The following is a 1,053,285-nucleotide window of genomic DNA, read 5'->3' as shown; positions in this document are numbered from 1 at the left end:
ACAACAGGCAGCACGGTAGCATTGTGGATAGCACAATTGCTTCACAGCTCCAGGGTCCAGGTTCGATTCCCGGCTTGGGTCACTGTCTGTGCGGAGTCTGCACATCCTCCCCGTGTGTGTGTGGGTTTCCTCCGGGTGCTCCGGTTTCCTCCCACAGTCCAAAGATGTGCAGGTTAGGTGGATTGGCCGTGATAAATTGCCCTTAGTGTCCAAAATTGCCCTTAGTGTTGGGTGGGGTTACTGGGTTATGGGGATAGGGTGGAGGTGTTGATGTTGGGGAGGGTGCTCTTTCCAAGAGCCGGTGCAGACTCGATGGGCCGAATGGCCTCCTTCTGCACTGTAAATTCTATGATAATCTATGACTTGCCTTACATCAATCAGCAAGGCGAAGTACTCGGACCTCCCCCTCCCTCGCCGGCATCATGATAACATTCAAAAGCCTCCGCACAATCGCGTTCAACTGTCTCCTCTTCACAAACCCGTCTGGTCTTCATGAATGATCTGCGGCACACAATCCTCAATCCTCGTGGCTAAGACCTTCGCCAGCACCTTGACATCTACATTTAGCAAGGAAATCGGTCTGTAAGACCCACATTGCAGGGGATCCTTGTCCCGCTTCAGGATCAAGGAGATCAGTGCCCGGGACATTGTCGGGGGCAAGGCCCCCCCCTCCCTTGCCTCATTAAAAGTCCTGACTAACAGCGGGCCCAACAGGTCCATATATTTTTTATAGAATTTGACTGGGAAACCGTCCGGCCCCGGTGCCTTCCCCGCCTGCATGCTTCCTATCACTTTGATCAGCCCCTCCAGCCCAATCGGGGCCCCCAGTCCCGCCACCAGTCCCTCTTCCACCTTTGGAAACCTCAATTGGTCCAGGAAGCAGCCCATCCCTCCCTCCTCCCGTGGGGGCTCGGATCGGTATAGTTCCTCGTAAAAGTCCCTGAAGACCCCATTGATGCCAACCCCACTCCGCACCACACTCCTCCCCTGTCCTTAACTCCCCCTATCTCCTTAGCTGCGTCCCGCTTCCGAAGCTGATGCGCCAGCATCCGGCTTGCCTTTTCCCCATACTCGTAAATCACCCCTTGGGCCTTCCTCCACTGCACCTCCGCCTTCCTTGTAGTCACCAGGTCGAATTCGGCCTGGAGGCTGCGCCTCTTCCTCAACAATCGTCCTTCGGGCTCCTCCGCATATCTCCTGTCTACCCTCACCATCTCCCATACCAGCCTCTCCCTCTCCCTCCGCTCCTTGTGGGCCCTAATGAAGATCAGCTCTCCCCCTCACCACCGCATTCAGTGCCTCCCATACCATCCCTACTCGGACCTCCACGTTGTCGTTGGTCTCCAAGTACCTCTCTGTACTTCCTCGGACCCACTCGCTCACCTCCTCGTCCGCCAACAGCCCCACCTGCCAGCGCCACAGTGGGCGCTGGTCCCTCTCCTCCCCATCTCCAAGTCCACCCAATGCGGGGCGTGGTCCGAAATGGCTATTGCCGAATACTCAGTATCCTCTACTCTCGCTATCAGCGCCCTACTCAAAATGAAAAAGTCGATTCGGGAATGAGCCTTAGAAGAATGAAAATTCCCTAGCCCCCGGCCTTGCAAATCTCCGAGGGTCCGCCCCTCCCATCTGGTCCATAAACACCCTCAGCACTCTAGCCGCCGCCGGCTTCCTACCCGTCCTAGACCTGGAGCGATCCAGTGCCGGATCCAGCACCGTGTTAAAGTCTCCCCCCATTATCATGCCCCCCACTTCCAAGTCTGGGATCCGACCCAACATACGCCGCATAAAACCCGCATCGTCCCAGTTCGGGGCATACACATTGACCAGTACCACCCTCTCTCCCTGCAACTTACCACTTACCATTATGTACCTACCACCATTATCTGCCACAATGCTCGACGTCTCGAATGACACCTTCTTTCCCACCAAGATCGCCACCCCTCGGTTTTTGGCATCCAGCCCCGAGTGAAACACCTGACCTACCCACCCTTTCCTCAATCTTACCTGGTCTGCCACCTTCAGGTGTGTCTCCTGAAGCATAACCACATCCGCCTTGAGCCCCTTCAGGTGCGCGAACTCGCGGGCCCGCTTACCGGCCCATTCAGTCCCCTTACATTCCAGGTTATCAGCCGGATCAGGGGGCTACCCGTCCCCCTCCCCCGCTGACTCTTGACCCCTCCTCGGCCAGCCACGCGCCCACACCCCACACCCAGCCCGTTCCCCACAGCGGCATACCCCCGTCTCGACCCTCCCACTCGCTCCAGCACATCCTTGACCATAGCAGCAGCAACTCGACCCCCCCCACCCCCCCCCGGCTAGGACCCATCCTAGCTGATTTACTCCCCCCACTGCACTTCCGCAAGTCAGCTGACTCCTGTTGACCTCGGCCACTCCAGCCTCTCCTTCGACTCCTCCCATTGTGTGGCACACCCTCCTCTCCCGTTCCCCATCCATAGGCTCTCCCCCTCCCCCCTTCCATTCTAAGCGCGGGAAACAACCCCTCGTTTCCCGCCCGGCCCCGCCCCCTCCAGTCTTCAGCGCGGGAAAAAGCCCGCGCTTTCCACCCACCAGGCCCCGCCACCTCTGACGCAGCTCCTTTTACAGGCCCGGTCCCCTCACCCCCGACTCGGCCTCCCCCCTCCCCTGCGGGGCCCCATCTCACTGCCGTCCACTCCCCTGTTCTGCTTACCTACCCCCCTCCAAGAGCCCTCCCGACCAACCCAACCAAAACAGTGCCCAACCCGCCCAACCACCCTCACCGACCCGAAAGAGAAAAACACAGAGATAAAGAAACCCGGAGGAATACAGAGGCCCCCCCCCCTCGAAAAATAAAATAAACATAACATATCAACCGCAGTCCCCAATTGCCCATCCCAACCCTCAATCTGTGTCCAACTTCTCGGCCTGAACAAAGGCCCACGCCTCCTCCGGAGACTCAAAATAATGGTGCCGGTCTTTGTAGGTGACCCACAGTCGTGCCGGCTGCAACATGCCAAACTTCACCCCCTTCCTGTGCAGCACCGCCTTCGCTCGATTGTACCTGGCCCTCCTCTTCGCCACCTCCGCACTCCAGTCCTGGTATATTCGAACTTCCGTGTTCTCCCACCTGCTGCTCCTCTCCTTCTTGGCCCACCTGAGCACACACTCCCGATCGACGAACCGATGGAACCTCACCAGCACCGCCCGCGGAGGCTCGTTAGTCTTGGGCCTCCTCGCCAGCACTCTATGGGCCCCTTCCAGCTCCAGGGGCCCCTGGAAGGACCAAGGACCCCGCTCCCATCAATGAGTTCAACATGGTGACCACATAGGCCCCCACATCCGGCCCCTTCAGCCCTCCGGGAGGCCCAGAATCCGCAGATTCTTCCGCCTCGACCGATTCTCCATCTCCTCGAACCGCTCCTGCCATTTCTTGCGGAGCGCCTCGTGCGCCTCCACCTTTACCGCCAGGCCTAAGATCTCGTCCTCATTGTCAGAGATCTTTTGTCGAGCCTCGCGGATCGCCACCCCCTGGGCCGTCTGCGTCTCCAGCAGCTTATCGATAGAAGCCTTCATCGGCTCTAGCAGGTCCGTTTTAATCTCTCTGAAGCAGCGCTGGATACCCTCCTGCTGCTCCTCCGCCCACTGCATCCACGCTGCCTGGTCTCCGCCCGCCGCCATTTTGTCCTTCTTCCCTCGCACCTTCTTCGGGTCCACCACCACCTTTTTTGTCGCCCCGCTCCTAGTTGAAGCCATATACTGATGGGGAGCTGTTATAGACTCCTTCCCACACCGGGAAACTTTGGGAGCCCTGAAAAGAGCCCAAAAAGCCCGTTTTTGCAGGAGCCGCCGAATGTGTGACTTACCTCCGCATAGCTGCAACCGGAAGTCGCACTCTTCCAATCTAACCTGTAACACTTTCACCAACATCTTTGCATCCCCATCCAATAGTGATACAGGCCTGTACAATCCACACTCTGTCGGATCCTTATCCTTCTTTAGCAGCAAAGAGATGGAATCCTGCCCCAAGGTCTATCGCAGCACCCCCTCCCTTATCGCCTCCTCAACCATCCTCACCATCAGCGGCGCCAACTTACCCCAAAATTCTTATAGTACTTACCGGGAACCCATCTAGCCCTGCTACCTTCCCCGACTGCATCCTGCAATTCCTTCTTTTATCTCCTGCTCCCCTATCACCCTCTCCAATGTGGTCCTATCCTCCTCCCCAACCTTGGATATTCCAAACTATCCAGGAATTCCTGCAATTCCCGATCCTCTCCCGGTGGCTCTGGCCTATACAACATCTCATAACACTCCTCGAACACCCCATTAATCTGGTCTGGGGCCACCACTTCCATCCTAGCCCGCACCTGAACAATTTCCCTCACCATCGCCTGCCTCCGAAGTTGGTCTGTCAACATGCGTCCTGCTTGCTCCCCATACTCATAGACTGCTCCCCTCGCTAGCCTCATTTGTGCACCGTCTTCCTTGTGGACAACCGATCAAAACTCGCCTGCAACTCCTTCTTCCTCTCCAAAAGCACTGGATCCACATCCTCTGCATATCTCCTATCTACCCCCAGCGTTTTGTCTATCATTTCGCCTCCCCCGACTGGGCAAGAGAGCGCAGCTATGACCTGTCCAACATTGGCTCCTGCACCAAGTTCCAGTCCCCACCCACTATCAGCTCATGTGAATCCAAGTCAGGGAGGGCCCCACATACCTTCCTCATGAACCCTACATCGTCCCAGTTAGGGCCATACACGCTTGCCAACGCCACCATCCTCCTCTCCAATGCCCCTGTCACTATCACATACCTACCTCCTGATCCTCCACCACTTTCTCCATTTGGAACCTAACTCTTTTACTAACCAAGACCGCTATCCCCGCGCCCTGCCATCAAACCCTGAATGAAATACTTGGCTAACCCAGCCCTTCCTAAGCCTCACCTGATTCTCCACCGTCAAATGAATCTCCAGCAGCATCGCAACATCGGGCGTCAAACTCTTCAGGTGCACAAGCACCCTCAACCTCTTCAGTGGTCCTCCCAACCCTCTGACGTTCCACGTAACGAACCTAACAGGGATCCCTCACCCCCCACCCCCCTTCCTCTCCACCATTATCATAACTCCGTGCCCTGCCCTCTGGGCCTGACCGGCCCCCAACCATTGTTACCATAGAACACCTCCTCCCCCCACTCCCAGAATCCCCCCCTCCATTCCCACTCGGAAACCACCTCACCCAGTATCGGTCCCCTCCCCCACTCTTTTCACACTTCCTCGGCCCATCAAAACCTGCTCACCAGGCTCCAATGTCCACAGGCCCCCCCCCCCCCCCCCCCCCCCCCGCCCCAACCACACCTCCGTTCACTAGCAAACTAAAGCTTGCGAGTGCAGGGGCAGCTGCCCAGGCCCGCTCCCCTCCCCCCTATTCAGTCCCAGGAAAACATCCGAAAAAAACATTCCCCCCCTCAACCCAACATATTCCATGCAAACATAGACATCTCAGAAAAATCATTGTTACAAAAAACAACAAAACCTAACCTCTAGAACAGCGTAAGTAAAAATATAAACCAGAACTATATATATGCACCCTTCCAACTCCCCTCCCCACAGTCCATGACCAATCTTCGTCCCATTCCACACTTTTGCCCCAAGCCTTCCGCCTTCACAAATGCCTCCGCCGCCTCCACCGTCTCAAAGTAACGTCTCTGGAGTTGTAGGTCACCCTCAATTTTGCTGGATACACCATTCCAAACCACATCTCACTGTTGTACCGTCTTCACTCGGCTGAAAGCCGCTCGCCTCCTTGCCAGTTCCACTGTCAAGTCCTGGTAAATGCGAACAGCAGCACTAGCCCACTGCACCTCCCGCTTCTGCTTCTACCAGTTCAGCACCTTCTCCTTCATGTGGTACCCGTGGAAGCAAACAATCATTGCTCTTGGTGGCTCATTCACCTTTGGTTTAGGTCTCAACGACCGATGAGCCGGATCCAGTTCATACCGAGCGGGATCATCTAACCCCCACCCCATCAACTCCGCCAACATCTTGGCAAAGTACTCCGTCGGCCTCAGGCCCTCCACCCCCTCATGCAGGTCCACAATCCTCAAATTGTGCCGCCTCGAACGGCTATCCAAGTCCTCCAACTTTGCTCACAGCCCCTTGTTGGCCTCGATCACCCTCTGCAGCTCCTCCCCCATCGAGGTGAGCTGACCGCTGTGCTGCTTCATGACTTCCTCCACTCCCTTGATTTTCTCACCCTGCTCCAGCACCTCGGCCAATGCCTTTGACACAGCCACCCTCACTGGGGCAAAAGAAGGGGTCGAGATCTTCAAGTTCTTAGGTGTCCCAATCACCAACAACCTGTCCTGGTCCCCCCATGCCGACACTATAGTTAAGAAAGCCCCATCAACGACTCTACTTTCTCAGAAGACTAAGGAGATTTGGCAACTCTCACCAACTTTTAGAGATGCACCATAGAAAGCATTCTTTCTGGATGTATCACAGCTTGGTATGGTTCCTACCCTGCCCAAGACCGCAGGAAACTACAAAGGTTGTGAATGTAGCCCAATCCATCACGCAAACCAACTTCCCATCCATTGACTCGTCTACAATTCCCGCTACCTCGAAAAGGCAGCCAGCATAATTAAGGACCCACGCACCCAACATATTCCATGCAAACACAGAAATCTCCACCTTCTTCCGTCAAGAAAAAGATACAAAAGTTTGAGGTTGGGTACCAACTGACTCAAGAACAGCTTCTTCCCTACTGCCACCAGACTTTTGAATGGACCTACCTCGTATTAAGTTGATCTTTTCTCTACACCTTGCTATAACTGTAACATTATATTCTGCAGTCTCTCCTTCCTTCCCTATGTACAGTATGCATTGTCTGCATAGCATGCAAGAAACAATACTTTTCACAGTATACTAATACATGTGACAATAATAAATCAAATCAAAACCATATGCTTCGCAAACTGCTTCTCCAACTCCAAGGCCATCACCGCGGTCATCTTTCCTGCCATTAGCAGTGCGGCCCCACCCTGCGACCCAGCCTCCGCCATCTTGGCAGCTCTCGGGCTGGCACTCTGCCTCAACGGTGAACCCTCGCTCCCTCCCTTCTTCACGGCGGGTTTCTTCTGGTTTTTCAACATTATCTACCTTCCTTATGCCTTCCTACACTCATTCATCAAACATTTTCCCCTGAGACCGGGCATTAAAACTCCGTAAAACAAGCCTCGAGCAGGAGCCACCCAATGTGCGACTTCCCCTCTACGTGCCACCACCGGAAGTCCCTGCTTCCATTTTTATTGTTTCTACATGTGTACGTATATGTTTGAGCTGAAGAAGTTAAAGCAGTCAATAATCAGTGAACAGGCCTTCGTCCTGAGGTGGCGAACCAGTATGGCTGCTTGAGAGGAGTGACCAGAAGAGGTGACATTTTCTGACACGTGTGTCAGACTGCTCAACTGAATGGAAAGCAATTTTTTCCTTTGAACCTCTGCTTAATTCACTCACGATAGATTCTCTAAGCCTTAATTTTCATTAAACGTATCTTTGTTTAGTTCGAGGAAGCCTCTCAGTTGCTCCTCTAGTTTTATTCTTTAATAGTCTTTACCTACTATATGTAGGACAGCGTTAAACGTCTCAAGAACAGAGAATAAAAGGTTATGGAAGACAAATTTTATAACAATACCTGTCAATGACAGGCAGAGAAACATGTCACTTTTTTGTGCATGTTTACCTGAGATCAGGGATAGTAAGATTAAAGGGATCCCTTCAGAGATGGTTTCAAACCATACAATCCCATTGATCCCACTCAGCAATGATGCCAGCCAGATATCTCCTGAGATGAAAGTTAAACTGCGTAGAATGTTGAAGACGCCCGATGACGGAATGTAGGTGCCCATTAGGTGGCTCTTGCTCAAGGCCCTGGCTTTTGGACTTTAATGCCAGGTTTCAGGAGCAGTTTCTGGTGCAGGAAGGTATTTTTTAAAAAAATATTTAAAAAAAATATCTTTATTCTCTTTTTCCACATTTTCATCATATTTACAACAACAAATAATTAACAATAACAACAAATACAATGGCAATCCCCGAGCCAACAATCCCCTCATCCCACCCATCCTCAAACAGCTCCCAACATTTCAAATACAAAACACCAATGAAAAAGAATCATCATTTATTTATACATTCCAACCCCCCTAATGTTCGATGTCATCTAATTCGTAAAAATGCATTATGAACAAGGCCCATGACTTGTAGAATCATAGAATTATCATAGAATTTACAGTGCAGAAGGAAGCCATTCGGCCATCGAGTCTGCACCGGCTCTTGGAAAGAGCACCCTACCCAAGGTCAACACCTCCACCCTATCCCCATAACCCAGCAACCCCACCCAACACTAAGGGCAATTTATCATGGCCAATCCACTTAACCTGCACATCTTTGGATTGTGGGAGGAAACCGGAGCACCCGGAGGAAACCCACACACACACGGGCAGGATGTGCAGACTCCGCACAGACAGTGACCCAAGCCGGAATCGAACCTGGGACCCTGGAGCTGTGAAGCAATTGCGCTATCCACAATGCTACCGTGCTGCCCCCAATGGATGGAATACTTCCATCCTCCCCCTCAACTCGAACTTTACTTTGTCGAGCGTTAAGAACTCCAGCAGGTTCCCCCGCCACGCCGATGCACAGGGCGGAGAAGCTGACCTCCACCCCAACAGAATCCGCCTTCGGGCGATTAACGAGGTGAAGGCTAAGACCCTGCACCCGCTTCCAACCCTGGCCGATCCGACACCCTGAATATGTCTTCTAGGGGACCTGATTCGAGTCTCACTTGCGCCACCTTTGAGAGTGCAGGAAGGTACGAGGAAGGTGGGAGATGTTGAACACCCAGAAGAAATGCACTGGATAGAAGGGGAGGAGCAGAAGTCCGCTGTCGAGTGAGTTGGAGAATCTGGCGGAAGGTAAGGTGGCAGAGGTTGGATCACTGGGTGGGGCCGTTCCCCTCACAGTGGAGACTCTGACTGAGGTGAAAGCTGGAGAATTTGAGAGGCAGTTCACCAAGTACATGGAGGTGCCAGAGAGAGATGATGGCACAGTGGAGGGAGTGGCGGCACGGTGGCACAGTGGTTAGCACTGCTGCCTCACAGCTCCAGGGTCGCGGGTTCAAGTCCGGCCTCGGGTGACTGGCTGTGTGGAGTTTGTACTTTCTCCCCATGTCTGCATGGATTTCCTCCGGGTGCTCCGGTTTTCTCCCACACTCCAAATAAATGAAATGAAATGAAAATGAAAATCACTTATTGTCACAAGTAGGCTTCAAATGAAGTTACTGTGAAAAGCCCCTAGTCGCCACATTCCGGCATCTGTTCAGGGAGGCTGGTATAGGAATTGAACCGTGCTGCTGGCCTGCCTTGGTCTGCTTTCAAAGCCAGCGATTTAGCCCAGTGTGCTAAACCAGCCCCAGCTAGTGCTGTCAGCAGGTTAGGTGGATTGGCCGTGCTAAATTGCCCCTTAGCGTTCAAGAGGTTAAGTGGGGTTACTGGGTTACAGGGACAGGGGGGAGGTGTGGGCTCAAGTAGGGTGCTCTTTCCACGGCCGGTGCAGACTCGATGGGCTGAATGGCTTCCTCCTGCACTGTACATTCTATGATTCTATGGCTGCGATGAAACACTGGTTGGCGTAGGCGATTGCGCCGGTGAAGGTGGCAGTGTTGAAGGCATCGGCCGAGGTATGGGAGCAAGCAGAGAAGCTGAAGTGGGTGGAGGAAGCTCTGTCTCAGCACAGTTACGAGTTCATCTCGATGGGTGAGGAGTTCGGAGGGTGGTGGAGGCCAACAATGGGCTCAGAGCCAAGGTGGAGTACCAGAATAGGTCAAGGTGGAAAAATCTATGGATCGGGGGCCTGCCTGAGGGGGGTGGAGGGCCCGAGGCCGGCCAAGTATTGTGCGAGGGTGCTGGCAGAGCTGTTGGGGGAGGGGCAAGAACCCTCCCAATACGAGCTGGACAGGGCACATTGGTCACTCAGGCCAAAGCCAAAAGCAAACGAGTCACCGAGGGGTGGTTACAATTTGCATGTTTCATGTTAAGGAGAAGGTACTGAGTTGGTCAAAGCAAAGGCAAGAGGTGAAGTGGGGAGGAGTTGGTATTGGAATTTACCAAGATTTGACAGTGGAGGCGAGAAGGCAGGTGGCCTACGGACGGTGAAGGCGGCACTGTGCAGCAACGGCATGAGGTTTGGAGCGGTCTACCCAGCAAAGTTGAGGGTGATGCACAACTCGAGGGATTTCTACTTTGAGACGGGGAAGGTGGCGGAGGCGTTTGTGAAAGCCGAAGGATTGGGACTGAAATGAGAAATGGGACTGGGATTGGGATTTAGGATTGAGGGGATGGGGATTGTGCTTGGTCTCTATCCCTTTTTTGTTGTTTTTCATTTTGTATTTGACGGTGGGAATGCGCAGATTGAACGGAGGAGGGTAGTTTACCTTTGCTTAGAGTTGGTGAATGGGCTTTGAGCTATGTCGGGTTTCTGGGGGCGCGCTGGTTTTGTTTGTTTTTCTGGGACTAGGTTATGGAGGAGTGGATTGGGAGGGGGGGGGGGGACTTGGGCAGGGGGCCACCACTCTAGCAAGCGGGGGTTGGCTAGTGAACGGGAGTGTGGTGGGGGGAGGGTCTGCGGTTGTTGGAGCTTGGTTAAAGGTTTTGACGGGCCTGGGAGTTGTGAAAGGTGGGGGGATGGGATCGAGGTTGTAAGAGGAAGTGGATGGGGGGATTCTGGGAGGGGGGGGGGGGAGAGGTCCGATGATAACAAAAGGATGGGGTGGGCCAGGCCTGAGGGCTATGGTGATGGCGGGATGTGAGAGACCCCCGGTCAGAATAGTGTCGTGGAATGTGAGAGGGTCGACGGATGGTGAAGTGATTGAGGGTTTTCACACATTTGAAGAGCTTAAAGGCTGATGTGGTGAAGACGCAGGAGACCCATTTGAGGGTGAAGGATCAGGTGAGGCTCAGGAAGGGTTGGTGAGTCAGGTGTTTCACTCGGGGTTTGATAGTAGGACTCGGGGGGGCAGAGGTATTGGAGGGCAAGGGGGTGAGGTTTCAGTTGGAGAAAGTGGTGGCGGATCGGGGGGGGCAGGTTGGTGATAGTGATGGGTGTATTGGAGGGGAGGTTGGTGACAATTGGGATGATGCAGGGTTTGTGGAGAGGGCGCTGGTGCCATCCTGGATTTGGACACCCATGAGATGATAGTAGGGGGGGATTGGAGCATGGTGTTGGAAGCGAAGGTGGACAGGTCCCAGCTGCACTCGCTGACTTCAGAGTTTAATATTACTAGTTTGATGGGGGGGGGGGGGGGGGGTAGATGAAGACCGAATTGACGAGGTAGGACAATCTCCCTCTGTCGTTGGCAGACCGGGTGCAGGCCGTTAAAATGGGTGCGTTGCCACGAGTCCTGTTTTTATTCCAATGTCTGCTTGCCTTTTTATCTAAGTCCGTCTTCAGGGGGTGGATACGCTGATGTCCTCGTTCATTTGCGGGGGGGGGGGGGGGGGGGGGGGGGGGGGGAGGTGGCCAGGATGAGAAGGGTGGTATTGCAAAGAGGACAGCAGGTTGGGGGGTAGGCCTCCCAAACTTGCTGTATTATTATTGGGTGGCGAACGCAGAAGAAGTGCGGGACTGGTGCAAGGAGGGGGCTCTCTCTGGGTAAAGATGGAGGCGGGCTCTTGTAGGGGGTCGGGGTTGCGGGCGCTGGCAACGGCGCCGCTCCGATTGCTCCGGGGAAGTACTCCAGTGCCAGTGTTGGCAGCCAGAATGAAGATTTGGAGGCAGTTTAGGCAGCACTTTAAGCTGGGGTCCGGGTCGGGTGATGCCGATTAGGGGGAATCATGGGTTCGAGCCGGGGAGGATGGATGCAAGGTTTCGGGGATGGGACGAGAGGGGGATTAGGGAAATGAAGCATTTGTTGCTTGGGGGGCGATTTACAAGCCTAGTGGAGCTGGGAGAGAAATATGGGTTGGCGCAGGGAGAATGGTTTCGGTACATGCAGGTGCGGGACTTTGCAAGGAAGGTTTTCCCGACCTTCCCGATAGTGCCGGCTTCCTCATTGCTGGAGGCAGTGCTGTCAGCAGGGGGGCTGTAGAGGGGGGTCGTCTTGGTGATCGCAGGGGTCTTGCATGTGGATGTGGAGCTCGGTCCCCTAGAAACCATAACCAGGATGTCGGACCTGCCCGAGCTGCAGGCGGGTGCTGGGGCAGATGCCTTAGCCTTCGCCTCGCTGATCGCTCGTAGGCGGGTCTTGTTGGGGTGGAGGTCAGCTTCTCCACCCTGTACCTTGGAGTGGCGGGGGCATCTGCTGGGTTTTTGACCCTGGAGAAGATGAAGTTCGAGCTGATGGGGGTGAAGGAGGGGGTTCTACAATTGTTGGGGTTTATTTATCATGCACTTTCTTTTTTTTAAATTTAGAATACCTAATCATTTTTTTTCCAATTAAGGGGAAAGTTAGCATGGCCAATCCACCTAACCTGCGCATCTTTGGGTTGTGGGGCGTGAAACTCACGGAAACACGGGAGAAGAGCAAACTCCACACGGACAGTGACCCAGGGTCGTGATTCGAACCCGGGTCCTTAGCGTCGTAGGCAGCAGTGCTAACCACTGTGCCACATGCCGCCCCTTTTCATGCACTTTCGGGATTTGGTTACCGTTGACAGTTAAGGGGGGGGGGTCGGGGGGGGGGGGGGGGGTGTTGTTTGTTTGGGGTTGTTTTTGGTATTATGAAAATGCTGAAAATCTGTCGAATAAAAATACTTTTTAAAAAATCTGTGCAGAATGTCAAGTCTCTCTCTAATTCTTGATACCACACGTCCAGTGTGTAATGTGGATTTATCCTGACAGGATCCAGGAGGAATGGATAATAACTCAAAAGAAAAAAGGTATCGCCTATTGTTCCAGGAGTCAACATCGCTTTTGTAAAGAAAGGTGAGTGAGCGGCTTAGCTGAAAAGCTCATTAGGATAAGATTGAAGATGCTGCAGAGACATTGCTTCCCATTCACACACACACAGCCTCTAATCTATACAACAGTCAGGCTGGCTAATGCTATTAACTTAACAGCTATCTGAGGATTCACTCCTACAGTAACCTCACTAATTTACAGTAATCTCAGTCACTGATCTCACTAACAACTTAATAACCAGCAAGCAGTGATAGACTGATCTGCCTTTATGGCCTCTAGCAGTTTGGTTTCTTCAATGATTCTACCTTTTTAAATTCATTATGCTTCGGGTGACTGGGCGACTTTAACCGGAACTGATCACTCATACATATTTCTTGTATACCCTTTTAGATTTTCTGCTGATTTCACCAGCGCAGTCCGCTCAAAATTGGCCGAGCGGAATTTCAAGTGCAAGTTGCGACAAGCGTAAATCGAGTTTCCGTGAACTTTGACACTGGTTTGAGAAGTGATCTGCCAGAAACCAGTCCCATTCACCAAAGCATGGCCACAGCCCCAATAAATAATAAATATGGTCAGTTTCTGCCAACTGCAGGCATTTGAGGAGGGCGTTGAAATGAAGCTTTTTTTTGAAGTGCAAAAGCTCCAGCAAGCACAGTTTAACACTTTTAAAATATTAAATGGAATATTTAATTCCCTCAGAAACAGACTTGTGCATATTACTAGAACTACTGATTCAGTGTAATGAAAATCAAGTTACTTCTGTAACGGTAACGGAGCAGACCCGAATTTATATCAGGAAACCGGACGAGACCCCAACGATTTTTCCAATTTGTAAAACTGTGAGGAAAGGATACTTTGCTCCAGCAGTGACTCCACTGACAAATAGGAATCTTCTATATCAAAACAAGCATAATTATTAATACAGGAGTAACCACATTAACATCACAGAAATAGCTTTTTAATTAACAGTTAAACAATTATTGAAATAAAAGGAAACCCTTTAACCACTAACTTGTGCCTTCTCTGGCTCCAATTAAGCAAAGCCCATTACAGGTCAAAATCTACTGGCAAATAAAGTTAGCAAACCCGGAGATATTTGCTGTACCATTGTGTACGGCTTTCTTGGAAAGACTACTTGGAGAGGGAGAGAGACCATTTCAGGGACAGCCTGCAGATTATTCTGGCTCTGTCAGACACCTGCTCAACCTGACAGCATTTGGCAAAGCTCCTGCTCAACTTAAAAACTCTTAGCCGACTGCCAGACCCATATCAAACTGCACAAATTACAGACAAAACTGGCTCCTCCCATTAATTACATAATCTCTATCCCACTTAGACCCCATGACTTGCTTACCTAAGTCTAAACACAATGTCTCAAATTATCGACTCCCAGGGAATCTCCAACAATCATAACAAAGTTCCATTAGACAGGTTTGTTAACAAATACATGGCTGGAGTGAATGATTATCTCACTTTTAATTGCATCATTTGCAGACATACCAACTGCCTGTATGCTAAACCAGGATTTTAAATAATATTACCTTTACGACCTCTTAGTTGCAGCTTTAGCAGACACAGAGTCTTGACACCTTGACCTAGGTTCTTTAATAATATAGACCTTAACCCAGTCTTTTAATATCATTACTGCAGCAGACATATATATGTAATGCAATTTGCATAAAAATTCCTACATTCATGACACTTCTACTTAGTGGACTGGATACAAAGTTTTTTTTTAGGTATCTTAAATCCTGCATCAGGTTACATAGACATAGACATAGAATTTACAGTGCAGAAGGAGGACATTTGGCCCATCAAGTCCACATCATAGAACATAGAACATTACAGCGCAGTACAGGCCCTTCGGCCCTCGATGTTGCGCCGACCTGTGAAACCACTCTAAAGCCCATCTACACTATTCCCATATCGTCCATATGTCTATCCAATGACCATTTGAATGCCCTTAGTGTTTGCGAGTCCAGTACTGTTGCAAGCAGGGCATTCCATGCCCTTACTACTCTCTGAGTAAAGAACCTACCTCTGACATCTGTCTTATATCTATCTCCCCTCAATTTAAAGGTATGTCCTCTCGTGCTAGACATCACCATCCGAGGAAAAAAGCTCTCACTGTCCACCCTATCCAATCCTCTGATCATCTTGTATGCCTCAATTAAGTCACCTCTTAACCTTCTTCTCTCTAACGAAAACAGCCTCAAGTCCCTCAGCCTTTCCTCATAAGATCTTCCCTCCATACCAAGCAACATTCTGGTAAATCTCCTCTGCACCCTGCACAGCGACCAGAATTGCACGCAATACTCCAAATGCGCCGCACCAGAGTTTTGTACAGCTGCAACATGACCTCATGGCTCCGAAACTCAATCCCTCTACCAATAAAAGCTAACACAACGTACTTAACAACCCTCTCAACCTGGGTGGCAACTTTCAGAGATCTATGTACATGGACACCGAGATCTCTCTGCTCATCCACACTGCCAAGAATCTTACCATTAGCCCAGTACTCTGTCTTCCTGTTATTCTTTCCAAAATGAATCACCTCACTCTTTTCTGCATTAAACTCCATTTGCCACCTCTCAGCCCAGCTCTGCAGCTTATCTATGTCCCTCTGTAACTTGTAACATCCTTCTGCACTGTCCACAACTCCACCGACTTTAGTGTCATCTACAAATTTACTCACCCATCCTTCTACGCCCTCCTCCAGGTCATTTATAAAAATGACAAACAGCAGTGGCCCCAAAACAGATCCTTGTGGTACACCACTAGTAACTGGACTCTAGTCTTAACATTTCCCATCAACCACCACCCTTTGTCTTCTTCCAGCTAGCCAATTTCTGATCCAAACTGCTAAATGACCCTGAATCCCATGCCTCCATATTTTCTGCAGTAGCCTACCATGGGGAACCTTATCAAACACTTTACTGAAATCGATATACACCACATCAACTGCTTTACCCTCATCCACCTGTTTGGTCACCTTCTCAAAGAACTCAATAAGGTTTGTGAGGCACGGCCTACCCTTCACAAAACCGTGTTGACTATCTCTAATCAAATTATTCCTTTCCAGATGATTATACATCCTATCACTTATAAACCTTTCCAAGATTTTGCCCACAACAGAAGTAAGGCTCACTGGTCTATAGTTACCGGGGTTGTCTCTACTCCCCTTCTTGAACAAAGGGACAACATTTGCTATCCTCCAGTCTTCTGGCACTATTCCAGAAAGACAAACCCACATAAGCCCACACTTCCACCCTATCCCCTCAACCCAGTAACCCCACCTAACCGTTTTGAACACTATGGGCAATTTAGCATGGCCAATCCACCTATTCTGCACATCTTCAGACTGTGGGGGGAAACCGGAGCAACCGGAGGGAACCCACCCAGACATGGCGAGAACGTGCAGATTCCGCACAGAGACCCAGGCCGGGAATCGAACCTGGGACCCTGGAGCTGTGAAGCAACTGTGCTAAGCACTGTGTTGCCCGGTACTGTTCTTAAAGGCATCAAGGAGTACTTTTTAATTGAAAATAATTCATATTTATTATGCCACCTGTTTGTGTTTGCTCATGGAAGATTTTATCCTTGCGTTTATGCAAACAGCGTTGAGGGAAAACATGAAATATAACTTCATTCTGAAAAAGAGATCATATGCAGTGCAATGTGTGCCCAGATTGGTGACTGTATCCAATGGGGAAACTTCAATCCTTGGCATTAAAGTCCCTGTAATGATAATCTTCATTTTAAAGCTAATGAATAGTTTTGTTTTTTTTAAATAATTTTTATTCAGGTTTTTACAGAATATCAATAACAAAATGAAACAGGAACTCAACAGGGTTAAATACAAAACACAGTCAAAAACCAACCCTCCATATCCCCCCTCCCCCCTGTACAAAAATAATAAATTAACACCCCAACTTAACACAGAGCCAACATAGCAAATATATACACCCCCTCAGGTCCCCGAGTGTAAATAAACATAAATAGAATAACCCCCCACCCCCTCCGAGTTGCTGCTGCCATTGACCAATGTCTACCGTTCTGCCAGGAAGTCTAAGAACGGTTGCCATCGCCTGAAGAACCCTTGTATCGACCCTCTCAAAGCGAATTTCACCCACTCCAACTTAATAAACCCCACCATATCGTTGATCCAGGATTCCACGCTTGGGGGCCTCGTGTCCTTCCACTGAAGAAGAATCCTCCGCCGGGCTAACAGGGACACAAAGGCCAGAATACCGGCCTCTTTCGCTTCCTGCGCTCCCAGCTCCTCTGCCATCCCAAATATTGCGAGCCCCCAGCCCAGTTTGACCCTGGATCCTACCACCCTCGACACTGTCCTCGCTACACCCTTCCAAAATTCCTCCAGCGCTGGGCATGCCCAGAACATATGGGTGTGGTTTGCTGGACTCCCTGAGCACCTAACACACCTGTCCTCACCCCCAAAAAACCGGCTCATCCTTGTCCCGGTCATGTGTGCCCTGTGCAGCACCTTAAACTCTATGAGGCTGAGCCTCGCGCATGAAGATGAAGAGTTCACCCTCCCTAGGCCATCTGCCCACGTCCCTTCCTCGATCTCCTCTCCCAACTCCTCCTCCCACTTACACTTCACCACCACCACCGAGGCCTCCTCCTCCTCCTGCATCACCTGGTAAGTTTCCGAGATCTTCCCCACTCCCGCCCACCCCCCCCGAGAGCACCCTGTCCTGTACTGTGCGCAGCAGCAGCCGCGGGAATTCCACCACCTGCCGCCTGGCAAACGCCCTTACCTGTAAGTACCTGAAGGTATTCCCCGGGGGGAGCCCATATTTCTCCTCCAACTCACCCAGGCTCGCGAACTTCCCGTCCACAAACTGGTCTCCCAACCTTCGTATCCCTGCCCTGTGCCACCCTGAAAACCCTCCATCTATCCTCCCTGGGATGAACCGGTGGTTCCCCCGTATTGGGGTCCACACCAAGGTCCCAACTTCCCCCCTGTGCCGCCTCCACTGCCCCCAGATTTTGAGGGCAGCCGCCACTACCGGGCTCGTGGTATACCTCCTTGGAGGGAGCGGCAGCGGCGCCGTTGCCAGCACCCCCAGACTCGTACCCACACAGGACGCCGTCTCCAGCCTCTTCCATGCAGCCCCCTCTCCCTCCATCACCCACAAGTACAAGTAGTAAAGTACAACCAAAAGTATTTAGACCTCCCCCTGTTTGTGGCCACACTCGCCATCGGGACCTCATACAACAGCCTGACCCACCTGACATACCCCTCCCCAAACCCAAACCTCTTCAGCACCTCCCACAGGTACCCCCACCCTACCCTATCGAAGGCTTTCTCAGCGTCCATTGCCACCACTATCTCCGCCTCCCCCTCCCTCGCCGGCATCATAATAACGTTCAGAAGCCTCCGCACATTCGCGTTCAACTGCCTCCCCTTCACAAACCCCGTCTGGTCTTCGTGGATGACCTGCAGCACACAATCCTCAATCCTCGTGGCTAAGACCTTCGCCAGCACCTTGGCATCTACATTTAGCAAGGAAATCGGTCTGTAAGACCCACACTGCAGGGGATCCTTGTCCCGCTTCAGGATCAAGGAGATCAGTGCCCGGGACATCGTCGGGGGCAAAGTACCCCCCCGCCTTGCCTCATTAAAGGTCCTAACTAGCAACGGGCCCAACAGGTCCATATATTTTTCATAGAACTCGACTGGGAAACCGTCCGGCCCCGGTGCCTTCCCTGCCTGCATGCTCCCTATCCCTTTGGTCAGCTCCTCCAGCCCAATTGGGGCCCCCAATCCCGCCACCAGTCCCTCCTCCACCTTCGGAAACCTCAATTGGTCCAGAAAGCGGCCCATCCCTCCCTCCTCCAGTGGGGGCTCGGACCGATACAATTCCTCATAAAAGTCCCTGAAGACCCCATTGATGCCAACCCCACTCCGCACCACACTCCCTCCCCTGTCCTTAACTCCCCCGGTCTCTCTAGCTGCGTCCCGCTTCCGGAGCTGATGCACCAGCATCCGGCTTGCCTTTTCCCCATACTCATAAATCGCCCCCTGGGCCTTCCTCCACTGCACCTCCGCCTTCCTGGTGGTCACAGGTCGAATTTGACCTGGAGGCTGTGCCTCCTCCTCAACAGTCCTTCCTCAGGCACCTCCGCATACCTCCTGTCTACCCTCACCATCTCCCCCACCAGCCTCTCCCTCTCCCTCTGCTCCCTCCTCTCCTTGTGGGCCCTAATGGAGATCAGCTCTCCCCTAACCACCGCCTTCAGCGCTTCCCATACCATCCCCATTCGGACCTCCCCGTTATCGTTGGCCTCCAGGTACCTCTCTATGCTTCCTCGGACCCGCTCACTCACCTCCTCGTCCGCCAGCAGCCCCACCACCAAACGCCACAACGGGCGCTGGTCCCTCTCCTCCCCGAGCTCTAAATCCACCCAGTGCGGGGCGTGATCCGAAATGGCTATCGTCGAGTACTCCGTATCCTCTACTCTCGCAATCAGCTCCCTGCTCAAAATAAAAAAGTCGATCCGGGAATAAGCCTTCTGGACATGTGAGAAGAATGAAAATTCCCTAGCCCCCGGCCTTGCAAATCTCCAAGGGTCCACACCTCCCATCTGGTCCATAAACCCCCTCAGCACCTTAGCCGCCGCCGGCTTCCTACCCGTCCTAGACCTGCAGCGGTCCAGTGCCGGATCCAACACTGTGTTAAAGTCTCCCCCCATTATCAGGCCCCCCACTTCCATATCTGGGATCCGACCCAACATGTGCCGCATAAAACCCGCATCGTCCCAGTTCGGGGCATACACATTGACCAGTACTACCCTCTCTCCCTGCAGCTTACCATTAACCATTACCTACCGCCATTGTCTGACACAATGCTCGACGCCTCGAACGACATCTTCTTTCCCACCAAGATCGCCACCCCTCGATGTTTGGCATCCAGCCCCAAATGAACCACCTGACCTACCCACCCTTTCCTCAATCTTACCTGGTCTGCCGCCTTCAGGTGTGTCTCCTGGAGCATGACCACATCTGCCTTCAGCACCTTCAGGTGTGCGAACACACGGGGCCGCTTGACTGGCCCGTTCAGTCCCCTTACATTCCAGGTTATCAGCCGGATCAGGGGGCTACCCTCCCCCCTCTCCCACCGACTAGCCATAACCCCTCCTCGGCCAGCCATGTGCCCACACTTCACGCCCGGCCCGTTCCCCACGGCGGCAGACCCCCGTCTCGACCCCTGCACTCGCTCCAGCTCCCCCTTGACCATAGCAGCAGCAATTCGATTCTCCCATTGTGTGACACACCTTCCTCTTCCATTCCCCATCCGCAGGCTCTCCACCTCCCCCTTCCATCCCAAGCGCAGGAAACAACCCTCTCTTCCCCGCCCCAGCCCCACCCCCTCCAGTCTTCGGCGCGGGAAAAAGCCCCACCTACCAGGCCCCGCCACCTCTGACGGAGCTCCTTTTACAGGCCCAGTCCCCTCACCCCCGACTCGGGCCTCTCCCTCCCCCGCGGGGCCCCATCACACTGCCGGCCATCCACCCCTGTTCCATTTGCTTACCCCCCTCCAAGAGCCCCCCTAACCAACCCAACCAAAACAGTGCCCAACCCGCCCTAACCACCCTCCCCCAACCAGAAAAAAAAACAAGAGCAAAGGACCCCCCCCCTCAAAAATAACATATCAACCGCAATCCCCAAACGCCCATCCCGACCCTCAATCTATGTCCAACTTCTCGGCCTGAACAAAGGTCCACGCCTCCTCTGGAGACTCAAAATAATGGTGCCGGTCCTTGTAGGTGACCCTCAGTCGCGCCGGCTGCAACATGACAAACTTCACCCCCTTCCTGTGCAGCATTGCCTTCGCTCGATTGTACCTGGCTCTCCTCTTCGCCACCTCCGCACTCCAGTCCTGGTATATTCGAACCTCCGCGTTCTCCCACCTGCTGCTCCTCTCCTTCTTGGCCCACCTGAGCACACACTCCTGATCAGCGAACCGATGAAACCGCACCAGCACCGCCCGCGGAGGCTCGTTAGCCTTGGGCCTCCTCGCCAGCACTCTATGGGCCCCTTCCAGCTCCAGGGGCCCCTGGGAGGATCCATCAGCGAGTTCAACATGGTGACCACATAGGCCCCCATGTCCGGCCCCTCCAGCCCCTCCGGGAGGCCCAGAATCCGCAAGTTCTTCCGCCTTGACCAATTCTCCATCTCCTCGAACCGCTGCTGCTATTTCTTGTGGAGCGCCTCGTGCGCCTCCACTTTTACCACCAGGCCTAAGATCTCGTCCTCATTGTCGGAGATCTTTTGTCGGACCTCGCGGATCGCAACCCCCTGGGCCGTCTGTGTCTTCAGCAGTTTATCGATAGAAGCCTTCATCGGCTCAAGCAGGTCCACTTTAATCTCCCTAAAACAGCGCTGGATAACCTCCTGTTGCTCCTGCGCCCACTGCATCCACGCTGCCTGGTCCCGCCCACCGCCATTTTGTTCTTCTTCCCTCGCACCGTCTTCGGGTCCACCACCACTTTTTTAGTCGCCCCGCTCCTGGTAAAAGCCATATACTGTCGGGGAACTATTGTATTCTCCTTCCCACAGCGGGAAACGTCGGACAAATGCCGTTCGGGGCCCTGAAAAGAGCCCAAAAGTCTGTTTTTTGCGGGAGCTGCCGAACGTGCGACTTAGCTCCGCATAGCCGCAACCAGAAGTGAGCTAATGAATAGTTGTTAGCACATGACACGTCGTCTGTCATCTCCTTTAGTGATTTGGCAAGAAGGGGTTAATTCATTCAACATGCTGATGGAGGCTGAATGTGGAACATCAAGTTCAATTTATCACTCCTGGACTGGGGCAACAGTTTCATAGTGAGGAGATAAAGGTCAAGGTGGTGAGAATAACATTATTGTTCCTTAAGATTTTATTTTATTTGGTCATGGGCATCACTGGCTGCTGGGCCATCATTTATTGCCCTTGACCTGAGTGGCTGGCTCGGCTCATTCAGAGGGCATTTTAAAAGTCAACCACATAATAATAATAGTCTTTGTTAATATCGCAAGGAGGCTTACTTTAACACTTCAATGAAGTTACTGTGAAAATCCCCTAGTCGCCACATTTCGGCGCCTGGTCGGGTACACCGAGGGAGAATTCAGAATGTCCAATTCACCTAACCAGCACGTCTTTCGGGAATTGTGGGAGGAAACTGGAGCACCCAGAGGGAACCCACGCAGACACAGGGAGAACGTGCAGACTCCGCACAGACAGAGACCCAAGCGGGAATCGAACCTGGGATCCTGGCGCTGTGAAGCAACAGTGCAAACCACTGTGCTACCATTGACTGCTGCGAGTCTGGAGTCACATGTAGGCCAGATCAGGTGAGGGCGGCACCTTAAAGGACATTAGCGAACCAGATGGGTTTTTATGACAAACGGCAATGGTTTCCTGATCATCATTCGACTTTAATTCCAGACTTTTACTGAATTCAAATTTCGTCATCTGCTGTGGTGAGATTCGAGCCAGGGTCTCTGGATTACTAGCCCAGCGACAATACCACTACGCCACTTTAGCTTAATGATGAGCCGTGAGTTCATACAAACTGTAACACGCTGAATAGACTGAAAGCTCCACGATCACTACTAGCTCGAGATTTAAGCTATTATCCTGGATGCCAGAACAATGAGCTGCAGTTTACATTAGTTTCCTGGGAATGTGGATCACAAGTGTGCCAGTGCATTCTGTGGCTGGCATTCACCATTTCCCTTTGAAGTGGCGTTGTGTGAGTGAACAGTGTGTGAGAGGTGAGGGTTCTGTGAGCCACTGTGATCAGCGGTCCATCTGTATGGATTTTTAACAGGCTTTGTGATGAAAACCCTGTGGGCAGAAAAAAAAAGCAGCGTTGCTTCTAAATTAAACCTCAAACTGAAAGCATTGTAGGATTGTGGAAATGTGTGTTATCTAAATCGAGCGCTGTGCAAAGGTTGCAAGCTATAAACTGGAGTTTAATATGCTGTGCACATGTCAAACGAGTAAGACATATCAGATTTGGAAGCGTTCAGTCTTACTCCACTTCTCCCACCTTGACAGTGCTATCAGTGATGAGCAGTCGTATCGAGCTTTTCTTTGCCGGAGTTAAGACCCATCAGTCCTGTGAATTGCCTCTAGATGGTCTTTTTTTCTTCACTAAAGCTGTTGAAACGTCCGCGATTATTGGAACTCTTTTTAAACGTGGAAGTCAGCGTGTACCAAATTCACGACTTGTTCCCAAATGGATTTTTGACTTGCTGGATTGGCATTCTTCCCCAATGCGGAACAGCCTGACTTCACCAACAATTACCTGAAGCATTGTTGAGTTGACTTTGTGGAGCCTTCAGCTTTGCAAATGTCAACACCAGTGCTAATACCACTTGACTTATTCAAGAAGGCGAAGTGAGTTCTGCTCCGATGCAGTATGCACTGATTGGTTTTGTTGCCATCTCTATTTGATTAAATTGCTAATGCACTGTCAATGCTGTACTCTAACATTACATTGGAATCAAAGCCGGTGTCATCATACAGTCAACCCAACTTAGCCAAGTCCACAAAGTGGCCAGCTATAATTAACCCAGACTGTTGAGTGATTTGTATTAATTCTGTGCCCTTTTAATATTAAACTCGATAACTTTAGTGAGCTAGTTTATCTTGTGTCAGAGGGGCTCATGGTAAAATATCTCACATTAAATAAGACACAAACATGAATTGATTGCAAGTTAACATTCTTTACACTCATCCGTCAAATGTCGCTGCAAATGTTTTCTGTCTTGTTCCAATTTGGCAAGGATATAAATGAATTGTGAATATTGGCATATCCATCTGTGTTGATCATCTTGCCATCATGTGGAATGACACTTGATCCTATCAATGTTAAGTTTTGGTTACACCTGCGAGAGTGTGGTTGGGTATCCAGCTGCAATCTATTAAAGTTAAGGCATTGAAATAAACAAGAGCAAATATTTTCTTTTCTGAATCAGCTGTTTCTTTTCGTCTCACAGTATAAGTGCATGAGTGAGTTTGCCACAAGCTATTCCTGAGTTACCAGAATTACATACATCATGGGTGGGATTCTCCGCTGGCTGACACAGAAATCACGAAATGCGATTGGGCGGAGAATAGGTTTCTACGCTTAAATCGCGGTGGGCACCGAAGAGCTGTTGCCAGGACTGGGGCAGTATCCTATGTTTATAGATCTACAGGACCGTGAAGCTGGAAAACACATTGATGATTTGAGAAGGAGCAAAACCGTCATCCCAGAAAAAGGGCAAGGGTACCCAATCCCAGCTACCAGAGTACCACTTGTCGACTCGATGGTGTTAGAACCATGATCTTCTCAAGGGGATTCATCAGGGCCACAGGAGGAATTGAAGAGGTGGTCAATACAACCCCTGTTTTGGACTCTATCTATTTGCCTACCTTTGCTGTAGACTCGGATGCTCCTAACCTGGAAGTGCCAGTGGCCAAGTTGAGATGTTTGGCAAGAGTTAGGAAGTCACCTGATAGACTTACCTTATGAACTTTGTTTTGAGATCCCTTGCTGTAACTCTCTTTGTCTGTACATAACTGTAAATAAGAGTTTTCCTGTTTTTGTATTTCAGGGATCAGTGAGGGAAATTAAGAGGGGAGAAATGTGGTAGTGTGGCCCCTTTAAGGGGTGATACTTTCCGGGCTACATGAGGGACCTTGAGCCTATGGGGACAGAACAGGTGAACATTAGCCTATCAGGTGTTTAGGCACAGATCTGGCTGTTGGGACTTGGTCAGAGTTAGCCTGGAGTCATGGGAACAAGACCTGTGTCGTAGTTGGGCTGTCCTGTGTGTTATATTTTAAATAATGACTTATCTATTATATATATTACTCTAGAATCCAGCAGGATGATAAAATCACCAATAGTCTTCATGTTGAAAGATGAACTATTTAATGTGTCAGGTGGATGTACCTTTAAGAAATGGGTGTTTATCAATTGGCTGCAGTGATGTCAGTGTGTGGGTGGAGCTGGACTGTCTGTCTTTCATTTTCATTTTGAACTGGCAGCTGCAGTGTGTTTTTGGTTTCGTTTTCAGAGGTGGATAGCTGCATTCAAAGCAAGCAGCTGTATAATGAACTCTCTCTCCAGAAGCTAAGGAATGTCTCCAGATCATTGATGATTTTGAAGTAATACATGTTTCTGTAGAGCATTTAAACCTGCTGTCTTTATTTTTTTAAAGGATTTAACTTATGGATGTTGTTTGGGAGGTTATTAAGGGTTACCTATAGAATATTGTATTTGGGAAAGTATCAGAGTTTATAGTTGATAAGATGTTTACTGTGTGTTTATAAAATGTTAACTGGATTCATAGAATAAACATTGTTTTGTTTTAAACATACTTTAGTTCTCTATTGCATCACACCTGTAAAGTGGGCACTTGTGCTCCCATAACCAAAATCTATTTAAAGTTGTGGGTCAGGTGAACTCCATGATATACTTTGGTGTTCTCTAAACCCTGGCCCATAATAAATGAGTAATAAAATAATAAAGTGTGAGTCCTTTTACTCAATACTAAACTAACAATAAAGAATTAAAGTACAATACAGATAACTATATAACTATACACTATTATAACAAACTAGTTCTAACTTCTCTCACTCTAGCTATTCTATCTTGTTTGTTCATTGTTCTGAATCACATCATCATGTCATCATCTGACTTAGAAAAGGCGGGAAACCAGTTCTTATAGTATCTGACAGTGAGCCATCTAGTGTTGAAATGATTGTACTGCATTTACATACATTGATCATGTATATTGATATCTGAATATCACTACACTGTGCATATGGTTCTTCTTAGTTCACTAAACCTCTGTTGTGTTTTAATATTGCCTCGCCGATCACCTCTCTTATATAACAAAGTGAAACCCAATCCACTTCCCTAATTGTCTGTAATTAGTGTGGTTGTTTTGGAAAGGTAGATATGTGCATTTTCAATTCCATTTTAGCATATGGTCAATTTGAAAAACCTGCAGGAGAATTTTGTGGGTTTAAAAATAAGGAAACATCACACATTCATTCTTAATCAGATGCTATGCCAATCACTCAGCACTCTCTCTCACACACAATCTCAAGATAAAAACACCGTAAAAGTCCACAGTTCACGTGTGCAGCTTATTGCAGGGAATAAAAAGTCTTTGCGGGTTCGGCAAAAAAGGAAATCTTTTCATCACAAGTTTAGATGAGTTCAGATAGTTAGAGTTGGATTCTCTCCAAGAGATTGATGTTCAACAGGTCATGAAGTTAGGTACTTGTGTCATTTAAAACAGGGGTCAAAATTGTTTAGAGGTGAACTTGGATTTAGGAATTGGGCTGGGAGGCTTCCAAAGACTTTACAGCATCCATGTTCTTAGACGGTAAAAGTGGCACAGCCTTTTGTTCCAGCTGCGGTCTCTTTTGGTTCTACTGCAGACTGTCCAGATCTTTTTCTGGCTCTTGGGATAATGACATATTTCAGTATACAAGGCCAGTTTCAGTCACATGGTAAACAGTCACTGTCCACCCGGAATGATGTAAAGCTAAAAGGCCATTAACATACAATAGGAGGTTGGTTGTAGTCTTTCACCCTTGCCTAGTGCACAACTGGTCTCTTCATATCTCTTTCATGAAGCATTGATCTTGGAGATGAGAAGTCTAAGTAGCGATTAATTTTAAGTTTGGATAAATGATGGATATTAGCATATGTAAACCCCACAGATGACATGCGTCTTGGTATGTCTATTCCAGGGGAGGCTCTCACTCCGGGTGTTTGAATGAGCACTTTCCAGAAGCTTGAGATAATCTGTGTTGAATAAGAAAAGATCACCTGACTCTTGGCAGCCATCTTAGATACCTTCTGAGTGTCCATTTTAAGATATAAAAAGTCGGTGAAGATTCCACAGGAACATGGTCCACATTTGGTGTTATGAATAGGACAAGCCTTCACTGGGCATAACAAAGGCTTTTTCTCCCTTCCATTGTCAGTGTACTCACAGAAATACACACGTTTTCTCCAAGCTCATTTACCAAATCAGGAGACATTACAGCAAAGCTGAATGTGGAGGTGGCTATGTTTGATGGGTGGTTGTTTTCTCTGTTTATCTGATGGTTCCCAGTTTACTTAGGTCATTTTCCAATCCAGGCCCTATTCGGCCGGAGAATCCATTTTTATGCCGGAATCGGGGCGGTGCCGTTTTTCCGATGCTCCGCCCCCTCAAAAATGGCGTTCTCGAGGAGTATGGCGCACGCCGTCAGGATGGCCTCAGGACATCACCTGAGGCCCTCCCCCGATGCTCTGCCACCGATGGGCCTAGTCCCTGACAGAGTGGGGCACGCGTCCTCTCACTTTTCGGGGTCCTCACGTGGTAGCTGCGAACTATGCCCAGTGCCGCCACAGTTAGGGGGAAGCCGTTCTGCTGGCGGGGGGGGGGGGGGGCTTGGGGGATTGGTGGGAGGTTGTCCGGGAGTTGCGAAGGGGGTTACAGGGGGGCAGGATTTGGTAGGCCGGGCCCGCACGTGGCTGCCGCCATATTGTACGGCGGGGCCGCCGCAGGCCGCCGTGGTGCGCATGCGCGGCCACGGACTCAGCCATTCTGCGTCCGTATCGGCAGGTCAAGCCGGGGGGTTCACGTGGCATGGCTGCTAGTCCCCCACCAGGTGGAGCATCGGTGCGGTGGCGGCGGCGACCTTTTGGCCGTAAGACCAGACGGATCCTGCGGACATAGCCGCAGAATCGGAGAATCCAGCCCTAAATCCTACGCTGATGACACTGAATCAGCGCCGGCAGCAAGCTTGTGACCCGGTCCTCAAATGCATTCTGCAGTTCTGATTGGGCTTACTGCTGCCTTGTGGAATGGAGGAGTCATGTGGTCAGAGGGTCAACAACCTCATGGCTGAGAGAAGTGACCAAACAGCCAACACAAATGTATTACGCCCTCTCTGGCACAATTACCCCCATGCAAATAAATGTTCTTCACAATTAACTTAACTTGATGGCTACCCACATTGCAGCTAACATGTATGAGATAGGTCCGGCTCACTGATATTGGACTTCAAAATTGCCCTTTGCACCCCTCCCCACCCCAGCCCATTAACAAGCTCCTCAAGTGGCTTCACTAGCTATTCGATGGAGGCGAACAGGTTACCCGTCCCCCCACACTTGCTTTGAAAATAGCAGCGTGTCCCAATCGGAAGACTGATCCCGTATGCAGGGGCACTGTTTTCAAAGAACACTCGCCATGGGTGTTTGATAACCAAGCCCAGGGTCGGTTGCAGAAATACCCTTCACCCATCTGGGCCTTCTTCACATGTGAGCCGTCACACATTATTTGACTCCGGGAACCATCCCCAAGTAAGCACAGTTTCAGAATATGTAGGAACCTCTATCAGTTTTACCTTCACCGATTTGGGGCCACAGAAACAAATGTTTGGGTCTCAAGGTCAGATAGCAGAGAACGGTGTGTCGATCTTTAGGGTACAAAATGTTAAAAGGTATGGAGAAAGTAGACGTGGAGCTGATGCTTCCTCTTGTGGGGCATTCTAAAACGAAGGGAAATAATCTTAGAATAAGAGGGAGCAAATTTAAAACAGATTTGAGGAACAACTACTTCTCCTAAAGGGTTGTGAATCTGTGGGATTCACTACTCCAGAGTGTGGTGGATGCTGGGACAGTGAGTAAATTAAAGGATGAGTTAGACAGATTTTTAATTGGGAATGGGTTGAAGGGTTATGGAGAACGGGCAGGACGGTGGAGTTGAGGCCAGGATGGGATCAGCCATGATCACATTGAGGATGTTAGGCTCAGGAGGCTAAATTGCTACTCCCTGCTCCTAGGTCATGTGTTCTAGGGAATAGATGCTCTGGCTGATTTTGCAATCCAGCTCTTGGTCTATAACATTGTAGGTAGCAGATGAGGAACATATCAGCCATGATCGAATGGTGGAGCAGACTTGATGGGCTGAATGGCCTAATTCTGCTCCTATATCCTATGAACTTATGAACATGCAGGACCTTTCTATAGTCCGCGTGACTCAGCTACTCAATAAATAAACTTACTGGGACTTCATGCAGCATTCCGGTACAGGATTGGAGGGCCGAATGGCCTGTTCCTGTGCTGTATTGTTCTTTGTTCATTCCCTTACATATCCCCATCTGGCAATCTCTGTGCACAACCTGGACTTGTTCGCCCTCAAAAGTGACAAAGTAACGGCACTCATCTTTCTCCCTTATCTATTATCACAAAAGATCGGTCTGGAGCATGAAATGACAGAGCTGTTTGGTGATCACATTATCTTGTTCATGCACAGTGCCTCCACCAGCCAACTGAGACCACAGGAGCACAGCTGTACAGAATGCAACATCCAATTGAAGACCTGCCGGCATTCACAAGGCCGCATTGTCCCCGCGTGAAGTTGTAAGATTAGAATCTCATTCTTTATATCAGGAGGGTGCTGTCTATTATTACCCTGTACAACATGAGATCCTGCAAAATGAGGAATCTGAATGCAAAGAACATTTCCGGCTGTCTGCGCTTCTGAGCACAATTAGTTTCACTGATGGCCTTTGACAATTATAATTATAATATCTTTTTAAAAATGTATCCAATTAAGGGGCAATTTAGCGTGGCCAATCCACCTACACTGCACATCTTTGGGTTGTGGGGGTGAAACCCACACAGACACAGGGAGAATGTGCAAACTCCACACAAACAGTGACCCATTGCTGGGATCGAACCCAGGTTCTCGGTGCCGTGAGGCAGCAGTGCTAACCACTGCACCACCGTGCCGTCCCGAAGTCGTTGACAATAAATTTAAACATGTAGCAGTGAAACTTCAACGTGTAATCTTTTGCACGGGGACATTCACTGCACTTTAAACTTTTATCTCATGAGGAGTTTTATTATGTAAGGCCATAAGACATCAAAGTAGTAGTAGGCCATTTGGCCCATCGAGTCTGCTCCTCCATTCAATGAGATCATGACTGATCTGTTATGAAGATCCTCAACTCCACTTTCCAGCCTTATCCCCCGTAACCCTTGATTCTCTTACTGATTAAAAATGTGTTTACCTCAGCCTTGAACATATCTAATGACCCAGCCTCTACAACTCTCTGCGGTAAGAAATTCCTCCTCATCTCTTTCTTAAATGAAGTGGAGATGCCGGCTGGGGTGGGCACAGTAAGAAGTCTGACAACACCAGGTTAAAGTCCAACAGGTTTGTTTCGAATCACTAGCTTTCGGAGCACTGCTCCTTCCTCAGGTGAATGAAGAGGTATGTTCCAGAAACATACATATAGACAGAGTCAAAGGTGCAAGACAATGCTTTGAATGCGAGCATTTGTGGGTAATTAAGTCTTTCTCCCGGAGCGGAGAAACTACGACATCTTCTTCGCAGCCTTCAACACATCATCGATAAAGATGAACATCTTGCCAAGGTCATCCCCACACCCCCACTACTTGCCTTCAAACAACCGCGCAACCTCAAACAAACTATTGTTTGCAGCAAACTACTCAGCCTTCAGAACAGCGACCATGACACCACACAACCCTGCCATGGCAATCTCTGCAAGACGTGCCAGATCATCGACATGGGTACCACCATTACACGTGAGAACACCACCCACCAGTTACGCGGTACATACTCGTGCGACTCGGCCATCGTTGTCTACCTCATATGCTGCAGGAAAGGATGGCCCGAAGCGTGGTACATTGGTGAGACCATGCAGACACTACGACAACGGATGACGGACATCGCGCGACAATCACCAGGCAGGAATGTTCCCTTCCAGTCGGGGAACACTTCAGCAGTAAAGGGCTTTCAGCCTCTGATCTCCGGGTAAGCGTTCTCCAAGGCGGCCTTCAGGACGCGCGACAACGCAAAATCGCCGAGCAGAAACTTACAGCCAAGTTCCGCACACATGAGTACGGCCTCAACCGGGACCTTGGATTACAGTCATCCCCCACCATCTGGCCTGGGCTTGCGAAATCTTACCAACTGTCCTGGCTTGAGACAATTCACACCTCTTTAACCTGGGGTTACCCCATCTCTGGATCTGTAAAGACTTAATTACCCGCAAATGCTCACATTCAAAGCATTGTCTTGGATCTTTGACTTTGTCTACATATATGTTTCTGGAACATACCTCTTCATTCACCTGAGGAAGGAGCAGTGCTCCGAAAGCTAGTGATTCGAAACAAACCTGTTGGACTTTAACCAGGTGTTGTACGACTCCTTGCTGTGTTCTGATTTTGTACAGGGATTCCAGGTATATATATTTTAAGTTCGTTCACAGTTACAGATAAGCATTGACGTCATTGATCAATTTCATACAATACAACCTGATCAGGAGGTATCCGTAGAGATGTTTCCTGAGCCCCTTAATGGGAAACGAAGTGACTCATACAATAGGTTTTTGCAAGTTACCATATCATGTTCAGAATGTTCCCCTTAACCTGAAATAATGCCGTTAGTCCTTGATGAGGCGTTAATGGGTTTGTATTCCTGCTCTAGGTAGATCAATGAATCTCCTGCAGACAAGTCTTGTGACGTGGGTTCCCCATTAGTCCTGTAAGACGATTAAATTATCCTGAATGCAGGTTTTCTGAAGGCTTCTGGCTGATCCAACAATTTAACGCTTTGCCTACCGGTTTTCCACTCCCCATGTGCAGCTTTTAACCTGGAACATATTTTTATTAATATACATATTATTTTCTCACTAACAATGATGGTCAGATTTAATCAGCTATAATGTACCATGAGAACACTCCCATATGGTAACGGATCAATTAAGTGCTGGAAACCTCTGCGATTCCCTGGTATCTGGATCATCTGTACCTCAACTCTCCAAGTGATGCTTTGATTGGTTTAAAAACTCCACCAGGGCCCGGCCTGCTGCTGGGCCGCAAGCATTTGGGAGCCTGTGGACCCCCCACCCCCCACACCACCATCCCCCGCGCCCTGAAAGCTTCATCGTCGTGACAAATGAAAACACTGTGGGAACTCTGTCTCCATTTCCCATGCGAACCATATAAGCAGCGGAAAAGATCTCCCTGAACTGCTGAGTAAATCATGACAAATTTGCTGGCTCTGGAACTTTCTCACGTGGTTCAAAGTAAGAGTGAGGCACAAATCAATGCATTCTAACCTCTCTGGTTCAGTGGCAGTGGAGCAAAATGCACCGGAATGTTTTACACTGTCCATTAAGCAGCAAAGTAACCCGTGTGATTTTAGAAGCCCACCAGCCGTGTCTCATGTACCTGAGGAATGCTTTGAGGAGGCAAGTCTGTTAGTAGATAAGAGCCACTCTTGCAAATCTAAGTCCTTTGCGTGTTAAATGGGAAAATCAACAACAAATTATATAAATCACTTGCTGCATTAAAAGCCCGCATTCAGTATTTATGAGAGGTTTCTGCTGAACATAAATGAGTGTTAAAGCCTGTTTTCCGAGAAGGGTTACTTCACCATTAAAGAGCTTTTAGACTCCCAAGTTGCAACGGAGGCAATTCCTAGGGGAGAAGTCAAATGTCTGAAGTAGCGCATCACTCAAGTCAGTTCGGGGTGGTTAATGGCCCGTGGCTGCTGCCGTCAATGGAAGAGAGAAGTGAGAAAATGGACGGAGGAAGGCACTGGCCTCAGGAGATGTGAATGAAAGGACAATCGATCGACAGGGGAGCAGATGCCGTAGCTTGCTGTCGTTTGACTATCGATTTTATCTCGGCAGCTGGCAAGCACTGGAGCACCACATGCCTCAGCCTCACCAAATTACATCAACGGGTTCGACCTGATTCGGTCCTCAGAATATAACATAAGAAGTAGGTGCGGGAAGAGGTCATATGTCACAGCCCCTTGAGCTTGACCCACCCGCTATTGAATAAGATCAAGGTTCATCTTGTACCTCAACCCGCCTCATGGGTCATGTATCTTTAGAGTGCGCAAAGAAATACATGAAAAAGACAACAGGGAACAGTGAGCAGCTACATGAGGGTAGTTCACCTTCTAAGCCCTTCATGACTCCTGGTGCTCTCTGTCTTTGTCATTGACTACAACAATCAGCTTCCCGTTTGATTCCACTGCCATCCATCAGAGAAGGTCCTGGCTCACTTATCAGCAAATGATTGATGCGCCAGTCCAGCCGGCTGGCAGCCTCATCCGTTTAGTCTGGACCCCACCGGGTCAACCAGCCGGCCAGCCAATCAACGTAAGATTTTCCCCAGGGTTCCTGACTGTGGTAAAATGTTCTGAAGGTATTGTTATCATTGATGATGAACAAAAGTCTCTCCCCCCCCCCCCCCCCCCCCACCAAATGGCAGAGTCCTGAGTTCAACATACTGCCTGTTTATCCGAAGCTGTCTGTGGGAGCTTGCTGTGCACAAATAGGCTGTTGCGTTTCCTACATTGCAAAATTCCAAGAGGACTTTATTGGCTGTAGAGTCCTTTGGGGTGTCTCATCACTAAAGTGGAATAGAAATGCAATCTAAATGTTTCATTACTATTCCCCCAAATCGACAGTATGTGTCACACCACTGATGTCTCTGCTCAAATACTGGCCACGAAACCCACAGGGATAACCTGATTGAACTCCCCGTGGAACATGAGCTCGCCCAAAAATGGGCGGGGTGGCCTTGAGTTGAGACAGCCGGCCTGGATTGGGACCAGCATGACGGTAATCCGGATTGGAACCGGCATGAAGGTAATCCAGATTGGGACCGGCATGAATGTAATCCGGATTGGGACCGGCATGACAGGTAATCTGGATTGGGCCCGGCATGGTGGTAATCCAGATTGGGACCGGCATGACAGGTAATCCGGATTGGGACCGGCATGGCAGGTAATCCAGATTGGGACCGGCATGACAGGTAATCCGGATTGGGCATGATGGTAATCCGGATTGGAACCGGCATGGTGGTAATCCAGATTGGGACCGGCATGAATGTAATCCGGATTGGGACCGGCATGACCGGTAATCTGGATTGGGACCGGCATGACCGGTAATCCAGATTGGGACCGGCATGACAGGTAATCCGGATTGGGACCGGCATGGCAGGTAATCCAGATTGGGACCGGCATGACTGGTAATCCGGATTGGGCATGATGGTAATCCGGATTGGGACTGGCATGACCGGTAATCTGGATTGGGACCGGCATGACCGGTAATCCAGATTGGGACCGGCATGACAGGTAATCCGGATTGGGACCGGCATGGCAGGTAATCCAGATTGGGACCGGCATGACTGGTAATCCGGATTGGGCATGATGGTAATCCGGATTGGGACCGGCATGACCGGTAATCCGGATTGGGACCGGCATGACCGGTAATCCAGATTGGGACCGGCATGACCGGTAATCCAGATTGGGACCGGCATGGCAGGTAATCCAGATTGGGACCGGCATGACTGGTAATCCGGATTGGGCATGATGGTAATCCGGATTGGGACCGGCATGACCGGTAATCCGGATTGGGACCGGCATGACCGGTAATCCCGGTTGGGACCTTTATGCTGTATGCCGTGTTGCAGCTTTTTCTTTTGACAGAAAATGAATTGGTGTTTGAATTTACCTTCTCGGGTCTCCTGAGCTTTAATACCATGCCATGCCATGCACTAATACCATCACAACCAAGAGCACGTCCAATTGTGTTGGCTGCAACACCAGTTCTTCATAAAGCTTTCGGAACTTTTCCTCGCAAGTTGCTGTTTGCAATGTGATGGGATGAACCATGGATGGAAGTCCATAGGGCGAGGCTAACAGCGTTCAAGTGGAAGTTTCCTTCAGTTTCCTGTTTGCTTAGGGACTCCAGTCTGGAGGAAGCCCAACAACACCACCTCTGGTGTAGCTTTGAATCATTCATAGCAACTTGTGGATTTCTGAGCTTCACTCTGCATGTGCTTGCTGCCAGTTTCAATGGAATAATGATGGTGAATGCGCACGGCTTCACTATAAAATCCAGGCCTATATTGACATTGAATAAAATGATAGTGTTCTGGTTGGTAGGTTTATAATTTCCTCTCGCTTCTGTTAAGCACTCTTCTGACTTTATTGAACCTGTGAACTTGTAACATTCAGGCTGGCGTTATGCTCCGAGGAGTTATAATTTACTGAGTTTAAAAAAAAAATCTAATAATACAAAATATTTGCTGAATGAAGAAACAGACTTACAAAGAACTTGGCTCCATTCACCAAACTAAACAGGTCTTTTTGAGGGGCTTCCCTTAGAAAGTAACAATCTGACTTTATTGTATTGGTCTCCTTGTCTAAGGAAAGATGTAAATACTTTAGAAGCAGTTCAGGGAATGTGTACTGGACTAATACCAGTAATGGGTGAATTGTCCTACAAGGAAGGGTTGGAGAGGTAAGGTTTATACACTAGAGTTTAAAAGAGTAAGAGGTGACTTGATTGAAACCGTCAAGTTCCTGAGGGGTATTGAATTTCGGCGGGAGCGGCGTGCAGGGGCTGCCGGTAGGTGAGTATTTGAGTTTAAAACACTTACCTGGTCCCGTTTCTGTTCTTCTTTTCTGTTTTATTTTTTATTTTTTAAGGCGGGAACCGGAAGTTCGACCCGCGGACTTGTGGGACGGCCCCCCCCCGCAATAAATTCTGGTGGAGAGGAAACCCGAGACACTACACGTGTAGTGTCTCCCACCCGCCCTCCTCCTCTAACCTAATAATGAGACCCATTGGTGTGAGGTAAGTGCCATATTATATTATTATTATTTTATTTTGAATTTAGATCTTGGTTGGAAGTTAGAGGGATGGCAGGGAAGGGAGTGCAATGTTCTCCTGCAGGATGTTGGAGGTGAGGGATGCCGTTAGTGTCCCTGCTGATTTTACCTGCAGGAAGTGCAGCCATCTCCAGCTCCTCCAAGACCGAGTTAGGGAACTGGAGCTGGAGTTGGATGAACTTCGGATCATTCGGGAGGCAGAGGGGGTCATAGATAGCAGCTTCAGGGAATTAGTTACACCAAAGATTGGAGATAGATGGGTAACTGTAAGAGGGACTGGGAAGAAGCAGTCAGTGCAGGGATCCCCTGCGGTCGTTCCCCTGAGTAACAAGTATACCGCTTTGGATACTTGTGGGGGGGAAACTTACCAGGGGTAAGCCATGGGGTACGGGCCTCTGGCACGGAGTCTGTCCCTGTTGCCCAGAAGGGAAGGGGGAGAGGAGCAGAGCATTAGTAATTGGGGACTCGATAGTCAGGGGCACAGATAGGAGATTTTGTGGGAGCGAGAGAGACTCACGTTTGGTATGTTGCCTCCCTGGTGCAAGGGTACGTGATGTCTCGGATCGTGTTTTCCGGGTCCTTAGGGGGGAGGGGGAGCAGCCCCAAGTCGTGGTCCACATTGGCACTAACGACATAGGTAGGAAAGGGGACAAGGATGTCAGGCAGGCTTTCAGGGAGCTAGGATGGAAGCTCAGAATGAAAACAAACAGAGTTGTTATCTCTGGGTTGTTGCCCGTGCCACGTGATAATGAGATGAGGAATAGGGAGAGAGAGCAATTAAACACGTGGCTACAGGGATGGTGCAGGCAGGAGGGATTCAGATTTCTGGATAACTGGGGCTCTTTCTGGGGAAGGTGGGACCTCTACAGACAGGATGGTCTACATCTGAACCTGAGGGGCACAAATATCCTGGGGGGGAGATTTGTTAGTGCTCTTTGGGGGGGATTTAAACTAATGCAGCAGGGGCATGGGAACCTGGATTGTAGTTTTAGGGTACGGGAGAATGAGAGTATAGAGGTCAGGAGCACAGATTTGACTTCGCAGGAGGGGGTTCAGGTAGGTGGTTTGAAGTGTGTCTACTTCAATGCCAGGAGTATACAAAATAAGGTAGGGGAACTGGCAGCATGGGCTGGTACCTGGGACTTCGATGTTGTGGCCATTTCGGAGACATGGATAGAGCAGGGACAGGAATGGATGTTGCAGGTTCCGGGGTTTAGGTGTTTTAAGCTCAGAGAAGGAGGCAAAAGAGGGGGAGGTGTGGCGCTGCTAGTCAAGAACAGTATTACGGTGGCGGAGAGGATGCTAGATGGGGACTCTTTTTCCGAGGTAGTATGGGCTGAGGTTAGAAACAGGAAAGGAGAGGTCACCCTGTTGGGAGTTTTCTATAGGCCTCCAAATAGTTCTAGGGATGTAGAGGAAAGGATGGCAAAGATGATTCTGGATAAGAGCGAAAGTAACAGGGTAGTTATTATGGGAGACTTTAACTTTCCAAATATTGACTGGAAAAGATATAGTTCGAGTACATTAGATGGGTCGTTTTTTGTACAATGTGCAGGAGGGTTTCCTGACACAATATGTTGACAGGCCAACACTTTGGATTTGGTTTTGGGTAATGAACCAGGCCAGGTGTTAGATTTGGAGGTAGGAGAGCACTTTGGGGACAGTGACCACAATTCGGTGATGTTTACGTTAATGATGGAAAGGGATAAGTATACCCCGCAGGGCAAGAGTTATAGCTGGGGGAAGGGCAATTATGATGCCATTAGACATGACTTGGGGGGGGTAGGTTGGAGAAGTAGGCTGCAAGTGTTGGGCACACTGGATATGTGGAGTTTGTTCAAGGAACAGCTACTGCGTGTTCTTGATAAGTACGTACCGGTCAGTCAGGGAGGAAGGCGTCGAGCGAGGGAACCGTGGTTTACCAAAGAAGTGGAATCTCTTGTTAAGAGGAAGAGGGAGGCCTATGTGAAGATGAGGTGTGAAGTTTCAGTTGGGGCGCTTGATAGTTACAAGGTAGCGAGGAAGGATCTAAAGAGAGGTAAGACGAGCAAGGAGGGGACATGAGAAGTATTTGGCAGGTAGGATCAAGGAAAACCCAAAAGCTTTCTATAGGTATGTCAGGAATAAAAGAATGACTAGGGTAAGAGTAGGGCCAGTCAAGGACAGGGATGGGAAGTTGTGTGTGGAGTCTAAAGAGATAGGCGAGATACTAAATGAATATTTTTCATCAGTATTCACTCAGGAAAAAGATAATGTTGTGGAGGAGAATGCTGAGACCCAGGCTATTAGAATAGATGGCATTGAGGTACGTAGGGAAGAGGTGTTGGCAATTCTGGACAGGCTGAAAATAGATAAGTCCCCGGGGCCTGATGGGATTTATCCTAGGATTCTCTGGGAAGCCAGGGAAGAGATTGCTGAGCCTTCGGCTTTGATTTTTATGTCATTATTGGCTACAGGAATACTGCCAGAGGACTGGAGGATAGCAAATGTGGTCCCTTTGTTCAAGAAGGGGAGCAGAGACAGCCCCGGCAACTATAGACCGGTGAGCCTCATGTCTGTTGTGGGTAAAGTCTTGGAGGGGATTATAAGAGACAAGATTTATAATCATCTAGATGGGAATAATATGATCAGGGATAGTCAGCATGGCTTTGTGAAGGGTAGATCATGCCTCACAAACCTTATCGAGTTCTTTGAGAAGGTGACTGAACAGGTAGACGAGGGTAGAGCAGTTGATGTGGTGTATATGGATTTCAGTAAAGCGTTTGATAAGGTTCCCCACGGTAGGCTATTGCAGAAAATACGGAGGCTGGGGATTGAGGGTGATTTAGAGATGTGGATCAGAAATTGGCTAGCTGAAAGAAGACAGAGGGTGATGGTTGATGGGAAATGTTCAGACTGGAGTTCAGTTACAAGTGGCGTACCACAAGGATCTGTTCTGGGGCCGTTGCTGTTTGTCATTTTTATAAATGACCTAGAGGAGTGCACAGAAGGGTGGATGAGTAAATTTGCAGACGACACTAAAGTCGGTGGTGTTGTCGACAGTGCGGAAGGATGTTGCAGGTTACAGAGGGATATAGATAAGCTGCAGAGCTGGGCTGAGAGGTGGCAAATGGAGTTTAATGTAGAGAATTGTGAGGTGATTCACTTTGGACGGAATAACAGGAATGCGGAATATTTGGCTAATGGTAAAATTCTTTGAAGTGTGGATGAGCAGAGGGATCTCGGTGTCCATGTACATAGATCCCTGAAAGTTGCCACCCAGGTTGATAGGGTTGTGAAGAAGGCCTATGGAGTTTTGGCCTTTATTGGTAGAGGGATTGAGTTCCGGAGTCATGAGGTCATGTTGCAGCTGTACAAAACTCGGGTACGGCCGCATTTGGAGTATTGCGTACAGTTCTGGTCACCTCATTATAGGAAGGACGTGGAAGCTTTGGAAAGGGTGCAGAGGAGATTTACCAGGATGGTGCCTGGTATGGAGGGAAAATCTTATGAGGAAAGGCTGATGGACTTGAGGTTGTTTTCGTTAGAGAGAAGAAGGTTAAGAGAAGACTTAATAGAGGCATACAAAATGATCAGGGGGTTGGATAGGGTGGACAGTGAGAGTCTTCTCCCGCGGATGGAAATGGCTAGCACGAGGGGACATAGCCTTAAACTGAGGGGTAATAGATATAGGACAGAGGTCAGAGGTAGGTTCTTTACGCAAAGAGTGGTGAGGCCGTGGAATGCCCTACCTGCAACAGTAGTGAACTCGCAAACATTGAGGGCATTTAAAAGTTTATTGGATAAGCATATGGATGATAATGGCGTAGTGTAGGTTAGATGGCTTTTGTTTTTTGACTTCCCATGTCGGTGCAACATCGTGGGCCGAAGGGCCTGTACTGTGCTGTATCGTTCTATGTTCTAAGTTCTATGAAAGGATGGATGTGGAGAGGATGGGCGGGATTCTCTGATCCTGGGGCTAAGTGTTGACGCAGTCGTAAACCCCAGAGCGTTTTACGACGGCATCATCTGGCCCCTAGGATCAGCAATCCTGCGCCGCACAGGGGGCCAGCACGGCACTCGAGAGCCTCGCGCTGCTCCAGCTGCCGATACAGGTGTTAGCACGGGTGGCATGGGTCCGCGCATGCGCCCCACGGCCGGCGCGAGTCCGCGCATGCACGTGGGTTGCCTTCTCCGCGTGGCCCCGACGCATAATGCCGGAGACCTACAGGGGTCCGGCGCGAAGGAACATAGGCCTCCACCGGGATAAGCCCGCCCGGCAATCGGTAGGCCCCGATTGCGGGCCAGGCCACCATGGTGGCCCCCCCCGGAGTCGGTTCCCCCCTCCCCCCCACCAGGCAGCCCCACCGCAGCATGAACGGCGAGGTCCCACTGGGTAGGACCACACGGGAACAACGCCAGTGGGACTTGGCCGAACTCGGCCAATCGCGCGGGGAGAATCGCCGGGTGGGCCGCGTTGAGTGGCCCCCGACAGCACCGCGCCAACCGCGCTGGCACCATTGGCGCCGATCCTCTAGTCGCCAGAGAATCCCGCCCGATGTTTCCTCTTGTCATAGAATCTAGAACTAGGGGCCACTGTTTAAAAATAAGGGGTCCCCCATTTAAGTCAGAGATGAGGATCATTTTTTTTCTCAGACAGTTTAGAGTCTCAGGAACCCTGGGCGGGATTCTCCGACCTCGCGCTGGGTCGGAGAATCGCTGTGGGGGCGCGAATCACGCGATGCCGCTCCGACACCGGTCCGCCGATTCTCGGGCGACCGGAGAATCGGCGCCAATGGCGCCGGCACGGTCAACGCGGCGGAGCGGCCCCTCCCCGGCGATTCTCTCCGCACGATGGGCCAAGTGTCCGCCGAGTTCGGCCTAGTCCCGCCGGCGTCGTTCCCATGTGGTCCTACCCGATGGGACTTCGCCGTTCATGCTGTGGGGGGTGGCCTGGTGGGGGGGAGGGGGGATCCGACTCCGGGGGGGAGCCTCCATGGTGGCCTGGCCCGCAATCGGGGCCTACCGATCGGCGGCGGGCTTATCCCGGTGGAGGCCTATGTTCCTCCGCGCTGGACCCCTGTAGGTCTCTGCCATGTTGTGTTGGGGCCGGCGCGGAGAAGGCAACCCACCTGTCTGCGCGAACACGCGCCGGCCGTGGCGCTCATGCGCGGACCCACGCCGCCCGTGCTAACACCCGTATCGGCAGCTTGAGCAGCGTGAGGCTCTCCAGTGCCGTGCTGGCCCCTCTGCGGCGTAGGATCGCTCATCCTAGGTGCCAGATGACACCGTCATAAAACGCTCTGGCATTTATGATGGCGTCGACGCTTAGCCCCTAGGATCGGAGAATCTTGCCACCCCTTCCTCAAAAGACAGTGGAAGCAGAATCTCTGAATATTTTTAAGGCTGAGCTGGATAGATTCTTGATTAACAAAGGGGCGAAGGATTATCGGGGAATAGGCAGGAATGTGCGGTTGAGGGTACAAACAGATCAGCCGTGATATTATTGAATGGTGGAGCAGGTTTGAATGGCCGAGTTGCCTACTGAGGGCAGCATGGTGGCACAGTGGTTAGCACTGCTTCCGCACAGCACCAGGTACCAGGGTTTGATTCCAACCTTGGGTGACTGGGAGGCGTTTTCACGTTCTGCCCTTGGCTGCGTGGGTTTCCTCCAGGTGCTCTGGTTTCCTCCTGCAGTCCAAATATCTGCAGATAAGGGGAATTAGCCATGATTAATTGCCCCTTAGTATCAGGGATGTGCAGCTTAGGTGGATTGGCCATGTAATAATAATAGCAATAATCTTTATTATTGTCACAAGTAGGCTTACATTAACATGGCAATGAAGTTACTGTGAAAACCCCTAGTCGCCACATTCCGGCGCCTGTTCGGGTACACAGAAGAACAATTCAGAATGTCCAAATTACCTAACAGCACGTCTTTTGGGACTTGTGGGAGGAAACCGGTCCACCCGGAGAAAACCCACGCAGATACAGGAGAACATTCAGACTCTGCACAGACAGTGACCCAAGCCGGGAATTGAACCTGAGACCCTGGCACTGTGAAACAATAGTGCTAACCACTGTGCTACCGTGCCGCCCATTAAATTGCTCCTTAGTGTCCAAAGGTCAGGTGGGGTTATGGAGTATTGGGGATAGGGTGGGGAGTGGGCCTGGTTTGGGTGTTCTTTCGGAGGGTCGGTGTAGACTCGATGGGCCGAATGGCCTTCTTCTGCACTGTAGGGATTTTATGATTCTACGATAAGGAAACAAAGCAATGGGAACAGGTCATTTTTATACAGGTTAACAATCTGTGAACCAGAACATGTTGTCAGAAATCCCCTAGGGGCAGCACGGTAGCATGGTGATTAGCACAATTGCTTCACAGCTCCAGGGTCTCAGGTTCGATTCCCGGCTTGGGTCACTGTCTGTGTGGAGTCTGCACGTTCTTCCCGTGTCTGCGTGGGTTTCCTCCGGGTGCTCCGGTTTCCTCCCACAGTCCAAAGATGGGCAGGTTAGGTGGATTGGCCCTGATAAATTGCCCTTAGTGTTGGATGGGGTTACTGGGTTACGGGGATAGGGTGGAGGTGTTGACCTTGGGTAGGGTGCTCTTTCCAAGAGCCGGTGCAGACCCGATGGGCTGAATGGCCTCCTTCTGCACTGTAAATTCTATGATCAAATGTTTGAATTCTGTACATTCCCACAATTTTGTTGGGGGTTATTAGTCAAAGCAAACCAAGAGTTCTCAACTTTTTATTACATGTATAACTTTTATTAAAAGCACATTTTCTTGTTAAAAGTACAATCTACCCCTTACCATATTGCTAGCGGATTAACCAATTGCTTTCAAGTGAAGAATTATTTGTTGTCATAAATGACTTCAAATAATGTTGGGAATCTTAATTATTTGGTGATTTTAACCAAAGCTTTGTGATACTTTCCAGTTCAAGAAAGCAACTCACCACCACCTCCTGAAGGGCAACTAGGGATGGGCAATAAATGCTGGCCTAACCAGCGACGCCCACATCCCGTAAATGAATTTAAAAAAACTAAATGGTGTTTAAATTATCGGAAAATGTATAAAATACAATTTTGGCATCATGCCACTTTGGATTGTAAACACCATGGCAAACAATGCAAATAAAGCCTTGATCCTGGTGTTGTGGGAAAGTGATGTGCAATTTATTTAACTGGGAAATGATTCAAGCTTTGCATTTAGAACACAACATGTGGCTTGTGTTTATTGTTTGTGTTCTTCTCCAGAAAGCTAATCGCGACAAATACTTGCGAAAAATGTTATTTTTTAAGCTTCTTGCGGGCATCGCTGGCTCGGCCAGTCTTTTTATTACCCATCTCTAATTGATCTTGAGAAGGAGATCGCCAGCTGTCTTCTTGAAGCATTTCACAGCGAAGAGGGTGAAAAATAAAAGAGAGGGAATGTGAAGAGAACCAGAATTATTTTCAATCAAAATATGGTATTCTAGTGCTCCCTGCTGGGATGATAAAATATTGCAGTATTTGCACATAATGAGAATACATCGACAGAGGCCAATTGACATAACTCAAATCATTAGACTGGGCCAACAAATGTGCCATTGGTCAGGTTGATTCTAAAGTAACCAGCTTAGGGAGGATTAAACCACTTGGATGTCTTGATCATGGAAGGTAACCAAAATACACCCCCCCCCCCCCCCCCCGCCTGATACTCGGCATAACCACTGGCTGCCTTCAGTCAGGCGATTTCTCCCCCCCCCCCCCAATCGGTTCAGGAAACTGGATTTTACCTGAAAAGAATCAGTGTTGGTTTCCTAAATGTATTTTCCACACTCTCTTAATGCACCTGATTGCCTGCCTGGTGTGGGGCAGGCGGCCTGATCCCAGGCCCTGAACCCGCCTGCTCGTAAATGGTTCGTGCCTGGAATGAAATCCCAGTGTTTCTGGCCCCTGTGCCTCTGTCCTCGATTGGGGGTGGGGGGTGGGATGGGATAAAATTCAACCCCATAACTTAATATTTTACACATTTCAGGCTTTGTGACATACCTCGATGTTGACGAACAAACCATTGACTCAAAGTTATCTGACTTGCTGTTTGTGAAGATACTGGAATACTTTCTCTGTAATGACTTCTAGATTCAGACTGGTCATCAAAGTTATCATCAGGTTCAGCAGCTGTGAATGGAACTGAGACTGTCATACCCCACTGAAGAAAATGAGGAGGGAAAATTGTGCAACACTTGTACAACTGGGCAGCACGGTAGCACAATGGCTAGCACTGTTTGCTTCACAGCTCCAGGGTCCCAGGTTCGATTCCCGGCTTGGGTCCCTGTCTGTGTGGTGTCTGCACGTTCTCCCCGTGTCTGCGTGGGTTTCCTCCGGGTGCTCCGGTTTCCTGCCACAAGTCCCGAAAGATGCGCTGTTAGGTGAATTGGACATTGTGAATTCTCCCTCTGTGTACCCGAACAGGCGCTGGAATATGGCGACTAGGGACTTTTCACAGTAACATCATTGCCTACTTGGGACAATAAAGATCATTAAAAAAATTATAATTAAACTTGTTCTGGTGCTTTTGTTAAAAAAAGGGGGCATGGTTTTAAAACAACGCTGGGTTTGATTTTAAGTTTGGCCAATGGCGTTAGTGTTTGCCCGCTGTCTACAACGAGAGGCGACCTGCCCTATCAGAGCATTGTTCAAGTGGGTGAGGATAAGAATGACCGCCCACTACACCGATTTTCGCACCAAATGTAGCCAAATTTGGGGAAAATTCCATCCCATGTGCGTGAGAGAGAAAAAAATGTGGCAGACATGAAATGAAATTAAATGAAAATCGCTTATTGTCACAATTAGGCTTCAATGAAGTTACTGTGAAAAGCCCCTAGTCGCCACATTCCGGCGCCTGTTCGGGGAGGCTGGTAAACAGCAAGTCAGACATGAAGGAAATAACTAAAACAAGAAGAGGGAGAGCGTGAGAGAACTTCTTACATTTGACTGTAGGTCAGTGTTTGAGGAAGTAAATTGGGGACAGATGGGAAGACAGGTCGGAATCTGGAGGGGTGATTTTTCAGGAACCTTATGAGGAGCACCTGATTGAAAGTTTGCAGTATGAGTGTCAATAAAACTACAAATACTTTACAAAATTCAGTTATTCATAGTGAAGATGGTCTTTGTGCACTTGGTAAGGGAGACGCAACGAGAGAAGGGTGGGACCGTTCAGTATATGTCATCCTCAAATTAGGAAGCTTTCTTAGATTGAGAAACCCACCTTTGAAAAGAGCAGGCGAGAAAATCAAATGGTGGACACTTGCCGCAAAGCTTGGGTCTTAAAAGCCTCCAAACCATCGGACAAGGAATGGTTGAGGAAAGAAAGATGTTCCGCCGCTTGAGGAGCAAGGAAAAAAGGAATGAGTTTTGGAGACTGTACAAACCTTGATTTTAACACAGCACAATGTGGTTCAAACAGAGAAAGTTAATGAATACAGATTTTCGTGGGCTTGATTCTAGAAACACGAGCATTGTGAAAGTATGAAGAAAACACTTTTAGTGGCGGTTTAAATAGGAAAAGTGATTCATGATGTTGTGAAAGAGATACTGTCACCTTCAGTACGCCGTTTAATTAGAAACCTCGACTTCAACATGACAAGCATCAATTGATCATTGACTTACTGAAGTTCACAAGAATTTTTCACATTTATTCCACAACTTCTCTCGCAATCAAAGTTCACACCAATAAAGCTCAAATTACAGATGTGCGACTTTGAACAGTACAAGGTTAGTTTCAATGATTCTCGTCTCACCCAGCGATAAATCATTGTTAGGAACAGAAAGGTGTCCAATAGTATTATTTAGATGCCGCCTCTTGCAAGCTTTTGTGTTAAAAGTAATATAAAAGCTGGAGTTTTAATTAATGGTCATTTTTTTTTACACTTGCATGTGATTTTCTTAAAACTGGTAAGAATGTTTTTTTTTAACAAATCTGGTAGTTTCAATGAGTTCCTATGCCAACTAATAATAATAATCTTTATTTTAATAATAATCTTTATTGTCACAAGTAGGCTTACATTAACACTGCAATGAAGTTACTGTGAAAAGCCCCTAGTCGCCACATTCCAGCACCTGTTCGGGTACACAGAGGGAGAATTCAGAATGTCCAATTCACCTAAAAGCACGACCTTCGGGACTTGTGGGAAGAAACCAGAGCACCCGGAGGAAACCCACGTAGACACAGGGAGAACGTGCAGACTCCACACAGACAGTAACCCAAGCAGGAATGGAACCTGGCGCTGTGAAGCAATAGTGCTAACCACTGTGCTACCATATTTCCCACAAATGACAGATAATTCTGTCACTTATTTATGACTATATCCGCTTTGCGTTCTGAGCTACTTGTTTGACCAGGGCATTGCTAACCGACAGATGGCAGAAAAGAGAGGCACACGTTATGTGTGGATTGCCAGAGTCTTAATCTGTTTAATGAAACTTTTATCGAACATTAGACAAGTGATAATAAAAAGCCCAAACTTTAGTCAAGGTATCAGATCAGGGAAGTAACATGATTTTAAAAGAATTATGTGCACAATGTTGGCAAGGCTGCACCTATTGTCTATCGCTGTTGCTCTGAGAAGATGCTGGCGGGTGACATGCCCAACACGGGTATTTCATATTATGAACTTTCAGTCAATAGTTTAAAAAGTTTGAAACAAGCTGTTAAAATGGCTACTACAAATCATGTGACTTTTAACATTTGGACTGAAAACAGGAAATCTGGCAAATAACTAATTAGATATGGACCTAGGTGAAGGTACCTCACAACCATTTGTAGAATTTACACATCTCATGGTTTAAGGATTGGCAAAAATCTAAAGACTATGGGCGGCATGATGGCACAGTTGTTAGCACCGCTGCCTTATGGCGCCGAGGACCCAGGTTCGATCCCAGCCCTGGTGTGTGCAGCCCTGTCTGTGTTTAGTTTTCACATTCTCCCCGTGGCTGCGTGGGTCTCACCCCTCACCCCCACAACCCAAAGATATGCTGGGTAGGTGGATTGGCCACGGGAAATTGCCCCTTAATTGGAAAAAAGGAATTGGGTGCTCTAAATTTAAGAAAATAAATTAAAAAACCTAAAGACTATGGAATTTCCAGACTGCCTGTTCACACTGGACAAAAGATAAGATTGAAACTCAATGGCCACTATAAACTTCCTATTGTATCACTATGGCCTACCCCATTCAAACTAGACTGTGTGGTCTGCAGCCAGTGGCCACGTGATCGAGGCTGGTTTCAGGGGCTACACCTTTATTACCCCAGGACTGAGCAGATCCATCAGAACCATCATTCGTCAGCCAGTCTTATAACCAGTCTCTGAAACCAGTTATGATGTGGTGGGTGTTCTGGATCACATACAGGTCACCAACACTTGAAGTAGTACAACACTATTTTATTAAAAGGTTAACTATTTAAACATACTTGAACTGTGGGTAAATACGATACTAGCTTTAACTAAAGACCTTTGCCTTGTCCTAACCAGTTGATGCACTCAGCACATGGTGAATGTCTGTGTTGCAGGCTGTGAGCTCTGTGCTCCTAGCTAGCTGCAACTCGAATGAGCAGGAACTCTGATGCCCCCTGTCTTTATAGTGCGTGTGCTCTCACTGGTGATTGGCTGCGGTGTTGTGTATGTTGATTGGTCCCACTGTGTGTCCATCAGTGTGTGTCTGCACCATGATATACTGGTGTATATTATGACACATTACAAGTCATTCAGCAGCCTGAATCACCTGAGAACCAACTTCCTGGATATTTGACTACAATAAACTTTGTGTACTTCACTGCAAACCCTTCACTTTACAAGGTCCTCACTTCAGCTTTTAATCCATTGAAACTATTCAAGAAACCACAGGCCAGCCTTGTAGGAGATTGTAAATCATAAATCAAGTGACTGAATTATCTGCAATTTCTAAAAATGCACTATTTTTATCTGTGTGAGACAGAGAGAATAAATAACATTTTAACCTCACAAATGCTTTTTTAAAATAAATATTTTTATTCTCCATTTTCTCCAGAAAGAGTAACGTAAATGACACCCATGACTTGTAGACACCCCCCCCCCCAGACTCCTCCCCTCCACTTCCTCTTGTAAACGCCTCCCCCCAACTTTGGTTCCTTCCCCCAACATTTCACCCCGGCTAGGCTCACCGAAACCTGTTCTGCCAGGCTCCAATGGCCGCAGCCCCTCTCCCCAGCTCACTCCCGTTCACTGGCCGGCTTAAAGCGGCCAGCATGGAGGCCCCTGCCCGGGTCTCCTTCCCCCTTGCCCGGTCCCAGGAAAACCAAGAAATCTCCTTTAACACACAACCCCCGCAGACACACCCAAGCCCCAAAGAACCATCATTGCAAATGAAAGTCCCATCTCTTCCCTTCTCCAAATGTATACAGCGTCGACTCTTTTAGTACATACACCAACACGCAGTGGAAAAATAAAGTTACATGAGGCTACATTGGTACACGACCATTTCTCAATTCTGCCACAGTCCTTCTGCCTTCGCAAACTCCTCCTCTGCTTCCGCCGTTCCAAAATAAAAGTCCTTGGATTTGTAGGTCACCCTCAACTTAGCTGGATATACTATGCCGCACTGCACCTTGTTGATGTACAGTGCCTTCTTCACCCGGCTGAAGGCAGCCCGCCTCCTCGCCAGCTCCACCATAAAGTCCTGGTACATTTGTATACCAGCTCCAGCCCACTGCACCACCCGCTTCTGCTTTGCCCAGCACAGGACCTTCTCCTTCACGCTGTACCTACGGAAACACACAGTTACTACTCTTGGCGGCTCACTCGTCTTTGGTATAGGCCTCCATGACCGATGAGCCCAATCTAGTTCATATCGGGAGGGATCGTTCCCCCTTCCCCAAATGCTTCGCCAACATCGTGGCAAAATACTCCGTCGGCCTTGGGCCTTCCACCCCTTCGGGCAGACCCACAATCCTCAGATTCTGTCGCCTGTATCTGTTTTCCAGGTTTTCCATTTTGGCTCGCAGACCCTTATTGGTCTCTATCACCCTCCGCAACTCCTTCCCCATCGAGGTGAGTTGATCACTGTGCTGTGATAATGTCTCTTCCACTTCCTTCAGTGTCTCACCCTGCTCCCACACCTCTGCCGCTGCGCTTGATACCGCCGCCCTCACCTGGGCAATCTCCTCCTCCACCAGCACTTTCAATACCGCCCCCATCTCCTTCTTCAACGCTTCCATGTGTTTTGTGAACTGTATTTCAAGTTCCACAGCCATCAGCTTGGCCATTTCTTCTGCTGTGAGCGATGCGGCCTCCCCAGGTGCTCCAGCCTCCGCTTTCCTTACAGTTCCTGCGCTGACTTTTTCACTCCCTGGCAGACTTCCATTAACTCCCTTTTTCACGGCTGTTTTTCTCCCAAACTTGGACATTTCTCCTCCGTGTGCCTTCTTACAGCTTTTTCAGCCTCCGTTGCACCCGGGACCGGGTGTTAAAACTCCGAAATTCCTATTCCCGAGCGGGAGCCCTCCAGTGTGCGGCTGCCTCCCGTCCGCCATCACCGGTAGTCTCAACCTCACAAATGCTTGCTGCTGAATTATGTAATCAGAAAACACAGTCCAAGGGTAAGAAATTGCTCATCTTTTCCCATAAAAATACATGCTGGTTATCGGAAGTAAGAGAGCAAACTAATTCTGCCCCTGACATTGGCTTTCTTCTTGAATCACTGGCAATGATCTTGCTTCACAGCTCCAGGGTCCTCGGTTCGATTCCTGGTTTGGTCACTGTCTGTGCGGAGTCTGCACGTTCTCCCGTTGTCTGCGTGTGTTTCCTCCGGGTGCTCCGGTTTCCTCCCACAAGTCCCTAAAGATGTGCTATTAGGCTATTTGGACATTCTGAATTCTCCCTCTGTGTACCTGAACAGGCACCGGAATGTGGCGACTAGGGGCTTTACACGGTAACTTCATTGCTGTGTTAATGTAAGCCTACTTGTGACAAAAAAGGTTCTCATTATTATTATGATGTCATTAAGAAGGGAGCCCCAGGATTTTGACACAGCCATGATGAAGAAATAACAGCAGTATTGGTGAGCTGGAAAGCCACTTGCGGCTCTTGCCTTCACTGATAGAGGGCCTGAGAGGCGCAAGGTACTGTTGAAGTAGGCATGAAAAGTTACTGCAGTGCACCCTATAGATAGAGAAGACATACTGCAACCATTGTGCCGTTGGGAGGATTCTGTGGCTGCCTAGTCTCCCCATTCCGGCGCCTGTTCGGGTACACTGAGGGAGAATTCAGAATACCCAATTCAACGAACAAGCATGTAGTTTGGGGACTTGTGGGAGGAAACCGGAGCACCCAGAGGAAACCCACTCTCCTTCACACCCGTGTGACTCCCTAAGAGGGGTGGAGCATGAAGTGTTCAAGTCATTAATAATATTACAACCTGATGCACGATCAATTACAATTAAAGACAAAGTAGTAACACAACTGAAGGCTTTAATGGACTAGAACTGTTCCCCAGCAGCTTCGGTACAGCTGCTGGGACGGCACCGGTTCTTATACCCCACCTGTCAGGGTGGAGCTACATACCAAACAGCTAATGGTAAACTCCTAGGTTTAACCAATGGTCTTCAGCCTCTCGGGTACTGCAATACCTGATAATACCACACAACCCATGCAAATTACGGTTTTGCATGGAACTGCTGGCGCGGGGCGCAAACCTCGATATCGCTGCCAGTGAGGGACCAGCGCATGACGTCGGAATCAGCACTGTGCACAAACCAGGGGCTGGGTTCTCTGATTTTGACACTATGTCCAGAGGAAGTGTCTGGTTTTACGCCGAAAAAATTGGCGAGGCCCCAGCACCGATCCTCCGACCGGTGGGGGGCTAGCAGCCACGCCATGTAAAACACACGGCCTTCCCGGTATAAACGCCTGGAGAATTGCCGGGTCCATGGCCGCGCACGCGCACGGCGACGACCTGCAGCGGTCACACCGTACAACATGACGCCGGTCGCATTTGGAGCCAAACTGCCAGATAGTGTCCCCCCAGACACCCCCTCACCTCCCCCATGCCATCCCTCAGCAGTCCCCCCGGGCCAACCCCCACCAGTCTCCCCAGCCCTCGCCGAAGTCCCCCCGGCCAACAGCACGGGGTTCCCCACCCCCTGACTGTGGCGGCGCAGACACAGTCAGCCGCCGTCATGCCGGGTGCACGAAAACTGAAAACACACGCCCCCCACGCTGTTGGGAACTCGGCCCATCGGAAGCGGCGCATCAGGGGAGGGCTTTCGGGTAACATCCTGAGGCAGTCCCAACGGCGTGCGGCGTACTCCTCGATGACGCCAGTTTGGAGGGGGTGAGCATCTGAAAAAAGGCACCGCCCCTGATTCGCTCGTAAACAGAGATTCTCCGCCCGTTCGCCGATTACGATATCGGCGTCAGGCCATGGAGAACCCGCCCATGATTTTTTTCAATTTTGTGAGATTCTCCGCCCGATCGCGACACACATCTTGCAAAGTGGAGAATCCAGCCCCTGATTCACTGATTACTTTCGGGAAGGAAATCTGCCACCCTTACCTGGTCTGGCCTACATGTGACTCCAGACCCACAGCAATGTGGTGAACTCTTTCTTTTTAATAAATTTAGAGTACCCAATTCATTTTTGCCAATTTAGGGGCAATTTAGCGTGGCCAGTCCACCTACCCTGCACATTTTTGGGTTGTGGATGTGAAACCCACGCAGACACGGGGAGAATGTGCAAACTCCACACGGACAGTGACCCAGGGCCGGGATCGAACCTGGGACCCCAACGCCATGAGGCAGCAGTGCTGACCGCTGTGCCACTTTGCTGTCCATGGCTAACTCTTAACTGCCCCTAAAATGGCTGAGCAAGTCAACTCAGATCAAGAGTAATTAGGGATGGGCAATAAATGCTGGTCCTCCCAGTGACGCCCACATCCCATGAATGAATAAAAAAAGATTTAAAAAGATTATTGCTCATCTCTAATTGATCTACAGAAGGTGATAGTGAGCCACTTTGTAATTGAAACATAGAAAATAGAAGTAGGAAGAGACGATTCGGCCCTTCGAGCCTGTTCCGCCATTCATTATGATCAAGTTCAATACCCTGATCCCGCCTTGCCCCCATATCCCTCGATCCCTTTAGCCCCAAGATCTATATCTAATTCCTTCTTGAAATTACACAACGGTTTGGCATCAACTACTTTCTGTGGTAGTGAATTCCACAGATTCACCACTCTGTTGGTGAAGAAATTTCTCCTCACCTCAGTCCTAAAAGGTCACCCCTTATCCTCAAACTATGACCCCTAGTTCTGGACTCCCCCACCATCGGGAACGGTCTTTCTTAATCTGCCCTGTTTAATCCTGTTAGAATTTTGTACGTTTCTGTGAGATCCCCTCTCATTATTCAAAACTTCAATTAATATAATTCACAAACAGGAAGGGGTTGCACACCCTCAATGTACAGCTGGTGTGTGACCGCCAGATGTTATTCATGCACCTGTATGTACATTTTACAGGGAGTGTGCATGCCAGTTACATCCTCAGGCAATCGCAGATCCCTGGTATTTTTGAGAGTCACCCCAGTTTGCAGGGAATGCTTGCTGGGGACAAGTTTTAGATGCCCTTCCGCTGCCTCGACAGGTCTGGTGGGGCCCTCCAGTACAACTCCCAGAGGCTCCCCTGCATTGTGGTTGTCTGCTGTGCCCTACATAACCTGGTTCTGCAGCAGGTCGCCAACCTTTATGAGGAAGAGCTAGAGGATCGGCACAGGTGCTCGGATGAGAAGGACGTTCAGGGAGGAGTTGAGGAAGAGGCCAATTAGGATCCAGAGGTGGAAGCCAGGCAGAGGTGAGGGTGCGCTTGGACAGGAGGGTTAAGGATGCCCTTATCATTTTTTGGACTCCTCTGCGACCAGGGAATGAAGGTTTCTGAGATCTTAGGTCTTAGATCTTCTTGGGCTGGGATGCCGTTCACTTCCTGCGCCCCAATTGATCCAGGAGGAGGATGACAACTCGCATCATCAACTTTAAAAAAAAATATATATATTTTTATTCTCCTTTTTCACATTTTCTCCCAAATTTACACCCACCAACAATAAACAATAATCAGTAACAAATATGTAAATCCCCATATCAATAACAACGATCCCATCCTCCCACCAAACCCCAAACATTATCCCGCATGTTCACACAAACAAATGACAAAAAGGAATCAGGAATCACCCATAGTCGCCATCAACACACACCGCCCCCCTCCCCCCAACCCTCCCACCACCCCCCCAACGAATGTTCGATGTTATCCGGTTCTTGAAAGTGCATTATGAATAATGCCCATGACTTGTAGAACCCCTCCATCCTTCCACTAAGTTCAAACTTAAACTTCTCAAGAGTCAAGAATTCCAAAAGGCCCCCCCGCCACGCCAGCGCACAGGGTGGAGAGGTTGCTCTCCATCCCATCAGGATCCGCCTTCGGGCGATCAACGAGGCGAAGGCTACAGCATCTGCCTCCGCACCCGTTTCCAACCCTGGCTGGTCCGACACCCCGAATATGGCCTCCCGGGCGCCCGGGTCCAGTTTCACGTGCACCACTTTAGAAATTACCCTAAAAACCTCCTTCCAGTAATCCTCTAGCTTCGGACAGGACCAAACATATGAACGTGATTAACAGGGCCCCCATCCGCAACTTTCACACACATTTTCTACTCCTTCAAAGAATCAGCTCATCGTCGCCCACGTGAGGTGTGCTCTGTATACCACCTTCAGCTGTATCAGCCCCAACCTCGCGGACGAGGTGGAGGCATTCACTCTTCGGAGCATCTCACACCAGAACCCCTCCTCCATATCCTCTCCCAACTCTTCCTCCCACTTTGCTTTGATCCCTTCCAGTGGTGCCGTCTCCTCTTCCAAAATAGCTCCATAAACCGTCGACACTACCCCCTTCTCCAGTCCCCCTGTCGTCAGCACCTCCTCCAGCAATGTGGAGGCCGGCTCCACCGGAAAGCTCTGTATCTCCTTTCTGGCAAAATCTCGAACCTGCATGTATCTAAACATTTCTCCCTGCTCCAGCCCATACTTCGCTTCCAGCTCCTTCAATCCTGCAAACCGACCCCTAAGAAACAAATCTTTTAGTGTCTTAATCCCCTTCTCGTACCATCTCCGAAAATTTCCATCCCACTTCCCTGGCTCAAATCTGTGGTTCCCCCGAATCGGCATTTCCCTTGACCCTGCCCCCAACCCGAAGTGTTGGCGAAACTGCCTCGAAATTCTCACTGAACTCGCATCATCAACTTACAGGAGAATGGTCTGTGATGCTCCTCAGCTATTGCTTATGTCTGACTCCTGGCCTGTCTGCTGCCAGCACGCTGTCTCCCCGGCTCATGTCTGAGTGCGACATTCCTCTGTCCTTTTGCTCTAGGGGGCGTTAGGGGTGAGGTTCTAGGGTTCACTGAATGCCTTAGTCCTACCAATGCAAATGAAACATTCACAATGAGTGGGCCTGACTGTCTGGCTGACATTGAGGGCCAGTGAGAACAATTGTGCCCAGATAGGGAGAAGTGCTCTGCCACTGGGAGGAGGTTAAATAATGTGAGGCTTTAAGGTGGGGAAGAACAATAATATTTAATTTAGTGACATGTGCAGATGTTACAAGTGATAATGACCCCTCAACTACCACTGCCTAACTTCGCCTAGGTCCCTCAAATTCCTCACACTTGCTTACTCTCCTACCCTCCGTATGGGTGTGTTCCTAGGATGGGCATCAGAGGTGGAGGTGGCCTGCTGCCTTCCATACCTGTTGCCTGAGGTGCCCTTGACGAGCGTCCAATGGAGGGCCGGGTCCTGGAGGCTCTGGCCTACTTTTAAAAAAATATATATTTTATTTAAGTTTTTTTTCCACCTTACAAATCAACATAAAAGATAACACAATAACTAATAAGTAACATTATTTAAATAAAATAGTGAACTGGCAAAGTAACAAAATATAGTGCTCCCCTCCCCCCTCTGGGCTGCTGCTGCTGACGATCTATTTTCCCTTAATGTTCCGCGAGATAGTCAAGGAACGGTTGCCACTGCCTGGAGAACCCCTGAACTGATCCTCTCAACGCAAACTTCATCCGTTCCAGTTTTATGAACCCTGCCATGTCGTTTATCCAGGCCTCCACGCCGGGGTGTTTCGCTTCCTTCCACATGATTAAGATCCTTCGCCGGGCTACCAGGGACGCAAAGGCCAGAATATCGGCCTCTTTCGCCTCCTGCACTCCCGGCTCTTCCGCTACCCCAAATATAGCTAACCCCCAGCCTGGCTTGACCCGGACCTTCACCACCTTTGAAATCACTCTTGCCACTCCCCCCCAGTACTCATCCAGTGCCGGACACGACCAAAACATATGTGTGTGGTTCGCCGGGCTTCCCAAGCACCTCCCGCACCTGTCCTCCACTCCGAAGAACCTGCTCAGCCTTGCTCCCGTCATGTGCGCTCTGTGTAGAACCTTGAATTGTATCAGGCTAAGCCTGGCACACGAGGAAGAGGAATTTACCCTACTTAGGGCATCCGCCCACAGACCCTCCTCAATCTCCTCCCCCAGCTCTTCTTCCCATTTTCCCTTCAGCTCCTCTACCAGCGCCTCCCCCTCGTCTCTCATCTCCTGATATATTTCGGACACTTTGCCCTCCCCGACCCATACCCCGGAAATCACTCTATCCTGGATCCCCTGTGTCGGGAGCAGCGGAAATTCCCTCACCTGTTGCCTCGTAAACGCCCTCACTTGCATGTATCTAAAGGTATTCCCCGGGGGCAACTCATACATTTCCTCCCAGGCTCGCAAACTCCCCGTCAATAAGCAAGTCTCTCAATCTCCTAATTCCTGCCCGATTCCAGCTCTGAACCCCTCGTCCATCCTTCCTGAGACAAACCTATGATTATTCCTGATCGGGGCCCACACCGAGGCACCCGTCACCCCCCTATGTCGCCTCCATTGCCCCCAGATCCTTAAGGTTGCCACCACCACTGGGTTCGTGATATACCTTTTCGGGGAGAGCGATAGCGGCGCCGTCACCAGCGCCTTTAGGCTCGTTCCTTTACAGGACGCCATCTCCAGCCTCTTCCACCCCGCCCCCTCTCCCTCCCTCATCCACTTGCAAACCATCGCCACATTGGCGGCCCAGTAATAATCGTCCCGATTTGGCAACGCCAGTCCCCCTCTATCCCTTCTGCGCTGCAGGAACCCCCTCCTTACCCTCGGGGTCTTCCCTGCCCACACGGAACTCCTATCTTTTTCTTAAAAAAGACTTTAGTGATCAAAATGGGGAGACATTGAAACACAAAAAGAAACCTTGGGAGGACCGTCATCTTGACCGCCTGCACTCTGCCCGCCAGTGAGAGCGGCAGCATATCCCACCTCTTGAAATCCTCCTCCATCTGCTCCACCAGCCACGTCAGATTGAGTTTGTATAGAGTTCCCCAGCTCTTGGCTACCTGAATCCCCAAATATCGGAAGCTCCTTTCCACTCTCCTTAACGGCAGGCCATCTATCCCTCTTCCCTGATCCCCGGGGTGTACTACGAAAAGCTCACTCTTCCCCATATTAAGCCTGCATCCCGAAAAATCTCCAAACTCCCTCAATATCTGCATAACCTCTGTCATCCCCTCCACAGGATCCGCCACATACAGCAGTAGGTCATCTGCGTAGAGTGACACTCGGTGTTCCTCTACCCCTCTAACCACCCCCCTCCATTTCCTAGAGTCTCTCAACGCTATGGCCAGTGGTTCAATTGCCAGCGAAAACAGTAATGGGGACAGGGGGCACCCCTGCCTTGTTCCCCTATATAACCGAAAATACTCCGATCTCTGCCGATTTGTGACTACACTTGCCACTGGGACCCCATAGAGGAGTTTGAACCAACTGACAAACCCCTCCCCGAACCCAAACCTCCTCAACACCTCCCATAAATACTCCCACTCTACCCTATCAAATGCCTTCTCTGCATCCATCGCTGCCACTATCTCTGCCTCCCCCTCCACTGGGGGCATCATTATCACCCCCAACAGACGTCGCACGTTGACATTCAATTGTCTCCCCTTTACAAACTCTGTCTGGTCTTCATGCACCACCCCCGGGACACAACCCTCGATCCTCGTCGTCAGCACTTTTGCCAGCAACTTGGCGTCTACATTCAGGAACGAGATAGGCCTATAAGACCCGCATTGCAGCGGATCTTTATCTCGCTTCAGGATTAGTGATATCGTCGCCTCCGACATTCTCTGGCCTCGTTGAAGGTTCTCGCCAGCAGCGGGGCCAACAGGTCCACATATTTTCTGTAAAATTCCACCGGGAACCCGTCTGGTCCCGGGGCCTTCCCTGCCTGCATGTTCCCCAGCCCTTTAGTCACCTCATCCACCCCGATTGGCGCCCCCAGACCTGCCACCTCCTGCTCCTCCACCCTCGGGAACCTTAGTTGGTCCAAAAACTGTTGCATCCCCTCTTTTCCCTCCGGGGGTTGGGACCTATATAGCCTCTCATAAAAGGTCTTAAACACCTCATTTACCTTCCCTGCACTCCGCTCCGTAGTTCCCGTTTCATCCCTAACTCCCCCTATTTCCCTCGTCGCTATCCTCTTACGAAGCTGGTGGGCCAGCAGCCGGCTCGCCTTTTCCCCATATTCGTATCTCATCCCCTGTGCCTTCCTCCACTGTGCCTCTGCCTTCCCTGTGGTCAGCAGGTCAAACTCCATCTGGAGTCTTTGCCTCTCCCTATATAGTCCTTCGTCCGGGGCCTCCACATATCTTTTATCCACTTAAAATCTCCCCCACTAATCTCTCCCTTTCTTTGCCCTCTTTTTTCTCCTTGTAAGCCCTAATAGAGATCAACTCTCCCCTAACCACCGCCTTCAGCGCTTCCCATACTACCCCCACCTGGACCTCACCATCATCATTGGCCTCCAGATACCTCTCAATACATCCCCGCACCCTTCCACAGACCCCCTCATCCGCCAATAGTCCCATATCCAGTCGCCAGAGTGGGCGCTATTCCCTCTCCTCTCCTAGTTCCAGATCCACCCAGTGCGGGGCATGGTCTGAAACGGCTATGGCCGAATACTCCGTTCCTGCCACCCTCGAAACCGCCCTACTCAAAACAAAGAAATCTATCCGGGAGTATACCTTATGAACATGGGAGAAAAAGGAAAACTCTTTGGCCAACGGCCTGGCAAATCTCCACGGATCCACTCCCCCCATTTGCTCCATAAACCCCCTGAGCACCTTGGCCGCTGCCGGCCTTCTTCCGGTCCTGGATCTAGACCGATCTAACCCTGGATCCAGCACAGTATTGAAATCCCCCCCCATTACCAGGCTTCCTACCTCCAGGTCTGGGATACGTCCCAGCATCCGCTTCGTAAATCCCGCGTCGTCCCAGTTCGGGGCATATACATTGACCAGCACGGCCTCCTTTCCCTGCAATCTACCACTCACCATCACATATCTACCACCATTGTCCACCACTATGTTCCTAGCCTCGAACAACACCCGTTTCCCCACCAATATCGCCACCCCTCTATTTTTCGCGTCCAACCCTAAGTGGAACACCTGTCCCACCCATCCTTTCCTTAACCTAACCTGATCCGCCACCTTCAGATGCGTCTTCTGAAGCATGACCACGTCTGCCTTCAGTCCTTTTAAGTGCGCAAATACTCGGGCCCTCTTAATCGGCCCATTAAGACCTCTCACATTCCACGTGATCAGCTGGTTTGGCCCCCCCCCCCGCGCCGACTAGCCATCCCCTATTCTAGGCCAGTCCCACGTCCAGGTCCCGCGCACCCACCCGTCCCCCAGGCGGCGCACTCCCGTCCCGACCACCTCTTCCCTTGCCAGCTCCCTCTCGCTCCCAGCAGCAGCAACCCAGTTGACCCCCCCCTCCCCCCCCCCACCCCGCTAGATCCCCATCTAGCATGGTTACCCCTCCCATGATGCTTCCGAAAGTCAGCTGACTCCAACTGACCCAGGCTTCCCCCGCTCTCTCCTTGACCCCCCCGTGTGTGGAACTCTCATCCTCATTGCGCCTATCTTCCCGCCATCATCTCCCTAGCACGGGAAAAACCCCGCGCTTTCCTGGATCGGCCCCGCCCCCTATGGCGCAGCTCCCCCATTCCCCATCCCCCACCTCAGTCCCTTTTTCCACTGGCGCCCACATTTCTCAGTGTCTCCCCGTCAAGAAGAGAAAAAAACCCCGTCTATTGTCCCGATACTGTGAACCTCCCATTCCCCAATTTACATTTCTGTACATCAACATCGTCATGTCCCCCAGAGCATCAGTCCCTCAGTTCTGGTCCAATTTCTCTTCTTGGATGAAGGTCCATACCTCGTCCGACGTTTCAAAGTAGTAGTGTCTATCTTGGTGCTTGACCCACAATCGCGCCGGCTGCAGCATCCCAAACTTTATTTTCTTCTTGTGAAGCACCGCCTTGGCCCGATTAAAACTCGCTCTCCTTCTTGCCACCTCCGCGCTCCAGTTCTGATACACTCGTATCACTGCATTCTCCCACCTGCTACTCCGTACCTTCTTGGCCCAGCTCAAAACAGCCTCTCTGTCGGTGAAGCGGTGAAATCTCACCACTATCGCCTTTGGTGGTTCTCCAGCCTTTGGTCTCCTCGCAAGGACCCGGTGAGCCCCTTCCACCACCAGGGGGCCCGAGGGGGCCTCAGCTCCCATTAGCGAATGGAGCATCGTGCTCACATAAGCCCCAACGTCAGCTCCCTCCACTCCCTCGGGGAGACCCAGAATCCGGAAGTTCTTTCTCCTCGAGCTGTTCTCCAGGACTTCGAGCCTTTCGATACACCTCTTGTGTAGCGCCTCGTGCATCTCCATCCTTCGCCTTCACCCCACGGAGCTCTATCGCCTGGGCCTTTTGCGTTTCTTTTAGCCCTTCGATTGCCAATAACATCGGCGCCAGCACCTCCTTCTTTAATTCCTCCACACACCGTCGGAGGAATTCCTGCTGGTCCGGGCCCCATGTCGTCTGGGCTCCATCCGTCGCCATCTTGCTTCTTCCTTCTCTTCTCTGCCGCTGCTCCAAAGGATCCTTCGCAATCTGGCCACTACCACTGATCCTTCCCATACACACCAGGGGGGACTCCTTACTTCGTCACCCCACACTGGGTTTGGTCTGAAATAATTTCCGTTGGGGCTCCCAAAAAGAGCCCAAAAGTCCGTTAGAACGGGAGTTGCCGAAATGTGCGGCGTAGCAGTGCATCGCCGCAACCGGAAGTCCCGCTCTGGCCTACTTTTGAGTGGCACTGGTGTTGGCATGTCATCCTTTTCTGCCCGCTGTGCCTGAGCTGTGGTAGTCTGAGGAAGGGGGGAGATTCAGATTGACTGGTCACCCCCAGGATCTCCTGGGTGGAAGGCCCCGGGGTGGGGGAGGGGGGGTGGTGCAGCTGGAGTGAGCTCCAGAAATGTCAATGTCATCTGGTGCTGCCAGTCCTGAAGGCCCACCACCGCCTGCGCCATGCAGTTGAAGCTTCAGCCTTGGTCCTCAGAGACTGAGCCATGCTTCGGAGTTCCCTTGTCATGGATCTGACCTCTTGCTCCAGCCTTTCCACTGTGGATGCTACCCTTGCAGTGTTGGTCTGGGTGCCACGCAATGCTGGCAACATCTCCTGCGACAGACGGATTTGGGACTCCTCCAGCGGTAACGGGCGGACTCGCAACAGGGAATCCAGCCCCAGATGTCTTATTTCAACAGTGGATGATAGTTGTCATGGTCACCATTAGCTTCATGCTCCAGAACTATTAACTGAATGTAAAATGCACCCACTGCCGTGATGTGATTTAATCCCATGTCCTCAGAGTATTAGCCTGGGCCTTCGGAACTCCGGAATTCCAATATTGCCTCCCCCCTGAGTGATCACAGGTCTGCATTGGAGAGGAACAACATCTCCACAAGGAAGAATGTTTAAATCCAGATTCTTCCCTCTATCATCATTTAAAAGTCCTCCATGACAGGTAGCTATCTTCACATGCCATAATTGCTCTTTGGTGAGATTGCATTTTTAATGATCAAAGTAAAATGTCGACATTCATGCTTCACGCTTGCTCATCACTGGAACGTGCATGTGATTGATGGGCCGAATGGCCCCCTGCTGCACTGTAAATTCTATGATTCTATGATCACATCCTTCGCTGAAGGGCAAAATCTCCTCACAGATCCAGTGTTTACAATACATAATGTGTTGCAGTTAATCTAGTTAAAACTTACTCACTGTTTTCACAGCTTTGCCTTTCTGTGTTTTGTTTACAACAAATATTTTACAGAAATGTCTGTACCTCGGTGAAGAGGAGATGCAGGAGGCTGTGTGGTATTTTCCAACTTCCTTATGTTAATTCAAATTATTGGGCAATTAGTAGATGATTACCCTGCACTTGAGCTGTTGGGGAATCTGCTACTTCTAAATGTGAGTCCTGACAGTGGAAGTTTTTCACTGATGATGAGTACATTGCGAGTGGAAGCTGCAGTAACCGTGAGGTTGGGAACTGGCTCCCTCTCTGTCCATCCTGTCAATTGTACAGCTCTCCAGATCTGGCCTCTTTCTGGGCTTTGTGGCTTCCACCATCTTTGCGCAGGCACCTCCAACATTGCAGTTTTCAGGTGAGTACCCATGATCTCTGGGCTCCATCACTCAAAGCCATTGGCATCACCCTGGGCCTCAGCACACGCCCAGAGAAGCTCTGGAAGATGCATAACAGTAGCCACTCCTGCCAATTTCCCCACCTGTTTTAAGATAACGCCATGATCATAATGAATGGTGGAGGAGGCTATTAGGGCCGAATGGCCTACTCCTGGTCCTATTTTCTATGTTTCTAAAGCATCTTCCGAATTGCCATGAGGACAGGGGTGGCCTTCTGGTTGAGCTGAAGGCTGCCCTATTTGTACACCCTGGCCCTAAATGTGGTCTCAATGACCCAGGAATCTGAAAGCTCCTTGCCAGCGATGTTAAGTTCTGGCCTTTCATACATGGCGAAGCAATGAACGGCATCACATAGTTACAGTTGGTTGGGACGGGCAATCTAGAGAATCCTGCAGATTCCTGCTTCCCCACTTCCTGCCCTGTTGAGACAGCAAGAATGTGCTTGTAAGACCTTGATTGTCCTCTTGATGATTTTTCTTATACAGCTATGCACCAATGGCGGCACGGTGGTGCAGTGGTTAGCACTGCTGCCTCACGGCGCCAAGGACCTGGGTTCAATCCAGGCCACGGGTCACTGTCCGTGTGGAGTTTGCACATTCTCCCCTTGTTTGCGTTGGTCTCATCCCCACAACCCAAAGATGTGCATGTTAGGTGGATCTGCCACGCTAAATTGCCCCTCAATTGGAAAAAAAAAGAATTGGGTTTAAATTTAAAAGAAAATACAGCTACGCACCTGATTAAGAGTGTCCACCTGCTGCTCTTTGGGTCAATCTTGTTGAAGACATTATCCTTGAAAGATTCAGTCATGTGGAAGTTTTCTGTCCACGTGTTTGCTTCACTGGGAAGGTGAGGGCGGGTTAAGCGTTGAATACATCGTGGCATCTATCTGGTGTTGGTATGTCGGATCCTCCGTATGTTGTCACATATAATCTGCGAGAGAGTGAACGCCTTTCCTGTTGAGACAGTTTAAGACGTGTACCTGCGGCAACTCTTCAAATCACGAAGAAATGGTAATCCTTTGTTTGGATGCAGGTAAATTACAGGCATGGAGGTCTTAGGCCACGTGTAATTGATTGGGCACTGGATCTTCAGAAAGGCAGCAATTCCATACAACTGGATTGTCTTATCTTCCTCTTGCCTTGTTGTGATGCGAGAGATGAAGAATTTCTCAGTTCTCCTCTAAAGTGTGTGCCAGTTGTCAGAGGAATGCATTTCTCATATTGCATGCTGACAAAGAACTTTAAACTCCAATGTCAAACTCCAGTCCTTCATGACTGGTGAAGTTGTTACCGGCAACTTTGTGGATTGCCTGTGGCTGAAAACCTGCAAGGGGCGAAATCATGTAAGGTGGAGCACAGAAGGAAGTCTTACAACACCAGGTTAAAGTCCAACAGGTTGTTTCAAACACGAGCTTTCGGAGACATGCTCCTTCCTCAGGTGACTTTCACCTGAGGAAGGAGCAGTGTTCCGAAAGCTAGTGTTTGAAACAAACCTGTTGGACTTTAACCTGGTGTTGGAAGACTTCTTACTGTGTTCACCCCAGTCCAAAGCTGGCATCTCCACAGTGTGGATAAGGGACAGAGCAAATCACCAGAGACACGGGGACACTGGAGCACAGAGGTCACCTTCAGAGCCACAGAAAGCACAGACTGGATGGACGAGCATAGCTGTAGATCATCGCACATTATGACAAATGTCCCAGTGTCTCTTTGGTGATGTGCTCTGTCCCTTATCCACACTGTGGAGATGCCGGCGTTGGACTGGGGTGAGCACAGTAAGAAGTCTTCCAACACCAGGTTAAAGTCCAACAGGTTGGTTTCAACTCACTAGCTTTCGGAGGGCAGCTCCGTGGACAGAAAACTTCCACATGACTGAATCTATCCCCTTTCAAGGATAATGACTTCAACAAGATTGACCGAAAGAGCAGCAGGTGGGCACTTTTAATCAGGTGCATAGCTGTATTTAATTTTTTTTTTTAGAGTACCCAATTCTTTTTTTCCCAATTAAGGGGCAATTCATGCTTGACCCGAGGAAGGAGCAGCGCTCCAAAAGCTAGTGATTTGAAACAAACCTGTTGGACTTTAACCTGGTGTTGTAAGATTTCTTACTGTGCCTTATCCACACCATCTCAGTCAGGCCAATAGCCGGCCGGTGCTGCACAATGTGGAGAGGGCTGCATCCTCTGTAAATTTACAGCTCCTCCCCCATGATAATAGTTGACTAGATTATGTGTCCCACAGGGAGTTGAATATCTGCTCACGAGGAGCTTTGACTGTGGCTAATTTGAGTGGGGACGGGGAGTGGGGGGTGGGGGGGGGGGGGGGGGGGGGGCGGTTAGGGACAGGGTGTAAATCTGACTGTGCCTGAAGCAGATTGGACAATGGCTAATTACTGAAAAAAATGTCTCTCCGCTGTGAATGGACCTCCCAGATCTTTCAGGGTCACTCCCACCTGCCTCAGCCGTTCCCGGTAACTGAGGACACTTCATAATCCCAACCGAAGGTACCCTGAATGCATTGTAAATGCAGAGGGTCGGATTATCCCGTCCTGAAACAGAATTGTACAGAGGCAGGTTGTCAAAAACAAAATGACGTGGGGGTCTGGATGGTGGTCTACAGCCTCACTTCCCGACCCTGCTGACTTTCCGGTGGACAGGGAGAGTGTAAGGGAGTGGGCGAGAAAGTGGAGTCATTTGGGGGGATTCTGAGGAGGAATCTAACGACACTAACATGAGTCCAGATTGGATTGTGTGTATTTGACCACAGTCACCTTGTGTGCTTAAAAGGGACTTTTTGTGTTAATGAGACCATTGTAGCTTAAGGTGTACGTTGTAACAGAAAAATAGAAACATAGAAAACAGAAGCAGGGGAAGGCCATTTGGCCCTGCAAGCCTGCTCTTCCATTCATTCTGGGTCATGTCTCATCATCCAACTCAGTAGCCTGGCCCCTGCCTTCCTCCATTTCCTTTGATCCCCATCACCCCAAGTGTTATATCTATCCATGTTAATCTTTAAATCTGTGTGCATTTAAGCTAAGGGGGGGGAAGTAAAGGAGCATTGTATCATAATCCAATTTTTCCATATCTAATAAATGTTTTTTTTCTTGTTGTTGAAACTAATTAGCAGCCCTGTGACTCTATTCCTCCACGTTTTATTAAAGAAAGAAGTTATGGTCTCTTGAGTCAGGCTTCTATTCTGGGATCTTCCTGTAACAACCGGGATGGTAACACTTCCCCCCTTCAAAGGATAAATCCAGCCCTAAGCTGCAGTGACACTGGTTTCATTATAAAAGTCTCGGGGAGGGCGCAGAAGAAATTTACTCGAATGGTACCAGGGATGAAGGACTACTAAAACTAGGGAAGACTAGGGAAGTTGGGATCGCTTTCCATAGGGCAGAGAAGGTAAATGAGAGATTTAATGGAGGTGTTTGATATTCTGGAGGGTTTTGACGGAGTAAATAACAAGTTACTATTTCACTGGCAGGAAGATCGGTAACCAAAGGACACGGATTTAAGGTCATGTGGTAATAGAATTAGAGGAGCGATGAGAAATGTTATTTTAATTAGAGCGAGTTGCTGTGATCTTGAATTCTCTGTCTGAAAGGGCGGTGGGAGCAGATTCAACGGTAACTTTCAAAAGGAAATTTAAATACTTGTAAAAGAAAATGTTGCAGGGATAATGGGGAAAATGCAGAGGAATGGGACTAATTGGATGGCTCTGGCAAAGAGCTAGCATAGGGATAATAGGCCGAATGTCCACCTGTCTGGTATGATTCCCTTTGCATTCGGATTTGAAGAAGAGGCCAAAATGCGCAACGAGACTTGGAGGAAGCAACTTAATGTTTGGAAGCTGAGCGCCTGCCTGATTGTCCTGTCTGAAAAAAAGGTACTTGCCCAGCTAGATGATGCAGCTGAAATATGCCAAAAATGAGCAAGGAAGTGCCTTCATTATAGCCCACTAGGTAATATTTGAAACAAGTTCAAGTATTTTGTTGAAAGGCTGGTTTAGTGCCTGTCACTGCCTGCGTGCCATGATGGAACTCAAACGTGGCTTTCTTTCTCAAATCTCAGTTCTTATTTTGTTGTTTTTTTCATTCAAACGTGCCAATGTTGACAAATTAAAACCAGTTTCTGTTAATTTTAGTTTTGTGTGAATGGGGATATATGTTGAACAACCCATGCCTGAAAGTGTGATGTATTAAGTGTGACTGATTTTTAACCATGTAGCTGCTTTCTGGGAGTGGGTGACCTCTGAGTGTCAAAGTTGGAGAACAGAAGGTCGAGAGGAGATTTGATAGAGGTGTTCAAAATCATGAGGGGTTCTGAACATCGACAGAGAGAAACTCTTCCTGCGGGCAGAAGGATCTAGAACCAGGTAACATTGCAATTGGCTAAAGAACCAAGGAAGAGCCGTATAATGATCTGGGCCCTGAAATGCTCTGCCTGAGAGTGTGGTGGAGGCAGATTCAATCATGGCGTTTGTAAGGGAATTGGATAAACATCGGGTGAGAAAGATTTGCCAGATTACGGGGAAAGGGCAGGAGAGTGGGACCAGCTAAATCCCTCTTTTAGCAAACTAGCACAGCCGCAAAGGGCCAAATGGCCTCCTTCTCTGCTGCAGCCGTTGTATGATCACAGAACACCCGTTCTCCGGATGGTCGTACCCTAGACGTGCCCTCCCGTCACCAAATTGTGTTACAGGACCCCTTGGAGACCCCCATGCATCGATCGTGTGGGGGTTGCCTGGGAAGTTTGGACTTCCGATGGAATCCTCCAAAAAATGACGTATATCCGAGTCACTCTGTTGAGAAGGACTCTGTGTCTTGGGTCTGTGTTTGTTTCATCTGAATGCACTTGATTTATTCTGAAATGTTGGAAAGCAATTGAATGCACCAGAGAAAATTAAGTGTTGATTTTTTTTTTCTGTCTCAGCGTATCAGTCTGGACACTAGGATGATGCACTAGCTCGGGAACTGGGGGCGGGGGCCACCTACAGTCCTTTATGTCTCATCCATTTAAGTCAATGGTTTGGTGCAACTGAGTTACTTGTGAGGCCACTTGAGAGAACGATTATGGACCAACGATGTTGGAGGTGGACTGGAGTCAAGTATAGTCCAGACTGGGTACAGACGGCAGACTTTCTTCCCCAAAGGACCTTAACCACTTCCTTACCTTGCAGGTCAGCTGTTCGGGAGAGAGAGGGAGCCAGGACCTTGGAAACAGCGCGGGAGTTTCAAAAAGCGTGGGAGCTGCGAGGCAGAGGGGACAGTTTAAAAGGGCGCGCTGTGGGTGAGGTAAGTACTGCTTAACCACTTCCTTACCTTGCAGGTCAGCTGTTCGGGAGAGAGAGGGAGCCAGGACCTTGGAAACAGCGCGGGAGTTTCAAAAAGCGCGGGAGCTGCGAGGCAGAGGGGACAGTTTAAAAGGGCGCGCTGTGGGTGAGGTAAGTACTGCTTAACCACTTCCTTACCTTGCAGGTCAGCTGTTCGGGAGAGAGAGGGAGCCAGGACCTTGGAAACAGCGCGGGAGTTTCAAAAAGCGCGGGAGCTGCGAGGCAGAGGGGACAGTTTAAAAGGGCGCGCTGTGGGTGAGGTAAGTACTGCTTAACCACTTCCTTACCTTGCAGGTCAGCTGTTCGGGAGAGAGAGGGAGCCAGGACCTTGGAAACAGCGCGGGAGTTTCAAAAAGCGCGGGAGCTGCGAGGCAGAGGGGACAGTTTAAAAGGGCGCGCTGTGGGTGAGGTAAGTACTGCTTAACCACTTCCTTACCTTGCAGGCCAGCTGTTCGGGAGAGAGATCAGTTTTGGGAGCAGGCCTATTGGCTGACTGTAAATCAGGAAGGATACAAAGGGTGTGGCTGAAGTGCCTTTAGAAACAGAGTGCTGAAGGCAAACAGAGTGTATCTGAGTTTGGGTAAGGCTGAGTTTGGTTAAGAGGTGAGTGACAAAAAAAAAAAAAAAAAAATCAAGTTAATTAAGTAAAGTAATTAACTAGTTAAGGGAATTTGGTGCTCACCTGAAGGAGGTGCAGAGAAGCAGACCTGTGAGGGAGTCTCTGGAGCAATTACATCACAGCCAGCAGGTAAGGGTTTGGCTTGTAACTGGTAAGTGATTTCTCTCTCTTTGACTTTCTCCTAGCTGTGTAGTGTAGTTCAAATTTAACTTCAGGTTTAAGTCATGGCAGGAGAGCTCAGACCCGTGTCATGCTCCTCTTGTGAGATGTGGCAAGTCAGGGACCCTTCTGGTGTCCCTGACTCCTTCATCTGCAAGAAGTGTGTCCAACTGCAGCTCCTGTTAGACCGCTTGACGGCTCTGGAGCTGCGGATGGACTCACTTTGGAGCATCCGCGATGCTGAGGAAGTTGTGGAAAGCACATTCAGTGAGTTGGTCACACCGCAGATTAAAATTACTGAGGCAGATAGGGAAAGGGTGACCAACAGACAGAGGAAGAGTAGGAAGGCAGTGCAGGGATCCCCTGCGGTCATCTCCCTCCAAAACAGATTTACCGTTTTGGAAACTGTTGGGGGAGATGGCTCACCAGGGGAAGGTGGCAGCAGCCAGGTTCATGGCACCGTGGCTGGCTCTGCTGCACAGAAGGGCGGGAAAAAGAGTGGCAGAGCTATAGTGATAGGGGATTCAATCGTAAGGGGAATAGACAGGCGTTTCTGCGGACGCAAACGAGAATCCAGGTTGGTATGTTGCCTCCCTGGTGCAAGGGTCAAGGATGTCTCGGAGCGGCTGCAGGGCATTCTGGAGGGGGAGGGTGAACAGCCAGCTGTCGTGGTGCATATAGGCACCAACGATATAGGTAAAAAACGGGATGAGGTCCTACAAGCTGAATTTAGGGAGTTAGGAGTTAAACTAAAAAGTAGGACCTCAAAGGTAGTAATCTCAGGATTGCTACCAGTGCCACGTGATAGTCAGAGTAGGAATGACAGGATAGCTAGGATGAATACGTGGCTTGAGAGATGGTGCAAGAGGGAGGGTTTCAAATTCCTGGGACATTGGGACCGATTCTGGGGGAGGTGGGACCTGTACAAATCGGACGGTCTGCATCTGGGTGGGACCGGAACCAATGTTCTCGGGGGGGGTGTTTGCTAGTGCAGTTGGGGAGGGTTTAAACTAATGTGCCAGGGGGATGGGAACCGATGTAGGAAGTCAGTGGGGACAGAAACAAAAGGCAGGAAGGGAGAGTGTGTAAAGCATGACCAGAGAAAGCAGGGCAGAGAGCAAGGAAGGTCTACATTAAACTGCATTTATTTCAATGCAAGGGGCCTGACGGGCAAAGCGGATGAACTCAGGGCATGGACGGGCACATGGGACTGGGATATTATAGCTATGACTGAAACATGGCTAAGGGAGGGGCAGGACTGGCAGCTCAATGTTCCGGGCTACAGATGCTATAGAAAGGATAGAACAGGAGGTAAGAGAGGAGGGGGAGTGGCGTTTTTGATTAGGGAGAACATCACGGCAGTACTTAGAGGGGATATATCCGAGGGTTCGCCCACTGAGTCTATATGGGTGGAACTGAAAAATAAGAAGGGAGAGATCACCTTGGTAGGACTGTACTACAGGCCCCCAAATAGTCAGCGGGAAATTGAGGAGCAAATATGTAAGGAGATTACAGATAGCTGCAAGAATAATAGGGTGGTAGTAGTAGGGGACTTTAACTTTCCCAACATTGACTGGGACAGCCATAGCATTAGGGGCTTGGATGGAGGGAAATTTGTTGAGTGTATTCAGGAGGAATTTCTCATTCAGTATGTGGATGGACCGACTAGAGAGGGGGCAAAACTTGACCTCGTCTTGGGAAATAAGGAAGGGCAAGTGATAGAAGTGCTAGTGAGGGATCACTTTGGGACAAGTGACCATAATTCCATTAGTTTTAAGATAGCTATGGAGAATGATAGGTCTGGCCCAAGAGTTAAAATTCTTAATTGGGGCAAGGCCAATTTTGATGGTATCAGACAGGAACTTGCAGAGGTAGATTGGGGGAGACTATTGGCAGACAAAGGGACGGCTGGTAAATGGGAGGCTTTTAAAAATGTGTTAACCAGGGTGCAGGGTAAGCACATTCCCTTTAGAGTGAAGGGCAAGGCTGGTAGAAGTAGGGAACCCTGGATGACTCGAGATATTGAGGCTCTGGTCAAAACGAAGAAGGAGGCATATGACGTACATAAGCAACTGGGATCAAGTAGATCCCTTGAAGAGTATAGAGATTGTCGAAATAGAGTTAAGAGGGAAATCAGGAGGGCAAAAAGGGGACATGAAATTGCTTTGGCAAATAATGCAAGGGAGAATCCAAAGAGATTCTACAGATACATAAAGGGGAAAAGAGTAACTAGGGACAGAGTAGGGCCTCTTAAGGATCAACAAGGGCATCTATGTGCAGAGCCACAAGAGTTGGGTGAGATCCTGAATGAATATTTCTCATCGGTATTCACGGTGGAGAAAGGCATGGATGTTAGGAAACTAAGGGAAATAAATAGTGATGTCTTGAGAAGTGTGCATATTACAGAGGAGGAGGTGCTGGAAGTCTTAAAGCGCATCAAGGTAGATAAATCCCCGGGACCTGATGAAATGTATCCCAGGATGTTGTGGGAGGCTAGGGAGGAAATTGCGGGTCCCCTAACCGAGATATTTGAATCATCGGCAGCCACAGGTGAGGTGCCTGAAGATTGGAGAGTGGCGAATGTTGTGCCCTTGTTTAAGAAGGGCAGCAGGGAAAAGCCTGGGAACTACAGACCGGTGAGCCTAACGTCTGTAGTAGGTAAGTTGCTAGAAGGTATTCTGAGAGACAGGATCTACAAGCATTTAGAGAGGCAAGGACTGATTCGGGGCAGTCAGCATGGCTTTGTGCGTGGAAAATCATGTCTCTCAAATTTGATTGAGTTTTTTGAGGGAGTGACCAAGAAGGTAGATGAGGGTAGTGCAGTAGACGTTGTCTACATGGACTTTAGCAAAGCCTTTGACAAGGTACCGCATGGTAGGTTGTTGCAGAAGGTTAAAGCTCACGGGATCCAGGGTGAGGTTGCCAATTGGATTCAAAATTGGCTGGACGACAGAAGGCAGAGGGTGGTTGTTGAGGGTTGTTTTTCAAACTGGAGGCCTGTGACCAGTGGTGTGCCTCAGGGATCGGTGCTGGGTCCACTGTTATTTGTGATTTATATTAATGATTTGGATGAGAATTTAGGAGGCATGGTTAGTAAGTTTGCAGATGACACCAAGATTGGTGGCATAGTGGATAGTGAAGAAGGTTATCTAGGATTGCAACGGGATCTTGATCAATTAGGCCAGTGGGCCGACGAATGGCAGATGGAGTTTAATTTAGATAAATGTGAGGTGATGCATTTTGGCAGATCGAATCAGGCCAGGACCTACTCAGTTAATGGTATGGCGTTGGGGAGAGTTATAGAACAAAGAGATCTAGGAGTACAGGTTCATAGCTCCTTGAAGGTGGAGTCGCAGGTGGACAGGGTGGTGAAGAAGGCATTCGGCATGCTTGGTTTCATTGGTCAGAACATTGAATATAGAAGTTGGGACGTCTTGTTGAAGTTGTACAAGACATTGGTACGGCCACACTTGGAATACTGTGTGCAGTTCTGGTCACCCTATTATAGAAAGGATATTATTAAACTAGAAAGAGTGCAGAAAAGATTTACTAGGATGTTGCCGGGACTTGATGGTTTGAGTTATAAGGAGAGGCTGGATAGACTGGGACTTTTTTCCCTGGAGCGTAGGAGGCTTAGGGGTGATCTTATAGAGGTCTATAAAATAATGAGGGGCATAGATAAGGTAGATAGTCAACATCTTTTCCCAAAGGTAGGGGAGTCTAAAACTAGAGGGCATAGGTTTAAGGTGAGAGGGGAGAGATTCAGAAGGGCCCAGAGGGGCAATTTCTTCACTCAGAGGGTAGTGAGTGTCTGGAATGGGCTGCCAGAGGTAGTAGTAGAAGCGGGTACAATTGTGTCTTTCAAAAAGCATTTAGATGGTTACATGGGTAAGATGGGTATAGAGGGTTATGGGCCAAGTGCGGGCAACTGGGACTAGCTTAATGGTAAAAAACTGGGCGGCATGGACTGGTTGGGCCGAAGGGCCTGTTTCCATGCTGTAAACTTCTATGATTCTATGAACAAAGCAGTCAGGTTTTTCCAACAATCTGACAACATCATGGTCACTTTCACTTATGCCTGTTCTTTATTCCAGATTTTGTTATTGGGCCTGCAATTTCCTGACCAGTACTCCAGATAAATGCTGTGTTTCGAGTTCAAATATTTCAGTGCTTTCTCAGTGCATGTCTTTACTGAACCCATGTAAAATGGCAGCTTACAGAGAGCGTCCCTCATGGCAGAGGTCACAGGGCTCCAGGAAGACAGATCGGGCATGTAGTACTGTTGCATTTCAAAAAACAAACATCCTTTATTCCTAACGAACAAAGGAAAATTGCACAATCCACGCTGCTCCTCATTTGGAGCACCTGCCTGGGGAAATCATAGAATCATAGAGAATTTACAGTGCAGAAGGAGGCCATTCAACCCATCAAGGATGCACCGGCCTTTGGAAAGAGCACCCTACTTAAGTCCCCACCTCCACCCTATCCCCGTAAACCAGTAACCCCAACTAATCTTTTCGGACACGAAGAGCAATTTAGCAAGGCCAATCCACCTAACCTGCACATCTTCGGGCTGTGGGAGGAAGCCATAGACAGGGAGAATGCATCGAACACCAGGTAGATCGCCCTCCTCCTCTCCACGGCGGGGCAACACGCCATCCACATCTACAACTCCCTGGCATTGTAATTAAATAAAACATCTGGAATCATGAAATCATTGTCGATTGTCGTTAAAAGCCAGAGCATCTTCAGCTTAGAGATGTCGGGGTGTTCGTTATGGTGGTCTGCCAAGATGGGGCCTTGTCCCTTGTGCAGAACCACCATGCACGTCCCCCAAAGGAGTTTACCGTCCACCGTACTGAACTCAGTGATCTCGTTGGTAAAAGCTTTCAGTTTGCTGGGAAGGACACAATGAAATGAAAATCGCTTATTGTCACAAGTAGGCTTCAAATGAAGTTACTGTGAAAAGCCTCTAGTCGCCACATTCCGACGCCTGTTCAGGGAGGCTGTTACGGGAATCAAACCGTGCTGCTGGCCTGCTTTCAAAGCCAGCGATTTAGCCCTGTGCTAAACAGCCCCATGCTGGGCCCATACAACACGATAGGACGGACTTTGGATAACAGGGGGTCAGTCTGTGCCCATAAACATATCCGGGCCGATGTGACTGGCAATGTATTCATAAAATGCATAGTGGCAGTGACCTTGTTGGCTTGGGGGGTGGGAGGGAGGTCGGCATCAGGAGCTTGCTCAACGTTTGCAATCTGCGTCCCAGGGCAGTGTTCCAGTGCACATTAATCCGCTGCCAACAAGACGTCCCATTGTTGAATTCTGGCCGACGCTATAGGGAGATGTCCCTGTCCCCTTTGAATAATCCCAACAGCGGTTTGTGATGAGTCAATACCGTGAAATGACGCCCATAGATATACTGGCAGAACTGCTTTATAGCGAAGATCACGGCCAGACTGTCCTTCCCCATAGTTGCTGTCAGCCGTGGCCAGCGTCCTCGAGGCAAAAGCGATCAGACACTTCTTACCGTCACTCATCCAGTGAGACAACATGGCGCCAATGTCGTATGGTGAGGCGGCACAGGTGACAATGAGTGGTTTACCAGGATCAAAGTGGGTCAGCAAATAAGAGGAAATGAGCTGCCTTTTCACCTCAGTAAACTCTACTTCCTGCCGTGCCCTCCACACCCACTCCCAGTTCCTTTTGAGTAAATCGTGCAGGGGGCAAACATAGCTGCAAGGCCCGGGCTAAAATTCCCATAGTAATTTACGAATCCCAGGTACGAACGGAACTCCGTTGCATCTCCCGGCGTGGGAGCCTATTGGATGGACCCCACTCTGTCTTCAACCGGGTGAAGGCTCTCCCGATCCACGCAATAACCCAGATAGGTCGCTTCTCGGGGGTGAAAAACACATTTTTCTCCGCGGAGGCAAACGCCTGACTCCGGAAATCAATGGAGCACCTCGTCTAGGTTATTCAGGTGGTCACGCTCAAGCGTTCCCATAACTAGGACATCGTCCAGATAGACCGCTACCCGTGGCAACCCCCTCCATCTTGTGCTGCAAAATGGTGTAGGCCAACGACTCACCAAAAGGCAATCTTGTATACTTGTGCAGCTCCCTATGCATGTTCACCGTCACGTACCAATGAGACTCTGGGTCCAGCTGCAGCTGGAGATATGCATTGCTCAGATCGAGCTTGGTGGGCGAGTGACCTCTGGCCAATTTGGCATATAAGTCCTCAATCCCTAGCATCGGATACCGGTCCAGCTTGGAGACCCTATACGCCATCCATTTCTAATCGCCGCAGAGGCGAACCGTGTCAGCGGGCTTCATGACGGGGACAACCGGCGCTGCCCAGTCTGCAAACTTCACCGGCCGGATGATCCCCAGGACTTCGAGCTGACTGAGCTCCACCTGTACCTTAGGCAGTAGCCCGTAGGGCACTGGGCGAGCTCGAAAATACCATGGCTGCGTCTTAGAATCCATGTAGGTTTTTGCCATGGCACCGTGGATCGGCCCTAGCCCAGTCTGGAAAACCTCGGGATGCTTCGCCAACACCGTGCTGAGGTCTCTGAGCCCATCTGGAAAACCCTCTGCCAATCAATGCGGAGGCGTTGTAGCCAATAGCTGCCTAGCAAATTGGGGCCGTTACATTTTACCACGATCAGGGCAGACAAGTGGACTGCTGTTCGTAGACCACCGGGGCCTCTATGGCCAGCGGTTCTCAGGTGTATGTGGCCAAATGAGCCTCAGTGTCCCGCAATGACAGGAATTATACTCCCATCCTGAGCGTTTCAAAAGTATACTTCTGACAATTGAGACGGCGGTACCTGTGTTTGCTCCATTAGTAATGGGTGGCCATTGACCTGAACCTTGACGCTAATGGGGGCAACATTGGACAACACAACAAAGTTCAACTGCAGATAATCATCCGTGGGTTCTTCAAGAAAAAAGGTCCAGGACCAAGATTGGTAGCATCTCCGACCACATATCCCACAATATCCAGGATCTTCCTCTTCCAGATGGGGGGAGGGGTCCCACCTGGTCATCAGCATCCTAGTTCACTGGCCTGACCCCCGATGGGCTGCCACCCAAGATGGGGAACTGGGATTACTGGCCGAGGGGGCGCCATGCTCTGGGGAGGGGCAAGCCCTAAACTGAGGACTTCCATCGCTTGCAATTCTTGTATGCCCTTCCCCGCACTTTCTCATGACAAGACAATTTCCAACCCCATCTGAGGTCCAGCTGGGGCTTGGCGAGCATCTTTCGTAGGGTCGCTGTGTTATGCATGCCGCATACCAATCAATCCCGTAACATTTTGGAGAGGGCGGTGCCATAGTCTCAGAATTCTGTAAGCTTCCTGAGACAGATCAGGATCTCCATTATGGACTCTCCAGGGGTCCTTTGACTGCATTGAAGCTGGACGATGACTGCCTGCTTGGGGTTGCAATGATCCGCCACTAGCACTACCAGATCCGTAAATTACTTCAAATCCAGGGCGACGGGGTCAGGCTTTTAATCACGCCAAAAGTAGACACACTACAGGCCGTCAAGAGAATCGCGGTCTGGCACTCATCCCCGACAACAGAATTGGCATGAACAAAATAGCGAATCTGCTCGACCAGCCTTCTATAGCTGCATTGAATGCGTCCAGCTTCCCGAAGTGCGGCATCGTAACGGTGGGTGAACTGACCACCAGAGGTCCATGGCGAGGCAGCCGGGTACAGCGAAAACAGTGCCCTCTAGCTCCACTTAATCCTTGTCGCCAGTATTGAGTTCACAGAATCAACCACACAGGAAGCGCTGGGAACGTACGGTTTATTTACAAGGGTACGAAAAGACTATATACACAGGTCCCAAGTGGGACTACTGCCCGGCTCACACTCAGCCAGGTTTATATACTCTGATTTCCTCTTCCGCTGATAAGGGGCTCTGCCTCTCAGCGAGAAAGGTCGTACTCCACAAGACTCAAGGAGAGGCTAATCGGTGCACCTGAACAGAATATTTGCAGCATTCTGGGGACAGAGCAGAGGAATGGGACTAGCCAAATTGTTGTTGGCACGATAGGCTGAATGACCTTCTTCTGTGCTGGAGTGTACCAATGCTGAATATTGCATCATTTTCATTGCTACTTCATAATATGGGCCTGTAAAATTGGGCCTATAATCTGTAAAATTTTAATGTGTTGTGGTGGTTGTCCAGACTTTAATTCAGCAATATATGTTGTTTCCTGTCGTCTTCAGGGTGGACTCAAATTGATGCCCTCAGTGACAGATAGCTCAGTGAGATTCATCACAGATTTAAGGGACATAGAACTCTCACTCTTTCCATCTCTCAGCAAGTTAGAATGGATGAGTGAATGGCAACTGCCTGTAACAGAATTGGAGCCAGTTAACTTTGAAAGAGCAAGCTTGTTAGAACACATACAGCCAAGGCATAAGATTAAAAAATGGGTTAAATGGATAAGGGGAACAGACAGGGAGGTAGATTTCAAACCAGGAAGAGATCAACCATGAATGGTGGAGCAGGCTCGAAGGGCTGAATGGCCTACTTCTGCTCCAATTCCTAAGATGGCATCTTGGTTGTTATTTTTACAAAACAAGGAATGCCAGAAATTCTGTATATACATGGATTTTATGCAACTTAACCAGTTTGCTGCTTTGATGTCAAACTTCATTTAGATAATGTACTGTAAAGGGAGAGGAATATATCTGGTCCCCATGCAATATGCCAGTAGTTGATATTTGGAACAAAGTCCTTATGTTGTGATTCACTGGGCCACAATACTGTGAACCGAGATGCTGGGCAATCAAAAGTGCCTTCCAGAACAGAAGTAATGTGAAGTCCACTTGCGGGAGAAACTGGAAACACAAAACCTGAGAGAGTATTGAGTTCAAAACCTGAAAATATTGACAGAGGCAAACAGAAAACCTATGAGACTGAAATCCGCCTCAGTAAAAATTGATGTTCCCCCTATTAGTAGTTTTCATTCTTTGTTCTTCTTTCTGGTACATGTACCTTTATTGATTCAGAATTATTATCAGGACTCCTGCTGCTCAGAGAGCCATAGGAACAAGATTGTGAATCTATAGTTGGAAGTCTGCAAATGAAAAGAAACCTGCAATATTGATCAAAAAGAAACACAACTGATCTTGGAATGTGGTTTATCTGTTATATTCTTTCCTTCTTTGTCCAATGACTTTAACTCCTTCTCATTATACTTAAAAGTGGAGACACAAAGTGTTATTATTTTTGGTCGTGTACCTTTAGATCAGTTTTCTGTGCAGTTAATTTGCTGTCAGCAAATGTTTGTGCTTTACGACAGAAATAAACAGACTGAAAGAATAGAAGAAAATATATTTGCATAGCTGTGACGTAGGAAAATGTTTCAAAAATATTTGCTCAATGAGATCCTTGTGCGTTGCAATTGGGATAGCCTATTCTACGCTCGTAAACACGGGTGGCGCAGTAGCACAATGGTTAGCACTGTGGCTTCACAGCTCCAGGGTCCCAGGTTCGATTCCCGGCCAGGGTCCCTGTCTGTGCGGAGTCTGCACGTTCTCCCCGTGTCTGCGTGGATTTCCTCCGGGTTCTCCGGTTTCCTCCCACAAGTCCCGAAAGACGTGCTGCTAGGTAATTTGGACATTCTGAATTCTCCCTCTGTGTACCCGAACATGCGCCGGAATGTGGCGACTAGGGACATTTCACAGTAACATCATTGCAGTGGTAATGCACTACTTGTGACAATAAAGATTATTATTATTAAACATTTAATAAGGAGCAATGAGATGAATAACCAATTAATCTGTTGTTCGTCAAATAGTGGCCTGAATCTCTGCAAAAGTAAGCCGAGATTTCAGTGTAAAGCCTCATCTGTTGAACAGCTCCAATGACAACACAGCACTTACTAAATACTGCACTGGCGCGTCAGAATTAACAATGTGCTCAAACATTAGGATGGGCCATTGGGCCTCAAATTCACAGGTTAGCAAAGAGACTGTTAGCAACTGTCGCATGGAGATGCCAATCTTATTACTTCGCAGCAGAAACTTCATGGAATCATAAATGGTTACAGCACAAATGAAGTCCATTCAACGTCGTGTTTGTCCCAGCTCTCGGCAAGAGAAAACATAAACTAATCGCATTGTGAGGTTTTAACTTTAACTGAATTAATCCCAAGTTTTCTTGATAAGGTTTAATTCTCAAAACATCTTTTCCAATCTAGTTTCCTTCACTTAACCTTTTAATTGCTGAGGGTGCCTGTTGCCAAGCTGCATTGATCCTACAGGTGAACATACGTAGAAAATAGAAGCAGGAGGAGGCCATTCGGCCCTTCGAGCTCGCTCCGCCATTCATTATTATGATCATGGCTGATCATCAAGTTCAATACCCTGATCCTGCCTTCCCCCCAGATCCCTTTAGCCCAAGAGCTAGATCTACTTCCTTCTTGAAATTACACAACGGTTTGGCCTCAACTATTTTCTGATGTCGTGAATTCCACAGATTCACTGCTCTCTGATTGAAGAAATTTCTCCTCACCTCAGTCCTAAAAGGTTTACCCCTTATCCGTGAACTATGACCCCTAGTTCTAGACAGGACAACAACCGGGACCATTCTTTCTGAATCTACCCTGTCTAATCCTGTTGGAATTTTGTAAGTTTCTTTGAGATCCCCTCTCACTCTTCTAAACTCCAATGAATATAATCCTAACCGACTTATTCTCTCCTCGTATGACAGTCCCACCATCCCAGAAATCAGCCTGGTAAACCTTTGCTGCACTCCCTTCATAGCAGGAACATCCTTCCTCAGGTGAGGACACCAAAACTGCCCACAATATTCCAGGTGTGGCCTCACCAGTTGCAGTAAAACATCTCTATTCCTATACTCAAATCCTCTCACTCTGGAAGGCCAACATACCATTTGCCTTCTTTACTGCCTGCTGTACCTGCGCGCTTAATTTCAGTGACTGATGTAGGAGGACACCAAGGTCTTGCTGAGTATATACCTCTCTCAATTTACACTCATTCAAATAATAATCTTCCTTCCTATTTTTGCTACCAAAATGGATAGCCTCACATTTATCTGCCGTGCATATGCCCACTCACTCAGCCTGCCCAAATCCTGCTGAAGTATCTCTGCATCCTCCTCACAGCTCACCCTCCCGGCCCAACTTTGCATCATCTCAAATTTGGAGATAATACATTTAGTTCTCTCATCCATATCATTAATATATAATGTGAACAGTTGGGGTCCTAGCACAGATCCCTGCGGTACCCCACTAGTCACTGCCTGCCAATCGAAAATAGAGCCATGTATTCCAAATTTCTGCATCCTGTCTGCTAACCAGCTTTTTATCCATCTCAAGACACTACCTGTAATCCCATGCGCTTTGACGTTACATGGTAATCTGCTACGTGAGACCTTGTCGAAAGCCTTCTGAAAGTCTAAATAAACCACAACCACCGGTTCTCCCTGGTCAACTCTACTCGTTACATCTTCAAAGAATTCTACTAGATTTGTCAAGCGTGATTTCCCTTTCGTAAATCCATGCTGACTTTGTCTGATTACACCACTGCTTTCCAAATGCGGTGCTATGAAATCCTTGATAATGGACTCTAGGGTGGACTTCCGGTTGTGGCTATGCAGAGCTAAGTCGCATGTTCGGCAGCTCCCGCTTGGAACGGACTTTTGGGCTCTTTTTAGGGTCCTAGCTGGGAATGGGGGCGGGGGGGGGGGGTGCAGGGGGCCGGGTTGCTGCTGGTATTGTCAAGGGGGAGCAGGAGCGAGTAGAGGGGGTTGGGACGGGGGTCTGCCACCGTGGGGAACGGGCCGGGCGTGGGGTGCGGGTGCGTGGCTGGCCGAGGAGGGGTTATGGCTAATCAGAGGGGGGAGGGGGGCGGGTAGCCCCCTGATCCGGCTGATAACCTCGAATGTAAGGGGACTGAACGGGCCGGTCAAACGGGCCCGGGTGGTCGCGCACCTGGAGGGGCCGAAGGCAGATGTGGTCATGCTCCAGGAGACACACCTGAAGGTGGCAGACCAGTTAAGATTGAGGAAGGTGTGGGTAGGTCGGGTGTTTCATTCGGGGCTGGATGCCAAAAATCGGGGGGGTGGCGATCTTGGTGGGAAAGAGGGTGTCGTTTGAGGCATCGAGCATTGTGACAGACAATGGCGGCAGGTACGTAATGGTAAGTGGTAAGCTGCAAGGGGAGAGGGTGGTGCTGGTCAACGTGTACGCCCCGAACTGGGACGATGCGGGTTTTATGCGGCGCATGTTGGGTTGGATGCCGGACTTGGATGTGGGGGGCCTGATAATGGGGGGGGGGGACTTTAACTCGGTGTTGGATCCGGCACTGGATCGCTCCAGGTCTAGGACACGTAGGAAGCCGGCGGCGGCTAAAGTGCTGAGGGGGTTTATGGACCAGATGGGAGGGGTAGACCCTTGGAGATTTGCAAGGCCAGGGGCTGGAGAATTTTCATTCTTCTCGCATGTTCAGAAGGCTTATTCCCGGATCGACTTTTTTATTATGAGTAGGGCGCTGATAGAGAGAATAGAGGATACCGAGTACTCGGTGATAGCCATTTCGGATCACACCCCGCATTGGGTAGACCTAGAGCTGGGGGAGGAGAGGGACCAGCGCCCGTTGTGGTGCTTGGAGGTGGGGCTGTTGGCGGACGAGGAGGTGAGTGAGCGGGTCCGAGGAAGCATAGAGAGATACCTGGAGGCCAACGATAACGGGGAGGTCCGAGTGGGGATGGTATGGGAGGCGCTGAAGGCGGTGGTTAGGGGAGAGCTGATCTCCATTAGGGCCCACAAGGAGAGGAGAGAGCAGAGGGAGAGGGAGAGGCTGGTGGGGGAGATGGTGAGGGTAGACAGGAGGTATGGGAGGTGCCTGAGGAGGGACTGTTAAGGAAGATGCGTAGCCTTCAGGCCGAATTTGACCTGTTGATCACCAGGAAGGCGGAGGTGCAGTGGAGGAAGGCCCAGGGGGCGATTTATGTGTATGGGGAAAAGGCAAGTCGGATGCTGGCGCATCAGCTTCGGAAGCGGGACGCAGCTAGGGAGACCGGGTGAGTTAAGGATAGGGGAGGGAGCGTGGTGTGGAGTGGGGTTGGCATCAATGGGGTCTTCAGGGAATTTTATGAGGAACTGTATCGGTCCGAGCCCCCACTGGAGAAAGGTGGGATGGGCCGCTTTCTGGCCCAATTGAGGTTTCCGAAGGTGGAGGAGGGACTGGTGGCGGGATTGGGGGCCCCGATTGTGCTGGAGGAGCTGGCGAAATGATAGGGAGCATGCAGGCGGGGAAGGCACCGGGGCTGGATGGTTTCCCGGTCGAATTCTACAAAAAATATGTGGACCTGTTGGGCCTGTTGCTAGTTAGGACCTTCAATGAGGTAAGGGAGGGGGGGGCTTTGCCACCGAAGATGACCCGGGCACTGATCTCCTTGATCCTGAAGCGGGTCAAGGATCCCCTGCAGTGTGGGTCTTACAGGCCGATTTTGTTGTTAAACGTAGATGTCAAGGTGCTGGCGAAGGTCTTAGCCACGGGAATTGAGGATTGTGTGCCACAGATCATCCACGAAGACCAGCCGGGGTTCGTGAATGTGTGGAGGCTCCTGAATGTTATTATGATGCCGGCGAGGGAGGGGGAGGCGGAGATAGTGGTGGCGATGGACGCTGAGAAGGCCTTCGATAGGGTAGAGTGGGGGTACTTGTGGGAGGTGCTAAAGAGGTTCAGGTTTGGGGAGGGGTTTGTCAGGTGGGTTAGGCTGTTGTACGAGGCCCCGATGGCGAGTGTGGCCACGAACAAGAGGAGGTCTGAGTACTTTCGGTTGCATTGAGTGACGAGGCAGGGGTGTCCCCTGTCCTCCCTGCTCTTCGCACTGGCGATTGAAGCCCTGGCTATGGCACTGAGGGAGTCGAGGAACTGGAGGGGGTTGGTGCGGGGTGGGGAGGAGCATAGGGTGTCGCTCTATGTGGACGACTTGCTGCTATATGTGGCGGACCCGGTGGGGGGAATGCCGGAGGTAATGAGGATCCTCAGGGAGTTCGGGGATTTCTCAGGGTACAAACTCAATATGGGGAAGAGCGAGTTGTTCGTGGTTCACCCAGGGGACCAGGAGAGTGGGATTGGCGAGCTCCCACTAAAAAGGGTGGATAGGAGCTTCAGGTATTTGGGGGTCCAGGTGGCCAGGAGCTGGGGGGCCCTGCATAGACTTAATTTCACAAGGCTGGTGGAGCAAATGGAGGAGGAGTTCAAGAGGTGGGACGTGTTGCCACTGTCCCTGGCGGGTAGGGTGCAGTCAGTTAAGATGACGGTGCTCCCAAGGTTTTTGTTCCTGTTCCAGTGCCTCCCCATGTTTATCCCAAAGGCCTTCTTTAGGCGGGTCAACAGGAGCATAACAGGGTTTGTGTGGGCGCGAGGGACTCCGAGGGTGAGAAGGGTGTTCCTGGAGTGGAGTAGGGATGGGGGGGTGCTGGCACTGTCCAACCTCTGTGGGTACTACTGGACCGCCAATGCGGCGATGGTGCGCAAGTGGGTGATGGAGGGGGAGAGGCTGCATGGAAGAGGCTGGAGACGGCGTCTTGTGAGGGTACAAGTCTGGAAGCGCTGGCAACGGCACCGCTGCCGCTCCCTCCAATGAGGTATAGCTCGAGCCTGGTGTGGTGAATGTATAATTACTGATAATTCACCAGTGCACTGTGTTATGTTATTAACCCTGTGGGCTCTACCTATGGGCCATTGTGTGACTTCACCCACAGGGGATATGTTGGGGCATGTATGGGCTCCGCCCATGGCTCCACCCCCTTTACAGGAAGTATAAGAGCTGCTGCCCTGCCGGTCACAGACAGGCTCAGTTCTAAGCTGATTAAAACCACGGTTTACTTCTCCACGTGTCTTCGAGTGAATTGATGGTCGCATCACCCGGTAGTGGCGGCTACCCTCAAAATCTGGGGGCAGTGGAGGCGGCACAGGGGGGAAGTTGGGGCCTCGGTGTGAACCCCAATACGGGGGAACCACCGGTTCGCCCCAGGAAGAACAGGTGGAGGGTTTTTGGGGTGGCACAGGGCAGGGATAAGAAGGTTGGGGGACCTGTTTGTGGACGGGTAATTCACGAGCCTGGGTGAGCTGGAGGAGAAGTATGGGCTCCCCCCAGGGAACACCTTTAGATATTTACAGGTAAGGGCGTTTGGCAGGCGGTAAGTGGTGGCATTCCCGCGGCTGCTGCCACGCACAGTACAGGACAGGGTGCTCTCGGGGGAGGGGGGGGGTGGTTGGAGTGGGGAAGATCTCGGAAACTTACCAGGTGATGCAGGAGGAGGAGGAGGCCTCGGTGGTGGAGTTGAAAGGTAAGTGGGAGGAGGAGTTGGGAGAGGAGATCGAAGAGGGGACGTGGGCAGATGCCCTAGGAAGGGTGAACTCTTCTTCTTCGTGCGCGAGGCTCAGCCTCAAACAGTTTAAGGTGCTGCACAGGGCACATATGACCGGTACTAGGATGAGCCGGTTCTTTGGGGGTGATGACAGGTGTGTTAACTACTCAGGGAGCCCAGCGAATCACACCCATATGTTCTGGGCATGCCCAGCGCTGGAGGAATTTTGGAAGGGCGTAGCGAGGACGGTGTCAGGGGTGGTAGGATCCAGGGTCAAGCCGGCTGGGGGCTTGCAATATTTGGGGTTGCAGGGGAGCCGGGAGTGCAGGAGGAGAAAGAGGCCGGTATTCTGGCCTTTGCGTCCCTGGTAGCCCGGCGAAGGATTCTTCTTCAGTGGAAAGATGTGAGGCCCCCAAGCGTGGAATCCTGGATCAATGATGTGGTGGGGTTTATTAAATTGGAGAGGGTGAAATTCGCCTTAAGGGGATCGGTACAAGGGTTCTTCAGGCGGTGGCAACCGTTCCTGGACTTCCTGGCAGAACGGTAGACAATGGTCAGCAGCAGCAGCAACCCGGGGGGGGGGGGGGGGGGTGGGGGGGGGGGGGGGGGGGCGGGGGGGGGGGGGGTTCTATTTTATTTTTGTTTGTTTACACTGGGGGATCTGAGGGGGTGTATGTATTTGCTATGTTTGCTTTGTGTTAATTTGGGGTGTTAATTTATTATCTATGTATAGGGGGGAGGGGGGCACGGGGCTGTTTTACTTTGTTCTGTATTTAATTCTTTTGGGTTCCTTTCTCATTCTGTTGTTGATATTTTGTGAAAACCTCAACAAAAATTATTTAAAAAAAAAAAGATAATGGACTCTAGCAACTTCCCTACTACTGACGTTGGGCTCACTGGTCTATAATTCCCTGTTTTATCTCTTGAATAGTGTAGTTATATCAGCTATTTGTAGGAACCATTCCAGAATTTTGGAAAATTACCATCAATGGATCGACTATTTCTAGGGCCACTTCCTCAAGTAATCTGGGATGATGATTATCAGGCCCTGGAGATTTATCTGGCTTCCATCCCATTAATTTCTCCAAAACCATTTCTTTACTTAGACTAATTTCCTTCAGCTCCTCATTAGAACAAACAAAGAACAAAGAAATGTACAGCACAGGAACAGGCCCTTCGGCCCTCCAAGCCCGTGCCGACCATGCTGCCCGACTAAACTACAATCTTCTACACTTCCTGGGTCCGTAACCCTCTATTCTCATCCTATTCATGTCTTTGTCAAGATGCCCCATTAAATGTCACTATCGTCCCTGCTTCCACCACCTCCTCCGGTAGCGGGTTCCAGGCACCCACTACCCTCTGTGTAAAAAACTTGCCTCGTACATCTCCTCTAAACCTTGCCCCTCGCACCTTAAACCTATGCCCCCTAGTAATTGACCCCTCTACCCTGGGGAAAAGCCTCTGACTATCCACTCTGTCTATGCCCCATATAATTTTGTAGACCTCTATCAGGTCGCCCCTCAACCTCCGTTGTTCCAGTGAGAACAAACCGAGTTTATTCAACCGCTCCTCATAGCTAATGCCCTCCATACCAGGCAACATTCTGGTAAATCTCTTCTGCACCCTCTCTAAAGCCTCCACATCCTTCTGGTAGTGTGGCGACCAGAATTGAACACTATACTCCAAGTGTGGCTTAACTAGGTTCTATACAGCTGCAACATGACTTGCCAATTCTTATACTCAATGCCCCGGCCAATGAAGGCAAGTATGCCGTATGTCTTCTTGACTATCTTCTCCACCTGTGTTGCCCCTTTCAGTGACCTGTGGACCTGTACACCTAGATCTCTCTGACTTTCAATACTCTTGAGGGTTCTACCAAATGGTGTTTCTCAGAACATGTCCATGGTTTGGGATGTTTCAAGTTGCAAGTTCCGATTGTCCAACTCTGTACCGAAAACTGATCAACTGTGGGACCTATCAACATTTCTGAGCGTGGTCCTGTCCTTGCTCTTAATATTCAACAAGTGCACCTCCAGCAGGAATCGGAAAAATCTTCAGAAACATAGGCCGATTTTAACTGGTCCCGATACCAGTTCCACCTTGCGCCCCCCCCCCCCCCCCCCCCCCCCCCCCCCCACCCACTGCCACCTCACTTTCCTACCCTCATCTCTTTCCCCAGAAATGCATCCTTGGTCACTTATTTTTGCCCTGCGTGGCAAAAGATGTTGAAGCCTATTTGAAACCTTTCACTGGGATTAATTCACTCAGTGTAAACCAGAGACTAAATCTATTGTGTGTCTCTGTCAGTCAATGTGATATTGAATCAGAGAACGATACAGCACAGAAGGATATGTTGACCATCAGAATTGTTTTGATAAGGTTTCATTTTAAAACTTGAGTAAACAAGTTTCTGGTAGATTTTTATTTCCTGTGTTGCGTGTATAATAAATAGTGAAATGTTCATGGTCCAGTTATTCAACCTGCACTAATAACTAATGCAATAGGTTCTACACATGCTTAATACCATAGAATTTACAGTGCAGAAGGAGGCCATTCGGCCCATCCAGTATGCACCTGCCCTTGGGAAAGTGTACCCTACTTAAGCCCTCGCCTCCACCCTATCCCAGTAACCCCTTTGAATCTTTTTGGACACTAAGGACAATTTATCATGGCCAATCCGCCTAACCCGCACATTTTGGGCTGTGGGAGGAAACCGGAGCACCTGGAGGAAACCTACGCAGACGTGGGGAGATGTGCAGACTCTACACAGACAGTGACCCAAGCTAGGAATCGAGCCTGGGACCCTGGAGCTGTGAAGCAACTGTGCTAACCACTGTGCTACCGTGCTGCCCGAATGTTGTCTATTCTATTCTATGTGTGGTCTGCCTGAAGATAGGCCCTGGGCTCATTGTGTGCAGATGTCGAATCCTGAGCTATTTCCTTGTCAGCTTCTGTTAGTGGTGGTTTTCCATTTACCCTCCACTCTCAGGGGCAGGTCCTATATCTACCTCAGATGAAACAGGAATCAAACCTGTTGTGGTGAATGAAAAGTGCTAATAATTCACCAATGCATTTATATCATGTTCTGCTGTTGTGTTATGTTGTTAACCCTGTGGGCTCCACCTGTGGGCCATTGTGTGGCTTCATCCACAGGGGGATATATTGGGGCATGTATGGGCTCCGCTTATGGCTCCTCCCCTTAAGAGGAAGTATAAAGAGCAGCTGATCTGCAGGCAGTTCCCAGTATTGTACCAGTCGCAGGCAGACACTGTTCTAAGCTGATTAAAACCACTGTTTACTTCTCCTCATGTCTTTGAGTGAATTGATGGTCACATTAATTTAATCAGCTTAAATACAACTATGGAATCAGCCCTCAAACCTGACAGACTGGAACTCGATTCGCAGGCCGCGGAGGCGAAACAAATTTTTTTGCACTGGCTTTGATGCTTCAAGGCCTACCTCGCCGCGTCGTCTACGCTATCCGTCACTGATGAACAGAAGCTGAGCCTCCTCCACGCACGCCTGAGTCATCACATTTCTGTCCAGCTCGACGAGGCCGCCTCCTATACAAATGCCCTCGCGCTGCTCGAACGGCTCTACATACAGCCTGTGAACGGAGTCTACGCGCGACACGTCTTCACCACTCGCTGCCAGCACCCCGGGGAGTCGCTAGATGACTACCTACGCGACCTCAAAGCCCCCCGCGCGACTGTAATTACCAGGCCGTTACGGCCACTCAGCACATGGAGCTAGCCGTCAGAGACGTCTACGTGGCGGGAGTCCGATTGAATTATGTGAGACAGCGTCTGCTCGAAAAAGGGGCCCAGGACCTGGACGACATGGTAACGTTAGCCACCTCTCTGGAGGTTGCTTTTCAGAGCCTTACTGCGTTCCCGGCCGATCACGCGACCCCTTCGTGGACCCCCGACCAGAGACTACCCCAGGCCTGTGCCGCATGGTTGCCCGCCCATCATGTGGGGCTACCCTGCTATTTTTGCGGCCAGTCCCAACACCCCCGACTGCACTGCCCGGCCCGCAACGCGAACTGCAGCAGCTGCGGGCGAAAAGGACACTTCGCCAAGGTCTGCCTGGCCAGATCTAAGAACTTTAACTCACGGCCCCGATCCTCAGAACTTGCAGGCCCGCAGAACCCCCAATGTGGCAGCGTGTCTGCCGACTCTGCCCCCTCACAACACGTGCGACTCACGGGGGCCGCCACCTTGGCCATCCTCCCCCACGCGCCCGGCCACATGCGATCCATGGGGGCTGCCATCTTGGACGCCATCTTCCTCACCGCCCGCCATGCTCGACCAATGGGAGATGCCATCTTGGCCACCATCTGCTACGCCGCTCGACGCGTACGATCTGCACGGACAGTCATCGCGGGGCTGCCCCAGCACCTCCGATCACGCCTCCGGCTACCCACAACTCAGCGCGGTCACCCTGGACCAGTCGCGACCCAAGCACCTCCGTAGCTCCATGATGGCCGTCCGGGTTAATGGGCACGAGACGCCCTGCCTTTTCTACTCCGGGAGCACAGAGAGCTTCATTCACCCGGGCATGGTAAGACGCTGCTCGCTCCCAATTTTCCTGACGCAACAAACCATCTCCCTCGCCTCTGGGTCGCACTTGGTGCAAATCCAAGGGTGCACTACTGCAACCCTAGCGATACAGGGCGCTGAGTACACTAATTTTAAGGTATATGTGCTCCCAGACCTCTGGGCTCCTCTCCTATTGGGACTCGACTTCCAATGTAACCTCAGGAGCCTTACTCCTAAGGTCGGGGGGGGCCCCTACCCCCACTCACTTTATGCAGCCTCGTGACCCTAAAAGACGACCCTCCCCCTCTCTTCGCAAACTTCACCGCCGGCTGCAAGCCAGATCGCCACCAGAAGCAGGCGGTATAGCATGCAGGACAGGACGTTCATTAGGTCCGAGGTCCAGCGCCTCTTGCGGGGAGGGGGTCATCGAGGCCAGCAATAGCCCCTGGAGAGCTCAGGTGGTGGGTCGTCAAGACCGGGGAAAAGTCCCGGATGGTAATTGATTACAGCCAAACCATTAACTGGTACACGCAACTCGATGCGGTACCCCCTTCCCCGGATTGCAGACATGGTAAATCAGATCGCGCACTTCCGCGTGTTCTCCACGGTGGATCTGAAGTCTGCATACCACCAGCTCCTAATCCGCCCGGAAGACCGCCACTACATGGCTTTTGAGGCAGACGGCCGCCTTTTCCATTTCCTCCGGGTCCCCTTTGGCGTCACGAATGGGGTTTTGGTGTTCCAAAGAGCAATGGACCGAATGGTGGACCAGTACGGGCTGCGAGCCACATTTCTGTACTTGGACAATGTCACCATCTGTGGCCATGATCAGCAGGACCACGACGCCAACCTCCACCGATTTCCCCAAACCGCCCAAAAACTCAACCTCACCTACAACAAGGAGAAATGCGTTTTCCACACAACCAGACTAGCCATCCTCAGCTACATCGTGGAAAACAGGGTCCTAGGGCCCGACCTTGACCATATGCGCCCCCTCCTGCAACTCCCTCTCCCTCACTGTCCCAAGGCCCTGAAGAGGTGCCTTGGATTCTTCTCCTATTACGCCCAGTGGGTCCCCCAGTATGCGGACAAAGCCCGCCCACTACTTAAGGCCACCATTTTTCCACTGGCAACTGAGGCCCGCCAGGCCTTCAGCTGCATCAAGGCGAACATTGCCAAAGCCGCTATGCACGCGGTGGACGAGTCCGTCCCCTTCCAGGTGGAGAGCAACGCATCGGAGTTCGCTCATCGCCGCCACCCTCAACCAAGCAGGCGGACCGATAGCGTTCTTTCACGCACCCGCACCACCTCTGAAATTCGACACTCACTCGGTCGAAAAAGAAGCCTAAGCTATGTGGCACTGGAGGCACTACCTCGCTGGTAGGAGGTTTACCCTCGTCACTGACCAATGATCGGTAGCCTTCATGTTCGACAATACGCAGGGGGGCAAAATCAAGAACGATAAGATCTTGAGGTGGAGGATAGAACTCTCCACCTATAACTACGATATAGTATATCGCCCTGGGAAGCTCAACGAGCCCCCAGATGCCCTGTCCCGCGGCCAGCGCGCAAGATGACCGACTACGGGCTATCCACGATGACCTCTGCCACCCAGGGGTCACCCGGCTCGCCCATTATATCAAGGCCCGCAACCTGCCCTACTCCACTGAGGAGGTCAGAGCTATGACCAGGGACTGCCAAATCTGTGCGGAGTGTAAACCGCACTTCTATCGACCGGATAAGGCCCACCTGGTAAAGGCAGCCCGGCCCTTGAACGCCTTAATATTGATTTCAAAGGGCCCCTCCCCTCCAATAATCACAATACATACTTTCTCAACATCATAGATGAGTTCTCCCGCTTCCCATTTCCCATCCTCTGCCCCGATATGACCACTCACATTGTCATTAAAGCCTTGTATAGTGTCTTCACCCTGTTTGGTTTCCCTAGTTATGTCCAGAGTGACCGGGCTCGTCGTTCATGAGCAACGAACTGCATAAGTACCTGCTCAATAAAGAGCACCGCCTCGAGCAGGACGACCAGTTATATCCCCAGGGGAAACGGGCAGGTGGAGAGGAAGAACGCGACGGTCTGGAAGACCGTCCTACTGGCAGGAGGTTCTCCCCAATGTGCTCCACTCTATCAGGTCCCTCCTTTGCACGGCCACAAACCAGACCCCTCATAACCGCTTGTTTGTTTTCCCTAGGGGAGCTACCTCAGGGGCCTCGCTTCCGTCCTGGCTGAAGACACCGGGACCAGTTTCTCCTCCGAAAATACGTTTGGAGCCATAAGACCGACCCCCTGGTCGAGAGGGTCCGGCTCCTACACTCCAATAATACACAATATGCTTATGCCGAACACCCCGATGGCCGACAAGATATCGTCTCTCTCTGGGACCTGGCGCCCGCAGGCTCCACCACCACCACCGCAGCCCCCACACGATATCCCAGCCAACCTACCATGTCCAGCATCCCCACCCCTATATGGCTCCCGCACTCCCTCCCGCCCGCCCCACCGGTCCACAGGAATGAAGCTCCAGTAGAGCCGCTCCCGGAGTCCACGCCTGTGCCCGCACCGGACCCACTTCCACAGCCACCCGGACCGGCTGTAACACCAGTGCGTCGGCGATCGCAGCGCACGATCCGTGCGCCGGACCGGCTGAACCTATGAGCCCGTCACCCCCGCCGGACCTCATGTTTTAACAGGGGGTGAATGTGGTGAATGTATAGTGCTAATAATTCACCAATGCATTTGTATCATGTTCTGCTGTTGTGTTATGTTGTTAACCCTGTGGGCTCTACCTGTGGGCCATTGTGTGGCTTCACCCACAGGGGGATATGTTGGGGCATGTATGGGCTCCGCCTATGGCTCCTCCCCTTAAGAGGAAGTATAAAGAGCAGCTGACCTGCAGGCAGTTCCCAGTATTGTACCAGTCGCAGGCAGGCACTGTTCTAAGCTGATTAAAACCACCGTTTACTTCTCGCGTCTTTGAGTGAATTAATGGTTGCATCACCTGTACTGTTGCTGTTTATTCTGAACTAGACGTTAGCCATCTTAGCTAATCAGCCTCTATGTGTAATGTGTACACCAGGAAATTATTTGGGGTAAACATAGGACAAGCAACACTCAGGAACAAGTTCCTTGTGAGAACGCGTCAAGGCCAGAAACTAGCAGCTGGATGAATTCAGTTCAAACCTTTTGTTAAAAGTTGACCTCATCCCTCATGTAAGGATACGAGTTTCTGGGCGCTGTTAACTGTGCCTTTGCTGTTTTTGCCAGCCAGGTACTCCACAGTCCCGGTGGTGGTGGCAGCCCTGAGGGTGTGGGGACAGTGGCGGCAGCACATGGGACTGGAGGGGGTGTTGATATGGGCACCAATATGTGGCAATCACCGGTTTGTTCCGGGGAGGGGGGGGGAGCTGTATGGGGGTGGCAGCGGGCGGGGATCGAGCGGTTTGGGAATGTGTTCATCGATGGCGGCGTTCCACGCTTTGAGGAGTTCGAGGGGGAGTTTGAACTGCCTGGTGGGAATGGGTTCCGCTACCTTCAGGTGAGGGACTTTGTGCGGAGGCAGGTACCGACTTTCCCCCACCTATCGCCCCAGGGGCTACAGGATAAGGTTGTGTTGAAAGCGGGATCATAATTGCCAGTTTGGCAAAATTGTCCTGGGTACGTCCACAATGATCATGACCACTGCAGACTTGGGACCCGCGGTGGGTGCATCCTAATTCTACACCTCTGATATTCTGAAGTCAGTTGTTAAACGCATTGGTGCAACTTTTCTTTTGCAGCCACGAGATTGCAAAGTGAATCGTTGCCCCTGGTATTACAGGCGTGAAATCAAGTGTGTAATAATGGCCTTCAAAGCATGCTTACACATTCTTGGCTCATGCACTCGGTTATTTATATTCACAAGGGTTGTCAATCTTTGTCTAAAATATCCACTTTCAGGCAATGATCAGCCTCGGCAAACTTAATGACTCTTTCCGGCTTTACCTCTCCACAGTCAGACTTCTCAAAGATGAAGCCACCCACTGTTTAATAAGGGGCAGGAAAATAAACACAGTGGGCTGGATTCTCCGGTCGCCGAATCGCGTTCGGCCGAAGGGGAGGACTATTTCGCAGGCTGGGTCCGCTACCGGCCTGCGCCATGAAGCAAGGCGGGGCCGCTGCAGGCCGCCGGCGTGCGCAGCCACAGACCCGGCAATTCTCCGGGGCATATCGGCAGCTAGAGTCGGGTGCTCTACGCTGCCGTCCTGCTAGCCCACAGCAAAACAGGGAATCGGTCGCCGTTTTGCGCCAGCCTTCCTGGCTTAAAACGCCACCGTTCCCACGCCGGAGCGTGGGGACGTAGCCCCGGAATCGGAGAATCCAGCCCAATGTGTGGTGGACGGAGGATTTTTGTTGAGTGGTCTCCCTGGCATTGGTAACTGGTGTCATCCCAAATCTGTGAGACTCCCCCCCCCCCCCCCCCCCAAAAAAAAAGAAGAGGGAATGTCTGCTGTTTGAGGAGGCTGGGGTGATGTAAAATTGACAAGGAAACAACCTCCTGTCCTGGGGTGAGTCGATGCTGAGAGCTACTCGCTCACACACACTGCTTAGGGATAAACAGACAAGAGCTGCCTTCTCAACACAGCCTCACCGCCCCCCCACCCCCCCCCCCCCACAACGCGGTTCAAGCAGATTAGAGCGGCTCCCGCTCACCCTCTCGGAGTTCAGGGTCTGACTGAAAGCGACCTTGGCCCAGCAGCCCCGGCCCCGCCTTTGAGCTGAGGGCAGGCTGCAAATCCACTCACTGTGGTGCCAACTCCGAGCGGCATGTCGCTTCTCCAGTCGCAACACAACTGTGAGTTCATTTGATTTTGTAAATAGCCATTCAGGAAAACCGAGTGCCTTTCTTTAATTCGCAAACTGGTGTGCTGGAAAATAAAAGTTTATTCTGGGAGTCGGCTCCAAGCCTGTAGTGAAATTTATATTTTCTTTTAAAATGTGCTTGATTGATTCTGTGGCACAGTGTTAGGTGCCTATTGTTTACAGGTTTGAAGTTCTGCCCACCGGAAAAAAGTATATACCAACGTTTCTTGATGAAGTCTGAAGGGATATCGGTGGAATTGCTATTCCCGAAGTTGCTTTGTGATTTTGCATCTAACCCTCTGGCGAGTCAGCGCAGGAGAAGGAGGCATAAATTAATATATTTTTAAAATAATGTATGTGCTCCCCTGAGGGCTTGTTGAAGGAGATCCTGCGCAGTTCCAATCTGGATCGACAAGTTTGGATTGTGAGCTGGACCTGGATCGGCATTATAGGGACGGTGCTGTGGACCCCCTCCTCATCCTTGCTTGGAGAGGAGGCGAGAGATCAACCCCTCTTTTCAATGAGTCATTAAACAATCCGCCCTCTCAGGTGGACATTGAATATCCCAGGGCACTGTTATAGAATCATGAAATCCTTAGAGTGCAGAAGGAGGCCGTTCGGCCCATCGGGGCAGCACTGACTCTGTAAAAAGCGCCCCATCCAAGCCCACTCCCCTGCCCTATCCCAATAACCCGGTAACCCCACCAAACCTGCACATCTTGGAACTGTGGGAGGAAAGCGGAGGAAGCCCACGCAGACACGGGGAGAATGTGCAAACTCCACACAGACAGTCACCCGAGGCCGGAATTGAACCCACATCCCTGGCGCTGTGAGGCAGCAGTGCTAACCACCGTGACGTCCATTATGAAAAAGAGCAGGGTTGGGGGTTGTTCTCCAGAGTACTCTGGCCTCAATGGGCCTCACAAAAAACACTTTGCTGTCTGTGAGAGCTTGTTGTGTGCAAATATTTACCCCCCCCCCGTGTAGTTTTTTGTTGGTTGTTTTTCAGCTCCCTGGCCTGCCCCAACACAACCCCTACTTCATCCCCCCATGGCCATCTATCCCTGGTTGTTCAGTTGCTCCCATTTACACATTCTGCTATCTCACCTTTTACTATCATGAGCACTCTTCATCCTTTAGTCACACCTCTGTCTTATGTGCATGACAAATTTGTCCATGCGTCTGTTGCCCTGATATATCTGGTCTTCTCATCTGCCCCACCCCCTCCGCCCACTTTCCAACTCTATAATTTTGTACATTTCTACCTCGCTTCAGTTCTGTAGAAGGATCATTTAGATCCAAAACGTTAATTCTGTTTCTTTCACAGATGCTGCCAGACCTGCTGAGTTTATCCAGCATTTTCTATTTTTATATCAAAAATGCATATTTGGCTGTAAAGTGCCACCGCCTGAGGTTATGAAAGGCGCTATATAAATGCAAGTCTTTCTTTATTTCTAATCTATCCTACTACCCTTCCTGATTATGTTTATGATGACAGAGGTGTGCACAGATATATAATGATCCTAACAAGCACCTCGCTATCGAAAACTCATCACGCTTAAGATTCTAACGATCCTTCGGATCATACCCTCAAGCTGTTGGATCATACCCTTTAGATCAGCCTCAAGAAACCGGGGAGGAAATCGGTTAAATAAGTAGTGACTGGCTTTTCAATATAAACAGTGGCGAGGATTTAATGTTCATATTGGAGGGGCTTGTCTGACAGCTAGAAAACTGGTGGGAATCCCACGCATTGATCATATTCAGGAGGTCGGATTGAATTTATAACAAGGAGACCCTTAACTGGGCAACATGTGCCTCCCATTGAATTAAACCCAGTGCAGTGCAGAAGTCCTTCCTGAGAGCGCGGCCAGCCTCCAGCATCGTCAGTAACACTGGGTGTGGCGGCCACTGCCAGTACTGCAGTCAGGCCTTTACCAATGTGACCCTTCATTGAATCCGAAGAAGAGCTTAGATTTGCAACATTAACTCTATTTTTCTCCCTCCACAGATGCTGCCAGATCCACTGAGTTTTTCCAGCCCTTTCTGTTTTTAATGTGTTTTAATCAGGTGTGATTTCGACACAAAACAGGTTATTTGTTTTTATTTGCCTTCTTCACCTCGTAACAATTCTACCGTTGTCAGTTTTATATTGGCAGGGCAGTGCAGGCCCCTTCATCCAAGTTCACATGGTGACCTTGATGATCTAACTGCTGACAACGTTAGACTGCCAAATGCTGAGTGGGCAGTTTGATTTTTGCAAGCCAGCACAGAGAGGTTCCTGCCCCACTTTTTAATCCTCACTACACAGTAGCCGTGTCCGTTTTGCAGGCATTCTGTTATGAATCTCTCTGGGCGAAGTGTTGGTGACAGTAAAGCTGAATGGCTGTTTCCCATCAGAGTTGTATAGAAGTGTGGGTTGGCTGACCTCTCATTGTCCTGTATGAAATGGTCCCCCCCCCCGCCCCAACAGGAGAGAAGGTGATGGCCAGAGTGCTAAAACCACAAATACAAAGTTGTGATAATTGCACATGCATGATTGTTACCATATTGTTATCTGTACAAGCTGAGCTATTAGAGAGCAGTGAGAAAGGATGAAATTACCTCCATTGGAAGCAGCTCCCTAATATGAAAGGGCTTAGGTTGGGGCTGCCAATGGTTCAGTGAGAAAAGCACCACGTAGGCTAGAAAATCTTAGGTTCTTGACAATTGGCCTGACTTCATTTGTCTCTAGGTTAGGCAGGGGAGAAAAAAGTATTTGCCTGTGACCTCTTCTCCGTTGATCTCAGCACGTGTGATTTCCAGATGAGTACAGTGTCTGGTTAGGCTGATTTGCAGCTGGAAAACACATTTGCTGGGGGGAAACCTATAGTCATCAGTGCAGGTTCAGACAAGGGATTTGTCTGAACACCACATAAGATTTGCTTGAGTTTCTGATCTTTTCATGGCTGCACATACTTCATTATATTTACTCATGTCTGTCACTCAACATCAGTGTGAGGAGATGCTCGTAATATACCCGTTGATATGATATCCCACTATCAGTAGTGTTAAATCAGATGTCACCACTCAACTGAAAGGAGCTGGACATCTCCGCTTTGGATTGGATTGGATTGGATTTTATTTATTGTCACGTGTACCGAGGTACAGTCAAAAGTATTTTTCTGTGAGCAGCTCAACAGATCATTAAGTCCATGAAAATAAAATAAAATAAAATACATAACAGGGCAACATAAGGTATATAATGTAACTACATAACACCGGCATTGGCGTTAATCAGGTCAGTCCATAAGAGCAGTGTTCTTCAAACTTTTTTTCCGGGGACCCATTTTTACCAAAAAGCCAACCTTCGGGACCCAACCTGGCCGACCTTCGCGACCCACGCCGGCCGACCTGAGCGACCCATTTTCTCTTACCTTGTTTGCAGCTGATAAAAATGGAGGAAATGGTTTTGGGGCCCTTTGGCCCTCGTACACGCTCCTCCAATGGAACCTGTTGGTTGAAGGTGAAGCTTTCCGGTGTCGGAAAGTATGGAGTCTCCATCTATCCAAAGTTCGGCATTTTCTTTCCTGTAAAATGTTATCAAATAAAACCCCCCCCGAACATGTAAAAAAATAAATTAAAATGATTAAAATAAATGAAAAAAAATGAATAAAACCCCCCGAACTTGTAAAAAAAAAGAATAAAATAAATGAAAAAAAAAAAAATTAAATGAATAAAATAAATGAATAAAATGAATGAAACGCCCCCGAACTTGTAGAACAAAAAGCTGCAACCGTTTAAGAAAATAGCGGCCGCACTGCACATGTGTGCCCGATCATCGGCGCGCATGCTCAATGCGGCCAAATTTTTTTTACATGTTCGCGGCCATTTTAAAGGGTCGCGGGTCGCGCCTCCGAGTTTGAAGAACACTGCATAAGAGGGTCGTTTAGGAGTCTGGTAACAGCAGGGAGGAAGCTGTTTTTGAGTCTGTCCGTACGTGTTCTCAGACTTTTGTATCTCCTGCCCGATGGAAGAAGTTGGAAGAGTGAGTAAGCCGGGTGGGAGGGGTCTTTGATTATGCTGCCTGCTTTCCCCAGGCAGTGGGAGGTGTAGATGACGTCAATGGACTGGAGGCAGGTTCGTGTGATGGACTGGGCGGTGTTCATGACTCTCTGAAATTCCTTGCGGTCTTGGGCCGAGCAGTTGCCATACCAGGCTGTGATGCAGCCAGGTAGGATGCTTTCTATGGTGCATCTGTAAAAGTTGGTAAGAGTTAATGTGGACATGCCAAATTTCCTTAGTTTCCTGAGGAAGTATAGGCGCTGTTGTGCTTTCTTGGTGGTAGCGTCGACGTGGATGGACAAGGACAGATGTTTGGAGATGTGTACCCCTAGGAATTTGAAGCTGCTAACCATCTCCACCTTGGCCCCGTTGATGCTTACAGAGGTGTGTACAGTACTTTGCTTCCTGAAGTCAATGACCAGCTCTTTAGTTTTGCCGGCATTGAGGGATAGATTGTTGTCGCTGCACCACTCCACTAGGTTCTCAATCTCCCTCCTGTATTCCAACTCGTCGTTATTCGAGGTCTGGCCCACTATGGTCGTATTGTCAGCAAACTTGTAGATGGAGTTGGAACCAAATTTTGCCACGCAGTCGTGTGTGTACAGGGAGTATAGTCGGGGGCTAAGTACGCAGCCTTGCGGGGCCCCGGTATTGAGGACTGTTGTGGACACAGATTGTGTAGTTGTTAACAGTGGCCTTCGAATTTGGCGGAGAGCAGGGATTGAGAGGATGGGGGACTTGTTCTTGGAAGGTAGCTTCCCGAGTGTGAGGGCACCGGAGGAGAAGTTTGCGTTGGCTGGAGGAAATTAACTCCGATATTTACAGGTACGGGACTTTTTGCGGAAGCAGGTGCCAACCTTCCCACTCCCGCCGTTAAGGGGGATTCAGGATAGGGTGGTCTCTAGAGGATGGATAGGGGAGGGGAGTGTCTCGGACATATATAGAGAGCTTATGGGTTCGGAGGAGACACAAACCGAGGAGCTGAAGCGAAAGGGGGAGGAGGAGCTGGGGGGTGGACCTCTGGGCGGACGCGTTAGGAAGGGTCAATGATACCGCATGTTTGGGGCATGTCCGAAACTGAGGGGGTTTTGGCAGGGGTTTGCCGACACCATGTCCATGGTATTAAATATGAGGGTGGCAATGAGTCTGGAGGTGGCAATTTTTGGGGTATCGTAGGACCCGGGAATCCAGGAGGAGAGAGAAGTGGACGTTCTGGCCTTTGCTTCTCTGGTAGCATGGAGGCATATATTACTAGCATGGAGGGACTCAAAGCCCCCGAAATCGGAGACCTAGCTTTCAGACAAGACAGGCTTCCTCTCCCTGGAGAAAATTAAGTTCGCCATGAGAGGGTCTCTGCTGGGGCTCGCCCGGAGGTGGCAACCATTCGTCGACTTCCTCGCAGAGAACTAATCGTCAGCAGAAAAGAGGGGTGGGGGGGGGGTTAGGTTAGCGTAGGTTAGGGGGATAAGTAATGGCAAGACCTGCGGGAGAGTGTGGTGGAATTTGCACTATGTATATATTTCTCTTGTTATTTATATTGTTGATTTTGTTGCTGTTAAAATGCCAAAGAAATACCTCAATAAAATGTTTATTAAAGACAAAACAGTGGCCTTGCTACCTACAAAACAAATTGCAGCTTGTTAGGAATACATATACAAACAGAGGATCTGATAGATCACATGGAAGGATTGGCATTACCATTCTATGACAACTTGGTCAAGCCCTATACTTCAATCAAGGTGACTACGCTATTGTGAGAGAACTGGGCAAACCATTAAATGAGGGGCCAGGGAGGCAAGAGATTTCTTCAGCTTGTTATGGTTGTGAGTTGGTGTTGTGGGATATCAGCTCGCTTGTGCTTAATGTTTACCCCTGAATTCCATCTTCTGTTGTTTTAGTGTGTCATGGAAAGAGTGAAAGGTCCAGAGGAAGCTCATTATTTCAAAGCACAGTGCTTTGGTGTCCCCCCATAGTCCAAAGGTGTGCAGCTTAGGTGGATTGGCCGTGCTGAATTGCCGCTTAGTATTAGTATCCAAGGATGTGCAGTTTCGATGGGGTTACGGGGATAGTGCAAGAGTTTGGGCCTTGGTCGGCTGCTCTTTTAAAGGGTCGGTGCATACCCGATGGGCCAAATAGCCTCCATATGCACTGCAGGGATTCCATAGAAATATGAAGTATAAATATTACTGTGAATAGCAGCACGTGGTATGTAGGAAAGTGAAGAGAAATAGTAGTTGTTTGAAGTTTTATTTTTTTAAAATCTCAAATGGCACATGTTACAATCTCAGACTCAGCATCTTTAGTGAAACTATAACTCTTCTACTAGTGTTTTCCTTCCATGCGTAAATAAATGTTTCTGTCACTTTAGCCATTTGCAAGCCTGGGCTGCCCTTTACAGCTTGGCTGTAATATTCCAAGCAGTGGTTGCTGCACCCATGCTCTTGGGCAAAATAATCACTAACTAATAGCAATTTTTCACACTGGATGCTTTGCTGCTCAGATCAGGTGGTGTCTCAAAGGAACTATGCTACTTAAATTGCCAAACGCCACACCCTTCCTATTGGTCTGTCTTTATGGGCCACTGGAATGTGTATTATGGTGAGAGGGAGACCCTTTACGGTACAATCAGGTTACATACAAATGTAATAGTGTAAAATGCCACATGGAATAATGGAGCGTAGAATTTATAGCATCGGAAATTCTTGATCTGGACAAGGTCACTGATGGAGACATCAAGTGGGAGGTTGTCCACAAGAGGGAGAAGGAATGGGAAATTGCAAAGTGAAATGGCTTTTTGATATTTCATTCCTTGTTTCACAAGGCAATGGCTGGGAAATCGGAGCAGGCCATGTATTCTTCATTGAAGTTATGGTTTCCGAATGCAGGCCTCCAATGATGTACATGGTATTCGAGGTAATAGACTGTGTGTATTAAAGAGCATTATAGTGGCTGATAGGTGCATTTTAAATCTGACATGGGATGTTGGGGTTGAGTCGATAACTTGTAATTGTGTGGACTGTAGAGAGTAGCCCACAGACTAGTTGGGTTGAATGCCCTGTTGGTGCGCTGTATATTCAATGTAATTCCTTAGTTTATTGCAGCAGTTTTCAGCTTAAATGTTTGCTTGTTATTGTGAGATATCAGTAATGAGGATAAAGTCCCTTTGTTTGTAAATTTTTATTTCCAATTAAGGAGCAATTTAGCGTAGCCAATCCACCTACCCCGCACATCTTTAGGTTGTGGGGGGGGGGGGGGGGGGGGGGAGACCCACACAGACATGGGGAGATTGTGCAAACTCCACACGGACAGTGGCCCGGGATCAAACTGGGGTCCTCGTCGCCGTGATGCAACAGTGCTAACCACTGTGCCGCCCACAAAATCCCTTTGTGTGTTATGTTAAGAGAGCATCAACCCAGGTTAACATCCTAAATGACTTTCAGGGTGAACTTGCAGAATGTGAGGCATCCATTAGTTCCTAATATTGCACAGTGCAAATCCTGAACTTGTGATCTCCTCTAGTAATTTAGCGCTGAGTACTGAACGATAGCTTGGATTATGTATTTGACTGCGCATTCGTTCTACAGGGTCAGTCCTACAAAGAACAATGCAATCAAAAGTATAAACCTGTTTGTCAGTAGTTTTTCAGTCAAGGTCAAGTTACTTTTGGAATGGTGTGCTGTTATTGTCTCATATTCAGCTTAGATGATAAATGAGGCATTTCATTATGAAGTAGTCAGATGCAAAGTTATTCAGATGGATGTGTTCAACTGAAAACAAACAAATACTCTAGTCATAGTGTTTTACAGCATCGAACGAGGCCCTTCAGCCCCTTGTGTCTGCCGGCCATCAAGTACCTATCTATTCTAATCCAATCTTCCAGTACTTAGTCCATACCTTGTAAGCTGTGGCATTTCAAGTGCTCATCTAAATGCTTCTTAAATGTTATGAGCATTTCCGACTCTACCATCCCTCCAGGCATTGAGTTCCAAATTCCCATCACCCTCCGCATGAAAAGGAACACCTCAGCAGTGGGGGTGGGGGAGTGGGGGCGGGGGGGGGGGGGGGGGGGGCACCTAAAGGTGGACCTTCGAGATTTGGTGTCCTCGAGGAGGTCCATCTTCCAACCTCAGAATATTCCTGGAGATCCATCTTCTTTCTCAGGAGCCCAACTTCCGGTCCCTGCTCCCGGCGCTCCATCTTCATTTTCAATGGTCCACCTTTGTCAGTAAGTCAGTGATGTTGGGCGCCTTTTCAACATGGCACCTAGACACGATGGCGGATTGCACACCATCAAGCCTGCCCCGCCACGGAATGTGGCACAAAACACCTGATTGCATAATTAATGCGGTTGGGGTTGGAAGATTCAACGTGTTTTCCCGCCGACTCCTGCAGTGGGAAACAGTCCATGTTCCCGTCCCCGCCATGGGACTTAGTTTTCAGCTTCCGAGATGGGGGAATTCTGCCCTCCATCTTTAGTGCTTGGGGGGGGATTTGTCTTGGCATCTAAATTGTTTTTTCTTCCTCGTGACTATTTAATAATAGTTGCAACAAAAAGAAATCTTGAAAGACTTGCCACCTCAGCTACAAGAGTTTGTAATTTCATTGCACTTTGGTGCTAGATGCCTGCCTTTAACTGAGAGGGTAGTTCTGCTTCTATGTGGATACTGTTCGTGGTACTGAGTAAGTATGGATTTCAGAGAATGAAATGAAATGAAAATGAAATAAAAATCGCTTATTGTCACAAGTAGGCTTCAAAATGAAGTTACTGTGAAAAGCCCCTAGTCGCCACATTCCGGCGCCTGTTCGGGGAGGCTGGTACGGGAATTGAACCGTGCTGCTGGCCTATTGGGTATTCCTGGTTTGCAGTATTCCTGATTTACTGGCCGCTAAAATTAAAGTTGAACTCCGTGCCTACTCTCCGATCTATACTATGGTTGAGCAAGATTTTGTATTATGAGCAGGATCTACAAAATGTTACCGTATCCTTAAAGTTAAAGGAAATTTCTTTCACTGAATGACCAGAATAAATGGGCAGCTTGGGAAATTAATTTTTCCTTGATTTTGCACACATAAAGGGAAATAGATCCTTAAATGTTTTAACCTTCTTCTCTCCTCTCTTGAAGGAGGTGACTTGGCGTGAGATTCCGCAAATTCCACCAGCCCTCCGACACCGGATCAAGTGTGTAAGGTGAGAGAGTCGGATTCTGCAGATGATTCAGTCACAGCCATCACTGCCAACCCACTCCATTCACTTAAATATGCTTTGCTATAAGTGCCATTGAGTAGTAGTTGGGAATAGAAGTCTTGTCTGATTGTATATGTTTTTCATATTCTAGCCCAAGACACTGAGGACAATAATAAACAGTATAACTGTGAGACTGAGATAATCCTATATAGAATGAATCGGGAAACAAGTCCTTTGCTTAGTCACTGGATGGGCTTTGCAGTTGTATTTCCACTAAATAAAAACTATGCATTTATACAGTGCTTTCATGAACGCCGTACATCCCAACGTGCTTTGCACCCAATGAAGTATTTTGGACACACAACCGGCTCATCCGCTCCTCCAGAAGCAGTGGAAGATGAAGAAACCACTCAGAAAAAAAAGATCAACATTGAACAGCTCAAGAGCCCAGCATGCTGGTGAACTTCCAACACTGTATTCTCCAAAATCTCCAAAGTGTCCATTCGAAAGGAATGGCAGACAACTGGAAAGAGCTGAAGACAACTGTCATCTCAAGCTGTGAAGAAATCATCAGCTACAAGACTAGGAAACACCAAGACTGGTTCAATGAGAACAGTCACACCATCCAAGACCTCATTGACAAGACCAACAAAGCTCACTGTGCCTGGCAAAACGACATAACCAGCAAGGCAAAGAGGAGAGCTTATCGATTAACCAAGGCGGAGGCACAAAGAAGAGCTGGGGTAATCAAGAACCAATGGTGGGATGAGAAAGCTAAGAAACTGCAACTCCTCACCGACAAGCATGACACCCATGGCTTCTTCAGTGCCACCAGGGCAACACATGGACCCAATACCCTAGGCCTCAAACCGGTGCGAGGTAATGAAAATTACTTATTGTCACAAATAGGCTTCAATGAAGTTATTGTGAAAAGCCCCTAGTCGCCACATTCCGGCGCCTGTTCGGGGAGGTTGGTACGGGAATTGAACCGTGCTACTGGCCTGCCTTGGTCTGCTTTAAAAGCCAGCTATTTAGCCCAGTGTGCTAAACCAGCCCAAGAGGTTTCCATAATGACGGAACCCTCTTGGGAGACAGTGAAAACACTGGCTTTCGATGGAGCGAACACTTCAAAGAAATGCTAAACTGTGATACAACCGCATATGAGGGCGTGTTTGAGGAAATCGCCCAACTCCTCTCAAAGATGATCTTGGATTCCCACCAAGCGTAGATGAAGTCGAAGCCGCCATTAAACACGGGAAGATTGGAAAACCCGCAGGAGCGGGCGGGTTTCCAGCAGAGGTTTTCAAACTTGTAGGAGAAGCAATCACTCGTCAGCTCCATTAGCTGTTGCTGTAAATCTGGGACAGAGAGGAAATTCCTGCTGGTTTTAGGGATGCCATCTTTGCCACCATCTTTCAGAAAGGAGACAAAACGGACGGTGGTAACTACTGAGAAATCTCTCTAATCTCCATCACCGGGAAGATCATTGCCCGAATCCTCAACAGCCGCCTTCTCTCAGTCTCTGGGAGAAGTCAGTGTGGCTTTCAACCAATTTGTGGAACAGTGGACATAATTTTCACTGCTCGGCAACTTCAAGAGAAATGCCAGGAGCAACATCAACCACTCTACATGGCCTTCTTCAATGGGCAGCACAGTGATTAGCACTGCTGCTTCACAGAGCCAGGACCCCGGGTTCAATTCCTACCTTGGGTGACTGTCTGTGTGGAGATTGTACCTTCTCCCCATCTCTGCATGGACTTCCTCCCACAGTCCAAAGGTGTGCAGTTTGGGTGCAATGGCCATGCTAAATTGTCCCTTAGTGTCCAGGCATGTGCAGGTTAGGTTACAGGATTATGGGGAGAGATGGGTGTCAAGTGGACCTAGGTAAATTGCTCTTTCGGAGGGTGGGTGCAGATTTAATGTGCCGAATGGCCTCCTGTAGGGATTCTATGATTCCTCGATCTGACCAAGGCTTTTGACTCTGTCAATTGTGAACTGCTATGGAAGACCCTGCCAAAGGCTGGCCGTCCAGAAAAATTCATCAACGTCATTCGACTCCTCCATGATAAGATGTCTGCGACAGTCCTCACTGAGGGAAATGAAAAAGAAACTGTAGAGGTCAAGACTGAGTCAAGCTCTTGGGCAGCACAGTGGCACAATAGTTAGCACTGCTGCCTCACCGCGTCAGGGACCCAGGTTCAACTCCAGCCACGGGTTACTATCTGTGTGGAGTTTGCATGTTCAAGTACGCATGGGTTTTCTCCCACAGTCCAAAGATGTGCAGGTGAGGTGGATTGGTCATGCTAAATTACCCGTAGTGTCCAAAAGGGTTAGGTTGGGGCTATGGGGTTGCGGGGATAGGGTGGGGGAGTGGACCTTGCTGGGGTGCTCGTTCGGGGAGTCGGTGTGGACTCGAAGAGCCAAAAGGCCTCCTTCTGTAGTGTTGGGATTCTAAGCAGGGATGTGCCATTGCCCCCACCCTTTTCTTCATCTTCAGTGCCACCATCCTTCATATTGTTAAGAGCAAACTGCCCAGTGGAGTGCACATCGTCTTCGGGATGGATGGAAAACATTTCAACCTCAACCAGTTGACATCCAAGAAGAAAACAACACTGACATCGCTCGTGGAACTTGCAGTTTGCGAATGACGTCGCCATCTCCACTCTTTCAGAAGAGAATCCTGAAGCCATGCTTGACACCTTTGCAGAGGCATACCAAAGAATCAGTCTCAACCCCAACTGCAAGAAGACCCAAGTCCTTTACCAATCCCCCGCCCCCTTCCAGGGCAAGATCTGGTCTCTGTCTCCATCAAGATCAATGGAGAAACACTCCCAAACGTGGAACATTTCCCCTACTTGGGGAGCCACCTCTCATCTAAGGTTGACATCGACGTGGAGATCCAACACTGGTATTCAATCCATGAGCACGTCCTTCGGACGCGAGCCTTTGACGAACTCGACATCTGTGCTGACACCAAGATCCTCCCAACTCTTGGACTTGGACTATGTGCAGATGCCACCACAAGGCCTTGGAGAGGTAGCGTCAATGCTGTCTGAGACAGATTCTCCGCATCAGCTGGGAGAATAGGCGTATGAACATCAACGTCCTCGAAGAGGCCAAGAGCACCAGCATCTGAAACCAACTCCGCTGGGCCAAATGCTTAGGATGTCAGAGACCCCGCTTCCAAAGCAAGAGGAGGACAAAGGAAACACTTCCAAGGCACCCTGAAGGCTTACCTCAAGAAATGCAACATCAACGTCAATGCCTGGGAGATTCTTGCTCAGAAGAGACCGACTTGGGAGGAACCTCCTGATTTGAAGGGATACATTTCTTCGAGGACACCCAATAGCAAGAGGACGCACGGAGAGTGTGGAGAGTTGTTAAGATTTTTACAGCAATGTTTGCTGTAAAAAAAATGAAAATGAACAGTAATAATACCAACAGCTGTCGATCATACAATGTGACCTTGTATATCTTGGTTAGTCATGGTACGTTCTTGGCTGATGCTCCCTTGTCCACACTCCCTCAACAAAATAAGTCACTGGTTAGCTACCAAAGGTCAAGCTGTTTCAGACTTCCCTTTGCTTAATCACATTCACAAAGAAACTGTACCGCTAGCAACATGTGACATTGTGACCAAAAACCATTACTCGAAATAATCTTATGTGAAAGAACATAATGTTGAACCTTTTGTAGGGTGTAAATGCGAAACGAATGTGGGTCCACCCATGTCGACGCTACGACTAAGAAAGCACAACATTGCCTATACTTTCTCAGGAAACTTGAGGAAATTTGGCGTGTCCACATTGACTCTTACCAGATTTTACAGATGCACCATAGAAAGCATCCTACCTGGCTGCAACACAGCCTGGTATGGCAACTGCTCGGCCCAAGACCGTAAGAAATTATCGAAAGTCATGAACACAGCCCAGTACATCACGCGAAACCGCCTCCCATCCATTGACTCTGTCTAAACCTCCCGCTGCCTAGGGAAAATGGGTAGCGCCTGCTACAAGGGTAACAGATGCATGGCAACACCAGCACCTGCAATTAGCTTGCGAAGCCACACACCCTGACTTGGCACTATATCACCATTCACTTCACTGTCACTGGGGCAAAATCCTGGAACTTTCTTCCATGTAGCTACACCACATGGACTGCAGGGGGTCTAGAAGGCATCTCAGCAGCACCTCCCCAAGGGCAATAATACCAGTGACGCACACATCCCATGAACAAATAAAGTAGCAAGGCAGACAAACTTTCTAATCAAAAACCCCTCCCACCCGGATTATCCTCTCTTCCAACCTCTTCCATCGGACAGGAGATACAAAAGTCTGAGAATATGCACTAACAGGTTCAAAAGCAGCTTCTTCCCTGCTGTTACCAGACTCCTGAATGACCCTCTTATAGACTGAACTGATCTCTTCACACATCTTCTCCACTGAGTAGTACTGCACTCCTGTATGCTTCACCCAATGCCTGTGTCTATGTATTTCCATTGTGTATTTATGTATGTCCTATGTTTTTTCATGTATAGAACGATCTGTCTGGACTGTACGCAGAACAATACTTTTCACTGTACCTTGGTTGGCCAGCACTAGATGGTAGAGATTGTGGGTATGGAAAGTGCTGTCTAAGGAGCCTTGGTGAGTTTCTGCATTGCATCTTGTAGGTGGCACACATTGCTGCCACTTTGCATCACTGGTGGAGAGAGTGAATGTTGAAGGTGGTGGATGGGGGTGCCAATCACACAGGCTGCTTTGACCGGGATTCTCTCTTCTTGGAGATGGTCATTGTGTGGCGTGAATGTTACTTGTCACTTGTCAACCCAAGCGTAACTATTGTCCAGGTCTTATTTGTCATATGGACACGGCCGACCTCAGTATCTGTGGAGTCATGAATGGTGCTGAACATAGTGCAAGCATCAGCGAACATCCCCACTTCTGACCATATGATGGAGGAACTTCATTAATGAAGCTGAAGATGGTTGGGCCAGGTGAAGAGGACTACCCTGAAGAATTCCTGCAGTGGTGTCCCAATACTGAGATGATTGACCTCCAACAACCACCAACCAGTGGAGAGTTTTTCCCCTGTGATTCTCATTAACTTCACGTTTGCTCGGGCTCCTTGATTCCATACTCGATTAAATGCTGCCTTGATGTCAAGGGCAGTGACTGCCACCTCACTTCTTGAATTCAGCTCTTTTGTCCATGTTTGAACCCAGGCTATAATTAAGGCAGGAACTGAGTGGCCCTGGTGGTACCCAAACAGTGAGTACGTTATTGTGTAAATGTCGCTTGATAACACGTCGACGATACCTTCAATCAATTTGCTGATGATCAAGAATAGACTAATTGGCTGGCAGTTTGGATCTTCCTGTTTTTTATGTACAGGCCACACCTGGGCAATTTTCCACATTGCTGGGTAAATGCCAGTATTGTAGTTGTACGGGAACAGCTAGGGGCACGGCAAGTCCTGGAGCACAATGCCGGAATGTTGTCAGGGCTAATAGCCTTTGCATGATCCAGTGCCTTCAGCCGTTTCTGATCATCGCATGGAATGAATTGAATTGGCCAAAGACTGGCATCAGTAATGCTGGAGACCTAATAAGGAGGCCGCAATAGATGATCCATACTTGGAGACCAGCACTGGACAAAGCATTGAAGGCCTGACTGGAACATGTGAAAATCTGTTCATTATCTCCTCTGATGTACGTTCCACCGTTTGGCTGTGTCGCTCGACATTCTGTTGGCTTTGGTTGGCCCTGTTTGAAATTGAGTTAACTAAGACTCTCCGGTTTATCAGCTTCATCCTTATGCTATTTCAATAACACCCATAAAGTATACCTGTCATTATTTCTGTGTACTAGGAGTATACATTTGTTTAAATTAATTTCCCCCCAGCAGTTGTTTTCCCATGTCTATGTATTGTCCACCTCATTTTGTAGTTTCTGAGTTGTCTGTTCTGATTTTACTCACTTGCCATCATCTGCAAATTTGATCACTATACGTTTAAGATCTTGAGCCCAAGACATTTACATCAATGGGAAATATCAATGTTCCAAGAGTGAGGTGTGAGGTACCTCACTCAGTGCCCCGCACCATGTTTAATCATTCCTCTGATGAACGCACATTGTTTCATTCTCTTTAAACAGTTTCTAATTCATTCCCAGGGTTCATCCTGAATCTAGGTTTAACTTAATGAATAGTCTTTCACGTGGCACTTTGAGTTTTGATAGTGAAAGTAGATCAGGTCATTCAGTTCACTGCAGTCCATCTCTGTGCACTTTCTCTCCGTGTCTGCGTGGGTTTCCTCCGGGTGCTCCGATTTCATCCCACAGTCCAAAGATGTGCAGGTTAGGTGGATTGGCCATACTAAATTACCCCTGCTGGGGTTATGGGGATAGAATGGGGGATTGGGCTTGGGTGGGGTGCTTTTTCAGAGGGTCGGTGCAGACTTGATGGGCCAAATGGTCTCCTTCTGCAGTTAGTCAGGTAGGATCTCTCCATTCTGAATCAATACTTTTATCAAAATAATTTCAGAGTACCCAATTCATTTATTCCAATTAAGGGGCAATTTAGCGTATCCACTCCACCTATCCTGCACATCTTTGTGTTATGGGGGAGAAACCCACGCAAACACAGGGAGAATGTGCAAACTCCACACGGACAGTGACCCAGAGCCGGGATCGAACCTGGGACCTCGGCGCCGTGAGGCTGCAGTGCTAACCACTGTGCCACCGTGCTGCCCTATTCTGAATCAATACTGACCCCTGTTACTCAGTTATTGTTACACAATTAATTGTCAAGTTTACCACTATTTAACTCCATTACTTTACAAAGAATGGAAATATGATTAACGGTCTCTTGTTGCTGATGTGTGTTTTGCCATTTTCTTTAATGCAGGCACCATATTCACGGATTTGTGGTCTTCTAGTATATGCCTGGAGCATGTCTTCATGTCCAAATACCAACTCTTAATGTTGTTAGTACCTCTCCACCTTCTTCCATAGTCTCTTGCAACACTCTGTGGCAGCACGGTGGCACAGCGGTAGCACTGCTACCTCACAGCGCCACGGACCCAGGTTCAATTCCGGCTTTGGGTGACTGCCCGCGTGGAATTTGCACGTTCTCCCCGTGTCTGTGTGGGTTTCCCCCGGGTACTCCCATTTACTCCCACAGTCCAAAGATGTGCGGGTTAGGTGAGGTTACAGGGATAGGGCGGGGGAGTGGGCCTAAGTAGAGTGCTCTTTCACAGGGCCGGCGGAGACTCAGTGGGCTGCATGGCCGCCTTCTACACTGTAGGAATTCTGTGGTATTCAACAGAATACCATCTATCCTGAGGATTTATTTGTTTTGAATTAGGTTAGCCTGCGGAGGACTTCCATCGCATTTGTCACAAAATTATTGATTTCTTTGCATCCTTGTCCACCCCCTTGTTTTGCTCATTGATTTTGGAAAACTTTCACCATTCTATGACAAATGAGTATTGCCGGCAGCTATAATGTAGGTGGTGCCCCATCTTGGCTTTTTGAATGGGTTTGCATGCTTGGCTTCCCCACACATTGCTGCCACTTTTCAAATTGGACAATATCCCGAAGTATGACCTCGGAGGCCGTGGGCGAGATTCTCCGACCCCCCGCCGGGTCGGAGAATCGCCGGGGGCTGGCGTGAATCCCGCCCCCGCCGGTTGCCGAATTCTCCGGCATATTCGGCGGGGGCGGGAATTGCGCCGCGCCGGTTGGCGGGCCCCCCCCCGCCCCGGCAATTCTCCGGCCCGGATGGGCCGAAGTCCCGCTTCTAAAATGCCTGTCCCGCCGGCGTAGATTAAGCCACCTACCTTACCGGTGGGACAAGGCGGCGCGGGCGGGCTCCAGGGTCCTGGGGGGGGGGCGCGGGGCGATCTGGCCCTGGGGGGTGCCCCCACGGTGGCCTGGCCCGCGATCGGGGCCCACCGATCCGCAGGTGGGCCTGTGCCGTGGGGGCACTCTTTTCCTTCCGCCTTCACCATGGTCACCACCATAGCAGAGGCGGAAGAGACTCCCTCCACTGTGCATGCGCGGAATGCCGTCAGCGGCCGCTAACGCTCCCGCGCATGCGCCACCCGGAGATGTCATTTTCGTGCCAGCTGGTGGGGCACCAAAGGCCTTTGCCGCCAGCTGGCGGGGCGGAAATTCGTCCGGCGCGGGCCTAGCCCCTTATGGTTGGGGCTCAGCCCCCCCAAGATGCGGAGCATTCCGCACCTTTGGGGCGGCGCGATGCCCGACTGATTTGCTCCGTTTTGGGCGCCAGTCGGCGGACATCGCGCCGATACCGGAGAATTTTGCCCCGTATCTGGACAACTCAGCCTTGACATCCTGTACATGGTTGTCAGCGTGAAGTCCATATTTGATTTGCTTTGTACTTGGTTGAACCTCAATGAAGCTTTTATCGGCTGCACCTTCCCCATTTCAGCAATCTGTTTGAAGGCATTACTAGGTAAGAAAGAGAGTCGCTGAACAAGGTCAACAGTGGCACCTTGCCTGCCCTGACGCCACAATTAAAACCATGGTCAGTAAACTTTGTTTGCAGGTCCAATTTTACTGTGAATCTCAGTGGAGTTGATGCGATTATTTGTTATTTTCTTACAGAAGGGGAAAGGGAAAGGAATAGTAGGTTATGCTGATGAGGTTCACTGAAGGGAGGAGGCTTCTGTGAAGTTTAGACACTGGCACAGATCCGATGAGAGGAATGGCCAGTTTCTGTGCTATACATTCAATTGGCAGTATTCTCCATTCCTGAGACTAAGTGTTGACACCGGGGCAGGATCATGGTCTTCTGTGAAGCAAAACTAGTGCCTCACCTGGACCGATTCAATGACCGTGAAGGGATTAACTGGCGCTACTGAGGGAGCGGCGGAGGTGACAGGAGGAGTTTGGGCTGTTGACCACAGGGAAATCGGTAGAACAGTTGAGGAAGTCAAGGGGTATGGGGAAAAGGCAAGCAGAATGTTAGCGCACCAGCTCAGGAAAAGCCAGGCGGCCAGGGAGATAGGGAGAATAAAGAGTAGAGGCGGGAATACTGTCCTGGACCCAGTGGGGGTGAATGAGGTGTTTAAGGACTTTTATAGTAAACTATAGAGTCGGAACCCCCGGCTGGGGTGGAGGGGATGAGGCAGTTTTTAGATCAGTTGAGGTTTCAGAGGGTAGATGAGGATCTGGTAGAAGGGCTGGGAGCCCCAATTAAGATTGAGGAAATAATCGAGGTGCTGGAGGGCATGCAGTCGGGCAAGGCCCCGGGGCCTGATGGCTATCCGGTGGAATTCTACAAGACGTTTTCAGAGCTATTGAGCCCACTGCTGGTGAGGACATTTAATGAAGCAAGGGAGAAGGGAGTCCTCCCCCCAACAATGTCGCTGGCCTCGATTTGACTGATCCTGAAACGGGAGAAGGTTCCGGAACAATGCGGGTCATACAGGCCAATTTCTCTGCTGAATGTGGACGCCAAACTGCTGGCTAAGATACTGGCCACAAGGATAGAGGATTGTGTCCCAGGATGGTAGGGGACGACCAGACGGGATTTGTTAAGGGCAGGCAACTCAAGGCCAATGTTCGAAGGCTTTTGAATGTTATTATGATGCCCTCAGAAGGAGAGCAGGTGGAGGTGGTGGTAGCGATGGATGCGGAGAAGGCTTTTGATCGGGTGGAGTGGGATTACCTGTGAGAGGCACTGGGAAGGTTTGGGTTTGGTGAAGGCTTTGTTGACTGGGTGCAGTTGCTCTATCAGGCACCGGTAGCGAGTGTGCGTACGAACCGGCTGAGGTCGGGGTATTTTAAACTACACCGAGGGACGAGGCAAGGGTGCCCCCTCTCCCCGTTACTGTTTGCTCTGGTCATAGAGCCATTGGCCATGGCGTTAAGAGCCTCTAGGAACTGGAAAGGGCTGGTTCGGGGAGGGGTGGAACACCAGGTCTCGCTTTACACAGATGACCTGCTCTTGTATATTTCAGACCCATTGGAGGGGTTGGGGGAAGTAATGCGAATCCTGGGGGATTTTGGCAATTTTTCGGGGTATAAATTGAACATGGGGAAAAGCGAGATGTTCGCGATCCAGGCAAGAGGACAGGAGAAGACATTGGGAGAGCTGCCGCTTAGAATGGTAGGAAAGAGCTTTTGGTCTCTGGGAATCCAGGTGGCCCGGGAATGGGAGACACTGAACAAGTTAAACTTATCCCGGCTGGTAGAGCAAATGGAAGGGGACTTCAAGAGATGGGACATGCTCCCGCTATCACTGGCATGGAGGGTACAGACCGTGAAAATGACGGTCCACCCCAGATTTCTGTTTGTCTTTTAGTGCCTCCCCATCTTCATCCCGAAGGCCTTTTTCAAGCGGGTGAATAAGGTTATTTTGGGCTTTGTGTGGGCGAGTGAAGAAAGTGTTGCTGGAGCGTAGTTGGGGGGGAAGGTGGGTTGGCGCTGCCAAACTTCTGCAATTACTACTGGGCGGCTAATATCGCCATGATTAGGAAGTGGGTAGCGGGGGAGGGGTCGGTGTGGGAGCGGATGGAGGCGGCGTCATGCAAAGACACAAGTTTGGGAGCACTGATAGCGGCACCTCTTCCGTTCTCGCCGGCCCGATACTCCACAAGTCCAGTGGTGGTGGCGGCTCTGAGAATCTGGGGGCAATGGAGGAGATATAAGAGAGTGGAGGGAGCATCGGTTTGGACCCTGATTTATAATAATCATCGGTTTGTACTGGGTAGGCTGGATGGTGGGTTCCGGAGATGGCAAAGGGCAGGAGTTAGAGGGATGGGGGATCTATTTATAGATGGGAGCTTCCCCAGCTTGAAAGCTTTGGAGGATAAATTTGAATTGCCAGCAGGGAACCGCTTTGGGTATTTGCAGGTGCGAGACTTCCTGAGACAGCAGGTTCTGGCCTTTCCCCGTGCTGCCGCCACTGGGGCTACAGGATAGAGTAGTCTCCAGTACCTGGGTGGGAGAGGGGAAGGTATCAGATATTTACCAGGAGCTTTCGGAGACGGAGGAAACTCCGGTGGAGGGGCTTAAGGGCAAGTGGGAGGACGAGCTAGGAGGAGAGATAGAGGCGGGTCTATGGGCGGACGCCCTAAGCAGGGTTAATACCTCCTCATCATGTGCCAGGCTTAACCTGATACAATTTAAGATAGTCCACCGGGCACACATGACAGTGGCTAGGATGAGTAAGTTTTTCGGGGTAGAGGATAGGTGCGAGGTGCGCGGGAAGCCCAGCAAATCATGTCCACATGTTTTGGGCATGCCCGAAGCTTGGAGGGTTTTGCTAAGGCAATGTCCACGGTACTAAAAACACAGGTGATAGCGATCTTTGAAGTGTCAGAAGAGCCGGGAGTTCAGGGGGCGAAAGAGGCCGATGTCTTGGCCTTTGCCTCCCTGGTAGCCCGGAGACGGATCTTGTTAATGTGGAGGGACTCGAAGCTCCCGAGTTTAGAAACCTGGGTTAGTGACCTGGTTGGGTTTCTCAGTCCCGAGAAGATAAACTTCGCCTTAAGAGGGTCAATGGTCGGGTTCACCCGGAGGTGGCAGCCGTTCGTCGACTTTCTCGGGGAAAATTAAAATGTCAACAGAAGCAGTATTCCAAGGGGAGGGGGCCGGATTGTTGTTTTATGGTTGGGGTGTGTGAAGATTGGGTTGGGGGTGGTAATGTTTATTATACCATGTTTATGTTATTGTTATTATAAAAAATTTCAAATACCTTAATAAAAATATTTTTAAAAAAGGGATTAACTGGCGCCACATGGAACACAGTCGGTTCCAATGAGAAATGGTACGGGGTTCACCACGTTTGCGATTGACACTCAGGAGGCTGGCAAGGTGCAGTTGCATATACATACTTCACTCCCCACTCACCATCCCAGCCAACAAGATGGCAGCGAGGAGAGCAGCTCCCTGTTTTACAGACACCGAGTTCGAAGACTCTGCCGGATGGCGTGGAGGAGAGGATGGCCGCCCTGTAACCCGGGCCGGGAAGGAGGCTGCCAGCCGCCACCGTTCGCCGTGCCTGGGCACAGATGGCAGAGTCCGTCAGCGCCGTGAGCAAGATAATCTGGATTGGCCAGCAGTGCCGGACAAAACTGCACAACCTCCTCAGGACAGCCAGGGTGAGTAGGCAGCACTGTGCCCCTGTCACCAACCCTCGCCCTCACACCCGTAACCCCAACCCACCCCCACCCGGAGGACAGCCAAACCCCCACCCTGCACCACATGCCGGCACCCATGCAGGCTGCCAGGCTGCCCTGGCCACTGCAACCACCAACTACCCACCCCCTAGGCTGCCTGGGTCAGACTGTCCAACACTGTGCATTTTCTGACGTGTGTCACCTGTCCCCCAACACCACCCCCACACCACCCTCAACCCTACACGGCCCTCACACCACCCCCACATTAGCGCCACACCACCCTCACAATACCTTCACACCCGCCATCACCCCCGCTCCATCACCACCCTTACTCTTCCCCCCCCCCCAACAAGCCCCCACTCCCCCAGCCCGCAGTCTTATCATGCACCTTGACTTGTGTCTTGCAGGAGCTGCTGGTATGGAGCGGGCCCTTCTGCTATCCCAACCCCAGCCACAGCTGCAGCCAGAACCCCAGCGTGCCGACCAGCGACAGTGAACTGACATGGCCGCGACCCATCAACCCGAGAACAGGACCCCCTGGAGCTCGAATCCGAGCGTAACACAGATTTCCCATCACAGCTTTCTCCAACACCCTCCAGCATCCCAGCGACACTCGCCTCGGCTGGGCGCTTCAGTGAAAAGGCTCCTGGGCACTCTCTGGTGCGCACCACGCACATGCTCCGGTACAGCAGGTGGAGGTACGAACTCCTGAGGGGGCGGACGGTCGGAGGGCGGGCCGACCCCAGGGATTAGCTGCCGTCCAGATGGGTTTCGGGCTTCTGGAACGGACAGTCCCGTCGATTGTGGAGATGCAGTTGCAGACTACATGAGGGGTTGTCGGTGAACATTCGGCAACTGCAGGTGCAGGTGGAGGAGTCCAACCGCGTGCAGGAGCAGGAGGTGGGCCAACCATGCATGCCATCCAGGCCAACACTGCACAGGTGGCGTCCATAGTGCAGACTTTGGGGGTGAAGGTTTCGGCCATGGATCAAGATGTCGAAGGCCTGGGGCAATCTGTGCAGGCGGTGGCTGAGGCCCAGGACAGGGCTGCTCTTTCACAGGCAGCCATGTACCAGAGCCACCTGGATATTGCATGGCATCTCTTTTAGCGGGTCTCTGCGCCAGCCTGTGGCCTCCAGTTAGGCATTCATCGACCACGACCGCAGTGAATAACCCCTGTTGCCCAGGAGCCAACCCCCCAGCCGGGAGTACGCCTCAAAGAGGCCAGGAACCATTAAGTGTGCCAGGTCGAAGGTGCCGTGCACACTCTCCCAGTATCGGGCACAGACACACATGATGCGCATCTGATGCTCACACACACGCTGCACGTTAATTGAGTGGAACCCCTTTCAGTTTGTTTCATCTGCAGGCGCTCGTAAGGCGAGATGCATCCTATCAATCATCCCCCGGTGTTAAGGAATGGGTTAAGAGACAGTGCAATTAGTTGTCTCATTTATGTTAAGTATCCATTAATTGACACTGATATGTAAAGGGGCTTCAGGTGGCCTCTGTCAGGTGATGTATAGTTAGAGTTTTGTGCAAAGGCTGTTGGAATGAAATAAATGTGTGTTGGTGAAAAAGGAACAGAACTTTAGACTCTTCATATCACAGCAACTAAAACGTCTAACAATTGGTAGCAGAGGATGGTTGCTGTGTAAATGTGAAGGGTTGAACGATACAACTTTTCCAGATCAAACCAAGGAGTGAGTGAGAAAAGAAAAAAAGGGATATATGGCTGAACCGAGGATAAAGATGGCTGGATATGACTATCCTCCCTTATTTTCTGTAAGGGAATTGTACGACCAATGGAGAAGTGCAGTAGTTATGTGGACTAAGATAACTGCTTTGAGAAAGAGAAAACAAGGTATGGCATTGGCTCTTTCTCTACCATATGGCAGTAAAATCTGAAACAAAGAGCTCTCTGAGCTGGAATTGGAAGAGTTAGCCTCAGAAGAAGGTCTGGAGACTTTATTACATTATATGGATAAGATTTATAAGAAAGATGACTTGTTAAGTGCGTATGAAGCATGGTCGGATTTTGATAAGTTCCGAAAAATGGAGGATATCTCCATGGAAGACTATATAATGGAATTTGGCAGACTATATAAAAGGCTGCCGAAACACAACCTGGTATTTCCACAGTCTGTGTTGGTCTTTAACTTACTTGACTGTGCTAGAGTGAGCAACATGGATAGGCTCCTGGTTTTGACAGGAGTTCAGTTTACTGATAAGGATACCTTATTCGAACAGATGACAAAAGCTTGACAAAAGTTTCTGGGGAAACATTCGATTCCAATGGCTCTGATGACCCAAATAGGTCAGCCTGCAATAAGGCAGAATATGGAAGATACACTACTAACAGGATGGCGAAATCGTATTGCTACGAACAGGGCTCAAGACTATAGAAGGAGACCGAGACAAGAAAATTATGAAGACAGAAACCCAGTTAGAACCTACAATAGGAAGATGAACCCCAGAAATGCACTGGGCATGATAAATCAATGTTTTCGATGTGACTCTCAATACCATTGTGCTTTCAACTGTCCAACTCGTTATGATAAGAGTGTTTGAAGCGACACATGACATGGAAGAGTCAGAAGAGGAAAAAGATAGTGAACAGAAAGAAGGCATTGTCCTATTGACAAGCAGTTTTACGCCGGTAATGAGGGTGTTGGTTGCAGAATCCTTCAACTGTGCTGTTTTGGACAGTGGCTGCACATCTACTGTGTGTGGAATTGACTGGTTAAAATGTTATCTGGACTCCTTGAATGCTGAAAATCGCAACAAGGTTAAGGAATTTGAAAGTTCCACAAGTTTCAGGTATGGGGATGATAATACTCTGAAGTCGCTGAAAAGAGTGGTGATCCCTTGCAATATTGTCGGAGTGAATCATTTCATTAGCACGGATGTTGTATCAAGTGAGATACCTTTGCTTCTGAGCAGACCATCGATGAAGAAAGCACACATGAAACTGGATATGGAACAGGATAAGGCAACAGTTTTTGGAAAGACGGTGGACTTACAATTTACACAGTCGGGACACTATTGTATTCCATTACTGACAAATAATATTTCAAGTAGAGTGGTTAAGGATGTGTTAATGGCAGTTGAAAATGGGATTTTGGCAGAAAAAAAAGCTTGTGGTATTAAAACTGCATAGGCAATTTGCACATCCGTCTCCTCGGCGGCTGAAAATTTATTAAAGGATGCAGGGGTAAGGGATGATGACTATACTAAACTGATAGAACAGGTTAGTGACCGCTGTGAAGTTTGTAGGAAGTACAGAAGGACACCAGCACAACCGATAGAAACCCTACCTTTGGCCAGGGATTTTAATGACATTGTGGCCATGGACCTTAAGATCTGGGATAAAGCAAATAATATATTTATTTTGCATTTTGTAGATTTAGCAACCGGATTTAGTCAATCAACGATTGTATAAAGTAAAGAAAAGAGAGTAATTCTGGATCAAATCGTGGAAAAATGGATAGGGACAGGAATGGGTCCACCGGCAAAATTCCTTACAGACAATGGGGGATAATTTGCTAATGATGAGTTTGGGGATATGTGTGAAAACGTGAATATCAGAGTTATGAATGCAGCTGGTGAAAACCCATTTAGTAATGGTGTCTGTGAAAGAAATCATGCTGTCATCGATGACATGCTTCGGAAAATTTTGGCAGATCGACCAAATTGCAGGCTAAATTCAGCGTTAGCATGGGCGGTACATGCAAAGAATTCATTGCAGATGGTTGGGGGCTATAGTCCTTATCAATTAGTGTTTGGTAGAAATCCTAAAATTCTGTCCATTTTGGATGACCAGCCTCCAGCTTGGGAGGGGACTACAATTAGCTTTGATTTTGCTGAACATTTAAATGCATTATATAGCAGTAGAAAAGCTTTTTGGAAGCAGACGTCTCTGAAAGAATTTGCAGAGCTTTAAGACATAACGTACGGCCATCAGATGCCGTTTTTTAGCAAGGAGACATGGTATACTATAAGAGAGACAATTCTAATGAATGGAAAGGCCCAGGGAAGATATTACGCATAGATGGCAAAACAATTATTTTGCAACATGGTAATCAAACTGTTAGGGTACATTCATCAAGGATAATGGGTACAGATTACAAATTTTCAAATTTAGACAGAGCAGACAGACATGACGAGGAACCAGAGTCATCTGGTACGCATGTGTTACAGAACTATGAGGACCAGTTAACTGATATAGACAGGGTTTCTGTAGAGGAACACAACACTTCTGATGAATTAGAACAGGCCATTTTTCCGAAAGGGCAACTGCCAAAAGTTGGTACAAAAGTGACATACTTGCCTGAAGGGTCTAGTCAATGGAAGGATGCAACTGTTATTAGTAGAGCAGGGAAGGCCACTGGAAAGTATAAACATTGGTTGAATGTACAGCATTCAGGGGAAGGAGTCAAGACAATGGATTGGGAAAACGAAGTTCAAAAATGGAGGGCACAGAAATGCAGTGCCAGTTCAGATAGTACATCGGATAGTGAACAGGTCCGCAGGAAAAGGTCGAGAACTATTGAAAGGACATCCCACAGCAGAAGGGAAAGATCAAGCAGTAGCAGTACAGAACGAGATACCAGGCGGGAGAGGGGACATAGTTTATCAAGATCTCGGAACATGAGTAAGACTACGAATACTATTATTAGTATAGGAGTAGAATCCCACATGCACGTGAGATTTTGGTGGCTTCAAATAAATTAGATGAAAAAGTTATCAAAGAAGCTAAACAGCAAGAATTGCATAGTTGGAGTGAATTTGGGATATACACGGAAGTACTGGATAGGGGACAAAGAGCTCTATCCCACAGATGGATTTGCACGGAAAAGGTTCTTCCTGATGGAACTTATAAGGCAAAGGCCAGGCTTGTGGCAAAGGGATTTGAAGAAAACTTAGAAGATCAGGATTTAAGGGTAGATTCACCTACAGCAGGAAAGGTTATTTTAAAGATCTTCTTGGCTCCATTAACTACAAAGGCATGGGAATGCAAATCTATAGATATAAAAGCTGCCGTTTTGCAGGGGCATCAGCTCCAGAGAGACATTTTTCTCCGTCCTCCTAAATAAGCAGCTAACACAGGAGGGGTACTCTGGAAGTTGAACAAATGTGTATATGGATTAAATGAAGCATCTGGAGAGTCTGGTATTTTTCGGTAAGGTCAGTTTTGTTAAAGTTAGGCTGTTGCCAGTTGAAAGCAGATCCTGCAATGTTTGATTGGCACTATAAAGGAAATCTTTCTGGCATTTTTATGATGCATGCCGATGATTTTTTGTGGGGTGGGACTAGTGATTTTGAAGCTATTGTAATCTCTGGTTTGAGGAAAGAATTCAGGGTTGGAAGTCAAGCTTCAGGTGCATTTAAATATATTGGACTAGAAATTGGACAGACTAAGTTAGGGGCAACTTTACATCAGCAATCTTATTTGGAAAGCATCAGCCCAATAGCAATTAGTCGTGGCCGAGTTTCACAAAAAGAGGCAATGGTTTCAAAGATAGAAAAAGAGCAACTGCAAAGTTTAATTGGGCAACTGAACTGGTTAGGTAGACAGACTAGATCGGACGTGAGTTTTGATGTCTAAAGAGTTGAGTACAAAAATGAATGATCCCAAAGTGGAAGACATAATAAGAGCAAATAAAGCGTTGGCCAAATTAAAAATGCTGGAGTGTGTTTTGAAGTTCCCAGTTTTAGGTGACCTTAGGCACTTGAAACTCAGAGTTTATAGTGATGCGTCCTACGCAAATTTGTGATGGCGTTTCAAGCGCAGGAGGTTTTATAATTTTCCTTTTGGGGAACAATGGTAAATGTTGCCCGCTTGTGTGGGAAACAAAGAAAATAAGGAGAGTGGTAAAAAGCACTTTGGCTGCTGAGAAGTTAAGCCTTGTAGAGGCGGTGGATATGGCCTTTTATATAAGTCAGATATTGACAGAAATTTTGGGATTAAGGGATTTGGGTAATATACCTATTGACTGTCACATTGACAATGAATCCCTGTGGGAAAATGTGCACTCTACAAAATGTGTCAATGAAAAGAGGTTACGGATAGACATTGCAAGTTTGAAGCAGATGTTGGACAGAGGGGAAATAACAAAAATTAAATGGGTCGACAGTAGCTATCAACTGTCAGACTGTTTTACGAAAAGAGGGGCGAGTTCACAGAAACTTTTGGATATTGTTAATGAAGGCCGCTTGTTTCTGTGACTGTTTTTTTTCTTTCTTGTCCAAAAAACAAAAGGGGGTGGGGGAACTCATGTGTGTGTTTTTGAGTTTCTTGAAATTTTGTTTTCACCTAAAGTGTTATTTTTTTCTCCAAGGAAGGGGAGATTGTTAAGTAATGGGTTAAGAGACATTGCAATTAGTTGTCTCATTTATGTTAAGTATCCATTAATTGACACTGATTATGTAAAGGGGCTTCAGGTGGCCTCTGTCAGGTGATGTGTAGTTGGAGTTTTGTGCAAAGTCTGTTGGAATGAAATAAATGTGTGTTGGTGAAAAAGGAACAGAACTTTAGACTCTTCATATCACAGCAACTAAAATGTCTAACACCCGGACCTGAGGCATCTCGGCGATGGCAGCAAACACTGCTGTCTGGGCATCCTAGTGGGCTCGGTCCACATTGAAATGGGTGTATTGATGGCGTGGATGCACCTGTGCACCGAGCTCTGTGAGAACCCAGACAGGTCCCCTGTCGGCGCCTGGAAGGACCCTGTTGTGGAGAGGTACCGGGCAACCGCCACCATGACGGCACTGCCAGGTGTGCCATGATCAGGCAGATATGTCGCACTGTCCCCCTGCTCAGCTGGAATCTTCAACGGGCATGCCCGGTCTGGCAAGTCCTCGAATGACAGGCGCTGCTACTATACGGAAGGCCTCATGCGGCACCTCCTTTGCAGCTTCTCCTGCTCTTCAGCCTGTTGGGCGGCCGACTCTCCATTCTTAGCAGTTGCCCCCTTTTTCCCTGGGACATGCTCCCCTGTGTCAGCTTCCTCCTCCTCGAGCAGCTCCAGCTCGCACAGCCGCATTGCGTCCCCAGGGCTGCGGCCACTAGGAGGAGGGTCACCATTGCTGGTTGTATTCCAATATCCATTGTCTGCAGGGAGTGAAAGGCCGACATATTATGATGGTGCATACCCCCATGCCCAACCAGATCCAACGGCCTTCATGGTGGCCCCGGTTGGCACTCCTGACTCTGCTCCCACATGGCCCTCTCCCCCATTTCCGCACCCCTGACCCCGTTGGTGCCCGGCATGGTGGAGCCTCTGCCCCTGGCATCTGTCCCTGCTGCCAGGGGTACCGTCGGCTGGCACTGCCCATGTCTGTGGTACACTCTGTCCGGCGGCCCCCTGTAGGGGCCACTGTGGCCGCTGACCTTAGGCGGGCCGCGTGATGCCATGCTAGCGGGTGGCAGCCAGTTGAGGGGATGGGTGGTATGGCGGATGGTGGAGTGCAGGGGTGGTGGGGCGGGGGCATCCATACGGCTTGTGTAACTGCAGAACCAGGGGCCAAGGTGGGTGGTCAGTGGGGTGCACAGCAAAATGGCTGCGTTGCAGACTGCGGCAATGGAGGTTCGTGCCTGGACACCGCCCCAGTCCCGACCTGGCCCCAGGGCCCATCTTCCCTTCCGCCCCCACCCCAGCCAGCCCAAGCAATGTCAGGACTGGCAGTCCACGGTTGTACCTCTCCGAGTTCTACCTACTCTCTCTCTCTCATCAGCCACGGCGCCTGTTTCGCGACTTTGAAAAGCACAAGTGAACCTCACCGTCGGGAATTCCCTCCAGTGGAGGCGAAGAATCGTGGAGGTCCCGGAGAATAGCGGGTCAGGCCCGCTAATGATATGCAAACGGCGTTCACCATACGTGTGGAGAAGGATGCAGTGACGGCGCTGACGAGACACCCGAGAATTGCGATTTGGCGTGAAACTGACGCCAGACACGATTTAATCGTCAAAATCGATTCTCCGCCCAATCGCGTTATGCGATTCCGGCGTCTGCTGGATGGGGAGAATCCCACCCCATATATTTCAGATGAAGAAATCCTCTTTGGTCATCACTCACTGACGATTAGGATTGTCCACCTTAGAAACCCTGTGTCCCTTGTCATGGGTTCTGCACCTTTGGCAGGTGTTTCCAGGTGGTGGGATTGTTCCTTGTCTCAAGATCGCTGGTATTTCTTTCTCAGGCTCCTTTTCCATACCTCGTTTCGCAATAGAGTTTTCCTGAAGAATTGTGCCCCTTCAATCAGGAAATTCATCCAAGTAAGTCTCTTCTGAGTAAGGGTATCCCAGGCCCTGATGTCTATGTTGCATTTCTTGAGTTCAGGGCGTCTTTGAAGAGCCTCCTTTGACCTCTCCTTGTTCGGGAGTTTTCCTTGAGCGAAGAAGACTTCCTTTGGCAGTTAGGACCGTGACATCCTAAGCATGTGGCCAGCCCAGCAAAATTTGTTTTGGGTGATCATGGCGTCGATTCTGATGCTCTTGGCTCCTTCAAGGATGGTGATGTTAGTCCGTCTGTCCTCCCAATTGATGCGGAGAATCTGTCTCAGACATCATTGACGGTACCTCTCCAGGGCCTTGAGGTGGTGTTTGTACGTAGTCCACGTTTCTGAGCCGCATGGAAGAGTTGGGAGGTTGACTGCCTTGTTCACAATGATCTTGATATCAGCACAGATGTCACGCATGTCATCGAACACTCTCCTCCTTAGGTCTCCAAAGGTGTCGCTCGCCGTCGTTGGTTCTCCGCATCGATGTCAACCTTGGACGAGATGTGGTTCCCCAGGTAGAGGAAATGTTCTATGTGTGGGAGGGTATCTCCATTGATCTTGATGGAGGGAGAGCCCGGTTCTTGCCCTGAGGCGGGTTGGTAAAGGACTTGAGTCTTCTTAAGGTTGAGGCTGAGACTACTTATTTGGTATTTTGCTGCGAAGGCATCAAACATGGCTTGGATATTCTCTTCAGCGGGTGCAGAGATGGTGTCATCCATGTAGTGAAGTTCCATGAGCAATGTCAGTGCCATCTTCATCTTGGATTTCAACCGGTTGAGGTGGAAAAGTTTTCTGTTCATCCTGTAGATGACATCCACTCTACTGGGAGGCTTGTTCTTGACGAGGTGAAGGATGGTGGCGATGAAGATGAAAAGGATGAGGGTGATGACATATCCCTGCTCGTCTCCAGTCCTGACCTTGAAGGTTTCTGTCTTATTTCTGTTGGTGAGGTCTGCCGGCGCCATCTTGTCATGGAGGAGTCTGAGAGGGTTAATGAATTTCTCTGGAAGCCGGCCTTTGACAGGGTCTTCTATAGCACTTCCTGATTGGTAGAGTCAAAAGCCTTGGTCAGATGGATGAAGGCCATGTAGAGTGGTTGATTTTGCTCCTGGGATCTCTCTTGAAGTTGTCGAGCAGTGAAAATCATATCCATTGTTCCACAGTTTGATCAGAAGCCACACTGACGTCTCCCAGAAGGTGTCAGCTGTTTTTTCAAAATGTCACAATGTTCCCAGTTGATCCAGCGTCCATTCTGCTACTTACAGATTATGAAATAGATTCAGAAACGCTCAGCTTCTAGTATTTTAATCGGACTGCTCCATTTTCCTCATATGGCCATGCAGCTGTAAGAGAGACAGATTATGAACCCTGAAGCAGAATTAAGATTGACCCCCATGACTCTTTATTCATTTGAAAGAAAGAAAGACTTGCATTTAGATAGCGCCTTTCATGACCTCAGGATATCCCAAAGATCTTTACAGTCAATGAAGTTCTTTCCTGAGCAGGGTCGTATTTTTCAGATCATGAGCATCTTGGTTTGCAACCCAATTAATATTTGAACAGATGTGCATGAGTGTATGGCGAGGGCACAGTTGAATCATAGTAAGCGATCAAGTTGCATGACATTACATTTTATGGTGTATGACTGCAAGTTACTGGGCGCATTTCTCCCATTGGGAGACTAAGTCCCGATGCCGGAGTGTTTCACTCCGGCGTCGGAGGCCGTTCCCAGCCTCCTATTCTCCCGCCCCGGGGGGCTAGGAGCAGCGCCGGGCCTTGGCGGCACGTAAAAGCGGTGGCGCGTAAATGACGCGACCGGTGCCGCGTAAATTACGTCACCGCAAGAAGATGTCGGATGGATCTTGCGGGGCAGCGGAGGAAAGGAGGTCCTCCTTCAGAGAGGCCGACCCGCCGATCGATGGGCACCGATCACGGGCCAGACCCCTTTTGAGGCTCCCCCCCGGTGTAGGAAACCCCCTCCGCCCCCACAGGCCGCCCCCCCAGCGTTCCTGCGCTGTTCCCGCCGGCAGCGACCAGGTGTGGATGGCGCCGGCGGGAACCTGTCGTGTTGGGCAGGCCGCTCGGCCCATCCGGGCCGGAGAATCGCCACTCGCCCGTTACAAACGGCGAGCGGCAATTCTCCCAGCGGCCAGTCGTGATTCTCGCCGCGCCGATTTGGGGGGTGTGGGAGAATCGCGTGCGGGCGTCGGGGCGGCATGGCGGGACTCGCGCGGCGCCCGGGCGATTCTCCCACCTGGCGTGGGGGGGGGGGGGGGGGGGGGGAGAATTCCGCCCACTGTCTTTGTACAATACAAGACTGTACAGTTTTTTGAACTTTTTTGCTCGGGACACATTTTTACCAATGGGCCATCCTTCGGGAACCACGCCACCCGACCGTCGCAAACCACGCCATGACCTCTTGACCTTCGGGACCCACGCCACCCGACCTTCGCAAACCACGCTGTGACCTCCTGACCTTCGGGACCCACGCCACACGACCTTCGCAAACCACGCCGTGACCTCCTGACCTTCGTGACCCACGCTGCCCGAATTTTGCGACCCGCCATTTTCACTCACCTTTAATTTGCAGGAGTACCTGGTTGGTCCTAACTTGCTTTGTTATTGCAATGTTACATTTCTGATAATGGCTTTAGGTGATGATTTAAGATCTCACTGCATCCGTTGAACAAAATAAAGAGGCTTGTCCTCGAACTCGCCATGCTTAGTCTTCAAATATCTTTGAAGTTTTGAGGGTTTTAAACTTTCATTTGCCAGTGCTTCCCTGCATATAACACACATGGATTTTGAGTTCTGATTTGCAGTGACACAATTAATAACCCACACCTCAAGTAATCATCTTTATGCTGCTTTGTTCCTGTTTTCAGCTTCTTCTTCATGGGTTGTTCACCAGAGGCCCTGGAGTTCACACCAGCACTGCTGGCAGCTGTGAAATGGAGGGACCCCTCTCGGCCTATAACACGTCAGTGTTTGGGGTCCGTGACCTACTCTCTGCCACCCATCTAGACAGGAAGACTCCAGTGATTTAAAAAAAATTGCTCCTGGGACACCGTGTTGACGTCAAGAGGAGGTGTTCTGCCCTGCGGGACCCCGGGCCTGCGTACTGCTGAGGGAGCGTGCATGCGCGAAACGGCCGGCATTCTGAAAGTCGGCCGCGGCCAGCACTTTAAAAATCATGGTGCAGCACGGTAGCATAGTGGATAGCACAATTGCTTCACAGCTCCAGGGTCCCAGGTTCGATTCCCGGCTTGGGTCACTGTCTGTGCGGAGTCTGCACGTCCTCCCCGTGTGTGCGTGGGTTTCCTCCGGGTGCTCCGGTTTCCTCCCACAGTCCAAAGATGTGCAGGTTAGGTGGATTGGCCATGTTAAATTGTCCTTAGTGTCCAAAATTGCCCTTAGTGTTGGGTGGGGTTACTGGGTTATGGGGATAGGGTGGAGGTGTGGGCTTGGGTAGGGTGCTCTTTTCAAGAGCCGGTGCAGACTCGATGGGCCGAATGGCCTCCTTCTGCACTGTAAATTCTATGTAAATTCTATGTAAATCCAGTCGGGTCATCGGGCACTTCTCCCGGCAATCAGGAATGCTGACGAATAGCCCTGCGATTGGGAACCCCGCAACACATGGCCCCGCGACCCTCCTGGCACATGCCCGCGACACACACGCGAGTCATGACCCTGGGTTTGAAAATAACTTGTGGAAGTTGAGGATCGTTTCCACGACCAAGAGAATGATTTACAGTATTTGTGCACCCTAGTGCGTTGTCACAGGTATGCTTCTCATGCTGTGAATGTAGGTTTATCCTGCCGTATAATTCACCAAGATTTAATGTAAAGATGCAACTCCCCATTGGCAGGTGGGGCTTGCGTATTGGAAGCATTTGTAACAACACTAGCCAGGCAGTGTGAACTTTTGAGTTTTAGAGATGGGTTTTTCTCAGTGTGTAGTGTACAAAGGGAACATGTTCACCTACTCTCATTAGTTTGAAGTGATCATTTAAACAGTATGGGAAACATTGCGTACCTTTGCGTACGGAGGAAAGCTGGATAGTCCTTCAGTTTGGGCAGCATGGTAGCACAAGTGATTAGCACTGTGGCTCCACAGCGCCAGGGTCCCAGGTTCGATTCCCTGCTGGGTCACTGTCTGTGCGGAGTCTGCACGTTCTCCCCGTGTCTGCGTGGGTTTCCTCCGGGTCCTCCGGTTTCCTCCCACAATCCAAAGACGTGCAGGTTAGGTTATTGGCCATGCTAAATTGCCCTTAGTGTCCAAAAGGTTAGGAGGGGTTATTGGCTTACAGGGATAGGGTGGAAGTGAGGGCTTAAGTGGGTCGGTGCAGACTCGATGGGCCGAATGGCCTCCTTGTGCAGTGTATGTTCTATGTTTGAAAGATGTCAAATTAGAATTGAAAGTACCAACAATTAAAGTTTCACAGTCATTGGCATTCATGAGATTGATAATCCATAAACAAGGTTTTCCCGTCTCTCTCCTTACATATCAACACTGCACAAAGGGATGGAATTACATTTTGATGACAATATAATTCCTAAAAGCTAAGATTTATTAACCAGGAAAAATTATGACGTCCTTCCCAGTTTGTCCATTGTGACATTCTCATAGTTAGCCGTGTGAGAAAGGTATAAGGCACGAATGGGACATGTCAATGCTTCTTCAAATAATTAACGATTAATTATGCCTCGTGTGAAATTGGATCACCGGCATTTAAATCCTGAGCGCGTATTGATACATGAATATCATTTTCAGGGGTTTTGATCGTCATGAAGAGTATTGTCCAGCCAATAGCAGTGTGGGAGAGGAAAGCACCATCGCATTCAATCTGTGCCCTAATGTTAACTGATGACCAGCGAACAATAGTTACAGGCAGTCGGGAGGGACAGATCTGCCTCTGGAATCTATCACCTGATTTCAAGGTTAGTGTTTAACATGATCAATTGCAATACAAAATATCTTTACTCATTTCTCATAGAATGATTGAGTTTTACAGCACAGAAAGCGGCCCTTCGGCCCATCGCGTCTGCACCGACCATCAAGCACCTACCATTTCTAATCCCATTTGCAGCACTTGATCCATAGCCTTGTATGCTGTGGCATTTGAAGTGCTCGCCTAAATGCTTCTTAAATGTTGTGAGGGTTCCCGCCTCCACCACCCTTTCAGGCAGCGATTTCCAGATTCCCATCATCCTCTGGGTGAACAAGATTTTCCTCAAATCCGCTCCACATTTCCTGCCCAATACCTTAAATCTATGCCTCCTTCTACTTTGGAGAAATGTTCTTTGCTATCTACTATCACATGTCCCTCATAATTTTGTACACCTCAATCAAGTCTCCCCCCCACCCCCCCCACCCTCAGCCTCTCTTCATAGCTGAGAAGTGCCAGCCCAGGCAACATCCTGCTGAATCTCCTCCGCACCCTTTCTAGTGCAATCACATCCTTCCTACAGGGTGGTGACTGGAACACACAGTGCTCCAGCTGGGGCCTAACCGGCAGTTGATACAACTCCATCATAACCTCCCTGCTATGCCTCAGCTACTAAAGCCACATATCCCATATGCCTCCTGTTGACCAAAATACAAACCCCTTGAGTTTATCCAGCAATAAGTATGCGAGAGAGAGGGAAATGTATGGCTTTGCCTGTTACACTCTGACTTCAGAAAAATTAGGTCTGTTAAGCATGAAAAGATCTTTGTTCAACCTATGTTTATCAGGGCTCTCTCTCTCTACACTGAAGTGTTTTATAAAGCTATACATCTTCCTCTGTACGTACTCTACACACTGGAATCAGTTTTAATGACCTGGAGAGGGAACTGTCTCTGGGCATGACTGAACTGTCATTCGAATCTTGTGGCTGGCCAGGAATCAATGTGGGAAATTGATTCATGAAGTGTGGTAACATGCTCTTTGTTGCAAAAAGAAACCTTCATTTTGAGGTCACTTCGACTTATTATCTGACAAGACCATAAAGCAAGGGGAAACTGCACGGTGATATTAATAACAAATGTTAAATAAATAGTTTAATGAATATGTTAAAATAAAAATTGTATAAATCTCTTTTTTTTTTAAATATGTTTATTCAAAGTTTTTCAATAATTTTTACAAACCACTCCAAAAAGGAAAGAGAATATACAAAATAAAAATAAAAAGGGCAATACGCCAACAAACAAAGCAACTTAATCCTCTTAAACGATTTAACAAATTAGGAACAAACTGGGGCAAACGCCCCTTACCTAAACCGAAACAAGAACCCCCTCCCCCTGCTGCTGCTATTGACCTCCATCTAACGTTCCGCGAGAATGTCAAGGAACGGTTGCCACCGCCTGGAGAACCCCTGCACAGACCCTCGCAAGGCAAACTTTATCTTCTTCAACCTGAGAAACCCCACCATGTCATTGATCCAAGCCTCCACGCTTGGGGGCTTCGCGTCCCTCCACATTAGTAAGATCCTTCTCCGGGCTACCAAAGAGGCAAAGGCCAGAACTCCGGCCTCTTTCGGCTCCCGCACTCCCGGCTCGTCTGACACCCCAAATATCGCTATCCCCCCAGCTCGGTTTTACCCGAGTATCCAAGACCTTGGACATAGCCTTTGCGAAGCCCCTCCAAAACCCCGCAAGCGCCGGATACGCCCAAAACATATGGGCGTGGTTTGCTGGGCTCCCCGAACACCTCACACACCTGTCCTCTACCCCAAAAAACTTACACATCCTCGCCCCTGTCATCTGCACCCTGTGCACCACTTTAAACTGGATCAGGCTGAGCCTGCCGCAAGACGAGGAGGAATTAACCCTGCCCAGGGCGTCAGCTCACAGGCCCTCATCCAGCTCCTCCTCCCACTTGCCTTTCAGCTCCTCCACCGAGGCTTCCTCCGCCTCCTGCAGCTCCTGATATATCGTCGAGACCTTACCCTCTCCGACCCACACGCCCGAAACCCTCGGAGTCTTACTTGCCCATACAAACCCCATAATGCTCTTGCTCACTCGCTTGAAAAAGGCCTTAGGGATGAGAATAGGCTGGCACTGGAACACGAACAAGGACCTAGGGAGGACCGTCATCTTAACGGACTGCACCCTGCCCGCCAGGGAGAATGGCAACGCGTCCCATCTCTTAAAGTCCTCCTCCATCTGGTCCACCAACCGCGCCAAGTTGAGCTTATGCAAGACCCCCCAACTCTTGGCCACCTGGATACCCAAATACCGGAAACTCCTCTCCATCCTCTTGAGCGCAGCTCCTCCAGCCTCTCCGCCTGACCCCTCGCATGCACCACAAAGAGCTCGCTCTTCCCAACATTGAGCTTGTATCCCGAGAAGTCTCCAAACTCCCTAAGGGTCTGCATGACCTCTGCCGTCCCCTCCACTGGATCCGCGATATACAAAAGCATGTCATCCGCATATAATGAGACCCGATGCTCCTCCCCTCCCCAGACCAACCCCCTCCAGTTTCTAGACGCCCTTAGTGCCATGGCCAATGGCTCAATTGCCAGGGCAAACAGCAGGGGGGACAGGGAGCACCCCTGTCTCGTCCCACGGTCCAGTCTGAAGTACTTTGACCTCAGCTGATTTGTCGATACGCTCGCCACCGGGGCCTGGTACAACAATTTGACCCACCCTATGAATCCCTCCCCGAACCCAAACCTTCCCAGCACTTCCCACAGGTACTCCCACTCCACCCGATCAAAGGCCTTCTCCGCGTCCATTGCCGCCACCACTTCCGCCTCCCCCCCCCCTCCGAGGGCATCATGATCACATTCAGGAGCCTCCGCACATTTGCATTCAGCTGCCTGCCGTTCACAAACCCCGTCTGGTCCTCATGTATCACTCCCGGGACACAATCCTCAATCTTAGTGGCCAGGACCTTCGCCAGCAACTTAGCGTCCACATTGAGGAGCGAAATCGGCCTATACGAGCCACACTGTAGCGGGTCCTTGTCCCGCTTGAGGATAAGTGAGATCAGTGCCCGAGACATCGTCGGGGGAAGAATCCCTTCTTCCTTCGCCTCGTTCAAGGTTCTCACCAGCAACGGACCCAACAGTTCCACGAACTTCCTATAGAACTCGACCGGGAACCCATCTGGTCCCGGGGCCTTGCCCGCTTGCATGCTCCCCAACCCCTTAACCAGCTCCTCCATCCTGATGGGGGCCCCCAAACCTTCGACCTGTCCCTCCTCCACCCTCGGGAACCTCAATTGGTCCACGAACCGCCGCATCACCTCTTCCCCCTCCGGGGGTTCTGACTTGTACAGGTTCCCGTAGGAATCCCTAAAGATCTCATTTATTTTGGCTGGACTCCGCACCGTGTTTCCCTCTCTGTCCCTGATTCCTCCAATTTCCCTAGCCGCCTCCTTCCTACGTAGCTGATGCGCCAGCATCCGACTCGCCTTCTCCCCATACTCGTACGCTGCCCCCTGCACCTTCCTCCACTGGGCCTCAGCTTTCCCCATAGTCAGCAAATCAAACTCTGTTTGGAGGCTCTGGCGCTCCTTCAGCAGCCCCTCTTCAGGGGATTCCGCGTATCTCCAATCCACCCTCAGTATCTCCCCCACCAATTTCTCCCTCTCCATCCTCCCCCTCTTCTCCCTGTGAGCCCTGATTGAGATTAGCTCTCCCCTGACCACCGCCTTCAGCGCCTCCCAGACCACATTAACCGGTCCCTCCCCATTATCAATGGCCTCTATGTACCTTTGAATGCACCCTCGGACCCGCCCACAAACCTCCTCATCCGCCAGCAGTCCACATCCATGCGCCACAGCGGGCGCTGGCCCCTCTCCTCCCCCAACTCCAGCTCCACCCAGTGCGGGGTGTGGTCCGAAATCACTATGGCCGAATACTCCGTCCCCTCCACTCTTGGGATCAATACCCTACTCACCATGAAGAAGTCTATCCGTGAATAGGCCTTGTGCACATGGGAAAAGAAGGAGAACTCTCTCGCCGCTGGCCTGGCAAACCTCCAGAGGTCCACTCCCCCCATCTGATCCATAAACCCCCTCAGAACCTTAACCGCAGCTGGCCTCCTGCCCGACCTCGACCTAGATTGATCCAGTGCCGGTTCCAGTACCGTATTGAAGCCCCCCCCGCCCCCCCATTATCAGGTTCCCTGCCTCCAGATCCGGGATCCGGCTCAGCATGCGCTTCATGAACCCTGCATCGTCCCAATTCGGGGCATATACATTCACCAGCAACCCCCGGGCCCCCTGAAGACGACCACTCGCCATCACATATCGACCGCCTTTATCCGCCACAATACTCACCGCCTCGAAAGTCACCCACTTGCCCACCAGGATTGCGACCTCCCTGTTCTTCGCATCCAGCCCAGAGTAAAAGACCTGCCCCACCCATCCCTTCCTCAGCCTGCTCTGATCCGCCACCTTCAGGTGCGTCTCCTGTAACATAGCGACGTCTGCCTTCAGTCCCTGTAGCGCACAAAGACTCCGTGAGACGAATAGAGTGAAGTCGATGAAGCTTTATTAAGCGTGTCTGTTCCCCCGCAGCTCGATAGTAGAATGGCCTGCGGGGGAGGACTCCGGCTTCTTATACTCCGCCTTCAGGGCGGAGCTAGAGGTCAACGGCCAACCAGGACCCGGGATCTGTCAGCCAATGACATTAGGGCTTCCAGTCCCACATGACCCCTAATACATACAACCACATTCACCCCTTGTCAAAAATGAACCCGGCGGGGTGATGCTTCGCATGGTGGTAAGGGTTTACAGGGCTGGTCCTGGGAGGAAAACATTCATATGGCAATACAGTATGTACAATTTTGTCCTGTTTCAACTATTTACAGAAGGTATCGGGAGAAAAGCAAAATGTTCTTGTGAAAAGTCCATATATTGATTTAGATCGACGCCACGAGTCGGTCGGGCGGTCTGGTCGTCCGTGTCGATCGCCTTGGCCCCGGTGGTGGTGGTGGTGCTTGTACCGGTGTTGTCGTTTCCGGGAGCCTTACGGTTTCAGCTTGGGCTTTATTGTTGGTCGGGCCTGAGGGGAGGGGAACCGATCCTCCTGGGAAGGGGGCGGTCGCGGGGTGCGGCGGTGGCAGGAAGGGGGGGGGGTTGGGTGAATGGTGTCGGGGGTGTGTGTGGGTTGCCGGCGGGCGCCAGATCCCGCAGGGAGACCATGTCCTGTCGGCCGTCGGGGTACTCCACGTAAGCGTACTGCGGGTTCGCGTGGAGGAGGTGAACCCTTTCGACCAACGGGTCCGCCTTGTGTGCCCGCACATGCTTTCGGAGCAAGATGGGTCCTGGGGCCGCCAGCCAGGTCGGCAGCGACGTTCCAGAGGAGGACCTCCTAGGGAAGACAAGGAGACGCTCATGAGGCGTTTGATTAGTGCTCGTACATAATGGCGACCGGATGGAGTGGAGAGCGTCCGGGAGGGCCTCCTGCCACCGCGAAATTGGGAGGTCCCTGGACCGTAGGGCCAGTAGGACGGTCTTCCAGACCATGCCGTTCTCCCTCTCTACTTGCCCGTTCCCCCGGGGGTTGTAGCTGGTCGTCCTGCTTGAGGCTATGCTCTTGCTGAGCAGGAACTGGCGCAGCTCGTCACTCATGAAAGAGGACCCCCTGTCGCTGTGGACGCATGCGGGGCAACCGAACAGTGTGAAGATGGTGTTCAGGGCTTTAATGACTGTGGCCGCGGTCATGTCAGAGCAGGGAATGGCGAATGGGAAGCGGGAGTATTCGTCCACCACATTAAGAAAGTATGTGTTGCGGTCGGTGGAGGGGAGGGGCCCTTTGAAATCCAGACTAAGGCGTTCAAAGGGGCGGGAAGCCTTAATCAGGTGCGCACCATCCGGCCTGAAAAAATGCGGTTTGCATTCCGTGCAAATGTGGCAGTCCCTTGTGACTGTATGGACCTCCTCTAAAGAGTATGGGAGATTGCGGGACTTGATAAAGTGGAAAAACCGAGTGACCCCCGGGTGGCAGAGGTCCTCGTGGAGGGTTTGGAGGCGGTTAATTTGTGCGTTGGCACATGTGCCGCGGGATAGGGCATCGGACGGCTCGTTCAGCTTTCCGGGACGATACAAGATCTCGTAGTTGAAGGTGGAGAGCTCGATCCTCCACCTTAAGATCTTGTCGTTTTTGATTTTGCCCCGCAGTGCATTATCGAACATGAAGGCTACCGACCGTTGGTCGGTGAGGAGAGTGAATCTCCTGCCGGCCAGGTAATACCTCCAATGTTGCACAGCTTCCACTATGGCTTGGGCTTCCTTTTCCACTGAGGAGTGGCGGATTTCTGAAGTGTGGAGGGTTCGAGAGAAAAAGGCCACGGGTCTGCCTGCTTGGTTAAGGGTGGCCGCTAGAGCTACGTCGGAGGCGTCGCTCTCGACCTGGAAGGGGAGGGACTCGTCGATGGCGCGCATCGTGGCCTTTGCGATATCCGCTTTGATGCAGCTGAAGGCCTGGCAAGCCTCTGTCGACAGAGGGAAGGTCGTGGTCTGTATTAGGGGGCGGGCCTTGTCTGCGTACTTGGGGACCCACTGGGCGTAGTATGAAAAAAACCCCAGGCAGCGTTTCAGGGCTTTTGAGCAGTGCGGGAGGGGAAATTCCATGAGGGCGCGCATACGTTCGGGGTCGGGGCCTATTATCCCATTGCGCACTACATAGCCCAGAATGGCTAGCCGGTTGGTGCTAAAAATGCACTTGTCCTCGTTGTACGTGAGGTTCAAGGCTTTGGCGGTCTGGAGGAATTTTTGGAGGTTGGCGTCGTGGTCCTGCTGGTCGTGGCCGCAGATGGTTACATTGTCGAGATACGGGAACGTGGACCGCAACCCATGTTGATCAACCATTCGGTCCATCTCCCGTTGGAAGACCGAGACCCCGTTTGTGACGCCAGATGGGACCCTTAGGAAATGGTATAATCGCCCGTCTGCCTTGAAGGCTGTGTACTTGCGGTCACTTGGGCGGATGGGGAGCTGATGGTAGGCGGACTTGAGGTCCACGGTGGAGAAGACTTTATATTGGGCAATCCGATTGACCATGTCGGATATGCGGGGGAGAGGGTACGCGTCTAGTTGTGTGTACCTGGTCTGGCTATAGTCTATGACCATCCTTTGTTTCTCCCCTGCCTTCACTACTACCACCTGTGCTCTCCAGGGACTATTGCTGGCCTGGATTATGCCTTCCTTTAGTAGCCGCTGGACTTCGGACCGAATGAAGGTCCGGTCCTGGGCGCTGTACCATCTGCTCCTAGTGGCGACGGGTTTGCAATCCGGGGTGAGGTTCGCAAACAAGGACGGGGGTTGCACCTTGAGGGTTGCGAGGCCGCAGATAGTGAGTGGGGGTATTGGGCCACCGAATTTGAACGTAAGGCTCTGTAGATTGCACTGGAAATCTAATCCCAGTAAAGTGGGGGCGCAGAGTTGGGGAAGGACGTGTAGTTTGTAGTTTTTGAACTCCCTCCCCTGCACCGTTAGGGTAACTATGCAGAAACCTTGGATCTGTACGGAGTGGGATCCTGCAGCTAGGGAAATCTTTTGTGCGCTGGGATAGGTGGTCAAGGAACAGCGTCTTACCGTGTCGGGGTGGATAAAGCTCTCCGTGCTCCCGGAGTCGACTAGGCATGGTGTCTTGTGGCCGTTTATTAGCACCGTTGTCGTCGTCGTCTGGAGTGTCCGGGGCCGAGCTTGATCGAGCGTAATTGAAGCGAGACGTGGTTGTAGTAGTGGAGTAGGGTCCGTTGTTGCCGTCCAGGATGGCGTCGGGGATGAACAAAATGGCTGCCCCCAAACATCGCACATGGCTGGGGGGTCACAAGATGGCGGCGGGGGTGGACAAAATGGCCGCCCCCAGGTGTCGTACAGGTCTGGGGTGGTCCAAGATGGCGGCGCCCTTCCTCCCCTCGTGGTGGCCGGGACCCAAAATGGCGGCGTCTGCGGGTCGCACATGGGGCGCTGGGGGGGTTGGGGAGCGTTAGGACCGCGCGGGGCTCCCTCATCTCTGGGGACAGCGGTGGTCGGGACCCAAATTAGTAGCGCCGGCGGGTCAGACGTGGGGCGCGCGGGGGGGGGGGGTGGTTTGGGGGGCGTTAGAGACGCGCAGAACTCCCTCTTCTCCGGGGAGAGCGGTGGTCGGGACCCAAAGTGGTAGCGCCGGCGGGTCATACATGGGGCGCGGGGGGGGGGGTGGTTGGGGAGCATAAGCTGCGTGCAGGGCTCCCTGTTCTCCCGGGACCGCGGTGGTCGGGACCCAGAGCGGCTGCGCCTGCGGGTCGTACATGGGGCGCTGGGGGGGTTGGGGAGCGTAAACGGCTTGCAGGGCTCCCTATTCTCCCGGGACAGCGGCGACCTCGCGGGACCGGCACACAACCGCGAAATGACCCTTTTTCCCGCAGCTCTTGCAGATTGCTGCGCGAGCCAGGCAGCGCTGCAGGGAGTGTTTCGCCTGGCCGCAGAAATAGCAGCGGGCGCCCCCGGTGCGACTTGGCGTTTGGACCGCGCAAGCCTGTGGGGTGTCCGGGGGGGGGGGGTGGATTTGTCGTGACGGGTGCGTACGGAGCCCAATGGGCTGCCGCGCGGTCGGGGCCGTAGGCGCGGGTATTACGCGCGGCCACGTCTAGGGAGGCTGCTAGGGCCCGTGCCTCTGAGAGTCCTAGCGACTCTCTTTCTAGAAGTCTTTGGCGGATTTGGGAGGAATTCATACCTGCCACAAAAGCATCGCGCATTAACATGTCCGTGTGTTCATTTGCGTTCACCGAAGGGCAGCTGCAGGCTCGTCCCAAAATCAGCAGCGCGGCGTAGAATTCGTCCATCGATTCTCCGGGACCTTGCCGTCTCGTCGCGAGCTGGTAGCGAGCGTAGATTTGGTTAACTGGGCGGACATAGAGACTTTTCAGTGCTGCGAACGCTGTCTGGAAATCCTCCGCGTCTTCGATGAGGGAGAAAATCTCCGTGCTTAACCTCGAGTGCAGGACCTGTAGTTTTTGGTCTTCTGTGACCCGGCCGGTGGCCGTTCTGAGGTAGGCCTCGAAACAAGTCTGCCAGCGCTTGAAGGCTGCTGCCGCGTTCACTGCGTGGGGGCTGATCCTCAGGCATTCCGGGATGATCCTGAGCTCCATAGTCCTTTTTAGGCACGCTTAATAAATTGTAGCGCACAAAGACTCCGTGAGACGAATAGAGTGAAGTCGATGAGGCTTTATTAAGCGTGTCTGTTCCTCCGCAGCTCGATAGTAGAATGGCCTGCGGGGGAGGACTCCGGCTTCTTATACTCCGCCTTCAGGGCGGAGCTAGAGGTCAACGGCCAACCAGGACCCGGGATCAGTCAGCCAATGACATTAGGGCTTCCAGTCCCACATGACCCCTAATACATACTACCACAGTCCCTTTAAGTGCGCAAACACCCGGGCCCTCTTGACCGGCCCATTCAGGCCTCTCACGTTCCATGTGATCAGCCGGATCGGGGGACTACCCGATCAGCCGGATCGGGGGACTACTTCCCCCCCACTCCCGCCGACTAGCCATCACCTTTCTTAGGCCAGCCACGTGCCCACGCCTCCCGCACTCCCCAGCCCCCCAGACGGGGGCTCCCCGCCCCGACTCTCCCTCTTACCTCCAGCTTCCCCTCAGTCAGTACAGCAGCAACCCAGATCCCCCCCCCCCCCAACCCCTCCTCCCCCAGCCAGGCAATTGCCTAGCCCCCGTGCTCCCCCCATTGCATTCCCGTACGTCAGCTGACTCCTGCTGACCGCGGCCGCTCCTGCCTCTGCCGATGATCCCCCGATTGAATTCCCCCTCGAAGTCTCCCCCCCCCCCCCCCCCCACCAGTGCGAGCTCCCGTTCGGTACCGCCCCCCATGTCGGGCCACGCCCCTCCCCCCTTTCGCGTGGGAAAAAGCCCGCGTTCCCTGCCTGGGCTGGCCCCGCCCCCTGTGGCGCTGCATCTTTCTCCTGCAGCCTCTCCCCGACCCCCAAAGGCCCAGGATCTCCGGCCCCCACTCCCCCCTTCAAACGCGGGGAACAGCCCCTCCCAAATCAATACACATACCCAGAAAACATACACATCAAATCAAATCGCCCCTTCCCACTCCCCAGCATCCTCATACCCTGCCGCAAACCACTAATTCGAGTCCAGCTTTTCATTTTGGATGAGGGTCCACGCCTCGTCCGGCGTATCAAAATAGTGGTGTCGGTCCTGATGCGTGACCCACAGCCGCACTGGCTGCAACGGCCCAAACTTCACCCCCTTTCGATGGAGAACCGCCTTGGCCCGGTTGAATCCTGCCCTCTTCTTGGCCAGCTCTGCACTCCAGTCCTGGTAGATGCGGATTGCAGCATTCTCCCACCTGCTACTCCGCTTCTTCTTCGCCCACCTCAGGACACACTCCCTGTCGGTGAAACGGTGAAACCGTACCACCACAGCCCTCGGCGGCTCATTCGCTCTCGGCCTCCTTGCCAGGACTCTGTGTGCCCCATCCAGCTCCAGGGGCCTCGGGAAGGCTCCCGCGCCCATCAACGTGCCCAGCATCGTAGCCACGTACGCCCCAACATCCGACCCCTCCACGCCTTCAGGGAGACCCAGAATCCGCAGATTCTTCCTCCTCGACCTGTTTTCCAGGTCCTCGAACTTCTCCTGCCATTTTTTGTGCAGCGCCCCGTGCGCCTTCACTTTCACCGCCAGGCCCAGGATCTCATCCTCGTTATCAGAGGCTTTCTGCTGCACCTCCTTAATCGCCGTCCCTTGCGCCCTCTGGGTCTCCACCAGCCTCTCGATCGACGCCTTCATAGGGGCCAACATCTCTACCTTCAACTCCGCAAAGCAGCTTTTCAAAAATTCCTGCTGCTCCCGAGACCACTGCCTGGTCTCCACCCGCCGCCATCTTGCTTTTCCGCACCCGCTCTCCTCTCTGTTCCAGTGCTGCATTTTTGACCGCTCCGCTCCTGGTCCACTCCATACAGTGCTGGGGGAACCTCACTGCTGCCTTCCCACACCGGGAATCGCCGTCCAAGTGCCGCTGGGGCTCCTTAAAAGGGCCCAAAGGTCCGTTCACGTCGGGAGCTGCCGAACGTGCGACCTACCCAAGCATAGCCGCAACCGGAAGCCAAAATTGTAGAAATCTCTTCATTGTAAAGATCATTCAGAGCAATGTCATCTCATGGTTCTTTATTTCAAAAAGGAAGTGATGTGTGCCAAGCCATTTAGGAGTTCGCTTTAGAATATCCCCTGGCCGTCCTGTGAATATTTTTTGTTTAAGTCAAGATGCACAATAGGCTTGTTGATTAAAATGGTCGATGGCAACATCCACAATTATCCACTGTGAGGATAACTTTAAGGGCAACACAACAAATTAAAGGTCACCTGGCCTGGGGGACCAATTGGGACTCAGAGTGGTAATCATCCCAGGGGGTGGAGTCCTCTTAGGCAAGGGACATGCCGGGAACTAGCTGTGGCCATGTGGCTGCTGAACAATTCTTATGAATAAACTCCTTTCAGTAACGGAGTCTCTGAAAGTGGGTCATTACAATAACCCAGCCTAGCACAAGTCATTAAAAGCCACAATACGCCGCTAGTAATGAGTCTGATATTACAGCCATCCTGCTCTTCCAGGGGTGACCAAGTCATTTTGGACTGGACAGAATGTGATCTCAATGTTACTGTCTGCAAATACCTGTGTTCATGAAAGAAACCACATAAAGGGTGCCCAATTGATCCTGCAGGTAATTAATTTCCCAGAGGTCCTGTGATTGGTGCCAATGAAAGGGAGACATGTTCATGAGATTAAAAACGTTGCCACAATTTGGCTGTTAAGACTGACACCTTACAAATCTCTCCCAGTATAAGTTTTGCTTTGGAATCTAAATCTTTGTCTCCATACTTGATGGGTTGACACGTATAGTTGTAGAAACGATGGGTAGAATTTAATACCCTCCCCTGGGCGAGTTTGGTGGAGGGGGGGGCATTTAATTGGGCAGAGGTTGGCAGGTGGAGACCCCGCCATCTTCCTGTCTCTGTCCCGATCAAGTCCGATACAGGAAGGCCTGTGGATGCCTTTCTTCCCACGCTGCTCAATTAATGTCTGCCTAAGAGCTACATCACACTGCCACTGATCTTCATCCAGCAGCAGACTTGTGACTCAACGTGTGGGATGCCCAAAATGCAAACCCTGCCAGCGTTGCTTGCAGGCTTTAGGTTGTGTATGGGGTGATGGGGGGTGGTGGCATTGATGGTAGAAACTTGCTTCAATGTCACTCAGTGCCTAGTTGAAGGACCCCTCCCCTCCCTCCCAAACCTGTGACTCCCATACTGCCGAGGTCTCTCGGCAACTCTGGGCCTTGATGGTGCTGCCAAACAAAGCACAGCTGCTGCCCACTGATTGGCCGGCATTTTCAGGGGGCTGGACTTCTACCCCTGGGGTCCTTGACCCTGGGGAAGACCAGCTGCTGCCCACTTCAATGGACCTTCCTCAAAGGAAGTGGCATGGGATTCTTGCTCACTCTCTCGCTGGCAGGTGAGACCCTCACTGCCTCCATTAAATACCATCCAATGGTTTTTTTTAGATTCATTTCACGTGTATTAGCACTGTTTTGTATTCTCCTAGACTCTACCAAGAATCTTCCTGTTTGGCCACACTTCTTCCGTTACGTCCCTTGGCAAAGCCAGTGAGAAGCAACCGTATATCGTCAGTGCAGCTGAAAATGGGTAAGTCTTCCTGACTAAATGGATGCCTCCATGCATCTGTGCTGAATTGCACCAAATGTGACCAAGAGAATAGGTGAGTCATTGCCAAGCTTCAACCAAAACCCTTCTTAACTGGCACAGATATGGCCTTCCTTCTGTCTAACCCTGCTTCCCATTCTGTAAGTAAGAATCTGGCCTCTGCCTGAGAACTCAGCACAGTTTGTGTATTGGAAACATTAACCAGATCTTATCACTCCAAGGTGCTCTGAGTTTGAAAGCTTTCGCCCCCCCCCCCCTTAAATGTGTAAAAGCCCTCAACCTCTTCCAAGTCCCCATAACCCCCTCACGTGTCACGTTACTATTCTGACCGGGGGCCTGTCACTGCCCCCCCCCCCCGCGCCCCCACACGCACATCCCTCCCTCACCCCTCCCCACTCCTGCCTCCTGTCCGCCATCACTGTACATCCGGGCTTGCACCTTGGGCCTGACCCGCCCCGTCCCTTTGTTGCTGTTGAACCCGTCCCTCGTGCTGGAATCCCCTCTTGTACTTCCTCTTGAAAACATTCCTCCCAGTATCGATCCCAAGCCCATCAAAACCTGTTTGACCAGGTTCCAATGACTGTGGCCCCTCCCCCCACCACACTCCCCTTCACCAGCAAATCTTTGCTTGCTAGTGTGGAGGCCCCTGCCCAGGCCACCCTCCTCTCAATCCCCTGAAAACAAAGGCACTCAAACATAACCAGTGCAAAAAACTGCACCCCAGAAAACCATCATAATCCCAAAGCCCAATGTTCTCCCCCAACAACTCCGCCAACATCTTCGCGAAGTACTCATAGGGGCTGGTTTAGCACACTGGGCTAAATTGCTGGCTTTTACAGCAGACCAAGCAGCACGGTTCAATTCCCGTACCAGCCTCCCCAAACAGCCGCCGGAATGTGGCGACTAGAGGCTTTTCACAGTAACTTCATTGAAGCCTACTTGTGGCAATAAGCGATTTTCATTTCATTTTTATTCATTCGGCCTTGGGCTCTCCACCCGCTTCAGCAAGCCCACTATTCTTAAATTAGCTCCTCACCCATCGAGGTAAACCAGTAACTGTGCTGAGACAGAGCTCCCTCCATCCCCTTCAACTTCTCCCCTTGCTCCCGCACCTCGGCCAACATCTTCAACACTGCCGCCTTCACCGGCACCATTGCCTCCTCCACCAATTCTATCATCTCATTTCGCATAACCTCCAGGTGCTTGGCAATCTGCCGCTCAAATTCTCCAGCCATCATCTCGGTCAGAGTCTCCACTGTGAAGGGCGCGGCCCCACCCAGCGATCCAGCCTCCGCCATCTTCCCTGTTGCCAGGCCAACCCGTTCACTCGACTGCGAACTTTCACCCGCCCCCTCCTCTTCCCGCGGCTTTCTTCTGGGTCTTCGACATCACTCTCCTTCCTTATGTCTTCCTGCACAAGCTTGTTCAAAAACTGCTCCTGGAACCGGGCACTAAACTCCAAACAACAGAGCCTCGAGCAGGAGCCTCCCAATGTGCGACTTTCACCTAGATGCCGCCACCGGAAATCTAACAAGCCCAACTTCAATCTTGCGGCCCGCTGAGATGAAGGAGGGCCACTCGTGCGGCCCATACACTAGCCTAGGTTGCCCATCACTGACTTCCGCCATTGCATACAGCTCGCCCGGGAAATACTTACCTGACAGGGGTGAAACCATAGTCAAGTAGGTGGTTCGCCCAGGACTAGGCTATCCCACTGCACTTTGGGTGTGCTGACGGCTGCGATGTCCCCAAATACGGGATACTCGACTGCAAAATGTATTGTAGCGGGGGATGCATTCGCACTCGCCCCTGATTCGTATATGAAAAATAGAATGAGCTTTTCCACAACAGCTGAATGCTGCGTTTTATATGGGCAGCATGGTAGCACAGTGCTTAGCACTGTTGCTTCACAGCGCCAGGGTCCCTGGTTCGATTCCCGGCTTCGGTGACTGTGTAGAGTCTGCACGTTCGCCCCCTGTCTGCGTGGGTTTCCTCCGGGTGCTCCGGTTTCCTCCCACAAGTCCTGAAAGACGTGCTTGTTAGGTGAATTGGACGTCCTGATTTCTCCCTCAATGTACCCGAACAGGCGCCTGAATGTGGCAACTAGGGGATTTTCACAGTAACTTCATTGCTGCGTTAATGTAGGCCTGCTTGTGACGATATTAAAAATCATTTCTTATTTTTATTTATTAAATCAGGCAGCATTCTCAATTTTGATGAAACATGCACAGCGTTGAAAACGAGCTTCGTTCACGAGTAGGAATGTGAATAACTACAATACCTGGCCAGGTTTCACCGGCGCTGCTCTCCCTGTTGATCACTCGAGAAGTTTCTTGTTACAGTTTAAGCCTCATTAAACAAGTGGATTTTATGGCTTAAGAAAGTCACGCCATCGCAGCAAAAGATTGCCCAAAGGATATAGCCTTTCTTAACACTTAAAAGAAATTATAGAGTAAAAGTCCTCCATGTGCCACGTAAAATATTTACAGCTTAGTATGACAGCAATTCCTGCATTGGAACTATGGTTTCCCATGCGTGCGGCAGTGGTGTATTCCACTCAGTTCTCCAGAACAGTGTGGTGTAAGTTTGTCACTGGAGAATCCAGGAGCGTACCAGTCTGTCACCAATATCATTGTGGAGGAAAACAACTGCTCCTTGTCTTTTGAGGTGCACTTCTTTACATTAAACTGTATCTGACAACTATCTACACAACCTGCTAGCTTATCTGAGCCCTCTTGCAGTTGTACACAGCTTTGTCACAATTTTTTTAATGTACCCCCTGGATTTGATGTCATCAGCCAATCTCCACGCTGGAACATATGGCCTCCATCTTGACGTGAAGCCCTGTGCTAAGTTGGGAGCCGGAGCCCTCTGACAGCACTTGCCAATGCACCAAGCATCTTGGTGTGCCTTCCCCTCAGCATGCACCATCCCGTCAAAGTCCTCTGCAGCATAATTTGTCCACGATTTCACCCGTCATGAATCCCATTTGCTGCTGAGTGAGCGGCACTGGTGTGCTGCCCGTCAGAGTAGGAATGGCAGGATGGCTAAGATGAATACGTGGCTTGAGGGATGGTGCAAGAGGAGAGATTCAAATTCTTGGGGCATTGGAATCGGTTCTGGGGGAGGTGGGATGATTTGCACCTGGGCAGGATTGGAACGAATGTCCTGAGGGGGTGTTTGCTAGTGCTGTTGGGGAGGGTTTAATCTCATGTGGCAGGGGGGATGGGAACCAATGTAGGAAGTTGGGAGGGAAGTAAGGTGGGGACAGAAACAAAAGGCAGTAAAGGGAAAAGTGGAAGGCAGAGAAACCAAAGACAAAAAAAAATCAAAAAACGGCCACATTACACCATAACTCTAAAAGGGTAATAAATGTCAAAAAACAAACCTGAAGGCTCTGTGGCTCAATGCGAGGAGCATTTGTAATAAATTGATGGATTAACTGCGCTGACTATCATTAACGGATATGATGTAATTGGGATCACGGAGACCTGGCTCCAGGATGACCAAGGATAGGAACTCATCATCCAGGGATATGCAATATTCAGGAAAGAAAGAAGGAAAGGAATGGGAGGTGGGGTAGCGTTGTTGATTAAAGAGGAGATTAACTCAATAGTAAGGAAGGACATTAACCTGGAAGATGTGAAATCTGTATGGGTGGAGCTGCGGAACACCAAAGGGCTAAAAATGTGAGTGGGAGTTGTGTACAGACCACCAAACAGTAGTTGTGAGGTAGGGGATGAAATCAAACAATAAATTAGAGATGCGTGCAGTAAGTGTACAGCAGCTATCATGGGTGACTTCAATCTGCATATTGATTGAGCTAATCAAACTGGTAGCAATGCGAGGAATGAGGATTTCTGGAATGTATAAAGGATGGTTTTCTCGGCCAATATGTCGAGGAACCAACTAGAGAGCAGGCCACCCTAGACTGTTTATTGTGCCATGAGAGAAGATTAATTAGCAACATTGTAGTGTGAGATCCTTTAGGGAAGAGTGACCATAGTATGGTAGAATTCTTCATTATGATGGAAAATGACACAGTTCAGTCTGAGAGTAGATTTCTGAACTTAAAGAAATCTAACTTTGATGGTATGAGACGTGCATTGGCTAGGATAAGCTGGCAAAGTGTACTTAAGGGGTTGACAGCAGATAGGCAATGGCAGACATTTAAAGAACACACGGATGAACTTCAACAATTGGTTTTTTTTTTGTTGAAATTTTTTTATTTAAAACAAATTTGTAACATTTACAGAAAAAAAAGGCCCTATGCAAAGAGCCTTAACATAGTGAAAACGAACAGTGGGAAAGAATAAACATGTTAATAAGGTACTTCCCCTATCAGCTGTGTTTGCCCATGCCACACGTGTTCAACTGAACTAACGTTGCTCTAACCCCCCCTTCGGGTGCTGCTGTCGGTTTCCTGCGCTGTGCCCTGAGAGTCTGCCCCAGGGGATCCCTGGTCACCCTCCCTTGCCCACTTAAGTCTCCTCTGCTCTACTTCTCAGCTGCCACCCCCCCCCCCCCCCCCCCTGATCATCCCTGCCCCCCGAGGCCTGACATTGTCAGGTCAGCCCTGCACTTGGCCCTAGCCTGCCCTTCCTCCTACTATCCCTGGTGCCCTCTGACCTATGCTAGCTACGCTGACCGCTGCCCTTGACGCCTAACTGTCTTCTGCCCGAGCGCTCGGGCCCTCCCCCGACCAAGGACCCATTAACCTGATTGTATCTCCCCGTGCCCTTTCAAGTCCCTTAACCAGCCCTTAGCCCATCCCCCTTTCAGAGGCCCCGATCTCCTGCCAAAAGGTACCAAGTGCAGGGCCCTCTTTGCAGGCCCCCCCCCTCCCTTGTTGCAATCTCCCAAAAACACCCTAAACAGTGCGCTCTCCAGCCCCTGCTCTCTGTCCCGGCTGAAAATAATCTTGGATAAAACATTACAGTATAGGATAATTTAACAAACCGCCGCCACACAAAAGCTCTGAGAGCCCAGAGTCCTTAGTTCAAGTCTAGCTTATCTTTAATGAAAGCCCAAACCTGTTCTGGTGTCTCAAAGTAGTAGTGGAGTTCCTCAAACGTAACCCAAAGCTTCGCAGGATACAGCATTTCAAACCACACCTCCTTTTTGTAGAGGGCTGCCTTTACCTTGATGAATCCTGCACGCCTCTTGGCCAGCTCCGTTCCCAAGTCCTGGTAAATGCGCACCTCGCAGTTCTCCCATCTGCTGCTCCTCTCCGCCTTGGCCCATCGCAGCACACGTTGCCTGTCAGCAAGCCGGTGAAAGCGGACCACCAAGGCCCTCTGTCGGTCGCCCGTCCTGGGCTTCCTTGCTCTATGTGCCCCATCCAACTCCAGGGGTCGAGGGAAGGCCTCCGGTCCCATCAGCGCCTCGAGCATACCCGTCACGTATGCACCTACATCCGATCCCTCGCAGCCCTCGGGGAGGCCAACGATCCTCAAATTCTGCCTCCTGGCTCTGTTCCCCAGCTCTTCAAGCTTCTCCTGCATCCTCCTCTGGCGGGCGTTCAGCTCCTCCACCTTGTGCTCCAGCTCCGTTACCGTGTCCGCCTTGCTGGAGAGCTTCACCTCGACCTCCCTGAGCACCTTCTCTTGGACCGCCTGCGCCTCGACCATTCGGTCCATTACCGCTCTCATCAGGTCCAACGTGTCCCTCTTCAGTTCGGCGAAGCAATTCCTGAAGAACTCCACCTGTTGCTCCCTTGACCAGTGGGTCTCCGCTCCCTGGTCCCTGCCGTCCGCCATGCTTCACCACCCAGTCTGGGGTCCCCGCTGCTCCCGCTTCGATCCTTGCCGCTCCACTCGACCACTTCTGGTCCAGCTGTCCATACCCGGGGGGAAAGCCTCTTCCCTATCGCCCCTCCACCGATTCAGGCCGCCAGGTCCCGAAAAAGTCCGTTTGCCCATCGCGGGCGGGAGCAATCCGACTTGCTTCCTCGAGGGCGGCCCGAACTTCAACAATTGTACATCCTTGTCTGGTGCAAGAGTAAGATGGGGAAGGTGGCTCCACCATGCTTAGCAAAGGAAATCAGGGATAGTTTTAAAGCCAAAGGGGAGGCATACAAACTGGGCACAAAAAGCAATGAGCCTGCGGACTGGGAGAAATTTAAAATTCAGCAGAGGAAGACAAAGGGTTTAATTCGGAAGGGGAAAATAGAATATCAAAGGAAGCTTGCAGAAAACATAAAAGCTGATTGCAAAAGCTTCTCTAGATATGTGTAGAGAAAAAGACTGAAGACAAATGATAGAATCAGGTGAATTCATAATGGGCAACAAAGAGATGGCAGACCAGTTGAACAATTACTTTGGATCTGTAAGGAGGGCACAAATACCCTCCCAGAAATGCAAGGGGACAGAGGATCCAGCATGAAGGAGGAACTGAAGGAAATCCTGATTAGTCAGGAAATTGATGGGATGAAAACCCGATACGTCACCAGAGCCTGATGCTCTGCATTTTTGTACAGTGCAGGTTTAGTCGATGTTTTCTCGACGCCATCAATACTCTGCAGCATTTTAAAGACCAGAAAAATTCCCCTTCACTGGGTACCATTCGACACTCAGATTTAAAACGCAGGCTTTTGATGGTTCTGATTGTCTTGACAGGGATAGTTACCCAGGAGAAGTTAGAAGAATTCAAACCACTTCTAATTCCTAGGTAACTATAGTACTGACCACCGCCCCCACCCCCAACACTGGACCTTAAAATTAACCCTCCCTCACCCCCACCGACTAGGTAGTGTCCTAATAGGACGGTCGTTTTTTTCCTTTCTCCCGACTCTCCCACACTCGACACAAGCCCTCGGGAACCTGCTCCACTGCTCTATTCTCGCCTGGCTAGAGTCGGAAGGTCAGGTGAGAAAGGTGCGACTGCATTTCAATGGAAGTAACTAGGAGTAAAGTGGCAATCCGATTGCAATTGCCACTCCACGGTGGTTATGGCGCACTGTTAATGGGCGGGATTCTCCGGTCCGTCAGCCGCGTTTTCCAGCGCAGCGTCCTCCCGCCGGCAGCGGGATTCTCCCTTCCAGCAGCTGGTCAATGGGGTTCCCCATTGTGGCCATCCCATGCCTGCGGGAAATCCGTGGGTGTGGGTGCGCTGCTGGCGGACCGGAGCATCTCGCCGATGAAGAATTCCACAGAATATATCTGTAATGTTCCAAACTCCCTTTGTTAACAGTTATCGATCCAGCTCCCTTAATGGTGTTAGCTGACTCCAGCAACCACCCTCTTTGGGAATCAGTTTCATGGGGGTGGAATATCAGTTTTTAAAAAGACTAATCTCTAACCTTGCTCCGGGCTTGTGAATTTTGTGCATGTGCCCCTGATTTCTGTGTCATTTAAGCAGCTTGTGTGAACCTTATCTGTAACCTTCCATCGTTTTACAGATCAGTATCATGTCTCGCACCAGGCTATTCCCCAGCAACAGTTAGATGTTAGTTAAAAGTTCTTCAGAGTATAATCTGCCAAAGCCTGCAATCATCCTGGTGAATCATCTGAACCCTACCTTGTACATCTTCACTCTTCTTGAAATAAAAATAACTAATATTCAGCAGGTCTGGCAGCATCCGTGGAGTTCACATTTCACCTCGAGTATGACCCTTCATCAGAACTGAAGTAGCAAAAGAGCCTTTTAGCATTATTTTGACAGATTGCCCAACTTTTGAGGAATCGACTGTACCAAGCCCTGGAACACAAAGCTGCAAGATCTAAGATTTACTGGATATTTTCATGATCAGTAGTAACTGCAAGCAACATAATATTTGTTTAAGTTTGAAAGGGTTCATTTCCTTACACTTTGGAGCCTTGGCTTTCAGCACGCCCCTGTCAAAATATGTCAACACAAATGACAAAAAGGAGCTGGCCAATAAGTTTTAATTTACCTGTATTATACGTGTTGACATTGGCCTCAATTATTCTCCTAGTGAAATCCATGTATACCAAGGCAGGACAACAGATGTTTGAATCTTGTAAGTTCATCTTTTCAAGAAGCAATAGTATCAATTTGTTGGCTCGTTGATACCAGGAGTTGATCCCAGTAGAGAACCAGTTCCGCCAACTCCAGCATGATGCCACCGCCAAACACATTAACCCCTCAGTCCCCCTGTCAGAATTATGCAGAGACCTTTCCCTCCAGCATCCCCTGGTCCACTCCTCCATCACCCCAACACCTCTCCCTCTTCCCACACAATCGCAGAAGGTGTAACACCTGCCCCTTTACCTCCACCCTGCACACCATCCCAGGGCCTAAACACTCGTTTGAAGTGAGGCAGCGCTTCACGTGCACCTCCTGCAATCTGGTCTATTGCATTCGCAGCTCCCAGTGTGGTGTACTCTACATTGGAGAGACTAAATGCAGACTGGGTTACCACTTTGCAGAACACCTCCGGTTTGTCCACAAGCAGGACCCAGACCTTCCTTTCCCTTGGCATTCCAACTCGCCATCCTGCGCTCTTGTCCACATGTCCATCCTTGGCCTGCTGCAATGTTCCAGTAAAGCCCAGCGCAAACTGGAGGAACAGCACCTCGCCTTCCGATGAGGTATGTTACAGCCTTCCAGACTTAACATTGAGTTCAACAACTTCAGACTGTGAACTCTCTCCTCCACCTTCACCCCATTTTTATTTCTATCAATTTATTTTCATTTCTTCCATCGATCTGTTTTTCCCTCACCATTGTACACCCACCCCCGCCCACTGAGACCATCTGTTCCGTGTCCCTAGTTGTCCTTTGACACACTGCTCACCTTTTTCAGCCATTAACACATTCTAATTTCTTCATCAGCCTCCCCTTACCAGCCTCCCCGAACAGGTGCCGGAATGTGGCGACTAGGGGCTTTTCACAGTAACTTCATTTGAAGCCTACTTGTGACAATAAGCGATTTTCATTTCATTTCATATCAGCACTCTTCTTTGCCTTAATCACCCCCATTTACATTCTCTTTGTCTTTCTGTCCACGACATCTTTGTCAATCTCTATCGCTGGCCCTTTATCCAGCCCCACTGCTCCACACCCGGCCCCCACCCCCCACCAAACCACAGTACAAATCCAACCCTATTTCCAGTTCCCTCCAGCTTTGACAAAGAGTCATCCAGACTCGAAATGTGAGCTCTCTTCTCTCTCCACAAATGTTGGGAAGACCTGCTGAGATTGTCCTGTATTTTCTCTTTTTATATCAACCTATTCCTGTTTTCCATTTTTCCTCCAGCTTTATCCCGGCTGTGATTCCATTGGACATGTATCTGATATCGTTCCTGTTTCACTCCATCTGGATGTGCCCCCGCCCCTCCCCCTCATGTAATGGACCTTTATATTTACTATACCCAGTTTCAGAGTTTGAGGGTGGCTGGAATCGTCTATTTATTAGTAGCAATCCTTTAGACACACTGGCCAGAATTCTCTGGCTGTTGGGATTGGATTCCCTTTCTCCGCTGGCACCGCACCCTCGTCCGTGGGTTTCCCGATGGCATGGGGTGGCTTCAATGGGAAATCCCATTGGCAAGCAGCGGGAAGAGAGATTCCCATCGCCAGTGAATGGCACCCCGCCGAGAAACACGCAACTGGGGTACCGGAGAATCCTGCCCACCCTCTCACAGCTGTGATAATTAATTGGATGGTTCCAGCAGGAAGGATATATATTAACTGGAGGCCTGAGGGAGAGGGCCAGTAGTTGGGCAAGTGCTACTCCAGATGCCCCCAACTGTGCTCATTTGCCTATGGCGTGCAAATCATTGCTCACTTTGAATTTTGCAATAGGACTTCATTTGATCGAACAAATCATGTCGGTAAATGAAACTCCAAACACCAGTGCGGCTTGTCCCACTCAAATATTACAACCTCCGCTATCTGATTAACAGGTAGAAACTAAACTGAGAACCTTAGTTAGGCCACACTTGGAGTATAGTGTTCAATTCTGGTCGCCACACTACCAGAAGGATGTGGAGGCTTTAGAGAGGGTGCAGAAGAGATTTACCAGGATGTTGCCTGGTATGGAGGGCATTAGCTATGAGGAGCGGTTGAATAAACTCAGTTTGTTCTCACTGGAACGATGGAGGTTGAGGGGCGACCTGATAGAGGTCTACAAAATTATGAGGGGCATAGACAGAGTGGATAGTCAGAGGCTTTTCCCCAGGGTAGAGGGGTCAATTACTAGGGGGCATAGGTTTAAGGGCGAGGGGCAAGGTTTAGAGTAGATGTACGAGGCAAGTCTTTTACACAGAGGGTAGTGGGTGCCTGGAACTCGCTACCGGAGGAGGTGGTGGAAGCAGGGACGATAGTGACATTTAAGGGGCATCTTGACAAATACATGAATAGGATGGGAATAGAGGGATACGGACCCAGGAAGTGTAGAAGATTGTAGTTTAGTCGGGCAGCATGGTCGGCACGGGCTTGGAGGGCCGAAGGGCCTGTTCCTGTGCTGTACTTTTCTTTGTTCTTTGTTCTTTGTGAAGCATGGTACCACACGATAGGATGCAGATCACATCTCATTTTGTGATTATGTAGTTTTACCGTTGCAACATTTAAAAAGCATCGCAGCTTGTGAGTTAACCTTGGAAATACCTGTTGTGCAAAAAGTTGCCACAGGGTGGCACTGTGTTTCTAACATAAAGGGAACTCACAATCCTGGTAATCGGACTGTGGAAAGATAAAAAAAATCTGTGAAAGTCTTCAGAATGCATGGTCGTTGCAAAGAAGTCCAAGTTGGACGGAAGGTACCATTTGTTAATTGGATGTGACACATGTTCATGATGGGCAATCTACCACATTGAAGCCATAACGCCTGTTTACTTCCGACTCGTTGCAGATCGTATGGACTTTGGTTATTAGTTCCACATTGAGTTTTCAAGCTGTGCTGTGGGGCGTAACTAATTTCGCTGACAAAGAGGAATAGATATGTCATCTTTCTCAAGTCGGCACAGTGACACAGGTGGCACAGAGGTTAGCACTGCTGCCTCACAGCATCAAGGACCCCGGTTCGATTCCGATCTCGGGTGACTGGAGTCTGCACGTTCTCCCCGTGTCTGCGTGGGTTTCCTCCGGGTGCTCTGGTTTCCTCCCACAGTCCAGAGATGTGCATCTTAAGGTGGATTGGCCTTGCTAGAATTGCCCCTCAGTGTCCAACGGTTAGGTTGCAGGGTTCTGGGAATATGGGGGGGGGGGCAGAGGGTCGGTGCAGACTTGATGGGCCGAATAATAATAATAATCGTTATCGTCACAAGTAGGCTTACATTAACACTGCAATGAAGTTACTGTGAAAAGCCTCCATCTGCACTGTAAGGATTCTATGATAAGTAATGGGAACAACAGTGTCCTGCTCAGTATTCTCCAACAAAATAAAAGCATCTTCAGATGGTGTGATCATGTTTAACTGGGGCACCAAAGAAGATCTTGATGCCATAAAGTGATTTCAGTCAATTGACTAGAAATGCTGAAGAGTAACATTTGAGGTCCCCTTTTGCAGGGAGATGTGTCTTTGGAATGTCACCAATGGCCAGTGCATAGAACATGCAAAACTGCCCTTCACCCACACTGCAATCTATGTAAGTACTCCGACTTTTGATGTGTTGCTTCTCCATTTGATGCATTGAGTTGTGTGCGCTGTCATTCATTGAAATTTGAAAGCATTGTGGGACTGTGATCTGAAAGAGTTTTTGATAAATTGCTGTTCCTGATTGCTGTTACATTGATTTCAAAGGCATTTCCTCCAATGTTGTATGAAAGCAAACCGTGATTTTGAATGCGTGAAGAACACTCTGTTCCCTCTGAAAGCTCTGACGCTGACATTAATGCCCAGTTCAGCTTGAGAATCTTTCATGCAAAGCCACCTGACTCTGCATGCCGAAGGGAAAAAACAAGCAATTATTAATTTATTACACATGGCCTCAGGTCAGGGTTTAAAATAATTCCCGGTGCCATCGGTTCGATAAAACCAACATTCGGCAAAAAGATAAAAGCAAAATACTGCAGATGCTGGAAATCCTAAATAAAAAGATAAAATGCCAGAAAATCGCAGCAGGTGTGACAGCATCTGTGGAGAGAGAAACCGAGTTCACGTTTCGCGTCCATATCTACAGAACTGAAGAGCGTTAGATATATGATGAATTGTGTACTTGGAGAGGAGGTTGGGGCAGAATATATAATTCATCATATTTCTACAAAACGTTAACTCCACTTCTCGCTCCACAGATGCTGTCAGAGCTGCTGTGTTTATCCAGAATTTTCTCTTTTTATTTCAGCATAAGTTATTGTAATAATGTCATTGTCAAACGCAGAAGCCATTGGCATTTGAAGCTGTGTCACCAGTACAGCACCAGCCAGGCAAAGAGACTGCCTCCAAGCTGCAGCTGGATTTCACAAGAATGTGAGACATTAAAGACTGGAAAAACGAAACTAAATCCTCCACCTGACATTAAGGTCGGGATTCTCCGCGAACCGGCGGGGCGGGCAACTCCGGCGGGAAGGAGTGGAGTGAACCACCACGGCGTTGGGCCGCCCCGAAGGTGCGGAATCCTCTGCACTTTCAGGGGCTAGGCCGGTGCTGGAGTGGTTTGCGCGTGCCGGCCGGTGCGGAAGGGCCTCTGCCGGACGGCGCGAGTTGGCCCATGCGCGGGAGCGCCAGCATGTGCTGGCGTCATTCAGCGCATGCGCAGGGTGGGGGGTCAGCTTCGTGTCGGCCATCACGGACTGTTATACCGGCCGACGCGGAGGAATAGAGTGCCCCCACGGCACAGGCCCCCCCGTGGATCGGTGGGCTCCGATCGCAGGCCAGGTCACCATGGGGGCACTCCCCAGGGCCAGACCCCCCCCCCCCCCCACCCCGAGGACCTCGGAGGCCGCCCGTGCAGCCAGGTCCCGCCGGTAAGTACCTGTCGCAACATACGCCGGCGGGACCGGCCGCAAACGGGCGGCCACTCGGCCCATCCCGGCCGTAGAATCGCCAGGAGGGGGGGGCGCTGCCAGCGGCCGCCGACCAGCGCGGTGCGATTCCCGGCCCGGCCAAATCTCCGGTGCCGGAGAATTCGGCAGCTGGCGGGGGCAGGATTAACGCCGCCCCCCAGAGATTCTCCGACCCTGCGGGGGATCGGAGAATCCCGCCCTAATACCCGCTTAATCATAGAATCCACAGATCTAGAATCCCTACAGTGCAGAAGGAGGCCATTCAGTCCATTGAATCTGCACCCAACCCTCCAATGGAGCAGCCTAACCAAGGCCCACTCCACGCTCTATCACCGGAACCCCACTTAACCTTTGGATGCTAAGAGGTCATTTTAGCGTGGCCAATCCACCTGATCTGCACATCTTTGGGCTGTGGGAGGAAACCGGAGCACCCGGAGGAAACCCACGCAGACACGCAGAGAATGTGCAAAATCCCATCAGACAGTCACCCAAGGTTGGAATTGAACCTTGTGTCCCGTGCTAACTACTGTGTCACTGTGCCGCCCAAAAGTTTTTATTTAATTCAGTGGATGTGGACGTCGCTGATTTGTTGCCCATCCCTGATTGCGAGGCCATTTCAGAGTCAACCACATCACTGTGGGTCTTTAGTAATAATAATAATAAACTTTATTGTCACAAGTAGGCTTACATTAACACTGCAATGAAGTTACTGTCAAAAGCCCCTAGTCGCCACATTCTGGCACTTGTTCAGGTAAACGGTTACCTAACAGCACGTCGTTCGGGACTTGTGGGAGGAAACCGGAGCACCCGGAGGAAACCCACGCAGACACAGGGAGAACGTTCAGACTTCGCACAGACAGTGACCTAAGCCGGGAATTGAACCTGGGACCCTGGCGCTGTGAATCAACAGACATGCAAACATGCAGCCCAAGTCAGCGAGCTAGTTAAAAGATAGAACATCGCACTTCCAAAAGCTCACGAGGCTGTCAGAAGACCATTGCACTGAAGGGGGGAATTCCAGCCTGATCACCTTTAAATCCTCAGGGAAAGCTGAATTTCCCCAGTGAGCTTCTGAACTCACACTGCGATGCAGGTCAGAAGTTAGCAGTGTGGGAAACAGTCACATAGTGTGATTTTTTTTTCCGAGAGCGGTCAACTAATGGACAGAGGGCAGCCTCGCTATCCAATCAATGCAGGAAAGCGGCAGCTGGGTGGAATGGAGGGCAAGAGAGAGAGAGGGTGCTTCAAAATGGTGGTGCCCTCGCTTGAGCTTTTCTAAAGTTTACATAATAATGGCATTTGCTGCAGGGCCACCACTGAGGGGGCAGGGAAAGGCCACCGCTGAGGGGGCTGCTCGCGGCGGTCACTGCACCCAGGAGACGAGGCAGGCCTCGAGGCCTGTCTGTGTTCTGGTCCCCTCAGACCTGCTGCTGGGGGGCTGGGAGCAGCCAACTAAGCTGCACCCCCCTCCCCATTCCTCATAGAATTTACAGTACAGAAGGAGGCCATTTGGCCCATTGAGTCTGCACCGGCCCTTGGAAAGAGCAGCTTACTTAAGCCCACACCTCCACCCTATCCCGTAGCCCAGTAACCCACCTGACCTGTTGGACACTAAGGGGAAATTTAGTATGGCCAATCCACCTAAACTGCACACCTTTGGACTGTGGGAGGAAACCGGAGCACCCGGAAGAATCCCGCACTTGCTGCAGGACACTGGTGGCTGACTGGAACATCCCTATTGGCTGCTTTTAATTGGCCTTATGGCCCTTAACAAGCATGGATTGGCTACCCATCACAAATAGGCAGGTAGCCCCGCCTCCCCATAGCCCCCTCACCTCTGCAAAAATGGCCTGGGGGTGGAATGGAGCGGGAGAACCAGCACGCCAACTGGTTTCAACACCCTCCCACCTCCACTCCCAGCTGCTGCGGAGGCCAAATGACAAGTCCCAGGTTATAACCCATAGAATCCCTACAGTGCGGAAAGTGGCCATTCGGCCCATTGATTCTGCACTGACACTCCAAAAGAGCACTCTACCTAGACCTGCTTCCCTGCCCTATTCCCGTGACCCTGCACATTTAGCATGGCCAATCCACATAACCTGCACATCTTTGGACTATGGGAGGAAACCGGAGCACCCGGAGGATACCCACGCAGATACGGGGAGAATGTGCGAACTCCACACAGCCAGTCACCCGAGGCCGGAATTGAACCCGCGTCCCTGGCGCTGTGAGGCAGCAGTGCTAACTACTGCTTGTCATTTAAGGTAATTATGTAAAATAGTTGTGTAGGAACAATATTGTTGTGAGTCAATATGTGTGAAGGCTTGTTTAAAACCACCCAGTCACGAATCAAGCGCAAATGATAGTTGAAAGACGACCAATTTTACATTGCGGCGATAACTATGGGAGGGAAGCAGCCAACAGTATAAAAGTGATGGACATGATATGCTTCTTAGCAAAAGTGAAGCTCATGCAACAAAAGGGGCTGTAGCAGCATAGGTACAGAATTGAGCTGATCTATAGTAAACAGAGAGTTATGGTGAATAACTATTTTACCGACTGGATATACAGTGGCTTCTCCAACATTCATTATGAGGACAACTGCTTTTGTTATACATTAATGGCTTGGAGGTAACCAGTATAGTTCTGAAGTTTGCAGATGACATAAAATGTGAAAGTGAAGTGGACGGTGAGGATGATAGTGATGGACATCTATCCATAGACAGGCTAGTGGAATGGGCATACACAGGACTGACGAAACCCAGCACGAGGAAGTGGGAAGTGGTATATTTTAGAAGGAAGATTGGGGAGTGGCAACACGCCCTCCCCGTTTCATAGTGGGTACAAGAAGAGAGGAGACCTGGGGATGTTTGCCCACAGGTCTCTGACGATAGATGGCAAACCAGGTTAACAAAGCTTTTGGGATCGTGGGCTTTTTAAGCAGTTAGCATTGAGTAGAAATCCAGGACGTTATGCGAAAAACCTGTAAATAACACCAGTTTGGTCCTAACTGGAGTGTTGTGCCCAATTCCGGACACTGAGCTTAGGGTTTTGAGAGCTTACACAAAAGATTCACTTGAACGTTGAAAGATTGCATTGATATGGTTAGATTGATGAAACCAGGGCTGTTTTCCTCAAAGCACAGAAGGCCAAGTGGAGATTTGACAGCGGTGATTAAAATCATGAAGGGTTTAGATAGAGAAAATAAAGAGGAATTGGGCGCCATCCTCCGTCCCGCCAGCCGGCCAATGGGCAGCCCCACGCTGTCGGGAAATCCCCGGGCATGGGTGCACTGCTGGCTGAACGGAGAATCCCGACAGTGGAGAATCCAGCCCACTGTTTCTCCTAGCTGAAGGTTGGTAACTGGAGTCCACAGATTTAAAGCGATTGGTAAAAGAACCAGAGGTGACATGTCAAAAAATACATTTTGCACAATCGGTAGTTCAAATTTGCAATGCTCTGCCCAATTGGGTAGTGGCAACAAATTCAATGGGAGCTTCAAAAGGGAATTGAACCAATTATTTGGAGAAAATGTGTCAGGGATGTAGGGAAAGTGCCATGGTGTAAGACTCAGTAGATTACTCTTCAAAAGAGTTGCAAAGACTCAGGCCTGGGTTCTCCGTTGCGATTCTGCCCCACTACTGCTGCTGGCAATGATAGAGAATTTTGGCGCGACGTTCGTTGGCGCCGGGTTCTCTACTTCTGCCACTTGTTCAATGGGATTTTCCAATGGAGCCACAACACATCGCTGGGTAACCCGCGGGAGCAGAGAATCCCGCCGCCAGTGAATGGCCGGAGAATCCCGTCCTCAGTGGGCTGAATGGGCTCTTTCTAGACTATTTTATGATTCTCTTGAATCTTGATCTAACATTGGAGTATATTGAAGTGATGCCGTGTGAGACCATTGCCAGGGGATCTCTCACCAGCTTCAGATATTTTGGCCATTTTGATAGTGCCCACATGTGGTTGTAAAATATGTGAATGGAATGTCATTAATCCTCTGAGAATCTCAAGTAATGTAGTTAACTAAAAAGTATACAAATAAGTGTGTCCGTAAAGAGCTTTAATATTTGTGATTGATATGGTTTATTCATAAAATAATTTTGAGATTATCCTCGTACAGTACTACTACCGTCATTTTCGGATGTCAGGCGATGGCTGGTTGCTTTGCTGTGGAGAGTATCAGGATGTCCTGGTCATTGATGCACGCAGCCTGCAGCTTCTTCATGCTCTTGTTTCATCTACCACACCAGACTGGATCAGCTCGATGTGCATTGTCCATTCCCAAAGGATTCAAGGTAACAAGGAATTCAAAATCAGGAGATGTTTTGAAAGAGGTAATAAAGAGGCCCCATCCATGATCTGAATTTTCCGTTCCTGCACCCCCTCAGTTCCTTGCACAGCGGGAAGGTCAATGACCAGGGAACGCAGGTTTAAACTAGAAGAACCACAGAGGAGATGAGGGGCATTTCTCTTGGAAAGTGACCTGGTGTAATCTGGGATGCACTGCCTGAAAGATGGCGGGAGCGGATTCAATTGTTCCTTTCAAAAGGCAATTGGAGTTGCACTTACAAATAAAAGATTGGCAGTCTAATGGAGAAGGAGGAGGGGTGTGAAACTAATTGGATAGCTCTCTCAAAGAGCTGGCGCATATGCAATGGACCGAATGGCCTCCTTCCGTTATGTATGATTTTATTATTCTACCTATTGCATTTTGATCATGTGCAGTGGATTGATGACACAAAGAAATAGCAGCCGTTTGTGATTATCTAAACTTTATATTCTTTGCTTTAAAAAAATGACCATTGAGTATTCAACAACAAAATGAAATTGGAATGCTTTGAACAGAAAATAATCATTTTAACTGGAAGCAATTTTCTGAACATGCATTTTAAAAGGATGGATAATTGTACGTCTGGTTTGATCCGTTTTCATTTGAAGACCCGATACATTGTGATACTTTTCATTGAAGGCCACTTTCAGACCGACATCTTTTTAAGTGCTAACCGTCTGTGTAATGCTTAAATATTTCTCTATGTCAATGTATTTTGCAGAGGATTCACTGGTGGGCATATCAGTGACAGGAGACCTCAAAGTGTGGGATCTATCTTCATCAGTTAATGGTGTACAGGTCAGTTCATTGTATGAAAGGCCCCTAAAATTGTAGAAATTCAGCTTTCTATTGCAATACAGATTCTTCATTGTCTGTTCTAATATTACTTTGATATTTTGCAGGCAAGGGAGAACGTTTTTGAAGCAGAATCCAAGTCTCTCCAGTGCTTTAATTGCCAAGCAGTCTGCTTTTGCACTTATACCGAACGCTTACTATTAGTAGTTTGCTCGGACTGTTGGAAGGTATGGGGACATTGAACTAAAAGGGCCAAAAAAGTGTAATGAACAATGATATTGGCTTGGCTTAGCTGGTAATACTTTGGCCTTTCCGTTGGAAGGATATGGGCTCAAGCTCCACACCAGAATTTGAGCACATTATCTAGGTTGACATGGGCAGCATGGTGGCGCAGTGATTAGCACCGCTGCCTCAGGGTGCCGAAGACCCAGGTTCGATCCCTGCCCTGGGTCACTGTCTGTGTGGAGTTTTCACATTCTCCCCGTGTCTGTGTGGGTCTGACCCTCACAACCCAAAGATGTGCAGGCTAGGTGGATTGGCCAAGCTAAATTGACACTTAATTGGAAAAATTAAAAAAGAAATCTAGGCTGACACGCGGGGCGAAATTCTCTGGTATCGGCGCGATGTCCGCCGACTGCCGCCCAAAACGGCACAAATCAGTCAGACATCGCGCCGCCCCAAAGGTGCGGAATGCTCCGCATCTTGGGGGGGGCCGAGCCCCAACCTTAAGGGGCTAGGCCCGCGCCGGACGAATTTCCGCCCCACCAGCTGCCGGAAAAGGCCTTTGGTGCCCATCCAGCTGGCACGGAAATGACATCTCCGGGCGGCGCATGTGCGGGAGCGTCACCGGCCGCTGCCGGCATTCCCGCGCATGCGCAGTGGAGGGAGTCTCTTCCGCCTCTGCCATGGTGGAGACCGTGGCGAAGGCGGAAGGAAAAGAGTGCCCCCACGGCACAGACCCGCCCGCGGATCGGTGGGCCCCGATTGCGGGCCAGGCCACCGTGGGGGCACCCCCCGGGGCCAGATCGCCCCGCGCCCCCCCCCAGGACCCCGGAGCCCGCCCGCGCCACCTTGTCCCGCCGGTAAGGTAGGTGGTTTAATCTACGCCGGCAGGACAGGCATTTTAGCAGCGGGACTTCAGCCCATGCGGGCCGGAGAAACGCGGGGGGGGGGCGCCGCCAACCGGCGCGATTCCCGCACCCGCCGAATATCTGGTGCCGGAGAATTCAGCAACCGGCGGGGGCGGGATTTACGCCAGCCCCCGGCGATTCTCCGACCCGGCGGGGGGTCGGAGAATCTCGCCCCTCATTGCAGAACTCCGAGTGTACTGTATTTTCCAAGTAGCTGTACTTTGAATGACTTATTCAACGTGAGGCCTCGTCTACCTGTAAAGATATCTAAGATCTCAGGGCTCTAATCAACAAACAGCAGAGAACCCTAGTGTCCCGACGGACATCCTTCTCAATCCACAGTGCCAAAATCAGTTTAACTGTCATTTATCTTCTTGCTGTTTGTACTTTAACCGTACACGAATTGGCTGCCACATCTGCATACGTAACCAGAGTAATTGTACTTTAGCTTGCTTTTTCTGAATGATGTGCGATGTTCTGAGGTACGATGCGGATGGAAGTTCTTTCTCTTTCAATTTTGAGCAGTACTGAAAAATTGATATTGGGATAAATAATTAATTTGCCGGCAATTCAATTAGTTCCTACATTTGGTTCATTTAAAATGGGATTTATACCTTTAATTGTGGACTTTATCTGTCAAGTTGCTATTTAAACAAATTGGTAAATCTGGTGGATATGGAAAGCAATTGCATCCATCCGAATTAAATGGTGTATATTGATGCCTTGGTTTTAGATTTATATTCACGTTCAAATCCCTCTAAGCCCTTGCTTATCCACATCTTTGTAACCTCCTCCTGACCGGTAACCACCCGAGAAAATAAGAAAAAGTAGGAGGATTCGGCCCTTCCAGCCGGTTCGCCATTCAATAAAATTATGGCTGATTTGCCTCAACTCCATTTTCCTGCCTGCCCACCTGTCCCATAACCCTTTACCACCCTGTGGATCAAAAATCTTTTTCTGTTGGGGTGGAGTTGATTGCAGAGCGCACCGAGGAAGATAGGGCATAGAAACGTAGGAACAGGAGTAGGCCATTCAACCCCTCGAGCCTGTCCTACCATTCAATGAGATCATGGCTGCTCTGTGGCCTAGCTCCCTGTACCTGCCTTTGGCCCATATCGCTTAATATCTTTGCTTAACAAAAAATTATCTATCTCAGATTTAAAACTAACAACTGATCTAGCTTCAACTACTGTGTGTGGGAGAGAGTTCCAAACCTCTACCACCCTTCCTAACATCTCTCCTGAATGGTCTGCCCCTAATGTTTTGACTATGCCCCCTAGTTCGAGAATCTCCAACCAGTGGAAACAGTTCAACTTAATCTACTCTGTCTTTTTCTGTTAATACCTTGAAGACTTCGATCAGGTCACCCCTTAACCTTCTAAATTCTAGAGAAGACGGGCCTAATTTGTATCATCTCTCCTCATAACTTAACCCCTGAAGTCCAGGGATCATCCTTGAAAACCAACGTTGCAGTCCCTCCAAGGCCAAAATACCCTTCCTTAAGGTGAGGTGCCCAGATCTGCTCACCGTGACCCAAGTGAGGTCTAACCTGTTAAAGATGTCTTCATAGTTATCTGTATGTTAACAGAATGTCTTTATGAACTACTATGAACTGTTTATGCATATAAGGGTAAAGGCAAGGAGCTACTTCCATACTGGATCTTAACATGTCTCTGGCCAACACCACACTGACCAACGGTCTAGGTCATGTACCTTCTTGCATCACCATTTGGATGGTACTCTAGCCTAAGCCAGTCAGTCAGTCCCACATTAACCCGCTATGTACCGGACCCTGCTACTGCACTTCCTAACTCAACCTTGAATGTATTCAATGACCCACTGTTCTTTGGGCGAGCGAATTACAAAAATGAATGACCTACAGAGAGAATAAAGTTCTCCTTGTCTCGTCTTAGATGGGAGGCCCCTTATTTTGGAACAGTGCCCCCCTAGTTCACCCATGAGCACTGGGACACATCCTCGCTTAGCATCTACCCTGTCTTCCCCATCAGAATCTTTTAGGTTTCAAGATCATCTCTCATTCTTCGAAACACAATGGCTCAACCTTTCCTTATAAGTCAACCCCTTTGTCCCAGGAATCAACCGTATCAACTGCACCCAATTGCAGTACAGTTGGAGGAGCATCCTTTATCCAAAACCCTCAGGGTCAAACGCATTTTAGATTTCAGATCATTTTGGTTTTTGGATACCGTATATAATTACATTATAGTAGCCTAAGCCTCAGCTAGTTATTGTCTGAAGCAAATAAAATGACTGGAGAGTAAGATGTGTCACTCAGTAATAAATAAATCAAACAAATTCCCATTAAGGGGCAATTGAGCGTGGCCAATCCAACTAATCTTCATATTTTTGGGTTGTGAGGGCAGGCCCCCAACACCCCCCGCCCCCTACTCCCCATTCCCCCATACTCCCTGGGCTAGATTCTCTGCAGCCCGATGCCGAAATCGTGTCTGGCGCCAGGGCGGAGAATCCATTTTCACGCATGGAATTGGGACCGCCACCAGTTCCTCAATTCTCCGGCCCCCAAAAGCCGGGAAGTACGTCGTGCCGCATATCCCCCACCTGCGGCCATTGCTTGAGGCCCGCCCGGCTATTCTCCGCCCCATGACCGGCTGAGGTCCCAACGGCGTATTTCTAACATGGTCCCAGCCATCCGGAAAACTCGCGAGGCAGCTGCGGACTCAGTCCGCCACCGCCATGGTTGGGGGGGGGCGGGCCGATCGCAGGACAGTGGGGTCCTAATACGGGACTTTCCCTTTATTGTGCGGACGGTCCGAGTCGAACGCGCATTCAATCAGGGGCACTACTTCCGTGGTCCAGCTCCACGGTCTGAGTCTGCCATGCAGCACGGCGCGACCGCTGGAGGCCGCCGGTGTGTGCATGTGCGGCCTCTGACCCGGAGGTGCGGGGGGCTGTACAGCGGCCCCCTGCTAGCCCCCTGCAGGGCTGTGAATCTGTGGCTTTTTGACGCCAGTTTTTCTGGGACCCATTCTGGGGAGCACTACACAGTTTCTGATGCACATCAGGTGGCAGCAGGAACGCCCAGGCGAGACAGCAGTCGGAGGTCTGCTGGATCCCAAGACCCAGCTGGGTCCCAGTCAGATGCTGAGCCTCTGGACCAGGTTTACCCGGAGCTGATACAGTAGATAGGGTGCGGCCGTGTGATTCAGAGAGGGTTGTCAGTGACCCTCCAGCAGTTCCATATCATATTGGATGAATCCCAGAGCCTACGGGCGCAGGAGGTGACGCCGGCAATACGTGGCACCGAGGTCAACACTGCAGTAACCGTAGTGGAGAGCCTGGTGCACGACGTCGGCAGCATGAGTGGAGGTGTCCATGGCGTGGCTCAGTCGGTGATGGCCATGGCTGAGCGCCTCGACAGCGTGTCCCAGTCGCAGGGGCACTTATCCAAGTAGCAGGCGGATCTTTATTAGGCGCTGCGGAGCATGTACCAGTCTAAGGTGGGCATTGCTGACGCCCTCCAGAGCACGTCCCAGTCATTACGGGAGGTCTTCCAGTCCCATTGGGCATAGCCGAGATGCTGTAGAGCCTGGCTCGGTCGCTGGGGACATGTTCCAGTTGCAGTTGGGCATTTCCGGGACGCTCGAAAGCATGTCCCAGTCACTGAGGAGCATCGCCGAGGGCGTTGACACTGTGCTGCAGACATTGGGGAGCGGCCAGGGCTGGCAGAGTCAGATGATGCAAGGGCAGCTGGGCTTGATCCAGCTGCCCCTCTGTCACGAGTTGAATCCCAGGGCCCTATGGGCACCTACCGGGAGGAGGGGGCGCTGGGTGCTAACCTGGAACCGCCCTACTGAGTGGAGTCGGCGTCCACCCGCTCCCATGTGACCAACCCCGCTGACAGTGGTGCGTCTCAGAATCAGCACCCTGAACAGAGTGGCACAGTGGGGCATGTGCCGTTAGCAGTTGCGTCGGGGCCCTCCGATCCCAGAGGACGCCCACCAAGGGCATCGAGGGCCACGGGACGCGGTAGGCGGATGGCTACTCACCTCCTCGGATCCCAACAGCAGCCCTTCCGCCACCTTCACGTTTTTAAAAAGGAGTATTAATCGGTATCCATGTGACCATTTGCTGGAGGTGCCATTAAATAATGGGAGGCCGTTAAAGATTGTCCTTAAGTGGTGATTGTTAGTTTCTCGCCAAGTTACGACGGGATCCTGATTTCGCTAATGGGGCAGGCTGGGCCAGTTAGGTCGCAGTCAGATTGGCGCCCAACGCGGTTTTCAATTTTGGCCTCTCCTGTGATCAAAGACGCTCTTGCTTAAGCACAACACGTCCCTTAAATCGCGCACCTAAACCTCCTATGCTAAAGGCCATGAGATCAATAAGAAGTGCGGGTTTTTGGCATGTGTTCAGTTTTTGGATTTATGGATAAATGATGCTCAACCTGTGTATAGTTCCTTAAATAAGGAGAGCAAAATTGCCCCCAGTATTCTCATAACAAGACCTCCCTGCATTTATACTTCATCCCCCTCGCAATGAAGGCCAACATTCCATTTGCCTTCTTAATTACGTGCTGTAACTGCATACTAATCTATTGTGATTCACATATAAGGGCACCCAAATCTCTGGGTACTGCAGTATTCTGAAGTCCCTCTCCATTTGAATAATATTCCGTTTTTGTATTCTTCCTGCCAAAATGGATGACCTCACATTTTCCCACATTATACTCCATGTGTTAGATTTTTGCTCACTCACTTAATTGGCGGACTCCTTAAAATGCTCTTGCTCAGGAACTGCAATCCCTCGAAGTGGGAGGAGGGTCTTTTCAGGTGGGTGGAGTTCTAACTGAGCACAATTGGCCAACTAAACGGACAGCCAAATGATCGAGGTAATTGGATGAGAACCATACTCATTTGTGTTCTCCTCTCCATGGTGAAGCCCACGTGGCAGCAGGTCTGCTCCATGACCAAAGGGCCTCATAACATCAAGACATGACTTTGGACGTCCTCTGGTAGCCAGAGGCCTAGAAGGCCCGGTCCTGCTAAGGGTCTTCTGTTCAGATGTGGTGCACCTTCCTCGGCCTGATCCACTGGAGGCGATGGATGGGGTCAGTGAGAGAGGGACGTCAAGTGGCAAGGCACCCTTTGGGTGACCTGGGTAGATGCCCCAGGTACCTGGCTGGTCTTCCTGTTCCCTGTGGGTATGTGATGGCACCTCCCTGACTCCTTGAGGAGAAGGAGCACCTGGAGGGAGATCACGGTGCCCTGTCCCCCTCTCACATCGCCACTGCTGCACTGCACCAATGGCTGGAGCAAAGGATTGCAGGCCCATGCGTATATCTGCAGTCACTGTGCATTTTGCTGGACCAAGGTCTCCAAGACCCCTGCCTTTCAATAATAATAATAATCTTTATTAGTGTCACAAGTAGACTTACATAAACACTGAAATGAAGTTACTGTGAAAAGCCCGTTCCATGGAGGCAGCCAATCACTCGCATGCTGGAGCCACAACAAACTACAACACATGGACAGACTTCTCCAGCCTTTGGTCCAGTCTACTCATGGCCGCTGATATCTCTGCTTGATGTTCCCCTGACTGTTTCTCCATCTCTATCAGGTCCCTTATGGTCGTGTCCAGAGGTTCAGCATCTGCATGGGGCTGAGCATGGGCCAGGTCTCCAGTGGTACTCCGAGTGTCAGAGAGCTTAACTGTCACTTGCCTCAGCTATCTGTGGACCCATGTCAGTGGTGTGCTCACCAGATTGTCACCCCCGAGCCTACTCTATAACGTGCAACCCCCCCCCGAGGTGCATGTCTCCGGCAGGCGAACACCAAGTAGGTGCATCCTCTGAGGATCTGAGGCATCATCCTCAGACGTGGAACTGGGGCTAGATCTGTGCCTGGTGTCCCTTTTGGGCCTCTCGCCTTTCTTGCTGGTACCTGGAATGGAGAAAAGAAAGAGTTAGTGAATGCCTAAGCAGGCTCCTTAATTAGAGCAATGAGTTACTCTGTGGACATAGCTAACAACTGCAGACTGGAGGCATCCTCACTGGCATCCTGGAGGAGTTCTAATCATCTTCAGCATAGGCACGGTCCTGCTCCTCCCGGGCGAGCTCAGCAACTCCTCCTTGGAAGGGGTGAGGACTCGAATGTTCGGAATGCCACCTGCGGTTCTGGCCCGCTCCCTCCTGTTGTGCAGAAAGGCAGACGGTTTGATTATCATCCCAATAAGCAGTTTAGAAACATGCACACCTACTGAGCCCTCCCCAGTAAGTAGGTAATGAGCAGGTAGTACTGCAACTGATTGAACATTGAGAGCAGGAAGTGGTTGCCATCCATTCAGTGCACATGTCCCATCTACTGCTGATTCCTGCAACCCCATGTCTGATATCCCTGTTGTCACAACAATGGATTACAGCCCTGAATTACTTATGGGCTTTTTGAGTTTTTTTAAGGAAAGTGTATGTTTTTAAAAGAAATACAAAGCAAAGGCATTGAGCAAACTAATGTGCAGTGACCACTGTATTATTCCTTGTATCTGAATAAAGCTCATAGTCTTACAGTTGAAGAAGATGCTTTATTTCTTTGAGTTTGTTCTCTCTCCAGCGCTTAGACTATGTTACATCTGAGCTGCCTGTGTGTGTCCTGCTCACCAGTTGCCATTCCTGTGAAGAGAGAGAGACTACTTACTGTTTGTCTATATATATAGATACATCTCTAGTGCTCCCTCTAGCGTTTACTTAGTTGTAATGGATTTACCTTAACACCTTGTGTATTTACAGTGATGCATATCACTACATCTCCCCTTTTTTCGTTTTACATATTTTCTGTACTTTATTAAAGAAAATTGTACAACACAGGTAGATAAATGATGATATGTACAAGTTGTGATGATATTGATGATTATACAAAGCCAATTAATATTTATGAGTCCAATCTTAATTTAAAAATTTATGAGTCCAAACGTAATGAATTTGTACGGTTGAGTTGCTTTCTTATTCTGTTGTTGAAATGGTGATGTTGATGTTGTCATTTATTTGTGAACGACGTCAGTGTTCTTGTGTTTATGTAACCAAGAAGTCATCATGAGGTGTTTGAATGGTCAAATCACTTTGTTGTCTGATTTAGACTTTTTTTTCTATGCATGTGGTAGCGATTTTGTATGTCATCTTTGTTGTCTGACCTGGACTTTTTCCTGTGCTTGCGGTATTGATTCTGTATGTCATCTGCCTTGGAAGCTGGTTTGCTTGTTTGTTGTGGAGCAAATGTGAATTTGTGAGATTCGTTGTCATGCCATGGTATGTTTGTACTCTTGCCATCGGTTTGAGCTCTGCTGTTACATTGTCCTTCATGTGCAGAGTTGTACCATGTCGTACAAGTTGTTGTCTCATTGTCGTTGTTTTTGTCGTTTCTGTCTTTGTTGTTTCCGTTGTTGTTCTTGTTGCTTTTGTCATGCTTGTTGTTGCTGTTGTTGCCTTTGTTATGCTCCTTGTTGTTTTTGTTGTTGTTCTTGTAGTTTTTGTTGTCGTGCTTGTAGTTTTTGTTGTTATTCTTGTTGTGCTTCTTGTTTTTGTTCTTGTTGCATGTGGATAATTCGAGTCATTCTCAAAGTTATTTGTGTCTGTGTCCTTTGTGGTATCTGATGTTTCATTGAGCGTTTCTTCTTGAGGATTGTGGTAATGATCTGATGCATTGATCTTGGTGACATCAGTCATTTGTGGTTGATGTGATTCCTATTTTATTCCTTGGTGCTCCTCTTCTGGAGTCATTTCTGGTTCACTTGAATCATCATTGATTTCTTGGTGCTCCTCTTTTGGAGTCATTTCAGGTTCATTTGAATCATCTTTGATTTCTTGGTGCTCTTTTGGAGTAATTTCAGGTTCACTTGAATCATCTTTGGGTTTCTTGATGCTCCTCTTCTGGAGTCAAAATCTTCAAGATTTCATTTTCTTGTGGATAGGTTAGAGTAGATGAGGTTTTAATTGGCGTGGTCTCACTGGACTCAAGAGTAGTTTCACTTTGATTGTTGAGTGCCTCTGTACATACGAGCTGAGATCTGTCAGTCTCGCTGTGATCTTGCATATCTTGTATGGGAATTGTGATTTTTTTCGTCACTTGTCTCCCATACAGTGGGTAGACATTCAGTGTCTTCTTGTTGGTTATATGAGCTGGGTAGACTTTCATAGTCTTTTTGTTGTTCACATGAGCTTGGTAGACTTTCATAATCTGCTGCTGGTTGCTCAGATAAGGTTAATAGACCTTCATGGTCTTGTTCATGCATGGACTTCGCTATGGAGTCTTGATTTGCTTCCATTTTGGAGTCTGTCAACGAGCTCTCTGTGGAGGCTTGCATCGCTCTCTGTGTGGAGTCGTGCAGTGGTCTCTCTGTGGACTCGATCTGTACTCGCTGTGTGGCATCGTTTTCTTCTTGGGTATTTGACAGGTTGCTGCCATCCAATGTATCAATGATCTGCCATTGCATCATGGTATTGGATTCATCTACCATGAGTAGAGTTGTGTTGAACTTTTCAACCGTGGCGCTCATGCTTTAATGATCATCATATCCGAATAACTCAGCCATGTCTGAGTAGTATTCTTCGATAAACAAATCATCTTCTTTTGTTTCGGATTTGTTATTGCCCTCTTCATGTTCAATGAACAAATCATCTTCTTTGGTTTCGGATTTGTTATTGTGCTCTTCACTTTGGGTGGCGCAAGCTGCTTGTTCCAGGGTGCTGCGGAGGTTATTTTCAACTGCTGGTAGAAGTTCAGGCATTGTTCTGTCTTTCGAGGTGAAAAAATTGTGTTTTGTAGTTTTAAAACTTTTTTTCAATTTTCGGACATTTCCCCTTTAAGTGGGCGTGGTCTGGGGCCACTGACACCATGACACTCATGAAGTAAAGCATAGAAATCGATTGCACATGTGCAATCGATATTCCTTTACTATGCGCTTTTTTGTAGACCCCTCTTCGAGCTGTGCGTTCTTTTTGTTCAACTGCGCATGCGCAGATTGATTTGCTCCCAAAAAGTCTTTTTTCAATTGTGCGTGCGCGGCTGCCGTTTCCTGCGCATGCGCAGACCCAGATTTGCGTCTTTTCTTCCCCGGGCAGTTTAAAATGTTCTCAGACGCCATTTTGACTTCTGACCCGTGGAAAAGAACGTTTTTGCCATATTTTCTTGTTAAAAACTTAAAGTTATTTTTTTCTTGCAATCTGCACTTGTCAGTCGCGATTTCTAGCATTAAACCTTTCTGTTCTGATGATTGTTTGCGTTTCGCAACACTCATTCCCTGTGCAATTTGGTCTCTGAGCATTGAATATCTTAAAGCAGCATTGTTACTGGTGTTACAGTAATCTTCAATTTTTTAAAGTATTACTTCTAATTTGGTGTTGTCTTCACCTTTCAAGTAATTAAAGCAGTTATAGATTTCTCTAGCTTCATGTCCTGCTGGGAGAAGTGCTATTTTCATTTCTTCTGAGGCCGCGCTCAACTCATTAGCTACAATATACAGTTCGAACGTTTGTTTAAAGTTTTCCATCTATGACTTAAATTAGCAGTTGTTTTCAGCTGCGGTGGAGTTCCAACGAGTTGCATCGACTCAGTGAAGTCTCCCCATGTCCGAGTTTTCTTCTGTTTTCGATCGTGCTTTGTCTGCATCTTGTGTAACTTTTCTAGTAAGCGTTCTGAAGTCACCTGGTCCTGGTACCATGTATTATTCCTTGTGTCTGAATAAAACTCGTAGTCTTACAGTTGAAGAAGATGCTTTATTTCTATGAGTTTGTTCTCTCTCCAGCGCTTATACTATGTTACATCTGAGCTGCCTGTCTGTGCCCTGCTCACCAGCTGCCGTTCCTGTTTGTCTATGTATATATAAATCTCTGGTGCTCCCTCTAGTGGTTACTTAGTTGTAGTGTATTCACCTTAATCCCTTGTGTATATATAGTGATGCATATCGCTACAACCACTACGCGGATTCTGCTTGACTGACTAGTCCGGAGAGAACACGGAGTGCCGCATCAAAAGGCCGTCAAGGTATTCTTCAGGGAGAGACACTTGAAAGGAAAGGATGAAATGCAAAAGACTGAACGTTAATCCCTTGTTTTTGGGGAGATAATGAAGACTGATTGGCACATCTCAGCAGGTATCCAAAACCCACCTCCTGTCAAGTTATAACTCAGAATGTGGAATGGGCTGAGTTGAAAGAAAGAAAATGAATTCTGGACAAAATACGTGTTTGATTTCTTTTCCCTTCCAAGGTTTTTTAAAATAAATAAAACCCAATTATTTTTTTTCTCAATTAAGGGGCAATTTAGTGTGGCCAGTCCACCTAACCTGCACATCTTTGGGTTGTGGGGGTGAAACCCACGCAGACACGGGGAGAATGTGCAAACTCCACGCAGACAGTGATCCGGGGATGGGATCGAACCTGGATCCTCAGTGCCGTAGGCAGCAATGCTAACCACTGCACCACCGTGCACCCCCAGCTAGCTCAGACCTGATCTGTGTGTGATGGTGTGCTGGTGTCTGAGTGACAAAGAAACAAGAAGTAATTAGTCACCCTTGTAAAGACGAGCAGGCAAAGTCTGTCTCTGCGTGTCTGTCTGTGTGTGTGTGTGTGTCGGTGTGTCTGTCTGTATCTCTCTCTTCCTCTGTTGATGCAGGCAAGGCTCAGCAAAAGCCACATGCTAAAGGAAATAGGACAGTCTTTCAACCATCCTGGAGAACCCAATGTTTCCAAACTAATTGCTAAACTCCCAAAGTCAACTCTATTAGAATCACCCAACTTAACGGCTGCAACATACCACCATCACTGCTCACAGAAAAGCCAAGAATTGATTTGTATATTCTTTTAAACTTTTATTTGGACACTTAACTTATCATTTCTGATCTGTATGGGTGTGTTGCTTTTTTTATTATTATTCTCTGGTTTTAGTAACTAATAAACTTACTCATTCTCTGACTCAAGAAAGTCTAATTAAATTGGCTCCTTCTAATTGGCTCCTTCTGCCAGGCAAGAGGCCCTCCTGCTCCATCCGGTGAAACGGCTCCTCCTGCCTCTCCAGGATGGCCTGGAGGAGGACCTGTCGGGAGGTTTCGCTTAACTGCGGGGCCACATGAAGTCTGCTCTGCCATAATCTGGTTGACGCACAGTCCAGATCCCTGGCTTGCAGCGAGTGAATGTCTGTCTGGGTGTCTTTTAAATATGGCAATTCTGCATTCGACCAGATGAGACAGCGGCGAGGATAATGACGGGGACAGCAGCTTCCTGCCGGCCCCACCTTGAAAATCAATGAGCTCCTCGCCAATGCACATTTGAAATCCTGCCCCCAGCATGAATCGCTCTCACTTCCACGTTCGACACAGAATGGAAGAGTTTGACCAATATATCTGTATTCCTGATGCACGATCAATGATCACTAAGACGAGGTTGTAGTCCAACTGAAGGCTTTAATAAGCTAGATGTTTCCCCCAGCAACTCAGGTACAGAATGAAGGCTGCTGGGCAGCATGGGTTCTTATACCCCGCCTAGCAGGGCGGAGCTATCATACATTCTAACCAATAGAAAGCATGCAGTTTCCACCAATGGTGCTTTAGCCTATCAGGTACCGTAATACCTATAATACCACATTCACTCCCTGTTAAAAAAGAGTCTGGCGGGGGTGGTGACCTGAAACTACAAAACATGGCAACGTGATATAATTAATTATGGAGGTACCGTAATGCCTCCGTACAGTGTTTAGTAATTATTTACAATTCTGATGGCTATGTACATTTGATGGTTTATATTTACAGTTTACAATTAAAATGAAACAATCAGTCGACCGGGGACCCTGGTCGTCCTCTGTGATCATCGGAGCTTCGCTGGTGACTCCGGTGGAGGCTCGGGCGCCTGTGACTCCGGGAGCGTAGCTTTGATCTCCATGGCAGCTTCGGCACCCCTAGATGGCGCTGGTGGGGAAAACGGTTGACCTGGGAAGGGAGCGCCTGCGGGGGGCGTTGGTGGGTGGGGGGGCCTAGACGGGGCCGGCGGAAGGACCGATCCTCCTGTAAGGTGCTGCGGTGGAGGGGAGGGTGGGACTGGTGGCTGGAATGTGCGTGGATTTCCGGCGGGCGCCAGGTCCCGTAGGGAGACCGTATCTTGTCGGCCGTCGGGGTACGCCATGTAGGCGTACTGGGGGTTATCATGGAGCAGATGGACCCTCTCGACCAACAGGTCCGACTTGTGCGCCCGCACGTGTTTTCGGAGCAGGATGGGTCCGGGTGCTGCCAGCCAGGTCTTCCTAGGGAAGACAAGTAGACGGTCGTGGGGTGTCTGGTTGGTGGTCGTACAAAGCAGTGACCGGATGGAGTGGAGGGCATCCGGGAGGACTTCTTGCCAGCGGGAGACTGGGAGGTTCCTGGACCGTAGGGCCAGTAGGACGGTCTCCCTCTCTACCTGTCCGTTACCCCGGGGGTTGTAACTGGTCGTCCCGCTCGAGATGTTGCCCTTGCTGAGCAGGAATTGGCGCAGTTCGTCGCTCATAAAGGAGGACCCCCTATCACTGTGTATGTAAGCGGGGAACCCGAACAGTGCAAAGATGCAATGGAGGGCCTTGAAGACGGTGGTTGCAGTCATGTCGGGGATGGCGAATGGAAACCCAGAGTACGCATCGATCACGTTCAGGAAGTACGTGTTGCGGTCGGTGGAGGGGAGGGGGCCTTTGAACTCCATGCTGAGGCGTTCAAAGGGACGGGGAGCTTTTATCAGGTGCGCTTTCTCTGGTTGGTAGAAGTGCGGTTTGCACTCCGCGCAGATTTGGCTGTCCCTGGTGGCTGTCCTGACCTCCTCGATGGAGTAGGGCAGGTTGCGGGTCTTGACAAAATGGAAAAAGCGAGTGACCCCCTGGGTGGCAGAGGTCCTCGTGGAGGGCTCGGAGGCGGTCAACTTGTGCGGCGGGACAGGGCGTCAGGAGGCTCGTTTAGCTTCCCGGGACGATACAAGATCTCGTAGTTGTAGGTGGAGAGTTCGATCCTCCACCGCAAGATCTTGTCGTTTTTTATCTTGCCCACTGTGCATTATCAAACATTAAAGCAACCGACCGTTGGTCCGTGAGGAGAGTGAATCTCAGGTACAGAATGAAGGCTGCTGGGGCAGCATGGGTTCTTATACCCAGCCTAGCAGGGCGGAGCTATCATACATTCTAACCAATAGAAAGCATACAGTTTCTACCAATGGTGCTTTAGCCTATCAGGTACCGTAATACTTATAATACTACAATTCCTTTGTCGTCTCTTTGTATCCATCTCACACTTACTTTCCGGCCTATCTTTGTATCATCAGCCGTTTGGATAAAATACAGTCTGTACTTACCCAAACCATTAATATAGATTGCAAATAAATGACATCCCAGCACTGATCCCTCTGGCACCCTACTAGTTACAGTTTCCTTATTGAATGCCTTTGGAAATTCAAGTTAACTACGTCTACTGGTTCCCCTTTATCCATCCTACTTGTTGCATTCTCAAAGAACTTTGCATAGCCACTAGGCAGGATTCTCCGTCGGCCGATGCTGAAATCAGGACATGTGATTGGGCGGAGAATCTGTTTTGACGGTGAAGCCGTGGCAGGTGCCGGTTTCATGCCAAATCGCAATTCTCCGTCGCTGTGACATCACCGACAGTGCATTCCAGAACGCACGTACAGTAAACGCCATTGGCATATCATTAGCAGGCCTGACTCGGTATTCCTCTGGGCCTCCGGGATACTCCGCCTCCACTGGGGCGAATTACCGATGGCAAAGTTCACTTGGGCCTTTGAAAATCGTGAAACAGGTGCCGTGGCTGGTGAGGGAGAGAGAGGGGACATTGCCATAGTTTGCTGACAGCTATGCTGCTGGCTAGGGGGCTTCTGCCAGGGCTGTAGCGAGGTGTGGCCAGGAGGTGGGCTGTGGGTCGGGGTGAACGGAAACGGAACGCCATTGCCGCAGCCTGCATGGCAGCCATGCAGCTGCGCATGCCGCTGACTGCCCACTGTGACCTTAGGGCCACAGGTCGTAAGGGTGTCCCCCCCAAGTGGGATGGGCTCACTCCAGTTCAACCAGTGCCAATTTCTTGGCTGGGATGAGTGTGTGTAGGGGACTGCAATATGGATATGCGGCTGCAGCTTGTCAGCCTCCTGTGTGTCAATCACGGACCCGGCAAATCCCGCACCATTTCTCATTGGAATGGATTGTGTTCCACGCGATGTCGGTGCTCGCCCCTCCACTGTTGCTCAATCTGTCCAGGTGCGGCCCCAGTTTTGCTGTTGTGGAAGTCAACGAATCCTGCCCCGGGGTCAGCACCTTGTCTCAGGAATGGAGAATTGCGCCGACAATTCCTGGCCTGTGGTGCTTTCCCACATCCTTCATTCTGCCATAGTCAACTGTGCCTTCAGCTGCCTTGACCCCAAACTGTGGACATTTCCTCCTAAAGCTCCCTCTCCTTCAAATCTATCTCTTTGGCTGATCTTTCAGTCACCTGTCCTAATTTACGTTTTATTGTTTCGTGGAACGTGGACATCACTGGCAAGTTCAGCATTTATTTCCCATCACCTAATTTCCCTTGTATTGAGTGGCGCACTCGGCCAACGCAGGGGGCAATTGAGAGTCAAAAGCTGAGGATCTGGGGCAAAATTCTCCGGAAACGGCACGATGTCCGCCGACTGGCGCCCAAAACGCCGCAAATCAGATGGGCATCGCGCCGCCCCAAAGGTGCGGAATGCTCCGCACCTTTGGGGGCCGAGCCCCAACATTGAGGGGCTAGGTCGGCGCCGGACGGATTTCTGCCCCGCCAGCTGGCGGAAAAGGCCTTTGGTGCCCCGCCAGCTGGCGCGGAAATGACATCTCTGGGCGGCGCATGCGCGGGTGCGTCAGCGGCCGCTGACAGCATTCCCGCGCATGCGCAGTGGAGGGAGTCTCTTCCGCCTCTGCCATGGTGGAGACCGTGGCGGAGGCGGAAGGGAAAGAGTGCCCCCACGGCACAGGCCCGCCCGCGGATCGGTGGGCCCCGATCGTGGGCCAGGCAACCGTGGGGGCACCCCCTGGGGCCAGATCACCCCGCGCCCCCCCCAGGACCCCGGAGCCTGCCTGCGCCGCCTTGTCCCGCCGGTAAGGTAGGTGATTTAATTTACGCCGGCGGGACAGGCATTTTAGCGGCGGGACTTCGGCCCATCCGGGCCGGAGAATCGAGCGGGGTGGGGGGGGGGGGGGGGGGGCCGCCAACCGGCGCGGCGCGATTCCCGCCCCCGCCGAATCTCCGGTGCCGGAGACTTCGGCAACCGGCGGGGGCGGGATTCACGCCAGCCCCCGGCGATTCTCCGACCCGGCGGGGGGTCGGAGAATTTCGCCCCTGGAGTCACATGTAGACCAGACCGGGTAACGATGGGAGTTTCCCTTCCCGAAAGGACATGGGTTTTTACAAAAATTGATGATAGTTTCATGGTCACCACCTCTGAGATTAGCTTTCAATTCTAGATTTTATTAATTGAATTTAAATTCCACTAGCTGCCATATTGGTTATCTGCAGAGCATTATCCTGTTCCAGTGGGTTCCTATCCATTGATATTACCAATACACCACCGGCTCGCTGCCCATGTTTGTCTGCTTATGCTGCTGTGAAGTGTCATGGGATGTTTTACAATATTTTAGGTGCTCTATAGAGGCTGTTTTGATATGTTTTTCCTTGTGAACGTCTTATTTTCTTTTTGCCCTCCTGCAGGTTTTCGATTATTGTGACTTTTCACTGCTGTGCTTTGTGAACAGCAGTCATGGTCACCAGTGGACTGGTGGGGAGGTGTTGGCTGCAAACAAAATAATCATCTGGACTGAGAATGGGCACGGCTACATTTACCAGCTGCCCGACAGGTGGGGCCAGCTGGGCAAACCACGTGAAAAGTTCAGGTAAGGCGCAAGCGTTGGGTTTTCCATTCGCTTCGCAGCAAGAAAATCCCAGCATGTCACCAATGCTTAAAAAAAAGAGACCAGTGCAAACAAAGGCTTCCCAGAGTGGGACGTTGGCCAGGAAGCAGGCAGCTGTGCATGTTGTCTCGCACAGTGGGAGCCTAAAGAACGAGAGTAATCGGGCAGAATGTGCGGCCGCAGTGGTGAGGAGGAACTTTAATAAGTCAAGGCAATTCATTTTATTAACATGAGAAAGAATCCTCCTGACGCTGCACGAAAAGTAATAGTCGTTCAGGGGGGCAAACTGGGTAATTTAAAAAGTGTGTTTTGAGTCACTGAAAATTTGTTTTGAGGTCTAGGTAGATATAGGGGTTGGAACCAATGTACAATGTTGGCGACATTTGCGTTGACATATATTCCTGAACCTTCATTGTTTGCAATTTCAGTGACAGCCCACTCCACTCTAGGTTATGGAGAAATGCTTTTGAAACAGGTTTGTTAATATCACAGATGCCGTGTGTGATTTCAACTTGTTCGCCTTTCCCGGGTAAAAAGTCACAAATCCTTTTGGCTTTATTTGTGTTCAGCAGCAAATCCCCTTCTCAGTTCCCGAACAGTAAATTCTTCAATGTCTTCACAGCAGCCTGTTCAAAGCCGGCATTTTCACTTCCCATGGATATTCATCAAGTGAAACTGTTTCACCTCGCCTGCTCTGCTATACGTCGAACGAAGCTAGCAGTAAGGTAATGCGCATTTTTGAAGATCCAATGTTCAATGTTAAATTCTAATGAGTTTAAGGACTGAAGCCAATTAAAATGGTTGCCAAGTTACATTTAGTTTTACACCTACATAGATAGGCCTTTTAGTCTTGAGCTACCTGGACAGAGAATTCCTCAAGCCACTTTTTGAAAAGACAATGGGGTGGAGTTGCATAAGATGGGCACGATTCTCCAGAAAACCTCTATGCGCTGTAGCGAGCTGGAAGTGCCGCGAGTTTCCTGGTGCTCGGCCCAGCGAGGCCGGCAACGCTATTCAACTTTGATTGGTCCACTTAACGAGGCCTCATGGGCTTCCTGCCCCGAATGCCAGCTCACCAGCTGATTCACCGGCACCGCGTTCGCCAGCCCACCCCCCCCCCCCCCCACTAACAACGTTGAGCAGTACTTAAGCTGCACTTACTCAGCCAACCCCAGCCAGCTCGCAAAAATGGCGCCGAGGAGACCGGCCCCAAGATTCGGGGCTGCTGACCTGGGGGAGCTCCTGGACACGGTGGAGGCCAGGAGGGATGTCCTGTTCCTCCGATGTCCCGCAGGGTGAGCCACAAGACAGCCAGTGCTGCCTGGGACAAGGTGGCGGCAGCAGTGGAGAGCCTGCTGCATGGTGTCGGCACCATGAGTGGAGGTGTCCAAGGCGTCGTGCACTCAGTAACAGTCATGGCTGAGGGTCTCGACAGTATGTCTGCCTTACTGGGGGACGTCACCCAGCACCAGGCCGACCTTGATGAGGTTCTATCTTAAAAAATAATCTTTATTGTCACAAATAGGCTGACATTAACACTGCAATGAAATTACTGTGAAAAGCCCCTAGATACCACACTGAGGCGCCTGTTTGGAGACACAGAGGGCGTCGGCACGATGGTGCAGACCACGGGGAACCGCCAGGGCTGGCAGAGCCAGGTGGTGCCGGGGCAGCCGGGGCCTGAACCAGCTGCCCCTCCGTCCTAAGATGGACCCCAGGGCCCTAAGGGCACCAATGAGGAGGAGGAGGTGCCGGCTGCCAACCGGACCTGCCCCATAGAGTGGAGGCGGTGGGCACCAGCTCCCCTGAGTTCCACCCGTCCGATGAAGCCACGTCTCGAGGTCAGCACACGGGACAGGGCAGCATAGCTGTGCATGTGCTGCAGACAAGTGAGCTGGCAGTGGGGTATTGTAAGCACATTAAACTCCTTTTTGTACAACCATTATGATGCCTCTGTCACATTATTCCGCAATGCGGACCGACCTCCGAACCCTTGGCCCATCTCTCCAGGCATCCATCCCTCCCAATGGCAACCACCCACCCTCCGGCCGTGGACATGTCCCCAGAGCTGTGCCCCATCCGCTGGGTGTTCGGATGTTGGCAGCTGCGTGTGTGGTGTTGCCTCCCACAGTGTTCAAGCACAGTGTCCCGGCATCAAGATGTGATTGGGATGCTAGGCAATGACTCCCACATGCTACATGGCCCACCCATCCATGGGAATCCACTTGGCATGTGTGAAGTGCTCACTTAACCACGATTACCAATTCCCTATCAGCAATAGCCAGAGGCCGCGCAGCCAGAGGCCGCGGCAGTCAGGGGGGGTGCGGGTATGGGTGATCGGTGGGGCAGACGGACGGAGACAAGGGCTGGCATGGTTACACACGATCCAAGGGTTGACATGGTGGTGCCGCGAACAGTAGTCCCCGGTCACCCCAGCAGCTCCTCCCCACCCCACCCTCGTTGTGGACCACCCCTGCGGAGGGTCCCCACCCCCAGCCAAGCTCCCCACCCCCTCCCCCGCCAAGCACTGGGGTGGTAACCCCAGTGCTGCCGCACTCTTTGCCTGTGAGCAAAGATGACTACTCACCTTGCTCCCCACAGAAGCCCTTCGACCAGGTTCACATTTTTAAAAAGGAGTACTAATTGGTGCCAGCGTGAGCACTTGACAGGAGGCCGTTGGATATGGGGTCGCTCTCATTGATTGTAAGAAAATCGGGCTTAAATGGTGATAATTGGTTTTGCTCCACGCTAGGACAAGATCCCGATTTTGCTATGGGAGCGGGCCATCGCAACGTGTTTGGCGCATGGCGCGGATGTCATTTTTGGCCTCTACCTCAATTCACCGGCCTCGTTACGCTTGAGCGAGAGCGCAATGAAGCCGGTGAATCATAGTGCCAGAATACATTTGTACAACATTTCTTTTTTAAAAAAAAATATTTTATTCAAATTTTTCGGCCAAACAAAACAGTACAAAGGTTTTTCCCTTTTTTACAACAATAAAACAATATGAATAACAGTGACCGTTTTTAACAAATAAATAAATAATATACAAACTAAATGGCAACCGCCGTAACAAAAATAATAGCTCTCCCAAATAATAAACTCAAGCAATCCAATATACATAACCAAGTACAAATATCTATACAAAAACACCCCTGAGGACCCCCCCTCCCCCCCCTCCCCCCCCTCCCCCCCCCCCCCCCCCCCCTTCCCCCTGGGTTGCTGCTGCTACTTTCCCATTTCCTTTATCGTTCTGCGAGGTAGTTAATGAACGGTCGCCACCGCCTGGTGAACCCTTGAGCCGAACCCCTTAGTGCAAACTTTATCCGTTCTAGTTTTATAAACCCTGCCATGTTGTTTATCCAGGTCTCCACGCCCGGGGGTTTGGCTTCCTTCCACATAAGCAATATCCTTCGCCGGGCTACTAGAGACGCAAAGGCCAAAACATCAGCCTCTCTCGCCTCCTGCACTCCCGGCTCTTCTGCAACCCCAAATATAGCCAACCCCCAGCTTGGCTCGACCCGGACCCCCACCACCTTCGAAAGCACATTCGCCACCCCCACCCAGAACCCCTGCAATGCCGGGCATCACCAAAACATGTGGGTGTGGTTTGTTGGGCTCCTCGAGCATCTCCCACACCTATCCTTGACCCCAAAAAATTTACTGAGCCTTGCTCCGGTCATATGCGCCCTGTGCAAAACCTTGAATTGTATCAGGCTAAGACTGGCGCACGAGGACGACGAGTTTACCCTACGTAGGGCATCTGCCCACAGCCCCTCTTCGATCTCTTCCCCCAGCTCTTCTTCCCATTTTCCCTTCAGCTCATCCACCATGATCTCCCCCTCGTCCCTCATTTCCCTATATATATCCGACACCCTACCATCCCCCACCCATGTCCCTGAGATCACTCTATCCTGAATCTCCTGCGTCGGGAGCTGCAGGAATTCCCTCCCCTGTTGCCTCGCAAAAGCCCTCAGTTGCATGTACCAAAATGCATTCCCTTGGGGCAACCCATATTTTTCCGTCAGCGCTCCCAGACTCGCAAACGTCCCGTCTAAGAACAGATCCCTCAGTTGCACAATCCCAGCTCTCTGCCATGCTCTAAATCCCCCATCTATTCTCCCCGGGACAAACCTATGATTATTCCTTATCGGGGACCGCACCGAGGCTCCCGTCATTCCCCTATGCCGCCTCCACTGCCCCCAAATTTTCAGTGTTGCCACCACCACTGGACTTGTGGTGTATTTCTTCGGGGAGAACGGCAACGGCACCGTCGCCAGTGCTTGAGGACGCCATGTCCAATCTCTTCCACGCCGCTCCCTCCCCTTCTCCCATCCACTTACACACCATTGAGATATTGGCGGCCCAATAGTACTCACTTAAGCTCGGTAGTGCCAGTCCCCCCCTATCCCTGCTACGCTGCAAAAACCCCCTCCTCACTCTCGGGGTCTTCCCAGCCCACACAAAACGCGTGACACTTTTCTCGATTTTCTTGAAAAAAGCCTTCGTAACCATCACCGGGAGGCACTGAAACACAAAAAGGAATCTCGGGAGGACTACCATTTTGACCGCCTGCACCCTACCCACCAGTGACGGGCACCATGTCCCATCTCTTAAAATCCTCCTCCATCTGTTCCACCAATCGTGTTAGATTTAGCCTATGTAAGGTTCCCCAACTCCTGGCTATCTGAATCCCTAAGTACCGGAAATCTCTTGTTACCTTCCTCAGCGATAAATCATCTATTCCCCTACTCTGCTCCCCCGGATGCACCACAAACAACTCACTCTTCCCCATATTCAATTTGTACCCCGAGAATTCCCCAAACTCCCTGAGTGTCTGCATTATCTCAGGCATCCCCTCCACTGGGTCCGCAACATACAGCAATAAATCATCTGCATACAATGATACCCGGTGTTCTTCTCCTCCCCTGAGTACACCCCTCCACTTCCTAGAGCCGCTCAATGCTATGGCCAGGGGCTCATTTGCCAATGCAAACAGTAACGGAGACAGGGGGCACACCTGCCTCGTCCCTCTATAAAGACGGAAGTAGTCAGACCCCTGCCTGTTCGTGATCACACTTGCCACCGGGACCCTATATAGCAGCTGTACCCATCCAATAAACCCTTCTCCAAACCCAAATCTCCTCAGCACTTCCCACAGGTAGTCCCACTCCACTCTGTCGAATGCTTTCTCGGCGTCTATCGCCACCACTATCTCCGCCTCCCCCTCTGGTGGGGGCATCATCATCACCCCTAGCAGCCTCCGTATGTTCGTGTTCAGCTGTCTCCCCTTAACGAACCCAGTTTGATCCTCGTGGACCACCCCTGGGACACAATCCTCTATCCTCGTCGCCATCACCTTGGCCAGGAGCTTAGCATCTACGTTCCAAAGGGAAATGGGCCTGTAGGACCCACACTGCAGCGGGTCTTTTCCCTTCTTCAAAAGTAACGATATCGTCGCCTCCGACATAGTCGGGGGCAGCTTCCCCCTTTCCCTGGCCTCATTAAAGGTTCTCGTCAAAAGCGGGGCCAGTAGGTCCATATATTTCCTATAAAATTCCACCGGGAACCCATCCGGTCCCGGGGCCTTCCCCGCCTGCATGCTCCCAATCCCCTTTATCACCTCCTCCACCTCAATCTGTGCTCCCAGTCCCGCCCTCTCCTGCTCCTCCACCTTCGGGAATTTCAGCTGATCCAGGAAATGCAGTCCCTCCTCCGGTGCCTCTGCATATTGCCTGTCCACCCTCAGAAGTTCTCTCAACAATCGCTCCCTTTCTTTACTCTCTTGCTTCCCTTTATGTGCCCTTATTGATATCAGTTCCCCTCTGACCACCGCCTTCAACGCCTCCCAGACCACTCCCACCTGAACCTCTCCGTTGTCATTAAGCTCCAAGTACCTTTCGATACACCCCCTCACCCTTAGACATACCCCCTCATCTGCCAATAAGCCCATATCCATTCTCCAGAGTGGGTGCTGTTCTTTTTCCTCTCCTACCTCCAGATCTACCCAATGTGGAGCATGGTCCGAGATGGCTATGGCCGTATACTCCGTCCCTGTCACCTTCGGGATCAGTGCCCTTCCCAGGACAAAAACGCCTATCCGTGAATATACCTTGTGAACATGGGAGAAAAATGAGAACTCCTTACTCCTAGGCCTAATAAATCTCCAGGGGTCTACTCCTCCCATCTGCTCCATGAAGTCCTTAAGCACCTTGGCCGCTGCCGGCCTCCTCCCGGTCCTGGACCTCGACCGGTCCAGCCCTGGATCAAGCACTGCATTGAAGTCTCCCCCCATTACCAACTTTCCCGCCTCCAGGTCTGGGATACGCCCCAACATACGCCTCATGAAGTTTGCATCATCCCAGTTCAGGGCGAATACGTTCACCAGAACCACTGCCTCCCCTTGCAACCTGCCACTCACCATCACGTATCTACCCCCACTGTCCGCCGCTATGGTCTTTGCCTCAAACAGTACCCGTTTCCCCACTAAAATAGCCACCCCCCTATGCTTCGCATCTAAACCTGAATGAAACACCTGTCCCACCCATCCTTTACGTAGTCTAACCTGGTCTGTCCGTTTCAGGTGCGTCTCCTGCAACATAACCACATCTGCCTTTAATTTCTTTAGGTGTGCGAGTACCCGTGCCCTTTTAATCGGCCCATTCAGCCCTCTCACGTTCCACGTGATCAGCCGGGTTGGGGGGCTCTTTACCCCCCCCCTTGTCGACTCGCCATCCCCCTTTTTAACCCAGCTCCTTACCCGGTTCCCACGTACCCGTATATCCCACCGCCGGTGCCCTCCCGTCTCGACCACCCCGCCCCATAACAGCTCCCCCTTTTCCTTAGCAGCAGCAACCCAGTTAACTCCCCCCCCCCCCCCCCCCCCCGCTCGATCCCCCTCTAGCGTAATTACACCCCCCATGTTGCTCCCAGAAGTCAGCAAACTCTGGCTGACCTCGGCTTCCCCGTTTGCCCTCGGCCCCTCACTGTGCGAGGCCCCCTCCTTCCTGCGTCCCTGTTCCCGCTATAATTACCATAGTGCGGGAGCAACTCCCCACTCGGCCCCGCCCCTAATGACGCAGTTCCCTTCTCGTTCCCCTTTCCTTCCCACCAGCGCCCACAGTTCCTCATACTCCCCCCCCCCCCCCCCCCCCCCCCAACGAGGGGAAGACAGAAAAGTTACAGGATTGAAGAATTAACAAATTGAAAGGCTTCCCCTTCCTCGCCCCACATAATCACCCCACCACTTTATTCCAGAAGCTCTTTCTCTCGCCAGACTATTCCATCTTCTCGTCCACAATGAATGTCCACGCCTCTTCTGCCGTCTCAAAGTAGTGGTGCTTCCCTTGGTGTGTGACCCACAATCTCGCCGGTTGCAACATTCCAAATTTAACCTTCTTTTTGTGAAGCACCGCCTTAGCCCGATTGAAACTTGCCCTCCTTCTCGCCACCTCCGCACTCCAATCCTGGTATACGCGGATCATCGCGTTCTCCCACCTACAGCTCCGAGTTTTCTTCGCCCATCTTAGGACCATCTCTCTGTCGTTGTAGCGGTGGAACCTCACCACTATGGCTCGAGGTATTTCTCCAGCCTTTGGTCTTCGCGCCAGAACTCGATAAGCTCCCTCCACCTCCAAAGGGCCCGTCGGGGCCTCCGATCCCATTAGCGAGTGAAGCATCGTGCTCACATATGCCCCGACGTCCGTCCCTCTGCGCCTTCGGGAAGACCCAGGACTCTTAAATTCTTCCTCCTTGAATTATTCTCCAGGGGTTCCAACCTCTCCACACACCTTTTGTGCTGTGCCTCGTGCGTCTCTGTCTTCACCACCAGGCCCTGTATTTCATCTTCATTTTCAGCAGCCTTTGCCTTCACGACCCGAAGCTCCAGCTCCTGGGTCCTCTGCGCCTCCTTTCGCCCTTCAATCGCCTGTAGCATCGGGGCCAACACCTCCTTCTTCAGCTCTTCCACACAGCGCCGCAGGAACTCTTGTTGCTCCGGGCCCCACACCAAACGGCCACCTTCCGACGCCATCTTGCTTCGAGCTTCCCTTCCTTGCCGCTGCTCCAAAGGATCCACTGCAATCCGGCCGTTATCCTCTCCTTTTTCCATATGTATCCGGGGGGGATTCCCTTCTATTTCACCGCACAGTGATTTTGGCCGTTAAAAATTGCCTAATAAGAGCCCAAAAGTCCGTTCCAATGGGAGGTGCCGAAACGTGCGACTCAGCTGGTCATCGCCGCACCCGGAAGTCTGTACAACATTTCTGAGTACTATTCAAAGATATTCAGTCAGTTTAAAATAAGTGCTAACTGTTAATTACTAATATCACACAGCATAATTTACATAGAATGACATTGGGCGGAATTCTCTGTTAGTTGACGTCAAAATCGGGAAAGGCAATTTGGTGGAGAATCGGATCCGACACCAAAATCGGCAGGCACCAACTTGGTGCCAAATCACAATGCTCCGTCACCTTGACAACTGCGTCAATGCGTTCCGGAATACACGTACAGTAGATACCATTTGCATATCATTAGCAGGCCCGACCCGGTGTTCTCCGGGGTCTTCACGATTCTCCGCCTCCAATGGTCCAAGTTCCCGACGACGTGGTGCACATATGCTTTCAAAAATCGTGAAACCGGCGTGGGGGCTGCTGAGGGAGAGAGGGGGTACGGAAAGTGTCCAACATTGCCATAGTGTGCTGACAGTTGTGCCGCGGGCCGGGGGAGTAGCGGGGGATGGTCAGGAGGTGGACTATGGGATCGGTTTGGACGAGCAGTGAACACCATTGCCACAGCAGAAAAGGCACCCATGCAGCTTCACACACTGTTAACTGCCCACTTTGAACTTAGTGCCAAGGGTCGTAAATGTGTGTCCCCAGGGCACCCACCTGGGTGTCCTCTGGCCCCAGCCGACCCATCAGCTGTGGGCGCGCTCAAGCACAACAAATGCCACCTTGTTGGCTGGGATGAGTGTGAGTGAGGAGTGTAATGTGTATGTGCGGCTGCAGCTTGTCAGCCTCCTGACTATCAATCACAGACCTGGCAAATCCCGCACCGTTTTTCATTGGAATCGATTGTGTTCCACGCGTCACCGGTGCTAGCCCCTTAATAGTAGCGGAGTCGGTCCAGGTGTGGCACCGGTTTTTCTGTGAAAGTCCACGAATTCTGCGTTGCCATCAACACTATAGTCTGAGAAATGGAGAATCCCGCCCATTGTATTTACAGCAGAGGCAGGCCATTCAGCCCAACAGTCTTGTGCTAGTGTGAGGCCCCATGAGGCTCCGTTCTGCCTACTTCACTTAACCATATTAGCATTTCCTTCTGTTCCTTTCTCCTTCATATGCTCATCTAGTCACCCCTTAAATGCCTCTGTGATTTGCTGCAACTCTTCCGTGTGGTGGCTAGTTCCATATTCTAACCACTCCTAGGCCCAACCACCTTCAGCTGCTTCACCAATGACCTCTCTTCCATCATAAGGTCAGAAGTGGGGATTTTGGTTGATGACGGCAGAATGTTCAGCACCATTCACAACTCCTCAGATACTGAAGCAGTCCGTGTCCAAATGCAGCGAGACCTGGATAATATTCAGGCTTGGGCTGACAAGTGGCAAGTTACATTTGCGTCACACAAGTGACAGGCAATGGCGATCTCCTACAAGAGGGAATCTAACCATCGGCTGTTGACATTCAATGGCATTACCATCGCTGGAGCACCACACTATTAACATCCTTGGAGTTACCATTGACCAGAAACTGAACTGGACTAGCCATATAAATACTGTGGCTTCAAGAGCAGGTCAGATGCTCAGAATCCTGCAGCGAGTAACTTGCACCCTGACTTCCCGAAGCTTGTCCACAATCTACAAGGCACAATTGTGATGGTATACTCTTCACTTGCCTGGATGAGTACAACTCTGACAAAATTCAAGAAAGGTAACATCATCCAGGTCAAGCAACGCGCTTGACTGGCATCCCCACGCACCGACGCACAGTAGCAACTGTGTGTATTCTCTACAAGATGCACGGCAGGAACTCACCAATGCTCTCTAGACAGCACCTACCAAACCCACAACCACTCCCATCAAGAAGGACAAGAGCAGCAGATACATGAGAACATCGCCACTTGGAAGTTCCCCTCCAAGCCACACACCATCCTGACATTGGAAATATATTGCTGTTCCTTCACTATCGCTGGGTCAAAACCCTGGACTCCCTCCCAGCACCCCTTTGGGTGTACCTACACCACATGTACTGCAGCGGTTCAAGAAAATATCTCACTATGACCTTTTTCAAGAGCAATTAGTGATGGATCATGAATTCTGGCCTAGCCAGCAAAGCCCACATCCAGTGAATGAATCTTTTATAGAACCCCTTTCAGAGCTATGTTCGACTGCTGCTGCACCAAGCGAAGACCCCTAAGCATACCAGGAGCTCTCCACCCCTGATCTGCTACCAGGAGGTCATCGATATTTGGCACATATAAGGCTAACATGGCACTGAGTACAATGCTGTCCACACAGTGATGTGAGATAATATGACCGGCATCTTCGGGGTCAGTGTAATGTTGGACAGAGCCATGTGCAGAATCAAGGGTGATTGAAATCACGAGGAAGCAGGACTGATAAAACTGATGGAACTGCGGGCTGACAAGTCTCTGAGTCATAGAATCATAGAATCCCTACAGTGCAGAAGGAGGTCATTTGGCCCATCAAGTCTGCACCGACCCTCTGAAAGAGTACTTCACCCAAGCCCACTTCCCTGCCCTATTCCTATAACCCTTTAACCTAACCCAGCACACTAAGGGACAATTTAGCACGGCCAATCCACCTAACCTGCACATCTTTGGACTGTTGGAGGAAACTGGAGCACCCGGAGGAAACCCACGCACACACGGGGAGAAAGTGCAAACTCCACACAGTCACCCGGGTCCCTGGCGCTGTGAGGCAGCAACGCTAACCACTATGCCACCATGCCGCCTGATGAACCTCACCCTTGGATCTTAAAAGAGGCTAATGAGGTAGTAAATGCGTTGGTGTAAATTTTCCAAAATCCTCCAGATTCGGGTAAGGTTCCATCTGAACTGCTTGCACAGACTTGTTTCTACACAACATTTAAGAAGTATTGGGATGAGTACTTGGAACGTCATAGCATACAAGGTGATGGACCATGTGCTGGAAAATGGGATTAGATTAGATAGGTGCTTGATGGCCTGTGCGTACGCGATGGGCCGAATGGCATCTTTCTGTGCTGTATGATTCTGCATTCACTTGGAGAGAAGTGTAGACATGATGCGTCCAAAAGCCTCCTTCTATACCATAAAATTACCGTGATTCTACCATGACTGGAAAGTAACAAATGTGACTCCTCTATTTAAGAAGGGAGGGAGGCAAAAAGCTGGAAAATATAGGCCAGGTAGTTTGATGCCTGTCATGGGAAGGTGCCAGAATTGATCATTAAGGAGGTTATAGCTGGGCAGTGAGAAAAACTCAAGGTAATCAGGAAGAAACAGGTTCTTTCATGTTAGTGAATTTCTTGGAGTTCTTTGATGGGGTAACATGCACTGTACATGCACTACATTTAGATTTCCGGAGGCATTTGATATGGTGTCACATCAAAGATCATTACAGAAAATGATGGAGTGGGTAACATATTGGCATGGATAGAAGATTGGCTGGCTGGAAAAAAACAAGAGAGCATGCATAATCGGGTCTTTGTCTGATTGGCAGAATATGACGAGTGGAGTCCCACGGGGGTCTCTGCTGGGGGCTAAACGTTTTACAATTTATATCAATGACTTAGATGGGGGGGAGCGAAGGCAAGGCAGCTAAATTTGCAGATGAATTCAGAGATAGGTAGGAAAGTATATTGTGAAGAAGACATAAAGAGGTTGCAAATGGATATAGATAGGTTGACTGATTGGGCAAAAAATCTGGTAGGTGGAGTATAATGTGGGAAAATGTGATGTTGTTCACTTTGGTAGGAAGAATAAGCGTTGCGTAAATGGCGAATGATTGCAGAATTCCGATGTGGGGAATGATCTCGATGTTCTAGTACATGAGTCACAAAAAGTTGGAATGCAAGGAGCGCAATAATTAGGAATGCTTATGGAATGCCATAATTTATTACGAGAGGAATTGAACATATAAGTAAGGATGTTATGCTTCAGTTACGCAGAGCATGGGTGAGACCATGGGTTGGATTCTCCGATCCCCCAGCTGTGTGTTGTATATTTTATAGAATCACCACAGTACAGAAGGAGGCCATTCAGCCCATTGAGTTTATCCAAACCCTCTGAAAGAGAATCCTGCCTAGGCCCACACCCCCGCCCTAAACCCGCAGACCCACTCAACCTGCACATCCCTGGAAACTAAGGGGCAATTTAGTACGGCCAATCTACTTAACCTGCACATCTTTGGACTGTGTGAGGAAACCGGAGCAACCGGAGGAAACCCACGCAGACAGAGGGAGAACGTGCAAACTCCACACAGACAGTCACCCGAGGGCAGAATTGAACCCAGGCCCCCGGCACTGTGAGGCAGAAGTGCTAACCACTGTGCGGACCTCCAGCAGTTAAACATAGAACATAGAACATTACAGTGCAGTACAGCCCTTCGGCCCTCGATGTTACGCCGACCTGTGAAACCACTCTTAAAGCCCATCTACACTATTCCCTTATCATCCATATGTCTATCCAATGACCATTTAAATGCCCTTAGTGTTGGCGAGTCCACTACTGTTGCAGGCAGGGCATTCGACACCCTTACTACTCTCTGAATAAAGAACCTACCTCTGACATCTGTCCTATATCTATCTCCCCTCAATTTAAAGTTATGTCCCCTCATGCTAGACATCACCATCTGAGGAAAAAGGCTCTCACTGTCCATCCTATCCAATCCTCTGATCATCTTGTATGCCTCAATTAAGTCACCTCTTAACCTTCTTCTCTCTAACGAAAACAGCCTCAAGTCCCTCAGCCTTTCCTCATAAGATCTTCCTTCCATACCAGGCAACATTCTGGTAAATCTCCTCTGCACCCTTTCCAATGCTTCCACGTCCTTCCTATAATGCGGCGACCAGAATTGCACGCAATACTCCAAATACGGCCGCACCAGAGTTTTGCACAGTTGCAACATGACCTCATGGCTCCGAAACTCAATCCTTCTACCAATAAAAGTTAACACACCGTACGTCTTCTTAACAACCCTCTCAACCTGGGTGGCAACTTTCAGGGATCTATGTACATGGACACCGAGATCTCCCTGCTCATCCACACTGCCAAGAATCTTACCATTAGCCCAGTACTCAGTCTTCCTGTTATTCCTTCCAAAATGAATCACCTCACACTTTTCTGCATTAAACTCCATTTGCCACCTCTCAGCCCAGCGCTGCAGCTTATCTATGTCCCTCTGTAACTTGTAACATCCTTCCACACTGTCCACAACTGTCCACCGACTTTAGTGCCATCTGCAAATTTACTCACCCATCCTTCTACGCCCTCCTCCAGGTCATTTATAAATATGACAAACAGCAGTGGCCCCAAAACCGATCCTTGTGGTACACCACTAGTAACTGGACTCCAGTCTGAACATTTCCCTTCAACCACCACCCTTTGTCTTCTTCCAGCTAGCCAATTTCTGATCCAAACTGCTAAATCACCCTGAATCCAATGCCTCCATATTTTCTGCAGTAGCCTACCGTGGAAAACCTTAACAAACGCTTTACTGAAATCTATGTACACCACATCAACTGCTTTACCCTCATCCACCTATTTGGTCACCTTCTCAAAGAACTCAATAAGGTTTGTGAGGCACGACCTACCCTTCACAAAACCGTGTTGACTATCTCTAATCAAATTATTCCTTTCCAGATGATTATACACCCTATCTCTTATAAACCTTTCCAAGATTTTGCCCACAACAGAAGTAAGGCTCACTGGTCTATAGTTATCGGGGTTGTCTCTACTTCCCTTCTTGAACAAGGGGACAACATTTGCTATCCTCAAGTCTTCTGGCACTATTCCTGTAGACAAAGATGACTTAAAGATCAAAGCCAAAGGCTCAGCAATCTCCTCCCTAGCTTCCCAGAGAATCCTAGGATAAATCCTATCCGGCCCAGGGGACTTGTCTATTTGCATACTTTCCAGAATTGCTAACACCTCCTCCTTATGAACCTCAAGCCCTTCTAGTCTAGTAGCCTGAATCTCAGTATTCTCCTCGACAACACTATCTTTTTCCTGTGTGAATACTGACGAAAAATATTAATTTAGCACCTCTCCTATCTCCTCGGACTCCACGCACAACTTCCCACTACTGTCCTTGACTGGCCCTACTCTTACCCTAGTCATTTGTTTATTCCTGACATATCAAGAGAAAGTTTGAGGGTTATCCTTGATCCGACCTGCCAAAGACTTCTCATGTCCCCTCCTGGCTCTTCTTAGCTCTCTCTTTATGTCCTTCCTAGCTAACTTGTAACTCTCGAGCGCCCTAACTGAACCTTCACGTCTCACCTTTACATAAGCCTCCTTCTTCCTCTTGACAAGTGTTTCGACTGCTTTAGTAAACCACAGTTCCCTTGCTTGACCACTTCCTCCCTGCCTGACAGGTACATACTTATCAAGGACACGTAGTAGCTGTTCCTTCAACAAGCTCCACATTTCCATTGTGCCCATCCCCTGCAGTTTTCCTCTCCATCCGATGCATCCTAAGTCTTGCCTCATCACATCATAATTGCCTTTCCCCACTTCCGAGTGCGGCGATGACCAGCTGAGTCGCACGTTTCGGCAGCTCCCTGTGAAACGGACTTTTGGGCTCTTGATCGGAGCCCCAACGGCAATTTTGACGGCTAAAAACACTGTGCGGTAAACCAGAAGGGAATCCCCCCTGGATACGGATGGAAAAAGGAGGAGAGAGTGGCCAGATTGCAGTGGATCCTTTAGAACAGCGGCAAGGAAGGCAAGCAAAAACCAAGATGGCGTCGGAAGGTGGCAGTTTAACATGGGGCCCTGAACAACAAGAGTTCTTGAAATGCTGTGTGGAAGAGATCAAAAAGGAAATGAAGAAAGAGCTGTTGGCCCCGATACTACAGGCGATCGAAGGGCTAAAGGAGGAACAAAAGACCCAGGAGCGGGAGCTTCGGGTCGTGAAGGCAAAGGCAGCCGAGAATGAGGACGATATACAGGGCCTGGTGGTGAAGACGGAGACGCAGGAGGCACATCAGAAACGATGTGTGGAAAGGTTGGAGGCACTGGAAAACAACGCAAGGAGGAACAACCTGAGGATTCTTGGTCTTCCTGAAGGTGTGGAGGGAGCGGACGTCGGGGCATATGTGAGCACGATGCTGCACTCGTTAATGGGAGCGGAGGCCCCGGCGGGTCCGTTGGAGGTGGAGGGAGCATACCGAGTGATGGCGCGAGGACCGAGAGCAGGAGAAATTCCCAGAGCCATAGTGGTGTGATTCCTCCGTTTTAAGGATAGAGAAATGGTCCTTAGATGGGCGAAGAAAACTCGGAGCAGTAAATGGGAGAACGCGGTGATCCGCGTTTATCAAGACTGGAGTGCGGAGGTGGCGAGAAGGAGGGCGAGCTTTAATCGGGCCAAGGCGGTGCTTCATAAAAAGAAGATAAAATTTGGAATGCTGCAACCGGCAAGACTGTGGGTCACATATCGAGGGAGGCACCACTACTTTGAGACGGCGGATGAAGCGTGGACTTTTATTGTGGAAGAAAAACTGGAATGAGCAGGTTATTAAAAAGAACGTTCGAACAAAGTGGTGGGGCGAATGTGGGGGGCAAAGAGGGGTTTTATGTACTAATCCTGCGATGTGGTAACTTTTCTCTCTCCCACAGGTGGTGATGGGGGGAGGAGGGAAGGTGGAGGAGATGGGGCGTTGGCCATTAGGGGCGGGGCCAAGGGAGAAGCGCGGGCTTGGTTCCCGCGCTATGATAATCATGGCGGGAATAGAGAAGCAGGAAGGAGGGGGCGTCGCACGGTGCGAGCCGAGGTCACGGGGGGAAGCCGAGGTCAGCCAGAGTTTGCTGATTTCTGGGAGCAACATGGGGGGAGTAATTATGCTAGCGGGGGATCTAGCGGGGGGGGTGGGAGGGGGGAATTACTGGGTTGCTGCTGCTGGGGAGAGGAGGGAGCTGGTATGGGAGAGGATGGGCGGGGGGGCACCGCCTGGGGGAGATACAGCTGCGTGGGAACTGGGTGAGGAGCTGGAAAAAGGTGATGGCTAATCGACAAAGTAGGAAGCCCCCCAACTCGGCTGATCACGTGGAACGTGAGAGGGCTGAACGGGCCGATAAAGAGGGCACGGGTACTCGCACACCTTAAGAAACTTAAGGCAGATGTGGTTATGTTACAGGAAACGCACCTGAAACTGATAGACCAGGTTAGGCTACGCAAAGGATGGGTGGGGCAGGTGTTCCATTCGGGGCTAGATGCGAAAAACAGGGGGGTGGCTATATTAGTGGGGAAGCGGGTAATGTTCGAGGCAAAGACTATAGTGGCGGATAACGGGGGCAGATACGTGATGGTGAGTGGCAAACTACAGGGGGAGACGGTGGTTTTGGTAAACGTATATGCCCCGAACTGGGATGATGCCAATTTTATGAGGCGGATGCTAGGACGCATTCCGGACCTAGAGATGGGAAAGCTGATAATGGGGGGAGATTTTAATACGGTGTTGGAACCAGGGCTGGATAGGTCGAAGTCCAGGACTGGAAGGAGGCCGGCAGCAGCCAAGGTACTTAAAGATTTTATGGAGCAGATGGGAGGTGTAGACCCGTGGAGATTTAGCAGACCTAGGAGTAAGGAGTTCTCGTTTTTCTCCTATGTCCATAAAGTCTACTCGCGAATAGACTTTTTTGTGCTGGGTAGGGCATTGATCCCGAAGGTGAGGGGAACGGAGTATACGGCTATAGCCATTTCGGATCACGCTCCACACTGGGTGGACTTGGAGATAGGGGAGGAAACAGGAGGGCGCCCACCCTGGAGAATGGACATGGGACTAATGGCAGATGAGGGGTGTGTCTAAGGGTGAGGGGGTGCATTGAAAAGTACTTGGAACTCAATGATAATGGGGAGGTCCAGGTGGGAGTGGTCTGGGAGGCGTTGAAGGCGGTGGTTAGAGGGGAGCTGATATCAATAAGGGCACATAAAGGGAAGCAGGAGAGTAAGGAACGGGAGCGGTTGCTGCAAGAACTTTTGAGGGTGGACAGACAATATGCGGAAGCACCGGAGGAGGGACTGTACAGGGAAAGGCAAAGGCTACATGTAGAATTTGACTTGCTGACTACAGGCACTGCAGAGGCACAATGGAGGAAGGCACAGGGTGTACAGTACGAATATGGGGAGAAGGCGAGCAGGTTGCTGGCACACCAATTGAGGAAAAGGGGAGCAGCGAGGGAAATAGGGGGAGTGAGGGATGAGGAAGGAGAGATGGAGCGGGGAGCGGAGAGAGTGAATGGAGTGTTCAAGACATTTTATAAAAAATTATATGAAGCTCAACCCCCGGATGGGAGGGAGAGAATGATGGGCTTCTTGGATCGGCTGGAATTTCCCAAGGTGGAAGAGCAGGAAAGGGTGGGACTGGGAGCACAGATCGAGGTAGAAGAAGTGGTGAAAGGAATTAGGAGCATGCAGGCGGGAAAGGCCCCGGGACCGGATGGATTCCCAGTCGAATTCTATAGAAAATATGTGGACTTGCTCGCCCCGGTACTGACGAGGACCTTTAATGAGGCAAAGGAAAGGGGACAACTGCCCCCGACTCTGTCTGAAGCAACGATATCGCTTCTCTTAAAGAAGGAAAAGGACCCGCTACAATGCGGGTCCTATAGACCTATTTCCCTCCTAAATGTAGATGCCAAGGTCCTGGCCAAGGTAATGGCAATGAGAATAGAGGAATGTGTCCCGGGGGTGGTCCACGAGGACCAAACTGGGTTTGTGAAGGGGAGACAGCTGAACACGAATATACGGAGGTTGTTAGGGGTAATGATGATGGCCCCACCAGAGGGAGAAACGGAGATAGTAGTGGCGATGGATGCCGAGAAAGCATTTGATAGAGTGGAGTGGGATTATTTGTGGGAGGTGTTGAGGAGATTTGGTTTTGGAGAGGGGTATGTTAGATGGGTGCAGCTGTTGTATAGGGCCCCAGTGGCGAGCGTGGTCACGAATGGACGGGGATCTGCATATTTTCGGCTCCATAGAGGGACAAGGCAGGGATGCCCTCTGTCCCCATTATTGTTTGCACTGGCGATTGAGCCCCTGGCGATAGCGTTGAGGGGTTCCAAGAAGTGGAGGGGAGTACTTAGGGGAGGAGAAGAGCACCGGGTATCTTTGTATGCGGACGATTTGCTACTATACGTGGCGGACCCGGCGGAGGGGATGCCAGAAATAATGCGGATACTTGGGGAGTTTGGGGATTTTTCAGGGTTTAAATTGAACATGGGGAAAAGTGAGTTGTTTGTGGTGCATCCAGGGGAGCAGAGTGGAGAAATAGAGGACCTACCGTTGAGGAAGGTAACAAGGGACTTTCGTTACCTGGGGATCCAGATAGCTAAGAATTGGGGCACATTGCATAGGTTAAATTTAACGCGGTTGGTGGAACAGATGGAGGAGGATTTCAAGAGATGGGATATGGTATCCCTGTCAATGGCAGGGAGGGTGCAGGCGGTTAAGATGGTGGTCCTCCCGAGATTCCTCTTTGTGTTTCAGTGCCTCCCGGTGGTGATCACGAAGGCTTTTTTTAAAAGGATTGAAAAGAGCATCATGGGTTTTGTGTGGGCCGGGACGACCCCGAGAGTGAGGAAGGGATTCTTACAGCGTAGCAGGGATAGGGGGGGGCTGGCACTACCGAGCCTAAGTGTGTATTATTGGGCCGCTCATATTTCAATGGTGAGTAAGTGGATGGGAGAGGAGGAGGGAGCGGCGTGGAAGAGATTAGAGAGGGCGTCCTGTAGGGGGACTAGCCTACAGGCTATGGTGACAGCCCCATTGCCGTTCTCACCGAGGAACTACACCACAAGCCCGGTGGTGGTGGCTACACTGAAGATTTGGGGACAGTGGAGACGGCATAGGGGAAAGACTGGAGCCTTGGGGGGGTCCCCGATAAGAAACAACCATAGGTTTGCCCCGGGGGGAATGGATGGGGGATATGGAATGTGGCAAAGAGCAGGAATAACGCAACTGAAAGATCTGTTTGTGGATGGGAAGTTCGCGAGTCTGGGAGCGCTGACCGAGAAATATGGGTTGCCCCAAGGGAATGCATTCAGGTATATGCAACTGAGGGCTTTTGCGAGACAACAGGTGAGGGAATTCCCGCAGCTCCCGACACAAGAGGTGCAGGACACAGTGATCTCAAAGACATGGGTGGGGGATGGTAAGGTGTCAGATATATATATAGGGAAATGAGGGACGAAGGGGAGACTATGGTAGATGAACTAAAAGGGAAATGGGAAGAAGAGCTGGGGGAGGAGATCGAGGAGGGGCTGTGGGCAGATGCCCTAAGCAGGGTAAACTCGTCGTCCTCGTGTGCCAGGCTAAGCCTGATTCAGTTTAAGGTATTACACAGGGCAGATATGACTGGAGCACGGCTCAGTAAATTTTTGGGGGTGGAGGATAGGTGTGCGAGGTGCTCGAGAAGCCCAGCGAATCATACCCATATGTTTTGGTCATGCCCGGCACTACAGGGGTTTTGGATGGGGGTGACAAAGGTGCTTTCAAAAGTAGTAGGAGTCCGGGTCGAACCAAGCTGGGGGTTGGCTATATTTGGGGTTGCACAAGAGCCGGGAGTGCAGGAGGCGAGAGAGGCCGATGTTTTGGCCTTTGCGTCCCTAGTAGCCCGGCGCAGGATATTGCTAATGTGGAAAGAAGCCAAGCCCCCGGGGGTGGAGACCTGGATAAATGACATGGCGGGGTTTATAAAGCTAGAGCGGATTAAGTTCGTCCTAAGGGGGTCGGCTCAAGGGTTCACCAGGCGGTGGCAACCATTCGTCGAATACCTCGCAGAAAGATAGACGGAATGGGAAAAAGAAGGCAGCAGCAGCAGCCCAGGATCGGGGGGGGGGGGGGGGGGTGGGGTGGGGGGGTGGGGGTGGGGGGGGGGGAGGAGGAGGAACCAGAAGGACTCTCAGGGTTGTTAATATATACTGTATAGTATGTATAGGTCGTTGCTACAGATAATTATATATTGGACTGTTAAATTATATTTTTGGAGGGTGTTACTTGTGATAAGGCAGTTGCCAATTAGGGCTAGTTTTCATTTTTGTTATTTATTATTTATTCATTTTTTTAAATTTTTTTTTGTTTATAAAATAGGTCATTGTTATTTGTGTTGTACTGTGTTGGTTGACCAAAAATTTTCAATAAAATATTTAAAAAAAACCAATAATAATTGCCTTTCCCCCAGATATAGCTCTTGCCCTGCGGTATATACCTCTCCCTTTCCATCACTAAAGTAAACTTAATCGAATTGTGGTCACTATCACCAAAGTGCTCACCTACCTCCAAATCTAACACTTGTCCTGGTTCATTACCCAGTACCAAATCCAATATGGCCTCGCCTCTCGTTGGCCTATCTACATACTGTGTCAGGAAACCCTCCTGCACACATTGGACAAAAACGGACCCATCTAAAGTACTCGAACTATAGCATTTCCAGTCAATATTTGGAAAGTTAAAGTCCCCCATAACAACTACCCTATTGCTTTCGCTCCTATCCAGAATCATCTTTGCAATCCTTTCCTATACATCTCTGGAACTTTTCGGAGGCCTATAGAAAACCCCTAACAAGGTGACCTCTCCTTTCCTGTTTCTAACCTCAGCCCATACTACCTCAGTAGACGAGTCCTCATCAAACGTCCTTCCTGCCACCGTAATACTGTCCTTGACGAACAATGCCACCCCTCCCCCTCTTTTACCACCTTCCCTGAGCTTACTGAAATATCTAAACCCCGGCACCTGCAACAACCATTCCTGTCCCTGCTCTATCCATGTCTCCGAAATGGCCACAACATCGAAGTTCCATGTACCAACCCATGCCGCAAGTTCACCCACCTTATTCCGGATGCTCCTGGAATTGAAGAAGACACACTTTAAACCACCTTCCTGCCTGCCGGTACACTCCTGCAACTTTGAAACCTTACTCATGACCTCACTACTCTCAACCTCCTGTGTACTGGAGCTACAATTCACGTTCCCAAGCCCCTGCTGAACTAGTTTAAACCCTCCCGAAGAGCATTAGCAAATTTCCCCCCCAGGATATTGGTACCCCTCTGGTCCAGGTGTAGACCATCCGGTTTGTAGAGGTCCCACCGACCCCAGAATGAGCCCCAATTATCTAGACATCTGAAACCCTCCCTCCTGCACCATCCCTATAGCCACGTGTTCAACTCCTCTCTCTCCTTATTCCTCGTCTCGCTAGCACGTGGCATGGGTAAGTTTCTAAGTTTCCACCCTAGCTCCCTGAATTCCTGCCTTACATCACTATCCCTTTTCCTACCTATGTCGTTGGCACCTATGTGGACCACGACTTGGGGCTGCTCCCCCTCCCCCTTAAGGATCCCGAAAACACGATCTGAGACATCACGGACTTGAAGTTAATTACTTCAAGTAGTTAATTAATACTGTTGCACCACCTAGGATGATGAATATCTTCTTAAAACCCACTGAACTGCTCCCAACACATTTATTGCCCATCCCTGAGGGCATTTAAGAGTCAACCTCATGGCTATGGATCTGGAAGCACACATAGGTCAGACCAGATAAGGGTGACCGATTTCTTTCCCTAAAGGATACCAGATGAGTTTTCAAAACAATCGACAATGGTTTCATGGACACTTTATCTGGGGAAGATTCCAGTCGGCTTTTCAATTGGCCATCAGTGACTATTGATTATTAAATTGGCTACCTGCTGCATATGGGGGGTGGGGGGGGGGGGGTGCGGGGGTATCCCTGCAAATCTTCCCTCAACTTGCCTCCGAGAGAATGGCCCGGGGCAGAATGGAGCGAGGGGACTGGTACACTGGCTAACGGCTCTAGCTTCTGTTTAAATCAAGCCTGTGGATAGCCAACGAGTAACTACAGGGCAGCATTTCCATTAAAGAGTTAACAGATTACATTAAATACTCATCTTTTTTTATTACAGAATTGAAATAAGAATAGCTAACATATATATTTGTGGAATACTGACTTTCAAGTCAGAAACAGTTTGAATGATAATAAGCTGCTACTTTACTCTTTTTTTTTATTTGCAAAATGCTTCATGGGTTTAATTGGGTGAGCAAGTATTTTATAAAGACATTTTATGATATGATGGGAATGGACCGTAGCCAAATGTAATAACAATTGTAATGTATACAGTGCTGGAGAGCAAGCCTAACAAAGGCACCACACTAATTGGAGGTTCAAATGACGTAACCCTTAAGAGCACAGCTCAGTCAATTAAAACATCATCTGAACATTGATATTTGTGCTTTTCCATGTTGCATTACAAGAGTTTAAACACATTTCACTATGGCATTAATCAGAACCATCAAATGCTGACATGTTTTCATAAAGAGGACGGGGGATTTTGCTTTCAATGTTGTGTGTGCCTCATCCCATGGACCTTGTTGCAATATTACAATATAGTTGTAACAAGGTCTCCTTTTGTCTTGTGTTTAATGCCTTGGTTAAAATACCAGCCAGAGACTCTTTCGTAGAAAAGTGCTCCCAAGCTTGTACAATAATATGTGGTCCATGATTTCACCCTGTCAATTTTTTAAAAAATGGCATTAATTCCAACTTTTCAAATGGGAATGTGTATGGTGTCAGGCCTCCAGGCTGGAAAAGATCCATTCAGGCATATGTGACAGTCTTTTGCCCTTCCTTTCATTATATTGAGTGGAATCCGGCAGTTTTCTAGAATACTGATTTTTGGCATTCCGATGCAATTAAAAATACTGGTACTCGGTGAGCTTTGAATTTCGAGCCATTGGGAATGCTGCTCCCAAACTAGTCATTAGGAGTAAGACGAGAGTAGCTTGACTGGACTTCAATTTGACTTTATCTCCCTCCCTCTGGGCACTGTAGCCCTGAGGCACCTGGTAAAAATTTGAAACTCACCAGATGGGAGAATATCAGACGTAAAAACGTTTTCCTTCGCACCTCAGGTTGCATTAGCACCCTGTTTAAACTGGGCTTCCTTCCAGCTGTAAAACTGCTTGTGTAAGTGACTTTTAATGACTGCTATGTTGGGTTGTAATACAGTATGGATGCTTATCAGTATATGACGTTCAGTATTATTGGCTCAACTATCTCATAAATTTAAGTAATAGAAGCTTGAAGGAAGCAGTAACGTTTTACTTTTGTGCGCATTCAATCGATACAACTGCACGTTCTTTACATGCTTTTCCCTGTCACGGTGCTCTAATGATGCAAACATTTTACTGAATTGGCTTCTCCTCATATTGTGGGGGCGGAGGGGGGCATTTTCTTGTGGAGGCGGTGCCACTGCCCCTGACTCAGAAAAGTCATGGGCAAGTTCGTCATGGCTTGGCTGGGCCACCCCGAGCCAGTTTTACAGTTGTCAGGCATTTAATTGGCTCTGAATAGGATTTCCGCCCCCATCAAATGGGCGGCAATTCTCTTGCCCCATTAGCGTAACTGGGAGCAGTGACCACTGCTCAGACTGCAGTGCAGAGGAGCTATGGGGTTGACCTCCAGATAAATTGCGTGCACTTCTGGGGCGAAATTCTCCCCCAACGGCGGGATGTCCGCTGACTGGCGCCAAAGCCGGCGCCAATCAGACGGGCATCGCGCCGGCCCAAAGGTGCGGAATGCTCCGCATCTTTGGCGGCCTAGCCCCAACATTGAGGGGCTAGGCCGACGCCGGAGGGATTTCCGCCCCGCCAGCTGGCGGAAATGGCGTTTGTTTCCCCACCAGCTGGCGCGGAAATGCGGCGCATGCGCGGGAGCGTCAGCGGGCGCTGTCAGTTTCCCGGCGCATGCGCGGGAGCGTCAGCGGGCGCTGTCAGTTTCCCGCGCATGCGCAGTGGGGAGAGTCTCTTCCGCCTCCGCCATGGTGGAGGCCGTAGCGGAGGCGGAAGGGAAAGAGTGCCCCCACAGCACAGGCCCGCCCGCGGATCGGTGGGCCCCGATCGCGGGCCAGGCCACCGTGGGGGCACCCCCCGGGGTCAGATCGCCCCGCGCCCCCCCCCCCCCAGGACCCCGGAGCCCGCCCACGCCGCCTGGTCCCGCCGGTAAATACCAGGTTTGATTTACGTCGGCGGGACAGGCAATTTCTGGGCGGGACTTCGGCCCATTCGGGCCGGAGAATCCAGCGGGGGGTCCCGCCAACCTGCGCGGCCGGATTCCCGGGAGCGGAGACTTCGGCGGGGGCGGGATTCACGGCGGCCAACGGCCATTCTCCGACCCGGCGGGGGGTCGGAGAATGACGCCCCTGGTCTCCACATTATAGGAAGGATGTGATTGCACTGGAGGGGGTGCAGAGGGGCTGGTTTAGCTCACTGGGCTAAATCGCTGGCTTTTAAAGCAGACAAAGGCAGGCCAGCAGCACGGTTCAATTCCCGTACCAGCCTCCCCGAACAGGCGCTGGAAAATGGTGACTATGGGCTTTTCACAGTAACTTCTTTTGAAGCCTACTTGTGACAATAAGTGATTTTCATTTTCATTTTCAGAGGCGTTTCACCAGGATGTTGTCTGGGATGGAACATTTAAGTTATGAAGAGAGGTTGGATAGGCTTGGGTTGTATTTGCTGGAGCAGAGAAGACTGAGGGGCGACCTGATCAAGGTATACAAGAGTATGAGGGGCATGGACAGGGTGGATAGTGAGCAGCTGTTTCCCTTGGTTGAAGGGCCAGTTACGAGGGGTCACAAGTTCAAGGTGAGGAGCGGGAGATTCAGGGGGGAATTTGAGAAAAGCTTTTTAACCCAGAGGGTAGTGATGGTCTGGAATGCACTGCCTGGGAGAGTGGTGGAGGTGGATTGACTCGCATCCTTTAAAACGTACCTGGATGCATACTTGGTGCGTTTTAATATTCAAGGCCATGGGCCAAGTGCTGGGAAATGGGGTTAGGATTGACAGCTCAGGTGCCTTTCGATGGGCCGAAGGAGGTCTTTTCTACCCTGGGGGGGGGGGGGGGGGGGTGGGGAGGGAAGCACCTTCATTTATTTTTTGTGGGGGAGCCTCCATTGAGCCCAGACCTTCTTGCAGCGCACATCCCGCCTCTCCCCAACCTGATAACAGTGGCCTGACCTCGTGGTCCAGGCACTCTCCACTGCTGAAATACCAGCAATAGTGAGAAGAGGCCTGTAAGTGCCCATTAATGAGTCAGGTAGGGGCTTCAATTAGCCCCCAGTGAGCGAGCTGCAACTGAGGCTTCCCTCACTGCAGGTAAAATAATAATAATAGTAATCTTTATCAGCACAATGGTTAGCACCATTGCTTCACAGCGCCAGGGTCCCAGGTTCGATTCCCGGCTTGGGTCACTGTCTATGCGGAGTCTGCACGTTCTCCCTGGGTGGGATTCTCCGACCCCACGCCGGGTCAGAGAATCACCGGCGGGCCGTGCGAATCGTGCCACGCCGCCCCGATGCCGGCACGTGATTCTCTGCAGAGGGTAAGAAAAGAGCTGAGTCCTGCCGGCACCGTTCTAACCTGCTCTGGGCCGGCGGGACCTCGACGTGCAAGGGTCGGGTGGTGGCCTTTGGGGGGGAGAGGGGGGGTCCGACCCTGGGGGGGGGCCTCCGATGTGGCCTGGCCCGCGAATCGGGGCCCACCAATCGGTGGGCCGGCCTCTGTGGCTGGGGGCCTCCTTTCCTACGCGCCGGCCCCTGTCATCCTGCGCCATGTTGCGTAGGGGCTGGCGCGTTGAAGGAGGCCACTGCGCATGCGTGGGTTGGCGCCGGTGCCACTGCGCATGTGCAGATCCCGCGGCGCCCAGTTCGTGCCGGGCTCTGCAGCTGGAGCGGCGCAAACCTCTCCAGCGCCATGCTGGCCCCCCGGAGAGGCCAGAATTAGTTGTGTGAATGGCCCGTTCATGCCATCATAAAACACAATGGCGTTTACAATGGCGTGGACACTCTGCCGCGGGATTGGAGAATCCCGCCCCCTGTGTCTCTGTGCGTTTCCTCCGGGTGCTCCGGTTTCTTCCCAGAAGTCCCGAAAGACATGCTGTTAGGTAATTTGGACATTCTGAATTCTCCCTCCGTGTACCCTGGATGTGGTGCCTGAATGTGGCGACTTGGGACTTTTCACAGTAACTTCATTGCAGTGTTAATGTAAGCCTACTTGTGACAATAAAGATTGTTATTATTAGTTTCACAAGTAGTGCTCACATGAACACTGCAATGAAGTTGCTGCAAAAAGCCCCTACTCGCCACATTCCGACAGAATGTTTAAATCACCTAACAGCACATCTTTCGGGACTACCAGGGCAGTGTGTAGGTGATGTAGCACTGGTGCCCAATTTTACAACTCCCTCCCGCCTGTCATCCACTCTATGGGGGAAGAGCCTAAAAGTTCTACCCACCCATGATATTAGTAGTCTGGAGGCCAATCTCTAATACGGTAATAATAGAATGCTGGGACTAAAAAAAAAACTCTTGTGGTATTACTGACATGTTACAGGGTCAAGACATGAAGATCAGTCTTTCGACCATTGAGCTTAAATTGCTGACAAAACAACCTTATCGTGCTAGCTTTCAATGAATCAAAGAATGTGTTTTTTCTTTAGTACATATGGCTACCAACTCCAAAATGAGCCGAGATGAAGAACAAACAAGGCGAAGCAAAATATTTAAAACTCTTCTTTGCTCATAAAAAGGTCTAGAATTAACAGGGTAGTTGAGTTAAAATAGTAAAATATGAGACATGGAGGAGCAAGGTGAATTGAAAATGTTTTCAAGTGGAATTTCTGTTCATTGCCTTATTTTTGAAACATATGAAATGAGGTTTGCTCCAGTATTGATCCAGTAAGTACCTGAGGTGCCAGGCAGCCAGAACAATGAGATTTACTAGGTTCCCTTTATTGCAAAACTCCACTCTCGATATGAAATCGCAGACGAGGTTGAAATGGTTGATGCTTTTCCAAATTACAGAGAAAAGATCGTTTTTTAGGTTAAGATTCGCAGAAGGCAAATTTAGTGTTGCGCAATGGAATTTAAAAGAATATTTTTATAACTTGCTATCTTCATTTTCATTTCTTCATCTCCTTCAGGCGATTCTGATTTTCATCAATGAGCGCAAGGAACCATTTCATAAGATTCTCTTCTGTGGAGAGGTATCGGGAACAATTTCCATGTGGCACATTCCTGATGTTCCGGTGGCCAAGCGCGATGGTTCTCCTCAAGGTAAAAGTGAATTTTACCAGAACCTGATTTTTCTAATTGATTTCCTTTGATTTCCTTTCACCTACTTGGTGAGCGGGGGAGGGGGAATTAATTACAGTCACGCAATTGTAATACCACCTGGTGAACAGGAACCGTAAAATATATTTTCACTTTGTCTGGTAAGTAAGTACTTTATTTCTGTGGTTTGGAGGTCTTCTGGCACAGGGGTAACGTCCCCAGCTCTGGGTCCAGGTCCCACTTCAGGATTTGATGGCCGTGGGAGGGGAGTTCATAACGTGGCCAATCGCATTGATTATCAGCCTGGGAATCATGATGGCGGGCGGTAAGGGCCAGCAGAAGGCAATAGCAAACCACTGCAGTACTATGCCAAGAATTATCATGGAGCGATTCAATGGAAGCCCATGGTTGCCAGTGCCCTGTTGGGGCTTGGTACCTGAAGGGGGAAGACCTCTGTGGCTAAGCATGCTGATCGATGATTCAGTATAACGTAGAAATTCATCCTCACCGAAGGGTGCTAACTCTCTTCATTCTTTTAAGTTGTGACTTGTGTTTGTTAGATTTATTTAAGAAGTAGCTGAAGACAGGGAGTTGATATTCTGAAGAGCAAGTGGGCTGAAGACTCTGCTTCACCTACATTTAACTTGTAACCTGCTTTCAGAGATCCAGATAGCTGCCACACTGAGTCTTCAAGGCACCTTTGAACAGAATAAGACCATGACAGCAGAAATAACTGACCAGCTGGGCGTTCTCCCAAACGGAATCCAGGCTGGATTGATTACCGCCAGTGTCTATATTCCCAATATCGATAATCTGGTTTGTGGATGTGAAAATGGGAGGATAATAATCACCCTAGGTTTGCACGCAGCTCGAACTCAACTCCTCATGGAACATTCTTTGCTAAAAGGTACTGCATTTGTTACAAACATTACAGCTTATTGAAAACATTTTCTGGGCTGCCTAATCAGAATTTCCCATCTGACTTATTCATTTATCTTACCCATTATTTTTGGCTGAAAGTCTACTGAATTTAATTAGCACCTTGGTTTTAAGATTGTTTTATAGCTTGACGTTTAGTACCTCAGAATCTCGATTATTTTCGGTTACCTTCACCCCTTGCCACCCCCTCCCCCCACTACCACCACTACCAGAAATATTATAAAATGTCGACCTAATTTTATAATGGGCAATTGTCACAAGGGAGTGTCATGAATTTCTGCTTAGATTGACTTAAAATTAGCATTTTATCTCGCTTGGGATTTTCCAGGCAAAATGATGGTTCCTGTGCATCAACCTACTGAGAGAATTTTGCAGAGTGGTTGCAGGATTTTTTGGCCCTGAACTTTACAACAACAGACTGTATTTATATAGTACCCATAACAAAATAAACCAACTCGGGGTACCTCACAGGCGAGTTATAAAGGATACGTGGCCAAAAGCATGGTTGAAGAGGTAGATTTTAAGGACCCTCTTAAAGTGAGGTAAAGAGATAGGGCGTCACAGTAGCACAGTGGTTAGCAATGTTGCTTCACAGCGCCAGGGTCCCAGGTTTGATTCCCGGCATGGGTCACTGTCTGTGCGGAGTCTACACATTCTCCCTGAGTCTGCGTGGGTTTCCTCCGAGTGCTCTGGTTTCCTCCCACAAATCCTGAAAGACGTGCTGTTAGGTAATTTGGACATTCTGAATTCTCCCTCCGTGTACCCGGACAGGCGCCGGAATGTGGCGACCAGGGGATTTTCACAATAACTTCATTGCAGTGTTAATGTAAGCCTACTTGTGACAAAATTTTTTATTATTATTAAAAAACACTGTTCTTTTAAAAAAAAAAAAAAATTTTTTTAAGAGTACCCAATTATCTTTTTCCAGTTAAGGGGCAATTTAGCATGGCCACTCCACCTATCTTGCAGATCTTTGGGTTGTGGAGGTGAGACCCACGCAGACACGGGGAAAATGTGCAAACGCCACACGGACAGTGACCCGCAGCCGGGATCGAACCCAGGTCCTTAGTGCCATGAGGCAGCAGTGCTAACCACTGTGCTGCCTTGAAACATCACCGTTAAAGGGCTACTTGGACATTGAGAACAAAATCTTAGAGAAATGTAACTTTATATACTCAGCAGGTGAAAATCCTCCTTATGCTATTTTCATTAAGATGTTTAATGTGTGCAAGTCAAATTTCCTCCTGTATTTATTGTTAGCTAAGATCACCACAGATCTAAATGCACAAACCAGCTTTTAGAATACGGCTGTAAGAAATAGCTTTCTGCAGATTATAATTGCTGCCTGATTATAATTGTGTCAGTTTTATTCCTGCTAAGATAGCTGAACTGATTTTCGTTTGGTTATGTACCTTGCTGAGGGGATAGTTTTTGTTCTTAATCAGGTGCGAAATAAAAACGTGGCATGCAGTTGTTGATTCTTATTCATTCTCGGGTAATAGTTTTTGTGAGGGCCACGAAGAACCCAGCACGAGTTTAAAGAGCCAAAGAAAAAGTAACCTTATTTACAGCAATATGTACACTGCACCTGCAGTTCACTACAGGTTCCCTCTCTAGCTGGTACCACACTAGCCAGCTGTATTTATACAGCTGCAAAGCAAATGATTGTCCCCCGCATCCCCTCAATAGGGGAGCTCATATTCCCCAAAAGATATCTTGGGGTGACCAACTGTCCCCAGCCAATAGGGCCGTTTGCAAGTTATAACAGTAGTGAAACAATTTAAAGTGTGCTTTCCAAATTTGATCTTTGTTCATTTGTAACACACTCTCAAGATTTATCTCACACTTTAATAAGCTAAAGATTTTATAGATCAAGCAGACAAACTCTCTCTGAGTTTCTGAGAGAACATAAAGTTTTATTTTGCGATGCTGTTAATTGCATCAATTGCCTTGGAACGTGTAACCAATTCTAAAATATGCTTTACTCCCAATATTGTTCTTAAGGTGGGTGATGTGCTGCAGATCACTCAGGGAGTCCACGTTGCTATGGCAACATGCACTTTTGCAAAGAAGAGACATATTGGACTTGAAACGGCAACTCTGTTTCTCTCGTCACAGCTGCTGCCAGACCTGCTGAGTTTTCCCGGCAGTTTCTGAGTTTGTGTGCACCTCGACATGCATGTTGCAGTGTGGAGCTATGGAAAGTGATGGTAGAGGCACCAACTTGCTTTCTATCACATGGCTGTGATAATCAATATGCTATGAACACACCTGCTGTGCCCATCAAGCCCTGGAGTGGAACTTGAACCCAGAGCTTTTGGTTCAGGCAGGGCCAGGGTACTACAAAACCTTACTTAACATTGAATCATATAACAAGGTAAATTTAATTTGATAAAATAAATAATTGCTAATTATTAATTGTATAAATTAAGGGTAAGGATAAACACGTATTACATATCATAACCGGAGAGGAAGTGCTAGAGGTGTTGGAATTCCTGAAAGTGGATAAGTCACTCGGGCCGGATGGATTGTTTCCTGAGATGTTGAAAGAGGTCGGGGAGGAAATAGCAGATGCTCTGAGGATTATTTTCCAATCTTCACTAGACACAGGGGAGGTGATGGAGGACTGGAGGAAGGCAAATGTAGTTCAGTTTTGTTATGAAGGGTATGAGGGAAAGGCCAAACAATTATAGGCCGTTTAGTCTTTCTTCCGTGGTGGGCAAATTGTTATAATCAATCCTGCGACATTGGATAAACTGTCACTTAGAAAGGCATGGACTAGTCAGGGATATTAAGGGAAGGTCATGCTTTACAAATTTGATTGAATTCTTTGAGGAAATGACATGAAGGATCAATGAGGATAGTGCAGTGGATGTTGTCTACATGGATTTTAGTAAGACATTTTACAAGGCTCCACATGGCAGACTAGTCAAAAAAGTAATAGCCCACAGGATGCAGGGTAATGTGGCGAATTGGATCTAAAGCTGAGTAAAAGGAAACAAAGGATGATGGTCAATAGCTGTTCTTGCAAATGGAAAGCTGTTTCATGTGGTGGTCCGAAGGGCTCAGCATTGTGACTCCTGCTGCTTGTTTTATATATTAATGATTTGGACTTGAATGTGGAAGGCACAATTGGGAAATTTGAAGAAGACACAAAAAATGGCCGTGTAGTGAATAGTGTAGAGGATAGCTGTAAGCTCCAAAATGATATAGATGGGTTGGTGGAGTGGGCAGAGAAGTGACAGATGGAGTTCAACTGTGATAAATGACGGCAGGAATCACAAGCACACAGGTCCCTAAAGGTAGCAGTGCAGGTAGATAAGGTTATAAAGAAGGCCTATGGAATGCTTTCCTTCATTGGCAGAGGTATAGAATACAAAAGTAGGGATATAATGATGGAATTGTACAAGACACTGATGAGGCTACAATTGGAGTGTTGTGTGCAGTTCTAGTCAGTATATTACACGAAGGATACAATTGCTCTAGAGAGAGTGCAGAGAAGATTTACTAGAATGTTACCAGGGCTGGAAAATAGCAACTGCGAGGAGAGATTGGAGAGGTTGGGGTTGTTTTCCTTGGAACAGAGAAGGTTGAGGGGTGACATGATTGAGATATACAAAATTGTGAGGGTAGAGTTCAAAAGCCAGGGGGTCATAGATTCAAGCTGCGTGGCCGAAGGATTAGAGGGGACATGAGGAAAAACCTTTTTACGCAGAGGGTGGTGATGGTCTGGGATTCTGTGCCTGAGTTGGTGGTGGAGGCGGAGACCATAAACTCTTTTTAAAGTATCTGGATCTGCACCTTAGGTTCCGTAAGCTGCAGGGTTATGGGCCGTGTGCAGGAAGATCGTATTAGAAAGGGCACCAGGATGTCTTTGGTTCGGCATAGACAAGATGAGCTGAATGGCCCCCTTCTGTGTTGTATCGTTTCTATGGTTCTATAGGTGTAGAGAATTCAGTGTTTGAGCACATATAAAGAGAGACTTAGAATCATAGAATTTACAGTGCAGAAGAAGCCATTCGGCCCACCGAGTCGGCACCGGCCCTCAGAAAGAGCACCCTACTTAAGCCCACACTTCCACCCTGTCCCTGTAAACCCAGTAACCCAACCTAACCTTTTGGACACTAAGGGGCAATTTAGCATGGCCAATCCACCTAACCTGCACATCTTTGGACTGTGGGAGGAAACCGGAGCACCCGGAGGAAACCCACGCACACACGGGGAGAAAGTGCAAACTTCAGACAGTCACCTGAGGTTGGAATTGAACCTGGGACCCTGGAGCTGTGAGGCAGCAGTGCTAGCCACCATGCATCCCCTATTGACACTCGGGTGATGAGTAGGGAGAGGAGCTATATACCCGTAATGTTCCAGTTTGTGAATAAATCATTATTTGAGTAAAGATTGATTTCCGGTCTCCTTCACTAAATGGCTTTAGAAGTTTATAATAATAAGTAAGGATTTGTAGAACAACTATTCTGAGTGAAGACATGGACAATTTTTAAAAAGTCAGCGATGGAATGTGGGCATCGCTGAATGTGGCCCAACATTTATTGCCCATCCCTAAATGGCCTTGAATCACCCGGCCATTTCAGAATCAACCACTTTGCTGTTGATCTTGGGTCGCATGTAGACCAGACCGGGTAAGAATGACAGATTTCCTTCCCTAAAGGACATTAGATTGGTTTTGATGACAATTGCCAATAGTTTCATGGTCATTGTTGGGCCTCCCCTTAATGGCCTGATTAACTTCAGCCTGATGTAAATCTTTCAATGTGTCAAGCAACTCAATTTATCTGCACCAGCTCACCCGACTGTAGCTTACTACCTGTGAACCAGCTCCTCGTTGCAAATCCATATACTGGCCTGGACTGGTCCTTACAAGTCGAATCAACTTTTTTTCTCTGATATTTTTGTTTCTCGCATCTGATTGACGCATTTGTGACAAATTCCTGTGTGTGCTATTTAGTGCAAATAGACGCTATGTTATATTATCAGTGGATATCCTGTGGTATTGTACATGGATTGTCTGAGGTTTCCAGCAGAGTTGTGATATTTTATGCTCACTTGGTCTGTTCCTTCGAGGCTGATGCTCACTTGTCCCCCAATGAGAATCCAAGATATTGTCGTTCAGTCTCCTCAACAACAATATAACAACAACTTGTATTGATATAGTGCCTAGTGAGACATTTCATGGTACTTTACAAGAGTAATATACAAAAAAGTGTGACACAAAGCAACATATCCTTCGTTACGAGAGGGATTGCACATAAAAATAAGGATGTTATGCTTCAGTTCTAAAGGGCATTGGTGACACAACACCTCAAATAATGTGCGCAGTTTTGCTCTCCTAATTTAAGGAAGGATGTAAATGCTTACTTAGCAAAGGAGGTTTGCTGTATTAATTCCTGGAATGAGCAGGTTGCCTTATGAGGAAAGGTTGGACAGACTGGGACTGCTTTCACTGAGTTGAGAAAAATGTGGGATGACTTGATTGACTTATATAAAGATCCTGAACGGTCTTGACATGGAAAGTATTAGAACCAGCCCAAAGGAAGGAGACCACATCGGGTTGCAGGTGAAACGGGAAGTTTATTGAAGTCTCTTACGGAGACTTTTGTACAAGCTACTCCTCCAAGTGAGTGCCGGCCGATTCTGAGCTGGCTGGCTTTATACTGAAAGTCCTTGGGAGCTCCGCCCCCTTTCAGCGTGGGAGCGCTTATTGTCCGAGGGCTTCTGGGAAAACCAGATCCATCACTCCCTAGGTTTCCGTTGGGCCCAGGATATGACAGAAAGGATGTTTCCTCTTGTGAGCAAGTCCAGAACTCGGAGGCACTGTTTTGAAATTCGGGGTTGCCCTTTTAGGACAGAGATGAGGAGAACGTTTTTTCTCTCAGAGGGTTGTGCGACTTTGGAACTCTGTCTTGGATGCGGTGGAGGCGGGGGGCGGGGGGGGGGGGGGGGGGGGGGTGTCACTGAATATTTTTAAGAAGGAGGAAGAGAAGTTCCTGTTAGACAAGGGGATCAAATGGGATAAATGGGAATGTGGAATTTGAAACAGAAGCAGATCAGCCATGACCTTATTGAATAGGAGAGCGGGCTCTAGGGGCCAAATGGCCTACTTCGGCTCCCATTTTGTATGTTTGTATGTTCCTATTAGTCGTCATTAGGAGATGAACAATATTTTGGCTAACGAGATAGGTTTTAAGATGCATCTTAAAGAAGGAAAGAGAAGTAGAGAGAAGTTCAAGAAGTGTGCTCTAGAACATACGTTCTTGGCAGTTTTGAGGCTTCTCAGATGCTGAAGCAGTTAGTATTCATATGCAGTAAGACCTGGACAATATTCAGGCTTGGGCTAATAAGTGATAATCATGCAACACAAGTATCAGTCCATGACTGTCTCTAACAAGAGAGGATTTAGCCATCTCCCCATGACATTCAGTGCCACTATTACCACTAAATCTCCCACTATCATTATCCCTGGAGTTACCATTGACCAGAAACTGAGCTGGACCAGCAATATAAATACTGTGGCTGCAAGAGCAGGTCAGAGGTTGGGAATTGTGTGGCGAGTAACTCACCTTCGGACTCTCCAAAACCTGTCCATCATCGACAAGTCACAAATCAGGAGTGTGATGGAATACTCTCCACTTGTCTGGATGAATATAGCTCCAACAACACTCCAGAAGCTCGACACCAGCCAGGACAAAGCAGCTTGCTTGACTGAAACCCCGTCTATCCACCTTAAACATTCGCTCCCTCCCCCACTGATACACAGTGGCAGCATTGTGTACCATCTACATGATGCACTCCATTACCTAACCCAGGCTTCTTTGACGGCACCTTCCGAACCCACGACCTTTACCACTTTGAGGAAAGGGGCAACAAAACAGCGGGAACACAACCACCTGCAAGCTCTCCTCCAAGCCACACACCATCCTGACTTGGAACTCCATCGCCATTCTTTCACTGCTGCTGGGTCAAATCCCTGGCATTCTCTTCCTGACAGCCCTAGACGACATGGCCTGCAATGGTTCAAGAAGGCGGCTCATCACCACCTTCCAAGGGCAATCGGGGATGGGCAACGAATGCTGCCCTCGCCCACATATTATGAAAGAATACGTTTAGAAATCTGAAGGCCCACACAATGGTGGAGCCAGATTAAAACTGGGCTGACCGAGAGGTTAAGAGGAGCACAGATGTCTTGGATGTTTGTAGGGCTGGAGGAGATTATAGTGATGAGGGGCAATTTTCTTGCAAACTCAGGCTCCAGGATGAAGTTCCCAATTTTATCTTAAGATTGTTTCCCAGGGTCAAGGATAAGTGACTGCCCTTGAAATCAACAAGATACTCAACGGGGTCTGGGTCTGCCTAATATGCACCCTGAGCACTAGCTTAATTAGCTATTGTTGCACCGCTGGTGTACTGTGGTTGCATTGTATACTAACCACAGCAGCACTGCAGCAAGGCACTGAGTCTTTGACAGTGTCTCCCCCACCCCCGTCCCCACCCCCAACGCACAGTTTACACCATCTAAAAAGACAAAGACAGGAGAGGTACATGGGAACATCATTATCTCCTAGTTCCCCTGCAAGCCACACATCAACCCATCTTAACATGTATCATAGTTACAGACCCTGCATCGTTGCTGGATCAGAATCCTACAACTGCCTACCTCACAACATTGTTGCAGCACCTTCGCCATATTGATTCAAATGGTTCAAGAATGCCCGGTACCACCTTCTCAAGGACAACTAGGGATAGGTATGGGGAAAAAAAGGACCAGCAATGTCTATATCTTGAGAATGAATAAAAAGCAACAGTTGGGGGCACAAGGTGTTAACCTAATTTAACGATGCTAACAATGCTTTCTTCACACTTGCGTGTGCCATGGGATCTGTTAAATGAATTTTTTTCATGTTGTCAAGAATGAAAGGATTTATGTTTGCAGGCTGCACATGTTTGTTGCTAGAGGGAGCTATAAAGTGGATACTTTATGTTGTTTGTAGCTTGCAATGTATAGCGACATTACTGAAAAAATCCCTCAGAAATTGTGAACATAATAACGTTGCTTAGATTCCACCTCGTTCTCAGAGAACAAGGTGATTTCTCTTTTTTTTCTTCCCCCTCCCCTACATTTTAAGGCGTTGACCTGTGGCTGTCAGATGAAGTGTGTCTTGTCTGCTTTGGCACGCAGAGCTTAGTTTCAAACGTTGAGGATTCAATTAAAAGATTAAAAGGAATTTGTTCTTTCAGCCTGGCTACCCCACAGGATTCTGGTGGGCCACAGTGCCAAAGTCACCTGTCTCCTCCACCCTTTCAACAAATCTGCGACCTTTGACACCAGCTGGTTGGTCTCTGGAGACGAGAGTTCAAATGTGATCTGGTGGAATATGTTCAAAGGAGAGGTGCTGCACAAATTTGTATTGCATGCAGGCCCGGTTCTCAACCTCTCAGTGTGCCCAGAAGACTGCAGTGTAAGTACTGATAAAAACTGAAGTAAATAAATGTTCCCACACTGAGGACTTTGCTGCATTATGACATATTGGAACAATAATAAAGCATTGATTTAGTGATGATAAAATCATGATATTGATGTTGATATAAAAATGTTTTGTGTTAAACATTTTTATTACTGTATTTAACATTTTAATAGGTTTTAAATGGATGTAATATGTGCAGTAATGGTGTGTACACAATCATTTCTTAGCTAGATATACTCGTTAGAAAGCACATCAATATATTTGCTGGCACGGTGCCTAACATAACTGGAGCTCTGTGTCCCAGAGCAGAATTCTGCACAAGGCTCACCTTCATGGTTACGATAGCCCATAACCATTTCCCTATCTCTTTCCTCTATTCAGTACCAAGCTGTGCCGATTACAAATTCATTCTATTAGGGCAGAAAGGAGGCAGCTATTTCCTTTTTTTGTCCAGGATTTCAGTCACGGCACAGTATGGGACCTATAATTGGCAGCGGCACATCTGGGTCAGGGAAGCAAAAGCAGTAAGGTCCAGGTTTCTAATTGTTAACCAGCTGCCCTTGCGAGGTGTGCCTGTCGTTGTGCGAGGCCACACCTGGTGTCCGTTGAGATGGCGGAAAGCCAACGGTTTGCACTGTCCGGGCTCGTGCGATGATTCAGTCACTTGGGAGTGAGGGATTGGAGAATGACTGCCGTCCTTGGAACTATGCCTAACCAAGGGGGCAGCGCGTTGGGAAAGGGAGGGAGGAGGTGCTTACTAAGGGTTTCTCTGGATTTTAATTATTGTTGACGATATTTGAACTGAAGCCAGAATCTCTGTTCAGAGTTGGACTCGCCAAACGGCGACAGTTCGAACGTTCTGCTTTCAAGTGACGTACAACAGAATGCTCCTTTTGCACTCCCCAGAATCAAGATAGGAATAGTTCTTTTTGACTTTCACTCAGCGAAGAACTAAACATGTCATTATTCATTTTCTTCCATTAGCCAGGTATACAGCAGAGTATTTGCTGTTTAGCGAATGACAATTCTGTAGCATTGCTGAGTCTCCAATACCGAACCTGCTTGATGCATGCAAGAAAACATCTCTCCCCTGTGAAGATAATAAAATGGCGGCCAGCAGAAGACCTCCTTGTAGTTGGATGCGATGATGGAGCAGCGTACGTCTGGGACGTTGAGACTGGTATGCAAAGATTTCTCAAATCATATTGAGGTTCATTGCAAACTTTCCAATGAACATCATTCAGCATAGATGATTGGTTTCTAATCACTGAAATGCATGGGGACAGCTGAAGTTACTCTTTAGAGCTGGTGATGATTGTACAACAGAAAATAATTAGAAAACCAATATCTTTAGGCACGTTAGTGTTTCAATCCTGAGGCAGAGACCGATGGCCTTCATTCAACAACAGATTAGAAGAATCATAGAATCCCTACCGTGCAGAAGGAGGCCATTTGGCCCATTGAGTCTGCACCGACCCTTCAAAACAGCACTACCCATGCCAACTTCCCAGTCCACCCCACCCTTTCCCATAACCTAACCTGCACATCCCTGGACACTAAGGGGCAATTTAGCATGGCCAATCCACCTAACCCACACATTTTGGACTGTGGGAGGAAACTGGAGCACCCGGAGGAAACCCACGCAGACACAAGGAGAATGTGCAGACTCCACACAGATAATGACCCAAGGCCGGAATTGAACCCAGGTCCCTGGCGCTGTGAGACAGAAGGACTGACCACTGTACCACCGTGTCGGTAACATCCAAAGCACTTTACAGGAACATTATTAAACAAAATTGGGCACCAGACCACACAAGGAGGCAGACGCAGAGGTGAACAAAAGTTTGGTTAAACAGATGGTTTTCAGAAACATTTTAGTATTGTGGAGAGAGGTAGAGAGCTGGAGAGGCTCCAGAACGTGGGGCCCAATGGGGCAGCAATGAAAATCAGGAATGGTGACTTCCGGTGGTGGCTATGAAGGCGTATGTCGCACATTTGGTGGCTCCTGCTCAGGTTGGACTTTTGGACCTTTTCCCCGATTTTTTACCGGACTTGGAGCAAAATTCTCCCCAAACGGCGCGATGTCCGCCGACTGGTGCCCAAAACGGCGCCAATCAGACGGGCATCGCGCCGCCCCAAAGGTGCGGAATGCTCCGCATCTTTGGGGGCCGAGCCCCAACATTGAGGGGCTAGGCCGGCGCCGGAGGGATTTCCGCCCCGCTGGCGGAAATGGTGTTTGTTGCCCCGCCAGCTGGCGCGGAAATGACATGTCAGGGCGGCGCATGCGCGGGAGCGTCAGCGGCCGCTGACAGTTTCCCGCGCATGCGCAATGGGGAGAGTCTCTTCCGCCTCCGCCATGGTGGAAACCGTTGCGGAGGCGGAAGGGAAAGAGTGCCCCCATGGCACAGGCCCGCCCGCAGATCGGTGGGCCCCGATTGCGGGCGTGGGGGCACCCCCCGGGGTCAGATCGCCCCGCGCCCCCCCCCCAGGACCCCGGAGCCCGCCCGAGCCGCCTTGTCCCGCCGGTAAATAGGTACTCTAATTTACGCCGGCGGGACAGGCAATTTCTCGGCGGAACTTCAGCCCATCCGGGCCGGAGAATCGAGTGGGGAGGCCCGCCAACCGGCGCGGCCCGATTGCCGCCCCCGCACAATCTCCGGTACCGGAGACTTCGGCAACCGGCGGGGGCGGGATTCACGGCGGCCAACGGCCATTCTCCGACCCGCTGGGGGGTCGGAGAATGACGCCCTTGATTTGAAAAATTGATGACAGAGGCAATTGTGAACTGAATTCCCACATCGGTGCATGGAGACGAGGACTAGGAGTGCTCGTAAAGGCAGAAACAGAACGATGGAGAAGGCTTGGGCTGAAGCTGCACCGGGAGAAAGCATGGCGGAGGACCGGACCTCTGGCTTGTCGACCCAGCGGTCAACGGAGCAGCTGATGCAAGTTACCCAGGAGGGCTTCGCCAAGCAGACGCAGGACTGCTTGGACCCGATTAAAGAGGCAATTTTCCGGCTGGAACTTAGATTGGATGACCTTGATCGGGCGATCCAGAAAGTAGAGAAGGCGCTGGATGACCAGGAGGAACATCAAACAGCGGTGGCGTTGGAGGTGTGGATGTTAAGAGAACAGCAGAAAAGGCTCCTGGAAAAGGTGGAGGACCTAGAGAACAGGTCCCGCCAGCAGAGCCTGAGGATCGCTGGTCTCCCGAAGGGGCATATATAGCGGCCATGTTTGAGAAGCTGCTGGGGGATGGGGCATTCCCCCGACCCTTGGAGGTGGACAGGGCTCACAGAGCACTTGCGAGGAAGCCGCGAATGGGAGACCCCCCCTGAGGACAATGGTGGTGAGATTCCACAGATATCTGGATAAGGAGCGTGTTTTACAGTGGGCCAAGCAGACACGGAGCTGCAAGTGGGGCAATAGTGTCCTACGGATCTATCAAGACCCGAGTGCGGAGGTGGCCAGGAGAAGAGCGGGATTCAATCAGATCAGGTCCACCCGTTTCAAGAAAAGGGTGAGGTTCGGGCTGTTGGACCCGGCCTGCCTCTGGGTCACATATGAGGAACAACATTTCTATTTCGAGTCGCCAGAGGAAGTGCTGGTCTTCGCGAAAAGGAAAGGACTGGTGTCGGACTGAGAACTTTGAACTTGGAATTTGGCTGTAGCGTTTATATTTTGCAAAGAAAAAGTATTTTGTTTCTTGTTTTTTTTTCCGGACATTATTTGTAGTGCCTGCTGTATGGATCTGGGACCAGCTGCAAAGCTGAGTGAGGTAAAAGTTTGTATTTGCACTGTTGGGGGATGGAGTTGTGTTTGTTCAGATGCTGCATCTTTTGCGTGACCTTTTCCTTTGTTTGAGTTCAACTAGGGTTTTTTTTTTCATCTCTGTCGGACAATTGTGTTGGGATTGTTTTTCATTTAAATATGTATGTGTGAGCGGGGGGGAGGGGGGGGGACGGGACAATAGGTGGGAGATTGTTTGGCGCCAGGCGTGAGGGCTACCAAGCTAGCTGGGCGGGCTAGCTTACGGAAGCGTAGTGGGGGGTGAGCAGATGTTCGGCTTATCAAAGGGGTTGATTTATTTAGTGCTGTTACTAGGGGGGGGGGGGGGGGGGAATGTTCTGCTGACGAGGGAGGGACTTGGGCTGAGGGACAGAGAGGAGGTCGCGAGTGGAGACTGCCTGGGGGCGGGCCGGTGGAGGCGTGGGGTGCGGGCTGGTGACTGGCCCAAGAGAGGGGGTGGCTGATCGGCGAAGTGGGTGGGCGATGAGCTCCCCAACTAGACTGATCACCTGGACTGTAAGAGGGCTCAATGGGCCGGTCAAGAGGGCACGCGTGTTTGCGCATCTGAGGGGACTGAAGGCGGATGTGGTAATGCTGCAGGAGACGCACCTTAGAGTAGCTGATCAGATTAGGTTAAGGAAAGGTTGGGTCGGACAGGTTTTCCACTCGGGACTGGACTCAAAGACCAGAGGGTGTCGCGATCCTGATCAACAAGCGAGTGGTGTTTGAGGCGGGTAGAATAGTTTCAGATGGGGGAGGTCGGTACATTATGGTCAGTGGGAAATTGGAGGGGGTGCAGGTGGTATTAGTAAATGTATACGTGCCAAACTGGGACGATGTGGAGTTTATAAAGAGGATGCTGGGGAAGATACTGGACCTGGATTCGCATAAACTGGTCATGGGAGGGGACTTCAATCCAGTTATTGACTCTGGTTTAGACCGGTCAAGCTCAAAAATGGGCAGGTTGCCAGCAATGATAAAGGCGTTAAAAGGGTTCATGGAGCAAATGAGGGGGGGCGGGGGGGGGATCCATGGAGATTTGGGCAGCCGAGGGTGAAGGTGTTCTCTTTCTTCTCACACGTGTATAAAATGTACTCCCGGATCGATTTCTTCATTCTGAGCAGGACTTTACTGGCAGGGGTGGTGGACACGGGTATTCGGCGATCACAATCTCAGACCATGCCCCGCACTGGGTTGACCTGCAGGTTAGTAAAGGCAGTAACCAGCGCCCGCACTGGAGATTAGACGTGGGGCTTTTAGCGGACGAAGGGGTGTGCGGGCGGTTGAGGAAATGTATTCAGAATTACCTGGAGGTCAATGACAATGGGGAGATTTTAACAGCGGTGGTCTGGGAGGCATTGAAGCAGTGGTTAGAGGGGAGCTGATCTCGATACGGTCGAGAAGGTAGACAGGACGGAGACGGACTGACTGGTAAAGGTGATATTACAGATCGACAGGAGGTATATGGAGACCCCAGAGGCAGGGCTTCTAAGGGAACGGCGGAGGCTACACGCGGAGTTCGGCTTGTTAACTACACGGAGGGCGGTGGAGCAGCTGAGAAAAGCGAGGGGGGTGATCTATGAGCACGGAGTGAAGACCAGCAGAATGCTTGCACAGCAGCTTAGAAAGAGGGAGGCAGCCAGGGAGATAGGGAAAGTAAGGGATGGAGACGGGAACCTGGTGGGAGACTTATTAGGGGTGAATAAGGCATTTAAGGATTTTTATAGTAGGCTGTATGGGTCGGAACCCCCACCGGGGCCAGAGGGGATGAGGCACTTCCTAGGGGGGCTGAATTTCCCAAAGGTGGACGGGGAGCTGGTAGAAGGGCTAGGGGCCCCGATCGGGATCGAATAGACTGTGGAGGGGCTGAAGGCCATGCAGTTGGGTCAAGCCCCAGGGCCGGACGGGTACCCAGTGGAGTTCTACAAAAAGGTCTCTGCGATATTGGGGCCGCTGTTGATGAGGACATTCAATGAGGCAAGGCAGAGAGGGGTACTTCCCCCGACGATGTCACAGGCCACAATCTCGCTGATTCTGAAGCGGGATAAGGATCCGGAGCTGTGTGGTTCCTACAGGCCGATATCCCTATTGAATGTGGACGCCAAACTGCTGGCCAAAATATTGTCCTCTAGGATTGAAGATTGTGTTCCGGACGTGATTGAGGAGGACCAGACAGGGTTCGTTAAGGGAAGGCAGTTGGTGTCCAATGTAAGAAGGTTGCTAAATGCGATCATGATGCCCCCAGAAGGTAGGGAGGTGGAGATAGTGGTCGCAATGGACGCAGAGAAGGCTTTTGACCGAGTAGAATGGGAATATTTGTGGGAGGTGCTGGGATGGTTCGGATTTATTGACTGGGTCAGGTTACTGTAACAGGCTCCTGATGCAAGCGTACGGACAAATAGGACGACATCGGACTATTTTAGGCTACACCGGAGGACGAGGCAGGGGTGCCCCCTCTCCCGACTGTTGTTCGTGCTGGCTATAGAGACGCTGGCAATTGCGCTGAGACCCTCAAGGGGCTGGAGGGGATTGGTCCGGGGGGGAGTGGAACAGAGAGTCTCACTTTACGCAGACGACCTGCTCCTCTGTGTCGGACCCAGTGGGGGTGGTGGAAGAAATCATGAGGATTCTGGGGGAATTTGGCCGGTTCTTGGGGTACAAACTGAATATGGGGAAAAGCGAGATGTTTGCGATAAAAGCAAGGGGACAGGAGAGACGATTGGGGGAACTGCCGTTTAGAGTAGTAGGGGGAAGTTTTAGGTATCTAGGCATCCAAGTGGCGCGGGAATGGGAACGGTTGCACAAACTTAATCTGGCCCGTCTGGTGGACCCAATGAAGGACAATTTTCAGCGGTGGGACGCGCTCCCGCTGTCATTAGCTGGGAATGTCCAGACGGTGAAGATGACGGTTCTTCCGCGATTCCTGTTTGTGTTCCAGTGTCTCCCCATCTTTACTCCGCGCTCCTTCTTTAAACGGGTTAACAAAGTTATCACGGGCTTTGTATGGGTGGGCAAGACCCCGCGAATAAAAAAGGGGATGATTGAGCGGAGCCGGGGAAAGAGCGGGCTGAAGCTGCCAAACTTCAGTAACTATTATTGGGCGGCGAATATAGCCATGATCAGGAAGTGGGTGGTGGGGGGAGAGTCGGCATGGGAGCGTATGGAGGTGGCCTCATGCAAGGACACCAGTTTGGGGACGCTGATAACGGCGCCTCTGCCGTTCCCGCCGGCGCGGTACTCCACCAGCCCCATGGTGGTGGCAGCCCTGAGAGTCTGGGGGCAATGGAGGAAGCATGAGGGAGCGGAGGGAGCATTGGTCTGGTCCCCAATCTGTAATAACCACCAGTTTGCCCCGGGAAGGATGGATGGGGGATTTCGGAGATGGCAGAGGGCAGGAATTGAGAGGATGGGGATATGTTTATAGAAGGGAGCTTTCCTAGCTTGAGGGAGCTGGAGGAGAAATTTGGATTGGCGAGGGAAACAAATTTAGGTACCTGCAGGTGCGGGACTTCTGACGTAGACGGGTCTCAACCTTCCCGCTCCTACCACCAAAGGGGATTCAGGATAGGGTAGTTTCCAGAGTGAGGGTGGGAGAAGGGAAGGTCTCCGACATCTATAATGAGCTCATGGGGTTAGAGGACACGCAGACTGAGGAGCTGAAGCGCAAATGGGAAGAGGAGTTAGGAGGAGAGATAGAGGATGGTCTCTGGGCGGATGCGTTGAGTAGAATCAACGCGTCCACAACATGCGCCAGGCTCAGCCTGATACAATTCAAGGTCGTTCACCGGGCTCACATGACAGTGGCCCGGATGAGCAGGTTCTTTGGTGTAGAAGACAGGTGTGCAAGGTGTGCGGGGGGGCCCGCGAACCATGTCCATATGTTCTGGACATGCCCAAAGCTCAGGGGATTTTGGCAGGGGTTTGCAGACATCATGTCCACGGTGTTAAAAACAAGGTTGGCACCGAGTCCAAAGGTGGCGATTTTCGGGCTGTCGGAAGATCCGGGAATCCAGGAGGAGAAAGCGTCGGACGTTCTGGCCTTTGCCTCTCTGGTAGCCCGGAGACGGATACTATTAACTTGGAGGGACTCAAAGCCCCCGAAGTCAGAGACCTGGCTTACTGACATGGCTCGCTTTCTCTGTTTGGAGAAAATCAAGTTCGCCTTGAAAGGATCACTGTTAGGGTTTGCCCGGAGGTGGCAACCGTTCGTCGACTTCTTCGCAGAAAACTAATCATCAGCAGAAGTGGGGTGGGTTAGTTTAGTTTAGAGTAGGGGGTTAATAAAGGTGGGACCTGCAAGGGAGGTAGCAGGCTTTTTTTTGCACTATGTTTATAGACTTATGTATATTGTTTATTTTGTCGTTGTTGTAAAACCAAAAAATACCTCAATAAAATGTTGATTAATAAAAAACACAGGAATGTTGGAGAGAACAGAGAATTGGAACAGCGTCGAGATGTGGGAGGGGTTGGAGGAGGTTACAGAGATGGGAGGTGTCATGGCCAAGGAGGGATTTAATAAGACAAGGATGAGAATTTTATAGCTCGGGTGTTGGGAATTCACTGCTATTTGTGATCTATGGTGCGATCACCAGTATTCTTGTGTCGGCCTGCTGCAGCCTGCTTCACATCTGGAGGCTCATTTTTCACATGATCGTTGCACAAGATGCAAGTGCAAGTCAGGGCACATCGTGGCAGGCATGTGAATTGACACGGAACTGAGCGGTGCCTAAATGCTGGAGTTCCGATCTGAAAACTGTTCTCCCAAATGTCTTGACAATTTGGATAAATTCAGCCGTCAAGCTTTAAATTCAAGGAGGAGTTCCAAAACAGAGTCATATTGGACTTGAAACGTTAACTCTGATTCTCCCTCCACAGATGCTGCCAGACCTGCTGAGTTTCCCTCGCATTTTCCATTTTTATTTCAGATTTCCAGCATCCACAGGATTTTGCTTTTATCCAGGCTTGTGTCATCTCTCCGTGTAATTTAACCCTTTCGATCCAGCTATAATTCTGGTAAATCTATACTGCCCTCCTGCCAAGACCACGGAGTGCTCGTCAACAAGGGACCACACCCCTACCCTCAGTCGAGTGCTGGCAATCCCGACAGTGCTCTGAGGCGCAGGAGACCCTTGTTAATCCCATTAAATCCCTGAGCAGTATGAAAACTCAGTGGATATTGGCATCAAATGGCTGATCAATGAGCCTAAGTGACATGCCCACTGTCAATGGGTGGGATTCCAACAACGGGATCTTTCAACCCCCTTCCACTAAATTCGGGGCAGTTTTCCCACACAGAATCAGATGTGGTTATTCATACTTGATCCTCCCCCTTGCCCCCTCCCACCACCGCCCACCGCCTGCACCATCATGCCTGTTCCAATGGCCTCTATTAGATTTCGCCCCAATGTACCATTCAGTAATTGTTGAATGAACATTGTAGAGTGTGCCAGGACCTTTTGTTTAAAAGCCTCATTTCTCACCTTCCCCATCCCTTTTCTAAGTAATGGAAAATTTCTGACAGATTAATGAGAAGAGGGGATTCTTAGCACCTAGGGGAGCGGCAGCAGTCCGTGGCACTGGAGTTTGAATAAGTGGGGAAATAAATTAAACTGTGACACCACAAGAAGACTGAGGTGATTGGCTTATTGGCTTATGGTAATTTGAGCTGTTCCTTCTTTCTCCAAAAAGTTCATCCAAACAGTTGGGAAACTTAAAAAAGATTTTCGTTAAAAAGCAGGTTCAAGTGAAACATTAAATTTTCTTACGTTTAAGTGTCGCTAATAGTAGGGAAGTGGGCAGCTGGTGAGTTTTTCTCTAATTTTTAAGTAGTAAGGTTTATTCATGGTAGCAAAGTTCACTTGCTATTATCTAATCGATAGAGGAATGGCAAGGCAGTTTGGCTCTCTCAAATGGACATCCTGTACTCAGTGAGAATTCCAGGATGCATCCCGTGTCCTGGATAATCGTATATCCAGTACGAATTGTCACTTGCAGCAGCTCAAGCTCCAGATTTCAACCGTCCATGAGGTTGGGAACTTCCTGGATAGTACGATTTTGAATGTGGTTATCCTACAGTTGAAGAGTATGTAGGCAGATAAGTAGTTCAAGAATCCCCCAAGTGCATCTGACTGTCCAAGCAGTATTCAATTCTGAATACAAAAGTGACAGTTCATTAGACCATAAGACACAGGAGCAGAATTAGGCCATTCGGCCCATCGAGTCTGTTCCGCCATTCAATCATGGCTGATATTGTCTCATCCACAAAAGATCAGCCATGATCTCATTGAATGGCGGAGCAGGCTCGAGGGGCCAGATGGCCTACTCCTGCTCCTAGTTCTTATGTTCTTATGTTCTTATCCCCATTCTCCTGCCTTCTGATTAATAAGGGGATATGGGGTTATGGGGAGAAGAAGAAGAAATTGCTTATTGTCACAAGTAGGCTTCAAATGAAGTTACTGTGAAAAGCCCCTAGTCGCCACATTCCCATACCAGCCTCCCCGAACAGGCGCCGGAATGTGGCGACTCGGGGCTTTTCACAGTAACTTCATTTGAAGCCTACTTGTGACAATAAGCAATTTTGTCTTCTTCTTCTTCTCCCCATAACCCTGATCCCCTTATTAATCAAAAGCGTATCCATCTCTGTCTTAAAGGCACTCAGTGATTTGCCCTCTACAGCCTTCTGCGGCAAAGAGTTCCACAGATTCACCACCCTCTGGCAGAAGGAATTCCTCCTCATTTCTGTTTTAAAAGATTGTCCCTTTAGGCTGAGATGGTGTCCTCTGCTTCTAGTTTTTCCTACAAGTGGAAACATCCTCTCCACGTCCACTCTTTCCAGCCTCGCAGTATCCTGTAAGTTTCGATAAAATCCCCCCTCATCCTTCTAAACTCCAACAAGTACAGACCCAGAGTCCTCAACCATTCCTCATATGACAAGTTCTTCATTCCAGGGATCATTCTTGTGAACCTCCTCTGGACCCTTTCCAAGGCTAGCACATCCTTAGGGATGTGCAGCTAGAGTCAAGTCCATAGTACCATGGTTGGCTCAGCTGTACAGCAAGGTGCTTGAAGAAGACTGCAAGAGAAAGTGTTATAGGAGATTCAATAGTAGAGGAACAGGTGGACCTTTCTGCAGCTGCCGGCATGAATTCAGCTGTTATATTTCTCCCCGGTGCCAGGGTCAAGGATGTCACTGAATGTCTGCAGAGCACCTTGAGGGGGCAGGTGAGCAACCAGTGGACATGGTCCACATAGTTATCCAATGACATAAGAAGATGTTGGGAAGCGGTCCTGCACTCTGAATTGAGAGAACTAGGTAGGAAATTGGCAAGCAGTTCCTCAAAAGTAGTAATCTCTGGATTAACCCCAGTACCATTTGCAAATGAGTATAGAAATAGGAGGGTAAAGCAGACTAATACATGGCTCGAATGATGGTGCAGGAGGGAAAGCTTAGATTCCTTTAACATTGGAACCAGCACTCGGGAATTGGGACCTGTACAGGCTGGGTGGGTTGCACCTAAACAGACCCGGGACCAATTCCCTTGAAGGACAATTTTCTAGTGCCATCGTGAGGATTTAAACTAACTTGCTATGGATGTGGGAACCAAGAAGTAATATTAGAGAGGAAGGTGCAGCGAACACGAGGAGAGACAGGTAGCACTAGAGTAGGAAATAGTAAGTTATTAGGTAGGTTCAGAGAAGAGGGGAAAGTGTTAAAGTGGCAGGAAACTGTTGTGAACAGAGGAGGAACAGAAAAGAGAAACTCCTTAATTTTCTCAGTAAGCAGAGGTGGTTTAATTGTTTTACTCGGCAATAATGTGTTTCTCCAAACCCTCTGTGAGATCAATTTTTAAAGAGATTTGCAGGAAACTTTCTTTAGGGTTAAATCAGAAGTAAAGTTTATTCACACATTCAAACCCTGGGAATGGTTGCAACTTGACACACACAAACACACAATAATAAAATAGGAAAGAGGAGTATTTACAACTCTGAATAACTTAAAAGAAAAAGCATCACAGATGTGATATCAGTTCATATGATTGCCAGAGTCCTGAGGCGCTACAATCCAACGAGCTGAAGCAGGATTTCACAGAATGTCTTTAGAAATTGATGGTGATGCAACAAACTGAGGTTGATATCTAGAAACTTGGTATGCTCGTCAGGCATTGGCAGGATTCTTCCAGAGAAACGGGGTTCAAGGAGGCTTAAACTTGGTGGTCAGCTAGAAGTCCTATTTGGTGATTGCAGATTTGAGTTTAAACAGCAGACTAAATCTTGAGGCTGAAAATATAGTATTAAAACTTTCCAAAGGCCAGAAACTTAGGTCATGTGATGTTTTCCAATAATGAGTCAGTTGCAGGCTAATGAGCAGTTGCTATGCCTCTGGCCAAAGTCCATTATTCACCTTAGGCACCTTAGGAGATAAATGGTGGCTCTGAGCACCCCTGAAGGTTTAGAATGTTCCCATGGCTCCTCCTTTGTTATAAGGCCAGGCTGGGGACTCGGATTATCTGCTGATTCCTGGTTTTGTTGATTGTAATGTATCCTCACATTGAAAAGTTGTAAGACTCCACAAGGATGAGGGTTGAGCTTTGGCCTGTAGCTGCTGTTGGCAATTTCCAGAAACCGTAGCCAATTTGTGAATCACGTGATCTGTAGCAGCCATCTTTTGGTTCAGCAAAGTACACTTTTAAAATAAGCAAAAAGGTAAATTTAACAGTTTACGAAGCCTTTCATATCTTAGGGACATGAGAAACGGGAGAGTGGTTAATGGATGTTTTGCTGACTGGATGAAGATTTTGTACAGTGGTGCCAGTGTTAGGTGCCCACTCTTCCTGATATACACAAATGACCTAGTCCTTGGTGTACAAGTTGCAGTTTCAAAATTTGTGAACAATGCAAAACTTGGAAGTATTGTGAACCCTGAGGAAAGTCGTGCAGACCTCAAAAGAACTGATGTTTGTGGAATGGGGAGACAAATAGCAAATGAGGTTTAAGTGCAGAGAAGTGTGAAGCGATCCATTTTGTAGAAGGAATGGGAGATAGAATCTAAAAGAAAGGGCACAATTCTAAAGGGGGTGGAGGAGGAGAGGGACCCGGCATGTGTGCACAAATCAGTGAAGGTGGCAGGACAGGTTGAGAAAGCAGTCAATAAAGCACACAGCACCTATGCTTTAATAATAGGGACATTAAGTACGAAAGCTAGGGGGCGGAATTCTCTGATAATGGAGCTATGTTCCCACGTCCGCGAGAAAATGGGCGCAAAACGGCCATCGGGATGCTCTATTTTGCCGGCAGCCTGTGGGTTTCCCGACGGCGTGGGGCTGCCCCACAATCATAGAATTTACAGTGCAGAAGGAGGCCATTACAGCGCAGAAGGAGGCTCGGACCATCCCGGCCAGGGAGATTTGACCTGTATAAATCACCTGGTTCAGCCTGAACTGGAGTATTGGGTTCAGTTCTGGGCGCCACATTTTAGGAAGGATGTGAAGGCATTAGAGAGAGCGAAGAAAAGATTAATGAGAATGGTTCCAGGGATGAGGGACTTCAGTTACAAAGATAGATTGGTGAAGTTGGGACTGTTGTCCTTCGAGAAGAGAAGATTAAGAGGGACCTTCGGAGAGGTATGCAAAGTCATGAGTTGCAATATGGCATTAAAGGATAGGAGCATGACATCACTAGAAAGGAAGTGTGTAATGCGATCCAGTCTTAGTTTCACTTTTGCCTGTGAGGAAAGGACTGCACAGTTCTGGGGCAAAATTCTCCCCCAACGGCGGGATGTCCGCCGACTGGCGCCAAAGCCAGCGCCAATCAGACGGGCATCGCGCCGGCCCAAAGGTGCGGAAGGTTCCGCATCTTTGGCAGCCGAGCCCCAACATTGAGGGGCTAGGCCGACGCCGGAGGGATTTCCGCCCCGCCAGCTGGTGGAAATGGCGTTTGTTTCCCCGCCAGCTGGCGCGGAAATGCGGCGCATGCGCGGGAGCGTCAGCGGCCGCTGTCAGTTTCCCAGCGCATGCGCGGGAGCGTCAGCGGCCGCTGTCAGTTTCCCGCGCATGCGCAGTGGGGAGAGTCTCTTCCGCCTCCGCCATGGTGGAGGCCGTGGCGGAGGCGGAAGGGAAAGAATGCCCCCACGGCACAGGCCCGCCCGCGGATCGGTGGGCCCCGATCGCGGGCCAGGCCACCGTGGGGGCACCCCCCGGGGTCAGATCGCCCCGCGCCCCCTCCCAGGACCCCGGAGCCCGCCCACGCCGCCTGGTCCCGCCGGTAAATACCAGGTTTGATTTACGTCGGCGGGACAGGCAATTCCTGGGCGGGACTTCGGCCCATTCGGGCCAGAGAATCCAGCGGGGGGTCCCGCCAACCGGCGCGGCCCGATTCCCGCCCCCGCCCAATCTCCGGGAGCGGAGACTTCGGCGGGGGCAGGATTCACGGCGGCCAACGGCCATTCTCCGACCCGGCGGGGGGTCGGAGAATGACGCCCCAGATGTCTACCTTGTATGAATGGTCTCATGTGTCTAGTCTAAATAAATTACCGCACAATGAGCTGGATTCTCTGCCAGCGGGTGCTCCGTTTTGCCGACAGTGGTCTCCCGACGGCATGGGGCTGCCCCATAATGGCCAGCCGACGAAACGGAGAATCCCACCGGCGTGCTGAACCAGAAATCTGGCGCGGCGGGACGGAGAATCCAGCCCAATCTGTTTAAACAATCCCTTATGAGTGATTGGTGCCTTTATAGCATTTAAAAACGCAAAATGGGAAAGATGGGGGAAGATACATACATGGAGCAGGGGTGCGTGTAGCTGTGGATGATGCATGAATGTGGGGGTGTTTGGTAAAGATGTTGGGTGGATTTGAAGGAAAGATGGGGTATATGTATGATGGAATGTGTGTGTGAGAATAACAGTGGAAACAGAAGATGGGGTGGGAGAAAGGCATAAAAAGAGAAAAAGAGAGGGTTAGAAATGTAAGAAAAGATAGGCTCAAGAGAGGATTAGGTAGGGAAGTGTGGTGATACACCACTGTACCTCCCTACCATTGTACATAGTATATAATAGTTGTGCGTAACGTGGCCCTGTAATACTGTGTATTGTACTGTAACTCTGCAGAGGTTCGGTCACTGGTAGGTAACCCGACCTGGCCACGGAGAGCTCCGCCTTAGCCACTCCCCCGGGAGTCAGTATAAGAACCTCTTCTGGGACAGCCCCCATTCTTTCTGGGGTCGTCTGTGTCGGGTCAGCCTCCCTTGTAGTATATTAAAGCCTGAGTTAAAGTCTCACATGTCTTTGTGGTTCTTGACGCTTAGCGCATCAATTTAATATACTACAAGGGATGCTTACCCGACACAGACGACCCCAGACACAGACATCAGGAAGTACAAAAGAGAATGAGAGTGAGTCAGGGACATTTAAAAAAAAATGAAATTTACGCTTTACATGCATAGGTACTAACTCCCTCAGCCTGACCAATTGCTTTCCAGCTGGTTTCCATAGCAACTGACCAGAAAGTTACTATCTCCACAACTGATTGTGTGGTAAGGGAGGATTTGCTAAAAGGTACGATGGTTGTTAGAGTAACCAGCTGGAAATTTCCTTCATTCTCTTAATTTGAGAGCGACAGATTATCGTCCCTTTTATACAAAAATGGAATTCCACAGATTAAAATTAAACCAAGACGATCGCCCAGATCTACTGTTTCCCGGAGGATCAAACCCAAGAGGTACCCCAGAAGATGGGCTGGGGACCTCCTCGGAGGTCCCCAGGCAAAGACTGCATGGGAATTGCCTGCAAGGTTTTAACTTCTGTTGGGCAATTACCCTGCGTTTGGAACCCTCCAAAACTCTCATTTTAAAGTTGGAGATTTCAGATGGTTCCAACTCTCTTAGCAGAATAGCTACCCAGGAAAGGATTAAACCCCACTCCTCACCCCCGGACTATGCCTCCCAAGACCATCTGACTATTCCCACTCCCAACTATCTCCCACATCTTTGACCCCATCACCCTTCAACCTGACCAAAATACGCCCGGACCAACCCTACCCCCGACCCACTTGCCATACACACTTACCTCCTTCCCCAGCTTGTCAAAGTGGCCAGGACTTTTAAACCTACTGGCGTATGGCAGCTAATGTTGCACATTTTCCACCAGATTCAGGTTGGAAATCCAGGCGAGAAATGTGCAGCTCCGAAATAAGGAGCGGAGTTGCAAACCGACTGTGATTGCCACTTCACAGACAATTCGACTCGATATATCAGCCTATTTTCCCACATTATAATTCCTATATAACTCATATAATTCCAACATGGACTGTTTGGACCGCATTACTTGTTTCTGTGTTCTTTGTCATTCGACATAGAAAGGCTGGCATTGGTGAAGCACCATTCATGACCACAGGATATTTCGAAATGGCTTTTCAGCAAATGAAATACGATTGAAATGTAGTCAGTATTGGGATGTTCGAAATTGCACACAGAAAACTCCCACAAACATCAATGTGACGATGGACAGATAATACATTTTGGTGATATTGATAAATATGGCCATATACTGGGCGAGATTCTACACTCCCGCGTCGGTTGGGAGAATCGCCTGGGCCGCCAAAATTTCCCAGGACGCCGGTCCGACGCCCTCCCGCGATTCTCCCAAGCGGCGGGAACGGCCCGGTCGAGTTCCGCGGGCCGCAGGCCGGAGAATCGCTGGAGACACCCAAAATGGCGATTCTAGGGCACCCCCGCTATTCTCCTGTCCCGATGGCCGAGCGGCCAGGCCAAAACGGCGGGTTCCCCCCGGCGCCGTCCACACCTGGTCGCTGCCGTCGTGAACGGTGCGTGAACACTGGGGGGGCGGCCTGCAGGGGGGGGCGAGGGGGGATCTTGAACCGGGGGGTACCTCAAATGTGGGGTGGCCTGCGATTGGTGCCCACCGATCGTCGGGCCATCCTCTCTGAAGGAGGACCTCCTTCCTTCCGCGGCCCCGCAAGATCCGTGCCCCATCTTCTTGCGGGTCGGACTTAGAGAGGACGGCAACCACGCATGCGCGGATGTCGCCCGTTATGCGGCGCTGGCCGGGTCATCTATGCGGCGCCGTCTTTACACGGGCGACAAGGCCTGGTGCGGGTAGATGACGCGGCCCCGATCCTGGCCCATTGTCAGGGCCTGAATCGATCGGGATCGGGGCCGTTTCGCACCGTCGTGAACCTCAACGGCGTTCACGACGGCGCGACCACTTCGGCGCGGGAGTGGAGAATCCCGCCCCCTGTGTTTTTAGAGTCCTTGTCATAGAGTCATACCATACAGAGGAGGCCCTTCAGCCCATTGAGTCTGCCCGACAAAGCTACACAAAATCTACACTAATCCCACTTTCCAGCACTCATCCACGTACATTTTAAAGGTTGTGTCATTTCCCGCCTCAACTACCCACCCAGGCAGTGCATTCCAGACTCCCATCACCATCTGGGTGAAAAAATATTTCCTCAAATCCCCTCTAAACATCCTGCCCCTCACCTGTGCACCCTCATTATTGACCCTTCAACTAAGGGGGACAGCTGCCCTCTATCCACCCTGTCCACACCCCTCATAATCATGTACACTTCAATCAGGTCCCCCCTCAGCCTTCTTTGCTCCAAAGAAAACTACCCAAGCCTATCCAGCCTCTCTTCATAACTTTCTTTGAGATAGCGTCATGGGATCTTTTACATCCATCTGAGGGAACAGACGGAGGCTTCGCTTTAATATCTCATCTGGATATATGCTCTCAAGCAGCACCATGGGATATCTTGCGGTTTAAATAAAATATAAGGCCATTTGTATGTGATTAGCTTTCCTGTTTAGGTGCTGTTTTGAGTTAAGGGCTTAATGATTCAAATGTTTGATGCCAAATCTGTTTGCAGGGGTAACAAAGTGAATTCCCATTTTTCTTCCCTAATATAATTTGCTCCACTTCTCAATTCTCCCAAGGATTTCTCTCTTCCTTCCAAAAAAAATCAATCTCATTTTTACGTTGAAAGAATGCCGCAGTCTGAATTTGGCCGGTTCTCGCAGGTCCCTGACAGGTTCAAGTGTGGGGTTAGAAAATCGCATTGCTCTTGTGACACCAAATGTCATGGAAACTAACTCGGGCTTGCAGTTCAATGCAAGTGTGCAGCTGCCGCGCTCCCTTGTGTGAGCGCATGTCCAGAATATGTCACGTCTCATGCTTCACTTCTGTTCAGTCTTCCGAGTGCGGGGTTTTTTTTTTGTATGGGTTAAAATTGATAAGCTGTTACTACTCCCACTTTTTTTTTGTTATATGGGTTGATTACTTGCTAAGTGTTTATCACTGCTGCTACTTCACTGGGGCCATTGTTAGCCTTTCTGTGCTGCTTATCTAGAGAAGACCAGCAGACTCTAATCTATCTGGCCTGCCTTATCTGACCACACATCTCTCTGTTCCGTCTCTCTCTATCCCCCTCCACTTACTTAAATGCTCCCTCTCTTCTTGTCAATCACGCACAGTTGATCAATCGTTCTCTCTGTCTCTGCCTCCCACGTTCATTTTGTTTGTTGCTTGGACAGTAGGGAGTCGAGATTACAAATGCTGGCCAAATATCTAAACCTCTCTGTGTTAGAAGTGAAGTAAATGAGCACAATGGGCTAATAAAAAAATAACTCGCAAAATTGCTGTTCACTTTTGTGCCTCTGGCTTCTGCTAATAGCAGTCCACCATGATGCACAGGGTGCGTTAACACTGTCAAGTTCTTGTTAATGAACATTTAGTGGATTTTTACTTAGCTATAACCTCATCCACAGAGTATTAGGTCTCCCAAATTATAGGCAGTTAACGATGCAGAATTTGCTGTTAGGATTTACAACACTGCTCAAGTCAGCTTGTATTGCAGCCTAGAAGGTGCCTGCTTCATTTTCTCATGCCGGTTCAATGAGCCATGACAGCACGAGTCATTGTCCACCTCCATCAGGCAGGTGAAACTCTTCGGGTCAATGTTTAGCTGACAATGCTAGGTGGGCTTAGGGGGAGAGGGTGGACACGTGGGCCTAGATAGTGTGCTCTTTCAATGGGTCAGTGTAGTCTCGATGGGCCGAATGGCCTCCGCCTGCACTTAGCGATTCTATGATGCTGCTGACTGCATCTTTTTGCCACCTCAAACAGTGCAAGTGGATTGACAGGCATCCTTGTTGCCCAATGTTACACATTTCAAATTAAGCCTCTTACGCACATCCTTCCAGGTGCAGCCAAGCTGAGGAAACATTTCCCTCACCACCCCTACCCTGCACCGCCCCCTCCATATGATTGGCTGCTGTCTATTACTGATTGCTGTCTATTACTGACTTGCCCTTCTGTCTGAAGGGAAAATCGCAACATTCTGTGACATCTCCAATCATTCACAGGGCCATGTCAGTGAGGTTTATTTTTTGCACAATCTTCCTTTTCACTTCCTGTATGCTTAAGTTTGCACGGTTTAACTTACAATGTATTATGTACGCCTATTGTCCAGGAGTAGGAATTGATCTCCGTTTGGATGCAGGTCGAGGTACATGCAATCCGGCAGGCTGCAGGTTTCTGCACATGTGTGAATCGGAAACTGGCTGTGTGTACATAGTTGAGCTTTGTAAGATCATTGGGCCGGGGCCAAGTGGGGAAAGAAGTGGCATAAAAATCTGCAACAGGACTCAGACGTTGGCCGCCATAACAAAAGGGGTCCCGGAAGAAGAGGGGATGAGCAGAGATTCCAAAGAAGTGGAGGGAACCCAGAGAAATATCCCAGGGAGAGGGGACCGGGAGGGATCCTGGAGAGTGAGAGATCCAAGAGAGAGAACCAAGGAAGGAATCACCAGGGAGGAAGAGACGGCCAGGGAGCGAAACCACTGGGGAGAAGGAGCAAAAAAGCATCAGTAAAAGAGCTGTCGTTGACAGGCTCCAAGTGGTGAGGGCTTCTCGAGAGAGCTGAAAAAACAGTCGAAGGTCATTGACTCTGTAATGTGAGCGGTTGGGGCAAACTCAGTCTTCTTGAGCAGTGGGGCTGTGCTTGGCGTGGCTGAAGAACTGAAGTTGTGCCTGTGATTTGGTATTGGAGTGCAGACTTGGGAATCCAGGGAAAAGTAGTCTTGTCAGACGAGATTATAACACCATTTTGTATCTGTTTTGATGGTAAAGTTTTCTAGGATATTGGATCCATAGTACTACTTTAAAAGGTGCAAGGGATTCTCCATTGTCCAGAAGGCATCTCCTTCATTCATTAGGACTGATAACAGGTCAATTGGTTATGGAATATTGTGGTGAAGGATGGTTCCTCTGGCTGTGCACATAACGATTGTCACTGCACTCCAAAAGGTAATTCACTTTATGATGACTTAATAGAGGGCTACAAAAGTCAAACACTCTGTTTCTTGATGTTGTCTAGGAGGTGCCAATAGCAAATAAGAATCGAATGTGGTATTTATTGGTATCAGCAGTCCAATGTAGAAGCTTGTCTTTTGCTTCAGATCCTGTTCCAGGACATAACGTGGATCATTGCCTCCTGAAACATTGTTGTATTGAGTTCATGGTCCTCTTCTTTGGCAGTTCCTCAAGGTCGAGGATGATTTTCTTCCTCTCGGTGAGACGCGGGTATGGGGCGGGGTGGGTGTGGGTTCTGTGGTGGCTGAATGACCAATGCTGGAGCAGCAGGCTCTGCCACAGGTGGTGATTGATGAAGTGGGTAGGTTGGACGCTCTGGATTTGCGCTCTATTTCCGCTGCTTGCGCTTGGCCTCCACTCGGTGACGCTCGAGGTGATTGGTGCCTTCTCGGATGCATCTTCTCCAGTTTGTGCGTTGTGGGGCAAGTGATTACCACGTGTCGGTGGGGTGTTGCATTTATTTAAGGACGCTTTTATAATGTCCTTGTAGCCTTTCCTCGGCCACTGCAGAGCATGGAGTAGAGCACTTGTTTAGGGAGTCTTGTGCCAGGCCTGCAGACAATGTAGATTTGATGTTGGATTTCATCGTCTATGTCTGCTCACACCGAGGCAGGGCTCCTGAAGTATGTGGAATGGTTCAGGATGTCCAGCGGCTTGCTGTGGATCTTGATCATCGGGGGGGGGGGGGGGGGGGGGGGGCAGCAATGTTGCGTGGCAGGAGCGGGTTGGTAGAGAACCTTTGTTTTCCAAATGTTTAGTTTGAGGTCCATTCTCTCATTTGCCTTGGTGAATGAACGATGCTGGTTTGTAGCTCAGCCTCTGAATGTGCCCATACACAGGCGTCATCTATGTACTGCAGCGCAATGATGGAGGTTGGGGTGGTCTTGGTTCTGGCCTGGAGGTGTCAGAGGTTGAACAGTTTTCCGTTTGCCTGTAGATTAGCTCCATTCAATGAGGAACCTCATGGTGATGGGGTGGAGTGTTGCAGCAAGGAAGGTGGAGAAGACTGCTGGGGCGATGACGCAGCCCTGCATGATCCAGTTTTTTTACTCGTATTGGGTCTGTGGTGTGTCCATTGGTGAGGATCACGGCTTGCATGTCATCGTGGAGAAGACGGAGAATGGTGGCGAATTTCTACAGCCAGCGGAATTCGAGGAGGATGTTCCACAATATTTCACTGTTGCTAGAATCAAAGGCCATTGCGACATTGAAAAAGACCATGTATAGAACATAGAACATTACAGCGCAGTACAGGCCCTTCGGCCCTCGATGTTGCGCCGACCTGTGAAAACCACTCTAAAGCCCATCTACACTATTCCCTTATTGTCCATATGTCTATCCAATGACCATTTGAATGCCCTTAGTGTTGGCGAGTCCACTACTGTTGCAGGCAGGGCATTCCACGCCCTTACTACTCTCTGAGTAAAGAACCTACCTCTGACATCTGTCCTATATCTATCTCCCCTCAATTTAAAGGTATGTCCCCTCGTGCTAGACATCACCATCCGAGGAAAAAGGCTCTCACTGTCCACCCTATCCAATCCTCTGATCATCTTGTATGCCTCAATTAAGTCACCTCTTAACCTTCTTCTCTCTAACGAAAACAGCCTCAAGTCCCTCAGCCTTTCCTCATAAGATCTTCCCTCCATACCAGGCAACATTCTGGTAAATCTCCTCTGCACCCTTTCCAATGCTTCCACATCCTTCCTATAATGCGGTGACCAGAATTGCACGCAATACTCCAAATGCGGCCGCACCAGAGTGTTGTATAGCTGCAACATGACCTCATGGCTCCTAAACTCAATCCCTCTACCAATAAAAGCTAACACACCGTACGCCTTCTTAACAACCCTCTCAACCTGGGTGGCAACTTTCAGGGATCTATGTACATGGGCACCGCAATCTCTCTGCTCATCCACACTGCCAAGAATCTTACCATTAGCCCATTACTCAGTCTTCCTGTTATTCCTTCCAAAATGAATCACCTCACACTTTTCTGCATTAAACTCCATTTGCCACCTCTCAGCCCAGCGCTGCAGCTTATCTATGTCCCTCTGTAACTTGTAACATCCTTCCGCACTGTCCACAACTCCACCGACTTTAATGTCATCTGCAAATTTACTCACCCATCCTTCTACGCCCTCCTCCAGGTCATTTATAAAAATGACAAACAGCAGTGGCCCCAAAACAGATCCTTGTGGTACACCACTAGTAACTGGACTCTAGTCTTAACATTTCCCATCAACCACCACCCTTTGTCTTCTTCCAGCTAGCCAATTTCTGATCCAAACTGCTAAATAAACCTGAATCCCAAACCTCTGTATTTTCTGCAGTAGCCTACCGTGGGGAACCTTGTCAAACGCTTTACTGAAATCCATACACACCACATCAACTGCTTTATAGGGGTTGGCACTGCTCCCTGCTGTTTTCCGGGATTTGTCACATGCTGAAATCTCCATTGTGCCTCTTGTCAGGCGGAAACTGCCTTGATACTCAGGTGGCCCTTCAGGGGTGGAGCATGTTTTTAAAAAATATATTTTTTATTCTCCTTTTTCACATTTTCTCCCAAATTTACACTCACCAACAATAAACAATAATCAGTAACAAATATGTAAATCCCCATATCAATAACAACGATCCCATCCTCCCACCAAACCCCAAACATTATCCCGCATGTTCACACAAATAAATGACAAAAAGGAATCAGGAATCACCCATAGTCGCCTAAAACACACACCGCCCCCCTCCCCCAACCCTCCCACCACCCCCCGCCCAACTAATGTTCGATGTTATCCAGTTCTTGAAATGCATAATGAATAATACCCATGAATTGTAGAACCCCTCCATCCTTCCACTCAGTTCAAACTTAACCTTCTCAAGAGTCAAGAATTCCAACAGGTCCCCCCGCAGGCCAGGGCACAGGGTGGAGAGGTTGCTCTCCAACCTATCAGGATCCGCCTTCGGGCGATCAACGAGGCGAAGGCTACAACATCTGCCTCTGCACCTGTTTCCAACCCTGGCTGGTCTGACGCCCCGAATAGGGCCCCGAAAATTTACACCCCACCCACAAACAGTAAATGGTAACAAATACAAAATCAATCCCATTAACAATACCAACGATCCCATCCTCCCACCACCCCAAACAATGGCCCACCTGTCAATATATACATCCAATAAAACAAACCCTCCCACGGTGGAAACAGAAAACAAAGGAGAAAAAGAAAAAGGAGTCCGGGACCGCCCATGGTTACCATTGACCTATAGAGTCCACTCCCCCTCCCCCTACACTCAACGCCATCCAGCCTCTGAAAGAGTACCGTACATGATACCCAAGTGTTGTACAGCTCCTCCCGTCCACTGCCTCTTGTAAAACTCCTCCTCCCAACTTCGGTTCCTTTCCCCCAACTTTCCACCCTGGCTAGACCACTCGGACCTTGTTCTGCCAGGCTCCGATGGCCGCAGCCCCTCCCCCCACCTCACTCCCGTTCACTGGCCGGTTTAAACCGGCCAGCGTGGAGGCCCCCGCCCGGGTCTCTTTCCCCCCTGCCCGGCCCTAGGAAAACCCAGAGATCCCCTTTTAGCACACACACCCCGCATATCCACCTACACCCCAAAGAGCCCTCATTTCGAGTGAAAGTCCTATCCCTTCCCTTGTCCAAATATATACAATATTGGCTCCTTTAGCCCCTACACCCGCATGCAGTGAAACAAAAAAGAAGAAAATACAGTCATGAGGTTACATCGGCACATGGCCATTTCTCAATTAGTCAGTTCTGCCACAGTCCTTCTGCCTTCGCAAACTCCTCCGCTGCTTCCGCCGTTCCAAAATAAAAGTCCCTGTGCTTGTAAGTCACCCTCAGCTTTGCTGGATATACAATGCCACACCGCACCTTGCTAATGTACAGTGCCCTCTTCACCTGGTTGAAGGCAGCCCGCCTCCTCGCCAGCTCCACCGTAAAGTCCTGGTATACACATATACCAGCTCCAGCCCACTGCACCACCCGCTTCTGCTTGGCCCAGCTCAGGACCTTCTCCTTCACCCTGTACCTACGGAAGCACAGAGTCACTGCCCTTGGCAGCTCACTCACCTTTGGTACAGGCCTCCACGACCGATGAGCCCGATCCAGTTCATATCGGGAGGGATCCTCCCCCTCCCCCAATAGTTTTGCCAGCATCGCGGCAAAATGCTCAGTCGGCTTCGGTCCTTCAACTCCTTCGGGCAGCCCCAAAATCCTCAAATTCTGTCGCCTGGATCTGTTTTCCAGGTCTTCCATTTTTCCTCGCAGATCCTTGCTAGTATCCATCACCTTCCGCATCTCTTTCCCCATCGAGGCAAGTTGATCACCGTGCTGCAATAACGTCTCCTCCACTTCCTTCAGCGCCTCCCCTTGCTCTCGCACCTCCGCCACTGCACTCGCCACCGCCGTTTCCACCGGGGAAATCACCTCCTCCACCAGCACACTCAAAACCTCCCTCATCTCCTTCCTCACCGTCTCCATGCATTTCGCAAACTGCCTTTCGAATTCCGCAGCCATCACCTTAGTTAGTTCTTCAGCCGTAAGCACTGCGGCCTCCCCTGGTGCTCCAGCCTCCATTTTCTTTACTGACCCCGCGGTGACCTTTCCACTCCCCGACGGACTTTCAGCAGTTTTTTTCACGGCCGTTTTTTTGCTGGTCTTCGACATTCCCCTCCTCTGTGCTGTCTCCCGACTTTTACTGCCTTCGCTGGCCCTAGGACCGGGCGTTAACCCCCGACAATGCCGTTCCCGAACGGGAGCCCTCCAACGCGTGGCTGCCTCCCGCCCTCCGTCACCGGAAGTCCATGTTGTAGTGTCTTAACCCCCTTCTCCTCCCATTTCCGAAAATTTCCATCCCACTTCCCTGGCTCAAATCTGTGGTTCCCCCGAATCGGCATTTCCCTTGACCCTGCCCCCAACCCGAAGTGTTGGCAAAACCACCTCCAAATTCTCAATGAAGCTATTATTACCGGACTCCCTGAGTATTTCCCCGGGGCTATCGGGAGCGGCGCTGTTGCTAGTGCTTTCAATCCCGACCCCCTGCACAAACTCTCCTCTATTCTGACCCACTGGGAATCAACCCCTCTGACCCAGCTCCGCACCTTCTCCACATTCGTCGCCCAGTAGTAATACATCAGGTTTGGAAGACCCAAACACCCTGCCTGCCTTCCCCTCTGTCGTAGCACCTTTCTAACTCTGGCCACCTTCCCTCCTCATATGAACAAAGTAATCCTTCCCTCAATCTCTCTGAAACAGGCCTTTGGCAGGAAAATCGACTGGCATTGAAAAATAAACAGAAATCGCGGCAACACGTTCATTTTAACCACCTGTATCCGACCTGCCAGTGACAGAGGGAGACCATCCCACCTTGCCAGATCAGCTTTCACTCTCCCCACCAGACTAGAAATGTTGTACCTGGCAGCCCCCCCCCCCCCCCAACCCTGGCCGAGACACCACAAAATATTCTTGTCGAGATTTAGTTTGTATCCCGAGAAAGGCCCAAACACTTGAAGCAGCTCCAATATTCCCCCTATCGACACACTCGGTTCCAACACGTATAACAGCAAGTCATTGGCATATAAGGACACCGTATGCTCTATCCCTCCCCCGCCCCCCCGCACTATTCCTTTCCATACCCCCGAACTTCTCAATGCGATGGCCAATGGCTCAATCGCAAGTGCAAACAGCAGGGGGGACATAGGACATCCGTGTCTCATCCCACGGTGGAGAGAAAAGCATCTCAAGCTGATGTTGTTTGTGCGGACGCTCACCCTTGGCTCCTTATATAGTAGCTTTACCCAGTTCACAAATCTTGGTCCAATCCCAAACCGCTCCAGAACTGCCATCAAGTACCCCCATTCTACCCGGTCAAATGCCTTCTCAGGGTCCAATGCCACAACCACCTCTGTTTCCTTCCCCTCCGCTGGTGCCATAACGATATTCAATACCTTTCTAACGTTTAAAAAGAGCTGCCTCCCTCTCACGAACCCCGTCTGATCTTAACCCATCACCTTCGGGAGGCACTCCCCCAGCCTACCCGCCAGTACCTTCGCCAATACTATTGCGTCCACATTCAGAAGTGATATGGGCCTATACGACCCACACTCCATCGGGTCCTTATCTTTTTTTAGCAACAGGGAAATGGATGCCTGCCTCAAAGTTTGTGGCAACACTCTCTTCCTTATCGCCTCTTCAAACATCCCCACCCAGGGGTACCAGCTTATCCTTGAATCTCTTATAATATTCCACCGGAAACCCATCCGTCCCTGCCACCTTCCCCTATTGCATACTCCCAATCGCATCCTTTATCTCCTGCTCCACTATCGCTCCTTCTAATGTAGCCCTGTCCGCCTCCCCTAAGCTTGGGTACTCCAACCCATCTAGAAATTCCTGCGTTTCCCAGTCTCCACCAGGTGGCTCTGACCTGTACAACCTCTCAGAAAATTCCTCAAAGAACTTGTTTTTAAAAAAAATAAACATTTTATTGAGGCATTTTTGGTTTAGTGACAACAACAAAATAAATAACATACATGAAACCATAAACATAGTGCAAAAGCCATTTACCTCCCGTACAGGTCCCACCCTTATTGACCCCCTACTCTAATCTAAACTACCCCAACCCCCCCCCCCTCTCAACAGTGACCCTGATTTTCTCCAAACAGAGAAAGCTAGCCATGTCCGATAGCCAGGTCTCTGACTTCGGGGGCTTTGAGTCCCTCCAAGCTAATAGTATCCGTCTTTTGGCTACCAGGGAAGCAAAGGCCAGAACATCTGCCTCTTTCTCCTCCTGGGTTCCCGGATCTTCCAACACCCCGGAAATCGCCAGCTCTGGACTCAATGCCTCCCTTGTTTTTAACACCTTGGACATGACGTCCGCAAACCCCTGCCAAAATCCCCTAAGGTTTGGACATGTCCAAAACATGTGGACACGGTTCGCCGGTCCTCCCGCACATTTTGCGCACCTGTCCTCCACCCGAAAGAATCTGCTCATCCGGGCCACTGTCATGTGAGCCCGGTGAACAACCTTAAATTGTATCAGGCTGAGCCTGGCACATATTGCAGGCGCGTTGATTCTACTCAATGCGTCTACCCATAGACCATCCTCTATCTCTCCTCCCAGCTCCTCCTCCCACTTGCGCTTCAGCTCCTCGGTCTGCATCTCCTCCGACCCCATAAGCTCCTTATACATGTCCGAGACACTCCCTTCTCCTACCCACCCTCTGGAAACTACCCTGTCCTGAATCCCCCTTCGCGGTAGGAGCGGGAAGGTTGACACCTGTTTATGAAGGAAGTCCCGTACCTGCAGATACCTGAATTTGTTTCCCCTTACCAAACCAAACTTTTCCTCCAACGCCCTCATACTCGGAAAGCTCCCCTCTATGAACATATCCCCCATCCTCTCAATCCCCGCCATAACCGGAGCCCCCTGTCCATACTCCCCGGGACAAACCGGTGATTATCACAGATCGGGGCCCAGACCGATGCTCCCACATGCCGCCTCCATTGTCCCCACACTCTCAGGGCCGCCACCACCACTGGACTGGTGGAGTACCGTGCCGGCGGGAACGGCAGAGGCGCAGTTACCAACGCCCCCAAACTGGTGCCCTTACATGAAGCCGCCTCATCCGCTCCCATGCAGAACCCCCCCCCCCCACCGCCCACTTCCTGATCATGGCTATATTAACCGCCCAGTAATAGTTGCTCAAATTTGGCAGCGCCAGCCCACCCTCTCCCCGACTCCGCTCAAGCATTACCTTCCTTACTCGTGGTCTTGCCCACCCAGACGAAGCCCGTGATCACTCTGTTGACCCGCTTAAAGAAGGGGCGCGGAATAAAGACGGGAGACACTGAAATACAAATAGGAATCTCGGGAGGACCGTAATTTTCACCGTTTGCACCCTCCCAGCCAGAGACAACAGAAGCGTGTCCCATCTCCGAAAACCGTCCTTCATTTGGTCCACCAGCCGGGCCAGATTCAATTTATGCAGCCGGTCCCATTCCCGCGCCACTTGGATGCCTAGGTACCTAAAGCTTCCCTTTACTAACCTAAACGGCAGCTCTCCCAGTCGCCTCTCCTATCCCCTCGCCTGGACCACAAACATCTCACTCTTTCCCATATTTAACTTATACCCCGAAAACCAGCCAAATTCCCCTAGAGTCCTCATGATTTCTTCCATCCCCTCTATTGGGTCCGAAACGTACAGCAGCAGGTAATCTGCATAGAGCGAAAGCCCTGCCTCTGGGGTCTTCGCATACCTCCTATCAATTTGTAGTAATTCCTTTACCAGTCGGTCCGTCTCCGCCCTCTCCACCTTAGCACAGGGCTAAATCGCTGGCTTTGAAAGCAGACCAAGGCAGGCCAGCAGCACGGTTCGATTCCTGTAACAGCCTCCCCAAACAGGCGCTGGAATGTGGCGACTAGGGGCTTTTCACAGTAACTCCATTTGAAGCCTACTTGTGACAATAAGCGATTTTCATTTCATTTTTCATTTCCCTATGGGCCCGGATCAAGATCAGCTCCCCCCTGACCACCTCCTTCAGTGCTTCCCACACCACCGCTGCTGAAATTTCCCCCGTGTCATTGACCTGCAGGTAGCTCTGAATACATTTCCTCAGCCGCTCGCACACCCCTTCATCCGCCAAAAGTCCCACATCCAACCTCCAGTGCGGGCGCTGGTTACTGTCTTGACTAACCTGCAGTTCATTCCAGTGCGGAGCATGGTCTGAGGTTGTGATCGCCAAGTACCCCGTGTCCACTACCCCAGCAAGGCCCTGCTCAAAATAAAGAAATCAATTCGGGAATACACTTTATGCATGTGTGAGTAGAAGGAGAACTCCTTTACCCTCGGCTGCCCAAATCTCCATGGATCCGCCGCCCCCCCCCCCCCCCATCGGCCCCATGAACCCTCTTAGTTCCTTTGCCATTGCTGGCACCTGCCCGTTTTCGAGCTTGACCGGTCCAAGCCAGGGCCAATAGCTGTGTTGAAGTCCCCTCCCATGACCAATCTGTGCAAGTCCACGTCCGGTATCTTCCCCAGCATCCTCTTTATAAACTCCCCATCATCCCAATTTGGTGCATACACATTTACTAATACCACCTGCACCCCCTCCAGTTTCCCACTGACCATAATGTACCGACCTCCCACATCCGAGACTATTGTACCCGCCTCATACACCACCCGCTTATTGATCAGGATCGCGACCCCTCTAGTCTTTGAATCTAGTCCCAAGTGAAAGACCTGACTGACCCAGCCTTTCCTCAGTCTAACCTGGTCTGTAACTCTAAGGTGCATTTCCTGCAACATTACCACATCCGCCTTCAATCCCCGAAGATGCGCGAACACACGTGCCCTTTTGACCGGCCCATTTAACCCTCGAACACTCCAGGTGATCAGCCTAGTTGGGGGGCTCATTGCCCCCCCCGCCCCCCCTCCGCCGATCAGCCATCCCGTGCTCCGCACCTCCACCGGTTCATCCCCAGGCAGCCCCCGCACCCAACCTCCTCTCTGTCCCTCAGCCCAAGTCCCTTCTTAGTCAGCAGAACATTCACCCCTCCCCCCACCCCTAGTAACAACACCCTGTAGCCCAACCCCATTACTAAACCAAACATATGCACACCCACCACTGCGCTTCCGAGAGCTAGGCTGGCTTGGTGGGCCCCATCCCCGGCGCCAGATAGTCTCCCACCTATTGTTCCCCCCCATCCCACCGCCGTTCATACAAACAAATAATCCCCACACAATTGCCCAACAGAAAAGCACCAAAATCAAAACAAGCCCCCCCCCCCATCCCCCAACAGTGCAAATGAAAACCGTCACTCACTCAGCTCTACAGCTGATTCCAAAACAATGCAAACGGCATCGCAAAGACCTTGTGAATCAGATCTGGAGCATCCACCAACTTCCCTGCCCTATCCCTCACCTAAACAATTTCCCTTACCGCTGCCTCCCTCCGGAGCTGACCTGCCTTATCTCCATGTTCGTAAACTGCACCCCTTGCTCGTCTCAGTTGTCACACCGCCTTCCTGGTAGATAGTCGGTCAAAGCTCGCCTGTAGTTCCTTCCTCTTTTCCAACTTCGCTGGGTCCCCATCTTCTGAATAACTCCTATCTTCCTCCAACGTCTCATCTATTCCCCTCTGCCGCTCCATCCTCTCCTCTTTGTCCACCTTGTACACTTCACCCCTCACCACTGCCTTTAGAGCCCCCAGACAACTGCCTTCGACACCTCACCCATATAGTTGAAGCCTACATATTCCTCAATTACCTTTTCAATTTTGTCACAGAACCCTTGGTTCCCCAAAAGTCCCACATCTAATTTCCACCCCGGTCTCTGCGCTGCCCTCTTCTCCAGTACCATATCCACCCAATGCAGAGCATGATCTGACACTGCAATTTCTGAGTATTCCGACCCCTTAACCCCAGTCAACAAAGCCTTCCCCACCACAAAAAAGTCGATCCGCGAGTATACCTTATGGAATGCTGAGAAAAACGAGTACTCCCGTTCCCTCAGGTGCAGAAACCTTCAAGGGTCCACCCCTCCCATTTCCACCATTAGCCCAGCCGACGCCTTTTCCCCCCCTGATGGGACTAGCGAGCGCGGCCGTGACGTGTCCAACCTTGGCTCCTGCACCAAGTTCCAGTCCCCCACCCCCACTATCAGTTTGTGCGTGTCCAAGTCGGGGATGGCCCCAAACACCTTCTTTACGAATCCCACATCGTCCCAATTGGGACCGTATACACTTAACAGCGCCACTAACCTCCCCTCCAGCGCCCCTGTCACAATCACATATCTACCGCCCTGATCTGCCACCAACTTCTCCATCTGGAACCGTACTCTTTTGCTGACCATTACCGCTACCCCTCGAGCCCTTCCGTCAAATCCGGAGTGAAACACTTGGCTAACCCAGCCCTTTTTAAGTCTCACCTGGTCCTTCACCCTCAAGTGAGTCTCCTGCAGCATTGCTACATCGGCTTTCAAACTTTTAAAGTGCGCAAGCACCCTTAATCTCTTGACCAGACCTCCTAACCCCCTCACGTTCCACGTGACTATCCTAACTGGCTCCCCCCGCCAAGGTATACTGTCCCCTCCCACCCAGTCCCAGAGAAAGAAAAAACAAAAACAACAATCCAACCCATACCATTCACTAAACTAAGATATAACCATCGCAACACAGAATGCCAATCAACCCAACCAATAACTTGAACTCTGTAAAAATGTGAAGTGAAGTAAATTACAATACACGTCAGTAAAAAGAAAGTTATAGCATTTATACATTGTCCAGCTCCCAATCACAGTCCACAATCTCTCTTCCAGCTCCGCTCCTCACGTCTGTCCCAAGCCTTCTGCCCTCACGAACGCCTCAGCCGCCTCCGCTGTCTCGAAATATAAGTCTTTGGCATCGTACGTCACCCTCAACGTCGCCGGGTATACCATACCAAATCGCACCCCCTTTTTGTACAGTGCCGCCTTCACTCACACGAACGCCGCTCGTCTTTTTGCCAACTCCACCGTCAAGTCCTGGTAGATCCGAACTCCAGCACCATCCCACTGCACCTCGTGCTTTTGCTTCGCCAAGCTTAACACTTTCTCCTTCATGCAGTACTTATGGAAGCAGATAATTACTGCTCTTGGCGGGTCATTCACTTTGGGCTTCGGCCTTAATGACCGATGAGGTCGGTCCAGCTCGTACCGGGAGGGGTTCTCACCCTCCCCCATCAGCTCCGCCAACTTCTTAGCGAAGTACTCTGTTGGCCTTGGGACCTCTGTCCCTTTGGGCAAGCCCACAATTCTCCGATTGTGCCGCCTCGAGCGGTTCTCCAAGTCCTCGAGTTTTGCTCGGAGTCCTCTGTTGACCTGCACCAACCTCCACAGCTCGTCCCCCATCGAGGTGAACTGGTCGCTGTGCTGCGACACGGCCTCCTCGACTTCCTTCATCTTCTCGCCCTGCTCTCTCACCTCGGCCGATGTCTTTGCCACAGCTACCCTCACCGGGGCGATTGCCTCCTCCACCAGTGACTTCAGTGCGACCGCCGTCTCCTTCCTCAAAGCCTCCACGTGCCTCACCAACTGCTTTTCTAGCTCCACATCCATCACCTCGGTCATCTTCTCCACCGTAAGTAGTGTGGCCCCACCATGCAGTCCGGCATCCGCAATCTTGTCAGCGCTTTTGCTGGTCCTCTCATTCAACGGCGAGCCCGCGTTTCCTCCCTTCTTTGACGCTGCTTTTCGCATCCTTTAACAACTTATTATTTTTCCTTTTTTTTCCCCTTCCTTCCTTCTTCAATCTTTTTTATAATCGAAAAACAAAAAATTCTTCCTTAAAAAAAACGTTTTCAAAGTTTCTTTAAAACTTCTTTCTCTTCTTTTTTGTATTCCTCAAGACTTCCCCTGGGACCGGACTTTAGTCTTCTTACAACATTCTAGGCAGGAGCCACCCAATGTGGGACATCAGTTACAGGGTCCCAGGTTCAATTCCTGGCTTGGTTCACGGTCTGTGCGGAGTCTGCACGTTCTACCCGTGTCTGCGTGGCTTTCCTCCGGGTACTCCGGTTTCCTCCCAGAAGTCCCGAAAGACGTGCTTGTTAGATGAATTGGACATTCTGAATTCTTCCTCCTTGTACCCGAACAGGCGCCGGAATGTAGCGACTTGGGGCTTTTCACAGTAACTTCATTGCAGTGTTAATGTAAGCCTACTTGTGACAATAAAGACTATTATTATTATTCCTGTCAAGAGTGTCTCTCTGCCGTACTTTAGTGCCTCAGGTCACTAAGGGCAATTTAGAATGGCCAATCCACCTAACAAGCACATCTTTGGACTGTGGGAGGAAACCGGAGCACCCGGAGGAAACCCATGCAGACACAGGGAGAACGTGCAGACTCCGCACAGACCAGGACAGGTCCCCAGTGTTCTTGCTGCTCCCTCAGCGCTCCTGCCCCTCTCGCTGAGGTCATGGTATCTCTCTTGTTAATCATAAGCTATCTTTTAGATTTGATTTGATTTGATTTGATTTATCGTCACATGTACCAAAGTACAGTGAAAAGTATTTTTCTGTGGCCGAGGGAACGTTCACAGTACGTACATAGTAGACAAAAGAATAATCGACAGAGTACATTGACAAATGGTACATCGACAAACAGTGATTGGTTACAATGCGGAACAAGGGGCCAAACAAAGCAAATACATGAGCAAGAGCGGCATAGGGCGTCGTGAATAGTGTTCTTGCAGGGAACAGATCAGTCCGAGGGGGAGTCGTTGAGGAGTCTTATAGCTGTGGGGAAGAAGCTGTTCCTTTGCCTGGATGTGCGTGTCTTCAGACTTCTGTACCTTCTGCCTTTGGTAACGGATCATGGGGGTGGCCCTCCTGTAGTTTCAGAGCTCTCTGATACTTGTCCACTTGCCTTCCTCTTCCTGCTCCTCCAATATGATGGCAAAGGAAGTTGTCAATCATTCTGATTTACTAGAACCGATCTTAATTGGAACGATTTGGCACTTCTCGGATATTGGAACTATTTTCATGGTCAAGCATTACCCATTTTGCAAACATTAACCCTTTCAACATATCCAGCTCTGAGTAGCATCCAATCTTGTTCTGATTTTATTGTGGACAAATGTTCCTTTCTTCTCCACCAGATTTCAGAATTAATTCTTTCTCAGACTCTGCCTCTCTCTCTTTCCCTTGATCTCTATATATTTGACATCTGAACATTCAATCACTGTTTTTAGTCTCACTAGAGAGAGACTGAGGTAAATGGATTTCTGCAATGTGAAGAAGATCAATAAAGTTCTGTCACAGAGCTAACATGTTCCATCAATTAATACTCCTGTGATATCGATGCCCTCCCTACATATTTTTTGTGATTAGGAAACGGTGACTCACTCAGTTATTTCAAGCTTGCAGGGTGTCATAATGTCATCTTTGTGTGTAAGACATGAACAATTGCAATCTAGGAGGGGTGGCCATGTAGGGTCTGCCCGCTGCCTGCTTCGGGGGTGGGTCTGTCCAACCGATCCCCACAATCCCGCCAGGGTCACTCCCCCCTGAAAGTCCTAACTGGATCAGAGGAATTTCAGGGCATTCGCGCGTAGACAATTCCCCACTGGACTACTGGGAGCTGCCATTAATTTCAGTGTAGTTGAGCTAAGAACGAGAAATAGTAGCCATGGGGTTTCACTGGTGACCACTCACGGTTGCAATGCCGTTCTGAAGGCGACAAAAAATGTCACGTTTCCCTTCTATGTTGTATTGTTGCTGTTAACGCTTTTCTGTGACTTGGGTTTAAGAGTCACTCAGTGAACATTGATTTAGTGCAGAAAACCCCAATGTTAAGATGTTACGTTCGCAACAGATATCACAGCTTAATTCAAATATGAGCATTTTGTGGTTTCATTTTATGTCTTGTCGAGCTCGAAGCACATTTAATTTGACTCAAAATTTGAAAAGTATTCCTCAGCTTGTGTCTTGCGTCAATTTGAAGCTATTGGAGAAAAAAATGATAGGCTAAGGATATCCGTGGCGAACCACAATTAATAATAATAATCTTTATTGTCACAAGTAGGCTGACATTAACACTGCAATGAAGTTACCGTGAAAAGCCCCTAGTCGCCACATTCCGGTACCTGTTCGGGTACACGGAGGGAGAATTCAGAATGTCTAAATTACCGAACAGCACGTCATTCGGGACTTGTGGGAGGAAACCGGAACACCCGGGGGAAACCCACGCAGACACAGGGAGGTTGTGCAGATTCCGCACAGAGAACAAGCCGGGAATCGAACCTGGGACCCTGGCGCTGTGAAACAACAGTGCTAACCACTGTGCTACCGTGCCCCCTGTCCACCAGATAAAAATATTCATCTAAATGGACCCCTTTAAAGTGCAAATTAGGTTACATTGCATTTTATTATGGCAGAATGATGGCTATTCATTATTTTCCAAGAGGAAGTAGTTAAGTCTGTAAATATTGAGAGTGTGTTTGGCAGTTTATCGCCCAAACTATAACAAATGGTGAAGTATATTTAACTGTCACCTTTCAGTTGTAACGGCATGTCCTAGCAGATTGAGAATGAGAGCTGGTGTCAAGGTCATCTGAAATGTTGAATTTTAAGGCAAAGTAAAGCTGAAAAATGTAACCGATTCAGATAGGCCAGGAATCTGCCTGCAACGCCTTCTGCAGTCGAATAGCATTCTCACATCCCAAGAGTCGTTAATTGGAGGACACCGATTTAAAGCAAATGGCATAAGAACCAAAGACGGCAGGAAGGAAAGTTTTCTTTTCTTCATGCAGCGAATGGCTAGGACCTGGAATCTGCTGCCTGAGAGCGTGGTGGAGGCAGACTCCATCATGCATGTCGGTAGGCTGTTGGATAATTGTTTGAGGGGGAAACATTTGCTGGGTGTGACTAGCTGAGCTGTTGCTTCTGCAGAAAGCCGGCATGGACACGCCAAGGCTGAATGTCCTCTCTCTGTGCTGTAACCGCTCTTATGATTTAATGATTTCATCAGACCGACATTGCCTTTCCAGAATCCTAATCCACCAATCAATGTTTCTGTCAATTGAGCAAGTTCAAATATGTTTTGGTATAGCCTGCACGATGTTACTCGATTGGCGATTGCATCATTGCTCAGTAGATATCTACGTAATCATTGCACGTTTATTAAAAAAGTAAATTAAATGAAAAGAAATTAATTGACTGTAAATTGATGAAGGACATGCTAAGTGTAAGATGCTATATCAAAGAAGTCTTTTCTCCATTGTGTGTGTGTGGTGTGTTGGTGTGAGAAGGTGGTAAAGCCTATTGTGAATGTGTGTGTGGAAGGGGTAAGGTGTATTGTAAATGTGTGTATGTGTTTGTGTGTGTGGAAGGGGTAAGGTGTATTGTAAATGTATGTGAGAAGGGGTAAGGTGTATTGTGAATGTGAGTTTATGTTTGTGTGTGTGAGAAGGGGTCAGGTGTATTGTGAATGTATGTGTGAGAAGGGGTAAGGTGTATTGTAAATGTATGTTTGTGTGTGTGTGAAAGGGGGTAAGGTGTATTGTGAATGTGAGTTTATGTTTGTGTGTGAGAAGGGGTAAGGTGTATTGTGAATGTATGTTTGTGTGTGTGTGTAAGGGGGAAGGTGTATTGTGAATATGTTTGCGTGAGAAGGGTAAGGTGTATTGTGTTTGTGTGAAAGGGGGTAAGGTGTATTGTAAATGTGCTTGTGTGTGTGAAAGGGGGTAAGGTGTATTGTGAATGTGTTTGTGTGTGTGAGAAGCGGTAAGGTGTATTGTGAATGTGAGTTTATGTTTGTGTGTGAGAAGGGGTAAGGTGTATTGTGAATGTATGTTTGTGTGTGTGTGTAAGGGGGAAGGTGTATTGTCAATGTGTTTGTGTGTGAGAAGGGTAAGGTGTATTGTGTGTGTGTGAAAGGGGGTAAGGTGTATTGTGTGTGTGTGAAAGGGGGTAAGGTGTATTGTGAATGCGTTTGTGTGTATAAAAGGGGGTAGGGGGTATTGTAAATGTGTGTGTGTGTGTTTATATGTGAGAAGGGGTAAGGTGTATTGTGAATGTATGTTTGTGTGTGTGTGAAAGGGGGTAAGGTGTATTGTGAATGTATGTTTGTGCGTGTGTAAGGGGGAAGGTGTATCGTGAATGTGCTTGTGTGAGTGAGAAGGGTAAGGTGTATTGTGTGTGCGTGTGAAAGGGGTTAAGGTGTATTGTGAATGTGTGTTTGTGTGTATAAAAGGGGGTAGGGTGTTTTGTAAATGTGTGTTTGTGTGTGAGAAGGAGTAAGGTGTATTATGAATGTGTGTGAAAGGGGTCAGGTGTATTGTGAATGTGTGTGTGTGAAAGGGGTCAGGTGTATTATGAATGTGTGTGTGTGAAAGGGGTCAGGTGTATTGTGAATGTGTGTGTGTGAAGGGGGTCAGGTGTATTGTGAATGTGTGTGTGTGAAGGGGGTCAGGTGTATTATGAATGTGTGTGTGTGTGAAAGGGGTCAGGTGTATTGTGAATGTGTGTGTGTGAAAGGGGTCAGGTGTATTGTGAATGTGTGTGTGTGAAGGGGGTCAGGTGTATTGTGAATGTATGTTTGTGTGAAAGGGAGTAAGGTATATTGTGAATGTGTGAGTGTGTGTGTGAGAAAGGGATACAGTATATTGTGTATGAGAGAGAGTCTGAGAAGGGATAAGGTGTATTTTGTGTGTGTAAGTAGGGGATGAGGTATATTATGTGAGAAAAGTCGATGTGTGTATGTGAAAGAAGGTATATTTTTGTGTGCGAGAGAGAGAGAGAAAAAAGGGGCTAAGGTATATTGTGTGAGAGAAAACAGGATAAGGTTTATTATTGTACGTGTGAGTGAGAGAAGGGGGTAAGGAGTAGTGCATGTGTGTGTGTGAAATAACGGGGTAAGGTTTATTGTGTTTGTGTGTGTGTTTGAGCTAGAGAAGGGGATAAGGTGTATTGTATGTGTGTAAGAAGGGGATAAGGTGTATTGTATGTGTGTAAGAAGGGGCTAAGGTATGTGTGAAGGAATTAGGAGAGTGGAAATGATCCTATCCTGGTAAACGATTATATATTCTTTGTTAGCCACACAAGCTATATTTGGTAGGTGCATTTCTTTTGTTCTCAGTGGCTGTTTAGCACAGGGCTAAATTGCTGGCTTTGAAAACAGACCAAGGCAGGCCAGCAGCACGGTTCAATTCCCGTAACAGCCTCCCCGAACAGGCGCTGGAATGTGGCGACTCGGGGCTTTTCACAGTAACTTCATTTGAAGCCTACTTGTGACAATAAGCGATTTTAATTTTTCAGTTGCTGCTTTAGAAAGCTGTTTAAATTAAGGTGCCGGGAAAAAAATGCCTTGGGAGGGGATCAGGTACAGCAACAGCACACAGTACATTAGCTTCTAGATCTAGTCAATAAAAATGTCAAGCCTAAATGTTACACAAGGTCACACTAAGCCTAAGTGAGGTCTATGAAAGAATGAATTTGCCCTCTCTTCTGATCATTAGTTTAGCCATATGACAAGCATTCGAGGTCAGCACACTGCAAAACGCTGTTATAATTTAGTGCATATGTCAATGCATTTTGGACTTCTCCAACTTTCATTTCTTTGGGATTTAAAACAGGGTATGGACATCATACACCACAAAGTGCTGTTTTAGGGCAAAGAGGACCAACCAGTCTAGCATAAGCAGTAAAACATTTAAATTCCATATTACACCTCCACTTGATGGCTCTTTTATTACCTTTTGTGTCCATGTGATTTTTGTGCAATGACCAAAGTGGTGGATATTAGTGCTGAGGAATAGTACCCAGTCAGTCAGCATTAAACATTCCAAGGTCAGGCTTTGCACAGTTACCGGTGCATTATAGGGGAACATAGATACCTTCTACACTCCCGCACCAATGTGCCACAGCCTCAACCTCAGCACGGGAGCAAAAACTGCTCCAATGTACATCCCACACCAGTACTCCTGTGCAATAGCAAGGAGGCCATTGGGCCCATTGCGCATGCTCTCACTCTTTGAGGAACTGTGCACAAGGTTAGCCGATTCGCTGTGACAGATTTCTGAAACTAAAACTGTGTATGTCTGGGGGAAAAGGGACGAACAATGGCACAAATCTGATGAGAATCTAAGCGCAGAGCCACTAATTGATTTTCAGTGACCTTTTCCCTGAATGCTCTATTTCACTTCTCGAGCATGACCGCATATTCGCAGCATTGTCAAAGTCAGAGACCTAAACATATTGTTTAGGCACTGACCCTTCTGAGAACCCTACCGTATTTAGTTGGTAGGTTTACTCTTCCAAGATATTTTTGTTTTTTTTAAAATGTATTTCATTCCAAACATATCCAAAGGTACAAAATCATAAGTAAATCAAAGACCATTCTCCCCACCTCACAATTCACAGTTGGTGCAAGTTTTTCCCCCTTTTCAGGCCCCTCCCCCCCCACCATCACCATGACAAACAATTCCTCAAACATGGTCATGAACAGTCCCCATCCTGTCTCAAAGTCCGCCTCTGATCGCCTCAATTCAAACTTGATCTTTTCCAGCCGGAGAAGGTTGTACAAGTCGCCCAGCCAGGCCGCCATCCCTAGCGCTGCTCTCGACTGTCATTCCAACAGAATCCTTCGCCAGGCAACGAGAGAGGCAGAGGCCACAGCATCGGCCTTCCTCCCCTCCGACATTCCGATACCCCAAAAATCGCCACCATAGGGAGCAGCCTGGCCTCTAACCCCACAATGTTTGATAATGTCTGAAACACGCCCTCCCAGTATCCCTCCAACTTCTCATGGCCCCAGAACATGTGCGCATGATTTGTTGATCCTCGCCCCCACTTCTCATGCTTGTCTGCCACACCCTGGAAGGACCCACTCATCCTCACCCGAGTCATATGGACCCTATGCACCACCTTAAACTGAATGAAACTCATCCTCACGCACAAGGAGGTCGAATTCACCCTACACGTTGCCTCACTCCACACTCCCCATCCTATCTCACCCCCCAGCTCCTCCTCCCATTTCGCCTTAATCCTCACCACCTGCCCTCCCCCTGCTCCTCCAGCCACCCGTATATCCTCAATCTTACCCTCCCTTTCCACATCCGGGAGCAGCAACCACTCCAATAAGGTATACTCTGGCAGCTTGGGAAACCCTCTCCATTCCTGCCACGCAAAGTCCCTCACTTGCATATACCTGAACTCACTTCCCTTCGGCAACTCCACCCATGCCCACAGCTCTTCCAGGGTTGCAAAACTCTCCTCCAGATATAAATCCCTCGCCCTCACCAGGCTCACCTCTCTCCACCTTCTATAAATGCCATCCATCTCCCTTGGCTTAAACCCATGGTTCCCACATGGAGGTGTTGGCACCGACATCCCCTCTAACCTAAAGTGTCTCCTCCAATGGTTCCACACTCTAATCCTGGACTCTACCACCGGGCTCTCCGTGTATCTCCTTGGAACCAGCAGAAGCGCCGCTGTCACCATGGCCCTCAGGCTGGATCCCCAACAGGACTCCTCTTCCATCCTAACCCACTCTAATCCCTCTCCTTCCCACCACTGCCACACCTTCTCTGCATTCACCGCCCAATAGTGGTGCCACAGATTTTGCCTCTGCCTCTGTAACAGGGCCCTCTTCACCCGAGGTCCCTTCCCCACCCATATAAACTCTGAAATCGCTGCATCAGTTTCTGGAAACAGGCCTTTGGAATGAAGATTGTGAGGGTCTGGAATACAAACAGAAACCTTGGCACAATGTTCAATTTTACCACCTGGACCCCCCTGCCAGTATCAGGGGTAACGTACCTCATCTCCTACGGTCCTTTCTAAACTTCTCCATCAACTTTGTCAGGTTCCATTTATGCATCGTCGCCCACTCCCCCGTCACCTGAACCCCCAAATTCCTAAACCTGCCCCTAAATTGGTGACACCCCAAGATCAGGTCCCCAACCCTCCGCATTCACTGGAAGCACCTCACTCCTTCCAACATCCAGTTTATAGCCTGAGAAAGCCCCGACCCTCTCGAGTATGTCTATAATTCTCCCCATACTCTCCAGTGGGTCCAATACGAACAGCAGCAGGTCGTCTGCGTACAGCGACATCCAGTGTTCCCTACTCCCCCTCACAATCCCCTGCCTATCTGCCGAGCCACTGAAGGCCATCGCCAAGGGCTCAATCGCCAGCATGAACAGCAGTGGCGTTAGCGGACACCCCTGCCTCGTTCCCCTGTGCAACCTGTGAAGCTCCGTGAACTCATCTCGTTTGCCCACACACTCACCACCAGGGCCACATACAGCAGACCCACCCACACCACATACCTCGGCTCAAACCCAAATCCTCCACCCGGTTGAAAGCCTTCTCAGCATCCATGGAGACCACTACCTCTGGTGCCCGTCCCTTCGATGGGGTCCTGCGCGCAATTAATAACTGCCTAATGTTACTGGAAAGTTGCCTGCCCTTTACAAAACGTATTTGGTGTCTGCGACCACCCCTGGAATGCATGCTTCCTTCCTCCCCACCTCTAACCTGGACAACACTTTCACCTCTGTGTTTAACAATGATATGGGCCTGTATGACCCACACTCCAACGGGTCCTTCCCCTTCTTCACATTAGCGTGATCGTGCCTGGGTCAGTGTCTTTAGCAGTTCCTCCTTCTCCAGTGCCTCACTAAATATCCCCAACAAACGTAGTGCCATGCCTGTCACAAACCCCTGGTAGAACTCCGCCGGGTAACCGTCCAGCCCCGGGGCCTTCCCCGACTTCATCCCTTTTATGCTATCCATCACCTCTCTCAGCCCTAGCGGCTCCTCCAGTATCTGCCTCCTCTCCTCATCTAGCCTTGGGAATTCCAGCTCATCCAAAAAACGCTCCATATCCCCTCCTCACCACCCAGAACGGCCCTATAGAACTTTGCATAGTATTCCCTGAACGCCTTGTTAACCTGCCCCAGCTCCGACATTACCTCCCACTCCCCTGTCCGTAGCCTCAGAATTTCCCTGTACGCAGCCTGCCTTTGTAGCTGATGGGCTAGCATGCCGCTCGCCTTCTCTCCATATTCATATTGCACCCTCCTCGCCCTCCATAGCTGCTCAACTGCCTTTCCCGTTGTCAACCTATCGAACGGCCTCTGTAACCTCTTTCTCCCCGCCAACTCCTCCTCGGTGGGGGCACTTGAATATTTCCTGTCCACCTCTACTATCTATCCAACAACCGTCCATGCTCCTCCCTCTTCCTTCTATCTCTGTCCGCCTTCAATGAGATAACCTTCCCCTGAACCACGGCCTTCAACCCCTCTCAAAATGTGGCCGCCGATACCCCACCATTCTGATACAACTCCACATAGTCTCTGATCACGAACCGCACCTTCTCACAGAACCCCTCGTCTGCCAAAAGCCACTGCTCCTGTCTCGAAGTAAGCCTGACCTACAGGCAGTGTGGCACATGGTCTGAGATCAATTTCCCGCATATTCCGGCCCCCACCACCCCCAGCAACACCGCTCGGCTCACCACAAAAAAGTCAATTCTGGAGTATACCTTGTACACGTATGAGAAGGAGTCCTCCCTCTACCCCGTGTTCATAAACCTCCACGGATCCACCATTCCCATATGTTCCATAAACCCTCCCAACTCCTGCACCATCCTCAACCTTCCCATTGACCTGGAATGTGACCTGTACACCCTCGGTTCCAGCACACAATTAAAGTCACCCCCCTCCCCCATAATCGACTGACATGTGTCCAGGTCCGGAATCGTTCCCAGCAACCCCCTCACAAACCCCACATCATCCCAATTCAGCGCGGAAATGTTCACCAACACCATCAGTGTCCCCTCCAACACTCCGCTCACTAAAATGTAACTCCCCCCGTGTCCCACACTTCCTTGGCACCTACAAACCTCATCCTTTTGCTCGGCAGGATGGCCACTATCCGTGACTCTTTGAATCAAACCCAGAGTGAAATACCTGACCCACCCAACCCTTTCTTAACCTAACCTGATCCTTCACTGGGAGGTGCGTCCCCCGTAGGAAGACCACCCCCTCCTTCAAGCTCCAAGACCTGAGACGTCTTCACCGGCCCGTTCAGTCCCCGTGTACATTCCATGTCTGTGTTACGAACCTTACTGGAGGCTTAGGTCTCCATTTCCCTCTACTGTCCGCCATTCTCCCTGTGGTAGTCACCACTGATTGTATAATAGTTGTTATTAGAGGTAATACAGTAAGGCTCCTGTACTACAGGTACGGGTGTAGATCCCTGCCTGCTGGCTCCACCCAGTAGGCGGAGTATAAATGTGTGTGCACACCTAGCTGCCCCCACTCTGGTAGCAGCTGCAGGAGGCCACACATCTCTGCTTGATAAAGCCTCGATTACCCTCTACTCTCGTCTTGTCGTAATTGATAGTGCATCACTCCCTTTCCAATTCTGCCCCTTTTAATTTTGCCCAAATTGGGCCCATTCAAGATGACCCCTTCTCCAACACTGCCACGTCGCATCCCTCCTCCACTCCCCACTCCCACTTGGCCAGTCCCCGCGGCCACCTACCCCACCTTACTTACGTTCACCAGCATTACGTGCTAACGTGCAACTCCTGCCCGAAGGCTCCTGCTATCTACCCCTCCACCCACCTTTCCCTCCTTGGTCTGTGCAAATGGCTCCCTGCGGACCCTACCCTCCCACACAAACAAAGACAGATCCAAAACCACAGGCCCCTCCCTCCAAAATGAAAAACACCACTTACAGCGGCAGGGGGTGTTACAGTTGCCCCCTTACAAACAATCACAACGGCCAAATCACCCGACCCAAGAAAATGCCACCCACCCTCTGACACCCCCAGTACCCACATCTTCCGATCTCTGTGGTTCCAGCTCCTCCGTCTCCCATCAGCGTTCTCCCCCAGTTTATGGTCTCTGATGAAGTCATTGGCCTCCTCTGGGGTTTCAAAATAGTACCTCCGGCCTTCAGAAGACACCCACAGTTTCGCCGGGTACAGAGCCCCAAACCGGATCTGCCTTCGGTATAGAACCACTTTGGCCTTGTTAAACCCGGCACGCCTTTTCACCAGCTCACTCCAATGGGCTGATAGATTTGGATCCTGCTCCCCTCCCATTCTCAGTTCTACTTCTTCCTGGCCCACCGCAGGATCTTCTCCTTCTCCACAAACTTATGGACCCTCACAATCACCACCCATGGCGGCTCCCCTGCTCTCGGCTTCTGCCTTAGGGACCTCTGTGCACCCTATCTACCTCCGGGGCCTTATCCAGAACCCCCTCGGCCACCAGCCCCGCCAACATCCTCAAAATGTATTTCGTGGCACTCGTGTCTTCTACACCTTCTATGTGTCAAGACCATGATATGCAGGCTCTGCCTTCTAGGTCTTTTCTCCTGCTCCTCTACCTTTGTCCTTCGTGACTTGCAACTTTTCTCCAGGAGCCCCACCTCCGCCTCCAATGCCACCACCTGACCACTATGGTCAGACATCACCCCCTCCATCTCCCGTATCTGTAACCTCTGTGCCTCCACACACTTCTCAACCCTCTCCGTTGATCCTTTCGGAGACGCTACCGCTCCCACGATGGCCTTCGACCGATCTTCCTGCAACTCCTTTCGTTGCTGGCGCAGCTCCTCTCAAATAAACGCCATCAACTGCTCGATCTGGGGGTTCCAACTTGTGACTACCCTTCCCCCTCCACCATCTTTCCAATTGCTATTGCGCCACAGATCTCCTCCAGCACCTTGGCCAGGTCTTTAACCTTCTTCTGCCGGGTCTGATAACCAGCATACATGCCTCTCACAGGGGAATGTCTCCTCCACACTTGCAGCTGCATTTCCTGTCGAAATCCCCCCCCTCTCGGGTAAAAAGAGCTCAAACCAACGCCTTTGAGCCAGAGCTGCCCTGTGTGCGACCACTCACTCAATGGCCGCCCGTGATATAATTCCCAACATTCAACATCAGGAACATCACTTCCACACAGTTACATCTCATTTTCAGGCCTCTACATCTGAATAAACCCCCCCCCCCCATCCCACCTCACCGCATTTGAAAGTCCTTTCATGTCAGTGTGAGGGCAGAAGAGCGTGAATTAAGATGGGTTTCCCACGGCGTGCAGATCTCCCAGAGGAGCCCGGGGGGAGAGGGTCATGCCCGGGCACTACCCAGGCAGTTCCGGGAGCACCTGTTGTATGTGGGGGGGAAGGGGAGTTCCATTTTAACTTTTCTGCACTGGGGCGGTGTTTAAAAATGGTGCCCCGATCTTTAAAAATCAAAGTTGATGGCGGGTCAGGCTCAGTCAGAGCCCAACCTGCCAGTGTGATGTCATAGGACCTGCTCCTTGATGTTTTCTTTTCAGTATTACCAATGATTGGCTGTTGGTGCTGACGGTTTTAACTGTGCTTTTCCCAACCGCTATCGGCCTTTGTAAACATTCGGGGGAAATCGGGCGATTGAATTTATTTATATTGAAGTTTTGTTCTGCTGCTTTGGAACTCCTCTCCAGGTAAACTAATGACTCAGCCATGATAACCTAAATGTCAAATCTGTCGCAGTCACATGGGCAACATTTCATGTATAAGTACTTCTTCCGTGTCTTGTCTCAGTAATGGCTTTACTGAATTGGTCTTAAAATGTCTGCCAGCAGAGGCAGCCTCGTGGCATAGTCACATGACTACAGAAATCCAAATGTGTCAATCAGACTGTTTGCATTTAAAAACCCCAATAGGTAATAGGGCTGGGCTGCTGGTGAATGGAAATGTGCAAGTGCAGGGATTCATTTTGTTAACCACTTGCAAAGAGGTTATAATGCTCGTGTGCAATTCTGGTATAGCTACAAACCCAACTGTAATTATGAGAATTCAGGAGTTTGGGGCAGGATTCTACGTCCTGCGGTGGCGGAATCGTGAAATGCGATTGGGCAGATAATCGCACGTGAGCCAAATATCCTTTCCGACGTCGGGCGCTCGAGCGGCGTCAAAACATTCTCCTCCGCATATACAGTAAACACTGTTCGCATATCATCAACAGCCCGATCTAGTATTCTCCGGGGCTCCCACGATTCTCCGCATCCGCCTCCGCCAGGAGATACAAAAGTCTGAGAACACGCACTAACAGATTAGAGAATAGCTTCTTCCCCACTGTTACCAGACTCCTAAACGACCCTCTTATGGACTGATCTGATCTCTTCACACATCTTCTCTACTGAATAGTACTACACTCTGTATGCTCACCTGATGCCTGTGTCTATGTATTTACATTGTGTATTTATGTATGTGATGCACGATCAATAACTCCAGAAGCGAGGTTGGAGACAATTGAAGGCTTTAATACGCTAGATGTTTCCCCCAGCAGCACAGGTACAGAAGAAAGCTGCTGGGGTGGCACGGGCTCTTATAACCCGCCTTGCAGGGTGGAGCTAACATACAGGCTTAACCAATGGGAACAAGTACATTCTCCACCAATGGTATTCCGGCATTACCAGGTACCGTAATCCTTCTAACACAGACTACCACATTCACCCCCTGTTAAAAAAGAGTCCGGCGGGGGTGGTGGCCTCGTATTATAACGTAGTAAAGTGGTAGAAGTTACAGTTATGAAGGTACCGTAATACCGCCGCACAGCCTTTTGCCTTATTACATCTTAACTATTTCAACCGTAATGTACATTTCAAAATGAAGCAATTAGTCGATCGGGGGCCCTGGTCGTCCTCTGCGATCGTCGTAGCTTTGGTGGTGATGCCGGTGGAGGTTCGGGCGTCTATGACTCCAGGAGTGTGGTTTCGGCTTCTGTGGCCGCTTCATCACCCCTAGACGGGGCCAGTGGAAGGACCGACTGACCTGGGAAGGGGGCGGCTGTGGGGTGTGCCGGTGGGAGGGAGGTGGGACTAGTGGCGGGGGGGTGTGTGGGGATCCAGCGGGCGCCAGGTCCTGTAGGGACACTGTATCCTGTCAGCCGTCGGGGTACGTCACGTAGGCGTACTGAGGGTTAGCGTGGAGGAGATGGACCCTCTCAACCAGTGGGTCCGATTTGTGCGCCCGCACGTGTTTTCGGAGCAGGATGAGTCCGGGAGCTGCCAGCCAGGTCGGGAGCAAGGTCCCAGAGGAGGACTTCCTGGGGAAGACAAGGAGACGTTCGTGAGGTGTTTGGTTGGTCGTGGTACAGAGCAGTGACCGGATGGAGTGGAGGGCATCCGGGAGGACTTCCTGCCAGCGGGAGACTGGGAGATTTCTGGACCGCAGGGCCAGTAGGACGGTCTTCCAGACCATTCCGTTCTCCCTCTCTCCCTGTCCGTTTCCCCGGGGGTTGTAACTGGCCGTCCTGCTCGAGGCAATGCTCTTGCTGAGCAGGAATTGACGCAGTTCGTCGCTCATAAAGGAGGACCCCCTTTCACTGTGTATGTAGGCGGGGAAACCAAACAGCATAAAGATACTATGGAGGGCTTTTATGACGGTGGCTGCGGTCATGTCGGGGCAGGGGATGGCGAATGGGAACCGGGAGTACTCGTCAATCTCGTTCAGGAAGTACGTGTTGCGTTCGGTGGAGGGGAGGGGGCCTTTGAAATCCATACTAAGGCGTTCAAAGGGACGGGAAGCCTTTAACAGGTCGCTGTCTCTGGCCTGTAGAAGTTCGGCTTGCACTCCGCGCAGATTTGGCATTTCCTGGTGGCTGTCCTGACCTCCTCGATGGAGTAGGGCAGGTTGCGGGTCTTGATGAAATGGAAAAATAGAGCGACCCCCGGATGGCAGAGGTCCTTGTGGAGTGCTCGGAGGCGGCCCACTTGCGCATTGGCACATGTGCTGCGGGATAGGGCATCAGGAGGCTTGTTTAGCTTCCCGGGACGATACAAGATCTCATAGTTGTAGGTGGAGAGTTCGATCCTCCACCGTAAGATCTTGTTGTTTTTTTATCTTGCCCCGCTGTGCATTATCGAACATGAAAGCCACCGACCGTTGGTCCGTGAGGAGAGTGAATCTCCTGCCGGCCAGGTAATGCCTCCAATGTCGCACAGCTTCTACCATGGCCTGGGCCTCCTTTCCGACTGAGGAGTGGCGGATGACAGAAGCGTGGAGGGTGCGTGAGAAAAAGGCCACTGGTCTGCCCGCTTGGTTGAGGGCGCCGCCAGAGCTACGTCGGACGTGTCGCTCTCGACCTGGAAGGGGAGGGACACGTCGATGGCGTGCATTGTGGCCTTTGCAATGTCTGCCTTGATGCGGCTGAAGGCCTGGTGGGCCTCTATCGACAGGGGAAAAACTGTGGATTGGATCAGTGGACGGGCCTTGTTCGCATAGTTGGGGACCCACTGGGCAGAGTAGGAAAGAAAATCTAGGCAGCGCTTCAGGGCCTTGGAGCAGTGCAGGAGGGGGAACTCCATAAGGGGGCGCATGCGTTCAGGGTCGGGGCCTATAACTCCATTTCACACTACGTAGCCAAGGATGGCTAGGCGGTCAGTGCTGAACATGCATTTATCCTTGTTATAAGTGAGGTTAAGGATTTTTGCGGTCTGGAGGAATTTTCGGAGGTTGGTGCCGTGGTCCTGCTAGTCGTGGCCGCAGGTGGTGACATTATCGAGGTACGGGAATGTGGCCCATAAACCGTACCGGTCAACCATTCGGTCCATCTCTCGTTGGAAGGCCGAGACCCCATTAGTGACACCGAAGGGAACCCTTAAGAACTGGTAGAACCGCCCATCTGCTTCGAAAACAGTGTATTTGCGGTCACTAGTGCGGATGGGGCGCTGGTGGTAGGCGGACTTAAGATCCACCGTGGAAAAGACCTTGTATTGCGCCATCCTGTTGACCAGGTCAGATATGCTGTTTAGCGGCTGTTTAGCACAGGGCTAAATCGCTGGCTTTGAAAGCAGACCAAGGCAGGCCAGCAGCACGGTTCAATTCCCGTACCAGCCTCCCCGAACAGGCGCCGGAATGTGGCGACTCGGGGCTTTTCACAGTAACTTCATTTGAAGCCTACTTGTGACAATAAGTGATTTTCATTTAATTTTCATGCGGGGGAGAGGGTACGCGTCAAGCTGCGTAAACCTGTTGATGGTCTGACTGTAGTCGATGACCATCCTATGCTTCTCCCCGGTCTTTACAATCACTACTTGAGCTCTCCAGGGGCTGTTGCTTGCCTTAATGACACCTTCCCTCAGTAACCTTTGGACCTCTGACCTAATAAAGATTCGGTCCTGGGTACTGTACCGTCTGCTCCTGGTGGTGACTGGTTTGCAATCCGGGGTGAGGTTCGCAAACAGGGAAGGTGGATCGACCTTGAGGGTCGCGAGGCTGCAGACAGTGAACATAAGAACATAAGAACTAGGAGCAGGAGTAGGCCATCTGGCCCCTTGAGCCTGCTCCACCATTCAATGAGACCATGGCTGATCTTTTGTGGACTCAGCTCCACTTTCTGGCGCGAACACCATAACCCTTAATCCCTTTATTCTTCAAAACACTATCTATCTTTATCTTAAAAACATTTAATGAAGGAGCCTCTACTGCTTCACTGGGCAAGGAATTCCATAGATTCACAACCCTTTGGGTGAAGAAGTTCCTCCTAAACTCAGTCCTAAATCTACTTCCCCTTATTTTGAGGCTATGCCCCCTAGTTCTGCTTTCACCCGCCAGTGGAAACAACCTGCCCGCATCTATCCTATCTATTCCCTTCATAATCTTATATGTTTCTATAAGATCCCCCCTCATCCTTCTAAATTCCAACGAGTACAGTCCCAGTCTACTCAACCTCTCCTCGTAATCCAACCCCTTCAGCTCTGGGATTAACCTAGTGAATCTCCTCTGCACACGCTCCAGTGCCAGTACGTCCTTTCTCAAGTAAGGAGACCAAAACTGAACACAATACTCCAGGTGTGGCCTCACTAACACCTTATACAATTGCAGCAGAACCTCCCTAGTCTTAAACTCCATCCCTCTAGCAATGAAGGACAAAATTCCATTTGCCTTCTTAATCACCTGTTGCACCTGAAAACCAACTTTTTGCGACTCATGTACTAGCACACCCAGGTTTCTCTGCACAGCAGCATGTTTTAATATTTTATCATTTAAATAATAATCCCTTTTGCTGTTATTCCTACCAAAATGGATAACTTCACATTTGTCAACATTGCATTCCATCTGCCAGACCCTAGCCCATTCACTTAGCCTATCCAAATCCCTCTGCAGACTTCCAGTATCCTCTGCACTTTTTGCTTTACCACTTATCTTAGTGTCGTCTGCAAACTTGGACACATTACCCTTGGTCCCCAACTCCAAATCATCTATGTAAATTGTGAACAGTTGTGGGCCCAACACTGATCCCTGAGGGACACCACTAGCTACTGATTTCCAACCAGAGAAACACCCATTAATCCCCACTCTTTGCTTTCTATTATTTAACCAATCCTCTATCCATGCTACTACTTTCCCCTTAATGCCATGCATCTTTATCTTATGCAACAACCTTCTGTGTGGCACCTTGTCAAAGGCTTTCTGGAAATCCAGATATACCACATCCATTGGCTCCCCATTATCTACCGCACTGTTAATGTCCTCAAAAAATTCCACTAAATTAGTTAGGCACGACCTGCCCTTTATGAACCCATGCTGCGTCTGTCCAATGGGACAATTTCCATCCAGGTGCCTCGCTATTTCTTCCTTGATGATAGATTCCAGCATCTTCCCTACTACCGAAGTTAAGCTCACTGGCCTTTAATTACCCGCTTTCTGCCTACCTCCTTTTTTAAACAGTGGTGTCACGTTTGCTAATTTCCAATCCGCCGGGACCACCCCAGAGTCTAGTGAATTTTGGTAAATTATCACTCGTGCATTTGCAATTTCCCTAGCCATCTCTTTTAGCACTCTGGGATGCATTCCATCAGGTCCAGGAGACTTGTCTACCTTTAGCCCCATTAGCTTGCCCATCACTACCTCCTTGGTGATAACAATCCTCTCAAGGTCCTCACCTGTCATAGCCTCATTTCCATCAGTCACTGGCATGTTATTTGTGTCTTCCACTGTGAAGACCGACCCAAAAAACCTGTTCAGTTCCTCAGCCATTTCCTCATCTCTCATTATTAAATCTCCCTTCTCATCCTCTAAAGGACCAATATTTACCTTAGCCACTCTTTTTTGTTTTATGTATTTGTAGAAACTTTTACTATCTGTTTTTATATTCTGAGCAAGTTTACTCTCATAATCTATCTTACTCTTCTTTATAGCTTTTTTAGTAGCTTTCTGTTGCCCCCTAAAGATTTCCCAGTCCTCTAGTCTCCCACTGATCTTTGCTACTTTGTATGTTTTTTCCTTCAATTTGATATTATCCCTTATTTCCTTAGATATCCACGGTTGATTTTCCCTCTTTTTACTGTCCTTCCTTTTTGTTGGTATAAACCTTTGCTGAGCACTGTGAAAAATCACTTGGAAAGTTCTCCACTGTTCCTCAACTGTTTCACTATAAAGTCTTTGCTCCCAGTCTACCTAGGTCTTCTCTCATCCCATTGTAATCTCCTTTGTTTAAGCACAAAACACTAGTGCTTGATTTTACCTTCTCACCCTCCATCTGTATTTTAAATTCCACCATATTGTGATCGCTCCTTCCGAGAGGATCCCTAACTATGAGATCCTGAATCAATCCTGTCTCATTACACAGGACCAGATCTAGGACCGCTTGTTCCCTCGTAGGTTCCATTACATACTGTTCTAGGAAAATATCGCGGATACATTCTATAAACTCCTCCTCAAGGCTGCCTTGACCGACCTGGTTAAACCAATCAACATGTAGATTAAAATCCCCCATGATAACTGCTGTACCATTTCTACATGCATCTGTTATTTCTTTGTTTATTGCCTGCCCCACCATAATGTTACTATTTGGTGGCCTATAGATTACTCCTATCAGTGACTTTTTCGCCTTACTATTCCTGATTTCCACCCAAATGGATTCAACCTTATCCTCCATAGCACCGATGTCATCCCTTACTGTTGCCCGGATGTCATCCTTAAATAACAGAGCTACACCACCTCCCTTACCATCCACTCTGTCCTTCCGAAAAGTTTGATACCCTCGGATATTTAACTCCCAGTCGTGACCATCCTTTAACCATGTTTCAGTAATGGCCACTAAATCATAGTCATTCACGATGATTTGCGTCATCAACTCATTTACCTTATTCCGAATACTACGAGCATTCAGGTAAAGTACACTTATGTTGGCTTTTTTACCTCTGTTCTGAATCTTAACACCTCGATCAGTAACCTCTCCTAAGTTATATTTCCTCTTAACCTTTCTCCTAATTTTCCTTGTCGTCGAACCCATATCTTCCTGTAACAACCTGCCGCGTCAACAAAGAACAAAGAACAAAGAAATGTACAGCACAGGAACAGGCCCTTCGGCCCTCCAAGCCCGTGCCGACCATACTGCCCGACTAAACTACAATCTTCTACACTTCCTGGGTCCGTATCCTTCTATTCCCATCCTATTCATATATTTGTCAAGATGCCCCTTAAATGTCCCTATCGTCCCTGCTTCCACTACCTCCTCCGGTAGTGAGTTCCAGGCACCCACTACCCTCTGCGTAAAAAACTTGCCTCGTACATCTACTCTAAACCTTGCCCCTCTCACCTTAAACCTATGCCCCCTAGTAATTGACCCCTCTACCCTGGGGAAAAGCCTCTGACTATCCACTCTGTCTATGCCCCTCATAATTTTGTATACCTCTATCAGGTCGCCCCTCAACCTCCTTCGTTCCAGTGAGAACAAACCGAGTTTATTCAATCGCTCCTCATAGCTTATGCCCTCCATACCAGGCAACATTCTGGTAAATCTCTTCTGCACCCTCTCTAAAGCCTCCACATCCTTCTGGTAGTGTGGCGACCAGAATTGAACACTATACTCCAAGTGTGGCCTAACTAAGGTTCTATACAGCTGCAACATGACTTGCCAATTCTTATACTCAATGCCCCGGCCAATGAAGGCAAGCATGCCGTATGCCTTCTTGACTACCTTCTCCACCTGTGTTGCCCCTTTCAATGACCTGTGGACCTGTACTCCTAGATCTCTTTGACTTTCAATACTCTTGAGGGTTCTACCATTCACTGTATATTCCCTACCTGCATTAGCCCTTCCAAAATGCATTACCTCACATTTGTCCGGATTAAACTCCATATGCCATCTCTCCGCCCAAGTCTCCAGACAATCTAAATCCTGCTGTATCCTCTGACAGTCCTCATCGCTATCCGCAATTCCACCAACCTTTGTGTCATCTGCAAACTTACTAATCAGACCAGTTACATTTTCCTCCAAATCATTTATATATACTACAAACAGCAAAGGTCCCAACACTGATCCCTGTGGAACACCACTGGTCACAGCCCTCCAATTAGAAAAGCATCCCTCCATTGCTACCCTCTGCCTTCTATGGCCTAGCCAGTTCTGTATTCACCTTGCCAGTTCACCCCTGATCCCGTGTGACTTCACCTTTTGTACTAGTCTACCATGAGGGACCTTGTCAAAGGCCTTACTGAAGTCCATATAGACAACATCTACTGCCCTACCTGCATCAATCATCTTAGTGACCTCCTCGAAAAACTCTATCAAGTTAGTGAGACACGACCTGCCCTTCACAAAACCGTGCTGCCTCTCACTAATACGTCCATTTGCTTCCAAATGGGAGTCGATCCTGTCTCGAAGAATTCTCTCCAGTAATTTCCCTACCACTGAAGTAAGGCTCACCGGCCTGTAGTTCCCGGGATTATCCTTGCTACCCTTCTTAAACAGAGGAACAACATTGGCTATTCTCCAGCCCTCCGGGACATCCCCTGAAGACAGCGAGGATCCAAAGATTTCTGTCAAGGCCTCAGCAATTTCCTCTCCAGCCTCCTTCAGTATTCTGGGGTAGATCCCATCAGGCCCTGGGGACTTATCTACCTTAATATTTTTTAAGACACCCAACACCTCGTCTTTTTGGATCACAATGTGACCCAGGCTATCTACACCCCATTCTCCAGACTCAACATCTACCAATTCCTTCTCTTTGGTGAATACTGATGCAAAGTATTCATTTAGTACCTCGCTCATTTCCTCTGGCTCCACACATAGATTCCCTTGCCTATCCTTCAGTGGGCCAACCCTTTCCCTGGCTACCCTCTTGCTTTTTATGTACGTGTAAAAAGCCTTGGGATTTTCCTTAACCCTATTTGCCAATGACTTTTCATGACCCCTTCTAGCCCTCCTGACTCCTTGCTTAAGTTCCTTCCTACTTTCCTTATATGCCACACAGGCTTCGTCTGTTCCCAGCCTTTTAGCCCTGACAAATGCCTCCTTTTTCTTTTTGACGAGGCCTACAATATCACTCGTCATCCAAGGTTCCCGAAAATTGCCGTATTTATCTTTCTTCCTCACAGGAACATGCCGGTCCTGTATTCCTTTCAACTGACACTTGAAAGCCTCCCACATGTCAGATGTTGATTTGCCCTCAAACATCCGCCCCCAATCTATGTTCTTCAGTTCCCGCCTAATATTGTTATAATTAGCCTTCCCCCAATTTAGCACATTCATCCTCGGACCACTCTTATCCTTGTCCACCAGTACTTTAAAACTTACTGAATTGTGGTCACTGTTACCGAAATGCTCCCCTACTGAAACATCTACCACCTGGCCGGGCTCATTCCCCAATACCAGGTCCAGTACCGCCCCTTCCCTAGTTGGACTGTTTACATATTGTTTTAAGAAGCCCTCCTGGATGCTCCTTACAAACTCCGCCCCGTCTAAGCCCCTGGCACTAAGTGAGTCCCAGTCAATATTGGGGAAGTTGAAGTCTCCCATCACCACAACCCTGTTGTTTTTACTCTTTTCCAAAATCTGTCTACCTATCTGCTCCTCTATCTCCCGCTGGCTGTTGGGAGGCCTGTAGTATACCCCCAACATTGTGACTGCACCCTTCTTATTCCTGATCTCTACCCATATAGCCTCACTGCCCTCTGAGGTGTCCTCTCGCAGTATAGCTGTGATATTCTCCCGAACAAGTAGCGCAACTCCGCCTCCCTTTTACATCCCCCTCTATCCCGCCTGAAACATCTAAATCCTGGAACGTTTAGCTGCCAATCCTGCCCTTCCCTCAACCAGGTCTCTGTAATGGCAACAACATCATAGTTCCAAGTAGTAATCCAAGCTCTAAGTTCATCTGCCTTACCCGTAATGCTCCTTGCATTAAAACATATGCACTTCAGGCCACCAGACCCGCTGTGTCAGGCAACTTCTCCCCGTCTGCTCTGCCTCAGAGCCACACTGTCCCTATTCCCTAGTTCTCCCTCAATGCTCTCACCTTCTGACCTATTGCTCCCGTGCCCACCCCCCCTGCCATACTAGTTTAAACTATTAAACTCGCTTACCATTAATGTTTTCACTTCCCGTTTTATTTCTTTTAGTATTCCTGGTCCTATTCACTGAGCTCCCCTCAGTCACTGTACCTTGTACTGTCACCCTTTTTGATTTTTGACTATGGCTTCTCTGCCTTACACTTTCCCCCTTACTGCCTTTTATTTCTGTCCCTGTTTTACTACCTTCCAACTTCCTGCATCGGTTCCCATCCCCCTGCCACATTAGTTTAAACTCTCCCCAACAGCTCTAGCAAACACCCCCCCTAGGACATCGGTTCCAGTCCTGCCCGGGTGCAGACCGTCCGGTTTGTACTGGTCCCATCTCCCCCAGAACCGGTTCCAATGTCCCAGGAATTTGAATCCCTCCCTCTTGCACCATCTCTCGAGCCACGTATTCATCCTCTCTTTCCTGACATTCTTACTCTGACTAGCTCGTGGCACTGGTAGCAATCCTGAGATTACTACCTTTGAGGTCCTACTTTTTAGTTTAACTCCTAGCTCCCTAAATTCAGCTTGTCGGACCCCGTACCGTTTTTTTACCTATATCGTTGGTGCCTATGTGCACCACGACAGCTGGCTGTTCACCCCCCCCCCCCCCCAGAATGTCCTGCAGCCGCTCCGAGACATCCTTGACCCTTGCACCAGGGAGGCAACATACCATCCTGGAGTCTCGATTGCGTCCGCAGAACCGCCTGTCTATTCCCCTTACAATTGAGTCCCCTATCACTATAGCCCTGCCATTCTTCTTCCTGCCCAGCTGCGCAGCAGAGCCAGCCACGGTGCCATGAACCTGGCTGCTGCTGCCTTCCCCTGGTGAGCCATCTCCCTCAACAGTATCCAAAGCGGTATATCTGTTTTGCAGGGAGATGACTGCAGAGGACACCTGCACTGCCCTCCTACTCTTGCTCTGTCTTTTGGTCACCCATTTTCTATCTCCCTCAGTACCTTTCACCTGCGGTTTGACCAACTCGCTAAACGTGCTATCCATGACGTCGTCAGCATCGCGGATGCTCCAAAGTGAGTCCATCCGCAGCTCCAGAGCCGTCAAGCGGTCTAACAGGAGCTGCAACTGGACACACTTCTTGCACGTGAAGGAGCCAGGGACAGTGGACGTGTCCCTGAGCTCCCACATCGCAGACGAGGAGCATGACACGGGTCTGAGATCTCCTGCCATGTCTTAAACCTTCGGTTAACTTCAACAATTTCAATTCCCCCCCAAAAAAATTTAAATAAATAAATAAACAACGAAGAAAAAAATAAATAAATATACCAATGAAAAGAAACAGAAAAACATAAACACTACTTACCAGTCACAAAAAGCACCTCCTCCCAACCCAGCTTTGAATTCCCACCTCGATTCAAATTCCCAAACTCACTCTTTGCTGTCTTACTCCTGGCTGTCTTCTCTCTGGCTCACTGGGAGAACTCACACCTTGTAGAGGCGTATAGGGCCGCCGAATTTGAAAGTTAGACTTTGGAGGTTGCACTGAAAGTCCAACCTTAGGAGTGTGGCCGTGCAGAGGTGGGGAAGGACGTAGAGTCGGTAGTTTTTGAACTCCCTTCCCTGGACCATGAGGTTAGCTACACAAAACCCCTTGATTTCTGCTGAGTGAGTTCCGGAGGCCAGAGAAATGTTTTGATTAATGGGTTGGATGGGGAGAGAACAGCGCCTTACCGTGTCGGGGTGTATGAAGCTCTCCGTGCTCCCAGAGGCGATTAGGCAGGACGTTTCATGCCCATTGATAAGCACCGTCGTCGTAGCAGTCGAGAGTGTTCAGGGCCGAGACTGGTCCAGGGTCACCAGTTGGATGTCCTCTTCGGGCGGTGTGTGGTCAGCCGAACTGGGGTCCTGGGAGTCCATCCAAGATGGCGGCGGCCACTGGTCGCACATGGCTGGGGGTGCACAAAATGGCGGCACCCATCCATCGCACGTGGTGTCCACAGGACAAGATGGCAGCGCCCGGAGGCCACACGTTGCCCTGGAGGAGGAAGATGGCAGCGCCCGCTGGCCGCACAGGGTCCGTGGAGAGGGTTGTGGTGGCGGTCCGTATTCGCCTCCAGATACCACAGCAACTGCCCGGGCCTGGCATACCGCAACGAAGTGGTCCTTTTTGCCGCATCCCTTGCAGATGGATGAATGGGCCGGACAGCGCTGTCGGGGGTGCTTGGCTTGCCCGCAAAAATAGCAGCAGGGTTGCCAGGCAATCTCGCAGCACAAGCTTGTGGGGGAATGGGAGATGCCTCGGGATCGGCTGCGGGGTGGTTCCACGTTGCCCAGGGGGCTGCCGCGCGGTCGGGGACGTAAGCGCGGGCGTTTCGGGAGGCCACATCCAGGGAGCTGGCAAGGGCTAGTGCCTCCTTGAGGCCTAGTGTCTCTTTCACCAGCAATCGCTGGCGGATTTGGGAGGACAGCATACCTGCAACGAAAGTGTCCCGAATCAAATGTTCTGTGTGATCGTTTGCTGAAACTTGCGGGCAGCTGCAGTTTCTCCCCAACACCAGGAGCACACGGTAGAATTCTTCCAGTGATTCCCCGGGGATTTGTCGCCTCGTTGCTAGTAAATGTCGGGCGTAGACCTGGTTTACAGAGCGAATATAATGTCCTTTCAGCAGCTCCATTGCGGCATCGAAATTGTCCGCGTCCTCAATGAGGGTGTAGATTTCTGGGCTCAGCCTCGAGTGCAGAATTTGTAGTTTCTGTTCTCCCGTGGGTGTGTTTTCGGCCGTTCCGATATATCCGTTGAAACACGCCAGCCAGTGCTTGAAGGTTACCGCTGAGTTTGCCACGTGGGGGCTGAGTTGCAGACACTCCGGCTTGATTCGGAGCTCCATTCTTTAAAAACTAGCGTATTAAATTGATGCACGATCAATAACTCCAGACGACGAGATTGGAGACAATTGAAGGCTTTAATACGCTAGATGTTTCCCCCAGCAGCGCAGGTACAGAAGAAAGCTGCTGGGGCGGCACGTGCTCTTATACCCCGCCTTGCAGGGCGGAGCTAACATACAGGCTTAACCAATGGGAACAAGTACATTCTCCACCAATGGTATTCCGCCATTACAAGGTACCGTAATCCTTCTAACACAGACTACCACAAGATGTCCTATAATTTTTTTCATATGTGGAATGGTCAGCCTGGATAGTACGCAGAACAATACCTTTCACTATTACCTCGGTACATGTGACAATAAACAAATCCAATCCAATCCAGTTACTGATGGCAAGTTTTACTTGTGGTTTTAAAAATCGGGAAACAGGCGCCATGGCTGCTGAAAGAGAGAGAGGAGGTAGGACATGTTCCCAGAGGTGTGACCGTGGCCTGCCGGTCCTGCCACTGGCATGGTTTCCTTGGGGGGGGGGGGGGGCATCTGCCAGGGCTGGGGGTGTGGTGGAGGGCGACAAGGGTGACCAGGGGATGGGCTGTGTCGTCGGGGTGATCCCCAGGACCGGAGTGGTGTCCAGCATGGAACGCCATTGACGCGGCCTGCAAAGCCGCCATCTTGCTGCACACTCCACTGTGGCCCGTCGTTGCACGGAGTGACACCGACTTATGGATGCACCCACCCCACCCCTACCCCCAACCTCTCCCTCTACCCCATCACCACCCACTAATCCCCCCCTCCACCCACAACCAGACATCACCCGCCGGGCGGGGCATCCCACAGCCCACCCAAGCAGAATGTCCACGGTAGCCCCTACAGAAGTGCGCTGGATGGGGTACGCATTGTGACCCATTTGCACTTATCCCCATGATCCCGCTGGCGAACTTGTTCCCCTCGCCGACGAGGGGTCGGAGCTTGGCATTCGGGCGCCGACCGATTTCTCAGTCGTTGAAGTGCGCACCTTCTGGCCAAAAATTCATTGGCATTCACCCTCATTCCCTCTCTAAATCTCACCGCGACTTCAGGAATTAGCCCAAGAGCTGGTTATCACACAGGTCCTCTGGTTGCAGACACTGCTCTGCCACAGGCCGCGCTGTGAGCAGCACATAACCCCCACACATCTCATCCCCAAACAGCAGTCAGCAAAATCCATTGATCTGGCGAGAACAGTTCCATTTCCACCCTCACAAATCCCATAAAAGTCAAGGCCTGTTCAAGGAGTTGTAACTGAGTTTTTAACAATACGCTGAATAATAACTACTGCTGAACAATCAATCTGGCACTGATACAAAAGTGGCCTATTGTTAAATGTCTCCATTATAATTGATTAATGGATTATTTGAATTAGATTTTAAAAATAGTTGTTTATGCAAGTTATTTTGTGACATTGCATCTTCTTGCCATGTGTATGCATTATTCCGTTCAGTGTTAAAATAGGTGCTTTGTATTTCCTGGTTGGCTGTCTGTGAGAATCTTTTAATGTGACTGGCTGTTTAGACAGCTGAATGACGTCACTGCAATGCCCTGCTGGGAATCCCCATTAAACAATGCCACCACCAGCTGTACGGCGAGGAAGGTAAAGGTCTCGCCAGAGTGAGCACTCGATCTCGGAGCGCCGCTTTCGGAGTGGTCAGCAGTGGTCAGCGTTGCTTCGCCGTATCAACTTGGCTCAGTTGGGAGTGTTTTTGCCTCTGAGTCAGGGGTTTGGTGGGTTGGAGTGTACTCTAGCCCTTGGTCACATAAGTTGATGGGATGCTGAACTGTCAGCGGTGCAAATGTTCAGCTGTTAGACCTTCCTCCGATTGCTTTGGTAAGTATTCTACTCCTCCTTCAACACCACCAGAAACAGATGAATGGTTCATTCCTCTCATTACTGTTTGTGAGGCCTTACTGTCTATGAAATAGTGCTGTGTTTGTCAACTGAGCAATAATTGCACTTTGAAGTAATTCATTGTATATGAATAGCTTAATGATATTTCTGAGTGACGCGACGAGTCGCTACAAAACTTAAAGCTTTTCTTTCAGTGTTTTCTGATTTGGGTGGGCTGCAGTACTGTAAATGTACCTGTGGTAATAATTTGAGCGCCAGTATAATCTCATTAGTTTACATAAAGCGCAGGCGCGCAGTGCAGTTCCAGCCAACACAGTGCAGGAAACAACCTGCCTTTACTCCAGGCACCACGCACATCCGCAAAATGGATGACGATTCAACCCAAGGTCCTTGGTACAGAGAGATTTACATTTCCACCTCGTGTGTTCAGCTTCAGTGCTGAAAGCATCCTGAAGTGTTTATCAAGATTGAGTACGGAAAGTCATTTGTGCAAATTCTGCTTGATGATTTTCTATCCCCATCCAATTAGGAAGTGTGACATCTTGTAATGTAACTAGTTACATTAGTCAATACTGGCGCTTGATTTATTAGCTGCTCCCGTATGCACTGAGCTGAGGAAACTACTTCCAGTGGTTTTAACATAGACGTTATCTGTTGTGCATTCATGTTCCTAAAACTGGTGCATGTCATATTAGTTGTTTAACGTTTAATTACTTTTACAGCAGCATTGTATTTTATGTGCCTTTCAAGATATTTTTTTAATTAAAAATCTACGGATATGTCAGGACCGGTCATCATACAAATGATAGATGTTCCACCAGCGATGGCAACCCAGATAACTCATGAGTGACAAAGTCACCAGTGACTAATGCTCTCCTCAAGAGTGGAGACATTTATCAGACATCGCGGCGACTGTGACACCTTGAGTTTGGAACATTCAGCTTTCATGCTTTATCTTCAAGAGAATTAGCTGGAGCTGCCTGCGGAATTTTCTCATCCCGCCCTTTTTCAACCGCTGGCGAGTGGTACCACACGGAGTGACTGAGTTGAATAGCGTGGATGCATTTAAAGGGGGTTCAGAGAAATATATAAGACAGGAAGGAATAGAAGGATATTTGGAGAGGTGAGATGAAGTAAATAGTGTGGGGAGGTCCTTCTTGTGGAGCATAAACAATGGCATGGACTGCTTGCGTTGAATGACCTGTTTAGCTGCTGCAAATTCTATTTAACCTTTTTTAAAAACAATTGTAACGAGTGTATTGTCCTCTGTATATAAAGGTAACGTTAGGTTAAATCAAAAGTTTTAAATAAAGCGAGGGGAGTCCGACGAGTTTAACGAAAGACATTTATTCAGCAACAACATGACCTACACGAGGACCGGTTACACCTCACCAAGTCCTCTCTTCTTTCAGCTCTACAGTGGTCGAGCATTTGTAGTCGTGCTGGGTGAGCTCCCCTGCCCACAGCAGGGGAGCTCACAGTCCCAATGAGCACGGGGAAACAATCGTCTCCAGTTGGATGAGTCCCATGTAGGTTATTACAAAAAGCTTGAAATAACACTCTGCAATTTTAGTAGAATCCTCAAATTGCTCAGAAACGAAATGGAGAATACATACTGCAAAGGGGCTTTTCACAGTAACTTCATACTTGTTACAATAACAGGTTATTATTATTAATGAAAAGTAAAATTGCATTAAAATAGCTTTTTTCCACAAAGTTAAAGAACATATGCAACTTGTTGTCCCCTACGTTGTGTGGTAAATTCCATTTTCATTAGCTGAGCTTTTATTGCCTTTTGTATAAACACTATTGGTTTGGGCCAAAAGACCTGGGGCTGGATTCTCCGCCCCGCCCCGCCACGCCACATTTCTGTTTCACCCCACTGACGGGATGCTCCATTACACCGGCCGGTCAATAGGGTTTCCCATTGTGGGGCTGCCCCACGTCGTCGGGAAACCCCCGGGCTGCCGGCGAAATGGAGCATCCCGCCGGCGGAGAATTCAGCCCCTGAATTGTGTAAATTGCATTGCTTTCTGCCAATGATCATACTCCTCACACAAAGGTCCCGATCTAACCAAATGGCTTTCTGGGACTCCTCCATGCAGGAGAAGATAGGGCTGCCCCCCCCCACCCCGGACCTGTGCAGGGCACCCCCGGGCCCAATCCCCAGCATGGGAAAAATGCCAACATGGCACCACCCCACTAATTGGCAGTGCCACCTGGGCATCTTGGCAGTGCCCTGCTGGCACTCAGGTGGTAGTCCCAGGGTGCCTATGTGGAGACAAATGCTGTTCCACCTGGTCCCTGTGGAGACCAGCAGTGAACAGCGCTCACCAGAGATCTCCGTGACAACGGGGGTTGGAACCCACGTCACGGGTAGATCATGGGAGAGCATATTAAAGTGAGACTAGCTGTCTCACTCCAATATGCAGATTTGCTAAATAGTGACCCCGCCCATAATGGGTGGGATTCAGACCCCGACGTCTTGCAAGATCGCGTTGGATCCAGTGAGGCATGGCGAGCCAGGTAGATCCCAGGAAGAGGGAGCTCCTCGGCCGCACTGTCGTCCTGTCGCAGCGCTGCCGGTAGCTGGCGCACAGAGTATCCGAACGCTCGTCACATTTTTGATTTTAGGAGACTTGTTGAATTTGCTGACACTAAAAATATTTTAAATTGTTTTTAAAAACAATTAAAGCCTGGTCTTAATTGCTCCAGATCTCAATGAACCTACAGTGGATGTAAGGGCCTGTGGAGTGGGACCTCTTCATCACAATTCCCAGTCAGGTTGCTGTCTTGATTTGCCGACTGACAGTATTTATGCAGTGTTGATGTGAACCAGTTTTACCATGTTCACTGAGGTTTCTTTACCCTCAATACGACTTAAAGCCTCAAGTCTCTGGAGGCGACTTGCGCCCACAACTACGCAGCCTATTTTCCTGCAGCGGAGGCACCCCCCCATTGACTGGCAGTGGCACCTTCAGATCCCGCTGATGTCTACGGGATTTTGTCACCCCGCACTCTCCGCCTCCAGAGGATGCACCGCAAGGTCCTCCCACTGGCGGGAAGGGCCGGAAAATTTCGGCCAAAGTGTTCTGATAATCCAAAGCGTAAGCCCTAAATTACCCAATCAAATGTGTTTGCAACTTGACATGTGGATACGAATCTACCCTTGTAATATTCTTGCCATGTTTGCTGCTTTGAGCTCAGTTGACTGGAGATGTGCTTGTAGACGGTAAAATGTATGTTTTCCCCCTCTCACCCCTGCCTGCCTTGGAGGGATGTGCCCCACCATGATTAAGCGCCTCAGTTTCATACTCTGATCAGACTGAGCTTGGTGCCCAGAGTCCAATTTTAGGTGCTTAAGAGACAAAGGAGACCAGCTAATTTTGACGATAGGCTGACAAGAATCACAAAGATGATTCTGAGGTCTGGATTTAACTTGTCGTGAACCTCTGGCAGAAAACTATTCTCGCGTGTTGATTTCCCTGCAAACCGCTGGTGGCAGGAGGCCATGACAATGATAACCACCAGACCTCGTACAAATACTGCCCGTCTAAGGGAATATTCAATGGAAGAGATGAAGAGGGGATTTAGGGACAGTCTCACTGCATGAAAGGAGGTATCTGCATGGGGCATAGGATGCTTCATGGAGTTCAGAGGAGCACTCCTGTGCCCCTTGGCCACATACAGCTCTTTCTGTCAATTAGATGAACATCATTTTGCCCTTCCCACAGGCTTCGGGAGAGGGCAGCCAGCTCAAGCCCTGGTTTCAAAACACTACCGGGGTCCTCTTGACCTCGGACAAGGCCAACTGATATCACTTCATTTTTTTTTTCTTTTTTTATAAATTTAGTGTACCCAATTAATTTTTTCCAATTAAGGGGCAATTTAACGTGGCCAATCCACCTATTTTGCACATCTTTGGGTTGTGGGGGCGAAACCCACGCAAACACGGGGAGAATGTGCAAACTCCACACGGACAGTGACCCAGAGTCGGGATCGAACCTGGGACCTCGGCGCCGGGAGGCAGCAGGGCTAACCCTCTGCGCCACCGTGCTGCCCTTGACATCACTTCATGAGGTCCGGGTTGCGGTGTTCACCGCACCCAACTGCGAGTTAGGACTGGAGAAGGAGAGAAAGAGTCAAGATCTGAATGAATAAGTAGCTGCCTGTTTTTAACTGTCCCAGTGTCCAGATTTTGTCAGGTGGGCAGGTTTAAAATCAGTTTCAGACAGACGACTGAGTTACGAAGAAAGATTGGAGAAACCTGGGCTGTCCAGCCCCGGAATGAGGCAGAACATGAAGCCCGCAGTATAAAAGCAAATTACTGTGTATGCTGGAATCTGAAACCAAAGAGAAAATGCTGGAAAATCTCAGCAGGTCTGGCAGCATCTGTAGGGAGAGAAAAGAGCTAATGTTTCGAGTCCAGATGACCCTTTGTCAAAGCAGTATACTATCTCTGATGGTAGACAATCGAGAAATATTCTGGATATCAAATTAAACTATGACAGTGAGATAAGGAGCACAAAGCTCCAACTGATGAAGTGCAGGGCCAGACGTCGGGAAGCTCTTTTTCATCCAGAAAGATCGGCATTTCGTTTGAGGAATTGAAAATAAAAGTCCTGGAATTTATTGAAGGATCAGTTGGATACAGAATGGTTGTGGGGTGGGGGAGGGGTGGGCACAGAACTATAGGTTTTTTTCAATTTGCAGAAGCTAAAGTGAGCGGAATCACCTTACCCGTCTATGGCGAGTTTGCAATAAAGTAGGCCAGGTGAGCAAAATATCTCGGGGACGGGATTCTCCGACTCCCCGCCAGGCCGGAGAATCGCTGGGGGGCGGCGTGAATCCCGCCGCGACGCCGGATTCTCTGGCGCCGGTTTTTCGACGGGGGGGGTGGGAATCGCGCCGGTCGGGGGCCGTTGGCAGTGCGCCCCCCCCCCACCGGCGATCCTCCGCTCCGCGAGTGGTCGCCCTTTTTCGGCCAGTCCCGGCGGCATAAATCAAACAAGGTCCTTACCGACGGGACCTGGCTTTGCGGGCGGCCTGCGGAGTCCTCAGGGGGGCGCGGGGGGATCTGGCCCCGGGGGGTGCCCCCGCGGTGGCCTGGCCCGCGATCGGGGCCCACCGATCCTGCGGCCAGGCCTGTGCCGTGGGGGCACTCTTTCCCTCTGAGCCGGCTGCTGTAATGGTCCGCCATGGCCGGTGCCGGCCTTGCCCCTGACGGTGCGGATGATTCCGCACCTTCCGGGCGGCCCAACGCCGGAGTGGTCTATGCCACGTCTCGACGTCAGTACGGCCCGCCCACTGGTTAGGGGAGAATCCTGGCCCTTGTACTTCCTTCTCCGACCTGGGACTGGCCGAAGATGCAGCAGATGACTTAAGAACATGAGTGAGAGAAATAGGGCCACTCCTGCTCCTGATGGCCCCTTATGCCTGCTCTGCCAGTCAATGAGACCATGGCTGACCCTCCAGATTAACGCCAATATTTCCTGTCCAATCCTTACATCCCATGCTCTCTTCCTGAAAATGAAAATCTGTCGCTCTCCGTCTTGTATTTCCTCAATGAAGGGGGATCCACGGCCCTCCAGGGGCCAGAATGTGAGTTACACCTTCTGTTAATATTGATAATCTTCTGCTAGTGAGCTGCTTAACAGCGGAGGATAAGAGTGAACTGCATGGTGCGATGGGTGCTGGTTGTAAGAGTCCCACTTGAAATGAGACGGATGTGTCCCTAGTGAACACACGGCAAAACTGTCCTTGATTTGGCACGAGTTAGCAATCGAATACGACAGCTTGCGCAGAGGACTCTACTCTGAGGGAAGACTGACGTGGGGACATGGGAAAAGTAACTTCACACTGGTAAGGGGTGATTATTTGCGGTATCTTTGCAGGTGGGGGGGACCAGAGCAGAGGAAGTTTTATTTGAATCCAGCTGCGCTGTATCTGGTCAGGAATACTGGATGCCGGCTCTGGCTTGCCTGAAATACTCCATTCCCCAATGCTAACAAGTGAAGTAAACTTTGAAAATGGTATCCACATGCATTTAAGGCTGCTTTGTTTATCAGATTCTCCAATTTAGTTCGTAGACACTCAATCACGCTGCAAACCAGTTTAAATAGAAGAATTAACAGAGACAGCAGTTGGATCACAACTCCAACATGTGAACTGGTAGCTGTGGAGTGCAACCTGTTGGGAGTTATACCTGCCAACTGAAGATTGCATGGAGTTCTGCGCAGAGGTACTTGCAAGCATACATAATACCCCCAGATGTTGTTTCTGTGGTCTTGCCGTTGTAATGATGCACACAGAACATTTGGTGACTTAACTAGAATGATGATTTATTGATGGTCAGATAACCATCAGAATGCTTTACAGATGAAGTTATTATTTGAGTTTGGTAAACTCTCCTGGAACTACCCTATGTGCGACTGTCGTGCTGTACGCCTTACTACTAACTGACGAGTGTCCCATGTCACGTGACCGATGTCTGACACCACCAGCTGGTTGGAGGTCGCATTGCTAACTACGTGCAAGACTATTCACAGGCATATCACCACACCAGTGGCTGCTTTTAATGTTAGGGTCCTGTGTGCTGAAGTGTCTGCTTTCAACTCAAATCAAGAACATCAAAAGAGCTGCCTGATGATTTGTAAAAGGTGACATTGCAACAGGTTTGAGTTGTAACGTACCTGGCACTAGTGAGCTGGTGATCTGGAGAGGGCTGGAGTGGGTGGTTTCCCACAGTATCTGATTTTAGTTGAATGAGAGGAAGGATCAGAGTTACAATGCCTCTTCTAAGTTGACACGCCTGCAAAAACATTTTTCATCAACAAACAATTGACTCGATAACTATATCCCACATTTGAATTGGGAATGACAGAGTAGCAGATCCTGCCGCGACGAAAGCAGATTAAAAATCTCAAACCTCGCTGTCTTCAAAAGTTCAAATGCCGAATGTTTCAGAGTTCAAGCAAGCTAAGGATTTAAAGGTTTCCTTCTTTTTAAAAAAAGAACCCAGTGTCGACCATGACTTATTTGTTATACACCATCATAATTCCTTCATTTTGACCCTTTTGTCCTTGCAAATATTAGTGATTTACAGTTGCTATCATTGTCTCTCCCTCGATTTTTCTCCAGGTCATTGGTCAGAATTAGATTTGAGTGGGCAAATGTGGCCCTGCTGATAAATCCTGCGTTTGCCTTTCATATGCTGGAGGCTATGGTGTAGCTCAGGTCAAGGTCGTGGTGGTCACTGATCTGTCTAAATGCATTCGATGTAGCCTCGGGTTTTCTGAACGTGAAGGTTGGGTACATATTTAATAACGCACCTACCTCCTGAAACTATATTTAATGCAGTACCTGGAGCAGAAATGCAAGGAGTCTTCTCAAAATGTTGAGACTCTGGGTGAAAGACATTATAATTATAAAAAAGAAATGTATAATTTTCTTGTAAAACTTCCTTTTGTTTCTATGAGCTTAATTGTTTCCATGTTTTGTGTTGAGAAGTCCGAGTTAAGTAACTCTATTACCTTAGGGGCCTGGTGGCCTGGTCAGATTTTCAGCCTTCCTATATATTTGCAGGAGTGAGGTGCAGTAACTGTGAAATGGTTTTATTACGAAGGGGCACAGTAGGTCGATGTATGCTGAGCTTTTGCTGCCCAGACAATGAACTTCATCTGTAACTGATGATAAATGATATCTGTTCAATTGCACTGAGTGACCAGGCAACATGATTGACTACTGGCTATTGCAAACTGTCGTCTATTTCTTGCATTTTTTAATTTTTCTGAAAGATTCTTAGGCGATAGGATTGATTGCGAGACCTTGGATCATTTTGTAGCTTATTGCCTTTGTTGAAGGCAGCACATGAAGAATTGTGTCCAGCATTTTAAGTAAGTGTTAGAAACATACATTTTCCCTGAGAAGGTTTGATGATTATGATACAAGGGTGTGCTACTATTGACTGCAACAGAACAACGTGAATTTATCAGGCTGGATGCAGGAAGTATTATTATTATATAAACGTTATTGTTGTCTCTTATTTTTTCTACTCATCATCCAACACAAGTTTACTGAGTTCTCACCAGGAGAACAAAATATACGGGTGTACAAAACACGAGAGACTCAAGATTTTGAACATTCTGTGGTTGTGACAAGGAATTGTCAGAATTATCATAATAATGTAACAATAATCACTTATTGTCACAAGTAGGCTTCAATGAAGTTACTGTGAAAAGTCCTGAGTCGCCACATTCCGGCGCCTGTACGGGAAGGCTGGTACGGGAAGTGAACCCGCGCTGCTGGCATTGTTCTGCATTACAAGCCAGCCCCTTTAAAATGACAGTGACTCATCTATTCAGGATGAGGGTAAAATTGTTTTTTTGAAAAGAAAGGTTGGATTTCTCACTTTCCGTTTTGTAGCATTCCAGCTTTTAAAATTTAGAAGAAATAATTTTCCAAATGTCCAAGACGGCGTGTGTTGCAAAGATGCAAAGCTTTTTGTGCAAAGGGGAAAAGATACAGAGGGCGATTTTGAGACCGCACAAGCTGTCCTCGGGATCGGCCTCAGAGATGGAAAATCCTGCAGGAATCAGGAAACGGCATTCTTGCCGGAGAGATTTCCTGATATTCCCTGCCCCTCGTCAGCGATGTCACGAGGTTCGCACCCACAGAGGACGTGAACCTCATTTAAATATATTTCCACCAATTTAAATAGTATTAACCCCCCCCCCCCAACACATGATTCACCCCCACTAAGTATTCATACCTCACCGAGGTGACGTCACAGCTTTGAGGTTTTCCAGGTTTGGCCAGATAGAAGGCAGTTGAGGGGTGGCTCAGGGGTTGCAGAAGTAAGGAAAGCCCCCGGGGGTAAAGGAACATGCCAGGGCAGTGCCAGGGGTGGGCCCGAGTGGGAACGTTGCATTGACGTGTTATGGGGCGGAGAGAGGGCACTGAGGGTGTGGGGGTGATTGGAGGCTATACTTCCGCTGTTTTGGTGCGGGGTGCAATGCCGGCGATGAATGTTGAGAGGGGGAGGGAGGGGAGTGCCGGTGAGGATTCTGGTGAGGGTGGAGAGGACATGGTGCAATGCCGGCGAGCAGTTTTGTGGGGGGGGTGGGGGGGGGGGGGGGCGGAGATCCCCCCATATCTCTGTGATGGCAGTTGGGCGCCATTAGACTGCAGTCCTGATCAGGGCGTCCTTTAAAGATGACGCCTCGATCTCTTTGGTGCTGGTTGCTGGCTCATAGAAAATAGGAGCGGCAGGAAGCTGTAGCACAATCAATTACTCACGAGTCGAGAAGTGATGAAGTCAATCGAGACTTTATTGAGCAAGATTTGTGTAGTGCACAAAGACTCCGTGAGACGAATAGAGTGAAGTCGATGAGGCTTTATTAAGCGTGTCTGTTCCCCCGCAGCTCGATAGTAAACTGGCCTGTGGGGGAAGACTCCGGCTTCTTATACTCCGCCTTCAGGGCGGAGCTTGAGGTCAACGGCCAACCAGGACCCGGGATCTGTCAGCCAATGACATTAGGGCTTCCAGTCCCACATGACCCCCAATACATACTACCACAACTTGTTCCCCAGCAGCTCAGTTACAGAATACGGCTGCTGGGGGAACCCGGGCTCTTATACTCCGCCTTACTGGGTGGAGCCAGCAGGCGGCAGATCCAACCAGGAACCAGTGTCTGTCTACCAATAGCCTCTCGGCATCACAGGTACCATACTACCCCTAATACATACCACCACATTCACCCCTTGTTAAAAAGGAACCCGGCGGGGTGGTGGGTCGCATGGTGGTAGGGGTTTGCAAAGCTGATCCTGGAATTATTTTCCATACAGTGGTTATGCATTGATCTCAACAGTTAACTATTTACAGGTTTTGTCAGAATTATTTACAGATTTTCGTTTTGTCACACGGAGATTCCACGAGTCGGGCGGGTGCCCTGGTCGTCCTCGACGATAGTCTCAGCCCACCGCTGTGATGGTGCAGGTGCTGGCTCAGGCACTGTCGCCTCTGGGAGCGTTGCGCTGTTTGTCCCTGTTTCCTTACTCCTGGGCAGGCACGGGAGGAGGACCGATCCACCCGGGAAGGGAGCGGCCGTGGGGTGCGTCAGTGGGAGGGAGGGGGTGATTGGTGTTGGGGGGGGTGTGTGTGGTTCCGGCGGGCACCAGGTCCCGCAGGGAGACCGTGTCCTGTCGGCCGTCGGGGTAAGCCACGTAGGCGTACTGAGGGTTTGCGTGGAGAAGGTGAACCCTCTCGACCAACGACTTGCTTTCGGAGCAAGATGGGTCCTGGGGCTGCCAGCTAGGTCGGCAGCGACGTTCCGGAGGACGACTTCCTAGGGAAGACCAGGAGGCGCTCGTGAGGCGTTTGATTAGTGGTGGTACACAGCAACGACCGGATGGAGTGGAGGGCATCCAGGAGGACTTCCTGCCAACGGGAAACTGGGAGGTTTCTGGACCGTAGGGCCAGTAGGACGGTCTTCCAGACCGTACCTTTCTCCCTCTCTACCTGACCGTTCCCCTGGGGGTTGTAACTGGTCGTCCTGCTCGAGGCAATGCCATTGCTGAGCAGGAACTGACGCAGTTCGTCGCTCATGAAGGAGGACCCCCTGTCGCTATGGATGTACGCGGGGAAACCGAACAGTGTATAGATGGTGCCGAGAGCTTTAATAACTGTGGCCGCGGTCATGTCGGGGCAGGGGATGGCGAAAGGGAAACGGGAGTATTCGACCACCACGTTTAAGAAGTACGCGTTGCTGTCGGTGGAGGGGAGGGGGCCTTTGAAATCCAAACTGAGGCGCTCAAAGGGGCGGGAAGCCTTTATCAGGTGCGCTCTATCTGGCCTGAAAAAATGCGGTTTGCACTCTGCGCCGATTTGGCAGTTCCTGGTGGCTGTTCGGACCTCCTCAACAGAGTAGAGGAGGTTGCGGGACTTCACAAAGTGGTAGAATCGAGTGACCCCCGGGTGGCAGCGGTCCTCGTGGAGGGCTTGGAGGCAGTCTACCTGTGCGTTGGCACATGTGCCGCGGGATAGGGCATCGGACGGCTCGTTCAGCTTTCCGGGACGATACAAGATCTCCTAGTTATAGGTGGAGAGCTCAATCCTCCACCTCACGATCTTGTCATTCTTGATTTTGCCCCGCTGTGCATTATCGAACATAAAGGCTACCGACCGTTGGTCAGTGAGGAGAGTGAATCTTCTGCCGGCCAGGTAATGCCTCCAATGTCACACAGCTTCCACTATGGCTTGGGCTTCCTTTTCCACTGAGGAGTGGCGGATTTCTGAGGCGTGGAGGGTCCGGGAGAAAAAGGCCACGGGTCTGCCCGCTTGGTTGAGAGTGGCCACCAGAGCTACATCAGATGCGTCGCTCTCGACTTGGAAGGGGAGGGACTCGTCAATTGCGTGCATCATGGCCTTTGCGATATCGGCTTTGATGCGGCTGAAGGCCTGGCGGGCCTCTGTCGACAGGGGGAAGATAGTGGACTGGATTAACGGGCGGGCCTTGTCAGCGTATTGGGGAACCCACTGGGCATAGTATGAGAAGAAGCCCAGGCAGCGTTTCAGGGCTTTGGAGCAGTGGGGGAGGGGAAATTCCATAAGGGGGCGCATGCGTTCAGGGTCGGGGCCTATCACTCCATTACGCACTACGTATCTCAGGTTGGCCAGACGGTTGGTGCTAAACACGCATTTGTCCTCGTTATAGGTGAGGTTCAGGGCGTTAGCGATCTGGATGAATTTGCGGAGGTTGGCGTCGTGGTCCTGCTGGTCATGGCCGCAGGTGGTTACATTGTCTAGGTATGGGAACGTGGCTCGCAGACCGTGCTGGTCAACCATTCGGTCCATCTCCCGCTGGAAGACCGAGACTCTGTTCGTGACGCCAAATGGGACCCTTAAAAAATGGGAGAGCCGCCAGTCTGCCTCGAAGGCCGTGTACTTGCGGTCACTCGGGCGGTTGGGGAGCTGGTGGTATGCGGACTTGAGGTCCACGGTGGAAAAGACTTTGTACTGTGCAATCCGATTGACCATGTCTGATATGCAGGGGGAGAGGGTACGCATCTAGCTGCGTGTACCTATTGATGGTCTGACTATAGTCGACGACCATCCTCTGCTTCTCCCCGGTCTTCACAACTACCACCTGGGCTATCCAGGGACTATTGCTGGCCTGGATTATGCCTTCCTTCAGCAGCCGCTGGACTTCAGACCGGATAAACGTTCGATCCTGGGCGCTGTATCGTCTGCTCCTAGTGGCGACGGGTTTGCAATCCGGGGTGAGGTTCGCAAACAAGGAAGGCGGTTCAACCTTGAGGGTCGCGAGGCTGCAGATAGTGAGTGGGGGTATTGGGCCGACGAATTGGAACGTTAGGCTCTGGAGGTTACATTGGAAATCTAACCCTAGGAGAGTGGGAGCGCAGAGTTGGGGAAGGACATAAAGCCTATAATTCTTAAACCCCCTCCCTTGCACTGTTAGGTTCGCGATGCAGAACCCTTTGATCTCTACGGAATGGGATCCCGCTGCCAGGAAAATCTTTTGGGTGCTCGGACGAATGGAAAGAAAACAGCGTCTTATGGTATCCGGGTGGATAAAACTTTCCGTGCTCCCAGAGTCTCGTACCCGTTGACCAGCACCGGTGTTGCTGCCATTTGGAGCGTCCGGGGCCGCGATTGGTCCAGGGTCATCGAAGCCAGTCGTGGTTGTTGCATCGGGGCGTTTTCTTCAGACCCCGTGGAGCCGTCTATGCTGGGGTCCTTGGCTATCAGCCAAGATGGCAGCGTCCATGGATCGCATGCAGTCGGGAGCGGACAAAATGACTGCCCCCATGGATCGCACGTGGCTGGGGGGTCACAAGATGGTGGCGCCCATCCTCCCCGTGTGGTGTCCGGGACCCAAAATGGCGGCGCCCGCTGGCCGCACATGGATCGTTGGGGGGGTTGAGTCTGCTGTCCCCGTTCTCCCCTGGAGATAGCGGCGACCCCCCGGGACTGGCACACCGCTGAGTAGTGCCCCTTTTTGCCGCAGCTTTTACAGATGGCTGAGCAGGCCGGGCAGTGCTGCCGGGGGTGTTTCGCCTGCCCGCAAAAATAGCAGCGGGGCCCACTCGGATGGTCTGGTGCTCTGGCCGCGCAGGCTTGAGGGGGGAGGGGGGGTGCCGGGGGGTCTGTCGCAACGGGGGTCCACGGAGCCCAAGGGGCTGCCGCGCGGTCGGGGCCATAGGCGCGGGCATTTTGTGAGGCCACGTCGAGGGAGGCCGCAAGGGCCCGTGCCTCTGTGAGTCCTAACGAGTCTCTCTCTAGCAGTCTCCGGCGAATTTGAGAAGAAGTCATACCTGCCACAAAAGCATCCCTGATTAGGAGCTCCGTATGTTCGTTTGCGCTCACCAATGGGCAGTTGCAGTTCCTTCCCAATATCAACAGCGCGCTGTAGAACACGTCCAGCGATTCTCCGGGGATTTGCCGTCTCATCGCGAGTTGGTGGTGTGCGTAGACTTGGTTTATGGGCCGAATGTAGACCCCTTTCAGCATGGTGAGCGCCGTCGGTAAATCCTCCACGTCTTCGATGAGCGTGTAGATCTCCGGGCTCACCCTGGAATGCAGGACCTGCATTTTCTGGTCTTCCGTGGTCCGGCCGGGGGCCGTTCGAAGGTAACCTTCGAAGCATGCTCGCCAGTGTTTAAACATGGCCGCCGAGTTTGCTGCATGGGGGCTGATTCGCAGACACTCCGGGGCGATCCGGAGCTCCATAGTCTTTTTAAGTCTGCTTAATGCATTATAGCACAATCAATTACTCACGAGTCGAGAAGTGATGAAGTCAATCGAGGCTTTATTGAGCAAGACTTGTTCCCCAGCAGCTCAGTTACAGAATGCGGCTGCTGGGAGAACCCGGTTTCTTATACTCCGCCTTACTGGGTGGAGCCAGCAGGCGGCAGATCCAACCAGGACCCAGTGTCTGTCTACCAATAGCCTCTTGGCATCACAGGTACCGTACGACCCCTAATACATACCACCACAGAGGCCATTCGGCCCTTCGAGCCTGCTCCACTGTTCATTATGATCATGGCTGATCATCCAACTCAATAGTTGTTTTTCTTGGCCAATTTGGATGCTTCTTCCCTGGATTGAATACTATCTCTAATTTCCCTTGCAAATCATGATTTGGCTACCATTTCCACTTTACTTTTGTGCCAGACAGGAACAAACAATTATTGTGCTCCCCCATGCTTTCCTTGAATGTTTGCCATTGCCTATCTACAGTCATCCCTTTAAGTAACGTTTCTCAATCAATCATCGTAGTTTCCTTTATTTAGATTAAGGACCCTAGTCTCAGAATCAACTACGCCATTCTCCACCTCGATGAAAAATGTGATCATATTATGGTCGCTGACAACTAGATTGCCAATGATTCTGTTGTCATTGCACAATGGGTGGCCTGTTCTCTGGCTAGTTCCTCAACACATTGGTCCAGAAGACCATCCCGTACACATTGCAGAAATTCCTTCTCTACGGTATTGTGACTAATTTGATTTGTCTAATCTATATGTAGATTAAAATCACCCATAATTACAAATGTTCTTTTAAATAAAAATAAATAAATAAGCAATCTTTATTGTCACAAGTAGGCTTACATTAACACTGCAATGAAGTTACTGTGAAAAGCCCTTAGTCGCCACATTCCGGCACCTGTTCGGGTACACAATAGGAAAATTCAGAATTCTCAGCTGGTACGGGAATTGAACTCGTGCTGCTGGCCTTGTTCTGCATCACAAGCCAGCTGTTTAGCCCACTGAGCTAAACCAGCCAGTCACATGCATCTCTAATGTCCCGTTTAATGCCATTACCTCCGTCACTATTATAGTTAGGGGGTCTATATACAATGCCTACTATTGTTTGCCCCTTGGTGTATCTTAGCTCGACCCATACAGATTCCACATTGTCGGAGCTAATATCCTTTCTCACTATTGTGTTAATTTCCTCTTGAGTAATGAAACTCCATCGCCATTTCCTTTTTGTCTCTCCTTCCTAAATACAGAATACCACTGGATGTTCAATTCCCATCTCTGGTCACCCTGCAGCCATGTCTCAGTAATCCCGATTATATCATTCCCATCTACATCGATTTGTGCGATTAGTTAATTTGCTTCATTGCGAATGCTCTGCACATTAAGGCACAAAGCCTTTAAGCTTGTCTTTCTAACATTACTTGACCCACTCCCAATATTTATCACTGTGGCCCTGTTTGAATCTGGCCTTTGGTTTCTCTGCTATCACTTTTCTTATTCCCCCTTCTGCCTTTTGTTTTTGTCCTTGATTCCCTCTCCTCTGACTCCTTGCATTGGTTCTCATTCCCCTGCCTTTTTAGTTTAAACCCTCCCCAGCCACCCCAGAAAACATTCCCCCAAGGAAATCAGTCCCAGTCCTACCTAGGTGTAACCCACCCAGTTTGCAGTGGTCCCACCTCCCCCAGAACTAGTCGCAATGTCCCAGGAATCTGAAACCCTCCCTCTCACACCATATATTCATCCATATTTCTACTCTGACTAGCATGTGGCACTGGTAGTAATCCTGAGATTACTACCTTTAAGGTAACTTACTTCCTATCTCCCTACATTCTGCTTTTAGGACCTCATCCCTTTGTTACCTATGTTGTTTGTACCGATGTGTACCATGACCACTGGTTGTTCACCTTCCCCCTCCAGATTGTCCTGTAACCACTCTAAGACATCCTTGACCCTAGAACCAGGGAGGCAACAGACCATCCTGGAGTCTCATTTGAGGCCACACCAATACCTATCTATTATTGTTGCAATCAAATCTCCTCTATCTATTGCATTCCTAAACTGTTTACTCCTCCCCTCTGCAGCAGAACAAACCATGGTGCAATGAATTTGGCTGTTGCTGCTTCCCCTGAAACATCATTCCTCTCAACAGTATCCAAAGCTGTATATCTGTTTTGCAGGCTGCACTGCCTACCTAGCTCTCTTGCTCTGCCTGGTGGTCACCCATTCCCTGCCTGCCTGTGGAGTATGTGCCTGCGATGTGATCACCTCTCTGTAGGTGCTATCCACGACACACTCCACCTCGCCTATACCGCAGTGTCCCCATCCGCTGGTCCAGCTCCGAAACCCGGGCTTTCAGGAGCTGTAGTTGGTGACATTTCATGCACACATGCTATCCCTGGGCATTGGAAATGTTCCTGGCTTCCCACATGGAGCTAGAGGACCAAACCATGGCTTTGAGCTCCCCTGCCATGAATTTCCCCTCTGAGGCCCCGCCCCACCAGAGTGACGGCGTAATTCACGTGGATGGAAAACTGGGGCGGGATTCTGCGAAATCGTCGGGGGCGGGAAAAAACGGCGCAAACTCTGGCGGGAACCACTCCGGCGTCGAGCCGCCCCAAAGGTGCGGAATCTTCCGCACCTTCGAGGGCTAGGATGGCGCCGGAGTGGTTTGTGCCGCGCCAGCCGGTGGGAAGGGGCTTGGCACCACGCCAACCGGCGCCGAAGGGCCTCCGCCGGCTGGCGCGAGTTGGCCCATGCGCGGGAGCGCCTGCTGGCGTCATCCCCGCGCATGCGCGGGGGGGGTTCATCTCCGCGTCGGCCATCGCAGATTGGTACAAGGCTGACGCGGAGGAATAGAGTGCCCCCACGGCACAGGCCCGCCCGCGGATCGGTGGGCCCCGATCGCAGGCCAGGCCACCGTGGGGCACCCCCCCGCCAGATCGCTCCGCGCCCCCCACACCCCCCCGAGGACCCCGGAGGCCGCCCACTGAGCTGGGTCCCGCCAATAGGGACCAACCTTGATTTACACCAGCGGGACCCTCGTTAAACGGGCGGGACTTCGGCCCATCGCGGCCCGGAGAATTCAGGCGGCCTCGGGGCCCATTGAGTCGCGCCGGTCCCCACCATTCTCCAAGGCGGGCGGCGCAATTCACGCCGGGGCGATTTTTGGGGGGCCAGAGAATTCGGAGGACGGCGGGGGCGGGATTTACGGCGACCCCCGGCGATTCTCTACACGGTGGGGGTTCGGTCTTTGCAACAGTTACATGCCAGTTTCCAGTCTGAGCCTGACACTTTCCCCAATTCTGGTTAAATTCAGCCCATTGTAACTACTGTGTTCATTTGTTTTCGTACATTTACACTTAATGGGAGGGAGACACAATGAGGCTAGATCTTCCATTGCTCGATGAAGGGGTAATTTATAATTTTTTACATCATCACAGGATATGGGTGTCACTGGTTGGTCCAGAATTTATGACCCATCCTTAATTGCCCTTGAGATGATGGTGGTAAACTGCTGTCTTGAACCACTGCAGTCCACGCGCTCCAGTCACTCAAATGCTGTTATGAGGCAGTTCCTTGATTTTGTCCCAGCGGCAGTGAAGGAACGGTGATATCTGTCCAAGTCGGGGTGGTGTGTGGCTTGGATGGGAACTGACAGATGATGGTGCTCCCAGGTATCTTCTGCCTTTGTTCTTTGAGGTGGGTTTGGAAGGTGCTGCCTAAGTAGCCTTGGTGAGTTGCTGCAGTGCATCATGTAGATGGTACAACTGTTGCTACTGTTCGGCAGTGGTGGAGGGAGTGAATGTTTATGGATGGGATGCCAATCAAGCGGGGCTGCTTTGTCCTGGATAGTGTCGAGCTTCTTGAGTGTTGTTGGAGCTGCACCCACCCAGGCAAGCAGAGAATATTCAATCACACTCCCGACTTGTGCCTTGTAGGTGGTGGACAGGCTTTGAGGAATTAGGGGTTGAGTTACATTCCTCAGAATTATCAACCTCTGGACCTACTCTTAGGAACATACGAATTGGGAGCAGGGGTAGGCCACTCAACAGCTCGAGCTTGCTCGTGTAGCCACTGTGTTTATTTGGCTGGTCCCGTTCAGTTTCTGGTCAATAGTAACCCCCAGAATGTTGATAGTTGGGGATTAAGTGACGGATATGTCTATGAAAGTCAAGGGGGAAGTGGGGGGGGGGGTGGGGGTGGGGGGCAGTGGCTAGATTCTTTGTGTTGGAGATGGTCATTGCTTGACACTTGTGTGATGGGAATATTAGCAGCACTGTGGATATACCTGCACCACATGGACTGCAGCGATTCAAGGAGGCAGCTCTTGACCAGCTTCTCAAGGGCACTTAGGGATGGGCAATAAATGCTGGCCTAGCCACATCCCATGAAATCATTAAAAAAATATTACATGCCACTAATCGGCCCAAGCCTTAATATTGCTCCGGTCTTGCTGCATATGGTCACGGACTGCTTCAGTTTCTGAGGAGTTGTGAATGATGCTGAGCATTGTGCAATCATTGGAGTGTGTTGAGATGAATGAGCTTGAATCCATTCAGAACAACATAGAACTGGCCAAAGACAATGCGCATGTAACAATGCTCCTTTTACACTTGTCCTTTCATAAGAGGATCAGGGGTTATGGGGAGAAGGCAGGAGAATGGGGATGAGAAACATATCAGCCATGATTGAATGGCGGAGCAGACCCGATGGGCTGAGTGGCCTAATTCTGCTCCTATACCTTACGATCTTGTGGTCTTTCATGCGATTGTCCATTTGCGAAAATGACATTGAACTAGTTTTAAAAGCAGTTTGTTTCTGCACTAAGTAGAAGATTGGGCCCAACCTAAAAACACTTGAACATCCTTTCTCCAGTAATTGGGCTGTCTGGTGCAAACAAAGATCTGGGAAGTGTCAATATATAAATGCAAACAAGTTACAACTATCCAATATGTCAGTCAGCCATTTAGATCAAGAAAACCAACCCATAGGACATTAGCGAAGGTACACCATTGTCTTCATTGCTGCCGGGATAGAAGTCAGCTGATTGCTTGGGTGAGGATAGAATTGGTTCAGCTTTTATACAAAGGTGTGCAAATCACCTCACGTCCACTCACTACATCCCCAATGGTTCGGCTGCATTGTAGAGTTTCTCTTCAGGAGAGTTTGGGGCATATCTCTCCCTGACACAGCGCACAAATACATTAATATTAGTTACAGATGAAGATTAATCACCGACGAAATGTTGCCGTTTTGTCACACATCCTGTTTAAGGCTTGCTGTGTTGGCTTGGCTGGGACTGATCATGTAAATAATGAACATAAGGAATGAAAAATGGGAAAGTTAGATAATATGTGCATTTAAAATTAAGGAAAAGAAAAGATTTAAAGGCTTTGGGGTGGATTCTCCATCCAACAACACCGGAATCGCGAATCGAGATTGGGTGGAGAATTGGGCGTCAGCCGAAAATCGATGTCGGCGCTGGACGCCCAATGGAGCGCCATGCGCCGGTGCCTGGATGGCCGCGTGAATGTGTTCCACAGCCCGCGCTGGCGTGGGCATGCATAATGTACAGTAGCATTCGTTAACACATCATTAACCGGCCCAACCTGGCAGTCGCTGGCCTCCCATGATGCTCCGCCTCTGCCCGGCGGCGGTGACACCGCCGCGGTTCACTAGCGATATTTAAAAACAGGGACCGGGCGGCGTGGCTGCTGAGGGAGAGAGAGGTAAGAACATTTTCCAAAGGCGCAACGGTGGGCTGACAGTTCTGATGCTGGCTGGAGGGCGTTTGCCAGGGCGTGCGCGGGGGGGGGGGAGAGTAGTCGGGGCGACCAGGATACAGGCCGTGGGTCTGGGGTGACCCACACCCCAGGATCGCCATTGCCGCCGCCTACAATGCAACCCTCTGGCTGGCGCTCCACTGACTGCCTACTGTGACCCGTAAATGTGCAGAGCGCCACCGGCCATCTAGGTGCCTGGACCGCTCTGGTGGGGCCCTCCAGTATAGCCCCAGGAGGGGCTCCCACGTCGTGGTGGCCTGCTGCATCCTCCACAACATCGCACAGAAGAGGGGCAACATGCTGGAAGAGGACGAGAAACGGCAGACCTCATCCGACAAGGAGGATGCGCAGGAGGGCCTCGGGGGCAGGACATGTGGCCTGGACAGGCACAGGAGGCTACATCACGTGTGCACCAAGGACATGCACACAGGACAAGCTGTTCTCCTGCAGGTTCGGCAACTAGGGGGCCTGGCCACCGGCAGTTCAACCGTCCCATCACCCACCCACATACCACCGCCCCATGGCCCCCCTCCCTGCACGCCACCCTACTCACCCCAGCATCTCCAGGCCTCTCTGAGTTTCCTACCAGCTGCACATGGGGTGTTGGTCCTGGGTGTTGTGAGTTTCTTTTGCTCTGTCTTTTCCTATGGCTCTGTTCCAATTATGGCAATCAGTGGGCTTGCCCTTCTTTCTTTCGATATCTATGTTCTAATGCTCCGAGTCGCCAGGTATCAAATGATACCACCACAAGGTTCAACCGGCTATCGATCAAAGAGCCAAACACCAGTTAGTTAGTTCAAGGTCAAGGGTACTTTATTTATACAGAATTAGTCATGCAACATAAACACCACTAGTTAACTACACCTATCGACTAAGACAACCTGTACTTAACTTAGGGCAACCGGCTTAGGCCAGAGAAACAGTGGCCGCTGTTCGATTCTGGATCTATCGAGTCTGGAGAAGTAACTGCTGCTCAGCTAGGCTCATCCGTCTGGTAGCGAGCGTTGAATTGGACTTGCTTCTGGTGTTGCTGCAATTGGAGATGGTCGTGACCGGGCACCAGGTCCAAGAGAGGACGAACATATGACGAACTCTTCTTCTTATACTTGGAGGTTTTTGAACTTTTTTGGGCGGTCCTTCAGTTTGGACCCCACTAATTGGGTGATCCCTGATCACTCCGTTCGGTTCCTAACCAATAAGTGGGCGGGGATCTGGATGGCTGGGCGTGTCCCAAGCAGTCACTGACCCCGTTGTTTACGCGTCCCCTGAACAGGGAGTGGTGCCGAAATGTCTGGGATTGTACCGGTCTCTCGAGTACCAGTCCTTTGTTCTGGTGGAGATAGGCCATCCAATGATAATCGGCCCATCAAAATGCTAATTGTTCGGAATTTCGATACCGTCTGGACTCCTTGGTTGTAAATATACATTTTCAGGCTCGGAACCTGCCTGAGTCTTGGCTTGTCCATTTTACCCACTAGGCTTTGCGAGTTTCTCTGTCCCTAGTTGTAAGTGGCCATCCCAGAGGGCTACATGGGTCAGCAGTCTCAGTGGGTCAGATCCATGGGGTGAAGGATGATGTTGAACTGCAATGCGATGAGCTCTGGTGCTCCTCATCGATTGACAGAGCCTGACCCCCACCCTGGTGCCACATTCCACTGTCCGCCCGGGTGATCCCAGCATGGATGTTGGACGTTCCATCACACGGGCCCACAGACTTTCTGGGGAGGCGGGGGTGGGGATAGAGACTGGGGGATGGGAGAAGGGTGTGGTTACAGTGTTGGTGAGTGGCGATGGGTCATTCATTGGGTATGCCCTACCGCATGGCGACCCCCCATCACCAGCCTCCCAAATGCCACCCACCTGGCACAACCTCTGCACCCAGCAGATCCCTCACACCCTTTGGATAGAGGACTGAGACAGTTCGGAACGTTGGTGAGCAGGTGTTTATTTGCGACAGTGCTCTATGCAATTACTCTGCCCTAGCCCCTAAAGCTATCCTTGTGGTGCATCCCTGCCAACTTAACCGGTATCTACCGTTCTAGTCTTACATGTCCTAATGCTCCATCTAGATGGGTCTCCGGGTAGTGGCGAGGTTCCGGGTGCGGCGATGACCAGCTAAGTCGCACGTTTCGGCAGCTCCCGGTGGAAAGGACTTTTGGGCTCTTAATAGGAGCCCCAACGGCAATTTTAACGGCTAAAAACACTGTGCGATAAACCAGAAGGGAATCCCCCCTGGACACGGATGGAAAAAGGAGGGGAAAGTGGCCGGATTGCGGTGGATCCTCTAGAGCAGCGGCAAGGAAGGCAGGCACAAAGCAAGATGGCGTCGGAAGGAGGCAGTTTAATATGGGGCCCTGACCAACAAGAGTTCCTGCGGCGTTGCGTGGAAGAACTTAAAAAGGAGATGAAGAAGGAGCTGTTGGCCCCGATATTACAGGCGATTGAAGGGCTAAAGGAGGAGCAAAAGACCCAGGAGCAGGAGCTTCGGGTCGTGAAGGCAAAGGCTGCTGAGAATGAGGACGACATACAGGGCCTGGTGGTGAAGACAGAGATGAACGAGGCACAACACAATAGGTGTGTGGAAAGGCTGGAGGTGCTGGAGAATAATGCGAGGAGGAAGAATTTAAGGATTCTTGGTCTTCCCGAAGGTGCAGAAGGGGCGGACGTCGGGGCATATGTGAGCACGATGCTGCACTCGTTAATGGGATCGGAGGCCCCGACGGGCCCGTTGGAGGTGGAGGGAGCCTATCGAGTTATGGCGCGAAGACCGAGGGCTGGAGAAATTCCTCGAGCCATAGTGGTGAGATTTCACCGATTATAAGGACAGAGAGGTGGTCCTCAGATGGGCAAAGAAAACTCGGAGCAGTAGGTGGGAGAACGCGGTGATCCGCGTATATCAAGATTGGAGTGCGGAGGTGGCGAGAAGGAGGGCAAGCTTTAATCGGGCCAAGGCGGTGCTGCACAAAAGGAAGGTTAAATTTGGAATGCTGCAGCCGGCAAGACTGTGGGTCACACATCAAGGGAAACACCACTACTTTGAAACGGCAGAAGAGGCGTGGACATTTATTGTCGAGGAGAAACTGGAATAAGCGGGCTAGAAAAAGAACGTTTGGGACAAAGTGGTGGGGCGAATATGTGGGGTGAAGAGGGGGAAAAGGGGGAAGAGATGATTTCCCAAGTAGACAATCCTGCGACCCTGTAACTTTTCTCTCTTCCCCATGTCGTGGGGGAGGGGGGGAGGGAGGATGAGGAGCTGGGGGCGCCGGCCATTGGGGGCGGGGCCAAATGGGAAGCACGGGCTTTGTTCCCGCGCTATGGTAATCATGGCGGGAACAGGGAAGCAGGAAGGAGGGGGCCTCGCACAGTGGGAGCCGAGGTCACGGGGGGAAGCCGAGGTCGGCCAGAGTTTGCTGAGTTCTGGGAGCAACATGGGGGGTGCAATTACGCTAGTGAGGGATCTAGCGGGGCGGGGGTGGGGGGGTGGGAGGTTAACTGGGTTGCTGCTGCTGGGGAGAAGGGGGAGCTGGTATGGGGCGGGGTGGTCGGGGCGGGAGGGCGCCGTTGGGGGGAGATACGGCTACGTGGGAACCGGATGAGGAGCTGGATTGAAAAAGGAGATGGCTAGTCGACAAGGGGGGGGGGGGTAAAGAGCCCCCCAACCCGGCTGATCACGTGGAATGTGAGAGGGCTGAACGGGCCGATAAAGAGGGCACGGGTACTCGCACACCTAAAGAAACTTAAGGCAGATGTGGTTATGCTGCAGGAGACGCATCTGAAACTGATAGACCAGGTCAGACTACGCAAAGGATGGGTGGGGCAGGTGTTTCATTCGGGGCTAGACGCAAAAAACAGGGGGGTGGCTATACTAGTGGGGAAGCGGGTAATGTTTGAGGCAAAGACCATAGTGGCGGATAGTGGGGGCAGATATGTGATGGTGAGTGGCAAATTGCAAGGGGAGGCGGTGGTCTTAATGAACGTATATGCCCCGAACTGGGATGATGCCAACTTTATGAGGCGTATGTTAGGACGTATCCCGGACCTAGAGGTGGGGAGGTTGGTAATGGGTGGAGATTTTAATACGGTGCTGGACCCAGGGCTGGACAGATCGAGGTCCAGGACCGGAAGGAGGCCGGCTGCAGCTAGGGTGCTTAAGGTCTTTATGGAGCAGATGGAAGGAGTAGACCCCTGGAGATTTAGTAGACCTAGGAGTAAGGAGTTTTCGTTTTTCTCCTATGTCCACAAAGTTTATACACGGATAGACTTTTTTGTTTTGGGAAGGGCACTGATCCCGAAGGTGACGGGGGCGGAGTACACGACTATAGCTATTTCGGATCACGCTCCACATTGGGTGGACCTGGAGATAGGGGAGGAAAAAGAACAGCGTCCACCCTGGAGAATGGACATGGGATTATTGGCAGATGAGGGGGTGTGTTTAAGGGTGAGGGGGTGTATTGAAAGGTACTTGGAACTCAATGATAATGGGGAGGTTCAGGTGGGAGTGGTCTGGGAGGCACTGAAGGCAGTGGTTAGAGGGGAGATGATATCTATTAGGGCACACAAAGGAAAGCAGGAGGGTAGGGAAAGGGAGCGGTTGTTGAAAGAACTTCTGAGGGTGGACAGACAATATGCGGAGGCACCGGAGGAGGGACTGTACAGGGAAAGGCAAAGGCTACATGTAGAATTTGACTTGTTGACTACGGGTAATGCAGAGGCACAATGGAGGAAGGCACAGGGTGTACAGTACGAATATGGGGAGAAGGCGAGCAGGTTGCTGGCCCACCAACTGAGGAAGAGGGGAGCAGCGAGTGAGATAGGGGGGGTGAGAGATGAGGAGGGAGAGATGGAGCGGGGAGCGGAGAGAGTGAATGGAGTGTTCAAGGCATTTTATGAAAGATTATATGAAGCTCAGCCCCCGGATGGGAAGGAGAGAATGATGTGCTTTCTGGATCAGTTGGAATTTCCTAAGGTGGAGGAGCAGGGGAGGGCGGGACTGGGAGCACAGATTGAGACGGAGGAAGTAGTGAAAGGGATTGGGAGCATGCAGGCGGGGAAGGCCCCGGGACCAGACGGATTCCCAGTTGAATTCTATAGGAAATATATGGACTTGCTGGCCCCGCTACTGATGAGAACCTTTAATGAGGCGAGGGAAAGGGGGCAGCTGCCCCCGACTATGTCAGAGGCAACGATATCGCTCCTCCTAAAGAAGGAAAAAGACCCGCTGCAATGCGGGTCCTATAGGCCTATTTCCCTCCTGAATGTGGATGCTAAGATTCTGGCCAAGGTAATGGCAACGAGGATAGAGGATTGTGTCCCGGGGGTGGTTCATGAGGACCAGACTGGGTTTGTGAAGGGGAGACAGCTGAACACGAACATACGGAGGTTGCTAGGGGTAATGATGATGCCCCTGCCAGAGGGGGAAGCGGAGATAGTGGTGCCGATGGGTGCCGAGAAAGCATTTGATAGAGTGGAGTGGGATTATTTGTGGGAGGTGTTGAGGAGATTTGGCTTCGGGGACGGGTATATCAGGTGGGTACAGTTGCTGTATAGGGCCCCGATGGAGAGTGTGGTCACGAATGGATGGGGGTCTGACTATTTTCGGCCCCATAGAGGGACGAGGCAGGGATTGAGCCCCTGGCCATGGCACTGAGGGGTTCCAGGAAGTGGAGGGGAGTACTTAGGGGGGGGGGGGGAGAACACCGGGTATCTCTGTATGCGGATGATTTGTTGTTATATGTGGCGGACACGGCGGAGGGGATGCCAGAGATAATGCGGATACTTGGGGAGTTTGGGGATTTTTCAGCGTATAAACTGAACATGGGGAAAAGTGAGCTATTTGTGGTGCATCCGGGGGAGCAGAGCAGAGAGATAGAGGATTTACCGTTGAGGAAGGTAACAAGGGACTTCCGGTACCTGGGGATCCAGATAGCCAAGAATTGGGGTACATTACATCGGCTTAATTTAACACGGTTGGTGGAACAGATGGAGGAGGATTTCAAGAGATGGGACATGGTGTCCCTGTCATTGGCAGGTAGGGTGCAGGCGGTTAAAATGGTGGTTCTCCCGAGATTCCTTTTTGTGTTCCAGTGCCTCCCGGTGGTGATCACGAAGGCTTTTTTCAAAAGAACTGAGAAGAGCATTATGAGTTTTGTGTGGGCTGGGAAGAGCCCGAGAGTGAGGCGGGGATTCTTGCAGCGTAGTAGGGACTACCGAGCCTCAGCGAGTACTACTGGGCCGCCAATGTTTCAATGGTGTGTAAGTGGATGGGAGAAGGGGAGGGAGCGGCGTGGAAGAGATTGGAGAGGGCGTCCTGCAGGGGGACTAGCCTGCAAGCAATGGTGACGGCGCCGTTGCCGTTCTCACCAAAGAAATACACCACAAGCCCGGTGGTGGTGGCTACATTGAAAATTTGGGGGCAGTGGAGACGGCATAGGGGAGGGATGGGAGCTTCGGTGCGGTCCCCGATAAGAAACAATCATAGGTTTGTTCCGGGGAGAATGGATGGGGGATTTGGAGCATGGCAAAGAGCTGGGCTAGTACAATTAAGAGATCTATTTGTAGATTCGACGTTTGCGAGTCTGGGAGCGCTGACGGAGAAATATGGGCTGCCCCAAGGGAATGCATTTCGGTATATGCAATTGAGGGCTTTTGCAAGGCAACAGGTGAGGGAATTCCCGCAGCTCCCGATGCAGGAAGTGCAGGATAGAGTGATCTCAAAGACATGGGTGGGGGACGGTAAGGTGGCGGACATATACAGGGAGATGAGGGGCGAGGGGGAGATCATGGTAGATGAGCTGAAAGGGAAATGGGAAGAAGAACTGGGGGAGGAGATTGAGGAGGGGCTGTGGGCTGATGCCCTACGTCGGGTAAACTCATCGTCCTCGTGTGCCAGGCTAAGCCTGATACAATTTAAGGTGCTACACAGGGCGCATATGACTGGAGCACGGCTTAGTAAATTGTTTGGGGTAGAGGATAGGTGTGCGAGATGCTCGAGAGGCCCAGCGAATCACACCCACATGTTCTGGTCATGTCCGGCACTACAGGGGTTCTGGGTGGGGGTGACAAAGGTGCTTTCGAAGGTGGTGGGGGTCCGGGTCGAACCAAGCTGGGGGTTGGCTATATTTGGGGTTGCAGAAGAGCCGGGAGTGCAGGAGGCGAGAGAGGCTGACGTGTTGGCCTTTGCGTCCCTCGTAGCCCGGCGCAGGATATTGTTAATGTGGAAGGAAGCCAAACCCCCGGGGGTGGAGACCTGGATAAACGATATGGCAGGGTTCATAAGGTTGGAACGGATTAAGTTCGTGTTAAGGGGTTCGGCTCAGGGGTTCACCAGGCGGTGGCAACCGTTCGTTGACTACCTCACAGAAAGATAGAGGGAATGGAAAAGAAATAGACAACAGCAGCAACCCAGGGGGGGGGGGGGGGGGGGGAGGAATCGGACGGACTCTCAGGGATGTTATTGTATATGTATAGGTATTTGGTATATGTAATTGTATATTGGATTGCTGGACTGTATTTTTGGAGAGTATTTATTTTGGACAAGGCAGTTGCCATGTAGTTTTGTTTTTGTTTTTGTTTATATATTATTTATTTATTTGTTTAAAACTGGCCACGGTTGTTTATATTGCTTTATTGTTGTGTAAAAGAAACACGACGTATTGTTAAGTTTGGCCAAAAAGCTTGAATAAAATATATTTTTTTAAAAAAAGAAGTGGAGGCGCCCTCCTGTGTTTCCCACTCTATGACTGGGTCCGCTTTGGTGACCGTCCTGTGGAACCACCGGGCCCGGATAAGGCCGGCAGTCGCCCGGGTGTCACAGGTGGCGTGATGCCACCCTGTTCTACCCGCTGCCCATCGGATGCTTCAGGGACAGGTTGGGGGGATTCCGAGGCGCTGCGGTGTTCCAGCACCTCCTCTGTGGGAGCCGCTGGCACCAGACCCATCACCTCCTCCTACCTCAGGGCGCCTGATCACTCCCGGGATACTCCTTGGTGCAGGGATGCGGACGGAGCAAGCTGCAGGGGCTCCGTCGTCACCTGCTGCTGCCAGTCCTGGAGGCCTGTTCTCGTCTTGACCAGGGTCTCAATGCTCACAGCCACGTCCCTCTGGGCTTGTGCCATGTCACTCAGGGACTCAGGGACCGTGCCAGGTCTCCATGTCTGGCTCAGGTCAGCCAGCGCCCGGCCAATACTCTCGATGCCCGGCGCCATGGTCTGTTGTAATTGGGCCATGCTCTGGAGCGCTGCAGCAATGTCCATGTGGCCTGTTCCATGGCTGACTGGTCCTGGGCGTCAGCCATTGACTGCACACTGTGCCCCAGGCCTTGGACATCCTGAGCCATGGCCATGACTCTCGCACCCAAGGCCTCCACCGCAGATGCCACCCATGCGGTGTGTTGCCCTGGGCGGCATGCATTGTCAACAGCGCCACTTGCTCCTTCAGGTAGTTGGACAGCCCCTCGTGTAGTCCCTGGTGCTGCGCCTGCATCTCCAACATTGATGATACTGCCCTTTCCAGAAGTGCTAGACCCGTCTGGACAGCAGCTAGTCCGTGGGGTCGGGCCGCCCTCCAACCGTCCAGCCCCTGCTGCATGTGTATCATTCGCACCAGATAGTGCCCCAGGAGCATCAATTGAGGTGGGTGTCTCTGGGATGGTGGAGACAGCAATGATGAGAAGTCGCCATCATCCCCGGACATGCGCTCCGGGGGTTGCGGGGTTGTGGCGGGGCGGGGGGGGGGACGACACCAGCCGGTTCCATCTCATCGGGAGATGACCCTGCAAGACACAAGACAAGACGCGGGTAGGCGTGTGGAGGACAGAGGGGTGACTCGCGTGTTGTAGGGACATTGCAACGCATTGCAGGCTCACTTGGTTGTGCCATGCCAACCTCCGCCTCTACGACTGCCCGCTCTCCTACCCCCCAACCAGGTCCGCCGCCCTGTGCTCCGCGACGAGAGAGGCTGCAGGCCCAACAGGCCCCCTCCGGTGTTCATCTGCTCCTGGCGGTTGTGGGGTGCCTTCTCCTTGGGGATTAGATAATGCACAGTGTGAGAAAATCAGACGGGGGTGGCACCTTGTGGCCTATATGTGCCGGGCACCTGGCCATGACGTGCGGTATGGATGTTGGCATGTGGTACAGGGCGGGGTGTGTGCGGACTGCCGGCGGGTGGGGTTCGGTTGCCATCTGTGGGTGGGAGATGGTTGTAGGGGAGTGTGGGACAGGGGTGGTTCCAGGGGTATGGAGCTGGTGACTCACCCTGCTGGCCTGGGGGGGGGGGGGGGGGGTTTGCCCAACCTCAGCCAGCACTGCCTACCTGTCTGAATTTAATGTCTGATCCAGCACTCGCTGAACGAGCTAGTCTGGCCCATTGCTAAATAAGAACTGATTGCATTAAACTCTTCTTGTGATATCATCCTGTTTGTTTTGATCGGTTAACATAGAAAATGTCAGCAATGTATGCCTTTCAATGGGTCCTTTCAAGCGGTGACTTGTAAGCAGTAAATTCTTCAAAGGTGGCCAACTGCTGCTCGCTGATTTGGTGCCTAAGGCTGAATATGAACAGAGAGCCTCAAAACCAGCTTCAGCCAGAGCTTGCCAATTTGTAAGGCTTTCTAAGGTGTGTATTTTACACACAAATCTTCCGCAGGCCCAGTCCCTTGCTTTCAGTGAATAATGTGGCTGTTTAAATTTGATTCTGGCATTATTCAACAACTACTTAGTGTTGTAGAGCAATGAACTGCTGTGGAGTTTATGCAAATCTCTGAGTGGCAGAGGAGTTAAAGGGCTGGATTCTCCGTTTCAGCAGCTAAGTGCCAGCGCCAGCAGATCATGTGTGGTCTTTTACAACCGGAAAATCGGCGTGCACCCCTCACCGATTCCGGGACCGGCGAGGGGCTAGGACCAGCGGTGACTGAAATTCCCCTCCCCGTGCCGAAAACGGTAGGAAAATGGCTGAGTCCCAGTCCGTGCCTACGCACGGCTGATCGGCTGATGACCTGCAGCGGTCGTGCAACCCCCCTCCCCGGCCTGGATCCCGGCCGAGTGTGGCGGTGCTGGACACAGACCGCAGGCACGTCCCATCGGGGGCAGAGCATTGTGGGTGGGTTGGCCGATGAGGCGCCAACAGCATTGCAACTGCGTGTAGCGCGCGTCACAATGATGCCATTTTGGAGAGGGCAAAGCATGATGGACCGGCGCCGGCCCTGTTTTTGGTGTCAGAGACCATTCTCCGCCCGATCCCCGCCCATGATTTTGCCGTCGGGCTACGGAGACTCCCGCCCAAAGTCTTTCATTCGGGCTGAAAACTTGAAAGCACTATTTCCTGCAGATGGTTTACTGTAATATCTCTCTCACATGCACGCACGCACCATGCCCCAATATATACCCACACCACACAAACTCCCCCACACAGGTATATGCACCCCTCCCACACTCACAGACCCCAAACACATGCACACACACTACATACATCCGGACTACCCCACTCACCGCTCCATACACACGTCCCATGCCCCAATATATAGCCACACCACACAAACGCCGCCACACTTACATGTGCGCCCCCTCACGATTTCGGCTGCCAAACAAACGCACAGTCACTGTGCTCCAATTGTGTAATCAAAGCTTCAAAGCTTTCTTGGATATTGCAATTGGTTTGATATTTTTACAAGACTGATACTCAAAATGATATATTGTCAGCAGAGACGATTGAGAGGAATCAGCCCAGATTTTGCTAGGATTAACAGGGAGGCTATCTATGCTCAGTGTTGTTGAGGAATAAATCAGACAGTAATTTCCAGTATCCGAGCATAGTGCAATTAAACACAGAAATCAGGAGGTTGCTGTCCAGGTTGTTCTGCCCCTCCACCAGCTTTTCATGGGCAGAGAGACTCTGCGATCACAAGCAATGGCGTGAAATTATGGCCCTTACCCACTCGGTACTTTATAATTACACAGGGGAAATTTAGAGTTTGTTCATTCGAGTGCAAGGGAATTTTTAACCATATGATAAGTTTAAATTCCTCACATTCATTTATCTTTTAATTATCGGCAATTTAGAGGATTGGAAAATCGCTGTTGTAACCCCCCCTGTTCAAGAAGGGAACAAGGAAAAAGATGGAAAATTATAGGCCAATTAGCCTAACCTCGGTTGTTGGCAAGATTCTAGAATCCATTGTTAAGGATGACATTTCTAAATTCTTGGAAGTACAGGGTCGGATTAGGAGAAGCCAGCATGGATTTAGTAAGGGGAGGTCGTGCCTGACAAACCTGTTAGAGTTCTTTGAAGAGATAACAAATAGGTTAGACCAAGGAGAGCCAATGGATGTTATCTATCTTGACTTCCAAAAGGCCTTTGATAAGGTGCCTCACGGGAGACTGCTGAGTAAAATAAGGGCCCATAGTATTCGAGGCAAGGTACTAACATGGATTAATGATTGGCTGTCAGGCAGAAGGCAGAGAGTTGGGATAAAAGGTTCTTTTTCGGAATGGCAACCGGTGACGAGTGGTGTCCCGCAGGGTTCAGTGTTGGGGCCACAGCTGTTCTCTTTATATATTAACAATCTAGATGACGGGACTGGGGGCATTCCGGCTCAGTTTGCCGATGATACAAAGATAGGTGGAGGGGCAGGTAGTATGGAGGAGGTGGGGAGGCTGCAGAAAGATTTAGACAGTTTAGGAGAGTGGTCCAAGAAATGGCTGATGAAATTCAACGTGGGCAAGTGCAAGGTCTTGCACTTTGGAAAAAAGAATAGAGGCATGGACTATTTTCTAAACGGTGACAAAATTCATAATGCTGAAGTGCAAAGGGACTTGGGAGTCCTAGCCCAGGATTCTCTAAAGGTAAACTTGCAGGTTGAGTCCGTAATTAAGAAAGCAAATGCAATGTTGTCATTTATCTCAAGAGGCTTGGAATATAAAAGCAGGGATGTACTTCTGAAGCTTTATAAAGCATTAATTTGGCCCCATTTAGAATACTGTGAGCAATTTTGGGCCCCACACCTCAGGAAGGACATACTGGCACTGGAGCGGGTCCAGCGGAGATTCACACGGATGATCCCAGGAATGGTAGGCCTAACATACGATGAACGTCTGAGGATCCTGGGATTATATTCATTGGAGTTTAGGAGGTTGAGGGGAGATCTAATAAAAACTTACAAGATAATGAATGGCTTAGATAGGGTGGATGTAGGGAAGTTGTTTCCATTAGCAGGGGAGACTAGGACCCGGGGGCACAGCCTTAGAATAAAAGGAAGTCACTTTAGAACAGAGATGAGGAGAAATTTCTTCAGCCAGAGTGGTGGGTCTGTGGAATTCATTGCCACAGAGGGCGGCGGAGGCCGGGACGTTGAGTGTCTTTAAGACAGAAGTTGATAAATTCTTGATTTCTCGAGGAATTAAGGGCTATGGAGAGAGAGCAGGTAAATGGATTTGAAATCAGCCATGATTGAATGGTGGAGTGGACTCGATGGGCTGAATGGCCTTACTTCCGCTCCTATGTCTTATGTTCTTATACATGAGGTTAATTGCTTTTCCAGCAATGCTTGTGTGCCAAGAAGAGCAGGAATGCTTCCCTCCAGCTGATTGCATCCCAGCAAAGATATCACTGACCTCTTCCTCCCCTGTTTTTAAGAAACCCCGAGAAGAACTCTAACCCTGGTTGGAACTCCAACCCCAATAAGGAATGGAGCCTGCCTGGCTCTGTAATGATTCTTCCATCTGATCGGCTGATGAGAGGCACCATTATATGCCTTGTTCAAATAGGTACGGGATCCCTGTAGAGGGTGCTGCGTTGCTATGACTGCTAACCACAAATCACAGTGGAGAGGCCCCCACAGATTTCAGAAGCTGGGAAACCTGCAATGACAGACAGCGCTGCTCATTTACTGGCAATCGTAAATTCCAAGCCCTTGTTTGTCAAGTACTGATCTGAGACAGTTGGTAACTCAATCACTGTTTCCCCTTTGTGGTATAGACCCTCGTTAAGCCAACTTGACCATGTTTACCACTTATCAACCATTCTGTTTAACAGCATTGACAGCTTACGTGAATCTGCCGGGAGACCTTTTAGAAATTGGCAAAGTTACATTTCCTTATTATAACAAGGAAACAATAAGGACTGTTTTGCGCTTTGTGATTGAGATCAATTGTTTTGTACACCTGTTTTTGTTGCTCGGAAATGTATGTTTATAAGCTTGAACATCTTGAAAATGCATATCTTACAAAGCACTGCAACTGAATCCCGGGAATTATGATCTTCAGTTGTTGACACTTGCTCAGTTTTTCCGACGAATTCATCGGTGTACCCAAGGCATTTTTTGTTTTGGCAATAGAATCTGATAAATGAACAGATAGGGCTAGATTCTTCCGCCCCACCACCGCAAGATCATCACGGGACACGAACCATGCGGTCCATTGACCTTGGGCGGGAATTTCCAGTCGCTGGGCAGGCGCGGCCGGAGAACCCTGCCCATATTTTGGAATATTTGCCAGAATTTGGTCATCCTCATTGTTTTCCATGATTAGACGTTTTAAGGTGTTGTTGGTGAAAAAGGAACTGAAATGCCGCTGACTAGATTTTGTCATCGTATTTTGCCAACTTCCTGATGTCATCCTAACCCTGACTACGAATGACAATTAAGGGCTTGTTAATGGGTGTTGACTGGACATCAGTGTGCTTCGGTAAATTCTATTCCACTGCCTGTTGCTTCAGACTTGCATTGGAGTTATTTTATCTTAACTGAAGAATGTAAGAAATTGGAAGTGTAGTCGGCCTTCAGCCCTTGCTGTGCCATTTGGTCCGATCATTGCTGATCTAGTACCTCAACTCCACTTCACCACGCTTTCCCATATCCCTTAATCCTATTAAGGCGACCCCTGCCTTGAATATACCCGACGACTATCCCCTGGAATAGATAACTGCAAAGATCCATAAGCCTTTGAGCAAAGAAATTTCTCCTCATCTTAATCCTAAATGGCGCAGTGGTTAGCACTGCTGCCTCACGGCGCCGAGGTCCCAGGTTCGATCCCGGCTCTGGGTCACTGCCCGTGTGAAGTTTGCACGTTCTCCCCGTGTTTGCGTGGGTTACTCCCCCACAACCCAAAGATGTGCAGGGTAAGTGGATTGGGCGTGCTAAATTGCCCCTTATTTGAAAAAAATGAATTGGGTACTCTACATTTATTAAAAACTAATCTTAGTCCTAAATATCCTAAATGCCTAATCCTGAAACTGTGACTTCTTGTTCTAAATTCTGCAGCCATGGGAAACATCCTCCCAGTATCTCCTGATCAAGCCCTTGAAGAATTGTGTATGTTTCATTGGGATCACCTCTCATTTTTATAAATTCTAGGGAAGATGGTTTGAATTTACTCCATCTCCCCTTGAAGGACAATCCCCTCATCAGGCTAGTGAACTTCACGATCAAGACATTGATGGCTGTTGAGGCTGCAATATTTGCTCATAACTCAGTCCTCTTAATCTCAGGATTCTTCTCCACTTGCCATCTTTTAAATCTTAAAATGTCTCCCATGCGGCGTAGTGACCAGAGATGGACACAGTGCTTGAGCTGTGGCCTGACCAGAGGACTGTACAGTATTAGCATGGCATTCACTATTTAGAATCCACCTGTGGGATGTTGCATGTTTCTTCTTTATGCTGTTCTGCGGTCAGATTACCTTTTACCACTGCCAAATGACCATAGAACATAGAACAGTACAGCACAGCCCTTCGGCCCACGATGTTGTGCCGGCCATTTATCCGAATCTAAGATCAACCTAACCTACACCCCTTCAATTTACTGCTGTTCATGTACCTGTCCAAGAGTTGCTTCTGTCCAAGAGTCGCTTAAATGTCCCTAATGACTCTGACTCCACCACCTCTGCTGGCAGTACATTCCACGCACCCACCACTCTCTGTGTAAAGAACCTACCTCTGACATCTCCCCTACACCTTCCTCCAATCACCTTAAAATTATGTCCCCTCGTGACAGCCATTTCCGTCCTGGGGAAAAGTCTCTGGCTATCCACTCCATCCATGCCTCTCATCACCTTGTACACGTCTATCAAGTCACCTCTCTTCCTTCTTCGCTCCAGTGAGAAAAGCCCTAGCTCCCTCAAACTTTCTTCATAAGACATGTCCTCCAGTCCAGGCAGCATCCTGGTAAATCTCGCCTGCACCCCCTCCAAAGCATCCACATCCTTCCTGTAATGAGGCGACCAGAACTGGATACAATATTCCAAATGTGGTCTAACCACGGTTTTCTAAAGCTGCAGCAAAACCTTGCGGCTCTTAAACTCAATCCCCCTGTTAATGGTGTAAATGTAAAGCGAGCTGCATACATACTTCTAAATTGTGAGGCATGCAAAGGTAAAATTAGCCAATTGAAGAAATATGTAAATTGCAAAGTGGGCGGAGCTGTTAAGTGCATTAAGGACATACATTTGGAAGCAATGTTAAAATGTCATCTCGTGTCATTTTCACTTGAGATCGGAGGCAGCGTTTGTGACATTACAGCCCAATCGTTTGAGGCTGGAGAGTGCACTCTTTACGGGACCAACTGAACTATAAATAACACAAGTTTTTTTCTGGTGGGGTGACAGAAGAATATAATGCTGCAGTGGCGAATCACTATAAATTGGAGCATTAAAATTTTACGAGATTTAAGAGTGTATCTTAGGAGATGTTTATTGAGCAATAACACTGCTAGCACTTTTTTTCCAACTCTACCTTTTGTGTAAGTTATCTCCTTAAATCCACCAATGATGCACATCCAACAAAGGTACACATTGCATCCAACAATGATGTCTATTATTGTCTAATGCACCGGACTTGTTCCCAGGGCTCTAGTATGAGCATTCTTGAGCTGACCATTAAGAAGTCTGTGATAAAATATACTTGGTGCTCCGATAATTCCCTTTTTATGTTTGTACTCATCACAGTGAAGGATGTTGATGTTGGAAAAGGGTGATTTTGCCCCAGTAATAGCACTCAACATCCCTGCTGTGATAACTTTTAGTAAGAAAGTAGTGGTCCTCTCTTTTTTTTTTAGGTTTCTGCAACCCTTGCTAAGGACTTTTAATGAGGAAATCATGTACCATTGCAATCAAATGGATGCATGCCATTTAGGTACAGAACAAATCAATGGTTACTGAACTTAACAAAAGAGAAGATTATGGCCTAGATTTAATGAGAGTGAAACTGTCTGTTAAATGTCATTACCTCTGTAGCTTTGGGAGCCCACACGTGCACGGAATAACATGAAATCCGTAAGTTGCTGTCCAGAAGGTGTGCTGTATCCTGAAGGATAGGAACGTTTTATAAATCTATTTTGTTAGTCAGAAATGGGACCTGCTGGGTGTTCTGTTGCAAGATGAGAAAGGAAAAGGAATTTGGATTTTATTTTGCAAGAATACAATGTAACAACTATTAGATTCTACCTGAAATCAAGTTTTGATTTAGTGTGAAATTTCCCTGGGCAGATGTTCACAGGGAGCGCACACTGTAGCAGAGATAGAGCTATGACATGATAATCCCTATTCCTGAACTGTACTGCCTGAATTGCAAATGGAGCCTCTCAAAATCTCCCACTTACCATACACCATGACATAAGCTCCTGAAATGAGAGGAGGCTTGTGAGCTCATTGTGGTCTACCACAACACTATAGGCATTTTTGTTGTGGAGTTTGCATAGCCGATAGACCTAATTGCGGAGCAGACTCGATGGACCAAGTGGCCTAATTCTGCTCCTATGTCTTATGGTCTAATCAGTCTGTTAGCCTAAAACAGTGATCTTCTCCCCCCCACCGCCCAGTGATGGCAATGTACAATGGGAAGAAAGTAAGCAAGAGCTGTCTGTGAAAATGCCTCGTTTTTATATTTCCAATGTTCTTAACCCTGGTAGGTACTCTTGATCGACATGAGACTGGTGATGTAGCAAAGGCGATCATTGGTTCATGTGACGACGCATCATCTACATTCATGAATGTTATGGATTCTGTATCTCTGGGAGTTAGACCTTTTGATCCAGTCAAGAAGAAGAACACCAACTACAAACAATCTGGCTCTTTCAAATTCAGCACCTCTCCACCTGCATTCCAAACCACAGAAAACTCCAAGGCTTCAGAGAAGGTAACTGAAATCATTTAAATAGAGGTAACTCATTCTCTTATGTTTCTATAATGAAGGTGTTATTGAGTTTGCATTTGAAGGGTAATGCCTAGCGCTAATGCCAGGATGTTGAATGTGTCTTTGGCGATTTTAGGGTGAATGAATAGAATGAATGGATTTAGTAAACACCCCTACATGGGGCTGGTTTAGCACAGTGGGCTAAACAGCTGGCTTGTAATGTAGAACAAGGCCAGCAGCGCGGGTTCAATTCCCATACCGGCCTCCCCGAACAGTCGCCGGAATGTGGCGACTAGGGTCTTTTCACAGTAACTTCATTTGAAGCCTACTTGTGACAATAAGCGATTATTATTATAACAGAGCTCGCCAGCAAGGTTGTTTACTTATAAGAAGAAAGTCTGTAGTTAGAAAGAGATAACAGCCCTGGGTTTGGGTGAAAGTTTAATAATAGATTTATGGAGACAAAATCGGAATTTTCCACAGTTTTCTGTGTACTGACTGACGATACAAACTGTGGGGATCTGTGACTTAGAGCGGAGAGCTGTATGAGAGCGGAGAGCTGTATGAGAGCGGAGAGCTGTATTAGAGCTGTGTTAGAGGCGAGTACTACTTCACTGGTTTATCTGGGATAGTTCCCTACATGCTTGAATCATGAATAACAAATTTTAAAAAGTATTTTATTCCAGAATAATACAAAAGGTAACAAAATTTAAACATTTTGGGGATGTCATGTGAGAGTACCTTTAAGAAATGGGTGTTTATTACTGCAGTGATGCCAGAGAGTGGGTGGAGCTGAGCGGTCTGTCAGCTTTTTACTTTCGTTTTAGGCTGTTTGCTGCAGGCTGTGTTTTAGTTTCGTTTTCAGCGCTGGATAGCTGTAGTCACAGCCAGAAGGTGTATTAGAGTCTCTCTGTCTGTAATCTAAAGACTGTAAATCGATCCTGGTGATTTAAAACTAAGAACAGTAGTGACTTTAACCTGATGTGCTTCTGGTAAAAGGTGTTTTAAGTCTTATGGATGTTAAAAGGAAAGCTTAAAGGATTACTTAGTGTTGTATTCTTTGGGGGTTGTATTTGAATTAATGGTTGCCAAGATGTTCACTGTATGTTTTAAAAAGGTTAACTTGAGTTCATAGAATAAACATTGTTTTGCTTTAAAAAATACTTTTACATTTCTGCTGTACCACACCTGTAGAGTGGGCCGTGTGCTCCCCATACCACAGTCTATTAAAAGTTGTGGGTCAGGTGAACTCCATGATACACTTTGGGGTTCTCTAAACCCTGGCCCATAACAGGGAACAAACTCCCCAACACACAACAATCCAGTTTGCACAAGTTTTTCCCTTTTTCACCACTCTCCCCTTCCCCGTGACAAACAGCTCCTCAAGCAAGGTCACTAACATTCCCCACCTTGCCTCAAAGACCACCGCTGAACCCCTTCATTCGTACTTGATCTTTTCCAGCCAAAGAAAGTCAGAAAAGTCCCCCAACCAAGCCGCCATCCCCGGTGGCGTTGCTGGCCGCCACTCCAACAGAATTCTTTGCCCAGCAGTCAGAGAAACAAAGGCCACAATATCGGTGTGTTCCCCCCCCCCCCCCACAATCAGCTTCTCCGATATCCCCCAAATATCGCCACCAAAGGGTCCGTCTCAACACCCCCCCCCCCGCTATCCTTCTCCAGCCCAAAACCTCTCCAACTTTCGCACCTCCAGAACATATGAGCGTGATTCACTGGTCTCCGCCCACACTTCTCACCCTCGTCTGTGTCTCCCTGGAAGAACCCACTCATTCCTGCCCGTGTCATATGTACCCTGTGTACCACCTTGAACTGTATCAGGCTCATCCTTGCGCAAGAGGAGGCCGCCACACTCCATACTCCCCAGTTTATCTCCTCTCCCAGCTCTCCCTCCCACTCCTCCTTCATCTTCACCACCTGCTCACCTCCCTGCTCTCCCAGCCACCCGTATATGTCTCCGATCCTGCCCTCCCCTTCCACATCCAGAAGCAGCAGTCGCTGCAACAGGGTGAACCTTGGGAACCTCGGGAACTCCTTCCAAACCTGCCGCACAAAGTGCCATATCTGCAGGTACCTAAACTCACTTCCTCTCAGGAGCTCTACCCTCTCCTTCAGTTTCTCTATACTGGCAAACCCTTCTTCCAGGTACAGATCCCTCACCTTAACCAGCCCCACTTCTATACATGCTATCTATCCCATAAGTCCATAAGACATAGGAGCAGAATTAGGCCACTTGGCCCATCGAGTCTGCTCCGCCATTCAATTATGGCTGATATTTTCTAATCCCCATTCTGCTGCCTTCTCCCCATAACTCCTAATCCCCTTATTAATCAGGAACCTATCTATCTCTGTCTTAAAGACACTCAATGAATTGGCCTCCACAGCCTTCTGCGGCAAAGAGTTCCACAAATTCACCACCCTCTGGCTGAAGAAATTCCTCCTCATCTCTGTTTTAAAGGATCATCCCTTTCGTCTGAGATGGTGTCCTCTGGTTCTAGTTTTTCCTACAAGTGGAAACATCCTCTCCACGTCCACTCTTTCCAGGCAGCATCTTGTAAGTTTCAATAAAATCCCCTCTCTTCCTTCTAAACTCCAACGAGTACAGGCCCAGAGTCCTCAAACGTTCCTCATATCACAAGTTCTTCATTCCAGGGGTCATTCTTGTGAACCTCCTCTGGACCCTTTCCAAGGCCAGCACATCCTTCCTTAGATATGGGGCCCAAAACTGCTCAAGATACTCCAAATGGGGTCTGACCAGAGCCTTATACAGCCCAAGAAGTACACCCCTGGTCTTGTATTCTAGCCCTCTTGACATGAATACTAACATTGCATTTGCCTTCTTAACTGCCGACTGAACCTGCACATTAACCTTAAGAGAATCGTGAACAAGGACCCCCAAGTCCCTTTGTGCTTCTGCTTTCCAGAAGCATTTCCCCATTTAGAAAATAGTCTATGCCTAAATTCCTCCTTCCAAAATGCATAACCTCACACTTTTCCACATTGTATTTCATTTGCCACTTCATTGCCCACTCTCCTAGCTTGTCCAAGTCCTTCTGCAGCCCCCTTGCTTCCTCAGTACTACCTGTCCCTCTACAGATCTTTGTATTATCTGCAAACTTCAGTACCTTCTTCCAGATCATTAATGGATCTTGTAAAAAGTTGTGGTCCCAGCACAGCTGAGGCACAACCTCACAACTGAGGCACACCACTAGTTATTGGCTGCCATCCTGAAAAAGACCCCTTTATCCCCACTCTCTGCCTTCTGCCAGTCAGCCAATCCTCTATCCCTGCCAGGATCATACTCTGAACACCATGAGCTCTTAACTTATTTAACTTATTTATCCCCCCCCCCGGCTCAAAGCCGTGGTTTTCGCACAATGGCGTTAACACCGACGTCCCCCTAACCTAAAGTGCCTTTTCAGCTGGTCCCAGACCTTTACCGTGGACTGCACCATCGGGCTCTCCGAGTATTTCCTTGGCGCCATTGGCAATGCAGGGGGTCACCATAACCCTCAAGCTGGACCCCCTACAGGATCCTTCCTCCTTCCTAACCCATTCTGCCCCTTCTCCTTCCCAGCACCGCTTCACCTTCTCCACGTTCGCCACCCAGTAATAATGTAGCAAGTTCGGCAACGCCAACCCTCCCTTCTGCCTCTGTCACAGGGTCTTCTTAACCCTTGGCACCTTCCCTGCTCATACAAAGTCTGAAATAATCATATCCAGTTTGCGAAAGAAGGCCTTCAGTACAAAGATCGGGAGTGTCTGGAATATGAACAGGAACCTCGGCAGAATATTCATCTTCACCACTTAGACCCTCCCTGCCAGAGTCAAGTGCAGCCTGTCCCACCTCTTCAGATCCTCCCTAACCTCCTCCACCAGTTTTGTTAAATTTCATTTGTGTAGCCTCGCCCATTCCCTCACTAGCTGAGTCCCCAGGTATCTAAACCTATCTCTGGCCACCTTAAATGGCTTCCCCAGTTGCAGAGTGGGGAGCCAAGTCCTAGGTTTTGGAGCTTTGATATGAGCTTGGCTGGGATTATGGTGTTGAAGGCGGAGCTGTAGTCAATAAATAGGAGTCTGATGTAGGAGTCCTTGTTTTCGAGATGCTCTCGGGATGAGTTTAGGGCCAGGGAGATGGCGTCTGATGTGGACCGGTTGCAGCGGTATGCGAATTGCACTGGATCAAGGTGGGATGGGGACAGCAGTTCCCTTACAAACTTTTCATTCCTACAACTCTTTGTCGACCCAACAGAAAAAAGAAGAAAAACCCCTCCAAATTGGAGGAAATGAAAGACCCCTCCCTCCAATCCCTACTCTAACCCTATTACTTCAAAGTGCAAGTACCTCCGTCGCCCAGAATTGTTCAGTTCAGTTCTTCCCCAGTTTATGCTCCTTGACAAAGCCATTGGCCACTTCTGGGGTCTCAAAATAGTATTCCCGGCCATCACTTATAGTTTCGCCGGGTAGAGCAACCCTTGGCCCTGTTGAGAACCGCATGTCATTTTGCCAGCTCTGCTCCAATGTCCTGGTATATTTGGACTTTGTTCTCCTCCCATTCGCAGTTGCGCTTCTACCTGGCCCATTGCAGAATCTTCTCTTTCTCCAAGAACATGTGGAGTCTCACGATCACCACCCGCGGCGGCTCCCCTGCTCTAGGCTTCTGCCTCAGAGACCTTTGCGTTCTGTCCACCACTTGTCCAGCACCCCCTCCACCACCAGCCCCGCCAGCATCCTCAGAACGTACCTCACGGCACTCTCACCTTGCCCTCCTTCAGGCAGGTCAACTATTCGTTGATTCTGCCATCTCGACCTATTTTCCTGCTCCTCCACCGTTGGTCTCAATGTCTTGCAAAGATCTCCTAAGAGCCCCACCTCTGCCTCCAATGCCACCACCTGATCGCTGTGGTCTGACATCACCCTCTCAATCTCTCGGATCTGCGACCACTGTGCCTCCACGCATTTCTCCACCCTCTTCATCGAGCCTTTCATGGGTGCCACAGCCCCTTCGATGGCCTTCAAACGATCCTCCTGCATTTCCTTCCTCTGCTGACGGAACTCTTCCTTGATGAAGGCCATCAACTGTCCCATCTGGGGCTTGACGACTTGCCCAAACCCTTCCCCCTCTGCCATCTTTCCACTAGCTGCTGCACCACAGGTCCCTTCCAATTCCTTGGCCAAGTCCTTTACCACCTTTAAAAAAAATAAATTTAGAGTACCCAATTCATTTTTTCCAATTAAGGGGCAATTTAGTGTGGCCAATCCACCTACCCTGCACATCTTTGGATTGTGGGGGCGAAACCCACGCAAGCATGGGGAGAATGTGCAAACTCCACACGGACAGTGATCCAGAGCCGGGATCGAACCTGGGACCTCGGTGCCGTGAGCCATCAGGACTAACCCACTGCGCCACCGTGCTGCCCCTTCCTTTACCACCTTCTGCCGGGTTTGATAACCAGCAGACATACTCCTGGGGGAACCTCTCCTCTGACCTTCAGTTCCACTTTTCTGACAAAGTTACACCCATTTTCAGGTAAAAAGAGCTATTTTCTATGCCTTCAAGCAGGAGCCAACCTGTGTGCGACCATTCACACCATGGCCACCACCGGAAGTCCCTTGAATCATGAATCAATGATTGTAACCTGTCCCCGGGTCTTTGGTTAGTTCAAAGAAGTCCACCACAGCCCCAAAAAGACTTGACATCAGGTTTGCATCACCTTCAATTAAAGCAAAATATTAATGTTTTACAGCCCCTCCCCACCAATAATATGTGTTTCATTTGACTTGCTTTCAGGAAGTTCCCTTACGTGTTATCTACAGAGGTAAAGACTTGCTAAGATAATTGAATATGACTAGTTTTCTATGGCTCCAAAAGGTAGGTGGGGTTAAGCAATGTAGGGTGCTCCCCTGCTAACCTGGCATGTTCCCTCATGCTACCACCTCCAATGCGCAATTGTAGCTGTATATATAGTGTGGAGATTTATCAGAGGCCAGTTATAACCACTTGTAAATTTCAGGTTGTGCACAGAAACGGGACTCTTTTTACAGGTGTAAAACAATTAAAGATAAAATGTATCACTTGGTGTGTGATAGATATGCCTGAGGTGCAGCATTAACAAGTTTACATGTCCCAAGGCACTGCTCATATTGAATTAGAGAATATGCTAGTTTATAAGTACGACCCCTTTTAAGATTAGAAGGTGCAATGCATCTGTGTTATTGAATTCCTATGATTGCCGTTGGTAGATGTTCAGATCTATTAGAGGTCCTGCTTTGTTTTTAATAAGGGGTATAAGCTCAGTTTGAGACTACAAACGGTCTGAATTCTGTTGCTGGGAACGTTTCATTGACCCGGATCTTTCAGTAAGAATAATGATGAGGCTAACAGCACTAGCTGTTTTGAGGAGTAAATCATGCAGCAACTTCCGGCACCTGCACATGTGTTGGTAAACACAGAATTCAGAAAGTTGCTGTCTGTGTTGCATTATTCCCCCACAAGCTTCATTCTAACCGATCTCTTCAGGAGACTCTGCATTTGTATATATGAAGGGCCTGAAATTGCAGAGCTTGGCCACTAGGTAGCCATTGAACATGCCTAAAAACATTTGGACTTGCCCATTCAAATGTAAATTATATTTTTAAACTCACAATTAGTGTTAATTATGGACTCTAGCACTGAAAATTTACTTTTACAAGTGTGGATCCTCATCCCTTAATATTTTAGTTATTGTTGGACAATTTAAAAAATGAAACAAATAGAATTATTATTTCAAACTTTCTTTCCGTCTCTTTCACTTCTCTTTCTCTTAATCCCATCTTTTTTTTACTCTCTTTATTTTTCTTTCTATATCTGACTTGGCATTGGATCAAATATTTTGACTCACGCTTTCTGTTTAGATTCTGCATTACTCAGTAAGGGTTCTTCAATCGGATTGGCTTTGGTGGATCACTGTTGCTTGCCTTTTCAGACAGGCCTTTGTTTCACTGTAGCGTGTGAAGCACTATTCCATTCTCCAAAAACCACAAGTCACAGTGGAAGAGCCCACAAAGTCTGGGGGCAAATGTAAATGGAATATATGCTGAACCCCAAAGGTTTGCCACTTACTGTGGGCTGCAAGGTAACACAGTGGTTCGCACTGTAGCTTCACAGCGCCAGGATCCCGGGTTCGATTCATGGCTTGGGTCACTGTCTGTGCGGAGGCTGCACATTATCCCCGGGTCTGCGTAGGTTTCTTCCGGGTGCTCCGGTTTCCTCCCACAAGTCCCGAAAGAAGGCTTGTTAGGTGAATTGGACATTCTGAATTCTCCCTCTGTGTACCGGCACCGGATTGTGGCGACTAGGGGCTTTTACAGTAACTTCATTGCAGTGTTAATGTAAGCCTACTTGTGACACTAATGAAAATTATTATTATTATGACTGCCGAATTGTGACCAATTTATTTTCCTTCCCTTTTTAAATACTTTCAAGTAAGTGTGACTCAAAATTTATATAGTAAAATGTGACTCATGACAGTTTCATTTTTATATCTTATACAAACTTATATTCCATGGCACTGCTTATTGTAGATTAGTGGACATGTGGGCTGGAGCATGATCCCATTACATACTGCAGAAATATGTTTGTGTGAATTTTTAGAGCTGAAGAGTTTAATTGTAAAGAATTGTCGAAATAATTATTGGAGCAGTTACTGATTAGGTCATCTTTATCATCTTTAAGCAAGAATTTTGGGGTCAATCAGAGTTTAATTGCCACGTAGTTAGGAAATTTTGTGGATTGAAATTCTCAGTGATAGAAAGCATTTAGAATCATAGAATCTATGGCATGGAGACAGGCCCTTTGTCCCAAACTGGTCCACGCTAACCAAAAAGCCCATCTAAGCTAACCCCATTTGCCTGCATTTGGCTCATACCCCGCTAAACCTTTCCTGTCCATGTATCTGCCCAAATGCCTTTTAAATGTTGCCAATGTCCCTGCCTCGACCACTTACTCCGGCAGCTCATTCCACATACGTACCACCCTCTGTGTAAAAAAGTTGCTCCTCAGGTTCCCATTAATTCCTTCCCCTCTTAACTTAAATCTATGCCGTCTAGTTCTCGATTCCCCAACCCTGTGAAAAAGACTGAGTGCATTCACCCTATCCATGCCCCTCATGATCTTATACACCTCTATAAGATCACCCCTCAGTCTGCTAGGCGCCAAAGAAAAAAGTATTAGCCTGTCCAATCACTCCCTATACCTCAGTTCCTTGAGTCCTGGAAACATCATTGTAAATCTCTTCTACACTCGCTCCAGTTTAATAATATCTTTCCTACAGCAAGGCGACCAAAACTGAACACAATACTCCAGACGCAGCCTCACCAACGTCCTGTACAATTACATAGAACATAGAACGATGCAGCGCAGTACAGGCCCTTCGGCCCACGATGTTGCACCGAAACAAAAGCCATCTAACCTACACTACGCCATTATCATCCATATGTTTATCCAATAAACTTTTAAATGCCCTCAATGTTGGCGAGTTCACTACTGTTGCAGGTAGGGCATTCCACGGCCTCACCACTCTTTGCGTAAAGAACCTACCTCTGACCTCTGTCCTATATCTATTACCCCTCAGTTTAAAGCTATGTCCCCTCGTGCTAGCCATTTCCATCCGCGGGAGAAGGCTCTCACTGTCCACCCTATCTAACCCCCTGGTCATTTTGTATGCCTCTATTAAGTCTCCTCTTAACCTTCTTCTCTCTAACGAAAACATCCTCAAGTCCATCAGCCTTTCCTCATAAGATTTTCCCTCCATACCCGGCAACATCCTGGTAAATCTCCTCTGCACCCGCTCCAAAGCTTCCACGTCCTTCCTATAATGCGGTGACCAGAACTGTACGCAATACTCCAAATGCGGCCGTACCAGAGTTTTGTACAGCTGCAACATGACCTCATGACTCCGGAACTCAATCCCTCTACCAATAAAGGCCAACACTCCATAGGCCTTCTTCACAACCCTATCAACCTGGGTGGCAACTTTCAGGGATCTATGTACATGGACACCTAGATCCCTCTGCTCATCCACACTTCCAAGAACTTTACCATTAGCCAAATATTCCACATTCCTGTTATTCCTTCCAAAGTGAATCACCTCACACTTCTCTACATTAAACTCCATTTGCCACCTCTCAGCCCAGCTCTGCAACATTTGCCACCTCTCAGCCCAATTGCAACGTAACTTCCCAACTTCTATACTCAATGCCCTGACAGATGAAGGGGAGCATGCCAAAAGCCTTTTTCACTGCCCTATCTTCCAGTGACTCCACCTTTAGAGAACTGTGGACCTGAACTCCAAGGTCCCTCTGTTCCACGATACTCCCTAAGGTCCTATCATTCACCGTGAAAATCCTACCTTGATTTGACTTTCCAAAATGCAACACCTCACACTTATCTGTATTGAACTGCATTTGCCATTTCTTGACGCACTTCCCAGCTGATCAAGATCCTGCTGGAATGTTTGATAACCTTCCTCACTGTCTACAATACCACCTATTTTAGTGTCACCTGCAAACTTACTGATCATGCCTTGTAACATTCCCACCCAAATTGTTGATATAGATAACAAATAGTAATAGACCCAGCACTGACCCCTGAGGCACATCACTAGACACAGGCCTCCAGTCCGACAAGCATCCTTCCACCATTTCCCACTGTTTCCATCTGCCAATTGTATATCCAATTTGCCAGTTCTCTCTGGATTCCATGCCATCTAACCTTCCAGAGCAGCCTACCATGTGGAACTTTATCAAAGGCCTTACTGAAGTCCACATAGACTACGTCTGCTGTCCTGCCCTCATCAACCATCCTGGTCACTTCATCAAAGAACTCTTAACAAATTTGTAAGGCATGATCTCCCATGCACAAAACCGTGCTGACTACTCCTAATCAAACCCTGTCTTTCCAAATGCCTTATCCCTCAGAATTCTCTCTAGTAACTTACCCACCACAGATGTTAGGCTTACCGGTCTATAATTCTCAGGTATTTCTTTGCTGCCTTCTTAAATAAGGGCACAACATTTGCTACCCTCCAGTCTTCTGGTACCTCACCCGTGGCTAACGATGATGCAAATATCTCAGCCAGGGCTCCGGTAATTTCTTCTCTAGCTTCACGCAGTGTTTTTGGATGTACCTGGTCAGGGACAGGAAATTTGTCCACCTTCATACATTTTAATACATCCATCACCTCCTCTACTGTAATGTGAACAGTCCCCAATACATAAATACTAAGCTTCCCTGGTTCCCAAGACTTCATGTCTTGCTCCACGGTAAACACAGAGGAAAAATATTCATTGAGAACCTCGCCTATCTTCTGCGGTTCCACACATATGTGTCCACTTTGGTCCTTGAGGGGTCCTATTCTCTCTCTAGTTATTCTTTTTCCTTTAATATACTTAAAGAATCCCTTTGGATTCACCTTAATACTCTCGGCCAAAACTCCCTCATGCCCCCTTTTTGCCCTCCTAATTTCCTTCTTGAGTATACCTCTGTATCCCCTGTACACATCCAGGGAATCCCTTGATTCCAGCTGCTTGTACCTGAGCCATGCCTCCTTTTCCATGGCCAAAACCTCAATGTGTTTTGTCATCCAGAGTTCCCTACTCCTGCCAGTTTAGCACTTCAGGCTAACAGAAAGATACAGGGGGCGATTCTCCAAAATGGAGACCAAGTGTTCGCGCCGTCGTGAACGCCGTCGTGTTTCACAATGGTGCGAAACGGGCACGGGGACGACCGATTCTGGCCCCCATAGGGGTTCACGCCACTCCAGCCTCCCTTCCCGGCGCCAAATGGGTGCCGCGCCATCCCGCGCATGCGCAGTTGGGCCGCGCCAACCTGCGCAGGCATGGGGGACTTCTTCAGCGTGCTGGCCCCGACTCAACATGGCGTCGGGGTTCAGGGGCCGGCCGCGCAACAAAGTAGGCCCGGGGGGGAGAGGCCGGCCCGCCGATTGGTGGGCCCCGATCGCAGGCCAGACCCCATCGGAGGCCCCACCCCGGTGAAGGAGCGCTTTTCCCCACCCCACAGGCCGCCCTCCGACCCTTCGCGCAGAGTTCTTAACGGCAATGGCCAGGGGTGAATGGCGCCGGCGGGGCTCTTGCCGTATCCGCTCGGCCCATTCGGGCCGGAGAATCGGCGGCCACGCCGATTCCAGCGGCTGGCGCCGCATCAAACGCGCCAGCGCAAATTGTGCCGATTCTCCGCACCTCGGAGAATCGCACGCCGGCGTCGGGGCTTCGCGGCCCGGTGCGGGGCTCGGAAAATCGCGGCCATAGACCCTGAACTCAATATATATTTATAGAACGGAAATAGACCATTTGGCTCAACAGATCTATGCCTGTCTTTATGTTATACCTGAACATCCTCCCACACTTAGGACTGGATTTTATGTAGGCCATTAAAGCCCATCATGGTAGAGGTCCCACGTCAGTCTCCCAGCAATTGGAAAATCTCTTCTGGTTAAGTCATTGGGCAGGACAAACTGATATTGGATTCTCAGCCACTGCCGACATGATCACACTTACGCTCATTTATGAATCAATTGCCAGCCATCATCCCGGAGGATGTTGGCGGTGGGAGGAACTGCCAGCATCTGAGGGACCTCAATCTTGGGGACAAACCAACAGTGGCCAATTAACGGCGCTTGATTCTGTTGGACCTCCGCAACTGAACTGACAAGGGTTTCCTCGCCGATTCTCTGACCTGTGGGCGAGACCTCTTTCACTCCAACAACGCCCTGGTCTGCATCACCTACCCCCATGAGCAAACTCTTCCATTCTTCTTTTCTCCTTTGTGCATCTATTATTGTTTGTCTGATCTACTCCTTGTGGTAGTAAGTTGCACTTTCTAACTGCTCTCTAGGTAAAGAAACTTCTCCAGAATTCCCTGTTGGAGTTATCAATTTAGCAATTTACACTCGAAGCCCGGAAGTAGCAGAGATTTTAGGATGGTGCTACATCCATTATAAGCAGTTTGTATTAGATTACTAACTGATCTCCCGGAGGATATTGCTCATGGTATGTCAGATGATGTGCCGTTTGATAAAATAGGAGTTTTATACAATGAAAAACACATTATTTTGTTAGCTTTGCCAGTTCAAAGCTACAACGAGTAATAGTTAAGTAAATGCGAGTGTCAGATCAGAAAGTTTCATTGCCACCCGACACGGTGGCACAGTGGTGAGAATTGCTGCATCACAGCGCCAGTGACCCGGGTTCATTTCCAGCCCTAGGTGACTGTGTAGAGTTTGCACTTTCTCCCCGTGTCTGCATTAGTTTCCTCTGGGTGCTCCAGTTTCCTCCCACAGTCCAAAGATGTGCAGGTTAGGTGGATTAACCATGCTAAACTTTCCCCTTAGTGTCCAAAGATTTGCAGGTTGGATGGGGCTGAGGGGATAGGGCGGGCGAGTGGGTGTAGGTACAGTGCTCTTTCAGAGGGTCATCGCAGACGTTTAAAAATATATATTTTTATTAGGGTATTTGCAATGTTTATAATAATAACAATAACAGCGACATAAACACGACACAATAAACATTTCCACCCCTATCACAATCTTCACACACCACAACCATAAAACAACAGTCTGCCCCCCCTCCCTTTTTGAATTCTGCTTCTGCTGACATTTTAATTTTCCCCGAGGAAGTCGGCAAACGGCTGCCACGTCCGGGTGAACCCTAGCATTGACCCTCTTTTTTAAAAAAAATATTTTTTTTGTTCTACATTTTCACATTTTCCTTCGAACATTTACACCCCACCCACAAACAGTAAGTGGTAACAAATACAAAATCAATCCCCTTAACAATACCAATGATCCCATCCTCCCACCACCCCAAACAACGGCCCACCTGTCAATATATGCATCCAATAAACCAAACCCTCCCACGGTGGAAACAAAAAACAAAGGAGAAAAAGAAAAAGGAGTCCGGGACTGCCCATGGTCACCATTGACCTATAGAGTCCACTCCCCCTCCCCCCTACACTCAACGCCATCCAACCTCTGAAAGAGTACCGTACATGATACTCAAGTGTTGTACAGCCCCCCCCCCCCCCCCCCACCCCCCCACCCCCCCACCCCCCGCTCAAGTATCCAGCTCCTCCCGTCCACTGCCTCTTGTAAAACTCCTCCTCCCAACCTCGGTTTCTTCCCCCCAACTTTCCACCCCGACCACTCGGTCCCTGTTCTGCCAGGCTCCGATGGCCGCAGCCCCTCCCCCCCACCTCACTCCCGTTCACTGGCCGGCTTAAACCGGCCAGCGTGGAGGCCCCCGCCCGGGTCCCTTTCCCCCTTGCCCGGCCCTAGGAAAGCCCAGAGATCCCCTTTTAGCACACACACCCCGCAGTATCCACCTACACCCCAAAGAGCCCTCATTTCGAGTGAAAGTCCCATCCCTTCCCTTGTCCAAATATATACAACATTGGCTCCTTTAGCCCATACACCCGCATGCAGTGAAACAAAAAAGAAGAAAATACAGTCATGAGGTTACATCGGCACATGGCCATTCCTCAATTTGTCAGTTCTGCCACAGTCCTTCTGCCCCTCTGCCACCTCTGCCACCGTAAAACAGGCTACGGGAGAGGTGGAAAATCCCACCCATTCGACTCAAAACATTGGCTCGTGTTTTTGTTCCTCAGGTACTGCTAGACCTGCTGAGGCTTTTCTGTTATTTTATACGATATTAAGAGTTGAAGGCTATGCTATTTTATGCTTCCCAATGTATTTTATGTTAATACGGTCACAGATTTACGGTGATTGAAAAATATTATAAAGTATTCTGGGATCACTGCTGGTCCTTTCAGATTAACTTTTTACATGTTTAATAAGTTTTATACTAGAATGTTTTGCAACATTTTACAAATACGAAATGTCGCAGCTTCACTAAAAAGTGGATTAATTAAATTCCTGTTAACTTCAATGTTAAAGCATAGATGAGGCTTTATTTGAAGACAGGATATGAAAGATAATATACACAATTGTTACAATTTTCAGGTACTCACTAGATAATGCTTTTGCTCCACAATAAGAACCATGCCTGCAATCAGACCTTGGCTTAAAGCCATGACTCGACACATGTGGGCCCAGACTTTGCTGCCAAGATACAGGGGGCTGGATTCTCCGTATCAGCGGCTAAGTGCCAGCTCAAACGGAGAATTCACGGGCGTTGTACGATTCCAGGGCCGGTGAGGGGCCAGCAGCAGCGCCGGGTGAAACTCCCGGCTTCCGCACCGAAAACGGCCGGAGAATGGCCGGGTCCCTGGCCACGCATGCACAGGGCGACAACCTGCAGTGGCCATGCCATACAACCTGGCGCTGGCAGTGCGTGGACCCAATCTGAAATCCGTGACCCCACAGGCCACCCCCTTGCCACACCCAACCAGTACCCCCAGCCCTTGTGCAAGCCGCCCCCCCAACCAAGTGTGGCGGCGCTGGACACAGTCCGCAGCCGCCAGGCCGGGTTCCCGACCGTTGAGTCCACTCGTCAACCGCGCAGTCGTGAACACGGCCCATCGGGGGAGGACCTTCCGATGACGCGCCAACATCATTGCAATGGCGTGCGGCACGCAACGCGATCACACCACTTCAATGGAGGCTAAGCATGGCTGACCGGCGTCAAACCGGTGCCGGCCCCGATTTGGCTGTCGGAGCCCATTCTCTGTCCGATCGCCGATTACGATAGCTGAGTCGGGCAATGGAGAAGCCCGCCCAGGACGTTTAATGGTGCCAGTCTTTACTAATGTGTAAATCAGCCAGCAACCTATGGCCAGATGGAAATATCCTGAGAATTATGAATCACCACAGGTTGCTGAATGGCCTGCACTGCTCCGCCGTTAGCCTTGAGGAAATGGCAGTCCGCCCTCCACCTTCCTGTAAGCTTTGAGAAATTGCTGCATTAGCACATTAATTGCCCATCAAACATGCCATAGAAATGGAACTGAGACTTAACAGAGTATATCACTTTTCAGTGGGGAGATTTATGATCATGTCACGCTATTCAACCCCTCTGGCCCAAAAAGGGAACAATTTAAATTGTGGAGTCTCATTCCAACAGGTTGGAAATTATTGCTACAGATATTTAACATTTATTTTCCTTTCTGTATTTCTATCTTTACGTTATCCAATTTTTCTTTGTCTCTCTTTATTTCTCATTCTGCACTATTTTTTGTACTCTAATACAGGGTAATTCCTTCTCGCTGATTCATTTATTTGTTTTTCAATCCTTAACTCTCATTCTGTGGAAATGAATAACTCTCATTCTGTGGAAATGAACTGTTGATTCCATTGGTCACTGAGGTCCCAGATACCCTCTTCCTCCCGTCGCATTGTTATCAGATCATACTTCCAGAAACTTGCAGGCCAAAAATCTTTCAAACTGAAGAGTTCTATTAGATTGAAAAAAAATGCACATATATCTTCACGATTTAGGAAAGGTGAGAGAGACAAACCAAGGAATATGGACCATTTAACCTCACATTTGTTGTTGGGGAATTACTAGAGCCCGTAATTAAGGATGAGTGACTGAACACCTTGAAGATTTCCACCTCATCACAGACGTCCGGCAAGGATTTGTGAAGGGTAGGTCATGCCTGATGAATTTGATTGACTTTTTAATAATAATCTTTATTAGTGTCACAGGTAGGCTTACATTAAAAATGCAATGAAGTTACTGTGAAAATCCCCTAGTCGCCACACTCCGGCACCTGTTCGGGTACACGGAGGGAGAATTCAGAATGTCCAATTTACCTAACAAGCATGTCTTTCGGGACTTTTGGGAGGAAATCGGAGCACCCGGAGGAAACCCACGCAGACACGGGGAGAACGTGCAGATTCGGCACAGACAGTGACCCAAGACGGGAATCGAACCCGGGTTCCTGGCGCTGTGAAGCAGCAGTGCTAACCACGGTGCTACCGCTTTTGAAGAGGTGACTAAAGTAGTGGACGTGGGATTGTATTTTGGATGTTATTTACATGACAGCATTCATTGAAGTCCCAAATTAAAACGAATGGCCATAATTGAAGCTCATGAAATAAAAGCAAGTTATTACCCTGGTTGAGATTGGCAGTACAGCAAAAGACAACAGTCTTTAATTGGCAGGAAGTGACTCGCGGCATCCCACAGGAACTGTGGTGGGCCCTCAACTATTCATTGAATCAATTAACAACTTAGATGATGGGATAAGAGTCATGAATCCAAGTTTGCTGAAGAGAGCAAGATTAAGCGGCATTGTCATCCTTATAGATGGAATCAGCAAATTACAAAGATATATTAATAGATTAAGTGAATGGACAAAAGTGTGGATTTCAAAAAAGACAGCTGTGAGGTATCCATTTTGTACCTGAAAAGGTTAGGGCAGAGTAAATTCTAAATGGTGAAAAGTTCACAGCAGTGGAGATTCAAAGACACATAAGGGCCCAGATACATGAATCATGAAAATGTCCAGGTGCAAAAAACATTTCAAAGGCTAATGGAATGCTGGAACTTTTATCGAAGGGGTTAGAATGCAAAGGGTTGGAAGTCATTCAATGCCCTGGTTAGATCACACCTGGAGCATCATGTTCGGTTGAGGCCTCCATACCTTGGGAAGATTTATCGGCCTTGGACGGAATGCAGCACAGATTGACGAGACTGACACTTGGACCTGGATTTTGCAAAAATGCGGGAAGAGGCCGAAAGTTGTTAATCTCTCCCCTGAACATGGCACCTACCATTTTTGTGGGGTCGGAAATAGGGACAAGTTGAATTTCTAGCAGGCATGTTTTGCGGAGGCAGCTACATGTATACATTAGCAGCTGTCTCCAGTCACGTCTAATTCCGGTGACCCAGGTGTGTGAAAAGGACTTGTGCAGGTTGGTCCTGGTAGGAGCAGGTCTAAACTTTGTGGAGTCTTTTGAAAAAGTGGAGTGCCCATTTTGAAGGGGCCATTGGCTATGGTCCCAGAACACTTTGGAGGAGGTCAGGTGCCCCTTTGTATTTTTAACAGCTCGCCCAGTAGGAGAGGCATGACGGGAGTCTAAAACCTGCAGTCCAGACCTGGAGTGGCATCTGAGGGTCCTGGGATGGGACGCATGTATGCCATGGCAGCCAGCCTTTTGATGTCTTAATAAAGGGAGTTATTGTCAGGCGACCAGCCTTGGCAAAGTTATTACATTGGCGACGAGAAGTAAAATCAAGTTTCCTGAGCGGCCTTCAGAGTTGAGAATAAGCAGCTTCTCCCATAAAACAAGGTGTCTTTACAGCCTGCACAGCCCAGTAAATTTTAAAACCTTGTTGTGGCGTAACTGGTAGTCCAACTCATTGCTCTTATTCACCTCAACTATTGAGACTGGTAGACTGTCCAGAAAGTTGGACAAGACCGATTACTCTGCAGGGGGCTCCGATCTCTAAAGATCGGTAAGAGCGGTAAAAGGATTTAAAAGTTGCATTGACCTGGGGAGGGGCGGAAACGAGATTGCCGCCCGAATTGAGTATCTGAGTGATCTCACGGGAGGCCGCTTAATGTTTAAGAGGTGAGCCAGAAGCTGACCTGTCTTCTCTCCGTACTCATAAAAAGTGCCTCCGGAGCATTGTAACTGATGTGCCGCCCTGCTAGTAGACAATAGCTCGAACTGGGACTGTTATTGTTTCCTTCTTGTCAATAGCTCCGGAGTAGGATCAAATGAGTACTGGTGATCCACCTCGAAAATGGAATCCACCAGCCTCTGCTGCTCCAACTCTGTTGTCTTTATATGCTCTGTAAGAGATCCCCCTACCCCTTAAGTCCCTTAAGGACTACAGCATGGAAGGTGAGATTGAATCGGACCTGTTAGATTTTATATAGTCGTCTATGAAGGTGGACACACCCACAAAACATTTTATCAACTGTGGTATTATAAGGTATTGCAGTACCCGAGAGGCTGAAGTTCCATTGGTTAAACCTGGGGGTTTACCATTGGCTGTATAGTATGTAGCTCCGCCCTGATAGGCGGGGTATAAGAAGCAGTGCCGTCCCAGCAGCCCTCATTCTGTACCTGAGCTGCTGGGGAGCAGTTCTAGTCTATTAAAGCCTTCAGTTGTGCTACAATCTTGTTTTAGTAGTTATTGATCGTGCATCAATTTAATAGACTACACTTAAGTAGAAAGGATGGATCTCCGAATCAAGCCGGAGTGTCTGCAACTCAGTCCCCACGCAACAAACTCAGCGACGATTTTCAAGCACTGGCTGGCGTGTTTCAAAGGCTACCTTGAGACGGCTGGAGGCACACCCTCGGGGGAGCAGAAACTGCATTTCTTGCACTCAAGGGTAAGCCCTGGGACTTACACCCTCATCGAGGAGGCGGAAGACTTTGATGCAGCAATCGAACTGTTAAAAGGACATTATATCTGTCCAGTAAATCAGGTCTACGCACGTCACCTGCTTGCAACGAGACGACAAAGCCCCAGGGAATCGTTGGAAGAGTTCTACCGCGCGCTACTTGTGATGGGCAGAAGCTGTGGCTGCCCGCAAGTTTCGGCGAGCGACCAACGGAACTCCTAGTCCGGGATGCCTTCGTAGCAGGTGTGAGCTCCTCAGAGATCCGCCAGCGTCTTTTAGAGAAAGACACCCTGGGACTTAGGGAGGCACGGGCCCTGGTGTTGCCTCCAGGAACGCACAATCCTTCGTGCCCGACCGCACGGCGGCCCCCTGCGCAGCGTGGAATCCCGTAGCGGCAGCCCCACAGATCTTCCCCGTGTCCCCGCAGGCCTGCGCTGTAAGGCGGCCCGCCAACTCCGATGGGCCCCGCTGTTTCTTCTGCGGGCAGGAAAAGCACCCCTGCCAGTGCTGCCCGGCCCGCACATCCACCTGCAAAGGGTGCGACAAGAAGGGCCATTTTGTGGGGGTCTGGCATGGCACAAGCGGTGGCCGCGGTCTCCAGCAGCGACTCCGGACTGCCACAGCGAACTTCTCCTCGGGCCCCAGGCGGCCAGCAGTCACCGCCACCCCCATATCCTAGGGCCACGTGCAGCCCACAGGCGCCACCATCTTGTTCCCTGGACACCGCGCTGGACGGATGGGTGCCGCCATTTTGTCCATCTCCGACCACCATATGCGACCCATGGGAGATGCCATCTTGGATGGGGCCCCAGGACCCCAGCCCGGCCGACTACACACTGCCCGATCAAAATTCACAACTACTGCGTCTGGCCTCGGTGACTCTGGACCAAACTCGACATCGAACACTCAACAGCAACGGCGACGGTCTTCATCGACGGCCACGAGGCGTCCTGCTTGATCGACTCTCGGAGCACGGAGAGCTTTATACACCCCGACACGGTAAGGCGCTGTTCACTTTTTACCCACCATGTAAATCAAAGAATCTCCCTGGCCTCCGGTTCCCACTCATTGGAGATAAAGGGGTGCTGTCTAGCAAACCTCACAGTCCAAGGAAGGAAATTCAACAATTTCTGCCTTTATGTCCTTCCGCACCTCTGCGCGGCTACCCGCCAGGGGCTGGACTTCCAATGTAACCTGCAAAGTCTGACCTTCCAATTCGGCGGCCCTATACCCCCCCCTTACTGTCTGCGGCCTCGCGATCCTTAAGGTCGACCCGCCTTCCCTGTTTGCGAACCTCACCCCGGATTGCAAACCAGTCGCCACCAGGAGCAGACGGTACAGTGCCCAGGACCGGACCTTTATTAGGTCGGAGGTCCAAAGGCTACTGAGGGAAGGGGTCATTGAAGCTAGCAACAGACCCTGGAGAGCCCAAGTAGTGGTGGTAAAGACCGGGGAGAACCATAGGATGGTCATTGACTACAGTCAGACCATCAACAGGTTTACGCAGCTGGACGCGTACCCTCTCCCCCGCATATCCGACCTGGTAAACAGGATCGCGCATTATAAGGTCTTCTCCACGGTGGATCGCAAGTCCGCCTACCACCAGCTACCCCTCCGCACTACTGACCGCAAATACACTGCCTTCGAAACAGATGGGCGGCTCTATCAATTTTTAAGGGTTCCCTTCGGTGTCACTAACGGTGTCTCGGTCTTCCAACGCGAGATGGACCGAATGGTTGACCGGTATGGCTTACGCGCAACGTTTCCGTATCTCTATAACGTCACCATCTGCGGCCATGACCAGCAGGACCACGACACCAATCTCCGAAAATTTCTCCAGATCGCTAAAATCCTTAACTTAACGTACAATGAGGATAAATGCGTGTTTAGCACCAACTGTCTAGCCATTCTCGGCTACGTAGTGCGAAATGGAGTTATAGGCCCCGACCCTGAACGCATGCGCCCCCTCATGGAGTTCCCCCTCCCTCACTGCCCCAAGGCCCTGAAGCGCTGCATCGGGTTTTTTAGCTACTACGCCCAGTGGGTCCCTAACTATGCAGACAAAGCCTGTCCCCTGATCCAATCCACAACCTTCCCCCTGTCGATGGAGGCCCGCCAGGCCTTCAGCCGCATCAAAGCAGACATTGTAAAGGCCACGATGTTAGTGCTCTTTGGGGGGGGTTTAAACTAACGCAGCAGGGGCATGGGAACCTGGATTGTAGTTTTAGGGTAAGGGAGAATGAGAGTATAGAGGTCAGGAGCACAGATTTGACGTCGCAGGAGGGGGCCAGTGTTCAGGTAGGTGGTTTGAAGTGTGTCTACTTCAATGCCAGGAGTATACGAAACAAGGTAGGGGAACTGGCAGCATGGGTTGGTACCTGGGACTTCGATGTTGTGGCCATTTCGGAGACATGGATAGAGCAGGGACAGGAATGGATGTTGCAGGTTCCGGGGTTTAGGTGTTTTAGTAAGCTCAGAGAAGGAGGCAAAAGAGGGGGAGGTGTGGCGCTGCTAGTCAAGAGCAGTATAACGGTGGCGGAGAGGATGCTAGATGGGGACTCTTCTTCCGAGGTAGTATGGGCTGAAGTTAGAAACAGGAAAAGAGAGGTCACCCTGTTGGGAGTTTTTTATAGGCCTCCTAATAGTCCTAGGGATGTAGAGGAAAGGATGGCGAAGATGATTCTGGATATGAGCGAAAGTAACAGGGTAGTTATTATGGGAGACTTTAACTTTCCAAATATTGACTGGAAAAGATATAGTTCGAGTACAATAGATGGGTCGTTTTTTGTACAGTGTGTGCAGGAGGGTTTCCTGAAACAATATGTTGACAGGCCAACAAGAGGCGAGGCCATGTTGGATTTGGTTTTGGGTAATGAACCAGGCCAGGTGTTGGATTTGGAGGTAGGAGAGCACTTTGGGGACAGTGACCACAATTCGGTGACGTTTACGTTAATGATGGAAAGGGATAAGTATACACCGCAGGGCAATTATGATGCCATTAGACGTGACTTGGGGGGGATAAGGTGGAGAAGTAGGCTGCAAGTGTTGGGCACACTGGATAAGTGGGGCTTGTTCAAGGATCAGCTACTGCGTGTCCTTGATAAGTATGTACCGGTCAGACAGGGAGGAAGGCGTCGAGCGAGGGAACCGTGGTTTACCAAGGAAGTGGAATCTCTTGTTAAGAGGAAGAAGGAGGCCTATGTGAAGATGAGGTGTGAAGTTTCGGTTGGGGCGATGGATAGTTACAAGGTAGCGAGGAAGGATCTAAAGAGAGAGCTAAGACGAGCAAGGAGGGGACATGAGAAGTATTTGGCAGGCAGGATCAAGGAAAACCCAAAAGCTTTCTATAGGTATGTCAGGAATAAGCGAATGACTAGGGAAAGAGTAGGACCAGTCAAGGACAGGGATGGGAAATTGTGTGTGGAGTCTGAAGAGATAGGCGAGATACTAAATGAATATTTTTCGTCAGTATTCACTCAGGAAAAAGATAATGTTGTGGAGGAGAATGCTGAGCCCCAGGCTAATAGAATAGATGGCATTGAGGTACGTAGGGAAGAGGTGTTGGCAATTCTGGACAGGCTGAAAATAGATAAATCCCCGGGACCTGATGGGATTTATCCTAGGATTCTCTGGGAGGCCATGGAAGAGATTGCTGGACCTTTGGCTTTGATTTTTATGTCATCATTGGCTACAGGAATAGTGCCAGAGGACTGGAGGACAGCAAATGTGGTCCCTTTGTTCAAAAAGGGGAGCAGAGACAACCCCGGCAACTATAGACCGGTGAGCCTCACGTCTGTAGTGGGTAAAGTCTTGGAGGGGATTATAAGAGACAAGATTTATAATCATCTAGATAGGAATAATATGATCAGGGATAGTCAGCATGGCTTTGTGAAGGGTAGGTCATGCCTCACAAACCTTATTGAGTTCTTTGAGAAGGTGACTGAACAGGTAGACGAGGGTAGAGCAGTTGATGTGGTGTATATGGATTTCAGCAAAGCGTTTGATAAGGTTCCCCACGGTAGGCTATTGCAAAAAATACGGAGGCTGGGGATTGAGGGTGATTTAGAGATGTGGATCAGAAATTGGCTAGCTGAAAGAAGACAGAGGATGGTGGTTGATGGGAAATGTTCAGAATGGAGTACAGTCACAAGTGGAGTACCACAAGGATCTGTTCTGGGGCCGTTGCTGTTTGTCATTTTTATCAATGACCTAGAGGAAGGCGCAGAAGGGTGGGTGAGTAAATTTGCAGACGATACTAAAGTCGGTGGTGTTGTCGATAGTGTGGAAGGATGTAGCAGGTTACAGAGGGATATAGATAAGCTGCAGAGCTGGGCTGAGAGGTGGCAAATGGAGTTTAATGTAGAGAAGTGTGAGGTGATTCACTTTGGAAGGAATAACAGGAATGCGGAATATTTGGCTAATGGTAAAGTTCTTGAAAGTGTGGATGAGCAGAGGGATCTCGGTGTCCATGTACATAGATCCCTGAAAGTTGCCACCCAGGTTGATAGGGTTGTGAAGAAGGCCTATGGAGTGTTGGCCTTTATTGGTAGAGGGATTGAGTTCCGGAGTCGGGAGGTCATGTTGCAGCTGTACAGAACTCTGGTATGGCCGCATTTGGAGTATTGCGTACAGTTCTGGTCACCGCATTATAGGAAGGACGTGGAGGCTTTGGAGCGGGTGCAGAGGAGATTTACCAGGATGTTGCCTGGTATGGAGGGAAAATCTTATGAGGAAAGGCTGATGGACTTGAGGTTGTTTTCGTTGGAGAGAAGAAGGTTAAGAGGAGACTTAATAGAGGCATACAAAATGATCAGGGGGTTGGATAGGGTGGACAGTGAGAGCCTTCTCCCGCGGATGGATTTGGCTGGCACGAGGGGACATAACTTTAAACTGAGGGGTAATAGATATAGGACAGAGGTCAGAGGTAGGTTCTTTACGCAACGAGTAGCGAGGCCGTGGAATGCCCTACCTGCTACAGTTGTGAACTCGCCAACATTGAGGTCATTTAAAAGTTTATTGGATAAACATATGGATGATAATGGCATAGTGTAGGTTAGATGGCTTTTGTTTCGGTGCAACATCGTGGGCCGAAGGGCCTGTACTGCGCTGTATTGTTCTATGTTCTATCAACGAGTCCCTCCCCTTCCAGGCCGAGAGCGATGCGTCCGACGTAGCTCTGGCGGCCAACCTCAACCAAGCGGGCAGGCCCGTGGCCTTCTTCTCCCGTACCCTCCATGTTTCCGAGATCCACCACTCCTCAGTCGAAAAGCAGGCCCAAGCCATAGTAGAAGCTGTGCTACACTGGAGGCATTACCTGGCCAGCAGGAGATTCACTCTCCTCACTAACCAATGGTCGGTGGCGTTCATGTTCGATAATGCACAGCGGGGCAAGATAAAAAAACGACAAGATCTTGCGGTGGAGGACAGAACTCTCCACCTACAACTACGAGATCTTGTATCGTCCCGGGAAGCTAAACGAGCCTCCTGACGCCCTGTCCCGCGGCACATGTGCCACCGCACAAGTGGACCGCCTCCGAGCCCTCCACGAGGACCTCTGCCACCCGGGGGTCACACGCTTCTTCCACTTTGTTAAGACCCGTGACCTGCCCTACTCCATCGAGGAGGTCAGGACAGCCACCAGTGACTGCCAAATCTGCGCGGAGTGCAAACCGCACTTCTACCGGCCAGAGAGGGCGCACCTGATAAAGGCTTCCCGTCCCTTTGAATGCCTCAGCATGGACTTCAAAGGCCCCCTCCCCTCCACTGAACGCAACACGTATTTCCTGAACGTGATTGACGAGTACTCCCGGTTCCCATTCGCCATCCCCTGCCCAGACATGACCGCAACCACCGTCATCAAGGCCCTCCATGGTATCTTTACACTGTTCGGTTTCCCCGCTTACATACACAGTGATAGGGGGTCCTCCTTTATGAGCAACGAACTACATCAATTCCTGCTCAGCAAGGGCATCGCCTCAAGCAGGACGACCAGTTACAACCCCCGGGGAAACGGGCAGGTAGAGAGGGCGAACGGAACGGTCTGGAAGACCGTTCTACTGGCCCTACGGTCCAGGAACCTCCCAGTCTCCCGCTGGCAAGAAGTCCTCCAGGAGGCCCTCCACTCCATCTGGTCACTGCTCTGTACGACCACCAATCAGACACCCCACGAACGTCTCCTTGTCTTCCCCAGGAAGTCCTCCTCCAGGACCTCGCTCCCACCTGGTTAGCAACACCTGGACCCATCCTGCTCCAAAAACAGGTGCGGGCGCACAAGTCGGACCAGTTGGTCGAGAGGGTCCACCTGCTGCACGCTAACCCCCAGTACGCCTACGTGGCGTTCCCTGACGGACGACAAGAAAGATATGGTCTCCCTACGGGACCAGCGCCCGCCGGAACCCCACGTGCACCCCAACCACCAACCCCACCCCCCCTCCACAGCACCTCACAGGAGGGTCAGTCCTCCCGCCGCCCCTGCCTGGGCCCTCCCACCCACCGACAGGCGCCCCCCTAATAGGTCAATCGCTTTCCCCACCAGCGCCGTCTAGGGTTGACGAAGCTGCCATGGATGCCGAAGCCACGCTCCCGGAGTCGCAGACGCCTGGACCCCCACCGAAATCACCACCAAGGCTCAGACGATCCCAGAGGACGACCAGGGCACCCGACCGACTGATTGCTTCATTTTAACTGGTCTGTAACTGTAAATAATAAACACTGACGGTATATATCTGCCATGACTGTAAATATCCTCCAAACACTGTAAGGAGGTATCACGGTACCTCCATATCTGATCATACCATGTTGAATACAGTTGTAGCTGCTGGCCACCACCCCCGCCGGACTCCTTTTTTAACAGGGGGTGAATGTGGTATTATCAGGTATTATCAGGTACAACCTCATTTTAGTAGTTATTGATCGTGCATCTTCAGCTAACAATGCAGTATCTAATCTCCAGGGTGGACGTTGGGTGGGGCCAGACTCTGGCAACAAATCAATAAAGTGCAGGGCATGGCCCAAAATAACAATTGCTGAGTCCTCATTGCCACCACCACTGAAGGGACGAAAACCTTATTCAAAATGAAAAAATCAACACGGGAATATGTATGGTGGACATGTGAAAAAAACGAGGAGTTTCTATCATCCGGGTGCAAAATACGCCAAGGATCCACCCCCCCCCCCCCCCCCCCCTCCCATCTGAGTCATAAAAAAAGACAAGCATGGGCCATCCCAGATGGAATAAGCGACTTAGGTTTGGAACTATCCAACCTAGGGTTCAAAACGCACTTCAGATCCCCACTAAAATAAGATGGTCGGAGTTGAGGTTGGGAAGAGAGGCCAGCAGGGAGTTAATAAAATTCATATTGTCCCAGTTGGGGGCAGAGACGTTGACCATGACAACCGGAGTATTTGACAGGGTGCCACAAACAATAACATATTGACCATTGGGGTCGGCTATAATCAGTGAAGAGGAAAACTGAACTCTTTTATTACTTAGAATCACCGTACCCCTGACCCTGCCATCAAAAGCGGAGTGAAAAACCTGTCCAACCCACCCCCTGCACAGCCTTGTCTGATCCCTGAAACCAAAGTGGGTCACCCTCACCCACAAGGAATTAACATTGGAGTTTGAGCACTTGAGATGAACAAATGCCCTTGACCTCTTCACTGGAATATTCAAATCTCTAACGTTCCAGGTGACCAAACGGATTGGAGTTTCTCATCACCTCTTAATCCAGAGTCAGCCATTCCCACCAAGAGAGATCAACCATTGGACATTGAAAAGGTAAAGCAAAAAGCTCCACCCAAGATGGTCACCAAGCCAAATCAAAAGAACCAACAGGTATAAAGCTTCATGAGTGTTATTGGAGCTGCAGGATTGCTAGCCTCTGACCAGCTCTTGTAGCCACTGGCTAGTCCAGTCCAGTTTCAATGTTAACCGCAAGAATGTCGAGAGTTGGGGATTCAGTGGTGGTAATGACATTGAATGTCAAGAAGCATCTGTTTTATTCTCTCTTGTTGGAGGTGGTCATTGCCTGACACTTGTGTGGCACGAATGTTACTTGCCACTTGTCAGCCCAAGCCTGAATATTGTTTATTTGCATTTGGACACCGACTGCTTCAGTATCTGAAAGTCGCAAATAGTCTGAACATTGTGCAATCATCTGCGAACATCCCCACTTTAAAAAAAATATGTTTATTAAAAATTCTCACATTGAACAAAACCATCAAAATAATTAACTAAAATTCTGTACTGCGCTGTATCGTTCTATGTTCTATGTACACAACAGAAGAGTCAAACAAACAAACACGCATATTAACTTTAACACAAAAAACTCAACTAAACCCCCTGACAGCTGACGGTGACCAGTTCCTTAAAAAAGGAAATTAATGGCTGCCATCTTGGGTAGAACCCTTCTACATTCTACATTGAAGCCTACTTGTGACAATAAGCTATTATTATTATTATTACCGAGCCTCTAATGGTCATTCATCAAATGTAGAAAAGACATGAGGTCACCCAACGAAGAGGAGGCACTAGGCAGAGTAGGAGACCTCCACCCAAGCAGAACTCGTCTCCGGCTGACAACAGGGTGAAGGCGAGGACATCCACCTTCACCCCAACTGAAGCACCGGCGAGTCTGACACCCCAAATATGGTCATCAGTGGACATGGCTCCAAATCTACATTGTGTATCCACGACATGGTGTTAAAGAGACAGGCCCAGAAGAGTACCAACTTGGGTCAAGACCAGAACGTGCGTGAGGTTACCTGGCCCGCGAGAGCAGCACTTATCCTGAACCCCAGAGCAGAATCCGCTCATCCTCGCTTTAGTCAGATACATCCTTGAGTTGATTCAAACTTAGCCGAGCACGTGAAGATGGGGTGTTGACCCTGTGATTGGCATCACTCCCCATCTCACCATTTAGAATGGGACCCAATTCACCCTCCCATTTAGCTTTCATCGAAGCTGATACTGCTGAGAAGATATAGTCATATATGGCGGAATTAGTCCCCCCATCAAACACAAAATCATCTTCAACAGGGGAGAGGGTGATGCGAAGGGAAAGGAGGGGAAAGGTGTGGATAAATCATAGAATTTACAGTGCAGAAGGAGGCCATTCGACCCATCGAGTCTACACCGGCTCCTGAAAGAGCACCCTACCGCAACCCTACCTAACCTTTGGACACTACGGGGCAATTTAGTGTGACCAATCCACCTAACCTGCACATCGCCTGCACTGGATGGACTACACCCCAAGGTTCTAAAGGAGATAGCTGAGGAGATTGTGGGAGCATTGGTGATTATCTTTCAGGAATCACTTGAGGCAGAGAGGTTCCCAGAGGACTGGAAAGTGGCTAATGTAACACCACTGTTTAAGAAGGGAGGGAGGCAGAAGATGGGAAATTATGGGCCGGTTAGCCTGACTTTGGTCATTGGTAAGACTTTAGAGACCATTATTAAAGATGAGATAGCGGAGTACTTGGAAGTGCATGATAAAATAGGACTGGGTCAGCAAGGCTTCGTCAAGGGGAGCTCATATATGACAAATCTGTTAGAGTTCTTTGAGGAGGTAACAAGGAAGTTAGACAAAGGAGAACCAGTGGATGTGATCTATTTATGTTTCCAGAAGGCCTTTGACGAGGTGCCATATAGGAGACTGTTAAATAAGTTAAGAGCCCATGGTGTTAAGGGTAGAATCCTGGCATGGATAGAGGATTGGTTGACTTGCAGAAGGTAGAGAGTGGGGATAAAGGGATCTTTTTCAGGATAGCAGCAGGTGACGAATGGTGCGCCTCAAGGGTCGGTGCTGGGACCACAAATTTTCGCAATATATATTAATGATCTGGAAGAAGGAACTGAAGGCACTGTTGCTAAGTTTGCAGATGATATAAAGATCTGTAGAGGGACAGGTAGTATTGAGGAAGCAGAGGGGGTAGGGTGCAGAAGGACTTGGACAGGCTAGGAGAGTGGGCAGTGAAGTAGCAGATGGAACACAATGTGGAAACGTCTTAGGTAATATACTTTGGAAGGAGAAATGGAGGCATAGACTATTTTCTAAATGGGGAATGCTGAGGAAATAAGAAGCACAAAGGGACTTAGGAGTCCTTGTTGAAGATTCTCTTAAGGTTAACATGTAGGTTCAACCGGCAGTTAGGAAGGAAGGCAAATGCAATGTTAGCATTCATGTCGAGTTGGAATACAAGAGCAGGGATGTACTTCTGAGGCTATAAAAGGCTCTGGTCAGACCCCATTTGGAGTATTGGGAGCAGTTTTGGGCCCCGTATCTAATGAAGGATGTGCTGGCCTTGGAAAGATTTCTATGGCAGATTTTAGGGATAATGGACCTTCAGTCAACAATTTCCTTTGGATGACTTTATTCCTGAGGCCACAAACTAATCGGTCGCGAAGTGTATCCTCCAAACTCTGGCCAAATTGTAGTACTTTCCTAGCTTTCGCAGTGATGCAACAAATTGTGAAATTTTAACCCCTTCCTCCTGTGCCTGACGGTGAAAGTGGAATCTTTCACTTATTAATAGTGAATGGGGAGAGAAATGTTCTTGCAACACAGTCATTAACTCATCATGTCACTTGTCTCCAGGTTTATCTGGGTGTACTCAATTCTGTAGCAACATGAATGCTGTTCTCCCAACTGAACTGAGAAATGTCGCAGTTTGCAGGTCTGCTGGTGTCTGATTGGCTTTAAGCAAAGACAAACCTTTCCCCATAAGGGTTCCATGTCTCCTCCTCATCAAACGCGTCCATGATGCCTTTTCTTCTCACCATTTTTGGATTGCAGCACCCTGCTCTGCGCTCCTCAGCCAGCAACCTGCCTTCCCTACTGTTTATTTTCTTTGTTTAAAGCAGACAACTCGCAGACTAGCTGTTTCTGTGCCTTGCTATTGATTCCTAGTCGTAGGCTGCAGAGTCAGGAGCCCCGTAGGTTCACGTTCTCACGGCCTGTTTCTGTGCCTCGGGCGCAGTCTCCGCAGCTCTACCCACAACCAGTAAGTGTGCTGAAAACTTCAATCTTCTGTTTGCAGTAATCCCCACCACCTCACACTTGTCTGATAGCCTTTTTCTACAAAACCCTTTTACTTGCACTAGCAGCTGTCATGATCAACCGATGATTCACTGAAGCCCCACTACAAACTGTACAGTGCCCAAGTATTTACTTGACAGTTGTTTTTACTTGTCACAATGATGACTTTGCCTTGGAAGTCGATATTTCTCCCAGCCTCGCCGATGGTATATGGGCCTGGACTTCCATTCCTTTTTCTGGATCATAAGAACGGTAGCACAGTGGTTAGCACTGCTGCTTCACAGCCTCAGGGCCCCTGGTTCGATTCCCAGCTTGGGTCACTGTCTGTGTGGAATCTGCACCTTCTCCCCGTGACTGGGTGAGTTTCCTCCGGGTGCTCTGGTTTCCTCCCATAAGTCCTGAAAGACGTGCTTGTTCGGTGAATTGGACATTCTGAAATCTCCCTCCGTGTACCCGAACAGGCGCCGGAGTGTGGCGACGAGGGGATTTTCACAGTAACTTCATTGCAGTGTTAATGTAAGCCTACTTGTGACACTAATAAAGATTATTATTATTAAAATCGTCATCAAAGTTTGTTTTTCTCCCTTTTTCTATGGCCCACACCTCGTCGGCAGTTTCTCTGTTATGTTCTTTGCAAAGAGAAAGATTCAGAGGTGGTGCACGTCGAGTTCCTATAACATAGTGCAAGGGGTTTATTTACAATATGCTGCTCAAACAGGTACAATAATATACCCCACAAAATGCTCTGATGTCATTACGTAACACATGACATTACATCAGCCAATGGTGTTACTCTGATACACAGCACAACACAGCTTAAATACTGCCCCTTTTGCCCCCACATCTTCTGCATCAGATCCTCAAGGACATTGCAAGTTAGGTGGGGGAATTCCTGCAGAAAGCATTGAGGATATCCTGGTGGGTATGGCCCATGCTGCCTGCTGGTCACCCTGACAGTACCAACACACAAATGTTTAGCGAATAATTCTGTGAAAAACGTGACTATGCATTATACGTGAAACTGCAAGAAACACTGAACGCTAAATTTCCTCACACCAATGCAAAATTTCAAGTGTATAATTCTAAACATGAAAACATAAATTGGTTTTAAAATCAAGAATATCTCTATAGCCCGTGCAATTTGAAACTAGTATTAAAATAATGATCCAAAGAGACTTTGTTATATTAAATGTTCCATTATATCCTGGATCACTGAGACCTCAAAATGGCTGTTTGTGCCCAATGTGACATTAACTTAGATGTTTATTAGAGATGTTTATTATCCGAGATGTGTGTTTAGTGATTGAAGGAAATAAGAAAAAGATTTGGGTTGTTTCCTTCAGCCTAAGATTGAGGCATAAAAAGTTCATATTGCTGAATTCTTGCTTGAATTAAGTAAGTGCCTTAGTAAGTATAAAAGTTTTGAGTTTCGCAGCTAATACACCGACAGTTAACTATTGTTGTCTTTGCACAATACGCCTCAGTGTACATTTGTGCTGCAGCTGTCTTGTTCATACGCATTCCAAAGGATTTTTTCATTCAGATTATTTTAACGCCTCTAAATTTAAACATTTCAATGAATTTTAAACATTGCATGAGCCACGAACTGGGGGGCACCATAAAAGTGTCACAAAACGTGATAATCAGTGGAAGGATTAACCTCGGAAGGCACAATACCCCCCGCCCGCCCCCGATATACCACGAACGTTGCCGATACAAACAAATGCCTGATTATTTATGCACACCATAGAAACGGAATATCAAAGAGCTGCTTTCGCCCGACAAAAGCTGAACAGCCAGCACTATAAATCCTCATTCAGCCCCTTGTTTCCGCCTTTGTCCGAAACCGTTTTCCTGACAATTGGCTGGAAGCACAATGGAAGAAAACTTTGATTTCATGCTACTTCGACTTTTTCAACTCTGCCTTTGTTGGCGCACGTGCCACAGACCTCTCCGGTGACAGCGGGGGAGGGTGACAGAGGCTTTTATTTTTAACGCTGTGTAACAAATTCAGTTAAATGAAGGCATGCGGTACTTCTGTTGCACTTTTGCGACTCGGTTTGAATGATTTCCTTTTGCCAGATGTAAGAGGGGAAACAAACCATTTGGGACAGTTATTCTGTTCATACTACTTTGGTGGGCTATGAAAGGTGTCTTTCATAGGCTTGTGCTTCAATGTGGGTGAAGTCAGTGTTTTTTTTTTGCGGTGAAGCACCATTTGAATAGCATGTTGAGAGAACACTTATGGTCCACTTGACAGGAGCTCTTGTTGTAAATAGTGCAATTTGACTCCAGCTGTTAAACAGTGTCTTTGACAGCAACCAACTAGCAAGAAGATGCTTTACTGCCCCACAAAAAAAAATCAATATTTGGTTCTTGTACTTGGCAACCTGCTTTTTGTTGTGATGATTTATATAAGAAAATCTTTAGGTTTCCCTTGGAAGAGCTGTAATTGTATGGTTTTGTACTCGTGCTCTAATTTTATCATCAAATTAAACCCATTGCCGGGTCCTTGCTCTCACAGATGTTCAGCGCCTGAGTACGAGTGGAACATATGTTTGCTGCCTCAGCCATTCCTCCTGTAGACGTGCAGTTGATGCAGTGCCTTGCAAATATGTTCCAGGGTAAAAATTTACTGTATGTTGTGGAGACGAAGCTGAAGGGATATTTCCTGGTAAATCTGCAGCATTAATCCTTTAAAGTTGCCCATATACTTAGCAGAAACGAGACGTCGTGAAATACGGTGGCACGGTTGTCATGTGAGAGTATCTTTAAGAAATGGGTGTTTAAGAAATATACCTTTAAGAAATGGGTGTTTATCAGTGATGTCAGAGTGTGGGTGGAGCTGAGCTGTCTGTCAGCTTTTTACTTTTGTTTTAGGCTGTTTGCTGCAGGGTGTGTTTTAGTTTCGTTTTCAGTGTTGGAGCTGAAGCCAGACCAAGCAGGTGCACTGCTGTTCTCTCTGCCATCAAAAGACTATCTCTTGATCATTTGGTGAATTCAGAATGATAAATGTTTTCAGTAGTGACTTTAACCTGACGTGCTTCTGTTAAAGGTTTTGTTTTTAAGTCGTATGGCTGGTAAAAGGAAAGCTTAAAGGATTACTTAGTGTTGTAGTCTTTGGGGGTTGTATTTGAATTACTGGTTGCTAAGATGTTCATTGTATGTTTTAAAAAAGGTTAACTTGAGTTCATAGAATAAACAGCGTTTTGCTTTAAAAAATACTTTTCCATTTCTGCTGTACCACACCTGTAGAGTGGGCCGTGTGCTCCCCATACCACAATCTATTAAAAGTTGTGGGTCAGGTGAACTCCATGATACACTTTGGGGTTCTCTAGACCCTGGCCCTTAACAAATTGGGAGCGCGTGCTTTCCGTCCTCTGGAAGGCCTTTGGAAAGGAACAGCCTGTAAATTGTAATTTCTGCACAGATCTACACAGTATGATTTTTAAAATTTCTGTCTTAAATATTAACCTATTGTGAGATGGTTTAATCACCTGTGTGCTGTCCAGATAGATTCACGGCAGGAAGTAAATGATAGTTGCTTGTAAGATTTCACTTCCAATTGGTTAGATTAGTTTAAAAAGGAAAAATTGAATTTGCTCAGTGTTCAATTTTCTTAGTCTTTTGGTACCCAAACAGACGGCGTGCTCATTTTAATTTATTAAAAATATGTAGCATCATAGAATAGTTACAGCACAGAAGCAGGCCATTTGACCCATTGTGTCTGTGCTGGCTCTCTGAAGTGTAAATCAGCGAGTTCCACTCACCTGCCTTCTCTCCACAGCCCTGCAGATACTTGATATTCAGATAATTAGCCAACATCCTTTTCAAAGCCACATTTGACTCTGTCTCCACCACACTCTCAGACAGTGCATTCCAGATCCTAACCACTCGCTCTCTGACTCTGTCTCCACCAAACTCTCAGACACTGCATTCCAGATCCTAACCACTCGCTCTGTGACCCTGTCTGCACCACACTCTCAGACACTGCATTCCAGATCCTAACCACTCGCTTTGTGACCCTGTCTGCACCACACTCTCAGACAGTGCATTCCAGATCCCAACCACTCGCTTTGTGACACAGCCTCCACCACACTCTCAGACAGTGCATTCCAGGTCCTAACCACTCGCTCTGTAAACCTCTCTCCACCACATACTCAGACAGTGCATTCCAGATCCTAACCACTCGCTCTGTGACCCTGTCTTCACCACACTCTCAGACAGTGCATTCCAGATCCTAACCACTCGCTCTGTGACACTGTCTCTACCACACTCTGAGACACTGCATTCCAGATCCTAACCACTCGCTCTGTGACCCTGTCTCCACCACACTCTCAGACAGTGCATTCCAGATCCTAACCACTCGCTCTGTGACCCTGCCTCCACCACACTCTCAGACAGTGCATTCCAGATCCTAACCACTCGCTCTGTAAACCTCTCACCACCACACTCTCAGACAGTGATTTCCAGATCCTAACCACTCGCTCTGTGACCCTGCCTCCACCACACTTTCAGACAGTGCATTCCAGATCCTAACCACTCGCTCTGTGACCCTGTCTCCACCACACTCTCAGACAGCGCATTCCAGATCCTAACCACTCGCTCTGTGACCCTGTCTCCACCACACTCTCAGACAGTGCATTCCAGATCCTAACCACTCACTCTGTAGACTAGTCTCCACCACACTCTCAGACAGTGCATTCCAGATCCTAAACACTCGCTCTGTGACTCTGTCTCCACCACACTCTCAGACAGTGCATTCCAGATCCTAAACACTCGCTCTGTGACACTGTCTCCACCACATTCTCAGACAGTGCATTCCAGATCCTAACCACTCGCTCTGTGACACTGTCTCCACCACATTCTCAGACAGTGCATTCCAGATCCTAACCACTCGCTCTGTGACATTGTCTCCACCATACTATCAGACAGTGCATTCCAGATCCTAACCACTCGCTCTGTGACCCTGTCTCCACCACAATCTGAGACAGTGCATTCCAGATCCTAACCACTCGCTCTGTGACCCTGCCTCCACCACACTTTCAGACAGTGCATTCCAGATCCTAACCACTCGCTCTGTGACCCTGTCTCCACCACACTCTCAGACAGCGCATTCCAGATCCTAACCACTCGCTCTGTGACCCTGTCTCCACCACACTCTCAGACAGTGCATTCCAGATCCTAACCACTCACTCTATAGACTAGTCTCCACCACACTCTCAGACAGTGCATTCCAGATCCTAAACACTCGCTCTGTGACACTGTCTCCACCACATTCTCAGACAGTGCATTCCAGATCCTAACCACTCGCTCTGTGACACTGTCTCCACCACATTCTCAGACAGTGCATTCCAGATCCTAACCACTCGCTCTGTGACATTGTCTCCACCATACTATCAGACAGTGCATTCCAGATCCTAACCACTCGCTCTGTCACACTGTCTCCACCACACTCTCAGACAATGCATTCCAGATCCTAAACACTCGCTCTGTGACACTGTCTCCCCCACACTCTGAGACAGTGCATTCCAGATCCTAACCACTCGCTCTATGACACTGCCTCCACCACACTCTCAGACAGTGCATTCCAGATGCTAACCACTCGCTCTATGACACTGTCTCCACCACACTCTCAGACAGTGCATTCCAGATCCTAACCACTCGCTCTATGACACTGCCTCCACCACACTCTCAGACAGTGCATTCCAGATCCTAACCACTCGCTCTGTGACCCTGCCTCCACCACACTCTCAGACAGTGCATTCCAGATCCTAACCACTCACTCTGTAGACTAGACTCCACCACACTCTCAGACAGTGCATTCCAGATCCTAACCACTCACTCTGTAGACTAGTCTCCACCACACTCTCAGACAGTGCATTCCAGATCCTAACCACTCGCTCTGTGACCCTGCCTCCACCACACTCTGAGACAGTGCATTCCAGATCCTAAACACTCGCTCTATGACACTGCCTCCACCACACTCTCAGACAGTGCATTCCAGATCCTAAACACTCGCTCTATGACACTGCCTCCACCACACTCTCAGACAGTGCATTCCAGATGCTAACCACTCGCTCTATGACACTGTCACCACCACACTCTCAGACAGTGCATTCCAGATCCTAAACACTCGCTCTGTGACACTGTCTCCCCCACACTCTGAGACAGTGCATTCCAGATCCTAACCACTCGCTCTGTGACCCTGCCTCCACCACACTCTCAGACAGTGCATTCCAGATCCTAACCACTCGCTCTGTGACCCTGCCTCCACCACACTCTGAGACAGTGCATTCCAGATCCTAACCACTCACTCTGTAGACTAGTCTCCACCACATTCTCAGACAGTGCATTCCAGATCCTAACCACTCGCTCTGTGACCCTGTCTCCACCACACTCTCAAACAGTGCATTCCAGATCCTAACTACTCACTCTGTAGACTAGTCTCCACCACACTCTCAGACAGTGCATTCCAGATCCTAACCACTCGCTCTGTGACCCTGCCTCCACCACACTCTCAGACAGTGCATTCCAGATCCTAACCACTCGCTCTGTGACCCTGCCTCCACCACACTCTCAGACAGTGCATTCCAGATCCTAACCACTCACTCTGTAGACTAGTCTCCACCACACTCTCAGACAGTGCATTCCAGATCCTAACCACTCGCTCTGTGACCCTGTCTCCACCACACTCTCAGACAGTGCATTCCAGATCCTAACCACTCGTTCTATGACACTGCCTCCACCACACTCTGAGACAGTGCATTCCAGATCCTAACCACTCGCTCTGTGACCCTGTCTCCACCACACTCTGAGACAGTGCATTCCAGATCCTAACCACTCACTCTGTAGACTAGTCTCCACCACACTCTCAGACAGTGCATTCCATATCCTAACCACTCGCTCTGTGATCCTGCCTCCACCACACTCTCAGACAGTGCATTCCAGATCCTAACCACTCGCTCTGTGACCCTGCCTCCACCACACTCTCAGACAGTGCATTCCAGATCCTAACCACTCGCTCTGTGACCCTGTCTCCACCACACTCTCAGACAGTGCATTCCAGATCCTAACCACTCGCTCTGTGACCCTGTCTCCACCACACTCTCAGACAGTGCATTCCAGATCCTAAGCACTCGCTCTGTGACACTGTCTCCACCACACTTTCAGACAGTGCATTCCAGATCCTAACCACTCACTCTGTAGACTAGTCTCCACCACATTCTCAGACAGTGCATTCCAGATCCTAACCACTCGCTCTGTGACCCTGCCTCCACCACACTCTCAGACAGTGCATTCCAGATCCTAACCACTCGCTCTGTGACCCTGCCTCCACCACATTCTCAGACAGTGCATTCCAGATCCTAACCACTCGCTCTGTAAACCAGTCTCCACCACACTCTCAGACAGTGCATTCAGATCCCAACCACTCGCTCTGTGACACTGTCTCCACCACACTCTCAGACAGTGCATTCCAGATCCTAACCACTCGCTCTGTGACCCTGTCTCCACCACACTCTGAGACAGTGCATTCCAGATCCTAACCACTCACTCTGTAGACTAGTCTCCACCACACTCTCAGACAGTGCATTCCAGATCCTAACCACTCGCTCTGTGACCCTGTCTCCACCACACTCTCAGACAATGCATTCCAGATCCTAACCACTCGCTCTATAAACCTCACTCCACCACATTCTCAGACAGTGCATTCCAGATCCTAACCACTCACTCTGTAAACCAGTCTCCACCACACTCTCAGACAGTGCATTCAGATCCCAACCACTCGCTCTGTGACACTGTCTCCACCACACTTTCAGACAGTGCATTCCAGATCCTAACCACTCGCTCTGTGACCCTGTCTCCACCACATTCTGAGAGAGTGCATTCCAGATCCTAACCACTCGCTCTGTGACTTGTCTCCACCGCACTCTCAGACAGTACATTCCAGGTCCTAACCACTCACTCAGTAAACCAGGCTCCACCACACTCTCAGGCAGTGCATTCCAAATGCTAACCACTCGCTGCATGAAAAAGTTTCCCCTCCTGTTACCTTTGGTTCTTTCGCCAATAACCTTGAATCGGTGTCCGCCTGGCTCTCGATCCTTCTGCTGAAGCAATTTCTCTTTCTTTTCTGTATCGAGATTCCCTCAATCAAATCTCCTGTCAATCTGCTCTCTAAGCAGATCAGCCTCAGTTTATCCCATGTAACTGGAGTCCTTATCCTTGGTACCATTATTGTAAATATTTTCTTCGTCCTCTCTATTGCCTTAACATCTTCCCATAAAGCGTTGTGCCCAGAACTGGGAACAATGCTCCACATGATCCCTAATTTAAGAACAAAGAACAGTACAGCACAGGAACAGGCCCTTCGGCCCTCCAAGCCTGTATCGGTCATGATACCAACCTTGGCCAAAACCCTCAGCATTTCCTTGTGCCGTATCCCTCTATACCCATCCTATTCCATGTATTTGTCCAGATGCCTTTTGAACGCAGTTAATATATCTGCTTCCACAACCTCCCCTGGCAATGCATTCCAGGCACTCACCACCCTCTCTGCAAAAATCCTGCCTTGCACACCTCCTCTAAACCTTGCCACATAGACCTTAAACCTATGCTCCCTGGTGACTGACCCCTCCACCATGGGATAGAGTGCCCTCCTATTCACTCTATCCATGCCCCTCATAATCTTTTTGATTTGATTTGATTAATTACTGTCACATGTATTAGTATACAGTGAAAAGTATTGTTTCTTGCATGCTGTCCAAACAATGCATACTGTACATGAGGAAGGAAGGAGAGACTGCAGAATATAATGTTACAGTTATAGCAAGGTGTAGAGAAAAGATCAACTTAACACGAGGTAGGTCCATTCAAATGTCTGTTGGCAGTAGAGAAGAAGCTGTTCCTGAGTCGGTTGGTACGTGACCTCAAACTTTGGTATCTTTTTCCTGACGGAAGAAGGTGGAAGAGAGTATGTCTGGGGTGCGTGGGGTCCTTAATTCTGCTGGTTGCCTTTCCGAGGCAGCGGGAATTGTAAACAGAATCAATGGATGGGAGGTTGGTTTGCATGATTGATTGGGCTACATTCACGACCTTTTGCAGTTTCCTGCGGTCTTGGGCAGAGCAGGATCCATACCAAGCTGTGATACAACCAGAAAGAATGCTTTTTATGGTGCATCTGTAGAAGTTGGTGAGAGTCGTACGTGACATGCCAAATTTCCTTAGTCTTCGGAGAAAGTAGAGTCGTTATTGGGCTTTCTTAGCAATCGTGTTGGCATGGGGGGACCATAAAAGGTTGTTGGTGATCTGGACACCTAAAAACTTGAAGCTCTCGACCCTTTCTATTTCGTTCCCATTGATGTAGACAGGGGCATATTCTCCACTACGCTTCCTGAAGTCGATGACAATCTTCTTCGTTTTGTTGACATTGAGGGAGAGGTTATTATCGTCGCACCACTTCACCAGATTCTCTATCTCATTCCTATACTCTGTCTCATCATTGTTTGAAATCCGACCCACTACTGTGGTGTCATCAGCAAATTTGAATATCGAGTTGGAGGGGAATTTGGCCACACAGTTATCGGTGTATAAGGAGTATAGTAGGAGGCTGAGGACACAGCCTTGTGGGGCACCGGTATTGATGATGATCGTGGAGGAGGTGTTGTTGCCTATCCTTACTGATTGTGGCCTGTGGGTTAGAAAGTTCAGGATCCAGTCGCAGAGGGAGGGGCCAAGGCCAAGGCCACGGAGTTTGGAGATGAGTTTCGTAGGAATGATGGTGTTGAAGGCTGAGCTGTAGTCGATAAATAGGAGTCTGACATAGGTGTTTTTGTTATCTCGGTGTTCCAGGGTAGAGTGCAGGGCCATGGAGATGGTGTCTGCTGTGGACCTGTTGCAGCGGTAGGTGAACTGTGGTGGATCAAGGCAATCCGGGAGGCTGGAGTTGATTCGTGCCATGACTAACCTTTCGAAGCACTTCATGGTGATGGATGTCAGAGCCACTGGACAATATCATTAAGGCACGCTGCTTGCCTTTTTTTTGGTACAGGGTTGATGGTCGTCTTCTTGTAGCAGAAAGGGACCTCAGATTGTTGAAAAGAGAGGTTGAAGATGTCTGCGAATACGCCCACCCCACACCCCGGTAAATAAAACCAGACTAAATTGCATTTAAATAGCACTTTTCAAAGAGCTTCAAAATTTTATTACATCTGTTATTCAGGCGAGCACCCTTTTAGTAGAACATAAAAGACCCACTTGTAAACCAAACACATGAACTTGGCAGTCTGTATCCCATGTTCTCCAGCGTTCTTTCAAGCACAATCCTCAGGATCCCTTCAGCAAGTGAGCATCAAATAATTAATTCATGATATAATTTAAAGCCTAAGTGCATGAGTTTGAAGTACTTTAGCATTTGATGAAGTTGATCTGCTCGTGCAGTGAAGTTATAAGACATGTAACGTGTGCTCATTTGTTTTAGTGATTCTAAGTCAAAATTGCACTATATGGGCTAAATTTTACTTGCATGAGAAACATCAAGAGGTGTTAAGGGGGTGACACTAACATCAGTAGGGTCAGAATTCTGGAGCTCCTATCTAACAAGCCTTGTGGGTGTACCTACACTGTATGAATACAATAGTTAAGAAAGGCAGCTCACCACTGACAGTGTCAGAAATGCAGGTCCCTTTAAGAGTAAACCAGGGGCGGGATTCGGGATTCTCCGTTGCGCCGGCAGCGCACCCACGCCCAGGGATGTCCCGACGGCGTGGAGCTGCCCACAATGGGAAATCCCATTGACCGGCTGGAGAGGCGGAAAATCCTGCTGACGCCGGGGCGGGCCGCACCAGCTGACGGAGAATCCCGCCCCAGGTCTTGCGTCAGAGTGGGTTGAGAGCAGGCGATGCTCATTGAAGCTTGTACTTAAGAGCTAGGCTTTTGGACAGGGAGAAGATCTGGAAGGGAAGAGTGGAAACAGGTGTTTGTACTGAACTATTACAGTAAAACAGTTGTGAATCACCAAGTGTCCTCTGAGACCTCGGTAAATGGGTGTAGAGCATAGAACAGTACAGCACAGAACAGGCCCTTCGGCCCTCGATGTTGTGCCGAGCATTGTCCAAAACCAAGATCAAGCTATCCCACTCCCTGTCATTCTGGTGTGCTCCATGTGCCTATCCAATAACCGCTTGAAAGTTCCTAAAGTGTCCGACTCCACTATCACAGCAGGCAGTCCATTCCACACCCTAACCACTCTCTGAGTAAAGAACCTACCTCGGGGGGGGGGGGGGCTCTGCCCCCCCGCCACCTTCCCGAGGGTTCTGAAGAATCTGATCGAGAACCTGCCGCAGAAGCTACTGGAGACGCGGCAGAGGCAGGGTGAGGCTCAATACCCCCAACCTCCACCCCCCAAACCCAACACCCCCCCCCCCACCCCCAAATCCAACACCTCGCCCCAAAACCCAACTTGGGCAGGGTGAGGCTCAATACCCCCCCCCCCCCAAATCCAACCACCCCCCCCAAACCCAACACCCCACCCCGAAACCCAACCGGGGCAGGGTGAGGCTCAATACCCCCAACCCCCCCAAACCCAATTCCTACCCCCCAAAACCCAACGCCCCCCCCAACCCAACCGGGACAGGGTGAGGCTCAAAACCCCCAACCTCCCTGCCCCCCCAACACCCACCCTCCAATGCCCCCCCCGCCCCCCCAAAAAAAAGAACCTACCTCGGACATCCCTCTTATATCTCCCACCTTGAACATTATAGTTCTGCCCCCTTGTAACAGCTACATCCACCCGAGGAAATAATCTCTGAACGTCCACTCTATCTATCCCCCTCATCATCTTATAAACCTCTATTTTTTTTAACAAACAATTTTAGTGAGGTATTTTTTTGGCATTGTAAACAGTTACAGCTAACAGAAATGTGCAAACATCAATATAGAACCATCAATATAAAACCACTACTTCAATCAAACCATACTGCCCATGCCCGCTCCTCTCTCCTAGACACTACCCGTCTATTTATCCATCCTACTCTACCCTAATCTCCCCCCTCTCCCTCTCCCCCCTCCCCCCCCCCTGCTGACGTTCACTCTCCCGCGAAGAAGTCGATGAATGGTTGCCACCTTCGGGTGAACTCCAGTACAGATCCCCTCAAGGACGATTTTCCTCCCCGCCAGCTGGCGGAAAAGGCCTTTGGTGCCCCGCCAGCTGGCGCGGAAATGACATCACCGGGCGGCGCATGCGCGGGAGCGTCAGCGGCCGCTGACGGCATCCCCGTGCATGCGCAGTGGAGGGAGTCTCTTCCGCCTCCGCCATGGTGGAGACCGTGGCGGAGGCGGAAGGGAAAGAGTGCCCCCACGGCTCAGGCCCGCCCGCGGATCGGTGGGCCCCGATCGTGGGCCAGGCCACCGTGGGGGCACCCCCGGGGCCAGATCGCCTCGCGCCCCCCCCAGGACACCGGAGCCCGCCCGCGCTGCCTTGTCCCGCCGGTAAGGTAGGTGGTTTAATCTACGCCAGCGGGACAGGCATTTTAGTGGCGGGACTTCGGCCCATCCGGGCCGGAGAATCGCGCGGGGGGGCCTGCCAACCGGCGCGGCGCGATTCCCGCCCCCGCCAAATCTACGGTGCCAGAGACTTCGGCAACCGGCGGGGGCGGGATTCACGCCAGCCCCCGGCGATTCTCCGACCCAGCGGGGGGTCGGAGAATCTCGCCCCATATTGCCCGCCCTCCCCGCCCGCCGCCATGTTCAAAACTCTCCATCCATGTTCCTGGGGGCGAATCGATGGTTGTCACATATTGGAGCCCAAACAGACGCACCCACCACCCCCCCCCCCCCCACGTGCCTCCTCCACTGGTCCCATATCCGCAGGGCCGCCCCCACTACCGGGCTGGTGGAGTACCTGGCCGGCGACAGCAGCAGGGGAGCTGTGACCAGGGCTGCCAAACTGGTGCCCCTGCACGAAGCCGCCTCCACTCGCTCCCAGATAGACCCCGTACCCACCATCCACTTCCTTATTATGGCTACGTTAGCCGCCCAGTAGTAGTTGATCAGACTCGGCAATGCCAGTCCCCCCTCGCTGCGGCTCCTTTCAATCATTGCCTTCTTCACCCGCGGGGATTTACCCGCCCAGACAAAGCTCATGATGATTTTGCCAGTCCTTTTGAAGGACCGTGGGATGAAGATCGGGAGGCACTGGAAGATGAACAGAAATCTAGGGAGGATTGTCATCTTTACAGTCTGCACCCTCCCCGCCAGTGACAGCGGGAGTGCATCCCATCTCCGAAACTCCCTCTTCATTTGTTCCACCACCCTAGTCAAATTTAACTTATGCGAACTGCCCCAGTCTCGTGCCACCTGTATCCCGAAGTACCGGAAACTTTCCTCCACCAGCCGAAATGGCAGCTCCTTCAGTCTATTCTCCTGGTCCCTTGCCTGCACCACAAACATCTCACTCTTGGCCATATTTAATTTGTACCCTGAAAACCGGCCGAACTTCCTCAATGTTTCCAGCATATTTTCCATCCCGGCCAGTGGGTCCGACACATACAGGAGCTGGTCGTCCGCATAGGGAGAGACCCTATGCTCCCCCCCCCCCTAGTCATTCCCTTCCACCCCTTCGCAGCTCTCAACGCCATCGCCAACGGCTCTATGGCCAGCGCGAACAGCAATGGGGAGAGTGGGCACCCCTGTCTGGTCCCGCGGTGTAGTCTGAAATAATCTGACATTATCCTGTTCATCCTAACGCTAGCTTTTGGGGCCTGGTACAATAGTCTGACCTAATTAACCAGTCCCTCCCCGAACCCAAACCGTCCAAGCACCTCCCACAAATAGCCCCACTCCACCCGGTCGAAGGCCTTCTCCGCGTCCATTGCCACCACTACCTCCACCTCCTTGCCCGTCGGGGGCATCATGATCAAATTGAGCAATCTTCTCAAATTAGCTGTCAGCAGCCTGCCTTTCACAAACCCTGTCTGATCGTCCCCAATCACCTCCGGTACGCAGTCCTCAATTCTAATCGCCAGGACCTTGGCCAGGAGCTTGGCATCCACATTGATCAGGGAGATTGGCCTGTATGACCCGCAGGATTCCGGGTCCTTGTCCCGCTTCAGTATCAGCGAGATGGTGGCTTGCGACATCGTCGGTGGCAGGGTCCCTCTGTCCCTTGCCTCATTAAAAACACTTGTCAGGATCGGTCCCACTATGTCCGAGAACTTCTTGTAAAACTCTACAGGGTATCCATCCGGTCCCGGGGCTTTCCCTGACTGCATGGCCTTTAGGCCCCCAATACCTCCTCCGCTCTAATCGGGGCCCCCAGCCCATCCACTAGTCCCCTGCCTACTTTTGTGAAGGTTAGTCCATCCAGGAACCTTCCCATCTCCTCCGGCTCTTCCGGGGGTTCTGAAGTGTACAGCTTACTATAGAAGTCCCGAAATACCTTATTCAGTCCTGCCGGGTCCTCCACTCTGCTCCCCTCCCCATCAGCCGCTCTACTTATTTCCTGGCCGCCTCCCTCTTCCTGAATTGTTGCGCTAGCAATCTGCTGGCCTTCTCCCCATGCTCATACACCACTCCCCTCGCCTTCCTAAGTTGTTCCACGGCCCTACTCGTGGATAGCACCCCCAGTTCCGCCTGCAATCTCCGTCTCTCCCTGAGTAGGTCCTCCCCCGGGGACCCCGCATGCTCCTCGTCTATCCGGTGAATTTCCCTGACCAATCTGTCCATTTCTGCTCTGTCCGCCCCGACCCTGTGAGCCCGAATTGAGATCAGCTCCCCCCCTCACTACTGCCTTCAGCCCCTCCCACAGGGTCGCTGCTGAAACCTCCCCCGTATCGTTCACCTGCAAGTAATTTTGCATACACTTCCGAAGTCTCTCACATATCGCCTCCTCCGACAACAGTCCTACGTCTAACCACCATTGCGGGCGTTGGTAATTCGCCCCCCCGACCTGCAGGTCCACCCAGTGCGGGGCATGGTCCGAGATAGTGATTGCCGAGTATTCCGTATTCTTTATCTCCCCTACAGTCCCTGCTCAAGATAAAAAAAAGTCCTAGAATATACTTTATGAACATGCGAATAAAACAAGTAGCCCCTTCCCGTCGGCTGTTTGGCTCTCCATGGGTCCACAGCCCCCATTTGCTCCATGAACCCTTTCAGCCCCCTTGCCATTGCTGGGAGTCTGCCCGTTCTGGGACATGACCGGTCCAGCCCCGGGTCAAGGACCGTATTAAAGTCCCCCCCCCCATTATCAACTTACGTGAGTCTAGGTCCGGGATCTTCCCCAGTACTCTTTTGATAAAGTCAACGTCACCAGTTCGGCGCATATATGTCCACCAGCACCACTCTTCTCCCCTCCAGCTTGCCCCTTACCATAAGGAATCTGCCCCCGCCGTCTGCGACTGTGCCCTCCGCCTCAAATTGAACCCGCTTATTGATCATAATTGCTACCCCCCTGGACTTCGAATCCAAGTCCGAGTGGGAGACCTGGCTGATCCAGCCCTTGCTTAGCCTAGTCTGGTCAGACACTTTCATATGTGTCTCCTGCAACATAATTACGTCCGCCTTTAGAGCCCGCAAATGCACGAACACACGTGTCCTTTTAACTGGCCCATTTAGTCCCCTGACATTCCAGGTGATCAGCCTGGTTGGGGGGCACAACCCCCCATCCCGCCGGTCAGCCATAACCTTTCTTGGGCCCGCTCCCGGCCCATGCGCCGTGCCATTCCTGGCTCGCCTATTGGCTGCCTCCACCCCCGACCTCCTTTCCATTACCTACTTCAGATCCCCCCCACGTCAGCAAAATAACTCTTTCCCCCCCCCCCAGCAACATTCCCCGATAACCCCACCCCTGCCATTCACTGGCTGTATTCTCTCCCCCCCCCCCACCTTGACTAGCCAATCTGCTAGCCCGGTGACTCATCGCTCCGGCGCCCCCTTGTCTCACTCCCATTGTTTCCCCGACCTCATCTCCCCACTCCCCAGCACACCATCCCCCACTCCGACCCACTGGAGCAGGCTCACTAAGATGGGAAAGATCAAACAAGATGTAAACATCAAACAGCAACGCGAGGCTGCTCCAGGTACAGTACAGTTCCAGCTGTGTACACAGAAAAGTGTTAACCCACGTCCCTTTCTGAGCACCAAAAAGAAAAAAAAAGAAATATATAACACCGCAATACAAGGAAAAAGACCATTCGAGGGGGGGGGGGATACCATCCCCCACAGGCAAAAACTGCCCACAAAAAAATACACAAGGCACCTTTAAAGCAGTAAACAGTCGACCTGCAGTCCAGGTACAGTAAGCATCCCTTCAACCAGTAATTCTCGGACCCTAGCTTGCATCCGTGGGACCTTTTTTCGACACCAGCCCCTGATCCCTCACAAAGTCCATCACTTCTTCGGGCTCGGAGAAGTAGTGGTGTTGGCCCTGATGCGTAACCCAAAGACGGGCCGGGAAGAGCAGACCAAACTTCACGTGCTTTTTGAACAACACCTCCTTAACTTGTTTAAAGGCTGCTCGCCGCCTGGCCACCTACTGGCTTAGGTCCTGGTAAATGCGAAGGACACTGTTATTCCACGTGCTGCTCTTAGCGCTCTTTGCCCACTGCAGCACCCGCTCCTTCTCCACAAACCTGGGGAACCTAATCACCATCGGACGGGGGGGCCCCCCCGGATGCACCTGTCTCAACTGTACTCTGTGCGCCCCCTCCAGCTCCGGCGGTCGCGGACAGGCTTCAGCCCCCATCAGCTGCATCAACAGGTCCGCCACGAACGCTGTGGCATCAGCTCCCTCCGCCCCCTCCGGGAGGCCGATGCTCCTCAGATTTTGTCTACGGGCTCTATTTTCCAGCTCCTCTACTCTGTCCAGCAGTCTTCTCTGTCTCTCCTTCAACCCATCGACTTCTAGCGCAGCAATCGTCTGCGCGTCCGCCTGCTCCTCCACCGCCTCCCCCAGCTCCTTAACTTTTTCGTCCTGGGCATCCAGTCTCTGGTTCAATTGATCCACTGCCTTCTGAAGTGGGTCCAAGTTATCCCGCTACAACGATTCAAAACTGCTTTTTATCACCTGCAGCATGTTTTCCAGCGCCTGCTGGATCGCCGGGTCCGCAGGTCCGCCATCTTTGCTCCCAGGTCAGCTTCCCCTGCACATTGTCTTTGTCCCTTCCTCTCCCGTTTGCGCTGCTTTCTGCTCTCCCGCAGTTCCATGCAGCTCTGCCCGTTCCTCAGCACCTCCGTGGCCATCTTTCCAGCGCTCCGCAGTCCCGCAAAACCGGGGAACCAGGTCCTCAAATCCCGCCGGAGTGAGAGCCCCCGAATGTGCGGCTCACTCACTCATTGCCGCCACCGGAAGTCATAAACCTCTATTAAGTCGCCTCTCAACCTCCTCCACTCCGAAGAGAAAAGCCTGAGCTCCCTCAACCTTTCCTCATAAGACCTACCCTCCAAACCAGGCAGCATCCTGGTAAATCTCCTATGCACCCTTTCCAATGCTTCCACATACTTCCTATAGTGAGGTGATCAGAACTGCACACAATACTCCAAATGTGGTCTCACCAGGGTCATGTATAGTTACAGCATAACCCCGCGGCTCTTGAACTCAAGCCCCCCTGTTAATAAACACTAACACACTATAGGCCTTCTTCACGGCTCTATCCACTTGAGTGTCCACCTGCTAAACAACCACCACCATCTTAAGGACAACGATGAAAGCAAATTACTGCGGATGCTGGAATCTGAAACAAAAACAGAAAATGCTGGACAATCTCAGCATGTCTGACAGCATCTGTGGAGCGAGAAGGGAGCTAACGTTTCGAGTCTGGATGACTCTTTGTCCTTCTTAAGGACGATTGGAATGTCCAAAAAATGGCTGGCGGCATCCAGATCCCAAGAGCAAATGTTTCAGAAAAAAAGTTTAGTTGGGGATTTAGATGAAATGAGAAGGCACAGGTTTAAGATGAGTTGCAACAGAAGCAAGGGAGACATGAGGAAATACATTTTCACACAGCGAGTGGTGAAGATCTGAAATGCACTGCCCGAGAAAAGGCAGGTTCAATCGAAGCATTCAAGAAGGAATTAGGTTATTATCTAAAAAGGGAGAACATGCAGGGCTATGGGGAGAACAAAGAACAGTACAGCACAGGAACAGGCCCTTCGGCCCTCCAAGCCCGTGCCGACCATGCTGCCCGACTAAACTACAATCTTCCACACTTCCTGGGTCTGTATCCCTCTATTCCCATCCTATTCATGTATTTGTCAAGATGCCCATTAAATGTCACTATCGTCCCTGCTTCCATCACCTCCTCCGGCAGCGAGTTCCAGGCACCCACTACCCTTTGTGTAAAAAACTTGCCTCGTACATCTACTCTAAATCTTGCCCCTCGCACCTTAAACCTATGCCCCCTAGTAATTGACCCCTCTATCCTGGGGAAAAGCTTCTGACTATCCACTCTGTCTATGCCCCTCATAATTTTGTCGACCTCTATCAGGTCGCCCCTCAACCTCCGTCGTTCCAGTGAGAATAAACCGAGTTTATTCAACCGCTCCTCATAGCTAATGCCCTCCATACCAGGCAACATCCAGGTAAATCTCTTCTGCACCCTCTCTAAAGCCTCCACATCTTTCTGGTAGTGTGGCGACCAGAATTGAACACTATACTCCAAGTGTGGCCTAACTAAGGTTCTATAAAGCTGCAACATGACTTGCCAATTCTTATACTCAATGCCCCGGCCAATGAAGGCAAGCATGCTGTATGCCTTCTTGACTACCTTCTCCACCTGTGTTGCCCCTTTCAGTGACCTGTGGACCTGTACACCTAGAGCTCTCTGACTGTCAATACTCTTGAGAGTTCCACCATTCACTGCAGAAGGCAGGAGAATGGCACTAGGTGAAATGCTCATATGGAGACACAATGGGCTGAATGACTTCCTCCTGTGCTGTAACTATTCTGTGATCTCCAGAACAGCACCTTCACTCCTGCTTTAGTTACAAAATGCAATATCCTTTTTGAATTGTTTCAGTAAGATGGAATTTGCCTTTTAAGCTGCACACAGCCGCAACACATTGTGCAGGCTTCGCCCAGGCTGAATGTAATGAAAAACGCAAGGTCTTATCAAAAGAGAAACCGTTGTGCAGTCCATGCTAGCAATGAAATACAATGATTTGTGGAGATTCGCAAGTTGAAGGATATCAGTCCTGAAATTTGATTTTTCTTAGATCCTTTATTAGGTTACTTGAGTTGAGACATAGAAATGTGTTTTAGCAGCAGCTATAGGGATGTGCACTCGGCTGCAGCCTTGTGTGTAGTCATTGGCGCTTTACTCAAAGGTTAGACCTTCTTTAGATAATGTCATCAAGAATAATATGAGAGCCGCCGGCACTCACCATTAAAATCCAGTCTCCAATTTTACTTGTTTAATATTCAGTGCGTATCACATAATAATGTGGGTCCATTAATACAGTTTAATGAGAAATATTAGGCAGACGACTTCTTATCTTCAGAAAATGATTGGATTGTAATATTAATGTTGCCAAATGCCTGCTAAAAGGCCCTTTTAGAATTGCACCAGACAATGCTCAAGAAACAGAAATAACATTGGTTTCAGATGTTCAGTTTATTTCCCCAAAATATACTTTATTTATGACATTTACAAAGGTGCATTTCGTGACCAAAGTTGATACTACATAAGGCGAAAAACAAATTCATTTCTTCCAATCCTGTACGTAATTCACTACATTTACAGTTAATATTTACATGATTCATTACAAACCTGAGGGTTTTTACCCGTGTCCAGCCCCTCAGTGTACTGTGGCTGTAAGGCCACAGACGATGGCCTTTCCCCATTGCGGCAGCTGTCCCAAGCTTTAGTGCATCCCTTAGCACGTAGGTCTGGACCTTGGAATGTGCCAGCCTGCAGCACTTGGTCATGGATAACCCGGATATTCCATTTTTCAAGGATGGTCTTTTATTATTGTCATCAGGCTGAGTTGGTTTACACATCTTACAGTCCTCAAACTCTTTCTCAGCTGCATGCCCACAAGTTCCACCCTTCTCCCTTTCTCTCAGGTAAGTACTGTTGGTCAAGCAAGAATGATACCAGGCCTCAGGCTCAGTAGTTAGTATCCTGCTCTGAAACTGCTGAGCATTGCAGCTCCGAAAGGGAGGAATAGGCAAATTGATGAAGTATTTAAATGACTCTTTCAGTATTCAAAGCATGCAGTTGGAACGCTGTAGCAAAGCAGACAAAGATTAACTATACTGTTGCATGTTAAAGGGTGCTTTGCTATCACTTCATTCTCATTCATAATCTACATTTAATTATGTGCAATCACAGAAGGCAGTTATACTTTATGATGATATGATAAATTAATCTTGACATTGGAAAAGGTACATTACAGAGAGCTATTTAACAGGCATGGAGTCACAAAATTCTAGTCAATGTTTTATATCATTTTTTTAAACATATGTCCTTTATCAAGTTCCCTGCTGACTGGAGTGCTGATCTGCTCATATAATATAACAGCTCATATCAATACTCTAATCAGCAGGGTGATCTATAGAAATGATAGAAGATCTCTACTTGCTATTTGTACCGAAATAGTAAACAGCGAGCAAACCTCCCTAGAGGTACACATCTTACCCCTAGGGGTACCCAAATTCCTTGGGGTACACATTTCCAAAAATCTGTCCTGGTCCACCCACGTCGATGTGGCCACCAAGAAAGCACAACAGCGCCTATACTTCCTCAGGAAACTAAGGAAATTCGGCATGTCCACATTAACCCTAACCAACTTTTACAGGTGCACCATAGAAAGCATCCTATCAGGCTGCATCACAGCCTGGTGTGGCAATTGCTCGGCCCAAGACCGCAAGAAACTCCAGAGAGTCGCGAACACAGCTCAGTCCATCACACGAACCTGCCTCCCATCCATTGACTCCATCTACAACACCCGCTGCTTGGGGAAAGCGGGCAGCATAATCAAAGACCCCCTCCCACCCGGCTTACTCACTCTTCCAACTTCTTCCATCGGGCAGGAGATACAAAAGTCTGAGAACACGCACGAACAGACTCAAAAACAGCTTCTTCCCCGCTGTTACCAGACTCCTAAACGACCCTCTTATGGACTGACCTCATTAACACTACACCCCTGTATGCTTCACCCGATGCTGGTGTTTATGTAGTTACCTTGTGTTGCCCTATTGTGTATTTTCTTTTATTTCCTTTTCTTTTCATGTACTTAATGATCTCTTGAGCTGCTCGCAGAAAAATACTTTTCACTGTACCTTGGTACACGTGACAATAAACAAAATCCAATCCCACCTCCCCGCTTACAGAAAGAATTTACCTTCAGCTGTGTGCCCGCTCACAGCCACTGGAAGTCGTATTAAATTGTGGTAAAAAGAAATGCGATTGCCCCGGTGCAAAGGTTAGTGCAGCAAAGGAGATAGGCTTATTTCCCCCCCATGCACCTCACGTTTGAAGTGCTTTCACGGGGCAACAGTGGAGTTCCAACTGAGGTTCAAAGGGAAACAGCCCCAGGCACTGGCAAGGTTGAAAGGGTATTTGTCCATTCACAGCAGGACAATGGGAAAGCAAATTGTGCTCATATAAAATTGGCAGCAGGGTGCATCTGAAGGGAATGGTGATGATTTTAGTGAGAGGTTAGCTGAAAACGTTGGCATATTTCATCAATAGTGTTTCCTCTATGTGTTTATGCAAGTTTTCATTCCCACCTGATTCCATATGGGATGCAGTGTAGAAATCCCACATCATTGCTCCTGATATTGACGCTGTAGCTTGCTGCAAAATTGCTTCAGAGTTCCCACTTGTCACATTGATGCTCTTCAGCAGTGGTACCCAGCAATAGAATAGAACATACAGTGCAGAAGGAAGCCATTCGGCCCATTGAGTCTGCACCGACCCACTTAAGCCCTCAGTACCACCCTATCCCCGTAACCCAATAACCCCTCCTAACCTTTTTGGTCACTAAGTGCAATTTATCATAGCCAATCCACCTAACCTGCACGTCTTTGGGCTGTGGGAGGTAACCGGAGCACCTGGAGGAAACCCACGCAACACGGGGAGAACGTGCAGACTCCGCACAGACAGTGACCCAGCGGGGAATCGAACCTGGGACCCTGGCGCTGTGAAGCAACTGTGCTATCCACTTGTGCTACCCAAGATGTTATCAGTGTCTCTTTTCCACACCCTTCCTTTGTCTGTCTTTGATTGTTCCGTTTTCTCCCACACCAACCACCCACCCACCAATCCACGCCTGACCTCATTCCTCGATCATTTCCCAATCCTGTTGCTGCTCCAATGTCCACATTGTCATCAGGCAGAGGTTGAAGGACGGTTCTCCTGCTGATTTTCCTCCCCTTCTAAATCCTCTCCATCTCCTCCGATTCCCCCTCCTCCTCCTCCGATTCCTACTTCTCTGTTCCCCTATCCTCCCCCTCTGATCCCAACTCCTCCTTCTCTGATCCCTCTCCTCCTCTGATCCCAACTCCTCCTCTGATCCCAACTCCTCCTTCTCTGATCCCTCTCCTCCTCTGATCCCAACTCCTCCTTCTCTAATCCCTCTCCTCCTCTGATCCCAACTCCTCCTTCTCTAATCCCTCTCCTCCTCTGATCCCAACTCCTCCTTCTCTAATCCCTCTCCTCCTCTGATCCCAACTCCTCCTTCTCTAATCCCTCTCCTCCTCTGATCCCAACTCCTCCTTCTCTAATCCCTCTCCTCCTCTGATCCCAACTCCTCCTTCTCTAATCCCTCTCCTCCTCTGATCCCAACTCCTCCTTCTCTAATCCCTCTCCTCCTCTGATCCCAACTCCTCCTTCTCTAATCCCTCTCCTCCTCTGATCCCAACTCCTCCTTCTCTAATCCCTCTCCTCCTCTGATCCCAACTCCTCCTTCTCTAATCCCTCTCCTCCTCTGATCCCAACTCCTCCTTCTCTGATCCCAACTCCTCCTCTGATCCCAACTCCTCCTTCTCTGATCCCTCTCCTCCTCTGAACACCTTCTCCTCTGATCCCCACTCTGACCCCCTGCTCCTCCTCTGATTCCCTATTCTCCCTCCTCCTCTTACTCTGAACCTCCTCTCCTCCTCTGATTACCTCACCCCTCCTCCTCCTCGGATTCCCCCTCCCTCCTCCTCCTCCGATCGGGCAGCACAGGCTTCCACTCGGCTTCTTGACTCTGGCTGAGTTGAATATTTTTAAAGAACCCTGGGAGTGGGATGGGGGGCAAACAAAAAAAAAGAGTGCTGCATTTTGTGTCATGGAAAATGACATTGCCAAGGAGCTGCAACTCCACCTGGGTTTATTTATCTCCCCACGTTTCACTTGGAATTAATTTTAATTTTTAAGAGTCCCCATTACCAACAAGTTCCTGTAAGTTTGAGAACCTGCTGAAATTGTGAACTCTGTATGACAATGCCTTGCTTCGCAAAATACATCACCATTTAATTCAATCGCCACAATTTTTAAAAAAAAATGTTGACTTAATTACAAACCTAGCAAAATACTGACGATGCTGGAAATCCAAAGTAAAAAGAGAAAATGCAGGAAGCACTCAGCAGGCCTGGCCTCATCTGTGGAGAGAGGGCCATGGGAGTGAATGCTTCAAAACAATGCTTTCTGCTGAGCTCCCCTTGCCAATCTCCAAACATTCCTCGCCACAGTTCATTGACCTTCATATTTGCAGCAATTAAACTTTCTGGCCTTGAAGAATTGAAGTCAAGGTAATGAAGATACAGACATAGAGATATATCTGCGGGTATATAATCTAATATTCAGAACTTTGCTGCTGTGAACACTCCCCTCCTGTGCATGTTGCCAGGGCCACGGTTTTGTCTAACCCGTGTATGTTATGTGGCTGTGTTACCACAAGATGGCATTTGGTATTACAGTAATATGTGCCTTACAATCTTTACGTTAATGGTTGATTCTTGCTCAGAAACAGTGATTGGATTGGCTAATTGCCGTGTTCTAATTACTTGTTTACTGATGAGAAGCATTTGCAGGTCTGTACAGTGTAGGGCACGGTGTTGCCGCAGATGCTTCTTTATCGAACATGTGCTGAGCCCTGCTGCATTGGTTGTGATCAGGTATGTGGCAATATGATTAAAACACAGGCCATTTAAACAGCCTTACCAGCGGCACAGCACACAAACTGCAGGGGCTGGTTTAATTTCCCCAAATGTGCAATTAGCCGTTGAATGAAGCTGCTGCTGCTCAGCATTCACACTGTGAAACGTTCTTCAATGTTCACATTCCAGGTTCTGGTTTTGTGTGCAGCCCTCTTGTATTGATCTGCCCACGAAGGTAGCCCACAGCCCTTATAAGATAGCCATGTAATGTAAATGAAGATGGAGGATTGCATTTTAGTTCCAAGCACTAAAGAGTTTAATTTGTTGCATGGAAATCTCCGGTGTGCAGTAACCACCACCCGGCGTCCTGGCATTGCCTCACAAAATGCTGAAGCTACAAATTAAACCTGTTGTGAAGGCAACTGGAAGGCAGGTGGCGGCGGCTCCTTAACGAGCTTGGCAGACGCTGCTTCAACCAAGGATGCTCGGAGATTGGGACTGTTTGCCCTGCAGACAGCATAGGGGTACAATTCCAATACATTAAGGTTTGGACTTTTGGGGATTCGTTTTTCTTGCTCCAAGGACAGAAGATTTTCTTTTGGAAGTAACTAATAAAATAAAATAATTAAAGAATGTAAGCCCAGTTCCTTTTATATCGTACAGGTTACGTATTGACTTTTTATCTTGATTTAATGATTTCGAAACGGCCTACAGCCTAGGTTTTCTGGGAGACCTTTCCCCAACATCACAGCAGCAGATTCCCCCATAATGTTAGGCCGACAACTGGCGTTGATTCCAGCCTTGACCGCGACTTTCAAAATTTCACTTAGTCAAGCAGCGGCTTTAATACACATCGGTCTCAATCCAAAATAGACCCTGTTGCAATTATCATTAGCAGCTCCGTGGCTTGACGAAAGAAGAGGATGCAAAATACCTCAAATTGTAGCCTGACAGCTGTATCAAAGCCTAACAATAACTGGAACTGACTTCCAAATTGCAGCAATAGTTTATGTTGAATTAGAGTGACGACCTGCGTTGTGACTGTTTCAAGCTCTGCTCTGAGCCACTGCTTATTTCCACTTGGAGTAATTATGAAATGATTAAAATCAGAATACTTCCTGGACAAACAAACATTTTACTAGTGTGGAAGGTGTACATGGCCCACTGCAGGACTTGAATGTTTAGTGCAGGCTGGACACTCCAGTTTAGTACCGAGGGACTGTTATTATAACAAAAACATTGGCTTTTCGGTAAGATGTGACACTGAGGCCTTGTCTATCCATTCCAGCCCTTCAGGCAATTGCTGAAGACTCCATATCACTACTTGGATAAGAGCAGGGAACCTCAGCCATTAGTCCTCCTTCGATCAATGCCACAAAAAGCAGATTAACCCAGTCTTTCTCTTTGTTTGTGTGATCTTCCTGTGTGCAAAATGGCGGCTATGTTTGTCTACAGTGTAGACAGTCATTGATGTTGAAGGAATTAATTATATGTGAAGTGACATTTCCGAAAGCTGATGAACTGCAATATAAATCCAAGTCGTCATTTCATAATTTGTGGTGTAAATTTTGTAACGATATTTAATATAGTATTGAGTGAGAGTCAAAGGATATTGTGCTTTATAAAAAAACAGACATATTGCGGTGCTGGTAAGTGATAGGATATGGTGTTTGGAAAGGAAATGTGTTTGGGAAGTGGTTGTGTTTTGGGAACAATTTAGTGATTATGTAAGTGACATGCTGGGGTGAGTTAATAGTTTGGGGCAAGTATCAAATAGCTGGTGGATGGAAATATTTGAGGATTAGAGCTGTAGCAGTAACGTATTTAGTTATGAATCATTAAAAGCTCCTTCAGAAAGAGTTAAGAAAGAGTGGTAAATGGGAATGTGGTTTATTGGAGCATGAGGGGTGAAGAGCAACAAGGCCCTTGCTTGAATCCACGCCCTTTCCTCCAGTCCTGCCCCTATGCACACGTCTCCTTACTGACCCTCTCTTCTTTTGCTTCCTTGTCTCCTCTACACCCCGGGGCTGTGTTTTACGGGTTGATGCTTGTCCTGCCCCACCCCACCCCAAAGGACGGTTGTCCAGCAGCTGGAACACCAGAAAGTAGTCCGCCCCGCAGCGGCCATAACACTGTGGGATGTTGGGGGGATGTTGATGGTGGTGGAGGAGGGAAAGTGGTGGAGGTTGTCAAACTAGCTGAGAGTTTCAGATTGGTCAGCAGCTTGAGCCGTCTCAGAGCCTATGTAGTGGCCACTGCTGGGACTGCAGGAAGGAACGCGAAGGAGAGAGATGGTGCCGCGGAATGGTGAGTCCCAGGTTTTTAGGGTGGGAAGGGATCCAAGAGCCGTGCTGGTGGCGGAGCAGGTTTTAGAGCCAGGGTGGGGTGATGCCCCTGATGCACACAGGGGTGGTGGTGGCGAGGTGCCCCTGATACACATGGGGGGGGGGGCACACCTGCTGAACACAGGGGTGCTGGAGGGGCTGATGCCCCTGATGCACACACGGGTGGTGTGAAGGGGGTGTGGGGTGGTGCCCCTGATGCACACAGGGGTGGAGCGGTGGGTACCAACAGGATTTTGGGCCAGTCGAACAAGCCCTAATTGACCTTTAATTATTCATGCTGATATCAGCACCCACCCACTTAGCTTATCATGGAGATCAGCTCAGGGCTGGGGGGGGGGGGGGGGGGGGGGGGGAGCAGGGAAATAGTGGGCTAAGCAGCTGGCATATTTTATGTACCCCCCTTGCTGGAAACACAGCTGGTGGGTTGCTGTAAATTCCAGCCCTTGGCCCATCACCTCCCCATCCTTTCTCCATGTGACACAAACTATGACGAAAGAAAAGTGTTACACAGAAATTCTTGCAGATGCAAGACTTTTAACAGAGAAATAAATGATCATTTTAAGCTGTGAAAAGTACTATCATTAACTCAGTACTAATGGTGTATCAAAACTGACCTACTGAAGCAGATAGAATTAAAATAAAAACTGTGGGGCTGAAAGTAGACTCCTGTCACCCATTTTATCCGACTTTCTGTCATTTGGACAGTGGTGGTCAAAATGCATTAAATATTTCCATTTAGTTAGCCACCACTCCCAGATTGCAACCTTTAATGTAAAGGTGAGCCTGAAGTGCAGGAACAGCTGAACTATATCTTAAGCTGATCATTTTCCAAATGTTGGTGCAAATTCAGCTTTTCATTTTGTACAGTGGTAAATGATGCAGTCTTTAATACAGTGGACATGATTGAAGTGCCATTGAAATGTTAGCATTTGGATTAGCAACACAAAACTTTTTTTTTGCACCGGACATGTATTAAGCCCAGCTTCTGTTCAATTTACAGTGTAAACAGTTGTCACAATTGTTTAACGTCATTGGTTGCAATGGGAATGATAAAACTGGTTCTCTGGAACGCTGAATGTCGGACATAAACTCCAAAGTGTCAGGTTTCAAATTATTCTTCCACAAAATATTTAAATTTGGGACATTGGCAGAAAGAAACCTATCAAAACTGGGATTAGTTTTCTTCCAGTTTACTAATGGTCCCGTTCCTGCTCACATCATGCCATGCTCGCCAATCAAGATGGCCTGACCAGTGACACTCCTTAATGAGGCAATAGAACGGGAACTTTGCAGAATGCGAGATTCCTGCATGGTGCCAGAGTAATTTTTCCTGCTCCCCTCCCCCACCTCCAATCATTTTATCTCGCACCCTTCCTTAGAATACTAAAACTCACACAGTGGAGGCAGCTGACTTGTAACAATCAGAGTGTAAATTCAGGCCTTGACTTTGATTCAGACATCTTCAGATAAACTCACCATGCCCGTCTTAATATAGAATTGACCATTTACAGCAACAGTGCATGAACACTTAATGAATGAGATTAGCGGCCCCATTAAAATTACAAACTCAGCAATATCATTTGAAGATGTTGAGTGTTTTTGTATGTTGATATTGCAGTCAATCCGAGACTTTGATGTGAACTGGATGACTCTTAATAGCGCATTATTTAATAGGACATATTTTGATGTGAATTCTTGCCATGAAGAATCAGTTTTCTTTTCAAGGAGAAGGACTCTACTCCTTTTGTACTCTTTGGTACCTGCTGAGGACACACTGGAAAATTATACACTTGCAGTCTATTATTTTCTGTCTATCTCTAATGGGTAGGAAACCAGTTTTATAATACGGATTCCTGGAAGGAATGGCATGGTGGAATTTCCACCCCTTAAACTCCCGCACTTCGGTTTGAACCTCACTAACATCACTCATCCTTGCAATAAGTTTTCAAACTTTCAAGCAACATATCATCATTTGTCGTTGTTTTAAGACTTAGCAAAGTTAATATAAAGTGATGTGAAGTCTTAGCTGCACTGGCTGATGACTAACAGATCATTAATATTGTTAATTTAGCAAGTGAATACTGCCAGAAGAAAATGTTGCATCTATATTTAAGCAAACCCGCTCTGAAACTGAGCCCGTTCTACCAAAAATGTGATGGTGGTGCTAATTGGGAACAAATGTGCTCTCTCAAATGGTTGTTTTTCATTCTAAGGACCAGACTGGGCGAATATAAAACCGTACCTAAAATGTGAAAAGCTGCTGGACTGTGAACAAATACATTTTGCCTACAGGCACTGCTATTGCTGTGTTCTGTTGACTCAATTTAGTTCAGTTTTTCGTGTATCTGAGAAGGTCCTGAAGTTGCAAGTTTGTTCCCCGTGGGCATCGTACTGCCCACATCGAAGAGTTGGATTGGAATGTGTTGCAAGATTGTAACAGCCAAGAGGCTACGCCAGCTCCATAAACCAGGGGAATGAAGACTGGACAGTTTTTGTAGTCCGTGGAACCCTCAGCTTATATTGCAATCCATGACTCACAGCCATTTATGTGCCATTTAATGTAATATGGATCAGCTCTTTACTTTTTTTTACTGGAGACTGTGATGAAGTACATATGGGTCAGCCATTGGCTACAGAAGGAAACTGTTGAAGAGAATATTATGCAACATTTAAAATGGGCAAATTATTATTATTTGACCTCAGTGTAATTTTTCACCTCCACCGCATTTGTTTTCATCTAGTCTGTTCCTCAGGTTAAATCTCCTCGGAGTCTGCTTCATTCCCTTGTCAGTCAAGAGAAGAGGCAAGTGTTGGATTTCCTGGTTTGTGCCCCTGCTCATCGCTGGAAGTATTTGAGATCCACAAATTCGTTCGCACAGTGACTGGGAGTTGTGTGTGGCAGTTCACAGAATCATAAAATCCCTACAGTCCAGAAGAAGGCAATTCAGCCCATTGAGTCTGCATCGACCCTTCGAAAGAGTACCCACCTAGGCTCCACCCCCCACCCTATTCTCGTAACTCCACCCTAAAGGGTAATTTAGCATGGCAAATGCACCTAACCTGCACATCTTTGGACTATGGGAGGAATCATAGAATTTACAGTGCAGAAGGAGGTCATTCAGCCAATCGAGTCTGCACCGGCCCTTGGAAAGAGCACCTTACAGTGCTAACCACTGTGCCACCGTGGCGTCCATCTCAGACTGGCCACTCTGGGATACACTTGGGTGCACTGTTGCGCCATATACTCTGAATCCAAACTCTGCCTTTAACATTGAAGCTCATTATTAGTGATGGTTGGTGAAAGCGCGGTGAACAAATTTTACAACAAACTTTATCGTGTAATATGTCTGAAAAGGAGAATAATGGAAGATTCATTTTTCTAATGTTTGGTGTCACGATCAATGGCCAGACCCCCAAGTTATTGGTGCGATTCGGTTGGGGACCAATGACGTTTGTTTAAAGGAGACAATGTTTAAGATTTAAGACACTTGCTCAGGTGAATAAAGCCACAAGGTTCCACGGGTTTTGAACAAACATAAACGTTACAATATAAGGTCAGAAAGATAAAAACCATTTACAATATTTTTCTTATATTCAGGGGGAATACGAGGTAAATGTGAATTTGAACAGGCAAACCATGGTCGAACACATCACATTGCACAATAAATGCCGAATGAAATCAAAACAAATTCTACAGATTTCTCAACAACCCACCCAGACATTTGTAACAATGAGTAAAATCATCTCACTGAAAATCCGTCTCTCTCCCGAGGGATTTATCTCTGAAGATCTCACCTTGGAATTCTTTCTGAACGTCACTCCATCTCGGACAGCCTCAACAATCATCCACCTTGTGGGGCTTCAACCTCCTCTCCTGGGATTCTCTTCTCCTGAATTCCTGAGTCTCCACAAGTACAGTTTCGGGTCCTCAGCTGCACCAAGCAGAATACTATTGCTCCAAAGGGGTAACTTTGCTCCAACAGCCCGCAGTATGGAGTCATCAAGCTTTGACTGCCTTCTTGGCAAGAAACCCTCTTCGATTTTCTGAGGTTCGCTTCACTTAAAGACTGCTCGCCACAGTCCTTTTCTTATTTGGAGCCTTTTTTCCCTGCTCCCCTGTTTCTGACTGCTGTCTCTGTCCTCTGTCCGCCACTCTTGAAACTTTTCCTTGACTGCTCTCCCTTTGGGACCTCATCCCGTCCCCTGCCTGGGATACTTGCTGGATAGGTCGCTCTGCACCTGGTCAGGACCCGGGTTTTCATGCTCTTCCTCTTCCTGCACAGGTAGACTGGACCCACAAAACGTAAAACTGCCAATCTGCACATGTGCAGCCTGCTCCCCATCTGCGTGTGCCAAAGGCCCTGAGCCCTATTGGGAGTTGGAAGTTCCCAACCCCTGCACACTCCAACAAGGTAAGTTTAGGTTTCATTACATCTGGGAAAATGATCTTTCAGCACTTCCTTCAGTTTTAAAATCATTCAATTTGGTTCATGTGGGTTTGCTTAACCCGTGTAACAAATTTGAAGGAAATATTCAAGGTCCTGTGTAGAATTGAAAAAATGGACTTGCTTTTAACTCTGTATACTGAGTGGGATAAAATTCTGTCCAACAAATCGTTCTCATTCCCTCATCCAATGACAAATATATGCTTATTTATTACTTAGTTCAAGGAAACCCCCCATCCCAGCATTGATGTTCAGTCGGGAGTCCAGTTACTAGTGGTGTACCACAAGGATCTGTTTTGGGGCCACTGCTGTTTGTCATATTTATAAATGACCCGGAGGAGGGCGTAGAAGGATGGGTGAGTAAAGTTGAAGACAGTAGAATTGTGGATAGTCCGGAAGGATGTTGCAGGTTACAGAGGCACATAGATAAGCTGCAGTGCTGGGCTGAGAGGTGGCAAATGGAGTTTAATGCAGAAAAGTGTGAGGTGATTCATTTTGCAAGGAGTAACAGGAATACAGAGTACTGGGCTAATGGTAAGATTCTTGGTAGTGTGGATGAGCAGAGAGATCTCGGTGTCCATGTACATAGATCCCTGAAAGTTGCCACCCAGGTTGATAGGGTTGTTAAGAAGGCGTACGGTGTGTTAGCTTTTATTGGTAGAGGGATTGAGTTTCGGAGCTATGAGGTCATGTTGCAGCTGTACAAAACTCTGGTGCGGCCGCATTTGGAGTATTGCGTGCAGTTCTGGTCGCCGCATTATAGGAAGGATATGGAGGCATTGGAAAGGGTGCAGAGGAGATTTACCAGGATGTTGCCTGGTATGGTGGGACGATCTTATGAGGAAAGGCTGAGGGACTTAAGTCTGTTTTCGTTAGAGAGAAGAAGGTTAAGAGGTGACTTAATTGAGGCATACAAGATGATCAGAGGATTAAATAGGGTGGACAGTGAGAGCCTTTTTCCTCGGATGGTGATGGCTAGCACGAGGAGACATAGCTTTAAATTGAGGGGAGATAGATACAGGACAGATGTCAGAGGTAGGTTCTTTACTCAGAGAGTAATAGGGGCGTGGAATGCTCTGCCTGCAACAGTAGTGGACTCGCCAACATTAAGTGCATTTAAATGGTCATTGGATAAACATACGGATGATAAGGGAATAGTGTAGATGGGCTTTAGATTGGTTTCACAGGTCGGCGCAACATCGAGGGCTGAAGGGCCTGTACTGCACTGTAATGTTCTATGTTCTATGTTCTAACCTTCCAATGCCAGTCTTTCATCTCCTCCCAAGTCTCAAACAGACCTATGAATCACCTTGCCTGTCTCTACCTTCTTTTCTGGATTGGTGACGCCCATCCCGAAGGGTTCCTCCTGCCACTGGTTTTAACGTCCAGGCCGTCAACATGTCCCCCTGCCAGCCGGAACCAACAGAAAAAGGCCTTGCCAGGATATTTGGCCATTCCCAGCCTCTTTGCGCCCTCCCTCGCTGCCTGTAAATAGACCTGAATGCCTGTACTCTCCCCTTTTGAGGTGCTTTCCGAAGATTCAAGTAAGAGTGATGCTCTTGAGGCAGTCGTATAATCCCAATAGGAAGAAACAGTTTGGACCAATAATAATCTTTATTGTCACAAGTAGGCTTACATTAACACGGCAGTGAGGTTACTGTGAAAAATCTCTAGTCGACACATTCCAGCGCCTGTTCGGGTATACAGAGGGAGAATTCAGAATGTCCAATTCACCTAGCAGCACATCTTTCGGGACTTGTGGGAGGAAACCGGAGCACCCGGAGGAGACCCACGCAGACACGGGGAGAACGTGCAGACTCCGCACAGACAGTGACCCAAGCCGGGAGTCGAACCCGGGACCCTGGCGCTGTGAAGCGACAGTGCTAACCACTGTGCTACCGTGCCGCCCAAATTCTTATTTGACAGTTTCTACTGTTTTTCTTTTCATTCCGGGATGTCGGAGAAGGTACCTTTTAAACAGCAAAGGGCAGAAACTTGCTCAAATGAATTGCAGAAGGTGATGACTCAATCCATTCATATATATTAAAAAAAAGTCAGGTTCTGGCTGAGCAAATGTACCTGCCGATTTCAGCTGATCCGCGCTGTGAATGATATTTCCCTGAAACAAGAGCTTGAAACAATACAACAGGGAGGGCTGAGACACTAACTAGCAGAAATCAAATTGTAAGACACGAACCTCGCCATTTAGATCAAGAAAGATGAGAGAAAATACTTTTTGGGTTTTGTGTTCACTAAATGCACAGGCAGCACAAGCCATCGCTGTTCGCTTGACGCCGGCTCCCAAGGTCTTTACCATGTGGCCACTGGCTTCAGCAACCGTTCTTGAGGCAGGAAGGCTACATTTAAATCCACATCTGGGTCATCCGCTGGTGAGGGGCACAAGAGCCTGTTCAGCAGTTCATGCTGCCGCAGAAGCAACTGGAATTTGTCATCAGTCAAGAGGAACAAGAACAGCAGTGAAAAGAGAGCCAGGAGTCCATTTCTGAAAAGGAGATTATCCACTTTTTGCTGTGCAATTGGGGTAGGATCTGAGATTACCTGAGTCTGTGGGGCTAGCTGGAAGGGTCATTTTTTTGCACGCTGCTGAGTCCACTGGTCTGTGATGGCCCTTCGGGAGGAGCATAGAATCATAGAATCTTACAGTGCAGAAGGAGACCATTCTGCCCATCGAGTCTGCACCGACCCTCCAAAAAAAGCACCCTGCCTAGGACCACTGCTCCGCCCTATCCCCACAACCCCACCTAAACTGCACACCGTTGGACACTAAGGGGCAATTTATCATGGCCAATCCACTTAACCTGCACACCTTTGGACTGTGTGAGGAAACCGGAGCACCTGAAGGAAACCCACGGAGACAACAGGACAATGTGCAAATTCCACACAGATGGTCACCCAAGTCCGGAATTGAACCCGGGTCTTGGTGCTGTGAGGCAGCAGTGCTAACCACTATGTCCCTGTGATGCCTCATTTCTGATCCCTTTTCCCAATATCTTTCTGTAAAATGGATCACGGCAAAGATTTCGATTGTGAATTATGGACAGTTCTGTGACCTTCAGTGGCTGAGGAGGATCTTGTTCACTGTCCCTTTCACATTTAGTAACCTAGATTTTAGATTCAGAGTTATTGTCACATGTACTGACCTACAGTGAAAATTTTGTTCTGTGTACAGTCCAGGCAGATCGTTCCATACATGAAAAACATAGGACATACATAAATACACAATGTGAATACATAGACATAGACATTGGGTGAGCATATGGAAGGTGGTGCTACATGTTATGGGCCAGGGTTTAGAGAACCCCAAAGTGTATCATGGAGTTCACCTGACCCACAACTTTTAATAGATTGTGGTATAGGGAGCACACAGCCCACTCTACAGGTGTGGTACAGCAGAAATGGAAAACTATTTTTTAAAGCAAAACGATGTTTATTCTATGAACTCAACTTAACCTTTTTCAAAACATACAGCGAACATCTTAGCAACCATTAATTCAAATACAACCCCCAAAGAATACAACACTAAGTAATCCTTTAAGCTTTCCTCTTAACATCCAGAAGACTTATAACACCTTTTACCAGAAGCACATCAGGTTAAAGTCACTACTGTTATTAGTTTTAAATCACCAGGATCGATTTAGTCTTTAGGGTACAGAGAGAGACTCTAATACACCTTCTGGCTGTGACTGCAGCTATCCAGCTCTGAAAACGAAACTAAAACACACCCTGCAGCAAACAGCCTAAAATGAAAGTAAAAAAGTTGACAGACAGCTCAGCTCCACCCACTCTCTGACATCACTGCAGTAGTAAACACCCATTTCTTAAAGGTACTCTCACTACAGATATTTATATACACAGCCATTTATAAACACCCATTTCTTAAAACACTCTCACATGACATACAACAGTAGAGAAGATGCATGGAGAGTTCAGTTCAGTCCACAAGAGGGTCATTCTGGAATCTGGTAACAGCAGGGAAGAAGCTGTTTTTGAATCTGTTAAGAGCGTGTTCTCAGATCTTTGTATCTCCTGCCCGATGGAAGAGGCTGGAAGAGAAAATAACCAGGGTGGGAGGGAGGGGTCTTTGATTATGCTGCCCACTATCCCAAGGCAGCGGGAGGTGTAGACAGAGTCAATGGATGGGAGGCGGATTTGTGTGATGGACTGGGCTGTGTTCACAACTTTATTGAGATGCAGAAAGAGAACATTTAACAACCCTCTGAGCACCTCCTCCATTTGTTAAGATCATGGCTGATCTTCTACATCAATCTTATATCCACCTACACACATGTCCCCTTATCCAGTCAGCCTCTTAGTGTTCAAAATCTATTGCTCTCATTGCAAGTACATTCAGTGATGGAGCATCCACAGTCTTATGGGGTAGGTAATTCCAAAGATTCACAGCTGTCTGAGTGGATGACTTAGCTCTTCATCTCAACCCTAAGTAGCTGGGTACTTCTCCTGAGACACCGACCCATAATTTCAGACTCTCTAACCAGGGAAAAACAGCCACTCAGCTATACTGTCCAGACCGCTAATGAATTGTATTCCCTTCAATGAGATCACCTCCTATTCTTCGAAACTCCAAAGAATAAAGGCCCATTCTGCTAAGTCTTTGTTCAGCAGTCAGCTGTCTCATCCCAGGAACGAAGCTAGCGAACCCCTGTCACACTCCCTCTAAGGGAAGTATATCTTTCCTTAGGTAAGGAAACTAACATTACTTGAGATGATTTGGAATGGTCAGAACAGGCACAATGCTCTCTCAGCACTTCCAACCACTCATGAGAGGCTGTCAGAGGAACTAGAGTTTTTAACAGTGAGCCATGTCAACTTAGCTGATTTGTGAGAGCTTTGAGCTTGAGGGCTTACAACGCTTATCAAATGCTGTTTGATCAGGGATCTCTCCGAGCTGCTTTCCGATTCCATGTTGCTGCTAAGGGAGTATTACAATTTGTTTCTTCACACACACTCCTGTGTGAAGGGTGCCTCCCTCCACCTTATTCAGGACTATGGATGCATTCTCAACACCCTATGCTACTAATAAGGCCTTGAATGCTACAATTCCATCGATCAAAATTAGTCTTACAGCCAGAATCCTGTACTGTTAGCTGCTAGCAAGCTTGGAGATGGGAAGGGCATTTACTTAGGCCAGATGGCAGCGTACCAACCACGTTCCCGCCTTCGGCCGAATTAAATTCTTTGCACGAGAGCCCGTGGATGACCTTCCTGCCCCACTGCCATTTCAGGCCTTTAGGTGGCCGATTAACGACCACTTAGGGCCTCATCCTGCTGTCGCTCTGCTATCCAGGAATTCAGTCGGTGGTTTTCCTATGGCAGCCGCAGCCTTCTCAGTGATGCTGCGGAGCGCAAGAAACCTCTCAGTAGGTGGAATATCTACCCCCTTTGATATTAATTCCTGGGGAAGGCCATGCTATTGCCTGATTGGTGTGTGGTTCAATGAGAAAAGGCAGCATGAGTCTTTCGTTAGCTTTCCAGCCGGTAGGTGAGACCTCCGATACCTCAACAAGATTCCGCCCATAGAGTCATTACGGCACAGAAGGAAGGTATTGGAATTATTGAATCCATGCTGGAATTGACTGAAAATTGGGGACAGCAGCCATTGTTTGCCAATACCCAGTGACTTTATAGCGTACTGTTGGCTGGGCAAATCTTTGCAAAATGTGCCCTTAAAATTGCAGCATTGGTAAAAAGCAGAGCCGCTGCAGTTGTAGTGGAAACATGCACTTAGATCGTTTACTGTGGACATGTCGTTCCTTGAATGAAGTCACCTCCACATAGGAAAAACCCTCTCAACCTGCACCTTGGGCTGGATCTACTTCTGGGGTCAGGAACTGGACATCGGGAGAACTTCCGAATCCTGACTCCACACTGCGTCGCAAGTGAACTCCCAATTCGATTATTGACCAGAGGTCACGCTTGACATCTGATTCAAGTCAGTGAGCTGAATTCTGAGGCTGGAGGACCAAAAGGAAGATCTCCAGCAATGACACATTGGCAGCCCCAATGTCTAAGGAGGGAGTAGGGGAAGGAAAGAGAGGAGGCACCTCCATCTTCAGGCACCTGCTGAACACTTGTTGGAAGTGTGAAAATAGAGAGAGCTCACACATGCTGGGCTGCCCTGATGCAGGGGAATCCCCTCCACACAGGGGAACCTGTAGCCGCAGCTGTGAACAGTGCGGTGTAGTGGCTACGAGGGGAGGGGGCAAATTTATAAAACTCTCTGGAGATCTGGTGCCCTCCCTGTCCCAGTGTGTTGCTGGATACCTGCCTGCCTGCTGGAAAATGGAATTTAACCTTCTTTCAAAGGAACAAGAGAGATGCAGCAGATTGTTGTCATCAGCAATACTGCCTCAAAGGGTGCTGGAAGTCGGAACATTCAAAGGGGAATTCGATATATATATGAAGGGGAAATTATTCCGGGATTATAAGGGAGATGGTGGCATTATGATGAAATCACTGGATTAGTAATCTGGAGACCCAGGTTAATGCTCTGGGGACAAGGGTTTAAATGGGCGGCACGGTAGCACAGTGGCAGGCACTGTTGCTTCACAACTCCAGGGTCCCAGGTTCAATTCCCGGCTTGTGTCACTGTCTGTGCGGAGTCTGCACATCCTCCCCGTGTGTGCGTGTGTTTCCTCCGGGTTCTCCAGTTTCCTCCCAAAGTCCAAAGATGTGCAGGTTAGGTGGATTGGCCATGATAAATTGCCCTTAATGTCCAAAAACGTTCAGTGGGGTTACTGGGTTAGGGTAGAGGTGCGGGCTGAAGTGGGATGCTCTTTCCAAGGGCCGGTGCAGACTTGATGGGCCGAATGACCTCCTTCTGCACTGTCAATTCTATGATTCGATGAAATCCCACCCAGCTGGTGCAATTTGAAGTTCTGTTAATACACTCTGGAATTGAAAGCTAGTCTCAGTAATCATGGCCATGAAATCATTGTCGATTGTTGTAAAAGTCCATATTCACTCGGAAGGAAATCTGCGATCGTTACCTGGTCTGGTCTACATGTGACTCCAGATCCACAACAATGTGGTTCAAAGTATCATAGAATTTACCAGTGCAGAAGGAGGCCATTCGGCCCATTGACTCTGCACCAGCCCTTGGAAAGAGCGCCCCACTTAAGCCCACACCTCCACCCCATCCCAGTAACTCCACCTAACCTTTTGGACACTAACGGCAATTTAGCATGGCCAATCCACCAAACCTGCACATCTTTGGACTGTGGGAAGAAACTGGAACATCAGGAGGAAACCCACGCAGACACAAAACATGCAGACTCTGCACAGACAGTGACCCAAGCTGGGAATCGAATCTGGGACCCTGGAGCTGTGAAGCAACAGTGCTAACCACTGTGCTACTGTGCTGGCCCACTGCAAGGGCAGTTAGTGATGGGCAACAGATGCTGGCCTTGCCAGCGATGCCCACATGAAAGAAGGAAACAAAAAGCTGTTAAACAGTTGGCGCAGACACAATACGTTCTTCACTGCCGCATGATTCTGTATCTGTTCAGTGGTACAGTCACCATGGGGTGGGGAATTTTTTGTCCCTATTTTCGGCAGGCAATGGTGCGGGTGGGGAGTCACAAAACACCTTTCACAAGGACCACCCATTTACCCACAGACATGGGGAAATGCCAAGGGGCGATACCAAAGGGGGGGGGCGGGGTCCTTAGAGGTAGGGATATATTGGTGAGGGTGTCCTGTGTCAGTGGGGGAGATTCATTGGTGGGGCAGGGGTCCCATGTCCATGGAAGGGATTCTCTTGGGGGGTGGGGGGGGGGGGGGGTTCTGTGGGGTGTTAGTATTTTTATTTCTTAATTAGGCCGCTCTCTTTCAAAAATCGGAGTTGCTGATGGGATGGGAGATCGTGAGAACCGCCCTTCCATTTTTGTTCTCAGTGTTTAAAAATGCTGCGGGATAGCTGGCAAGACGGGGGTGGGGGGTGGGGTGCACCTTCTGCTCATGGACGGCTCGGTAGCACAGTGGTAGCACTGTTGCTTCACAGCGCCAGGGTCCCACGTCCGATTCCCGGCTTGGGTCACTGTCTGTGCGGAGTCTGCACGTTCTCCCCGTGTCTGCGTGGCTTTCCTCCGGGTGCTGCTCTGGTTTCCTCCCACAAGTCCCGAAAGACATGCTTGTTAGGTAAATTGGACATTCTGAATTATTCCTCTGTGCCCCCGAACAGGCACCTCAATGTGGTGACTGGGGGATTTTCACAGTAACGTCATTGCAATGTTAGTGTAAGCCTACTTGTGACAATAACGATTATTATTATTATTTTTCTGCTTGAGGCCAGACTTTGGGGAAAAAAACCCCGGAAAATTGCGCCCCATGGGCTTGGTTCTCCGCACGCGCCACATTTCTGTTTCACCCTGCCGGCGGGATGCTCCGTTACGCCGGCTGGTCAATGGGGTTTCCCATTGTGGGGCAGCCCCATGCCGTCGGGAAACCCCCGGGCTGCCGGCAAAATGGTGCATCCCGCCGGCGGAGAACCCAGCTCCATGTCTTTGGCAAGCAATCTGACATTATCTCATTGTTGTCCTATCGTTTACAAATTATTTCTACCCAATTGTGTTTTTGTCCCTATTGTCTTGCACTGCTCTGTGCCTTCCACCGCTGCTTTGGTCTCCTCTCCCCGTTCTTGCAATAATTCTTCTTATCTGTTTCTGCTTTAATAAATACTTTGGGACTGATACTCCGTTGAAGGCAGCATAGAAATGTAAATTATTGTTGTTGAGCAGCTAGGCTTGAAATTGCATGTGGGATAACTTAATTTTTTTCTCTCAGAATTTTCCCTCTGTACTTTCGGGCAAAAAACAAAAAATTGGCTCGATGCTGATGCATCGGAAAGAGGAATGTCAGATTAATATTTTAAGCATTCATATTATACCACCTCCATGTCATCATTTCAGTCCTTTGGCACATTTGTTTCTACCTGCACAAGTTCTTCAGTAATTTAATTCCGAACAATTTGTACCCTCCTCCTTCTCTCCAAAAGCTTCCAATGTTGGTTTTCAGCCCCCGTTAAATATATTGTGGTCAGAATTTTGCAGGCCCTTTACAGTCAGGCTGGGAGGCAGAAGGTTGGCAAAATGATGTAGGAAGGCATCAAGGGGGGAAGGGGAGTGGGCGGGAAGGGAGGGCAGGTGCCCAGGTCTTCCTGCTGCCATGCTCATTTTGCCAACCGGGAAAGATTAGCAGTTCAGACACTGTCGAAAGGGCAATCGAACCATTTAAGTGGCCAATTAAGGGCCATTTCCTGCCCCTGTGGGCATTTTTCCTATGTTAAGAGTACCACGTTGGGAAACTACCACTGAAACCCAGTAGCATCCTAGTGGTGGTGGGGTGCTTCTTTATAGACGCTCCATGACCCCATCGGGGTCCCCTGGTGGCGAAGGCCATCTTTGGGCCAGTAGCATTACTGGTGCTGCGTGACTCTCTCCCAGCTGCCTGGTCCTTTTCTCCCCTGACACCACTTAACCTGTCTTGAAGAGCCCCCAGCCTAGCCGTGCCTTTTCCCTGGAACTGCAGCTTCAGCAATGACCACCACCTGGGGTGGCGCTGCTGAGTTGTCAGTCCTCTGCTTCAGCTGGCTGCTCTTGGGGGCAGGACACCATCCTTAACTGAACGGCGGCCCCAACGGCAGCTTCCTAATTGGACAAAATGTAGGCCCAAACAGTTCAGAGCTGAAATATGTTCCGCCATTTTCTTTGTGCACCTGACCATCTGTTACTCATAGTAACCCATGCATGGCTGTCAAAATATAAACTTGTGCTTTTTGTCACGAGAGAAAATTTATAGCTGAAATATTTCAATGCAATTTATGTTTCAGCTATTAGAGCACAATTGCCTTCTGTCTGGGTCCGTTGGTATTTGAGTAAAATAAAAGGTACCATTTAAACCGATAAAACCAGTGCTGAGTGCTACTTTTCTTACGATCTGCTTTCTATTAGGTAAACCCCATATTAACCCAGGCAACCTGTTTTGCTTTCAGTACATAAATGGACAAGCAGAAGTGGCCTTTGTCCCCTAAGGGTCTTACGCTACAAAGACCCTTTTGAAGAATACTCAACTTCCACTTATTTTCTGCAAATGGGTGGAGACTGCCGAATTAACTCGCTGATGTTGTTAGAGGCTGTTCTTTTCCAACGCTTGACAGGAAAGAACAGCTTTGGTGCCTGAGTGCTGTGGAAGCTGAATTGAAATTTAATTTTCCAGGGTGAATTATGCTTCTCTCTCACTCTCTCTCTCTCTCTCTCGTGCAGCACACAGCAATATGAAATGATGCCGATTTGGCCAAGTGGATAGCAGTATGGAACAAATGTGAATAATGCCGTTTACACTCAATTGCACAGTATCTCAGCTTAACTATTTAAATTTGTTCCTCCTGTTATGAAAATATCCAATGGGCAAAAATCGCCGATACACATATAACGACAAAATCCTTCAACACCCTAACTGAGAGCAATTTTGACCGATCACACATTATGAGCGGAGTGGGATTTTATTAAGTAGCTGCCACCCAATTCTACCCTTCTAAACCAGTTTGAAACCCAAGTGCAATATCATTTATCTTTATTCTCTGTGCTCTACAGTGACTGGCAGTAAGGTGTCCATCTGTTCATTTGAGATTGCGCTAAATAGCAAGTGGTCAATGGATATTAACTGACAGGGGTCAAAAGGGCCTCTTGACCCTTTGGGCCCAGCAGAAGCAGTTGGGACATGAAGGCGTGATCTACAGCAGGATAAAAATTGCCAAAGCTGACACGGTTTTAATTAGTCACGATGGTTGGAATACGAAGTGAAATCATCGGTGAGAGACAACAAAAGGTATCGAATATAGTAATTTATTACCAGTCAGTGGGGTTTTTTTCTTTGCGCAGTGGGGTTGTTTTACCCCTGCCGTGGTCAAAGGAAGCAAAAATGTACTCTAACACTTAACTGAAAGTGGAAGCCCTGCTGCTATCAGAGATGCTTGGTGCTCAGATGATTGCCTGTGCCATTAGCTTGGTAATGTTTTTTTTCCTCTATTGTAAACGCACCTCCCCGTGTTCTTCCTGTGCATCCGCTGCAAATTGAGGGGCATTTCATGTTTCTCCTCCATTTGTGCTGTCAATCACTGAGCTGCAGCCACCGGGGTAGATTCAATCCTGACTGCTCAGAAACATTTATCTCTCAGTCAGCACTGTCCACACCCGGGAAGAAAGGGGCTTTTTCTTTCTCCAAAAGGAAACAAGCCAGTATTTTCATTCCCTAGTACTTGTCATTAAGGAGGAGGTGGGGACAGCGCCTTTGTAACCCAAGTTGCGCCTCTAATTAACGGAAGAGCGTACGAGCGATGAATCAGGGTAGGGAGAGGAGGAGAGGGTAACAAAAAGGGTCTCGAGGCTCCTTTTTCTTTGCGAGTCCAGTTCCTGGCTTAGAGCAGACAGGAGGCTTTTCAATTCCCCTTCATTCTTGCAGCTGCTTTCACCTTGACCCCCAGGAAGAATGTGTTTACCAGCTCAGGGTCGGAACACAGCACTGGCAGAGGGGTCAAACAGGCTGTCACAAACAGATTTTGTTAATTTGATTGAAAAAAACACCATTGTTATTATGTAACGTGAAAAGCTTCCAAATCTGCTCATCAATGGCACAATGCCCTGTAATAAACGACAACACCAACTGGCCACTTCATTGCAAGGAGATGAGTTGCAAACTGTGCTTGCTTCTGTTTGAGAAGGAAAGGTTAATTTTTAACAATTTAGGACACCAGGGATTACATCATAGAAACCTACTTACAAATGTCACTCGTAGGAGCAGGTTCGGCATAAATTCTGCCTAAATCTTTACCAAAGTGCATTTAATACAGACTAGAATGATTCTGAATAGACTAGTTTATATTGCAGCCAGGTTTGCTGTGGCAGCTTTTAGGGCTACCAGCCGGTCTTATTTGCAGCAAAAGTCCTCAGCAACACAAATTGCTTCATATGAACTTCTAAATACCGCAGACCTTCTAATTGACAAAAGTTTGCATTGGAAAATGTGCAGCTTGACAAGCAAGCTGAAACATGATATTATGGGGAGTGCAATAATGTAGATGCTCGATCTGCTGGGATTTCTACAATGGTGCAATTGCTTTTCTGAACTTCTGAGTATTATTGTTTCTCAGTGAGTTTGACAAAGGAACTCTCAACCTTTACAATGTGGATGAGGGTTTTTTTTTTCTGCACCCATATTTTAGTTTCTTTATACGTGGCAGCCTGAGGCACAGGCCACAAGAGAACCATCTGCTAAGAAAGGAGTGGAAGGACAGGCCAAGCGTGACATCTGGCAGTGCTGGACTCCAGATCCCCTTGAGCTCAATAGAGGTCCATCCTTACGTATTGATTAAACCAATACTTTGGGTCTCCATATGGCTTGGGGAAAGAAAAACCCAAGGGAAGATTGCCCTTTCCTGAGATTGAGGATGACCTATTTAATGCTTGAATTCTTGTTGTGGACATCAAGGGGAGGGGCAGGGGGGCGGGGGAGGGCCTAAAAAGTCAGGTTGTGAGGAATCTAGTCATTTTGTGAGACTTTAAGATTTGACAACCCATCTGAGGGTTCACACTTAAATATCAACCCCACCCCCACCTCGACATTTATCAGTAGGTAGAGAATAATTGGCAGCTCGGGAAGCTTCAAGTGGGATAATATTTTGATGTGGGATATTTATCTTTTTATTTTGAGAAATATAAATTTTTGTTAGGCTTTTGTCATTTTATAGAAAAATACAAAAAATGCAAACAACAGAAGTAAAAAAAGGAAAACAGTAATCTAATCTATGCAGCCCCTCACCTCAAAACAAGCACCCCCTGCCCCCTCTACCCTGCTCTAACAGCTAACAGTGACCAATTCCTTGAAATACAATATAAACGGTGGCCATCTCTGGAGATTGACTCCCACCCCCCCACACGGTGTATTTGACCTTCTCGAGGTGCAAAAGCTCCATTAAGGCTCCTACCCACGCCGATGCATTAGGTGGCGTCGCCAACCTCCACCTCATCAGGACTCGCCTCCGAACAACCAAGGAGACGAAGGCAAAGACATCTGCCCCCACACCCCCGTCCGCAGCTCTGGCAAGTCCGAAACCCCAAACACATCCGCCAAAGGGCAGGGCTCCAGCTTAACGTTCAAGGTCGTCGACACGGTGCCGAAAAAAAGAGGGAACATCCATTTTTAATGAATTAACCTACATAAATGACAAAACATTGTAGGCAATTCAGAGTGCTTACTGAACGCAACTTTATAAATTTACCATTTACTTATTCAAAATGTTTTTAATTAATGAAAATCTAGACTCACTTTCTAATTACAGGCCAGCTCACTGTTCTGTGTGATGTCAGTTGTGCGGCCTCTCGTGTACAGGAGCAGTATGCCATTTGGATACTTGCATTATTTATACTAAAGGTGCAATCAATTCCTAGCCACTGTATCTATCTGCGATACTAGACTGTCTGATACTAGAACGCTGGCTCCATCACACCACCTTAGACTCTTATGAAATGCTGGCTACATTTTCAAGATGTACATTTATAACTTGCACACTTAACACAGCGTGCGTTCGCTGGGATGAACAAAAGTCATATACAATGCCAGTAGCGAATAAAATAGCCTGGATTTTTAAAAAATCGGTGGTGTGTATTTGGGAATCACTAAACTGTAGCAGAAGCTCCTGTAAAGATTTCCCCTTCCGAGGTGCCTGTTATAACATTTTCAGAATTGAGTGATCAGTGCGATTGCCGGTGATGTTTGGCACCCATGCTTAATCGCTGGATGTTGGAGTGCAGCAGTTTACTCAATTTGCATGTCCATTTGAACCAGTCATTTTGCTGCTCAGCAAAGCCTGTTGGCCCAGGTACAGAGTTGATATTCTGCATCTTTACAGCACAGGGTTTGGTGTCAGATTAAAAGTGCCATTCAGCAAAGTAGTTCTGCAGATGCCTTTTGTGTTTGCAAAGATAAATAACTACAGCTTCAATGGGAAAGAAAGTGCGACTCCCTGATTACTGCAATGGAATCAACTGCTTGTTCTGAGAGTTTCCGTGAATAACTCCGAGCCCTACGTGCAAAGTTATCCTTGCCGATTTTTCTTTTTGCATTCTGTGCAGTGCACTGGCTGAAATCGCGCATTATATTTCATGCTAATTGCATATTTAGGGTTAAAATATCCCATTTGAACTCATCATCAAATGCTCTTGAGAAGCGGCTGAGTGCATAATTAGCCTTTTGACAATAGCTTTGCATTGACTGGATACTTTTAAAGGCTGTACCTGAAACTGCATTACCATAAGTGAGAAGGGGTGCAGAATGTAAAGCATATCTCACAAGAGCCTTGTTACATTGCCTGGCTTAGAAACATGCCGTGCTCTGGAGGAGAGAGCTCTCTGCTTCTGGCTAGTAAATTATAAATCTGAGTGTGCAGTCAAGAATGTCCATAATCTTAAATCATTAAAAACGGCTTTGCAGTCAGTTTATTAAGTGCCTAGAATGTCCAACTAATCATCCTGAGCAGTTTTTATATCTGGCTTGAAACTAGACTGTAGTTTTATTCTGTACTGTATCACATCTCGGGGCTCTGGAGTTATGTTGAGAGCCAGATGTGGTATTGTACTGTCATATTTGTATTGGCCTGCTTCTTGTCAATTGCAATGTGACTAATAACTGGAAACCAAGTGGACTGGGTCAGTAAACACACTCATCAACACTCCGACGTGTATTACTTTTATTTTTACCCACATTAAAATCATCACTCCACTCTCCAAAATTATGTAGAGCTTAACAAGTACCAATTCTCTGCGTGTCAGCAGAAATGTTACTTTATTACCGAAAGTATTTCCCTGAATTGCTCCAATGTGGTAATAATCAAAGTAGCTATTTTCCTTTATTATCACCTGAGACTTTATATTTCCAAGCTAAACCAACTGGGCTAACTGCATTAACTCCATGAGCCTCATTTGTGGAACTTGTTAAGACCTGGTGAGGAGGGGTGAACGGATTCCCCTCTATTCAACCACCTCGGTTGGTCACAACAAAGGTTTACGTATCTTTTTTCACAAGGATATTCCCTTTTCCAAATCGGAATGTATTTAACTATTTAAGCTGTAAGCAACAAGGTGCCAATCAAACAGGTTTGAGTCAAAGAAAAGACAAATTTATTAATGACTAAACCTGAGAAAAATAATAAAAATGCAACGTCAAGCATTGCTCACACAGGCAGACACACAGTCACACGGTGCAGACTCTATGGGAATAATAGGGGAAATAGAGAACAAAAATATGAGAACAACATCACCCTGTCTGCTCAAACGCAGTGGTCTGAAGTGTATTTGTTTCAACGCCAGAAGTATAGCAGGTAAGGCAGATGAACTTAGAGCACTGATTAGTACTTGGAACTTGGATGTTGTGGCTATCACAGAAACATGGTTAAAGGAAGGGCAGGATTGGTAGCTGAACGTTGGAGGATATAGATGCTTCAGGACAGATAGAGGGGGATGTAAAAGGGTGGGGGAGTAGCATTACTAGTTAAGGAAGATACAGCCATACTGCAGGAGGACACCTCGGAGGGCTCAAACAATGAGGCAATCTGGGTAAAGCTCGGGAACAGGAAGTGGGCAATCATAATGTTGGGTGTTTATTACAGGCCCCCCAACTGCCAGTGAGAGATAGAGGAGCAGATAGGTAGAGAGATTTTGGATAGGTTCAAAAATAACAGGGTTGTTGTGGTAGGGGATTTAAATTTCCCCTATATTGAATAGGACTCACTTAGTGCTAGGTACTTGGATGGGGCAGAGTTTGTAAGGTGTATCCAGGAAGCCTTCTTGATGCAATATGTAGATAGTCCAAGTAGGAAAGGGGCAGTACTGGACCTGGTATGGGGGAATGAGCCTGGATGGTTGAGGTTTTAGTAGGGGAACATTTTGGGAGTAGTGACCACAATTCCGTAAGTTTTAGGGTACTTTTGGATAGGAACGAGGGTACGGTGCTAAACTGGGGAAAGGCAAATTACGATAACATTAGACAGGAATTGAAGAATTTGGATTGGATGTGGCTTTTGGAGGGTAAATCAACATCGGACATGTGGAAGACTTTCAAGCGACCGTTGATTAGGATTCAGGTAAGTCATTTTCCTAACTGAAGACTAAGTATGGAAGTTTAGGGAGCCTTGGATAACGAGGGATATTGTGAACCTCGTCCAAAAGAAATAGGAGGCTCTTGTACGGTCTAGAAGGGTGTATGGACAGTCAAAACCCTTGAGGAGTATAAAAAAACTAGGAAGGTACTTAAGCGGGAAGATAGAATTTTTAGGAAGGGTCATGAAAAGTCCTTGTCAAATAGGATTAAAGGTGAATCCCAAAGCTTTTTATTCATCTGTAAGGGAAAACGATTGGACCACTTAAGGACAGTGGGGGGAATCTAGAGGAAATGGTTGAGGTAATAAATGAGTGCTTTGCATCAGTGTTCACCAAAGAAAAGGACTTTGTGGAAGATGATTCTTGGGTAGGGTGTGTGGATAGTCTGGGTCATGTTGACAGCAAAAAGGAGGAGGTATTGGGTGTTTCAAAAGACTTTAAGGTAGACAAGTTTCCTGGGCCTGATGGGATTTACCCCAGAATACTGAGGGAAGCAAGTGAGGAAATTGTTGGGGCCTCGACTGGCACCTTTGTATCCTCATTGGCTACAGGTGAGGTCCCAGAGGACTGGAGAATAGCTAATGTGGTACCACTGTTTAAGAAAGGTAGCAGGGATAATCCTGGAAACTAAAGGCCGGTGAGCCTCACGTTGATAGAAGGTAAATTATTGGAGAGAATTCTCAGGGACAGGATGTTTTCTCATTTGGAAACAGATGGACTCATTAGCGATAGACAGCATGGTTTTGTGAAGGGGAGGTCGTGCCTCACTAACTTGATCGAGTTTTTTGAGGAGGTGATAGAGATGATTAATGAGGGGAGGACGGTGGATGTTGTTTCCATGGACTTCAGTAAATCCTTTGACAAGGTGCCCCATGGCAGACTGGTACAAAAGGTGAAGTCACATGGGATCAGAGATGAGGTGGTAAGATGGATACAGAACTGGCTCAGTCATAGAAGGCAGAGGGTAGCAGTAGAAGGGTGTTTTTATAAGTATAAAAACTGGCAAGTCATGCTACAGTTGTATAGAACCTTGGTAAGGCCGCACTTGGAATACTGCGCACAATTCTGGTCGCCACACTACCAGAAAGATGTGGAGGCTTAGGAGAGGGTGCAGAGGAGGTTTACCAGGATGTTGCCTGGTCTGGAGGGTGTTAGCTATGCAGAGAGGCTGAATATACTCAGACTGTTTTCATTGGAACGACGGAGGTTGAGGGGCGACCTGATCGAGGTCTACACGATGATGAGGGGCATGGATAGAGTGGATGGGCAGGCACTCTTTCCCAGGGTGGAGGGGTAAGTCACTCGGGGGCATAGGTTTAAGGTCCGTGGGGCAAAGTTTAGAGGAGATGTGCGAGGCAGATTTTTTACACAGAGGGTGGTGAGTGCCTGGAATGCGTTGCCAGGGGAGGTTGTGGAAACAGATACTTTCACGGCATTCAAAAGGCATCTCGACAAATACATGGATAGGATGGGTATAGCGGGATACAGCGCTAGGAAGTGCTGAGGGGTTTGGCCAAAGGTGGTATCATGACCGGTACAGGCTTGGAGTGCCGATAGGGCCTGTTCCTGTGCTCTTTGTTCTATGGGCTGAAAGGCCTCTCTGTAATGTACGGCACAATGACAAACACACACTCACATGTCCTTAAACTCTGCAGCTGATTTGGATGAGCTGGTTTCTTGGCTATGTTTAGACATAGAAGATGTTGCAATTATTATCATACCTCAGTTCACTGGTAGATTTCTGATAGGGTTAGTTTCTTAAACTGGGTGACACACTTATTCAGAAGATAGAGAGGGTAAGTGAGCAACCCTCAGCCTGTTTCCTCTGCTGAAGACTTTCTTGACACCACCTGTCACTTGCAATCTTTCTCAAGGGACTGGGCAGCCTTTCCTTGAAATACTCCACCCATTGTGTATTTTCAAGAGGATTTCTGTGTGTCTGTGGCAGCCATTGTTTCCATATGAGTACTTTGCATTTTAATGTCACTTCCAAAGACAAGTTCCGATGGGTGTCTGGATGATACAAAATGTCTCTCTCTTCACACTCTCCCCTGAGGGTGATTTGTTTTGTTTTTCACCTTCACTTTGGAATATGTCCGTGCATTTTAAGAAATTTTCTCTCAGTTTAGATTGCAAAATTCCCAGTCAATTGAAAGTCAAAAAATGAAGGAGCATAGCCTCATGAAAAACTTTATAAATGCCACTTAAATATTGAAGTGAATTCTGTCTCTTGAGTAGCCCTTTTAACTGAAGTATCTCCTCAAATATTTCCAGATTTATGGAAGATAAACAACTGTTGAGTTCTTCAAGTGAGATGAAGCGCTTCAGTGCACATCACTGGTATTGGAATAACTGGTCATTTTTTTTTTGGTTTATGCCTCATTCCTTAATGACTATCAAGTTAGTGTTCATTATCCTCCAGACCTGAGGGATAGCTCTCCATTTTCACATATTAACCAAGCCCTTTTCATTTATTTCCATGAGAAGCTGAGGTTTAGATCAACCCTAAAACGTCATTCCTAATGCTGATAAAATGGTGTAAAATATTTTAAATTTTACTTTTTTGACGTATCCTTATTTGATCTCAGAATTGAGACGGTCGAATCCATTCATGAGAAACCTACAGTTTCCCCATCACTACATCCAATGATTGATGTTTTTTGCCTTCACTACCAGGATTTCATTCCATATATTGATCACTGTTCACCATGAAGACCTTTGTGACATGGGTGCAATGGTTGCCTTTGACTAGTTTGAAGCTGTGTCCTTGTCCTACTATCATGGTTTAGTTCATGATGCTCTGTAGCTACCTTTCCTAGATCATTGTGTATGTATGATGGGGGGAGGATTTTCACCCCCATTTTCGGGGGACGGAAATGACAGCAGGGACAGAGAATCGAGAGGGAGTTCCAAAACAGCTTTTGCGCCAGCAGGATTTTCCCCTTTTGCTTGCCACCCCCCACCCCAAGTGATGCGGCGGTATTCCAGCCACGCAATGACAGAAATTAATTTAATACAGTAAGCTGGCCTCCCCGCTGTAAAATGCCCCCTTGTGTGGAAGTAATCTTTTGAAAGTCACACCGCTGGGGTTGCTGACAGGTTTTTATGACCAGGGAACTGGTGACGAGAACCTACTAGGGGCGCCGGCGGGACACTGTCGGATCCGTGCGGCTGCTCGGCCCATCCGGGCCGGAGAATCGGCCTCCAGCGGCCCGCGGTCGGCGCGCGCCAAACAAATGGCGCTGATTCTACGCACCTCGGAGAATTGCGCGCTGGCATCGGGGTATCGTGGCGTGGTTGCGGCGATTCTCCGGCCCGGCACGGGGCTCGGAGAATCGCCCCCACTGTCAACAAAAAGAGGAAATTCCACCCATTGTATTTTTCAGATCACTTCCAGTCGCCGTCTTTAAGGCTGGGGTTTCTCCACAGTTTCCAGCAAGTTCTTTGATTCTATAAATTATTCTTGTCGTTCTTCTCAGAAAGAATCCCCAGCTTGAAGATCCACCTTGTAACACTTGTGTCCCACAGATCCCAGCAACATCCCATCCAAGTTTTCCGCAGTTGGGCCTTGCTTCCTATGTTTCCGTGACCAACTTATCGACGCTCAGAGATTATAGGGAACCATTGCCACGATGATTAAATTGCATCTGTTCATGCCGAATTTTCGCAATTGTTTTTTTGGAAGTCAATCTATACAGCCTTCCACAGTTACACCATGAGCAAAATACTCCTGATAGAGTCAGGATTCTATTCCCGCACCCCCAGAAAGCTGAAGGTGGGTTGAAGTTCCGAGTGCTCTGCCCTGATGAAGTGCGAGAGAAGGAATTCAGGACCAGTATTCTTAGGTAGACGTCTTTTGGGTTTGGCATGTGATGCACAATCAATGACCGCTAAAGCGAGGCTGTAGTCCAACTGAAGGCTTTAATAAGCTAGATGTTTCCCCCAGCAGCTCAGGTACAGAAAGAAGGCTGCTGGGACGGCACGCGCTCTTATACCCCGCCTTGCAGGGCGGAGCTACCATACAGCTTGACCAATAGGAAACATACAATATCTACCAATGGTGTTCCAGCATTACCAGGTACCGTAATACCTCTACACAGACTACCACATTCACCCCCTGTTAAAAAAAGAGTCCGGCAGGGGTGGTGGCTTGATATTGCAACATGGTAACGTGGTAGAAATTATAGTTATGGAGGTACCGTAAAACCTCCGTACAGCGTTTTGTAACTATTTACAGATTCATAATTAACCATACATTTTAAAATGAAGCAATCAGTCGATCGGAGGCCCTGGTCGTCCTCTGTGATCGTTGAAGCTTCGGTGGTGACTCCGGTGGAGGCTCGGGAGTCTGTGACTCCGGGAGTGTGGCCTCGATCTCTGTGGCAGCTTCGACACCCCTAGACGGCGCTGGTGGGGAAAACGGTTGACCTGGGAAGGGAGCGTCTGCGGGGAGCGTCGGTGGGTGGGGGGGCCTAGACGGGGCCGGCGGGAGGACCGATCCTCCTGGAAGGTGCACTGGTGGAAAGGAGGGTGGGACTGGTGGCTGGGGTGTGCGTGAGGCTCTGGCGGGCACCAGGTCTCGTAGGGAGACCGTATCTTGTCGGCCGTCGCAGTACGCCACATAGGCGTACTGGCGGTTAGCATGGAGAAGATGAACCCTCTTGACCAATGGGTCTGACTTGTGCGCCCGCACATGTTTTCGGAGCAGAATGGGTCCAGGAGCTGCCAGCCAGGTCGGGAGCGAGGTCCCAGAGGAGGACTTCCTGGGGAAAACAAGGAGACGTTCGTGAGGTGTTTGGTTGGTTGTGGTACACAGCAGTGGCGGGATGGAGTGGCGGGCATCCGGGAGGACTTCCTGCCAGCGGGAGACTGGGAGATTTCTGGACCGTAGGGCCAGTAGGACGGTCTTCCAGACTGTTCCGTTCTGCCTCTCTACCTGTCCGTTACCCCGGGGGTTGTAACTGGTCGTCCTGCTCGAGGCAATGCCCTTGCTGAGCAGGAATTGACGCAGTTCGTCGCTCATAAAGGAGGACCCCCTATCACTATGTATGTAAGCGGGGAACCCGAACAGTGTAAAGATACCCTGGAGGGCCTTGATGACGGTGGTTGCGGTCATGCCGGGGCAGGGGATGGCGAATGGGAACCGGGAGTACTCGGCAATCACGCTCAGGAAGTACGTGTTGCGGTCGGTGGAGGGGAGGGGGCCTTTGATATCCATGCTGAGGCGTTCGAAGGGACGGGAAGCCTTTATCAGGTGCACTTTCTCTGGCCGGCAGAAGTGCGCTTTGCAATCCGTGCAGATTTGGCAGTCCCTGGTGGCTGTCCTGATCCCTTTATGGAGTAGGGCAGGTTGCGGGTCTTGACAAAGTGGAAAAAGCGAGTGACCCCCGGGTGGCAGAGGTCCTCGTGAAGGGCTCGGAGGCGGTCCACTTGTGCGTTGGCACATGTGCCGCGGGACAGGGCATCAGGAGGCTCGTTTAGCTTCCCTGGACGATACAAGATCTCGTAGTTGTAGGTGGAGAGTTCAATCCTCCACCGCAACATCTTATCGTTTTTTATCTTGCCCCGCTGTGCATTATCGAACATGAAAGCAACCGACCGTTGGTCAGTGAGGAGAGTGAATCTCCTGCCGGCCAGGTAATGCCTCCAATGTCGCACAGCTTCTACTATGGCCTGGGCCTCCTTTTCGACTGAGGAGTGGCGGATTTTGGAAGCATGGAGGGTACGCGAGAAGAATGCCACGGGCCTGCCCGCTTGGTTGAGAGTGGCCGCCAGAGCTACGGCGGACGCATCGCTCTCGACCTGGAAGGGGAGCGACTCGTCGATGGCGTGCATCGTGACCTTTGCAATGTCTGCTTTGATGCGGCTGAAGGCCTGGCGGGCCTCTATCGACATTGGATCAGGGGACGGGCCTTGCCGCATAGTTGGGGACCCACTGGGCATAGGAAGAGAAAAACCCTAGGCAGCGCTTCAGGGCCTTGGAGCAGTGAGAGAGGGGGAACTCCACAAGGGGGCGCATGCGTTCAGGGTCGGGGCCTATAATTCCATTGTTATACGTAAGGTTAAGGATCTTTGCGGTCTGGAGGAATTTTCGGAGGTTGGTGTCGTGGTCCTGCTGGTCGTGGCCGCAGATGGTGACATTATCGAGATACGGGAATGTTGCCCGTAAACCGTACCGGTCAATCATTCGGTCCATCTCGCGCTGGAAGACCGAGACCCCGTTGGTGACACTGAAGGGAACCCTTAAGAAGTGATAGAGCCGCCCATCTGCCTCGAAGGCAGTGTATTTTCGGTCACTGGTGCAGATGGGGAGCTGGTGGTAGGCGGACTTAAGATCCACCGGGGAGAAGACCTTGTAATGCGTGATACTGTTTACCAGGTCGGATATGCGGGGGAGAGGGTACGCGTCAAGCTGTGTCCAACCTGTTGATGGTCTGACTGTAGTCGATGACCATCCTATGCTTCTCCCCAGTCTTTACCACCACTACTTGAGCTCTCCAGGGACTGTTGCTAGCTTCAATGACTCTTTCCCTCAGTAGCCTTTGGACCTCTGACTTAATAAAGATCCGATCCTGGGCACTGTACCGTCTGCTCCTGGTGGCGACGGGTTTGCAATCCGGGGTGAGGTTCGCAAACAGGGAAGGTGGATCGACCTTGAGGGTCGCGAGGCCGCAGACAGTGAGGGGGGATATAGGACCGCCAAATTTGAAAGTTAGACTTTGGAGATTACACTGGAAGTCTAAACCCAGGAGTGTGGCCACGCAGAGGTGGCGAAGGACGTAGAGCCGGAAATTTTTGATTAGTACTGTTGTTGTAGCAGTTGAGAGTGTTCGAGGCCGGGACTGGTCCAGGGTCACCGAGGCTAATCGCAGCAGTTGAGTGTACTCTTCGGGCGGTGTGCGGTCAGCCGAGCTGGGGTCCTGGGAGTCCATGCAAGATGGCGGCTCCCATTGGTCGCACATGGCTGGGGGTGCACAAAATGGCGGCGCCCATCCATCGAACATGGCGTCCGCGGGACAAGATGGCGGCACCCGGGGGCCGCACGTGGCCCTGGAGGAGGAAGATGGCAGCGCCCGCTGGCTGCACGAGGACCGTGGAGAGGTTTGTCGTGGCGGTCCGCATTCACCGCCGGAGACCGCGGCAACTGCACGGGCCTGGCATACAACCACAAAGTGGCCTTTTTTACCGCATCCCTTGCAGGTGGATGTCGGGGTGCTTGGCCTGCCCACAAAAGTAGCAGCGGGGCCCCCCGGGGTTGCCATGCCACCTTGCAGCGCAAGCTAGTGGGGGGATGTCTCGGGGTCGACTGCGGAGGGGTTCCACGTGCCCAGGGAGCTGCCGCGCAGTCGGGAACGTAAGCGCGGGCGTTTCTGGAGGCAACATCCAGGGAGCCTGCAAGGGCACGTGCCTCCTTGAGGCCTAGGGTGTCTTTTTCCAGCAGTCGCTGGCTGATTTGGGAGGACAGCATACCTGCCACGAAAGTGTCCCGGATCAAGAGTTTAGTGTGGTCGCTCGCCGAAACTTGCGGGCAGCTGCAGTTTCTCCCCAATGCCAAGAGCGCATGGTAGAATTCTTCCAGCGATTCCCCAGGGATTTGTCGCCTCGTTGCTAACAGATGTCGGGCGTAGACCTGGTTTACCAGGCAAATATAATGTCCTTTTAGAAGCTCCCTGCTGCATCGAAGTCGTCCGCGTCCTCAATGAGGGTGCAAATTTCCGGGCTCACCCTCGAGTGCAGGACTTGTAATTTCTGTTCTCTTGTGGGTGTGTTTTCGGCCGTTCCGAGATATCCTTTAAAACACGCCAGCCAGTGCTTGAACGTTGCCGCTGAGTTTGCCGCGTGGGGGCTGAGTTGCAGACACTCCGACTTGATTCGGAGCTCCATCCTTTTAAATCTAGCTTATTAAATTGATGCATGATCAATTACCACTAAAGCGAGGTTGTAGTCCAACTGAAGGCTTCAATAAGCTAGATATTTCCCCCAGCAGCTCAGGTACAGAAAGAAGGCTGCTGGGGCGGCACGGGCTCTTATACCCCGCCTTGCTGGGCGGAGCTACCATGCAGCTTGACCAATAGGAAACATACAATATCTACCAATGGTGTTCCAGCATTACCAGGTCCCGTAATACCTCTACACAGACTACCACAGCATGGATAGGTGTTATGAACAGACATGTTACATCGGTAACCTTCCAGTTCATATTGGCAAGTATTTGACCAACCTGAAAGAAAAACTTGCATTTATATAGCAACTTTCATAACCATCGGCCCTCCAAAAGTGATGAAGAACTTTTGAACTGTAGTCACTCTTGCAACGTAGGAAACCGAGCCAATTTTTAGCTTTTGGATAATGATCAGATAATCCTTGTCTGTGATGTTGACTGAGGGAAAGATACTAGTCAGGACACCACGGTTAACTCACTTGCTCATCTTTGAAATAGTACCGTTTTTTTAACGGCCAGCTGAGAGGTTATGCAGAGACACAGGTTAATGTTTCATTGGAAAGATGGCACCTCAGACAATGCAACATCCCCTCAGTATTGCTCTGGTGTGTTCGATTCGATTTGTATGCTCAATGTGGTGGGACAGGCGGAGAGAGCAGTTATATTTCAACAGAATCCCTACAGTACAGAAGGAGGCCATTTGGATTATCGAGTCTGCACCAACCCTCTGAAAGAGCACCCAATCTAGGTCCACTGCCCCAGCTCATCCTCGTGACCCCATAACCCCACCTAACCTACACAGCTTTGGACATCTAAGGAACAATTTAGCATGGTCAACCTAGCAAACCAGCTCACCTTCGGACTGTGGGAGGAAACTGGACACCCGGAGGAAACCCAGGCAGACACGGGGAGAACGTGCAAACTCCACACAGACAGTCACCCGAGGCCGGAATTGAACCCGGGTCCCAGCACGATGATGCAGCAGTGCTAATAAAGGATATAGTATTCTGGGCTTTGTTAATAGCGACGTAGAGTACAAGAGAAAGGAGGCTATACTGAACTTATCCAAGACACTACGTAGACCTCCGTTGGAATATTGTATATGGTTCTGGACGCCATACCATAGGAAGGATGTGAACACATTGGGGAGAGTGCAAGAGAGGTTTACAAGAATGGTTCCGGGATAAGAAACTTCAGTTATGAGGATAGATTGGAGAGGTTAGAAGTTCTAAATCATGAGGGGAAGGAAGGAACTGTTCCCATTCATAAAAGGTTCAAGAATGAGAGGGCAAAGATTTAAAGTGGATTTGCAAAAGAAGCAAATGTGATGTGAGAAAAAACTTTTTCCACGCAGCGAGTAGTTCAGGTTTGGAAGTCACTGGGCAAATGCTGACAATATGAAGCATGTCAATTTTGGATTACTTCAATCTGTGTATTTCAGTGCCCCAAAATGATATCAGAATTGCTCTCAGCCTATTTGGCAATTTGGGGAGGACTGCACCAAACTTACTTAGGGCCAAACTTAAGGTGCTGAAGGCTCGATGAATGCTTCGGTGCAAGTAATCTAATTAATATTGGCATCACTGTGGTAGAGCAAAATCTATTCCCAGCTTTGTGCATTGCTCACATGATGCTTCCTTTACACTCACATGAAATGAGTCTGAAAGATCAGGAACCATTGGCAATATCCAGGAGCCTTTGCTATCACTGAGAGACCAAGAAACAAATAAATGTCACCTATTGGTCAGATACTCAATGGCCCTAACACCTGACTTGGCGGGCAATCTGGAATTAAAGCAAGGGCGGAGAAGTATGATGGCATCAGCAGCATGTTGTCCGGATCTACCACAATCCAGTGTGCCCAGCTACGGGGAACTGAATCATCAGCAGTGTCTTAGGGAGGAAGGACAGTCCACATTCGGGTCACTTACAGCATACATGGGGCTTCCTTATTATTTTGACGTACTCCAGGCTACAGATGGAATTAGCGTTATTCGCTGCCAACAGAGGTATTAGCGAGGGAAACTGTTCTATTCAGAGGAGCTAATGTCATTGGCCAAAGCGAGAGTGTGTGTGAACAATATAATTCCATTCCATTGCTGCTTTGCGTAAATGCACTGGATGATTGTACCCATGCAGTGTCTGTACTTCTGTCCATAAGAATGGATCCCTCCATGAACATCGAGGGATTCTATTTTTAATCCCTGCTAATGACATCTGTTCAGCAGCAAGAGACTGAGGTAGAGCACAGATCAAATAAGGCCCATTGCACCCGGCAGGAACATTATTGTGCATGCTACTGGCATCTTGAAGTAGCCCTGCAGGTGCTCGAATAAATTGGAGACACCTTACATACCCAATGTTCTGATTATTGGGGGCCGCATCTTCTACAGAGTTACCATACAAAGGGGCCGAAGAGTTGACCAGGAGGAATGTAAGGACAGAATCAAGGCCAGAGGAGGATGCTGAAATTGACAGTGTTCCGGCTGGAGCACCAATGTAGCAGACTCTCATGCAAGATACATTTAGCGAAGCACCTGAGCTGCTCCAATCATTTTGGCACCTTGTGCCATTCATGCATCATTCATATGTTTCTCTATCATTCTCAAAGCCCAAAATGGACAAATGAAGTGTACACAGTTTACTGAATACATTGATTTAAATATTAATAATGCTGCTGTCTATTGTCCCATGGTGGTTTGGTTTCTGGATAATTTGAGTGCAAGGCATCCAATGGGGCACTCCAGATTTTTTTTCCCGTAAAGCTCAGGAAACTGAGAATCATTGGTTATGGACGAATGAAGTGGGATGTTTCAAACAAAAACAGAAAGTACGGGACAATCTCAGCAGGTCTGACAGCATCTGTGGAGAGAGAAGGGAGCTGACGTTTCGAGTCTGGATGACTCTTTGTCAAATGTTTCAATGCTGCCTTACTCACATAGCACCAGTGGACTTTACATTTTGCTGTTATAAGTGCAATACAACACAAACTAATATGTAGGCTCATACGGTGGCGTAGTGATAATACCACTGAGCTAATAATCCCGAGGCCCAGGCTTATATTCTGGGGGCACGGGTTTAATTCCCACCACAACAGTTGGTGGAATTTGAATTCAAGCAATAATAATGAGAATGGAAAAATTAGTCTCAGTAACGGTGACTGTGAAACCATTGTTGTAAAAACCCATCTGGTCCATTATTACCCTTTAGGGATGGAAACCTTCCATCCTTACCTGGTCTGACCTACACGTGACTCCAGACCCACAGCAATGCGGTTGAGTCTTGACTGCCCTCTGGATAGGTGTGGCAAACCACTCCGTTCAAGGGCAATTAGGGATGGGCAACAAGTGACACCCACAATCTTGTGAAAGAATAAATGAGAGAGATTTTCAAAAAGTTGCTTAATTCAATAATCTGAAGTATTTTTACATTATTTACCATTGTGGTGACAGAATGGGCATTTAGGTGGATGTGAGGAGAGAAACAGTTAAGGTTCACACTGCACTAGTAATTTAACCCTTTTCCACGTCAACCACACTTGACATTCATCTCAGGAAACTGAGGGGCTCAGTTGAAAGAGAAATGTGGTTTAGTTCTCTTGTGTCCAGCTCTCAGAAACATAAATAATTTTGGATCCGGAAAGAAATGGAAGTATCCTGAAAATATTATCGAGAATAGAATGAAGAAATGATTGGTATTTACATTTTGGATGCCTTTTTTCTAACTATATTAAGTGTTCAATCATCCGCGCAAGAACATTCCACAGTTACGCCACAAACCTCCGACCATTTTGGTTTTGCTCATCCCAGCCACCTCCCCCCTAGTTTGGAAATATTGGAGCGGGAAGTGGCAGCTTCCAGCCGCTCCTCCACAGTTATTCCCACATCACTCTGCAATGGTGGGCAGGATCGATAAATCAAATGGCGCTCAACTGATTCCCTTTCCCCTTCCCCCTCCCTTCTCAAATGGAAGGTTTGGTTACTATACGAGACTTCTATACCAGTGTTGGCTGGCTGTGATCTGACAGACACCGTCCACATGAGGTGGGCGACTTTGAGTGACAAATAGCCTTGGGATATGACCTCATGACCTTTGAATTGGAAATTGAGCTGATGAACCATCCGAGGTCGAGGTCAAGGCATATATATTTTTATTCCCGGACATGCATTATAATAGTCTCCCCTCAAATATTCTTCCAATCATTTCAAACTCCAAGCATGTAGTTTCAACATTGTGCTTCACAAAGGTTTAAAAGTCCTATATGATTAATGAAAAGGCAGCATTCTCTTTAATGGACTTGACCACTGCACCAGTGAACGACACAAGATTTATTTACATAATAGACCCCGGAAGAGAAACAAATTAAAATCAGTTGTAAATATTGACCACTTGAGCCACAAGATTTGTTGCAAAATGTTTTGAGAATTTCTGAAATTGATGTAGCTGAAATTAAAGAATTTGTCACTTGCCACAGGCAAGCCACGGGCATCAATATTTAGCGGTGATCGTGAACTGCCAAATTGCATCATCAAGGTAAACTTTTCTTTCTAATGAGCACCGTGTGAATGAAGCTTTAAACTGTAAAATATATAGGTAGTTATTATTTACGCCCTGTTGACTTGGGCTTTCCAACAGGTTTTTCGCTGGTCAGGTTCATTAGTGACTTTGCTGGTCAAAATAAGGCTGCGGTTAATTATGATCCGAGCTCAATGGTAATGTTTTTACAAGTGTTGGCTCACACAAGCTCAGTAGCGGAGGAAGCTGCTAGCCATTGTCTCAGCATAGCTGGAGGGAAGGCGGGGGCATACGTTGAAAAGCTGATGTAGAGCTTACTGCAGGAACAGCATCTGTGCTGATTGTTAGCTTCCAGTGTGCGATCACAACGAGGATAAGCCTGGCTTAAAAAGTTCAAGTCAATTTATGAAAAATAATTAGAACACATGTCTTGAGTGCAAATGGCTCGGGCATTAAAAATGCATAATTATTAATGTGTTTATATGACATTCCTGTGTCTTGTGTTAACTTGAGCACCAGCCCATTATTTTAATACGTTAAACCTCAGTTAAAATATCACACCGATAAGAGCTGATGATTTTGCTAAGTGTTCCTTTGTAATGTTTTGCTAAGTCTTTTCTACTCAGCTTCCTTTACGAGTTTTATCTCTCTTCCCTTTCACCCCCCACCCCCAGGAAAGTACAATTCTACAGGGTATCTCGCCCAAGTGGCTACTATTAACCCTTGACATTGAGTGTTTGCATATCACACAACTGCGAGGAACACTAGAGCTTAAAACCGATCCTGTCCTCACGCCCCATCCACAAACAGTCATTTTCAGCAGTGGTTGCTGGGTAGCAATTGGAAGCAGGAGCACAGTCTGATCATTCACCGTTTTTTAACCCTCACTAATGCTGGGGCAGTTCAGCCAGTTGCAATGCCTCTGGCTGAAATGAGTTAATTCAGTGCAGATCGTAGACCAGTTCTGGTCATCAAGGGAGCCCACTTGATTTGTTTTTAAAATTTCTTTCACAAACCTAAGGTAACATTGCATGCTTTGTGACTGTATATCAAGCCATTATTTTCCTCCATTTTCCCCCTCTCTCCGCCTTCGGTATTTTCTCACGATTCATCTCAACAGCCACTATTTTTGCTTTTAAATTGCAGTCTGCGTTTCCAGAACCGACACTGCAGCCATTCACCGTGCTGCCCGTGAAGACAAAATGGAGCGATAGCACGATCCACGTTCTACTGTTTGACATCAGCGCCATTTGTGAACAGCTGCTCGTGTATCAAGGGAAAGAACCCAAATTGCAGAATGCCGTCCAAAACCATGAGACATTGAAGAGACTAACTAATATTGATGGGAAAAAACCACCAATGTCCTTAAAAAGAAACAAGACAATCGCACCCCCATGTCAGACAAATGGTTCGGTGAAAGATTCAGTCCGTGAGCATTTATTTTACAGTGAGAATAATACAAATGGACTTGCGAGGGAAGGTGCTGGAATTAGCAAACAAAAAACTAAACCCAAGGGTGCCAAACGGGTTGCAACATCAGCAGTGAAAAAAATGGATGTTAACATGGCCCGAGACACAGCAAAGTTACTAATTTCCTGCCTCTTCCCCTGGGGTGTGGATAGAGATCTGGATGAACTCTGCATGAAGCATCTGGGCATGTTTGAGCCTCGCTGTCCAGTCTCCTTTGGCCTTTTGTCACAGGATGATTACTTGTCTCTCCTTTTGCCGGGATGGTATCAAGTCAATCGGGAGGTGATAAAGGACTGTGTATTCTGCAGCAAGATTTCAAATAAAGTTGTGGAACTCGCAAAGCAGGTCTCAAACATTACCCAAGCCCACGCTGTCTCAATGGCGGAGACCCTGAATGATGGAGCAGAAGGAAACTTTCAGTCAGAAATGACGTCCTATTTGCTGTCTGTCATATTATTAGTCAACATACAGATGAAAATGCCTTTTCTGTCCAAGGGAAATGAAACGCATTGCACAATGAGGTAAGATCAGTAGAGTTCACTCCTCTAATACAACAGAGGTGTGATTAAATCTTAGCCCCTGTCTATAGTGAAGCATTTTTGATGTAGAATATTTACAACTGTAGCCCTGCTAACAGAAGAGACCGTGATTAGAAAATCCTTGAATTACCCCTTGCTCATTCATTTTGGTGTTTGATCATTATTGCTATGAATATCGATCGTGCTTTAATTAACGGAGATCTCCCTGGATGGTAGCCTCCTTAGTGAATAGAATGTACTAACTGTTAATAAGTTTTTTTTTCTACTCCCTTAAGGTAAAGGAATGCATATTAGTTTCAATAAATGTAATTTTCTACTCAACCCTTATAGCGTAGGGTTAGTCAGTAAAATTCCTGCAAATCTTCCTCATATTCAAAAAGCACAAAAGATCAGAGAGCCTTCATCCAGCCTCTTAGATTTTAATTTTTCTTTCAAATGTTCATGAGACATAAATGGCATTTCTGACAATGGATTGCGTGGCTTATTGCATGAAATCTGCTCTTAGTAAATGTAATAGCCATTCAATAACAGCATAGTTAAAATTGAAATGTTCTTTCGGGCTCTCTAAAATTGAAACTACTTTGAAAACTCAATTGGCTTTCCTGAAACATAATTTTATAAGTACTTTATAAATGCCATAAAATATACTGGGTGGTTCCCCTATCCCTGTATTTTCAGCAGGGAATCACATTTGAAGAGAGCATAGATTGTTGAAGGTGCATAGCAGTGTTATTGTCCTAACTCTATCCTATACTCACTTCAATTATATGTCCCCAATGGGGGTCATGAGATGGTGGAACTAGTCCTCTAGATTAAGTATGACTATGTGGTTTTATAGGGTTCAGAGGATACCATTCAAACTGAGGTGATAATGGCTAGAAATTGCTGTTGCGTGTGTTGCATTTTTGCAGTACTACTCAGTCTCCCATGGTGATACTTATGGGGTGCCAAGAGCAAGTGTAACCCAAAGGGGAAAGGCAAGGCATCAGAGCATGCCGATGTACAATGTTTATGTTTCCATTATAAATTCCAGTGCCCATACCCAGAACAAGAATGGCCCATGTAAAGGTGCCACACAACAATGAAGCACCATCTTTGTCGGAGTCTGTGTGGCAGGTTTATTTAGGCCGCTTCCATGGTAATTGTGGGGACAGGAATTTCCGGCGGATAAACACATGTGTACATCAGCTATTTCTAATATTCCATTTAGATATCGAGTCGGTCACAAGATCTAGCTAATGGGCTCAGAACAACTTTCATCTGTCAGACATTTGGGGCGAGATTCCCCGGCCTCCCAGCTGCATGTTTCTCGCTGGCGGGAGGCGACGCGCTGCTCGCTGGCGGTGGAATTCTCTGCTCCCGCCACCAGCGAATGGTCAGAAATTCCGGCCTTGGGGGTCACAAGCAATTCCTTTTATGTTTACTGTGCTAAGTATCTTAATTGACTTCACAGGTTATCCCACACAGTCAGTTTGAACCGTTCCACTGAACAATTTAGGATTAACATCTCATATCTGCACATTTAAGGAGGGCACATCATTTAAGGAGTTTTTCAGCGTGACATTAAGTTTGAATACGCAGCGGGCGGAATTCTCCATTGACAGCGGCGGGAGCAAGAAAACAGGGCGGCCTCTAGCGAATGGCGCTCCACCTCTCACAGCTGAGAACCACGTGGCCGGAAGGCTGGAGAATTCCACCCATCATTATGTTATCAAACACTAGCCAGTGAAGTTTTTATAGCGACCTAGTTATTCAGATTGCACAGAACTTCTAAAAGCGTGGGGTGTTAGGTATTTAGTTGATTTGGTTATTTGCAGCCCTATTGGCTTGTTTTGTTTTGTGATTGAGTTTGATGTGCAAATATATAAATGCCTCAATAAAATATTTTTCAAAAAGAAAAGAACTTATAAAAGCGACAGCAACAGCTAAAGGAGTTTCAGGTTTGGCAATCTGCAGATGTGCTCTCTCCCCTAATCGTGCAAAATCTGTAGTGTGCTGGGGGCAACACTGGAAAGAGCTTTTGACCCAAATACACCCTGTCTATTTCTATTTTATTGATATTTAGTACTTAGCATAAAAGGACAATTTGTTTTCTTAAATGGGAAGCGGACATCGCTCGCAGCATTTGTTGTCCATCCCTAATTGCCCTTGAACTGAGTGGCCCATTTCAGAGGGCAGGTGAGGGTCAACCATCTTGCTAAGGGTCTGGATGGCAGATTTCCTTCACGAGAGCATGTTCGTGAACCAGATGGGGTTTTTACAACAATCAATGATAGTTTCACGGTCACCATTACTGATACTAACATTTTTATGTTCCAGATTTATTATTTGAATTTAAGCTCCACCAGCTGCCATGGTGGGATTTAAACCCATGTCCCCAGAACATTAGACTAGATTACTAGACCAGTGTCGTAACCACTCGGCCACCAACTCCCTTTTAAAAGGACAACCTCTTGAGAAATACTTGGAAAATATCTTCGAAAAGCATTTATCATCAAGATGATAAGCTGGCTACCTAACAGTAAATACAAATCTTGTTGATGGTTTAAGAGTTATGAAATTAGCCTTCTGCTTTGACAGATATGATAATATTATACTTCAAGAGACAGATATTTGGAAAGATAATTGGGGAAGGTACATTTACAACACGCTGGGAAGCAACTGGATGATTTTGTTTTACTGGAACACAGTGTGGGTAGGGATTGCCTGTTCAGTGGTGCCAAAAAAGAGTGCCTTGATTGAAACATTTAAATAAGCTTCCTGCTTCTTACAGGTGAGAGTACTAGCTGGGCATTCTGAATGCTGCCACATTGCATTGGCCAATCAGAAGGTGTTTCTCCACTTTAACTGCTATAGGTAGTGCTGCATGTGTTAATCTGTTGTGGAGTGGACAACGTCAGAGGGAATTGAAGGAAAATGCAGAAGACGGAATCTGTGATTTGCCAAAGAAGACCTGCAGATCATAGTCATGAGTTGAACACGTGGCTAAAGAGTTGGTGTAGGAGGGCGGGCTTTAGATGTATGGATCACTGGAATGTCTTCTGGGGAGGTGGGACCTGTACAGGAAGGACAGGCTGCACCGGAACTGGATGACGAACCTCTGGACTCGGTCAATCCTCAGTTGCTGGAGCTCCGAAGGCAAACTTGGGAAAATCAGGAAGGGATGCCTGGTACACTCCTCGGATTGAAAGGCTGCCTGGAGCACTCCGTTCACCTTATGTCTGAGGTGATAGTGCTGATACTGCAAAGCAACGAGGTCAACACAGCTGGCACCATGGAGACCTTGATGCAAGACTTTATCCTGCACCGCTGCAGGATATGCACTCCATGGTGCAGGTACTTGTTGGGATCGATCAGTGTCAACGCCAGAGGATGGCAGCGCTTCTTGAGCTCATTCCAGCTGCTCCACTATCCCAAGGAGGGAAGCTAGGGGCCTCGGGTACCCACAGGTAGGAGGATCAGCTGATGTACGACCTGGGGCCATCCACCCAGATGACTCGGGACTTCCCTCTTCCTGTGACTGCCGCAGCTCCAGCTTCAAGAGGCTGAGGAGTGTGGCACTGCCACCCAGCAGAACCTGGAAAGCAGGCTGGGTACCTCCAGAGGACATCCACCAAGGTCATCACAGTTAACAGGGCATGGCAGACAGCAGGTTGTCTCCATCTTCACTGCGGATCCTGGGGATACACTAAGGCATAATGGTAGTGTCAGAAAATTTAAGAAGCTCTCGGTGTATAGACAAGATACACCTCTGTAAATCAACTCTCACCAATTGCACCTTGTCTATGGCTCTTTGTTCTGATGATGCAGCCCCGACCTGAAAACTGGATTTCGGCAACAGAAAAAGGACACGATGCTCAGTCCCGGGCGTCTTCCATGTGCTTTGTGCAAGATTCCCTTCACAGTTACTGAACATACAGTTACCCCCCCCCCCCATATTTGCCTCAGCCTCCAGTGACACTGAACCTCAACGGTGCAGGTCATGAAGGATGCTGTAAGATCAGGAGAGGTGGAACTTTCTCAGCTGTGCCGCCATGATACGACGTTGGTCATTGAGAGCAAGCAAGCTGCCATCAGCCAGACCGGAGTCAGATATTCGCAGAGCTCTGCGAGGATAACTGGACTGTCCCCACTGCAAGTTGTCATCATTCCCCTGGAATGTAGGAGTTATTGACCACCGCTGCATTCCCATGGCAGGAGCCTTATCACAGAGCGTGTGCATTGCATCAGTAAGATAGGAGAGCAATGTTTACAGTAGTCATGTGAAAATAATGGGATGTGCCTCACTGGACGTCCTCATCACCCTCCATGAATCCAGCGGCAATGAGCGCATCCCGAGTTTGTCTGCCTTTTGTGGACATCGCCATTGCCTAATGGCCGACATCCTCTCGCTTGAGGACCTCCTCAGCTTTGTCCCCTTTGACGTCCTCGTCGGAGGAAGTGTGCCACTCCTCCATCTCCTCCTCAGTTGTTCCTTCCGTGACAGCGCCAGGTTGCGAAGGGTACAGCAAGCGACCACAATGCTTGACAGCCTCTGTGGATTGCATTGCAGGGCTCCACCAGACCAGTCCAGGCACCAGAATCACATCTTCAGTAACCCTGTGGTCTGCTCCGCCACAGTGCGACTTGCAGCATCAACCTCTTTTTATCTGGCCTCAGTAGCACTCCGTGGCCTCCACACAGGTGTCATCAGCCGCCATCTCAGTGAGTAGTCCTTGCCCCCAATTAGCCAACCTCATTTCCTCTGTGGACCCTGGAACACGTCTGGAGTCTGAGAGCGGCTCAGAATGTAGGAGTCATACACACACCCTGAGGATCAAACCCCTGGCCTCCCGGGACTATGCCCATGTACCTCGCAATCAAACCCCAATACCCTAGGGTAAAACCTCTGCTGTGCCCCGACTAGGCCTTAGCTACACTGCATACAACTCCCGATACACTTCCAGTGTTATCCCCTTTGGAGTATTACCCCGGTAACCTTTGAATGTTACTCTGGTCTCCCTCGAGTGTTACCCCAGGACCCTTTGAGTGTCATTTTGCTCTCCCTTGAGTGTTACCTCAGTCTCCTTTGGAGTCAGACCCCGGTACTCCCGAGTCAACCCCCTGATTACACGGAGCCGCTTCGTGAGCGCTGCATTGACCTCCAATCTCCACCTGGTGCTTGTCATGAGCACGCTGTTTGAAGCCAGTTGTGAATTGCAACGTTCTGACATCAGCCCGCGGGGGTTATGATTATGGCATATGGACCCAATAATGAGATGTGAATGTACGCTAATGGTGATCTCGATGTCAAATGTGAGGAACGCAGCCCGACCTGGGGGTGCCCGGGGGGTGGTGGGGGGGGGGGGGTGGGGGTGGGGGGTGGGGGGTGGGTGGGTGGCGGGGTGGGTGGGTGGCGGGGTGGGTGGGGGGGTGGGGGTGGTGGGGGCGGGGGGGGGTGGCGGGGGGGAGCAAGGTTGCGGCAAGCTTTCACGCCAATGTACAATGCAAATTTGGACTTCTCGGGTACTTTCCTCTCTCATCGCCGAGCCTGCCTGCCGTGAACGGGAGGGGCAAATCCAGCGATTGTACAAATCTGCAAAGGTATGGGGTAGGTCAGAGGATTAGTCAAATTTTAAGAACCAAAGAATAATGGCTAAAAAATAAAGAGGGTGACAGATGTTTATGAGAGACGGCTTAGCTAGTAATATAAAAATAGATGGTAACAGTTTCTTCAAGTATTCAAATAGACAAACAGTAACTAAAGCTAGTGTTGGTCTTCCAGAGAGAGAGTCTGGGGAATTAATCATGGAAGACAAGAGAATGGCAGAGGCGTTGAATATATATGCTCTGTCTTTACTGTTGAAGACTTAGAAAACCAAGATACTTGAAAATCAAGAGGTGAACAGGAGCGAGGGATTTAAAGCAATCACCATCACTAAGGAAAAGAAAAACGACTAAGTCTAACATCTGACAAGTCCCCAGGGCCAGATGACCTACATACTATGAGTTAAAAAAAAGTGGCTGCAGAGACAGTAGACGCATTGGTTATAATCTTCCCAAATTCCTGAGAGGTTGGAAGGGTCCCAGATGATTGGAAGAAAAGCAAATGTAGCATCTTTATTCAAGCAAGGAGGGAGACAGAAAGCAGGAAACAAAAGGCCAGTTAGCCTAACATTGGTCGTAGGTAAATTGTTAGAGTCTTATTATTGAGGAAGTTATAGCAGGATACTTAGAAATTCAGAATTTCATAGAATTTACAGTGCAGAAGGAGGCCATTCAGCCCATCGAGTCTGCACCGGCTCTTGGAAAGAGCACCCTACCCAAGGTCCACACCTCCACCCTATCCCCATAACATAGTAACCCCACCCAACACTAAGGGCAATTTTGGACACTAAGGGCAATTTATCATGGCAAATCCACCTAACCTGCACATCTTTGGACTGTGGGAGGAAACCGGAGCACCCGGAGGAAACCCACGCACACACGGGGAGGATGTGCAGACTCCGCACAGACAGTGACCCAAGCCGGAATCGAACCTGGGACCCTGGAGCTGTGAAGCAATTGTGCTATCCACAATGCTACCGTGCTGCCCACAAATTTGAACAGCGTTAGTGAAAGACAAATCATATTTAACTAATTAATTAGAATCTTTTGAGGAAGTAAACCGATAAAGGGTCACCTGTAAATGTCATGGACTTGGATTTCCAGAAGGAGTTGGCATGGTAGCACAGTGGTTAGCACTGCTGCCTCACAATGCCAATGTTCAATTACAGCCATAGGTGACTGATTGTGTGGTGTTTGGGCTTTCTGCCCGTATCTTCGTGGGTTTCCTTTGGGAGTAATGGGGTCCTCGTTCCCGCGCAACCAAATGTTCATCATAAAAATTTTGATCACGATGAAAGTAGGCCTCATGGCTGTCCTCTTTCTTTTTCTTTCTTTGTGTTCTGTTTTCCTCCGGTCCTGGAGCTTCTGGAGTTCTGTAAAACAAGCATAGTATCTTTAACTACTTTGGTATAATATCCGGTATGTTAGTGTGTCTGTCCTTCTTGGGGCCAATTAAACCCTTATAATTGGTCACTATATGTGACTCCCCCATTTTTTTTGTTCAAAACAAATGTTAGGACGCGGCACACTTCCCAATGGTGGACCAGTGCTAAGTTTATCATTCAAATGTTCCTGGATGTAAATATCATGAGGCAGCAACCCAAGGGTCGCCGAAATAAATAAAACTGTTTTGAAAGGAAAAGGTCGAATGAGGTGCGTATGGGCCGCGACTGGTAAGATTTGGATGGAGTCCCCGGGTAGGACGGCTACCAATACCGTATATCCCCTATCCGAGCGTTTTTTTTTTTGACAACCGGGGGGTTCCCAGGCAGGGCGGGTCTCACGCCGTTTCTCCACTGCCTGAGCAACCGACAAGAACGGGCAAAAATGTAGTCATCATGGTGGGGTTGCTGCTTTGCTTCTACCGTCAAATCAGATCGGGCATCTGGCACTTGAACCAGTACCAGCTGAAGTGTCTGCAGACAAGCTAGTTCCACTGAACAAGCATCTGGTCTGTTGACCAGGTATCTGCAGATAAGCTAGTTCCGCTGAACAAGCGTCTGGCCGCGGTGGGTGTGTTGGAAAGAGCTAAAAGGTTTCAGGTGAATGGGTGTGTGACGGTGAGAATAATTCTCCTGTCGGATGAACAACACTTAAACAAACATACAAACAACATAAAACATCCTGCAGGTTCCATCAGGAAGGACAACACTTTTCCCCAAGTGTTTCCTTTAAATCATCATGTGGACACCTCAGTTCTCTGTTGCGAACAGGGTCGCAAAGGGGTTGGCGGATTGGGGGTCTGACTCGAGGTCGTCCTCTTCTCACGGGTGCCAAACTCTGGAGTGAATTAATGTTGAGAGGGCTGCTTGGTATGAGTTGGGGTTGCTTTCGTTGTTGCGGACGAGTCTGTAGGAGTTGTCGCGGTGCCAATGGGTTTCGTCAAGTTGTGTGGGGACAAAGTCGGGGTCGTCCGTATGGTTCGGTGGTCGGTGGTGTGGTTTGTTTAAGAAAGTGATCAGGAAGGGATCACTGGAGTCGAACTCGGAGTCGCTGGGTGTGGGTCCAGGATAGTAGGGAGGCGTGCTGTGGCTGTCGTCAGAGTCACAGTCGCTGTCTCTGCTGCTGCAGTCTGTGGGCGTTCCGGGGCGGAGTGTAAACTTTGAGGGTGGAGTCGGGGGCGAGTCCGTGTCTGGGCTGGACGTGGCGGGGGTTGGTGTGGTCACGCAGGCTGTGGGCGGGGTGTGGTCTGCTGCGTCAGGCATGACGTGGTGGGCGTGGTTTGACTGTGCTCCATAAACCTTCAACTGGTTGATATGAAACCACGCAGTCTTACCATTTGGGTATTTTATTTTATATACCGATGGGCTTACTTTATCCGTAATGGAGTACGGACCCGAGTATTTCGGAGATAGAAATGTGCTGGGGTTATACACAGACAACATCACTTGTTGTCCTATATTATACTCCTTTGCATGTACTGCCTTATCAAAACAGGCCTTGCTCTGTTTTCTTTTAGTGCCCAGTTTAACAGCGGCTGCTAACTGAGCCGTTTTTACATTTGCAAGTAATTGTTCAACGGCTTTCTCGTGGGTGAGGGCCGTAACTTCAGGGCTGGTCAGGTCTAAACCCAACAAGTACTCTGTCCCTTTCATGGGGCGTCCAGTCATGAGGGTGTGTGGGGTGAAACCTGTGGAGGTGGAAACAGTGTTACACAAAAACATCAGCGCAAAGGGGAGGACAGAATCCCAAGTGGTGTTGTTCTGCTGGACCATTTTTCGGAGGGTGGTTTTTAGGGTCCGATTCATGCGCTCCACTATACCACTTGACTGTGGGTGGTACGTGTAGCGCACAAAGACTCCGAGAGACTAATAGAGTGAAGTCGATGAGGCTTTATTAAGCGTGACTGTTTCCCCCGCAGTTCAGTAGTAGACTACCTGCGGGGGAGGGCTCCAGGTACTTATACTCCGCCTTCAGGGCGGAGCTAGAGGTCAACGTCCAACCAGGACCCGGGATCTGTCAGCCAATGACATCATGGCTTCACAGTCCCACATGACCCCTAATGCATACTACCACATTCACCCCTTGTTAAAAATGAACCCGGCGGGGTGATGCTTCGCATAGTGGTAAGGGTTTACAAGGCTGGTCCTGGGAGGAAAACTTTCACATGTTATAACAGTATGTACAAGGTTTTTTTTTTTTTTGTTTCAAACTATTTACAGTAATCGTCAGGAAAAGACAAAATGTTCTCGTTAAAAGTCCACATTGTACTGTTAGATCGACGCCACGAGTCGGTCGGGCGGCCTGGTCGTCCGTGTCGATCGCCTCGGCCCCGGTGGTGGTGGTGCTTGTTCCGGTGTTGTCTTCTCCGGGAGCCTTACGGTTTCAGCTTGGGCTTTATTCCTGGTCGGGCCTGGGAGGAGGACTGATCCTCCTGGGAAGGGGGCGGTCACGGGGTGCAGCGGTGGCAGGAAGGGGGGGGGTTGGGTGATTGGTGTTGGGGTGGTGTGTGTGTTGCCGGCGGGCGCCAGATCTCGCAGAGAGACCGTGTCCTGTCGGCCGTCGGGGTACTCCACGTAGGCGTACTGCGGGTTCGCGTGAAGGAGGTGAACCCTTTCGACCAACGGGTCCGACTTGTGCGCCCGCACGTGCTTTCGGAGCAAGATGGGTCCTGGGGCCGCCAGCCAGGTCGGCAGCGACGCTCCAGAGGAGGACTTCCTGGGGAAGACAAGGAGGCGCTCATGAGGCGTTTGATTAGTGCTAGTACACAGTAGTGACTGGATGGAGTGGAGGGCGTCCGGAAGGACCTCCCGCCACCGGGAAACTGGGAGGTCCCTGGACCGTAGGGCTAGTAGGACGGTCTTCCAGACCGTGCCGTTCTCCCTCTCTACTTGCCCGTTCCCCCGGGGGTTGTAGCTGGTCGTCCTGCTCGAGGCTATCCCGTTGCTGAGCAGGAACTGGCGCAGCTCATCACTCATGAAAGAGGACTCCCTGTCGCTGTGGACGTATGCGGGGCAACCGAACAGTGTGAATATGGTGTTCAGGGCTTTAATGACTGTGGCCGCGGTCATGTCAGAACAGGGGATGGCGAATGGGAAGCGGGAGTACTCGTCCACCACATTAAGGAAGTATATGTTGCGGTCGGTGGAGGGGAGGGGTCCTTTGAAATCCAGACTAAGGCGTTCAAAGGGGCGGGAAGCCTTAATGAGGTGCGCACCATCCGGCCTGAAAAAATGCGGTTTGCACTCTGCGCAGATGTGGCAGTTCCTTGTGACTGTACGGACCTCCTCTAAGGAGTATGGGAGGTTGCGGGACTTGATAAAGTGGAAAAAACGAGTGACCCCCGGGTGGCAGAGGTCCTCGTGGAGGGTTTGGAGGCGGTTAATTTATGCGTTGGCACATGTGCCGCGGGGTAGGGCATCGGACGGCTCGTTCAGCTTTCCGGGGCGATACAAGATCTCGTAGTTGAAGGTGGAGAGCTCGATCCTCCACCTTAAGATCTTGTCGTTTTTGATTTTGCCCCGCTGTGCATTATCGAACATGAAGGCTACCGACCGTTGGTCCGTGAGGAGAGTGAATCTCCTGCCGGCCAGATAATGCCTCCAATGTCGCACAGCTTCCGCTATGGCTTTGGCTTCCTTTTCCACTGAGGAGTGGTGGATTTCTGAAGCGTGGAGGGTTCGGGAGAAAAAGGCCACGGGTCTGCCCGCTTGGTTAAGGGTGGCCGCTAGAGCTACGTCGGAGGCGTCGCTCTCGACCTGGAAGGGGAGGGACTCGTCGATGGCGCGCATCGTGGCCTTCGCGATATCCGCTTTGATGCGGCTGAAGGCCTGGCAAGCCTCTGTCGACAGCGGGAAGGTCGTGGTCTGTATTAAGGGGCGGACCTTGTCTGCGTACTGGGGGACCCACTGGGCGTAGTATGAAAAATACCCCAGGCAGCGTTTCAGGGCTTTTGAGCAGTGCGGGAGGGGAAATTCCTTGAGGGCGCGCATACGTTCGGGGTCGGGGCCTATTATCCCATTGCGCACTACGTAGCCCAGGATGGCTAGCCGGTTGGTGCTAAAAACGCACTTGTCCTCGTTGTACGTGAGGTTCAAGGCTTTAGCGGTCTGGAGGAACTTTTGGAGGTTGGCGTCGTGGTCCTGCTGATAGTGGCCGCAGATGGTTACATTGTCGAGATACGGGAACGTGGCCTGCAACCCGTGTTGATCAACCATTCGGTCCATCTCTCGTTGGAAGACCGAGACCCCGTTTGTGACGCCAAATGGGACCCTTAGGAAATGGTATAATCGCCCGTCTGCCTCGAAGGCTGTGTACTTGCGGTCACTTGGGCGGATGGGGAGCTGATGGTAGGCAGACTTGAGGTCCACGGTGGAGAAGAATTTATATTGGGCAATCCGATTGACCATGTCGGATATGCGGGGGAGAGGGTACACGTCTAGTTGTGTGCACCTGTTGATGGTCTGGCTATAGTCTATGACCATCCTTTGCTTCTCCCCTGTCTTTACTACTACCACCTGTGCTCTCCAGGGACTATTGCTGGCCTGGATTATGCCTTCCTTTAGTAGCCGCTAGACTTCGGACCGAATGAAGGTCCGGTCCTGGGCGCTGTACCGTCTGCTCCTAGTGGCGACGGGTTTGCAATCCGGGGTGAGGTTTGCAAACAAGGACGGGGGTTGCACCTTGAGGGTTGCGAGGCCGCAGATAGTGAGTGGGGGTATTGGGCCGCCGAATTTGAAGGTAAGGCTCTGTAGATTGCACTGGAAGTCTAATCCCAGTAATGTGGGGGCGCAGAGTTGGTGAAGGACGTAGAGCCTGTAGTTTTTGATCTCCCTCCCCTGCACCGTTAGGGTAACTATGCAGAAGCCTTTGCTCTGTACGGAGTGGGATCCTGCAGCTAGGGAAATCTTTTGTGCGCTGGGGTGGGTGGTCAAAGAACAGCGTCTTACCGTGTCGGGGTGGATAAAGCTCTCCGTGCTCCCGGAGTCGACTAGGCATGGTGTCTCGTGCCCGTTTATCAGCACCGTTGTCGTCGTCGTCTGGTGTGTCCGGGGCCGAGCTTGGTCCAGTGTTATTGAAGCGAGATGTGGTTGTAGTAGTTGGGCGTCTTCTTCGAAACCCGTGGAGCCGTCGACACTGGGGTCCGTTGTTGCCGTCCAAGATGGCGTCGGGGTTGAAAAAAATGGCTGCCCCCATGCATCGCACATGGCTGGGGGGTCACAAGATGGCGACGGGGGTGGACAAAATGGCCGCCCCATGCGTCGTACAGGTCTGGGGTGGTCCAAGATGGTGGCTCCCTTCCTCCCCTCGTGGTGGCCGGGACCCAAAATGGCTGCGCCTGCGGGTCGCACATGGGGCGCTGGGGGGGTTGGGAAGCGTAAGCGGCGTGCAGGGCTCCCTGTTCTCCCGGGACCGCGGTGGTCGGGACCCAGAGTGGCTGCGCCTGCGGGTCGTACATGGGGCGCAGGGGGGGTTGGGGAGCGTAAGCGGCGTGCAGGGCTCTCTGTTCTCCCGGGACTGCGGCGACCTCGCGGGACCGGCACACAACTGCGAAATGGCTCTTTTTCCCGCAGCTCTTGCAGATCGCTGCGCGGGCCGGGCAGCGCTGCCGGGGGTGTTTCGCCTGGCCGCAGAAATAGCAGCGGGTGCCCCCGGTGCGACTTGGCGTTTGGACCGCGCAAGCCTGTGGAGTGTCCGGGGGCGGGGTGGGTTTGTCGCGACGGGTACGTACGGAGCCCAATGGGCTGCCGCGCGGTCGGGGCTGTAGGCGCGGGTATTTCGCGCGGCCAATTCTAGGGAGGCTGCTAGGGCCCGTGCCTCTGAGAGTCCTAGCGACTCTTTTTCTAGAAGTCTTTGGCGGATTTGGGAGGAGTTCATACCTGCCACAAAAGCATCGCGCATTAACATGTCCGTGTGTTCAATTGCGTTCACCGACGGGCAGCTGCAGGCTCGTCCCAAAATTAGTAGCGCGGCGTAGAATTCATCTATCGATTCTCCGGGACTTTGCCGTCTCGTTGCGAGTTGATAGCGAGCGTAGATCTGGTTTACTGGGCGGACATAGAGACTTTTCAGTGCTGCGAACGCCGTCTAGAAATCCTCTGCGTCTTCGATGAAAGAGAAAATCTCCGTGCTTAACCTCGAGTGCAGGACCTGTAGTTTTTGGTCTTCTGTGACCCGGCCGGTGGCCGTTCTGAGGTAGGCCTCGAAACAAGTCTGCCAGTGCTTGAAAGCTGCTGCCGCGTTCACTGCGTGGGGGCTGATCCTCAGGCATTCCGGGATGATCCTGAGCTCCATAGTCCTTTTTAGTCACGCTTAATAAATTGTAGCGCACAAAGACTCCGAGAGATGAATAGAGTGAAGTCGATGAGGCTTTATTAAGCGTGACTGTTTCCCCCGCAGTTCAGGAGTAGACTACCTGTGAGGGAGGGCTCCAGGTACTTATACTCCGCTTTCAGGGCGGAGCTAGAGGTCAACGTCCAACCAGGACCCGGGATCTGTCAGCCAATGACATCATGGCTTCACAGTCCCACATGACCCCTAATGCATACTACCACAGTACGCAATGTGAAATTTTTGGGTTATGCCAAATATCGTGAGGACGTTCTGCATGACCCGTCCCGTAAAGTGAGAACCTTGGTCCGATTCAATACTGCGGGGGAGTCCCCATCTTGTAAAAATGTGGTGGGTTAGGATTTTGGCTGTGGTTTTCGCGGTGTTGGCGCGGGCTGGAAATGCTTCCACCCACTTTGTAAAAGTGTCTATGACCACCAGAACATATTTATAGCCATTCCTGCAAGGGGGCAATGGACCTATAAAATCGAACTGGAGGTTAGTCCAGGGGCGGTTAACGGGTCAGGTGTGGCTGAAGTGTGTCTTTTTGGCATATCTATCTGGGTTGTTCTGTGCGCAGATGAGGCAATTCTCAATGTAATGGGATACTTCCTCTTTGAGATTTGGCCACCAACAAAGCTGTTTGAGGTGGGCTGCGGTGGGATCGATTCCCTGGTGTCCATGACCATCATGGAATAAACAGATTAATTGGTTCCTATCCTGCTTCGGAACTACGTAAAGGGTGTCTTTCAACACCACACCGCCTTGTGTGGTTATCGTATTTCTGAACCTCTCGTATGGGGCTGGAAACTTCCCTTTCACGATCTCAGTGAGAGCGCTATCCTGCTTCTGGGCCTCTACTAGATCTTCGATCCTAGTCTGCGTGACCTGAACTGCACTCACTGGCGCACTCACTGGGGCGCTTTCGGGGGGCTTCCAAAAGTACCCATGCCTGGATCCTGTCTTAGCCAGTGCGTCGGCTTTTACATTTCCAGGGGGGGAGAAACGATGGTGGCTGCGGACTTTTATAATGGCAAAAGTCCTGTCCTTGCCTTTTTCCAGAATATAGCGGAGCAATGGGGCTGAGGGGAGGGGTTTCCCATCCGCGGAAACAAAACCTCTTGTTTCCCAGAGGGGTAGAAATTCGGTGAGGCTGTTGCAAACGTATAGGCTGTCTGAATATATGTCTGCTGGGCTGGGGAAGGAATCGGGGTGCTCCACAATGTAAGTGATGGCCGCAAGCTCTGCTGCCTGCGCGCCTAAGTGTCTGGGTAATTTTAATGCGATTTCCTCAAGGGCGCGTCCCTGCGCGTCCTCCACATAAATCCCGCAACCTGTTGTGCGTTGCCCATCCAGGATTGTGGAAGATCCATCCACATAAATCCTAATGGGATCACACGTGTCCGGGTGAGGGGGGCTTTGAGGTGGAGTGGCTAGTTTTCTGGGGGCTGTTTTCGCAATAAAGGGGCCTGTATTATGGTGGGGCGAGATGATTTCACACTCATGGGGGGTTCCGGGGTACTGTAGATTGCCCGCTAAGTATGTGTGTGTTTTGGTCCGTTTGACTGTGATGCCCCGACCTTGTAAGAGAAGGGTCCACCTAGCAGCTCGGATTTGGCTAACGGAACCTTCTTTAAGTCGTCCGTCTAGTAAAAGTTGGGTGGGGGTGTGCTCGGTCAAAATGGTGATCGGGTTCAGTCCGGTAATGTATGAAAAGTACTGGACTGCCCAGAAAACTGTGAGCAGGTGCCTCTCACAGGCTGAAAATCCCTGCTCCACAGCATCTAGAATTCGGGAGGCATAAGCCACGGGTCTTAGCTGGTCATGCCGTTCCTGCAGGAGCACGGCCGAAAGGGTGCGGTCTGTGGTCGCTACCTCTATGGCGTAAGGGGAAAGCGGGTCTGGAACTTGTAGTGCGGGGGCGGCTGTGAGCGCCTGTTTTAATGATTCCACAGCATCCGTATGCTGCGGAAGCCACTCCCAGGGGGCTCCTTGCTTTAAGAGCTCTGAGAGGGGCGCTGCCTTGCTGGTGAAACCGTCAATGTGGTTTCGGCAGTAGCCAACCAGTCCTAAAAACGACCGGAGGGCTGAAACGTTTTGGGGAAGGGACAATTTAGCGATCGAGTCAATTCTTTTGTGCTCGATCTCGCGTTTGCCGTGTGTGATGATAGTACCCAAATATACCACCTTTTCTTCCAATATCTGGGCCTTTTTGGGGTTGACTTTACAGCCAATGGAATGTAGTAATTCCAGGAGTTCGGACAGAAGCTCAATGTGCTCTTCCTTAGTGTCTGTCTGCAGTAGTAGATCGTCTACATACTGTACCAGACATTCGGGCGAGAAAATTTCGCTAGTCCATTTGCCAGCTGTCGGTGGAAAATGGAGGGGGAGTTGTGGAAGCCTTGTGGCAGGCATGTCCACGTGTATTGCTGCGCTCGGAAAGTGAAGGCAAATTTGTACTATCACGCCTTTGCCAATGGAATGGACCAGAATCCATTACTGACGTCCAAAACCGTGAAATATCGGGCATGGAGTCCCTGTTTGAGCATGGTCTCGCGGCTTGTTGCAACGGTGGGGGCTGCTACGGGGGTGACTTTATTGAGTTCCCGATAATCTATGGTCAAGCGTCATGATCCGTCGGGCTTCCTTACTGGCCAAATCGGGGCATTAGTAGTTGAGGCTACCGATCTTAGGATGCCCTGCTCTAATAAACTTTCTATAACCTTTAGGATTTCTCCCTCTGCTTCTAGGGGGAATCCGTACTGCTTTTGGGGTCTAGGGTCCGGTCCTGTTATTTGTACGGAACCAGTCATCCGTCCACAGTCGTGTTTGTGGGTCGCGAATGCTGCCCTGTTTTTTTGCAGGACTGCCCTAACCTGTCGGTCCGTGCTGAGTGTGGTGGGGTTGAACCAAAATTCGCCGACTGCGCTAATTCTGTTCATATAATCCCCTATATTGAGCATTGCGGGGGCTCTAGCGGATTTCACCATCTTCCAGACACACTGTTTGACTGGATCGAAAAGAGGTGGTGAGAATTCATGAAGTCGATCCCCAAAATGTGCTCTGCTGTTGTGGGCAGGTCGACTAACACTACGGGGTGTTTTGTGTTAATGGTTCCGATTTGGATGGGTACAGGGGTCGTGATGTGTCCCTGCTATGAGTGGCCTGTGAAGCCGCTGAGGGTGATAGTGGCTGTAGTGGGCCACGTGTCCTTACCAAGGGTGGAGGACTTTAAGGTGGTGCGGGACCCTCCTGTGTCCCAGAGAAGCTCGATCGGCTGTCCCCTAACCTTTGCTGCGACTACGGGTCATCCTGACCTATCCCAAAGGGTATCGCAGACCCAACTGGGGGAGCCTGTACACCGTCAGTCCGTTCCGGTCAAGTCTGTCTGATCCGACTGGGCGCTAACGCTGTGCTGTGTATGGGCTCTGCCTTTTTCTTATTGAGGGTGCCTGTCTGTTGGGCTCTCTGTGGCTTTTTAGGGGCCTTGCATTCTTTGGCAAAATGTCCCAACTGTCCGCAATTGTAGCATTCTTGCGGTTTTGCTGGGGGGCTGCTCTTTCCCTCGTTTACCCAGGCGGGGTTGTGAAGAGTGGTTCTTACTGCCTGCACGTCTGCGGCGGCTTGTTTTTCCTCGGGGGTTCTAGCGGCCGGTTTATTGTGAGCCGACTGTTCCCAAACGCGGGACAATCTTTTGACCACCCACTTCTCATTATGAGCCTCCTCCGAGGGGTCATAATTACTACAGGCATTCTGTCCTGCTTCCGTGGCATGGGAGATAAGGGTGCGGGTCCATTTGGCCATATTGTCAGCGGACAAATGGGCATGGTCTACGTTTCCGAAAACGGCTTCAAAGTGAATCCACAAGCGTTCTGCGAACGCTGTGGGGTGTTCCGACTTTTTCTGTCTGCACTTATTTAGGCCATCTACGGGGTCGCCCCGGTTATACCCGATCGCATCCAGGATTGCGGTATGCATTTCTGCAAGGGTGCCTCCTCCTACGTTCTGTGGGTCGGGAAGGGCTGCTACGACCGATGGGTCTAAGCTGAGGACCGTGAGCTTTACCTGCTCTTTCTCATCCAGGCCGTACAAGGTCGCCTGGTGTTTGACGGTGGCAAAGAAATGGTGTGGGTCTGAAGCAGGAGGAACGGTGTGATTTTAGCACATGCGTCCCGTAATTGGGTCACTGTGAGGGGGTGGAATATAAGACTTCCGCCTCGTCTGCTGTGGCTGTGCGGTGGGTTGTTACAAGGTTCATGGGAGCCTGAATTACCTGCTGTGTGGGGGGTGGGGGTGCTCTCCTCCTTTGGGGTTTTCCCTGCGCACATGTTCCCTGAACATATCTCTGCGCTGTCTCTTGCAATTCTTCCCAATCAGGGCCATCTTCTTGTTCTAAACTTTCCCCACAGGTTTCTTGGAATCCCTTTTGGACAGAAAGCATTGCTTGCAGGTCTGCAATTTGCTTTCGGCACTTCACGTGGTCTAAGGTACTCTGCCTTTGTTCCGTGGTTGCAGCGTGGAGCGCTCTCAAGGCTGCCTTGAGATCACTACATTGCTTCTGTAGCGTCTCCACCTGCTTCTCTGTCTCTTTCTTAACCAGGACTGCACGCTGCATGTCCTGATAAGCCTTCTCATACTGGGATTGAAAACTGCTTGAATGCGCCAGACAAGACTGGTGACCCCGTTTGGCGTCAACCACCTCTTCGTCCTTGGCTTCTAACTGCCTTTTCAATTCCAGGTTCTCTTTTTCCATCTCGCATACATCGATTTTACTCATACGATGTATGCCTTCTATTTCTTTTCGGAGCGTCCTGACGACCTCCTCTGTGCCTCACAATTGTGCCATGCAGGACACGATTGCCATCGGCTTGCGCGCTTTCGCTAAGCTTTTCTTATGAATTTTACTCATGTTCTCCCACCAAGTATGCCCTATACTTCCGGGACCTGATTCATCATTATTACAGAAACCGCTCCACACGGGCCATCCTTTGCCCTGTAGAAATTTCCGAATTTCCACTTCCCAAATGGGACACTGTCCCACTTTAATGCTGCTGATCGGTGCGACCGCAAATTCTTCGGGGTTCATGAGGCGTTGCATTGCCTGCATAGCCATCGCTCTTATCTGCTTGCTACGTTCAAATTTGGAACATGGGGCTAAGGTGGTGTCGTAGATGCGGGTACGGCTTGCGCTAATTTCCGAAAATACCGACTTCTGACAGTTTTGACGCAACAAAATCTATCAGTTTTACCTTATAACCCTGTTAGTTACGCATGCATACACACACTTCCGAATTGTGAATTTTTCACCAGAACCGCTTGAACACTTGTGGGTTTTTTTTGTTTTTGTTTCCAATTGGATTCTATTCAAATTTCTGGGGTTCTCCCGGAGTGGTTTTCCACTTCTATGTTGGGTCCCGGCGGAGTCGCCAATTATGTTGCTGTTTTTAGCCTTAGTTTTATTAGCTGTGATTATGTCACCTTTGCTCACGAGTCGCCAGGTATCTTTCTGATACCGCCACGTGGTTCAAGCTCGAGTTATGATTAATAAGTCAGCACACCGCTTAGTAAGATTGAAATCAACGGTCATTTATTGTGTACAGCAATAGATACTTACACAATAATCCTACTATCTATATCAAAACCTACCACTACTGGCCAATACTTAACTTTAGGAATGGCCCACCAGGTCAGGGAAACAAATGGTTTATCGAATTGGATCTGGCCTGCGGGATTCAAAAGGCTGATACGGGTCTATGGCTAGGAGTCTCTATCGGGTAGCGATCGCTGGAGTCAAACTTACAGTTTCTGGTCGATGTTCTTGCGAAGGTTGCGAGCAGGAGAAGAAGGGAGAGAGAGAGAGATCTGAACTTGGCCCCTCAATTTATAGGGCCCAGGGGCTTCCCGCCTCTCGGGGCGGCCCTTGACCCCGAGTCCCAAGTGATTGGACTTGTTCCCAACCACTGGGTTCGGTATGCTCCAATAATGGGGCGATTCCTCGATCGGGGGGTGGTCGTTCACCTGTCTTTGTTTCGGCCACTGCAGGCGCCGAGAGGTCTGGCCCGGCATTCAATTGCTAATATGTTGCAATTGTTCCCGGGGATAGCCGATTAAACTGCAGATGTCTGTGTTAATGTGCTGCTAATAGTCGCAGGCATTGATCTGGGCCGACTTCCCCATAGCCGAATACGCTATTCTGTCTGCAGCTGTCCGTTTGTGTCCTGTTGGCTGCTTTTCCCATCAGCCTTTTCGGTTAGCCATTTTATATCGGGTTTTGGCCAAATTAATAGGGAATCAGCCATTTTAGGTGGCTACAAAACCATCATTGATCTCCCTATGGGACTTGTGGAGTACGAGCTGGTTATTGTAGTGATCTCTGTATATGTTAATACATGATTAGTTAATGTGCAGTCAGTACAGTCAGATGATCACGAGATGGCAACACTAATGGGAACTATATAAGGAGTTTTGCCGCTCTTTCTTAGTGTTAGTGTGTGTGTATTGCAGCTAGAGGATAGACGTGTATCCAACTCAGAGTGTAGTATATTATACTAATTGTTAATTTAATCTAATCTTAGTTAATTCTATTACTAGTCAAAGTATTAAAGTAAAAGAACTCAAGTATATTTTGTTACTCAATAAATATTTTGTCATCAACTGAATGACTTCAACTGTTTATCAACAAGTTAAATACAACTCGGCAAGACAAATTAGTAATATATATATTACATCTCTGTAAAATAACATAGTACCAGGCACAAAGAAAGAGCAACTAGTAGTAAGATTAGGAAAGAAACAAAAAAGTTCTGATACAGACTGTTCGACTGTGGAAGTCCTCGCAGCATACGGATCCTCACCAACAAATCGATTCGATGGACCACGTTCAAGCTCCATGGCAGCAAAAAACAGCCGGTAACTTAAATTTAAATTGGAAATGATTTAGACAGCAGTTCCAACTCTATTTGGAAGCTCATGACTTAAATACAGACTCTGAAGCTAGAAGAATAGCACTGCTACTGTCAATGGCAAGTCAGCAAGTTTTGAAATATATAATTCATTTATATACGCCGGAGACAAAAGCAAATTTGGAGTGATTGTTGCAAAGTTTGATGACCACTGCAAGATGCAGACAAATGAAATACTGGACCGCTTCAGGTTTCATAAGAGGTTACCAAAAAACGGTGACCCGATCACAAGTTTTGTTACACAACTCTTTAATAAAAGGTCTAATTGTTTATGGACGTAATGATGAAAGCCTTAAGAGAAATATTACTAAGACAGAATGATTTAACTCTCAAAATAGCAGTAGAAAAATGCATTTCACATGGGCAGAGTAGTAATCAATACTTGGAATTTTATCATTGAGAAAAGGGTGCGGAAGTCCACCGCGAGGTTGAGAATGTTAAAATGGTGTCGCAGGCACCAAAGAAGCACATTCGAGACGGCAGCTATCTTGCGCACGCACATTCCAACTCGGGCCATGCGCAGTTCGTTCAGAAATGCGAGACTCAACAGAAGAAGTCTGCGCATCTATGAACATCACTCATGAGTCAGCGAGACAATGTCATGACGTGCTACAGATGTGGTAACCCCCACTTAAAGGGGAATTGTCCTGCTCAGGGAAAACGGTGTTTACAGTGCTCAAAACTTAAATATTTCGCTTCTCAGTATAAATCAACAGCAATTTGTCCCAATACAATGCAGGAAAAGCGTTTTATTTTGTTAGATTCATCAACAAAACAGAAAACAAAAATTCACAAAATAATTTCTCAGAAGATGATTAAAATCTTTCTCTGGAAAATACGTTTTTGTTGGCATCATTGATACATCAATGGATCCTCAATCAACATCGAATTAACTTAATTGACAACAACAATGAACAGACAACGGCAGTGCATGTTATTCAAGCTTGACACATAATTTCCAAAGTTACACAACTAACTGTCTGGGTCAGCTCATTGGTTGGTGTCAAAAAAATCTTCAGGAGATCTTAAAATTTGTATGGATCCCAAAGATCTAAATAAAAACCTACATAGGGAACATTTCCCTATTCCCAAACGAGAAGGAATTACTTCTGAGATGTCAAATGCACTCATGTTTGCAAAGTTAGACGCAGCAGATGCAGCTCGACGACTCCATCAAGCTACTCTGTACGTTCAACATGCCTTTTGGAAGGTACTGCTTTAATAGAATGCCATTCGGGATCATCTCCGCATCAGAGATTTTTCACCGAATTATGGAGCAGATGACGGAAAACATAGATGGTATTAGAGTCTACGTGGACGACATCATTATATGGTCAACTACTGAGGAAGAGCATATTGAAAGGCTAAGAAAAGTATTTCACCGAATACATATGGTTTAAAATTGAACCAATCTAAATGCACATTTGCTACCTCATCGTTGAATTATTTTGGTAATACCATCTCAGCTAAAGGTGTCAGAGCGGATGAAGTAAAGATACCAGCCAGACAGAAAATGCAGCAACCAAAAGACAGGAAAGCTGTACTTAGATTTCTTGGCTTCGTAAATTTCCTCGGGAAATTCATCTCCAAGTTATCTTCAAGAACTGTTGCCCTACGAAACTTGATCAGAAAGGAAACTGAGTTTGAGTGGACTCCACGCCACCATGCAGAATAGCTGGACCTCAAACAGCAATTAATAAAAGCTCCAAGTTTAAATTTCTTTCATCCAACCAAACCCACAAAAATCTCGACATACACAAGTCAAGATGGAATTGGTGCAATCTTACTTCAGAAAGACAACCAGACAAATTGGATTCCTGTAGCATACGCTTCTAGAGTGATGACCGCCACAGAGTGCAGGTATGCACAAATAGAAAAAGAGTGTCTAGGACCAATAACAGGCATCACTAAGTTTCATGACTATGTGTATGGTCTACCTAAGTTCATGGTTGAGACTGATCATCGACCTCTAGTAAATATCATAGAGAAAAGCCTCAATGATATGACACCAAGATTGCAGAGAATGATAATGAAGTTGAGGAGGTATGATTTTACATTAATCTATATTCCTGGCAAAGATCTCGTAATTGCAGATACAATTTCAAGATCTATAAATACTGAGAATCTACCGTTTGAATCCATCAATGACGTAGAAGCTCAACTGCAGTTATATATAGAAACACTTCCTGCATCAGATGAAAGTTGAAGCAGATATGTGATGAAACACAAAAAAATGTAACCTTGCTTAAAGTTATAAATCTTCTACAGCATGGATGGCCAAAAGGACACTGTCCTCAGTATCAAAGTATTCAAGCAGAACTTATTGTGGTAGATGACATACTATTAAGAAATGACAAGATTGTTATTCCAGCAAATCTCAGGTCAGAAATGCTCAGCAAAATTCATGAGGGACATCTCGGCATCGAGAAATGCAAAAGAAGAGCTAGACAAGCTGTGTATTGGCCGGGAATGAACAAAGACATCACAGAGATGATAATGTTGTGTTCGACATGTCAACGGCATCACCCGGCACAATGTAAAGAAACACTCAATAGCATGACATAGCTACGTCACCATGGGTGAAAGTAGGCATTGATTTGTTCCATGCATTCTTATCATTGATTATTCAACTTTCCGGAAATGATGAAACTGCCTGATCAAAGTGTGTAAGGAACGTTTTGCGAGGCATGGCATTCATCAAACTGTTATGTCAGATATTGGTCCATGCTTTGCAAGCTGGAAGTGGACGGAATTTTCAAGGACAGATAACTTAATTACCTCAAGTCCCCATTTTCCTCAATCAAACGGAAAAGTGGAGCAAGGTGTGCACATTGTGAAGCAATTGTTAAGCAAAGCAAGAGATTCGCAATCAGATTTTTACTTGGCTTTACTATCACACAGAGCCTCTCCGTTAAATTCAGGTTTATCTCCAGCTCAAATGTTGTACAATCGCAAAATAAGAACAACTCTACCGAAAATTCATGTTGATGATCCAGATCAACTGCGTGTGCTGAAAATAATTCACCAGCAACGTGAAAAACAACAAAGTTATTATGACATGCATGCAAAACCACTGAAACCTCTAACAGCAGATGACATTGTTAGAATCAGACATCCTGACGGAGGATAGTCTGATACTGCTATGGTTATTAGGCAAATATCACCATGCTCCTACATAATCAAAACTGCAGAAGGTGGATTGATTAGAAGGAATAGGCGTGACCTTTTGAAAGTGCAAATTTGCCAGCCTGTATTTCCAACTTTGAATTTAAATCAATCTTCAAGTCAGCATATGAATATCAAACAACCTGTTGAAAGTGAACAGAAGAACATTAAAGTGTCGACTTCTCCAAACAAATTAAGAAGTTCAACTAGACGAAGAAGAAAACCGAATCATTTGAACTTATGAACATTTGGCTGTTTGATTCATAACTGATCTATTATGCATGACAGAATACTTCATTTCTTATGTACAATTTTCTTTATCGTGTATATAGAAAAATGTAACACAAAAAAGGGGGATGCAGTGATCTCTGTATATGTTCATACATGATTAGTTAATGTGCAGTCAGATGATCACTAGATGGCAACCTTAACAGGAACTATATAAGGAGTTTCGCCGCTCTTTCTTAGTGTTAGTATGTGTGTATTGCAGCTGGAGGATAGACGTGACCAGCTCAGAGTATAGTGTATTATATGAATTGTTAATGAAATCTAATCTTAGTTAATTCTATTACGAGTCAAAGTATTAAAGTAAAAGAACTCAAGTATATTATTTTGTTACTCAATAAATAATTTGTCATCAACTGGAAGACTTTGACTGTTTATCATCAAGTTAAATACAACTCGGCAAGACAAATGAGTAATATATATATTAGGTCTCTGTAATATAACAATTATGGGGCTGGTTATGAACTAAGATAAAAGCAGGCCCAAAATAGGGCCTAGTGTTGTCGAGTACTCCCAACAAGGACTGTACTAGGAGTAACATGCTATCTTGAGCCGGACTTTGTAAATAGTGAATGTTCATTTACCACCAGCCTCCTCTTAGTCATTAAAAGTGCTATAATGCTCAAGATTCAGAATTAGTTCATCACGTTTATGCACAAATATATCTGCTTCACAAATCAAATGCAGAGCAAACATTACATTCAGTTATTATTTGTCAATTAATTTTCTCTTCCAGGTGATTGACATGCAGTGATGACACTTATGTTCGTAACAGGTTTTAGTTACGATCTTGTAAATGTCCACTCCCTGCTCCCAGCTCTTTCTGCAGTTTGTTTACTTTCCTCTTGAGTCTACACCCAGATTTAACCAGTCAAGCACAGTGAGCATTAATAGTGAGCAGACTTATATAATCCAACGCAGGCCAATTGAACACCTCCTCTTCGTTCTGAATCTGATGACTCCTGAGTCTCTAGTCATAGGATCTCATTCAGGTGGGCATTATTTTTAGATACGATGCTTGTTAGGAAAATGTCAGCAGATGATCAGATCATGGGGGTGGGAAGCCACAGCCAGTGTCAATCTTATTTGAGGTCTTTTCAACCAGGGTCAGTGGGTAATTAATGACCTAGAGAGACAACCTGGACTGATTTTAATCTCCCTCAACTGGACTGCTGAGGCTATTGTAGCTTCTCTACTGCAAACTGCGTTTGAGAACAGCTAACTCAACACGCTCAGAGATTTAATCATGTAATTGGTTAATCTGGAAACAAAAGTGTGATTTCAAGGCTCATTATTTATAATGCTTTGTAAACTGGTGCATGCGACAGATATGGGGGACTCTCAAATTAGGCAAAACATTAACTTCTGCATAAAATCAGATCCCAGGACAGTAAATAATCACCTTTACCCAAATTGTGGCAGTAAATCTATATGTGTAACTGCAAGCCAGAAGCTTTTAAGAATGACTGATAATTTAATAAACATTTCTAACTTTGAGGTAAATGGTTTTCTTTCCCACAAAATTACCTTAAATCATAATATTAGGGGGGGAATTTAATATTTAGTGGATAGTTGCTTTCAAAAGGGCTGAGCCTAAACTAACAAACCAGGCTGCTGACTTATCGAAGACCACCTTAAGGATTCTGCAGTGTTTACTATCTGATGGACTTAAAGCTCGAAGGCTATGTCGGATAATCTGAAAATAAACAGTGCCTCTGTATTTGATAGCAATGTATAAAGCTGTTGGTGGGCAAATCGATTTTAGAGTGGCATTGAAAAATTCAGTGATTCTTGTCGGCAAATATTCCATTAACATCAGTTGCTGTGTTTCACTTCCTTGCTTACCATTTTTGTATTTGGCATCTAACGCTGTAAGGAATCTACAGGATTATTGGGAATATCCATTTCAGTACTGGCCAGGTATTTTAAAAAAATTTAATATCTGTTTGCATCAGATATTGGGTGCAATCTACGCAAACGGGAACAGAATCCCATAACGAACTTGTTTAGCCGGGTGTTTCCTTGCACTCGGAGCGCCGACAAAATCCACGCGATGGAACGGGACACTTTTCCTATTCGGGTAGATTTGAGGCCTCAGCGGGGAACTCTTTGATGAGGTTGCACTTTGTCCTGTTTTCTGCATTCAGGAGTTCCGCTCACCGGAGCTCCTCAGTGCAGAAGGAGATCGGGATGCACTCCGAATCCCTGCAAAAGCCCCAACTCATCTATAAGGGGATCCACAGGGCCAGCGCACACCCGCAGAGGGCACCTCTGGGCCCGATCCTCGTCGTGGGGAAAATGCCAGCTTGGCACCTTGGCAGTGCCATCCTACAACCCTGTCAGTGCCACCCGGGTATCAGCCTGGCACTGCCCAGGTGCCCAGCTGGCACTGCCAAGGTGCCTCAAGTGCTTGTCCTCTGGGCAGGGTGGCACCTTGGCACTGCTAGTGCCACCTGGTCACCTTGGCATTGCCACATTGGCAGTGCCAGTGCTAAGGTGCCTAGGTGGCACTAGCAGTACCAGGGTGCCACCCTGCCCAGAGGCAAGGACTTGGGAGCCTCCAATCCCCTGGAAGAGTAGCTGCCTTGTTCTAATATGCAGATTTCCTCATAGGTGATCCACCCACAATGGGCAGGATTCATATTGCGACGTCTCGCAAGATTGCATTAGATCTCAGGAGGCTTGGCGAGCCGGGTAGCTCCCAGTAGAGGGTCTCTTGGCATCTACCGGTGTTATAACCTGCCTGCTTACCATTGGCTGGGGACTAATGACAATCCCACAATCCTGTGGGAGTATGAGCTTCCCTAATGAGGGGGGCGGAGAAACCATTAGTAAACTCCAAGTATAAATAAAGCTGGCCAGTTTAGGAACCAGCAGGAAGGAGTGTGCAGCAAGGGAAGTTGCTGCTGCTGTTATATATATATATATATGTTATTGTAAATAAATGTTATTACTTTGTATCCTTAAAACTCGTGCTGGATTCTTCGTGTCCCTCACAAAACTGGCGACGAGGGTTAAAGTGAATAGCTGTCTACACTGCTGAAGCCACCTCCCTGGATTTTTGTTGGGTACAGGTTGGAAGTTGTTTTCTATTATACCATGCCTCTGTACGGACGTTTGGATGTTTTTGATGCTGCGCTGGAAAGCTGGAACCAGTACACACAATGGATGCGTTACTATTTCCGGGCGCGCCCGATGCCTTACGCCTTGCTCGAGAAGGTAGAAGGGGAGCTCACTTGTTTGGAGAGTTTGGGTATTATCAGGCCCGTCCGTTTTGCTGACTGGGCAGCACCAATTGTACCTGTAATGAAGCCAGATGCCACAGTTCGCTTGTGTGGCGACTATATACACGGTTGCCCTTTGGAGTATCCTCTACCTGCGCAATTTTTCAGCGTGTTATGGAGGGCATTTTGAGAGGTTTACCACGTGTTGCTGTCTACTTAGATGACATTTTGATTACAGGGACGTTGGAGCAGGAACATTTGGAAAATCTGGAGGCTGTCCTTAGACGCCTTTCGGAGGCTGGAGTCCGTTTACGTCGCACAAAGTGCGTATTTCAGGCAAAGGAAGTAGTCTACCTAGGTTATCGGGTGGACCGCGAAGGTTTGCACCCCATCGCAGAGAAGGTGCGTGCAATTCAACAGGCCCCCGCCCCGACTGACACTTCGCATCTTCGTTCTTTTCTCGGTCTCGTAAACTATTACGGGAAGTACGTTCCCAATCTGGCAACTACGCTGGCCCCTTTGCACCTTCTGCTAAAGAAAAATCACACCTGGGTTTGGGGTCAGCCGCAAGAAACCGCTTTCCGGCGGGTAAAGCAACAATTGTCGTTGTCTGGGTTACTAACCCACTATGATCCTGGGAAGCCTTTGCTCGTCACATGTGATGCATCCCCGTATGGTATTGGGGCCGTCCTGTCCCACAAGATGGAGAACGGGGCCGAGCGACCGATAGCTTTCGCCTCCCGCACATTGATGCAGCGGAGAAAAAGTACGCGCAGATCGAAAAGGAGGGCCTGGCAGTGGTTTTTGCGGTGAAACGCTTCCACCAGTACGTGTATGGCCGCCATTTCACTATCGTGACTGATCATAAGCCTCTGCTGGGACTTTTCAGAGAGGATAAGCCAATACCGCCCATTGCTTCCGCACGGATCCAGCGCTGGGCTTTGTTGCTTGCTGCATACGAGTATTCTCTGGAGCACAAACCAGGAACGCAGATAGCAAATACCGACGCACTGAGCCAATTGCCTTTATCGACCGGCCCCATGTCGACCCGCACGACCGGTGAGGTGGTTGCAACCCTAAATTTTATGGACACCTTGCTTGTCACGGCATCACAGATCCGTGAGTGGACCCAAATGGAGCCAGTCCTGTCAAAGGTTCGGCACATAGTCCTGTATGGTGGGCAGCATAGACAGCTCCCAGATGAGTTGCGGGCATTTTCCTCCAAGCTGTCCGAATTCAGCGTGGAAGACGGCATCCTCTTGTGGGGGACGTGTGTGATTGTCCCGGAAAAAGGCCAGGAGCTGATACTAACAGACTTGCACAATGGGCACCCAGGTGTGACCAAAATGAAAATGTTGGCCTGGAGTTATGTCTGGTGGCCAGGCCTCGACACTGACATTGAGAAGGTGGCCCAAAACTGCTCCATTTGCCAGGAGCATCAGAAGCTTCCGCCGGCCACGCCCCTACATCACTGGGAATGGCCAGGGCGGCCTTGGGCACGCTTGCATGCAGATTTCGCAGGCCCTTTTCAAGGATCCATGTTCCTTCTATTAATTGACGCCCAGTCTAAATGGCTAGAGGTGCATAAGATGCAGGGGACAACGTCCTGCGCAACAATTGAAAAGATGCGTTTGACTTTTAGTACGCATGGCCTCCCCGAGGTGCTGGTCACGGATAACGGCACTCCATTCACGAGTGAGGAGTTTGCGAGGTTCACGAAGATGAACGGCATACGCCATATCCGCACTGCCCCATACCACCCGGCTTCAAATGGGTTGGCAGAGCGCGCAGTGCAGACATTCAAAAGAGGCCTAAAGAAGCAGTCTTCCTGATCAATGGACACGAGGCTGGCTCGCCTTTTGTTTACGTATAGGACCACCCCCCATGCGGTGACTGGGGTAGCTCCCGCAGAACTCCGAATGCGCCGGAGACTTCGCACCCGCCTTAGTATGGTTTTCCAGGACATTGGTGCAAAAGTACGCCGCACACAAGAACGGCAGGGACAGGGATTTTCTCGGCATCGGCCGATTCGGCAGTTTGCGCCCGGTGACCCAGTGTTCGTTCGGAATTTTGCTGGTGGTGCCCAGTGGGTTCCTGGCATAATCTTTCGCCAAACGGGCCCTATATCTTACCAGGTGCAAGCCCAGGGTTGTCTCCAGCGCAAACATGTAGACCACGTTCGGTCCAGAAGAGTATTCCCTCAAAAGATTCCCCGCCCCCGGAGCTCATTTCTACAGCCCCAGAGACCAGGGAAGGTAGTCCTCACAATCTTCCACTGGTGCCTCACTCGAAGCCTGCGCAGGTCGTTACAGAACCGAATGGAGATAGAGACGCTGACATGACGGAGGCAGCAGACTCTGACTCTGGGATGGAGACACAGGATGCATCAGAGGGGGAATCCTCGGGTCCACGGGCCGTGGATGTACAACCGTTGCGCCGTTCATCACGGAAGCGCCGGTCTCCGTCTCGTTACACGCCGCCTGATCCAGCGCCTCGTGCAACTGGTGTCCGGCCTGCGGCGAAACTAGTCCGACGCCCTCCTTCGCCAGGGTCTTCGGTGGATTCCTTGGACTTTGGGGGGAGGGATGTTATAACCTGCCTGCTTACCATTGGCTGGGGACTAATGACAATCCCACAATCCTGTGGGAGTATGAGCTTCCCCAATGAGGGGGGCGGAGAAACCATTAGTAAACTCCAAGTATAAATAAAGCTGGCCAGTTTAGGAACCAGCAGGAAGCAGTGTGCAGCAAGGGAAGTTGCTGCTGCTGTTATATATATATGTTATTGTAAATAAATGTTATTACTTTGTATCCTTAAAACTCGTGCTGGATTCTTCGTGGCCCTCACAAAACCCGGCCACGCCGTGCTGCCTTTTGGGCGTAATGCGCCCGGTAGATTGCGGCCATTATTTTTTCAATCTTGAAAGTTCAAATCTTAAGTATTTCACATCAAAAAATCAACAATGTTTTCCAGGAGTGTGATAAATATTTCAGACTTCCCAGAGAATAAATGGTGTGCACTTCCCACGCTGATAATGATGAACCTGCTGCAAACATCCAACAATTGGATTGCCACTTTTCGCAATTGGAAACAAATACAATTAGTTATGTTTATTTTGCATGCAGTAACAATCTAAAATTCTGGAAATGGATAGCTGAGCATTCAAGTTAATTTTTTTGGATGTGGTCCTTTATCAAAACTCATTCATTATTTTCAGGACGCTTAACTGCATACAATTTTGTTGAGTTTCAAAATATCTAAGTGCATGAAATTAGTTGTTGATGAATATTGTAATTGTATGTTCTAACATAACTGTTCTGAATTCTGTTGTGCTCTGTTTTATACTTGTTGTAATGATGTACACAGAACATATAGTTGTTTAACTATAAAGGCGATTTATTAATAAGCATGTGGAAAAGATAACTAAGGAACTATAATACAGATAATGGCTATTAATTGAATTCAGTGAATTCTCCTGGAGCTACTCTAAGTGCAACTGTCTTCTTGTACGTTTTACTACCAACTGCCGGGTGTGTTGAGTCATGTGATAGATCTCTATCGCCACCAGCTGGTTGGAGGTCACATTGCTAACGATATGCAGAACTGTGCACAGGCAAGTGAGCCGCCAAGGGTAGTGGCCAAGGGTGGCCGCACAATCTATAGTAGGTCTGACGCTGTACGGTCATTTTGTTTTTCATAAATTCGAGTGATTTGAGACTTTTTAATGATCCAAGTTAAATAATGACACAAAACTGAAACAGCTTCACGTGCATCAGTTCTAGACTGGCTTATAAAAGTTCCATTTTGTTGCCCATTTTACCTGACCATTCTAGACAAGTTGCCCAATTAATCTGCCCATTTAATTGATTGATTGCAACAATGATTCATTGATTTTTTAAAAAATGTTTTCATTCTCCATTTTCACATTACCCTTCAAAATTTACACCCCACCCACAAACAGTAAACGGTAACAAATACAAAATCATTCCCCTTAACAATACCAACGATCCCATCCTCCTGACGAATGTGATATAAAATAGTTACTTTAGAGATACTAGTTAATGTAATGTAGAAATAAGCCACTTTGATTTTTGCAGTTAGGGACAAAGGAATTTGGGACCGCATGGAAAAAGCAGGAAGAGGTGTGTCTATAAGAGTGAGGATGCATTGATAGGGGCCAGAGAAAGGGATTGGAAGTGAGCCAATCAGAATGGATTAAACAGGTCAGGAGGGACCTAGGCTGACCTATGTCCGTCGAGTATGTGAAACTTGATACCATTTGAACTGATTTTGCAGAGATTCCTTTGTCTGTTAGTTCAGTCGTTTTCTGGAGTGTAAGAGGCAGGACGTCCTGTTACATTCTGTAAGATGATAAAGCTTGCAAGCTAAATAAATAACTTCTGTTTCCGTGCGAATCCGTCTCAACTTTTATTGAGGCCAGACTGACAGAGAAAGAAAATAGGAGATCAACACTCCCACCACCCCAAACAACGGCCCACCTGTCAATATATACATCCAATAAAACAAACCCTCCCACGGTGGAAACAAAAAACAAAGGAGAAAAAGAAAAAGGAGTCTGGGACCACCCATGGTCACCATTAACCTATAGAGTCCACTGTCCACTCTCCCCCCCCCCCCCCCACTCAACGCCATCCAACCTCTGAAAGAGTACCGTACATGATACCCAAGAGTTGTAAATACCCCCCCCCCCCCCCCACCCCCACCCCCCCCCCCCACCCCCCCAACAACTCCTCCCATCCACTGCCTCTTGTAAAACCCCTTCCCCTAACCTCGGTTCCTTACCCCCAACTTTCCACCCCGGCTAGACGACTCGGACCCTGTTCTGCCAGGCTCCGATGGCCACAGCCCCTTCCCCAACCTCACTCCCGTTCACTGGCCGGCTTAAACCGGCCAGCGTGGAGGCCCCCGCCCGGGTCCCTTTCCCCCTTGCCCGGCCCTAGGAAAGCCCAGAAATCCCCTTTTAGCACACAAACCCTGCATATCCCCCTACTCCCCAAAGAGCCTTCATTTCGAGTGAAAGTCCCATCACTTCCCTTGTCCAAATATATACAACATTGGCTCCTTTAGCCCATACACCCGCATGCAGTGAAACAAAAAAGAAGAAAATACAGTCATGAGGTTACATCGGCACATGGCCATTTCTCAATTAGTCAGTTCTGCCACAGTCCTTCTGCCTTCGCAAACTCCTCCGCTGCTTCCGCCATTCCAAAATAAAAGTCCCTGAGTTTGTAAGTCACCCTCAGCTTCGCTGGATAGACAATGCCGCACTGCACCTTGCTAATGTACAGTACCCTCTTCACCCGGCTGAAGGCAGCCCGCCTCCTCGCCAGCTCCACCGTAAAGTCCTGGTATACACGTATACCAGCACCAGCCCACTGCACCACCCGCTTCTGCTTGGCCCAGCACGGGACCTTCTCCTTCACACTGTACTTACCTACGGAAGCACTGAGTCACTGCCCTTGGCGGCTCACTTGCCTTTGGTACAGGCCTCCACGACCGATGAGCCCGATCCAGTTCATATCGGGAGGGATCCTCCCCCTCCCCCAATAGTTTCGCCAGCATCGCGGCAAAATACTCAGTCGGCCTCGGTCCTTCAACTCTTTCGGGCAGCCCTACAATCCTCAAATTCTGTTGCCTGGATCTGTTTTCCAGGTCTTCCATTTTTCCTCGCAGATCCTTGTTAGTCTCCATCACCTTCTGCATCTCCTTCCCCATCGAGGCAAGTTGATCACCGTGCTGCAATAATGTCTCCTCCACTTCCTTCAGTGCCTCCCCTTGCTCTCGCACCTCCGCCACTGCGCTCACCACCACCGTCATCACCGGGGAAATCGCCTCCTCCACCAGCACACTGAAAACCTCTTTCATCCCCTTCCTCATTGTCTCTATGTATTTTGTAAACTGCCTTTCGAATTCCGCAGCCATCACCTGAGTTATTTCTTCAGCCGTAAGCAATGCGGCCTCCCCTGTCCGGCTCCAGTCTCCATTTTCCTTGCTGACCCCGCGGTGATCTTTCCACTCCCCAACGTACCTTCAGCTGTTTTCTTTTGGGCCGTTTTTTTGCTCACCCTCGACATTTTCCTTTACTGTGCCTCCTCTGTGCCTTCTCCCTGCTTTTGCCGCCTTCGTGGACCCTGGGACCGGGCTTAAAGCCCCGAAAATGTCGTTCCTGAATGGGAGCCCTCCATTGTGCGGCTGCCTCCCGCCCGCCGTCACCGGAAGGTACAATGATTCATTGATGACTCATTTAAAAATCTTCTCACTCTCAAGCTGATCGTGAAGTGTGTTTAAAAACTGATTCCAGACTTCCGGGTGCGGCGATGACCAGCTAAGTCGCACGTTTCGGCAGCTCCCGTTGGAACGGACTTTTGGGCTCTTAATAGGAGCCCCAACGGCAATTTAAACGGCCAAAAACACTGTGCGGTAAACCAGAAGGGAATCCCCCCGGACACGCATGGAAAAGGGAGAGAATAGCGGCCGGATTGCGGAGGATCCTCTGGAGCAGCGGCAAGGAAGGGAAGCTCAAAGCAAGATGGCGTCGGAAGGTGGCCGTTTGTTATGGGGCCCAGACCAACAAGAGTTCCTGCGGCGCTGTGTGGAAGAGCTGAAGGAGTTGAAGAAGGAGCTGTTGGCCCCGATATTACAGGCGATTGAAGGGCTAAAGGAGGAGCAGAGGAACCAAGAGCTGGAGCTTCGGGTCGTGAAGGCAAAGGCTGCTGAAAACGAAGATGAAATACAGGGCCTGGTGGTGAAGACAGACGCACGCGGCGCAGCACAAAAGGTGTGTGGAGAGGTTGGAAGCACTGGAGAATAACTCGAGGAGGAAGAATTTAAGAGTCCTGGGTCTTCCCGAAGGCGCAGAAAGGACGGACGTCGGGACATATGTGAGCACGATGCTTCACTCGCTAATGGGATCGGAGGCCCCGACGGGCCCTTTGGAGGTGGATGGAGCTTATCGAGTTCTGCCGCGAAGACCAAAGGCTGGAGAAATACCTCGAGCTATAGTGGTGAGGTGTCTCCGCTACAATGACAGAGAGACGGTCCTCAGATGGGCGAAGAAAACTCGGAGCTGTAGGTGGGAGAACGCGGTGATCCGCGTATACCAGGATTGGAGTGCGGAGGTGGCGAGAAGGAGGGCAAGTTTCAATCGGGCTAAGGCGGTGCTGCACAAAAAGAAGGTCCAGTTTGGAATGTTGCAACCGGCGAGATTGTGGGTCACACACCAAGGGAAGCACCACTACTTTGAGACGGCAGAAGAGGCGTGGACATTCATTGTGGACGAGAAGCTGGAATAGTCTGGCGAGAGAAAGAACTTTTGGGACAAAGTGGTGGGGTGATTATGTGGGGCGAGGAAGGGGAGGGGGGGGGGGGGGGATGATTTTTCAATTTGTTAATTTTGTGGTCCTGTAACTTTTCTCGCTTCCCCATGTTGGGGAAGGGGGGGGGAGTATGAGGAACTGTGGGCGCCGGCCATTAGGGGCGGGGCCGAGTGGGAAACGCGGGCTTTGTTCCCGCGCTATGGTAATTATGGCGGGAACAGGGACGCAGGAAGGAGGGGGCCTCGCACAGTGGGGGCCGAGGACAAGGGGGGAAGCCGAGGTCAGCCAGAGTTCGCTGACTTCTGGGAGCAACATGGGGGGGTGCAACTACGCTAGAGGGGGATCTAGCGGAGGGGGGGTGGGGTTAACTGGGTTGCTGCTGCTAAGGAGAAGGGGGAGCTGTTATGGGATGGGGTGGTCGAGGCGGGACGGCACCGTCGGGGGGATATACGGGTACGTGGGAACCGGGTGAGGAGCTGGGTTAGAAAAGGGGATGGCTAGTCGACAAGGGGGGGGGGGTAAAGAGCCCCCCAACCCGGCTGATCACGTGGAACGTGAGAGGGCTGATCGGGCCGATTAAAAGGGCACGGGTACTCGCACACCTAAAGAAATTAAAGGCAGATGTGGTTATGTTGCAGGAGATGCATCTGAAACTGATAGACCAGGTCAGACTACGTAAAGGATGGGTGGGACAGGTCTTTCATTCGGGTTTAGATGCGAAGAACAGAGGGGTGGCTATCTTAGTGGGGAAACGGGTACTGTTTGAGGCAAAGACCATAGTGGCGGATAGTGGGGGTAGATATGTGATGGTGAGTGGCAGATTGCAAGGGGAGGCGGTGGTTCTGGTGAACGTATACGCCCCGAACTGGGATGATGCAAATTTTATGAGGCGTATGTTGGGACGTATCCCGGACCTGGAGGCGGGAAAGTTGGTAATGGGGGGGGGGGGAGACTTCAATACGGTGCTTGATCCAGGGCTGGACCGGTCGAGGTCCAGGACCGGGAGGAGGCTGGCAGCGGCCAGGGTGCTCAAGGACTTCATGGAGCAGATGGGAGGGGTAGACCCCTGGAGATTTAGTAGGCCTAGGAGTAAGGAGTTCTCATTTTTCTCCCATGTTCACAAAGTGTACTCACGGATAGACTTTTTTGTCTTGGGAAGGGCACTGATTCCAAAGGTGACAGGGACGGAGTATACGGCCATAGCCATTTTGGACCACGCTCCACATTGGGTAGACCTGGAGGTAGGAGAGGAAAAAGAACAGCACCCACTCTGGAGAATGGATATGGGCTTATTGGCGGATGAGGGGGTATGTTTAAGGGTGAGGGGGTGTATTGAAGGGTACTTGGAGCTTAATGACAATGGAGAGGTTCAGGTGGGAGTGGTCTGGGAGGCGTTGAAGGCGGTGGTCAGAGGGGAACTGATATCCATAAGGGCACATAAAGGGAAGCAAGAGGGTAAAGAAAGGGAGCGATTGTTGAAAGAACTTTTGAGGGTGGACAGGCAATATGCGGAGGCACTCGGAGGAGGGACTGTACAGGGAAAGACAAAGGTTACATGTGGAATTTGACCTGCTGACCACGGGTAAGGCAGAGGCACAGTGGAGGAGGGCACAGGGAGTACAGTATGAGTATGGAGAGAAGGCGAGTCGGCTACTGGTCCGCCAATTGAGGAAGAGGGGAGCAGCGAGGGAGATAGGTGGGGTGAGAGATGAGGAGGGAGAGATGGAACGGGGAGCGGAGAGAGTGAACGGGGTGTTCAAGGCATTCTATGAGAGGTTATATAAGGCTCAGCCCCCGGAAGGGAAGGAGGGAATGATGTGTTTCCTGGATCAGCTGGAATTCCCGAAGGTGGAGGAGCAGGAGAGGGTGGGACTGGGAGCACAGATTGAGATGGAGGACGTGGTAAAAGGGATTGGGAGCATGGAGGCGGGGAAGGCCCCGGGACCGGATGGATTCCCGGTGGAATTCTATAGGAAATATATGGACCTACTGGCCCCGCTTTTGACGAGAACCTTTAATGAGGCCAGGGAAAGGGGGCAGTTGCCCCCGACTATGTCGGAGGCGACGATATCGCTCCTTTTGAAGAAGGAAAAAGACCCGCTGCAGTGTGGGTCCTACAGGCCCATTTCCCTTTTAAATGTAGATGCTAAGCTCCTGGCCAAGGTGATGGCGACGAGGATAGAGGACTGTGTCCCGGGGGTGGTCCACGAGGATCAAACTGGGTTCGTTAAGGGGAGACAGCTGAACACGAACATACGGAGGTTGCTAGGGGTAATGATGATGCCCCCACCAGAGGGGGAGGCGGAGATAGTGGTGGCGATGGACGCCGAGAAAGCATTCGACAGAGTGGAGTGGGATTATCTGTGGGAGGTGCTGAGGAGATTTGGTTTTGGAGAAGGGTTTATTGGATGGGTACAGCTGCTGTATAGGGCCCCGGTGGCGAGTGTGGTCACGAACAGGCAGAGGTCTGACTACTTCCGTCTTCATAGAGGGACGAGGCAGGGGTGTCCCCTGTCTCCGTTACTGTTTGCATTGGTAATTGAGCCCCTGGCTATAGCACTGAGGGGCTCCAGGAAGTGGAGGGGAGTACTCAGGGGAGGAGAAGAACACCGGGTATCTTTGTATGCAGATGATTTATTGCTGTATGTTGCGGACCCAGTGGAGGGGATGCTTGAGATAATGCAGACACTCAGGGAGTTTGGGGAATTTTCAGGGTACAAATTGAATATGGGGAAGAGTGAGTTGTTTGTGGTGCATCCGGGGGAGCAGAGCAGGGGAATAGATGATTTACCGCTGAGGAAGGTAACAAGAGATTTCCGGTACTTAGGGATTCAGATAGCCAGGAGTTGGGGAACCTTACATAGGCTTAATTTAACAAGATTGGTGGAACAGATGGAGGAGGATTTTAAGAGATGGGACATGGTGCCCCTGTCACTGGTGGGTAGGGTGCAGGCGGTCAAAATGGTAGTCCTCCCGAGATTCCTTTTTGTGTTTCAGTGCCTTCCGGTGATGGTCACAAAGGCTTTTTTCAAGAAAATCGAGAAAAGTGTCATGAGTTTTGTGTGGGCCGGGAAGACCCCGAGAGTGAGGAGGGGGTTCTTGCAGCGTAGCAGGGATAGGTGGGGGGGGGCTGGCACTACCGAGCCTAAGTGAATACTACTGGGCCGCCAATATCTCAATGGTGTGTAAGTGGATGGGAGAAGGGGAGGGAGCGGCGTGGAAGAGATTGGAGATGGTGTCCTGCAAAGGAACCAGCCTACAAGCACTGGTGACGGCGCCGTTGCCGTCCTCCCCGAAGAAATACACCACAAGTCCAGTGGTGGTGGCAACGCTAAAAATTTGGGGGCAGTGGAGACGACATAGGGGAAGGACGGGAGCCTCGGTGCGGTCCCCGATAAGAAATAATCATAGGTTTGTCCCGGGGAGAATCGATGGGGGATTTGGAGCATGGCAGAGAGCTGGGGTTGTGCAACTGAGAGATCTGTTCGTAGATGGGACGTTTGCGAGTTTGGGAGCGCTGACGGAAAAATATGGGTTGCCCCAAGGGAATGCATTTCGGTACATGCAACTGAGGGCTTTTGCGAGGCAACAGGTGAGGGAATTCCCGCAGCTCCCGACGCAGGAGATTCAAGATAGAGTGATCTCAGGGACATGGGTGGGGGATGGTAGGGTGTCGGATATATACAGGGAAATGAGGGACGAGGGGGAGATCATGGTGGATGAGCTGAAGGGGAAATGGGAAGAAGACCTGGGGGAAGAGATTGAGGAGGGGCTGTGGGCTGATGCCCTACATAGGGTAAACTCGTCGTCCTCGTGCGCCAGGCTAAGCCTGATACAATTCAAGGTTTTGCACAGGGCGCATATGACCGGAGCAAGGCTCAGTACATTTTTCGGGGTAGAGGATAGGTGTGGGAGATGCTCGAGAAGCCCAGCAAACCACACCCACATGTTTTGGTCATGCCCGGCACTGCAGGGGTTCTGGGTGGGGGTGGCAAAGGTGCTTTCGAAGGTGGAGGGGGTCCAGGTCGAGCCAGGCTGGGGGTTGGCTATATTCGGGGTTGCAGAAGAGCCGGGAGTGCAGGAGGCGAAAGAGGCTGATGTCTTGGCCTTTGCGTCCCTAGTAGCCCGGCGAAAGATATTGCTTATGTGGAAGGAAGCCAAACCCCCGGGCGTGGAGACCTGGATAAATGACATGGCAGGGTTTATAAAACTAGAACGGATAAAGTTCGCACTAAGGGGTTCGGCTCAAGGGTTCACCAGGCGGTGGCAACCGTTCATTGACTACCTCGCAGAACGATAAACGAAATGGGAAGGTAACAGCAGCAACCCAGGGGGGAGTGGTGGGGGGGGCGGGGGGGGGGGGGGGGGCGGGCGGGAGGGCTCGGGTGGGTCCTTGGGTGTTTTTGTTTAGATATTTGTACTAGGTTATGTATAATGGATTGTTTGATTTTATTTTTGGAGAGTTATTATTTTGCTATGGCAGTTGCCATTTAGTTTATATATTATTTATTTATTTGTTAAAACGGTCACTGTTATTTATATTGTTTTATTGTTGTAAAAAGGGAAAACCTTTGTATTGTTTTGTTTGGCCGAAAAATTTGAATAAAATATATTTTTTAAAAACTGATTCCATAATCTGTGCCATTGCAAATTAACATGCAACACTGCCAAAAATAAACTAGCTCCTTGTAAAGTTTTGCTTTGTGGTATTTGCATGTAACATATCTGCAGACAGCAGGCAGCGAGATGTGGCGCTGCACACTGCCAGTTGATAGCACAGTGTGCGTTGGGGCAAGGGTTTCAATTCTAACCTGACATATTCAGAAAATAGACTGTGCTGCCTCCTAATACCAATACATTTCCACAACCACATTCCCTCTGCCTACTCCAAATGTGTTGGGCCTTTGAATAAAAGTAGCCATATAAACTGCACTTCCTCAGGTCAGACCCTGACACTTGCGTTAAAGAAAAAGCTACTTGGTCAATTTCACGGCGAAATGTGGAATACATATCATTTTTATTTAGTGGCTGTGGTGATATGCATCACCATATCTACACAAGGGGTTAATGTAAATACACTAAGTATACACTAGAGGGAGCACCGGAGATGTCATGATATGCAAACATGCAGCTAATGAACACTTAGAATAGGACACAACCAATGAGCAGTCAAGACACCCAGAGGTGGCATTACCACAAGGGGGCATTACACAACACCTATAAAAGGACAGGGCACACATGCTCTGTCTCTTTCCACAGACAGACATCTAGAGAGTACATCAGGGTTGATCAGAAGCATCACACCCAGCACGTGGCTAAGAACAGACTGGTTTAGTTAGACTGAGTTCCTACAGTTAGATGAGGAGAGTCAAACTCATTTAAGAACTGTGTTAATAGTTCAATAAACATATTGAACTCATTACAAAATCTGGACCTTCCTTTGTCAAAACATACATCAAGGAAGCAGCTTAAGCTACACGAAGAAGCATAACACAACAGTGGCGAAGGAGACCGTTAGAATATAAAACATATGCGGAAGATTGAAAATATTCTATTCAGCCAGTATAATCGGAGAATTTCTATTTGAGTGAACTGAGTTCTGTGAAGTTTGTTATTTTGCAACATGGGCTCTGCAATTTTCAGCACAAGACTCATCATGGATGTGCACGTATTGCAGCCATCAAGTGCCGAGTTTTCTTTGCATTTGTGCTTCTGTGAATAGAATGTTAGCAAAGCACAAAAGTGAATGTCTTATTTTGAGTCAGATCGAAAATTGCCTTTTCCATGTTAACGTGAAATGGTTTAAATCGACCTCGGCCTTCCTTTGGCAACTAGCATTTTGTTACTGTTTTCCAGACAGCAGAAAGGGGATTTCCAGCGAGGGAAAGGGGACACTTCCCAGCCATCGATCCCTGCACTTCCTGGAGAAATGATGCAAAGTAAGTGTTGATTGACAGAAAAGAAACAGGAACCAACTTTCCAGGAAAATGGCCCTGAAGCTAATGCTTCGAGAGCAAAATGTTACTTTTGTTTCTCCTGAAGGTGTTAATCCCTGATCGGGAGGGGAGGCTCCACTGAGGATGGTCCACAGGGAACCAAATGGTCATTCTTTGGAGGGGTGAACCCGACATTATGTATGTTGGTAAAGTAGTTAATTGAGCCAAGCTGATACTTTGCGCACCTGCTATCAAGTGAGAGAGGCACTGGATTCATCTGGATAATAGTTAGAAATGGCTGATTTTACCAGCACAGTAGTTAGCACTGTTGCTTCACAGCGCCAGGGTCCCAGGTTCGATTCCCGGCTTGGGTCACTGTCTATCCGGAGTCTGCACAGTGTTACTGTGTTCTCCCCGTGTCCGCGTGGGTTTCCTCCGGGTGCTTAGGTTTCCTCCCACAGTCCAAAGATGTGCAGGTTAGGTGGATTGGCCATGCTAAATTGCCCCTTAGTGTCCAAATGTTTAGGTTGGGTTATGGGGGCAGGACCTAAGTAGGGAACTCTTTCAGAGGGTTGATGCAGACTTGATGGGCTGAATGGCCTCCTTCTGCACCATAAGGATTCTCTGATTTATATGAAAGACGTGCTTGTTAGGTGAATTGGACATTCTGAATTCACCCTCTGTGTACCCGAACAGGCGCTGGAGTGTGGCGACGAGAGGATTTCACAGTCACTTCATCGCAGTGTTCATGTAAGCCTATCTGTGATACTAATAAAGATTATTATTATTATTATTTTGAGGGGTTACACTGGAGCCAACCTTTACTCAGTGTTACATTTAGTTGCAGAGTGACATATTAGAAGCATATACCTCCTAATTCAACCACACCGCAATCTCAATAAATATCTCTTCATATATCCTCAAGTGAAACACCAATTAATGCCCTCCGCCTGCATATCATTGGACATAATTGATATACAATTAAAAAAATGTTCCTTACAAGATAGTTGAAAGTGTGGATATATATGCATATATATATATATATATATATATATTCGTTATATAATAATTCAAATTAATTCCAAATATTGAAACTTTATTTTCTCTCCCTATAGACCGAACCTTTTATCCATCCTCGAGCTTAAGCAAGGAAAAGAACTTTGATATTCTTTCAAACTTGATTGCTAGCTGGCAAGTCCAATCAGTGGAGGTAAGCTACTGAAGTCAATGACGGGTGCAAATTCGCCGATCGTTTTTAGATTCGTATTAACGCACATTTCTGGTCAAATGCTTTTGACAGCTGTTAGAAGCAATACAGGCCATGTTACTCGCAGAAGTTCAGAGGGTTTTCAGAACTTTGAGGAAGAAACCGATCAGTCGCCAACCAGTGATCAGAGCGCAGAATGGCAGCAGCGAGGCTCAGACAATTCTACAGACTGAACATGTCGAGTTGCGAGACACACAGCAAAATGCAAGCACCGTCATGCCTAGTAAGTGGAAACAGACAAAGTTTGAGTTTCCTCGGTAATATTTGTGATTCTGCGTTGTAAATCCAATATTTTCACATTTTAATTTTTGGGTAACATTTATAGATGTCTTCATTTCAAATATTTAAATATTGAATTCATTCCAATTCACATTGATGTTTGCACAGTTTATTCTTGGGGTGCTTTGCAAGCTTTCTATCGGGAGGGGGTTGGCGTGATTCTCTAGCTGTGATTATGTGGGTCATCTGTTTTAAATACGCCCATTAAGACTACCATGGTTCACGAAGGGAAAAAGGTTGGAATGATCAAAACTTGATTTGCATGTATCAGACAAATACTGGGTAATTTGTGGCGTTTTCAACAACTTTTAGTTCCCTTTTCAAGACCTGTATGATGGTACAACACAAAATCGCAACTAAAGTTTTCCAAAAAGGAAAAGGAAAAAAATAATTGTATGTATTTAGTACCTGACAGCACCCTTGAAGTATATCAAAACTCAAATTCCAAACAGGCAGCCTGTCTCTATATTGCTTTGGGAAGTTAGCATCAGTTTAGTCAAACTGTTGGATAGTAGAAACTCAGTAGAATTACAATTTGGACAACAGACTGAAAAAATCTAAAGAAAAAGAGAGAATTCTTAAGAAAACACATTCCTGATGTCAACCTGAGTTTTCGATGTCCATAGGGATAAATTTCCGATGTTTACTCTTGAGTGTTGGCTCTGCTGACAAAACAAGTGTGAAATTCCCTGTCGGCACAGCCCGCTTATTCAGAGTGCAAAAATGCTGCAGGCGTCTCAGACACTGTAATGCTGGTGGGATGGGGCTTCTGAGAGTTGGCAATGCCAGCTCCATATCGATCTGCACAAAATAAATTACTTCCCCTGCCCCACCCCCACAGATCTGGGGAATCCGCCCACCCCATTCAGTGACCGGTGTAGCAAGCATGTCCCATTCCCCATGCAAGGACCAGAATAGCCTCCCACCCCCACCCACCCACCCACGTGAGCACCTAGACAAACCCCTGCCCCACACAGGCATTGGGGCAATCCCACACACCAGGGTAACCCTACCTGCCGCACACAAGTATTGGGGTAACCCCACTACACCCACACAAGCATCAGGGTAATCCCAGCCACACAAGCACCAGGGTAACTCTACCCACCCCACACAAGCACCGGGGTAACTCTACCCATCCCACACAAGCACCAGGGTAACACTACCTGCCTCACACAAGCATTGGGGTAACCCCGCCCCACCCACACATGCATCGGGGTAACCTCACCCCACCTACACAAGCATCAGACCCCACCCACACAAGCATTGGAGTAACCCTCCCCTGCCCCCCCCCCCCATTGTACAAGTCTCAGGGTAATCCTACCCGCCCCACACAAGCATTAGGCTAACCCTACGCCACCCACCAAGCAGCGGGGCAACCCCCCCCCCTAAATACAAGCATTGGAGTAACTCCATCCCACCCACATAAGCAACCCCCCCCCCCCAAGGAACTCCCCAAAGGGATCACTTGGCAGCCATGCCAGGAGGCGGTGCCAGGCGGCAGTGCTATGGTGGCAGTCCAAGGGCACTGATTGGACAGGTTTCACTCTCCCGGAGGCTATACTTACATGCGCAGCCTCAGCAGGTTCCCTTAAACTGCTTCACAATTTTCAGTACCCGTTATAAACCTTGTCGACGTCACGTTGACAAGCGAGGAATTCAAAATGGGGGGGGAACATATGGCGGGGACGTCTGCTAATTATATTAATGTATTGAAGTGAGGGAGCGGGGACCTTCTTCTGTCACCAGCAAGAGATAGGGAAACGAGATCTTGCTGGTGCAAATCTCGTTTTCCAATTCTCATGAGTTTTGCGCCCACACTGCTGTGCCGTCCCAATTCGCCGATTATATGTTGAGCTGCACCAACGGCATCCCCCCCAGCACCTCACTCGCTATCACGTATATCTTCACCTCGGGTCCTGCACTTCCCTCGGCCTTGGGCGGGGTTCTCCGACCTACCGCGTCAGAATCGGCCTGGCGAGGTGGCGGTGAATAGCCATCCAGGCTGGAAATCCGGCGCGACAGCCCTTCCGTGGACCCGCCAGTCCTGCGCGCGCGGTCGATGCGGCGCTGGTCGGGGGCTGTTGGAACAGGCCCCCACGGTGATTCTGCGCGGTCGACTGGCCGAACACCCGCTAGCGTGGTTTACATGTGGTACCACCCGGCGGGAGATGGGACCCGTGGCCATGGTGGCAGTCCTGGTGGGAGCCGGGCGGGTATACGACTCCGGGGTGGGCCTCAGCGGTGGCTAGGCCCGCGATCAGGGGCCACTGATCGGCGAGCCATTGTGATGTGGGAGGGGCCTACCTCCCAGAGGTAGGCCCGCTGTGTGGCTCCGCCATGTTGGCGGCACCTGCGCCGTGGTGGGCTGCCGCGGCATGCGTGGACCCACTTGCGCCCGCCAAGCACATGCCAGAGCTGCAGGACGCACGCTGGTGCTCTGCCAGCCCCCTGGAAAACGGAGAATCACCCCGGACCTTTGAGGAAAAAGTCTGTAGTAGTCACCACTGTTGCATTATATTGTCTATATGGGTATTACGGTAAGGCCCCTGTACTACAGGTACAGCAGTAGATCCCTGCCTGCTGGTTCTGCCCAGTAGGCGGAGTATAAATGTGTGTGCTCTCCAAACAGCAGCCATTTTGTAAGCTGCTGTAGGAGGCCACACATCTCTGTGTAATAAAGCCTCGATTACTCTCTACTCTCGTCTCATCGTAATTGATAGTGCATCAATTTATTACACAGAGATTTTTCAGAGATGGACCTCCGCATCAAGCCGGATCGCCTGCAGCTGCATCCGCAAGCAGACAACGCCAAAAAGGACTTTGAACATTGGCTAGCTTGCTTTGAAGCATACATCGGGTCTGCGCCAGACCCAATCTCAGAAGCACAGAAGCTCCAGATTCTGTACACGCGGCTGAGCTCCAACCTTTTTCCCCTCGTCCAGGACGCGCCTACCTACACAGAGGCCATGGCGCTACTGAAGGAGAATTATGCTCAGCAGACCGACAAGATCAACGGCAGGCACCTCCTATCCACGCGGCACCAACTTCCCGATGAGTCTGTGGAAGATTTCTGGAGTGCCTTGCTCGCCCTGGTGAGAGACTGGACTGCCAGGCCGTTTCGGCCACTGAACATTCGAACCTACTCATGAGAAACGTGTTCGTTACGGGCATAGGGTTTGACTACATCTGCCAGCGCCTCTTAGAAGGGGCCACGCTTGACCTTGTGGCGACCACGAAACTAGCGCTCTCGCTCACGGTCGCCTCACGCAACGTACAGCCTTATGCCCCCGACTGCACACCCCCCCCCCCCCCCATGCATTGTGGACCCCGCCAGCGGCCACCCCATCGTGGACCCCATCAGCTACCGCCCTCAGCCAACCCCACCCCTGCGCCGTGCGGCAGCCAACCAACCCTGGGGGACCCAAGTGCTACTTCTGCGGACAGACAAAACACCCCCGGCAGCGCTGCCCGGCGTGGAGCACGCTCTGCAAGGCCTATGGCAAGAAGGGACGTTTCGCTGCAGTGTGCCAGGCCCGCTCAATCGGCGCTATTGTCCTGGCACCCCCCACGTGCGGCCAGTGGGCGCCGCCATTTTCCTCTCCTCAGATTACGTGCGGCCCGTGGGCGCCACCATCTTGCTCCACTCACAACACGTGCGGCCCGTGGGCGCAGCCATCCTGCTTGCCTCAGAACCAATGGGCACTGCCATCTTGCCTGCCCCAGGACAGGTGCGGCCCGTGGGCGCTGCCATCTTATCCGCCTTAGGACCCCTGCCCGTCGGGCACCTCATCGGACTGCTCATCGCCTGCAACCGCCAACAACCAGCCACGTCTCGCCTCGGTCACGATAGACCAGTTTCGACCGCACAACCTCGCGACTGCTTCGACAAAGGTGAAGGTCGACAGGCACGAGATATCCTGCCTTCTGGACTCCGGGAGCACTGAGAGCTTCATCCACCCAGTACGGTAAGGCGCTGCTCCCTCGCGGTACACCCCACTAACCAAAGAATCTCCCTGGCCTCCGGATCCCATTCCGTGGTGATCCGGGGGTACTGCATCGCCACCCTCACTGTCCAGGGTGTAGAGTTCAGCGGCTTCCGGCTCTACGTCCTCCCCAACCTCTGCGCTGCCCTGCTACTCGGCCTGGACTTCCAGTGCAACCTCCAGAGCCTAACCCTGAAATTTGGCTGGCCCCTACCACCCCTTATTGTTTGCGGCCTCGCGACCCTTAAGGTCGACCTGCCTTCCCTGTTTGCAAACCTCACCCCTGATTGCAAGCCGATCGCCACCAGGAGCAGACGGTACAGCGCCCAGGACAGGACCTTCATCAGGCCTGATGTCCAGCGGCTGCTGCGGGAAGGTATTATCGAGGCCAGCAACACCCCCTGGAGAGCCCAAGTGGTAGTGGTGAAAACCGGGGAGAAAAATCGGTACACGCAGCTCGACACGTACCTCCTCCCACCCATATCTGATATGGTCAATCAGATTGCACAGTACCGGGTCTTCTCGACAGTGGACCTGAAATCTGCCTACCACCAGCTTCCCATCCGTAAGGCGGACCGCCCATACACTGCGTTTGAAGCAGACGGCTGCCTTTACCATTTCCTTAGGGTTCCCTTCGGCGTCACCAAAGGGGTCTCGGTCTTCCAATGGGAGATGGACCGAATGTTTGACCGGTACAGGCTGCGGGCCACTTTCCCGTACCTGGACAACGTCACCATCTGCGGCCACGACCAGCAAGACCACGCCGCTAACCTTTCCACACCGCCACTTTCCTCAACCTAACTTACAACACGGAGAAGTGTGTGTTCAGCACGAACCGATTAGCCATCCTCGGTTATGTGGTTCAGAACGGAGTTCTAGGGCCCGACCCCGATCGCATGCGCCACCTCATGGACTCCCCCTCCCCCACTGCCCCAAAGCCCTCAAACAATGCCTAGGGTTCTTTTCGTATTACACCCAGTGGGTCCGAAAGTATGCGGCCAAGGCCCGCCCACTCATTCAATCCACCGTTTTCCCACTGACGGCCGAGGCTCACCAGGCGTTCAACCGTATCAAGGCCGACATTGCCAAGGCCGCGATGTACGCGGTCGACGAGACGCTCCCCTTCCAAGTCCAGAGTGATGCATCAGGTGTCGCTCTGGCCGCCACCCTCAACCAGGCAGGCAGGCCCGTGGCATTCTTTTCCCGCACCCTCCATGCCTCCGAAATTCGTCACTCCTCCGTCGAAAAGGAGGCCCAAGCGATCGTTGAAGCTATGCGACATTGGAGGCATTACCTGGCCAGCAGGAGATTCACTCTCCTCACTGACCAACGGTCGGTTGCCTTCATGTTTAACAACACATAGCGGGGTAAGATCAAAAATGATAAAATCTTGAGGTGGAGGATCGAGCTCTCCAGCTACAATTACAAGATTTTGTATCGCCCCAGTAAGCTCAACGAGCCCCCCGATGCCCTGTCCCGAGGTACATGTGCCAGCGCAAAAGTGGACCGACTCCGGACCCTGCACGACGATCTCTGTCACCCAGGAGTCACCCGCTTTTACCACTTCATTAAGGCCCGCAATCTGCCCTACTCCATCGAGGAAGTCTGGGCTATCACCAGAGACTGACAGGTTTGCGCTGAGTGTAAACCGCACTTCTACCGGCCAGATCGTGCGCGCCTGGTGAAGGCCTCCCGCCCCTTTGAACGCCTCAGCGGGGAGTTCAAAGGGCCCCTCCCCTCCACCGACCGCGACACGTACTTTCTTAATGTGGTCGACGAGTATTCCCGATTCCCCTTCGCCATCCCATGCCCCGATATGACGTCTGCCACAGTCATCAAAGACCTCAACACCATCTTCGCTCTGTTCGGTTTCCCCGCCTCCGTCCACAGCGACCGGGGATCCTCATTTATGAGTGGTGAGCTGCGCCAGTAGCTGCTCAACAGGGTCATTGCCTCGAGCAGGACGACCAGCTACAACCCCAGGGGAAATGGGCAGGTGGAGCGGGAGAATGGGACAGTCTGGAGGGCAGTCCAGTTGGCCCTACGGTCCAGAATTCTCCTGGACTCCCGCTGGCAGGAGGTCCTCCCCGACGCACTACACTCCATTCGGTTGCTCCTGTGCACCGCGACCAACGAAGCCCCCCATGAATGTCTCCTTGCCTTCCCCAGGAAGTCCATCTCCGGGGTTTTGCACCCAACGTGGCTGGCAGCTCCAGGACCCGTTATCCTCCGCAAGCACGTGCGGCTCCACAAGGCGGACCCGTTGGTTGAGAGGGTACAGCTACTCCATGCGAACCCGCAGTATGCCCACATAGTGTACCCCGACAGCCGCCAAGACGCAGTCTCCCTCAGGGATCTGCCACCAGCTGGGTCCCCACACCACCCCACCACCCTGCCCCGGCGCCACCCTCCCCTCCCCTGGCGCACCCCACCGCAGCCCCCGCTCCAGGACAATCCGTCCTCCCCTTGCTCCCACCCGGGGGTGAAGAGGATTTTGACACGCTCCTGGAGTCACCAAAGACCAAGTCGATGCCTGAGTCGCCACCAGCACTGCGGCGCTCTCAACAACAGATCAAGGCGCCCGATTGTCTAAATTTGTAACCTTAATTTAAAACCACTCTGTATGTATATAGTTTTTCACCCCCCCCCCCCCCCGCCCCCCCCGCTGGACTCATTTTTAACAGGGGTTGAATGTGGTAGTCACCACTGTTGTATTATATTGTATATATGGGTATTACGGTAAGGCCCCTATACTACAGGTACGGTGGTAGATCCCTGCCTGCTGGCTCCGCCCAGTAGGCGGAGTATAAATGTGTGTGCTCTCCGAACAACAGCCATTTCGTCAGCTGCTGTAGGAGGCCACATATCTCTGTGTAAAGCCTCGATTACATTCTACTCTCGTCTCATCGTAATTGATAGTGCATCAAAGTCCAGAGTGACTCTTGCCCGTTTTCCGGCGGGTATGGGGACATAGTCCCCAGAAGGAAGCATTCCTCCCCATGTTCTTCTGTTCAACAAAATGGCCACCCCCCCCGCAACTTTGAATCAAACCCCCGAGTGAAAAAGTTGCCCCACCCATTCCTTCCTCAACCTGACCGATCCTTCACTCAGAGGTGTGTGTCCCGCAGAAAAATCACCTCCGCTTTCAAACTCCTCAGGTGCTCAAAAATCGACCCTTTAACCCCCAGACGTTCCACGTCGCAACTCTTACTGGAGGCTTATGTCTCCACTCCCCTTTACCGTCCGCCATCATCCCCCACTGGTTCTACCTCATTTAATAGCGCCCAAAACCGGGCCCATCCAAGAAGTCCCACCTCTCCACCCATGATCACACTCAGCCTCCAACTCTACCATGTCGTAATCTCCCCACCTGGCCACCTCTCGCGATCTCCTCCCCCACCTCGTCTCCGTTCATCAGCATTACTTGCTAGCGTGGCAACTCCTGCTTGAAGGCCCGCCGTGCATACCCCACTCTCCTTAGCCTGTGCAATCAGCCCCTTGCCCACCTGAATATCCACCCAGCCCCACCCAACGGGCCCCATCACACACCTCCCATTCGCAGTCTTGCTTCTCCCTGGTTCACCTTAGAATCTTCTTCTTCTCCACAAATTTGTGCAACCGCACGATCACTGCCAACGGCAGCTCCCCCACTCTTAGCTTCTGCCTCATTGACCTGTGGCCCGGTCCACCTCTGAGGCCTTGTCCACCATCTTCCCCTCCACCAGCCCAGCCAGCAGCTTCAGCATTGACTTTGTGGCGCTCATTCCTTCCACACCCTCTGGCAGACCCACAATTCACAGGTTCTGTCGCCTGGTTCTCCTGCTCCTCGACCTTCACTTGCAGCGACTTGCATCGATGCCCCAGGATCCCCACATCCGCCTCCAAAGACACGATCTGATCGCTCTGGTCGGACACCTCGGCCGGGATTCTCCCTTCTGGGGACTAAGTCCCCACGCCGGCAGGAGAACCGGCTCCGACCACTCCGGAATTCTCCGCATTTCGGGGGCTAGGTGGACGCCGGAGGGGTTGGCGTCGCTCCAGCCGGCGGCGAAGGGATGGCGTGAGTTCGCACATGCGGCGAAGGGCTGGCGTGATCTCGTGTATGCGCGGATCCGCTTGCGTCAATCTGCGCTGGCGCAGACCAGCCGGCGTATTTTGGCGCATGCGCAGGGTGTTCTCTTTTCCGCGCCAGCCATGGCGGAGGGGCTGGCGGGGAAGAAATGAGTGCACCCACGGAACAAGCCCGCCCGCAAATTGGTGGGCCCCGATCGCGCGCCAGGTCACCGCGGGGAGCCCCCTGGGGTCGGATCCCCCCGCGCCCCCCCCCCCCCAACCCCGAGGATCGCCCCCGTCGATTTACCTGCCAGGTCCAGCTGGTATGTGAGTTGAGTGATTTGCGCCGGCGGGTCTGGCCAAAAATGGACGGCCGCTCGGCCCATCGGGGCCCGGAGAATGGCCGGGGGTGGGGGGGGGGGGGGCGGGATTTGAGCCTCCTGCGCAAAGAACGGCGCCGAGAATACACCAGCCAGCGTCGGGGCGGGATTTGAGCCCCCCCCCCCCCCCCCCGGAGATTCTCCGACCCGGTGGGGCATCGGGAATCCCGCCCCACCCTCTCCACTTCGCTTACGTCGCCCCTTGTGCCTCGAGGTCCAATGATCCTCGCAGCGGTGCTCTGCTCCCTCAATGGCCTTCGACCAGTTGCCATGCATCTCCTTCCTATGCTGCCGAAATTCCACTCCGATGAAGGCCGTCAGCTGCTCCATCTGGAGCTTCCCCACTAAGGCGACCCTTCCCCTTCCTCCATTTCCGCAATTGTTGCTGCGTCACGGGTCCCCTCCAATTCCTTAGTTAGGTTTTTAACTGTTTTTTGGTACTTTCTGATACCCAATAGATATTCTTGGGGAGAAACTCTCCTTCTACACCTTGCAGACCACCTTTTTGCCGGAACTACCCGGTTAACGGGTGTAAAGTGCCCGAACCAGCGCCTTTGAACCGGAGCTGCCGTGTGTGACCACTCACTCCATGGCTGCCACCCGAAAACCTGTTGCCCATCCTTAATTAATTGCCCTTGAACCGAGTGTCATGCTAGACCATTTCAGAGGGCATTTAAGAATCATGTGTAGGCCAGACTAGATAAAGATAGAAGATTTAATTCCCTACAGGACATTACTGAACCAGATGGGTTTTAAACGATAACCAACAATAGTTTCATGGACGCTATTAGACTTTTTAAGCCCAGATTTTATTGGCTTCAGATTTCACCATTCGCCATGGTGGGATTTGAACCTGGCTCAGCGAAGCATTATCCCCCTGGGTCTCTGGGTTAGTAGTCCAGTGGCAATAGCACAATGCCATACCTCTGGTAATCTGAAACGTCCATAGATAGAGGTAAAAGGTGACTTTTCACAGATCAGCTCAGTTGCTCACTGGTTGGTGTTATCTAGCTGACTGCAATTAGAGTTCTGCACCATAAAGATGTCACCTTAAAATGAATACAATGATTTATGGCTTGTGTGGATTGGTGTTCGAGGTTCGATTAAGCTTTTACAGTATTAGGATATTAAAGAAACTCAATTGGATAAGCAGTTTGGACAAGTTCCGTTGACAATGAATATAAATATTTTTCATTCTGGATCGAGAGCATTTATATTGTGAAGCTTACAAGAGAAGCCATAGTTGTAGCTAATAAACGTAGTAATTGAGTTAACAAAATGCACGCAAAGAGAACCTGTAATTACACAGTGTTATATGTGAATCAATAGCATCAATATCAAAAGAATAGCAATGGGAGTAATTTGAACTCTTTGTTCATAATCCTCTGCGTGTCTGAGAATCTAAAGATTAATCCTACTAAAAGAAATAAAATATTTAGAGGCTTCCATTTCAGGTTCATAACACTTCAGCACAGATTGGGCGTTTGGGGATTGCGTTAATGCCGCTGTAACCCCTTCCAAACAGACCCTGCTCATCAAATCCACAACATTTAAAATCAACCAAGCAAGGTATTTTCTGATGGACCTGTTCAAAACGATCAGTCTAAGAACGGGGCTCTCTGGTCGGCTGGGTTTCAGTGTGTGAAGCTGACGAGAGTGACAGTTTCGCCTGGGATGATGTAGCGTTCATTTTCAGAGATCAAATTCATTTTGCTACAAAGCGACGCAAGTTTTTTTCCTTCACCAATTAGCAAAATGTGCAGCCAAAGGATGTGCACACTGTCTCTTAGCAATATATCTCCCTGCCTATATAGATGTGCATGCCTACAGATTTATATGCATTTGTATGTGTGTGTGTCTGTATAAAAATGATCACATTCTCAACTTAAACTTTATCAGAAGCAGTTACCTTCAGTACAGCACCAACCTCAAAAGGATTTGTCTGTCAGCGTGTGTTAACCATCGTTCTGATTTCTTGGAAAATGACAAATAAATCAACCCTCAGACAAACCTAGACCTGAAGTGGGAGAAATAATGAAACCAAGCATGTTTTCGGGTTTTTTTTAAAATTGAGATTATTGGTGATTTTTCTTTGCACTTCACAGAGACGGCTGTCATTTCTGGGGAATGGAATACTTTACTTATTTTGGCATCCAATGTCAGCATTCAGCAGTCACAGAGCAGGTACAGCAGAACCAGCTGTAGTGGAGAGCTCCCTCCGCTCTGCCCCAACAATATACCTTAACCTCAACCTCATTAAAACACCCCCTACTGCACTACTTGTGACATTTTCACTTCATACACCAGCCATCCTTCCGACTTTTCTGAGTGAGATTGCCAATTAGAGATGGATTATGGGCAGTTTTGTGCTGTGGGCTTACATCCGCGAGCAACTGGGCCGAAACTGTCCAAACTCCCTTCTCCTGAGACCCTTACAGACTGCAAAGAAATGAGACTTTCATCCCATTAGTCTGGGTTGAACTTGAGCCCAATTCCCAGAGGTAAAGCAACAGTGTGCTAAACCACTGTGCCAACTAATCCCCCCCCCACCCCCCTCCTTTCAGTCCCATTGACTGGCAGAATATATTCAGGCCTGGCTTTGAATCGAGCAACATGGGGCTTCATGAGTAGGCCGGATTACAAACTCTAATTGCACAGGTTCACTGGCTCCGTTTAGCCATCCTTCCGACCACGTTAGTGGCCAGGTCAACATTTCTAAAGCAAAATAAAATGTGGTTTCATTTAACTTCCTTCAAAGATTGAAGTAAATGGGGTATGAGATCATATTATGTGCTAACCTATTTAATTTTCTGGGCTCATAAATGCACGTCCCAGAGTAGAACTAAACCATACTGAGTGGTGGGGTTTGATCCCCATCTTTGAGTGGCATTTAGTAATAATAATCTTTATTGTCATAAGTAGACTTACATTAACACTGCAATGAAGTTACTGTGAAAAGCCCCTGGTCGCCACATTCCGGCGCCTGTTCGGGCACACAGAGGGAGAATTCAGAATGTCCAATTCACCTAACAATTTGCACGTCTTTCGGGACTTGTGGGAGGAAACCGGAGCACCCGGAGGAAACCCACGCAGACACGGGTAGAACGTGCAGACTCCGCACAGACAGTGACCCAAGCTGGGAATCGAACCCAGGTCCCTGGCGCTGTGAAGCAACAGTGCTAACTACTGTGCTACCGTGGCACCCATTTGAGATATTTGGAAATGAAAATCGGTTAGGTTCCATAATAAGCAAGTGATCCATGCCATTAGTTTGCCAAAAAGAGGGTGGCACGGTGGCGCAGTCGTTAACAATGCTGCCTCACAGCGGTGAGGACCCGTGTTCGATCCCTGCCCCGGGTCACTGTCCATGTGGAGTTTGCACATTGACCCCGGACTTGCGTGGATCTCATCCCCACAATAGAAAAAGATGTGCAGGTTAGGTGGATTGGCCATCCTAAATTGCCCCTTAATTGGGAAAAAAAAATTGGGTACTCTAAAAATTATTTTTAAAAATAGTTTGCCGAACCGTGAAGGTGACACCAATAACAGCTGGCTCGTAACTGGGGTCATGAGAAGCAGGAACAAATCTAGCGCTCTTCCCCCTATTGGCTGTACCTTTGGCAGCATTGCGTTTACTGGCGAAAATGAGAGGAAAAATGATCAGCAACAAAATACCGTAATATTGTAAAAAAAAAATTCATGTCAGAACTCAATGTCGTAAGCAGAATCGTGCTTCAAATTGGATTAGCATTCAAAATAAAGAGACACGGCTAAATTAAAATGATTTCTAGACTTCAGGCAACACGCTGAACATGTTTCCTGGAACTCTTCGCATTGTGGACATCAGCAGCTTAATTTGTCGGCCCCCCCGGCAGCGATTTTACAGTGGTGGGGGGGGGGGGGGGGCTGCTTGTAAAATACCATGGGTGACATGTGACTGTTGACCCCTCCCTCCCCATCACAGATTTAATAATGGCGCAGGTGGCATTGAGGAACCTGCTCACCCATGTGGAAATTGATGGTGCCTAGTTAATGGCCATGTAAGGGCAGTGTCCGTCCCCAACATTAACATCACCAATGGTGGCAGAGGCCTGTGGCCAAGCATCCAGCCTTGCGGCTTTTGTGGTGTAATTATACCTTCCCCATCACTTTCCAGCCATGCTGGTGTTTTGATGACACATCTAGAAGTTACTGTTCAGGGTTTGTCGTTGCATCTTTACAAAACGTTGGTTCAAGGGGCAGCAGGTAACCCGCAAGTGATAATTATATCATATTTCAGCAAGTGCTGATGAGAGATTGTCTGCACTGCTCCAGGTTCTGCTGAAGTTTATAGATCAAGCAGCCTCGATGGGCCATTTTGTGTTTGCCCTGCTCTCATTCTCCTGTTTCACACAGTATTAATGTGTTACTTGAAAGTAGAGGATGAGAAGGAAATGTAATGATGCCAAAGAGGCAGGTCCGCAAGTCCGCAGGATGACTCTCCCTCGTGACCGTCTCGATCAGATACACTGTCGTTGTCTGGTCTTGACCAAAGCACCTGAAAACTGAGGCACTTAATGATGGAGTTGCCTCGGTCCATTTCCAGCTTCAGTCCAGGCCGGCTGTGGCATTGTCAATGATTGTGAATCTCTTGGTATTGTGGAGACTGGGAAAAAGTGGGTAGTGGGTTGCGGAGAAGGAGCCAACAAGATCAGCAGCATTAGCTAAATTTCAGCTCAGTGTTGATTTGTTTATACCAAGCCATTACATTGCATGCACCTGCTGTTAAATAGTGGTTGTGTGATTAAATAGAATGAAGTGTGCTTGTCACACTGATCCTGAGCCTCTTATATTCCCCTTTATTCCCTCTTTAAAGTCCCTTATATGGAAACCCTGCTCTTCCAAAGTCGAGACTGTTTTTTTCTCTATTCCTTCATGGGATGTGGGCATCGCTGGCTGGGCGAGCATTTATTGCCCATCTTGAATTACCCTCAGAAGCAAGTGGCTTGCTAAACCTGGTTTAGCACAGTGGGCTAAACAGCTGGCTTGTAATGCAGAACAAGGCAGCAGCGCGGGTTCAATTCCCGTACCGGCCTCCCCGAACAGGCGCCGGAATGTGGCGACGAGGGGCTTTTCACAGTAACTTCATTGAAGCCTACTTGTGACAAGCTATTATTCTTATAACTGCACAGCCCCTGGATTAAATAATTAAGCTATAAATGATCGTTGATCGCGATTATTATTATTATTATTATAAACCTCATTACAGGGGCAGTTAAGTGTCAACACATTACTGTGGATCTGGAGTCACATGTAGGCCAGGCCACGCCTGGCTGATTTCCTTTTATAAAGGGCGTCAGTGAACCCGATGGGTTTTTGCGACAGAGCTTTCATGGTCACCAGTGGACTTTTAATTCCGAGGGCGCGATTCAACCGGAAGAAAACAGAGTCCGGTCCCGGGCAGGTTGAGCATCGGCGAGAAAATCTCCGCTATTCAAGGCACATTGCTTTTTTTCTTGGCCTCGGCAAGGAATGGCTGCACTTACATCATTTCCTACACTGATGAACTCAGCTCCCCAGTGCAGGAAGACGACTCGTGGATTGGGGCGCCATTTTTAAAGACAGCCCCAACCTTTCGACCCCTCTCCGCGACCCCACCTCGGCCTCTAGACTCCCCCGACTGTGCCCAATGTACCTCCTCCAGGGTCCTTGAGCACCCCTCAGCCCACCTCTTACAGGCAAGGCACCCTGGGCCCGACCCCTGGCACAGGCAACTTGACACATGGGCATCTTGGCACTGCCACAATGGCACCCTGGCAGTGCCACCTGGGCACTTTTACAGTGCCTGGGCAGTACCGAGGTACCAGTCCTACGCTGCCAATGGGAGTGCCAAGGTGCCACCTTGCTCAATACCCGACCACCCAAGGGTCTTCAATGGCCTGGGAGACCCCTGGGTGTCATTACACCTGGTCCACATTTGCGGAAACCAGTGCTAAACGGCGTCCTGGCGAGATCTCCCGGCCCTTAGGTCCTGGTGGTGGGAGAAACCGGCACAGACATATTTAAATGATACTAATGGCTCATTTAAGTCTTTGAGCGAGATCCAGATTACGACACGGTTGAATCTCGCGAGACGTCTCAAGCGTTGCGAATCTCGCAAGAGGTCTTTCGAGAGACTCAACGGCCTCAATGCGTCATGAAGTCGGGCATGATGAGGCTGCATATTTTTTGAATGAGTTACAATTTCACCATTTGCTTGGTGGGATTCCAATCCCGTTCTCTGGGTGACTAGACCATTTAAATACCACAACGCTATCATGTCCTCCTTCAAGACTGACCTGGTCTTCTTTTCTTCTGTGTTGTCTTCTCCGACAGGAGCATAGGCAGAAATTGAATGGTTGGACGAGTGAAACTGAGCTATCAGAATTCTGGCCATTGATATTGGGAAGATTGTAGTATTCCAAATAGCATACGATATGGAGGCTAAGCTGTAGCTTCTACCAGTATTTTCTTTGTGGTATTACGTAAGATCGTAAGAAATAGGAGCACAAATAGACCATTTGGTACCTCGAGCCTGCCCTGGCATTCTGTCAGATCATGGCTGATCTGATTATGGCCATAACTCCACCTTATTGCCTGCCCCCATAACCCTTTTCTGTAGAAACATTAACTCTGTTTCTCCCTCCACAGATGCTGCCAGACCTGCTGAGTTTATCCAACATTTTCATAAGCCTTGACTCCCTTGTAGATCAAACATCGGTCTCACTCAGCCTTGAATATTTCCAATGGCCCAGCCTCCACTCGGGAGCAGTGAATTCCAAAGATTAACGGCCCTCTGAGAAAAGAAATTCCTCCTCATCCCAGACTTAAATTGGAAGACCCCTTATTTGAAAACTGTGTCCCCTGCTCAAAGTTTTCCCACATGGGAAAACGTCCTCTCAGTGCCCTGTCACGCACCTTTTATGTTTCAAGAAGATCACCTGTCATCCGTCTAAACTCCAGTGAGCACAGGCCCAATCTGGCTCAAACCTTCCTTGTAAGACAACCCTTCATCCCAGGAATCAACCGAGTGAACTTTCTTTGAACTGCCTCTAGTGCAAGAATATCCCTCCTTAAATAAGGAGATAAAACTGTACACAGTAGTCTAGCTGTGGTATCACTAATGCCACGTACAGTTACAACAAGACTCCCCTACTTTATACTCTGTCCCCCTCGCAATAAACATTCCATTTGCCTTCTTAATTACTTGCTGTACCTGCAGGTTAACTTTATTGATTGTATGAGGAGAGATGGCTCGTGCATTTCAGTCTCTACTCCCCTCCAAACAGAGTTATGAGATCGTCAGTGCCTATCTGTGTCAGTGTGAGAGGTCTACCTTTCATGCCTCAAAGTCCAGCATCCCAACAATGAAAGATTTTCTCAGTACAACATTGCAGTGTCGGCCTAGATTATAACTTCAACCTCACAAACTCCTGTTCCTGCCAACTGAACAAGTCTAATATATTTTATTTAGCGGGCAAGCTTAATGATTTATTGCACTGAATTGTTTTCACCCTCTAGTCTCTCTACGGTAGCATTGTTGAATCATAGTCATAGAGTTTTGAATTCAGCTTTATTGTATATTTTTGATCAGAATAGGGTCTTTCCCCAGGATAATTGTTTATTAAGAAATGTTTCTTTCCCAATCTCTCAGGGTTTTTGTTTAATTTCGGACCACAATATTTTCTTACCACCAAGTAAATATAAGTTTAAAAATCAATTTGCTTGCTGCTGAAACACGCTGTGGAAAACTGTGTAGTTAGTGAAGTAAGCATTTGATGGCCAAATCACAAAAAAACACTGTCCAATTTGTGTAGCTATCCTTGGGAAATGCGAGAAGTTTTTGTTCAATGACCAGTAAGCGTGGTACAAATCCCATATCCAGTTGCAGACATGGGGCAGGCTTCTCCGCCGGCCGATGCTGGAATCGGGAAACGCGATTGGGCGGAGAATCGGATTTGATACCGAAATCGTGGCGTCCGCCGGTTTGACTACACGTCGCAATTCTCCGTTGCCCAGACTGCGGTGTCAATGCGTTCCACTCTGCACGTACAGTAAACATGTTTGCATATCATTAGCGGGCCTGGCCAGCTATTCTCCGGGGCCTCCACGATTCTCCACCTCCACTGGGGCGAATTCCTGGTGGCGAGGTTCGCTTGTGCTTTTAAAAATCATGAAACAGGTGCCGTGGCTGCTGAGGGAGACAGGGGGGGGGGGGGGGGAGTACAGAAAGTGGCAAATATGGCCATAGTTTGCTGACAGTTGTGCCATTGGTCGTGGGGCTTCTGCCAGGGCCAGGGGGTGTAGCGGGGCTTGGCCAGGAGGTGGGCTGTGGGGTTAGGGTGAACGGGCACGAAGCACCATTGCCGCAGCTTGCAAGGCAGCCATGCAGCTGCGCACGCCGCTGACTGCCCACTGTGAACTTAGGGCCACAGGTTGTATGGGTGACCCCCCCCCCCCCCAAGGCCACCACCTAGATCAGGCATTGTCAAACTCGGGGGTATGACCCGCAGGTGGGTCGCGGGCGGGTGTCAGGAGGGTCGCGGAGAAATCCGTTGCGGCGTTCCCGATCGCGCAAATCTGCGCGCAACAGCCACAGCAGCCGGCTGTTAACACCGGCTGCAAGTCGCCTTCAGAATGGCCGCGAACATGTAAAGAAAATGTGGCCGCACTGATCGGGCACGTATGCGCAGTGCGGCAGCTTTGTTTTTTAAACGGTCGCAGCTTTTTGTTTTACAAGTTCGGGGGGGGGGGGTTATTCTTTTTATTCATTTATTTTATTCATTTAATTTTTATTTTTTTCATTTATTTAATTCATTTTTTTTTTTTACAATTTCGGGGGGATTTTATTTGATAAAGTTTTACAGGAAAAAAATGCAGAACTTTGGACAGATGGAGACTCCATACTTTCAGACACCGGAAGGCTTCACCTTCATCCAACAGGCTCCATTGGAGGAGCGTGTCCGAGGGCCAAAGGGACCCAAAACCATTTCCTCCATTTTTGTCAGCAGCAAACAAGGTAAAGAAAAATGGTGGGTCGCGCAGGTCGGCCGGCGTGGGTCGCGAAGGTCGGCCGGCGTGGGTCGCGAAGGTTGGCCAGGTTGGGTCCCGAAGGTTGGCCAGTTGGTAAAAATGGGTCTCCGGAAAAAAAGTTTGAAGAACACTGCCCTAGATGCCCTCTGGCCCCAGCCGACCCATTAGCAGGATGGGCGCGCTCCAGCGCAACCAGTGCCATCTTGTTGGCCGGGGTGAGTGTGTGTGGGAAGTGTAATCTGTATATGCGGCTGCAGCTTGTCAGCCTCCCGAGTGGCAATCACGAACCAGGCTAATCCTACACCATTTCTCATTGGAATCAGTTGTGTTCCACGTGGCGCCAGTGCTAGCCCCTCAACGGTCACTGTATCGGTCCAGGTGCGGCGCCAGCTTTGCTGTCGTGGAAGTCAACAAATCCTGCCCTGACTTCAACACTTATCCTGCCCATGGAGTTTTGGTTATTTTTAAGAGTGATGGATCAAATGACGTTCAAATTTTTACAAAAATGCTGCATGATTTAATTACTGTCAATTCTGCCAGGAATTGCGAGAAGAGACTTTAGATCAGTGACTTTGTTGGAGTAATTGCACACACTGAGAGAATAGTTCTACTTAATTTATCAGAGTGATATGTTAGCTGTTACTGTGAGGAAGCAGCTGCTATCAAGAACCCATCCTAAATTGGCTAGGGATATAGCAACAGTAGGAGGCCATTCAGCCCTTCGCAGCCTGCTCCACCATTCATTGCGATCACGGCTAATCGGACACTTCAATGCCTTTTACACCCACTACCCCCTAACCCTTTACGATATTAATCAGAAATCTATCAATCTCTGCGTTAGATGTCCTCAATGGCTGAGCCTTCTGGGGTAGGGAATTCCAAATATTCACAACCCTCTGTGTAAAGACATTTCTGCTCATCTCTGTCCTAAGTGGCTTCTCCCTTATTTTGAAATTGTGCCCCCCTTCTGGACTCCGCAACAAAGGGAAACATCTTTCCTGCATCTACCCTGTCCATTCCTTCAAGTAATTTGCAGGTTTCAATGCGATCACCTCTCAATCTTCAAAACTCTCGAGAATTCAGGCCCAGTTTGTCCAATCTCTCTTCATGGGACAGTCCCGCCATTGAGATGGATTTGCTTTTTTCGAAATTAGATGAATAGTAATTACTCCTAACAGGTGACACTTGCAGGTTTTAAATTATTTTAACAGCAGTACGGGGAGATGTGAGAAAGAACTATTTTATGCCGTGAGTTATAAATACTTGGAATGAGCTGCTGATGAGGTTGGAGCAGGGGAATGATTTAACTGCTTTACAGTGAGCTGGCATGGACCCCCTGGCTGAATGGCCTCCTCCGATGCTTTAATGACTCTATGATGTGGGAATGCCGGCGTTGGACTGGGGTGAGCACAGGAAGAAGTCTTACAGCACCAGGTTAAAGACCAACAAGTTTATTTGGAAGCACTGGCTTTCAGAGCGTAGCTCCTTCATCAGGTGGCTCACGATGCACAGATACAGCTGTGTGTTTGATATAAAGATGCACTGTAGCATCACACCAAACCTCCTTCAACGGTACCTTCCAAGCGTGCGATCTTAAGCACCTAGAAGGACAAGGGCTGCGGGTGCACGAAAGCCCACTGCCAGGATGTCACCTTCCAAGCCACACATTATCCTGACTTAGATCAACATTGCCATTCCGTCACTGTCGCGGGATCAAAATTCTGGAACTTCCTTTCCAGCAGCACTGGAGGATGGACTGCAGCGGTTCAAGGTCCCCAACAATTTCTCAAGGGCAATTGGGGATGGGCATCCAATTCTGACCCTGTCAGCACCACCCACATCCCAAGGAAAGAAACCAGTTGGTTGAACGCTCTGCGGACCCAGTGCTTTTAGGAGCTGGTTTAGCACAGTGGGCTAAACAGCTGGCTTGCAATGCAGAGCAAGGCAGCAGCACGGGTTCAATTCCCCTTCCCGGCCTCCCCGAACAGGCGCCAGAATGTGGCGACTAGGGGCTTATCACAGTAACTTCACTGAAGCCTACTTGTGACAATAAGCGATTATTATTATTAACATTTACTTTGAAAAGATTATATTGCGACCAGCAGAGGTTGTATGTACATGCTTGACATAGAGAAAGTGAAATGGTACGATGATGCATGCAGCCTTTAGATTTAATATTTCAATTAAAGATGTTGCTTTAATAGCAACTGTTCTGAAGCAAGGAAAGAGCATTCTAATGCACTTTTCAAAAGTCTTTGTTGTTTCAAATCTTTGGTGTACACGTTTGGTGGCGAAACCCTAATGCAACAGAAATCAGATTTTGTCTGTATTTTTAAAACAAAATCAAATTTTCCTGGCGCCAGTTCAGCCTTCTTCATTGTTTTGCAAAGGATAAAATTCCGACAGGCTGCACCCAGAGAGTGCAGGAAGGCTGTTCAGTATTAAGTCCAGGAAGCTTGTGATTTCAGTTATATTTCTTCTCGATATTTGCATCATGTCTAGGATAAATGCCAGGCAACGCCCATCTCCAACAAGAGAGGATCGAACCAACTCCCCTTGACATTCAATGGCATTAGGGCGGCACAGTGGTACAGTGGTTAGCATGGTTGCTTACGGCGCTGAGGACCCGGGTTTGATCCTGGCCCCGGATCACTGTCCGTGTGGAGTTTGCACATTCTCCCCGTGCCTGCGTGGGTTTCACCTCTACAACCCAAAGATGTGCAGGTTAGGTGAATTGGCCATGCTAAATTGCCCCTTAATCGGAAAAAAATAATTGATGCTCCAAATTTATTTTTTAAACAAGACATTCAGTGGCATTACCATCGCTGAATCCCACACAATCAACATCCTGGGAGTTACCTTTGATCAGAAACTGAATTGGACTAGCCACATTAATACTATGCCTACAAGTGGAGTTCAGAGGCTTGGAATCCTGTGGTGAGTAACTCACTTCCTGACTTGCTAATGCCTGCCAATCATCTACAAGGCACAAGTCAGGAGTGTGATGGAATACTCTCCACTCACCTGGATGAGTACAGCTCCAACAACACTCAAGAAACTTGACACCATCCAGGACAAAGCCTGCTTGATTGGCACCCCTTCCACACACATTCAACCCCCCACCACCGACGAACAGTGGCAGCCATGTGTACCATCTACAAGATGCATTGCAGGAACTCACCAAGATTCCTTAGACAGCACCTTCCAAACACACGATCACTACCTTATAGAAGGACAAGAGCTGCAGATATATGGGAACCCCATCACATAGAGCTTTCCTTCCAAGTCACTCACCATCCGGACTTGGAAATATATCTCCGTTCCTTCACTGTCGCTGGATCAAAACTTGGAATTCCTTCCCTAACAGCATTGTGGGCGTACCTACACCTAGGGACTGCAGGAGTTCACAAAAGCAGCTCAGTGTCACCTTCTCAAAGGCAACTAGGGATGGTGAATAAATGCTGGCCTAACCAGTGACGCCCACATGCCATAAGTTAATTTTTTTTAAATGTTGATAGTAACTTTTGACTAGAAGTTTTCAGCCAATCGTTGTGCTTGAAACGGTCCTTAAATTGCATGGGCTATGTCTAAAACCAGAATTGGGTAGGTTCAAGCTGGGATTACATTGCAGGCTCATGGCAGATCTGAGTTATAACGCTGACTGCATTGGACTGAACAATCTCTGTGCATATTTGCTGATAGATCAACACAATGCTGATCGCCTCAGAAATTATTTATCAAGTTGGTAGCGATGCAGGTATATATAATGGAAAATGTTAATCAGGGCATTAGCCCTCTCGCTGGCTTGATTGATGTGGAAATCTGCTAATTTGGCATTGCAATGTTTTGTTTTATCTTTAATTGTAAAATGTTACTTTTATTTGTCAAGTCTGATCATCAGATCCTTAAACCTCTACTATCTAAACTGAAGTGGATACAAGCTTTGTTTCTGGAATATGTTCCCACAATTTAACTCTTTAAACCCTGGTACAGTACGGCACAGTAGCACAGTGGTTAGCACTGTTGCTTCACAGTGCCAGGCACCCGGGTTCGATTCCCAGCTTGGGTCACTGCCTGTGCGGTATCTACACATTCTCCCTTTGTCTGCGTGGGTTTCCTCCGGGTGCTCTGGTTTCCTCCCACAAGTCCCAATAGATGTGCTTGTTAGGTGGACATTCTGAATTCTCCGTCAGTGCACCCGAACAGGTGCCTGAATGTGGCGACTAGGGGATTTTCACAGCAACTTCATTGCAGTGTTAATGTAAGCCTACTTGTGACACTAAGAAAGATTATTATAATTTTGGTGAAACAGTGCTGTACACCTTTCAAGGTGAGATTGGGGCCCAGAGCTGAACTGTGCTCTACATGGTGCCTGACCAAGGCCTTGAATAACTTTCTTCACTCTGTATTCCATCTGTTTTGAGATAAATGTCAACATTCCACGAGTTTTCTTGATTATGTTGTGTACCTGTGCGTCAGCTTTCTGTGATTTGTATACATGGCCAAACATATCTCTTCGCTCCTCCACAGTTCTTTGTCTCTTGCTATTGAGGTTATATTCTGATTGGCCATTTGAGGCAGTGGCTGATTTGACATTGCCTGGCAGCAATTTAAAAGAGAGCATCCTTCTATTGGTCATTGAAACTGTGTCAGTCGAAGCATGTGAGAAGAAAACCGATCATCTTTGATACCTTACTTTGGATTTTTTTAAAAATATATTATTTTTGAAGGCATTACTAGGCCATCATTTTTATTGCACATCCCTAATTGCCCTTGAGAAGGTGGTGGTGAGCCCCCTTCATGAAGCGCTGCAGTCCGTGCGGTGTAGGTACACCCACAGTGCTTTTTGGGAGGGAGTTTGGGGACTTTGACCCAGCTCAATGAAGGAATGGCGATACACTTCCGAGTCAGGGTGGTGTGTAGCTTGGAGGGGAACTTGCAGGAGGTGGTCTTCCCATATGTCTGCTGACCTTGCCCTTCTAGATGGTAGAGTTAATGGGTTTGGAAGGCGCTGATCTTGGTGAGTTACTGTGGTGCATCTTGTAAGGGGTGCACACTGCTGCTACTGTAAATCGGCGGTGGAGAGAGTGGATGTTGAATTTGGGATTCAGCGATGGTAATGTCATTGAGATGCTCTCCTGTTGGAGATGGCCATCGCCTGACAATTGGATGGCACAGCATCTGTCGAAATAAGACTCACAATAGACGGACTGTATGCTGTATTGCTGGCATTATAAATGCCTCATTCTTAATACTCTTGATTTGTTACAAATATTCAGGTGACATCAGTCTGAATTAGAAAGTGGCACAAACTCAATAACCCACACAACTGCAAATGGTGACTCACCTTTCATGCAACATCAGCACTACAGCTGAAATGTAGTAAGACAAGTAGATAAATAGAACCACTTCACACACTGCCATAACATGTGCTCTGCCATAGCCTCTCAAAGTAGAAACCGAGTAACTCAATTGAAGTTGATGAAAGATATGAAAAGGTCTCAAGCTCCTATTGGACCATGCAATATCAACGGTATGAAAGCCAGTCGATGACACTATATTCGGGGGAAGAGTAAATAATGCAGATGGGTACATGAAGTTGCAATGGATCTGTTACGACCAGGTGAGACAGGGCTGACAAATACAGAAAGTACGGGACAATCTCAGCAGGTCTTTTAAAAAATATATATTTATTAAAGTTTTTTAACACAATTTTTCTCCCTTACAAACAATAACCCCCCCCTCCCTCGTAACAAAAATAAAAAAAACGAGAAATCGCGCAGAGCAAGATATATACATGGCAAAATGATATACTTACACAGCTTTGTACACTGGCCCTCACCCATACGTGCCAGTTTCCCCAACCCTTCATGTTATCTCTTGCTCATCCACCCTCCCGGGCAGTCCCCTCTCCCCCCACCCTCCCAGGACGTGTCGTCGCCCCCCCCCCCCCCCCCCCCCCCCACCACCACCCCCAAAAGTTGCCGCTGCTGCTGACCGACCTTCCTCTTATGCTCCGCGAGATAGTCTAGGAACGGTTGCCACCGCCTGTAGAACCCCTGCGCAGACCCTCTCAAGGCGAACTTAATCCTCTCCAACTTTATGAACCCAGCCATATCATTTATCCAGGCCTCCAGGCTGGGGGGCTTCGCCTCCTTCCACATTAACAAGATCCTTCGCCTGGCTACTAGGGACGCAAAGGCCAGAATGCCGGCCTCTTTCGCCTCCTGCACTCCTGGTTCGTCCACTACTCCAAATATTGCTAGCCCTCAGCTTGGCTTGACCCGGACTTTCACCACCTGAGATATTGCTCCCGCCACTCCTCTCCAGAACCCCTCCAGTGCCGGGAATGACCAAAACATGTGGACATGGTTCGCCGGGCTTCCTGAGCACCTTCCACATCTGTCCTCTACCCCAAAGAACCTACTCAACCTCGCCCCCGTCAAGTGCGCTCTGTGGACCACCTTAAATTGTATCAGGCTGAGCCTGGCACACGAGGAGGAGGAATTAACCCTACCTAGGGCATCAGCCCACAGACCTTCCTCGGTCTCCACCCCCAGCTCCTCCTCCCATTTACCCTTCAACTCTTCTACCAGCGCTTCCCCCTCTTCTTTCAACTCCTGGTGTATTTCCGACACCTTGCCCTCCCTGACCCATACACCCGAGATCACCCTATCTTGACCTTCTTGTGCCGGGAGCAACGGGAATTCCCTCACCTGTCGCCTCACAAAAGCCCTCACCTGCATATATCTAAAGGCATTTCCCGGGGGTAACTCGAACTTCTCCTCCAGTGCCCCTAGGCTCGCAAACGTCCCGTCGATGAACAGGTCCCCCATTCTTCCAATCCCCGCCCGATGCCAGCTCTGGAACCCCCGTCCATCTTCCCCGGGACAAACCGGTGGTTACCCCTGATCGGGGACCACACCGATGCTCCCATTGCACCCCGGTGCCGTCTCCACTGGCCCCAGATCCTTAGCGTTGCCGCCACCACCGGGCTCGTGGTATACTTTGTCGGCGAGAGCGGCAGCGGTGCCGTCACCAACGCCCCCAGGCTCGTTCCTTTACAGGACCCCATCTCCATCCTCTTCCATGCCGCCCCCTCTCCCTCCATAACCCACTTGCGGATCATCGCCACATTTGCTGCCCAGTAGTAGCTCCCCAGGTTTGGCAGCGCCAACCCTCCTCGGTCCCTACTGCGTTCCAGGAACCCTCTCCTTACTCTCGGGGTCTTATTCGCCCACACAAACCCCATAATACTCCTGCCTAGCCGCACCCAGAAGTCCAATCTCAGCAGGTCTGACAGCGCCTGTGGAGAGAGAAGGGAGCTAACGTTTCGAGTCTGGATGACTCTTTGTCAATGCTTTGATGAAGAGTCATCCAGACTCGAAATGTTAGCTCCGTTCTCTCTCCATAGATGCTGAAATTGTCCAGTATTTTCTGTTTTTGTTTCAGATTCCAGCGTCCACAGTAGTTTGCTTTCACCTGAGAAAATACTGAGAAATTGCTTTTACCAGACTCCCCTCTCTTTAGCCTCCTCATTAGTCACAGCAAAGGTTTAACTTTTTTTTTCAGGAGGATATTCCCCTTAGCAAATTAGAATGTATTTAAGCAGTGAGCAACAAGGAGCCAATCAAGCAAAATCTTCTTGAGTCAAAGGAAGAACAAATTTGTTAACCAGTAAACCGGAGAAAAATAATAAAAACACAATTAAAAGAAAAAGTAAAAGCATATACGGTTAAGTGTCCTTTGATTGTTCCTCGACATACATGGGGCTGGTTTAGCTCAGTGGGCTAGACAGCTGGCTTGTGATGCAGAACAAGGCCAGCAGCGCGGGTTCAATTCCCGTACCAGCTGAGAATTCTGAATTTCTCTCTCTGTGTACCCGAACAGGCGCCGGATTGTGGCGATTAGGGGATTTTCACAGTAACTTCATTGCAGGGTTAATGTAAGCTTACTTGTGACAATAAAGGTTGTTTTTGTCTATACATTTTAAAACGCTACAGGTGATTCAGGTTGTCTGGTTTCTTGTATGCGCTCAGTTGTAGAAGATGTCTCAGGTATTATGAGATCTCAGTTCGCTGGTAGAGTAGGCTTCTCGAACCGGCGTCACTCTTATTTCAAAAGAGAAAGAATGAGAGAGAGAGCAGCCCTCAACCTGTTTCCTCTGCTGAAGATTTTCATGGCATTGCCTATGTCACTTGCAATCTTGGCCAAATTGTACAACATAATAAATAACCAGCTTCACCCCCGTATCCCGTCCTTCTCCTCCTCCTGTCCTGCCTTCCACATTTTAAGCCCCTTATCGCCCCCCCCCCCCTTCTCCTCTACTGACACCTCAATCCTCCTTCAAGAAGTCAATGAATTACTTCCACCTCCGGACGAACCCATCAACCGACCCTTTCAAGACGAACTTAATCTTTTCCAACCTGAGAAATTCCACCAGGTCAGTCACCCACACCCCCGCTTTCGGTGACTCCGGGTCACACCACCCAAGCAAAATCCGTCTCCGGGCTATTAGGGAGGCTAAGGCCAAGACATCGGCCTCTCTCGCCCTCTGGACTCCCGGGTCTTCCGACACCCCAAATATCGCTACCTCTGGGCTCGGGATCACCATTACCCCCAGCACCTCAGACATTACGTCCGCAAACCCCTGCCAGAACCCCCTCAGTTTCAGACATGCCCAAAGCATGTGGACATCATTCGCAGGCCCCCTGCGCACCGTCCACACCTGTCCTCCACTCCCTCAAAGAACCTACTCATTCTTGCCACCATCATATGCGCCCAGTGAACTACTTTAAACTGAATAAGGCTGAGTCTTGCACATGATGAGACCTAATTTACCCTCCTCAGGGCCTCCACCTCCCACTTCCATTTAACATCTCCCATCAGCGCTCCCTCCCAGTCCATCCATTCCTTATAAACGTCGGGCACCTTCCCCTCCCCTACCCCATCCCCGATAGCACCTTATCCTGCAACCCCGAGGGCGGCAATCACCTGGTTGTCACAAATCAGTGCCCACACCCAGGCACCCTCCAGTCTCAGATGCTGCCTCCACTGCCCCAAAACCCTCAAGGCCAACACATTTCATTCAAGAAGTCCACCAGATGCTCCGTTGACCACTGGGTGGGCAGGACAGGCCCTTTACCCTCCGCTATCTTGACCTGTGGCGCACAAAGATTCTTCACCTCTACCAGCTCCCTTCTTCTTGACCCACCTCTGGTCCGTGGATCCATCCACCAGCCACACCAAAGGAGTCACACTTTCTCCTGGTACTCCTACACCTTTGTCCATCCAAGCTTCCACCCTACGAACGGCGAAAGGTCCGAAACAAATCCACCTTGAGCGGGACCGCTCAAACCATGGCTGCCATCGGTAGTCCAGTACTTTCTATTTTTGATATCTCCTTGGTAGACATTTCCAAGTTTCAATGGGTGTCTGGATTATAGGAAATGCCTCTCTCTTCACACTCCCCCGAGGGGGATTTGTTGGTTTCTCACCCTCACCTTGGAACACAGGGCCTTGCATTTTTAAGCAGTTTGCTCTGTTTTAGTTCAAATTGCAAAATTTCCAGTCAGTTGAAAGTTGAAAAATCAAGTTTTTATAAGTAAAGGGGCCTGGCATCATAGCAGGGCCAGAGACAGATTAAATGAGGAGGAAACACTGTGACAGATGGAGCTTAATGCAGAGCAGTGTGAACACTTCTACTTTGGACCCACGAAAAATAAATTTGAGTAGTTTCTAAATGCTGAGAAACCAGGAAGTATGCAGGACCAAAGCGGTTTGTGGAAAACTTGCAAATGATAATGAAAACAATCAAATAGTTTAATGAACAGTTGGCATTTTTCCAAAGGGACTGGATTACAAAGGGGAGGATGTTGTGCTACAATTGTATAAGAGCATTGATCAGGCCCCATCTACAGTTTGGCTTGGCTCCAGAATGATGCTGAGGCTTAAAATGGGGTAAAACTCTGAGGACAGGCTGGGTAATTTGGCTTGCGTTTCCTTCAATTTACAAATTTGAGGGCTGATTTAATTGAGATGTTAACAAGATTCAATGGGGTAGATGTAGAAAAGCGATTCCACTGGTTGGGGCGATGAAAACATGGGAATATTTTATTAGAAATTAGAGGTAATCTGTTCATTCATGAAATTAGGAAGCACTGTTTTCCCCCTGCCCCCACACAAAGGGCGGTAGAAATGTGGAACTCTGTCCTAAAAGGCTGTAGACGCTGGGACAATTGGATCGTTGAAGAATGAGATGATAGATTTTTGCAGAGCAAAGGTATCAAGGGATAAGCAAAGGTGCCCCGTTACAGATGAGCCACGATTGAACTGAATGGCAGGGTCAGCCCTAAGGGGGTGAGTGGTCATTGCTGTTCCGTGTGTTTCTAGAACGTGGGAGGGGTTATGTAAAACAAACAGCTGCGGCTTCAGCGTTTGTTAAAAGACAGTTACAATACTTGGAAAATGCAGGCTGCACTTCGCTATTTCTTTTAGTATGTGCTGATTTTGGAAATGTCTTCAGTGCTACAAAGGAGCAGCACTTAGGCCAGTAGCCCCTCCAGCCTGTTTCAATATTCACTGAGACCATGGCTGATTTACAACCTACCTCTGTATACCCACCTTTGTCCCATCCCTTAATACCTTTGATTGCCAAATATTAAGCAATCTCAGATTCGAAGTTAACTATCGGTCGAGCATCAGCTGCCATTTCAACCATTAATGCTTTTATTTTGCTTTGTACAAAATGGCATTTTTCTCTATAATCACATAGGCATTTAGCATGCAATTTCTGAAACCATAGGATTGATAAGCAGAATAGTATTTTGTACAAATGTTGTTGGAAGTGGTTTGTTGTATTCATAATAGACATGGCAACATTCCAGTGGTGTTATTAAGTTGCTTTCAATTGATTTCAAACCCCATGCTTATTAACTATTTGATTAAAAAGCATTTAGTTTTTAGCACCCATTAGATTGGAGTGGCAACAGACAAATGTATGGATGTTTTAAGCAAATCCTTTTTAACAGTGCTCATTGGGATCTGACATATTTGTTGTTGCTTCGATTTTGCTTGCCCCAGTGGGCAGGTCCAGTTGAAGCTTTTTCACTTTGACATGTTGCTGTTGCATATTGAAGAATCTACCTTTATTAATTATAGATATCAGTCAAAATGTGGTGAAGTGAGCAAGTCTCTTTGATCATCGGCATTTCAAAGACAAATGTTCAAACAGTGAGGTGTGAACAAAGAACTTACCACAGTGCATACATATGGGCTTTTCAGATTGCATGTGCTCCTGCACACTGAGTTCAAGAATGTACTGTTTTATAAAGACAGGGCAATTATACAATATCTAATGTGTGAATCTGATGCCAACGTTTCTCTGCGCCTTCAAGCTTGCATGGTGTAATTGTTTTGTATTTCTAAAGCAAATGTTTACATTGATTATACCAACTATTTTTTTTACATGTTCAATAGTCTTAACCGTAATTAAATGAACACAAAGTTCAACGATCATTTATAGCTTAATTATTTAATCCAGGAGCTGTGCAGTTATAAGAATAATAGCTTATTGTCACAAGTAGACTTCAATGAAGTTATTGTGAAAAGCCCCTAGTCGCCACATTCCGGCGCCTGTTCGGGGAGGCCGGTACGGGAATTGAACTGCCGCTGCTGGCATTATTCTGCATTACAAGCCCACAGTGCTAAACCAGCTCCTGCTGGGAATATGTTTATCATTTTCAGGTTATAGATGAGAAGCCTCTGGTATTTTAAATCTCTTTTTAATTTGACCAGGGATTGGGCGACATTGGCAAGGTTGGCATTTGTTATCCATCCCTAGTTGTCCTGTTACAACAAAGGAAATGCAACACCTACTTTGAACATAGTAAAATACAATGTTGACTATATTATTTGCAGATCTCCCACAGCATTACTGATAGTAATATATATATCGTATATATATTTATATATAGGCACAGATGTGTTGTATCATGTAAGGCAACATGTACTGTTCCACTGGTAAGCTAAATCTATGCCCAGTTAAGAACACAAAGCTGCTCAAGAAGTATTGGATGACATTGTACAGAACTTAATCAGAAGCTGTTAACATTTTGGGGCCTGGTATTAACTCTGTGCAAATGGGTGAGTTATGAATGAGTTAAAATCCCACCCTTATCTGCCCTGCTGCAATTTTATCAGTGCTGGGGGAAGTGTGGGCAGCACGGTAGCACAGTGGTTAGCACTGTAGCTTCACAGCTCCAGGGTCCCAAGTTTGATTCCTGGCTTGGGTCACTGTTCTCCCCGTGACTGCGTGAGTTTCATCCTGGTGCTCCGGTTTCCTCCAAAGACATGCAGGTTAGGTGGATAGGCCATGCTAAATTGCCCCTAGTGTCCAAAGGGGTTGGATGGGGTTGCTGGGTTATGGGTATGGGGCAGAGCTGTGGGCTTAAGTGGGGCGCTCTTTCAGTGGGGCGTTCTTTCCAAGGGCTGGTGCAGACTCGATGGGCCAAATGGCCTCCTTCTGCACTGTAAATTCTGTGTCTAAGTATTGGCCGGCCTGTTTGCCCATGGGACAGTTAAGGTCCTTTTGGCGGCAATCAATGGATCCCCCCACCCCTGATGACCCCAGCCTTCAATTCCCCTGAATGGAGTCTGTTAACCTGGTCCGGGTGAGAAAATAAAAATAAAATTGGTAAAATACATAATATATACAAAATGGGCATGAAAATATTTTTTCACATAACTCTGAATAACATCAATGTAAGATATATGGTTGTGACCCCCCATTCTTTTAATATTACAATACTGGCAGCTCTTTGATTTCTGGCAACAGTCGGCTACGCAATGCATTACCATATGGTCCACTTGCTCAAAGTATGTGAAGTTTGAAATCCCAGTTACTGACTAGGAGGATAAAGCCTAAAAAGTCCAAGACTTTAAACAAACAATATAAACATTACCGTACAAAACCATTAAAAAAACAACCAACAATATCTTTCTTAATGCTAACATTCAGAATTAACATGAGGTAAATATGAGTTAACAGGCAAATTGTGGTTGGACGCAGATTAAATGGCAGAAGTGACCAAGACAGATCCCACAGATTTCTCAGCAACCCACGCAGACATCAGTGACCGCTGTGAGTCACACAATCTCGTTAAAACTTTGTTTGCCGTGCAATGGATTTCAGCTCTTCATTTTCGAAGATTGAGCCTCTGATTACCCTCAGAAGCCACTCTGACCTTGACTGCTACAATGATTGCTCACCTCCCGATGGCTCAATCACTTCTGGGACTGTGATTCACAGGATTCACAAAGCTGCACTACTGGCTCTAATTACCAGCATGCTTCCAACTCGTTCACCGGCTGCTAGCTTCACTAAGCTGGCACTGTACACGGGTTTCTCCAACCTCCAGGCCTCTAGCTACACTGAGCTAAAGATGACTCACCAGGACCTCTCTGAGTCCTAGCTGCCTGGAGCCTGCTAACAGTTCCCAGGCCTTCTCTATGAGATGCAAACCACAAAAGGTTCAAACTGCAGCCAACCCCCTCTCCCACAAAACACACAGATAAATTGAAACCTCAAAATCTCCTCTTACTCCACCCATCTCCATGACAACATAAGTTCTCAGGGATCACTGAATACTTTAAAACAAAACTAATTAAGCCCTAACTTCCAAAAACAAAACATCTCTCTGGACTACATGCCTTTGCAAGCAGTGTAGACATCATGGGCTGTATTCTCCGATTTTGAGGCTATGTTCCCACGCTGGCGTGGGAATGGTGGTGTTTTACGACAGAGAAAATGGCGTAAAATGGCTACCGATCCTCTGTTTGGCTCGGGGCTAGCATGCCGGCAGCGTAGAGCACCTGGGTCTAGCTGCCGATACTGCCCGGAGAATTACCAGGTCAGCGGCCGCGCATGGGCACGGCGGCGGCCTGCAGTGCCCACGCCATGCTACATATCAGCGACCGCTCACGGACCCAGCCTGCGAAATAGTCTCCCCCTTTGAACTGCTCGTGTGCCCTGGACCACCCCCCCTCAGTGCCCCCAGCCCTTGATAATGTCTCCGCTGCCCGCAGAATCGGCCCTCCCCCGACTGTGGCGGTGCTGGACTGAGTTCCCAAAGTATTAGACCACACGCGACTGACGCTGTCGGAAACGAGGCCGGTCGGGGACGGAGCTTCGGGGGGCGGGCCTCAGGCAATGTCCTGAGGCCATCAATATGTCGCGCGGTGTACTCTCTCTGTAGGCCGCTTTGGAGGGGATGGAGCATGGCGAAAGCGGTGCCGTTCCCGATTTGTTCGGCGACTGTAATTCTCTGGCCGAACGCGATTTCAGCGGCAGCGACCGGAGAATCCAGCCCCACATCTCCGGTTCTACAGCTAAGTAAGCCCAACTGCCGTTTTATAGCTCCCTTTCTTCTAGTCTGACTCTATTGAACAAACATGGATAACTTTCTGACCTGCCCTTTTATTAGTATGAATCATGAATTAAATATTTGTCACAATTGGTTCTGGTACCTTGTTTCATGGCGAACAAAATATTTTGTCCCTTCTCTCATGTGTAGCATGTATGCGATAAAAATGCATGGCTGGAAATTTCTGTTGATGAGTGTAAAAGATAAGCACTTATGTCATTTATACGATATTCTTCTGGCATTTTATTTTGTTTATCTCATATAGATTATAACAGATGAATGTCAAACAACCAAGAGTTGAACTGTTAATTTGATCTGTAAAATGTCTTTGTTTGTACTGTTGCTATGTTTGTTTTAATTTAGACCATAAGATATAGGAGCAGAATTAGGCCACTTGGCCCATCGAGTCTGCTCCGCCATTCAATCATGGCTGATATTTTGCTCATCCCCATTCTCCTGCATTCTCCCCCTGATACCCTTATTAAACAAGAACCCATCTCTCTCTGTCTTAAAGACACTCAGTGATTTGGCCTCCACAGCCTTCTGCGGCAAAGAGTTCCACAGATTCACCACCCTCTCTCTGAAGAAATTCCTCCTCATCTCTGTTTTAAAGGATTGTCCCTTCAGTCTGAGGCTGTGCCCTTGGGTTCTAGTTTTTCCTACAAGTGGAAACATCCTCTCCACGTCCACTCTATCTAGGCCTCGCAGTATCCTGTAATTTTCAATAAGATCCCCCATGATCCTTTCAAACTCCAACGAGTACAGACCCACAGTCCTCAACCGTTCCTCATACGACAAGCTTTCATTCCAGAGAGCATTCTTGTGAACCTCCTCTGGTCCCTTTCCAAGGCCAGCACATCCTTCCTTAGATACAGGGTCCAAAACTGCTCACAGTACTCCAAATGGGGTCTGACCAGAGCCTTCTACAGCCTCAGAAGTACATCCCTGGTCTTGTATTCTAGGCCTCTTGACATGATTGCTAACATTGCATTTGCCTTTGTTAGTGCCGGCTGATCCTGCATGTTAACCATGGACATTTCTCCTTCAAGTGGTATTGAATCTTTTTGGCTTTTCAAGCGATGGGTTGTGGACATTTTCTTCTTAATTGATATTGGAGGGTCGATGGTGACCTTCTGCAGTTAAATGTGGGACAAATGCATCGCTAGTGATTGGAGTCGACTTCTAACAGTTCAACATAAGTTGAGTCGCCTTCAATTATAAAATGATCAACGCTTTAATATTAATGTAAGGATTAATAACTGCCTAGCCCATTAGAATTGGTCAAGTGAATTAGATTGCATGTAGAAACATTAGGTTGCATCAGAGGAATCCTTCACTTAAATTTCAATGTTGAAACCTCCCCACTCTGCTTACAGTAAATTAAGCAGGTCTAAACGTCCAAACGTTTAGGCCTAATTAATTGATACGGTCATGATTTAAATTTGCACCCCAAATATGAATGGACTTGACCATCACTTATGCATGATCAATTCTGGGATAAGAGTTTAAATTCAGTGTAGCTGCTAAAAATAAAAGAGGTGGAAGAAAGAAGTGCTTGTTGTCTGCAAGAGTTCTGGATCCTGTGTAATGGAGTGTAAAATCTGTTGAAGGGTTTTGGCGACGAATTTCACTTTATCTTTGGATGGTGAATAGTTTGACAAGGGGAGAAGAAACTGGACTTAAGTGCTGAAGTTATTGTTGAATCTGACAACTTGTTCGGTTGTGCAAAGTATTTTGACCATGCCTGTAGATTGTTGTTTGAAGCTTGGGCACGTGTGCACTTTGGGTGTTTAAATGCAATGCTTACAATTTAAAAAACACATTTATTGGCAGAATTAAGACAGGTAAGATACAGAGGTGGTGAACTACAGCACAGATGATCTGTTCATAATGGTGAGTTAACAATAAATAGCCCTGTTTAGCAAGTGGGGTTTCCAACCACAAAACCCGGCACCCCATAATGATTCTTAGCCCCCTGCTTGCCTAGTTATTGCTGCTTTCTACATCAATCCTCATCCACATCAATGCCAGGGGCTGATTAGGTAAATTTCCTCGTAAAAAGATATTAAATTCTAATGTGGGCTGGATTTCCAGGAATTATTTTCTAATTTCAGCATTGTTACTCTAACCAACACTGTTCACAGGATTACTTGAAAATTCCTGCTTCAGCAAATGCAAGAACAACAAAGCATTCTGAATTCAGTGGCCTGAGGGCTTAGTCTGCCTAATCATTTGCTCCAGGCACTAAGGCAACCAGATGCTACTGGGATATACCTGGACCCCTGATCTGAAGAAGTCATCCAGAGGTTGTGCTGCCTGGTATCTCCCTTGCTGTTATCTCTTTATATATGCTTTTATCTTTAATCCCAGTCTTGAGAGAGCAACATGAAAATCAACCTCCAAGCACTTCTCTTCCATGTTTTATATTGTCCTTTGCCTCTCGCTCTCTATTTCTTTGTTTCCCTCTTTCTCTCTCTCTCTCTCTCTCTCTCTTTTTCTGTCTGTCTCTCTGCCTTGAGACAAAATTCAACAGCCCTTGAAAACAGGCGCGGGATTGCGATGCAGGATTAACTCAGACCCATTGCTTCCGAAGCAGGCAACATGTTAACATTGTGTCGCCTGGTAATTAACATGCTTGCAGCATGCAGCTAACACTCAACATGCTATTGACAGGTGGCACATCTCACCAGGACAGCTAAAATTGTGCGAGGCCAGCAGCACTTTAAGCTAGCCTGCATCGCTTCATTTCAGCCTATACATTTGTGGCTGAAACAGTTGGTAGAAGTCATCATTTTGACGTGGAAAAAGGCTTAATAATGGTAAAATGTGGGAGAGGCCTGTAACCAACACTTTCTGGAAACCTTGGTCAAGGAGGTGAAGAGCAGGGGAGGTGTACACGCGCCTGAGGACCTCTAAAGTTGCAGAGGAAGTGGAGATCAGTGCCAGGAATCAATCCCTGAGGACCGAGATACAGTGCTGTAATATGTTCAAAGATCTCAAATGAGTGGTCAAGATCAGTGAAAGCATCTTCAAATGTCTTATCCCACCAACTGCAGCACTAGCATCAGATGCTGACCAATGCACCATATCCTCATCACTCACCTCCACAATCTCTATCAATCAGAACTCATGCCGAACATTTGTAGCTTCACTTCACCTTCACACACTTAGCATCGCTGTTCACCCCACACCCACATCCCACATCTTGCAAATGCTATTAGCTGATTAACTATAACATTCACACGGGCAGCACGGCGGCACAGTGGTTAGCACTGCTGCCTACGGCGCTGAGGACCTGGGTTCGAATCCCGGCCCTCGATCACTGTCCGTGTGGAGTTTGCACATTCTCACCCTGCCTGAGTGGGTTTCGCCCCCACAACCCAAAAATGATGTGCAGGTTAGGTGGATAGGCCATGCTAAATGCCCCTTAATTGGAAAAAAAATAATTGGGTACTCTAAATTTTTTTTTTTAAAAGCAACTATGACATTCATACCAACAAAACTGCACTCATTGACACACTTCCACTCACTTGCTGGGTGACACACAACTCAACGCAATAGGGGGCGGCGCAGTGGCACTGTGGTTAGTACTGTTTCCGCACACCAGCCAGGGACCCGGGTTCAATTCCGGGCTGTGTGGCGTTTGCAACTCTGCCTTGTGTCTGCCTGGGTTTCTTCCGGGTGCTCCGGGAGTACCCTCCCACAGTCCAAAGCTGTGCAGGTTAGGTGGATTGGCCACACTAAATTGTCCTTCAGTGTCCAAATGATTCGGTGGGGTTATGGGGATAGGGTGGGTGTGGACATAGTTAGGGAGCTCTTTCAGAGGGCCAGTGCAGACCTGATGGGCCGAATGGCCTCCTTCTGTAAGGATTCTATGATTTCTATGAGGTGCTAGCCAAAAGGACACTGTTCTTACTCCTGTGGAGGAGAGCGAACATTGCGGAAGCCATAGCCAGCAGTGGGGATGAAATGACAGGAGATGACTGTGCCGCCATATTTGATCCCATATCCCATCATTCCCTTATCCCATATTCCCTTCTGATTTACAAGCTACAGAAAGTGTAAACATGTAACTCTGACTTTCCCCTCACCACAGTCCTGCCCTCAGGCTTTTTTCCATTCTGATACTGACTCGAGAAGGTGAATCAAAACGGCAGTTTATTTTCAGACCAAAAAAAAGGCTGCAACGGGATACAGCACAAAAGTCCCAACCAGGACGACCGACCATGCCGGTCCCAATCTGAACCGACTTCTAAGAGTTGATTCTATGAGCCCCAGCTGATGGGCCTCCGTCCATTGGCGAGAGAGCCCCTATTCCACAAGCCCACACGGCGAGATCAATCGAGTCAACCCCGTGGGCCCCCTGAGGGTTATTTCCGATACCCAGAAATTGCCATCTGGCCAGGCTGTGGTGGAAGAGCAACAAGTGGAAGGGCAGTAAGGCACTGATGATGAAGAAATATCATTACAATGATGGGAGGAGTGCACAGCTGATCCAACCCCACTACTCCACAGGTCACACCATTAGTTTAAAAGTTGAATTCGCTTTCCAAGTTGGCCAATTATTTTCCTTCGGTGCTGCTAGACGCAAAATAAAATAATATTTAACCAAGTTTCTTTCAATAAACTCAGAATTATTGATTTATTACTCTGAAAGGATAACTATCCCATTTGAAAAAAATACCCTGGCACACACGCACAAACACAAGCAAACAGAAGGGTTGGGCTTTGGGTGATTGGCTTCATAATATAGTGGATAAAGCTCACAGGGTTTTGATACTGTCGATCTGGAGCTCCCTCATGCGCCGCTAGACATGGTGGATGTCAAGAGGTCCTCACCAATGGAGCTTCAGTGTGGAGGAGAATATAGAGCCGGATCAATTCTTCTTACTGTAGTTTTGCAGGTTTCCAAAAGCAAATGATGTCAATGTCTGGCTTTGGGCGTATTTGGCAGGGCGTTTCATGACGGCTGCATTAACGAGATCATGGCCAGTTTTCAATGGCACTTAGTGTCAAAAATGAGCCCCCAAAAGATTCTCGACATTAGTGGCTGCCTCACTGTCTGATTGGCCCAACTGGTCCTCAACAGCTTGCCACTAACAAGAGGGATCTGCTTTTAAATGGTCCGTCACCACTCACACCCAATCCACACACACATGGCAGAATGCAGACCTACTCCGTGCTTTGGGGATGCCAATCTGGCCAGGCTCCCGATGCTGTGGATGAGAGGGGGCCACCCTTGTTCCCCCGAGGGGGTCGGGGAACCAGCAGTGTCGCCTGGGAGGCACTGACATTAGGCAACATGACCAGGAGGACTTTCATCTCCCAGTGTAGTTCCCGCACAGGCCAGCTACTATAGATCCCCCTGACCCATCAAGCTTGCGGCTCACAATGCCTTCTGTTTGTCCCTGTAGGAAGAGATAGCCCAAGGAAAGGACCAAGACGGAGGGAGCAGAGTACCAGAGATCTGAATTCTCACCCCCTATGAGGAACGGGCCCTGGAAATCGTGGGGTTGCCTGAGGAGAGAGCAGTCACAGTCAGCGAGCTTGGCCTGTGGCACATAGGTGAGAATCCACTGCCCCTTCACCCAGGTGACCTGTCTCAAATGAGTAGTTAGTGTCAGATATAATGATCCTTCCTGCTCACTGACCACATGACTATTGTCTCGCAGGATCTCCATCTGATGAGGCTGGGCCATCCAGAGTCGTGTCCCCCCCCCCCCCCCCACCCCGTCATCCAAGAGACGACCTGGGAGGAGATTCCCAAGGAGACCACCATCGAGGCATCATAGCTGTTACCCCCAGCGCAGAGACACATACCTTGGAGGGCAATATTAGAGGACAGGCTTCTGGCGTACAATGTGGTGAGCACCACACAGATGTTGATGCACATCAGGTAGAGGCAGGAACACCCAAAGGAGGCAATAGTCGGAGGTCCGCTAGATCCCAGATCACAGCTGGGTCCCAGAACACAGCTGGGTCCCAGAACACAGCTGGGTCCCAGCCAAATGCTGAGCCTCAGGACAAGGTGGTCCCAGAGCTGATGCAGATGATAGGACACAGCTGTAAGATTCAGGAGGGGGTGTCAGTGACATTCCAGTGGCTGCAAGGCCGATTGAAGGAGTCCCAAAGGCTGTAGGCTCAGGAGATGGTGCGAACAATGCGTGGCACTGAGGCCAACATTGTTAGGGTTGCGACCGCAGTGGAGAACTTGAATCACGATGTCCGCGTCTTGAGTGGTGGTGTCCAAGGCTTGGCTAGGTCTGTGACAAACATGGCTGAGGGCCTCTACATCATGACCCAGTCATGGAGGGACTTGTCCCAGACGCAGGTATACATTGCCATAGACATTGCATGGCCAGTCACCGAGAACCATCGCTGAAGGCTTTGACACCTTGGTGCAAACAATCGGGATCCTCCAGTACTGGCAGCGCCAGAAGACTCAGAGTCCTCTGGTGCTCACTCCAGCTGTCCGTCCATCTCATGAGGGTGTTGAGGTAATGAGGGTGTTGGTTGCAGAATCCTTCAACTGTGCTGTATTGGACAGTGGCTGCACATCTACTGTGTGTGGAATTGACTGGTTAAAATGTTACCTGGACTCCTTGAATGGTGAAAATCGTAACAAGGTTAAGGAATTTGAAAGTTCCACAAGTTTCAGGTTTGGGGATGATAATACTCTGAAGTTGCTGAAAAGAGTGGTGATCCCTTGCAATATTGCCGGAGTGAATTATTTAATTAGCACGGATGTTGTATCACGTGAGATACCTTTGCTTCTGAGCAGACCGTCGATGAAGAAAGCACACTTGAAACTGGATATGGAATAGGATAAGGCAACAGTTTTTGGAAAGACGGTGGACTTACAATTTACACAGTCGAGACACTATTGCATTCCATTACTGACAAATAATATTTCAAGTAGAGTGGTTAAGGATGTGTTAATGGCAGTTGAAAATGGGACTTTAGCTGATAAAAAGCTTGTGGTATTAAAACTGCATAGGCAATTTGCACATCCGTCTCCTCGGAGGCTGAAACATGTATTAAAGGATGCAGGGGTAAGGGATGATGACTATACTAAACTGATAGAACAGGTTAGTGACTGCTGTGAAGTTTGTAGGAAGTACAGAAGGACACCAGCACGACCGATAGTAACCCTACCTTTGGCCAGGGATTTTAACAACATTGTGGCCATGGACCTTAAGATCTGGGATAAAGCAAATAATATATTTATTTTGCATTTTGTAGATTTAGCAACCAGATTTAGTCAATCAATGATTGTACAAAGTAAAGAAAAGAGAGTAATTCTGGATCAAATCGTGGAAAAATGGATAGGGACAGGAATGGGTCCACCGGCAAAATTCCTTACGGACAATGGGGGAGAATTTGCTAATCATGAGTTTAGGGATATGTATGAAAACATGAATATATGAGTTATGAATATGGCTGCAGAAAGTCCATTTAGTAATGGTGTCTGTGAAAGGAATCATGCTGTCATCGATGACATGCTTAGGAAAATTTTGGCAGATCGACCAAATTGCAGGCTAAATTCAGCGTTAGCATGGGCGGTACATGCAAAGAATTCATTGCAGATGGTTGGGGGCTATAGTCCTTATCAATTAGTGTTTGGTAGAAATCCTAAAATTCCGTCCATTTTGGATGACCAGCCTCCAGCTTGGGAGGGGACTACAATTAGCTTTGGTTTTGCTGAACATTTAAATGCATTACATAGCAGTAGAAAAGTTTTTTTGGAAGCAGAAGTCTCTGAAAGAATTCGCAGAGCTTTCAGACATAACGTACGGCCATCAGATGCCGTTTTTCAGCAAGGAGGCATGGTATACTATAAGAGAGACAATTCTAATGAATGGAAAGGCCCAGGGAAGATCATAGGTACAGATGGCAAAACAATTATTTTGCAACATGGTATTCAAACTGTTAGGGTGCATTCATAAAGGATAATGGGTACAGATTGCAAATTTTCAAATTTAGACAGAGCAGACAGACATGACGAGGAACCAGAGTCATCTGGTACGCATGTGTTACAGAACTATGAGGACCAATTAACTGAGGGTTTCTGTGGAGGAACACAACACTTCTGATGAATTAGAACAGGCCATTTTTCCGAAAGGGCAACTGCCAAAAGTTGGTACAAAAGTGACATACTCGCCTGAAGGGTCTAGTCAATGGAAGGCTGCAACTGTTATTAGAAGAGCAGGGAAGGCCACTGGAAAGTATAAACATTGGTTGAATGTACAGCATTCAGGGGAAGGAGTCAAGACAATGGATTGGGAAAACGAAGTTCAAAAATAGAGGGCACAGAAACGCAGTGCCAGTTCAGATAGTACATCGGATAGTGAACAAGTCTGCAGGAAAAGGTCGAGAACTATTGAAAGGACATCCCACAGCAGAAGGGAAAGATCAAGCAGTAGCAGTACAGAACGAGATACCAGGCGGGAGAGGGGACGTAGTTTATCAAGATCTCGGAACATGAGTAAGACTACGAATACTAATAGGAGTAGAAGCCCACATGCATGTGAGATTTTGGTGGCTTCAAATAAATTAGATGAAAAAGTTAACAAAGAAGCTAAACAGCAAGAACTGCATAGTTGGAGTGAATTTGGGGTATACACGGAAGTACCGGATAGAGGACAAAGAGCTCTATCCCACAGATGGATTTGTACGGAAAAGGTTCTTCCGGATGGAACTTATAAGGCAAAGGCCAGGCTTGTGGCAAGGGGATTTGAAGAAAACTTAGCAGATCTGGATTTAAGGCTAGATTCACCCATGGCAGGAAAGGTTATTTTAAAGATCTTCTTGGCTCTAATAGCCACAAAGGCATGGGAATGCAAATCTATAGATATAAAAGCTGCCTTTTTGCAGGGGCATCAGCTCCAGAGAGACATTTTTCTCCGTCCTCCTAAAGAAGCAGCTAACACAGAAGGGGTACTCTGGAAGTTGAACAAATGTGTATATGGATTAAATGAAGCATCTAGAGAGTCTGGTATTTTTCGGTAAGGTCAGTTTTGTTAAAGTTAGGCTGTTGCCAGTTGAAAGCAGATCCTGCAATGTTTTACTGGCACTATAAAGGAAATCTTTCTGGCATTTTTATGATGCATGTCGATGATTTTTTGTGGGGTGGGACTAGTGATTTTGAAGCTATTGTAATCTCTGGTTTGAGGAAAGAATTCAGGGTTGGAAGTGAGGCTTCCGGTGCTTAAATATATTGGACTGGAAATTGGACAGACTAAGTTAGGGGCAACTTTCCGTCAGCAATCTTGTTTGGAAAGCATCAGTCCAATAGCAATTAGTCGTGGCCGAGTTTCACAAGAAGTTGCAATGGTTTCAAAGATAGAGAAAGAGCAACTGCGAAGTTTAATTGGGCAACTGAACTGGTCAGGTAGACAGACTAGACCGGACGTGAGTTTTGATGTCTTAAGAGCTGAGTACAAAAATGAATGATCCCAAAGTGGGAGACATAATAAGAGCAAATAAAGCGTTAGCCAAACTAAAAATGCAGGAGTGTGTTTTGAAGTTTCCAGTTTTAGGTGACCTTAGGCACTTGAAACTCATAATTTATAGTGATGCACCCTACACAAATTTATGTGATGGGGTTTCAAGCGCAGGAGGTTTTATAGGTTTCCTTTTGAGGAACAATGCTGAACAAATGTTGCCCGCTTGTGTGGGAAACAAAGAAAATAAGGAGAGTGGTAAAAAACACTTTGGCTGCTGGGACGTTAGGCCTTGTAGAGGCGGTGGATATGGCCTTTTATATAAATATGATATTGACAGAAATTTTGGGATTAGGGGATTTGGGTAATATACCTATTGACTGTCACATTGACACAAATCCCTGTGGGAAAATGTGCACTCTACAAAAAGTTTCAATGAAAAGAGGTTACGGATAGACATCGCAAGTTTGAAACAGATGTTGGGACAGAGGGGAAATAACAAAAATTAAATGGGTTGACAGGAGCTATCAACTGTCAGACTGTTTTACGAAAAGAGGGGCGAGTTCACAGAAACTTTTGGATGTTGTTAATGAAGGGCGCTTGTTTCTGTGACTGTTTTTTTTTTCTTTCTTGGCCAAACAAAAAAAAAAGGGGGCAGGAAACATGTGTGTGTTTTTGAGTTTCTTGAAATTTTGTTTTCACCTAATTATTTTTTTTTCTCCAAGGAAGGGGAGACTTAAGTAATGGGTTACGAGACATTGCAATTAGTTGTCTCATTTATGTTAAGTATCCATTAATTGACACTGATATGTAAAGGGGCTTCAAGTGGCCTCTGTCAGGTGATGTATAGTTAGAGTTTTGTGCAAAGGCTGTTGGAATGAAATAAATGTGTGTTTGTGAAAAAGGAACAGAACTTTAGACTCTTCCTATCACAGCAACTAAAACGTCTCACAACCGGTGCCCCTCTATCACAGACCTCCGCCGGGAACATTATCGAGACTGTGCACAGATGCACTCCGCTGATCCACATACTTACCCTTTGATTGCAAGAAGATCCGCAGTGCTGAAGCCCTCATCTTAAGTGTTTGATTGTTGGCAGCTGCCTCCATGGTGCTGTCAGGCAAACTGTTCAGCCATCAAAGTTTGCTGGACATGCAGCGCACTAATCGTCCTCTGTGACGTGGCACGTCTGCCCTCGAGGAGGGAATGGAAATATTTTTCAGTTGAGGAGGAACTTGAGAGTTGAGGAGTGTGCACTGCTATCACAACTAACAAGGCTAATGCTATTGACAAGCAGCAAGAAGATAGAATCCTGCTGCCAGCGAATGGCACGCCACCGAGAAACACGTGGCTGGGTAACCGGAGAATCCTGCCCACTGATTCCAAACCGTAAAGCTTGTCTCTATCATGTGATTACCAGTAAACCACTGAGCTTTGCCAGTTTTCTTCTCCCCATCAATTAAAGTGATTGCACACAGCACATGCTGTGGTGATATACATCACTGTAAGTACACAAGGGGTTAATGTACATACACTACACCTAGCTATGATGTGGAGAGCCGGCGTTGGATTGGGGTGAGCACAGTAAGAAGTCTTACAACACCAGGTTAAAGTCCAACAGGTTTGTTTCGATGTCACTAGCTTTCGGAGCGCTGCTCCTTCCTCAGGTGAATCAACCTGAGGAAGGAGCAGCGCTCCGAAAGCTAGTGGCATCGAAACAAACCTGTTGGACTTTAACCTGGTGTTGTAAGACTTCTTACTGTACACCTAGCTAGACACTAGAGGGAGCACCAGAGACATGACACACAGTCAACCAATAGGTCAGTAAGATAGGACACGACCAATGGGCATTCACGATACACAAGGAGGTGACACTACCACAGGGGGGCATTACACCAACCCATATATAAGGACACAGCACACATGCTTAGTCTCTTTCCAGTGGAGACTCTCAGTGAGTACAGACACAGGATTGATTGAACATCACACCCACCACGTGGATTGTAGCAGACTGGTTAGTCAGTCTGAGTAACTATAGAAGGATTAACAGTAGCGTCGAATCCACGTAGGAGAATTGTTAATAGTTTAATAAACGTGTTAAAGCTATCTCCAAGTCTGAACCTTCCTTTGTCAGAGTGCACATCAAGGAAGCAGCTTATGCAACGTCAATAACATAACAAAACACATGGCTCCTCAGGTACCATGCTGGGCTGGCGATATCTCAGAAAAGGCTTGTTGATAGTCCAGGGTGAACTTACCACCTTCTGTGAAAAAAATTAAAATGTACAATTTCTGCTGTGACCTTCCATGTTTTAGAAGAAAAATCTAACTTTTTTTTGAAGGTATGGTTTGCCCAACAATATTGTTGATTGATTCCACTCTTTCAGACACCAGCTCCAATACTGACACCGCATAGTTTAAAGGGTAGCTTAGCGGCAGAATCAGCATGAGCTGAGACATTGAACATCACGTTTGAGGCGGCACGGTGGCACAGTGGTCAGCACTGCAGCCTCACAGCACCAGGGACGAGAGTTCAATTCCGGCTTCAGGTGACTGCCTGTGTGGAGTTTACGCTTTCTCCCTGAGTCTGTGTGGTTTCCTCCGGGTGCTCCGGTTTCCTCCCACAGTCTAAAGATGTGCACCTTAGATGGATTGTCCATGCTAAATTGCTCTTTAGTGTCCAAAAGGTTAGGTGGGGTTAGGGGGTTGCAAGGGAGTGGGCCTAGGTAGGGTGCTCTTTCAGAGGTTCAATGCAGACTCAATGGGCTGAATGGCCTCCTGTACTATCGGGATTCTATGACTTGTATGTGTGGCCTACAGGGGGAAAATATAGCACAGGTACCAGCTTCCTGTGGAGGTCATCTGTGAGTTCAGCTCCAGAGCATACCATTAATTTTCTCGAAGATGAGCATACTGTCTCCTTTTGATCTTTATCGAGAGAAAAATAAGTTCAGTCTTTCCTTATAAATTTGAGCACCTTGGACCTATAATAAGTCTGATTACTTTGATCTAATTCCCTGGCAGAAAGTGGGATATAGAGGTTGATGGCACTGTATTTGGATGTATCGTACCCTTTTTCCGTGAGTGACATTAGAATTCCAAAATAGTACCCAACTTCAAAACCTGAGTGGACTGCTTTGTCCTGGGGGATTTCTTGATTAATAAGGGAATCAGGGCTTATGGAGCGAAGGCAGAAGAATGGGGATGAGGAACATTTCAGCCATGATCGAATAGCGGAGCAAACTCGATGGGCTGAATGGCCTAACCTGCTCCAATATCTTATGGTCTGTTGGATGGTGTTGAGCTGCTTGAGTGATGTTGGAACTGCACACATCCAGGCAAGTGGAGAGTATTCCATGTCACCTTGTGCCTTCTGGAAAGGCTTTGCCTAGTCAGGAGGTGAGTTACCGACCAGCCTCTCACTAGTTCTCATAGCCTCAGTCTTTATATGCTGGTGCAGTTCAGTTCATGGTCACTCGTAACCCCCAGGATGTCGAAAGCAAAGGGATTCCGTGATGGTAATGCCATTGAACGTCAAGAGGAAAATGATTAGATTCTATTTTGTTGCTAACTGTCATTGTCTGACACTTGGGTGGCGCAAATGTTACTTGCCATCTATCAGTCAGTTTCTGTTTGCTCTTTCACCTCTTTATAATTTGAAAAACCTCCATCAAATTGCCCCCATAATATTTCATGTTCAAGCAAAAACCGTTCATTAAAAGTAGCAAATATAACATATATTCAAAAGCTCACCACATTTTATCATGTCCCTAACAAAAGTATCATTCATTTCTTCTGTATTCTATGTATCATAGAATTTACAGAGCAGAAGGAGGCCATTCGGCCCATCGGGTCTGCACCAGACCTTACAAAGAGCACCCTACTGAAGCCCACGTATCTACCCTATTCCCGTGAACCAGTAACCCCCACTCAACATTTTTTGGACACTAAGGGGCAATTTAACTTGGCCAATCCACCTAACCTGCACATGTTTGGACTGTGGGAGGAAAGTGGAGCACCCGGAGGAAACCCACACAGACACGGGGAGACTGTGCAGACTCCGCACAGTCAGTGACCCAGCCGGGAATCGAACCTGGGACCCTGGAGCTGTGAAGCAACAGTGCTAACCACTATGCTACCGTGCTGCCCATATCAAAGGCTTCACCCTGAATGCTGTTTTGATGTAGTAACATAACATAGCGATAACATAGAACATACAGTGCAGAAGGAGACCATTCGGCCCTTCGAATCTGCACCGACCCACTTAAGCCCTTACTTCCACCCTATCCCCGTAACCCAATAACTCCTAACCTTTTTGGACACTAAGGGCAATTTAGCACAGCCAATCCACCTCACCCGCACGTCTTTGGACTGTGGGAGGAAACCGGAACACCCAGAGGAAACCCACGCAGACACGGGGAGAACGTGCAGAGTCCAGACAGACAGTGACCCAAGCCAGGAATCGAACCTTGGACCCTGGCGCTGTGAAGCCACAGTGCTAACCACTGTGCTACCGTGCTGTCCACTAGTCTTGATGAGTGAATACAATAATGCGCAGATTTGTTTTTGGTAATGGGTAACGTTCTGGTTTCAAATGTGTCTGTCGTGCACAGCCAGTTATTCCAGTGCGCAGTCGCTGTAATCGTTGGGTTTTGCCTGGCCTTTTACCACCGTGTCACCCAGGCGGATGTGGGCTTTGAAAAATGTAGTTCTGAGCTAGAATGCTTTGGCTGTGTTTTAATAAATGTTATGCTGCACTCGGGGATAGATAGCTTACTAAACTTACAGAGACTGCTAGGTGTCCCTGATTCAGCTATAAAAGCAAAGCCAAGCTGTTCAATTATACATTGTAGATGCATTTTATACACCATCATAAATAGATTGCAGTGAAGGCAATTCGAAGAATATCCCAGCTTTGGTTTAAAATTCCAGAATTTTATCAGCCAATCAAATTGATTCTTTCTGGCTGGCCTGTCTGATGGGTAATGCATTTTGGAATCCTTTCAAGGATAACTTGGTGCATCCTATCTAATCCCATCTATGTTTTAATTCACCATGCTCACTCCCAACAATAAATCTGTATTTCAACATATGTAGTTCTTGCAGCACAAGGTGGATCAGCTTTTAGTACCATTTAGTCCAAGCATAAGATTGCTGATGCATCATTTGTTTGAGGCACGCGGGATGATTGATGACATCCACAGATACCCAGCCCTAAGTGATTGGAAAAATGGAAAGGACGCAATTCACTTAAGGTAGCTTTACTATTTCATCAAACAATCCGTGCGATCGGCCAGCCCTTATGCCGATTGTCACACCATCTGATGTGGGTGTAAAGTAAAACAAGTAGCAATGCAGCAGCTGCATGCAGGCGGGTGACTAGTTATAAATGAAAACAATTGCATCAGTGAAAGTCTTAATTGGACAAAATTCCTTTGGAATATTCAGCCTGCCTATTTATCCCCTCTTATTTTCTGTATTCTGGGAGCTGCCTTGTTGGAGTTTGGTTTCATAGGTACTGGAAGTCCTCTTGTATCTCATTCTGGTGGCCTGCTTCCTGTGTCAGCTGGGGAGATAATTTTGTACGATAATTTGACTATTGGTCTGAGTTCACTGTTGTCTTCATCAAGTTCCATAGTCTCCAACATAAGAAGTGGATCTCGTACTGATTCAAACTCTTTCTAGCCCAGATGCACTGTAACCACTTTGCCTCTGCCTCTGTGTCTTTCTCTGTCTTTTTGTGTCCCTCTGTCTCTCTCTCTCTGTCTCTGCGTCTCCCTGTCTCTCTTAATCTCTGCGTCTCTCTGCCTCTCCCTGGCTCTAACGGACTTTTGGGCTCTTCAGAGGGGCCCCAACGCAATTGTTTGACAGCTTCCAGTGTGGGAAGGTGACAGCAAGGTCCCCCTGACAGTATATGGATTGGGCCAGGAGTGGAGCGGCTAAAAAAGCGATCCTGGTGCAGCGAAAAGTGAGAGGGAGGAAAAGCAAGATGGCGGCGGGTGGAGACCAAGCAGTGTGGGCACAGTGGTCGCTGGAGCAGCAGGAGTTTCTTAAATGCTTCTTTGAGGAGCTGAAGACAGAAATGCGGGCGCCAATGAAGGTGGCGATTGAGAAGCTTGTGGAGACCCAGAGGGCCCAGGGGGCGGCGATCCAGGAGGTGCGGCAAAAAGCTTCGGAGAACGAGGTAGAGATCTTGGGCCTGGCGGTGAAGGTGGAGGCTCACGAGGCGCTGCACAAGTGGTGGGCGGAAAAATTCGAGGAGTTGGAGAATAGGTCGAGGAGGAACAATCTTCGGATTCTGGGTCTCTCTGAAGGAATGGAGGGGCCTGCTGCCGAGGCATTAATCAGCACGATGCTCAATTCGCTGATGGGCGCAGGAGCTTTCCCGAGGCCCCTAGAGCTGGATGGGGCTCATCGGGTCCTGGCAAGGAGACCCAAAGCCAACGAACCGCCAAGGGCTGTAGTGGTGAGGTTCCACCACCTTATGGACAGAGAGTGTGTCCTGAGATGGGCCAAAAAAGAGCGGAGCAGCAGGTGGGAGAACACGGAGATCCGAATTTATCAGGACAGGAGTGCAGAGGTGGCTAAGAGGAGGGCTGGTTTCAACCGGGCTAAGGCGGTGCTCCATCGGAAGGGGGTGAAGTTTGGGATGCTGCAGCCAGCACGATTGTGGGTCACGTTCCAAGTTCGGCACCACTATTTTGAAACGCCTGATGAGGCATGGAACTTTATACAGACTGAAAAGTTGGACTCAAATTGAGGGTTTGTCGTGGGGGGATGTTTACTGTGTTTACCGCGTTTGGGGAATGTTCTTTTTGTTTTGGTGCTGGGTGGGGATGGGTGAATGGATTTGATGTGGGGGCTGTGGGAGAGAGTGGGCGTCGGTGTTGGAGGGGCAGGGCCCCACGGAGGAAGAGGGGGGGTGGAGGCCCGGGGATGGGGAGTTGGGGTAAGGCCGCAAAAAGGAGCTGCGCTAGAGGGGGCGGGGCCGGCTCAGGAAAGCGCGGGCTTTATCCCGTGTGAGGGAAAGATGGGGGCGGGGCTAGGGGGGGAAGGGCGATGCTGGAGAGGAGTGCACACTGACTGCCAAGGGGTGCGGGGATTCTCACACTGGGGGGTCGATGGAATGGCGAGAGAGGCCGGGGTCAGCAGGAGTCAGCTGACTTACGGGAATGTCATGGGGGGAGCAAAATGGCTAGATGAGGATCTGGCGGGGGGAAGTGGGGGGGGGGGGGCGGGGAACTGGGTTGCTGCTGCATTGGTCAAAAGGGAGCTGGAAGTAGGAGAGGTAGTCGGGGCGGGGGTCCGCTGCCTGGGGGACTGGAGGGTGCGTGGCTGGCCTAGAAAAGGAGATGGCTAGTCGGAGGGGGGGGGGGGGCGGCGGCGAGTAGCCCCCCCATCCGGCTGATAACTTGGAATGTGAGGGGCCTGAACGGGCTGGTCAAGAGGGCCCGGGTGTCCGCGCACTTAAAGGGACTGAAGACAGACGTGGTTATGCTCCAGGAGACACATCTGAAGGTGGCAGATCAGGCTAGGCTGAGAATGGGATGGGTAGGGCAGGTCTTTCATTCAGGGCTGGATGCGAAGAACAGAGGGGTTGCAATACTGGTGGGGAAACGAGTGTCGTTCGAGGCACTGAATATTGTAGTGGATAATGGAGGTCGATATGTGATAGTGAGGGGTAGGTTGCAGGGGGTGCGGGTGGTACTGGTGAACGTATATGCCCCGAATTGGGATGATGCCGGATTTATGAAACGCATGCTGGGTCGGATTCCAGACCTGGAGGTAGGAAGCTTGATAATGGGGGGGGGGGGGACTTCAACACGGTGCTGGATCCAGCACTGGACCGCTCTAGGTCCAGGACGGGTAAGAGGCCGACTGCGGCCAAGGTGCTCAGGGGGTTTATGGACCAGATGGGGGGAGTGGATCCATGGAGGTTTGCCAGGCCGCTGGCCAGGGAATTTTCCTTCTTTTCCCACATCCATAGAGCCTACAACCGGATAGATTTTTTCATTTTGAGTAGGGCACTAATCCCGAAAGTGAAGGGAACAGAATATTCGGCCATAGCCATCTCGGACCACGCCCCGCATTGGGTGGAGCTGGAGGTGGGGGACGAGAGGGACCAGCGTCCGCTGTGGCACCTCGATGTGGGACTGTTGGCGGATGAGGGGGTGTGCGGGCGGATGCGGGGGTGTATTGAAAGATACTTGCAGGCCAATGACAACGGGGAGGTGCCGGTGGGGGTAGTCTGGGAGGCGTTGAAGGCGGTGGTCAGGGGAGAGCTAATCTCCATTAGGGGCCACAGAGAGAAGAGAGAGGGGAAGGAGAGGGAGAGGTTGGTGGGGGAGATTCTAAGGATAGACAGGAGGTATGCAGAGGCCCCCGAGGAGGAGCTACTTAGGGAGCGACGGAACCTCCAGACGGAGTTCGACCTGTTGACCACGGGGAAAGCAGAGGCACAGTGGGGATAAGCGCAGGGGGCGACGTATGAGTATGGGGAGAAGGCGAGTCGGATGCTGGCACATCAGCTTCGTAAGAGTGAGGCAGCGAGGGAGATTGGTGAAGTTAAGGATAGAGGGGGGAATACGGTGCGGAGTGCGGCGAGAATAAATGAGGTATTGAGGGACTTCTATGGGGATCTGTACAGGTCTGAGCCCCCAGCGGGGGAGGAGGGGATGCGACGATCCCTAGATCAGCTGAGGTTCCCGAGGGTGGAGGAGGAGGAGGTGGCTGGTTTGGGGGCGCGATTGGGCTGGAGGAGCTGGTTAAAGGATTGGGGAGCATGCAGGTGGGGAAGGTCCCAGGGCCAGATGGGTTCCCGGTTGAATTCTACAGGAAATACGTGGACCTGCTGGCCCCGTTGCTAGTGAGGACTTTTAATAAGGCGAGGGAGGGGGGGGACCTTGCCCCCGACAATGTCTAGGGCACTGATTTCTTTGATCTTGAAGCGGGACAAGGATCCATTGCAATGTGTGTCGTATAGACCGATCTCGCTCCTCAATGTTGACGCTAAGTTGCTGGCGAAGATGCTGGCTACGAGAATTGAGGACTGTGTTCCGGGGGTGATTCATGAGGACCACACGGGATTTGTGAAGGGTAGGCAGCTAAACACAAATGTGCGGAGTCTCCTCAATGTGATTATGATGCCCTCGTTTGAGAGGGAAGCGGAGGGAGGAGCAGCTATGGAAGCGGAGAAGGCCTTTGATCGGGTGGAGTGGGAGTATCTTTGGGAAGTGTTGTTCATCAGTTGGGTCAGGCTGCTATATAGAGCCCCAGTGGCGAGTGTGGCTATGAACCTGCGGAGGTCGGAGTACTTTCGGCTGTACCGGGGGACGAGTGCCCCTTATCCCCCTTGTTGTTTGCACTGGCAATTGAGCCACTGGCCATGGCACTGAGGGAGTCCAGGAAATGGAGGGGATTAGTTCTGGGCGGAGAGCAACACCGGGTGTCGTTGTATGTCGACGACCTGTTGTTGTATGTGGCGGATCCAGTGGAAGGGATGGCGGAGGTCATGCGGATCCTTAGGGAGTTTGGGGACTTTTCGGGGTATAAACTCAACGTAGGGAAGAGTGAGCTCTTTGTGGTGAATTCAGGGCACCAGGGAAGGGGGATAGACGAGCTACCGCTGAAGAGGGCGGAAAGGAGCTTTCGGTACCTAGGGATCCAAGTAGCTAGGAGTTGGGGGCTCTGCACAAGCTCAATTTGACACGGTTGGTGGAGCAGATGGAGGAGGATTTTAAAAGATGGGATATGCTGCCACTCTCACTAGCGGGTAGGGTGCAGTCGGTCAAAATGACGGTCCTCCCGAGGTTTCTCTTTGTGTTCCCATTACGATCCCCAAGGCCTTTTTCAAGCGGGTAAGCAGGAGCATCATGGGATTTGTGTGGGCGAATAAGACCCCGAGGGTGAAGAGAGTGTTTCTGGAGCGTAGCAGGGACAGGGGGGGGGCTGGCGCTACCGACTTTGTGTGGCTATTATTGGGCAGCCAATGTGGCGATGATCCGTAAGTGGGTAATGGAGGGAGAGGGGGCGGTGTGGAAGAGGCTAGAGATGGCATCCTGTGTGGGCACGAGCCTGAGGTCGCTGGTGACGGCACCGCTGCCGCTCTCGCCGACGAGGTACACCACGGGTCCGGTGGTGGCGGCGACGCTGAAGACCTGGGGGCAGTGGAGGCGACACAGGGGCGAGGTGGGAGCCTCGGTTTGGTCCCCGATTTGGGAGAATCATCGGTTCGTCCCGGGAAGGATGGATGGGGGGTTTCGGGGCTGGCATCGGGCAGGGATTAGAAGAATGGGGACCTGTTCATCGATGGGACATTTGCGAGCCTAGGGGCGCAGGAGGAGAAGTTTGGGCTACCCCCGGGAAACGCTTTCAGGTACATGCAAGTGAGGGCGTTTGTGAGTTGGCAGGTGAGGGAATTCCCGCTGCTTCCGGCACGTGGGATTCAGGACAGGGTGATTTTGGGTGTATGGGTTGGAGAAGGCAAGGTTTCGGCGATTTACCAGGAGCTGAAAGAAGAGGAGGAGGCCTTGGTAGAGGAGTTAAAGGGCAAGTGGGAGGAGGAGCTTGGGGAGGAGATAGATGAGGGTCTGTGGGCTGATGCCCTGAGTAGGGTTAATTCTTCCTCCTCTTGCGCCAGGCTCAGCCTAATACAGTTCAAAGTTACTCACAGAGCGCATATGACAGGGGCAAGGTTGAGTAGGTTCTTTGGGGTGGAGGACAGATGTGAGAGGTGCTCGGGGAGCCCGGCAAATCACGCCCATATGTTCTGGCCGTGCCCGGCGCTGGAGGGGTTTTGCGAGGACTATGTCCAAGGTGGTGAACGCCCGGGTCAAGCCGAGCTGGGGATTGGCATTATTTGGGGTATCGGACGAGCTGGGAGTGCAGGAGGCGAAAGAGGCCGGTATTCTGGCCTTTGCGTCCCTGGTAGCCCGGCGGAGGATTTTGCTACTATGGAAAAATGCGAAGCCCCCTAGTGAGGAAGCTTGGATCAATAACATGGCAGGGTTCATCAAGCTGGAGAGGATGAAGTTTGCCTTGCGACGGTCTGTGCAAGGGTTCCTCAGGAGGTGGCAACCGTTCCTAGACTATCTCGCGGAGCGTTAGGAGGAGGTCAGCAGCAGCAGCAGCCCAAGGGCGGGGTGGAGGGGGGCAGGGGGGGAAGAGGGGGAGGGAGGGGGGTTTCTTTTGGGGTGGGTTTTCCCTATTTGTGTTTTTAAATGTTATATGGGGGGTTATTGTATATGGGGGAGATCCAATGTATAATTTCTGATTGTTGTATTCTTGGGCGTCATTCTCCGACCCCCCGCCGGGTCGGAGAATGGCCGTTGGCTGCCGTGAATCCCGCCCCCGCCCCCGCCGAAGTCTCCAGTACCGGAGATTGGGCGGGGGCGGGAATCGGGCCGCGCCGGTTGGCGGGACCCCCCGCTCAATTCTCCGGCCCGGATGGTCCGAAGTCCCGCCCAGAAATTGCCTGTCCCGCCGGCGTAAATTAAACCTGGTATTTACCGGCGGGACCAGGCGGCGTGGGGGGGCTCCGGGGTCCTGGGGGGGGGGCGCGGGGCGATCTGACCCCGGGGGTGCCCCCACGGTGGCCTGGCCCGCGATCGGGGCCCACCGATCCGCGGGCGGGCCTGTGCCGTGGGGGTACTCTTTCCCTTTCGCCACGGCCTCCACCATGGCGGAGGCGGAAGTGACTCTCCCCACTGCGCATGCGCGGGAAACTGTCAGCGGCCGCTGATGCTCCCGCGCATGCGCCGCATTTCCGCGCCAGCTGGCAGGGCAACAAACGCCATTTCCGCCGGCTGGCGGGGCGGAAATCCCTCCGGCGTCGGCCTAGCCCCTCAATGTTGGGGCTCGGCCCCCAAAGATGCGGAGCATTCCGCACCTTTGGGGCGGCGCGATGCCCGTCTGATTGGCGCCGATTTGGGCGCCAGTCGGCGGATATCACGCCGTTGGGGGGAGAATTTCGCCCCTTGTTTCTTTCTTTTTGTTGGGGGGGGTTTTGTTGAAAATTTGTTGAAAAATTTGAATAAATATATATTTAAAATAAAATACAAGAATGGCAGAACTAAAGGCTCTGTATCTGAATGAACGCCGCATTGGCAACAAAACAGATGAATTGACAGCACAAATAGAAATAAATCAGGGCCAATATGTTCCAATCAAGAAAAAGGGTGGGACCAACAAATCCAATGAACCCTGGATATCGAAGGATATTCAGCATTGGATAAAGAGAAAAAGGGAGGCTTATGGCAGATATCGAGGGCTCAAAACAGCAGAAGCTCTAGAGGCGTATAGAATGTGCAAGAGGGAATTTAAAAAGGAAATTAGGAGAGCAAAAAGGGGACAGTAGAAAACCCCTAAGCTGTTTTACAAGTACATTAAAGGTAAAAGCATAACTAGGGAAAGAGTAGGGCCCATTAAGGACCACAGTGGTAATTTGGGTGTGGAGCCGGAGGCTGTAGGTAGGGTTCTAAATGAATACTTTGTATCAGTGTTCACTCATGAGAGGGACAGTATTGGTATAGAAATCAGGGAAAAGTACTGTGACAAAATTAAACTGATTAACATAGACAGACAGGTGGTTCTGAGTGGTCTGGCAGGCTTAAAAGTAGACAAATCTCCAGGACCAGATGAAATGTATCACAGGCTGCTGAGTGAGGCAAGGGATGAAATGGCAGACAGGCTGGCAATAATTTTCAATTTCTCTCTAGCCACAGGAGAGGTGCCGGAGGGCTGGAGGATAGCCAATGTGGGACCATTATTCAAGAAGAGAGGAAAGGATAAACCAGGAAACTACAGGCCAGTCAGTCTAACCTCAGTGGTGGGGACACTATTGGAAACAATTCTGAGAGTCAGAATTAATCTGCATTTGGAGAGGCAGCGATTAATCAAAAACAGTCAGCATGGTTTTGTTAATGGGAGATGATGTCTGACCAACTTGATTGAATTTTTTGAAGAGGTGTGGAGATGAGGGAAATGCATTTTGACATTTACTTTGACTTCAGAAAGGCTTTTGATAAGGTCCCATGTGGGACACTGATACCGAAGGTAAGAACCCACGGAAATTTGGCAAATTGGATCCAAAATTAGCCGAGTGGCAGGAATGAGAGGGTGATGGTCAAGGAGTGTGTTTCGGACTGGAAGCCTCTGTCCAGTGGGGTCCCCCAGGGATCAATGTTGGAGCCCTTGCTGTTTGTGGTTTATGTATGATTTAGATATGAATGTACAAGTGTTGATCAGTAAGCTTGTGGATGGTATGGAAATTGCTGGAGTGGTAAATAGTGAGGAGGTAGCCTTTGATTACAGGAGGATACAGATGGGCTGGTCAGATGGGCTGATCAATGACAAATGGAATTCAATCCGGATAAGTATGAGGCGATGCGCTTGGGCAGGACAAGCAAGGCAAGGGAATCCGTAATTAAAGAGACCCCCACCTGAGACCCCTTAATTTAAGAGACCTCCCACGAGAGGAATAGAGTTTGAGAGCAGGGAGGTTATGTTGGAACTGTATAAAATGTTGGTTCGGACACAGCTAGAGTGTTGTGTGCAGTTCATTATAGGAAAGATTTCACTGGAGAGATTTACCAGGATGTTGCTTGGGATGGAATGTGTTAGTTATGAAATGAGATTGGATAGACTTGGATTGTTTTCCTTGCAGCAGGGGAGACTGAGGGAGGACATGACTGAGATGTATAAAATTATGAGGGGCATAGGTAGAGTAGACAGGAACAAACTTTTTCCCTTGGTGCAGGGGTCAATGACCAGGGGGGAGACATTTACGGTAAGGAGCAAGAGTTAAGGACCAAGGGGGTAACTCTTTAAGGGAGTTGCCCCAAAAGTCTATCGGAGGGCTATCCTCCCTTCATAAAGCAAGACCTTTCCACGCCATCCCCACCAGATTCCCTCCACCTCCCTCCCCCCCCCCCATTAGCGACCCCCTAATTAAAGAAACTCCTATGAGAGACCCGTAATTACCGAAACCCCCACCAGAGACTCCTTAATTAAAGGTACCTCCCACTAGAGAACCCCCCATATGAGGGACACCTGTCTGGAAGCCCCCCATAATAGAGACCCATGGTTGGAAGCCCCATAAGGGCTGAATTGCATTGCAGGGAAGAGTGAGATCCAGCCGCTGGACTTTGCCATTGGGCTGCCCGCACAAAATGGCGGCCTTTTAGTGGGGAATCCCAACATGAGTACAAATCAGGTGCAATTCAGCTCCGGTGGGAGGACTTAGGGCTGGAATCTCCGATTTTGAGGCTCCATCCGGAGTTTCTAGTCGTACGACCAAAAAGACGGATGCTCTGCCCGATGGGGGGCTAGGAACTGTGCCACCTAAAGCCTCTGAATTTACCTGCAGATACGGCCGGAAATTGCCGGGTCCGTGGCCGACGCCGGCGACCTGCGGCAGTCGCGCCGTACAACATGGCGCTGGTCCCGCGTGGACCCAGCCTGCTAGATAGTGCCCCCTTGTACCCACCCTCGGCACACCTGGACCCCCCACCAGTACCCCCCCCCCCCGAAGCTCACCCCGCGGCCAGCAAAACAGCTCCCCGCCCCCCCCCACCCCCAAGACTGCGGCAGCGCTGGACACATTATGAAAACTTAGCGCACGTGTCCCATGCCATCAGCAAGTCGGCGGATCGGTGGTGGACTTTGGGGGAGGGGCTCAAGTGACGTCCTGAGGTCGTCCCAACAGTGTGCGGCGTACTCAGCAATGGTGCCGTTTTTGAGGGGGCGGAGCATCTTAAAAATGGCGCCGCCCCCGATTTCGGTGTCAAAACGATTTCTCCGGCTAACCGCCGAATGCGATTTCGGCAATCAGAGAATCCAACCCATAGTCTCCCAAACGGAAAATCCCAGCCAATGTCTCTAATTATAAGCTCCTCAGAAATCATAACAAAAACCCATTAGGCCTCTCCTTGTAAACATAAGCATGGCTAGAAAGAATGATGATCTCATTTTCACAACATCTTAATTCAACCTGTTGCCGCAACAAAGTCTGTCTGTCATTTAAATCAGGATTTAAAAAAATATATGATTGCAGCAGATCCATACACACCAATATATACCAATTTCTTACATTAGTTACACTAATTTCCTAGTTCACTGTAACCAGCTCTGACTTCATGCCCTCATTCAAGTTTAAAACACCAGTCTAAGAGCCACTCTTCTCTCTCTCTCAAATTGAATGTGAAATTCATTCATATTTGGATCACCTGATACCAAGGGGCACCTTCACTATGTAGTAATTAATCCTGTCTCATTGCATAATACCAGATCGAGTATATCTTGCTTCCTCGTTGGTTATAAAATGTGCTGCTCTAAGCAACCTTCCTGAAAACACTCTGAACTTATCATCCAGACTACCTTTGCCAATCTGATTGATCCAATTGAAATGTAGACTAAAATCACCCATAATTATTGCCATACCATGCCATCCAGAGTACTGTGTACAGTTTTGGTCTCCTTACTTAAGAAATGATATACATCAATAGATGCAGTTCAGAGAATGTTCACTCAACTGATACCTGGGAGGGGAGGGTTACCTTAGGAGGAATGATTAGACATGTTGGGCCTGTATCCATTGCAGTTTAAAAGATTGATGGATGATCTTTTGAAATATTTAAGATCCTGAGGGTGAATGCTGAAAGGATGTTTCCCCTTGTGGGAGAGACTGGAACTAGGGGGACACAGTTTAAAAATAAGGGGTCTTCCATTTAAGATAGAGGTGAGGAGAAATGTCTTCTCTCTGAGGGTCCTGAAGCTTGGTACTGTGGAGGCAGGGTCAATGAATATTTTTAAGGCAGAGGTAGATAGATTCTTGATTAACAAGTGAGTTAAAGGTGATCAAAGGTAGGTAGATGGTGGAGTTGGGGCCACAATCAAATATTACTGTGGTCTGATTAAATGGCGGAGCAATGACTTCCGGTGGCAGCTATGAAGGAGTAAGTCGCACATTTGGTGGCTCCCGCTCTGGTGGGACTTTTGGACCTTTCCCCCCGATTTTCTACCGGACTTGAATTGTAAAACTGGTGACAGAGGCAATTGTGTCCTGAATTCCCACATCGGTGCTTGGAGGGAACGACTAGAAGTGCTCGTAAAGGCAGAAACAGAAAGACAGAGAAGGCTTGGGCTGAAGCTGCAGCAGGAGACAGCATGGCGGAGGACGGGACCTCTGGTTTGTCTATCCAGCGGTCAACGGAGCAGCTGATGCAAGTTATTCAGGAAGGCTTTGCTAAGCAGAAATGGGACTGCTTGGACCTGAGAAAAGAGTCAATTGAGTGGCTGGAGCTTAGATTGGATGCCCAAGATCGGGCGATCCAGAAGGTGGAGAAGGTGCTGGCTGAGCAGGAGGAACATCAAACTGCGGTGGAGTTGGAGGTGGGGATGCTGAGAGACCAGCAGAAGAAGCTCCTGGAGAAGGTGGAGGACCTGGAGAATAGGTCCTGCCGGCAGAACTTGAGAATCGTTGGGCTGCCGGAGGGGTCCGAAGGAGAGGACGCTGGGGCATACATCGCAGACATGTTTGAGAAGCTGCTGGATAATGGGGCATTCACCCGGCCCTTGGAGGTGGACAGGGCACACACAGCCATCGCGAGGAAGCCGTGAATGGGAGACCCCCCCGAGGGCAATGGTGATGAGATTCCACAGGTACTTGGATAAGGAGCGCATTCTACACTGGGCCAAGTAGACGCTGTAAGTGGGACAACAGTATTCTGCGGGTTTACCAAGATCTGAGTGTGGAGGTGGCCAGGAGAAGAGCAGGCTTCAGCCAGATTAGGTCAATCCTCTTTAAGAAAAAGGTGAAGTTCGGACTGTTGTATCCAGCCCGTCTCTGGGTCACGCATGAGGAACAGCACTTTTATTTTGAGTTGCCTGAGGGCGCGCTGGACTTCACGAAAAGGAAAGGACAGGTGGTGGACTCAGAACTTTTGAACTTTGCTGCAATGTTCTTGTTTTTTTGTTTGTTTTTCAGTTCTTTTTTTAAAAAAATGTTTCTTGTTTTTCGTTTTGTGGAAGCTGTTTGTAATGCCTTTGTCATTGATTTGGGACCAGCGGTAGCGCTGAGTGGCTTAAGATTTTCATTTGCACTGTTGGGGGATGGAGGTGTGCTTGTTTAGATCTTGCCGTTTTTCTGTCGGGCAATTGTGTGGGGATTGTTTCATGTTGGAGTATGTTTGAATGAGCGGGAGGGAACAATAGGTGGGAGACTATCCGGCGCCAGGGATGGGGGCCACCAAGCTAGCTGGGCGGGCTAGCTCACGGAAGCGCAGTGGGGTGTGTGCATATTTTCGGTTTATTAAAGGGATTGGGTTACAGAGTGTTGTTACTAGGGGGGGGGGGTAAATGTTCTGCTGATGAGGGAGGGACTTGGGTTAAGGGACAGAGAGGCGGTTGAGGGCGGAGGCTGCCTGGCGGCGAACCGGTGCAGGCACGAAGCATGGGCTGGAGGCGGGCCCAAAAAAGGGGATGGCTGATCGGCGAAGGAGGGGGGCAATGAGCCCCCCAGTTAGGCTGATCCCCTGGAATGTTCGAGGGTTAAATGGGCCGGTCAAGAGGGCACGTGTGCTCGTGCATCTTAGGGGACTGAAGGCGGACGTGGTAATGTTGCAGGAGACGCACCTTAGAGTAACTGACCAGATTAGATTGAGGGTCAGTCAGATCTTTCACTCGGGACTACACTCAAAGACTAGAGGGGTCGCGATCCTGATCATTAAGCGGGTGGTGTTTGAGGCGGGTAGAATAGTTTTGGATGTGGGAGGCCGGTACATTATGGTCAGTGGGAAACTGGAGGGGGTGCAGGTGGTATTAGTAAATGTGTATGCGCCAAATTGGGATGATGTGGAGTTTATAAAGAGGATGTTGGGGACGATACCGGACCTGGACTCGCACAGGTTGGTCACAGGAGGGGACTTCAACACAGCTATTGGCCCTGGCTTGGACCGGTCAAGCTCGAAAAAGGGCAGGGTGCCAGCAATGGCAAAGGAACTAAAAGGGTTCATGGTGGCGGGTGGGGGGGGGGGGGGGGGGGGGCGGGGGGTGGATCCATGGAGATTTGGGCAGCCGAGGGTGAAGGAGTTCTCCTTATACTCACACGTGCATAAAGTATATTCCCGGATTGATTTCTTCATTTTGAGCAGGGCCTTACTGGCAGGGGTGGTGGACACGGGGTACTCGGCGATCACAATCTCAGACCATGCTCCGCACTGGGTTGATCTGCAGGTTAGTAAAGACAGTAACCAGCGCCCGCACTGGAGGTTAGATGTGGGACTTTTGGCTGACGAAGGGGTGTGCGAGCGGCTGAGGTCAACGACACGGGGGAAATTTCAGCAGCGATGATCTGGGAAGCACTGAAGGCGCTGGTCAGAGGGGAGCTGATCTTGATACGGGCCCATGGGGAGAAGGTGGACAGGGCAGAGACGGACCAACTGGTAAAGGAGATACTACAGATCGATAGGAGGTATGCAGAGACCCCAGAGGCAGAGCTTTTAAGGGAACGGCGGAGGCTACAGGCGGAGTTCGGCTTGTTAACCACAGGGAGGGGGGTGGAGCAGCTGAGAAAGGCGAGAGGGGCCATCTATGAGCATGGAGAGAAGGCCAGCAGAATGCTTGCACAGCAGCTTAGGAAGAGGGAGGCATCTAGGGAGATAGGGAAAGTAAATGACGGAGATGGGAACCTGGTTGGAGATTCAGTAGGGGTGAATAAGGCATTTAGGGATTTCTACAGCAGGCTGTACAGGTCGGAACACCATACGGGGCCGGAGGGATGAGGCACTTCTTGGAGGGGCTGAATTTCCCAAAGGTGGACGGGGAGCTGGTGGAAGGGCTGGGGGCCCCAATCGGGTTGGAAGAGGTAGTGGTGGGTCTGAAGGCCATGCAGTCGGGTAAAGCCCCGGGGCCGGACAGGTACCCAGTGGAGTTTTATAACTCTGGGATATTGGGGCCGGTGTTGATGAGGATGTTCAATGAGACAAGGGAAAGAGAGGTGCTGTCCCTGACGATGTCACAGGTATGATTTCGCTGATTCTGAAGCGGGACAAGAACCCAGAGCTGTGTGGGTCCTACAGGCCGATATGCCTGGTGAATGTGGATGCTAAATTGCTGGCCAAAATTTTGTCCTCCTGGATTGAGGATTGTGTTCCAGACATTTTTGGGGAGGACCAGATGGGGTTTGTTAAGGGTAGGCAGTTGGTGGCCAATATAAGAAGGTTGTTAAATGTGATCATGATACCCCCGGAAGGTAGGGAGGTGGAGCTAGTGATTGCAATGGATGCAGAAAAGGTCTTTGATCGGGTAGAATGAGATTATCTGTGGGAGGTACTGGGACGGTTCGGATTTGGGCGGGGCTTTATTGACTGGGTCAGGTTACTGTATCAGGCTCCTGTGGCAAGCGATTGGACGAATAGGACAACATTGGACTATTTTAGACTGCCCCGTGGGGCGAGACAGGGATGCCCCCTCTCCCCACTGTTGTTCGCTCTAGCTATAGAGCCGTTGGCAATTGCTCTGAGAGCCTCAAGGGGCTGGCCCGGGGGGAGTGGTGGAGCACAGAGTCTCGCTCTATTCAGACGACCTGCTTCTGTATGTATCGGACCCAATGGAGGGGATGGAAGAAATCATGAGGAATTTGGCCAGTTTTCGGGGTATAAGCTAAATATGGGGAAAAGTGAGATGTTTGCGGTCCAGGTGAGGAGACAGGAGAGGCGATTGGGGGAGCTGCCGTTTAGATTAGTAGGGGAAAGCTTTAGGTACCTCGGCATTCAAGTGGCGCGGGAATGGGACCGGCTGCATAAATTAAATCTGGCCCGACTAGTAGACCAAATGAAGGACGATTTTCGAAGATGGGATACGCTTCAGTTGTCACTGGCAGGGAGGGAGCAGACGGTGAAGATGATGGTCCTCCCGAGATTCCTGTTTGTATTTCAGTGTCTCCCCATCTTTATTCCGCGGTCCTTTTTTAAACGGGTCAACAAAGTGATCTCTGGCTTTGTTTGGGCGGCAAGACCCCGCGGGTAAGGAAGGCAATGCTTGAACGGAGTTGGGGAGAGGGCGGGCTGGCGCTGCCAAATTTTAGTAACTATCACTGGGCGGTGAATATAGCCATAATCAGGAAGTGGGTGGTGGGCGAGGGGTCGCCTTGGGAGCAGATGAGGCGGCTTCATGCAAGTGCACCAGTCTGGGGTCATTGGTAACTGCGCCTCTGCTGTTCCCGCCGGCACGGTATTCCACCAGCCTCGTGGTGGTGGCGGCCCTGAGAGTCTGGGGGCAATGGAGGAGACATGTGGGAGCATCGGTCTGGTCCCCAATCTGTAATAATCACTGGTTTGCCCCGGGAAGTATGGATGGGGGGTTCCAGATATGGCGGAGAGCAGGGATTGAGAGGATGGGGGATATGTTTATAGAGGGAACTTTCCGAGAATGAGGGCGCTGGAGGAGAAGTTTGGGTTGGCGAGGGGAAACAAATTAAGGTATCTGCAGGTGCGGGACTTCCTACGAAAACAGGTGTCAACCTTCCTGCTCCTACCGCTGAGGGGGATTCAGGACAGGGTAGTTTCCAGAGGGTGGGTAGGAGAAGAGAGCGTCTCTGACATTTCCAAGGAACTTATGGGGTCAGAGGAGATGCAGACCGAGGAGCTGAAGCGCAAGTGGGAGGAGGAGCTGGGAGGAGAGATAGAGGATGGTCTATGGGCGGACGCGTTGAGTAGAGTCAATGCGTCCGCAACATGTGCCAGGCTCAGCCTGATACAATTCAAGGTCGTTCCTTCGGGCTGACATGACAGTGGCCCGGATGAGCAGATTCTTTGGGGTGGAAGACAGGTGTGCAAAATGTGCGGGAGGACCAGCGAACCATCTCCACATGTTCTGGACATGTCCGAAGCTTAGGGGATTTTGGCAGGGGTTTGCAGATGTCATGGGCGCGATTCTCCGCTCCCGCGCCAGTTGGGAGAATCGCCTGGGCCGCCAAATTTTCCCGCAACGCCCTCCCGCGATTCTCCCAAGCGGCGAGAACCAGCCCGTCGAGTTCCGCGTGGCGCAGGCCGGAGAATCGCCCGAGACACCCAAAATGGCGATTCTCCGCACCCCTGCTATTCTCAGGCCCGGAGGGGCCGAGCGGCCAGCCCAAAACGGCGGGTTCACCCCCGGCGCCGTCCACACCTGGTCGCTGCCGGCGGGAACAGCGCAGGAACGCTGGGGTGGCGGCCTGCGGGGGGGAGGGGGGGATCTTGCACCGGGGGCCCTCAAATGGGGTGTGGCCCGCGATCGGTGCCCACCGATCGTCGGGCCATCCTCTCTGAAAGCGGACCTCCTTTCTTCTGCAGACCCGCAAGATCCGTCTGACATCTTCTTGCGGGGCGGACTTGGAGAGGACGGCAACCACGTATGCCAGTTATGTGGCGCTGGCCGCGTCATGTATGCGGCGCCGCCTTTACGCGGCGCCAAGGCCTGGCGCGCGTAAATGACGCGGCGCCGCTCCTAGCCCATTATCGGGCCCTGAATCGGTCGGAATAGGGGCCGTTTCGCGCCGTCGTGAATCTCGACGGCATTCACGACGGCGCAAACACTCTGCCTCCATTTCGGAGAATCCCGCCCCATGTCTACGGTGTTAAAAACAAGGGTGGCACTGAGTCCAGAGGTGACAATTTTTGGGGTGTCGGAAGACCCGGGAATCGAGGTGGAGAAAGAGGCAGACGTTCTAGCCTTTTCTTCCCTGGTAGCCCGGAGACGGATATTATTAGCTTGGAGGGACTCAAAGCTCCCGAAGTCGGAGACCTGGCTATCGGACATGGCTAGCTTTCTCTGTTTGGAGAAAATCAAGTTCGCCTTGAGAGGGTCACTGTTAGGGTTCACCCGGAGGTGGCAACCATTCGTCGACTTCTTCGCGGAAAATTAATCGTCAGCAGAAGGGGGGGAGGGGGTGGCGTTAGTTTAGCTTAGAGTAGGGGGTTAAGAAAGGTGGTACCTGTAAGGAAGGGAGACGGCTTTTGCACTATGTTTATAGTTTTGTGTACCTTGTTTATTTTGTTGTTGTTACAATACCAAAAATACCTCAATAAAATGTTTATTTAAAAAAGAAAATGGCGGAGCAAGCCTGACTCCTGCTCCTAATTCGTATATCCACAAGTTTAATCATTCCACCTTTGGCATGCCTCATCTGCATAGGCCCTAATCTCTGGAACGCCCTCCCTAAACCTTCCTATCGCTCCACCTCTCTCTCTTCTCCTTTAAGATGTTGCTTAAACCTACATCTTTAACCATGCTTTGATCATCTGTCCCAAGATTTCCTTTTTTAAAAATAAATTTAGAGTACCCAATTCTTTTTTTCCAATTAAGCGGCAATTTAGCGTGGCCAATCCACCTACCCTGCACATCTTTGGGTTGTGCGTGTGAGATCCACGGAGACACGGGGAGAATGTGCAAACTCCACACGGAAAGTGACCCAGGGCCAGATCCAACCCTGGTCCTTGGTGTCATGAGGCAGCGGTGCTAACCACTGCGCCACCCTGCTGTCCACCAAGATTTCCTTATGTACCGCCGAGTCAAATTATTGTTTGATAATGCTCCTGCGAAGTGCCTTGAAACATTTTATTATGTTAAATGTGTGTGCTATACAAATACAAGTTATTGTTGTTATTAATGATGTCAATATATCCATATGACGGGCACAAAGATTATTTACTTTTGCTTGTTTTTGAAAAACATTTTGTCTCGTGACATTTTGTTGAGTTGCTATATTTTAGATGTTCGTAAAATAACCTTGAGATGTTAAAGATGTCAGAAGATCGTAACGTTCCCTGACTGGAAAAAACTGGTAGGCTGTATCTAAGAAAATAGGATATAGACTTGGCGCAACCTCCATTTAGACTGTAATAAAATAGCTGTTCATCTGTCGTCAGAGATCATCATGAAAGACCTTGAGTTCCTTCAGTATATTCTGCAGAAGGCTATCAGACAGTTTTGCATCATCTAATCCCATCAATCAAAACCTTCATCCAGCGTTCCACTGCTAAAATCTATGTTTGGTTGTTTTTTCTTTCTTTTGGACAGCTCAATAACTTGTCTGTGGAACTGCGATGCAGCCACATTACTGAACTGCTATTTTGTCTTTGAACAGAGCTCAAATTGCCCACTGCAGCAAAGACTGCTCAAACAGCATGTGGTTGCTTTTGGCATTCCCCTGTTAATTCCAAACCTTTTCAAAGCTGATTTTGTACACTTAAAAATCACTTTTAAAACACTTTTACCCTCCAGAATCATCCAGAAAACCAGTGAAGGCTAGAACTGGAGCCCATCTTTACTCATTTTTCTATTTATTTGCAGAGTTACACACTGCAAGCATAGACCTCTTAACCCAACAGCCACAATTTCAGTCTGAGTCGACTTTATTGGGATTCAAGTGACTCACCAGATAATGCCCACCATCTGCATCCATCTAAACACAATTAACATAGACTTTCAAAGAAATAGAGTCCAGACAGAGGATTATTGTACGAGGATGCCAATATGAATAGTGCAAACAACAAACTCTAAGTTTACATTTCAAGTGGTCACAATATGTCCATGCATAATTTTATGCAGATTTTTTCCTAAAGGTGAACTTATTCAAGTGTTTAAAATGATAAAAGAAGGTGATAGAATAGATGATGAGAAACCAGTAGGAGACTTAATTACCAGGTAGCATAATCTTAAAAGTTAGAGTCAGCCTGTTCAGGAATGAAATTGGGACATGCTTCTTATCATGTCGTGGAAAACCCCCAAACATCTTGTAGTTGCTGGCTCAGCTGAACATTCCAAGACTGAGTGACCATTTTTCTTGCGGAAGGGGTATCAAGGAATATGGAGCAAAGGTGGGTAAATGGGTTCAAGGTACCATTTGGTCATGATCTAATTGTATAGTGGAACAGGCTCAAGAGGCTGAATGGGCTATTCCTGTTTCTAAGACCAGCACCTTGAAATTACCTTAAAATGATACCTGCAGATCACCACCAGTTTGTTTGAAATTAATCTGTCCACATTCATAGGGGGGATTATTTTTCAATGAAATGAACGAAGAGAGGAACTTCATTATCAGTAACCCTAAGTTGATAGAATCTTACAGCACAGACGGAAACGATACAACCTGTACAGGATGATCCCGGGTATGGAAGGTCTGTCAGATGAGGAAAGATTAAACAGGTTTGGTCTGTACTCCTTGGAGTTAAGAAGAATGAGAGGTGATATGATTGACTCGTGTAAGATTCTGAGGGGATCAGACAGAGTAAATGTTGGGAGGATATCTCCACTCAGGGGAGAGTGGAGGGCCAGAGGGCATAGTCGCAGAATAAGGGAGTGCTCATTTAAGACGGATTTGAGAAAGAATTTCTTCTCTCAAAGAGTGGGGAATCTTTGGAATTCTTTACCCCAGGTAGCTGTGGAGGCCGAGTCAAAGAGCAAAGAAAATTACAGCACAGGAACAGGCCCTTCGGCCCTCCAAGCCTGACCGACCATGCTCCCCGTCTGATCTAAAACCCCCTACCATTCTGGCGACTAGATCCCTCTATTCCCATCCTATTCATGAACATTTTCAAGGCCGAGATCGATAGGTTTTGAATCAGTCGGGGAATTAAGGGTTATGGAGATAAGGCAAGAAAATGGACTTAGTGAGTGTTAGATCTGCCACGATATTATTAAATGGCGGAGCAGGCTCAAAGGGCTGAATGGCCTCCTCTTGTTCCTATTTCTGATGGCTTTATCGATGTACCTGTGGCAGCTCTTTGAAAAGGCTATTTTAAAAGCTTTGCGTGTGGCTCAGAGCAGGCATAACTGCACCATATCAAGGCAACTAGGAAAAATAATTGAAAGCACAGTCGAAGATCGGTTTTGACAAAGTTGGGGCGGGGGTGGTGGTGAAATAGGAAGTTAAAGGGTGTTAGGGAGAGAGCTCCGGTGATTCTTCATGAAATGTGTACGCAAATGCACTTTCATAAAGGTGTGCGGTCTAATTAGAAGTGCTCAAAGAGTGAGCAGAGACAAACATGTCCTTCAATTGTCATTACCGTAATAAAGCAGTCACTTTTATCCAGTGCAAGATAATACTCTCTCATAGTCAGTGTGTTAGCTGGGGCCGCCATTTCTGCCTGCTTTCCAAGTTCTACTGGGAGCTGGGGGTGGCGACAAGTTGTTAGGCTGGGGGGGGGGCTATTGGAATGGGGGGTTGCAGAGTCAGCGTTGAGCTGCGCAGTATCAGATTCTTGCCCTTCCATCGGTCATCAACTCTGCTCTGTGGAGTATCTGTTAGCAACTGAGGCAGTCAGTGACACGATGGGTTTTGACCCATTCAAAACCCACCCCTCTTCACATGGTGAAACGCGGGACCCTTATTACAGAACCGGTTCACGGCATTTTTTTTTTATTGAGAGAGATTCTATTATTTAAAAATATTTAAATGATTTGAAGCATTTTGAAATAAGTTGCCGCACTTTTCAAATGCACATTCTGATCCAGTGAGAAGGTTTTAATTCCAGTATTACCTTAAATAGCTGGAATGTCGACAGCGATGTTGTAACATATGAATTGTTACAGAGGGAATACTGATCTTTGATATTCTTTAAAAAGTATGCTACTAATGGATTTTTAAGTATATAAAACTAGCTTTGGAAGGCCCTTAGGGGCCAAGGAACTGAGTGACTAAGAGGTGGTGGGAGAAGGGGTGCTAAGTGTATTAGTGTGAATGTTGAGATATTGGTCATTAGTTAGCAGCCTCCCACCCCAGCCCTGGAAATACTGTGCAAATAATGCTGGTGATCACAACAAACAGGCATTAGGGCCACATTTTCCTCTTACACTCTTATAAAAAGGGTTGTACGCCATTTTTGTCATTGATCTTAATGACCTCCAACAAACCTCTTAACAGGTATAAATATTTAATAATTCATTCGTCCTGCTAAAAAGTGCTTCAAGCCGTACAGAAAAGGTGAAAAGAATATAACCAACGCTTGGCTCATTGACCAGGACATGGAGATCCCCTCAAGGCTGCATTGTACAAAACACCTGCTGGCCTTTGGGAGCAAAGGAAAGAGAGAGTGCACATGCCTGCCACATAGTACATATTATACACCAGTGGAAGAAATTTACTCTCCCCAGGAGAGCGAGGTGGGGGAATAAAATTGGACATGATGCTGTTTGAAATGCCTACCCGCCCCACCCACTCCCCCCTCCACTGCAAATTTTACATGTGGTTGGGCGGCATTGGACAGTCCACCCACCCTTGGGCCAATTGTGTCCCTTAAGTGGCCAATCAATTGAGACTTAAAAGCCTCTTCCCAGCCCCGCTGCAATTTTCCCCATGGCAGATGGAGGCCAGCACTACGTTACAAGCTTGCCAGGCCTCAACCCTCGGGCTATTGGTTAGAAAGGGATGGGTGCTTGGCCCTATTGGATGCTCCCTCCAAGGTCTTCTCTTCGTGCTTGGCATGTGGCATGTGTACACTGGTCCCCACATTACTTATCATGTACTCCCAATGATGTGCGCCCCCCCCCCCCCCCCCGCCCCCAGCCAAAATCCAATATTTGGACAGCTAGGAAAAATAAATGAAAGCACAGTCGAAGACTATTAAATCCCCAACTGAATCAAAACCTAGCAATCTCGGCCTTGAAAATGTTCATGAATAGGCATGAATAGGATGGGAATAGAGGGATCTGGTCTCCGGAAGGGTAGGGGTTTTTAGTTCAGACAGGCAGCATGGTCAGTGCAGTTTTAGCCCCACGAAAATCCCCCAATTTACCTCCCCATTTGACTGCAGCAAGGATTACCATTGGGGACTGACTGCAGTTCCAGCAATAGTCACTGCTCCTGATGGTGCTGCTGAGACCAGAGAGTTGCTGGCCATTTGATGGGCGAGATGGGAAGATTGGGTAGGAAGTATTCCCAGGAGGTCTTCCCCCGACATGGGGACAAAACCTTGCCTGAGGCAGGTAACTCCCACTTTAATGTGGTAGGGGGGTGGGAATCAGAACAGTAAGCCAGCAAGTGCAGAGACTGGGAATGAGCATGGTACCAGGGAAAGGCTGGCTAAGAGGAAGGACAAGCTGGGGGAGGTCGAACTCAGTGGGCCTGGAGATCTGTACTGTATCTCTTTCAATGCACAGAGTATAACAGGTAAGACAGATGAACGTAGAGCCTTGATTCATATGTGGAACGGTTGAAGGCTGTGGGTGCAGGTTCGCTGCTGATGTTTTCACCAGGAAGGGCAGGAACCCTGACACATTGTAAAATCCTGTCCCACGTCAATTTGGGACTGAGCATGAAGAATACCTTAGGAGGGGCCCTGGAAAAGTCGTACAATTTTTAAAAAGGACACCATTACAAGAGCCTGCTATCCTCCTGTCTCCAGGAATGATGGGTGTGATTCAACCAAAGTGTCATTTTGGGCAGGTTTGGCAGGGTGCTTGTCGTCACAAGCCCGATATATGTTGCTGGAGCATTTAAGTTTCAGTTACTAAAGTTATCAATAGAAAAGCATAACAGTCATGTGGAGAATGAATCAGTTTCTGTTATGATATCAGCCAGTAATAATTGGGATGAAGATAATACATGGAGGTTTAAGTAAATTCACAGAATTTACAGTGCGGAAGGAGGCCATTCGGCCCATCGAGTCTGCACCGGCTCTTGGAAAGAGCACCCTACCCAAGGTCAACACCTCCACCCTATCCCCATAACCCAGTAACCCCACCCAACACGAAGGGCAATTTTTTGGACACTAGGGGCAATTTATCATGGCCAATCCACCTAACCTGCACATCTTTGGACTGTGGGAGGAAACCGGAGCACCCGGAGGAAACCCACGCACACACGGGGAGGATGTGCAGACTCCGCACAGACAGTGACCCAAGCCGGAATCGAACCTGGGACCCTGGAGCTGTGAAGCAATTGTGCTATCCGCAATGCTACCGTGCTGCGGTAAATGTGGGAAATATGAATGCAAAGAACACTGTTCTTTGATGAGAGATAAGAATGACATGCCAAAGAAGGTCGCACAAGTTAAAATAGCACACTTCTGTAAATAGCATTGGGTACAATTAAAGGTTCTCATCACGCCCGACTCGGTGACGCATCGAGGCCATTAAATCTCGCGAGAAGCCACTCATGAGATTTGCGATGCTCAGAACACCTCACGGGATCTTAACAAGATCTCACAAGATGCTGGATGAAATCCAGATTAACATATTTAAATGAACCAGTTGGTACATTTAAATATGAGTGCGTCCAATTCTCCCAGGGCCTGGGAACTAACACCTGTGCTTGGGAGACCTCGCCATGGTACCGTTTAGCACAGGTCCACACAAATGTGGGCCAGTCGTAACAGCATCTGGGGGGTTTCCCAGGTCATCGAAAGCCTCCACCGGGTGTTTGGACTCTGGGCAGGGTGGTACTCTTATACCCCCCTGGGACTGGTGGGCACCCTGGCACTGCCACCCAGGCACCTTGGCACTAGCACTGCCACAGGGCCAGGTTGGCAGGGCCAAGGTACTTGGGTGCACGTTGCCCGGGGTTGTCCTGCCCTTAAGAGATGGGGTGGTGGATGAGGCTTGAGGACCCCCAAAGAAGTAAATTGGGGAAGGGGGACCGGGGGCTGTGGTGGGGTGTCCCAGATGGTGGAGAGATCAGAACGGCATTTAAAATTTTAATTTATTTTTTCTTAAATTTAGAGTACCCAATTATTATTATTTTTCCAATTAAGGGGCAATTTAGCCTTGCCAATCCACCTAGCCTGCACATTTTTGGGTTGTGGGGGTGAAACCCACGCAGACACAGGGAGAATGTGCAAACTCCACACGGACAGTGACCCAGAGCCACGATTCGAATCCGAGTCCTCAGCGCTGTAGTCCCAGTGCTAATCACTGCACCACATGCCGCCCGGGGAACGGCATTAAAAATGATAGCCCGTTCTCTCCCTGCACTGACAAACCGTTAGTGCAGGAAATGAGGTAAGTGTGACTTCAACGGGGCGTTCCACACCGTGGCCCAAAAAAAACAGAGTCCCGTTTGATAGCGGGGTGCAGCACCGAGAAACCATCCCGCTATATGCGCCCAAAACAGGACTCTGTTTTTTGTGCGTTAAATTCCACCAAAGGTTTTATATATTACCTATGAGCATCCTCAGAAGAAATTAAACTAATATGTTGAACAAACCAGTACAAGGGGACATAAATTTAAGGTGAATGGTGGAAGATATAGGGGGGGATGTCAGAGGTAGGTTCTTTACCCAAAGAGTAGTGGGGGCATGGAATGCATTGCCTGTGGAAGTAGTTGAGTCGGAAACATTAGGGACTTTCAAGCGGCTATTGGATAGGCACATGGATTATGGTAGAATGATGAGGTGTAGATTAATTTGTTCTTAATCTAGGACAAAAGTTCGGCACAACGTCGTGGTCCGAAGGGTCTGTTCTCTGCTGCATTTTCTATGTTCTATGTTTGTTCTATGTAAGTATCCTATTATTGGCCCTTCCGCTGCAGTTTTTAGTTAAAGTACTGAATGCTCCAAAGCAGTGAATAGACACTGTAGTAAATGGATGTTGTATTGACTAGAGAGAGCCTGTCAACTAAAGGGTTATTCAGTAAGGTTGCCCAAAGCATATTCTTAGAACTCCTTGTCATCCCTTGTCAGGACACAGATGTGTTCTGCCATGATGTGTGTTCTTTCATGATATCCAGAAGGACAGTTTTCCCATTTTCCTGTGTGTAAGTGGAGTTGGTACAGACCAGCCGCAATCTAATTGAATGGTGGAGTGGGCTCGAGGGGTTGAATGACCTCCTCCTGTTTCTGTCTTTCTATGCTGGCTATGCAGTGCAGCATGCATCACACCATGATAAATGTGAGCCCTCTTTTTTTTTTGCTGAAGCAGTAGTTTGCTTTACAGTGCTGTTGATAGATGCCTGCATCTTGTACCTTGTTATATGGGTGCTTGGGCTGAAATTGAGGATTGGGTCATTTTATTATCAGCCAAAGTTATAAGGGATATTTTGGGTCTTTGATAAGCCTTGTCTTGCAGTGGCCCATTGTGCTACAACTGGTGTAGAGTGAATGGGGTTATTGGGTTGGCTTGAAGAGTTTGCAACCTCGATTTGCTCAGCATTGCAAACTCTCGGAACATTGAGGGAATGGAACCCTTTATCCCTGATGTACATTATTGAGTAATGGTTTGCGTTCCCTAAAGTGGACACAGTTCACCACATACGCATTTCTGTGAAAGCCAGTGCTGGATAATTAAAACTATTGCTATCTGAACAGGTATCTTTTAGGATTCCCGGTAGAACGGATTCTCTTGCTAACCTTCGGGAAAATAGATTGACCGGTCACTTCTGAATGCGGGTAGATATGATGAACTGTTAAATGCCAGCAATATCACACTTTGGTGGCTGGAATGACCCCAGCGTTCCAGGATTTGTGACTATGGTCAATTGAAAGGCCACAGACAAAGCAGGTGGAGTTGCTGAACACCCCTCCAACTCGCGTGCTGTAGACTTGCACAGCTTTGTCATGGCCCTTGCAGAGCCCGAGTCTCCCGGGTCACTGTTCCGACACCCAGTTAATTCATTTGGGAGTGTTCTCACTTTTCAAAGGCCAAGACAGAGTGTCATCAATCTCTTCCATGACCAAGTCCTAATCCAGCACAACCCGGCCATTTAATTTCACCCTCTTTCTGGGCACATGTGATTCTGAGGTTTGTGTTAAACCACGCTGCAAATATTGACTTCTTCCACCAGGGGTACACTTCTTTTATAACACATGAAAATACTTATTTAAGTCATTAGAGTTTACTTTATTACAATCAGCTCAGATGGTGATTTATGCACCCCAGCAAATTGAATAATGATGAGCAAACATCATTTAGGATTAACAATTCAGCTGTTTGCACAGGTCTGGCCTTGGTATGTGATGTACCGTCAATTACCACGAGACGAGAATGGTGAAACAATCGAGGCTTTATTGCACAAGATGTTGTGCCTCCTGCAGCTGGAACCAGAATGGGAGCAGCCCAGGAGAGCACACACTTTTATACGCCGCCTGCTGGGAGGAGCCAGCAGGCAGGGATTTACCATAGTACCTTTAATACACAGGCAGTGCCGTAATACATACAATATATCACTAGTGGTATTTACCACAGTATGTTCACAAAATCCCCAACTGTTGAGTAACGCAGAGTAAGATCAATAAGAGTTTGATTGCATTTTGGAACATGCTTTTCAATTTAGGGCTGGAGGCCAAGTCTTCCTTTCTTTCGGTTTTAATTACTTTGCCTTCATAGCAAAATGCATCTGGCGCACGGAAGTTGTGCACAAGACCCAAGACTTCTAAACACGGGGTAGATGGAAGGAGGGAAAGAATTTGTAGACTCTGAGATCACACTATTGTGGGTACATGCCTACATCCTTCCTTTACAATGTGCCACAGCAGTCAGCCAGGCATGATTGAGACAATTTTATTCAATTACAAATGTGATTTCATCAAGAAATGTGTACCCCTGCCCAGCTTTGCCATTGGATTGGCAAACAGTTACAAATTCAGTATGAAGACCATAAGATATACGAGCAGAATTAGGGCCAATCAGCCTGTTGAGTCTGCTTCCCCATTCAATCATAGCTGATTTTTTCTCATCCCCGTTCTCCTGCCTTCTCCCCGTAACCCCTGATCCCCTTATTGACCAAGAACCTATCTATCTCTGTCTTAAAGACACTCGGTGACTTGGCCTCCACAGCCTTCAGCGGCAAAGAGTTCCACAGGGTCACCTCCCTCTGGCTGAAGAAATTCCTCCTCATCTCTGATTTAAAGGATCGTCCCTTCAGTCTTATGCTGTGCCCTCGATTCTAGTTTCTCCGACTGGTGGAAACTTTGTGTTCGCTGTTGTGCACAGCAAACTCTCAGAAACAGCAATTCAATGATTAAATGATCAGTTCCTTGGAGATGTTAATTGAGGGATAAATATTGATATTGGAAATAGTTTCCGTCTTCTTTGAAATAAAGCCGGGGGACCTTGGTTCAGGCCGTAGTTTAATGTCTCATTCAAAAGACGACAGCTTCAAAATTGCAGCAGATAGAACGGTTACACTTTTCCTGTTGAAGAAAATATATCTGGCATTGCAGCCATTTGCTGTTCCATGGTCTCCTTGAAGTAAGCATTTGCTTTTAAAAATCAGTCCTGTCATTTGATGCAATCTTTCGAAAGTTTTTCATTCTGTAATTGTTCCTTTTTATGATCTCCCGAAACCAGTAGAAGCAGCTGTTCACAGAGAGATCATAGAATCCCGGCAGTGCAGAAGGAGGCCCTTTGCCCATCGAGTCTGCATCGACCCTCTGGAAGAGCACCCATCCCCCCCCCAAGCCCAATCCCCGGCCCGATCCCAATAACCCCTTAACCTAACTGGCACATCTTTTGGCACTTAAGGGGCAATTTAGCATGGCCAGTCGACCTAACCTGCACAACTTTGGACTGTGGGAGGAAACGGGAGCACCCGGAGGAAACCCACGCAGACACGGGGAGAACATGCAAACTCCCCACAGTCAGCCGAGGCCAGAACTGAACCCGGGTCCCTGGCGCTGTGAGGCAGCAGTGCTAACCACTCTGCCACCCAATTTAAATAACATGAACGATATTTGTAATTGAAACATTATCAACATTTACGACTGGAAACTTTATTTTGTCACACATACAATCATGGAATAGTGACAGAACCAAATATACAATATCAAAATTTACAATCAGAAAGGTTGGGTGGAATTCTCCGCTCTGGAGTCAGTGTTCCCGCCACCGGGGCATTGGGACTGGTCCCCACAGTCACTTGGAGCAGTGCCCAGATGCGAGTCACAGTCCTTTGACAGAGCGGTGTCATGATATTCAAACACACACATCATGATGGACACACTAACAGGCAAATCAGAGTACACAACACCACAACCAATCACAGACAAGAACACCAACCACATAAAAAGCACGAGCACGACACCTGGAGGTCAGTAGGTCTGGGGAGAAGGAAGCATGAAAGAGCTGTTGAAACACCACAAGCAGGGAGCCCCCCACGTGCAGAGTGCAAAGACCAAGTTGTAAATAGTGAGTTTAAATAAACAAGCGTTGTACCATATGCAACTGTGTTGGCTCTTCTGTGTGTTAGAACACCCAACACCACATGGTACAGGAGTGGATCGATACCTGCCTACCAACCTGCCATTCTGGACATGGACCACACCGGCAAACCGCAGCCGATGCAAGTCACGGGGAACCTAGGCACCAACTGGAAGCTCTACAGGCAGCGATTTGACCTGTACATCCGTGCCACCGAAAAACAGAATGTCTCGGATGATTCGAAGATTGCAATGCTCCTCTTCTACGCAGGCCCCCACCCAAATGATGTCTTTAATTCACTGGTGTTCGAGGAAGGCGAAAACCAGGCCAAATATGACACGGTCATCCTCAAAATGGACCAGCACTTTCAAACTGAAGTAAACGAAACTTTCGAAAGATACATCTTTCAGCAACGCCTGCAAGGTAAGGAGGAGCTTTTTCAACCCTTTTTGACGCACCTCCGGATTCTGGCGCAGTCCTGCGGTTACGGCACCACCACAGAGTCCATGATCAGGGACCAGATTGTTTTTGGCGTTGCCTCCAGTGGCCTACGCCAGCAGCTTCTTAAAATAAAGAGCCTCACCTTAGCGTCTGCTGTGGAAGCCTGTGTCCTCCATGAGAATGCTGCCTGCCGTTTTGCCCGATTTCAGGCGTCCGAGTTGGCACGGAGGGGGTCCCCAGCCGTCGAATCGGCAAGCCAGGCCGCCCACGACGTTGAACGCATCCAGGCCGTCGATTTCTTCCCGCCCCACGGCCCGGACGACAGCGGCCGCTTCCCGCGCTTTTCGCGGTCTCCCGCGCAGGTGCGCGCCAAGAATAACGGCCACAACGAGGGACGCACTGCGCAGGCGCGCCCACCGCAAGATCGCACTGCGCATGCGCAGTGGCGCAACGAACGCCGTGACGTCATGACGTGCAGCAAGTGTGGAGGTCTACACTTAAAAGGGCAATGTCCTGCAAAATACCAACAGTGCAACAGATGTGCCATGATAGGCCACTACGCAGCCCGCTGTCGTGCGGCTCAACCCATGGATCCGGCGCATCCTCGACAACCTCGCACACGAGTCAGGACCGTCCAGCCCACGCATCAAGACTTCCAGTTAAGTGATGCAGATGACCAGGATGACTTCAGAGTTGCCGTCATTGATGTCAACAAGGTCAATGCCATCAATCCAGACGATGAGTGGTGTGCCACCCTGACGGTCAACCGATCGCGCGTCGCCTTCCGTCTGGACACCGGCGCATCCGCCAACCTGATTGCTTACTCTGCAGTCCAGGCCATGAAGGTCAAACCACTCATCACACCATCCCGGCTTAAGATGGTTGACTATAACGGGAACGTTATCCCGTCCGTAGGATCTTGCCAGCTACAGGTGACTCACAAGAGGTACACGGCCACACTCCCCTTCGAAGTTGTGGGCTCATCAAAGGACTCGTTACTGGGCGCACAAGCGTGTAAGGTCCTTCACCTGGTACAGCGCATCATGTCTCTCTCTCCAGATGAGATATCCGACTTCCCGGATGCTGAGTTCCACGCGAATCTCCATTCCCTCCTCGCTCACAACCAGGAGGTTTTTGAAGGCATGGGGACATTGCCACACACGTACAAGATTCGACTCAGACCGGACGCCATCCCTGTCGTTCACGCACCTCGCAGGGTTCCTGCGCCTCTCAAAGACCGCCTCAAGGCACAACTGCAGATTCTTCAGGACCAAGGGGTCCTATCCAAGGTCACGGAGCCCACGCCATGGGTCAGCTCCATGGTCTGTGTAAAGAAGCCCTCTGGCGAGCTCCGTATATGTATAGATCCAAAAGATCTGAACAACAACATCATGCGGGAACACTATCCCATCCCGAAACGAGAAGACCTCACCAGCGAGATGGCGCGAGCCAACATATTCACTAAATTGGATGCGTCCAAAGGATTCTGGCAGATCCAACTGGACCCGGCCAGCCGAAGACTATGCACATTCAACACCCCTTTTGGCAGATTCTGCTACAACCGGATGCCATTCGGCATCATTTCGGCATCTGAAGTATTCCACCGCATTATGGAGCAGATGATGGAAGGCATCGAAGGGGTACGTGTATATGTGGACGATATCATCATTTGGTCCACCACTCCGCAGGAACACATGCATCGTCTTCGACGTGTCTTCACCCGCATACGGCAAAATGGCCTGCGTCTCAACCGTGCGAAGTGTGCTTTCGGCCAGACGGAGCTGAAATTCCTCGGGGACCACATCTCAAGGTCCGGGGTCCGTCCCGATGCAGACAAGGTTAGCGCCATCACAGCCATGCCACGACCGGCTGACAAGAAGGCTGTCTTAAGATTCCTGGGCATGGTCAACTTCCTTGGGAAGTTCATTCCCAACCTGGCTTCTCATACAACAAACATGCGCCATCTCGTAAAAAAATCGACGGAATTCAACTGGCACCAGTCGCATCAGCAGGAATGGGAGGAGCTCAAGCACAAACTGGTCACGGCACCAGTGCTGGCCTTCTTTGACGCGACTCGCCCTACAAAGATCTCAACAGACGCCAGCCAATCTGGTATTGGAGCGGTACTCCTGCAAAAAGACAGCACGTCATCATGGGCCCCGGTTGCGTATGCCTCACGAGCCATGACCCCTACCGAACAGCGCTACGCGCAAATCGAAAAAGAATGCCTGGGCTTGTTAACTGGACTGGACAAGTTCCACGACTATGTGTATGGCCTGCCACGATTCACGGTCGAAACTGACCACCGCCCCCTGGTCAACATCATTAACAAAGACCTGAACGACATGACTCCTCGCCTCCAGCGCATCTTACTCAAACTCAGGAGGTACGATTTTGAACTGATCTACACTCCGGGGAAGGAACTCATAGTGGCGGACACTCTTTCCCGAGCAGTGAGCACACCACCAGATGCGGAGGGGTTCGTGCGTCAAATTGAGGCACACGTGACTCTGACAGCAGCAAAGATGCCAGCTGATGATCCTTGTCTGGCCCACATACGCGCAGAGACGGCGACTGACCCTCTGCTGCAGCGAGTGATGCGCCACATGACGGAAGGGTGGCTAAAAGGGCAGTGCCCCCAGTTTTACAATGTGCGAGATGATCTCACCAATATAGACGGGGTCCTTATGAAATCGCATAGGATCGTCATTCCACACAGTGTGCGCCAGATGATTCTTCGTCAACTACACGAAGGCCACTTGGGTGTCGAAAAATGCAGACGAAGGGCCCGGGCGGCGGTATATTGGCCGGGTATTAATGAAGACATAGCCAACATGGTGCTCAACTGCACAACCTGTCAGAGGTTTCAGCCGGCGCAACCTCCGGAAACACTTCTACCACACGAGATGGTGACGTCCCCCTGGGCGAAGGTGGGTGTTGACCTATTTCACGCGCTCGGCAGAGATTACATTGTTATTATAGACTACTTCTCAAACTACCCGGAAGTCATGCCTCTCCATGATCTGACGTCGTCCGCAGTCATTGGGGCCTGCAAGGAAACGTTTGCTCGCCATGGCATTCCAAGGACTGTCATGTCAGACAATGGACCTTGTTTTGCCAGCCGTGAATGGTCGTCCTTTGCCGCAGCATATGGTTTCACTCATGTGACATCCAGCCCTCTGCATCCACAATCGAACGGGAAGGCTGAAAAGGGTGTCCACATCGCAAAGCGGCTCCTGTGCAAGGCGGCTGATGCCGGATCGGACTTTAACCTTGCCTTGCTGGCCTATCGATCGGCCCCGTTATCCACGGGCCTCTCGCCAGCGCAGCTACTAATGGGTCGCTCCCTCAGGACGACGGTACCTTCCGTCCTGGCACCGACAACAGACCATGAGGCGGTTCTTCGGGACATGCAACTGCAGCGTGATCGCCAGAAAGGTCGGTACGACACACGAGCGACGGACCTGCCCCCCCTGTCCTCCGGAGACAAAGTACGCGTCCATCAACCGTATGGTGGCTGGTCAGCACCGGCCGAAGTCCTCCGACAAGTGGCTCCCCGCTCGTTCCTGGTTCGCATGCCGGATGGTTCCGTGCGTCGCCGCAATCGGCGCGCCCTTCGCCGACTTCCACGTTCACAGCCACACAACACGCCAGATCCTCAACAGGCTTCCGAGGATGACTTTGTGGAGCTGCCGCACATCACGCCCTTTCCATCGCCACCCATGGCCATGCCTGCACAGCAGCCGGTGGTTCTTGATCCACCCTTAAGGCGGTCAACCCGAATTCGTCGCAAACCCATTAGAATGGACTTATAATACAGTTCATATGTTTAATAAGTTGGACAATTTTACATGATAACCTGTTGTTGTTTATCGTTCCAGATGTCGTCTGACTGGACAACTGTTCAAAATTTTTTTTCTTCTTCTCTCGTTCGCATTTCTGTTATGTTATGGTACAACTGGATTCATGTGACGCACTCGACATCGCCCCATGTACATAGTTCCGTCATAGACACATGCTGCACACGACACACACACACTCTTAGATGCACTCACGTCACGATCATATTTATTACCACGTAGGCACATATCTTTGTAAAAAGGGGGGATGTCATGATATTCAAACACACACATCATGATGGACACACTAACAGGCAAATCAGAGTACACAACACCACAACCAATCACAGACAAGAACACCAACCACATAAAAAGCACGAGCACGACACCTGGAGGTCAGTAGGTCTGGGGAGAAGGAAGCATGAAAGAGCTGTTGAAACACCACAAGCAGGGAGCCCCCCACGTGCAGAGTGCAAAGACCAAGTTGTAAATAGTGAGTTTAAATAAACAAGCGTTGTACCATATGCAACTGTGTTGGCTCTTCTGTGTGTTAGAACACCCAACACCACAAGCGGTAAGTGCGTCGCATTCCCATCTCTCTCCGGTTCGGGCCGCCATTCTGAACGGGCGTCCCAATCCCAAAAGTCCAGCGGCAGGCACCACCCCCACAGCAGCGCAAATGTCAACCCCACCCCACCCCTGCTGATAATAGCAGCAGCCCCATCTCCTCATAGAGGAGGGGCATCACGGGAATAACATGTAACAACTCCCCCCCCCCCCCCCACCACAGCACGCGGGTGAGCCGACCCCCCCCTTCAACCACTCCCATTCAGCCAACGCCCTTCAATCCCCACCGCCCTGGCATTGCCAATGGTGCATTGCCCTCTAGCACCATGGCACTGACACCCTGGCAGCGACGCCCTAGCCTGGCGTGATGGACCCCGAGAGAGGTAAAGGGAATCACCCCATTGCTAATGTGCCCCTCTGCCACTGCCAAACTGCAGAGGGTGTTCCCCAAGGGTCCTGGGGATTGGGTGGGCCTGTGCTGTGGGTGAGTATTTGATCCCAGTCCCCTCCCCCGTGATGGGGGTTCCATGCCCGGACTGCCTCTTCCAGCCCTAGGCAATCTGAAGATCGCCCTTGGCATGATAATCTCGGGCAGTTCTCTGCTCAACAGTATCCTCCTGGTCAGACTTTTTGAACTCTGAAATGGCCTCCACACCCTGAACTGCTCTGGCTGACAGCTGGTGAGCAGATCAGACTGTTCAGTGAAGAATCCAAAGATATTGGGCATAGAATCGTGTGTGAGCTGAAAATCGTGGCCGGCATTGGCATCCGACAGAATGCCATGTTCCGGTGCCTCGACAGTAGTGTCAGTGCATTCTACTCTGTACGTACAGTAAAAAAATTGGCACATCATAAACGGGCCCGACTCGGTATAGTCCAGGTCTTCCGCTATGCTCCGCCTCCACCAGGCATTAACGACCGCGGGTTTCACTTGTGGTTTTAAAATCGCGGAACAGGCACCACGGCTGCTGAGGGAGAGAGGAGATAGGACACGTTCCTAGAGGCACAACCATGGGCTGCCAGTGTTGCCGCTGGCATGGCTGGCTGGGGGGGGGGTCTGCCAGGAATGGGGGGGGGGGTTGCAGCGGCGGGTGACCAGGGGATGGGCCATGGGTCAGGATGACCCCAGGAACGGGTGGTGTCCAGGCACAGCTGACCATGGTCTGCAATGCAGCCATCTTGCTGTGCAACCCGTGGACCACCCACAGTGGTCTGTGCTTTCGCACAGTGACACCGGACATATGGGATGCACCCATCCCACACCCGACCCCTCCCCACCCACAACCAGATGCCATTTGCCAGAGGGGCAACACGGCCCACCCAAGGGGAATGCCCGCGGTGGCCCCGACAGAAGGGTGCCGGACGGTGGCCGCAGAGCACACTGCTGGCATGGGTAGCTTCAGCCACCAGTACCTCTGCCAGCAGGGACGGGAGCTGGGCACTGCCGGGCCCAGTGGGAACGGCCAGGTGTGGGGGTGGGAGAGGAGGGAGAGGGGAGAGGGACATGTGGGGGCAGGGACTGCAGTGCAGGCCGGGACCACCGTGTAGCCCGTTGGATCTAGCTGGGCATGGGGATACGCACCGTGCTAACATGTCTGCCTTTCACCCCCTGCAGACAATGGACTTCAGAATTCAACCAAGAATGGTTGCCATCATCCTAGCCGCCGCAACCGCTGTACGAGCAGGAGTTGCTCGGGGAGGATCCTGCAGTTGCAGAACCGTCCCCAGAGGAACAGGAACCAGCTGGTGAGGATGGAGAGCCGGCCGTCCAACAGGCTGAGGAGGAGGTGGGAAGGAGGCGCAGCATCAGTCTTCGTGCGTACTGGCAGCATCTGTCATTAGAGGATCGCTGGATCAGGCATATCATCAAAGACACCGGCTGAGCAGGGGCAAATATGTCAGATTACAGCGCACCTTGAACCATGGGGGTATGGGGGAGGACACCAGCTCTAGTGACCGTCAAGGTGACAGTCACCCTGAACCTTTTCACAACAAGGTCCTTCCAGGCACTGAGTTGGGGACCTGTCCGGGATCCCGCTGACCTCAGTGCACAGGTGCATCCGTGCAGTCATGGAGGCCCAGTATGCACAATACATCCATTTCAAGGTGGGCCGAGCCCACCGAGATGCCTGGGCAGCGGGTTTTGCCACCATTGCCGGGATGCTCCAGGTCCAGGGGGTGATCGGCGGAACGCATGTCCCTCTATGAGAACCGGCGCTTGATGGGCCCGTCTTCACAAACAGAAAGGGGTTCCACTAGATGAACGTACAGCTAGTGTGCGACCATGAGATGCACATCATGCACGCCTGTGCCCGAACCCGGGCAGCGTGCACGGCACCGTTATCATAGATTATCATAGAATTTACAGTGCAGAAGGAGGCCATTCGGCCCATCGAGTCTGCACCGGCTCTTGGAAAGAGCACCCTACCCAAAGTCAACACCCCCACCCTATCCCCATAACCCAGTAACCCCACCCAACACTAAGGGCAATTTTGGACACTAAGGGCAATTTATCATGGCCAATCCACCTAACCACATCTTTGGCACACTTGTCCTGGTTCCCAATACCTCCGAGGCACACTCCCCCTGGGTGAGGGGTAGGCTCCTGGGTGACAGGGGTTATCCGTTGCGGTCATGGCTGATGACGCCTATCCGGATGCCTCAGACCAATGTGGAGACCCGCTACAATGATGCCCAGGCTGCCATGAAGGCCATGATCAAGCGATGCATCAGCGTCCTGAAGGTGAAGTTCTGCTGCCTCGACCACTCTGGGTGTGCCCTCCAGTATAGTGCTCGGAGACTCTGCTGCGTCCTCCACAACATCGTGTGGCAGAGGAGTGACATGCTGGAGGAGGAGGATGAATGCCAGGCCTCGTCCAACGAGGAAGGGTGCAAGGGAGGGCCAGAATGTGCAGGCCATGGGGCCCGGGCCAGCAGTGGAGGCTGCACAACTTGTGCGCAAGGACCCAGGCACACAGGATGCTCTAATCACCTCAAGGTTCACTGACTAGGGGGCCTGGCCAGCGGCTCAAACACCCACCTCCCCCCCCCACCTTTACCCTGTTCTGCCCACTGCCCATCAGAATAAAGGGATTCGGGGATCTGGTGTACGGGCCAGAGAGTGGAGCTGAGTCCACAAAGATCAGCCATGGTCTCATTAAATGGAGGAGCATGCTCGAGGGGCCAGATGGCCTACTCCTGTTCCTAGTTCTTATGTTCTTATATGCACCAGGGACAAGGTGGGGGAGGAGTCTGAGGGGCTGTAGCATTCCGGCAACCGCCCCCCCCCCCCCCCGGGTCACCAGCACGGGCCCGATTATCTCTTCCCTCGAGGTGCCCAATGGCCCCCTGGGCTACTCCTTGGGATGGGGGTGCGGCCAGAGCGGACTCCTGGCCTCCCACCTGGTGCTGCCAGTCCTGGAGGCTTGCTCTTGTCTCGACCAGGTCTCCATACTCGAGGCCATGGAGCCCAGGGACTGGGCCACCTCCCTTTGGGACGGTGCAGGTCCGCTTGGACTGGTTTAGTTCAGCCAGTGCCCGGGCAATGCCATCTACGTTCGTTGTGACTGAGCCAAGCTCTGGACGCTGGTACATAACTGCCTGTGCCTGTCCTGTGCCTCGGCCAACACCCGCACAGGGTGTCCCAGGCCTTGGACAGCCTTGATCCATGATGCACGATCAATTGCACAAAGACTAAAGTTGGGTACAACTGTGGCTTTATTACAGTCAGATGCGAGGCCTCCTGCTGCAGCTGGCGAAATGGCAGGGCACTGGAGGTCATGCATATTTATACAGTTCTCCGTGGGCAGAGCCAGCCGGCAGGAGTTACCGGCGAACCTGTAGTGCAGGTCCTACCTTACATCTCCTATTACAGTGGATCACTACATTCATCCCCTGTTAAAAATGAGTCCGGCGGGGGTGACGTGAAACTATATACAATTAGTGGAATTATGTACAGTGGTAGGGAAAGAAAAGTCCATGTTGACGGTCCGGAGTCCGTCAAAGGTTCAGCCGGTGCTTTGGTGCTTCGTTGGGATCGGCATAACGGTGGCGGCGAAGTCGGTGCTGGCGGTGGTGGAGGTGGCGCCGATGGCGGTGGTGGCGGTGCTGATGCTGGCCAGTCATCGGGGAACTCCGGGAGCGTGCAGAAGTCCTCTTCGTCCTCTTGTGCAGAAAAGGGGAGGGGGGGCGGTGGTCTGGTGGGGTCAATATTGGCGGCGCGGTGGGAGGTGGGAAGGGGGGTGGGGTGTTGGGGTGGAACCTGACGGTGCCAGGACCCTGAGTGAGACAGTATCTTGGCGGCTGTCGGGGAACTCAACGTAGGCATATTGAGGGTTGGCGTGGAGCAGGTGAACCCTGTCCACCAAGGGGTCCGCCTTGTGGAGTTGGACGTGCCTACGGAGAACGACTGGTCCTGGAGCCAAGTCGGGAGCGACATACCGGATGTGGACTTCCTGGGGAAGGTAAAAACACGTTCATGGGGTGTGTTATTAGTGGCGGTGCACAATAGTGACCGGATGGAGTGCAGAGCGCCAGAGAGGACCTCCTGCCAGCGAGAGGCTGGGAGGTTCCTGGACCGTAGGGCCAGCTGGACGGCCCTCCAAACCGTCCCATTCTCCCGTTCTACTTGCCCGTTTCCCCGGGGATTGTAGCTGGTCGTCCTGCTGGAGGCTATACCCCTGCCGAGCAGGAACTGACGCAGCTCATCGCTCATGAATGAGGATCCCCTGTCACTGTGGATGTAGGTGGGGAAACCGAACACAGCGAAGATGGTGCTGAGCGCCTTGATGACGGTGGCAGACGTCATATCGGGGCATGGGATGGCGAAGGGGAATCTGGAGTACTCATCGACCACACTGAGAATATACATGTTACGGTCGGTGGAGGGGAGGGGCCCTTTGAAATCCACGCTGAGGCGTTCTAAGGGGTGGGAAGTCTTCACCAGGCGCGCACGGTCTGGCCGGTAGAAGTGCGGCTTGCACTCCGCACAGACCTGGCAGTTTCATAGAATTTCATAGAATTTACAGTGCAGAAGGAGGCCATTCGGCCCATCGAGTCTGCACCGGCTCTTGGAAAGAGCACCCTACCCAAGCCCACACCACCCTATCCCCATAACCCAGTAACCCCACTCAACCAACACTAAGGGCAATTTTGGACACTAAGGGCAATTTAGCATGGCCAATCCACCTAACCTGCACATCTTTGGACTGTGGGAGGAAACCGGAGCACCCGGAGGAAACCCACGCACACACGGGGAGAACATGCAGACTCCGCACAGACAGTGACCCAGCCGGGAATCGAACCTGGGACCCTGGAGCTGTGAAGCAATTGCGCTAACCGCTATGCTACCGTGCAGTTCCTGGTGACTGTCCTTACTTCCTCGACGGAGTAGGGCAGATTGCGAGCTCTGACCAGATGGTACAATCGAGTGACAAAGGCTGTCATTTAGGGCCCGGAGTTGGTCCACTTGTGCGCTGGCACATGTACCTCGGGAGAGGGCGTCTGGGGGCTCGTTGAGTTTACCGGGGCGATATAAGATTTCGTAATTATAGGTGGAGAGCTCGATTCTCCATCGCAAGATTTTATCATTTTTGATCTTGCCCCGCTGTGTGTTATTGAACATGAAGGCTACCGACCGTTGGTCCGTAAGGAGAGTGAATCTCTTACCGGCCAGGTAATGCCCCCAATGCCGCACAGCTTAAATGATAGCTTGAGCCTCCTTTTCGACGGATGAGTGTCGAATTTCAAAGGCATGAAGGGTGCGGGAAAAGAATGCCACGGGTCTACCTGCCTGGTTTAGAGTGGCGGCAAGGGCGACGTCTGAAGCGTCGTTTTCTACTTGAAAAGGCAGTGACTCGTCCACTGCGCGCATCCCGGCCTTGGCGATGTCTGCTCTGATGCGGGCGAAAGCATGTTGTGCCTCGGCCGCAAGGGGGATTTGGGTGGACTGAATGAGTGGGCGGGCCTTGTCCCATAGTTTGGGACCCACTGAGCGTAGTAGGAAAAGAACCCCAGGCAGCGTTTGAGGGTCTTGGGGCAGTGGGGGAGGTGAAGTTCCATGAGGGGGCGCATGCACTCGGGGTCGGGCCCGAGAAGACCATTTTGGACTACATAGCCGAGAATGGCTAACCGGGTCGTGCTGAACACACACTTCTCTTTGTTGTAGGTCAGGTTGAGAAGAGTGGCAGTGCGGAGGAATTTATCAAGGTTGGCATTGTGGTCCTGCTGGTCATGGCCGCAGATGGTGACATTATCTAAGTACGGAAAGGTGGCCCGCAACCCGTACTGGTCGATCATTCGGTCCATCTCTCTTTGGAAGACCGAGACCCCATTTGTGACACCGAAAGGGACCCTAAGGAAGTGGTAGAGGCGACCGTCCGCCTCAAAGGCAGTGTTTGGCCGGTCCGACTTCCGGATGGGGAGCTGGTGGTAGGCGGATTTCAGGTCAATTGTTGAGAAGACCCGGTACTGCGCAATCTCATTGACCATATCAGATATGCGTGGGAGGGGGTACGCGTCGAGCTGCGTGTACCGATTGATGGTCTGGCTGTAGTCCACGACCATCCTGTGTTTCTCCCCAGTTTTAACCACTACCACTTGGGCTCTCCAGGGGCTGTTGCTGGCCTCGATAATACCCTCCTTAAGCAGCCGCTGGACTTCGGACCTGATGAAGGTCTTTTCCTGGGTTTTGTACCGTCTGCTCCTAGTGGCAACGGGCTTGCAATCCGCAGTTAGATTGGCAAAAAGGGAGGGGGGATCGACCTTGAGGGTCGTGAGGCCGCAAACGGTAAGGGGGGGTAAGGGCCTGCCGAATTTGAGGGTGAGGCTCTGGAGGTTGCACTGGAAGTCCAGGCCCAACAGGATTGCAGCGCAGAGATTAGGAAGAACATAGAGGCGGAAGTTGATATATTCTACACCCTGGACCGTGAGGGTGACCGCACAAAAGCCTCGGATCGGGACGGAGTGGGATCCGGAGGCTAGGGAGATCCTTTGATTGGCCGGGTGGACCGTGAGGGAGCAGCGCCTTATCGTATCTGGGTGTACGAAGCTTTCGGCGCTCCCAGAGTCCAGCAGGCACGAGGTTGCGTGACCGTTGATTTTAATCGTCGTCGACGCGGTGGCAGGTTGTGCGGGCGAGATTGGTCCAGCGTCATCGAAGCGAGCTGCCGGTAGCCATCGGATGATTCGGGTAGCGAGCGAGTGCAGTTCCGATGTCGAGATGTCCGGGGACCCTGTGGGGAACAAGATGGCGGCGCCCATGGTGCGCACATTGCGGGGTCGGGACAAGATGGCGGCGCCCATTGGTCGCACATGGACCCAGGAGGAGAAGATGGCGGCTCACATTGTGCGTGTGGCATGGGGGAGGGGGCGATAGCGGGCACAATCGCAGTGACTGCGCAGGCCTGGCACAAAGCCGCGAAGTGGCCCTTTTCTCCCTGGGCGGAGCCAGCCGGCAGGATTTACCGGCGAACCTGTAGTGCAGGTCCTACCTTACATCTCCTATTACACTGGATCACCACAATCCATGGTTGATATCTTGATCACGAAGGCCTCCGCTGCGGACATCACCCATGCGATGTTAGCCTAGGTAGCACGCATGGTCGGAAACTACCTCCTGCCCTTGAAGGCAATTGGACTCCTGCAACTGCACCTGCAGGTGCTTGATGATTTCTGACAACCCCTCATGTAGATCCTGGCCTTGTGTCTGCAAATCGATGGGCATCAATTCCAAAAGCCCGAGACCTGGCTGGACGACAGCTAGTCCCTGGGGTCGGCTGCCCTCTGACCATCTGCACCCTCGGGGGTTTCTACCTCCACCTTATGTAGCTCTACACATGTGTGGTACGCACCAGATAGTGCGGCAGGAGCCTCTTCACTAAAGTGCCCAACTGAGGTGAATGTCTCTGTGCTGGTGGAGGGTGTTGGAGACAGCTGTGACGGAAAGGTGGTGTCTTCCCCGGACTGGTGCTCCAGGGTCAAAGTGTTCTGGAGTCGGATGCGTCCAGCACAGGGAGTGGGCAGCTGGTGGCCTTTGTAGCCAGGGCACCTGGCCATGGTGGGCAGTATGGGTGCAGGCATGTGATTCAGGGTGGGGTGCAAGCAGACAGCATCCGGGTTGCGGGCGGGCAGAGAGATGGGAGGTTATGGGTGAGACGGGTTAGTGCCAGGGGTGCCTACTCACCCTGGCTATCCTGAAGAGGTTGTGCAGCTTCTTCTGGCACTGCTGGCCGATCCTGGCGGTGGGGCCCACAGAGCTCATGATCTCTGCTACCTGCATCCTGGCCCGGTGTACAGAGGTGGGTGGTAGCCTCCTTCCCACCTCGGGGAACAGAACAGGGTGGCCTGCCTCTTCTCCACGGCGCCCAGCAAGGTCTCCAGCTCTGGTCAGCTTCTCCAGCGGCAATCCCGACCCTGTCAAATCAAACACCGTTGGTCATTGGAATCACTCGAGTTCCATGTGGCACGGGTGCTGGTCCCTTAGTGGATCATAAATTGCTACGGGACCGGTGCCACTTTAGTGGTTGTAGAAGTCCACCAATTCAGTCCCGGTTTCAACACCTATAGAGAATCTGACCTTCTGGGCGGGATTCTCTGGCTCCTGAGGCTAAGTGTTAACGCCGTCGCGTTTCACGACGGCGTCAACATGCCCCCAGGAGCAGTGATTCTGACCCCCATAGGGGGCCAGCACGGCACAGGAGCGACCCATGCCACTCCAGCTGCTGATACCGGCATCAAATGGGCGGCGCGGGTCTGCGAATGCGCAGTGCGACCGGCGCCAACACGTGCATGCGCAGTGCGACCGGTGCGATTGCGCGCATGCACGGTGGCTCCTTTCTCCGCGCCGGCCCCAACGCAACATGGCGTAGGGCTACAGGGGCCGGCGCGGAGCAAAAGAGGCCCCCAGCCCAAGAGGCCGGCCCGCCGATCGCTAGGCCCCAACAACGGGCCAGGCCACAGCGGAGTCCCCCCCCCCGGGGTCGGACCCCCCCTCCCCCACCCAGCAGGCTTCCCCCGGCTGGATGCACGGCGAGGCCCCGCCGGGTAAGACCACACGTGAATGGCGCCGGCGGGACTCAGATTTTCTTTATGGCCATACAGCCCATCGCTCTCCGGAGAATCGCCGCGCCGACCGCGTGGCGCCAATGGCCCGATTCTCCGCTCTCCGGAGAATCGGCGCGCCGACCGCGTGGCGCCAATGGCCCGATTCTCCGCTCGCCGTGGAATCGGTGGACCGGCGTCGGGGCGGCATCGCGAGATTCGCGCCCGGCCTGGCAATTCTCCAGCCCGGCCTGGGCTGAGAGAATCCTGCCCACTATCTCCTTATGTGGCTCGGTTTCATACTTTGTTTTATTTATTTATGATTTAAAGTCCCCACTTTTAGTTTTCCAATTAAGGGGCAGTTTAGCGTGGTCAATACACCTACCCTGCACATCTTTGGGTTGTGTGGGTGAAACTCACGCACACATGGGGAGAACGTGCAAACTCCAGTGACCCGGGGCAGGGATCGTACCTGGGGCCTTGGCATACTTTGTTTTATAATGCTCCTGTGAAGTTCCTGGCACATTGCATTACTTTAAAGATGCTGTGTTGTTGGGGCAGTCCTGCAGACTTCGCAACTTCTGTTCATGTGATCAGTTGTCAAATTCCTGGAACAAACAAATAGAAGAAAGGTGGCTACTGCAGACTTTCAGAATATATTACAAAATACATTTTGACATTCAGGATTGTTTAAGATATCATCTAAGCTCCTGTACACAACTACTTGAAGATAGTAACTAATTTTTTTCAGGAATATTTGTTCTGCTATGTTTTATATTGAAAATTCCAGTTAATTTCACTATCCTAAAAATGATTCCCCTGAGGTTTTGCATTGTTGGAATTTTACATTAAAGTGATTGGACGAACATGAGGCCTAAAGTACAGTGGTCAAAATATGCGCCAAGTCCATAGATTTTATATATTTTATATCAACATGACTTGTACAGAGAGTCATTGTAAAGTGCTTTCAAAAACTGAACATACTTCAAAAATAATCAAGTCAGCTGGCAGCAGAAATTTATTTTTCGTTCGTTAGTGTCACAAAGCAAATTAATTTTGATCATCAAAACAGCATGGACTAGAAGTCTGAATGTATGCCACAGAAACCATTCTCTAATTGGGATTTGTAAGCTGCTTGCTGTTAAATACCTGCTGTCTTATGGCCATGTTTATCTCAAAGTTGTCAGTAATACGTTTACTAATGTATCCGACTAGCCTTCAACAACATTAACCATGTATTCATCAATTCTTAAAGCTTTTATGCAATTGTTAGGAAAACAAAGGTAGTTTTAAGGGAATTAGAAATAAGGTATAGATTTAAGTGAGTTTAATTTACTATTTCTGTGCCTGGATGGGTAAAATCTACAGTTAGATTCATGCTGGACAAAGGTGTTTGTATGTGTGGGGGTTGGTTAAGTTCCAACTATGTTTCTGTTGTGCTTAGAGAGGGTTACAGCATGAAGAGTAAATAGAAGTAAGTCGATGCTTAGCAACAGGAGCTCATTTCCCAGAGGACAGCACCAGGGTCCCAGGTTCGATTCCCGACTTGGGTCACTGTCTGTGCGGAGTCTGCGCATTCTCCCTGTGTCTGCACTCCGGTTTCAACCCACAAGTCCTGAAAGATGCCCTGTTAGGTGAATTGGACATTTTGAATTCTCCCTCTATATATTTGAACAGGTGCACGTGTGTGTTGACTAGGGACTTTTCACAGTAACTTCATTGCAGCGTTGTAAGGCTACTTGTGACAATAAAGATTATTATTATTATCCTACAGTTGTCTCCGGTTGTCAGGTTCTTAGGTGTGTCCAGGTCTTCACTTGGCACAGTTTGTTGCAGATGCTCTGTTGACTCTGTCTCTGGAAACCTTGTTCTAGTTGCTAAAAGTTGATCAGCGTGTCTTTCCCACATTACATCGTGTATTCCTATCTGCCAAGATGATGCCATGTTTCAACTTTTCACTGGTGATATAGTTTCTTGCTGACCTTCATGACAAACACAGCGTTTAACCTTCTTCTTACATCGCAAACCCTGACTTTGCTGTTTTCGCTCAACAATTTCTCGTTGTCTTAAGCAGCTTCAGCAGATCGAATGCTGTGCTTAACTCATGTTTTCTCATGAGTAATACCGGAGAACTTTGGGTTTTCTAATGCGGTGTATTACTGTATGTCATCAGGAATTGGCTCAGTCATTTTGACAATAACCCTTGCTCATGGATTACCTTCAATGAATACTTCATTGTCTAAACAAATCTTTCAGCTAGGCCATTTATGGGAGGTTGATAAGGAGCTAATTTAGCTAATTCATAAAATCTCGGCAAATGAACTGTAGCTCATTGTCGCTGACAGGTTATTCAGGGTAACTGGGGCGGGATTCTCCCAGCCTCTGCGCCAAAATCGTGCTCGGCGCAGAGGCGGAGAATGGGCCTCAAACCCGAGATCGGATCCGACGCCGCTCCCGCGATTCTCCGGTCCCCGGAGAATCGCCGCCAATCGGTCGCGCACGGTCGACGCAGCGCCAGTCGGGGGCCATTGAAAGAGGCTCACGCGGCGATTCTCCAAGTGCAGCTGGCTGAGTTCCCGCCAGCGTGGTTATCGCATGGTTCCACTCAGCGGGCACTCGGCCTGACGGCTGCGGACTCAGTCGAGTTCCTCCTCCCACTTGAGCTTCAGTTCCTTGTCAGGGACTCCTCCCCTTTCATAAGTTCTCAGTATAAATCCGAGACTTTCCCCTCTCCTACCTCTCACCTAGAGACTACTCTGTCCTGGTCCCATTTGGTGGGAGGCGTGGGAACGATGGGACCTGTCTGCGTATGAAGTCACGCGCTTGCAAGTACCGAAAGTCATTCCCTCTTACTAGTCCGAATTTCTCCTCCAAGGCCCTCATGCTCGAGAAGCTCCCCCCCAAGAACACATCGCCCATCCTTCCCACCCCTGCCCGACGCCATGCTCGGAATCCACCGTCCATACTCCCAGGGGCGAATCGGTGGTTGTCACATAGAACATAGAACAATACAGCGCAGTACAGGCCCTTCGGCCCACGATGTTGCACCGAAACAAAAGCCATCTAACCTACACTATGCCATTATCATCCATATGTTTATCCAATAAACTTTTAAATGCCCTCAATGTTGGCGAGTTCACTACTGTAGCAGGTAGGGCATTCCACGGCCTCACTACTCTTTGCGTAAAGAACCTACCTCTGACCTCTGTCCTATATCTATTACCCCTCAGTTTAAAGTTATGTCCCCTCGTGCCAGCCATATCCATCCGCGGGAGAAGGCTCTCACTGTCCACCCTATCCAACCCCCTGATCATTTTGTATGCCTCTATTAAGTCTCCTCTTAACCTTCTTCTCTCTAACGAAAACAACCTCAAGTCCATCAGCCTTTCCTCATAAGATTTTCCCTCCATACCAGGCAACATCCTGGTAAATCTCCTCTGCACCCGCTCCAAAGCCTCCACGTCCTTCCTATAATGCGGTGACCAGAACTGTACGCAATACTCCAAATGCGGCCGTACCAGAGTTCTGTACAGCTGCAACATGACCTCCCGACTCCGGAACTCAATCCCTCTACCAATAAAGGCCAACACTCCATAGGCCTTCTTCACAACCCTATCAACCTGGGTGGCAACTTTCAGGGATCTATGTACATGGACACCTAGATCCCTCTGCTCATCCACACTTTCAAGAACTTTACCATTAGCCAAATATTCCGCATTCCTGTTATTCCTTCCAAAGTGAATCACCTCACACTTCTCTACATTAAACTCCATTTGCCACCTCTCAGCCCAGCTCTGCAGCTTATCTATATCCCTCTGTAACCTGCTACATCCTTCCACACTATCGACAACACCACCGACTTTAGTATCGTCTGCAAATTTACTCACCCACCCTTCTGCGCCTTCCTCTAGGTCATTGATAAAAATGACAAACAGCAACGGCCCCAGAACAGATCCTTGTGGTACTCCACTTGTGACTGTACTCCATTCTGAACATTTCCCATCAACCACCACCCTCTGTCTTCTTTCAGCTAGCCAATTTCTGATCCACATCTCTAAATCACCCTCAATCCCCAGCCTCCGTATTTTTTGCAATAGCCTACCGTGGGGAACCTTATCAAACGCTTTGCTGAAATCCATATACACCACATCAACTGCTCTACCCTCGTCTACCTGTTCAGTCACCTTCTCAAAGAACTCAATAAGGTTTGTGAGGCATGACCTACCCTTCACAAAGCCATGCTGACTATCCCTGATCATATTATTCCTATCTAGATGATTATAAATCTTGTCCCTTATAATCCCCTCCAAGACTTTACCCACTACAGACGTGAGGCTCACCGGTCTATAGTTGCCGGGGTTGTCTCTGCTCCCCTTTTTGAACAAAGGGACCACATTTGCTGTCCTCCAGTCCTCTGGCACTATTCCTGTAGCCAATGATGACATAAAAATCAAAGCCAAAGGTCCAGCAATCTCTTCCCTGGCCTCCCATAGAATCCTAGGATAAATCCCATCAGGTCCCGGGGACTTATCTATTTTCAGCCTGTCCAGAATTGCCAACACCTCTTCCCTACGTACCTCAATGCCATCTATTCTATTAGCCTGGGGCTCAGCATTCTCCTCCACAACATTATCTTTTTCCTGAGTGAATACTGACGAAAAATATTCATTTAGTATCTCGCCTATCTCTTCAGACTCCACACACAATTTCCCATCCCTGTCCTTGACTGGTCCTACTCTTTCCCTAGTCATTCGCTTATTCCTGACATACCTATAGAAAGCTTTTGGGTTTTCCTTGATCCTTCCTGCCAAATACTTCTCATGTCCCCTCCTTGCTCGTCTTAGCTCTCTCTTTAGATCCTTCCTCGCTACCTTGTAACTATCCATCGCCCCAACCGAAACTTCACACTTCATCTTCACATAGGCCTTCTTCTTCCTCTTAACAAGAGATTCCACTTCCTTGGTAAACCACGGTTCCCTCGCTCGACGCCTTCCTCCCTGTCTGACCGGTACATACTTATCAAGAACACGCAGTAGCTGATCCTTGAACAAGCCCCACTTATCCAGTGTGCCCAACACTTGCAGCCTACTTCTCCACCTTATCCCCCCCAAGTCACGTCTAATGGCATCATAATTGCCCTTCCCCCAGCTATAACTCTTGCCCTGCGGTGTATACTTATCCCTTTCCATCATTAACGTAAACGTCACCGAATTGTGGTCACTGTCCCCAAAGTGCTCTCCTACCTCCAAATCCAACACCTGGCCTGGTTCATTACCCAAAACCAAATCCAACGTGGCCTCGCCTCTTCTTGGCCTGTCAACATATTGTTTCAGAAAACCCTCCTGCACACACTGTACAAAAAACGACCCATCTATTGTACTCGAACTATATATTTTCCAGTCAATATTTGGAAAGTTAAAGTCTCCCATAATAACTACCCTGTTACTTTCGCTCATATCCAGAATCATCTTCGCCATCCTTTCCTCTACATCCCTAGAACTATTAGGAGGCCTATAAAAAACTCCCAACAGGGTGACCTCTCCTTTCCTGTTTCTAACTTCAGCCAATACTACCTCGGAAGAGTCCCCATCTAGCATCCTCTCCGCCACCGTAATACTGCTCTTGACTAGCAGCGCCACACCTCCCCCTCTTTTGCCTCCTTCTCTGAGCTTACTAAAACACCTAAACCCCGGAACTTGCAACATCCATTCCTGTCCTTGCTCTATCCATGTCTCCGAAATGGCCACAACATCGAAGTCCCAGGTACCAACCCACGCTGCCAGTTCCCCTACCTTGTTTCGTATACTCCTGGCATTGAAGTAGACACACTTCAAACCACCTACCTGAACGCTGGCCCCCTCCTGCGACGTCAAATCTGTGCTCCTGACCTCTATACTCTCATTCTCCCTTACCCTAAAACTACAATCCAGGTTCCCATGCCCCTGCTGCATTAGTTTAAACCCCCCCAAAGAGCACTAACAAATCTCCCCCCCAGGATATTTGTGCCCCTCAGGTTCAGATGTAGACCATCCTGTCTGTAGAGGTCCCACCTTCCCCAGAAAGAGCCCCAGTTATCCAAAAATCTGAAACCCTCCCGCCTGCACCATCCCTGTAGCCACGTGTTTAAATGCTCTCTCTCCCTATTCCTCATCTCACTATCACGTGGCACGGGCAACAACCCAGAGATAACAACTCTGTTTGTTCTAGTTCTGAGCTTCCATCCTAGCTCCCTGAAAGCCTGCCTGACATCCTTGTCCCCTTTCCTACCTATGTCGTTGGTGCCAATGTGGACCACGACTTGGGGCTGCTCCCCCTCCCCCCTAAGGACCCGGAAAACACGATCCGAGACATCACGTACCCTTGCACCTGGGAGGCAACATACCAAACGTGAGTCTCTCACGCTCCCACAAAATCTCCCATCTGTGCCCCTGACTATAGAGTCCCCAATTACTAATGCTCTGCTCCTCTCCCCCCTTCCCTTCTGAGCAACAGGGACAGACTCCGTGCCAGAGGCCCGTACCCCATGGCTTACCCCTGGTAAGTCCCCCCCCCCACAAGTATCCAAAGCGGTATACTTGTTTCTCAGGGGAACGACCGCAGGGGATCCCTGCACTGACTGTTTTTTCCCAGTCCCTCTTACAGTTACCCACCTATCTCCAATCTTTGGTGTAACTAATTCCCTGAAGCTGCTATCTATGACCCCTTCTGCCTCCCGAATGATCCGAAGTTCTTCCAACTCCAGCTCCAGTTCCCTAACTCGGTCTTGGAGGAGCTGGAGATGGCAGCACTTCCTGCAGGTAAAATCAGCAGGGACACTAACTGCATCCCTCACCTCAAACATCCTGCAGGAGGAACATTGCACTCCCTTCCCTGCCATTCCTCTAACTTTCTACCAAGATCTGGCTAACAACTAAATTAAATTTTTATAAAAAATAATAATATAATAAAAATATGGTACTTACCTCAGACCAAAGGGTTTTATTATTAGGTTAGAGGAGGAGGGCGGGTGGGAGACACTACACGTGTAGTGCCTCGGGTTTCCTCTCCACCAGAATTTATTGGTGAGAGTCTTCCCAGACGTCCGCGGGTCGACTTCCTGTTCCCGCCTAAAAAACTAATTTAAAAAAAAAGAAAAATTCTCAGCTCCTGCTGAAATTGACTAACCAGCCAGCTCCACTCCCGCCGAAATCGACTGGCCTGCCCCTGCAAAGAGAAGTGCTTTTAAAGGTTGACTTACCTCCCAGCAACCTCCTTCCGCAATGCTCCCGCTGAAACTGACTAACCAGCTGCTCTCACGCCGCCGAAATCGACTGGCCTGCCCCTGCAAAGAGAAGTGCTTTTAAAGGTTGACTTACCTCCCAGCAACCTCCTTCCGCAATGCTCCCGCTGAAACTGACTAACCAGCTGCTCTCACGCCGCCGAAATCGACTGGCCTGCCCCTGCAAAGAGAAGTGCTTTTAAAGGTTGACTTACCTCCCAGCAACCTCCTTCCGCAATGCTCCCGCTGAAACTGACTAACCAGCTGCTCTCACGCCGCCGAAATCGACTGGCCTGCCCCTGCAAAGAGAAGTGCTTTTAAAGGTTGACTTACCTCCCAGCAACCTCCTTCCGCAATGCTCCCGCTGAAACTGACTAACCAGCTGCTCTCACGCCGCCGAAATCGACATATTGGAGACCAGACCGATGCTCCCACCTCCCCTACATGCCTCCTCCACTGGCCCCAGATCCGCAGGGCTGCCACCACTACCGGGCTGGTGAGTACCTGGCCGGCGGGAGCGGTAGGGGGCCCGTGACCAGGGCTGCCAAACTGGTGCCCCTGCACGAACCCGCCTCCACTCGCCCCCAAATAGACCCCGTACCCACCATCCAACTCCTTACCATGTCTATGTTGGCCGCCCAGTAGTAGTTGCTGAGGTTCGGCAGCGCCAGCCCCCCCTCGCTCCGGTTCCTCTCAAGCATCGCTTTCTTCACCCGCGGGGACTTCCCCGCCCAGACAAAGCCCATAATAATCTTGTTGACCCTTTTGAAGAAAGACTGTGGGATGAAAATCGGGAGGCACTGAAAAATAAACAGGAATCTTGGGAGGATTGTCATCTTTACCGTCTGCACTCTCCCCGCAAGTGATAGAGGGAGTGCATCCCATCTCCTAAACTCGCTCTTCATTTGCTCCACCACTCTAGTCAAATTTAGCTTATGCAGCCTGCCCCAGTCTCGCGCCACCTGTATCCCTAAGTATCGGAAACGTTCTCCGACCATCCTAAATGGCAGCCCCTTCAACCTGTTCTCCTGGCCCCTCACCTGCACTACAAACATCTCACTCTTAGTCATGTTCAGTTTGTACCGTGAAAACCTGCCAAATTCTCTCAATATTCCTAGTACACTGTCCATCCCAGCCAGCGGGTCCGATACGTACAGGAGCAGGTCGTCTGCGTACAGCGATACCCTGTGCTCCACCCCTCCCCTAATCATTCCCTTCCACCCCCTCGCAGCTCTCAGGGCAATCGCCAGAGGTTCTATGGCCAGTGCAAACAGCAACGGGGAGAGTAGACATCCCTGTCTGGTCCCCCGGTGTAGTCTAAAGTATTCTGATGTTGTCCTATTCTTCCTCACGCTTGCTTTTGGGGCCTGGTACAATAGTCTAACCCAGTCAACAAAGCCCTCCCTGAACCCAAACCGTCCGCGTACCTCCCACAAATAGTCCCACTCCACCCGGTCAAAGGCCTTCTCGGCATCCATTGCCACTACTGCCTCTACCTCTCTGCCCTCCGGGGGCATCATGATCACATTGAGTAGTCTTCTCAAGTTGATTAACAGCTGTCTGCCTTTAACAAACCCTGTTTGGTCTTCCCCGATCACCTCCGGGACACAGTCCTCAATTCTAAGCGCCAAGACCATAGCCAGGAGCTGGGCGTCGACATTAATCAGGGAGATTGGTCTGTATGACACACACGCTTCCGGGTCTTTATCCCATTTTAATATCAGCGAAATGGTAGCCTGTGACATCGTCGGGGGTAGAGTCCCTTTGTCCCTCGCCTCGTTAAATACCCTAGTCCGCACCGGCCCCACAATCTCCGAGAACGTTTTGTAGAACTCCATTGGGTATCCATCCGGCCCCGGGGATTTACCCGACTGCATGGCATTCAAGCCCCCCAGTACTTCCACAGCTCTGATCGGGGCCTCCAGTCCGTCTACCAGCCCCCTACCCACTCTTGGGAAGGTCAGTCCGTCTAAGAAATGCTTCATCCCCTCCGGCTCCCCAGGGGGTTCCGAGGTCTAGAGCTTGCTGTAAAACTCCCGAAACACCTTGTTCAGTCCTGACGGGTCATCCACTCTATTCCCCATACCGTCCACTACCCTGCCTATTTCTCTGGCTTCCTCCTTCCTCCTGAGTTGCTGCACAAGCATTCTACTAGCTTTCTCCCCATGCTCATAGACCACACCTTTTGCCTTCCTGAGTTGTTCCACTGCCTTGCACGTGGACAACACTCCCAGCTCGGCCTGCAGTCTCCGTCTATCTCTAAGTAGGTCCTCCCTCGGGGCCTCTGCGTACTCCCTATCTGTCTGGTGGATCTCCTTGACCAGTCTGCCCATCTCTGCTCTGTCCGTTCTATCTCTGTGGGCCTGATTTGAAATCAGCTCCCCCCTAACCACTGCCTTCAGCGCCTCCCACAGGGTCGCTGCTGAGACTTCCTCTTTGTCATTAACCTGCAGGTAGTCCTGCATGCACTTCCGCAGTCTCTCGCACACCCCCTCCTCCGCTAGCAATCCTACGTCCAACCTCCATTGCGGGCGCTGGTAGCTCCCTTTGCAGACCTGCAGGTCAACCCAGTGAGGGGCATGATCCGAGATGGTGATCGCCGAGTACTCCGTGTTTTTTACCTCGCCTACACAGTCCCTGCTCATGATGAAAACATCGATTCTAGAGTATACTTTATGAACAGGCGAGTAGAACGAATATTCCCTTCCAAAATCTGTCCTGGTCCACCCACGTCGACGGTACCACCAAGAAAGCACAACAGCGCCTATACTTCCTCAGGAAACTAAGGAAATTCGGCATGTCCACATTAACCCTTACCAACTTTTACAGATGCACCATAGAAAGCATCCTATCTGGCTGCATCACAGCCTAGTATGGCAACTGCTTGGCCCAGGACCGCAAGAAACTTCAGAGAGTCGTGAACACCGCCCAGTCCATCACACGAACCTGCATCCTATCCATTGACTCCATCTACACCTCCCGCTGCCTGGGGAAAGCGGGCAGCATAATCAAAGATCCCTCCCACCCGGCTTACTCACTCTTCCATCTTCCATCGGGCAGGAGATACAGAAGTCTGTGAACACGCACGAACAGACTCAAAACAGCTTCTTCCCCACTGTCACCAGATTCCTAAATGACCCTCTTATGGGCTGACCTCATTAACACTACACCCTGTGTGCTTCATCCGATGCCAGTGCTTATGTAGTTACATTGTATATCTTGTGTTGCCCTATTATGTATTTTCTTTTATTCCCTTTTCCTCCCATGTACTTAATGATCTGTTGAGCTGCTCGCAGAAAAATACTTCTCACTGTACCTCGGTACACGTGACAATAAACAAATCCAATCCAATCCAATTCCCGTCGGCCGTCTGGCTCTCCATGGGTCAACACCCCCCATCTGCTCCATGAACCCCCTCAGTTCCCTTGCCATCGCTGGGAGCCTACCCGTTCTGGAGCATGACCTGTCTAGTCCGGGGTCGAGGACCATGTTGAAGTCCCCACCCATGATCAGCTTGCGTGAATCTAAGTCTGGGATTTTCCCCAGCACCCTTTTTTATGAAGTCCGTGTCATCCCAATTTGGAGCATATACATTCACCAGGACTACCCTCACCCCCTCAGGAATACCACGGACCATAAAAAATCTACCCCCATCGTCTGCAATTGTGCCCTCCGCCTCAAATTGAACCTGTTTATTGATCATGATTGCCACCCCCCTGGACTTAGAGTCCAAGCCCGAGTGGAAGACCTGGCTAATCCAGCCCTTCCTTAGTCTGGTCTGGTCAGTCACTTTCAGATGTGTCTCCTGCAGCATGATTACGTCCGCCTTTAGAGCCCGCAAATGCGCAAACACTGGCCCGTTCAGTCCCCTGACATTCCAGGTGATCAGCCTGGTTGGAGGGCACCTGCCCCCCCCCCTTTGCCGATCAACCATCCCCCTTCTTGGGCCCGCCCCCAGCCCATGTGCCGCACCCCTCCCAGTTTGCCTCCTGGTAGTTCCCACCCCTGACCTCCACTCTGTTACCTACTTTAGATCCCTCCCATGTCAGCAGAATAACTCCCCCCCCCCCCCGCACCCCAGCAACAACACCCCTCTGTAACCCGACCCCTGCCATGTACTGGCTGAATGCATCCCCCCCACCTGACTCCCTTGACTAGCTTCCCGCTAGCCCGGTGACTCATCCCTCCGGCGCCCACTGTCTCCCTCCCATTGTTCCCCCGAGCTCATCCCCCCACCCATCCACACCCATTCCCCTGATGTGTCCTGCTCGAGCAGTCTCTCTCTGCAATACAGGAGATCAAACAAAAACCAAGGGCAATCAAACAAAGACCCGAGCCCGCTCCAGCTGTAATGCTGTTCCAGTTGTGTAAACAGATGAGTGATGCCGATCACCCCTTTCTGCGCATTAGTAATAAAAACACACAGCAACACAGTACCCGCGTCACCCCCCTACATCCAATACCTTTAACCCCCATTGCTTCCCGGCCAAATTTCTGCTCCATTGGAAGCTCCAAAAAGAAAAAAACACAAAGAAAAAGCAAAAAGAAAACCCAAAAGAGAGAGGGGGCATCCGTCCCGTCCCCCACCTCGCCCATTGTACCCATAGGCAACGAAAACAGAAAACAGAAACTACAAAGTACCTGTGAAGCAGCAACAAAAAAATAGAAAGTCAGTCCAAGAAAACTAGAAGTCTCACAAACAATAGTACACCGACTCTGACTTTGGTCCGTGGGCCCTCAGTTCGGCACCAGTCCCTGATCCTATGCGAACTCCATCGCCTCATCGGGGTCCATAAAGTAGTAATGCTGGCTCTGGTGCGTGACCCACAGCCGCGCCAGGAAAAGCAGACCGAACTTCACGTGCTTTTTGAACAAAATCTCTTTAATTCTTTTAAAGGCTGCTCACCGCCTGGCCACTTCCTGACTCAGGTCTTGATAGATGCGCAGGACATTGTTGTTCCATGTACAGCTCTTTGTACTCTTTGCCCACTGAAGGACCTGCTCCTTGTCTGTGAACTTGTGGAACCTGACCACCACTTGTCGGGGGGGGGGGGGCGGGGGGCGATCGCGGCTGCCTCACCTGCACCCTGTGTGCCCTGTCCAGCTCCAGCGGTCGCGGAAAGGAGTTAGCCCCCATCAGCTGCTGCAACAGGTCTGCCACAAACGTCGTGGCGTCCGCACCTTCGGCCCCCTCTGGGAGGCCAATAACTCTCAAATTTTGTCTGCGGGCTCTGTTTTCCAGGTCTTCAAGCCTGTCAAGCAGCCTTCTCTGTCGCTCCTTCAACTCATCATTTCTATTGCCGCGATCGTTTGTTTGTCCACCTGTTCCTCCACCGCTTGCTCCAGCTCCTTGACCTTTTTGTCCTGGGCCTCGAGCCTTTGGTTCACTTGCTCCACCGCTTTCTGCAGCGGTTCTCAGTTATCCCGCTTCAAATCTTCAAAACTTCCTTTTATGACCTGCAGCATTTGTCCAGCACTGCTTGGATCGTCTGGTCCGCGGTCTGTACGTCAGCCACCTTTGGTCCCGGGTCAGCTCCCACACCACTTTGTCTCTGCCCCTTCTTTTCCTGCTTTCGCTGCTTTTTACTCTTCTTTGTTTCCGTACAGCTCCGCACACTTCAATCAGCAACTTTGTGGCCGTCTTTTCCAGCGCTCAAAAGTTCCGAAAAGTTGGGAACCCAGGTCAAAAAAGCCAGCCGGAGTGAGAGCCACTGAATGTGCGACTCACTCCCTCATAGCCGCACCGGAAGTCCTTGAGGAAGAAAGATAAATACGGCAATTTTCGGGAACCTTGGATGACGAGTGATATTGTAGGCCTCGTCAAAAAGAAAAAGGAGGCATTTGTCAGGGCTAAAAGGCTGGGAACAGACGAAGCCTGCGTGGAATATAAGGAAAGTAGGAAGGAACTTAAGCAAGGAGTCAGGAGGGTTAGAAGGGGTCACGAAAAGTCATTGGCAAATAGGGTTAAGGAAAATCCCAAGGCTTTTTACACGTACATAAAAAGCAAGAGGGTAGCCAGGGAAAGGGTTGGCCCACTGAAGGTTAGGCAAGGGAATCTATGTGTGGAGCCAGAGGAAATGGGCGAGGTACTAAATGAATACTTTGCATCAGTATTCACCAAAGAGAAGGAATTGGTAGATGTTGAGTCTGGAGGGGGGTGTAGATAGCCTGGGTCACATTGTGATCCAAAAAGACGAGGTGTTGGGTGTCTTAAAAAATATTAAGGTAGATAAGTCCCCAGGGCCTGATGGGATCTACCCCAGAATACTGAAGGAGGCTGGAGAGGAAATTGCTGAGGCCTTGACAGAAATCTTTGGATCCTCGCTGTCTTCAGGGGATGTCCCGGAGGACTGGAGAATAGCCAATGTTGTTCCTCTGTTTAAGAAGAGTAGCAAGGATAATCCCGGGAACTACAGGCCGGTGAGCCTTACTTCAGTGGTAGGGAAATTACTGGAGAGAATTCTTCGAGACAGGATCTACTCCCATTTGGAAGCAAATGGACGTATTAGTGAGAGGCAGCACGGTTTTGTGAAGGGGAGGTCGTGTCTCACTAACTTGATAGAGTTTTTCGAGGAGGTCACTAAGATGATTGATGCAGGTAGGGCAGTAGATGTTGTCTATATGGACTTCAGTAAGGCCTTTGACAAGGTCCCTCATGGTAGACTAGTACAAAAGGTGAAGTCACACGGGATCAGGGGTGAGCTGGCAAGGTGGATACAGAACTGGCTAGGCCAGAGAAGGCAGAGAGTAGCAATGGAGGGATGCTTTTCTAATTGGAGGGCTGTGACCAGTGGTGTTCCACAGGGATCAGTGCTGGGACCTTTGCTCTTTGTAGTATATATAAATGATTTGGAGGAAAATGTAACTGGTCTGATTAGTAAGTTTGCAGACGACACAAAGGTTGGTGGAATTGCGGATAGCGATGAGGACTGTCAGAGGATACAGCAGGATTTAGATTGTCTGGAGACTTGGGCGGAGAGATGGCAGATGGAGTTTAATCCGGACAAATGTGAGGTAATGCATTTTGGAAGGTCTAATGCAGGTAGGGAATATACAGTGAATGGTAGAACCCTCAAGAGTATTGAAAGTCAAAGAGATCTAGGAGTACAGGTCCACAGGTCATTGAAAGGGGCAACACAGGTGGAGAAGGTAGTCAAGAAGGCATACGGCATGCTTGCCTTCATTGGCCGGGGCATTGAGTATAAGAATTGGCAAGTCATGTTGCAGCTGTATAGAACCTTAGTTAGGCCACACTTGGAGTATAGTGTTCAATTCTGGTCGCCACACTACCAGAAGGATGTGGAGGCTTTAGAGAGGGTGCAGAAGAGATTTACCAGAATGTTGCCTGGTATGGAGGGCATTAGCTATGAGGAGCGGTTGAATAAACTCGGTTTGTTCTCACTGGAACGAAGGAGGTTGAGGGGAGACCTGATAGAGGTATACAAAATTATGAGGGGCATAGACAGAGTGGATAGTCAGAGGCTTTTCCCCAGGGTAGAGGGGTCAATTACTAGGGGGCATAGGTTTAAGGTGAGAGGGGCAAGGTTTAGAGTAGATGTACGAGGCAAGTTTTTTACGCAGAGGGTAGTGGGTGCCTGGAACTCGCTACCGGAGGAGGTAGTGGAAGCAGGGACGATAGGGACATTTAAGGAGCATCTTGACAAATATATGAATAGGATGGGAATAGAAGGATACGGACCCAGGAAGTGTAGAAGATTGTAGTTTAGTCGGGCAGCATGGTCGGCACGGGCTTGGAGGGCCGAAGGGCCTGTTCCTGTGCTGTACATTTCTTTGTTCTTTGTTTTGAAACTAATTAATGTCGGTGACTGTTCCAACACGTTTGATTAAAAAAAATAAACGTTGCGGTCTTTCGAGCCAGAGTTCCATTCTGGGATCTTCCCAGTTATAATATCAGCTGGGATCATAGCACAATGTTGGTTACGAACCTCCTCATACCGATCGCTGCAAGAGTTCTACTGCTGTTTTATATTCTCTAAAGATAAACTGGAATGTCTGCCTGATAGACATGTGGGAGCAAATTCCATAATAACTTTCAAAAGGGAATTGGTCGGATATTTGTCGAGAAAGGGCAGACGAATGGGACTAATAGGTAACTCTTTCAATGACCCAATGCAGGTAGATGGACAAATGGCCGTCTTCTATGTTTGCAGCATTCTACGATTCTGCAAATTGCTGCATCACACTTTTGATCCACTTCAGCAAACTGGGAACAAATGATCAAATTGTAATAGAAGTCAAATGGTTGATGAGTGTTGCTTTTGCCTTTCAGTGATGTATTGAATCAATTTCTTACTGTCATTGGGCAACAGGTTTGAATTTATATGAATTTAAAGGCAATGTTGATAAATCTCTTTGGGTTGAGTGTTAACAAATACGCTGAGCACAGACAGTTCTCCTGAAGAACATACAAAGATACAAATCAGGAGCAGGTGTAGGCCATTCGGCCCCTCAAGCCTCCTTCACCATTCAATAAGATCATGGTAATCTGATTGTGGCCTCTACCCCACTTTCCTTCCTACCCCTTATATCCTTTTACTACCTTGCCAATCAAGAATCCATCTGTTCAGCCTTAAAAATATTCAATCGCCCTGCTTCCACCACTCTCTAGGGAATAGAGTTCCACAGACCTGCAACTCTATGAAATAAAGTTCTCCTGATGTTCACCTTCAATGGGAGACCCTTTAATTTTAAACTGTGTCCCCTAGTTCTAGTCTTTCTCACAAGGGGAAACATCCTCTCAGCATCCACCTTGTCAAGCCCTCTCAGAATCCTGTACGTTTCAATAAGAACACCTCTCAAATTGGATAAGTGTGAGGTTATTCACTTTGGAAGCAAAAACAGGAAGGCAGATTACTATCTGAACGGTTGTAAATTGGGAGAGGGGAGTGTGCAGCGGGACCAGGGTGTCCTTGTGCACCAGTCGCTGAAGGTAAGCATGCAGGTGCAGCAGGCGGTAAAGAAGGCTAATGGTATGTTGGTCTTCATTGCGAGAGGCTTCAAGAAGCAGGGATGTGTTGCTGCAGTTGTACAGGGCCTTGGTGAGGCCACACCTGGAGTATTGTGTGCTGCTTTGGTCTCCTTCTCTGAGGAAGGATGTTCTTGCTCCCGAGGGAGTGCAGCGAACGTTTACCAGACTGACTCCAGGGGTGGCAGGACTGTCAGATGAGGAGAGATTGCCTAGGTTAGGATTGTTCTCGCTGGAGTTCAGAAGAATGAGGGGGGATCTTATTGAGACTTTTAAAATTCTAACAGGACTAGACCGGGTAGATGCAGGGGGATGTTCCCGATGGTGGATATGTCAGAACCAGGGGTCACGGTCTGAGGATTCAGGGTAAACCATTTCGGACAGAGATGAGGAGACATTTCTTCACCCAAAGAGTGGTGAGCCTGTGGAATTCATTACCACAGGAAGTAGTTGATGCTAAAACACTGAACATATTCAAGAGGCGGCTAGATATAGCACTCGGGGCAAATGGGATCAAAGGCTATGGGGAGAAAGCAGGATTAGGCTATTGAGTTGGATGACAGCCATGATCGTGATAAAAGGTGAAGCAGGCTCGAAGGGCCAAAAGGCCTCCTCCTGCTCCTATCTTCTATGGACACGGAAAGGATTGACAGATTGATAGCTCTTGCTCTGGATTCTTCTAAACTCGAACAGATAGAGGCCCAGCATGTCCAACCTTTGTTAATGAGATAACACTCCCACCCCAGGTATCAGGCGAGCGAATCTTTTCTCAACTACTCCGAAAACATTCCCTCTGTCACTGGCGGGTCGGGTACAGGCGGTTAAAATGAACGTGTTGAAGCGATTTCTTTATTTTTCAATGCCTGCCGATTTTCCTGCCAAAGGCTTTTTTCAGAGAGATTGAGGGAAAAATTGCTTTGTTCATATGGGTAGGGAAGGTGGCCAGAGTTAGAAAGGTGCTGCTGCAGAGGGAAGGCAGGCAGAGGGTTTGGGTCTTCCGAACCTGATGTATTACTACTGGGCGGCGAATGTGGAGAAGGTGCTGAGCTGGGTCAGAGGGGTTGATTCCCAGTGGGTCAGAATGGAGGAGAGTTTGTGTAGGGGGTCGGGATTGAAAGCACGAGCAACAGCGCTGCTCCCGATAGCCCTGGGGAAGTACTCAGGGAGTCCGGTAATAATAGCTTCATTGAGAATTTAGAGGCAGTTTCGCCAACACTTTGGGTTGGGATCAGGGTCACAGGAAATGCCGATTCTGGGGAACCACAGATTTGAGCCAGGGAAGTGGGATGGAAGTTTTCGGAAATGGGAGGAGAAGGGGATTAAGACAATAAAAGATTTGTTTCTTAGGGGTCGGTTTGCAGGATTGAAGGAGCTGGAAGCAAAGTATGGGCTGGAGCAGGGGGAAATGTTTAGATACATGCAGGTTCGAGATTTTGCCAGAAAGGAAATACAGAGCTTCCCGGTGGAGCCGGCCTCCACATTGCTGGAGGAGGTGCTGACGACAGGGGGACTGGAGAAGGGGGTAGTGTCGGCGGTTTACGGAGCTATTTTGGAAGAGGAAATGGCACCACTGGAAGGGATCAAAGCAAAGTGGGAGGAAGAGTTGGGAGCGGATGTGGAGGAGGGGTTCTGGTGTGAGGTGCTCCGGAGAGTGAATACCTCCACCTTATGCGCGAGGTTGGGGCTGATACAGCTGAAGGTGGTATACAGAGCACACCTCACGAGGGCGAGGATGAGCTGATTCTTTGAAGAAGTAGAAGATGTGTGTGAACGTTGCGGGGGGCGGGGGGCGGGGGGGCTAATCACGTTCATACGTTTTGGTCCTGTCCAAAGCTAGAGGATTACTGGAAGGAGGTTTTTTGGGTAATTTCTAAAGTGGTGCACGTGAAACTGGACCCGGGCCCCCCGGAGGCCATATTCGGGGTGTCGGACCAGCCAGGGTTGGAAACGGTGCGGAGGCAGATGTTGTAGCCTTCGCCTCGTTGATCGCCCGAAGGCGGATCCTGATAGGTTGGAGAGCAACCTCTCCACCCTGTGCCCTGGCATAGCGGGGGGACCTGTTGGAATTCTTGACTCTTGAGAAAGTTAAGTTTGAGCTGAGGGGAAGGGTGGAGGGGTTCCACAATTCATGGGTATTACTCATTGTGCACTTTCAAGAACTGGATAATATCAAACATTAGTTGGGGCGGGGGGAGAGTGGCTGTGTATGTTAATGGCGACTATGGGTGATTCCTGATTCCTTTTTGTCATTTGTTTGTGTGAACATGCGGGCTAATGTTTGGGGTTTGGTGGGAGGATGGGATCGTTGTTATTGATATGGGGATTGACATATTTGTTACTGATTATTGTTGGTGGGTGTAAATTTGGGAGAAAATGTGAAAAAGGAGAATAAAAAATATATTTTTTAAAACTACTCCTGACACATTTATCTCCTTTCTTAGGTAAGGAGACCAAAACTGTACACAATATTCCAGATGTGGTCTCACCGTACCCCACAACTGTAGTAAAACATCCCTACTTTTATATTCCATTCCCCTTGCAATAAACACCAACATTCCCTTTGCTTTCCTAATCACTTGGTGTACCTGCACACTAATTTTTCCTGATTCATGTACTAGGACACCCAGATCCCTCTGCACCTCATCTCTCCATTTAAGTATTATGCTGCTTTTCTATTCTTCCTGCCAAATGGAAAAGTTCCCATTTTTCCACATTATATTCCATCTGCCATTTTTTTGCTCACTCAGTTAACCTATTAATATTGCTTTGCAGACTCCCGTTGTCCTCTTCACAACTTAGTTTCCTACATATCTTTGTGTCCTCTGCAAGTTTAGCAACCATACATTTAAACCCACCAACACAGTCCTTTATCTAGATCGTAAATGGTTGAAGCCCCAGCACTAATCTCTGCGCCACTCCACGGGTTACAATTTACCAAAAAGACACATTTATCCCGAATCTCTGTTTTTGTTAGCTAACCATGCTACATATTTCCTGTAGTAACCTTTGATGTGGCACCTTGTTAAATGCCTTCTGGAAATCTAAGTACAGTACATCCACAAGTTCCCCTTTGTCCAAGTTGCTTGTTACTTCCTCCAAGAACTCCAATAAATTAGTCCAAATTCCCTTTCACAAACCATGTTTTTAAAGAATTTTTCCAATTAAGGGTCAATTTTAGGGTGGCCAATCCACCTACCCTGCACATCTTTGGGTTGTGGGGATGAGACCCTCAGAGACACGGGGAGAATGTGCAAACTCCACATGGACAGTGACCTGGGACCGGGACCGGATCCTCGGCGCCATGAGAACATAGGAACATAAGAACTAGGAGCAGGAGTAGGCCATCTGGCCCCTCGAGCCTGCTCCGCCATTCAATGAGATTATGGCTGATCTTTTGTGGACTCAGCTCCACTTTTCGGCCCGAACACCAGAACCCTTAATCCCTTTATTCTTCAAGAAACTATCTATCTTTATCTTGAAAACATTTAATGAAGGAACCTCAACTGCTTCACTGGGCAAGGAATTCCATAGATTCACAACCCTTTGGATGAAGAAGTTCCTCCTAAACTCAGTCCTAAATCTACTTCCCCTTATTTTGAGGCTATGCCCCCTAGTTCTGCTTTCACCCGCCAGTGGAAACAACCTGCCTGCATCTATCCTATCTATTCCCTTCATAATTTTATATGTTCCGATAAGATCCCCCCGCATCCATCTAAATTCCCACGAGTACAGTCCCAGTCTACCCAACCTCTCCTCGTAATCCAGTCCCTTCATATCTGGGATTAACCTAGTGAATCTCCTCTGCACACCCTCCAGTGCCAGTACGTCCTTTCTCAGGTAAGGAGACCAAATTGAACACGATACTCCAGGTGTTGCCTCACTAACACCTTATACAATTGCAGCATAACCTCACTAGTCTTAAACTCCATCCCTCTAGCAATGAAAGACAAAACTCCATTTGCCTTCTTAATCACCTGTTGCACCTGTAAACCAACTTTTTGTGACTCATGCACTGGCACACCCAGGTCTCTCTGCACAGCAGCATGTTTTAATATTTTATCATTTAAATAATCCCTTTTGCTGTTATTCCTACCAAAATGGATAACTTCACATTTGTCAACATTGTATTCCATCTGCCAGACCCTAGCCCATTCACTTAACCTATACAAATCCCTCTGCAGACTTCCGGTATCCTCTGCACTTTTTGCTTTACCACTCATCTTGGTGTCGTCTGCAAACTTGGACACATTGCACTTGGTCCCCAACTCCAAATCATCTATGTAAATTGTGAACAATTGTGGGCCCAACACTGATCCTGGACGGACACCACTAGCTACTGATTGCCAACCAGAGAAACACCCATTAATCCCCACTCTTCGCTTTCTATTAATTAACCAATCCTCTATCCATGCTACTACTTTACCCTTAATGCCATGCTTCTTTATCTTATGCAGCAACCTTTTGTGTGGCACCTTGTCAAAAGCTTTCTGGAAATCCAGATATACCACATCCATTAGCTCCCCGTTATCTACTGCACTGGTAATGTCCTCAAAAAATTCCAGTATATTAGTTAGGCATGACCTGCCCTTTAAGAACCCATGCTGAGTCTGCCCAATGGGACAATCTCCATCCAGATGCCTCGCTATTTCTTCCTTGATAGATTCCAGCATCTTCCCTACTACCGAAGTTAAGCTCACTGGCCTATAATTACCCGCTTTCTGCCTACCTCCTTTTTTAAACAGTGGTGTCACGTTTGCTAATTTCCAATCTGCCGGGACCAGCTCAGAGTCTAGTGAATTTTGGTAAATTATCACTAGTGCATTTGCAATTTCCCTAGCCATCTCTTTTAGCACTCTGGGATGCATTCCATCAGGGCCAGGAGACTTGTCTACCTTTAGGCCCATTAGCTTGCCCATCACTACCTCCTTAGTGATAACAATCATCTCAAGGTCCTCACCTGTCATAGCCTCATTTCCATCAGTCACTGGCATGTTATTTGTGTCTTCCATTGTGAAGACCGAACCAAAAAACCTGTTCAGTTCCTCAGCCATTTCCTCATCTCCCATTATTAAATCTCCCTTCTCATCCTCTAAAGGACCAATATTTACCTTAGCCACTCTTTTTTGTTTTATATATTTGTAGAAAGTTTTACTATCTGTTTTTATATTCTGACCAAGTTTACTCATAATCTATCTTACTCTTCTTTATAGCTTTTTTAAGTAGCTTTCTGTTGCCCCCTAAAGATTTCCCAGTCCTCTAGTCTCCCACTGATCTTTGCCACTTTGTATGCTTTTTCCTTCAATTTGATACTCTCCCTTATTTCCTTAGATATCCACGGTCGATTTTCCCTCTTTCTTTTTGTTGGTATAAACCTTTGCTGAGCACTGTGAAAAATTGCTTGGAAGGTTCTCCACTGTTCTTCAACTGTTTCACCATGAAGTCTTTGCTCCCAGTCTACCTTAGCTAGCTCATCTCTCATCCCATTGTAATCTCCTTTGTTTAAGCACAAAACACTAGTATTTGATTTTACCTTCTCACCCTCCATCTGTATTTTAAATTCCACCATATTGTGATCGCTCCTTCCGAGAGGATCCCTCACCAAGAGATCATTAATCAATCCTGTCTCATTACACAGGACCAGATTTAGGATGCTTGTTCCCTCGTAGGTTCCATTCCATACTGTTCTAGGAAACTATCGCGGATACATTCTACAAACTCCTCCATAAGGCTGCCTTGACCGACCTGGTTAAACCAATCAACATGTAAATTAAAATCCCCCATGATAACTGCTGTACCATTTCTACATGCATCAGTTATTTCTTTGTTTATTTCCTGCCCCAGCATAATGTTACTATTTGGTGGCCTATAGACTACTCCTTTCAGTGACTTTTTCGCCTTACTATTCCTGATTTCCACCCAAACGGATTCAACCTTATCCTCCATAACATCAATGTCATCCCTTGCTATTGCCCGGATGTCATCCTTAAATAACAGATCTACACCACCTCCCTTACCATCCACTCTGCCCTTCCGAATAGTTTGGTACCGTTGGATATTTAACTCCCAGTCGTGGCCATCCTTTAATCATGTTTCAGTAATGGCCACTAAATCATCGTCATTCACGATGATTTGCGCTATCAACTCATTTACCTTATTCCGAATACTACGAGCATTCAGATAAAGTACACTTATGTTGGCTTTTATACCTCTGTTTTGAATCTTAACATCTTGATCAGTAACCTCGCCTAAGTTATTTTTCCTCTTATCTTTTCTCCTAATTTTCCTTGTCGTTGAACCCAGATCTTTATGTAACAACCTGCCGCGTCGCTTTCCATTCATTTTACTTCCCGTTTTATTCCTTTTAGTATTACTGGGCCTATTAACTGAGCTCCCTTCAGTCACTGTACCTTGTACTGTCGCCCTTTTTGATTTTTGACTATGGCTTCTCTGCCTTACACTTTCCCCCTTACTGCCTTTTGTTTCTGTCCCTGTTTTACTACCTTCCGACTTCCTGCATCGGTTCCCATCCCCCTGCCACATTAGTTTAAACACTCCCCAACCGCTCTAGCAAATAGCCCCCTAAAGGACATCAGTTCCAGTCCTGTCCAGGTGTAACCTGTCCAGTTTGTACAGGTCCCACCTCCCCCAGAACCGGTCCCAATGCCCCAGGAATCTGAAACCCTGGAGACAGCAGTGGCAACCAATGCGCCAGCATGCTGCCCCATTCAAAAGACCACGTTGACTCTGCCTGATTGCATTTTGATTTTTGAAGTGCCTCTATAACCTTTTTAACAACGAATTACAGAAATTTCCCTGTGACAGATGTTAAGTTAACTAGCCTGCAGTTTCCTGCTTTCTGTCTCCCATCTATCTTGATATATTGAGCTACGTTCAATATTTTTCAATCTAATGAGACCTTTCCAGATTTGGGGAATTGTGGGAGAATTAGAACCAACACATCTCTTATCTCAGCAACTACTTCTTTTAAGATCCTCGGAAGAAGTTCATCAGGACCTGGAGACATGTCAGCTTTTAGTTCCAAGGGTTTTCTCAGTACGTTTTCCTGGTGCTTGTAATTGTTTTATGTTCCTTCACCTCTTTCACCTCTTAATACACACTTATTTCTGGGATGTTCTTTATATCCTCTACAGTGAAGACAGACACAAAATACATGTTCAATTCATCCACCATTTATTCAATTTCCATTTTTAATTCCCTAGACTCACTCTGGAGAGAACTAACGTTCACTTTACTGACCCTTTTCCATTTTATATACCTATAGAAACTCTTACTACCTGTTTTTGTATTCATAGCCAATTGTCTCTCATACTCTAATTTCTCCCTTATTATTTTGTAGCCATCCTTTGCTATTTTTAAAAATCTGTCCAATCTTCTAACCTGCCACAAATCTTTATGAAGTTAATTTTTCTTTCCTCACGGCGCCAAGATCCCAGGTTCGATCCCGGCTCTGGGTCACTGTCCGTGTGGAGTTTGCACATTCTACCCGTGTTTGCGTGGGTTTCGCCCCCACAGCCCAAAGATGTGCAGGGTAGGTGGATTGGCCACGCTAAATTGCCCCTTAATTGGAAAAAAATGAATTGGGTACACTAAATTTATTTATAAAAAGTTAATTTTTCTTTCATTTTAATATATATTTCCGAGTTGACTTTAGATGACTCCGGCAGGGATTCTCCGATCCCTTACCTGGTCGGAGATTCGCCGGGGGGGGGGCGTGAGAATCGCGCCACGCTGCTCCGACGCAAATGCGCCTGCGGGGTCGCCGCACAGCCCGTCGGGGGCGATTCTCCGCCCCTCGACGGGCCAAGTTCCGCCGAGTCCCACTGGCGTGGGTTATGTATGGTCCGACCCGGAGGGTCCTCGGAGTTCTGGCTGCGGGGGCTGTCCTGGTGGGGGGGGCGGAGGGATCCGACTCTGGGGGGTGACTCCACGGTGGCCAAGCCCGTGATCGGGGCCTACCGATCGGCGGGCGGGTTAATTCTGGGGGGGCCTATGTTCCTCCGCACCGGGCCCCTGTAGAGCTCCGCCATATTGCCTGGGGGCCGGCGCGAAGACGGCATGTGCGGACCCGCGCTGCCATGGCGCAGTGACTTTCGAGCGCCGGAGCAGCGGACACTACTCCGGTGCTGTACTAGCCCCTAGGAAGAAGTGAATGCCTGGGCTTGGAGGCCTGTTGACGCCGGAGTTTCTTGCGCCGGTTTTGACGCCAGCATCAACACTTGGCCGGGATTTCTTTCATATCCACATAATTGCCCTCTTAAGTTCAAAACACTAGCTTTAGACCCACCATTCTCTCCCTCAAACTGAATGCAAAGTTCAATCATGTTATGGTCACTGTACCTAGGGGCACCTTTAGTATGAGATCATTAATTAATCCTGTCTCAGTGCACATTACCAGATCTAGAATAGCCTGCTCTCTGATTGGCTCCAGCATGTGCTGCTGGACGAAACTTTCCCGAAAAAATGAACCTTTACCAATCTGATTCTCTCAATCTATATCACAGAATCATAGAGTTCAAAGTGCAGAAAGTGGCCATTCAGCCTATCAAGTCCACACTGGCCCTTGAAAGATCACCGTACTTTAGCCCACACCGCCACCCTATCCCCATAACCCAGTAACCCCACTTGACCTTTGGACACTAAGGGGCAATTTAGCATGGCCCATCCACCTAACCTGCACATCTTTGGACTGTGGGAGGAAACCGAAGAATCCAGAGGAAGCCCACGCAGACACAGAGAGAACATGCAAATTCCACACAGTCACCCAAGGCCGGAATTGAACCTGGCTCCCTGGAGCTGTGAGGCAGCAGTGCTAACCACTGTCCCACCGTGTCACTACGAGTATGTAGATTAGACGATAAGACAAAGGAGCAGAAGAAGTTTATCTGTAATATCTATAAACCATTTATCTGTGTACTTTTCCAAAGTTAAATAAATATGGAGAAATTGTTCTGAAATGCTAATTAAACTCCTTGGCTGAATGCTTCTAATTTGCCCAAAAGAGACACAATCGAGCATTTGACAATGTTAACATTGAGAAGAATTTCATCTTATCCAAGCTGATAAATATTCACAGCGTGTATGTAGCCACAGATGTTTTTTTAGAGTCTGCTGTTTGGCCCATTATTGTTTGGATACTGTTAAATGACCACAAAGTGTCAGGATATGGACACACCTCAAATCAGAGACCACAAAGGATTAGGTCCATAGGGCATTAACTGGTGCTTTGCAAGGGTCTGTGGCTCCCAGTTGTGGTATGTAGGTATGACCAGAGTATTTATTAAAACAGGCTCCTGACAACAGTAGCATATGCAATTATACATCATGGATAACAATTTTGTGGGTTGGAGATGTAGCCTGTTAACATTAATAATAATATGATTGAATTTTCCAAGCATTTCAATTCTAAACAGATTTCTTTATTGTTTTGCTGTTCCAATTAGAAAGTTGTCGTTCATTTTATTCAAAATGACTTCCTTTTTCAATTTTCTTTTCGTTCCCCTTCTTTTTACCATCAATTTCCCACCTGTCTCTCCTCCTCCTGAAGTCACTGGGTAGCACTTTCAAAATCCACAAGGGTGTAAAAGTGGCAGTATCAGATCATCCGTCTATTAAGTATACTGCCCTATATTCCTTCGGGAGGTCTTGTGGTGCAGTGTGCAGTGTTCGCACCTCTGAGGCGGGAGCTCCAGGTTCGGCTCCCACCCCAGGACTTGATGGCCAAGGAATGTTTGTAATGTGGTCAACAGATTGACGATGAACCTGCAAAATCCTTCCAACACGCCAGTGGCAGGTTGTAAGTGTGGGAGAGACTCCTAGTCAGCCATGCTTAGTGTGGAGTTGCGCCCCTCAAGCTATAAGCCTCTGGCGGCAGGCTAGCGACATGCTAGCGATATCAGATGAAAGCCTGCCTTGTGCACCACTAGATGCAGGAAGATAAACAATGGGAGGGATTCTCCTGCCTCCCAGCTGCGTGTCTCTTAGTGGCAGGAGGCGGCGCACCGTTCGCTGGCGGCAGGATTCTCTGCTATTTCCGCTGTCAATGGGAATTCCCAATAAAGCCACCCCAAGCCACCAGGAAACCCTCGGATGGGTATGCGCTGCAGGTGAAACCAGAAAATCCCTCCACCCAATAAAATATATTCCTTCTATTGACCCTGATACCTCCCCCTACTGGCTATTCTTCTTCTGTGAATGTGGACGGTAAGAGACAGGTCAAATAATAGCAGGCTTTACTGTTATAACCCACACGGGTGTTACGGGGTAGGGATTAGTAACTACCCCGTGGATGTTGCAGTATATGAGCTCCACCGATAAAGGAGCAGGAACCCTTAACAAGGCTTGGCTTTGTATAAATAGATTTGGCCAATAAGTCACCGACTAGAGAAGACCTAGTAGGGAACTACTGGAGCTGTACATTATAGTTATTGTTAAATAAAGTAAGTTTTTGTTTCGACCTAATCGGTGCGGACTCTTCATTGCCCTTGCAAAACGTACCCAGAAAAGTAGACCCAAGACCTATGTCCTTCAGGCTGCTCAAGGTGCCCTTCAAGTCTCGGTGCAGACAGTGACCACAAGGGGGTTGGGAGACTGCGCACACACTGTGCAATACCCTATTAGGCCTCCAGCTTCAATGTAAAAGACACCAGTCATCAAATAATGTGACTGGAACACATGGACAGCACTCCATCTGCACAGAGTCCACTTCACATAGGCACTGAGAGAAGGCTTTCATTAGAGCTATGAAATCAGTTCAGTACCCCAGTTCTCTGACACAGCAGCACAGTGGTTAGCACAGTTGCTTCACAGCTCCAGGGTCCCTGGTTCGATTCCCCGCTGGGTCACTGTCTGTAGGATTCTGCACTTTCTCCCCGTATCTGCGTGGGTTTCCTCCGGGTGCTCCTGTTTCCTCCCACAGTCCAAAGATGTGCAGGTTAGGTGGATTGGCCATGCTAAATTGCCCTTAGTGTCCAAAAAAAATGTTAGGTGGGGTTACTGGGTTATGGGGATAGGGTAGAGGTGTGGGCTTGATTAGAGTGCCCTTTCCAAGGGCCAGTGCAGACTGGATGGGCCGAATGGCCTCCTTCTGCACTGTAAATTCGATGATTCTATGACTCTGTCAGCCTAGCACTCTGCCATCCACCCTGGATGGCCCTCTATCACTTCTCCAAGGGTTCTTCTCTGGCAAGGGGAGCTTACTTCTGCTCGCACGTCTTATGGTCTTACATGAGGGCAATGGGAGGTATGAGGGGACAGCGAGATGTGTAAGGAGTGAGATGGAGTGAGGGCTAGAGGGCCCAACAGCCATGAGTGTAACTGGGCTAATGTCCTATTAAGCAAAGATAGACCTTCTAATCTGCCAGCTTCGCCATTTTGCTGCCTCTGTTGCTGGGCCAGGCCTGCCCCGGGAGGCTGCGGGCCCATCTCCATCCCACACCAACCCTCGAGGACCAAAATCTCATGGAAATGCACTGGCTTTTAGGAGTCGGAAATGCAATGTCAGGAAATGGCCTGACTCAATCCTGGACCAGGAGCAAAAGTCCAGCCCCTGGAACCCAGACTGGTAAATCCGAGCTGACCTCCTCCGATAGACCCTAATAGGCTTTTAATTACTTCAGTTGGCTGTCTGCTGTTTGAGGAAAGGTCGCTCCGATATCCCCACCTACCCCACCCACACCCTGCCTCTGAGAGAATGGGTCACAGGCTGGATGGAGCCAGGAAAATGAGCCTGGCCAGCGATCCAATTTTTTTTTAGCTCTCAGCTACCTCAGTTCTTTCACTGGCGAGGGGTACAAAAATCATGCTCAGCGCAGTTTCCAGTGCATGCTTTCCGAAAATTTCTGCTGTGCGAAACAATTAAAAAACCTAAACATGCAAGTCTTAATTAAACAAAGGTGCCATTGAATATCCTGCCCCAATATGGCCCAATTATTTTTAGGAGGGAACAGATAAACATAAGTATACGGGGAGAAATCATGTCAACAGAATGAGAAAGCTTCAATGTAAAAAATAACAGGCGCAAATTTTCTTTTGTGTTGAAATGCCTGGGATTCCACTTGCCAGCTAAGTGTGTTGGTTTACATATCTTTACTGCAGTGAATTTAAAGTGCAATCATTTAATTGTCAGATTTAATTCCTGCCTTTGCTTTGTTTACTTCTGTAATGATTCCAATATTGCTCTGTTGGGGTTGTCAACATTACAAAGAGTTTTAACGTTTTATGTGTGCATTATGTTGTGTTGCACCCAGAGCGCAGAGGAAGGTCTTGCCCGTTATTAGATTAGGGTACAGGAGGCTTAACCCTGCACTAATCAGAGTTTTAATTGACATGACCGCTATCAAAGATGAAATTACTCTGTCCCTGGTACCGACCTCTCGCACCTTGATGCCAAAACAGTCTAACAAATAAAACAAGAAGGAAGCTTTAGTTTTAACTTAGATAGTTACACAATTTTGAATGCACGAATAAAACATAATTAATGACATAATAGTGTAACTGCTCACAACTCCAAATGTATTAAATGGAGTCGATGTTCAGCCTCTATTTAAATGCCCACAGTGAAGCAAGCCCTGGATGTTTTCTGCTCTACATGAGACACATTTCTCAAAACAGTACAAAGTTATCATTTCTAACTGTAACTTATTGGGAAGCTCATTAGCTTGGATGTTATTGCCTCAATATCTGCCTTCAGCATCTGGTAAAAGGCTGACCCTGCCAGATTCGAGGTGCAAGGTCAGGGGTTCTCATTTATTATTCAAAATTGCTCTCTGACCTTTCTCCAGCTGGGCCAGAAGATTCAGCATTCCTGTTGGTTGAATTTTTTCAGCTGACTCCAATAGGCTTTGTCTCTTATTGCCCTTCACTGCAAATGTTTGTTATGTGAGATAGGTCAATCTATTTTGACATTCTCTCTTTTAAGGAACAGTGGCAAACGAGGCTCTTCGATAACATTTACACGTTTTCATAGGTCGGATGTGTTTCACTTTAATGTTGGGCTTATAAAAACTTCCCATTGATAGAATATAAAGCAGATTTTTGGGGGTGATATTGTGAGAAGTAGCAGACTATGGCTAAAAGTAATATTTTTTCCAAATCTTATCTGTACGTTGCATCATTCTTCTAGCAATGGCTAGCTCAATAGTATTCCCTACAGGCCGGATTAATGGAGCAAATGGGGAAAGATGGACATAGCTAGTCCATTTTTCTCAAAACATGATGGAGAGCTGTCCAATACAGATTACTTATCAGTTGGGGACAGAGAGCTTGATTTAAAGTTGAAGGCAATATTTGGCCGTAGATACATAATTGTCAAAGGTACATTCTTTTTTCTGTCACATGAAGTTCTGTTTCCAGCTGTGATTTGCAGAGTTGCAGGGTGATTTAATGTGAACATAATTAAGTGAATTTTTAGCTTGTTTTCTTGCAGTGCCTCCTCTATGTTACAAATAGGTTAGAAAGTTAACTATTAATGAATTACACCTGATTAACTTAATTTGAAACTTTGTTTTATTTGACAAGCTTAAATTATATTAGCCTTACTCTGGTTGCAATTATATTTTATTATTAAGGCACTTTGTAACTAAATTACTGAAATTGGCTGTGCGGCAAGTCGAATATATTTTTTCAACCTGTTTTCCTGGATGACGTGAATGTTATCAAACGAACTCAGCCAAAATGGAGCACAAATCATCCTCCACTGTGACACTTAAAATAACTTATTCTCCCACAACAGTGGCCCATCAGAACAGACAACTGGATTGAGCTGGATTTTAAATATTGCAGATTTTTTTTTTTTAAATTCAGAGTACCCAATTATTTTTTTTACAATTAAGGGGCAATTTAGTGTGGTCAATCCACCTACATGGCACATCTTTTGGGTTGTGGGGGCTAAACCCCACGCAAACACGGGGAGAATGTGCAAACTCCACACGGACAGTGACCCAGAGCCGGGATCGAACCTGGGACCTCGGCGCCGTGAGGCAGCAGTGCTAACCACTGTGCCACCGTGCTGCACTAAATATTGCAGATTTTTAACAGCCCGTATATAGAATTTCGAGGGTAAGGCAGAGTCACAGATAACGATCAGAAGATTCTGAGTGGCTTTGATTATCCTCGCAGTTGGTTAGTATTGATGCACTGAGTCAAGCCTGAAGAAGAAACAAAAAAGGCAAAGGTCAGCTCAGGTCTCAACCTTCAAGCAATCTGTAAGAGATGTGACCATGTGTTTCATGACACTCCAGATGATGAATAGGTACGGCATTATAATTTAATAAAGGTCCTTTAATAATGCTTTCGATAGGGTAGTGATGGAAACCAAGTAGAGGGACATTTTCTTGACATTTTTGAGGAATCATTACTTTTGGAGTATCACCAAATGCAGTATTAATTACAGTGAATTTATCAACACTAACCATAACAATATATTTACATTTAAAAAAAAAAAAAATTGTCACAAGAAAAGGATAACAGAATATAAATGAAAAAAAATCTGCCTCCAGCTTATTTTAAATAGAAAGTGATGGTGAGGCTACCTGGTCAAAAATATACTTCTTCATATAAAGAGTAATTAGCAGGGGGGATAGATTTCCTGGTGTGTTTTGGAGGTAAAATCTCCAGCATCGTTTAAGAAATAATTGGTTTCTGTAATATGGGAAATGGGGTGGAGGGATCTGGATATTCTTTAAGGAAGAGTTAGCCCAAACATCCACCTTAATTGGATCTGTCTTGTGACTCTCCCTTGGTGGATTTGTACTTGAACTCCGCTAGTCTCATTTCAAAATTTGCATTTGCTCGACTCAGTTGGGATATCTTGGAGAGGGAGGAGTGATGTTGAGGCAAGGCGATTGGTAAGCTTAAGTAGCTTGAGCAACTATAAATGCTGACAGACTCCACGGATATGTCGGAGGGGGAGTCTGGAGTATCTTGACTTCAAAGGACAGCAAAGACCATGGGATCATGGGAGGCAGAAAGCAGGGTGATAAACCTGTAACACTTTGTACCATTTGGTGATGCGGAGGTTCGTGAGTGTTCTGTATTTCCTCTGTCTCATTATAAAACAGGCAGCATGTTCTGCCTCCAACGATGCCTCGGCTGTGATATGCCTTCCCTTCCTCGCATTACTGTTTTAATGTGTTTTATGTCCTCTTGTGTAAATGATGTCCACTTGTACTCCCTTCCATTGACTGATATTTCAAAATCTTTCCTCGGGTAAGTCCCATGTACTCTTGATCAGATGAAGATCGGTAAAAACTTCTGAGGAAATTCCTGGTATTGATGCCCTTGTCCCAAACATGCAGCCAATAACTGCGCTTGATTTGACCTTTAATGCTTATCTTTTCCAGAGAATCCATAGAATCCCTACAGTGCAGAAGGAGGCCATTCGGCCAATCGAGTTTTCACCCCACCCTTTTGTCCAGCCCTTGTTGAGACCATTACCAGGCGGTACCAAGTGGTACTGTTTGTGTGATCTTGCTGCACAGAAAATGGGTTAAGTGTTTGGCTCAGTGCCAACGGTTACTCCAAAATTGCATGTGAAGCATTATAAGGTGTTCCGGAGTCTTTCAACGCATTTTTCATCTTGGTTTATGACAGGCTTAGAGCGGCATGGTGGCGCAGTGGCTAGCACTCCTGCCTTACAGCGCCAGGGACCCGGGTTCAATTTTGGCCTTGGGTGACTGTCTGTGTGGAGTTTGCACTTTCTCCCCATGTCTGTGTGGTTTTCCTCTGGGTCCTTTAATGGACTCAAGTTAAAGTCCGCTGATTGGCCGTTTAGCGGGGTGTTTCCCGCTGGCTCCAGCGCCAAGAAACATCCAGCTATTCAACGGCACTTTGCAGTTTTCTTTGGCCTTGGTGAGTTTCTCTCTGCCGAGGTCGCACTTAGAAAGATTTCCTGCTGGCAAGCTTCGTAGATCACCACCATTTTGTCCAGCAGCCCTGATCTTTGCTCCCCCCCACCTCGCCTCCTCAACCTTGGGGAGGCCCCGGGGAACACACCCCTTACCCCCGCTTTACCTGGCCCGGCTTCCCCAGGCCCGAACCCTGGCAGTGCCAACCTGGGCACTGTGGCAGCGCCGGGCACGGAGCCCGATTTGGGGCTTGCGAGCGATTCACTTGTTGCGCCCAGATCCGCAGCAGAGGCAGTGAGGTCGCTGAATCACGCCCTCGGTTTCCTCCCAAAGTCCAAAGACGTGCAGTTTATGTGGATTGGCCTAGATAAAAATTGCCCCTTAGTGCAGGTTAGGTGAGGTTACGGAGATGAGGCAGGAGCTTGGGCCTAGGTAAGGTGCTTTTTCAGGTAGGGTGCAGACTCGATGGGCCTCCACTGCAGGATGGAGGGTATCCTCAGTGTGAAGAGAGGACATCACAAGGCATGTTCAGTGACCACTCTTACCAATAATCTCATGGACAGATTTATCTGGGACAGGTAGATTGGTGGGGGCAAGGCCAAGATTAAGTTTCCACCAGCAGTGCTTCTTCCAAGAAATGTTCAACCTGGAGGTGTACTGAATCATCAGCAGAGTGAGGGCAGTAGGTGATAATCAGCAGGATGTTTCCATATCCATGTTTTACCTGATGCCATGAGTCAATGGTGAGAACTTCCAGGACAACTCTCTCCAAACTGTACACCACTGCCACCAGATGGAAGAGTCTGGAACATAAGTGATAGAGTATGATTCAGGGAGTTTGATTGGTTCAGGCTGTTGTTCCTTTGCTAGTCTGTGGTACAGTTTTCCCAATTTTGTCACAAGACCCTGAGTGTTAAGTGAGGATCCAGTTGTGCTTTGTAGTTTCTGCTGCTACATCATTGTGGGTGGTCCACCTGGATTTATTCTTATTTGATTTTTCTATTGATTTAACAACTGAGTGGCTTGCTAGACCATTTCCGAGAGCAGTGAAGAGTCAAGAGTTCTGAAGAAGTCATATTTGACTTGAAACATTAACCTTGTTCCTCTCTCCACAGGTGCTGCCAAACCTGGGGAGTATTTCCACCACTTTCTGTTTTTATTTAAGATACAAGCATATTGCTATGAGTCGAAGGGTGCGATTTAAGACCACATTGCACATGGCGCAGTTCCTGCAGAACGGGTGAATCGCGTGTCAGCCCCAAATCAGGCTCCGCACCGGATGCGACACCTTGCGCGAGGCACCTGATTCGCTCCGCCCAAAACCTCCCCTCGTTGGGCGAGATCCAGATCTCAATACTTAAATGAGCATTACCGCTCATTCAAATACCCAGACGCCGGATTCACCAGGCACCCAGGACACAGGGCCCACCTGGGAGATCTCAGCAGGGTGCCGTTCAGTACTGTTCCACACAAACGTGGACCAGCCGTAATGGCACATGGAGGAGTTTCCAAGACCATTGGAGACCACCGGGTGGTCAAGGACACAATAGGGTGGCACACTGGCACCACCTGACACTGTGGCACCTTTGTACTGCCAGCCTGGCACTCTGGTAGTGCCATCTGGGCACCCTGGCATTGCCACTCTGGCCTCCTCAAGGTTGATGGGGGGATACGAGGGGGTCAGAAGAGCATGGGGGGCCTGAAAGAGGGGGAAAAGACGGGGCTGCTGGACAAAATGCGCCCAGATGTACGAGGAGCCCTCAGTGGGGAGAAACTCCCCAAGACCAAAAAACCCCACAAAGTGCCATTGGATAGCAGGGTGTTTCCAGGCATTGCCAACGCCGAGAAACATCCCGCTAAACGCGCCATTCTGCTGAATCCCGCCCGCAGTCTCAGTTAGGTCGGACTGGGTAAGGACAGCAGATTTCCTCCTCTGAAGCTCATTAGTGAACAAGATATTCAATTTTAAAGGGCAAGCCGGTGGTTTCATGATCACCATTACTGAGACTATGGGTGGGATTTGTCAGAAAATCGGCAAAGGCTAATGTCAGGCAGGAAAAGCGACATTGAAGCCGCCGACAGAAATGGTGGCTTTGTCAGCTGTATAGTTCAGGACTAAAAGGGGTGAATCCCATGATGTATCACTGGCGGGGCGGCCTCTGATTAACCCACCTCGCCAGCAACCTAGTCAGCCAAGGATCGGGGTGCCATTTATAAAGGTCAGGAAAAGAAAAGGAGTTCACACTGGAACCTCCCCCAACCCACCCCCGCATCCCCCTAGCACTGCCAGGGCTGTACCCAGGCATAACAATTGATGCACGATCAATGACCACTAAAGCGAGATTGTAGTCCAACTGAAGGCTTTAATAAGCTAGATGTTTCCCCCAGCAGCTCAGGTACAGAATGAAGGCTGCTGGGGCAGCACGGGTTCTTATACCTACACCTAGCAGGGCGGAGCTATCATACATTCTAACCAATAGAAAGCATATCGTTTCCACCAATGGTGCTTTAGCCTATCAGGTACCGTAACACCTATAATACCACATTCACCCCCTGTTAAAAAGGAGTCCGGCGGGGATGATGGCCTGAAACTACAAAACATGGCAACGTGGTATAATTAGTTATGGAGGTACCGTAATACCTCCGTACAGTGTTTAGTAACTATTTACAATTCTGATAGCTATGTACATTTGATGGTTTATATTTACAGTTTACAATTAAAATGAAGCAATCAGTCGATCGGGGGCCCTGGTCGTCCTCTGTGATCGTCGGAGCTTCGGTGGTGACTCCGGTGGAGGCTCGGGCGTCTGTGACTCCAGGAGCGTGGCTTCGATCTCCACGGCAGCTTCGGCACCCCTAGACGGCGCTGGTGGGGAAAACGGTTGAACTGGGAAGAGAGTGCCTGCGGGGGGCGTCGGTGGGTGACGGGGCCTAGACGGGGCCGGCAGAATGACCGATCCTCCTGTAAGGTGCTGCAGTGGAGGGGAGGGTGGGACTGGTGGCTGGGATGTGCGTGGGGTTCCGGCGGGCGCCAGGTCCCGTAGGGAGACCGTATCTTGTCGGCCGTCGGGGTATGCCACCTAGGCGTACTGGGGGTTGGCATGGAGCAGATGGACCCTCTCGACCAACGGGTCCGACTTGTGCGCCCACACGTGTTTTCGGAGCAGGATGGGTCCGGGTGCTGCCAGCCAGGACGGGAGTGAGGTCCCAGAGGAAGACTTCCTAGGGAAGACAAGGAGACGTTCGTGGGGTGTCTGATTGGTGGTCGTACAAAGCAGTGACCGGATGGAGTGGAGGGCATCCGGGAGGACTTCTTGCCAGCGGGAGATTGGGAGGTTCCTGGACCGTAGGGCCAGTAGGACGGTCTTCCAGACCGTTCCGTTCTCCCTCTCGACCTGTCCGTTACCCCGGGGGTTGTAACTGGTCGTCCTGCTTGAGGCGATGCCCTTGCTGAGCAGGAATTGACGCAGTTCGTCGCTCATAAAGGAGGACCCCCCCATCACTGTGTATGTATGCGGGGAACCCGAACAGTGCAAAGATGCTATGGAGGTCCTTGATGACGGTGGTTGCGGTCATGTCGGAGCAGGGGATGGCAAATGGGAACCGGGAGTACTCGTCAATCACGTTCAGGAAGTACGTGTTGCGGTCGGTGGAGGGGAGGGGGCCTTTGAAGTCCATGCTGAGGCGTTCAAAGGGACGGGAAGCCTTTATCAGGTGCGCTTTCTCTGGTCGATGGAAGTGCAGTTTACACTCCGCGCAGATTTGGCAGTTCCTGGTGGCTGTCCTGACTTCCTCGATGGAGTAGGGCAGACGGGTCCTGACAAAATGGAAAAAGCGAGTGACTCTCCCGGGTGGCAGAGGTCCTCGTGGAGGGCTCGGAGGTGGTCCACTTGTGCGGTGGCACATGTGCCGCGGGACAGGGCATCAGGAGGCTCGTTTAGCTTCCCGGGACGATACAAGATCTCGTAGTTGTCGGTGGAGAGTTCGATCCTCCACCGCAAGATCTTGTAGTTTTTTATCTTGCCCCGCTGTGAATTATCAAACATGAAAGCAACCGACCGTTGGTCCGTGAGGAGAGTGAATCTCCTGCCGACTAGGTAATGCCTCCAATGTCGCACAGCTTCTACTGTGGCCTGTACCTCCTTTTCAACTGAGGAGTGGCGGATTTCGGAAGCATGGAGGGTACGGGAGAAGAAGGCCATGGGTCTGCCCGCTTGATTGAGGGTGGCTGCCAGTGCTACGTCGGACGCATCGCTCTCGACCTGGAAGGGGAGGGACTCGTCGATGGTGTGCAGCGTGGCCTTTGCAATGTCTACTTTGATGCGGCTGAAGGCCTGGCGGGCCTCTATCGACAGGGGAAAAGCTGTGGATTGGATCAGGGGACGGGCCTTGTCTGCGTAGTTGGGGACCCACTGGGCGTAGTAGCTAAAAAACCCTAGGCAACGTTTCAGGGCCTTGGAGCAGTGAGGGAGGGGGAACTCCATAAGGGGGCGCATGCGTTCAGGGTCGGGGCCTATAACTCCATTTCGCACCACGTAGCCGAGGATGGCTAGGCGGTCGGTGCTAAACACGCATTTATCCTTGTTGTATGTAAGGTTAAGGATTTTAGCGGTCTGGAGAAATTTTCGGAGGTTGGTGTTGTGGTCCTGCTGGTTGTGGCCGCAGATGGTGACATTATCAAGATACGGGAATGTTCCCCGTAAACCATACCGGTCAACCATTCGGTCCATCTCGCGCTGGAAGACCGAGACCCCGTTGGTGACACCGAAGGGAACCCTTCCGAAGTGATAGAGCCGCCCATCTGCCTCGAAGGCAGTGTATTTGCGGTCACTAGTACGGATGGGGAACTGGTGGTAGGCGGACTTGAGATCCACCGTGGAGAAGACCTTATGATGCGCGATCCTGTTTACCAGGTCAGATATGCGGGGGAAAGGGTACGCGTCCAGCTGCGTAAACCTGTTGATGGTCTGACTGTAGTCGATGACCATCCTATGCTTCTCCCCGGTCTTTACCACCACTACTTGAGCTCTCCAGGGGCTGTTACTGGCTTCAATGACCCCTTCCCTCAGTAACCTTTGGACCTCTGACCTAATAAAGATCCGGTCCTGGGCACTGTAGCATCTGCTCCTGGTGGCAACGGGTTTGCAATCCGGGGTGAGGTTCGCAAACAGGGAAGGCGGGCCGACCTTAAGGGTCGCGAGGCCGCAGACAGTAAGGGGGGTATAGGGCCACCGAATTGGAAGGTCAGACTTTGAAGGTTACACTGGAAGTCTAAACCCAGGACTGTAGCCCCGCAGAGGTGGGGAAGTTCGTAGAGACGGAAATGTTTGAACTCCCTTCCCTGGACTGTGAGGTTTGCTACACAAAACCCCTTTATCTCCACTGAGTGTGAACCGGAAGCCAGGGAGGTTTTTTGATTAATGGGGTGGATGAGGAGAGAACAGCGCCTTACCGCGTCGGGGTGTATGAAGCTCTCCGTGCTCCCAGAGTCGATTAGGCAGGATGTCTCGTGCCCGTTGATGAATACGGTCGTCGTAGCAGTTGAGAGTGTTCGAGGCCGAGACTGATCCAGAGTCACCGAGGATAATCGCAGCAGTTGAGAGTTGTCTTTGGGCAGTGCGTGGTCCGCCGAGCTGGGGTCCTGGGGGTTCATCCAAGATGGCATCTCCCATTGGTCGCACATGGCTCGGGGTGCACAAAATGGCGGCGCCCTTCCCTCCAACGTGACATCCGCGGAACAAGATGGCAGCACCCGGGGTCCGCACGTGGCCCTGGAATATGAAGATGGCGGCGACCGCTGGCCGCACGGGGCCTGTGGAGAGGTTTGTGGTTGCGGTCCGCATTCGCCGCCGGAGACCGCGGCAACCGCACAGGCCTGGCATACCCCCACAAAATGGCCCTTTTTGCCACATCCCTTGCAGGTGGATGCGCGGGCCAGGCAGCACTGGCGGGCGTGCTTGGCCTGCCCGCAAAAGTAACAGCGGGGCCCCTCGGGGTTGCCAGGCCGCCTTGCAGCGCAGGCCTGTGGGGGAATGGGGGAAGTCTCGGGGTTGGCCGCGGAGGGGTTCCACACTGCCCAGGGGGGCTGCCGCGCGGTCGGGATCATAAGCGCGGGCGTTCCTGGAGGTCACGTCCAGGGAGCCTGCAAGGGCCCGTGCCTCCCTGAGACCCAGGGTGTCCTTTTCTAACAGACGCTGGCGGATTTGTGAAGATAGCATACCTGCCACGAAAGCGTCCCGGACTAAGAGTTCCGTCTGTTCGCTCGCCGAAACCTGCGGGCAGCTGCAGCTTCTTCCCAACACCAGGAGTGCACGGTAGAATTCCCCCAGCGATTCCCCAGGGATTTGTCGTCTTGTTGCAAGCAGGTGCCGGGCGTAGACCTGGTTTACCGGGCGAATATCGTGTCCTTTTAGCAGCTCTATTGCTGCATCGAAGTCTTCCGCTTCCTCGATGAGGGTGTAAATCTCTGGGCTCACCCTTGAGTGCGGGACGTGCAGTTTCTGCTCTCCCGTAGGTGCGCTTTTGGCCGTCCCAAGATACCTTTTAAAGCACGCCAGCCAGTGCTTAAAGATTGCTGCTGAGTTCGCCATGTGGGGGCTAAGTTGCAGACACTCCGGCTTGATTCGGAGCTCCATCCTTTCTTCTTAAAAAACTAGCTTATTAAATTGATGCACGATCAATGACCACTAAAGCGAGGTTGTAGTCCAACTGAAGGCTTTAATAAACTAGATGTTTCCCCCAGCAGCTCAGGTACAGTACGAAGGCTGCTGGGGCGGCACGGGTTCTTATACCCCGCCTAGCAGGGCGGAGCTATCATACATTCTAACCAATAGAAAGCATACAGTTTCCACCAATGGTGCTTTAGCCTATCAGGTACCGTAATACCTATAATACCACAACACTCTCTCCCTGAGCGCTGCACTAACTTAAGCTCCCCTGGGAGGCCTGATCGGCAGATGCACATCTTGGGAGGCCAGTTGTGATTCACGCCGTTCTGCCATCCCGCCGCCATGGGTAGATTTTCTGATGGGGGGGGTGGGGGGCACACCGGAAATGATTCAGGCATAGGGCTTGATAATTACATGTTAATGTATTCAAATGATGTTCCCGATGGTGAACACTGGGAAACGTGCCCCGTCACTGGCAGGGAGAGGGCCAACTGTGCCCTGTGTTTACGCCGTGGCAAAATGCAATTTTGCAGTTCTCGCGATATGCTTCGCTCCCATTGCCAACTCGCCCAACCCAATCAGGAGTGGAAAATCCTGGCCCAGGTCTTATTTCCACATTTGTTAATTAAGTGGATTTAACATTCAGGGGGTTTGGTTTAGATTAGGTCAAAGATAAAGGGGTTTTGTTACTTGTGTATTGTTAAAAATTTCTGTATTGTTATTGTTGCGTTTGCTTTGTAAGAGGGGAAAAATTGTTGTTTGGGAAAAAAATTTCAATAAAACATATTTATATTTTTAAAAAAGTGGATTTAACATTCTATCAGCCTGAGGTGGGATTTGAACTTGTAGTTTGGGCCTCTGGGTTACTTCTAGTTCAGTCAGATTACCACTGTGTTATCATTCCTCTTTCATTTAGGGTGGCACGGTGGCACAGTGGATAGCACTGCTGCCTCACAGCTCCAGGGACCCGGGTTCAATTCCGGCCTCGGGTAACTGTCTGTGTGGAGTTTGCACTTTCTCCCCGTGTCTGCGTGGGTTTCCTCCGGGTGCGTTTCCTCCCACAGTCCAGAAATGTGCAGATTGGGTGGATTAGCCATGCTAAATTGCCGCTAAGTGTCCAAAAGGGTTACTGGGTTACAGGGATAGGCTGGAGGGGTGGGCTTAAATAGTGCGCTCCTCCCAAGGGCTGGTGGCGACTCGATGGGCCGAATGGCCTCCTTCTGCACTGTAAATTCTGCTGACCAAAGTACACATTACAGGTATATTTTAGTATTTGCACCAACAATATTTGTTCACTGTCTTGCTCATTTAGCGCACAAGTAATTCAATTTCTTGCTAGAAACCATTGATAAACATGAAACAAATTGAAAAGTTTTGACCATCTGTTTATTTTTAGCCTCGATGTCTAAAATCTGAATTCTTAAAGGTCTAGACATCATAGATTATCATGTGCGGAGTCTGTACATCCTCCCCGTGTGTGCGTGGGTTTCCTCCTGGTGCTCCGGTTTCCTCCCACAGTCCAAAGATGTGCAGGTCAGGTGCATTGGCCACGCTAAATTGCCTTTAGTGTCCAAAATTGCCCTTTGTGTTGGGTGGGGTTACTGGGTTATGGGGATAGGGTGGAGGTGTTGACCTTGGGTAGGGTGCTCTTTCCAAGGGCCGGTGCAGAATCGATGGGCCGAATGGCCTCCTTCTGCACTGTAAATTCTATGATAATCTATGAAAGGATACAAAATCAAGAGGTTGCACAACCAGTAGTCTTGTTTTCATTAAGGATGACATGATGAGGATCCGCACAGTCATTGCTACATTGCCATAGCGTTTACCTGCCTAATTAGATTCACAACTGCTTAAACATCTTCCGGTCCGAGCTCGGAAGGAGATGATTCTCTGCTGTTTCAAAGCTTAAAATGACAGGCAGACAAAATGATCATGTTGAGTTTGATCTGACTTTTACTCAAGCAGAAGCAGATTTGAAATGCTTACATGCTGTTCCCCACATCATTTGGATTCGGACATTTGTTTTCTTAACAGAAGTTAACGTGAAGAGAACACAGAATATTCTCATGAATGTATTAGAGATAAATTATCTGTTTTTAATCGGGTGAAAATATGACAAGAGATACAGGGCTACGCATGGAAATAATTAATTATTGACCATATTTGTAGTATAATGCACCTATTATAACTGCATGCATTTACATTTACTGAAACCAACATGATTAATAATGTAGTACATATGATAGCAATTTAAAATATTATACTCGATAATGGGTACTATAAATGCTGATATTAAAGAAAAGGATATCTTGCAGACCAAGGGCACAATTTATAATAATAATCTTTATTGTCACAAGTAGGCTTACATTAACACTGCAATGAAGTTACTGTGAAAAGCCCCTAGTCACCACATTCCAGTGCCTGTTTGGGTACAGGAAGGGCGAATTCAGAACAACCAATTCACCTAACAGCACGTCTTTCGGGGCTTGTGGGAGGAAACCGGAGCACCCGGAGAAAACCCACACACACACTGGGAGAACGTGCAGACTCCACACAGACAGTGACCCAAACCGGGAATCGAACCTGGTACCCTGGCGCTGTGAAGCAACAGTGCTACCCACTGTGCTACCGTGCCGCCTGGCTGTTTACGCCGCCAGGATGTTCCGGTTCCACGCTGTCGCACGGGTTTCTCGGCGACAAGTGGCACAATCACCGGGAAACCCTGTTGACAACGGCGGGGTCAGAAAATGTCGCTGGCAGGCTGCCACCGCCGCCGGAATTCATGCGGTGGGTTGATCGGTAAATCGCACCCCTTATCTTTAAGCCAACGTTTGGAACATCATCCGTGGGATTCTCCGTCAGCGGGATGCTCTGCTTCACCAACAGTGCACCCACGCCCACGGGTTTCCCGACGGCGAGGGGTGGATGGGGATCCTCACTGGTCGGCTGCCGGAATGGAGGATCCCAATGCTGGCATGGGGGCGCGCTGCTTCGAAAAACGGGGCTGGCGGCATCGGGGAATCCCGTCCCATGTGTATGAAGCGGTTAATAAATCCATCACATTATAGTGAAAGGTGCAAGCTGATAGAAGTTTATTGGGGATTGCACATTTTATTATATATTTTAATGTGTGCACAAATATTTTGTTGGTGTGGAGGGTGTGCATATATTTAATTGCTTTCGGCCTGCACTGCAATAGAATGTGAGTTATGCAATATGGAGAACCAATAGAAGTCCTTCCTCCAGCCTAATATTTAGTCAGCAACATTCACAGTAAGGATGGTATTTTGATAGTGTATCTAAATTATTCACGTTAGCAAACTTTGATGGAGTGGGTGATGAATTGAAATGGTCTGTCATTCCTTCTATTAATAGTATTGTTGTTGGTTTAGACTCAAGGTTCAACAAATTCTGCAGGTTTGGGTATTTTTTTGTTGCTTGTGTGTGGGGGCCTCAGTTTATCCCAGTGACACGGAGCTGCCAGCAGGCCAGCCAGCGTAGTTAATGCTCAGCTGGTTCAGCCAGTCAAGCAAGTCCCAGCTGTGCCGCCTGACGTTTTCTGATTGCACCAGCGTTCAATCTGTGAACTGTTTTCTGGACTTGGATTCATCAAACCCTGCCGCTTTTTAAAAAAAAAACCTCGTTCAGGCAGGCAACCTACGAGACACCATTATAAGCTACTGCCAGGGGACCTTCCAGGAGATAAATGGAATCTGTGTGAAGTAAATTAGTGTGAACCAGTCAATCTGTATGTCAGGGTTGAGCCATATCTTTACGTAACTAGCTTCTTGGCTGATAAGTCCACTGACTTCTGACAGTCGACCACAACAGATTTTGCCTGTGTTAGCTTTTTGGGACAATGCAACATTTACCAACAACCGTGACTTTTTGATAAACCAACCACCGAGCTTTTACTGTTGCCCGAGTATTTTTGGGGTACATTTACACTGTCACTGTTGGGCCTGCAATTCAGGTAGCAGTCAGTGCTGAACCTTGTGAAAATTGTTAGCTTCCCACCGGGCTCAAATTCCAACTGTCCTGTTTGAGAGAGAGCTGGCGTGCAGACAGTGTCCCAAAAACGACAATATTAAGTGCTTTATATGTGGGAAGCAGATATTCTTTGGTCCCTAAACACAGATCAGGTAGGTGCCTCCCCCTCAAACACCTGTGCGGTGTGGTTTCCCCGCCATTGTCTCTCGGCGAGATCTTCCGCCGAGGTCGACGGGGCTTCCTGTGGTTTGCTTCCCTCTGGGGAACCCGCGGTAGGGTGTTGCCGTCGTCACAACTACCAGATCCCGCCAGCGGGAATGGCCGGGAAATCCGCCCATTGTGTTTGCAAACCAAATTTTGCACCGCACTCAATTAGCACTCATTCTTGAACCGAAATGAGTTCCGACATCTTCCTCCACTCGTTTAGGTTTAGCCTAGTTTTGCAACCAAGGCTTGAGGGTAGAAATCTACGATGACATTCCAGTGCAGTACTGAAGGAGCTCTGCACTGTCACGGGTGCTGTCCTTTGTATGAAATGTTAAAGCGAGGCCTGGTCTGTCCTCTCGGGTCACATGACAGATCCCATATTTCGAAGAAGAGTAGGAGAATTATCCCAAGCGTCCAGGCCAATATTTCTCTCTTGCTCAAGATCACAGAAATAGATTATCTGGTCATCATCAAATTGTCGTTTGTGGGAGTTTGCTGTGTGCAAATTGGCTCTTGGGTTGTTGCGTTTCCTACGTTGCAACAGTGACCACACTTCAAAAGTATTTCAATGTCTGTAAAGCATTTTGGAATGTCCTGTGGTTGAGGTAGGTGCTGTATAAAGACATATAGCCAGATTATATTCTGTGAGAGCCAGAAATCAGTTCATACCAATGCTAACTACATGTACCCTGAGAATACCAACCAGCCAGTTTCACAGAAGAGAGAGGGCAGCACGTTAGCACAAGTGATTAGCACTGTGGCTTCACAGCGCCAGGGTCCCAGGTTCGATTCCCTGTTGGGTCACTGTCTGTGCGGAAGCTGCGTGGGTTTCCTCCGGGTGCTCCGGTTTCCTCCCACAGTCCAAAGACGTGCAGGTTAGGTGGATTGGCCATGATAAATTCCCCTTAGTGACCAAAAAAAAAGGTTAGGAGCTGTTATGGAGATAGGGCGAAAGTGAGGGCTTAAGTGGGTGGGTGCAGACTCGATGGGCCAAATGGCCTCCTTCTGCACTGTATGTTCTATGTTATAAGAGTATGTTGGTGTCCAGAAGCTAAGTCTACCTGTAGGTATCACCATTGTTTAGTAGATATTTGTAACATTACAATAGTACAAATTTTACAAATTATCGGACTTCTTGAACTAGTTTTGCTTCAGAACATTTCATCATACAGCTCACACATTCTCCCGACTTAACTTGTTGCAACTGATATTGTGATGCTTCGAAGCACGATTTTTCATATAGTTGGTCCCTCTGGTTTTGGCACCATAGCATTTGCGATGGCAAGAATGGTGGGCAAATGATAAGATGGCTATTTTTGTACTAAACGCATCCATGGCATCATTCTTCAACAATGAAGCCTAGTCACAGGGAAGCAACACTTGTCTGATCAAAATTCAGTCACAGCCAATGAAATGATTGAATCTGGTAAGCAGGTGTCTTCAGTTCTTTGTTCATCATATTCCATATATCGTGGGCAAGAGTTTGGGGAATCCGAGAAGTTTCCCTGGCCAGACTGGTGCTCTTGTTTAGACTCAGAATGGACGTTGCTCTAACCTGGCTGTCACTGTATTTTCAACATCAGTTGCCTTTGCGTGGAACGCCGTTATGTAAAAATATGCACTGTGCTAACATCCAATCTTCTACACTTTTGGAGACTATTTTTAAAATTACTGTATAATGGGAACAGTTAGAAAATGTGCATCAGTTGCCATATTTCCCTGCTACCTATTGGTGGATCTCTTGCTAAATGACTGGATCAGTGATGGGCAACCTAGGCTAGCGAGTGGGCCGCATGAAAGGCCCTCTTTCATCTCTGTCGGCCACAAGTTTGAAGTCAGAAATACACGCCAAATATTTCATATCAAGTTATACAAAATGCTTAACCGTTTATGTATTAATAGAACTGTCAGCAACTTCAAATGGTAAAAACAAAATAAATATTCACACTTTTGGACGCAGAGGGAGTGCACGGCTCTCACAGTCAATGTTCTGAGTAATCAGCTCGCACCTCACTTCACTCGCCCTTATCTAGTGTGCTTAGTCACACCGGTGGGGACAAGACTACGGGGTGGAAATCAGCGGAATGTGGCAACGAGCAACAAAATGTCTCGTGGGCCACGCCCACAACCTTGATGGGCCACAGGTCGCCCACATCGGATTGGATGGCATAGAAATTCAGTCAGTTTGTTTGCAAGAGTTAACGAAGCAAGTATGCTTTAGATTCAGCACAAACATCCACTTGTCGTACAATGTGAAATTCATTTTCCGGTAGATGGGCCTTCGTGTTCCTTCAGCCAACCATCAGGGTGCTGTCACTAATCATGACTATAAGTTAATCATTCATAAACCCAACAGGAATTTGTGAGAACACTCTTTACTCAGAGAGCAATTAGAGTGTGAAACTTTCTAGAGACTCTAGTAATTGTGGCGAATAGTATTTGAGGGTCAGCTTGATAAACTCGAGAGGGAGAAAGGTTATACTGACAGGGTTAGGTGATATAGGGCGAGAGCATGAACTGGTTGGGTCCAATGAACAACAAACAAAAAGAACAAAGAAATGTACAGCACAGGAACAGGCCCTTCGGCCCTCCAAGCCTGTGCCGACCATGCTGCTCGACTAAACTACAATCTTCTACACTTCCTGGGTCCGTATCCCTCTATCCCCATCCTATTCATGTATTTGTCAAGAAGCCCCTTAAATGTCACTATCGTCCCTGCTTCCACCACCTCCTCCGGTAGCGAGTTCCAGGCACCCACTACCCTCTGTGTAAAAAAACTTGCCTCGTACATCTACTCTAAACCTTGCCCCTCTCACCTTAAACCTATGCCCCCTAGTAATTGACCCCTCTGCCCCGGGGAAAAGTCTCTGACTATCCACTCTGTCTATGCCCCTCATAATTTTGTAGACCTCTATCAGGTCGCCCCTCAACCTCCTTCGTTCCAGTGAGAACAAACAGAGTTTATTCAACCGCTCCTCATAGCTAATGCCCTCCATACCAGGCAACATTCTGGTAAATCTCTTCTGCACCCTCTCTAAAGCCTCCACATCCTTCTGGTAGTGTGGCGACCAGAATTGAACACTATACTCCAAGTGTGGCCTAACTAAGGTTCTATACAGCTGCAACATGACTTGCCAATTCTTATACTCAATGCCCCGGCCAATGAAGGCAAGCATGCCGTATGCCTTCTTGACTACCTTCTCCACCTGTGTTGCCCCTTTCAGTGACCTGTGGACCTGTACTCCTAGATCTCTCTGACTTTCAATACTCTTGAGGGTTCTACCAATGGCCTGTTGTGTGCTGTACGTTCTCAGTAACAATGCAGTATTTCATTTTTTGAGAAATTCTTGCAACTCAAGATGATGGATGTTACTGCAAGGGAAATGGAGCATTCCCTATTTCAGACCCTCTGTCGCTCAAGGGGCTGAATGGCTAAATTGTTTGAAGCAAGTGGCACTGCACTTGCTGTAAGTGGCATCCTTTCATCAACGAGCGAGTGTTTACGCTCTAATTCAAATATGCAACTCAGCAAATGTCTGATCAGATTGAACGACAGAATGGATTGGAGGGGTTTAATCATCTACCTCCTGTTCCTTATTCTAAGTTTCAGTTCTCAAGCAGCTAAGTTTTTTTTAAATTTTCTGTCCTCTTGTGGAATTCTAAATGACACTTAGCAAAATTGCATGAAAGTATTTATGTCTGAGTATGAGTGGTTAACTCGCCTTTAGGTTCAACAGTCAATGGTCCCAATCCTGTTGATTTCTGCTCCCATAAACTCCGTAGTTGGAATTAGAGGTGGTTTTGTGGCATGGTTTGGAAACAGTTTGTGAGTTGAGTTCAAAGGGATTTTGCAGGATAAGTCCAGACAGTTAAATACTGCCCTGCCTTCGGAAGCAGATATGGGGCTGGATTCTCCGCCAGCGGGATGCTCCGTTTTGCCGGCAACCCGGGGGTTTCCCGACGGCATGGGGCTGCCCCACAATGGGAAACCCCATTGACCAGCCGGCGAAACAGAGCATCCCGCCGGCGTGCTGAACCAGAAATGTGGCGGCGCGGAGAATCCAGCTCATGGTTCCTGGAAAAAATTCAGCTATACTGGAATTAAACCTGGGCTGAAGAGACTGAATGATTTATTTTTATTCTTTCATGCGATGTGGGTGGTGCTGGTAAGGATAGTATTTGTTGCCCATTCACTGAACTGAATGGATTGCTAGGCCATTTCAGCAGACAGTTAAGAGTCAACCACATTGCTGTGGGTCTGGAGTCACATGTAGGCCAGACCAGGTAAGGAAGGCAGACTTCCTTCCTTAAAAGGACATTATAGTGAAACTGATAATGATAGTTTCATGGTCACATTTACTGACACTAGCATTCAATTCCAGATCTATTTGTTGAATTTAAATTCCACCTGTTGCCCTGGTGGGATTTGCCGTCATATTTAATTAGAAAGACAAAGGTTGAGGGGTGACCTGATAGAGGTCCAGAAGATTATGAGCCGCATGGATAGAGTGGATGGGCAGGCACTCTTTCCCAGGGTGGAGGGGTCAGTCACCAGGGGGCATAGGTTTAAGGTCCGTGGGGCAAAGTTTAGAGGAGATGGGCGAGGCAGGTTTTTTATGCAGAGGGTGGTGAGTGCCTGGAACGCGTTGACACGGGAGGTTATGGAAGCAGATACATTAACAGCATTCAAAAGGCATCTTGACAAACACATGGATAGGATGGGTATAGAGGGATACGGCGCAAGGAAGTGCTGAGGGTTTTGGCAAAGGCTGGCATCATGACCGGTACAGGCTTGGATGCCCGAAGGGCCTGTTCCTGTGCTGTATTGTTCTTTGTTCTTTGAGAGCATGATCTCAGAATTCAAAGTAAACTGGTTAAAATTGAATCCTGAAGGAAGATTCTTCGCAGAAAGAGTTGTGAGAATGAATGTACTGTTCCAGAGGCTTATGGATACAACATCAAAAAAGAGATGCTTCAAACTGAGATAAATACTTATTTGGAAACTCTGGGCATTAATGACTTGGAGAAAAAGAAGGGAATCAGGATTTAAAAGCTCACATGGCCGTGACTCACAGAAATGGTGCAGTAGGCTCAATAGCCTCACCTGACCTCCTTAAACGAGACTAAACACAATTGCTCAGAGGCTTCTATCAAATACTGATACCGTGTAATATTTTACAGAAATTGTTTTCCGTTCAGTGTTACAGGCACTATACCCAGGGTTTTGTTTTTTGACCATTCTTTAGCATTTTAACATAAAATAATTATTTGAAAATGTATCTTATTAAACGCACTTCAATGATAAGATTTTGCTTTGTCCAATTCTGTCGTAAGGGAAATTGGTCATTACAATATTATCACTGCTCCCCTTTAATACAAGCAAGTAAGGTGCCAGGAAGCTGTCATAAAGTGATTGATTTCTGTATGAGCAAGCCTGCGAAAAGGATGCTCATTGCATCACTTCTGGTGTAGGCCTCCATTCACAGGATCACTATGTAGATTAATTGTTCCAAATCACTGATATTCTGAGAAACCATCACAGCTAAGATGTCCAATCGCCTTTTCTTTTTGGAAAAAAAATGAAGATAGCCTTGGCATTATGGTGCTGTGGGGTTGTTCTGCCTTGAACCATATCTTTCAACTGGTTGTCATGGTACTAGAAGTCCAAAGATGTGCAGGTTAGGTGGGGCTACCTGATCATGAGGTTAAGGCGGGGGAGTGGGTTTGGGTAGGGTGCTGTTTCAGAGAGTCAGTGCAGACTCGATGGGCCGGTTGGCCTTATTCTGCACTGTAGGGATTATATGACTCTCCACTTGCCTGGATGAGTGCAGCTCCAACAACACTCAAGAAGCTCAACACCATCCAGGAATTTTGATTTGATTTGATTTCTTGTCACATGTACCGAAGTACAGTGAAAAGTATTTTTCTACAGCCAAGGGAGCGTACACAGTACGTACATAGTAGACAAAAAAGAATAATCGACAGAGTACATCGACAAATGGTACATTGACAAACCGTGATTGGTTACAATGCGGAACAAGGGGCCAAACAAAGCAAATACATGAGCAAGAGCAACATAGGGCGTCGTGAATAGTGTTCTGCCAGGAAACAGATCAGTCCGAGGGGGAGTCGTTGAGGAGTCTAGTACCTGTGGAGTAGAAGCTGTTCCTATGTCTGGGTGTGCAGGTCTTAAGTCTTCTGTACCTTCTGCCTGATGGAAGGGTCTGGAAGAGGGAAAAGCCTGGGTGGGAGGGGCCTCTGATAATGCTGTCTGCCTTCCTGAGGCAGCGGGAGGTGTAGACAGAATCAATGTGAGGGTGGCAAGCTTGTGTGATGCGTTGGGCTGAGTTCACCACACTCTGCATTTTCTTGTGACCTTGGACCGAGCAATTGCCATACCAGGCTGTGATGCAGCCGGATAGGATGCTCTGTATCGCACATCTGTAGAAGTTTGTGAGAGTCGATGCAGACATGCCGAATTTCTTGCTTCCGTGGGAAGTAGAGACATTGTTGGCTTTCTTGACTGTTGATCAATGTGAGTGGACCAGGACAGACTGTTGGTGATGGTGACCCCCAGGAACTTAAAGCTATCGACCATCTTCACTTCGGAACCATTGATGGAGACGGGGAGACGGGGGGAGGGGGGGGGGGGGGGGGGGGTGCGTCGTGCTACGCTTCCTGAAGTCGATGATCAGTGTCTTGGACTTTCCAATATTTAGAGAGAGGTTGTTTTCGGTACACCATGCAACCAAGTGATCTATCTCCCTTCCATTATCTGATTCATCGTTGTTTAAGATGCGGCCCACCTCAGTCGTATCATCTACAAACTTATAGATTGAGTTGGAGTTAAATCTTGCCACACAGTTGTGTGTGTAGTGTATAGAGAGTACAGTAGAGGACTGAGCACACATCCTTGCGGGGCCCTGGTGGTGAGGACTGTTGTGGAGGATGTGCTGTTGCCTATCCTGACAGATTGTGGTCTGTTGGGGAGGAAGTCAAGGATCCAGCTGCACAGGGAGGGTTCAAGTCCAAGATTGCAGTTTGTTTAGAAGTATCATCGGGATAATGGTGTTGAAAGCGGAGCTGTAGTCAATGAACAGCAGTCTCACGTGGGTGTCCTTTTTGTCACGGTGTTTGAGTGTTGATTGTAGGGGCAGGGAAAGAGCATCTGCTGTGGACTGGTTGCGGTGATAGGCGAACTGCAGTTAATTTAGACCATCTGGGAGGCTGGCAGTGATCCATCTCATGACTGGCCGCTCGAAGCATTTCATGATAACAATCATCAGGGCCACCGGTCGTTAGTCGTTGAGGCAGGCTACCTTATTCTTCTTGGACCAAGCAACCACTTCCTCCTTTCACAAACATTCAAACCTTCCACCACTGACGGCAGTCATGTGTACCATCTACAAGATGCACTGCAGGAACTCACCAAGGTTCTTTCGGCAGCACATTCCAAACCCGCGACTACTACCATCTAGAAGGACTGGAGCAGCAGATACCTGGGACCCCACCAAGTCACTCACCACCCTGACTTGGAACTGTATCGCCGTTCCTTCATTGTCGCAGGGATAAAATCCTGGAACTCCCTCCCTAACAATACAGTGGGGTGTACTTACACCTGAAGGACTGCAACGGTTCAAGAAGGCAACTCCCCACCGCCTTCTGAAGGGCAACTAGGGATGGGCAATAAATGTTGGCCTAACCAGCGACGCCCACATCCCATAAATTAATTTTTAAAAAATGATTCTAGAAGTGTATTACAGAATTCAATAGCACCTGAACAGCCACATCCTAATTAATGGTTTGCATTGCCAGCGTAAGCTCCCTACAGAGATGAGCGTATTTTACCCAGCCATTTCGCACCACTAGCAGGCGGTAAGAGTGGGAGAGATTTCTGGTCGGCCATGAGGTGGAAAGGAAATCGGGAGCCTCTACCATCACTACCAATAGCTCCAGACTGCAACATGCATGGAAAAGAGTTGCCGTAGCAACTCAGACTTGCTGAGTAAACGATAACACACGCCGGGGATTTTCCCGCCCCGGCGCGGTGGTTCCCACCGTGGTAAATGCAGCAAATCAGCCAAAGGTTTTGGTAGGACTGGAAGATGCCGGTGGTAGTCGGAGCCAAAAGAATCCCACCCACAGTAGCTATCAGCCATTTTGCGATTTTCTATTTCTCAGTGAAAAGATTTTAGACTAAAAAGGAAACATTTGGTTGATCGGAGTAATTATTTGGAACAGTTGTTTAGAATGTCAGGAAATAGTTGAAATGCAACCAGTGATATTATCATTTGAACGGGCAACACGCTGACAGTGAATTCATTTCTCCATTGTTAGAACAGCAGTTAGAATTGTGACAAATTTTAAAGGAAAAAAGGTTGATGTGATTGTTAAAATAGTGAAGGAAGGAATTTGGTACGAGCAAGTTAAACACTCCGGCAATAACTTTGCTGATAACGTCAATATTCTCGACTTGTTTGCAGCAGTAAAATTTGATGATCTTCAGACGGTCATTTCTCTGACATTGGCTAATCTATGAAGTGCAGGTTTTATAATTAAATTTCTGATGCCCCAGGGAAGTGAACTGGTTGCTGTATTACATTTCCGGGAAGCAGAGATCAGAAGCATCCCAACAGGAATTTTATTGCCACTTCCATAAAGAAAAATCACAAAATGCTGGAAATCCTAAATTAAAACTAGGTCTGATAATCCACAACATATTAAAGAGAATCTAAAAGAGAAATTAAAAATTCACCTCCAACATCTTCATCAGAACTTTAAACTTTTTTTTCCCATACATTTAGAGCACCCAATTATTTTTTTCCAATTAAGGGACAATTTAGCATGGCCAATCCGCCTACATTGTACATCTATGGGTTTGGGGTTGAGACTCACGCAGACACAGTGAGAATGCGCAAACTCCACATGGGGCAGTTTAGTGTGGCCAATCCACCTACCTTGTACAGCTTTGGGTCGTGGGGGTGAAACTCACGCAGACCCAGGGAGAACGTGCAAACTCCACACGGACAGTGACCCAGGGCCAGGATCGAACCGGGTCCTTAGTGCCATGAGGCAGCAGTGCTAACCACTGTGCCAGCCCCAGAACTTGAAACTTGGGACCGGATTTTCACGTATTCGGGAAAACTCCATCGACCTTTGGAACCCAGCTGCAGAAGTCTGGCTCTCATTTATGACAATTTATGCTGGGAGATGAAATGAGGTGTGGTGTGACTCACATATGAGCTATACCTGAATCAGCAGGGCTGTCTGATCTTAGCTCTGAGTTCCAACTGACTCCATTTTGGCTGTTACAAGGGCCTTAAACTGCAGTATGGGAATTAATAGAATAAACGTAAATGCGCCTGATTGGTGGTTAAGGTCCGTTGAAATGTCAGGATGGGAAGTTTTTATGAATGCTCAGCTCTTTAAATATTAATAAAAACAAGCTTAAACTATCACAAAGAGTAATAAAACTCTGCTGGACTGTTTTAATTGACAGGCCATCTGGTGTAGGTTAGAAAAAAGTATCTACATCTGGTTGCGCAATTACAATTGAGTTCTTGGTTGGCATTTCCTCATAGATTACTATTATGTTGTTATGAATGTTTGGCTGTGTTTCAAATGTTGGAATAACCTCAGCAGAGTTTCTGAATTCACAGTTTGATTAACAGCTTCAAAAAGCTATTAAAGGATTAGTTGTCTTTGATATGTTTATTTTTATAAGAGATTAGCCACTTGGATGTTAAAAGCTTTCAATGGATTTCATGATTGGCTTTGTTTCACTATCAAGTGAGAGCTGTATTGGGTTGGTGGAAGTTTATTTTTTTCATTTCCGTGTGGCCAAAATTGAAAAGGTGTAGACAGCAGGTGTTTCTATCCATGCTGATGGGATGTTCTCCTTCTGGCAAAATGCTCTCATTGTGCTCTCATGTTCGAGAGGGAGAAATCATTGCATCTTTTGGAGGATGGCTCGGAGAACGTTGATCCAGATGCACAGGATTCTAATGTATCCATCCTCTCAACTGCTTAGTTCTTAGAACACAGTGCATTCTCAATTGTGGTCATTACCCAGTCATCATCATATTATTATTGTTTATGGGAGTGTTCTGTGTGCTAATTGGCTCCCTCATTTACAGCATTACAACATTGACTATATAATTTCAAAAAATACTTCAGCTGCTGTAAAGAATTCTGGTGCGCCCAATGGTGGTGAAAGGCACCAAATAAATGCAAGTTACCGTCTTTGCGACTATAATAGCAGGCTTGGTAAAGAGTATTATTGTAGTCAATGATGAGTCCCGGAAGGGTGAGTCAAAAGTAGTTTATTTCCTAAATATAGCAACAGTCCAAGGCCCAGTTGGGCCCATCCTTCCTGTGCCGGATTTTATCTCGGGGAATTACGAAGCCCGCAGTTGGGCCTCCGCCCCTCAGCAGGGGAGCTCATACTCCATGAGCCATACGGGGAGATAAATCGGGTCACTCCCATGGGTCTCGTGGGGGTTATAACAGGTATCTTCCATTTGCTTGATGCACTGTTTCCCTATGGTAGCCTCAGAAGCTCCTGCCTCTAACAGATAGACTCATCAATTACATGTTAATGTGGGGCCCTAGATATCCTGTATGTTATTTCCTGGTATACAAGTTTGCAGGACACCCATCCCGAACTTCATTGCTGGCCGATGGCGATTGTGCTGTCGAACATCAAACAGATGTTTGGATGGTGAGTTACTTTGTCATTGGCAGGCTGACACCTTTGCACCCCAGGTTCCCCATCCCTTCCACTTCTTCACCCCGTCCCCTTTCATCCTTGCCAAATGTTGTTGATGGGTTTTTGAGTCTTTTCAAAATTTACTTTTCCCTAGAATGTCGGTCCTCCAACTGCCCTTCTCTTGTTTCCAACCTTTTAAAATTAAAAGAATAATACCTCACCGAAAGGGAACATTTGACCCCTTCTCCTGGTGTCAGCTGTTTGAAAGAGCTCTCCAATTAATCTCACTCCCCTGCACTTTCTCAATTGGCCTGTGAACTTTCCCCTTTCAATTATACATCCAATTCCTACTCGAACGTTACAGTTAAATCTGCTTTCATCGGCCTTTCAGTTATTGGGCGCGTTCTACTGGCCACTCTGCGCCCGAAAAGCAACACGCCAAGGCGCAACTTGGGCAGTAAATGACAGGAGACCTCACTTCCGGGATCTATGTGGCTTTCCACACCTCGCGATATCTAACACGGTCTCGCGAGACGTCACGATGTGAAGCCTGCCCATTGTCGGCAGGATCACTTTTGGCAACTATGCATATTGGAGCGAATCAGCTATGCACACTCTAATATGCAGTTCCCTGAGGTAACCAAAGCATTGCAATCTATCCCCTTCGCCTTGGAGACCTTCGGTGAGCGCCGTTCAGCACTGGTCACCACAAACAGGAACCAGATGGAACAGCACTCGTGGGGGTCTCCCAGGAATTGGAGGCCCCCAGCTGCATGTCCTCTGGGCAGGGTGGCAACCTGCCACCCTGGTAGTGACAGCCTTGCACCCTGACAGTGCCATCCTGGCAATGCCACCTGGGAGTCAGCGTGGCACTGCCAAGGTGCCAAGCTGGCATTTTTTGTGTGGCGGTGATTGGGCGGGGGGTGCCCTGAGCGGGTGTGGGGGGGTGAGGGAGAGGGCCCGGGGGCTCTCTTGCAATGAATAGGGTTTGGGGATCGCGATGGGGGCTCAGGAGATCCGGACGCCATTTCTCCCTACACTGAAAAGTTTCAGCGAGCAGAGCTCCTCAGTACAGGAAACGGGAATAATGTTCCCCGCCGAGGCCCCGTTTCTAACCTGAGTCACATTAGTTAGCGTTGTGTTTCCCGGCACTGCGCGCGCCGGAAACCATGGGCGTCATTCTCCGACCCCCGCCGGGTCGGAGAATCGCTGGGGGCTGGCGTGAATCCCGCCCCCGCCGGTTGCCGAAGTCTCCGGCACCGGATATTCGGTGGGGGCGGAATTCGCGCCGCGCCGGTTGGCGGGCACCCCCCCACGATTCTCTGGCCCAGATGGGCCGAAGTCCCGCCGATAAATTGCCTGTCCCGCCGGCGTGGATTAAACCACCTTTTGAACGGCGGGACAAGGCGGCGTGGGCGGGCTCCGGGGTCCTGGGGGGGGCGCGGGGCGATCTGGCCCCGGGGGGTGCCCCCATGGTGGCCTGGCCCACGATCGGGGCCCAACGATTCGCGGGCGGGCCTGTGCCGTGGGGGCACTCTTTCCCTTCCGCCTCCGCCACGGTCTCCACCATGGCGGAGGCGGAAGAGACTCCCTCCACTGCGCATGCGTGGGAAACTGTCAGCGGCCGCTGACGCTCCCACGCATGCGCCGCCCGGGGATGTCATTTCCGCGCCAGCTGGCGGGGCAACAAAGGCCATTTCCGCCAGCTGGCGGGGCGGAAATTCCTCCGGCGCCGGCCTAGCCCCTCAATGTTGGGGCTCGGCCCCCAAAGATGCGGAGCATTCCGCACCTTTGGGGCGGCGCGATGCCTGTCTGATTGGCGCCGATTTGGGCGCCAGGTGGCGGACATCGCGCCGTTTCCGGAGAATTTTGCCCCATGTGGCTAAATGCGCTCACTATGGGACATAGTTCCCATTTGGATAAATCGCGTCCATTGTGGTCCAGATCATCAGAACTCGCCATATTTTTTTAAAGGTTCTCATCTCCTCTCTGACTCTTTTGCTAATTCCTTTAAATCTGTACCTTTTCTAATCAATCCTTCTGTCAGTGGAGACTTATTTCCTACTTATTTCCTGTCTCAAAATCCTTCATACTGTTGAACTATTAAATCCTCCTGCTCTAAGGAGAAAAACCCCAGCTTCCCTGGTCTATCCACGTAACTGAAATCCCTCATCTCTGCTATCACTTCTGTGCTTGGTGTCCAGTGTGGAATCCAAAAATAGACACAATACTGCAGCTGAGGCCTAGCCAGTGTTTTATAAATGGCACTTTGCCACCCTTACCACCAGGGTTTCCCACTCGTTCAAATTGGCAGCTGATGCTGCGCATATTTATGATAATGAACTGGCCTCAAAGTTATGTGCGAGAAGGAGTGGGTTAATGATTTGCTGTGGACCTGAAGGAATACTCTTCATATAAAAAAACAAAATTCAATTCCTTTGGCCTTTTTTGAGCATCTTCCCACAGCTCCTTTAAGGACTTATGCTAGATTGCAAAAATGCTTGGTGCAGGTGGAGCCTTGTCCAGGGTTAACTCTGGCCATTTACGGCAAAGAAAGTCTGTTCCTTCCTCTGTTGCCTCAGAGGCCTACAGTCACTTAAGCAGCCTCGTTTCTGGGAGTCAGGCGGCTTGCCCATTTACAGACCCGACTAAATATATCACATCAGTCGAGCCCTTCGGCCTCAAGGAAGCTTGATTCTTCAAAGAAAGACAAAGTTGGGGAATGTTTTCAGTGTAATATACCTGTTGGTGGAACACTGAAATCTTCTCGTAGACATCTCTTGAATGCGATTACAGATGGGCCGTTCCAAACTAGCATGCAGGTAATAAAGAAAGCGAATGGAATGCTGGCATTTATAGCTAAAGGAATAGGGTACAAAGGTAAGGAAGTCTTGTTGCGATTGTACAAGGCATAGGTGAGACCGCACTTGGAGTATTGTGCACAGTTTTGGTCCCCTTATTTGAGGAAAGATGTAGTAGCATTGGAGGCAGTTCAGAGGAGGTTCACTAGATTGATTCCAGAGATGAGGGTTTTGTCTTAGAAACTGTTGCACTGTTTACTTGCTATAAATATAGCAGTCAATATGGTCGCCTTTCTTAATCCTAATTATGTGTATACTTTCAGAGTCACTAGGTATCTCTCGATACCGCCACAAGGTTCAACCCGAATACCGATCAAAGAGCCAATACACCAGTTAGTTAGTTCAAAGTCAATACTATTTATTTACACACAGTAATATCTACTCATGCACGATAATGCTACAAACTAAACTATCTCTATCACTAACACCTATACTTAACTTCGGGTGCCCACTTAGTCAGAGGAACAATGGCCATTGTTCGGATCTGAGGCTGTTGGGTTCGAAGAGGTAACAGGAGAAGAGCTGAGGTCGTCCATCTGGTAGTGAGCGTTGACCTTGAACTTACTTGTTTCTGGTGATGCTGGTGGATGGGTCTCTCCGCTTGAGAGCCGAATCCAAGAGACTGAATCTCTGGTGGGGGTACCTTCTTATACTTGGAGGGGCTTCGCGCGCTTTTAGGCGGGCCTTAAACTTGGTCCCAATTAATTGGGCAGCTTCTTGATCATTGTCATCGATCTAAACCAATAAAGGGGTGGGTGCCCTGATGGCTGGGCGTGTCCTAGGTGGCCGTTGGCCTTGCTTTGTTTGTGACTTTCGGTTGGGGTACTGGCGCCGGGATGTCTGTAACAGTATCGGCTACCTGAGTATTAGTCCTTTGTTCCTCGGAGATGGGCCATCAATATGTTAATCAACCCAGAGTTTCGATTCCGTCTGCAAGCTGCCTTCCAAATAAACATTCAGGCTCTGTGCCTGCTTGTTGCTTAGTATTGTCCACAATTCCCTATAGTCTCTGTGAGTGTCCATTTTGTGTTCTGAAAGTGGCCATCCCAGATGGCTACAAATCAAAGATTGAGCAGTTTAGGCCGATACTCTCTCGAGTTTAGAAGAATGAGTTGAAAACAAATTGAGGTGTACAAGATGATAAAAGATATGGATAATGTAGACGTGGAGCAGATGGTTCCTCTTGTGGGGCATTCTGGAACGAGAGGTCATAGTGCCAGGACAAGGTGTAGCAAATTTAAAACAGAGATGAGGAGGAACTACTTCTCCCAAAGGGTCGTGAATCTGTGGAATTCGCTAACCCAGAGTGCGGTGGATGCTGGGACAGTGAGTAAATTTAAGGAGGAGTTAAACAGATTTTTAATTAGTAGTGGGTTGTAGGGTTACGGAGAACAGGTGGGATGGGGGAGTTGAGACCATGATGAGATCAGCCATAATCATAATGGACTGTGGAGCAGGTTTGAAAGGCTAAATTAATTGCCTGCTCCTGCTCCTAGCTCTTATGTTCTAAGAAAGAACTATTCTGTCTAATTCCATCTTCCAGCTCATGGTCTGTAGCCCTGTAGGTAACAGCACCACAAGCACAAATCTGGTGTTCTACATTAATAAAGGGATTTCTTGAATAATAAAGGGATCAGAGGTTATGAGGAGAAGGCAGGAGAATGGGGAAGAGGAACATATCAGCCATGATCAAATGGCAGAGCAGACTCGATGGGCCGAATGGCCTAATTCTGCTCCTATATCTTATGGTCTCATAAAGAATTGCTGTTTCAGGTCTTCTGTTTGATTAGGGGTTGGCTTTTTGAAAATCCTCTGTATTGGAATCATGGACTCACCCAGTTATCAATTGGCTGTGACCTACTTAGTGAAATCTATATTGGGAGTACTGCTGTGTGCTCAACCAAGGTTTCTCAGCTTGGCAGCCTCCAGCCTGCTCCCAGAGATAACCCCCTGCTCCCGATACGTCAAACCTCACACCATCAGAGCAGCTCCTAATGCAGGGAATATGGTCGGTCTCCACAGGTTGAAAATTAATTAAGAATTGCCCCAATTAGCAGATTTTCAGACTCTGATTTACTGTTACTTTATTTTGAAATGACTTCTTTAAACTGCCGGAGTGATTCAATTAGTTGTTTATCTGCATTTTAATATACTCAGGGATGGTAGATCCCATTTAAAATTGACTCCGAAGAGATCGAGCACACTGTTTTCCTTGTGTAGATTCATTTTAATTCACCGTGGTGTTGTTTGTCACCATTAATGTCAACTTTGTGAAACAAACTCTGTTTCTGCGCCAGTGTAATGGTAACTGATCATTTAAAAGTGAAGTTTTTAATTTTTGGTTGCAAATCTGTGTCTGCCCATATGACAGAATAGAGAGAGACTGCATGTACCGATTGAGAGCGATCTAGTGATATGCAGCAAATTGCCGCAGTCACTGAATATTACAACAGATAAATAGAATATTACATATTCTTTTTGTTCCGTCGAATCAAAATTCAGATTCTCTTCAGTGGTCTTTCCACCTTGATCACCTTTATTCAATAAGTGTTTTTTTATGTTTCCAATAAAAGGCCCATTACTCCTTCGCATTGTGTCCTTTGCATTGTGTCTTTCTAATTTTTGCTGTACATGGAGATGGTTCTTTACTAACTGGTGTTTGATAATTATGTTTGCTCTGCAGTTATCAATGTTCTGTACTTTTATTAATGGGTCCACAGCCCTCAGATAGAAATCAGTTTTCTGCGTTTACCCAAGAGGCCCAATGCTCTGACTACTTGTGGGCGGTGGTGGGGAACAGGTTCCCTAACAGTGAGTCGGAGACTTTTCAATATCCAATGCCACGGGCAAGGTTTTGCACGGCAGGCACAATCATGAAACAAGCCACAAGCCATCAGAATTTAGGAAAATGAGAAAGGTGATAACACATTGTTGATCCGCAATGTACACTGTTGTCATGGAGAAAGTATTTTTACCAACTGTATATCCCGTCTAAAATGAATAAACTTTATCGGTTTTCCACACACAGACGACAAGTATATTGTCAACAAAATGGCTACATTGGTGTGGTCTTTATTATGGTTCAGAAAGTGGTACTGTTAACATCCATAATTCTAAGGAAACTTTCTTCCATTCTCTAATCGTTGAGAGTTTTAAATGCAAGTACGAAGAACCTGCTAATAATTTCACTACAAGTGACAAATAAGAGGGGTGGGATTTTATATGGGCCCCTACCAATGTATTTGAAGGCGGAGGGGTTCGTAAAATGCAGTGCATGGCTTTCTCCCCAACTTAACACCTGCCCCCTCCCCGTCTCCCATTTTATAGGGAAAGCATCAGGCAGCTGGCTAACTTGGTAACTATTGAGGCCCTAACGTGGCCAATTATTGGCCACATATGTGCCTCATCCTGCCCCACTACTGTTTTACAGATGGCAGGGTGAGATCCACCCTATGTGGGATGCCCAACAGCTTTTGCAAGGCGAGCTACTGTCGGGCAAGAGTCGGGGTGTGGACCTCCTTTGGTGGACGCCTCTGTCCATCAGAGGCACTTCCTCAAATTCATACCCGCCCTTTAACCCCCCACTTGCTGCTGAAGCCTGCCCCCCCCCCACCTTCCACCCCCTCACTGACACCCCTGACCTCTCTAAAGTTTGGCCTCCATGAACTCCTCTTCTTTAGAGACCGCCTGTGGTCCCAGTAGTGGCCATTGCTTGGACCTGGCACTGCCAACTCAGCGGTTGGTTGGCAGTTCTCTAAGGCGGGATGGCCTCTACAAATGGGGTCGGAAGTCTCGCCTTGAGCCAATTAACATGGCACCCAGCGTTAAATGGCTGCAGGCAACACATTCTCTGGACAACAGACCTCTTAGCCGGATCAAGGGGAGTACAGACGGAGATCTTTCCCATTGACATAATATTCAAACTCCACTAAATTAATTTAATTCAGTCTGTCTCTATGGAAGGTGATGAGAAGGCGAGCATTTTAGATCCTCTTTGCATTACACTTTGTATCAAAATAGAATGTTTGTGCATCGAAATATTTTACCAGCATTACAAGCTTTGAGATATATCTGGGTATACCTAGTTTAAAGGCGGCAGTATTTCACATTACCCAAGGTAAACATTAGAAGCCATTCACTATTGATGCTGCGAGTTCTATATTTCAGCATATAGCTGCATGCCACAATTTCCCTTACTTCCGAAATATATGTCTCAGCTGCACAGTAGATACTTTCTCTTTGATTGGCATCCCTGTGATAATAGGATGTATGGAGCTGTTGCCCTTCATTGCATTTGTTATAGTTTGTGTATTTATGTTTTGACCCAATTTATTAATCCTGTGCTGTTGATAAAAATGTTGAATTTCGCTGGCAATGTTTTCCTTTAATCTCCGTGATTATGACAGTAATTTATTGGTGCTGCATTTTTTCTTCTGCCTTTTAAAAATATATTCAACGCAGTGATTTACTGCACTCAAGGTAGTTTCTTCTAGGGGATGGAACACTTTCATGTTGAGCACCCATTGCCAGCCTGGTATCACACGCAGCGGAAACGCACAGTAGTCACAGAGTAATGTTCCCCGACTCACTTCGATGGTGGTCGAACTGATCTTTCTAGTTTTTTCTTCCCCGATGTCGAGCATCGCCTGTTACAAAGTGTGCGTTGGTTAAGAAACATAAAGCAGTTGTCAGTTGAGACCATGGTTGGGATTTTATGGGTCTCAGAGCATGGCTGGGAGGCGGGCAGGTGACTGGAAAATTGGATGGGAGGGTTGGGGGGGGAGGGGACGGTGACGTGCCCGACAACTTCCTGCTGCCACTGGTTTGTACCCAAGGCGGGGAAGGTGGTGAACGACCCTCCTGCCCACGAGCCAATTGAGGCACACAAGTGGACAATTAAGGTCCACTGAAGGTCCTCTTCCCACCAGCGCTGGTACTTTGCCAGCAGCAGGCGGACCTTCTGCCATGTGGGGAGACCACTAGGTGTACTCCAGTGGCCGCCTTGCAGGCTCTAGGGGTTGACGGGAACAGGCATCCTGCAGCTCACAAAGGGCTCTTCCAACAGCAAGGGCCACACCCACGGAAACGCACCCTGTGTCCTCACCAACCGCCGTACCCCGCCTGCACCCCTCTCACCAGAGAAGGCATGATAAGCCCCGATGGCCCTAATCCCACCTACCAGGGCTCCTGTGGAGACACCCATTATGCTGCTCCAGGCTGCTTGCAGTCCTGGCAGCGGCCATCGCTCCGGATGGTACTACTGGGACTGAAGAGCTGCCGGCCCTCCAATTGAGCAGGAGCTCTCGGTGATGTGATCTCGTCCCGGGGGCACCTGTGTCAAACAGTTAATTGCCTGCTGCATGTAGAATCCTGTTGGGTCTCCTAGATCGAGCCGTGATGGGATTGCCCCTGACCTTTCAGCCAGTGGACAGGACCACCACCACCTTGTAAAACCCTAGCCCATGAATTTGTATTTTGTCATTCGAACTGTTAATAGGAGTTACAAATGGCAACACCAGAGTGCGCAGACTACTTAAGATGTTTTTTCTTAAATAACATTTGTTTCTCAAACCCTGTACTGAAATATTCCACAAAACACATATGGTTCATCTTGGAGCTGACAGGGAGAAGCACCTCATGACACATGATTGCTCACAGTTTTATTCTTCCCCATTCCCTTTAGAAAAAAGAACTGAATGATAGAATTGTTCTGGTTTCCGTACATAGCGACATCTCAATTGTATTCAAAAAGAATGTATTTATCAGGGCACCACACAAAGTGATCAAAATTTCTTCCCCCTTGTAGCATGTGGACAATTATTTACACCCATGCCCCATGTGGTCTGCAAAAAAAAATATTCCAATAGTTTATGTTTGTTGATGAAAAATAAATGCCGTCCTTTTTGCGAAGATAAGGATCTGGCCAAAGCTTTGCTTCTGTTTCCTATCACAGCGCTTGATCACATCAGTTCATAATCAGAATACAATTTTCAATCAGTTTTGGGTTGAATTTTGATTGGAATTCATCCGATCTTACACCGGCATCAAATTTCCGCCGTGTATGTGATGTAATGTGGCCATTATGAGTGCCTGCGAAATTAATAACCCAAGGCACAGTCACAATATAGCCCTGTGTTGACACGGCAATAAGTGAAAGGTAAATAAACTCCAGCAACAATGACAGTGGGCAGAATTTTATGGCTTCCCTGGCCGCAGGATTTTCCGTTCCTGCCGAAGTTAATGGTGTTTTGAACGGCTCGCCGCATTTTATGTCCCAATATTTTATGTACCGTTCCTAAATTATCACAAATCTTATAGGTAGGGATTCTCCTCCCTCCCGCCGCCCCACACCCCCACCCCCACCCCGGGGCGCTGTGTTTTCCAGCGGTGTGGGCCGCTTGTCATTGGCCGCCGGCAGGATCCACCGGTCCCCCTGAGGTCTGTGGTCTTTTGCATGGCTCACCCACCCCACCGCCGGAGAACCTACCGTACCGCTGGGGAGCCCGTTATGGCGGGCGAGCTCCATCCCATGTCCACCCATAGGGCAGGCGGAGGCGGCCTGCCGGCGGGATCTACCGGCCCTACCAATGGGTCCAACGGGAATTCCCATTGACTGAACCCCTCGTTGGCGGGAAACCCACGCACTGGCGTGGAACCGGATTGTCTCGCCAGCATGAACAGCCGGTTAATCCCGCCCTTAATCTCTGAAAGAAAGAGACAGTTGCAATAGTAGTCTGTGGCATGGTGCGGCACGGTGGCACAGTGGTTATCACTGCTGCCTCACAGCGCCAGGGACCCGGGTCAATTCCGGCCTCAGGTGACTGTCTGCGCTGAGTTTGTACTTTCTCCTCGTATCTGCGTGGGTTTCCTCCAGGTGCTCCGGTTTCCTCCCACAGTCCAAAGATGTGCAGATTGGGTGAATTGGCCACGACAAATTGCCCCTTCGTGTTCAAAAAAAGGTTAGGTGGGGTTGCTGGGTTACAGGGATAGATAGGGACCTAGATAGGGTACTCTTTCCTAGTGTTGATGCAGACTCGATAGGCCGAATGGCCTCCTTCTGCACTGTAGAGATTCTAGTATCCATACACAGGCACATATTTCCTAATTCAATCCCGACCTGCTGCATTTCCACTATGGACAAGCCACCGCCCATTAATATTTGCTTTGATTTTGATTGAAATCATTTTAGAAGAGCATATCCCTGGACCCTACTTCAATCCACCTTCCTCAGAGTTAAGCTCGTTCATCGGTAAAGATGTTGAATTTTTTTGGGGGAGGGGTGGGTGGTGGGGAGTGGTTTCAGTGTTTTATCTTTTCCATTGCTTAACAGCTTCAGACAATGTGGCCATGCACAGCAGCAGCAACCCTGACCTGGCAAGGCACCAAGAATCTGAGGATGTGCCCGACAGATGTGCCTTTGAGGAGTCTGAAAGTCCAGGTGAAAGCCGTTCAAAGATGAATGTGAAGAGTAGGGTGACAAATATGACATGAGGTTACACGGCTGCAGAAGCAGAGAGCTCCTTGACATTCTTATATCTCTGAGATTTCAGCAAATACAGCATTCGCTTCATAATTCAAATGCATATGTGTAAACTCTCCCGGCATTTAAAAGGGTGACCTGTAATGTTTTTTTTCCTGCAGTTCTCCAATTTCCACTCATCTATTCTGCATTCCGTTTGGGATTTCCAGGTGGCAAATTCCTGGTTTTCTCAAGTTTCTAAATACTCTATATGTGCCGATTCATGCATTATACATAGACAACATATGTGCGTGTCTGTATGTAATATATCTAATATATACCTTTGATTCATCCTCTCTAAAGCCTGTCAACTTAGGTAAGAGGTTTCCAAAAATCTGCAGCCACCTCTGACAGGGGGCAGCTGCACAGAGTCCCCTGATCTATCCCACAGGGGAGCGTCTGAGATTTAATTTTCAGTGAAAGGGTGTAGTTTGAAATCTATGTCAGGTCCCCGAGGTCACCTCCGAACCCAGCTTGGACCGCTGGCAGCCAGATTATCTTTCAGCACGCTCCACTCATCCTGCATTCTCTCGGAGCTTGCCGGTCTCAGTTTTGGCCGCTGACTTTCAGCGCATTGCCCTGTTCCTTTATCGAAAACTGCCAATGGCGCTGTGACTTTGAACAAAAGAGGCAGAGAGAGGAGAATGTGTAGATTTTTTATTTTAAAAAAAAATGTAAAGTACCCAATCATTTTTTTTTCCAATTAAGGGGCAATTTAGTGTGACCAATTTACCTACTCTGCGCATCTTTTTGGGTTGTAGGGGCGAGACCCACGCAGACACGGGGAGAATGTGCAAACTCCACACGGTCAGTGACACAGGGCCGGAATCGAACCCGGGTTCCATAATCCTTCATTTTATACACTGCTGGTGTAACATCGCAGTGATTTCAAAGGAGCAAAGTGGAAGCTCTGTTTAATGTCATGTGTTTGGACCCATCACATTCTGAACTGCCAAAAGAGCAAAAAGAAAATTAATGTTTTTTTTGTGTGAGTAGCCATTCCTACATCTAAATATGTCTTGCCTTGTAACCCTCTTGAGATTTCACTGCTGGTCTCATTGGCTTCCACAGAGAATATGTGGCTTTGTTGCCATGGATACATCGTATTTCTCCAAGAATTGCTGGTATTGATCCGTCGACAGGCGTGAAGGACCAGGCATGTGTGAAGCATGAAGGGGGTGGGGCTGCAGTGCAGATGACCAGAGGGTTACTGGTTGGATATTAGCTAACAACAAACGCTGGCGCAGAAAGAAAGAGACCCTTTTTTTATTATTTGCGTCCTGGACTCCCGTGCTTGCCGCATTGTGCTTTCTCCACAACAAACTAAAAGAAACTTGTTAGTCGCTTGTCATGTCAGATCTTCAGCATTTCGCCTGACACAGCTTGCAGTCTCGGGTATGAGCCCCCGTTCAATGAATTATTTATCACAGGGCCTCAGCTTGCAATTCTGTTCCGAAAAATTAAGCTAACTCGGGAGAAAACGGCAATTGAACCAAAAGTGATTGAAGCTGCCTCTTTCTGTTTAAACTTTAGTTGAGGAAAACAGCACAGTTCTTCAAATCCGCATTTAGTCCCATTGCGTTCCTTGAGGTGCTGGGATAGTTTTTGAGCACATTTTCAGCTGGGACATGCCGGGGCTCTGGTCTCAGCACACTCTCCCATGTATTTTGCTTAACTTGCGGAAGCCCTGTGGGCTTTTCCAAAAACCGTGGCTTTCCAAGAATGTTGCAGACCTTTTATAAACTCGTGCGCTGTTGCACCAGATCGATCCGAGGGAATATATAAATTGGAAGTCCCGCATTTGGCAAATTCCAAGCCAAGCATATTTTTATTTTCTGCGTGCCAAGATCTTTCACGGAAATGATGCATTGTGACAGTATCGAGACAAATAATGCAGATAAATGAAATAAAATAGAAGTCAATGGCATTCCATCAATAATGTTCAGAAATATTACCGGATAGATGGTGGGAAGAGTGAATTCTTTGGAGTTTTAGCAAGTAGCAAAAAAGGCCTTGTAGGTCCATATTTTTCTGAACATTACCAAAATTGTAGTTTTCAGCAGGTTTTGCAGAAAAATCAAGCCAGCACATTCAACTACGCCAAACACACACACAGCTTAAAGCCAATAGTTTTCCTGAATAGTTATCATAGTGTTTTATGAAAATAAGCCACACCACTTCACCGCTTTGGTACAACTGGGATTATGAGAGGTAAGATATAAATGCAAGTCTTCCTTCACATGAGACTTTGTAATGGTCACTTGGAGCATTTTATAAATAGCTCAAGCTGCAGATGTTGACATAAAAAAACAGTTCCAAATAGTTTTTCCTTCAACTACAGCTTGTAGGTGGACTATAGGAGGGTGGACTTACTGGGGCTATGTAGCATTTTCTCAATTATATTCTTACGTTGAGAAAATTCATCTGGGGAAATCCACACCGAAAGCAGACCAAGGCAGGCCAGCAGCACGGTTCAATTCCTGTACCAGCCTCCCCGAACAGGCGCCGGAATGTGGCGACTAGTGGCTTTTCACAGTAACTTCATTTGAAGCCTACTTGTGACAATAAGCGATTTTCAATAACATTCCATATGGCACTCCTTTTCAAGATGTTTCTTTTTTGTGACCAACCATGTAGCACCTTCTCAAGAGCTATCCTTTTGTTGCAATCTGCTCAGATGCTATTGGGTAGGGACAATTGGATCTTGGGAATATGAGCACCCTAGATAAGGAGGCGGGGCAATCGTTAACCTTTTCTGTTGTATAAATCGATCCGGCCAGTTAGGTACTGGCTAGCGAGAAGAACAGTAGCGAAATACTGGTGCTGTGTAAATATTAGTGCAAATAAGTTAAGTTTGTCTGACCCACAAACTCGTGTTGAACTCTTAATGGCCCTCTCAAAACCTCTATAGAGTATCTTTTTGGTATACACGTGTGAAATTCAACATCGTTTTATGGGCCTAAAAAGGGTACAAGTTGGTGCATTATTTATGAACCAAAGTCGGCATGGATCGTTGAAAATCACCCTTGAGTCAAGCACAGCTACCAAGAACAGAGGTTACTCTCTCAAACTCTTAAATAGATAACGGTCCAAAAGCTTGTTTTAGATCACCTTGTAGAATCCAATAGAAAAAATCAATTTGGACCAGTCTTATTTCCCAGTTTCTACTGGTTTTCCATTTTAAGGTATACAAGAGCAATTCGGATCAGCATAGTTTTTCCATTTTTATTGTCTTCTCCTTCTGAGTAAGTGGGACAGCATGAGGCTGATACTGAACGGCCGTTCGTGATTCTGAAGCAGATAGTGTGGTCTCAGCAGTGTCCATGAACTAACAACAATTTTTGTTTGTCAGCTTTTAATTTTCAAAATCTTCCAGCAGGACCGGAAGGAGCTTAGAACCAGTTGTCCACTGCAAACCTCTCTCCTGGGCCTTAACCCTGGTGCCACTGCAGACAAGGCAAGCAGCTTGACACCCGGGCTCCCCAACTGCGCGGGCTGTTGCTGGTTTTCCCTTGCACGTAAACCACGCATGAGGCACTGGGCCCAGTTTTGGGCCAGCCTATCAGCTGCCGTTCACAGGCCCCCAAAACAGGGATCAGAGGATTTTCCGCCCTCAGGTTTTCAAAAACCTCTTCATGTTCAATTCCTTCCACCAGGAACCTTTCATCAGGAAAGGCGGTGGTGATTGTTATGTCTGTCATGACGAGCTTTTCAAACAGTTGCTTGGCCATCCCTGGAATTTGTCATTCAACGACATATAGAATTAATGTTCATCAGGACAAGAATACCAATGGCAGCTGAAATCCCAGTGCTGCTATGACTGCCGGTGATAGATTCTTCTGTTGTCATGGCGCCCTTCTTATGGGCTTTGTCTGCCCCTGGGGGTGACTTTACAATTGGAAAATCGCACCTGCACTGCCTGCGATTTTCAGACCACCTTCTCTGTTGGGATTCCAGAATCGTAAATTATTCCTTCTATCTTGGCCTGCTGGTGGAGATAGAAAACCAGCAGTTACGAGGAAGAAGTTACAGTTTAATTAAACATGCTACACTGAAGTATGTGGAAGAGGTTTAGCATTAACAACATTTAATTCACTAAAGAGTGAATTTGACAACCTTGCATTCCCAGCGGGACCCAAGTGGAGCCCGGGCCGGAGGCAGAGCTGCAACGTTAAAGCATTGATTCTCCCAGTCGTACTGCCGCTGGACAAGGATTTGATTGGGATCACCGGAGAAACCCTCCAAGATTGAAAACCATGTGACGTCACTTTATATTCCAAATAATAAATTACAGGTGACCGGTGTGATTTCTTTTTAAAAACATATAATCTGGGAGTGGAGTGCTTTTCTTTTGATAAATTATGTAGCCCCGACACACACACACAATGAATGAATTTGGTGATTTTGAGTTTATATTTTTCTCGTGCAATGTTCTCCACTTTACACTCATTCCTGCTTTTTCCACTTAAATTAGTGAATAAAGGAAAACGAAGGCCTTATAGATTTAATGTGAGCTTTCTAAATCAGAGAAGCCTTGAATGAATTAAAATCACCTCCTGTTCTTACGTTGGGACGGAACTTTGGTGATCGGGTGCAAGGCACAAATCTGCTGGAAAAGCAGGTTTGGCAGAATGCATGGAAGGCCGGCAGGAGTGCAGCAGTCAGGGGGAGAGGGACATTACTGGTGGAATTTAATGGCCCTCTTGGGAGCGGGTTGGAAGTTACATAAGTGCTGGTTTCTGTAAAATGGTGAGGGATGGTGGGGTAGGAATGTCTGTCACCTGACCAGTGCCATGGAATTTTATTAGTGGTGGGGAAGGTGGCGATTGGCCTTCCCGCCCAGAAACCAATTTGAGGTCCGTAAGAGGCACTTAACGGCCTCTTTAATTGTTGGCCCTGCTGCAATTCCCCGCTGCCCTCACCAATATGCCACCACACCACCTGCCTGATTGGCCCCGAAAATTCTGACCGCTTACCTTCTTCCATGGGCAGTCTCCATGCTGCTTCTGTTCTGTGGGTGCAGTCCCTAAAATAGCCACAGTGAGTGATGGCGCTGCTGGTAATGAAGAGCTGCCAACCCTCTGATTGACCATCAATTCTTAGATGAGGGTGGGATTTCATCCCTTAAAGGGACAGGAGCCACGACAGCAGCTCATGAGCTGCAAGACGGGCAGAAAATCCTGCTGGGGCTCCCTTGACCAGTCACGGTGGAGTTGTTGCCATAGGTTTTCCAGCCTACCATTTGGGCCACCACTGTCCTGTCACAATGGGCTGGATTCTCTGATCCTGCAGCTGTGTCCGCACGATCGGTCTGATCTTATGAACGGAATGTCGGCGCCGCCCCCGCACTGATTCTCCGTCCAATGGGGGGCTAGCAGCCGTGCAGCATAAAACACGCGACTTTATCTGCGAATACGGCCAGAGAATGGTCAGGGACCGGGCCGTGCAAGCTCATGGCAGTGGCCTGTGGTGGCCACACCATGCAACATGGCGCCGGCCGAAAGCTGCCCCCCTGTAGCCAGCCTCGTCAACCCCAGACCACCCCCCACCAGTGCCCCCAACCCCCCCTGCCTGCAGAACGGCTCCCCCTGACTGACAGCGCTGGACTCAGTCAGCAGCCTTCCACCCAAAGTTCCAGAAAGGCATGAGCACACGTGTCCCAGGTCATCGGGGACTCAGCCCATCGGGGGAGGAGCATCAGGGGAGGGCCTCAGGTGACGTCCTGAGGCTGTCCATATGCCATGTGTGTTTGAGGGTGCGGAGCATCGCAAAAACAACACTGCCCCCCAATTCCGGCGTAAACGGGTATTCTCCAGCCGATCACCAAACGCGATTTCGGCGTCGGCGATCGGAGAATCCCGCTCATGGTGCGTACCCAAAACAAAGATAAAAACAGCTGACGGCTATCTAGATTATCATAGAATTTACAGTGCAGAAGGAGGCCATTCGGCCCATCGAGTCTGCACTGGCTCTTGGAAAGAGCACCCTATCCAAGGTCAACACCTCCACCCTATCCCCATAACCCAGTAACCCCACCCAACACTAAGGGCAATTTTGGACACTAAGGGCAATTTATCATGGCCAATCCACCTAACCTGCACATCTTTGGACTGTGGGAGGAAACCGGAGCACCCGGAGGAAACCCACACACACACGGGGAGGATGTGCAGACTCCGCACAGACAGTGACCCAAGCAGGAATCGAACCTGGGACCCTGGTGCTGTGAAGCAATTGTGCTATCCACAATGCTACCGTGCAGCCCTATATGCTAACCACTTTCTTAAAGTGATATCTAATGAGCTTAATAACTTGTCAGGGTCCTTCCTGATGAATGCATTTTTCATTCTTAGGATCAAGACATTAAGAACTTTACATTATTACTTCTCTTGATTTGAGCCAAGCTGATGGAGCTTTTCTGCTCATAATCACGGACTAAAGTTCGTGCAAGTTCACCAGATCAGTGTAAAAATTAATTGTCCAACAGCAGCAACTTGTATTTATGTACCCTTCTGAACAAAGGACGACATCCCAAAGTATTTCACAGGAACATCATCAAATAAAATTTAACACTAAGCTACACAATGAGATTCCTGGGCAGTTGAGGATGAAAGATGTCATTTTTAAGAAGTGCCTCAAAGGGGGAAAGCGAGGTTTAGGGTGCGAATACTAGAGCTTAGGACTTTGGCGACCGAAAACACAGCAGCCAATGGTGGAGTGATTAAAATTGGGAATGCTTAAGAGGCCGGCACTGGACAAATGCAGAGATCTCCAAGGATTGTGAGGCTGAAAGGGTTAGAGAAATAGCTCAGGTCTTCCTAATTTGAACATAGTCTCCTATTGTGTGACACAGCACGATGGAATCAATCAGTTTATGTGTGGAGCGAGTCCATGCCAACAACTGTCGGTGATTTGCCACAAATTGAGAGTCTGACTCTGAAAGAATCAAGCGGCAAATGGAAAATTCATATTGCAACAAAAAGCATTTTGTTGGTCAGAGTAGACAAGCATTTACTCTACATCTGATTGTTCTGCTCCTGGTTGTGTCTGATGCAGATATGCTTCCCCAAAATGTATTTCATTCACTCCCATCGCCGTCTCTCATTTTAATCAGCATAAACATTTGCATGAAGAAATTAAAATAATTTTTTTAAGAATTTTGAAGTGCACATTTTCAAATTGATTTGGGAGCTGAGGTTAAGGATTGTTAAGTATAAATGTGGTGGCGATGTCACTGGTAATCTGGAGAAGACACGGGTTAACATCCTGCACGGCAGCCGGTGGAATTGCAATCTGGAATATAAAGCTCGTCTCAGCAATGGTGACCATGACAATTATTGTCGATTGCTGTGAAAACCCATCTGGTTCACTCATGCCCTTTTAGGGAAGGAAATCTGCCATCCTGACCCAGTCTGGCCTACATGAGACTCCAGACTCACAGCAAGGTGGCTGTCTCTGAACTGCCCCCTGCAAAGGCCTAGCAAGACACTCAGTGCAAGGATAATAGGGATGGGCAATAAATGCAGGCCTTGCCAACGACGACCACGCCCCAGGAAAGAATAAAGGGAAAAGCTAATCTTTGTATGTGCAGATCTGACATTAAAATAAAGGAGAATACAAAACTGATTTTATGTTGGCAGACACATCAATGTGCATGAGTTTAATCATTATTATGTGATTTATGCAGACCGACTGAGAGAGTGGCCTATGTCCAGGATCTGTTTTTGCAAAGTCTGCTGAATTAACTGGCCGAATTCCACGGTGTGCCGTGATTGGTAGACGTTTGTGCTCCGTATCGTCGAACATAATCAACAATAAAACTGAGGAAATTCTCCGGCAGTTTCGGCTGTTAATAGTCTTCATGCGGTGCAATAATGGACAAGGATTTTGAGGTGGAAAAGGAAAATCATACCCAACAGTAACACAACAAAGGTGAAAAGAATTGAAAGGATTTTCAAGGCAATTCTTGGATTTATGGCTTGGCTTATATTCAGTAGTTGAGCTTATAGTAGGTGGTTAACCTGGCATGCTATTTATTGATGGTAAACATTATACTGTTGTGGACCTATGAAGCCTAATTAGAGACATCCAAAATATTATTGATTTGTAATCTTCTATTTTATGAAACTAAGGTAAAGTCAAAAGACACAGATAATTTGAACTTCCAAATGTAAGAAGAAAGATTTGCATTTATATAGCGTCCTTCATGACCTCAGGATAACTCAAAGTATTTTATCATCAATTAAGCATTTTTTGAAGTGTAGTCATTGGTGCAATGTAAGAAATGCGGGAGCCAATTTGCACACAGCCAGATCAATAAAACGGTAATATGATCATTAAGAGATAATATGTTTTGAATTGTGCAGAATGAGGGATCAATACTGGCTGAGGCACCTGGGATATCTCTCTTTCTTTGACATATGTCCACCTGAGAGGGCAGATGGGATCTCAGTTTAACATCGCATCTGAAAAACAGCATCTCTGACAGTGCAGTGCTCCCTCAGTACTGGAAGGGAGTGTCAGCACCAATTCCTGTGCTAAAGATGTGAACCTTCTGACTTTTAACATGGGGAAAATTGACTCAAGTATAGAAGAGAGAAAATGAATAGACAAGTCAGGTTTAACAGATTGCATGGGGAGAGCAAGGGGGGTGGATAATGTTGGCAAATCCAAGCGGAAGCCTCAATAAATATTTAGCATAGAATGTAGTATGGTGGAGTATTGCTCCTTTTTCAATTTTGGGCTGGTGAGCTGTATTGCAGTTGTCTCTCATAGAAACTAGGAGTAGGCCATTCAGCCCTTCGAACCTGCTCCGCCATTCAATATGATCATGACTGATCCTCTTTCGCAATGGTATATTCCCACTTCCTCCTCACACCCCTTGATTCCATTAAAATCTACAAACAATCTTTCTCTTTCTTGAATATATTCAGTGACATGACCTCCACAGTCTTCTGAGGGAGATAACTCCACAGGTTCACCATCCTTTGAGTGGCGAAATCTTTCCTCATCTCAGTCCTAGATGGTCTAGCCCGTATCCTGAGATTGTGTACCCTGGTTCTAGATTCCTCCTTGCATCTAATCCGTCCAGCCCTTCTAGAATTTTACACATTTCAATCAGATCTCGAGTGAATACAGGCCCAGTTGAACAAATCTCTCCTCAAAGGACAGTCCCGCCAACCCCGGGATGCTAAACATTGCTACATTTTAACCATAACATAAATTATGCAGCTTAGTAGTAATTTGAACTGGAGTAAGTGATTTGTTCTTTTGGTACTGTGGTGTCAAGTAATTATGACAAAACAATTAGTTAGTGGCTCCCAAACAAGAGACAGAGAATATTGACATATTTTTCATTGAAAGTAAACCAAATGAACAGCAACATGCAGGCTGATATCAACAGAGGCACAGTGGGAGGCATTGCTTTTTTCAAATTCTGTTGCTTTTTTTACGAGAGTGTTTAAATTTTTCATCACAAAATATTGCAATATTAATAACTCTGGGTAACTTCAGTGCTAAAAGAAAAGAAATTACATGTATTTGCTGCTCTTCTTTCTGCTGAAGATGGATTTGTATCTTAGCACATGTTGGATCATGAAATCTTGGACAAATTTAATGCTGGTCTCTTCCTATTGTATTAAACTAAATGATACACATGCTTACTTTTTAAAATGAAACGTTTTGTTTCCGCTCTCTGGGAATGTCATCGCTCTCCTGTCAGACGTTTGACACACAAACACTTTAATCACAAAACATGCACAGATTTTATTTGCAAACATGTCTGTGCCTCTCAATTCAGACATCTTGATCGAGATGAAGGAAAACACATTGGAAACGAAGATGGCGATGAAAAGTCATCAATAATGAACGTTTTGTAGATCTTTTACATTTACGGATTGCACAGCGAGATTGGGATATTACAAAATGTGACTCAGTAAGCATGACATATTGAGGTGAAGGACATGTTGGAAATTATCACTGCGGTACCACTGGAAAATAGAATGGACACAAGTTATAAGCCAAATAATAATCGGGTGGGATTTTACAGCCCATCCCACTGGCGGGACCTTCTGACCCTGCACCAATTTTAAAATCCAGTCCTACAATTGTGAAATCTTTTGTACGCTGCTGCAAGTTTATATATTTCCCAATTTTAGTTTTGGGTGTTTTTGAAGCTTTTCTGTTCCTTCCAGTGTCGATTTCTGTCTGCTATCCTCAGAAAAAGAAGGTATTTGCTCCGTGGCCATGGGGAAAACCATGCTTAGTGACGTCTTGAATGGTCTGTTCTAAATTTGCCCAAGTAAATGCAGTGAAAGTCATATCACTATCTGCCAGTCAAATCCTACTGCTGCTTACTCAGCAGTGATGCAGTGAAGATTTAAGTTGTCCCAAATATCTACTGTAGCTGGCGAGGATAAGAATTACTTCGATCTCATGGAGTTGTTGACTTACAGGTAATTACTTTTGACTCTCAAATGTGGGCAGCACGTCTTGAGTTCAAAGGATTTTACAAACCTTGGTAGAGTTAGGATCCTGCCTTCGATGTATAGATAAGGAGCTACGTGCTGTGTCAGAGCTCAGCTCTGGATTCTAGAAATTTCTTATCAGTATCAGACTGCAGGAAGAGTAAAAATGTATTTACTATAATCTAACCTTTAGTGTATCGGTACGGCAAAAGCTCGAGTTCCTACTAATTTTCAAGCGGGGATGTGGATTTTAGATGGTTTGGAAAGCTAAGCTGTGCGACTGCAGAGCCATCTAATAAATGCCATGCAGTGCGACAAACAGGCCGTGCACAACATTTACTTTAGAATGTGCATGCACGTAACAATCTTGCATGTACCATGCAAAACAACAGAGAGCTTGCACACAACAGAGGGAACATCGAATGCACAAAAAAATAAAATACCTGTTCTTGCATTCAGAACAAATCTACTCCATAATAATCTATTCCACTATTGTGACAATATATCGCTGTGCAGGAAAATACCTTTTTCATTTTCTTTTCATCTCATTTTCCCTCTCCTGTACAGTTTAATTGAAATGAAACCTATTTTTAAGTTTGTCACAACCCCTGCAGCGACTCATAACTTCTTAAAAGAAAGGAATCTCCATGAAGCCAATGGAAAGAAACCGATGGACAAGATGTTACTTTTTAAGACTTTTACTGTAACAAACAAACTAAAAGCAAGATGAATCAGACATTAACTAACAGCAGACTTACACATTGAACAAAAGTAAAATGTACTTTTCACACAAACTAAATCAGCCAAAATATGCCTTGCAAAATGCTTTAACTTCCTGCCATGCTTCAGGCCGATATGTAGCATTAAAGGAGTAGTCTCAAATTTACCCCTAGCTCTTTAGAAAAGAATCACCTCTCCTTGCCATGGGAGGTCAAAACTCCCAATGTCCTTCGACAATCATTCCCCTCTGTCTGGGTTTTTCAGCTCCAGTTAGCAGCAACAAGGTGTACCTGAATGATTCACATTTCCTAAGTCTCCATGAATCCAGTCTGTTCTGTTCCCTTTATTTTGAACAGAAACTGGATCCTAAAAAGCACCCTTCTTGGCCACTAACACTGTATTACCGCCCCAGCCTCCTGCCCAATTAAATGCTCCCATAACTCCAAACTCTCCTCAGAGGAGGGCATTGTATTCTTCCCCACGTGGGCACTTGCTGAAAACTGAGGTGTTTAGAGTGGGAGAAAGCTAGTGCTGATGGGAAGGGTTTAAACTAGATTGTCAGGGGGATGGGAAGCTGAGGGGAAATTCAGAGTGGAGAGGGGTAGAAACTGGCAGTGGGAAGTAGAGAAGTATTAACTGACGGGGATATATCAGAGAGTAGTATGAGGGTAAATAAAATACTTGGAGAGTTTGATAGAATTAGAGTAGGCAATATGGGTGGCATAGTGACATGGTGGTTAGCACTGCTGCCTCACAGCGCCAGGGATCCAGGTTCAATTCTGGCCTGTGTTGAGTTTGCACATTCTCCTGTGCCTGCGTGGCCGGGCGCTCCGGTTTCCTCCCACAGTCCAAAGATGTGCAGGTTATAACAATAATATAATAATAATCTTTATTGTCACAAGTAGGCTTATGTTAACACTGCAATGAAGTTACTGTGAAAATACCCCCAGTAACCACACTCCGACGCCTGTTCGGGTACACAGAGGGAGAATTCAGAATGTCCAATTCACCTAACAGCACGTCTTTCGGGACTTTAGGTTAATTGGCCATGCTAAATTGCCCCTTGGGTCAAAAGGTTAGGTGGGGTTACAGGGATAGGGCAGGGGTGTGGGCCTAGATAGGATGCTCCTTCAGAGGATTGGTGCAGGCTCAATGGGCCGAATGGCCTCCTTCTGCACTGCAGGGATTCTATGATCTACCAGATCATTAGATGGGGTATGAGTAAGTAAAAGAAAAGCCTAAACCGGGGTTAATATGCATGTATGTGAATGCACAGAGTTTGGTTAATAGGATTGGTGAACTACAGACACAGGTTGACAAATGGAATTACGGTATTATAGTGCAATAGCCCGTGGTCCAGCCATTGTTAACAATAATGCGAGTTTTCTATTATTACTAGCATTATCTAAACCTGAGGCAGAGAGGTAGAGTTGAAATTGCTGTTTAAATATTTTCCAATTTACATCAATTTTACCCAAAGTCTGGAACTGTTTCAGAGTCTACAGTTTCTCCATGAGGTCTGGACTTGTCTGTGTGTGCTATGTAGCCATCTGGGATGGCCACGTCCCCGTTACAAAATGGACACGTGAAAAGAATGCAGGGAAAATTGGACAATGCTAAGAAACAAGCAGATGCAAGCTCTTGTCTGTTGATTAGAACCTTAAACTCTCAGACAGGACAGAGACTACCAAACAATCTACATACTAATGAGCCATCTACGGGAACATAAGGGAAACATTTAGATACACAATGTTAAGGCAGACTCCCCGGCGCCAGAAGAAGCTAAGAGAAAGCAGACTGAAAGTCACCAGGACACGCCCAGTGATCAGGGAACCACCCCTCTATTGGAGGAAAATCGATACAGATGATTGGGAAAGACCCAATTAGTTGAGGCCACGTTCAAGGCCCACCCAAAAGCGCGTGAAGCCCCTTTTTAGTATAAAAGGTATCCCCCAAGGGAGAACGCCCTCCTTTGGCTTTGGCTCTCACCGAAGAGAGAGACCTGCCTAGCATCTGCATCAGACCAAGTAAGTCCCAAGTCAATATACGCTACGAGATAGACGCTCCTAGTTGCTACCCTGGAAACAGCTCAATGCAGCAGCCTCAGAACCGAGTAACGGCCATTGTTCCTCTGACTGAGTGGGCACCCAAAGCTAAGTATAGGCTTTAGTAATAGCGGTAGTTTAGTTTGTAGAGTTTATGCATGAGTAGGTTTGACTGTGTGTAAATAAATGAGCATTGCTTTTGAACTTACTAACTGGTGTATCAAGTCATTGATCAGTATTCGGTTCTGAACCTTGTCGAAAGATACCTGGCGACTCTTGAGCAAACATGATTAAACAGAACCAAATTAAGAGCCAACCAAAGAGAGCAACATTTACTGGCGACTCCGCCGGGACTCGACTTAGAAGTGGCCTAACCATTCCGTGAGAACCCAAAATTTGAATTGAGAATCCAATTGGTAACAGAAAGAAAAACCACAAGCGTCAAAACAGTACTGATCAAGCCTCTGAGATTTGGAAGTGTGTTAATGCATGCGTACTAACAGGGATATAAGGTAAACCTGAGAGATTTTGTTGCGTAAAACTGGCGGGAGATTTGTAGGCCGGAAAATAGCGTAAACTGTTGCTCTTTCTAGCTTTAGTCTATTTGCTCTGTTTCGGTCACCTTTGCTCATGAGTCGCCAGGTATCTTTATGATACCGCCACGTGGTTCAAGTTTAGGTTATGATTAATAACACAGCACACCGCTTAGTAAGGATTAAAACAACGGTCATTTATTATATACAACAAGCAATATTAATACCCTAATACTACTTTCTATATAACAAACCTATCACTACTGGCCAATACTTAACTTAGGAAGAGCCCACCAGGTCAGGGAAACGAATCACTTGTCCAATCAAATCTGGCCCACGGGATTCAAAAGGGCTGCTACAGGTCGGTGGCTAGGTGTCTCTACCGGATAGCGATCGTTGGATTCACACTTACTGCTACCGGTGGCTGGTCTTCTGAAGGTCTCGAGCAGGCGAAGATGAGAGAGAGAGAGATCTGAACTTGGACCTTTACTTTTATAGGGCCCAGGGGCTTCCCGCCTCCCGGGGCGGCCCTTGACCCTGAGTCCCAAGTGATTGGATTCTGTCCCCAATCTCTGGGGTCGATGTGTCCAATGGGGAGGCGATTCCTTGATCGGGGGGTGGTCGCTCACCTGTCTTTGTTTCGGCCACTGCAGGCGCCGACAGGTCTGGCCCGGTATTCAATTGCTAATATGTTGCAATTGTTCCCGGGGATAGCCGATTTAACTGTGGATGTCTGAGTTGATTAGGTGTAAACAGTCCTGAATGAAACTGCGGATACCTGGGTTGAAGGGCTGTTGATAGCCCTGAGTATCGATCTGGGCTACGTTCCCAGAGCTGAATATGCGAACCTGTCTGCAGCTGCCTGCTTGTGTCTTCTTGGCTGCTTTTCCCAGCAGTCTTTCGGGTTAGCCATTTTAAACTGGGTTTTGGCCAGATTAATCGGAACGCAGCCATTTTACATGGCTACATTACCGTACCCATGTACCTTCCTTGTTAGGAAGGAAGATGTGTTGGGCATTTTGAAAAACATGAGGATAGACAAGTCCCCCGGACCTGACGGGATATATCGAAGGATTCTATGGGAAGCAAGAGATGAAATTGCAGAGCCGTTGGCAATGATCTTTTCATCCTCACTGTCAACAGGGGTGCTGCCAGGGGATTGGAGAGTGGCGAATGTCGTGCCCCTGTTCAAAAAAGGGAATAGAGATAACCCTGGGAATTACAGGCCAGTTAGTCTTACTTCGGTGGTAGGCAAAGTCATGGAAAGGGTACTGAAGGATAGGATTTCTGAGCATCTGGAAAGACCCTGCTTGATTAGGGATAGTCAGCACGGATTTGTGAGGGGTAGGTCTTGCCTTACAAGTCTTATTGAATTCTTTGAGGAGGTGACCAAGCATGTGGATGAAGGTAAAGCAGTGGATGTAGTGTACGTGGATTTTAGTAAGGCATTTGATAAGGTTCCCCATGGTAGGCTTCTGCAGAAAGTAATGAGGCATGGGATAGTGGGAAATATGGCCAGTTGGATAACAAACTTGCTAACCGATAGAAGTCAGAGAGTGGTGGTGGATGGCAAATATTCAGCCTGGATCCCAGTTACCAGTGGCGTACTGCAGGGATCAGTTCTGGGTCCTCTGCTGTTTGTGATTTTCATTAATGACTTGGATGAGGGAGTTGAAGGGTGGGTCAGTAAATTTGCAGACGATACGAAGATTGGTGGAGTTGTGGATAGTGAGGAGGGCTGTTGTCGGCTGCAAAGAGACATAGATAGGATGCAGAGCTGGGCTGAGAAGTGGCAGATGGAGTTTAACCCTGAAAAGTGTGAGGTTGTCCATTTTGGAAGGACAAATATGAATGCGGAATACAGGGTTAACAGTAGAGTTCTTGGCAATGTGGAGGAGCAGAGAGATCTTGGGGTCTATGTTCATACATCTTTGAAAGTTGCCACTCAAGTGGATAGAGCTGTGAAGAAGGCCTATGGTGTGCTAGCGTTCATTAACAGAGGGATTGAATTTAAGAGCTGTGAGGTGATGATGCAGCTGTACAAAACTTTGGTAAGGCCACATTTGGAGTACTGTGTACAGTTCTGGTCGCCTCATTTTAGGAAGGATGTGGAAGCTTTGGAGAGGGTGCAGAGGAGATTTACCAGGATGTTGCCTGGAATGGAGAGTAGGTCTTACGAGGAAAGGTTGAGGGTGCTAGGCCTTTTCTCATTAGAACGGAGAAGGATGAGGGGCAACTTGATAGAACATAGAACATAGAACAATACAGCGCAGTACAGGCCCTTCGGCCCACGATGTTGCACCGAAACAAAAGCCATCTAACCTACACTATGCCATTATCATCCATATGTTTATCCAATAAACTTTTAAATGCCCTCAATGTTGGCGAGTTCACTACTGTAGCAGGTAGGGCATTCCACGGCCTCACTACTCTTTGCGTAAAGAACCTACCTCTGACCTCTGTCCTATATCTATTACCCCTCAGTTTAAAGTTATGTCCCCTCGTGCCAGCCATTTCCATCCGCGGGAGAAGGCTCTCACTGTCCACCCTATCCAACCCCCTGATCATTTTGTATGCCTCTATTAAGTCTCCTCTTAACCTTCTTCTCTCTAGAGGTTTATAAGATGATCAGGGGAATAGATAGAATAGACAGTCAGAGACTTTTTCCCCAGGTGGAACAAACCATTACAAGGGGACATAAATTTAAGGTGAATGGTGGAAGATATAGGGGGGATGTCAGAAGTAGGTTCTTTACCCAGAGAGTAGTGGGAGCATGGAATGCACTGCCTGTGGAAGTAGTTGAGTCGGAAACATTATGGACCTTCAAGCAGCTATTGGATAGGTACATGGATTACGGTAAAATGATATAGTGTAGATTTATTTGTTCTTAAGGGCAGCACGGTAGCATTGTGGATAGCACAATTGCTTCACAGCTCCAGGGTCCCAGGTTCGATTCCGGCTTGGGTCACTGTCTGTGCGGAGTCTGCACATCCTCCCCGTGTCTGCGTGGGTTTCCTCCGGGTGCTCCGGTTTCTTCCCACAGTCCAAAGATGTGCAGGTTAGGTGGATTGGCCATGATAAATTGCCCTTAGTGTCCAAAATTGCCCTTAGTGTTGGGTGGAGGTGTTGACTTTGGGTAGGGTGCTCTTTCCAAGAGCCGGTGCAGACTCAATGGGCCGAATGGCCTCCTTCTGCTCTGTAAATTCAATGATAATCTATGATTAGTCTAGGACAAAGGTTCGACACAACATTGTGGGCCGAAGGGCCTGTTCTGTGCTGTATTTTTTCTATGATCTATGTTCTATGTTTATATCACCACTTTATCACCCCCTGTTCCAAATTCAGTAGAGATGCTAGATAGAGAGAATGGCAATGAAGGCAATGGAATGCCTTATGAACCCCCAGGAATTTGAGGTCGCAGCGACCAGCAGTAGAGTAGGACAGTGTCCCGTTTGGGAAGAAGCGATCAGGAAATATCTCAAAGGGAAAGGATGGCCCCTTTGGAGTGAATTCTGCAATAATGAGGAAACAGGACCCGGGAGTATAGGACATACTTGGTGGGAGAACCTGTCAGAGATCCACAAGAAGAGCTTAGGGAAAGCTCGCAAGCCGATGGCAATCGTGTCCTGTTTGGCACAATTGCGAGGCACAGAGGAGGTTGTTAGGACGCTCCTTAGAGAGATAGAGTGAGACAGAAGTAGTGAGGTAGAGAAAAAGAATTGAGATCTGAAAGAGCAGTTAGCAGCAAGGGACAGAGAGGTGGATGATGCCAAGAGGGCATATCAGTCTTGCCTTGCGCATTTGAACAGTTTTCAGACGCAATATGATAAGGCCTACCAGGACACGCAACGTGTGGTCTTGGTAAGACAAGAAACAGAACAGCAAGTTGAGAAATTGCAGAAACAGTGCAATAATTTAAAAGCAGCCCTACGAGCACTCCGTACTTCCCCAATGGAACAAAGGCAGAGCTCAGTAGACCATGCAACGTGCCGGAAGCAAATTGCAGAATTGCAATCTCTGCTGTCCGTGCAAAATGGATTTCAGAGTACATTCGGACCCCAATTAGATTAAGAAAACGGCCCCGACTGGCAGGAATTGAACGAGACTGCCCATAGATACGTACATGGGACATGTACGCAGGAAAAAACCCAGAAAAGGAAAGCGCCCCAACCCCCAACCGAACAGGCAGAAAACACCCCATGAATCCTGTAACCACACACCGCAGGAGAAGGAGAAGTAGATTTCCTATACACAACCCCTTTAACCGTGACCCAATTACGGGACGCGTGTGGAAAAATTACACCGTTCCTTCCCACATCCGACCCCCACCAATTTTCCGCGAAAGTCAAACAACAGGCAACCATGTACGACCTGGACGAAAAGGAGCAAGTGAAGCTCACAGTTTTAATCCTCGACCCTTCAGTCGTGGCAGCCCTTCCCGACCCACAGAACGCCGGAGGAGGCACAATCCAAGAGATGCGCACAGCGATCCTGGATGCGATCGGCTTTAACAGAGGAGACCCCGTAGAAGGCCTAAATAAGTGTAGGTAAAAGAAGACAGAGCACCCCACAGCATTTGCTGGACGTTTGTGTATTCACTTCATCGCAGTTTTTGGAGAGTTAGCCCGCGCCCATTTGTCCCCAGATAATATGGCCAACCGAATTCTAGTCTCCCACGCCACAGAAGCAGGACGAAAAGCTTGCGCAAATTATGACCCCTCAGATGAGGCCCACAATGAAAAATGGGTTTTGAAGAGATTGTCCCGCGCTTGGGAGCAATCAATTGAAGGCAAAACCGCATTTATAACACCCGTTGAAGAGCAGGCAGAGATGAACCCAGTTAAAGCGCACCAGAACCCCGCATGGGTAAATGAGGGCAGGAACAGCCCACCCCAGCCCAAAGCTCAAGAATGTTACAATTGTGGGCAGCTAGGACACTTTGCACGAGAGTGCAACGCACCCCAGAAGCAGCAGAGAAACCAACAGACAGGCACCCTAAACAAGAATAGGGCAAAGCCGATCCATAGCGTTAGCGCCCGTTCAGAGAATGCAGACATGAATGGCACCGACTGATGGTGTTCGGGCTCCCCAACCTGGGTCTGCGACACTCTTTGGGACAAGTCCAGTAGACCGGCAGTAGCAGGCAAAGTCCGGGTACAACCCGTAGAATATCTTTGGGACACAGGAGGGTCCCGCACCACACTCAATTCCTCCACGATGTTCCAGCAAGCCACGTGGCCCACAACAGACACCATTACACTCAGCGGTTTTACAGGCCATTTACAACAGGGACACATCACGGCCCCTATAGCAATACAGATAGGGAACATCACAACAAAGCACCCCGTAGTTTTAGTTGATCTGCCCCAGGCAGCAGAACATATCCTTGGGATCGATTTCATGAGTTCCCATGACATTTCTTTCGACCCAGTGAACAAGTGTGCATGGAAAATGGCAAAGGCAGCACGAGCCCCCACTACGCTCACAGTGGGAGAATACGTAAATAGGATTAGCTCAGTAGGAAACTTCTGGTTCGAACCTCGAGCCATTAGTGCAGACAAACAGGTTAGGGCAGTTCTGCAGGAACATAAAGCAGCATTTGCACAGCACAAGCACGACTGTGGCAGTTTAGCTGGCTTTGTGAACATTACAGGTCCGACCCTAAATCCCAGAAGCAGTACGGATTTCCCCAGGAAGCAGAGGGAGAAATCTCCAAAGTAATAGAGAGTTTGTTGGATCAAGGCGTACTCAGATCAGTAGCCTCTACAAACAACGCACCGAATTGGCCCGTCAGGAAACTGGATGGATCATGGCACCTGACCATTGATTACCGGGAACTGAACAAAGTAACCCCAGCAGCAGCCCCCACCGTAGCCACGAGTCCCGAGACCACGCTCAAACAGGGACTCCAGTCAAATTTTTTTTCGGTTTTGGACATTAGTAATGGCTTCTGGTCCATTCCATTGGCTAAAGCGTGCCAGTACAAATTCGCCTTTACATTCCAAGGGCAACAATCCACGTGGACGTGCCTTCCACAAGGCTTCCACAACTCCCCCTCCATTTTCCATCGACAGCTGGCAAATGGTTTAGCAAAATTTTTCCGCCCCGAATTTCTGGTCCAATATGTAGACGACTTGTTACTACAGACAGACAGGAGAGCACATTTTGCTTCTCGCCGAGCTCCTAGCACTCCTAAAACAAATTGGTTCTAAAGTCAACCCCAAGAAGGCCCAGATTCTGAAAGAAAAAGTGATTTACCTGGGAACAGTGATCACACATGGTAAACGCGAGATCGAGCACAAGAGAATTGACTCGATCGTCAATTGTCCCTTCCCCACAATGTCTCAGCCCTCCGGTCATTTTTAGGACTGGTTGGCTACTGCCAAAGCCATATTGACGGTTTCGCCACTAAAGCAGCGCCCCTATCCGACCTTCTCAAGAAGCAGGCACCTTGGGAATGGCTTCCACAGCATACAGATGCCGTGGATGCTTTAAAAAGAGCACTCAGCACGAGCCCCCACTACGCTCACAGTGGGAGAATACGTAAATAGGATTAGCTCAGTAGGAAACTTCTGGTTCGAACCTCGAGCCATTAGTGCAGACAAACAGGTTAGGGCAGTTCTGCAGGAACATAAAGCAGCATTTGCACAGCACAAGCACGACTGTGGCAGTTTAGCTGGCTTTGTGAACATTACAGGTCCGACCCTAAACCCCAGAAGCAGTACGGATTTCCCCAGGAAGCAGAGGGAGAAATCTCCAAAGTAATAGAGAGTTTGTTGGATCAAGGCGTACTCAGATCAGTAGCCTCTACAAACAACGCACCGAATTGGCCCGTCAGGAAACTGGATGGATCATGGCACCTGACCATTGATTACCGGGAACTGAACAAAGTAACCCCAGCAGCAGCCCCCACCGTAGCCACGAGTCCCGAGACCACGCTCAAACAGGGACTCCAGTCAAATTTTTTTTCGGTTTTGGACATTAGTAATGGCTTCTGGTCCATTCCATTGGCTAAAGCGTGCCAGTACAAATTCGCCTTTACATTCCAAGGGCAACAATCCACGTGGACGTGCCTTCCACAAGGCTTCCACAACTCCCCCTCCATTTTCCATCGACAGCTGGCAAATGGTTTAGCAAAATTTTCCCGCCCCGAATTTCTGGTCCAATATGTAGATGACTTGTTACTACAGACAGACAGGAGAGCACATTTTGCTTCTCGCCGAGCTCCTAGCACTCCTAAAACAAATTGGTTCTAAAGTCAACCCCAAGAAGGCCCAGATTCTGAAAGAAAAAGTGATTTACCTGGGAACAGTGATCACACATGGTAAACGCGAGATCGAGCACAAGAGAATTGACTCGATCGTCAATTGTCCCTTCCCCACAATGTCTCAGCCCTCCGGTCATTTTTAGGACTGGTTGGCTACTGCCAAAACCATATTGACGGTTTCGCCACTAAAGCAGCGCCCCTTTCCGAACTTCTCAAGAAACAGGCACCTTGGGAATGGCTTCCACAGCATACAGATGCCGTGGACGCTTTAAAAAGAGCACTCAGCACAGCCCCCGCACTACAGGTCCCAGATCCACATTCCCCGTACGCTATCGAGGTAGCTAGTACCGACCGAACCCTTTCGGCCGTACTCCTCCAGGGACGCCATGACCAGCTACGCCCGGTAGCATACGCCTCACGCATGTTAGGCCCCGTAGAACAAGGATTTTCCGCCTGTGAAAGGCACCTGCTCGCAGTTTTCTGGGCAGTACAATACTTCGCCTCCATTACAGGACTCAACCCCACCACCATCCTCACAGAACACACTCCGACACAACTATTGTTAGACGGCCGACTTAAAGATGGCACAGTCAGCTAAATCCGCGCAGCCCGTTGGACCCTTCTTTTGCAGGGACGAGACATCACGGTAAAGAGAACCAAAACCCACACATTCCTTGCCGATAATCTGCAGTATGCAGGCACCCCTCATGAATGTGAGATCATCACCACAAAACAGAACACAGGTCCATTTATTCCCAAAACACCCCCCAGGAAAACAGGTAGTACACCCCAGAGACCCCAGCCCACAGACACGTGCGCACCCCTAGGGATTTATGTGGGTGGCTCATCCACAGTGTTAAATGGAGAGAGAATTACCAGTTGCGGTATATATGTAGAGGACACGCAGGGACGCGCCCTAGATGAAATTTCCTTGAAGTTGCCAGGACACTTAGGTTCTCAGGCAGCAGAGCTGGCATATATTGTAGACCACCCCGACTCGTTCCCGATCCCAGCAGACATCTATTCGGACAGCTTGTATGTCTGTAATAGTTTGACAGAATTCCTACCCCTGTGGGAAACAAGAGGATTTGTATCCGCGGACGGTAAACCCCTCCCCTCAGCCCCATTACTCAGCCATATCCTAGAGACAGCGAAGGATAGGAAATACGGAATAATTAAGGTTCGCAGTCATCACCGTTCTTCCCCCCCTGGGAACGTTAAAGCAGACACCCTAGCGAAGGCAGGCTGCAGGCATGGTTATTTTTGGAACGCCCCCGAAAGCACCCCAGTACACGCAGTTCAGGTCTCACAGACCAACATTCAGGATTTAGCGAAGGCCCAGAAAGAGGACGGGAAACTCAGGGAAGTTTTAAAGGGAACCTTCACAGCCCCGTACGACAAGTTTAAAAACGCAATCACCACACACGACGGTGAGATTTTAAAGGATGGTCTTTATATAGTTCCCAGCCAGGACAGGAACCAGATCATTTGTCAGTTCCATGACAATCATGGACACCAAGGAATTGAACCCACCCTAGCCCACTTCAGACCACTTTGCTGGTGGCCTGATTTAAAAATTGATGTCTCACACTACGTAATCTGTGCCCAGAACAATCCGGAGAGATATGCGAAAAAGGCTCAACTTAGCCCCGTTAATGGACCCTGGACAAATCTCCAGATAGATTATATAGGACCCCTACCCGTGCAGAAATGGTTACAAGTATGTGTTGGTGGCCATAGACACCTTCACAAAATGGGTGGAAGCATTTCCGTCAAGAACTAATACGGCCAAGGCAATGGCTAAAATATTAACACACCACATCTTTACAAGATGGGGCCTCCCACGCAGTATAAAGTCCGACCAAGGCTCCCATTTCACCGGACGTGTAATGAAAAACGTCCTCACGATTTTCGGCATTAGACAAAAGTTCCATATCGCATACCAACCCCAGTCAAGCGGTATTAAAGAACGAATGAATAGGACATTGAAAGCCACCCTCAGGAAAATGGTACAGCAAAATAACAGCACCTGGGATTCAGTTCTCCCATTTGCTTTAATGTTTCTAAGAAACACGGTATCCACGTCCACGGGATACAATCCCCCCACACCCTCATGACCGGTCACCCCATGAAAGCCACTGAGTATTTACTAGGACTGGATTTGGCCAGCCCCGCAGTTACAGCCCTCATGCATGAAAATGCGGTTACACAACTCGTACAGAACATAAAGGCAGCCCAACTCACCGCAGCAGTGAGACTTGGAACCAGGAAGAAACAGAGCGAGGCTTGTTTCGACAAAACAGTACACGCCACTGAGTTTACGGTTATGCAACAAGTTATGCTTTCCCCAGTTCATTCCTTTCCCCCAAATTTTCCGGACCATACTCCATTTCGGACAAAGTCAGTAGGGGTAATAGATAAACTATCTTGTCCAGGAATACAGTTTATCTTGGGTAATGATATAGCTGGATCACAGGTGGAAATGATGCCTACTGTGGTTGATAAGCCAGTGGAAAATCAGTCAACTGAAGTGTTGAAGGACGAATATCCTGGGATTTTTCCAGATTGTGTAGTAACAAGGTCGCAAAGTCACAGGTTAATACAAGAGGAGAAATCAAAGAGTGAAGATGAAGTTGAAGTGCAATTATCAGAAACGATTTTTGATCAGATGGTTGAAAAAGAACAAGAACAGGTGGAGGATGAGGCGGATATTTTTAGTTCAGGAAAATTGGCGGAGTTACAACAGAAAGATGTAGAAATAAAACGGATATATCAGAAAGCATATACGGAGGAGGAATCTGAGAGTATACCAGAGTGTTATTACCGTAAAAATGATGTCTTGATGAGAAAATGGAGACCTGTACATATGCAGGTGGATGAAAAGTGGGCAGAAGTTCATCAAGTAGTATTGCCGGTAGGGTATAGAAAGGAGGTGTTGCGAGTTGCACACGAGGTACCAGTGGGAGGTCATTTGGGAATAAGGAAAACTCAAACTAAAATCCAGAAACATTTTTATTGGCCTGCACGACATAAAGATGTAGTTAAATTTTGTCAATCATGTCACACATGTCAAGTGATAGGGAAACCTCAAGCAGTGATAAAACCAGCACGATTAATACCCATTCCACCATTTGAGGAACCTTTTACAAGGGTCCTAATCGATTGTGTAGGATCGCTTCCGAAACCAAAAAGTGGGAATCAATATCTTTTGACTGTAATGGATGTGTCTACTAGGTTTCCAGAGGCCATTCCAGTATGTAATATTACAGCTAAAAGGATTGTGGAGGAGTTACTTAAATTCTTTACTAGATATGGACTACCCACAGAAATTCAATCGGAAATTTTACTTCAAAGTTATTCAAAGAAGTTATGGATAGCTTAGGAATAAAACAATTTAAATCAATTGCGTACCATCCAGAATCCCAGGGAGCGTTAGAAAGGTGGCATCAGACACAAAAGACAATGTTAAGGGCATATTGTCAAGATTATCCAGAGGATTGGGATAAAGGATTCCATTCGTATTGTTTGCAATTAGGGATGCACCTAATGAGTCTACCAAATTTAATCTTTTTGAACTCATTTTTGGTCATGAGGCAAGAGGACCACTTAAATTGATTAAGGAGAAATTAGTGGGTGAGAAATCAGAAATTACACTATTGGATTACGTGTCAAATTTTAGGGAACGATTAAATAGAGCAGGTGAATTGGCTAGACAACATTTGAAAGTTGCACAAAATGTGATGAAACAGGTAGCGGACAAGAAATCCAAAGTTCGTAGTTTTGCCAGTGGGGATAAAGTTTTAGTGTTGTCACCAGTGGTAGGGGAGCCTTTAAAAGCTAGGTTTTGTGGACCGTATCAGATTGAAAGGAAATTAAGTGAGGTGAATTATGCGGTAAAAACACCAGATAGAAGGAAGACTCACCGAGTGTGTCATGTGAATATGCTTAAAAGGTACTTAAAGGGAAGGAGAGAAAAAGGAGATTTTAATGATTCTAACTCAAAGTGACGAACCAAATCCAGATGACTGTGAATTTGACATACCTCAAATTAAATTGGAAAATGAGGATGTTCTTAAAAATTGGGATGAATTGTTAGGTTACCTTCCAGAGGAAAAACAAACTGACCTGAAAGAGTTATTGATATCACATGGGCAAGTTTGTAGAGATAAATTGGGAAGTACTAAAATGGCTATACATGATGTAGATGTGGGGAATGCTGTTCCGAAACAACATCCATATAGACTTAACCCTTTAAAATTGGCACAGATTAACAGAGAGATTGAGAGTATGCTGAAGAATGGCATAATTGAAGTGTGTTGCAGCCAATGGAGCTCACTCATAGTGATGGTACCTAAACCAGACGGTACCCAATGGTTGTGTGTGGACTATCGAAAGGTGAATGCAGTTACAAGAACGGACTCTTATCCTATCCCACGTTTGGAGTATTGCATTGAGAAAGTGGGACAATATGCTTTTGTTTACAACTTCCAGACATGGAAAGAACATTTAAAACATCGTATGGAGTTCTTTGGTCGACTTCAGGAGGCAGGTTTGGTGATAAACCTAGCCGAAAGTGATTTTGGAGAAGCTCGAATCACTTTCCTTGCGGAGTTTCCGTTATCCTCAAGACGAAGGGAAATAATGCGATCTCCTAGCATGAATGAATTTGATCGAACAGTTGTGCAAACGTTTTGTGGCGTGATTACTCCACTGATGGACTTGCTAAAGAAACCTAAAAAATGTCAATGGACAGCGGACTTTCAACAGGCATTTGACTGCCTGAAAGCTGTGATCACCAATGCTCCTGTATTGGAGAATTGGAATAATGCGATCTCCTAGCATGAATGAATTTGATCAAACAGTTGTGCAAACGTTTTGTGGTGTGATTACTCCACTGATGGACTTGCTAAAGAAACCTAAAAAATTTCAATGGACAGCGGACTTTCAACAGGCATTTGACTGCCTGAAAGCTGTGATCACCAATGCTCCTGTATTGGAGAATTGCAAGGGCCTCTGTGGTCAGATTGAACTAAATTATCTGATTCTGAAGAGAAATGTCGAGGAGTAGAGGAATGGATGGATCGTGCAGAGACTTTGTTCAAAGAGACTGTCAATCGAGAAGGATTTCGATTGGAGTAAGAAGAGCAAAGAAAAATGGACTGTGTTATTATACCTGTTTGCATGTGTTGTTTTTTTTTAAAAACGAAAAGGTATAATTACTGTGTACATTTCTTAGTGGATGGTGCAAAAGTGAAAAATGAAACCATCTTGAAGTTGATGGTTTATTTTTTTTTCTTGGGGGGAGGTGTCATGTGAGAGTACTTTTAAGACATGGATGTTTAAGCAATGTACCTTTAAGAAAACAGTGATGTCAGAGAGTGGGTGGGGCTGAGGTCAGGTCAGCCATTTTGCAGGTTTTCAGTTTCAGTTTAAAAGCAGTGTCTGTGTGTTTCCAGAGAACTGCAAGTTTTGCAGTATGGTTTTGCTGAGAGCAGCTTCAAAGTGCCTGGCTGGTTTTGCTGAGAGCAGTTTAAAAGTAGAAAGCCAGTTTGCGACAGTCTCTGCCATTCTACAGAAAAAATATATATCCTTTAACCTGATGTGATACTGTTTAAAGGTGTTAAGTCTCTTGGAAGTTTGAAGGAACATTTTAAGGAATTATTTACTGTTGCAATATTTTCTGAGTTATCTTTGAAGTAAGGGGTGTTAAGAGATCCAATGTTTATTTAAGATGTTAAGTTGAGTTCATGGAATAAACAGTGTTTTGTGTTTAAAAACCCACGTGCCCATAATTGTAATCCCACACCTAGGGAAAAGCCGTGTGCTCGGAAAAGCAACACGTCCATTAAAGGGAGAGGTTGGTTGAACTCCATGATACAATTTGGGGTTCTGAAAAGCCTCGCCCATAACACAGCCCCTCAGTATACAAAATAACCTATCCCAATGGTAAGTCTGCGTGGTTTCATTTAAACCAGCTCAAGGCTTATGGCTCACAGAATAACCACACACACCACATCCTGCTCGCAGCAGCAGACGATCATGCCCCGCCCACAGATGACGTATTCCTACCCTCCCCCAACCATTCCAGCCTGCCCTCAGACACGACTTCAACTCTGCCCCCCGAGGCACGACTCCGCATCTCCTTTCCCTCAACCAGCAGCGACAGTGATAGCGATCACGATGACGACAGCCACAGCACACCACGTTACGACTACACCCCTGCACCAGGCCCCACTCCCAATGAATCTGAGCATGATTCTACCGACCCATTTGAGATCACTTATATCAAAGCCCCCGACCCAGACCCACCGCCCGACAATTACGGATTGAAGCATAGTAGCTCCAACCTCGACACACGATTCAGGCACCGAGACAATTCGTTCAGGTTCATCCGGAATGATGAGATGGACCCCAATTCGCCCCAAGCAGCTTTAGCACGGTTACTACAGACAAGAGTTTGGCAGCCGGGAGAAGATGATGACTTAGAGTCTGACTCCCACCAAATGAATTCCTTTGTGACCCTGTTCGCTATTGAGCAGTGAGGTGTCCAGATGATGCAGAAAAAGGAACCGATGGAGAGATACGGTGTCCTTTCTGATGGAACCTGCACCATGTTTGTTGAATGTTTGTTCGTTAGTGTTATCGTTAAGTGTTGTGTGTAAACTCGGAAAGTTTTTCACGGCCCCACGTCACCACTCCTTTAACGCCCCCCCCCCGGCTGTTAATGGAACAAGTTTGTCCCAGACAATAGTTCAGAGGAACTCGTTTGTCACCAGAACCTTGTTAAAGGTACAAATTTGTCCCCAGACAATAGTTCGGAGGAACTAGTTTGTCGACAGACCACGACTCCTAATTCGAGAGGCTGCCTCCCACGACAACCACATTCTTACCCATTCTTGCCGGTTGCTCAGGCAGTGGAGAAACGACATTGGTCCCCGTCCTGCCTGATGACCCCCTTCTGTTCAGCTACGCTCGGGTAGAGCACAAACGGCATTGATCACCATCCTACCCGGGGATTCCATCCATTTCTAACACCCGCCGCGGCCCATACGCACCCCATTTTGGCTCGTTACGTTCGAAATTCTTTTGTTTGGTGTTGGCAATCCTTAGGTTGCTTCCCTATGCTATTTACATCCTCAAAACACTGGGATGGTAAATCACACAGGCTGCGAGATGGCTTGCAGTACGGCAGTATTTTTTTTAGATGTCTTGTCCAAACATTCGGTTTAAAAAAAAATGAGGGAGTCACAGATGGTGACCAATTATAAAGGGAAATTGGCAATAAAGGACAGACAGACAGACAGGAACAGACCTCTTCATTCACCTGAGGGAGGAGCAGCGCTCCGAAAGCTAGTGACATCGAAAAAAACCTGTTGGACTTTAACCTGGTGTTGTAAGACTTCGTACTGTGCTCACCCCAGTCCAACACCAGCATCTCCACATCATGACAGACAGACAGACATACGAGATCTCAAGCAAGATAATAACAGAAATTATGCTTGTGTTCACAGAACTCCAGAAACCCAGGAACCCCAGAGGAAGACAACGAAGCAGACCAACAAAGATGAAGACAGCCTTCGTGTTCACATGGATCTTAGCGGGATCCCTTAAGTTGCGTATGGACCCTGACCCCTACCACACAAACCGTAAATGACTTTCACCCCTGCAATACACGGAACCCCGAGATAACTAGCCCAGCAACTGTTAGCAATACCCCGACCTCGTATGATAGGTTTATCACCTGGCACTCACTCTCATATGTAGTCGAAGCACTCTTAGTGCTGGCGATACTTTGCAGTGTCGTGCAAACGTTTGCGTCAGGAAATGGCGAAGGAGAGCATATCGCTCTCGCATCCCGGTATACAGATTTAGGTCCCCCATTTTCGGATTTCACCAGACCCCCGAACCCATTGGGACGGATTAAAGAGCATCCATTTTGTTTAATGCATTCTATGGAATAAAGAGATGTAAACCTCTGTGTCTGACTGCCAGGCCAGAGAAATTTGTGTGCTGCTATTTAAGATGTATAGATTATTTTTGGATTGTTTGAATGAGGATAGTTTATTGAGAATAGATAGAGGTTCCAGTTTTTAATTTTTCTGCAATGCATGTATTAATGTCATAGCACCCCGTAGAATTTTATGATAATGAATGTATTTAAAATAGTTTAGGTAAAATTGTGTTGCATTGGATAGGACAGTGTAGAACCTAAGTATGGGTGCCCCGGCTGGTCAGGGGATGAAGATGCCATAGTAATGTGATCCTTCATGCTTCGCGTTGAGGATCACAAGGAGAGAGTGTCGCCATCTGGGATGGCCACGTCCCGATTACAAAATGGACACTTGCAAAGAATGCAGGGAAAATTGGACAATGCTAAGAAACAAGCAGGTGCAAGCTCTGTCTGTTGATTAGAACCTTAAACTCTCAGACAGGACAGAAGCTACCAAACAATCTACATACTAATGAGCCATCTCCGGGAACAAAAAGGAAATATTTAGATACACAATGTTAAGGCAGACTCCCCGGCGCCAGAAGAAGCTAAGACAAAGCAAACTGACAGTCACCAGGATACGCCCAGCGATCAGGGAACCACCCCTCTATTGGAGGAAAATGGATACAGATGATTGGGAAAGACCTAATTAGTTGAGGCCAAGTTCAAGGCCTGCCCAAAAGCGCGCAAAGCCCTTTTTAGTATAAAAGGTATCCCCCAAGGGAGAACGCCCTCCTTTGGCTTTGGCTCTCACCGAAGAGACCTGCCTAGCAGCTGCATCAGACCAAGTAAGTCCCAAGTCAACGCACGCTACGAGAGAGACGCTCCTTGTTGCTACCCTGGAAACAGCTCAACCCAGCAGCCTCAGAACCGAGCAACGGCCATTGTTCCTCTGACTGAGTGGGCGCCCGAAGCTAAGTATAGGCTTTAGTAATAGTGGTAGTTTAGTTTGTAGAGTTTATGCATGAGTAGATTTGACTGTGTGTAAATAAATGAACATTGCTTTTGAACTTACTAACTGGTGTATCGAGTCATTGATCAGTATTCGGTTCTGAACCTTGTGGCGGTGTCGAAAGATACCTGGCGACTCTTGAGTAAACGTGATTAAACAGAACCAAATTAAGAGCCAACCAAAGAGCGCAACAGTTGATGTAGCAGGTCTGGAAGCAGTCTTGCCATCAAAGTCTGAGCTCGTGCTGGTTTTCTTTCTTCTTAGATTCGATCTAATTTTAGCTAAATTACTTCAGTAATTTCCTGGTAACATGTTATGTTACTTGTATTGTTCTCCATGATAGCCAAAGTCGTAGTGTTTACAAAGAACTTAGTATTATATGTTTAAACCAAAGCTAGTTTATTTGACACTACTTGAAATGGTTCGCACACTCTACTGAGTAACAGCTAACAAAATAATAGTATTGAATCTATGTTACAGTAATTAATTATCTCTCTCTAATATAACCTACATCGTAACTCAACCTCACACTCTCCTTCTTCATCAACTCCAACAGCTTTTCCCACAGCTTCTCCCAGAATCCTTAGAGATGCAGCCTTTTATAAGACTACTCAGTGATGCCATCTAGTGTTGATATACACAAACATCATCTTGTTAACCCTTTACTCTCCTTGGATTATACATATCATTACACTGGGCATTAAATGTTCCTGGGTACAAGGTGAAACAGGCAAGAAAGAAAGGGGGTGGTGGTGAGTGGCAGCATTGATTAAAGACTGCACTCCAGCACTGGAGAGAGAGGATATTCCAGAAGGATCAAGCCTGGAATCTCTCTGGTTAGAGCTAAGGACTGTAAAGGGTGCAATGACATTGATCAGTGTGGTATATAAACCACCAACTAGTGGAAGGGATGTAGAGAAACAAACTTTCAAAGATATTATAGAGAGGCGCAAGAATTATAATTATCATGGGAGACTTCACTTATCCAAATATAGGCCGGGATAGAAATAATGAAAAGGGACAAGAGCATTCCAGAGCAGGGATAATTAATTGGAGGAAAGCCAACTTCGATGGGATGAGAATGCATCTGAGTCAAGTGAGCTGGAATCGCATGTTCGCAGAAAAAACAATGGCTGAACAATGGGCCACCTTCAAAAAAAAAACTTGCAGGCAACATCAAGATATATTCCCTTGAAGGGGAAAGGTAGGACAAATAAATCCAAAGTGCCTTGGATGACAAGAAAGATAGAGTTGAAGATGAAAAGGAAGAAATGCACATATGACAGATGTCAGGCAGAAACTATAATGGAGAATCAGGCTGAATGTAGCAGGACAGGGGGGAAGTGAATAAACTAATTAGACAAGCAATGAGACAGCATGAAAAGAGATTGACAGCTAACATAAAAGGGAATCACAAGGTCTTCTATAAGCATATAAATAATAAAAGGGTGATAAACGAAAGCAGGATTGATTAGTGATTTAAAAAAAGGGGGAATTACACGTGGGGGCAGGAGAAATAGCGAAGGTATTAAAATAATACTTTGCATTTGTCTTTACAAAGGAAGAAGATACTACTCAATGTTTATAAACACTCTCGCTGTGATTGACAGCTCCTCACCACATCAAAGGCAGTTAGGTGCTTTGACTTCCTCTTTGACACAGCAGGTAGCACTTAGCTGCCTTTGATGTCCGGAGGGGCTGTCAATCACAGCAAGAGTGTTTATAAACATTGTGGTCAGCACCAAAGCAGGGTATTGGAGATGCATTCAGGAATGAAGGGAAAATCTATGAAGAATCCACCAATTCCAGCCCATTAATCGGATTCAAATGGGTTCATATGACCCATTTGCATTCTCCCGCCGGTGTGGGGCATGTAGCTCACTGCCGCCACCAGCGGGTGACCGGAGCTTGGGTACCTATCCGTTTTTTAGTCCAACACTCAATTCTCCGGTGGATCGGACTCTGCTACCAGCAACGGGTGGGAGAAAATTTGTTGTTTCCAGCTTGTCCTAATACCAAAATTTCCTAATCCCAATCACAGCCCACTCTCCCAAACAAACACCAGCAAGAAGATAATGTGGAAAATAAAGAACAGACAATCAAGTCCCTGCCACTTTGAAATCCCCTTTCTGCACAAGATCTACCTTTACAGCTACTCTCGGTAAGCGAACAGTATTCCCATCCAAAACACAATGGAATCGCCCTTCAATTTGCTGCACATGTTGAATTTCACCCCCCCCCCCGCAATTAAACAAACCACGTCAGAATAATTTTGTTAGCCCAGAGCGTTGGAACGCTGCCTTCTGCTCACTTAGTTAGGACCACCCTAATCATTAGTGCACTGGTTAGCAGGATTACCTAGCACCTTGGTTAACGGGCCTACAATTTCTGGTGCCATCAATGAGAACTGATGATCAATCATCAACAGCATCTTGCGATACTGCGGACCTGCCTAACTCCGCTATCAAATTAACAGTGGACTCATCCCAGTCTCCTCAAGTTGACTCCAAAGAGACCTTGCCTACCACCCATTCCCATCCTTCAACGTAGGGAATTAATAATTTGCCATTGGACAACCGTTAAGCACAATCTTATGCCTTTACCAAGAAATCGCAGATATCAGAGTTCATTCCAAGTGACATGGCAAGGGCAACTCATCATGATTTGGGAGCTCATTACTAGCAATCTTCTGACTAGAGTGTGAACAGAAACCACAGTGGTTGCATCGCCTGGAGTTACTGAACTTCAGGTGAAACTTCTCACCTTTCTACAACCCAGTTAGGGTAGACGCTGATGCATGATCAATAACCTCAGAAACGAGATTGGGGACAATTGAAGGCTTTAATGCGCTAGATGTTTCCCCCAGCAGCACAGGTACAGAAGAAAGCTGCTGGGGCGGCACGGGCTCTTATACCCCGCCTTGCAGGGCGGAGCTAAAATACAAGCTTAACCAATGGAACAAGTACATTCTCCACCAATGGTATTCCGGCATTACCAGGTACCGTAATCCTCCTAACACAGACTACCACATTCACCCCCTGTTAAAAAAGAGTCCGGCAGGGGTGGTGGTTTCGTATTACAACGTGGTAAAAGTGGTAGAAGTTACAGTTATAAAGGTATCGTAATGCCTCCGTACAGCATTTTGCCTCATTACATCTTAACTATTTACAACAGTAATGTACATTTCAAAATGAAGCAATTAGTCGATCGGGGGCCCTTGTCGTCCTCTGCGATCGTCGTAGCTTTGGTGGTGATGCCGGTGGCGGTTCGGGCGTCTGTGACTCCGGGAGCGACGTTTCGGCTTCTGTGCCAGCTTCATCACCCCTAGACGGGGCCGGTGGAAAAGCCGTCTGACTTGGGAAGGGGGCGGCTGTGGGGTGCGCCGGTGGGCAGGGCCTAGACGGGGCCGGTGGAAGAACCGATCCACCCGGGAAGGGGGCGGCTGTGGGGTGCGACGGTGGGAGGAAGGGTGGGACTGGTGGCGGGGGTGTGTGTGGGGATCTAGCGGGCACCAGGTCCCATAGGGAGACCGTATCCTGTCAGCCGTCGGGGTACGCCACGTAGGTGTACTGAGAGTTAGCATGGAGGAGATGGACCCACTCGACCAATGGGTCTGATTTGTGCGCCTGCATGTGCTTTCAGAGCAGGACGGGTCCGGCAGCTGTCAGCCTGGTCGGGAGCAAGGTCCCAGAGGAGGACTTCCTGGGGAAGACAAGGAGACGTTCGTGAGGTGTTTGGTTGGTCGTGGTACAGAGCAGTGACCGGATGGAGTGGAGGGCATCCGGTAGTACTTCCTGCCAGTGGGAGACTGGGAGATTGCTGGACCGCAGGACCAGTAGGACGGTCTTCCAGACCGTTCCGTTCTCCCTCTCTACCTGTCCATTTCCCCTGGGGTTGTAACTGGTCGTCCTGCTCGAGTCAATGCCCTTGCTGAGCAGGAATTGACGCAGTTCGTCGCTCATAAAGGAGGACCCCCTTTCACTGTGTCTGTAGTTGGGGAAGCCGAACAGCGTAAAGATACTATGGAGGGCTTTGATGACAATGGTTGCGGCTATGTCGGGGCAGGGGATAGCGAATGGGAACCGGGAGTACTCATCAATCACATTCAGGAAGTACGTGTTGCGGTCGGTGGAGGGGAGGGGGCCTTTGAAATCCATACTGAGGCGTTCAAAGGGACGGGAAGCATTTATCAGGTGCGCTTTCTCTGGCCTGTAGATGTGTGGCTTGCACTCTGCGCAGATTTGGCAATTTCTGGTGGCTGTCCTGACCTCCTCGATGGAGTAGGGCAGGTTGCGGGTCTTGATGAAGTGGAAAAATCGAGTGACCCCCCCTGGTGGCAGAGGTCCTCGTGGAGGGCTCGGAGGCGGTCCACTTGTGCATTGGCACATGTGCCACGGGATAGGGCATCAGGAGGCTCGTTTAGCTTCCCGGGACGATACAAGATCTCATTGTTGTAGGTGGAGAGTTCGATCCTCCACCATAAGAACTTGTCGTTTTCTATCTTGCCCCGCTGTGCATTATCGAACATGAAAGCAACCGACCGTTGGTCAGTGAGGAGAGTGAATTTCCTGCCGGCCAGGTAATGCCTCCAATGTCGCACAGCTTCTACTATGGCCTGGGCCTCCTTTTCAACTGAGGAAAGGCGGATTTCTGAAGTGTGGAGGGTGCGTGAGAAGAAGGCCACGGGTCTGCCCGCTTGGTTGAGGGTGGCCGCTAGAGCTACGTCGGACGCGTCGCTCTCGACGTGGAAGGGGAGGGACTCGTCGATGGCGCGCATCGTGGCCTTTGCAATGTCTGCTTTGATGCGGCTGAAGGTCTGGCGGGCCTCTGTCAACAGGGGAAAAACTGTGGATTGGATCAGTGGACGGGCCTTGTCCGCATAGTTGGGGACCGACTGGGCAGAGTAGGAAAAAAAACCCTAGGCAGCACTTCAGGGCCTTGGAGCAGTGCGGGAGGGGGAACTCCATAAGGTAGCCCATGCGTTCAGGGTCGGGGGCCTATAACTTCATTACGCACTACGTAGCCGAGGATGGCTAGGCGGTCGGGGCTGAACACGCATTTATCCTTGTTATACGTGAGGTTAAGGATTTTTGCGGTCCCGCAGATGGTGACGTTATCGAGGTATGGGAATGTGGCCCGTAAACCGTACCAGTCAACCATTCGGTCCATCTCTCGTTGGAAGACTGAGACCCCATTAGTGACACCGAAGGGAACCCTTAAGAAGTGGTAGAGCCGCCCATCTGCCCCGACGGCAGTGTATTTGTGGTCACTAGTGCGGATGGGGAGCTGGTGGTAGGCGGACTTAAGATCCACTGTCGAGAAGACCTTGTATTGCGCGATCCTGTTGACCAGGTCGGATATGCGGGGAAGAGGGTACGCGTCAAGCTGCATAAACCTGTTGCTGGTCTGACTGTAGTCGATGACCATCCTATGCTTCTCCCCGGTCTTTACAACCACTACTTGAGCTCTTCAGGGGCTGTTGCTAGCCTCAATGACACGTTCCCTCAGTAACTGTTGGACCTCTGACCTAATAAAGATCCGGTCCTGGGCACCATACCGTCTGCTCCTGGTGGCGACTGGTTTGCAATCCGGGGTGAGGTTCGCAAACAGGGAAGGCGGATCGACCTTGAGGGTCGCGAGGCTGCAGACAGTGAGGGGGGTATAGGGCCGCCGAATTTGAAAGTTAGGCTTTGGAGGTTGCACTGAAAATCCAACCCTAGGAGTGTGGCCGCGCAGAGGTGGGGAAGGACATAGAGTCGGTAGCTTTTGAACTCCCTTCCCTGGACTGTGAGGTTAGCTCCACAAAACCCCTTGATCTCTACTGAGTGAGATCCGGAGGCCAGGGAGATTTTTTGATTAATGGTGTGGACGGGGAGAGAACAGCGTCTTACCGTGGCGGGGTGTATGAAGGTCTCCGTGCTCCCAGAGTCGTTTAGGCAGGACGTTCGTCGTAGCAGTTGATAGTGGTAGCAAGCACCATCGTCGTAGCAGTCGATAGTGTTCGGGGCCGAGACTGGTCCAGGGTCACCGAAGCTACTCGTGGCAGCAGTTGCATGTTTTCTTCGGGCGGTGTGTGGTCAGCCGAACTGGGGTCCTGGGAGTCTATCCAAGATGACGGCGCCCTTTGGTCACATATGGCTGGGGGTGCACAAAAAGGCGGCGCCCACCCATCGCACGTGGCACCCGCGGGACAAGATGGCGGCGCCCGGAGGCCGCACGGGGACCATGGAGAGGGTTGTGGTGGCGGTCCGTATTTGCCTCCGGAGACCGCAGCAACAGCCCAGGCCTGGCATACTGCCACGAAGTGGCCCTTTTTACCGCATCCCTTGCAGGTGGATGAACGAGCTGGACAGCGCTGTCGGGGGTGCTTGGCTTGCCCGCAAAAATAGCAGCGGTTCCCCCCGGGGTTGCCAGGCCGTCTCGCAGCACAAGTTTGTGGGGGGATGGGAGATGCCTCAGGGTCGGCCGCGCGGTCGGGGACGTAAGCGTGGGCGTTTCCGGAGGCCACATCCAGGGAGCCGGCAAGGGCCCGTGCCTCCTTGAGGCCTAGTGTCTCTTTCTCCAGTAATCGCTGGCGGATTTGGGAGGACAGCATACCTGCAACGAAAGCATCCCAAATCAAAAGTTCTGTGTGGTCACTCGCCGAAACGTGCGGACAGCTGCAGTTTCTCCCCAACACCAGGAGCACACGGTAGAATTCTTCCAGTGATTCCCCGGGGATTTGTCGCCTCGTTGCTAGTAAATGTCGGGCATAGACCTGGTTTACAGGGCGAATATAATGTCCTTTCAGCAGCTCCATTGCTGCACCGAAATCGTCCGCATCCTCGATGAGGGTGTCGATTTCTGGGCTCAGCCTCGCATGCAGGACTTGTAGTTTCTGTTCTCCCGTGGGTTTGTTTTCGGCCGTCCCGAGATATCCATTGAAACACGTCAGCCAGTGCTTGAAGGTTGCCGCTGAGTTTACCGCGTGGGGGCTGAGTGGCAGACACTCCGGCTTGATTCGGAGCTCCAATCTTTAAAATCTAGCGTATTAAATTGATGCACGATCAATAACCTCAGAAACGAGATTGGGGACAATTGAAGGCTTCAATACGCTAGATGTTTCCCCCAGCAGTGCAGGTACAGAAGAAAGCTGCTGGGGCAGCACGGGCTCTTATACCCCGCCTTTCAGGGCGGAGCTAACATACAAGCTTAACCAATGGGAACACGTACATTCTCCACCAATGGTATTCCGGCATTACCAGGTACCGTAATCCTCCTAACACAGACGCTAAATCCTGAAGATGCACCCTCACGCCATTCCTCCAGGTGACATGTTCCAGCAGTTCCAACACCAAACCTCAAGGTTCCTTACCAACTTTGTGATGGCGAACCCCCCCCCCCCCCCCCCCCCCCCCCACCCCCAACCTTTGATTTCAATGGTTTTGTTGTGGCTTTGAATAGGAAAGATTTCACTCTCATGAAACTTAGGACCAGCTTTAATTTCAAGGAAAATATAGGCAAGGTTGAACTGTTCAACAGTGGGCAAGAAACAGTGCAGGCTGCAACTGGTGAAGTTAAGAAAGCAATTTTTAAAGTGGAATTATCATGAGGCTTTTGCGACAAATGATATTCGGAGCCAGAGTTGTGAAAGTGAACAAAGGCAAATCAGGCCCCATGATCCAAGGAAGGATATACTTGCCACGGAGGGAGTTCAACGGAGGCTCACCAGATTGATCAGTGGGATGGCGGGATTGTTTTATGAAGAGAGATTGAGGAGACTCTTGGTTTGTATTTCCTCGGATTGCAAAGGTTGAAGGGTGACCTCATTGAAACGTACAAAATGATTACAGGGTGTGGCAGGCTGGACGTGGATAAGATCCCTCTGACTGGGGAGTCTAAAACGAGGGGACATAATCTCAGAATAAGGGGTAGGTCATTTAAGATTGAGACAAGAAGGAATTGCTTCCCTCAAAGTGTGGTGAAACTTTGGAATTCTACACCCCAGAGAGCGGTGGAAGCTGAATTATTGAACATGTTTAAGACAGAGATCAATAGCTTCCTGGAGACTATTGACATCAAGGGACACGGAGATAGCGCGGGTGAGTGGCACTGAGGTAGATGGTCAGCTGGGATCAAATTGAATGGCAGAACAGGCTTGAAGGGCCAAATGGTCTACTCATGTTCCTTTATTCCTGTAGAGTAAAATGAAGTGAGTATAAAAGGAGCTAAGTTGATAAAATGTCAAAGGTCTTCCCGACTTTCCTGATAGTGCCCACCTCATTGTTGCAGGAGGGGGTGCTGTCAGCGGTGGGGTTGGAGAGGGGGCTGTCTCGGCGATTTCTGGAAGGAATTTGGAGGAGGATGAGATGTCCATGGAGGGGTTAAGGCTAAATGGGAGGATGAGCTGGGGCCAGTGCTGGAGGAGGTATTGTGATGTGAGGTGCTGAGGAGGGTGAATGCCTTGACTTTGTGTGTGATGCTGGGGCTGATACAGTTGAAGATGGTGTATAGGGCCCACCTGACAAAGTCAAGGATAACCTGGCTGTTTGAGAGGGTGGAAGGTGTCTGCGAACAATGTGGGAGGGGCCCTGCAAACGAGGTACATACGTTCTGGTCCTCACCGAAGCTGAGAAGGTTTTGGAGGGAAGTTTCCAGCACCATTTTGGGGATTTTGCACATTGATGTGGAGCCATATTCGGGATGTCAGACGGCAGGCGGGTGTGGGGGCAGGTGTCTTAGCCTTCGCCTCGTTGAGTGCTCATAGGTGGGTAGTGTTGGGGCGGAGGTAAGCTTCTCCACACATGCCTCAGCATGGCGGGGGAACCTGCTGGGGTTTTTACCCCTGGAGAAGGTGAAATGTCCTCTAAGTGGTGTGAGTGATGGGTTCTACAAAAGACGGGTTTGTTCATTTTGCATTTTGGAGAGTTGGTTATTGTTGACTGCTGAGGGAGAGGGGGTGGGGGTGGGAGGTATGGGTGGGTGGGCGGGGGGATAAATGTGTCGGTTAGGTTTTGTTACTGTTGTAATTTGTAAAAATATTGAAAATTGGAATAAAACTACTTTTTTTTTAAAGTTGATAAAATGCCTTGGGCATAATCTTTTGCAAGCAAATATCAATATATTGCTTAGCACCTGAAAAAATAGTCACAACGGTAACTGTGGTCAAATTAAACTCAATAATTTATATTTTTATAAATGAAAATAAAACCAAATAGCAAAATACACAATGAGAGAATTTTGCTGATTTTGTATTTAGTTTGAAGCAAATGAGGAAATCGAGGCAAGGAATCAGAGGGCCACTGACTCACAGTTTTATTCAGTTATTTAGCAATATTTACATTGCTGCAAAAACTGCTTCGTGCTCACTGTAGATTACGTAGGCTTCTTGTTAGTTCAGTGTTTCTGCTATTGAACTATTACAATATATTCACTGATCCTGCGCTCCCTCCCAGTGGGAAGCAACAATGAAAGGCGGCACATTTTGGTGATATGACTGCAATTCTGACGGACTGATTCCCGAGCCTTCAAGCTCATCACCCCACTGGGAGTAAGGGATCGATGAATTTGCCCCATAGTATGATATAGTACCTGCATTTAGCACAAATGTCTGTCAACTATTTATAGTGAAATTGTAAATATGTTTCGTACACTCGTAACTATGATTTGGCCGAAAATAGCAACGAGTGCGTTTCCACCTGTTGTAATGAACTAATGTTGGTTGAATCCACGCAATTCTGTTACTTCCTATCACGACTTAATCCATTGCTCCATATCAGAAGGGATTCATTCACTTACAAAATTGTCGATTTCAATATCATTCAAGGGAGTTTAATTGTAATCAGTGTGACAATTAGTGCTCTTCTGTAAGCTGTGTGGAATGAATAGTATCTTTGGCCTGGTTCCCATGTTCATAATTGTTTGCAGCTCTGGCCTCTGCCCCTAATGACCTCGGGAGGAATTACGCTGTGTTGAAGATGCCTTTGTGAAACGATTTTGTTCCCTATCGGAACAAATGGGTGAATATTTCCCTTAAATTAGGACCACAAGTGTTTTTCCCCCCGCAAATATCTGTGTGATTACCAGGCTACGTTTTGTCCTAAGATGAATAGAAGGAAGAAGCATAAGTAAAATGTACTGCTACGGAATACATTAACTAGAGGGGAGATGCAGACTAGTGTAGATGAGCAATAATAGAAATTAAGCTACTGGAGAAGGTCAATGAATTGTAAATAACAATGCAGAAAGGCAAGGGGACATAAAGATGTTTATTTTCCCTAAACTGAAGGCAACATGCATAAAATAGTGAGAATAGAAAGGAGCTTGGAGTGTCTTATGAGATTTCGCTGTGGATTTATGTACATTGTGGAACCGGGAGAAACTGTAGCACTCTGGTTGTCATTTCAATCTGTGAACAATCCTCTGTTAATCACCCTCTGATGTAGACCTGCATCTCGTCTCTCACCTATTGACAAGGCACACGTTTCACAAGGTAGCAATAATGGGTTATAGTCATGTTTTTGCATTCAATCTCTCATTGATTTGGGAACATGCTACGTTCGGTGGAGACGGAGCATTTCTCCAGTCACTCACTGATCAAGCTGAGCATATTACACCCAGAGCCACTGACAGTTAGGTGCAATTGCCCAACTCCATTCGCCCACCTGAATTTTACAAAATAATATAATTTCAGTTTCATATTTTCATTACTACATAGCATAACCCCACAGCGAAATTTTCGAACTGGCTGACGTTAATGGATTTATTTCAGTAATAGTTTTGTGAGAAGTTGGGACATTTTGGCAACATGGACTCATCAGGCTGTGGAATCAGGGACTAGCAGACAGACTGCAAGCCTGCGCATTTTCCCAGTTGTCCTTTCAATATTCTGGAGTGGGCATTTTTCAGAATGAAAACAATACAACTAAAGACTGCTGTTTGGGGGCAATGCTCCACATTGTACCAGTGTCATTTTTCAGAAGTTTGTTGCCTTTGACAAATGTGGCTGCGTGCCAGGGGAATGCATTGTTGAAATGGATTTTCTTTTTCAAAATTATATTTCTTTACCTCTTTAAGTCCTCCCATGGCATACATGTGCGCCCCTCAACTGACAAGGTAAGAAACCTATCTATCTGAAGTCTCCGCTCCTGCCTTTGTAAATAACCGTTAAGAGAGGAGGGAATGCAGCATGAATTGACTCACCTTTTTTGATTTTTCACTCCTGCCCTTTAGGAAGGCACCTAGACTCGCATTAGCATGTCTGAGGCTAGGAACATAGGCATCTGGGGTTGTGCAAACAGAAATAAATACATCAATTATTGTGGAATAATTGAAGTATATGTTAGCCCATGTACACAAGATTAATGCGCACTCTTATTCTGGATATTTCAGAGCTGCAGAAGATTTTAAATACTCCTCTGGTATTTTTGAAAGTTATTTTTTTAAATTTTCTCTTGTCCCTATTAATTTATTATGTTCCTTAATGTATAATAACGTTATTTTGTAATGCAAACTTTGCCCTTACAGATGAAGAAGAGACAGGTGAGTGAGGATCAGTCATAGCTGCAATGACTATTGTCCTGATTGTAGCCATCTGGGATGGCCACTTCCTGATTACAAAATGGACACTTTGCAAAGATTGCAGGGAAAATGGACAATGCTGAGAAAACAAGCAGGTTCAGAGTTTATATTGGAGCCGCAGCTCCCAGACAAGAACAAAACTGCAGGCCTATTAGCATACTAATGACCCATCTCCGGGAACAAAAGAGTAACATTTGAGTAACCGATACTAAGGCAGACACCCCGTGCCAGAGGAGACCAGAACAAAGCAGGCCAACGGCCACCTAGGACACGCCCAGCCATCAGGGCACCCACCCCTTTATTGGAGGAAATCCATAGGAACGATCGAGAAACGGCTCAATTAATTGGCGCCAAGTTCAAGGCCGGCCCAAAAGCGCGCAAAGCCCCTTTGGGTATAAGAAGGATTCCCCAAAAGAGAATCGTTCTCTTGGCTCCGTCTCTCACCGAGGAGAGACCTACCCAACAGCTGCACCAGAACAAGTAAGTCCAAGGTCAACGCACACTACCAGACAGACAAACTTAGCTGTTCCCCTTCACCACTTGACTCCAGCAGCCTCAGAACCGAACAACGACCATTGTTCCTCTGACTGAGTGGACGCCCGAAGCATTTGACTTTGAACTAACTAACTGGTGTATCAAGTCTTTGATCAGTATTCGGTTTGAATCTTGTGGCAGTATCGAAAGATACCTGGCGACTCTAGAGCAAAACGTAATTAGAATTAAGGAAGGCGACCATATTGACCGCCATATTCAGAGCCAAATAAAGAGAAAACAAATATAGCAACATGAGGAATTAAGTACAGGAGTCACAGCCGAGGATGGAATTGTAGATGTCAGGTGAGATCACAAGGGGGTAATGCAGAGGAAAAGTGGGAAAGAAACAGTGAACGAAACTGCAGCAAACATCAGAGAAGGCAGAATGAGGTCTGGGATACAACACAGGTGGAGAGCAGACAATGTGCGATACAGGTCTGAGAGGACTTTAAGAGTAAGAAATGGAAGAGAGATTGTGAGAGTAAACACCGTGCCCACACTAGCTTTATTTATTCCTCTTTTTCTCTTTCTTCCTCTCTGTGTCTCTCTCCACCTTGCCCCACATCTTTTCTGAGCTGATCTCCTCCATAAATCCTCCCTCCTGCTCCCTTATACTCCATTCCTACAAAATTACTGACCATTCAACTCCCCTTCCTGAAGCCTAAACTGGTTGATGATGTAAACAGTTTCCCCTCCTCAGGCACTCCTCTCCTCCTTTACAAACTGCTGCATCGCCTTCCTCCTCACCTTCCTTAGAAAGACGGAGGTTGAGGGGTAACCTGATAAAGATCTACAAGATTATGAGGGTCATGGATAGAGTGGATGGGCAGGCACACTTTCCCAGGGTGGAGGGGTCAGTCACCAGGGGGCATAGGTTTAAGGTCCGTTGGGCAAAGTTTTGAGGAGATGTGCGAGGCAGGTTTTTTACACAGAGGGTGGTGAGTGCCTGGAACGCGCTGCCAGCGGAGGTTGTGGAAGCAGATACATTAACAGCATTCAAAAGGCATCTTGACAAACACATGGATAGGATGGGTATAGAGAGATACGGCACAAGGAATCTTCTATTGAATTCATCTGCCATGGTGGGAATTTGAACCCGGTTCCCCAGAACGTTAAGCTGGATCTTTGGATTGCTACTCCAGTGACAATACCACTATGACACTGCCTCCTCAATTTGGCCGAAGAAGCCTTGTCACTTTGGTGGAATCGTACCATATTTTTTCAAACTCTCGATTCCGGAAAACCAATGAGAGCCCCGTTGATGCCAATGGCGGGACAACCCACCAAACACTGAGCCTCTTTAATAATTTGTTTTCCCACTTGATTCACGCTCGTGGTGGCTTGCCTCTGATTTGCTCCCCCCGGGAAAACCTAATCTCTGTGATCAGTGGGGTGCTCCTTTTAAATGGTCCCATCGCCCCACTCCCCCAGCACTTTTCCATGCCCAGGCGTTGGGGACGGCTGCCAGAAAAACAGCACCATGTTTCACACAGATAGCCCTCTTCTGGATGGTGTGGAGAAGAAATGTGGGGCGGGATTCTCCGATCGCTGACGCCGAAATCGCGTTCGGCGATCAGCCGGATAATCCCCGTTTGCGCCGAAATCGGGGGCGGCGCCGTTTTTGCAATGCTGCGCCCCCGCAAAAACAGCGTACTCGAAAAGTACACTGCACGCCATCGGGACGGCCTCAGGATGCCAGCTGAGGCCCCCCCCCTATGCTCCACCCCCGATGGGCCGAATTATTGATGGTGCGGAACACTTATGCTATTTTCTTCCGTGGACCCAGCTTGGCGGCTGCGGACTGTGTCCAGCGCTGCCACAGTTGCAGGGGGGGGGGTACCGTGCCGCTGGCCGGGGGGGCTTCGGCAAGGGTTGGGGGGACTGTTGGGGGGTGGTCCCGGCGGTGGCGAGGGGTTACTGGGGGTCATTATTTGGCAGGCCGGGACCGCGCTGTGCGCATGAGCAGCCATGGACCGGGCCAGTCTCCAGCCGTTTTTGGTATGGGAGCAAGCAGCTTTACCCAGCGCGGCTGCAAGCCCCACAACGGTCTCGGGGTCAGTGCAGCTGTTGTGCGGGTTTTTCTGGCGTGAAACGCCACTGTTCCCACGTCGGCATCAGCACTGCGTCTGGAAATGGGGGAATCCAGCCCATGATGTCTCATTACAAGATATACCTGAGCACAACTGGTGTGAGCGCGCACAGCCCGAACTGAGATACCTATCGTCCTATGGGGAGAGAGCCCTTGAGCAGGTGATGAGCAGACCACATCTGGGCAGAGGGTGAAGTGGGGGAAACAGAACCCTCAACACATGCAGCCATTGTGCAAGCCTCATCTGTCTTAACGTTCTCCCATCAGTCTGCCCCTGTGATGCACTAATGCCATCTCGCTTCCCCTGCAGGTCAGTCAGTCAACCAGTCCACACCATCCTCATGTCATCTGGATACCATAGACCTGAGCAGCTCCAAGGGCGACATCTCAGAGACGGGTATTGAGGAAGTGTCACAGATGTCACCCACATCCTCCACCAGCGCACATTCACAGCTCGATGAGATTTGCGAGTAGGAAGGCTTCTGGGTCACTCACTGGTAGCACCTCACAGCTGATGATCCACAACAGATGAAAGAAGGAACATTCAGGGATCTGGCACTCGGAGGAATGCCAGAGCCCAGAACTCTTCTGAGCCCCTGGCCGGTGTCATGCCCCGGTGCCCGGTTGTCCCGGAGCTGCCAGAGCTGCAGAGGCAGAGTCGTGAACATCAGGGAGTTTCAACAGCATCCTGCCTCAGACTGCAAGGCCTATTGGAGGAGTCCCATTGCCTTGTGTCTGAGGAGATGGTGTCGCTACTCCAATGCAATGAGATCAACACTGCAACAGTGGCGTCCGCAGTGGAGACCTTGGCGCTGGATGTGTATTTTGTGGTTCATCTCATGACCTACGTGGTTGAGGGCATGAGCTCCAGGGTGCAGGGCTTCAACTGCATGGTGCCAGAGGACGGCGGAGCTTCCAGATCTCACTTAGCTGTCACTCTATCCACGAAGGAGCTCAGGCACCCCCGGGCACCCGAAGGGAGGAGGATCGGCAGGATCTTCCGCCAAAGAGTCGCTGGGGGTATCCACGCCTGCTGACAACCCCCCTCCCGGAGAGCATTCTGAGGAGGGCAGCACTGCCACCTGAAAGTAGACCTAGACCCAGAAGGTCCGGTCATCTCAGGCAACGAGACGTGGAATGCAGCAGGGCACCTCAACCTGGACGTGGATTCTGGGGATACACTTAGATGGAGTAGCACGGTGAGGAAGAGTAAGAAACTATAGGCACCTCGTGGGCACGGATGAATCTGGGTACTAGAACAGATAGGTCATCATTGTTATATCGCTTTTATATTCAGCATCACTTTGTTCACCCTTACAGATCCTCCACGTTGACGTTTCACGGCGTCATGCTCCGCAAACCCCCGCACACGCTCGGCGCTTCATTCCTGAGGAGTGTGAGAATGGCAGCGCCTTGTCTCTCCCACCTGCCACACTGGCAACGCAGCAAGGTGGCACGGTGGTTAGCACTGCTGCCTCACAGTGCCAGGGACCCGCGTTCAATTCCAACCTCGGACAACTGACTGTGTGGAATTTGCACTTTCTCCCCGAGTCTGGGTGGGTTTCCTCCGGGTGTTCCGGTTTCCTCCCACAATCCAAAGATGTGCAGGTCAGGTGGACTGGTCATGCTAAATTGCCCCTTAGTGTCCCAAGATGTGCAGGTTAGGTGGGGTTATTGGGTTACGAGGATAGGACAAGGGAGTGGGCCTAGGTAGAGTGCTTTCTCAGAGGGTCAGTGCAGACCTAATGGGTCAAGTGGCCTCCTTCTGCACTGTAGGATTCTATGGTTCTAAAGTGACGGCACTGCTGGCATGGGCCTCCCCAGCAGCCCCCCTCCCACCCCAATCAAACCCCACCTTCCCTCCCAACATCAGCGCTCAGGGCTCTCATTTCTCAGTCTTCTCTAGTGATGAGATTGTCATGGGCTGAAAGATTGTTGAGAGCCTGCTCACCTTGTATGTAAGTGGAGAAAAACACCAGGACCCCTGGAGGAGGTGGTAGCCTCTGAGATTTGTCACTCAGCATCTCTGGACCCCATGATAAGCCTGTTCATTAGCAGGACACGTTCAACTCTCAGGCATATCTCTGAGGATGTGAAGAGCATTGCATTGTCCTCACTGCAAGTCATCTTTCAACGTCTGACCAATCGCTTTGGCACCCTGCGGTGAATGTAGTCACCCTCACGGTGACCTCACATTGGCACCACAGTAACGAGTGAATGTCAGGTTCCATGGTGGGAGAGCTCTTCACAGCCCAGTCCTGGTCGTTAGCAAACCGAGAGTCAATGAGGACGTCCTTAGCTCCGCGCCCCATGCCAGCCCTGGCCATCAACCAAAGTCCCTTCTCCTCCACGGGTTGCCCCTCATTGCCCTCCTCGACATCCTCGAAATGTGGGGTTCCTCCATCTCCTCCTGGTCCAGCTGCTCTCCCCGCTGCAGTGCCAGGTTGTCCAGAGTGCAGCAGACCACTGTGAGGCAGGACACTGTCTAGGGGCTGTATTGGGGGGCTCTCCTTGACCACCAGCACAAGAATTGGATCGTGAGCAGTCAACTCGCCTGTTCGACAGTGCACGCTTTGACCCATGAGTCTCGTTGAACCAAGTCTCAGCAGGTGTTTGTACACTGGCATCATCAGCCACCTCCTGATTGAGTGAACTTTGACCCTGATGAGCCCTCCCTCCAGCCGCTGCTGTCCTTCAAAAATGGCTGGGATCTGTGAGCACTGCAAGATATAACAATCATGGACACTCCCCGGGAAATAGACACACGCCTTCATGATACACATCGTGTTGCCACAAAAGATCTGGACATTGAGGGAGAGGTATCCCTTGCGGTTCACAAATGGTGCCCCGTGCTGCCTTGAGGAGCACTGAGCCATGTGGGTGCAGTTGATGACATCCTGCCCCTGGGGCATGCCTGATAGGTGGGCGAAGCCCATGGCCCTGGCCTCCTGGTCCCAGTTCAAGCTGCTGTCCATGTGGGCCTTTGTGAATAGCTCAGCTGTGACCTCCCTTATGCACCTGTACATTGCTGACTGGGATATGCCGCACAGACCACCCATGCAGTCCTGAAACGAGCCGCTGGCTTGGAGGGTAGACCGGCAGCAGCTTTAGGGGCTACCATGTGGTGCCAACTCTTGCATCACCTGGCACAGGTAGTCCACCGTCCCCTGGGACAGATGCAGTCTTTTTTGGCCCTGGACCTCTGACATCTGGAGGTAGGGTGTTTGACACTGGAATGCCCATGGCCGTTACTGTCTCCTCCGAGGCTCAGATATCTGTGGCCCTGTTCCCGAAGAGCAAAGGGCTCTGCCTCGTCTCCTCTGCAGGGCGCTGTTCCTGGCCCTATGCAGCGGCACGTCAATGTTGCTGCTGGCCAATCACAATCAAAAGAATTGCCAGCTCGGCTGGCGCCGTGATTCTCAGAATGAGTAACTGAAAGGAGGAGAACATCAATGTGAGTGATGAGAATTCCTGACAATGCCCTAACCCACAACCTTCTCAGGATTTGGGACATCTACCCATGTGGCATCCCCCTGTGTGAGCACCTTTCCACTGAATCTCACTCCCTCCCTTGCCACACAATAACATCTTCACCACAGTTGTCCCTGTCAATACCTGAATGAAGAGCTTCAACATTTCAGTGCCTCAGTGGTGCACATGCCCCCCCCCCACCAAGGATGAGGAATTAGGTTAATTCAGTGCGTTCAACGGATCTGCCTCCTAAGAAGACACTGCCCCCCGTCATCCTTTGAACAGGGTGACTGATGAGAGACTTCACTATAATATCTTGCAACGGGGGCCACATCTGTGTCACCTCTCTGTTATGTGCTGAGTATGAGCCTTGGCGTTCAATGCTTGGGAGCTGGGCTTCCAACTATTTTGATGAATACAAATAACCAAATAAATTAAATGAAGTAAACTGAGGGCCAAATTAAAGGGACAGACCCTTAAAGGGATACTCCCTTAAACAAAAAGTGAATCACAAATGAACCTTAAAGCATCAAACCAACATTTGATTTAAGGGGTCAATAAGGCACCCCATCCCCGGGGTGCAAGTGGACACTGCATGCTCCCTCTCCAGGGACATTCAGCCGCAAATGTAGAGAGGCAGACAGTCAGGTCAGACAACCCCAATTAGGCACCAATCAGTGGCACACTCATGCATTGAGATGCTGACTTAATTGGCACAATTGACTCACCAAGGAAGGGTCAAGGAGCGGATCAGGCAATTGGTTGCCCCCTGTGGCAGGTGAAGGTCTTCAGGCCTCAAGAGGCGGGAAACACCCCTGGCCAGAGTCCCCCACTCTGCCCAAGCAGCTTGACCTTTCATGGGACCCCAGCCAAGAACCTCACAGTTGCCCTTAATGCTGACCCTATGCATTCACCTGCTCCCACCTACTTTCCCGCTGTCACTATAGAAGGGTAATCCCTCAGCGGTTACATCGCCAAAGGTTCAGCGAGCAGGACATGGGAAGCACTTCCTGCAAATCAGCCGCCAGACCCCTTTAAACCTAAAGGCTCACAGCCATGAACGGCCACTCAGGCCTGCGAGTGACCCCACCCCTGAGATGCCGGAGATTGAACCCATCCCCCAACCCTGTCCTGGCCCCGGCTTGAACATATCTGGGCCCCCTGCGTCCTCTCCAATGCTCCCTCCGCGACTGGCACCCTGAATGGTGATGGTGACCTTAGCGCCCACCCCCGATATCCCCATCTCGTTTTCATACAGCTGGTGTAAATTGCGGTGACGTGACATCACGCCAGCGGCCGATGAATATAGAGTGAGTGGAGAAGTCCCGGAAGGAGGGACTGCGAAGGACATTATAATGTATTAGAATGAGGATCCCGGCCTTCCCCGGTGGATTTCTCGTTACGTCGTCAGCAAGGGGCCTGGAAAACCGGAAATTGAGATCTCCAGATTTTTCCACCCACCTCGTCATTCTCACTGCCGGTTAACACTGGTTCAAAATCACCCCTACTGTCTCGGGTCAGGACCAGAGTAGTACGCGGGCCACTGGTCCTCTCTATTACCGTGGAGATATTAAGCAGGGTAAAGGCTGACAAGGAGCCCAGAAATTGTGGGTTAGTTTGACGACAAGTGTGGTGGGTCACTCAAAGTGGTGACATTTTGTACTTAATGATCTTATGGCATGTAATTAGGATTGCCGCGAGTTAGAACTTTGCGAAGTTGTCCATATACTGTGTAAAACAATGGTTAAACTGCTTGTGTCACCTCTGGCTCTGTCTGGAAATGTATTAGATTAGGGTGATGCAACCACAGCTTGTGGTTATCCTGGCTGCTGTGGCCACCCTCGTACTGCCAGTGTATCAGCTTTGCCACGAATTGTTGGACACTTGCAAGACAAAAGGTATTGGTCGGATAAACTGAAGCGAACCATTTCCTACAATCATCTGAAATGTCATCTGAGCTGTATCATGGTAAAGTTGATCAATATTAGAGTATTTAAATATGTTACAGACTGAATCTGATATTCTGGATGTTTAACTGCATAAACAGATCAATCCACCTGCATTAATCTCCACTGATATTTGGTGGCTTTCAAATACAATTAAACCCATTATTCTTGCCATGGAAAGCATTTGAAATAAGCAATTGACTGCTGTTTATAACTTAAACAGCTGTTGAAAAGATCCAATAGATTAAGAGGCTGTTTAGCCCTTGAATTGTCGAGGGAAAATATCTATTGGGCACAGATGCCAGGTTGAAAGTCAAACGGTTTTCCGTGATATAATCACTTGGCTCGTTTCTTGCTGTATAATCTCAAAAATGCTAAAGCTCTCTGATTTGAGACACTTAACTGGTAGAACAATTGAATGTCCAACTGGAAATAGTGTAACAATAGATCATCGCTACAGTGTGCGATTGAGGATAGTATGGATCCAAAAACTGGCATTGGTTCTTCTGGGCAAGAGATAAGCATGTCATCAAACTTGATGCTGAATTTGGAATATAAATATTTATTGCTCCGTTGATTTCATTCCTGACGTGGCTGGGGAAGACCTGCTCAGTTCTGGAAAGTCCTCTGACACAGCAACCTGATTGTCTACAGCATGACCACTGTACTTTCTTGTAATTGTGCCCTGAAATCTAAAGCAAGCATGATTTTACCAACACGGGGGGCGGGATTCTCCGATCCTGGGGCTAAGTGTTGACGCCGTTGTAAACGCTGGAGCATTTTACAGCGGCGCCATTTAGCCCCTAGGATCAGCAATCCTGCGCCGCACAGGGGCCAGCACACGGCACTGGAGAGCCTCACGCTGCTCCAGCTGCCAATACGGGCTTCAGTGCGGGTCCGCGCATGCGCGCCACGGCTGGTTCGAGTTCGCGCATGCGCGTGGGTTGCCTTCTCCGCGCCGGTCACAGCCCTGCGCGGGGTCGGCGAATCCCTCCCGGGAACTTGTTTGGTTAGTCAACATTTGTGCAAGAAAATAATATCGGTCGATAAATATCATTCCTGTTTTTAAAATTCATTTACGGGATATGGACGTCGCTGGTTAGACCAGCATTTATTGCCCATCCCTAGTTGCTCTTTTGACCCAGTGACAGTGAAGGAACGGCGATGTATTCCCAAGTCAGGATGGTGAGTGGCTTGGAGGGGAACCTCCAGATGGGGGTGGGGTCCGCAGGTATCTGCTGCCCTTGTCCTTCTAGACGGTAGTGGTCATGGGTTTGGAAGGAGCTGTCTAACGAGCCTCGGTGAGTTGCTGCTGTGAATCTTATAGATGGTTCTGTGCATCAGTGCCATTCAGGGCAAGGTTTTCCCCTTTTGATTTATTTTCTAATAATGCTACACAAGTCTGTTCATTGCAACAGCAACTACTCAGCTTTGGAAAGTGAATGTCACTTTGGATGTCCAAGCTATCTCTCTGAACAATATAGCATAATTTCACCCATACCTTGCACGGTTGTATTGAGTTATTAACATGTTCTCGACGGACGGCTGCACCGTTTCTGAAAAGTGGTTAGCACTGCTGCTTCACAGCTCCAGGGACCCAGGCTCGATTTCAACCTTGGTTGACTGTGTGGAGGTTGCACATTCTGTATCTGCATGGGTTTCCTCCAACTGCTCTGGTTTCCTCCCACAGTCCAAAGGTGTGCGGGTTAGGAGGATTGGCCATACTAAACTGCCCTTTAGTGTCCAGGGATGTGCAGGTTGGGTCACGGGATAGGGAGCGAGAGTGGACCTCTTTATGGTGCTCTTTCGGAGGGTCGGTGCAAACACAATGGGCCAAATGGCCTTCTTCTGCACTGTAAGGATTTTATGATTCGATGAATGTACAGTGCATCTCCCAATCTAATGCGATAGATAGAAATTTCAGTCACTTTGGAACATTGTGTTGGTTGACTTGAACTCACTATGCAATGAAAAATGGGGCCATTATTTGTACTTAGTCAAATAAAGAAGCTCAATACCAAGTACAAGACGCTCGACACCAACCAGGCCAAAGCAGCCGCTTGATTGCTTTCCCTTCCACAAGCATTCAAACTCTCCACCTCCGATGAACAATAGCAGCCATGTGCACCATCTACAAGATGCACTGCAGTAACTCATCAAGGTTCCTTAGATAAGACCTTCCAAGCCCACGACCACTACTATCTAGAAGGACAAGGCAGCAGATATCTGGGAACCCACCACCTGGAGGTTCCCTCCGAGGCACTCACCACCCTGACTTGGAAATATATCTCCGTTCCTTCACTGTCGCTGGGGCAACATCCTGGAACTCCCTCCCTAACAGCACAGTGGGTGTACCTACACTACATGGACTTCAGTGGTTCAAGAAGGCAGCTCACTGGCACCTTCTGAAGGGTAAGTAGGAATGGGCAATAAAATTCTGGCCCAGCCAGCGCCGCTCACATCCCGTAAATGAATTAAAAAACACAAGCTACCTCATCCCTTTACAGACACTGACTAGCCAGCTGTGTCTTTCCCGTATTCATTACAGTGTTAATGTAAGCCTATTTATGACACTGATAAAGATTATTATTTTGCATATTTACTATTATTTAAGAAACAGCTATGGCTTCACTCAACAAGCGGTTTGGGTCTGGAATGTGCTGCCTGGAAGTGTTGTGGAGGCGGGTTCAATCGAGGCATTCAAGAGGGCATTAGATGGTTACTTGAATAGAAGCAATGTACAGAGGACAGGAAAAAGGCAGGGGAATGGCACTAAGTCATGATGCTCGTTTGGAGAGCTGGTGCAAACATGATGGGCTGAATGGCCTCCTTCTGCACCTTAACAATTCTGCAATTCTATGATGATGCGCAATGCTGATGCACCCCAGTTATACTGCCTACCCTGCATTGACAACCATGCCCAAATGCAGTTTTAATTTTAATTTTTGTTTCAGTTAGCTTTTCTGGGATGCCTGCAATATGAATTGGAGATGTTTCCAAAGTAAAATACTTGAAACAATGGTACCCTTGTGATGTGACAGCACAGTGCCTGTGTCAAGAAATGCTACTCCAGCCCAGATAGTCTCTAATCAGTGTAAATACTTACTCAGTGCAAGTGGTTACTGATTAACCAAAAGAAATAAGCTCAGTTCAGCTGGGGTTTGACTGATTCCCAAAATGGGCCAAACTTTCCCTTAAGTTTATTTAATTCAAGGCCAGTGATAAGAACAAATTCTCTTCAATCTGGATACATTGTCGGGAAAAAGACAAACCAAAGCCACCAGCAAATATTTATTGACGTCACAATATTTGACACACAACGTCAACCATAAGGCAATCTGATTCAGATAAGATTTTGTGACATTATTGTTTAATATCTGAATGCAAGCATTTGCTTAGACTGAATAAAGTATGAAGAACGTAAGTCTGTAATCTTGGCTTTAGATTATCAACTGGACTGTAGATTCAAGATTATATGCACAATAGGGTATTCACTCAGCTGTCAAGATCTACATTGTCCCAGTTGTAGGGGCCTTCTGAAACAGTTAGAGCCTTTGCTCCTGTGCAAACTTGAACTACTTCGTGCTGTTTAATTCACAATGTCTCACGGTCAGATGCTCCAATAGGCAGTTGTAGGTTCTTACGGCAGAATACATTGAAGACTTGATGACTTCCATTAATTAATAAAATACGAAAGAGAAAATGCTGGAAAATCTCAGCAAGTCTGGCAGCATCTGTCGGGAGAGAAAAGAGCTAATGTTTCGAGTCCGATGACTCTTTGTCAAAGTTGACAAAGAGTCATCAGACTCGAAACGTTAGCTCTTTTCTCTCCCTACAGATGCTGCCAGACTTGCTGAGATTTTCCAGCATTTTCTCTTTCGTTTCAGATTCCAACATCCGCAGTAATTTGCTTTTAATTAATAAAATACTCTGTTCAAAGCTCGTCTCAGTAATGATGCCATGAGGGGCAGCGCGCTGTTGTAGTGGTTAGCACTGCTGCCTACGGCGCTGAGGACCTGGATTCGATCCCGGCCCCGGGTCACTGGCCGTGTCGAGTTTGTACATTCTCCCCGTGTCTGCGTGGGTTTCACCCCCACAATCTAAAGAAGTACAGGCTAGGTGGACTGGCCACACTAAATTGTCCCTTAATTGGGAAAAAAATAATTGGGTATTCTAAATTTATTTGAAAAAGTAATGATGCCATGAAACTATCTTCAATTGTTGTAAACGCTCACCTGGTTCAATGCTCTTTCAAGGAGAAAATCTGCCATCCTTAACTTATCCAGTTTGCATGACTCCAGACCCATTGTGGATGACTCTCAACTGCTCTCTGAACTGGTCGAACAAGCCAATCCGATGTACCGAACCACTACACAAATGCCAAAACGGAATAAAACTGGTGGAACCCTATGGCATTGACTTTGGCACTGGAAATTACAACAGTACACCCAGCCCTGCCGACCCTGGACAGTCCTCCTTACTAATATCTGGGGGCTTGTATTAAAATTGAGAGAGCTGTCACACAGGCCAGTCAAGAAGCAGCCTGACATTGACATTCTCCCGGAATCGTATCTCGCACACAATGTCCGAGCCACCACCATCACTAACCATGGGTATGTCCTGTCCCACTAGTAGGACAGGCCCATCAGAGGGTGGTGGCACCTATTGTTTTTCCTCAGTTGAAGAATGTGTCCTCCCCCATGTTAAATGCCACTTGGAGGAAGCACAGAAGGTGGAAAGCGTGCAGAATTTACTGTGGGGTGGGGGGGGGGGGGGGGGGGGGGGGCTGACTTCAATGTCCATCACCTAGAGTGGCTTGGTAGCACCACTACTGACCTAGTCTTGAAGGACTTATCAGACTGTGTCACAGCAAGTGATGAGGGAACCAATAAGATGGAAAAACCAACTAGACCTTGTCGTCACCAATCATCTGCCCATAACAGTGTATACAGGAGTGATCATCACACAGCCCTTGTGAAGATGAAGTCCTGTCTTCACATTGAGCAAACCCTCAATTGTGTTGTGTGGTTCTACCACCATGTTAAATGGGTTGGATTCAGACCAGATATAGCAGCTCAAAATTGGAATTCTTAAGGTGACGTGATCCATCAGCAGCAACAGAATTGTATTCGACCACAATCTGCAAATTGATTGCCCGGCATATTCCTCACCCTGCAAGTACCATCCAGCCAAGGATGCCTGGTTCACTGAAGAGTGCAGGGATACATGCCAGGAGCAGTATCAGGCATCCCTAAACACTAGTGGTCAACCTGGTGAAGCCACAACAGCCTTTATGACAAACAGGAGAAGCTGCATGAGACAAACAGAGCTAAGTGATCCCACAGCCAATGGGTCATATCAAAGCTTTGCAGGCTTGCAACATCCAGTATTGAAATTTGGAGGAGGAGGCTCCACATGTGTCCCCAATGATGGGGGTGCTACCAAGCACGTGAGCTTAAAATACAAGGCTAAAGATGCATCCACCTTCAGCCAGAAATGCCAAGCAGATGATCCATCTCGGCCTCCTCCTGAGGCCTCCAACATTACAGATGCCAGTCTTCAGCCAATTCAATTCACTTCACGTGATATCAAGAAATCACTGAAGGCATTGGATACTGCAAAGTCTAGGGGTCCTGACAATGTCTCAGTGATATTACTGAAGACGTGTGCTGCAAAACTAGCCGTGCCCCTAACCAAGCTGATTCAGTACAGCAGCAACACTTGCATCTACCCAAAAATGTGGAAAACTGCCCAATGCATAAAAAACAGGACAAATTCAACCTGGCCAATTACCACCCCATCTGTCCACTCTCGATCATCAACAATGCGATGGACGATGCCGTTAACAGCGCTATCAAGCTGCACTCGCACAGCAATAACCTGCTCACATGCTCAGTTTAGTTCCACCAAGAACGACTAAGCTCCCGATTTCATTTCAACCTTGGTCCAACATGGACAAAAGAGCTCAGCTAAAGAACGGGGGTGATAGTGACTGCCTTTAACATCAAGGCAGCAATCAACCAACAGAACTATGTCACAAGATTTAAAGTTTTTAAACAAAAGAACAAACTTTATGGTATATCAAAAATAATTAAATATAATAAGCACTATTAACTTAACAATATAGTTTACAACTACGTATATTATGAACTCAGTTTTACTTTTAATTTCACCGCAGGAATTTCCTTATACATTGTCACTTTTTTAAGGGACCAACTCAGCAGTGTGCCACAGCCCTCTGGAATTTACTTTACATTCCGTCAGTGTTCCAACTATCCTCCAAGATAAGAGTCTATGGGATTCTCTCCGCTCACGTTATGGATATGTAACCCATCACCTTTGTTTTACAGACCTCATTACTATGGATAACTCTGCTCCTTGTTTGGGTTGCTGACAGCTACCTAATTGCCTTTCCACAGCTTTGCAAGATAACTCAACTTACTGCTTTCTGCCATAGTGATCCGTGAAGTCCACTGTAGATTTCTTCCACTAGGTACAAGCTGAGCAAATCCTCCAGCTGCTTTTTCCTCTTGAAACCCAAACTAAGAAAGAGCCCCACCCGCATTCTACACAGATGCAGTCTACACCAAAGCAAAGTTACAATTGGCTGTGTCTGTTATCATAGAATCATAGAATTTACAGTGCAGAAGGAGACCATTCGGCCAATCGAGTCTGCACCGGCTCTTGGAAAGAGCACCCTACTTAAGCCCAGCCTCCACCCTATCCCCCTAACACCACCTAACCTTTTTGGACACTAAGGGCAATTTATCACGGCCAATCCACCTAACCTGCACATCTTTGGACTGTGGGAGGAAATCGGAGCACCCAGAGGAAACCCACGCAGACACGGGGAGAACTCCACACAGGCAGTGACCCAAGACGGGAATCGAACCTGGGACCCTGGAGCTGTGAAGCAACTGTGCTAACCACTGTGCTACCGTGCTGCTTCTTTTTCTTTTTTAAATATATTTTATTCAAGTTTTTTGGCCAAACATAACAATACGTAGTGTTTCTTTTACACAACAATAAAGCAATATAAATAACCGTGGCCAGTTTTAAACAAATAAATAAGTAATATATAAACAAAAACAAAAAACAAAACTAAATGGCAACTGCCTTGTCCAAAATAAATACTCTCCAAAAATACAATCCAACAATCCAATATACAATTACATATACCAAATACCTATACATATACAATAACATCCCTGAGAGTCCGTCCGATTCCTCCCCCCCCCCCCTCCCCCCCCTCCCCCCCGCCCTCCCCCCTGGGTTGCTGCTGTTATCTACTTCTTTTCCATTCCCTCTATCTTTCTGTGAGGTAGTCGACGAACGGTTGCCACCGCCTGGTGAACCCCTGAGCCGAACCCCTTAACACGAACTTAATCCGTTCTAACTTTATGAACCCTGCCATATCCAGGTCTCCACACCCGGGGGTTTGGCTTCCTTCCACATTAACAATATCCTGCGCCGGGCTACAAGGGACGCAAAGGCCAACACGTCAGACTCTCTCGCCTCCTGCACTCCCGGCTCTTCTGCAACCCCAAATATAGCCGCTTGGTTCGACCCGGACCCCCACCACCTTCGAAAGCACCTTTGCCACCCCCACCCAGAACCCCTGTAGTGCCGGGCATGACCAGAACATGTGGGTGTGATTCGCTGGGCCTCTCGAGCATCTCGCACACCTATCCTCTACCCCCAAAAATTTACTAAGCCGTGCTCCAGTCATATGCGCCCTGTGTAGCACCTTAAATTGTATCAGGCTTAGCCTGGCACATGAGGACGATGAGTTTACCCTACGTAGGGCATCAGCCCACAGCCCCTCCTCAATCTCCTCCCCCAGTTCTTCTTCCCATTTCCCTTTCAGCTCATCTACCATGATCTCCCCCTCGTCCCTCATCTCCCTGTATATGTCCGCCACCTTACCGTCCCCCACCCATGTCTCTGAGATCACTCTATCCTGCACTTCCTGCGTCAGGAGCTGTGGGAATTCCCTCACCTGTTGCCTCGCAAAAGCCCTCAATTGCATATACCGAAATGCATTCCCTTGGGGCAGCCCATATTTCTCCGTCAGCGCTCCCAGACTCGCAAACGTCCCATCTACAAATAGATCTCTTAATTGTACTAGCCCAGCTCTTTGCCATGCTCCAAATCCCCCATCCATTCTCCCCGGAACAAACCTATGATTGTTTCTTATCGGGGACCGCACCGAAGCTCCCGTCCCTCCCCTGTGCCGTCTCCACTGCCCCCAAATTTTCAATGTGGCCACCACCACCGGGCTTGTGGTGTATTTCTTTGGTGAGAACGGCAACGGCGCCGTCACCATTGCTTGCAGGCTAGTCCCCCTGCAGGACGCCCTCTCCAATCTCTTCCACGCCGCTCCCTCCCCTTCTCCCATCCACTTACACACCATTGAAACATTGGCGGCCCAGTAGTACTCACTTAGGCTCGGTTAGACTTAGACTTAGACTCACAGCCCCCCCCTATCCCTACTACGCTGCAAGAATCCCTGCCTCACTCTCGGGGTCTTCCCAGCCCACACAAAACTCATAATGCTCTTCTCAATTCTTTTGAAAAAAGCCTTCGTGATCACCACCGGGAGGCACTGGAACACAAAAAGGAATCTCGGGAGGACCACCACTTTAACCGCCTGCACACTACCTGCCAATGACAGGGACACCATGTCCCATCTCTTGAAATCCTCCTCCATCTGTTCCACCAACTGTGTTAAATTAAGCCTATGTAATGTACCTTAATTCTTGGCTATCTGGATCCCCAGGTACCGGAAGTCCCTTGTTACCTTCCTCAACGGTAAATCCTCTATCTCTCTGCTCTGCTCCCCCGGATGCACCACAAATAACTCACTTTTCCCCATGTTCAGTTTATACCCTGAAAAATCCCCAAACTCCCCAAGTATCCGCATTATCTCTGGCATCCCCTCCGCCGGGTCCGCCACATATAGCAACAAATCATCCGCATACAGAGATACCCGGTGTTCTTCCCCCCCTAAGTACTCCCCTCCACTTCCTGGAACCCCTCAGTGCCATGGCCAGGGGTTCAATCGCCAATACAAACAATAACGGGGACAGAGGACATCGCTGCCCCGTCCCTCTATGGAGCCGAAAATAGTCAGACCCCCGTCCATTCGTGACCACGCTCGCCATCGGGGCCCTATACAGCAACTGTACCCACCTGATATACCCGTCCCCAAAGCCAAATCTCCTCAACACCTCCCACAAATAATCCCACTCCACTCTATCAAATGCTTTCTCGGCATCCATCGCCACCACTATCTCCGCTTCCCCCTCTGGTGGGGGCATCATCATTACCCCTAGCAGCCTCCGTATATTTGTATTTAGCTGTCTCCCCTTCACAAACCCAGTTTGGTCCTCATGGACCACCCCCGGGACACAATCCTCTATCCTCATTGCCATTACCTTGGCCAGAATCTTAGCATCCACATTCAGGAGGGAAATGGGCCTGTATGGCCCGCATTGCAGCGGGTCCTTTTCCTTCTTTAGGAGGAGCGATATCGTTGCCTCTGACATAGTTGGGGGCAGCTGCCCCCTTTCCCTCGCCTCATTAAAAGTTCTCATCAGTAGCGGGGCCAGCAAATCCAAATATTTCTTATAGAATTCAACTGGGAATCCGTCTGGCCCCGTGGCCTTCCCCGCCTGCATGCTTCCAATCCCTTTCACTACTTCCTCCGTCTCAATCTGTGCTCCCAGCCCCACTCTCTCCTGTTCCTCCACCTTAGGAAATTCCAGCTGATCCAGAAAGCACATCATTCTCTCCTTCCCGTCCGGGGGCTGCGGTTCATATAATCTTTCATAAAATGCCTTGAACACTCCATTCACTCTCTCCGCTCCCCGCTCCATCTCTCCTTCCTCATCTCTCAGCCCCCCTATCTCCCTCGCTGCTCCCCTTTTCCTCAGTTGGTGGGCCAACAACCTACTCGCCTTCTTCCCATATTCGTACTGTACACCCTGTGCCTTCCTCCATTGTGCCTCTGCCTTACCTGTAGTCAACAAGTCAAATTCTACATGTAGCCTTTGCCTTTCCCTGTATAGCCCCTCCTCCGGTGCCTCCGCGTATTGTCTGTCCACCCTCAGAAGTTCTTTCAACAACCGCTCCCTTTCCCTACCCTCCTGCTTTCCTTTGTGTGCCCTAATAGATATTAGCTCCCCTCTAACCACTGCCTTCAGTGCCTCCCAGACCACTCCCACCTGTACCTCCCCATTATCATTAAGTTCCAAGTACCTTTCAATACACCCCCTCACCCTTAAACACACCCCCTCATCTGCCAATAATCCCATGTCCATTCTCCAGGGTGGAAGCTGTTGTTTTTCTTCCCCTATCTCCAGGTCCACCCAGTGTGGAGCATTATCCGAGATGGCTATAGCCGTGAACTCCGTCCCCGTCACCTTTGGGATCAGTGCCCTTCCCAAAACAAAAACATCTATTCGTGAAAATACTTTATGTACATAGGAGAAAAACGAAAACTCCTTACTCCTAGGTCTACTAAATCTCCAGGGGTCTACTCCTCCCATCTGCACCATAAAATCCTTAAGCACCCTAGCTGCAGCCGGCCTCTTTCCGGTCCTGGACCTCGATCTGTCCAGCCCTGGGTCCAGCACCGTATTAAAGTCTCCACCCATTACCAACTTCCCCACTTCTAGGTCCGGGATTCGTGCTAACAGACGCCTCATAAAATTGGCATCATCCCAGTTCGGGGCATACACGTTCACTAATACCACTGCCTCCCCTTGCAGTTTGCCACTCACCATCACGTATCTGCCCCCACTATCCGCCACTATAGTCTTTGCCTCAAACATTACCCGCTTCCCCACTAGTATGGCCACCCCCCTGTTTTTTGCATCTAGCCCCGAATGAAACACCTGCCCCACCCATCCTTTGCGAAGTCCAACCTGGTCTGTCAGCTTCAGATGCGTCTCCTGAAGCATAACCACATCTGCCTTAAGTTTCTTTAGGTGTGCGAGTACCCGTGCCCTCTTAATCGGCCCGTTCAGCCCTCTCACATTCCACGTGAGCAACCGGGTTGGTGGGCTCTTTACCCCCCCCCCCCCCCCCCCCCCTTGACAACTAGCCATTTCCTTTTTCAATCCAGCTCCTCACCTGGTTCCCACGTAGCTGTATCCCCCCCCCAGGCGGCGCCCCCCCCCCCGCCCCGCCCCCCCCTCCCATACCAGCTCCCCCTTCTCCCCAGCAGCAGCAACCCAGTTAACCCCCCCCCCCCGCTAGATCCCAAGCTAGCGTAATTGCACCCCCCATGTTGCTCCCAGAAGTCAGCAAACTCTGGCCGACCTCGGCTTCCCCCGTGACCTCGGCTCACACTGTGCGAGGCCCCCTCCTTCCTGCTTCCCTGTTCCCGCCATGATTACCATAGCGCGGGAACAAAGCCCGCGCTTCCCCTTTTGGCCCCGCCCCCAATGGCCGGCGCCCTCAGCTCCTCATCCTCCCTCACCCCCTCCCCCACGACATGGGGAAGAGAGAGAAGTTACAGGGTCGCAGGTTTGACAACCTGGGAAGTCCTCTCTTCCCCCTTTCCCCCCCTTCATCCCACAAATTCACCCCCCCCACTTTTGTCCCAAACGTTCTTTTTCTGGCCTGCTCACTCCAGCTTCTCCTCGACAATAAATGTCCACGCCTCGTCTGCCGTTTCGAAATAGTGGTGTTTCCCTAGATGTGTGACCCACAGTCTTGCCGGTTGCAACATTCCGAACTTGACCTTCCTTTTATGCAACACCGCCTTGGCCCGATTAAAGCTTGCCCTCCTTCTCGCCACCTCTGCACTCCAATCTTGATATACGCGGATCACCGCATTCTCCCACCTACTGTTCCGAGTTTTCTTGGCCCATCTGAGGACCATCTCTCTGTCCTTGTATCGGAGAAATCTCACAACTATTGCTCGAGGAATTTCTCCAGCCCTCGGTCTTCGCGCCATAACCCGATAGGCTCCCTCCACCTCCAGCGGACCCGTCGGGGCCTCCGATCCCATTAACGAATGCAGCATCGTGCTCACATATGCCCCGACGTCCGCCCCTTCTGCACCTTCGGGAAGACCAAGAATCCTTAAGTTCTTCCTCCTCGCATTATTCTCCAGCACCTCCAGCCTTTCCACACATCTTTTGTGTTGTGCCTTGTGGATCTCCGTTTTCACCACCAGGCCCTGTATTTCGTCCTCATTCTCAGCAGCCTTTGCCTTCACGACCCGAAGCTCCTGTTCCTGGGTCTTTTGCTCCTCCTTTAGCCCCTCAATCGCTTGTAATATCGGGGCCAACAGCTCCTTCTTCATCTCCTTTATGAGTTCATCTACGCAATGCCGCAGGAACTCCTGTTGGTCAGGGCCCCATATTAGACTGCCTCCTTCCGACGCCATCTTGCTTTGTGCCTGCCTTCCTGGCCGCTGCTCTTGAGGATCCACCGCAATCCGGCTACTTTCCTCTCTTTTTTCCATCCGTGTCCAGGGGGATTCCCTTCTGGATTACCGCACAGTGTTATTTGCCGTTAAAATTGCCGATGGGGCTCCTATTAAGAGCCCAAAAGTCCGTTCCACCGGGAGCTGCCGAAAAGTGCGACTTAGCTGGTCATCGCCGCACCCGGAAGTCCACCGTGCTGCTTCTTTAGTGGTGATGCCAAGGCATGGCTCAAGTCTGTGACGACCATGGCTGAGGGCCTTGGCATCATGTCCGAGTCACTGAGGGACATGTGCTCTCTGCAGGTGTTCATTGCCGAGCACTGCAGAGCATGTCCCAGTCGCTGAGGGACATCACCCAGACACAGGTGGGTATTGCTGGGGTACTGCAGAGTGTGTCCCAGTTACTGAGGAGCATAGCGTAGCATCGCCATCATTGTGCAGGCAATGGGGAGGTGCCAAGACTGGCAGAGGCAGATGATACAGTGGACTATGGAGCTCACTCCAGCTGCCCTCCATCCCATGGAGACCTCCAGGGCACCGTGAGGGAGGAGGATGTGCTGGAGGTCAACTCAGGGCCTGCCACCAAGGAGATGACGGCGGTCTCCAGTTCTTCCGAATTGCCCATCCCGACACAGGCGCAACTCTAAGGGCAGTGGGCAGAACAGGGTGGCACGGTGAAGCCAGTGCCACCGGTAAGTTGGCTGGGAGCATCCGCCTCTAGGCCTCCAGAGGGCGTCTGCCAAGTGCATCAAAGGCCAGGGAACACGAAAAGCAGCAGGCTGACTCCACCTCTGATATGCATTCTAGGGACTCACTTAGTTATAGCAGTAGACCATGAAAAAACTGAGGCGCACTGAGTGTGCACTGGGGGGGGGGGGTAATGACGTGTAGCTAAGGGAATGGAAATGGCCAATGTTTATTATTAAAATATGTTACACCTGAGACATGTGCAGCCTCTGTGATGTTAATATTCACAGCGGACCTGTCTGCACCCCCAACCCCTGATGCCCTCTGCTCCCCCACCCACCAGACACAGTGGTCCTAAATCAAAAGCCCCCGATGCAGACCCAGTTCAGAGGATGGGTGTGAGCGCCTTGTCCACAGAAAGACAGGAGTCAGACTGTAGCAGAAACTGAGGAGCACCAGAGCTTTCCTCACAGCGAGTTAGCATCACTCTCCTACCTTGTATGGTGACCTGCTGACAGTGCCAACACAGGCCCATCACCCTGGGGTGATTTACACAGACCCTGAGAGGTCAAATATTAATGAGGTCTTTCTGTTCAGATGAAGAGGACCTCCATGCCCTTGCCATTGAGTCCAGCCTGCCCTGTAACCTCCCTGCCTCTGTGTAAATATCGGGGCCTTTGAAAGAAAAAAATACACCTCACCATCTTGATTTGGAATTCTGTAAAATACCTTGTTCATTCAAAATAAAATGTTGCCCACACTCAACGCAGCTGTTTTTGTAAATGTCGCACTGTTCAGAATACCAACAGGAATTGGGATCAAAGTGATTGATATTCGTATTGCCTCCAGGAAGTCTACTCATTTTTCTTACATCAGTAAGTGTTGGTTAACCGTGTTCTCTTGTTTGTGAAGTTTGTCAAATGGAGCTTGACTAACAATACCTCTCTCTAATTACCTCAGGAACTTACTTGAAGCACGCCAAGCTCTGGCTAAGTTCAGTTCATGGCAAACCACCTTTTTATTACCCTATTCAAGATGGTGCATTCTGGTTGCAGTTACGAACGTGAGGCTTTATAAGATGGTTTAGTTTAAAATGTCTCCATTGAATTGAAGATGAGATGGAGTAGTGGAAAGGGTCTTGTGATCTCCCGGCAGCAGCAAGCACATGTAACCTGATTGCCATGGGGACAGAGGCTCAGGTCAAACCTATTCAAAGTCAAGTGCCAGATTAATGCTTGAACACAAAGGAAGAAGCTGCAGTTTGCTGCAAATGGACTTGCAGAAGGAGAGGGCTGGATTTTCACTGTCAAGACAGCTAACTTGAGACAAGAAATTTCCCAAACCTGGCAGTTCTGCATCAGTAGAACGTGAGAATTGTCACTCCTGTGGTGAGGGGAGGGTGGTGTTGCAACAGATCCAAGCCCACCGCTCCTGGATACAGTTCAGTGAAGGCCACAGGTTCAGCTGATTGCCAAGACAGGCCAGTTAAAAGGCATGACTTGGTACTCTAGGACATTATCCTAGTTGTGCCATTAAATGTTAGGCTCTCTGGCCTTTATCCCTCATGTTCTTTAGCCACCTTACCCACTCACCAGACTACTTCAGGTCCCCATGTCAACCCAATACGAACCTATGGCCCCACCAACTCTATGGCCCCTATATTCCCATGCCAATTCCAACCCATGCACCAACCTTGACCCTTACACCCTCCATACCAGATAATTCAGTATTCACAATGGACAGACCTCAGGAGCCATGTAGCCATGTTGAGATGAAATAAAGTAAAGTTCTCAAAATGTAATTCAGCCTTCAGTATAAATAGAAAACCTCCCATTCATGAAAACCCGCACAATCCTTATATCTCTTAAAGTGTTTAAACCTTAGAAAAATGAACATCCATTCACAACCTGTATCAAAGACAGTTAATTCTTTAATAGCCTCTTTGAGCTGCTAATCACACTGTGAATGTAGACCCACCCACTCTTCTGTGATGAGATAAAAACAGATTTTGGAAATCAGCCAAGCATTCATAATAACAAAATAATAGCCCTTAGGGACAGCAAACAACTGGGGCTGGATTCTCCAATTTTGAGGAATGGTGGCATTTTACGACAGAAAAAAAAATCTCTGTTTGGCTGGGTAGAGCCGTCAGAGTAGAGCACCTGGATCTAGCTGCCGATACGGCCCAGAGAATTTCCGGGTCCGTGGCCGTGCATGCGCATGGCGGCTGCCTGCAGCCGCCGCGGCATGCAACATGGTGCCGGTATCTCGCGGACCCGGCTTGCGAAATAGTGCCCCCCCCCCTTTGGCCGGCTCGAGCGCCCCGATCCACCCCCCCCCCCCCATGTGCCCTGAGACCCTGGCAAAGTCATCCCTGCCCGCGGATCAGCCCTCCCCCGACTGTGGCAGTGCTGGGCTGAGTCCGCAGCTGCCACGCTGAGTTCTCGACGGGCGAGACCATGAGAAACGATGCCGTTGGGACCCAGCCGGTCGGGGGTGGAACATCGGGGGGGGGGGGGGGGGTGCCTCAGGCAATGTCCTGAGGCCGTCGATACGTCACGTGGCGTACTTGGAGAGTACGCCGCTTTGGAAGAGGTGGAGCATCTGCCCCGATTTGGTCAGAAACTTTGATTCTCTGGCTGATCGGCGAATGCGATTTTGGCGTTGGCGACCGGAGAATCCCACCCCAGGTGTGACTACTAGAAGAGTAGGACTCTTCTACCTCTCAATGAGACCAGCAACCTGTTTTAAAGTTTAAAGAGCTGGGGATGTAAATAACTTCGTAACATGGCGGGTATAAAGATCCTAATCACCCTTCATGAGCCTTTATATTTACCCCATACATCTCTGACTCCTTCACTGTGTGTTAAGGACCTTGCAACAATAAAATGAGGTCCATTTGAAATTAACACTGAGTTCAAATGGCTCTGCTGAGTTTAGAGTTCCCTCCTGTGGGGTCACATGTTCTTCCTTTCCCCTCTGGAAAAAATAGGATCAGTTAGAAATGGGAATGAGTAAATTTGGGCAGGGCGGTCGAGCAAATGAAAGGGGACTTCCGCAGGTGGGATGTGCTCCCGCTGTAATTGGTGGGGCGGGTACAGACTGTGAAGGTGACAGCCCTCCCGAGATTGTTGTTTGTGTTCAATGCCTCCCAATCTTCATCCCTAAGGCATTTTTCAGGAAGATGAACACGGCGATCTCGGGTTTTATATGGGCTGGGAAGGCCCCGAGGGTGAAGAAGGTCCTTCTGGAATGGGGGCACAGTGGGGGGGGCTTGGCCCTTCCAAACTTTATTAATTATTACTGGGTGGCTAATATATCGATGGTTAGGAATTGGGTAGTGGGGGAGGGGTCGATGTGGGAGCAAGTGGAGGCAGCATCTTGTAAGGGCACGAATCTGGAGGCTCTGTTAACAGCACCTCTGCCATTCTCGCCGGCTCGGTACTCTACAAGCCCAGTGGTAGTGGCAGCCCTGAGGGTGTGGGGGCAATGGAGGAAGCACAAGAGACTGGAGGGGGCGTCAGTGCGGTCACCAATCTGTGATAATCACCGGTTTGCTCAGGGGGGGCTGGACGAGGGCTTTAGGAGGTGGGAGCGGGCAGGGATTGAGAGATTTGGGGATCTCTTCATTCTGGAGGATTTCCCGAGCCTGAAGGAGCTAGAGGAGGAGTTTGAGCTGCCGGGTGGGAACAGATTTCGGTACCTGCAGGTACGGGACTTTGTCCGGAGGCAGGTTGCAGGCTTTCCTCGCCTCCCCGAGGGGGCTACAGGATAAGGTGATGTCAAAAACAGGGTTTGGGGTCTCGGAAATATATAAGGAATTGATGGAGTGGGAAGGGATCCCAATCAGGGAGGTGAAGAGGAAGTGGGAGGACGAGTTGGGGGGGGGAGTTGGAAGTTGGACTATGGGAGAAGGCCTTGAGGAGAGTCAATTCATCCTCGTCGTGCGCCAGGCTTAGCCTGATCCAGTTCAAGGTGGTCCATAGGGCTCATATGACTGTGGCCCGGATGAGTAGGTTTTTTGAGGAGGTGGAGGACAGGTGTGGGCGGTGTGGGGGAAGCCCGGCGAATCACATACACATGTTCTGGGCGTGTCCGAGACAGGGGATTCTGGTAGGAATTTTCAGATGTCGTGTCAGAGGTCCTGGAAGGGAGGTTGACTCCGCGAGATGGCAATATTTGGAGTGTTAGACGATCAGGGAGCCCGGGGGGGGAGAGTTGCCGACGTTTTGGCCTTTGCCTCCCTGGTGGCCCGGGGACGGATTTTGCTGGGTTGGAGGGACTCAGAGCCTCCAAAGTCAGGAATGTGGGTCAGTGACATGGCAGGGTTTATCAGGCTCGAGAAGATTAAGTTCGCCTGAAGAGATTCAATTCAGGGGTTCACTCAGAGGTGGCCGCCGTTCATCGACTTCTTTAAGGAAAACTGACCGTCAGCTGAAGGGGGGGTGGGGGTGGAAGGGGGGCATGGCAGTGAAGAACATGGGTAGGGAATCTAATATATGGGTAGTCAGGAGGCAGGGCGGGGGGTGTTGATTATGTTACTGGGAGGTTGTTGCGTGTGTTGGACCACTCGGTTGTTTGGAGTGTTAAAATGTTAAAATTATAAATGCTTCAATGCAAAAAAAAAAAGAAATGGGGGTGAGACTTCTGCATCCTGGTCCCACTTTCCATTTTGGAAAATCTGTGGAAAAACCGGCCCAAAGACCCTGGAGAGAGAGAGAGTTGCTGCCATGTGTGTGTAAAGCTAGTGACATCGAAACAAACCTGTTGGACTTTAACCTGGTGTTGTAAGACTTCTTACTGTGCTCGCCCCAGTCCAACGCCGGCATCTCCACATCATGTGTGTGTACAGCAGGGAAGCTATCGCCATGCAAGGAGAATGGGCTGGCTTCCCACCAGAGGCCCTGCACATAAAGTTGCATTCAGGTCGAGCCGGGCAAGATCCCAGAGGGAATCCTGTCCATGCACTTTCACCCTCTGCCCCCCTCCCCCACACACTCCTCAAAACCTACTGGGAGGAGCGTAACGTTTAGGCCCTGAAGTCTATTCCTGAATTTAGTGGGTGTACTCTGTACCATAGACCTAGATTTTAGCCTGGAGGTGAGTCCCATTTGTGTGGGTTGTTGTGGGGTTGGGAAACCTGGAAGGACATGTTTCCTGGGCTTTAGATTTTTATCTCTGGTGCTTCTGACCTCAGACAGTCTGATTGACAGTCTGGTGGGCTTGCTAGTTGGAAGCCTGTTTCACAAAGCCTAAGGTGAGCAGGTAGGAGTTTTGGGGAAGTGAGAAAGACCATGGAGGAGAGAGCCCATTTGGGGAAGGGGTGGGGGAAATGGATGGGTACAGAATCACAGAAGAATCCCACATTGTGCACATACCTGGACCGTGGGTTGGGTCCGAATTGGAGGGAGCATTTCAATTACAAGTTGGTGGGGTTCCAGATTTTTGTGGCAGGTGTGATGGTGGTTTGAGATTTCAAATCAAGGGCGGAGGGGTCTAGATCACAGGGAGGATGCTCATTGTGGGGCGGTTTCAATCATGGGGGGGTATCCAATGGTGGACACATGGCCGATGACAGTTGGAGGGGCTCCAAAAGTGTTTGTGTGGGTGGGAGGACAATTGCATGGGTGGGTGGTGGATTTACTGTGTAGCTTGTGGAACCTAGAAGAAACACCCCTGCTCCTTTTGGTCTGCAGGCAGTGCAATGAAGTTACTTACCTCATTGTTCCAACCATTCTGACCACCTTTTAGCTCCCAAGTTCCCAGGTCCTGGAAAACCAACCACCTGTGGTTGACAATAGAATGACTCCAAAAAATCTGCTTCATGCGAATGGCTAAATGACCAACCAGCCTCACACAATGCATTGTTCACCCCTTTGTTCCATCTCTGTCAAAACAGGAAATAGTTGGGGTTAAGCATGGTTTACTTCCTCTTCCTGACGTTTGCATTCTAACCACTGACATGACCTCAGCGTGATCTCTTTCTGAGGGAAAATTCAGCCCATAAGGTCCTTTTACTTTAATTTTCATTGTGTTTCGCATTCACCTGAGATCCGTTCAATTACCATTGATTTTCACCTTTGCCCTCAAACATCGAGGGCTGGATTTCTAATCAGGATTGGAGAACTGGACACGGGGGCTACGTCCAGGTCACGACCCTGCGCCTTGTGCTGTCTTCAATGTCCCAGTCAGTGGGCTCAGCATCCAATCAGTGAGCTCCCAGTGCTGGATGAACTGGATGAAGTGTTGGTGAGCTGTTGTGTACTTGACAAGCACCCACCAGCGCCCCTCCCCCACCCACCCATCCCCAGCCCTGACCCCATGACATCCAAACCAACGTGGGCTGCCCGCAGTGCCACCTGGAAATAATAGGCACTGTAATTAAAAGTGACTGGCCTTAACTAACTGCATATTTGCCAGCAGGCAGCTGATCCAGCTGCAAGCCGCCCTAATTGAAAATGGCTTCATTGGGATCCTGATGGAACTAGCATGGGGATCGGTGGCACCAAATTGCACACCTACCCGCCACCAACTCTGTAACTGAGCCATTTAAAGATCTAGTTTCTGATGTTACATTGTTGTCCGGAAATAGTTGCACTTCATAAGGTTGAAATGAATGAAATGAAATGAAAATCTTATTGTCACAAGTAGGCTTCAATGAAGTTACCGTGAAAAGCCCCTAGTCGCCACATTCCGGCGCCTGTTCAGGGAGGCTGGTACGGGAATTGAACCGTGCTGCTGGCCTGCCTTGGTCTGCTTTAAAAGCCAGCGATTTAGCCCAGTGTGCTAAACCAGCCCCTAAATGGAAATCGCTTATTGTCATGAGTAGGCTTCAATGAAGTTACTGTGAAAGGCCCCTAGTCGCCACATTCCGACGCCTGTTCGGGGAGGCTGGTACGGGAATAGAACCGTGCTGCTGGCCTGCCTTGGTCTGCTTTAAAAGCCAGCGATTTAGCCCAGTGTGCTAAACCAGCCCCTATAGATTGAGATTCAGCTTGTGCAAGAGTGCAAAATGGGTGATGGCACATTGGCAGTCTATTGGACAATCCACCCGGCTTTCCTTCCAATTGAACTCATGACTGGTTATAATTAGTCAGTCATAAATTTCCAATGCTCAGCAAGGGATAGGTTTAGGTATTTGGTGATTCAGGTAGCGAGGGAATGGACGGGGCTTCACAAGTGGAACTTAACGAAGCTGGCGGTGGAGGCTAGGGAGGATCTTAAGAGGTGGGATACACTGCACTTAATGCTGGCAGGGAGTGGTGAAAATGAATATTCTGCCAAGGTTTTGTTTATCTTTCAAGCTCTCCCGATCTTTATACCAAAGGCCTTTTTTCAGGAAGTGGACACGATCATTTCTGACTTTGTATGGGCGGGGAAGGTGCCGAGGGTGGGGAGGAACCTGCTACAGAGGCAGAGGCAGCAGGGGGGGTTGGCGTTGCCGAACATACTTCATTATTATTGGGCGGCGAATGTGGACAAGGTAAGGAGAAGAGCTAGAGTGGGTTAGGATGGAGGAGGAATCTTGTAAGGGGTCTAGTTTGAGGGCTGTGGTGACGGCAGCATTGCCAATGGCTCCAAGTAGGTATTCAAGGAGCCCGGTGGTGCAGTCTCCAGTGAAGATGTGACATCAGTTGAGGAGGCATTTTAGGGTGGAAGGGATGTCAGTGCTAACACCGCTGTGCAAGAATCATGAGTTTGGGCTGGGGGGAATGGAGAGTGTATTCAGGAGGTGGAGGGAAGTGGGGCTGGTCAAGTTGAGAGATCTGTATTTGGAGGAAGGGTTCGCCAATCTGGAGGAGCTAAGGGAGAGGATTGAGCTGCCAAGGGGGGAGTGAGTTCAGGTATCTGCAGGTTAGGGACTTTGCGCGAAAGGTCTGGAGGGGGTTCCCTAGATTGCCGGAATACACCCTGCTGGTGCAACTGCTGCTCCCGGATGTGGAAGGGGAGGGAAGAATTGGGGATATATACGAGTGGCTGGGGGAGCAGGGAGGCGAGCGGGTGGTGAAGATCAAAGAGAAATGGGAAGCGGAGTTGGGAGGGGAGATCAGTTGGGGCGTACGGAGTGAGGCACTGCGTACGGTAAACGGGACCTCCTCCTGTGAAAGGATGAGCCTGATACAGTTTAAGGTGGTGCACAGGGTGCATATGACTCGGGAGAGAATGAGTGGGATCTTTCAGGGGGAGCAGATGAGTGTGAGAGGTGTGGGCGGGGGCCAGCGAATCACACGCATATGTTTTGAGGTTGTGAAAAATTGGAAGATTCTGGGCGGGAGTGTTCGCGGTCTTAGCCAGGATAGCGGAGGAGGGGGTGGACCCGGATCCTTTGGTGGCGATGTTTAGGGTTTCAGAGAAGCCGGAGCTCATGGGGAGGAGGAAGGCCGATGTCGTGGCCTTCGCCTCTCTGGTTGCACGGCGGTGAATTTTGCTGGAGTGGCGGTCGGCATCGCAATGGGGGTAGCGGCTTGGTTGGGTGATCTATACAACTTCCGGCGATTAGAGAAGATAAAGTATGAGTTAAGGGGCCCTTCAGGGGGGTTTGAGGAAAGGTGGGGAATGTTTGTGACCGTGTTTGAGGGGCTGTTCGTCACGGGGGAGGGGGTGGTGAAAAAGAGGAAAAATCTGTACAGACTGTATAGTTGATTGTTGGGAATTTAGACTGTCCAAATTGCCTAAAAGCACGTCTTTCGGGGTGTTTGTTCGCTGTAACCTGTTTTGATACATGCTTGTAATAAAATACATTTTAAAAACAAATTTCCAATGATTTAGACAAGTTAAGTGCGTGGGAAAACACATGGCAGATTCAATATACTGTGGCTAACTGAAGTTATACACTTCAATGTGAAAAACAAAAAGCAGGATCATTATTTAAATGGTGAAATATTGGGAAATGTAGAAGTACAAAGGGATCTGGGTGTCCTTGTACATCAGTCAATGAAAGTGGAGAGGCAGGTGCAGCACGCAATTAGGAAGGCAAATGGGTCATTGACCTTCACTGCAAAAGGATTGGAGTTCAGAAGTAGGGATGTTTTACTATTTGTCCTTGGTGAGACCACAGCTGGAGTATTGCATGCAGTTAAGTTGCATCCCTACCTAAGAAAGGATATACTCACCATAGAGGGAGTGCAGCGGAGGTTCAGGAGGCTGATATCAGGGTTGGCAGGACTGTCCTAAAAGGAGAGGTTGGTTCGACTGGGCCTGTATCCATTAGAGCTTAGAAGAACGAGAGGAGATCAGATTGAAACGTATAAAATTCCAATAGGACTGGGCAGACTAGATGCAGGGAGGATGTTTTCCCTGGTTGGGGAATCTAGAATCAGGGGACATAGTCTCAGGATACAGGATAGACCATTTAGGATTGAGATGAGGAAATATTTCTTCAATCAAAGGGTGGTGAACCTCTACCACAGAAGGCGATGGAGGCCAGGTCACTGAGTGTGTTCAAGAAAGAGGTAGATAGTGTTTGAGATTTGAATGGCTTCAAGGGATAACGTGAGAAAGCAGAAATAAGCATTGAAATAGAGGGTCAGCCATGCTCATACTCAATGGCGGAGCAGGCTCGAAAGACCAAAAAGCCAACTCCTGCTCCTGGTTTCCAAGTTTCCATGTTCAATGCGTTAGGGTTCTCATTGAATAATTCAATAGGTAAATCAGATCCGTAGTGTACAGATCCATGCTTTATTCTTTGATAAGTTCATACTTGATCAAGTTTTCAGTCACTCTGGCCTAATGATAAGAATAATAATCTTTATTGTTACAAGTAGGCTTACATTAACACTGCAATGAAGTTACTGTGAGAAGCCCCTAGTCGCAACATTCCGCCGCCTGTTCGGGTACACAGAGGGAGAATTCAGAATGTCCAAATTACCTAACAGCACGTCTTTCGGGACTTGTGGGAGGAAACCGGAGCGCCCGGAGGAAACTCACGCAGACACGGGGAGAACGTGCAGACTCCGCACAGACAGTGCCCCAAGCCGGGAATCGGATCTGGGATGCTGGCGCTGTGAAGCAACAGTGCTAACCTCTGTGCCGCCCATAAATTCCTGGAACTTCCCCACAACTGATGTTCCACTGACAATCTGTTTTTTTTTCCTCCCTTCCTTAAATAATGAGATATAATTTTCAAATTTCCAAACTGAAGACAGAATTCCCAAATCTAGAGGCTTCCTAATTGCGTGCTGCACCTGCCTCTCCACTTTCATTGACTGATGTACAAGGACACCCAGATCCCTTTGTGCTTCTACATTTCCCAATATTTCACCATTTAAATAATGATCCTGCTTTCTGTTTTTCACATTGAAGTGTATAACTTCAGTTAGCCACAGTATACTGAATCTGCCATGTGTTTTCCCCACGCACTTAACTTGTCTAAATCACCTTGAAGTCTCCTTTCTGCACAGTTTTGTGTCATCAGCACACCTGGAAATGTTACATTTGGTTCCCCCATCCAGGCCATTCATCGTGAAGAGCTGGGACCCAAGCACTAATCCCCGCGGAACCCCGCTAGTCACTGCCCAATGAATGTTGTCCGTACAGAATTCCTTAAGGTATTTGAGAAGGTTCTGAACAAGAGATTAATAGCAAAAATAAAAGCGCACAACATTGATGTTAACCTTGTGATATAAGTTGGTACTTTATTGGAAGGACAGGGACAGTGAAAAAGGGTAAAGCAAACATATTATGTTTGGAGGTACTTGTTCATGGAAAATAGAAATAGCAATCCTGGCTCTATTGAAATTTGTAAGACTGAGGTTGACAGATATTTTATTAAGCAAGGACATCAAGAGAAATAAATCAAGGGAAGATGGATTGACATGAGGTACAGATCAACCATGATGTCATTGAAAAGGTTGGATGGGCAGAATGGCCTATTCCTACTCCTTTGTGAGCTCACTGTTGTTTTGCAAGACAGCTCAAAATCGTAGCCACTTGACCTTCTTTTGATTGTGTTGATTGATAAGTAAAGTCACCATAGTCCCAGATGACCATTGACTGCTTTGCCCTTTGAGGGAGAGAGCTAACTGGTGGTGGTTTAACCTGAGGATCACCACACCTCAGATGAGGGGCAAGGCTGGGGAGGCAGGGCCTTCACGAATAACCTCAGCCGGTACAGGAATTGAACCCACGCTGCTGGTCTCTTTCTGCACCACGAACCAACTGTCCAACCATGTGAACTAAACCAGCCCCCATATTTGATAAACAAATACTGCCCAGAACACTTTTATAACTCTATCACTCTTGGAAGTGACATATTTTACAACTTCCTGAGGAAGTGAACAGAGCTGTCATTTAATATTTGATGGACGATTTGGCACCTTCCGGCTCAGTATGCTGATTCACAGGATTCTGTTTTAAGCAATTCCTCAATGTTCCCATACTGGATTCTCATTGGTGTGGGGGCGGCACGGTGGCACAATGGTTAGCATTGTTGCTTCACAGAACCAGAGACCAGGGTTCAATTTCCTGCTCGGGTCTCTGTCTGTGCAGAGTCTGCATGTTCTTCCCTGTGTCTGCGTGGATTTCCTCCGGGTGCCTCTGGTTTCCTCCCACAAGTCCCGAAAGACTCACTGTTAGATGAATTGGACATTCTGAATTCTCCCTCAGTGTACCCAAACAGGTTCCATAGTGTAGCAACTAGGGGATCTTCACAATAACTTCACTGCAGTGTAAGCCTGCTTGAGAAACTAATAAAGATTATTATTATTAGATGCCGTCTAAATGGGAGCTATCCATGGTCCTGAAAGTGGATGCTCAAACTGAGCACGTCTCCCACACAATATGTTTCTTACAGTAAGGGTGAGATGAGGTGGGGTGATTCTTTACACTGAAAGTATCATCCTTTCCCAAGAAAATACCTTTTACTAATCAAACCAGAATGTCTTATTTCACCAAAACAGCCTATGTATTAAACACTTATTTTGTTTTTTTTGATAAACATTTTATTGAGGTATTTTCGGTATTGTAACAATAGCAAAATAAACAATGTACATGAAACTATAAACATAGCGCAAAAGACGTCTCCCTTCCTTACAGGTCCCACCTTTATTAACCCCCTACTCTAAGCTAAACAACCCCCCCCCCTCCCCCCGCACCTTTTGCTGACAATTAAGTTTCCGCGAAGAAGTCGACGAACGGTTGTCACCTCCGGGCGAACCCGAACAGTGACCCTCTCAAGGCAAACATGATTTTCTCCAAACAGAATGCTAGCCATGTCCGATAGCCAGTTCTCTGACTTTGGGGGATTTGAGGCCCTCCAAGCTAATAATATCCGTCTCCGGGCTACCAGGGAAGCAAAGGCTAGAACGTCTGCCTCTTTCTCCACCTGGATTCCCGGGTCTTCCGACATGCTGAAAATCGCCACCTCTGGACTCAGTGGCACCCTTAACACCATGGACATGACATCTGCAAAACCCTGCCAAAATCCCCTGACCTTCAGACATGCCCTGAACATGTGGACATGGTTCGCTGGTCCTCACGCACATTTTGCACATCTGTCTTCCACCCCAAAGAATCTGCTCATCCGGGCCACTGTTATGTGAGCCCGGTGAACGACCTTGAATTGTATCAGGCTGAGCCTGGCACATGTTGCGGACGCGTTGACTCTACTCAACGCGTCCGCTCATAGACCATCCTCTATCTCTCCTCCCAGCTCCTTCTCCCACTTGCGTTTCAGCTCCTCGGTCTGCATCTCCTCTGACCCCATAAGTTCCTTGTAAATGTCAGAGATGCTCCCTTCTCCTACCCACCCTCTGGAAACTACCCTGTCCTGAATCCCCCTTAGCGGTAGGAGCGGGAAGGTTAACACCTGTTTACGTAGGAAGTCCTGCACCTGCAGGTACTTGAATTTGTTTCCCCTCGCCAACCCAAACTTCTCCTCCAGCGCCCCCAGACTTGGAAAGCTCCCCTCTATAAACATGCCCACCATCCTCTCAATCCCTGCTCTCCATCATATCCGGAACACCCCATCCATACTTCCCGGGGCAAACCGGTGATTATTACAGATTGGGGACCAGACGGATGCTCCCTCTGCTCCCACATATCTCCTCCATTGCCCCCAGACTCTCAGGGTTGCCACCACCTCGGGGCTGGTGGAGTACCGTGCCGGCGGGAAGGGCAGAGGCGCAGTTGCCAATGCCTCAGACTGGTGCCCTTGCATGAAGCCGCTTCCATATGCTCCCATGCCGACCCCTCCCCCACCACACACTTCCTGATCATGGCTATATTCGCCGGCCAGTAATAGTTACTAAGATTTGTCAGCCCGCCCTCTCCCCCACTCCGCTCAAGCATTGCCTTCCTTACTCACGGAGTCTTGCCCGCCCAAACGAAGCCAGTGATCACTTTGTTGACCCGTTTAAAAAAGGATCGCGGAATAAAGATGGGGAGACACTGAAATACAAACAGGAATCTCGGGAGGACCATCATCTTCACCGTCTACACCCTCCCTGCCAGTGACAACGGAAGCGCATCCCATCTCCGAAAATCGTCCTTCATTTGGTCTACTAGTCGGGCCAGATTTAATTTATGCAGCCGGTCCCATTCCCGTGCCACTTGAATGCCTAGGTACCTAAAGCTTCCCCCTACTAATCTAAACGGCAGCACCCCCAATCGCCTCTCCTGTCCCCTCGCCTGGACCGCAAACATCTCACTTTTCCCCATATTTAGCCTATACCCCGAAAACTGGCCAAATTCCTCTAGAATCCTCATGATTTCTTCCATCCCCTCAATTGGGTCCGATACATACAGAAGCAGGTCGTCTGCATAGAGCGAGACTCTGTGCTCCACCTCCCCCCGGAACAGCCCCTTCCAGCCCCTTGAGGCTCTCAGAGCAACTGTCAATGGCTCAAAAGCTAGCGCGAACAACAGTGGGGAGAGGGGGCATCCCTGTCTTGTCCCCCGGTGCAGTCTAAAACAGCCCGATGTTGTCCTATTTGTCCGTACGCTTGCCACAGGAGCCTGAGACAGCAACCTGACCCAGTCAATAAAGCCCCGCCCAAATCCGATCCATCCCAGTACCTCCCACAGATAATCCCATTCTAACCGATCAAAAGCCTTTCCTGCATCCTTTGCGATCACTACCTCCACCTTCCTACTTTCCGGGGGCATCATGATCATGTTTAACAACCTTATTACATTGGCCACCAACTGCCTACCCTTAACAAACCCCGTCTGGTCCTCCCCAATAACGTCCGGATCACAATCCTCAATCCTGGAGGACAAAACTTTGGCCAGCAATTTGGCATCCACATTCAACAGGGATATCGGCCTGTCGGACCCACACAGCTCTGGATTCTTGTCCCATTTCAGAATCAGCGAAATCGTGGCCTGTGACAATGTCGGGGGCAGCACCCCGCTTTCCCTTGCCTCATTGAACATCCTCATCAACACCGGCCCCAATATCCCAGAGAACTTTCTGTAAAACTCCACTGGGTACCCGTCCGGCACTGGGGCTTTACCCGACAGCATGGCCTTCAGACCCTCCACTATCTCTTCCAACCCGATCGGAGGCCCCAGCCCTTCTACCAGCTCCCCGTCCACCTTTGGGAAATTCAGCCCCTCCAAGAAGTGCCTCATCCTCTCCAGCCCCGTAGGGGGTTCCAACCTGAACAGCCTACTGTAGAAATCCCTAAACGCCTTATTCACCCCTCCTGAATCTCCAAACAGGTTCCCTGTCTCCCTGGTTGCCTCCCTCTTTCTAAGCTGCTGTGCAAGCATTCTGCTGGCCTTCTCTCCATGCTCATACATCACCCTCCTTGCCTTTCTCAGCTGCTCCACCGCCCTCCCTGTTGTTAACAAGCCGAACTCCGCCTGTAGCCTCCGCCGTTCCCTTAAACGCCCTGCCTTGTGGGTCTCCTCATACCTCCTGTAGTATCTCCTTTACCAGTCAGTCCGTCTCTGCCCTGTCCACCTTCTCCCTATGGGCCCGTATCGACGTCAGCTCCCCTCTGACCACCGCCTTCAGTGCTTGCCAGACCATCGCTGCTGGAATTTCCCCCGTGTCGTTGACCTGCAGGTTGATCTGAATACATTTCCTCAGCTGCTCGCACACCCCTTCGTCAGCCAAAAGTCCCACATCCAACCTCCAGTGTGGGCGCTGGTTACTGCCTTTACTAACCTGCAGGTCAACCCAGTGCGGAACATGGTCTGAGATTGTGATCGCCGAGTACCCCGTGTCCACCACCCCTGCCAGTAAGGCCCTGCTCAAAATAAAGAAATCAAGTCGGGAGTACACTTCATGCACGTGTGAGTAGAAGGAGAACTCCTTCACCCTCGGCTGCCCAAATCTCCATGGACCCCCCCCCCCCCCCGACCCCCAACTGCTCCATGGACCCTCTTAGTTCCTTTGCCATTGCTGGCACCCTGCCCGTTTTCGGGCTTGACCGATCCAAGCTAGGGTCAATAACTGTGTTGAAGTCCCCTCCCACGATCAACCTGTGAGAGTCCAGGTCCGGTCTCTTCCCCAGCATCCTCTTTATAAACTCCACATCATCCCAATTTGGCGCATACACATTTACTAATACCACCTGCACCCCCTCCAGTTTCCCACTGACCATAATGTACCGACCTCCCACATCCGAGACTATTGTACCCGCCTCAAACACCACCCGCTTATTGATCAGGATCGCGACCCCTCTAGTCTTTGAGTCTAGTCCTGAGTGAAAGACCTGACTGACCCAGCCTTTCCTCAATCTAATCTGGTCAGTTACTCTAAGGTGCGTCTCCTGCAACATTATAAAGTCCACCTTCAGTCCCCTAAGATGCACGAACACACGTGCCCTCTTGACCGGCCCATTTAACCCTCGAACATTCCAGGTGATCAGCCTAGTTGGGGGGCTCATTGTCGTTCCCCCCACGCCTTCGCCAATCAGCCATCCCCTTTTTTGGGCCTGCCTCCTGCTCATGCTGTGGAATCTCACCACCATTGCCCTCGGGGGTGGGGGGGACAATTCAAGTCCGGTAGAAAATCGGGGGAAAAGGTCTAAAAGTCCGACCTGAGCGGGAGCCACCAAATGTGCGACTTACTCCTTCATAGCCGCCACCGGAAGTCTGTATTCAATACTTATTAATCATATCGATACATGCACCATCATATATTAAGTGCGCTAACTTATACCTAACTTACAAGAATAGTGAGTGAATGAGAAAGTAGGCTTTCTCCAATAACTCAAACACAACGTAAAGTTTTGGAAAGCACAGGGGACACTTGTTATGCTCATAACAATAGTACTTTGTAAAAGTTAAGCTGCAGTACACTGCTTAAACAGTGAGTTGACATGCAGCCTTTGATATGGCAGTCCTCTGCAAATTATTTGAATGGAGGTGAGGACCAATTCTGTCGTACAAGATGAGTTTTTGTCTTGCCATATTTCCATCAGTAATTTCATATAAACAAGTAGTGTCACCCAGGGCTCTCCCACTGCAAAACAGTATTGGGAAAATTGCACTTAAAATATGCAATTAGATTTAGTTTCCAAAATGTAGTTTAGAAAAAGTATAAGTTAATTCATTTATAGCTGACCAAAATGTAGGTCATGTCTTAGTTATCATTTGAATCATGAAAATGCATCAGCGTGCTTCTCTGTTTAGACTAACAGTTCTTTCCTCTATAATATTAATTCTGTAAAATTGGACAGAGAAAATATCACAACATTGCTCTGTTTGTGTTTGGTGATACATAAACAGAACAAGTGCAAATGGCCGATTTTGTTAAGATCAAGTACATTTTATCGAGAATTCGGGTTTACTTGAATGGTTGATAACATGATAACATTGAATGGTAGTTTATTCACAAACATGCCAATAATTTCTGTATTATGTAGCGTGGGGTTTAAATCATTTTGAACGTTCAATCGCTATTCAGAAAAAAACACCCTGCCACAGATTTATTCCTGTAACCTTTTGAATGGAAGACTTCATTATTTTAAACCATGTTGCATTACAGAAATTCACATAAATGTGTGCATTACTTAGCAAGTGACAAAACACACACATCTTTGCTGCAGGATGACAGATTCAGACTGTAATCAGATTCAACAAATGACAGAGAGCTGTCACAAGACAGGACTGGAAGACCGTTTTTTTTGTCCAAATTTGCTTTAATGTTTTGGTTGCTAATATCTGACTAATGCATGCTCATGCTGAAAAGATCCAAAGGTGGGGCATAAACAGTGCTAAGTGGCATGCAGTAATGGGCAGATAACCATTAACACTCTGGCGGCGAGGTCACATTTGATGCTTCCTTTTGTTTGCAAGACTAGATTAAGATGCAGCCACTGTGCTCACCCTATTACCTCTCCCTAAGCAGCCTCCTGAGCCATCACACTCTGGTCACATTTCGCCTACTATTAGCTACCCATTAACAAGTTGATGAGAAAGGAGTTTCAGCGGTTTCGCAAATGCTGAAGCGTTTTCCAGGAAGCACCAATTTCTGCCCCAGTTTCATCGACACATTAGTCCGTCAGTGGACAAGCTTAAAAGGATTTTCTCTGAAGGCAGCTCAGGAGCCTTTTGCATAGCTTTTCTTTTTTATTAATATTGCAAACATGTTTCAAAAGAAGGGGGTTATCTTGCTCCCTTTTCAGACGCTAGTATTACCAACCATTTTACTTGTGCTTTACTATTATTATCTCTTTGATAGCTGTGACATGTTGATCATATATGGCAGTGAGAAAATTGATTTCCCTCAACAGAAACGCATCCAATTTTCCAAGGGCCATAATTTTATGTCCACAACAAAATAAAAGGGTCATTTTCCAGAGGATGAGGGGGATTGAAATCTTTGATAAAAACTCAGTAAATGTAGCATTTTTGATTGTAGTGACTGCACCTTTCACAAATGTCTGGTCTGTCTGGACTGTTAAGAAAAGAACAACTTGTGATATATTGACCAGTGGAAAAAACGGTTCACATTGACAGAATAAAAAGTATGCATTAGTGCACTGACAGATAAGGTTAGACTGGAAATTGGAGGCAGTACACTTTAAAGGGGTGCTGTCCTTTTTATAAACCAATTTCAAAATCATCAAAATATAGCTGTATTTCCTGCTGATGCACCTAACTTCCTCACATTGTTGAACAATGCAAAATTTAACCCTAAAGATGAAACGTTGCTTTGAATATTGCGAAGTATCATAAGGGATTAAACAGAATCAATTGGTGTTCTTCATAAACTTGCAGATATTAATAATGCTTCTTTCAATAATTAGTATGCACTCAGGATTAATACTCAGTATCAGTTTCTCTTTCCTGTATGGAACAAACAAAGTCTGACAATCAATCCCACACCAGCTATGCTCATATTTAATTTGTATTTAATTCTTGTTTCAATTTCAGATATTGAAATACATATCTCTTCCTATTAATAAAAATGATCTGTTTTAATGCATCTCTCTTGTTCTAGCTGGGTGCAGCTATGCATCTGGTTCAGCAATTTGGAAATCCCGCACCTGTACATTTAAACTATAAGTTTAATACGTTACTTGGTTTGGGGCTGCTACATCTAATAGTCAAGGACACTAAATGCAATTGGCTTAAGCTGGTTTCAAACCCACTGATGATGTAATAATAATAATAATCACTTATTGGCATGAGTAGGCTTCAATGGAGTTACTGTGAAAAGCCCCTAGTCGCCACATTCCGGCGCCTGTTCGGGGAGGCTGGAACAGGAATTGAACCCGCGCTGCTGGTCTTGTTCTGCATTACAAGCCAGCTGTCTTAGCCCACTGTGCTAAACCAGCCCCGACTGTTCATGTCTGCTCATCAGAAACCTGTCTTGCAATAGGTGATGGGAAAATAGTTGACCAAGAGATCAGAGATTAGCTATTAGCATTGTGTAGATGTCCTTCCAATGAATCGACTCAGGGGCCCTTGCAATTGCGTGGCTTGTGTGTTCCTAATGTTGGCCCTGATTTAGTGTAAAATGGTTTAGGCTTCACACCAAAGCTGAACTTGTGTTGTTTAAATCATGTTTTAAGGTCCAAAGTGACTCTGAAGTGAATGAGAGTGAAACTTTGTCCTCCAGACTGCCTGATTCCCCTTTGCTCTAGAGTCAGGTCATGTCCTGACCCTGGACTCAGTCTGCATTTATAGTACAGCTGCAGTGTTGTACAAAGCGAAATTACTTTGCGCCGATGGTACAGTAGTAACGGGAATGCACTCTTTAAAAAAAACAGCTTACAGAAATTAAGATAGCGAAGGGAAATTATGTATCGATGAACTTCTGAAAAATAATATAAATATTGAAAAGGTCTGAAATATCATTCCCCTTTTTTAATTGCAGCCAACGATTGACATTCTGATTTTAGATCAATTTATTTGCTTCTCATTTTAGATTTCCGGGGCTACCTCAGATTGTACAGGGGAAATCAGACAGCGATGCGGCCTAGAATGCTTCTAACCTTTATCAGCTGAGTACACTCCCCCTATTCACTGTAAAACTATATTTGTTAGCTTGTGCATACACCACTCCTGAGCGCATGAATCACTGGGGTGGATTGCATTCCTCATTACTCTCTCCATCCAGCACAGAGCGATGCCTTCCCACCTGCCTTGATAGATGGATACATTAGGAGTGATCGTCCTTATAAAATAGGATGTATGGCAGTCCTGTTTTTGGTGCTGGGTGAAATGGCTTCTTCAAAACCGTTTTAAGCTTTTTTGTATTTAATTCCTCAACTTGTACAGTCTTACTTATTCTCAATTGCTGCTAAAGCAGAGAGCTAAAGGTCTCTATTAGTGTCTCTTCCTGCCTTGTCTGTCTTATCACCCTGCTTCCAAAGGTCAATCAGGTCTAGAAGCATGAGACGCATTACAGATAATCAAATGCATGAAGGGTCATTTCTATTATGCTAGCTGGATTAAAGCCACTGAATGAGAAGGGATGTGGATATGGATACACCTCTCTGTTATGCACCGCAGCAGCCTAAGTTGTCAAAATGCACTTGTCTTCACATTAAAAGCAGCCCAGGACTTTCAAGGGGAGAAACCCTCGGGGCAAAGTACAAAATCAGAGGCAGGGGTCAGGACCTTGACTATTGATCTGGCCTCTATGACTTCCACATCTCGCTAAGGCCTGCTCTGCGAAGCTGCTGGAGTACATTAGAGCAGAAATCCATAACAGGGCCATGTTCAACCAAGCACAGGAAGAAACTAAATTAAATGTTAAAAAACAATCTGGGGCTGGAGTTTGAGACAATTCATCATGATCCAAGGTGTCAGGCAGGTGGGATGACCAAGGATCTTCGACCAATAGACAGAACGGCAGAAAATGGATAGAGCTCCGTTGACTCATTTGTCAGGTCCTGGGCAGTTAGGACCTGGACAGGTGACAAAATTTCTAGCCAAGGTCAGTTAGGTTTAACTCCAGAAAAGGAGTATTTATCTTCTTGAGAGCTGTATTTCAAAACAGAAACCATGCTTTAGTATGCTTTATGCTTGGAACACAAATAAACTACGAGCTCCCTGTTAATAGGTCTTATTTAAACTGCTTCCTCTTTAGTTCCTTATGAGTGTTCAGCTACAGAGGGCAAAGCCTTTAGAAGGAAAATTACCTTTGAAAGTGTGAAGAGAACACTAGAAGTCATCTGTAGTAATTTTGATAATGGCCTGGAAACAGCTGCTTGTATTGTCCAATAATGATGATAAATGTCATCTTGAGAAAGATTACTGTCAAGGGGAGAGAATGGTCCATTCTTGAATATCTATTGGCAGAATATTCACTTGTAGGGCTTTAGATTTGGATTTATTATGCTATTGACTTGAACTGCTTCCTCATAATCCGGCGATAAACACAGCAAGGCACACATGTGCATTCCCGTTGAGATGTGCTGAATCTCATGTTCGAAGGGATATATTCAGGGTGTACTCGCCACATTGTTGAGCAAATAAATCTCGTTCCACAAAAATGCTCAGCATAGCCCCCACAAAGGAATATTACAAAGCCGAGAGAGATTGTCTCGTGGCAGAGATGCACTTTTGAATGATTTGCACCTCTGTGTGCTTTCATGAAATAGGGCCGGCTCTCGAAGCTTTCCCAGGCTTCTGGTTGCAATGCAATTTTGCATATTATTGAATAAAGATGGATAATTATGTTGGAAAAATGACTTTCATTTTCCTTTAATTTATTTAGCACCATATTTACTCTGAGGCACGACAGAGGCTAAGTAAAGGAAATGGTTTACTTAACCGTTTGTTCTGTAGCTTTGAAATTGGCAACAGCTGCATTTGGATACCTGCTCGTGAAATACATTTTTTGTGACATTATGGCCGGGATTCTCCTTTCCGGAGACTAAGTCCCTACATCGGCAGGAAAACCGGCGCCAACCAGTCAACGTCAACAGCACCCGAAAGTGCGGAATTCTCCGCACTTCCGGGGGCCAGGTGGATGCCGGAGGGGTTGGCGCCAAAGGGACGGCGTGTTTTGGCGCATGCACGGGGGGTTCTCTTCTCCGCGCCAACCATGGCGGTGCCCTACAGGGGCCGGCACGGAGGGAAGAAGTGCCCCCACGGCACAGGCCCGCCCGCAGATCGGTGGGCCCCGATCGCAGGCCAGGCCACCTTGGGCCCCCCCCCCCGGTGTCGGATCCCCCCGCGCCGCCCGGAGGACCGCCCCCACCGACTTACCTGCCTGGTCCCGCCAGTACATGAGCTGAGTGATTCACGCCGCCAGGACTGGCCAAAAACGATGGCTGCTCGGCCCATTGGGACCCGAAGAATTGCCGGGGGGGACCACTGCCAATGGCCCCCGACCGGCGTGGCGTGAACCCCCCCCGAGAAACGGTGCCGGAGAATACGGCAGCCGGCGTTGGGGCAGGATTCGCGCCGCCCCCCGGGGCTTCTGCGACCCAGGGGGGGTCGGAGAATCCTGCTCTATATCTCCCAAAGCCGAAGTATGTGTAGGGTTTCCTGAATAATCTCAAAATAATTTCATGTCAGTTTTCCATCCACCATTTGTGTTTTTTAGAATTATTTTCTGTTTGTGCTGCAAATTTACACTGATAGCACATAGCGCAAGACTATAAAGTCTGGTATATAGTGAGAGCAGCAAAGCGGGCGAAACAGTCGATGGTAACCGAGTATAATCGTGACTCCGTCAGGAACTAGACCGGCAGCATTCATCATCAAGTAACCCTTTCACGACTGTTTTAGGAATTTTACAACAAGAGACAAAACAAATGTTCCAGATGGTGGGGGGAGTCCAGGAATAGGGGTCATAGTTTGAGGATAAGGATTAAACATTTTAGGACTGAGTTCAGGACACATTCCTTCACCCAGGGAGTGGTGAATCTGTGGAATTGGCTACCACAGAAAGTAGTTGAGGCCAAAGAGTTGTGTAATTGCAAGAAGGAGTTAGATATAGCTCTTGGGACTAAAGAGATCAAGGGATATGAGGGGGGGGAAGACTGGATCAGAGTATTGAACGTGATGAGTAACCATGATCATAATGAATGGCGGACCAGGCTGGAAGGGCCTCTTCCTGCTTCTATTTTCTATATATGTTTCTGTGTGAAACATTTTTCTGAGGTTCAAAAACTATATAATGTAGAAATCCATTTTGTATAATTCAAAACTTGAGCCGAGAAATTTGGTGGGTTTACTCCTATGTATCAGGCACAAAACAGGCGCTAAAACATTAAATATGGTGGGTGATCATTACATGGCAGAAGTGTGTTGGCTGTCAATTGGTTTGGACTCCCCCCATGACATCCATGACGAAACCAAAACAATTAAATTGCTGATTTAGACATTTAAATAATAGCATTCTGCTTGTGGTCAGACCATTTTAGAATATGAAGCCCTGCAATCACTTGCCATGTATCAGAGAATTCCTACAGTGCAGAACGAGGCCATTCAGCCCATCATGTCTGCATCAACTCTCCAGAAGAGCCCCCTACTTAAGCCCCATGCCTCCACCCTATCCCCGTAACCCCACCTATCCTTTTGGACACTAAGGGGCAATTTATCATGGCCAATCCACCTGACCTGCGTGCCTTTGGACTGTGGGAGGAAACCCATGCAGACACGGGGAGAATGTGCAAACTGCACACAGACAGTCACCCAAGGCCGGAATCGAACCTGGGTCACTGTCACTGTGAGGAAGCCGTGCTAACCACTGCGCCACAGTGCCACCCCATTTATGTAATGAACTTGCCCAGCAACTCATGATGCTAACAGATAGCGAGGACCTACTGATCATCCGCTACATGTAGATTAGTTGCTATTTTTTTGTTGAAGCTGTTGTTAATTTCTGGGTAATTTTGGTCTTTGTTCCTGCCTCTTAAACTTGTTTCTGACTTCTGAGAAGCGGTTTTAGCTGTTCCTGCACTCCTCCAAACGGCCCGAATACAGTTCAAAGTGGTCTGGTAAGGCTGTCTTCGGGACTGACGATTGAGGGGGAGAGCGAGGGGAAATTTTCAAATGTGCACGTTGAGTCGACTACCCAAAGTGTGACCCCCTCCAGGGGGAGGATGTCAAGTGAGACTGACATCAGTTAATCACCTGCCCGCAGTGGGTAACTAATTATCAGCAATTAGATGCCCACTTAGGGACGGATTGATGATGCCACCAAGATCGTATCAGGGGTGGAGCTGGACCAGTGCTGAATCTAAGCAGGTGGGTGGAGGTGGCCTTCAGATAGCAGAAAGCCCTCCTTTTGCTTGCCCCCACACCTACCTCCCCAGATCCATAGGTGCCAATGGGCCACAGTTGCGGAGGGCTTCCCCTGCCTTACTGACTTCCTGACAGATAATTTCTCCTGGTAGACCTGCTGCCACCCCAAATTCCTGGTGCTTCCATTCACCCTCCCGAATGATTAATTCAATCACTGACAGATCGTGCAAGTGGGCAGATCAGAAGTCATTGAGGTCGGGACCCAGAAATGCTCCTGGCCTGCATTTAATAATAAAGATGGTCAGATTCCGTCCAACAGTAGCGGTTTATGGAAAAGGAAGGAAGAGTATGCTTTACGGAGGCCAGTCGGGGTCTTCGGGGACCATTTCTCCACCCCTAGTTTCAGTAACGAGCAAGTCCTCGGGCACCTTTGCTATTGGGAGTGGACAGCACTGGCTATAGCTGTCTAGGTCACCTTGGCCCTCAGCTTTTATGTAACAGTCTCCTGCTGCAGGTAACATGTCAGTTTTCAGTCATCTCTGTAGCAGAGAGGTTGCCAACGCTCTCTGTGCCACACGAAAGAGCTCTATCTCTTTTCCCATGAACAAATCGAATCAGCATGATTGAACTCAAGGCTTTATCCACATTACAGGCTTATCCACGGTCCAACTGCCATGGAATACACCCACATTGTCTTACATGCCCCTTGCCATGACTCCATCCCTTGTCAATTCATACCACCCTGAGACTCTTCAAATGCTTCTGAGATGAGACATCAAAATGCAATGATCTGTTCTGAAACAATAACTGCAGCAGACATGAACTAATAGAATTTCTCTGGGATTATACATCCAACGAGGTACTTTAAGGACCCCTTACCAAGTAGGAGAGAGAACATGAGAAAATGCTGTATTGAACGCAGGCTGTTTGAAGATGTGTGCCATCTCTTCCTCTGTCTCTCTCTCTCGCTCTTGGAAGTGCTGTGCTGGTTTGCAAAGCAACCATCCTGAGAAGGGAAATCTACTGCGAACCGATGTCTTCTCCGGACAAAATGTGGAAATCTGCTCCGTACAGCAACACCCAGGGAGACAGCTGAACAAAACAGGCAGAACGTGGAATCACCACATCTAAACCAGCCAAGGAACGACTAATCACATACTCCTTTGTTTTATTTTTCATGAACTATTAAAAAATTCTAGAAACCTCCCCTCACACTCTGCCATGTGTGTGGGGGTCAGCCCAAACAAATGCACATGATGTATCTGTCATAATATACACCAGTATATCATGGTGCAGACACACACACACTGATGGACATACAGCGGGACCAATCAACACACACAACACCGCAGCCAATCACTAGTTAGAACACACTCACTATAAAGACAGGGGGCATCAGAGTTCCAGCTCATTCGGGATGCAGCCTCCTAGAAGGACAGAGCTTACAGCTTACAGCACAGATCTTCACCATGTGCTGAGTGCATAGACTGGTTAGGACAGGCATAGGTCTTTAGTTTAATCTAACATTGTGTTAACCCACAGTGAAAGTATGTTCAACAGTTTCTAACTTAATAAAATAGTGTTGCACTATTTTAAGTGTTGGTGGCCTGTATGTGTTCCACGGATCCAGAGCACCCAACACATCAGTACCAATGGCGGTTGCAATTTAACTAGATTCTTTTTACTTCAGAAAATGTACTTCTCGTGTTCTTTTTTTAACCTAAGAAAACCTATCTGACTAATTCTCTACAACTTATGCATAAATAGTGGGACTCTTATTGAACTGGGAAAGCACGTCCTCTTTAATTCAAACCACACCCTATTACGGTCAAACCTAGAGTGGGAGAATGGGGGAGTCATTTCACCTCCCCTCTTATGGTCATGACAGTCCCCAAAGTGAAGATGACATCCATTTGAGTTTCTAAGACAACATCGGCATTGATAGAGGTTTAGAGGCACTCAGTTTATCCACCTTTCCAGCCAAAGGTGGCCAAGGGTGGATAGACAAAAAGGGAGAGAAAATACAAGCTTTAGTGTGAACAGTGTAACTGGTGACATTTATGCATGTAGAGGAAGAAATTGTACTTTGTTATACAGAGTCAAGGCACAACTTGATATTGAGCAGTTCATTCTTTATGTACTCTGTCCCGTCCCCTCTGTTCTGTGTTTTGCTCTGTCTACATGCTAATTGAGGAGATTGGCTCGATGGCTAGTATGTCGTTCGGAATAACGCCTATTGCATGGTTTTGATTCCCATTGAGGTAAACTTGCCTCCTCACCCTAGCCCTGAGAGTGGGAGGAAATAGCAAACCACCACTTGACAAAACCTGCCAAGAAAATAGCACACGCTGAGGCATCAGCAGACACTGAGGCCAAGACCCGTCATCCAGCAGAGCACAGACGAATAGATGAATGCAAAAGCTTCTTTCTCAGTTCTGTCTAATGTAGTTGGATTTCTATCTTCATCAACATGCTGAGAATCTGGTGGGGTAGATTTCCCACTGTTGGACTAACAGTACAAAATGAATTGATTACTGATGCACGTGCGTGGGCGGGTAACGGTGGCACAAGGGGTTGGACAATGGTTAGCACTGCTGCCTCACAGGGCCCGGGTTCAATTCTGGCCTTGGTAACTGTCTGTGAACTTTCTCCTTGTGTCTGCGTGGGTTTCCTCCGGGTGCTCCGGTTTCCTCCCACAGTCCAAAGATGTGCAGTTTAGATGGATTGGCCATTCTACATTTCCCCTTAGTGTCCAAAGATGTGCAGGTTAGGTGGGGTTGTGGGGATTTGGGGGGGAGAGAGTGGGCCTAGATAGCATGCTCTTTCAGAGGGTTGGTGCAGGCTCGATGGGTCGAATGGCCTTATTCTGCACTGTAGGGATTCTATTCTATAGGTTGAATGCAAGGTCAACAGAGGTTTATTCGATAGGTCTTCACTGTATAACGGTCAGTACTTGACTGAGGGCAAATGCCTGCAAAGTAGCCATGACATCACACATGTCACATGACTCTGTTCTTAAAGAGACATTGCACACAACTACAATAACTCATATATATAACATTCCTTCCCCTTTACTTCTAAGATCCCACGCAACTAATAACTAGTATTTTAACATAAGTCATTTACATATATATATGCGCAGGCCTCAAAATATTACATTGTAATAACACAGTCAACAAGATTAAGACTATTAAGTGGACATCTATTTTTCAGTGGTTGCCTGTGCACTTCTGGGACATTGTTATTCTCCTCCTTCGATGCATTTTCAGGTTCTCCAGTAGATGTCTCTACCCTGGAATGTGTTACTATCCTGGAAGGTGTTACAGTCACTTTTTCCAACGGAAGACTAGTAGTAGCAGGAGTCAGGTGGCACAGAGACCATTACCTCTTGAGGTACTTCTGGCACTGGTACACTAACGTGTGTTGCCAATAATTGATCCACATGGCATCTCCTCATGAGTTTGTCTGTCGTTTGGACCATGTAGAAATTTGGACCAGTCTGAGCCAATACCGTCGCAGAGACCCACTTCTTACTAGTGGTGCAGCTGCACATTACCACTTGCTCTTGTTGAAATGATCGTTTCCTTGAGTTACTTTCTCAACTCAAGATCTGTGGCGGTTGGTTTCGCTCTAATATGCCAGATGTCTCCTCTGGCAAGAGTAAATAAAAGTCCTCAGTTTCCTTTTCATCAATAGCAAAGCTGGTGAACTTTGTGTAGTCACATGTGTCATATTTCGGTATGTTGCTAAAAACCTGTTCACACTGCGATGTAGTGAAACTTAGTCCTTGGAAGATTTCAGTGCATGCTTCAAGAACTGGACAAACCTTTTAGCTAAGCCACTAATGGTGAGGTGGTAAGGTGCTGACTTTATACGTTGAACTCCGCGCATCTTTAAGTAGTCTTCGAACTCTTGGGCTGTAAACTGTGGCCCACTATCACTCACGATCTGCTCTGGTTTTGCGAAACTCGCAAAGATCTTGTTGAGTTTCTCAATGGTCTGTTCGGCAGTGATTGTCTTCATGAGGACCACCTCGGGCCAGTACCTCTCAAATGGACCGGCAAAATCAACATGTAAACGTTGTCACAGCATTTAAGGTCACTCCAATGGATCCAGTGGGGACAACGGCGGTGGGTTCCTTACCCGTGCAATTACTGGCACAATCCTGCTTTTTCTTCTATCAGAACATCAAATCCTAGCCAGCAAAAGTATCTTCATGCTCGTTCCTTCATTTAAACTATACCTGGGTGTCCTTCATGTAGTTAGCCAATACTTTGTGTCCGAAATTTGGAGGAATAATTACTCTCATCCCCACAACAGACACCCACCCTGTGCTGATAATTCCGGTCTCCTGGAAGTGTATGGTTTTAATTCAGGATGTTTTCCTGCTCCCCTCCCCTTTAATACCATTTCAAATACCTTCCCCATCACAGGATCACTTCTGATATGTCTCTGGACTTGAGCTGCAAGCACTGGAACATTCTCAATCTGTGCCGCAGTAAACAATATTATTCTGACCAGCTTGTAAAGGCAGATGTGACAATAGGCCCGCATTGGCATGATTTTCAGACTGACAGTATTTTATCTCGTACGAATGTGCAGATAGTATTAAAAAACTTTGTTAGAGTCAACTTGCAACCGACAAAGGGACAATTTAATATGGCCCAAAAATAGCTGTTAAGGGCCTGTGGTCCATTATCAATGCAAAGTAGAACATAGAACATAGAACATGACAGCGCAGTACAGGCCCTTCGGCCCTGGATGTTACGCCGACCTGTGAAACCACTCTAAAGCCCATCTACACTATTCCCTTATCGTCCATATGTCTATCCAATGACCATTTGAATGCCCTTAGTGTGGGCGAGTCCACTACTGTTGCAGGCAGGGCATTCCACACCCTTACTACTCTCTGAGTAAAGAACCTACCTCTGACATCTGTCCTATATCTATCTCCCCTCAATTTAAAGGTATGTCCCCTCGTGCTAGACATCACCATCCGAGGAAAAAGGCTCTCACTGTCCACCCTATTCAATCCTCTGATCATCTTGTATGCTTCAAGAAAGTCACCTCTTAACCTTCTTCTCTCTAACGTAAACAACCTCACGTCCCTCAGCCTTTCCTCATACGATCTTCCCTCCATACCAGGCAACATTCTGGTAAATCTCCTCTGCATCCTTTCCAATGCTTCCACATCCTTCCTATAATGCGACGACCAGAATTGCACGCAATACTCCAAATGCGGCCGCACCAGAATTTTGTACAGCTGCAACATGACCTCATGGCTCCAAAACTCAATCCCTCTACCAATAAAAGCTAACACACCGTACACCTTCTTAACAACCCTCTCAACCTGGGTGGCAACTTTCAGGGATCTATGTACATGGGCACCGAGATCTCTCTGCTCATCCACACTACCAAGAATCTTACCATTAGCCCAGTACTCTGTCTTCCTGTTATTCCTTCCAAAATGAATCACCTCACACTTTTCTGCATTAAACTCCATTTGCCACCTCTCAGCCCAGCGCTGCAGCTTACCTATGTCCCTCTGTAACTTGTAACACTGTCCACAACTCCACCGACTTTAGTGTCATCTCCAAATTTACTCACCCATCCTTCTACGTCCTCCAGGTCATTTATAAAAATGACAAACAGCAGTGGCCCCAAAACAGATCCTTGTGGTACACTACTAGTAACTGGACTCCAGTCTGAACATTTCCCATCAACCACCACCCTTTGTCTTCTTCCAGCTAGCCAATTTCTGATCCAAACTGCTAAATCACCCTGAATCCCATGCCTCCGTATTTTCTGCAGCAGCCTACCGCGGGGAACATTATCAAACGTTTTACTGAAATCCATATACACCACATCAACTGCTTTACACTCATCCACTTGTTTGGTCACCTTCTCAAAGAACTCAATAAGGTTTGTGAGGCACGACCTACCCTTCACAATACCGTGTTGACTATCTCTAATCAAATTATTCCTTTCCAGATGATTATACGTCCTATCTCTTATAAACCTTTCCAAGATTTTGCCCACAACAGAAGTAAGGCTCACTGGTCTATAGTTACCGGGGTTGTCTCTACTTCCCTTCTTGAACAAGGGGACAACATTTGCTATCCTCCAGTCTTCTGGCACTATTCCTGTAGACAAAGATGACTTAAAGACCAAAGCCAAAGACTCAGCAATCTCCTCCCTAGCTTCCCAGAGAATCCTAGGATAAATACCATCCAGCCCAGGGGGCTTATCTATTTTCACACTTTACAAAATTGCTAACACCTCCTCCTTATGAACCTTAAGCCCTCTAGTCTAGTAGCCTGAATCTCAGTATTCTCCTCGACAACACTGTCTTTTTTCTGTGTGAATACTGACAAAAAATATTCATTTAGCATCTCTCCTATCTCCTCAGACTCCACGTACAACTTCCCACTACTGTCCTTGACTGGCCCTACTCTTACCTTAGTCATTCGTTTATTCCTGACATATCTATAGAAAGCTTTAGGGTTATCCTTGATCCTACCTGCCAAAGACTTCTCATGTCCCCTCCTGGCTCTTCTTAGCGCTCTCTTTAGGTCCTTCCTAGCTAACTTGTAACTCTCGAGCGCCCTAACTGAACCTTCATGTCTCATCTTTACATAAGGCTCCTTCTTCCTCTTGACAAGTGTTTTGATTGCTTTAGTAAACCACGGTTCCCTTGCTCGACCACTTCCTCACTGCCTGACAGGTACATACTTATCAAGGACACGCAGTAGCTGTTCCTTGAACAAGCTCCACATTTCCATTGTGCCCATTCCCTGCAGTTTTCCTCTCCATCCGATGCATCCTAAGTCTTGCCTCATCGCATCATAATTGCCTTTCCCCCAGATATAACTCTTGCCCTGCGGTATATACCTATCCCTTTCCATCACTAAAGTAAATTTAATCGAATTGTGGCCACTATCACCAAAGTGCTCACCTCCCTCCAAATCTAACACCTGTCCTGGTTCATTACCCAGTACCAAATCCAATGTGGCCTCGCCTCTCGTTGACCTATCTACATACTGTGTCAGTAAACCCTCCTGCACACATTGGACAAAAACAGACCCTTCTAAAGTACTCGAACTATAGCGTTTCCAGTCAATATTTGGAAAGTTAAAGTCTCCCATAACAACTACCCTGTTGCTTTCGCTCCTATCCAGAATCATCTTTGCAATCCTTTCCTCTACATCTCTGGAACTTTTCGGAGGCCTATAGAAAACCCCTAACAGGGTGACCTCTCCTTTCCTGTTTCTAACCTCAGCCCATACTACCTCAGTAGACGAGTCCTCATCAAACGTCCTTCTGCCACCGTAATACTGTCCTTGACTAACAATGCCACCCCTCCCCCTCTTTTACCACCTTCCCTGAGCTTACTGAAATATCTAAACCCTGGCACCTGCAACAACCATTCCTGTCCCTGCTCTATCCATGTCTCCGAAATGGCCACAACATCGAACTCCCAAGTACCAACCCATGCCGCAAGCTCACCCACCTTATTCCGGATACTCCTGGCATTGAAGAAGACACCCTTTAAACCACCTTTCTGCCTGCCGGTACACTCTTGCAACTTTGAAACCTTACTCATAACCTCACTACTCTCAACCTCCTGTATACTGGAGCTACAATTGAGGTTCCCAAGCCCCTGCTGAACTAGTTTAAACCCTCCCGAAGAGCATTAGCAAATGTCCCCCCCAGGATATTGGTACCCCTCTGGTCCAGGTGTAGACCATCCCGTTTGTCGACGTCCCACCGACCCAGAATGAGCCCCAATTATACAGAAATCTGAAACCCTCCCTCCTGCACCATCCCTGTAGCCACGTATTCAACTCCTCTCTCTCCCTATTCCTTGTCTCGCTATCACGTGGCACGGGTAACAACCCAGAGATAATAACTCTGTTTGTCCTAGATCTAAGTTTCCACCCTAGCTCCCTGAATTCCTGCCTTACAACCCTATCCCTTTCCCTACCTGTGTCATTGGTACCTATGTGGACCACAACTTGGGGTTGCTCCCCCTCCCCCTTAAGGATCCCGAAAACACGATCTGAGACATCACGCACCCTGGCACCTGGGAGGCAACACACCAACCGCGAGTCTCTCTCGTTCCCACTGGATCTCCTATCTATCCCCCTAACTATGGAGTCTCCAATGACTAATGCTCTACTCCTCTCCCCCCTTCCCTTCTGAGCAACAGGGACAGACTCTGTGCCAGAGACCTGTACCCCATGACTTACCCCTGGTAAGTCCCCCCCCCCCCCAACAGTATCCAAAGCGGTATACGTGTTACAAAGGGTAACGACCACAAGAGATCCCTGTACTGACTGCTTCCTCCCAGCCCCTCTCACCGTCACCCATCTATCTTTATTCTTCGGAGTAACCACATTCCTGAAGCTTCTATCTATGACCACCTCTGCCTCCCGAATGATCCAAAGTTCATCCAGCTCCAGCTCCAGTTCCCTAATGCGGTTTCTGAGGAGCTGGAGATGGGTGCACTTCCCACAGATGAAATCAGCAGGGACACTGACGGCGTTCCTCACCTCAAACATTCTGCAGGAGGAACATTGCAGTACCTTCCCTGCCATCCCCTCTAGATTAAAAAAAAAGAAAAAGAAAGAAAGCGCTTACCTGTTATTCACTCCCCTTCTCAGCAAGCACTCACTCAGCAACCTCTGCGCCCCGCACGATAACACCTGAGGGAAGATAAAAGAAAAACTACTTACCAGTCACCAGCCAGGCCCTTACCTGCAGGATGTCACATCGCGGTTCAACTTCTTTCGACTTCTACCTGCCCTCGAGCCTTCCTCTTGATCTTAACATTGGTTGGGTTTTTTTGGGTTAGAGGAGGGGGTAGGGAGGGAAACACTGAAGAAGTGTTTCGGGTTTAAGTGTCACTTGACAACAGCTCCTCCACAAACCACCTTCAAATTAGGGTGAGCACACGGACGTATGCAAATTTCCCCTGCAACAGCCAATCAGCAGCTCCGCTCTACTGCCCTCTGCTGGATGCTTGTCTTCACTTGAACAGCTAAGGTCTCTTGCTGAGGTACACCTTCAAGTTAGGGTGAGCACACGGACGTATGCATATTTCCCCCGCAACAGCCAATCAGCATCTCCGCTCTACTGCCCTCTGCTGGATCACGGTACAGGTATTGGTGAAATTACCATACAGAAAATATAATTCTCAGTGCCTCCTTCTCCAACTGAGCATAGTTAGAATTTGGTAATGTACGAGACGCAAAAGTTATCGGTCTTTCTTCCCCTGAAGGTGACACTATGGCTCCAACTCCATATGGTGAAGCATCACAGGCCAGTTGTAATGGTAACTTTGGGTTGAAATGTACGGACACTTCTGACTTTTCCAGTGCTTCTTTTGCTGATTGATATACTTTTTCGCATTCTGGTGTTCACTGCCTGTTTTGTGCTCAATAAGGTATGCAACAGTTTCAATTAGATTGCCAGATTCTGGATGAATTTTCCATAGTAGTTGATTAACCCTAGGAATGGTCTAGATTGAGTGACATTCATTGGTTGTGGAGCCTCCATAATAGCTTCCATCTTTTTAGGTGTTTTGTGTAGACCCTTACTATCAATTACATGTCCTAGGTAAATTGCCCCTTAGTGTCCAGGCATGAACAGGTTAGGCGAGGTTCCGGAGATGGGGCTAGGGAAAGGGCCTCGGTAGGGTGCTCTTTCAGACGGTCAGTGCAGATTCGATGGGCCGAACTGCCTCCTTCTTCAGTGTACAGTTTATATGATTCTATATTGTATGGATGTCTGAAAGAAATCACATTTATCTTTCCTGACACAAAACCAATGCGCCTGAAGGCGTTTCAGTATAGCTTTGAAGTGTCGTAAGTGTTCTTGCTCATCTGTGCCGGTTATTAATATACCACCTAGATAACACTGTACTCCCATAAGCCACAAAGGATCTGGTCCATAGATCACTGAAACAAAGCTGGTGCTGACGTTATTCGATAGGTCAATCTTGCTGAACTTCTGTAATCCTGATAGGTCTGCAAACAAATCTTCAACCAATGGTAATGGGTAGTGATCTGTGCATAGAACTAGACTGATTGTTGTCTTAAAATCTCCGCAGATACAAATTTTACCATCCTACTTCATGACAGGTACAATAGGGGTTGCCCAGTCACTAGTAGTGACGGGTTCTAAGACTCCTGTTTCCACAAATCTCAGTAGTCCAGATTCTACCTTTGGAGGTATAGGGTATTGCTCTAGCCTTAAGACATTTCGGTTGGCTATTTTCCTTAACCTTCAGGGACACTTATATTCCTTTCATGCCCCTGGGTATCTTCGAAAACACTGCTGTATTTTTCCATGATGGTCTGTAAGCCTGATTTTGAATCAACTAAACTGTTTACAGCACTCCAGTTCAGTTTAATCCTTTCCAACCAAGAGCAGTCAAAGAGAACTGCAAAACTTCCTTGTACCTGGACCAGATCCCAATTTATGTCAGGAAAATCGGATGAGACACCAACAATCTTTCAGTTTGTAACTACGAGGAAAGAATACTTCACTCCAGGAGTGATTCGACTGACAAACTAGAGATCTTCAGATTAAAACAATTTTATTATTAACACAGGATTAACCCTATTAACATCCAAAGAAAAATAGCTTTCCAAATAATAATTTAAAAGTCCTTAGAAAAAAATAAAGCTCTTTGAGTTTACTGTCCCATCTACTTCTAAAAATTCAATTAAGCAAATTCCACATACCCAGATCAAATGCCACTTATTACAACAGTTAACACTCAGTGGCTTACAGATTTAGGTCCTTGAGAGGGAAGCTTTCAGAAGTTAATCTGAAAAACACATCTCCTTTCCTCAGAGACCAGAGCAGGACTTTAAAAATTAAACTAAAAATAACAGACACAGGGCAGGGGTGAAAAACAAAACTTAAACATGTCCCATGAGTGATATCACAACCTGCCTAGCTGTTAACCTCTTAATCACAACTTTAGCAGGCATATCATGGAATCATAGAATCCCTACAGTGCAGAAGGAGGCTATTTGGCCCATCGAGTCTGCACCAACCCTTCAAATGAGCACCCTGCCCATATACAAGTGTCCACCCCACCCTATCCCCGTAATCCCATAACCCCATAACCTAATTTGCACATCCCTGGACATTAAGGGGCAATTTAGCATGACCAATCCACCTAACCCACACATCTTTGGACTGTGGGAGGAAACCAGTGCACCCGGATGAAACCCATGGGGAGAACGCACAAACTCCACACAGCCAGTCACCCGAGGCTGGAATTGAACCTGGGTCCCTGGCGCTGTGAGGTAGCAGTGCTAACCACTGTGCCACTGTGCCACTTATAATCTGGATACCTTAACCTAAGTTCTTTTAATAAGAGACACATAATACAATATATCTGAAAATATCCTACATTCATCTCAGATCACATGGATCTCTGCAGTTTGTCTACTAGCTCAACCTTGACTGTGATGTGACTCTCAGAGGCACAATTTCCTCAGTATAGGCCCTCCAGATCTCATTTGCTGGTTTCAAAGACAGGTGGTTAAGTTTCCATTCGTAGATGGTCTCAGGAATTAGGGAGATGGCAGCCCCTGTATCGATCTCCATTTTGATAGGGTGTCCATTCAGTTTTGACACCACCCAAAGATGGTGTGAACCACTCTGGACTGAGCCTACATTCTGCTTCAATTCTTCATCAGGATGAAGTGCTATATCCCATCACTGTGGTTGTTGTTCTTTTCTTCCATGTTGTGAATTTTCTTAGTTGACTATATTTTGTAACTTCCTTTGAATGAATTCAGTGTCTTCCTTTCAGTGTTCTTCTCTGGAGAAGTTATTTTACTCCAGCAAGCTTTTGCGGTGTGGGCAGTTCTGCCACAATTTCTACATTCGCTATCCTTGCTCAAGCAATCAGCCTGTGAATGGCCCATTTTTGCACAGCAATGACACGGCTGTTGCTGGATGGACTTCTGGGCGGCAGCCAGTTAATGGATCCTCGTGCTTGCTCTGAGCTGAGACGTCCCCTTAGCCACGATCTCCATTGAAATGGCAATATCTAAAGCAGTCTTCCGACTAAGATTTTGTTCCATTAATAATCTTCTCTGAATGGCTTCATTTTTGATACCACTTACCAAACAATCTCTAATTGTGTCATCTAATGAGTTGCCAAGTTCGCAAAACTCTTCAAGTCGTTTGAGGGTTGCAAATAACTTGAGCAATGACTTGAGGGTTAGGTGAATTGGACATTCTGAATTATCAGGCGCTGTAGTGTGGTGACTAGAGGATTTTCACAGTAACTTCACTGCAGTGTTAATGTAAGCATACTTGTAACACTAATAAAGACTATCATTATTATCAAACTGCGTGATATATTCCCTTTCTAAACTGATTCCTTTGATGAAATCAAAACCTCTCCACACTAAATAACGGCTTTGGATATAATGGTATTCTAAGATTTTAACCAATTCTAGCTATGTTTTATCCCTTGGTTCTTAAGAAACTTAAAGTTTTGCTACACAAGGACCTTACTATTGACCAAAATCTCATTGGCTAGAATATAATAATGGAATATTTCTGAGTACGATTTCCAGTGCTATGAGTCTTCATCAAATGAACCTATTGTGCCAAGATTTCCCACCATTTCTATTGGTACTGGAATGCTCAACAAACTTCCCTTAATTCATGATCTAGTTAAATACAGTTGAAGTATTTGTAACAGCTCTAGCCATATTGCAAGTTGTGAGAATCTTTTGTTCTCTGCCCCGCTCTACCTCCATGTCTAACTGTACTGCATGTGCTGAGCTCTGCAGCCAGAACTCCTCAGAGTGCCAGGTTGAAATTGGTACGGGCCCTTCCTTTGAATCTTTGCCCCAAAAACCTTACCAGTTCCGATGCCAGGTGCGATTTCTAACCTTCTGATAATCTCCTTGATCGATTGACCTGTTGAAGCGGCTCACCTCTTCCACATAGACAGTCAAGCTTCTTTCTCTCTTCCTTCTGAATCCGTTCCTCGTTGCCAGTTTTCTTTTGGCCAACTATTGTGTCTTTGGACTAATGGTACAAAAGAAATTGATTGCTGATGCACGTAGGTTGAATGCAAGATCAACAGAGGTTTATTAGATTTGACAAAGAGCTTTGACAAAGAGTCGTCTAGACTCAAAACGTCAGCTCCGTCCTCTCTGCTCTCTCAATGGCCACTGATCCTGCAAACAGATCCTGGGCTTTCCATGTATGATGGCGGCAACATTTGGTGATACAAGAGTCTTTAGGAAATATTTAAAGTCCATGTTCGGAGAGAACAGACTTTTAAACATGGTGAGAACACTCCTAAGTAAGGCACCAAAGGGTCAAGGAGACGCCAGGGTGAGGGAGTCGGGAGACCTCAGGTTGAGGGAGACAATACAATATAGGGCAGCACGGTAGCCTTGTGGATAGCACAATTGCTCCACAGCTCCAGGGTCCCAGGTTCGATTCTGTCTTGGGTCACTGTCTGTGCGGAGTCTGCACATCCTCCCCGTGTGTGCGTGGGTTTCCTCCAGGTGCTCCGGTTTCCTCCCACAGTCCAAAGATGTGCAGGTTAGGTGGATTGGCCATGATAAATTGCCCGTAGTGTCCAAAATTGCCCTTAGTGTTGGGTGGGGTTACTGGGTTATGGGGATAGGGTGGCGGTGTTGACCTTGGGTAGGGTGCTCTTTCCAAGAGCCGGTGCAGACTCGATGGGCCGAATGGCCTCCTTCTGCACTGTAAATTCTATGAATACCTAAGCAAACCGCAAGATGGTCATGGACCATGTCAGTGCGCTGAAGTCCATGAGCTGAAGAGTTTAGTGCGGAGGAATGAAGAGGCTGAGAAACAGCCGATCCACTTAAAAATAAAGCATTTTGAAAATGCCGGAACATTACCCAAACTGCAGCAGCAGGCGCAGAATGGAATGAGCCGCTGGTTGTGAATGAAGGAAAGCTATCTGGCTAACTCAAAAGAAACAAAACCTCAAAAAAGAAAATGAAACTATTCCTCATGAAAATGTTCACATCAAAGCTGAGCTAGAAGCAAACAGAGAAAATGTTGGACAATCTCAGCAGATCTGACGGCATCTGAGGAGAGAGAAGGGAGCTAATATTTAGATTCTGAATGACTCTTTGTCAAAGCTGGAGAGAACTGAAAATAGGATGAGATTCATACTATTGTGGAGGGGAGGGTGCGTGGCTATGGAGCAGTGGGGCTCGATAGAGGGCCAGCGATAGGTAGAGATTGACAAAGATGTCATGGACAAAAGACAAAGGGAATATAAATGATGGTGATCAAGGCTAAGAAGAGTGCTTACAGTGGCACATTAAGAGATAATAATGTGTTAATGGAAAAACAGAGGTATGCAGCGTGTCAAAGTATAACTTAGAACAGGGAACGGATGGCCCTAGTGGGGTGGGGTGGGGAGAGGAGACAATGGTGAAGGGACAACGGATTGAAATTAAAATAATTGATAGAAATATAAATGGGGTGAAGGAGAAGGATCAAATTCACAGTCAGAAGTTGTTGAACTAAGTCCGGAAGGCTGTCATATGCCTAATCGGAAGATGAGGTGCTGTTCCGCCAGTTTGCACTGGGCTTCACAAGGACATTGCTGCAGGCCAGGGATGGATATGTGGACATGACAGCAGGACCGTGAGCTGAAATGGCAAGTGACAGGAAGGCCTGAGTCCTGCTTGCAGACTGACCGAAGGTATTCTGCTATCTGCAATTTAGCAGAATGCAGAATAGTCTGCATTTAGTCTCCAATATAGAGTACACCGCACTGGGAGCAGCAAATGCAATAGACCAGATTGAAGGAGGTGCACGTGAAGCGCTGCCTTACCTGAAAATAGTGTTTAGGCCCTTAAATGGTGAGCAGGGAGGAGCTAAAGGGGCAGGTGTGAAGGGGAGTGAGGGGAAGATGTGTTTGGTGGTGGCATCATACTGGAGTTAGCAGAACTGGCGGTGCATGATCCTTTGAATGGGAGGCTGATGGGGTGAAAAGTGAGGACAAGGGTGACCCTATCCTGGTTCTGGGAGGGAGGGGAAGGAGTGAGAGCAGAGGTGCAGTAGATGGGCAGGACACGTTGAGAGCCCTGTCGACTACAGTGGGTGGGAAACCACAGTTGAGGAAGAAGGAAGACATGTCAACAGCACCATTTTGGAAAGTGGCATCATTGAAACAGATGCAGCGGAAGCAAAGGATCTGGGAGAATGGGCTTGAGTCCTGACAGGATGTGCGGTGTGAAGAGCTGTAGCAATGGGAGTCAGTGAGCTTGTGCATCCCCAGAAATGGAGATATAGAGGTCAAGGAAAGGAAGGGAAGCGCCGGAGATGGACCGTGTGAAAGTAATATTGGAGTGGAAATTAAAAGTCAAATTGATCTATTTTTCCAGGCCCAGGCAAAAACATGAAGCAGTGAAACAGTCGTCGATGTACCAATACAAGAATTTTTTGAGCGGCTGGAGTATGACTGGAACAGAGAATGTTCCCCAAACCCCATAAAGAAGCAGGCAAAACTGGGACCCATACGGGTACCTATAGCCACCTCTTTGGTTTGGAGGAAGTGCGACAAGTTAAAGGAGAAATGGTTCAGTGAGCGGACAGGTTCAGCCAGACGAAGGACAATGGTAATGGATGGGGATTGTTCAAGCCTCTGTTCGAGGAAAAACAGAGAGCCCACAGACCATCCTGGTGGGGAATGGAGGTATGGAGGGATTGGACATCCACGGTAAACAGGAGGCGGTTAGGGCTGGGGAACTGGAAGTGGTTGATGTGATGTGGGGCATCAAAGGAATCGCGGATGCAGGTGGGAAGGGACTGGACACGAGGAGCGAATATTGAGTCAAGATAGGAAGAAATGAGTTCAGTGGGGCAGGAATAGGCTGACACACCAACATCTCGGGGTGGGATGGACCATAGTCACACTGCTCGGTTAACCTGGGTAGGCTTGTCAAAAACTCTGCAACTGACTCCCCAGGGATTTGTCCGGCTGTGTTAAAGCGGTATCTCTGCCTGATTACTGACGGTTTGGGGTCATAATGCTTCGCCTTAATTTCTGCGAATTTGTTAAAAGTTTTTGAATCTGCCGGGTAAGTGAGGCTCTTAATCATGCTGAAAATCTGGGCCCTGCTGGCAGTCAGGAGTATTATCTTTTGCTGGTCATCTCCAACAATACCATTTGTCTGGAGGAGCTCCCACACCCATTTGGTATACTGGGCCCAGTCTTCCACACCCATATCAAAGGGCTCTACCCTTCCCAAAATGTGTCAGATTTAAAGTCTCACCAACCTCTTGTTTGAAGGAATTCCGGGAGTGTGGTCAGGACATCCAGAAACGCAGCCCTTGTTTTCCTCGTCGTCAGTATAGAAGCTGAGGAGGCCCGAGAAGGTAAATCCAAAAGAGGTTTAATTCAACAATGAAGGCCACAGTGGGGATCATAACTCTTAGGTCCCAAAGAGACTATCGTTCTTGCTGGTCCCAATCCAGGCCGACTTTTATAGGGCAGTTTCTATGAGCTCCAGCTGATGGACCTCTGCCCTCTAGCGAGGGAGCTCCTATTCCACGAGTCCCCTAGGAGTTATCTGGGTTATAATCCTCACCAATAAGGCCTTTAAATAGGAGATGCTGGAGAGATGCTTAGGTGCACTCCAGCATCACTCCACCCCTGGAGGATGTTAAATTAGTATTCTGTAGCTCACTCTGGAACTAAGACAGCTGAACTCACCAAAGTAGATGCTGAGCTGAGTGAAAAAGATTTTTGAGCTTGAAAAGGGATTGGAAAGTAAGAGAGTAAAAGAAGTGCAGGATCCGGCCGTGCCCACCCGGAGAATCCCGACCGAGGTCAATGGACATTTTCATTGCCCGCTTCTCGCCCGTGACGATCTTGCAGTTGGCAGGGCGGAAGAATCCAGCCCCAAATATCTGGCTCAAAATTGGGGAGCAAGTAGAAATGAAGGTTCCCTTTTTAAAACGTCATCATCCAGCAAGATTATAGTGCACCCCACAGAAATCGAAAATCTGGGTCCACTCTAGGAATGAACAGGGTCAACATTCCTCTCGTAAGCAACGGGACGAGGGGTTTCTCAATTTCGCCGGCTGGTCAATGGGGTTTCCCATTGTGGGGAAGCCCCACGCCATCGGGAAACCTCCCGTGCTGCCGGCAAAATGGAGAATCCCGACATCGGACAATTCAGCCCACAGTGTCCAAACAAACAGGCAGGTTGTCAATCAAGAGAACGCAACTCGAAAGAGCGCAAATCGCACATCAAATGGAAACAAGCAAGTAGCAGAAACACAGAGTACAACAATTTCAATGCCAAAATGACAAATGCATCCCCAAGCAACTGAGACTACCATCCTTCCAAACATGACAAGAACGAGATCTGGAAGAATTGTCAAGCCTATCTGAATTTATAAAATAAGGGGCTTGAGGGATGGGCGAGAAGGGATAGCAAAGAAAGAAGATTGCATTGTAAATATATTTGGCTGAGTACTTGGGGGAGGTGTAGCATAAAGTTGTTTGGGCAGAACAGAGGTTAATGTGGGACTGGGGAATCAGTACTGCCCACGGTATGATGTAAAGAATCACATGATAGTAGACTGTGTGTAGGAGAGTCCATAAGGAGTCAGAAAAGAGATAGCAGTCATGCAGGGTGATTTCTTGGAGATGTGTATAGTTATGAGATGTTAATAAACAGTTTGGGATGAATTTTCTGACAGCGGGATTTTACGGTCTCGCCGAAATCAATGAACATTTGCATGGTTCGCCACAATTTGCAGCCTAGCTGTGCCAAGGCCATAAAATTCTGCTCTTTGTGGTCAACCATACCAGCCTCCAGACCTCTTAATGAGATGCCAAAAAATGTCACAGCAAATACCTAAATAAGTGTGGACCTGAATGAATGGGCTACTTGTGAGATTCGCACACTTTGGGCCCAATTCAGCAGAAAAATGTCAAAGTGTCATTTTGGGTGAGTTTGGCAGGGTGTTCCGCATCGGCCACATTGGTGAAATCGCGGCCTGTATTCAACCGTACTTAGTCCCAAAAATGAACCCCCACATAAACTTGCCTTGCTCCCTGGCCATCAAATTCACCCGACTCACGCCTCAGTCACTCGCCGCTAACAAGGTGGAGCTGCTTTTAAGCGCTCCCTCACTACTCACTCCTAGTGAGCACATAAGGAAGGCAGCCCGCAGACCTACTCCTTGCTTTGACGATACGACCTGGCCAGGCTTCTCGACTCAGTGGATGTGAGACGGGACATCCTGTTCCCCCGAGGGGTTTGAAGGCCCAGCAGCCGGGTCAGGGAGGCAGTGGCAGCAGCTGTCAGTGTGGGCAGCGGCCGTCCAATGTCGGAAGAACACCAACGACCGTCACCGAGCTTCAAGAGTAAGTTACCACCTCTCTCCTGGCATTAGTTCTGCCTGGCACACTTCAAGTTCCCAACCCCCATCCCCCCAACCAGTGATTACTGGTTGTTACCCAGCACACTCTTCACACCAATCTTCGTGCTTGTTCTTCAGCACCCCGCCACCCACCAGCATAACCCCTTCATGCCCAAGTGCGGTGCCCACACATATCACCTGATGTGGACCTCCCCTGACCCATCAGGTATGTGGCTTACAAAGCTCTCCCTTTGTCCCTGCAGGAGAATGGTGGCTCAGTGGTTAGCAGTGTTGCCTCACAGAGCCAGAAACCCGGGTTCAATTCCGACTTGGGGTGCCTGTCTGTGTGGAGTTTGCACGTTCTACCCGTGTCTGCGTGGGTTTCCTCCGGGTGCTCCAGTTTCCTCCCACAGTCCAACGATGTGCAGGTTAGGTGGATTGGCCATGATAAATTGCTCCTTAGTGTCCAAAGGTTAGATGGGGTTACAGGAATAGGGTGGGGGAATTGTGCTTCGGTAAGATGCTCTTTTCGGGAGTCAGTGCAGACTCGATGAGCTGAATGGCCTCCTTCTGCATTGTAGGGATTCTTTGACTCTTCTATGATAGAAAAGGGCCAAGACAGGGGGAGAGGTCCCAGAGATCCGAGTCCTCACCCCCGATGAGAAGTGGGTTCTAGAGATCGCGGGGTTGCCCGAAGAGAGAGCATTGATTGATGGCGAGGTTGGCCTGGGCCAGAGAGGTGAGGATTCACTGTCCCTTCACCCAGATGACCTGTCGCAAATGAGTTGTTCATGTCTTACCAAATGATCCTTCCCTCTCACTGACCACATGTCCAACCTCTCGCACGATCTCCATCTGATGAGGCCAGAACATCCGGAGTCGTTTCCACCCCTCCCTGACACCCAAGAGGTGACCTCAGAGGTGAGCTCCGAGGATACCACCAGCGACACATTGCAGCTTCACCCCCACCTTCCACCAGCGCAGAGACACACACGTCGGTGGCCGACATTAATGGACAGGATTCGGGGGCACTTTCTGGTCACCACCACAGTTGCTGATGCACATCAGGTGGAGGCATCAAGACATTAAATGGGAGGGCCTAGCCATCAGGTTCGACAAAGACATGGGAGCGGAGCTGGCGAAAAGAGGCTGTGTTCAATAGAGCCAAGGCCGCCCATATAAAAGTGGAGTCGAGTTTGATGTGATCCACCTGGCTCGGCTTAGAGTGACTTTCAATGGAAAGGACTAGTTATTTGATGTGCCGGGATAGACGGACTCCTTTGCTAAGAAACACGGGTTGGGGGTGTTATGATTCAATTTTGGGGTGTTGGGGTTGAGCATGTTAAATTGTTGAATCGTTCGGGTTCCATGTTTGTTCTTGCATTTTCCTGTTGTTGAGGTTGAATCTTTACAGTTTGGGCTTAGATTTGGGTTTTAGTTGTGCGTATGGTGCTGTTCTGTCTGTTCTGATAATATTTAGCTTCCTTTTGGAGCACAATGTTTTATGGGGTTTTAGAATTTTGTTGCTGTAACCATTTTTCATAACTCTAGTTGGGAACCTCCCTGCCAACCTAAGAGTTAGCTCACAAGAGCGGTTTTAAAGGATTGGCTGCAGCTCAGTGCAGTAATTTTTTAGCGAATGAGCTTAGAGTTCTTATTTTGTTTAGATTTATTATAAGTAGATTTTAGTTGTTTATGTTTGCTTTGCCTCTATTTGTATGTGTTTTTGGGTGTGGGAGTATTCAAGGGTGATGGCATGGAGGTAAGGGGGTGGGGGTAGTTTGCTGGTGGTGCCTGCAGATTTTTCTTTGTTCAGTCTTTTGATTTGGTTTGGTGACCCTCTTGGTTGGGCCTGTTTGCTGGGCCGTTTACATATATGTTGCGTAATCTCTATGGAGGAAATAGCAGACTCTGGATTTGGGCGGGGGGAGACCCCCCCAATTCGTTTGGCCACCTGGAACGTTCGGGAGTTTGAATGGGACAGTGAAAAGTTTGAGATTATTTACTCACCATAAAAGTTTAAACTCCAATATGGTGTTGTTACAAGTGATTAATTTGCAGGTCAGGGACCAGATAAGGCTGTGGAAGGGGTGGGTAGACAAGCCTTTAATTCAGGTTTTGATGGTAGGGCCATGGATGCGGGAATATTAATGAATAAAAGGGTTCCGTTTTCTGCCTCTAAGATCTTGGCCAACCCTAATGATAGACATGTTATTGTTTGTAGCTCTCTGGTGGCACTCCAATGGTTTTGGTTCATATCTACGCCCCAAACTGGGCCGATATGAATTTTATTAATAATCTGCCGGCCTCCCTCCCTGATTTAGATTTGCAGCAGTTTATTTTGAGTGTGCACCTAAACTGTGTTCTGCACTCTAGTCTGGATCAGTCCAAACCTAAATCTCTGATTCCATCAGGGTTGGCCAGAGCTCGGTTGTCTTTCATGAAGCAGATGGGGGTGGGGGATAGATCCTTGGTGCTTTTTGTACTCAGATGACAAAGTGCCCTTGAGCTGCATGCCAGTAAATACAAAGGGCTACTCACTTCCCCTGGGTAGCCATTGTGCCAGCTTCACATTTTTGTAGAGGAGTACTAAACGACGCCCTCGTGCTTTCTCTCTGGGGAGTCGGGTAACTCCTGGGAGGTCCCTGCACTTAATTCAACCTCGTTAATGAGATTGAAATAAATGCAAATTAGTCTTAATGATATTCTCGCCATTTTTAAATGCGCGATCTGGGACTCGCCATCGGGAGCGGGCCTGGTGAATCACAAAATGGTTCGTGCCCGGCACGATTCTTGTTTTTGCCCTTTCCCGCGATTCACCAGGGCATCACGCGGTCACGGAACCATGCCCCTCATTGTCTGCGGATGGCCCAAAACCTACAGTCAATGTGGTTTGGAGACAACTCATCTCCATGTTTCCTCTTGCCAACGAAACTTCTAGGGCGATAGAGTGATATGAATGAGTTCCCATTGTCTCTTCACTATCCTGTGATGGCTCCACAAACAAACACGAAGAACTCAGAAATCTCAAACTCTCAAAGTGTGAAAAGCCATAACACAGGGGGCTGGCTGACTTCTCCAATTTTCAGGCGATGTCCTGATGCCGGCGTGGGAACGGTGGCGTTTTTACGACCGAACGTTCGGCGCAAAACAGCCACCGATCCTCCATTTAGCTGGGGGCTAGCAGGCAAGCAGCGTAGAGCACTGGCTCTAGCTGCCACTTCGGCCAGAGAATTGCCGGGTCCGTGGCCGCGCATGCCCACGGCAGCGGCCTGCAGCAGCTGCGCCGTGCAACATGGCGCTGACCATGCACGGACCCGGCCTGCCAAATAGTGCGTCCCCTTTGGCCAGCTCGCGACCCCCGGACCACCCCCAACAGTGCCCCCAGCCCCTGCCAAAGTCCCTCTTGCCCACGGATCGGCTCTCCCCAACATGTCGGCGCTGGACTCAGCCACAGCTGCCACTCTGAGTTCCCGACAAATAATAGCATGAGAGACCCACACCATCGGGAACTCGGCCGGTCGGGGGCGGAACATCAGGGGGGAGGGCTTCAGGCAACGACCTGAGACCGTCAATACGGAGTGCGGCGTACTCCTGGAGTATGCCGCTTTGGAGGGGGCGGAGCCTCGCGAAAGCGGCGGCGCCCCCGATTTCGGTGCGAATGTTGATTCTCCGGTCAATCCCCAAATGCGATTTTACCGTCGGCGTCCGGAAAATCCCACCCAGGATATTTGCTGACCGAGCACACCACAATGTTGGAGAAGATTGAAGGCACATTTGTCATTGCAAACAAACCAGAACGTGAATTGATCCAGTTACTGCTTGACCGAGGTTATGACTCAAGGGGTGTGAAAAGCTGGAAAGAATCTCAGGAAAAGCAACATGAAGCTATGGAAGTGGAAACCATCCTGTCATCTGGGGCAGATTTTAACCAACTTTTGTATCTGCGCTTGTGGTATCTGACTAAGGAAAAGAAGGATGAATTGCTGAAGAAGAAGAATAAAAAGATCTGAAAAGAAAAAGCCCATCAGATATATGGAAGGAAGAGCTGGCAGTCTTCATTGGGGAGCTTGCCTATGTGGAAAACGATGATGATTCCTAATATAGAAAAGGACTTTTGTGAAGAAGGTCACATGGGTAAGGCAGCCCTGATTGTTACCTGCTTTCAAAAATAACAGCAGAAGCTGTCCTGGGCCAGATATCATCGGCAATACCACCTCAGCCATCGAACCAGCAATGAGACAACTATGCAAACAAGGTAATGTGCAGCTATGTGTGTGGTAATGTCAGGTGGGTGTACCTTTAAGAAATGGGTGTTTATCAAATAGCTGCAGTGATGTCAGTGTGTGGGTGGAGCTGGGCTGTCTGTCTGTCTTTTACTTTCGTTTTTGAGCTGGCAGTTGCAGTGTGATTTTGGTTTCGTTTTCAGTGTTGGAGAGCTGCATTCACAGCAAGAAGATGTTATGATCTCTCTCTGCAATCGAAAGTTCACTTGATGATTTCAAAGTAATACCTGTTTCTGTAGAGAATTTAAACCTGCTGTCTTTATTTTAAAAGGGTTGAACCTGTGGATGTTGTTATCAAGGGTTATCTATAAAGTACTGTATCTTTTGGAGTTTGGTCAGGATTGGTAGTTAATAAACTGTTTACTGTGTGTTTACAAAATGTTAACTGGATTCATAGAATAAACATTGTTTTGTTTTCAACATATTTTAGCTCTCTGTTGCATCTCACCTGTAAAGTGGGCCCTTGTGCTCCCCATAATCAAAATCTATTTAAAGTTGTGAGTCAGGTGAACTCCATGATATACTTTGGTGTTCTCTAAACCCTGGCCCGTAACAGTAATAAATAATGTTCTCTATTTTTAAATTCACAGAAATCTTGCTGCTGCAATCATTTGAACTTGGACACACCACTCTGAGGGTAAGAAAACACACTAGCCTCGCACATAAAAACACTTTGGTCATGGTCAACAATAAAACAAATAGGCGGGAACTTTCTGGCCGTTCATGTTGGTGGGATCTGCCATACCCGTTGATGGAGCACCCCCACTGCGGGTTGCCTGGCGGTGAGGGGTACATCCAACAGGAAAATCTGTTGACACCTGTGGGACCAGAAGATCCCACCGTCGGCCAATCACGGGCTGCCTCCCGCACTCACGAAACATGCGACGATTGCGAGGTAAATCCTGCCCATAAACTCTTTTAATGACACAAGCCAGGTGCAACATTTCACTTATAGATGTTCACAGACATTTTCTCCCCTCAATTCAAAATCTTCGCATCATTTTTTTATACCTCAGTAACACAGCACAAAAAGGTAGCATGGTCAAAAAGTCCTTTTCACTAAGATTCCACTATTTTAAATCTTAATAGAGTTTAAAATATTGAGCAAATAAATAATATTATTTTCAATAGGTTGCGTAATCTATACTGAAAGTGTTCATGCTGCTTTAGATGTGAAATTTCCTTAAGGGGAGCATCTACCAAGCTGATAATATTGACCTCTTTCCCTGCAGCTTGGTACAGAGGACCATCTGCAGAACGGTATGGACTGACAAGGAAGTCAAACTTCATGGTGTTTTCCATCAGGTTAAGAAAGGATGAGAACAAAGAGTTCCTTCCCAAGGATGAATCCATTGTCTCTGCAGAGGATTATTTAGGTTATTCATGACTGGCCCGTGCTGTCCCAGCTGAGGCCTCGGCCTTTGCTTTCACTCGTCCGCACACCTATTATCTTTCTCCATTAAAGTGTGATAAACCAGCTGGCAAAAAAAAAGAGGTCAGGCACGGAGCAATGCTACCACCAACCTCTCATTACAAAGCTGGGCGGCCGGGCCAAATTTTTAATTAGCTGACGCACCGTTTGACCACACAACCCCTGGCTAACCTAATCACTGCTCCCAAGGAGCTCAGTCCAGTCCGGCCCAGCCAACCCAAGCCAAACCAAACCAGGCCATGCAACGCAAACCACTTAGTCAGACGAGGTGCCATTTCATTGCTGCACCCGGCTGATCAATGAACTCGGCTCAATGATGTATTGACTCAGAATACAAGTGTGGAATGTGGGATGTAGTTTATACAACAAGAACCTCCAGGAGGTAATGTTAATCCTTGACTCTTCTGACTGTAGAAACATCAAGAAATCTTGATCTTTTGATCTGACGAGTTGTTTCTAATCTTAAGGGAAAAGGCATTGTGCTACTTTGTTAAGGCTATTCTTTTGTTATCACGCAGCCACTGACAGGTTGCCCTGATGCTGCAGCTGGTCTAGATTTTTTTTTTGTCACGTTAGTTTGGAAAAAAAAATCAGAAGCTGAATCTCAAAATCATGATGGCTCCAGTCACTTAAAAATAACTGCAATCTGAAGAACACTCGCAATGTGCCTCTCCAAAGGACCAACTCACAGCTAGCCTGGACATTTTTAAGCCTGTCAGATGCGATGACAATATTGCGGAAAGTAGGTTTCCAAATCCCCATTTAGAAAGGACCAATTACCAGTGCTTAACTTATTCAGTTTTGCCACTGTATTTAATTGACACTGGGATGACCCAGAGAACAGCTGCCAGCCTTATTTGCAAAAGACTGTAGACGTATGCTGCTTTAGAAGCTGCGTCAGAGGCAGAATGAATGTGGGAGTGCTCCCCACTGCTCTCTAATAAGATTACCACATTGTTTGCAAGGGCTCTCGAATGCACCATTCCTCATGTAGTGTGATATGTATAATTGGTTCTAATTGATTACATTAGCTGCTTGTTATATGAAATTAATTTTGGAACATATGCCCTCATTTATGCCATTGTTGTTACACACAGTAGATTAACTCCTCACACTTTTTAATCGCTTGACACTCATTTTAATTATCCCCTTTCTGTCAAAATAAATGACAGCTTTAACATCTCACTCCCCCCCTCCCCCCCCCCCCCCCTAACCCCAACCCCAGCCCTAACATGGAAAAATTATCGTGGATCCCTGTTTATTATTAGGTAGTAATACTGTATGTGTCCACAGGGAGCTGACAGGTCTCGTATGTTTGTCAGTCTAACTGCCTGCTCATTTAAATAGCTGTTTGTTACTGAGATCATTCACGCTGAAAGCACATAATCAACCTTTTAAAAATCAAAATACAAGCATTTTCGCTCCGGAGGAGACGGTGAGCACAAAATGGCGCAGTTTCGCATTTTCTTCATTGGCTATACATTTCTTTCCATTTAGTTCACGCGCATTAGGTTTGGGAATGAAAAGCTTTTCCTTAGTTGGGTTTAGTTGTAAACAATGTAATTAGTCACGAAACAATTCAGCCATTCCTCCCTTTTAATCCATTGGATGCATTTTATGCCAATCCAAGTCATTGATGTCAGATGGGCACATTCTCACACCATTTACAGGCAGTTTCACAATCCACCAACCCCAGGCCCAATCAAAGCACAGGCCATAGTGGAGCAAATTTACCCTTCCACGCCATTATTTATTAACTCCAGCTTCCTTTGTGATTCCATTACCTGACTATAATGCAGGTGAGTTTAATTCCCGAATGTAGACTGGAACACTAGTAGTGTAAAGGACAGAGAAGGGCAAAGTTCCTAGATTGTTCAGGACTATTTTCTACAGTGGTGCGTCCAATCCAACAAGAAAGGATGCACTGTTGGACCTGGCTCTTGGAAATTAAGTGGGCCAAGTAGATCAGGTGTCAGTAGGGGAACATTTAGAAGATGGTGATTATTCCATCGGAAGGTTTAGGAGGATGACAGTAGAGGGAAATAGGCAATCCATAGTAAAAATAATTAACTGAGGGAGAGCCAACTTCAATGGGGCAAGAACAGAGCTGGGCCGGTTAGACTGGAGCGATAGGGAAAAACTGTAGTTGAACAGTGGGCCACCTTCAAAACAGAAATGGTCTGGACACAGTCAAGGTCAATACCCTTAAAAGGGAAAGGTTGGGCCAGCAAATCCAGAGCTCCTTGGATGAAAAGGGAGATAAAGAGTAAGATGAGGAAGAAAAAATGTGCTTCTGGCAGGTACCAGGTAGAAAGTACAGTTGAGAACCAAGAGGTTCAGAGGGGAGGTGATAAAACTCATTCGAGAAACAAAGAGGGATCATAAGAAAAGACTGGCAGCCAACGTAAAGTGGAATCCCAAAGTCTTTGATCGGCATTTGAATAGTAAAAGGGTGGTAAAAGGAGGAGTGGGGCTGATTCGGGATCTAAAAGGGAATCTATACATGGAGGCAGGGGACATAGCCGAGGTATTAAATGGAATACTTTGCATCCGTCTTTACCAAGGAGGTAGATACTACCCAGGCCATGGCGATAGTCGAGAAAATTCTTTCCCTAGAAGGGTTCAAAATTGAGAAGAAGGAAGTGTTGAATAGATTGTCAATATTGAAAGTTGACAAGGCACTGGGACCGGATGCGATGTACCCAAAGATATTGGAGGAAGTGAGAATGAAATTGCTGGGCGCGGGCCATAATCTTCCTGTCTTCTCTTGACTCAGGGGAGGTGCCAGAGGACTGGAGAATTTCAAATGTTATGCCCTTGTTCAAAACGGATGAAAACCAGTAATTACAGGTCAGTCAGTTTCATACCAGTGGCGGGCAAGCTTCTAAAAGCAAGTATTCAGGGTAGAATTTAGTAGTCACCTGGAAAGATATGGGTTGAGCAGGAAGATCCAGTCTGGATTTCTAAAAGGGAAATCATGTTTAAATAACGTACTGAGGCTTTTTGAGGAGGTAACAAAAAGGCTTGATAATGGTAATGCTGTTGATGTGGTGTGCATGGACTTTCAGAAGACATTCGATACATTGTTGTAAACTGTGAAGAGGACAGTGGGACATAGACAAGTCATTGGAGTGGGAAGGTAGGTGGCAGATGAAGTTCAATGCGGAGAAGTGTGAGGTGATGCATTTTGGTAGGAAGAACTTGGAAAGATAATATAAAATGAGGGGTAAAATTATTAAAGGGGTGCAGGAGCAGAGGGACCTGGGTGTACTTGTGCATAGATCACTGAAGATGACAGGACAGGTGGAGAGAGCAGTTACTAAAGCATATAGTATTCTGGGATTTATTAATAAGGTGTAGACTACAAAAGATTACGCTGAACTTACATAAGGCACTCATTAGATCCCAGCTAGAATATTGTGTACAGTTCTGGGTGCGAAAATGTAAGGAGAATGTGGATGCATTGGAGAGAGTGCAACAGACGTTTGAAAAGAATGGTTCCAGTGATGGGAAATTTCTCAAGAAGGAGAGGGCACAGATTTAAAGTGCTTTGCAAAAGAAGCAAATGTGATGTGAGAAAAATATTTTTCACACAATGAGTGGTTCAGGTCTGGAATGCACTGGCTGGGAGTGTGGTGGAGGCAGGTTCAATGGAGGCATTCAAGAGAGCATTCGATGATGACTTGAATAGAAACAATAGAGCAGGGGTAAGGGGGAAAAGGCAGGGGATTGGCACAAAGCCATGATCTTCTTTTGGAGAGCCGGTGCAGACATGATAGGCACTATGGCCTCCTTCTGTGCCATAACAATACTGTGATTCTGCAGTTTTTACCTTTAATTAGCTGGGCTTGCTTGTCACTTGGTGTTTGTACTTACTGAAACATCTGATGGAAACAGGCTGTGTGAAGAAGCTGTTAATAAAGAGACTAAACCCAACTCTTGTGAGCATTGTAAGTTTGGAAGCCCCTTTGCTATCATTACCGCATTTCGGTGTTTTTGTCGATGTTCTGACTGAGACTGTCGATTTAATGATGGCAGATTCAAGACAGTTTAGTATCATCGTCTTGTATGCGCTGCAACCTCATTTCACTGAGCACCCTTACGGCTGACAGAGTAGACTTTCATCTTATCACTGTAGGCTAGATTTGAGCATACATCCCAATGATGAAAGGAATATGTTCCAACTAGTTCATCATAAACAAAAAAGCTTTTATTGCCATTTTGGAGCTTGAGATGAGCAAGAGAGAAAGGTTCAAAAGAGCAGTGGCCATAGTAGTGTGAACAAATTGGAAAATGTAAGTAAATGCTGTGAATGAGAGAGGTTTTAGGCTAATGGGGGAAGAGTAGAGCCAGCTTTCCGATGAAGAGGGAAGCTTTTTTGTTGTGAACCATGAATAATGTTACATCAGGATGCTACTCGCAGAGCTCTCCCTTTAGGTAGGAGATTACAGGATAAATCTATTCTGAGATTTTCTTCCTGTCATTTTCCTTCTGCATAACTAACCGACAGCAATGAGTTTTTGAGAATTGTAATTCTGGGATGTGCACAGTCCTTCCACGCCGCAACTGGAAAATCTGTTTAAATAATAAGAGGCCAATTGTTGTGCAGTTTTTGGTCTGTTTGGCCAAATTGCTAGACTTGATATTGGGTCAGCATGCAAAAAAAAACTAACATTTTAATGATTTGCAGTTTATTGTAAATCAATGCAATTTTGGTCAATTGTAAACATTCTGAAATGCAAAGATTATGCATTATGTCTTCTTGCCTTATCTGAGGATTGTGTGTGAAGCTACAATGTGCAAAATAACTCATTTTTTATATTCTTTTCTTTTAGTAACTAATTGTTTTCCTGGAATATTACTTTCTCATATGGCTGCTAACCTACAGGGATCGTCCTTTGGTCAAGTGGGGCAAACTGGGCTGAGCTAGACTCTGAATTTGCCTATGACCACGACAATGTTTTGAGCGCCAAAAACATGTAATGCACAGCTGAAGGGTGTTTCAACTAGCAGCTTGCCTAAGATCTCATTTAACACTGAATATTGACAAGTTCACAACCAAAACCATTTGATTACTCAATCCCAGTAGTGTTTCAGGAATCCACGTTTTTGTAGGGACGTTGTAAACCAGCAGACAAGTGTGACATTCCTGGTATTGCTGATAGTAATTCTTGGTTGTTCCAGGTACTATTTGGACTAACCCCTCCCCCCCCAAAAAAAATGGGGCAAAATTCTCCCGAAACGGCGCGATGTCCGCCGACTGGCGCCCAAAACGGCGCCAATCAGACGGGCATCGTGCCGCCATAAAGGTGCGGAATGCTCCGCATCTTTGGGGGCCGAACCCCAACATTGAGGGGCTAGGCCGGCTCCGGAGGAATTTCCGCCCCGCCAGCTGGCGGAAACGGCCTTTGTTGCCCCGCCAGCTTGCGCGGAAATGACATCCCCGGGCGGCGCATGCGCGGGAGCGTCAGCGGCCGCTGACAGTTTCCCACGCATGCGCAGTGGAGGGAGTCTCTTCCACCTCCGCCATGGTGGAGACCGTGGCGGAGGCGGAAGAGAAAGAGTGCCCCCATGGCACAGGCCCGCCCACGGATCGGTGGGCCCCGATCGCGGGCCAGGCTACCGTGGGGGCACCCCCCGGGGCCAGATCGCCCCGCGCCCCCCCGCCGTTCAAAAGGTGGTTTAATCCACGCCGGCGGGACAGGCAATTTATCGGTGGGACTTCGGCCCATCCGGGCCGGAGAATCGAGCGGGGAGGCCCGCCAACTGGTGCGGCCCGATTCCCGCCCCCGCCGAATATCCGGTGCCGGAGACTTCGGCAACCGGCGGGGGCGGGATTCAGGCCAGCCCCCGGCGATTCTCCGACCCGGCAGGGGGTCAGAGAATGACGCCCATGTTTTTCATACTTCAATCATGTTGCATTTGGACACGGACTGCTTCAGTATCCGAGGAAGCATGAATGGTGCTGAACATTGTGCAGTCATCCACAAACATCCCCACTTCTAACCTTATGACGGATGGAAGGTTATTGATGAAGCAGCTAAAGATGGTTGGGTCTAGGACACCACCCTGCAAAACCCTTGCAGTAATACCCTGGAGCTGAGATGAATGACCTCCAACTAACATAACTATCTTCCTTTGTGCCAAGTATGATTTGAACCAGGGAAGGGTTTCCCCCCTGATTTCCATTGAATCCAGTTTAGCTAGGGTTCCTTGATGACACACTCGGTCAAATGCTGCCTTGATGTCAAGGGCAGTCACTCTCACCTCTGGAATTCAACTATTTAGTTCATGTTTGAATCAAGGCTGTGATGAGGTCAGGAACTGAGTGACTCTGGCAGAACCCAAACTGAGCGTCAGTGACCAGGTTATTGCTGAGTAAATGCCACTTGATATCGTTGTTAATGGCCCCTTCCATTACTTTAGTGATGATCACAAGTAGACTGATGGGGCAGTCATTGGTCAGGTTGGATTTCTTGTGTACAGGTCATACCTGGGCAATATTCCATATTGGCGGGTAGATGCCAGTGTTGTAGCTGTCCTGGAACAGCTTGGCTAGGGGCGTGGCAAGTCTGGAGCACAGACCTCGGGTGGATGTACTATCCTTGGTGTCCTTGCCAATATCCGTCCCTCAATCAACACAATAAGACCATAAGACCATAAGACATAGGAGCGGAAGTAAGGCCATTCGGCCCATCGAGTCCACTCCGCCATTCAATCATGGCTGATTTCAACTCCATTTACCCGCTCTCTCTCCATATCCTTAATTCCTCGAGAAATCAAGAATTTATCAACTTCTGTCTTAAAGACACTCAACGTCCCGGCCTCCACTGCCCTCTGTGGCAATGAATTCCACTGACCCACCACTCTCTGGCTGAAGAAATTTCTCCTCATCTCTGTTCTAAAGTGACACCCTTTTATTCTAAGGCTGTGCCCCCGGATCCTAGTCTCCCCTGCTAATGGAAACAATTTCCCTACATCCTCCCTATCTAAGCCATTTATTATCTTGTAAGTTTCTATTAGATCTCCCCTCAACCTCCTAAACTCCAATGAATATAATCCCAGGATCCTCAGACGTTCATCGTATGTTAGGCCTACCATTCCTGGGATCATCCGTGTGAATCTCCGCTGGACCCGCTCCAGTGCCAGTATGTCCTTCCTGAGGTGTGGGGCCCAAAATTGCTCACAGTATTCTAAATGGGGCCTAACTAATGCTTTATAAAGCTTCAGAAGTACATCCCTGCTTTTATATTCCAAGCCTCTTGAGATGAATGACAACATTGCATTTGCTTTCTTAATTACGGACTCAACCTGCAAGTTTACCTTTAGAGAATCCTGGACTAGGACTCCCAAGTCCCTTTGCACTTCAGCATTATGAATTTTGTCACCATTTAGAAAATAGTCCATGCCTCTATTCTTTTTTCCAAAGTGCAAGACCTCGCACTTGCCCACGTTGAATTTCATCAGCCATTTCTTGGACCACTCTCCTAAACTGTCTAAATCTTTCTGCAGCCTCCCCACCTCCTCCATACTACCTGCCCCTCCACCTATCTTTGTATCATCGGCAAACTTAGACAGAATGCCCCCAGTCCCGTCATCTAGATCGTTAATATATAAAGAGAACAGCTGTGGCCCCAACACTGAACCCTGCGGGACACCACTCGTCACCGGTTGCCATTCCGAAAAAGAACCTTTTATCCCAACTCTCTGCCTTCTGCCTGACAGCCAATCGTCAATCCATGTTAGTACCTTGCCTCGAATACCATGGGCCCTTATTTTACTCAGCAGTCTCCCGTGAGGCACCTTATCAAAGGCCTTTTGGAAGTCAAGATAGATAACATCCATTGGCTCTCCTTGGTCTAACCTATTTGTTATCTCTTCAAAGAACTCTAACAGGTTTGTCAGGCACGACCTCCCCTTACTAAATCCATGCTGACTTCTCCTAATCTGACCCTGCACTTCCAAGAATTTAGAAATCTCATCCTTAACAATGGATTCTAGAATCTTGCCAACAACCGAGGTTAGGCTAATTGGCCTATAATTTTCCATCTTTTTCCTTGTTCCCTTCTTGAACAGGGGGGTTACAACAGCGATTTTCCAATCCTCTGGGACTTTCCCGGACTCCAGTGACTTTTGAAAGATCATAACTAACGCCTCCACTATTTCTTCAGCTATCTCCTTTAGAACTCTAGGATGTAGTCCATCTGGGCCCGGAGATTTATCAATTTTTAGACCTCTTAGTTTCTCTAGCACTTTCTCCTTTGTGATGGCTACCATATTCAACTCTGCCCCCTGACTCTCCGGAATTGGTGGGATATTACTCATGTCTTCTACTGTGAAGACTGACGCAAAGTACTTATTTAGTTCCTCAGCTATTTCCTTGTCTCCCATCACAAAATTACCAGCGTCATTTTGGAGCGGCCCAATGTCAACTTTTGCCTCCCGTTTGTTTTTAATGTATTTAAAGAAACTTTTACTATCATTCCTAATGTTACTGGCTAGCCTACCTTCATATTTGATCCTCTCTTTCCTTATTTCTCTCTTTGTTATCCTCTGTTTGTTTTTGTAACAGATTATCTGGTAATTATAGTATTGCAGTCGGTGGGAGTTTGCTGGGTGCTTGTATCCCTATGTTACAACAATGACGACATTCAAAAAGTATTTAATTGCCTGTAAAGTGCTTTGAGACCTCTGACAGTCATGAAAAGCACGTCTTTTTTTTCCCAGTTATCTAAAATGCAAAGTGGTTGGCTACTGAGATGTTCCCATGGCATGAACACTGAGCTTCGCGGCATTGCAAGTGTTGCATTGCAGAAGATTAACTGCCTCTCTGTGCTCCCACCCCACCTTCCCCTCCTCCCCCTGTTCTATGTTATACGTGCCAGTTCCACAAATGCTCTTGGGGTAGAGAACACTTGTACACCGTACCTGGGGATTACTTAAAAGGACTCCAATTCCAGGTCTTACCTGCAGTAAAATGCTCACTGTTTTGATTTGATTGTACAGTTGCAGGATGTAGCACATGTTCATTAATCACAGGACAGCGGCAAACAAAAGGAAAGTCTTTTGACTGAAGCTCATTCATCCTCAGATCAGCACTAAAATGTGCAAAAATAGTCTGACACCTCCTGCTGACACGACATCACTTTTAAGGCTGTTTATCTTCTTAACACAAGAGAAGCAGATCTTCCACGGTTGCAGATACACTTAACCATTAAGAGAGCTGCGAAATATATTATTTAATAATTTGAGGTGTTTTCTAATGCAGGGTAAGGTGCATATTAATTCACATGACCAAAGTGTCCAAGTTGAGGTGAGTGCAATTACACTGCATGTTGATTGTGCCTCGCAAAGCGAGGGAATCATTTTTAATTCAAAATCTATTCCATGTTCAGGAGATAAAATCTCAACCTGGATTATTTTTTTTTGCCATTGCAACTGAAAATCTAATTTATAATCCGCTGTGACCTCTCCAACAACCCCCAGAGCTTACTACCTCGTGTAGATAAAGGACAATTTCCTCTTATTAACTTTCAGCAGTCCACCATTAAAGGCAAAAGGCGTCAAAAAATCTTCTCCGCCAAAATTAAAAACAAAACGCCTTTCTCTCTCCCAGGCAGCAATTACAAATAATGGTGAACAAACACGTTACGGCTGCCACAAGAATGGTGGGCAGAGGAATGCTGCACAAAATATTAATGGCTTTTTTTTGCTATTGCTCTAACGAAAAATGAGGAATCAAGACCTTTTTCTCAAAGGCACCTCCCCCCCCCCCCCCCCCCCCCCCCCCCAACCACCCCCACACAGCTCCATCAGCCCCTTAGCAAAATCTGCTTGCTATTTTTTAACTTGGAAACATCGTTTGGGGTGTTAAATGTCAGTTTATTGTTCATTTGCTGAGTAAAAGTCCCAGGTTCCAACCTCTGCCTTCATCTGAATGTAGGTTGCTTCCAGCTTCCAGTCCTGTGCTCATCAATGCTTTTATGCCGATCCTGTTCAGCTGCTGCCCACAGCACTCTCCGCTGACCTTGACATCACTGCTCTTTCTTCACGTTCACAAATCTTTCCTCTGCACCTTTTGTTGTCGCCTGCCTTCTTATAGTTGACTCGGTTTCTATTGAATTTGTTTGTATCTATGATTTTTAATTAGAACTGAGAAATGGGTTCTATCCCTCCCTCCTGCAAAGGGAGAGAAAAGCACAGAATATTTAGTTTTATTTGAAATGTTCACCTTTTTTAAGGATAGAATGATAAGTGGATGACTCAAAGAAACTAAGAAAACAAGCTAGATGGATTTTATCTATAAAACAATGTGGTCTACGATTGAGTGAATGAAGGCCATTTCGATTTGGGGGCAGATTCTCTGATTCTGAGGCTATGTGCGGAGGATCCGTGGCATTTTACGTAGAAAAAAATCATGCTGCCCCCCCCCCCCCCCACTCACCGATGCTGTGACCAGTGAGGGGCTAGCAGCCTCGCCATGTAAAACGCCTGACTTCCAAGAAATAAACGTCTGGAGAATTTCAGGGTCCATGGCCACGCATGCGCACGGTGATGACCTGCAGCGGTGGCACCGTACAACATGGTATCGGCAGTGCGCGGACTCGCCCTGCCAGATAGTGCCCCCCAAGACACCCCCTGGCCACCCCCCACCAGACCCCCCAGCCCTCACGGTAGCCCCCCCCCCCCCCCCCCGGCCAGCAGCACGGCTCCCGCCTGACCGTGGTGGCGCTGGACATAGTCTGCTAGCCGCCATGCCGGGTTCCCGCACGGCTGACACAATGAGTGAACCGTGCGGTTGGGAACTCAGCCCATCAGGGGGCGATGCATCAGGGAGGGCCATCAGGTGACGTCCTGAGTCCATCCCAATGGCGTGCGGCGTACTCCTCGATGATGTCGTTTCGGAGAGGGTGGAGCATACAAAACCTGCGTAAAACGGGCGCCGCCTCCGATTCCGCCTTAAAAAGGGATTCCCCGCCCGATTGCCGATTGCGAAATCGCCGTCGGGAAACGAGGAGTCAGGCCCACGATTTTGAAACAATGGGCTGGATTCTCTTCCGCGACACCGGAAAGCCAGAGCCATGCAAAGCCATCACTTGCATGAATTTAAATATCTTTAACGGGTTGGACTCATGATGCTCCACCCCCACGATGCTCCGTCCCTCAGACGGAAGTCAAGCGGCGCGAAGTGGAGCAAGTATTTACAAGCGGAGACCGGAGAATCCCACCACATCTTTAACATCACACCCGAAAAAAGCTGACAATTACCCCTTAAACAATACGACTCAATGCAGTGAGTACAATATCCTTAATTGCTATCTTTATTCCCACTTAAACAATAAGAAAACAACTATCTCAGCTGTCAATCCACCTTACATACCAGTGGCACAGAAGAATATTTGCTTTACAGTATTCTTTGAGAAAGAGATCTCTTGACACTGCTGTACCAAAAAGATCTAACTCTGGTCAGACCCTGCAGAAACCTTGGGCGGGATTCTCCGACCCCCCCGCCGGAGAATCGCCAGGGGGCGGCGTGAATTCCGCCCCGCCGCTCCGACGCCGGCTGCTGCATTCTCTGTCGCAGGTTTTTGGTGGTGGTGGGGATCGCGCCGCGCCAGTCAGGGGCCGTTGGCAGTGCCACCCCCCCCCGGCGATTCTCCGGGCCCTGATGGGCCGAGCGGCCGCCCGTTTTTGGCCTGTCCCGCCGGCGTGGATTAGACAAGGTCCATACCAGCGGGACCTGGCTCTGAGGGCGGCCTGCGGAGTCCTCAGGGGGGGCGCGGGGGGATCCGGCCCCAGGGGGGGGGGGGTCCCACGGTGGCCTGGCCCCCGACCGGGGCCCACCGATCTGTGGGCAGGCCTGTTCCGTGGGGGCACCCTTTCCCTCCGCGCCGGCCTGTGTAAAGCTCCGCAATGGCCGGCGCGGAGAAGATACCCTCTGCGCATGCGCAGGGATCACGCCAGCGGTTCTGCACATGCACCAGATCACGCTGGCGCTCCTGCGCATGTGGCAACTTGCGCCGGCCGGTGGTGGCCCTTCGGCGCCGATGGCACTACGCCAACCACTCCAGTGCCAGCCTAGCCTCCAGAAGTGCGGAGGATTCCGCACCTTCCAGGCGGCCCGAGCCAGAGTGGTTCACGCCACTCTTTGGCGCCGGTACGGCCCACCCCTCCGGTTGGGGGAGAATCCCGGCCCTTAGATGTACGTCTTCAAAAGCTTTTCAACTGGCTTGTTTCAGCTCCTCCTTCACCTCAGACAAGTCTGCACTGCTTCAAAGGTCGTTAATCTCTTTAAAACGAAACTGCAGAGAGCAAGTATTGACTTGCCGTCCCAGCTTCATCCAGAACAGAACTGAAATGAAAATTATTTCTCAAAAACCTTGATGCCTTAGCCCCACCCAGCAATGATGCTATCTCACCAAGCTGAAAACGAATTAACTCCCCAGTAAATCCTCTTAATCAAAACAAAATTGCATTCGCCCAAGCTTTTTACAATGGTTAATTGCACCTCTGGCTCCCTAAATATACTTGCCTTTCAAACTAGGATTTATTTTGAAACATGACTTCAGCAGCCAAACACACGCTAACCCAGGCTTTGAACCCTTACTTCACCAAATATTTATATTACAATATATCTGAAATTCCTACATTCATCACACTGGCATCCTGCCCCTCTCCAGGCAGAGGCCTCACCAGCGACGCGATCAGCTAGCCCAACCCTCAGGACCACAAGCTGTATCCAGGCCCTGCCTGTGCACCGTGTCCTGCTCCCATCCATCCCGTCTCCAGCCAGATTGTCATAACTTGTGTGTCACACCCAGGACTCTCACACTGCAGTTAAGCTCCCAGCAGACACACACTTACCTCACTCACACCCATCTGTAGCACCTGCCCACACACAACCCTTTAATCGTGGAGGTGATTGGTGGCACAAGGTGATCTTCTCCACTGCACAACCAGTAGCCACCCTGCTGTCGGGATAGCACTCGGCCCACCCAGTGATGAGGCACAGTAGACCCCACTGGAGGAAACGGGACAGGGGCCACAGATTCTGTCGCCGACTAACGGATGTCCCTGTAGAGAGGGATGGATGGTGAGGCTAGAAGCTCCCTACATCCCAAGCCCGCTGTCACTTACTGATGGGGACACGGTGTGATTCATAAGATATTATATCGAGGGGACCAGGTGGTGGATGGGAGTGGGGTGGGGGGACATGTTGAGGATGTGTCAGCAGTACATTTCAGGGTGACTATGTAACCTGGTGACTTTGAATGGGTAAGGGAATATTCACTTGCTAACATGTCTTCCCTATTCCCGCCGTGCAGAGATTGAATTGCGGAGTGTATTGCTCACTGTCTACCTGGGCGCAGCTGCCATTGCGGATGCACAGAGGCTGGAGGAATGGGCTAGCTCAGGGAGGATGCTGCACCAGAGGAGTCGGCTCCAGCGGCCAGCCGGTGAGGCCAAACAATAGGCAGAGGAGGAGGTGTGAAGGAGGCGCCACATCAGGGCACGTGTATACCGTCAACGCCTGCCCTTCGAGGAACTGCCAGAACCCCTGTGTAGCCGAAGACTTTGGCTAACCAGTCAGCCCTGCTACATCCTGCACAACATTGCGCAGAAGAGGAGGAAAAACGGCAGACCTCATCTGACGAGGAGGATGTGCAGGGTGCCCAGGAGGCACTGGGCATGGAGCCCGGCTGGAATGGCAGGTCACCCAACGTATGCTCAACCATAGAGCAATGACACTGGGACACGTCCCTCAGGGAGTGAGACATGTTTCTCACTGCCTCTGTCACATCCCTCAATGCCTCGGTCATGTCCCTCACTGCCTCGGTCGTGTCCCTCTGACACTGTAAAATGTCAGTCTGAGGCTGTGCCATCTCCCTCTGAGACTGTGTCATGTCCCTCTGGGACTTTGCCATGTCCCTCTGAGACTGTGTCATGTCCCTCTGGGACTTTGCCATGTCCCTCTGAGGCTGTGTCATCTCCCTCTGAGGCTGTGCCATCTCCCTCTGAGGCTGTGCCATGTCCCTCTGAGGCTGTGCCATGTTCCCCTGTGACTGGCCAAGGTCAGCCAGTGCCCGGCTAATGTTCTCGATGCCCTCAGCCATGGCCCTTTGTGACTGTGCCAAGCTCTGGAGCACTGCAGTAATGTCCATGTGGACTCAGGCCTCATCTGCCTGTGACTGGGCTCCCTTATCTAGTACCTCAAGCCTTGGCTATCTTGACCTATGGCCCTGACTTCTTGCCCCAGACCTTGCACCGTGAATGCCAGCCATTCAGTGTTGACCTGGGTAGTGCGCATTACCGGCACCATCCCCTGCACCTGTTGGGATTCCTCCAGGTGCTGGAAATTTGCTGACATAAATTCTGGTTCTGTGACTGCATCTTTACCAGTGATGGGATCATACTTTCCATAGAATCAAAAACAGTACAGAAGGAGGCTATTGCGCCCATCTAGTCTGCTCTGGCCCTTGGAAAGAGCACCCTACTTAAGCCCATGCCTCCACCCTATCCCCGTAAACCCAGTAACCCAACCTAACCTTTTGGACACTAAGGGGCAATATTAGCATGGCCAATCCACCTAACCTGCACATTTTTGGTTTGGTGGGAGGAAACCAGAGCACCCGTAGGAAACCCACGCACAAAGTGCAAACTCCACACAGGCAGTCACCCAAGGCTGGAATTGATTCCGGGTCCCTGGAGCTGTGAGGCAGCAGTGCTAACTACTGTGCCAGTGTGCCGCCCCAGAATCGCGACTAACTGTCCGGACTTCAGCTGTTTCCTTGGATCGGGCAGCCCTCTGACCACCCACTCTCTCGGGTGTCGCTACCTCCACCTGATGTGCTGCAGCCTGTGTGAAGTGCGCACCAGAAGGTGACGGGGGCCTCTTCACTAAAATGCCCGACTGAGGTGATTGTCTCTGCGATGGTGGAGGGTGCAGGTGAATGCAGTGCTGAGAAGTCGGTGTCTTCCCCGGACTGGTGCTCCGGGGTGTGCTGGGGGGTGTGGCTGGGGGGCAGCGACCCCAGACGGCCCGGCGTCGTCTTCTTGGAAATGGTTATTTTCTGGCATTTAAGTGGTGAGGGACATTCGTGCCTCATATTAGCCCTCAACGTTTAACCTGTTTATATTGTGTAAATTCTGAACTGATTCTCTGCCATCGTTCGACGCAGAAGAGCAACAGTTGTTGAAGCCAAAATTGAACCAAAGCCAAAGATCTTCAGGCCTATCTGAAACAAATGTTGCTTTACTGTCAAAATAAATCCAACTTAAGGGGATGAAGGATCTGAGGAAGAAGTGAAACGAATCTCGGTGAAAAAGAAAAGGAAATGTGGGTCTTGTGAGGTGTAAAATTCTGAGCCAAATGTTGGCCGGAGTTCTCCGGCCGTTGGGAATATCTTTTCCTGGCAGTACCCAGCCGATGGGTTTCCTGGCGGCGTGGGCTGGCTTCAATGGAAAATCCCATTGACAAGTGGCGGGAGTAAAAAATCCCACCGCCGTGAAAAGAGACGCCACCGAGAAAACCCCTTTTTTTTAGGAATAAATGTAGTAATCGCATTATTAAATAGTACCCTTGAAAAGCTGGACATAATGACAAGCACAAATGCTCTTCCTCAATTGGTTTATTTCATCCTTAGACCATCAGAAATTCCAGAAAATTCCATTTTCTCTAGGTCAGCAAGCTTTGGGTTTTCAGCTCAACCTGTGGTACAGCAATAAAAAAATTCCAATTATTTACAGCATTTCTGTAATATTAGCCACATAACAAAATAAACATCTCCGTGAACAAGATAATGTTTACTTTGACCCTCACTCTCCTCGTTATTCTTTCATTTTTCCTATGCTGCCGTTATATTTCTTTCCAAATAAGATATTGTATTTTAACTTTAACATTTCTTTTTAAAATTTAGAGTACCCAATTCATTTTTTCCAATTAAGGGGCAATTTAGCGTGGTCAATCCACCGAGTCTGCACATCTTTGGGTTGTGGGGGCGAAACCCACGCAAACACGGGAGAATGTACAAACTCCACACGGACAGTGACCCAGAGCCGGGATCGAACCTGGGGCAACAGGGCTAACCCACTGTGCCACCGAGCTGCCCATTAACTTTCAATGAAAATCACTTCAAATTTTATTTCCTTTAGCCAGTGTAGACCCAGAACATTAGAGATTGGTCGAGTTGTATTGCTGAATTGGCAAAACAAATCTTAAGGGAATCTTCGAGGGAAATGTGAGGCTGTTTGATGAGGTAATACTTTTGATGTTCAGGGACTACATGACTAAAATATTGGCAGCAATCTTATACTCGACGAGAGAATGTGAGCCAGTGAGCAGCTGGTTCACCTGCGGTGATTAACTACCATGCCTCATCACACCACTGGATAACTCCCCGAAACAAAATGATAGGCAGGTTATTGAAGTGTGTCTGTCTGGCCAATCAAAGCCAAAAGGAACGATGTCTGACACTGCCGCAAGCGATCAGGGGGGCAATGGGTGTGAATTGTGGATGAGGAATGGAAAGAAGGGGTCGCACATTTGGCAGCAATGCTTGAGGGTTTTTTCCCCCCAGCTGCCGGGTGGCTGTTTTGGAGGGAACAGGTATAGAGGTGGTGGAGGAAGTTATGCTCCACTGGTGAGGGCGGTGGATGGATTCATGGACGAGAAGTGGGTTCAGAAGAAAGGAGCTGCAAGAGCAAGAAACTCCTCGTGCGACACAGGAGAAGATGGCGGAGAGCAAGGGGTCGGCCCTACCAGCCCAATGGTCGATGGAGATGTTGTGGACTTTCTGAATGGAAAGTTCAGTCAGTAGAGGAGGGAGGCTCAGGAGGATGTGGCGAAGGTGGTAGACCCGCGGGGATCGACTGTGCAAAGCTGAGGCTGGAGACCCAGAGCCAGGCGATCCAGAAGGTGGAGGAGGCGGTGGGGGAGCACGAGGAGCAACTTACCTCATTTGCGACCAAAATTGGGATGTTGCGGGAGACCCAGAAGCGGCTCAAAGAGAAAGTGGAAGATTTGGAGAACCGCTCCCGGAGACAAAATCTGAGAATAGTAGGGATGCCAGAAGGCATCAAGGGAGCGGGCGTGGGCTTTTATGTAGCCAAAATGTTGGAGCAGCTGATGGGGGAGGGGGCCTTCGACTGGTCCCTGGAGGTCGATTAGGGCGTTAATGAGGAAGTCGCAGGGAATGAGCCGCCGAGGGCGATGGTGGTGAGGCTACATTGGTTCTTAGAAAAAGAGAAGATCTTGTGGTGGGCCAGGCAGACGAGGAGATGTACCTGGGAGGGTAATGAGCTCCGGGTATACCAGGACCTGGGTGCAGAACTGTCCAAGAGAAGAGCTGGATTTAACCGGGTCAAGGTTGCCCACTTTAAGAAGGGGGTGAAGATCGGGAGGCTGTACTCGGCCCGCCTTTGGGTGACTCACAAGGGTCGTGAGTATTATTTTGGAACACCGGAGGGGGCAATGGAATTCTTGAGAATCAATGAACTGGCAGGAGAGGGAGGACATTGAACTTTGGAGGAAGCGTGAGGAGATGTTGGTTCTCTCTGCCTTTTTTGTTGCCTTGCTTTGTTTCTTTTTGGGTGATGGTTAGGGGAGAACCTCTCATCTCTCAGGGGCCGTTTATCATTTTTTGTGGGGTTCTTTGGTGTGATGCTGGAGGCCCGTGGAGGGTGAGGGCACATTTTGTCTCATTGTTATTGTTGTTTGCACTATGGATGTGTGCGAGTAGTGGGGGTGTGGGGGTGGGGGGGGGGGGGGGGGGGAGAATCAATGGTGGGTAGGATGCTTGGCGCCATGGAAAGGGGCTGCCAGGCTAGCTGGGTGAGCTAGTTTCCGGGAGCACAGTGGGGGGGTGAGCAGGTGTTCAGGTTGGAGGGAGATGGGGTTGTTGTTTAGGAGAGGGGGGAACTGCTGATGGGGGTGGGGCAGTTGCTGTGCAATAAGGAGGGAGTTGGGGGACGGTGGACATCTGAGGGTGGGCCTGGAGGGTTACGTGATGTGGGCCGGGAGCTGGCCCAAGAAGGGTTATGGTTGATCGGGAGGGGAGGGGGGCGGGGTGCCCCCAGACCAGGCTGGTCACATGGAATGTGAGAGGGCTGAATGGGCCAGTCCGACGGTCGCGGGTGTTTGCTTGAAGGCGAATCTGGCATTTTTACAGAAAACTCATTTGAAGATTGGGGACCAGGCTAGGCTAAGGAAAGGGTGGGGGTGGGGAAAGTCTTCCATTCAGGATTGGATATGAAGACGTGGTGGGTGGCGGTGTTGATAATTAAGCGGGTAGCGTTTGAGGTGGGGAATATAGTAGCAGACACGGGAGTTAAGGTTCATGATGGTGAGTGGGAAATTGGAGAGGATGCCAGTGGTCCTGGTGAACGTTTATGCCCCAAATTGGGACGATGTTGAATTCATGAGGCAGGTGTTGGGGAAGATCCCGGTTGGGGAGGGTATCAGTGCTGACGAAGGAGCTAAAGGGGTTCATGGAGTGCATGCAGTGGGGGGGGGGTTAGACCCATGGAGGGCTTTGGGAGGTTGAGGGCGAAGGAAATTTCTTACTTCTCCCATGTGCACAGGGTGTACTCATGGATCGATTACTTTGTGGTTGATAAGACTGCTGGTGGGGGTGGCTGACTCAAGGTGTTCGGCGACTGTGGGTTCAGACCACACGTCTCACTGGATGGACTTGCAAGTGGACTGGGTGGGGGGCAGCGCCCGCAGTGGAGATTAGACTTGGGATTGCTAGCAGATGATGAGTGTGTGAGGGGTGAGGGCCGCTATTCGGGGGTATATGGGGCTGAATGTCACGGTGACTCGGGTGAGGGTTCAACTGCCACGTTATGGGAGATGCTTAAGGCTGTGTTCAGGGGGGAGTTTATACTGACTGGGCGCATAGGGATAGGACGGGAAGGGCAGAGATGGCTAGGCTGGTGGATGACCACAGACCCTCTACCAGGTCCTCCTGTTGGTGGATAGGAGGTACTCGGAGGCCCCAGAGGCAGGATTGCTGAAGGAGCGGCAGAAGGTCCAGATGGAGTTTGGGTTGGTGTCTACGGGGAAGGCAGTTACGGAGGGCCAGGGGGCAGTGTATGAATTTGGGCAAAAGGTGAGTAAGATGCTGGCCCACCAACTCAGGAAGCAGGAGGTGGCAAGGGAGATCGGAAAGGTGAAGGTTGGGAGGGGAAGGGTGATTTTGGACCTGGTGGGGTGAATGGGGTTTTTGAGGAATTCTATTAGAGGTTATATGAATTGGAGCCCCGAACGGGATAGAGGGAATGTGTCGATCCTTGGACGGGTTGGAGTTCCCATGGTGGAGGAGGACCCGTAAGACGGGCTGTGGTCACCCATTGGATTGGTGGAGATGATGTAGAGTATGCAGTGAGGGAAGTCCCAGATGGGTTCCTGGTAGAATTTTATCAAACGTTTTTGGGGGATCTGGGGCCCCAGCTGGCAAGGGCATACAATGAGGCGAGGGAGAAGGGGGAGCTCCCTCCTATGTTATCGCAGGTTTCGATATCTTTAATTTTGAAGAAGGATAAGGGGGCAGCACGGTAGCATAGTGGTTAGCACAATTGCTTCACAGCTCCATGGTCCCAGGTTCGATTCCCGGCTTGGGTCACTGCCTGTGCGGAGACTGCACATTCAATTCCCCGTGTGTGCGTGGGTTTCCTCCGGGTACTCCGGTTTCCTCCCACAGTCCAAAGATGTGCAGGTTAGGTGGACTGGCCATGCTAAATTGCCCTTAGTGTCCAAAATTGCCCTTAGTGTCGGGTGGGGTTACTGGTTTATGGGGATAGGGTGGAGGTGTGGGCTTGGGTAGGGTGCTCTTTCCAAGAGCCGGTGCAGACTCGATGGGCTGAATGGCCTCCTTCTGCACTGTAAATTATATGATTCTATATATGACCCGGAACAGTGTGCGTCTTACTGCTCGATATCGCTTCTAAATGTGGATACCAACTTGTTGGCAAAGACTTTGGCCTTGTGGATTGAGGACTGTGTACCAGGGGGTGATAGGGGAAGACCAGACGGGGTTTGTGAAGGGGAGGCATCTTTGGTGTATATTAGGCGCTTATTTAATGTGATAATGATGCCCCGGGAGGGACAGGAGGTGGATCTATGAATGCGTAGAAGGCCTTTGACCGGGTTGAATGGGAATATCTGTGGGAAGTACTGGGACAGATTGAGTTTGGGCAGGGGTTTGTGGATTGGGTCCGGTTGTTGTGTAGGGTGCCGGTAGCGAGTGTAAGGACAAATCGTGTGAGTTTGGGGTATTTCGGATTACACCGTGGGACAAGGCAGGGATGCTCACTCCCCCCGTTGCTTTTTGCCTTGGTGATAGAGCCACTGGCAATGGCGCTTAGAGTGTCAAGGAGTTGAGAAGGGGATAAAAGAGATAGTGCGGGGTGGGTGGGGTTGGAGCACAGGGTCTCGCTATATGCGGTCTGTTATGGGCGAGGGGTGTTCAGAACCCCAAAATATATCATGGAGTTCAACTAACCTCACCCTTTAATGGATTTGTTGCTTTTCCGAGCACACAGCTTTTCCCTAGGTGTGGGATTACAATTATGGACACGTGGATTTTTAAATACAAAACACTGTTTATTCCATGAACTCAACTTAACAGCTTAAATAACCATGGGATCTCTTAACACCCCTTACTTCAAAGATAACTCAGAAAATATTGCAACAGTAAATACTTCCTTAAAATGTTCCTTCAAACTTCCAAGAGACTTAACACCTTTAAACAGTATCACATCAGGTTAAAGGATATATATAGTTTCTGTAGAATGGCAGAGATATATTAGCTTGGTTGATTTCAGCTCCAGCAAAACAGCCAGGCACGTTTTAGCTGCTCTCAGCAAAAACAGCCAGGCACTTTTCAAACTGAAACTAAAAACATGCAAAATGGCTGAACTGAGCTGAGCTCCACCCACTCTATGACATCACTGTTTTCTGAAAGGTTAATTGCTTAAATATCCAGCTCTTAAAGGCACTCTCGCATGACAGGACGATCTGCTGTTTTACATATCGGACCCACTAGAAGGTATCGGGGGATCATGAACATTTTAGAGGATTTTGTCCGATTTTCTGGATATAAGTTAAACATGGGGAAGAGTGAGATTTTTCTGATCCAGACAGGGAGACAGGAGAGAAAGTTAGATGAGCTGCCGTTTAAAGTGGTGGGGAAGAACCATAGGTACCTGGGAATCCACGTGGCGCGGGGATGGGAACAACTTCACTAATTGAATTTTGCGTGGTTGGTAGTGGAGATAAAGGGGGATTTTAAGAGGTGTGGGGTGGGATTGTCCGCGAACTGATGGGGCGGGCAACTCCGGCGCGAAGGAGTGGCGTGAACCACTCCGGTTTCAGGCCGCCCCAAAGGTGCGGAATCCTCCGCACCTTCAGGGACTAGGCCTGCATCGGAGCGGTTTGCGCAGTGCCGGCCGGAGCGGAAGGGGCTTGGCGTCACGCGAAATGGTGCCGAAGGGCCTCCACCGGCCGGCCCGAGTTGGCACATGCGCAGGAGCGCAGCGTGTGCTGGCGTCAACTCAGCGCATGCGCAAGGCGGTTCATCTCCGTGCCGGCCATCGCTGACATAGCGGCCGACGCGGAGGAATAGAGTGCCCCCTTGGCACAGGCCCGCCCGCGGATCATTGGGCCCCGATCGCGGGCTAGGCAACCGTGGGGGCACCTCCCGGGGCCAGATCCCCCCGCGCCCCCCCCGAGGACCCCGGAGCCAGGTCCCGCCGTTAAGTACCTGTTGTAATTTACGCCGGCGGGACTGTCCGTAAACGGGCGGCCACTCGGCCCATTACGGGCGGAGATTCGCCGGGAGGGGCCGCTGCCAGCGGCCGCCGACCAGAGCGGCGCGATTCCCGCCCCCACCAAATCCCTGGCGCCAGAGAATTCGGCAGGTGGCGGGGGTGGGATTCACGCTGCCCCCCGGCGTTTCTCCGTCCCGGCTGCAAGGCTTGGACATGTTCTTTTTGTCTGTGTATGAATGTAACCAAAATAAAGCAAGGGAGGAAAAATTTGGCTCTCAATTCTTTTAAGAGCACAGAGCTAACAGCATTTGCACCATCCATATAAATGGCAAATGTTGGCAAACTCTGTTGTACAATAATGGTTGCACCTAACCCACAGCCAGGATTAGAGATAAGCAGCCCCAATCCCATTTCGTCCAAACATGGATAATATTGAACCAAAATAGAATTCCGTTAGATTTTAGTTAGGGCTGCGGTAAATTCTGCTCTCTGTCCAATGACGAATTTAAAACTCAAGAGTTGAGCCGTGTGTTTATTTTATGCTGAGCTGGAAGGTGGCACAGGGGTGCAGTGGTTAGCACTGCTGCCTCATGGCGCTGAGGATCCAGGTTCGATCCCAGCCCTGGGTCACTGTCTATGTGGAGTTTGATCATTCTCCGTGTGTCTGCGTGGGTCTCGCCCCCACAACCCAAAGATGTGCTGGGCAGGTGGATTGGCCACGCTAAATTGCTCCGAAATTGAAATTCTTTGTTTTAATAATTGTCGAGTCTGGAGGGAAATGTAGCAATGTTGGTGGTCTCTATTTTGGACAGCACAGTCAAAAAGATTACAATTCAGGAGAAAGGTGGTGAGTGAGATTTCAAGTGCAGAGAGATTTGGGTCTCCGAAGGTGACTGCTTTTCATTTGGTTTGTTTTTTCAAGCTGAATCAAGTGTCAAAATGACTGCAGTAAAGTTACTCCAGTATCAGAGCTTATATGGTAATACTCGACTTGTGTCACTGAAATAAATGTTTTCATTAGCATGCCAGCTGGAATTTTCCATTTCTATTCTAGCCAGCTCACAATTTTCGGCCTGGTAAAGTAATCGAAAACAAATATTTAAAAGTGTCCGTTTCAAACCACAGGACACACCAAAGCATCTCACAGCCAATGAGGGACTTTGAAAACGTGGTCACTGCAGGAAACAAGGCAGTCAAATTGCACACAGAAAGATCCCACAAAGAGAAATGGAACGATGGCCAGACAATCTTTTTGTGATGTTGGCTGAGGGATAAGTAATGGTAAGGACACCAGGGGTAATTAGGCTCGTCTCTTCTTCGAAGTAATGCCACGGGATCTTTTACGTTCCCCTGAGAGGGCAGACAGGGCCTCAATGTAATGTCAAGATGACCTCTCTGACAGTGCGGCACTCCCTCAGCACTGTACTGGACTATCCGCCTTCATGTTTGTGCTAATGGGTGGAATTTTCCAAAAATTGCAGAGTGCTGGATCAGACGAGAACATCTGTGTGAGACTTGCTGGTTTCACAGCTGCCTTTTTTAGACAGATCAAACAGCACTCTGCAATTTCAAAGTGCTGGCGAGGATCACACAGCCACCTTGGGGGGGTGGGGGGAGGGCTTGCTAGCAAGGCTTGGATTCAACGATCGCGGCACCCTTTTTAAACGGATCTCAAAGTGAAGTTGAAGGACCCCTTCTCCCACCCCCTCCTCAACCGCACCCCAAGCCTCTCCCCACCAGACCTGCGGCCCCCCAGCAGAAATGTGGAACAGCCCCAACCCTCCGCCACAAAGGGCAAACTTCCCCTTCCTCCTCCCCCACATATCACGCAGACATCAGGGTGACCTGACACCTGTCCCATATTCGCCAGCTTGGGGACAAACCCCACCCTTTGAAACCCCCCCCCCCCCACCGCCATGCAGGTACAGCCCCCCATGCACCATCCTCAATAACCGCTCAATTTAATGGGGTTCCCTAGAGGCCTCGCCCCTGGCTCCACTCAAGGCACTGCCTACCTGGTCCGGGCCCTAGTTTCAACCTGCCGCTGCCCCTCGTTGACTGGCGAAGTGCCAGAGTGCAAGAGGGTCCCTCACCAACCAAGAGCTATACCCACTTCTAAATCCCCCAGCGTGGTCATCACCATTTTTGGAAACCGGTAATGATTCCAGCCGGTGTTTCGTTACACTGGCCGGGCGGGGGCGGGGGGGGGGGGGGGGGGGGGGGGGTGGAATCAACGGCCTTAAGCCATTATCGATATTACAATGAATTCAAAATCATGGTAATCAGGTTCATGCCCTCGCGAGGCATGAGCCTGATCACGTCGCCGGTGGAGGCGCTGAGATCTCAAAGTGAGATTCGGCACCGCAAATCCCGTTATGGCTCTCGCAAGAGTTAGCGGCCGGAATGGGATTTGCACCAGCGCCAAATAGAACCACAAAATTGCGGCTTTAAGTCCTGGGGCGTCATTCTCCGACCCCCCGCCGGGTCAGAGAATGGCCGTTGGCCGCCGTGAATCCCGCCCCCGCCCCCGCCGAAGTCTCCGAAGGGAGAAAAGTCGGCGGGGCGTTAATGGCGCTGCTGCCGCGGAGAATGTCACGGGTCTGCGCAAGGCAGCCGATTTTCGGCCTGCCGATATTCTCCCTTCCGGATGGGCCGAAGTCCCGTCGACGTGATGACCGTTCACGTCGACGTGAATCAAACCTCCTTTTCATCGGCGTGACCCGGTGCTCCAGGCTCACGCCGACCAGCGAGGAGGTGAGTGACGGCCTGGGGGGTTGGCTCTGGGCAGGAAATGGCGTGGCCGCAGACTGATTGCCTGAGGAGAGGTGTGTCTCGGCTTGTGTGTGTGTGCGGCGGGGGGGGGGTTAGAGTAGGCTGGGCTCCGGGGGAGTGCCGGGAGGGGGTCCGTGCCGGGGTGGAGGTTGGGGGGTGTGGAGGGGGTCCGTGCCGGGGTGGAGGTGGGGGGGGGGGTCCGTGCTGGGGTGGAGGTTGGGGGTTGGGGAGGGGGTCCGTGCCGGGGTGGAGGTTGGGGAGGGGGTCCGTGCCGGGGTGGAGGTTGGGGGGGGGGTCCGTGCCGGGGTGGAGGTTGGGGGGGGGTCCGTGCTGGGGTGGAGGTTGGGTGTTGGGGAGGGGGTCCGTGCCGGGGTGGAGGTTGGGGGGGGTCCGTGCTGGGGTGGAGGTTGGGGGGGGTCCGTGCTGGGGTGGAGGTTAGGGGTTGTGGAGGGGGTCCGTGCCGGGGTGGAGGTTGGGGGGGGGGGTCCGTGCTGGGGTGGAGGTTGGGGGTTGGGGAGGGGGTCCGTGCCGGTGTGGAGGTTGGGGAGGGGGTCCGTGCCGGGGTGGAGGTTGGGGAGGGGGCCCGTGCCGGGGTGGAGGTTGGGGGGGGGGTCCGTGCTGGGGTGGAGGTTGGGGGTTGGGGAGGGGGTCCGTGCCGGGGTGGAGGTTGGGGGGGGTCCGTGCTGGGGTGGAGGTTGGGGGTTGGGGAGGGGGCCGTGCCGGGGTGGAGGTTGGGGGGGTCCGTGCTGGGGTGGAGGTTGGGGGTTGGGGAGGGGGTCCGTGCCGGTGTGGAGGTTGGGGAGGGGGTCCGTGCAGGGGTGGAGGTTGGGGGGGGGGTCCGTGCTGGGGTGGAGGTTGGGGGTTAGGGGGGGTCCGTGCTGGGGTGGAGGTTGGGGAGGGGGTCCGTGCCGGGGTGGAGGTTGGGGGTTGGGGGGGGGTCCGTGCTGGGGTGGAGGTTGGGGGTTGGGGAGGGGGTCCGTGCCGGGGTGGAGGTTGGGGGGGGGTCCATGCTGGGGTGGAGGTTGGGGAGGGGGTCCGTGCCGGGGTGGAGGTTGGGGGGGGGGCCCGTGCTGGGGTGGAGGTTGGGTGTTGGGGGGGGGTCCGTGCCGGGGTGGAGGTTCGTGTTTGGGGGGGGTCCGTGCCGGGGTGGAGGTTGGGGGGTGGGGGTCCGTGCCGGGGTGGAGGTTGGGGGTTGGGGGGGGGTCCGTGCCGGGGTGGAGGTTGGGGGTTGGGGGGGTCCGTGCCGGGGTGGAGGTTGGGGGGGGGGGTCCGTGCTGGGGTGGAGGTTGGGGAGGGGGTCCGTGCCGGGGTGGAGGTTGGGGGTTGGGGAGGGGGTCCGTGCCGGGGTGGAGGTTGGGGAGGGGGTCCGTGCTGGGGTGGAGGTTGGGGAGGGGGTCCGTGCCGGGGTGGAGGTTGGGGGTTGGGGAGGGGGTCCGTGCCGGGGTGGGTGATGGGAGGGCAAATGTGTTGGTCCACCTGGCCAGGTGCCAGCCTCCAACGGTTGGACCCATGCGGTCCATGCCACCTGGCTGGGGGGAGGAGGGGATATGGGCAATGATGACATGTCGTCGTTCCCCTCCCCCCCCACCAGGCCGTCATGTTTTCAGACCATCCAGCGATGTTGGCCGCCGTGGTGGCAGCCGCTCATGTCTATGTTGCCCTGGATGAGGAGGAGGAGGAGGAGGAGGAGGAGGAGCGTGCCAGAGAGGCGGCGCAGGCTGCCGCAGAGGGGCAGGCGGCAGCCGCCCAGGCTGGAGGGACACCTGACCGACAGGACGAGGAGGGGGAGGAGGACGTCGCGGCCCCACGGCAACGGAGGCACCCGAGGGCGCCCCGTGTGTACCGGCCCCGGCAGTCATACCAGGACCTCACGGACCGGGAATGCAGGAGGAGACTCCGGATGAGCCGGGAAACCGTGGCACACATCTGCCACCTGCTGGCACACCTGTCACCGCGTGGCACTGGCGGGGGACACCCTCTCCCCGTGTCCGTCAAGGTTACGGTGGCCCTGAACTTTTATGCAACGGGGTCATTCCAGGCACCGAGTGGGGACCTGTCCGGCATATCGCAGACATCGGTGCATCGGTGCATCCGGGCAGTGACAGATGCCCTTTATGCCATGGCGCACCGCTACATCCGCTTCCCCGTGGACCGGGCCAGCCCAGATGCCCGGGCCGTGGGCTTCTCTGCCATTGCCGGGTTCCCCATGGTCCAGGGCGCGATCGATGGGATGCACGTCGCCGTGCGGCCACCTGCAGATAACAGGGCCGTGTTCACTAATAGGAAGGGGACCTATTCGATGAACGTACAGGTGGTCTGCGACCACCGCATGATGATCCTGCACGTCTGCGCCCGTCACCCAGGCAGTGTACACGACTCATTCGTGTTGTCGCGGTCATCCATCCCCGGCATGTACGAGGGACGCCATCCCCGGCTGAGGGGCTGGTTGCTGGGCGACAGGGGCTACCCATTGCGATCGTGGCTGATGACGCCTATACGGAGGCCACGCAATGAGGCGGAGAACCGCTACAATGATGCCCATGTAGCGACAAGGGGAGTGATCGAAAGGTGCTTTGGCGTGCTGAAGATGCGTTTCAGGTGCCTGGACCTCTCTGGGGGCGCCCTCCAGTATCGGTCAGATAGGGTCGGCCGCATCATTGTGGTGTGCTGCGTCCTGCACAACATAGCCCAGCAGAGGGGCGATGTGCCGCAGGCAGAGGAGGGCGGAGTGGAGGAGCAGCAGGAAGAGGCGCAGTCCTCCCCAGATGAGGGGGATGGGGGCAATGGTCAGGGCAGACGGGGTAGACACAGACGGGTGGCTGTCCACCGTTACCGGCTGGCCCAGCGGGCACGGGACAGACTGATAGACGCCCGCTTCACTGACTAGATGGGCGTGGGAATCGGGTAGTATGGCCACAGACCGCACACCATGACAACAGCCGACCACCCACTCCCCCCACCCATCCACCCACCCAGCACCCTCACCCCCATCCCCAACCACACACACCCCACCCGCATGCACACCACCCCCCCACCCCCAATTGCCGATCCACCGGCGGCACAACGGGCCGGGCTCACCCAGTTGCGGGTGGACGCGTGTCTATCGCAGGCCATGGAGAATGATGACAACCCGCCTCCGATGAGCTCCTGGCTCTACATCGTTGGACTATGTCTGACCCATGGCCACAGTACCACCATCCACCCGGACCATCCCTGCATGCGGCTGTGACACTGCAGCGCACGGTCCCGTCCTCTGCCCGGGGGATGTTGATGGCGGCCCAGGGGGAAGGGGGCAGACTCACCTGGGGCTGAGGTAAGACCACCCCTCACACACACACTTGCGCTCAACGTACATGACACCCCCGCACACTTTGGACAGAGCACAAAGGCAGCTTCGGTAGGTGTAACATTGACTTTAATAACCAAAGGAGTTCATGCACGTGCCCTAGCGCCTAAAACTCATCTGTGCCCTGCACCCGTGCCAACTTACTCAGTGTCTAATTGTTTGGCCTTACGGGCCCTTTGACTACGTCTACGTGGTTCCCCAGACGGTACAGCAGAACTGGAGGTGGACTCCTGTGATTCCTGCCCTCTGACACTGGATCCCTTTGGCGGCCGTTTCCTGGGGCGTCCTGGCCTAGATGGGCCAGGCTGCGGCCCGGGCAACTGGGATGGCGAGCTGCCAGCCTGTCCTGCCCGTTGCCCACCCGATGCACCTGGGACGGAAGGGGGGGAGTCCGAGGTGTCGCGGTGTACCGGGACCTCCCCTACAGAGGAGCCGGGACGGACCACACCACCTCCTCCTCCCTCGGGGTGCCCGATGGCCCCCAGGCCTCTACATGGGTGGGGGATGCGAATGGACTGGCCATCCGACGCGCCCCCGACATCTGGCGCTGCCAGTCCTGGAGGCCCGTGCTGGTATCGACAGGGGTCTGCAGGTTTGCAGCCATGGAGCCCAGGGGGTTGTCGAACCCTGTCTACGACAGTGCGACGCCAGCTCGCACATGGCCACTGGCGCCGATGCCCTCAGCGATGGCCTGCTGAGACTGGGCCATGGCCTGCAGAGACTGGGCCATGGCCTGCAGAGACTGGGCTATGGCCTGCTGAGACTGGGCCATGGCCTGCTGAGACTGGGCCATGGCCTGCTGAGACTGGGCTATGGCGTTGAGCGCCTCTGCCATTTGGCGCTGGCACTGGCTCATGGCCTCCTGTGAGAGGGCAGCCATTTCCTGGGCCACAGACGCCGCCTGCACGGAAGGCCCCAGGCCTCGCAAACCGTTCCCCATGTCTGACACCGTCGCACCCATTGCCTCCACCGCGGACGCCACCCGTGCGGTGTCAGCCTGGGTGGCACGCATGACCGGGACCACTCCCAGCTCCTGGACGCGGGTGGACTCCTCCACCTGCGACCGCAGCCGCCGCAAGCCACCCGTCACCCTATTCGCTCGTCTCCGTGTCGGTGGTTGCATCGGATCTATGTGTGGGTGTGGTAACTGCAGGAACCCGGGATCCATCTGGGCGGCAGATGTTCGCTTGGCCTGGGCTGCCCTCCGACCGCCCGGTCCCTCTGCTGCTCCTACCTCCACCTGCTGTACCGGGACGGCTGTGTTGTGCGCACCAGTGAGTGTACCAGACGCCTCATCACTAAAGTGCCCAACCGTGGTGAGTGTTTCTGCGATGGTGGAGGGTGTTGGTGACAGCAGTGGCGTTGTGTCGTGCTCTTCGTCCCACTCTGAGTCCATGGCACTTTGGGGTGGGGGTTCGTCTCCACCCATCCACTCTGAGTCACTGTCCGGTATTTCGTCTTCCCGGGTAGGGGTGTCCTGGGTAGTGCTGTCCCGGGTAGTGCTGTCCCGGGTAGTGCTGTCCCGGGTAGTGCTGTCCCGGGTAGTGCTGTCCCGGGTAGTGCTGTCCCGGGTAGTGGTGTCCCGGGTAGGGGTGTCCCGGGTAGGGGTGTCCTGGGTAGTGGTGTCCCGGGTAGGGGTGTCCTGGATAGTGGTGTCCTGGCTCGGATGTGACGGGGGCCTGTGGCTGCCCCCCTCATCGCTGGGTGGTCGCTCCCGCACGTGACGGGGGTGTCGTCTCCCTGTTGCTCCAGGTCTCTCCGTCTCCCGTGGTGTGCGAGGGGCATCCTGCGGGCGTCGCATGCTGGAGGGTGCGGGTCTCTCCGTCTCCCGTGGTCTCCGAGGGGCATCCTGCGGGCGGTCTGCATCTGCGGGGATGGGTGCCTGGACGTTTGGTCCTGCGATACACAATGAAGCATGCATGGTTAGACATCAGGCAGTGATCAGGTGATACGGGAGAGGGGGATATAGGGGAGGGGGGATATGGGGACAGGCTGTTGGTGGCTCACTTGCTCGTGGGGCCCCGACCTCTGCATCAGCAACCTCCCGGTCCTCAGGTCCGCCAGCCAGTTCCAGGGCCCTTTCCTCGTGTACGGTCAGTGGCCTCTCATCAGCGGGCCCTCCTCCAGTCCTCACATGCTCCCTATTGTTGTGTGCGCGCTTCTCCTGGGGGGGGGGGGGGGTGGTGGCAGGGGTAAAAGGCAACAGTGTTAGGCAGGTATATGAATGCACGCCATCGGTTGCGCGTGCATTGCAGAGGTTAAGGTTAGGGCTGGATTCACTTGGGGATATGGGGGATATGGGGGAGGGGGGATATGGGGGAGGGGGGATATGGGGGATATGGGGGAGGGGGGATATGGGGGATATGGGGGAGGGGGGAATATGGGGGATATGGTGGAGGGGGATATGGGGGATATGGGGGAGGGGGGATATGGGGGATATGGGGGAGGGGGGATATGGGGGAGGGGGGATATGGGGGATATGGGGGAGGGGGGATATGTGGGAGGGGGATATGGGGGAGGGGGGTATGGGGAATATGGGGGAGGGGGGATATGGGGGAGGGGGGATATGGGGGATATGGGGGAGGGGGGATATGGGGGATATGGGGGAGGGGGGATATGGGGGAGGGGGGAATATGGGGGATATGGGGGAGGGGGGATATGGGGGTGGGGGGAATATGGGGGATATGGGGGAGGGGGGATATGGGGGATATGGGGGAGGGGGGATATGGGAGAGGGGGGATATGGGGCATATGGGGGATATGGGGGAGGGGGGATATGGGGGAGGGGGGGATATGGGGGAGGGGGGATTTGGGGGAGAGGGGATATGGGGGATATGGGGAGGCTCACCCTGCCTGCTCTGACGAGGTCGTTCACCTTCTTGTGGCACTGGGTGCCTGTCCGTGGTGTTAGGGCCACAGCGGTGACTGCCTCTGCCACTTCCCTCCACAGACGCCGGCTGTGGCGTGGGGCAACTCTGCGGCCGTTCCCGGGATACAGGGCGTCCCTCCTCTGCTCCACCGCATCCAGGAGCGCCTCCACATCGCGTGACTCGAACCTCGGGGCTGAGCGACGGCCAGCCATCAAGTCGGGTGTTGCGGTCGGCTGTTCCGGTCGGGTGGGGGGGAGCTGCGCGGCCTTATGAGCCGTCGCGCCGTGCAGCGCGTATGACGCTGCACGGCGTGAACCACTGCGCAAGCGCGGATCCCGTTACGTCGCTGCTAGCCCATTTCGGGCCGCAGACTATCGGCCCATTTTTATGACATGACGCAAGTGGGATTTGCGCCGTTTTTTGCGCCGATCAGCGGAGTTTCCGCCGATAACGGAGAATTTCGCCCCTGAAGTGAACGACTTTCCCATCCAGAAGCAAGAATGCCACCAATGGATACACGGTTGACACTGAATGGTGGGGGGTGAACATTGTGAGCTGGTGAAGGCAGAAATAAAAAAATTTGCATTTACTTTGGTCACTGTTGTGGAGTAAATAATGCAAATCCCAGCCTTGTCTCTGGTTTTCCCAAAATGACGTACTCGCAGAGAACGCTGCATGGCGTATGGACGGCCTGAGGACATTACCTGAGGCCCTCCCATGATGCTCCGCCCCTGATGGGCCGAGTTCCCGATGGCGTCGGTCGAGCCTGGTATTTGGTTCCGGGAGCTCAGCATAGCGGCTGCGGACTAAGTCCAGCGCCACCACAGTCGGGGGAAGCCGATCCGCGGGCAGGGGGAGGCTATGGCGGGGGCTGGGGATACTGGTGGGGAGTGGCGAGCCTGGCCAAAGGGGGTCACTATTTGACAAGCCGGGTCAGCACACGGCCGGTGCCATGTGGCACTGCATGGTCACTGCAGGCCGTCGACACGTGCATGCGCGGCTATGGACCCGGCAGCTCTCCAGCCATATCCGCAGCTAGAGCCAAGGGCTCCACGCTGCATGCCTGCTAGCCCCCCACTGGACGGCGGATCGGTGGCCATTTTACGCTCTTTCTTACGTTCTTTAGGTCGTAAAATGCCATCGTTCCCTCGCTAGCGTCAACACTTAGTCTCAGAATCAGAGAATCCAGCCCTCTTTGATTGTTTCTCCCAGCTGTCATCATCCTTGCTTAGGGGTGGAGATGAATTTTTAAGAACTACTTTTCATTGGCTGGCAAATGTCTTAAGGGCCAGTTTTCAGATTTGAAAGGTAGACTTGGTCACATTTCTAAACAGAACAACATTGAGATTCAAAATATAGGAATGAAAGCAAAGGTGTAACTGGACATTGTTTCAAGGAGAGGCTGTCTCCAGAGGACAAAGGCCTGATGTTGCTGGGAAAAGAACCCGAGGGAGATGGTCACCCTGGATGAGAATCTGTTATGTAGCAAAAGTTGTGATCTGGAATGTGTTGGCTGAATGAATGGAGCAGATTCATTAATAACTTTCAAAAAGCAATTGGAAATGTATGTGAAAAGAAAATATTTACATGACTCTAGGGAAAGAGTAGGGAAGTGGACCTAGAGTCATGGGGCGAAATTCTCCGGAAACGGCGCGATGTCCGCCGACTGGCGCCCAAAACGGCGCCAATCAGATGGGCATCGCGCAGCCCCAAAGGTGCGGAATGCTCCGCATCTTTGGGGGCCGAGCACCAACATTGAGGGGCTAGGCCGACGCCGGAGGAATTTCCGCCCTGCCAGCTGGCGGAAAAGGCCTTTGGTGTCCCGCCAGCTGGCGCGGAAATGACATCTCCGGGCGGTGCATGCGCGGGAGCGCAGTGGCCGCTGACAGTTTCCCACGCATGCGCAGTGGAGGGAGTCTCTTCCGCCTCCGCCATGGTGGAGACCATGGCGGAGGCGGAAGGGAAAGAGTGCCCCCACGGCACAGGCCCACCCGCGGGTCGATGGGCCCTGATCGCGGGCCAGGCCACCGTGGGGGCACCCCCCGGGGCCAGATCGCCCCGTGCCCCCCCCAGGACCCCAGAGCCCGCCCGCGCCGCCTTGTCCCGCCGGTAAGGTAGGTGGTTCAATTTACACTGGCGGGACAGGCAATTTATCGGCGGGACTTCGGCCCATCCGGGCCGGAGAATCGAGCGGGGGGGCCCGCCAACCGGCGCGGCGCGATTCCCGCACCCGCCGAATCTCCGGTGCCGGAGACTTCGGCAACCGGCGGGGGCGGGATTCACGCCAGCCCCCGGCGATTCTCCGACCTGGCGGGGGGTCGGAGAATGTCGCCCAGGGAGTTTTACATCACAGAAAGAGGCCCTTCACCCGATCCTGTCCGTGCCGGCCATCGAGCACCTATCTATTCAATCTCATATTCCAGCAATTGGCGCATAGCCTTGTATGCTGTGGCATTTCTTCCTCTCAATGCTTCTAAAATATTGGCGGGAATTCTCCAGTCATTGTGATTCTCTGGGCTGGATTCTCCGATTTTGAGGCTATGTGTCACATCCGGAGAATGTGTCTGGTTTCACGACAAAAAAGTTGGTGCGGCCCCCACCCCCCGCACCGATGCTCCGACTGGTGAGGGGCTAGCAGCCGCGCCACGTAAAACATACGGCCTTCCCGATATAAACAACTGGAGAATTGCTGGGTCCGTGGCCGCGCATACGCACGGCAATGACGCCAGGGGCGAAATTCTCCGAACCCCCGCCGGGTCGGAGAATCGCCGGGGGCTGGCGTGAATCCCGCCTCCGCCGGTTGCCGAAGTCTCTGGCTCCGGATATTCGGCGGGGGCGGGAATCGCGCTGCGCCGGTTGGCGGGCCCCCCCGCGCGGTTCTCCGGCCCAGATGGGCTGAAGTCCCGCCGCTAAAATGCCTGTCCCACCGGCGTAAATTAAACCACCTACCTTACCGGCGGGACAAGGCGGCGCGGGCGGGCTCCGGTGCTCCCACGGTGGCCTGGCCCGCGATCGGGGCCCACCGATTCGCGGGCGGGCCTGTGCCGTGAGGGCACTCTTTCCCTTCCGCCTCCGCCACGGTCTCCACCATGGCGGAGGCAGAAGAGACTCCCTCCACTGCGCATGCGCGGGAATGCCGTCAGCGGCCGCTATCGCTCCCGCGCATGCGCTGCGTGGAGATGTCATTTCCGCGCCAGCTGGCGGGGCACCAAAGGCCTTTTCCGCCAGCTGGCGGGGTGGAAATCAGTCCGGCGCCGACCTAGCCCCTCAATGTTAGGGCTCGGCCCCCAAAAATGCGGAGATTCCGCACCTTTGGGGTGGCGCGATGCCCGTCTGATTTGCGCCGTTTTGGGCGCCAGTCGGCGGACATCGCGCCATGTCCGAAGAATTTCGCCCCAGGTGTGGACGGTGCCGGGGGGAACCCGCCGTTTTGGCCTGGCCGCTCGGCCCATCCGGGCCTGAGAATAGCAGGGGTGCCGGAGAATCGCCATTTTGGGTGTCTCCGGCGATTCTCTGGCCTGCGGCCCGCGGAACTCGACCGGGCCGTTCCCGCCTCTTGGGAGAATCGCGGGAGAGCGTCGGACCGGCGTCCCGGGAAATTTTGGTGGCCCAGGCGATTCTCCCAACCGGCGCGGGAGTGGAGAATCTCGTCCATTCCCTTTCAACTTCATTACTGACATTCTTTGAATGCATTTACTTTTAAATGTTACTTTAATCATGATACTACACTGATAAATGATTGCATACTGAAACACTCTGATAATCATGCCAGTTCGGAGTTTTGACCTGCCAGGATGATTGGGGTTTGCGAAAGCTTGAGTTAGGGTTCCAACATAAATGGAAGGAACAAAAGTGGTCTTCTTTAGTTAGCTCCCACCTGTACAAAAGTCTAACAACATATTTAAGAGTTTCCAAACTCAACTAATTGCACAGGTAAACTTTATGTTTGTCTAATGTGGAGACCTTTGGCTCATTTACTTGCTAGATTCAGGCCACTCCAGGGGGAAAATACTGGCTTCTACAGAAATGTTACTCCTCCAGTTAGTGAGGCAGTGATCAACTGAGCCTTAAGCAACCATCGCTGTTCACTTGGTTCCACACTTTGATGCTCAGGCACGTCTTTTTTTGAGTTACCTTGTCCTCAGAGACCCCGCCCACCAATGCCTACCTCATTCCAATGTAAGGCGTCCAATAAGCAACAATTGTAATGCAGCTCAGGTGTGTTCAGGTAGTGTTGCAATGACTGATTTCAATATCACTGAAATAAATGTACCAAGATTTAATGACTTCACATAAATGATTACGTTGTATGAAACCTGATTTATGAAAGAACATTATTCAGAAAATACACATGTTCAGTCATTTACACAAACCTACCTGTTACAATCCATTCTTATTGGAGAAATTGAATGATTGAGGAGATAGAATGGTGCATATGGTTAATAATCTGCGCCGCATTGTTTTCAGGAGGTCATTAACTAATCTCCAGAGAAACACCAACCGTTCGTATTGAAGGAGAGGGGTTACAGTATCGGATCAGATCCCAATTCGTATCAGGAAACGGGACGAGACCCGAACAATGTTTCAATTTGTGAACAGTGATAAAGGATACTTCGCTCTACAATTGATTCCACTGACAATCAGGGATCTTTTATATTGAAACAAACTTTATTATTAACACAGGATTAACCCCATGAACATCAGGAGGAAAAACAGCTTTTCAATTAACAGTTAAACAGTTCTAAAAATATGAAGAAAGGTCTTTGAGCTTACTTTCTCATCTCCTTCTAATATTTCAAGTAAGCAAAGTCCGAACACTCAGGTCAAATACCACTTATTGACACAGTTAACACTCAGTGGCTTACAGATTTATTCACAAAGTCTTTGAGAGGGAAGCTTTCAGAAGTCAGTCTGAAAAACACATTTCCTTTCCTCAAAATCCAGAGCAGAACTCTAAAAATGAAACTAAAAACAGCAGACACAGAGCAGGGCTGAAAACGAAACTAAAACTGACCCAGCCCCTCCCATGAGTGACATCACAGCCTGCTGTAAACCCTGTAATTGCAGCTTCAGCAGATAATCTGGATACCTTAACCTAAATTATTTTAGTAACATTACTGCAACAGGCACATAATATACTATATATAAGGATTTCCTACTTTCAGCACAGGGGCTATTGGTACAGGTCCTCGAGGTATTACATAGAGCTTACGGCAAATAAACAGGCTGAGGTCTACAGGAACCTTCATGATCCACTCAAGCCTCCTCTCACTCTATTTACTTAATCTTATCAAAATATCCTTCTATTCTATTCGCTTTTATCTACTTATCCAGCTTTCCCTTAAATGCATCTATTTATTCACCTCACCACTCCAGATGGTAGTGAGCTCCACTTGTTTGAAGGGCACTACTCCATATCAAATATGGCTGGCCAGGAGTTTCCCTGCTCTTACCACCAGCCATTGGTGTGTCAGAAGGATTTTGCAGGTTGATGCTCAACCTCTTTGGCGACATTACGAACACACGTGCTTTGGTCCTTATTTTCTGGGGTGGTAGTGGGGCAGCATGGTAGCATAGTGGTTAGCACAGTTGCTTCATAGCTCCAGGGTCCCAGGTTTAATTCTACGCTGGGTCACTGTCTGTGTGGAGTCTGCAGGTTCTCCCCGTGTCTGCGTGGGTTTCCTCCGGGTGCTCAGGTTTCCTCCCACAGTCCAAAGATGTGCGTTTTAGGTGGATTGGCCATGATAAATTGCCCTTAGTGTCCCAAAAATGTTGAGAGGGGGTTGCTGGGTTATGGGGCTAGGGTAGATACGTGGGTTTCAGTAGGGTGCTCTTTGTAGGGGCCAGTGCAGACTCGATGGGCCGAATGGCCTCCTTCTGCACTGTAAATGCTATGATTCTCCTGGCTCAGTGGCAGAGATGCTATCCACTGTGTCACAAGACCTCATGGATGTGTGTATGCAGCAAATGTATTTTAGAATTTTAGTTAATATGAGCCAAGTTTAAGACATAGAAGTAGAAAATGCTGGAAAAGACTCAGTAGATTTAGTTAAGGTCTGAAGAAAGGTTGTTGATCCGAAACGCTACCTTTTTCCCCTCTCCACAGGTGTGGAGATGCTTTTATTTCAGATTAACAGTACCTGCAGTATTTTACATTAGCACAAGTGTAAGATGTGTCTGGTGTTATATCTCGCATTATGCATCTGGGGTTTTGGAAAAGAAGAGAAATCTGCTTGATATTAATTCAAATCATAATTTATTCCCAGTTTACACTTGAAGTGGGTATAAACCAAAGATGTTATAATCTTCATGGGAGATTCTAAGGAAAGAAAGTGGTTAATAAAAAGTGAACTATTAATACTTGTATTGGTTTTGTTTAAAATGGATCCCATTTGCATTACTACCTTACTACCGTACCTGAATTGAGAGAATAATGGTGCAGCTGATAACAGTGTGTAAAGATTTGATTGCGTGTTCCTCTTGATGTTATTTGCAGCAAAGTTGCAAATGCATTCTTTAGAGACTTGCTCACTGCATTTCTACAAACAGTGCAATGAATTCTCAATCTTACATAAAGAGTAGTCTCTCGGGGATCAGGAGACATTTTAAGGTTTTAGACACCAAGATCTTGTGGGATATGAGGATAAAAGATGAGGATAAAGTTCTGTAATTTCCTTAAATCGAATAAAAATTCAGACTAGAGTTACAAAGGAGGAATTTTGTGCTTGAGCTCTTTGCTCAGCTTTGAACAAGACTACAACCAACAACCAGAGGCTGATAGGACATTGCTATTTTTTTTAAGTAATCTTTCCTAAGACAGTGAATTTTGTGCCTCTTTCAATGAATAGTAGGAACTGGAACATCAGGGGCGAAATTCTCCATTATCGGCGGAAAGTCCGCCGATCGGCGCAAAAAACGGCGCAAATCCCACTTGCGTCACGTCATAAAAATGGGCCGATAGTCTGCGGCCCGAAATGGGCTAGCAGCGACGTAACGGGATCCGCGCTTGCGCAGTGGTTCACGCCATGCAGCGTCATACGCGCTGCACGGCGTGACGGCTCATAAGGCCGCGCAGCTCCCCCCCACCCGACCGGAACAGCCGACCGCAACACCCGACTTGATGGCTGGCCGTCGCTCAGCCCCGAGGTTCGAGTCACCCGATGTGGAGGCGCTCCTGGACGCGGTGGAGCAGAGGAGGGACGCCCTGTATCCCGGGCACGGCCGCAGAGTTACCCCACGCCACAGCCGGCGTCTGTGGAGGGAGGTGGCAGAGGCCGTCACCGCTGTGGCCCTAACACCACGGACAGGCACCCAGTGCCACAAGAAGGTGAACGACCTCGTCAGAGCAGGCAGGGTGAGCCTCCCCCATATCCCCCATATCCCCCCTCCCCCAAATCCCCCCCTCCCCCATATACCCCCCTCCCCCATATCCCCCCCTCCCCCATATCCCCCATATCCCCCCTCCCCATATCCCCCATATCCCCCCTCCCCCATATCCCCCCTCCCCCATATCCCCCATATCCCCCCTCCCCCATATCCCCCCTCCCCCATATCCCCCATATCCCCCCTCCCCCATATCCCCCATATCCCCCCTCCCCCATATCCCCCCTCCCCCATATCCCCCCTCCCCCATATCCCCCATATTCCCCCTCCCCCATATCCCCCCTCCCCCATATCCCCCCTCCCCATATCCCCCATATCCCCCCTCCCCCATATCCCCCATATTCCCCCCTCCCCCATATCCCCCCTCCCCCATATCCCCCATATTCCCCCCTCCCCCATATCCCCCCTCCCCATATCCCCCATATTCCCCCCTCCCCCATATCCCCCATATCCCCCCTCCCCATATCCCCCCTCCCCCATATCCCCCCTCCCCCATATCCCCCCTCCCCCATATCCCCCCTCCCCATATCCCCCATATCCCCCCCTCCCCCATATCCCCCCTCCCCCATATCCCCCATATCCCCCTCCCCCATATCCCCCCTCCCCCATATCCCCCCTCCCCCATATCCCCCCTCCCCCATATCCCCCCTCCCCCATATCCCCAAGTGAATCCAGCCCCAACCTTAACCTCTGCAATGCACGCGCAACCGATGGCGTGCATTCATATACCTGCCTAACACTGTTGCCTTTTACCCCTATGCCTGATGTCTAACCATGCATGCTTCATTGTGTATCGCAGGACCAAACGTCCAGGCACCCATCCCCGCAGATGCAGACCGCCCGCAGGATGCCCCTCGGAGACCACGGGAGACGGAGAGACCCGCACCCTCCAGCATGCGACGCCCGCAGGATGCCCCTCGGAGACCACGGGAGACGGAGAGACCTGGAGCAACAGGGAGACGACACCCCCGTCACGTGCGGGAGCGACCACCCAGCGATGAGGGGGGCAGCCACAGGCCCCCGTCACATCCAAGCCAGGACACCACTACCCAGGACACCACTATCCAGGACACCCCTACCCGGGACACCACTACCCAGGACACCCCTACCCGGGACACCACTACCCGGGACAGCACTACCCGGGACAGCACTACCCGGGACAGCACTACCAGGGACAGCACTACCCAGGACACCCCTACCCGGGAAGACGAAATACCGGACAGTGACTCAGAGTGGATGGGTGGAGACGAACCCCCACCCCAAAGTGCCGTGGACTCAGAGTGGGACGAAGAGCACGACACAACGCTACTGCTGTCACCAACACCCTCCACCATCGCAGAAACACTCACCACGGTTGGGCACTTTAGTGATGAGGCGTCTGGTACACTCACTGGTGCGCACAACACAGCCGTCCCGGTACAGCAGGTGGAGGTAGGAGCAGCAGAGGGACCGGGCGGTCGGAGGGCAGCCCAGGCCAAGCGAACATCTGCCGCCCAGATGGATCCCGGGTTCCTGCAGTTACCACACCCACACATAGATCCGATGCAACCACCGACACGGAGACGAGCGAATAGGGTGACGGGTGGCTTGCGGCGGCTGCGGTCGCAGGTGGAGGAGTCCACCCGCGTCCAGGAGCTGGGAGTGGTCCCGGTCATGCGTGCCACCCAGGCTGACACCGCACGGGTGGCGTCCGCGGTGGAGGCAATGGGTGCGACAGTGTCAGACATGGGGAACGGTTTGCGAGGCCTGGGGCCTTCCGTGCAGGCGGCGTCTGTGGCCCAGGAAATGGCTGCCCTCTCACAGGAGGCCATGAGCCAGTGCCAGCGCCAGATGGCAGTGGCGCTCAACGCCATAGCCCAGTCTCAGCAGGCCATGGCCCAGTCTCAGCAGGCCATGGCCCAGTCTCAGCAGGCCACAGCCCAGTCTCTGCAGGCCATGGCCCAGTCTCTGCAGGCCATGGCCCAGTCTCAGCAGGCCATCACTGAGGGCATCGGCGCCAGTGGCCATGTGCGAGCTGGCGTTGCACTGTCGCAGACAGGGTTCGACAACCCCCTGGGCTCCATGGCTGCAAACCTGCAGACCCCTGTTGATACCAGCACGGGCCTCCAGGACTGGCAGCGCCAGATGTCGGGGGCGCGTCGGATGGCCAGTCCGTTCGCATCCCCCACCCATGTAGAGGCCTGGGGGCCATCGGGCACCCCGAGGGAGGAGGAGGTGGTGTGGTCCGTCCCGGCTCCCTCTGTAGGGGAGGTCCCGGTACACCGCGACACCTCGGACTCCCCCCCTTCCGTCCCAGGTGCATCGGGTGGGCAACGGGCAGGACAGGCTGGCAGCTCGCCATCCCAGTCGCCCGGGCCGCAGCCTGGCCCATCTAGGCCAGGACGCCCCAGGAAACGGCCGCCAAAGGGATCCAGTGTCAGAGGGCAGGAATCACAGGAGTCCACCTCCAGTTCTGCTGTACCGTCTGGGGAACCACGTAGACGTAGTCAAAGGGCCCGTAAGGCCAAACAATTAGACACTGAGTAAGTTGGCACGGGTGCAGGGCACAGATGAGTTTTAGGGGCTAGGGCACGTGCATGAACTCCTTTGGTTATTAAAGTCAATGTTACACCTACCGAAGCTGCCTTTGTGCTCTGTCCAAAGTGTGCGGGGGTGTCATGTACGTTGAGCGCAAGTGTGTGTGTGAGGGGTGGTCTTACCTCAGCCCCAGGTGAGTCTGCCCCCTTCCCCCTGGGCCGCCATCAACATCCCCCGGGCAGAGGACGGGACCGTGCGCTGCAGTGTCACAGCCGCATGCAGGGATGGTCCGGGTGGATGGTGGTACTGTGGCCATGGGTCAGACATAGTCCAACGATGTAGAGCCAGGAGCTCATCGGAGGCGGGTTGTCATCATTCTCCATGGCCTGCGATAGACACGCGTCCACCCGCAACTGGGTGAGCCCGGCCCGTTGTGCCGCCGGTGGATCGGCAATTGGGGGTGGGGGGGTGGTGTGCATGCGGATGGGGTGTGTGGGGTTGGGGAGGGGGGTGAGGGTGCTGGGTGGGTGGATGGGTGGGGGGTGTGGGTGGTCGGCTGTTGTCATGGTGTGCGGTCTGTGGCCATACTACCCGATTCCCACGCCCATCTAGTCAGTGAAGCGGGCGTCTATCAGTCTGTCCCGTGCCCGCTGGGCCAGCCGGTAACGGTGGACAGCCACCCGCCTGTGTCTACCCCGTCTGCCCTGACCATTGCCCCCATCCCCCTCATCTGGGAGGACTGGGCCTCTTCCTGCTGCTCCTCCACTCCGCCCTCCTCTGCCTGCGGCACATCGCCCCTCTGCTGGGCTATGTTGTGCAGGACGCAGCACACCACAATGATGCGGCCGACCCTATCTGACCGATACTGGAGGGCGCCCCCAGAGAGGTCCAGGCACCTGAAACGCATCTTCAGCACGCCAAAGCACCTTTCGATCACTCCCCTTGTCGCTACATGGGCATCATTGTAGCGGTTCTCCGCCTCATTGCGTGGCCTCCGTATAGGCGTCATCAGCCACGATCGCAATGGGTAGCCCCTGTCGCCCAGCAACCAGCCCCTCAGCCGGGGATGGCGTCCCTCGTACATGCCGGGGATGGATGACCGCGACAACACGAATGAGTCGTGTACACTGCCTGGGTGACGGGCGCAGACGTGCAGGATCATCATGTGGTGGTCGCAGACCACCTGTACGTTCATCGAATAGGTCCCCTTCCTATTAGTGAACACGGCCCTGTTATCTGCAGGTGGCCACACGGCGACGTGCATCCCATCGATCGCGCCCTGGACCATGGGGAACCCGGCAATGGCAGAGAAGCCCACGGCCCGGGCATCTTGGCTGGCCCGGTCCACGGGGAAGCGGATGTAGCGGTGCGCCATGGCATAAAGGGCATCTGTCACTGCCCGGATGCACCGATGCACCGATGTCTGCGATATGCCGGACAGGTCCCCACTCGGTGCCTGGAATGACCCCGTTGCATAAAAGTTCAGGGCCACCGTAACCTTGACGGACACGGGGAGAGGGTGTCCCCCGCCAATGCCACGCGGTGACAGGTGTGCCAGCAGGTGGCAGATGTGTGCCACGGTTTCCCGGCTCATCCGGAGTCTCCTCCTGCATTCCCGGTCCGTGAGGTCCTGGTATGACTGCCGGGGCCGGTACACACGGGGCGCCCTCGGGTGCCTCCGTTGCCGTGGGGCCGCGACGTCCTCCTCCCCCTCCTCGTCCTGTCGGTCAGGTGTCCCTCCAGCCTGGGCGGCTGCCGCCTGCCCCTCTGCGGCAGCCTGCGCCGCCTCTCTGGCACGCTCCTCCTCCTCCTCCTCCTCCTCCTCCTCCTCATCCAGGGCAACATAGACATGAGCGGCTGCCACCACGGCGGCCAACATCGCTGGATGGTCTGAAAACATGACGGCCTGGTGGGGGGGAGGGGAACGACGACATGTCATCATTGCCCATATCCCCTCCTCCCCCCAGCCAGGTGGCATGGACCGCATGGGTCCAACTGTTGGAGGCTGGCACCTGGCCAGGTGGACCAACTCATTTGCCCTCCCATCACCCACCCCGGCACGGACCCCTTCCCCAACCTCCACCCCGGCACGGACCCCCCCCCCCCAACCTCCACCCCGGCACGGACCCCCTCCCCAACCTCCACCCCGGCACGGACCCCCTCCCCAACCTCCACCCCAGCACGGACCCCCCCCCAACCCCCAACCTCCACCCCGGCACGGACCCCCTCCCCAACCTCCACCCCGGCACGGACCCCCTCCCCAACCCCCAACCTCCACCCCGGCACGGACCACCCCCCCCAACCTCCACCCCGGCACAGACCCCCCCCCCAACCTCCACCCCGGCACGGACCCCCCCCCCAACCTCCACCCCGGCACGGACCCCCCCCCAACCTCCACCCCGGCACGGACCCCCTCCCCAACCTCCACCCCGGCACGGACCCCCTCCCCAACCCCCAACCTCCACCCCGGCACGGACCCCCCCCCCCAACCCCCACCCCGGCACGGACCCCCCCCCCCAACCTCCACCCCGGCACGGACCCCCTCCCCAACCTCCACCCCGGCACGGACCCCCTCCCCAACCTCCACCCCAGCACGGACCCCCCCCCCAACCCCCAACCTCCACCCCGGCACGGACCCCCTCCCCAACCTCCACCCCGGCACGGACCCCCTCCCCAACCTCCACCCCGGCACGGACCCCCTCCCCAACCCCCAACCTCCACCCCGGCACAGACCCCCCCCCATCCTCCACCCCGGCACGGACCCCCCCCCCAACCTCCACCCCGGCACGGACCCCCTCCCCAACCTCCACCCCGGCACGGACCCCCTCCCCAACCTCCACCCCAGCACGGACCCCCCCCCAACCCCCAACCTCCACCCCGGCACGGACCCCCTCCCCAACCTCTACACCCGCAACAGACCCCCTCCCCAACCTCCACCCCGGCACGGACCCCCTCCCCAACCCCCAACCTCCACCCCGGCACGGACCCCAACCCCCAACCTCCACCCCGGCAAGGACCCCCCCCCCCAACCTCCACCCCGGCACGGACCCCCTTCCGGCACTCCCCCGGAGCCCAGCCTACTCTAACCACCCCCCCACCCCCCCCGCCGCACACACACACACACAAGCCGAGACACACCTCTCCTCACGCAATCAGTCTGCGGCCACGCCATTTCCTGCCCAGAGCCAACCCCCCAGGCCGTCACTCACCTCCTCGCTGGTCGGCGTGAGCCTGGAGCATCGGGTCACGCCGATGAAAAGGAGGTTTGATTGACGTCGACGTGAACGGTCATCACGTCGACGGGACTTCGGCCCATCCGGAAGGGAGAATATCGGCAGGCCGAAAATCGGCTGCCTTGCGCAGACCCGTGACATTCTCCGCGGCAGCGGCGCCATTAACGCCCCGCCACCTTTTCTCCCTTCGGAGACTTCGGCGGGGGCGGGGGCGGGATTCACGGCGGCCAACGGCCATTCTCCGACCCGGCGGGGGGTCGGAGAATGACGCCCCAGGTCTATTGACATTGACACTTAGTTAGGTCTACCTCCTCACATAGAACGCACTGCACTAATCTCGCCATCATGTAAAGGACACTCCACATTCAGAGTGTAAGAGCAGGAGCAGGTCATTCAGCCCCTAGTTTCTGAGCCACTATTCAATGAGATCACAGGTTAATCTATATCTCAACTCCATTTATTCATCTTGCTAAAACCCTTACCAATGTTGCCTCACAAAATGCTATCAATATTTGTTTGAAGTTTACAACTGAGCCAGATTCTGGGGGAGAAATGTCCAGATTTGACTACCATTCGTGTGAAGGAGTGCTCCCTGATATCGTCCTGCAAGGTTCGCTATACATTTTAAGGTTACCCTCCTCTGTTTGGACTCTCACAGCAGAGGAAATCATTTTTTGTCATCTCACCTATCGAATCCTTCAATTGCTTTGAACATCTCAGTGATTTCTTGTTATCATAGCATAGAATTTACAGTGTAGAAGGAGACCATTTGGCCCATCGAGTCTGCACCGGCCCTTAGAAAGAGCACCCCACTTAAGCCCACACCTCCATCCTATCCCTGTAACCCAGTAACCCCACCTAACCTTTTTGGGCACTAAGGGCAATTTAGCATGACCAATCCACCCAACCTGCACATCTTTGGACTGTGGGAGCACCCGGGGGAAACCCATGCAGACACGGGGAGAACGTGCAGATTCTGCACAGACTGTGACTCATTCTGGGAATGAAACCTAGGACCCTGGAGCTGTGAAGCAACAGTACTAACCACTGTGCTACCGGGCCATCCATTGTTGATGTGGTTCTATGCAGTACGTGAAAGCCATCCTAATAGGATGATTCACATCAACTCTTCATGGCATAGAGGTCTGCTGGAGTTAACAAGGCTGAGCATTGTTCACCTCTTCAAGAGGAAACTGGAGCGAGACACATAAGCCTGAAATTGCTGGGGATTTGTACAGCAAACAGTGATACCTGCCCCACCCACTGGCTGCCTTAGCTGCCAACCAAATTCCAAAGAGGATAAGGTGAGTACATCACTGGCATCCACTCTCAACTTTCTGTCCCACTGATGTCGGAAAGGAGACTTGGCGAGGTCCAGTTGAAATGCCCACGCCTCCTCTGCTCCCAAGGGAGCAAGCGTGCAGCTTTGTAAAGACAAATGATCTCCCTTTATCACCTTTCCCAAGTAAAGCTTTTACAGGCCTCATGTCAGCTCTCAATAGAATTTCCAGGGAAGCTTGAAAACGTCAGGCTGCAGCATTCCCACATCGCAGTAGCCATTCCCTCTTACACCCTGCCCTTCACTGATGCTGAAAATCCACTCTTGTCCAATACCGGAATTTAAAGACCCACAGAGAAGACATGGATTTCATCCCATCCCCAACACCCCCCACCCACCCCCACCGCCGCAGATTCCTACAGTCGCTGGTACAAATTCTGTTTTCTACCCTAACAAATCTTGAGTATTCCAATTGTGCTGCCCTCTTTTGTCTTCAGGCAAGAATTAAGAACCAATAATATTAAATGTCACTAATTGCGTTATTGTTGTCAAAATGGAGCAGGGTGAGTCTGCTGCACATGACATTCTGTATAGAACCTTAGTTAGGCCACACTTGGAGTATAGTGTTCAATTCTGGTCGCCACACTACCAGAAGGATGTGGAGGCTTTAGAGAGGGTGCAGAAGAGATTTACCAGAATGTTGCCTGGTATGGAGGGCATTAGCTATGAGGAGCGGTTGAATAAACTCGGTTTGTTCTCACTGGAACGAAGGAGGTTGAGGGGAGACCTGATAGAGGTATACAAAATTATGAGGGGCATAGACAGAGTGGATAGTCAGAGGCTTTTCCCCAGGGTAGAGGGGTCAATTACTAGGGGGCATAGGTTTAAGGTGAGAGGGGCAAGGTTTAGAGTAGATGTACGAGGCAAGTTTTTTACGCAGAGGGTAGTGGGTGCCTGGAACTCGCTACCGGAGGAGGTAGTGGAAGCAGGGACGATAAGGACATTTAAGGGGCATCTTGACAAATATATGAGTAGGATGGGAATAGAAGGATACGGACCCAGGAAGTGTAGAAGATTGTAGTTTAGTCGGGCAGCATGGTCGGCACGGGCTTGGAGGGCCGAAGGGCCTGTTCCTGTGCTGTACATTTCTTTGTTCTTTGTTCTTTGTTCTTTGACATTCAGAAAGGAAAACTTGCCTCTATAAAATGTGTGATGAATATAAAAAATTGCCATATTTTATAGTTTGTGTTTCTGTAGTAATATTATTAAAACCTCGGTTAAAATGCTCATAGGCAGTATGTCTGCTCGAGCAGTAATTAAAAGTGAGATAAGCAGTGAATTTTTGGAGGGCAAGTGTTTTCTCATAGATGCTAAAAACCATTTTGCCTCTTTACAGGTAGAGAACGAATCAGGAAACTAAGGAAATTCGGCATGTCCACATTGACTCTTGCCGACTTTTACAGATGCACCATAGAAAGCATCCTATCTGGCTGCATCACAGCCTGGTATGGCAACTGCTCGGCCCAAGGCCGCAAGAAACTACAGAGAATCGTGAACACAGCCCAGTCCATCACGCGAGTCCGGCAGGAGTTACAAACGTCTGAGAACACGCACTAACAGATTCAAAAACAGCTTCTTCCCCGCTGTTACCAGACTCGTAAATGACCCTCTTATGGACTGATTTGATTAAAACTACACTCCTGTATGCTTCATCCAATGCCCGTGTCTATGTATTTACATTGCGTATCTTGTGTTGCCCTAGTATGTATTTTCTTTTCACGTATTAAATGTTCTGTTTGAACTGCAAGCAGAAAAATATTTTTCACTGTGCCTTGGTACACGTGACAGTAAACAAATCAAATCCAATCCAATGTACTGTTGTAACACTTTGAGCCTGGCTCAACAAATCAAGATACACTTTGTAGCAAGAGACACAAGAATGTTGTGTGCTTTGAGTACAGCAGGTGTAGCTAATGGAGAGGTCATGTCTGTCTGGACAAAGGTGTTGCTTCCATTCAGGCAGACGAGAAATGGGCAGAAATTCATCAAATTATATTGCTGGTGAGAGTAAAGAAAACTCAGGTGAAAGTATAAAAACATTTTTATTGGCCTGGACTGCATAAGGATGTAGCTGAATTTTGTCATACATGTCATACATGTCCGGTGATAGGAAGTTCTCAAGCAGTAATCGAACCAGCACCCTTAATCCCATTCCTGAATTTGAGGTATCTTTTATTTGGATCCTACTTGATTATGTGGGACCACTTCCTAAGACAAAAAGTGGGAATCAGTATTTACTGACTATGATGGAAGCATTCAGAGGCCATTCCATCATGAAATATTACACCCAAGAGGGTTGTAGAGGAGTTAATATTATTTTTTAACCAGAAACAGACTCCCAAGAGAAATTCAATCAGCTCAGAGATCAAATCGTATGTCGAAGTTAGTCAGGAAGGTTGTGGAAAGCTTAGGGGTAAAGCAATTTAAAATCAATGCATATTATCAAGAATTGCGAGGAACATTGGCAAGGTGACACCAAACAATAAAAACCATGTTGAGGGCCAATTGTCAAGGTTACCCAGAGGATTGGGATAAAGGAATTCCATTGGTACTATTTGCAATTAGGGACGCAGCGAATGAATCGACTAAATTTAGTCTGTTCGAATTGACTTTTGGTCATTAAGTAAGAGGACCTCTCAAATTGATTAAAGAGAAATTGGTGAGTCAGAGTTCTGACACTACAGTTTTGGACCGTGTGTCAACCTTTAGGGAGAGATTAAATAGAGCTGGTGAGTAGGTGGCACGGAAGCACAGTGGTTAGCACTGTTGCTTCACAGCGCCAGGGTCCCAGGTTCGATTCCCGGCTTAGGTCACTGTCTGTGCGAAGTCTGCACGTTCTTCCTGTGTCTGCGTGGGTTTTCCTCCGGGTGCTCCGGTTTCCTCCCACAACTCCCAAAAGACGTGCAGGTTAGGTGAATTGGACATTCTGAATTCTCCCTCTGTATACCCGGCGCCAGAATGTGGCGACTAGGGGCTTTTCACAGTAACGTCATTGCAATGTAAGCCTACTTGTGACAATAAAGATTATTATTGTACAGACTGAATCCACACAAATTGGCACAGGTTCATAAGGATATTGAAAGTATACGTAAGGATGTTATAATTGAAAGTGATAAAGTGTCTTCATGTCCACAGTTGAAGGAAGAGATTAATGAGAGAGACTTGAGATAAGCAAGAACTCAAGGAGGTGGAGGAGGTTGGTGCCAATGTATCCTCTCATTTAGCAGCATCACCACCTCAGTCATACACAAAGTTTTTCATACCAGAGGAACTACGGCTAGCTCTTATGGCCACACTTGAAGCATTGCCCAGAATCATTGCCATTCCAGGAACCTATGGACTCTTCACTTTTATGGATTCCAGGCTATTTTGACATAGTGAAGAATCTTATGGATCTATCAACAATAAACTGCAAGCTCGACGCTGGGCAGTACCAGAAGCCTGAGCAGTATGTGGAAGACGTATGGTTGAGGTTCAACAATGCATGGTTATATAACCGCAAGATCTTGTGTGTAGATAAATATTGTACAAAATTGATTGAGATGTTTCAGCTGGAGATTGTTCCAGTTATGGAATCTCTTAGCTACTGGTGTGGACAGAAGTATGAGTTATCTCCTCCGACATTGTGCTGCTATGGAAAACACCTGCTCACAACCCCTTGCGATGCCACATATTTCAGCTAGCAGAACGGTTCACCCAAATATGACCTTCTTGCTGACATGTATCACTTCTGTGAGAAGGACTTCAATCAGATCCAAGGTGACAATGTCACTTTGTGTGACAATCCTGCACAACCACAAACACTCATTTCAAAAGATCAGCATGAAAAGAAAATGAATTATGGTGACGCGGCACAGTGGCTTAGTGGTTAGCATTGCTGCTTCATAGCACCAGCGACCCGGGTTTGATACCGGCCTTGGGTGACTCTCTGTGTGCAGATTGTACATTCTTCCTTTATTTACGTGGGTTCCCTCCCGGTGCTCCGGTTTCCTCCCACAGTCCCAAGATGTGCGGGTTAGGTGGATCGGCATGCTTACGCACTATCAGACCCGGCAGAAGACAATGAAGGACCTGGCGAGGGAGCTGGAGGAGACTCTTGGCTCAGTCCAAATTACAGAAATGGCGGAGGATGGAGGGTCGTCAGCGGTGGGAAAGTTGCAAATGGAGCAATTGATGGGCTTCATTAAAGAGGGGTTTTGGCAGCAAAGGAAAGGGTAGCCAAGCAACTGGTCGAAGGCGATTGAGGGGGCAGTGGCAACACTTGGTGGGACCCTGCCGAAGGTTGAAAAGTGTCTCGAAACACAGGGGGCAATGATTCTGGAGATGGGGAAGGTGATGTCCGACCGATGGTGGCTTTGGAGGCGGAGGTGACGATCCTCGGGGATCTGTGTAAGTTGCTGCAGACGAAGGTGGAGGACCAGGAGAATAGGCCCAGGCAACAAAACCTGCAAATTGTGCATCTGTGGGAGAGAGTGGAGGGAACGAGCACCACGAACCACATCACAAGGGTGTTGGCCAGGTTGGTGGAGAAGGAAGTGTTGGACAAGGCTTCAGAGGTGGACTGGGCCCATAGGTCCTTGAGGCATAAGCCGAGAGTGGGGGAGCTGCCGCAGGCAGTGATTGTGCAGGTGAACAAGTTTCTGGAAAAGGGGAAGATCTTGAGGTTGGCCAAGGCAAAACGGGTCTGTGAATGTGAGGGGAAATCGAGTCCGGATTTATCAGGATATTGGAGCAGAGTTGGCCAGGAGCTAGCGGGGTTCAACAAGGCCAAGACAGTGCTGTACCAGAGACAGATTCAATTTGGAGTGCTATATCCGGCCAGATTTTTGGGTAAATTATGATGGTTGGGAATATTACTTTGGGATGCCGGAGGAGGCGAATGACTTTATTAGGGATCATAAGTTGGGGGAGAGCTGAGTGGTGGCTTGGGATGGAGGAGTTATGTCCGCGAAAGTTGGATTTTGTTATTGCTCTTGTTTGCCGATGTGGAGGAAAGTTAAGAAGTTGTAAACTTTTAAGGGGGGGAGGGGCGATTGCTCCCCCCCCCATTACTTTTTTCGCGAGGTCTTCTGTGTTTTTTTGACATTTTGCGTTTGTAAGGGTTGTATTGTTGGGGCTTTTGGGGTTTGTGTGGTGCGAGACATGGGTAATATTGGAGAGAGCCTTCAGGCAAGAATCGCCATACTAACGAGCAATACTAGTGAATAAGAGTGCAGTGAGGGGGGGGGCGGCTAGCGATGGTTGGCCAGTGTGGGGGTAAGGGGGAGGGGGAATGTGATGTGGCAGGTATGGAGGATGAGCGTGCTCATGGGCGGGGCAGGGGTCACCTTAGATGGCCCGGTTCAGAATGGGAATGGGCGAGGCGAAGCCTAAGGGTGGTGATGACACTAGAGTGGGGTGAAGGCATAAGCCACTGGTGAGAATTGTGACATGGAATGTCCACAGGCCAATTTGGCCGGTCAAGCGGCCCCGAGTGTTCACGCACCGGAACAACTTAAAGGGCAGAGATGATTTTCTTGCAGGTGACGCACCTCAAGATGAAAGATCAAAGAGGCTGAGGAAGGGATGGTTGGGACAAGTGTTGTGGAAGGGAAATTAATGAGTTAGTCCTCCAAAAGAAAACAAAATGCATACTCGAGTTATTTTTAGCCAAGGGCAAGAACATACGTACTATGTATTTCATCTTACGTACTTTCCAAGGTCTGTTTAATATAAACATGGCTGTTTACTTCAAGCTGTTATTTCAGACTATAAAGATATGGGGCGGGATTCTCCGACCCCCCACCGGGTCGGAGGATCGCCGGGGGCCGACGTGAATCCCGCCCCTGCTGTGTCCCGAATTCTCCGACACCGGAGATTCGGTGGGGGCGGGAATCGTGCCGCGCCGTTCGGCGGAAATCGCGCCGGTCCGTGGGCCCACCCCCCGCAATTCTACGGTCCGCGATGGGCCGAAGTCCCGCCGCTGTCAACCCACGCCAGCCGGCGTGGATCGAACCACCTTTCGAATGGTGGGACAAGGCAGAGCGGGCGGGCTCCGGGGTCCTGGGGGGGGGGGGCGCGGGGCGATCTGGCCCCGGGGGGGTGCCCCCACGGTGGCCTGGCCCGCGATCGGGGCCCACCGATCGGCGGGCGGGCCTGTGCCGTGGGGGCACTCTTTTCCTTCCGCCTTCACCATGGTCTTCACTATGGCCGAGGCGGAAGAGACGCCCTCCACTGCGCATGCGCGGGGATGCCGTGAGCGGCCGCTGACGCTCCTGCGTATGCGTCGCCCGGCGAAGTCATTTCCGCGCCAGCTGGCGGGGCGGAAATCAGTCCGGCTCAGGCCTAGCCCCTCAAGGTGAGGGCTCGGCCCCTCAAGATGCGGAGAATTCCCCACCTTTGGGGCAACGCGATGCCGGACTGATTCGCCCTGTATTTGGCGCCGGTCGGCGGACATCACGCCGATTGCGGAGAATCCCGCCCCCGCTTTCTTCGGTCGAATCTCAGAATACTGTGGAATGGCTATTTAGCCAGACAGGCCTCTCTGCAAATATATTTGTGTCAAATAAATATCTAAATAACTCGAAGAATTTGTCTTTATTCTAATTTCCACGACAAGTGTTTAACTCATGGTTTGATTTGAAGGCAAGGGGGGGAACTATTTTGTTGAGCAAGAGAACGGGGTTTATGGGGGCCAGGGAGGTGTGGGACCTGGGGAGGAGGTATGTGACAGTGAGTGAGCTGTTAGAGGGTGCGCCGATGGTGTTGATAAACGTGTATGCGCCTAATTGGGATGAAGTGGGTTTTGTAAAGAGGCTACTGGGAGTGATTCCGGACCTGGACTCACACCAGTTGATTATGTGGCGTGGGGGGAGGGGATTTTAATTGTGTAATGGAGATTGGATAGGTTGAGCCTTAAGTCGATGGGAAGGTCGAGGATGGCGAAAGAGCAGGGAGGGTTCATGGAAAAGATGGGGATGGTGGATCCGTGGAGATTTGGGAACCCGGGAAAAAGGAAGTACTCCTTCTTCTCGCAGGTTTATAAGGTGTACTCTAGGATTAATTTTTTTTGTGTCGAGCCGGGCGGTGCTGATGGGGGCGGAATATGCAGGAACTGCGATTTCAGACCATGTGCAGCATTGGTTAGGGGTGAGGCTTTGTTCGGGACAGAGGTCGGGATGGAGGTTGGACTCTGGATTTTTGTCTGAGGAGTTTTGTAGGAGGGTGAGAGTGGTGATTAAGAACCATGTGGAGCTCAACCAGAACGATGAGGTATCAGCATTTATGTTTTGGGAGGCCTTGAAAGTGGTGGTCTGAGGGAAAATTATTTAATTCCAGGCCCATAGGGATAGGATGAGGGTGGAGGAGCACCGGCAGTTATTGGACGAGATAGTTGAGGTTGACAGGAGATACCCGGCTGCCCCCATGAGGGAACGGGTGGCAGAGAGGAAGACGTTGCAGGGGCAGTTTGACCGGTTGACAACGGGTAAGACGGTGGGGCAGCTGCAGAGAGCGAAGGGGTGCAGTATTTGTATGGGGAGAAGGCGAGCCGTATGTTGGCCCATCAGTTGTGGCATCAGGCAGCGTCCAGGGAACCTTTGCAGGTGAGGGCGGAGAAGGAAGAGGTGGTTTTGGACCGGGAAAGGATAAATGAGGTGTTTAATGCTTTCTTCGAGGGTTGTATAGGGCGGAGCCGGTGGGGCAGGCGGATGATATGGGGTGGTTTCTGGATGGGTTGGAGTTCCCAGAGTTGGAGAGCAGGAAGAGACCGGAGGAGCCGTTGGGGCTAAGGGAGGTGACGGAGTGCATTAGTAGGATGCAGTCGGGGAAGGCCCCAGGGCCCGATGATAGGCAATAGACTATAGGTTTGATTGTTGTATGAGTCCCCCATGGCTAGTGTTCGAATCAACGAGACGAGTTTGGGGTACTTTGAGTTCCATAGCGGGACAAGGCAGGGGTGCCCTCTGTCACCGTTGCTGTTTGCTTTGGCGATAGAGCCCTTGGCAATGGCTCTTCCGGCATTGGCTAGGTGGCGAGGGATTGTGAGTGGGGGTGGCAGGGAGAATCATGTATCATTTTGTATGGACGATCTGTTGTTGTTTGTGTCTGACCTGTTGGAAAGTATGGGCAGAATTATGGGCTTGTTGGAGAACGTCAGGGTGTTTTCCTGCTTTGGGTTGAACATAGGGAAGAGTGAGGTGTTCCCGGTGAACATGAAGGGGCGGGGTGGCAAACCTCGGGGCTGTACCATTTAAGGTTGTAAGGGAGCAGTTTAGGTAGCTGGGGATTCAGGTAACACATGAGTGGGTCACAATGCATGAGTGGAACTTGAGAAGGTTAATGGAAGAGGTTAAGGGTACTTTAAAAGGTGGGATATGTTGCACTTGATGTTGGCAGGGAGGGTACAGCTGGTAAAGAGGAATGTGCTGCCAATATTCCTGTTTATCTTTCGGCCCCTCACAATCTTTCTTCCTAAGGTCTTTTTCCGGAAGGTGGAGGCGCTGGTCTCGGAATTTGTATGGGCAGGGAAGGTACTGAGGGTGAGGACGACCCTGCTACAAAGGCAAAGGCAGGGAAGGGGGTTGGCGCTCGCAATGCTGGAGCAGTACTACTGGGCAGCGAGGTGAGGTGTTGGTGGGGGAGGGGGAGGAGTGGATCAGGTTGGAGGAGGAGTCCTGTAGGGGGTCTAGGTTGAGGGCTCTGGTGACGGCCCCATTGCCGCTGGCTCCAAGGGAGTATATGGCGAGTCTGGTGGTGGGATCGACTATTAAGAACTGGAAGCCATTGAGGAGGCACTTTAAATTGGCCAACATGTTGGTGCCGACACCACTGTGTGGGAATCACAGACTTAAGCTGGGGGTGGGGGGGATTGACGGGATGTATTGGCGGTGAAGGGTGAAGGGGTTGAAACAGGTCAGGGATATGTTCTCGGAGGGGCAAATCGCTGGGGTGGACGAGCTGAGTTATCGAGAGGCAGTGAGTTTAGCCACTGGCAGGTGCGGGACTTTGTGCTTAAGGAGGTACCAACGTTCCCCCAATTACCAGAGTGGATTGCTGGAGAAACTGCTGTTCCCAGATGAGGTGGAGGAGGGCAGGATCGGGGTTGTGTACGGGTGGCTGGGAGAGCAGGGTAAGGCACTGGTGGAGAGGATTAAGCGTAAATGGGAGGGGGAGTTGGGGAGGGAGATAAGATGGGGGACTCTGGTATGAGGCGATGTGGTGAGTGAACTCAACTTCCTCTTGTGCTGGAATGAGCATGATTCAGTTTAGTGATGCACAGGGTGCACATGATTCGGATGAGTGGGTTTTTCCCGGGGATAACAGATGGGTGTGAGAGGTCTGGGCGGGGGCCGGTGAATCATGTTCACATGCTTTGGGGTTGCAAGAAGTTGGAGAGCTTCTGGGAAGCGGTGTTTGGAACCCTATCGAGGATAGTGGGGGCCGAAGTGAAGCCGGACCCCATGGTGGCGATCTTTGGGGTTTCGGAGGTGCCGGAGCTGCTGGAGGAGAAGGGGGCCGATGACACGGCCTTCGCCTCTCTGATTGCCCAGCAACGGATTCTTTTGAGTTGGAGGTCGGATACAACTCCAGGGGTTGCGGCTTGGCTGGGGGATCTGTATGAGTTTCTCCGGTTGGAAATGATTACATTTGCCTAAAGGGTGTTGGAACAAAGCTGCGAGGTACAATGAAGGCCGCTCATGACGATTTTTGAGGAGCTGTTCGTCATGGGGGGAATGGCGAGGAAGAGAGGGGACTAAAAGAGGAATAATGTACAATCTGTTAATCTCTGTTTTGTTGGAATGTGGTGCTGGTGTTGTTATTGTTTACGTTTGGAATAAAATATCTTTTTCTTAAATTGTCATATTTTATAGGATGTATTTTTGCAGTAATGTTATTGAAGCCTAGGTTAAATGCTTACAGGAAGAGTTGTGACTAAAAGTGAGGCAATCAGTGATTTTTGCAGGGTAAGTGTTTTGGTAATTAATATTAAAAGCCCTTTTGCCATTAGCAGGTAGAGAGAGCTTGTGTAATGTTGTAATTTGAGCTTGGCTAAACAAACCAAGGTACATCCTGAAACAAGAGACAAAAGAATGCTGTGTGCTTTGAGTGCAGCTGGTGTAGCTAATGGGAGGGACCTGGTCTATCTGGACAAAGCAGTTGCTTCCAGGGCTCCGAGCTGAGCAGAAGAGATTCAGCTTGGTCCTAAAAAGAAGGGTTCTCTCTCCAAGGACTCTGCATCAGGATAAGGAAGTAAAGCTTGGTTGTTAAATTTGCACATGAGTGGTATTTGAAATATATGGGGTGCTTAATTGGAATGAAGAGGTAGGTTTCAGGAAGCAAGCTAAGATGTACCTGTTAATTGCAAAGCTATTTATTTGATGCTAATGTGCTTAATTCTGTGTTCAAATTAAAGTTTGTTTGAATACAAAAGCTGTCTACTGGTCAGTGTTATCACTCCTGTGGTGCAGTGAAATTTCTTTAGTTTTACGAAATGCAAATAACTGGGTTCCAATTGGGATCTTAACCAAAAAATGTGGTTCTGGTCCCGACCCACAACAAAAGCATAACATTTAATTCGAAATGTCTTTGACATTTTCTCATTGACACAAATAAAATGTCGGCAATTAAACTATGAAACATAAATAATCCAATAGTTTTCACCGCAATTATTTTTCAGACAAAAGCAGGCCTTTTGTATGTGATTATTGAATAAAGATTACCTCATTTATATATGAGCTCAACTCCAGGAAATATTCTATTTTTCCCCCAAACTGACTGAGCAATATTGATTTCTTCCTGCGCTAATCTACACTTCCATTCCCTCTCACTCTTCATAAATCATCACAGCTACCGGAGAGGTAGCAGTATTGGGACATTTCTTTCAGTGGCAATGCTGGCTAGTCCTATGTTTATGCTGTGGGCTGTTGCCATTTTAGGGGACACCAGCGCAGTTGATAACGTACCACCTTAATGGCTGGCCATTCCACCAAATGTTTAAAATATTATGACATTAAAATCATCAGTCTGTGGCGTAAAAAAAAAATCACATGAAGTTGCACAGCATTGGTGCTTTGTGCATCAATGATCAATAACTCTATGTCTGTCAGGTAACCATGGTGAAGCACCCTGCTGGTACAATTTGCTGTGTGACTTTGCATTCTCCATAGGTCACAGGTCCCAGGCCAAACTGCGTCGCCATGTTACAACCGTCACCTGGCTCTGGGCAAAAGCTGAACCTTCAGAAAAGACATTTCTAGTACAGCATTCAGCTAAAAATAAATAAATTCACCATTTCAAACACACTTTGTTATTCACAGCAATCTTACATCAGTAATTCAAAAATAGGATTCATTGAATGACACTGGTTTTTTTTCCACTTGGTGGTTATATAAGCAATTTGGACAATTAATTCTTGTTCGCCTTAATCCATAAATATATGCATTAAATCTAATTTTGCATTGCCCTTGCCATTGGCCTGATCACTTGGCAAGGGGCTAATGTATAAAGGGGCTATTGGCATACTATCGGTGAATTAAGGATGGCTGAGTGGGAGCAACTGTGAGGAATTTATCAGCCGTAGATGCAAAGTTTGTGAATACTTGCAGAAATGGACTTCAGCGAGGTTGAGTAATAGATGGATACTTAGGGTAGCATATCCTCACCCCCCCCCCCCCCCCCACGTATATCTTCAAAGAATAAGCATGTGGGGATACACTTTCAGCACAGAGCTGACCTGGGGGTCACCTGTCAGGGGAGAAAACTATAGGCAATTGTTGAAAACTCCCTGTGGTGCATCATGAATAAGTTATCATAGTGTGGTGGATGTATGTAAGGTGAGAAGACATTGTCTGCTTTCATGAACACCCTCTTGTAACAGGCTTCCTGCATCAGTCCCTGGTTTTACTTAACCCTTTCACGTGTTAGCTGCACTCCGCTAACCTTTTCGGAGCTCTTGTTTAGTCGGGTAAAGTTTAAGGTCAACGGAAATCGTGTACATCACAATTTTTCATTTCTCTTTCTGACTCACATTTTTTCTGTGAATGAAACCGTGAGCTAATGATGGACTTGTGGCACCTTTGTAAAATTGCAAAACAGAAAAATGTGCGCATTCCATCTGAAGGTGAAGTCGTATTTATTGAAGAATCTGTGAAGATTGAACTGAGTTAAGGTTGGAGTGGACGAGGAGCAAGTAGGGCTGGTGACAAGGTTATTATGCGTAACATTACTTAACTTACAATAAGAGAATGCCGATTGTTAATGCACGATGACAGGGCAGCACGGTGGCGCATAGGGGTTAGCACTGCGGCCTCACGGCGTTGAGGTCCCAGGTTCGATCCCGGTTCTGGGTCACTGTCCGTGTGGAGTTTGCACATTCTCCCCGTGTTTGCGTGGGTTTCGCCCCCACAACCCAAAAATGTGCAAGCCAGGTGGACTGGCCACGCTAAATTGCCCCTTAATTGGAAAAAAATGAATTGGGTACTCTACATGTATAAAAAAAAGGTTAATGCACGATGACATGTCTGAGTGATACAGGCACCTAGTAATATTTGGAAAATGAGCAAGGTCTACGTTATCTGGATTTTCTGACCCTACCCAGTGTTTCAACGTGAAAATCTCTGTCCTGTTGCACTGCAGTATTTTTTGCTATGATGGAGGATATTGTTAGACGAACCAAGTAGCCATGATGATTCGGACAGCTGTCACCAACTGTATTACAATGAAGCTTTGACAGAACCCACTGTCTCACCTGCCACTCAAAATCCATTTGAAGAATGTGTCTTGGAGAGCTGTGTTCATGCGCTGCATGATTTTGATGAACAGATGCCAGCATTAAAATGCTCAGGGCTGCAAACCAACTTCCTTTGCCGCTTTTAATATGTTAGCAGAGGGTGAAAATGGCCTCAGAGAACTGGGCAAATCCAATACCAGCCTCCAGGTGAGGGGGGGGGTGGGGGGGGGGGGGGCTTTCTTCTCTCCCTCCTTTCCAGAGAGGGCAGGGTTCAACTGGAGGACCGTTACATAACAACCAGCCAACCTGTGTCATTCCATCCAAATGACCATTCTTCCTCTCTGAGTTCAGACAGTGGCTCTGACTTTCGGCGCACTTTCTGCCACTGTGCCGCTGGTGTATCGTGGGCAGATGGTGGAACCTGTTTCCAGTGAAGTTACAGTGGCGCTGTGACAGAAAGTCCAAGGAAATTCAGAGGTATTTGATAACAGAGACCACGCTGTCTTCCCCCGACAATCTCAGATTACCCACTGGGGGTGGGGGGGGGGGGGGGGGGGGGGCATCACAGGTTAATGATGAACAGGATCAGGAACCCTAGCTGATTGTCATTATATTTTTTTCCCCTCCTGCATACTGGAAATCCATAGAATTCCTACAGTGCAGAAGGAGGCCATTCGTCCCCTCCAGTATGTACCGACCCTCCGAAAGAACACTCTACCGAGGCCAACACACTCATCAGGGGCGAAATTCTCCCCCAACGGCGTGATGTCCGCCGACTGGCGCCAAAGACGGCGTCAATCAGACGGGCATCGCGCCGGCCCAAAGGTGCGGAATGCTCCGCATCTTTGGCGGCCTAGCCCCAACATTGAGGGGCTAGGCCGACGCCGGAGGGATTTCCGCCCCGCCAGCTGGCGGAAATGGCGTTTGTTTCCCCGCCAGCTGGCGCGGAAATGCGGCGCATGCGTGGGAGCGTCAGCGGCCACTGAAAGTTTCCCGCGCATGCGCAGTGGGGAGAGTCTCTTCCGCCTCCGCCATGGTGGAGGCCGTAGCGGAGGCGGAAGGGATAGAGTGCCCTCACGGCACAGGCCCGCCCGCGGATCGGTGGGCCCCGATCGCGGGCCAGGCCACCGTGGGGGCACCCCCCGGGGTCAGATCACCCCGCGCCCCCCCCCCAGGACCCCGGAGCCAGCCCATGCCGCCTGGTCCCGCCGGTAAATACCAGGTTTGATTTACGCTGGCGGGACAGGCAATTTCTGGGCGGGACTTCAGCCCATCCGGGCCGGAGAATTGAACGGGGGGTCCCGCCAACCGGCGCGGCCGGATTCCCGCCCCCGCCCAATATCCGGTACCGGAGACTTCGGCGGGGGAGGGGGCGGGATTCACGGCGGCCAACGGCCATTCTCCGACCCGGCGGGGGGTCAGAGAATGACGCCCCCTATCTCCGGAATCCCCACCTAACCTGCACGTCTTTGGGCTGTGGAAGAAACCGAAGCACCCGGAGGGAACCCACGCAGACACGGGGAGAATGTGCAAACTCCGCACTGACAGTCACCCGAGGCCGGAATCAAACCCGGGTCCCTGGCGCTGTGAGGCAGCAGTGCTAACCAACCAGCCCAATATTATTATTCTGCCTGAAAACAACTGACCTTTGACCAGGGCTAACACTTTGCTTATCGAATTCCATCATGGACAGAGCATTTACTATCTGAGCCATTGGGGTGGCTCAAAGGATGCTCCTTCTAATTATTTATGTAGCACTACTTATTTGGCTTTGTCTTTCAAAGAAATACAATTTTTAAAGGCCACATTGAGCTTGGGGTTCCATTAATTACTTGGCAGAAGACATCCAAGAAAATTATACTAAAACATCATTTAATTGAATGGAGGCTTCATTTCAGAAATGCTATCTTCCACACTTCCTCGGCTCACACTGTCCAAGTGATTATTTATTCAACTGACGAAAGGAAAATCATCCCGCCACTTGCCTTAACTCTAAGTTCTAAACTCTGCTGAAATTGGACAGGGATTTGGCATGAGGATGGCAGAACCCAGGCCCAGGAAATGGTGCGGACCTCGTTGTGCCTGATACGGGTTGTTTTATCACTGTAGGCCCCTCTTCCCCCTTGCAAGGTAAATGATTCTCAGGGAGCGGAGGCAAGTTGTAGGACATTCACTCTCCCTCAATCAGGACCAAACACGTAGGGGTGTGCAGGCCTCCAGGAGGGCATGTGTGGTTGCCACTGTTGAACTCTATGACAAGAAAAGGAAGGCCTGGGAATCCCCCACCCCCGGCTCCCTCCATCCGCCCCCCGCCTCCCATCACCAGAACTAGCAGGCACCAGAGCTTCCCCCAGTTAAGGGCATTTTGGAACTGTAAAATGTGCCGGAAGTGACAACTGGCCCATTGCAAGGGCCCTTCCTGTTCATTCCTTGATTTCCCCTTTCTTTATTTTTGGTGTTATCATTTTGATACATGGATGCTGAATGGACAGTCGAGCAGGGGAAGTGAGGAATTCAGAAGTTACAAAGGAGAACATTCTGCTACCTTTCAGATAGCTGAACTCAGTATCCGAGAGATCGGTTGGACTTGGTTCAATTCATAGACATAGACATAGAACATACAGTGCAGAAGGAGGCCATTCAGCCCATCGAGTCTGCACCGACCCACTTAAGGCCTCACTTCCACCCTATCCCCGTCACCCAATAACCCCTCCTAACCTTTTTGGTCACTAAGGGCAATTTAGCATGGCCAATCCACCTAACCTGCACGTCTTTGGACTGTGGGAGGAAAACGGAGCACCTCCCGGAGGAAACCCACGCAAACACGGGGAGAACGTGCACACTCCGCACAGACAGTGACCCAGCAGGGAATCGAACCTGGGACCCTGGCACTGTGAAGCCACAGTGCTAATCACTTGTGCTACTGTGCTGCCCTACTTGTGCTGCCCTGGTGGTGGCCTCCGAATTGGCCAAAAGACCGTATTCTGCCCGGTAACAGGGGGTGATTGGGTCCTGCCTGAGTGGGATGGTCCCTACAGTGCAGAAGGAGGCCATTCGGAAACCCATGCAGGCACGGGGAGAAGATGCATACCCCACACACTCAGTGGGCCAAGGTCGGAATTGGACACGGGTCCCTGGGGTTGTGAGGCAGCAGTGCTAACCACTGTGCCACCGTGCCGCACCATTGTTTGAATCCGGGATGCTCAAAGGGAAAAGAACCTGCTCTCTCTCTCTCCCTTGTGTTTTCTCCAGAATAGTTGCTGTGTTTCTGAAACTTCAGAGACCTGAATGAATCTACAGTGAAAACCATTACAGATTAGAAACAGAAATCACAAACTGAAAACCTTGAAGACAAATGTGCTAGAAACAACCATGTGAAACCAAGACTCTCATCTTTTCACTTGCATTATTATTTTCACATCCCTGTATTGTTATTAAAAATTAATTGTGTTTAAATTTACAAACCTGGTGCCTATAGTTATTGGGGGCGAAAGTCTCCGTAATCGCGATGTCCACCGACCAGCGCCAAAAACGGCGCAAATCAGTCCGGCATCGCGCCGCCCCAAAGGTGCGGAATCCTCCGCATCTTGAGCGGCCGAGCCCTAACCTTGAGGGGCTAGGCCCGTGCCGGACAGATTTCCGCCCCGCCACCTGGCGGGAAAGGCCTTTGGTGCCCCGCCAGCTGGTGCGGAAATGACATTGCCGGGCGGCGCATGCGCGGGAGCGTCAGTGGCCGCTCACGGCATCCCCGCGCATGCGCAGTGGAGGAGGTCTCTTCCGCCTCCGCCATGCTGGAGACCATGGCGAAGGCGGAAGGAAAAGAGTGCCCTCACGGCACAGGCCCGCCCGCGGATCAATGGGTCCCGATCGCGGGCCAGGACACCGTGGGGGCACCCCCCGGGGCTAGATTGCCCCGCGCCCCCCCCCCAGGACCCCGGTGCCAGTCTGTGCCGCCTTGTCCCGCCGGTAAGAGAGGTGGTTTAATCCACGCCGGCAGGACAGGCATTCCAGCAGCGGGACTTCGGCCCATTTAGGCCGGAGAATCGCCGGGGGGGGGCCCGCCAAACGGCGCAGTGCGATTCCCGCCCCCGCCGAATCTCCGGTGCCGGAGAATTCGGCAACCGGCAGGAGCGGGATTCACGCCAGCCCCTGGCGATTCTCCCACCCGGCGGGGGGTCGGAGAATTCCGCCCTGGGCAGCTAAGAGTCAAAGACTTCGGGAGCTGGATTCTCCGCTGTCGGGATTCTCCGTTGCTCCGTCAGCCCGGGGGTTTCCCGATGGCGTGGGGCTGCCCACAGTGGGAAACCCCATTGACCGGCTGGCGAGATGGAGAATCCCGGGGGCGCGCTGCACCAGAAATCTGGTGCGGCGAGAGGGAGAAACCGTCCTGGGTGTTTTTCAAAGAATTACTTATTAATTTCAATTGTGTTGGACTCCGGGTCAAGAACATCTGGAACTGACCACCCACTAGCCCAGGGGGTTATAACACCATGCAAATGTCACATTTTCCCGTTTACTCTGTGTCATCTAGCATGATCCAGATGTCACCCCTGAGATTATGACCCCGAGATTCTCCACTCCCGCGCCGAAGTGCCCACGCCATCGTGAACGCCGTCGAGGTTCACGACGGCGCGAAACGGCCCCGATCCCGACCGATTCAGGCCCCGACCATGGGCTAGGATCGGGGCCGCGGCATCTACACGCGCCAGGCCTTGTTGCCGCGTAAAGGCGGCGCCGCTTAGATGACGCGGCCGGCGCCGCATAACTGGCGTCAACCTGCGCATGCGTGGTTGCCGTCCTCTCTGAGTCCGCCCCGCAAGAAGATGGCGGACGGATCTTGTGGGGCTGCGGAAGGAAGGAGGTCCTCCTTCAGAGAGGACGGCCTGACGATCGGTGGGCACCGATCGCGGGCCATGCCACATTTGAGGTACCCCCTGGTGCAGGATCCCCCCCCCCCCTACAGGCCCCCCCCCCCCCCCCAGCATTCCCGCGCTGTTCCTGACAGCAGCGACCAGGTGTGGACGGCACCGGGGGGAACCCGCCGTTTTGGCCTGGCCGCTCGGCCCATCCGGGCCTGAGAATAGCGGGGGTGCCGGAGAATCGCCATTTTGGGTGTCTCCGGCGATTCTCCGGCCTGCGGCCCGCGGAACTCGACGCGGCCGTTCCCGCCGCTTGGGAGAATCGCGGGAGGGCGTCGGACCGGCGTCCCGGGAAGTTTTGGCGGCCCAGGCGATTCTCCCAACCGGCGCGGGAGTGGAGATTCTCGCCCAATATATTTTGGATCATTTGCTTCTAATCCTGTAAGGAAAGAACATATTTACACCTTACAGCAAAATGCAGAACATAAAACCAGACACAAAAACATACTGTTAAATCCATCCAGCGCATTCTGCACAGTTATATTACTTTCTGGCTCACAGCTGGTGAAAACATGCAGTTTGAAACTATCTGGCTGCAAATGACACACTGTCTGCGCAGAAGGGGCTCTCTTGTTCACATGAATGTTCACCTGAATATGTAGGCTGTGCCACCAGCCCCCCCCCCCACCCCCCCCCGCCCGCCCGCCCCCCCCCCCCCCTCCCCCCACCCCCTACCCCCACCACCGAGTCAAAAGACCACCGTAGGTTTTACGTGGCACTGAAGCCACACAACACAGTGTCAGGTCAAGCAGTCAGAGACGCCTTCTTCTAGTTGGTGTTGTGCTGTTTGACTTCAATTCCAGGTTACATTGGCATGGCTAAAACGGTGGCACTGCAGCTGTACCCCGAGCTTGAAGTTCAGGATGCATCCCGGAGTGTTTAGTCTTCCCCCTGACCTGCAACAAAGCTGGGTATCCCTGTACTCCCAATGGGATCAAGAATCCTTTGAGAATGATTCAAACCAAATCGTTATTCATTCTGATTAATGGGAAGCTACTTCGGAAGTTAGACTCCTTGAAACCCAGTGTAATTATTTATTTAGGATTAGATTCACGTCTCTCCAGGTAATTATCATATTCCCTCGTTCTTTCCTCCTGGGGAAGTGTGCGGGAACTTCCACTTCACTAATTCTTTCATGGAGCATTCATCACAGAAGCAGCATTCACCAGGACAGAGATCACCATGGATCGATTATCTGCAATAGTCCATGAATCAAAGGGTGTGTGAAGTTAAAGACCAGAAAATAGTGGAAGTGCTCTCAGTTGCCTCAGCTGGCATTGGAATACAGAGACCATCAATACTTAATAGCTTTAAGCTTCATTTTGTCTTGCTGTTAATTTTTTGACGGGCCACCTTTAGAGTAGCTACTGTAGATCAGAAGATTATGGAACCAATATTTCTCCCCATTCACAATGTGATTGACAGTACTGTCCCACTGATTGGCCAGAAAACATAAAAAGCATTGGGTCAACTAAGGTATGAGCTGCAATTAATGATGCTATCTTGTCACAACCTGGCAGTAGAACATAGAACATACAGTGCAGAAGGAGGCCATTCTGCCCATCGAGTCTGCACCGACCCACTTAAGCCATCACTTCCACCCTATCCCCGTAACCCAATAACCGCTCCTAACCTTTTTGGTCACTAAGGGCAATTTTATCATGGCCAATCCATCTAACCTGCACATCTTTGGACTATGGGAGGAAACCAGAGCACCCACAGGAAACCCACGCAGACATGGGGAAAACGTGTAGACTCCACACAGACAGTGACCCAACGGGGAATCGAACCCAGGACCCTGGCGCCGTGAAGCCACAGTGCTATCCACTTGTGCTACCGTGCTGGCCTGTAACAGAAGAGGATTAGAATTACCTCAAACTGTGAAGGATAAATTGGCTGTTTAAGATGTCAAGGCATCACCACTCTAGAAAATGGCATCACCACTCTAGAAAATGGCATCGCCGGTCTGGAAAACGTATGATAAAAGAGCGTACAGACAATTACCTGAAATGAGAGAACCTGACAAAGCATTAGTTCACTGCTGCTCTTCCACAAAGTATTTCTGATGTAGAAAGCTTTGTTCAAGCTGAGTGAAGTACCCAGATGACCAACTTCCAGTGGTGGCCATGGAGAGAGTGGTCGCACACAGTGCGGCTCCTGCTTGAAGGCGTTGGTTTTGGCCCCTTTAACCAAGAATTTTGGGGAATTCCAGCGGAAAGATTGTGTGGAGAGTGGAGGTGATTAGTTGTACCCCGGATGGGCATGTCTGCAGGCTACCAAACTCGCCAGAAGACTCGTGAGAACCCTGATTAAAGAGCTGGTGGAGACTCGTGGCACAGCATCAATTGCAAAAATGGCGTAGGGGAAGGGTTGTCGTCGATTGGAAAGCTGCCAATGGAGCAGGTGGGAAACTTCATTCAGGATGAATTTCGGCGGCAGAGTAAGGAACTGAGGAGTGACTGGTCGAAGGTGACTGAGCGGGCAGTGGCACCCCTTCGCAGGACTTGGGAACGGGTGGAGAGAGTCTGGAGGTGTAGGGGGCGATGATCCACAAGGTGGAGAAGGTGGTGTCTGACCAGAGTGACCAGATTATGACGCCGGAAACAGAGATGCCGTTCCTGGGGGACATGTGTAAGACGCAGCGAGCAAAGGGGGAGGGCTAGGAAAACAGGTCCAGGTGGCAAAATCTGAGGATCGTGGGCCTGCCAGAGGGAGTGGAGGGAACAAGTGCAACACGTTATGTCCCGGGAATGATGGCCAAGGCCCTAGAGGGAGTGGAGGGAATGAGTGCAACGGGTTATGTCACGAAGATGATGGTGGACGAGAAGAAGCTGGACAAGGCCCTAGAGGTGGATCGGGCCCATAGGCCTTGAGGTAGAGGCCAAGAGCAGGGGAGCAGCCACAAACAGTGATTGTGCGGATGCACAAGTTCCAGGACAAGGAAAGGATTCTGAGGTGGACCAGGGTGCAGCAGGGTTGCGATTGGGAAGGAAACTGAATCCAGATTTATCAGGACATTGGTGCAGAGCTGGCCAAGAAATGGTCAGGGTTCAAGAAGGCCAAGACATTGTTGCATCGGTGCCTGGATTTGGTTTGGGGTGCTGTACCCCAACTAGACTAGACTTTGGGTAATTTTCGAGGGTTGGGAATATTATTTTGTGAAGTGAATGATTTTATTAAGAAACATGAGCTTGGGGAAAGGCTGAAGGGGGAACGTGGGTGAAAGCTGTGTCTCTGTTAAATTTTGCTACCTGTTTCTGTTTGCGATTGGGAAAGGTTGTTACAGGATGGTTGCTGTTTTGCATTTTGTGTATTTTTTTGGAGGGGAGGTGTAATGTTTAATTGTATTGCACTCTGTTGGTTATACTCCGTGCAATACATGAGGGATTGTTGTGGGTTGGGGTAGTGCGGTGGGTGGTTCGAGAATGTCTGTATGGAGGCCATTTGATGTTTCTCGCATGGGGTTGGGTATCGGGTATGGGGGAAGGGCTGAGGAAGAGGCCTGGGGAGAAGCAACAGGGGGATGCAGGTGGGATGGGTAGAGGAGGTGGAGATGGTGGGTTTTGGGGTTAGAGCCTTCAGGTGGGAGTCACCACACCAGCAAGAAATGCTAGTGAATGGAAGTGAAGTTGGAGGGGGGGGGCTGCGGTGGTTAACAGCGTGGGAGGAGGGGGGAGGGAGATGGGAGGGTGTGGGGTGGGCTGTGGGGGGAGGGGGGATGTGATGTGACAGTAATGGAGGGTGAGTTTGGTCATGGACAGGGCAAGGTGGGCCATCTTTGATGGGCCCGATTCAGGGTGGGGATGGGAGGACGGGGCCTATGGGTGATGATGGCAGACTGTAGAAGGGAGGGGAGGCAGAGGCCTCCGGTGAGAATCGTGACTTGGAAGGCGAGTGTGGTGTGGACAACGCACCCAGAGATGGCGGACGGGCAGGGTCTGGCGCCGTCGGTTCAGTGGTCGATGGACCAGTTGGTGAGCTTCCTGAATGAGAAGTTCACCCAGCAGCGGAAGGATTGTGCAGAGGACCTGGCCCGGGCGGTGGACTCGATCAAGGCGGTGGTTGACCGCATGGAGAAGAGACTGACAGCCCAGGGATAGGTGATTCAGAGGTTGGAGGAGCAGGCGGGAGATCATGAGGAACAGTCCACCTCGATGGTAGCAAAGATTGGGCTGGTGCATGACCAGCGGAAGTGAGTGCTGGAGAAAGCGGAGGACCGTTCTCGTGGGCAGAACACCTCTAGGTCTGCCAGAGGGAATCGAAGGATCGGATGCGGGTGTGTATATTGGGAAGATGGTGGAGAAGTTGGGGAAGGTGCGTTTGACCGGCTGTTGAGGTGGATCGGGCCCACAGGGCGCTGATGCGCAAGCCCCAGGGGGGTGAGCCGCCGAGGGCGATGGTGGTACGATTGCAGCGGTGCCTGGACAAGGAACGCATCATGAGGTGGGCCAGGCAGACGAGGCGATGCACTTGGGAAGACGTCGAGATTCGGGTGTACCAAGACCTGGGAGCAGAGCTTGCGAAGAGGAGGGCGAGATTTAATAAGGTCAAGTCGGTCGGCCCTGTGCAAGAAGGGCCTAAAGCTTGGACTACAGTACTCGGCTAGCCTACGGCTGATCGGTAGGGGAGGGGGGCGGGGTACACCCCGACCAGGCTGGTCACGTGGAACGTTCGGGGGCTGAATGGGCCAGACAAAAGGGCCCGTGTGTTCACGCACTTGAGGCAACAAAAGGCAGACATGGCCATGTTGCAGGAAACACATCTGAAGGTGGGGGACCAGATTAGGTTAAGGAAGGGATGGGTTGGACAGATGTTCTATTCGGGGTTAGACTTTAAAACGAGGGGGTGGCGATCTTGGTTAATAAGCGGGTGGCATTCGAGTGGGGAATATCGAAGCGGACCGGGGGGGGTAGATGTGTTATGGTTAGTGGGATGCTGGAGGGAATGGCCGTGGGTATTGGTAAATATATATGCACCAAACTAGAATGACGTTGAGTTTGTTAGACGGGTACTAGGGAAAATCCCAGACCTAGATTCACATCGATTGATTATAGAGGGAGATTTCAATACGGTCCTGGATCTAAGGCTGGAGCGGTCGAGTTCTAGGTCTGCGAAGGTATCAGCTACGGCAAAGGTTCTCCAGGGATTCATGGAGCACATGGGGGGTTAATCCGTGGAGTATGGAGTTTTCATTCTACTCCCATGTGCATAAGGTGTATTCCCGGATAGATTTCTTTGTGATGAACAAAACGCTACTGGTTGAGGTGGTAAATGCTGAATATTCAGCAATAGTGGTGTCAGACCACACCCCGCACTGGGTGGACTTGCAAGTTAGCAGGGGAAAGGCCCAGCACCCACAATCGAGGTTGGATGTGGGGCTGTTAGCGGAGGAGGAAGCGGCGTGTGAGCGGGTGAGGGAGTCCACTCGGGAATAAATAGGGATCAATGACATGGGTGAGGTTGCGGCGCGGGTGGTTTGGGAGGCCCTGAAGGCAGTTATTAGGGAGGAATTCATCTCAATTCGGGCCCATAAGGAGAAGGCTGAGCGGGCGGAGTTGGACAGAATGGTAGGCAAAATTTTACAGGTGGACAGGAGGTACGCGGAGTCTCCAGATGATGGGCTTTTGAAGGAGCGTCAGAGACTGCAGCTGGAATTTGGGCTCCTATCCACAGGTAAGGCAGAGGGACAGCTGAGGAGGGTAAAGGGGGCGGTTTATGAATATGGGGAAAAAGCCAGCAGGATGCTGGCGCACCAGCTGAGGAAAAAGGAGGCAGCGAGAGAGATTGGGAAAGTGAGAGATACGGGGGGGGAAGGTGGTTTTAGAAATGGCGGGGGTAAATGATGTGTTTTGGGAGTTTTATAGTAAATTGTATCAATCGGAACCCCCAGCCGGGGAGGAGGGTATGAAGCGATTTCTGGGAGGGCCGGAATTCCCGAGGATAGACAAGGAGTTGGTGGAGGATTTGGGAACCCCAATTGCACTTGGGGAGGTTACAGACAGGTTGAGGACGATCTAATCGGGTAAACCCCGGGAACAGATGGGTACCCGGTGGGGTTTTGTGAAAAGTTTTCGGGGTTGTTGGGGCCGCTCCTGGTAAAAGCCTTTAATGAGTTAAAGGAGCTGGGAGTGCTTCCCCAACGTTATCACAGGCATCGATTTACCTTATTTTGAAGTGGGATAAGGATCCGGAGAGCTGTGGCTCATATAGGCCAGTCTCCCTTGTCGTGTTGGGTGTTCCGATACACAAACGAACCAACACGGTTGTAGATGGTACAACTCTGTTTTATTATTCTGTACAATAATAACTATTAACTTCTGGCTGTGGTTCGTACTTCACCAGCTAACCTGTGGACCCAGCCCTAGCACTATCTTAGTGAGGCACTCAGCACATGGTGCATGTCTGAGTGGCACGCTGTGAGCTCTGTGCCTTGAGCTGTCTCCTGGTAGAATGAGCGGGAACTGTGGTGTTCCCTGTTTTATAGTGCGTGTGCTCTCACTGGTGATTGGCTGCGATGTTATGTGTGTGTTGGTTGGTCCAACTACCTGTCCATCAGTGTGTGTGTGATTGCACCATGATATGCTGATGTGGATATCATGACATCCTCCCCTTTTCACAAGGATATGTGCCTACATGGTAATAAATATCGGTGTGTACTGAGTGCATCTGAGTATGTGTGTGCAATATTTACAACATGTACATGAGGCTAAACTATATACAGAGGAAGGTGCCAGGTGCAACAGAGCAATGAGGTTGTACCAATAACAGAACAAATGCAATCAGCAAATATCGAAAGAGAACTCCTGGAACGACAAGAAAGAAACACGTTAACAGTATTGTAAAACAATTCAGTGAGTCCAATATGCAAACAGGCTCATAAGTCCAGTCTATTAGGTGGGCGACGAATTTGGGTTGACCGCCTCAAGGGTGGGTCAGGATCCACCGGCTGAGGAATGGGCTTGGCCACGGGCGAGAGAGGAATAGGCAGAGTGGCAGGAAGTTCCACGAAGTCGACATCAGGGACAACAGGAGGGCGTGGCACCGGTGCATGATCTCGTAGCTGGAAGAGGCGCTGCTGGAAGAGGTACCTCTCGAAGCTCTCATTAACTTCCACGCTGAAGTGTTCCTCAAATTTTAGAAGGACCGTCTTGTACTTCGTCTTGTCCTCACCTTCCGCGAATGCCAGGGAGTTGTACATATGGATGGCGTGTTGTCCCGCCGTGGAGAGGAGGAGGGCGATCTTTCTGGTGTCCGATGCATTCTCCCTGTCTGTGGCTTCTAGGAAGAGTTGGAAGCGCTGTTTAAACAGCTTCCAGTTGACGCCGAGATTTCCAGCGAACCGGAGCGGCTGCGGCGGGCTGGTGGTTTCCATGGTGCAGGATGGCGGGTTTCTGAAGAGGTGCAGGTAGGTCTCACAGTCGCTGGCGAGTTTCCAGACCTGGTATCATGTCGTGTTGGGTGTTCCGATACACAAACAAACCAACACGGTTGTAGATGGTACAACTCTGTTTTATTATTCTGTACAATAATAACTATTAACTTCTGGCTGTCATTCGTACTTCACCAGCTAACCTGTGGACCTAGCCCTAGCACTATCTTAGTGAGGCATTCAGCACATGGTGTATGTCTGAGTGGCACGCTGTGAGCTCTGTGCTCCGAGCTATCTCCTGGTAGAATGAGCGGGAACTGTGGTGTTCCCTGTTTTATAGTGCGTGTGCTCTCACTGGTGATTGGCTGCGATGTTGTGTGTGTGTTGGTTGGTCCAACTACCTGTCCATCAGTGTGTGTGTGATTGCACCATGATATGTTAATGTGGATATCATGACATCCCTGTTCAATGAAGATGCAAAATTGCTGGCAAAGATCTTGGCCACACGCATAGAGGATTGTGTTCCGGGGGTAATAGGGGAGGACCAGACGGGATTTGTTAAGGGACGACACCTGACATCCAATATTAGGCGGCTCCAAAATGTGATAATGATGCCTGCGGAGGGGCGCGAGGTCGAGGTGGTGGTGACCCTGGATGCAGAAAAGGCCTTTGATCGAGTGGAGTTGAAGTACTTGTGGGATGTTCTGGGGAGGTTTCGGTTTGGGCAGGGATTTGTGGATTGGGTTCAGTTGCTATATCAGGCACCGGTGGCCAATGTAAGGACAAATCGGGTTTGATCAGAATATTTTAGTCTGTGCCGGGGACAAGACAGGGATGTCCACTCTCCCCACGACTGTTTGCCTTGGCCATAGAGCCTTTGGCAATGGCGCTGCGGGCATCGAACATTTGGCGGGGGATAGTGAGAGGGGGCGTGGAACATAGGGGGCGTCATTCTCCGACCCCCCGCTGGGTCGGAGAATGGCCGTTGGCCGCCGTGAATCCCGCCCCCGCCCCCGCCGAAGTCTCCGAAGGGAGAAAAGTCGGCGGGGCGTTAATGGCGCCGCTGCCGCGGAGAATGTCACGGGTCTGCGCAAGGCAGCCGATTTTCGGCCTGCCGATATTCTCCCTTCCGGATGGGCCGAAGTCCCGTCGACGTGATGACCGTTCACGTCGACGTGAATTAAACCTCCTTTTCATCGGCGTGACCCGGTGCTCCAGGCTCACGCCGACCAGCGAGGAGGTGAGTGACGGCCTGGGGGGTTGGCTCTGGGCAGGAAATGGCGTTGCCGCAGACTGATTGCGTGAGGAGAGGTGTGTCTCGGCTTGTGTGTGTGTGTGTGCGGCGGGGGGGGGGGGGGTGGTTAGAGTAGGCTGGGCTCCGGGGGAGTGCCGGGAGGGTGTCCGTGCTGGGGTGGAGGTTGGGGGGGGGGATCCGTGCTGGGGTGGAGGTTGGGGGGGGGTCCGTGCTGGGGTGGAGGTTGGGGGTTGGGGGGGGTCCGTGCTGGGGTGGAGGTTGGGGGGGGTCCGTGCTGGGGTGGAGGTTGGGGGTTGGGGGGGTCCATGCTGGGGTGGAGGTTGGGGTTTGGGGGGGGTCCGTGCTGGGGTGGAGGGTGGAGGTTGGGGGGGGGTTCCGTGCTGGGGTGGAGGTTGGGGGTTGGGGGGGGTCCGTGCTGGGGTGGAGGTTGGGGGGGGGTCCGTGCTGGGGTGGAGGTTGGGGGTTGGGGGGGGGTCCGTGCTGGGGTGGAGGGTGGAGGTTGGGGGGGGGTTCCGTGCTGGGGTGGAGGTTGGGGGTTGGGGGGGGTCCGTGCTGGGGTGGAGGTTGGGGGGGGTCCGTGCTGGGGTGGAGGTTGGGGGCGGGGGGGGGTCCGTGCTGGGGTGGAGGTTGGGGGTGGGGTCCGTGCCGGGGTGGAGGTTGGGGGGGGGGGGTCCGTGCTGGGATGGAGGTTGGGGAGGGGGTCCGAGCTGGGGTGGAGGTTGGGGGGTGGAGGTTGGGGGGTGGGGTCCGTGCCGGGGTGGAGGTTGGGGGGGGTCCGTGCTGGGGTGGAGGTTGGGGGTTGGGGGTGGTCCGTGCTGGGGTGGAGGTTGGGGGTTGGGTAGGGGGTCCGTGCCGGGGTGGAGGTTGGGGGGGGGGGTCCGTGCTGGGGTGGAGGTTGGGGGGGGGGTTCGTGCCGGGGTGGGTGATGGGAGAGCAAATGAGTTGGTCCACCTGGCCAGGTGCCAGCCTCCAACAGTTGGACCCATGCGGTCCATGCCACCTGGCTGGGGGGAGGAGGGGATATGGGCAATGATGACATGACGTCGTTCCCCTCCCCCCCACCAGGCCGTCACGTTTTCAGACCATCCAGCGATGTTGGCCGCCGTGGTGGCAGCCGCTCATGTCTATGTTGCCCTGGATGAGGAGGAGGAGGAGGAGGAGGAGCGTGCCAGAGAGGCGGCGCAGGCTACCGCAGAGGGGCAGGCGGCAGCCGCCCAGGCTGGAGGGACACCTGACCGGCAGGACGTGGAGGGGGAGGAGGACGTCGCGGCCCCACGGCAACGGAGGCACCCGAGGGCGCCCCGTGTGTACCGGCCCCGGCAGTCATACCAGGACCTCACGGACCGGGAATGCAGGAGGAGACTCCGGATGAGCCGGGAAACCGTGGCACACATCTGCCACCTGCTGGCACACCTGTCACCGCGTGGCACTGGCGGGGGACACCCTCTCCCCGTGTTCGTCAATGTTACGGTGGCCCTGAACTTTTATGCAACGGGGTCATTCCAGGCACCGAGTGGGGACCTGTCCGGCATATCGCAGACATCGGTGCATCGGTGCATCGGGGCAGTGACAAATGCCCTTTATGCCATGGCGCACTGCTACATCCGCTTCCCCGTGGACCGGGCCAGCCAAGATGCCCGGGCCGTGGGCTTCTCTGCCGTTGCCGGGTTCCCCATGGTCCAGGGCGCGATCGATGGGATGCACGTCGCCGTGCGGCCACCTGCAGAGAACAGGGCCGTGTTCACTAATAGGAAGGGGACCTATTCGATGAACGTACAGGTGGTCTGCGACCACCGCATGATGATCCTGCACGTCTGCGCCCGTCACCCAGGCAGTGTACACGACTCATTCGTGTTGTCGCGGTCATCCATCCCCGGCATGTACGAGGGACGCCATCCCCGGCTGAGGGGCTGGTTGCTGGGCGACAGGGGCTACCCATTGCGATCGTGGCTGATGGCGCCTATACGGAGGCCATGCAATGAGGCGGAGAACCGCTACAATGATGCCCATGTAGCGACAAGGGGAGTGATCGAGAGGTGCTTTGGCGTGCTGAAAATGCATTTCAGGTGCCTGGACCTCTCTGGGGGCGCCCGCCAGTATCAGTCAGATAGGGTCGGCCGCATCATTGTGGTGTGCTGCGTCCTGCACAACATAGCCCAGCAGAGGGGCGATGTGCCGCAGGCAGAGGAGGGCGGAGTGGAGGAGCAGCAGGAAGAGGCGCAGTCCTCCCCAGATGAGGGGGATGGGGGCAATGGTCAGGGCAGACGGGGTAGACACAGGCGGGTGGCTGTCCACCGTTACCGGCTGGCCCAGCAGGCACGGGACAGACTGATAGACGCCCGCTTCACTGACTAGATGGGCGTGGGAATCGGGTAGTATGGCCACAGACCGCACACCATGGCAACAGCCGACCACCCACACCCCCCACCCATCCACCCACCCAGCACCCTCACCCCCCTCCCCAACCCCACACACCCCACCTGCATGCACACCACCACCCCCCCCCCCCAATTGCCGATCCACCGGCGGCACAACGGGCTGGGCTCACACAGTTGCGGGTGGTCGCGTGTCTATCGCAGGCCATGGAGGATGATGACAACACGCCTCCGATGAGCTCCTGGCTCTACATCGTTGGACTATGTCTGACCCATGGCCACAGTACCACCATCCACCCGGACCATCCCTGCATGCGGCTGTGACACTGCAGCGCACGGTCCCGTCCTCTGCCCGGGGGATGTTGATGGCGGCCCAGGGGGAAGGGGGCAGACTCACCTGGGGCTGAGGTAAGACCACCCGTCACACACACACTTGCGCTCAACGTACATGACACGCCCGCACACTTTGGACAGAGCACAAAGGCAGCTTCGGTAGGTGTAACATTGACTTTAATAACCAAAGGAGTTCATGCACGTGCCCTAGCCCCTAAAACTCATCTGTGCCCTGCACCCGTGCCAACTTACTCAGTGTCTAATTGTTTGGCCTTACGGGCCCTTTGACTACGTCTACGTGGTTCCCCAGACGGTGCAACAGAACTGGAGGTGGACTCCTGTGATTCCTGCCCTCTGGATCCCTTTGGCGGCCGTTTCCTGGGGCGTCCTGGCCTAGATGGGCCAGGCTGCGGGCCGGGCGACTGGGATGGCGAGCTGCCAGCCTGTCCTGCCCGTTGCCCACCCGATGCACCTGGGACGGAAGGGGGGGAGTCCGAGGTGTCGCGGTGTACCGGGACCTCCCCTACAGAGGGGGCCGGGACGGACCACACCACCTCCTCCTCCCTTGGGGTGCCCGATGGCCCCCAGGCCTCTACATGGGTGGGGGATGCGAACGGACTGGCCATCCGACGCGCCCCCGACATCTGGCGCTGCCAGTCCTGGAGGCCCGTGCTGGTATCGACAGGGGTCTGCAGGTTTGCAGCCATGGAGCCCAGGGGGTTGTCAAAACATGTCTGTGACAGTGCGACGGCGGCTCGCACATGGCCACTGGCGCCGATGCCCTCAGCGATGGCCTGCTGAGACTGGGCCATGGCCTGCTGAGACTGGGCCATGGCCTGCAGAGACTGGGCCATGGCCTGCAGAGACTGGGCTATGGCCTGCTGAGACTGGGCCATGGCCTGCTGAGACTGGGCTATGGCGTTGAGCGCCTCTGCCATCTGGCACTGGCACTGGCTCATGGCCTCCTGTGAGAGGGCAGCCATTTCCTGGGCCACAGACGCCGCCTGCACGGAAGGCCCCAGGCCTCGCAAAACGTTCCCCATGTCTGACACCGTCGCACCCATTGCCTCCACCGCGGACGCCACCCGTGCGGTGTCAGCCTGGGTGGCACGCATGACCGGGACCACTCCCAGCTCCTGGACGCGGGTGGACTCCTCCACCTGCGACCGCAGCCGCCGCAAGCCACCCGTCACCCTATTCGCTCGTCTCCGTGTCGGTAGTTGCATCGGATCTATGTGTGGGTGTGGTAACTGCAGGAACCCGGGATCCATCTGGGCGGCAGATGTTCGCTTGGCCTGGGCTGCCCTCCGACCACCCGGTCCCTCTGCTGCTCCTACCTCCACCTGCTGTACCAGGACGGCTGTGTTGTGCGCACCAGTGAGTGTACCAGACGCCTCATCACTAAAGTGCCCAACCGTGGTGAGTGTTTCTGCGATGGTGGAGGGTGTTGGTGACAGCAGTGGCGTTGTGTCGTGCTCTTCGTCCCACTCTGACTCCATGGCACTTTGGGGTGGGGGTTCGTCTCCACCCATCCACTCTGAGTCACTGTCCGGTATTTCGTCTTCCCGGGTAGGGGTGTCCTGGGTAGTGCTGTCCCGGGTAGGGGTGTCCTGGGTAGTGGTGTCCCGGGTAGGGGTGTCCTGGGTAGTGGTGTCCCGGGTAGGGGTGTCCTGGATAGTGGTGTCCTGGGTAGTGGTGTCCTGGCTCGGATGTGACGGGGGCCTGTGGCTGCCCCCCTCGTCGCTGGGTGGTCGCTCCCGCACGTGACGGGGGTGTCGTCTCCCTGTTGCTCCAGGTCTCTCCGTCTCCCGTGGTGTGCGAGCGGCATCCTGCGGGCGTCGCGTGCTGGAGGGTGCGGGTCTCTCCGTCTCCTGTGGTCTCCGAGGGGCATCCTGCGGGCGTCGCATGCTGGAGGGTCCGGGTCTCTCCGTCTCCCGTGGTGTGCGAGGGGCATCCTGCGGGCGTCGCATGCTGGAGGGTCCGGGTCTCTCCGTCTCCCGTGGTGTGCGAGGGGCATCCTGCGGGCGTCGCATGCTGGAGGGTCCGGGTCTCTCCGTCTCCCGTGGTGTGCGAGGGGCATCCTGCGGGCGTCGCATGCTGGAGGGTGCGGGTCTCTCCGTCTCCTGTGGTCTCCGAGGGGCATCCTGCGGGCGGTGTGCATCTGCGGGGATGGGTGCCTGGACGTTTGGTCCTGCGATACACAATGAAGCATGCATGGTTAGACATCAGGCAGTGATCAGGTGATACGGGGGGAGGGGGATATAGGGGAGGGGGGATATGGGGACGGGCTGTTGATGGCTCACTTGCTCGTGGGCTCCCGACCTCTGCATCAGCAACCTCCCGCAGGTCCGCCAGCCAGTTCCAGGGCCCTTTCCTCGTGTACGGTCAGTGGCCTCTCATCAGCGGGCCCTCTTCCAGTCCTCACATGCTCCCTATTGTTGTGTGCGCGCTTCTCCTGTGGGGGGGGGGGGGGGTGGTGGCAGGGGTAAAAGGCAACAGTGTTAGGCAGGTATATGAATGCACGCCATCGGTTGCGCGTGCATTGCAGAGGTTAAGGTTAGGGCTGGATTCACTTGGGGATATGGGGGAGGGGGGATATGGGGGAGGGGGGGATATGGGGGAGGGGGGATATGGGGAGGGGGGATATGGGGGAGGGGGATATGGGGGGGATATGGGGGGGATATGGGGGAGGGGGGATATGGGGGAGGGGGGATATGGGGAGGGGGGATATGGGGGAGGGGGGATATGGGGGAGGGAGGATATGGGGGAGGGGGGATATGGGGGAGGGGGGATATGGGGGAGGGGGATATGGGGGGGAATATGGGGGAGGGGGATATGGGGAGGGGGGATATGGGGGAGGGGGGATATGGGGGAGGGGGGATATGGGGGAGGGGGGATATGGGGGAGGGGGGATATGGGGAGGGGGATATGGGGGAGGGGGATATGGGGAGGGGGGATATGGGGGGGATATGGGGGGGATATGGGGGGATATGGGGGAGGGGGGATATGGGGGAGGAGGGATATGGGGAGGGGGGATATGGGGGAGGGGGGATATGGGGGAGGGGGGATATGGGGGATATGGTGGAGGGGGGATATGGGGGAGGGGGGATATGGGGGAGGGGGGATATGGGGGAGGGGGGATATGGGGGAGGGGGATATGGGGGAGGGGGGATATGGGGGAGGGGGGATATGGGGGAGGGGGGATATGGGGGAGGGGGGATATGGGGGGATAGGGGGGGATATGGGGGGGGGGATATGGGGGAGGGGGGATATGGGGAGGGGTGATATGGGGGAGGGGGGATATGGGGGAGGGGGGTATGGGGAGGGGGGATATGGGGGGGATATGGGGGGGATATGGGGGAGGGGGGATATGGGGGAAGGGGGATATGGGGGAGGGGGATATGGGGGAGGGGGGATATGGGGGAGGGGGGATATGGGGGAGGGGGGGATTTGGGGGAGGGGGGATATGGGGGAGGGGGGATATGGGGGAGGGGGGATATGGGGGAGGGGGGTATATGGGGAGGGGGGATATGGGGGAGGGGGGATATGGGGGAGGGGGATATGGGGAGGGGGGGATATGGGGGAGGGGGGATATGGGGGAGGGGGATATGGGGGAGGGGAGGATATGGGGGAGGGGGGATATGGGGGAGGGGGGATATGGGGTAGGGGGGATATCGGGGAGGGGGGATATGGGGGAGGGGGGATATGGGGGAGGGGGGGATATGGGGAGGCTCACCCTGCCTGCTCTGACGAGGTCGTTCACCTTCTTGTGGCACTGGGTGCCTGTCCGTGGTGTCAGGGCCACAGCGGTGACGGCCTCTGCCACTTCCCTCCACAGACGCCGGCTGTGGCGTGGGGCAACTCTGCGGCCGTGCCCGGGATACAGGGCGTCCCTCCTCTGCTCCACCGCATCCAGGAGCGCCTCCACATCGCGTGACTCGAACCTCGGGGCTGAGCGACGGCCAGCCATCAAGTCGGGTGTTCCGGTCCCCGGACGATAGCCCCCCTATCCAGGGACGATAGGGACATTTAAGGGGCATCTTGACAAATATATGAATAGGATGGGAATAGAAGGATACGGACCCAGGAAGTGTAGGAGATTGTAGTTTAGTCGGGCAGTATGGTCGGCACGGGCTTGGAGGGCCGAAGGGCCTGTTCCTGTGCTGTACATTTCTTTGTTGTTGTTGTTGTTGTTGGTGCACAGAGTCCACATGACCCGGGCCCGAATGAATGGGTTTTTTTCCGGAGGCAGCAGACAGGTGCAAGAGGTGGGGGAGGGGGCCAGCGAGCCATGCCCATATGTTCTGGGGGTGTGAGGAACTGGAGGACTTTTGGGAGGCGGTGTTTAGGAACCTATCGCGGATTGGAGGGGTTGAGGTGGAGCCGGACCCTATGGTGGCGATCATTGGGGTGTCGGAAGTGCTGGAGCTGCTGGAGGGGAAGGGGGTCGATGTCGTGGCCTTCGCCTCTCTGATTGCCCGTCGTCGGATACTTTGGAATTGGTGGTTGGCTACGCCGCCAGGGGTCGTAGCGTGGTTGGGAGACTTGTCCGAGTTTCCCAGACTGGAGAACATTGAATTTTCCCTCAGGGGGTCGGATGAGGGCTTTGAAGTACATTCATGGCTCTATTTGAAGAGCTGATTGTCGTGGAGGAAGGGGGCGAGGGAGGGGGGAGATGAAGTAAGTGGGGGGGGGGGGGAATGTACAAATTGTATACCACGTTGGATGTTAATGTGTTATTATGTTGAAAATGTTTGGAATAAAATTTCTTTCAAACAAGTAGTCCCCGAAGACCATAGGCTACTTTCCCCTTTGAGGGGGAACAAAGGTTCAAATCTGCAACAAAATAAAAGCTGCTGAGAATAGGGACAAAAAGAAAAGCGGCAAGTAAATACTGAGTGAGTAAAAAATGACTTCAGTAAATTTTCCCATCCCATCTCCAGTAACATTTGATGATGTTATTGCCAAAACTGGGGGGATTTGCACTTACAGTGGCTAAACTATGAGTCAGCAACAAGCCTGAACTGAAAAGAATACTCAGGCTTTCAACACTGTTGGGGAGGGACTGCTACAAAGTGTATACCACTCTAAATCTAGCTGAGCAAAGAAAACAGACAACATAGATTTTGCATCCTTTGAACACACATTTTGAACCCCCAGTAAATGTTACATATGAACATTAATTATTCAATACTAGAGTTCAAAGTGAAAGCGAGACCATTGAATGGTGCATGATGGCAGCAACGCAGCTGGCAGAATCATGTGAATTTGGACAGCTGAAAGACGATCTGGGCCAGAATTCTCCGGTTGCTGTGATTCACTTTTCCCGCTGGCAGCGCACCCCTGCCTGTGGGTTTCTTTGTGGCAAGGGGTGGTTGACAAGCGGCGGCAAGTTAGAATCCCGCCGGCAGCGAACGGGGCGCGGCCGGGAAACCTGCAGCTCGGGGACCGGAGAATTCAGCCCCTGATTAAGGCATGCAAGACCTCTTGGTGAGAGCAAGTCTGCAGAAAGGTGAAGAACTAAAGGAATGAAAGCCGTGTATTGAAATGCGGAAGTTGTGAAACGTCAACTAGATCACGCATATATATATGGAAGAGCAGATCAGGAGATACATTGTGCTGAAAGACAGTCCAAGCCGAAGGAGCAAAGCAATTACAGACAAAGGCAGGTAGAAAAACTGCAGAAAACTCATTGCACAGGAAAAGAAGAGTTACCCAGCGTAGAGGAAGCAGTGTTTAACTTCAAGAAGCAGAATCATTTCACACATGAGTCTTTACAGGTAGCTACTGAAGATCTATCAGCAGATGAGTCTGATGGAGAACTATACACAATACAACAGATTAGTTCTGTCAAGTCTACAGGCGACAAATGGTTTGTGACGGTTGCCATGGTGACTGCAGAGGGAAAGTATCAAGCGAGCAAGAAGTGTCAGATAGACACTGGTGCGCTGTGCAACACAATGACCTTCACAGATCCGTGCAAAGTGGCTCAACATGGTGATCTGCAAATGAAGCCCTCAAAAGTGAAACCGAAGCTATATGAAGACACGATGATCATACCACAAGGACAAAGTACTCTGGCAGCCATGGCAAGAAGGAAGACCTAGAGTTGCAGATCATAGATGGTATGTAATGGCCACTCATTTCAGCTGAAGCAAGTCTCAAGTTTGGGCTGGGAACCCTGAACAGCGATTCACTACGTGACGCAGCACACATTGAAAGCAGAACAGATCTTAGAGGAATACAAAGATGTGTCTGCAGAGCTGGGATGCCTACCAAGAGAATATCATCTAGAAATAGATAAGAGTGTAAGAGCAATTCAGCAGCTACTGAGCAGCGTTCCAGCTGCTCTCAAGTCAAACGTAAAGGACAAGATAGAAGAGTTCAAGAAGATGGGAGTAATCAAGAAAGTGACAACTCCTACAGACTGGATTAAAATAAATAATAATAATAATCTTTATTAGTGTCACAAGTAGGCTTACATTAACACTGCAATGAAGTTACTGTGAAAAGCCCCTAGTTGCCACACTCTGGCGCCTGTTCAGGTACACAGAGGGAGAATTCAGAATGTCCAATTCATCTAACAGGCACGTCTTTTGGGACTTATGGGAGGAAACCGGAGCATCCGGAGGAAACCCACGCTGACATGGGAAGAATTATCATAGAATTTACAGTGCAGAAGGAGGCCATTCGGCCCATCCAGTCTGCGACAGCTCCAGGAAAGAGCACCCTACCCAAGGTCAACACCTCCACCCTATCCCCATAACCCAGTAACCCCACCCAACACTAAGGGCAATTTAGCAAGGCCAATCCACATAACCTGCACATCTTTGGACTGTGGGAGGAATCCGGAGCACCCGGAGGAAACCCACCCACACACGGGAAGAACATGCAGACTCCGCACAGACAGTGACCCAAGCCGGGAATCGAACCTGGGACCCTGGCGCTGTGAAGCAACAGTTCTAACCACTGTGCTACCGTACCGCCCCAGCATGGTCACAGCGGAACAACCTGGAAAACTGTGAGTAGGCCCAATGGACTAAATTGGGCTCTCTCACAGGGTGAGTCGGGTGCCCGGGTGGCACCATTCGGCTAGCACGGGCACTGCCAGGGTGCCCAGGGTGCCCACCTCAGAGATTGGGCCCAGGGGTACCTTGCCCAAAAAAGGTGGGGTGAGGATGGGGCGCAAGGACCTCATAAAGAGGTACGTTGGGTGCAGTGGGGGATCTAGAGGCCACAGTGGGGTGGCTGAGAGGTGGTCGAAAGTTCAGGGCAGCATTTACAAATGGTGCTCCGATCCGCAAATACTCATCCTGCATTGGCGAGCTGAACTCGTCAGTGCAGGAAATGATGTGTATGCGGCAGGGCATTCCTCGCCAAGGCCATAAAAAAGGCAAAGTGCTGTTAAATAGCAGTGTCATTCTCAGCGCCTGCTAAACGCGCCCAAAATGGGACCGCTTCTGTTCCATTAAATTGCGTTAATCATCTGGACATGCCATACAAGCAAGGAAAACAGATGTGCATTGCAGTCATGCTGTCGAGAGCAGCGCTCCCATGAAGAAGGTTGAGGAGGCTACAACAGATTGCAACATCTTCCACATTCAATTTGAGTGTAGCAACTCGACATGTCTGAAAGTCATCAACCCGGCAGAGGCTTTGTATCTGACAGAGAAGTGTCTTGCTCAAATCAAGCAAAATATATAACATGATGCAACTCTCCAAGCACCATAAGAGGTAATGATGAAAGGATCGCCTAAGAGCATCAAGGATTCATCTATGGTCACAAGAGCATATTGGGCATACCGAGATTGATTTATTGATGAATTGGCAGCCCAAGATGATATATTGTGCCAAGGAAATTATGTTGTCATCCCTAAGGAGATGATAGGGAGGCACTGAAGGGTTTCCATGCAAGCCATCAAGGAACTGAGTTGACTCTCAGAAAGGCAAGAGATGCGGTTTACTGGCTAAACATGAGCAATGAAATTAAATATAATTATTTTTTAAAAAATATGTTTATTAAAGTTTTTTAACACAATTTTTCACCCTTACAAACAATAAACCCCCCTCCTTGTAACAAAATAGAAAGAAAACGTACATAGCAAGATATATACATGGTAAAACAATATGTTACAGAGCTTTGTACACTGGCTCCCTCCCGCACGTGCCAGTTTCCCAAATCCTTCATGTGATCTCTTGCTCAAACACCCCCTAGGCAAAACCCCCTTACCCCCCCCCCCCCCCCTCCGCCCCTGGTTGCTGCTGCTGCTGACCGACTTTCCTCTAACGCTCCGCGAGATAGTCTAGGAACGGTTGCCACCGCCTGTAGAACCCCTGCGCAGACCCTCTCAAGGCAAACTTTATCCTCTCCAGCTTAATGAACCCAGCCATATCATTTATCCAGGCCTCCACACTGGGGGGCTTCGCCTCCTTCCACATTAGCAAGATCCTTCGCCGGGCTACTAGGGACGCAAAGGCCAGAATGCTGGCCTCTTTCGCCTCCTGCACTCCCGGCTCGTCCACTACTTCAAATATTGCTAGCCCCCAGCCTGGCTTGACCCGGACTTTCACCACCTGAGATATTGTTCCCGCCACTCCTCTCCAGAACCCCTCCAGTGCCGGGCATGACCAAAACATATGGACATGGTTCGCCGGACTCCCTGAGCACCTTCCACATCTGTCCTCTACCCCAAAAAACCTACTCAACCTTGCCCCCGTCAAGTGCGTTCTATGAACCACCTTAAATTGTATCAGGCTGAGCCTGGCACACGAGGAGGAGGAGTTAACCCTACCTAGGGCATCAGCCCATAACCCCTCCTCAATCTCCTCCCCCAGCTCCTCCTCCCATTTACCCTTCAGCTCCTCTACCAACGCTTCCCCCTCTTCTTTCATCTCCTGGTATATTGCCAACACCTTGCCCTCCCCGACCCATACACCTGAGATCACCCTGTCTTGAATTTCCTGTGCCGGGAGCAACAGGAATTCCCTCACCTGCCACCTCACAAACGCCCTCACCTGCATGTATCTAAAAGCATTTCCCGGGGGTATCTCAAACTTCTCCTCCAGTGCCCCTAGGCTGGCAAACGTCACATCAATGAACAGGTCCCCCATTCTTCTAATCCCCGCCCGATGCTAGCTCTGAAACCCCCCATCCATCCTCCCCGGGACAAACCGGTGGTTACCTCTGATCGGGGACCACACCGATGTTCCCATTGCACCCCTGTGCCGTCTCCACTGGCCCCAGATCCTTAACGTTGCCGCCACCACCGGACTCGTGGTGTACTTTGACGGCGAGAGCGGCAGCAGAGCCGTCACCAGCGCCCCCAGGCTCGTTCCTTTACAGGACGCCATCTCCACCCTCTTCCATGCTGCCCCCTCTCCCTCCATCACCCACTTATGGATCATCGCCACATTTGCTGCCCAGTAGTAGCTCCCTAGGTTCGGCAGCGCCAACCCTCCTCGGTCCCTACTGCGTTCCAGAAACCCTCTCCTTACCCTCGGGGTCCTACTCGCCCACACAAACCCCATAATACTCCTGCCTACTCTCTTAAAAAAGGCCTTGGTGATCACAATAGGAAGGCACTGAAACACAAAACGAAATCTCGGAAGGACCACCATTTTGACCGACTGCACTCTACCCGCGAGCGAGAGCGATAACATGTTCCATCTTTTGAAGTCCTCCTCCATCTGCTCCACCAACCTCGTCAGATTCAGTTTATGTAGGGCCCCCCAACTCCTGGCTATCTGGATCCCCAGGTACCGAAAGCTCCCCTCCGCCCTCCTCAGCGGTAGCTCGCCTATCCCCCTTTCTTGGTCCCCTGCCTGTACTACAAAAAGCTCACTCTTCCCTACATTGAGCTTATAGCCCGAAAAATCCCCAAACTCCCTTAGAGTCTGCATGACCTCCACCATCCCCTCCACTGGATCCGCCACATACAGCAACAGGTCATCCGCATAAAGCGACACTCGATGCTCTTCTCCCCCTCGGACCACACCCCTCCATTTCCTAGACTCCCTCAATGATATGGCCAAGGGTTCAATCACCAATGCAAACAACAGGGGGGACAAGGGGCACCCCTGCCTCGTCCCATGGTACAGCCGAAAATACTCCGACCTCCGCCGATTCGTCACCACACTCGCCACCGGGGCTCTGTAAAGGAGCTTAACCCAACTAATAAACCCTCCCCCGAACCCAAACCTACGCAGCACTTCCCACAGGTACTCCCACTCTACTCGGTCAAAGGCCTTCTCCGCGTCCATAGCTGCCACTATCTCCGCCTCTCCCTCCACCGATGGCATCATTATCACGTTTAAGAGCCGCCGCACATTGTCTGCACATAGTTGCCTGCCCTTTACAAATCCCGTCTGGTCCTCGTGGATCACCCCCGGGACACAGTCCTCAATTCTCGTAGCCAGCACTTTTGCCAGCAACTTAGCATCCACGTTGAGGAGCGAGATCGGTCTGTACGATCCACATTGCAGTGGGTCCTTGTCCCGCTTTAGGATCAAAGAAATCGGCGCCTCCGACATTGTCGGGGGCAGGGTCCCTTCCTCCCTTGCCTCATTAAAGGTCCTCACTAGTAGCGGGGCCAACAGGTCTACATACTTCCTGTAGAACTCCACCGGGAACCCATCCTGTCCCGGGGCCATCCCTGCCTGCATCCTCCCCAAACCCTTGCTCAGCTCCTCCAACCCAATTGGTGCCCACAAACCAGCCACCTCCTGCTCCTCCACCCTCGGGAATCTCAATTGGTCTAGGAATCGTCTCATCCCCTCTTCCCTCGCTGGGGGCTGGGATCTGTACAGCTCCTCATAGAAGGCTTTGAATGCCTCATTTATTTTCGTCGCACTCCGCACTGTGGCTCCCCTTCCATCCTTGACTCCCCCTAGTTCCCTCGCTGTCAGCCTCTTACGGAGCTGGTGTGCCAGCATCCAACTCGCCTTCTCCCCATACTCGTAGGTCGTCCCCTGCGCCTTCCTCCACTGTGCCTCTGCCTTCCCTAAGGTCAACAGATCAAACTCCGTCTGGAGACGTCGCCTTTCCCCAAGTAATCCCTCCTCAGGGGCCTCTGCGTATCTCCTGTCCACTCTTAAAATCTCCCCCACTAACCTCTCCCTTTCCATGCCCTCTATCTTCTCCCTATGCGCCCTAATGGAGATTAGATCTCCCCTGATCACGCCTTCAGCGCCTCCCATACCACCCCCACCCGCACCTCCCCATTGTCGTTGACCTCCAAGTACCTTTCGATGCACCCCCTCACCCTCCCACACACCACCTCATCTGCCAGCAGTCCCACATCCAACCGCCACAGCGGGCGTTGGTCCCTCTCCTCTCCCAGCTCCAGTTCTATCCAGTGCGGGGCGTGATCTGAAATGGCTATGGCCGAATACTCCGTTCCCTGCACTTTCGGGATCAGCGCCCTGCCCAGAACAAAAAAATCTATCCGGGAGTGGGCTTTGTGGACGTGGGAGAAAAAATAAAATTCACTGGCCTGCGGCATGGCAAACCTCCACGGATCCACTCCCCCCATCTGGTCCATAAACCCCCTAAGCACCTTGGCCACCGCCGGCCTCTTTCCGGTCCTAGATCTAGAGCGATCCAGTGCTGGGTCCAACACCGTATTATCAGGCCTCCTACCTCCAGGTCCGGAATGCGCCCCAACATGCGCTTCATGAATCCGGCATCATCCCAGTTCGGGGCGTATACATTTACCAATACCACCCACGTCCCTTGCAACTTACCGCTCACCATCACATATCGCCCTCCGTTGTCCACTACGATATTCTTGGCCTCAAACGACACCCGCTTCCCCACCAGTATTGCCACCCCTCTATTCTTCGCGTCTAGCCCCGAATGGAATACCTGTCCTACCCATCCCTTTCTTAACCTGACCTGATCCGCCACCTTCAGATATGTCTCTGGGAGCATGACCACGTCTGCCTTCAGTCCCTTTAAGTGCGCGAACACTTGGGCCCTCTTTACCGGCCCATTCAGGCCCCTCACATTCCACGTTATCAGCCGGATTGGGGGGGCTCCCCCCCCCCCGCCACCCCCCCCCCCCCCCCCCCCAACTCCACCCCCCCGCCGACTAGACATCTCCTTTTCTAGGCCAGTCCCGTGTCCGCGCCACCCTCACCCTCCGGTCCCCCAGCCGGGAGACCCCCGCCCCGACCACCTCTTCTGTGTCCCATTCCCCTTCGGCCAGTGCAGCAGCAACCCTTTCCCCCCCCCCCTTACCCCCCCCCCCCACCTCCCCCCGCTAGACCCGTGTCTAGCTTTTTTGCTCCCCCCATATCACTCCCGTAAGTCAGCTGACACCTGCTGACCCCGGCTTCCCCCGCCGTCCCATTGACCTCCCCGTGTGGGAATCTCCCAATCAGTGTGCGTTCCTCCATTCCCCCTCCCGCCTTTTTTCCCTAGCGCGGGAAAAAATCCCGCGCTTTCCAAAGCCTACCCCGCCCCCTCTGGCGCAGCTCCTGTCTCTTTGTCTCTTTTCTCCCATCGCAATCCCCCTCTCTCCCCCAGCCCATGTAACATTTCCTGCGCGTGCTTAACACCCTATATACAACAAACATCAACCATCCTCCCCGCCCTCACAAACCCTCAGTTTGAGTCCAACTTTTCGGTTTGAATGAAGGTCCTCGCCTCTTCAGGCGTTTCGAAATAATGGTGCTGATCCTTGTATGTGACCCACAATTGCGCTGGCTGCAGCATTCCGTATCTCACTCCTTTCCGGTGCAACACCCCCTTGGCCCGGTTGAAACCCGCTCTCCTCTTTGCAACCTCCGTGCTCCAGTCCGGGTATATTCGGATCCCCACATTGTCCCATCTGCTGCTCCGCTCCTTCTTGGCCCATTTCAAGACCCTCTCTCTGTCCGTGAAATCTCACCACAATTGCCCTTGGCGGCTCGTTAGCCTTGGGCCTCCTCGCCAGCACCCGGTGTGCCCCATCCAGCTCGCGAGGTCTCGAAGGGGCCTCCGCTCCCATCATCGCCTCGAGCATCGTGCTCGCATATGCCCCGGCATCGGCCCCCTCCACTCCTTCAGGGAGACCCAGGATCCGCAAGTTCTTTCTCCTCGACCTGTTTTCCAGGTCTTCGAGCCTTCCCGCCCACCTCCTGTATAGCGCCTCGTTCTGCTCCACTCTCACCACCAGGCCCGAGATCTCGTCCTCGTTCTCACTGACTTTTTTCTGCACCTCCTGGATCTTTACCTCGTGAGCCTTCTGGGTCATCCCTAGTCCTTCAATCGCCGACAACATAGGCGGCAGCATCTCCTTCCGCAGCTCCTCGAAGCAGCGCTTGATGAACTCCTGCAGCTCCGGCCCGCACTCCGCTTTGTCCCCGGCCGCCGCCATTTTGCTTTTTTTCCCTCGCTTCTCTCGCTGCTCCAATGCCGTTTATTTGGCCGTTTCACTTCTGGTCCGGACCATAAAAGGTGATGGGGGACCTTGCTCTTCCCTTCCCCACGGATCGTCGTCAAAAAAATTCCCGTTGGGGCTCCTCTAAAGAGCCTGAAATCCGTGAAAGCGAGAGCTGCCGAATCGTGCGGCTTAGCTCCGCATAGCCGCAACCGGAAGTCTCGAAATTAAATATAATGTTGGCCAATGTGATGTGTGTATTAAGTACCAAGCAAAACAAGCTAGAGAGCCATTGATGATGCATGACATCCCAGACAGACCATGGATGAAGCTGGGAGTAGAACTTTTTACTCTAGCAGGAACTGACTATCTTGTTACTGTGAGCTACCTTTCTGACGACTGCGAGTTAGACTAGCTGACTTTAACAACGATGACAAAAAGAGTAGAGAGCCAGGAAGTCCAGTTCAGTCGATACTGAATTCCAGATATTGTGGCGAGGGACAAAGGCCCTCAGTTCACAAGTGAAGAATTCAGCCAATTCCCAATAGATTGGGAAATTCATTGCTACACATTATCTCTGCACCACTCCCAGTCAAATGGAAAGGCTGAGGCGGCAGTGAAACTCGCCAAAGGACTCACCAGGAAACCAAGCAAATCCAGCACAGACATATACAAGGCAATGCTTGAGTGGAGAAACACATTGACTGAAGCTATGGGAAGTAGACATGTCCAAAGACTGATGTCATGCTGCACAAAAACTACTCTTACAAAAGCAAAAAAGCTACTGAAGCCAGAAGTAATAACAGGCGTCAGTGAAAAGATCAAGGTGAAATGGCAAATTTCTGTTTGACAAGACTGCCAAAACATTACCGGAGTTGAGCATTGGTCAGCCAGTCAGGGTGGAAATCTTCAACAGTTCAACAGGAGTCAGCGCCTGGAAACTTGGCACATACAGAGACATAGTCACCTTGATCGTACGTGAGAGACATGAACAACCAAATATACTGGCGCAGGTGTATACGCACAACTATGGAAACTGTTCCTTTAAAGCTCGAAGCTGTTCCTTCACAGCAATTGTGCAGTCAGGGAGAAGAAATCTCACCAGCCACACTGAGCACAGAGTTACCATCAGCCTCAGAGGTCCACGGCACCAGATGAACAGCCAATGTCAATGCCCATGTGTACTGTATGTATCACTGTAAATACACAAGGGGTTAATTTGAACACACTACACCTAGCTAGACATGAGAGGGAGCACCAGAGACATCATGACACACAGACATTCAACCAATAGGTCAGTAAGATAGGACACGACCAATGGGCATTCAAGACACATCCAGACGTGACACTACCACAGGGGGGCATTACACCAACCCATATAAAAGGACACAGCACACATGCTCAGTCTCTTTCCAGTGGAGACACTTAGTGAGTACAGACAGGGTTGATTAAAACACATCACACCCACCACGTGGATTGTAGCAGACTGGTTATTAGTCTGAGGAGCTATAGCAGGATTAACAAGAGAGTCAAATCCAAGTAGGAGAATTGTTAACAGTTAAACAAACGTGTTAAAGCTATCTCCAAGTCTGAACCTTCCTTTGTCAGAGTGCACATCAAGGAAGCAGCTTATGCTACGTCAAGAGCATAACAAAACATGTACCATTAAGAGACCCGCATGATTTGAAGACAATGTATACAATGCAGGCGCAATGACCGGCTGGTAGAATAAACAGTGTTAATACATGAGAGGAATGGATGACAAGTGTCAGAAATATTCCTTCACCATAAACAATTATTGGAATTAACACAGGAGGCAGACATCTTAAGGCAGTTCAATAAAAAAGTCTCACCGAGGCAAGACACTGAAGAAGACTGATGTCTTTCCGCATGAAACGGACAAGGAAACTGCTTTGGAACTTTAGTGTCGCAGTAGGAACATAAACATATTAAAGAATTGGAAAGCCCACATGGACCAACTTTAAGCAAACTGACTCACTTAAACCTCAAAATGGTTGCCCAGATTGTTCATAATGGTACAATTTCCTGTATGCTTGTATGCCAAACTACTTTAAGTAGAAAAATTATCATTGAGATGAAGGAGGGACACGATCCAGGTTTTTATAATTTGGAAACTGCAAGGTGGAAAGTGGTATTTTATATAGCATCGAAAAAAGGGAACATTTGTCAGTTAAAGCAGTTAGAAACTAAACAGAATTCAGAAGATATTGAAATGGTGAATGGGCTTTGGGGAAGTCAAGAACGGATTGGAAGAAATTATCCAGGAATGGGTGACACGGTGGCACACTGGTTAGCACTGCTGCCTCACAGCACCAGGGACCCAGGTTCAATTCCAGCCTTGGGTGGCTGTCTGTGTGGAGTTTGCAAGTTTTCCCCGTTTCTACGTGGATTTCGTCCCGGTACTCCGGTTTCCTCCCACAGTCCAAAGATCTGTAGGTTAGGTGGATTGACCATGCTAAAAAATTGTCAATGTTCAAAAGGTTAGGTGGGGTTACGGGGACAGGGTGGGGGCATGGGCCTAGGTAGGGTGCTCTTTCAGAGGGTCAGTGCAGAGTCGATGGTCTCCTTCTGCTCTGTAAAGTTTCTATTCTATTCTAGTCCTCTTTGTGAAAAGATTATCTCAATAAGGTAGTGGAAAATTGGGCCAGAAAATAACGGTCAAATGGAAGACAAAAAGATATTGGGCGGAATTCTCTGCCCCCTGCTGGGTCGGAGATTCGGCGTGGCGCCGCGTGAATCGCGCCACACCGCCCCGACGCTGGGACGCAATTCTCCGCAGTGCGGAGAATCGGCGCCATTGGCGCCGGTCTGGTCGGCGCGGCGCCGGTCGGGGTATGCCGACTCTCTCCGTATGTACTGACCTTGCGGCGCCAAATTCAGGCCGGGATCGGCAGCTGGGGCGGCGGAGGCCGCTCCAGTGCCGTCCTAGCCCCCTGTGGGCCGCAGAATGGGGTCCCGGAACGGGCGCCGACGCCGCAGTAAAACACTCCCGTTTTTACTCCGGCGTCAGCACTTAGCTGCCCGTTGGGAGAATCCCGCCCATTAGCAAGCAGATGTTAGAAAAACAAAATGTTAAAAGTAATGTTTCAGAGCTATCATTCTAATACCCATGAGTATAGATATTTTTACACCAATGTGAGAGCAATTGAGAATGATTTACAGCACCGTCAAGGTTATAGATGTTAGATCAAAGTTCCCTTGGCCCTATAAAATTCCACTTCAAAGAATTGGATTCAAAACCATTGGAGGGAATTCTGTTGATCAATCATGGTCAGGATGGGGATGCAGCAAGCCCATCAAAACTCCATTGACCATGGCGGGAATAGAAAATCCCCCTGGTGGGGGAGCTGTAAATTTGGGCCATGGTGGGGAGTCAGACCAATTGAATCGAATTTGATTTAAGCTTGAGGATTTAAGTTTCAGACAATGTTTTAAGAAGTAAAGAAAAAATGAATTGGGGAAGACTGTCATTGTAAAGAAAAGGAGATATAACTGTAGTGGGATCAAGAGAAAGACATGTGTTGGATTCTCAGTTTCAGGGACCAAGGGCTGGATTCTCCGATTTTGAGGTTAAGTAGAGCATGAGTCTAGTATTACGACCAAAAAGTCGGCGCTTCCCCCGCTCCGTCTGGTGAGGGCCAAGCAGCTGCGCTACGTAAAACCCCCGGTGTTCCCTATGTCATGATATTCAGATAAACATCATGGTGCAAACACACATACACACTGATGGACAGATCAACGGACCAATCAACACACACGCAACATCATAGCCAATCACAAGCAAGAGCACACGCACTATAAAACGGGGAACACCACAGTTCCCGCTCATTCCAGCAGGAGACAGCTCAGGGCACAGAGCTCACAGCAAGCCACTCAGACATACACCATGTGCTGAGTGCCTCTCTAAGATAGTGTTAGGGCTGGGTCCACAAGTTAAAGGGTAAAGAACGAACCACAGTCATATGTTTACAGATGTTGTTATTGATAGTAATAAAACAGAGTTGTACCATCTGCCACCGTGTTGGTTCATCTATATAGCAGAACACCGAACACGACATAGTACCAGGTTTGGAACCCAGCAACTGTGAGACCTACCTACACATCTTCAGGAATCCGCCACCTTGCGCCATGGACACCATCAGCCCGCCGCAGCCGCTCCAAATCGCTGGAAACCTCGGCGTCAACTGGAAGCTGTTTAAACAGCGCTTCCAGTTCTTCCTAGAAGCCACAGAAAGGGAGAATGCATCGGACACCAGAAGAATCGCCCTCCTCCTCTCCACGGCAGGGCAACACGCCATCCACATCTACAACTCCCTGGTGTTCGCGGAAGGTGAGGACAAGACGAAGTACAAGACGGTCCTTCTTAAACTCGAGCAGCACTTCAGCGTCGAGGTGAACGAGAGTTTCGAGAGGTACCTCTTCCAGCAGCGCCTGCAGGGTAAAGGATGAGCCTTTTCAATCTTTCCTGACACACCTCCGTATCCTCGCGCAGTCCTGCGGTTATGAGGCCACCTCCGATTCCATGACTCGGGACCAGATAGTTTTTGGGGTCACCTCGGGCACCCTACGCCAGCAGCTCCTCAAAATTAAGAGCCTCACCTTAGCCACTGCCATCGAAGCCTGCGTCCTCCATGAAAACGCGACCAGCCGGTACTCCCAATTCCAGGCGGCCGAATCGGCACGGCAGGGGTCCTACGAAGCCAAGAGGGTCCAGTCGATCGAGTTCCTCCCAGCCCGCGGCCCGGACGAGGGCGACCATTTTGCGCGCTTTCCGCGGCCTCCTGCGCTTGTACGTGCCAAAAGAGACATCGATGCAGAGGGACGTGACGCGCAGGCGCGCTCTACGCAGGACCGAACTGCGCATGCGCGATGGCGCAACAAACGCCATGACGTCACGACGTGCGGCAACTGCGGATCCGCACATTTAAAGCGGCAATGTCCAGCAAAGAATCGACAATGCCTCCGCTGTGGCAAGATGGGACACTACGCTGCCTGCCGTCGAGCAGCTCAGCCTGCCAACATTCCCCAATTCTGCCAGCCTCGCAGGGACGGCGGGCCATTCAGCCTCCATACACTGAGTCATACACTGACGATGTACAGACCGGTGATACCGACGACCGGGAAGCCTTCCGCATCGCGGTCATTGACAGGAACCGGGGGCGTCATTCTCCGACCCCCCGCCGGGTCGGAGAATGGCCGTTGGCCGCCGTGAATCCCGCCCCCGCCCCCGCCGAAGTCTCCGCTCCCGGAGATTGGGCGGGGGCGGGAATCCAGCCGCGCCGGTTGGCGGGACCCCCCGCTGGATTCTCCGGCCCGGATGGGCCGAAGTCCCGCCCAGGAATTGCCTGTCCCGCCGACGTAAATCAAACCTGGTATTTACCGGCGGGACCAGGCGGCGTGGGCGAGCTCCGGGGTCCTGGGGGGGGGCGCGGGGCGATCTGACCCCGGGGGGTGCCCCCACGGTGGCCTGGCCCGCGATCGGGGCCCACCGATCCACGGGCAGGCCTGTGCCGTGGGGGCACTCTTTCCCTTCCGCCTCCGCTACGGCCTCCACCATGGCGGAGGCGGAAGAGACTCTCCCCACTGCGCATGCGCGGGAAACATTCAGCGGCCGCTGACGCTCCCGCGCATGCGCGGGGAAACTGACAGCGGCCGCTGACGCTCCCGCGCATGCGCCGCATTTCCGCGCCAGCTGGCGGGGCAACAAACGCCATTTCCGCCAGCTGGCGGGGCGGAAATCCCTCCGGCGTCGGCCTAGCCCCTCAATGTTGGGGCTAGGCCGCCAAAGATGCGGAGACTTCCGCACCTTTGGGCCGGCGCGATGCCAGTCTGATTGGTGCCGGCTTTGGCGCCAGTCGGCGGGCATCCCGCCGTTGGGGGAGAATTTCGCCCCGGATGTCCCCAAGCAGGATCCACCAGCCAATGCCAGTGAACAGCGTTAATCCGGGTGATGAATGGTGTGCCAGCCTAACGGTCAACCGATCACCAATCACATTCCGTTTAGACACTGGTGCCTCCGCCAACCTTATAGCATGGTCTGCCTTCTACGCCTTGAAGGTCAGACCACCAATTCGGCCATCCTGCTGTCAGATGGTCGATTGCAGTGGAAATGTTATCCCAGCCATGGGATCCTGCCAGCTCGAGGTCACACACAATGCATACACAGCCACACTGTCCTTTGAGATAGTTGGATCATCGAAGGACTCCCTGCTAGGCACACAGGTGTGCAAGGTTCTCCACCTCGTTCAGCGGGTACACACTCTGTCTCCAGAAGGCATGTCCGACTTCCCGGATGCAGAACTTTGGGCACAGCTCCACTCGCTCCTCGCCCACAACCAGGAGGCTTTCGAGGGTATGGGCACACTGCCCTACACTTACAGAATACGGCTCAAACCGGACACCACCCCGGTCATTCACGCACCGCGTAGAGTCCCAGCACCACTCAAAGAGCGCCTCAAGCAACAGCTGCAGGATCTCCAGGACGAAGGAGTGCTTTCCCGGGTCATGGAGCCCACGCCATGGGTCAGCTCCATGGTGTGCGTTAAAAAGCCCTCTGGCGAACTCAGGATCTGCATCGACCCGAAAGACAAAGAACAAAGAACAAAGAACAAAGACATGTACAGCACAGGAACAGGCCCTTCGGCCCTCCAAGCCCGTGCCGACTATGCTGCCCGACTAAACTACAATCTTCTACACTTCCTGGGTCCGTATCCTTCTATTCCCATCCTATTCATATATTTGTCAAGATGCCCCTTAAATGTCCCTATCGTCCCTGTTTCCACTACCTCCTCCGGTAGCGAGTTCCAGGCACCCACTACCCTCTGCGTAAAAAACTTGCCTCGTACATCTACTCTAAACCTTGCCCCTCTCACCTTAAACCTATGCCCCCTAGTAATTGACCCCTCTACCCTGGGGAAAAGCCTCTGACTATCCACTCTGTCTATGCCCCTCATAATTTTGTATACCTCTATCAGGTCTCCCCTCAACCTCCTTCGTTCCAGTGAGAACAAACCGAGTTTATTCAATCGCTCCTCATAGCTAATGCCCTCCATACCAGGCAACATTCTGGTAAATCTCTTCTGCACCCTCTCTAAAGCCTCCACATCCTTCTGGTAGTGTGGCGACCAGAATTGAACACTATACTCCAAGTGTGGCCTAACTAAGGTTCTATCCAGCTGCAACATGACTTGCCAATTCTTATACTCAATGCCCCGGCCAATGAAGGCAAGCATGCCGTATGCCTTCTTGACTACCTTCTCCACCTGTGTTGCCCCTTTCAATGACCTGTGGACCTGTACTCCTAGATCTCTTTGACTTTCAATACTCTTGAGGGTTCTACCATTCACTGTATATTCCCTACCTGCATTAGACCTTCCAAAATGCATTACCTCACATTTGTCCGGATTAAACTCCATCTGCCATCTCTCCGCCCAAGTCTCCAGACAATCTAAATCCTGCTGTATCCTCCGACAGTCCTCATCGCTATCCGCAATTCCACCAACCTTTGTGTCGTCTGCAAACTTACTAATCAGACCAGTTACATTTTCCTCCAAATCATTTATATATACTACAAAGAGCAAAGGTCCCAGCACTGATCCCTGTGGAACACCACTGGTCACAGCCCTCCAATTAGAAAAGCATCCCTCCATTGCTACTCTCTGCCTTCTATGGCCTAGCCAGTTCTGTATCCACCTTGCCAGCTCACCCCTGATCCCGTGTGACTTCACCTTTTGTACTAGTCTACCATGAGGGACCTTGTCAAAGGCCTTACTGAAGTCCATATAGGCAACATCTACTGCCCTACCTGCATCAATCATCTTAGTGACCTCCTCGAAAAACTCTATCAAGTTAGTGAGACACAACCTCCCCTTCACAAAACCGTGCTGCCTCTCACTAATACGTCCATTTGCTTCCAAATGGGAGTAGATCCTGTCTCGAAGAATTCTCTCCAGTAATTTCCCTACCACTGAAGTAAGGCTCACCGGACTGTAGTTCCCTGGATTATCCTTGCTACCCTTCTTAAACAGAGGAACAACATTGGCTACTCTCCAGTCCTCCGGGACATCCCCTGAAGACAGCGAGGATCCAAAGATTTCTGTCAAGGCCTCAGCAATTTCCTCTCCAGCCTCCTTCAGTATTCTGGGGTAGATCCCATCAGGCCCTGGGGACTTATCTACCTTAATATTTTTTAAGACACCCAACACCTCGTCTTTTTGGATCACAATGTGACCCAGGCTATCTACACCCCCTTCTCCAGACTCAACATCTACCAATTCCTTCTCTTTGGTGAATACTGATGCAAAGTATTCATTTAGTACCTCGCCCATTTCCTCTGGCCCCACACATAGATTCCCTTGCCTATCCTTCAGTGGGCCAACCCTTTCCCTGGCTACCCTCTTGCTTTTTATGTACGTGTAAAAAGCCTTGGGATTTTCCTTAACCCTATTTGCCAATGACTTTTCATGACCCCTTCTAGCCCTCCTGACTCCTTGCTTAAATTCCTTCCTACTTTCCTTATATTCCACGCAGGCTTCGTCTGTTCCCAGCCTTTTAACCCTGACAAATGCCTCCTTTTTCTTTTTGACGAGGCCTACAATATCACTCGTCATCCAAGGTTCCCGAAAATTGCCGTATTTATCTTTCTTCCTCACAGGAACATGCCGGTCCTGTATTCCTTTCAACTGCCACTTGAAAGCCTCCCACATGTCAGATGTTGATTTGCCCTCAAACATCCGCCCCCAATCTATGTTCTTCAGTTCCCGCCTAATATTGTTATAATTAGCCTTCCCCCAATTTAGCACATTCATCCTCGGACCACTCTTATCCTTGTCCACCAGTACTTTAAAACTTACTGAATTGTGCTCACTGTTACCGAAATGCTCCCCTACTGAAACATCTACCACCTGGCCGGGCTCATTCCCCAATACCAGGTCCAGTACCGCCCCTTCCCTAGTTGGACTGTCTACATATTGTTTTAAGAAGCCCTCCTGGATGCTCCTTACAAACTCTGCCCCGTCTAAGCCACTGGCACTAAGTGAGTCCCAGTCAATATTGGGGAAGTTGAAGTCTCCCATCACCACAACCCTGTTGTTTTTACTCTTTTCCAAAATCTGTCTACCTATCTGCTCCTCTATCTCTCGCTGGCTGTTGGGAGGCCTGTAGTATACCCCCAACATTGTGACTGCACCCTTCTTATTCCTGATCTCTACCCATATAGCCTCACTGCCCTCTGAGGTGTCCTCTCGCAGTACAGCTGTGATATTCTCCCGAACAAGTAGCGCAACTCCGCCTCCCCTTTTACATCCCCCTCTATCCCGCCTGAAACATCTAAATCCTGGAACGTTTAGCTGCCAATCCTGCCCTTCCCTCAACCAGGTCTCTGTAATGGCAACAACATCATAGTTCCAAGTACTAATCCAAGCTCTAAGTTCATCTGCCTTACCCGTAATGCTCCTTGCATTAAAACATATGCACTTCAGGCCACCAGACCCGCTGTGTTCAGCAGCTTCTCCCCGTCTGCTCTGCCTCAGAGCCACACTGTCCCTATTCCCTAGTTCTCCCTCAATGCTCTCACCTTCTGACCAATTGCTCCCGTGCCCACCCCCCTGCCATACTAGTTTAAACCCTCCCGTGTGACACTAGCAAACCTCGCGGCCAGGATATTTATGCCTCTCCGGTTTAGATGCAACCCGTCCTTCTTATACAGGTCACACCTGCCCCGGAAGAGCTCCCAGTGGTCCAGATAATGGAAACCCTCCCTCCTACACCAGCTGTTTAGCCACGTGTTTATCTGCTCTATCTTCCTATTTCTAGCCTCACTGGCACGTGGCACAGGGAGTAATCCCGAGATTACAACCCTCGAGGTCCTGTCTTTTAACTTTCTGCCTAGCTCCCTGAACTCCTGCTGCAGGACCTCATGCCCCTTCCTGCCTATGTCAGACCTGAACAACAACATCATGAGGGAACACTACCCCATACCCAAACGGGAAGAGATCACGAGCGAAATGGCCCGGGCTAAAATTTTTACAAAGCTTGATGCCTCAAAGGGCTTTTTGCCAGATTCAACTGGATCAGTCCACCAGGAAGCTGTGCATCTTCAACACTCCCTTTGGCAGATACTGCTACAACAGAATGCCGTTTGGCATCATCTCGGCATTCGAGGTATTTCATAGAATCATGGAACAGATGATGGAGGGCATCGAAGGGGTGCGCGTCTATGTTGACGACGTCATCATTTGGTCCACCACACCACAGGAGCACATCAGTCGTCTCCAGCATGTCTTTGCTCGGATACGAGAACACGGCCTGCGCCTCAACCGAGCCAAGTGTTCTTTCGGCTAAACTGAGCTAAAGTTTCTGGGGGACCACATATCCCGGTCAGGAGTGCGTCCGGATGCAGACAAAGTGAGCGACATTACAGCCATGCCGCAGCCGGCAGACAAGAAGGCAGTGCTACGCTTTCGCGGGATGGTCAACTTCCTGGGGAAGCTCATTCCCAACCTTGCCTCCCACACAACGGCTCTTCGCCACCTAGTGAAGAAGACCACGGAGTTCCAGTGGCTGCCCGCACACCAGAAGGAATGGGAGGAACTCAAGATTAAGCTCACCACAGCCCCGGTATTGGCGTTCTTCGACACCTCTCGAGATACAAAGATTTTGACTGATGCCAGCCAGCCCGGCATTGGGGCGGTATTCCTGCAACGGGACGACACTGCATCATGGGCCCCGGTCGCCTATGCCTCGCTGGCCATGACCCCCACAGAACAGCGCTATGCGCAGATCGAGAAGGAGTGCCTGGGATTGTTAACCGGCATAGATAAGTTCCACGACTATGTGTATGGTCTCCCTCAGTTCACCGTGGAAACCGACCATCGCCCCCTGGTCAGCATCATACAAAAGGACCTGAATGAGATGGCCCCTCGCCTCCAGCGCATTCTGCTCAAGCTCCGGAGGTACGATTTCCAACTGGTCTACACCCCGGGAAAGGACGTCATCATCGCGGATGCCCTGTCCAGAGCAGTGAGCACACCGCCCGATTCGGAGGGGTTCGTATGTCAGGTCGAAGCGCATGTGGCCTTCACATCGGCTAATCTGGCAGGTATGATGTGGTAGGCATCACAGAGACATGGTTGCAGGGGGTTCAGGACTGGCATTTAAACATCCAGGGATTCACAACCTATCGAAAAGACAGAGAGGTGGGCAGAGGGGGCGGGGTTGCCTTGGTAATTAGGAATGAAATTAAATCAATAGCACTAAACGACATAGGGTCAGACGATGTGGAGTCTGTGTGGGTAGAGTTGAGGAACCAGAAAGGCAAAAAAACCATAATGGGAGTTATGTACAGGCCTCCTAACAGTGGTCAGGACCGGGGGCACAAAATGCACCACGAAATAGAAAGTGCATGTCAGAAAGGCAAGGTCACAGTGATCATGGGGGACTTCAATATGCAGGTGGACTGGGTAAATAATGCTGCCAGTGGACCCAAGGAAAGGGAATTCATTGAATGTTTACGGGAGGGCTTTTTGGAACAGCTTGTGATGGAACCCACGAGGGAACAGGCCATTCTGGACTTAGTGTTATGTAATGAGCCAGACTTGATTAAAGATCTTAAAGTAAGGGAGCACTTAGGAGGCAGTGATCATAATATGGTCGAATTCAATCTCCAATTTGAAAGAAAGAAGGTAGAATCAGATGTAAAGGTGTTACAGTTAAATAAAGGTAACTACAGGGGCATGAGGGAGGAACTGACGAAAATCGACTGGGAGCAGAGCCTAGTGGGAAAGACAGTAGAACAGCAATGGCAGGAGTTTCTGGGAGTAATTGAGGACACAGTACAGAGGTTCATCCCAAAGAAAAGAAAGGTTATCAGAGGGGGGATTAGGCAGCTATGGCTGACAAAGGAAGTTAGGGAATGCATCAAAGCAAAAGAGAAAGCCTATAATGTGGCAAAGAGTAGTGGGAAGTCAGAAGATTGGGAAGACTACAAAAACAAACAGAGGATAACAAAGAGAGAAATAAGGAAAGAGAGGATCAAATTTGAAGGTAGGCTAGCCAGTAACATTGGGAATGATAGTAAAAGTTTCTTTAAATACATTAAAAACAAACGGGAGGCAAACGTTGACATTGGGCCGCTCCAAAATGACGCTGGTAATTTTGTGATGGGAGACAAGGAAATAGCTGAGGAACTGAATAAGTACTTTGCGTCAGTCTTCACAGTAGAAGACATGAGTAATAGCCCAACAATTCCGGAGAGTCAGGGGGCAGAGTTGAATATGGTAGCCATCACAAAGGAGAAAGTGCTCGAGAAACTAAGAGGTCTAAAAATTGATAAATCTCCGGGCCCAGATGGGCTACATCAACAAAGAACAACAAAGAACAACATCCTAGAGTTCTAAAGGAGATAGCTGGAGAAATAGTGGAGGCGTTAGTTATGATCTTTCAAAAGTCACTGGAGTCAGGGAAAGTCCCAGAGGATTGGAAAGTCGCTGTTGTAACCCCCCTGTTCAAGAAGGGAACAAGGAAAAAGATGGAAAATTATAGGCCAATTAACCTAACCTCGGTTGTTGGCAAGATTCTAGAATCCATTGTTAAGGATCAGGGGCGAAACTCTCCCCAAACGGCGCGATGTCCGCCGACTGGCGCCCAAAACGGCGCCAATCAGACGGGCATCGCGCCGCCCCAAAGGTGCAGAATGCTCCGTATCTTTGGGGGCCGAGCCCTAACATTGAGGGGCTAGGCCAACACCGGAGGGATTTCCGCCCCGCCAGCTGGCGGAAACGGCCTTTGTTACCCCGCCAGCTGGCGCGGAAATGACATGTTGGGGCGGCGCATGCGCGGGAGCATCAGCGGCCGCTGACAGTTTCCCGCGCATGCGCAGTGGAGGGAGTCTCTTCCGCCTCCGCCATGGTGGAGACCGTGGCGGAGGCGGAAGGGAAAGAGTGCCCCCACGGCACAGGCCCGCCCGCGGATCGGTGGGCCCCGATCGTGGGCCAGGCCACCGTGGGGGCACCCCCCGGGGCCAGATCGCCCCGCGCCCCCCCCAGGACCCCGGAGCCCTCCCGCGCCGCCTTGTCCCGTAAATAGGTACTTTAATTTACGCCGACGGGACAGGCAATTTTTCGGCGGGACTTCGGCCCATCCGGGCCGGAGAATCGACCGGGGGGGTCCCGCCAACCGGCGCAGCCCGATTCCCGCCCCCGCCGAATATCCGGTACCGGAGACTTCGGCAACCGGCGGGGGCGGGATTCACGGCAGCCCCCGGCGATTCTCCAACCCGGCGGGGGGTCGGAGAATGACGCCCGAGATTTCTAAATTCTTGGAAGTGCAGGGTCGGATTAGGACAAGTCAGCATGGATTTAGTAAGGGGAGGTCGTGCCTGACAAACCTGTTAGAGTTCTTTGAAGAGATAACAAATAGGTTAGACCAAGGAGAGCCAATGGATGTTATCTATCTTGACTTCCAAAAGGCCTTTGATAAGGTGCCTCACGGGAGACTGCTGAGTAAAATAAGGGCCCATGGTATTCGAGGCAAGGTACTAACATGGATTGACGATTGGCTGTCAGGCAGAAGACAGAGAGTTGGGATAAAAGGTTCTTTTTCGGAATGGCAACCGGAGACGAGTGGTGTCCCGCAGGGTTCAGTGTTGGGGCCATAGCTGTTCTCTTTATATATTAACGATCTAGATGACGGGACTGGGGGCATTCTGGCTCAGTTTGCCGATGATACAAAGATAGGTGGAGGGGCAGGTAGTATGGAGGAGGTGGGGAGGCTGCAGAAAGATTTAGACAGTTTAGGAAAGTGGTCCAAGAAGTGGCTTATGAAATTCAACGTGGGCAAGTGCGAGGTCTTGCACTTTGGAAAAAAGAATAGAGGCATGGACTATTTTCTAAACGGTGACAAAATTCATAATGCTGAAGTGCAAAGGGACTTGGGAGTCCTAGTCCAGGTTTCTCTAAAGGTAAACTTGCAGGTTGAGTCCGTAACTAAGAAAGCAAATTCAATGTTGTCATTTATCTCAAGAGGCTTGGAATATAAAAGCAGGGATGTACTTCTGAAGCTTTATAAAGCATTAGTTAGGCCCCATTTAGAATACTGTGAGCAATTTTGGGCCCCACACCTCAGGAAGGACATACTGGCACTGGAGCGGGTCCAGTGGAGATTCACACGGATGATCCCAGGAATGGTAGGCCTAACATACGATGAACGTCTGAGGATCCTGGGATTATATTCATTGGAGTTTAGGAGGTTGAGGGGAGATCTAATAGAAACTTACAAGATAATGAATGGCTTAGATAGGTGGATGTAGGGAAGTTGTTTCCATTAGCAGGGGAGACTAGGACCCGGGGGCACAGCCTTCGAATAAAAGGGAGTCACTTTAGAACAGAGATGAGGAGAAATTTCTTCAGCCAGAGAGTGGTGGGTCTCTGGAATTCATTGCCACAGAGGGCGGTGGAGGCTGGGACGTTGAGTGTCTTTAAGACAGAAGTTGATAAATTCTTGATTTCTCGAGGAATTAAGGGCTATGGAGAGAGAGCGGGTAAATGGAGTTGAAATCAGCCATGATTGAATGGTGGAGTGGACTCGATGGGCCGAATGGCCTTACTTCCGCTCCTATGTCTTATGGTCTTATGGTCTTATGGTCTGCCAGCTAATGATTCAAGTCTGGCCCACATTCGCCGTGAGACTGCGGCTGACCCCCTTCTACAACGTGTGATGCGCCACATGACGGGAAGGTGGCTCAAAGGACAGTGCCCACAATTTTACAATGTCCGGGACGACTTGGCCGTCATTGACGGTGTCCTCCTAAAGCTGGACCAGATTGTGATTCCACACAGCATGCACAGGCTGGTCCTCGAACAATTACACAAAGGCCATCTCGGGATTGAGCAATGCAGGCGGAGGGCCCGAGAAGCTGTGTACTGGCCGGGCATCAGCGGCGACATTGCCAACATGGTGCTCAACTGCCCCACCTGCCAAAGGTTTCAGCCGGCGCAACCCCCTGAGACGCTTCAGCCCCATGAGTTGGTAACGTCCCCCTGGGCAGAGGTGGGTGTGGACCTCTTTCATGCGCTCGGCAGGGACTACGTCATCATTATAGATTACTTTTTGAATTATCCAGAGGTCATACGCCTGCACGATTTGACATCGTCCGCTGTCATCAGGGCATTCAAAGAAACCTTCGCTCGCCATGGCATTCCGCTTACTGTCATGTCGGACAATGGGCCCTGTTTTGCAAGCCAAGAATGGTCTTCTTTTGCTGCTTCGTATGGCTTCACACATGTGACATCCAGCCCTCTGCACCCCCAGTCAAATGGCAAGGCGGAAAAGGGCGTCCATATCGTCAAGCGTCTCCTCTGAAAGGCTGCTGATGCCGGATCGGATTTCTGCTTAGCCCTGCTGGCCTATCGCTCGGCCCCACAATCCACTGGCCTCTCACCAGCCCAGCTGTTGATGGGTCGTGCCCTCAGGACCACTGTGCCATCCATTCTTGTTCCTACACCCGACCATGCTCCAGTACTGCAAAGGATGCAACAGCAGCGTGCTCAGCAGAAGGTGACACATGACACTCGGGCAACTGATCTTCCTGCTTTGGCACCTGGAGACAACGTCCGCATCCACCTACCAGAGGGTGGCTGGTCGGCAACTGCCGAAGTTCTCCGACGCGTGGCTCCCCGCTCGTTCCTGGTTCGCATGCCTGATGGCTCCATTCGCCGGCGTAATCACTGGGCTCTTTGCCCGCTTCCACGCTCGCTACGTGATCATACACCGGTGCCATGCCCTCCTGTTGTTCCTGATGTCGACTTTGTGGAGCTTCCTGCCACCATGCCCATTCCTCTGTCACCTGTGGCCAGGCCCATTCCTGAGCCGGTGGATCCTGACCCACCCTTGAGGCGGTCAACCCGAATTCGTCGCCCGCCTACTAGGCTGGACTTATGAGCCTGTTTGAACATTGGACCCATTAAAGTGTTATGCCACAATGTTAATGTGTTTCTCTTTTTGTCGTTACAGGAGTTCGTTTTTGATGTTTGATGATTACACTTGTTTTGTTTATGGTACAACCTCGTTGCTATGTTGCACCTGACACCTTCCTATGTATATAGTTTAGCCTCATGTACATGTTGTAGATATTGCACACACACATTCAGCTGCACTCAGTACACATCTATATTTATTACGACATAGGCACATATTCTTGTAAAAAAGGGGGATGTCATGATATTCAGATAAACATCATGGTGCAAACACACATACACACTGATGGACAGATCAACGGACCAATCAACACACACGCAACATCACAGCCAATCACAAGCAAGAGAACATGCACTATAAAACGGGGAACACCACAGTTCCCGCTCATTCCAGCAGGAGACAGCTCAGGGCACAGAGCTCACAGCAAGCCACTCAGACATACACCATGTGCTGAGTGCCTCGCTAAGATAGTGTTAGGGCTGAGTCCACAAGTTAAAGGGTAAAGAACGAACCACAGTCATATGTTTACAGATGTTGTTATTGCTAGTGACAAAACAGAGTTGTACCATCTGCAATCGTGTTGGTTTGTCTGTATAGCAGAACACCCAACATGACACCCTGCAGATATGGCCGGAGAATTGCCGGCCATTCGCGGACCCAGCCTGCCAGATAGTGCCTCCTTGTAACCCCCCAGCCCCTGCCAAAGCCCCCCGGCCAGCGGTACAGCTCCACCCCTGTGGCGGCGCTGGGCACAGTCCACAGCCGCCACACGAGGTTGACGAAACCTCAGACCACAAGTGATCCACGCCATGGGAAAGTCGGCCCATCGGGGGCGGAGCATCGGGGGACGGCCATCAGGTGACGTCCTAAGGCTGTCCCAACGACGTGCGGTGCACGCTGCGATGAAGCCGTTTTGGAGGGGGCGGAGCATCCGAAAACAGGCACCACCCCCAATTTCGGCACCAAGAGGGATTCTCCGCCGAATCGCCGAATGCGATTTTGGTGTCGGCAATCGGAGAATCCCATTCAAACTGCTGACGCTGGGTCTGAATTGGTGGTGAATGTACATCCATGGGAGCGGTGCCGGTCCCGGAGCAATTCGGGATCCATTAATGGGCTAGCACTGACACCACGTGCAACTACAGCAATTCCAATGAAAAAAGGTGTCCGAATCGTAGAATTTACAGCGCAGAAGGAGTCTGCATCAGCTCTTGGAAAGAGCACCCTACCCAAGCCCACACCTTCACCCTATCCCCATAACCCAGTAACCCCACCCAACATTAAGGGCAGTTTTGGACACTAAGGACAATTTAGCATGGCCAATCCACCTAACCTGCACATCTTTGGACTGTGGGAGGAAACCGGAGCACCCGGAGGAAACCCACGCACACACGGGGAGAACTTACAGACTCTGCACAGACAGTGACCCAAGCCGGGAATCAAATCTGAGACACTGGAGCTGTGAAGCAATTGTGCTAACCACGATGCTACCGTGCTGCCTATTCGCCTGGGTCGTGATTGGCACTCGAGAGGCTGACAAGCTGCAGCCGCATATGAGAACCCCACTCCCCCCGCACACTCATCCCAGCCAACAAGATGGCAGCACACAGAGAACAGCACCCCATTTCGCAGATGTGGACTCGAGACCTTGCTGGACACTGTGGAGGAGAGGCGGGATACCCACAACGCTGGGGTGGGAAGGAAGCTGCCACCTGCCTCCGTACACTGGGCCTGGGTGTAGGTGGCAGAGGCTGTGAGTTGGAGAAAGCTACAGGATCTCCTCAGGGTGGCCAGTATGAGTAGCCAGCACAAAGCCCCTGCTACCCACCCCCATCCCACACACCCCACCACCCCTCATCACCCTGCCACCCCCTCAGCACCCCAGCCCCAGCACCCCGCCACTTCCACCCCACCTCCTCCACAGCAACCCATCACCCCCACACCACCCCACCACCCTCACACACCAGCCCGCCACCCCCACACCACCACACCACCCTCACACACCAACCTGTCACACGCACAGCACCCCGCCACCCCCACACGCCCACACCACCCCACCAGCCTCATATACCACCCCACCACCCCCACACCACCCCCACACCACCCCACCACCCTCACACACCAACCTGTCACACCCACACCACCCCACCACCCCGCCAACCCCACACCACTCCGCCACCCCCACACCACTCCCACACCCCCACACCACTCCGCCACCCCCACACCACCCCCACACCACCTCCCCCACACCAGCCCGCCACCCCCACACCACCCCACCAGCCTCACATACCACCCCACCACCCCCACACCACCCCCACACCACCCCACCACCCTCACACACCAACCTGTCACACCCACACCACCCCACCACCCCCACACCACCCCGCCACCCCCACACCCCCACACCACTCCGCCACCCCCACACCACTCCCACACCCCCACACCACTCCGCCACCCCCACCCCCCCACACCACCCCACCCCCCCACACCACCCCGCCACCCCCACACCCCCACACCACTCCGCCACCCCCACACCACTCCCACACCCCCACACCACCCCGCCGCCCCCACACCCCCACACCACTCCGCCACCCCCACACCACCCCCACACCACCTCCCCCACACCAGCCCGCCACCCCCACACCACCCCACCACCCTCACACACCAACCTGTCACACGCACACCACCCCGCCACCCCCACACCCCCACACCACCCCACCAGCCTCACATACCACCCCACCACCCCCACACCACCCCCACATCACCCCACCATCCTCACACACCAACCTGTCACAACCACACCACCCCGCCACCCCCACACCCCCACACCACCCCACCACCCCCACACCACCCCACACCACCCCACCAGCCTCACATACCACCCCGCCACCCCCACACCCCCACACCACCCCACCACCCCCACACCACCCCCACACCACTCCGCCACCACCCCACCACCCCCACACCACCTCCCCCACACCACACCGCCACCCCCACACCCCCACACAACCCCATCCCCCCACACCACCCCACACCCCCACACCATCTCCCACAGACCACCCCCACGCCACCCGCCACCCCCACACCTCCCACACACCCCCACACCACCACCCCCCTCACACCACACCACCACCCCCACACCACCCCGCCAGCCGCACCCCGCCACACCACCCCACCACCCCCACACCACCCCCACACCCCACACCACCCACACACCACCTCCCCCACACCAACCCGCCTCCCCCACACCGCCCCCACACCCCCACACCACCCTGCCACCCTCACACACCAACCCGCCACCCCCACACCCCCACACCACCCCGCCACCCCCACACCACCTCCCCCACGCCACCCCCACACCACCCCACTCCCTCACACCACCCCACCACCCCCACATCACCCCGCCACCACCCCACCACCCCCACACCACCCCACACCCCCACACCACCCCCACACCACCTCCCCCACACCACCCCTACACCCACACACCACCCCCACACCCCCACAGCCCCACACCACCTGCCACCCTCACACACCAACCCGTCACACCCACACCACCTCCCCCGCACCACCCCCACACCACCCTGCCACCCACACACCACCTCCCCCGCACCACCCCCACACCACCCCGCCACCCCCACACCACCCCCACACCACCTCCCCCACACCACCCCGCCACCCCCACACCACCCACACACCACCCCGCCACCCCCACACCACCCACACACCACCCCGCCACCCCCACACCACTCCCACACCACCCCGCCACCCACACACCACCTCCCCTGCACCACCCCCACACGACCCCGCCACCCCCACACCACCCCCACACCACCCCCACACCACCTCCCCCACACCACCCCGCCACCCCCACACCACCCCCACACCACCCCGCCACCACCACACCACCCCCACACCACCCCCACACCCACACACCACCCTGCCACCCTCACACACCAACCCGTCACCCCAATACCACCCCCACACCACCCCCACACCACCTCCCCCGCACCACCCCCACATCCCCACACCACCCAGTCACCCGCACACCACCTCCCCCATACCCCCACGCCACCCCCTCACCACCCCCACACCCCCACACCACCCCGCCACCCCCACACCCCCAAACCACCCCCACACCCCCACACCACCCCCACACCACCCCCACACCACCCCGCACACCACCCCCACACCACACGCACCCCCCCACACAACCCCACACCACCCCACACCACCCCCACCCCCCACACCACCCCACCACCCCCACACCACCCCGCCACCCCCACATCTCCCCACCCCCCCACACCACCCCCACACCACCCCCCACACCACCCCCACCCCCCCCAGACCACCCCCCACACCACCCCACACCACCCCCACCCCCCCACACCACCCCACCCCCCCATACCACCCCACACCCCCACACCATCCCGCCACCCTCACACCAAACCCCACACCACCCCCACACCACCCCCACACCACCCCCACACCCCCACACCACCCCGCCACCCCCACACCAAACCCCACACCACCCAGCCTCCCGCGCACCACTTCACCTCCCTCACATCTACCCCACCACTCCCACACTACTCCGCCACCCACAACACCCCACCACCCCGCCACTCCTACACCACCCAACCTCCCCCACACCAACACACTACCCCCACACTACCCCGCCACCCCCACACCATCCTGCCAGCTCCACACCACCGTGATCTCACCATCTCCACCCCACCTCCCCCACACCAGCCCACCTACCCCCACACCACCACCCTAACCCGCAATCCAACCATGCATCATGACTTGTGTCTTGCAGGATCACCTAGCAATGAGGCCCCGCCCCCAGCCACAACCCCAAGACCAGTCGAGCGTAAAGTCAGCACCAGACAATGACGCGAACCCCTCAACGCCAGCCTGTGACACCCCCCCGGAGCATCAGTCCGGGGAAGACACCGCCTTTCTGTCACAGCTGTCGCCAACACCCTCCACCACCCCAGAGACATTCACCTCGGTTGGGCACTTTAGTGAAGAGGCTCCTGGGGCACTATCTGGTGCGCACCACACAAATGCAGCAGGACATCAGGTGGAAGTGGGAACCCCCGACGTGTGGATGGTCAGAGGGCGGCTCGTCCCCAGCAATTAACTGGGCCAATCAGACGAGCCTTGTACTTCTGAAAAGGGTTCTCCCATCAACGCTGGAAATGCAAACACAGAGGTGGGGACTACATGAGGGGTAACCATCCAGTACCTGCAGGTGCAGTTGGAGCTGTCCAACCACCTGCAGGGCCAGGAGGTGGTGCCAACCATGCATGGAACTCAGGCAACACCGCACGGGTGGCATCCACGGTGGGCTGGTGAGATCCCGCCGATGTCTAATGCGTTTTGCATGGCTTGCCCATCCTGCCACCGGGCAAGGACAGTGAAATCTTGCCAGTTGAATGTCAGTGAAGTTCAGATAGCTAAACTTCACACAGAAGGCCTGAGCTGGTTGACAGGCACAGTGCTGCGTCCTGTACCCTGGGTACTCCCTTTACATTACACCACAATGAAGGTTGACTCCGGGTGCCAGCCTGGCACTGCCAAGGTGCCCAGGTGGCACTGAAAGCTGGCAGGGGTACTGACAGGGTACTAGGTTGGCACTGCCAAGATGTCAAGCGGGCATTTTCCGCACGGCAGTGATTGGGCTGGGGTGCCCTGTGGGTGGGGTGGGGGGGGGGGCGGGGGGGTTGTGCAGGGGAGGCTGCCCTCATAGTAAGTTGGGGCTTGGAGGAAGTCATGGGTCACGTCGGGGGCTCAACAGATCGGGACGCCAATTACAGTGCGGAAAACAGGGCTAAGTGCGGCCTCGGCCATGCATTCCCCACTCAGGCCCCAATCTAACCTGTGATGTTTGATAGCGTTGTGTTCCTCGGCGGTGCGAGCGCCGGGAAACACACGGCTAAGTGCGCTCGCTATCGGACTTTGTTCCCATTTAGTTAAATCGCGCCCTAAATTAGACGGTTGAATTACTTGGAAAGGAAAAACAAACAGAAGTTTTTCCAAGAATTAAGGCAAGCAAAGGAAAGGGAATAACCAGAAATTAAGGAAGAGGGAATGCCAGTGTAGATTAAGGAATTGAGATGCTTTCTACAGGTTTTCAACAAATAAAATGTGTTGAATTATTAGTTGGATACGGTTTAAAAGTGAAACTTCAGACCACCACTGTACGCAGTTTGTAATATTCTTTTTTGCAACATACTTAATTGGAAAGGATCAAGTAATGGTTTCAAACAGGTAAATAAAATAAAATGGTAGGGGACTGCATATGGCTTTATGAAGTAAATTGTGATCAACAATGAAATGGACATTAAGAAAGTGTAGGTCCCAAAGAGCAGGACCATATGGCATGTATCTAAAAGTAATACAATAAACTTTGATGGAAGTAGGAGCTGTAATGGTGCAGTTTTCTTCAAACAAAGGGGCAGTAACAAAGGACTAGAATTTAGCTATTGTGACTTTTTTTTTGTTTATAAATGTTTTTATTGATTTTCACATTTTATGTTACACATTTCACTTTGGATGTTAAATTATAAGGGGCGGCACGGTAGCACAGTGGTTAGCACTGTTGCTTCGCAGCACCAGGGACCCGGGTTCGGTTCCGGCTTGGGTCACTGTCTGTGTAGACTCTACATGTTTTCCCTCTGTCTCTATGGGTTTCCTCCGGGTGCTCTGGTTTCCTCCCACAAGTCCCAAAAGACATGCTGTTAGGTGAATTGGACATTCTGAATTCTCCCTCTGTGTACCCGAACAGGCGCCGGAATGTGGCGACTGGGGGATTTTCACAGTAACCTCATTGCAGTGTTAATGTAAGCCTACTTGTGACAATAATGAAGATTATTATAAGTGTCATAACCGCACATAATATCAAACAAAAGCAACCAAGACAAAACTAAAATGACAAAAGAGAAATAGAGCCGAGTGAGAGAAACAAAAGACAAACAAACAAGGATCACTAAAAATATTTACATCTACTTGTCCAGCCCCCCCCCCCCCCGGCAGCCCACCTTAGCTGTGGGCCCCATTTGGCTGATCTACATCGGTGGCCAAGAGTGTATTCCCCCGCGTATTGCCGCTTCCTCTAGTTCTCCACTTGCCCTTGGGCCTGTCCCCTGCGGCTGGCGGATTTAATTTTCTCCATTTGGGGAAATTCCGACAGGCCGGAAAGCCAGTCTGCATCTTCGGGTGGTGCTGCTGACCGCCAGCCGAACAGGATTCTTCAGCGGGCGATTAGGGACGCAAAGGCAAGGGCATCCGCCCTCCTCCCCATGAAGAGATCTGGCTGCTCTGATACCCCGAAGACTGCCACTTTCGGGCTTGGCTCCACCCTCATCCCCACAACTTCGAAAGAGACTGTCCAAAACGCGACCAGTCTGGGGCATGTGGGTGTGGATGGCCGGTCCTCCCTGGCACCATTCACATTTGTCCTCCACCTCCAGGAAGATGCGGATTTTGTTTGGGTGTGCCTGTGCACCACCATTAGCTGCATTGGGCTTTGCCTAGGGCATGTGGAGGCGGAGCTTGCCCTGTTCAGCGCTTTTCACCAGAGTCCCCACTCTATTCCGATTCCGAGTTCTTCCTCCCATTTTTCCCATCTCTCATCCAGCAGGGAGTGTGCCTCTTCTAACAGTCGCCCATACAGGTCCCTGTAGTTTCACCCCCTGCCCCCCGCCAAGCCACCCACTTCCAACAGCTCCTCTACCCGTGAGCGTCCCGGCATCCGCGGGTACGTTGTTGTTTCCTTACGGAGGAGGTTTTTGATCTGTATGTTCCACAGCTCGTTAGCTTTGGGCAGTTGAAATTCTCCATCAGTTCTTCTCGCATCGCTAGTCTATCCTCCATTTAAAATTCACTAACTGCCAGTGTCGCCCCCCCCCCCCCCATCCTGTCTTCACCTTTTAAAGGTGGCATCCATTGTGGCTGGGGCGAACCCGTGATTGTTGCAGATGGGGGCCATGGTGGACATTTCAGTCAGGCCGAAGTGTTGCCTTAACTGGTTCCATGTCCGGAGCCTGATTGTTACCACTGGGCTTGTAGAGTGTTTGGCTGGGAGCGTTGTTAGACATAGAACATACAGTGCAGAAGGAGGCCATTCAGCCCATCGAGTCTGCACCGGCCCACTTAAGCCCTCATTTCCACCCTATCCCCGTAACCGAATAACCCCTCCTAACCTTTTTGGACACTAAGGGCAATTTAGCATGGCCAATCCACCTAACCTGCACGTCTTTGGACTGTGGGAGGAAACCGGAGCACCCGGAGGAAACCCACGCAGACACGGGGAGAAAGTGCAGACTCCGCACAGACAGTGACCCAGCGGAAAATCGAACCTGGGACCCTGGCGCCGTGTTAGCCACTTGTGCTACAGTGCTGCCCAAATATGGCAAGGGCTTGGAGGGATGTCCCTATGCAGGAACTCTCCGCCACCCTTACCCATTCTGCTTCCGGCTCCTTTACCCAGGCTCTTACTTTATCTGCTGTGGTCGCCCAGTCGTGTTATTGCAGGTTTAGGAGGGCCAGGCATCCCATGCTTCTTTTTCTTTGCAGGATTGTTTTTGGGGATCCTTGGATTCTCCCCACTCCCCCATACACGAACGCCATGATCATTCTGTCTACTGTGTCAAACAACCTTGGAGATGTTGTATGGATCTGAACAGGAAGAGGAACCTGGGCAGTACGCTCATCTTGCTCGTCTGCACACTCCCCACCAGGGAGAGTGGGAGTGTGTCCCACCTCTGCGGGTCCTTCTTTACTTCCTCCACCAGACTTATCAGGCTCCACTTGTGGATCCATGTCCAGACGGGGGCAATTTGGATCCCCAGCGAGCAGAATTTATTTTGGGCTTGTTTGAACAGCAGTCCCTCCAGCTCTACCCCTCCCCCTTGTGTGTTCATCGGGAAGATTTTACTTTTGCTCAGGTTGAATTTGGAGCCTGAGAAGGCCCCAACCTCTTTTAGGAGCATTATGATCCCCACCATGCTGCTTTGGGAGACTGAGATGTAGAGGAGCAGGTCATCCGCATAGTGTGAGACTCTGTGTTCTCTCTCTGGATCCCCTTCCAGTCTGTCACCATTCTTAGGCTGATTGCCAGGACAAATAGAAACGGGGACAGTGGGCATCCCTGCCTTGTGCATCTGTGCAGCTGGAGATTTTTGGAGCTGGTGGTGTTAGTCTGGACACTCGTCATGGGAGCGCTGTACAAGTGTTTCACCCAGGCGGTGAACCCTGATCCAAGCCCAAACTGCTCCAGTACATCAATGAGGTACTTCCATTCGACTCTGTCAAATGTCTTTTCTGCGTCCAGGGAGATGATCACCTCTGGTTTTTTCCCCCCGGAGAGGGTCATTATCAAGTTCAGCAGGCGCCTAATGTTCGATATTAGCTGCCTACAAAGCCCGTCTGGTCCTCTGCAACCACTTCTGGTACGCAGTTCACCAGTTGCCTAGCCAAGATCTTGGCCTGTATTTTCGTGTCTATATTGAGCAGCGAGATGGGTCTGTAGGATCCGCATTCGGTCGGGTTTTTCTCTTTCTTGGGTTACAGCAAGATTGAGGCTTGGCTAGCGTTGGGAGTAGGGTGCCTCTTGATAACGAGTCTGTGAACATCTCCCACAGGTGCGGGGCCAGTGCTGCCATGAATCCTTTGTGGAAATCCGTCGGGAATCCATGTGGTCCCAGCACCTTCCCTGCCTGCATGGAGTTTGTTATTTGTTTGTTATTTATGGCACAGAAGGAGGCTATTCGACCCATCGTATCTGCACGGGCTCCCAAAAGAACAACCTAGCTAGTCCTATTCCCAGCCCTATCTCCGTAGCCCTCTAAATTCATCACAGTCAGATATAAATCTAGTTGTCTTTTGAAACCTCCTACGGTCTATTTGGTGTCAAACAGGCGCCTGCTGCGATTTTGGCGTTGGAAGCTATTCTCCGTCCGATCGCACACCCCTATTTCAGCGTTAGCTAACAGAGACCCCGCCCCTTACCTCATTTATAGAGTGGAACCACGAGGGGGTGATAAGTGGGTGGATGGTTGATGTGGTGGTGGGTGTAGAGTTGGATAAGTCCTCATTTGGATTGAGTTAGAGCTACTTGTATTGAGTTTTTATTTTGTATTTTTGTTACTTCGAATCTTGAGAATCTATATCGTCTCCCACAAAGGCCCAAACAGGCCATATATCCTGCAGAGGACTGGTTTCCTTGGGGCTGGCGTCTTTGGAGCTGTTGGAGAAGGGGAAAATGAGTGGTGGTGTGCACCTGGGTGTGAGCGACAAATCTTTGCTTGATTAGTTGAAGTGAGAGTCTGTATACTGCGTTGTTGGAGCCCTTCTTCGGTTTGGCAGTAGGCTTGATGGGGAGTTAGTCACCCTCCTCCAATTGGTCTTTTGGAATGGTTTCCTGAATGGCCTTGTTGGGTCTTCCATTGGGAGGAAGTGTTTTGACTCTGTTGGGGCAGCACTGCTCTGTCCCCCAGTACCCTGCTTGCAATGGAATGCAGTGCTGGTCTGTGTCTGACGTTCTTTGGTTAAATCGGTCCCCCTCTCAACTTGCCCAAATTAATGGGTGTCATGGTGATTCTTTTCCTTGGTTGAGGTTCCCATGATATTTCTAGTGTCAGTGGGGCTGGTGCACTGCCCTGGGTGTGGTTGGTGAGGAGCAAGATGTTGCTCTTTTGTGTGTTGTCTCTTAATTTGGCTCTGTTTAATTACATTTGCTCAAGAGTCGCCAGGTATTTTTCGACACCGCCACAAGGTTCAGAACTGAATACTGATCACAGACTCGATAAACCAATTAGTAAGTTCAAAAGCAATGCTCATTTATTTACACACAGTCAAATCTACTCATGTATAAACTCTACAAACTAAACTACCACTATTACTAAAGCCTATACTTAGCTTCGGGTGCCCACTCAGTCAAAGGAACAATGGCCATTGCTCGGTTTTGAAGCTGCTGGGTTGAGCTGTTTACTGGATAGCAACTAGGAGCGTCTATCTCGTAGCGTGCGTTGACTTGGAACTTACTTGGTCTGATGCAGCAACTCGGCAGGTCTCTCTTCGCTGAGAGCCAAGGCCAAAGAAGAAAGATTCTCCCTTGAGGAATACCTTTTAAACTAAAAAGGGCTTCGCGCGCTTTTGGGCGGTCCTTGAACTTGGCCTCAATTAATTGGGCCTTTCCCAATCATTCGTATCGATCTTCCTCCAAGAGAGGGGTGGTTCCCTGATTGCTGGGCGTGTCCTCGGTGACTATTGGTCTGCTTTGTTTTGGTCTCTTCTGGCGCCGGGGTGTCTGCCTTAACATTGTGTATCTAAATGTTTCCCTTTTGTCCCCGGAGATGGCTCATTAGTATGTAGATTGCTTAGTAGTTTCTGTCCTGTCTGAGAGCTAAGGTTCGAATCAACAGACAGACCTTGCACCTGCTTGTTTCTTAGTATTGTCCAATTTTCCCTGCATTCTTTGCGAGTGTCCATTTTGTAACCGGGACGTGGCCATCCCAGATGGCTACAAAGACCGGCTGGGTGGTAAGTCTTGGCATGTTCTGGGTATCCTGGGGGTACAGATGCCAATGTGCAAGAATGTGCTGGACGAGGCCAGGTATCCTGTTGCCCCCCCTTATGCTTGGGACATCCCTTCCCGAACGCACTTAGTAGGTACCTAATGGGAGGCTAGTTCTTCTTGATTTGTTTTGAGTATCCTTGTTTTACTAACCCCTAAGTGCATGAGGGTGCAGGGCTGGGATGGATCATGTACTGTGGTTGATATCCTGTTTCCCCCCCCCTCCCTCCCGCCCCTCTGCCCTTATGGTTGGGACGTTCCTTTATCTGAGCAAACAGCTTTCTTTACTTTTTTGTCATACGGTGAAGGGTGTGCGCTGGCGGATCACAGGCCTATGGCTGTGTCCAGGTCCTTTTTGAGCTGAGACCCTCTGCTCTGGTAGGTTTCTTTTTTTTTCTCCTGCCTCAGTGAGTTCATTGGCAGCACTGACCGCACTGCTATAACCCAAACCTATTGTATGAGCATTTGCTGGTCCTCGCTGTATAACTATGTTGAATGATGATTGTTCTGCACTGTGCCTGTGTCGAGGTTTGTGGCATCTTGTGGTATATGTAAAATGTCCTTTTAGAACTGATGTTCTCACAAATTTTCTTTGTAATTTAAAAAATTTATTTCTGCTACGGTGGTGTTAAAGAAGCCGTGATTGGCTCCTCCAAGGGTCTGATGACGCCATCTGAGGGGATGGGAAGCATTACAGTGCGCTATTTTTGCCTCTGGTGTTGCTGAAGTTGAGGGAGATAGATTCTGGTTCGCGCCCGAACATGGCGCTAAGATCTTATCCTGAATTCTTGTGGTCTTTGCGAGGAATCGCCGCACGGCAAGGAGTGCACCATCTTACCATGTTTTCACAGCCTTATCCTCCTCTCCCTTGTTCTCTGGTAGTGCATATAAAGGCTTCAAGTTGTGTCTATTGATTATATTGGGCCAGCCATATTGCAGTTCTCCTGACCCATTTTGCATCTACGCATGCTGAGACATTTTTGCCGAGTTGTACCATTCCTGTCGTTTTGTTGAGTTATTTGTTAAAATGGAAAAACTTCAATAAAAACATTTTATTTAAAAAAAAGCTCATGATCCCTTCTCTGACCATTGTTTCCAAGATTTTTTGTATGTTAGTGCCTTCTTTCAGACAATTATGGAAAGGAATATTGTTCGCTCTTTTGTGCAGATGTGCTCTTCAGAAACACCAGGCGCTGCTCAAGAGGCAGCCGACATTTTCTCTGTAGGACTTCGCTCATTTATATACTTTATTCCATTGATCTCATGTCTGAAAGGCACCATTAAAAGACTTGAGATGTAGTTTAATAAAACATCCTATTGGCTGGCTCACTACCAGCGATGCTATTCAGTCAATATCCATAACAAATTAATTTGTGGTGCTCAGTGGGGTATTCCAGAAGGGAGTGTGGTCAGTTACAATGGATGCATTGTTATATGTGCATGTCTTTAGGACTTTAAGCATCCACTTTAAATGCAACATCAAAGAGATTGGTACACTCAAGCCTCTACTGCATTGCCTTATGCGTTTGGGCTTTCATTTGTTTTGTACATTTTCTTTTATCAGCTATGCTTTATTGTGTTCTGAATGAATGTAGGGATTTTCACAAGCTGTGTGCTCTTCATTTGGCCTGACTTATTTCATTGCAATTTAACACGCCAGGTTTCTAATCAAAATTTGAACTGTATTTTGATTTTATTCATGATACATAATGTGATTTTTGTTTCCTTTCTCCATCAGCTTTGAAAAGAAAATTAAGTTTTCTTTTTATTCTATCTTGGGATGTGGCCATCACTGGATGGGCCAACATTTATTGCCCTTGAACTTGCTCGGCCATTTCAGAGGATATTGAAGAGTTAACCATATAGGTGTAGATCTGGGGCGAAATTCTCCGTTATCGGCGGAAAGTCCGCCGATCGGCGCAAAAAACGGCGCAAATCCGACTTGCGTCACGTCGGAAAAATGGGTCGAAGGTCTCCGGCCTGAAATGGGCTAGCAGCGACGTAACGGGATCCGCGCTTGCGCAGTGGTTCACGCCGTGCAGTGTCATACGCGCCGCACGGCGTGACGGCTCATAAGGCCGCGCTGCTCCCCCCCACTCGACCGGAACACCCGACCGGAACACCCGACTGGATGGCTGGCCGCCGCTCAGCCCCGAGGTTCGAGTCACGGGATGTGGAGGCGCTCCTGGACGCGGTGGAGCAGAGGAGGGACGCCCTGTATCCCGGGCACGGCCGCAGAGTTGCCCCACGCCACAGCCGGTGTCTGTGGAGGGAAGTGGCAGAGGCCGTCACCGCTGCGGCCCTGACACCACGGACAGGCACCCAGTGCCACAAGAAGGTGAACGACCTCGTCAGAGCAGGCAGGGTGAGCCTCCCCCATATCCCCCCTCCCCCATATCCCCCCTCCCCCATATCCCCCCTTCCCCCATATCCACCCTCCCCCATATCCCCCCTCCCCCATATCCCCCTCCCCCAGATCCCCCATATCCCCCTCCCCATATCCCCCCTTCCCCCATATCACCCCTCCCCCATATCCCCCCTCCCCCATATCCCCCCTCCCCCATATCCCCCCTCCCCCATATCCCCCCTCCCCCATATCCCCATATCCCCCCCATATCCCCCCCTCCCCCATATCCCCCATATCCCCCCTCCCCCATATCCCCCATATCCCCCCATCCCCCATATCCCCCATATCCCCCCTCCCCCATATCCCCCCTCCCCATATCCCCCTCCCCATATCCCCCCTCCCCCATATCCCCCCTCCCCATATCCCCCCTCCCCCATATCCCCCTCCCCATATCCCCCCTCCCCCATATCCCCCTCCCCCATATCCCCCCTCCCCCATATCCCCAAGTGAATCCAGCCCTACCGTTAACCTCTGCAATGCACGCGCAACCGATGGTGTGCATTCATATACCTGCCTAACAGTGTTGCCTTTTACCCCCCCCCCCCCCCCCACAGGATAAGCGCGCACACAACAACAGGGAGCATGCGAGGACTGGAGGAGGCCCCGCTGATGAGAGGCCACTGACCGAACACGAGGAAAGGGCCCTGGAACTGGCTGGCGGACCTCAGGACCGGGAGGTTGCTGATGCAGAGGCCGGGGGCGTACTAGCAAGTGAGCCACCGACAGCCCGTCCCCATATCCCCCCTCCCCTATATCCCCCTCCCCCATATCACCTGATCACTGCCTGATGTCTAACCATGCATGCTTCATTGTGTATCGCAGGACCAAACGTCCAGGCACCCATCCCCGCAGATGCAGACCGCCCGCAGGATGCCCCTCGGAGGCCACGGGAGACGGAGAGACACGGACCCTCCAGCATGCGACGCCCGCAGGATGCCCCTCGCACACCACGGGAGACGGAGAGACGGACCCTCCAGCATGCGACGCCCGCAGGATGCGCCTCGCACACCATGGGAGACGGAGAGACACGGACCCTCCAGCATGCGACACCCGCAGGATGCCCCTCGGAGGCCACGGGAGACGGAGAGACCCGGACCCTCCAGCATGCGACGCCTGCAGGATGCCCCTCGCACACCATGGGAGATGGAGAGACCTGGAGCAACAGGGAGACGACATCCCCATAACGTGCGGGAGCGACCACCCAGCGACGAGGGGGGCAGCCACAGGCCCCCGTCACATCCGAGCCAGGACACCACTACCCAGGACACCACTACCCAGGACACCACTACCCGGGACACCACTACCCGGGACACCACTACCCGGGACAGCACTGCCCAGGACACCCCTACCCGGGTCAGCACTACCCAGGAAGACGGAATACCGGACAGTGACTCAGAGTGGATGGGTGGAGACGAACCCCCACCCCAAAGTGCCATGGACTCAGAGTGGGACGAAGAGCACGACACAACGCCACTGCTGTCACCAACACCCTCCACCATCGCAGAAACACTCACCTCGGTTGGGCACTTTAGTGATGAGGCGTCTGGTACACTCACTGGTGCGCACAACACAGCCGTCCCGGTACAGCAGGTGGAGGTAGGAGCAGCAGAGGGGCCGGGCGGTCGGAGGGCAGCCCAGCCCAAGTGAACATCTGCCGCCCAGATGGGTCCCGGGTTCCTGAAGTTACCACACCCACACATAGATCCGATGCAACCACCGACCCGGAGACGAGCGAAGAGGGTGACGGCCGGCTTGCGGCTGCTGCAGTCGCAGGTGGAGGAGTCCACCCGCGTCCAGGAGCTGGGAGTGGTGCCGGTCATACGTGCCACCCAGGCCAACACCGCACGGGTGGCGTCCGCGGTGGAGGCAATGGGTGCGACGGTGTCAGACATGGGGAACGGTTTGCGAGGCCTGGGGCTTTCCGTGCAGGCGGCGTCTGTGGCCCAGGACATGGCTGCCCTCTCACAGGAGGCCATGAGCCAGTGCCAGCGCCAGATGGCAGAGGCGCTCAACGCCATAGCCCAGTCTCTGCAGGCCATGGCCCAGTCTCAGCAGGCCATGGCCCAGTCTCTGCAGGCCATCGCTGAGGGCATCGGCGCCAGTGGCCATGTGCGAGCCGGCGTCGCACTGTCACAGACAGGGTTTGCCAACCCCCTGGGCTCCATGGCTGCAAACCTGCAGACCCCTGTCGATACCAGCACGGGCCTCCAGGACTGGCAGCGCCAGATGTCGGGGGGGCGTCGGATGGCCAGTCCGTTCGCATCCCCCACCCATGTAGACGCCTGGGGGCCATCGGGCACCCCGAGGGAGGAGGAGGTGGTGTGGCCCGCCCCGGCTCCCCCTGTAGGGGAGGTCCCGGTACACTGCGACACCTCGGACTCCCCCCCCTTCCGTTCCAGGTGCATCGGGTGGGCAACGGGCAGGACAGGCTGGCAGCTCGCCATCCCAGTCGCCCGGGCCGCAGCCTGGCCCATCTAGGCCAGGACGCCCCAGGAAACGGCCGCCAAAGGGATCCAGTGTCAGAGGGCAGGAATCACAGGAGTCCACCTCCAGTTCTGCTGTACCGTCTGGGGAACCACGTAGACGTAGTCAAAGGGCCCGTAAGGCCAAACAATTAGACACTGAGTAAGTTGGCACGGGTGCAGGGCACAGATGAGTTTTAGGGGCTAGGGCATGTGCATGAACTCCTTTGGTTATTAAAGTCAATGTTACACCTACAGAAGCTGCCTTTGTGCTCTGTCCAAAGCGTGCGGGGGTGTCATGTACGTTGAGCGCAAGTGTGTGTGTGAGGGGTGGTCTTACCTCAGCCCCAGGTGAGTCTGCCCCCTTCCCCCTGGGCCGCCATCAACATCCCCCGGGCAGAGGACGGGACCGTGCGCTGCAGTGTCACAGCCGCATGCAGGGATGGTCCGGGTGGATGGTGGTACTGTGGCCATGGGTCAGACATAGTCCAACGATGTGGAGCCAGGAGCTCACCGCAGGGCGGGTTGTCATCATCCTCCATGGCCTGCAATAGACACACGTCCACCCGCAACTGTGTGAGCCCGGCCCGTTGTGCCGCAGGTGGATCGGCAATGGGGGTGGTGGTGTGCATGCGGGTGGGGTGGGTGGGGTTGGGGAGGGGGGTGAGGGTGTTGGTTGGATGGATGGGTGGGGGGTGTGGGTGGTCGGCTGTTGCCATGGTGTGCGGTCTTTGGCCATACTACCCGATTCCCACGCCCATCTAGTCAGTGAAGTGGGCGGCTATCAGTCTGTCCCGTGCCCGCTGGGCCAGCCGGTAACGGTGGACAGCCACCTGCCTGTGTCTACCCCGTCTGCCCTGACCATTACCCCCATCCCCCTCATCTGGGGAGGACTGCGCCTCTTCCTGCTGCTCCTCCACTCCGCCCTCCTCTGCCTGCGGCACATCGCCCCTCTGCTGGGCTATGTTGTGCAGGACGCAGCACACCACAATGATGCGGCCGACCCTATCTGACCAATACTGGAGGGCGCACCCAGAGAGGTCCAAGCACCTGAAACGCATCTTCAGCACGCCAAAGCACCTCTCGATCACTCCCCTTGTCGCTACATGGGCATCATTGTAGCGGTTCTCCGCCTCATTGCGTGGCCTCCGTATAGGCATCATCAGCCACGATCGCAATGGGTAGCCCCTGTCGCCCAGCAACCAGCCCCTCAGCCGGGGATGGCGTCCCTCGTACATGCCGGGGATGGATGACCGCGACAACACATATGAGTCGTGTACACTGCCTGGGTAACGGGCGCAGACGTGCAGGATCATCATGCGGTGGTCGCAGACCACCTGTATGTTCATCGAATAGGTCCCCTTCCTATTGGTGAACACGGCCCTGTTATCTGCAGGTGGCCGCACGGCGACGTGCATCCCATCGATCGCGCCCTGGACCATGGGGAACCCGGCCACGGCAGAGAAGCCCACGGCCCGGGCATCTTGGCTGGCCCGGTCCACGGGGAAGCGGATGTAGCGGTGCGCCATGGCATATAGGGCATCTGTCACTGCCCGGATGCACCGATGCACCGATGTCTGCGATATGCCGGACAGGTCCCCACTCGGTGCCTGTAATGACCCCGTTGCATAAAAGTTCAGGGCCACCGTAAACTTGACGGACACGGGGAGAGGGTGTCCCCCGCCAGTGCCACGCGGTGACAGGTGTGCCAGCAGGTGGCAGATGTGTGCCACGGTTTCCCGCCTCATCCGGAGTCTCCTCCTGCATTCCCGGTCCATGAGGTCCTGGTATGACTGCCGGGGCCGGTACACACGGGGCGCCCTCGGGTGCCTCCGTTGCCGTGGGGCCGCGACGTCCTCCTCCCCCCTCCTCGTCCTGTCGGTCAGGTGTCCCTCCAGCCTGGGCGGCTGCCGCCCGTCCCTCTGCGGCAGCCTGCGCCGCCTCTCTGGCACGCTCCTCCTCCTCATCCAGGGCAACATAGACATTAGCGGCTGCCGCTACGGCGGCCAACATCGCTGGATGATCGGAAAACATGACGGCCTGGTGGGGGGGGGAGGGGAACGACGACATGTCATCATTGCCCATATCCCCTCCCCCCCCCAGCCAGGTGGCATGGACCGCATGGGTCCAACTGTTGGAGGCTGGCACCTAGCCAGGTGGACCAACTCACTTGCCCTCGCATCCCCCTCCCCGGCACGGACCCCCCATCCCCCTCCCCGGCACGGACCCCCCCCCCCAACCTCCACCCCGGCACGGACCCCCCCCAACCTCCACCCCGGCACGGACCCCAACCTCCTCCCCGGAACGGACCCCCCCATCCCCCTCCCCGGCACGGACCACCCCCATCCCCCTCCCCGGCACGGTCCCCAACCTCCTCCCCGGCACGGACCCCAACCTCCTCCCCGGCACGGAACCCCCATCCCCCTCCCCGGCACGGACCCCCCATCCCCCTCCCCGGCACGGACCCCCCCCCCCAACCTCCACCCCGGCACGACCCCCCCCCCAACCTCCACCCCGGCACGGACCCTCCCCAACCTCCACCCCGGCACGGACCCCAACCTCCTCCCCGGAACGGACCCCCATCCCCCTCCCCGGTACGGACCCCCCCCAACCTCCACCCCGGCACGCCCCCCCCCCAACCTCCACCCCGGCACGGACCCCAACCTCCTCCCCGGCACGGACCCCCTATCCCCCTCCCCGGCACGGACCCCCCCCATCCCCCTCCCCGGCACGGACCCCCCCCCAACCTCCACCCCGGCACGGACACCCCCCCAACCTCCACCCCGGCACGGACCCCAACCTCCTCCCCGACACGGACCCCCCCATCCCCCTCCCCGGCACGGACCCCCCTCCCGGCACTCCCCCGGAGCCCAGCCCACTCTAACCACACACCCCCCCCCCCGCCGCACACACACACACACAACCCGAGACACACCTCTCCTCACGCATTCAGACTGCGGCCACGCCATCGCCTGCCCAGAGCCAACCCCCAGGCCGTCACTCACCTCCACGCTGGTCAGCGTGAACCTGGAGCACAGTGTCACGCCGATGAAAAGGAGGTTTAATTTACGTCAACGTGAACGGTCATCACGTCGACGGGACTTCGGCCCATCCGGAAGGGAGAATATCGGCAGGCCGAAAATCGGCTGCCTTGCGCAGACCCGTGCCATTCTCCGACGGCAGTGGCGCCATTAACGCCCCGCCGACTTTTCTCCCTTCGGAGACTTCGGCAACCGGCGAGGGCGGGATTCACGGCGGCCAACGGCCATTCTCCGACCCTCTGGGGGGTCGGAGAATGACGCCCCTGGAGTCACATGTACGCCAAGCCAGTCCAGGTAAAGGTGGAAGATTTCATCCTCTAAAGCACATTAATGAACCGGATGGGATTTTACAACTATCAATGATGATCATCATTCGACTTTTTTAAGTCCAGATTTTTATTGAATTCAGATTTCACCACCTGCCATGGTGGGATTTGAACCCAGATCCCCAGAGCATCACCCTTGGTCTCTGGATCAATAGGCCAATGAAAATACACTGTGCCACCGTCTCCTCAGGAAATCCATAGAGGTGTTCATTTTGGAAATGCTCAAATAATCTAATTACTAAGAAAAGTGGCAGAGGGCAGCACGGTAACACAGTGGCTAGCACTGTTGCTTCACAGCTCCAGGGTCCCAGGTTCGATTCTCAACTTGGGTCACTGTCTGTGTGGAGTCTCCCCGTGTCTGTGTGGGTTTCCTCCGGATTCTCAGGTTTCCTCCCACAAGTCCCGAAAGACGTGCAGTTAGGTGAATTGGACATTCTGAATTCTCCCTCAGTGTACCCGAACAGGCGCCTGAATGTGGCGACTGGGGGCTTTTCACAGTAAGCCGACCTGTGACAATAAAGATAATAATAATAAACATTTTAATGCTGTTTCCTGCATGGTACCGCTGCCACCATTAACAAACATGCTCCCACCCTTTGAATGTAAAAAAACTTAATCAACTAAGTTCTCTGCTATCATGGTAACAGTTTTCTTTAATATATTACAGAACACCTTTCTGATGGCCTTGACCCTGTTGGATATATGCTCTCAGGAAACAGCTGCACAGCAGATTCTTCGTAATATCTCAAACAATTCACAACCCAAAAGAAGAGTTGAGAGGAGCAGCCTGCAGCATCGATATAGCATTTGACTGAGTGTGGCATCCAGCAGAGGGCAGGAGAGCGGAGCTGCTGATTGGCCGTTGCAGGGGAAATTTGCATACGTCCGTGTGCTCACCCTAACTTGGAGGTGGTTTGTGGAGGAGCTCTTGTCAAGTGACACTTAAACCCGAAACACTTCTTCAGTATTTCCCTCCCTACCCCCTCCTCTAACCAAAAAAACAACTGCTGTAAGGATCAAGAGGAAGGCTCGAGGGCAGGTAGAAGTGGAAAGTTGAACCGTGAAGTCACAGCCTGCAGGTAAGGGATTGGCTGGTGACTGGTAAGTAGTTTTTCTTTATTTTCCCTCAGGTGTTATCGTGCGGGGCGCAGAGGTTGCTGAGTGAGTGCTTGCTAAGAAGGGGAGTGAATAACAGGTAAGCTCTTTCTTTCTTTTTTTTTATCGAGAGGGGATGACAGGGAAGGTAGTGCAATGTTCCTCCTGCAGAATGTTTGAGGTGAGGGACGCCGTCAGTGTCCCTGCTGATTTCATCTGTGGGAAGTGCACCCATCTCCAACTCCTCAGAAACCGCGTTAGGGAACTGGAGCTGGAGTTGGATGAAGTTCAGATCATTCGGGAGGCAGAGGTGGTCATAGATAGAAGCTTCAGGGATGTAGTTACTCCGAAGAATAAAGATAGATGGGTGACGGTGAGAGGGGCTGGGAGGAAGCAGTCAGTACAGGGATCCCCTGTGGCCGTCCACCTTAGTAACAAGTATACCGCTTTGGATACTGTTGGGGGGGGGGACTTACCAGGGTTAAGCCCTGGGGGACAGGTCTCTGGCACAGAGTCTGTCCCCTCTTGCTCAGAAGGGAAGGGGAGAAAGGAGTAGAGCATTAGCCATTGGAGACTTCATAGTTAGGGGGATAGATAGGAGATTCTGTGGGAACGAGAGAGACTCACGGTTGGTGTGTTGCCTCCCAGGTGCCAGGGTGCGTGATGTCTCGGATCATGTTTTCGGGATCCTTAAGGGGGAGGGGGAGCAGCCCCAAGTTGTGGTCCACATAGGTACCAACGACATAGGTAGGAAAAGGGATGGGGATGTAAGGCAGGAATTCTGGAAGCTAGGGTGGAAACTTAGATCTAGAACAAACAGAGTTATTATCTCTGGGTTGTTACCCGTGCCACGTGATAGCGAGATGAGGAATAGGGAGAGAGAGGAGTTAAACACGTGGCTACAGGGATGGTGCAGGAGGGAGGGTTTCAGATTTCTGGATAATTGGGGCTCATTCTGGGGTCGGTGGGACCTCTACAAACGGGATGGTCTGCACCTGGACCAGAGGGGTACCAATATTTTGGGGGGGGGGGAAATTTGCTAATGCTCTTCGGGAGGGTTTAAACTAGTTCAGCAGGGGCTTGGGAACCTGAATTGTAGCTCCAGTATACAGGAGGTTGAGAGTAGTGAGGTCATGAATAGGGTTTCAAAGTTGCAGGAGTGTACCGGCAGGCAGGAAGGTGGTTTAAAGTGTGTCTTCTTCAATGCCAGGAGCATCCGGAATAAGGTGGGTGAACTTGCAGCATGGGTTGGTACCTGGGACTTCGATGTTGTGGCCATTTCGGAGACATGGATAGAGCAGGGACAGGAATGGTTGTTGCAGGTGCCGGGATTTAGATATTTCAGTAAGCTCAGGGAAGGTGGTAAAAGAGGGGGAGGGGTGGCATTGTTAGTCAAGGACAGTATTACGGTGGCAGAAAGGACGTTTGATGAGGACTCGTCTACTGAGGTAGTATGGGCTGAGGTTAGAAACAGGAAAGGAGAGGTCACCCTGTTAGGGGTATTCTATAGGCCTCCGAAAAGTTCCAGCGATGTAGAGGAGAGGATGCAAAGATGATTCTGGATAGGAGCGAAAGCAACAGGGTAGTTGTTTTTGGGAGACTTTAACTTTCCAAATATTGACTGGAAACGCTTATAGTTCGAGTACATTAGATGGGTCCGTTTTTTTCCAATGTGTACAGGAGAGTTTCCTGACACAGTATGTAGATAGGCCAACGAGAGGCGAGGCCATATTTGATTTGGTACTGGGTAATGAACCAGGACATGTGTTAGATTTGGAGGTAGGTGAGCACTTTGGTGATAGTGACCACAATTTGATTACGTTTACTTTAGTGATGGAAAGGGATAGGTATATACCGCAGGGCAAGAGTTATATCTGGGGGAAAGGCAATTATGATGCGATGAGGCAAGACTTAGGATACATCGGATGGAGAGGAAAACTGCAGGGGATGGGCACAATGGAAATGTGGAGCTTGTTCAAGGAACAGCTACTGCGTGTCCTTGATAAGTATGTACCTGTCAGGCAGGGAGGAAGTGGTCGAGTGAGGGAACCATGGTTTACTAAAGCAGTCAAAACACTTGTCAAGAGGAAGAAGGAGACTTATGTAAAGATGAGACATGAAGGTTCAGTTAGGGCGCTCGAGAGTTACAAGTTAGCTAGGAAGGACCTAAAGAGAGAGCTAAAAAGAGCCATGAGGGGACATGAGAAGTCTTTTGCAGGTAGGATCAAGGATAACCCTAAAGTTTTCTATAGATATGTCAGGAATAAAAGAATGACTAGGGTAAGAGTAGGGCCAGTCAAGGACAGTAGTGGGAAGTTGTGCTTGGAGTCCGAGGAGATAGGAGAGGTGCTAAATGAATATTTTTCGTCAGTATTCACACAGGAAAAAGACAATGTTGTTGAGTAGAATACTGAGATTCAGGCTGCAAGACTAGAAGGGCTTGAGGTTCATAAGGAGGAGGTGTTAACAATTCTGGAAAGTGTGAAAATAGATAAGTCACCTGGGCCGGATGGGATTTATCCTAGGATTCTCTGGGAAGCTAGGGAGGAGATTGCTGAGCCTTTGGCCTTGATCTTTAAGTCATCTTTGTCTACAGGAATAGTGCCAGAAGACTGGAGGATAGCAAATGTTGTCCCCTTGTTCAAGAAGGGGAGTAGAGATAACCCTGGTAACTATAGACCAGTGAGCCTTACTTCTGTTGTGGGAAAAATCTTGGAAAGGTTTATAAGAGATAGGATGTATAATCATCTGGAAAGGAATAATTTGATTAGAGATAGTCAACACGGTTTTGTGAAGGGTAGGTCGTGCCTCACAAACCTTATAGAGTTCTTTGAGAAGGTGACCAAACAGGTGGATGAGGGTAAAGCAGTTGATGTGGTGTATATGGATTTCAGTAAAGCGTTTGATAAGGTTCCCCATGGTAAGCTACTGCAGAAAATACGGAGGCATGGGATTCAGGGTGATTTAGCAGTTTGGATCAGAAATTGGCTAGCTGGAAGAAGACAAAGGGTGGTGGTTGATGGGAAATGTTCAGACTGGAGTCCAGTTACTAGTGGATCTGTTTTGGGGCCACTGCTGTTTGTCATTTTTATAAATGACCTGGAGGAGGGCGTAGTAGGATGGGTGAGTAAATTTGCAGATGACACTAAAGTCGGTGGAGGTGTGGACAGTGCGGAAGGATGTTACAAGTTACAGAGGGACATAGATAAGCTGCAGCGCTGGGCTGAGAGGTGGCAAATGGAGTTTAATGCAGAAAAGTGTGAGGTGATTCATTTTGGAAGGAATAACAGGAAGACTGAGTACTGGGCTAATGGTAAGATTCTTGGCAGTGTGGATGAGCAGAGAGATCTCGGTGTCCATGTACATAGATCCCTGAAAGTTGCCACCCAGGTTGAGAGGGTTGTTAAGAAGGCGTGCGATGTGTTAGCTTTTATTGGTAGAGGGATTGAGTTTAGGAGCCATGAGGTCATGTTGCAGCTTTACAACACTCTGGTGTGGCCACATTTGGAGTATTGCGTGCAATTCTGGTTGCCGCATTATCAGGAAGGATGTGGAAGCATTGAAAAGGGTGCAGAGGAGATTTACCAGAATGTTGCCTGGTATGGAGGGAAGGTCTTATGAGGAAAGGCTGAGGGACTTGAGGCTGTTTTCATTAGAGAGAAGAAGGTTAAGAGGTGACTTAATTGAGGCATACAAGATGATCAGAGGATTGGATAGGGTGGACAGTGAGAGCCTTTTTCCTCGGATGGTGATGTCCAGCACAAGGGGACATACATTTAAATTGAGGGGAGATAGATATAAGACAGATGTCAGAGGTAGGTTCTTTACTCAGAGAGTAGTAAGGGCATGGAATGCCCTGCCTGCAACAGTAGTGGACTCACCAACACTAAGGACATTCAAATAGTCATTGGATAGACATAGGGACAATAAGGGAATAGTGTCGATGGGCTTTAGAGTGGTTTCACAGGTCGGCGCAACATCGAGGGCCGAAGGGCCTGTACTGCGCTGTAATGTTCTATGTTTTATCATAGTGTCTGCTATCACAGAGCAGAAGCGGCTTATTTCACACTAAATTCTCATTTTTGAATTCTATAGCATTAATTTGGATTGACAATTTAAAGTAAAACAGCTCATGCCAGCAACAACAGAACTTGGATAGCTTGAGCTGGTAAGTATCATCTGTGCCACTTAAATGCCAAATATTGGCCATTTCAAACCAAAAGAATTCCCAGTCAACTCCCCCTGGTCGTCAGTGCTGAATCCATTCCCAAGCACACCACATTATTAACATCTTGCAGGTAACCACTGTCCAGAAGCTTAACTGGCCCAATCATATCAACACTATAACTACATGAGCGGGGCAGAGATTTGGTTCTTTGTGATGAGGGGCTCTACCTTTTGATTCCTCAAAGACTCTCCACTATCTATAATGCTCATGTTAGATTTTAAGAAATAGGAGCAGGAGTAAATGACATGGCCCATTGAGACTTCTCTGCCATTCATTGGGGCGGCATGTTGGCACAGTATTTAGCACTGCTGCCTCACAGCGCCAGGGACCCAGGTTCAATTCCGGCCTTGAATAGGATGGGAATAGAGGGATGCGGACCCAGGAAGTGTAGAGGATTTTAGTTTAGACGGGCAGCATGGTCGGCACACGCTTGGAGGGCCAAAGGGCCTGTTCCTGTGCTTTTCTTTGTTCTTTGTTCTTGGGTGACTGCCTGTGAGGAGTTTGCACAATCTTCCCGTGTGTGCATGGGTTTCCTCCGGGAGCTCCAGTTTCCTCCCACTGTCCAAAGATGTGCACAGAATTATCATAGAATTTACAGTGCAGAAGGAGGCCATTTGGCCCATCGAGTCTGCACCGGCTCCTGGAAAGAGCACCCTACCCAAGGTCCACACCTCCACCCTATCCCCATAACCCAGTAACCTCACCCAACACTAAGGGCAATTTTGGACACTAAGGGCAATTTAGCATGGCCAATCCACCTAACCTGCACATCTTTGAACTGTGGGAGGAAACCGGAGCACCCGGAGGAAACCCACGCAGACACGGGGAGGATGTGCAGATTCCGCACAGACAGTGACCCAAGCCGGGAATCGAACCTGGGACCCTGGAGCAGTGAAGCAATTGTGCTAACCACTGTGCAACATTGCTGCCTATAATCTTTATTGTCACAAGTAGGCTTACATTAACACTGAAATGAAGATACTGTGAAAAGCCCCTGGTCACCACATTCCGCCGCCTGCCCGGGTACATAGAGGGAGAATTCAGAATTCTCAGCTGGCCCAGGAATTGAACCCACACTGCTGGCCTTGTTCTGCATGACAAACCATCTTTCTAGCCCACTGTGCAGGTTAGGTGGATTGGCTATGCTAAGTTGCCCCTTAGTATCCAGGGATGTGCAGGTTAGATGAGGTTAGCGGGATAGGAGTGGGCTTTGGTGGGGTGCTTTTTCAGAGGGTCTGTGCAGGCTCGATGGGCCGAATGGCCTCCTTCTGCACTGTAGGGATCCTATGATGATGATTTATTATTGGATTTTAATCCACTTTCCTGCCTACTCCCCTATATTCCTTGATTTCTTGAGAGACCAAAAATCTGTCTATCTCAGCCTTAAATTTATACAACTATGGAGCATCCACAATCATTTCAGGTGGAGAAGTTCCCAACGTTTCCCAACCTTTTCACAACCGCTTAGCTCGATGAATGCAGCTAAAACAAAAAGAGCGCAGCTCTATCGAGGACCAAGGAGTCTGCTTGATGATTGCCACATTCAACATTCAGCTTCTCCATCACTCTGGCTGCAGTATGTCCGAACTATTGTAGTGGTGAGCAACCTGCGGCCCGAAGGCCACTTGCGGCTCATCAGGGTTCTGACTGCTGCCTACGTGACATTTTGTTGACCGTTACCCGGGTGCAGAGTTGCTACATTCCATTGGTTTCCATCTGCGTAGCTTTTAAAGAAACTGCAAGTGAAGTGAGGTGTGTGCTCACAACATCGACTGAGAGAGCCGCACGCTCCCTCTGTATCCAATCAAATGCAAATATGTCTTTTGTTTTTCCCATTAAAAGTTGATGACAGTTCTATTAATATAGAAATGGTTCAGCATTTTCCGTAACTTGCCACGAAATATTCAGCATGCATTAAATAAATTGCCCATTCATTCATCATTTTCATATGGGAGAGAATTTTAGTAGATTTCCTGTTATAATATTTGCAGATTGATTTTTGTTGTCATTTCAAGAAGAAACACGTTTGAGGATTTTCCTCTCTTGTGAATGCAGTTTTCATTCCTAGTATGGTTTCATTCAGGATTAGTGTGAAATGAATTCTCCTCCATTGATAATTCTGCGAATCATCTTGTGGTAAAGATGATTCTTACCCACCTCATTCCTGTTTCTGAATAATAGTTATGTAAGACTCTGGAATGTTTACCGATCGTTCTATTTTCTATCAAAGATGTAAGAAACATTGAGCTTTGCTGCTCTAATTTTGCACTGAATGGATTCTTAGATTGAGGTCATCCTCAGCACGGGGGCAGCACGGTAGCATTGTGGATAGCATAATTGCTTCACAGCTCCAGGATCCCAGGTTCGATTCCGGCTTGGGTCACTGTCTGTGCGGAATCTGCACATCCTCCCCGTGTCTCCGTGGGTTTCCTCCGGGTGCTCCGGTTTCCTCCCACAGTCCAAAGATGTGCAGGCTAGGTGGACTGGCCATGATAAATTGCCCTTAGTGTCCAAAATTGCCCTTAGTGTTGGGTGGGGTTACTGGGTTATGGGGATAGGGTGGCGGTGTTGACCTTGGGTAGGGTGCTCTTTCCAAGAGCCGGTGCAGACTCGATGGGCCGAATGACCTCCTTCTGCACTGCAAATTCTATGATAATCTATGATAAATCATTTAAAATTCACAAGTTAATTTGTTGACCAAGCAGTAAGGCAAACATGGGGCGGGATTCTCCAATAATGGGGCTATGTCCACACGCCCGCGAAAAAACACGCACAAATCACTCTGGACTTACGTGAAGTAAGTCCAGGGTGATTCTGCGATTTGCAGGGGGCTAGCAGGGCCCCGAAGTAGTCCTCGCAGCCGACTTCCGGTCGGAGGTCCGCGCATGCGCACGGTGGCGGCCTTGGTCAGGTGCACCGCACGACATGGCCGACCCACACCGCGGACCAGCACCAACAACATAGGACCCCCCCAGATCGCGCTTGCCTGTGGATCGGCGGACCCCCGTCAGAACCCTGGCAGTCCTGAAGGACCCCCGGTGAAGGTTCCCCCGCCCCCCCACCAGGGCGGCCGCGGACTGTATCCGCAACAGCCAGCCGACGTTCCCGCTGGGTGGGACCATGAGAGGCCCATGCCAGCGGGAACTTGGCCAGTTGTCGGCGCGCGCCCGATTGGCGTCGATTCTCCGGGGACCGGAGAATCGCGGGAGCAGCGTCAGACCTGATCGCGGGTCTGATGCCCATTCTCCGCCCCTGCGCTGAACGCGATGTCGGTGCGGAGGCTCTGGACTTTGACATGACTGGGGTGGGGAAGGAATGCAGTTTGTTTCCTGCTATTGTTTCAAGTGGGTGGTAATGTAGCACAGTGGTTAGCACCATTGCTTCACAGCGCCAGGGTCCCAGGTTCAATTAAGCCTTGGGTCATGGTCTGTGCAGAGTCTGCACATTCTTCCCGTGTCTGCGTGGGTTTCCTCCGAGCGCTCCGGTTTCCTCCCACAAGTCCCAAAAGACATGCCGTTAGGTGAATTGGACATTCTGAATTTTCCCTGTGTACCTGAACAGGGGCCAGAGTGTGGCGACTAGGGCATTTTCACAGTAACTTCATTGCAGTGCTAATGTAAGCCTACTTGTGACAATAAAGATTATTAAGAATTCAGTACTACTACTTGTTTCCTTCTTGTAGCCATATTTTCCACTTCCATTTGAATGGTAGAGTATAACATTATTTGACGGGTACAGTTGAAACAGTTGAACCAGATGAATGAAGGGATCACTATGACCAACAATATTTTCATTTATACAGTGCCTTTAATGTGAAACATTCTAATTCACTGTACAGAAGGCTCAAATAGAATCTTCTGCCTGGTGTTGATTGGTGTTGATAGGGCTGATTGGGTTGGTAGACATTACTGAGGCAAGAACATAAGAACATGAGAACTAGGAGCAGGAGTAGGCCACCTGGCCCTTCGAGCCTGCTCCGCCATTCAATGAGATCATGGCTGATCTTTTGTGGACTCAGCTCCACTTTCCCACCCGAACACGGTAACCCTTTATTCTTCAAAAAACTATCTATCTTTATCTTGAAAACATTTAATGAAGGAGCCTCTACTGCTTCACTGGGCAAGGAATTCCATAGATTGACAACCCTTTGGATGAAGAAGTTCCTCCTGAGCTCAGTCCTAAATCAACTTCCCCTTATTTTGAGACTATGCCCCCTAGTTCTGCTTTCACCCGCCAGTGGAAAGAACCTCCCCGCATCTATCCTATCTATTCCCTTCATAATTTTATATGTTTGTATAAGATTTCCCTGCATCTTCTAAATTCCAATGAGTACAGTCCCAGCCTACTCAATCTCTCCTCGTAATCCAACCCCTAAAAGAAATCTAGCTTCATCAGAGACATGGGTCTTGCATCTGTACCATTAAGTTAAGATACTGGGGTTACATAAAATGTGGGAAGCAATGCAGAACCCTCCATATTACATTATCGTGGGCTTTGAGCCTGTGGTTGAACTGGAAGGTGGACTGCCAAAGGACATAACTGTATATTAGAGAGACAACTATCCAGAATTTCAGGTAAAAAAAGCCAATTGGCTGAAGATTCAAAGTATTTGTTTTAGTGACGGCTCCACAAACCAGAGGATAAGGGTTAAAAATTAGAAGACGTCAGGAAGATATTTCTATCAAACCACAAATGGAAATAAGACTTTCGAATTAATTATCAAGGAAAACTCATGGAAACAAACGTGGATGGCAGTAAGAATAAAGTAGATGTATTTTTGGAGTCAAGGTGGATTGAGAGTTAGGTAGATAATTGTTGCTAAATGATGAAAAGGGGGCAGGTTTCTTTGGTATAATAGTGTTTATTTATATTATTTAGCATCATGATATCTAAAGAATTAGGTCTAGTTACACTAATCCTAATTACTTGGCTGTTGTGACCAGTGGAATAATTTACTTCCATGAATGGTATTTAACCATAGAATAAAATTCCTACAATGCAGAAGGAGTCCATTCAGCCCCTCGAGTCTGCACCGAACATCCAGAATAGCACCCCACCCAGGCCCACTCACCCGCCCTATAACCCCACCTAACCTGTGCATCATTGGACTATGAGGGGAAACCGGAGCACTCGGGGGAGTGGGGGGGGGGAGGGGGGGGGGTGAGGGGGAGGGGGGGGGGGGTAGCCATCTGAGGTGGCCACTTCCAGAATACAAAATAGATGCTAACAAGGAATGTAGGGAAATGTTGACAACAAGCAGGCACAGTGCCTGAATGTATATTTGGGAAGCAGTTACCAGACGGAATCAAAACTCTGGGTCGATTAGCATATTGATGGCCCATCTCCGAGGAACAAAGGACTAACACTCAGGTAATTGATACTGTTACAGACATCCCGCCGCCAGAAAGACACAAACAAAGCAAGGCCAACGGCCACCTCGGATATGCCCAGCCATCAGGGCACCCACCCCTTTATTGGTTAAAATCGATAACAATGATCGAGAAGCGGCCCAATTAATTGGGACCAAGTCTAAGGCCCGCCTTAAAGCGCGCAAAGCCCCTCCAAGTATAAGAAGGAACCCCCACGAGAGATTCGCTCTCTTGGATTCCTGGACTACAATAACTGGATAAAAGAGTTGGATCTTACAGTAGTTCATGCATTGTGCCATTATATCAGTTACCGGGCAGATTGATGTTGAGATGACTAAGTAAATCTGTAGAATGTAAGTTCAAGGAAGACTATAAACATTCTTTGAAGCTTTGGTATGACCACTTGCAATATTGATTTTGGCTGTGGTTACCACACCCATGAAAGATGGAACAGAAGAAAGGATTCGGCGGTAAAGAGGATATGTGGTTTCAGGTCATTGAGCTATGAATGAAGCTAAATCTCATTCTCATTGGAAATGAAGATTGAGTGGACAAGAATCAAGTTTTCGAAATCATGATCAATAGTGTGGATACAAGGAGACATTCGGTATAGGATGAAGGTAATCATAGGTTTAAAAGAGTCCTGAATGGTTCATTTGAAAGATGAAAATCGCTTATTGTCACAAGTAGGCTTCAAATGAAGTTACTGTGAAAAGCCCCTAGTTGCCACATTCCGGCGCCTGTTCGGGGAGGCTGTTACGGGAATTGAACCGTGCTGCTGGCCTGCCTTGGTCTGCTTTCAAAGCCAGCGATTTAGCCCTGTGCTTAACAGCCTCTTTTGTGGGCAAGACTACCAACTGGAACAGCGAATGTGAACTTTGAAGCATTTCGAACAAAGCAGCAGTTATATCCTCACATGGACGGCACAGTAGCACAGTGGCTAGCACCGTTGCTTCACAGCGGCAGGATCCCAGGTTTAATTCCCGGCTTGGGTCACTGCCTGTGTGGAGTCTACACTTTCTCCCTGTGTTGTCATGAATTTCCTCCGGGTGCTCCAGTTTGCGCCCACGAGTCTCGAAAGACGTGCTGTTAGGCGAATTGGACATTCTGAATTCTCCGTCAATGTACCCGAATAGGCGCACGGTAGCATAGTGGTTAGCATTATGCTTCACAGTGCCAGGGTTCCAGGATCGATTCCCGGCTTTGGTCACCGTCTGTGTGGAGTCTGCACCTTCTCCCCGTGTCTGCGTGGGTTTCCTCTGGGTGTTCCGGTTTCCTCCCACAAGTCCCGAAAGACGTGCTATTAGCTATTAGGTAATTTGGACATTCTGAATCCTCCCTCTGTGTACCTGGAACAAGAACAAAGAAAGAACAAAGAAAAGTACAGCACAGGAACAGGCACTTCGGCCCTCCAAGCCTGTGCCAACCATGCTGCCCGTCTAAACTAAAATCTTCTACACTTCCGAGGTCCTTATCCCTCTAGTCCCATCCTATTCATGTGTTTGTCAAGATGCCCCTTAAATGTCACTATCGCCCTGCTTCCACTTCCTCCTCCGGTAGCGGGTTCCAGGCACCCACTACCCTCTGTGTAAACAACTTGCCTCGTACATCTCCTCTAAACCTTGCCCCTCGCACCTTAAACCTATGCTCCCTAATAATTGACCCTTCTACCCTGGGAAAAAGTTTCTGACTATCCTCTCTGTCGATACCCCATCTAATTTTGTAGACCTCTATCAGGTCGCCCCTCAACCTCTGGCGTTCCAGTTAGAACAAACCGAGTTTATTCAACCTCTCCTCATAGCTAAAAACAGGCGCCTGAATGTGGCTACTGTGAATTACTTTTCACAGTAATTTCATTGCAGTGTTTCGCTAATCATAAGATTAATTATTTTAATTTCCTACCTGTAATCATTTATTTGATATCTCCAAATAATTCAGGCTGGGTAAGCATTAGCATTGGGAAACTCTTGTTTCTCTACAAGACAGATTTGAACAAACAGAAGAACAATTTCAAGTAACAGTACTGAATACGCAAAGAGGTCCTGATTGGTCCTCATACTACAGGGAATAATTTGTCCTCATGGGCGAGATTCTCCGACCCCCACCGGGTCGGAGAATCGCCGTGGGCCGTCGTGAATTCCGCCCCCGCCGCCTGCCGAATTCTCCGAAGGGAGAAAAGTTGGCAGGGCGCCAATCATGCCGCACGCCTCGGAGAATGGCACGGGTGGGCGCGAGGCAATGGATTTTGGGGCTGCCGATAGTCTCCCATCCGGATGGGCTGAAGTCCCGCCGATGTGACCCGTGGGGGTCACGGGGGGGGGGACGGGTCCGTGCCGGGGAGGGGGACGGGGGGGTCCGTGCCGGGGAGGTGGCCGGGGGTGGGGGGTCCGGGGACCCCCTCCCCGGCACGCACCTCCCCGTCCCCCTCCCCGGCACGGACCCCCCCGTCCCCCTCCCCGGCACGCACCCGGAACGGGCCCCAGCACCTCCTCCTCCCTCGGGGTGCCCGATGGCCCCCAGGCCTCTACATGGGTGAGGGATGCGAACGGACTGGTCATCCAACGCCCCCCCGACATCTGGCGCTGCCAGTCCTGGAGGCCCGTGCTGGTATCGACAGGGGTCTGCAGTTTGCAGCCATGTAGCTCAGGGGGTTGGCAAACCCTGTCTGTGACTGTGCGACGCCGGCTCGCACATGGGCAATGGCGCCGATGACCTCAGCGATGGCCTGCTGAGACTGGGCCATGGCCTGCAGAGACTGGGCCATGGCCTGCAGAGACTGGGCTATGGACTGCTGAGACTGGGCCATGGCCTGCTGAGACTGGGCCATGGCCTGCAGAGACTGGGCTATGGACTGCTGAGACTGGGCCATGGCCTTCAGAGACTGTGCCACGGAGTTGAGCCCCTCTGCCATCTGCCACTGGCGCTGGCTCATGGCCTCCTGTGAGAGGGCAGCCATGTCCTGGGCCACAGACGCCGCCTGCACGGAAAGCCCCAGGCCTCGCAAAGCGCTCCCCATGTCTGACACCGTCGCACCCATTGCCTCCACCGCGGACGCCACCCGTGCGGTGTCGGCCTGGGTGGCATACATGACCGGCACCACTGCCAGCTCCTGGACGCGGGTGGACTCCTCTACCTGCGACTGCAGCCGCCGCAAGCTGGCCGTCACCCTCTTCGCTCATCCCAGTTTCGGTGGTTGCATCGGACCTATGGGTGGGTGTGGTAACTCCAGAAACCCGGGATCCATCTGGGCGGCAGATGTTTGCATGCGCCGGGCTGCCCTCCGACCGCCCGGCCCCTCTGCTGCTCCTACCTCCACCTGCTGTACCGGGACGGCTGTGTTTTGCGCACCAGTGAGTGTACCAGATGCCTCATCACTAAAGTGCCCAACCGAGGTGAGTGTTTCTGCGATGGTGGAGGGTGTTGGTGACAGCAGTGGTGTTGTGTCGTGCGCATCGTCCGACTCTGAGTCCATGGCACTTTGGGGTGGCAGTTCGTCTCCGCCCATCCAATCTGTGTCACTGTCCGGTATTTCAGTTTCCTGGGTAGGGGTGTCCTGGGTTGTGGTTTTGTGGCTCGGCTGTGACAGGGGCCTGTGGCTGCACCTCTCATCACTGGGTGGCACACGCCTGCGTCGCCACACCCGCACGAGACAGGGGCGTCGTCTCCCTGTTGCTCCAGGTCTCTCCATCTCCCGTGGTCTCCGAGGGGCATCGTGCGGGCGTCGCATGCCAGAGGGTCCGGGTCTCTCCGTCTCCCGTGGTCTCCAAGGGGCGGTCTGCATCTGCGGGGATGGGTGCCTCGACGTTTGCTCCTGCGATACACAATGAAGCATGCATGGTTAGACACGCAGGCAGTGATCTGGTGATATGGGGGAGGGGGGATATGGGGGAGGGGGGATATGGGGATGGGCTGTCAGTGGCTCACTTGCTGGTGGGCCCCCGACCTCTGCATCAGCAACCTCCCGGTCCTCAGATCCGCCAGCCAGTTCCAGGGCCCTTTCCTCATGTTCGGTCAGTGGCCTCTCATCAGCGAGGCCTCCTCCAGTCCTCACATGCTCCCTGGTGTTGTGTGCGCGCTTCTCCTATGGGGGGTGGTGACAGGGGTAAAAGGTGACAGTGTTAGACAGGTATATGAATGCACGCCATCGGTTGTGCGTGTATTGCTGAGGTTAAGGTTAGGGCTGGATTCACTTGGGGATATGGGGGATAGGGGGGAGGGGGGATATGGGGGAGGGGGGATATGGGGAGGGAGGATATGGGGATATGTGGGAGGGAGGATATGGGGGCCATGGGGAGGGGGGATATGGGGTGGGGGGATATGGGGAGGGGGGATATGGGGAGGGGGATATGGGTGAGGGGGATATGGGGGAGGGGGATATGGGGGGCATGGGGTAGGGGGCATATGGCGGATATGGGGGAGGGAGGATATGGGGGATATGGGTAAGGGGGGATATGGAGGAGGGGGATATGGGGAGGGGGATATGGGGGAGGGGGATATGGGGAGGGGGGATATGGGGAGGGGGGATATGGGGGGATATGGGGGATGGGGGATATGGGGGAGGGGGTATGGGGGAGGGGGGATATGGGTAGGGAGATATGGGGGAGGGGGGATATGGAGCAGGGGGGCTATGGGGGATATGGGGGAGGGGGGATATGGGGATATGAATATCGGGTGGGGGGGGGGCTCACCCTGGCTGCTCTGACGAGGTTGTTCACCTTCTTGTGGCATTGGGTGCCTGTCCGTGGTGTCAGGGCCACAGCGCTGACGGCCTCTGCCACCTCCCTCCACAGACGCCGGCTGTGGCGTGGGGCGCCTCTGCGACCGTGTCCAGGATACAGGGCCTCCCTCCTCTGCTCCACTGCGTCCAGGAGCGCCTCAATGTCACGAGACTGGAACCTCGGGGCTGAGCGGCGGGCGGCCATCCGGTCGGGTCTTCTGGTCGGGTGGGGGGAGCTGCGCGTCTTATGAGCCGTCACGCCGTGCGGCGTGCATGACGGCGCACGCCGTGAACCACGTGAGCCAGCGCGATTAGCGTCACGTCGCTGCTAGCCCATTCCGGGCCGGAGACTTTGCGACGTTTGGGGCGGTGCGATGCAGGTGGGATTTGCGCCGTTTTGGGCGCCGGTCGGTGGACATCGCGCCGATATCGGAGAATCGCGCCCCATGTTTTTATTGAATGACACATTTATTATTTTATGATCAGTTTGAATACCTCAGTCACACATTAAAAGCTATTTGTTTTGGAGAACACTTTCTTATTCTGCTTGATGACAGAAATTGCCCTGCTGTCGTGCAAACTTTTAACATATTCCTGTCAAATTTCTCTAGCTGCTATTTTAACGGTGGTGTTCACCTGTTTGATTTAAATTGGCTAATGGGTTGACAGAGAAAGAAATATAATGCAAACACACCAGGTTCATACTCATTTTTCTAAAATATATTTAGAGTACCCAATTAGTTTTTTCCAGTTAAGGGGCAATTTAGCATGGTCAATCCACCTACCCTGCACATCTTTGGGTTGTGGGAGTGAAACCCACGCAAACACGGGGAGAATGTGCAAACTCCACACGGACAGTGACCCGGAGTCGGGATCAAATATGGGACCTCAGCGCTGTGAGGCAGCACTGCTAACCACTGCGCCACCTCAGGTTTATACTCATAATGTCACACGGTGCAATCTCCAGTCTTTCGTTATGAACTCCACTACCCAGAACTCCTCCAGCTATCAACAAAGTAAATTTGCCTGGGTAAATGTGCCATTTGGATGTTACATTCTTATGTTCACTCTCTCCCTTTCTCCCTTTAAAACCTACCTCTTCACCAAGTTTTTGAGCACCTGTGCCACTATCCCCTTTTTTGGCGTGGAGGCAAATTTTGTTTCGTGATGTTTCTGTAGAGGTGCTTGGGATGTTTTTTCATGTTGAAGGTGCTATATTACAACTGAAACCAGGCTTCAAAAGTACTCCATTGACTTTGAAGTGCTTTGAGGATGTCCTAGAGTCATGAAAGGTGTTATATAGATGCATGTGTTTGTTTTCTCCAAACGCATGTTGTTGCTGATCCTGGGTAAGGTGATGAGGGAGAAAGGAACGGAAGGTTTTGAAGGTTCGACGAATTAGGCTCGAGTGGAGGCCAGAATGAACAGATTGGCCTGAGTGACCTTTCAGAGCTGTATATTCTATGTAATTCTACACATAGAGTGAAAAATGTACCACAGAAAATAGTTGTTGTAGTTGGGGAGATATATACAGTAGACAAGTCAAAAGTCAACAACACCAAAGATTAACAATATAATTATTAAAATCCAAACATAATTTATGGGAGGACATATTGGTATGTTTTTATACTTCAAGATTTTCTTTTATTAAAGAACCCAAATAATTGAATTATGAAAATGCTGTACTGGTATGTCAGATTCTCATGTTAGTTAAACAGCTTTTATAGGCTATTGACATATTTTCTTGACGATTACCTTTATTGTTAAGGTTTTATTTTTCTAAAATAAATTTAGAGTACCTAATTCATTTTTTCCAGTTAAGGGGCAATTTGGCGTGGTCAATCCACCTACCCTATTAGGGCTGGTTTAGCACAGTGGACTAAACAGCTGGCTTGTAATGCAGGCTAAAGACCAGCAGCGCAGGTTTAATTCCCGTTCCAGCCTCCCCGAACAGGCGCCGCAATGTGGCAACTAGGGGCTTTTCACAGTAACTTCATTGAAGCCTACTTGTGACAATAAGCTATTATTATTATTATTTCTGTTTGTATTTAATTTGTAGTTGACTTTACAAAGAAATTATCCTTTTCAAATGGACTTCAATGTGACACTAATTTATAAAGTAAGGAAATAAAAAGTGCGGGCAGCACGGTGGTGCAGTGGGTTAGCCCTGCTGCCCCACGGCACCGAGGTCCCAGGTTCGATCCCGGCTCTGGGTCACTGTCCGCGTGGAGTTTGCATATTCTCTCCGTGTTTGCATGGGTTTCGCCCTCACAACCCAAAGATGTGCAGGGTAGGTGGATTGGCCACGCTAAATTGCCCCTTAATTGGAAAAAAAAGATAATTGGTTACTCTAAAAAAAATGTTTTAAAGAAATAAAAAGTGCATTCAGTGGTTTGTACGTTTGATAACAATGAAGGTGCTTCATAATAAGTTGTTGATGTTGTCCCCATGGAGGCTGAAGCATAGATTGTGAAACAGCTCTGATTGCATTACTTTGACTAGCCCAAGCTTTGCAGAGTAAATAGAGAAGGTGGACCGTGAAATATGGTCTTCCGTCTTCGCCAAACTAAACCCTGGTCATCAGTGAAAGATCTCATTATATTCTCTCTGAGACTGCCAAAAGAGGGCAGAAATATTACTTCAGGCCAAATCGGCAAAGCAATGCTTGGTAAATAACTCTCAGCCATTGTCTTCAATTGCCAAGAGTGTGGCAATCGTGGACTCCCTGCAATAATAATAGGAAACAGTGTCATTAGTTTAAAAATATATATTTTTATTCAAATTTTGACATATTTTCAACAAACACCCCCCCTTACAGAAAAAGAAAAACAAAGAACACATAAATGAACATCTTATAGCTATGTCACGTATTCCCCCAATATACAAGCCCCCCATTAAACGATAATAAACACAGTAGTAAACAAAAAAAAACCCCCCCGCACCAGCCCCCTCCAGTTCCTGGACTCCCTCAGAGCCATCGCCAAAGGCTCAATTGCCAACGCAAATAGCAGGGGGGATAGGGGGCACCCATGCCTCGTCCCCCGGTACAGCCGAAAGTATTCCGACCTCCTCGAATTTGTGGCCACACTCGCCACCGGGGTTTCGTACAGTAACGTAACCCAACTAACGAACCCCTCCCCGAACCCGAACCTCCTCAACACTTCCCACAGGTACCCCCACTCCACCCTATCGAAGGCCTTCTCCGCATCCATAGACACCACTATCTTCGCTTCCCCCTTCACTGCGGGCATCATGATTACGTTTAGGAGCCTCCGCACATTGGTGTTTAGCTGCCTTCCCTTCACGAAACCCGTCTGGTCCTCGTGGATCACCCCCGGGACACTGTCCTCAATTCTGGTAGCCAACACCTTCGCTAACTGCTTCGCATCCACGTTGAGGAGCGAGACTGGCCTATACGACCCACACTGTAAAGGGTCCTTGTCCCGTCCTCCCTCGCCTCATTGAAAGTCCTCACTAGTAATGGGCCCAACAGGTCCATATACTTCCTGTAAAATTCCACCGGGCACCCATCTGGCCCCGGTGCCCTCGCCGCCTGCATACTCCCCAGCCCCTTAGTCAGCTCCTCCAGCCTGACCGGTGCAACAGTGTCATTAGTAAAGTACACTGTACCCTTGTTTCCAGACGCACAAGTGGTATGTACTTTCACTTTTGGGAAATTGCTTTTGTGTGTTCATGCATAAAGGAACGGATGACGATATATGCATGCCAATTGTCAACATACTCTGAAATTCACCCTTGAGATTTCAGCCACTTTGCTATTTTTAACCTTATATATAAATATATGAGAGGAGATAAAAGCACATTTTGAATTAAGGGAGGCACGGTAGCACAGTGATTAGCACAGTTGCTTCACGGCAGCACGGTAGCATGGTGGTTAGCACAATTGCTTCACAGCTCCAGGGTCCCAGGTTCAATTCCTCGCTGGGTCACATTCTGTGCGGAGTCTGCACGTTATCCCCGTGTCTGCGTGGGTTTCCTCTGGATGCTCCGGTTTCCTCCCACAGTCCAAAGATGGGCAGGTTAGGTGGTTTGGCCAAGCTAAATTGCCCTTAGTGTCCAAAATTGCCCTTAGTGCTGGGTGGGGTCACTGGGTTACGGGGATAGGGTGGAGGTGTGGACTTGGGTAGGGTGCTCTTTCCAAGAGCCGGTGCAGACTTGATGGGCCGAATGGCCTCCTTCTGCACTGTAAATTCTATGTAATTCACAGCTCCAGGGTCCCAGGTTCGATTCTCGGCTTGGGTCACTGTCTGTGCGGAGTCTGCACATCCTCCCCGTGTGTGCGTGGGTTTCCTCCGGGTGCTCCGGTTTCCTCCCACAGTCCAAAGATGTGCAGATTAGGTGGACTGGCAATGGTAAATAGCCCTTAGTGTCCAAAAAAGTTGGGAGGGGTTGCTTGGTTACAGGGATGGGATGGGGTGGGGTTGTGGGCTTAGGTAGGGCGCTCTTTCCAAGGGCCGGTGCAAACTCGATGGGCCGAATGGCCTCCTTCTGCACTGTAAATTGTATGATTCTATGAATTGGCCTGAGGGCCGTGTGCCAACGTTGCGAAGAGGAAACAGAAAATTGGGATTCTGTGCTCTTTTGCCTTAAGGGCCGTGTGAGATAAATGTAAAAGATTCCAGAACTCCCAGTCACAGAGCAGGGGGATTCTCCTGGCGTCCTGACCAATATTTGTCCCTTGTGCTACCATCAAAAACAGATTTACAGTCCTTTATATCATTGCTGTTTGCCGCAGTCCCCTCTGTGCAAGTTAGCCACCACAGTCACCCTGACACCTTCAGTAACCACACACAAAAATAATTCACTGATAATGAAACATCTGAGAGTGTGAAAGGTGTATGTAAACCCCATTCCCTTTTTAAAAAAAATTTAGAGTACCCAATTCATTTTTTCCAATTAAGGGGCAATTTAGCGTGGCCAATCCACCTACCCTGGACATCTTTGGGTTGTGAGGGCGAAACCCACGCAAACACGGGGAGAATGTGCAAACTCCACACGGACAGTGACCCAGAGCCAGGATCAAACCTGGGACCTCGGCACCGTGAGGCAGCAGTGCTAACCACTGCGCCACCGTGCTGCCCCGCTCCATTCCCTTCCTTTAATGCTCCAAGTAGAATAACAGTCACATTGATTTAAAATGTTTTCTTGCACCTACAATAATATTGCAGGCCAGACTATACCTTGCGATAACAATACTTCCATCATATAAATTTTGCTCATATCTTATGAGTATTTAAAATGGTTTAACCATGAATTCTAATTCGACAGGAAATTTGCAAACCAGTTTGGGTACTTATTTTTGCTTATACACCCATGTCTTTTCAAAGCGTACTGGAACAGCTCTCCATTACCATCTATATGAGGAAGGGAAATCCGTAGTACATCAGCCCATAATTAAGCTAACAATATTAACTCAACTCAACGGTCAATAAATAATCATTGTACTATCTTACTCAGCTGCTTCGGTCCATACATACAACCATGTCTCAACTGTGGTGTGGAGATGCCGGCGTTGGACTGGGGTGGGCACAATACGAAGCCTGCGCTCCGAAAGCTAGTGAATAGAAACAAGCCTGTTGGACTTTAACATGTTGTTGTAAGGCTTCTTACTACGCCTCAACAAGAAAGACCCGGAGCTTTGTAATTTCTTCTTTAAACCTCTCCACCTTTCTATCTCTCTCTCTCCCTTTAGGACATTCCTTAAAGCAAACCCCTGACCGCCTCTTTGGCTATCTTTCCTAATATCTCCTTACGTGGCTCGATGTGAAATGTTGTTTGTATACTCTCTTGCAAATGTCTCAAGGCACTTTATTAGTTTACGGGTGCTATATAAATGAAAGTTGTTGTTGTATTCAAACACTTGCCAATGCCATTCTGTCCGCCAAAATGGACAGGTGTAATCTGAGATAAGCTTGTGTCGGTAAAAACCTGCTTGCCTTGCATTTTAACGTATTTACTTTTCCGTGACAATTATTTTTCTCAAATGCGAAAGCCAGTAATTTTCCCCGTTGTGCTAATCTCTGAAAGGGTTCCCATGTCCAATGAGAAGAAATCTCTCACCCAGTGTTCTTAAAATCACAAGATAGCCCTTACAGTTGGGTTGCTGTCATGAAGGACAGCTGCATCACATCAAGAGGTCTCTCAAGCAGAGAACGGAACAGATTGAGACTGTATCACGTCATCATTCTAACTGTCTTGCTCTCCCAAAGCATGATGGGACACAAAATACCACTTAGCTTTGTTGTTTATATCTAATTGGAAATGTCACAAAAGAATATTTGTGTGACCTCAGACAGAGTGAACCTGTGCTGGTTATGATCTTTCCCTTTGGAACAGTAACCAAGGGAATCAATCATTATTTAGATTGCATTCCATGGAATACCACAAAAGTTTGCTTTTTCAAACCAAGACCTGAAAGGTTCCATGAATAGAAGAGAAACAAAAACAGAAAGAGGCAGAGAGCACTCGAGAGTAAAAAGAAGTGGAGTGATGTTCAAAACTCCACCCTGTGTTTAATCCGTTCTCAGCGTGTGGGTATCACTGGCAAGGCTGGCATTTATTGTCTGCAATTTGTTGCCCTGAGAGGATGGTGGAAAGGAGCAGCTTACTAAGCCACTTCTGACAGTTAAAAGGTAACCATGTCGGTGTGGGAATTGTTCTGAGATGGTCCTTCAATCTTGGACTCCAGTTGGGGGACTTGGTTAGTAGACATACTATAGACATACTCTGTGTGGTGAACGTATTATAGTAACCATTCACCATGTACTACATTGTACCACGCTGTTGCCCGTGTGGGCTCCACCTATGGACCATTGTACTGTACTACACTGAATGTATCATGTTGGTGCCCTTGTGGGCTCTGCCCCTGTCTCCGCCCCCTTGAGGGGAGGTATAAAAAGCAGCTGCCCTGTAGGCAGCTCTCATTGCAGAGCAGTCGCAGGCAGGCGCTGTTCTAGTTGATTAAAGCCACTGTTCACTTCAACTCTCTGTCGCATGTGAATTGATGGTCGCATCACTCTGGTATCTGCTGTGATGAAATCCATTATTTGTGTAAGCTTGTAGTCTATGGCAGGCACTTTCAAAGTGGGGGTTGCGACACCCAAGTGGTGGGTCGCGGGCGGGTGTCGGGAAGGTTGCGGAGCCAGCCATCGCGGCGTTCCCGATCACGGGAATTCACGCACAACAGCCGCAGAAGCCAGCTTTTAACAATGCCGGCTGCGAGCGGCTTTAAAAATGGCGGCCGGCATTGACCAGCTAAATAAATGCAGGCACACTGCACATGAGTGCCCGCTCATCAGTGCACATGCAGCCCGGGAGTGTTGGGACCTGAACCCGGGGTCAAAGTGTAATAGCGGCATGGCGGTGGCTGACTGCTTGGTGATCACCGATGATGAACAAGACTATGACCTCTATCTGTTTTTCATCCTTAAACATTACTCAAATGATATGGAGTCTCTATTCCTCATGGTTTAATCATGGACAGAAGTGTACGTTTGGCAAGGGATATAATGAAAGCCATGGGAAATCATCACATCGTCGCCCTCTGTGCACTGAAGGGTGGCTATAAGTTTTTTGCAGACCTTTTAGACTACATAAAGCATTGAATCGAAACAGTGACCAGTCAATTCCAATGACGGTGGACTTCATCCGCTTGAAGAGTTACTGGAATAATCAGTCAACAGGGCAGCTACTCAGAGTTTACAAATTGATGTACGTGTGGTGGTATGTATTAGGGGTAATATGGTACCTGTGAAGCCGAGAGGCTATTGGCTGACAGGTCCCGGGTCCTGGTTGGATCTGCCAACTTCTGGCTCCGCCCTGAAGGCGGGGTATAAGAGCTCGAGCTCTCCCCGCAGCCGCATTCTGTAACTGAGCTGCTGGGGAACAAGTCTTGCTTAATAAAGCCTCGATAGACTTCATCGCTTCTCGTCTTGTGTAAGTCATTGTGCGCTACAATTTATTAAGCAAGCTTAAAAGACTATGGAGCTCCGGATCACCCCGGAGTGCCTGCGGACCAGCCCCCATGCAGCAAACTCGGCGGCCGTGTTTAAACACTGGCTAGCATGCTTCGAAGGCTACCTTCGAACGGCCCCCGGCCGGACCACGGAAGAGTAGAAAATGCAGGTCCTGCATTCCAGGGTGAGCCTGGAGATCTACTCGCTTATTGAAGACGCGGAGGATTTCCCGACGGCGCTCGCATTGCTGGAAGGCGTCTACATTTGGCCCGTAAATCAGGTCTACGCGCGCCACCAACTTGCGACGAGACGGCAAATTCCCGGGGAATCACTCGACGAATTCTATAGCGCGCTGCTGATTTTGGAATGAAACTGCAACTGCCCGCCGGTGAGCGCGATCGAGCACACGGACCTGCTAATCTGAGACGCATTCGTGGCAGGTATGAACTCTCCCCAAATTCGTCAGAGACTTTTAGAAAGAGAGTCGCTAGGACTCTCAGAGGCACGAGCCCTTGCGGCCTCCCTTGATGTGGCCTCTCAAAACGCCCGTGCCTATGGCCCCGACCGCGCGGCAGCCCCTTGGGCTCTGTGGACCCCCGTGGCGACCGACTCCCCGGCACCTCCCACCCCCCGCAAGCTTGCGCGGCTAGAGCGTCAGACCATCCCGGGGGGGCCCGCTGCTACTTTTGCGGGCAGGCGAAACACCCCCAGTAGCGCTGCCCGGCCCGCGCAGCTACTTGTAAAAGCTGCGGCAAAAAGGGCCATTACGCGGCAGTGTGCCAGTCCCGGGGGGTCGCCGCAATCCGCGGAGAAGAACGAGGACAGCAGATTCCAAACACCCCCCAACCCCCCCCCCCCCCCCCCAGCGATCCATGCGCGACATGCGGGCGCCGCCATTTTGGGTCCCGGACACCACGAGGGGAGGATGGGCGCCACCATCTTGTGACCCCCCCGGCCACGTGTGATTCATGGGGGTGGCCATTTTGTCCACCCCCGACCGCGTGCAATGCATGGGGTGGCCATTTTGTCCACCCCCGACCGTGTGCGATCCATGGACGCCGCCATCTTGGTTGACAACAAAGGACCCCAGCATAGACGGCTCCATGGGGTCCGAAGAAAACGCCACGACACTACTACCACGACTGGCTTCGGTGACTCTGGATCAATCGCGGCCCCGGACGCTCCAAACGACGACAACAATGGTGCTGGTCAACGTATACGAGACGCCATGCTTGATCGACTCCGGGAGCACGGAATGTTTTATTCACCCAGATACGGTAAGACGCTGTTTTCTGTCCATTCATCCAAGCGCTCAAAAGATTTCCCTAGCTGCAGGATCCCATTCAGTAGAGATCAAAGGGTTCTGCATCGCGAACCTAACGGTGCAAGGGAGGGAGTTTAAGAACTATAGGCTCTACGTCCTTCCCCAACTCTGCGTGCCCACATTACTGGGATTAGACTTTCAGTGTAATCTCCAGAGCCTAACATTCCAATTCGGCGGCCCAATATCCCCACTCACTATCTGCGGCCTCGCAACCCTCAAGGTTGAACCGCCGTCCTTGTTTGCAAACCTCACCCCGGATTGCAAACCCGTCGCCACTAGGAGCAGACGGTACAGTGCCCAGGACCGGAGGTTTATCCGGTCTGAAGTCCAGCGGTTGCTGAAGGAAGGCATAATCCAGGCCAGCAATAGTCCCTGGAGAGCCCAGGTGGTAGTCGTGAAGACCGGGGAGAAGCAAAGGATGGTCGTATACTATAGTCAGACCATCAACAGGTACACGCAGCTAGATGCGTACCCTCTTCCCCGCATATCCGACATGGTCAATTGGATTGCACAGTACAAGGTCATTTCCACCGTGGACCTCAAGTCCGCATACCACCAGCTCCCCATCCGCCCAGGTGACCGCAAGTACACAGCCTTCGAGGCAGACGGGCGGCTCTACCATTTCCTAAGGGTCCCATTTGGCGTCACGAACGGAGTCTCGGTCTTCCAAAGGGAGATGGACCGAATGGTTGACCAGCACGGGTTGCAGGCCACGTTCCCGTATCTCGACAACGTAACCATCTGCGGCCACGATCAGCAGGACCACGACGCCAACCTCCAAAAATTCCTCCAGACCGCTATGAATCTCACATATAGCGATGAAAAATGCGTTTTTAGCACAAACCGTTTGGCAATCCTGGGCTACGTAGTGCGCAATGGAGTGATAGGCCCCGACCCCGAACGCATGCGCCCCCTTATGGAATTTCCCCTCCCCCACTGCTCCAAAGCCCTGAAACGCTGCCTGGGCTTCTTTTCATATTACGCCCAGTGGGTCCCCCAGTACGCAGACAAGGCCCGCCCGTTAATACAGTCCACTACCTTCTCCCTGTCGACAGAGGCCCGCCAGGCCTTCAGCCGCATCAAAGCAAATATCGCAAAGGCCACGATGCGCGCCATCGACGAGTCCCTCCCCTTCCAGGTCGAGAGCGACGCATCCGATGTAGCTCTGGCGGCCACCCTTAACCAAGCGGGCAGACCCGTGGCCTTTTTCTCCCGGACCCTCCACGCCTCAGAAATCCACCACTCCTCCGTGGAAAAGGAAGCCCAAGCCATAGTGGAAGCTCTGCGACATTGTAGGCATTACCTGGCCGGCAGGAGATTCACTCTCCTCACTGACCAACGGTCGGTAGCCTTTATGTTCGATAATGCACAACGGGCAAAATTAAGAATGACAAGATCTTGAGGTGGAGGATCGAGCTCTCCACCTATAACTATGAGATCTTGTATCGTCCCGGAAAGTTGAACAAGCCGCCCGATGCCCTATCCCGCGGCACATGTGCCAACGCACAAGTAGACCGCCTCCAAGCCCTCCACGAGGACCTCTGCCACCCGGGGGTCACTCGATTCTACCATTTTGTAAAGTCCCGCAACCTCCCCTACTTGGTGGATGAGGTCCGCACAGTCACCAGGAACTGCCACATCTGCGCAGAGTGCAAACCGCACTTTTTCAGGCCAGATAGAGCGCACCTGATAAAGGCTTCCCGTCCCTTTGAACGCCTCAGTTTGGATTTCAAAGGCCCCCTCCCCTCCACCGACTGCAACGCATACTTCCTGAACGTGGTGGACGAGTACTCCCGTTTCCCCTTCGCCATTCCCTGCCCCGACATGACAGCGGTCACGGTCATTAAAGCCCTTGGCACCATCTTTACACTGTTCGGTTTCCCAGCGTACATCCATAGCGACAGAGGGTCCTCCTTCATGAGTGACGAGCTGCGTCAGTTCCTGCTCAGCAAGGGCATTGCCTCGAGCAGGACGACCAGCTACAACCCCCGGGGGAACGGGCAAGTAGAGAGGGAGAACGGTACGGTCTGGAAGACCGTCCTACTGGCCCTACGGTCCATAAATCTCCCAGTTTCCTGGTGGCAGGAAGTCCTCCCAGATGCCCTCCACTCCATCCGGTCGCTGCTGTGTACCACCACTAACCAAACGCCTCACGAACGCCTCCTTGCCTTCCCTAGGAAGTCCTCCTCCGGAACGTCGCTGCCGACCAGGCTGGCAGCTCCAGGACCCATCTTGCTCCGGAAGCATGTGCGGGCGCACAAATCGGACCTGTTGGTCGAGAGGGTTCACCTTCTCCACGCGAACCTGCAGTACGCCTGCGTGGCGTACCCCGACGGCCGGCAACACACGGTCTCCCTGCAGGACCTGGCGCCCGCCGGCAACACACACACACCCCCAACACCGATCATCCCCTCCCTGCCACCGGCGCACCCCACGACCGCCCCATTCCCGGGTGGATCGGTCCTCCTCCCATGCCCGTCCAGGAGTAAAACAGGAACGAACAGCGCAACGCTCCCGGAGACGACAGTGCCCGAGCCAGCACCTGCATCACCACCAGGGCTGAGGCGATCGACGAGGATGACCAGACCACCCGCTCGACTCGTGGAATCCGCGTGTCATCGAGAAAGCAAGAACTCTGACGTAAAAAAAAAAATTTTTTTGCAAAATAGTTCTGACACAAACTTGTACATAGCTAAATGTTGGGCTAGAAATGCATAGCCACGGTTCGAAATTTGTTCCAGGACCAGCCTTGTAAACCCCTACCACCATGCGAGCCACCACCTCGCCGGGTTCTTTTTTAACAAGGGGTGAATGTAGTGGTATGTATTAGGGGTAATATGGTACCTGTGAAGCCGAGAGGCTATTGGCTGACAGGTCCCGGGTCCTGGTTGGATCTGCCGACTTCTGGCTCCGCCCTGAAGGTGGGGTATAAGAGCTCGAGCTCTCCCCGCAGCCGCATTCTGTAACTGAGCTGCTGGGGAACAAGTCTTGCTTAATAAAGCCTCGATAGACTTCATCGCTTCTCGTCTTGTGTAGGTCACTGTGCGCTACAGTACGAAATCCATGCTTTCCTCCTCGAGAAATTGTCCTCTCTGGCTGATTTGTTTGCTGATGAAACTTGGCTGCTAACTATGTTTTACCTCTCCTCCTGTGAACCTGGTTGGAGTGAGATCATGAGGACCAAGCAGGCTCACCTCTCGCATTAAAGTAAAGAGAAAATGGGGGTCGCAAAGGTCGGCCGGCGTGGGGCACGATGGTCGGCCAGCATAGGTCCCGAAGGTCAGCCGGCGTGGGTCCCGAAGATTGGCCGGTTGATAAAAATGGGTCCCTGGAAAAAACATATGCCCACCCTGATCTTCCTCACTCCCGTAATCCGTGCCATCATCCTTGTTTCCCTCATTGCACCCCCCCACCACCCCCCACTCCCCCTGACCCCGGGTGAAAACTATTCTGGCCATACTCAAACCCTACCACTCTACCACATCCCACTTCCCACTCTCTCAGTCACTGTCCCCTCCTATCATCATCATCAACGGCCTCAATTCTCCCCCGCAGGATTCTAAGGTTGACTCAACTGAATTCTCCTTCTGGAGTTAGCCGGTTCTAACCCCTTCTCCCTCCCCCTTCCCCTTCATGCCTTCATTCCCCTTTCATCCATATCCCCCTCTTCCTCTCCTCTGTATCCCTACTCCTCCGGTTACTCGCCGTCATCTCTACCAGACCCTTCCGCTCCTCTCCCCAGACATCCCCTCGCCTCCTGATCCTCCCCTTTCATATCTTCCACCTATCCTCCTTCATTCCCTCTGCATCATCCCTCATGACTTCATGTGCACCATACCTACAGTCAGGTCACATAGTTACTGTAAGCATTGATTCTAAGGTAAGTGCTTAAAATGCTCCCTCGCCGGATGCACGCCATGTATATGCAGTCAGATAGCGGGACAGCATAAATTTCCACTGGTTGGGAGAAGGATTTGATGGGAGTGCATGATTCCAAATCTGTTGGAGTTTTAATGAGCATGCAGGAGATGCAAAATGAATTCCTGCTAGAGTCAGAAAAATGTAGACTCATTCTCAACCCACCATGAACTCCAGGAGAGGAAGATCCTGACTTAATTTGCTGACGTTGGGAAACCAATTGTTGTTTGCATCCTGCCATATCTTCCACCCCACCCACCCGTCACAAATCACATTGAATGCAGGGGGCGGGGGATGATTCTGCCTAGAGTTTCAATGAGATTGGTTGATTCACAGTGTTACTGACATCTGGGTGGGTTGTTAAGAAATCCTTGGACTCTATCTTGGTCGCACCTGTACATTGTGCACCTTGTGTTGCCCTATTATGTATTTTCTTTTATTTCCTTTTCTTCCCATGTACTTAATGATCTGTTGAGCTGCTCGCAGAAAAATACTTTTCACTGTACCTCGGTACACGTGACAATAAACAAAATCCAAATCTAAATCCATCTGCTGTTTATTGTGTGGTGCGCTGTATTCAGCCACAGTTTTCTTGTTTACTCACATGCAAATCATATTAACCCTGAATGATAGAATATAAAGATAGATAATTTAAATTATTTTTTGATCTGGAAGATTGGAATCTCTACAGTGCAGAAGAAGGCCATTCGGCCCATCGAGTCTGCACCAACCCTCTGAAAGAACACCCTACCTAGGCCCACTCCCCAACCTCCCCATGACCATACTTAACACGTACATCTTTGGAGACTAAGGGGCAATTTAGTATGTCCAATCCACCTAACGTACCCATATTTGGACTGTGGGAGGAAACCAGAGAATCCGGAGGAAACTCACGCAGACATGGCGAGAACGTGCAGACTCCACACGGACAGTTACCCAAGGCCGGAATTAAACCCGGGTCTCAGATACTGTGAGGCAGCAGTACTAACCACTGTGCCACTGTGCCACCCTCTTTCTGACCTTATATAGTATCATTTACTTTTGTTTGTTCAAAACCCGTGGAAACTTGCGGCTTTATTCAGTGTGCAAGTGTCTTAAATCTCAAACTGTGTCTACTTTAAACAAAGCATTATTGGCCCATAATCAAATCTTAACACAAAACCTAGGGGTCTGGCCTTGGATCATAACACTGCTTAAAACATATTTATTAGTATACAGCTAAACAGGTTACAGAGTAAGCACATTGCTCCTAAGTATGGTGTTCCAACCTCAAAGGTCTAACACATAACTGAGGGATATCAGTAGTATACCAGTATCTACATCACACATAAGCATATCACCTCTGTTAACCTTTTGTACTAAAGGAATGGAGTCCCAATTGGTCAGACAAGTTTAAGGTGGCAGGTTTCTTTCTCTGAACGCTTGTGAACCAGCTGGCTATTCCAAAAACCCAACACTTGTTGCGATGAGTGCTGTCTTATGCACTTTACATTAAAGATTTAACAATGTGTAACTGAGCCGTTATTGCCTAGAAGTGTCAGTCCGGGTGATACTGTTATTGCTAAAATGTGTACATCTTTCATACCTGTTGTTATAAATCAAAACATGAATTGATTATAGTTGTATGATTTTTACATACTCGGAGCTTAGGACAAATCAAATTTCCTATACTCGCTGAGTTTTGTTTCCTAGCAACGGCCATATCCAGAGGGCCTTGAAACCCTAAGGACGAGGTCAAGGCGAATGGTCAGCTTAATACCTCTTTTGATTGAAAGGCGCTGGCTGTAGAAAATATGTAATGAATCGTCAGGTTTAAAGACTGCCTGCAAAGAAAACAACAAGACAATCCTCTCTTCAGCGGCGTCGGGGAAAGGTCAATTTGAATAAATGGCACGTACATGCGATGGTACCAGTAACACAAGCTCACCACACTAATATTTAACTAGATGATTCTTGCCCCATCATTTATAAATCACATCTCCAATCCCAGCACATTTTGGAATGATTGTGATGAAATCTCGAAAGCCGATGGCGTGGAGGAGTAAATGCTTTCCAAAAATGATGTTGCTGTTTCCCAGCATTTTATAAGATGCACCATTTTTTTCATCATTTGGTTGTCTGCGAGCTTAATTGGCCAAAGCAAATTGCGTCAATGGCTGAATTTTCTCTGCAACATCTTTTAACACGCTACGCCTATCAGTAGACCTCTCAACAGTAAAACCGACGGAGAGCAAGTTACAAAATATATTTTTTAAACTGAGGACTACATCACCAGTTCGGCAGTGACTTAAGAAAAGTGAGGCCCCCCTGTGTCCCGCATTCAGAAAACTCATCAATATGTTCTTGTTATGCATCATTTCGACACAGTCATTACCCATTTAAAATAAACACGACAGCAAACTATTAAAGTAATCTCGACAGTCCTTTGTGCAAAGCATTAATGGCTGTATTAAAATAGCTCAAAGAAGGAATGAAATCCAAAGCAGCTGATGTTACAGGCTAAGTGCTTTCATGGGAACTAAAGATTTAAAATTGTCTTCCTGAGGATATTGTGACATATCACTGATATGACTCAAATGCGACAAATGCTGAACTGTTTAGTCCCGAAAGCAAATATTCAGAACGTCTTTAAACCCAATGAGATTAACTGACTTATGATTCATAAGCCACTGCATTTTTGACATCTGCACCTAGGTGGCAGATTAACTTTTGCTGCATTTGGAAAATGTTCAATCGCCGGGTGCAGCTGAATAATATTTAATGCTCAGTAACAGCTATGACTACCACAGTGGATCAAGCCAGTAAATAAATATAAATCCGAACATATTTTGTGAAATATTAGCTGATCCACTAGTATTCATAACATGCCACGTGGAAGCGACAGCAAAAGCAGTGTCATGCGATGTGTATATTTACAATGAAGATGAACCCTGACAGGATCTATTGAGTGAAAGGCAATCTAATGGCCTTATTTTCATTTGTAGGTCCTTTTTGACCTTCATCGCAAATAGAGGGCAGTCAGAATTCCTGGTTGTGTAATGTTTTAAAATTAGTCCTGCTTGTCTAAAAAGCTTAGCTTTCCATGTCCTCGGACAGCTCCAAAGCAACTGGCGTGAAAGCCCATTTGTACCCAAATAGACAAGGTTACAAACAATGTCTTCATGAGTGCCTCGCAGTGCTTTTACTGTCTGTGGATAGTTAAACAAGTAGTTGCCTGTTTAGTTGGAGGACAATGCACCCACCCGCTCCACCACCCCATTCCCCCACCCTCACCCCACTTCTCCCCAACCCCCACCGCCAATCGCAGCACAGTTTCCCACAGCAGAGTAAACACTTCCAAACGATTCTGCGGGTCCAAAGGAAGAAATGCTGAAACCTCAGAGAACATGAAATGGGAAGAGGTCATATGGTCCATCAAGCACTTCCTTTCACCATTGTATAGCCTATCATGGAAGCGCAACAGACAAATGTCTAAATGCATAGAATCAAGAGCCAGCGCTTTTGAATGTATTTGATTTGTGCATGTGAACTTGGATATGAGCACAGCCCCTCCTGTATATTTCATTGTCAGGGTGTAGGCATTACTGGCAATGCCAGCATTTATTGTCCACTATCATTGCCCCAGCAAAGATGATTTCTTCAGAGGCCTTTTCAATTGGCTGGGAATCTGGAATCCCTAATTACCCTTGAGAAGGTAGTGGTAAGCTGCCTTCTCGAATAACTGCAGTCCATGTGGAGTAGATACACCCATTCTGCCATGAGGTAGGGAGTTGCAGGATTTTGACCTGGTGACAATAAAGGAACGGTGATATATTTCCAAGTCAGGATGGTGAATGATGGTGGGAAATAGAAAAATTCAGCATCCTTGATCTGGGATGGAAAGGCCTCCATCGGAAGCCCCCTCCCAACTGTGGGCACTCCCCACTCACTCCCCTGATCCCCCTCCCCCCCCCCCCCCCCCCCACACACACACAACCAATCGCCTTTTGATTTGATTTGATTTGATTTGATTTATTGTCCCATGTACTGAAGTACAGTGAAAAGTATTTTTCTGCGGCCGAGGGAACATACACAGTACGTACATAGTAGACAAAAAGAATAATCAACAGAGTACATTGACAAATGGTACATCGACAAACAGTGATTGGTTACAGTGCGGAACAAGGGGCCAAACAAAGCAAATAAATGAGCAAGAGCAGTGTAGGGCGTCGTGAATAGTGTTCTTACAGGGACAGATCAGTTCGAGGGGGAGTTGTTGAGGAGTCTTGTAGCTGTGGGGAAGAAGCTGTTCCTATGTCTGGATGTACGGGTCTTCAGACTTCTGTACCTACTGCCTGATGGAAGGGTCTGGAAGAAGGCAATGCCTGGGTGGGAGGGGTCTCTGATAATGCTGTCTGCCTTCCTGAGGCAGCGGGAGGTGTATACAGAATGAATATGGGGGTGACAAGCTTGTGTGATGCGTTGGGTTGAGTTCACCACACTCTGCAGTTTCTTGCGATCTTGGACTGAGCAGCTGCCATCCCAGGCTGCGATGCAGCTGGATAGGATGCTCTCTATCGCACATCTGTAGAAGTTTGATGCAAACATGCCAAATTTCTTTAGCTTCCATAGGAAGTAGAGACGTTGTTCACCTTTCTTGACTGTTGCATCAACGTGAGTGGACCAGGACAGGCTGTTGGTGATGGTGATCTCCAGGAACTTAAAGCTATCGACCATCTCCACTTCGGAGCCACTGATGCAGACAGGAGTGTGTATTGTGCTACGCTTCCTGAAGTCGATGAGCAGTTCCTTGGTCTTTCCAACATTTAGAGAGAGGATGTTTTCAGTCCAACACGCAACCAAGTGATTTATGTCCCACTGTTGTCTGATTCGTCGTTGTTTGAGATACAGCCCACCACAGTCGTATCATCCGCAAACTTTTTTTTTTTAATAAATATTTTATTGAAAATTTTTGGTCAACCAACACAGTACATTGTGCATCCTTTACACAACATTATAACAATACAGATAACAATGACCTTTTTTATATAAACAAAAAACAACAAATAAATAAATATTAAATAACAAAAATGAAAACTAGCCCTAATTGGCAACTGCCTTGTCACAGGCTATACCCCCCCCACCCCCCACCCCCCCATCCCTCCCCCCCCACCCCCCCCAAGTCCTGGGCTGCTGCTGCTGCCTTCTTTTTTCCCCCATCTATCTTTCCGCAAGATATTCGACGAACGGTTGCCACCGCCTGGTGAACCCTTGAGCCGACCCCCTTAGGACGAACTTAATCCGCTCTAGCATTATGAACCCCGCCATATCATTTATCCAGGTCTCCACCCCCGGGGGCTTGGCTTCTTTCCACATTAGCAATATCCTGCGCCGGGCTACTAGGGACGCAAAGGCCAAAACATCGGCCTCTCTCGCCTCCTGCACTCCCGGCTCTTGTGCAACCCCAAATATAGCCAACCCCCAGCTTGGTTCGACCCGGACTCCTACTACTTTTGAAAGCGCCTTTGTCACCCCCACCCAAAACCCCTGTAGTGCCGGGCATGACCAGAACATATGGGTATGATTCGCTGGGCTTCTCGAGCACCTCGCACACCTATCCTCCACCCCAAAAAATTTACTGAGCCGTGTTCCAGTCATATGTGCCCTGTGTAATACCTTAAACTGAATCAGGCTTAGCCTGGCGCACGAGGACGACGAGTTTACCCTGTTTAGGGCATCTGCCCACAGCCCCTCCTCGATCTCCTCACCTAGCTCTTCTTCCCATTTCCCTTTTAGTTCGTCCACCATAGTCTCCCCTTCGTCCCTCATTTCCCTATATATATCCGACACCTTACCATCCCCCACCCATTTCTTTGAGATGACTCTGTCCTGCACCTCTTGTGTCGGGAGCTGCGGGAATTCCCTCACCTGTTGCCTCGCAAAAGCCCTCAATTGCATGTACCTGAATGCATTCCCTTGGGGCAACCCATATTTCTCAGTCAGCGCTCCCAGACTTGCGAACTTCCCGTCCACAAATAGATCTTTCAGTTGCGTTATTCCTGCTCTTTGCCACATTCCATATCCCCCATCCATTCCCCCCGGGGCAAACCTATGGTTGTTTCTTATCGGGGACCCCCCCAATGCTCCGGTCTTTCCCCTATGTCGTCTCCACTGTCCCCAAATCTTCAGTGTAGCTACCACCACCGGGCTCGTGGTGTAGTTCCTCGGTGAGAACGGCAATGGGGCTGTCACCATAGCCTGCAGGCTGGTCCCCCTACAGGACGCCCTCTCTAATCTCTTCCACGCCGCTCCCTCCTCCTCTCCCATCCACTTACTCACCATTGAAATATTAGCGGCCCAATAATACTCACTTAGGCTCGGTAATGCCAGCCCCCCCCTATCCCTACTACGCTGTAAGAATCCCTTCCTCACTCTCGGAGTCTTCCCGGCCCAAACAAAACCCATGATGCTCTTTTCTATCCTTTTAAAAAAAGCCTTCGTGATCACCACCGGGAGGCACTGAAACACAAAGAGGAATCTCGGGAGGACCACCATCTTAACCGCCTGCACCCTCCCTGCCATTGACAGTGCTACCATATCCCATCTCTTGAAATCTTCCTCCATCTGTTCCACCAACCGCGTTAAGTTTAGCCTGTGCAATGTGCCCCAATTCTTAGCTATCTGGATCCCCAGGTAACGAAAGTCTCTTGTTACCTTCCTCAACGGTAGGTCTTCTATTTCTCTACTCTGCTCCCCTGGATGCACCACAAACAGCTCACTCTTCCACATGTTCAATTTATACCCTGAAAAATCCCCAAACTCCCCAAGTATCCGCATTATTTCTGGCATCCCCTCCGCCGGATCCGCCACATATAGTAGCAGATCATCCGCATATAAAGATACCCGGTGTTCTTCTCCTCCCCTAAGTATTCCCCTCCATCTCTTGGAACCTCTCAGCGCTATCGCCAGGGGCTCAATCGCCAGTGCAAACAGTAATGGGGACAGAGGACATCCCTGCCTTGTCCCTCTATGGAGCCGAAAATATGCCGATCCCCGTCCATTCGTGACCACACTCGCCACTGGGGCCCTATACAACAGCTGCACCCATCTAACATACCCCTCTCCAAAACCAAATCTCCTCAACACCTCCCACAGATAATCCCATTCCACTCTATCAAATGCTTTCTCGGCATCCATCGCCACTACTATCTCCGTTTCACCCTCTGGTGGGGCCATCATCATTACCCCTAACAGCCTCCGTATATTCGTGTTCAGCTGTCTCCCCTTCACAAACCCAGTTTGGTCCTCGTGAACCACCCCCGGGACACATTCCTCTATTCTCATTGCCATTACCTTGGCCAGGACCTTGGCATCCACATTTAGGAGGGAAATTGGTCTGTAGGACCCGCATTGTAGCGGATCCTTTTCCTTCTTTAAGAGAAGCGATATCGTTGCTTCAGACATAGTCGGGGGCAGTTGTCCCCTTTCCTTTGCCTCGTTAAAGGTCCTCGTCAGTACCGGGGCGAGCAAGTCCAAATACTTTCTGTAAAATTCAACTGGGAATCCGTCCGGTCCCGGGGCCTTTCCCGTCTGCATGTTCCTAATTCCTTTCCCCACTTCTTCTACCGTGATCTGTGCTCCCAGTCCCACCCTTTCCTGCTCTTCCACCTTGGGAATTTCCAGCCAATCCAAAAAATCCATCATTCTCTCCCTCCCATCCGGGGGTTGAGCTTCATACAATTTTTTATAAAATGTCTTGAACACTTCATTCACTCTCTCCGCCCCCCGCTCCATCTCTCCTTCCTCATCACTCACTCCCCCTATTTCCCTCGCTGCTCCCCTTTTCCTCAATTGGTGTGCCAGCAATCTGCTCGCCTTCTCCCCATATTCATACTGTACACCCTGCGCCTTCCTCCATTGTGCCTCTGCAGTGCCTGTAGTCAGCAAATCAAATTCCACATGCAGCCTTTGCCTTTCCCTGTACAGTCCCTCCTCCGGTGCTTCCGCATATTGTCTGTCCACCCTCAAAAGTTCTTGCAGCAACCGCTCCCGTTCCTTACTCTCCTGCTTCCCTTTATGTGCCCTTATTGATATCAGCTCCCCCCTAACCACCGCCTTCAACGCCTCCCAGACCACTCCCACCTGAACCTCCCCATTGTCATTGAGTTCCAAGTACTTTTCAATACATCCCCTCACCCTTAGGCACACCCCCTCATCCGCCATTAGTCCCATGTCCATTCTCCAGGGTGGGCGCCCTCCTGTTTCCTCCCCTATCTCCAAGTCTACCCAGTGTGGGGCATGATCCGAAATGGCTATAGCCGTATATTCCGTTCCCCTCACCTTCGGGATCAATGCCCTACCCAACACAAAAAAGTCTATGCGCGAATAGACTTTCTGGACATAGGAGAAAAACGAGAACTCCTTACTCCTAGGTCTACTGAATCTCCACGGGTCCACACCTCCCATCTGCTCCATAAATCATCCGCAAACTTATAGATTGAGTTGGAGTTAAATCTTGCCACACAGTCATGTGTGTATAGGGTGTACAGTCGAGCACTGAGCATCCATCCTTGCGGGGCTCCGGTGTTGAGGACTATTGTGGAGGATGTGCTGTTGCCTATCCTGACAGATTACGGTCTGTTGGTGAGGAAGTGAAGGATCTAGCTGCACAGGGAGGGGTCAAGTCCAAGATTGCAGAGTTTGGTTATAAGTCTTGTCGGGATAATGGTTTGAAGGTGGAGCTGTAGTCTATGAACAGCAGTCTTACATAGGTGTCCTTGTTGTCGAGGTGTTCAAGTGTTGATTGTGGAGCCAGGGAGAAAGCATCTGCTGTGGACTGCTTGCGGTGATAGGCAAACTGCAGTGGATCGAGACCGTCTGGGAGGTTGGCAGTGATCCGTCTCATGACTAGCCGCTTGAAGTATTTCATGATAACAGACATCAGGGCCACCGGTCGGTAGTCGTTGAGGCAGCCTACCTTGTTCTTCTTTGGTACTGATATTATGGTGGTCTTCTTGAAGGAGGTGGGAACCTCAGAGCAGAAGAGTGGGGTGTTGAGGATATCTGCGACTACACTCGCCAGACATCCTCAGCCCTCCCCGGGATCCCTGTCACCTACCTTCACATCTGCTCCCTGCACTTACTCCCAGGCAGGTTGCTGCAGTGCCTCCTCCAGGCACTGCAGCACTGTGCCTGGATGAGCTGAGAGTCTGATTGACCAGCAGCTCTCCAAGGTGGAAACCCCTTCCACGTGTCAACGAAGGCCCCGCCTGCTGCCAATCAACGCTCATTTGAGCATAAAATGGCAGCCAGTCTGTTAGAGTCAGGGGGGATAAATTTCCATCTGACTCTCCAGAGAGTGCGGGTCCACCATCTGAAAAATTCAAGCCATGGTTGACAATACTGATACACACTTTTTATTCCAGATTTTATTTAATTGAATTTAAAGTCCTCAGCTATTGGATTTGAACCCAGGCCTTTGGATTACTAGCCCAGTAACATAACCATTAAGTTACGATAAGTTTCCAATGGTTATCATCATGGGACAGTCGGGGATAAAGGAAAGACATGACATATTTCTAAATCTCCTGCTCTCTGCCTCTTTCGTCTCTCTTTCCCAATCCTCTACTTACAATCAGAAATTACTTTTGACAGTGGGTCAATATCATTTATTCCAGTTTTGTACAAATGACAGAAAAGATATTTGGAAATGTGCGTGCCATTTTAAGTTGTTGTTTAACTTCCCTCACCTAATTGTGCACAAGGCAGGCTTTCATCTGATTCCATAGCGGATTTTTCCTGGGACTAGCCTGTTGCCCGAGGCCTATAGCTCGAACGGGGGGGGGGGGGGGGGGGGGGGGCACTCCACATCAAGCATATCTGACCAGGAGTCACTTCTGTTCTTATCACCTGCCGTTGGTGTGTTTTGGGAGGATTTTGCAGGTTGACAGACTCAACCGGTTTGGCCGAGTTATGAACAGGCCTTCCTTGGCCATCAAGTCCTGGGGTGGGAGTCGAACCCGGAGCTTTTTGGCTCAGAGGAAGCGACGCTAGCCACGTCTCCGCAAGACCTCCTGCCATTTTAGGTACTCTACAGTTAATAATGTTCAGAACGAAAGGACAAAGATGATCCTGGAACAGAGATTCCTGTATTACCAGGAAAGATGAGCAAAGTGGAACTTTAAAAATCGAGAAGAGGGACTTATCGTCCAGGTTATCGGTCAGGTCCTTAAAATGCTGAAAATTTGACAGAGATCGTTGGCACAAAACTGAACATTTTAAATCAACAACCCTCAAAATGAAGGATTAGGTTTTTTTTGCCTGCAGAGTGTTGAATATAAGGAATAGGCTCCTAATAAAATCAACCGAGGCCAAGTTAGCTAACTCCTCCAAAAAGGAGCTAGATTATTGGTGGTACGGTGGTTAGCACTGCTGTCTCACAGCTCTAGGGACCTGGGTTTGATTCCGGCCTTGGGTGACTGTGTGGAGCTTGCACGTTCTCCTCGTGTCAGTCTGAGTTTCCTCGGGGTGCTCCGGTTTCCTCCCACAATCCAAAGATGTGCTGGTTAGGTGGATTGGCCATGCTCAATTGCCCCTTAGCGTCCAAAGGTTAGGTGGGGTTACTGAGTTACGGGAATAGGGTGGGGACCTGACTCTCGGTGGGGTGCTCTTTCAGAGGGTTGATGTAGACTCAATGGGCTGAATGGCCTCCTTCTGCACTGTAGGGAACCTATGATTCTATGATAAACATCTGTCTGGGAAAGATGGAGCAGGTTATAGGAATAGGTATGAACTAAAGTGATCTAATTCTGCCTTGAGAATTGCGACCGTCAGTCGTTGTGGCTGGGGCAACATTGGGGGCGGGGAGGGGGGGTGGGGGGAGGTAGGGGGAGGAAATGAATACGGTCTGATGAGTGCATTTAGTCAGGATTGAATATGGACAGGAATGGATGAGTATTGTAACATTTTTCTTGATTACTTTGCACATCAGAATATTATACAGAACTTCCTTCTCGGAGAATAAATAGATGGATTAGCACCCATAAAGGAATAAATTGTGGACGGAGAAGATTTGATCGGTCAAATTATTTTTTTCTCCTTTCACATTTAAAGCTGAACAAAATCATTTTTATGCTGTTATTTTGGATTGTTAGAATTTTCACTGTAATATTTGGCACTGGAGCCTCTTACTATTTTAAATCAATACAAAAATGATTGTATTAATCATACTATAGAGAGGGTTGCTTTAATTAGTGAACAGGGCATAAACATGATCAAAGATTGTGATGCAGGAAAATGCTGTAATAGGAGATTGGTTTCAGTGAAAGGGTTAATATTAGGTCGGCAGGTCTCCGCTGCTGAAACCTGAACTAATTCTGTTACACATCATGATTCTTATTGCCCAAAACTCACTGGCTTTGTAGGCCCCTTACCTCTGCTCACACATAAGACACCAACAGCAATGATCACTAACTGGTAACATTCTTAAATTATCTGATCGAGGTGCACATCAAGATCCACTCAGTATGAAGCATCATTTCCTCCGACGTTCAACACTGATTAAAATTCCAATATGGATCTCATTGTAATGACTCGCAAATTAGAGTTTAAATAATCTCAATACAACACAAATAGATCCAATGAAGCTTTATTTCCCCACTCAGGTCAAAGTCATGATGCCGTGTCCATCTGTGCAAAGTGATCTTGTGTATTGTTAGAAGATCCATTATTATCATTACATACACTTCAGAGAAGTGGCAATTTTAGGGATGGATGGGGTAATGCTGCCACTTAAGATACAGAGTGCATGCATTACTGACCTAATAAGTTAATGGTATTTGTTACTGTGGAAGCTGTTGAGAATCTAGAGTTTATTGACCTAATACATAATTATATAAAAGAAGTGTATCAATGGTGGATATCAAACATATCAAACAGTTCCATTCCAGTATTTTTATCACCTCATTCAATGTTAATGTTTTTTTTTCCCTCCAGATTGTGAAATAAAAAGCTGTGGCTACACAGAAAACAGCTGTTTTTGTCTACCTGTCAGGGTCGCCAGATCACTGCAAACTGCAAAGAGTCTTTATTTCTACATCTTCTGCCGCTAACCCAAGTTTGCGTGCCTGCGATATCTGTTACCAAAATAATTTCTACTTTCATTTTATTACTATCATGAGAATATTAATGGAGAATTTCACATGCTAGGTAAAAGGGCTGATGAATGGCTTGATGTAATACAAAGTAATTAGGGGGACAGGGGGCCAACAGACCTGAGTCATAATGCTGGCGCCTTGCCACTTTATAGTGCTTGATGAAAGCAGTGGTCTGCACTGGCACACAAACATTCATGCAATCCGCCGGTGTCAAAATGCTGATTAAATGTTAACGTGGGGCAAGGAAACAGTGCGCTGACCGTGAAGTGGTAGAAACTATTTTAAGTTTCTTTTGTTACGCTGTGACGGAACAACAATTCAGCTGCTTCCCCAAAGTTCCCTGTTGTACTGATTGTGAGCCATGGATCAGCGCTCCCGCCTCTGAGTCAATCGGTTGTAGATTCTCACCCCACCCAAAGACTCACGGGCGTAATCCAGGCTGACATTCCAATGCCGCAGTGAGAGAGTGCAGCACTTAGCACCGGAGCACAGTGGTTAGCACTGTTGTTTCACAGCGCCAGGGACATGGGTTCGATTCCCGCTTGGGTCACTGTCTGTGCGGAGTCTGCGCGTTCTCCCCGTGTCCGCGTGGGTTTCCTCCGGTGCTCCGGTTTACTCCCACAAATCCCGAAAGACATGTTTGATAGGTAATTTGGACATTCTGAATTCTCCTTCTGTGTACCCGAACGGCGCCAGTGTGTGGTGACTACGGGACCTTCACAGTAACTTCAATGTTACTTGTAAGCCTACTTGTGACACTAATAAAGATTATTATTATTCAGTGTCAGCTTTTGAATGTGACGTTAAACTGATACCTATTCAAATGGCTGTGAGAATATCAGAATCCTGACCAACATGTATCCATCCATCCACCGACAAGATCAAAACATTTATCCTATTGCTGCTTGTGGGACCAAGGGCTGGATTTTCCCATCCTGCTCGCCTGCCCAGGACTGGGAATTCCTGCCTGAGCCAACAGAGCTATTGTCTGTCCATCAAATTACCCGTCCCATCCCCGACGATTCCCGGTGGAAGATTTATGTTTGCCTACACTTCAAAACATCTGCATTGCCTGTGAAACACGCTGGGCCTGGTGTGCGATTGCAGTTTAGGGGAAAACAGTGAAAACTTAGTATTGAATCCCAGGTCCAATTAATAAACTTAATGAATGTGACGAGTCCAGAGCAGCAGAAGAATAGTGAAGACATCACAGGGGTTATCTGACTGAAAGTTGGCAGCTATTCCCGGGTATATTTTTAAGACAGAAATAGAATCATAGAATCTCTAAGTAAATGAAATGAAAATCGCTTATTGTCACAAGTAGGCTTCAAATGAAGTTACTGTGTAAAGCCCCTAGTCGCCACATTCCGGCGCCTGTTCGGGGAGGCTGGTATGGGAATTGAACCGTGCTGCTGGCCTGCCTTGATCTGCTTTCAAAGCCAGCGATTTAGCCCTGTGCTAAACCAGCCCCTGCTCTACAGTGCAGAAGGAAACCATTTGGCCCATCGGGTCTACATTGAACCTCCGAAAGAACACCTTCCCCTGGCCCACTCCCCACTTTATCCCTGCAACATCGTAACGCCACTGACCCTTTGGACATGAAGGGCAATTTAACATGGCCAATCCATGTAACCAGTACATCTTAGGACTGTGGGCGGAAACCGGAACACCCTGAGAAAACCCATGTAGACATGGGGAGAACGTCAAACTCCATGCAGAGAGTCACCCAAGGTCGGAATCGAACCCAGATACCTGGTGCTGTGAGGCAGCAACCCCATAACCCCACCTATCCTTTCGACACAAAGGGGCAATTTAGCATGGCCAATGCATGTAACCAGTACATCTTAGGACTGCGGGAGGGAACCGGAGCACCCGGAGAAAACCCACACAGACATGGGGAGAGTGTGCAAACTCCATGCAGAGTCCCCCAAGGTCAGAATCGAACCCAGATCCCTGGCGCTGTGAGACAGCAGTGCTAACCTTTCTGCTCATGAGGAGATACTTTATCTGCCAGAGGTTCATGAATCTTTGGAACTCTCTTCCCCAGAGCGTGGTGGTCAGTGATCATTTTTAGACAGAGGTAGATAGATGCTTGACTAATGAGGGTGTCAAAGGAGATTGGGGTTAGGTGAGAATGTGGAGTTGAGGTCACAATGAGATCAGCCATGATCTTATTGAATGGCAGAGCAGGCTCGAGGGGTTAAATGGCCAATTCCTGGCCCCAGTTCACACGTGTGTGCGTATGCAAGGAGGCACTGATAATCTTTATTAGTGTCACAAGTAGGCTTACATTAACACTGCAATGAAGTTACTGTGAAAATCCCTTAGTCGCCACACTCCGGCGCCTGTTCGGGTACACAGAGGGAGAATTCAGATTGTCCAATTGACCTAGAATGGGTAAAGTGGGAGATGGAATTTAATATCAGACAATTTGAGTTGGTGGAATTTGCACAGTGGTTGGCACTGCTGCCTCACAGTGCGAGGAATCCGAGTTTGATTCCGACCTCCAGTGACTGTGCGGAGTCTGCACGTTCTCCTCGTGTCTACGTGGGTTTCCTCCGGGAGCTCTGATTATCTCCCACAGTCCAAAGATGTGCAGGTTAGGTGGATTGGCCATGCTAAATTGCCCATATGTATCCAAAGGTTGGGTGGGGTTATAGTGATAGGCGGAGGTTTGGGTCTAGGTAGGGTTCTTTCGGTGTGTCGGTGTAGATTTGATGGACCAAATGGCCTCCTTCTGCACTGTAGATAGTCTATGATTCTATACATAATAATAATAACATTTTATTGTCACAAGTATGTGACATATGTGAAAAGCCCCTAGTCGCCATATTCCGGCACCTGTTCGGGTAAGCTGGTACGGGAATTGAACCCACGCTGCTGGCCTTGCTCTGCATCACAAACCAGCTATCTAGCCCACTGAGCTAAACACAATTAAACCCTTCTTCAGGCCTAGGACAGAACAGGCAGCCATATGTAACAGCAGGACTACAAGGAGAGGACCCAGCACCATAAGCCCAAGGGACTTTCAGGCCTCAAATCTCAACCCAGGGTTTCCTCATAGAAAAATAAGAGAAAAAAAAAGAACAAGGAGTCAGGAACAAGAATCCGAGCTACCATGCCCCCATTCCCGAATCCCAGATCAAAGGACGGAGCAGGTCACCAGACTACCTGCAACGATACATCCCCATGGGGATAACAGGATGCCATAGAGTCCAAGGTCAGGAGGGATATAGTTGTGTCCCAATCAAAAAAGGGGGGAAGCCCACTCTGGAGATAGGGTGCCGTTGGGGCAACCCTCAAAAGGGGAGCACCCTCGGATGGAGGACCAGTCCAAGCCCTCCCACCCCCTCCTCTCCCACAACCCCTCAGAACCAGGAAACCCACCAGAACCACGAAGAAGAGAAAGATTGGGGCTACCTTAAGACAACGTATCTGGAGGCAACATCCCAGGGCAGAATTGAAAATCACAAAGGGGCACAAGTTCAAGGTGAGGGGGGAAAGGTTCAGTGGATGTGCGGGGGTACTTTTTTTACACAGAAGGCGGTGGTGGCCTGGAATGCATTGCCAAGTCAGGTAGTTGAGGCAGATATGTTAGCGACCTTTAAGACTTATCTGGATAGGCTCATGAACAGACGGGGTATAGAAGGATACAGGCGGTTGGTCTAGATAGGACACGTGATTGGTGAAGGCGTGGAGGGCCGAAGGGCCTGTCCCTGTGCTGCACTGTTCTTTGTTCTTTGTTCATACTGAAACGGGAGAGGAGAAAAGAAGAAAACAACTCCGGGAAAGGGACAACAAAACAGCCACAAAAATTGCTGCCATGTAAAGGATATTCATAACCACCCCTCACTCCCAGTAAAACCCCAACAGTAATAAAAACAGTCAAAGAGGGAGATGCATATCAGGAGAAAAGACTGGCTCAATGCAAGGGAAGAGTCAAACAAATTCCAGTCCTCAACTGGATAACAGACAATCTGCCTGGGCCTAAGAAAGGAAGAGGAGCTAAGGCAAAATTTTTAAAAGGGTTAAAAAAAAACACGATACAGATTAGCTCTAACTAATGGGGCCTTCCTCAAACACAGCGAGGACAGAACAAACCCTTCCAATCCATACCCTCCACCCCTCACCCCGCTCCAGCTCTGCTCATCCTCCTTCTACTGCGAGCTTCTCCTCCACTTCACCCATATTTAAGAACTCAGCGACCAACTTCAATGAGTATACCACCACCATCACAGACTTCATCAGCAAATGTGTGAACAACTGCGTGCCAAAGAAAGCAGTACGTATGTTCCCCAACCGGAAACCATGGCTCTATCGCGAGATTGACCCCCGACTGAAGGTCTGAGGCGTTCAAGTCAGACAACGCTGACCTGTACAAGAAATCTAGGTACGACCTCTGCAAAGCCATCCGAGATGCCAAGAGAGAATATCAGACCAAGCTAGAGTCACAGACAGACTCTCGGCGGTTGTGGCAAGGACTAAACAACATAACGGGCTACAAAGTGAAGCCGAGCAGTATCTCCAGCAGCGCACCCCTCCCCGATTAACTCAATGCATTCTATGCTCGGTTTGAGCAGGAAACCAACAATCCGCTGTCGAGTGCCCCAGCAGCCCATAATTCACCCATACCCACCACCACAGTTTCCGAAGTCAGATCGGCTTTCCTGAAAGTGAACCCTCGGAAGGCGACGGGCCCGGATGGGATCCCTGGTCGTGCACTCAGAGCCTGCATGGACCAGCTGGCAGAGGTATTCACGGACATCTTTAACCTGTCCCTACTCCACTCCGAGGTCCCCACCTGCTTCAAGACGACCACCATCATACCGGTGCCAAAGAAGAACCAGGCAACGTGCCTCAATGACTACCGCTCGGTGGCCCTGACTTCAGTCGTAATGAAGTGCTTCGAGAGGTTGGTCATGAAGTGCATCACCTCCATACTCCCAGAACGCCTTGATCCATTGGAATTTGCATACCGCCGCAACCGGTCTACAGCAGATGCCATCTCCCTGGCCCTACACTCATCCCCAGAGCATCTCAACAACAAGGACTCCTACATCAGATTCCTATTTATTGACTACAGCTCCGCCTTCAACACCATAATCCCAGCCAAGCTCATATCAAAGCTCCAAAACCTAGGACTTGGCTCCTCACTCTGCAACTGGATCCTCAACTTTCTGACCCACAGACCACAATCAGTAAGAATAAACAACAACATGTCCTCCACAATAGTCCTCAATACTGGGGCCCCACAAGTCTGTGCACCTAGCCCCCAACTATACTCCCTGTACACACACGACTGCAGGGTAAAATTTGGTTCCAGCTCTATCTACAAGTTTGCTGATGATATGACCATAGTGGGCTGGATCTCGAATAACGACGAATCAGAATACAGGAGGGAGATAGAGAACCTAGTGGAGTGGTGCAGCGACAACAATCTCTCCCTCAATGCCAGCAAAACTAAAGAGCTGGTCATTGAGTTCAGGAAGCAAAGTACTGTACACACCCCTGTCAGCATCAACGGGGCCACGGTGGAGATGGTTAGCAGTTTCAAATTCATAGGGGTACACATCTCCAAAAATCTGTCCTGGTCGTCCACGTCGACGCTACCACCAAGAAAGCACAACAGCGCCTATACTACCTCAGGAAACTAAGGAAATTCGGCATTAAACATCACCAACATTTACAGATGCACCATAGAAAGCATCCTATCTCGCTGCATCACAGCCTGGTATGGCAACTGCTCGGCCCAAGACTGCAAGAAACTTCAGAGAGTTGTGAACACCGCCCAGTCCATCACACGAACCTGCCTCCCATCCATTGACTCCATCTACACCTCCCGCTGCCTGGGGAAAGCGGGCAGCATAATCAAAGACCCCTCCCACCCGGCTTACTCACTCTTCCAACTTCGTCCACCGGGCAGGAGATAGAAAAGTCTGAGAACACGCACGAACAGACTCAAAAACAGCTTCTTCCCCGCTGTTACCAGACTCCTAAACGACCCTCTTATTGACTGATCTCATTAACACTACACTTGCCAGACCGTTGGCCAAGGAATTTTCCTTCTTTTCCCACGTCCATAGAGCCTACTCCCGGATAGATTTTTTCATTTTGAGTAGGGCGCTCATCCTGAAAGTGGAGGGAACAGAATATTCGGCCATAGCCATCTCAGACCACGCCCCGCATTGGGTGGAGCTGGAGTTGGGGCGCCTCGATGTGGGACTGTTGGCGGATGAGCGGGTGTGTGGGCGGGTGCGGGGGTGTATTGAAAGATATTTGGAGGCCAACGACAACGGGGAGCTGCAGGTGGGTGTAGTCCAGGAGGCGTTGAAGGCGGTGGTCAGGGGAGAGCTAATCTCCATTAGGGCCCACAGGGAGAAGAGAGAGGGGAGGGAGAGGGAGAGGTTGGTGGGGGAGATTCTAAGGATAGACAGGAGGTATGCAGACGCCCCCGAGGAGGGGCTACATAGGGAGCGACGGAACCTCCAGACGGAATTCGACCTGTTGACCACGGGGAAAGCAGAGGCATAGTGGAGGAAAGTGCAGGGGCAATGTATGAATATGGGGAGAAGGCGAGTCGGATGCTGGCACATCAGCTTCGTGAGAGGGAGGCAGCGAGGGAGATTGGTGGAGTTAGGGATAGAGGGGGGAATACGGTGCGGAGTGCGGTGAGAATAAACAAGGTATTTAGGGACTTCTATGGGGATCTGTACAGGTCTGAGCCCCCAGCGGGGGAGGAGGGGATGCGACGATTCCTAGATCAGCTGAGGTTCCCGAGGGTGGAGGAGGAGGAGGTGGCTGGTTTGGGGGCGCCGATTGGGCTGGAGAAACTACGCCCCCAGGCGGCGATCCGGGAGGTGCGGCAAAAAGCTTCGGAGAACGAGGACGAGATCTTGGGCCTGGCGGTGAAGGTGGAGGCACACGAGGCGCTGTACAAGAGGTGGGCGGAAAGATTTGAGGACCTGAAAAATAGGTCGAGGAGGAAGAATCTTCGGATTCTGGGTCTCCCTGAAGGAGTGGAGGGGCCCGATGCCGGGGCATACATGAGCACAATGCTCAATTCGCTGATGGGCGCAGGAGCTTTCCCGAGGCTCCTGGAGCTGGATGGGGCTCATCGGGTCCTGGCAAAGAGACCCAAAGCCAACGAGCCGCCAAGGGCTGTAGTGGTGAGGTTCCACCGCTTTGTGGACAGAGAGTGTGTCCTGAGATGGGCCAAAAAAGAGCGGAGCAGCAGGTGGAAGAACACGGAGATCCGAATTTATCAGGACTGGAGTGCGGAGGTGGCACAGAAGAGGGCTGGTTTCAACCGGGCTAAGGCGGTGCTCCATCGGAAGGGGGTGAAGTTCAGGATGCTGCAGCCAGCACGATTGTGGGTCACGTTCCAAGTTCGGCACCACTATTTTGAAACGCCTGATGAGGCATGGAACTTTATACAGACTGAAAAGTTGGACTCAAATTGAGGGTTTGTCGTGGGGGGGGGGATGTTTACTGTGTTTACCGTATTTGGGGAATATTCTTTTTGTTTGAGTGCTGGGTGGAGATGGGTGAATGGATTTGATGTGGGGGCTGTGGGAGAGAGTGGGCGTCGGTGTTGGAGGGGCAGGGCCCCACGGAGGAAGAGGGGGGTGGAGGCCCGGTGATGGGGAGTTGGGGTAAGGCCGCAAAAAGGAGCTGCGCCAGAGGGGGCGGGGCCGGCTCAGGAAGGCGCGGGCTTTTCCCCACGTTAGGGAAGGATGGGGGCGGGGCCGGGGGTGGTGGGGGGGGGGGGGGGGGCAGGGTGGTGCTGGAGAGGAGTGCACACTGACTGCCAAGGTGTTGGGGGATTCTCACACTGCTGGGGGGCCGATGGAATGGCGGGAGAGGCCGGGGTCAGCAGGAGTCAGCTGACTTACGGGAGTGTCATGGGGGAGCAAAATGGCTAGATGAGGATCTAGCAGGGGGGCGGGGGGGACTGGGTTGCTGCTGCATTGGCCAAAAGGGAGCTGGAAGTAGGAGAGGTAGTCGGGGCGGGTGTCCGCCGCCTGTGGGACTGGAGGGTGCGAGAGGCGCGGGAACGTGGCTGGCCTAGAAAAGGAGATGGCTAGTCGGCAGGGGGGGGCAAGTAGCCCCCCGATCTGGCTGATAACTTGTAATGTGAGGTGCCTGAACGGGCCGGTCAAGAGGGCCCGGGTGTTCGCGCACTTAAAGGGACTGAAGGCAGACGTGGTTATGCTCCAGGAGACACATCTGAAGGTGGCAGATCAGGTTAGGCTGAGAAAGGGATGGGTAGGGCAGGTCTTTCATTCAGGGCTAGATACGAAGAACAGAGGGGTTGCAATACTGGTGGGGAAGCGGGTGTCATTCGAGGCACTGAATATTGTAGTGGGTAATGGAGGTCGATATGTGATGGTGAGGGGTAGGTTGCAGGGGATGCGGGTGGCACTGGTGAACGTATATGCCCCGAATTGGGATGATGCCGGATTTATGAAACGCATGCTGGGTCGGATTCCGGATCTGGAGGTAGGAAGCTTGATAATGGGGGGGGGACTTCAACACTATGCTGGACTCAGCACTGGACCGTACTAGGTCCAGGACAGGTAAGAGGCCGGCTGCGGCCAAGGTGCTCAGGGGGTTTATGGACCAGGTGGGGGGAGAGGATCCATGGAGGTTTGCCAGACCGTTGGCCAAGGAATTTTCCTTCTTTTCCCATGTCCATAGAGCCTACTCCTGGATAGATTTTTTCATTTTGAGTAGGGTGCGAATCCTGAAAGTGGAGGGAACAGAATATTCGGCCATAGCCATCTCAGACCACGCCCCGCATTGGGTGGAGCTGGAGTTGGGGCGCCTCGATGTGGGACTGTTGGCGGATGAGCGGGTGTGCGGGCGGGTGCGGGGTGTATTGAAAGATCTCCCTGGCCCTACACTCACCCCCAGAGCATCTCAACAACAAGGACTCCTACATCAGATTCCTATTTATTGACTACAGCTCCGCCTTCAACACCATAATCCCAGCCAAGCTCATATCAAAGCTCCAAAACCTAGGACTTGGCTCCTCACTCTGCAACTGGATCCTCAACTTTCTGACCCACAGACCACAATCAGTAAGAATAAACAACAACATGTCCTCCACAATAGTCCTCAATACTGGGGCCCCACAAGTCTGCGCACCTAGCCCCCAACTATACTCCCTGTACACACACGACTGCAGGGTAAAATTTGGTTCCAGCTCTATCTACAAGTTTGCTGATGATATGGCCATAGTGGGCTGGATCTCGAATAACGACGAATCAGAATACAGGAGGGAGATAGAGAACCTAGTGGAGTGGTGCAGCGACAACAATCTCTCCCTCAATGCCAGCAAAACTAAAGAGCTGGTCATTGAGTTCAGGAAGCAAAGTACTGTACACACCCCTGTCAGCATCAACGGGGCCAAGGTGGAGATGGTTAGCAGTTTCAAATTCATAGGGGTACACATCTCCAAAAATCTGTCCTGGTCGTCCACGTAGACGCTACCACCAAGAAAGCACAACAGCGCCTATACTACCTCAGGAAACTAAGGAAATTCGGCATTAAACATCACCAACTTTTACAGATGCACCATAGAAAGCATCCTATCTCGCTGCATCACAGCCTGGTATGGCAACTGCTCGGCCCAAGACTGCAAGAAACTTCAGAGAGTTGTGAACACCGCCCAGTCCATCACACGAACCTGCCTCCCATCCATTGACTCCATCTACACCTCCCGCTGCCTGGGGAAAGCGGGCAGCATAATCAAAGACCCCTCCCACCCGGCTTACTCACTCTTCCAACTTCGTCCACCGGGCAGGAGATAGAAAAGTCTGAGAACACGCACGAACAGACTCAAAAACAGCTTCTTCCCCGCTGTTACCAGACTCCTAAACGACCCTCTTATTGACTGATCTCATTAACACTACACTTGCCAGACCGTTGGCCAAGGAATTTTCCTTCTTTTCACACGTCCATAGAGCCTACTCCCGGATAGATTTTTTCATTTTGAGTAGGGCACTCATCCTGAAAGTGGAGGGAACAGAATATTCGGCCATAGCCATCTCAGACCACGCCCCGCATTGGGTGGAGCTGGAGTTGGGGCGCCTCGATGTGGGACTGTTGGCGGATGAGCGGGTGTGCGGGCAGGGGCGGGGGTGTATTGAAAGATATTTGGAGGCCAACGACAACGGGGAGCTGCAGGTGGGTGTAGTCCGGGAGGTGTTGAAGGCGGTGGTCAGGGGAGAGCTAATCTCCATTAGGGCCCACAGGGAGAAGAGAGAGGGGAGGGAGAGGGAGAGGTTGGTGGGGGAGATTCTAAGGATAGACAGGACGTATGCAGACGCCCCCGAGGAGGGGCTACATAGGGAGCGATGGAACCTCCAGACGGAATTCAACCTGTTGACCACGGGGAAAGCAGAGGCACAGTGGAGGAAAGCGCAGGGGGCAATGTATGAATATGGGGAGAAGGCGAGTCGGATGCTGGCACATCAGCTTCGTGAAAGGGAGGCAGCGAGGGAGATTGGTGAAGTTAGGGATAGAGGGGGGAATACGGTGCGGAGTGCGGTGAGAATAAACAAGGTATTTAGGGACTTCTATGGGGATCTGTACAGGTCTGAGCCCCCAGCGGGGGAGGAGGGGATGCGACGATTCCTAGATCAGCTGAGGTTCCCGAGGGTGGAGGAGGAGGAGGTGGCTGGTTTGGGGGCACCGATTGGGCTGGAGGAACTACACCCCCAGGCGGCGATCCGGGAGGTGCGGCAAAAAGCTTCGGAGAACGAGGACGAGATCTTGGGCCTGGCGGTGAAGGTGGAGGCACACGAGGCGCTGCACAAGAGGTGGGCGGAAAAATTTGAGGACCTGAAAAATAGGTCGAGGAGGAAGAATCTTCGGATTCTGGGTCTCCCTGAAGGAGTGGAGGGGCCCGATGCCGGGGCATACATGAGCACAATGCTCAATTCGCTGATGGGCGCAGGAGCTTTCCCGAGGCCCCTGGAGCTGGATGGGGCTCATCGGGTCCTGGCAAAGAGACCCAAAGCCAACGAGCCGCCAAGGGCTGTAGTGGTGAGGTTCCACCGCTTTGTGGACAGAGAGTGTGTCCTGAGATGGGCCAAAAAAGAGCGGAGCAGCAGGTGGAAGAACACGGAGATCCGAATTTATCAGGACTGGAGTGCGGAGGTGGCTAAGAAGAGGGCTGGTTTCAACCGGGCTAAGGCGGTGCTCCATCGGAAGGGGGTGAAGTTCTGGATGCTGCAGCCAGCACGATTGTGGGTCACGTTCCAAGTTCGGCACCACTATTTTGAAACGCCTGATGAGGCATGGAACTTTATACAGACTGAAAAGTTGGACTCAAATTGAGGGTTTGTCGTGGGGGGGGGGGATGTTTACCGCATTTGGGGAGTATTCTTTTTGTTTGACTGCTGGGTGGAGATGGGTGAATGGATTTGATGTGGGGGCTGTGGGAGAGAGTGGGCGTCGGTGTTGGAGGGGCAGGGCCCCACGGAGGAAGAGGGGGGTGGAGGCCCGGGGATGGGGAGTTGGGGTAAGGCCGCAAAAAGGAGCTGCGCCAGAGGGGGCGGGGCCGGCTCAGGAAGGCGCGGGCTTTTCCCCACGTTAGGGAAGGATGGGGGCGGGGCCGGGGGGGTTGGTGGGGGGGGGGGGGTGGGAGGGTGGTGCTGGAGAGGAGTGCACACTGACTGCCAAGGTGTGGGGGGATTCTCACACTGCTGGGGGGCCGATGGAATGGCGGGAGAGGCCGGGGTCAGCAGGAGTCAGCTGACTTACGGGAGTGTCATGGGGGAGCAAAATGGCTAGATGAGGATCTAGCAGGGGGGGCGGGGGGGACTGGGTTGCTGCTGCATTGGCTAAAAGGGAGCTGGAAGTAGGAGAGGTAGTCGGGGCGGGGGTCCGCCGCCGGCGGGACTGGAGGGTGCGAGAGGCGCGGGAACGTGGCTGGCCTAGAAAAGGAGATGGCTAGTCGGCAGGGGGGGGCAAGTAGCCCCCCGATCTGGCTGATAACTTGTAATGTGAGGTGCCTGAACGGGCCGGTCAAGAGGGCCCGGGTGTTCGCGCACTTAAAGGGACTGATGGCAGACGTGGTTATGCTCCAGGAGACACATCTGAAGGTGGCAGATCAGGCTAGGCTGAGAAAGGGATGGGTAGGGCAGGTCTTTCATTCAGGGCTAGATACGAAGAACAGAGGGGTTGCAATACTGGTGGGGAAGCGGGTGTCATTCGAGGCACTGAATATTGTAGTGGGTAATGGAGGTCGATATGTGATGGTGAGGGGTAGGTTGCAGCGGATGCGGGTGGCACTGGTGAACGTATATGCCCCGAATTGGGATGATGCCGGATTTATGAAACGCATGCTGGGTCGGATTCCGGATCTGGAGGTAGGAAGCTTGATAATGGGGGGGGACTTCAACACGGTGCTGGACTCAGCACTGGACCGTACTAGGTCCAGGACAGGTAAGAGGCCGGCTGCGGCCAAGGTGCTCAGGGGGTTTATGGACCAGATGGGGGGAGTGGATCCATGGAGGTTTGCCAGACCGTTGGCCAAGGAATTTTCCTTCTTTTCCCACGTCCATAGAGCCTACTCCTGGATAGATTTTTTCATTTTGAGTAGGGCGCTAATCCTGAAAGTGGAGGGAACAGAATATTCGGCCATAGCCATCTCAGACCACGCCCCGCATTGGGTGGAGCTGGAATTGGGGCGCCTCGATGTGGGACTGTTGGCGGATGAGCGGGTGTGCGGGCGGGTGCGGGGGTGTATTGAAAGATATTTGGAGGCCAACGACAACGGGGAGCTGCAGGTGGGTGTAGTCCGGGAGGCGTTGAAGGCGGTGGTCAGGGGAGAGCTAATCTCCATTAGGGCCCACAGGGAGAAGAGAGAGGGGAGGGAGAGGGAGAGGTTGGTGGGGGAGATTCTAAGGATAGACAGGAGGTATGCAGACGCCCCCGAGGAGGGGCTACATAGGGAGCGACGGAACCTCCAGACGGAATTCAACCTGTTGACCACGGGGAAAGCAGAGGCACAGTGGAGGAAAGCGCAGGGGGCAATGTATGAATATGGGGAGAAGGCGAGTCGGATGCTGGCACATCAGCTTCGTAAGAGGGAGGCAGCGAGGGAGATTGGTGGAGTTAGGGATAGAGGGGGGAATACGGTGCGGAGTGCGGTGAGAATAAACAAGGTATTTAGGGACTTCTATGGGGATCTGTACAGGTCTGAGCCCCCAGCGGGGGAGGAGGGGATGCGACGATTCCTAGATCAGCTGAGGTTCCCGAGGGTGGAGGAGGAGGAGGTGGCTGGTTTGGGGGCGCCGATTGGGCTGGAGGAGCTGATTAAAGGATTGGGGAGCATGCAGACGGGGAAGGTCGCGGGGCCGGATGGGTTCCCGGTTGATTTCTGCAGGAAATACGTGGACCTGCTGGGCCCGTTGCGAGTGAGGACTTTTAATAAGGCGAGGGGGGGGGGGGGGGGGGACCTTGCCCCCGACAATGTCCAGGGCGCTGATTTCTTTGATCTTGAAGCGGGACAAGGTCCATTGCAATGTGGGTCGTATAGACCGATCTTGCTCCTCAATGTTGACTCTAAGTTGCTGGCAAAGGTGCTGGCTACGAGAAATGAGGACTGTGTCCCGGGAGTGATTCATGAGGACCAGATGGGATTTGTGAAGGGTAGGCAAGGCTCCTCAATGTGATTATGATGCCCTCGGTGGAGGGGGAAGCGGAGGTAGTGGCAGCTCTGGACGCGGAGAAGGCCTTTGATCGGGTGGAGTGAGAGTGTATTTGGGAAGTGTTGCGGAGGTTTGGGTTCGGGGAGGGGTTCATCAGTTGGATCAGGCTGCTATATAGAGCCCCAGTGGCGAGTGTGGCTACGAACCGGCAGAGGTCGGAATACCTTTGGCTGTACTGGGGGACGAGGCAGGGGTGCCCCTTATCCCCCTTGTTGTTTGCACTGGCAATTGAGCCATTGGCCATGGCACTGAGGGAGTCCAGGAAATGGAGGGGACTGGTCCGGGGGGGAGAGGAACACCGGGTGTCGTTGTATGCCGACGACCTGTTGTATGTGGCGGATCCAATGGAGGGGATGGCGGAGGTCATGCGGATCCTTCGGGAGTTTGGGGACTTTTTGGGGTATAAATTCAACGTAGGGAAGAGTGAGCTCTTTGTGGTGCATTCAGGGGACCAGGGAAGGGGGACAGATGAGCTACCGCTGAAGAGGGCAGAAAGGAGCTTTCGGTACTGAGGGATCCAAGTAGCTGGGAGTTGGGGGCCCTGCACAAGCTCAATTTGACGCGGTTGGTGGAGCAGATGGAGAAGGATTTTAAAAGATGGGATATGCTGCCACTCTCACTAGCGGGTAGGGTGCAGTCGGTCAAAATGACGGTCCTCCCGAGGTTTCTCTTTGTGTTCCAGTGCCTTCCCATTTTGATTCCCCAAGGCCTTTTTCAAACGGGTAAGCAGGAGCATCATGGGTTTTGTGTGGGCGAATAAGACTCCGAGGGTAAAGGGCGTGTTTTTGGAGCTTAGCAGGGACAGGGGGGCTGACGCTGCCGAATTTGTGTGGCTAATATTGGGCAACCAATGTGGCGATGATCCGTAAGTGGGTAATGGAGGGAGAGGGAGCGGCGTGGAAGAGGCTAGAGATGGCGTCCTGTGTGGGCACGAGCCTGAGGGCGCTGGTGTCGGCACCGCTGCCGCTCTCGCTGTCAAGGTACACCACGAGTCCGGTGGTGGCGGCGACGCTGAAGACCTGGGGGCAGTGGAGGCGACACAGGGGCGAGGTGGGAGCCTCGGTTTGGTTCCCAATTCGGGAGAATCATCAGTTCGTCCCGGGAAGGATGGATGGGGGGTTTCGGAGCTGGCATCGGGCAGGGGTTAGAAGAATGGGGGACCTGTTCATCGATGGGATGTTTGCGAGCCTATGGGCGCTGGAGGAGAAGTTTGGGTTACCCCCGGGAAACGCTTTCAGGTACATGCAAGTGAGGGCGTTTGTGAGGCGGCAGGTGAGTGAATTCCCACTGCTTCCGGCACGTGGGATTTAGGACAGGGTGACTTTGGGTGTATGGGTTGGAGAAGGCACGGTTTTGACGATTTACCAGGAGCTGAAGGATGAGGAGGAGGCCTCGGTGGAGGAGTTAAAGGGCAAGTGGGAGGAGGAGCTTGGGGAGGAGATAGATGAGGGTCTGTGGGCTGATGCCCTGAGTAGGGTTAATTCTTCCTCCTCTTGCGTCAGGCTCAGCCTAATACAGTTCAAAGTTACTCACAGAGCGCATATGACAGGGGCGAGGTTGAGTAGGTTCTTTGGGGTGGAGGACAGATGTGGGAGGTGCTCGGGGAGCCTGACAAATCACGTCTATATGTTCTGGTCGTGCCCGGCGCTGGATGGGTTTTGGAGGGGTTTTGCGAGGACTATGTCCAAGGTGGTGAACGCCCGGGTCAAGCCGAGCTGGGGATTGGCATTATTTGGGGTATCGGACGAGCTGGGAGTACAGGAGGCGAAAGAGGCCGGTATTCTGGCCTTTGAGTCCCTGGTAGCCCGGCGGAGGATTTTGCTACTATGGAAAGATGCAAAGCCCCCTAGTGTGGAAGCTTGGATCAATGACCAATTGATCCAATAGAGGGGCGACCTGATAGAGGTATACAAAATTATGAGGGGCATAGACAGAGTGGATAGTCAGAGGCTTTTCCCCAGGGTAGAGGGGTCAATTACTAGGGGGCATAGGTTTAAGGTGAGAGGGGCAAAGTTTAGAGTAGATGTACGAGGCAAGTTTTTTACGCAGAGGGTAGTGGGTGCCTGGAACTCACTACCGGAGGAGGTAGTGGAGGCAGGGACGATAGGGACATTTAAGGGGCATCTTGACAAATATATGAATAGGATGGGAATAGAAGGATACGGACCCAGGAAGTGTAGAAGATTGTAGTTTAGTCGGGCAGTATGGTCGGCACGGGCTTGGAGGGCCGAAGGGCCTGTTCCTGTGCTGTACATTTCTTTGTTCTTTGTTGTTCTTTGACATGGCAGGGTTCATCAAGCTGCAGAGGATGAAGTTTGCCTTGCGACGGTCTGTGCAGGGGTTCCTCAGGCGGTGGCAACCGTTCCTAGACTATCTCGCGGAGCATTAGGAGGCGGTCAGCAGCAGCAGCAGCCCAAGGTTGGGGGGGGGTTCTTTTGAGGTGGCGTTTGGGTGAAGGTGGGGGGGGGGTTCCCTATTTGTGTTTTTAAATGTTATATGGGGGGTTATTGTATAAGGGGGAAATCCAATGTATAATTTCTGATTGTTGTGTTCTTGTTTCTTTCTTTTTGTGTGTGGGGGGGGGTTTGTTGAAAATTTGTTGAAAAATTTGAATAAATATATATATTTTTAAAAACACTACACCCTGTATGCTTCACCCAATGCCGGTGTTAAGTAGTTACATTGTGTACCTTGTGTTGCCCTATTATGTATTTTCTTTTATTTCCTTTTCATGTACTTAATGATCTGTTTGAGCTGCTCTCAGAAAAATACTGTTCACTGTACCTTGGTACACGTGACAATAAACAAATCCAATCCAATCCAAAGTCCCTGGGAGCCAGGTTCAGCAACACTCCTCTCCTGCTCCCCCACCCCCTCTCTCTCTCCCGGCTCTGTCAGGATGGACGACAGACCATGCAACAGGAACTCAACCACGGACAGTGCTCTCACTATTTGCAAGAACCTTCTCGTACGCCTCCATTAAAACACCCTACAGCTCTCGGAATTGGGCCTTGATGACCTGCGCTGCAGAGCCGAGACGTTCAGATGAAACAACATCTCCTTCAGCAGCCATCATCCGTCGATGCACACCGCACGGTCAGGGCGGGAATCCACTCAGACATAACTGCGCCACTAATGGCAGGGCCCCACCTTGACTTTTCCAGCCACCACAAACAAACGAGGATTTAAACATTCCAACTCGGCTCTATCAGGCTGGAACACTGACCAACAATTTTCGGGACAGAGTATAAACTATGTAAACCCAAGAAAAGACAAAAAACACATGTGCACAAGGATGAAAAGACACATTAAAAGATGAGCAGAGTCGGAATTCATGACAACGCAGCCACTCCCGTGCTCACATCACGTGACCCCTGACCCCCAAGTTCTAGTCTCCCCCACAAGGGGAAATATCATGGGCAGGATTCTCCAATAATGGGGCCAAGTCCCCACACCGACATGAAAACCAGCACCAATCACTCCGGCGTCAACAACCCCCGAAAGTGAGGAATTCTCTCCTTTCTAGGGGGTTAGGTTGCCGCCGGAGTGGTTCCCGCAGCTCCAGCCGGCGCCGAACGGCCGGCATATTTCCGTGTATCCGCGGAACAGCTGGCGTATTTCCTCGCATGCGCATTCCCTTCTCCGCGCCGGCCCCTGGGCAATATGGCGGAGCCCGGCGCGGAGTAAAGCAGGCGCCCACGGAACCAGACCGCCCGCCGATCGGCAGGTCCCAATCGCGGGCCAGGCCACCGTAGGGGTCCCCCGGGTAGGATCCTCTCCCCCCCCCCCCCCCCCCCCCACCACGACGGCTCCCGCATACTTACCTTCCAGGTCCTGCCGTGTGGGAGGTGAGTAATCCAGTCCGGCGGGTCTCGGCTAAACTCGTCGGCACTCGGCCCATCGGGGCGCGGAGAATCGCCGGAGGGGCCGCTGTCAACAGCCCCCGTCGGGGTAGCGGGAATCCCGCGGGCGCCCGAAAGACGGCACTGAAGAATAGCAAAGCCGCCGTCGGGGCGGCGGGATGGGATTCACGCCTCCCCCCCAGGGGATCTCCGACCCGGCGCAGGGTCAGGGAATCCCGGCCAATGTTGGACTTTCCAGCCCCACCAACAGCAGGAGGGAGGCCAAAGGTTACGCCGATGCCTGCCGTCGTTGGCACCAGAAACATCTGACCATTCTTTCAGCATCATTGCAGATTTTGTGGCCTTGGGAATAATTTAGAAATGCGCAGAGGTTACACCGCCGGGACAGGCCATTCAGCTCAAATAGTCCGCACTGGCATTTACCCATCATGCAAGCAAATATGGGCAGCACGGTAGCACAGTGGGTAGCATAGTTGCTTCACAGCTCCAGGGCCCAGGTTCGATTCCCCACTGGGTCACTGTCTGTGCGGAGTCTGCACGTCCTCCCCTTGTCTGTGTGGGTTTCCTCCGGGTGCTCCGGTTTCCTCCCACAGTCCAAAGATGTGCAGGTTATGTGGATTGGCTGAGCTAAATTGCCCTTAGTGTCAAAAACAAAAGGCGAGGTGGGGTTACGGGGATAGGGTGGAGGTGTGGGGAGAGGATGGAGATGGCCTCCTTCTGCACTGTAAATTCTATGATAGCCCTAAACACATTGGGCAGCATGGCAGCATAGTGGTTAGCGCTATGGTTTCACAGCGCAAGGGTCCCAGGTTTGATTCCCGCTTGGGTCACTGTCTGTGTGGAGTCTGCACATTCTCCCCATGTCTGCGTGGGTTTCCTCCGGGTGCTCCGGTTTCCTCCCACAAGTCCCGAAAGACGTGCTGTTAGGTAATTTTGGCATTCTGAATTCTCCTTCTGTGTACACAAACAGGTGCAGGAATGTGGCGAGGAGAGGATTTTCACAGTAACTTCATTGCAGTGTCAATGTAAGCATACTTGTGATAATAAAGATTATTATGATTATTATGTACTCACCCTGTTCCCAAATCCCATTTCCATGATTCCACCTGTACAACCTAATCCTATCCATTTTTAAAGTCATCTGATAAGTCGGACACATGGGCGCAATTCAGCAACTCCGTTGAGCCCGGCGTGGATCCAAGCGCAGTGGTTGAATCATGTAAGAGGGCCTAAATCAGGCTCTCTGCAGGGCCTATTGCGGGCCACCCGACTCACTCCAGTCGGCACGATCTGGATCTCGCCCTCACTGGGCGACGTCCAGATCTAGATATTTCAATTAATACCCGGACACCAGATTCACCCGCCGCCCGGGACTCAACGGTCATGCCTGCGAGACCTCACTACCGCTCCGTTTAGCATTGGTCCACACAAACGTGGAGCAGGTATAACGGCACCTGGTAGAGATCAGCTCGCCAGCAGGAAATCCCTCTTGGTGTGGCCTCAGCAGGGAGAAACTCGGCCGTTAAATAGTGGGGTGTTCCTCAGCGCTGCAGCCACTGACAAGCACCCTGCCAAACACACCCAAAAACGGACTGTAACATTTGCCTGCTGAACCACGCCTTCACACCTCTCAGGCTTTATCCAAATTATTGATGATGTACACAGTGAACAGAAATGGCTGCAGAACAGAATCCAGTGGGACAGTGTTACCCAAATCTTACCAAATGGCCCTCACTCTTCAAACCCTTCAACCCAGCTTCAATTTAATTCATTATCCATATCCAGGCTGCTTGGGTGGGAATTTCCAGCCCTGTCGCTACGGGGATGGTTCGATCCCACTGGAAGTCAACAGACCTTTGGCTGGGCCATCGAATCTCTAACAGCAGATCCGACCATGGCGGAACTGGAAAATCCCACCCCTATCTTATTTTAAAATGCAAACTGTTTAGTACATTGTCCAAGGCTTTCAGAACAACCATGTGGACTGCATCAGTGTATCAGTGCATTTCTCTCACCTTCCATATATGACATCTCCATCAGGTCCCTAAACATCTGTTCATCTACACATTTCGTAATTGTAATTGTAGCTGTGGCACCTCTCATCTTTTGGGAGGTGTCAATATATTCCCCGCAAACTATTCTGACCATCGTCAAATGCGGTGTGGAAGGAGGCAGCTGGCTGCTCATTACAGTGCTTGTGGCGAGCAGCTTTGGTTGCGAAAGATGTTTTTTAACATCTATAATGTGGAGATGCCGGCGTTAGACTGGGCTGGACGCAGTAAGAAGTCTTACAACACCAGGTTAAAGTCCAACAGGTTTATTTCGAATCACGAACTATCGGAGCGTAGCTCCTTCATCAGGTGTCCCTTAGTATCAAAAAGGTGAGGTGGGGGTTACTGGGTTACGGGGATAGGGTGGAGATTTGGGCTTAAGTAGGGTGCTCTTTCCAAGAGCTGGTGCAGACTCGATGGGCTGAATGGCCTCCTTCTGCACAGTAGGTATTCTGTAATTCTATTCTATGATGCTATCACACGCCACCCTGTGTTTTTCCAATTTAAATTGTAAACATTTCTTATGTAGTTTTCTTTTGTTTAAATACATATTTGGACTGAAAAATGTCCACCATGTGAATTATACCTAATCATCTTTTATTTGGCCATGAGGTGGTCCTTAAATCACAAAATGCTATTAAAATAACTGATCCAATTTTTAACGGCAGGAGGAAATATGTCTTACCTGTGTGTCATTATAACCAATCATAATTTACTGTGGCCCCACTCACTTCCTCCGAATAAAAGGTGTTGCTATGGGAACCCACTTGTGTCCTGGCTATGAATACCTTATTGTGGGATACATGGAACACTCTTTCTCCCAATCCGACTTGAGTCTTCTCCATCACCATTTTTTACGATATGCTTATGACTGCGTCAGTGCTGCTTCCTGCTTTAGCCCTGAACTAGAAGCTTCACCAACGCTGCTTCCAATTTCCAGCCTTCACTCAGCTTTATGTCTCTGTTTTTCCCTGCCCTTCCTTGACTTCCGAATCTCCTTTCCTGGTGATAGGCTGTCAACCCATACCTGTCTTAAGCCTCCCGCAGCCACCTTGACTAAACGTCCTTCCACCCAGCTTCCCACAAGGACATTTCCATTCTCCTCATTTCTCCATCGCTGTCACGTCTGTTCTAATGATGCCACCTCTCACACCAGTGCTTCCAATGTGTTTTTCTTATCCTCAAACAAGGTTTCCCCCTCCACGGTGTTCGACCAGACCCTTGGCTATGTCCATCCCATTTCCCACACTTCTGCCTCCACACCTTTCCATTTCCAGAAGCTTAACCGGGTTCCCCTTGTCCGCACTTTCCACCCCACTTAACGGATTGTCTTCTGCCATGTCCACTGCTCCAGTGTGATGCCGCCATGGGGTTGCTAACCCTCTGGGATTGCCCGGGCATCTCCAGGAATTGAAGTTTAATTTCCCAAGCACTGTTGCAAGTGACCCAGGAGAAAAATCATCCGGCATTAAAAAAAAGATTAAGCATTTTTTTATTTTCTTTGATCACTTTGGTTAGAATGATTGAATTTACAGTGCAGAAGGAGGCCATTCAGCCCACGGGTCTGCACCAGGCCCTGGAAAGAGCACCCCACCCAAGCCCACACCTCCACCCCATCTCCGTAACCCAATCTAACCTTTTTGGGGCACTAAGGGCAATTTAGCATGGCCAATCCACCTAACCTGCACATCTTTGGACTGTGGGAGGAAACCGGAGCACCCGGAGGAAACCCACGCAGACATGGGGAGAATGTGCAGACTCCGCACAGACAGTGACCCAAGCCTGGAATCAAACCTGGGACCCTGGAGCTGTGAAGCAACTGTACTAACCGCTGTGCTGCCATGCTGCTAGTATTTGAAACATTGGAAATGAGATTGTGACTGATTAGAGCAATGGGGGGTGGATGATCCTGTGGTAATTCCTCCAGGAATAAATCCATCCAGAGTTGGCAACCCCATACCACCACCACCACCGCTCTCCTTTCAATATTCTGAAGGGATTATTCCATTGATGCCCTGGTCCACTCTTCAGTCATCACCAGGGCTATCTCCTTTCTAGGGCAACTTTCCATTTAAGTGCAGGAGAGAAACATTTGCCTCACTTCATCCTTTCCCACCGACAGGGCTTTAAACACTTCTTCCAGGTGAAACGGCGATTTAATCGTCGTTTTAAACTGAACACACTGTATTCACTGTCACGTTGCGGTCTCCTGTACACTGTGTGTGTGGGAGGGGAGGGGGGGGTGGAGAGAATGCACATTGTGTGACAGCTTTTCATTCTCCAATCCCCTCCTGCTCCGATCTCTCTGCCCTCAGCCTCCACAGTTCCAATGAAGGTTGTCAGAAGCACAAGGAACAGCACCTCGTCTTTCAATTGGGCCCTTTACAACCTTGGGGACTGAGCACAGATTTCAATAACTTCAGATCACAGACACTGCTCCTATTCTGTTCCAACAGGAGGTGCTCAACATGGTTCTGTGTCAAATGCGATGTGGAAAGAGGCAACTGGCTGCTCACTACAATGCTTGTGGAGACCCGCCCTGGTTGCAAAAGATGCCCATTAGCATCCGCACTGTTTAGATTAACTCCACTAGATCTGTCTATTATTTTTTATTTATCCCAATGCCACCCCACATTTGCCTTGCACCATCATCCCTGTTAATGCCCCTACTATCTATCCTGTCACAAACCGTCCCCTTTGTTCTCTACCCCATCTCCTCCCCCCCCCCCCCCCCCCTCTCTCCCCCCCCCCCCCCCCCCCCCCCCCCGCCCCCCTCACCTTCTCCTGCCACTGTACTTCCCTTAAAAGCTGTTAACTTTTTACAGTTCTGACGAAATACTTTATTAACTTTGTTTCTGGTCAGAATTATACCCCACCCCCCCCTCCCCGGCTGCTTTTTAGGTGCGGGGGCGGGGGGCAGGGCGAGATTGCAGGGAAGGTAATCCCTCTGGGTTCCACGGATGTGTTCCCCGCTTACTCTGGATGTCAGGAGGCAGGCCCGTGTCTTCCAATAAATTCGGGCCTCTCTCACTCTTTCTCTCACTCTCTCTCACTCTCTCAGTCTCTCACGATCTCTCTCTCCACAGATACTGCTTGACCTGAGTACTTTCAGCCTTTTCCACTTCAATGTCAGATTTCCAGCACTCCGGCTTTTGTTTTACATTTAACACATATTTTGCCAAATAAATGTATGAAACATGAGGCCTAGAAGAAGCTGCCCAGGGTCACTTTGTAAGAAACTTTATGCACAAATTCTAGGCTCAGGGGGGCTGGGTCAGTGAAATCTAAATGTAGCTTTTAATCAAAACTGTGGGCAATATTTCTATGACCCATCAACCTTCCGCAGGACTTCACAGGGTTGATTATGGAGGCCTTCGTCTGACATGAACAGCTTCAAAATGGGTGCTCTCTATGACACAAAACTCTAACTGGGGTCAAATTAGCACATCATAAAGAAGGAGAGAGAGGCAGAGACATTTATGGTTTCACCCTTCACAACATATAGTTGGAGGAAACATGTGTTACATTCCCATCTTTATAAGTGGTCGAGGGAGAAAAGTAAAATGCTTTTATTTCGATAACTAAAGTGTGTGCAAAGAGGACAGATTGAATTTTCAGTATGTAACTGGAGCAGGTGAGCAGCAACAGGTTCACTTTGCGTATGTATTTGGAGAGTGTTTCGGGAGGGGGGATAGGTTTTAATTGTTAAACGCTTGGTTCATTTCACAGGAAATTATCAAGAGAATATTGGTTTGCTTCATAATATGTAAAAATTATTGTTCACGCCTATTCATTTCAAGAGCAAACAACAAAGAACAAAGAACAAAGAAATGTACAGCACAGGAACAGGCCCTTCGGCCCTCCAAGTCCGTGCCGACCATGCTGCCCGACTAAACTACAATCTTCTACACTTCCTGGGTCCATATCCTTCTATTCCCATCCTATTCATATATTTGTCAAGATGCCCCTTAAATGTCCCTATCATCCCTGCTTCCACTACCTCCTCCGGTAGCGAGTTCCAGGCACCCACTACCCTCTGCGTAAAAAACTTGCCTCGTACATCTACTCTAAACCTTGCCCCTCTCACCTTAAACCTATGCCCCCTAGTAATTGACCCCTCTACCCTGGGGAAAAGCCTCTGACTATCCACTCTGTCTATGCCCCTCATAATTTTGTATACCTCTATCAGGTCTCCCCTCAACCTCCTTCGTTCCAGTGAGAACAAACCGAGTTTATTCAACCGCTCCTCATAGCTAATGCCCTCCATACCAGGCAACATTCTGGTAAATCTCTTCTGCACCCTCTCTAAAGCCTCCACATCCTTCTGGTAGTGTGGCGACCAGAATTGAACACCATACTCCAAGTGTGGCCTAACTAAGGTTCTATACAGCTGCAACATGACTTGCCAATTCTTATACTCAATGCCCCGGCCAATGAAGGCAAGCATGCCGTATGCCTTCTTGACTACCTTCTCCACCTGTGTTGCCCCTTTCAATGACCTGTGGACCTGTACTCCTAGATCTCTTTGACTTTCAATACTCTTGAGGGTTCTACCATTCACTGTATATTCCCTACCTGCAGCGAAATGAAAGAGCAAACAATTCCATACATTGCAACTAACTCAAAACGTCTCAAATTCAGTGCCAGCAGCCAACTAGCAATGGAGAAAAATCAATTCTGCATTACATAATCTGTCATTATCTCCGACCCTTTGAGTGTGAGCGTGATTGCCAAGGCTGAATCAGAAAAATAAAATGCAGCAAGGGCTTCAACTGCACAATGGGCGAATTTTACACAGTGTGTCACAAGCCAGTGGCGTGTCTGTGAAGCGGCAATGGCCTGTCCGCTAATCCATCTCCACTGACAGCAACAATAGTGTATATGGTACCTTAAACTGGAAGCATCCCAAGGTACTCAGGGTAGACAAAAATAAACAAATATCGATAGATATAGGATTGGATGCTCTACCATAGAGTAGAGAGAGGTAGTTGAAAACTTTCAGCTAAAAGCTGTGTTGAGGTCATTTCTAAAGGGGAGTGAGTGCCAAAGAACATGGTCCTGGCAGCAGTTAAACATATTTTGTATTCCATGGCATAATACTCTCATCCTTACAAAACAGCAGAAGTTCCAACTTACTCAAAGGATGTAATGGAAAACGTCAACCGCAAAAGTAATTCAAAGCGATAAATTAACTTCGCAAACTGCTAAAACAACGGGCGAAATTCTCCGTTATCGGCGGAATGTCCGCCGATCGGCGCAAAAAACGGCGCAAATCCGACTTGCGTCACGTCGGAAAAATGGGTCGATAGTCTCCGGCCCGAAATGGGCTAGCAGCGACATAACGGGATCCGCGCTTGCGCAGTGGTTCACGCCGTGCAGCGTCATACGCGCTGCATGGCGTGACGGCTCATAAGGCCGCGCTGCTCCCCCCCACCCGACCGCAACACCCGACCGCAACACCCGACTGGATGGCTGGCCGTCGCTCAGCCCCGAGGTTCGAGTCACGCGATGTGGAGGCGCTCCTGGATGCGGTGGAGCAGAGGAGGGACGCCCTGTATCCCGGGCACGGCCGCAGAGTTGCCCCACGCCACAGCCGGCGTCTGTGGAGGGAAGTGGCAGAGGCCGTCACCGCTGTGGCCCTGACACCACGGACAGGCACCCAGTGCCACAAGAAGGTGAACGACCTCGTCAGAGCAGGCAGGGTGAGCCTCCCCCATATCCCCCATATCCTCCCCTCCCCATATCCCCCCTCCCCCATATCCCCCATATCCCCCCCTCCCCCATATCCCCCCCTCCCCCATATCCCCCCTCCCCCATATCCCCCCTCCCCCATATCCCCCCTCCCCCCTCCCCCATATCCCCCATATCCCCCCCTCCCCCATATCCCCCCTCCCCCATATCCCCCTCCCCCATATCCCCATATACCCCCCTCCCCCATATCCCCCCTCCCCCATATCCCCCCTCCCCATATCCCCCATATCCCCCCTCCCCCATATCCCCCATATCCCCGCCTCCCCCATATCCCCCCTCCCCCATATCCCCCATATCCCCAAGTGAATCCAGCCCTAACCTTAACCTCTGCAATGCACGCGCAACCGATGGCGTGCATTCATATACCTGCCTAACACTGTTGCCTTTTACCCCTGCCCCCCCCCCCACCCCCCACAGGAGAAACGCGCACACAACAATAGGGAGCATGTGAGGACTGGAGGAGGGCCCGCTGATGAGAGGCCACTGACCGTACACGAGGAAAGGGCCCTGGAACTGGCTGGCGGACCTGAGGACCGGGAGGTTGCTGATGCAGAGGTCGGGGGCGTACTAGCGAGTGAGCCACCGACAGCCCGTCCCCATATCCCCCCTCCCCTATATCCCCCTCCCCCGTATCACCTGATCACTGCCTGATGTCTAACCATGCATGCTTCATTGTGTATCGCAGGACCAAACGCCAGGCACACATCCCCGCAGATGCAGACCGCCCGCAGGATGCCCCTCGGAGACCACAGGAGACGGAGAGACCTGCACCCTCCAGCATGCGACGCCCGCAGGATGCCCCTCTGAGACCACAGGAGACGGAGAGACCCGCACCCTCCAGCATGCGACGCCCGCAGGATGCCCCTCGGAGACCACAGGAGACGGAGAGACCCGCACCCTCCAGCATGCGACGCCCGCAGGATGCCCCTCGGAGACCACGGGAGACAGAGAGACCCGGACCCTCCAGCATGCGACGCTCGCAGGATGCCCCTCGCACACCACGGGAGACGGAGAGACCTGGAGCAACAGGGAGACGACACCCCCGTCACGTGCGGGAGCGACCACCCAGCGACGAGGGGGGCAGCCACAGGCCCCCATCACATCCGAGCCAGGACACCACTACCCAGGACACCACTACCCAGGACACCACTACCCAGGACACCCCTACCCGGGACAGCACTACCCAGGAAGACGAAATACCGGACAGTGACTCAGAGTGGATGGGTGGAGACGAACCCCCACCCCAAAGTGCCATGGACTCAGAGTGGGACGAAGAGCACGACACAACGCCACTGCTGTCACCAACACCCTCCACCATCGCAGAAACACTCACCACGGTTGGGCACTTTAGTGATGAGGCGTCTGGTACACTCACTGGTGCGCACAATACAGCCGTCCCGGTACAGCAGGTGGAGGTAGGAGCAGCAGAGGGACCGGGTGGTCGGAGGGCAGCCCAGCCCAAGCGAACATCTGCCGCCCAGATGGATCCCGGGTTCCTGCAGTTACCACACACACACATAGATCCGATGCAACCACCGACCCGGTGACGAGCGAAGAGGGTGACGGGCGGCTTGCGGCGGCTGCGGTCGCAGGTGGAGGAGTCCACCCGCGTCCAGGAGCTGGGAGTGGTGCCGGTCATGCGTGCCACCCAGGCTGACACCGCACAGGTGGCGTCCGCGGTGGAGGCAATGGGTGCGACGGTGTCAGACATGGGGAACGGTTTGCGAGGCCTGGGGCCTTCCGTGCAGGCGGCGTCTGTGGCCCAAGACATAGCTGCCCTCTCACAGGAGGCCATGAGCCAGTGCCAGCGCCAGATGGCAGAGGCGCTCAACGCCATAGCCCAGTCTCTGCAGGCCATGGCCCAGTCTCAGCAGGCCATGGCCCAGTCTCTGCAGGCCATCGCTGAGGGCATCGGCGCCAGTGGCCATGTGCGAGCCGGCGTCGCACTGTCACAGACAGGGTTTGCCAACCCCCTGGGCTCCATGGCTGCAAACCTGCAGACCCCTGTCGATACCAGCACGGGCCTCCAGGACTGGCAGCGCCAGATGTCGGGGGGGCGTCGGATGGCCAGTCCGTTCGCATCCCCCACCCATGTAGAGGCCTGGGGGCCATCGGGCACCCCAAGGGAGGAGGAGGTGGTGTGGTCCGTCCCGGCTCCCTCTGTAGGGGAGGTCCCGGTACACCGCGACACCTCGGACTCCCCCCCTTCCGTCCCAGGTGCATCAGGTGGGCAACGGGCAGGACAGGCTGGCAGCTTGCCATCCCAGTCGCCCGGGCCGCAGCCTGGCCCATCTAGGCCAGGACGCCCCAGGAAACGGCCGCCAAAGGGATCCAGTGTCAGAGGGCAGGAATCACAGGAGTCCACCTCCAGTTCTGCTATACCGTCTGGGGAACCACGTAGACGTAGTCAAAAGGCCCGTAAGGCCAAACAATTAGACACTGAGTAAGTTGGCACGGGTGCAGGGCACAGATGAGTTTTAGGGGCTAGGGCACGTGCATGAACTCCTTTGGTTATTAAAGTCAATGTTACACCTACCGAAGCTGCCTTTGTGCTCTGTCCAAAGTGTGCGGGGGTGTCATGTACGTTGAGCGCAAGTGTGTGTGTGAGGGGTGAGTCTGCCCCCTTCCCCCTGGGCCGCCATCAACATCCCCCGGGCAGAGGACGGGACCGTGCGCTGCAGTGTCACAGCCGCATGCAGGGATGGTCCGGGTGGATCGTGGTACTGTGGCCATGGGTCAGACATAGTCCAACGATGTAGAGCCAGGAGCTCATCGCAGGGCGGGTTGTCATCATCCTCCATGGCCTGCGATAGACACGCGTCCACCCGCAACTGTGTGAGCCCGGCCCGTTGTGCCGCAGGTGGATCGGCAATGGGGGGGGGGGTGTGCATGCGGGTGGGGTGGGTGGGGTTGGGGAGGGGGGTGAGGGTGCTGGGTGGGTGGATGGGTGGGGGGTGTGGGTGGTCGGCTGTTGCCATGGTGTGCGGTCTGTGGCCATACTACCCGATTCCCACGCCCATCTAGTCAGTGAAGCGGGCGTCTATCAGTCTGTCCCGTGCCCGCTGGGCCAGCCGGTAATGGTGGACAGCCACCCGCCTGTGTCTACCCCGTCTGCCCTGACCATTGCCCCCATCCCTCTCATCTGGGGAGGACTGGGCCTCTTCCTGCTGCTCCTCCACCCCGCCCTCCTCTGCCTGCGGCACATCGCCCCTCTGCTGGGCTATGTTGTGCAGAACGCAACACACCACAATGATGCGGCCGACCCTATCTGACCGATACTGGAGGGCGCCCCCAGAGAGGTCCAGGCACCTGAAACGCATCTTCAGCACACCAAAGCACCTCTCGATCACTCCCCTTGTCGCTACATGGGCATCATTGTAGCGGTTCTCCGCCTCATTGCGTGGGCTCCGTATAGGTGTCATCAGCCACGATCGCAATGGGTAGCCCCTGTCGCCCAGCAACCAGCCCCTCAGCCGGGGATGGCGTCCCTCGTACATGCCGGGGATGGATGACCGCGACAACACGAATGAGTCGTGTACACTGCCTGGCTGACGGGCGCAGACGTGCAGGATCATCATGCGGTGGTCGCAGACCACCTGTACGTTCATCGAATAGGTCCCCTTCCTATTAGTGAACACGGCCCTGTTATCTGCAGGTGGCCGCACGGCGACGTGCATCCCATCGATCGCGCCCTGGACCATGGGGAACCCGGCAATGGCAGAGTAGCCCACGGCCCGGGCATCTTGGCTGGCCCGGTCCACGGGGAAGCGGATGTAGCGGTGCGCCATGGCATAAAGGGCATCTGTCACTGCCCGGATGCACCGATGCACCGATGTCTGCGATATGCCGGACAGGTCCCCACTCGGTGCCTGGAATGACCCCGTTGCATAAAAGTTCAGGGCCACCGTAACCTTGACGGACACGGGGAGAGGGTGTCCCCCGCCAATGCCACGCGGTGACAGGTGTGCCAGCAGGTGGCAGATGTGTGCCACGGTTTCCCGGCTCATCCGGAATCTCCTCCTGCATTCCCGGTCCGTGAGGTCCTGGTATGACTGCCGGGGCCGGTACACACGGGGCGCCCTCGGGTGCCTCCGTTGCCGTGGTGCCGCGACGTCCTCCTCCCCCTCCTCGTCCTGTCGGTCAGGTGTTCCTCCAGCCTGGGCGGCTGCCACCTGCCCCTCTGCGGCAGCCTGCGCCGCCTCTCTGGCACGCTCCTCCTCCTCCTCCTCCTCATCCAGGGCAACATAGACATGAGCGGCTGCCACCACGGCGGCCAACATCGCTGGATGATCTGAAAACATGACGGCCCGGTGGGGGGGAGGGGAACGACGACATGTCATCATTGCCCATGTCCCCTCCTCCCCCCAGCCAGGTGGCATGGACCGCATGGGTCCAACTGTTGGAGGCTGGCACCTGGCCAGGTGGACCAACTCACTTGCCCTCCCATCTCCCTCCTCGGCACGGACCCCCCCCCAACCTCCACCCCAGCACGGACCCCCCCCCAACCTCCACCCCGGCACGGACCCCCCCCCAACCTCCACCCCAGCACGGACCCCCCCCCCAACCTCCACCCCATCACGGACCCCCCCCAACCTCCACCCCAGCACGGACCCCCCCCCCAACCCCCAACCTCCACCCCGGCACGGACCCCCCCCCCCCCTCAACCTCCACCCCGGCACGGACCCCCTCCCGGCACTCCCCCGGAGCCCAGCCTACTCTAACCCCCCCCCCCCCCCGCCGCACACACACACACACACAACCCGAGACACATCTCTCCTCACGCAATCAGACTGCGGCCATGCCATTGCCTGCCCAGAGCCAACCCCCCAGGCCGTCACTCACCTCCACGCTGGTCGGCGTGAGCCTGGAGCACCGGGTCACACCGATGAAAAGGAGGTTTGATTCACGTCGACGTGAACGGTCATCACGTCGATGGGACTTCGGCCCATCCGGAAGGGAGAATATCGGCAGGCCGAAAATCGGCTGCCTTGCGCAGACATGTGACATTCTCCGCGGCAGCGGCGCCATTAACGCCCCGCCGACTTTTCTCCCTTCGGACACTTCGGCAACCGGCGGGGGCGGGTTTCACGGCAGCCAACGGCCATTCTCCGACCCTCTGGGGGGTCGGAGAATGACGCCCAACATTCATCATATCTTGCATATAAATGGCTTTAAATCAAGCATTGAACTCATTTCAAAAGTTACAAGCAGGCTGATGCATATGAATGTCACTATGAAATAAATATGACAATGACTTGCTTAAGTTATAGCTCAGGCAGACCTATGAGAAAGAGGCACTGAAGGTTTTATTACGGACACCATTAGTTCAGTCTCATCAGCTCTGGCTCTATCGTGTTCAATAATAATTGAAAATTGCATCTGGATTTCTTGAGTGAATGAAATATGTTGTGGAAACGTAAATTCAACATGTTTAACGTGTTGGATGTATTTATTTTGAATGGTTTAACTGTTCCATGAAATGGCAGCGAGAGAGAGAGACATAACAGAAACAGGTTAAGTGCTCGCTGTTATCATCTGCAATTTCTCAGCTTACCTATGAGAAGTCAATCGTATTTGGCCCAGTGAGTTCAGCTTGTATTCTTTCTGACTCGAACAACATTAAGCCAGTGAGACTGTAGAGATGGAGTGCAGCTCCATAAACCAACCACTCACATGAAAACATCAAGACATATTACAATAAAACATACCATATGGTTGGTTGCTATAACATGCCAAATTGCACAGTCAGTCAGTCATGACTTCTTTTAAAGCTAATCTTGTGGCTCTTTAAGTACATTGTTTTCTAAATTTCACACAGCCAATTATAATCAGAATCCCTGACGTACCTCAGCCATATTTGGGCAGTGGAGGTTAATTAACCTGGCAGGAGATTCTGTCTCCACAGATGCTGTCAGACCTCTGGAGCAGTTTCTTCTTTCATTTCAGATTTCTGCCATCTGCAGTATTTTGCTTTTGTATCATAGTTTTACAATCGACCTGTCTCTCCAACGTAGCTCTGGCAAGAGATAGGAGAAAGGGGGAGACCCGGTTATGCCAATTGATCTTGTAAGAGACCAAACTTCTACCTACCCATCCCAAGGCCAGTGACACCAAAGGTTAAATCACTGGCAAGGACTTCCCTAAACTGAGAGATCCTGGTCCATGTTTTCGCTATGACAGAAAGCTTCTCGGTCGTGGTGACAATGGCGGAAATGGCTGAAAATTGCAAATCCAGCCCCCGAACATAGCACTTCCCATTTTCGTGGGGGCTGGAATGGGGGCGAGGTGTGTTTCATGCACGTACGCTTTACAGAGGCAGATGGTCATTTTAATCATGTGGAATTTTTGTTTCGCCAGCAGCGTGAAACCTGGAATGTGCAGATTTGAAGATTCAACTTAGCAAAATAAAGAATGAATTCTATGGATTCATTTGGGTAGCCCCTTTGTGTGGGTAATGCACCGCTCGGGATCTGATCCCAGGGCAGGGGATAAGGTGCACTTTGGTGGCCAGGTGCCCTTTGCAATTGTTAAAACTAGGCATATATGTGCATAAAAAGTGCACAAATTCATTATTGTCAAGCTCATTGGAACTGTCAACAGATCTGTTAAATTGAACTGTCAAAACTACCAGAAGCACCTGTAAAAGAGACCTGTCAAAGGTAACTGTCAAAGGGAGTTATCAAGCTGTCAAGGCACTCAAAAGTCCTGCCCTTTAAATATTTGGGCTAAAAATGTCTGCAGCTTAAGAAAATAAATATTTGCGATGGGTGCAGGAGCACGGTTGGCATGGGGGTATGAAGGGTCATGTGGGATGGATACATAGGCACAGGTTTGGAAGAAGTCTATGGGGGCTATGGAGAGAGAGTGTAGGTTGGGATAATGGGGCATGGGAATTGTGTGGGAGGTTGAGGGATGGAGGATTGCATTTTTTAAAAAATTGATTTTTGTCAAACTTTGGCAAAGTACCTGGCATTGTACCAGCAAGGATGTGGTCAGGCCTTCTGGCGAGTCTGGTTCTTTACCCCCCAGTCTCTGAATTCATTCCGGGGATGGCAGCCCCGACTCCCATTTTTACCCAAACCCCGAAACACAAATTCCAACTTCTGGTCCATTTTTTTCCCAATGTGGGTTCAAGGAGCATAGAAATGGTCTAACTCTGTGCTTCCCACCCAGAGATGACAATCCAGGCCCCAGATTCTAAGCTCACAAGGGACCTGTTATATTACTGGAAGCTGCTACACCAAAAGCGATAGGGCAGACTAACCTCCAAATGGGCACGTGACTGGGGCAAACAAGGACAATGGGTGATAGGAATTTTTAATGTGGATCAATTCCCTTTTCAGAAGCTGGGCAGTCAGTAGACATTCCAACCACATTGGGCAGGCAGGCATCTGAGATGTGCCGACAGAGGCATTTGAATCTGCTGACCCTAAGCCAATAAGGTGCCCTCCCCTACCACAACCAACTCTAATGGGGTCAGCAGAAGAGAGTGCCAGCAAGGAATAGAATTACATTACATTAATACTCCACAATGCAATTCCATTCCTATCATAGCCCAGGACAGAACAGTCAACCATCCTCCAGTACTACAAAGAGAGAGCTGGTTACTACACATCCAAGTAAAACTCAGATCTCAAACCTCGGACTCTGGGTCTCCCATACAGGCTGACAAAACAAGCAAGGAGTTAGAAATAAAGACCCAAGTTACCACCGCATCAATTGGGTAACACAGCCGAAGAGTCATATCACAGCCATATCAGGAGTGTTCTGGGGCTCCGGTTTCCTCCTGCAGTCCAAAGATGTGCAGGTTAGGTGGATTAGACATGCTAAATTGTCCCTTGGTGTCCAAAAGTTTAAGTTGCATTACGGGGATAAAGTGGGGACATGGGTCTAGGCAGGGGTCTTTCAGAGGGTCGGTGCAGACTCGATGGGCTGAGTGGACTACTTCTGCACTACAATGATTCTATGAAAAGACGAACTCGACCCAAAGGCGGAGTCAGCACAGTCCTCATCAGGGTAGCATGCAGTCTACCTGGGCCTAAAAACGATTACAGCGCGAATGCTTGGACCTGCCTTCTGACTTCAGTGAGGCGGGGCAAAATCACGGTGGGTGGGTTTGCTAATGATATGTTGATTATTTAAATGAGACTCCTGGCCTTACACGGCCGGATTCTCGTTGGGTCACCGGCGAGGGGCCCGGAAAATGGGGAAACGCGATCTTGTCAGTGAGAATCGGATTCTTGCAATATTTAGTGCCCGTGTCGCTGCTCTCGTTGACGGTTAACACGGGCTGAAAACCGCCCCCAACATGTTCATGTCCAATCTCGCAAGTTCAATCCTTTGAATTGTAGCGGTGCTTATACAATTGAGAAATGTCACTCTCATAGATTTGAACCGCTCACTAATTTGTGTGTCCATTTCAGAATCCAGCGTCCTGAGGCCAAGAATTACATCATCGGATCAGAATAATTCTTTCTCAGGGTGGCAAGGTGGCACAGTGGTTAGCACTGCTGCCTCACGGCGCTGAGGACCCGGGTTAGATCCCAGCCCTGGGTCACTGTCCGTGTGTCTGTCCGTGTCTGCGTGGGTCTCGCCCCCACAATCCAAAGATGTGCAGGTTAGATGGATTGGCCACGCTAAATTGCCCCTTAATTGAAAAAATAATAATAATTGGGTCCTCTAAAAAAAATTTTTAACGGAATAATGCTTTCTCTCCTCTGTCCGCACACTTTCAAAAATGAAAAGAAAAGAACATTGTGGGCACCTTCTGTTCAAAGTCTCATCCAGTAAAAAGAGGCATGGAGATGGAGCAGCCCCATCTACTTAAAAGGGAGGTGACATTTCTCTGGGAATCACACGGAATCAAGGTTGAAACTGTGGAAATTTATTCCAAGTTGAGTCCTTGCAACCGGCAGATAGAGAATTTTATTTCAGTCTGGACTGGTTCCTGAAAGTGGAAGGACACTGTGGACAATTACAAATGCATTAAGAGAAGTAGAAAACTTTCTGAAAATGATGAGGACTTTTACCTAATCCAAATATAAATTTTACATACGATTAACCATTTTGATGCCAGCACCTGATTGCTGGTTATCTCCAAGGACAAGCAAAAGATCGAGACGCTGGGTCTAATTTAATAATTCTTTATCGCTTCACATTTTCAGCACACTCTGGAATGGCTATTGCTCACACCTTTCATGTTTACTGTCCTTGATCCCTTGTTGCCCACTGATACCAACTCAGCTGAAGGGAATTGTGACATGTGAATGTTGCATAATACATGGCTACGCTGAAGTGATGGATTGTGTGCCTCAAACTCTGAATTTCAGTGTAGACTGAGATGAATGCTCAGTGTGCAGCATCATAAGACAAGACAGAGCTTCTTTGCTTCTAAGAACTCCCCTGATGATTCCAAGAGTAAATGAGCCATCTGATATGATATCCTACAAAGCAAGAACAACCCCAGTTCACTCACTGCTCCTGATCTCAGATAGGGGGGCTGGTAGATATGGGATAATTGGTTCCGCATTCCTTATGTAAGGAGGAGGAAAGTCAGCTCGAAATTGTTATCCAGTGAGTTTTGATGTAAATTATGAACATCTGGACAGCAAATTAGGAGAAGGATGTATTATGAGAGGAGTTGAACATAAAAGTAAGGATGTTATGCTTCAATTACACAGGGCATTGGCTAGATCACATCTCCATAAGACCATAAGAAATATGAACAGGAGTAGGCCATTCGGTCGCTCGCCCCTGCTCTGCCATTCAATAGGATCATGGCTGATCCGACATTCCTCACGCCCACTTTCCTGTCCTTTCCCAATAACCCTTTATTCCCTTACTGATCAAGAGTCTGCCTATCTCAGCCTTAAATATACACAAGGATTCTACCCCCACAGCTTTCTATGGCAAGGAGTTCCAAAGACTCAAAATCCTCTGAGAGAAGAAATTCCTCCTCATCTCAAATTGGCACCCCTTTATTCTAAGACTATGCCCTCTGGTCCTAGACTCCCATGAGGGGAAGTATCCTCTCAGCAAGCCGTTTAAGAATGCTAAATATTTCAATGAGATCTCCTCCTATTCTTCTGAATTCCAATGAGTCCCAGCCTGTTTAACCTTTGCTCATAAAACAATCCCTCCATACCTGGGATCAACCCAATGAACCTTCTCTGAACCACCTCCAATATCCTTCCTTAAATGAGGGGACAAAAACTGCTCACATTACTCCGGATGTGGTCTCACCAGTACCTTGTACAGTTGCAGCAAGACTTCCCGACTCTTACACTGCAACCCCCATGAAATAAGGGCTAAAACTCCATTAGCCTTCCTGATTACCTGCTGCACCTCTGTGCTAGCTTTCTGTGTTTTGTGCAGAAGTACCCGCCAAGTCCCTTTGTGTTGTAGCTTTCTGCAGTTTTTCTCCATTTAAATAATACTTTGTTCTTTTATTCTTCCTTCTAAAAAGAACAACTTCACATTTTTCCACATTATACTCCATTTGCTAACATTTTGCCCACTTACTTAACTACCAATATCTCTTTGCAAACTGTTTGTATCCCTCGCACACCTTGCCTTTCCACCTATTTTTGTATTGTCTGCAAATTTGGCTACAGTACATTTGCTTCCTTTCTCCAAGTCTCAAATACTGTGTACAGTTTTGGTTTCCTTATTTGAGGAAGAACACATATGTTCTAGAGATGATTCAGAGGAAGTTTATGAGATTGATACCTCATAGATTATCATAGAATTTACAGTGCAGAAGGAGACCATTCGGCCCATCGAGTCTGCACCAGCTCTTGGAAAGAGCACCCTACCCAAGGTCAACACCTCCACCCTATCCCCATAACCCAGTCCAACACTAAGGGCAATTTTGGACACTAAGGGCAATTTAGCATGGCCAATCCACCTAACCTGCACATCTTTGGACTGTGGGAGGAAACCGGAGCACCGGAGGAAACCCACGCACACATGGGGAGGACGTGCAGACTCCGCACAGACAGTGACCCAAGCCGGAATCGAACCTGGGACCCTGGAGCTGTGAAGCAATTGTGCTATCCACAATGCTACCGTGCTGCCCGTGATACCTGGAATGGATACGTTGGGCAGGATTCTCTGGTTTCTCCAGCTGCATTTTTCTTGGCCACGTGCCATTCGCTGGCACCTGGATTCTATCTTCCCGTCACTTGTTAAGGGGAAGCTAAATAAGCACTTGAGGGAGAAACAATTAGAAGATGAAGTTGATCAGGACTAGTTGATGAGGGGTGAGTGGAGATTTGAATGGAGCATAAACAACGCGGCAGACTTAATGCGCAGAGTTGCCCATTTCCATCCTGTAATTATTTGGCAACATTTTGTGTTGGCCAGCTCTCAAGGTTTTCCAACCAACGTTATTTCCTCACCCACCATCACCAAAAGCAAATGTACTACCTTTAATTTCTATTTGTGGAAACTTGCTGTTTTATTCACCCACACAAAGTCACTGCATGCAAAAATAAATCATTTTAAGTTTGTGGGAAGTGTGATAAGATGCTTACAAAATGTAAAGTTTTTTTTGTGTGTAACCTTTATGATCTCCAGCCATCAGAAATTCAGAGAAGATAATGTTTGAAGATGTTTTGGGGATTCAGCGCTCAGAGGGTTAAAAAAAAACTGGTGAGGAATACATGAGCTAAATTGCAACAGGCATGGACAAACAGACGGATTCTTTTCCTCACTTGGAAAATGTTCAAAGCATGCTTTTCGTTTTCTTGAATGGCTATGCTTGTTATTTATAGCATCAGTTCAGGGCATCACTTGTAACATTTTCTTGCAAAATTCACTGTTACTATGATCTCTTCAATCACTTCCCATGGTCACATAACTGTGCCCTGAAAATTCACAGTGTTCCTCAAGGATGAAGAGAGTCAGTGATCATTGTTGTGTTATGCTTCTTCATGTAGCATAAGCTGCTTCCTTGATGTATGCTCTGACAAAGGAAGGTTCTGACTTGGAGATAGGTTTAACACATTTATTGAACAGTTAACAATTCTCCTACTTGAGTTCGACTCTCCTGCTGATCTTGCAAGAGTAACTCAATCTAACTAACCAGAATGCTCTAATCCATGTTGTGGGTGTGATGCTTCCTGAACTGCCCCTGTCTCTGAGTGTCGCCTATGGAAAGAGAAAGAGCATGTGTGTCCTGTCCTTTTATATGGGTAGCCCCCTTATGATAGTGTCACCTCTGGGTGTCTTGACTGCCCATTGGTCGTGTCCTATCTTACTGGCCTTTTGGTTGAATTGTGTGTCATGATGTCTCTGGTGCTCCCTCTAGTGTTTACTCAGTCCTAGTGTATCTACATTAGTATAGAACAGTATAGCACAGAACAGACCCTTCGGCCCACGATGTTGTGCCCTGCCTTGTCCGAAACCAAGATCAAGCTATCCCACTCCCTATCATTCTGGTGTGCTCCATGTGCCTATCCAATAACTGCTTGAAAGTTCCTAAAGTGTCCGACTCCACTAAAAAGGCACTAACGTCAACAACCACCACGACAAACATAACAACAACGCTGGAACAACGACTGGTACATAATGGTACAACTCTGCAAATGCAGGACAATGTAACGGCACAGCTCCTAACACTGGCAAGAGTACATGGCATGACAGCAAATCTCACCGATTCAAGTTTGCTCCACTACACTGATTAACCCCTTGTGTATTTACAGTGATGCATATCGCCACATCCCCCCTTTTTCCGTGTTACATATTTTCTGTACATGGTGAAAGAAAATTGAACAAAATAGGTAGATAAGTGATGACATATACAAATCATGATGGCAGTGATGATTATACAATACCAAATAATATGTATGAGTCCAAAGTTCATGAATTAATATGGTCGAGTCGCTTTCTTGTTTTGTGATGGAAGTGTCGATATTGATGGTGGCATGTCCTTGTGAACGCCGTCAGTGTCCCTGTGCTTAAGAGACCAAGAAGTAGTCAAATCATTTTGTTGGCTGACTTGGACTTTTTTTTTCTATGCTTGTGGTAGCGATGCAGTATGCAGTGTCATCCGGCCTGGACTGTTTCTTGTGATTGTGGTATTGATGCCGTATGTCAGCTGCCTTGAAAGCTGGTCTGCTTGTTCGTAGTGGAGCAAACTTGAATTGGTGAGATTTGCTGTCATGCCATGGTATGGCTGTACTCTTGCCAGTGTTAGGAGCTGTGCCGTTACATTGTCCTGCATTTGCAGAGTTGTGCCATGTCGTACCAGTCGTTGTTCCAGCATTGTTGTTGTGTTTGTCGTGGTGGTTGTTGACGTTGGTGCCTTTGGTACGCTTCTTTTTGGTGTCTTTGTTGTTGGTTTTGTAGGTTTTGTTGTTGTGCTCAATGACCACCCTCTGTGGATAAGTCAAGTCCTTCACAAAGTTACTTGTGTCAGTGTCCTTTGTGGCATCTGCTGTTTCATTGAGCATTCTGTCTCTGATTCCTCGGCGCTCCCCGTCTGGTGTCATGTCCGGTTCACTAGAATCATCTTTGGCTTGTCGATGCTCCCCTTCTGGAGTCCTTTCTGGTTCACCTGAATCAGCTTTGGTTTCTTGACACTCCCCGTCCGGAGTCATTTCAGGTTCACTTGAATCATCTGAGGTGTCACTTGAATCATCTGAGGTGTCTTGATTGCTCCCCGTCCGGAGTCAAAACGTTCAGGAATGCATTTTCTTGTGGAGAGGCTCAAGTGGATGAGGTTTGAATTAGCGTGGTGTCACTGGAGTCACTAGTAACCTCACTTTGATCGTCGAGTGCCTCTGTACATACTAGCTGAGGTCTGTCAGTCTCACTGAGATGTTGCACATCTTGTATGGGAATTGTGAAGCTTTCGTCACTTGTCGCACATACAGTGGGTAGACCTTCAGTGTCTTCTTGTCGGTTAGATGAGCTGGGTAGACTGTCAGAGTCTTCTTCTGGTGGCTCAAATAATCTGGGTAGACTGTTATAGTCTTTTTGTTGTTCACGTAGCCCCCTTGTGGTAGTGTCACCTCTGACTGTCTTGACTGCCCATTGGTCGTATCCTATCTTGCTGACCTATTGGTTGAATGCCTGTGTGTCATGATGTCTCTGGTGCTCCCTCTAGTGTTTGCTCAGTCCTAGTGTATCTACATTAACCCCTTGTGTATTTACAGTGATGCTTGTCACCACAGTCATAGCCTAAATATTCTTATTTTGTCAAATGCCACTGGTTTTCCTGCATTTCATCATAATTCATCATAATTCAAAAGCAGCAATACCGCCATGTTCTCTCCCCGCCGCACTAATTCTCAAGGAATTAGAGATTTTGAAACTAAAGAAGGGGTGGGATTCTCCATTGCTTGATGCCGATATCGTAATCAGCGACTGGGCGGAGAATTCACTCCAAATCGGGGCCGGCAACCATGCTTTGCTCCCTCCAAAATGGCAACATCATGTCACGTGCCGCACGCCATTGTAACAGCCTTGCTGTGTCATCAGCAGGCACTCCTGCGATGCTCCGCCCCCGATGGGCGACGTTCCTGAGCGCGTGGGACATGTGTGGTCGGGAACCCGGCATGGCAGCTGCGGACTGTGTCCAGCGCCGCCACATCCGGCCGGGATCCATGCCGCTGGCCTGTGGGACTTCCGCGAGGGCTGGGGGGGACTGGTGGGGGGTGGCTGGGGGTGGTCAGGGGGTGGCTTGTGGGGCCACATTTGACGGGTCGGGTACGCACACAGCCGGCACCATGTTGTACAGCACGATCGCTGCTGGTTGTCGCTGTGTGCATGTGCGGCCAGAGACCCAGCCATTCTCCGGCCGTTTTCGCCGCGGGAGCCGGGAGTTTCACCTGGCGCCGATTTTCGGGTCGTTAAACGTCCCCGAATTCTCCATTTGAGCCGGCATTTAGCCGCTAAAAGAGAGAATCCAGCCCATGCTTTCTGGAAATGGGTTCTCGTACCAGTGATAAAGTAACCACCAAGCTGGACGCACCTACAATAGGAATCATTTTAAAAAGCTGGAGTCATTAACCCAGGGGTCCAATTATTGGCCAAGTGTTTCTAGATGACAATTGGAAACATCCTGGTTCAGATTCCTTCCTGTGTGTGCTCAGTACTGAAGTGATCATCCAAACTTGTTTTGCCTCGGAAGGGCCTGAACATATAAAACTATCTTGAATGCTAGCCAATAATAAGGTTAGTCTAGGTTCAAATTTGTATCTAACTTTGCCTTGGCGTCAATATACAGTTCAAACGAAAACGAAAATAGTCAGACATCTAAAGCTAAAATAATTCAGTTCCTGGATGAGAGAGGCTAAAGGAGTGACAAAAAGATGTTTCAAAAATGTAATACAACGTTTCACACATGGTTAGCTAAATCCAATGTTGTGGTGGTATGGTCCATATGTGCTGCAATCATACAGTGTGGGCATGAGGTTTGTGGCAGCATTCATTTCTGAGCCATTAAATGGACATCCTAAATAGAGTACAGGAGGGGCATTATTGTGGGGTATCAATGTTTTTTTTAAAATTCCCGCCAAATATTTTCTATTTTACCCTCTGCTGGGTCTGTTTAGCTCTTTTGGCTGCATTCGCTTCCTCTTTTTCACATTCCCGATCCTTTCTCCCCTGATAAAAATGCAGTGTAGTAAATCTGCTGGATGATTTTAGCAGTGGAACACTTACTAACCCTCTGAAGTTTATGCCAGGGTTTATAATGCTACAATAGATAAAATGCCCAGGTTGCGAGTGACTGCAGTGCTATCAGGGTTACATAGAGGGATATGCCTTCCTTGATGGAGGTTGCAATGAAGGGTATATCCCAGAGGAACATCTTTCTATATCAGTGACCTGCAGTGATGTACAGCTCTATTTCATTACAAATATTTATAGAGAGAATAAGTCACCTGGACAGAAACATTGAAAAAGATAGATTTCAAAACAGAAGCTTCAAAATATCAAATAAGTGGTACATTTATGTTAGTGTAAAAATACAGAAACCAACCATTTTACTGGATATTAAGATTGTGAGCTGCTGGTAGTTATCCTGACTGACAGATGGACACAAAGGCAGCTTTATTCCCATGGCTCTCACATTGCACCAAAAGGGTATAAAATATTTGTGTCAGAGTTTAAACTTTGAGTAACCACGGTAGAAATGTCTAAAACATTGCAATGAACAGATTGTACGCCTTTATTCATTCACCGACTATTTGGAAAGAAATATTCATTGACGGACATTCTTAAACACCGCTTTGAACAGATTGCATGTAATTTGAAGTCATTCTTAAAGAGTGAAATTAAAAAGGAAATCAGAAGTTGAATTAGCCTGCAGAATATGCATACTGAACATTTTAATGAAAAGCATATTTGAAAAGGAGTGAATCAAAGATTATAGTCTTGAAACTGACAAATTAATGCACTTATGAGTCCTGCATGAATTCTTTATAAATTATTTTTTTTACTGTGACAAATGACTCCTTACAGTAGGAAGATACGGAAAAAGGCGCAAGATTCTGAGGTAGATTGAAAAGTGTTAAAACCACAGAGAGAAAACAAAGAGTGCTTACAATGTGCAGGATTTGAGTATTTCTGTCTAAATTGGCATTTCCTGTTCAGCCCTAGTTCTTCCAGGGATATAACGGAATTCCTTGCTCAGATTAAAGGTAACAAGGAGAAATATTTTACAAATTAGAAAGACTAAAAACCAACTGGAAATATAAATTTAACAAACCAATTAAAACCTAATTAAATAAAATAGAGATGCGGGGCCAGGAGATGTGTTGTACCTGCATGATGTGGGAGCTGGTGGACATCATTGTGGTTTCTAGTGGCCACATCTGTAGTAAGTGTTGGTTGCTTGAGGAACTCCGGCTCAGATTGATCAGTTGGTGTCTGAGCTTCGGAAGCTGCAACATATCAGGGAGGAGGAGAGTTACCTGGACGCTGAGTTTCAAGAGGCGTTCACACACCCCTGAGATTAACTACCTTGAATTTGGCCAATGGTCAGGGACAGGAGGGTGTGGCTGCAAGTAAGGCAGGTAGAGGAATCCAGGAGGTAGGGTTGCAGAAGCCTCAGCCCTTGTCCAACAGGTTCGAGATTTTTGCTCCCTATGTGGATGGGAAAGGGGACTGCAGGGAGGATGAGCAAACTGACAACAGCACCATGGTACAGGGAGCCATTCAAGTTGGGGGGGGGGGGGGGGGGGCTGTGCAGAAGAGAAACATAGTTCTAATTGGGGATAGTATAGTTAGGAACACTGTTCTCTGTGACAAGGATCGAGGGTCTCGAAGGTTGTGTAGCCTACCTGGCGCCAGGGTTCGGGATGTTTCATCTGGGCTGCAGTGGGAGTGGGAGGGTAAAGATCCAGTTGTCATGGTCCACGTAGGTACCAACGACATAGGTAGAACAAGGACAGAGATTCTGCTAAGGGAATATGAGCAGCTAGGGGCTAAATTAGAAAGCAGAACCTAAAAGATAATAATTTCCCATTGCTGTCTGAACCACAAGATAATTGACAGAGGGTCACTAAGATTAGGGAGTTAAATGCGCGGCATAAAGATTGTTGCGGGAGAAATGTGCTTGAATTCATGGGACATTGGCACCTGTTCGGGTCAAAAGGGTCCGATGGGATGGAATTCATGTGAATCATGCTGGGACTAGAGACCTGGCGAAGTGCATAACTAGGGCTGTAGATAGGGCTTTAAACTGAATGGGGTGGCGGGGGCGGGGGGTTCCAGTTGCAGGGTAAATTAGAAAACTAAAAGTAAAGGAGGAGGTAGGAGTGCATGTTAGCGATGTGGTGGATGGTTACCAGAAAATAAAGGTGAGGGACAGACAGGTGAATGTCTTTTTGCAACAAGAAATTAGACAAGAGTAGGGAAATTTGACAATAGAACAAATTTATAAGCTTCCTATCCGAATGCACAAAGCATTTGGAACAAAATTGCTGAGTTAACAGCGCAAATAGAGACAAAAGGGTATGATTTGGTGGCAATTACTGAGATATGGTTACAAGGAGACCAGGTCTAGGAATTGAAAATCCAAGGGTACTCGGCATTTTGGAAGGATGGACTGAAAGGAAAATGAGGTGGTGTAGCTTTGCTGGTGAAAAAAGGGATCAGTGGTGTAATGAGAAATGACATAAGCACTGGAGATCAAGATTTAGAATCAGTCTGGGTAGAAATAAGAAATAGCACAGGGAAGAAGTCGCTGGTAGGAGTAATCTATAGGTCCCCACACAGTAGTTACACAGTGGGGCACAGTATAAACCAGGAAATATTGGAGGCTTGCAAGAAAGGGACATCAATAATCATGGGCGATTTTAATATGCACATAGACTGGATTAATCAAACTGGCAATGGTAGCCTCGAGGGAGAGTTCATTATATGTATTTGAGATTGATTCTTGGAACAATATGTTCTGGAACCAACCAGAGAGCAGGCTACTCTGGATTTGGTATTGTGCAATGGGGAGGGATTAATTGACAAACTCATTGTTTAGGAGGTAAAGAGAAAACAGGGAACTATAGGCCAGACACCAGTAGTGAAGTTGTTGTTGTCCATTATCATGGATTTCATAACACAGCATTTGGAAAGCAATGGCATAATCAGATAAAATCAGCATGGATTTATGAAAGGAAAATCATGCTTGACAAAATCCACGAGAATTCTTTGAAGATGTAACTAGTAGAGTTGACCAGAGAGAACTGGTGGATGTGGTTAATTTATAATATATAATAATAATCTTTATTGCCACAAGTAGGCTTACATTAACACTGCAATGACATTACTGTGAAAAGCCCCTCGTTGCCACATTCCGGTGCCTAGTCGGGTACACAGAGGGAGAATTCAGAATGTCCAATTCACCTAACAAGCACGTCTTTCGGGGCTTGTGGGAGGAAACCGGGGCACCCGCAGGAAACCCACGTAGGCACAGGGAGAACGTGCAGGCTGCACACAGACAGTGACCCAAGCCGGGATTCGAACCTGGTACCCTGGTGCAGTGAAGCTACAATACTAACCACTGGAAGGCTTTCGACAAGGTCACACATGGCAGATTAATATGTAAAGTTAAAGTGCGTTGGGTAGTGTCTTTAGATGGATAAAAAATTGAAGCAAAAGTTGGAATAAATGGGACTTTTTCAGATTGGCAGGCAGTGACTGGTACTGTAGGGATCTGTGCTAGGACCCCAACTGTTCACATTATATGTGAATATTTGGACAATGGAACTAAATGTATTATTTCCAATTTTGCAGGTGATACAAAGTTGGGTGGGAGTGTGAGGTGCGAGGAGGATGCAGAGATGCTTCAGCGGGATTTGGGCAGGCTGAGTGAGTGGGCACATGCATGGGAGATGCAGTATAATGTGGATAAATGTGAGGCTATCCACTTCAGTAGCCAAAATAGGAAGGCAGATTATTATTGAATGGGTGCAAATTGAGATAGGTGGATACTCAGCGAGACCTTGGCGTCCTCGTACATTAGTCGCTTTAAGTAAGTGCGCAGGTACAGCAGGCAGTAAAGAAGGCAAATGGTATGTTGGCCTTCAGAGCAAGAGGATTTGAGTATAGGAATAGAGGTGTTTTACTGCAATTGGTGAGGCCACACCTGGAGTATTGTGTGCAGTTCAGGTGTCCCTATCTGAGGAAGGATGTTCTTGCTATGGAGGAAGTGCAGCAAAGGTTTACCAGGCTGATTCCTGGGATGGATGGGCTGCCATAAGAGGAGAGACTAAGTCGGTTAGGATTATATTCATTGGAGTTTAGAAGAGTGAGAGGGGATCTCATAGAAACTTACAAAATTCTAACAGGATTAGACAGGGTAGATTCAGAAAGAATGTTCCCGATGGTGGGGAAGTCCAGAACTGGGGGTCACAGTTTGAAGATAAGGGGTAAACCTTTTAGGACTGAGGTGAGGAAAAATGTCTTCACACAGAGTGGTGAATCTGTGGAATAAGCTGCCACAAAAAGTAGCTGAGGCCAAAGGATTGTGTAACTTCAAGAAGGAATTAGATATTGTAGCCATCTGGGATGGCCACTTCCCGATTACAAAATGGACACTTTGCAAAGATTGCAGGGGAAATGGACAATACTGAGAAAACAAGTAGGTTCAGAGTGTGTCTGTATATTGGAGTTGCAGCTCCCAGACAAGACCAAAACTGTAGGCCCATTAGCATACTAATGGCCCATCTCTGGGAACAAAAGAGTAACATTTGAGTAACCGATACTAAGGCAGACACCCCGGCGCCAGAGAAGACTGAAACAAAGCAGGCCAACGGCCACCTAGGACACGCCCAGCCATCAGGGCACCCACCCCTTTATTGGACAAGATCAATATGAATGATCAAGAAGCGGCCCAATTGATTGGGGCCAAGTTCACGGCCCGCCCAAAAGAGCACAAAGCCCCTTTGGGTATAAGAAGGAGCCCCCAAGAGAGAATCCTTCTCTTGGACCCGGCTCTCACCGAGGAGAGACCTGTCCACCAGCTGCACCAGAAGCAAGTAAGTCCAAGGTCAACACACGCTACCAGACAGACAATCTTAGCTGTTCCCCTGTACCAGTTCGACCCCAGCAGCCTCAGAACCGAACAACGGCCATTGTTCCTCTGACTGAGTGGGCGCCCGAAGCTAAGTATAAGCTTTAGCAGTAGTGATAGTTTAGTCTGTAGAGTTTCGTGCCTGAGTATATTTAACTGTGTGTAAATAAATAAGCATTGACTTTGAACTAACTAACTGGTGTATCGAGTCTTTGATCAGTATTCGGGTTTGAACCTTGTGGCGGTATTGAAACATACCTGGCGACTCTAGAGCAAACATAATTAGGATTAAGGAAGGCGACCATATTGACCGCCATATTCAGAGGCAATCAAAGAGAGCAACAATATAGCTCTTGGGGCTTAAGGGATTAAGGGATATGGGGGAAAGACAGGATCAGGGTATTGAACTTGGTGATCAGTCATGATCATAATGAATGGTGGAGCAGGCTCAAAGGCCTTCTCCTGCTTCTATTTCCTATGTTTCTATGAACCTCAAGGGAATAATGTCATGGTATGATAGAGTTCAAAATTCAGTTTGGGGGTGAGAAAGTGGAGGCCCACATTAGCGTTCTGGATTTAAACAAAGGTAATTACATAGCATGGGGACAGATTTGACCTGAGTAAAACAGGCAGGAATGCTAAAAGGTAAGACAGTTGATGAGCAGTGGCAGTTGTTTAAGGAGATTCCTCGCATCTAAAATATAATCCAGGGAGGAAGAAAAAACGGTAAGAGGGGTTAAAAAAAATCCATGTCTAATCAAGGAGGTTAAGGACAATATAAAGACAAAAGCTAAGATATACCATGTTGCAAAGGCCAGTGGTAGGCTGAAAGACTGATAAACTTTCAAACATAAACAAAAGGTAACTAAAATGTAATAAAAAGAATTAAGGTAAATTACAAAAGAAAGCGAGAGCAAAATATCAAAAAGGTTAGCGAAAGCTTCTATAGGTACATAAAAGGGAAGAGAGTCGCAAAGGTGAATGTTGGTCCCTTGGAAGATGAAAATGGTGAGTTAATAGTGGGGAACACAGAAATGGCGTTGATGCTAAATCAATACTTTGCCTCAGTTTTCACGGTGGAGGACACTAATACCATCCCTATAGGAACGGGTAATTCAGAGGTAATAGAAAGGGTGGAACTTGGAACAATCAGCATCAATAGGGAAACGGTACCCAACAAACCATTGGGATTGAGGGCAGACAAGTCCCCAGGGCCCGATGGCCTACATCCTAAGGTGTTAAAGGAAGTGGCAGCGGAGATCGTAGATCCATTAGTTATAATATCCACATGGGATTAGGGGTAACTTATTAGCTTGGATAGTAGATAGAGAGTCGGGATAAATGGGTCTCTTTCTGGATGGTGAGATGTAACTAATGGGGTTCCACAGGGTTAGGTCCTTGGGCTCCAGCTATTTACAATCTATATTAATGACTTGGATACAGGGATAGAAGGTTCTATAGCCAAATTTGCAGATGGCATGATAATAGGTGGGACAGTAATTTGCAATGATGAAAGCAGAAACTTACAAAAGTAAATAGATAGGTTACGTGGGTGGGCCAAAATGTGGCAGATGGAGTTTAACGTGGATAAGTGTTAGTCATCCATTTTGGTCGGAGTAATGGAAAGGCAACTTATTATCTAAATGGGGACAGACTTCGGAGTGCTCCGGTGCAGAGGGACCTGGGTGTCCTCGTCATGAGTCACAGAAAACTAGCATGCAGGTATAGCAGGTAATAAAGAAATAGAATGCAATGTTGGCATTTATAGTTAAAGGAATAGAGTACAAAGGTAAGGAAGTGTTGTTGCAACTGTACAAGGCATTGGTGAGACCGCACCTGGAGTATTGTTTCCCTTTTTGGTTTCCTTATATGAGGAAAGCTTTATTGGCACTGGAGGCAGTTCAGAGGAGGCTCACTAGATTGATTCCAGAGTTGAGAGGTTTGTCTTATGAAGAGAGATTGGACAGTTTCGGCCAAACTCTCCAGAGTTTAGAAGAATGAGGGGGAGATCAAATTGAGGTATATGAGATGATAAAAGCTACGGATAAAGTAGACGTGGAGCGGATGCTTCCTCTTGTGAGGCATTCTGGAACGAGAGGTCAGTCTCAGGACAAGGGGTGACAAATTTAAAACAGAGAGGAAGAGAAACTACTTCTCCCAAAGGGTCGTGAATCTGTGGAATTCGCTATCCCAGAGGCGGTGGATGCCGGGACAGTGACTAAATTTAAGGAGGATTTAAACAGGTTTCAATTAGTAATGGGTTGTGAAGGGTTATGGAGAATGGGTAGGATGGTGGAGATGAGGCCATGATGTGATCAGCCATGATCGTATTGAAGGGTGGAGCAGCCTCGAGACGCTAAATTGCCTACTCCTGCTCCTAGTTCTTATGTTCTAAGAAAGAACAATTCTGTCTGATTCCACCTTCCAGTTCTTGGTCTGTAGCCCTGTAGGTAACAGCACCTCAAGCACAAATCTGATGTTCTTGATTAATAAGAGGATTTATTGAATAATATGGTGATCAGGGATTATGGGGAGAAGGCAGGAGAATGGGGAAGAGGAACATATCAGCCATGATCGAATGGCGGACCAGACCCGATGGGCCAAATGGCCTAATTCTGCTCCTATATCTTATGGTCTTGCTAGGTCATTTCAGAGGGCAGTGAAGTGCCAACCATGTCTGCTTGGAACTGAAATGATAACAGAATCATACAAGACAGGAGAACGTTCATACATTGTGCCTGCACACACCCTTCGAAATAGTTATCAAGTTGGCTCCATTTCCCCTGCTCTTTCTCCACAGCTCTGCACTTTTTATCCTTTTCAACCATATCCAATTCTTTATGGCTTGATACAATTCACACCTCTTTAACCTGGGGTTACCCCATCTCTGGATCTGTAAAGATTTAATCACCTGCTAATGCTCATATTCCAAGCATTGTCTGGCATCTTTGAATCTGTCTATGTATATGTTTCTGGAACATACCTCTTCATTCACCTGAGGAAGGAGCAGCGCTCCGAAAGCTAGTGACTTTGAGACAAACCTGTTGGACTTTAACCTGGTGTTGTAAGACTTCTTACTGTGCCCACCCCAGTCCAACGCCGGCATCTCCACATCATGTTTTTATGAGGTTGACTGAGGGATTAATACTGGTCACGACACGGGGGAGAACTCCCATGCTCGCCTTTGAAATAATGTCATGGATCTTTTACATCCAAACCAGAGAGCTGATGTCTCATCCGAGATACAAGAAGATGTGACTAGGGTAGGGAAGCAAATAGTGTAAATTGAAAGGTTGTAGGCTACAACACACAACACAAGTTGTGGCTGGGGGTAGGGTTCATGAATTCAGCAGTCAGCATGGTGAGACTGCAAGGAAACCCAACGCTTGTGGAGTTTATAGACAAAAGGCTAGAACACTAATTCCAGGACATGGTAATGGGCCTGTACAAATTAGCGAAATGGCCAAACCCTGAGTACTCTGTCTAATTCTGGACACCAATATCACAGCGTGTTAGAAACGGCATGGAAAATGTCTGCCTAATTTGAGGCTTCTGAACTATGAGGAGAAATTGAACGGTAGTGATGGTGAGCAAGAGCCTTGGGAAGAGATTCTGGGTAATAATAGAGTTATTGTAGTGTGAGACTTTAATTTTCCGCATATTGACCAGAAATCCCTTAGGGCTAAAGTCCGGATGGTGAGGAATTTGTTAAGTGTGTCCAGGAAGGTTTTTTGGAACAATATGTGGATAGTCCGACTAGCGAGGGGGTTATACTGGCCCTAGTACCAGGGAACGAGCCTGGCCAGATCATCAAAGTTGCAGTGGGGGAACATGTGGTGAACTGTGACCACAATTCCGTAAGCTTTCGGATACTCATGGAAAAGGATGTGTGTTGTCCTAGAATTAAGGTGCTAAATTGGGGGAAGGCTAACTACAACCAGATTAGGCAGGATTTGGATGCTGTTGTTTGGGAGAAGTGGTTTTAGGGTAAATCCACATTTGACATGTGGGAGTCTTTTAAGGAGCAGTTGATGGGAGTGCAGGTAAAAAGGAAGGACAGGAAAGGCAGGATTCGGGAACCATTGATGACCAGGCAAATTGGGAATATTGTCAAAAAGGAAAAAGATGCATATGTGAGGTACAGGCAACTAAAAACAGATAAAGCACTTGAGGAATACAAGGAAAATAGAAAAGAGCTCAAGCAAGGAGTTACGAGGGTAATGGGGGCCACAAAATGTCCTTAGCAGACAGGATTAAGGAGAATTCCAAGGCATTTTATACATATATTAGGAACAAGAGAGGAGCTAGAGAAAGAGTTGGTCCACTCAAGGACAAAGGAGGGAAATTATGTGTACAACCAAAGGAAGTAGGTGAGATCCTAAATGAGTATTTTGCATCGGTATTCACAAAGGAGGGACATGTTGATTGGTGGTGTCTCAGAGGGATGTGTAAACACATTGGAACAGGTCATTATTACGAGGGAAGAAGTGTTAGGTGTGTTAAAAAGCATTAAGGTAGACAAGTCACCAGGGCCAGATGGCATCTATCCCAGGTTACTGAAAGAGACAAGTGAGGAAATCGCTGGGCACCTAACAGAAATCTTTGTTTCCTCGTTGGCCACAGGTGAGATCCCAGAGGATTGGAGGATAGCCAATGTTGTCCCGTTATTTAAGAAGGGTAGCAAGGAGTACCCGGGTAATTATAGGCCAGTGAGCTTGACGTCAGTGATAGAGAAATTGTTGGAAAAGATTCTCAGAGATAGGATCTATGCACATTTGGAAGTGAATGGTCTTATTAGTGACAGACAGCATGGTTTTGTACAAGGGAGGTCATGTCTCACTAATTTAATTGAGTTTTTTGAGGCGGTGGCAAAAATGATTGACGAGGGAAGGGCTGTGGATATTGTCTACATGGACTTTAGTAAAGCATTTGGCAAGGTCCCTCATGGCAGGCTGGTGCAAAAGATTAAATCACATGGGGTCAGGGGTGAACTATCTAGATGGTTTCAGAACCGGCTTGGCGATAGAAGACAGAGGGTAGCAGTGGAAGGGTGTTTTTCCGATTGGAGGTCTGAAACTAGTGGTGTTCCGCAGGGATCAGTTCTGGGATCTCTGCTCTTTGTAATATATATAAATGACTTGGAAGAAAACGTAGCTGGTCTGATTAGCAAGTTTGCGGATGGTACTGTAGCCACTTAAAATTGCCAACTCCCGATTCAAAATGGCAAACGGCAAAGGCTGATGGGAAAGTCAGCCAACAAGACAAAAACCAGCAGCTGCAGATTGGCTGTGTATTTACCTCTGGAAAGGCCAGACAATATCGATACCAGCAACCATCAGCATAACAAAACAACAGCCATCTGCATACTAATGAGCAATCACCGGGAACAATGAGCAACATTTAGACACACAAAGCAAAACCAGACTCTTCGGCGCCAGCAGGAGCCTACACAAAAGGAGGTGAGCGAGCACCTCAAGACTGCCCATCGATCAGGGAACCGCTCCGGCATTGGAGAAAATCGAGCCAAGCGATTGGGACAAAGTCCAATCACTTGGGGCCAGATACAGGGTCCGCCCCGAAAGGCGGGAAGCCCGTGGGGACTATAAGAATTGAGCCCCAAGTTCAAATCACACTCTTCTTCTCCACGTCTTCGCTCTCGTCACGCTCTTCTTCCTGCCCGGGTCACCCAGCAACAACGACCCAACATTGACCGTGACCGGAGCAGTGAAGATCGAAATCATAAGTCTTAATTCAACGCTCGCTACGAGATAGGCGCTCCTTGCTACCAAGCCTTACCAACTTCGAATCCCGCAGGCTCAGAACCCGAACGAAAGGCCATTTCTTTCCCTGACCTGGTGGGCCAGTCCAAAGTTAAGTATAGGCCTGTTAGTTGTAGAAGTAGCTTAGACGTAGAATTTGTGCATGAGTAGCGATTACTGTGTATAATAAATGTGCTTCGATTTAAACCTTACTAATCGGTGTATTGGATTATTGATCATTACTCGGACTTGAACCTCGTGGTGGTATCATAAAGATACCTGGCGACTTGAGAGCAAAGCTAATAAAACGGAGCAATTGAACAAAGACAAAATCAGCAACATTATTTGGCGACATCCTGATGGGACCTGATCTAGAAGTGGAAAACCACTCCGGGAGAACCCAGAATTTGAATTAGAGATCCAATTGGAAACAGAAAACCACAAGTGTTCAAGCAGTTCTGATCAATACTCATAAATTCGGAAGTGTGTGTATGCATGCGTAACTTAACAGGGCGATAAGGTAAAACTGATAGATTTTTTGTTGCAACAAAACTGTCGGAAGTTTGTATTTCGGAAAGTAGCGAAAGCCGTACCCGTATTTACAGCACCGCCTTAATACCCCTGTCCCAAATTTGAAGAGCAGCATTCGGATTAATATCCCTGTCCCAAATTTGAAGAGCAGCATTCGGGTAGGAAAGATGGCAATGCAGGCAATGCAGCGCCTCATGAACCCAGAGGAATTTGCGGTCGCAGCGACCAGCAGTAGTAGAGTGGGACAATGTCCCATTTGGGAGGAAGAGATCAGGAAATATCTCAAAGGGAAAGGATTGCCCCTTTGGAATTAATTCTGTGATAATGAGGAATCAGGCCCCGGGAATATAGGACATACTTGGTGGGAGAACCTGAGCGAGATCCACAAAAAGAGCTCAGGGAAAGCTCGCAAGCCGATGGCAATCGTGTCCTGCTTGGCAAAATTGCGACGCACAGAGGAGGTCGTTAGGACGCTACGGAAAGAAGTTGAAGGCATACATCAAATGAGTAAGGTCGATGTGAATGAGGTAGAAAGGAGAATTTGGAATTGAGAAGGAAGTTGGCAGCAAAAGATGGAGAGGTGGAGGATGCCAAAAGGGCACACCAGTCTTGTCTGGCGCACTTAAGCAGCTTCCAGTCTCAATACGAAAAGGTCTATCAGGCCACGCAACGTGCAGTCCTGGTACGTGAAGAAACAGAAAAGCAGGTAGAAGCGTTACAGAGACAGTGTAGCGATCTAAAGGCAGCATTAAGAGCACTCCATGCTGCCACCACAGAACAAAGCAAAGCACATTAGATCACGCAAAGTGTCGGAAGCAGATTGCAGAGCTGCAATCGCTGCTTTCAGTTCAGAAAGGTTTCCAGGAAACCTTTGGAGAAAAATTAGATCAGGAAGACGGCCCTGATTGGGAAGAATTGAACGAAACAGTGCAGAGATATGTTCAGGGAACATGTGCGCAGGGAAAGCCACAAAAAAGGAAAGCGCCCCAGCCGATGATCCCAGGAATGGTAGGCCTAACATACGATGAACGTCTGAGGATCCTGGGATTATATTCATTGGAGTTTAGGAGGTTGAGGGGAGATCTAATAGAAACTTACAAGATAATGAATGGCTTAGATAGGGTGGACGTAGGGAAGTTGTTTCCATTAGCAGGGGAGACTAGGACCCGGGGGCACAGCCTTAGAATAAAAGGGAGTCACTTTAGAACAGAGATGAGGAGAAATTTCTTCAGCCAGAGTGGTGGGTCTGTGGAATTCATTGCCACAGAGGGCGGTGGAGGCCGGGACGTTGAGTGTCTTTAAGACAGAAGTTGATAAATTCTTGATTTCTCGAGGAATTAAGGGCTATGGAGAGAGAGCGGGTAAATGGAGTTGAAATCAGCCATAATTGAATGGTGGAGTGGACTCGATGGGCCAAATGGCCTTACTTCCGCTCCTATGTCTTATGGTCTTATGGTAACCCCCCACACAGCAGATAGTTCAAGCTCCAATGAACCCAGTCACCACCCACCACACAGCCACATCAGACGATGCAGAATTTCTATACTACACCCCATTAACAGTGACCCAATTACGGGACGCGTGAGATAAGATCACACTGTTCCTCTCCACCTCAGACCCCCACCATTTCTTTGCCACAGTCAAGCATCAGGCGACCATGTATGGCCTGGATGAGCGAGAGCATGTAAAGCTCACAGTTTTAAGTTTAGACCCTTCAGTAGCAGCAGCCCTTCCCGACCCACAGAATGTAGGAGGAGGCACCCTTGCCGAAATGCATACCGAGATCCTGGATGCGATCGGGTATAACCGTGGTGACCCCGTAGATGGCCTCAACAAATGTAGGCAAAAGAAATCTGAGCACCCCACAGCGTTTGCTGGACGCCTGTGGATCCACTTTGCAGCAGTCTTTGGAGACTTAGACCGCGCCCATTTGTCCCCAGACAACATGGCCAAATGGACCCACACCCTTATCTCCCATGCCACAGAAACAGGATAGAAAACGTGCACAAGTTATGATCCCTCAGAGGAGGCCCATAACGAGAAGTGGGTAGTGAAAAGATTGTCCCGCACTTGGGAGCAATCTATACACAGCAAAGTCCCGAGGAAAAGCAGGCCGACGCAGATATACAGGCAGTAAAAACACACCAGAGCCCCGCATGGGTGAATGAGGGAAAGAACAGCCCCCCCACCCAAGTCACAGGAGTGTTACAACTGCGGACAGTTGGGACACTTTGCAAGAGAGTGCAATGCCCCAAAAAAGCCACAGAGAGCACAGCAGACGGGCACTCTGAGTAAGAAAAAGACAGAGCCCATTCATAGCATTAGCGTCCGTTCAGATCAGACGGACTTGACCGGAACGGACTGACGGTGTACGGGCTCCCCCAGTTGGGTCTGCGGCACCCTTTGGGATAGGTCCGGACGACCGGTAGTTGCAGCGAAAATTAGGGGACAGCCCATCGAATTTCTATGGGACACAGGAGGGTCCCGCAATAAATTCCTCCACCATGTTCCAAAAAGACACGTGGCCCACTACAGCCACTATCACTGCGGCTTTACAGGCCACTCACAGCAGGGATACATCACAGCCCCTGTACCCATTCAAATCAGTACCATCACCACCAAGCACCCCGTAGTTTTAGTTGACCTGCCCCACACAGCAGAACACATTCTGGGAATCGATTTCATGAATTCCCATAATCTTTCATTCGATCCAGTCAACCAGTGTGTCTGGAAGATGGCAAAATCCGCAAGAGCCCCCGCAACGCTCAACATAGGAGAGTACGCGAACAAAATTAACGCAGTAGGCGAATTTTGGTTCAATCCGACCACTCTTAGTACGGACAAGCAGGTTAGGGTAGTTCTGCAAAAGAACAGAGCAGCATTCGCGACCCACAAGCACGACTGTGGCTGGATGACTGGCTCCGTACAAATAACAGGACCTGACCCTAGACCCCAAAAACAGTATGGATTTCCTCAAGAGGCAGAGGGAGAAATCTCCAAGGTAATAGAAAGCTTATTAGAGCAGGGCGTACTTAGATCAGTAGCCTCCACTAATAATGCCCCGATTTGGCCAGTGAGAAAGCCCGATGGATCATGGCGACTGACCATCGATTACCAGGAACTCAACAAAATCACCCCCACAGCAGCCCCCACAGTAGCAACAAGTCCCGAGACCATGCTCAAACAGGGACTCAATTCCCGATACTTCGCGGTTTTGGATGTCAGTAATGGATTCTGGTCCATTCCATTGGCAAAGGCGTGTCAGTACAAATTTGCCTTCACCTTTAAAGCGCAGCAGTACACGTGGACATGCCTGCCACAAGGCTTCCACAACTCTCCCTCCATTTTCCACCGACAGCTGGCAAATGGTTTAGCCAAATTCTCTCGCCCCAAATGTCTGGTACAGTATGTAGACGACCTACTACTGCAGACAGACACCAAGGAAGAGCACATTGAGCTTCTGTCCGAACTCCTGGAACTCTTACACTCAATCGGTTGTAAAGTCAACCCCAAAAAGGCCCAGATTTTGGAAGAAAAGGTGATATATTTGGGAACAATTATCACACATGGTAAACGTGAGATCGAGCACAAAAGAATTGACTCGATCGCTAAATTGCCCCTTCCCCAGAATGTTTCAGCCCTCCGGTCGTTTTTAGGATTGGTTGGCTACTGCCGAAACCACATTGACGGTTTCGCCAGCAAGGCAGCACCCCTCTCAGATCTCCGAAAGAAAGGAGCCCCCTGGGAATGGCTTCCACAGCATATGGATGCTGTGGACGCTTTAAAACAGGCACTCATAGCAGCCCCCACACTACAAGTTCCAGACCCGCTTTCCCCTTACGCCATAGAGGTAGCGACCACAGGCCGCACCCTTTCGGCCGTGCTCCTCCAGGAACGGCACGACCAGTTAAGGCCCGTAGCTTACGCCTCCAGAATTTTAGATGCTGTGGAGCAGGGATTTTGAAATGAAATGAAAATCACTTATTGTCACAAGTAGGCTTCAATGAAGTTACTGTGAAAAGCCCCTAGTCGCCACATTCCAGCGCCTGTTCAGGGAGGCTGTTACGGGAATTGAACCGTGCTGCTTGCCTGCCTTGGTCTGCTTTCAAAGCCAGCGATTTAGCCCTGTGCTAAACAGCCCCTGTGAGAGGCACCTGCTCGCAGTATTTTGGGCAGTGCAGTATTTTTCATATATTACCGGACTGAAACCCATTACAATTCTCACCAAACACACCCCCACCCAACCTTTACTGGACGGACGACTCAAGGATGGTACAGTCAGCCAGATTAGAGCAGCTAGATGGACCCTTCTCTTGCAGGGACGGGACATCACTGTTAAAAGGACAAAGACACACACCTTTTTAGCCGACAACTTATAGTACCCCGGAACCCCCCATGAATGCGAAATTATCTCTCCACACAACGACACAGGCCCCTTTATTGCTAAGACACCCCCCAGAAAGATAGGTAGTTCAACCCAGAGCCCCCAACACACAGACACGTGTGAGCCCATAAAGATCTATGTGGATGGATCTTCCACAGCCTTGGATGGGAAGCGCATAACAGGTTGCGGTATCTATGTCGAGGACGCGCAGGGACGCGCCCTTGAGGAAATATCGTTAAAACTTCCAGGCCACTTAGGCCCGCAGGCAGCAGAGCTCGCGGCCATCGCGTATATAGTGGAACACCCAGATTCCTTCCCCAGCCCAGCAGACATATACTCGGACAGCCTCGATGTCTGCAACAGCCTCACGGAATTTCTGCCCCTGTGGAAAGCAAGAGGATTTGTTTCCGCAGACGGAAAACCCCTCCCCTCAGCCCCATTGCTCCGTCACATTTTAGAGAGAGCCCAGAACAGGACTTTTGGGATAATCAAAGTCTGCAGTCACCATCGTTCCTCCCCCCCTGGAAATGTGAAAGCTGACGCACTGGCTAAAGCAGGTTCCAGGCATGGATGTTTTTGGGCACCCCCCGACAGCGCACCAGTGAGTGCAGTTCAGGTCTCACAGACAAAGATCGAGAATCTAGTGGAGGCCCAGAAGCAGGACAGCAATCTCAAGGAGATTGTAAAAGGAAAATATCCAGCACCCTATGAGAGGTTCAAAAATGCACTGACCACACATGACGGTGTGGTGTTAAAAGATACCCTTTATGTGGTTCCTGAACAGGACAGGAATCAACTGATTTGTTTGATCCATGACGGTCATGGACATCAGGGAATCGATCCCACTACAGCCCATCTCAAGCAGCTTTGTTGGTGGCCGAATTTAAAGGACGATGTAAACCACTACATCAAGAATTGTCTTATCTGTGCCCAGAATAATCCGGACAGATATGCCAAAAAGGCTCAACTCAGCCACACCCGACCCGTTAATGGCCCCTGGATTAACCTCCAGATTGATTTTATAGGACCAGAGACAGCGACTGTGACTCGGACGATAGCCACAGCATGCCTCCCTACTATCCCCATGCAACAGGCCCCACACCCTGCGATTCCGACTACGATCCCAGTGATCCCTTCATGATCACTTCCTAAATAAACCCCACCACCGACCACCGAACTACACTGACGACCCCGATTCCGTCCCCACACAACTAGACACCAACTATTGGCACAGAGACAACTTGTTCCGACTCGTCCGCAACGACGAGCGCGACCCCACCTCACACCATGCAGCCCTTTCAGCCCTGATACACTCAAGAGTTTGGCACCCGGGAGAAGATGTCGACCTTGGGTCTGACTCCCAAACCGAGAACCCCTTTGCGACCCTGTTCACAACCGAGAACTGAGGTGTCCAGATGATGTTTTAAAAGGAACCGCTTGGGAGAAGTGGTGTCCTTTCTGATGGAACCTGCCGCATGTTTTATATTGTTTGTAAGTTTGTTAAATGTTGTATGTCCGACAGGAAAAATAAATTCACGGCCCCACGCCTTTTCAGCCGAAACCTCTGAGAACTTGTCCGCACGCTCATCAGCAGAAACCTCTGAGGACTTGCCCACAGAGACTTGCTACTGTCCCAGACGCCAATTCAGCGGAACTCGTCTGTCGACAGATACCACATGCCTTTTTGTAACTGCCCTTCTGGTTCGAGGGAAAGAACCACTACGGCAGTCCCACCACGATGACTACATTTCTTGCCCATTCTTGTCGGTTGCTCAGGCAGTGGAGAAACGGCTTGGGACCCGCCCTGCCTGGGAACCCCCCCTCTGGTCAACTACGCTCGGGTAGGGGAGGCACGGCATTGGTAGCCGTCCTACCCGGGGACTCCATCCATCTCTTACCCGTCGCGGCCCATATGCACCTCATTTTGGCAATTTTAGTTCAAAAAGTTTTGTTTTGTTTCAGGTAACCCTTAGGTTGCCAACCACATGCTATTTACATCCTGAAACATTTGGATGGTAAATTGCGCAGTCTGCGAGACGGCTCGCACTGGTTCATTATTGGAAAGTGTGTCGTCCTAAAATTCGATTTTTGAAAAAAAAAATGAGGGAGTCACACATAGTGACTAATTATAAAGGGAGTAATTGGCACTAACGGACAGACAGACTATCGTATGAGATGTTAAACCAAGATAGTTACAGACACTGTGCTTGTTTCCACAGAACCCCAGAATCTCCAGGACCGGAGAAGAGAAGAAAAAAAAAGAGAAGAGCCATGAGGACTTCCTTCACATGGGTCATCATCATAATAATGGACATTTGGTTGCGGGTGAACGCGAACCCCATGACTTCAAGCCCCCAGCCGTTAATTGAATATATACAATACCCCCACAATACCCAAAGCCCAGTCACCAGTGACACCACACCATCTTGGTGTGCCAGGTTTATAACCTGGTACTCTCTGTCATATGTAATAGAAACCGTACTGGTATTAGCGATACTCTGCTGCATCGTGCAGACTATGCGTCTAAAGAAATGGAGAAGGAGAGCCGACCGCGCTCAAACCCAGGCATATAGGATCAGATCCCCTATTTTCAGATATGACCAGACCCCCGACCCCCGCGATCTATAATAAAGGGCATTCATTTGCGGTTTTATTGTAAATAAAGAAATGTAACGAACTGTTCATGAGCAAATTGTACGATCCTGAGCTTGACTGCCAAGCCAGGAAAAATATGTATAAACTGCTATGATTTTGTTGTATGGTTGAGGAAGTTAGGATAATGAAATGTTTAAGTGAGTGTAGTGTATTAAGAATAGTTAGAGGTTCCCAGTTTATTGGTTTGTAATGCATGTCCCTGTTTGACATAGCGCCCTTAGAATTGTCAGTTAAAAATGTTTGCATAGTTATGGTCAGTGTAGAGGCCATGAAGGAAGTGCCCCCCCCCCCCAGGTCAGGGAATGGAAAGCAACATAGTTATGTGATCCTTCACGCTTCGCGTTAGGATCACAAGGAGGGGGTGTAGCCACTTAAAATGGCCAACTCCCGATTCAAAATGGCGAATGGCAAAGGCTGTTGGGAAAGTCAGCCAACAAGACAAAAACCAGCAGCTGCAGGTTGGCTGTATATTTACCTCTGGAAAGGCCAGACAATATCGATACCAGCAACCATCAGCATAACAAAACAACAGCCATCTGCATACTAATGAGCAATCCCCGGAAACAATAAGCAACATTTAGACACACAAATCAAAACCAGACTCTTCTGCGCCAGCAGGAGCCTACACAAAAGGAGGTGAACGAGCATCTCAAGACCGCCCATCGATCAGGGAACCGCTCCAGCATTGTAGAAAATCGAACCAAGTGATTGGGACAACGTCCAATCACTTGGGACCAGGTACAGGGTCCGCTCCGAAAGGCGGGAAGCCCCTGGGGGCTATAAGAATTGAGCCCCAAGTTCAAATCGCTCTCTTCTTCGCCACCTCTTCGCTCTCTTCACGCTCTTCTTCCTGCCCGGGTCACCCAGCAACAACGAACCAACATTGACCGTGACCGGAGCAGTGAAGATCAAAATCGTAAGTCTTAATTCAACGCTCACTACGAGATAGGTGCTCCTAGCTACCAAGCCGTACCAACTTCGAATCCCGCAGACTCAGAACCCGAACGAAAGGCCATTTGTTTCCCTGACCTGGTGGGCCAGTCCAAAGTTAAGTATAGGCCTGTTAGTTGTAGAAGTAGCTTAGATGTAGAATTTGTGCATGAGTAGCGATTACTGTGTATAATAAATGTGCTTTGATTTAAATCTTACTAATCGGTGTATTGGATTATTGATCATTACTCGGACTTGAACCTCGTGGCGGTATCATAAAGATACCTGGCGACTCGAGAGCAAAGGTAATAAAACAGAGTAATTGAACTAAGGCAAAAACCAGCAACAGTACTAAGATTGCAGGAGTTGCAGATAGTAATGAAGATTGTCAGAGAATACAGCAGGATATGGATAGGCTGCAAAATCGGGTGGAGAAATGGCAGATGGAGTTTAACCCGGACAAATGAGAGGTGATGCATTTTGGTAGGTCCAATTCAGGGGGAGCTATAAAATAAATGGCAGAACCATCAGGAGCATAGACACACAGAAAGATCTGGGTGTGCAGGTCCACAGATCCTTAAAAGTGGCAGCACAGGTGGAAATGGTGGTAAAGAAAGCATATGGCATGCTTGCCTTCATAGGACGGGGTATTGAGTATAAAATCTCGCAAATTATGTTACAGTTTTATATAACGTTGGTTAGGCCACATTTGGAATACTGTGTCCAGTTCTGGTCACCACACTACCAAAAGGATGTGGAGGCTTTGGAGAGAGTACAGAAAAGGTTTACCAGGGTGTTGTCTGGTATGGAGGGTATTAGCTAGGAGCAGAGGTTGAATATACTGGGTTTGTTCTCCCTAGAGAGACAGAGGCTGAGGGGTGACCTGATAGGAGTTTATAAAATTATGAATGTGATAAGTAGGGTGAACGGGTGGAGGTTTTTTTCCCAGGCGGAAATGACAATTACAAGGGGGCACAAGTTCAAGATGAGGAGGGGCAGGTTCAGTGGAGATGTGCAGGGAAAGTGTTTTACGCAGAGGGCAGAGGGTCGTGATGGCCTGGAATGCACTGCCAAGTGAGATGGTTGAGGCACTTATGTTAGCTCCCTTTAAGACTTATCTGGATAGACACATGAACAGACGGGGTATAGAAGGATACAGGCGTTTGGTCTAGACAGGACACGTGATCGGCGCAGGCTTAGAGAGCCGAAGGGCCTGTTCCTGTGCTGTATTGTTCTTTGTTCTTTGACTGCCCATTATACAACTATACCCAATTTCCCTTCAATTTAGTTTTATAATGGGCTGCCATTTTGCTACCGCGTGATTTACACCTGTACTGTATTTGAATGTTCCGCTCATTGTTCAAGTATAAACTGAACCCCCAAAATGTGTTTGAGATTTCAATAAATTCTGAGCTCAAGTTTAGAAAAGACGAGTGCTGAGATGGTGTAAAATTAATTACTTTACACAGACCAGTAAATGTGCAGAATGAAGACTATAAAGTCCAATCGCATGGAAACTTTACAGAAGAATTGAATGAATATTTGATGGAATGGATGAGTTTATGAGTCTAGCCAGATAGGCTGTGCTTTTCCAATGCCCAAGGAACTGGAATAACATTAACAGGTGGTGTATTAACAGGATGACTGACATGAACAAAATGTTTTATACAAGAAGGTGGGGAGAACTGATTATTGAAGAAATTGCCCTGTGGTCATTGGAAAACAGCTGAGATCAACATCCTCTGCTGGGTCACAGGTTGGGCCATGACCTGGGGATAGAGATCCTCGGCCAAGTTATCGGATGGCAGATCTCATGGGAGTGGAAAGTCACAGGGCAGCTCACAGAATAAGAGAGAGTTGGAAACTCTCAGGCATGTTACACTGGAGCAACTGGTTGAGGTGGAAAAGTTCAGTTGGGGAACAAAATGGTCCCTGCAGCTACCTCATATGCGAACATATGAATTAGGAGCAAGAGTAGGCCACTCGACCCCTCAAGCCTGCTCCGCCATTCAATGAGAACCCGGCTGATCTGATTGTAAACTCAACCCCACATTCCTGCTGACTCCTGATAACCTTTCACCCCCCTTGTTACTCAAGAATCCATCTAGCTCTCGCCGAGGTCCCAGGTTCGACCCCGGCTCTGGGTCACTGTCCGTGTGGAGTTTGCACATTCTCCCCATGTCTGCGTGGGTTTCGCCCCCATAACCCAAAGATATGCAGGTTAGGTGGATTGGCCAAGCTAAATTGCCCCTTAATTGGAAAAAATTAATTGGGTACTCTAAATTTATTTTTAAAAAAGAATCTATCTTGCTCTGCCTTAAAAGTACTTAAAGACTCTACTTCCTGTGTCTTTTGAGGAAAAGAGTTCCACAGATCACAGCCCTTTGAGAGAATAAAATTCTCCTCATCTCGGTCTTAAATGGGTGACCCCCCTTCTTTTTAAACAGTGACCCCCTAGTTCTGGATTCTCCCACAAGAGGAAACATCCTCTCCATATTCATCCTGTCAATACCCCTCAGGATCTTAAAGGTTTCAACTAAGTGGCCTCGTATTCTTCAAAACTCTAGTGGATACAAACCTAACCTCTCCAACCTTTCCTCATAAGACAACTCTCCCATTCCTGCAATTAGTCCAGTAAACCTTCTCTAAATTACTTCGATATATTTACATCTTCCCTTAAATAAGGAGACCAGTACTGTACACAGTACTCCAGATGTGGTCCTACCAATGCCCTGTACAACTGAAGCATAGCCTCCCTACTTTTATAATCAATTCACCTCAGAATAAACGGGAACATTCTATGAAATGAAATGAAATGAAAAATGAAATGAAATGAAAATCGCTTATTGTCGCAAGTAGGCTTCAAATGAAGTTACTGTGAAAACCCCTAGTCGCCACATTCCGGCGCCTGTTCAGGGACCTTTAACCTTTCTAATTATTTGCTGTACCTGTACACTAGTGATTCATGCACGAGGACACCCAGATCCCTCTGCATCTCAGATCTCTGCAATCTCTCACCATTTATATAATGGGCTTTTTTAAATTCTTCCTGCTAAAACAGACAATGTCACATTTGCCCATGTTATATTCCATTTGCCAGTTTTTCCCACTCACTTAACCTATCTTTATCTTTGTGTAGCCTCCTTACATCCTCTTCACAATTTACTTTCCCACCAACCTTTGTGTCATCAGCAAATTTAGCAACCGCCCCTTCAGTCCCTTTATTCAATTCATTTATATAATTGTAAGTCGTTGGGGCCCCAGCACTGACTGCTGTGGCACACCACATGTCACACTCTTCCAACAAGAAAAAGACCCACTTATGCCAACTCTCTGTTTCCTGTTAGCTAGCCAATCTTCTATCTATGCCAATATGTTATCCCTATACCATGAGCTTTTATTTTATGCAATAACCTTTGAGGTGGCACCTTCTCAAATGCCTTCTGAAAATCTAAGTGCAGTACATCCCCTTTATCCACAGTACATGTGACTCCTTCAAAGAACTCCAATAAATTGGTTAAATGATCTCCCTTTCACAAAACCATGTTGACTCTGCCTGCTTGCCCTGAATTTTTAATTCTTGAATCTTAATCTGTGGCTATTGCGCCTTAAGTGACATCGGTGGCAGACTAACACTAGGGTTAAGACTTGCTATGTGCAACATACGTTGCAAAATCATTTTTGAAGATTGCTTCTGCTTGCTGCCTCTTGTGATCTTGGTAAATAGAGTTTAGAAGAGTGCATTTATAATTTCATTACAAATACCAGAGAAAACCTTCAGCAGTGCTCTTGCATTGCAACTGGAAAGATTCTTGTTATATTACATATCATGGCTATTTCTTAAAATCTATTCATCCTCTTTGTTGAACGGAAATGCACACAAGTGGTTGTGAAGTGGAGGGCAGGGTTGAAATAGCAAATAATTGAATTTCAAAAGGATAATCATGAAAATGATTTACCGTGGGGGTGGGGGGGGGGGGGGGGGGAGGGCAGAGAGACAATGGAAGCAAACATCTAGACAATCGTCATTTACAGTAATTACAACGGTTTTTAACATACCACAACATGTGGTGAGGGATCGGAAAGGTAGGTTTTGGTCAATGGTTTGTGGCTTGTGGTTTACCGAAGGTAGTTGCCGATTGTGATAAAGCAGGTCAAGTGATTAATAGCATGAAACTAGACGTTTAAAATGCATATAATCTGCAGCAAATGAAATCTTTCCCTCCGCATGGTGAATCATATCACTGAACTGCTCCTAAGTGCAAGATGCCTTCAGATCTGGGCAATTAATTAGCATTAATACGACACTCAGTATTCCTTTTGCGGAACGGCCATAGTTCTGCATATTTATCTTAATGTTTACTCAGCCAACCAGTTGCTTGATTGAAATACATCGGCCTAGTTTCAGTAATCTACTCCAGTCTATTTTGGTGCATTCCTAGACAGTCCAATCCAATATTGTCCACTTTGGTATTAATTTGTCTTTTCAGCTATTTCAACAGAGAATAGAGTCTGTGCCCTCTGCTGCTGCTGAGCTCAGACCCATCCGTCATTTTATTGACCTGCTGGGAACAATATCCCAGGGTTCTTTGCTCATAGATTGGGATCCTTTGTGACCACAAGACTGAATCTAGAAAATTCTATAGATTTTTTTTTCATCCATATCCATTGAGAGTGTATATAATGCTCGGGTCGTTTTGCCAAAATATTGGCAGTACACACACAGCTACATTAAATGACAGAGCTCAACATAGAGTATTTTGTTTGCTTTTAACATGCAGGGATTCATCCACTATTTCATTTTTATAAAAAATTCAATTAGTACAGTATTTGCACCTTTTCTGATCGCTTACTGATTTTCCCCCTCTTTGGTTTCATCTTTCAAACAGATTCTATCCACTGCACTGAATAGTGTAAATATATAAACACACAGAAACAAGAACTCTCCCAGCCTTTGTACAATACCAGTATCAGTAATGCAGACACTGAATTAATAAGAGGCAGTAGGAGGCAATCGGGCAGCAGCTCTTAATTCTATCTATTGGTATTTCCTGCCTGCCCTCGAGGGACCCAGCCTAAACCCTGGACATTCAGACCAAGAAAATTGCTCTGGCCTTGGCTGGGCTAATAGAAGTCAAATCTTCAATCAGACGCTTATTAGTTACTGTGCAGACATGGTATGAGGCGTCTGTATTTGCAGCAAATTCGTACAGTGGCGACTTTTAGAGCTGTGCTCCACAATGATTTTTTTCCCCTTGTTTCTTGGCTCAATATAAGGTTAACCCTAAGGTCATTGATCAGGATGAAGACAAAAACCTAACTTTTGTCTAAATTTAATACATATAAGAGGGGCGGGGCGGGGGGGGGTGCATTTGCTCACTGTCTGTTGATTTACTATTTAAAAAAAGTTGCGTTGTAGTTTTTCAACCTCCCTTTGTTTCCGCTTGTAAATGATTTTATTTTTTTGTATTTCTGATATTGCACAATGATGTTTCCTTCAAGTTGCTGCCAGCTGATTTTACGCTGCCCCTAGATTGCTTCGAGGGTTATTTCGTTTGAATCAGGATTTATTTTTTTTGTCCGAGAGATGCATTCGGCGAGTGATCTTCCTGCAGCTTGTGTTTTTCTTTCCAGTAATGATTTCTCGTACTCTGCCATTTGTGTAATAGCACATATATCCTCTTTCCCCCGACCTTCACCTGTGATGCCTGGTCACTTTTCAGTGTCCTTGTTAAGTGTTAACCTTTCTGTCATTCCTTATTTTCAGTCTGATTGCTGCCCAGGCAATAATTCTGCCAGTTTCCCCCTGACCTCCTGCCTTTTGAACAGTTTTTATAAAGTGGCTGTGAATGGCAGATGTGTCTGTTAAGCTGATTGGTAATTTTGCTAATTGAACCTTGTTTACTCTTTGACAAGATCGCTCCTGGCCAGGAGGCCCGTGAGGCTGTTTGCACACAAATCAGGGTGTCCGATTGCTGCAAGTCAGGAGCAGGGGATCGAAGACTCGCGCGGGACTGATCCCCAGCCCCGCGTCTGCACCAGGTCCCATCTGCAAATCCGGCGCGGGGACGCACGTTTGCCCAGGTTCTGACAGGGGATGTGCCAGGAGTTCAGGCGATGTGTGCCGGCTGCCATTTGATAATTTATTATTGATTCACTCGCAGCCTTGTCAATCTGAGGAGAGCAGTGGAGCTCCTGTTGATAGACAGGAAGAGGATTGGACACTCGCTGTCCAACTAGGAAACCTCATCTTGAAAATGAACTTAGATGAGATTGTGCAGGAGGATAAGAGTAATTGATGGGTTTCTTTCCGTGGATCGGAGAAGTTTAAAAAAAAACTCATGTGAACATAGAATTTACAGTGCAGAAGGAGGCCATTCGGCCCATCGAGTCTGCACCAGCCTTTGGAAAGAGCACCCTACCCAAGCCCACACCTCCACCATAAGACATAGGAGCGGAAGTAAGGCCATTCGGCCCATCGAGTCCACTCCACCATTCAATCATGGCTGATTTCAACTCCATTTACCCGCTCTCTCTCCATAGCCCTTAATTCCTCGAGAAATCAAGAATTTATCAACTTCTGTCTTAAAGACACTCAATGTCCTGGCCTCCACCGCCCTCTGTGGCAATGAATTCCACAGAACCACCACTCTCTGGCTGAAGAAATTTCTCCTCATCTCTGTTCTAAAGTGACTCCCTTTTATTCTAAGGCTGTGCCCCCGGGTCCTAGTCTCCCCTGCTAATGGAAACAACTTCCCTACGTCCACCCTATCCCTGTAACCCAGTAACCCCACCCCATCTTTATGGACACTAAGGGCAATAAGCATAGCCAATCCACCTAACCTGCACATCTTTGGACTGTGGGAGGAAACCGGAGCACCCGGAGGAAACCCACGCAGACACGGGGAGAAAGTACAGACTCAGCACAGACAGTCACCCAAGCCGGGAATCGAACCTGGGACCCTGGAGCTGTGAAGCAACTGTGCTAACCACTGTGCTACCATGCTGCCCTAAATGCCCTTGCATTCATCCTTGGGTTTTGCCCAGACACAGCACTTTATGAACCCACACTTTATTACTTTTGTGCTGTATTCCCTCGTCCTCCACTTGCTGTGAGCCCCACATCCCGCCCTAATGATTCAAAGAGACAATTCCACTCGGCTCAGGAATAATTGATGCTCCTCTTCGACAGAGCGTATTTTACAACTGATAATTAGCACTGTAATTGGCACCTCCACAGGATATTAGATAACAGAAAAATCAGATCACTGACAGTCAGCTGAATTCAAAAATGAAAGGTAACTTAATCAAAGTAAGTGAATCTTCGCTGAGGGATGAGTCAACTGCATACCTCCTGGACTTTTACTTTCTGCTGTTGAATGCAGTTACTGTCCAGAATCCATTTTGTGTGTGTGGGGGGGGGGGGGGGGGGGGTACAGTACAGAAGCATATACAGCTTCTCCACTGCTCAATATATTGCCGTTGGTTTACCAGCAAAGAATAAATCTCATTACTTCAGTGTCCCTAGTTTAAGTCACAATAAGTGGAGCTGGCAGCAAGAAGATATGAGAGCTCACGTGTGTTTTACCACACGGTCGACCAATAGATGCTTGAATGTGTGGGATGGGATGTTATTGCAGGCTCCACCGAAGCCTTAAGACAAGAGGATTTGATTAAAAGGAACAAAACACATGCCACTGTGAATGAAGTCTATCACATCTTGCAGCAGAACATTCCCAGTGTGTGCACCTGCTTCTCTTGCCTCTTGACAGTGCACCCCACCCCCCACCATTACCTCAGGATTCAATGCTGCACACACTGCATGCCGGGATAAGTGTGTCGTGAGGGAAGATTTAATTGTGTTCTGTATTTAACTCTACCTTTGGCCTGCAATCGCCACAGGTTTTGTATCTAATCTGCTCGTTCTCTGCACAATAACCTGATGATAAAAGAACAGAACGGTTTCTTATTCAAGCTACAGAAACCCCTTCATTACTATTTGGAGCTTTATGCTAGCACAGGTCAGCAAGGGACGGTGTAAGATCATAGCCATCAAGTATGAAGTCTTGTATTATTAAGTAAGAAAAAGTGTATTTGGTGAATTAGTTATTGCAACATTCTTATATTTTGATTTGTGTCTGCAATTAGGGACTGCAATTCTAGAAACTATACAAGGCCATTATAATATTCACAGGAGTCCCAAGATGGCTTAAATGCTTTCTGCCAAAGAAAAACAAGGCCACAACGCGGTGTGCAGCCCATCAGTCCTAGCTCGGACTATCTGAAGATGCTGGTTCCAATCTTGGCTGTCTTTTAACTGATGGTTCAACGAGCCCCAGCTGTTAGGCCTCTGCCCCTCAGCGGGGGAGCACGTATTCCACAAGTCCCACGGGGAGGTCAATTGGGTCATCCCCATGGGTCTCGTGAGGGTTATTACATCCCCCCCCCCCACCCTCCACCACCCCCGAAGCCCACAAGTCCCTCTAGAATTGAGATGGAAGTGGTTTCCTTCACCGCTTCGCACGCACGGCTTTTTTCCAGTGGTTATAGGGCCAGGTGGGGTGTGCGTAGCGCGTCGGGGAGTGTCGCTGCCACGTCAATCATTTGGGGGGCACTGCCGGCGGTCTCCCCTTGACAAACTGTCATCTGAGGATATGGATGCTTGTGTCTCCATGTCTGACCCAGAAAAATCCTCCACCTCAGGCATATCTGAGTCCTGGCCCTTGGGGAGTTTTGCTCCTTGGTCCCTGGATGATGAGCAGAAAGGACGATGAGCTGAGTCATCTGGCGGGGCCGGTCCTGATGCGGGCTCCCTGCCTTTAAAGTAGTCCACCTGTGTTGTGTTCATAATGTCCACTTCTTGGTTTTTACCATGTAAGAGACCGGTCCAGTCTTCTCCACTACAGACCCTGGTACCCACTGAGCACCATTCCCAAAATTCCAGATGTACACAATGTCCTCTGGCTTGAACCCTCTGTCCTACTTCTGTTAGCTGTGGTACTTCTTCCGGAGATTCTGTTTTCTGTCCACCTTCCCGCCAATATTAGGAAATGTCAGGCTAAGACCAGCCCATCAGCAATCTGCTGGTGTTACTCCGGTCATTATATGCAGTGTGGTCCAATAGCTAAACAGGAACCGTGACAATTTGGTCTCCATGGACCCTGTGGCATGTTTCGTTATGCTCCTCTTGAGGTTCTGTACCACCCACTCAGCCAGGCCGTTTGAAGATAGGTGTTATGGGGCAGTCTTAATGTGTTTTACACCATTTATCTGCATGAAGTGCGAGAATTCCTCGCTGGTAAAAGGGGTGCTGTTATCAGGATGCCATGGATACGAAATGATTGGCGTAGCTTCTCAATGGTGGTCCGTGAAGTGGTGGATGGCATCCGGTAAACGTCCAACCATTTTGAGTGGGTGTTGATGAGTGGCAAAAAATTGACCCTGAGAAAGGTCCGTCGAAGTCGGCGTGCAACCATACCCAGGGCCAGCCTGGCCACTCCCAGGAGTGAGGTGATGCTGCTGCCGGGAGCTTTTGATGCTCTTGACACACTGTGCACTGCTGCACCAACCTCTCCATGTCACTATCAAGGCCCCGACCACTGCACATAACGTCTGGTGAACACCTTCATTTTGGACACTCCCAACTGTCCATTGCGCAGGTCCTGCAATATGGGTTCTCTGTCTTGGCTCAGGACCAGAACACGGGCGCCGTCTTCCCAGGGGCATGCTATCCTCCAGGCTAAGCTCCTGTTGCTTAGTCGTGAAAACCCGCAGCTCCTCAGGCAGTTTTCCCTGTAGTCTCCCCCCCCCCCGCCCCACCCCCAGTGCAGGATGATGTGGCACAACTTCGCCACGGTTGGGTCTTTTTGTGTCCACTCACCAATTTGCGAGGATATGACGGGCAAAGTGTCCATAAAATTCAGCGGCAACACAATTCTGTCTGCTACTGGCCGGGACAGGTGTGTGTCAACAATGGGAGGCAGCTCAGGGCATCCGTGTGTGTGATTCGCTTGTCGCGGTGTTACCCGAAAACATACTCATATGCTGCCAATAATAGTGCCCATGGCGGCATTGGGTACCCGTCCAACCAAGTGGACCTGTTCACCATCAATTTGTAATCGCCACACGGGCGGGTGATTTTATCCAGGTTCAATACTGGGACTACAGGTGCTACCCATCCTGCGAACTGCGAATAATCCCCAAGCTTTTGCGCCAGCTGAGCTTGTCGTCCACTTTCGACAACAGAGCATAGGGAACCGGGAAGGCCTTGAAATACTTGAGCTTCTGGGTCTACATAGATTTTGGTCACGAGTCTCTTTATTTTCCCCAAGCCATTCTGGAAAACCTCCGGGCATTTCCCCAGGAACTCGCACAATCTGCCTGTGCCCATTTGAAAATCTGCTGCCAATTCAGGCGGAGCCTCTGCAGCCAGTCACGGCCCAACAGACTGGGTCCGAGCCCCTGTATCCCGTATCAGTAACAAACAAACGGATTGCCTCCCGTGGGCAATGGCAGTCATTATTATGCCAGCAATGGCCAGCGGTTTTCCGGTATATGTCTCCTCAGTGTATCTTAGATCCAGGCGTCAGATCCCTGCATGGACCTTTTGGTATGTTTGTTGTCCTATGGTGGTGATTTTGAAGGGGGCTTGGGGTGGCGATGCAGTTTAGCTCCTCGCGTTGTGCTCGGCATAAAGCTCTGGCTTTGGGTAGGTGTGCCCCCCAACCAGGGCCATGCGCTCACTGACAGTGCTGGCATTCCTGGTCCCCACGGTTCCTTCGACCACAGGTGCAGCACCGCAGTGAGTCATCCTCCTGGAGCTCAGAGGAAGTGTTTCACCGGGCTGTAGAGGCCCTCAGCCAACAGGTCTGGCCCCGATGTTGCTCGGGCAGTGGCTGGGTCCCACAAGCTTCACACCTCGGGGGCGTTGTTTGCCGGAATGGGAGGCATCCAACACTATTCACTTCCAAATCTAGTGAGCCCTGGAATTCCTCTGCATTTTCCCATGAGAGGGAGAATCCTTTGGTCTTTTTCAAGTCTAAAGAAGGTTCTGCCAGCAACTTACATTGGGGCACCATTTTGTTTATGCCACACCTGGTCCCTCAGCATCTCTGGAAGGGATGGCCATAGTCGCAGCTTGCATAGGAGCGTCAGGAATTTGTGACCGCCTCCCCTGGGGCTCGCCTGGCCATGTTGAACCTGTACCTCTGTACAATCACCGATGGTTTGGGGTTATAATGGTCTGCCACACATGCTACCAGCTGGTCAAATGTCTTTGAATCTGGGGCTGCCAGGTAGGTAAGTATTTTGACAACGCTAATGGTAGGGGTTCCACAGGCAGTCAGGAATATCATCTTTTGTCGGTTGTCTCCTATAATGGTATTCGGCCGAAAAAAGTAGTCCTTCAAGGGATCAAATGTGACGAACAGTGAACAATGAGATTCACATGTGGGCTTCAGAAGGCAATACAAAATTCCCTTTCATATCACTTGTTACATTAAAGCTAACAGAACAGACTATCCCTCGAGCCAGGACAATACCTATTTACAAATGTTTAAAATACAGAAAGTTGCTTCATTTCCATCAGCGCATCTCATTTAGCATGGTTTTTATTTTAAACAATTATAATTAGTATTTCTTGAGCATCCTGAACGCTCAAGAGGTTCCAAACAGGACAAACATGCTGACACAAAAGCAAAATACTGTGGATGCTGGAAATTTGAAATTAAAAAAAGAACATTCTGGAAATAATTCGTCAGGTCTGGCAGCATCTGTGGTGAGAGAATCAGAGTTAATGGTGGAATTCTCCCAATTGGGACTAAATCCCGGAAGTGGGGGACAGGATCATGGAGTGTTTCCCGCTGTGGAGGCTGACAGGAAACCAGGCCACATCTTCCAGCCCCAACCTCATGAGCGATGCACTCAGGGGTTTTGCTCTGTATTCCATGGCAAGCCGGGCATGATAGCAGGAGTCCCAACACCTGGGTGCCATATTGAAAAGGTGCCCAACATAACTAACCCACTATTGAAGAAAGAAGATGTACCTCCTGAAAAATTGTTGGATCTCCAGCAACACTCTCAGGCTGGAAGATGGGCCTCCTCATGACACTGAATCTACCTGTAGATGCAGTGTTCACCCACTGCTGTGGTGTTCCCAGGTCCAGGCTTGCTGATGCCCTCTGACCCCAACTCCAGAGGCAGCCCAGTCATTGGTCAGGTGACTTCTGCATGTCACTCTGTTCCAGGTGCGTTCTGGACCGGCGTGTTTTCCGACTGACGTTGCGGAGAATCCGGAATGGGCGGAAGATTTCGGATGGGCATTTAACAGAATCCCATTAACGGGATGCAAATCAGTTCCACTCCGACATCCAGCAGGTTTTCTGATCCGCCATGGCGGGCACCAGCAGAAGATTTCGTGGAAAATTCACACCAGTGCAAAGCTGATTTTTGGCCTCCCACCAAATTCTTGATCCCCACCGCCTCCCCCCCCCCACCCCCACCCCCCACCCGCTATTGAACCTGCCGGCGGGGCCATGGGAGAATTCCACCCCATGTTAGAGTAGAAATTAAATTGTCGGCTGGTCCAGGTTGAGCATCCCTTATCCAAAATTCTGAAAACCAAATAATTCCGAACCCCACTTTCTTTGAGCGCCGATGTGACATCCTGAGTGGGAAATTCCACAAGGCTCCCAGGCGTTGCCCAGTTCCCAACGCACGGCGCACATGAGTAGTTCCCAACGCATGCTGCACACGCGCAGTTTCTAACGCGTGCTGCACATGTGCAGTTCCCAACAGGCACCGCACACACTTCCCAACGTGCGCCGTACATGTGTACTTTCCAACATGTGCCGCACATGTGCACTTCCCAATGCGCACTGCACTTGTGCACTTTCCAACACGCACCGCACATGTGCATTTTCCAACGCGCGCCGCACATGTGCACTTTCCAACACGCACCGCACATGTGCATTTTCCAACGCGCGCCGCACATGTGCCCTTTCCAACGCGCACCGCATGGTGTGCACTTTCCAACGCGCGCCGCACATGTGCACTTTCCAACGCGCACCGCACATGCGCACATTCCAACGTGCACCGCACATGTGCACTTTCCAACGCACACCGCACACGTGCACTTGCCAACGCGCACCGCACATGTGCACATTCCAACGTGCACTGCACATGTGCCCTTTCAAACGCGCACTGCACACGTGCACTTTCCAATGCGCACCGCACATGTGCACTTTCCAACGCGCACCGCACATGTGCACTTTCCAACGCACACCGCACATGTGCGCTTCCCAATGCGCACCGCACATGTGCACTTCCCAATGCGCACCGCACATCTGAACTTCCCAACACGCACCACGCATGTGCACTTTGGTACACACTTCCCAACGCGCACCGCACATGTGCACTTTCCAACGCCCACCGCACATGTGCACTTTCCAACGCCCACCGCACATGTGCACTTCCCAACGCGCACCACATATGTGCACTTTCCAACGCCCACCGCATATGTGCACTTCCCAATGCTTGTCGCACATGTGCACTTCCTAACATGCACCACACATGTGCACTTCCCAATGCTTGCCGCACATGTGCACTTCCCAACACGCACCACACATGTGCACTTCCCAACGCGCACCGCATATGTGCACTTCCCAATGCTTGCCGCACATGTGCACTTTCCAACGCGTGCCGCACATGTGCACTTCCCAACACGCACTGCACATGTGCAGTTCCCAACTCGCTCCACATATGAGCAGTATATTCCAAAATAAGAAAAATTCTGAAATCCGATACATCCTCGACACCATGCATTTCGGATAAGGGATTTTCAACCTGTATTACTGATGCTTTGTGGTAATCAACTACGACCAGAGTTTGGACGGATAATTCCTGCACAATGGATGAGAAATGTACTCCAAACCTCTTGCTTAACACGGTAAATGTGACTATGTAAAGTGGAACAATTTATACAATCTTAAGTATGATTCAGATTAATAATATTTAATGAATAAATTTCTGAGCACAATATTACATAGAATCATAGAATTTACAGTGCAGAAGGAGGCCATTCGGCCCATCGAGTCTGCACCGGCTCTTGGAAAGAGCACCCTACCCAAGGTCAACACCGCCACCCTATCCCCATAGCTCAGTAACCCCACCCAACACTAAGGGCAATTTTGGACACTAAGGGCAATTTATCATGGCCAATCCACCTAACCTGCACATCTTTGGACTGTGGGAGGAAACCGGAGCACCTGGAGGAAACCCATGCACACACGGGGAGGATGTGCAGACTCCGCACAGACAGTGACCCAAGCTGGAATCGAACCTGGGACCCTGGAGCTGTGAAGCAATTGTGCTATCCACAAGGCTACCGTGCTGCCCCTTACCTGCGCTTATGGATGGGAATGAACATTTTCTAAATGGAGTGTTGGTTGGGAAGCTCACAAACCCCAAGTGCCTTGATTTTGAATCCAATGAGAAAAAGGATTTTCGACTTTCACCAGTTCGAGGTGGGAATTATGGGGAGTGAGAGGGGACTGCTGCGTTTTTGGTCTGTCTTTCATCACAGTGCCACATTATCTGCCCTCTAACACTTTTGTAAAAAATCTTTTTATTGGCATTTCTCATATTTATAAACAGTTGCACATACACATTACATTTTCCCATTTCGCTGCCCTCTGGATCGATCTATAGTTCCCCCCCTTCTCTTCCCCCGCCCCCCAGCCCCCCCCGCCCACCCCCCCCCCCCCCCCCCCCCCCGGGCCCCTTGGGCTTCAGCTGTGTTTTACTTTTATGTTCTGGAAAAGAGGCTGGAGGTAGCCCCCCCCCCCCCCTCCTCTTCTCTTGTGGTTTCCCCACCTTCCCTCCGCCTTCTCCCCCCCCCCCCACCTTCCCTCCGCCTTCTCCCCCCCCCCCACCTTCCCTCCGCCTCCCCCCCCCCACAGGTTGCGCATGGCCTCAAACAGGTTTTGGAACAGGCCGACAAACTGCTCCCAAGTATCCAGGAAGCCTTCCTCCGACCCTCGGATGGCGTACTTAATCTTCTCCAGGTGGAGAAATTCCGAGAGGTCAGCGAGCCAGTCTGCAGCTGTGGGTGGTGCTGCCAATCGCCAGCCGAGCAGGATTCTCCGGCGTGCGATTAGGGAAGCGAAAGCAAGGATGTTAGCCCCCTTCCCCATGTGTAGTTCTGGCTGCTCCGATACCCCAAAGATTGCCACTATTGGGCATGGCTTCACCCTCACCCCCACAACCTTGGAGATTGCCTCGGAGAAGGCTGTCCAGAACCCAGCAAGTTTGGGGCAAGCCCAAAATATGTGGGTGTGGTTGGCCGGGCCCCTCTGGCACCGCTCACATTTGTCCTCCACCTCCGGGAAGAACCTGCTCATTCAGGTTCTGGTCAGGTGCGCTCTGTGCACCACTTTGAGCTGCATTAAGCTTAGCCTTGCGCAGGAGGAGGTGGAGTTAGCCCTGCTCAGTGCTTCGCTCCAGAGTCCCCATCCTACCTCTGTCCCTAGTTCGTCCTCCCATTTGTGTCTCGTCTCATCCAGTGGTGTTCGAGCTCTGTCCAGTAACTGTCCGTATATTTTCCCACATAGCCCCCCTTCTCGTTGCTTGTGCCTATCAAGTCCTCTCGTAGTGAGGTTTCTCGGGCCCCAGGGTACCTTACTGTCACTTTGCGGAGGAAGTGTTTTATTTGGAGGTGTCTCATTTCCTGTCCTTTTGCTAGTTTCCACTTCCTCGTCAGTTCGTCCAGTGTCGCCAGTCTGTACCCTACGTAAACGTCCCTGACCGTCAGTGTGCCCCCATCCTGCCTCCATCTTTTGAAGGTGGTATCTAGCATGGCTGGGGGGAATCTGTGATTGCCGCAGATGGGGGCCATGGGGGACATTTTAGTTATCCCAAAGTGTTGTCTCAACTGGATCCACATTCTCAGCAGGGCCGCTACCACTGGGCTTGTTGTGTATCTTGCTGAGGAGGATGGGAGTGCTGCTGTAGCAAGGGCCCGGTGGGTCGTTTCTTTACAGGATGCCTCCTCCATTTGTACCCAATCTGTGCCGGGTTCTGGTACCCATCGCCCTCTAACACTCCTGGCTTGGCATAGGGTACAGAATCAGCATGACCTTCTGCTGGCTCTTCCCTAATACTGTTACCTGAACGGATATTTGGATGGTGATGAGCAGAGCTCCGAGCACAGGGATAAGTTAACACACTCCCAAAAATAAAACATTTGCTTGGCCAAGGCATGATGCATCATTGAACCTGTATAACTTTGGTATTGCAAGCATGACTCCAACAAGACTGTGTTGCGGATGCCTGAGGAATGAAGTGCCATGAGCACAATTACTGATAATTACCGTTAATTTGTTTTATTTGGAATTAGTTCTCTTCCACAGCCGATGCCAGGATCTAGTTCTTGTATCCAGAATGCACAGTGAGTTTAGTGATGCTCATTTCACTGCCAAGCCAAGGCAATAAAATGTCTGATTTTAATAACCAACAATATAACATTTTGAAAACAGGGGTGCAAAGTTGAAATTGCAGTAGAGTGCATTTTATAAATTGGAAAGTAATGATTTTCGGAAAAACATCTCTGGGGAGTTGTGCAAGGGATCACCATGCTCATTCAAAGTGGAAAGGATTTATAAGCAAATTTGTATTTGAAGTGTTGCCCACTTCTTGCTATTTCCAGACTGAAGTTAACATAAATGCAAATCTTGGGCTGGATTCTCCGGTCGCCAATGCCAAAATCGCTTTTGGCGACCGGCCAGAGAATCAAAGTTTCCGACGAAATCGGGGGCGGCGCTGCTTTCGCGATGCTCCGCCCCCTCCAAAGCGGCACACTCGCAGAATATGCCGCGTCACGTACCGACGGCCTCAAGACATTTCCTGAGGTCCGTCCCCCGATGCTCCGCCCCCAACTTTCCACCCCCGATCGGCCGAGTTCCCGACGGCATGGGTCTCTCATGGTCTCACCCGTTGGGAACTCAGCATGGCAGCTGCAGACTCAGTCCAGTGCCGCCACAGTCGGAGGAGGAGGGCCGATCCGTGGGCAGGGGGGGGGGGGGACACATTATTCGGGGCTGGGGGCACTGTGGGAGGGTGGTCCGGGGCGCGCGCGCCGGCCGAAGAGGGGGACGATTTCGCGGGCCGGGTCCGCTGTAGGCCGCCGCTGTGCGCAGGCGCGGCCACGGACCCGGCGGTTCCCCGGGGAGTATCAGCAGCGAGAGGCGGGTGCTCTGCACTGCCATCCGGCTAGGCCCCAGCAAAACAGGGAATCGGTGGCTATTTTGCTCCAGTTTTCCGGCCGTAACACGCCACCCTTCCCACGCCGGCATGGAGACATAGCCCCAGAATTGGAGAATCCAGCCCCTTGGTTTTATTAACATATGAATATAGCTTTATTGAGATTTCTTTTTGAAACTTGACTAAATACATCAAATGAAACAACTATGAGAAGTAATTATGAAATTTTATGCCTTCTGAATGAAAGTAAAATGCAATTATTTAATGCATTTCAAGTACTCAGAATATCTCAATGCCCTTCGTAGCTGGAAAATAATTACTGTTGAAATGCAGTTGTGCTAGTTTTGGACGTAAGCATGGCAGCTGATTTGCAGACTGCAAGGTCCTCGCAAACAGCGAGGAGTTGAATGACCATTAATCGGTTTATGGTGTTGCCTGATAGTTCCTTTTAGCTCAGCAAGTTTGAAGAATTCCTTGCTCTTCCTTGAATGCTGTCATACGATCTTTAATCTTTAAGATCCTTAAGACTAATATTTATTTAACATCTTATCCAAAAGTTAGCACCTCTGACAATCTGACACTCCCTCAGCACCACATTGAGGAGTCAGCCAAGATTGTATGCCCAAGCTATAGATATGGGGAGGTGGTGGCGTAGTGTTATTGTCACTGAACTGGTAATGTGGAGGCCTCGTTAATGTTCTGGTGACCCAGGTTCAAATCCCGCCATGGCAGATGGTGAAATTTGAATTCAATAAAAATCTGGAATTAAAATTCTCTTGATGACCATGTCATAGGAATTAGGAACAGAAGTAGGCAATTCAGCCCTTCAAGCTGCTCCACCATTCAATCAGACCATGGCTAATCTCTTCCTGGTCTCAAATCCACCACCCTGCCTGTTGCCCATATCCCTTTAACCCATTTTTAATCAAAAATATACCCACCTCTTTCTTTAAACCATTTAATGACTCAGAGTCCACCACACCATGGGGCAGTGAGCTCCACAAATTCACCACCCTCTGTGAGAAGTAGTTCCCCCTCATCTCAGTTCTAATCGTATGCCAATTGTCATCAAAATCCATCTGGTTCATTAATGCCCCAACGGGAATAAAATCTGTTCTCCTTACATGGTCTGGCCTCTATGTGACTCCAGGTGCACTCTTAACTGCCTTCTGACAAGGCCCAGCAAGCCATTCAGTTCACGGGCATTCAGGGATGGGCAATAAATGCTCACCCAGCCAGCGATGCCAATGAATTTAAAATGACGTTTAATAAAGTCTGGAGAGGACCCCAGACAACTCCATCGCTTCAGGCAGGCGCATTGCCAACTGAGCCACAACACCATAATTTATTGCTTTACTAGCCACAAAATGAGAGTATCTGCCCAGCCTAAATGGTCCCAGCAAATATATTGTTAGTATGGCTCACGCTGTGAAAATAATACACCATTATCTTTTGAACAGGTGTCTGGAAATAGCTTTTCAAACATGGACTTCAGTTTACCATATAGTTTACTATCAAATAACACCCACTATGGCTTTATCAAAATGGACCCTTATATTAAAGAGCAAGATTCTGGCACCTTCTTTTTCAGAAAGGTAGGAAATGGGCGGGGGGAGAAAAATTGGTCCATCTTGAGCTCTTACTATTTAACAAACGACTATGGCTATACACTCCAACCCACTAAAAAGGGTAATTTATTTAACTAGATTTAAACATTCGGATATGTTGCTGCTTTCCCAACCCCCACACTGTGCATTTTCCTGTCAGTCTGTTTGGCCAGCTTCTGTATCATCAGTACAAATCTGATTATTCCTTACAGAACCAATCGAGCAATATTCTAGCTCGGACGGAAGTGCTTGTCACGGTTTTGGAAAGGTTACTATTTATGCTAGAGTTATACGTTGGCGGGCAGGCGCTTGCTGAATAACACAGCGTTATGAGAGTTCTTTTTCCTTATTTTTTCAGCTCAATTGTTTTTATTAATCATACATCAAGACAAAGGGTGACAATACCAAAGACTGAATATATGTGTGGTCTGACTGCTAATAATCATGTTAAGGACAGCGCTGTAATCGTTACAAATTATTGTGATAGATCACAAGTGGCCCATATTTGATTATTGGTTCAGTGATCAATATTTTTCTCGTTCTTCTCTTTCACTTGCCCTTTACCATCGTCTCTCCCCCTCACGATGTCATATCCACTATCTCACGTTTAACCCCATAAGCTGTGAGTGATGTTCGTTCCTCTCTCTGTTAATGGAGGCGCTAACTCATTTTACAAAGTGGAGAGTAAATCTGATATGAAAGCATTCAAGCGCTTGTTTAATAGCTGGAAACTTCTGGAAGTTTGATTGAGCGATTAGACTCATGCTGTCGTTGCCGGGAGATCGAGGGTCTTGCGTGGCCACCTATGACCCCGGATGTTGTACCGCTGCCAGCCAGTAAGGCCCCAAGTGGGTCTTCCCCATTTGCCGGCTCTGACACGCCACCTGGAAAGCTTACTTTCCAACTGTGACCAACTTCACATGCTCCAGTGCCGTGACCGTTGGGCCTGGCACAAGATAAAAGCATTTAATAAGTTCAGAATTATTCTCGGTAGGCTTTGCAACGGATGAGTCAGTGCCTTTTTGAATAAATTCCTCTTTGCACGAATAGAGTTTCTGCATGTGTGCAGATGCCATCCTTACTAATGCAAAATAGGCAGTCAATCCACAAATGGTATATTTGAGGGAATATTTACATCTGTGTACATGGGGATAATGAAATTGGTGCATTATGCTTATGGGCGTGATTCAGCGGAAATAAATCAAAATCCACTTTTGGAGAGGTGTTCCTCGGCGGTTGAAGCAACCTGGTTCACCCCCGCTATTCACCAGTTTTTTGAGCCTCAGGGTGCTTCTTTCCTCCGAGGCCACACTTGAGTGGATTTCCTGCATTTGCTCCTCGCAGGTCAGAGTGTAATTTTGACCGGCTGCCCCGATCTCTACACCAACCCCCTTTTCAAGCCCCAACCTCCCTGCTTTCTGGAGCCCAACCTTCACCCCAACCTTCTCGTGGCCTCTGGGACCCACCCTCACCCAGCCTCTATTGGGCAGGATCCCCCCTGGGCCTAACCCCTGGCAGTGCCAGCCTGGAATGTTGGGCAGCTTGAGACTGCCAGACTGGCACCTTAGGAGTTGCCTTGGCACCTTGGCAGTGCCACCCAGACACCGTGGCAGTGCCAGGCTGGCAGCGCCAAGGTGCTCGAGTACCAAGGGGAGTGCCAGGAGATCACTCTGCCATGTCCCTGATCACTGGGGGTCTCTAATGGCTTATGTGACACCCCCCCCCACCCCCACCGGCGTGACGTCATGCCGGGTCCACGTTTGTGGAAACCGATGCTCGGCACGCCCAGTCGAGGTCTCACAGGCACGGCCTTTGTCCGGGTGTTTAAATGAGTATGCTAGATGTTATAACCTGCCTACTTACCATTGGCTGGGGACTAATGACAATCCCACAATCCTGTGGGAGTATGAGCTTCCCCAATGAGGGTGGCGGAGAAACCATTAGTAAACTCCTAGTATAAATAAAGCTGGCCAGTTTAGGAACCAGCAGGAAGGAGTGTGCAGCAAGGGAAGTTGTTGCTGCTGTTATATATATATGTTATTGTAAATAAATGTTATTACTTTGTATCCTTAAAACTCGTGCTGGATTCTTCGTGGCCCTCACAAAACTAATCTGGACCATACCCAGCAGGGGTGAGATCCAGATCACGTCGGGCAGACAAGTCGGGTGACTCGTAATTGGCCTAGTGCTCAACACGGGGTACCATTTGAGGCTCTCGCAGGGTTCACCTGTTGCACCCGGCTCCGCGCCGAGCGCAATGCGGTGGCTGAATCGCGCCCTATACGTGATATAATATAAAATGTTACATTGCAGTAATCAAAAGCCTGATAAATGCTAGTAATTAATGTACTTCTGAAACCAAGAATTTAGCTGGTGAACAAGTGACTGTCAGTGGGCTTCATCAGTGAGGAGGAGCTGACGATTTCTTTATTTGGTTTAAATATTTAACCGTACGTTTGTTGGTGCATCTTTTTTTAAATTCACACCTGTGTTAAATTGTGCAGTTTGCGTTTTCCTGTCCTGCAAGAAATGCAAACCCGACACCAAGATGATGGAAGGGACCCTGAGCTGTTTGTACAGGCGACTCAGATCAGGACCAGTTAAAGAGTTGAATCACAAGTCAAACATTTAAACCGGTGCACTGTCACTCCATCGCAGGTTAGACTCATTTATGTTAACTGCATTGTGCAAGAAGAAGGGCATGTCCAATTTACACAGAGAACACAACCTATGCTAGGAATTAATTGGTGTATTATATCGTAGCTAAGAAAATAAATTTGAAAAATGCATCAATAAATAACATACCTGTTCAAAACAAATGAATATCTTACACCTCAAGGTTCAGTGGATGTAACTGAAAGGTTCCTTCCACCTCAGATTATTATTTATGTTAATCATTTCATGGGTTGTACAAGAAGAGTTGCATGTTCAACTTGCACACTGCAAACTTCATCTGTGCATTGTAACTTTGCCTTGTTCAATCACTGTTAGCTTGTCTTAGTTGGTAGTACTTTCATCTCCAAGTGATGGGTTCAAATCCCACTTCGGGCTGGGTTTTAGCTCCTGAGTCTAGAGCACAGAGTTAGGAATTTTCCCAACTCTGCAAACCTGACTTGGGAGAAAGTGCCCCAATTCTTCTGATGTTTGTTCTGGCTGTGGGGGGAGGGGCAGTGGTAATCGGAGTCAGGCCCGCCCATCCCAGAAAGAGATTGGAGGCAGGAACGAAGGCTGCTGGGTGCTGAAGCGGACTGGTTAAAAAGCCTCCTTGGCGCTCTGCGGAAGCCCTCTAGCCCTCACCCTTCGCATCCTTTACTCTCTACATACTCCCCATGCCCCATCGATGCCAACAAATGCCACTTCATGTCTCTCATCCACTCCCCATTGCCCCTCATTCCCTCCATGCCAACCCATGACACCCACTCATCCCCAGTACCCATAATAGACCCTATGCTAATTGAGTGTCACCTCATGCCCCCCCCTCCCCCACCCATCACCCTTTGCCCTTACTTTCTCCATTCCAACTCACCCAGTATCCATGGACAGACCTCAGAAGCCAAGTGTCTATTGCAGACTTCATTATATTTAAGAAAACACTGATTGATAACATATACACTCATTCCGGTACTTAATCCCTTATATTCCTTCAAATACTTAATCCCTTATAAAAACATTTGTAGTCATGGCTGTGCTTCAAAGATAGCTAATCTCTTTATAATCGTGGATCTGTCAATCAAACTGTGAAATTACAGGTCCCCCCACTGTTATAACGAAGCCAGCAAGCAGTACTAATCTTATAATGATAAACCTCAGGCATGTCAACAAACAGTGAAAAAGTAACCATCCATTTTTTTCAACTCCAGGCTGGATGCTTTTTTCAAAAATTTAATACGCCAGGGGATTTAAAAGATTTGAAAGCATGACAATTCCACTGAGCTTATTCACTTTTTACATACATTCATATCTGCTGTTAACAATCCCAAAAGGTCACCTTACCACTCCCAAAGGTATATTTTGTGTCTCCAAAAGGGCAGTCCTGAAATAACTCTGGCATCTTTTTCTCAAGTATCTAAAGCCCATGAGCCACGCTTTGGAAATCCCAGTAGCGGAAATTTGAAGGCAGCTACGCTTGCCTCCATGAACTGCAGATGGGTAAATTCCCTTTCCCCGCTTGCCTCCCCCCTCCCTCAGTGAAAATGGTGGATGCTGGGTTCAAGGGGAGGACGTCCCAAAATGGGACCAACATTTTGGCTGAGGTACAAAGCCCTTCCTGCTGTGTGAAACTTCGGGCCACCAGCTACAGGTGCTCCAGTGCCGTACCAAGGAACCGCTTCATTTGTTGCAAACTCCAAGAGTAGCACAAATTTGGGAAATCTGTGACAAGTGACACACCTCTGTGTCACTTTGCAAGGCAGCATAGTAGTACAGTGGTTAGCACAGTTGCTTCACAGCTCCAGGTTCCCTGGTTCGATTCCCGTGTGTGCGGAGTCTGCACCTTCTCCCCGTGTCTGCGTGGGTTTCCTCCGGGTGCTCCGGTTTCCTCCCACAGTCCAAAGATGTGCAGGTTAGGTGGATTGGCCATGCTAAACTGCCCTTAGTGTTCAAAAAGGTTGGGTGGGGTTGCTTGGTTACAGGGATGGGGTGGGGTTGTGGGCTTAGGTAGGGCGCTCTTTCCAAGGGCCGGTGCAAACTCGATGGGCCGAATGGCCTTCTTCTGCACTGTAAATTCTATGATTCTGGATTTCCCAAAGCCTGTCCACCATTTGCAAGTCAGGAATGTGATGGAATACTCTCCAATTGCCTGGATGAGTGCAGCTCCAACAACACTCAAGAAGCTCAACAACATGCAGGATAAAGTCGCCCGCTTGATTGACACGCCATCTTCCACCTTAAACATTCACTCCCTCCACCATCGAGGCACAATGGCAATCGTGTATACCGTCTACAAGAGGCACTGCAGGAACTCACCCAGCCTTCTTCAACTGCCCTTCCTAAACCTGTGGCCTCTACCACTTGGAAGGATGAGGACAGCAGAAGTATGGGAACACAAGTTCATTATCAAGTCACACACCATTCTGACTTTGAAATCATTTCTTCATCGTCACTGAGTCAAAATCCTGGAATTCCCTCCCTAACAGCACTGTGGGAGTACTTACACCACATGAACTGCAGCCGTTCAAGAAGAGTGTTCACCACCAAAATGCTGACCTTCCCAATGAAGCTTATACCCTGTGAATGAATAAAAAGTAAAGGCGCTAACCTTCGGATGAGATGGCAAACTGAGTCCCTGTTTGCCTACCTCGTGGGTTTATGGGATGTTTAAAGACCCCCTTGCACAGTTTGAGGGTGCATCCTCCTGATGCGTCGGCCAACATTTGTGCCTCAGACAAAACCATTGGTTTTCAGTGCTGTTCGTGAGGACACGCTCTCGATAAAAGAGCTTTGGGTCCCACACACACAAAAGTCACTGCACTTTAGAAGAACTCATTACTTGTAAAACAGTTGCTTCATTGATGACAGATATGACAATGTGCTATATAAATGCCAGTTTTCTCTTTCATTATGAATGCAAGATTCTTTCTTTCAACAACTACAATTTGCTTTTAAAATAGTGAAACATCCGAAGGCACTCCACAGGGATGTAATCAGAAAAAATACTAAAAGATGCTATCTTCAATTTGATGACAATGCAATGTGCTGTCTCCTCAGGGCAACAGTGAAACAACTGTGTATTTATTTGAAAGACTCGGATTGCAACTTTTGTTTATTGTAATGGACATTCTCGCTTATCTGTTCGAGGTCTGAACAGGTCAGCAAGTGGGAAGCCACTTTGATTTATATCGATGGGCTTACGCCTGCTGGAACTGGAAAACTGGCAGACAGTGCTTCTGGAAGCAGTACATCTGGTGACCATTGTATTATTGTGTTTTGGGTTGGAGTAGTTTCAATAATTCCTGAAGACTGCAAACACTCTTAACTTTCCGGTAAAATATTTAGGGCTATCACAACACTCCCTTACGCTAGCTTCTTTCCATGCTGTCAATTATCCTAGACTCTCTCAGATCACATGTCACTTCTTTCTATGACATCTCATACAATCGCAGTTAACGTTTTATGGAACTTGGTCCAACATATACCATTCTACTACATCTCCCCCCAAGCCTCTCTTCAGACTGTAACGTTCTCTGACACTCCTGGAAACCCAATAATTCAGTCGCCTCGTCATTCAGCAAATTCAGAGTTTTGAAGTCTTGTGGGAAATGTAGTCTCCTTTTGCTCTCTAGGGTAAATGTCATCTTTTCTTTCTCTCTCCATGTTTACTTCTTGTTCTCTCTTCTCGCTGCATTTCTTTGCAGATTCACCCCTCTAAAACTGATAAGCGTTGTGGTCCCTTCACTGGTCTCCTGTCCTTCATTCTCCTCTCAGCTGTAGGGAATAATTCATTCCCAATCTGCTATTCGTCCTCTGGATGCTGTTGAACAGAATTCGAACGAGTGGATGATTCTGATCACCGGATTCAGTGTCTTCTTTCATTTCTAATGATTGCCATCTCTCTGGCCATTGTTTTCCTCCCTGTTGTTCAATAGCAATCAAAGCTCTTCTGTTTCTTCTTCTTGTTCTGTCTGGACAACGTAACATCTGAGTTGTGGTGATTTCTCCACTATTTCTCCAGGTCTCGAATGATCTTGGATCCAAACCTGTTCTTCCGGTTGAAGATCTAATAATATTCTTGCTCTGTGACGACTATCATAGTGCTTAATCTTTCGGTAAGTTTCCTCTCTTTCTGAATCTTTCTCTAAATGTGTCTCTTTGACTTGTGGCGCAATGTATATGGCAGGGTAGGAATCGCTGTCCACAACTTTCTTCTCATTAGTAAGTCACATGGAGCCAATCCATTCTGCAAGGGTGAGGGTCTATGTCTTAGGAGTGCTAGTTAAAAATGATAGAATCCCTACAGTGCAGAAGGGGCCATTCAACTCATCGAGATTGCACTGACTCTTTAAAAGAGCATCCCACCCAAGCCCACTTCCCCGCCCTAGCCCAATGATCCCCTAACCTGCACATCTCTGGACACCAAGGGGCAATTTAGCATGGCCAATCCACCTAACCTGCACATCGATGGGCTGTGGGAGGAAACCGGAGTACCCAGAGGAAACCCACGCAGAAACGTGGAGAATGTGCAAACTCCACACAGTCACCCAAGGCTGGAATTGAACCCGGGTCTCTGGCATTGTGAGGCAGCAGTGCTAAATACTGTGCCACCGTGCCATCTGTAAAATCCTCATTCTTTTTCAGTAATGCTTTTACAGTCCTGATAACTCTTTCATGTCATGCTCAGCTTGAGCGGACCCATATATCAACACATCATCCATGTGGCAAATAACACTCTATTGACCCTCTAACGGATCTGCCATTGTTATTTGAAACATCTCTGATGTTATTCCAAAAGGTAACCTGTTAAAAAATAATCTGCCAAATGGAGTTATGAAAGTTGTGAGAAGCGTGCTATTTGCCAGAATCTACTGTTAGCGTCAAATTCAGAGAACATGGAGCTCTTCCCACATTTTGCTAAACTCTCACTCATTGATGCCATTGAATGGACTTCTCTTTTTACAGCTTTATTGAGCCGTGTGAGATCAACACATTCTTTGGAACCATTTGGCTTCGGAACCAATACTGTCCCTGAGCACCAACTCATTGACTCTTTTATGGGTGGAATGACTCGATTGTCATTTATTCTAATATACTACAGCCTTCAGGAATGAGGCCATCGCAGGAGGAGCCTGAAAAGATCACTTCAGTTCATCCACTGGGGGTAGCACCACCAGCCTTTTCCACATGATAACATTGCCAGAACCCACTGCTGGCTGCAATGTAGGAAAAGGCTGGAAAGGACAACTTCACACTTCAAAAACACTTATGTTCAAGTCTCAAGTACACTTGTTACTCACGTTCCTGCTTTGGCAGGAACTTAGCCAGACCGTGGCTAAGCCCCCAGACTGAGTTGCTCATCACTGCAGCATGCTCCTTATTAGAAGAAAGAGAAAATATGATGCCCAATTTAACTCGCATGAATTTTCAGCCCAGTTTCTGGACAATCTGAGGCATGTTTTTTTCCCCCTTTATTCTTTCATAGGATGCGGGTGTTAAAGCCAGTGGGCTGGATTGTCCATTCCCCCAGCCGTGTGTTTCTCGACGGCGCACCGTTCGCTGGTGGCGTGATTCTATACTCCCACTACTTGTCAATGGGATTTCCCAGTGAAGCCACCCCATCGGAAATACCCACGGAAAGTGAATCGCAACAGGAAAATTCAAGCCAGCATTTGTTGCCCATCCCTAATTGCCCTTGAACTGAACATTTCAGAGGACAGTTAAGTGTCAACTACCTTGCTGTGGGTCTGGAGTCACACGTAGGCCAGACTGGGTCAGGACGGCAGATTTCCTTCCCTAAAAGGACATGAGTGAACCAGATGGGTTTTTATGCAAATCAGTGATAGTTTCATGGTCGCCATTACTAAGACCAGCTTTCAATTTCAGGTTTATTCGCTGAATTTAAATTCCACCAGCTGCCGTGGTGGGATTTGAACCCGCGTCCCCAGTGCATTAGCTTGGGAGTCTGGGTTACAATTCCAATGATATCAGCACAATAAAACACCGTCTTCCCTCATCGGACGGGATATTGAGTACAAGAGTCGGCAGGTCATGTTACAGTTGAATAGGACTTTGGTTAGGCCACATTTGGAATACTGCGTGCAGTTCTGGTCGCCACATTACCAGAAGGATGTGGATGCTTTAGAGAGGGTGCAGAGGAGGTTCACCAGGATGTTGCCTGGTATGGACGGTGCTAGCTATGAAGTAAGGTTGAGTAGACTAGGATTGTTTTCGTTGGAAAGACGGAGGTTGAGGGGGACCTGATTGACGTCTACAAAATTATGAGAGGTATGGACAGGGTGGATAGCAACAAGCTTTTTCCAAGAGTGGGGGTGTCAATTACAAGGGGTCACGATTTCAAGGTAAGAGGGGGAAAGTTTAAGGGAGATGTTCGTGGAAAGTTTTTTACGCAGAGGGTGGTGGGTGCCTGGAACGCTTTGCCAGCGGAGGTGGTAGAGGCGGGCACAATGGCATCATTTAAGATGCATCTAGACAGATATATGAACGGGCGGGGAACAGAGGGAAGTAGATCCTTAGAAAATAGAAGACAGGTTTAGATAAAGGATGTGGATCGGCGCAGGCTGGGAGGGCCGAAGGGCCTGTTCCTGTGCTGTAATTTTCTTTTCTTTGTTCTTTGTTCTCATTTACTTTAACATAAGGTAAGCAATAGGGTAGGCCATACAGCCCCTGGAGTCTGCTCCGCCATTCAATAAGAGCATATCTAATCTCCAATCTTGAACTGCCTTTGCGCCGGGGTGGAGCCGGGAAACTGGCAGGCTGGCCGACACCGCTAGTTTTAGAACATAGAACATAGAACAATACAGCGCAGTACAGGCCCTTCGGCCCACGATGTTGCACCAAAACAAAAGCCATCGAACCTACACTATGCCATTATCATCCATATGTTTATCCAATAAACTTTTAAATGCCCTCAATGTTGGCGAGTTCACTACTGTAGCAGGTAGGGCATTCCACGGCCTCACTACTCTTTGCGTAGAGAACCTACCTCTGACCTCTGTCCTATATCTATTACCCCTCAGTTTAAAGTTATGTCCCCTCGTGCCAGCCATATCCATCCGCGGGAGAAGGCTCTCACTGTCCACCCTATCCAACCCCCTGATCATTTTGTATGCCTCTATTAAGTCTCCTCTTATCCTTCTTCTCTCCAACGAAAACAACTTCAAGTCCATCAGCCTTTCCTCATAAGATTTTCCCTCCATACCAGGCAACATCCTGGTAAATCTCCTCTGCACCCGCTCCAAAGCCTCCACGTCCTTCCTATAATGCGGTGACCAGAACTGTACGCAATACTCCAAATGCGGCCGTACCAGAGTTCTGTACAGCTGCAACATGACCTCCCGACTCCGGAACTCAATCCCTCTACCAATAAAGGCCAACACTCCATAGGCCTTCTTCACAACCCTATCAACCTGGGTGGCAACTTTCAGGGATCTATGTACATGGACACCTAGATCCCTCTGCTCATCCACACTTTCAAGAACTTTACCATTAGCCAAATATTCCGCATTCCTGTTATTCCTTCCAAAGTGAATCACCTCACACTTCTCTACATTAAACTCCATTTGCCACCTCTCAGCCCAGCTCTGCAGCTTATCTATATCCCTCTGTAACCTGCTACATCCTTCCACACTATCGACAACACCACCGACTTTAGTATCGTCTGCAAATTTACTCACCCACCCTTCTGCGCCTTCCTCTAGGTCATTGATAAAAATGACAAACAGCAACGGCCCCAGAACAGATCCTTGTGGTACTCCACTTGTGACTGTACTCCATTCTGAACATTTCCCATCAACCACCACCCTCTGTCTTCTTTCAGCTAGCCAATTTCTGATCCACATCTCTAAATCACCCTCAATCCCCAGCCTCCGTATTTTTTGCAAAAGCCTACCGTGGGGAACCTTATCAAACGCTTTGCTGAAATCCATATACACCACATCAACTGCTCTACCCTCGTCTACCTGTTCAGTCACCTTATCAAATAACTCAATAAGGTTTGTGAGGCATGACCTACCCTTCACAAAGCCATGCTGACTATCCCTGATCATATTATTCCTATCTAGATGATTATAAATCTTGTCTCTTATAATCCCCTCCAAGACTTTACCCACTACAGACGTGAGGCTCACCGGTCTATAGTTGCCGGGGTTGTCTCTGCTCCCCTTTTTGAACAAAGGGACCACATTTGCTGTCCTCCAGTCCTCTGGCACTATTCCTGTAGCCAATGATGACATAAAAATCAAAGCCAAAGGTCCAGCAATCTCTTCCCTGGCCTCCCAGAGAATCCTAGGATAAATCCCATCAGGTCCCGGGGACTTATCTATTTTCAGCCTGTCCAGAATTGCCAACACCTCTTCCCTACGTACCTCAATGCCATCTATTCTATTAGCCTGGGGCTCAGCATTCTCCTCCACAACATTATCTTTTTCCTGAGTGAATACTGACGAAAAATATTCATTTAGTATCTCGCCTATCTCTTCAGACTCCACACACAATTTCCCATCCCTGTCCTTGACTGGTCCTACTCTTTCCCTAGTCATTCGCTTATTCCTGACATACCTATAGAAAGCTTTTGGGTTTTCCTTGATCCTTCCTGCCAAATACTTCTCATGTCCCCTCCTTGCTCGTCTTAGCTCTCTCTTTAGATCCTTCCTCGCTACCTTGTAACTATCCATCGCCCCAACCGAAACTTCACATTTCATCTTCACATAGGCCTCCTTCTTCCTCTTAACAAGAGATTCCACTTCCTTGGTAAACCACGGTTCCCTCGCTCGACGCCTTCCTCCCTGTCTGACCGGTACATACTTATCAAGAACACGCAGTAGCTGATCCTTGAACAAGCCCCACTTATCCAGTGTGCCCAACACTTGCAGCCTACTTCTCCACCTTATCCCCCCCAAGTCACGTCTAATGGCATCATAATTGCCCTTCCCCCAGCTATAACTCTTGCCCTGCGGTGTATACTTATCCCTTTCCATCATTAACGTAAACGTCACCAAATTGTGGTCACTGTCCCCAAAGTGCTCTCCTACCTCCAAATCCAACACATGGCCTGGTTCATTACCCAAAACCAAATCCAACGTGGCCTCGCCTCTTGTTGGCCTGTCAACATATTGTTTCAGGAAACCCTCCTACACACACTGTACAAAAAACGACCCATCTATTGTACTTGAACTATATCTTTTCCAGTCAATATTTGGAAAGTTAAAGTCTCCCATAATAACTACCCTGTTACTTTCGCTCATATCCAGAATCATCTTCGCCATCCTTTCCTCTACATCCCGAGAACTATTAGGAGGCCTATAAAAAACTCCCAACAGGGTGACCTCTCCTTTCCTGTTTCTAACTTCAGCCCATACTACCTCGGAAGAAGAGTCCCCATCTAGCACCCTCTCCGCCACCGTAATACTGCTCTTGACTAGCAGCGCCACACCTCCCCCTCTTTTGCCTCCTTCTCTGAGCTTACTAAAACACCTAAACCCCGGAACCTGCAACATCCCTTCCTGTCCCTGCTCTATCCATGTCTCCGAAATGGCCACAACATTGAAGTCCCAGGTACCAACCCATGCTGCCAGTTCCCCTACCTTGTTTCGTACACTCCTGGCATTGAAGTAGACACACTTCAAACCACCTACCTGAACACTGGCCCCCTCCTGCGACGTCAAATCTGTGCTCCTGACCTCTATACTCTCATTCTCCCTTACCCTAAAACTACAATCCAGGTTCCCATGCCCCTGCTGCATTAGTTTAAACCCCCCCAAAGAGCACTAACAAATCTCCCCCCCAGGATATTTGTGCCCCTCAGGTTCAGATGTAGACCATCCTGTCTGTAGAGGTCCCACCTTCCCCAGAAAGAGCCCCAGTTATCCAGAAATCTGAATCCCTCCCGCCTGCACCATCCCTGTAGCCACGTGTTTAAATGCTCTCCCTCCCTATTCCTCATCTCACTATCACGTGGCACGGGCAACAACCCAGAGATAACAACTCTGTTTGTTCTAGTTCTGAGTTTCCATCCTAGCTCCCTGAAAGCCTGCCTGACATCCTTGTCCCCTTTCCTACCTATGTCGTTAGTGCCAATGTGGACCACGACTTGGGGCTGCTCCCCCTCCCCCCTAAGGACCCGGAAAACACGGTCCGAGACATCACGTACCCTTGCACCTGGGAGGCAACATACCAAACGTGAGTCTCTCACGCTCCCACAAAATCTCCTATCTGTGCCCCTGACTATAGAGTCCCCAATTACTAATGCTCTGCTCCTCTCCCCCCTTCCCTTCTGAGCAACAGGGACAGACTCCGTGCCAGAGGCCCGTACCCCATGGCTTACCCCTGGTAAGTCGTCCCCCCCACAAGTATCCAAAGCGGCATACTTGTTTCTCAGGGGAACGACCGCAGGGGATCCCTGCACTGACTGCTTTTTCCCAGTCCCTCTTACAGTTACCCACCTATCTCCAATCTTTGGTGTAACTAATTCCCTGAAGCTGCTATCTATGACCCCTTCTGCCTCCCGAATGATCCGAAGTTCTTCCAACTCCAGCTCCAGTTCCCTAACTCGGTCTTGGAGGAGCTGGAGATGGCAGCACTTCCTGCAGGTAAAATCAGCAGGGACACTAACTGCATCCCTCACCTCAAACATCCTGCAGGAGGAGCATTGCACTCCCTTCCCTGCCATTCCTCTTACTTTCTACCAAGATCTGGCTAACAACTAAATTAAATTTTTATAAAAAATAATAATAATATAATAAAATATGGTACTTACCTCAGACCAATGGGTTTCCTCTCCACCAGAATTTATTGGTGAGGGTCTTCCCAGACGTCCGCGGGTCGACTTCCTGTTCCCGCCTAAAAAACTAATTTTAAAAAAAGAAAAATTCTCAGCTCCTGCTGAAATTGACTAACCAGCCAGCTCCACTCCTGCCGAAATCGACTGGCCTGCCCCTGCAAAGACAAGTGCTTTTAAAGGTTGACTTACCTCCCAGCAGCCACTTCCGCAATGCTCCCGCTGAAACTGACTCACCAGCTGTTCTCACGCCGAAATCGACTGGCCTGCCCCTGCAAAGACAAGTGCTTTTAAAGGACAGACTTACCTCCCAGCAGCCACTTCCGCAATGCTCCCGCTGAAACTGACTCACCAGCTGATTCTCCCGCCAAAATCGACTGGCCTGCCCCTGCAAAGACAAGTGCTTTTAAAGGTTGACTTACCTCCCAGCAGCCACTTCCGCAATGCTCCCGCTGAAACTGACTCACCAGCTGTTCTCACGCCGAAATCGACTGGCCTGCCCCTGCAAAGACAAGTGCTTTTAAAGGTTGACTTACCTCCCAGCAGCCACTTCCGCAATGCTCCCGCTGAAACTGACTCACCAGCTGTTCTCACGCTGAAATCGACTGCCCACCTCTGAGCGTGTCCATGGATGGGACAAAAATTCAGCTCCAGGTTGGAGGTGAATCGTGACCTTATTGAATGGCCGTCCGGCAAGCGCCAGATGGCCAACTGATCTGTTTACAGTAAGTTTCAGAGGCCAAAGATTTTTCTTTGGGAGGGGGACGATGTACAGCTGCCTGGGAGCAGCCTCCTGGCAGTAGGCTGCTGAGAGGGGGGCAGCATTCCTAGCAGGCTGAGAGGCCCTCCCCGCCTTTCCTGGGTTCAGCTGAAACCGCAGGTCTCTGATTGGCCTCTACAACTCCCAAGAGCCTGCCACCGCCCTTAATTGGACAGCAAGCCTGTCCTCGGGATATATCGCAGCTGAGTGATTGTTCCCACACAGGACGGGCTTCTGAACCTCATTTGAACCTGACGGCGGGATTCAGAAGCCCTCAGGGGAAATCCTGCTCCCCAGCTCCACTTGTGCTATTCCCCCAATGCCTTGCTTCCCCTAAAAATCTAACCATCTCCATCTTGAATGCACTGAAACAAGCTCTGAGCATCCTCAGCCATCTGAGATAGAGACCTCCAAAGGTTCATAACCACACGAGTGTAAACATCTCTCCTCATCTCAGTCCCAAATGGTCAAACCCTTTTCCTGAGTCAACAACCACTAATTCTAGACTCTCCAGTCAGGGGAAAGAGCTTCATAACAAGGTGGCTAAGAATTTTCAATGCTCTTTGGACTTTGGACCACTGCTGGTGCAGAGCCCATCAACCTTTGAGGAAGGGGATTAGATCCTGTGACCCTTTATACTGGAAGTATGCATATAGGGGAGATGGTTTATGTGGTGGTAAAGTCACTGGACTAGTAATCCAGTGGATAATACTTAGGGGGACACAGGCTTGAGTCCCATCACGGCAGATAGGTGGAATTGAAATTCAATAAATCTAGAATGTAAAGCGAGTCTCAGTAATGGTGACTGTCATGTGAGCGTCCCTTTAAGAAAAGTATGTTTTATCAAATGGCTGCAGTGATGTCACTGTGTGGGTGGAGCTGGGCTGTGATTCCGTCTTTTACTTTTGTTTTGAGCTGGAAGCTGCTTTGTGGCTCTGAGTTTTATGGTTTCGTTTTCAGTTGGGAGCTGCATTTAAACAAAGAAGGTGTATTTTGGTCTCTCTCTCTCTGCATGCTAAATAATGTCTCCAGACCACTTGATAACTTCAAAGTAATACCTGTTTTCTGTAGAGAATACAAACCTACTGTCTTTGTTAAAAAGGGTATTTGGCTTATGGATGTTGTGAGGAAAGTTATTAAGGGCTACATATAAAGTACTGTATCTGTGGGGGGTATTTGTGTTGGTAGTTGATAAAATGTTTACTGTGTGTTTATAAAATGTTAATTGGATTCATAGAATAAACATTGTTTTGTTTAAAAATACTTAAGATCTCTGTTGCATAACACCTGGAAAGTGGGCCCTTGTGCTCCTCATAACCAAAATCTATTAAAAGGTATAGGTCAGGTGAACTCCATGATATACTTCGGTGTTCTCTAAACCCTGGCCCATAATAGTGACGATGAAGTTAGCATTGATTGTTTTAAAAACCCATCTGGCTCACTAATGTTCCTTAGAGAAGGAAATCTGCTGTCTTTCTCTGGTCTGGCCTACATGTGACTCTTAACTGCCTTCTGAATTGGTCTAGCAATTCACTCAGTGCAAGAGTAATTAGAATTAGTAAAGAAGGAGGCCATTCAGCCCATTAAATCTGCTCCAGGTCATCACTGCAAGAGTTCCTCATGGTAGTGTTCTCGGCCCAACCATCTTCAGTTGCTTCATCAATGACCTCCCTTCTGTCATAAGGTCAGAAGTGGAGATGTTTGCAGATGACTGCACAATGTTCAGCACCATTTGTGGCTTATCAGATAGAAGCAGTCCATGTCCAGCTGCAGCAAGACCTGGACAATATCCAGGCTTAGGCTGACAAGTGGCAAGTTGCATTTGTGACACACAAGTGCCAGGCAATGACCATCTCCAACAAGAGAGGATCTAACCATCACCAATTGACATTCAATGTCATTACCAACACTGAATCCCCCACAATCAACATCCTGGGGGTTACCATTGATCAGAAACTGAACTGAACTAGCCATATTAATACTGTGGCTACAAGGGAGGCCAAAGGCTAGGAATCCTACTGCAAGTAATCATCTCCTGACCCCCCCAAAGCCTGTCCACAAGGCACAAGTCAGGAGTGGAATGGAATACTCTCCACTTGCCTGAGTGAGTGCAGCTCCACAGCAACACTCAAGAAGCTCGACACCATCCAGTGCAAAGCAGCCCACTTGATTGGCTCCCCCTTCCACAACATTCAAACCCTCCACCAACGATGAACATTGGCAGCCTGTGCACCATCTACAAGATGCACTGCAGTACCTCACCAAGGTTCCTTAGACAACACCTTCCATACCCACAACCACTACCATCTAGAAGGACAAGAGCAGCAGATACCTGGGAACCCCACCACCTGGAGTCACTCACAAGTCACTCACCAACCTGACTTGGAAATATATCGCTATTCCTTCACTGTCGCTGGGATAATATCCTGGAACTCCCTCCCTAATAGTACTGTGGGTGTACCTACACCTCAAGGACTGCAGCAGTTCATGAGGGCAGTTCACCACCACCTTCTGAAGGGCAACTAGGATTGGGCTATAAATGCTGGCCCAACCAGTAACATCTACATCCCATTAAAAAAGATACTCCAAAAGAACACTCCACGTAGGCCCACTCTCTGCCCTGTCCCCGTAACCCTGCGCGCTGATTGCGGCCAATCCACGTAACCTGCACATCTTTGGATTTAGGGATGGACAACAAATGCTATCCTTGGCAGCGATTCCCACATCCCATGAAAGAATAAAAATAATGTTTATGTCGATACTGCATGAGTGGTTAATCGGCGATTATTCTCTCCCACTGATGAACAGCCTTCCAACAATCGCTGCCTAAGCTTTCACACATTGAACAGGTACTTAATGAAGGGTCGCTGATACTTGTGTGACCACATCTGTGCTGAGGCTTTGCCTTGAGGGGAGTAAGGGAGAAAACTGGGAAAAATGCGATTTTCCACATTATTTATAGGGGAACTAAAGTTAAAAGTAGCAGGCCAATGTCACTGTGACCTTAAAGAAAACATCAATCACCATTGCCTCGAAGGTGATAGCACTGCGGTGCTGTACATGGGATTCCAGTGGAGGTTAATGGGTATTTTCTCCTGTTTTTTAATGCCACATCTGTGAAAACATTGCAGTCTGGTGCGCATTAATTCCAAGTAGAAACCTTTATCTTTATTTGTTTGCTGATTATTGATTTTACTGTTAATGTCGGGCCCTCAAAAATCATATGATTTGGTGGTTTTAATTCTACATTATGCTTCCATCCTGCACTGCATTTTGACTGTATGCTACCATTTTGTCCACCAACTAATGTGTGTGTTCTAAGGTCATGGCCCCTCCTTATCAGGGCAGCACCCAGCCTCATGAATATATTTCACCAGAGCTGAATTATTGAAATTGGACAGCAGAACCAAAGAAAAAGGAAGTCTGTAGAAATCCCTGGAAATGTAGGCCAAATAGGTGTTAAAGGGTAAGTTCTTCTTTGCGACTCGTTCTAAAAGGCCTGCTCATATAAACTTCAGAGTCTTGCCACTGAGCAGTTATGCATTCGAAATGTATTTATTTATGTTTCAAACACTGCTCACCGTCGTAAACTCATGGTGTGTATTGTTCCATGGACACCGACAGACCTTTGGTACCTAATCCCAAGTGGTCATTCTTCTTGTTTGAATGTATAGTCAGTGTCAGCAGGCAGTTTAACTATAGGGTAGATCACAACTGAGATTAATCTGTTCTTCGCCAGGCATTCATTGAGCTGCCGTCACTAGGCAGCAGCCTGGAGTGGGAACGCCGTTGATTTTTCTCCTCACCAGTTTCATAAATTTAAGAAAACGTTTCCTTTTTTGGAAAGCCCAGTTTTGAAATGGCTGACAATTCAGATGGCTTTAATGCTGTCTTTGTTTTGAATGGCACGCAAACCAAATGTGGCCCGGTATCTAATTTTATTTTATAACATTCGGTGAAGCACCCTGAGGAGTTTTATTTTGTGTCAAAGGCGCTGTATAAATACCAAGTTATTGTTGAATAATGAAGAACTGTACTTGTTCAGCAATGGTGAACCTGTTGGAAGTGTTTCATTTTATGGGTCCTCATTTTTGTGAATTAGCTCCCCAGTTTAGGAAATATTTGATACGACCAATGTGATTTTATTGTCTTCAACTTGTTGGAAATTCTGGAATGGGCATTGGGTGGTCAAAGATGTTCCAAGTTCCAGGAATTCTGGGGCGACATTTGAAGAAAGAAGAGGAAGACAGAAAATCGCATAGTGTCACAAGTAGGCTTCAAATGAAGTTACTGTGAAAAGCCCCTAGTCGCCACATTCCGGCGCCTGTTCGGGGAGGCTGGTACGGGAATCGAACTGTGCTGCTGGCCTGCCTTGGTCTGCTTTAAAAGCCGGCGATTTAGCCCAGTGTGCTAAACCAGCCCCTCATTTAGGCGAGATGCCACGCTTTTGGGAGCTCGGATCAGGACCCGACTCGTAAAAAGGATTTTCGCACTTTTTTTCGGAGGTTACTCACCAGGGAATTGCGGAGGCTGGCAGATTAGACTCCCCCCCCGTGCTGACCCATGCCCAAACATAAAGGAAGAGAGCCCAGGAAGCCTGGAACTGACCCGCTCTCGATGGGCGCGGGAGCCTCGTGGAACACCTCAGCACCTAAGATGGCGACCGCAGGGCAGCAGTCAGCAGCAGCCCCGATAACAACAGACACACTTTGGCCAAAGAATTCAATATACAATTCAACTTCCTACTCACCATGATGTGGAAGCTGATCGCTGACAAAATATGTAAGCCAGTAGAGGACTGGTCCGGTCGACAAATCTGTTGGAATGGTGAAAAAACATGGCGAGACGCTGAAAGGTGTCAAGGAGGCGCTTACGAGACACGAGGATCAGCTTGCGTCGCTCGAGGCCGAGATTGCGGTGGTGGCCAATGAAAATAAAAGATTGAAATCGAAGATTGACGACCTGGTAAATCGTTCACGGGAGCAGAACCCCGAGTTGTGGGATTGCCGGAGGGAATGGAGTGCCCGAACCCCGCCGAGTACTTATCACGGCTGATCTGGAAGATGGTGGGCGATAGTGGTCTCTCATTCCCCCCAGTATTTGAAAGGCCCCTCGGACGCTCAGGAAGAGGCTTCGACCGAATGAACCACCTCGCATGATGATCATTCGGTTTCATAGCTTCTGAGAGGTAAGGAAAAGGTCTTGCAGTGGGCCAAGGAACACCACAATGTGAAATGGGAAGGAAGCATTATACGAATGTAACAAGATGTGGGTGCAGAACTAGCAAGGAAGCAGGTGGCCTTTAATAAGGTAAAGGCAGTGCTCTACAAGAAGGCCGTTTGTTTCGGAGCGGTCTACCCAGCGAGGCTGCGGATCACGCACGAGGCCAAGGACATTTTTTTTGAGACACCTGAATAGGTGGTGGAAAAATGGAGAAACTTATCAATAAACATGGACTGAGGTCCAATTAAACGAGAGGAGTTATATGGGTTATCTCTTTATTGGCAGTTTCTTGTAAAAGTTGCAGGCTGAAGGGGGCAGTGGGTTTTACTGCATATAGTTCTTGATGATCGGTCGTTGATGCTTGTTTTTTTTCTTGCTAGGTGGAGGAATAATGGAGAAACGTCTTTATGGTATGATTGATGGATCTTTATCTTTTCTCTTCCTAGAATTGGTTTATTCTCATGTCAGGCAATGATTTTGTCCCATTCATTGCCCTGATGTTAGCTACCTCGCAAGCAGTGTATAACGCTGGCCACCGGGAATGAGAGGGGGGGGGGCGGTGTGGGGGGAAGGATCTGCAGCCGTAACTGGTTTGGCGAGCTTAGTGTTTGGGTTGGGTTGGGGGTGGTTGGGGGGCATGGGAGGGAGCTGAAACTTTAGGACTGGTTCCACATCAGGGATTTAGGGGGAAATAAGGGGGGAGGAGAGGGGGAGCGGTTGGCTGGCTGATAGTTGTTCTAGAACATTCTTTATGTTTTTCTGGGAGCGGAAATGGCTGTCATCTTGCGGGGGAGGGGGTTTCTTTCATCGATATCTCTTTAAGGTTTATTTGCTTGTCCCTGAAGGTGGAAGTGGCTGACTCCCCGGAGGAGGAGGGTGGGGTGGGAAACCCCGAATTCGACAAGTCACCTGGAACATAAGGGGACTGGGTGGCCCAATTAGGAGATCAAAAGCCTTTTCCATCTTAAGAACTTAAACGCTGATGTGGTGTTTCTGCAGGAGACTCATTTACAGGTGAGGGGTCAGACCAAACTCCAGAAGGGATGGGTGGTCACATGTTTCACTCGGACTTCGATGGTAGAGCCCAAGGCATGGTGATTTTGATTAATAAAGGTTCTTTGCTTATTGCCTTTTTTTCTGCAAATGTTACAAATTTGTTTTAAATTAAAAAAATTTAAAAATAAGAAAAAGATTTTGATTAATAAGCGAGTGCCTTTTTCGGCCACCAGGATTGTGGCTGGCTCTAATGGAAGATATACAATAGAACATAGAACATAAAACATAGAAAAATACAGCACAGAACAGGCCCTTTGGCCCACGATGTTGTGCCGAACCTTTGTCCTAGATTAATCATAGATTATCATAGAATTTACAGTGCAGAAGGAGGCCATTCGGCCCATCGAGTCTGCACCAGCTCTTGGAAAGAGCACCCTACCCAAGGTCAACACCTCCACCCTATCCCCATAACCCAGTAACCCCACCCAACACTAAAGGCAATTTTAGACACTAAGGGCAATTTATCATGGCCAATCCACCTAACCTGCACATCTTTGGACTGTGGGAGGAAACCGGAGCACCTGGAGGAAACCCACACATACACGGGGAGGATGTGCAGACTCCGCACAGACAGTGACCCAAGCCGGAATCGAACCTGGGACCCTGGAGCTGTGAAGCAATTGTGCTATCCACAATGCTATCATGCTGCCCTTAAGAACAAATTAATCTACACTATATCATTCTACCGTAATCCATGTACCTATCCAATAGCTGCTTGAAGATCCCTAATGTTTCTGACTCAACGACTTCCACAGGCAGTGGATTCCATGCCCCCACTACTCTCTGGGTAAAGAACCTACCTCTGACATCCCCCCTATATCTTCCACCATTCACCTCAAATTTATGTCCCCTTTTAATGGTTTGTTCCACCCGGGGAAAAAGTCTCTGACTGTCTACTCTATCTATTCCCCTGATCATCTTATAAACCTCTATCAAGTCGCCCCTCATCCTTCTCCGTTCTAATGAGAAAAGGCCTAGCACCCGCAACTTTTCCTCGTAAGACCTACTCTCCATTCCAGGCAACATCCTGGTAAATCTCCTTTGTACCTTTTCCAAAGCTTCCACATCCTTCCTAAAATGAGACGACCAGAACTGTACACGGTACTCCAAATATGGCCTTAGCAAGGTTTTGTACAGCTGCATCATCACCTCACGGCTCTTAAATTCAATCCCTCTGTTAATGAACGCTAGCACACTATAGGCCTTCTTCACAGCTCTATCCACTTGAGTGGTAACTTTCAAAGATGTATGAACATAGACCACAAGATCTCTCTGCTCCTCCACATTGCCAAGAACTCTACCGTTAACCCTGTATTCCGCATTCATATTTGACCTTCCAAAATGGACAACCTCACACTTTTCAGGGTTAAATTCCATCTGCCACTTCTCAGCCCAGCTCTGCATCCTATCTATGTCTCTTTGCAGCCGACAACAGCCCTCCTCTCTATCCACAACTCCACCAATCTTCGTATCGTCTGCAAATTTACTGGCCCACCCTTCAACTCCCTCATCCAAGTCATTAATGAAAATCACAAACAGCAGAGGACCCAGAACTGATCCCTGCGGTACGCCACTGGTAACTGGGATCCAGGCTGAATATTTGCCATCCACCACCACTCTCTGACTTCTATCGGTTAGCCAGTTCGTTATCCAACTGGCCAAATTTCCCTCTATCCCATGCCTCCTTACTTTCTGCATAAGCCTACCATGGGGAACCTTATCAAATGCCTTACTAAAATCCATGTATACTACATCCACTGCTTTACCTTCATCCACATGCTTGGTCACCTCCACAAAGAATTCAATAAGACTTGTAAGGCAAGACCTACCCCTCACAAATCCGTGCTGACTATCCCTAATCAAGCAGTGTCTTTCCAGATGCTCAGAAATCCTATCCCTCAGTACCCTTTCCATTACTTTGCCTACCACCGAAGTAAGACTAACTGGCCTGTAATTCCCAGGGTTATCCCTATTCCCTTTTTTGAACAGGGGCACGACATTCGCCACTCTCCAATCCCCTGGTACCACCCCTGTTGACAGTGAGGACGAAAAGATCATTGCCAACGGCTCTGCAATTTCATCTCTTGCCTCCCATAGAATCCTTGGATATATCCCTTCAGGCCCGGGGGACTTGTCTATCCTCAAGTTTTTCAAAATGCCCAACACATCTCCCTTCCTAACAAGTATTTCCTCGAGCTTACCAGTCTGTTTCACACTGTCCTCTCCAACAATATGGCCCCTCTCATTTGTAAATACTGAAGAAAAGTATTTGTTCAAGACTTCTCCTATCTCTTCAGACTCAATACACAATCTCCCGCTACCGTCCTTGATCGGACCTACCCTCCCTCTAGTCATTCTCATATTTCCAACAGATGTGTAAAAGGCCTTGGGGTTTTCCTTGATCCTACCCGCCAAAGATTTTTCATGCCCTCTCTTAGCTCTCCTTTCTTCAGTTCCCTCCTGGCTATCTTGTATCCCTCCAGCGCCCTGTCTGAACCTTGTTTCCTCAGCCTTACATAAGTCTCCTTCTTCCTCTTAACACGACATTCAACCTCTCTTGTCAACCATGGTTCCCTCACTCGACCATCTCTTCCCTGCCTGACAGGGACATACATACACACGTAGTACCTGTTCCTTGAACAAGTTCCACATTTCACTTGTGTCCTTCCCTGACAGCCTATGTTCCCAACTTATGCACTTTAATTCTTGCCTGACAACATCGTATTTACCCTTCCCCCAATTGTAAACCTTGCCCTGTTGCACGCACCTATCCCTCTCCATTACTAAAGTGAAAGTCACAGAATTGTGGTCACTATCTCCAAAATGCTCTCCCACTAACAAATCTATCACTTGCCCTGGTTCATTACCAAGTTCCAAATCCAATATGGCCTCCCCTCTGGTCGGACAATCTACATACTGTGTTAGAAAAGCTTCCTGGACACACTGCACAATCACCACCCCATCTAAACTATTTGATCTAAAGAGTTTCCACTCAATGTTTGGGAAGTTGAAGTCACCCATGCCTACTACCCTGTGACTTCTGCACCTTTCCAAAATCTGTTTCCCGAACTGTTCCTCCACATCTCTGCTACTATTGGGGGGTCTATAGAAAACTCCCAACAAGGTGACTGCTCCTTTCCTATTTCTGACTTCAACCCATACTACTCAGTAGGCAGATACTCCTCGTACTGCCTTTCTGCAGCTGTTATACGATCTCAAATTAACAATGCCACCCCCCACCTCTTTTACCACCCTCCCTAATCTTATTGAAACAGCTATAACCAGGTACCTCCAACAACCATTTCTGCCCCCCTTCTATCCAAGTTTCCGTGATGGCCACCACATCGTAGTCCCAAGTACCAATCCATGCCTTAAGTTCACCCACCTTATTCCTGATGCTTCTTGCGTTGAAGTATACACACTTCAACCCATCTCCATGCCTGCAAATACTCTCCTTTGTCAGTATTCCCTTCCCCACTGCCTCACTACACGCTTTGACGTCCTGAATATTGGCTACCTTAGTTGCTGGACTACAAATCCGGTTCCCATTCCCCTGCCAAATTAGTTTAAACCCTCCCGAAGAGTACTAGAAAACTTCCCTCCCAGGATATTGGTGCCCCTCTGGTTCAGATGCAACCCATCCTGCTTGTACAGGTCCCACCTTCCCCAGAATACACTCCAATTATCCAAATACCTGAAGCCCTCCCTCCTACACCATTCCTGCAGCCACGTGTTCAACTGCACTCTCTCCCTATTCCTAGCCTCGCTATCACGTGGCACCGGCAACAAACCCGAGATGACAACTCTGTCTGTCCTGGCTTTTAACTTCCAGCCTAACTCCCTAAACTTGTTTATTACCTCCACACCCCTTTTCCTACCTACGCCGTTGGTACCAATGTGCACCACGACTTCTGGCTGCTCACCCTCCCCCTTAAGGATCCTGAAGACACGATCCGAGACATCCCTGGCCCTGGCACCTGGAGGCAACATACCTTCCGGGAGTCTCGCTTGCGACCACAGAATCTCCTATCTATTCCCCTAACCATTGAATCTCCTATTACTATTGCTTTTCTATTCTCCGCCCTTCCTTTCTGAGCCCCAGAGCCAGACTCAGTGCCAGAGACCTGGCGGCTAGGGCCTTCCCCCGGTAGGTCATCCCCCCCAACAGCATCCAAAATGGTATACTAGTTTTGAAGGGTAACGGCCACGAGGGATCCCTGCACTGTCTGCCTGTTTGTTTTCTTTCCCCTGACTGTAACCCAGCTACTCTTGTCCTGTACCTTGGGTGTGGTTACCTCCCTGTAACTCTTCTCTATAACCCCCTCTGCTTCCCGGATGATCTGAAGTTCATCCAGCTCCAGCTCCAGTTCCCTAACACGGTCTCTGAGGAGCTGGAGTTGGGTGCACTTCCCGCAGGTATAGTCAGCGGAGACACCGGTGGTATCCCTCACCACCCACATCCTATAGGAGGAGCATGCAACTGGCCTAGCCTCCATCCCCTCTTACCTTAAAGAATATAGCTGCCCTGTGGACCAACTGGACCTCCGCCCTCCAACTCTGCTCCCAGTCAGCTGCACTCTCTGTAAACTCCTGGCTCCCTTCTCGCACTTTGCGGAAATGTAGGAAACGAAATGAAAGGAGCACCTTACTCCCTCCTCACCTAACTCCCTCAGTCAGCAAACTCTCACTATAGCACCCAAATTCAGCACTCAGTGCAAACAAAGTCTGCACTATAGCTGGTTCACCTTTATCCTGTGACTCTAGCCTCTGAAAATTGGCCTAATCCAATTAACTAATTAACAAGCTCCAGCTGCAAGTACCTACAAGTAGAACAATTGTTTAAAGCTGATTGAAAATTCACCTTCTTCTAAACCAAACAGCAACTTTTGAGTTAATTAACTAAATAAAAGAAAGACTAGACTTTAGATAAAAATGAACCCTTATACTCCCTCGGTCACCAAACTCTCACTATAGCACTCAAATACACCAAATTCAGCACAGTGAGTGGGTTCTTGGCAGGTACTCTGGTAGTTATGGTGAATGTATAGGTCCCTAACAGGCACGGTGTAGTGTTTATCAAGGGTTTGCTAGCCTTCACCACTAATTTTTCACACACATTGATTGATCTTGGGAGGGGACTTTAACTATGGTTTGGAACCTAAATGGACCGATCAAGCCCCAAATCTCTGGCTCCCTCGGCGATGGCGATGGTGCTTCGAACTTTCATGGAGCAGATGGGGGGAGCAGACCCGCGGAGATTCCAGCATCCACATGATCGGGAATTCTTGTTTTTCTCACATGTACATAAGGTCCCCTCAAGAATAGACTATTTTTTGTTTGATAAGTCTCTGCTCCTGGGAGTCAGAAAAGCAGAATACTCGGGGATAGTGATCTCTGATCACACTGACCTTGAGCTGAGGACAGATCCCATCCGGAGATTAGATGTGGCACTACTAGCTGAAGGGAGTTCTGCGATCGCATAGCCGCAGCCATTGAGGAGGACATCAGGTTTTTTTTTTTAAATATATTTATTCAAATTTTTCAACAAATTTTCAACAAACCCCCCCCCAACAAAAAGAAAGAAACAAGAACACAACAATCAGAAATTATACATTGGATTTCCCCCAGAAACAATAACCCCCCATATAACATTTAAAAACACAAATAGGGAAAACCCACCCCAAAAGAACCCCCCCCCCCCACCCCTGGGCTGCTGCTGCTGCTGACCTCCTCCTAATGCTCCGCGAGATAGACTAGGAACGGTTGCCAACGCCTGAGGAACCCCTGCACAGACCCTCGCAAGGCAAACTTTATCCTCTGCAGCTTGATGAACCCTGCCATGTCATTGATCCAAGCTTCCACACTAGGGGGCTTCGCATCTTTCCACAGTAACAAAATCCTCCACCGGGCTACCAGGGACGCAAAGGCCAGAATACCGGCCTCTTTCGCCTCCTGTACTCCCAGCTCGTCCGATACCCCAAATAATGCAAATCCCCAGCTCGGCTTGACCCGGGTGTTCACCACCTTGGACATAGTCCTCGCAAAACCCCTCCAAAACCCATCCAGCGCCGGGCACGACCAGAACATATGGACGTGATTTGCCGGGCTCCCCGAGCACCTCCCACATCTATCCTCCACCCCAAAGAACCGACTCAACCTCGCCCCGTCATATGCGCTCTGTGAGTAACTTTGAACTGTATTAGGCTGAGCCTGGCGCAAGAGGAGGAAGAATTAACCCTACTCAGGGCATCAGCCCACAGACCCTCATCTATCTCCTCACCAAGCTCCTCCTCCCACTTGCCCTTGAACTCCTCCACCGAGGCCTCCTCCTCTTCCTGCAGCTCCTGGTAAATCGTCGAAACCTTGCCTTCTCCAACCCATACACCTGAAGTCACCCTGTCCTAAATCCCACGTGCCGGAAGCAGCGGGAGTTCGCTCACCTGCCGCCTCACAAAAGCGTTTCCCGGGGGTAGCCCAAACTTCTCCTCCAGCGCCCCTAGGCTCGCAAATGTCCCATCGATGAACAGGTCCCCCATTCTTCTAATCCCTGCCTGATGCCAGCTCCGAAATCCCCAAGCCATCCTTCCCGGGACGAACCGATGATTCTCCCAAATCAGGGACCAAACCGAGGCTCCCACCTCGCCCCTGTGTCGCCTCCACTGCCCCCAGATCTTCAGCGTTGCCGCCACCACCGGACTTTTGGTGTACCTTGTCGGCGAGAGCGGCAGCGGTGCCGTCACCAGCGCCCTCAGGCTCGTGCCCACACAGGACGCCAACTCTAGCCTCTTCCACGCCGACCCCCCTCCCTCCACTTACGGATCATCGCCACATTGGCTGCCCAATAATAGCCACACAAATTTGGCAGCGCCAGCTCCCCCTGTCCCTGCTAAGCTCCAGAAACACTCTCTTCACCCTCGGGATCTTATTCGCCCACACAAAACCCATGATGCTCCTGCTTACCCGTTTGAAAAAGGCCTTGGGGATCATAATGGGAAGGCACTGGAACACAAAGAGAAACCTCGGGAAGACCGTCATTTTGACCGACTGAACCCTACCCGCTAGTGAGAGTGGCAGCATATCCCATCTTTTAAAATCCTCCTCCATCTGCTCCACCAACCATGTCAAATTGAGCTTGTCAGGGCCCCCCAACTCCTAGCTACTTGGATCCCTAGGTACCGAAAGCTCCTTTCCGCCCTCTTCAGCGGTAGCTCGTCTATCCCCCTTCCCTGGTCCCCTGAATGCACCACAAAGAGCTCACTCTTCCCTACGTTGAGTTTATACCCTGAAAAGTCCCCAAACTTCCTAAGGATCTGCATGACCTCCGCCATCCCCTCCACTGGATCCGCCACATACAACAACAGGTCGTCGGCATACAATGACACCCGGTGTTCCTCTCCCCCCCGGACCAGTCCCCTCCATTTCCTGGACTCCCTCAGTGCCATGGCCAGCGGCTCAGTTGCCTGTGCAAACAACAAGGGGGATAAGAGGCTCCCCTGCCTCGTCCCCGGTACAGCCGAAAGTGCTCCGACCTCCGCAGGTTCGTAGCCATACTCGCCACTGGGGCTCTATATAGCAGCCTGACCCAACTGATGACCCTCTCTGAACCCAAACCTCCGCAACACTTCCCAAAGATACTCCCACTCCACCCGATCAAAGGCCTTCTCCGCGTCCATAGCTGCCACTACCTCCGCTTCCCCCTCCACCGAGGGCATCTAAATCACATTGAGGAGACTCCGCACATTTGTGTTTAGCTGCCTACCCTTCACAAATCCCGTCTGGTCCTCATGAATCACCCCCGGGACACAATCCTCAATTCTCGTAGCCAGCATCTTCGCCAGCAACTTAGCATCAACATTGAGGAGCGAGATCGGTCTATACGACCCACATTGCTGTGGGAGGTGAGTAGTGAATTTAAAAACTCTTACCTTTACAGGAGCAGCCCTTTGGATTTCGGCGGCAGCGGTGCGCTGGGGCCCTCTGGGAGGTGAGTACTTACTTTAAAAAGCCTTGCCTTTACAGGAGCAGCCCTTTGGATTTCGGCGGCAGCGGTGCGCAGGGGCCCTCTGGGAGGTGAGTAGTGAATTTAAAAACTCTTACCTTTACAGGAGCAGCCCTTTGGATTTCGGCGGCAGCGGTGCGCAGGGGCCCTCTGGGAGGTGAGTACTTACTTTAAAAAGTCTTACCTGGTCCCGTGTCTGTTCTTTTCTGTTTTATTTGTTTTTATATAAGGCGGGAACCGGAAGTTCGACCCGCGGACCTCTGGGAAGTACCCCCCCCCCCCCCAACCAATAAATTCTGGTGGAGAGGAAACCCGAGACACTACACGTGTAGTGTCTCCCACCCGCCCTCCTCCTCTAACCTAATAATAAGACCCATTGGTGTAAGGTAAGTGCCATATTATATTATTATTATATTATTAGCATTGTGCAGGTCAAGGTTCGGAGGTGGAGGAGCAGTCTCTGTCAGCGAGAGAACCTGAGAACATCTAAGACACTCAGAAGGTAAGAAGGTAAGTAAGTGATTTTTACTTATTTTCACTTTTATACCTTTTTTCAAATTGTGTGTGTCGGGGGGAAACTGAAGTGACATCACAGAAAAGCTGTGGCCAGAGTGGCTGGTTGGGATTCTACCCTAAATTTTAAAAAAAATTTGAGTATTTGGTAACTAATTAAACAGAGTAAATTAATTATAATTTAGAGGGATATCTAAGCCAGAGATCGGAGAGTATTATAGTTAGCTATCGCATTACTATTAGAAATCTAGTGCTAGGAAACAGATAGTTGACAGTAACTTTGAAATTTGAAAAAAAATATTTTTTAAAAAAAAAGACAAATTTTAATTTTAATTTTAATTAATTGACGCAATGTCAGTTAGAGGGGTGCTGTGCTCTGACTGTGAGATGTGGCAGGTCCGGGAGGCTTCCAGCGTCCCGGATGGCTTCATCTGCAGAAAGTGCACCCAACTGGAGCTCCTCACAGACCGCATGGTTCGGTTGGAGCAGCAATTGGATGCACTTAGGAGCATGCAGGTGGCGGAAAGCGTCATAGATCGCAGTTATGTAAATGTGGTCACACCCAAGGTGCAGGCAGAGAAATGGGTGACCACCAGAAAGGGCAGGCGGTCAGTGCAGGAATCCCCTGTGGTTGTCCCCCTCTCGAACAGATATACCCCTTTGAATACTGTCGGGGGGGATAGCCTATCAGGGGAAAACAGCAGCAGCCAGAGCAGTGGCACCACGGCTGGCTCTGATGTTCAGAAGGGAGGGTCAAAGCGCAGAAGAGTAATAGTAATAGGGGACTCTATAGTCAGGGGCACAGATAGGCGCTTCTGTGGACGTGAAAGAGACTCCAGGATGGTATGTTGCCTCCCTGGTGCCAGGGTCCAGGATGTCTCCGAACGGGTAGAGGGAATCCTGAAGGGGGAGGGAAAACAGGCAGAGGTCGTTGTACATATTGGTACTAACGACATAGGCAGGAAGGGGCATGAGGTCCTGCAGCAGGAGTTCAGGGAGCTAGGCAGAAAGTTAAAAGACAGGACCTCGAGGGTTGTAATCTCGGGATTACTCCCTGTGCCACGTGCCAGTGAGGCTAGAAATAGGAAGATAGAGCAGATAAACACGTGGCTAAACAGCTGGTGTAGGAGGGAGCGTTTCCATTATCTGGACCACTGGGAGCACTTCCGGGGCAGGTGTGACCTGTATAAGAAGGACGGGTTGCATCTAAACCGGAGAGGCATAAATATCCTGGCCGCGAGGTTTGCTAGTGTCACACGGGAGGGTTTAAACTAGTATGGCAGGGGGGTGGGCACGGGAGCAATAGGTCAGAAGGTGAGAGCATTGAGGGAGAACTAGGGAATAGGGACAGTGTGGCTCTGAGGCAGAGCAGACGGGGAGAAGTTGCTGAACACAGCGGGTCTGGTGGCCTGAAGTGCATATGTTTTAATGCAAGGAGCATTACGGGTAAGGCAGATGAACTTAGAGCTTGGATTAGTACTTGGAACTATGATGTTGTGGCCATTACAGAGACCTGGTTGAGGGAAGGGCAGGATTGGCAGCTAAACGTTCCAGGATTTAGATGTTTCAGGCGGGATAGAAGGGGATGTAAAAGGGGAGGTGGAGTTGCGCTACTTGTTCGGGAGAATATCACAGCTGTACTGCGAGAGGACACCTCAGAGGGCAGTGAGGCTATATGGGTAGAGATCAGGAATAAGAAGGGTGCAGTCACAATGTTGGGGGTATACTACAGGCCTCCCAACAGCCAGCGGGAGATAGAGGAGCAGATAGGTAGACAGATTTTGGAAAAGAGTAAAAACAACAGGGTTGTGGTGATGGGAGACTTCAACTTCCCCAATATTGACTGGGACTCACTTAGTGCCAGGGGCTTAGACGGGGCGGAGTTTGTAAGGAGCATCCAGGAGGGCTTCTTAAAACAATATGTAGACAGTCCAACTAGGGAAGGGGCGGTACTGGACCTGGTATTGGGGAATGAGCCCGGCCAGGTGGTAGATGTTTCAGTAGGGGAGCATTTCGGTAACAGTGACCACAATTCAGTAAGTTTTAAAGTACTGGTGGACAAGGATAAGAGTGGTCCGAGGATGAATGTGCTAAATTGGGGGAAGGCTAATTATAACAATATTAGGCGGGAACTGAAGAACATAGATTGGGGGCGGATGTTTGAGGGCAAATCAACATCTGACATGTGGGAGGCTTTCAAGTGGCAGTTGAAAGGAATACAGGACCGGCATGTTCCTGTGAGGAAGAAAGATAAATACGGCAATTTTCGGGAACCTTGGATGACGAGTGATATTGTAGGCCTCGTCAAAAAGAAAAAGGAGGCATTTGTCAGGGCTAAAAGGCTGGGAACAGACGAAGCCTGCGTGGAATATAAGGAAAGTAGGAAGGAACTTAAGCAAGGAGTCAGGAGGGCTAGAAGGGGTCACGAAAAGTCATTGGCAAATAGGGTTAAGGAAAATCCCAAGGCTTTTTACATGTACATAAAAAGCAAGAGGGTAGCCAGGGAAAGGGTTGGCCCACTGAAGGATAGGCAAGGGAATCTATGTGTGGAGCCAGAGGAAATGGGCGAGGTACTAAATGAATACTTTGCATCAGTATTCACCAAATAGAAGGAATTGGTAGATGTTGAGTCTGGAGAAGGGGTGTAGATAGCCTGGGTCACATTGTGATCCAAAAAGACGAGGTGTTGGGTGTCTTAAAAAATATTAAGGTAGATAAGTCCCCAGGGCCTGATGGGATCTACCCCAGAATACTGAAGGAGGCTGGAGAGGAAATTGCTGAGGCCTTGACAGAAATCTTTGGATCCTCGCTGTCTTCAGGGGATGTCCCGGTGGACTGGAGAATAGCCAATGTTGTTCCTCTGTTTAAGAAGGGTAGCAAGGATAATCCCGGGAACTACAGGCCGGTGAGCCTTACTTCAGTGGTAGGGAAATTACTGGAGAGAATTCTTCGAGACAGGATCTACTCCCATTTGGAAGCAAATGGACGTATTAGTGAGAGGCAGCACGGTTTTGTGAAGGGGAGGTCGCGTCTCACTAACTTGATAGAGTTTTTCGAGGAGGTCACTAAGATGATTGATGCAGGTAGGGCAGTAGATGTTGTCTATATGGACTTCAGTAAGGCCTTTGACAAGGTCCCTCATGGTAGACTAGTACAAAAGGTGAAGTCACACGGGATCAGGGGTGAGCTGGCAAGGTGGATACAGAACTGGCTAGGCCATAGAAGGCAGAGAGTAGCAATGGAGGGATGCTTTTCTAATTGGAGGGCTGTGACCAGTGGTGTTCCACAGGGATCAGTGCTGGGACCTTTGCTCTTTGTAGTATATATAAATGATTTGGAGGAAAATGTAACTGGTCTGATTAGTAAGTTTGCAGACGACACAAAGGTTGGTGGAATTGCGGATAGCGATGAGGACTGTCGGAGGATACAGCAGGATTTAGATTGTCTGGAGACTTGGGCGGAGAAATGGCAGATGGAGTTTAATCCGGACAAATGTGAGGTAATGCATTTTGGAAGGTCTAATGCAGGTAGGGAATATACAGTGAATGGTAGAACCCTCAAGAGTATTGAAAGTCAAAGAGATCTAGGAGTACAGGTCCACAGGTCATTGAAAGGGGCAACACAGGTGGAGAAGGTAGTCAAGAAGGCATACGGCATGCTTGCCTTCATTGGCCGGGGCATTGAGTATAAGAATTGGCAAGTCATGTTGCAGCTGTATAGAACCTTAGTTAGGCCACACTTGGAGTATAGTGTTCAATTCTGGTCGCCACACTACCAGAAGGATGTGGAGGCTTTAGAGAGGGTGCAGAAGAGATTTACCAGAATGTTGCCTGGTATGGAGGGCATTAGCTATGAGGAGCGATTGAATAAACTCGGTTTGTTCTCACTGGAACGAAGGAGGTTGAGGGGAGACCTGATAGAGGTATACAAAATTATGAGGGGCATAGACAGAGTGGATAGTCAGAGGCTTTTCCCCAGGGTAGAGGGGTCAATTACTAGGGGGCATAGGTTTAAGGTGAGAGGGGCAAGGTTTAGAGTAGATGTACGAGGCAAGTTTTTTACGCAGAGGGTAGTGGGTGCCTGGAACTCGCTACCGGAGGAGGTAGTGGAAGCAGGGACGATAGGGACATTTAAGGGGCATCTTGACAAATACATGAATAGGATGGGAATAGAGGGATACGGACTCAGGAAGTGTAGAAGATTGTAGTTTAGTCGGGCAGCATGGTCGGCACGGGCTTGGAGGGCCGAAGGGCCTGTTCCTGTGCTGTACATTTCTTTGTTCTTTGTTCTTTGTTATTGCAATGGATCCTTGACCCGCTTCAAGATCAAAGAAATCAGCGCTTTGGACATTGTCGGGGGCAAGGTCCCCCCCTCCCTCGCCTTATTAAATGTCCTCACTAGCAACGGGGCCAGCAGGTCCACGTATTTCCTGTAGAATTCAACCGGGAACCCATCCGACCCCGGGGCCTTCCCCGCCTGCATGCTCCCCAATCCGTTAACCAGCTCCTCAAGCCCAATCGGCGCCCCCAAACCAGCCACCTCCTCCTCCTCCACCCTCGGGAACCTCAGCTGATCTAGGAATCGTCGCATCCCCTCCTCCTCCGCTGGGGGCTCAGACCTGTACAGATCCCCATAGAAGTCCTTAAATACCGCGTTTATTCTCACCGCACTCCGCACCGTATTCCCCCCTCTATCCTTAACTCCACCAATCTCCCTCGCTGCCTCCCTCTTACGAAGCTGATGTGCCAGCATCCGACTCGCCTTCTCCCCATACTCATACGTCGCCCCCTGCGCTTTCCTCCACTGTGCCTCTGCTTTCCCCGTGGTCAACAGGTCGAATTCCGTCTGGAGGTTCCATCGCTCCCTAAGTAACCCCTCCTCGGGGGCCTGTCTACCCTTAGAATCTCCCTCACCAACCTCTCCCTCTCCCTCTCCTCTCTCTTCTCCCTGTGGGCCCTAATGGAGATTAGCTCTCCCCTGACCACCGCCTTCAACGCCTCCCAGACTACCCCCACCTGCACCTCCCCGTTGTCGTTGGCCTCCAAATATCTTTCAATACACCCCCGCACCCGCCCGCACACCCCCTCATCCGCCAACAGTCCGACATCGAGGCGCCACAGCGGGCGCTGGTCCCTCTCCTCCCCCAACTCCAGCTCCACCCAATGCGGGGCGTGGTCCGAGATGGCTATGGCCGAATATTCCGTTCCCTCCATTTTCGGGATTAGCGCCCTACTCAAAATGAAAAAATCTATCCGGGAGTAGGCTCTTTGGACGTGGGAAAAGAAGGAATCCGACCCAGCATGCGTTTCATAAATCTGGCATCATCCCAATTCGGGGCATATACATTCACCAGTACCACCCGCACCCCCTGCAACCTACCGCTCACCATCACATATCGACCTCCATTATCCACTACAATATTCAGTGCCTCGAACGACACCCGCTTCCCCACCAGTATTGCAACCCCTTTGTTCTTCGCATCCAGCCCTGAATGAAAGACCTGCCCTACCCATCCCTTTCTCAGCCTAACCTGATCTGCCACCTTCAGATGTGTTTCCTGGAGCATAACCACGTCTGCCTTCAGTCCCTTTAAGTGCGCGAACACCCGGGCCACTTGACCGGCCCGTTCAGGCCCCTCACATTCCAAGTTATCAGCCGGATCGGGGGGCTACTCACCCCCCCCCTTACCCCCTCCCCCCCCCCCCCCCCCCCAGCCCCCGCCGACTAGCCATCTCCTTTTCTAGGCCAGCCATGTGCCCGCGCCTTCCACAACCTCCAGTCCCCCAGGCGGCGGACCCCCGCCCCAACTACCTCTCCTACTTCCAGCTCCCTTTTGGCCAATGCAGCAGCAACCCAGTTCCCTCCCCCCCCTCTCCCCCTCCCCCCCTCCCCCCTCCCTTCCCGGTAGGTCCCCATCCAGCCATTTTGCTCCCCCCGTGACACTCCCGTAAGTCAGCTGACTCCTGCTGACCCCAGCCTCTCCCGCCATTCCATCGACCCCCCAGTGTGAGAATCCCCCCACCCCTTGGCAGTCAGTGTGCACTCCTCTCCAGCACCACCCTTCCCCCCCCGGCCCCGTCCCCTTCCTTCCCTAACGCAGGAAAAAGCCCGGGCTTTCCTGAGCCGGCCCCGCCCCCTCTGGCGCAGCTCCTTTTTGCGGCCTTACCCCAACTTCCCATCCCCGGGCCTCCACCCCCCCTCTTCCTCCGTGGGGCCCTGCCCCTCCAACACCGACGCCCACACTCTCACACAGCCCCCACATCAAATCCATTCACCCATCTCCACCCAGCACTCAAACAAAAAGAATATTCCCCAAACACGGTAAACACAGTAAACATCCCCCCACGACAAACCCTCAATTTGAGTCCAACTTTTCAGTCTGTATAAAGTTCCATGCCTCATCAGGCGTTTCAAAATAGTGGTGCCGAACTTGGAACGTGACCCACAATCGTGCTGGCTGCAGCATCCTGAACTTCACCTCCTTCCGATGGAGCACCGCCTTAGCCCGGTTGAAACCAGCCCTCTTCTTAGCCACCTCCGCACTCCAGTCCTGGTAAATTCGGATCTCCGTGTTTTCCCAACTGCTGCTCCGCTCTTTTTTGGCCCATCTCAGGACACACTCTCTGTCCATAAAGCGGTGGAACCTCACCACTACAGCCCTTGGCAGCTCGTTGGCTTTGGGTCTCCTTGCCAGGACCCGATGAGCCCCATCCAGCTCCAGGGGCCTCGGGAAAACTCCCGCGCCCATCAGCAAATTGAGCATCGTGCTCATATATGCCCCGGCATCGGGCCCCTCCACTCCTTCAGGGAGACCCAGAATCCGAAGAACCCAAAAGTCCGTTCCCGGCGGGAGCTGCCGAACGTGCGACCTACCTCGGCATAGTCGCAACCGGAAGTCAGGAGGACATCAGCTTTAACAACAATGTATCGGTCTCTCTCTCTCTACACTATGGGAGACTCTTAGGGTGGTGGTCAGAGAAGAGGTGATCTCATATAAAGCACACTTAGATAGGGCGATGAGGGAGGAATGGCAGCATTTAGTAGGAGAGATCCTGGAAGCAGACCGCCGCTGCTCAGAGGGTCCTATCCCGGAGCCGTTTTCAACCAGGAAGCGGCTCCAGGTGCAGTTTTACTTGGTTTCCACTGGAAGGCAGTGAAGCAGCTACAAGGCATGAGGGGCACAGTTCATGAGCAAAGGGAGAAGACAGGTCATCTGTTGGTGCGCCAGCTGAGGCGGCAGGCGGTCCATCAGGAGATAATGCAGGTCAAAAACTCGAAGGGTGGTTTAGTGACAACACCGAGAGAGGTAAGTGCAGCTTTTGAGGGGGTCTACAGGGATCTGCACAGATCAGAGCCACCGGAGAGGAGGGGGGGGGGGGGGGGGGGGGGGGGGGGTCAGATATGATGGAGTTTCTGGATAGGCTCTCCTTCTAGAGAGTAGAGGAGGAGAGTAGGGAGGAGCTGGAAGCCCCACTAGGCTCGGGTGAAGTGCAAAGTGCGATTGGGTTGATGCAGGCGAATAAAGCCCCGGGCCCTGATGGGTTCAATTGATCAAAACATTAAAACATTCTCTGGCCAGCTAGTACCAGTAATGGTCGGTATGTTGATTGACACTCTAGCTTGAGGTTACCTGCCTGATACGCTTACACAGGCCTCCATCTCCCTTATTTTAACAAAAGATAAGGACCCCATGGAGTGTGGTTCTTACAGGCCCATTTTGCTGCTAAATGCGGGTCCCAAGGTACTGGCTACAGTGCTGGCTTTGCAGTTAGAGCCCTGTGTCCTGGATATAGTGGTAGAAGATCAGACGGGATTTGTGAAGGGTAGGCTGCTGTCCTCTAATATACGGCGGGTGGGTCCTGAATGTTGTCCTCTTGCCTTCTTCATCCCCAAGCCGGAGGTGATTATAGCTATGGATGCAGAGAAAGCATTCGATAGAATGGAGTGGACTTGGTACTTGGGAGGTTTGGGTTCGGACAGAAATTTATTTCATGGGTGCAGCTGTTGTACATGAACCTCATGGCTAGCGTTCGTACCAATGCGACAAGCTCAGGATACTTCCCTCTGAGCAGGGGTACAAGACAGGGATGCCCATTGTCACCGCTCCTGTTCGTTCTGGCGATAGGACCTCTGGCGATGGCTCTGGGGGATGGAGAGGATCTGATCGGGGGGGGGGGGGGAAGGGCGCCTAAGTGTTACTTCATGCTGATGACCTGCTCCTGTGTGTTACAGAGCTGGTCTCCTCTGTAGAGGTGATTATGAGACTGCTGAGTGGCTTTGGCTCTTTTTCAGACTATAAGTTATATCTGGGGAAAAATGAGTACTTCCTGGGGAATCCCCCAGGGAGGGGAGCCAATCTGGGGGTATTACCCTTCCACCGGGCCAGAGGTAGATTCCGGTGTCTGGGCACCCAGGTGACATATGATTGGCATAGGCTTCATAAGTTAAACTTCATAGGTTTGTTAGATAAGGTGAGATTTGCAGAGATGGAGAAGACGTCTCTTAACCCTGGCGGGCAGAGGTCAAATCATCAAAATGAACATTCTGCCGAGGTTTCTATTTTTGTTCCAATGCCTTCCTTTTTTTTCTCGTTAAATCGTTCTTTGCACAGTGGCACAGTGGCGCAGTGGTTAGCACTGCTGCCTCATGGCACCAAGGACCTGGGTTCGATCCCACCCCGGGTTACTGTCCGTGTGGAGTTTGCACATTCTCCCCATGTCTGCGTGGGTCTCACTCCCACAACCCAAAGATGTGCAGAGTAGGTGGATTGGCCACGCTAAATTGCCCCTTAATTGGAAAAACTGAAAAAGAAATTGTGCTTTGCTAGAGGGAACAAGTTAGCCAATTCCTTTATACGGGTGAGTGGGGAACAGAGAATTTGCAGGGTGTACCTCCAGAGGGGCTGACAGCTGGGTGGTCTAGCACTACCCAACTTCCTCATGTATTACTGGGTGGCCAATGCGGAGAGGTGGTGGGGTGGTATGGAGAGTTGGACACCATGTGGGAGAGGATGGAGGCAGGTCCGTGTAGAGGGTCGAGCCTTTGGGCCCGAGTAACAGCACCACCCCCACCCTCTCTCCAATGAGATATACCTCAAACCCAGTGGTAGTCTCTACCTTGAAGATATGGAGGCAGCTCAGACAACATTACAGGCTGAGTGCCATATCGTTATTGGTTCCTATCAATGGTAACCATTTGTTTCCGTCATTGGGTTTGGATTTGATTTGTAAGGTGTAGGAAGGTAGGGGCTGGAATGCTTTAGAGACCTGTTTATAGATGGACGTTTGCCTGTTGGGAGGAATCCTCAGCAAAATTCTAACTATCAGGGTAACACCTATTTTGATATTTTCAATTGTGCGACTTAGCCCGCGGGGCTTGCCATGCATTTCCCTTTGCGCCACAGCCTTCCCTGTTGGAGGAAGTTGGCAAGGACTTGGGGTGGGGGACGATTTCGAACATCTATTTCCAATTAGTGCAGGAAGGTTGCACGTCACAAGGATGGATGTGTTGGCCGACAAATGGCTGGAGAGTGGGGGCAAATCATGTGATGAATACATTCAATCACAGTGGCAACCCTACCTCCCAGAGGTGTAAACACGGACCTAGCCACCTCCCCTTATTCACCCAAATTGCTATTCTCGTGCCTACCCAGACAATGTCAGCAAGTTATTCAGCAAAGGGGGGGGAGGGGAAGAATATCACAGGGCTCCATAGATCCATAGAATCCTTACAGTGCAGGAGGAGGCCATATGCCCCATCAAGTCTGCACCGACCCGCTGAAAGAGCACTCTGCATAGGCCCATTCCCCGCCCCACCCCATCCCGTAACCCCACCTAACCTGCACACCTTTCAACACTAAGAGGCAATGTTAGCATGGCCAATCCACCTAACCTTCACACCTTTGAACTGTGGGAGGAATCCAGAGCACCCGGAGGAAATCCACGCAGACACCGGGAGAACATGGGAACTCCACACAGTCAGTCACCCAACGTCAGAATTGAACCCGGGTCCCTGCCGCTGTGAGGTAGCAGTGTACGACCGGCTCCTAGCAGCACATTCATGTGCCTAATGTTCTAGATGTTTGTTGGCCTTCAATTGCTCTTGGTAGGGAATAGCAAGGGGGTCAACAATGTTTCACACAGCAGATTCTCTTTCCCGACACCGAGAGAGGGAGAGGCCATGCCTTTTAATTTGTTGAACAGTGCCTCCCCTGTCATCATAGTGGCGGGTTTGTCCACATTATTTCCTTCTTCTGACAGGATCTTGATGCAACAGAATCCAATCCGCATCCATACTTGATAGACCCCAAGGAATCTCCCAGGATTTCCCTTGCCACCCGGCTAAAGAATATTCAGGAATGATAGTCATGCATTGATTAAGGCTAAAAAGCCTCTGGACTGGGAAGAGTAAGAAACGGAAGTCATTTCTCCAGGAATACAATCTTGCCTCCACCCAATTCCAGTGCCTTCAACTTGACACCTTTTACTGCAATGTCGAAAGATGCTACAGGGAAAATTGTGTCCACTAAAAGGTAATGCTGGCTAACATAGACACAATGAGTTGTCCTCTACTTAAGCGTTATTTCCTTGGTTTAGGCAACCCCCCCCCCCCCCCCCCCGGCCCAAATTGGTTACCTTGCATTTTTACTGCTGTTTCCCTTGCCTGGCCATAGGGGGAGACAGCTGCAAGCTCTGGCTTCCTCAAGGTCACACTGTTAGCTTGATCTCAGTATAAATAACAAGCTCAAAAAAAATCGGATAATCCTCAATTTGGTCCCCATTTAGCCAGAGACATCCTTAGCATGTGGCACTGTCTCAAAATTAAAAAACACACAGACACAAAATGTTACATCGCATCGCGCGCCTCTGGTGGCATGTTTCACAGTATGTGGATGTCTTACTGATGTTGCTGTTTCTGGGTTTTGGCTGGGAAAGGGAAAGAGGGGGGGGGGGAGTGTGCCGCTTGTCAATTCTATTTTTTTCCAAAGCTGTAATTTAAATGCATGTTTTTTTTTTTTAAACACACACACACACAAAGTGAGGCTCCAACCCCAAGTGTCCGAGGCTGTATTTCCCTGGAGGATGGGCGAGGAGGAATCGCTTCTGGCCAGTTAGTGAGAGGAGGAACAATGGAACAGACTGGGCAGTGTGGCCCTGGGCTGCTGTGCTGTGGGTGGGGTGGGGTCGGGGCCAAATGACAGTCCCAAGCCGAGTTGTCAGAGGCTGTAGCCTGTGGTCCATGAGTGAATTTGCAATAAGTGACCGTGCATTATAATGCAGGCTGACAGAAGCATAATTAAACTGAGAAATTACCTTAAATGTGGAAGAATGGTTAAGAGTGCAGGCGAAAAAATTATAAAGTATGTCTTCACATCTTAACCTGTTTTAAGATGTCACCAGTGTTAAGTGGAGTGTGTGTGTGGACTCTGTTGCTGACTGTTAAGGGGAAGCTTTTTTCACATTTGGAGGACGCATGCTTGAGGTTACATTTTTGAATCATGTTCTTGAAATGATTGCACGCTGTGAGAGGAGGTATCGATCGGCGAGTGACTGCTCGACCCCGTGCTGCCTTCCCCAGCGCTGTGCAGCATCAGAGGTGGACGTCTGCTCCCAACGCCGGCGCTGGCATTGTTTCAGAATTCAGCAACTCATCAATCAAGAAAATAGTAATCAGAATAAGTACATGGCAAGCAGGATGCTTTTTATAAAGTTACAGCCTGCGATTCTGTTAGCTACTAGGGAAATTAGAACAATATAAAGCAGATTAACAACTGTACCTTTGGGAACCTTTGGGCAGCTGAAGGTGTTTGTCTCGTCTCATTGCTGTTGAATAATACTGACTGACTGTGCATAATACACAAGGTAATGAGCATCATTTGGCAAGCAGCATTGAGCACTTAACCCTGACTATGCAGATTAGATTATAATGTTTCCCACGCTCCTGACTATCCCCTCCCCACAAGGTGCTGGCTGGTGTACAGATACCTACTGCATCCCCAGGCCTTTACTCAGGTTGGCGGTTCTTCATGGATTGGAATGGCCCACTTAAGTGACAGCTGGCTGTTCGGTCGTGGAGGTGAGGGGTGGCATCATACCCATGTCCAATTCTGTCCTCAAATGCACCCTGTCCAGTGGGAATTGCTGAGTGGGAACTCCTCTGATTGTGGGAAAGTGCCGATTTTCAACCCCTTCCTCAGTCTGGCCCATGGATGACACCGCCCAATAATAATCTTTATCAGTGTCACAAGTGGGCTTACATTCACACTGCAATGAAATTACTGTTAATATCCCCGAGTCGCCGCACTCCGCCGCCTGTTCGGGTACACGGAGGGAGAATTCAGAATGTCCAATTCACCTTAACAAGCACGTATTTCAGGGCTTGTGGGAGGAAACCGGAGCACCCGGAGGAAAGCCACGCAGACACAGGGAGAAGGTGCAGCCTCCGCACAGACAGTGACCCAAACTGGGAATAGAACCCGGGCCCCTGCCGCTGTGAAGCAACAGTGCTAACCATTGTGCTTACCGTGTCGCCCTACCTGTTCTCATTCCTCTGCCAAACTGTCTCTGCATAGTCAACGGGAGCAGGCAATGTCTTTGATCCGGACAATTGGAAATAGGGACCAGAACTCTTGTTGTGAAGAGTAGTCAAGACGAACTGTTTGACCAAGCTTTTGGTCACTTGCTCTAATAATTCCTCATGTGCCTCAGTGTCAAATATTGTTTTATAAAACTGAGGAAAAGCACCTTGGATGTTTTGAACTGTAAAATACAAATTTTTGATATTATAAAAGCAGCCATCGTCATAGAACATAGAACATACAGTGCAGAAGGAGGCCATTCAGCCCATCGAGTCTGCACCGACCCACTTAAGCTCTCTCTTCCACCCTATCCCCGTAACCCAATAACCCCTCCTAACCTTTTTGGTCACTAAGGGCAATTTATCATGGCCAATCCACCTAACCTGCACGTCTTTGGACTGTGGGGGGAAACCGGAGCACCCGGAGGAAACCCACGCAGACAGTGACCCCAGCCGGGAATCGAACCTGGGACCCTGGCGCTGTCAGTGAAACAAATTGTATAATCTAGCAGTATAATCCAGACACAATGGGACCTCTTTTTGTGCTGTACAACTCTATGACATCTTTTGCATGAGATGTTACACTATTGCAGTATGTTACACTGGTATAAGACACAAAAAACATTGTATTTCTATTGTCAGTTTTCTTGTGTAAGTATAATTCTAAACTACAATTCAATGGAGTGCTCATTGTATTCAGTTTACCAACCATATTGATGAATTAAGTAGGAAATAACAACAATTGAAGACCAGAGAGATAACTACATTTTAATACAGTCCATAGGAGTTCTGCACATGCAGCTGTCAAGGTAAGTCCATAAGACATAGGAGCAGAATTAGGCCACTCGGCCCATCGAGTCTGCTCCGCCATTCAATCATGGCTGATATTTTCCTCATCCTCATTCTCCTGCCTTCTCCCCATAATCTTTGACCCCCTTATTAATCAAGAGTCTATCTATCTCTGTCTTCAAGACACCCAGTGATTTGGCCTCCACAGCCTTCTGCGGCAATGAGTTTCACAGATTCACCACCCTCTGGCTGAAGACCTTCCTCCTCATCTCTGTTTTAAAGGATCATCCCTTCAGTCTGAGGCTGTGCCCTCGGGTTCTAGTTTTTCCTACAAGTGGAAACATCCTCTCCACGTCTTGCTTGCTGTTAGAATGCAAAATACTTTAAAATCCTTTCATTGCACTCTTTCATTTCTCTCTTGGCTTCTTCCGAGATCTGCCCTTTTCCATCTAGCTCCATGCCTGTGCTCCCCTGGTTCTATCCCTGATTCTAGCTTCATGCTCAGTTGACACTCCCCGAGCATAGACCTGTGCATAGCACTGATGTTGTGGCATCCGTTCAGCAGCTGCTGCCTCTCTCAGTCGAACAGCAATATCATTTCTCGTAGATTTTTAGATCTACTCTTATTATTAGATGCAACCAGAAGTTGCCAATCAGTCGCAAAATGTTATTTTACATTCCTTACTCTGGCATATGTTTTCAATCCAGCTCTTAATGCACAACGTATTTGAGACTATTACAGATCTGGTGATAGACAGGGGCAACTAAGTGTCAAGTTCTGGAAGAACGTTATAAAAAATGACATTGAAGAAAACAAGACCAAAAAAATAAAATAAACTGGGAGCTTTAAATATCCATCTCCAGTGATACCTGCAGTGGAAGGCTGCCAGGAGACCCTGGGGAATGGCAGAAATCTGGTGATGTTGTAGGTCACCATCATTTTCAGGTCTTCCATTTGGTTGCCAGAAGTGGAATCTTAATATGTCCATTGTCATGAAAATAGTGTCAGGCGGATGGGAGGGCAGGTGAAGAGTGGGGTCAGAGCGATGGCAGAGTTAGGAACAGAATCAGGGGTGGGGTCCATTACACTGAGAGTTCCTACTCGTTTGGCTACTTGGGAACGAACTGTTCGACTGGAGGCTACATTGTAGTGGGGTGTCCCCCACAGCCTAAAGAAGCAGCTGAAACTCCCCCACACCTCCACACCACCGCCCCCCCCCCCCCCCCCCTCCACCCCCCACTAAGCCAAGAAGATTGCGTGGAATTATTCTTTTAATTGGTCACTTGGAATTTGAGTATTGCTGCAAAAAGACACATGCACAGTTCGGTGGATTGGCCATGATAATATTGTCCCTTAGTGTCCAGGGATGAACAGGTTAGGTGGGCTTATGGGGATAGGGCAGGGGAGTGGGCCTCGCTAGGATGCTCTTTCGGAGGGTCAAATGGCCTCCTTCTGTACTGTAGGGATTCTATGATAAGATTCTATGCCAAAGATTTTCATCTTGCTCTCGGTAGGGCAGCAGAAGAAAATCATTTTTGAAACGAAAAATGAAAACCGCTTATTGTCACAAGTAGCCTTCAAATTAAGTTACTGTGAAAAGCCCCTAGTCGCCACATTCCGGCGCCTGTTCGGGGAGGCTGGTACGGGAATTGAATCGTGCTGCTGGCCTGCCTTGGTCTGCTTTCAAAGCCAGCGATTAAGCCCTGTGCTAAACAGCCCCTGCACAGGGAAGAGAAAGACAATTCATGATGCATGTATAAGGAGTGCTGATTGGTTGGCAAGTCAACTCTGGTCATGGTGAATGCACCAGGAAATATGGTTCCCCACGCTTTTGTTTCATTCAGAAAGGTACAATTCTTGGACATGTTCCTTTTGCCTGCAGAGGGCAGGTTCCTGCATATGAATATTTGTAGCTTCCAGCAAGCGTAAGTGGTCCACAGTGAGAGCTCAACTGATAATCTTAAAGCAGTTATTAGTGTAATTTTTAGCAACAGAGGGATTTAAGAGGGAGGGGGTGTCTGCGACAGGGGAAGCCTGAACTTCCATGTGGGTTTGGGAGAACTCTGGCCCCCCTTCCTGAACCCCCCCCACAAAAAAAATTAAGAGTTTTAAAAATGATCTCTGGGGGTCCCTTCCGACTCTAATCCACTTTGTTGCTGGGTTAACCCAAGGGCAAACTTGCCACCCTTCCTGGTCAGACCACTGAGTAAAAACTGCAACCAATTCTCAGCTGAGCAGGTTAATATCCTGAAAGTTGAACTCACCAACAACTCCAGGGTGGGCACATAACCTGGGTGATTTTAACTGCCCTCCCTTCTAGTTTCTGCCAGACTGGTAGTGTTAGGGTCGGGAATATCACAGCAAAGCTCTTTATTTACTGAAACTTTTAAAATTTAGCAGTACGCATTCTGGGAGACAGAATTTGTGAACAATGGCAGGCAGATGTGTGACATTTGCTAAATTAACACAGGCTGTGATTTCTAACATGATATTCATGACCCAGGCAAACATGACAGAAAGAATGTTTTAGTTTGCATCTTCCTTATCAGTATATCAGAGGAGCTGTCTTGCCATCTATAATGTACATTGTGCCATGCCTTAGCACAGGAATATGACAACAGTCCAAGATACTTTCTTTGTCCGTGTAGTAAGGGCAGCGATGAATGGCGGCGGACTGCTGGGAACTGGGTTTAATTTCCTCAATTTCCTGAGTTCTTAATCACACTCACTTCACTTGAATGGAGGCATTGAGGGAATGCTCCCTCTGATGGAGAGGGGGAAATTATGTTAATTTTATTGAGTGTGCAGCTTGAAGTGCAGTTAGAATAATGGAACTTATTTTGGAATATTACACGGAACCCTGCCACCTGTTTTCATTGGGTTACTTACCAGTTAGAGCTGACCCAAGTGTAGGCAGGTTCTCAAGGTCTGCAGAACCACAGGTGACCTATGAGGGTCCTCACAGTTCCAAAACAGAAGTCACTGATGTGCAATGCCATGGCTGAGAACGTGCGAGAGAACAGGACTGGGCCCTCATCCTCACCACTCACGTGACGACACACAACCATACCAGCTCCCACATGCGCGTCACAGGTTGTCTTGCTGTGAGCAGAAGTGATGTCGATTTATAAGCAAGTTTTATGATGCTGTTACAACATTCAACACTTTTCAACACTTGTGGAGCTAAAAACAAAGAGGAGGAACATGCAACTCGACACCAAGGCTGAAGCTCTCCAGTTTGAAACCCAACATAACCTCATTGTCCCTCCTCAAAAGCAGTGTCATTCTTTCCATTAATTGTGGTGGGTGTCTTGCAGTGGCGGGTGAAAGCGCGCAGGGTCAGACTGGCAGGTGGCCATTTGCCCTGTCCAAGTGGTCCTCAAATGAAAGGGTTTGAGAATCACAGCCATAGAACTGTATTCAGCTGTGAGAAAGGTGGCAAAGAATTGGAGGTATTCAAAGAGTTGGACACAGTAGGAGACAACAGTATTGCTAATGCTTAATAACAATAACACGTTAAGGAGACATTAAATTGACCTGCCATCTGTGGGTTCATTGCCGTTATAGTCAGTGAAGATTTAAAATTTTCATCACACATAAGAACCATTGACATCTGAGTCCATGCAAGAGTCCAACATGAACAGTATTGATTGAAGCACCAGCAATGATTGGCAGCTGAACAGGAATTTGAGTTTCACTTTTGATTTCAACGATAAGCGCAGGAGGCCATTTTGAGTAGCGGACTTTTCATTGCGTCAGTTGGCAGAAGTATTGGCATTTTCAGTCGAAGAATCTCATCGTTTTGATTTTTGTACTAAAAGTTCAAATTAGACAGTGCCTGTCGAAGTAATGAAAACAATCAGATCCTGCGGAGTCTACAGGAGACCTACAACTAACTGCATCCTGTTATTGACACCACGTATCCTTGAACAGAGCCCAGTACTTCGACATTAATGGAAAAGATGCATAAATGTTGGCCACATGAAATTTATTGAGGTTCATATTATCATATACCCCATTCTAATAATCTTTATTGTCACAAGTAGGTTTACACTAATACTGCAATGAAGATACTGTGATCAGACCCTAGTCGCCATATTCCAGCGCCTGTTCGGGTACACAGAGGAAAAATTCAGAATGTCCAATTCACCTAACAAGCACGTCTTTTGAAATGAAAAATGAAAATCGCTTATTGTCACAAGTAGGCTACAAATGAAGTTACTGTGTAAAGCTCCTAGTCGCCACATTCCGGCGCCTGTTCGGGAGGCTGGTACGGGAATTGAACCGTGCTGCTGGCCTGCCTTGGTCTGCTTTAAAAGCCAGCTATTTAGCCCAGTGTGCTAAACCAGCCCCCTTTTGGGACTTGTGGGAGGAAACCGGAACACCCGGAGGAAACCCACGCAGACACAGAGAGAACGTGCAGACTCTGCACAGACAGTGCGTTCTACGCACACAATATGCAGCCAACATTTGACAATTGCTAAACAAGGGATTGGCAACAAGAATTAAATCACAGTTCACATTTTGACAAAATGAATCGCACTTTTCTTTTCCTGCATTTGAAATATCCTTTTTCTCCTGAGTCCTTAAGATTCGCCATCAGAGCTGAAGAGAGGGAATAATATGAGGGACTTCATACAGTTTAAGAGGGGGTGGAGCAGGTGGAGCAAAATAGAATGTCAGGGATGGGTGGGAGCTGGGAGGGATTTGACAAAGATGTCATTGGCATAAGACAAAGCGAGTGTTGATGGTGGTGTTAAATACTAAAGAAAGTGCTGATGGCAGTACAAATGTAAGATAGCAGAATGTGTCAATAGAAGAACAAGGTTCAGTACTCTGTGAATCAAAACATAAGAACAATTGACAGGTGGTCCTGTGGGGGGGGGGGGGGGGGGTTGGCATTGGAACAAAAAAATTGGATCATAAATGGGGTCAAGTTGGATGCTGCCAGATCTGCTGAGATTTTCCAAAATGTTCTGGTTTTATTCCAGGTTTCCAGCATCCACAGTATTTTGCTTTTATGTGAGAGGTGGCACCTGCCTGAGCCACAAAGTTGTGAATTCGCTGCCTCAGCATCTTTGCCTGTAAACACTCTCACCCTTCACTCCTTTCAACAAATCTCATCAACCATGCTTTTGCTCACCTGTCCTCATGAATCTTTATGTGGCTCAGGGTCAAATTCTGTGTCGGAACACTCCTGTGAAGCACCTTGGGACATTGTTACCTGCATAGGTGCTATATGAATGAAGGCTGCCCAAACCCGACACCTCAGACCCTCAAACCAAGGCTCAGCTAAATGAGAATGAAGGTAGCTCAATGTAAGGGAGACATCAGAGTGCTCCAAACTGTGATCTAAACTTAATGAAAGCTATGGGGCGAGATTCTCCACTCCCGCGCCGGTTGGGAGAATCACCTGGGCCGCCAAAATTTCCCGGGACGCCGGTCCGACGCCTTCCCGTGATTCGCCCAAGCGGCGGGAACGGCCCGGTCGAGTTCCGCGGGCCGCAGTCCGGAGAATCGCCGGAGACCCCCAAAATGGCGATTCTCCGGCACCCCTGCTATTCTCAGGCCCGGATGGGCCGAGCAGCCAGGCCAAAACGGCGGGTTCTCTCCGGCGCCGTCCACGCCTGGTCGCTGCCGTCGGGAACAGTGCGCAAACGCTGTGGGGGGAGGGGCGGCCTGCGGGGGGGGGGGGGGGCGAGGAGGGATCCTGCACCGGGGGGGTACCTCAAATATGGGGTGGCCCGCGATCGGTGCCCACCGATTGTTGGGCCGTCCTCTCTTAAGGAGGACCTCCTTCCTTCCGCGGCCCCGCAAGATCCGACCCCATCTTCTTGCGCATGCGCGGATGACGGCAGGTATGCGGCGCCGGCCGCGTCATCTATGCGGCGCCGCCTTTACGCGGGCGACAAGGCCTGGCGCGTGTAGATGACGCGGCCCCGATCCTAGCCCATTGTCAGGGCCTGAATCGGTCGGGATCGGGGCCGTTTCGCGCCGCCGTGAACCTCGACGGCGTTCACGACGGCGCGGCCACCTGGGCGCGGGAGTGGAGAATCTCGCCCCTTGTATCCCGCATGCAATACTAAATTGTCACCAAGCTTTTGCTTCCAGTGCTGGAAGCCAATACCCTCAGGTCCCATGTAGGTAATTACACCACATGCCTGTGTCACTAGTCGAGTGACATGTTTACACCAATATTCAATGCACACATATGAAGCCACTTTTTACCTCATCATACCAACCCAGATTTTCTATTTTTAAAGATAGAAACATGCGCTCCTCCCAGTTCACTGCCATTGACACCAGAGCCCATTGCATAAACATTATGAAGAATTATATTCAAAATGTTTTGGATTTTCTTTTTCCAATCTAAACATATCACGGGTTGTGAGGCAAACAGGAAACCTTTCGAGAAGTGGTTTAGGGAGGAAAATACAGATTTAATTTTCTTACTCCCACATTTATGCCACCTTGAATATGATCAAACAACTCAGCCTCCAGCTTTCAGTTTGGGTACTTGGGCAGTTCAAAGCTTTAGACTTATGAACAGCGATGCGCTGGATGACACCCCTTCGTATTCCAGAACTTTGGGACATGTTTAGGGTTGTTCCAAGACTACCAGAGGAACAAAACCAGGTGCACTTTTGAGCCGTACTCAACATGTTTCTGGGCTAAATGTGAACCCCACAATTCAAGCAGCAAGTGGCTATCAGTTCTGAAAGGATTGATTTTATGATTTTTAAAATGCATCTGTTTACCTTGGGACTGACTGTAGCTTTTCCTTTCTGAGTGGCAGGGTGCAGCTGTCCTGCCAACCCCTGCAGTCCTTTGACCCAGCTCACCCCCACTCTCTTATTGAGTGCAGACTCCTCTGCATTCCACCTCACCCTCCGCCCCGCACCACCCCTCCCTCCCTTCAGCATCACCATCGATGCCAGGATCGTCACCCCAGAGGTCCTCCCTTCTGATTTAGTTTGTCTCTCCAATGTTCAAAAGCCTGCTCCAAACCCACCTCATTGGCTGTTCTTGCCGCCATTTCCCCAATCACCTCCTCCTTCATAGAATCTCATAGACGTGGTGAGGAGGGGCGGGGAGGGGAGCGTTCAACCCATGGCACCCATGCTAACTCTTTGAAAGAGATATCCAATTAGTCGCACTCCCTTGCCCTTTTCCATATCCCAGCAAATTGTTCCGGCTTGACTCACTCCCTTCGGCGCCAAGCACGTTGCCGCATTTTGTACTTCAAAGGTGCTCTACAATTGCTGGTTGTGGTGGTAACCGAAGGTAAGGTGGTTAACATGGTGGCATTTCTATGCCCTTGGCCTCTTGTTTTTCTTTAAAAGATATGGTTCTATTCGGGTAAGTAACAGCAAAATGAAAAATTCTGATCACGTTATGTTAGGAATACACTTTTAAAGTTTCCTTGCATCACCATCTCTGGTGCACGCTAATACTTTTAGCACTGCTGGATGAGCAGAACAATCCTATCTGGCATTTGACGTGGCATATGAAATGGCAAAGGAATTATTAAATAGATTTCAAACTGGCAATAGAAGGGCAGCCTCATGTATCCGAGGGGAGCTAATACCTTATGAAGCCCCTTAGCATGTATATCTCCATCTGCTTTCTGTATAAAGATTTATTTTGGGAGGGAATGAAGGAACTTATGTGGCAAAGCTATTCCACCCCATGATGATGAGGAATGAAATGACTTGCTAATTTTTTTTTTTGGTAATATCTTAATGATTAAATTGTGTGCAGAGAATGTTTTGTAACAGAAGTGTTTACTTAAATCTGTGGATGTCACAGATATTGATGCAAACCCACCCATGTATGGATTTGCACAGTATACAATGAGTTTTTATGTTTGCACAAGTGGGATTTGTTCAAATTTGAGTTCCACCATCTAGTTTGTGTGTAATTTGAGATATGCGAGTTTAAGTGTCTTTATTCCTCTTTAACAATTATGAATCGCCTTTATTACCGCAATGACAGGTACTTTTCAGCTCATTCAGAAAATGATATCATGGCTGATGTGTTCCATGCAATCTGCCCACCGCCTTCATCGTTCTTTAAAACCTGAATGATGATAAATGTACAAAGTGCATTTTTTGAAGCTATTATCTGGCAGAAAACATGTTGCCGTGCTTGGAGGCACAAAGAAAAATCAATACTCCGAGGGTCAATTACAACATCCAAGCCACGTGATTTCCCGGCAAAATTATCCTCTTTTTTAATCAAAAATTCATACAGTACCTGCAAAATGAATTTGCATTTGTACAGACCGAATCAAACAGCTGTGATTGGGTGTCTGTGATGGTTAACCTCTGGTTTGCTTGAACCAGGAGCATTTTAAGTGCAGCTCCGTAACTGCAAAAAACTGCCCCCACCCCCCCGATCCAGAAATCACCCATTTCTTACAATGTTATTGTTTCAATTGTGAGGCCAGCAAATAGCACCTAACATGGTGAAACTGTACCCCTTCTCCCGCCGTTTTAATCTTTATTTTAGTTGTTGTAGTGCGATTGATACATTTATTGACTGATCACCTCGTATATATCCTTATAATTAATGTGTGTGACGTATGTGGGGAGGGAGAAGGTGGTCGATAAATTCTCTCCTGCCAGCAGAGACATGACCATATTTGAGATTTCTGAATCTGCTTCACCATTTTACAGCAGTTTCAATGTAGAAAATAAATGCCAGTCGCGGGTTTTTGTGTGTGTGTGTGTGTGTATGTGTGTGTGTGTGGGATTAACAAACCATTTCATTTTGTGCAGATTAACATTTTACACATTCACTGACAAGAGTTAATTCGCCTGCTAAGGGCAAGGTGCTATGGGCAAATCTCCAGGTACATTTTTTATCCCCCTAGTTTTAGAACGTGCTTCATACATTTATACAGACCCCTTATTTGAAGTATGTGTCCAGCTCACCGTCAAAGCTAGGTAGGAATTCATCAAACGAAATCCAAAGGAAACTATTGCCATCTCCTAAATTGTGTCAGTGGATAGTGTTCTAAATAGTTACAAATCTCAATGCAATGTTTTAAACTTGAATAGCTCCCTTTGTATTTATGGAAAATTATATCTGAAGAGAGGGGCAGACAGGCCACTTACTGGCATAGAAAGATACAGAGCAAGTGATTGTGTTTTATTTATTGTGCCACGTAATCTAATTATCTCTCAAAGCTGATTATTTCATTTATCTTTGTAAAACTGACTTCAAAGACTTGCCTTAATTAAGCAGATCACCAATTAGCCGCTGTTTTATAGGCAGTTTAAACGTCTATGTACAAATAACACTCAGTCTGATTGTAATCGGTTGGTGACCAGAGCACTGTAGTAAGGGGTTTCTGTGATTTACTGCATTGTTTAGGCAAGGCTGAAAACTGAGAGAGTAGAAGGAACTCTTAAGTGCCGGAGCTGTGTATGAATCTTTATCATGACACATGGGCTGATAACTGAGTGCAGCTTGATTACAGCACTGGCCTAATTTCGGCAAATTTCTCTTTGACGCTATACTTTATAGCGCAAAATCTATTGCTTTTTTCTGGGAGCATATTGTGATTTGTTAGTATGTGCAGTAAAGGTCGACTTTTCAAACAAAAAAAGGGAAGACCTGAGGCAAGGGTTCATTCATATTCTGCAAGTTAATCATGCTTAGCTCCTGTATTGCAGGACAGAATGAGTTAAGTCCCTAGTGGAGGATGGAACAGAGATACTCCAGGGAGAGGAACCTTATGTCCATGGTTTACAATTGCACAATTGTGTACATTGGCTCTAATGGGTAACATTTAAAAGTACTCATGCTCATCCCTTTAAAAGATGTACTTAAACTTAACAACAGCTATGTAAGTAAATGTCTCCAGCATTGGACTTTCATAGTGGTGTTTAACCAATATCTGATAGCCATATAAAAATGAATAGAATTCTAAATAAAAGAATATCTGCAATTCAGAATGGATGTTGTTTTCCAGTGCCTGATCCATTTGTCTGTAGTACACAATAAAACATGCAGCCGAACATCTCTGCTGTTCAAAACCAAACAACTGTAAAACAAATATGAGATTTGCATTTATCGGGTTTGAATTCTTTGGGTAAACTGGAACTTTGCACGTTGGCAGAATTCAACAAGCTGCACAAGATTGAAGATTATCGAAGTCTCATCTCCTGAAGCTTTCTCTCTTCATTCTCATTAAGATGCATTCTGATCAGTTTAGGCTGATTGCAGGAAATGACTGTGTTTTCATGTGTTCTCACTCCGTAACAGAACACAGTGTGTCATCTACTCACTGGTGAGATGCAAGTGCTTTTTTTCAACGTTAACAATAGTGAGCTGCAAAATCAAAAATTACTTGCTGTGACAAAGACTTTACAGTAAAATAATAAGGACGTGATGACCATTCTATGTATCATTTGAAATTTCTTCAGCAAAGTTAATGATTTTGACGAGATTTATGCACCTTCCTTTTGCAATTCAAAAACTTTGCTGAAAATTGATAGCTGCAAACGCAACGTGCAATTTAATCAGCAAACTAAAGGAGTATCCAATTTTCCATCGCAAGCACACTTTTCTGCCACATTGAGTGACTTCAGACATTTCTGGCAGATGTTTTTGTCTAATCATTTTGATAAATTATTAAATTGCATCAGCGTTTCAAGCTGAGAAAGACTAAGGTACATTTTCTCCGATTGCTGTTTCCCTCCTGGTGCCCTTGTGATATTCCCCACAAAAGATGATCAGGCGGTGGATGGGTCCATGCAAGATATAAAGTGTGTGAAAGGGGGATGCTCTGGGATGGACAGAATGGTGGCCCAAAAGACTGTAACCTCTTAGTGCCAGAGGTTAGAAGGTTGATGTGCAATAGTTCCAAATGAAGAAAATGTCACTGACCTTATGGCATGAAGGAGTCCACTCAAAACTGTAATGTGAGAGAAAAGGTCACATATTAGCTCCTGAAAGACTTTTCCCTCCTTTCTGAGGTTGGCTTTTAAGGAATAGTCAAAGCACAATAATGTGCAACAGCCTACATCAAATTGCTTTTAAAAAAAAAGATCGTAACGATATGGAAGGAAAATGAAACTCAATGCAATATAGTGGTCACAGATTTAAGTTATAAAGGAAGTAGCATCTTGGATGCCAAAAGAATGTTTCCCCGTGGGGGAGAGACTAGAACTAGGGGACACAGTTTTAAAACACGGGGTCGCCCATTTAAATTGGAGAAGAGAAGAACTGTTTTTCTTTGAGAGGATTCTGGTTCTTTGGAACTCTCTTCCTCAGAGAGCGGTGGAAGCAGAGGTATTGCGTATATTTAAGGTAGAGGTAGATAGATTATTGACTAACAAGGGAGCCAAAGGTTATCGGGAATTGACGGGAATGTGACATTTAGGCCATAATCAAATCAGCCATGATCTTACTGAATGATAGAACTGGCTAGAGGGGCTGAATGGTCTGCTCCTACTTCTAATTCGCATGTCCAAAGAACATTCACAGCTGGAGAAAGTAGAGTATTTGAGTGCACAGACATAGCCCATATTATACCCTTCGTAACAGTTGATCCAGCAAGTAAAGTCTGTTTGGACTTAAATTATATATGGTAAACCAACTGTTGTCCTCCAGTAAAAGGTTCAGATAATCATTCATTTATCTAGCAATGATTTTTTAACTTTCTGCATTTTGAGGATGTTTATTCATCCTGACACTCAATTCTTCTGAGGTTACTGCCGTGTTTATGATTTGGGTGCTCGTAACTTCCACCCGATTTACATGAAATACATCAAAGACTCAACCCAACCCTCTCAAACTTGACATTTTTCCTACAGTATTTGTCGCTTTTAGCGACACGATCTCGCCTGTCAATCTGCGGTTTTCTCTCAAAGTTACTCCCAACTCCAAGGTGATCAGTAGCAGCAGGAAGAATTAAAACAAATAGAGGTTTTAAATTTAAGTAAATAAATAAAGTTGTTAGAATAGATTATAATCAATGGAAATAAAGTTAACATTTATCGAGTTTAAAGAATAGGAAAGAACATGTCTTTTTTCTGATTTGTTGCCCAGTGTTGTTGGCACTGAGGTAAAGACAGTCATGATGCTCATGTAGCTATTATTACTTTATTATTTTATTAGGGCAGCACAAGTGGATAGCACTGTGGTTTCACAGCTCCAGGGTCCCAGGTTCGATTCCCCGCTGGGTCACTGTCTGTCGCGGAGTTTGCACGTTCTCCCCGTGTCTGCGTGGGTTTCCTCTGGGTGCTCCGGTTTCCTCCCACAGTCCAAAGACGTGCAGGTTAGGTGGATTGGCCATGATAAAATTGCCCTTAGTGATCAAAAAGGTTAGGAGGGGTTAGTGGGTTACGGGGGTAGGGTGGAAGTGAGGGCTTAAGTGGGTCGGTGCAGACTCAATGGGCCGAATGGCCTCCTTCTGCACTGTATGTTCTATGTACTGTGACAATAAGCGATTTTCATTTCATTTCATACTGCAGTATTAATAATAATTGCTTATTGTCACAAATAGGCTTCAATGAAGTTACTGTGAAATGTCCCTAGTCGACACATTCAGGTGCCTGTCCGGGGACGCCAGTACAGGAATTGAACCCGTCCTGCTGGTCTTGTTCTGCATTACAAGCTGGCTGTTTAACCCACTGTGCTAAACCAGCCCCTTAATGTTTATTCCAGCATCGTGGTGCAGAGGCTGGAACAAGGCAGCCCAGGGATAATAACTTCTTCGGACCCAGAGTCTGGTATTCATACTTCAGTGGAATTGTCATCACACATCTGCTCCATGGAGGACTCTGACCATTGACGTCCAACCTGACAGCTACCGGAATAGCATAAAGAGATATAAAAATCAAATAGAACTTTGTACACCACAAAATACTTCAGTTATGTAGGGAAACAACAAAACTGGGACTAACCTGCAAAGGGCAGAGAAGTTTAAGCAAAGGTTTAATAGGTGTGTTCAAAATTATGTGATGATTATGTGGAGTGGATAGGGATAAAATATTATTTATTGGTGAATTAAATCAATAACTAGAGGACATGGATTTCACATGTCCAAAATAACCAGATGTGGGATGGGAATTCTTTAGTCAGTAAAATCTGGAAGGCACAGTCTGAAAAGGTCTCTGAAGCAGATTGAATAGTAACTTTCCTGTCGGAATTGGATGTATAATTTAGGCCGGATTTCTCCGGCTGTTCACTGGCGGTGGGATTATCTGGTCCCGCCGGCAGGGCATCACCGCCCGCAGGTTTATTCTCATTGACAGCGGCGGAAACAGAGAATCCTGCCATGAGCGAACGGTGCGCCACCTTCCAATGCTAAGTACCGCGTGGCTGAGAGGCCAGACAATCCCACCTTTAAAGGGGAAAATATGCACTGTGTTGGGGAGAGATGTGAGGAACAGTATTTAATGGAGGTGATGGTGGTCTCGCCTGCCAGCTGGAGAGCTAGCAAGGTGCCCTGCCACCTTTTTTTAGGGAAGGCCTGCCGAATTCAGTGCCACTCAATCACTTAACTGGACAGTGGTGGGCTTTCCCCGGGATCGAGGACCCGGCCACCGAGAGCCTCCAGCCAATCAGAGGCCACCAGCACAATTGATTGGAGTATCTTTGCTGGATTCCAGGCCACAAGTGAGTGGGCAGGAGGGGGTGGGGGTCACAGTGGTGGGGTGTCAACATCAAAGGAAGGGTCTGTGGCTCTCAGTGAGCAGGGTCCCCTTCACATTGCCAGGTCCTTCAATCAGGCACTGAGTGCTTTTGAATGAGGAATCCCCTCCTGAGCAACCCTGCTCATCATACTTCCTACACGTTGGGCCTCTGGCTTGTGGTTGGGTGAACACATGTGGTGTTTCCTACTTAAGGGCCTCAATTGGTAGCGAGGTAAAAAGGCCATACACAGGCCTTTCTGTTGTGGGATTAATCGGGGTGGAGGTGGGAATGCGGCAGAAACCTCACCTACCAGCCTCCTAACTGATTAGCTGCCCAAATGGAGACAGTGGCATAGTGGTGTAGTCACTGGACTAGTAAACCAGAGACCCAGAGTAATGCTCTGGGGACCCAGATCCAGCCACTGCAGATGGTGAAATTTGAATTCAATTAAACAAAATCTGGAATTAAAAGTCTAATGATGACCATGGAACCATTGTCGATTGTCATAAAAACCCATCTGGTTCCCCAATGTCCTTTAGGGAAGGAAATCTGCCATCCTTACCTGGTCTGACCTACATGTGACTCCAGACCCACAGCAATGTGGTTGACTCTTAACTGCCCCCTCAAGGGCAATTAGGGATGGGCAATAAATGCTGGCACAGCCTGCGACGCCCACATCCCATAAACGAATAACAATAAAAATCTGCCTTGGCGAGGACATTAAAATCCCCCGAGGAGTGGGACTAATGGAATAACTTTGACACAGAGTTGTCTAAGGCACAATGCTCCAAGTCGACTCCTGTACTGTATGATTGTATGTGATACAAATAGATCTATGGCAGTGAGGTGAATATTGCATACTGGTGTTCAGTTGCTAACTATAAATTGCTTCATTTCACAGTTGTTTATAGGGATGTTCAGACTTTTTATTTGGATACCTACCACTCTTGGTTAGCCATTATTTTCTAAGTACCTCAATGCTTGAGATTTGGAAATCCTGGGCTGGATTCTAAGTCCTCACTCTGGCGTGCAAACGGTGGGGAAAACTGGCACAAAACTGCCACCGTTTCCCTGTTTTTGGGGGGGGTGGCTAGCAGCCAGGTAGCGTAGAGCTCTCAGCTCTAGTTGCCGATACGGCCTGGAAAGTTGCCGGGTCTGTGGCTGCGCAGGCGCACGGTGGCAGCCTGCAGCAGCCGCGCCGTGCTTCATGGCGGATGCCGCTCGTGGATCCGGCCCGCAAAATAGTCCCCCCCCCCCCCCCTTTGGCCAGCTCACATGCCCCGGACTGCCCACCACAGTGCCACCAGCCCTGAAAAATGTCCCCCCCTGCCCTGGATCAGCCCTCCCCCGACTGTGGCGGCGCTGGACTGAATCCACAGCAGCTACGCTGAGTTCCCGATGGGTGAGACCATGACAGACCCACGCCGCCGGGAAGTCAGCTGGTCAGGGATGGAGCATCGTGGGGCGGGCCTCAACCAACGTTCGGAGGCCGTGGATATGGCGCGCGGCGTACTCTCCATGTACGCCGCTTTTCAGGGGCGGAGCATCATGAAAGCGGCGCCGCCCTAATTTCGGCATCATCAGGAACTCTCCGCCCCGTCGCCAAATGCGATTTTGGTGTCGGGGATCGGAGAACCTAGCCCCCTGTTTTCAGGAAAGATGGACTGCCGTAATAAAGAAAAGAAAATAGCTCGTCATTAGGCACAGTCATGTGTAAATAACAATGACAAGATGGAAAATCATTTGAACCATTAAGTTTGTTAACGTATATATTTAAGGAATACAAAGGGAAGGATGTAGTGCTTCAGTTGTATGGAACCTTAGTCAGACACAATCTGAAGCACTGCATTCAGTTTTAAGCACCACACCTCAGTTGGAGAGCCTCACCATGAGATGGAGTTGGAGAGGATCCTTGTTAGCCTCCAAGTTCAGCTGTAATTCGATGTCAAAATGAGGACAATAGAACATAGAACATTACAGCGCAGTACAGGCCCTTCGGCCCTCGATGTTGCACCGACCTGTGAAACCACTCTAAAGCCCATCTACACTATTCCCTTATCGTCCATCTGTCTATCCAATGACCATTTGAATGCCCTTAGTGTTGGCGAGTCCACTACTGTTGCAGGCAGGGCATTCCACGCCCTTACTACTCTCTGAGTAAAGAACCTACCTCTGACATCTGTCTTATATCTATCTCCCCTCAATTTAAAGCTATGTCCCCTCGTGTTAGACATCACCATCCGAGGAAAAAGGCTCTCACTGTCCACCCTATCCAATCCTCTGATCATCTTGTCTGCCTCAATTAAGTCACCTCTTAACCTTCTTCTCTCTAATGAAAACAGCCTCAAGTCCCTCAGCCTTTCCTCATAAGATCTTCCCTCCATACCAGGCAACATTCTGGTAAATCTCCTCTGCACCCTTTCCAATGCTTCCACATCCTTCCTATAATGCGGCGACCAGAATTTCACGCAATACTCCAAATGCGGCCGCACCAGAGTTTTGTACAGCTGCAACATGACCTCATGGCTCCGAAACTCAATCCCTCTACCAATAAAAGCGAACACACCGTACGCCTTCTTAACAACCCTCTCAACCTGGGTGGCAACTTTCAGGGATCGATGTACATGGACACCGAGATCTCTCTGCTCATCCACACTACCAAGAATCTTACCATTAGCCCAGTACTCTGTCTTCCTGTTATTCCTTCCAAAATGAATCACCTCACACTTCTCTGCATTTGCCTCCTCTCAGCCCAGCGCTGCAGCTTATCTATGTCCCTCTGTAACTTGCAACATCCTTCCGCACTGTCCACAACTCCACCGACTTTAGTGTCATCTGCAAATTTACTCACCCATCCTTCAACGCCCTCCTCCAGATCATTTATTAAAATGACAAACAGCAGTGACCCCAAAACAGATCCTTGTGGTACACCACTAGTAACTGGACTCCAGTCGGAACATTTCCCATCAACCACCACCCTTTGTCTTCTTCCAGCGAGCCAATTTCTGATCCAAACTGCTAAATGACCCTGAATCCCATGCCTCCGTATTTTCTGCAGTAGCCTACCGTGGGGAACCTTATCAAACGCTTTACTGAAATCCATATCATAGATAGATCATAGAATTTACAGTGCAGAAGGAGGCCATTCGGCCCATCGAGTCTGCACCGGCTCTTGGAAAGAGCACCCTACCCAAGGTCAACACCTCCACCCTATCCCCATAACCCAGTAACCCCACCCAACACTAAGGGCAATTCTGGACACTAAGGGCAATTTATCATGGCCAATCCACCTAACCTGCACATCTTTGGACTGTGGGAGGAAACCGGAGCACCCGGAGGAAACCCACGCACACACGGGGAGGATGTGCAGACTCCACACAGACAGTGACCCAAGCTGGAATCGAACCTGGGACCGTGGAGCTGTGAAGCAATTGTGCTATCCACAAGGCTACCGTGCTGCACACATGGTATACACCACATCAACTGCTTTACCCTCATCCACCTGTTTGGTCACCTTCTCAAAGAACTCAATAAAGTTTGTGAGGCACGACCTACCCTTCACAAAACCGTGTTGACTATCTCTAATCAAATTATTCCTTTCCAGATGATTATACATCCTATCTCTTATAAACCTTTCCAAGATTTTGCCCAATCCACAAGTAAGGCTCACTGGTCTATAGTTACCGGGGTTGTCTCTACTCCCCTTCTTGAACAAGGGGACAACATTTGCTATCCTCCAGTCTTCTGGCACTATTCCTGTAGACAAAGATGACTTAAAGATCAAAGCCAAAGGCTCAGCAATCTCCTCCCTAGCTTCCCAGAGAATCCTAGGATAAATCCCATCCGGCCCAGGGAACTTATCTATTTTCACACTTTCCGGAATTGCTAACACCTCCTCCTTAAGAACCTCAAGCTCTTCCAGTCTAGTAGCCTGAATCTCAGTATTCTCCTCGACAACATTGTCTTTTTCCTGTGTAAATACTGATGAAAAATATTCATTTAGCACCTCTCCTATCTCCTCGGACTCCAAGCACAACTTCCCACTACTGTCCTTGACTGGCCCTACTCTTACCCTAGTCATTCGTTTATTCCTGACATATCGATAGAAAGCTTTAGGGTTATCCTTGATCCTACCTGCCAAAGACTTCTCATGTCCCCTCCTGGCTCTTCTTAGCTCTCTCTTTAGGTCCTTCCTAGCTAACTTGTAACTCTCGAGCGCCCTAACTGAACCTTCATGTCTCAACTTTACATAAGCCTCCTTCTTCCTCTTGACAAGTGTTTCGACTGCTTTCCACGGTAAACCACGGTTCCCTCGCTCGACCACTTCCTCCCTGACTGACAGGTACATACTTATCAAGGACACGCAGTAGCTGTTCCTTGAACAAGCTCCACATTTCCATTGTGCCCATCCCCTGCAGTTTTCCTCTCCATCCGATGCATCCTAAGTCTTGCCTCATCGCATCATAATTGCCTTTCCCCCAGATATAACTCTTGCCCTGCGATATATACCTATCCCTTTCCATCACTAAAGTAAACGTAATGGAATTGTAGTCACTATCACCAAAGTGCTCACCTACCTCCAAATCTAACACCTGTCCTGGTTTATTACCCAGTACCATAACTAATATGGCCTCGCCTCTCGTTGGCCTATGTACATACTGTGTCAGGAAACCCTCCTGCACACATTGGACAAAAACAGACCCATCTAAAGTACTCGAACTATAGCGTTTCCAGTCAATATTTGGAAAGTTAAAGTCCCCCATAACAACTACCCTGTTGCTTTCGCTCCTATCCAGAATCATCTTTGCAATCCTTTCCTCTACATCTCTGGAACTTTTCGGAAGCCTATAGAAAACCCCTAACAGGGTGACCTCTCCTTTCCTGTTTCTAACCTCAGCCCATACTACCTCAGTAGACGAGTCCTCATCAAACGTCCTTTCTGCCACCGTAATACTGTCCTTGACTAACAATGCCAACCCTCCCCCTCTTTTACCACCTTCCCTGAGCTTACTGAAATATCGAAACCCCGGCACCTGCAACAACCATTCCTGTCCCTTCTCTATCCATGGCTCCGAATTGGCCACAACATCGAAGTCCCATTTACCAACCCATGCCTCAAGTTCACCCACCTTATTCCGGATGCTCCTGGCATTGAACAAGACACACTTTAAACCACCTTCCTGTCTGCACGGTACACTCCTGCAACTTTGAAACCTGACTCATGACCTCACTACTCTCAACCTCCTGTATACTGGAGCTACAATTCAGGTTCCCAAGCCCCTGCTGAACTAGTTTAAACCCTCCCGAAGAGCATTAGCAAATTTCCCCCCCCCCAGGATATTGGTACCCCTCTGGTCCAGGTGTAGACCATCCCGTTTATAGAGGTCCCACCGACCCCAGAATGAGCCCCAATTATTCAGAAAACTGAAACCCTACCTCCTGCACCATCCCTGTAGCCACATGTTCAACTCCTCTCTCTCCTTATTCCTCGTCTCGCTATCACATGGCGCGGGTAACAACCCAGAGATAATAACTCTGTTTGTCCTAGATCTAAGTTTCCACCCTAGCTCCCTGAATTCCTGCCTTACATGCCTATCCCTTTTCCTACCTATGTCGTTGGTACCTATGTGGACCACGACTTGGGGCTGCTCCCCCTTAAGGATCCCGGAAACACGATCCGAGACATCACGCACCCTGGCACCTGGGAGGCAACACACCAACCGCGAGTCTCACTCGTTCCCACATAATCTCCTATCTATTCACTTAACTATGGAGTCTCCAATGACTAATGCTTTCCTCCTCTCCCCCCTTCCCTTCTGAGCAACAGGGACAGACTCTGTGCCAGAGACCTGTACCCCATGGCTTACCCCGGTAGGTCCCCCCTCCCAACAGTATCCAAAGCGGTATACTTGTTACTAAGGGGAACAACCACAGGGGATCCCTGTGCTGACTGCTTCCTCCCAGCCCCTCTCACCGTCACCCATCTATCTTTATTCTTCGGAGTAACTACATCCCTGAAGCTTCTATCTATGACTACCTCTGCCTCCCGAATGATCTGAAGTTCATCCAGCTCCAGCTCCAGTTCCCTAACGCGGTTTCTGAGGAGTTGGAGATGGGTGCACATCCCACAGATTAAATCAGCAGGGACACTGACGGTGTCCCTCACCTCAAACATTCTGCAGGAGGAACATTGCACTACCTTCCCTGCCATCCCCTCTAGATAAAAAAAAGAAAAGAAAGAAAGAGCTTACCTGTTATTCACTCCCCTTCTCAGCAAGCACTCACTCAGCAACCTCTGCACCCCGCACGATAACACTTGAGGGAAAATAAAAGAAAAACTACTTACCAGTCACCAGCCAGTCCCTTACCTGCAGGCTGTGATGTCACGGTTCAACTTCTTTCGACTTCTACCTGCCCTCAAGCCTTCCTCTTGATCTTTACAGCGGTTGGTTTTTTTGGTTAGAGGAGGGGGTAGGGAGGGAAACACTGAAGATATGTTTCGTGTTTAAGTGTCACTTGACAACAGCTCCTCCACAAACCACCTTCAAGTTAGGGTGAGCACACGGACGTATGCAAATTTCCCCCGCAACAGCCAATCAGCAGCTCCGCTCTACTGCCCTCTGTACACCTTCAAGTTAGGGTGAGCACATGGACGTATGCAAATTTCCCCCGCAACAGCCAATCAGCAGCTCCACTCTACTGCCCTCTGCTGGATGCTTGTCTTCACTTGAACAGCTGGAGTCTCTTGCTCAGGTACACCTTAAAGTTAGGGTGACCACACGGACGTATGCAAATTTCCCCCGCAACAGCCAATCAGCAGCTCCACTCTACTGCCCTCTGCTGGAATACAACTCAAGGTGGTGGGGGTGGGGGAGGGGGGGTGGGGTGGGGGGGAGGTTATGGGACTGCTCTCTCCTCCATTAAGATCCTCCTTAAATTTTGTACTTTGACCAAGCTTGTAGTCACCTGAAGCAGTACGTTCTTTGGCTTGGTGGCTATTTTAACCTTACTAATTTATGATTCAGATGGTACAAAGGGAATAAGGCATTTCTTATTTTAGATATTGGCACACTTATCTTGCAATAACCCAGGAAATCTGTCACAGAACAACTGCCTCAGCTTTCTCGAAGGTAGAAGTCACTATTTTGCAAAAGTTTGCAAGGACATCTACAAAAAAATAGAAATACAAGAGTGATAGCAGTCATCAACAAAGTTAATATTGGCATCACTCGCCTGATTCCTTTCTTAGATATCTGAGCTTCTGCCTGTAGGTTTCTGGCACTATTTCATCTGCACTTAAGATGGCATTTCTCACCTCATCATATTCCCTCGATACCTCCGCTGATTATGGTGCAAACACTTCACTAGCTCTACCTACTACCTTTGTTTGAACCAACAACACCCACATTGTTCTTGGCCACTTCAATTGTTCAGCTACTTTGTCAATTGAGATGAAAAAGACTTCCACATCTTTCTCGTCAAACCTTGGCAGTGCTTGAATATATATAGGGCAGCACGGTAGCACAGTGGTTAGCACAGTTGCTTCACAGCTCCAGGGTCCCAGGTTCGATTCCTGGCTTGGGCCACTGTCTGTGCGGAGTCTGCACGTTCTCCCCGTGTCTGCGTGGGTTTCCTCCGGGTGCTCAGGTTTCCTCCCACAGTCCAAAGATGTGCAGGTTAGGTGGATTGGCCATGATAAATTGCCCTTAGTGTTCAATAAAGGGGAGGTGGGGTTACTGGGTTACGGGGATCGGGTGGAGTCGTGGGCTTAAGTAGGGTGCACTTTCCAAGAGCCGGTGCAGACTCAATGTGCCAAATGGCCTCCTTCAGCGCTGTAAATTCTATGATTCTATGATTCTATGATATTTAAACATATTCCCACTAGGCTTTTGAGTAGAAGAGGTTAATCCTTCCTCTAGACTTTCCTCAACTTCTGCCTTTACAGCCACCATTTTAAGTTGATATTTTTTTTGCAGTTCCAGTTTCCGAAGTTCAAATTCTCTCTCTTTTTCCTTTGCTTCTACCATTGCCAATCTCTTTCCTTTGCTTCTGCAATTGCTACTTTCTCTCTCTTTCCTTTTTCCATTGACATTCTCCCTCTCTCTTTCCTTTTTTTAAAATTCCAATTCAAGCTGTCTCATTTCTTTCTGTTTTTGCAACTGTTTCATTTGTAATTGAACTTTAGCTAATTCTAACGATTCAATGCCTCTGGAAAATGTAAATGCTGAGCTGTCGCTGTAATTATCTCCACCTTCTGTCAACCGCAGCTTGTTTGTCAAATTCATAAACATAGTTTTAACCACCCTTTGTAAACTACTCCAAGTGACCTCTTTCACACCTAAGAAATTGTTAGCCACTGAAAGAGCCATTTCACAAGTCATTCCCTCTTAAAACTGGCAGAATGCAACACCTGAAAGAAAGCATCAGTTGTCCATACTTGCTGTCTTTAAATTCAATAATCACAAACCAAACGAGCAATTATACTTTTTAATCCTGGTCAAGCCCCTAATTTTTGTCACGGTACCAGGCCAGACCCCAATTTATATTCGGAAAGCGGACAAGAAACCGCAATAATTTTTCTATTTTTAAAGTGTGAGGAAAGGATACTTCGCTTCAGGAATGATTTCACTGAAATATAGGGCTTTTTATATTAAAACAAACATTATTATTATTATTATTAATACAGGATTAAACACATTGACATCACAGAAAATAGCTTTTCAATTAACAGTTAAACAATTCTTAAATAAAAGAAACACTTACACTACTAATTTATATCTTCTCTGTCTCCAACTAAGCAAAGCCCATATCATGTCAAAAGCCACTGGTAAATAAAGTTAGCAAACACAGGGACACTTGCTGTACTATTGTGCAGAGATTTAGTTTCAGGCAAGTAGCGAGAGACCCTTCCAGGCACAACCTGCAAATTCTTCTGTCTCTGTCAGACTCCTGCTCAACCTTACAACATTTGGCAAAACTGCTGAATTAATCATGCCCTCACCATTTAAGACCTCTTAATTGTGGCTATTGCAGACACAGAGTCTGGAAACCTTTACCTAGCTTCTTTAATAATATTACTGCAACAGATATATATATATATATATAATCATAGAATTTACAGTGCAGAAGGAGGCCATTCAGCCCATCGAGTCTGCACTGGCCCTTACAAAGAGCACCCATCTCAAGCCCACGTCTCTACCCTATCCCTGTAATCCAGTAACTCCCACTTAACCTTTTTGGACACGAAGGGCAATTTAGCATGGCCAATCCACCTAACTCGCACATCTTTGGACTGTGGGAGGAAACCGGAGCACCCGGAGGAAACCCACGCAGACACGGGGAGAACGTGCAGACTCCGCACAGACAGTCACCCAAGCCGGGAATCAAACCTGGAACCCTGGAGCTGTGAAGCAACTATGTATATATACCTTAATTCAGGCTTTTAAAAACATTACTGCAACAGATAGAAAATACAATGTATATACCAATTTCTTACACAGGACACTTAGAAGACATCAACAGAATTAGACAACATGGATTTATGAAAGTGAAATCATGTTTGACCACACCTGCTGGAGCTTTGGAGATGTAACTCGTAAAATAGATGATCCATTGGATGTGGTGTATTTGGTATTTTCGGAAAGCTTTTAATGAAGTTCCACATAAGTAGTTAGTGTGAAAAATTAAAGAGCATGGGATTGCCGGTAAAATATTGACCTGGGTTGAGAATTGGTTAGAAGACAGGAAACATAGAGTAGGAATAAATGGGTCTTTTCCAAAGTGGTGACTAGTGGAGTCTCACAAGGATCACTGTTTGGGCCCCAGCTATTCACAATATACATCAATGATTTGGATGAGGGAACCAAATGTAATATTTCCAAGTTTGCTGATGGCCTCAAATACGGTGGGAATATTTGTGGTGAGGAGGATGTTAAGAGGCTTCAAGGTAGTTGGAGGAGAAGTTTGGTATCCCATGAGGGCAGGTTTCAAGGGAAAGGCAGGTGCAGGATTCCGCGAAAAAGGCCTTTCCGACCTTTCTGGTGGTACTGCCCTCCTCATTGCTGGAGGGGGTGTTGTTGGTGATGGGTTTGGAGGGGTGGCATCTTGGTGATCTATGGGAGGATTTTGCAGGCGGATATGGCATTTCTGGTGGGGGTTAAGGCCAAGTGGAGGAGGAGCTGGGGATGGTGCTGGAGGAGGGGCTATGGTGTGAGGTACCGCGGAGGTTGAATGCCTCAACTTCATGGGCAAGCCTGGGATTAATGTAGCTGAAAGTAGTACATAGAGGGCACCTGACGGAGTTGAGGATGAGCCGGTGGTTTGAAGGTGTGGAGAACACTCGTGCGCAGTGTGGGAGGGGCCCGGCCAATCACGCGCATATGTTCTGGTCCTGCCCTAAGTTGGAGAAATTTTGGAGGTCTTTCTTTCGCACCATGTCAGCGGTCTTGCACGTGGATTTGGAGCACAGTTCCCTGGGGGCCATATTTGACGTGTCGGATGTGCCGTAGCTGCAGTCGGGAGTAGGAGCAGATCTTTTAGCCTTCCCCCTGATCGCTCGCAGGCCGGTCCTGTTGGGGTGGAGGTCAGGCACTCCACCCTGTGCCTCGGTGTGGCTGGGCGGGGAGGGGTCTAATGGAGTTTTTGTGTCTGGAAAAGGTGAAATATGCTTTAAGGGGGCGAGTGAAGGTCCCACAAGAGGGTCCCTTAAGGCGATTTCAAGGAGCTGATTACCGTCAGCTGTTGAGGGGGGGCTGCAAAGTGAGGTGTTTGATTGAGATTACTGGGGGGGGGGGTTTGGGAGTTTGTATTGTTTTTATTTGCTATGTTGTGTGTTTTTAAATATCTAAAACTTGAAAGAAAATATTTTCCAAAAAGAATGCTTCAAAATGATTTCGACAAGTTGAGTATGTGGGCATATACATGGCAGAAACAGTGTAACATGGGTAAATGTGAAGATATCCACTTCAGAAGGGTAAACGGAATGGCAGAGTATTATTTAAATGGTGATAGATTGGGGAATGTAAACATAAAAAGGGATCTGGATGTTCGAGTCACTGAAAGTAAGCATGCAGGTACAGCAAGCAGATGGGAAGGAAAGGGATATATTGAACATAGAGAGAGTGCAGCAAAGGTTCACCAGACTGATTCTGGGATGGCAGGGTTGTCGTATGAGGAGAGATTGGGTCGGCTGTCCTGTATTTTCTGGAATTTAGAAGAATGAGAGGGAATCTATTTGAGGTGCATAAAACGCTGACAGGGATGGGCAGACTGGATGCAGTGATGTCATTTCCTTGGGCTGGGAGTCTAGGACAAGGGGGTCACAGTTTCAGGATATGGGGTGGGCCATTTAGGACTGAGATAAGGAGAAATCTTTTCACTTAGACACTGCCTAAAATCTGCCTCTGTCAAACCTTTGGTCATCTGGCCTAGTATCACTTCATGTGGCTTGTGTCAAACTTTGTTTACAATTCCCCCATGAGCCTTGGGACATTTTATGATCCACATCACTGTCTTGAATATTCGAAGACAAATAAAGTGAAATATTTGCAAGACTTTTGAATCCTTTGTTTCGTTTTTGTTTTTCTGACATGGAGGCTCATTAATATTGGAGCAAACAATATTTTCTTGCTTCAGCACCAGTCTCTCACATGGGGTTAAATACAATGGCTGGAACTACCCCCCAGGCATCTGCTGTCTCTTCATCATAACTTTAGTAGAGGATGCCGGACGAAATCAAAATGGGAGAGTCTTTGGGAAAATTCATCCCAAGAGTAACATTTTTCTCTTCAACCTGTCCAAAAATTCTGACTTAACTTAATGTCAGAAGAGAGCCCATTACTTTACCAGTGAGTCTTTCAATTCCTGCCCAGACATGCACTGACCTCGTTGTTGGAGATTGGCAATTAGAATGAAGGATCAACATTTCAAGATGTCCACGAGAAACTGGGTCACAAATGCCCAAATAATTTAATGTTGGAATCTGAAATGAAATGAAAATGAAATGAAATAAAAAATCTTATAGCTGACAGAGGGATAGACACAAAACATTGTGTGTGGCTAAATAAAGGAACGTGGGATTTTAATGACCATTATATAGGTTGTACTTCTTCTATGTTTACTTGCTGCCACCAATATGTACAAGCTTGAAAGTAGAACATCATCATCATGAGGATGGTTTGTTCTGTGTTAATTGTAGTAAACCAGGGTGGCACGGTGGCTCAGTGGTTAGCATTGCTGCCTCAGGGCGCCGAGGACCCGGGTTCGATCCCGGTCCCAGGTCACTATCCCTGTGGAGTTTGCACATTCTCCCCATGCCTGTGTGGATCTCACCCCACAACTCAAAGATGTGCTGGGTAGTTGGATTCGCCACGCTAAATTGTCCCTTAATTGGAATTTTTCTCCCAAAATTGTAGTACATCTCTAGTCCCATTCAAATTCATTTAGTATCCCAACTCAATATGACAGTTCCAACAAGACCATCTCCCGGGGGAGAACCATCCCAACCCATATCAAGGGAGTCAGATTGGAGCTGCCAATATCATTCGAGGTATAGGGTTGGCGGTAGACTGCACAATGAAGTGAGGTGAGACCAGTCACCAGAGGTTGTCAACTTATGTGTCAGGTTAATCCTCCTTAGATAAATTTGGGCATGTACGGTAGCACAGTGGTTAGCACTGTAGCTTCACAGCGCCAGGTTCCCAGATTCGATTCCCGACTTGGGTCACTGCCTGTGCGGAGTCTGCACGTTCTCCTTGTGTCAGCATGGGTTTCCTCCCGGTGCTCTGGTTTCCTCCCACAAGTCCAGAAAGATATGCTGTTCAGTATTTTGGACATTCTAAATTCTCCCTCTGTGTACCCAAACAGGAATGTGGCGACAAGGGGCTTTTCACATTAACTTCATTGCAGTGTTAATGTAAGCCTACTTGTGACAATAAAGATAAAGATTATTAAAAGCAAAATTCTGCAAATCTGAGTAGAAACAGGAAGTGCTCCGAAGAAGAGTCATATTTAACTTGAAATGTTAACTCTGTTTCACTCCCCACAGATGCTATCAGGCATGCTGCATTTTTCCACCATTCTCTGCTTTTATTTCATCCTCCTTACGTTAGCCCCTGCTCCGGTCAGTTCTCCATTCATGTTTTGTCTTTTGCTCTTTAATCCTTAAACTAATTCATACGTACGATTGCAAGTAACGGAAAGAATCATCATAGTTATCATCCCCACGCAAAACTTAAGAGTCTATTCTCATTTCTCTTTAACAAAGGCTAAACAATCTGTAGAAACATTTTTTAGGAATGAAGTGTCAGAAATCCTGGAAACAAGAGAGAAAGGCAGAAAAAAGCTACTGTTAGCATCCCGATGAGATTCCAACTGTTTGCAAATACTGTGAGATAAGGTGAGGGTGGGCAGCATGGTAGCACAGTGGTTAGCATTGTGGCTTCACAGCAGCAGGGTCCCAGGTTCGATTTCCAGCTGGGTCACTGTCTGTGCAGAGTCTGCATGTTCTCCCCGTGTCTGCGTGGATTTCCTCCAGGTGCTCCAGTTTTCTCTCACTAGTCCCGAAAGACGTGCTGTTAGGTAATTTGGACATTCTGAATTCTCCCTCTGTGTACCCGAACAGGTGCTGGAATGTGGCAACAAGGGGCTTTTCACAGTCAATTCATTGCTATGTTAATGTACGTCTACTTGTGGCAATAAAGATTATTATTATTATTATAGGCATCTTTTATGTTAAAACAAACTTTAATTTAAACACAGAATTAACCACATCAGGAACATGTGGTTAACAGCTCTACAGTTAACAGTTCTTAAATCAAAGAAGGAACTCTCACTTCCTGAATCTGACACTAAAACAAACCAATAAAGTTCAAATACCACTTATAAATAAAGTTAACAAACAGGTTTTACTTGCTTGTCTCTGCAGAGCCCTTGGAGAGAATCTTTCAGGAGCAAACTGAAAGACACTTCTTGTTGAACTAAAATCCTATGGCAGACTGCAATTACAGACAGACCTGTCACCTCCCTATAATTACATCATCTGTATCCAAAGCATAAATGATATACACTCCAGGGACCTCTAAACCAAAATTATATTCCATTAGCCAGCTATCTGCACACAAATAAATACTTCTCAAATCTATCAGCAGAAACCGCTCCCTGCAAAATCAAGGATCATCACACTTTTACAACACCTTAATCATAGTTTTTGCAGACATAATGTCTGTACCTATCTGACCCAGGTTTTTAAAATAATATTAAAGCAACAAATATAAAATAGAACAATTTCTTACATTCATCACACTACCAACTTAATAATGTATTTTATACACTTCTTGCAGATGGTGGTGTTGCTATGCACCTGCTGCCTTTGTCCTTACAGGTGGTAGAGGTTGTGGGTTTGGAAGGTTGTACACACTGCTATCACTGTACATCTGTGGGGGAGGGAGTGAATGTTGAAGGTGGTGGGTGTAGTGTCAATCAAGCAGGCTGCTTTATCCTGGATGGTATTGAGCTTCTTGAATGTTGTTGAATCTGCACTCATCCAGGGAAGTAGAGAATATTCCATTACACACCTGACTTGTGCCTTGCAGATTAGGAGCAAGCTTTGGGAGTCAGAAGGTCAGTTACTCACCACGGAATTTCCAGCCTCTGATCAGTTCTTGTGGCCGCAGTATTTATACGGCTACTCTAGTTCAGTTTCTGGTCAATGATAGCCCCCAGGATGTTGCTAGTGGGGGATTCAGCAAAGGTAATGTCATTGAATTCTCAGGGCAGATGGTTAGATTTGCTCTTGTTGGAGATGCTCATTGTGGGGGGCGTAAATGTTGCCTAAAATGGAATGAGAAAATAGATGAAAAGGTAAGTCTGTAGAGAAGCGGAGACAGACATTTAAGGCGATATTTCATTACTCTCAACAAAGATATATTCCATTGAGAAAGAAGTACCCTACAAGAAAGATATCTTATCTGTCGTTAACTGAGGAAGGTAAGGATGGTATCAAGTTGAGAGAAAAGATATGAGCACGATCTACCGGCCACTTTGTCCCTGAACAGAAGCATGGCACGGCCGATAGATGTTGGGACACGTCACCCTGGGCTTCCCAGCAGTCTTTATGCCTTACAAGAACGTCGCAATCTGGACCCCGCCCAGTCTCGCAGATTGAAGTTGGCTTAGAAATCCACTTGCCTCTGTCTTTGCCAGGTCGAACGGCCACCCGGCATCGATTTGCCTCACTGAGGAGACCTCAGCCGGGCGCCATTCAGTACTTGTCCCCACAAATGGGAACCAGGCGAACGGTACCTGGCAGGGGGGGGGGTCCTGGGTGATCGGTGGCCCCAGGTAGTCGGCCTCCGGGCAGGGTGGTACCCTGGCACTGCTAGTGCCACCTGGGCACCTTGACACTGCCAGCCTGGCACCCTACTAGTGCCACCTCAGTGCCAGCCTGTCACTGCCAGGGTGCACAGGTGGCACTGCCAGGATGACAGGGCATTGCCAGGCTGCCAGTGCCAAGCTGGCATTGTGCCTGCACCAAAGGACTGGGCCTGGGGTGCCCTGCCCATATATGGTAGGGTGTGGGGGGCCCAAGGACAGTGAGTTGGGGTGTTGGGGGGGGGTTGTTTCAGGGGGCATGAGATCGGGTTGCCATCTAAAAATGACGTCCCAATCGTTTACTGCACTGAGGAGCTCCACATATCGGAACTCCTCAGTACAGGAAATGCGGCTAAGTGCGGGCTTGGTGCGGCTTTCTCTGACGAGGTCCGAAAATACAACAGAGTGCCGATAAATAGCAGGATCATTCACGGCGCTATAAGATTAGTGGTAGGCCAGAGAGTGGGAACATTTTAAAACCAACAAAGTATCACTTAAAAAAAGGGAGAAGTTGGAGTATGAGAGAAAACAAACAAGAAATATGAAAACAGACAGTAAAAGCTTCCACAAATATATAAAAAGGAAGAGAGTAGCTAAAGTGAATGGCCCCTCAGAGAGTGTGACTGGGAAATTAATAATGGGAAACAAGGAAATGGCAGAGACTTTGAACAAGTATTTTGTATCTATCTTCACAATAGGAGACACAAAAATAGCAGAAAAACAGGGGGCAGAAAGGAGGGAGGAACTTAAAACCATCACAATGACTAGAGAAGAAACACTAGGAAAACTAATGGGACTAAAGGCTGATGAGTCTCCGGGACCTGATGGCATGTTGGGGTACTAAATAAATGGCCACAGCAATAGTGGATGCATTGGTTGAAATCGTCCATAATTCCCTTGATTCTGGAAAGGCCCCAGCATATTGGAAAATTCCAAATGTTACACGGGCAGCACGGTAGCATTGTGGATAGCACAATTGTCTCACAGCTCCAGGGTCCCCGGTTCGATTCCGGCTTGGGTCACTGTCTGTGCGGAGTCTGCACTTCCTCCCCGTGTGTGCGTGGGGTTCCTCCGGGTGCTCCGGTTTCCTCCCACAGTCCAAAGATGTGCAGGTTAGGTGGATTGGCCATGATAAATTGCCCTTAGTGTCCAAAATTGCCCTTAGTGTTGGGTTGGGTTACTGGGTTATGGGGGTAGGGTGGAAGTGTTGACCTTGGGTAGGGTGCTCTTTCCAAGAGCCGGTGCAGACTCGATGGGCCGAGTGGCCTCCTTCTGCACTGTGAATTCTATGATCTATGATCTATTCAAGAAATAGAAAACAGGAAATCATAGGCCAGTTAGTTTAGCATCTGGCTTTGGGAAACCATTATTAAGAAGGAAATCATAATTCAATCCGGCGGAGTCAGCATAGTCTTGGAAACATGAAATCAATGTTCGACAAACGTCACCTACCTTCCAGAGCTGCCTGCCCAATCAGAGAGCCGGGAGCTCGGCAACCTTGGCAGCACTACTGAAAACACTGGCTACTGGTGAAACCTCAGAAAGAAGAGGGTGCCTCCAAATTGACGCACCCTTGAAGGTAAGGTGAGTTATCTTATTGAGCCAGGGCCAGGCAAACAGGCCCCAGCAAGTGGAATGCATGGATCCCCACTGGCAGTGCCATGGCAGCAGGGGTTTCCATTACCACCATGGGACCCCTCCGTTGACCATGAAATGGCGATAAAGAAAGTCCCTCCCACTGTGAAGCCCCCATGTGGCGGCAGCCTCTTGACAACCGTAACATGCACGCAGTAGTGGGAAGTGGCCAGTAATTGGTCAGTTCATTGGCTGCCCCCTTCCAGGCAGCCATGCTGCTGAGATTCCTGCCGCTGGTAATATCCTGCTACGGCGGGAGTACACCCTGATATGTTCCACCAGCAGTTACTGAGGCCTCCCTACTCCTAGCCAGACTCCTGAGGGCTGGTAAAATCCAGCCCATTATCTCTTATATCGTCTGCTCATGATCCCTTACAATGGTTTACATTTTAATTGCAAACTAGTTGGTGTCCTGTTGTGGTGATGCACATAATGGATCCCTGCCATGTGCTAACATCAGGTGAAGTGGGGTTAGAGGGCGAGAGATGATTGAACCAAATCACAGAGACATAATCCGGTGCCTATTGAAAGTCATGCATTCTGGCTTTGGTTTTATATCATACTTTGATTCAATATTATTTACAGGTGAAAAGCAAAAACTGACAGCAATTTAGGAAGCAGCATAATCGGGACCGTACAAAGCTGAACTTTATAGTGTCAACACTGCTGGGAGAGTGTTGTTAACAGTGTCACACACCTGCATTGTTAGTTTTCATTATAAATGTGGAAGGAGGAATTTATAATTGAAAAGGTTGCCAGGAGTGTGTCAGCAGGAAGTACGATTATGTCGACAGGAAGTGCTCACAACCAGAAGATTTGTAACGTGTGATAGATAATTACATTGTGCCATTACTCAGTTAAATCTCTGTCTGTTACCAGCAGGATAAACTTATTACACCCTCGCTTAATTGTTTGCCGATGTAATGAGCAGTTGTACGATAGAATTGTTGTCAGAGAAGCTTAAGTTGTTGATGCATGATATTTGTTCCAGAGCCCAGGAGTGAGTATTTTCACCTGAAGAGACACCAATCAATATTGCCAAGGACTGCATTAAACCTTATAATGTGCCTGATTCAGTTCTCTGGGTTGACGCACGTGGGTGTATGGGAAACTGGCCTGTCCAAAAGAACGAAAGAAAGACTTCCATTTACATGGCACCTTGCACAACCTCAGGGCATCCCATTGTGCTCCACAGCCAATGAAGTAGCGTAGTTACTGTTGTCCTATCGGAAGCGCCGCAGGCAACTCGCAGGCAGGCAAGCTCCCACGAACAGTGATAACCACCAATTAACCAGATTGGAGAATAAATATTGGCCAGGGCACTGGAGATAACTCCTCTGCTCTTCTTCAAAAAAGTGCCATAGGATCTTTTTTGACTACCTGAGAGTGCAGATAGGGTCTCGGTTCAACCCTTCATCCCAAAGGCATAAGGGGTCCTTGGGGATAACAAATTACTGAACAACCAAAATGCAGATGAGATATGCACAAACTGAAACACTTATGGCCCTGTGAACAGGAGGATTGATCTCACTAAGCCGTTCTTTGCATCCTTTTCCTATTGTCCTACTCTAAGCAGTATAATATAATTCTGTAGTGTGCATTTTTGCTTCTGTGAACAACTATTAGACTGTCTCTTTTGCTGGGGTCCCTCGCACCAGGGGCAAGAGTCAACAGCCCTGATTCGCCATGTTTACTGAACTAAAGAAAACAACTTTGAACAGATAAAATCTGGGTCAATCTCCCTCATCTTATCTGTGGATAGAGTTTGCCCAGTGCCAAGAGCCAATAAACAACTTTGTGTAAGCATTGCGGCTGAAAGGCCCCTTTTGCACAATATTCAAATGCTCAGCACAGCAACAAGCAGCAGACATGGCACACAGCATGAATTGGGGCAAATATTTTGGGTTCACATTGCCAGCGAGGAGCTTAACCCATTGGCAAATCAGAACAGAAATTTGAGGAAATCTCACCCGCTGCGCCATGTCGGAAAACCACTATTAAAATGCCAATGGCAATATAATTATGCACTTCAATTTTAAGAATGGCAAATGTTCCTGATTGCGTGGAAAGTGCAAAGACCAAAACCATTGAGCCCATCTGTAAGTGGATGGGTTTTGAGTTAAAATCTTGCCCATTGTCTTTAATCTGGGCCAACAATTCAATTTTCTTGCCATCTGTTTCCTCTGCTCTCTCACCATTGTTTCAAACTATTTGTTTGAGGAGACACTAGCATTGTAATACTGTTATTGGATTCAGAATCCAGAGGCCTGGGCTGATCCTTCGGGGGTACGACTTCAAATCCTACCATGACAACTGGGGGAATTTAAATTCAATTAATTTATGGTGGCACAGTGGTTAGCACTGCTGCCTCGCAGCACCAGGGACCCAGGTTCAATTCTGACCTCGGGTCACTGTGTGGAGTTTTCACTTTCTCCACCTGTCTGTGTGGGATTCCTCTGGGTGCTCCGGTTTCCTCCCACACTCCAAAGATGTGGATTGGTCATGCTAAAATCGGCCCTTCGTGTCCAGAGATGTGCAGGTCGAGTTACATGGATAGGACGGGGTGAATGGGGAAGTAGACCTGGGTAGAGTGCTCTTTTGGAGGGTTGGTGTATACTTGATGGGCCGAATGGCCTCCTTCTGCACTGCAGGGTTTCTAATTAATAAATTTGGAATAAAAAATGCCAGTCTCGACTTCTGGTGGTGGCCATGGAGTGACAGGTCGCTTATTTGGTAGCTCCCGCTCGTGGTGGACCTCTGGGACCTTTTCCCCCGACTTATGGGGGATTTGATTGGTACAATTGGTGAGGTAGAGGAGAGGAATCCCCCACCAGTTTATGGAGTCATGGACCAGAAGTGGTCTGCAAAGGAGAGATTGTTGGGCAAAGAAGGGAGTGGAGTCTGCAGCACAGGAAAACATGGCGAAGGTTCAGGGACTGGGATTGCCCGTCCAGTGGTCAACGGAGCAGCTGGTGGAATTCCTTCAGGAGAGCTTCGCCAAGCAAATGGGAAAATAACGAGCTGCGCATTTACCGGGACTTGGGTGCGGAACTGGCCAAAAGAAGGGCGAGCTTCAACAAAGTTAAATCGGCCCTCTGCAAGGGGGTGAAGTTCGGCATGTTGTACCCAGCTCGTTTGTGGGTTACTTACGAGGGTCAAGAACTGTATTTCGGATCGCCGGATGAGGCGATGAACTTTGTTAAGGACAGGGGACAGGCAGGTGATGGAGGACATTGAACTTGGAGCGAGTAACTCTGTACCTATGCTGCTAAATTTATTTTCTTTATGGCTGTGTATGTAGTGTTTTTGTACCAATTTTTGGGCCGTTGCTCAGTTTGTGTGTGTGTTAACTTTGTTCTTGTGGGGGGATGGTGGGTAGACTTTTCTTCTTTGTGTTGGTTGGGGATTGTTATGTTTTGCATATGTATGTTTGAGCGGGGGGGGGGGGGAGGGAGAACAATGGGGGGTAGGATGCTTGGCGCCATGAGCGAGGGTTACCAGGCTAGCTGGGCGGGCTAGCTCACGGAAGCGCAGTGGCGGGTGAGCAGGTGACTAGTTTGATATGGGGGTTGGGATTGTTGTTTTGTTATTGGACGGGGGAGGGGGTGGGAGGGGGGAATTGCTCTGCTGACAGGTGAGGGATTGGCGTTGGGAGACAAATTTGAGGTCGAGGATGGTGGACGCCCGAGGGCAGGCCTGAGGAGGCGCGGGCCATGAGCTGGGGGCTGGCCTAAGAAGGGTGATGGTTGATCAGCATAAGGGGGTGTGGGGGGGTGTGTGGGGGTGTGGGGGGGGGGTGCCCCCCGACCAGGCTGATCACATGGAACGTGAATGGGCTGGATGGACCCGTCAAGAGGGCTCACGTATTCACGCATTTGAAGAGATTGAAGGCGCACATGGCAATGTTACAAGAGACACACCTGAGGGTAGTGGACCTGACTAGGTTGAGGAAGGGTGGGTTGGGCAGGTATTTAATTCGGGGCTAGACTCTAAAACTAGGGGAGGGTTGTGATCTTGATCAATAAACGGGTGTCATTTGAGGTAGGGAATATAGTGGCGGACTCAGGAGGTAGGTTTATCATGGTGAGTAGGAAGCTGGCGGGGATGCCGATGGTAATATTTATGCACGAAACTGGGGTGACGCGAAATTTATAATGCGGGTGTTTGGGCAGATTCCGGACCTCGACTCGCATAGGTTGATCATGGAGGGCGGACTTTAATACTTTAATAAAGTTGGGTCGGTCGAGTACAAGGACAGGGAGGGTGCCAGCCGCGGCGAAGGAGCTAAAGGGGTTTATGGAACAGATGTGGGGGGGGGGCGGCGGTAAACCCCTGGAGGTTTGGACGGCCAAGAGCGAAGGAGCTTTCTTTTTTCTCCCATGTACACAAAGTGTACTTCCGGTTTGATTTTTTCATTTTGAACAGAGCTTTCCTGGCGGGGGTGGTGGACGCAGAGTACTCGGCGATTGTTGTGTTGGGCCATGCCCCACATTGGGTGGAGTTATGGTTGAGCAAGGAGGGGGGTCAGCGCCCGCAATGGAGATTGGATGTAGGACTAGCAGATGAGGGGGTCTGCGGGCAGGTGAGGGAGGCCATCCAGAACTATTTGGAGATAAATGATACGGGGACGTTTCGGCAACAACGGTGTGGGAAGGCAGTCGTTAACAGGGAGATAATTTCGATACAGGCTCATAGGGAGAAGGTGGAACGGGCAAAGATGGACAGGCTGGTTAGGGAAATACTCCAGGTGGACAGAAGGTATTCTGAAGCCCTGGAGGTGGGACTGTTGAAGGAGCAGCAGAAGCTGCAGATGGAGTTTGGTCTGATATCCACAGGGAAGGCGGTGGGACAGTTGAGGAAGGCGGGAGGGGCAATATATGAGGATGGGGAGAAGGCCAGTAGGATGCTAGCACATCAGCTAAGGAAAAGGGAGGCGGCAAGAGAGATAGGAAAAGTGAAGGACAGAGGGGGGAACACAGTCTTGGACCCAGTGGGGGTGAAAGGGGTGTTCAAGGAGTTTTACAATCGGCTGTATGAGTTACAACGCCCAGCTGGGCTGGAAGGGATGAGGCAGTTTTTAGAAGAGTTGGAGTTTCTGAAAGTGGAGGAAGGGTTGGTGGAGGGGTTGTGAGCCCCGATCGGGATTGTAGAAGTAGTAGAGGGATTGGAGGCCATGCAGTCGGCAAGACCCGGGACCAGACGACTATCCAGTGGAATTTTACAAGATGTTCTCTGGGATGCTGGGCCCGCTGCTGGTGAGGGCATTTAATGAGGCAAGGGAGCAGGGTGTCCTTCCCCCAACAATGTCACAGGCTTCGGTCTCATTGCTCCTAAAGTGGGAGAAGGACCCAGTGTAATATGGGTCATACAGATCAATCTCTCTACTGAATTTCGATGCCACATTGCTGGCCAACATTCTGGCCTTGAGGATGGAGGATTGTGTTCCGGGGGTGATAGGGAAAGACCAGATGGGGTTTGTCAAAGGCAGGCAGCTAACGGCCAATGTTAGAAAGCTCTTGAATGTGATCAAGATGCTCTCCGAGGGGAAGGAGGCGGAAGTGGTGGTTGCTATGGACCCGGAGAAGGCCTTCGGCCGGGTGGAATGGAATTATTTGTGGGAGGTCCTGGGACGATTTGGGTTTGGGCAGGACCGGTGGAGAGTGTGCGGATAAACTCGGTAAGTGCGGACTACTTTAGAGTGCGCGGGGGGACAAGGCAAGGATGTCCCCTTTCCCCACTGTTGTTTGTTTTGGCTATAGAGCCATTGGCGATGGCACTGAGGGCATCAAAGGACTGGAAGGGATTAGTCCGGGGGAGGGGTTGGAACACAGCGTCTCGTTATATGCAGACGACCTACTCCTATATATTTCTGACCCATTAGGGGAGATTTGGCTGGTTCTCGGGGTACAAATTGAAAATGGGTAAAAGCGAGGTTTTTGTGATCCAGGCGAGGGGGCAGGAGAGGAGAGTGGGGGAGTTGCCATTTAAAGTGGTGGGAGGGAGTTTTCGCTACATAGGTATTCAGGTGGCACGGGGTTGGGAGCAGCTACAGAAATTAAATCTGGCCCGTTTAGTTGAACAAATGAAGGAGGACTTTCGGCGATGGGACATGCTCCCGTTGTCACTGGCGGGGAGGGTGGGACATGCTCCCGTTGTCACTGGCGGGGAGGGTGGGACATGCTCCCGTTGTCACTGGTGGGGAGGGTGGGACATGCTCCCGTTGTCACTGGCGGGGAGGGTGGGACATGCTCCCGTTGTCACTGGTGGGGAGGTTACAGACCGTAAAGATGACGGTCGTCCTGAGATTTTTGTTTGTTTTGCAGTGGCTCTTTATTTTTATACCAAAGGCCTTTTTTAAGCGGATGTATAGGGTGATCTCCGGGCTTGTGTATGTGGATAAAACCCCGCGAATAAAAAAAGTGGTGTTAGAGCAGAGCCGGGGGGGGGGGGGGATGCTGGCACTGCCGAACTTTAGGAACTACTACTGGGTGGCAAACATGGCCATGATTAGGAAGTGGGTAGTGGGGGAGGGGTCGATGTGGGAGCGGGTGCAGGCGGCCTCATGTAAGGGCACTAGTTTGGGGGCATTGGTAATGGCTCCTCTGCCGTTCCCGTCGGCCCGGTACTCCACAAGCCCAGTGGTAGTGGTGGCTCTGAGAGTTTGGGGACAGTGGCGGAAGCATATGGGAGTGGAGGGTGCATCGGTCTGGGCTCCAATTTGTGACAATCACCGGTTTGTCCCGGGGTGAATGGTTGGGGGGTTTCAGAGGTGGCAGAGAGCAGGGATTGAGACGCTGGGGGGCGGGGGGGGATCTATTTACTGATGGGAGCTTACCCTGTTTGGAGGATCTGGAAGAGGAGTTTGAATTGCCGGGAGGGAATGGGTTTCGATATCTGCAAGTAAGGGATTTTGCGCAAAGGCAGGTTTCGACTTTTCCACTTCTACCGCCGCAGGGGATACAGGACAGGGTAGTTTTAAGAATGGGTGTGGGGGAGGGGAAGGTACCGGAAATCTATAAAGAACTTATGGAGTGGGAGGAAACCCAGATAGGTAAGATAAAATGTAAATAGGAAGGTGAGCTGGGTAAGGAGGTAGAGGCGGGTCTGTGGGAGGATGCACTGAGCAGTCATCACGTCTTCATCACGTGCCAGGCTCAGCCTCTTACAGATCAAGATGGTCCACCGGGCACACATGACGGTGGATCAGACGAGCAGGTTTTTTGGGGTGGAGGACAGGTGTGTGAGGTGTGCAGGAGGGCCCGCAAACCATGTCCACATGTTTTGGGCATGCCCGAAGCTTAGGGGATACTGACAGGGATTTGCAGATGTCATGTCCATGGTACTAAAAACGAGGGTGGCGCCGAGTCCAGAGGACCGATTTTGGAGTGTCAGAAGACCCGGGAGTCCAGGGGGCGAGATAGGCCGATGTTTTGGCCTTTGCCTCCTTGGTAGCCCAGAGACGGATATTGCTAGTGTGGAGGGACTCGAAGCCCCCAAAATCAGCGGTTTGGGTTAGCGACATGGCTGAGTTTCTTAGACTTGAGGAAATTAAGTTCGCCCTGAGAGGATCAACGTTAGGGTTCGTTTGGAGGTGGCAGCGATTTATCAACTTCTTTGGAGAAAACTAAACTGTCAGCAGATTCAATTCAATAAGCGGGAGGGGGGTAGGGGGGAGTTAGGCTATTTTTTGTCTAGATTAGACGGGAACAGTGGGAGATGGAAGGGTGTGTTTTGAACTGAACTATATTTATTAATCAGGATCGCGACCCCTCTAGTCTTTGAATCTAGTCCCGAGTGAAACACCTGGCTGACCCAGCCTTTCCTCAGTCTAACCTGGTCCGTTACCTTAAGGTGCGTCTCCTGCAACATCACCACGTCCGCCTTCAATCCCCTAAGATGCGCGAACACACGTGCCCTTTTGACCGGCCCATTTAACCCTCGAACATTCCAGGTGATCAGCCTAGTTGGGGGGCTCATTGCCCCACCCCCCTCCGCCGATCAGCCACCCCCTTTTTTAGGCCCGCCACCAGCCCGTGATCCGTGCCTCCACCGGTCCATCCCCAGGCAGCCCCCGACCTCCTCTCTGTCCCTCAGCCCAAGTCCCTCCCTCGCCAGCAGAACAGTCACCCCCCCTCCCCCCTAGCAACAACACCCTGTAACTCAATCCCTTTCCTAAACCAAACTTATGCACACCCCCCACTGCGCTTCCGAGAGCTAGCTCACCCAGCTAGCTTGGCGGCCTCCATCCCCGGCGCCAGATAGTCTCCCACCTATTGTTCCCTCCCCACCCTCTCCCCCCCCCGCTCATGCAAACAAACTCCAACATCAAACAATCCCCACACAATTGCCCAACAGAAAAACACCAAGATCAAAACTAGTACACCTCCATCCCCCAACACTGCAAATAAAAACCTAAACTCACTCAGCTCTACTGCTGGTTCCAAGCAAAACAAAAAACTTTTTACAAAAACAGAGAAACAAAACAGAGAAAACAGAAACACGAATGTTGCAGCCAAGTTCAAAAAGTTCTCAGTCTTCGTCAGCCCCTTCTTTCTTGCAAAGTCCAAAGCGTCCTCAGACGACACAAAGTTAAAATGCTGATCTTCGTGCGTGACCCAGAGACGGGCTGGGTATAACAGTCCAAACTTCACCTTTTTCTTGAAAAGGATCACCCTGATCTGATTAAAGCCTGCTCTCCTCCTGGCCACCTCCACGCTCAGGTCTTGGTAAACCCGCAGGATGCTATTGTCCCACTTACAGCTCTGTGTCTGCTTGGCCCACTGCAGAATACGCTCCTTATCCCAGAACCTGTGGAATCTCACCACCATAACCCTCGGGGGATCTCCCATTCACGGCTTCTTCGCAGGGGCTCTGTGAGCCCTATCCACCTCCAAGGGCCAGGAGAATGCCCCGTCCCCCAGCAGCTTCTCAAACATACCTGCAATGTATGCCCCAGCGCCCATTCCTTCGGACCCCTCCGGGAGCCCGACAATTCTTAAGTTCTGCCGGCGGGACCTATTCTCTAGGTCCTCCACCTTCTCCAGAAGCTTCTTTTGCTGGTCCCTCAACATCCCCACCTCCAGTTCCACCGCAGTCTGATGCTCCTCCTGGTCAGCCAGCGCCTTCTCCACCTTCTGGATAGCCCGATCCTGGGCGTCCAACCTGAGCTCCAGCCGCTCAAGCCAGAGGTTCGCCCCTCCGTCATACTGTCCCCTGTTGCAACTACAGCCCAAGCCTTCTCTGTCTTCTTATTTCTGCCCTTACGAACACTTCTAATCCTTTTCTCCATGCACCGAAGTGGGAATTCAGTAGAGAATTGCAACTGACATCCGTTCTGCAATTCAAGTCCATTAAAAGATCGGGGGAAAAGGTCCAAAGATCCGACCCGAGCGGGAGCCACCAAATGTGCGACTTACTCCTTCATAGCCACCACCGGATGTCCGCATTGTCACAATAGTTGAATAAGCCTCTTTACACTGTCTGTCCAATTATTTAAAATGAGGAACAGGTACAATGTTGGTCAAAAAACAATGTCTAAGTACAAGTGTATTTTTTATGACATTCATTCTCAGGATAAGGGCATCTCTATCAAAGGCAGCAGTTGTTCCCCATCCCTGGGTCCCCTTGAGCGTGTGATGATGGACTGCATTCTTCAACCCCTGCAGTCCACATGGTGAAGATACAGTCACACTGCTGTTAAGGGTCAGAGGAGTTTGACCTAGTGCCTATGAAGGAACAGCAATATATATCCAAGTCAGGACAGTGTGATTCTTGCCAGGGAACACGGGGTAATGGTGCTGTGCGTACCTACTGCCTTTGTCCTTCTAGTAGAGGGAGGTGACGGGTTTAGGATGGTGGTCTTGGTCGCTTGCTGAGGGCATCCTGTAGCTGGTACACACTGGAGTCATGTTACTCCAGATTTGGTGGCCATTGATGTTTAATCTGTTAATGGGGGTGCCAACCAAGTGAACTGCTTTGTCTTAGACAGCGTTGAACTTCTGGAGTACGAAATATAGGATGGAAAGAGGCCATGCTGACATACTATTGGCTGCTCCCAAGATTCAAATGTTATATTCTTTCCCTCACTCGGGCCCCACAATGGTTCTCTGTAAAATATCTATCCCAGTCTCCTGAATTAGACAACATCATTTTCCTTTGCTACCTTCCCAGGTAACAGACCTGATTAATCAGAGAATTCTTTCAACCTTCTGTTTGTACAGAATCACAGAAAAATAAGTGAAGAAAAGGTCCATGTTCTCTTTATTTTTTTCACAAGGGGTAGAGAGACAGACGTTGCAGTGTTCAGTTTCATGAGCGGTATATCACAATTCAGAAAGTGAGCTATTGACTTGTGACAATCTATATCTGCATTGAAACGTTGAGCTTTGGATTAATGTGGAGCTGAAAGCCCAATTGAGCCTCTTTGCTGCCAGCCTGTCTGTAATATTGCAGCATGAATCTCACCAGCCACAAAGGGCAAAATAGATGTGATCAAGTTCAGTAGTCAATACCACATCTGTGTTGTGCACTCCACAATTCGCACCTACATTAGAGGTTTTTTTTAAGGCAATTAGAAATGTCATTTCTTTCTCTCTCGAAACATTTCACGTTGAAATTGGCGGACGGTGCATAACAACTTGAATACAGCCTACGTACAAACACCTTTTATCTAAAGGTTTAAAAAAATATCCATCCCCTGCATTGCACCCCCACCACCTCCCCCAAACAACCCTGCTCTTACCAAATTACCTCTGCGGCCAGTACAGTGTTTGTGTAACCATGTTATCAACACCAGGCTGATTGTATTGTAGCGATATTAAAGAAGGGACATGTTGGCGAAGGCTTGTTTCAGGTCAATGCTCTGTGTTTGCTGTTTTCAGTCTCGACCTCTCTCCAGCCCCTGGGGTAGAGAATAGCACCTGTGATTCCGAAGATGAAACGTGATTTTAAAGTGACTTCCGTAGTTGCATTTTGACACTAATCTGTAACATATATCTATCTTTAATGTCACGTTTGAGTTTTACTGGACGTTCCCCTAAAAAACAAAATGGTTGCATTATATGGAAATAAAGTAGCTGTAAGTTTGCCAGTTTAACTTGGCATCCTGAACTAATTGTGTGTTGAATTAATTTTGGACAGATTTGCACAAACTAATGGCACAGTGATGTTTGAAATATTAGATTTGTGTTTAAACATTGCTTCTGTGCCCCCCCCAAGTTCTCTAAATGTTAATGGTGGTTATTTTGTCCCTCGTTCTGCTCAGTTTCTCCACAAAATCGCTGATGGTTTGAGTTTGCAGAACTGTCTTGAGGTTTTGCAAGTGTATAATCAACCGGGGTGGTGGGGTGGGGGGGAGGGACTTGACGTTGCAGTCCCTGCGTTTGGGTGTTTTGCTTTTCCAAAACAAAACAGATGCAGAAAACCAGTGGTGAATTGTTTTTTTTAAATCTTGCTTATGCCGTTGGTTAATCAGGAGACTGTGGCCCTCATTACCTTGGTGAATATGCCCCTGGTTCCCTTGGAGCTGATTTCTGCCCATGTTCTGTTTATATGCTTCTGTGACCTTGGATGACATTCCCTGCAAACTCTGATTGACAGTCTGATGCACTGCAGACCAGGACTGCACATGCCCATTGTCCTATAGAAATGCCCCCGGTCCCATCTCCAACAATTTCCTTACAATGTTTACCTTCTCACCCAATCATAGTTCTACCTCCCCTCCAGCTTTATCAATAATTTGCTGATTGTTTCTGCCCCCCCCCCCCCCCCCCCCCCCAGTTGCCATCTCTGGCACACCTTGTGGAATAGTGTGTTTTCGAAGCTACGGCAGGTAACCCAGCCCCGAATGAATGATTGAACCCCAGTCAGTCCAGTCCAGTTAATCAAAACTACTGCCGACACATTCCCCTGCTGTCTGGGTGGAACAAGGAGTTAAGCTTAGGAACTTTCACCTTTCACCCATAGGGAGGTAAGCTGGGGAACTTTCACCTTTCACCTTAACTCTCTGAGCCAACATTCAGATCAAAAAAAATCAATGCTGCAAATCGATAGGAAAATATTTTTAGCTTCCAACTTGCCCATATTCTTTTTGACGAGGCCAAAGTGGCTCAGGAAAGAACCACTGAAGATAAAAGACAAATAAAAAATAGAGGGTGTTTTGTTTAAGGACCACAGATTTATCACAGAGTTGATGTATCTTTAGTGAACCTATCTTGACAAAAAGCCACCGTCCACCTAGACTGTGATCTGATTGACATCTGTGCATTGTTGTTACATAGGTATTTAGCACGCTCCCATCAATCAGTAACTTCATTGCAGTGTTAATAATGTAAGCCTACTTGTGACACTAATAAAGATTATTATTATCCATATTCATATTTTCAGTTCGGTTATCGAAAGTATGTAACATTTTCAATTATATGTTATTTTAAAATCTAATATCCAATAGAACAAATTGAACCACAAGAATTGAAGAAATTAGAGTGCAAAGAAATTAATGCTTTTTAAAATAAATTTAGAGTACCCAATTATTTTTTTTCCAATTAAGTGGCAATTTAGCTTGGCCAATCCACCTACCCTGCACATCTTTGGGTTGTGGGGGTGAGACCCATGCAGACACCGGGAGAATGTGCAAACTCCACACGGACAGTGATTCAGGGCTGGGATCAAACCCAGGTTCCCGGCACCATGAGGCAGCAGTGCTAAACACTGCGCCACCATGCCGCCCTAAATTAATGCTTTTTTAAAACAATTTGCTGCTCAATAACTGAGTACAGAAGACTGATAGAAATGTGTATCCGAGCAAAATCTTCACATGAAGTCACTGTTTAGTTGGAATTCATCATTCAGTCCTGAGAATCATCTAAACTCCACTTTGACTAATGTTGGACAGTCTGCCGCTGCCTTCATTTGAATGGACTGGCACAGTGGGTGCAACAGGGGTAGCTGCCGGAGCCCTTGCCCAGCCAACCAGTGGGCGAAGGGGGGCTGGAATCAACCATGGAAAATGGCCTCAAATTGGGCAAAGGTGCACTAGGGCCTTCCACTGGAGCCGACATTTGTCAGGCAACCCCCCCCCCCCCCCCCCCCCCGCCCCCAACCACCCTGGATTTGAAGCCTTTGTTAGACCGGTGGCCACAGATCTCATCTCAAGGTGATTGTCACCTCTGGCCTTTGTGCAGACTGCAAAACCTGCTGTCCATCCATCTTAAAAGTGGCTTGACACCGGCTTCTCTGCCCATTTTACAGCCAACCAACATTTCCTATTGATTTATTGATTTCTGTCTGCCGCTGGAAGGAGCTCAGAGCAGACTATATATGTGCTCTTGCAGTCTCTCTGCATGGATTTTTTTTTCTCTTTTTTCTTTTATCGCAGCCGTGTTTGCAGTCTGTGGCGAGGCAGGAATTAAACCATGCGGGAGCCCCAATTTGCTAAGCAGTGAATTTGATTGTGCGTCAGGTTCCAGATGGAAAGTCAGCCTCCTTGCTCCCATTTCTTCTTAAAGCCTCTCTCTCTGCCCTTCACTTTCTGCAGTCAGTAAAAAAATTAAAATCAGCCCATTTTGCAGGGCGGGGAAATCTAAGGTGTTAGCATTTTACCTTTAAAAATGAGCATCCTTTCAAAGTGATATTGATTTAAACTGCTCGTTTCTTTTGTTGAAAGATGTGCCTTGTTTCCTGAGTGTTCAAAAAATGTATCCGTGACCTTAAGGCCTCCTAAGGAAAAAGGGGTAGCGAATACTCCCTGTTTTAAAATAACTGCTTTGACCTCTGCTAATTGGCCAGGATGCTATCGTGGTCTAGAGGCGGTCACTGCATTCATTATTCTGCACAAGCCTGTTTGCTCACGCAGAACGAAATTATAAACACAGCCAGGGACCAGATATAATGTTATCAGGCAGTACCGCCCTCAGGTATTTATTAAAGCCTGTGTTGTTTGGCTCCCTGGCAATGTAAAAGTTTAATTGAAAGCCAGTAACCTAAAGTTTACCAGCACCGAAACATTTAACTGGGGGGGGGGGGGGGACACACACATTCTGTGCTGCACAATGAAAGTGGCCTCAGTAAAATAGTGGGTGCCATTTGAAAGGGCATTATTTCCAATGAATTCTGAAAGTGTCACAACGGAGTATTGATCGATCAGTCCTGCCGGCAGTGTGACCAGGGCAAGCAAAGTGCTGTTCCTGTGATCCAATTTTCAAGGGCTCGCAGACACCTTCGCTTTCAGCCAAATGGCGTCAGTGAGTAGAAGAGACCTGGGCACTGTTGTCTGGCTTGTCTGAGCGTTAAATGTTGCCAACTGCCAGCAAATCGTCCTTTGGGCACCGAGTGCGTGCACTTTGCTGCTTTTATTACAGGCAAATTTGAGACCCTGCTGTGGCTTTCAACACAGACCTGAATGTTTTCTTTCTGCAAGTAAATACCTTGATGTTTGTGACGGAACCTCGAATTTTAAGCCTCCCCCATTCACCTTACTGGTTATTTACAGTTTCTTTCCCATTAGCCGTGTGGCCAGTAGAGCTACTGCGATTACAGAACATTCCTATTTTCTTCAAGTAGTAATGACTTTAAGCTTTTGACGCAGATTCACTTTAGATAGTAATATGTGGTCATTAGTGTGTATCATCTGTCACCTCTGGGTGATAATTAGAAGAGGAAAGTCAATAGCAATAATGCATAACAGTTCTTTACCAAGATTTAAACAAACTGTAATATGTAAATCTATTGACGTGTCTGCGTGTGCCACAGGTTAATGATCTTCAACTTTGCTTTCCTGTAACATTTTCCGCCATTAATTCCCATCCCTACCTATTGGAGGCAGAAGATTTACGATTTATACATTTTCTAAAAAATCAAGCTTGGGCATTTGGAAAGATTTGAATCCATTTGGTATGAGCAGAGCTCTCCGCCTGCTCATTCAGAGCCTCTTATCAGTGAACACAATGAGGTGATTTTCATTTCCTCAACCTGAGAGCATCTCTTGAAGCCAAACTCTGGCCTGTAACAGCGCCCTGGGATGAATGTAATGTTGTCCACTTGTATTGAAAGAACATATTCAAATCTTACTTCCACAGCACACGCCAGCCTTTTAGGTGCTATGAATTTGAGCCGCAGTCTGCAGCTGGGAGAAATTTAACAAGCAGTTAACGTTGCCTATTATCATAAAAAACTGTCAGACATTGAAACAATTTACTCACTCTGTTTTACACATACTGGGAGAAATAAAGTTAACCTTGGGGCTGCTAAATTAACAGCACCCATCACCTGATTAGTACAACAAAGGCATCCTGTGCTCTAAGGGTTAAAACATTGAATTTTAACAACCATTAATGCTAATGAGAATTATTATTTTAACTTTGCAGCATTCTATTTGAATATTCTCGGTCCAGCCCGGCTTTTTTTTAGCAAATCTGATGAGCAGCGAATCATACTATTGATCATTCAGCTGTACGTACGAAAATTTAAATCTCGGAAATCCGATGTGTGGACAATTTGATGTCTTTATCAGCCTTGATGGGAACAAAAGCACTGAATCAGGGCCTGTGCTGCAACGTTCCTGCTCCAAATTTCAGGCATCTGCCGCAGTGTCTAGTTAGCTGCCCACAAAGGTCCTGCTGGGAAGGGATGCAGCTGGACAGAGGCAACCTGCTCGTTCAGGTTTGATTGTTTGACCTGTCCAGAGCAGCCTCTTGGGACCCGAGACAGTCTGCAAATTAGAGTCAGGCTGGCCTGGAGGTCAGTCATCAGCTGACAGCGCCTCAGATTTATCTGATAAAGCTCCGAAGCTTTCCTAAACAGTTTCAGAGGCTTCATTTTTTTTTCATATCTCTTGAAGTAGAGAGAAATCACCAATCCAATTTAGATAGCAATAAGATAAGACAACATGGAAAATGAGTTGAAAGTAAACTATTCTCCTTGATTTTTGCCTTTCTTAATCAGCCTCTCAAACTGCAGCTGTACCTCCAAGAAAATGGTTTCATTCATCGTAAATCTGGAGAAGCTTAATGACGATATTCTGCCAGGGAAAAAGGAAGAGGCAAAATTATTCAGATTTGAATTTTGGTTACATTCTATTAACATCAGTCAGCTGCAAGACCATACTTTATGAAAGAGGGTGAAACAGTCACTGAAAATAAAACAAATTGAAAATAGAAATGAATTTATTCGTAAGTTTGGATACATATCAGGAATAATAGTGAGATAGTGAATGACCGGATCCTGTGATGTTTTTAGCTGCTGCTTTGGGCCTAGCTAGTTGATGATATCCTGTGATGTTTTCAGCGGGCTTTGTGATGCAAGCCCTTGCACACTTTCCCGCGCATGGTGTATATTACACTTCCAGAGCATCAGAAGAATCAATACTAATTATGTGCCGGCTTTGACAATTATTCTTTGCATTTATTTTAATGAACATAAAGTCTCTGCGTGCTGAATTCCTACATAGGCCCTAAATTGAATGAAGTTTAAAAAGAAATTGATTATCTTTCAATCCACATAAGCACTGCTGTAGTCTGTGAAAACTTTGTTTCATTCCGAGGCTTTTTCTTTTGCTGCTAATTTTGTGTTGAAGGAAGTTTAAGTTGCTGTTTCCTGCTGCTGCTGTGAGCATAACATGGGAACATGGTTGCTCAAGCAGATGCAGTCTTTAAAAATCAGTCCGTGTCTGTCAATGTGGCCAGGCGCTGTGAATCCTATAGGGTTAAATGCAAAACGATTTACCCGACAAGCCACAGTTTTATGAATGATTATTTGTTGTATGGTATGCAAGTTTGAAACATTTAAGTGGCGAGCACATTGTGTCTTGTCATCTACAATATATGTGCCTTGATGGGTAGGGCTATTACACGAGAATTGCATTGTGAAGTATTTTAGCTAATGGTGAAAAAAACATGCACTTGACACACATCTCCAGTTAGGGAAAAATATCTAAGCTGACTTGCTACTGGAGCAATTAGTTGGGAAAGTAGTGGGAGTGGATATAAATGCAGGGAGCATCCACACTTGATTACTCTAATGAAATGTCCATTGATTCCGATAGATTAATGTGAAAAGAGCAGCAGCTGAGGAGTGGCTAATATTTCTAGGTTGGATGCTAAGGAGAGGGGCCAAGAAGGGAGGAAATTGATAAGACTGGCTGAAATGTCTAGGAGGTGGCGGAAGAATCCCATCTATGATGATTGGAGTGAAATAGGTGCGCATACCTGCTTGCCCAGTGTTGATTTTTCTGCAAACCAGAATGAACTCTCTTAACAACGGTCTGCTATTTAGACTAGTGCAATTTACCATAAAAAGAGTGAACACAATGCTGAGTGAAACAGCGTTACCTTGTGAATGAGATTATAGTCAGCAAAGTTACCCTGCCCTTATGTGCAGTGTGCAGTGTAAGAGGCCATAAATATGGATGCAACATAAGTGCAGTGGAATGTATATAATTAACAACAGGAATCATCCTTACTTCTTAATATCCTGTTTATAATTAAAATTTTGAAAGACAAAAGCCTTTAGAATGATGAAAATTAAACTGAAGTAAAAATTTGCAAAGGTTGACCTAAAATCGCAATAATAATCTTTATTGTCACAAGTAGGCTTACATTAACACTGCAATGAGGTGACTGTGAAAATCCCCTAATCACCACATTCTGGCACCTGTACGGGTACACTGAGGGTGATTCCAGAATATCCAATTCAGCTAACAGCATGGGCGGGAATCTCCTCTACCTGGCGGGGCGGGCTGTACCGGCGCCGAGGAGTGGCGTGAACCACTCCGGCGTCGGGCCACCTGGAAGGTGCGGAATCCTCTAGGCAGGCGCCGGCGGGGTTGGCGCCTTGCCAGCCGGCGCAGAAGGGCTTGGCGCCAGGTCAACCAGCGCCTAAGGGCCTCTGGCAGCCGGCGCGAGTTGGCGCATGCGCAGAAGCGCCAGCGTGTGCTGGCGTCATCCCAGCGCATGCACAGGAGGGTTCTTCTCCGCGACAGCCATGGCGGAGGTTGACAGCAGCCGGCGCAGAGGGAAAGAGTGCCCCCACGGCACAGGCCCGCCCGGGATCGGTATGCCCCAATTGCGGGCCAGGCCACCATGGGGACACCCCCCGGGGCCAGATCTTCCCGCGCAGCCCCCCCCCCTCCCCGAGGATTCTGCTGGCCACCCGTAGAGCCAGGTCCCGCCGGTACGGACCTTGTTTGATTTACGCCGGAGGGACCGGCTGAAAACGGGCAGTCACTCCGCCCTTCGCGGGCTGGAGAATCGCCGGGGGGGCTACTGCCAGCGGCCGCCGACCGGCGCGATTCCCGCCCCTGCCAAAACCCCGGCGCCGGAGAATTCGGCAGCCGGCGGCGGGGTGGGATTCACCCCGCCCCCCGGCTATTCTCCGACCCGTCGGGGGGGGGGGGGGGGGGGGGTCGGAGAATCCCGCCCCACGTCTTTCGGGACTTGTGGGAGGAAACCGGAGTACCCGGAGGAAACCCATGCAGACACGGGGAGACCGTGCAGATTCCACACAGACAGTGACCCAAGCCGGGAATCGAACCAGGGTCCCTGGCGCTGTGAAACTACAGTGCTAACCACTGTGCTACCCAACAGTATCCACAAGTACAGGAAGATTGGAAAAGTCCCTGCAATAGGCTCCCAAGAGGCATTAGTTTGCATTCTGGGAAGGGTTGCAGTCAGAGAAAGCCGTGGGGTTTATTTTTAAATGGTAGTTCACCTCCCATTTCTAACAGATAAATATGGTGAGATTTGGGAATCCGGGTGTGTTTATACTAGCGGTGGGCACCCTGCAGCCCAGGGGCCACATGTGGCCATTCTGGGTTGAGAGTGCGGCCCACAAGACATGATATTGACTGTTGCCCACGTGCAGCGCTGGCGCATTTCATGGATTTCCTCCCAGTATGACTGAAGTGATACGCAAGTAAAGCAAGGGGGAGTGAAGTGAGGTCCGTGCTGATTGTTCACAACATTGCCTGAGAGAGTCATACGCTTCCTCTGCTCCCAAAGTGTAAATACTTAATTTTCCCATTTGATGTTAATGAGAATTCTATTAATACATGAATGATTAAGCATTTTCTATAACTCACTGTGAAATATTCAGTGATATTAAATGTATTTTATCTTATTCATGGGGTCATTATTAGTGAACAAGCCTGATTTCAATCTTGCGGCCGACTGAGATGGAAGGGGGGTCAGTCACATGGCACACTCGCATGCTTAGGTTGCCATTGGGTTACACTAAGCTTTCCCTTCGGTGGACTGACAGGGTGGTGTTGAGGTCATTGTGGGAATATGTCATGCAAGGACTGTGGAAGGAGTGAGCTGGATGGGCAATTTCACATTCCCTGCTCTCTCATGCCTGGATATAAAATAATGGCAGTGCGATTGAGCACTTATTGGGTTTGTGAGAATTCTTTCTCCGCTATTTTAGCTCAGACATTGACTTATTTATGTTGAACAAACTGAGCAGCAGAATAACCAGAATTGCAGGTGAATGAAACATTCTTACTCATTATCTCACAGTGTAACTTCAAGGCTGTGGATCGCATACATTGACTGGAGTGTAGTTTGAAGGTGCAGTAACACCATAGACAGGTTGTAATATTGTCATAAACTGCATGAGTGAATCACTAACGGTTTATGCATTATTCAGAATTAGAGGTAGCAATGCAAACTATCCTCCCCAACACATTTCATTTTCTATTATTTTATTTTTTAAATCATTGGGCTTCTGGATTCATGTTTTGTCTTTCACCGTTTTGTGTAAATGCCGCTAATCACCATTGTGGCTGCAGAGAAGTCCATGTAGCTCCATTTTGCTCTGACTTGAATAGAAAGCAAAAATGTTTCGGCCTTATTGAGCTCCTAACCCACATGCCCTCCTCACACCCGCCATGCTGTTGAAATTCAGCTTGCATCACACTTCAGGTGTCTCGTTTCAAATTGTCACACTTTCCATGGACAACGTTTCTTTTCATGATGGAGTCAGCCAGTCATGTTCTGACCCTGAGTGTAGACGGTTCTGGGATTGTACAACCAGCTACCAATCTACAATGAAAAATGAAATGGAATGAAAATCGCTTATTGTCACAAGTAGGCTTCAAATGAAGTTACTGTGAAAAGCCCCTAGTCGCCACATTCCAGCGCCTGTTCGGGGAGGCTGGTACGGGAGGCTGGTCAATGAAACAATGACCCATTAATTCACCTTGAGACATGCCTATTTACAGCAATTGAACATAATGGCCTGAAAGAGACAGGGTTTGACAAGCAGCAGACAGGATACATTTTCATTGCAGTGGAATACTCTCCACTTGCCCGGATGAATGCAGCTCCAACAACACTCAAGAAGCCCAACACCATCCAGCCTTCCACAAACATTCAATCCCTCCATCACCACTGGTGAACATTGGCAGCAATGTGTGCCATCTACAAGGTGCACTGCAGGAACTCACCAAGGTTCCTTAGGTAGCACCTTCCAAACCCACAACCGCTACCATCTAGAAGGACAAGAGCAGCAGATTCCTGGGAATACCACCACCTGGAAGTTCCTCTCCAAGTCACTCACCATCCTGACTTGGAAATGTATCGCCGTTCCTTCACTGTTGCTGGGTCAAAATCCAGGAACTCCCTCCCTAACAGCACTGTGGATGTACCTACACCCCAAAGACTGCAGAGGTTCAAGAAGGGTGCTCAGAACCACTTTCTGAAGGGCAGCTAGGAATGGGCAATAAACAGCGGTCTAGCCAGCGATGGCCACATCCTGTAAATGAATTTTGAAAAACAACACTATTCTTTTATAGCCAGATACCCTCGGACTTTGAGCATTGCCACAGGAGGTTACATGTATTATGGTGGGTGCCACAAGAACTCGGTGGTGAACTACACCGACATTCATCAAAGCGACTTGGTTTAAAATTAACCTGGTTGTACAGTAATGCAAACATGATCCATAAATATAATTCTCCATTAGATCAAAGTTAATTTAACATGATTAGGATCAATATGAAGGCAGTTACTTGTTTATTGCTTACAGTATTTCAAATACAGAGTTTAAATCTGAAGGAAGAATTTACATTTAAAAGAATGACAAAACTAATATATAACAGGCCGGTATTTTCTTTTACAATATGGCGATATTTTTCATTTTTGAAAAGTAACATTAAATTGGCCCCTAGCAATAAAAAAACAAAATGGTTTCCATCACAACACTGAATCCTAGGGTAGGATTTTCTGTGACCGCATCATCAATACAAAATAGAGTCTCAACGAGATCAGCTGAGCAATTTGACCAGATACAGCTTCCTCATTGGCTGCCTCCAGGCTTACCATCCAACTAAAGCCAGAGAGTGGTGGGTCTGTGGAATTCATTGCCACAGAGGGCGGTGGAGGCCGGGACGTTGAGTGTCTTTAAGACAGAAGTTGATAAATTCTTGATTTATCGAGGAATTAAGGGCTATGGAGAGAGAGCGGGTAAATGGAGTTGAAATCAGCCATGATTGAATGGTGGAGTGGACTCGATGGGCCGAATGGCCTTACTTCCGCTCCTATGTCTTATGGTCTTATGGTAAAGGCAGCAGATGGGCTTCTGATGCACCTGGCCCAATTAGAGAGCAGGTGATTCTAGGCCCTTAAGTCTACTGGGAGAGGTGGGCACTGCTGAGGTAGGTTGGGAATTGAGGGGCACTGCGACAGGGAGGTGGTGGTGTAGCAATATTATCACTGGGGTAATCCAGGGGTTAATTCTCTGGGGATCCAGGTTTGAATCCCACCATAGTTGATGGCAACATTTAACATCAATAAAAATCTGGAATTAATATCGATTGTTGTAAAAACCCATTTGGTTCACTAATGTCCTTTTGGGGAGGAAATCTGCCTTCCTTACCTGGTCTGGCCTACATGTGACTTCAGATCCACAGCAATGTGGTTGACTCTTAAATCAGTTCAAGGGGGAATTAGGGATGGGTAATAAATGCTGGCCCAGCCAGTGACACCCAAATCCAATGAATTTTTGAAAAAGACAAAAGTATAAAATTAAAATTAGGGCAGCACGGTAGCACAGTGGTTAGCACAATTGCTTCACAGCTCCAGGGTCCCAGGTTTGATTCCCGGCTTGGATCACTGTCTGTGCAGAGGTTGCACGTTCTCCCTGTGTGGGTTTCCTCCGGGTGCTCCGGTTTCCTCCCAAAGTCCAAAGATGTGCAGGTAAGGGGATTGGCCATGATAAATTGCCTTTAGTGTCCAAAAAAGGTTAGGTGGGGTTACTGGGTTACGGGGATAAGGTGGAGGCCTGGGCTTAAGTGGGTTGCTCTTTCCAAGGGCCGGTGAAGACTCGACGGGCCGAATTACCTCCTTCTTCACTGTAAATTCTATGATTCTATGAAAACTCAGGAGTGCCATTGAGGTGGGTGGCCCTCCCTGCCCACAATCTCCTATTTGTAGCATGAAATCCCCAACACTGATGCCCTTCACCCCATCCCCCGGATGGCTGCAGCAATGCTTTCTCCACAGAGATGGTGGCCTCCCCATCAATGTAGGGATGGGGTGACTCTGCAACGGACAAGGTGCCAGTTTTCTGGAAATATTGCCCCTAATCAGGCCTTAATTATTTAAGTTGGCTGCCTGCCTCCATTCAGCAGGCTGCCAAGGTGCATCTGGTCCCAGTGTTGGGAAGTCTCCCTGGAGGCAGAAATGGGTCAGGGAGCTCGCTGCCATATTTCTGGACCTCCACCTCCCAGGTCTCCACCCCAGGGCTAGGGAAAATCCTACCCCTGGACTCTGCGCCAACGCCAGACTTAACCATCTGAAAATTGCGATTGCCTCAACAAAAGATCATTTGAGTTTAGCGGGAAGATAATAGTATTTGGGGCAGCCAACATGAGGATTGAGAGGCTGGTGATTTTAAAATATGGGAGTTGTGTTTAGGTTGATAATTTTCATTTTGTGATCAATGACCTATCCTATTTACAGATCAACACCTCGTATCTTTCAAACAATATTGCTTTTGTTCCTTGTTTTTTGAAATATTATCTTAACTACGTTGTGTTTGTTTCAGCAAATTGCACCACATCTCATTCGCACTGAATGCCCTCCATGCTCTGCCTTTCCATGTGTAATTATAATGTGTTATTAGCTGCAAGCTGCATCCTTTACCAAAGCTGACTGTTGCTGAGCTGGAGTTTTGTCGTTGCCATTTCCTGCTCTTGCTCCGTGCTGACCATATTGGCCAGAGGCTGAACTTAGTTTATAGTTTGTCATTGATTTTTCTCTGGATTCTGACAGAATCATAGATCCACGGCACACAAAGAAATGCTTTCTCTGCTATGAAATGTCTTTAATTTAGGCTGGAGTAAATCAAAGTCCATCTTTAACATCTCACACAGCTCATGGAGCAGAAGGGTGACAGGCTTCAGCTCAAGATCGCTTGTAAAAATGACTATGGTTTTCTTTTAATGTTGCTCACTAAAGAAACCGACCAGTAAATGTTCTCAAAAATAAAAATGTAATTCTCCCCCCACCCCTCAAATTTAAGTGTTAAAAATATGCATGTATTATCCACTAGTTTCCAGTTCGCTCCATTATTCTTTTAGTTTTACTAGTAATGGAAGTTCCTGCAATGGCGGACTCCTTATCAGGAGGCAGGGGTATAAAAGAGAATGGCAAAGGCAGTCGTTCATACAACACTACCATCTTTAGGAAGAAAAGGTACTTTCAAAGACATTAAAGACAGCAGACTGTCATGTCTAAATTGAGACTTTGAGGCACTAATAGTAATTAACTACTTTCTTAGTAAAGAAAAATCTTAAATGCCTATTTACTTGATAGTCCCCTCGGGTGTCTTTGTTTTTGAAGGGGGAGAAAAAATCTTAGCTGCAAAATAAGCAGGCAATTCTAATCAATAGAGCCAGATGAGTGTATTGATTACTGTGACTACATTCTCTATTTCTTAACCCTTTCACTTTTGCAAGCGCTGTATTATTACAAGTTGAAACTTCCCAGTAGACCAAATGGGTTGTCTGTTTTAGCTAATGGCTCCAAAGGTAATCTTCATTGTTCTGGAAAATGCAACCTGAACCATTTATTTTCACAAACATTATAGATCCAGATGAAATTGCATGGTGGAATATGTCCACAAAAATTACAGGGTACCGTAATAGCTTTTCTGACATTGTATGAAATCTATGAGGCAGCCATGTTGTGCCTTGCTGGACACAGCGAGAACAGTATTTCCACACAAAATAATAAGGCATTTAAAAAAGAACTGCTATAAATGTTGAGAAATAATCTTCAAGCCGATGCTCGGCATCATGCACTTTTTAAATCAATAATTTGTTTTTAAAATTATGATTGTATATAATGCTTTATCCAGTACAAGTATTTTGTACAGTATAGTTGCTCGCTATATTATTTAGCTTCTGACTTAGAGATATATCTTACAACACAATTTTCAGTATTGATTTCTAAGATCCTTTAAATCTAATAAAATTATGGTTAAATTTGATTCTTATTGATAAATCTTCAATACATCATCAAGCAAAAAGATAGGGCTTGAAAACCTGTTAACTATCATGATTTTCTAATGATGTTTTAGTCTGTTTTACATTTGCTACATTCTCCTCTGCATTGCCTCAAACTGTAGTCTTGCTTACACGGGCTTGAATTAATTTCTCAACTATAGACAAACACTTTCGAGGAAAGAAAAATCATATCAGAAAATCAGCAAAAGAAAAAGAAGTATCAAATGACAGTTTTCATTCATACATCTTCACTTTGAGGATCTAGTTTAAAATAATGCTTAAGACGATACCAATGGAGTTTAATAATTGGAACCGTTAGTCCTGATTCCCTTCCCTTCGCCAGCAGTGCTCCTGAAGGAGTGAAGCAGAATTTCACATCACGTCCAGAACCAGCACCATCTTTGGTTTCTTATAATTTTTCCAATTTTGTCAGGAGTCGTTCCTTAGGCACGTATATTCATTGTGTTCCATGTTTTTCTCCCCCCCCATTTCTGTATTCGTCTACATTTTCCCGAACAAGGCACCAACTGTAAAGTGGAATTCATTTGTCAAATGTAGAACAGGAAAGAAAAATCCTTTGTTTGTCACTGTTTTAGAAAGAAAAATAAACCTGATACACATATTTGAGGTATTACTGCTCTCGTGTAACCCTCGGTTAAATAAATTAACTTGTAATTTTATTTTTTTATAATTGAACCAGACAAATGAGTGAAGGAGAAAAGGTAATTTATTACCGATATAATTCTTTTTAGGGTATACCCTTCGAAGAAATAACACGAGATGATTAATAATGAAACTTATCTAGGAATTAAAAATGTCAATTTACGCCTGAGTGAAACCTGTTATAAAAGCAGCTTTATGCAGAAAATAAAGTGCAATCTTAAACTAAAAGATTATTTCCATTGTGATGCTTACGTCTTATATTATTGCGATCAATTTTAAAAGGAAGGGAATACGTTGCAAAGGAAAATATATATTTTGTAGCGCTGGCTCTTACTGTGGCAGAGAAACATGTCATTAAAACTGAATTTGCATCCACACACTCATTGCCAAATGCCCCATCTGGTAACATTTCCACGTTCTCTGCAAAGGAAATCAATACTAATAATCTGTGTGGGCCTCACAGGGTGTACGTTTTTCATCACAGGTTAGCCTGGATTTCTTTGTCTATCTTTTTACTGACATAGGTTTTGCTCTATGTTTACCCACATTTAGTCTCACCCTTAAAGACCACAGGGGAGATTAAAAAGTGCATTTTGCATAATCTGAAATTCTAATCGGTATTCAATTAAATTATCATCCCTCTGCATTCTCAAATACAAGCAATTCATGTTTGGTATCCTCGGCATAGAATTATATTCTTTGCTCGGATGTTTAAAGTTAGTGATGGGAAAAATTGGGAGGAAAACAAAAGCGAATTGGTTGCATGGAAATCTACACAATTCTATTTCACTGAGAATTGAGACTTCTGCATGTTTTTGTTGGTTGAAAATTTAAACACTGCAGTGAGCTGAAGTCATTTAATGTTGCTTGAAATTATGTAAAATTTGAATGATTTTACACACTTTTGTCTGTTTAATGAGAAGTCGGCCTTAAAGGCAGATCCAAGGACTGTTAAGATCCAGTGTTAAAGCTACATTTGATGAATGTCTGCCTTGAACTTTTATGCTAATCACAGTTTGCACAAAAGCATAGGTATCCTGAGGAGAAGATGTCACGTGGGAGATCCACTACTCAGTGGAAGGAGACACCCTGTTTACGTATTTACTAGAAATTACAACGAGGCCCGGTTTAACTCTTCCAGACTGGCATAAATAATTCAGCACCAAGTGACTCATTCACATGAAAATATAAACCTTGTATGCAGAATGCTCAGTGTCGTTTGTTTCAGGAAAATAATTTTACAGCGATGCCTTTTAGTTATAATATGTTGCCACGAAAGGTAAGTGTGTGTTTTTATTCCTCTACATCACAGTGGCAGCATACAAATAAAGTAATATATGTCAGATTTATTGATTTTTAAAGAGAAGTTTTGATGAATGAATATCATTGCCACATATTTCATTATACGGAGTAAGTTTGTGTTTAGTGAGATTTTTTTAAACTCCGCTATTGGCCTGGTTGAAAAGAGTTTGATTGTGGTTAGCAAACTCTCCTCTCAATAGCACCAGTATCCCTGTGGAAGCACATTGCCTGTGGACTTGAGCATTATGACAACGAACAAACTCTTAAAAAGAACAGATTAAAGTTTTGTAGGTGTCCGCCATATCTTAATCCCGAGACTTGAGTTTGCCACCTCGGTTCACACTTAAGCGGAATGGAGGGAGTGCTGCATTGGTCATGGTGCCAGCTTCAAGAAAAGGTATAAAAATAAGGTTCAGTGTGTCCTCTCAGGTAATCTTTAAAGATCCCAAAGTCACTAGTTTTAAAAAAGAGCAGGTTAAGTTCTCCCTGGTAAAAGCATATTACTGTGGATGCTGGAGTCTGAAACAAAAACAGAAAATGCTGGAAGATGCTCAGCATCTGTGAAGAGAGAACAGAGCTAACATGTAGAGCCTGGATGACTCTTCGTCAGAACTGGTGTCTCCCTGGTGTCTCGGTAAATGTTTATCACTCAATGAACATCGTTTTTTAAAAGTAATGATTTGGTCAAAATTTCATTGCTGTTTGTGGGACCTTGCAAATTAGTTGCCAAATTTCCCTACGTTACAACAGTGATCAGACGGCCAAGATGCTTCATTGGCTGGTAAGTCCTTTGGGATGTCCTGAGGCTTTGAGAGACACAAGTTCTTCCATTACCTTTTAACATCTAAGTTTAGATTTGTGCTGAAACTTGTACCATTCTGGAAGAAGCATTGAGGGCCAAGGCCTGCACACATTGGCTGTGGGCAGAATATCACTGCTGACTCGATTGTGAAGGCGCATATTCTTGTCAATAAGCAATAATTTGTCCCAGCAACCTTTCTCATCACGTTGCTGCAGTGTTCACCCAGGGACAACGCAACAGCTTTCCAAGCACCTAACTGGGAGTTCTAATGTGGTTTAAAAAAAAAGAAAACTGGCAGAACAAGGAAAAGCATCACAACATTTGGGGGGGGGGGAGAAGCACAAATAAATGTCATCACTCTGACCTTGCTGCTATTTAGTTACACTCTACAGAACTAATGGCTTCTGCCTCGGAGGCATAGGGCTGGATTCCACCCCCACCCCCCCCCCCCACCCCCAAATAACCCCCCCCCCCCCATAACCCCCCCCCCCCACACTCCCCAAACCCTCGGGCCTGGTGTTCGCTAGCCCGCTCACCCGTAGGCCTATTGAGGGCCTTGAGCGGCCAATTAATGCCAACTTGAGGCTCTCAATCCTCCCACATTGCCATACATTAATACTCTGGGTAGTAGCAGGTGGGAGGACGGAAAACAGGATTGAAAGGGGGCAGCACGGTAGCCTTGTGGATAGCACAATTGCTTCACAGCTCCAGGGTCCCAGGTTCGATTCTGGCTTGGGTCACTGTCTGTGCGGAGTCTGCACATCCTCCCCGTGTGTGCGTGGGTTTCCTCCGGGTGCTCCGGTTTCCTCCCACAGTCCAAAGATGTGCAGGTTAGGTGGATTGGCCATGATAAAAATGCCCTTAGCGTCCAAAATTGCCCTTAGTGTTGGGTGGGGTTACTGGGTTATGGGGATAGGGTGGAGGTGTTGACCTTGGGTAGGGTGCTCTTTCCAAGAGCTGGTGCAGACTCGATGGGCTGAATGGCCTCCTTCTGCTCTGTAAATTCTATGATAATCTATGATGTCATTTGACAGGGTGCCCTATGCACATATTGGGCACACCCCCAAGATGTTCCTGCCACTATGTGCCTCCTCGCTTGATCTCCGAAACTCAATCGCCCCTCCCCTTCCCTCTCCCTACAGTGCCCAGTCTGCCCCCACCATCACCCTAAGGGCCTGGGACTTACCTGGGTTTGGTGCCCATCCTCAATCCCCATGGATTTCCTTGCAGTCTCAGCAGTAACCAGCACAGAGCCCAATCTGACCAGCTGGCAGATCCAACAGGGCAGGGGGTTCCCTTCAACTGAGGGGCAGAAGTCCGACCCTCAGCTTGTTTAAGCCTCCCAGAGCATGTTATCCCTCTGGGGTGGCTTTCCTTCTGAAGGGGGGGGCAGAATACCCCACTCGCACCCCCTCCCCCCATTCCCATTAAAATGCGTTTCCTTGACACAAATACTTGCCAAAATATTTAAAAGATCAGAATCACATTTGGGAGGGACTTTCCACCCCACCCCCCCGTGTGTGTTTAGCGGAGATGGCCCGCCATTAGCAGTAGGCGGGATCTTCCTGTCCCAACGTTGTCAACGGGGTTTTCCATTGATCGCACTCTCTCCCACCGGCGGAATCGACCGGAAAATCTTAGTAGAATACCGCTTATAAAGGAAAACTCCAATCTTGTGTCAAGACATGTTAAGACAGGAAAATAAGCAAGAGCATAAGTGGAATGAAAAGTTCACACTGAATTTAAAAGGTGATTGTGTATTAGAGCTTGCTGCAATATTACATCTATCACTGCAGGCTGAAAGAGCTGATTATTCCCTGTTGTTTAATTAGAGTAATTACTGCTCTGTGTACATTGCGCTGTTGTTGCAAGTACATTGTAAACAGTAGCTCCTGACTTCTGAGCAAATGAATCCCCAATCTGTCACTCAACAAAAGAACTGGCTATCTCCTTAACCGGAGTGAATTCTGATTCATGTTCTAAAGCTGAACTTAAAATCCAGCCAGGGTTTACCCTCTCCTGGTATTGATGACTAATTTGTGCCTTTTACCCTAGTTAATATTCTTTCACAGCCTCGGATCTGGGGTCATCTTATAGCATTTGCTTGTTAAGTATCGTATGAGATTGGCAACCTTGGTACGAAACTGCAAAGTTATTGATTAACAGCATAAGATAATCATATCCTTAAATTGTACCAGATTTAAATGACAAAGCATTTTGCAGCTTTTAGCTTTCAAAAGTTCAAAAGTGCACCATAACATTTCCTGGTGGACCATGATCTCTGATGCAACATAAAGTTTATGGCTCTGTCAGTGTTATTAATTCAATATAAAAGCATCCTCTTTTATAGTGTCCTTCTCATGATTAAATCCTTCTCTGCAGTCTCAGGTACCTCCTTTACTTGGTCTTTTATTGCAGCTTACAGCAGCTCTGCCATTGTCTGGCAGCCCCGATCTTCCCACCCCCCTTTCAGCCTCACCTCCTCTTTCGGCACCCTCCACTTCGGGGAGGGCCCCAGAAATGCCCCCCTCATCCCCTCTCCACTTAGTAAGGCCCCCCTGACTTGACCCCTGGCAGTGCTAACCTGGGCATCCTGGCACTGACACCCTGGCAGTGCCCCTATCTAGGTGGTACTGCCAAGCTGAAAGTGCCCGGGTGCCAGAGGAAATGCTATGGTACCACCCTGCCTTGTCCCCGATCATCCAGGAGTCTTCAATGGCCTGGGAGACCCCCCCCTCAGCTGCCATTATGAATAATCCACGTTTGTGGAAACCAGTACTGTATGGCAACCTGGTGAGGCCTCGCAGGTATGGTCGTTCGGTCCCAGATCGGCAGGGGAATCCGACGAACGCATATTTAAATGAGCCTAATGGATCATTTAAATATGCTGATCTGGATGACGCCCAAGATCTAGATCGTGACGTCTCGCGAGACTCCGTTAAATCTCTCGTGAAATTCAACGGCCTTGTCCTGACACCAAGTCGGCGCGACGAGGCCGTTTAATCATGCCCAAAGTTAGCTCTAACACCATTGATTGCAAGGCCAGAATAAACTCCATGCCACTGGAGGTGGAAGAGGTTGCATTACTAAACTGGTAGACTGCGCAGCTTCAATCCCACTGGCCTACAGAGTACCATTCTCAGCCAATGGCAAAGAAACAAGCAGTAGAAATGAACACAAATGGTGGGTTCAAACAGCTACTTATGAGCCCATCCAATGCTTAAGAACTGCTTGAGCAATATAGGATGGTTTCCAATGAGAGGAGGTTTTTACAGCGAAGACAGCTGCAGTTGGCATTTCACCAACACTTCCTGAAATGGTTCTGCAATATAAATACATCAAGAGACAGGTTAATTAGAAAGGTTAAATGTAAACACAACTTTGCAGGTCAAAGATGCAAGAGCATGCTAAAACTGTAATCCAATTACTTCAACTATTAAATGTCACTATTCAAAGTAACAACAACTTCATGAAAGGGTAAGTTTTCTGTTGCATTTAAATAAATCGTGCTTCAATGTGCACTTAAAGTATTAAGAAGTGCAGAATTAAAATTAAATCAGAGTGGAAATATCTCTATAAACAAATCCATGATGCCTTTTGATTCTGAGCTAAAAGTGTAAATACAGGAATCACTGTTTGGCAGATCAGTCAATTTTTAATAAGTCTATTTGTATCAGGGCGTGGGTAAAGGTGATAAGGTTACATTTCTTGGTGATCCCTAGTTTCCCTAGGATGCTGACATGGGGCTGCTTTACTCATTAGATTGACGGTGCTCCCATGATGGTATTTGTCATAATATACATCAGTACATTATGGTGCAATCACATACACACACTGATGGACATGCAGTAGGACCAACCAGCATACATAACTCCGCAGCCAATCACCAGTGAGAGCGCAAGCACTATAAAGACAGGGGCAGGAGAGTTCCCGCTCATTCTAGCAGCAGCCAGCTCAGAGCACAGAGCTCACAGCCTGCATCATAGACATTCACCATGTGCTGAGTGTCTCACCAAAGCTAGTGATAGGAAAGGGTCCACAGTTAAGCTGGTATTGCTTATACCCACGTTTACAGTATGTTAGCATAGTTGAACAGTTAATAAAATAGCGTTACACCACTTCCAGCATTGTTGGCTTGTTTGTGAACCAGAACACCCAACATGACAGTATTGAGTAGGGAATTTCAGGATTTTCATCCAGCAACATTGAGTAATGGCAGCTATTGACCAAATTAGGATGGTGTTTCAGTTGGAGGGGAACCGCTGTTGATGGCACTCCTGTGATTTTACTGCTCTTGTCTTGTTCCTTCGTGGTTGAGGTTTCAGGGCTGGGACCTGTGAAAGAAACAACCTTAATGGGTTGCTGCCTCACATTGCTTAGCTAGTACATATTGCAACCATTGTATTCAAGCTTTGAAGAGGGTGAAAGTTTAAATTCAGTACCAGAGACACTGATCAAATAAACTGCTGAATCACAAAAATTGGTGGTGTGGTAAACACAGGCTGGCTAGATGGGCAGCACAGTGGCAAATGGAAGTTTACCCTGAAAAGTGCGAGGTAATGCATTTTGGGAAGACTAACAAAATAAGGGAATACACAATGACCCTAGGAAGTACACAGGATCAGAGGGACCATGGTGTGCATGTCCATAGATCCCTAAAGATCCTGTAAAACTCTATGACTAGGACAGGCCGAGGCAGAGAATATAAGAGCCAGAAGTTATGATGGAATTGTATAAAATGCTGGTTTTAGGCCACAGCTAGAGTGCTGTGTGCAGTTCTACATTATAGGAAGGAGGTGATTGCACTAGAGAGTGTACAGAGGAGATTCACCAGAATGCTACCTGGGCAGGAGCGTTTCAGCGATGGAAAGAGGCTGGTTAGGCTGGCATTGTTTTTCTTGGAGCAGAGAAGGCTGAGGAGGGGACCTGATTGAGGTGTATAAAATTCTGAGGGGTATTGATAGAGTGGATAGGACGGAACCTTTCCCTTGGAAGGGTCAATAATCAGGGGACATAGATTTAAGGCAAGGGGCAGAGGATTTAGAGGGAATGTGAGGAAAAACATTTCCCGCAGAGGGTGGTGGTTATCTGGAACTCACTGCCTGAAAGGGGAATATAGGTGGGAACCCTCACAGCATTTATGAAGTATTTAGATGAACGCTTCAAACGGCGCAGCATACAAAGCTACAGACCAAATGCTGGAAAATGGGATTAGAGTGGTTAGGTGCTTGATGGCCGGTGCAGACAAGACGGGCCAAAACGCCTCTTTATATGCTATAAAACTCTATGGGCGGTATTCTCCGATCGCCGACGCCAAAATAGCGTTTGGCAATCAGCCGGAGAATCCACTTTTATGCTGGAATCGGGGGGGGGGCGGGGGGTGTTGCCCCTTTTTCGATGCTCCGCCCCCTCAAAAACGAGTATGCCGCACACCATCTGGACGGCCTCAGGACGTCACCTGAGTGCCTCCCCTGATGCTCTGCCCCCAATGGGCCAAGTCCCCCAATGGCGTCGCTCGCGTGTGCTCACACCATTCGGGGACCTCGGGTGGCGGCTGCGGACTGTGTCCAACGCCGCCACAGTCGGGGGGGGAGCCATTCTGCTGGCAGGGGGGGTTTCAGCGGTGTCTGGGGGACTTATGGGGGTGGTCTGGAGGTGGCGAGGGGGATTACAGGGGAGAAGCTTTTGGCAGGCCGGGCCACACACGGCTGGTGCCATACTGTACGGGGGGGGGGAACCGTAGGCCGCCGCCATTCACATGCGCGGCCACGGATCCGGCCACTCTGCGGCTATATCCGCAGGTACAGCTGGGGGCTTTATGAGGCGCGGCTGCAAGCCCCCCACCGGGCAGAGGATTGGTGCGGTGGCGACGCCGACTTTCTGGTCGTAAGGCCAGACAGATCCTGCGGACATAGCCGCAGAATCAGAGAATCCAGCCCAACGTCTCAGAAATGGAGAATCCCATCCGGTGGCTCTCTCAGACTGAAGTCTGAAAGCTTCTCTCCCAAGGACTTTGTGAATAAATCTGTAAGCCACTGAGTGAACTTTATTAATAACTGGTATTTAACTCGGTGGGTGTGGATTTTGGAGTATTGAAAGTTTAGAAGTATATGCGAAAGTAAGGTCAAAGATCTTTCTTTATTTTTTTGCAATCACTGTTAATTGAAAAGCAGCTTTTTTCACTTGGATGTTAATAGGGGTTAATCCTGTGTTAACTGAGATGGATCCTTTTAACGTGGAGGGACTCGAAGCCCCCGAGTGTAGAGACTTGGGTCAATGACATGGCTGGGTTTCTCAGCTTCGAGAAAATAAAGTTTGCCTTAAGGGGATCAATGCTAGGGTTCTCCCGAAGGTGGCAGTCGTTCGTCGACTTTCTTCGAGAACTTTAAAATGTCGGCAGTAGCAACATTCCGAGAGGGGGGGGGCGGGGGAGGGTAAGTGTTATTTTATGTTCCTGCATGTGGTATGTGAAGAT

General features: G+C 49.4%; 1 protein-coding gene and 1 non-coding gene across 3 annotated transcripts; both read left to right on the top strand.

Moving 5' to 3' along the window:
- Positions 1 to 92,082: 92,082 nt before the first annotated feature.
- Positions 92,083 to 602,602, top strand: LOC140387499 (WD repeat-containing protein 72-like). Of its 2 annotated transcripts, XM_072470672.1 has the most exons (21): positions 92,083 to 92,223; positions 101,399 to 101,463; positions 126,671 to 126,837; positions 139,444 to 139,544; positions 151,035 to 151,113; positions 156,594 to 156,768; positions 157,525 to 157,601; positions 157,706 to 157,825; positions 174,445 to 174,626; positions 175,267 to 175,369; positions 201,865 to 201,997; positions 202,656 to 202,901; positions 211,187 to 211,407; positions 212,398 to 212,593; positions 307,622 to 307,848; positions 397,887 to 398,731; positions 438,935 to 439,017; positions 440,130 to 440,224; positions 440,315 to 440,504; positions 592,759 to 592,866; positions 600,632 to 602,602. In XM_072470672.1, exons 3-21 carry the CDS (start codon positions 126,685 to 126,687, stop codon positions 600,682 to 600,684), a joined length of 3,387 nt encoding a protein of 1,128 aa, XP_072326773.1. In that variant the 5' UTR covers positions 92,083 to 92,223; positions 101,399 to 101,463; positions 126,671 to 126,684; the 3' UTR covers positions 600,685 to 602,602. The 2 variants fall into 2 exon arrangements, with proteins under 2 accessions (XP_072326773.1, XP_072326775.1); XM_072470674.1 differs by lacking the exon at positions 592,759 to 592,866.
- Positions 141,212 to 141,374, top strand: LOC140387553 (U1 spliceosomal RNA). Its single transcript, XR_011933898.1, has one exon. It is a non-coding gene; the product is annotated as a U1 spliceosomal RNA (small nuclear RNA).
- Positions 602,603 to 1,053,285: the final 450,683 nt, after the last annotated feature.

This window comes from Scyliorhinus torazame, chromosome 12 (assembly GCF_047496885.1).
Source record: "Scyliorhinus torazame isolate Kashiwa2021f chromosome 12, sScyTor2.1, whole genome shotgun sequence".
NCBI classification, from domain to species: domain Eukaryota; kingdom Metazoa; phylum Chordata; class Chondrichthyes; order Carcharhiniformes; family Scyliorhinidae; genus Scyliorhinus; species Scyliorhinus torazame.
The sequence above is the reverse complement of the archived record's forward strand: the minus strand, read 5'-3'. Positions and strand labels throughout refer to the sequence as shown.

Coding starts and splice junctions, on each gene's coding strand:
- LOC140387499 (XM_072470672.1), top strand. CDS start 126,685: ATGAAGAGTATTGTCCAGCCAATAGCAGTGTGGGAGAGGAAAGCACCA. Junction 126,838..139,443: donor ATCTATCACCTGATTTCAAG/GTTAGTGTTTAA, acceptor GTATTCTCCTAG/ACTCTACCAAGAATCTTCCT. Junction 440,505..592,758: donor TGCAAGCACCGTCATGCCTA/GTAAGTGGAAAC, acceptor ATTGCTTAACAG/CTTCAGACAATGTGGCCATG.